General features: G+C 39.7%; 3 protein-coding genes, 3 long non-coding RNA genes and 1 pseudogene across 10 annotated transcripts; 5 read left to right on the top strand and 2 right to left on the bottom strand.

The window, feature by feature from the left end:
- Window positions 1-40,770: 40,770 nt before the first annotated feature.
- PIGK (phosphatidylinositol glycan anchor biosynthesis class K) lies at window positions 40,771-172,797 on the top strand. Its single transcript, XM_082686617.1, has 11 exons — window positions 40,771-40,919; window positions 44,189-44,242; window positions 48,667-48,758; window positions 86,259-86,394; window positions 87,991-88,102; window positions 90,952-91,048; window positions 93,414-93,531; window positions 94,372-94,482; window positions 98,949-99,121; window positions 125,805-125,889; window positions 172,452-172,797. The coding sequence occupies exons 1-11, from the start codon at window positions 40,827-40,829 to the stop codon at window positions 172,566-172,568; spliced, it is 1,188 nt and encodes a 395-aa protein (XP_082542743.1). The 5' UTR covers window positions 40,771-40,826; the 3' UTR covers window positions 172,569-172,797.
- LOC309842451 lies at window positions 101,283-112,138 on the top strand. Its single transcript, XR_014299653.1, has 2 exons — window positions 101,283-101,317; window positions 110,573-112,138. It is a non-coding gene; the product is annotated as an uncharacterized lncRNA (long non-coding RNA).
- Window positions 172,798-195,987: 23,190 nt separating the features above from the next.
- Window positions 195,988-365,324, bottom strand: ST6GALNAC5 (ST6 N-acetylgalactosaminide alpha-2,6-sialyltransferase 5). The gene is made up of 5 exons (XM_082686618.1): window positions 365,038-365,324; window positions 363,970-364,209; window positions 218,413-218,822; window positions 212,258-212,365; window positions 195,988-200,609 (listed from the first exon to the last, which is right to left on the bottom strand). The coding sequence occupies exons 1-5, from the start codon at window positions 365,050-365,052 to the stop codon at window positions 200,378-200,380; spliced, it is 1,005 nt and encodes a 334-aa protein (XP_082542744.1). The 5' UTR covers window positions 365,053-365,324; the 3' UTR covers window positions 195,988-200,377.
- On the top strand, window positions 253,581-263,618 carry LOC309842449. The gene is made up of 3 exons (XR_014299652.1): window positions 253,581-253,742; window positions 255,782-255,859; window positions 263,136-263,618. It is a non-coding gene; the product is annotated as an uncharacterized lncRNA (long non-coding RNA).
- Window positions 329,098-330,865, top strand: LOC309842446 (aspartate aminotransferase, cytoplasmic pseudogene; annotated as a pseudogene). Its single transcript has one exon. The product of its transcript is annotated as an aspartate aminotransferase, cytoplasmic pseudogene (transcript).
- Window positions 364,090-435,472, top strand: LOC309842448. Its single transcript, XR_014299651.1, has 3 exons — window positions 364,090-364,177; window positions 368,477-368,576; window positions 434,647-435,472. It is a non-coding gene; the product is annotated as an uncharacterized lncRNA (long non-coding RNA).
- A 132,200-nt stretch (window positions 435,473-567,672) lies between these two features.
- On the bottom strand, window positions 567,673-1,096,342 carry ST6GALNAC3 (ST6 N-acetylgalactosaminide alpha-2,6-sialyltransferase 3). 4 transcript variants are annotated; one of them, XM_082686593.1, is made up of 6 exons: window positions 1,096,163-1,096,342; window positions 927,073-927,114; window positions 867,741-867,935; window positions 763,834-764,243; window positions 572,217-572,324; window positions 567,673-571,164 (listed from the first exon to the last, which is right to left on the bottom strand). In XM_082686593.1, the coding sequence occupies exons 1-6, from the start codon at window positions 1,096,178-1,096,180 to the stop codon at window positions 570,978-570,980; spliced, it is 960 nt and encodes a 319-aa protein (XP_082542719.1). In that variant the 5' UTR covers window positions 1,096,181-1,096,342; the 3' UTR covers window positions 567,673-570,977. The 4 variants fall into 4 exon arrangements, with proteins under 4 accessions (XP_082542719.1, XP_082542720.1, XP_082542722.1 ...); XM_082686594.1 differs by lacking the exon at window positions 927,073-927,114; XM_082686596.1 differs by lacking the exons at window positions 927,073-927,114; window positions 1,096,163-1,096,342 and adding an exon at window positions 796,863-796,999 and having other exon boundaries at window positions 867,741-867,830.
- Window positions 1,096,343-1,153,433: the final 57,091 nt, after the last annotated feature.

Raw genomic sequence — 1,153,433 nt, 5'->3', positions numbered from 1 at the left:
TACTTTTGCACTCCACAAAAAGACACCAATGAGCTTGTTCTGTTTGCTTCATTATACTGTTTCTGTCTTGGTTGTTGCTAGAAACTTTCAAGCATCTCTATACATTAAATTTCAAAATCTTGATCACTTTCTCTGACTCTGTCAGCTGCACAGCAGACTGCATACCATAAATATTCCCTCTTTTTGTTTTCCTGAGACTGCCACAGTCTTACTTTCCAAGTCCTCTAGAATTTTTTTCTTTCTGTTAAAAGCAAATATTTTTGTGTGGAATATCGCTGCTGCATCTCTTCCACATTCGTTAGGATTTGACTTACTATTTGTTGTTGTTGTTATTGTTATTGTTGTTTATCTGATCTCTTTATTTAACCAGAATTCTGAATTTAATTTCTGTGGAAGGCTTATATTATTCAACTGACCCGTGGATAATGCATAGTCTGCTGATGGCCACTGTCCACTGCTATTGTTGAGGCATTTCTTCTTGACATAATTGAGCCATGAGATTGTCAGTGACTAGTGATATAATTATATAACTTTGTTTTATATTTCAGTTATATTTGCATCTAGCAGCTGAATCCTTACTTCCACCTCAGCCACATGGTATAGTTTCTAGCCTGGGTTCCCTCTCAAGACAGAAGGTAGATCTACTCGATGGGTACAACTAATGCCACTGACAGAAGTGTTTATCCTTCTTTAGTGGCACTTACCACTTTTTCACTAGTGGTTAGGAGAACAGATGCTGTGAGTAATTTGTTGAGTGGTTTATGTAAACTAAGTGCATTTTCTTTTTTATGGCCTCTGACTTCCCATGATTGAAAATTTAAACTTGAGGACAGGGAGAAGGAATCTCATCTTTCTCCCATGATACTTTCCTTGTTGGAAAAAGAAGAATTTAATCTGACAATTACATAACCTCTCTACTATTACAATAGTACATGGCAACATCAAGGGATCCTAAAGAGCCTGGGAAATCATTTCTACATGTGATTGTGAACCACATATGGAAAAGATTCTGCCAGTGTCTTCATTGAACTAGGCAGTCTACTGCCCTGAATTATTCTGGAACCAATAAGTTCATAGCTGACTTGTAGTCATTTCCTTTTGTGTGATTTGAACTGTGAGTCACTTGTTCCTCTGAAATTATGGACACACTGGTGTATTTTTAACATATGATGAGCCACTCATCTAGAATGAAACAGAACAAAAATGCAATATGCGATTGTCTGGAGAGTAATGGTGTGTAAATTCTTGAGTACAGATCTATGTCCTAGATCTTATAGGAGCTGATGAAGGGCTCAAGGGCTGAGGTTCTCAGCCCATCCTCCCCAGGGCTCCCTTCCCAATCCAAGAGAAGAAGAGACATGATTTCCTACAGTGAATCATTCTTTAGAGGCTCCCAAAGTCTTTGGTTTCTGTCTGCTTCTTTTCTGGATCTTGTTTTATTCATCTTTGTAGTTTCCAAATCAAGCATAGTAGAATCTGTACACTTATCTTTGAATCCATGCATCCATTCATTCCTTTACTTAGCAAATATTTGTCAAGTACTTATTATGTGCATTAGCCTATGCTAAGCATAGGAATGCAAGAGAATAAAGCAGACAGTTGCTTCCCGGAACTAGCTTAATTTAGTATGATGAGGGTGAGGGAAGTTAGGCTATACATGAAAAATTACACAGATAATTCCAACTTCAGTAATTTTAAGTGCTCTGAAGGATTAGCAAGCCCTGACCAAACTCTGCTAATGAGCTAGCAATATGACACTGGCCAAATTATTTAAAAACACACAAGGGGTGTTAGAGAGGAGAAGGGAGTTGGGGGAAATTGGAAGGGGAGGTGAACCATGAGAGACTATGGACTCTGAAAAACAATCTGAGGGGTTTGAAGTGGTGGGGGGTGGGTGGGAGGTTGGGGTACCAGGTGGAGGGTATTATAGAGGGCACGGATTACATGAAGCACTGGGTGTGGTGAAAAAATAATGAATACTGTTTTTCTGAAAATAAATAAATTAATTTAATTAAAAAAAAAAACCTCTCAGTTCCAGTTTTCTCATTTGTAAGAGATTCATATGAGTTAATGTCTAAAATCCCTTTTAGGCCTGAACTTTATGATTCTGTGCTTGCTTAATGAAGAAGAAATATATTATGTACAAAGAGCAGCTGATCAAAATTACCCATTATATAATAATAAATGATTATTGGGAGTTTGATAAGTGTTCAAATTCTCTATTACTATAACGGGAACCGTACCACACAGAGAGAACCAAAATGGGGATTCTGCTAAACACAACAACAACAACACACAAAACAAAACACGGATTTAGAATTAGAGTAAAATAAATGAAATGTCTTGAATCCTGAATATTTGGCATCATTTTGAATGAGTAACAAGGCGGTGTAGTCAGAACAGAAATCTTTTCTGGCTCCAGAAGATTATAAATAGTGCATGCGTTTACAAAAGAGATAACATATTTTTGAGAATTAAGTTACCCAGTTGTCTAATGCTGCGTTTAAAAAGGCCTGTTTCTTGGCAGGAGGCTTCTGGTTTGTTTTCCTGTGAAAGGGAAAAAGTTTACCAGTGAGACAGATAAGAGGAGATGGAACAGTCATCTCCTCCTCTCCCTGCAGAAGAAGGAAGGTAGGTGTTCAGTTTTTTCCTCAAAGCTGAGGGAAGGAAGCTCAAGGGAATCCCCCCTAAAGTTTGTGGCATAGCTAGTAGACAGACTGACATCTCAAAGTCTGGCAGTTGTCTGCTGACTCATGGCTTGCTGACCTGCCCTAGGACTGTTGAAAGAAGGAGAACAGGGGGAAGAGGTGGTGTAACTACAGTGAGCCAGGTGGCCTTGTAGCAGGAACTTTTCCTGTGAGTTCACTACTCCCAAGAGCTATAGCAGGCCCATGAGTAGGTGGCCTCACCTGTGCCACAGAGCATCTGTGGAGTGGGCAGAGCTAGTTGGGGACTGCCTCGGCAGCAGGCAGAGGGGCACACACCCAGAAGGGATGTGGCTTGATGCTAAATAGGAATCCTCCAGAGAACAAGGTGCCACCAGGGTCCTGGGGAGCTTTAGGGATCTGAGTCCTTCATCAGAGGGGTCTACTGGGTCCCCAGTCATTCCAGACTGAGACAATAGATTGGAAGTCAGATTAGTGGTGATAACCAAAGAAAGGGGACTACGACAACTCTGCCCCACCGAGGTGGAAGTCTTCCTGAAAGGAAGTAAGGGTTACATATGAGAAAAAGGAAAACAAGCCAGTAGATTTGGGTCATCAAAGAAGGACACATTTGTTTGTCATTTTCTTGCCTGAGATGAGGAGGCTTAGAGAGAAGGACTGACATCTGACCAAGCCAATAGGCTCCAGGTCATGAATTATACTGTTAACAGATCTCTAGCAGCTCAAAGTCAAGCAGCAGCTGAACATAGCTTATCAGCCAGGGACCAGAGGAAGCAGAGGACCTGGTAGTGAAGATTCCAACCCTTCTTTGGCTCCTCCCTACTGAGACCACACCTCTCCTCATCACAGGAAGACCATTTTAGGAGAGAAGCAGGGGAGGATTCTGAAATGCTATATATGTTCATCTGAGAGATGCCCTTGATTGGCTTAGTCAGTAGAACATGGGACTCTTGATCTCTGGGCTCTAAGTTCAAACCCCACATTCAGCATAGAGATTTCTTAAAAAATAAAAAACTTGAAGGAAAAAAAAAGATATGGAATACTTCCCGAATGGGTTTTTTGTTGTTGTTGTTTTAACTAATTTATTTATTTTTATTTCCTTTTCAGTGTTCTAGAATTCATTGTTTATGCACCACACCCAGTGCCCCATGCAGTACGTGTCCTCCTTAATACCCACCAGCAGGCTCACCCATCCCCCCTCAGTTTGTTTCTCAGAGTCCACAGTATCTCATGCTTCATCTCCCCCTCCAATTTCTCCCAATTCACTTTTCCTTTCCTTCTCCTAATGTCCTTCATGTTATTCCTTATGCTCCACAAATAAGCAGAACCATATGATACTTGACTCTCTCTGCTTGACTTATTTCACTCAGCATAATCTCTTCCAGTCCTTTCCATGTTGATACAAAATTGGGTATTCATCCTTTCTGATGGAGTTGTATACTCCATAGTATATATGGACCATATCTTTTTCATCCATTCATCCACTGAAGGGCATCTTGGTTCTTTCCACAGTTTGGCGACTGTGGCCATTGCTGCTAGGAACATTGGGGTATAGATGGCCCTTCTTTTCACTCCATCTGTATCTTTGGGGTAAATACCCAATAGTGTTATTGCAGGGTCATAGGGTAGCTCTATTTTTAATTTCTTAGGGAATCTCCACACTGTTTTCCAAAGTAGGTGCACCAACTTAAATTCCCACCAACAGTGTAAGAGTGTTCCTCTTTCTCCTCAGCCTCTCCAACACATATTGTTTACTGTCTTGTTAATTTTGGCCATTCTAATTAGTATAAGGTTGTATCTCAATGTGGTTTTGATTTGAATCTCTCTGACAGCTATTGATGATGAGCATTTTTTCATGTGTCTGATAGCCATTTGTATGTCTTCTTTAGAGAAGTGTCTGTTCATGTCTTCTGCCCATTTTTTGACACGATTATCTTTTTTGTGTGTGTTGAGTTTGAGGAGTTCTTTATAGATCTTGGATATCAGCCCTTTGTCGGTACTGTCCTTTGCAAATATCTTCTCCTATTCCGTGGGTTGCCTCTTTGTTCTGCTGACTGTTTCCTTTGCTGTACAGAAGCTTTTGATCTTGATGAAGTCCCAAAAGTTCATTTTTGCTTTTGTTTCCTTTGCCTTTGGAGACATATCTTGAAAGAGGTTGTTGTGGCTGATGTGAAAAAGGTTGCTGCCTATGTTCTCCTCTAGGATTCTGATGGATTCTTGCCTCATATTGAGGTCTTTTATCCATTTCCAGTTTATCTTTGTGTATGGTGTAAGAAAATGGCTGAGCTTCATTCTTCTACACATAGATGTTCAATTTTTCCAGCACTATTTATTGAATAATTTTTGACAAAGCAGGAAAAAATATACAGTGGAAAAAACACAGTCCCAAATGGGTTTTTAAAATGTTTGTGTGATACTAAGCTTTAAAATATGTTAGACTTTTATTCCTACTTACTGGTGGAGGAGGGGGCCAAGGGAAAACTAGAATAACTATAACAAAAATAAAGAATTCATACTCACTTTGTATACTTGACTTTCAAGTCTGGATTCCTGACCCTCCTATACACTATTATTGAGTTAAATATGTAATTGGATCACCAGAAGTCTAAAAAATTAGGTTCTCTTGTAAATGTATTGTAATGTAAATGTAATGTATTGTAGAAGTAATGTAATACAGAAAAACCCGCTATGACCAAACCTTTTTTTTAAAACCTATTTTGATATGAAAATAGAGCAGCTTCATTTCCCAGCTCTGCCATTTATTAGGTGTGTGGTCTTGGGCACATTGCTTAAGCTCCCTGCTTCAGTTTCTCCATCTTTACAAAGCATAAAATAATAACTATCTTGTTGAATTATTATAAGGTTTAGGAATAACACATGTAGAGTTCAAATACAGTCCTTGGCATAAAAGTGATGATAAACATTGAAGATTACCATTAGTATGATTACAGTATGTTAAGACCTTCTTATTATTTTTTTAGAACAGGGAAGTCAGAATCACTGGCCTTTGCTTAGTATTTACTGCAGATGAATAAAGCTTAGTAAATCTCTTAACCATAGCTAGTTCCTCAACTGCCTATTGCAGTCAGACTATGTTTACCAAAAACCACACTGGAAGTAAAAATCTATTTGTTGTTGACATTATTTTGTAGAGTCTTTTAAATTAAAATAAGCTTCCTTAATGAATCAGGAAAAAAATGAGACCAAAATGTGGAAAGTAGCTTTAGAAGTCAATGAAACCCTTTAGACTTGTTTGTTAGACAATGGAAATGGAGAGCTGAGACATTTTAATTTGGTCTTTAAAGGTAATCAAGTAGGTTGTTTTCGGCGCTGAGTTCTTCTTCTTCCAAACTGGTAGGAACCACTTTTGTCCTGAAACATCAAAAAATTATTTTAATTGCTTCTAAAGAGCTAAATAGTCTCCTGTCATGAAGGAAGGGGCATGGAGAAAAACTCTTTATGAGAATAATAATAGATAAGAAGAAAACAGCATGTTTTACTTGTTCTATAAATACTTGAATAGCAAAAGATACTGAGCTTTTCTGGCTGTGGTAGTGTTTTTCTTTTTTATCCATAATATTTCTGTATGCTGAAAAGATGTTTAATAATGTACATTGAAAACAAATCAGGAACAAAAACATCTCTCAAGCTTCCTAATTCAAAATGACACAAAGTGTAATAACATGACTGTAACTGTTGAGATGAAAACAGAAAAGAGGTAGTGCATCCAGATATTTTCATGATCTAGGTACCTTTCATCATTTCAGATGTTTTTGCTTTTTGCAGAATTCCTTCCTTCTTATCTTTGACTACTCATAATTGATTCATGATTTATTATATTTGAACTCTGCATGTGTTATTTCTAAGCCTTCTAATAATCCAATAACCACAATTTCAATATTGCTCCAGTGTTTCAGGTACCTGTGATTAAAATTCCCTTCTACTCCATTGTAACATGATGCAACTACAGCAGTTGTATTATTCCTGGATGGTCCAAGACACTTGCAAAGTCAAATATTCTGTATCATTAGTCCCTCACCCTCACTGATCTATGAGCACGAACTACCTTCTACCAGTGGGCTCTGTCTCACTTCATCTTGGGAAGAGGATTTTATGAACCCTTTAAAGTAGATTGAAAAACAATCAGATGGAGTCCAGAATTAGTTGTTGATTCATATCATCCACATATTAATCATATGGAGGTCTAATAGTAAAATTAGCCTGAGCTCAGAGGCGGCAGAACAACACATCCCAGTTTAACTCCTACTGCATTAATTACTCCTTTTTTGTCATTTCCATTGGTTCCTCTTTCTCTTTCTAACTCTTCATTGTACAGGGTACAATCCTCAGAGGACTGTAGAAAGAACTCAGCCCTGGAAAATTTTTCTCTCTATGGACCCCTTATAATCTCAACCAGTCTTGTGGTTTTACATGCCATCTGTAAGATTGGTCTTCCCAAATTGATATCCCCAGCCTAAATCTTTCCTCAAACTATAAAACCTTGTGAAATTGCCTATTTGATGGTTCCACTCTACACTCTAACTGGCATCTCAAATTTAATATTCTAAAACCAACTTTCTGGTCATCTCCACTCTGCCAGCCCTCTCAAAGTCTTCTCAACCTCAGTTAATGGCCATTTAATCCTTCCAGTTGCTCAGGCCAGAAACCTTGGGTCCTCCTTGACTCTTTTGTTCATCTCCCACATCCTGTTACTATAGTTTTACAACATATCCAGAACCCAACCACATCTCTCTACTTTCAGGACAACCACCCTGGTCCAAGAACATCATTTCTCACCTTCATTATTGCAGTAGGCTGCTGATGGTCTTCCTATTTCCATGCCATGGAGCCCACTTCTATTCTCAACACAGTAGCTAAAGTGATCCTGTTACAAACTAAATCCAGTCATGTCATTTTTTGTTCTAGTGGCTTCCCATCACACTCAGAAAAAAATCCCAAAATTTTATAGTGGCTACAACTGTTCTACTCAATCTGCCTTTACACACACACACACGCACAAACACACCACCTCCAACCCTTCCCTCTGACTTCATGATCTCCTCCTATATTAACCACCCCCGTCTACTTGTTCATTTTGCCTCCTTAAAATTCCCAGATCCTGCCACATGCATTCTTTTCTCAAGGGCTTTGATTTATGTTTCTTCTGATAGCTCTTCCTTCAAATATCCATCTGGATTGTTCCTTTATTTCCCTTATACTTTTGCTCCAGCATCCTAAACCTCTTCTTAGTCATGCCTTTCCTGACAGTCATTTTTTTTTTTTTAAATTATTCATTTGTCAGAGAGGGAGAGAGAGTGAGCACAAGCAGGGGGAGTAGCAGGCAGAGGGGGAAGCAGGCTCCCTACTGAGCAGAAAGCATGATGTGGAACTCCATCCTGGGACCCTGGGATCATGACCTGAGCGGAAGACAGATGCTTAACTGACTAAGCCACCCAGGCACCCCTCTCAAATAAGTAAATAAATCTTTGGGGGAAAACAAAGAAAGAGAAATTAAGAAAACAATCCCATTTACAGTAGCATCAAAAACAATAAAATACTTAATAATAAATTTAACCAAGGAGGTTAAAAACATACAAGTGGCCAACAGGTACATAAAAAGATGTTCAACATCACTCATCATCAAGGAAATCCAAATCAAAAGCACAATGAGATAGTACATCACACATGTCAGAACGGTTGTCATTACAAAGATAAGAGGTAACAAGTGTTGGCAAGCTTGTGGAGAATGCTTGTGCATTGTTTGTAGGAATGTAAATTGGTACCGTCGCTATGGAAAAAATTATGGAGGTTCCCCAAAATATTAAAAATAGAGCTACTAGATGATACAGAAATCTCCCTTCTGAGTATATATTGAAAGGAAATGAAATCAGGATCTTACAGAAATATCTGCATGTTCATTGTGGGATTACTCACAATATTCAACCTAAGTGTCCATCGACAGATGAATGGATAAAGCAAATATGTTGATTATTATTCAGCCATAAAACAAAGAAGGAAATCCTGCCACGTGTGACAACATGGATGAAGCTTAAGGGCATTATTATGCTAAGTGACGTAAGTCAGACAGAGAGAAGCAAATACCATACGATCTCACTTGCACATGGAATCTGAAAAAGCCAGATTGTGGAAACAGAGTAGATTGGTGGTTTCCAGGTGCTGGAAGACAAGATAAATGGGTAAAAGTGGTCAAAGTGTACAAACTTACAGTTCTAAGATGGGTAAGCTCTGGGATTTAATGTTCAGTCCAGTGACTAAATTAATAATAATACTGTGTTGTATATTTACAAGTTGCTTGAAAAGTTGCTAAGAGTAGATCTTAAATCTTCTTATCACACATATGAGAAGTAATACTGTAAGAGGATGGATGCACTAAAGCCTTATTGTGGTAATTACTTTCAAATACATGCATGTATCAAATCATCACAACCTACATGTTAAACACACATTGTATGTCAATTATACAATTACATCTCAATAAAGCTGAGTGAAAAAGTTAAAGCCTCAACTAAAACTGTTGACATTTTATTTCATTATAAACGGTTGAATTTTTTCTTAATATAGTAAACTCTAATTATTTTGACAGTAAAAAATGTTATCTGTTAATATCTTTGCATTTTGATTTAGAAATTTCCTTAGAATAGATTTTTTTTCTCTACATTTTGCTACCAACTCAGTATTTTTAGATATAGCTAATGATGACGTATTTTCTTTCATTTAGGTAATGTGTTTTTTTTCCTTAGCATTTTCAACATTAAAAAAGAAGTATTTGAGTCATTTAAATGATTAACCACATATGTTCTATTTATCCTTAAGATATTTTAAGTCATGGTAGGAAAAAGCTCAAGTATTTCTAACCTTGATATCCCATTTTATCACTGAATTCTCTTGCCCTTTCATCCTACCCTTGCCTTTCTGCTTTAACCCCCACCCCAACCCCACACTCAGCCTCCTAAAATTGGATTGTACTTTATGTCTTAAGATCACTTCCCAGTGATATTTCTTTCTGGGGGGAGTAGGAGCAGAGGGAGAGGGAGAGAAAGAATATTAAGCAGTCTTCCCATCCAGCGCCTGAGCCCAAAGTGGGTCTCCATCTCACAACCCTGAGATCACCACCTAAGCCAAAATCAGGACTGAATGCTTAACCGACTGAGCTACCCAGGTGCCCCTCCCCGTGGTATTTCTAAGTGGAAAAGCAGTCTATGTGCACACAGTTTTTCATTCCCCTCAGCTGCATGAGAATGGCCCTTATCACAGCTTCTTATCAAATGAGAAAAAGCACTCAAAGCTCTTCCTGGATTTATCACCTTGTGCAGGAAATCTCTTTGCCTGTTTCAGACCCAAGGCCTACTCCTTCATTCTTCTTAAGCACGTGTGTCTTTGGCACCTGACCAGTCCCACTACCGTGTCTGTCCCCTGTGGGAAAGAAAAGAAGTCCTTCTGTTATAGCACATGAGGGGTGCATGTAGGCCAATTGCCATGTGCTGGCTGTGGCCTTGGCGGACCCCTACTCACTTCAAGAGATAATCTTGCCTGTCTTTTCCCCATGCGAGTAAAGCATTCTATCCAGTGCTTGACTATGTTGTGTTTTCCTTGGTGACTCTGATAGCAAGATGCATTGGGCAGAAGTGTTTGGACTTCCACTCCTCGTGATAGGCAACGGATGCCCCTTGCTCGACACCAAATCTTTAGAAAAATTACTGCTTGTTTGTGTCCTTTATTTTGTTTTCATGGAAAGTATTGGTAAGCTTGAACTCTGTGTCCCAGGGCAGGAATCTGAGTGGAGACACAGGAAGGATATAGAGAGGGCCTGTACTCACATAAACCTTAAAATTGGGACATCAAGCCAAGTTTCCATAAATCCCCAAGGGAAAGAGAAAACCTCAAATGATATTGGGTTACAACAATCTTACTGTAATCTCAAAAGATCAGTGAGAATATCCACTTACGGAGGGACTGCTGTAATATCTTCATAGTATGAGAGCTAGTTTTTGAAATCCAAAAAACAGGGAACTATTTTCTCAGCCAGCAGTCCCCGTTCCTAGCAGACTGTAATTTGTATACACACTTCCCAAAACTAAAAATACCCCCTAAGCATAATATAAAGCAAAAAAAGGGGAAAGCAATTCATAACGAATACGTGGAATAGAAACTAGCTAGCCACAATTTTACTTTTGAAAACCTACAACGAATGAGGTAAAAGCCATCAATTCGTTTCTTTATTTTTAATTCACAGAAACATATTATAAATTTTTGCATGATGGGGCGCCTGGGTGACTCAGTGGGTTAAGCCGCTGCCTTCGGCTCGGGTCATGATCTCAGGGTCCTGGGATCGAGTCCTGCATCGGGCTCTCTGCTCAGCGGGGAGCCTGCTTCCTCCTCTCTCTCTCTCTGCCTGCCTCTCTGCCTACTTGTGATCTCTCTCTGTCGAATAAATAAATAAAATCTTTAAAAAAAAATTTTTTTTTTGCATGAGAAGAGGGAGCATAGCTTATTGGTTAAGAGTGTGGTTCTAGAGTCTGAATGCCAGGGTTTGAATTCTGATTCTGATTTTTCCAGCAAGTTACTTAAAGTCTTTGGCAGGTTACTCAAGTTCTCAGGGTCTTAATTTCCATGTATAAACAATAGGGATTGAATTAATACTGCCTTAAAGGGTTTTTGTTGGTATTCAATGAGTTAATACATGCAAAGCACTTGGATCAGGCTCAGTAAATGCCAGCCAGCATTATTATTAGGAAACGGCTTGAATGAGACTATTAGACATGCCAACACAGTAACAAAGTACACTTGTAGAATGTCTACAAAGATTTATACTGTTTTGTCCCTAATTAAGCTATTTTCAAAATATATAAAATAATGGACCCTTCTCCCCAAATTAAAGAGAGATTTGGTCAAGGGTTCTGGAAGGAGAAAGAGAAGAGCTCAGATAGCAAAGACATACAGTCCAGGAAGCAGACGTGACCACTAAGGCTGGTTAGGAGGGGCGATGTAGAGCTCATAAACTCATAGAGTCAATGATAAAATACCTCAAAAGGTGTAAAAATGAAAAGAAAATTCTGCTTTTCTGCCCTCTGGGCCAACATGTTATGCCATTGCCAAAGATTACTACTATTAATAGTGTCTTGTTTTTCCTTCCAGAAAGTATCCATAAATACCAAAGCATATATATTTTTATTTTATGTAAACAACATGAAGTTTCTGTCTCTTTGTTACTCTAGTGTGCAAGAACACCTGGATGGGATTCCAATGTGTTGGAGAGGAATTCATTCAGGATGGCTTGACTTAAAATACAGACTTCATGGGGTGGGAGGTTGGGGTACCAGGTGGTGGGTATTAGAGAGGGCACGGATTGCATGGAGCACTGGGTGTGGTGCAAAAATAATGAATACTGTTATGCTGAAAATAAATAAAAAATAAATTTAAAAAAAATACAGACTTTATGACAGGGATGAAAATCACTTTGGAGAGTCTTGGGGTCATTCTAAGAAGCCAAGAAGTATCCTCTAAAGCAACTGGCACTGAAGTCCAGGAAGCTTGTGTGCTACCAACTGGGAAAGAAGTGCCATATAGGTTAAAAATTCAAGGACAAAAACACCAAACTGGGGTTTCAGACATGGATCCCAAATGGAAATTCACAGAAGTAGGCACTCCAAATTGCAGGTGTTGATTTCTGAAGAAGCACTTTATCATGTGATAGTTTTCTGCCGTATCCTGTAGGATAAGTAGCAGTAGGGATTTGTTTATTTAATGTCAGTTAATACATTTCTCAAGCCACCTGGGCAGGTTTGCAAATTCTACATGGATCCTTTCCTCCCGCACATATGGTATTTTGTGGTATACACAACAAATACGAATGTGTACTCTGTCCCAGGCATCATATTAAGTGATAAGATTATCAAAATAACCAACACTTTGTCCTTGACTTCATAGAGTTCAAGTCAAATTAAGAAAAAAGTTTCCATCAGCGGTCTGCAGAGTATGTCAGGTATATTCCCCTTTGAGCCCAAAGCTCTTAACTTTGTAAGGAAGAGGGCATAGAGAGGGCATCTTTGGATACTATGGATATATTTTTATTTTTATTTTTTTATTTTTTTATTTTTTAAAGATTTTATTTATTTATTTGACAGACAGAGATCACAAGTAGGCAGAGAGGCAGGCAAAGAGAGAGAGGAGAAAGCACGCTCTCCAAGGAGTGGAGAGCCCGATGTGGGGCTCGATCCCAGGACCCTTGGATCATGACCCGAGCCGAAGGCAGAGGCTTTAACCCACTGAGCCACCCAGGCCCCCTATGGATATATTTTTAGAATAGATTTTTATTCATAAATATTCATTTATTCATTTCTGCAACAAATAATTACTTAGTACGAATATTTAGTTGATAGGCCCTAGTAGGTCATTGTAGGACTTTGGCTTTTACTCTGGTAAGAGATTAGAATTTTGTGAGCAGATGTGTGACATCATCTGACCTACTTGATAACAGTATGGATAATAGAGTCTGGGGAGCAAGGGCAGAGAAACTAGGCAGGAGGCTATTACACTAATCTAGAGAGAGGTGGTGATGGCTTGGATCAGGGTGATGATGGCTTGGATCAGGGAATTGATGGTACAAGGGATACACATCGTTTGTATTCAGGATATATTCTGAAGACTGTTTTGGTGATAGATTAGAGGTGGGGTTTGAGCATATTGTCGATGGAGAGTTGGATTTAACAGGGGTTAGGCTTCAGGCAGGCATATATGCTGTACACTGGAATATGATGATGTGAACCTGAACACAGGATAATTGATTGTAATGACTGAATATGGAAGTTAAGTAGGATAAAGGGGGTTGTGAGCACCTGAGATGAGGTGAAGGAAAGAGGATAGAATCAACAAATCGTTGGTTTTGATATGGTCAGAGATCTTTGGAGACAGGGTGTTAAGAGAGTGACCTAGAAATTAGGTGGATGTAGAATATTGGATGCTGGAAATGTCAATGAAGGAAGGATTACATTCTTGGTAATAATGAGAGCTAAGATATGGCCAAGGAATGAGTCACTGATGGATGTAAGGTGATGGGCAAGGAGGAGAGCAAGTGAAAGAATTTAGATGCCGGAATATTGGAAAGGTTATCTACCTGGATTTTGAAGTGCCTAAGTATTAAGACAGTAGTAGCATTGAAAAGAGTGACAGTAAGCCAGGAATTAGAATCTGGTGGATGACTGCAACACAAAGACGTATTGGGTGGTATGGTCAAGTGATACGAGATTCAAAGGCAGAGACTTTCAGGGAGGAGGAAAGAGACGATCTGGAGGGGAAGCATGGAGAACATCTATCGCATATCCCATTTTAGCTGCAGGCCCATTATTTCCAGGAGTATGGAAGAAAAACAGACAGCATATGAGAGGATCTCAGGAGAGAACCAGGTTTACAAGAACGTGAAGGAAATGTTGAGAGAAGTGATTGGGAAAATAAGAGAGTTTGCTGCTGATGATCTGTGAGTTCCAGCAGGCACAGGGCCCTCCTCCTTAGACCCTGAAAAAGCAGAGGCTGGGAGCATGCTGGTGTTGTTCCAGGAGCCCCTTCAGTGGGCATAAACTAGGCTTTGGCAGATCTTGAATTTGTATTAGCAGAATAGATAATATTGTGGATTTTTGAAGTAGAAATGCCTTTTGCCTTTTAGAATGAATACTCTGTATTCTACTCCCGGGAAGTCCTAGATGTTGAAGCGGTCCGCATACCCACTGCAGATTTTCTGTAATGGGCATCTGAAGGGATTCATCAGGTATAGAGAAGGGTCCCATTTGGATTGATTAGCCCCCTAGGACTAAGACTATTAAGCAATTATCAGGGAACAGAGATTTCCTGAACACCTCAGTAAGTGCCCTGTTTGATAAGGAAATTAACACTAAGGTAAAAAAGAGTTGAGGTTCCTGAATATTTTGTGGTGCAACACGGACAGATTTCAGCAATTCTGCTGGGTAAAAAGGGCAGAGCCAAAGACCCCATTCATTGCCTAGTCTTTGTATGCTAACCCCCTTGATTTCTGCAGTCTGGCTGGGGTGCTTGAGAATGACAAGACTGCATACCTCTTAAATTTATCAAATCCAATGATGCTTGAAACTAAAGCAACACAGTGTTCTTTTCTTTCTTTTCTTTTTTTTTAAAGATTTTATTTATTTATTTGACAGACAGAGATCACAAGTAGGCAGAGAGGCAGGCAGAGAGAGAGAGGAGGAAGCAGGCTCCCCACGGAGCAGAGAGCCCGATGTGGGGCTCGATCCCAGGACCCCAGGATCACGACCTGAGCTGAAGGCAGAGGCTTTAACCCACTGAGCCACCCAGGCGCCCCTGTTCTTTTCTTTTTAATGGAGTTAGATTTTCTTTATAAACCTTTTTTTTTTTTTTTTTTTGTACTGAAATAAATCATCACTACACTTCACTCACAATCCTTAGCTGGAATGAGGTAATGGATTTTTAAAAGCACTTTCTTCCCTGATACAAAATTTGGGGGTAAAAATTGATCTTTATTGTCCAAGTAATTTCAAAAGCATTTAATTGACTTGTTTCTGGAAGATTCTATTGCTTCATTCTTAGAATAGAAATTAAGTGGTATTTGACATACTTAAACCGCACAGGGTAGGTACATTTGGCATCATTTATAGCTGTCATTAGGAAAGCCATAATGAAAATTGAATGGATGTGTCACTTATATACAACAGAATAAAAAACTTTATTTTTTCTGATACCCATATTTCCTTATATAATTCTCATGGCACTATTACATTATTGCTTAGGTACAACTTTATTTTTAATTTTTAGCATTTTTGTAACCTTTTTGGTCTGTATCAAAAGTAGAATATTATATCTATTCAAGGAACAAAATAGTTGTTAGGACTGTATGTGCAGCAGGTGCAAATTTCAGAAACAAACTAATGTGTAAGAGATGACGACTCACTTTATTTTCCCATAACTAAATTTAATTTCCACTTCTAGCTCTTGATTCTATCTGATGGCAGAGAGCTTTCTCTCGTAATTTGAGGTTAACTCAGGCAAATCCAGTAATTTCTCAGTCATTTAGATTTTTAAAAATTTATTTATTTATTTATTTATTTATTTATTTGAGAGCCCGAGAGAGAGAGAGAGCAAACAAGTGAGATTGAGGGAAGGAGCAGAGGGAAAGGAACAAGAAGACCCCATGCTGAGCACTGAGCCTGACCGTGGGCTTGAGCTCACGGCCCTGAGATCATGACCTGAGCCAAAATCAAGAGCTGGATGCTTAACCGACTGAGTCACCCCGGCACTCCCATAGTTCAGTTTAGACCACTGTCCCTTCCATTTCCCGAGGATGGCATCTCATCTGAGCCTGGAGAGAGAGGAAGCAGGTGCTGGAAGGTCACATATGGTATTATGGCATTGAATAAGCAGATAATGCTGCTCTGGATTTCTGGAAGATAGCTGCTAATTGCTCCTGCTCACATTCACGAGGCCCACGTCTGGTTCCCTGTGTGCGCTGTCCACACTGATGTCTGCAGGTGGGATCTCTTTAAGGACTGAAAGACCCTTTGGGCCTCTCACTGTTTGCTTTGTATACTTTATACTCTGAAGCCAGGAAAAGTTTGGCCATTGCCCCTCACTTCTCCAGCACTGATGAATGACCCGGAGCTGTGACTGGGCTTTTCAGTGCCTCTGCCTTCACCCTGTTTCGGCCCAAGACACTTCTTTGGGATCCTTTGTGTTTCACTTCCAGAGCTTTGCTGTGAAGCAGACACAAGTCTCCTCTATGGAAACCCCTCAAACTTTACCTGGCCGGTCTGTTTCTGCCACCTTTCCCCAAGACCAGCTGCAAGAGGGGGCAGGAGAGAGACCTCTTGCAAGGACCCACCAGTCTCCTTTCACTCTTGAAACTCTTCTCCCCAGTGGACCATGGCAGCTGGTTACCTCAGTACCTGTGCTAGGACTTAAGGATTCCTTTGCCTCCCTTCTTCCAGCCATGAACATCCCCTTTGGATGACTCGGTTGCTCTTACTCTGTTTTGACTCTGTACTTTGGCTCTTACGATCGATCTTGCTTCCTAGGTGGGTGATTAGATTTGGGGTGTTCTAGCGGGCTCTGATTCTGAGTGTCTTTCAAGTACTTGTTCTTCAGTGTTTGGCGCCATCCCCACATGCTGTCTGCCTGATGAAGATGTCTGACAGATGCAGATGCTGTCAGACCGATGAGCCTTGTCCTCACCTGACCCCTTCCTAACTGGAACAGGGTTTCAAAATAACACACCTTGTTGCCCGCAGTCTATCAAACATCATCCTTAGATTAATGGTTGTCTTAGCCTGGCCCTTCCTTCCTTCCTTCCTTCCTTCCTTCCTAGTACTTAGAGGTTCTTATAACCTATAGGAAAAGACTCAAACACGCTGAACCTTGCATTTAAGCTCCTCTGTATTCGGTCCCAACCAACTTTCTAGCTTTCTTAATAATGACTACCATAGAAGAATCCTTAGTCAGCACCACAAAATCGGCCCAATTGTCATTTCTCCAACATTTTGCTTTTAGACATCTGCAATTTTGTTTCTCTTTTCGGATATCTCACGAGCATTCCCCCTCCATTCCACCTATATAAAACAGTCTTGTTTCCAATTTTAGCTTACATTCCTTCCCAAGTCTTTCCTACCAGCTTCCTGCATCTCTCCCAGTGGAAACAAAAACAGTAACAGAAACTGAAACAATGAATCATTAAAATCCTAAAAGCAGAAAGGTGAAATAGAAAGATATCCATAGATAACAACTGCTTGCAAGTAATTTCACCTGTTGTTGCAGCAATTGGATTAGCCAGGCCCTGGATGGGTTTCCGTGGAAAATGAGAGATGATTTTTCAATTGCTCTAGCAAAGATTATAATGACTTCTGAATCCCCAAATCTAGCCATTTCTCCCAGACCTCTTCCTTCTTGATGGTTATTGCATTGTTCTTCCCAATCTCCTACCCCGACCCTCATTTCCTCCCCATTGATCCTTCTTCTTCCTCACTGATTGCTCCTTTCAGGCTGGTTTTCCATCTTTCTATGCCTAAACCCTGATTTGAAGGTGCTCCCTGGGTGATAGCACTATTCATTTCAAGGACCAGCTTATGACTCGTACATAATGAAGTCTATCCTTGTCTCTTCTACTAGTAAGCACAGTTTAGATCTTTCTAGCTTGGCAGTTCTGTCAGTAATTCACTCTAAGTATCCTATGTTGAACTTACCCTTAGCCCCCAAAGCCCCGGGTTGACCCTCCTTTTGTATTTGCCATCTGTGATGGAAACAGCATCATCTTCTCAGTCACTCATTCTGAAAGAATCCTTAACATCCCTCTGCTCCTCTGCCATCAACACCAGTTCACTCCTTTCCTTGAAACCCTGTGGAGCATCTAATCCTTCTCTTATTACATCTCATTACCCTTGGCCAAATTTCACCGTGGCCTTAAAGGTCCTACATAAACTGGTCTCTCCCTAATTCCCAGCCTCATCTCGTGCCAATCTTCTCCTTTTGCCAAACTCTAATCACTTAGATTGTTTGCCTTGGCTGGCTTGGATTCTTCACATCTTCGTTTAAAGGCTATCTTCTTGGAGTCAAAATTGACCCGACTGAAGAAGCTTTCCTTCTATTTATTTTCTACTACCCGTTATTCTATTTCGTTCGTTCCTTGTTTTTACTATGAACCACATATTGTGTGCTCTTCCACTGGCAAAAGAGCCTCATGAGAACAGTGTGCCGTGTCTGTTTTTTTCACTATTGTAGCTGCAGGTGCGTCATGTGGTAGGAACTCCATCCGTCTTTATTAAATTAAAATTGGTCATCAAGCTCTGTTGATGCTACTTTCAAAATGCCTCTTGAATACAACTACCCTTCCCATTCTTACTGCTTTTTCTCTAGCTTGATTTTATTATTTGAAAAGCAGAGAAGGGTAGTGGTTAAAGATGCAGATTCAAGAGTAAGACTCTATGGGTTTGAGTCCTAGTCTCGACATTTAAGCAAATTATTGAACAATTATATACCTAAGTGTATACATCTGTATAATTAAGTTACTAATAGCATCTGCCTTATAAGACTGTTATAAGCATTAATACATATAAATAGGTTAGCAATTAGCATATGTGCATAATAAGCGTTATGTGTTAGTATTACTACTTTTCTCATAAACTGTTACTGTAGCCTCCTGTGTCTAGTATCTTTACTGCTGTCTTTCTAAAACATAAATTTGATCATATGATTTTGCTACTTGGAAAATTTTAATGGCTGTAAACTGATCACAGGATGAAGTTAGCACTCAGCACGGAGTGCAAGTTTCTTCACGATACAGCACCATTTCCCACCACTCAGAAACACACTCCTATGTTTCAGTTGCTTGGGCTACTCATCTTTCCTCAAAAGTTAAAACCATGCCTTTCTCTATTCTGCACCTTGGCTCATGTCCTTACTCAGCCTGGACTGCCCCTTGCCCCTTCCAGACAGCCCAATTCTTATCCTTCCTCCCATCTCTGAACACCCAGTTCTAATGCTGCCAGCTATAACCATAACCTTCTCTGGCTCTTCCTAATAATAATTGTAGCAATACCAGAAATGATGACAGCAGTCAAACTTGAATACCTACCAAATGCCAGACACAGTGCTAACCACTTCACATTTATTATCTCATTCAATTTGTTTTTTTTAATGACTCTAGAAGACAGGGCTAATATAGTCTCCATATACACATAGAAAAACTAGGGTTAACAAAGATAGCAGAATTAACAGTTTCTCTGTACTCCAGTGGGACTTTAAAGATTTTTATTTATTTATTTATATGAGAGAAAGAAAGAGCACAAGTTGGGGGAAGGAGAGGGATAAGTTGACTCCATGCCTAGTATGGGGCCCAATGCAGGGCCTGATCGCAGGATCCTGAGATCACAACCTGAGCTGACACCTTGAGTCAGACTCTCAACAGACTGAACTACCTGGGCGCCCCCAGTAGGACACGAGATACACCTCCATTATAGCTCCAGAATCCTGTCACACAATTATATATTCAAGTGGCTGCTCTCTGCCTCCTTTCCTGCAGAATGAGCCCCTTACAACTAAGAACTGTGTTATTCAACGTTTTATTCTCAGGGCTTACTCTTGTGCCTGGCCCATAGTAGTTAATCAGAAAGCACTTTCTTTCGGTAGAATTTTGTTCTTCACGAAGGTGTCTAAAAGCAGTTTTAGACAATTTTCTCTATTTCTAAGGTTTCCTTTGAATCCTTGGGTCTGACTTAAACTGATCTCATTTGCTTTTTCTGAGATAAATAATTATAAATCTTTTTAAAGAAGGGGTGGAGAAAAAAAGGGAGTGCCACATAGGGACATTAAAATTTGTTTTATTTATTTGAAAATCAACTTAGATTTCAAATGATAAAAAACTCTAACTATAAAAAGAAATAAATGTAAACAGAGCATTCATATTCATTTTGTGGTACTAGCACAAAGGAATAAAAATGACTTTTATTTTGATTAAATTTGTTTAGAGACCTCTTTACCTAATGATGCCCTTAAGAACTAAAGTAATTTTTGTCTTTAAAGAGTAGGATTTAACTATAGAAATTTACTGACATAATAACCCTACATATCTTTCACTAATGGTTCTCTCTTCAAAAACAATTTATGTCTTGTTTACAAGGAAGCTTCTGAAGTCACATATGAAAAGATGAGGATTTTTCATCAGAACTAACAGATAAAATTAGAAATGCTGTGAAAGATCTATTTACTTGAAAATTTTAGTTGTTTTTTTTTTTTTTTTCTCCAGAATATGCCACTAAGTAGAGAGAGATGTCTGGGCCCGTGGATTATAACTTAACTCTGTTTATTTTACTTTCCCCATGCATAGAAGCATTAGAAATACTTGTTTTAATTCTTCAAAGATTTTCTTGATGTTATGGAAAAAACAAGAGCACTGAAAATAAATGATCTTACTAATTAAGTGAAACTCAGGAAAGCACCAGAAGTTTGCAGTTACCAGCCAGACTACTGAAATAATTCTCCCCTGCCACTCCTCTACCCCCCCCACCAGTCCTGCAATTTGATTTTTTACTGGGGCTAACAGAGAAGAAACTTGAGAACTTGCTGGATCCCAGGAATAGGGCTGGCCATAGGGGAGCGGAAGAAGGACACGTTGATAACTAACATTAGCTGAGTACTCATTAGGTATCAGGTACTAAGCTTTACCATGTGCATATACGCAATATCTCATAAAGTAGGCATTATTATTACCTCCACTTTACAAATGAGATAACCAAAGCTTATAAGAATTATATAACTCATCCAAGGAGATACAGCTAGTGATGTCTAGCTGAGACCAAACCCCAAGCAGCTCCGACTACCATAATAGACTCAAGAGCCAAAAGGTAGGCTCTCGAGGTTCTATGTTCAGCGTTAGCCTCTGCATTTAATGCTGTTAGGTTCAATCTAAGAATTTCAACGAATAGAAAGTTGAGAAAGGCATTTCTAGGCAACACTGATCCCTGTTGGTCTTGGGGACCTTACAAGGGTTCCGTATGAAGTATGCTCCTTTCTTACACAATAAGCAAATGAAATGTATGGTTAGAAAGAGTAAGGTGTACATATAGAATCACATAATATTTTTATGACAACTGAAGAGGTCTTACTGCCAAAACCATTATAAAGATTCAGTCTTTATAATATTCTCAAAAATCCTTGGGGGAGGTAGTTCACAGCCTCCTTAAAAAACATTATAGTCAAGCTGGCTAATTGAACATAATAAGAAAGAAAACAGAAAAAGCATTATAGCCATGATTTTCTTTCTTATGTCTTATCTAAATCTATCAAATTGACATGTAAACCCTACTTTCTCTAAGTGTAAATGATGAACATTTTTTTCATCCACATACATTCAAGGAAACTATACAAAATGCTGATTATAACTCTGCAGGGCCATGAGAACACTTGGGCCAATTCAAGGTCATTACTGGGAAGAATTTTTAGGCTGGTGAAATATTGGATGGGTCTGAAAGAATTTATCCGTTGTTGATGAATCTGTCCAGTGTTCATATATTAAAGGTCTAGGTAATGATTTTGCATTTACAGATTACCTATGTTCCTTAACTTTTCTCATTCTCTCTTTGGCTGACTGCCCCATATAATTGCTCTCCTTATTTGTAAATAAAATCTATCATCTTGCTATTTGTTACCTGCTATGGTTAAAAATATTTGCTAGTAGTTAAAACAACACTTAACGAAAGAAAAGTGTATATCATACATAGAATAATTTTTTAAAAATAGCCACTCTTTTTCATGAATAATGAACTAAGTTTGCTTTCTTTGACATACCATGTCACTTTCTTCTAGATTAATTCACTGAATTTGGCTTTCACCACTTGTCTTTTCTCATTTTGTAACAATAATGTGGTCTGTGCTTTTTATTGATGTCTTCTACTTTTTAAAAATAGACTATAATTCAGAGCAAAATTGAGTGGGAAGTACAGAGTTCCCATATAGCCTCTGTCCCTCATCCCTTTGTGTACAGCCTTCCTCTCTACTGGCATTCCACACCACAGTGGTACATTTGTTACAATTGATGAACCTATATTAGCACAACCTTCTCACCCCAAGACCATAGTTTACATTAGGGGTTACTCTTGGTGTTGTGCAATGTACAGGTTTTGACATGTGTAATGATATGTAGCTACCACCAGAATCATATAGAATAGTTTTACTCTCCTAAAAATTCTGTGTTCTGTCCATTCATCCCTCTCTCTTCTTAATCCCTGGCAACTACTGATATTTTTATAGCCTCTGTAGTTCTTTTTCAGAATGTTTTATACTAGGAATCATATAGCGATTGTACATAGCCTTCTCAGATTGACTTTTTTTTTTCACTTAGTAATACATATGTAAGGTTCCTCTATGTCTTTTCACATTTTGACAGCTCATTTATTTTTAGCACTGAATAATAATTTTATTGTCTGGCATTTATCCATTCATCTACTGAAGGACATCTTAGTTGTTTCCAAGTTTTGGCAGTTATGAATAAAACTGCTATAAATGTTCATGTACATACTTTTGTGTGAATATAATCCCTTAATCCATTTGGTAAATAAAAGGAGATCAATTGTTATGTTGTATGGTAGGAGTGTATTTAATTTTGTAAGAAATTGACAAACTGTCTTCCAGTGTAACTGTAACATTTTGCATTCCCACCAGCAATGAATGAGAGTTCCTGTTGCTCCGCGTCCTTCTCAGCATTAGGTGTTGTCAGTTTTTGGATTTTGACCATCCTAATACACATGTAATGGTATCTCATGACTTTTTTTTTTAAGATTTTTTATTTATTTGGGAGAGAAAGAGAGCATGAGCAGGGGGAAGAGGGGCAAAAGGAAAGGGAGAAGCAGACTCCCTGCTGAGCAGGGACTGCTCCCCCATTGTGGGGCTTAATCCCAGGACCCCCGAGATCATGTTATGAGCCAAAGGCAGACACATAATCGAATGAGCCACTCAGGTGTCCCAGTATTCTTCATTATTTAAATGTCTTTGAAATCTTTTTTTTTTTAAAGCACACATTTTTAAAAATTTTATTTATTTATTTTTTATAAACATATAATATATTTATATCCCCAGGGGTACAGGTCTGTGAATCACCAGGTTTACACACTTCACAGCACTCACCAAAGCACATACCCTACCCAGTGTCCATACCCGCACCCCCCTTCTCCCAACCCCCTTTCCCCCAGCAACCCTCAGTTTGTTTTGTGAGATTAAGAGTCACTTATGGTTTGTCTCTCTCCCAATCCCATCTTGTTTCATTTATTCTTCTCCTACCCACTTAAGCCCCCATGTTGCATCACCACTTCCTCATATCAGGGAGATCATATGATAGCTGCCTTTCTCTGCTTGACTTATTTCGCTAAGCATGATACGCTCTAGTTCCATCCATGTTGTCGCAAATGGCAAGATTTCATTTCTTTTGATGGTTGCATAGTATTCCCTTGTGTATATATACCACATCTTCTTTATCCACTCATCTGTTGATGGACATATAGGTTCTTTCCATACTTTGGCTATTGTGGACATTGCTGCTATAAACATTCAGGTACACGTGCCCCTTTGGATCACTACGATTGTATCTTTAGGGTAAATACCCAGTAGTGAAATTGCTGGGTTATAGGGTAGTTCTATTTTCAACTTTTTGAGGAACCTCCATGCTGTTTTCCAGAGTGGTTGCACCAGCTTGCATTCCCACCAACAGTGTAGGAGGGTTCCCCTTTCTCCGCATCCTCGCCAGCATCTGTCATTTCCTGACTTGTTACTTTAAGCCATTCTGACTTGTTACTCACAGCCATTCTGTGAGGTGATATCTCATTGTGGTTTTGATTTGTATTTCCCTGATGCCGAGTGATGTGGAGCACATTTTCATGTGTCTGTTGGCCATCTGGATGTCTTCTTTGCAGAAATGTCTGTTCATGTCTTCTGCCCATTTCTCGATTGGATTATTTGTTCTTTGGGTGTTGAGCTTGCTAAGTTTTTTATAGATTTTGGACACTAGCCCTTTATCTGATGTTGATTGCAAATATCTTCTCCCATTCTGTCAGTTGTTTTTTGGTTTTGTTAACAGCTTCCTTTGCTGTGCAAAAGCTTTTCATCTTGATGAAATCCCAATAGTTCATTTTTGCCCTTGCTTCCCTTGCCTTTGGCAATGTTCCTTGGAAGATATTGCTGTGGCTGAGGTCGAAGAGGTTGCTGCCTGTGTTCTCCTCAAGGATTTTGATGGATTCTTTCTCACATTGAGGTCCTTCATCCATTTTGAGTCTATTTTTGTGTGTGGTGTAAGGAAGTGGTCCAATTTCATTTTTCTGCATGTGGCCGTCCAATTTTCCCAACACTATTTATTGAAGAGGCTGTCTTTTTTCCATTGGACATTCTTTCCTCCTTTGTCGAAGATTAGTTGACCATAGAGTTGAGGGTCTACTCTGGGCTATTCTGTTCCATTGATCTATGTGTCTGTTTTTGTGCCAGTACCATGCTGTCTTGATGATGACAGCTTTGTAATAGAGCTTGAGGTCTGGAATTGTGATGTCACCAACTTTGGCTTTCTTTTTCAATATTCCTTTGGCTATTCGAGGTCTTTTCTGGTTCCATATAAATTTTAGGATTATTTATTCCATTTCTTTGAAAAAAATGGGTGGGATTTTGATAGGGGTTGCATTAAATGTGTAGATTGCTTTAGATAGCATAGACATTTTCACAATATTTGTTTTTCCAATCCAGAAACATGGAACATTTTTCCATTTCTTTGTGTCTTCCTCAATTTTTTTCATGAGTACTTTATAGTATTCTGAGTATAGATTCTTAGCCTATTTGGTTAGGTTTATTCCTAGGTATCTTATAGTTTTGGGTGCAATTGTAAATGGGATTGACTCCTTAATTTCTTTTTCTTTTGTCTTGTTGTTGGTAAAGAGAAATGCAACTGATTTCTGTGCATTGATTTTATATCCTGACACTTTACTGAATTCCTGTACAAGTTCTAGCAGTTTTGGAGTGGAGTCTTTGGGTTTTTCACATATAGTATCATATCATCTGTGAAGAGTGATAGTGTGACTTCTTCTTTGCTGATTTGGATGCCTTTAATTTCTTTTTGCTGTCTGATTGCTGAGGCTAGGACTTCTAGTACTATGTTGAATAGCAGTGATGATAATGGACATCCCTGCCGTGTTCCTGACCTTAGCGGAAAAGCTTTCAGTTTTTCTCCATTGAGAATGATATTTGCGGTGGGTTTTTCATAGATGGCTTTGATGATATTGAGGTATGTGCCCTCTGTCCCTACACTTTGAAGAGTTTTGATCAGGAAGGGATGCTGTACTTTGTCAAATGCTTTTTCAGCCTCTATTGAGAGTATCATATGGTTCTTGTTCTTTCTTTTATTAATGTGTTGTATCGCATTGATTGATTTGTGGATGTTGAACCAACCTTGCAGCCCTGGAATAAATCCCACTTGGTCGTGGTGAATAATCCTTTTAATGTACTGTTGAATCCTATTGGCTAGTATTTTGGTGAGAATTTTTGCATCCGTGTTCAAAAGGATATTGGTCTGTAATTCTCTTTTTTGATGGGATCTTTGTCTGGTTTTGGGATCAAGGTGATGCTGGCCTCTTAAAATGTGTTTGGAAGTTTTCCTTCCATTTCTATTTTTTGGAACAGTTTTAGGAGAATAGGAATTAGTTCTTCTTTAAATGTTTGGTAGAATTCCCCTAGGAAGCCATCTGGCCCTGGGCTTTTGTTTGTTTGGAGGTTTTGATGACTGTTTCAATCTCCTTACTGTTATGGATCTGTTCAGGTTTTCTGTTTCTTCCTGGTTCAGTTGTCATAGTTTACATGTCTCTAGGAATGCATCCATTTCTTCCAGATTGTCAAATTTGTTGGCGTAGAGTTGCTCATAGTATGTTCTTATAATTGTTTGTATTTCTTTGGTGTTAGTTGTGATCTCTCCTCTTTCATTCATGATTTTATTTATTTGGGTCCTTTCTCTTTTCTGTTAGATAAGTCTGGCCAGGGGTTTATCAATCTTATTAATTCTTTCAAAGAACTAGCTCCTAGTTTCGTTGATTTGTTCTATTGATTTTTTGGTTTCTATTTCATTGATTTCTGCTCTGATCTTTATGATTTCTCTTCTCCTGCTGGGTTTAGGCTTTCTTTCTTGTTCTTTCTCCAGCTCCTTTGGTGTAAGGTTAGGTTGTGTATTTGAGACCTTTTTTGTTTCTTGAGAAAGGCTTGTACCACTATATATTTTCCTCTCAGGACTGCCTTTGCTGTGTCCCACAGATTTTGAACCATTGTGTTTTCATTATCATTTGCTTCCATGAATTTTGAAAATTCTTTTTTAATTTACTGGTTGACCCATTCATTCCTTAGAAGGATGATCTTTAGTGTCCATGTATTTGTGTTCTTTCCAAAGTTCCTCTTGTGATTGAGTTCTAGGTTCAGAGCATTGTGGTCTGAAAATATGCAGGGAATGATCCCAATCTTTTGATACCGGTTGAGACCTGATTTAGGACCCAGGATGTGATCTATTCTGGAGAATGTTCCATGTACATTAGAGAAGAATGTGTATCTTGTTGCTTTGGGATGAAATGTTCTGAATATATCTGTGATGTCCATCTGGTCCAGTGTGTCATTTAAGGCGTTTATTTCCTTGTTGATCTTTTGCTTGGATGATCTGTCCAGTTCAGTGAGGGGAGTGTTAAAATCCCCTACTATTATTGTATTGTATTGTATTGTATTGTATTGTATTGTATTGTATTGTCAATGTGTTTCTTTGATTTTGTTATTAATTGGTTTATATAATTGGCTGCTCCCACATTAGGGACATAGATATTTAAAATTGTTAGATCTTCTTGTTGGACAGACCCTTTGAGTATGATATAGTGTCCTTCCTCATCTCTTATTATAGTCTTTGGCTTAAAATCTAATTGATCTGATATAAGGATTGTCACCCCAGCTTTCTTTTGAGGTTCATTAGCATGGTAAATTGTTTTCCACCCCCTCACTTTAAATCTGGTGATGTATTCAGGTCTAAAATGTGTTTCTTGTAGGCAACATATTGATGGGTTTTGCTTTTTTATCCATTCGAATACCCCATGTCTTTTGATTGGGGCATTTAGCCCATTAACATTCAGGGTAACTATTAAGAGATATGAATTTAGTGCCATTGTATTGCCTGTAAGGTGAGTGTTCCTGTATATTGTCTCTGTTCCTTTCTGATCTACTACTTTTAGGCTCTCTCTTTGCTTAGAGGACCCCTTTCAATATTTCCTGTATAGACTGGTTTGGTGTTTGCAAATTCTTCCAGTTTTTGTTTGTCCTGGAAGCTTTTTATTTCTCCTTCTATTTTCAATGAAAGCCTAGCTGGATATAGTATTCTTGGCTGCATGTTTTTCTCGTTTAGTGCTCTGAATATATCGTGCCAGCTCTTTCTGGCCTGCCAGGTCTCTGTGGATAAGTCTTTTGCCAATCTAATATTTTTACCATTGTATGTTACAGACTTCTTTTCCCGGGCTGCTTTCAGGATTTTCTCTTTGTCACCAACACTTGTAAATTTTACTCTTAGGTGACAGGGTGTGGACCTATTCTTGTTGATTTTGAGGGGGTTCTTTGCCCCTCCTGGATTTTGATGCTTGTTCCCTTTGCTATATTAGGAAAATTCTCTCCAAGAATTCTCTTCAATACACCTTCTGCTCCCCTCTCTCTTTCTTCTTTTTCTGGAATCCTAATTATTCTAATGTTGTTTCATCATGTGGTGTCACTTATCTCTCGAATTCTCCCCTCATGGTCCAGTAGTTGTTTGATCCTCTTTTGCTCAGCTTCTTTATTCTCTGTCATTTGGTCTTCTATATCACTAATTCTTTCTTCTGCATCATTTATCCTAGCAGTAAGAGCCTCCATTTTTGATTGCACCTCATTAATTGCTTTTTTAATTTCAACTTGATTAGATTTTAGTTCTTTTATTTCTCCAGAAAGGGCTTTTATCTCTCCAGAGAGGGTTTCTCTAATGTCTTCCATGCCTTTTTCGAGCCTGGCTAGAACCTTGAGGATCATCATTCTGAACTCTAGATCTGACATAATACCAATGTCTGTACTGATTAGGTCCCTAGCCTTTGGTACTGCCTCTTGTTCTTTTTTTTGTGGTGAGTTTTCCACTTTGTCATTTTGTCTAGTTAAGAGTATATGAAGGAGCAAATAAAATACTAAAAGGGTGGCAAAGACTCCAGGAAAATGCGCTTTAACCAAATCAGAAGAGACCCCAAATCATGGAGGGGAGAACAGGGATAAAATAAGTTCAGAAAAGAGAAAAAAAAATTTTAAAAAGAAAACAAATAAAGAAAAAATATTAAAAAGAGAAAATATATATATATTAGATAAACTAGTTAAAAACCATTTAAAAAAGGGTAAAAGTTTAAAAAAATTAGCAGAAGAAAAAAAATAAAATAAAAAAAAATTAAATTAACCACAAGACTAAAGAATCATGGGGAGAAAGCCATGAGGTCCGTGCTTTGCTTTCTCCTCCTCTGGAATTCCGCTGCTCTCCTTGGTAGGTGAACTTGGTCTTGGCTGGATTTCTTGTTGATCTTCTGGGGGAGGGGCCTCTTGTAGTGATTCCCAAGTGTCTTTGTCCGAGGCGGAATTGCACCGCCTTTACCAGGGCCCGGCCGAAGTAATCCGCTTGGGTTTTCTTTCCAGAGATTTTGTTCCCTGAATAATTTCCGTAGAGTTCTGGAGGAAGGGAATGAAAATGGCGACCTCCCAATCTCTGGCCCGGAGGAGCCTAGAGATCGGGCCTCCCCTCCTCAGTACACCCTCAGAGAAAAGCGCCCAATCACTCCCGCCTCCCTGGCCTCTGGCCACTCTCCGAGCTCACCGAGCCTGCTGAAAGGGTCCATGGATAAAAGGACAAGACTGATACAAAGCAAAGGTCAAGCAAAGCTTTATTTCACGCCAAACATCGAGAATCAAGCTGACCGGCCAGGGCCGTCTCTTGGAAAGAGGCGACCACTCCCAGTCTCACAGACTAACTTTTATAGAATAAAGACCATGTGGTTGAGCCTGGCCAAACATAGGTGGCCAATTGAATTATAATTCACCCCATGATAGTCATTTAATTCAGCCTATGACCTTGGCTGGAATGGGCGCCTTTGTCTGGCATCTGATAGGCGGGGCTCACACTCCTTGGTGGGTAATATGTGCGCTTTCCCTTAATTGGATGTTTCCACCTGGCCTGGCTCATCCTTGGTGGGTAGGGAGGTAATATGTGTGCTTTTACTGATTGGACATTTCCACCTGGGCGGACACGTCCTTGTATGTGGGCTCGTTATCAGAGGCTGGTTAGTCATATTTCACCAGTTCTGTTTCTAAGAGCTTTTCTCTTGGGGGTAAGGGGCAGGTTCAAATTAAGTTTACTGCATAAACAACAAAGTGGCTCGCTCTGGCTAAGTAGGCCCTTACACCTGCGACAGGTTCAAGGTAACCCCGAGCTGAGAGCTCACTCCTCAGCTCTGTCTCTGTAACCGGCTTCCCTGTTCTAATACCTGTGAGTTCTGTGATACTCAGACAACCCTGATCCTTCTGTGACCCTGCCGGACCTGGGGCCACGCTAATACTGTGTGAGCTTCACCCTGGTTTAGCCTCTGGAGCAATGTCCCTCTGTGGAGCAGACTTTTATAAGTCCGATCTTGTGCTCCGTTGCTCCACCAGTTGCTGGGAGCCGGCCCCTCCCCCCACAGTCTATCTTTCGGTCGCTTTGGATTCACTTCTCCGCCGGTCCTACCTTTCCAGAAAGTGGTCGATTTTCTGTTTCTAGAATTGCTGTTCTTCTTCTCTTCGATCTCCCATTGGATGTGTAGGTGTTTGCAATGGTTTGATAAGCTATCTAGCTGATCTCCTGCTACCCGTGTGGTCTTAGCCTGCTACTTCTCTGCCATCTCGACTTCCAACCCTGTCTTTGAAATCTTATTTATTTATATATTTATTCAAAGTACATTTATTGAACACTTTTCAACATGTCCTAGGTCATGGGAATACATGATGAACGAAGCATGGTTTTTGGCCTCAGAGAGCACAGTTGGTCCACCATGAGAGACAATCTAGCAATTGCTACCACAGAGATACATGTAGGGTGTTAATGTAGCAAAAGATGTATTTATGAGTCTTCTGCAATATAGAGGGTCAAATAAATAACTACAACAAAAGCAATAGTAATATCTAAGATTTATTTATTAAGTTTTTACACTGTAGCCAAGAGTTGTATTTATGTTATCTTATTTATTTCTGAGAGAGAGCAAGCGTGAGTGAGAGCTCCTGAGCATGTGAGTGGGAGAGGGAGAAAGAGAATCCCAAGCTGCCTCCTGCTGAGCACAGAGCCCACAGCAGGGCTGGATCTCAGGACCCAGAGATCATGACCTGAGCCAAAATCAAGAGTCTGTTGCTCATCGACTGAGCCACCCGGGTGCCCCATATACATTATCATACTTAAAGTTCACAGTGACTCTGTGAAATATGTCTACTTTAATCTCATTAAATTAAGGCTTTCTGTTCAATGAAGGACAAATGGACAAAGTTGAACGACCAGTAATAGGTGGGGGAGAGCATATCTGAAATGTCTAAAACCAATGAAAGATTAAATACCTGTACTTTGTAAGGAGCTCCTGCAAACAAGTAAAAGGCAGAAAATCCACCTTTTAAGTGGGCAAAGAACATGAATAGGCAGTTTACAAAAGAGGAAATCCAAAAGGCTAATAAGTGTGTGAAGACATGCTCAAAAGTACTAGTACTCAGAGAAATGCATATTAAGAGTAGGCTATCACTTTCCCCCTCCAAAAATGGGAAATATAATAAAATGTGAGGGGTATAGGAATTCTCATGCACTACTGGTGGTATTTTAGATGGAACATCTGTTTTGGAGAGAAATCTGGCCCCACTTCAAATTCAATCTGCAGATACTTTGTTCAAGTGATTCTCCTTCTTCTTTGCCCACAGAATCTTAGCTCTTTCTTTGGAAGCAATGTTACCAGCCATTAGGAACAAGTAGTAGTTGATCTTTGCTAGTCTGTCTACCAATCCTGTATTTTTTTGTTGGGTCTGGAAAGGGGATGTGTCCACATCCTGGAAATATTTACTTAAGGGAAACCCTGCCAGGAAGCTACTAAGAATGCCTTCCTGATATACAAGGATATGCTATTTGGAGCTTCAGCAACCATCCTACGACTATAAGAAACAAATAAGAGTCCTGAAGACAGAGGATCAGGGGGACACTTGGTCTTTGAAGAAATCATTGAATTTGCAAACCAACCTTGAAACTATCTTTCAGTGGACTGTTTTTCTGGCCAGCTCATGAAGTATCTTTTTTGTTGCTTTTGAATAAAATTATCCTTACTGAAGCAATGCTCAAATATTCATTGAATGAATAAATGTTGATTGTGATAATCATCTGAAAACAAATTGTTCTTTGTTGGTCTTTATTTCTACCAAAAAAACCCACAAAAAACAAAAACAAAAAAACAAAACAAAACAAAACAAAAACAAACCAGTAAAGAAATAGAGGAAATAATGAATGCAGGTAGCATAACACTAAAAAATATTGGCTATGAAGATAACTACACTGGATCCTGTTTAAGACTGCCATAACAGATTACTACAAACTAGGTGGCTTAAAACAACAGAAATTGACTCTCACAGTCCTGGAAGTTGAAAATTTGAAATCAGTGTTGGCAGGGCTATGCTCTCCCTGAAGTCTCTTGGGATGAGTCTTTCCTTGCCTCTTCCAGCTTCTGGTAGCTCCTAGCAATCCTCGGTGTCATGAGGGTTTGTCGTTTCATTAATCCACCATCTTATGTGACTCTCTTCTCTGTGTGAGTCTCTGCCTCTTCTTGTAAGGATACAATTATTGGATTTTTTATACATTATGCATTATGATCAATCATTTTGATCCTTACCTTGATTACATCTGCAAAGACCCTCTTTCCAAATAAGGTCACATTCTGAGGTTCCAAGCATTCATCAATTTTGGGAGGACACTATTAAACCCACTATAGATCCTAGATGTTTTATTTATCTCATTGATAGCAGGAATATCTGAACTCTAAATCTTGAATTTATATAACATTTTCATGAATATCTTTATTTATAGTCTCTCTTGTTTGCATTTTAGCTGATATAAATCTGTTGCAAACATATAACTTCTCATTATGTCATCATTATAAGTCCATTCTACACTATGATATATTTTTTGTTGAAAATAGTTACCTTTATGCTGATTCTCGTTAAAGGACATTACCACTCAAAATGTTACAGACATCTCAGTGTACTGAGAAGCAAGCAAGCAAACAAATAAAAATGATCACTTAAATAAAGTTGACAGCACTTTACTTATTTAGAAATTATTGTGGTATGATATTTATTAATAGACTCTATTTTTCTTCATTTTGGTTTTTCTAGAGATGTTAATCCTTAACAACAAACATTATCACAGCACATTTATTATAGAGATGTATTCTCCCATCTCCCCTTCAAAGCTATCTCAAATTATAGTTTGGGAAATACTTATCTTGGAATTGTAACAGAAGATTCTAATTTTGAGAAATTTGAAATTCCAATTTTTAATATCAAGTTATTTCATTTATGAAATCCCTTTAAGAAAAATTCCTTTAGTGATATATTTTGTGTTGATTTCAAAATAACTTCTGTTCTTTGTTCCTTCACTTCTATTCCTTAATTTTGATCTGATAAAAATAGAACTTCAGCTAGCAAAGAAGCTGGGTCTTATTTCCCTCAAGGTCAATGTTAAGTGCATTTCATAAGCTCTCCTTGGTAGGTTGGCAACCAAAAGTAATAAATTTAACAGTTTCCTAATGTAAGCTTTAGACAAGGAGGCTATTTAATCATTGTTTTATTTTACTTTTTTGTCTAGTGGCTTTAATTTATTAACTTAAATATTTTATTTGACTGAAGTATTTGAGAGAGAGAGAGAAATGTCTGATCGTTAAACTAAATTTGGCTAAATCAATCAGTGAGCAGAGCATTTCCAGCACTGAGCAGCTGTTGTTACCAGATATAAAGAGAGGGAGATATGTTAGTTATTCCTTTAAAAACCACTAAAAGTATTCATTTTTTATGAAAATATAAGTGACATTTGCTCTTCATAGAAAATTAGAAAAGTGGCAAATTCCCATTTATCCTTGAGTTCTAAGCCGTAGTTCCTCAGGAAAGCATCCCTTGACCAGGTGAGGCTACCCTCCTGTGTGATGATGTCACCTGTACTTCTCCTTTGTTGAACTTACCACGATATAATTAATTAATGATTTGTGTAATTGTCTGTTTAATGTCTGCCTTCCCTGCTATGTTTAAGTTCTATGGGAGTGGAGATTGTGTGCATCTTATTCCCATCAGCGTCCTCAGTTCTTAGCATATTCCCCGGCACAGAGTAGATGCTCAATAAATAATCATTGAGTAAATGAACTGATAAATAGAAATAGAACATCCACAATCTCAATACCCAGGACTAGAAAATGATAACATTTTAGTAGGCTTCCATCTTATTTTTGTCTTTTTTTAGATGGTTAAGAAATTATTCCATATATAATTTTCTATTATATGAATATTCATAGAATATTATTTATTCTATTCTATTATATTATTCTATTATATGAATATTGTATGAATATTCCTAGAATATATATATAATTTTCTATTATATGAATATTCTATACATTCTTTTCACCTAATATTATCTTGTTTTTTAATTTTTTTTTTTAATTTGACAGATAGAGATCACAGGTAGACAGAGAGGCAGGCAGAGAAGGGGAAGCAGGCTCCCCGCTAAGCAGAAAGCCTGACGTGGGCCTCGATCGCAGGACCCTGAGATCACGACTTGAGCCGAAGGCAGAGCCTGAACCCACTGAGCCACCCAGGTGCCCCTCTAGTTTTTTTTAAATGTTTATTTTAAGATGCTGTATAAATCCGTGATATAACAGAGAAGTTCAACTAATACTGAAGAGTGGAAAGTAAAAGCCCTCCAAGACCCCAATCTTCTTTCTCAGATCTCCAGGGGATCACTAGTGTTGATAGCTTAAGTAACGGTCATAGTCCTCTTGCACCTGTAATGAATTACCACAAACTAAACAGCTTAAAAACAAACAAATTTACCATCTTTTAGTTATGGAAGTCAGAAGCCCAAAATGGGTTGGTAGAGCTGAGTTTCTTTTGGAGGTGTGGGGGAGCATTGATTTTCTTGCCTTTTCCAGCTCCTGGAAGCTACTCACATCCTTAGCTGGTGGCTCTTCATCACTCTGACCCAGCTTCCATCACCACATCTTTTTTTCCTTGACACTCTTGCCTGCCTCTTATAAGTACCCCTATGATTATATTGGGCCCACTCAGAAAATCAATATAATCTCCCTTACTAAAGAACTTAATCACATTTGCAAAGTCCCTTTTGTCCTGTTAGGTAATATATTCACAGGTTCTAAAGATTAAGATATAGACATCTTTGGGGAGTTATTATTCTGCCCTACCAAAGTACCTTTTTAGCAGTTTTCTGTAAATACACACCTTCCCTCCCTTCCACACCACTCCTATGTCTTCCTAAGAGAGGCCTTCCAGGATGTCCCACACTTTATTAAACAGGGCAGAGTTAAAATATTTATTAAATCTTCCTGGGACTTCAGAGATATTCACAAGATGCTTATTGAATAGAAGCGATATACAATATAACAAAAATCAATTGAACAAAAGCAATTGCACTTACAGGAAATTTTCAGCTCATGGAGAGTTGAACTCTCAATTAGCTTTGTACCAACCAAACCGGTGGCTTCTTGACTGACAAGAATTGAATACACTACTAATGTGTTCTCAAGTTCTACATCACTAAAGCATGCAACATGATTTTCTGACAAGGTCATTGTGGCATTTTAATGACATCACAAAATTTCCAAAAATGCAACTTTGAAGGGCAATTGCTCTACTCTTGTATTGAAGCAATGTTATTATGAGTTAGTTCTGTAGCTAATGAGAAGGTCATGAGATAGAAATTGATTACAGCAGGACAACAAGCTATTATTAAATGGCTCACTGGAAGGAGGGAGGAATAGTATTTGAAGCCAAACTGAAATGGAATTGAAGGTGGTCCAATATCAAAATTAGTACTAGGAAATGATACAAATACACTGGAAAGACAGACTTTTTCCTCTATTTTAGTTGATTTTTTCGTATTTGTATTTTATTAAATATCTCATTTCCTTTTTGAATTTTGTTTTGCCCAAAGAAACATTTTGACTGTTAGATATGAATGAAATGTTGTATACATCAGATCCTTGTGGTGCAAACAGTTTTGCCTGAGGCAATTAAACTATACATATTAAAAAACCACATCGCAAAATCCCTCTGCCCAGCCATGTTCTGATCCTGATTAAACATATCCTTTCCACCCGTTTCATTTTGTGACAACATTTATTTAGTAGCCACAAAAGTAATGATAATAAGTTTATGGAAGTTCATCTTTCAAATTGTTTTGGGTAAATATTTAAACCAGATCTGACTTGTCTAGGAATCCTAAACCTGGTTGACTTCCTGTGATCCTTATGTAAAAAAAAAGGGGTGGGGCATTATAAAACATTTGGTTGTAGAAGTTGGATATTGAAAAGTCATCCTTGAAATTGTCCTTTCTCCTGCTTTCCAAATATAATCCATCACCACTGTTCTGTTGGTTGTGATCTTAAAATTCTAATTGAATTTCCATCATGTCCATTTCCATCATTTCCACCCTTACCACACTGGTCCAAGCTACCATTCCCTGGACTAGAGCCATGGCCTCCCAAATGCTCTACCTGCAGCCATTCTCATTGAAACCAGCATGATTGTTGCCATTCTGAGGCTTTCCTTGACCTGATCCCCAAAGCTTTGAAGGGATGTGACACCTGCTTAGCAATGCAGTTTCATCTTGCAGCACTCTCTCTTTCATTCTTTGAACTACATGCATAAGGTCATTCAAAAACTTCCTCTAATAATCCAAGCTTCCTTCCTCCATAGGTTCTTTGTAAGAGCTGCTTCTTGTCTTGAATTCTCTTCATCTTTGCCTCATTAACTCATTAATTTCAGCTCAGTCCATTTCCTCAGGGAAGCCTATTCTGGTTTTTCTTACAGGACTGTGTTCCCTACTAGGAATTCTCTTGTTAAATTTTTACATTTGTTTAAGTGCTTATACTGTTAATATCTGTCTCCCTTATACTGTAAGTTCCAATGAAAGCAGCAAACTGCTCAGTTTTTGCTCTCTCTCCTATTATTGTCCGTGACTAGCACAGTGCCTGGTATGTAACTGGTGCTTAATAAATATTCACTCAGTGAATGGATAACACAATGGTGTTTTTGGTGCAGACAGGAGAAGAGAGAAAAAGTTGACACAGAAGAAGAAATGGTAGGGGCATATGCAATAAAAGAGCAAGAATAAACAGTGATCTAACACTAGAGTTGACAGAATTAATCTGAGTTATCACTTCATTGGAGAACAATAATAACAGCATGGATAGACTATGGTGAACTCCCTGTGAGGGTCATGCATAAAAACTTTTATTAGAGATGCCATGGATGTGTGTGATTTTGATCTGATAATCAAATGCTTGTTTTCTCTGTTAGTTAAGTCAATTATTCACTAAATGAGTAATTGAATTGACTACCAGTCTAAATGCAGACTCTGGTTAACAATTCTTTTTTTTTAATTGAGATATAATTGACATAACATTGTTATAGCTTTAGGTGTACAGTTTTTTCCTTGTGATGAAAACTTTTAAGATCTACTCTCTTAGCAACTTTCAAATACACTATACTACAGTACACTACAGTATTGTGTTTTTTTTTTAATACAATGCTGATTTTATTCCAGCTAAATAAAGCAATGCACAAGTCTCTTGGGCAGTAGGGTTGACTCAAGGGGAAAAAGCGAAGAAAGAAGGACTTTTCGTGTTTTCTTTAATTATCAGTCACTGTACATTGTTCTCTTCCACACTTCCTCGCAGAAAATGTGGACTAACAAATCCTTTGCAAAGAAACATAGGAAAGAGAAAAAGGGAAAATGGAATTCATCTAGCACAATGTTGAAGGTGGTTTCTCCAATTTCTCTTCTATAAACTACCCCATCAACACAGTCCACTCTGGATTATTTTAATATCATGACCATCTTCCCTGATTTTCATGCAGAGTACACTGGTTGGGATAAGCAGACATGTCCTTTCCACACCCAGCGCTCAAGTCTCTAGGACATCTGGTTATTTATACTGATCACAGTTTGATGTTCTGCATTTTGAAGGCTGGCCACACTCAAGAGTTCAGAGTCCAAAGAGACTGCCAAGTCCCTGTCTGGGAGCAACAGTGCCACATGCAGCACCAAGACTGCCATGCTCCCTCCATGGCTGGCCCTCAGGTTGTCAGGTCCCAAGTGGCTGTCTGCCCCAGGGCCAGTAGGACACACAGAGTGGTCCAAGGTCGGGCAAGTTACAGGTGGTGGTGGGATGGGGCTCCGAATTATTAACTAGAGTGAGCATGCTGAACATCGCATTCCCAGAATCTATTTATCTTATATAGTAAGTGGGAGTTAATACCTTCTGACTGCCTTTGTTCCTTTTGCCCACCCCTGCTCCCTGCCTCTGGCAACCCCCAATCTGTCTCTGTATTCATGGTTAACAATTTCTAACCAAATTTTAAATAATGCTATTTCACATGTTAACAGATAAAAAAAAATATTTCCCTTGTTGAGCGGTGCTTAAAACTGTTTCTGTGTCCCACATTTGGGTACAAAGTCTTGCCATACTTGAAAATCAGTGTTCAACCAAAAAACAAAGAGAAATAGAAATCTACTTCTTTAGGGACGCCTGGGTGGCTCAGTCGGTTAGGCGGCTGCCTTCTGCTTGGGTCATGATCCCGGGGTCCTCGGATCGAGTCCCTCATTGGGCCCCTTGTCCAGCAGGGAGCCTCTGCCTGCCACTCTGCCTGCTTGTGCTCTCTCTTTGACAAATAAATAAATAATTTTTTTTTTTAAAAAAAAGAAAGAAATCTACTTCTTTAACATGACAATTAGTACTTATTCTAATCCAAGAGCTAATGATAGATTGAATGGAAAAATGCTAAAACCATCCCTCTTAAAACAAAAATGAAACAAGAAAATCTTGCTATCAACATTATTAGTTAGTATTCAGCTGTAATATAAATTATGAAAAAGGAATACCAGAAATAATATTGGAAAGGAAGAGACAAAAAAGTAATTTGAGGATAACATTATTAAAAAACTAGAAAAGCCAAAAGAGCTTGTCAAATAAAAGTTTTAAGTAATTTTCATTATTAATATAATTAAATACTTCTTATTAAAATAATGAAAGTACTTAGAAAATATGATCTGCCTATCAGCAATAACTGAACAGCATACATAATATTATAGATATTACCTATTTATAGTTTTATATATGAAATAAAAAATATATATATATAATGAAAAAAATCTATTAAGAATTAGAACAAATGTTAATAATACAAAAAACCCTGACAAATGTTAGTGATGCTTAGGAAATAGCTTAATTTAGATATCTCTGGCTTAAAGTTCTACTAAGAAATTAAAAAAAGGAACCACAAATAAGTAAGAGAGTTCCATATTCCAGGATGAAGGACTAAATATGATAAAGAGGTCAGGCTTTTTCAAATTTATTAATAGATTCTGTATAATCCCATTAAAAATTCAAATAGTATTATTTTCTTATAACCTGGAAAAATTATTATAAAATTCATTTGGCAAATTACTGGGCAAAATCACAAAAATCAAAGAATTTTTGTGAAAAATTAAGTATACTAAAATGGTTAGCCCTAATGGCTAATTATTACATTAATGGCTAAATATTAAAACGTATTAAAAACAACAGTGACTAAATAACATGGTACCGGCCCCAAAATAGACATAAATTTTAACTGAAGAGAATAGAAAGTCCAGAAGTACTTTATTTCTGATGACTGTTTAGTAAGAGAATAATTATGAGTCAATGGATAAGGTAAGCATTATGTAGAAAATCCTGTTGGATAATGGAATACCAATTTTGATAAAAAAAGTTGTTTGTTACAGGAATGGCTCCCTAGAATCATGTTTCCATTTCTACACCCTTATTTTCTCTAGCTATGGACACACTACAGAGTTTTGGATGGTTCATTATGCAGCAATAGATAATTCACATAACATCTCATGGTATATACAGAAATATATTCTGTATAATTGAACAGTTAAATTTAAAATCAGAGAAAATAAGCCTTGATCTGAGACCTGCATGAACGTGTGACATTTCAGGTGTAAGACTCTCTGATGGTATGCTTCCTTGGCTTTATAACGGAAAACCTGAAATTTGACTACCTAACATTAAATACATCACAACATACAATAGTAAAAGAAACAAAATGGAAAGAGACACAAGAGACCAGGAAAAACAATAACATAAAAAAATGGCAAGTCTTAATGCCAACTCCTTCATAAAGGTATTCGAATTCATATGGATAACAAAGCTATGAGCAGAGTATTTACATTAAAGTACTTAAGATTATAAACACAAGGAAACACATCAGATCTTGAGAGCAGTCAAGGAACTAGAAGTATAACAACTTTGAGGTAGTATTTTGTAGCAAGGAATTTAGAGGGAAAAAAAAACAGTATAATTTGGTGTTAGATTGTATTTTTATGGCACGTGAGTGTATACTTTGGAAAGCAATATTATTGATAGGCACTAACATTTTTGTACATTTTGACCTAAGATTCCTGTTCTAAGAAGTTATATAAAGAATATAATTCAACAAATGTAAAAGGCCAAATGCACAAAGGTATGCTTTACAATATTATTTTTATGGTAAAACTTGGAAACTTTGTATTGTCCAGTGGAGGGGTAATTACTTTGAGGCAAAAATAAGGGGTGGAATTTGAAGTTACCATTCAAGCGAAGTAGCATGAACATGCTTTTGTCATGCTAGATAAAAATGATTCAAAATTGAATCATTTATAATGGAACAAATACACATGATCTTATCAAACCCTCAGACTCTCTTTGAAGTCCATTTTAGTTCCATAATTACAGAAGAAACAAAAATTTGAACAATTTCTCCATGTTCAAGCTTTTCATAATAGCCCGCAAGCCTGTTAATTGTAGCAACCACCCATTTTCCCATTTAATCCAATCAATCATCTTTTTGTGTCCAAAGGCTTGCACTTCCTACACCATCTCGCTTCACATACTCAAAGAATTGGCAGCGCTAGGCAGAATAGTAAATACCTTTTTTAAAGTTTACGGGATCACAGGTTTTTCTCCCTCACCTTTCAAACAACTTTTTAAACGTTGTATCTATTTTACAATACAAAAACTGGACATGCAGCTAAAGATAAAGGATGAAAGTCTTCCAACTGCCCTGCCCCGGCCACCGGGGGAAACTCAACTCTGTGCCAGGGCTGTTTACTAAAGGCTGCCGAAGGGCGGACCTCAAGGAGGTGGGGCTAGCGTCGCAAAAAAAAAAAAAAAAAAAAAAAGCCACGCAAAAAGCCGCCGTGCTGCTTTACGGCACTCGCTCCGCCCCCGCAGGTGCGGGAAGCCGAAGCCGGGAAACATGGTGGCCTCCTGCTTTCTCAGCAGGGGTTTGACAGCCCTGGCAGGGTTGCTGCTTTTCTCCTTCGGCAGCTTGGCCGCTAGTCAGATCGAGGTAGGAGTCAGGCCCTCCGAGCGACGGAGCCCTGGGAGGTCAGCTCTGTCGTGGCTCCGATTCCCAGCAGCGAAGGGGAGCATCAGCGTTCTTACTAAGGCCGACTGGGCTGTGTGTGGGAAGGGTGTCACCGGGAATGGGATAGGACACTGTCGACCTGTTTCGCCGTTTTAAAACGACGAATTTAAAGAATCAGATCTCAGGAGACGGGGGAGGATCTGATCCATTCCTCGAACGAGTGTGCAGCCCCCAGCAGTTGATACGTGAGCACGAAAGTGAAGCACCTACTTTTCTCCTGCTAAACTACACTGCTCCCCTTTGATAGGAGTCAGACCGGTACGGTGTTTCATTTTGGAGTCAAAAGACGTTCTGGCCTTGATAAAGCTTTTTTTACTCTATCCAGTACTCGGACAGTACGCGTTTCAGGCCTTCCTAACCTCTTGGCGAGGGGCCCGGGATGGTTAACCGACATTTGCAAATCGATGTCCGAAGTTTCATCTTCTGCCTAGCCCACCTCCTATAGGATTGATGCTAAGTCAGAAACCGGTTTGTTTTAATAAACTCTTTTTATCCCGTGTGTTGATCATCACTACTTTCTGTGTTCTGAGCTTTAAAAATTGCTTTCACCTTTCCAGTTCCACCGGCTTAATGTGGGCTTTGCTCATTTCTTACCTAGACTATTGCAAGAACTATCTTGTTTCCCCCAGGTTTCCAAAGTCCCTCACTTAAATGCTACATTAGTCTTCATAAAATGCAAACCCAGTCAGGTTATTCTTGATTTAATCCTTTCAGTGTTTTCCCATTGCACAGGGAGGAAAGTTTATTTAAACAACATAATCTGGTTTCTGCCCATTCTTTGATCTTCTTCTTGGAGTCTGTTCTTTCTACCACCTAAGTACCTTGAGTTTAGACCAATGAGTTCTGAACTTTTTGAATACATATCCTCCAGTTAGAAAAGATGGTGCATGCACCCTTTCGCTGTATCCATGAATTGCTGGTAATCTATATAGTCAATATTTATAAGGTATATTCTTATATAATACAAATATGAATAGACGTTCTGCTATTTTTCTCCTTTATTTTAGTGGATTATCTTGTATACCTCGTTTTTGATACCATTATTTTTTTGTAGTTACGTTGTTTCTGTGCTTTTTCACATTAACCATGATTTTTTTATACCTTTTATTTCTTATGTCTTCTTATTAAGATGTAATAAAAACATAACCTCTGTAGAGTCTTTCCTTATCCCTTGCTTTGCTTATACTCTTGTAATTTGTACACTTAGCCAGTGTAGCATTCATCTACTATAATCCGTATATGCTTTGTAGTATCTGTTATTCCTGCATCTTTCACTTAAGAGTCCAGTAGCTCCCTAACTGGTTGGCTTCAAGTCTTTTTTCTTTCCAGTCTATTTTCTAAGCTGCAGCCAGAGTAACTTTTAAAAATGCAAATCAGATCCTGTCACCCATAAACACCTTAATGTTTTCTTAAGGATAGCGAACAGAATATTCATTATGACCCATGAGTAAGGTCCTACTCTTCTCTTTCTTGGACTTTTAGTTGTGCTAATCGTTTAGTTTCTCAAAGCTCCTTTTTCCCTTAGGGAGGATGTTCCTTCTGTCTGGAATTATCTTCCCTCTTCTCTTCATCTTTTGAATACTAAGCAAAGGTCACTTCTCTAGGAAGACTTCACTGATGCCTTCCTTCTTCCCACAGCCAGAATCAGGTCAGGTCTATCTGGGAGTCTATTGTACTTTTTCATGATACTGTGTATCTTATCTCTATAGAATTTATAGTTTGCCCTCATCTGCTTAATGTGTGTCTATCAAGTTGGATAATATCCTCTTTGGAGGCAAGTACTATGACTATTTTTGCCCGTCATTGTATTCTCTTCACTCAGGACAATGGCTGGCACATGGCACCCAATGAATGTGATGAATGAATTAATGTTACATTGCAGTGTAACATGTTTGCATGCTTCTTTATTGAACTGTGGGGTTCTTCAGATAAAGCAGCATGATTTTTGTATCACTGTATGGTACATGTAACTGGCACATAATAGGTGCTCCATTCATTATATGTAGAATGAATAAGTAACTTTGCAGTGCCTGTATTGTCTAAATAAAAAACAAAAAAATAAAAAAATCACAGAAGAGTTTTGCCATAACAAATTTTTCATCGAAGTCTTAATGATGTAAAAATTTTCAGCTAGACAGGATACTTGATATTATTGGGTCAGATCTTACTTTCAAGTCTAAAGAGCTAAGTGACTTATCCCAGTCTCACAGCTATGTGTGGGTTAGGATTTGGGCTAAATCTTCAAATTTTTAAACTAATGCTTTATCCCCTATAGCATACTGTTTACTTTTGCATCTAGACAGCTGTTGAGAAAGGTTAAAAAATACATAGATATGTATATGAAGGAATTTTTTTGTTTTATTGTCCTTAAAATTTTCTTGCCAGCTGAAAATTAAAACACCTATCATTTGTTATGCAATTACTGTGTTCCAGTCACCTTTTGTACCTTCTGTGTATCAGGTAATATATTACTATTTTATAGATGGAGAAATGGAGGCATAGAGAACCTTTCCTAAGCTTTTACAGCTAGTATATAGTAGGGTCCAGATTTGAATCCAGCCAGTATGACTCCTCTCATAATTAATACTGTTTGGTAGCAGATCTGGGGTCACTAAGGTTTATATTCACTGTAATTTTAATGTATAATAAATATATTCATTAGGTGTTGATATTTTTGGATGTTACAATGGCAGATATGGTTCAGACTTTAACAGAGTAGGGAAATGGTACATGGAGGCATGGTAGAGAATGTGCTCAATCACATATATTGCTGTGTTCAATAAAGTTACTGGAAACATCCAGCACAGAGTAGGAAGTAGTGAATGAGACTTCAATAAGAAGGGTATTAATTGTTATGTGTAGAATCAGGGCATGAAAATAAGTCAGTCGTTCACAATTTGAAGACTGAATGGAAAACTAGAAGCATATGAGGAAGAGCTGGTTGTGTTTGAGATAAACTGTTTAAAAACAAGTAGCTCTCCTCCATGTCCCCCAACAAAATTAAAATTTGTCCTTTATAAGGACAAAATATGTCCTTTATAAGATCAAATACTAGAACCTTTATAAATTTGCATAATGATAACTTACTATCATTTTAACCAAAGACTCCATGAATCTTAACTGTTCTTTATTCAGTCTTTATTCTCAGAAATGTGGCTTTTCTAATGTTTTTGATATTATTTGACTTGTAGGATCAAGCAGAACAGTTCTTTAGAAGTGGCCATACAAACAACTGGGCTGTTTTGGTAAGTATGTTGTGTTGTTGTTGTTATTTTAAAGATTTTATTTATTTATTTGACAAAGAGAGAGACAGTGAGAAAGAGAGAGAGCACGTAAGCAGGGGGAGTGGCAGAGGGAGAAGCAGACTTCCTGCCAAGCAAGGAGCCTGAAGTGGGGCTTAATTCCAGGACCCTGGGATCATGATCTGAGTCGAAGGCAGAGGCTTAACAACTGAGCCACCCAGGTGCCGTAGTAAGTATGTTTGATAAGGTATATGTTGTTGTTTACATTAGTTATGTTTCTGAGAAATTCTGTGTTGTCAATCAAATTTTTTAAAATATTATTTTCTCCTATCTTATAAGAAATTCCTAAATTTGAATTGGCTACATTTTAAATTGACTGTATCAACTAATATTCTAGGGTTTCAGTGTATTGTCAAGTGGTGATATGTAAATAAATATAAGAATATATTAGGGATACTATTGTTAAAAGAAGCATCTTATAAAATGTACAATTATTTTAATGATGGAAATTAGTAATTATATTTCTTATCTATAATATTAGTTTGTAGATAAATCTCTATTTAGGCTATTAAAAAATTTTTTTTCTGCCCACAAAAATAAATGATCATCATAGAAAATCAAATTATATAGAAAAGTTTAGGAGGGGACAGATTAATTTTATATTAGATTACTCTCACCTCAGTTTAAAAGAAAAAGAAAATATCTTCAAGTCCCACACATGCCAGAATTAACGTTTCGATTCTTCTGGCCTTTGTCTTCATATACAAGCCTAAAGATAAATGATTTTATGTAATGAGGGTCATCTTATACCTGTTATTTTGCATCCTATAGCAGTATATCTTGGAGATCTTCCCCTGTCAATATGGAGATGCATAATCATTTCCAAAGTCTTTATTACCTTGTATTTTATGAATGTACTGTAATCTCTTGTTCATGGGCATTTAGATTTTAACCTTTTTGTTTTAAACAAGGCTATGTTGGACAGCCGTAAAAATACACCTTTGTGAACTTGATTGATTTAATCTTTAGGATAGATTCCTAAGCTATAAGGCTGGGAAGTTATGGAGCATAATTGCTTTCTAGAAATGCTATACCTCTTTTTTCTAATTGCAGAACAACTGTGTATTGTTAACCTTTGCCATTTCTTTTTTTTTTTTTAAAGATTTTATTTATTTATTTGACAGAGAGATCACAAGTAGGCAGAGAGGCAGGCAGAGAGAGAGAGAGAGGGGAGGAAGCAGGCTCCCTGCTGAGCAGAGAGCCTGATGCGGAACTCGATCCCAGGACCCTGAGATCATGACCTAAGCCGAAGGCAGCGGTTTAACCCACTGAGCCTGAGCTGCCCAGGTACCCCTGCCATTTCTTTTTAACTGCTGGGTAACAAATTAAATTTTGTTTTAATTTGAATTGTTTTGATTTTTAGTAAGGTTTGCTTATTGGCCAATTTTTTTCTTTTGCCTTTTTTTTTTCTTGGCATAAATTACCATCTTAATTTATCTGGATTTATAAATTTGTATTTTTAATTTCCTTACTAGAATACGCATCATCAGTTTGTTTTTCTCGCACTTGGAAAGTATTTGGATAATAGTTTCACTGCTGAGAATTTATTTAATGACATTCACATGATTAGAAGATATAATAAATTTGACTTCATGAAAAAATTGTAGAAAAAGGTTGACTGGAAGAAAGAATGAGGAAATGAGGCAGGAAAGGAAGCAAATTTTTGTGAAAAAGGAAGGTAGCTCATGGGTCATTTTGTTGTTCTTCCACAAAGAACACCTGTATGTTACCCTTCAAAAGAGATTTTATGAAGGAATCGAACAAAAGCAGCTCAAGATAAGGAGATAAGTTTTTGATGACCAGTTAAAAGAGAGGGACATTTAATCAGGAGACAGGCCATGATCCAGCAATTCTGGAGAATAACTTGCTCTTCAGAAACTAAGGGCTCTTCAATGACTAGTCTCTCTATGGGAATTCTTAAGAAAGGGAGTAAGTGCCCATGTTCAGACAACTAATTGCCAAAGGGCTTATCCTTTACAATAAGAGCCTTTTAGCTTACACTGCACACGCATGAAGCTTTCCTTGTTTGGGAAACCTCTAACTGAGCCCCTCTTCAGCCTCAGTAACTTGTGTCTCAGATGAGGAATGAAATGAGGATGAGAAAGAATTATTACTGAGCATTTCACAACAACTGCAGTTTTGTATTGTGTGCAATATTTTACATATTAACTCAGACTTCGTAAAGTGAGACTTTACGAAGTGAATTAAAGTGAATTGTGCTTTCTTAAATGGAAAATCTTGAAATTTGACCAGGGCCAAGTTGAAAGTACCAAACATGCATTTTTTTCAATGTTATGTAATTCAGATTTTAAAAATATATGTTTCTCTACCAGTTTGAATTACTTTGTCGTGACTAAATGATCAGAGGTAAATGGAATACCCCTTTGCCATTGTACTGTGACTGAGAAACTTTCGCCACCAGAGGGAGATAGAAGGAAAATTGGATTTCCTTTTAGTTTCAAGATCTGCTTTGAGTAAATCATTTTTGCTCCTGTTTAATAAAAAAAATTTATGATGATAACCCTTACTTATGGTTAAAAAAAAAGTACAGTGAGTAAGGTATGAACTGAAAAATCCTTGTACCCTTCTTTGATTCCCATTTTTATTCTCTATGATCACTTACTATTTTCTTGTGCATCCTTTCAGAAATTTCCAATGCATATAATTACATTTGTGTCTATCCCTCTCTCCTTTTAAAAAGACTAATGGACCATATCACAAGCTGTCTTACCACTGGCTTTTTTAAAAAATTTCATTTTGAGAATATGAATGATTTATATTAAGTTATTTCTTGGTCCCTACTCTTTTGCCACCTTCATTTCATGTTCAGTAAATTGCTGGTTAAAAGGCAGGCAGTTTTACTTGTGATCTCTGTCTGTCAAATGAATAAATAAAATCTTAAAAAAAAAAAAGGCAGGCAGTTTTCTTAGGTTTATGCTGAAATACTATAATAGCAAGAAAAGCCTTTTGGATGTGGTAGATTGCACTGAATATACTGGTTTTTGTTATGATTAATTCAGATAGAAATTAAACTGGTTCTACTCAAGTTATGGAATCTGTAGATTTCTAGCTTTTTGATTTCAATTTTTGCTAGTACAGGCAATGTTATAATGAAAATTCTTGATTACATATTTTTGTGTACTTATATAAGCTAAATCAAAAGATTATATACATTCAAACTTTAGAAGATTTATATTAGTTTACATTTCCAACAGCAGAATATGAGTTATTTATTTCCATACACAATTGTCAATACTATGAATTGTCATGGGCTTTTAAATATTCATCAATTCAATTTGTGTCTTTTAAATTATGATAAAACTTGACCATCTTTAATAGCTTATTGTCCATTTTGAATACCTTTATTATGAAATGGTTGGTTTCATCTTTTTCCCATTTTTGAAAATTGGGTGGTTCCTTTTTTTTTTAGTGAGTTACAATTATTTCAAGTTTTTTTTTTTTAATTTCATTTAGGACTTTGTGGTATTTTTGACACATGGAATTTTACACTTTAATGTAGTCAAAAATTATAGTCTTTTCCTTTTTGGATTCCAGGTTGAAAATTCATTTTAATAAAAAAAATCTTGTAGTTCCTTTCCATTTGCAGGGGCAGGAACATTTATGTGATTCTCAAAGCTGTCATTATACCCATGACCAGCAGAGGCATGTGGTAGGAGTCTGAGAGGGTGCTGGGGGGTTTAGGTATGCTTTTTGGAATGGATTTCCCATAGGGCTGATTTTTTGAGGCATAGCGTTAAGTTTGCCCAATACCTTTGGTATCATTTTTAGGAATCAGTTTGTTGTTGTTATTTTAAATGTAAAACTTTTTTGGATTGTTTCTAGTTTTCTATTTGGTTCAACAGCTTCTTTATAATATATTCTCTTATGTGCATGTAAAAATGCTTTGTATGTTAATCTATCTATCTAGCATTTTTTATAACTGGAATTAGGAAGCAGTCCAGAGTGAAAGGAATATTATATAACCCAATATCATTAATTTTCTATTCTATGAAGAGATTATGGGCATTGCCTTTGATTCTAAAGAATTTAATCTTTTAGACTTAGGAACATTATAGAATCACATAAATTGAGAGTAACTAAGTTGGTTCAGTATTTGATTAAATTCCCCAAAGATTTGGTTTCTCTTAAGCTGAATGGTCTTTTTATTTAATAGCAGTTATGAAAGACCTCTTTCTGGAGAGCTTGGTTTTATTGACAATTCTTTATATGTTTTCCTGTTTGTAAGCCTATATTATGATGTACTCTTTTTTTAAGGCATCTCTAAATCCTACTTCAAGAGAGATAATTCTATAACTTGGTGGCTTATTTTGATTCATAACAATAATGTATTTGTTTTAATACTTTAGGTATGTACATCCCGGTTCTGGTTTAATTATCGACATGTTGCAAATACTCTCTCTGTTTACAGAAGTGTCAAGAGGCTAGGTATTCCTGACAGGTAAGAATTCTTAATAATGCTTAACTCTGAGCTTCAGTGAAAATGAACATTAGACAATTGTTATTATTTTTGCATTTTCGTATTGCTTTGGAAGAGTTGAAGAAGCCTGATTTGAAGGGTTTTTTATTGTTGTTAACACATACCATCATGTATAAAGTAGCTGTTACTTAAGACCATGATGGCAAATTATATAAAATTATATAAAACAACAGTCAATACCTTATAAGGTAAAAAGATTTGATAAAGTATAATTGTTTAGTGTCATTTATTTAATTATTAAATGCGTTAGTCTGGGTTTTTAATTGTAGGCAATTTTGACTGATTCAAGTAGAAAAGTAATTTATTGAAAGCATATTGATTAGCTCTCCAAATTGCTGGGAAGGCTATATGTAGCCAGGAACATGTTAGACTAGGTAGCAAGAAAGACATCTGGAAATCATGGCATAAAATCACCCAGTGACAATAAAGCTGCCACATGTTGCTGGTTAGACTCTGCTATTGCATAGCTGCTACCATTATCTTGGGAAACTTAATGTTGCTGCTGCTGCCTGCCAAAATCCAGCCTTTGCTGGCCCAGGTTCTTACTGTCTCTAGCTCTTAATTTAGAGTCCTTGGTGGAAATGTCCTATTGGCAGAGCATAGATTAAAGTGCCTGTGTTCATGCTAAAAGGGTGACAGGAAGAATGACTATGGCATTTTTAGCTTCTATAAATGGGGGTGGTTTCTGCCTTCTATGAAGACTCGTAAAGTGGGATATTTCCTAATTACATGAGGGGGTTCAGATTCTAGGCAAAAAATCCCCACGCCTCCAGCCAGATACATGTTCTCCACATTTGGTTTGTCAGATATGATAGAGCTGTTTTTGCTACTACCAACATAGTTATAGAAGAAACTGCACTCAGTTCAATTATTTAGTTTTGATTTATTTAGTCCTGTGCTCCTCTCCTTCTTTGAGGCAGGGTGGAAAGAGCTTTGCAACCAGATCTGAGTTTGAAACCTGGGTTAGTGGTGATTTCATCATGCTAAGCCCGTTTCCTTGGCTGTTAGGTGGTCATAATAGTATCCTCGTTACAGGATTCAGATCCTTGCAATAGAAAGCAAGTAGAGATATGTGTAATGTGCTGCAGGAGCAGAAAGGAAGCAGTGAATGACGCAGAAAACAAAGATATATTACATTCTATGTAAATAGATCATTTTAGTCTGAGAAGCTGACAGGAACTCTAATTTAATTCCTGGATTTCATCTGGAAATTAAGGCAACTTGATAATATTACCATTTTTAAAAGTATATTAAATTAAGTCTGAGAAAGAATGGTTTGCTATATCAAGTTTACAGGTATTATTCTTGTAATTATCCAATTATTATAATTTATCATTTGGTTCTCCTCTAATAGGGCTATGTGGTTAGTCCTTTGGCTTTTAACTGCTGTTGCTTCTGTACCCTATGTGTTCCTCCAGGGACTTACTATGCATAGTTTGGCAATAGTTTTCACTTTAGTAAGTGAACCTTTCTTGGGTCTGTAGGTTATTATGATATGTTTAAATGGTCTAAGTAATATTTAAAGGAACTTTTAAAAAAATAGAATATAACCATAGAATGTATTTTTATATATTATAATTGGTAGGTTTGCCCCTAGGTTCTGAAGAATGTTCTTTAAAAATTTATTCCTGTTTCACATGATTGCCTGTCTACCTCTCTTTTATGATGTCTTTTTTGGGGAATGAATTGGAGATTTAAGCCTTCTGTTTTTTAATAAACAGAGATTAATATACAAGATTCAATTTGGCTTTTAGCCTGTTTATGGTGAATATTCCTTTTACTGGTGACTTGTTTTACTTTACTCCTTCCTGAAATTAAGTATGAAGCTATCTCTAACTAAATTCCTAGGAAGTAACAAATTATTATAAAATAAGAGTTTGGAAACTTCAAATCATTAAGAACAGCTTTTAGTTTTAAAGCCAGAATTTCAAAATACAGTTTGAATTTATGTTTATACATTATGGAACATTTTTAAGTTAAAAATATTATAACTTTTATTCATATTCTAGGTATGTGTGCTGAGAGAAATGATTATTACATTTAATAAAAATGATGAGTAGAGCTCTGTTTTGTTTTTATTTTTTAATTTGCTTGTTTTTCAAGGGAGCATTTTACCTTTGTCTTGAGATGCAAAGATTTGCATTTAATTTTCCCGTATACTTGATAAGAAATGAGTTCATGTCACAAATCATTTGTTGAAATACATGACACAAGTGATTGCCTTTTATTTTGGAAGTTCACATCAATTCCATAGTTCCTGTTTGAAATGTCACTACTCTTGTTCTGATTCCTCTCTGATTTTCTGTCTGTATTTCACACATTCTGACCATACTGAGCCATTCTTTGTGCCTGGAATGGTTGTCTGTATTTCTGGCTCACTTCTACCAAAACCTGGCTGTGATTCCAAATCTCTTGTGGTTAAAAATACAGATTTCTTGGCTCCACCTCTCATGATTTAATATTTAACTCTTAAGCAATGCCTAGACATTAGCTCTAGATGTGGTTCTGATGCACAATCAAGTTTAGGAAGCACAGCTTTAATTTATACCTGACCTTCCAAATTTACTTAATACTTCTTTAAAAACGCCCTTCCAGACCCCTTTCTTTGCTTCTGTGGTATCCTGCATATAACATGATTATATGAATTATTGTATGTCTCCCTCATTAGATTATAAACTCTTTGAAAGGAGTGGATCATATTTTATTTCATTTTGTACTTAGCATCTAGCACCTACACATAGTAGTTTCTTGGTAGGCATATAAATAAGTGACTTGGAAATACTTTGTCAGGTAGGCAAAGCAAACACAAGTTTGTTCTTTAAAAATAAAAACACTTGGGTTGCCTGGGTGGCTCAGTTTGTTAAGCATCTGCTTTCCACTGAGGTCATGGTCTCAGGGTTTGGGGATTGAGCCCCACATTGGCTCCCTGCTCAGTGGGGAGACTGTTTCTCCCTTTCCCTCTGCTTCTGTCCGTAGCTTGTACTTCTCTCTCAAATAAATAAATAAAATCTTTAAAAAATAATAAAAATAAAAACACTTCTCTTTCCTAAATTGTGTTAGTTTTTAGTAAATGTTCGTATGGTACAGAAGACTATTAATAAATAGTTTGTCAGGACTTTATAATAGTATTTGAAAATGTTGACTCGGGGAAGGGATTTTAGTGGTTATGGGGGAAAATAAAGAGACATATTATTATTGTTTTTATACCTAAGTTACATGGAGGACAGGTGTCTCATACTTTGCCCATGCTTTCTGTAACCTTACCCACCCTCAGGTACTTCTTAAAAATTTGCCTGATTTTAATTCTTTAAACATTTCACTTTTTCAGGAATTTTTCTGCCCTTAAATAATTGTTTTGAACTAAATCCCTGTTTTGCTATCTCCAATATGCTTAAGATGCTGAAGATGAGGGAAACAAAAGGCATTAAGCAGAGGTTAGGCCCCAAAATTGGTATGTGAAACAAAAATTGAGCCAAAATTATTATTATTATTATTTTTAAAGATTTTACTTATTTATTTGACACAGAGAGAGATTACAAATAGGCAGAGAGGCAGGCAGAGAGAGAGGGCACGAAGCAGGCTCCCTGCTGAGCAGAGAGCCAGACAAAGGGCTCAATCCCAGGACCCTGGGATTATGACCTGAGCCAAAGGCAGAGGCTTAAAAGCCCTCTGAGCCACCCAGGGGCCCTGAGCCAAAATCTTTCTTGAGAGTTTCTCAAATAGCACATAAAATATAATGTAGTATTGTTTTCCATTAAGCCTGACGTTTCCTTTAGTGCTAGAGCAGATTACTGTTTTCTTTTTCTTTGGTGGAGAGCTTGATGAAGTGGTTTGCTTGGGACTAGGGAATATGTTATGTGAAAGTACATCTCCTCCAGAGTAGAATTAGATGTTGATGCTGTAAGAGGCATACAGGGATTAGTACTGACTGAGAGGATATAGAATCATAGTTCCCACCTCATGTTTACTTTGGAGAATAAATGCATTGAATTTTGGGGTGGGTGAAATCGACCCCCTACTGAGTGCATTAAGATTAACTTTATGGAGTTAAATGTGTACATAATTTTTCTTAAAATATGATTTAGTTGTATTACAAGTTGGGTGGATGTGAGTTTTTGTTATGATCCTGTTTGATAAACTATTTCTATAGTTAAACCTAACAGCAGCGTTTCTGACTCTATTTTTCCTCCTTACTCTGTATTTTAATCATTATGTAAGATTAATATTCCTATTTTAAACCTTTTTCTTCATCTCCCCTTATTCATAAACTCTTAGTTTATGCAAATAAAGTTCAAGTCCTCTATGCTAGTATTCAGTCTGGTTCCAGATCTGACATTCTGATAATTTAATTTCAAGCCCTTTGCTCTAGCCACTTCCTTCTTGTAAGTTCCTCTTTTGGTCTCTGTCATTACCTTACACTGGTCATTCCACCTATAGTTCCTTTCTTCCTCCCTCTTTCTAGTTTTCCTATACCCAGATTTAATTTATACACTCCCTAGAGCTATCTTGGTCCTTCTTGCATAAATATTTTATTTATACTTTTGTCATGTGACTTTTATTGTATGTACTGATCTTATTTCTTTAATGCTTGTTCTCATACTATGTTTGTAATCCTCACAGTACTTTCTTTAGTATATTGTATAGAGTTGAATGAATGAATGAATTAATGAATAGTTTGCTGAAGACTACTAGCCAAGTAGAACCTGTTTGGTCTAGGCTAGAAAGGAAATATTTATAAATACTGTTTATTTATATTCCCTTTATTTATTTTTTTTTAAGTTGTTTTTTAAAGTAATCTCTATACCCAGCGTGAGGCTTGAGCTCACAACTCCAAGATCAAGGGTTGCACACTACTGACTGAGCTAGCCAGGTGCCCCTTTTATCTCCTTTAAATCTTATTTCTCAAACTTCATTGAGCTAAAAGTGCTCTGCAGTTAATTTTATAAACTATTCCCTAACTCATGCTTTAGGAATCCATTGGTGGGGTAATCTCACCAAGGAACTTTAAATTTATTAATTTCTATCAGATAATCTATAAAAGTCTTGCTTAAGATAAATAAATTTCAACTTTACTTATTCCCTACCTTTCCACTATTTAAGTTCCCTTGGGCTGGGCTTTTTTTGGGGGTCCCATGTCCCTTTTTACTTCTTTTTAAAATAATAAATATTAGAATTAAGAATGTAAATTCTTGTATCTGTAACCTAAGGAAAAAAAATCATGGATTGCCTCTTGTTGTTGTTGTTGTTGTTTTTAATTTTATTTATTTATTTGACAGACAGATCACAAGTAGGCAGAGATGCAGGCAGAGAGAAAGGAGGAAGCAGGCTCCCCACCGAGCAGAGAGCCCGATGCGGGATTCGATCCCAGGATCCTGGGATCATGACCCCAGCCGAAGGCAGAGGCTTTAACCCACTGAGCCACCCAGGTGCCCCTTGTTGTTGGTTTTAAAGTCCTGTTGGCAGTGTAACTTTTGACCATTGTTTTTTAAGCTGCCGTGGCTTAGATCTTGTACATCAGAGGGCATTTTCTAAAATGGAGCATTAATAAGATATTTCAGAGAATTTTTTTTACTCACTAAAATAATGTGGAGAAGGGGATGATTTTTATGGTTCTTTGAAAATAGTTGTGGTTTTCCCTCTAGTAAGGTCAGACAAAATGGGCTCCTATTTCTGGCTTCCTCCTTCACACTCCTTACAACACATTCATCATTCACAGTAATTCAGATACTATGCAGTGATTTTCTAATGGCTTATTTCATTACTCCTTGAGGCCTTTATGAGAGATTGTTTTTTGTATTACATTTTGAAAATAGTTACTCAGTAAAAAAAATTAGGAAAGGAAAAAACATTACAGGTAATTGCAAATAATAAAAATAGATAAATCACTTATAAAACATGTACAGGGTTAAAGCACAAAAGCAATAAAATTTATCTATAAAAATCAGTCAAAGGATTCACAAAATGAAAGGATGTAAAGTATGGGCTCATATATATAAAATGAGGGGAGAGGAAGTAAAAATTTAGTGCTTTTAGGATGGGTTCAAACTTAAGCAACTATCAACTTAATATAAACTACTATAGGCATAGGATGTTATTTAGAAACCTAATGGTGATCACAAATCAAGAACCTGTAATAGACATACAAAAAATAAAGAGAAAGAAATTCAAGAATATCACTAAAGAAAGCTATCAAACCATAGGGGAAGAGAAAAAGAGAAGAAAGGAACAGAGAAGAATTACCAAAACAACCATAAAACAAGGAACAAAATGCCAATAAGGATATACTTATCAACAATTATTTTTAATGTAAATGGGTTAAATGCTCCAATCAAAAGACATAGGGTGACTGGATAAAAAACAAGACCCATTTATGTACTGTCTACAGGTAACACACTTCAGACCTAAAGACAAATGCAGATTGAAAGTGATAGGATAGAGAAACATTTATCACGCAAATGGAAGTGAACAGAAAGCTGGGGTGGCCGTACTTTTATTGGACAAAATAGAGTATAAAACAAAGACTGTAACAAGAGACAAAGAAGGACACTACCTAATGAAAAGGGGAACAATTCCACAAGATACTACAGTTTTAAGTGTTTATGGACACAACATGGAGCACCAAAATACAGAAGGCGACTATTAACAGAGATAATGGAAGATATCGATAGTAGTCCAATAATAATAGGGGACCTTAACACCCTACTTACATCAGTGGATAGATCACCCAGATGGAAAATCAACAAGGCATCAGTGGCTTTGAGTGACAGATTGGACCACATGGATCTAACATACATTCAGGACATTTCATCCCTAAACATCAGAATACACATTTTTTTCACATGCATATGAAGCATTCTCCACAATACATCATATATTAGGGCACAATACAGTCTCAGCAAATTCAAAAAGATTGAAATCATATCATGCATCTTTTCCATCCACAGTGGTTTTATATTCTAGTTTTATAACCAGAAATGAATCACAAAAAGAAGACATGGATGGAGGCTAAATAACTTGCTACGCAACAAGGAATGGGCCAACCAAGAAATCAAAGATGAAATTAAAAAAATATGTGGAGACAAATGAAAATGAAAACACAATGGTTCAAAATCTTGAGGATGGTACACAAGCTATTCTAAGAGGGAAGTTAGCAGTAATATAGGTCTACATCAACAAACAAGAAAAATCTCAAACAACCTAACATTATAACTAAAGGACCTAGAAAAAGGAGAAACAAATCCCCAAACCAGTAGAAGGAAGAAAATAATAAAGATTAGAGCAGAACTAAATGATGGAGACTAAAAACAAAACAAAACAACAATAGAACAGAAATGAAACCAGGACCTTTTTTTTTTTTTTTTAAGATTTTATTAGGAGCTGGTTTTTGAAAAGTTCACAAAACTAATAAATATTTAGCCAGACTTATAAAAAAAGGATTGGGGGGTACTCATATAAAATCAGAAGTGAAGGAGGAAAAATAACCAGCATCACAGGGGTGCCTTGCTCTCTCTGTCATGTGACTCTTGATCTTAGGGTTATGAGTTCAAACCCCACACTGGGTGTGGAGAGTACTTATAAAAAAAAAAAATAATAATAAGAGGGAGGAGTCAAGATGGCGGAGAAGTAGCAGGCCGAGACTACTTCAGCTAGCCGGAGATCAGCTAGATAGCTTATCTAAAGATTGCAAACACCTGCAAATCCATCAGCATATCGAAGAGAAGAAGAACAGCAATTCTGGAAACAGAAAAACAACCACTTTCTGAAAGGTAGGACCGGAGGAGAAGTGAATCCAAAGCGAGGGGAAGATAGACCCTGGGGGGAGGGGCCGGCTCCCGGCAAGCGGCGGAGCAACCGCGCACAAAATCAGGACTTTTAAAAGTCTGTTCCGCTGAGGGACATCGCTCCAGAGGCTACCCGGGGCAAAGCCCACACGGGGTCAGCGTGGCCTCAGGTCCCGCAGGGTCACAGAAGGATCGGGGGTGTCTGAGTGTCGCAGAGCTTGCGGGTATTGGAATGGGAAAGCCGGCTACAGAGACAGAGCCGACAGTGAGCTCGCAGCTCGGGGTGACCTTGAACCGGTCGCAGGCTCGGTGAGCTCGGAGAGCGGCCGGAGGTGAGGCAGACGGGAGTAACTGGGCGCTGTTCTCTGAGGGCGCACTGAGGAGTGCGGCCCTGGGCTCTCGGCTCCTCCGGGCCGGAGACCAGGAGGCCGCCATTTGTGTTCTCGTCCTCCGGAACTCTACGGAAAGCGCTCAGGGAACAAAAGCTCCTGAAAGCAAACCCAAGCGGGTTACTCACCCCGGCCCCGGGTAAAAGCGGTGCAATTCCGCCTGGGGCAAAGACACTTGAGAATCACTACAACAGGCCCCTCCCCCAGAAGATCAACAAGAAATCCAGCCGAGACCAAGTTCACCAACCAAAGAGTGCGGTTTCAATACCAAGGAGAGCAGCAGAATTCTAGAGGAGGAGAAAGCAAAGCACGGAACTCATGGCTTTTTCCCTGTGATTTTTTTTAGTCTTGCGGTTAATTTAATTTAATTTTTTTCTTTTTTTCTTTTTTTTTTTTTTTGCCGTCGGGTAAAATTTTTTTTTTAACTGTTACCTTTTTCTTTTTTAACGATTTTTTACTAGTTTATCTAATACATATATTTTTTTTCTTTTTTATATTTTTCTTAGGTGTTTTCTTTTTTTAAAAAATTCTTTTTTTTTTTCTCTTTTTTCTTTTTTTTTTATTGTTTCCTTTTTGAACCACTTTTTATCCCCTTTCTCCCCCCTCACGATTTTGGATCTCTTCTAATTTGGTTAAAGCATATTTTCCTGGGGTTGTTGCCACCCTTTTAGTATTTTACTTGCCCCTTCATATACTCTTATCTGGACAAAATGACAAGACGGAAAAATTCAACACAAAAAAAAGAACAAGAGGCAGTACCGAAGGCTAGGGACCTAATCAATACAGACATTGGTAATATGTCAGACCTAGAGTTCAGAATGACAATTCTCAAGGTTCTAGCCGGGCTCGAAAAAGGCATGGAAGATATTAGAGAAACCCTCTCGAGAGATATAAAAGCCCTTTCTGGAGAAATAAAAGAACTAAAATCTAACCAAGGTGAAATCAAAAAAGCTATTAATGAGGTGCAATCAAAAATGGAGGCTCTCACTGCTAGGATAAATGAGGCAGAAGAAAGAATTAGTGATATAGAAGACCAAATGACAGAGAATAAAGAAGCTGAGCAAAAGAGGGACAAACAGCTACTGGACCACGAGGGGAGAATTCGAGAGATAAGTGACACCATAAGACGAAACAACATTAGAATAATTGGGATTCCAGAAGAAGAAGAAAGAGAGAGGGGAGCAGAAGGTATACTAGAGAGAATTATTGGGGAGAATTTCCCCAATATGGCAAAGGGAACGAGCATCAAAATTCAGGAGGTTCAGAGAACGCCCCTCAAAATCAATAAGAATAGGCCCACACCCCGTCACCTAATAGTAAAATTTACAAGTCTCAGTGACAAAGAGAAAATCCTGAAAGCAGCCCGGGAAAAGAAGTCTGTAACATACAATGGTAAAAATATTAGATTGGCAGCTGACTTATACACAGAGACCTGGCAGGCCAGAAAGAGCTGGCATGATATTTTCAGAGCACTAAATGAGAAAAACATGCAGCCCAGAATACTATATCCAGCTAGGCTATCATTGAAAATAGAAGGAGAGATTAAAAGCTTCCAGGACAAACAACAACTGAAAGAATTTGCAAACACCAAACCAGCTCTACAGGAAATCTTGAAAGGGGTCCTCTAAACAAAGAGAGATCCTACAAGTGGTAGATCAGAAAGGAACAGAGACCATATACAGTAACAGCCACCTTACAGGCAATACAATGGCCCTAAATTCATATCTCTCAATAGTTACCCTGAATGTGAATGGGCTAAATGCCCCTGTCAAAAGACACAGGGTATCAGAATGGATAAAAAAACAAAATCCATCTATATGTTGCCTCCAAGAAACACATTTTAAGCCCGAAGACACCTCCAGATTTAAAGTGAGGGGGTGGAAAAGAATTTACCATGCTAATGGACATCAGAAGAAAGCAGGAGTGGCAATCCTTATATCAGATCAATTAGATTTTAAGCCAAAAACTATAATAAGAGATGAGGAAGGACACTATATCATACTCAAAGGGTCTGTCCAACAAGAAGATCTAACAATTTTAAATATCTATGCCCCCAACGTGGGAGCAGCCAACTATATAAACCAATTAATAACAAAATCAAAGAAACACATCAACAATAATACAATAATAGTAGGGGACTTTAACACTCCCCTCACTGAAATGGACAGATCATCCAAGCAAAAGATCAGCAAGGAAATAAAGGCCTTAAACCACACACTGGACCAGATGGACATCACAGATATATTCAGAACATTTCATCCAAAGCAACAGAATACATATTCTTCTCTAGTGCACATGGAACATTCTCCAGAATAGATCACATCCTCGGTCCTAAATCAGGACTCAACCGGTATCAAAAGATTGGGATCATTCCCTGCATATTTTCAGACCACAATGCTCTAAAGCTAGAACTCAACCACAAAAGGAAGTTTGAAAAGAACCAAAATACATGGAGACTAAACAGCATCCTTCTAAAGAATGAATGGGTCAACCGGGAAATTAAAGAAGAATTGAAAAAAATCATGGAAACAAATGATAATGAAAATACAACGGTTCAAAATCTGTGGGACACAACAAAGGCAGTCCTGAGAGGAAAACATATAGCGGTACAAGCCTTTCTCAAGAAACAAGAAAGGTCTCAGGTACACAATCTAACCCTACACCTAAAGGAGCTGGAGAAAGAACAAGAAAGAAACCCTAAGCCTAGCAGGAGAAGAGAAATCATAAAGATCAGAGCAGAAATCAATGAAATAGAAACCAAAAAAACAATAGAACAAATCAACGAAAGTAGGAGCTGGTTCTTTGAAAGAATTAATAAAATTGATAAACCCTTGGCCCGACTTATCAAAAAGAAAAGAGAAAGGACCCAAATAAATAAAATCATGAATGAAAGAGGAGAGATCACAACTAACACCAAAGAAATACAAACAATTATCAGAACATACTATGAGCAACTCTACGGCAATAAATTTGACAATCTGGAAGAAATGGATGCATTCCTAGAAACATATAAACTACCACAACTGAACCAGGAAGAAATAGAAAGCCTGAACAGACCCATAACCAGTAAGGAGATTGAAACAGTCATTAAAAATCTCCAAACAAACAAAAGCCCAGGGCCAGACGGCTTCCCGGGGGAATTCTACCAAACATTTAAAGAAGAACTAATTCCTATTCTCCTGAAACTGTTCCAAAAAATAGAAATGGAAGGAAAACTTCCAAACTCATTTTATGAGGCCAGCATCACCTTGATCCCAAAACCAGGCAAGGATCCCACCAAAAAAGAGAGCTATAGACCGATATCCTTGATGAACACAGATGCGAAAATACTCAACAAAATACTAGCCAATAGGATTCAACAGTACATTAAAAAGATTATTCACCACGACCAAGTGGGATTTATTCCAGGGCTGCAAGGTTGGTTCAACATCCGCAAATCAGTCAATGTGATACAACACATCAATAAAAGTAAGAACAAGAACCATATGATACTCTCAATAGATGCTGAAAAAGCATTTGACAAAGTACAGCATCCCTTCCTGATCAAAACTCTTCAAAGTGTAGGGATAGAGGGCACATACCTCAATATCATCAAAGCCATCTATGAAAAACCCACCGCAAATATCATTCTCAATGGAGAAAAACTGAAAGCTTTTCCGCTAAGGTCAGGAACACGGCAGGGATGTCCATTATCACCACTGCTATTCAACATAGTACTAGAGGTCCTAGCCTCAGCAATCAGACAACAAAAGGAAATTAAAGGCATCCAAATCGGCAAAGAAGAAGTCAAATTGTCACTCTTCGCAGATGATATGATACTATATGTGGAAAACCCAAAAGACTCCACTCCAAAACTGCTAGAACTTATACAGGAATTCAGTAAAGTGTCAGGATATAAAATCAATGCACAGAAATCAGTTGCATTTCTCTACACCAACAGCAAGACAGAAGAAAGGGAAATTAAGGAGTCAATCCCATTTACAATTGCACCCAAAACCATAAGATACCTAGGAATAAACCTAACCAAAGAGACACAGAATCTACACGCAGAAAACTATAAAGTACTCATGAAAGAAATTGAGGAAGACACAAAGAAATGGAAAAATGTTCCATGCTCCTGGATTGGAAGAATAAATATTGTGAAAATGTCTATGTTACCTAAAGCAATCTACACATTTAATGCAATTCCTATCAAAGTACCATCCATCTTTTTTAAAGAAATGGAACAAATAATTCTAAAATTTATATGGAACCAGAAAAGACCTCGAATAGCTAAAGGGATATTGAAAAAGAAAGCCAACGTTGGTGGCATCACAATCCCGGACTTCAAGCTCTATTACAAAGCTGTCATCATCAAGACAACATGGTACTGGCACAAAAACAGACCCATAGATCAATGGAACAGAATAGAGAGCCCAGAAATAGACCCTCAACTCTATGGTCAACTAATCTTCGACAAAGCAGGAAAGAATGTCCAATGGAAAAAAGACAGCCTCTTCAATAAATGGTGCTGGGAAAATTGGACAGCCACATGCAGAAAAATGAAATTGGACCATTTCCTTACACCACACACGAAAATAGACTCAAAATGGATGAAGGACCTCAATGTGCGAAAGGAATCCATCAAAATCCTTGAGGAGAACACAGGCAGCAACCTCTTCGACCTCAGCCGCAGCAACATCTTCCTAGGAACAACGCAAAAGGCAAGGGAAGCAAGGGAAAAAATGAACTATTGGGATTTCATCAAGATCAAAAGCTTTTGCACAGCAAAGGAAACAGTTAACAAAATCAAAAGACAACTGACAGAATGGGAGAAGATATTTGCAAACGACATATGAGATAAAGGACTAGTGTCCAGAATCTATAAAGAACTTAGCAAACTCAACACCCAAAGAACAAATAATCCAATCAAGAAATGGGCAGAGGACATGAACAGACATTTCTGCAAAGAAGACATCCAGATGGCCAACAGACACATGAAAAAGTGCTCCATATCACTCGGCATCAGGGAAATACAAATCAAAACCACAATGAGATATCACCTCACACCAGTCAGAATGGCTAAAATCAACAAGTCAGGAAATGACAGATGCTGGCGAGGATGCGGAGAAAGGGGAACCCTCCTACACTGTTGGTGGGAATGCAAGCTGGTGCAACCTCTCTGGAAAACAGCATGGAGGTTCCTCAAAATGTTGAAAATAGAACTGCCCTATGACCCAGCAATTGCACTATTGGGTATTTACCCTAAAGATACAAACGTAGTGATCCAAAGGGGCACGTGTACTCGAATGTTTATAGCAGCAATGTCCACAATAGCCAAACTATGGAAAGAACCTAGATGTCCATCAACAGACGAATGGATCAAGAAGATGTGGTATATATACACAATGGAATACTATGCAGCCATCAAAAGAAATGAAATCTTGCCATTTGCGACAACATGGATGGAACTAGAGCGTATCATGCTTAGCGAAATAAGTCAAGCGGAGAAAGACAACTATCATATGATCTCCCTGATATGAGGAAGTGGTGATGCAACATGGGGGCTTAAGTGGGTACGAGAAGAATAAATGAAACAAGATGGGATTGGGAGGGAGACAAACCATAAGTGACTCTTAATCTCACAAAACAAACTGAGGGTTGCTGGGGGGAGGGGGTTTGGGAGAAGGGGGTGGTATTATGGACATTGGGGAGGGTATGTGTTTTGGTGAGTGCTGTGAAGTGTGTAAACCTGGTGATTCACAGACCTGTACCCCTGGGGATAAAAATATATGTTTATAAAAAATAAAAAATTATATTAAAAAAAAAATAAGAAACACCACCACAGAAATACAAAGGATTATAAGAGAATATTATGAAAAGTTATATGGCAACAAATTGGACAACCTAAAAGAAATGGATAAATTCCTAGATGTATGTATCTGCCAAAATTGAATCAGGAAGAAATAAAAATATTGAACAGACAGATTACAACCATGAAACAATAAAGCAGTGAAGTTAAATCAGTAATCAAAAAACTCCCAAGAAACAAAAGTCCAGGACCAGACAGCTGCACAGGTGAATTCTGCCAGACATTTAAAGAGGCACATGACTGGCTCAGTTGGAGTGTGCAACTCTTGATATTGGGGTTATGGGTTCAAGATCAAGTTGGGTGTAGATATTACTTAAAAATGAAGACTTTAGAAAAAATAAAGAGCTAATAAGTATTCTCCTCAAGTTTTTCCAAAAATTAGAAGGGAAAGGAAAGCTGCCAAATTCATTCTATGAGATCAACATTATCCCGATACCAAAACCAGTTAAAGATACTACAAAAAAAGAAAACCATAGGCAATATCTCTGATGAACATAGATGCAAAAATTCTCAACAAAATGTCAGCAAACTGAATTCGATAATTAAAAAGTCATTAACCATGATAACATTAAAAAGTCATTCACCATGATCAGGTAGGATTTATTCCAGGGATGCAAGGGTGGTTAAATATTCACAAATCAATCAACATGATACATCCTATTAACAGGAGAAAAGATAAAAACTATATAGTCATCTCAGTAGATGCAGAAAAGCATTTGACAAAGTACCACAGCCGTTTATGATAAAAACTGTCAACAAAGCATGTTTAGAGGGAACATACCTCAACATAATAAAGGCCATGTATGAAAAACCAATGTCTAACATCATACTCATTGATGAACAATCAAGCTTTTTCTCTAAGATCAGGAACAAGACAAATATGTCCACTTTTAGTACTTTTATTCAACCTAGAACTGGAAGGAAGACCTAGCGATAGCAATCAGATAAGAAAAAGAAGTCAACGGCATCCAGATTGGTAAGGAAGAAGTAAGCCTTTAACTATTTGCAGATGACATGATACTATACATACAAACCTGAAAGACTCCAACAAAAAACTGCTAACACTGGTAAATAAATTTAGTAAAATTGCAGGATACAAAATCAGTATACAGAAATTTTGCAGTTCTATATACTAATAATGAAGTAGTAGAATGAGAAATTAAGAAAACAATCCCATTTATGATTGCACCAGAAAGAATAAAATGCCTAGAAATAAGCAATCAAGGAAGTGGAAGAAAGACCTGTGCTCTGAAAACTATAAAATATTGATGAAAGAAATTGAAAGTGAGATACAAATAGATAGTTCATGCTCATAGATTGGGAGAACCAGTATTGATAAAATGTCCATACTACCTAAAGCAATCTGCAGATAATGCAGCCTCTATCAAAATGCTGTTGGTGCATTTTTCACAGAAATAAAAAAAATAATCCTAGCATTTAATATGGAACAATTGAAGATTCTGAATAGCCAAAGCAATATTGAAAAAGAACAAAACTGGAGGTGTCACAATTCCAGATTTTGAGATACACTGCAACGTTTTAGTAATGAAAACAGTATGGTACTGGCACAAAAATAGTCACATAGATCAGTGAAACAGCATTGGCAGCCCAGAACCAAACCCACAGTTATATGATCAATTAATCTGCGACAAAGGTGGCAAGAATATGCAATGGGAATAAGAGAATCTATTCAACAAATTGTATTGGGAAAACTGGACAGCTGCATGAAAAGGAATGAAATTGGACCACTTTCTTATGCCACACATAAAAATAAACTCAAAATGGTTTAGAGATCTAGGCCTGAAACCATAAAGTTCCTAGAAGAAAACATAGGCAGTAATCTCTTTGACATCAACCATAGGACATTTTTGTATTTATACTTCCTTTGGCAAGGAAAACAAAAGCAAAATTAAACTGTTGAGACTACACCAAAATAAAAAGTTTTTGCACAGTGAGGGAAGCCATCAACAAAACTACAAGGCAACCTACTGAATGGGAGAAGATATTTGCAAATGATAAGGGGTTAATATAAAAAATATATAAAGAACATACAACTCAACACATAAACACACAGAAATAATCCAATTTAAAAATGGGTGGAGGACATGAATGGACTTTTTTCCAAAGAAGACATATAGACAACCAACAGACACATGAAAAGAGGCTTGAATTCACTAATCATCAAGGAAATGCAAATCAAAACAGCAATGAGATCTCACTTCACAGTTGTAACAGTGGCTAAAATAAAAAAATGGGAAATAACAAGTGTGGGGAGGGACATGGAAAAAAGCTTCATGCACCCACTGGTGGGAATGCAACCTGGTGCAGCCACTAGGGAAGATGGTATGGAGGTTCCTTGAAAAACTAAAAACAGAACTACCATATTTACCCAAAGAAAGCGAAAACACTAATTTGAAAAGATATATGCACCTTTATTTACAATAGCTAACATATAGCAGCAGCCCATGTGTCTATCTATAGATGAATGGATAAAAAAATGGTAGATATATATAGGCAGTGGAATATTACTCAGCCATCAGAAAAGAATGAAATTTTGCTGTTTGCAAGAACATAGAAAGATCTTGAAGATATAATGTTAAGTGAAATGAGTCAGAGAAAGACAAATGCCATATGATTTCACTCATATGTGGAATTTAAGAAACAAATGAACAAATAAAAAAAGAGATAAAAACCCAGACTCTGGTTACCAGAGGGGAGGCAGGTGGGGGCAATGGGTAAAATAGGTGAAGGGTATTAAACAGCACACTTACTGTGATGAGCGCTAAGTAATGTATAGAATTGTTGAATCACTATATTGTGTAACTGAAACTAATCTAACACTGTATGTTAATTATACTTGAATAAAAAAGAAGAGACAAGAAATAGTTACTCAGAATGGTTAAATGACTTGCTTAAGGTCCACTAAAATTACCATTATGTATTAGAACCAGAATTTGAATTCAGATCTTTCAACTTTATGGCTGGAGCATTTCCATTATATCACAACTAACTCTTCCCTAAGAAACTGCAAAAAGAATATTTATGTAACATTTACAATTAGAGAATTCTTTTAATAATAACAATTTTATTCTTATTCCAGTCCTATAGAGATTGGTATTATTATGCACAGTGATCATTTAATACCTTATTAAATTAAAAGACCTATGTCTACATGTTGAATATAGTACTGAGGTGTTATAAAAGTTTTAATTTAATAAATATAAGGAATGCCTCTCCTATTTCCTCATTTACTCATTTTTTGCACAGTTTCTAGTTGTCTTAGTTTTTATTATGTGATGTGTCACGTACTTTGTGCTTCTGTACATCGTCGTGCTTTGTAGCTATAATTCATGCTTCTGTACTTCAACAGCTTTGTAGCTGTTTATTCCCTGTCTCTGGTCTCTTTTTCCCTCCAACTCATCCTACACACAGCTGTTAGAATTCTTTCTCAGACACTGCTTTCATGTTTTCACTCCCACGATCAAGAACCTGCAGTGACTCTCTGTTGCCTTTCTGAAAAATCCAAAATGTTCATCCAGCCTTTAGTCTTACTGCTTTGTTAATTCCAATTTACTATGTTCATTTGTAGATTCATTATGGCACCTACTACATAATATTTAGTCACTCTCATTTTTCTCTATATGTATTTACATATATATTTTTGAGCATTTATTACATTTAAAACACTTTAAATCCTCTGTGCTCTCCTTTCCTACCCGTATGTCTTTCTTTCCTTTGTGTTACTGTGTAGAACATCGTAGAGTACTCTGTACAGGGAGGTCACTGAGTGCTTAAAAAAAAAAAACATTGCAATTAATTTATACAATTTTATAAATAAGTATATGTTCAAAATTTTATTCTTACTATTTTTATCCTATGATTTTGTCTAATTTTTATGTACAAAAGGACTAGAACTATAGTAATTGTGCTTTGTAAATAATTTGCAGTATATTGTAGTTATTGTCAAGGTATAATACTAACTCATGACTTTGTTCTGCTTCTTGCCTCCTGTCACTTTCCAATGTTTTTTTCTTGTATACTCTGTAAAAATATAAATAATAGTGTTTGAATATAGGTACTTATGTATCCTTAACAATCTGTCATTTTATTCTTACCTTTGGCAGCTGATCTGTCTGCTACTCCACAGGATGTTTGGGTGAAGTGTATAATATCTTGAAGAGAGGAACATTTAGAATAGCTAAGTTGAGATGTGCTCTAGGGAGGAGAATAGTGACCAGGGTAAAAAACATTTAGGCCACTGGCATCGTGCTCTTATCTTTAAATAGTTATAAACCATTTGACAGACTAAGAAGACTGTGAAAGATTTTATGGAGCAAAGGGGTAATTTCTTTATTGATTTGTAGACATAGGAAGATTTTGGGATGTCAAAGAAGCAAGAGGTGCTTATTTATTTATTTATTTTTAAAGATTTTATTTATTTATTTGAGAGAGCGACAGTGAGAGAGCATGAGCAAGGAGATGGTCAGAGGGAGAAGCAGACTCCCCATGGAGCTGGGAGCCCGATGTGGGACTTGATCCCGGGACTCCCAGGATCATGACCTGAGCTGAAAGCAGTTGCTTAACCAGCTGAACCACCCAGGCGCCTGAGGTGCTTATTTCTTAATACCATAATGTTTTTATTACTGAAACTATCTTCTTATCTGGTAACTTGATTTCCTTGACTTTGTTATTTTTTAGAATCGTCTTGGCTATTTTGGGGTCTTGTTTCTTCCATATTAAGTTTAGAATCAGCTTGCCAAATTCTTAAAAAACTCTGTTGGGATTTTGATTTTCATTTCAGTAAATTTTAGATGAACTTAGAATAGGCTTCTTTATGGCATTAAATCTTTATTTATATATAAGGTTTATCTCCATGTAATTATGTGTTTAACAGCTTTCAACTAAGTTTTATCATTTTTAATTTTTCTCCATAAACATTTTTGGTAGAATTTTTAGTTGTCTTATTTTTTTGTTGTTGCTATTATAAATGTACTATTTTAAAAAGCACTTTTCTTCTGTTGCACATACAGTTGGCTTTTGTATATTGTTCTAGCAACCTGCTGAACTGTATTAATTTTAATAATTTAACTATAAATTCTTTTTTTCATAGCCATAAAATCTACAGTGGCAGTTTTCTTTCAAATCTTTTTAGCATAAATTTTTTAAAAAGATTATTTATTTATTTTAGAGAGAGAGAGGGAGTAGAGGAAGAGGGAGAAACAGACTCCTTGCTAAGCAGGCAGCCCCACGTGGGGCTCAATCCCAGGATCCTGGGATCATGACCTGAGCTGAAGGTAGCTGCTTAACCAACTGAGCCACCCAGGTGTCCCAGCCATAAACTTCTTTTAAATCTTCAAAATTGGGACGCCTGGGTGGCTCAGTTGGTTGGACGACTGCCTTCGGCTCAGGTCATGATCCCGAAGTCCCGGGATCGAGTCCCGCATCAGGCTCCCAGCTCCGTGGGAAGTCTGCTTTGCTCTCTGACCTTCTCCTAGCTCATGCTCTCTCTCACTGTTTCTCTCTCAAATAAATAAATAAAATCTTTAAAAAAAAAAATCTTCAAAATCTGGGGCACCTCAGTGGCTCAGTAGTTAAGTTCCTTCTTTCGGCTCAGGTCATGATCTCAGGGTCCTGGGATTGAGCCCCACATTGGCTTGATCCTGCTTAGTGGGAAGCCTGCTGCTCCCTCTCACACTCCTCCCGCTTGTGTTCCCTCTCTCACTGTGTGTCTCTCTGTCACATAAATAAATAAAATCTTTTAAAAAATAAACAAGTAAATAAATTTTCAAAAGCTTTCATATTTGAAAATTTGAGGATAAAAATTAGTTTAAAGACCTCAAAATTAGTAATCCAGAGAAACCTTTATTTTGTCCATGAAAAAAATGTGTTCCTGAGAGGTAATGTGATGTTTAAGGTTAACAACTATTTGGTGGCAGACGTAACACTAGAATTCTGGTTATAGTGATTATACTATACTATGTTGTCCAATTCATCATTATTAATAAGTAAAATATTAAAAAGGATAAGTGAAAGCAATTAATTAAAAATAAAGATAAATGTTGATATGCTTTATGAAGCTGATGTTTGCATGATAATATATTTAGTTTACTAATGTAAACAATAATCTAATAACCTTACCAAAATTATAATAGCTCATCTTCAGAGTTTTGTCTTGTAATAAGCTTTTTCTAGAGCTATTCATCTATTTCAATTTGAAGATAACTTAGAAAGTTATTTTTATTTTCACTTTGGTACCTCCAATAAAGTGAACCTATTGGTGTTGTACCTGGTATTTATATCAGAACATGCGATAACTTGATTTCCTGGGTATTTGTGATTACCTTGTTACATAGTCTTAGAGCACCTGGTGGCTCAGTTGGTTAAGTGTCTGGCTCTTAATTTTGGCTGGGGTCATGACCTCAGGGTCATGGGATCAAGCCCTAAATCAGGCTCCATGTTCAGCAGGGAGTCTGCTTGAGGTTGTTTTCCCATTCCTCTCTTTCCCTTTCTGTTCCTCTTCCTGCTCACGTGTTTTCTCGCTCTCACTCTCTTTCTCTAAAATTAATAAATAAACAAATTTTTTTTAAAAATAGTCTTATTGGATGTTTGTTTTATAGTCAGTTATGTCAGTTTAAATTCAGGTGCTTCCAAGGATCAAGTAAATGTAAGGAAATCATAATTTATGTGGGAGGCAATTAGCAGAGTATATGAGAGTACAGGCTGTTAGTAAAACACTCTTTGTAGATGATAGTAAATACAGAAGATCCCAAAGACTCCAACAAAACCCTGTTAGAGCTAATAAACAAATTCAGTAAAGATGCAGAATATAAAATCAGTGTACAAAAGTCTGTTGTTTTTGTATACTAATAGCAAACTATCAAAAGGGGAAATTAAGAAAATCCTGTTTACAGTTTTATCGAAAAATAATAAAGTACCTAGGAATTAATCAAGGAGGTAAAAGACCTGTACATTGAAAACTATAAGGCATTAATGAAAAAAATTGAGGAACACAAATAAATGGAAAGATATTCTGTGCTAATGGATTAGAAGAATTAATATTGTTAAAATGACCGTACTACCCAAAGCAATCTACAAATTCAGTGCAGTCTGTATCAAAATTCCAGTGGCATTTTTCACAGATGAAAAAGCAGTCCTAAAATTTGTATGGAACCCCAAAAGACTCCAAATAGACAAAGCAATTCTGAGAAAGAAAAAAACGGTTGAGTCATCACACATCCTGATTTCAAACTATAGTACAAAGCTATAATACTCAAAAACGCTATGGTATTGGCATGGGAATATATGCAGCCCAATGGAACAAAATTGAGAGCACTGGAATAAATCTGTACATATGTGGTCAGTTAATTTACAACAAAGAAGTGAAGAATATAAAATGGTGAAAGGAAGGTCTCTTCAATACGTGATGTTAGGGAAACTGCAACGTGCAAAAGAACAAAACCGGACCACAACTTACATTGTACACATCAACTCCAGATGGATTAAAAACTTGAAGGTAAGACCTGAAACCATAAAACATTGAGAAGAAAACGTTGGCAGTAAATTCTGACATCAGTCTTGGTGATGATTTTTTAAATTTGATAAGAGAAGCAGAAATCAATAAGTGGGATTATATCAAACTAAAAAGCTGTACATCAAAGGAAACCATCAACAAAATGAAAATGCAACCTACCAAATGGAAGAAAATATCTATGAATCACATATCTAATAAGGGGCTATATGTATAAATATATAAAGAACCTGTATAACTCAATAATAAAAAAAAGAAATAATTCCAGTAGAAAACGGTCAGAGGATCTGAATAGACATTTTCCAGAGAAGATATGCTGATGGCAAGTAAGTATATGAAAAGGTTCTTAATATTACTAGTCATCAGGGAAATGCAAATCAAAACTGTACTATCACCTCCCACCTATTAGAATGGCTATTACCAAAAAGATAAGAAATAACAAGTGTTGGTAAGGATATGGAAAAAGAACTCTCATGCACTGTTCGTAGGAATGTAAATTAGTACCTCCACTATGGAAAAAGATAAAGTTTCTCAGAAAGTTAAAAGTAGTACTAACATATGATCCAGCAATTACATTTCTGGGTATTTATCCAAAAGAAAGGAAAACACTAACTCAAAAAGATACCTGCACCTTTGTGTTCATTGTAGTTTTATTTACAGTAGCTGAGACATAGAAACAACCTAAGTGTCTATGGAAGAATGGATGGATAAAGAAGATGTGGTATGTATACACAATGGAGTATTATTTAGCTACAGAAGAAGGAAATTCTGCTATTTGTGACAACATAGATGGACCTCTGGAGGCATTACCCTAAATGACATAAATGAGAGGAAAACAAATACTGTATGATCTCACTTACATGTGGAATCTTAAAAAAATTGAGCTCATAGATACAAGGAACATATCAGTGGTTGCCAGAGGCAGGGGGTAGGAAGTGGGCAAAATGGGTAAAAGTGGTCAAAAGGTGCAATTTCCAGGGGCACCTGGTTAGCTTGTCAGTTAAGCCATCTGACTCTTGATCTCAGCTCAGGTCTTGATCTCAGAGTCATTCAGGCTCTGTATTGGGTTCCACGTTGAGCATGGAGCCTACTTTAAAAAAAAAGTATAAACCTACAGTTATAAAATTGGTAAGTACTGGAGATGTAATGTACAGCGTGGTGAGGTTAAAAAAAAAAAAAAAAGTACAAACTCTAGAGTCAGGCCAGACTACAAAGTCTGATCTAAGTTCAGAAGTAGGCAGGAATGATGACTTACATTGCTTTTGCTTCAGATAACTACCAGACCAACAAAGAAGCAATGCAAAGTATATGTGAGATAAGAATATGAGTAAGTGGCTACAGCTTTCCTCTACTTGTTTGTTACCATGGCGATCCTGAATTTGGTAGTTCGTGCAGCCTGCGAAGTGTGAGAAACCATCCAGGTCAGAGGAATCCAGAACCATCACCAGCGGAAGGGCCATCTTGTCTGTCATTCAGAAGTTCTGCCTACTATCCAGGCAATTTCTTGCTGTGCCTGAAATTTCTGTTTACATGTTTTATTTCCTACTGTATCATCAGGCCTTACGCAAACCTTGGAAGGGCCTGTAAAAGTCCCTGGTAGTTTGTTGATCGTGGACAAACTATTTAATCTCTCTCAACCTTAGTGCCCTTTTTTATGAGATGGAAGAAGAAGACCTATATGGGGTGAATTTTGGTGGTTCATCAGTTCAGCTGGGAGTAATTCCCAGCTCCCTTGCATCATTCCACAATTTCATGAATCAGCCTGTCATTTTTTTCTGATTATTGCATTGGCCTAGCATCAACTGACTTGGCATTAATTTAATGATCCTGAATACTAGTTTTACTGTGACAGTCTTCATTAACATAAGAAAGGTCATAAAAGGGTACAGGTTTGTAATTTGAGCCATTTTGAGTTACGAGTTGCCTATTCAAACCAGGCAGGTGTAATACGCTTCTTAGTAAGAAAAGGAGAAAGAAGCAGATGCGTGTAGAAGAGCTGAGTCACTTGAGTGGCAAAACACTGGGATCTATAACATTTCACAGGTTTTTATTATTGCAGTCTCAAACTATCTGGTCTCTGTAAGGCTTTATTCTTGAATTTTCATTGAATTATATGCCATGCTAATAATTCGTCTTCCTTCTTTGAACTAGTTTGAGTGATTCATTACAAATAAGAGAGCCTAACTAGAGTACATAATAGGGTGTGGATAAAGGGTTTATAACAAAGCCCTTTTCTAATATAAAAAAAAATTGACTTTTGTTCATTTTATAACTCTATTCTGTTGGATATAAAAAGGTAGGCAACATTGCTTTTGGTAAAATTGATTAGATAACTGTAAGTGGACTGGGATAAATCAGTCAATCAATGAATCAATCACAAGTACTTGAAAAGGCCATACCTTTGGGCTTTTCTGAGTGGGAGGAGTTTTCTAACTGGGTTTGTTCCTTGGAGGGACCCTGAAAAGTATGTCTATGGAGGTATTGCATAAGATGTTGACTCTAACTGGGTGTGAGGTTTCTAAGCCAAAGTGGATATTCTGCCCTCCCGTATAAGTCTCACTACCTCATCCTTGAGTTACTATCTGAGGCACCAAAAAGAATAGCTTGGGAGGATCACATACACATATACACTTGTGCCATGCTGTTAGCTACAGCCTCAGACTTGAAAGAGAAAGTCCTGGACAGTTACGTATATTGCCATAGATTGTCGTGGGGGTACTCTAATGGAAGAGGAATGTCTAGCAGTTTTAATATTTTGCTGCTGTCACAAATAGCCACAAATTTAATGGCTTAAAATAATGCACATTAGTTTTGGACATCAGAAGTCCAAAATGTGTCATCAGATCTGTGGTTCCTTCTTAAAGCTCTAGGGGAAAATTTGTTTCCTTATATTTTCCAGCTTCTAGAGGGTGCTTGTTTTCCTTGGCTCATGGCCCTGTTCTCCATTTTGAAAGCCATCAGCATAATATCTTTAATGATGGTTCTGTTGTCTGTTTCTGCTGTCACATTACCTTTGCTGACTCTGATTCTCTTGCCTCTCTCTTATAGGGACCCCAGTGATTACATGGGTTTACCCAGATACTTCAGGGTAACCTCCCCATCTCAAGATCCCTAACTTAATCACATCTGCAAAGTTGCTTTTATCTTTAAAGTTAATGTATTCACAGTTTCTGGGGATTAGGACATGGGTATCTTTTAGGGCCATCTTTTAAGTCTACCTGCTTTACTAGCAAATGTTTCCTGTTCTTTCTTCTTCTAACTGAATTTGATGCCAAGTGTGGTCATCTTGAATGTCCAATGGATCCTATCAAGAAGACAAGTGGTGTGATAGATAGGAGTGTTTGGAAAACTGGAAAAGTGAGGAATCATGAAACCCAAGAAGAGCTGGCCAAAAAAATAATGCCATGTAAGAGGTGCACTCAGTTCCTAATGAGTTAGATGAGTAGAATTAGGATTATAATAGTTTGAAGAGTTAATGGGAAGCAAGGAAGTAGGAAAAGTGACTGGAGGATGTTGACTTAGAATGAAGGAGAAAGGGAGCATAGACTGAGAGGTGTTTTAATGTATCTTTATTGACCCTTCCATTTATTTTATTTTTTTTTTAAAGATTTATTTATTTGACAGAGAGAAATCACAAGTAGACAGAGAGGCAGCCAGAGAGAGAGAGAGAGGGAAGCAAGCTCCCTGCTGAGCAGAGAGCCCGACGCGGGACCCGATCCCAGGACCCTGAGATCATGACCTGAGCCGAAGGCAGCGGCTTAATCCACTGAGCCACCCAGGCGCCCCAACCCTTCCATTTATTACACTGATGTTTTCTAAAGTAGATTGAAAAATTGGGGGGAACCAATAAAATGCCTGATGCATTTGAGGTTGTATGACTGAGGATGGGTACTAGGTTGGTCTGAGAAATAGGGAGGAAGGCAACTGGGAGGGTTGGGGTGGAATATGCACTAATTTAATCTACTTCTTTTCTCCTTCTTACCTTTTTCCCTTTTCCAACCCATAAATATATGTTGAGAGTTTGTGATGTTTAGAATACACCTGCTAGTTTGTATGATTTAAACTGAAGTGGGGATAGAGGAAGAGAAAAGTGTAGAAGAGTAAACTGTGGCCTCCAAGAAAAAACGTAAGTGTTTGGGTGGTAGCAATGGGAGTGACCACAAAATAAGTCATACTAAACTTGACATTTCACCATGGAAAGTGGTGGTAATAATAAGTATTTCTAAGAAAGTTCTGAGTATTCTAATGGAGAATTGATTAAAAAAAGTAATTCTCTGTCACGTTATATCTGACTCTTTCTGAAGTGTTAAAAAGGTAAGTGAAATTAACATTTGTGGACATAATTTGATTTCTTTGGAGAAAAGATATCTCATATATTTTTATATTAGTTTCTAAGGATTTGACCTGAGCATAAGCAGGAGGTTACTCATTTCAGTAAAAAGTATCCTGACATTAAATCCTTAACGCCCACCTGTTATCTTTCATTTAACATTATATCCATGCCCAAGGCTTCCAATCTTGAAATTCAGTTGTTATTTAGAAAGTAAAACCCTTATTAATCAGAACTTAATTTACCTAAAATGTCAGTTTTTTTCCTCTGTATTAGATGCAAAGGACAATCAAATAATACCTTAATAGGGATTTTGTTCTAACAAATATGTTTTAGGTTTTATCCTGGCGAAATAAAACCCAACTTAATTTCCTGCCTTTCATTGAATTCTGTTTATAATGTTACATTTGATAAAATAGATATTCAAATGTTAGCTTTTCTATACAAATAAGATTTTTGTTTAGTAGATTGTTCTTAGGAAAGTAGTTCAGATATTGTCTTTTTTTTTTTTTTTTTTTTTTTTTTGCATTTCACTATTTATTTAGATGTTTAGCTTCCACACTGGGTTTTTACAAGCTGGTGAACCCTGACAAACTATTTCTTTCATGGACCTGTAACTACACATTACAAGATAACATAAGTATATGGTTGAACTAACATCAATACACATCACTGTTTTATCAATTATATAAAAAATTATCAAGTATCTAAATACTGAGTTACACAGCTCAAAAGCATATAAAAATTAAATGCTCAATTCTACTAGCTGAAACCTACTTCTTTTTTTTGCAAGGGAGGTTAGGAAGAGAAGGAAAAAAGGCATACTTTAATAAAAATACAACTGGTAGGTGGCGCCTGGGTGGCTCAGTGGGTTAAGCCGCTGCCTTCGGCTCAGGTCATGATCTCAGAGTCCTGGGATCGAGCCCCGCATCGGGCTCTCTGCTCAGCAGGGAGCCTGCTTCCTCCTCTCTCTCTGCCTGCCTCTCTGCCTGCTTATGATCTCACTCTGTCAAATAAATAAATAAAATCTTTAAAAAAAAAAATACAACTGGTAAACAGTTTCAAATAGGTATAGAAAAATAATAAGAATTTTGTGATTAAGAATTATTATAGCTACAATAATAAATCATCTCTACCTTTAAAAAATGTTTACTAAATTAAAGAACATATTCTGCATAAGACAAAGATCGTATCATACTAGAAATATTGAATAACCTTCTCTTATTCCTTTTTTAGGTTTTCTCTGTTAAGTTGCACCCAAGAGTGCAACCATTAAATTAACTATAAGGCTTTTTTGCCTGGAGGCATTAAAGGTGTGCTTCTGTGTAATGCAGGTTTTTAAGATAGAGGTTTTCCATAATAGTACAAACAGTACATAGCAGTACAAAGTGAGATCTGTAAAAAGGCGTTAAATAATCACTGTACAACTTGCTAAAAAATCAGTGGTTATGTTAACCTGGATATATACTAGTATGAGTGTGAGCAATGTAAACATGAAGTGAGCAAACAAATAACTGTGTAGTCTTTGATTCCAGTGTTTGAAATGACTGAAGGAATGAACCATATAAGATCTAGCATGTTCCTAGTTTCTAGGTTTTGGTTCTATAGGATACTAAAAATACACAAGCGTTATTTATATTGAATATTTTGGTACCTGATCTGTCTATATGTCTTATGTATTGATAAGATTCTGGCGTGGGAATAGATTTAAAGACTTAAGACTCTGTACTGCATGATTTCAGGAAAGGTCGGCTGGTACAAATGTTAAGGAAATTTTAACTGCTGAACTGTTAAGTCTCCAGAAAGGTTGGCTGTAACCCAAACATAGAGGTTCTGTGCAGCATGTAACCTGATAAAACTGCTTTTTTCAGTATTCCTATAGAAGTTTCATTAGACTTATTCACCAAGCCAACTTCTTGGCTAATATGCACAGCAAATTGGGTTCCATCTGAAGTTCCACTTCCAAGACAGTAGCGTCAGGCACCCCAGTTTTATTGGCCATTGATGTCTCTGCAGCACAGACACATTCTATAGTGATACTTCTCTAAATACAAAAGTTGCTTGATGTTAAAGATCCATAGCTGCTTTTGTCTTATGATCTGTATGGGACCTTTATGTTTCATTCCTAAGCACATAAGCATTGGAGCTTTCCCATGGCCTGCAACCAGTGAATGAACAGCAGCACAACAACCAGGTTCTTATCAAAATTTGATTTTTGCAAGACTTATCCAGTTATCAGTAATCTGGTTAGATGGTGGTACAGCTTCATCAAAACTCAAGAACATGGATACCTTCCTTTTCCATAAGAGCAGTGTCATACATTGCTTTCTATACTCTTACTATAGTGGTAATGCCATACTTCTTATGTTTGGTTGGATTGTAGATAATAAGAAGTATATTGTATAGCTAGCCGCCATGGGAGTTGAACAGTTCATTTAAGTCATGTTCATTTAGTTTAAAATATTTGTTAGAGGGGCGCCTGGGTGGCTCAGTGGGTTAAGCCGCTGCCTTCATCTCGGGTCATGATCTCAGGGTCCTGGGATCGAGCCCCGCATCGGGCTCTCTGCTCAGCGGGGAGCCTGCTTCCTCCTCTCTCTCTGCCTGCCTCTGTGCCTACTTGTGATCTCTCTCTGTCAAATAAATAAAATCTTTAAAAAAAAATATTTGTTAGAGTTATGAACTAATTTTAAAAATTGCATATAGAAATTATATAAAGAAACTTGAAACCTCCACTTGAAATTCTCAGTGCTGTGAGTATAGTTGGAGTAATGGGAAATGAAATGAACCTCCTAACAAGAGGCAGGAAATCTTCAATCCACTAATATTGAACAATGGAAAGGAAGAACACTGAGGCTTACCCCATCTAGGTCAGAAGTGGAAAATGCTTTGCAGATTTCAATTCAACACTTCTGTGGTCAGGCTAACTGCTCTTCTGTGGCTTCTTAGAGTGCTAATGAATTTCTATAGTTCTCTTGCCCTCATAAAAGTCACACTGTGCTTGGCAGTAATTTTTTCTGTCCTTTGGAAACTTCATAAATGTGTGATGGTAGAAAAGAATATACTTACTCATTGAAGATTGTAGCTTAATCCTACAGTGGGTACCGAGGTGGCAGTGACACAGGTGGTAGTGGCTACTGCTACAGGACAGGGCGTCCGTGGTGGCCAGGTGCAGGGGAGGCTGTGCAAGTCTCCTTGGGGCACTGGGCTCGTACTGGGTTTTGAGAAAGAGTTGAAATTAGAACTTTCCAGTGCCCAGGCTTTTTAAATCATATTTATTGTAATTTTAAAAAGATTTGGGGGAGATTTTTCCCAGTTTTTAAAGGTGAAAACAGACTTAAAATCCATAGGTCTATAATTAAATAATTCATTTAAAATTTTAAAAATGTTTGTAATGAAGTTTGAACATAAGTTTCATAGAGCCATGGAAAATAGAAATACTAAGTTATGATTCTTATGAGGAAAAGTGATGTCCGTTTAATATTTGTTGATGTGAGTATAGAAATTACTATACTTATTGTTGTTGTTGCTTGACTTTGCTCATTACTTGGGAGTGGAGTAAAAGCCAGGGTATTCCATTGTGCCAAAGAATGCAGCAATAGATGGAAAGTGTATGGGCTTGGAAATAAAATCTCAACTCCTCTGCTTACCAGCCTTGTAACTTTGGGCAAGTGGTGTGACCTCAGTGAATTTCCTTATCTTTAGAATGAAGACAGTCATAATCTTCAGGATTGTTGTGATTTAGTGAGGATGAAGTATCTGATAGGACTGCGGCACAGTGCCTGTTACAGTCTACTTGTTTCCACCATCTTGTCCCTACCCCATTACCTATAGCATATTGTGACTACATTTTAAATACTAGTAATCATCACTTCTGTGTTAGAACTGGAAGAAATTTTAAAAGTTCCTTACTCAGAATTCTACCTTCCCCTTTTGTTTTTAATTTGCTTGTCTACTAAAAATCCGTGTTCAAATTTGTTTCTGGAAGTTCTACCATGCTGTTTGACATAGCTCTTCTGAATTTAAATCCGTTTTCTTTTTTACTCTCAAGAAATGAAGTACAGTGGTTCATTCTGTAATCTTAACCTTATTTCCATTTTTCCATAACTTATACTCTTATTTTTTGATAATTTTATTAAAATGTGAATATATTTGATAATTTGGATAAAATACTGTAGTAAGTGGTTGTACAATTTAATACGGAATCAAATTCATTTCAGTGAACATTATTGCTTTTAAGAAAACACATTGTTGAATTACATTCAATTGAGATTTATTATTATCTTTCAGTTAATTACTCTTTTTATATTTTTCTTCTTTAATTTTTGTCCAAGTTGATTCTTATGATGAAATCGAAAGGCAAGGTGGTAGCAAAATATTCTTCACTGGTGTTTGGTCTATCCTTTGGCAAACAGATTTTTTTAAAAAATGATAAAACTGATACCTCAGAAGCACAAGCTTCCAAATTCTCTCTCTCTCTTTTAAAAGATTTTATTTATTTATTTGAGAAAGAGAGAGAATGAAAGAGAGCAAGCATAAGAGGAGGAAGGTCAGAGGGAGAAGCAGACCCCCTGCTGAGCAGGGAGCCTGATGTGGGACTGATCCTAGGACTCCAGGATCATGACCTGAGCTGAAGGCAGTTGCTCAACCAGCTGAGCCACCCAGGCGCCCAGCCTCCAGCTTCTCTTGATGAAAAGAATATCTGACTCTTACTTAATGTCCAGAGAAAGTTAAGAGGACCTTTTGATTTTTTTTTTTTTTTTTTTTTTGTTATTTGAGAATGGAAGTATACCAGAGAAGACATATTGTGGGTATTTGCTAGTCAAAATATGCAATTCAGGTGTTGTGATCAGGTATTAGGAGAGTGCTTATAGCATTCTGAAAATTTTACATATAGACTGTTAAAATCTACTGGGGGTTAAGCAAGACTCCAAGGTACTTGATGTGAAGTGGTTGAATTGGGAGACATGATTATGGGAATCATGGGAGACATGATTATATCAGTGCAGATCATTACAGAAAAATAAGAAAAGTAAAATTTCTATTAGGCATGAGAATATGGGGGTGCCTGGGTGGCTCAGTGGGTTAAAGCCTCTGCCTTCGGCTCAGGTCATGATCTTATGGTCCTGAGATCGAGCCCCGCATTGGGTTTTCTGCTCAGTGGAGAGCCTGCTTTCTCCTCTCTCTCTCTCTGCCTGCCTCTCTCTGCCTACTTGTGATCTCTGTCTGTCAAATAAATAAATAAAATCTTTAAAAACAAAACAAAACATGAGAATATGTGAAAGACTGTACATATTGATTCCCATTATGATGGAGTATATGCAAAATATCAAGATTTTTAAAAATTTTATCCTATGTATTTTGACAAAAATACATTATGCTTGATCAGTGGCATTCATTAATGCAACATTCTTTATTTGACTATTGACTATTTCTTTTCTTTTTTTTTATTAAAGATTTTATTTATTTATTTGACAGAGAGAGATCAGAAGTAGGCAGACAGGCAGGCGGGGGAGGGGGGAAGCTCCCTACTGAGCAGAGAGCCCTCGATGGCAGGACCCTGAGATCATGACCTGAGCAGAAGGCAGAGGCTTAACTCACCGAGCCACCCAGGTGCCCTGGCTGTTGACCATTTCTGTGAGGCATCCATAATGGTTCAGAAGTACAGTAACTTATAATTTGGGTAATAAAATGTACAGATTTGAATTCCAAGCCTTGAGGCTGGTGTGCTTGAGTAAGTCAGTAAACTAGTTAGTGGGAAGTTGAGCAAGGGAAAATGGGAAAAGATGAAAAACAAAAACAAAAACAAAAACTTGCTATGGGAAAGGAGAAGGGTGTTGGTGAAGCATCTCTGCTGTTTGCCTCCTCCCCCATATAGGAAGAGTGGTTAAGATTGGGGAGTGTTTGGAAGCAGAGATGGAGCAGTGAAAGCTTAGATATAGGCTACAGATGTAGGTGCAGATGATTGAGAGTGACAATGTGAGGTTTAGTGGTAGAAAAGACCTGGTGAGGGAAGGGCCAGCAGCAGGATGTAATCCCATTGCCTTTTTGTAGAAAAGAGTCAGGGGCTTTTGGGAATTGATTGGAGACTGTAGAACATGAACCCCTGTACCTCTCCGAAGTTCTGTTCTCCAATTTTTGAATTCAAGTGGGTACTTAAAATTTCGAGTTATACTTTACTGTACTTAAAGGAGAAATTTTATGCTCTAATGCTATTCTTTAATTGAAAATTTGCTAAGGTCTCTAGATGGTTCCATTTAGAATTTCAAGGGCCTATTTTATATCAGTTATGTGCTATAAATATTGAACAGCAATAATGAGTTCATGCATTTACCTTAATCACCTGAGTTGATTAAATTATCAGTATAAAACAAAACACATGATTATATTCTTCCAAATCCTAGTTCAAGTAACTTAAGGTAATACAGGATTGTTTTTCTTTTTCTTTCTTTCTTTCTTTCTTTCTTTCTTTCTTTTTTTTTTTTTTTAAGATTTTATTTATTTATTTGACAGAGATCACAAGTAGGCACAGAGGCAGGCAGAGACAGGGGGGGGGGGGGAAGCAGGCTCCCCACCAAGCAGACAGCCTGATGCAGGGCTCGATCTCAAAACCCTGGGATAATGACCTGAACTGAAGGCAGAGGCTTTAACCCACTGAGCCACCCAGGCGCCCCAATACAGGATTGTTAAAAGCAAATAAATGATCATGTCAAACCAAGTGGGTTGGAATCCTAACTACTATTTACTAGCTTTGTGACCTGAGACATGTTACTTAACTTCTGTGTGCCTAAGTTTCATAACCTGTAAAATAGGGAAATAATAATACACATCTTGGAAATAATGTATGAGATAATTATACTAGCTAGATCTACCCTCATGTGACATGTCTGCTGCTGTTGATTTCCTGTCTCTGCAATGCAGTTTTTGAGCTTTATTTTTGAGTCTAGTAATGCCACTTGTTTGACATTTGGCAAATTGAAAGTAATTCAGAAAATCCTAATGGTCTAGAACCTGTGGCTAGCAGATTTGTTATGATTAGTTTCACAGCACATTGGTGATGAGGTTTATTAACTTGGATATTCCTCAAGACATGGAAGAAAAGGAGGAGAAAAGCCTAAAAGTAAATTATTCTGGCATCAAGCAAATGATTTTACAACAAAATTTGTTAAATTTGCTTGGTCCTATAGTCACTGCTTTGCTACAGAAGCAATAATCTACAGAGTATCTGAATAATTTATGTCAGGGGGTAGGGGGAAGCAGCACCTATGAGCAGAAACCCAAATATTTAAGAGACCATTAAAGATCCCTGTGATTCTCAGATCTCCTGCTGCCTTAATTTCAGCTACTATTCTACATTGGGATGTTGATATTACTGATGATAAAGCTGGTGATACTAGTTCTAGGAAATAAAGATGCTCTCAGGTTGAATTATCTGATTGGTAGCATGGCTATAGAATGGATAGCAGTTTTAAGTGAACATTTAAAAAACATTTTTACCAACGCAGTAATTTATTTAAATTTAATTCAGTGAAAAATTTTTATTAAGGTAATACCAGCCTATTAATAAATGAAGAGTTACACTTTTTGAAATGTCACGCTCTAATGGTGTAGGGAAGTGAAAGATTACTCATCTATTTAAAATGGGTTTTTTTTTAACCCATTGATTGCTGGTTCCTGATTGGGTCAAGGAAGAACTTTAGGGAGGTGAGTAAAAGAATGGCCTAGCAGCCTTGATGCAGGGTTTATCTGTTCCTTTAATGTTTGGCAAACATAATGGAATATATTTATTTTAGACCATTTCCCCCCCACATGTTTCTCAAATTGTACTTCATGCCTTCTTTTTTGAGATGGTTTAAAATTTCATTTTTATTTTAATTGTACTTAAAATCTATATAAGCACAGTAAGGATATTCTTGATCATGGTATTAAACCAGAAACCAAAGAGTAGTAAGGGAAGAGAATATACTTAATCTATAAGAGGAAAGAAGTTGGGCGCCTGGGTGGCTCAGAGGGTTAAGCCTCTGCCTTCAGCTCAGGTCATGATCCCAGGGTCCTGGGATCGAGTCCCGCATCGGGCTCTCTGCTCAGCAGCGAGCCTGCTTCCTCCTCTCTCTCTCTCTGCCTGCCTATCTGCCTGCTTGTGATCTCTGTCTGTCAAATAAATAAAATCTTTATAAAAAAAAAAAAAGAGGAAAGAAGTTATGCTTCACTAATACTCATTATGTATATTTAAAGTAGCAAATACATATCATACACAAATTAGTTGATATACATAGATGTCCTCATATTTTTTTAACTAATAGGAATGCCTGATTTAAAATATGTGGAGTGGGCCTGGGACGGTTAGTTGCTTAAGTGTCTGACTCTTGCATTTGGCTCAGGTCTGATTTCAAGGGCAGTGAGATCAAACCCGGCCTCCTTCCGCTCAGCACTGGGCAGGGCCTGTTTAAGATTTGACCTCTCCCTCTTCCCCTCCCCCGGCTTGTGCTTTCTCTCTAAAAAATAAAAATAAAATAAAATATGTGGAAACTCACATAAACAACTGACATATTGTTTGGATTCAAACCCAATTTGAACTTCATACAATTTCTGTGCTCACTTTTTCTTTTGGTTTTGTGTTGAGAGAAGGCCATATTGCCATATGCTTTGTCGTGTGATGTAGGTTTTGCAGGGCCTTGAATAGAGTGTGAGAGTTGAGTCACCACACATGGTAGTATAGGATTGCCAGACTGTAAGAATATCGTTTTTATGTCAATTGGATATATTTGAGGAATTTTGTGTTAATTTTACTAAGATACAAAGCAAGTTGCTGTCATTATTTATAGGAATGTAGTAGTATGTCTTCATGTAGATTTATTTTCTTTGGTTTTGATTCCAGCAGTGATTGATCTGATATCCACTCGGTAAAAACTTAAGTAACTGCTGGGATGCTAACTGGATATTCTAGTGAAAAGGACACTTTAAGGAGTCGACAAGTTAGATTTCATAATAACTGATGTTCAAAGAATGTTTACTGACAGAGTTTTAAATATAAGATCTGATCCCTGAAGTCAAGTAATATAATAGGAATTTCTGAATTGCATTTTATACAACATACTTTTGTGAACATTTTCTGTATTATCGAGTTATATTGTAGTGTAGATATCAAAATACAGAGGAAAAAATGAAGTGTAGTACCAGGCCTGATGTTATCTCTTTCTCCTGTTAAATACAGTAGTGGTCAGTTAGTTTTATCAAAATAATATCCTCCTTCAAATGGAGTTAATGTGTTTAGAGTATTATTAGTTTGGTAGTTTTGTTAAAATGTGATTTATAATTTTGTATTTATTTGTAGTTTTATAGGAACCATAAGCCTAAGGAGTTAACTTTCATTTATATATGTAAGTTTCATTATACAAATAATTTAACACCCGGACCAAGTGAGAATTTTTTTTTTCCCCTCCAGGAAAGAGTTCTGAACATTTCTTAAGTTTTAGAAACAGTGGATAAGAATATGTAGTTGGACTTCTAAACCTTTGAAATTGTTTTTTTCTAGTCCTGTTTTTCTAATCAATTATCCACAAATAAAATGATTTTTTAAAAATGTTATGTTAACTGAGGGTTATAATACTTATATGGAGGCTCAAAATTATCTGCAGGAAAGATGTTGATTGAATTTATGATTTTTTTGGATTGATTTATTTATTTTAGAAAGACAGAGAGAGAAAGCAGGGAGAGGAATGGGAGTGGAGGAAGAAAGAAAGAATCTTAGGCAGAATCCTCGCTGAGCATGAGCCAGGAAGGAGCCAGGATGATGTGGGACTTGATCCCACAACCCTGAGATCATCACCTGAGCTGAAATCCAAGAGTTGGATCCTTAACCGACTGAGCCACCCAGGCACCCCTGAATTTATAATTTTAAGCTGAAATTATGCTTCTTTATAACATTGACATTGTATGGATATTGAATGATCATTTAATTTCATAGATTAAAATTAACTTAAATAAATACCTTTATAATTGAGATTTAGAGATAGTTCAGTCTTATTTAATAGTGGCTTTTAACAAAAAAGGTGATTGGTAATAACTTAATGTAAGTTAGTCATCTTAAGTTATGAAAAAAGAGAAGATGTATTTTCCATTTTAAGAGGAGCAACTTTCACCATTCTGTGAGCATGAATCAGTAACAGCTGAAGATCTGATCTTTGAATGCGGCAGGGTTGGAACCCTCTCAAAATAGAAATCTAGCCAATTTTCAAGAAAAATCACAATGTTTCAGTTTTGAACTTTAATGTATTTGGAACATATGCAGCAGAACACTTTCTTCTTGCTATCTCCTGCCAAACTAATTATGTATACCACATTAATTTTTCCCTTATGTTTGGGAAGCTCAAGTATATATGGTAGAATTGCCTGATTCATGTTCACCATTTTTAATGGTAAGATCAAGATCAGAAGTATTTAAGATAAATTTTATAATTTTCTCTAAAAGAAAATATATGCAAAAATGAAAATGTTTCATTCACCCCCCTGATATTTATTGAATACTTACTATATGCCAGGCTCCTTTACTAAACCTGAGTGTAAGTGATACGGCAGTGAACAGAATAGAGAAAGACCCTGTCCTCAGAGAGCTTATATTCCAATAGGAGTGGTGGTGGGAGATGATGGGGATTTCAAATTCATAAAAGACCTGTAGAAGATAAAACATGTAATGAGAATGGAGTAGCTCAACTGAGATTGGAATGACAGGAAGATTTGGGAGAAGTCTAAATTTCTTTGGTGAGTAGCCCCTAAACTGGGAAAGGCTTAGAATATTCTGGGAACAGAAAGGCCAGTATGGAAGGAGCACGGTGAACATGGGTGGTAGGAGTTGTAGTTAGAGAGGTTAGACAGAAGCCACATTAACATTAAGTAAGCCTTTTAGACCATGAGAGGAGTTTCAGTTTTTGCCTAATTATAATGGGGAGTCTTTGGAGGATTTTAAGTGAGAAAGTTTAATGATGTGACTTATTTCAGAAAGATCACTCTGGTAGTTATAAGGAAAATGACCTGAGAGAGGGCAGGAGTGGAAGCAGGAAGCCAGGGAGGGAGATATTTCAGTATCTAGTCTCTTAGGGAGGTGGAGTGGAGAGAGTGAAGAGCAATTGGGCTGGGGGTGTGTTCCTGTAGCACCCCCTTTGCACTTGCATGTTTTCATACCTGGGATTCTGAAAGTTAATTTCTTTGGAATATCATAGGTTAATGTGGACTCTAAGTCTTAAGAGTGTCAAATACTACTAAAGTTAAAAAAAAAAATGGGGACGACAGTGTAACTCCTTCAGCTTCCCTTTGCTCTATGGCATAAAATACACTATGTTGGGAAGAAATTTAAGATAGTAACTTCAAGTTTTTTGGATAAATTTATGCCAGATTGCTCTAATTTCTTTGCTTTAAAGCTTATACTACATCAGAATATGAAAACAATTAAAAAGCTCTTTTAAAATATCTACTCAAAAATTATTTTATTTTTAATGAAAAAATATAATTGCCTCATGATTAATAAAATGTGTCTGCTTTTAACTTATTGGTTGAAATAGCATATTTACTGGAATTTTTTTTTCTAGTCACATTGTTCTGATGCTTGCAGACGATATGGCATGCAACCCTAGAAATCCCAAACCAGCTACAGTGTTTAGTCACAAGAATATGGAACTAAATGTGTATGGAGATGATGTGGAAGTGGATTATAGAAGTTATGAGGTAACATTGTTTGATTTAACAACATTTTTGAAATGTAGTTATCATTACTTTTAAACTCTAAAATAATGGTATAATATTTTCTTTAAACTTTGTGCATAATTGTCACTGAAGCCTTGATGTAATTCTGTCTCTGGAGTTCATATTAAGGAAACAATACAGGAGTAAAACGAACACAGTGTGAACATTTCATATATGTATCTGGGATAGGATAACTTTATCTTGGCTTTTATGTTAGAATATTTTAGTGAGGTTTCATAACTTTTTTTTTACAGTAAATACATTATCTTTCAGATTTGACCTAAAATTGCAAATTTTGTATATTTAGTATATATATTGAGGAAAAATTAAAACAACAAAAAGCTCACCCATATCTCCACTGCTTAGAGGTAATCACTTTTAATATGCTTCCAGTGTTTTTATGCATATGATTAAAAATTAAAGTATAAATTTGAAAAATGGCATTATATATTTTTCCTTTTGAAACTTTATTTTAAATTTAATAGATAGTGAAGATGTTTAAAATTTGAAATCTTCTTTGGTGAAGTCTTCCTCAATAATCTTTCGCCTTTTACCAAAAGTAAATGTTTTCTGTGTACCCAGACCTGTTTCGAAGCAATTTTAAAGTCATATCTATTGCCTCCCCCTGTAAGCATCTTGAGGACATGGCCTATATCTTATGTATCTTATGCCTACCAAGTACCTATTGCATTTGAAGGCACTCAGAAATGTTTGATCAGTAATTAAATGTGGATGAATGTTGGACTACTTGTTGATTTAGTCATCATAAAATATAAACCAAAAAGAAGTCCTATTAAAATACTTAGCATTTTGCTGTTTTCTGGGAAAAAATTAAACCAAGTATTAGGTACACATGCACAGAAACACATACAAATGCACATATTTATATACTCATGATCTAGGGAAAAGTTGAACAAGAAAGCTAGATAAATTTTCCGCTTTTTAAATTTAGATCTGCGTAATATAATTTTAAATATGATTTCAAAGAATCCAAAAGTTCAACAAATTCCAGGGTGGGAAATTTGGTTTAAAGTGTGATCAATCTTTTACATGTTGAAGATACCCTTAACAAAATTTAAGTAATAAAATACATTGAAAAATCAAAGATACACAATTTGGGGATTATTTGTGGAACTATCCTTATGGTTTTATTTTTATGATTTATTATAAGATAAATATATCTTTCAACTGCAATAGTTACAATATTGCTGAATTTATTTATGAGTTTCTTTATTTTGTATCTTCCCAAAGAATTACCTATGAAGACAATAATTTTTAAATTTTAGGCAATATTTTTGCTTGTTTGAAGTTTTAAATTTAATTAACTGATTTTTCCCAGGGTAGTTTTATTAGCAGTTATATTTAATGGAAGCAAGTTAACTTTGAGGCATATATTTAAATAAATATATTTTAATTTTATTTAATATATTTATTTAAATATATATTTAATATATTTAAATAAATATATTTCACTTAATGCTGAATAATATATAGAAAGAAGAAGGAACATTTTTGGGAAAAAAAATTATCATGTTTCCCCTGATTCTGTTTCATCCCAATTTCTTCTTTTTTTTCCAGGTAACTGTGGAGAATTTTTTACGGGTATTAACTGGCAGAATCCCGCCTAGTACTCCTCGGTCAAAACGTCTTCTTTCTGATGATAGGAGCAATATTCTTATTTATATGACAGGTAATTTGAGAATTTAGGTATTTAGAAATAGAATATGTATCCATCTTCATGGAAAGATATTTAAACACCTTAAATGAATTTTGGTTAAAATTGTTTTGTAGTTCTCTTTTCTCATATGACGGCTTGAAATAATTGGAGACAGCATAACATTTTATACTGTCCCTTGATGTATTCACTCTTTTTTTTTTTTTTTTACTATTACCCTGGTACAGCTTATCACCTTTTATTTCATAACTCTGCTATAGCCTTGTTGCCTTCAGTTTTGTTTCCTTTTAATCATCCTACTAAAGTAGTTAGTAAAAATTATAAATCTGTCCTTCCTCTGCATAAAGCTTTACAATGATTTCCTGTTGATGGAGTCTTAAATTTTAGTATGTATAAGGATTATTTGAATGCAGATACTCAGGTCTTTAAAATTCTGATTTAGGTTTGGTCCAGGGTGGGGCTTATAAAACTGCACTTTAAATATGTTCCCCACATATAAGCTGTTATGGTCTTTTGTCTATACTTTGAGGACTACTGGAGATAAAGTCTTAATAATATTAGTTATTTTTATTATTTATTTATTTTATAGATGTAATATATAATGTATAATAATATGTTATATTTAGTGATCTTATTTATTTCATTTTAGTTCCTGTACTTTCTTTCATTTTCTTCTAGGACTGTTTCTGTTCTCTACAAACATTTGCTTAAGCTATTGCCCTTGTTTATTGATGTCTTCTCAGTTCACTTTGCCTACCTGATTATTCCTTATCTTTTTAGTCTTAGCTCTGGAGTCACCTCCTTTGCTGATTTTCCTCTGCAAGTCTATGGTGACCTGTATCTCTAGTTGCCTGGGACAGTGATAGTTTACACCTATTATCCTAATGTAATAGTGCCTCCTTTTTCCTTCAGAAGTGTCTTGCTATATATATTATAATTGCCGAGAGACACTGCTTATCTCCCTGGTTGGTTTAGGCTCTCCTCTCACTCCCATGTTAATCTGTAGTTTCTATATGAGCATTTAGCTTACTACTTTCTTGTTTGGCTATTTATTGCCTTCTTTACATTTTGAACTCCCAAGATGTCATTGATAATGGGGTTTTCACCTTTTTATTTCCAGTGCTGTGTTTTATGATAGTATTCGGTAAGTATGAATGTTGACCAAACTGTATTTAAAAATGTTTTTGGAGGGCATTCCATTCAACTGATGATAAAACATTTGCAGAATGGTTTGTAGATGTCACACAGCAGGATGGTTACTGACTTCTACTTGGCGATTTACATTTCTTTGTCTATCGTGTTGCATTTACTTACAGCTTTTCAGATTCAATGAATTTATAAACTTTATAAATTAACTTAGCAGAGCTAAGTCAGGAAAATTTTCACTTTAGTTTATCTGACAGTTATAAGAAAATGCCAAGCTTTTGTGGCAAATATTATGAAGTACAGTCTTATAGTTTAGCTTTATCTGATGTACTAAACTAAACATACAATTTTTTTTTCTAAATCTAAGGATCTTCTTAGATAAGGATAAGTCCAAGTGTGTAAGAAACTCCAATAGTCAAAGACAGAATTTGATAAACTATGGCCCATGGAAGATTGTCTGTTTTAGAAATAAAGTTGTATTAGAACCAGCTGTATCCATTTGTTTTACATATTGTCTGTGGCTGTTTTTACACTACAGTGGCAAGATTCCAGTAGTTGCAACAGAGACCATGTGGCCCATAAGTCTAAAACATTTATTACCTGGCCCTTTACAGAAAATTTGCCAACCCATGTAAGAGAGTAGGAGGGCTGACAATTACAATAAGATGATAATGGCACTAGCCATTAATGAGGCTTACTGTACCTCAGGCAATCAATAAAAATCAATGTGTATATTACAGCAATCCAAAGACTTAGGTGCTGTTGTATATAGTTATGTGGGTTGTGCACTGCACCTAAGTGTTTGGCTAGGGGTTGAGTGGGAGCTGCAATCTAGTAGATGTTTGCATATAGTAAAATGTGTGCCCTGCCATAGAGTTGTTCTAATGGAAGGGAAGAAAGAAGTATCATATTTCCCCAAAGAGACATAACTACTAATCACTTTTGAGTTCACAGAACTGGATATATTCAGAGGGGCCACTGAAAAAGATTTTTCTACTTTGATGCCCTGTGGGAAGTACCTTTTTAAAAAATTCACACAAAGGAACTTTATATGCATGCTAATGACAGTGCTGATATATTTCTTATTTCACAGCTAGGGAAACTGAGGCATAGAAAGATGAAGTTACTTGCCTAAGTTAACACAGTCATTAAGTGACAAAGCTAGCATTTGAATCCAGACAGACTGGCTATATCCATGCTTTCTAAATGTCACAGTCTTCTGGTCAGCTCTCATGGGACAGTTGTTGATAGTAGTAAAAACTTTAATTTAAATGTGAGAACAACACTTCAGTAGTATAGCATTCCAAGTATACTCTGAATAATACTAGCATACTATTGGGACCAAGTTAGTATTTGCAACTCCTTTCTCACCAAAATGTTTGCCTGGTTTTGAGAAATTATTTATCTATAGAAACTCACTTCTGACATAATAATGGAGCCAGTGCAAAAATATAAATGTGCTTTTATAGAATGGAATGATAGAAGAATTTATGAAGGTATTATATCTGCTATTTTTTGCATAGTCAATCATTATTCTATTTTTAATTGGTTGTAATAGAAAATTATTTTTTGTTTTCATAGTACTTTTCATTTTAGAGTATAAAAATAACAAGTGATACTAAAATATTGCCATGAATGAAGTAAATGTTTATATCTGGATATATGTAGTTTGCATTTTAAAAATGCATATATTTGATCTTTTTAACTCTTCCTACAAGGACATGGTGGAAATGGTTTCTTGAAATTTCAAGATTCTGAAGAAATTACCAACATAGAACTTGCAGATGCTTTTGAGCAAATGTGGCAAAAAAGACGGTAATTAGCAAATGACTGCTTTTCTTCTTCTTCTTTTTTTTGTTTTTGAGATTTTATATATTTATTTGACAGAGAGAGAGAGAGAGACAGTGAGAAAGGGAATACAAGCAGAGGGAGTGGGAGAGAGAGACAGGCTTTTCCTGCTGATCAGGGAGCCTGATGTGGGGCTCGATCACAGAGCCCTGGGATCATGACCTGAGCCGAAGGCAGATGCTTAATGACTGAGCCACCCAGGTGCCCCATCAAATGACTACTTTTCGTAAGATAAATTAGTACCTGGTTTTTCCATGGTTAGTAGATTTGTAGATCCTATTTCATGAGATTTTAATTTAATTTAATGTAACTTCTTCTACTCTACTAGATCTATGTTTGTTATTTCTACTGAACTATTTTTAGAAGAAACCTCAGTGTTATTAAAGAGCATAAAAACAAATTAACCTCTTAAGACTATCTCCCTGTTATTTAGCAATGTTTTTGGAAGAAATTAGAGTACTACCCATCAAGTTTCCCTTTATGTAGGGGGATTGTGAACGTATATTTATTTTCCTGATTCAGCCTGTTACTTTTTGTACATTCTCTGACTCTCCACATGATAACAATACATTATTACTTCTTTGGAAAAAATGCTGAGATGATGATTAATATAATATTTATAGCCTAACTCACATTAAGGATGACATATTGTTAGTGATTCATGGTAAGCACCTCTCTAGTTGAAAGTTGTCCTATGAATGTAAGTGAATATAAAGCAGTGGAAATGCTTTTAACTTGGTTACCTTCAATATCCACTTACAGGTTACCTTCTAATACATGGTGCAGAAAGGAATATGATACATATTCTGCCTTTGCAGTGTTTAAAATCTAGTGGAAAAGAGAAATGTGTATACAACTTTGCTGCAATTAAATGTAAATATTGAATTATATGCATAAGCAGAATAAATAGAAATGTTGAAGGGAAGCTTTTGCTGGGTACTGGTTTTATCTTATTCATAGTTTACATTTACTGGATATATACGAGGTACTAGGCACTGTTTTCTATATGTTGTCTTATTTAATATCAATAACAACCCCATGAGGTAGATACTGCTATTATTCCTATTTTCACACATGAGTAAATTGAGACATAAATAGATTAACTTGCCAGATTTTGCACAATTAGTAAGTCCAGCACTAAGACTCATTCCTAAGTGCTCCAGTCATTTTACTGTACTGCCCCTCAAAACTGTAGATGTTTCTGACCCTCAGAGGCATCCACAGATTTTTTTTCTCAGAACAAATACATCATATGACTTCTTCCTTTTATCATCTGCTTAGATATTTTGGCGCCAGATCGCTCACTTTCTTTTCTAGGTGCAATGTTAGCTGTTTACCTAGATCAGGTGTCTGAGAGAAACCTTTGAGAAATGTATCTGCTCCCTACTTTCACCAGCTAGGCAACTCATTCTAAAATACATAGCTGATTATGTTATTTTCACTTGAAAAAACCCTGTTTGGCTTCCTCAGACTTAACAGGGATGAGATCCGTACTTCATATTAGGTAGTACCTAGATTGACCCTACCATACCTTTTTGAAACTAATTTCCTCCATTTCCCCAAATCTACTGAAAATTCTCATTATATAGTACTATTCCCCTTTTCTAAAACAATTACACTTTTTCAAATTTAGTTCCCTTAGTAGAACCTTATTCCTTTCTTGGAATGTGCTGTTCCTTTCTTTGTTAGTTAAAATAACTTACCCTTCATTGCCCAGGCCAGGCATCACCTTTTTCTGACCTGCCTTTCTTTACAGTCCCCCCTCTTCCTTTCTCAGTGCTGTTAGAGCACTTTGACTTTATTAGACTCTAAGCTCTGTGAGGACAAGGACTGCTGTATCCCCAGCTTAAGGGTTACATGCTATAGGCTCTAGTAACTATTTGTGATTCTTACCACATTCCATTTGGTTAATGTTTATGTGTCTCTTTTCCAGTTAGATTTTAAGCTTTTTGAGTATGGTGACTAAGTCCTGTATGTTTTTTCCTGAATCTGACTCATTTTCTAGGACAGCCTGGGTGCCAAATAAATTTTTCTTGTATTGAATATTCATTTGGATTCTGAGTCATGTGGCCAAGATAAGGGAAGGGGAAATAACTGGGGCAGCCACTATGTGGTACAACCTGTTGAGGTTGTTTCCTTGGACAAGATTTTAGCTTTAATATTTCTAATGTCAAATTTGTGTTGGAAATTCTGAAAACTTGCAAATTTTTAACTAATAAAATGACTAAGATATGACTTAAACATCTTATGTTATGCAAGTAATGTAAAAATATTAGTTAATGCTTGATTAACAGCATTATTCATGTTAAAGATAGTACCACTTTTCTTTCAGCTACAACGAGTTACTGTTTATTATTGATACTTGTCAAGGAGCATCCATGTATGAACGATTCTATTCTCCTAACATAATGGCTTTAGCTAGTAGCCAAGTGGGAGAAGATTCACTCTCGGTAGGTGCATATTTCCCATTTGTAAACTGCATTGTCTTTGGAATATGTAGCTATTTTGGAAATCACTTATGTGCTTTATGAATATATATATATATATATATATATATATACACATTATTCTTAGACATTTTAATACCTCAGAAGGAAATTTTGATTGCTTTTAAAACATTTTCTTATAATGATGTTGTTTGACATATACTTCTTTTTTTCTGCTTTGCTTTTAAAAGAATTATAAAATAATTATAAAAATGTATAATTTACTATAATATTGTGTTAGTTTCAGCTGTACAACATAATGATTCAATATTTGTATATATTGCAAAATAATCATATTAAGTCTAGTTAGCATTTATCATCAGAGCAAAAAAAAAAAGGCACCATACATAGTTAAAGAATTTTACTTTCTTGTGATGAGAACTTTTAAGGTGTACTTCCTTAGTAACTTTTAAATGTGCAGTACTGTATTATTAACTATAGCCACCATGCTATACATTATATCCCATGTCTTATTTATTTTATAACTGGAGTTTGTCCCTTTGGCTCCCTTCACCCATTTGGTCTACCCTCCGCCTCTCATCTTTGGCAACCACCGTTTGTTCTCTGTTATCTATAAGGTTGGTTTTTGTTCTTGTCATTGTTTTTAGATTACACATATAATGGAGATCATATGGTATTTGTCTTTCTCTGATGTATTTCATTTAGTATAATGACCTCAAGATCCATCCATGTTGCCACAATGGCAAGATTTCTTTCTTTCCTTTCTTTTCTTTCTCTTTTCTTTTCTTTTCTTTTCTTTCTGGCTGAATAATATGCCATTGTATATGCTTTGTTTTTTCATAGCATCAACCTGATCCTGCAATTGGAGTCCACCTTATGGATAGATACACATTTTATGTCTTGGAATTTTTGGAAGAAATTAATCCAGCTAGCCAAACGAATATGAATGACCTTGTAAGTATTTCCTTGATTTGATTAAAGCACATAGGTATGCTTAATTGATAAGTGAAGTCCTTTATTCCCTGTACTGTCAGGATCTTGTTTCTTACTTTGAACAGTAGCCTTTTAAACTGTTTTGAATCTCCCTCTATAGTATCTCTCTCTCTTTTTTACTGTAGGAGGCCTAAACTTTAGCCTGTTTAACTTGTTACTTTCATTCATTTGCTCATGCTCTTTTCTCTACCAGAAATGTACTTTTTTAGATTCATCCACTGAAATTCTACCTATACTTCTGGTGTCAAATCAGATCCTCCCTCCTCCAGGAATATTCCCATAGTTCTTCCCTGTTGGAATTTAAGTAAGATAAATAAGTTTTTCAGAGCTTTATTTCTCTTGTCTACCATTTATTGTAGTCTGCTTTTTTTGAACTTACTAAGAGTAATAGGGCATTCTTGGGAGAATTTTTTTTTGTCCATCCTTCAACTTCTTGTACAGTGTTTGTTTGTTTTTTTTAAAGATTTTATCTATTTACTTGAGAGAGTGAGCAAAAGAGAAAACACAAGCAAAGGGAAGGGCAGAGGCAGAGGGAGAAGTAAGCTCCCTGCAGAGCTGGGAGCCTGATTCTGGGCTTGATCCCAGATCCTGGGATCATGACCTGAGCTGAAGGAAGACGCTTTACTGACTAAGCCACCCAGGTGCCCTAGTACAGTGTTTTGATGTGGTTTCTTGAACTTTAGTTCAGTTTTTTTCCCCTGGCTTTTCTGTGCTTCTTGTATCCTTAAATAAATCTACTTTGAAGTTGCTATTGAAAGTAGACATAATAAAAAAAGCTTGAACTAGTGATTCTATATTGGATAATTACTGAGCATCTATGACTTACCCTGTTTCATTAATTTATACCCTGTTCTTTTATTCATAAACATTTTTTGAGTTTGGGCTAAGTGCCAGCCACTGGCTCTATCCTAGTGAAGGAGACAGGTACTGTCTCTGCCTTCATGGAGCTTCAGAATGAAAGGGAGTCTAAGTAGACTGGGCTTGGAACTCACATATCAACCAAGCAGCTTTGCATTGATCTCTTTTATCATATAGAAATGTTTTAGATAATTTTTTTAATTAAAGAAGTTCTGCAAAATTCTAAAAATCACTGTTATAAGCTGTTATATTTGATAACATAGGATTACTTGCTACATTTTGGAGATTATGTATTTGATGCCTGTTAAATCTTAATGTGAACTTGTTACAGTACTACTTTGTAAGAAAACTATAGTCACCTAAATTCTAGTTACTTTAGTTTTTAGATTTATTCCCATTTTTAATTATATATTGTACATTTTATTTAATACATGACATACTGTCTCAAAAGCTTACAATATATGCACCTCACACTTCAAATGTCTAATGGATTTTTTTAAAAAAATAACTTCTTTGAAATCATATAGGAAAGACTGAAGAAACTTATTTTTTTATGTGTTTATTTTATCCCACAATTGCTGTACAGTTTTAATAAACATTCCTCACTAATATCTTGTTCCCTACTTCTGTTTTTTTAATTGAATGATGGTTATTTTAATCTTGTTCAGTAAGAATGATCCACTACTTTGAAGTTAAATATTCTATTGATTCAATATATCTTAAGATGTTGTGGAATAATACCTATTCTGTTGGATTATGTGTGTATAGGGAATTTGTTGGATATCAGTGATATTCAGAGTACAATATTAGGAGCTTCGTGGGCAGCAACATTAGAAAAGGTGGTCCTTGCCCACTTAAAAATTTATCGTGTTATTGGTAACAGCTGAAAAGTACATTTATAGAGTATCACCTATTAAATGAAGTCTTTGGATCCTCCAGGTAATTTTATTTCTTTTGTGTAACTGTTGCTATGTACCTTTAAGATGCTTTTAGTATTGTACTGTAATTGTTTATATTTGTGACATTCCCTTGAGGCTTTGAGGTTCTTAAGTAAGCACATGGAACATTCTCCAGAATAGATCACATCCTCGGTCCTAAATCAGGACTCAACCAGTATCAAAAGATTGGGATCATTCCCTGCATATTTTCAGACCACAATGCTCTAAAGCTAGAACTCAACCACAAAAGGAAGTTTGAAAAGAACCCAAATACATGGAGACTAAACAGCATCCTTCTAAAGAATGAATGGGTCAACTGGGAAATTAAAGAAGAATTGAAAAAAATCATGGAAACAAATGATAATGAAAATACAACGATTCAAAATCTGTGGGACACAACAAAGGCAGTCCTGAGAGGAAAATATATAGTGGTACAAGCCTTTCTCAAGAAACAAGAAAGGTCTCAGGTACACAACCTAACCCTACACCTAAAGGAGCTGGAGAAAGAACAAGAAAGAAGTAAATGGACCATTGTCTATGCTTCTCACTACCTAAAGAATTGAATTATAGTACCTGGTATATTTATAGTTCTCAGTGAATATTTGTAATGAATGGAAGGACATGACAACCATGCACATTTGTATGGTTCCTTTAAATATAATGGGTTTGGTTTACAATTTTTCTTGAGAGAGGTAGATTTTTGGGTTTGAAAGAAGCAAAATATAGCATATTCTAGGAAAATGGAATACATGCAGAGGCATGGAAGTCGGAATCCTTGTCTTTAGTAGTAAGCATATAATCTGGCTAGAGTGAAGATTCTGTAAATAAAGGAGATTATTAGAAATTAATGTTGCTGAGGCTAAGGAAATCATATTGATAGGATAAAATATCTTGAAGGAAGAATAACTTCATAGAAAGTGGAAGTATACTCATTTTAGCAGCAGAGAAGATAATATTTTTTTATCTTATTCTCAAGCTCATTTGCCTATGCTTTTCCTATTGGTACTTAAGAAAGCCCACCAAGTTGCTGGCTCATACAGGAATGCCTTCAGTATACATAGGACTTCAATCTTTGTGTATTTTGTTTTATCTTTTACTATGTTTCTTCAGCCTTCAATCTGTATTGTCCTTCCTGTTTGGCATTTCCCTTTCTAAAGTAAGTTTGGCATTTTACTCTCTCCCCATCCTTTTTGCCTTCACTGCCTCTTTATATTCTGATCTCTTCTTTGTATTTCCTTTTATTGTTTTCCTAAATCAGGAAGGTATTGTGATATTAGGCCAGTGACTTAATCTTTTTGAGCTTTAGTTTTAAGTAGAGATAATAATCTTAATATACCTCACAGTTACTAGTAGTTTAAATCAGTGTATCTATAAATTGCTTCACACAGTACTTGGATCACTAGTTTCATAAATTCTAGCTGCTCTGCCCTTCCCCACCCATCTCCCATCATATTGGTAATTATCTGTATATATCACCTTGTCTCCATAGGTGGGCAAGTACTGTGGGCTGTAGGCCCTTACTGCAGTCTTGTCATGGTTTTCTTCGTATATTCTGTGCTTTTGCCAAACTAGGTTATTTGCTTTACACATCTGTGCAGCTGCTCCTTAAGAATGTTATTTTCCATCTGTAATCTCCCGTTTCCTTCAGAATGTAGCTTAAATCCCACTCTTTCTTTTTTCTTATCCTCAGACTATGAGAAGTTTATCCTTTCTTGAAGTAGGACCTGTTACCTTTTTCCCCCTACCTCTCTATGTTTATTCATCTCTGACTTGACTTAAGGCCTTGAAGATAGGACCATGTTCTGTCAACTTTTGTATCCTTTGTGGAAGTAACAGTATGAAATATACGTAGTAGATGTTTTATCTGCTTTGCTGAGTGAATGAGTACATGTTTATCCCTGGTAATTCACTGATGTGGAATATCGGGGATATGATTAACATAGACATTTTCATGAGACCTGTGTGAGATCTCTGTGAAGTTGTGGTTTTTCAGGCTATATTCTTTGAGGACTAGAGTGTCTGGAGGTGCTTTGGATTTATTTTCATTATGGCTAAACTAAGAAATTTGCCGCCCACTGAGATGAATGTAGATGCAGAAAAAAAGCAACTCTTTTCATAGTATTACATATAAATTCTTGGTAAATTTAAAAGTTCAAAATATATTTTGTAGCATATGATCCAAAAAAGTGCATGTTTTTTTCCCGTCCCTGGTCTGCTTCCCTTTTTGTCACCTGCTCTAATGTCTGTATAGCTTTCTTAGAATATCAAGTACTACTCTAGCAAAGAAACTTTAATCTTTAAAATCAGAAGCTTCTTTAGATTGGGAGAGCTTTAAAAGTACTCTATAGTCAGGGTGCCGGGGTGGGTTAGTCAGTTGAGCATCTGATCCTAGTTTTGGCTTAGGTCAGGATCTTGGGGTCATGGGATTGTGCACCATCTTGGGCTCCATGCTTGGCGGGGAGTCTGCTTAGGATTCTCTGCCTCTCCCTCTGCCCCTCACTCACTCTCTCTCTCTTATAGATAAATAAATCATTAAAAAAATACACTATAGTCTACTATACTGTGTTATTGAATTGATAAAAGTTGTATTTATATGTGTGTATTTATTATTGTTATATGTATGCTTTTCAGTTTCAGGTATGTCCTAGAAGTCTCTGTGTGTCTACCCCTGGACATCGCACTGACCTTTTTCAGAGGGATCCTAAAAATGTCCTGATAACTGATTTTTTTGGAAGTGTACGGAAAGTGGAAATTACAACAGAGACTATAAGTTTGCAACCAGATTTAGAAATCATGGAAAACAGGTATTTATCTTGAATTATTATTTTCTTAGAATGTTCTAGTCTCATGATTTATAAATTTTTATGTAACATGATGTTACATAATATTGAGATGAATGTTGGTGTTTCTTAATAAAACTACACATTTCTACCCAATCTTCATTTTATGTAGGCCCTACGCTTTTCAGGTTTATGGGCAAAAGCTATAAATATTAGGTGGAAGCTACGATCATGATTAGGATTATGTTGTAGTTCCAAAATACAATGTTCATAGTAGTGATTTGAGGCTTGCTCAAAAGGCCTAAAACTTCCTTGGTAACTGGCTGAGAGCCATACTTTTCATTAGTGGAGGTATGTATAATAGTTCAGAAGACCTTCGTGAAAGGGCAGATATGTGAATGTTTCAAACATTAGTACTCTAATGAGTATATATGCTTTGACCTATTGCAGTAAAATGGGTTACCTGAAGTGACATTGAATCAGGAAGTTGGCAGCTGGGCATCTAGAGTGTATTAAGGGCCCTAGGAATCCGGCAGATGTAAGACAGATAAACATAAAAAGGGAAGCAAGTGCCAAAAGTCATATTTCAAGTACATATTTCAGACTATAAAACAGTGCTTCCATGTTCAGAATTTCTGTGGGTTCCAGCAATCTGGTTACTTCTCTGACTGCCATATATTTTGGTTCCTACAATCTGGGTCGTTTATGAGCTTGGGTCAGTGGTATCTCTGGCTTTTCTCTAGTTTTATATTCTGTTAATCTGGAACAATTTATCTGGAGCTATTGTAAATTTGGAGTGACCCTCTCATCAATAGGTGCCACCGTTTCTGCTTTATTTGGGGGCTCTTGGTAATTCATTAGAGAAAGGATGGGAGGTATACGCCAGATACTCCTCTCTTGGGGAGTAGATGGTGTGAGTGTGCAGTGAGTGTGTGTGCATGCACACATGTGTAGATGTGTGTACAGATGTGTATGAGAGAGTGCAAAACCGGGAGAAAGGGAGATTGAGAAAAATTAATTGATTTGGGGTATGTGAATTTTGGAAATATGTGTAATATTTCATTTACATTTTTCTCCTGTAAACATTTTTAAAGGCAAAATACTTTGTTAGGGTTCAGTAGTGTGTCATTTTATAGTCTCTTTCTTGAAACAGATGTTGTGTTTTACTAGCATTAAACTGTGGTGTTATTTGTGATTATCTAATGCTATCTATTGGAAACTCATACTCCTATGAACTTTTCTGGACTGGTAACTGGCAATATAAATTACTCACAGTTTTGAAAATTTCAAAGACTTGTGTAATTGAGCTTATGAATGTTTTAGAGATAAAAAACTAGCACAAAATGCATCTTTTTTGAAGATTTAAAGTTGACGTTATTATTAATCATTCTATTCTGGATATTCAAAGCCTTGGACCTTTTCTTTTCCATTTCCTATCGATATTGGCTTCAGGATTTTTATTTTTATTTTTTTTTCTTTGGCTTCAGAATTTTTAAAAGACATTTTTAGAAGACATCAGATGACATTCTACAGCAGTATCAGTTTTTTTATTTTATTATATTTTATTTCTTAAGATTTTATTTATTTATTTGAGAGAGAGAGAAACAGAGCATGAACAGGAGGTAGGAGACAGAGGGAGAGGGAGAAGCAGACTCTCCACTGAGCTCGATCCCAGGACCCTGAGATCATGACCTGAGCTGAAGGCAGATGCTTAACCAACTGAGCCACCTAGGTGCCCTTATTTGTTATTTTAAATACTGAATTTCAGATTGCCCTTGTAAAATAGCTAAACCTAATTTAATATACTTAGCAACTAAAATTGAAATATGTCTTTTACCAATTTTATTTTGTAATTTTCCTTGAATTTAAGCCTATGAGATTGTAAGATACATCTTCTCTTAACCATATAAACATTGCATTAATTTACATTAAAAGGCTGGGACCATCTTTTTTTTTTTTTTTTTTAAGATTTTATTTATTTATTTGACAGAGAGAGATCACAAGCAGGCAGAGAGGTAGGCAGAGAGAGAGAGGAGGAAGCAGGCTCGCCGCTAAGCAGAGAGCCTGATGTGGGGCTTGATCCCAGGACCCTGGGATCATGACCTGAGCTGAAGGCAGAGGCTTTAATCCACTGAGCCACCTAGGTACCCCTGGGACCATCTTTATACTTCTTCTGACTTATTTTCTGTTCTCTCCTTTTAACACAATATTAAATATGCAGTAAGTATACATAAAAATGATTTCAGTGGAATCTGATGGGTTTCATTATATATCCTGGAAGAGTGGAATTTTGTCTCATAAATTATCTGCATGTATTAGTTCCAGAGCAGAAACTGTTGGTGCTGAAAATTATCTTAATTTATCTTTAATCGAGGAGAAAATTTTGAGCAACAGAGCCAGACACCAGGCACAGTTGAATTATAGCACCCTCTAGTGTTTATAAATAAATTTTATTTAGAATATTGTGTACAGATGGTTTCGTGATCCCTGGTATAAGTTATCCAGTTAATTTAAGAGAATTAAGTTTCCAGCATGATTCAGGAATTTTTAAGTGGATGCTATCAGTGTTGTATGTAGGTGGTATTTATATGCAAATAAAATGGCAATCAGATATTTGTTTAGAGAAAATTACATTCATGAGAGGCCAGATACCACAAAAATATTTTATTAAGAAAATTATGGGTTTGGGGTGCCTGGGTAGCTGAGTAGGTTAAGCCTCTGCCTTCGGCTCAGGTCATGATCTCAGGGTCTTGGGATCAAGTCCCACATTGGGTTCTCTGCTTAGCAGTGAGCCTGCTTCCCCCTCTCCCTGCCTGCCTCTCTGCCTGCTTCTCTGCCTGCTTGTGATCTCTCTTTCTGTCAAATAAAAAAAAAAAAAAATGAAAGAAAATTATGGGTTAGAATATATATGTATTTTTCAGACCTTAGGTTAAAAATGTCAATACAGTCACTATTACTAAAATTGGCAGTTATGCTTTTAAAAATACTACCATTTACATGTTAGGAAAACAATGGAGTTGGTTCATTCAGACTGTTCATATTTCATATTTTGCATACAAAAGTATACTAGACTAAACTCAGATATGATGGGGAACCTTACTTAGTACATAAAATTGACATTATAGTATGATATTGTTATGTGTCTTCTGAAACAGATATTGAGTAAGGTACAGTCATGAAGTTAATGACAACACTTTTTTGTTTCTGCAGGTGTCTTTGTAGTTGTGTGATTAATTTATTTGCAAGAACAGATGGCACAAAATAAGGATTGATTGCAGGAAGTTTCGCTTTTATAACTTGATTCTACAGTGCTTCATTTGAGTATACATATATTGGCTTTTAATAAATAGGTAGACAATAGCCTGTGCTCCTGAAGGAGTTGGGCTTCTTAGAATCTAGTGATATGTCCATATTAGCATCACTCAGATTACCAGATTTGTGCCCTTACTGTATGAAGGAAAGAGCCCCTAACTTGTGGATGTCAAAACACATTTTAGTGTTACAAAATGTAGAAATCTAAGTTTAGTAGGCATTGCCCAAGAAAAAAGGGAATCCAGGACAGTATTAACTTACCTACTCTGACTTTTGCTTTAGGCTCTAAATTTGGGCACTTGATTCTATTTATGAATTTTTTGTTGCTGTAATTTTACTGTTATACTAGAATTTCTTTCTCTTTTGAGGCAGTCTTTAGCAACCGAATTTTTTTGAGTCTAGCAGGAAATTTGAGACTGGACTTTTTTCCTACAGATTTCTTACAGACCTCCAACAGAGGGGTAGAGTATGGCCTCCTCAAGGTCAGTTTATGTTTTGAACACCAGAACAGGCCTCTTTCAAGGGCTTGTTAAACAAGTCCCTACCACAGGTAGATCAAAGATCAGACAGTTGCTGCCACAGTCATAATATTTTGAGCTCTTTCTATGTGCTTCATGCTTTATATGACACATTAGCTAGAACTGTTGAGTTGTAAATAATGGGATCTAGCCTGAGCTATGTTATTTCCTTAAGGATATTTGTTATACAGATAATTCTGTGTTTTATGGATCCCAGGGACTAACCCCAAGAAGGGCCTGGAAATAGGAACCAGATGTCAGTCAGAAGCAGAGGCAGCACTTTCTCCATCTCCCTGTTGTTTTAATCTTTTCTGCTGCTGCTGCTCTGGCCGTTTGTGGGGCAGAATGTGTACACATCACTGCTCTAGAGATTTATATCTCTTCTGTTGATGATAAAGCACAGATAGACAATGAACTTGCTCATTCCCAATCCCAGGCTTCCTGGAGTCATCATCATTAGCCAGCTTGGGTCAGGTATCCACTTTTGGTCCAGCTGGGCAGTAGTGGGGTTGTATGACACAAAATCAGGGCTTCTGGGGAACCGACCTTATGTGTATAAGTCCCCCAAAAGGGTCTTGAGAGCTAGGCAGATATCCTTTATATTAATCTCATTTTAATTCACATGATAACTTTATGAGGCAGATATAATTTCCTCATTTTTTAAATGAGTAAACTGTGGCTGAGGAAGGTTAGGAAACTTGCCTAAAGTCACCCATCTAATAAACGGTGAGGCCAAGATCTGTATCTAGGAATGCCTCATACTTCTAAGAACTACATATTCTTATTTTATTCTCTTATAATTTACCTTGAGCTACTTGACTTGCTTTCTTTTTAAAGCATATAAAATATAAATGATAGCTCAATGAATTTTCACAAAACTCTACTTTTCATGTAACCACCAGAAAAAGAAATAGAATAATGCTGGAAGCTCCCAAACCCCTGTGCCCTTCCCAATCTCTGTCCTCTCACTCCCTATCAAAGTTAAACACTCTCCGAACTTTTATGGAATTTACTTTCTTGCTTTTCATTTTATATCACTTAAGTGTGTATCCCTAAACCTTATGTTTTGATTCTTTTCCTAATACTGTGTTTCTGGAATTCATTTATATTGTGTGCAGTTGTAGTTTGTTCAACTGTTGAAAAAAAGTGTTTTGAATTTTTAAAAATTGAGGTATAATTTATTTACAGTAAAATCACCCTTTTTAGTATATAGTTCTGAGTTTTGGCAAATGTATACAGCTAGATAACCACCTTGCGCATCCATCACCACAAAAAATTTCCTTATGCCCCTTTCTGCCCTTACTCATATCCCTGGAAACCACTGATCTCTTCTCTATTCCCATGGTTTTACCTCTTCCAAACTGTCATATAGATGGAATCATATTCCGTACCCTTTTGAGTCTGGCTTCTTGTATTAGCATAATGGATTTCAGGTTCATCCCTGTTGTCACATGTATCCGTAGTTTGTGTTCCTCTTTATTGCTATATGCTCTTCAGCAATTAAGAGGAACACAGACTACAGATAGATGGGATTCAGGTTAGCCATTCACCAGTTGAAAGACGTTTGTTTTCGCCCACCAGTTTTTGGCAATTATAAATAAAGCCACTATAAACAATTACATACAAACATACGTTTTCATTTTACTTGAATGAAATACCCATCAGGAGGTTTGCTGGGTCATACAGTAGCACATGCTTAACTTTCTAAGAAACTTTCAAACTATTTTCCATTAGTCTCTGTACCATTTTGCATTCCCACAAATAATGTTCAACATTCTTAATTATACATGGTATTGTCTTTTTAATTTTAACTCTTCTAGTAGGTATGTAGAAATATCATTATGATTTTAATTTGCATGTCCCTAATGACTGAGGATGTTGAGCATCATTCCATGTGCTTATTAGTAATTCATTTTTTCACGAAGTGTCTGTTCAAGTCTGCTGAGTTTTGAAAAATTGGGTATTTGCTTTCTTCCTAATTATAAGATTTCTTTGCACATTTTGGATACAAGTTTTTTTGTCAGATACATGAATTGCAAATGTTTTTCTTAGACTTGGTCTTTCCTTTTCTATCCTTTATATCTTTTGAAGAACAAGAGATTTAATGTTGATGAAATTCATTTATCAATATTTTCTTTTATGCTTAACGTCCTTCATGCAAGGATTCTTAATCTAATTCAAGGTCACAAAGACTTTATTTTATTGTCTTCTAGAAGTTTTATAGTATTAGCTTTTATGTTTAGGCTATGCTTTACTTTTAAGTTTCGAGTGGAGTGTTAAACAGGAGTTGAGTTCATTTTTTCCATACATATATCCAGTTATTCCAGCACCATGTATTGAAAAGATTGAATTCCTTACTGGATTATAGTGGCATCTTTGAAAAAAGTCACCTAATCACCATATATGTGAGTCTATTTCTAGGCTCTATTCTGTTGTATTGAACTACATATCTTTACACTAAGTTTTGACATCAGTTTATATACACTATACAACCAGTTTTTCAAGGTTCTTTTGACTATTCTAGACCCTTTGTGTTTCCATGTAAATTTTAGAACCAGTTTGTCAGTTTCTTTTCTTATTTGTAAGGGAATGGGGGAAGGACAGAAGGAGAGGGAGAGAAAGAATCTTAAGCAGGCCTTGCCCAGAGCAGAGTCCAATGTAGGGCTCAATCTCAACCTGAGCCAAAGTCAAGAGTTGGCTTTTTAAAAAAATATTTTATTTATTTATTTGACAGAGAGAGAGAGAGACTGCAAGTAGGCAGAGACGCAGGCAAAGACGGGGAGGGGGTGGGTAGCAGGCTCCCTGCTGAGCAGAGAGACGGATGTGGGCCTCCATCCCAGAACCCTGAGATCATGATCTAAGCCGAAGACAGAGGCTTAACCCACTGAGCCACCCAGGCGCCCAAGAGTTGGATGTTTAACCCACTGAGCCACCCAGGTTTGTCAGTTTCTTAAAAAAAAAAAAAAAACCAAACTGCTAAGATTTTGTTTGGGATTGGATTGACACTACATTAATTTGATGAGTGTGGATACCTTAACAATATTGAATCCTCTGATCCCTAAACATACCTCTACATTTATTTAGAATTTCTATAGTTTCTGTCTGTATTATTTAATAGTTTCTGTGTAGATGTTTTCTACCCCTTTCATTAAATTTATTCCTAGCTGTCTTTGTTTCTGATGCTGTTTTAAGTGATATTTTAAAAATTTACTTTTCATTTGTTGCTTAACTACAGAAGGACAATTTTTATTTTTAAAAATTTATTTATTTATTTGTTTGTTTATTTATTTATTTTTGAGAGAGAGTGAAAACACGAGCAGGGAGAGGGGCAGAGGGAAAAGCAGATTCCCAGCTGAGTAGGGAGCCTGATGTGTGATCAATCTCAACCTGATCCAAAGGTAGACGCTTAACCAACTGGGCTACCCAGGCGCCCTAATTAAATTTTATATTGACTGTATTCTGGAATCTCATTGAATTTGGGTGTTGATCAAATCAAACCCAGTCATACTTACTTGGCAGGGGAAATACCATGATCACAAATCAAACCCAGTCGAAATTCTAGCAGGCTTTTTTGTAGAGATTGACAAAATGATTCCAAAATTTATATGGAAATATAAAGGACCTATTTTAGTATTTCTTATATTACATGAATTCTAGTCTCTATTATGTTTACTAGGAAATCAAATGAAAATTTAAATATACATATTTAGTAGAGTCATCTGTTTTGGAGCTGGGCAAAATAGACTGAAGAATGTGAAACTTTGTGATCAAACAATTCACTGAATATTGCTCATAGAAATTATAAGATGATTATGAAACCTTATGAACCATAGGTTTATCAAAATGGTTCAAGCAGACAAGATTTCTTTCCGCCATTCTGCATACCAGTATATTTTTTCAAAGTGATTAACTTAGTCATTAATATGATTCTATATTATCGTAAGCATCTTATTGGCCCATTTATTTTATGTTGTTATTTATAGTTGTTAGTCACTACAGTCATTCAGGAACTCATTAAACTAGAATTTCAGAGCATAAATTAGATGCGATTATTTGATTTATAAAGACAAAACTGATAATTTAATTATCCTTCTTGTCAGTTTGCATACATTAAAGTTTTTATTGTTATAATTTAATTTTATTTTTTTAAAAGATTTTATTTATTTACTTGACAGACAGAGATCACAAGTAGTCAGAGAAGCAGGCAGAGAGAGAGGGGGAAGCAGGCTCCCCGCTGAGCAGGGAGCCCAACATGGGGCTTGATCCCAGGACCCCGAGATCATAACCTGAGCCAAAGGCAGAGGCTTAACCCACTGAGCCACCCAGGTGCCCCATTGTTATAGTTTTAAATAATATGTTGATCATTCCATGGATAGTTTTTTTTAAGCAATTTATCTGACTACCAACAATTAAACAAAAACATCCATTGAGTTGGTTTATGACTTTTAAGAAACCGGTGTATAGGTATATAGCAGAATATAGTATTGTATCCCTTTGTGTAAATAAAACTTCTCTGAATAGTAATTAATAAATACTATGTTTCCTAGGGATACTAATTTCCAGCTAATGTTTATTAATGTTTAAAACTGATCAAAACAAAGTTAATTTTAATTTAAACACTAAACATATAGGACCTAAAAAAGGTAAATTGAAAAAATTTTTAAATGCTATAGTATCATTTATAAAATAGAACATTAGGGGCTCCTGGGTGGCTCAGTCAGTTAAGTGTCTGCCTTCGGCTCCAGACATGATCTCAGAGTCCTGGGATTGAGCCCCACAAAGGGCTCTGCTCAGTGGGGAGCCTGCTTCTTCCTATACTCGTGTTCTCTACTCATGCTGCTCTCTATTTCTCTCACTCTCAAATAGATAAATAAATAAATAATCTAAAAAATAAAAATGAGATAAGATAAAATAGAACATTAGAACTTAATTTGTCAGGCTGGCTAGGGAATAAGGTTATGAATTACTTTGGGAAAGTAGATTGTGGGATCTTAAAGGTTTAACTCTTTGATTCTATGTTCTGCGACTCTCTTGGTCTCCTTAAGAATTGTAATATTGTTGCTCTATTCCACTAAATTAAGCTTTAGAGTCTTAAATGAGTTAAATCAACTTAATGTCTGTTGTCTGAGTAGAGGATATTATAGCATAATAACCAAATTCCAGTCAATTCATTGGAATCAGTCAGCTCCTGAATTTAGAACATTTGTCCTGTTTGTACTGTGGACAGACCACATGAGTTCTTTGATTCTCAATTTCCTTATCTGTTAATGGGAATAATAATTCCACTTTATAAGGTTATTAAGAGAGTTAATTTTTATTTTTCTTGTAAAGTTCTTAGTTCTGTGCTCACATATAATAAAGTGAGAGAACATATCACAAATATTGATAAGAATTATTGCTAGAATTCTATTTTTAATGTATTTTTTACCATTTGCAAAAATTATCTATTCTACTTTTATTAATCTAGTACTAGAAAGTACTTATTTTATAACTGTGGGTTTCTTATTTGGAGTACTACGGAGAATTCGGAATTTGTTTTTTACCAGAAGATGGCAGTAGAATTACATGTCTGTACGTATAGAACAGTTTTATTTTTTTAATGCTGAAGATTGGGGTAGTTTTTAATCTTCAAATAAATTATGATATTGTTTCTTCATACCAGTGACAGGAGAAAAAGACTTGATATTGAATTTCAGGTTAAAAAAAGGATGATAAAAATTTTCTCTATATGTAAGTTGTCTTGGTTTAATAACATTGAATTTTTTAAAAATAGGTAAATAAAAGATCTTTTTGAATTGCTACTGTTCTGGCATATTTCTAGTATATGATTAAATACTTTATCAAGAAATTCTTTAAGGGGCACCTGGGTGGCTCAGTGGGTTAAAGACTCTGCCTTCAGCTCAGGTCATGATCCCAGGATCCTGGGATCGAGCCTACATTGGGCTCTCTGCTCAGCAGGGAGCCTGTTTCCTCCTCTCTCTGCCTGCTTGTGATCTCTGTCTGTCAAATAAATAAATAAAATCTTAAAAAAAAAAAAGAAAGAAAAGAAATTCTTTAAGAAATTGAGGGGTCATAAAAATCTTAAGATGTATTTGAAGATCAGTTATGATTAATTAGTAATAGAGATAGAGCAGTTTTCATTTATAATTGATCAATGGGTAAAACTGGATTCAATATTTTAAAAATTGTTTTATATATAACACTTTAGGGTTGTGGCTATTAGGTAAAAGCAAGAGGCAGAAGACATTTATATTAATAATATAAATCTGTGATCCCCGTTTCAGAAATTGCCATTTTTATTGAAATCATGGTATGCCTTGTTACCTGGTCTTCAAGTATTCTATAGGTGAAGTATTGCCAATTGTACCTTCTAATGCTAGAAGGAACCTTTAAAGCAAACTGATGTAGTAGAAAGTGTATGGAGGTGAATGGACTTGCATTCCAATTCTGGTTTAGTTCTCTGCTTTTGTCTTCAAGCACATTATTTAATCTCTCTGAAACTCAGGTATTTTATCTCTGAAAAGATGATCTACTCTGTCGCTCCAGAGTTTTTGTGAAAATTGGGGATAATGTGTATAAAAACGAGCATACTTTGTCAGTGCCTTTTTAAAGAGTATAGCATGTAAAAATCAGGGCAGCCATACTGATGTCTCTCTCCCAGTGCAGAAGGTAAAGCGGGATTGTTATCATCTTTATTTGTTGTACTATAGAGCACTGTTTGTGTGGCTTGGTTTGTATTTTTATCAGGCAGGCTACATATTGCTCATCGGCAGGAATTATTGTTAGCTTGGTCTTCCCATATTTGTGTAATTTTTTTTTAAAGATTTTATTTATTTATTTGACAGAGAGAGATTACAAGTAGGCAGAGAGGCAGGCAGAGAGCTGAGCAGAGAGCCCGATGCGGGACTCAATCCCAGGACCCTGAGATCATGACCCAAGCCGAAGGCAGCGGCTTAACCCACTGAGCCACCCAGGTGCCCCTGTGTAATTGGTTTTTAAAAAATATTCTATTTATTTATTTATTTATTTGACACAGAAAGACAGAGAGAGGGAGAGGGAGCACAAGCAGGGGGAGAGCCGGCAGAGGGAGAAGGAGAAGCAGGTTCCCCACTGAACAAAGGAGCCTGATGCGGGGTGGATCCTAGGACCTGGGATCATGACCCTAGTTAAAGGCAGACGCTTAACCGACTGAGCCACCCAGGCACACCTATAATTGATTAAAAAAAAAAAAAAAACTATTTCAGTACTTTATGCTTATTTCATTGTGTTTTTAATCTTAACAGTAATTATCTAGTAAATATTAGCTAATTGTTATAGCCTATCAGTCTTTTAGAACACTCATTCTGATTTGATAATGTTAGTGTTAAACTGTATAGATTTTACTCTGTGGGGAAAATGAATGTGGTAAGGAACCAGGGCTGTGAGTTCTTTGCCAGCAATATTCTTCATAACTGATAGCAATTTGGGGGCATGGCTATTAAATTTATTAGAATATTATTATTTTCTCAGGGGTAATTAATTGGTAATTAGAGATTTCATAATTATTTTTTAAAATAAAGCCAAAAATGTACCTAAATCATTTGTTTTTATTAAACTAATATAATAAATATTATTTAAAGTATATTTTTCTTTTTTCATTTTTTAGAAGGAGTGGATAGAGGGAAAGGGAAAGAGAGAATCTTAAGCAGGCTCCATGCCCAGTGTAGAGCCTGACATGGGACTCCAGCTCACAACTCTTGAGATCATGACCTGAGTGGACTCTTAACTGACTAAGCCATCCAGGTGCCCCTAAACTATCTGTGTGCGTGTTTATATATGTATGTATGCATTTTCTGTGTATTTAGTAGATAAATTCCTGTAAGGTAGCAGGTAATAAAAAATGCTGATTTCAAAATTAATTTCTCATAAAAATAAAAAATAGGAAATGGAAAACATTTGATTTTGTCTTGGTAGCATAAATAGTAATTAAATATTTATGTGAGAAAGGGAATGTATTATGTTTCTTCATGAAACAAACATTAATAATTTTCATTTGAGCTGCAGACAACATTAATCTATCTAACAGTGACCAGTTCTGTTATTTCTCCATTTTTGTTTGAGATTTCAGGTATATAAACTTCTTGTCATACTCAGTGATAGTCTGGACTTTGTTCTTTCTTTGTCTATGAAATTGTCACATATTATTCTGAAAGCACTTATGCCAGAGAAAGCACACATAATTGTTATAGAATTTTTTTCAGTGAGATTGATTAACCTCATTCTAACTTCGATATTAAGAGTCTCTTTGTTCTTCTTCTATTGGGATCAGCTTCTAATGTTAACTGATGTTTTCTAGTATGATTTCTCAAAAGTGAAAAACAAATGAAAATTAATGAAATAGAAGAGTTCAAAGGATATGATCTCAAAATATGTGAATTTGTCACCTGATCATGAGTGTGGATGCTGGCTGAGAATTACTTTTCTTCACACTGAGTAGTAGTGGACCTAGTTTAATGGGTATGAATAATAGTAAGAGATTCAGATACTTGGTAAGCAGTTTAAGCTGATTTGTATTAAAATTAGTATATCTAGTTTTTTCAAATGTTTATTCTTTTTTTTTTTTAAGATTTTATTTATTTATTTGACAGAGATCACAAGTAGTCAGCGAAGCAGGCAGAGAGAGGAGAAAGCAGTCTCCCTGCTGAGCAGAGAGCCCGATGCAGGGCTCGATTCCAGGACCCTGGGATCATGACCTGAGCGGAAGGCAGAGGCTTTAAGCCACTGAGCCACCCAGGCGCCTCTAAATGTTTATTCTTATACCAAATATATGAATATTAAGTGTGTGTATGTTGAGAGATGGGGTAAGAACATAGTATTTTACCTTTCTATTAGGTGACTTAAGGACTGCATGCTATAGGATAGTCTTTTGCACTTTTGCTATAAGGTACTAAGATAGGTACTAATGAGCTTTATGGTGAGACAATTATGAGTATTAGCACTCTGTGGCCTAGAAATACTCCTCAGTTTCTGTTGCTTCCAATACAAGGAGTTGTTGACTGTTTTAATTGCTTTGCATAAACATGATGAGGACATTTAAATTTGGTATCAAATAATTGGGAGAGCTCTAATTTATGCTTTAAAAAATTTTTCATAGAGATTTCTTTTTAGTATGCTAAAACACTGTAATATATCTTCTCAGTCATAGAAAATAATTAAAATATATCTTGTATGACTTCAGTGTTATGGGTAGTTTTTTTTTCTTTCTAACTTGTTGAAAATTAGGCATAATAAAACCTTGAATATCCAGAAATTAGGTAACTTCTAGTAATAAAGAGTACATGAAAGGTGCCAGAGTTGGCTTTGAATATGAGAAATCCCATTTTGCCTTAGATGTAAAAACACAACTTGACTTTAATGGCCTTTGGCATTCAGAGTTTGAAATTTCATCAGAAGGAAACATTTCTCAATAAAAGAATATCCTGTAATATTCAGAATTAGATACATTTCACTTTCCTCAGAATAAGAAATGAATATAAATGAGTTAGAAAGGTGGTTTGAAGTTAATAATAAAGAACAATCAATTGATTTCCGTTTCAGAATTGTTGCTGACTGCATTTTTCTGAAAAAACTGATGTTATAAAATACTGAGATGCTCAGTAAATTACAAAAAAAACCTACAAAACTACAAAAAACACACTTTTAAATACATAGGAAAGCTATAAGACTACAAAGAAAGTAGTTGCATGGAAACAACACAGTTTGTGTTGGAAGGCATTTCTGGCTTTTTCCAGATTGAGCTAGAACTGGTGGTATTTCCTTATTCAGTGGAGATGCTACACAGGTTCAGTTTTGTATATACTGTTTCTATGTAGTAGCAATTTTTGTTCCAAAAATGCAGCTTCCCTAGGAATTTGGCAACAAGCTCAGATTCTTTTCTCCCTTTTTTTCTAGGCCTACTTAGACTTACTATAAAAAGTATCAGTGAGTTGAATCCTTCTCCTAAAGCCAACCAGTGATGTGTCCAGGTACACCCTAATCCATGCATGCCTTTAAAGGAACCATGCTTTATCTTGCTGCAGGCCCTTTTATCTCTGAGACACAAAGTATATAAAAGCCCATTGCTGAATAGTGGCTCCCAGTAGGCAGCTCCACTTTCCTCAGTGATAGGAAAATCTGTTGAGGAGTATGTATAAGAAGCTAAAATCCAAGGGGTAAGTAAATGTGGAAGGTGAGGCTCCCCTAAATGATAATTCCTGATATTAGAAATCTAGAGTTTTGAATTAGAATGGCTTTCTGTGAGAGTAAGGACAAAAAGCAGTGGGTCTATTTGTGAGTAGTTAGGCTCAAGAAAATAACTCAGCTTAAAATTGATTTCCCAGCTAAACTATGGTTAAAGAATGAACAAAGAATAAGAACATTTTCAAACATATAGAAACTGAGAGTATTTTGAATCAATACACATAAACAATATCTAAAGCAGATGTGCTTCTTGAAGAAGGCCAAGGAGCTGGAGAAGTCAGAGTGGAAGGAAGAATGCTGAGCTTATTGATTAGTAAAAATGGTAGGAGATTTAACAAAAATTGAGTATGTTTTATCATTATGATGACAATAATGATGACAATTGGGTAAATAAGATAAATCAAAGCACTAATATATTTAACAATAATAATACGTAAGGAGAGGAGAAAGTGATGGGTTTTAAAGTATTCTGAGGTTTTTTTCAAGGGGGAGAAGAGTAGTAAGTTTTAATAGCTTTAGATAGTAAGGTAGGTATGCATTTTACTTTGAGAATGACCACTAAATTAATAGAAATAGAGGAAATAAGATAAGAGTACAGAAGAAGAAATGGAATTTAAAAAATCAATTAAGCTGCAAAGGAGTGGAAGGTGAAACAAGAGAAGACCAGAAAAATAGAAATTACAAAGTAAGAAAACAAATAATTACAGTTATGCTGCTTATAAGAATACATTTAAATAAATGAGTTTTAGTTAAAAACAGATCATAGTATTAGGATAAAAACAACTCTAACTACAGGCAGAAAATATAATGACATTAAATATCTGAAAATAAAAGAATTACTGGGCAACTGCTAACAAAAAAAACCTTACATTTATGTAAATATCAGAAAAATAGACTTAAGGAAAAGGCATTTGCAAGCATAAAGAGGGTAACTAATGGTTAAAAGTTTAACTCATTAGGGAGAACATATTAACTGCAATACCTAATAACAGAACTATAATATTTTTTAAATTTACATAAAGAATTTTATAAACTCACCATTGTAAAAGATTTTCAGTATCACATTATCAGAAACCTTTTTTCAGAAATTGATAAAAAACATTTCCCCAAATGTTTTTAAATTAGAATATGAACAACATGATTAATAAGCTTGATCTGGTAGATTCAACAGTTAGAGAGTAAACATTCTTCTCAAGCCCAAATGTAATATTTTAAAAAATTGACCCATGGGGGCGCCTGGGTGGTTCAGTTGTTAAGTGTCTGCCTTTGGCTCTGGTCTTAAACCCAGGTTTCTGGGATGGAGCCCCGCATTGGGCTCCCTGCTTTGTGGGAAGCCTGCTTCTCCCTCTTCCACTGCCCCCTGCGTGTGTTCCCTCTCTCACTGTGTCTCTTTGTCAAATAAATAAATAAAATCTTAAAAAAAAAAAAAAATTGACCCATAGTTGGTCAAACAAGCATTCTTAAAAACTATAAAGTGTTAGAATCTTATGAACTTTTTTTTTCTGATCACCACATCATTGTTACAATCAATAGCAAAAAAATGATTGTTTAAAATATATATCTGTGGAAGTTCTAAAACACATTTTGAGTAATTTTTAGAATAAATAAAATGTCAGTGGATATTTTAAAAACTCTTAGAAATGAGTAATAATGAAAATACTAAACATCAAAAGTAGTAGGATACAGTTTCTGATTCTGGATAGGATGAAGTAATTTGCAACAGCCTTATGTGATCCCACCAAGAACAACTAGAAAAGATAGACAAAATAACATTTTTAAAAGATTTTATTTATTAATTTGACAAAGAGAGCTAGTGAGAGAGGGAATACAAGCAGCGGAAGCAGGAGAAGGAGAAGCAGGCTTCCCGCCAAGCAGGGAGCCTGATGTGGGGCTTGATCCCAGGATGCATGTTAGGATCATACCTGAGCCAAAGGCAGATGCTTAACAACTGAGCCACCCAGGCGCCCCCCAAAATAACATTTTTAAAGACATCAGAGAAGTACAGAAGCAATGAGGACCAAGAAGCTAAAAATCCAGATTTGGGAAAACTTCTCAGAGGTGACCTCAAAATCTGTAGCTACTTTTAGAAGTTGGGTCATTGCTTGTAGACAGAGAAATCAGTGGAATTTTTGGTGATTGTGTGAGGCTAGAGTAACACAGTTGTCGTTCAAGCACAAAACCAGTTTCCCTTTTAAGATATTTGCCTCAGTCACATGACCAGTTTCCCTTTCAAAATATTTGCCAAATTCTGAAACTGAAGGAAAGCTGTTGCTCAGCAGGAAACCCCTGAAAACCAGGGCTGAATTTACTAGTCTTGTAATTCGGAGGAAATAAAGGTCTTCAGGGTGAGAATTCCCTAAGAACATACCAACTGAGGATTGCCAGTTATGGGGACGGTGCCTTTACACACAATTTGTAATTATTTTTCCTTTTGGGTATACTTACTGATTCTAGATGCAGCAAGAACAGAAATTGGCAAACTATAGCCCATTTGCCTTACCTGGCCTGCTGCCTATTTTTGTAAATAAAGTTTTATCAGAAAATAGCCATATTTGTTCCTTCATTCGTTTAGATATTGTCTATAGCTGCTTTCATGCTTTAAATGGCAAAGTTGGGTAGTTGTGACAGAGATTGTATGGCCCAAAAGCCTAAAATATTCTCTGGCCCTTTACAGGAAAAAGTTGTTCACCTCTGCACTGGAGAAATCTGGCTGGGTTTGGTCTCTGATAAGGGTCGCTAATGGGGACAGTGAACATTGTTGTACAACTTTCGGCAGTTTGGTGAGCCTAGTGTGCCTAATTCTGAAGCTACACAGGACAACAGGACAAAAATCTAAACCAGAAACCTTTGAAAAGCATAGTGGCATTTTCTGCAATCCATCTGTATTGAGGTGACAAAGACCTGCAGGCTTCAGTTTGAACATTGAAGGTCCTTATCATAAGAATGAGGGCAAATTAAAGGTAAATGAGTCTTACTAAAATTGTAAGGCAGTCGGAATTCAGTTCCGTCTCTCTGGTTGAATGGAAGTGATCAGACCCTCACTCTCTAGCTGCCTAGTAGAGGAAAGTGTGGATCTTTACAGATGGGAAATAGGATTGTCAATAGGTTTTTAATTTTTTATTTTTCAATATATAATTTCCTATGTACAATCAATGAGAAATTACTGGATACATACTAGACAGTATATTATAACCATTTACCAAGAGTAAAACAAAAATAAAACATGATAGAGAAGTGGACCAAGAAGTGATCCAGAACTTGGAGTTAGTAGATAAGAATCTTGTAAGTTCATATTAAATAAATCATGTTTTGTTCAAGAAAAAAGGGAAAAATTCTTGAAAACAGATGAAAAGTTAAGGAAATACCAGAGAATATGAATATATCTAAAACAATGCAGTGAATATTCTAGATGTGAAAAAGGTAGTATCTGAACTAAAGAATTCAGTGAATGGCTTAATGTCAAATTGGATGCATCAGAAAATAGGATTAGTGTGCCTGAAGACAATTCAACAGAAAATATCCAAACTGAAGCAGAGAAAGAAGTAAACAAAAAAGATAGTCAGAAGCAGTAGATTCATTATAATATATTATGTATAGTGTCTTACACTGGAGGACAGATTGAAAATAGAAAAGATTCAATAGTTAGAGATAATGAGCAAAACTAATGAAATACATCAAAACACATTCAGCTAATTCTGCTAACCCTAAGCTGGATGAACCACAACTTGGCACATCGTAGAATGCTGGAAAATCATAGAGAAAAATCTTTAAAGTCCACCAGAGAAGAAAAGACATGTTACCTTTGATACTGACATAAACAGTAGAAACCAAAGACAATAGAATAACATGTTTAAAGTGCTAAAAGGAAGAAAACTTCTAATCTATAATTCCATACACAGCAAAAATATCTTTCAAAAATGAAGGTGAAATAAGATGCTTTCAGACAGATAAAACAGGATTTGTTGCCAATGCACCTGAACTAAAATAAAAATAAATGGAGTTCTTCAGCCAGAAATGAAATGATTTTAAAGGGAAACACAGAAACTCAGTAAGGAGTGAAGAGAAATAGAATAGGTAAGTGTATCATTTATAATAATCACATATTGATGAGACAAAATAAAAAGATTTTGTTGAGTTAAAAAATATATGTAGAATTAAAATATATAACAATAATGCAAAACAGATAAGTGGAAGTGTAAAATACTATTCTTACTGGAGAAATGGTAAATGTAAACAGTTTGATTAGACTAACAAGTCAAAGTTAGGTGTTCTGATATACAAGGTAACTGCTAAAATGATAAATATATGTTTCATTACCACATTAAAAGAGGAAAAAAAGGACTAATAAGATATTTGGTTAATTCAAAAGAAGAAAGGAAGGAAAAGAACATCAAATAGATGGGAAATAGAAAATAGATAGTAGTTATAAATCCAGCTATATCAGTTAAGAAATTAAATATAATTAGACCAAATACCTCATTTGAAAGAATAGGTGGTCATACTAAATTAAAAACAAAACCCCCAAATGAGAAGTTTTCAATAGAAGGGCACAAAAGTCACTTGGAATGTGGCTAAAGTAATATTTAGAGGGGATTTAGGAAAAAGTCAGTAAAAGAAATGAGTTAACTCTTCAAGTAAAGAAACAAACTTACTCTTTTTTTCCACCCAATTGTAAAACATATATACCCTCTCCCAACAAACTGCCAGCAAACAGTAGGCTTAAATGGTTTTTCCTTCTGACATCTACCAAAGACACGTTGAGTTGACATTTATGAACAGAATAAAAAGAAAATCAAGCATGCTACCTCACTCATTCAGTGGAACTAGTTACTTTTAAAACCAAAACTAGATAAGAAGAGTATGAAAAAAGTATAGAGCCAGTCTCGCCTATGATCACAAATGTATAAATCTTTAATAAAATTTAATTCCAGTACATTTTAAATAAAAATACTTCCTGACCAAATAGAAGTTCTTAAAATTGCAGTGATGGTTTAGGCTTATCATTACACTAAATGATAATTATTTTGTAATTGTTTCAGTAGATACACAGAAAACATTGGACTGAAATTAATCAATCAATAATGATGAAAAGCAACATGGCTTAGAAATAAAAGGGAGCTGCCTTGACTTTATAACGGCCATGTATCTAAAGCCAACAACAAATATTATACTTAAGATTAATCTTTATTTATTTATTATTTTTAAAAAGATTTTATTTTATTTTGAGAGAGAGAGCGAGTGAGAGGGAGAAAGAGACTCCCTGCTGAGCAGGGAGCCTAACACGGTGCTCAGTCCCCGAACTCTGGAACCATGACCTGAGCAGAAGGCAAATGCTTAACCAGCTGAGCTACCTAGGTGGCCCAAGACTGAATCTTTAGAAGCATCTCCGTGCAATTCAGACAAGATAAGGATGCATGCTATAATTTCATCAATTCATCACTGTACAAGAAGTCCCAACTAATGCAAAGAAGACAAGGGGACAAGGGAAAAGTTAGGAGATACAAGTATCAGGAAGAGACAAAATTTCCCTGTTTTTTTTTAACAGAACATGTAATAGAAAATCTAAGAGAATCTACCATTTCATAATTATTAAACTTAGTAAGAGTAGAGAAATAGGAATAGGGAAAGATGTCATGGTACCCAAAGCATAGCAAATTTTAAAAGATTGATAAAGTCTATTATCATATTAATAGTATATGATATTAATATACTATTAATATATTAATAATTAATAGTGCATGTAATTAATAGTATATTATATTAATTAATATTAAGGTGATTAATAGTACATGATATTGATAATATAATATATGAATATCATATATATGATATTATCATATCATATATATTAGATAAAGTCTAATTATAAAATTAAAATATATACAGTAAAAGTAAACAAAGTTAAGAGGAAGTGAGTGAAATTATTTGCAACACGTATGTCAAAGAATTCTGTCCAAATTATATATATAAATCTGCACAATGATTTAAAAAAGAAAAAAGACAAGCCAATAGAAAAATGACCTAAAGAAATATATTTGGAAAACAGGAAAGATTTTTTTTTTCAGTGACCATTTAGATGTGTTTTTTAAAAATAAGTATAAATTAAAACAATGAGATACTGTTGTAGAAAATTCAGAGGTAATGATGGAGGGAAATGGAAATGTACACATTTCTGGGGCCAGCATAAATTGATCCAGTCCCTTTGGATAGCAATCTGGTTGTTTCTAGCAAAATTTAAAATGTGTGTAGTTATGACCTAGCAAATCCATCTTATAAATTATTACTCCAGAATAGGCACTGGCAAACTTTTCCTATAAAGGACCAGATACTAAATATCTTAACCTTTTTAGGTCATACAGTCTCAGTTGCAAATGCTCTGCTGTTATAGTGCAAAAGCAGTCACAGATAATATAGTAACAGATGAATGTCTGGTTCAAATAACTATAGATGCTAATGACCAAATTTTATATGTTTCATTTGTCCTGAAATAGTTTTCTTTTTTAATTTATTTTTCAACCATTAAAATATGTACAAACCGTTCTTAGGTTATAGCACATACAGAAACAGGTGACATCCCAAATTTGGCCCATGGACTGTAGTTTTCATGTGTTGTAGAACATCTCTTGCACATGTAGACAAAGCCTAGAAGGATGTTTATTGCAACATTATTTCTAATAATATATAATTGAAAGCAAATGTCCATTAATATTGGAATATCTAAGTAAAATGGAGCATTTTTATATTATGCCATATACCTATTAACAGGAAAAAACTAGGTTGATAATCACATTGATGTGCTTGGATTTCAAAAACAATATTAAATGAAAAAAGCAAGTGGCACAGTTTTACATAGAATATAATTTATTAATGAAACTGTAGATATTCTACATACTTTTCATGCATCACAGGTATTTATGCAATAGCAAAATAAAATGGCTAGAATAATACACATATAACTGCACTTATGTGTACCTAATGGAGTGCCTACTACAGGGTAAGTGCTCACTAATTTTGACAGGCTCCCTCTGACTACCTTCATGCTGCTATTTTATAATTATTTTTGACTCTACAAAGGTAATTGCTTATGTGTATACAAGTTAGCTGGTTTTGTGAACTTTTGGAAAGCCTGCCTACAGCTTCTACCAGACAAGAGATTACTCCTGAAGTCCCAAACTAGAGCTTGGTTTTCAGGGGTTTTGTTAAAACTGCTTGATGGAGTTGCTCAGGAAGATACTCTTTTTTAACTGGTGTGTGCATTTTTATACCATACTGCAAGCTGCAGTAAACTAAGATGCATTTCAACAGTTGGACCATAAGTTAAGGGAGCTTAGTTCTCTTGGGAGTTAACTCTCTGGTTTTTGTACCTCAAATTATGTATCCTTCCCCCGGCTCATCTTCTTCCTTGTGCTTCTTCAAAGTAAGTGATAGTCAAGGTTATGTTTTATTATCTTCTTACACAAGTTTTTAGTTTGATAATTATAAGATTGATGATGCTGCAAGTTTGGGAGGGGAATCTCATTTCAAGGAAGATGATACATTAGATTGTTATCTCATGGTATAACCAGTATTCACCAAAATAATCTTCAATGACTCTTGGGAACTTTCTGGAGTTGTAATAGCATTTTGTGTTTGTCTCTATTAACCAATACATTTGAGTTTCTTTTCTCACTTCTTTAAACTTTTAGGAATGTCGTAGGGCCAAGATTTGTCAAGTGTATTTGTACAACAATATATGTTGTCAATTGTATAAATGCTTGGGCATTTTTTAAAATACAGTTTTGGAGTGGAAATTTTTCCATCTTTTTTGGAAAAACAGAATTGTATTAAGAAATTGATTTTGTTTCTTTTATACTTCTAGTTTCAAGTAATGACTTCGAGTTATCATGTTTAAGAGACTACACAAACTTTGGCTAGCTTCCTGTTTTTGATACGTTTTGAGAATTTCTTCTTAGTGATTTTGAATTACTGTAGATGATGTGTCTTGAATTATTTATTAATCTCCTAAACTTTTAGTTTGTACTTGGCACAACACAGTGTCTCTGCTTTCTTCTTTTTTGTCGGGCGTATTTCCTATGTTTGAAAAGGTGCCTTGGTGTTCTGCTCACAATAAGCTTTGTTATGTTATATACAAATAATCTAATCTCAATAGAGCAATAAAGAATAAAAATCTTGCCTGTTTCTGAATCAAAGATGTATGGACACAGTAAGTAATTTTACAGTGTATTTCAGGAGTGCTTGGATAGCACAGAAAGATTTTTGAGGGCACAGTGACAGAATTAAAGAACACAAGAGATGAGGGGTTGTAAAGACCAACTTAACAGGTGTCAGAATTTTGCCAGGAGTATTTTATTTAGCTATGCAGAGAACTTGGATAATATTTGGTTTGAGATGGTAGCATCACTGTATTGGATCCAAAACCCTTTTATAGTATAAACAAATTCCACTTACTGTGGTTTTCTACAAAAACAGTTAAAAAAAAATAGTCAAGTAAAAAAGGAATGCACAGATTTTCCACATAGAAGTTATTTAGAAAGATCTTAGTTAAAGATCTTGGGAAAAGATAATAGAAAAATTACATCCTATTAGGAGGTACTCAAAATATTAAATAAAAGGAATTCTAGGATGGCTTTAAGAAAGAGAACCTTACCATATTGCAAGAGAAAAATTCCCAGTTTCCTTAGGATGGCAGCCATATATATATATATATATATATATATATATATATATATATATTAACATTTATAGTTTTCTCCTTTTCTGAATTACTGTAAGCATGAACTACTTGATCAGAGGCCTGGCCTCTGGATTTGGGAGATGGGGCTTAGAAAGTGTGGCTGACCTTAGGTGACAATTTGAGAAAAGCACTCATTCTGAGAGAATGGAAGATATCTTACAAGGGATGGGAATGGGGGTTCCTTTGGAGGCTTGGTGGTAAAAGAAAGAAAGAAAGAAAGAGCTGAAGAGAAGGGTCCAAAGGAAATAAGATCGTTTTTTTTAAAGATTTATGTATTTATTTATTTATTTGACAGACAGAGACCACAAGTAGGCAGAGAGGCAGGGGAGGGGAGTGGTGGGTAGGGGGGGAAGCAGGCTCCCTGCTGAGCAGAGAGCCGGATGCAGGGATGCAGGGCTCCATCCCAGAACCCTGGGATCATGACCTGAGCCAAAGGCAGAGGCTTAACCCACTGAGCCACGCAGGCATCCCGGAAATAAGATAAAGTTTTTTTTTTTTTTTTTTTAAGATTTTATTTATTTATTTGACAGAGAGAAATCACAAGTAGATGGAGAGGCAGACAGAGAGAGAGGGGGAAGCAGGCTCTCTGCTGAGCAGAGAGCCCGATGTGGGACTCGATCCCAGGACTCTGAGATCATGACCCGAGCCGAAGGCAGCAGCTCAATCCACTGAGCCACCCAGGCGCCCCAAGATAAAGTTTTTAAAAAGACAAATTATTCCCACCACCACAACCACCACAAAAAGTACCATTTTTAAAGTAATCTACACTTCACTGTAGCCACAGAGGAGGGTGCTCTTGAACTGAGAAACCTAATAAGCCACCTGATCTCTCTTCTTATCACAAGGTAACTTGCGATCGCTGATTCTGGAGAAAACCAATACAAATAATCTTCAACAGAAAAAGAAGCCAGGATCTGCACAAAATTGCTATAAGAAAACAAAATTTAAATAACACCTTCTAAACATACACACACATAAGCACACACACACACAGGGGGTTAAGGAGAGAGAGAGAGTATGACAGGAAAAATAAAAACAGAAAGGAAAAGCCATAAAGTGAGAAACCTGAAACACAACACTCAAACATGCATAACCTATATTAAACAAGCAATTGTATTATGAAAGGACACTATGAATTGGAGTTCCAAAACTCACAATTGAAATGGACAAACAACAGATGTATGAAACAGGAGCTGATTGAACTCTGGAAGGAAATCGACAGAAAAAGACAAAAATCATTTCAGAAATGAAAACTAAATTACAAGGTACCCAAGGGAAGATAGATATTACCAGAAGTTCAGTAAGAGACGTAAAGAAGAGAAATGAAAAAGAGTCAAGAAAATGAAACTGAAATAAGAGAGCTGAAAGGATCAAAGAGAGAATGATAGAGAAAATTCAATATATTTAGTTGAAGAACTGAAACTAGAAAAACAAATGGAAAATGAACAGACATAACATTTAAAATAATAAACTTTTCTGAAATAAAAGGGGATCTTCGTCTCCAGCTTGAAAAGGGTCCTGTGTGCCTGGGAGAATTGATCTAGAAGAACTGACTTAGCTATATCCTATGTCTGAGTATTAGAAGTTAAAAGGTTAAAAGGGCATGCAGGCCTCCAAGCCGAAACATGAAAATAAGTTTAAAATTTTAAATACATTAAAAATGAAAATAACTAAAATTGAAAGAAAATCAGCTTTGATACCACACTTCTAGCACATATAAAGTAAGAAAATGATAGGCATTTTTAAGAAATTCAAAATGAGAAATAATTGTAATTTATTATGAAAACACTACATAAGCAAAAAAACCCTAAGTCCATAGTGATAAGTGATACAAAGATTACTTGTGAATTATACTTAGAGTGGCTTTTTAAAAATGTCCTGTAGTTATTAAGAAAATTTTCAAACCTACCCTTGGTTGATGCTTGCTAATGTATTTAGATGTAACTGTCATGATATCTGCAACTTACTTTCATATGTTTCAGAAAACAAATAAAACAACAACAACAAAAAATATAACAGTGTGTCTGGAATTTTTCATACTAACCATTTGGCATTTTTAAAACGTCACTCAAGGGGCACCTTGGGTGTCTTAGTTAGGAATTATGCTCAGGTCTAGGGGCGCCTGGGTGGCTCAGTGGGTTAAGCCGCTGCGTTTGACTCAGGTCATGATCTCAGGGTCCTGGGATCGAGTCCTGCATCGAGTTCTCTGCTCAGCAGGGAGCCTGCTTCCTCCTCTCTCTGCCTGCCTCTCTGCCTACTTTGATCTCTGTCAAATAATAAATAAAACCTTAAAAAAAAAAAGGACAAAATTTTGCCGATGATTTAAGAGCTTAAAGAACCTCTTAACTAGGTAAAAGAAAGCAGAATGGTGGTTGCTAGAGGTAAAGGTGGGGAGAAGAGAGGGTTACTGTTTAAATGGTAGTTTCAGTATTAAAAGATGAAAAAAGCTCTGGAATAGACAGTGATGATCATTCATAATAATTACACTGGATATTAAAAATGGTTAAAATGGTAAATTTTATTTTACATATATGTTATGGGTTGAACTGTGTCCCCTCCACAAATCATATGTTGAGAGAGTACCTCAGAATATGAGTTAGAATAGGGTATGTAAAGAGGTAATTAAGGTTAAGTGAGGTCACTGGCGTAGGCCTTAATCCCATGTGATAATATCCTTATCCTCCCTGCTTGAGCAGAGAGCCCGATGTGGGGCTTGATCCCAGGACCCTGGGATCATGACCTGAGCTGAAGGCAGAGGCTTTAACCCACTGAGCCATCCAGGTGCCCCTGTCCTTGTTTATCTGCCTTTTTTCTGGAGAGTTTCCACATTTCTCATCAACCCATTCCTTAATTGCAGCCCTAGAGACTTAGGCCAGTCTTGTTTGGTTAGTTTTCAAGACAAATTAAGGCTTCTGTTTTTAAAATTTGACTTTTAAATCAATAAGTTCCTGTGTAATTTACAGAAAAAGATGGGTAAAAGAGGCTTAAATATGTTTAGGTGTATTGTTTTAAAATCTAATGGTTATTTCCTACTTCAAAAAATTTTAATAATTTTTAAAAAAACATTTTTTTCTAATTGTCTTCATTTGGGGAGATTTTATTCTTAGACTGTGTACTGTGTACACTTACTGTGTACTGTGTACTCTGTGTACTTACTGTGTACTGTATTTTCTGTATTATGTCATTGCTGCATCTCATTGTAAATGTAGATATTAAAGAAAATACTTTTCATATAACATCTCTCAGTTATTGTTGTCTTCATTTTCATATATTCATTTAGCAAACATTTATTGAGTATTATATAGTGAACATTGGTTATACAAGAAAGAATAAGACACGATTTCTATCTTCAGGGAGGTGAAAAATTTATCTAGACAGGTTTAAATCATGTTTGAAAGAGGAGTAAATAAAGAAGGAATTGGTGGTTGGTCCCAACAGGAAACGGAATGGGGAGCATCAGAGAGGCAAGGCGCTGCAAGGCCCACTGGCAGGCAGCCGGTGGTTGGATGTGGCTGAAGCAATAGACTGGTACATAGAGAAGGAGTTGCTAGAGATGGAGGTTGAACGTGGTTGGAGCCAGGTTTTGAAGACCTTTAAATACTGTATTAAAAAGTACAGCCTATAAACAGGGAATTCTTAAATATTTTAAGGCACAGATTAAAAGACAGGATCTGAGAATATTAGATGATATTAGCTAATCTTATTCCATAGTAATTAGAGGCATTCTGAATGTACTTAGAGATATGTCATGTAAAAATTATCAATAGGTGGTTTTTCATAGATTTTGATAAATACTGATTATTTCAGAAACATTAAATATAGAATTTTTAATAGTTTTCATATCGGTCATATTTAAATATTTGCCATATTTAAAAATACTATTTACCTGAGCCGCGTGTTTTTAAATTCTTTTTTTTTTTTTCAGATATGAGAAGGACTGGATGAATGAGGAACTAATGGAACCACTGAAATATGCTGAACAACTTCCTGTAGCTCAGATAATACACCAGGTTTGCTTCCCCCATTTTATTCTTTTGAAAGAAACAAGAGTTTTGATCTTTGAAAAGTAATTGCCTTTGTTAGGTTTTTCAAAATCAATATGGTATAGCTGAAAGGCATTCCAGGCCATCCATGCCTTTTTAGACTCCACCTATCACAGTTGGAAGTCTCAAAGCACAGTATTAAAAGGCTACTTGCTGTGCATCATGGAATTCTTACTTATATAAAACACAGGGTAAGATCAGAATTATTTTTGTTCATTACTTAACAACAAGACTTAATTTCAGAAAACTTTCATTTGAACCACTGTAGCACTTGTTAGTGACAAGGGAAAATAGCTGAAAAATTGTCATTTCTTGTAATTTTTTTGAGTAGCTAAAATAAGAAAACAATCTTTCCTTATTTCTTTCACCCTACCCCATTATCAACTCTTGTAAAGTGTAATTCTAAATGTCATGTGGGCAGGGTTTTTTTTTTTTTCATTTCCAGTTATAATGTCTCTATCATCCATTCTGCATAACTGTAATTTTAGAGAAGGCAATGTGGTAGATATTTAAACTAAGTCTAAACTAAGATTTTATATAAATTTTATATAAATAAATAAATAAATAAATAAATATATATATATATATATATATATATATATTCTGGCTCTGCCCTGGCCAGAATCTGAGAATTTAAATGCTCTATTGACAAGAGTCATGGCCTTCAGAACTGTCAGATTTTTCAGAATCTATAGATTATAGAAAATATTAAAAGCCCTTAAATATCAGAATATGTCAGAATTTTAGGTGATTGTTAATTATTATCATGACTCTTTCCAATGTCTTTGTCAACGAAAAAGATTTTGATTTAGCGGATTTGATTAGAAGAAGTTCTGGTTTGAGAAACAGGTTTTTACTTTAAAATGTTGGCTATGTAGATCTTTTCATTGACATTGAAATTTAATATTAAATTCTATGAGAAATAACAAAAAAAATATGACCAGAAATTTGCTGCTTTGGGAAGCCTATCTGTGTTTGATAATCAGGTCCAGTTTATATGTCAGGAATTCCCTAGTGTTGTCAGAGCTTAAATGACCTAACAGCCTGCAAATGTCACATTTAAAATTCTGTCTTCATGCCTGACTCTCAGCATAAATGAATTAAACAGCAGAGCAGGCAGCAAGTCAATATGTTCTTAACAGTAAGAGTGAGCAATGAAACAGTTTGTGGTTTGTTCGGAATAGGTAAATAGAATCTGTCCAGAGCAGTTCACCTGAAATAAAATCTGAAACAGGAAACAAGAATTAACCTTTAAGATGGTTGACCAGATGAAATGTCAGTCATATTTTTATAGCACGAATGAACCAGTAAACTATGCTTTATTTAACAGCTGCATTTCGCTATTATACACTGTGTGAATTCAAAGATGAAAATTTTTGACCCTGGTAAAAATTTATGTTATGATATTTTTGGCAATATAAGAAGCCATATTAACTTTAACAGTGAATTATAACATTATAATGAAAATTATATATTATGTGAAATTATAAAATTTCTATTTTTAAGAAATTTGCAGGATAAGGATTTATTTCCTTTTATTTTTATTGAATAAAATTAATTCTCTTTTCGAGGGGTAATCAGGAAAGGGAATTGTAAACCAGGCTCTTATTTATTCTTCTTGTTACTTCCTTTTCCTGACAGTACTACAATTTGGGGAATGTTATTATCATCTGTCCAAGTGGTCTCTAAGAAATATAGGAGTTACGTTGCTAGAAGTTCACTGTTTTTTTTTTTTTTAAGATTTATTTAATTTGTTTGACAGAGATCACAAGTAGGCAGAGAGGCAGGCAGAGAGAGAGAGGGAGGAAGCGGGCTTCCCGCTGAGTAGAGAGCCCGATGCGGGGCTCGATCCCAGGACCCTGAGATCATGACCTGAGCCGAAGGCAGAGGCTTAACCCACTGAGCCACCCAGGCGCCCCTAGAAGTTCACTTTTAAGTGAATCATTTGAAAGCAGTCTTTTCCTCTAAGAAAATAGTAGTACATGTGCTAATTAAGTTCAGCCAATCCCTCAAAAACTTTTTAATTTATACTATATCCAAATTATAGCATAATTGTCATATATATGTAATTTCTACTTGTTGCCGTTTCTATACTGTAAGTAACTATTTTTCTCTACTCTTGATTCATGCTGACTTTGGAGCATGTATCATTTCTATTTGAAATAACATTATTTATTCATATGTCTTTCATCTCTTGTTTGATTGTCTTTCTGGACATTCTTGATTTCTTGTTATTCCTTTCAGCATCTTACCTTGTGCCACATATGCATATACCTGAATGTATGGATATGTATTTTTAATGGTACACTGAGAGTCCGCAGCAACTCTTTTCCCTACTACACAGACATCAGAACCCAGACCCTCTCACTAGTAGCACAGTTGAGAAGCTGCAAGAGAAGAGAATCAGAGACTGTAACATGAGGAATAACTTGAGAAATGGAAGAGAGAAGAATAGGTCTCTAATTTCTTATATTTATTACTTAAATAGCATTTTACAGTCAGGAGCTAAGCAAGATTCTCATGTTGCCATTTTATACTATTTGCCAAGCTATTTGCCATTTTTAGGGGTCCTTGCAATACGGTTAGGTAACAGGAGAGACTTAAGTTATAAACAATAGAATTAATAAAAGAATCTGGTAAGATAGCTAGATATAAGATAAATAAAACTGAAAATTTCTCTGTATTTGCAGTAAGCACACAGATGGAAATGGGGAATTTTTTCTTTCACAACAATGACAAGAACTATGAAATACTTAGGAGTAAATTTAACAAGTAAACCATATGACTTATGTAATAAGAATTACAGAAACATACTGTGTCTCATAAATGGACATACTAAATACTTGATGGGCAGCAGGGACCTTAGTATCATAAAAGTATAATTTCTTCCAAATCAGCAATTCTAATTAGAGTAGAAGCAAAAAAATCTTGTTAATGGTAGGAAAAAATTGACCACGTAGTTCATATGGAAGAAGAAATATCCAGTAGTAGCTAAAAAGGGAGATGCACCTGCTTTACCATGCATCGGAACACAGCCACTAGAATTAGATACATATGAGCAAAGGAACAGACATATTTGTCTATTGGCACAAAGGAATGGACAAATGGATTAATGGAATATAATGGAAGATTGGATTTTAGATTTTATTTCTTATAATTCACAATAAGAAATACATTTTACATGCATTATGATCTTTGACCTATGTGTTTATATGTTTGTGTTAAAAAACAGAAATCAAGGGGTGCCTGGGTGGCTCAGTCAGTTGAGCATCCAACTACTGGTTTGGCTCAGATCATGATCTCAGGGTCAAGAGATCACCCCGTGTTGGGTTCTGTACTCTGCTTGGAATCTACTTGAAATTCTTTCCCTCACTCCCTCCCTAAGGCCGTCTCACCACATGTGAGAATAAGAAATAAATAAATAAATGAAATCTTAAAAAAAAAAGTTTCATGAAAGACTTACCCATGTCATATATGATATGTACTGTTTTTTTTCCTTTATTTTATATTTTTTTAAATGCCCAAATAAAGCCTACTGAATTGATTTTAAAAGCAACAAGTAGTACTGACTTAGGCTTGAAAAACATGAGAATAGAGAATCCAGAGAAAAAATTCATTATATTTGATCACTTAATATATGAATAAGGTGATATATCATTTCAGTAGAAAAATGGTTAAGTTTTTATTTCATTCTGTATAGGATACAGATTTTCCGTAAAGACTTAAAGTAAAATAAATAAAAATTTTTGAAGAAAATTTCAGTAGCTGCATTTATAATCTGGAAGTAAGATAGAACGTTTTAATAAACACAAAAACCCAGAAGATATGTTTACTTCCAAAAATTGGAATATTTTATACAAAAGATACCACAACATTAAAACACTAATGTTTAATTTAAATCAAGACAAAATATTTACGAAGAAGTTAATTAGTTAATTAGTTAATATCTAAAATATACACGACTCTTGGAAGTTTATAAGGAGCAAAAAAAGTAACTCAGAAAAAAAAAGACCAAAGAGATGAAAAGCAGCTAAAGAAAAACAAACCTAAATTACCAATGAATGAAAGAAAAGAGTCTCAAACTCAGTAAGGGAGTACACATTATAAGTAAGTGCACATTATAATGGTGAAACTATTTTATGCCCTTCAAACTGGCAAAAATTAAAATTACACTTTGGAAGACAGTTTGGCAGTTCCTTAAAGGGTTTAAACATAGAGTTACCATATGACCTACTGATTCCACCTAGGTTTATAAAAACACACATCCACTTAAGAACTTGTACATGAATGATCATAGCAACATTATTTATAATGGCCAATTATTGGAAACAACCCAAATGTTCAACTGATAAATGGATAAATAAAACACAGTGTACCCATACAGAGGAATATTATTTAATGATAAAAGGAAATGAAGTACTGATACGTGCTACAATGTGGATGAACCTTGAAAATGTGACGTAAATGAAGCCAGTCCCAGAACACCACATATTGTATGGTTCCATTTGTACAAAATATCAAGAATAGGCAAATCTATACAAAGAGAAAGTAGATTAGTGGTTGCCTTGCACTGGAAGAAGGTGGAGAAATGGAGATTGACTTCTGAAGGAGTATGGGGTTTCTTTTCATGAAGTTACAAAGTTGTACTAAACTTACTGGTGATCATTGCATAGCTCTGTGAATATACTAACACTATTAAATTGTACACTTTAAAAGGATGAATTTTATAATATCTGAATTATATCTCAAAGATATTTTAAAAATTAAAATCATCCATTTTTGGCAGAGATGCTAGGAAAAAGGTACATGTATGTCTTGTTGCTAGGTATCTGAATAATTTCTTCCTTTTTAGAAAGTCATCTTTAACATTGCTTCACATTTAATATATTCCATACACCCTTCAACCTAATGGTTTCACTCATGAGAATCTAACCTGTACTGCTAGTAGATGAATTAAAGTACAAATATACAAGAATCTCAGTACAGTAATATTTATAGCAGCCTTACTTGTGGCCACAGCATATTGGAAACAATGTGAATGTTCCTTAGCGTAGTTGATACAGTCGTATGGGATTTTTAGAAGTCACAATTTGGTAGAGCAAATACATATATTTTTATATTTTCTTATAAATGGGGATGACTTTCTTATCAACTAACCTTTTTCCTTTCTTTCCTCTTGACGAATGATAGAAAGTTTAATCTAGGCACTCAACACCCTTGATTTTCTCCCTCTTCCAATCCTTCCTGTGATGATGGAATCACAGTTTAGGTAATAAGGGGGTAGTTGATATGGCTCACAACACTGGGAGATTCAGAGTGTACCAACTGTTATATAATGTTGTTTAGGTTCGGTGTCAGTCTCTTCTGGAACTCACGGAGATGGCTGATGTGCACAGTACATCTGTTAATACTGAATATACTACCTCTGCGCATGGTTGCAGGGCTCTAGCAATGTTAGAGGACGAAATCAAGATTGACAAAGGCAAAGACCAGCTCCTTATTTGGTGTCATTCCTCCTCTGTCTTTTTTTTTTTTTTTTAAGATTTTATTTATTTATTTGACAGACAGAGATCACAAGTAGGCAGAGAGGCAGGCAGAGAGAAAGAGAGAGGAGGAAGCGGGCTCCCTGCTGAGCAGAGAGCCCGATGTGGGGCTCGATCCCAGGACCCTGAGATCATGAGATCATGACCTGAACCGAAGGCAGAGGCTTAATCCACTGAGCCACCCAGGTGCCCCCCTCCTCTGTCTTTTTTATCCTTCTTGCTGACTTTCTCACTTTTCTTTCTTGCCCCTTTCCCCCATATTTCTTTCTCTTTGAGTCCTGTAAGCTAAAGTTATATAAATTCTTCCCAAATGTTTGTGAATTTTTCTAGTATTTTCACTAGGAAGTACATTTAAATGCAGCGACTGACACATAGTAGACATTGGACAAGTATGGTAACTATTGATTGTTGAACTTTAGGATCTTTGACAAGCAAGAAGCTAAGAGAGTTAAGGGATCTCCAAAGGTCACTAAGAGCTTGTTGACAAACCTATTTATGATTTTCAGTTTCCTTTCATAGCCAACAATGGTAGTATTACTCAAGCATTTTTGAGTACATATGCAAATTGTAGGATTTGTTATATTAACAATTTAGGCAATCTAGTGCCCTATTATGAAATTTAAAAAGTACAAATCTTAGAAAAGTATACATTTCATTTACTGATACAAGGGACATTACTATATAGGAAATTACAGCTAATCATTTTAAGGATTTATGAAGTTTGTTAGGACTTAAAATACTATGAAGAAATAGAAAAACCATACAAAGAAAGTAGTTTGGCTAACCTTGCATGCTTCTATTGATAATTTCTCTTTAAAAAAGTGATTATTTGGGGAGCCTGGGTGGCTCAGTCGGTTAAGCATCTGTTTTTGGCTCAGGTCATGATCTCAGGGTCCTGGGACAGAGTCTTGAATTGGGCTGCCTGCTCCCTGTTTCTCCCTCTCCCCTTTCCTCTCTGCCCTGCTCAGTCTCTCTCTCTCTCTCTTTTTTACTCTGTTTTTCTCAGTCTCTTTCAAATAAATAAATAAAATCTTAAAAGAAATAAAGGTGATTATTTTTTCTCTTAATCTGCTTACTAGGAAAGCTGGTATGGAACTATGTTACTAAAACAAATACAGAAGGAAGTGGATTATTTTTCTATAGAAATGATTTTATATTTATATCACAGAATTTAATTTTAAAATTAAGCCACTTTAAACATGGCTTAAATTTAAGATTAAGGTTTGAAGTATGTGACTCTACTATGGTACTTTTATGGAAAGTTGGTATTTTTTCTTTGTAAAAAGAGTCGCATCCAGACATGTCAGAACATTTTCTTTTTTTTTTAAGATTTTATTTATTTATTTCACAGACAGAGATCACAAGTAGGCGGGGAGGGGGGGAGCAGGCTCCCCACTGAGCAGAGGGCCTGATGCGGGGCTCCATCCCAGGACCCTGAGATCATGACCCGAGCCAAAGGCAGATGCCTTAACCCACTGAGCCACCCAGGTGCCCCAGAACATTTTCTTTAAGAATTAAAAGTAGGTTCATTTCATATCACTTTAATTTGTAAACATAAGTTGATTAGCATCATGTGGAGTTTATTGAGTGATAAAATAATAACAAATAGAGTTTTAAAAAACAGACACAAATCTTTTTCATAGGAGAAATTTGTTTATAGTTAGGAATGTATATTAGAATAGTCTCAAATACAGATGTTACTTAAGCTTTCTTTGATGTGAAATTTTTTAGAAATGTACTGAAAAATGAAAAGGTCAGTAATGAATGAATATGTGTAGTTATAACACTTTTTAAAAAAGTCTCATCTAGTTAGGCATGTATTTTATTTTTTAAAGCTTTGTGTGAAGAGTCAATTTTAATTAGCCCTGGCAGATATTAAAATATCTAGGCCTGCAGGTGCCTGGGTGGCTCTGTTGGTTAAGCATCCGACTCTTGATTTCAGCTCAGGTCGTAAGCTCAGGGTCATGAGATCGAGCCCTGTGTTGTGCTCCATGCTGGGTCTGGAGCCTCTTGAGGTTCTCTCTTTCCCTCTGACCTGCCCCTTGCACTAAATGAATGAATGAATGAATGAATGAATGAATGAATGAATAAAATATCTAGGTCTGTGCTGTTTAGTTTTACAAAATGACACTAATACAAAAATGTAAGTAAGTCTTGTGTGCAGAATTCATAGATCATCTTTCTATCCTAGAAACCTCAGTATATGTGTGGATTATACAAATGATGAAAGTCATATCACAGATCAGTGGGAAATTAAAGAACTATGTAATAAATAATGCTAGGACAATTCATTAAGCATTTTGGGGGGAGGACTAGATTCTTTATAACACATGGAAAAAGTAAATTCTAATTGGATTATAGATCAATAAAAATGGAAAATATCAAATTCATGAGAAAGCATATTAGTAAATATTTGTAGATAAGGACTTTCTAGGCATGGAAAAACTATAAAGGAAAATTGACATATTTGAATTTCTAAACTGTAAAAATAATGTACATTAAAATGAAAAGGCAGATATCAAGGTGGAAAAATACTTTCCTCAGAATTAACATCTTTAAATATCACTTTTACAAAATGATAATGAAAAAAACCCAACACTCCAATAGGAAAGGAGCAAAGAACTTATACAGATATACCTCAGAATTTGAAATAAAAATGGCTAGTAAACTGATGAAAACATGTTAATATTCATTAATAATCTAAGAACTGTTCATTTCAGCCATAAGTACTATTTTAAAAAATCTCTTAGGTTAGCAAAGACGTGTATAGTAGTAATACTCAGTAATGACAAAGCAATCACACTACTGTAGAGGAGTGTACGTTGGCACAAATCAAGGACAACATAGTAATTTGTATGAACATTTGTAAATATGTTTATGAGCTATGTTTATATAACATGGCCAGCTGAATATAAATGTTTATTCTCCTTCCTGAAAAACTCTACTAAAGTGACAGTAAAAAAGTCATAAAAAATATATAAATTCCAAAAGACAAAGAAAATGTTAGAGGAGAGAAGAGCAGATAAGAGGCAGTAAAAATTGAAAGAAGAAATGTAGTTGAATAAATGATAACCAACTTAGCAGAGTGAAAACCTGAGCCCTAACTTCCATCATGGGGGAGAACTGTAAAAGCAAGGCAGTTTGTACTGTAGAACCCTGGAAAGGCACACACCAGATTGGGTGCAAAAAGGAACTCCCAATGACCTCTTCCTATTTAGTTCTCAGAACACTAACATCTAGGCTTATATGCTATCAGGTAGAAGGCTGGAGAATTCCTTCCTGAATATATTAGTCTAGTAGAAAAATAATTTACATTTTAACATTTGCAGGACCCCAGTTTAATACCCAAGTCGTCCCACTGCTTTATCTCACTGGTAGGCCCAGTGGTTGATAAGTGCTGCTAATGCAAGATTGATGTTTTATCTTTTCATTCTAACTTTGAATATACAACTAAGAATCAGCAGATTGTTGAAGAATGTCCTTACTTTGAAAGGCAAAGATCAAAATAAACAAATGGGACAGAAGAAGATTTAATAACACTATCACCACCTTAGAAGGAAATGAAAAGCTGTTTTAATTATGAAATAGGATGCTTACTCAGAAAATGAGGAAGAGCTCTTGGAAATTAAAACTCTGAGAGTAAAAATAATTTCACTAGAAAGTTTTGGGGGCAAAATTGAGGAAAACTCTCAAAAGGTAAGAAAAAGGCAAAAGGGAAATTGGAGAAAAAGTATAAGAAAATTGGAGGAATAGCTCTTGGTAGATAGTTCTATATGAGTCTCACATTTCTATACATCTTGTGAGCAGAGACACTGATAGGCTTTTGTTCCATATTCTCTTGTCAAAGGTGTTTGTATAGTGAACATACTTGGGAAAAGAGTTAGTGACTCTCTCAGGAGCAAAGGACAGATTTGTTTGCTCTGCAGTATGATAAAGATAGTATTTCCCTCTAGGGTAAAAATTGTACAGATTTGTTGCATCATCTTATAAAAAAGCTTAGGATTTTCTGATCTGGGGATTTCCTATTCTGTTACATAAATTTATTACTTGTACAGATAGCATCTGCCTAGGCCTGCCCCTGCATTGTCCCCACGGGACTTGGGAAGCAAAGAGAACTGGCACAAACATGAAGAAGCTCATGCTGCCTTGACTAATAAAGTCCCTTGTCTCTGACCCAGGAGTCTCATGTCTTCTGCCTGTATCCATAAAACATTCCAGGCTAACCTCTTACCCTAGAGTAGGGTAAAATTTCACACCTTTTACAGTTCGAGACAATAACTAGTGAAGTCCAACATCTGACTAATACAAGTACTAGAAAAAGGGGACAGAAAAAAATGGAGGGGAGGATCTATTTAAGAAATAATCAAGAAAACTGTTCCAGAACTCAGTGGCTTACTGAGTACTATGAAACAAATAGACCTCATACCAAGGAACATCATTTTGAAATTTTAAAACAATAAAAAGTAAGAAGGATACTCTGAAAACTTCCAGAAAGGGAGAGACAAAAGAAAAAAATGGCCACAATTTAAAAACAAAACAAAACAAGAATCAGTGTCACAACACTTAAAATGAGAAAGCAGTGGAATGATGTCTTCAAATAATGTGAGAAAATATTTTCAATTTAAGATTCTATTCATTGCTCAATTATACTTCACATATGGTATAGAAAGGTATTCAAAGTTGCTAAACAATTTTTTCCTCCTTTCTTAAGAAGTTACTGGGTGGTTTATTCAATGAACAAATAAACCAAAAGACCTGAAAACATAGATAAAAGACACAAGAGATTGATCCATCACCATGAGATGCCAGTGAGACTCCCAGATTGATGGTGAAGGAGGTTTCAGGTGACAGCCATATAGAATAGAAGCTGTATTCTTTAAATACAGACTATTCAATTATATGTCAGTAAAACTTTGGTGGAGGGTGGGAAGAGTATGAACTGGAGCAGGATCATGGACTTCTCCAAGATGATTGTTCCTGGGACCAGTGGAGTGATGACGTTATCTGATGTGTTTAACCACACTAAGAGAAGGTTTAGTAATATCTTAAGAGTAGATTTAGTAATAGCTACATAGAAAAGCCAACAAGGAGTTGAGGTAACTATTAATTTATGGGGAAAAAAGTTGTGTAAGAAAAGATGTAAAATCAGAGTGTATTTTGTGGCTCAACTCAAACAATAGTTATATGGTTACAATAATGAAACAATTGATTGTTTTACCAAAAATTTTAACATAAATAAATAGAGAAGATAGGGAAAGGAGAACTGGTTGGGGGAAGGAAGGAATAGGGAGCATGATCATGTCAAGGAACAAATTTATCATGCATCAGAAATCAGTAGATAGTGTCTTAAGATCACAAAATAAGTCAAATAATGGTATAAGCCTATAATCTAGAAATACTGAAGTTAAATACCAGAAGAAACAGATAACTGAGATGGTTAACTCAAGACAGGAGAATTGGAAATGAAGTAGTAATGGAACTATTATTTTTTGTTATGAAGTTCATGTTACTAGTTAGCTTCTAAAACAATGTTCAAGCAATACTTTACTAAATATAAAAATTTGCTTAAAATAAAAATTAATGAAAAATGATAAAGAAAAACCCTTTGTTGTTTCTTTGAAAAGATAAAATTGATAACACACTTAGCCAGTCTGAAAATAGAAAAAAACTACCAAAATCAAGAATTAAGAGGGAGCATCACTACAACCCTTTTAGAAACCAAAAGAATTTTAAGCAAATTTTATGAAGATCTATATCCCAACAAATTAGATGACTTAGGTAAAGTGGACAGATTCCTAGAAAAATACAAATATTAAAAGTGACTCAAAAATAAACAGAAAAGCTAAATAGACCTTTATCAAGTCAAGCAGTAAATTTGTAAATTAAAGTCTTAGCACAGAGAGAAGTCTAGACAGTGATGGCATAAGTGGTGAATTCTATCAAATATTTAAGTAAAAAATAATACACAATCTCAGGAAGTTGAGAAGGAGGGAATCCTTCCCAACTTATTTTATGAGGTCACAATACCATGATATTAAAGACATCAGAAGAGAAGAAAACCACAGATCAATATCCCTTATGAACACAGACACAAAAAGTATTAGCATAGGAACAAGAGACAACTTATATAAGATCACACAGCTAGTCTGTGGTAAAGCCAAGAGTTGAACATGGACATTCTAGCACCAGAGTTTGTATTCTTATACATTTGACTACATTATGCTATGAAAGCAATGAAGATATGCTGTGAATTCAGTAAATACTGACTGAATTTAAACTTCCAATAAGTCTGTTTTTGGTCCTGACGATTATTGTCCCCATTTGTGAAATTTATCTTACTATCTCAGCCTGTTTCTTTATTAGACAAGCATATTTAAACATTTTGATTAGAGACCTTTCATTAGATGCTTTCCTGGGATTTAAGATACGGGAGAAGTTCAATTCTGGGACTCAATAGCATGAAACAGTTTTATCTTCATTAATTCCAGACCCTCCACTAAGGCAAAAACTTCAACTTACTCAAATGTTATACATGATATAACAGAAATATTTGACTTAACAGAGATATTATCCACTTTCCTCCCCACCGTGTTCTTATCCATATTCCAAGCTTTCTCTGAATCCCCCTATTTCAATTATAAAGCTCCTTACAGTCCTTTAATATTTTTTAAGATTAGTGGATTACAAGATCTCTATTTTTTAATGCATCTCTGCACAGAGTAATGATGATGATGCATTTTAACCTTCCTGTTCTCTTTCATTCAGACAAGCTGCTCATAAAAATTACTGTAGAGCCCTGTATCCATTAAAGAGGTATGCTTACTAGAGAGAGGTACTGGAGAGTGGCCTGTCAGGCCCTATTTTAAAACCAGATTATCTTGCAAATTGTTTCATCTGTGCTTTCTTGATTCCTTTTTTTCTTTTTTTTTTAAAGATTTTATTTATTTATTTGACAGACAGAGATCACAAGTAGGCAGAGAGGCAGGCAGAGAGAGAAAGGAAGAAGCAGGCTCCCTGCCAAGCAGAGAGCCCTATGCGGGGCTTGATCCCAGAACCCTGAGATCATGGCCTGAGCCAAAGGAGAGGCTTTAACCCACTGAGCCACCCAGGTGCCCCTCTTGATTCCTTTTTAATCCTAGATAAGTTTTTTCCAGTATAACTAGTCTGTATAGTGCCCTGGTATATCCATTGTTTTTCTTTGGGGGTACTCTTGGTATCTGAGTGAACAATTCTTTCACAGTGCAGGACTCATCTGGGCATTACAGAGTATTTGGTATTCCTGGTGCCATTAGCACTTCTCAGTCAATTATGATACCAAACAATGCTCTCACCTTTTCTGAACTCCTTCCCTCCAGAAGGGTGAGACCTCAGCTTGAGGACCACTCCAGGTAATGATTTGCAATATATGTCCATAGATCATTTTATTTGTCTAATCCAGTCTCTTAATCTTATAGTTATGATATTTAAATATATGTATAATTAGAATCTCTGCTCACTTATCTAAATTCTGAGATGTTGTCTTAGACTCTGTAATTCTAACTACTATCACTATAAGAAATGGATTCAGATCATTTTTCTGTTCTGTCCTTGTTTATGATAACTCTTCATCTTGTTTTACTGTAGCTATTTCCTATTCCAGTAATACCTACCTCATTATAGCTAAACTTTACCAAAGGTTGACTGAAATGTCTATCAAGTAGAAAATCTGACACCTTCTTAGAAATGTGCCTACTGAATTATCGATACCTGGAAACTCATCAAAAGGTTGCTGAATCCATATCACTCTCCCTGCCTAGGGACTGACTAAGATTGCTTTCATAGAGCCTTCCCTAATGATTGCAAATTTAAAACGGAAGTCTAATGGAAAATAATATACTGTTCATTTATTTTCATTCAAATTATAAGGCAAGTAATAAAAATTAAACTACTTGAAGGTCATGTGCTGTTCTTTTAATATCAACTGGGATATGATTTTAAATTTATATAAATTAACCTTTGCTTTCATATTATAACTTATGAGAGTCACTTCCAAAATGTCACTTTTCAAGGGAGAAATGAAATGGTAAAGCTGTTTGAAAATAGTGATCAATATTTCAATACTGATAATTCATCAACTTTATATAAGTTTGAAAAATTTGGTTTGTCTATAAATTTGTCACCATAGTTTCTGATATATTAAATTTCTGTATTAGAAATGAAAAATGTGACAGGCGCCTGGTTGGCTCGGTTGGAGGAGCATACGACTCTTGATCTCAGGGTCATGAGTTCAAGCCCTACATTGGGCATAGTGATCACTTAAATTTATTTTTTATTTTTTATTTTTTTATTTTTTAAAAAAGATTTTATTTATTTATTTGACAGACAGATCACAAGTAGGCAGAGAGAGAGGAGGAAGCAGGCTCCCTGCTGAGCAGAGAGCCCGATGTGGGGCTCGATCCTAGGACACTAGGATCATGACCTGAGCTGAAGGCAGAGGCTTTAACCCACTGAGCCACCCAGGTGCCCTCTAATAAAAATTTTAAAGAAAAAGTCTTTCCTGCAACTTCCTGTTTTCACCTCACTGCTAGAAGATCTTGGGAGACAACTTGGATCTTGTCTTCCTTGGCCAGTTGCAGCACCGTTGTTAAGCAGGGCTTGGTCAGGCTGCTGGTTTAAAGGAAGGAGCCAAGCTCCCATTCTGATTTCCTCTCATTTAAAGTTAATGTTGGCCATAAGTCACGTCTGACTAGAGTCTTACTGAGGAGACTTATTTGGCCTTTATCTCTTTGTTTTCTGATTCCTTATAAAATGGAGATAAAAAGGCAAAGCGTAGCTTCAACCATTGGGAACTACAGAGTGCACTGGCTTGTCTCTAACACTCTGTTAGGTGCTATGAAAATATTCTCTTCTTACGAGTTACTCTCAGCAAAAAGGAAAATCAGGTTAATTATTAGAACAACACCTACTATATGTGTGTTCCTGTGTTTTCCAGGGAGAAAAACATTGACCAGGGGAGTCATCCTTTGTCCCTCCCTCCCACCATCTTTCTTGAAAAAGGATGTATGCTCATAAATTGCTGATGGGACTAAGTTAAAACAGTCTTTCTGAAAACTAGTTTGTTAGTGAGTGTGTATTTGTAAATAATAATTTTTATGATTTTATTCCAGAAGAAGGAATTAGATTAGGACAGGAAGATTTAAGTTTAAAACTGTTAACAGTTTGTTATAGCATTTCTTAGGAAACAGTGTAATGTAATAAAGTTAACTGGAACTGAATTCAAGTTTTATCATTTAATAACTGTCCCATCTTGAGCAAGTCTCTTTCTCAGTGTGTGTGAGCACATGGAAGTGGGGGAGAGCGGTAAGAGGATGGGGGAGAAGCTGAGCATGGAGCCTGACAAGGGGCTGGATCTCATGACTATGAGATCATGACCTGAGTTGAAATCAAGAGTCAGACACTTAAACAGCTGAGCCACCGAGATACCCCTTGGGCAAGTCTTTTAATCATTCTCTCTCTCGCTCTCTTTTTTCTTTTTTTTCATGCAGATAGTTTGTAAAAATTTTTTTATTAAATTTAAATTTTTTTTTAATAAACGTACAATGTATTTTTATCCCCAGGGGTACAGGTCTGTGAATCACCAGGTTTACACATTTCACAGCACTACACTCCCCAATGTCCATATCCCCACCACCCTCTCCCAACCCCCTACCCCCCAGCAACACTCAGTCCGTTTTTTGAGATTGGGTCTTTTATGGTTTGTCTCCCTCCCAATCCCATCTTCTTTCATTTTTTCTTTTCTAACCCCCCAAACCCCCCATGTTGCATCTCTACTTCCTCATATCAGGTAGATCATATGATGGTTGTCTTTCTCCGATTGACTTATTTCGCTAAGCATAATACCCTCTAGTTCCATCTCTGTCATCGCAAATGACAAGATTTCATTTCTTTTGATGACTGTATAGTATTCCATTGTATATATATACCACATCTTCTTTATCCATTCAGCTGTTGATGGACATCTAGATTCTTTCCATAGTTTGCCTATTGTGGACATTGCTGCTGTAAACATTCGGGTGCACGTGCCCCTTTGGAGCACCACGTTTGTATCTTTTTTTTTTTTTTTTAAAGATTTTATTTATTTATTTGACAGACAGAGATCATAAGTAGGCAGAGAGGCAGGCAGAGAGAGAGAGAGAGGGAAGCAGGCTTCCTGCGGACTTCCTGCGGAGCAGAGAGCCTGATGCGGGGCTCAGTCCCAGGATCCTGAGATCATGACCCGAGCCGAAGGCAGCAGCCCAAACCACTGAGCCACCCAGGCGCCCCACCACGTTTGTATCTTTAGGGTATATACCCAGTAGTACAATTTCTGGGTCATGGGATAGCTCTATTTTTAGTTTTATGAGGAACCTCCACACTGTTTTCCAGAGTGGTTGCACCAACTTGCATTCCCACCAAAAGTGTAGGAGGGTTCCCCTCTCTCAGCATCCTCACCAGCATCTGTCGTTTCTTGACTTGTTAATTTTAGCCATTCTGACTGGTGTGAGGTGGTATCTCATTGTGGTTTTGATTTGTATTTCCGTGATACTCAGTGATGTGGAGCATTTTTTCATGTGTCTGTTGGCCATCTGGATGTCTTCTTTGCAGAAATGTCTGTTCATGTCTTCTGCCCATTTCTTGATTGGATTATTTGTTCTTTGGGTGTTGAGTTTGCTAAGCTCTTTATAGATTTTTGATACTAGCCCTTTATCTGATATGTCATTTGAAATATTTTCTCCCATTCTATCAGTTGTCTTTTGGTTTTGTTACCTGTTTCCTTTGCTGTGCAAAAGCTTTTCATCTTGATGAAATCCCAATAGTTCATTTTCGCCCTTGCTTCCTTTGCCTTTCGTGATGGTCCTAGGAAGAAGTTGCTGCGGCTGAGGTCGAAGAGGTTGCTGCCTGTGTTCTCCTCAAGGATTTTGATGGATTCCTTTCTCACATTGAGGTCCTTCATCCATTTTGAGTCTATTTTCATGTGTGGTGTAAGGAAATGGTCCAATTTCATTTTTCTGCATGTGGCTGTCCATTTTTCCCAGCACCATTTGTTGAAGAGGCTGTCTTTTTTCCATTGAACATTCCTAACCGCTTTGTCCAAGATTAGTTGACCATAGAGTTGAGGGTCTATTTCTGGGCTCTCTATTCTGTTCCATTGATCTATGTGTCTGTTTTTGTGCCAGTACCATATTGTCTTGATGGTGACAGCTTTGTAATAGAGCTTGAAGTCTGAAATTGTGATGCCACCAACTTTGGCTTTCTTTTTCAATATTCCTTTGGCTATGTGAGGTCTTTTCTGATTCCATATAAATTTTAGGGTTATTTGTTCTATTTCTTTGAAAAAACTGGATGGGATTTTAATAGGGATTGCATTAAATGTGTAGATTGCTTTAGGTAGTATAGACATTTTCACAATATTTGTTCTTCCAATCCATAAGCATGGAACATTTTTCCATTTCTTTGTGTCTTCCTCAGTTTCTTTCATGAGTACTTTAGTTTTCTGAGTATAGATTCTTTGTCTCTTTGGTTAGGTTTATTCCTAGGTATCTTATGGCTTTGGGTGCAATTGTAAATGGGATTAACTCCTTAATTTCCCTTTCTTCTGTCTTGTTGTTAGTATAAAGAAATGCAACTGATTTCCGTGCATTGACTTTATATCCTGACACTTTACTGAATTCCTGTACAAGTTCTAGCAGTTTTGGAGTGGAGTCTTTTGGGTTTTCCACATATAGTATCATATAATCTGCAAAGAGTGATAGTTTGACTTCTTTGCCGATTTGGATGCCTTTAATTTCTTTTTGTTGTCTGATTGCCGAGGCTAGGACTTCTAGTACTATGTTGAATAGCAGTGGTGATGACGGACATCCCTGCCGTGTTCCTGACCTTAGCGGAAAAGCTTTCACCTTTTCTCCATTGAGAATGATATTTGAGGTGGGTTTTTCATAGATGGCTTGGATAATATTGAGATATGTGCCCTCTATCCGTACAGTTTGAAGAGTTTTAATCAGGAAGGGATCAAATGCCTTTTTGGCATCTATTGAGAATATCATATGGCTCTTGTTCTTTCTTTTATTAATGTATTGTATCACATTGATTGATTGGCGGATGTTGAACCAACCTTGCAATCCTGGAATAAATCCCACTTGGTCGTGGTGAATAATCCTTATAACGTACTATTGGATCCTATTGGCTAGTATTTTGGTGAGAATTTTTGCATCTGTGTTCATCAAGGATATTGGTCTGTAATTATCTTTTTTTATGGGATCCTTGTCTGGTTTTGGGATCAGGGTGATGCTAGCCTCATAAAATGAGTTTGGAAGTTTTCCTTCCATTTCTATTTTTTGGAACCATTTCAGGAGAATAGGAATTAGTTCTTCTTTAAATGTTTGGTAGAATTCCCCTGGGAAGCCATCTGGCCCAGGGCTTTTGTTTGTTTGGAGGTTTTTGATGACTGTTTCAATATCCTTACTGGTTATGGGTCTGTTCAGGTATTCTATTTCTTCCTGGTTCAGTTGTGGTAGTTTATATGTCTCTAGGAATACATTCATTTCTTCTAGATTGTCGAATTTGTTGACGTAGAGTTGCTAATAGTATGTTCTTATAATTGTTTGTATTTCTTTGGTGTTGGTTATGATCTCTCCTCTTTCATTCATGATTTTATTTATTTGGGTCCTTTCTCTTCTTTTCGATAAGTCTGGCCAGGGGTTTATCAATCTTATTAATTCTTTCAAAGAACCAGCTCCTAGTTTCATTGATTTGTTCTATTGGTTTTTTTTTTAGTTTCTATTTCATTGATTTCTGCTCTGACCTTTATGATTTCTCTTCTCCTGCTGTGTTTAGGCTTTCTTTGTTGTTCTTTCTCCAGCTCCTTTAGGTGTAGGCTTAGGTTGTGTACTTGAGACCTTTCTTGTTTCTTGAGAAAGGCTTGTACTGCTGTATATTTTCCTCTCAGGACTGCCTTTGTTGTGTCCCACAGATTTTGAACCATTGTGTTTTCATTATTATTTGTTTCCATGAATTTTTTTCAATTCTTCTTTAATTTCCTGGTTGACCCACTCATTTTTCAGAAGGATGCTGTTTAGTCTCCATGTATTTGGGTTCTTTCCCAATTTCCTCTTGTGATTGAGTTCTAGCTTCATAGCATTGTGGTCTGATAATATGCAGGGAATGATCCCAATCTTTTGATACTGGTTGAGACCTGATTTATGACCCAGGATGTGGTCTATTCTGGAGAATGTTCCATGTGGCACTAGAGAAGAATGTGTATTCTGTTATTTTGGGGTGGAATGTTCTGATTATATCTGTGATGTCCATTTGGTCCAGTGTGTCATTTAAGGCCTTTATTTCCTTGTTGATCTTTTGCATGGATGATCTGTCTATTTCAGTGAGGGGAGTGTTAAAGTCCCCTACTATTATTGGATTATTGTCAATGTGTTTCTTTGATTTTGTTATTAATTGGTTTATATAGTTGGCTGCTCCCACGTTGGGGGCATAGATATTTACAATTGTTAGATCTTCTTGTTGGACAGAGCCTTTGAGTATGATATAGTGTCCTTCCTCATCTCTTATTATAGTCTTTGGCTTAAAATCTAATTGATCTGATATAAGGATTGCCACCCCAGCTTTCTTTTGATGTCCATTAGCATGGTAAATTGTTTTCCAACCCCTCACTTTAAATCTGGAGGTGTCTTCGGGCTTAAAATGAGTTTCTTGTAGGCAACGTATAGATGGGTTTTGTTTTTTTATCCATTCTGATACCCTGTGTCTTTTGATTGGGGCATTTAGCCCATTAACATTCAGGGTAACTATTGAGAGATATGAATTTAGTGCCATTGTATTGCCTGTAAGGTGACTGTTACTCTATATTGTCTCTGTTCCTTTCTGATCTACTACTTTTAGGCTCTCTCTTTGCTTAGAAGACCCCTTTCAGTATTTCCTGTAGAGCTGGTTTGGTGTTTGCCAGTTCTTTCAGTTTTTGTTTGTCCTGGAAGCTTTTTATCTCTCCTTCTATGTTCAATGAAAGCCTAGCTGGGTATAGTATTCTTGGCTGCGCTCTCTCTCTTTTCTAAAGATTTTATTTATTTATTTATTTGACAGAGACATAGAGCCACAGAGCACAAGCAGGGAGAATGGCAGAGGGAGAGAGAAGCAGGCTTCCCACTGAGCAGGGAGCCCTATGTGGGATTTGATCTCAGGACCCTGGGATGATGGCCTGAGCCAGAGGCAGACGCTTAATCTACTGAGCCACCCGGGCACCCTCTTTTAATTGTTCATTTGCAGATCATCCTTTTAAAATATGATAATGAGGATGACAGTGAGAACTATAATGTCTTCACAATGTCTTGATGAGGACAAGACAGCAGACTGCTTCATTTGGATAAAATGCTGCTGAATATATCTGGTTAGGTCCCTGTCCAATTTTCCATAGCATGTGTTACAAATACTTGCTGTAGTCTGTATGCCTCGACTTCACTTTAATGCTCAGCTTATGAGTTAGTCTCCAAATTCTGAAGAACAATGAGGTCATTAGACAAAACACTGTCAGTATACCTTTCCTGTATCTTCAGACTCTCTTTAAGAGTCTTATCTTTTCTGTCCATCTCAAAGGAAGAAGTGTGTAAATTGTATCAGGAATACCTTGCATACATAATCAGGGACCTTGTTCCATCAGTTAATGCCTCTTCCTCTTGTCTTTACACTCTCACTGTTGACTTACCTGTCTTTAGTCTTTAAAACAGTCTTCTTCTGTTCTGCTTTCCATTAAGGCATGACTTTTTTCTCTTTTCTCTCTTGTTGATGTTTTAAAAATAATCTAGCTCTTTACAACAGAAAAACAATTGATCCAGTTAAAAGAATAAACAAAGGCCTTCAATAGGCATTCCTCCAAAGAAGATATACAGATGGCCAATATCCACATGAAAAGGTGCTCAACAATAATAATCAATGGGAAAATACAAGGCAGAACCACATTGAGATATCTCTTCATACCCACTAGGATGACTGTTATGAAGTAAAATAAAATAAATTACAGAAACTAATAAACATTGGTGAGAGGTGTGGAGAAATTGGAACGCTTGTGCACTGCTGGTGGAAAGGTAAAATGGTGCATCCACTGTGGAAAACAGTATCGTGGTTCCTCAAAAAATTTAAACAGAATTACCACATGAGCCAGCATTTCTATTTCTAAGTACGTAACCAAAAGAATTAAAAGCAGGAGGGGCGCCTGGGTGGCTCAGTGAGTTAAGCCTCTGCCTTTGGCCCAGGTCATGATTTCAGGGTTCTGGAATCAAGCCCTACATGGGGCTCTCTGCTCTGCAGGGAGCCTGCTTCTCCACCCTCCACCCCCGTCTGCCTCTCTGCCTACTTGTGATCTCCCTCTCTGTCAAATAAATATATAAAATTAAAAAGAAAAGAATTAAAAGCAGGAAATGAACAGATATTTGAATCCCAAGCATTATAGCAGCATTACTCATAATAGCCAAAATGTTGGAACCCCCCCTCTGAAAAACAGAGAAACAAAATGTGGTATATATATACACTGGAATACTATTTAACCTTAAAGAGGAAGTAAATTCTGACACATGCTTGAGCTTTGAACATGTTAATGCTAAGGAGAAAAAAACCAGACACAAAAGTAGAAATGTTGTATGATTCCATTTATGTGAAGTACCTAAAATAGTGAAATTCAGAAAAAGAAGATAGAATGCTAGTTGCTAGGAGCTGAGGGAGGAGGGATGGGAGTTACTGTTTAACTGGTAGAGAGTTTCAGTTTGAGAAGATGAAAAGTTCTGGAGATGGATGGTCGTGATGGTTGTACAACAGTGTGAATGCATTTACTGTCACTGAACTGTTCACCTAAAAATGGATAAATTGATAAATTTTATGTGTAGTTCACCACACACACAAAAATAGCTCTCTTCATTTCTTCATTCTTATTTCTTTTTCAGTTTACTTTATTCAGGCCTGTACTTCAACAGCTGCTCTGTAACTGTTCTTCCCCAAATTTACTACAATTCCTTAATTTCCACATCATCCTAATCTTTGACTTCTTTGTGTTATTTGCTTCTGTTAATTAATCTTTCTGAAATCTTTTCTCTTTCCTCTTGAACCCTTACTGTATATTGGTTTTCCTCCATGTCTGATCACATCCTTCAAAAATCTTGTGCGGATCTCTTCCTAGACCTATCTCTAGGATTCTATCCTTTTACTAATTCCTACTGGACATTTACTTCCTACTGTTTAATCTACCATAATGGTTTTCAAATATCATTTATATGCCAGTAATTCACCACACATCCTCACCTCCTTCTTGAGTTGCAGAACAATATTTTATTTTCTGTATTATAGCTCCACCTAGATATCGAAGACATTGTCTACCAGAATTCACCCCTTTCCTGAAGGGAGGATGTTTGGTATGTTTGGCATCTCAATGCCACTGTATTCTCAGTAATGTTGCTTTAGAATCTTGGGCTTTTTTTTTTTTTCCTCTGTCTCTCCTCCCCTCCCTCACTTTCTTCCTCCCTCCATCTTCTCTCTCCACTAATCTCTTCTCCCTCTCACAATATTCATATATATTGGTTTTTAACTCCTATTTAGTCTGTCCCTTAAATGTCTCTTAAATTCTTGTGCTTTTCATATTTGTTGTGCATCTGCAAGTAGGGGCAAAACACATTTTTTGATTAATCATAATTATCAGGAAGTAATTGGTAACCATTGAAAAAGTTATCACTTCCATTTTGTGCATGGATGAACTGAGGTACAGGATAGTTTAAGTAACTTGCCTAAGGTCTTCCATCTTGTGAGTGACAGAGCCAGAATTTGGATGTAGGTCTGTTTGACTTCAAATCCTTACTCTTAACTACTGTGCTGTAGTACTGCCTGTGAACATTGCGAAGTTCTTACAAAGGAACATTGTCCCAGGAAATGTGATGAATGAGGTGTCAACAGATGTAATGCATATTATGGTTCGTTGAAACCATATTTTGGAAGATGTAAATACCAACAGTTAGTTTTATATTCAGTACATGTATAGCCATTTTTTTTTTAGGAAAAAAATGGATATTAAAAAAAATGTTACCTACTTTACAGTTCTGTTCCTGATTTCCTTCTTCACCCTAGTTGTTCTTGGCTCGCTGATGAGGGCTTGAAACGAAATGTGTGTGAAAGGATGTAGCTACAAGAAGTGATAGGAGAAGGTGCTAACAGTAGCTTAATTTAAAATTTACCTATGGTTGACTTGCTTGAATTGAGAAAAGTCTTTCCTATGTAGCCACCTGATCTGAGGGTCCATGTTTAGTTCTGATAGACGAGCAACGTTAAGAGTTTGATAGCCTTCTGTGACCTGTCCTGATCATCTAACAACCATTTAAAACAGGATTTTAAAAAACATCTTTTTTAAAAAAATGATGAGGGACATTTGGAATATAATTCATTTACTGTTAGCCTGTACTAATACTTTATCTGTTCCCCACCACAGAGAGAGGCCTAACAGATAGTGGCTTGTCCAAAGGTGTAAGAAAGATGAGTGTCATAGGGCCTTGATGATTTCTAACTTTTATGACTGGACCTTGAGCACTTGAGAATTTTCTATACACAACTAAGATAAACAATCAGTGATTAAAAATAAATACACATTTATTTAATAAATTGAAGTAATTTAGAGTTTGTCACATTTAGAAAATAAATATCCTTAATGAAATTTAGGCATTTGACCCTTTGTATTACTTTAAATATTAAGAATTTGATAATAATTAACTTTACTCCCTTTGCAGTGCAGCTTCCTCATCTTAGTTACTAAGACAAAAAGCTTTCAGAAAGCATTTTGGTGTCTCTCCCTAGAAAATACAAAATTTTAATTCTTCTTTTAAAATATTTTGTATACATAGTGAAGACTTGTTTAAATATATGTTATAATGAATTTTCATTTTATTAGGATACTATGATATAATTGTAATGGTGGTTCTAAATTGAATTTTTGCCTTTTAAAATTCATTTTAATTTTGTAAATATGCCAAATAGAATATTTTCATTTTCTATATTCCATTATATCAAAATGTATCACATAGCTTCTGATGTCCTCTTAGATTTTTCTGACTATTTGTCTTAAGTTTTAAGTGTAATCCATAATTAGGGGCATTAAGTTTGCTTTGGTGGAGGATTGTTGGTGAATGAGTAAATGCTGACTTTATGGGGATTAAGGCAAAAAGTACTAGATGTGAGGAGATGTATCCTTTTCCAGCTTCAGGAAATAGAAAAGCAATGTGCTCCTTGGCTAGTTCCCTAGCTATGTATTTGTACCCAATTTTAAGAGAATCTGTGCAAGGGAGAAAAAATATAGAATGAGGAAAGTAGGACCAGATAACTCATGCCCTGTGCATCCTGTGCTTCTAAGAGGAAGGTTTTAAATTACAGTGTAATAAGGTAAGTTAACATTTTAATCTTTTAAAAAGTGAGGGAAATACATCATTGCTTGTATCAGTTGGCTGTCATTGTTATATGCCTATCACAATGAACTTGACAGCAGTTAAACCCAGGGATCCACAAAAAGCAGAAATATCATGGGATAAAAATAACATGGGATAAAATAACATGGGATAACATGGGATAAAAAACCCCAAAGAATCCCTTCCCATATAGATCCAGAAACTGGCTGTTTGGATAGACATGCTGAGATTCAGTACCCTTCAGCTTTATGCTACATACTTGGCAGTAGTTAGATACTGACTAGCAACGGATCAAAATAGTTTAAGTAGGAGTTATTTAATCTGTCATCCAAATTGACCTGAAATCACCTTAATGTGCTTCCCAATGGGAGTTTAGATTATTCACTTTAAAACTGGTATATGCATGTCAGAAATGTCATTTTTTATATTAAAGGAATCAATATCTTTAGTTACAAATTTTTAACATTCAGAATTAACCTTCATTTCGTTGTACCAACCAAGTTTAGTGGGTAATTAATGTAGTATATTTTAATCATAATTTCTGATAACTTTTAGATAAGCACAGATTTCTTTGAAAGATTTTTTTTACTTTGATCTGCATTCAGATATATTTATTATCAGTACCTGATCAAGGTATTTAACTGTCTGATTTTGCTTGTGTCTTCTTTTTTCACCAGTTCTATTTCCAAGGTTATTAATACTTTGTGAAAATAATATCCATGTTACCTAATTTTGATTGAGAGATTTTTAGTTTAAAATGTACCAGTAGACATCTTAATCTTGTGGAATATACATGTTTTCTTTTAGGTAGTGTTATTAATTTTATAACATTGCTAGAGATATGTAATAATTATAAATGAATATGTTAGGCACCAATTAAAACTTTTATTCTAGTAAATAACTGTTTACTATATCTAAAATTGTCAGTCTGTGATAAAGAAGATTTAACTGACATGTTAACAACTAATTTTTAAGAGTTTTCAGCCTCCTATTTTACTTGTTTACTTGGCACATCTCTGTTGGCTGTGTTTCTGCCAAAAATAAAATAAATTAGTAATTGTTAATAGACTATAAGCCTTAGCCTGCCGTTTTCAACTAGTATCGAAGTAGAAGAGGGCTGTGTGAGAGTTTTGTCATTGATTAAACCATATACAAGATCATTACTTGTATATGGTTTTCCACGGGCAAGATCATTACTAGTCTAGTATGGGAAAAACAATTTTAAGATTTGTTTTTGTTGTGCAAATATGTTAAACAATTTTATAATAACTACCATGACTAAAAGTGACTACTTTTGTTAAAAATACTTTCTCAAACTTTAGATAATTAAAAAAAATTTTTTTAAGATTTTATTTATTTATTTGAGAGAGAGAGAGGGAGCCAGAGTGAGAGAGCATGAGAGGGGAGAGAGAAGCAGACTCCCCATGGAGCTGGGAGCCCCGTGTGGGACTTGGTCCCAGGGCTCCGGGATCATGACCTGAGCTCAAGGCAACCACTTAACCAACTGAGCCACCCTAGATAATTTATTTTAAAAGAAATTTAGTTTATAATCTTTTTAGGACTAAGCAAATGATATTGCAGAAAAATTAACAAATTAATTTTTGTCTCTGAAGAATGACTTCACTTAAGCACAAAGAGGCTTCCTCATTTGTTCTTTAGACTATATATTTCAAAAGAGAAGTTGCCAATTTAACACTTAAAAGCATTTTGACGATTCTCTTGGGAGATTCACACTGAAGAAGTTATGAAAATTATGCCTAAAAACAAAGATTTGGATTTAATTTTTTCTTAAATAGTAAAGTCACAAAGTCCATTATAGTAATTTTTTTCTTAACCATTTACCCATTTAGAAATAGTTGTACAACTGAAGGCAAGCATTATTCATTATTGGTGTATTAATGGGATTTTTGTTATTGTATTTGGGGAGTTTTTGGTACAACAAAATATAATTAAATGTACTTTTTGGATTTTCAGATGAAGTAAGTCGTAATAATTAATCCCACTGATAATTTTCACATCAGAGAAAATTTTCCTAGTGGTTTGAAATCATAAAATAATGTAAGGATACTGATTTCCCACTGCTTTTGTAGAATCTAGACTTTTAAAATTCCATCCAATAGTTACATCTCATAGATGATAACCCTCCAAAAGATTATGCAGTAAAGGACAAAATCAGACAGCTCTAAATCACTATACAACTTTAGGGAAAGGAAATATTTCTTTTACTCTCAAGTTCTGTGGCTGGGCCTGAGAATTAAACAAAAATAAGACAGATAAACAGGAGAAAAACATACAGATTTTATTTAGTATTTTCATGTGCATGTGAGGTATTCATAAGGAAAAGGAATACCAAAGAAGCAGTGAGGACGTATATATTTTAATAAAGAAATAGTGCTTTTGTGGAGAAGGGATGAGACAGAGAAGCTTGGAATAGGGGCAGTACATTGTAGGAAAATGACTAGGAAATATCAGATGGAAACTGATGGAAGGTAAGGGCTATTTCAGTAGGCTAGTTTGTATAGATTGATTTTGGTGTTGACTGCCAGTACCAGTGATAAAATTGTTTTCTTCCTGGAACAGAGAAAGCACCTTTTCATGGGAAATTTTTTGATTGGCTTTTAGGTAGATCATTAGGAAGATCATGCATTGCTGTTTCCCAAGTGCTTTCAGTTAGAAATAATCAATATGCCAGGCTGATCTGGGGTGGTCTGTTCCGAACTCATTAATAGCCTTCCTCTAGCGCATGGGTTGGCCAACTGTAGCCCACAGATCAAATCTAGCCTGCCACCTGTTTTTGTAAATGAAGTTTTATTGGAACAAACCTAAATCCATTTTCATACTATTGTCTACAGCAGAGAGGGGGGCAGAGAGAAAGGAAGGGAAGCAGGCCCCTTACTGAGCAGAGAGCCTGATGTGGGACTCGATCCCAGGACCCTGAGATCATGACCTGAGCTGAAGGCAGCGGCTTAACCCACTGAGCCACCCAGGCGCCCCTTTGTGTGTGTGTGTGTGTGTGTGTTCATTCATTTATTCTACTAGAAATAATATGTACTATGGGGGAGAGCTGAGTACTTGGAACAGATTATATGGCTGGAAAAGCCTAAAATATTTATTATCTGGCCCTTTGCAGAGAAAGGAAGAGCCCTGCTCCAAAACCTTTTCTTCATCTCTAAAGCAGGGTAATAATACTATTTATCTTAAAGGCTATGCTTTTAAAATACTTAAAATAATGCATGGCATATGATAAACATTTAAAAAGTGTTAGGCTTTATTACCTGCAATTTCTACTTGATTCTCTTGGGTTCTTCCCTAGACATTCTAAAATATCCCTTTTGTTTTTCACTTTGACTGAAAATTCCCTTCATTCTAGACGGAAGCTCTCTTCCTTTCTATATGCATTAAGAATATGGAAATCTGTGTCCACTTTACAGAAATACATGTCTTTTTTACTCTCTTCCTTAAAACTAGATAAGATGGCAGTGTGTATCTTCCAGGGCACACACTGTCAAATTCATTGCCATAAAGTTATTTTTGTGTCATCTATCTTTTGAATGTCTGCATAATCTATAATCTTGTCCCCTCTTTGATTCTTCTCTTTTTTTCTTTTAGTTGGTTTTGCCAGAAGTTTTATCAATATTACTAACTTTCAAAGAAGCACTTTTTAGTATTGATGTTTTTCTGTATCTTTGTTTCACTTTTATTGAACTCCATTTTTTTTTTCTTTTTTCTGCTTACCATGGGTTTCATTTGCTCTTCTTTTTCTAGTTTCTTTGGGTAGAATCTTAGAGTACTGAGTGAAGAAATTTCTTTTTTTTTTTTAATACAAATATTTAAAGCTACACATATCTCTGTAAGCATACTTTATTTGCCTCCCACACATTTTGAAATGTATTTTCATTTTCATTCAGTCAAAATAATTTCTAATTTCCCTTGTGATTTATTTTTGGATTATGTAGAAATGTATTTAATTTCCAAGTATTTGGGGGGATTTTCCAAATATATCTTTTGTTAATGATTTCTAGTTTAATTCCACCATGTAGAATACTTTGTATGATTTTAGTCCTTTAAAGTTTATTGAGACTTCTGTTACAGATCCCAGTTTGGTCTGTAATGGAGAATGTTCTATGTGTACTTATAAAGACTTTGTATCCTACTATTATTGGGTGGAGTGAAATAATATCAACTCTATCAGATTTGTTGATAATATTCAAGTTTTCTATATATTTTTTTAAAGATTTTATTTATTTATTTGACAGAGAGAGAGACACAGTGAGAGAGGAAACAGAAGCAGGGTGAGTGGGAGAGGGAGAAGCAGGCCTCCTGCAAAGCAGGGAGCCCAATGTAGGGCTTGATCCCAGGATCCTGAGCCACCCAAGTACCCCAAGTTTTCTATATTCTTTCTGATTTTTTTAAACTTATTAGTTCTGGGACACCTGGGTGGCTCCAACTCTTGGTTTCAGCTCAGGTCATGATCTCAGAGCTGTGAGATGGAGCCTGGTTAGGAATCTCTGTCCCACTCCCTCTGCCAATGAGTCCCATCAATCAACAAATACTTGCTAATTCTGAGTGCGTGCTGAAATGTACAATTATAATTTTTGCCTTTTCTGTCAGTTTTTGCTTTATGTATTTGAAGTTCTGTTGAAGTATAAACAGATTTAGAATTCATGTGTCTTTTTGATTAATCTATTTATCAGTGTGAGGTCATTTTTAATCCCTATAATATCCCTTGTTCTAAATTCTACTCTGTTCTAATGTTAATATAGCCTGCCCAGCTTTCTTTTCCATGGTATGTCTTTTTTCATTTGTTTACTTTTAATCTATCTGTGTCTTAAATTTAAAGTAAGTTTCTTATAGACAGAATATCATTGAATTTTATATAATTAGTCAATCGGCAATATTTTCCTTTTAATTGGAGTATTAAGATCCTTCCACTTAATGTACTTATCAGTATTTAAATTGCATTTAACACTGGTTTGGTTTAAATCTGCCATATTGCTGTTTGTTTTCTATTTGCTCCATCTGTTTTTAGTTTCTTTTTCCTGCTCTTCCTGCCTTCTTTTGGATTGAGTATTTTGTATGACTCCATTTTATTTCTATTTTTGGTTTGTTAGTGAATCTACTTTGTTGCCAGTGTTGCTCTAGGATGTATAATATATACATCTTTATTACAGTTCCTTTAAATAATATTATACTATGTATGTATAATATAAGAACTTTATAATGGTATATTCTTAATCCCTCCCTCCTGTCCTTTGTGCTGCTGTTTTTGTATGTTTTGATTCTACATGTTACGATCCCTATACTACATTATTGTCATTATTGGTTTAGTCAATTACCTTCTAAAGAAACATGAAAAAGAGGAAAAATATTTTTATATTTATCTACCTCTTTACCACTTCTATCTCTCCTCATTCAGTTGTGTAAGATTGCATTTCTGATATAATTTTCCTTCTGCCTGAAGAACTTCTCTTAACATTCCTCCTAGTCTGAATCTATGATAGATATACCTTACAGAGTGTAGGTATTTGGTATATACTATCTTATAGTATAGGTCTGTTGAATTCTCAAAGCTTTCATTTTACTAAAAAATGCCTTATTTCACCTTCATCCTTGAAAGATTTTTTTTTCACTTGGTACATTTTCCCTAGAATTCTAGGTTAACAGATCTTTTCTTTTAGTGCTTTAAGTTGTCTTTCTACTATCTGGCCTCCTTCAATCATTCTTTGTTCCTTTGTACCTTTTTCTTAAAAGGCCAGGTGGTAGATACTTTAGGGTTGAAGGTTATCTGGCCTTTGTTGCAGCTACTCAACTTTGATGTACCATAAAGGAGCAGTAGAGGGGTGCCTGGGTGGCTCAGTCAGTTAAGAGGCTGCCTTCGGCTCAGGTCCTGGTCCTAGGGTCCTGGGATCGAGCCCTACATTGGGCTCCCTGCTCGGCAGGAAGCCTGCTTTTCCCTTTCCCACTCCCCCTGCTTGTGTTCCCTCTCTCACTGTGTCTTCTCTGTCAAATGAATAAATAAAAAATCTTAAAAAAAAAAAAAGCAGCAATAGATAATATGAAAAAGTGAATGAGTATGGTTGTAGTCTAGTAAAACTTTATCAAAATCACATGACTGGCACATGTGCTGTGGTTTGCTGAACCCTGCTGTCTAAGAACAAATCTCTTTTCATCTGATTGCTTTTAAGATGTTCTCTTTATCATTGTTTTTTTGGCATTTTGATTTTGATTATCCTTTTGCGTGGTCCATATCTGTTATGCCTGGTGTTGAGCTTTGTGGGTTTGGTGGTTTATAGTTTTTATGAAATTTGGAAACATTTCAGTCATATTTGTTTTAGATAGTTTTCTCCCTCCCCACTTGGGACTCCAGCTGCACAGATGTGATCTGGCTTGAGATGGTGCCACAGGCCACACTCTGTTTATTCTTTTTGCTGCTCTTTTTCTTTCTGTGCTTCATTATGAATAATTTTTGTTGTTCTTAATAGTTTCTTGCTAATTCTATAGTGTCTAATCTGTTAATTCCATTCAGTATATTTTTTCATTTTCTGTATCGTATTTTCAACTCTGGAAATCCTGTGTGGGCCTTATTGATGTATTCTCTTTCTCTCCTCACATGTTCATGGTTTTCTTTATATCCAGTTTATAATAGCTATCTGAAAAGAAAGCCCTGTCTACTAAATCCGTCGTTCTCAGGTATGAGTCTGTTTTAATTGAGAGATTTTTCTCCTGGCTCTGGGTCATATTTTTCTCCTTTCCATGAATTTTTGTTAATTGGATGCTAGATATTTTAAGTTTTGTTGTTGCTCTTGGATTTGGGATTTTTGTTCATTCATGTAGCAGTGTTAGATTTTGTTCTGGGATCAGTTTGATCCCTTTAAGAACTGCTTTTCAGTTGTTAGAGGCAGAACCAGAGCAGATCCTTCTCTGGAAGGTGGGATGGGGAGAGAGCCCCACTATTTCTGATTTATCCTGCCTTATTCTGCGTTAGACCCAATATGAGCTGTGACAGGTGCTCTGCATATTATGAATTTTAGGAGTGTTTGGCCTGTTGGTTTTGGTGTTTTGTGTTGTTTTCCTCTGTCAGCTTCTTTTTGTGCATGCAGAAATGAGCACTGTACAGAAGACTCCAGAAGACCCTTCACAAACCTCTGGAGCTCTGTCCTGCTCCCTCCTCTTCAGTAGTCTGCCCTGCAAATTCTAGCTGCTCAAACCTCCCTGTATGTCTCCTTAACTCAGCAAGACTGCCAGGTTTTGTTTGGGTCCCCCTCCTTGTGCTGAAGCTTGGGAGCTTTCGTCAGGCAATAGGCTTGGGCACTCAAAAGACTCGTTTTATTTGTTTCCATTCTACCAGGGGTCAGAAAACTACTGCAAATTGTCCAGTACCTGAAAACCATTGTTTCCTACCTTCTGTATTATTTTCTGTTTGTCCAGAATGGACTGGTAGTTCCTGAAGCATTAAACCTAACATCGGCAGAAGCAGAACTCTGATTACCTCTTCACAGACACAGATAAATAACTGTTGATAAATGTACTTTTATTATTTATTTGTGGGAACAGTGGGTTCTGTCTTAAGAACTAAGAACTAAGGGGTGCCTGGGTGGCTCAGTGGGTTAAAGAGTCTGCCTTTGGCTCAGGTCAGGATCCTAGGGTCGGGATCGAGCCCTACATCGGGCTCTCTGCTCAGCAGTGAGCCTGCTTCCCTTCCTCTCTCTCTGCCTGCCTCTCTGCCTGCTTGTGATCTCTGTCAAATAAATAAATAAAATCTTTAAAAAAACAAAACAAAAAGAACTAAGAACTAAAAAAACAGATTCATGTATTTCAAACTTCAAATTGTTTTCATACTTACTAAATAATGTTTTTAATTTCTCACTGGATACTTAAAATAGATTATATTGTTAATTGATTAATGCAATTCTTAATTTTTTCCTTAAGTCATAAAACCAAGAGTATAAACTAGCAAATTAGTACTTAATATTTGAATATTTGTATTTCTTATTTTCAGGAAGAAAATAATATGTAACTAAGACAAATTGGTTGCTCTATTTTATTTGAGGGCTATGAAACCTTGATAAGGTTCAGAAATGGATAAGGTATCACTAACAGATCACAGTGTGGTAGACTAACACCCATAAACTGACTGTTGTGTAAGATAGGACCCAATTACCATTGGTGTCTAGAGAAAAAGAAATTAATTCTTACTGGGGTATGAGAACAGGCTTCAGCTGGAGGTGAGATTTGAGCAGGGTTTTAGAGAATGAATAGATATGGAAGAATAGGAGCAATTAGAGTAGAATATTTCATTGTCTTCACTTATTTTTTTAAACATATAAAGTTAGTATCTTAATCAGTTATTCACCCAAGGAACAGTTGCCAGGACTAATGAATAGTTAGTTTCATTTTAAGTCTTCATTGTTAACTAGTTTTCTCTTGCTGTGTAACAAACAAACTTAGTGATTTAAGAGCATTAATAACAGTTCTTTGATTAAGGTGTCAACCAGGATAGCGTGTCATCTGAGGCTCAGGGTCCTCTTCCAAGTTTACTAGTTATTGGCAGAATTCAGTTTCCCCCGGTTGTAGGGCTGACTGAGGCCCTGGGCTCTAAGAGGCTGCTTGCTTTCCCTGCCTGTCCTTCATGCCACAACATGGCCGTTTGATTCTTCATGAGCAGCAGGAGAGCATCTCGGCAGTGTCTAATATATTGATCTCTTTGACTTCTGTCTCTGATATATAGACTCTTTTAAAGGGCTCACCTTGGGGCTCCTTGGTGGCTCAGTCATTAAATGTCTGCCTTCAGCTCAGGGCATGATCCCAGCGTCCTGGGACTGAGCCCCATATCGGGCTCCCTGCTCACTGGGGAGCCTGCTTCTCTCTCTCCAGCTCCCTCGTGGTTCTGTTTCCACTCTTGCTATCTCTCTCTGTCATAAAAAAATCAACTCTTTAAAAAAATAATAAAAAAAATAAAGGGCTCACCTTATTAGGTCAGTCCCTCCCCCCAGGATAATCTCGTTTTTTATTCACTGAATATCAACTGATTAGGGACCCTAATAATATCTTCAGAATCCCTTCATCTTTGATACATAATGTAACCTAATCATAGGAGAGATTAGCCCATCAAATTTACAAGTTCTCTCCACACTCAGGGGGAAGGGATTTACACAGGGAATGTACATCAGGGAGAGGGAATCTGGGGGCTGACTTAGAATTCTGCTGACCACAGTTTGATTTATACTATTAATATAATTTGAAAAGTACAAATTATATTTTATAAAGAAGATAAAGAGAGACTGGAAATACTAATAAACCACCACAGATCAAACCATTGAAAACAAACAGCTCTTTTCTAAAGTTATTAGAATTGTAGTTTCGGTATACTGTATTTTTTTCTTTAAAATGTAATTTTTTTAAAAGATTTTATTTGTTTATTTGACAGACAGAGATCACAAGTAGGCAGAGAGGCAGGCAGAGAGAGAGAGGGAAGCAGGCTCCCTACCCAGGAGAGAGCCCGATGCGGGGCTTGATCCTAGGACACTGGGATTATGACCTGAGCCAAAGGCAGAGGCTTTAGCTCACTGAACCACCCAGGCGCCCCTTTAAAATATAATTTAACTGAACTGATGTGATCATTATATTTTAAGAAAAGAATTTCATCAAAACTTTGGAAATTTTCTGTGTGCTTCCCAGTAAACACATATAATTTTGAAAATCTTCAGTTTCTTCTCTGTACATAACTTTAGTGCTTAGATCTCTGCTCTGTTAACTATTTTGCAGTTCTGTGGTAATGTTCTCCTAGCAACATGAAAGGGGAGGCTGAATATTGTGCACAATTGGCAATGCGGTGTTGCTTAGTTACCTATCTTTTTAATTTGAAATATTAGGCATTTCAATAATGGGTGGCCCTTAAGCTCTTAAGTGTTCGCTCACGACACATTGCAGTGTTTTATGTGTGCTTTTCACCTCTGTATTATAGCTGTTATTGTGAAAGGTTAAAAAAAATAGGACTGTATTTAATAGCAGTCCATAAAGTACTTTAACTACATAAAATCAGTCATTTTACGAGAAGTTCTAATATGGACACAAATGAAATTATAAGCTACATTTTAATATGAACTTACCTCAAATGCAGCTTTACTACCAAATGCAGTAATTATACCAATCTGTCATTTGATTGCAAGGAAAATCATTGTAGAGTGTCTAAAATATTACCTATAGTTGTTTTAAAAATAGCAATCTTGTTATACTCCAGGGGTATCATTAAATACATACTGAAAAATCACTTTATTATGTTGTCATGCTATTCATGTTACATTTTCTTAAAGTTAGGATATCAACTACTAAACAGTATTATTGCAGTGCATCTCCTAATTTGGAAAAGATGAGTTTATGAAGATTCTTCAAAGTGGATTCTTTCTTTCTTTCTTTCTTTTTTAAGATTTTATTTATTTATTTGATAGTGAGAGAGAGGGAGAGAGGGAGAGCGAGCACAAGCAAGGGGAATGGCAGGCGGGAGAGAGATAATCAGACTCCCTGCTGATCAGGGAAACCTGATGTGGGGCTCCAGCTTGATCCCAGGACCCTGAGATCATGACCTGAGTCAAAAGCAGATGCTTAACTGACTGAGCCACCCAGGCACACCTAAAGTGGATTCTTTCAAGAGAAGTTTTTCCTATATATTCCCTTCCCCCTGCACACACACAGAATTATTAAAGAAATACATATCCATTGTAGAAAATGTATTTCCAAATGTATATACAAGTTTAGAGAAGAGATTAAGACTACCTAATTCTGTTTCTTCCAGAGAAATATTATTAAGACCTTAATATATTCCTTTTCTTTGAATATTGTTATAGATCATATTTCATACATAATTTGAATCTTTTATTATTACAGCATAAGCATGTTTCTAAATCATTAAAATTGTTTGAGAACATTTTTGATTACTGTGTATGTAGGTGTACCATATTTCCTGTATTATTATTTATATGGATTGTTTTCTGTTTTTTATTATGTAAATAACACTGAGAAGAAAATCTGTGTAAAACCTTTATTAGCATTTTTTAATTTCTTAATATAGATCCTAGCTCAGAGTGTAACAGTTCCTCTGAATGGAAAGATACAAATATTTTAAAGACCTCTAAATCTGTTAATTATTTTTCTGAAAAGTTGACCATCCTCATTAACATTTACTAGTTTAATTTTTAAAAGATGAAGAAATAGTTAATATATTATTTTTTTAAATATTTTATTTATTTATTTGACAGAGAAAGATCACAAGTAGGCAGAGAGAGAGAGAGAGAGAGAGAGAGGGAAGCAGGCTTCCTGCCGAGCAGAGAGCCTGATGCGGGACTTGATCCCAGGACGCTGAGATCATGATCTGAGCCGAAGGCAGCAATTTAACCCACTGAGCCACCCAGACGCCAAATATATATATATATTTTTTAAAGATTATACTTATTTATTTGACAGACAAAGATCACAAGTGGGCAGAGAGGCAGGCAGAGAGAGAGAGAGAGATGGAAGCAGGCTCCCTGCTGAGCAGAGAGTCCGATGTGGGGCTTGATCCCAGGACCCTGAGATCATGACCTGAGCTGAAGGCAAAGGCTTTAACCCACCCAGGTGCCCCAATTTTTAATTTTTTATAATCAAGATGATTGAGTTTTTTCTATGCTAATTAGCCATTTGTAATTATTTTGTAAAAATTTTCATTTCCTTATTCCATTTATTAATAAATCTTTGTGTCTTACTGTTTTCAGGGAGATCTTCATGTACTAAACTTAACCCCTTTCTGTCATATTTTCCCATTTATTCACCTTTTGATTTGTACACTTTGCAAAATACAGAGCTTTCAGAAAAGTTCTTTTAAGAATCTCTTCACCTTTTCTTTTTGATTTTCCTTTATTGCTTTTAGATTTATAAATCCCTTTAGTGTGCAAATTCTCCTACATTTTATCTGTTTTTTGCTCCATTCACCTGTGGTGGGCACTGACTCAAGCTAGTAGAAGCTTCTTATCTCAAATCCCAACTCACAACTGGGCATTTACAGGATGAATCTTTCTAGCCCTTGATACTTGCTATGCCCAAAGAGCATCCATTCTTTAAACAGTGCTTCCCAGTTGGTACCGTCCTGGGGGCTCAGCAGCAAACTAACAGATGAAATCTCCACCATCATGGATCTTCCATCACCTTCCTTCTGCCTTTCAGCAGTGCCTAAAAGGCACTGCTCTGCTCTCCACCAACTGAAATATTGCACGTTTTTCAAGGGCCAGTTCTCCTAAGAAGTCCTTTCTGAGTCAGCTCGCAGGACCTTTGATTCATGTGTTCTGCTCCTCACAATGAGTTTCCATTGCCACTGCTCTCCACTGGTACTTTTTTAAAAAAGATTTTATTTATTTCTTTGTCAGAGAAAGAGAGAGAGAGAGAGAGAGAGCAAGCATGGGGAGTGGCAGGCAGAGGGAGAAGCAGGCTTCCCCCTGAGCAAAGAAGCCAGATACAGGACTTGATCCCAGGATTCTGGGCTCATGACCTGAGTCAAAGGCAGACACTTAATTGACTGAGCCACCCAGGTGCCTCTCTCCACTGGTTCTTTTAACATAGCTACCGTTAGGATGTGTCCCTAGGTACCACTTCACAAAGAAGATTTTTAAAAAAGATTCTACATCTAATATTTTTATATCTAATTCTAAACCATGTAAAGTGTGTTTTGTTTTATAATGTTGGGCTAGAAACAGGACTGTTTTTACCAAATGTCAATCCAGAGCACCAGTAAGAATATTTTCTTGCCCACTGATCTGTGATAGCTCTTTTATTGTGTACTAAATTCTTGGCTACTGGGATTGATTGCCTGCTTTCTATTCTGTTGCATTGATCTTTCTATTTTGCATGAGAACAAAATTATAGATTGGCTTTATCATATCTTTTTTTGTATTCAGGACTGTTTACTTGTTTTTTATAGGGTAATTTGGATTGTTTACCTTAAATCTCATGTTATGGCTATTTATGTTATTTTGTTTTTTATTACTGTTGTGAATGGAATTTTTTTTCTGTTCTGTTTTTTTACTCATTTTTGGTAACATATTGAAAGACTTTTTTATATTTACCTCAAATCTGAGCTCTTTATTGTTCATAATTATGGATTGATTTTGTGGAGTTTGTTGATATCTAATCATAATATTTGCAAATGAAAATTTACTTCTCCTTACTAGAAGTTATGTCTAGATTGGCTGGAAATTCCAGAGCAATATTAAGTAATAATGTTGACAGTGGATGTTCTTGTCACAGAAAAACTAAAATCATAGATAAGGAAAAACTGTGTTCAATTTTATATTTAACAAATTATAGTAAAAAATAAAGCATCTTTAATTATCTTAGATTAGATTAATTGCTTTGCAAATCTACCATGAGTGAGGTGCATCAAAATCCTGGGAGATCATCATTTCCCCAGCAGGGGGCAACAGCTGGGTAACACTAATTACTAACTAAAAAGGAAAGGAGCTAGACTTCTGGTCTAGATTGTGGGTGGGAGGAGGAAGGCTAGAGGAAGCTAGGTGAATTGATCTCTGGGTTCCCCTACTTCATTTCTTGGAGAGCAAGCGATTCCTGGCATGGTGCCAAGTAGAGTCTGTCTTTTTCCAGGCAGACTATAAGAGAGAGCTGGAAGAGCATCCATATAGCTCCTTTACTGGGGAAGTTGTGCAAAGAACATTCATGAACTGTACCTCTAGAAGACCAATAGCGGGTATTTTTCCAGGATGGCTTCATGAGAGTCTGGCTCTGGATAACTGTTCAGGTGTGACAGATGCTAGTTGAAGTCCTTTGTGAAAGTTAGATGAGTTAAGGGGGCAGGAATTCTTATTCTAGCAGGTCAGAGGAGGTTATTTTGTCAGACCTCCCTCACCTCAGCGAAGTTCATGGTGGACAAGAGGTTGATTAGTTGCCTTTAAGCTGTTCTTAATTATACCATTCCTGCAGAAATCTGAAGCCACATATATGTAGATGGGAACTTTATTTTCTTATGATAATAAAGGATCAGGGTGTTCCTTCTACATTAATTACATCAGTGGTTGTATTCCATAGCTTTTGATGCTTAATAAACCACTCTAGGAGCGTCTGGGTAGCTCAGTCAGTTAAGCGTCTGCCTGTGGCTCAGGTCATGATCTCAGGGTCCTGGGATGGAGCCCAACGTCAGGCTTCCTGATCAATGGAGAGCCTGCCTCTCTCTCTTCCTCTGCCCCTCCCACCATTTGTGCTCTCTCACTCTATCTCAAATAAATAAAATCTTAAAAAAAAAATCTAAAACATAGTGGCCTATAGTATCAACCATTTTCTGAGCTTTTAATTCTGCAGGTTGACAGGTTAGGCCAAGTTTAACGAAGTAGTTCTGTTCTTGGCTGAGTTCCCTTGTGAGTTTGTGGTCAGTCCTGGGTTGGTTAGCCGGTCTGCTTCTGGGAATTGGCTGGTTCTTTTACGGGGATCCTGAGTTCTTTTCTATATGATGTCTTTTTCTACAGAAGTCTTGCCTAGATATTTTTTCATCGTGGTAGCAGATTTCTGATAAAGCAGAAGCAAGCAAAGCCTTGGAATTAGGACACTTGCTTGTGTTGCATTTTGTCGACCAAAAAATGTCACAAGGCCAGCTGATTCAAGGAGCAAGGATATAAATTCCATTTCTTGGTGAGAGTTGCTATAATGGCACATATTGCAAAGGGCATGGATACAAGGGAAGTATGGAGAATTGGGCCATTTTTTGCCATCAATCTGCCACAATTAGGTGAATGAAGGACTCAAAGGATGTGCTTAGGACACTATTTTCCTTGTCAATGTGGATTTTAATTTTGCTCCCTTTTCATCTCAACCTGTTGCCCTTGTATCTTATATAATTTTTCTCTTTGTACCATTTTTTAAAAATTTTTAATTTCTTGGACATCTTTATTCAAGTCAAGCCAAGTAAAATTTTTCCAAAATTATCTTTTGGTTCTGTATTACATCTTATTCTGAGATATGTTCTCTGCATCTTCAGGATATTTCTTTCTCGTGTGTGGGAGTATTTTTACTCATAGACTTCTCTGTGTTTTTTCCTTTTTCTTAGAACGCTGTTGGTATGTGCCAACAGAGGGTGTGGATGCTTCTCCCTCTCTACTTCAGTTTGAATGCCTTCTCAGGCCTGCATCTGAAGAATAATCTGTTACACATTTCCTGTGATTGGCAGGCAGTCATCAAATGTAGTTTTGCTAAACTAAACCAGGATCCTCTGCTACCATGCTCCTTGTGCCTGGTTTGGGGGCACTTTAAGAAGATGAAGTGTATGGAAAAATCTGTTTCTTAACATGTGCTCCTAAAAGGATTTTTCCCGTATTTTCCCTTCTCTTCAGAGCTTCTCATGTGGATATTGAAACTTCTTAGACACAGTGAACCATTGTCCGTTGCCCTCTACCTTCTGACTCATTCTTTACTGGGAATTGTATTCAGAGGAATAAAGAGGTTTGCTGTTCGGATAGGAATGAGTTACACTACTCTGGCTGCCTCATAAAGCCACCCTTCTACTTTGTAAACACTATTTCTCTTGAACAGCAGGCAGAAAAAAGGAGAGAGCTAATGTCCCTCTCTCAGTTGACAGATTTACTGTGTTTCACAGAGCAAAGCAATCCTTTGCATTGTGTCCACTAATCAGGAAAACCAGGCCACTATTAATTTGTTTGTAGACCTGGTTTCTAGGACTTTGAGATAGTGAAATAATCTAAGGTTTCTCATCAGAGGTTAAATTCATTTTAGTTAGGATGTGCTCTTGTCTTTCTATGTCTTTATATGTATTTTCCGGAGAGGATGGGAAAGGCTGCACTGGAGGATTCTACTTAGATGCCATGTTAAGCTAAGAGTCCAAGTTGTATTTAATTAATAATTTGCCATTTTTTGTTAATCAAAAAATCTAATGACTACGTAATAAAAAAATAGCATCTGCAAATAGCCATTTTGAAAGCTGAAATTTGCTTCTGTTAGCCTGTACAGTGTTATACTGTAAATAGATATAAATTCCATTATAATTTTGGAGTGACCACATTTCATAGTTCTCCATTATTACATTCAAAGGTCTAGCACTTTGTTCTTCTCTCTGGTCCTCTCCTGGGCATCAGTGGTCAAAATATGGGACACATTTTGTTGAAGGACAAGGAGACAATGCCTCCAGAATTCTCTGAGCCAGTCTTTGGAATAATAGATCAAAATAGCTGCCAGGACTAGTCTTGGGAGAAATGATAGTGATTTCCAAAGAAGCTGTAGTCGCCTTCTTCCTGGCAAATGTTTCTGACTAAGTTTCAGATCTAATGGTACGACTGTGACCTCAGGGAATCCATCTCATTGGAAAGTAACCCGAGTTTCTACAGCTGCAGAATTAAGATTGCTATTAACTACATGATTATTATTTCAGTAATCTCTAATGAATCATAGAATTTCAGTGATGTTCACCTTTTTTTTTTTTTAAAGCATGGGTTAGTTTAAATACTATCTGAAAGTTACAGTATTTTTAAACTCAAAAGTTCATATTGCCTGAGCTGTTTTAGCACTGAAATTCATTAAATTGGTTTATGGAATAATTGATTGTATTATATATTATAGCCTATTCTTGTATAGGTAAGAGTTTAATGCCAGATTTTGATAATATTTAAATTTTTTAAGCATTAACCTGTGTGCGTGTGTGTTCTCAAATACCATCTAAATCAGAGATTCCTGGATATTGGGGAAAATGTGAATCTTGTTTCCCCCCCATTAGGTCAATACTTTTTTTTTTTTTTTTTTTCAGTGTATCAGAATTCATTGTTTATGCACCACACCCAGTGCTCCATTCAATATGTGCCCTCCATAATTCAATATGTGCCCTCCATAATACCCACCACCAGGCTCACCCAACTTCCACCCCCCGCCCCTTCAAAACCCTCAGATTTTTTTTCAGAGTCCATAGTCTGTCATGGTTCATCTCCTCCTCCAATTTCCCTCAACTCCCTTTTCCTCCGTGTTATTTCTTATGCTCCACAAATTAGTGAAACCATATGATAATTGACTTTCTCTGCTTGACTTATTTCATTCAGCATAATCTCTTCCAGTCCCGTCCATGTTGATACAAAAGTTGGGGATTCATCCTTTCTGATGGAGGCATAATACTCCATAGTGTATATGGACCACATCTTCCTTATCCATTCATCTGTTGAAGGCATCTTGGTTCTTTCCACAGTTTGGCAACTGTGGCCATTGCTGCCATGAACATTGGGGTACAGATGGCCCTTCTTTTCACTACATCTGTATCTTTGGTGTAAATACCCAGTAGTGCATTTGCAGGGTCACAGGGAAGCTCTATTTTTAATTTATTAAGGAATCTCCACACTGTTCTCCAAAGTGGCTGCACCAACTTGCATTCCCACCATCAGTGTAAGAGGGTTCCCTTTTCTCCATATCCTCTCCAACACATGTTGTTTCCTGTCTTGTTAATTTTGGCCATTCTAAGTGGTGTAAGGTGGTATCTCAATATGGTTTTGATTTGAATCTCCCTGATGGCTATTGATGATGAACATTTTTTCATGTGTCTGATAGCCATTTGTATGTCTTCATTGGAGAAGTGTCTGTTCATGTCTTCTGCCCATTTTTTGACATGATTATCTGTTTTGTGTGTGTTGAGTTTGAGTTCTTTATAGATCCTGGATATCAGCCTTTTGTCTGTACTGTCATTTGCAAATATCTTCTCCCATTCCGTGGGTTGCCTCTTTGTTTTTTTGACTGTTTCCTTTGCTATGCAGAAGCTTTTGATCTTGATGAAGTCCCAAAAATTCATTTTTGCTTTTGTTTCCTTTGCCTTTGGAGACATATCTTGAAAGAAGTTGCTGTGGCTGATATCAAAGAGGTTACTGCCTATGTTCTCCTCTATGATTTTGATGGATTCCTATTTCACGTTGAGGTCTTTTATCCATTTCAAGTTTATCTTTGTGTATGGTGTAAGAGAATGGTCGAGTTTCATTCTTCTGCATATAGCTGTCCAATTTTCCCAGCACCATTTATTGAAGAGACTGTCAAAGAAGACACAAAAAGATGGAAGACCATTCCATGCTCATGGATCGGAAGAATAAACATCGTTAAAATGTCTATACTACCTAGAGCAATCTATACTTTTAATGCCATTCTGATCAAAATTCCACCAGTACTTTTTTTTAAAGATTTTATTTATTTATTTATTTGACAGAGAGAGAGATCTAAATAGGCAGAGAGGCAGAGGGAGAGAGGGGGAAGCGGGCTCCCTGCTAAGCAGAGAGCCAGATGCAGGGCTCGATCTCAGGACCCTGAGATCATGACCTGAGCCGAAAGTAGAGGCTTAACCCACTGAGCCACCCAGGCACCCCTCCACCAGTATTTTTCAAAGAGCTGGAGCAAACGATCCTAAAATTTGTATGAAATCAGAAGAGACCCCCAATTGCTAAGGAAATGCTGAAAAATAAAAACAAAACTGGCGGCATCACGTTGCCTGATTTCAAGCTTTACTACAAAGCTGTGATCACCAAGACAGCATGGTACTGGCATAAAAACAAACACATAGGGATGCCTGGGTGGCTCAGTTGGTTAAGCGGCTACCTTCGGCTCAGGTCATGATCCCAGCATCCTGGGATCGAGTCCCACGTCGGGCTCCTTGCTCGGCAGGGAGCCTGCTTCTCCCTCTGCCTCTGCCTGCCATTCTGTCTGCCTGTGCTCGCTCGCTCTCCCTCTCTCTCTCTCTGATAAATAAATAAAATCTTTAAAAAAAAAAAAAAACAGACACATAGACCAGTGGAACAGAGTGGAGACCCAGACATGGACCCTCAACTCTATGGTCAAATAATATTCGACAAAGCAGGAAAAAATATATAGTAGGTCCATACTCGTAAACTGAATTTCCAGGGAACATCTTCAAACTTTTGTATAAAGATGTGCTTCCATTAATAACTAATAATGACAATCTTTTCCCCATTTATGGAAAAATAATTTTTGATTTAGCTTTTTCATCCCTTTGGCATTGGTTACAATTTGTCTGAATAACAGAAAATAAACATGACAAAAACCAGGCACAGTGGTAACTAATGTTTAGTTCACTCACTTGTTTTTCATTGTCACATGCTTGTGGTATCTACCTTCCCTATCTTTAATATAACTGAGCTTTATAGTAATCTAAATATTATAATCTGTATATTAATCTATAATCTTTATATTAATCTGTATTTTCTACTGGAATTAAATTAAGATTTTTCATAGTGTGTCACTAATCTTTTCCATCTGAAATGCCACTGGACTTACCATCTTGTAAGATACTAGAAGGAAAGAACCTCTGTCATCATCGTCATTTCACATGTGATCAGAGCCGTTTCAGAGTTTTGCATAGAAAGTAATATGAGGAAGAATTGCATTACGATATTTTTGGTGTTTGGGGAGTTTTCTGGAAGGAATGAGAATAGACAGACTTAGGGTGGCACATAACCACTGTAAACAATACTGTCAGTTGTATTTAAATTATGTGGTTGATTAAAAACTGCATTATGATATGGAAATAGGTGGATTTCTCTCCTATTAGTTTGACTAGTTAATTTTGAATTAAAATTTATACAAAAATCAGATTGTTGCAGATACTGCTCCTCATAATTAACAAACACAAAAGAAAGTTATCTAAAAAGTATTTTGAATTTCAAATCATCACTTTTCTAGGTAGGAACAGGTAGTTATAGACTACACTTTCAGAAAACACATCATTGATGTAATTGTGCATTCATTCATTCCCAGAAGGTCTGTGTTACTATGCCCATTTTATAGATTCGGAAATTAAGAGTGACGAAGTGGCCTGACAGGTAACATGGGCTTTGACTGTTAAAACTAACCTTTGAAACCAAAGCAGTTGATTCTAAATCCAATGCTCTTTGAACCACACCACACCGAACCCTTGTTTTTAAATTATTTATTTAATTGTTTAAATTATAAAAGTAATGTGTGCTTGAAACAAACAATTCCTATATGGATACATATGAGGCTTTTATTAATATTACAAATATGTATACATATTATACAAATATATATTTGTATTTTAGAACAGTGTGTCTAGCAGCAATATGATTGATACATGGAAAAGAGAAGGCATCTTGGAGGAAGAGAAGCTAGTTAGGACACTATTTCAGTGACCCTGACAAGAAATGATAAGAACTAGAACTAAGATAGTGGCAGTGGCAATAGAAAACTTAGAAAGGACAGACATGATAGTTAGAAAACCTGCAAGAATTGGGAACTCATGAAGTGGGAAGGTCTGAGAATTGGGGGAGCTAGGAATGATTTCCAGCTTTATCACTTTGGTAATATGCCACTGATATGGATGCAGTGATGGAAAACAGGAAAGATGTCTGTTAATTGTACATAAACCTAGGATTTTAGCATATAGTTCCATGTTAGTGATACAAATTTGGGAGTCATAAGCTTGCTGACAGAGGTCAAAACCAGGGTACAGTTGTCACCCAGGGAGATTATATAAAGGGAAAGAATAAATGGGCGAGGGCAGAGCTCTAGATACCCCTAGCATTTAAGGAGCAAAGAAGACTGAAAACAGATGGTTAGAGAAATAGAGGAAAAATCTGGAGAGAGTACCACTGAAGCCAAGAGAGGAGAATTTCAGAAGAGAAGGAAGAAGTTACAGAAAGATAACCTAATTGAAAACCAGGCATTTCCATAGATAACTTCTCCATTTATAAAATTAAAAGAAAAATAGTTTCATTGTATCAAATATTCCTTTGAATTCTTTTAGTGGGTTTTTAATGTTGTATACTTTAGACAACTATCAGCTATTTTAAAGTATAGATTATAAATAACTATAGAATGTGGCAGGATATTACTAGTATGGCCCTTACCAATGAATTCTGGCTGATTTGACTTGATTTGTTTTATATTTAAGCTTGCCTGCCTGCCTGCCTGCCTGCCTTCTTTCCTTCCCTCTCTTCCTTCCTTCCTTCCTTCCTGCCTGCCTGCCTTCTTTCCTCTTGTAATGTGATGAGTTTAGGATTGAATAAAGAATGTTAGGTTGGGAAACCAAACTGTAACGTGCAGGTGCCTCTAAGAGATTTATGAACCTTCCTTGGCTAGTTTACATGGTGACTAAAGAAAATTTTAGATTACAGTTTCTCTTCACTCAGCTCTACTCTAAAACATGATTCTAGGGACGCTTAGGTGGTGCAGTCAGTTAAGCAACCGACTCGGGTTCAGCTTGGGTCACGATCTCAGGTTGTGGGATCGAGCCTTTTCTTAAAGGGCTCCATGCTCAGCACCATGGAGTCTGCTTAGGTTTCTCTTTCTCCCTTTACCTCCCCCCACCAATATCACACACTCTCTCTCTCAAATAAATATATCTTTAAAAATATGTATGATTCTTGGGGGGTGCCTGGGTGGCTCAGTGGGTTAAAGCCTCTGCTTTCGTCTCAGGTCATGATCTCAGGGTCCTGAGATTGAGCCCCACATCTGGCTCTCTGCTCAGCAGGGAGCCTGCTTCCCCCCCTCTCCCTCTGCCTCTCTGCCTATTTACAATCTCTCTGTCAAATAAATAAATAAAATCTTAAAAAAAATGTATGATTCTCATAGCATAACTGTCCTTACAAGCTTGGCCAGTAGTTCAGGAAGTAAACCTCATAAAAAGATGATAGTTGCAGACCTCCCAATTTCAGGGACATAATGTAGCTGTTGCAGTGACAACTAAATGGAGAGGACTGGTCTGCCTTTCCTTGCTGGACAAAGAAGTACACAAGACACTTGGCTGGGTGTTGAGAGGTAGGAATAGACAAGGGAATATAAAATGGACTCAGCCAAACTTTTCCCCCTGGGATTTTGCAGGGAGATAACTGATAAACATAATTATATTACTAGATAAAAGAGTAGAAGGAGCTACACATTCAAAGAAAAGAATATATCAGGTGTGAAAACCTGAAGGAGTTGGCATTTCAGTTGGTGAGTTTCAGGTAGGCAGAGTGGAGAAGGAACATTGTGTCAAGGGCTTAACATGACCAAAGGTATGGGCCCCCAAACAAGTATTTGTTGAATAGCAGAACAAATGGAATTGGATAACATTTGTTTTTCCACTGACTTAATGAGTATAGTATATGTATGTCTCCTGTGTGCCAGGCACTGTGGCAGGTGGATGCTGGGAATACAAGCAAGAGGGCCCTCATAGAGCTACAGTCTAGTGGGAGAGACAGACAAAAACCAACAAACTAATGAGTATATAAATTCAAAGTGCAAAGGACTAGTAGGCTATGGAAGAGAGATGTTTGGCTGGGTAGTCAAGGAAGCCTCTTTGAAGAAACAAAATGGCATCTGAAACTGACCTTCATAAGAACCACGTTGAACTATTTACCCAGTTAGAAGCTTTTGTTGTTGTTGCTGTTCTAATACATTTAATTTGGTTAAATTACTCCCCCTTCAAACATAGGCTGTGAAATTTCTGTCTTCCATCAGTATTTGTTTGACCCAATATTGTTAAGTTCACCATGTCCTCTTTGTTTTGCAGAAACCAAAGCTGAAAGATTGGCATCCTCCTGGGGGTTTTATTCTGGGATTGTGGGCACTCATTATAATGGTTTTCTTCAAAACATATGGAATCAAGCATATGAAGTTCATTTTCTAGATGTGTGAAGAAGACGGCATAGAAGACTGCAACCTTGGATAAAATTTTACGTCATTATGCTTTTTAAAAAATACATTGTTCTTGTGTGAATTTGGCAAAAAGTATAGGGGAACTAAATTTGAATGAACTATTTTATAACTTAAAGAAAAACAACTGTTAATGCAGGTGCTTAGTAGCATTAATTGTACTTTTTTTTGTTGTGCATGTTATTAAAAAGATTGGACAAAGATCAGAGTATATTTAATGGCTGTTTTTGAAAATAAAAATTTTCCCTATCTTACCCCCTTTTCATTTGGAAAAGAAGAAAATGTAAAGACATTTAAATTCTCATTAGCAGAGGTAATTTCTGTCAGGATTTTTGTGTGTGTTCTCCTGGTCTCTTTTTTCTGTGTCATATTTCTTTCCTAAATAGCGATCGTATAGAATATTTCATTCTGTAATTTTACTTTTCATTTTACAATATGTTATCAACCCTTCCCCTCTCCTTGGACATTTTTCAGAACACATTGTGAATAGTTGCACAGGATACATTTTATGAATGTATAGTAAGTTATTTAACACTCTTCTATTATTGGAGCTACTTACCTCGTTCTCAGAATCTTCCTTTGGTTCATTCTTCAGTGTGTTAGTATTTTACTCTGAGCCACTCATAGAATTCTGCAGCTTTAATTATATGTAAATATTTTAAAAATGAGCTCCTTAACTGAAGTCTTCAGAACCTTATTTGCTGTCAGTTTTCTGGAAAATATTAGACCTTTGAGAATTTCATATTATTGACTACACAAGAGAAACATTTTTTTTAAAAGATTTTATTTATTTATTTGACAGAGAGAGATCACAAGTAGGCAGAGAGGCAGGCAGAGAGAGGGAAGCAGGCTCCCTGCTGAGCAGAGAGCCCGATGTGGGACTCAATCCCAGAACCCTGAGATCATGACCTGAGCCGAAGGCAGAGGCTTAACCCACTGAGCCACCCAGGTGCCCCCCATCATTTTTAATTTCTAAGCATTCTTTGATCCTCAAGAGTTGATTGCATCCTCTACAGTTTCCATATTGAAAGAGACACTGTTTCTTTTTGTTTAAGGAAAGCCCTGTTCACTGGCTGGGTCTATACTTTTCCTGAGATAATCTCATAGAGTGGATGACTGTCTGGGAAGTTCACATGTAGGGCCCTACCTTCATGTTTGATGCATCACTTAAGGCAGGAAAGACCTTTCTGCTCTCTGACATCACTTTTTTTTTTTAAGCCAATTAGCCATCTTCCTATCTTTCTCTCATCACTGGCAGTAGTGTTGCGATTGTGTTTCGCCATCAGCCCCAGATACTGGATTTTTAAAAATTTGTTTGTTTGTTTGTTTTTTGCATATAGAGTGAAAAAAAACCATGAAAGTTAAGTATTCATGTCCTACAAGATATCTTTTTGTATTTTTTTACCTTTTTATATTTTGTTTTTTCTAAGAATTTATGTGTTAATCTTTATTCATTACAAAGTTCTGATTTGTAATTATAGGTAACATTAAGAAGACAACTCTTCCTCCACAATAAAACCTCCTAAAATTAATATTCCATAGGATTTGTTTTCCTTTTAACACTTAAAATATTACCCTTTAATTACATGCAAAATGGTCATACTTTTCATAGGCAAAGAATTAACTATTAACTGTCAGGTTAGAACAAATGATATTAAGGCTTTTTGCCAGCTCTGAATCTTCATTTGAATTGATCTTTTTATTGGTGTCTAGATAAATTCAAATATTTTATCTGAATGAATGGAGAGGGATTCTTCTGTACAGAGGGAAAAACAAGCTTACTATTGACTAGCCAGATCATAGTAGCACTAAGAGACGGAAAAAGTTGACCATAGAACCCTGCAGACGCTTACACAAGGTCATGAACATTAGGGTGAGGCGGAGCTATTTAGCGTCAAAAGGAAATATGATTGATCTTGAGCTGAAGTAATTTAGTCTGAATATAATGAAACGTACCCTGATGGCAAGGAGAGGCAGTAGAAGGTGCCCTTCTTAGTTAAAACCAAACTGGGAAAAGTAATCCTGGATATAATATACAGGATTAATTTTGTCGAGGCAGAGTTTCAAAGGGCAGTTATTTCTCTTTCTGTTTCATTATTGAATTTTTAGAATACAGTTAAAGCAGAAAGCTTAAACAATGTTAAATGTTCAGCTCATAACCATAATCTTTTTACATAAAGTATACTCTGCTTTCAATAATAAGTAAATCCTCTGCATGTGGTAAGTGGGTAATATTGTAAGTGCAATTAAATAGTCCAGACTTTAAATTATACCATAAAAGCGCATCCTTAAATATATTCTGGAGTCACAAAATGCTGAACGATGGAAAGGGGTTTTCTTTTTGCTTTTTTCACGGTGTTGTGAGGATCAGATGAGATAATGTTATGACTAAACACTTCAGAAATTGTAAATATGTGGTGGTGCTGTTTTCCTTATTTTGGCTTAGGAAGATATCAACAGGGAAGTTTAATGATGCCGCTGTCCCTTGTTCTGCGGCACGCACATACCTGTGTAAGCTACTTAGCTTGCTGTTTGTTCTCTGGTGTTCTTTTTCTCCCCCCGCCATGGTGTCCTTCGGGGAGACAAGGAATATAGTTAAATGGGTCCTGGCAGACCTGGCCTGACCTTTTAGGGGAGGGACGGGATATAATGATGCCATTCGGCAAAGGCAGCCTGCGGGAGAAAAAAGAAACCAAACGATGTGGATTTTAAAATTATGAAAGGCATTCATTTGCAGTTTATGAAAGGGAAATGTAGTTTGGATGCAAAGCTGATTAAATTGGATCAAGAAAAATTGGAATTAAGTACATAAAATAATGCATGCATTTATGGTTTCAATTTTTATATATCCTCAGCTAGTTGAAAATGATGATTCCCACAACAAGCATAACTCAGCTTGTTTCTGCTTACTGAGTATTTTCTACTATGGTATATGTTGATAGCATTTCTTCCATTATGTATGTTGTATAGCAGAGTTACAGTTACTGTGGGAATCATAATTTGAAATTTTGACTCGCGTGTTTCTGGAATCTTTACAACAAATGTTGCATTAACATAGAACTTTTTCCATTGATTTTTACCAAAATTAAATCCATCTGTAGCAGTTTCCATTTTAACTTGTGAAAGAAATATTTTACAAACATACCACAAGGTATGGCTATAAAATAATGAGATCAGTATCCATTTTGGCTTATGAAATCAGCCTCATTACCTCATTGTGGCATCTTTTACCCGAGGGCATTTACCACAAATTTAGTTCTCCAGGATCGCTGTTCTCCCCATCTGCGCATGTCCTTGCTGTGTAAATATGAAAGTCTTTCCATTCATGGACAATACACTGTGGTAATACCCAGTCTTTTTTTGCTCAGTGCAAATATGTTTCTGTTTTGGGAAGGTGCTGTAAAATGTTTGGTTTCTTCTAACTGTGAAGACCCTTGAATATGGAATTGATGTAGTTGAAGTTGTGACCAAGACACCAGTTATTAAAAATTCACTTACTTCAAACAGAGCAAGGTCATAAAAAGGGGCTTACTGTTTGGGCTGCTTGCTGCCCCAGAGTCCTCAGAGGACTTCCACATTTGCCCGTGAAATACTCAGTCACAGGGTCTCCCGGGTGAGGCTCATGTGATGGGACTCATGTTCCTTATGATCTGACCTTTTCCTACTGTGGAAGTGCCAGCCGCTGACTGCACCAGAGCTTCAGCGACAGCTGTTAGGGCAAATGTGGAGCACTTTCCTAGGGGTCATTAAATCAGGTCATAAATGAAAAGCACCTCATAGAGTGCCTAACACAGGAAAATTTTACCCCTCTGTTCTTTGCTGGCCAGGACTCTCTACCTAGCCCTTGTTTTTAACCTCCACTCAGGCCCAGGGGTCACTCATTCTAAAGAACACTAGCCATGGTGCTCCCAGACTCCTATTCCCTTCTCTTCTCCGAGCCTCAGTGTTTCGTGTGTTTAACTCCCTCTGTGGTCTGTCCACTTTGTTAGAGATACATCTTTAACATGATTGAATGGACATGATTGAATGGACTTGAATGGACACCCTAGGACCCGGATGTCTGGATAGTAATCCAGTCCAAAGTTTCCTGATGTTCCTCCATCCCAGTGGTCACTGCCTTTCCAGGAGACCTCCTTCTCTACCTGCCTCCTCCACCCCATGTGAATTAGGAAATTTTAAGTTTCAAAAGATAGAAACCCAACAAGAACAAATCTACACAGAGAAGGGAATTTGATGGAAGGACCTTAGAATATCACATTGAGGGGGTCGGGCCTGGGCTTCAGCAGGGACTGGAATGGCACCTGATTTTACTCTCTGCATTTCTTCCTCCCTCCCAGAGACTGGCTTTCTCACATGGCTGGAAACACCAGAGCCTTATGTCCTGTGCTTCACCACAAGAGAGAGGAATATTACTCTCTTCCTTTATTTCTACTTAAAAGGCTTGTGGCAGAACAGACTAACCCTGCCGGCACCAAGGGTTCGCTTGGCCAGCTGGTCAGGGTCCTGGAAGCCCATCGGGACGTGTGGTGGCATACCCCCATCTGTTAGGGCCTCTCCCAGAGAAGGGAGAGCGCTCAGGAGCCGGGTGGCCACCCCTACCGCTGCTCCCGCTAGCGTGCTCTTCATGCGTGGTCCGTGGAGCTTGCTTGGAAATGCAGAACATCAGGCCCCACTGCAGACCCACTGAGCCAGAATCTGCATTTTAACAAGGTCCCCAAGGAGATTCTCATGCACATGGAAGGAGGAGAAGCACACTGATCGACTTGATCCTCCTAGACTAAACGACCCAACTTCATCCTGAAAGGAGACTATGAAAGATAGCAAATGCTTGTAAAACAAACAGCCACGGGAGCATATTTTATGGGTTGGCTTCTCAGCATTGTCACTGACTTTTAGTCGGACCTTTTAAGACAGCACCGCTCTCACTCTCTGCTTTTTTTCTTCTGAGCCTTTTCCAGAATGTTTAATGGTTGAACAGGCGTCTAATGAGCACTTACTGTATGTTGTTTATACAAAGTCTTTGACACTCCTCCCCTCAAGGAGTGGAGCCAAAATCCCCTCCCCTGAATATGAGCTGGCCTTACTGACTTAACTCTAATAAACAGAATGTGGCAGAACGATACCAAATGACTTAAAAAGCCAAATCATAAAAGGTGATCTAGCATCTGCCTGACTCCTTTTCCTCAGGGCTTTCACTGTTGGAACCCAGCCACCATCGCCTGCGGAAGCCCAGGCCACAAGGAGGGGCCCATGCATGTGTATTCGGCCAATAGCCCTGGTTGGGTCCCAGCTAGTGGCCAGCAGGAGGCTCTGGGGATACAGGGGACACAATCTGTAGAGGCTTCCTGACTGCAACCACTGGAGAGACTGACCCCAAGTGAGAACCACCTAGTGGATCACCAGAACTGTGAGATAATAATTTGGGGGAAAAAACCATTTTGTTCCACGTTTAGTATGGTTTATTGTACAGGGACTGTGGCTGAAACACTGTGTTAATGTGTTACCCACTCTGGCAGACACTTTGAGGGATGCAAAGAAACAGGGTTCTTTTTTTAAGAGTTACAAATTAATTCTTGAAAGACTCACATGAAGAGATGAAGTAACTACATAGCAGATGGCAAGTGCCCTTAAAGAGGTATAGAGTAGACATTTAAGAAAATCTTCCATTTGTAATTGATACATACATATGTTATGAATATTGTTTACTTCCAGGGGAAGGGGCAGAGAAGACTTCAAGATAGAAGTGAAATCTGACAAAGCAATTAGATTTCTCTGTTTCTTTCCCCCTCCGTTTCCCACTGCTGCTCTTCCAAAACTACAGATTTTCTTCAATCCTGTCCCCCTTCCTCAGACTTTCCGGTCACTGAAATATTTTGATTTGTACTCTGAAAAGGAAATTGAGGGAAGGTGACCAGCTTAAACTCCTTCTCTACTGCCTGCAAATGGACCTCTGCTTCCCCCCCCCCCACCCCATCCATCCTATTGCGCCCGCTCTTTGGGCTTGGAGACTGAGTCGCTGAGACGGAGTCTCCTGGGATAGTGCTTCACTAACAAACGCTCCTCTCCTTACCCTGCAGTCAGTCTTCCTTTGCATGCACGTGATTTACCTCATGTTTTATAAGATATTCAAGCTTTCTCATCTTAAAAACTCAAAATCCTATGTTTCCTTTTAAATGCAAATATAGAAATGCTATGGAATATAGAGTTCTTTTCTACTTCATCTCATAGCCTATTATTTTGAGTGAATGGGTGCCATTCACCGACTTGACTTCCCTGCCCTGCATTTGTTTGTGAACCTTTCCATGAACCTAGCTTCTGCCTCCACCACGGCCCTGAAACTCTTTTCTTTGCTGATATCAATGATCTCTCAATTTGCCAAGTCGGGTGGAATTTTTCTGCCTTTACCTTTCTTTTCTCTCCTTATTATATAACAGTTGTTGATTACTTCCACTTTTAAAAACATTTCCTCCTCTGCCTCCACGGTACTGCTCCTCCTGGTGCCCCCCTTGCCCCTGCCGAGTTTTCTTCACTCCGCCTCTCCTTTTCGGCCTTTGACATCCCACAGCAGCCTTTCTGCAGAGTTCTGCCCTCAGACTCTTCAAACTCAGCACTGTCCCTGCATACTTTCATTCCCATCTGTGGTTTCCGCTGTTACCTCCACGTCGCTTAGCAGCCAAATTTCTCCACCTTGGCATCTCCCTTGAGTTCTAGAAATGCCCTTTTGTACTGCAAATCCCCACAGGAATCTTAAATTCAGTAGAACCCAAACTGAGTTTATGATCTCTCATAATCACCTCACTACACGGCTCTTCTCCGTCTCTTTTTCTCAGTTTAGATTCGGAATCCTCTCGGAATAGGGGCAGGTTATAAGGATATCTGTGTCCCATGTAAGTGCTCACGAAAGCATGTACTGTGGTGGTGGCTCTTAGTAGTCAGGTAGGAAAAATGACATTTTCTGTGGATGTCAGTTAGCCTTTTATCCCAGTGCTTGCTCAGCAGGCCCATGATGGCTGGGGGTGGGGGTGGGGAGTGGTTATGGTGGCCAGGAGGGAGACTATGGGCTCAACTGAATTGTGTCTAGTTTACCAATAGCAGAGATGTACATTAAACCCAAACACTAATTGGTGCTTCCATTTCCCAGGTAACAGGTAATAGGTTGATCATACTGACCACCACAGAGTGGCAGAGATTCATCCACACTGAAACACACACACATATTGAGTATGGATTTGCATTCTCTGCTCTTAAAGCTTCTGCCAGCATCACCATCAATAGATTCACAGAGATCGTTATCTAGCATCATCGTATCATTCTGCACAGGTCTGGGTCTGAGCAAGGAACTCATTTCACAGCAAAGAAGTGCATCCGTGGACATACGACCACGGGATTACCTGAATTTACACGTAGCCCATAACCTGAGAGTGGCTGGTTTTGTCCCCACCCAGAGACAGCACTTCCAAAAGAAGGGGCTTCTGTTTGCCAGAATGCAGTACAGGCTTTGAATCAGAGACCACGACATGGCATTATTTCACCCGTGGCCAGAATACACAGCTCTGGGAACAAGGAGTGGAAAGGGGAGCCTCTCTTCTCACTCTTACACCTAATAATCCATGCACGGAATCTCTGCTTCCTGTCCTGCCAACTTTGAGCCTTGCTAGTATGGAGCTTTTATCCCTGAAGGGAAAAATGCTTTCACCCAGGGGACACCACCGTGGTTCCATTAATTTTGAAGAAAAGACTGCCACCGGGCCATTCCGGGCCCTGATATCACTGAACATGCCAAAAATAAAGGGTTTCTACACTGGCTGGAGTGATGGAGGCCAATTACTAAAGGGAAATGGAGTAGCTGTTACACATTGAGGACAAACGGATCTCTTTGGGGGTGCTCCTTACTAGTTCCATAACCAATAGCAGACATTAATGGAAAACTATGACAATCCTATGGAAAACTATGACAATCCAAAACTACGACCAACAACAACAAAAACAAGGCAGGAGGACTGAGGACTCAGGTGTCTGAATGAAGGTGTGGGCCCCTCCATCAGGTAAAGAACCGAATGATTCAGCTTCTGGCTGAGAACAAAGGAAATAAATAGGTAGAGGAACATAGGAAGCCATAGATAGCAGCAATAGTCCATAGCCAGCTACTGAAATAAATACCTAAATAAAATTTAGGTATTTTTATTTAGGTATTTATTTAGGTATATTTATTTAGGTAGGAAAATATTTAGTGGGACTGAAGGAATTTAGGGGGTAATTAATAAAGCCAGTAGTGCATACAGTACCATTTCTGGCTGTGCATCTCCTTATTTTGGTGAAAGGTGAGAATGTCTTCCCTTGGACAAGGAACAGCATCTTGTTAGATGGAAATATAGAGTTGCATCATTGTTGTACAGGTCTCAAGTGTGTGTTGAAAAGTGAATGCAGAAATTAAGTAGCCAAAGGGGTATACTGGTCTAATTATCAATTTGTTGTCTCTTAGCTCCAAATCCACTCATTATCACCGGTGATAATGTTGCTGAATAAAGCCTTAAGAATTTCTTTTGTAGGGATGCCTGGGTGGCTCAGTGGGTTAAAGCCTCTGCCTTCGGCTCAGGTCATGATCCCAGGGTCCTGGGATCGAGTCCTGCATTGGGCTCTCTGCTCAGCAGGGAACCTGCTTCCTCCTCTCTCTCTGCCTGCCTCTCTGCCTACTTGTGATCTCTGTCTGTCAAATAAATAAATACAAATCTTTAAAAAAAAAAAAAAAGAATTTCTTTTGTAGTTAACATGATGTTAGGCTTTGTCAATAGAGGGTGCTGGGGGAGTGCGGCAGGAAGAAGGAGCCTCTCCTCCCATTTCTGGTATGGTCCTTCCTTGTCCCCCTGCCCGGCGTGTCTCTGCACGAGTGTATGTACGCGTGTTTTCTGCGGCGCCTCCTGGCTGCCCCACAGAGCACCTTCCTGTGGGCAGCTTTCTAGCGAAGGGTTGCTGGCAAAGCACCCTGTCCTGAGTTCCCAAGTGGCTGAGCTACCCCGGGCAACTGGGCCCCAGCAGCCTTGCTGCAGAGTACACAGGTGGGAACCTTCCCCCAGGGCACATCTGTGGGCATCTCCGTCTCGGGGTGCTGCTGGCCGGGCTTCTCCTGGACAACTTGCCCCATACCTTTCAGGTGGCTGATTTTCAGGAGTTCTTGGGTGTGGCTTCTTCCAGAGGATAGCTTTGCCTAGCACTCCAGAGGGCAGCTTTCCAGCAAGTTCCACCGAGATGACCTCTCGGTGAACCTTTTTGTCGTCCAATGAGCCCCACTGCACCCTCTCCAACAATGTCAGGACCTCAGCCCCTGAGGGGTGGCTTCTTCCTTGGGTCCTCTATCTCAGTCGGAGGGATGGTGAGAAGGCTGCCGTCAGAGGGCTGCCTCTGATGCCTGCTGTTCTTCTATTTGTAGAGTTCTCTTTCTCTCTCAGTAGTCAAGTCCCCCTCCCTCTAATTCCTTGACCAAATTGCTATGGAATTTTTGTCTTCTCGTTGGACTTTGACTGACACACCTCCTCACAGGAACCTGATGGCATTAAATGGTGAAATTTCTTGACCACAGTCATTTAAATTGTTCAAATTATGCCTCTGGCTGGATTCAAGGGAAAGCCCTCTTCCCTCCCAGAGAGCTGGACAAAGGATTGGAGACCCCTCTTACCACCTCTGCCTAACTGGGAAGGCTTCCCTGGGAAACTTCCACGAAGGGTTAAGAGATGGAAGAAGTACTTCCTTCCAACACAGTCTGGCGGCTGGAGCCAGCCCAAGCGAGGCGCAGACTTATCATACGTGTGGAAACCATCCAATAAGGTCTCGTCGACTCTGTTTTAGGAACTCTGATTCTTTTGGCTCTAGGCAGCTTCTTGCTTTTTGTAATGAGTACATGGAAATGAAAAGATTCAGGCAACAAGATTTCTTGTAACCTTGCCATGAATGAAGATGGATCAAAGGGGAAAAAATATGTTAGAGGCACACTGGTGGAAGAAATATTCTCATTTGGTTAGTGAGGAAAGTGCTTACAGAGTAAGAAAGCTGAAGAGTGCAGTCGTTAAGAGCCCGAGTTTTGCACTTCTGTAGCTTGTCAGTCTGACAAATGCACATTATATAAGGAAAAGAATAATTAAAATTACAAATAAGAAAATACACTTATAAGCCAATAAAACTGAAGGTGGGAGAGAGAAATTGAGGCTGAAATAAGAGAAACTAAATAAAAACGAATAAAAACAATAAAACCAGAAGCTCAGTTACAAAGTATAACTGGGGGAAATGAGACAAAAGAATTAGAATTTTAGATGTTAGAATCAGAAGCTTAGAATTTGAAGGATGTGTTTCTGAATAAAACAGAAGTAGGAAGAGGAAACAAAAATATTTTAAAGTGGCAACAATGGAGGGGAAATTTAAATGGAATATAAAGAGTAAGCGAGGTAGCTGAAACTATTTTAAAGGAAGATAAAAATAAAACCAAAACTAGTCAAAGGAGTCTAACATTCTCTAAGTGCTAAACATTTAGAAAATGAAACAAACCAAAAATAAATATGGAAAACAAAGGATGAACAATTTAAAACGTGGGAAGAGTAACATTTAAAAAAAAAAAAAAAAGCAAATTGCCTGCTTTTTAAGAGACACCTGGCTTTTGTTACTTTTATTCTCCAGATACTTAAGCATCCTCTAGTTCTTTTAGATCGTCTCTGTAACTTTAATGCCCAAGGTCACGTGTTTTACAGAGTACACCCTTGGGGCTCCTTTAGAACGAAAGTCAAAGGTCACCGAAAGTTCAACATGTTCAGCCTCCTTCTCCAACAGCTCTTGGCTCCCATGTCTACATGGCTTTTTAACTCAGTACCTTGAAGGGTTGGGCATGGAAACAGGCAGGAAAGCTACCAGCACCATCGGGCCAGCCCTGTGGTCAGGCTCAGCTCTACAAGCAGGGCCATGCACGTGCCCTTCACTAACTGTCCAGCAGTCCTTCTCCAAATATACTGCCTGCCTACGCAACTCGCGGGGTGGAGATGATCATGAAGCCTCTTTGCTTCTCTTTTCCTTGTGGCTGCAGCTCAGACAATCATCTGGTTTCGTAATATTTCTGGTCTTAGGGAAAAAGCTGATCAGTGGTTTTCAAACATTTTGACTACCACCCACAATAAGAAAGTTCCTAGAGGAATTCCTAGAGGAATATCACTCTGCCTGTTTTAAGGACTTGTCAATGGGCTGTAAGTAATATGGAAATGTATTTTTTCTTTTGCCTTTTTTCCCATATCACTACATATATATCTACATATATCTATACAACTAAAAAAGAAGTTAGACAAAATAAGTACCTTCTCTAACATCCTCCACTCTGTTCTTTTCAATCCTTTTATATTCTATATTATAGAATTATCTCGGGTGGGAGCCAGATCAATGTTTTTCAAAATATTGGGCTTCCATCTGCAGTAAGAAATACATTTTACACTGTGACCTAATGTGTGTGTGTGTGTGTGTGTGTGTGTATCTACATAATTAGAAGTTTTACAGATGGTACAGACATTCTTCCTAAAATGGGCCTTTTAATTTTCTATCCTATTCTATTATAGTTTTATTGATGGCTTCCCAGTAATATCTAGCTATACTTGCCTCAGCAGACTTCCTACCAAGAAGACATAATGAAAGCCTGGAAAACTACAGCCAAGAATAATACCCAACAGGGTGGTGAATTATTACAAACATCTTTGTACTGAGAAGGCCCTTCACCACTCCCTGGAGCTGCTCTGTGTCCTTACCTTGTGTCCTTATTCCTCCACATTTGCTGAGTATGAACACCATCGATGTGAATGGCACGGCCTCTATCTCCAAGGCACTTATAGTAGGGAACCAGAACACTGGTGAAGAGAGTTCCGGGAGAGGTTCCAGAAGGTGTCACTGAATTGACAGTAATCGTTGGACACAATTTTTTGGAAAGTGACAGAAACCCCAACACAATTATGCTTAACATTCCATGTGTTTTTTCAAGTATTGATTTACCTCACTGAATGCCTGGGAGAGGTCTGTTTTCAGACTCAGCTCATTCCAGCACTAATGACATTCTAAGCTCCATCGGTCATAGCCGCTTCTCCAGGAATGGCTCCATTCACAAGGTGATTCCTCTTGTGGTAGCAAATACGACGTTAGCAGTCTCAAACCCTAAAGCACCATGAGCTGGGGGAAGAGTTTGTAACGCCACATAGGGCCATGTTCCCATCCATGAACCAATTATTGTGTCTAGAAGACCGGATATGCCAGTAAGTTTAAACCAATCAGGGCCTATCCCTGGAGCTTTACCTAGAGTTAATCCCTCATTAACTACATAGTGAAGAGTAGAGGAACTGATTTTCCAAAGAAAATATGGGGACCTATGGTCTGAAAGGTGGGAACATGGAAGCTGGGCTGTCAATGACAGTGTGCAGCCCAGGGTTGGGTTGTGTGGGGAAGGGTTGTCAGTAGAGGAGAATACAGGTGAGGGGGAGCACTCAAGGCACAGGAGCAGCCTGAGCAAACCTGGAGCCACCTGGAATTGCCTGGTGTAGTTGGACCTTCTGGACGTACGTGAAGGAGCCGGGACAGATGAGACCAAAGTTCATAAGGGAGGCAATGGGTTCTGAATCCAGGCTATGGCATGAAACGAAATTGAGCAGCTAGTCAGAATTCAGAGAAAGGTTCCAAGTGAAATTTGTACTTTATGAGACTCATTCTGCCTTGGGGAATGAAAATGAGTTGAAGAAAGGCAATCCTGGGAGGCCACGTTCGTCCAGGCAAGAGTTAGTTAATGGAACAGGGCAGCACTACCTGTGAGTGGGGAGGGAGGGCGCGAATTGATGCAAAGCTCTGTGCTCCTTTTCTCAGAACCCCGTGATATGATCTTTCAATTCGGTTGGCTCATGCAAAGGAGGGAGAGATCCTTTAATATTTAACTGACTTCAAACGAAGATCAAATAATTCCCGAAAGCTTTACTTTTCGAAAGGGAAGAAGCTACCTGTTGAGGGTGGGGGCGGGGAACTCATCATACAAGTCCATCCCATTCAAGAGTTAAATTACCTTGCAATAAATGAGATGGCATAAAGACATTTCTAAACTCACCAGACAGGACTCATCTCCTCCCTATCCCATACAGCCGTGGGTTCAACAGAGTTCCCACAGAGTCTTGTTATCAACATTCCATGTGTGCATTTTTATCCCCCACTAAATTATGAGGGGGAGGACAGAAACCTCTTCCTGTTGACTGAAACAATTATTCTTTTTCTCTCTCCCTCCCTTTCCCGAGCACCTCTACTTGGATCAAGGCATCACGACAGGTGCTGGAGACACAGAAGTGAATCCCAGCTGGACCTGAACTCAACCTCTTTGGTTTCAGGGTGGGTTCTAGTGTGGGAAGTGAGACATTTCATGAATACTGGGAGAGACATCTATCAGAATAGAATGGGAGGGTCAGCTCCACGTGGTGAGATCAGGAAATGCTTCATCAGAGGCAACCAGAGACGACTCAGAACATGAGACTTAAGGCTAGTGGCCCGAGAAGGTGGACAGGAGAAAGGAAGGGCATTGAGTGGGAAGCACTTTTCAGGAAGGCAGATTTTTGTTTTGTTTTGTTTAAGATTTTATTTATGTATTTGACAGAGAGAGAAAGAGAGAGAACATAAGCAAGGGGAGCCGCAGTCAGAGGAAGAGGGAGAAGCAGGCTCCCTGTCTAGCAGGGAGCCCGACACAGGCCTCAATCCCAGGACCCTGGGATCACGACCAGAGCCGAAGGCAGATGCCTAAGGGACTGAGCCATCCAGGCCCCCTGTGGTAGGCAGATGTTTAACATGTCTTTGACCTCACAGGTGTCTACAGATCTATGTAGCCATTTCTTTTAGGCACTTCTGGAGGACCCCTCCGCCCATGCTGGGACTGAGTCATCCTTTGCTCCAGCAAAGCAAAGTGTTGTGGTAAGAATTAAGTAAGAATATATGGAGGGCTCATATATTCTTACTTAATTCTTACCACAACACTGTGCAATGGTAACAATTGGAGGGACCCCAGTTTTACAGAAAATAGAGGTCTAGCAAAGTGGTTGAGAGGCACCCAGTTGGGAAAGGGGGGGGAGTCCAGGGTTCTGACACTGGCTGGCTTATAGGCCTTTGCTTTGCTGGAGCACACAGTGACCACCCTGAGTTCTGTGAGCAATGACGTCCCTTTGCATCTGAATCAGATTACACAAGGAGGGCTCACTTTTCTGCCCTCATTTCTTCATTTTATTTGCCAGAAACAGACCGACAGTTTTGATACCTGCTTAAAGAAGAAGCTCATTATAAGAGCACCTGGGTGGCTCAGTGGGTTAAGCTTCTGCCTTCGGCTCATGTCATGATCTCAGGGTCCTGGGATCAAGCCCCGCATCAGGCTCTCCACTCAGCAGGGAGCCTGCTTCCCTCTCACCCTCTGCCTACTTGTGATCTCGCTCTCTGTCAAACAGATAAAATCTTTAAAAATAAATAAATAAATAAAAATTAAAAAATTAAAAAAGAAGAAGCTCATTATAGACAGAATGAACAGCACACACACACACACACACACAGACATTCAGCAATAGTGATGGTTAATCTATGGAGAAAGACATCTGGTTTTAAGGATACAAGTTTATTATTACTAAAATAAGCCAAATGGGATTTTTTTTCTCTCACCATAAGAACCACCTACAATTAAATGGAGAACAAGGAATAATCTTTTAGGAATTGAAACACTGATACTTATTTTGATGTTTTTCTTTAAAAAATAATTCTTAGCAGAAGAAAAGTTTTTAGCATTCCTAGAAACCCATGAAACATTGCTTAATTCCTATAACTTCCATGCTTAACAAGGTTAGTGATACAAGGCTAACATCACCAAGTCCATGTCTTCATCTTGGAATTCAAGGTCGGCAACAATAATAAACCAAATGGACACTGAGGTAGCTATTTTAATGGCAGAAAAATACAGACTTTAGGGAAAAGGCTATGGTAGGGATAACACTGGGTAATAGCAAACAATAGCAAGTAATTTAACCAGGAAGATAAAATAATTACAAACTTGCCTGCATCTCACTATAGCTAACACAAAGTGTTTGTAGATTGCTGGAAGAAAACTCAATGTCATACTAAAGGGCTTCAAAACACTTCTCTATTATTATTTGAGCAGACTAAAATTAGTAGCAATAGAAAAAACTTGAGCAATCCAATTGCCAAGCTTGATTTAATGGACAAATATAGAAATCCCACCAAAATTTTAAAAATACACATTCTTCTCAAGTACTCAGGAAACACTTACACAATTTGGCAAATGTAGTATATAAAACAAATATCGACTCTTTCAAAGAATTAGCATAATGACCACATTCTCTAACTATAACAATTAAGTTAGATATCACCACACAAAAATTAGTAAGGCCTTCTGTATTTGGAACTTAAAAATTTTTTTTTAATTTTATTCATTTTAATTTACTTTACTATTTTATTTTGTTTTATTTTATTTTGCTTTGAAGGTGGAGATGCATCCACCTTAAACTTTTAAAAACTGAAGTACAATTGACATACGACATTGTATTAGTTTCAGGGGTACAACATTGTGATTCAGTAGTTATATACATTACAAAATGATCACCATAAGTCTAGTTACCATCTATCACCATACAAAAAAAAAAGTTTTTACAGTATTATTGACTATAGTCCCCATGTTGTATATCCCCAGGTCATAGGTGTAACTGGAAGATTGTATCTCTTACTCCCCTTCACCTATGTCATCCATCCCTCCGCATCTCTCCCCTCTGGCAACTATCAGTTTGTTCTCTGTGTCTGAGTCTCTGTTTTGCTTGTTCACTTGTTTAACTTTTTAGATTCCACATAGAAGTGACATCATATGGCATCTGTTATCTCTGACTTATTTCACTTATCATGATAACCTCTAGATCTATCTATGTTGTCACAAATGGCAAGATTTCATTCTTTTTATGGCTGAGTTATATTCCTTTGTAGATATATGCCACATCTTCTTTACCCAAGGATGCTAAACGTCTTTCCATATTTTGGCCTTTGTAAATAGTGCTGCAATGCATATGTATTTCTCAGTTCTTGTTTTTGTTTTCTTTGATAAATAGAGGTGGAATTGCTAGATCATATGATAGTTCTATTTTTAATTTTTAAAGGAATCTCCTTATTGTTTTCCATAAAGGCCACACCTATTTACATCCCCACCAACAGTGCATGGCGGTTCCCCTTTCCTCCACATCGTCATCAACACGTGTCATTTCTTGTCTTTTTAATAATGGCTATTCTGACAGGTATGAGGAGATATCTCATTGTGGTTTTGATTTGCATTTCCCTGATGATTAGTGTTGTTAAGCACCTTTTCTCATGTCTGTGGTCCATCTGTATGTCTTCTTTGGAAAATGTCTTCAGGTCTTCTGCCTGTTTTTTAATGATTGTATGTTCTTTTGGTGCTGAGTTGCGAGAGGTCTTTGTATATTTTGGTGTTGATCCCTTATTGGATAGATCATTTGCAAACACGTTCTCCCATTCAGTAAGTTCCCTTTCCATTTTATTTATGATTTCCTTTGCTCTGCAGAACTTTTTTCATTTGCTGTATTCCCATTTGTTTTTTCTTGCTTTTGTTGTTATCGCTGAAACCAGTGTGAAAGAGCTTACTGCCTATGTTTTCTTCAAGAAGTTTTATGGTTTTAGTTCTGATATTTAAGTCTTTAATCCATTTTAAGACTATTTTTTGTATAGAGTGTAAGAAAGTGATCCAGTTCACTCTTTTGCATGTAGTTGTCCTGTTTTAATAGCACCATTTATTAAGGGACTGTCTTTTTTCCATTGGATGTTCTTGTCACCTTTGTCATAGATTAATTTTATAAGTGTGGTTTCTTTCAGGCTCTATTCTGTTCTGTTGTTCTCTGTGTCTGTTTTTGTGCTGGGCCAACCTGTCTTGATTGCTATCGTTTTATAGTAGAGTTTGAAATCTGGGAATGTGATCCTTCCAGGCTTGTTCCTGTTTCTCAAGATTGCTTTGGCTAATCAGAGTCTCTTCTGGTTCCTTACAAGTTTTATGATTGTTTGTTCTAGTTCTGTGAAAAATGCCTTGGCGTTTGGTAGGGATTAAATTGAATACGTGGACTGCTTTGAGTAGTATGGACATTTTAACAATATTAAATCTTCTACTCCATAATCATGGTATGTCTTTCCATTTATTTCTGTTGTCTTTAACTCCTTTCATTAATGTTTTATAGTTTTCAGAGTACAGGTCTTTTACTTCCTTCGTTAAATTTATTCTAGGTACTTTATTCTTCCTGACACAATTGTAAATGGATTGTTTTCTCGATTTAAAAAATATGGATAAATGGGAAGAATGGATGGCTTTTTCTTATTTAACAGTACAATTTCTATTCTCAGTAAAAATAAATATAGAATAAATGATGAAAATAGAAAAAACCTCCAGTATTTGTCAAGTACCACAGTAACAACTATTGCAGCAGGAATCATCTATGGATACTAAAATTAGTGCCTGGTTGAGAAACAGGAAATTTACATATTTGAAAACATCTTCGTGCAAAATTCCTAATAATTATAAAGGGGGAAATAGTAGCTTTATAGTGAGGATATCACTTGCATGAGTGAGGGTTTTCCAGAGAAACAAAGCCAATAGGATACATCTATCTCTGTATTTCTGTATCTACCTATAGAGCGGTTAATTTTAAAGACTTGGCTCATGTGATTGTGGAGCCTAGCAAGTCTGAAATCTCGGGCAAGCTGGCAGGCTAGCAATTCAGACAGGAGTTGATGTTATAGCCCGGAATCAAATCTGCAGGACAGGTTAGCAATGGGAAACTCAGGCAAGGTTTCTACATTGCAGTCTTGGGGTGGGGGGTGGGGTGGGGAAATCTTGCTTCCTTTTTCAGGAAATGTCAGTTTTTGCTCTTAAGGCCTTCAAGTGATTGGATGAGTATCCCACACCCCCAGATTACCCCACTACAGAGGGTAATCTGCTTTACTCAAAGTCTGCTTTGATTGTTGGTGTTACCAAGTCTAAAATATTTTCCTCATAGAAATAGCTAAACTGGTACTTTTCCAAACAACTAGGCACCACAGCCTATCCACAATGACACATGAAATTAACCATGACACTACCTTAATATAATGATCAAATTTAGCATCACTGTTAATGAAATATATTGACATCCTGTACCTCCTGATACTATGCACTTAAAAAAATACATCACTTTAATGGTACTACATGGTCTTCATTAAACTTGACAATTGTTGAGTTCATTTAGCTCTAATGCTGAATATAAGATCGATATACAAAATCAATTGTATTTTTGTATATACTAACACAAACAGGTAGAAAATTAAATTAAAAAAAAAAAAAAAAACCACTTACAATAGCACCAAACCTATCAAACTCCCAGGAATAGATATAAGAAAAGATGTGGAAGATCTCTATATGGAAAACTTTGAATTGTATTCATGAATTTAAATACTTGATATTGTTAAAATGTCAGTTCTCCTCAAACTAATCCATAGAATCAATGCAATCACAATAGAAATCCTAGCAGGTTTTATTAAATATGGAAAGTGACACTCTGATTCTAAAATTCTATGTGCATATGGAAATACCAAATGCCAAAAATAAATAAAGCAATATTGAAGATGAATAAACTAGATACTTTCTACTTCTAGATGTTGGGATTTATGAAATTATAGTAATTAAGGTAATTTGGTAATGGTGCAAGAGATAAAAATGATATAGAATTCAAAGTTAAGAGACAATCCCACATACATACAGTAGCTTATTTATCGAGAAAAGGACACTTGAATTCAATGTAGAAAGGGTGGTATTTACAATAAATGATGCTGTATCACTAGATCCTCTTAAAGGAGGGGACAAACCTTGACCCCTACATCACAACATGTCCCAAAATTAATTTGGGATGGATCAAATACAAATACAAAAGGAAAAAAATATGAAGCTTTTCTTAGAAAAAAAGATAAGAGATGGCCACAGGCTAGGTAAGAATTCTTAATAGGACACAAATTATATACATGAAATCCAGATAAATTATAGTTAAAATTATTAAAATTAAGAACTTTCAGTCATTCAATATACCATTAAGACAGTGAAAAGACAAGCCATACACTGCAATATATATAACAAAGGAGTTAAAACTAGATTATATAAAGAATTCCTGTAAAGGGGCGCCTGGGTGGCTCAGTGGGTTAAAGCCTCTGCCTTTGGCTCAGGTCGTGATCCCAGGGTCCTGGGATCAAGCCCTGCATCAGGCTCTCTGCTCAGTGGGGAGCCTACGTCCCCCACCCCCCACCTGCTTCTCTGCCTGATTGTGATCTCTGTCTGTCAAATAAATAAAATAAAATCTTAAAAAAAACAACAAAAAAAGAAGTCCTGTAAAGAAGAAAAAGCATGACAACACAACTAAAAGGACGGTCCAAAGCTCAGACTAGGCAGGTCACAAAAGGGGATGTGTAAATAGTCAACAAGCATATGAAAAGAAGCTCAACTTCATCATCAGGGAAAGGCAAATCTAAAACCACGGTAATTTACCACTATATAGCCAGCAAAAGGGACACATTTATATTTATAAGGACTGCTAATACCAAGCATTGGTAAATGTGTGGAGTAAATGGGGCACTCAGTTACTGCTGATGGGAGTGTAAAATGATGCAATTAATTTGGAAAACTGGCAATATCTAGTAAGGCCTAGCACAGGTGTACCTTTGACTCAGCAATTCCACTCCTTGCTATATACCCAATCGAAACAAGCTCTCTGTCCATCAAAATGCATATACAAGAATGATCATGACAACTGTATTCATGGTAGCCCTAAACTGGAACCAACCCAAAGACCACCCATATTAAGTTGCCAATTCTGATGCACAATGATACTGTATAGTTATGAAAAAGAACCACTGCTATATACATCAACAAAGGTGAATCTTACAAACATAATTTTGACTAAAAGAAGCCAGACCAAAAAAGTACATAACAAATAATTCTATTTATATGGAATTTAAAAATAGGCAAAATAAAATCTACATTGGTGGAAGTAAGAAAGTGCTCACCCTTGACAGGGAGATTGACTGCAAGGGATTATGAATGAGCCTTCTGGGGTGCTGGAAATGCACTCTGTTGTCCTCCTAATAGTGTTGACATTGAAGTCCAGTTATATAAAACGCCATCAGTCTATATACATAAAGTCTGTGTACATTATTAGAAAAAAAACTTAACAAAAATTAGTCATTAAAAAAAAAAAAGAATCAGCAAGACATTCTTTAACATCCAATAAGGTGAGAGGAAAATTGCCCTAGAAGATACCCAAACTTATTATAAAGCTATAATAATTAAGACTGTGATATTAGTACAAAGATAGACAATTTGGTTAAAATGAAACAATATAGAGGACAGAAATAAATCCTCACAAACACGGAAATCTGATTGCTGATCACTGGAGAAGAATGAATCTCAGTAAATGGTGCTAAGACAGTTGGTTTTTATACAAAACAGACGTGCTTTCTACTTCACTTTATGCAAAAATATAAATCCTTTATGGCCACATGAGAGAAAAAAATTTGAAATTTTTAAAAGTAACATAATTTTTAAGAGTTACATAAGAGGAACAAGAGTAATTATTGATCAGGAGCGGTGGAAGATTTATTAAAGAGGGTATAAGAAGCTCTAATCATATAAGAAGCTAGAAAACATGACTACACTGAAATTAAAAGCTTCTGTTCATTGATATCACCATAGAGAAAAAAGAAAGACATGCCACAAATTGGAAGAAGATATTTGCAAACACAGACATTAATAAATACCATATAGAATATATTGAGAATTCCTTAAGAGAAAAAGGAAAAGTGAGCTAACCCAGCAGGAAAGTAGAAAAAAATGGATAGACATTTTACAGACAAGGTAATACTAACTGAAGAGAAAACACGCTAAACCTGATGAGAAGTTAGGGACACACAAGTCAAGATCGCAATGAGATACAATTCACATGTACCAGAAGGACAACATTTTATAGTCGGAAAATACCAAGTCAAGAGTTAGCAAAGATGTGGACAACTAGGAGTTGGAAAATTAGGAGTATAAAGCGGAGTATATACTAGTTGTGGAAAATTAGGAGTATAAAGTGTCCAGCCACTTTGGAAAACAACCTAGCAGTATCATGCACGGGGGTACAATTGTACTCTATAGTTTAGCAATTTTATCCCTAGGTATATTTCCAGCATAGAACTTCTTGCACACATGTACCAAAAGAATTTCCCAGGAATGGTCACAAAAACATTGTACATATTAGCAACCAACTAATAACCCTAATGTTCACTGAAAGAATGGATAAAAATAAGTTATGGTATAGTCACACACTGGCATTACACAATCATGAAAATAAACTAGAATTATATGCAGAGAAAATGGATACATGTTGGGAAGAAAAACCAATTTTTGGAAGACTTTACAATGTTGTAACTTTTATTTATTACTATGTAAAACTAAATAATATATTGCTTATTGATATATCTGCATGTAATAAAACTAATATTTAAAAAGTAAGAGAATGGTAAATTGAAAATCCAAGACAATAGAAGGAACACTCAGTGGGCTTCGCAGATAATGGTAATTTTCTTATGTTCACTTCATAATTTACATATTTGTTACTTATTTAATATGTATCAAATATTACGTACATTGTGAATATGATGTAATAGAGTATTTGAATATTCTAATAGAAATTACTACATATAAATTTCTGCCAGAAAGTACAATGGTGCCTGAAGGGGGAGACTCCAGCAACAGATCTGCTGGCTTCTAATCTAACTTTCCCACTGACTAGCTCCCTTACCTTGGGAAAATTACTCATGTGCCCTGTACCTCAGTTTTCACATCTGTAGAAGGGGAATGCTAAAATAACCCATTTATTAGGGTTATTGTGAGCATTAATTGCAGTTATACATGTAAACCTTTTAGAGGTTGCCTGGGACCTGGCAAGCCATGTGTCAACTCTCATCTTCATCACCCTGGGGGTCAGATGCACTTCTCTTGCTCTGTTTACTTTTCTGCACAACGGGATAATAAGATTATTGTGAAATAATTATAGAGAGCTCACAACATTGTGCAGACCACCCAGTAGATCTTTAGTGATAAAATATGATTTTAAAAATTTTAATTCACTCTCATGGAAAACAAAACCTACGTTTGGTTTTAAAATTAAAAGAAGCAGTCTCATGGTAAAGAGGTTAAGATGCTAACACTTGAAATGATTTATGTACATAGCTGGAAATGTGGTTTCTTTTAAGTGTAGTTAGATGTGGCATTTACCAGATTTCTCCCAACATCCCAGCTGGGATCCTATTTGAAATCTTACGATAAACTCTTTCCTAATATTTTATGAAATAACATTTTGTGATTACAATAAAAATGTTGAAAATGTGGGAAGATCTATAATCCTGTCCATTCAGAAGGAAGCATTCTCTCAGTTTCGTGTAGTGTCCTAGCCCTTTTTTTCATGCTTTTCAAAATGAAACTGAGATCCTACAAATGGGTATGTGGAAGAACAGGCACTGAAAGAAAAGGGTTCCAGAGTGCTCACACGTTCAAGAAGATAGTGATTATGGCTCCTTGTGGAGGCCCCCACCAGCCGTTGACTCACCTTTACTGACTTGATTCCATCTTGTCCTCTCTTGTAACCAGGAGGTAATTGGACACCAGATGTGGGCCAGGTGGGGACCCTAGATGGTGACTGGGAGGCTACACCTGAGGGCACCCTCTCCCAAGAGTTCTCCTTTCCCCTCATGTTCTGGTAGGGATAAAAGCACTGGGGATCTGCTTCATGGCAACAGAAGGGGGTGGATTTTTTTTGTTTGTTTCATTTTGATTTTAAGATAAATGTATACTTCATTGTTATAGACCCTCAGAAATCACCAGTTGGAATTTGCAGCAGATTTGGGAAGCTGTCAAGTTTAAGGCAGGCTAGAACTCATCTCATTTTAGCCTCCCTTTTGTAATTGAACCAGAGAAGTCAGAGCCGGGCCTGCTTCTACATATGTTATAGCATTTGTCAATATTAAATTTAATTTGTGCTAAGAGCAGCTTGCTAACAGCGAGAACACAAAGCTTGCCGAACTTCACTTTGTGTGTTCAGTACAGCCAACATTAACAAACCTAATGAATTCAGCTACATTATCCTATCCAAATCTAGGTCAGTTCTGTTGATTAAAAATGTTCTAGGTTTGAGGACTGACCCTGTAAAAACCCACTTAAAATTTAACTACTTCATCACCTGTTCTGTCTGCCGCACTTCTCAAATGGAAGACTATATACTGGTTACCAATCCAATGGGCCACCATTAAGAGGTCATCACCAACAACAGACATTTATTGAGCGCCTATTGTGTGCAAGGCACTGTACTAGGCATGGGGCTACAAAGACAAAGGAGAAACAGTCCCTGCTCTCCAAGAGCTTACAATCTGATTAGACTAATAGGACACACACATAAAGAGACAGGAACAATAATACAAGGTAGCATAGAATATTAGGGCACTGAGTAAAAACAAACAGGATCGCAGACTTTTTTTTGCTTTTCTATGGCGGCTCAATACCCTGAGTAGGTGGGGATGCGTGAGCTGGAGTAGAGGGCTTGCTCATATTCGTTTTCAAATCTATAGACACTCTCTCACCTCTCTCCACTCTGAAGCATCTTCTGGCATATGCTAGAACCTAGGCAGTGAATTCACATCCCCCGCCCAATGCCTTAGTATTCTAGTTTTCTCTGAGGTGGCCTTTCGATAGGGTGTCCCACTGTCCCAGTTTGCCCGGGGCTTGTCCTCTGGTTTAGCACTGAAGATCTGTCCTGAAGATCCTCCCCACCCCTGCCAGCCCGAAGGAAACCAAGATGATGCTTCTTAACGACCTAGTCCTGGAGCCGGATGTCTTCGTCCCACCTACTGTGCTCATTGCCTGGCAGGGCCCACCCCATGCCTGTTCCCCAGGTATGTCTCTCGTTGAACAACCTTAACAGCCTCCAAAGACTGCTGGTTGAAGAGCCCAGTGTAGACAGACGACAATCAGGAGAGAATGATGGCGGAAGGGTGGGACTGAGGTTCCAGAGAGAAGCAGGAAGGATGGAAGGAAGGATTGGCTCAGGGACGAAATATGCAGGAGTGTTACCCTCACCTTCTAACACTACAGAGAGAAGAGGAATCTCAGAGTAAGTCTGAACTAACAGTCTGAGTCATCACCCCAGTGGAAATCAGGGTGTATTTCTGAAATGCGGTCACCCCTGCATAAGGACAACTATTTGGGTGGGTATTAAACCGGTACAGATATGGTCACATAAGACTGCATGGATCCTGACAAAATTCTAGTTTGTTCCGTCCACTTTTACTTAACATTCATTTAGCCTCCCAATCAATAATTCTAACGTTTGAGGTGAATTTTTACTTCAAAATGAGATGATATCCTTCAATTTTAATGTGATTAAAATAGATCAGTAATGGAGAATACTTCAGGAGACAAAGGGAGTCTGTCCAGAGAGGTGTTGTTTGGCCTCTGAGGCACACACCAGCAATGGTGTCAGGATTCCGAGAGAACACCAGCGAATTTCTCTTTCAGGGACAGTATTTTGTGTTTTGCTTTCCTTTATTTTTTTTCAAGATGAGCTCTCGCTCTGAAATCTTAGGACCTTGGAAGTTCCTGAATCACTCTGGTTTTATGTCTAGCCCTTAGGAGCACATCCCAGGGTTAGTGAAGCACAGGGACTTAGTTACCAAACACCCATTAACCATAATGGAAATCACGCAGCAAAGTCCCCATGCAGCACACTGAATATTTACCTCCTAATGTTCTTTTAATGTACGCTTTCTTGGGTGAATATTTACTGTAGAATATTAAATGTAAGATTCCTCTTTTTATGGGCCATTTGAAGTGATTGATTTTGTTTGTGAATTCCTGTATCTTTGCCCATAATGGCTATCTATTGTAATGGCCTCTGCCAAATGTTCTTGCATTGAAATAACAGACGCCATGCATCGGCCAGCTGTGGCTTTGTATTACTGGGGTCTTAAAAGCGAGGAGGTAGCTGATGACACAGCTGGGAAAGAAGACAAAGGTGTATAACATAACGAGTAGGACTAAGGCTCCCAACACAATTGGATATTGAAATCACTGAGGTCTGTAAACATGGTTCTGTCATCATCTTTTATATCAGAGTTGATGTTTAGTGGTTTTGAATGGTGTTGAGACCGAGAGTCAGGAAATGATAGTGGCAAGATAAGAATTCAATTGCCCATAGCCAGCTCCGTCGGCACAATCTATCAGAATTCCAGGCATATTCTTGAAGTGTTATAATAAAAACCATTGCCCAAGTGATCAGTCTTACACCTATTTATACCATATTTGAAAAAATATGAATTCCCATACTGTTGTATCTTAGCTACATTTAGATGTAAGCTATTTCCCATTGAAGCCAGGGGTTTTCAGAATTTGGTTGCTTTACACTCTACTGATTATTTGGGAAGAAGGAAGAAGTTACAAAAAAGATGCAGTTATCATACGGTCCTAAAACAAAAACAAAAACAAACAAAAAAACAAACCAAATCCTGAAACCTAAACCTAAAGATAACCCAGGCATTTGAGATATTACAGATTAGGTAATACAGCTACATTTTTGCAGGTCCCAAGTATGCCTTTCCAAATTTCCATAAAAATAAAACTTGTTAAAGGAGCTATTTACATCTGAACAACATATTGTCTTCAAGTGATGGTAAAGGTGGCCTATAAATCCATCACATGAAATTCATACTCTTTTTCTTACGTTCACAAAGGGTCGTGTGTCCGGAGTGTGTCCGGAGTCCATGCCACAAAAGATATCTGGAATGATATTCTACAGTCTCTTTAAAAACTACAAGAAAGTCTGAAGAACACATATATGTTTCCATTGTACTGGCTTTTAGCAGCTCAAGCTACACCACAATAATCCCAACTTTGTTTTGTTTCTGTCCTATAAATATCTGGACTGTGTTTACACCTCAACCACAGAACCCCATATGATAAGTAGTACTAGTTAGTGCAAGGGAATGGAATCTTAGTACTAAGTAAGGAAAGCGAAAGGAAGTGGCAATGTGAAAAACCTTCTTTAGTCACAGGTCAGGTCAGGTTCTGTGAAACAATGTCGGTCTCCACACGTAATACTTGCTGGTGCCTTTGAATGTGGCATTGGAAAAGTGCATGCCTTCTAAGTCATGTGGAAAAAAAAAACCCACTGGTATATTTTTAAAAAGACTAATTTTGAGGAATATCACTTGCTTAAATGAAGGTCCTTCATACTAATCTCTTGGCTCTGGATAAAATAAGTCCTTCATACTCCTCCAGACCAGGGAATGGCTGTGACTATCATGTGAGACTTGCAGTGAGTGAATCTGAATAGTTCACAGGATAAATGAGTCGTCTGTTAGGGAAGCTCCTTGTCTTCTCTTCTCACAGACTCAGAGAAGGACTGTTCCTTGCTCCTATAGCCAGGGAACACCACAGAGGTTCTCTCTCTCTTAGTTTTTTGCCCTCCCTCTTTTTGGGGTTCAAGAAACACCAGAAAAGCATGGGGGTAGACTGTAGCCGATGGGGACCAGTGAGGAAGTTGTGTTTTTAACCACAGAGGGAGATAAATAGTAGGGGGAGAAAAGACCCCCAAAAGTCAGGCTTTTGCTACTGAAGAAACCCTATCAATCCAAGTGTAAGGTTCTCAAGTGGGTCAAGGAGAGGCTTACAGAATTTTAGATTTGGAAGGAAACTTACACTGTCATGTGGTACAGGGACATCATTCTCACACAAGGAAACTAGGGTTTATGCCAAGTAACCTACACCAACTATTACTAAAGACAACCATCTTTAAGTTTCTTTTGTTAGTATCTTTTTGTTGTAACAACACAGTTTTTGGTTTTCGGTTTTGTCATTTGGAACATTTCTTTACATTAGAAAATGTCATAGCTCTTCTTGAAGCCCAAGGGTTCAAAAAACGCCAACGTGACATTTCCAAGCCAAATCAATTGCTAACCATGAGTGTCGTGAACCCAGTCACTCACCGGCCCCATTCTAGGTGTCTTCCAACCATCATTCAGGGTTAAAGAGTTAAGAAGGATAAATTACCACATAATCATAATCTATAAAAATACTGGCCTAGAGTACACTAAAAAACTTTTAATAAATAAATATTGGGCATTTGCTTTATGAAAGTCAGTGGAGATGTGCTCTTCAGAAATCATGTCCACACTTTCAGATCGCTTTTTACAAATCACACATACAGAGCCCAACAGATGACACAGATTATAGATCAGGTTAGGATACAACTTAATAGAAAAAGGTCTTTCGATGTGGCATTTCTACAAAGGAACACAACTAACATCATTGAGTTGCTCGTGCTTCGGTTTTGAAGACGATACTTAAAGAGATCCAGAATGTTCTTTAGACCACGGCAGCATCACTGACTTGGGCATTTAGCTCCTCAAGTAATCCCTTTTGCAAGGGATGACGCTCATGTGGACATAGTAATTCTGGAATTTTCTCCTTACACACCAACCGCAGTGCTTGGCGGTCCTGCCTCCGAGCCATCTGCACGTGTTGGTCATGGAGGAGTTTCCTGCTCCCAATCCTGTCCCTCTCGTGTGTCTGCCGGCTCTGGAAGTTCAGCGCCCTGGCGTCTGATGCAGTAGGTACTTGAGGTTTTGGTCTGGCACCCTCACTGCTCAGAACACAGGTTTATTCTCCGGAGGCTTTAGAGCAAGTGATTCTGGTTTCCAGTCTGGCTGAAAAAAGTGAATGTTGAATGTCCGTGCCCAGTTCTTAAAGACGCGTTTCTCTGTGATGAAGCGGTGATGGCTGCCCTTCCGTCCTCGCTCGTGGGAGAGGTACATGGTGCATTCGTCAGGTCCAAATGGTTCATAATAGTGGTAAGGTACTGATGGGTGATTGGGATCCCTGTAGGAGGAAGATGAGATGACTGAGTAAAGGGGAAAAACCTCCGTGACTGAGGAAGCTGATGAGCACAACACCTATTTCCAAGTCAAGTCAGTTCCAACAGAGGGTTTTCCTGATGTGTACACAAGAAGCAAGTGGAAGGGTTTTGAGGTTGTGAAATAAATGTTTGAGCATCACTATCAAAGAGAGAGATTAAAAGTATACTATGGGACATGCGGGGCTTTGGGACGTAGAAAGCCCACGTTGCTAAGACCCCCACTGTAGTTCCTCCACTCTTGCCCTTGCAGTCAGTTCAGCATAAGCAGCTACAAAGATGTTTCCAAAACAAAAACACACCACATTTCCCACCCATCCCCCCGCTCCACCAAATCTGCCAGAAGCTTCTAATTATAATAAAAGCGTGGCTTACAGGGTGTTACATGAGGTGGTTCTCTCCAGAGCTTTCTTCTAACCCAGGCTTGCCAAACAGGCTCCAGCCATACTGGCCTTTCTGGTCATCAGCTCTGCCAAGCTTGACCTTCAGGCCTTGGCACGTGAAGACAGTTACCTGGTTGTAACACGTTTCTAACCAGTTCACTCCTTCTTACTGCTGGGTACTGACATCAACATGTCCTCTTCAGAGAGGATTTACCTCACACCTGTCCCTTTGCGTGCATGCTCTCTCTTTCTCAGGTTTATTTTTCTCACAGCATTAATCCCTCTCCAGAATTGCTGCTGTTTGCTTCTTTATAATCTGTTCATGAGGGCAGGCCTTTGTCTTGTTCTTAGTAGGTCCTCAATAAATACTTTTAAAATTTCTGCTGTTGACAGAAATTTATATGGTGTTGACAACTCAACAGCAAACCTCTAAAGACAATTTCTCCTCCAACATGGAAAGCTGATGATCCTAGTTTGATCCCACAGAACAAAGATAGTAAGCATGATGCCACCATTTTCTTCTTGTTCTAGGTAGACAATGGACCCAAATCCAGAGTATCTAAATCCAGAAATTCCAAATCCTTAAATCCTTACACTGTAGCTGGATAGCCCCAACATTTTTTTTCTGTTTCTATATCCATATTTCACCTCAAATGAGAAACCCTGGCTTGTTTCTTGAGGTTGGTGTGCAAAGGACTGACACGTTGAGGCAGTTGGGTGCCCTGTGTTACTAAAATATCTAACGCCCAAGAGCCCTGGTCTCACACTGGTTTCCATTCTAGTCCAATCCACACCACCTCTTCCATGTTGAAGTCTATGATGGAATTAGTCAAGGTACCCCAAGGTACCAGGAAGGCAAACCTTCCTGTCTTGAGCTACGCTCACCAACTGGTTCTGACGTAGAGCTTCAGTGCTTCTCTTAAAAGGCTCAGGCAAATCACCTTTCCGTGCCCGGTGCCCTGGGGCCCCCACTTGGTGCACTCGGGCTCTACTCTAAGTACAGTACCTTTGTTTCCCAGAGATGTTCATCTTGCTAGACACCTATTTGTTTTCTTCAGACGAGATCAATACACAAATAGCTCCTAGAGTAGCAACTTTACCGAGGTCAGGGATCGAAGTCTTTTATCAAGAGGGGTGTCAAGTTTGTGGCTCTGACAACAATAAACCTTTTGAGCTGCCTCTCCTCTGAGGTTAAAGTTCTTCCAGGAAGAGAGATTTATTTTTGTCATGCAGCATTTAAACATTCCTCCTCCTGGGTTGGATGGTATGCCAAATTAATACTTTGAATCTGCATCAGGCTTGTCTCAGAAGTATCTCTGTGTTCCACAGTGACACATCAGATCCAGCCCTGTCTAGCTAATACAGATTTCACGTCTTTACTTACTCCAGAAATTGGAATCCCCTTGAAGTTTTAACAAAGGATAATTTCCATACAGAAAATGCATTCTAGGAAGAATTCAAGCTGGAACTGAATACCATGGAGAAAAGAATAAACAAAAAAAGATAAAAATTTGTGAGACAAATGTCCCCAGATTCATATGGCACAATTTGGGGAACAGTGCCGAATTCACCGTGGCATGGTACACTGGGAGTTAAGCTTTTATTCCAATATAAATCAGGTTTTAAATCTGATTTATCTGCACTTTGAACATATTACTGGAATCAATCTGATTAAAGAAACAATTAAGCTTCTAAAAATACCATGAGATTGAGTTGGCACCTAGGAATACAGAGAAATTGGAAACCAGCTAACGGATGCTAGAAGATCAGTTTCCTTATTCAGGAAGACCATCTCTTGGAATGAAAATTTATTTGGCTCCCTATTGATCCCTTAAAGGGAGAATTGAATTTACACATTTAATTGTTATGATTTCCAAGGTGTCCAAATAAGTGGGATTGTTTCCACACTTTAAAATTCTGCCCAAATGGCCGAGGAGTGTTTTGTGGGCCTTGAGGGCAGAGCCGAAGAGCCTGTGGGAACAGCCCTCCCGCTGAAAAGCTGCCACCTGCTGTAATTCACCACTGCGTCCTTCCTAGAATAAGGTCCTCATTCCTTAGGTCTTTCCTCAAACCTGACTTTAAAGACTGAAGTAGCTTTTTCTCCTTCCTCCTGACCCAGCAGCAATATACATCAGCAGAATTTCCACATCAGGAGGCTACTGTTGTAAAGGAGAGTCTGGCACCCCAGTTCCTGTCTGGGGGGGCCAGGGAAAGCGGAGGGCATGGAGGTGTGAGGGCGGCGATCATCTCAGAGCCAGTTTCCCAAGGGGCCACAGCCTGTCATCAGCACTCTAAGGGTCACCTCGGGAATAAATCCTGCACAAACTGTGTGGCGGAGGGTTTTTGTTTCTTTAGGGAGGAAGCAGGGTGGGGCGAGGGGAGTCGTGAGAGAACGAACATTCAGTGCACACAGGGAGCTTTAAAGAAATACCACTGCCTGTGTCTCACCTCCACAGATTCGGGCTTAATTGATTTGGAGGGGGGTCCCAGGCACAGCTATTTTAAAAGTACGTGAAGTTCGAGTATCAGAATAAATAATGGTAGTACTGGATTATAAACCCCATAAAATGAAAGAAACACCCACGAGTCCATGATGATTTCAGTAAATAGCTGAATCTATAAATAAACAGGGAAGAAGAAACGGCATTTCCATATAGAAGAATTCCAATAAATCTAGAGAGAATGAGGGAATAGAGAAATCACCACTAAAACAGCCTTGCAGCTGTTGCAAGCAAGGTGCACCGATGAATGAAACATTAGAGGGGAAAAATGATGAAGAGAAATAGGTTATTTAGATGAAGTATCTCCCCCAAGATATTTATAATGACAAAGGGAAAAAATAATAACTTCGAGGTGAGTAAACCCAGCAAACACCACCTTAGCGAGGCAATTAAGGTTAACACTGCCACACTGAGACATCTGACATCACGTGTCTTTTGGCATGTGGGATGCTGGGAAGGGCTTCCTGCTCCTGTGGTACCCTCCCCAGGAATGCACAGCCTCAACCCAATCATAAGAAAACATCACGCGAATCCAAAGTGAGCGACCTCCTGTGACAATATCCAGATTTCTTCAATGTCGTGAAAAGAAGAGAGACTGAAGGATGGCCCCGGACAGGAGGAGACCGAGAGCCAAGATATGTAAATGCGAAGGGATCCTGGAGTTTAGGTCCTGGAGGAGATCAGAGACCTCAGCCGGAAAACTGGTGAAATCTGGGTAAAGTCTGTTGTTTAGGTAAGAGTTTCGCACTGGTGTTCATTTCTTGGTTTTGATCATTGGACTGTAATGATGCAAAATGTTAACATTAGGGGAAGGGGGGTGAAGGGTATACAGGAACTCTCTGTGCTACTTATGCAACTTTTGGTAAGTGCAAAACTTTGTTAATGTTGAAAAGCGCCTTATTTTTTTTTTAAAGATTTTATTTATTTATTTGACAGAGAGAGATCACAAGTAGGCAGAGAGGCAGGCAGAGAGAGAGAAGGAAGCAGGCTCCCCGCTGAGCAGAGAGCCCAATGCGGGACTCGATCCCAGGACCCTGAGATCATGACCTGAGCCAAAGGCAGTGGCTTAACCCACTGAGCCACCCAGGTGCCCCTGAAAAGCGCCTTATGAGAGTCTAAATACACAGCTAGGTTGAGGACGGCTGATTTAGTGAGGTTCTTCCTAAGCTATGGTGCTTCACTTCCGTGATCCCTTCCACGTCCCCATCAGGCAAGGGAGGGAGCCTAAGGTCAGTGTCATTGCTCCGTCTGAGGGCTGAGGAGCTGGCGGGCAGGAGGGGTCCAGGTCCTGGCTGTAAGCACACAGCCTCACTCATGGACCATCCTGGGTGCCGGACTTTAGTTACTTTTACAGCACCGAACAGAGCGCTGGGCATTTGACACGACTGAATCCTCCCAATGCCCCCATGCCAGAGGTACCGTTCTGACCCCTATTTTAGAGATGACAAAAAAGATGTCAGAGATGACAGAAAAACTGAAGAAGTTTCAGGGCTCAGATGTGGACCAAAGTGGAACTCCTAAGAGCGAGTTTCTGTATCTCGGAAAACCTGCTCTACCAGGTGGGGTTCTGTACCAATGGCCCCTGTTGGAACCTGGTTTGGAACAACTCTGTCCTCGCTGCGTTCTCCTGAGCACCTGCGGACAGAGGCGCCCCGGGCTTGGTGGACACTCTGCAGCTCGTCAGCGTGAGCAGCAGAGCCCTTGTGCTCCCTGAATGTCATCCTCGTGAATATTAATGGTGACGGGAGTCAGTCGCGTTCCATTTGTGAATCTCTGGCAGCTCAGCTGTACAACCGGCAGAAGCGTCCTGATGTCAACAAGCCTGCGAGAATCCTTCCAGTTCTAGGTGTGATCTGGGTTGACCCTGATCCGTTAGTTGGGGCTGAAGTATCTACAAGGCTACAGAGGTTCCAGGAAGGGAATGGTGGCTTTGCCTCTCTCTAGAGCTCTCAGACTCTCTAAACACCCTTCTGTGCGGGCATGGTACCCGGCATCCAGTAGGTAGTCAGGAAATGCTAGTAGAATAGAGCTGAATGGACAGCTGTCAAGTGTCTAGAGTGTTCTGAAATTAGCTTGAATTGCGGGCCACTAGGGATACTAGTAGCATCCCGAAGGAAATGCTCCTAGAGCAGGCCTTCCCACACATCTGCTTCAGCCCGGTGGGACCTGCTGAGTCCCCTTGACTCTTCTACAGCCTCTTACCGAAGGAAAATGTCTATACCCCTTGGAAGCCAGTGGACTAATTCTGGTGATTCTGGGGCAGACAGAGCAGCGAGAGCCTGCCGCTGTCCACCCTTTGTGGGGCAGAGAGCCGGAGTGAGTCATCCGGACTCCCACTCACCCTCCACAACTCCGGCACCTCTGGTGGTGTTACAACATCTCTTCATAGATCGATGGTACCCACAGGGAGGAAGGTGATGGAAATACCCCGGGGCTGCCAAGAGTGGGTCAAATCAGGGCAAAAACAGAAGAAGGAAATCATGGCAAAGAAAACTGTCTGGGAAAAAACACACCACTATATTTGAAGTCTACTTCATAAAATGTGAACCTCCTGGGTGCATTACCATTCCCTACCTGTCTCTGTAAGCATCTGATTCTACACCGTGGACTGTCGCCAACTAGAACTTTCCCTGTTACACCGGCAGCTTTATTAATGTTCGCTAGCTAATAATTCTAGTAGAATCAACTCTCTGATATTCATGATACCTTTGAGATGTCCTTCACATTATGGATGAGATATTAATTTAGTTCCATGACAGTGATCACTCTGAGTCATTACTCTGCTAATTAATACTCAAGAAACGACGGGTGACAGAGAGTTGTAAACTTGGTAATGTGTTAAGTATGACCAGAAATAAGATTATTAGGTAGAATTTAAACGCTTGGCCCATTATTATCGCAAATAATTTACAGTGGAAAATGAGATTAAAAATACTCACCGTAACTTAGTTTGGAAGGCAATGATAACAGATTTTTTTTCATTGCAATTTATAGACCATCTGGAGAGAATGGATTTGGCTTTCTATATGAGATGGCATGACTTAAGGGTCTACTGTCCACACAAAAATATATTTTGAGACTGTCTCTGGTGCAACGTGGCATTAATTTTCCCCAGCTTTCAGAATACCGATGAGCCTGGAGCCCAGGGCTAGGGGCAGGATGGAGACTAATTGCCTGACGGCTGAGCCCCTCTGTGAAGACCCAGCGCTCACTCCAGCTGAGAACGACGAAACAGGTGGCCGCCACTGATGTCCTAGGACCCTTCAGATTTGAATTGGTCATTTGCTAATTATATTTTTCATTCACTGGACACTTCTGGGCTTGGGATAACTATAGAATCAGTTTCTTACACACTGCCAAGGTAACGAAGGTTTTCTTTATTCACTGAGTCAATCAATACTGAGTACATACTATGTGCCAGACACAAAAACAAGTCCTGAAGACGCAAGTCTGGACAGAGCACTGACCCCTCCTCTTGACGAGACTATAGGCCAATAAAGGATCCCGACAAACTGGGGCAGTGGGGGGTGAGGGACGGGGGCGGGGTTGGCAGAGGGCCCAGTGGGGGCACAGGCAGGGTCTGACAGGAGTGAGGAAAGCTTGCAGGAGGAGGGCCTGCTGCATGTGAGACCGTGGAGGAAGGTCCTGGAGACCCTAGCTCTGTCACTTCCCTGCCCCATGACCCCGGATGGCTGTTTTAGGTCTTCAAGCTTGACATGTGAAATAATGAGAGTAATGTTTATCTCATGGCATTATCACAAGGCTTCCATGAAATGGCACATGTATTCATACTAAGCACAGGACCAGCGTGTGGTGTGTGCAGAAAAATAGCCGTTAATATTATTTTAAAGAACCAGCAGTGATCGGCCAGATGAAGAAGGGGCTGCAAATTCCAAGCTGAGGGCCAAAGGCCAGATGTCTGCAGGGGGAGCTCCTTTTTAAGGAGAAAGAAGTCTGTGTGGGAAGACGAGGGGAGACTAGAGCAGATGCAAAAGCCAGGTCCTGGAGGCTGTGTGCTAAGCAAGGGGGTGGGAATTCTGTTCTAAAAGCTTTGGGGAGGGCGCCTGGGTGGCTCGGTCCCATTAAGCATCTGTCATTGGCTCAGCTCATGATCCCAGGGTTGTGGGTTCAAGCCCTGCACTGGGCTCCCCGCTCAGCGGAGAGCCTGCTTCTCCCTCTGCCTGCTACTCTGCCTACCTATGTTCTGTATTTCTCTGGATAAAATCCTTAATAATCTTTAATAAAATAAAATAAAAGCTTTGGGGAACTACTGAGGGGTTGAACTGAGTCAGATGTAGTCTCTCCAGCAGCACAGTGGTGTCTGGAGAGGAAGGAGAGAGAGCAGACTTAGGGAGAGCAGTCAGGAGCTACCTCGGCACCAAGCGACAGAGGGAAGGTTACGGCCCCACAGACGACCTTCATTCTGTTAGATTTGGCCAGGTTTTGAGGAATGCGTCTGTCCATTTATAGATCCGCTGCTCCCATCTGTGGTTTTAAATATGAATGTGGGACTATGAGGAGTCCACGTGCTTAGTAGTTTAGGGGCTACGAGAAGCTTTCTTGCCAAAGAATGACTCCTGGAAGCAACTCAGGGCCTGTGGGTGGAGGGGTAGGAAGGCTAGAGCTCTGGGAGGGCTGGATGGAAACGGGGAGCTCTCGGCTTGCAGGGGCGAGCCCGTCCACCTTTATCCTGGGAACCGGTCCCTCAGGGATTGCTCAGCTCTTTGCTCCCCCGGGGAATAATTTAGTCCCCTACTCCCTCTCATCTTCTGTTCCCTCCCTCATGTCATGCATGTGGCGGCTGACGTTCCCTTTGGGTCACTGTCATCTTAGGCTGACAGAGATGACCACAGAAGTAGCCCAGTGTTCGATCTCTCTGTGCCTCTGCTTCCCCAGCAATAAGAAGGCAATGATTAGATTCTCCTGAAAGGCATGTGACCAGAGAGCAGCAGGACTGTAGCTCACACCGGAGGCTGTCAGAGTTCTTATTTGCCAGGCGACTCCTGTCAGAGAAGAGCCCGGATGTAACATAGAGAGAAGTGGATCTGCTCTTGGCGGAGGGGGGATGGGTGGGCCCAGTCTTCCTTCTCTCTTGCCCTGTTCCACCTAGTAGGGTCAGAGGAATACAAGGACCCCTCTGAGTCCGGCAGAAAGTCAGAGGCGGATGTTTGAGGAAAGCTGCGGGTCAGAGGCGACTCATAGGCAGACAGTGTGGATTTTCTCCCACAGGTGCCTCGTGAGCTTTCTGGCTCTTTTGACCGAATTGTGTCCAAGTGACCCCAAGGGGACTGAAGGCAGAGACTGTCTTATTCAACCCTAATTACGTCCTCAGTACCCAACATGAGTTGGTTGAGGGAATGAAGTCTCTGTGGTTAATTTAGCAAATAACTCCTTTTGAGGATACTAGCTGCGTCTTAAAGTCAGAAAAAGTTGCTTTACCACAAATCAGCAGTTGGCTTCCTTTCTGCTTGCTGAAGTCTGGCCCCCTATGCCTAACTCTCTAGTCTAGCGAGACACTGGGAAGCCACAGAATGGGCGAGTTCACTTGAGCCGCCCCATGTGATGGCCTGTGGGAGCTGGAGGCCACGTGCAGCCCAGTCCCCGTGGGGCAGAAAAGTGGCATACAAGAGGCCACACAGGTCCTTCCCTTTCTAGCAGCCAGGCTCTCCTCACCCCCTGGGCATCATTTGATACCGCTCGCTGGACATCTCCTTAAAATGTGGGAATGGGCACCCACACTTGCATATTAGAGCGTCCCTTCACCTGATACATTTGTGCATTTCTAATATACACCACGCTTAATATACACCAAGCCTTCCTCATCTAGTGTCTTATGAGATTATCATGGAAACCCTCACAGTAAGTACTGTTGTCGTCACCATCTTAGGGATACAGAAGCTAAGTCACTATACTACAGAGATAGTCCGTGAGACAGTGAGTATGTAACTGGCCCAAGATCACTAAGGTCAGTAAAGTCAAGTAACTTTCTCCAAGTCACATAGCTTCTGAGCAGCAGAAGTGGTTATTTTCTCTTCTTCTTTTGGAAAAAGTTCAGGGCCCTTGGAGAATTTGTGTTCTGGTGGGCTCAAACAGCCTGAGCTCTGCTATCTCCCAGAAACTTCCATACCATTCCTGGGTCCTGGTGAGAGCTTACCTCCTTAAGTCCTGGAGCCCAGGACACACGAACCCTGCTTGGCCCTTAGAGTTCTCAACTTCCTCCAAAATAAAAACAAAAGGGGGAACGGCTAGATGAGCAGCAGGACTGACTTCCAGTTGCTTTTTCATTCTCCAGTGATCGATACTGTCTGCGAGAGTCCTTTGACTCCAAGTGGCTGTGCTGTGTTCATTACGTCTTCGTGTGGATAAGGCTTACAGTGAGTTTCTAGAAGGCAACAGCTGTGTCCTAGTCTTTGAACCTGCCAAAGTTCTTAGTAACTTTTGGGGCAACTCTCAAGTACTTAGGAAAACATTAATAATTATTTTATATATCTTACAATATCTTATTAATGTATTAGTACTATTCCTAATACTAATCGTCTTTCCTGAGCACGAGCAGTGTGCAGGACACGGAGTCAGACATTCTACTACAATTCATGGTCTCATGCAATCCTCACCATGACCTGCTGGCTTTTTTGGCTGTTTTTTTATTACCATCCTGTACATGAGGGAAGCAAGACTCAGGGTCCCGGGGTTGCTAACTGGGTGGTTCAGCTAACCTGTCGCGGAGACAAAGGTTACAGGAAATTGGGAGGCAGCGTGTGCCGCTTCTGGTTCTTCCCTTCTCGGCCTCCCTGAGCGGGAATTACGACTGAACAGGGCGCTCCCTCCAGCCTCACCGTGTCTGCTGCCCGACACCTGGCATTCTTCTCCACTTGCTCTACCAGGACACAGAATACAGGGTCCTTCCAAAGAGCTCTTGGAGAAAGCGTGTTGTGAGAGCAACCGTCGAACCTTCAGGATGGGGGCTGGGGAAAAGAACGCCTGAGACGGTGACAGCATAAGGTGCACCAACAGTCTCTTGACGGCCTTCTTAGGGCCATCCTGAAAGCTGCTTCCCTTCTATGGACAGTCGTGATGAACTAACCCGGAGTAAGAGGAATGACAGGTTGACTTGCCTTTCATTTGTTTTCCATAATAAATGGAATATTTCCTTGAATACTAGAAGTCATTAACATTTCAATTTATTCATGCTTTTTCTCTCTGGCATCCTGAAGGCAATGTTACATAATTACACCTGCCATATAGCTATCAACTGTGACAGCCCTTTGTGTGTCCATAAGCACCTGCTCCCACTGCCTTTGTTAGCCTGTTGGCTTGAGGAGGCAGTTGGCTGGGTTTTTTATGTTTTTTTTTTTTTTTTTACACTATCCTACCTTCTTTCTGCATGTGGGTTGCTAACTAGGGAAGCAAGCCTCGTGAGTTAAGTGACGAGGGACTGGGTGGGGGGTCCAAGCTAACTCTTGCCATGTACGAGGTGCAGATCCAAGCACTTTACATCTACTAACTTATTTCATCCACTGACGACCTCATGGCTGAGTCTCCAGGATCACCAAGTCCACTTCTAACGAGGAGGAAGCCGAGCTCCTGAGAGACCGAACAACTAGCTCAAGGTCACACTCAGTTAGGAAGTGGCCTGGCAGAGCCGACTGGAGCTGACCCCACAGCCTTCCTCACCACATCACATCCCTCCTGGGGACCAGGGAGTCTAGGCAACTATCAAAGGCCTCTCCTGCCCAGCTTTCTCCTCTGTGCCCTGACTCTCTCAGACAAACTGGTACGGCCGCTGTGCCGGGTCTCTGGGTTAAAGAGAGTGGGAGAAAAGTGGCAAAGTGGCAAATGAGCATGATTAAGTCCTCTGTCCTTGCGTCCAACCTCCCAACTTCAGATTCCGTGTAAAAGGCCCGCGGCCTTCAAGAAGTCGTTAGGTTTCAAACACACGCAGGTATGAGCAGGCATATATTTTAATGAGCAAGTTCAAAATGCCCCCCACCCCGGGTTTTGCCATTTGAAGATCAGGATGGAGGCCATGAGCAGGTCATCAGGCACTCCCGAAAAGTAGGGCACTTTCTGAACGTACCGGCATCGCTACTCTCAATCACAGGTGGATTTTCAAACCAGTTTCCGCAAACCAGGCCCTGAGGTTTTCCCGGTGCGGCTGTGTGTGCACACCCGGTGTTGGCTGGGCCCGTATGGGGGGAGGGGTAGCAGGGGAGATGTGCGTCTGTTCCCTTTAAAGTGGCACATCAAAATCATTATGTCTGTGCTTTTGGCCTTACAAGTACAAACCAAGGCTACTGACGTGGGGAGGAAAAGAGGCCCAGAGCAATATTTTAATTTTAGCAAACAGGCCTTACCGTCAAAGAAATTGCCCTCTTTAATTCATTAAAAATTACTGCATTCCTTTCAAATGAGAATAAAACTAATATTCCTTAATGCTTGCTCATCATTAATATTATGCCAATTATTGCATTACTTGTGGTTGATAAATATTCAGAGGCTACAGGAGCCCACAAGACGGATTAGTTCTCCAGCAGTGCAAACAAAAACTTTCAATATTTTATATCACATAATTAAATGCTGTTTGTTGTTTCTAGAACCAGAACTTGGGACGTGTTAATTAATTGCTTCGAGAAGACAGTTAGACAGGTTTCATGGCTGATACTTGGAATCAGACCTTTGTAAGCCCTGCACGACCCTGCTGAAGAATCACACTTGCAGAATAAATCCTACCTGCAGAAGTCTGGGGGCACCATGCCGTACACATTGATCCTGTCACAGAGCTCCAACGCGATCGTCATCGTGAACCAGCCGGTGCTGAGCCAAGTGTTGGAGATCTTCCTGGAAGCAACAACAGAGAAGTCCACAAGCTGCTGAAGTCATCATTACAACCACGACCATCTTAAATCCTTTGGGGAGCAAGGCTGACTCTCTCTCTCTATTCAGTCAGTAAACAGCTGTAACTTTACCAGGTAGAAATCGCTCACCAATAGCATCGTATTCCACAGTAAGTGATAAATGACATCCATTTTCCGCCATGGTGGGTTATGACAGGAAAGGGTGCTCAAGCGACTTCTATATCATCAGAGATGATGAGAGTGTTTCAGGGTGTAAGTGTGTAGGACCACAACCCAAGCTCTTTAAGGTGACAGTCCCCACGTGTCAACTCTTTATTAACTAGAATACTTGACTAATTAGAAATATTCCTTGTTCCCCAAGCAGGCTGAATAATGAAGATGTATAAACACACAGATGTGACTATGTATTGACTGATATCTATTGATCGATCAAACAATCTTGGGGTAAAAGCTTGCCTTCAGTTAGACGAATTAACATTGACATCTTGATTGAATGTCTTTTCTTTTAGGAAGAGTGCATTCATTTGGGAAAGGGCTAATTACTAGAGAAAAAGGACCACAGGAATGCTTATGCTTAATTGAGCATTTGCTTTATTTTACCTCAGAACATCCAGAGCCCTCTAAAACTTTTTTTTTTTTTATTAGAAGACTGAATTGACAAAATTTAAGGAGTGAATGTGTGTGTTCCTAAATTCATTCATTTGCCCATTCAAACACCTGTGCTGAGCTCCAGCCATGTGCCACGCCTAAGGATAACTGTGGAGACGTAACATCAAGGTCTAATTTGACCCTCTGAGAATGACTCGGTCTACCATTGCTTTGCTGCTGTGGATATTAATTTCAATTCTTAGGGGGTTGCGGCTTTTGCTTTTTTTTCCCCGGTGCTTATGGTATGCCTCATTAGCCGGTTTCAAACACCTTATTCCCAAGGTCAGACTGTCTGACTTTGCCCGGCCATAGCACCATATGTGATGTGAATACCAGAGTTGCTGAAAAGCTTTTCTGTTTGCACAGTGTAGCACCCCTCTTTGAGAAGGAAGAAGACTTTTTGCGAATCATTTTGCATTATTTCCATTTCACATATGGGCCCCCCCAATCCCACAAAAAAACCATAAAAGCAAAGCAGCATAATAAGGAGTCTTTTATCTTGTCAAATACCTGACAGGAATGGGTGATGCAGTCATGACTGAGTTTGTGGTTTCCACTTTGTAGTTCTTAATCCCTTTACTCATTTTAGCTTTCCATAACATTGTCCCTTGACCCAGTACTAGCCCAGGGAGTACATTTTTTTTTTAATTTATTTTTTATTTTTGTAAAGATTTTATTTATTTATTTGACAGAGAGAGACAGAGAGGAAATACAAGCAGGGGAAGTGGGAGAAGGAGAAGCAGGCTTCCCGCTGAGCAGGGAGCTCGATGCGGGGCTCTATTCCAGGATCCTGGGATCATGACCTGAGCCAAAGGCAGACGCTTAATGACTGAGCCACCCATGTGCCCCAGGAAGTACATTTTCAAAGCTCCTAAGGAGGGGAACATCATGGGTTTGTACGTTGGCTGTTATACCACAGGCCAGCGGAATGACCTGAGGTGGGTTATTGCTCATCGTTCATGAGCCCGGACTGCCCATCTGTAACGCAGGCCTTGGCTTCCTGAGCTACTCCAGGGACTAAGTGAGAGAACACCATAAAAAGAGTCTAGTGTGTTGATACATCGAGACCCCTTCCTCCTCTCTTGGTGGCCAGATTGGAGCAAATGAAGCAAATAATTCAGCCATTACTTTCAGTGTGTGTGTTGTGTTTTTTTAGCATCCCTGAAGAAATTGCTATCCTTCCAACTCCACTGCTGGCTCTGGTGAGGGATCCACCATCAATCATCAGGGCAGTAAGGACGAAATTCTGGAGCCTCCAGCCTACAGAGCTATTAACGATCCTCTTCTTTCTCCCCAAGGCTGTATATTCATAAGAACTCTGGGACTTAGGGAACCTGGTGGCTCAGTCAGTTGACCATCTGACTCTTGATTTTAGCTCAAGGTTGTGATCTTAGGACCCTGAGATCGAGCCCTGCGACGGGCTCTGTGTTGGCTGTGAGACACTTGGAATTCTCTCTCTCTCCCTCTCCCTTCCCACTCCTCTCTCTTAAAAAACCAACCAACCAACCAACCACTATGGGACTGAAGGAGGTGAGGCAGAGCAGAGATAGCTGACTGAAGAAGGGAAAGGGGAAGGTCTCTTGCCTCAAGTTAGAATCTGTCTTCACCCGCCGGGCTGTGTGGTGCAACAGCCAAGTGTTCGAGACTCACACTGGGTCAGTGAATAACCGAGAAGCTGGGAGACCCATGAAGAGACTGTGTCCCTGTGCTTTCAGGGTTGTCGGCAGCGCCAAGAGGGTTCTCCCCGTGGCAGAAACTCCCCGTTCTCTTGGCTTTCTTTTGTGAGATATAGTAGAGGCTGTCAGGCACGGCCAGAAATACTAGAGGGTGTGGCTCTACAGAAAGAGGTTTCGTGGGTAGCAATGGGGGAGAATGCGTAGTGAAGGACAAAAGAAGCCCCCGTGAAGAGTTCTTTCAAGTGTCACTTAGAATTCCCCAGACCCCGGAAAGAGTAGCCTTCTGGGATCACGTGCTATCCAGCTGCAAGTGCCTTGTGCTGTCGTTCTGAAAAGATCTGAACTCTTTTTCCAGCAAAGGAATATCTACTGTTTTTACACTTAATCAGCTATAATGAAGGAATATGAAGAGCTGTCATGTGCTTATTAGGGAAAATGATCAGATATTCTTTTATATGATGAAGTAACACACGGAGCTGATAATTCTATAGTGCACACTAAATTACAATTAAAGGCCTTTCTGCTCCACCAGAATCTCATTTATAATCTCTATGGAAATATTCTTCCTGCAGTTATTTCATTTATGCTTCCTTTATCTAATTACTATAATATTGGTTCTGAATCATATTTTCCTAATACACCCTTATTCAATTAGAAAGTTATTTTCAAGTACAGTTACTTTCTAATATCCAAGAATACCACTTGGCCATCTCTGTCATTTGTCACACTTCTTAATTGCAGATTCTTCCTGGGCCATATTTCCCCCTCCACTTTTAAGTAGAGTGAAACTTCTCTACATCAAAATCTATTGAATTATTCTGTTCCCCCCCCCCCAAATAACAGCCTGAATGAATGTCCTGATCATGAGATGTACAAAATTAGACATTCCACATTTTGGGTACCTGTAATACATCTTCCTGTTTGGCTGGGTTTTAAGGAAAGCATACAGAGAAGAAATATTCTTGGACTCCCTGAATGTTTTGTGTTTTAATGTTCAGAAACACATTTGTTCTGAGGGGCTATTTCTACCTTGGTTCTCTTAGCTTGGAGTATCCACGTAAGGAATATGAGCATATGAGAATACTGAGTCAATACAATATTAGCCTCTTTAAGACAGGTTCCTAAAGGTAAGAGGCACAGAGATTCCAGAAGCGACAATGTCATTGGCACCCTACACATCCATAAGTGTGATTCTCCTGAAAAGGAACTGTATGAAACCTTGTAGATGGATGTCTGCACGTGAGAGGCCCAGTAGCCAGTACACAAAGACTTGGTTCCTTCTACCAGCTGGGTTCACCAGAGAGACCGACCCACAGAACAAAGTTTTCACTGGTCAGAATTTAATTAGCTTAATGAAAAAGATATGTCTCCATGTGAGTGTGTTTCCTGAAGATCTGAGTGACCAAAAGGTGAAGTGATTGGTCTCCAAGTTACCAACTTAAAATAATCCCTTAAGAAGATGCAGGGCAATGTGTAGTTACCTTAAATAGCTTAGACTGCAGCCACATTTCAGGAATTCTTAAATTAACAAAAACCATTAAACTACAAAGAGGGGAAGTGTTTTCTATTGAGGAGTGTTACTACTTACTTCGAATTTTCCAACCAGCAAAAATGAAACTGTAAATAACTCCTTTCATTCTTCTTCCCTTATAAAATGCTCTGCTAGTTAAATAACTCATTCATATGTGTGACAGTCCCTCTGATTTGTGGTTTTTGCAGGGCAGTAAAATTGGATTTCGTGATGACCAGGATCTCCTACGTGATCTGCTGGCTGGGCTAACCACAGAGGCCACTGGGCCTGTAGGGAAGGAGGCCACAGGGCCAGCAGCCAGCTCTCCCCTCTTTTGTCCGTCACATGCCATGCTTACCCTGGCCTGGATCTGCTCTTAAAAGGTCCCCAGGTTTCCAGAATTTAAAAAGAATGGTCCTCCACACAAAGAAGTTGGGGCAAAGCTTTGGTCTTTCTCTAAGACCCTGCTCTCTGATAGTAAGTTCCCCAACCTAGCCTAACCATGGATTTCATACTTTATGTTTTTCATTTTGTTTATCATGTCTTTTTAGTTTTAAGAAATCAACCCAGCAACAGTTTTTGTAAGGGAAGGAGGTAAATTATATCATTAAATATATATTAATTATAAAATTACATGTTTTAGAATTAAGGAAGCAAATTTAATCATCAGACCAGTCCTATGAGCCTAGTTGCTATGCCCTTTTCTCATCTGAGGTCACTGCAAGGTTAGATAACTTGTCCAGGGTCACGTAACTAGTGAAAGATAGAGTCAGAATTCCAGCCTCGAGCTGTGTATTTAGACAACACTGTGCCATGCCTTTTGATACCTAGCTGTCCTTTCTTTTTCACCTAGATTGGGCCAGCTGGTGGCCCTTCATCTTGGCCTCCTCAAGGGCCACCCCCCCCCACCCCCGCCAGTAGCCCTCAGGATTGGAGCCTTAGAGGACTTTTCTCCAACCCCTTGTGTGTTCTCTCACCTCTGAGCCCTGGACCCACAGGGAGGTTTCCCTCCCCTTCCCAGCTTCTTCTTTACCTGGATAAATACTTATTGGCCCAAGTCTCAGCTTAATTATATCTTTTGGAGAAAGCCTCTTCCTCATTCCCTCATCCCCTAGATCAGTGCTTTTCAAAATATTTTGACCTATAACAAGAAATAACATTTCACATCATGACTGAGCTTATACACATATGTGCGTGTGTATGGTTTCATTTCATTTTATTTTTAAAAATGTGTTAATTCAGGGACATCTGGCCAGCTAAGTTGGAAAACCATGTGATTTTTGATCTTGGGATTGTGTATTTGTGCCCCACACGGAATGCAGAGATGACTTAAATAAATAAAACTTTAAAAAAGTGAATAGGAGCACCTGGGTGGCTCAGTGGATTGAGAGGCTGACTCTTGGTTTCAGCTCAGGTCATGATCTCAGGGTCCTGGAATCCAGCCCCACATCCGGCTCTCTGCTAAGCAGGGAGCCTGCTTCCCCCTCCCTCTCTACCTACTTGTGATCTCCGTCTGTCAAATAAATAAATAAATAAAATATTTTTAAAAAATCGGGCACCTGGGTGGCTCAGTGGGTTAAGCCGCTGCCTTGGGCTCAGGTCATGATCTCAGAGTCCTGGGATAGAGCCCCGCATCGGGCTCTCTGCTCAGCAGGGAGCCTGCTTCCCTCTCTCTCTCTCTCTCTCTCTCTGCCTGCCTCTCTGTCTACTTGTGATCTCTCTCTGTCAAATAAATAAATAAAATCTTTAAAAAATATATTTTAAAAAATCGATGCACTGAATGCACCTTTGCTTCGAAAGACAAGAATAAACCCATACCCTCCCTGAGGTCGGTATTCTCACAAGTAAAAGGAAATGCAATAAAACTATTATCTTGCACTTACTACCTGGGTAAGGGAGCAACTGTGTAGCCTGCCCCTCCCAAATAAGGACTTGGCCTTGAATTACCCATGCAGAGTCTCAGTGCTTCGCTAACTTGGTCTTAATGAGTTCGGTTGGAGCAGCTGGGAGACCAGGGCCCCCTGGAGGCGAGCTCTACCAATAGCATGAGCAGCGGGCCCCCCACAAAAAGCCTCAGCCAAAGTTTTGCTTTGGGTGACTAGGCCAGCAGCGCGGCCAGGGGGCGACGCGTCCTCGCCCTCCCTACCCCGCGGCCCCGCCCCTCCCCGCCCCGCCCTGCCCCGCCCGGCCCTCTACCTGTCTTTGCCGGTCTCCCGCTTGAAGAGCTCGTCGAACTGCAGCATCTTGTGGCGCGTGATCATGAAGGCCTTCAGCCGCGGCAGCACCTGGCTCAGGAGCTGCAGGTTGTTGTAGACCTGGCCCTTGCCGTCCCTCCGCATGTAGCTGCTGGGGCCCCAGAAGATGAACACGGTGCCCTGGCTCACGTTGAGCAGGTCGTGGCGGTTGCGGAGGATCCTCTGGATGCTGGAATGCGCGATGACCCGCAGGCTGGTGCGGCTGCCCACGTCGCGCCCGTAGCCACGCGTCGGCGCGTCATTCATGCGGATGACACACTCCGTCTGGTCTATCTGGGGGCCTTGCCGGCTGCGCAGCAGGTGCCCCGAGCTGGTCACCAAGGCACAGTCCCCGCAGTGCATTTTCAGGGGCTAGAAGGCAGAGGGGGGAAGGACTCCATCAGCAGGCCACCCTCACTTGCATCAGCGGGTCATTTCGCTGCCGCTAAGGGCTGCCGGGTCCCCCTCTACCCCTCCCATGCCAGCCTCTATCCCTGCTGCTGAGGCCTCATCAGCCCTTCCTTTCGTTGTCTCCCAAAGCAGATGACAAGACCGCAAGAGGGCTTGCACTGACCTGTCAAACCCTGGACTCTGGGCTTTACTGATATTAAATAACCAAATCCCCATATCAACCCTGCAAGGTCGCTGTCACTGCCATTTTACAGAGGTGCGATGGAAAGAAATCCGCCCAAGGACGCATAACTAGCAAGCACTGAAGTCACGCCTTCAAACCCAGGTCTTCCTGAATCCAAAGTTACCCCCAAAATAAAGTAGAGACTACACTAGCATTTGCTCTGACATGAGCTTGGAAGTTCTTAAGTCACGTTATTGAAAGTTAAGTGCGTATCAATATTCTTGGCTGCTGTACAAATATGTTTATCCTGAATAAACATCGCCTAAGAATCACATGGCAGGGGGAGGGGGGAGCACATCCATGTGGTAATCCCTCAGATGCCATAATTTTGAAAGGACAACTAGGATAGTTTCTCTGTTTTAAAAGGACAGGGCGCAAGACTGAGTTGGTCCATCTTCAAAAATGTAAAAACAAAACAAAACAGAACAAAGCAAAAAAAAAAAAAAAAAATCCTCAGGCTCAGAGCACCGACCTCAGCCGGTGAACACGTGCCCTGTGGAAGCCCACCAGGGACAACTCCAATGACAAGGTTCATTTCAACACCTTGAACCAATGATTTGCTTTCTGAACGCCTACGTTCCCACACATTAAACATTCCCCTGTTCATGTTTAATGAGAAATATCTCTTAGTTGCTGTTTGCAGATAATGTAATTAGGGCCTGAGGCCAAGGCCAGCAAGTGCACAAGAAAATGACAATCAAGAATGGTCTGAAGGAGAGCTGCATTGTTACACGTGCCCCAGAGCCTCTGCCCTTCTTCCCTGTGAGCACTGAACAGGACACGTTGGCTCCCTGCCTGGTTTTGGGAAGTCGGATCCCGCTTAGTCCTTCTATTTAGCCTGGGAGTTTCCTGAGCCACAGCTCTGCCTTCAGAACCAGGCAAGGGCACCTGAGGACAGCCACCTTCCCACACTGCGTGGTCGCCAAGGGCACCAGCTCTGGGGGGTTATACGACCCGTCCAGCCTTGTCTCCATTACCTATTAACTGTGGGACCTTGGCAAGCCACTGACCTGTGAGAATCTTGGGTTTCTCATCTTCAAATGAGGATAACAAATGCTCCATTCTATCTTGGTTGGATGAAAATGCACACAGCATTAGACCAGGCCATTTGAAATTGCCAGTATTTGAAAAATAGCAGTTGCAGGGGGTGGGGGGGGGGTGAACCCAGTCCTTACATAGGAGCTGGCGCGGTGATCATTGGGTAATGAGACCGTTCTTGGGATTACCTGTCGGAGTGGAGTGATTGCAGACACTCACTAAGTCAGTGCTGATCACTTCGGGTTGATAATTGATGTAGAAGCTTATGAAGTGGAGATTCTACCGTTGCAAATTCTCATCATTCATTTGACACCCAATTACTCTCAGGTGACAAGCGCTATGATGGGCAGTGAGAATGCAAATGGAATGCAAAAACAGAAGCCCCTCGAAGTTTACACTTTAGTGAGGGACAGTGGGTCAGTCAGAACATGCAATAGAGTGTGAGAGGATGAGGTCTGTGCGAAAGTCTTAGTCAAGGGGGCTGTTTAAAGCACAGCAAGGCGGGGGTTGGAGGTGGGGCGGACAATGGAGAGAGACCACTTTTGCTAAAAGCAATGAGATGTCTCTATGGGTCAGACACTGTTCTGAGCTTTTTATGTAATTGCATCAATTCCTCAAATAATCCCATAAGAAGGGTATTATATTATCACCCCTATTTTACTAATGAGAATTTTAAGGGATAGGGAAAGTAAGGAGCTTGCTCAAGGCCATACAGTTAGGAAGTGGTAGAGCTGAGATTCAAACCCAGGAAAGCAGACTGCAGAGCCCATGGGATTAACCATCACAGCACCACGGTGCAGTAAAATAAATCGAACATGTGCCGTGAGATGTCTTCTTAAGTCGTTGCCTTCTTTCCTTCTTCTCTCAACCCCCAAAGCTCAGTGATGCTGTTTCTTAACCAGTAGTGTTATCTCTTTTAGGGCACGGGGCCGGCTGGATGCGGTAAAGTGACCAAGGTCTTGTATCCAATATGTCCAATCCTTGGAGCCCCGTTAACAGTAGACCCCATCCATCTAGAGCCTTAAGTGAAGGAGAGTAGAAGGTACTTAAGACCAAATCTTCCCGGGATGCCTGGGTGGCTCAGTCAGTGAAGCGTCTGCCTTCGGCTCAGGTCATGATCCCAGGGTCGGGCTCCCTGCTCCTTGAGGAGCCGCTTTTCCCTCTGTCTGCCCCTCCACTTGCCTGTGTGTGTGCACTCTCCTTCTCTCTGACAAATAAATAATATCTTAAAAAAAAAAAAAAAGATCTTTCTTTGAGGAATAGCTGCATTACAGATGTGTAGAAACTGGTCCCCATTCCTCTCCTCCTGGAACCCAGAGCCAGAAGCCCGTCTGAATCCCCTGAACGAACGGCTCGGGGTGAGGAGCAATTTCATGGGACAAAGGAAGGGGGAAATACTTAGTCTTCTTTTTTCTGATTTTGCCTGAACACTCCACACAGAAAAGATGAAGAGGGAAAGTCAAATGATCTGTTCAACCATGGAGTTCCTATCATGTCTCAGGCACTGAACTGGGTGATATAGATAAAAAAGATCCTGACCTTCCTCTCAGGAGGGCACCCAATCTAAGTGAGTGTGCCCCCCAGAGAAGCAATTACAGGACCGGGGAGTAAGTGCTAGAATCGATTAGGCACACGGGGCCATGAGACCAAAGGTGAGGGAACACTGGAGTTGGTCTGGAGGAGCTGGAGGGGTGGCGGACCAGGAAAGGACAGAGCAAAGGGAACCGACAGATGAGGAAACTTTGAAGAGGTGCTGGTCGATGGGGTCACAAGACATGAGAGGATAAGTGAAACCAGACTTGGCAAGTGTTCTCTGGATTTGGCGGTGCTGGCCACAAGACTCTCAGTTGAACCGAAGGGGCAGAGCCTGAGCCTGGTTGGCCGGGAGGGAAGTAGAGGTGGGAGCTTGGCGGTGAGGGCTGGTGGAGGGTCAATGGTGGAGCAAGAGGATCTGCAGGGCAGACTCAGGCACTCAGGGTGAACAACCCACCCAATTTGTTAGGGGTTGTTTGGGACATATTGGAAAGCCTGCATCCTAGGAAACCTCTACTCGTGGGGAAACCCACTAAAAAATGTCCTACAAGATTGACAGGGGTATCTGCAAATACCATGTTCCTCTGTGATGATTAGGGTCAGGAGACCCAGGTCTGAACTTTATGTCAGGTCCTTAGCGTTCTAACTTATAAAACAAAGAGGAGATCAACTAGATACTTGTGGCCGCATGACATTTATTCATTCATTCATTTAAAAGTCACTTACTGAGCACTCAGTACACCGGTGAGGTACCGTGTAACTTAATACATTTATTTAATAAGGTCACTTCGTAGGATTTCATTTCATTGGACCCTCAGGCCATTGGAACCTACTTTTTCTCATCAGACTCACCCTAAATTATCATCTTGAATTTTCTAGCATGACTGATAATTACAAGACATTGTGCTTATTTTTACTGGGGAAAACATTCTGAAGAGAAGTCTTTGCATCTCTCTCCCCCATAATTAATTATTCTGCTGTGATTCTCAGAGCACAGGCTGGTTGACAGGTGAACCCCGTGTCACCTATGGAAATTCCAGTGCCTTCTGTCTCCCGCCTCTGTGCATGTGAGGTGAGCAGAAGACCCTTCCAGGGAAGGCAAAGTTTCCTGAATGTGCCCTACTGATCCTCTGTGGTCACTGGCCACCACCCACATACGCTGGGTCCGCCCAGTCCAGAAATTCCTCCCTCATGATTCCTGCCCATCTGCCTGGGCTCCAAAGGATTGATTACCTCGGGCGACAACACCCACTCTTTGCCTTGTGCAGATACCAAACAATGAGCATAAGAGTGAAGTCTGAATTATGCCTTAAGTGTCTTCTGGTAAGTGGTGCCAATAAAATGACAATTGCGGTTCTAAACAGAATGTTACATTTCCCGCAGCTGAGAAGAGCGTGTACCAAAGGCTGAATCACTTCCAAAGGAGGAAATGAAGTCTGTTTTCTGCCTTTGGAAGGACAGATGATGTCTGGGGAGGCAGGATGACTAGAAATTATACAAATTCCATGACCCTGTTTCTCAGGATGCGTTATGGGTCCTCCGAGAGAGCCACGCTCCTCCACATCCCAGGATGATTATAATCCTTGGTGTCTTAATGATAAGGGTGGAGATACACATGCCTTGGTGAGTTAGGATTCCTGATGCCGTATTCACATGTTCCTCCGTTAAGCACTCAGATGCTGGGTTCATGAATCACCGAGCAGAGGACGGGAAAGTGAACTTGCAGTTCTGTTAGCACGTCTGGGATCTAAAGTTCCATGGAGAAGGCAGGAGTGCAGGCAGCTCCCGGGGAACTCACTGGCTAGCCGGGCCTCCTCTCTGACTTTTTCCTCATAGTGCTCAGTCCCTTGATTCTGGGACATTTTCCTTAAAGCCCCATTTAGTGAGGTATCCCATCCTTTGGTAAGACACAGAGACGCCAATATTAGATTACTCTAATATGTATCTAATATTGATCATCTCTCTTGCTTCCTGACCCCATAAGAGGCACTCAATTAACACTGAATAACAGATGGGTAGATTGGTAAACGAGTGAATGAGACCCAACGGCCTGCCTTGTCTGTTCTCTGAGAAAGCCACCCTCTTGAGACATAAAGAGAAGACACGATGTGGTGCCCTAACCAGGTGTTTGCCTAAAGACCCCAGCCCTGTGTGCTAGATGCCATGGGGAGAAGAAGGCGGGGCGTATAATGTGAAAGTTTGTCTGCAGAGAAGGCGGCTGTGGCCCTTTGCCTCAGGACAGCCTCCCCGTCCAGGGAGCCATAATGGCCAGAGCTGAGGGCACTGCTTGGAATTAATGGCTGGCTAGGAAAATGGCCCAGGACACGGTGAGGGCCATTAAGCCCAGCCAGTTATTAATCCCCAGTAAGAGCTTGATGCCAAGGTCATTAGAGCTGTTGTGAAGTAAAAAAATGCCCAGGAAAATCTACAATGCATGGAGGCCACTGGTGCTCAGAGTTGCAGCCTCGTCAGGCCCCCAATGTGTGCAGGAGAGGGGCCCGTGGGAGACGGGCAGCCTGGCTCTCTGGGGGAAGCGTGCACCGCGCGGACGGACACAAACACGGAGCTTACCATTTTATTTTTGCCCTCACTTTTGCTCTTGGCTAATATGTAAGCATTTGTCATCATCCCGGTACCTAGGGCAGTGTCTGCAACTTAGTAGGGGCCCAGGAAGGTTTTAGCGTGTTTTAGAAGGTGTGAGTGAGTCTCTCTCCTTCTACCTAGTCCCCCCTCCATCAGAGAACAGTGGGGCATGACAACTTGCATCACAACTTACTCCTTTGGGCTCAGGCGACAGGAGCAATCCTTGCTTGAGGAGGCACGCTCAGGGAATCAAGGTCTGATTTCTGTCACAGCCCAGAGAGCAGGAGCAGAAGGAATTCTCCCTGTGACCCAGCTGATGTCTCCTGAGCCTTTCTTAAGAGAATAGACCAGGCCAAGTCAAATTAAACTTGACACCTAAAACACTCAGTGATGTCCTTGCAAACATTTGCAGCATGGCAATCTCAGGCTTCACTTTTTAAAATTCTGATTTATTTGGCAGAGGGAAAGGTACCTCAGAGCATAATGTCCATTAGCTCAGTAATGAGACCAGTCTTGCTCTGGGAGCTGCTTGTTGGTCTGGAGCAAACATAAGATATATTAAATGGCTTCAGGTGTTTCAAGAATCTCTGCACTTTTCAATCTGATGTTTTCCTGTAATTACTGGGCTTTTATTAGCTGTCAATCTCGGTTCAGCCTGACACAGGTATAAGCCACTCTGATTATTTAATGTGATTCCCTAGAAAAATGTTACTCTTTCAAGCTGCTCTTCTCTCTCAGTGACAATCCCACCCACCAGCCTTCACTGCCAAGAAGTCCTCCTCTCCGCCCCCCAACCCATTTTCCATGATTTCATCTACGCTGCCTGAGGATGAGAGCTCCAAAGGCAGGGGGCAGTACTGAGCAGTGTGTAAATTAGGGTCTTTGGAGTCAGAGGCTTGAACTGGCTTCTTCCTCTCCTTAGGTGGATAATTTTGGGCAAGGTGACTTAGTTTTTCTGAGTCCCCTGGTTTTTTTTTTTTTTCATCTGTAATATGAATGTGGTAACGCCAATCTCAAAGGGAAGGTTTGCCATCTCAGTTAAAGGCATACCTTCTACCCAGTTTCTCAAGACAAAATTCAAAGCTCATTCTTGATACCTCTCTCTCTCCACCTGCTACAACTCTTCCAGCCTTATTGGATCTATCCCCGTCCACGTATCCTAAACCTATCCCTTCTCACCCAATAGCATCACTGGCAGAAATCTCATAGATTGTCTAGGCTGATAATTTTCAAGGTGTGGTTCCCAGACCCACCGTGACAACCAAGTTTAGGAATTTTCTAGAAATGCAAATTCTCAGACCCCATCCTAGACCTACAGACTCAGATGCTCTGAGGTGGAGCCCAGCCACCTGTGTTTTCACAAGTCCTCCAAGTGATTTCTGATGCATCCTCAAGGTGGAGAGCCCCTGGACCACTCTAGGATCCTCATTTTACAGAGGAAGGGGCCTAAAGTCAAGAGGTTCAATGATTTGCTCAAGGTCACACCCTACAAGAAGGACCGGGGATGAACCCCAGGTCTCCTCACTCCTACACATCTAAGAAAAGCCACCTATATCCATAGCCTGGTCAGAGTTGCTGGGGACACACTGAAAAAGAGTCCTGAGTTCTTGGTGCCCTGAAGCAGAAGTGGTTTTGTGGAGACAGATGAGAAAGGAGGATCATTCTTTAGCAGCACTGCCCACCTCTGCACCACCTACTGCCTGCCTGGAAGAAGCAACCAGGAAGAGCCACAGAGCCGGCGAGCCCCGCCTGATAGGGAGAAAGCATGCGCAAGGCTGGTGGCCGCTCTCGCCCTAGGAGGTGGGACATGGGGGTTCTCTCCAGCCAGCACAGCCCCCCAGAGGCGTGGCCAGACTCATACACCCGCTGTGGATTGAACTGTGTTCCTCCAACAGCCCCTCGCCACACACCCACAAAGTGACATTGAAGTCCCACCTGCGGACGTGATCTTACTTGGAAAAAGCATTTTTGCCTGCGTAATTAAGAAAGTAAGTCAAGGGGCGCCTGGGTGGCTCAGTGGGTTAAGCCGCTGCCTTCAGCTCAGGTCATGATCTCAGGGTCCTGGGATGGAGCCCCGCATCGGGCTCTCTGCTCAGCAGGGAGCCTGCTTCCCTCTCTCTGCCTGCCTCTCTGCCTACTTGTGATCTCTGTCTGTCAAATAAATAAAAATAAAATCTTTAAAAAAAAAAAAAAGAAAGAAAGAAAGTCAAGAGGAGGTTGCACTGGATTAGAACAGCCCTTGTGTACTTAGAAGAAGAGACTTAGAGCCACAATGACACCCAGGGAGAACACCCGTGAAGAAGGAGGCAGAGGTCGCAGCGAGGCATGGACTGGCCCCGGACGCTGAGGCAGCTGTAAGGTACAAGGTAGGATTCCTAGAGCTTTCGGGAAGAGCCCGGCTTGGCCAAAGCCTTGATCTCAGACTCCCAGCTGCCAGGACTGTGAGAGGATCAATTCCAGTTGTTCTAAGACAGCCAGGTTGTGGTAATTTGTTCTGGCAGCTCTGGAGACGAATACACGGCTCCCTACTCGGTCTTCACCCTCTGCCTCCCACCACCCCACGAGCACCCCCTGCTCCCCACTGGGTCTGGCAGCTTTCACCCTCACACTTCGTGCCCCACATGGCTGCAAGGCTGAGAATTTTAATGCAGTGCACTCCATCCCCCTGCCCTATCTGAAGAGTAAAATCCAAATTCTTTGCCTGGTCGGGGCCTTGTCCGTCCTGTGGCCCTGAACTCGATTCACTTGCCATTCTCAGCTCCAGGGACTGCTGCTCTCCTTTCTGTCTCGGGGAGAGACTGAGAGATCGGGTGCTCCCTCTCGGCCTCCGGTCTTCGTCTCCCCAGTTATTCACATGCCCCGATCCTTCCCGTCTCTCATGTCTCAGCTTGAAAGTCATCTCCTCCAGGAGGTCCTCCCTGACTGCCTTAATTGGACAGAGTCTCCCCCACTTATTATATAACAAGGATATTAACTGCTAATAACACAGACAAAACGTTCAGCTGATATGCCAGGCATGGTTCTCAACACAAGACGTTAATCTAACACCTGAGTTAATCCTGAAAACAGCCTTGACAGGCAAGTTCTACCACGGTTCTCGTTTTTACCAGGCGAGGAAGTTGAGCTGCAAGTTTATCACGGTCCTCTCATGCACGATCCTGTTGATTTCCTCTGACACCTACCACAGTCTCCAGTGATTTACATTTTTAATTGCCGCTACAGCAAGAGTGCCACGAGAACAGAGATCACGATGCACGTCTGGCACACAGCAGGTCCTCAATAGATTGTTCAAGAAATACTTGACTGCCTTACTTTCTCAGCAAGCAGCAGAGGATTTTTCTCTGTCCAAAAAAGGTGTGGATGAGTCGCCAGAGCCACAAGCCTGTTTCCAGAGCCTCTTTCTTCTCTGAAGTGCCAGCACGAGGGCTGAGGGTACAGGATGGCTCACCTCCCAGCCTTTCAAAGAGCCCCCTGGCTGGGATTCCCCTCAAAGGTCACTCCTACGCAATTCCTTCCTCTAGGAGCCAAGCAGGTCTAAGGGCCACCTGTGCTCATTAAAACAAACAAAAAGCTGCATTTTTATGAGGGTAAGGCGACATATAATACTGCCAGACAAACCAGATTCCATGAAACTGGCTTCTTTGGCCCCTGCTACATTTGAAAGGGCTTTCACGTAAACCCAGCATGGCCCAAATCTGATAACTGATAACAAAAGAATTAGGAGAATATAGGGGTTCCACATATAGCTGAATTGAGTGGAGGAGAAAAAAAGCTATGGTCTCAGTTGACCAGATGAGAAAACAATCTAATGGGACAGAACATTAAATCTGTAAATGAAGTAGAAAGAGTCAGACTTGGGTTCAAGTCCCAGTTAAGTCATTTATTGATAGGTACTTCCCTAGTCAGCCTCAATGTTCTCATCTGCAAAATGGCATGGCAAGCACTCAGGAAGGTGTAACTAATACGACTGTCATGGGTTAATTGTCACAGACTCAAAAAGGGCCCTCCTGAATAAGCTACTACCCGCCTCTCTTTCTATCCAGTCACTCCGGAACCTGTACACTCCACCTGCTATATCTGCTGAATCTGATCTTTTCTACCCACCTGCACCTTGCTTCCCCCTGCCCCCACCCCTGCATCAACTCACGTCTTCCCTGGATCACTGCCAGGCTTCCCACATACACTTCTACTGTCCACATATGTCCGGGAGGACTTTCTGAAAAGCATAGCTCATTAGGACCTGCTTGTGCTTAGTATCTCTACACCCTAAAATCCCTGAGGATCCTCCTGTTGCTTTGAGGACCAAGTCCTTCCAGTGGCTTATGAGACCCTCATATCACTTCCCCCCCAAGTCCTTCTGTATCCCCCACCCTCTCGTAGCTCCCCATACTCCACTTGCATTGACTTTGACTTTGTAGCTCCAAGTGGCACTATTCAAAGGTTTGCCTTGGGGCCTTTGCACATGCTTTCTCTGGAAGCCAAGCTGGCTCAATTATAAAGTGGAACATAATTTCTACCTCACAGGGGGATTCTGTGGCTTAACTGAAATAATCACAGCATTCAAAGGCTCCCTCCCCTGCCTCCTCTCTCCCAACTTTTGAAACTCCTTCATCATTCACTCAAAGCATCACACCCTCAGAGAACCTTCCCTAAACTCCACCCTGTTTCTCTTTTTCTAGTTCTCACCATGTCGGCAATCTTTGAGTCAGGGTCTCTCTTCCCTCACAGAATGGCAAGGTTCTTAGGAACTGGGTTCATGCCTCTGTGGGGTTTAGCTCACTGTAGCATCCCCGGGACCTAATATATAGTGGTTGCTTTCTAAGTATTTGCTGCACAAGGAGCTAAATTTAGTTCCTGCAGGTGAGGAGAACATTCTAGAACCACGGCCCTCCCCTAGGCTTTCTCTCTGGTTTTCCTTTCCGTTTGGTATGCCCAAGTGTGGATCAAGAGACAAATCATCCCAAATCGAATATTTAATTTGATGCAAATGCTTCATCTTCTCATAGAAGACTGAGTAGTACCAACTAAACTGATTACACTGTAACCTTACTTCTATCCACTTTATTATCTAAGCATAAGGGAGTTTTCAAAATAAGTCATTATTTGAGGCTTTGAACACTGACTACTGCCAAGTAGCAAATAACCAGATTGTGTCCGTGTTGACACGTTGGTTCTCGAGCTGATGGTTTGTTTATGGAACTGCCTACTTTAGGGGCTCTGAGAGTGGAAGGATCGTCATCAGCAGCCTGAACAACAGCTCAGCACCCCAGCTGGAAACACACGAGTAAACAAAATCATAATTTCTAACTTTGCCAAGCTCAGTAAACACCATCATGATGCGTTACTAGTAAGGCAGCCATTAGTTACATAAACACAGCACAAAGCTAAGAGGGTTATTGATGCTGGCACAGTATACTCGTTTGCTGACCACTGATGGACATTAGCTGGTGATGTACACACTAGGGAGCTACTTTGCCACCTGCTTTCATTTGCTGAACATCATGCATCCTCTGGGCCACAGAATTACTTAGTTTGTATTAGTGAAAGATCGCCTTTTCTTCTTTTCGCTCGCTCACTGTATAGTTATTCAGTACCTACTCCCTGTGTAATGGCAGCTTTTGGGCAGGCTGCCCGGGACACAACTGCCTTTGCTCCTCTGGCTATAGCTCGGTGCGCAGGGGCTATGAAGGCAGGAAAGCTGTTCCTGGCGAGAGAGACAAAGGCACACCCCTCCTCTAGCTTTGTCAAGAAACCGTGAGTGGGGGTGCCTGAGTGGCTCAGTGGGTTGAGCTTCTGCCTTCGGCTCGGGTCATGATCTCAGGGTCCTGGGATCGAGCCCTGCATGGGGCTCTCTGCTCAGCGGGGAGCCTGCTTCCCCCCCTCTCTCTCTGCCTGCCTCTCTGCCTACTTGTGATCGATCTCTCTCTGTCAAATAAATAAATAAATAAATAAATAAAAAAAAGAAACCGTGAGTGGATGAAGTCAGACAGCATTGATAGCTTAAGAGCGTTTCAATTCTTTTTTTTTGAGAGAGGTGCTTTTTTGGTAAAAACAAAGCAACATCAGACGGAACCAGGGAAGATATTTAGGCAGTCCTCTCCGTGTCTCCATGTATTATTATTAGATCCATATATATTAGATCTCTCTTTAGAGTACACTCCGGCATATCCGCAGATCTGTGACTCCCTGGGGACTCAGGATCCTGACTCATGGCTTCAGCCCTCTGCTCACTGGAGATATCCCTTCTGTTCCAGCTCTTCCTCATCAGGTCCCGGAAATGCCATAATAACAACAGTGATGGTCACCAATGGTTATGAAGCAACTTTTAATATTATTATTATTATTAATATTATATTAATCTCAGTTAATTCTAAAGCAAGGTATATATGACCACCTTGGTTTACATTTGAGGTAAGAGAGGTTCAAAGTTGAATTGCTCAAGGTCATAGTGTTTCTTTCTTTCTTTCTTTTAAAGATTTTAATTTTTTTTTTTTTTCTTGACAGAGAGATAGAGAGAGAGAGCAGGTAGGCAGAGCAGCAGGCAGAGGGAGAGGGAGAAGCAGGCTCTCCACTGAGCAGAGACCCCGATGTGGGGCTTGATCCCAGGACCCTGGGATCATGACCTGAGCCGAAGGCAGCCATTTAACCGACTGAGATACCCAGGTGCCCCAGGTAATAGTGCTTCTAAGGCACAGCCTGTATCTTGGGTCAATCTTAGTCCTAAGTGTGTAGGTGATCTGGCCACCATAACAGGCAAGAAAGAGTTGAGTGGAAGACTGGCAAAGAAAAGAAAACTGAAGAGTCTCAAGAGGAGGAAAAAGAAAATCTACAGAGGGGAGGAATTAGTAGATAACAAGAAAGGCAGGAGAATGTAGAAAGCACTGGAAAACCAACATTAGAGGTGCTGAGATGATACAGTGACTATAAAACTTCTTAGGGGGACAGAAAGACTAAAGAGAAAATTTAGTAGAACAGCCTAGAATTCTGGAGGCATTCAGTGCAGCAACAAATATTTCTAGCACTCAAAAGCCATCCGTACACAACACACTGCATTATAATAAGTGACATTCATAAAGGGGACCCTAAGTCATCAAGAAGAGCTTAAATTAAGTTAAGCTTTGTTCACTTATGTAAGAAAGTATAAAATCAATTTGGAACCTTCAAGAATAATTTAGACAAATATGATTTGGTGCTAAAAGGGACTATACTTATATTATTTTATTTTAAGTCTCATTTGTTCATAAGACTCATTCCTCAACCAGACTTCAAAATGAGGTGCTAGACTGTTCTGAAGTTATTGCTGGCGGGTAAATAAGCTTTTCTTTCTGCATTCACATGCGATAGACTTTCTGACACGAGTCATGTTTCCTTCTCCCGGGGCAGTCATAGATGGAAGCCTGCCCAGTCAGGGACCACATTCCTTGTCCCCATGCCTCTGGCGGTGGGGGGACATGCCTCCCAATGAAATCAGAGTGAAGGTCACTGGAGAACTTAAGAAGCAGGTGCCTTCCCCACTCTCTCTCTCTTCCCGATGTCTTGATATACACAGCACAGTGAACCTGGAAGTCCCTGGTCAAAGAGGGCAAAGCCAAAGAGTGAAAGGAGACCAAGTCTTTCAATCGCTGCTTAAATCAGAAATATCAGAAACTCCCACTTTCTTGACTATGTGAGCAAGAATAAAGAAAGCTATACATTTTATAAAGTAGGCAGGATAACTATAATTACTCTATCAGACAGCCAGGAAATTTTCTTTTCCTTCCCTTCCCTTCCCTTCCCTTCTCTCCTCTTCCTTCCTTCCTTCCTTCCTTCCTTCCTTCCTTCCTTCCTTCCTTCCTTCCTTCCTTCCTCTTCTTCCTTTGTTTTTTGTCTACTTATTTTACTAAGTGGCTAGAGCGCAGGAACCACAGTACAGCTCTGATCCTACCACTCCAGCTCAAAGATCTTCCACAACTCCCTATTACCTGTAGAGAGAAGTCTGCATTTCTCAGAGTGACCCTTCATATCTTATTTTTTTACTGACCCATTTGAAGAACTCCCCCAATCAGGACCATCACTCATTTATCCAAAAGTGTCATCTCCTTGTCTTTGCCCACAGAGTAGTGTCCTTTGGGAATGACTCCAGTCACTGAAAGTTAACTTACCACTCGTGGTCCCATGTCAAGGCCATTTGATTCACAAAGTGTCCTTCGTTCCAACTGCTTGAGTTCAAATCCCATCACTTACCAATTGCTGACTTTGGCAAATTTCTCAACTTCCTTGTACCTTAGTTTCCTCATCTATAGAATAATGGTACTGATAGAAACTACTGCAGAAGACTGTGAGGGCTTGGCGGGCTAGTCTGCTCAGGGTGCTTGGCTGCTCTTTGCCATCGATGCCATTGGTGACTGCAAATTACTTCCTCATCAGTCGTGACCAGTCAGTCATGTGTCGCCTTCTTGGGAGGCAGAGGAACTTTCCATTGTTGTGTCCCATACTGTCCTACAAAGTGGCTTAATTAAATATAGAAGATGCCTAATAAATGTTGGCTGAATGAATGGATATGTAAGTTTCTAAAGCGGCAAGCATTGGGTTTCATTTTTCCATTTACTCATGATTTGCTCAGAAGACTATGATGTTTTCCTCCAGCTTCAGTTCTACTCAGAGAATGGCAAGATCTTTTTTTTTTTTTTTTTTTAAACACAGATCTCCCTTGACTTAGGAAAGGGTAATATAATGATAAGCCCCCTGTAAGTTGAAAATACCACAAGCCAAAAATGCATTTAAAAAAAAAAATACATTTAATACACCTAACCTATCAAACACTGTAACTTGGTCTAACCTGCCTTAACCATGCTCAGAACATTTACATTAGCCTGCAGTTGGGCAAAATCATCTCATACCAGGCCTGTTTTATTATGAAATGTCGACTATCTCACCTTATTTATTGAATCCTGTGCTGACAGTGAAAAACAATGGTTGTCTAGGTATAGAATGGTTGTAAGTGTCTTCTTGCAATCATGGGGGGAGGCTGGGAGCTGCCACTTCCCAGCACCCCCAGAGAACATCGTAACACATATGGCCGGCCTCGAAAGATGATCAAAATTTGATGATTGAAGTAAGGTCTCTAATGAATGCATATTGCTCTCACACCACTATAAAGTCAAAAAATTGTTAGTTGAACCATTATAAGTTGGGGTACCATCTGTATCCTGAAGTTCTGAGAGGCTCTGATAATTTTTCTGACTTTCCATGAAATATTCTGACCCACCACCTGATCACGAGGACCTGTTTTACCAGGAAGCTTTGTCTTGGCTTTCAAGGCATGAGAAGGAGAGAGATGCTCTGGCCAGGCTGAGCAGAGACAGACATGTTCACCTTCTGTGCTTATTCCTGGATGTGTCAGAGGTGTCTGAGATGCCCAGGATTTGTCTTGAAAGGCCACAGAAGGGTTAAATGATTTGAGGCTGGAAGGATAAATATCGCTGGGAGCTGACAGCACAGGGGGCCAGAGCAGGGGTCGCTGAAGAAAGGCACTGGTAAATACAGCGCCAGACAGACCGTATTCCCCACTGCTCTGGCTCGGCTCATTTTCACTTGCACTCAGGGCTGATGGGATGTTTGCTTCAAAGATAAGACTCTGGAGGGAAGCCAGGACTATAAATCAGTCTCCAAACAAGGAGGAGAGGGTTCTTTAGAACAATATTGGTGTTTAAAAATATTAAAACAGTGAAACTCTCCCACTTAGTAAATGATATCTGGCATGAAATTAGTCCAATTCCTGATAGACTTTTCCCGCTGGATGGCACATAGGAGCTTCGCCCTCAAACCATCTACAGCTAAACTCTTCAATCTCCCCACACCTGCCACCTTTCCTGTCCTGTGATGAGGATCCCAGCCCTACCCCGCTGCCCAAACCCCAAGCCTGGGAGTCATACTAACCCTCTCTCTCTTTCTCCGCCTCGACCAATCATTACTCATTAAGTCTTATTATCCTTAGCCTCAAGTTCTCCTAACTCTGCCCCTTCTCTCCATTCCTAGTGGGAATGCCCCTGTTCAGCCCTCCACCATCTCTCACCTGAATTCCGACAATCTTATTATACCCAGCTTTATATGCCAAGGCCCCTTGCTAGCCCACAAACTCCTTGGGATGTTCTCTTACCCACAGAGCTTACTCCAGTATCCAACACACAGAAGATGCTCAATTAATGGTCACTCATTTCAAGCTTATGCTTCCAACCTTCGGAAGAGGCCAAGAGAAACTGAAGTAGACCTTCACTTCTGTCCCCAAGTGCAGGTCCTCTGAGAGCGGGTCAAAAGTGCCACACCCAAGTATAAAGGAACCTGAATACATTTCAATCCATCTTCAGTATAAAAGACAACACAAATTTTTGTTGTAAGTGATTGGAGGTCGAGGAATATATCTTTTGGGATTAGTTACAATATAGAACCATGAAAAGACCCTTAGCTGTTGTGCGGTAGGAGCTGGACCTTTCTCATTCTTCTCCATATCATGAACATTTTTTAGTTTCTGTTTTGGAATGGAGGTGAAGGGACTCTTGGCCAGCACCCCTCCTTCCTCTACCCCTTCCATCCCCTGGGGGAACATTGACATTGGAGCCAGCCGTTACCGGAACCACTGCCCTGCTGCCTGGGACCTCTGCCTGCCTTGCTCTCCATCAGTTTAGGGGAAGCCTGTGGGGCAAGAGCCAGACTCCAGCAGTATGTACTCCAGCAGTATGTTCTACAGCACAGCCTTGTACCAAACATATTACCATTCATTCATTCGTTCATTCAAAAAATGAAATACTATATATATATTTTATATATATATATATAATATATATATATTTTAATGTTAAAGGATTTTATTTATTAGAGGAAGAAAGAGCACAAGCAGGGGTTGGGGGGCAGAGGGAGATGCTAAGGATACAAGAGTGAGCTAACTAGACATGTCTCTGCCATCACGGCAGCTACCTACAAGCTGGGGAGGCAGACATCAAACTGATAAATAAGTCAAATAGGCCCAGGGCGGACACCTGCTGTGCTGTGCCCTTTCTGCTGACTTTGGAGAGCCCTGGAAAGTATGCCAAAGTTCCTTGGCACCTGGAACCAGGGCTGTATGTGTCCCACCCTGGAAAGCACTAATGTTAGCCCGCCCAAACCCTTCCAACGACACCTCTGCAAGCCAGTGCCAACACTGGAATTAGTCCCAGGTCCACGCAAAGGCATCCCGGCCAGGATGCATAGGTGTGCCTTTCAGAAAGCAGTTTTACATGCAATCTGCCATACTGTGCCCTCATCTGGAGACGGCGGGGTGGGTGAGAAGGAGGAGGAAATTAACATGAGAGGAGCTGATCCAAAGTGCTCCCCCAGGTCTGAGCATGAAAGTCCCCTCCGCTAGCTAAGAGGCCAGGAGCCTCTCCTTAATCACATTTCCCAGGGTGCTTTTTCCTTCGAAACTGGCAGCAAACAAGTCAAAGGTGGCATGACATTTACATGAAAGAAAGAGTCTCTCCAGGAGGTGAAGGAACTTGACCAAGGTCGCACAGTGAGTCAGTGTCAATGCAGGGAAGAGAAATCGCGTTTAAACCTCCAGCCCAGTTTCCTTTCCATTATGCAACGCCGTCTATTAAGAGAAAATCTTAGGGAATAATATTCTTTCCTGAAAATAGTTTGAGCAGGTGCCCGCCTCCCTCTGGAAATGAGCTCATGAAAGGAGACTGAGCCCGTCTACCTGTATTTACATGTTTACTATTTACCAGACGCTGAGGCCAGTAAGGCAGCCCGGGCTCTGTAGTCAGAGAGGAGACCCCTGCCTTGAGTCAGGAGACAGGCATGAGGGAGGGGCCGGTGATCTTACAAAGAGCACGGAGCTGGGAACTGGCTGACCTCTCTGTCTTCGGGCTTTTCCTATCGCTTACATTGCTTGCATCACGTCCTGCAACCATCCCCCCCTTCCGCACCCTAGCGCATAACCAGCACACTCAAGCCGTCTCCCTCCTGGCTACCCAAGGATGTCACTGTGGCTGCAGAAGGACCCCGTGTTCCAGATCTTCTTAACCACATCTAGTGGTTAGAATCCATCTAGTCCATGACCTGTTTTCCTCAAGACTGTTCCGTGCCCAGAGAAAGCTGATTCTCACAAAGTAAATTATGTCGGGAGTACAAAAGTTCAGTTGTAATCTCTTTCATTCCTTAAGGCAAAGGAGTGAGTGTGCTGGACAGTCAGGCATTTTAGCATCCTTGGAGTGAGATCTGTGTGTGGGGACAGGGGGGAGATTTCAGAATCTTTGGCGGGGCTTTTTCAGTAAATCCTCAGTGCCTATAATGTTTATGCCAAGGACAAACAGAATCCACGAGGAGCTGGGGGCCGGAGGAAGGATTCAGAAGTAGAAAGGGCAGAGGGGCCGGGGAGATGACCTGCCGGTACAGAGTTTTGGGGTCTCACATGTCAAAGGCTTTTCTGAAATCCCCAAAATCCGACTCCGCCACTGAGATTTTCTTGGCCTTCCAGAGGGACACACTCTTCCCATCCCACACTGGGGCACCTGTTATCTCACACCCTGAGGCCAGTCGAGGGCACGGGCTTCTCATCTAACCCGGGGAGGATGCTACATCCTGCCCTTCACCTTCCATGCATCCCACAGAGTTCCATACCAGAGGTGAGACTCTGACAGCTTGGGGGCATCAACATGCATGGGTTCATTCATTCACTAAACAAGTATTTCTTGAGCTCCAACCCTTGCACGTTAGAACCGTATCAGGCACCGTGAAGTCAATGGAAAGTGAAATAGCCATCGTTTCTGCCTTCATAAAACATATGGTTTAGCGGGGAAAACCGGGGTCAGATAATTGCACAAATACATAGTTATAACTGAAATAAATGCTATGAAAGAAAAGCACAGGCCGTTATGAGAATATCTTCTGGGGACACTAATCCAGGCTGGGCTTGGGGTGTCAGCATCGTGATGTGGTCCCCGCTTTCGGGAAGCTCCCAAGCTGCCAGGCCCACCAGAACCAAACAGTCCCTTCCTCTCTGCCTTGGGTTGGGCCGCAGCTGGATGCCTGGGTTCCCCTAGACCTGGAACCCCGGACGGCGACCCCTTTACACAAATGGGCTGTAGTTCGGTCAGCGTTAACACAGGACGCCTGCCTAGGGGACCCAGATGACTCCCATCTTTAAAAACCTTCCCACCTGCTTCACAGCTCACGCTTTTCTGGTTGTCTCTGCCATGTCTCAATTCAGCCATACCCCCCTTGCTCGGCCTCTTGCTTCTCTGCCTGTGCTGTGTGAACACGGCATAATAAAGCGCAGCGAGTACAGAAAGGTCACCAACCCTAAATTCTAACGTTGAAGGCTCCTGTCTCCTTCACTGCCATGAGTTCTGAGCCTGCCCCGGATTTCAGGTCCACTTTTGTGGAGCACCCCCCATCCCCAGCCGAGTGTCACCCCACAGTTCAGAACAGGCCCTGTGCTCCAATACTGAAAGCTGCTATGTCCGCAGGGGCCTCGGGTTACTTTTCTTTCTTTTTTTTTTTTTTTTTCGGGTTACTTTTCATGCATCTCCCCAGGAGCCTGTGCCGGGGGGCTTAAACAGCACGTGCCAGCGCCTAGGGCCGGCTTGATTCTAGGGGCTCTTGTTGAAGATTCTCTCCTGGATCCTCTGAGCCTCTTTCTCCACCAGGCCTGTCAACCTTGGCCTATAAAGATGAACAAACGCAGTTTCTAACAGCTCAAGCCTGCATCCCTGACATGGCCGGGTTCCCCTCCAAGTGCCTGAGAGATCTCAAGGCTGCCAAGAGCATTTGCTGTTTGCTCCAGCCAACCTTTGAAGACCCCTATCTCCCAGACGCTGTGGGAGGTGGGAGCCTAACCTCTTCCAGCGCCAGTTAACAAGTGAATTTCGCACGGACTAGTTCCCTCTTCTGATTTTTGCAGTTTTCTACTTCCCTGCTTATCCCGACCCCCACGCACAGCCATCCCGGAACCCTCAGGCTGCCTTTTACATGCCCAGTCATCTCTGTACGCATCGAAGCTGGGTTCCGCTCATGTGGGACACTTTCTCTGTTGTTTCCCTCTCCAGCTTCATCTTGGCACCCTGAAAGTAAGGATTGCCACAGCCTTAACTCGCGCTACATCAGGGAACTGGGCCGCTGTCACCTTGCATGGAGCTGTACCCACACGATGCAAGGCGCTCTTAGTTACTTACCCAGAAAAATGAGTTCCAGCTACACACAGGAGAAGCTCCCCCAGTACCCGTTGGCTGGGATTGCCGTAGTGAGATGCCACAGACTGGGGAACTGCCACAGCCGTAGTTCATGTCCTCACCATTTTGGAGACAGGAAGTCTAAGATAACGTGTCTGCAGGTTTGGTTTCTTCTGAGGCTTCTCACCTTTGCTTGCAGATGGCCTCCTTCTCACTGTGTCCTCACGTGGTTGTCTCTAGTTCCGTGTTGTCTGGGTCCTAATTTCCTCTTCTTCTAAGAACATAGGTCGGATTGATTTAGGGCCCACCCTGAAGACCTCATTCTAATATAATTACCTCTTTAAACGCCCTATCTCCAGATGGTCCTTTTGAGGTCCTGGGGGTAAAGACTTCAACATGCAGATTTGGGGTGAGTTAGCCCAGAACACTCAGTGTGCCCAGAAATATTGATTCAGAAAGAGTACAGATGTAGGAGGAAGAAAACCGGAAAGGCTGTGAGATACCTCTCTTCTAAACGGGGTAATCCATAGGACTGACATTACAGGATAGGAGGTAAAATCCAACTACTTGGAAGAACATTTTCGTATCTTTATTTTCTCCTTCTTTTTTAGATTTTTTTTTAAAGATTATTTATTTGAGAGAGGGATAGAGAGAGTTCATATGTGCACACGCATGTGTGCACACACACACACAATCACATGTGTGCGTGCGCTGGAGAGGGGAAGGGGCAGAGGGAGAGAGAATCTCAAGCAGACTCCCCACTGAGCAGGGAGCCCTGATGTGGGGCTCCATCCCAAGACCCTGAGATCATGACCTGAGCTGAAACTAACAGTTGGATGCTCAACTAACTGGGGCACCCAGGCACCCCCCGGAGTCTGACTCTTTAAGCTGCAACAGAAAACAAACCCAGTTTTCATCACGATTCCTTTTACTGGTCCCCAGTGTGAGCACACTGAAGTTAAAGAGACAGAAGCATCCTTCCTTGAGTTTCCTGTAAACTAATGAACAAATCATGCAGCCAGCGTGGGTTGCTCAAAAGCTCTGAGTCCCGAGGTAGCTCTATTTTCTGGATGTTGGCAGTCATTTGAAGAACATGAGGAATCTAATAGTGTTGCAAGTAAACACTGCCTTACACTGGCTTCCTTGGCCTGCACGCTTCAAGGGTACAAAGTCCACAGGGGAAGTCAACACTTTCTATAGAACACTTTCTCGGGTCTACAAGAATAAAGTTCTAGCTCAAGCCTGTGTCTGTGGGAGAGGGCCCCATGCTGTGTCTGTAAATCTCTCTTCCAGAGAGGTACAGTTACATTATATAGCAAAGCTTCTCTTCAGTGAGGTGTTTGCAACCACCCTAATTTTCTGTTTTTATGGAATTGATGGCAAGGGAAAGCTTTTATTAGAGTGATTAAAATACCACTCTCCTCGGAAGAACGCATGCTGGGTTTCTAGGAACTGGACATGTCCCAGATGGCACTAGATGTGCATCTGGTTGGCTAGAGAAAAAAATAAAATTTAAATAGGCAAAGAGGGGTGTAGCACTGGCTACTGACTGGCATGACCATGTCTGTGTAAGAAAGGCATTTCTGTTCTTATTAGGAGGTCTGATTACACAGTTCTCAAATTTCCCCTTAAGCCTCCTGAGACGAGTGTGAGGTGCAACCTTGTAAATTGTCAGCACATATAAAGCTAAGATTTAGAGAGTGGTTTCCACTGTGCATCCTATAAAATGTGTCCCAGGAGGAAGATTAGTATCAATCACAGGCTTATTGGAGACAGAGATGGGATCCAATGATAACCTGGCACTATCAAGTAGAGTAATGGTCTAAGAAGAAAAAGCAATCAGAGAGGAGAAAGGAATATCCCGAAAGAAAGACAGAAGGAGAAAATCAGGGGGCAATGTATCATATTGATGAACAGGGGCTGTTATCCAGGACAAAGGCTCATGTGAGCAATGCGGGTTCTCAGACAATGGATATCTCTGAAAGCTGAGCTTGGAGAGAGCAGGAGGAGATTTCCAGAGCACACCCAGCAGCCGGACTCTGGGCATGGTAGCACCGAAAGGGAATGAAGTCATTCCCACACGGGAGTCTTCCGCGTCCTACTTGAGAGTCATTGGCTTATTTCAGAGGCTTCTGAAAGGGCTCTTGGAAAACAGCAAAGCAGCATTCACCATATGCCCCGCCAATTGGGTTGCTGGATTCTGTGGACTTCTTTGAGCTGCTACTAGTCCAGACATGAGTGCATGAGTGGGGGATGGAGACAAGTATGACTACTTTTGAAAAGGGAGGCTGGTCTGACAACTTTAAAAAAAAAAGACCGATGGAAAGTTTTTCTTATCCTGGAATTTGCTGACACTCCTCTTATCAAGAGGCACAATCTAATTCTCTTTAATCAGCCCGAACTGTGGGCTGACCCGAGTGCCTCATCACTCGTGAATGGAATGCACTGGAAAGTGTCACTGTGGGACTCCGAAAGCTGGATTAGAAATGGTGATATGCCTTCGGCCTGGCTCTGTCTTGGGATGCTTAATGCTGGAACTCAAAAGCTCAGGCCACAGAAAAGGGCCATTTGCAGGTGCTCTGGCCAACAGCTCTATGTGAGGGCCCAGCCAACAGCTGGGATCCCAGCCCCAGCCTCTCTCTGACTGCAACCCTATGAGTCACGTAAGCGACCTTGGGGGAGACCAGCCTCGTTTGATCTAGTCAACCCTCAAGACTGAGAGATAATACTAATAAGTGATTCTTGGGGTTTTACACCAACTTTTGAGTAGGTTGTTATAGATACGTTTCCTCAGAGGCATGGCGTCAACAGCATTGCCTGCTGCCTCCCAAGCTAAAAGAGGAAGGAAGGGGGAAGAAGCTGCATATACAGGGGAACTGCCTCATGAGCGCCAGACCACAGCCTGGGCTCCCTCTCAGAACCACATTTGAGACACACTGTATCCATTCAACAGGAGGATCCCCTCTAAAGCACCCCTGTCAACTTCAAATAGCTCATGAGGAGAATCTGCTGTTGAAAGAGCATCTCAGATTTATAGTTCAGACTTCAAAGGCCGTTGCTCCATGTGATTAGTACAATTAAAGTTTTCCTCATCATCAAAATAATATGGATTCTTAGCTCCATTCTTTGCACTGTTTGGACTGTATCACGCAATCTAAGGGGTTTCCTTGTAGAATACAATCTGATTTTTTGCTTCAGTGTTGTGTTGGAAACACAGTCTGATGTCTGTGGTCTGAGACTTTTTCACTTTCAGGCCAGTTTAAAGTAAAAGACGGGAAAGGACACACAAGCCACTCCTACATTCCAGAACTGTTGGCAAAATATCAGTTTCTCCATGTGACAGACACGTATTTTTAATCACATCCCAGGACTGCAGGCACATCCAAGGTGGGTCTTTGTAGCAGAAGGAGCTAGCCTCCTACAGCACTGCAGTTGTGAAGGGGCAAGAACTTTCAGGAACCTCAGATGGTTGTAAACAAAGGATCCAGGCGTGCCTTCTCGAGCATGCAGATCTATTTACGAAGTCTGGCAGAAGTTGGAATTAACATGAAGTGGGAACATGTTCTCCGTTCTCTCCACCCCTTGGCTCTGAAGGTGCAGGCCCTCCGGGAGAACTCACAGGACTTTGTAAACCCACACTACAGTATGGTGAGTAAAGCATACGTGGTTGGGCCGTGCCTGAGACCCAAGGCACTTCTGCAGTGACAACAAAGCAGCTTGCCCCTACTGCTTGGAGGATGGCCTCTTTCTCCCTCCTCGAATTTTATCTAGAGAAGGGACAAGTTTTTCAATGTTCCACGCCACTGAGCCGTGGGGGACATTTAATACTTCTACCAGGAACAAATTGCCTTTGGGAAGATCTGGGCATATTCTCCTGTGGCCCAGTCTTCAAAGAGTGTGATTGCTTAACAATGGGACAGTGTGAGCAGAGAGAGCATTGTTTTCCTTTCCAGAAGCTCAAGGGAGTTTGTGAGGTTTCACTGCTTCCCCAGGCTTCAAGGAACCAAAAGTTCCAGTAGGCAGGGCGAAGGGGCTCTGTGGGGCCCCCTCAAGTTCTTTTCTAGCTCCTGGGGAAACGTCATGTTCATCTGTTCTGTTATTTCCATGCTTGTTTTCAATTTGATGCGATGGGTAAAGTTTGCAGCCTGTTCTGCCTGCTCAGTGAGAAAGAAGACAATAGAGCATAACCATGGACCAATCGCAAGAATCACTACCGTTTATGGAATGCTCACAAGTACCTGATGTGTCTTATCTAGCTCACTTGATCCTCAAAACGTGGGGCAGGTCCTTTAATTCTTCCTCATCACACATCGGAAAAGTGAGGCTTGAAAGGAATTAAATTACTTTCCCATAGCCGCTCAGCCAGAGGCAGAGGCTGGTCTGAGCCGAAGCCTGATTCCAGGAGCCCGAAAGCTGCAGCTCAGGACTTGGCCTCTCGGGCATGATTCAGGTCTGGGGCTTTGGAGGCGGAGTCCCTGCTGGACTGTTTCCTCCTCACCATGTTCTGCACAAATGATTTTTCCTCTCGAAGACGCCATTCCTCCATCTGTGGAGTGAGCACAGTAACAGTTCTCTAGAAACCTATCGCTTGGGTTCGTTGGGAGGAATACAAACGTTTGTAGCTGCTTCTGCGCCCTCCGTGTACTCAGCAGCCTGCAGACCATCACCGCTGGTAGGATTCTGAACCCTTAAGGGTCGTTAGGATTCTTCATCGGGGATAAGAAGTCTAATGATCATCTGTTAAATGACTAGACCTGGCAGGACAGAATAGATGAGATACTGAGGCAAGAGAATGAGAGTGGCTCATTCTGGAACTCTCCTTCTGCCCTTTGTGTTTCTTTCTTTCTTTTTTTTTTTTTTTTAATTTTTTATAAACATATATTTTTATCCCCAGGGGTACAGGTCTGTGAATCGCCAGGTTTACACACTTCACAGCACTCACCAAAGCACATACCCTCCCCAATGTCCATAATCCCACCCCCTTCTCCCAACCCCCCTCCCCCCAGCAACCCTCAGTTTGTTTTGTGGGATTAAGAGTCACTTATGGTTTGTCTCCCTCCCAATTCCATCTTGTTTCATTGATTCTTCTTCTACCCACTTAAGCCCCCATGTTGCATCACCACTTCCTCATATCAGGGAGATCATATGATAGTTGTCGCCCTTTGTGTTTCTAATATTCTCTGCAGCCCTGGTGTGACAGACTCTTCTTCTTCCAGCACTACATCACGGAAGAGAACACTACTTCAGAATGAAACCCAAACTGCCGAGGGCTGAACGGGGATCCTTGAAGAGGTGCCATACGGATTTCATTGGAAGGGGGTGGGGAGGTGGGTCACCAGGTTATGGTTAGAAGAGTGCTCAGGTACAAACCGAATCAAATCTTTGGCTTTACAGCTGAGGAAACTGAGGCAGGACCGACCACAGCCCTTGTCTGTGGACGCACTGAGACTCAGAAATTCTTGTTCCATACCCCGTGCTCTTTCGCTCTGCTTCTTTTCCACTCTACTTCTCTCGCCGTATTAGCTCCTCAATATAGCTCCCACATTTTGAACAAGCCTTGTTTTTAGTATTTAATACCAAATTCTTATCTCACATTTACCTCTTTTCATACTACTGAGATTTACAAACACTACGAAGTCCTGTGGAGGAACTTTCAGTAATAAGCAGTGAACGATCATTTTTCCTCCTCCTAGCTAAGGATACAAGACAAGGGTTGCAGCAATTCAATATCAGGAGCTTTCCAATTTAAAAATATAAAAGAAACACGCAAAACCCAGAATTTTAGCTTTCCTCGAAAATGTAGAACATCTGGGTCACCAGGTCCCTGTTCCCTTATAATCCCAGTCAAGGGGAGCGGAGTAGCAGCCCTGTGGTGTGGGGAGGGCATCCATCTGCCCTTGTGCCCTTGGCACTCGCAAGGCCAGTCTTGTATTTACAGCTCCTGCCTGGATCCTTGAGACGTCTCTATTTGTACCCCCTAAACCCATACGACTAGATAGCTACTAGCTCTCTTGGCCAGTCAAGAGAGAATAAGACTCTCTGTCACTTGATATCTTGTGGAAACATCCGCTGTTCTACTTCATTGACGTTGTGATGCTGAAGGAAATAGAAACTGACGTCATGTACGTGGAGAGCAGCCCTGGGCACGAGCGCCGCCCCGGGGACTGCTTGGGTGGGAGCGCAGAGGTCTCCGCTCCGCTTGCTTTTTGTCTGTTCCTGGGTACAGTCTGCAACACACAAGCTAGGACCAGGCCTGCGAGTTCCCTGGATGCTCTCTGAGACTCGTAGTCCATAATGTCCCATTCATGTCATTGCCAATTTTCCTTCTTTACAGTTGCTCACGAAAGTCAGAAATAAGAAGTCTTCATGATGACTCACATTATTTTTGAAACAATTCTGAGCTTATTACTTATATTCAATTAAAAACGGTGTGGTACATAAACAATGAATCTTGAAACACTGAAAAAAAAAAAAAAAGGAAACATGGAAGAAGTTGCTGGAACTCCCAATTTCAGTGCAATATTCCACCCCCCTTCTGTGCACGGAGGGCACTTCAAAGGCTTGGGAATGGCATTGTCTTCTCCAATATGAAACTATTTGAAAAAGAAAATAGTATAATGAAAAGAGGGTGCATCCCAGTGAGTTTGAGTGGAAAGGCTGACATACAAGGGAGCCAAAGGGAATGTTTAAGTAACACTGGAACGCAGATGGGACCAGAAGGCTGGCGGCAACCTCAGCCTCTGCCTCAACTAGGAGCAAGTGACCTTCAGAAAATCACTTAGCGTACAGAGCCTTTTTCCAGGGGGGTGGGGGATGTTTGAGTGAGGAGTTACCACTGTGTACTTTGAGACAGAGGCATTACCTATGCTGTAGCCATTCCAGAAATGCTTGGTGATGACTAAAAGTCAATCATCTTTCCTCCTGGAGAGGAGGAGGAGGACAAGGACTTGGCTAGGGTTGAGTCTGAACCCCTGCCTTCAGGGATGCTCAGAAGACTGGCTCTGTGGAAACAGCCAGTTACAAGCTTACAAGTTCCTCTGTGAATAGGATGGAATCCTCTCCAGGCCACCTTTTCCCTTTCCCAAACAGTTTTCTAAGTTCCAACCATCTGCCCATTAAGTTCTGTCTTGCCTCTGGAGCTTTGCAAATGCTGTGGCCTCTGAAGCTTTGCATATGCTGTTCCCTCTTTCTACAAAGTCCTTTCAGCTTGGTTCTTTGAAGCCTTACACCATTTCCTATCCTTGAGGCTTTACATAATTCCCTCAGAAGAAACTCTGTTAGACCACACCTAAGACAGAAATAAGCACCCTTCTGTCCTCCCCAAGCACCCACTCTTCAACCACTTCAGTAGGGTCCATTCTGCATCATTTTGATGCTTGCTGCCCTCTCTCTCCTTAGACTGTGAGCTCCTTGAGGTGGTACATGGTGAGCTCTCCACACGTATTTGCTGGGTGAACAAGAGAATTGTTCTTGTGCATAGATGTGTGAGAACATTAGTACATTGAAATCCACTGACTGAGAAACTATTATGTAGAGAAACGTATGTTACCCTAGAGACCTGGAGTCTAAACCCAGCTGTTATTAAGTAGCCACACATGAAGGAGGGTCGCTCAAGTTTCTAAACCTTAGTTTTCTAAGCCGTGAAATCAAGATTGAAAAACTCCACAATTTCCACTTCACAAATCATTGTGAGGAACATGTGATAATTTCTGCACATGGCCATGTTTCTCAGAAAATTCCATCCCGGTTGTTTTCTGGTGGCTGACACGCAGGTCCCAGAGGCCTTCTCCACCTGAGGATCCATCATTCCCCACAGCGCAAGGAAGGAGGTCGGCGGTTTGGGGGCAGTGGCAGGGGCACACGTGAATCTGAGTGTATGGCCCTGCTCTCTCCGTGGCCCAGCCAGTGGGTGTTTATCCAGCTGGGCCAGTGGCGACTTCTGGAAGCAGCCCATCACCTAAGTCAAGAGCACATCATATTTTTACAACATCTTCTGAGAGGACAGTGGCTAGAGTCACAGAATTCATTGCTTGGATCATTCCGAGCCTTTTAGGAGGGTGGTAGTCTGCCTGCTTATATCCTTTATTCCTAACTTTCGGGAAAGCTACACTAAATCTGCCACTGCCTCCTGCTAATTGCCTGTAAATCACCCAAGTGTGAAGTTCCACAGGCCTTTCCATACGCATAGCGTTGAAGGGTCCCACACAATCAGAGGCCCTGATGGGGAATCCTGTCATTCGGCCGATGGAACAGTAATAGATGTGGAAGTAAGTGATGCATAATGGATCATGGGATTTAAAATCCAGCCTCCACAGCCGAGCTGCCTGACAAGGTTAGCGGATTATATGGCACAGCCGCATCAATTATGAAATAGCAAACACTCTCCCCTCCCCATGCATCTCAGAAGGTGGGAACCATTCTATTCTGGGTCCTTCTGTAAGAGCAGAATACTTGCTTTTATTGATCAGCCTGGGGTCTAAGGAAATAGAAGGGATAGGGAAACACTTCGGTTCCAGGAATGACAGGCAATGATCCTTTACTTATGACTTTATCCACAATTTGGCTTGACAATTGATGGGAAATGAAGTGTGATCAATTTCAGCCGACTGTACATCGTTTCCCATTGACTGACCTGCCAAATCGTTGATTGAATAATTAGTTAAGGTTGGGGCTGAGCAGCCATGTTGCACAGCCCTCTCTAGGACAAGTCCTAATGGTGTCCCAGAAAGGCCAGCCTGCTGCCACAAGCTGGGACATTAATTGTTTATCCTTTCACTTAAGGTGGTGAGCCACCATGTCGATGTAAATAAATGTTAATAGCCCCTAAGGGATGAGTGGCAGCTGGGAAATGTGATGTAGCGTGAGGATTTTAGTGATGCTTCTCCTGGAGGAAGGAGATGCTTCCAAATGTAAATAGAACTCAGGGGAAGACAAGTCGTGACACCTCTCCGGTTAAAAGAGGAGGTTTCTCAGTGATAAGGCAAGCTGCTACAGCTTGACGAACAAGCTGCTGGTAAAGGCAGCAAATACCAGCCTTGTTCCCCCACCAAAAAAAATCCTAACCACCCAAAAGGCACTTTGCCTAGTAGTCACTGCTCGAGAAATATTAGCTTCTTTCCTCCTTGGCAATTCTAGTTTTGCAAAAGGTACTGAATGGTTTTTACCATCATCCACCTTCCAGGGGATATAACTATGAGATTACATACAGAATCACAGGAGCCTAAGAAACAGGGACTCTGACTTCGTGCTGACACACGGACCCAGGCTTTGGGGTATAGATCTAGGTCTGAGCACTCCATCAAAGAGTACGTAAGAGTCCTTCGGCAACCTGTTGGCTAGTTTTGGTTGTTCGTGAGGCACCTAAGGGATGTGGGGCTACCTTCACCTTATGTCCTGTTACACACTGCTCCCTTTGCCTGGGATACACTCCACATCAACCAGGACAACTGTCAATCTTTCATGACAATGAATGGTAATAGAAGGTCCCTTTAGGGGATTTTCTTGGACTTGACTGTCCCATCCCTAAGAGGTTTGAAGGGCCCTGGCCTCACTGATAACAGGCCAACTCTCCAGTATGTCTATGGAAACATCACATGAAACTGGTGCTGGTTTCCTGTTAGTGTCCACCGCTCCAACTGCGAGATTCTTGGGAAAGGGACCATTTTTTCTTCATTTTTATATCCTCCTCATTAGATCCCTTTATTAAAAACTCTTCCAATCAGGGCACTTGGGTGGCACAGTGGGTTAAGCCTCTGCCTTCGGCTCAGGTCATGATCTCAGGGTCCTGGAATCAAGTCCTGTAACAGGCTGTCTGCTCAGCAGGGAGCCTGCTTCTCTGCCCCCCGCCTGCCTCTCTGCCTACTTGTGATCTCTGTCAAATAAATAAATAAATAAAATTATTTGGAAAAAAAAACCCACACACACAAAAAACCTCTTCTAATCAACCCATGGTCTTCTGGAACCTGAGATGAAAGGCCCTAGGCTAGACTTATAAAAGCCCTTCCAATTGCTCACAGTGTCCATGGGCTTCCCAATGAAGAGAAGGTCCCAGCTGGCTGGAGAGCAAGAGCAGCTTCATACTGATGTTCCTTTCTCATTCTCAGAGCAGAGCTCATCTGGGTTTCCTGCGACTTCCACACCCATCGCAGTCAGGTTGCTGGGGTTCTGCAAAGTCCTTAGGCGTCAATCAACGAAGTATGCTCCTGGCCACAGATAGATGGTCTATGTGTATCTAAGGCCCAACAAACTACCAACCATCACTTCCACAGAGAAGGCCTTTCTCTCTCTTCTAGAGTCTTATACTTCTGCTGCCTAGGGATGATGCAGTTCTCTCCAAATTTCCAAAAGCTCTTGATCACTTTGATTAGCACAGTGTGGTTGTTAAAAGTTGTCAAATCACTAAGCTGCACATCCGCAAAGAATGTAATTGTTTGTCAACTCTACCAAAAAAACAAAAAGTCTCGGGCACCAGAATCACCAGGTCAGAGGTAAATCCCAGCCCACCACTTGCGAGCTATAAGATCTATGGCAAATACCTTAGCTTTTTTTGTGTCTCTTTTTTCCGATCTATAAAATAGTGATGGGGCACCTGGCTGGCTTAGTCGGTAGAACATGCATCTCTCACTCTCAAGGTTGTGAGTTCAAGACCCACATTTGGCCTAGAGCTTACTTTAAAAAAAAAAAAAAATTGAATCACATACTTTAATTGGGCCAACTGTGTGATATGTGAATTGTATCTCAATAAAGATGTTATTAAAGAAATAAAATGGTGATGATAATACCACCTCTTTCAAATAATAATTGTGAGAATTAATGGTGATAATGTATTTAAAACTCTTGGAACAATATCTTGTATATGATAAGCCGTCCTTATACATAGTTACTATGTCACCATTCCCACTATATTACAAAATGATAATACAGTATAGAGTAACTATACACAAAAGAATTATGTTGTATGGTATACTACATATGCACAATATAAAAGGTGAAAATACAAGACGCTTATATAGGAAATAAAAAGAAAACAGGTACAAGTCATCTGAGGTCCAACTATGTAAACTACACGTGGGAGGCTGCTCTCAGAAACAGTTATTCCCAAACCCGTTGGGCTTTAGAATCATTTGGGGTATCTGCTAAAAAACAAAAATACCTGGGCCGTATCCCCGGAGAATACTTCTCATGTTTTTTCTATCCCTCGACAGTGAAACTGTGTCCTGTGACTCCAGGGGCTGCCTCTACAATGATATTTGAGTGTCCCTAAGACTCCACTCCTGTTTGGATGTTTGGGCGACCTTGTACAGAAGAAAGAAACCAAGACACATAAAACAAAAATGTTTCTCCATCCCTTATTTCTGCTTGGGGAGTCAGTGGCTCCCACCAGAAAAGCTCTCATTGCTCTAAACGCTGCTGCCCCAGTGAGGGCTTCTCATAATGTCCCACGCCAGCCATGTCTCACCCTTAAAAGAAGGCTAGAGCTGGGGTGCCTGGCTGGCTCAGTCAGTGGAGCCTGTGACTGCTGATCTTGGGGTTGTGAGTTAGAGCCACATGGTGGGTGTAGAGGTTGCTCAAAAAAAAAAAAAAAAAAAAAAAAAATATATATATATATATATATATATATATATATATATATATCCAGAGCTTATTCCCAGCAAGGAGTCCCTTACCAGCCAGAAAGTGCTAGGGCGTTCTGTTCCCTGCTTCAAAGAGGCCAACAGCAGTTGCTTCAGAATTCAAGGAAAATGATCAAAGTTTCTTATCTGCACTGAACCATCAGGGGATGAAGAACTTTCTGCCTGTTGAGGGTCCTCAACAGCTGAACGACATGCAGATTTCTTGGGGCAACAGAGAGGCATCTCAACTTGCCCTTCAAACATTGTTTTTAGGAGAACTGGTGAACTAAATCAACTCGTCTCCAGGTGGTAGTTGCTTTCAGAAATAGTCTGAGAATTTCCATCTCCAAACTAATTAGAGTGTTCTCTTTGACAAATTTAAGGAGAAACGGGCCGGGCGTTTGATCCAGAATGCCCAGGTGTCCTGGAACCATGGTTCAGATGACTGACACGCATGGAGTCTCCTGGCTTCCTAGGGTGGAGACCATGGGCCCCACGATTTAAATGCAGCGACTCAGGCTGCAGGAGAGTGCTCCAGGGAATGAGGGAGATGTCACCTGGAGCAGAGCTGCCTAGATCCACTGGTTGGGAAGCATTAACCCCAGTGGTTTCAGCTGTATCTTGCATGATTATTGTTTACATCATAGATAAGCTTTCTAATCAATGAATAAATATCTATTGAGCACTGATTGTAGACCAAGCTCTATGCTTTTCCTTAGATAAAACAGATATAATGAAGCTCTGTGTCCATTGGACTGTCATTTCATGGATGGTCACTGGTAGAAATGCCCAAGGACTCTGCTTCAAGGACTCTCAGAGCAAACATTTTGAGCTGTCGATGTGGCTATTGCCACAGGCTGACAACCCCTTCAATTCAATTTTTTCTAGCTCGTCTAGAAATTAGAAGGAATAGCAAATGGGAAAGGATCGAGGTCATCCTATTAAAAAAAAAAAAAAGTGATTTTAGTACTTTCCATAAAAGAGGAAATTGGCAATTTGTCCTAACAAAATACTCTAAGACTAGTAAGAAACTTGAAGGCACCTCAATTTCCACAGTGATAGAATTATTATTTTCTCAGGGGGGAAAAAGATCACCTAGAACAAGGTAGGAGGTGAGACTAAAGTGAGGAGAGAAATATAGCCATAGAAGGAAATAAATCTAGGCAGTTTCCGTCACATGGGGGAGGCTGGGAAGATGGTATTTCTCCCAATGCATTACAGTTCATGTTGCTCACAGAACTCAGTCTAAAAATTGGTCTTTTACCCTCATTCATTTCCTCTCTGGATCCCTTTCCTACCCCTGACTTCTTTATTCCCCTGCTTTCTCCCCAGCACACACCCCCTGCAATCCCCACCCCAGCTACCCAGAGGTAGCATCTAACCGTGTCCCTGGTATCTCATATTTATGACAAAGTCACATTGTTCCAGAAAATACAGATTGCATTGTTCCTCTACCTATGATCCAAAATTATTTGTCCCTTCTCTTACTATAGAAAACTCCATTCCCATCCATCAAAGTCGACTCCCAACCAAACTCCCACTGGGTCCAGCTGCTACTTTCATCTTAGCCCAAAACGGAAAACACGAGATTGAATAAATTCACATTTTCATAGTGCGCTCTTCCAGAAAGTCTGTGGAAAACTACCCAGGAGATGTTTTGGGGGGTTTCCTCTAGCAACCCTAATATCATTCCAGGCAAGGTGCTAGCATTTGAAGTGCTGGTTGTTGCTGTTGAGAAAAGATTGATTTGGGATTGCTTCTATGGGGACTCCAAGCCACTGAAAAATTGCTCAAATAATGGGCAATAGCCCAAAAAAGAATCCCTGAGTGGCTACGAATAAACAGCAAGCTTCAGTTCCATAAAGATCTTTGTCTTCACTTGAAATGGTGCTAGGATGGTTCAAAGACCACCTCCCCTGGAGCTTAATTTCTGGCACCGACAGCCATGGCGGTCAAAGGCACTTTTTGTAGTGATGGAAGTATAGATCATAACAGCATTTATTAAGATAACGGCCTTTAGCTAGTATTCTTACCAAGTGCCTACTACATCTACTGTGCTGAGGCGTCCATATGCAATCTTAAACATTTCAAATTTCATGGGTTAGTTAGTATCATTATCCCATTTTATAGACAAACAAACTGAGTCTCAAAGACGTTAACTCTTTTGCCCAAGGTCGACTAATAACAGATACATCTGACTCTGAAGTGCATGCTTTGAACCCTTCCATAGGTAATCGTCTGCTTCCCTTCCTCTGTAATGTCTCAGTATACAGAAACATGAAGCTCGCTGCTACCCAGAGAAAGTTCTTGTGTATACCGTGAATTTTCTTTGGCAACATTACTTAGAACCGAGTGTCCCAGCACCTATGAACCACTGGCTGGACATTAAGCTGATATCACTTTAGTCTATAAAAATCAACCTTTCCAACAAACTAGTGCTACTCTGAAAATACTGAGATCCATTCTACTCCCACAGGACCAAACACACACAATAGTAAAAAAGAAAGAAGTTCCCAAAGAAAATGTCAATCCTAGACATCCATCACTATTCAGCTGTATATGACCCTCCGGTGCCCTTTGAACTGTGAAGATCAGGGGCTCTCCCTTGGGCAGCAAGGGGGCCAAAAGTTTTAGCCACAAAACCTTGCAGAAAATGTGAAAGAGGTGAGAGACAAATCCGTGTGTCTTTTATCAAGATTACAAGTTGGAAGTTCTTATGTCCTACAGAGCTTTACATCTGCTTCCTGGCATTCAAATATTTGGAACTATGAATCAACCAAATTATTTTCCTATATTCAAACATTCATGAAAGCACAAAGGGTGGACAATGGGAAATAAAGCATACTCCCCAGGTGTCCTCTTTTTCTTTTTCTCTCTCTTTTTTTTAAAACACCATCCTGGATATGTGTGGGAGATCCAAACACATTTACTCTCTCTCCTGAAACGTTCCACCTGCAGTAGAATGCAAATCCTGAGAGAACAGGAACCCGGACTATTTGCTGATGGCTGTGTCCCCAAGGCCTAGAAGAGTCCCAGACACAGGTAGATGCACAATAAATATGTATGTATTATTTTTTAATTAAACTCTGTCCTCAACGTGGGGCTCAAACTCCTGATCTGGAGAATAAGAGTCACATGCTCTGCTGACTGAGCCAGCCAGATGTCCCCACAATAGTGTTTATTAAATGAATGAATAAACACACACGGAGAGCACTTCAGAGCAGTTGGGACATGTAGTTCTGAGGCCTGCACGCAACGTCAGAGGCTATTATGTTCCACTCACTGCTCTAATGGCAAGAGGATGTTTTTGGATAACTCAGTGTTTGTCAGACTATTGAATCAAGCAAGTAAGTTGTGGTGGAATGTTAATAGTAATGGTCTCAGCTCTTTCTCTGCCTTGCCAGATCCATACGCTTTGGTAGTGTCCTCCATACTGCCTTTGGGTGTGGCTAGGTGAAGAGCTTTGGCCAGTGGGACAGGGAAAGTCATGCAAGAAAACACTTGAAAAGTGCTTGTGCATTGGAGCTGGGAACCTTGCCACCAAGTGAACAAGCCTGGACTCGTCTGCTGAGAGATCCTAGGCCCAGTCACCTCACTGCTCCCACCAAACAGCTGAGCAACCACTACAAGGCTAACCGGGACCAGGTGACACCCAGACGACCAGCCATATGACCATGAAAGCTTGAGCTAAACTGAGAGAGGTCAGGTAAGTCCTTCCCAGCTCAGAAGAACCACCCAGCTGAGTTGCGAGCTGAATGCATGAATATTATTTTAAGTTATGAATTTGGGGGGTGATTTGTTTTTCAGCAATATGTCACTGAAAAACTAAGTGTTTCCCAAATTACCGATCACAGGATCCCCCTGGAGTGTTGGTTAAAAACCGTACATTCCTGGGTGCCTGTGTGGCTCTGCTGGTTGGGTGACTGACTTCCTTTGACTCAGGTCATGATCCTGGAGTCCTGTGATTGAGTCCCGCATCAGACTCCCAGCTCCATGGGGAGTCTGCTTCTCCCTCTAACCTTCTTCCCTCTCATGCTCTCTCTCACTCAAATAAATAAAAATCTAAAAAACAAACAAATAAACAAGAAAATCTGTACATTCCTACATTGTGGTGGTTCCTCAAAAAAATTAAACATAGAACTAACATATAACCCAGCAATTCCATGGCCAGATATATACCAAAAGAACAGAAAGCAGAGACATGAACAGATATCTGTTGACCCATATTCCAATGTCAGTGGCATTATTCTTTTTTTAAAATTTAATTTTATTTTTTCAGTGTTCCAAGATTCACTGATTATGCACCACACCCAGTGCTCCATGCAATACGTGTCCTCCTTAATACCTACCAGCAGGCTCACCCAAAACCCCACCCTTCTCCCCTCCAAAACCCTCAGTTTTTTTCTCAGAGTCCAGTCTCTCATGGTTTGTCTCCCACTGCGATTTCCCCTTTCCCCCGATTCACTTCTCTTCTCCTTCACCCAATGTCCTCCACATTATTCCTCATGCTCCACAAATAAGCAAAACCATTTGATAACTGACTCTCTCTGCTTGACTTATTTCACTCAGCATAATCTCTTCCAGTCCCGTCCATGTTGATACAAAGTTTGGGTATTCATCCTTTCTGATGGAGGCATAATATCCCATTTTATATATGGATCACATCTTCTTTATCCATTCGTCCATTGAAGGGCATCTTGGTTCTTTCCACAGTTTGGCAACTATGGCCATTGGGCAGCATTATTCTTAATAGCCAAAAGGTGGAAACATCCAAACGTCTATTGATAGATGAACAGATAAGCAAAGTGATCTGTACATACAATGGATTATATTCAGAGGAAGGAAATTCTGTTGTGCTAAAACATGAATGAGCCTTGAGAACATGCTATGTGGAATAATCCAGATACAAAAGAACAAATACTGTATGATAATATGAATTCACTCATATTAGGTACCTGGGATAGTCAAATTCATAGAGATAGAAAGTAGGGTTGGGGAAAGGAGAAATGGGGAACTATGGTCTAATAGGTCCAGAGTTCCAATTTGGGATGATGATGGAGTTCTGGATAGGGATAGTAGTGTTGGTTGCACAACAATGTGAATGTACTTAATGCCACTGAATGCTACACTAAAAAATGGTTAAAATGGTAAATTTTATGTTACGTAAATCTTACCAAAATAAAGGGAGAAAAACCCTATGTATTCCTGAAGCCCACCTTGCACCTACCAGGCACCATATCCCTGGGGAAGGAATAATAGGTTTGTGCGAGATCACCCCATTTTCCAAATTGTTTTAGTGTGTAATTCAAAACAGCATACTCACACTAGATCAGAATTAAAATTTAAGTCTCTTCCTCTTTATGAACCAGGGCAATATCTGAAAAAAAGTCACAAAGCACTGGGTTTGTTTGAAGGATTAAGTTCAGTATCTAAATCCCCCATCATTACGGAAAAACACCAGATTTCAGATAAAACATACTACAAGGGAAATCTCTTCCAATTCTGGAGCCTAAGGCTGGCCAAGCTGCTTTCTTCCATTTGTTTAGGCATCAAGGGGAAATACCACATCAACTCCAAAAGGTAATTCTAACCTTTTTCTTTTCCTACAATATTGAAACAAAAATAAATTGACTCAGTCTGAAAAGAGCCAGCTGTGTGAGTTTACTTCCCTTCCATAGTCAGTAGATCTAAATAATAATGAAAAAATGTTGCATGGAAATGATTCTAAAATAATTTCCATTCCAGGTATGAACACAGCACTACTCTTTTAGAAGAGGCTGACTGTTATTTACGCAAGATAGAACTTTCGAATAGTATCCTCAGGTAGGTAATTCACAAGACAGAAACCGTTCCATATTCTGCAGTGTATAATTACAAAAGAGAGTTTCATCTTCAAACATTTCACACATATTAGTCACAGAACTTTTAATGCCTCTGGATTTTTGATGGATTACTCAATGATGGCTCAAAGTCTCTGGAGAATTTTTAAAACTCTAAACTTTAAAAATTTAAGTTCTCATCATGAGGGGAAAAAAAAAAAAAGCCCAGTAGGCAAGTGGTATCGGTATGTAAAGGAAGCTGGATTTTCTTTTCTTGTGAATAATGCCCTTCAGTCTGCTCAGCACAGGGTATAATTCATCTCCTTGCCCATAGTCCTTGCAGACCGTCATTGGATCGGAAATAAAAATACACTTTGTCCAATTACACCATGTAATTGTCCTCAACTTTTTTTCCCCCTTTAAAATGTCATTTAGAGAATGTCTCTATACTGGGTACAATCCAAAATTGTCCGTTTCAAATGTAACCTATATTACCGCTATCTGGTTTTATATCTTTTGTGCAAAATGAAAGAAAAGATTGAATCTTGACATGATATTCATTCTAGTATTCGGTGAGTGGTAATTTAGTTGCCTGGATCCTGTTTAAGAGGGATTAACTAACAAAAATCCTGACAAAGTTTCAATCCATACGGCAGGGGTTTCTATGACCTGGCACTGCTTGGCTGGGAACTTTGTACAGATTTTCAGGTTGAGGTGCCTGGGTGGCTCATGGGTTAAGCCTCTGCTTTCGGCAGAGGTCATGATCTCAGGGTCCTGGGATCAAGCCTCACATCGGGCTCTCTGCTCAGCAGGGAGCCTGCTTCCCCCCGACCCCACCTCTGCCTGCTTCTCTGCCTAATTGTGATCTCTCTCTCTGTCAAATAAATAAATAAAATCTCAAAAAAAAAAAAAATCTTCAGGTCATTTGGAGCCAAAGCTGGCCTCATCTGTTGCCACCATGGTCCATGCTTCTTACAAAACCACTCCCTCTAGACCTCTTGCAACTTTGACAAGTGCCTTCTGCCTCTGTACCATCGTTTTTAATCATCTCTCCCTGAGTATTCTTCTCCCCTATTTTGAAGCCAAGAATCACTGCCTCCAGAAACCATACACACTGTGTGCCCCTTCCATGGGAAAACAAATCCTTTATCCCTTAATTTCCCGAATTTCTATTCACTTACAGGGTTGTTTTTCTCTTTTTGTTTCAAAAAGTCATCTATTGTGAGACAAACAAGACAATGGGTTTATTTTGTAAATTGTAATTTGGTGGAACACCACCTGTCCCTGCGCTGCTTCACCCAGAACCCTCCCTCTGCGAGTGTGACAGCCAAGCAACCCTCTATCTTCTCCAGGGGCTCATGTGACATTCCTGAAACAGACCCTTCTGGGAACTCTTCTTGTTAGAATATAACACATCCTGGTACAAATCCTGGACGATTACTCTCCTAGACTCAGGTGCCATTGTCTTCCCCATCACCTCTGAGATCTCACCAGCTCGAATGTGGTAATACGATTTCCACCTCACACCTCTGCAGGTTCTTTTCTCACTTGGAATTCTAAGGAACGCTAACACTGGAGTAAGGTGGAAAGACAAAATGCACTGGCTGCCAATATTTTCCGACACAACTAACTCCCTGACGATCCCATCCTGGCTCTCATGGTACCTGCTGAAGAAGTTCCACAGTCATTTCATAAATGTAAGCCTTCTGGCCTCAGCTCTGCAAATAAGTACTACCATGAGGATGCCGAACATATGTGCAGAATGGTTAAAATCTTGTTTCAAACCCGAAGCCATAGTTGTTAATGCAAGCCACCAAATCTTGCTTTTCCTCCCATTTCACCTGCACATTATTGTATCTGTGGGCAGGGTAGGATTTCAACCACACAACGAAATTCAACAACGTAACTTGAAAATGTACATGTTCAAAAAACTAGGCTGGTGTGAGATGGTGAGTATTTTCGAGGGCAAGGACAATATCTCATTCACGGGTGCCACCTGAAACTTTGTGCACTCTAGGGTGGCCCGGCTCAGCCTTAGGAGAGGTTCAGAGCCTGGTTCTGCCATGAATCAGCTGGGCAACTTCGTGCAAACTGCTTAGCCTCACTGATTTCCAAATCTCGTCTGTAAATGCGGAAGGGGTAATCCTGCTTGTCATCTTGTAATAAGGACATGTTTGTGAAAGCTCTTTGGGAAGGATAAAAGTGCTTGCACCACTGCAGCATCATCAAGCCACATTTGCTAAGAGGAGAACTTTTAAAGACAGTGAAATCTACTGATCTCTCACTTGTATTTATCCATTCATTTAATATATGCATATTCTGCTCTTCCTGGGCTCTGGCCTAGTTGCTGAGATGAAACAAGGCATGGTCCCCTGCCTCATGGGACAAGCTCATAGATGATACAGAAATATGTTTAGTAAACACAAATATAAACGTCAAATAGTGGCATGCTCTGCATACAGGGCTTTACAAAAGAGAAGGGGAGAACAGAGGAGAAACCGTAACTTGAAAGGCACAGGTGCCTTGGCTGTTGATAAGAATGGAGCCCATGGGTGCCTGGGTGGCTCAGTGGGTTAAAGCCTCTGCCTTCGGCTCAGGTCATGATCTCAGGGTCTTGGGATCTCAGGGCCCCGTATCGGGCTCTCTGCTCAGCAGGGAGCCTGCTTCCCTCTCTCTCTCTCTGCCTGCCTCTCTGCCTATTTGTGATCTCTGTCAAATAAATAAATAAAATCTTGAAAAAAAAAAGAAAGAAAGAAAAAGAATGGAGCCCATGTAAGTGTGAGGTAGGTTCTATGAATCTGCTCTTTCCCTGTTCTGTCCCAGTTACCCTGCCTCTCAGTGCCATGTTGAAGGGGATTTAAAGATACAGAAGTTCATTAAGAGGCCCAAATGCAAGCTGACTAATCTGGTGATCAGTCAAAGAGGCACTGATCCGTACCAGTGGTGGGGGATTTACCAATTGGTGGGTTAATTCTGACCACAAGAGATTTTCTCCTTAAAGTTGAATTTAGAATCAATTTCCGTTTTGAGGTACACTAAAAGGTTTGGGGGCTGTGCTGGGATAGACAGGAAATGAATCTTCGTAGGCTTCTACTCTGGGCAAAAGCCCACAGTTCTACAGGGACCCAGCCCACCTTTCTAATAATCCTTTCTGGAGCTTGAGCCCAAAGTCTAGCAAAAAATGAAACAGGACTTTCCTGCCTTTGGCTGGTTATTGTCCCGTGTATGTTTTTCTCTTGACATTGTAAGACATGACTGGTATAGCCAGCCTGGGACAGCATGGGGACTCTTCCCAATTCTCTCCCATTGGTAGCCTATAAATAGCACCTCTGAGTCATTCCAGTTCCTCAAATTTCATGTACATATTACCAAAAATAGAGGTTCTAGGTGTGGGCTCATGGTTTTTAATATCTGTCATCTTCATTCTTTTTCTCTTTCATTGAAATGAAATTTAAGAAAAGGTGTACAGCTCATTTGACAGGAGGCCACAACACAAACAGCTCTGGGAAACTTTGGAAAATCTGTTCCCTACTGCGGGCCATGCCATTCTGAATTTAGTTGTGAAGGTTTTAGTTACAGAAAAATTTTCACCTTACTGAGTAAAACAAAGTCATTTTGTAAAGACAGCCAATGACCAAATTAATTCTTTTATGGAGCTGTCTGATTTGATTAAGTTGTTGTACCATATTTAAAACTCATTAACAGCAGCTATCAAGCTATTTTGTAAGTGATTTTTTTCTAATGTCTTCACGTTTACTGTCCCGGAAGCCTTTTGGTGTCAATCAAAGTAGATGACAATGCTAAATCACTAGCTTCATGACATAATTCAACAGTGGGTGAATTCAGCTGTCTCTATGAAATATGACCTTGCCAAGGTGGCTGATGTGCCTGTTGCCTTCTCTGATAAGAAAATATATTTATGAAAAATAAAAAAGAAAATATATTTATAACGACATTGTGGTTGCATGTGTATTTCAAGGTGTATGTTATTTTATGACACATTAAAACCCTTAAGGGTCACATTATGACCCTTAAAAGAAATTTCTTCCAATTAGATGAAAAGAGGAAATCTTTTAAAAAAGAAATTCTTTTACTCTTTCTCTTTTCAACCAAAGTTTCCTCAAATAGATGATATGTCAGGAAACTCTAGAGAAGAGAAATTCACAATTAAAAACAGAAGGAATATGGCTTTACTGAGAGAGTTTAATGAAAGAAAGAGGAGAGAGTTGGATAAATCTGCACAAAGGAGGTGAATAATGAGCATTTTCTAGAGCTAAAAGCTAAACATAATACAGTAGAGAATTAATCGCTCAGATACATGGCATAGAGCCTGGCAAAGTCAGGCTTGGCAAATTTCTCTAACCGTAACAATTTCCTTAAACATAAATCTCAGAGATTTGCCATTGTAGGCTAAGTCATTATTTCTAGTAATACAAGAAAAGTATAAACAGGAATTAAACTTCCATATGATCAAAGGATACTGTAACAATAGTCCATATTTCTCACAAAATTCATTAGAGAAAGCTTCAGTGAAACATAACATTGAGACATAAGAGATAGTATTAGGACTGCTCAATCAATTAGGTTAATAGAGTGTTCATTTATTTAATAAACTTTGATGGAGCTCTTGCTATCTTCCAAGTTTTGTTTTCAGGGGAGGAATGACAAAGAAAAACTACAATACAGTCCAGGCCTTTGATGCTCATAAAGTAGCTGAATAAACAGAAATTTAAAGATGTTATTTACTGTGAAGCTCAGAGATAGAGCGCCACAAAGTCACAGAGGTAGGAGTAAGCAATACCAGAGAGTTCTTGAAGGTGTCATGGTGGAGGTGATATTTGAGGCAATTCTTAAAGTAGGAGTTGGAACTCCTCGGGGAGAGAAAAATGTGCATGGGACCCAGAAAACATTTTAAGGAACTGTGAAAGGTTGAGGAGTCCAAGTTGTAAGGCAGTGGGTTGGGGAGAGAGATGAGGCTGGAAAGGTAAGTTGATTTCCATGCTAAGGACTTGGGTCTTTATTCTAGAGATAAGACGACGTGAACTAGAAGGTAGCTTACATGCCAGTGAGTAACCAAAGAGGACGTGCCTTGTCTATAAAGACCATGAATTCAAATGTAAGGTATGTTGTCAGGTGGGTGCGTGCACGCACACAGACTCACACACACAAAGGAACCATTTGTGTGCCCAGCAAACAAGGAAGAGATAGCTATTTATTTTATTATTTAAAAAGGAGGATAGTGGGACTAGAATTACATTTCAGGAAGGTAATTGGTTGCTGTGAAGAGAAAGTATTGGCAGGGGTACTACTGAGATGCAGGAAGAACATGGGAGGGCCTGTCAGTGAGCCAGGAGAAAGATGATGAGGCTCTGTGTCAGGATGGGAGCAGCAGGGACGGAAGTGGAGAGACTTATGACCACCCAGGTGTGGGGAATGGAGGAGAGGGTGTTGAGGACTAACTTTGGAATGTGCTTTTGGGAAACTGACTCCTACATAGGTTCTAGAAATTTCTGAGTTCTGCTTCATTCTAGCAAACACCAACGAAAAGTTTTGTAAATTTACCTATTTCCCTGCTACAAAAGAAATCCCTTCCATATATTTGTCTATTTTTGTGAGGAAACAAAAATTATGGCGACCACACCATGTTACTAAGTTTGAGAATGCAGACAGAAGCACGAGTGTGTGTTGAAGGAAGGCGTATTGGGAGGGCTCAAGATAATGAGTTAGGTTTTCAGTATATATATTAAAAATGTCTGTAAGGCATCCAAGTGAAACTGTCCCCTAGGTACCTAGATCTGTGGGCTTCAAGCTCCTGAGACAGCCGAGCTGGAGAACTAGTTTGGAGCCTCATTAGAGAAGATAAAGAAACTGACATCAAAGAACTGGAAAAGCCTGCCTAGGAGAAAGAGTAGACCCAGCAGATAAGTGGGCTGAGGTAGGAAATCGAGGGAGGGAAGAGGCAGACTGTTTATGGAGAATGCATAAGTGGTTGGAGGATTCAGGATAAAATGGTGATAAAAAGTTGATGATTTTCAGATAATGCTCAGTGGGCATGAGATTGAACATTTCTCTGCCTTAGCTTTTAAATCTAGAGATTTGTTCCTTTGCTCATAATTGCGTTGAACCCTAAAATTCATCTTTTAATTGACACCTGGCCTCAGACTTATATTTTCTTTAGAATAATCTTGTATTTGCTTTCTGCAAGTCAACAATCTTTGCAACATGTTGGCTACAGAATAAAGTCCATTTCAAATATTGTTTAATCATTTGGTGGATCTGTGGAGGACTGTTTGTCTTCTATCGGCCCCTCCAGACCCACCGTCCACTCTCCTCCCCTCTGCCGTGGGAGGCTGATCTTTATAGACGGATCGATGGGCTCTATTTGCCATCTGGCTTTAAATTGAGTTTGGCCAATGAGAGCAATGCAGGAGCTGGGAGAGTGAGAGGAGAGAGACTGGGATTCTTCCCCCCGCTTCCTTAAGTGGTCTGCCTCCCTCTACCAAAGACCACCGTTCCCTCGAGGAAGACCGCTCCAGATAATACCTTCTATGGTTCCCATAGCACTCCCACTCTTCAGGATACTGCACTATGCTTTGATGGCTTTCCCCAGACTCTAGTGGTCAGTTCACAGTCTGAGGGGGTTAAGTAATAATCCTTTCATTAAATCCTCAAACCTGAGTGGGCTCTCTGGTTCCTGCTGCTGGGAGAGATTGGTTCATAAACAATTTGTCGATTGTCAGTGACCCTTTCCTGGAGTAAATGGGGATCATGTGTGAGAAGGTTCGGTGGGAGAGGGTCAGGAAAGAATCTGGAAAGGCACAGGTTGCCTTCTTTTAGAGTCTGGCTGTCTGTATAGAGCCGGAAAGCCAGCCTCCTGGTTATTCCTCTGGGCACTTCTATGCAACCATTCTGAAAGAAGCAACAAGGACGGCAGAAGTCTGAATAGGTCCACATTTCACCCTGACAGATCTGATAGATTGGAGGATGAAACCTCAGGTGTCTGGGTGTTCAGGTAACTGTTGTTTGAGTTTATGCTCCACACCATCCATTCTGTGGTAGAGAAGTCTCATAAATCAGGTTGCCATACGATGAGCAATGGCTGCCGTTGCAAAGAAGATGTTCTAAAAGTATTTCTGGCTACTGCCCAAGAAACTCAGGTGGTAGGAGAAAGAATCTTCAAAAATATAAAAGAATATCTTTTGGGTGAAAGCTGGGGATGGAGTAGGAAGTCAGCATATACCCATGGCTGTGTCATGTCGCCTTATATCTTCTTTCTCCAGAAACCACCTCAAAACAAATGAAAAATGGAAAGGCAAGACAAAAACAGCATTTTGAATAAAACTTCAAGAGCGATTCAAATATTTTAAGTATTTTCTAAAGGAACGAGTCGTCTCACGAGGAAGTGGAGAGAGGCTGAAGAGAGATCTTAACATCTCAGTGGTTGGAGCCCAGGGTTGACAGATCTCAGGAAATGCTACAAAAAATTCACTTCTTGAAAGTGAGGGATGTACCTTAAGAGGCAGAAATTGGAACTTATTCTGGAGAAAGTGTGCGTGGAAACCAGAGATCACTTTCTACCCCCAAGAGAACCAAAGTGAGTTCAATGAAAAGGAGAAAGCAAGGCCAAATGAAGACTTGGATGGGTAAGGCACGCATTCGGAAGCCCTCTATCGTGGTAGAAGCCCTGGGAGGAGGAGAATCTTGACACTGTGGAGCTGTGCTAGAAAGGAATGCCAACCGGACTCAGGAAAACGCTTAATGAATGCCTGGTCTAGGAGAAGGAAAATCATTCAATGATGCATAAAATAAAAAAATAAAACAATAAGAAAATGATCACATCGTCTATATATAGGTAATGAAAGACAAAAGGCAAGGAGCAAAATCTTTGAAAGGCACAAAATCTTTTGCACTTCTTTTTGCAATTTATTTCCATAGCGCAGATGAAAATTGTGAACAATGTTTTGCCATGAATTCGGAGGGGAGAAACCCTCCAAAATAAAGGGGTCCCCTGGATGAAAGACGATAGGTAACAATGTAGAAATGGCCAAATTCAAGGACTATAGGGTGAGAGAACTGGAGAAAAAAAGGTATAGACGGACAGAATTTAGGAAAAGTGCGGAAGGGGAAAACAGAATTTTTTTAAAAGATTTTGTTTATTCATTTGACAGAGCGAGAAAGACAGAGAAAGAGGACAAGCAGGGGGAGCGGCAGAAGGAGAGTGAGAAGCGGACTCCCCACTGAGCAGGGAGCTCACCGCGGGACTCCACTCCAGGGCCCTGGAATCATGACCTCAGCCAAAGGCAGTCACTTTATGGACTGAGCCACCCAGGCACCCTGGGTAAAAACTAGAATTTAGGAAATGACAGCAAAAAAGAGCCAGAGAGTGAACAGATTCTATGGAAAACACAGTACATTCACAGAAAATAGAAAAGAGATACTTAATGCCATGAAATAGAAATAAAGAAAGACCCAGAATGATAGATGAGACAGAGCCCAGTAAAAAGGTTACCAGGCTTAGAAGATAAACAAATCTTTTGTGCACACAGGTGAAAAATCAAGCCAGTTTAATTAGGAGGGAAAAAACCTCAAGCTAGCTTCATGATTTTCTACAAGGCAGCCAAATACCAGATACAATACCTACAAAGAGTCTCAGAAAAGGAAGTTTGAGGGAAGTACTTTATCTACTTGCAAACTCTCCATTAAGTACAAAGGCTACACGCCATAATTTTAAGATGCAAAAACTGGAGAAATATTATTTTTCTGATTCCTTTTTGTGGAAGTGAATAAAGGAGAAAATTCAGTCAATCAAGAAGTTTGGGGAAGAGACTGGAGGAACCTGAATATACTTAGCAATATCACTAAAATTAGAAGAGATGTGGGTTAGAGTGGCTGATATAGTATTGTAGAATTAAAAGATTGGGAACGAATGAGGGAAAGCCATCAGGAGGAAGAATAAATGTGTTTGTTGTCTTGTGCAAGAACTGGATGTCAAAGGATTTCATTTAAAGTTGACAAATCAGGGGCACCTGGGTGGCTTAGGGGGTTAAGCCTCTGCCTTCGGCTCAAGTCATGATCTCAGGGTCCTGGGATTGAGCCCTGCGGCAGGTTCTCTGCTCAGCGGGGAGCCTCCATCCCCCTCTCTCTCTGCCTGCCTCTCTGCATGTTTGCGATCTCTCTCTCTGTCAGATAAATAAATAAAATCTTAAAAAAAAAAAAAAGTTGACAACTCAAAGGACACTTGGGTGGCTCAGTTGATTCAGCAATTGCCTTCAGTTCAGGTCATGATCCCAGGGTCCTGGGATTGAGGCCTATGTGGGACTCGCAGGGAGCCTGCTTCTCCAACTTCTTCTGTGCCCACTCCCCCACTCATGCTGTCTCAAATAAATAAATAAATACAATCTTTAAAAAAAAATAAAGTTGACAAACCAAGAAATAAAAACCTAAACATACTTGACTATATGAAGGCAAATACCAAGAAAAATAATATTGACTAAAATCAATTTTGTGGAGGAGAGATGAGGGGAAGAAGAGGAGGAAATGCTCTAAGTGTTTAACTCTTCACAGTTGTAAGAATAGACAATCACTAAACAGAAGACAAAGAGGAATTCATAATTAAAGATAACTGTCGAAAAACCATAAACTTTCCAAGAAGAGCACACCAAATAGCTTCAGCAGGTAAATAAAATTAAGAAAATTGATCAGAGAGTGAACATTTTAACTAATTAATTTTTAAAGTTTTATTTATTTAAGTAATCTCTACACTCAATGTGGGGCTAGAACTCATGACCCTGAGATCAAGAGTCACATACTCTTCTGACTGAGCCAGCCAGGTGCCCCTGTAAATACTTTAAAAAAATTAACAAGACTGCATTATATAAAATAAAGTGATAGAATTAATACAAAATATATCTAACTTTGGCAAAATTACCTGCTAAATGAAAATGGATTTCAGATGTGTGTGCAGCACACAAGACATACATTTAAAATTAAGTGATTCAGAAAAGTAAAAAAGAAAGAAAAAGAAAAAGAAAGAGACAGAAGTCGATCAGGCAAATCCAGACTAAAAGAAAGAAGCAGGAGTCATGATCTTAGCAGAGCTTAATAGCACAGAATGTTTAGCTCAACATTTATATAGCACTTACCATATGCTAGGTAATTTTTTTTTAAATTTTGTTTACTTATTTGAGAGAGAGAGAGAGGGAGAGAAAGAGAGAAGGAGACTCCCCGTTGAGTAGGAAGCTGGATGCTGGGCTTGATCCCAGGACCCTGAGATCATGACCTGAGCTGAAGGCAGAGCTTAGCGACTGAGCCACCCAGCGCCCCAATTGTTTAAAGTGTTGTGCATTTATTAACATATGCAATCCTCCCTCCAAAAGCAATGAGATAGTTACCATCGTTATGTCCATGTTGTAGATGAAGAAACTGGGGCACAAAGCTAGTAAGTATGAAAGTCAGAATTTAAACCTAAGCCAATCTAGGATTTGTGATCTCAGGGACAATATTTCCTGTTTATCCAGGCAAAGATGCATTAAATGAGAAAAAAGAATACTGAGGGATATGATCCATGGTGCGGAATATAAGTTACAAACTGCACAGGCACCAAAAAAGGAGATGGGCAGAGTAAAACCTAACAGGGATATTTACAAAGAGAAATGAGCAGAAAAACTGTAGGAGAGGGGAATTCAGTTTTTAAGCAGCTATATGGAGAGAGAATTGGCATAACATACTTTTCGCCCACTGAAAGTGTGCGACTCAATAGCTTTTAGTATATTGACAGGAGCTGTGCATCCATCACCACAATCAATTCTAAAACATTTTCATGACCCCACAATGCAGCTCTGCTCCCATTAGCTATTACCACAGAGATCTACATATAATTTTTTCTTTTAAAAAATATTTTTTTCAGTAAAAATTGGATGTATTTAAGGTATACAACATGATTTGATGCACATATACACAGCGAAATTATTATCATCAAGCTAATTAGCAAATCATTTCACATCGTTACCTTTTTATGTTTGATGAGAGCACCTTAAACCTTACTCTCTTCTCATGTTTTCAGTATTGAATATAGTATTATTAACTACAGTCGTAGGATTGCATATTAGATCTTTACACTCACTCATCCTCTGTAACTACAACTTTGTACACTTTGACTGACATGCTCCCATTTTCCCTACTCTCACACCCTTGGGAACCATAATTCTACTCTCTGCTTCTGTGGGTCTGATTTTTTTTTTTTTTTTTTTTGATTCTACATCTAAATGATACCATGCAGTATTTGTCTTGTGTTTGGTTTATTTCACTTAGCACAATATCCTCCAGGTTCACCAATGTCTTTGCAAATGACAACACTTCCTTCTTTTTTTTTTTTTAAGGCTAAGTAATATCTCATTGTATATCTTGAAAAAAAAAACAAAAGCAAAAGAAAACATTTCACTTCTGAATCATGATGCAAAAATTGTGAATAATTATTACCAAGTAATTTAAAAACCTTTTCATTTTGCAATATACACAAATGGAAAAGCTGCATTAAATATAAAGGCAAAGCTCCAGAAATTATTATAAAACACATGCCTAAGCAAATACTACCTAGATCAAGAAATCAAACACCTCCAGCTCCTTAGAAACCTCACTAGTAACTGTGCCCAATCACCTTTCTCATTTAAAGGTAACCGTGATCCTAATTTTAATGATAACTGTTTTCTTTATGTGTTTATCACCTATGTATGCATTCCTAAACACTGTAGTTTGGTTTTGCCCCATTTTGAACTTCATATATATAAAGTCACGCAGTATAAATTCTTTCATGACTGGCTTTTTTGAGGAGTGAAGAACTCAAAGTTGTGTTTGTGGGATTTGCTTCCCTTAGTGCAAATGTTTGTGATGTTTTGATTTCCATTAAATAGTTTGTGTATGAAGTACCCCAAATTGTCTATTATTCTGTTAATGAACTTGAAGATTATTTCCAGTTTTTGAATGTTATAAATAATGCTGCTCTAAATATTCTTGCCCTGAAGAACTGAAAATCATTATGACCATGTAGAATTTATCCCAGGAATGCAAAGATGGTTCAATATTGGCAACTATATAGATGTCATTATCATTTTAATGGGTCAAAAGGGAAAATAATATGAAAATCTCCAGATACAAAAATATTTGAAAGAGCCACATCCATTCTTGATAAACACTCAATAAAACAGTAATTAGTGGTTAGCTGCATTTAATAGGAGATAATGTAGTTTCCTCTGTCCCAAACCCAAACCCAAACCCAAACCCAAACCCAAAGCCGGTGTCATAACCTTTTTTTTTTTTTTTTTGAGAGCGAGAGCGAGAGTGAGAGAATCAGCGTGATAGAGGCAGTGGGAGAGGAAGAGAGAGAATATTAAGCAGGATCCATGCCCAAGGACATGTGGGGCTCGATCTGAGTACCCTGAGACATGACTTGAGCCAAAATCAGGAGTCAGGCACTTAACCAACTGAGCCACCAAGGTGCCCTATCAGTGTCATTCTTAATAAAGAAACAGTATTTTCATAGGTACAGGATACCAAGTATTAACATTAACATTTAATGATTTTCCAGATTTACAATCTCATAAAATTATCATGAGAAAAAAAATGAGAGGTATAAAAACTGGAAAGGAGAAGGAATGATAAGATTTTATATCTAAAAACCTATACTAGCAATAAAAAATGTAGTAATGTATCAGCTTATAAAACTAACACATAGATATCAATAGCTTTCATACAAAACTCCATTTACAACAGCAACAAAAATAGTAAAACACCTATGAATAAATTTACCAAGAAAACTTGCAGGCTTTTATTAAGGGGGAAAAAAACCTCTAAAGCAGGCATAAAGAATATAAAGGAACAAATGACAAGGCATACTACATGTTTTGATATAAAGATTCAAAATCATAAAGGTGTCAATCTTTGTTAACTAATAATTTTAATTCAAATCTAATAAAAACACCAACATTATTTTTTTCTATGACCAGATAAGTTGATTTTCAATCTTATAAACTAGAATTTTCAGGAAAACAAGGAAGGATAACTAGTTTTAGTAGAAATTTAAATATTCAGTAAGTCTTTAGTAATTAAAGCTATTGCACAAGAATAAATGAATAAATCCCATCAGCACATAACACAGTGGGGAAGATTACTGGACAATCTCACTTGTGACCATAGTTGTAAAAATTCTGAATAAAATAGCAAACTGAATCCAGCAGCGTGCACACACACACACACACACACACACACACATACACATCATGATCAGATGGGATTTAATTCAGAAATACAAAGTTGGTTTAATATTTTAAAAATTAATATAATTTATTTATTAACAGTATAAGAGAAAAATCATTGACATGATCACTTCAGTAGATCAACATTCATCCATGTCCCAAACATTTAGCAAATGAGATATAAGAGAACTTCCTTCATCTGATAGATGCTATCTACAAAACCAAAACAACTTTCAACAAATTTCATACCTCATATGAGGTAACCTTGCTAAGCTCTTTTTGAAAGGAAAAATGAGAATAGCTGTTATTTTAATTTTTTTAATAGCTGTTGCTATTTTAATTTGACATTGTACCAGAGGTTTTTCTTTTCTTTTCTTTTTTTTTAAAGTAGGCTCCACACCCGATGTGGTGCTTGAACTCACAACTCTGAGATCAAGAATTATGTGCTCTATAGACTGAGCGAGCCAGGTATCCCCACACTGTACCAGAGGTCTTAAACAGTGCAATAAAGAAAGAATAAGAAATAAAAGTGACTTGGAAGGAAATAAAATTGTCTTTGTTTATAGATCATTTGGTTGTTTACATAGCAAATCCAAAAGAATTCAGAGATGGATTATTAAATGAAATGAACAAACTCCAGCTACACACAACTGATTCTCAAAGATAGCAGTGAGTGAAAGCCACTCACTGGAATGGTGACTGTATTATTCCATTTATATGATGTTATATAATGTTCAAGAAACTGACACACCTGAATTATACGTGACATACATATAGATGACTAAATTATGAGTAAGATTAAGGAAGCAATTATTATAAAAGTCAGTAAACTCAGTAAAGTTACCCTTGAGGGGGAGCTTCTGTGTCTAATGGGGGGGGTGCAGTTAGCAGTATGACATAAGGTTCAGGAGCGGCCATTCAGACTTCTGGGTTTTATTCTAAGAGCAATCAACTCACTGAACAGTTTTGAGCTAGAAAATACCATTGCCCTCATATTTTTGAAGAGGACAACTCTGAACAATTGTGGGTTGTAGAAGGACAGAATTGGAAGCAGGGAAACCAGTTGCGGTGGGGTACTGTTGTAGCTCAGGTGAGTGATGTCAGTGGCTCTGATTAGGGGACTGTATTAGTCTTCTATTGCTGCTGAAACAAATTACCATAAACATAGAGGCTTAAACAACACATTTTATTATTTTACCTTCTGTATGGCAGAAGTTCAATGCAGGGTTCATGGGCTATCATCAAGTTGTGGGCAGGGCTGTATTCATGCCTGGATGCTCTAAAAAGAATCCATTCCTCATCCTTTCCAGCTTCTAGAGACTACATCCATTCTTTGGCTCCTGGCTTCCAACTTCCACTTTCAAAAACAGCTCTGTGGCGTCTCTCTTATCATTCTTTCATAGTCACATCTCCTTTTGACTCTGACTTCAGCTGGAAAAGGTTCTTCCCTTTTAAGAATTCATAGGATTAAGTTGGGTTCACCTGGACAATGCAGAATCATCTCCCATCTCAAGGTCCACAGCCTTGATCACATCTGCAATGACCCCTTTGGTAAGGTAAGGTAAAGAATTCTAAAGTAATACATTCACAGGTTCTGGGAAGTAGGATATTTATTAGGACCTATTAGGACATCTTTGTTTTACTGGAACATCATTGTGGGTTTTTATTCTGCCTATCACAGAAGTAGATGGAGGGAAATGGAGAGAAAAGGACATACTCAAAGTAATCATCTGCCTTTGAGAGGCAGTCTTGATGACTCTGGTAACCTCTACTTACCTACTGAACTAGACTCCCAACCTACTCTCTGTATGATGATGACTTAAATCAGGCCATTCTTTAATTAAGACACCCCACTCTTCAGTTAAGACTTGTCCTGAATTTGTTGCTTATTGCCACCTTGCTTAGTCCCACTCATCAGCTCTTCTCAAGGTCAGAGACATTTCAACCAACTAAAGTCTTTGGTTACACACAATTCCATGGAGTTTTTATAGGCAGAATTGTACCTGTTCTAATAGAAACGGTTGTAAATGCACAGCAATCCAATTGGCCAGAGCACTCACTGTGTGATCTTAGCCTATTATCAATTAAGCATTGGATGCTTACGTTAAATTTGATTTATTTTCTAGCTGGGAAGAAAATGTAGGGCTATTTGAGCCTTTAGCCACATAAAGAGTACAGTGGGCAATATCTCTCTCCTATCACAGTCCTATTGTTCCCTTAAAGCTATTTCCTTCAAACTCCTTGGTAAACATTAAGGAATCACAAATCTCTCTTCACTTTCAAATCAGTGGAATCCACTAATGAGTAGAAACAGTCATATTTCTGTTTCTTTTAGACTAAAAAAAAGAAGCTGATTAAAATGCAAGATGAATATATAGTATTTTGCTTTAAAAGATCAAATTAACACCATCTCTGTGTTATACTCTTTATTTTTTATACTTTCTTAAAATAAATATGTGTGTGTGTATGTGTGTGTGTGTGAGAGAGAGAGAGGAGAATTCTTTCACAGATACAAGAATGTTTTACCCTAGCTATCAATTTCAATACTCAACACTCTCCTATGCCTTTAGATTCTGTAGTTGTTATTGCTAATAAAAAAAATACTTCATAAATTTGCCTTGAATTTCCCAGACCTCTACTCTAGGATCTGCATTGCATAAATAGGTCTGTGTTAAAATGAAAGCAGGCAACATTACCACACACAGCAATTGAGCTTCGGATCTATAATTACATCTCCTTCAAGTCCTCTTGACTTTCCACTGGAAGTCTCCAAACTTTCTGTGAGCTGCTTGACATTTGATCTGGGATCACCGGGCTGCCCATCCTAAGCTCTTCTCTTCACTCTATCTTTAAACTCCTTCCAGCAGTGATGTGACTAGAAATGAACACTGTGCTTTCAGACACAACCAGTAAGTAGCTCTGAATTTTTTATCTTGTTTTCTTCAACCTTCTTCCTCAATTTTCTCTCTTAGTTCTTCCATCTGTCTCTCAGGCTACATGTGTTCAGCTGTTTCAGACTCTCAGAGAGAACCAAATAATGACTTTTAAACAAATCAGCCTACTCTCTATCTGATTAAATGGTTGTTCACTATTTGTTTCATTTTGTACAGTTAGTTGCTTTCCATGGATTAACTAATTCATGCATCCAACAAAAATTTTACCCAGCACTTTCTGAGGACCAAATTTTGTTCTAAACACAGAGAGTCAATGGTTGGCAAGAATAAACTCTGTTCCTATACTTGCTGAGCTTTTGGTCTGGTGAATGAGGAGAACATTGTTAGTGAAATGACCCTGCAAAAATCTAAAATTATAACTACAAGAAAGGCCTTGAAAGTAAAAATTACTATGGGAATGTATGATGGGACATTCATGGAAGACTTCTCTGAAGAAGTGATATTTGACATGGGATCTGAAAGATACACAAATATTACTAAGGGAAGAGATAGTATAGGTACCTTGAAGGTAGGAACAGCCAGAGAGTGGGAACAACGTATGCAAATACCCTCTGGTGGCAAGAGACCTGGAATGTTGGGGAAACTAAAATGAGGCCAGAAAGCAAGGACTTTAGGATGGCAGATGATGCTGGAGAAGTAGGCATGGGGCAGACAATGGAGGACTGTAAAGGCTCTAAGAATTTTTCTTATCCCCAAACAAGGAAAACTACTGAAGGGCTTTTCCAAGGGAGTGTGACATCATTCAATTTTAGTGTCCCCCTGTTTTTATTTATTTATATCCTAGGGACATGTGTGTGTTATAAATAACAACCATAAACAGGATAACTCACAGAACTTCAAAAAGGTCTAAAGACCTTTTGAATTTGCAATACAATGCAGATTTTTTAAATAAAAGATTTTATTTATTTTATTTGACAGAAAGAGAGATCACAAGTAGGCAGAGAGGCAGGCAGAGAGAGTGGCAGAAGCAAGCTCCCCACTGAGCAGAAAGCCCGATGTGGGGCTCGATCCCAGGACTCTGAGATCAGGACCTGAGCCGAAGGCAGAGTCTTAACCCACTGAGCCACCGAGGTGCCCCCAATGCAGATATTAAAAAATAAATAAATAAATAAATAAAAAATTTGGGGCGCCTGGATGGCTCAGTGGATTAAGCCGCTGCCTTTGGCTCGGGTCATGATCTCAGTGTCCTGGGATCAAGCCCCACATCAGGCTCTCTGCTCAGCGGGGAGCCTGCTTCCCCTTCTCTCTCTGCCTGACTCTCTGACTACTTCTGATTTCTCTCTCTCTGTCAAATAAATAAATAAAATCTTAAAAAAAAATTATTTATTTGAGAGAGAGAGTGAGCGAGCATGGGGGAAGAATAGAGGGAAAAAGGGAGAGAGCCCTCAAGCAGACTCCACGCTGAGCACGTAGCCTGATGCAGGGCTCAATTTCATGACCTTGAGAGCACGACCCAAGCTGAAACCTAGAGTCAGACACTTAAGTGACTGAGCCACCCAGGTGCCCCACAATGCAGATTCTTAATTGAATTCATGATCTTGTCCCTTCAAAAGGGCTTTCAGGCAATGCCCAGGCAGCTACTTGCATAATCGTTGTATGGACACAACATGAGATAGATACATGGCCATAAAAGGGGGACATGGATAACCTTGCTTTCTCACCACTCCTTGAGCAGATCTTACATAGCCTGTTGCAGAGTTGACCTCTATGAGGCTGCACAGCACCCAGGAGCTTCTATACTCATTTTGACTCAGGTGTCTTTATTTTCTTATCAGTCTCTAAAGGAAGATGAACTGCTTTTGATGGAATACCACTTAGGATCTCAAGGGAGATGCAGGTTTTCAAAGGTGTCAGACTAGTCCCTTAGCACCCACTTTGTGCAGGACAACTTCTGAGTGCCCTGGGAGAGAAGACAAGTGCAGTTGCTTTTGAAAAGATGGACCTGAATAGAGAATTTGGGACATAGAGAGGGACGAAGAATGTGACCATCCATAAAACTATTCTGAGAAGTTTGATGAGCAGCCAGCTCTGAAGAGCGGTTCGTCCTCCAAAACTTGGCAGGAACGAGAGCCTCGAGTCCCAAGAGGCTGGCACTTGACTTTTCTAAGAAACTGACAATCACGCCCCTGTCCACTTGGTGCTTCAAAAAGCATCACCCACATTTGGGCAGGGCCCTAGTTTACAAGTTGTATCTCTAAGCATCTTCCATTTCTAAGCAAATTAGGCTAAGTTTCCTTTTGTTCTACAGTGCCCATAGGCCAGGAGAGAAGCAAAGGCAAGGACTACTTCCAGAAGAGTTAAAGAGTCCAATGTAAAAAAGAGAAAAATATAGATATAATTATGCCATCATGACAGCTTTAAAAAAATACAAAGTAGACAACTGTATTTACATTAAAATACCAAGAAAATAAGAATAAATATATGCAGGCTTTAAATTCCTACATTAACTAACTATGGATTTCTCTACACATGCCCTCCAACACCTATAGAGATCAACCTATAACCCCTGTCTACAGCATCAGTAAGAGACAGAGAGTGTTACAAATCTCAGCTTACACAGAGATAGGGAAAGAAAAATCTGGAGTCTGCAGAGCCAATGTGGCAATGTTGTTGGAGCTGAGTCAGCTGGAGAATGCTTGGGACAGAGGAGAGACCACATAGAGCACAGATAAAATCCTTCCCGGTAAGAAAATGTCACGCTCTGAGAGGATAAACGCTGATAAAGGACTATAGCCTGCCAGAACAAGGCCCCACTACTGGGGACACAAAAGGAGAGCCTACCAGTGCACAAGACCAGAGGTGGCAGCCTTGGAAAGGCACCTTCTTGGGAGACGGGAGGTGTCCTTGCAGCCTAGGTGGTGGAGTCAAAGAAGAAAGTGTTTGAGATCCAAGGGTCCATCAGAAAAGAAGGCACCCCTCATTCCCCCAACCAAAGGTGCAATCTATTTTAAAATTTATTTATTTGGGGGGGGAGATATTATGTGCATGCATGCACAAGTGGGGAGAGGGGCAGATGGAAAGAGAGGGAGAGAATCTTAAGCAGACTTCCCGCTGAGTGTGGAATCCAACATGGGGCTTGATCTCACTACCCTGAGATCACGACCTAAACCAAAAACAAGAATTCGAAGCTTGCCTGACTAAACCACCCAGGGTCCCCAAGATCTGTTTTAAATAAAGTGCACTTAACTATATCAACAGAACCCAGCCCTCTTGAACTAAGAAACCAAGTGAGCCTCCCCCAAACCTTACCACTGTATATATAGAATCACCTTCTATTACTGGTCCAGGAAAATAGGAGACAATTGAAAATCAGAACAGCAGACAACATCCCCCTGTTACTCTTGGATCTTGGAAAATGAGAATCAAATCTTTCAGTGGGTGAAAATTCTTCCCTGCAAAACTACAAAGTAGCAGAAAACTGTAGCACAACCCTCAAACTGAATTAAATGTCTGTAAAATCGCACTTACATATATTTTTTAAACACCTCTAATCAACAGTCAGTTAAATGTCATACTCCTGATTTCATCCTGGTCATGATCTCAGGGTCGTTAGATTGAGCCCCAGGTTGGCTTCTGCACTGGGCATGGAGCCCGATTAGGATTCTCTCTCTCCCTCTTCCCCTCCCCACCTCTCTCTCTTTCTCTCTAAAACAAAAACAAAAACAAACCCAAAACAAAACAAAACCAAACCCCCACACCTATAATCAGAAATTCAAAACTTCATGGGTGTCTGGGTGGCTCAGTGGGTTAAGCCTCTGCCTTCGGCTCAGGTCATGATCTCAGGGTCCTGGGATTGAGTTGTGCATCAGGCTCTCTGCTCAGCAAGGAGACTGCTTCCCACCCCCTCCCCTGCCTTTCTCTCTGCCTACTTGTGATCTCTGTCAAATAAATAAATAAAACCTTAAAAAAAAAAGAAATTCAAATGTTCATAACAGAAATAGAAATATTCATTCATTCATTCATTCATTCATGAGAGTGAGAGTAGGGGTAGAGGGTTGGGGAGGGCCAGAGGGGAAGGGAGAGAGAGATGCTTAAGCAGCCTCCATGCCCAGTATGGAGCCTGATGTGGGGCTTGATCTCACGACCCTGAGTTCATGACCTGAGCTGAAATCAAGAGTCTGACACTTAACTGAGAGACCCAAGCACCCCAAATTTTCAAAGATAATATGAAACAAGAATTAAGTGAACAGGGAATCATCGAGAACCCCAATACAATGGAGAGAAGTGGCTCTCGGCACTTTAGTCAAGCAATTGTATTTAGCATCAGCAGTGATGGAGCAAATGGAGATTCCGAGCCTTCTGGGAGTGATACAATAGGGACATACAATGTTGCCTATGTAGTCTTCTTTCCAAAAATATTTAGCCTGAGCCTAATCATGAAGAAATAATCAGACAAATCTAGAATATAGGACATTTTCAAAGGTAACTAATTTGGACTTTTCAAAAATATTAGTGATAGAAAAAAAGGGGTGTGTTTTTTTCCTGTAGAAGGAGACTAAAGAGACATAATAAATAAATGCAATGTTGGGTCCTTTATTCAATCCAGATTTAGAAAAAAAAAAAAGACAGGGACGCCTGGGTGACTCAGTCAGTTAAGTGGCTGCCTTCGGCTCAGGTCATGATCCTAGGGTCCTGAGATACTGAATCCTGCATTGGGCTCTCTGCTCAGCAGGGAGCCTGCTTCTCCCCTGCCTGCTCTGCCTGCTGTTCCCCCTGCTTGTGCTCTCTCTCTATGTTAAATAAATAAATAAAATCTTAAAAAAAAAGACATTAGATACAAAGAATATTTTTGAAATAACAGGACATTTAAATATTGTCTGTATCTCAGACAAATTATGGTAGCAGATGTTGAATTTATTACGTTGTTCCTAACAATATTGTGATATACAGGACAATGTCTTTTTGTCTTCTCAGATACCAGCTGGCTGAAGTATTCAGGGGTGAAATGACCTGTCTAGTGCTAAGTTTCAAATGGACCAAAAAAATCTGTGTGTAGGGATGTAGGATGCACGCATGCATACATGGATAGAATTAAAGATAAATGCTTAAAAATGTTAATAATTAATGAATGTATATGTACTAGGTTAAATAGCTCTCCAAAATTCATGTCTATCCAGAAGCCAAGAGTGTGACCTTATTTGGAAATAGGGTCTTTGCAGGTATCATCAGCTAAATTAAAATGAAGCCATATTGGACTAAGATGGGCCCCTAATCCTATAAAACTGGTGTCCCTATCAAAAGGAGAAATTTGGATACAGACATGCATACAGGGCTGATACCATGTGGACCTTAAATCCAATATGATCGCTGACCTTGTAAGAGGAGGAGAAGGAGACACAGAGACACCCACAAGAAGAAGGCTGTGACAATGGAGACAGAGAGATACAAACCAAGGAATCCCAAGGACTCCAAACAATCACCAGAAGGTAGGAAGAGACAACAAAGAATCTTCCCTGGGGCCTTCAGAGGGAGCAGAGCTCCTCTGACCCCATGATTTCAGAGTCCTAGCCTCCAGTACTATGAAAGAATACATTTTTGTTGCATAAGTCATTCAACTTGTAGTAATTGTTATGGCAGTCCTGGGAAACTACATAGGTCAAGGTAAATGCGCAAATTGTTTAACGAGGGGCTCCTGGTTGGCTTACTGAGTAGAGTATGCAACTCTTAATCTTGGGGTAGTAAATTTGAGTCCCACATTAGGTGTAGAGATTAGTTAAAAAAAAAATCTTTAAAAAAATTGTTTAATGAAAATACTTACAGTTTTCCCACAAGTTTGAAATATTTCAAAATCTTAGGTTGGGAAAAAATAAAAACAAACTTTAAAAATTATATGCACAGAAAAAAAATCAAAGAAATAGCTATCTTCCTAAGAGTTATAAGGGGTTGCTGGCTCCCATGACCCCAGAAACCTTTCCCACCTCCATGTTAACAGGTGCAGGTAAGCACTGCTCCCCTCCCCAAACATATGCTAATTCTGCACTTGACTTTAATTGTTAGTTGGAATGGCCAGAGGTTCGGAACTGGGGAGGGAGTCAGGAGTTACATTCTACATGACGGAAGTGCACTTGGCCTTCAATAGAAATGAGTGAAAAGAAGGTTCAAAGAAGATAAAGATACAAAACAAAATCTCCATTCACAGGAGTGATAGACAGTATCACGTAACAGGGGAAAATATGAACAAAGTCAATAGTGGGCTTAGCTCGAGACAAAGAAACCAAGAAGGGAATGTGTTGGGGAGGAGGGAATAAGTCCGCTATCTATAATCCGAGAAAGTCAGTTAGCTCGTGGACTTGCAACTGGTCTTCTTGAGTCAGAATTTGGGTTATGCAACTGACTGCCTTTGCGTCTCTAGAAAAACGGGGGTTGTAGTAGATTTCTTACAGGGTTTTTGTAAGCAAGGAATCTGCAAAATGCTTCGACTCATTCCTGCGCCACGGCATTGCCCGTGTCTAAGTGGTACCTGTTTCCTGAATCAGGGCCCACATTAGGCACATTGCTTCCCCCATTAGTCTCAGGCTGTGGTAGACACTGTGGCAGTGACTTTGACAGAGTTCAACTCTGAAATTTTGGAATTATCATGGCCGGTATTTCAAGGTCTGGGGGAAGACTTCCCCTAACAGTAGAATCACTGATAATTTTTCTTTTGTCCTTTGTAGTTTTTGTTATTTTCCAAACTTTCTACATTAACGCTGGGCTAATTTGTCAATCAGAAAACATTAAAGAATGGAAACAAAAAATAACTATGTCCTTCTTAATTTTCCATCTTCCCACTGGAAAATGGAGGTAACAGACCTCATAGTAGAGTGGAAAGATGAATCCTTTTGTCCCAAAGGATAAGAGCACCAGCCAAGAAGCAGAAGCCCTCGGATGTCTCCACAGCCCCTACCCAGGCAGCTACTGAGGGGGCTGGCTGCTCAGGGAGACAGGGGAAGCTTTGTGGAAAACCAGGTAAACAAAAAAAACAGAAAAGACTCCAATTCTGATGAAAGCGCACAAATGCAAGCAGGAAAGCCGAAGCACGCCAACCAGTATGCATGTTTACTTACTGTGGATTTATGGACTTCATTACAAAAACCCATTGATTAGCAATAATGTATTTCTGAACAAAATCCAATGTGTGTAAGAGTTGAAAATAAATTTGGTAAACACTTCAGCAGTCATTTCTTTGTCCCAGGTTTCCAGATTCTAGCTCCTTAGTACTTTTTCATAATTTGGTCCATTTTTGAAAGGACACAGTGACTAGGGAGTATGCTAGAAAAATATTATTAAAAATATAAATACATGGGAGCGCCTGGGTGGCTCAGAGGCTAAAGCCTCTGCCTTCAGCTCGGGTCATGATCCCAGGGTCCTGGGTGGGATCGAGCTCCACATCGGGCTTTCTGCTCAGCAGGGAGCCTGCTTCCCCCTCTCTTTCAGCCTGCCTCTCTGCCCGCTTGTGATCTCTGTCAAATAAATAAATAAAATCTTAAAAAAAAAATAAGTATATATAGCATCGGACCTAATGACTACCATATTGACTGAATTTATCTGTGTCTTTAAGGTAAACGAATGAAACAAATCCTTTCTCTTAACACATAACACTGATTCTTAAAGTAGGAGCGAACCCTTTAAGAACCTCTAATTCAGCTTTATATGCAAAGTAAGCATTACAATACTCAGGAAAAAAGGACAGTTGTTAGGCCTTCAGATGAGGTCTCCAAAAGTCTGCTGTGCCACTCTGAAACTTACCCAAATCTATAACAAAAAAATAGCTAACACTTAGCTATTTCCTAGTTCCTTAGCTAGTTCCTGTTGCTGGAACTGTGTTGGGGTGTTTGTTGTTGTTGTTGATTGTTTGAATCACAGCACTTGCTTTTATTTATTTATTTATTTATTTATTTATTTATTTATTTTTCTTTAGGACACTTAATACAATTGTAATACCATTTTATTTACTAGTGTGGTCATTTTCCATTGTCCAACTTCCCATTGGACCGTAAGTTCTTTGAGGGCAAAAACCATAATGACTTTGCTCACTGCTATATCTTTAGTCCCTTCTACATAGCCTAGAGCTCATCAAGTATTCAATAAATTAACGAACGCAGTTTTTGATTCTTCTTTCTATTTTAACACTATGGGAGAATAAAGGTGAACAAGGTGTTTCCTCAAGGCTAGGAAATGTCAGAGCCAAGACTCAGACCCAGCTTTGTTTGACCACAGAAGCCACGATTGTCTTACCAAGTTTCCGGGCTATGAAATTAGTATGAAGGAAACCCATTAATTAAGCAATTTTAAATTAATAGTACGAATTACATTCAATTCCTGCTCCCTCTCCCCAAAGCTAATAAAGTGTGAGTTTCAAGCCTGAGTTTTAATTTTCTGCAAGATGGTACTAATGCCACCACTGGGCCTTGACACTTTTATAATGTCTTATGGTATATGTTGCAGTGTTTGCACATGCTCACCATCCCTAATCATCTCTATGACCGCATCTCACCCTCCTTCCCCAAATCAAAACCATGCACCACAATTTAAATCAATAGTGTGCTGAAGCCCGAACACATGGTCAAATTGTCAGGGAGTTTGTGAGCTGGATGTCAAATCACAGACATCATTACAAATAAACTTACAAGAGGATAAATTGTATGTAGAACAAAGGAAATTTCAATGGAGAAAGGATAATCTTTTAAGCAAATGCTGCTGGAACACTTGGGCACCCATGGGCAAAAAAAAGTAGAACCTTGACTTGCAGCCTCACACCATATAAAATTAATTCAAAATGGATCATGGATTTAAATATAAGATGTAAAGCTTTAAAACTTTTCTATGAGAACATAGGAGGAAATCTTCAGAATCTCAACCTATGTGAGTTCTCAGACACGATACTAAAGGCATGATCTATAAAAGAAAATATTGATAAACTGGGTTTCATCAAAATTTGATATTTTTGTGCTGTAAAAGAACCTTTTAAGAGAATGAAAAGACAAGTTACAGACTGGGAGGAAAAACTTGCAAACCATGTATCTGACAAAGTTCTTTTAGGTAGACCATGTATCATATAAGGGCTATTATGCCTCTCTTCCTTACTCTGCACTCAGTGATATCTCATTGGTAGCTGGAAACCAGCCATGTGGGAGGATTTATATCACAGAAATAAGCAAACATGACAAGTTGGAACTTGGTTTATTATACTGTTCATTGTTAAGAAAGTGATGGAGAAAATATTAATGTTATAGACTAAATTTTAAAAGTGTGCTTTGTCTGTAGCCATTATATCATGAATAGCATAAAAAATGAGTTGTCTTTTATCTGAAAACCAAGGTTTGAATCAGCCAAGAAGTCATATGTGCTACTGAGGAGTGAATAAAGTTCCAACATAGGTTTTTTTTGTTTTGTTTTGTTTTTATCTTACTCATTAAGTAACCAAAAATATCAACCCCATTCATGTTGGAAGCTACACTCATTCAACTAATTGCAAACTTATAGGTTGGCTACAGACACAAGTATTTGGTAAAAATCCATGGAAGTATACTGTGAAAACTGATTGGCCCTATAGAATTTACAGCAAAGAGTATTGTATATTTTATCCTTACTTGTAAGTTGTGCACTGTCTTTATATTAATAAAATTCATAATAAATTTAAGAATGTACAGATGCACACTTTTAAAAAAGAACTAGTGTATAAAGGTTTCCCAGCACAACACTGGTTTCATTCCAACCTTCTCTTTTTGTTCTTACTTCCATTGGGAGAAATCACTACTCCTCTTTAAAGTGGTGATATAGATTAATTGTGTTGCATTAGGCTTTTCTCTTTCGCAGATACTGTTTCTGGGAAGCTGATCTGACCTACTGTATGTTGATTTCTGCATCCAGAATCAATGACCTATTTCAATTGTAAATCCTGTGGATTCTACAGGAAAATGTTCTAGTTACATCCATGAAGAAATGCTCAGTGTGGGGTCAGTTCTACTTTGCTTTTAGTTTAGACACCAAGTTTACAAGTTTTCTAATGGTTTCCCCATTTCTTTTGGTAAAACAAAGTCAGAAAGCAAGATGTCTTTATAGCAAGTGGTTCATGAGATTAGTCTTTTTTTTTTTTTTTTTTTTTTAAGATTTACCAAAGGTTTTATACTCCCTGTCCCTTTGTTGTAGCTATGTACTGGCCACAGATCAGACTTTCCAACTGATTTGCCACTTGGGTCCTGGGGTAGCTAGATTTTTAGGTTCCATGCCTCTGTTTATTCTGGAAGGCTTTCCATCCAGTTCAGTTCCCAGGACCTACCCTTCTTTTGAGTTTCAGTTCAGCTACCTTCTGACCCTTACCTTTCTCCCTTAATCCATTCAATATGAAAAACAAAAATACATCCCTTTCTCTGCCTTCCCCTGGAATGTAGCCAGATCCTTCTTCTGACATGAGTTCTATTTCTCCTTTATGTTTCTGTTGCTGTTATAATGTCAGACGTTACTATTATTTCTTTGAAGGCAGATCTCCTTTCTAGTTTATTTCTAAATTCTACCACAATGATTAGTTTAATGCCTGTACATAGCAAGGACTTTTAAAAAAGTGGTTCAATGGAATGAGTGGCTATATGTCACCAAATGAATGAGTCAGTTCATCTCTCTAAGCCTTAGTTTTCTTACCTCTAAATTGGGAACAATAAAGGAATTATATCTTATGGAGTTCTTGTACAACACAGAGCTAGGTACATAAAATGACTAGCACAATGCCTGGTTAATGGTGGCTACTCAATTAATGTTGTGTGTGTGCGAGTGTGTATGTGTAGCACATATGATATGCATAAGGTATAAACATATCGTATCCATAATTACCATTATTGGCACTGTCACCATATTACTATTATTATTACTATATTACTATTATATATTACTATACATATTACTATTATTGGTACCACATTCAGGTTTCAGGGAGTGTGTCTATGAATTCTCTAGCACAGGACAGAATAAAAGCATGGGCCTCTGAGTCAGGAGTCTGAAGATACAAGCTTCGTGTCAGTTCTGTCCATTGCTCATCATCTTGAGCTAGTCAACTTCTCTTGGCTTCAGTTCTCTTGTCTGCAAGATGTGTGTAAATGTGGGGAGGAGGCTGAGCCTCTGAAACTCTGAGGTCTGAAACTTCCCAGTGCTATGTGGTAAGTCCCCTTAGGCTGATCTGTGCTCCCAGTGACAGGCAGCTCTCAGCCTTCGATAACTTTCTCTATAAACTCACGAACTCTCCCCCAGCCATGGGCCAAGTATCCTTCGGCAAGGCTGTCTTAGGGATGTATCAGTGGGTACAAAGAGACCCAGCCATTCCAGTTGCTGACTTTCCTGGCTGGAGGATTATTTATTTCCTTCTTCAGTCTGTGACCATAGTGAGTATCTGGAAGTTGTAAGAGAAAAAAGCCCAGTGCCCAAGAGTTTTAGAGGTGATGTGTCTAATGGTTTTTCTCTTGGCAAGTCACTGTGGAGTGGATTCCTTTTGAGGTGATGCGCCCAGTGACACTGCTCCAATCCATCCTCCCTGCAGACCCTGTGTGACACAGGGCTGCTGACCTCAATTACAGAAGAAGAAATGCAGAAGCCCACAATAGCAGGGTTTCACAGCTGGGAGAGCCCTGTAGTGTCCAAACATTCGATTTTACCACCAAGGTTGCAGTGCTAATTAGCGGAAGAGGTGGGTCTAGGCAGTGCACCTCCCCGAGTCTGGGCTTCCAGCTGCTGTCCCACTCCATGTCCACCCCCTGCAGGCCAGCATCATGAGCTCCACACAGGCACCAACAGGCAGTGTTCAGAACATGGTCCTTTGCCCTACCCCCAGTTACCAGATAAAGTCTGACAGACATTTGGGGAGAGCTGTAGTTTGCTTGGGGAAATCAAATCGTAATTCTTGACATCTATGAGAATAACAAATATTTTGTCTTTAATGTATGTGCCATCCCATCCTGGATATAATTATTTGGAATGGGTACCTCAGAAGGCCTTTTTATGGCTTAGCACAGACCCAGAAGCACACCTCGGGGCGTGGGTTACAAGAAACAGTGGTTACGGTTCCCACAGCGTATCTGTCCAGACTCGATGGCAGCTGCTAGACCATGAGCTCCTGGAGAGGAGCGCGGCCCCAGGAACAAGCTGGCGCAAGGCCTGGCACTTGGAAGACATTCAAAATGTTGGCGGGATGAGTCCAGAAAGTGTCACTCACGCTGAGGACCACAATGTCATTGAATATTCAGGAGAATATGAAATGGCTCAGGAGGAGCTACCCTTTAAGAAATGAAGATAAGGTTGATAACCGGTGGCTTCAGATTAAGGAAGCTTAAGGTTCTTGATGTGTTTTTGGAATAAGGAGATGAAACATGAACTTGATCATCCTCACTACGATGGGAGTAATTACACAGGAGGAGGGAAGTAGAGTAAGAAGTATATTCTTATTTATATTCTTGTTTATTTCAGTAGTGTAAGCATATATTCTCATTTCAGTAGCATTCTCTCTCTCCTTACTCTTTAAGAAATGATGTGCAGGACGACATGGAGTCAGGTCACCTAATTGAAATAGGGCGCCATTCTGGAATTTTATGCTCTTGGGCTTGGTCGAAAGGATAGTGCTCTCATTCAATCTCTCGTTCTTTCTCTCTCACTGGAAAGTTTTCTCTCTTTGGAGAGACATTAGTTCAGAGGAGAGAAAACAGGGAGCTGACTGTTTGACCTTCGGGGAGTTGGCAAGTGTCCTGTGGCGGAGACCCCAAGTCCCACGTTGTGTCTTCTTCCTGGCCCCACATGGCTCCACATCCCTTGCACTGGCTTGGGATAACGTGGCTGACTACGGTCAGCGAAATGTGGGAGGAAGTATCATGAGGCACTTCCAAACCTGGCCCTTACAAACACTTGGAGCAAACTATTAGCTCTCTCTTTCCTTGACACAGAGACCTTGGAGGTTATAAGATGGAGGAGGAACATCTCATTCATTTTGGACTTTGAGTGAGTGCAGATAAGCCCTTAGTGTGTTAAACAGTTTCCTCTTTAGGGTTTATTTGTTGCCAAAGCATAGCCTACCCTTTCCTGAATTTTCCTTGGATCTATCAAGCCCATCTCATCTGAAGATGAAAAAGGAGTCCAGAAAGTAGAGCCTCTAATGAATTAACAACTTTGCATTTGTTAATTCAGGAGAAAGAGCCTCTCCTGCCCCTTCACAGCATGAATGCATCAGTCCAGGAGAGAGGGATCTCAGCGGAATTGACACACATACCCCCAAATGTTCTCTTCTGCTTTAAATACTTTCCCCAAAGTCTTACTTTTCCCTAAATGTTCCTTTTTTCATTTTGATGTGTACTAGAAAAAGCTTTTGAGATAAAAGATAAAACTGTAAAGGTGGATTTAACTTTCAGTATTGTTTTTGAACAATAAACTTTCAATAGTTTTGTAACTTTTTAAATAAACTTGATCTAATTTAAACTTAAACAGTCCGTCACTTTAAAAAACATTACTTATTTAGTTTAAAGAACTATCCAAATGAATTTCTAGGCCCAAGATGGAGCTGTTTCTGCCAACTGGTGCCATGCCAGCAAACGGGAACCTTGATAGGTTTCCTGACCCTGTAGTTGCTGCAATGACCAAAAACATGGTATATCCAGTCAGCTAATCCCAATCACCAAGCTAACTCTGGGCACTTTGTTTATTTCCTTTTTCCCAATTGACTTCCATTTTTCTCTTCCTGTTCCATATTCTTTGCCCTCCAGAAACTTCCTTCCTTCCGCCCCATTTTGTAGTTCTCTGGACCCTTGAAAATGGACAGTGTTCACTTCCTGAAATTGTTAAATAATTTGCATCACTGAAGTTGTCTTCTTTAATCATTTTAACTGAATTTAATGTCCACTTATTTTCTGCTCTGTGGTAGAGAACAATTTTTAAAAAGCTACAAGACATAGATAGCTCTTAGGCCAGAATTATTTATATTATGATCAACCTAGATATTATAAAATATGCGTCCTAAACTTCGGTTAATATGTAATTTAAAAAAAAAAGAAAATTCATTAATTCTGAACCTGGTTGCATTTCTGTTCTCAAAGTTAAATTGTGGCTAATAAATAAATTCTTGTGCTGAATATGAATTGTAGCCCAGGCTGATTAGAATCATGGATGCCTGAGTAAATAAAAACTGTGTTTGAGTTTGGATAAGTGTTTTATAAACCTAGTATTTCACAAGAGGAAACTGACTCAGCTAATATTGCCACCCACTAAAATTGTATGATTCCTATGTACTTAAATTAATTTTGTCATCTGGTAGGATGCCAACCTATCCAATTGAAATAGATGCACCCATATGAACTAGAAGTTAAATTACACGCACAAAGAATGGATGTGTGCTTATCCTTAGGTACAGAGAATGCATCATTAAAATTAGATCCAAAAGCATAAATCCCAAATCATTAAAATTCCTAGGTGAAGTCACTTAAAGTGTTAAAAATAAACAACAGCAACTTTTTATCAGCTACCAACCATTCTGGCCTGCTCTTGCAAAAAAAGCTCATAAGGCAATTTGGGTTGGAGGCATTTTTCTCCTTTAACTCTTCCGAATTCAGCTTTGTATTAGCATGTTCAATAAAGCAAGTAACACTTCCACTTGATTGCTTGAAACCATTCTTGACCCTCATTTCATTCTAGTTGTAGGTAATTACTTGCTTCTAATGCAAAGTGCTAAAGACAGCCTTAAATTCTGTGGAGTTATTATGTAGATTGGGAATCATGCCTCCCCAATTCTGCTCTTAAAACAGCACCAGAACTCCAGTGTCTGCTTTGTCAACATCGGACGTCAACCTATTTTTCCGGACTGAAAAATTCTCACTTGAAATAAGACATGGGTCCTGGAAGGGCGAAAGCAATGGGTGAACTGCCTTGGGAGTGAGGTCAGCATTGAATAAATCAATAATGGTGGAGGGCTCTCAGGTACCCCAGGATAGGGAGTGGAGCTTTTACTCTTTTTTCATAGCTGGTGCCCTGATAACACACGCTTTTGTTCAGGCAATCTGAGCAGAAACTCTACAATTTAGCCACAGTCACTGGGTAATTTTGTTGTTTTTACCTGCGTCTAGATGGAAATGCTGAATATTAACTCATTTAAATTCAAATCAATCATTTCTCTGCACCAAGAACTCGTCTCTCGATTAATAGTATTTACGGTAAGATGGAGCACGGTTACTCTTAGCCTCATTCCTGGAATCGGTTAAAAAAAACAACATGACTAAAAGGCTATTTTTTTCTGTGAATACCTAAATGACTTCACAACCATCATTCCACGCAGAGGAAAAATTATTCTTCTAACACAGCGAGAGGGAGAGAGTGTAGGGCTTCTATTAGGACAAATGGAGGTCGGGAGGCAAAGTTCAGTTGTCAGGAAGGATGCCACAAGCCTGGGGAACTGGAGGGAAATTTCGTCATTAGTTCCTCCTAATCCACGGGGTTGATTGTTTTGCTCTCCCTCCTGCACAAGAAAGCAAAGCACAGGGTCATATGTGTTCCTGAAAAGAGTAAGTGGAGGATCTTCCAAAAAATTAAAAAGATGGCAAATATAATAATATGAGCTTAAATGTAAGGGATTGTGTATTAGCTAGTTTTTCATAGTGTAGAAAATTCAAGTCTCCAGCATGTAGGAAAAAAACCTCACACTTGGAAAATGGGGGACAGAGGGCCTGATTTATGACCTCGGTTCATCCCGGGAGGGCAGGCCCCAGGCTCATTTTCTGCTACATTTCTACTACTTTCCATTTTCTAAAATTACGCTTCTGGTCTAATCAAAACACTATTTTGACACAGCCTTTTTAATCTTCCTTTTTTTCTCCCACAAAATCACCTCAGGCATCACAAATCCATTTTATTAGAAACCATAATCTTATACTTAAAGAACAACTCAGCGTTAACCCTGAGCCCTCTGGACACCTTTTATCAGGTTTAGATGAGTCCTCGAATGTTTAGGATGCCAGATGAGGCATGAAACAGCAAGGAGGGTCTCCCAGCCCTCCACTAGGTCCTGTCCACCCTAGAGCCATTTCCCCAGACCCTCAGGCACGGCCCTGCACTTTCATGGAGCTGGGACAGTGTCCAGAGTCAGCCCTGATTTCCCGGGAAAGCCGCGCTGAGCTGGGCCCAAGCTGCCAAGCATCCCTCCAAAGCAGCAGCCACACCGCCCGTCTCGAGCTTCCGGGGCCCCTAACGTTTCAAACGATGGTCGCCTGTTCGCCTACGTTGCTTTTACTCAATTTGCTAAGCTTCACATGTAAGAGAAAGGCCAGTCTCTCCTCAAGTGAATTCTGAGCTGAAAAGCTAGAACCGCAGATCCAAAACAAATGCAGGGAAGGAAAACTGGTGGAGGGAATCCGAGAGCAGATTCTGCGTTAGAGCAATGTCATCGGGCTGGAGGTGATTAACGCCACCGCGTGTTAACCTCAAAGCCAGCCCTTAATGGGGGAGGCTGCTTTAGAGATAACGCACCAGCTTATTTTAACAAATGCGTCCTTTCGGAAAGGTTGTTCTTCAAACCGCAATTCACTCACTCATTCATTTACATATATATATATATATATTTTAAGTTTTTTTTTTTTTTTAAGATTTTATTTGTTTATTTGACAGAGAGAGACACAGAGAAAGGGGGAACATAAGCAGCTGGTCGGGGGCGGTCGGGTGGGGGAGAGAGAGAAGCAGGCTTCCTGTTGAGCAGGGAGCCAGATCCTAGGATCCTGGCATCCTGACCAGAGCCTGAGGCAGATACTTAAGGACTGAGCCACCCAGGCGCCCCACCAATGAATATTTATTGACTAGGGACTGCATGCCAGGCTCTGTGCCAGGCACCAGGGGTACCATGATGAGCAAACGGACAAAAATCCGTGCCTTCATGTGGCTTACGTTCTTGGGAGGTGGGCAGGGTGTGCAGAATAAATAATTAGGAAGATAAGAAAGGGAGACAGAGAGGGGGCAATTGAATTTTTCTTCCACTAGAGACCTCTTTCTATTTATCCCTCCTGAGCCTGTGATTACATGAGAAAATTCTCTACCAAACAAAACTCTCTTCCTCAAGCTGTGTCATAATGAATATTACATTTCTTAGCTCCAGATCATCTTGACCTATAAACTGTAGGCTGTGGAAGGGACACAATAGTCCTCTATTTTCTCTCTTTTAAAAAATGAAAGCAATTCCACAGGAATTTTTACCCATGTTCTAGACAGAACCAGGACACGTTTACCTCTGGATTTCTGGCACTGTACATCAGGGGAAGCACTTCTGTGTCCTACTGGGATGAAAACTATTGCCTCGGGCAGCCTTGGGGTAAGAGAAACAGCCCCCCACCCCACCTCCCCGGCTCACAGGCCTCCTCTCTTTTGATCTGTCTACACTTGGACCTTTGTGCTGCTCAGTCCATGACTGCTAAATAAATCACCTGCTGGGCCCCCACAACTCTCCCACACCCGCACCCTTGCTGTGCAAATCACACCTTACTTTTCTTAGAGTGCAGGAGCCTGGGATCGTGCCTTCCAAAGAAATCCCACACGATTTCGTATGTGTACTGACCAAATTTTGGTTCCTAACTTACCGTCACATTTTAGAATTAGATGCAGTATCTTGTAACAATAATGAATTAGAAGCATGATTTTTATACTGAGACTCTGGGGAGAAAAGATTCCATTTAAAGTCCCATGTTACTTGGGTTTCTGTGGATAGATGGACCGAGGGGACCTCCTCACACTGTCAGAGAGAGCTGAGGGGGCATGCGCTGCATCTGGAAATGCTTCCGGTCTGCACCCCCTCAGGTCAAAGGCAGTGCAGCAGACTCTCACCCTGCAGGGCCTGGAAGGGTGCTCTCACCCTGCAAAAGGGTGCGGGCAGACCGGGAACTCCCTCACATCAGTGAGAAAGGAGGCTTCAGTGCGTTGCCTTGCCCTTTCATTTTCAATCTCCCTCTTCTCTACGATTCTTTCTATATATGTCCCAGAGCAGATGGACCAGTATGTGTCGTCAAAGAACCAACATCAGCTACAGTCAGGTTCACAAGGCCTGGTGCCTGGGCCCTGTGACGGCAGCCGAGCCTAAGGCCTAGGACTGTGGGCTTGGAAGCCAGACTACAGAACCCCTTCTGTCACTTTGCAAATTGGGGAGTAATTTCACTTCTCTTTACCTCAGTTTCTCCATTTGGGAAATGGGAATAAGGGCACCTATCTTGGGTCTTTAGGAGGAACAAACGAGTTATTACTTCTAAATATGCTTAGACCAGCACAGGGCAGATCAGTGTTTCCATAAACCAACATGGTGGCTAGAGGGAAGGAAGGGGGAGAGGCTAATCGCGAGAAACAGGTGGAACAGACTAGTGAAGCTCTCCATAAGCGACGGTTCCCACTCTTAACATTGTTATCCCTTCAGGCCAAAAACAAGTGAGTTGTTCTTTATGGAACTTAGGATGGCTCACGTTAGCCTTTGAGAGGGGTAGCTCTTCAGGTTGTTGCGTACCAGTGACAAATCCAGCGCAAATCAGCTGTTTGTGGATTTTGAATCAGGTTCTTTCTTTGATGGGTTGGGGAGAAATTCTCTGGAGGCCTGTGCGGGTGGAAGGGGGTTGAGGAGGGGACGTTCCCAGAAGCTCTGCAGATGCCCTCATCAGTATCAGAACTCTCTTTCAGGAGTCCAGGTTGCTTTGACTCAGGCTGGGAGAGGGAAGTGTTCAAGAGAAAACCAGGGTGTCCGGGTGGCTCAGTCTGTTAAGTGGCCACCTTCAGCTCAGGTTGTGATCCTGGGCTCCCAGGATGGAGCCCCGAGTCGGGCTCCCTGTTCAGTGATGAGCCTGTTTCTCTCTTTCCCTCTGCCTGGCATTCTGCCCACTTGGGATTTCTCTCTCTGTCAGATAAATAAATAAAATCTTAAGGGGAAAAAAAAAAAAAGGGAAGTTAGATCCCCAAAGGATCTCAGATCGCACCAAGCCTGGTCCGTCATCATCCAGATGTGCTCCTGTGCCCAGAACTCCAGAAGGACAGCACCGGGCCTGTTCTCGGCTCCTGAGCACTCCATGCCCAGCACAGTGCCTGGCACACACAGATGTCTCCACAGGCCAAAGGAAGAAATGCGCAGATGTGTGCACATCAGTCATTTCTCCAGATGCCCTCAATCTGTGGTACTGGAAGTACTAACTGCTCCAATCATTTTGGAAAGTACTCTGTTGGGTGCGGCTAGACTGATTTATCTACCATAGATGAACTTAAACCAGTCGAGAGAGAACACTGGCCTGTCATGTGACAGATACATGACTAGAGTGAATGGTAACGGGAAAATGAATGCTAAGTGAAGTCAACAATAGAAAGTATTAAAATAAAAAATAAAAACAATTTAAGAAATACTGTTTGCTAACATGGTGGCCTCAGAGGTTCAAATCGTTATCATACAGGTGAGAAGAAAAGGTAAATTTTGGGCATCCCTTCACTGCATGCATATGGAGAGGGGAAGACTGGAAGCGTACGTGAGAAAATAAGCAATGAGCAGTCCTTTTGGAAGTCAAGCACGTGGTCAGAGGCTATGTGAACTGTTCTTCCAGAAGCTAAGGGCCAGGCCTCTCTTTACGTCCATCTTGCTCAGGCAGGCGGGGCCCCTTCTACCTCTCAGGCCAGCCCATCTCTTGCCCCACAGACTAGCATTCTCCAGAAGTGACTCTGAATCCCCTGCTCCAGCCAGCACCTCTCATTCAGGGAGCCCTGGACTTGTAGGTGGCAAATGCATTACTTTCCTGGGGCCGCTGTAATAAATCACTGCAAACTCAGTGGCTTACAATTTTTTCTCTCAGTTCTGGAGACCACAAGCCTGAAATCAAGTTGTCGGCAGGCCTGCACTTCCTCTAAAGACTCTGAGGGGCAGGTCAGGTCATGCCTTGCTTCTCGCAGCTTCGGGGGACTCTAGAATTCCTGGTGTGGGGGTGCATCACTCCAGTCCCTGCCTGTCTTCACGTGGCCTCCTCTTCTGTCTCTTAGAAGGACGCCTGGCATTGGATTTGGGACTCACCCACGTCACCCAGAATGATCTCATCTCAAGATTCTTAGTTACATCTACAAGGAGCCCTTTCCCAAATAAAAAGTCACATTGACAGGTTCCAGGGATCAGGAAGTGGACACATCTCTTTGGGAGCCACTGTTCGATTGGCTACAGGAAGTGAGGAGAGCAACCAGTTCTCAGTGTGTGGGGTTCAAGCAGAACTGGTACATCCCCTCACAGGAAAAGTCAATGGTGACAGAGCCTATTATGTGGCACTAATGTAAACTCCTCAGCGTGGGAAATTATGTGCTACAAAGATAAATCCAGGTCCATTTTAGAAGAAGCTACCTACTAACATGCCTGAGTGTTGCAAGTTCCGTATTAAATAGCCAAGCACACAGCGCTGGCTATTTAAGAAGGAACAAAGGTAGTATTGAAGAGGTCCATGTGATAACAAAATGTCTGACCCACAGAGTTGTCATTCCTGACATTTGGTCACCACAGCCACATCCTCCATATTTTGTGTCCAACAGCTATTTAACGGGAGTGGTGTTCAGTAAACCCAATGTTTATTTAATCCCCACAATTAAAATGCTAATTTTTGTGAAGCTCCAAACAGAAGTTCTCACTGATTCCATACAAGCACAACTAAGCCACAGCCATCCAGTGGGACCAGCGATGACGGTCAGTCTTAGAATTGCTGGGTTAGGCCTTTATTTTCGTTATGAACCCACACAGTTGGCAGACACGTGAGGACCCAGGAAAAGGCAAATCGCTGTTCTCCAGGCTTGTAACTAAGTTTGCTGTCCAAGGGCAAGGGGTTTGCCGTCTGCCCTGTGGGGTGTGTGTTCCTTATCTTCAACATTGGGTTGGAGATGAAGTGGTGAGAAGAGGCAGTGTGAGGTACTGCAGACCATTCCCAGCTGGGGCAAAAGAGCAGATTTTAGTTCCCAATTTACTACTCACCATGAGATTTGGGCAACTTATTTTACTTCTCCAGACCCCATGTTCCATCATCCCAAGGAAGTCAGACTCCATCATTCCTAAGGTCCTTTCCCTTTCATACATGCTAGGAATAGGTTTGCCATAAAGATGGAAACTAATGTGTGTATTCATGGGTTGGGGTGAGTTAACATTTATTAATTTTTGGATAATGTAGAAGAACCACACTTGTGCTCCAGTAAGTCAGTCTTATTTACTTATGAAGGCTTCAGGGCCCAATAATCATAGCAACACTAAGAACAACTAGCATTTACTGAGCATTTATTTCAGGCCAGGTATGTGGCTGACCCATTACCCAAACTCAGAAATCTGTCATCGCTTATATCTGGTCACTGTAACCACAGCCTCTGTATCTTGTCTCCAACTGCTACTTAAACTAGAACTGTGTCCAGGAATGATCATTTTAATTTAATACTCATAATTAAAATGCTAATTTTGTTAAATGCCTCAAATGCAAGTCTTTAGTGAAACTATACATACATAACTAAGCTACAACAACCCAGTGAAGCCAGCCTAGGTGTTGGTCTTAAGATGTCTAAGTTTCACATGCATTTGCATGTAAATAATTAAAGACTCATCACAGCCATACTATGAGGGAGATACTCTGATTATTCTCATCTTCCAGGTAGGATATTAAGTCCTGGAAAGGTTAATTAACTTATCCAAGGTCATTCAGCTAGTGGGTGGCAGTCATGACTCAAATCCTAGAGTCTTCGATTCACTATAAGTTCCATGAAGGTAGCCACCATATCTGTCTTATCTGCTTATCTCTCTGGTGCCTAGCACTGTGCCTGGCACAGAGCAGGTGATCAGTAAATACCTGTGGGATGAATGTTTAATTCATAAGCCTCTCTTATATTGTATATATCGCATAATCAACCCTCCCTCTGATCATGTAAGTGATAACAAGGGAGACCCCACTGGTGTGCCCATAAATAGATTAGCATCATTCCTTCTACCTTCAGTCCTGGAAAACCAATTGAAGCCAGGGCACATTTTGTCGACCTTCTGCACAAAGGATGGGGTTATGGGGGTATTTGTGTCAGGGATGCTAAGATGGATAAGGCTGTTTCCCTTGGCCTTTGTTCTGAAAATGACATTCCTACTGACAGCGGGTCCCGATTTCACCATGGAAAAAAGGCCTGGCCGATCAGTTCGTGTGATTGACCTCCTCTCGTGACAGCTATGATTCTCATTCATCACACCTCTACCTTTTGACCACAAATAAAGTTGTTTCGCTTTTCTATCACCAGAACTGGCTCCTTGTTATTGTGTTTCCAGCCCTAAGAGAAGAGAAATGAGAAGGGAGATGGCGTGAGTGTCCCCGTGGCACTGAACCTGCTAACATTAACACAGAGCAGGGCCATTCATCCCATTAGACTTGACAGAGTGTCCCTGAGACAGCACAGATCCCGCAGTGGAAGCCATAAGCGCCCGGAGTGCAGCCACCTCCAGAACACAGGGGTGCAAAGGAGGCCTCCTGGAAAGGTTTACTGCAAATTGAAAACATTCAGCTCTGCGGAATCCAAGAGGGTTGATTGTTTAGTAAATATTTCATCGAGAACATTAGCAGTGGAATTTGGATGCTTAAGTAAAGCAGATAATTAAATGCAAATATTTAAAAATTAATAATGTTTGAAATGTTAAGCATAATGAGATAGGCGATATTTCAGCAATTCAGGGGGTCCACTCCTCCTGAACACCTGCTAAGCACCTTCAGGGCTGTGTCACAGCGGACGTGGCCTGCGTCCAGTCTTCGTCGTTCCACTGTCAGCAGATGTCTTCTCTGCTAGACACCACCACGGCACAGGTTTCTTTACAAAGGAGCTACACAGAGCAGTTATGGGGAGGGGGGGTGATGCGGTGGGGCAGGGGGATCTGTAAATACGTTGCCAGAAATCATACATCTAGTCAGAAGGAGCTGGAAACGAAACCAAGACGAGTCCGGGCTTGTCTAGTGAACCACGTAAGGGAATGGAGGTCCGGAGAGTGGCTCCACTGAGTCTTGCTCTCCCTCTCTCATCTTCCTCCCCTGCATCTACTTCTCCTCAGCCTAAAAATGATAGGATCAAGCTTGAAATAAGACAACACGATGCCCCCAGCTTTGTTTCTCTTTTTGAACACTTAGCAATTCAGGGTCTTTTCTGGTTCCATACAAATTTTAGGACTGTTTATTCAAGGACTTCAAAGAATGCCGGTGGAATTTTGATCGGGATAGCGCTGAAAGTATAGATTGCTCTGGACAGTATAGACATTTTAACAATGTTTACTCTTCCGATCCATGAGTATGGAATGGTTTTCCAACTTTTTGTGTCTCTAATTTCTTTCATGAGTGTTCTGTAACAATTATCCTATGGTTTCACTTACTTGTGGAGCATAAGGAATAACATGGAGGACATTAGAAGAAGGAAAGGAAAAGTGAATTGGGGGGAATCCAAGGGTGAGGTGGAGATGAAGCATGAGAGACTGTGGACTCTGAGAAAGAAAGTGAGGGTTTTGTAAGGAAAGGGGCTGGGGGGTTGGGTAAGCCTGGTTGAGGGTATTAAGGAGGGCACGTATTGCATGGAGCACTGAGTGTGGTGCATAAACAATGAATCTTGGAACACTGAAAAAAATAAAATTAAATTAAGATGTTAAAAAAAAAAGGAAAAAAAAATGATATGACCAGAAGTTGCTATTCATACCAAGAGAATTCTCTCAACACGTCCTCCAGTAAACATAGTGCCCCTCTCTCGAGTTTCTTTCCTTATCAGACCTTTTGAGAGAGCAAGCACATTCCCTCCTCCCTCCCTCTCGGCAGCCCCCTTTCCCTGGTATTGCAGTCTGACTCTGCCCCCACCACACCACACAAACCCTGCTCTTATCAGTTACCAATGTTTTCTACTCTATACATTCAAGGATCTCTTAGGACCTCCTCACATTCTCTTACGTGACTACTTTTCTGAAATCCTCTTTTCCTCTGGTTTGAGATCTAACATTTTCTCCTGATGTTCCATTACCTCTTTCAGTTCCTGGCCTGCCCTTTAATGGGAGCTTTACCCTTAAGTTCTTTTTTTTCCTCCACAAATGGCCTGGAAATAAAAATAAAGCAGAAGGGTGCCTGAGTGGCTCAGTCCATTGAGCAGCCAACTCTTGACTTTGGCTTAGGTCATGATCTTAGGTCCTGGGATTGAGTGTAGGACTCCACATTCGGTGGAAAATCTGCTTGGGGATTGATTCTCTCTGCCTCTGCCCCTCCCCCAACTTATGCTCTCTTTCTCTCTCTCTCCTGTCTCTCTCAAAAGAATACATAAATCTTTTTAAAAATGCAGCAAAGACAAGGCAGGAAATATAAATGCATGAAATGGATGGGAAATGAAGGAGTACAAGGCAATAGGGAGTGGTGGAGCCTATGGCAAATGGATGTTGAATATCTTAGTCCTAAAGGCATTCAAATTGGAATACAGTCAGTTTTGATCTCTTCAGGGGCCCTACTGAGAGCAATCAATTATACACATAAATATTATTGGTCATATAAGGTCAGAGGGAAATGAAAGCCTACTTCTTTTATGTGCTCCTCTAGTAATGGGGGCTGACATCGATACCAGGCACCAGTTCACAGTGCTTTTATTTGGTTTTTCTCATCATCTTACCAATAACAGTAGCTAAGTACAATGTGCACTTACTAACTAAACACAGTCATTCCCTTTTCTTCCTTAAGTTTGCCTGTACTCTGTCTTAGAAATGCCTATTGGGTGTTTGCCTTAATTAGTGCATTTGCTCTTTCCTCTATAACTTTGAAGCCTCAACTCTTCCTTATACTATCTGGTATCAAACTATCAATCATTTCCATTTTAAAAAAATTATTGGTAATTTAACATGGTTTTAAACCATGAATGGAAAATGTTTGCACATCATATAGTAGGGGTTAATATCCAATATATAAGGAACTCATACAATCCAATAACAACAACAACAAAACCCCCAAACCATCCAATTAAAAAAATGAGCAGAGGAACTGAACAAACATTTTTCCAAAAAAGACATACAGGTGACCAACAGCTACATGAAAAGGTGCTCAACATCACTAATCATCAGGGAAATGCAAATCAAAACCACAAGATAGCACCCCACACCATCTGGAATGGCTTCCATCAAAAAAAGATAAGACGTAACAAGTGTTGGTGAAGATGTGGAGGAAAGGCTATCCTTTGTGTACTGTTGCTGAGAATGCAAACTGGAAATCAGTACAGAGATTTCCATAGTGCAGCCACTATGGAAATCAGTATAGAGATTCCTCAAAAAATTAAAAATAGAACTACCATATGACCCAGTAATCTTACTTCTGAGTCTATTGCCAAAAGAAATAAAAACAGGATATCAAAGAGTTATCTGTATTCCCACGTTCAATGTAGCATTATTCACAATAGCCAAGTTATTTAATTCAAGTGTTCATCAACAGATGAAAAAGAAGAAATTCTGCTATTTGTGACAATGGGGACTTCGAACTCATTATTAAGTGAAAGAAACCAGAGGAACATAAATATTGCATGGTATCACTAATATAGAGAGTCTTAAAAAAAAAAAAGAAGAAAAGAAACAGGTCAAAAAGTGGTTGCCCCAGAGTGGGGGAGGGTTGTGGAAGATAGGGAGAGGTTGATAAAAGAGTATCAACTTTCATCTGTAAGATCAGTAAGGTTTACAATAATGTAAAATATAGTGACTGACACTATATTTTAGTGTTAATAACACCCTATTATATAGTTAATAACACCCTATTATATATCTAAAATTTGCTAAGAGAGTAGAACTTAAATGTTCTCCCCCCCCCCACACACACACAACTGTAAATTTAACATGATTTTTAACTGTGCTGGTAATTTCTGAAATTATTGTTGTTTTTATTAATGTTCTGGTTATAAGCTTCTGGGTTGTGAGTTCTCTGTCTTATCATTATTTCCCCCATAAGTCCCATTATTTTTTTAGTGTTTGATTTATAAAACTTTGGTTTTTCAGAAAAGCTTGCATTTTCAAACATCAAAAACAACAACCAAAAAGAAATGACAAGCAAAAACCAAAAACCACCTTCAAGGCCAGCTTAAGACCTCTGCTGTGATCTCATCGTTCATTTTGGCTTTGATTAACCCCTCCTATGGAGACTTATATTCTCCAGCCCAGACCATTCTCTGAAGAAGCAGGGATATTCAATTATCTGCCAAAAATCTCAACATGGCCTCTCCAATGAATGTACCCAAAATAAGCCTTTTATTTTATAGCTCTCTTTTCTATCTTACCAACATGCCCCCCCATCCCCCCAACCCCGCCACAGGCTCTGCTTTCCTCTTCCTGTCCTAATTTGGATTGTGACCTCTGGGTCCATTTTGAGTCTTTATTCTCTCTCACTTTCTATCTCCAGTGGGTAGCAAAGTCCTATTGATTCTCACTCTGAAATAGCTTTACATCCGACTGTTCTGTATCTAATTCTGCTGTCACTCCCTCTTTGAGGACCTCATCTTTTGCCTGAAGGAATCCACCAATGTTGAATTGTTTCTCTGACTCCATCCCTTCTTTGCACACTGACATTTCAGACAAATGGAGGGATAGACAGTAAGGGGAACTGATGAGAGACGAAATAGGCTGTTAATTTTCCATTCTGGTCAGAATCAGCCTTAGCTCTTCATGGGCCTTACTTGAAGGAAATGAGTTATATGGATAAGTGTTACAGTTCAGGTAAATCAGAGAAGAAAAAAAAAATCCGATGATCCTGAGAACCATTTAAATTTGTTCCATCTGTTGGTTGTCAACAAGGGATGAGACTGATTTTCTGAGTAACTGGCACTGAGAAGGTGGTTGAGAGGTATTTGTTGAATGAAGGTTGGAACACTGGTTGGGGTCTTACGAATCTGAGAATTGTCTTCCCTTTTCTCCCATGCCACTCAGATATTGCATTCTTTAAATCCTTCCATCAATAAAGAGAAAGGAGAAGCTAGTTGATTTTCAGTCAGAGGATGCATATTTTCCTTCCTGGAAGAATACACATTGGATTGAGTTTGGGGGATTTCCTTTTTCTTGGGGATACCAGGGAACTGATGGTGGCATATGGGAATGACCTTGTAAACAAGGGGACACTTTTCTCTCTAGTCTTGTGTCTTCTACTCAGACCTCTGCTTCTAATCAAAGAAAACTCTCTGAATGTGTTCAAGTGTTAGTTCATCATGCTTAATAAAAAGTTCAAAATCACTTATTTTTTTTATTATACTCTTCTACTTCTCTGATTTCTAAATCTCCATTTAAAATGGAGGATTTAGGGCGCCTGGGTGGCTCAGTGGGTTAAGCCGCTGCTTTCGGCTCAGGTCATGATCTCAGAGTCCTGGGATCGAGTCCCGCATCGGGCTCTCTGCTCAGCAGAGAGCCTGCTTCCCTCTCTCTCTCTCTGCCTGCCTCTCCATCTACTTGTGATTTCTCTCTGTCAAATAAATAAATAAAATCTTTAAAAAAAAAAAAAAAAAAAAAAAAAAATAAAATGGAGGATTTAAATTAAATTTAAATCCTCCATATTAAATCTGCATTTAAAATGGTTATCTAGAATCCCTTTCTCTATTTCAAATTCACTTATTTGCTAACTTCTAATCAGCTGACTGGTTATGAATTAGTTACTCAAATAGCATGTAAGGTTCTTCATAATAGGACCCTGCCTACGTGTCCCTTTTCAGACTTCAATTCACTTGTGTAAGACTGGCTATAGCCTGCTTTGCCCTATGCTGCTTTCTGAAAGTACTCAATTTATGCTTTTTTACTACTTTGGCTTAGTTTTTTTTTTTTTCTGCAATCTAGAATGTCTTCACCTTTGACTTCTCCCATTATCCTTCTTAGCCCAGATTTATTATTTCCTCTTTCACGAAGACCTTTCTGATCTCCTTTACTTTCTTTCCCCTCCTTCCTTTTACAACTGGATAAGAGGCTTTTTTCTTCAAAATCCTAAATTATATAGGAAGTCAAACAATAATTATATCAATAATGTATACCACATGGAGCTTCCAATACCTCATTTATTCTATCATGTTAGGCCATACTTCTTTATTATTTTATCTGTGCTAATTTCTTGATACTAACCATGTCTTAATTCTGCATCTAAGAGGACAACCAAATGGCATCTTTAATTCTCGGACATGGTTCCCTGTCTCCCTTGCCAGTTCCTCTATTACAGAACCATTATATTGGATCTTTCCAGTTTCATCCGGAATTCTTCTGGTTTCATGTGTTTCTTATGTTGTCTATTTCCATGGCTTTTAACAGTATTTTCTTGCTTAACAACTTCCAAATGTGCATCTTCATTTTATATTTTTCATTTGGATTTCGAATCCATACAGCTAAGAGCCAACTCAGATATCTAAGACTCAACATGTACAATTGAATTCTTGAGCTTCCCTATACCTAGAAAGGAGGAGAAGAAAAAAGAGGAAAATACCCTCTATTAAAAGGGGGGAGACTTTTCCAATGGTCCTAGAATCAGACATTCCTAAAAGGACCTTGGAATCATCTAGTTCATGTCCCCATTTACAGGTGAAAACTTTCATTTTCTCATACAAAATCCAATGTTTTTTTCATCTACATAACCAAATAATCTCTGCTATGGGCCTGAGAAAAATCTTTAGTTTCTATAATTGATTATCAGGAGTGTAAAAATTAATACAATTTTAAAAGCTAAGTGATTATAAAACTGAAAATAAACCTCCCAGCTTTACAAATACTTTGTTTATTTACAAATACTATGTAATTACCATATAATAATGGCCTCTAAATTAAGGTTTAACCTCACAAAGGGAATTAATTCATAGAAAAGTTTCCTTCCTCTCAAATTCCAATAATACTTGCACAAAACATCTAAATGAAATTTGTCAGTGAACTTTTCTCCAAGGGGAAAGGCTCATTTACAAGATGAAAAATGCCATTATTTTTGGTGTATATCTTTTCCTTACTATGTTTTAAGGTATGAACAACCAAATAAACTGCAAGTTCTGTTCTTTAAGAAAAGATCCGTTGCTTCAAATAAAACACAATAAATCAGACATTTGCTTTAAAGAGCTGTGTACCAACAAAATAAACTGATAGATGGGGACACTATAGTACATATGACAAAGACATAATATCTTAATTCTATAATGAGCTTCAAATGTAAAAATACCAGAACCCCAGGAAAAGTAGTCAAAGAAGTTATTTTAAAAAAAGTAATACAATGAGCAAATAAATATGTAAAAATTTTTCAACCCAACTAAAGGTGGGTTGCCTCTTATTTTTCTTTTGAAAAATTAAGAATTTTTATCTCCACAGAGGATTATCTTTCTATTACACTAGAGAAAAGTTCTGTGTGCTTGGCTGGAAAGTCAGACAGGAGGAAACAATACCTTCTTCTTTCTGAAATCATGCCCCATAGGGTTAATGAGGTTAAGACTAGCAGAAAATTTAAAACTTGTTTTTCAGAGAACAGTTTCTCCTTAATCACTTATCCCTTCTTTTCAGATTCCACTAACAAACGCACTAGCTGTTTCTGCAAAAACCTAGACTCAGGGTCAACGGATAGGGTTCCAGCCTATGAACAAGCAAGGCCCTGCATTCCTTAGCCTGAATGGTCTTAGACCACAGAATAACCCTAGACTACCTATTGGCCAAGCAAGAACTAGTCAGCCTAACCCAGTTTAAACCAGCTTGAGCAGATGCCTGGGTGGTTCAGTTCTTTCCAGCGTCTGCCTCCGGATGGGGTCATGATCAGGGTTCTGGGATCGAGTCCCAAGGGCTGAGCTCCCTGCTCCATGGGGAGCCTGCTTCTCCCTCTGCTTCTGCTCCTCCCTTGCTTGTGCTCTTTTGCTCTTTGTCAAATAACTATGAATAAAATCTTAAGAAACAAAAACCCAAAAAAACAGCTTGAGCTTGGCCACCAAGTCAATGTCTATGCAGATGAGCCAAAAAATGTTCAACAGTTACCTCTGCCTCATTATAATGTTAAAGTCTCCATCATAGGAAGAGCACAAGCTTCATTAACATAACATACCAAGCCTGTATAGGCACAACTGCACGCCCGCCTTTACCTGTGTTAACAAAGCTCCCCCTTCTAAACATTCTTCCTAAACCCCAAATAAAAAGAACTTGCTCACCCTACTCAGGAAGTCACGGCTTTGGAAATTACTCCCCATGATCCCCTTATTTGCTGCAAGTAAAGATTACTTTGTGCCAGAAGTCACCTAGCGTAATCTCTAATGGTAACCCACCAAGGGGAGGAGTCCCACTGGCCCCATTAAGTTCCCTGTACCAACAAATGACCACTCAGAGTCTCAACCATGTCCGGGGAGAAATTGGTACAGACCTTCAATGAGTTAACTTCAATTATACCTTAGATGTTCTACAGGCTCTAACACAGAATCTATACCTAGTAAGTATAAGCTCATGAGAGTAGAACTTAATTTTGTTCACAGCTATATTCCTAGGATCTAGAAAGCTCATGAGAGTAGTACTTAATTTTGTTCAGGGCTATCTTCCTAGGGTCTGAACTTTTCAGGTACTTAATAATAATAATAATTCTTAAATTAAATTGCATCAAAATGATTTGAATTCCACCTCATTATAGGTCTTTTATACAAATCCCTAATGTTTTGCTATAAAATACTAGGGCCAAAGGTCTTTGGTTTTGTGCTAACTTTACAATTCAATTTTTTTGACATCTGGACTATTTCCCCTTTTCCAAAAAAAAAAGATTAACTAAGGAATTTCAATCATAATAACCAACTAACAGAACACCAATTTTATTCCCAAATTATTACCATTACTTCTAGTTACTTAGCACTTCACAACATAATTAACTTACTAACCTACACCTTTATATATACATGTACTTATTCAATTCAACACAAGTATATAATGCTGCACTCACTGAATATATTGCCACTAGTAATGATTTATGCCTAAATAATACTTCTGAATAGAGCTCACTGTTTTATGGGTCTTTGGTGGGATTTTTAAGAAACAAATTCTGCCCAAGAGAGGATGTTAAAAAAAGAAAAACCCATAATCTGATTTCCCCCCGATCCAGTCATTGTATTAGTTTCCTTTTATTAAAATAAACAATAAATTCACTTTGATATACTGTTATTTGTTATTTATTTCCCACATCTTTCCAAAAAAAAGGATTTAGAGTAGTCCATTTTAACATGCTGTTAGTGTCTTCGATATTTGGCTCCCTGGAAGCAGTTATAAAATTGAATATATACAGCTTCCTCAGCATAAAATCCTATACAACCAATTTTTCCTATGACCGATAAATAAAACATTTATTATATATGTACATACTTATTATACTTAAGTAATTTCTATTAAATCAGCAATTAAGCAAAGTAAAATCTGACTTACGAATCAATAGCAGCAAGAAATAATTTGTGAATACTGTATACAGCCTTAAAAATACTAAGTACAGATTCATGAAACGATTGATTAGCTCAAAATTTCCAAATTTTGACTGAAGACTCCACGGAGGCTTTCTAAAGGGGGCTGTCTTTCTTGCTTTCTTTCTTTTCTTTTTTTGCTGCCATCATTGCTTCAGAAGAACTGACTAGCAAAAGCTTCCCTTTTAGCCTGTTAATAACTACCAAAATATTCACAGTATTCCCTGGGCTTTCTCCACTTCTCACATCGTCAGGTTTTAGCATGCAGGCCTTATTCTCAACCCAATTACCTGGATATGAAGCAGGAACTTCGCAGCTGTCACAAAACACCTATACCATTTTAGAAAAGCATTGCTATCAATAACCAAAAACGGGGATTTTATCGCAGACAATATGTGAAATTGCACCTCACTGACAAAACCATTGCAGAACCCGGGTGATAATATTATTATAGTAATTACCATATGTCTTACATCAAATGCAACTCCAGTTTTATTATCATTCGGGTTTTCTAGAAGGAGATAGGAGGGAGCTGTCATAGTTAGACAGATAGTTTGTCCTCTATTCAACTGCCAGCTCTCCTCTGAAACATAGGGTTTCTATTCTGCTAAAGGAAATACAATTATAACTCCATTTGCATGGAGAACAAGAGAAGCCCTGGGTTAATTACAGGTAAGGTTCTATTTACATTCCCTGGGGCTAGCCACAGCCAGATTCCATTTCTCAGGTGGAAAAAAAGCTGCCCGGAGTTTGAGCTAAATCCACATTTTTTATTCGACTCTTGCAGTTCTGTGTGGCCGAAGGGAGCCTGTCAGTCAAAGATCTTTCGAACGTAACCTCAGAAACCTCCATTTTCCAGAGTCTGAATGTAGTTAAAGTAAGTTCAGAACCCAAAGCCTAAACAAAAGGAAAGAAAGATAGAGGTCTGAGGCCATCCATGTGAAGATCAGGGACAGAGAAGGAGGCTAATGTGTATCATTAGCATTATTGTAATTAACTGTTTAAAAATGTAAGACAAAGGAGTATTAACAGGTGAGAGCCTCAAAACCAATATACCGACAGGACCATTTATTTACAAAAGACTGCATACCTAAAAAATAATTTTTCTCATCTGTAAGTAAGGCTTTTCTGGTTTTCAGGGATTTTTTTTTTTTTTTAATTTGGCTGAAGAAAGGATGGGCAGCTGATGTCAGAAATGGGTCTCTGGGTTCCTTTCTCCTGATTTAGATTAAGCTTTCCAAAAATATATATACGGCAGGTCTTATGCCACTTCCATTCTTGGCAAGGTAGTTGCAGACTGTTTAGCTGTCTGGTTACAATCTGATAATCTTCTAAACTCTGCACATTTTAGATGTCTAAAGCCAGCCTCTTCCCAGTCATTATCATACCTATAATACATAACAGATACCACATCTCTGTTATTTTGCTCATACTCACCACTTACCACTATCTGCTAGATCTTTTTTAAACGTATTTGTTGAATTGTTTATTTTCAGCTTCACTCTCCCTCTTCTCCCCCATCACATGCACATAAGAACGCTAGCTTCCTGAAAGCATGGGTCCTTCTTTGGAGCCTAGAACAGCTCCAGACCCATAGTAGTACGTACTCATTTGTTAAATGAAAGGATAAAGTGCAACAATATTTTCAGATGATCTGAATGTTCACTCTGGCAGTAGCTCCTGCCAGAGCTCCATTCGTAGGTGATATAGATACAGAGGATGCTTTCTTTATAGACCATTTCTCCAGGAGGAAAAATGTAGGGTTCCATTTAAGAAATGAAATGGAAAACAATTCCAGCTTTATGGTGTTAGATTCTTCTGAAGAAAACACAAGTTACCCCAGAAGAGTTTTCACATGTGCATGCACTGTTTCCAGAAGAACCAGCCAGAGAGAAAAATGAAGGGTGATTCTTGTTTTGTTTTTTTTTTTTTTTAATATTTTATTTATTTATTTCACAGAAATCACAAGTAGGCAGAGAGGCAGGCAGAGAGAGAGGAGGAAGCAGGCTCCCTGCAGAGCAGAGATCCAGATGTGGGGCTCGATCCCAGGACCCTGGGATCATGACCTGAGCTTAAGGCAGAGTCTTTTACCCACTGAGCCACCCAGGTGCACATGAAGGATGATTTTGACCTCATTCCATTCAAAAAAGATGAAGAGGTGGGGACTGAAAATAGTGTCAACAGGAAAAAGAGTAAGTATCACCCCTTCTAGTTAAGAAGGTGTGCATGTCACCCACTGTAAGGACTATGTCCTACAAATAGAATTCCTTACTTTCAATCTGAAGACCTACATTTTTTTTGTTATGCTAAATTAAAAACAGATCAAAACAGAAGCCTCATTTGTCAGTCACGAGGTGGGAGAATAGTTCATAGGAGTGCAAGAGGGATGGCCTTGGTAACAGCCTGGGAAGCTGGGCTATGAGCTGCAAGCTGGGCTAGGATTTACTACCCAAGTTCAGGTTTCTCCTGTTAATGGACAAACCAAAATCCACTCACCTTCAACTCCAAGGGAGATTTCATAGCGGGACAGATTTTGGTTTTGGTAAGTCTTAATGCCTCTTAGAAACTCTACTCAGCAAGACTCTCATTTGTGCCTAATGAGCTTCCCTTATAATTCCCATCAGTGGTTGTATCCATTTAGTCCCTACTCAGCCCTGCCCCACTTCCTCAAGGCAAGTGAAAAAACAAAAGTCCTAAAAATTGACTAATTACTCACGGGCACACCTATGAGTGTATTTACTTCCACATGGAGGAGCACTTCTTTCCTCCTAATCTGAAAAGAGTTGTTCTCCCCCCATCTGAGGCTGATTCTTCATGCTGTCCTTACCACCAATTACCTCTCACCAAACCCTGGACCTCACCTGTACAGTAACCCCCTTCCTTTTCCACACTGACAACCTCTCTTCTAGTAACTCCTCACAGCAACAAACATGAAAGCCTCTTCTGTCTTAAGAAAACTCTTTCTTTGATTGAACGTTTCCTCTTTAGCTATGACCTAAATAAATATTTACCTCCACTTCCCATTCCTAAGCTATTTAGTGACTCATTGAAATCCAACTTCCATCCCATCTTACTAAAATCAAGTCGCTTCCTAATTTCTAAATCCAATTAATTCAGGTTTCCTTTTCCTTTTTTTTTTTTTTTTTTGGTACTCTTTTTACCTTGAAACTCTTGGCATCCCTGACATCACTCTCTCTTAAATCTCTTTTTACCTTCCTGACTTGGTTCCCCTTTTGCCAATTCTTCTGTATGGCCCTTAAATGTTGTTTCTCTCCTGAGCCTTGTCCATAGTCTTAACTTCTATAGATGATCAAGTGACTTAATCCATTTTAATAGTTCTTATTACCATCTGGAAGATGCTAGTGATTTGAAAGAAATATCTGGTCCACAGGCACCTGGGTGGCTCAGTTGGTTAAGTGTCTGCCTTGCTCTCAGTTCATGATCCCAGGGTCCTGGGATGGGCCCCTCAACGGGCTCTGTGCTCAGCGGGGAGTCGGCTTCTCCCCCAACTCTGCCCCCCCACCCCACTCTTGCTCTCTCCCTTTCTTTCTCTCTCTCAAAATAAATAAATAAAATATAAAAATAAATAAAAATAAAAACCAAAAAACCTATCTGGTCCATATCTCCCTTTGGAGCTCTAGACATATGTGTCTGATATTTTCTGAATCATGTCAAACCAAATTATGGGAAACTGAATTATCATTTATCAACCAAAAGTCTACTACATGTAAACCTTAAAATGCTATAAAATATTATAAATATAACTGACTTATTATTAAATACACACCTAAATCCCTCAGCCAGGCTTGAGAAGATGGCAGTCTACTGAATCCAAGAAAAGGAATAAAGAATTTCAGTAATTTCAGTGCACATGTCTTTACTTAAAATGTGCTTAATGGTTACAATTTGGATAAGTCAAAGTACCAGTGTGTTAGCTAACTATTGCTGAATAACAATATTACTACAAATTAGCAGATTAACATAAAACATATTTCTTGCCCAGTTTTCAGGGGTCAGGAGTCTGGGCATGACTTTGCGGGATCCTCTGCTTAGGGTCACAAGGCTGCAGTCAAGGTGTTGGCAGGGATCGTGGTTTCTTTCGAGGCTTGAGTGGGAGGGAATGCAGTTTTAAATTCAATCTGGCTGTTGGCAGAATTTAGTTCTTTGTAGTTTCTCGATAGTTGTTAGCAGAAGCTGCTCTCAGCTTCTAGAAGCTTTCAGCGGTTTCTTTCTATGTGGAATCCCTCAGCAGGAACACTTACTTCCTCAAAGCCATCAAGGGAAAGAGAAACTTCAGGAAGATGGGAGACACTATCTTATGTCATGTTATCACACACATAAAATCGTAAACATCCCATCACTTTCGCCTTGTTACCCTGGTTAGAAACAAGTCACAGGCAAGAAACATGTGGGCTGCTCTAGAATCCAGGCAGATTCTCTGCTACAACCCATATATATTTTTTCCTCTATACACAGGTGTCATAAATACCTTGATTTTTGACTGACTTCCCAGTGTCTCCTCTGCAGTTAGTTAACAAGCACAGAGATTAAAGAGTGACTGCCAACAATGCTCTTTAGCGGGTCTGATTGGCAAAGAATCTACTCTCTAACTTAGAAGCTTGAATTTTCATACTTTAGACTTCTTTCTAAGAACCCACACAAAGTAAAAAGGGCCTGCAATTATGTGAAAAGAAAAATCTTGTAGATTTGCCATTCACTTAGGCATCTCTTTCCCAAATAGCTTGCTGGAGAGAAAAGTAATTAATTCCTTTTGAATTTTACTCATTTCCCTCCATCTGTTCCGGGCAAAGAGGAGGGTGGGAAGAAGGGAATTGAGTTAATAAACTATCAAAATGTTCCCCAGGTCAGTCTACAATCACGCTCCTGCCCTAGAAAATAATGGGGTTATTTACAGCACTGCTATTTATTTTATTTATTTTTATTTAAATTTTGTTAGTTGACATACCGTGCAATTATGACTTTAGGAGTAGAATTCAGGGATTCACCACCTATATAGAACACCCAGTGCTCATCACAAGTGCCCTCTTTTTTTTTTTTTTAAAGATTTTATTTATTTATTTGACAGAGATCACAAGTAGGCAGAGAGGCAGGCAGAGAGAGAGAGAGGAGGAAGCAGGCTCCTGCTGAGCAGACAGCCCGATGCGGGACTCGATCCCAGGACCCCGAGATCATGACCTGAGCCGAAGGCAGCGGCTTAACCCACTGAGCCACCCAGGCGCCCACAAGTGCCCTCTTAATACCCAACACCCATCTAGCCCATCCCCCACCAATTTCTCCTTCAGCAACCATCAGTTTGTTCTCCATCTCTAAGAGTTTTTTTTTTTTTTTTAATTTGACAGAGATCACAAGTAGGCAGAGAGGCAGGCAGAGAGAGAGAGGGGGAAGCAGGCTCCCTGCTGAGCAGAGAGCCCAATGCACGGCTCCATCCCAGGACCCTGGGACCATGACCTGAGCCGAAAGAAGAGGCTTAACCCACTGAGCCACGCAGGCGCCCCAATCGTCTTTTTTATGACTTGTTTCCTTCTCTTCTTTTTTTTTCTTTCCCCCTTCCCTTAAGTTCATCTGTCTTCTGTATTAAATTTCACACATAAGTGCGATCATATAGTATTTGTCTTTCTCTGACTAACTTACTTCACTTAGCATAAGACACTCTAACTCCTCCACACTGTTGCAAATGACAAGAGTTCATTCTTTTTGATGGCCGAGTAATATTCCATCATGTATATATAAAACATTTTCTTTATCTATTCATCAGTCGATGGACATTCGGGGTTCTCTCCATAGTTTGGCTATTGTTGATAATGCTGCTATAAACATTGGAGTGCATGTACCCCTTTGAACCTGTATTTTTGGATACTTTTTGTAAATAACTAGTAGTGCAACCGTTGGATTGTAGAATAGCTCTATTTTTAACTTTTTTTGAGGGCCTTCATACTGTTCTCCAGAGTGGCTGCACCAATTCGCATTCCCACCAACAGTGCAAGAGGGTTCCCTTTTTTCTGCGTCCTCATCGGCAACTGTTGTTTCTTGTACAACACTGCTATTTAAAAACATTACCCCTTTGATAGTTCTACTCACTGGGGTAGACGTGGTAGTGACCAGTAGATTTGTTTACTTACTTAACAAATACATAAAGAGTGTACATTACATGCCAGATACTGTCTATATGCATCTATTCTCATAGCAACGGCATGAGTTAGGTAGTACTGATATCTCGATTTTACAAGATGATAAGACAAAAGAATTAAAGACAGATTTGGTAAGTTGCCAATGGCCACAAAGCCAGTAGGGGAACATGGTCCAGATCGACAGTGGAGCATTCTCCAACCCATGCTGTAAGACTCTCCACTCACAATATTCGATAGCAATATAATCCAAGTCAGAGATACAAACGGCATCAGTAAATTTAAATTGCCTAGTAGTCACATACATTTTTAAAAAATGAGGTGAAATTAATTTTAATAACATTTTATTACCCCAAAATATAAAAAAATTATTTCAACACATAATCAATATGAAATTATTAATGAGATATTTTGCATTCCTTTTTCTGTACCCCATTGTCAAAATCTGGCATGTATTTTATAGTTTTTGTCCCTCTGAATTCACACTAGCACACTGCATGAGCTCACAGCCACATGTGGCAAGCGGCCACTCTAGTGGACTACACAGCCCTTTGTGTTTCTCGGCTATTCTGAGCTGCCAGTAGCAAAGTCCCAGACACAGTTTTTAATTTACTTTTTTAATATGAGGGGATGCTTGATTTGTTTATCCAAGCTGAAATTGAAAAACACATGAATTGGACAAAAAAGACAATTGAGTTATTTCAATAGATTTTTAACTCCTTGAAGGCAGGTTTTTTCCCTCTCATTTTCACCACTGTGGTCTCTGAGCCAAGAACAAGCACTCAGGATTAAACAAGCACTCAGCAAATATTTCGAAAGGAAGAAAGGAAGGCTTGAAGGAAGCCAGACTCTTTCATCATCAGTTGCATGTGTTACTCATTCAATACGTTAGGGTGGCAAGATTGGGTTCACTCAGTTGGATTCACCCAGTTATCACCCTGTGCGAGAGCGCACAGTAGGCACCAAGCCCTGAGGATATACGGAAGACAAGCCTGAATTCTGCCCTTAAGACACACACATAGAGGCGGGTACTTTAAAAATGTAGTGTGGGTATGGACAAGAACAGCACCTGAAGGCTTGGGAGTGATTAACTGGCCCTGGACAGGGGTTGGGGGAGGGAGCAGGGATGGCAAAAGGCCATATCCTGAAGAACAAAGATGACAAATACTGAGGCTAGGCAAGAGTAGAGCTGCACATTTCCGAAATAAGGCACCTTTTCACTTACATCTATCCAGTTATGCACCTGACCCTTACTAGCTGGGGTAGACTCACCCAACTGATTTCGGTGAATGCCACAGAAACTACAAGCAAAACCCATTGTGGAAAACAACTCTAAAACCTAGGTATGGCAACGGAACCAATGTGCTGCATTTATTGCTATGAAATCGGGGAAAATGCCTCTAAGGAATTACAGTATATTAAGGACTTGATGGGACACAGTTGATATGGCACAAACGATCACAAGCATTTCCTTTTATTAAAAGTCACACTTCGGAAGCATAATTTTGGTGCCGCACACAATAATGAATATGGCTATAGTACATCACATCATGTTAAAAAACCAATGAAGGATGGAAATACAAGTACAATATTCAAAACATGTCCGATTAAGATAAAGTGTCGACCTTTATGTTCTATTCTCTGGTCTTGGTGTAGAGGAGAGAGAGACAGAAACAACAGAGTTGGTAGTAAAATGTGAGGCTATATTTCTCTCTGGTTGGTACTAGAAGTCCGACATTATAAACTGCTGAATAACAGCAAAGTAATACAAGGTCTGTGTGGGGGCTCCCTCCCAACTGTCTGTTCCCAGATTGTCTCCATCACCATTCGTTTTCCTCCAATAAATCACATGTTGAAAAGATCACCACTTTCTACTTTGAACCCCAAATTAGGCCCTACAACATATGGTTAATCTTCTGGAAAGCAGCATTAATATTGGCGTACACAATTATACCAGAATCAGAAATAAATGACTTTAACAGATTTGCGAACAACCTTTATGGATAAACTCATCAATCAAATTTAAATGCTTGAATGATGCAATAATGCCACTTATTAGACAAACTTAAAGAGATTGGATACATTTGATTGTTACCAGGGGTAACAAAATATGATAGAGATCACAAGAGGACTCCTCAGCTAAGGAACAGAAGAACTTACATTGCATTAAAACAAATGGGACAAATGCAAAAGAAAAAAAAATCTCCAAGGTTTGTTTGAAACCATAAATTACTAAAACACACACATTTAGTGTATTATTGTCCTGATTATTTATTCATCTTCCTCCAGGGCTATTTTTTCTTTTTTTCTTAAAGATTTATTTATTTATTTGAGAGAGAGAGAGAGAGAGAGAGTCAGAGAGAGTGTGTGTGTGTGTGTGTCTGTGTGAGACAGAAAGAGAGAGAGAGAGAGAGAGAGAGAGAGAGAGAATGCACACAGGCACACAGGTGGAAGAGCAAAGGGAGAGAATCTTGAAGCAGACTTCCTGCTGTGCGTGGAGTTCCACATGGGCTTGATCTCAGGACCCATGAGATCATGACCTCAGCTGAAACCAAGAGTCAGATGCTTAGCCTATAGAGCCATCCAGGCACTGCAGGGCTATTTTTTCTTAATATGCATCCCATCATTTTTTTTTTTTAAAGATTTTACAATTGTGCCTTTGTTAAGTCTTTGCCCCTTTATCAAGGGTGATAAAAAAAGATTCTCCCATCATTTTGAATCTCTCCTGTTACTAAAATTTTGAAGAGACCAGCTACTTTAGTTTTTCTGTCTGCTTATCACCTCGCTATCCTCTAATCCAGCATTGTTTATGATGGTAAGAAACATAAAATATCAATATAACCAGGAGTAGGGAAAAAAATCACTAGGAAACTACATTACAGTAAGATTAAAGAATGGTGCATTCCTAAAACACATTTTATATAATCATTAAAATATTTTACTTGAAATTTTTAATGAGGGAAAGTAAAAACAATACAATGTTAAAAAGGTAAAAGCTGGATGTAAAATTATGTATTAGGTGTCATGTAAAGGTATTAAAGTTCATACATAGTTTAAAAACATCCCAAACAAGTCAAAAGACAAATGACAAATTTGGAAAATATTTGCAATACATGATAGACATGAAGTATGTATTTATAAGATAAGATGAAAGATTTATCTTTCGAAAGCAATTTCAGACATAACAAAAAATCCCAATTTGGAAATAGCAGGATAAAATGGCACATAAATCTGTGAAAAGCTGTTTGCACCATTCATAAAAAAGCTACTAGTACAAATGATCTATAATTTCTACCTAATGAGTGGGGTAAATATTTCATTTTTTCCCTAGAAAGTTGGGAAAATATTAGTAATACTGATAAGGGTATGAGGAATCCACCTTTCTTACTCCTTACTAGTGAAAGCATAAGTGCTTAGTCTTCTTCTTCTTTTTTTTTCCAGCAGTCTTGAAATAGACATAAAAATTCACCCAGTAATTCCTCTTCTAGAAATTTTTCTAGAGCTATTAGGTATAAGATACATGCACAAAGAGCTTCAGTGAAGCATTATTTCAGAGAACAGAAAGCTAGAAGCAACTTTCCTTCTCATAAATAAGGGACGGGTTGCACAATTTCTAAAACATCCATCCATCCACTTAAAAGAATAATCTGCATCCATTAAATTGATTTTAAAAAATATTTCCTGATATAGAAAGATCTCTCAAAAGTTCAATTGAATAAAAATTCCAGACGCAGGGTACAACAGAGAGAATGACCCTTATAAAAATTACAGTCATAATTATGTGTAGGTGTGAATAGAGAGATGGCTGGGTGATGGATTTGGATTTGTTTTCTCTATGCTTGCATCTTCTAAATCAGCATGCTGTTTTAATTTTAGAAAAATATTTATTTGCCATGATTATCACTTAATAGCAAAATCATGCAACTTGTTTCTCTTTTAGCACTTTTGTTATTTTGTTTTTTACTATTACTTTGCTTTAGTTCTGTAACAAGAAAAAAAAATAAAATAATAAGAAAGAAAATAAAAAAGAAAAGTCATGGAATTGCTGGTGCTCATTACCTCGATCCTACCAAAAAGATCTATTTGCTCAGTTTTCCCACCAACGTGGCAGGGGCATGGGAGGTGCGGAGGTAACTGTTCCTTTCACAGTCAGGTGTCAGTAGTCAGGGAGACATGAAAGCCACCCATGTGTTTAAAGTCCTGGTTTTAGTGTTGCTGGATTAAAATGTGTCAGTCCAGGTCCCAACCATCTCTTCCAGACAGTTCTGCCACGAGTTATCTCTTAAAATCCAATCTCTTTAAAGTTGACAAAAGCAAAACAAGCTCAGTTGTTGAAATGGCGATCTGTATCTTCCACAGGTTTATGGTGTGGAAGAAAGGTTTATATCCATTTTCTTGGGAAAAAAAAATAACAATCTAGGTTTTTACTTATAGATTTGTTTTCAGAACACATAAGTAATGATGGAATGTAACACGCAGGACACACAGAACTCACTACCGCTTTTCTTCTCTAGGTTAGGTGGACTCCCAGTGATGATGGGGCTTACAGCTCCTGAATGCATTTTCGTGAAAGACTGCCATTTGAAATTTTAAAGCAAAGGACAGACTGTTCTTATTCTGAATTAATTTGAGTACAGTATTGACTGAAGGCAGAAAAATGGACTCTGCTGTGGTCTGTTCACCCCGTGATCTTCTAGTATAAGTTACTCTGATGGCAAAGATAAATAAGTCCTTGGCTTCGAATTGGCAAATTCAAATAGATTGCTGGAAACTTTAAGGAAATGAGGCCAGCTATAATTATTCTTTTTAGTTTAAAAAACAAAGAAACAAACAAAAAATCTAATTATTGCTCATGGGTCCGTACTGGTCAGGAATGTTTAGACACAAAAGGTTACATATTTCATAACCTTTAGGGTCTCTTGGAACCTCTTAATACTATTAGTTGAACTTGTCCTTGATCTGAAACCCTGGATTTTTAAGCTAATATGACTGCTGGTGTTCCAGTCCAGGGGTAGGGGTGGAGAGGGACTTTAGTATGTATGTGACAGCATATGAGTTTCTCACTAAAGAAACAGGTTTAAACTAGTTTTTCAGCAAAGATGACACTGCGGATAAAAGGGGACATGTTAAAATTCTCGTTATCAACATTTTAGGGAAAGGACAGTGTATTAAATATTTTGGTATCCAGCATAAAGTCCAATAAACTGGTAGAAATAAAGTTTGATTTTAGTTTTATGTGTGGATTCATCCAACTGCTCAACAAATATTTGTGTCCCTCCATAAAAGTAACTGTTTGGAATATTAAGATGTAGGAGATGGAACTGCCATCAAGAAATGTGATTTGAATGAACCTTCCTAAATAGAAACATTGTCTCTAGATACTGAGGTAGTGGAGCACCTCTTCAATGTCTGCATTTCATTCCTCACAGCTGGAATTGGAGATGGAATGCAAAAGCAATGCCCCTGAGCAGACTCTCCTTTGTGGGCTTTGAAGATAGAAATAGTATTTCTTTTATCTGGAAAAAAAAAAAAAAAGCCTTTAATTCAACTCACCCACACTGCAACCCGGCAGACAGACCCCTGGGTGGCTCAGTCGGTTAAATGCCGGCCTTTGGTTCGGGTCATGATCCCAGGGTTCCTGGGATTGAACTCTGCATCTGGCTCCCTGCTCAGTGGGGAGTCTGCTTCTCCTTCTGCTTTCTCTCTCTCTCTCATTTGCTCTTTCTCAAATAAATAAATAAAATCTTAAAAAACAAAAAACAAAAAACAGCAGGAATCTGTCTTTCTCACTCTTTGGCATCACCGAAGTGCTGATTTTCCCCCTACCTGGCTCTCATGCTCAATTTAGTATCATCATGCTGTGTTTATTTGACCATGTTTTCACCAGGATGTCATCTGGTACATTTTCAAAAGCCCAGGAGTACAGTATGCAGTACCTTTTCATTGGAATGGAACGTGAATATGTGAAGTGTTGAGCTGATGCATTATAGTTTCTGCGAATATCTGTATGGTGTTTACTAACTGGGATCTGGGCTGGTCATAGATTGGGATCACATTTTTCTAAGTACACTTCATTACGTCAATTTTTCTGTGGTAAATCTATGAAATCTAACCTCAGCAGGGCTCATGATGGAACTGGATGATCCCATTATTGGCAAACAAATATCTTTTATATCCAAATTGACCATCCTTCCCTCCTCCCCCAACTTCCTGGAATCTGTTCTCAAACTTGGTAGTTTTATTTTTTATTTATTTTTTAAAAAGATTTTATTTATTTGACAGAGAAGTCACAAGTAGGAAGAGAGGCAGGCAGAGAGGGGGAAGCAGACTCCCTGCTGAGCAGAGAGCCCAATGTGGGGCTCGATCCTAGGACCCTGAGATCATGACCTGAGCCGAAGGCAGAGGCTTAACCCACTGAGCTACCCAGATGCCCCTAACTTGGTAGTTTTAAAAGTAGTATATAAATGATACTAACCTTTGAAGATTGACTTTTTTTTTTCCCACTAAGCATAATTCTCTATAGATATATGCAAGTTGTATCAACAATTTGTTTCCTTTATTGCTCCATATAATTTCATGACATGGGTGTACCACAGTTTAACATTTTGCTCATTGAAGGACACCTGGTTTGTTTCCAATACTTGGCTATTATGAAGAAAGCTGCTATGAACATTTCTGTACAGGTGTTTTGTGTGAACCTAAGTTTTCATTTCTCTAAGAAAAACTACCAAGAGCGTTACCGATGGAATCACCAGTTTTATGGGCAAATGCTATGGCAAATGAGCAAAATGGCTCTATCTTTTTATACTCCTACCAGCAATGTGTGAGTGATTGCTCCTCTGCATCCTGAACAGCATTTGGTTCTGTCACTAATTTTTATCAAGCCATTCTGGTAGGTGTGCAGTGATACCCCATTGTGGTTTTAATTTGCATTTACTTAATGACTGATAATGTTGAACATATTTTCATGTGCTTATTTGCCATATGCATGTCTTCTTTAGTGAAATGTCTGTTCGTATCTTTCCCATTTCCTAAGTGGATAGTTCTTTTTTTCTTCAGTCCTGAGTTTTGAGAGTTCTTTGCATAGTCAATATAATGATCCTTTGTTGGAAACATGGTTTGCAAATATTTTCTACCAAATTGTATCTTATTTTTCCTTTCTCTCAAATGGGGTCTTTGCTGTGGAAAACTTTTAAATTTTGATGAAATGTAATTTATCAATTTTTCCTTTTATGGATTATGCTTTCACTGTCAAGTCTAAGAACTCTGCCCAGTCCCAGATCCTGAAGATTTCCTCCTAATGTCTTTTCTAGAATTTTTTATTTTTTACATTTTTCCTTAAAGTCTACAATGCATTTTGGGTTATTGATTTATAAGGTGTGGAGTTAAGTCAAAGTTCCCTTCTTTTGCCTAGGAATGTCCTATTTCTCTAGCATGATTTGTTCAAAATGCTATCCTCCCTCCATTAAATAGCTTTCATACCTTTGCAGAACATCGGTTAGGCATATTTGTGTCAGTCTATTTCTGGGGTCTCTACTCTATTCTGATGAAATATGTGCCTATTCCCCCAGAAATACCACACTATTTTGATTACTGTAACTATCTAGTTAGTGACAATATCAGGTAGAGTGATAACTATCATTTCAGCTATTCTAGGGCCTGTGCCTTTTCATACAAATTTTAGAATAAGCTCATCTATGGTTACAGAAAAACCTTGCTTGGATTTTGAAACGAATTGCATTAACCTATTGATCAGTTTGGGGAAAACTCACATCTTTACTATGTTAAGTCTTCCAATCCATAAACACAGTATGTCTCTCCATTTATTTAGGTCTTTTTAAAATTTCTTTTGTCAATAGTTTGTGGTTTTTGGTATACAGGTTCTGTACACGTTTTTGTTAAGTCAATATTAAGTATTTCACTTATTTTGGATTGTCTGTAAATGGCTTTGGGTTTTTAATTTTTAGTTCCATGTGTTCATTGTGAATATAGAGAAATGCAACTGATTTGTGCATATAGATCTTTTTATCCTGTGATGATATTGCAATCACTTACTGGTTCTAGGATTTTTTTTTTTTTTTGATAGATTCTTTGAAATTTCCTCTGCGGATTATCCTGTCATTTGCAGAAAAATAGTTTTTAAACTGTTTTTTTCTTCCCTTTCAATACATATGCTTTTAAAATTTCTTTTTCTTTCCTTGCTTCAGAGGATGCAACTTCCAGAACTATGGTTAAGAAGAGTGGTGACAAATATACTTTTCTTATTTCCCATCTTAGAGGGAAAGCATTCAGTTTTTCACTGTTATATAAGATACTAGCTGTTGTTTTTTTGTAGATATTCTTTATCAACTTGAGTAAGTTCCTCTGCATTCTTAGTTTTGCTGAGAATTTTGATTGTGAATGGGTATAAGGTTTTGTCAAATGGTTTTCTGTGTCAACTGATATGATCGTATGTTTTTCTCCTTTAGCCTACTGATAAGGCAGATTATATTGATTGCTTTTTAAATGGTGAATTAGTTTTACACATCCTGGTTTCCTTTTCTGATACTTTTAAATGACAAATTCAATTTCATTAATGGTTACGGACTATTCAAGTTGAGGCTTGGTAGTTTGTGGTTTTCAAAGGATTGCTGCATTTCTTCTAGGCTGTCAAATTTATAAGTGCAAAATTGCTCATGGTATTCCACTGTGATCATTTTAACAAATGCAGAATTTGTGATATCTCTGCTTTATCCTGGTATTGATGATTTGCGTCTTCTTTCTTTGTACTTTAGTCAGTCTTGCTAGAGGTTTATCAATTTTATTGACTTTTTTTTTCTGAAGAACTAGCTTTTTGTTTTACCGATTTTCCCTTTTTACAATTTCCTCTTCTTTTTTATACTGAAAATCAGCAAGACAGGAAAAGAAGAGCTCTTTTACTCTCTCATTTTCTTTCAGGTTCTTCTTATCTTCCTCTATCTGTTCTTCATTCTTTTTGTGTCCAAGAAAAAAAATCCTTCTTCCAATTTTCAAAAGCTAAGCCATTTATCATAAATTTTGTTTCAGTTTCCTTCTCTGTGGTCATGCCAAATTTGGTAACTTTGCTTCTTTATAGTCCAGCTTCTTCTTGCCCATAAGTCTGTTCCTACCACCATTTCATCCTAAATAAAGTCCCTCAAGCATAACTGACACTAAACTATTGCTTCCCTTCATCATCAAACTTCTTAAGTCTGTAGTTACATCCATTGCCACTAGCACTTCATATTCTATTCATTCTGGCTGTCCCCTATTCTTGACTTTACCCTAATCATGTCTTTTTTAATTTCTGATTCTGCTTGGTGGCTCCTACTTTTCCTGACACTAACCTCTCGATAAATGATGGTTTCCCCTGCTCTGCCTAATTCTGACCCTCTATTCCCTTCTCTGTCTTCTGTCTTCTTGTGACCTCTGCCTACTATCTGTTACCTATGTGACTATGGGTTTTGGTGTCAATCTACTATTTGTGTTTCTGTATTCAAACTCTTCAAGAGAGTATCTGACTAGTTGCCCAGTCACTCTCTAGTACAAACTGCTGGATTGGTCACCTTCATTTTGTAAGATTAGCCCATAGTTGACTTCGGGCTGCCCCTGTTCTCTGATCCAACTAGCTGTGGCTAGCTCAGCAGGGTAGAGTGTGTATGAAGCATGGCTATTATGCATAAAAAGCTTTCCAGAGGTGGTTGGGAGCAGGATCTCTGAAGCATTCAGAATAAACTACGTTTTAACATTCCAGATTATGTATACTTATGGTGCTATTTTTTTAGGTTTTGGCCATTTTTAGTAAAGGAGATCAGTAGACTATTCAATGACAGACATTATATCCAAACTGGCAGGTTTTAAAAAAATAGACCTAAATATCAATATTTTAGTTTAAATTTCTTTATAGTTTCTATGGCACATGATTTTGAAATTCATCAATGATCAGTCATATGTCTCTTTCCCTTTCAGATGTGTAAAAATAAAGGAATCCTCATTAAAAATGGAGTTGGAACACCCTGAAGGGAGAGCTCTCAGACCCCAATGCTAAGACCTCAAACAGTAGGAAGTTTACTTTACATACTACAGCAGGAGTAAGGAAGAATCTCTCCTTGCCCAGCAACAGCTCTGCCCATGAGAAACTGCCACACTCAGCCAATGAGAAACCATCACCAACCAGAACTCTTTAAAACAGTCCCTCCCAATTTCTTTCTTCCTCCGTTAAAGCAAGACTCTCTCCTCTGTTCTCTGGACTTGGATATGGTTTGCCATGCTTTGATTGCCCCAAATTCTATTTCTCTATTCTTGAATAAACTCATTTTTTTTTTTTTTTGTAAAATAGTTGGTGTTTTTGTTTTTAAGGTCAACAGATGTTAAAAAAAATGAGATTAACTCACGAAAAGTCACTGAATTTACAATAGCTTAGATTTTTAAATTTCCAAGTTTTGTTATTTCTTTGTAGAAGGTAAGATTTAAAAATTCACCACTACTTCAAAAGACCGTAATATATAGAGAGCTGACCAGAGAAGCTATTCTAAGATAGTTGACTTTTCTTTCCCGGACATGACATGTATATACTTTCCTTTCTCTCCTTTTTTTTTTCTAATTTACATGTGAAATATAGTCATCACCAGAAAAATGAATACAGCATGTCAAAACAAGGTGAGGACATTATTTCTCACCACTTATTTTTCCACAAATATTTCCATCTTCAAGCTTTAGCACAGCTTTCCACCTTATTTAACGCCATATTTACAGCGTTTTCTCTGATTTTTATTAGCAGTCTTTGGTGAAACTGGTTACAGCAATTTTCTATTATATCTTACACACTGCTAAAAAATTCATTCTTTAGTACTACAGTTCTCATTCTCACTCAAGCTTCAACTCCCTGATTACAAAGTTATTTTAGGGTAAAGATATTCTGAATTTGCCAAGATCATAATGAAAAAAGGTCAGAAGTTTATTTTATTTTATTATTTTTTTTAAAGAACTCTTGACTTCATCTCTGGGAATTCAGCTTAGGTTCAACCTACATTTACTCAGCACTTACAGTGTTAGACACCGGGGATGTTAAAATGAGTTAATACAAGTTCTAAAATCAAAGACCTTATAGCCTAGCAGAGGTGACAGTTGGATATAAGGTTCATTTACACCCAGTGCGACCATGGGTAAATTTCCTGTGGATAACAGAAGAAAGGCACCTTGTCTTTTTGAGAGAGAGCAAGGGTGTTAGAAAAAACTTTTCAGCCAAGAAGATGGCTGAACCATGCCTTACAAAATGAATAGAAACCCCTTGAGGGAAAAAGGCAAGGGATTTGTGAGGTGTGGAAGCAATGCAGGAGTGGGAATTGTATGACAAAATGGTGCATTTGAAAAACTAAAAGCTGATTAGTGCCCCAGAATAACATGGCTACCTGGAGTAGAGGAACTGAGAGGCAAGCATGGCAGATGGGATAGGTTGTCCAAGCTGTGCTTAGCAATTTTCACTCAATCCTCAGGGTGCCAAGGAAGCTCAGAAGCCATTTAAGCTGGGAGTGTTGGGGTCACATTTGTTCTTTAGAAAGATCTCTCAGTTGCAAAGATGCATTTAAAGGGGTAAAATCAGAGGCAAGCAAACCAGTTCAGAAAGTTCTGTACTTGTGATTAAAGAGAAAGATAATGAAGGTCTGAGAACTAAGACATTAGTAAAAGAAGCGGAGAGGTGCTTCCCTGAGGAAGTAAAAAAATAGCATTTTAATGCTATTTTTAGGATCTTAAGTGATACTCTAATAAACCCAACCTATAAATATAAGAAATATGGAGAAGAAAATAAGAAGTGGGCAGAATGGAATCCATATGATCCTTCAGTTATGAGGGAGGCCACTTTACATCAGTAAAACTCATTTTAAATCTCTGCGTGTGTATAATGTGTGTACATAATAGATAACAGTCCACTTAATAGCCATCTGTACTGCTGTCCAGCTAAAGAGACTGTTCATTGTGGTCTAAAGTACCAAAATCTCACAAATGCTCAAGCAGCGAGAACGACAGGAGTGTCCAGTGCTCAGCATGGGAACTCATTCTTCTGGCTTTCCAATACCGATGTGATGGTGAAAGTGACCCCCACATTTAGAAACGTTTTATTGAGTTCTCTTCTTTTCCTCATTTTTCAAACTGTGTTGGAAGTCAGAGAACAAGTTTCAGCACGTGATCAACTTGCCGTTGGGTGTCTTTTAGGAAAAAGACAATTTCTTGATTTCTTTAAAAATAATAACTTTTAGTACGTTACTTAAATAATAAATCACTTACTAAAAATAAGAAAGGAAAAGTTTAAATTATAACTGCATTAAGCAAGCGCAACAGGAGTGTGTTTGTGTGTGTGTGTGTGTGTGTGTGTGTAGGTTGACAGTTAACTTTTTCCAAATAATTTAATCACACTGTATATATTTGTTAGTGATCCTAGCTCAAAAATAGATCAGGAATAAATACAGGACATTTTGACTGTGCTATCTATATTTGGTCCAATTTTTCCTAGCTTGCTTTTTAGCAATGTTCAGTCAGTTTTTGTCCATCACAAATTTTACTGTTTTTTAAATTAATTTATTTATTTTCAGCATAACAGTATTCATTATTTTTTCACCACACCCAGTGCTCCATGCAATCGTGCCCTCTATAATACCCACCACCTGGTACCCCAACCTCCCACCCCCCTGCGACTTAAAACCCCTCTGATTGTTTACTCTGTTTTTTTAAATTCTTTGACTTTATTTTGTGTTGGCTATTTATGCCAGTACTTTCATTATAAACTGAAGGGAAAAATTCCTCTTTGCCTTTGTATATAAGCAAAGAGAAACAGTAAAGCAGACACATAAGCTCTTGGCTTCAGGCAGAGTCAAATAATGAAGTCAAAATTTCCTTTTCTAAATCAAAACTTGTATAGTTGAATAAGGGAGGGCTCAGATCCTTGTCCAACTGACTTTCCACTCACCCTGAAGGAATTCCTAGGGAGATTCCACAATTAATCTAGGAGGATTTAATTGTGATGAAGTGTATCTGAGACTCTACTCAGGATTTGTATATTTTTTCAGTTTGTTCATGATATATTTAATTATATATTTATTATATATATTTATATATAATTTATGTATTATATATAATAAATATATAGTAATTATATATTTATATATTAGTATATATTTATTATATATTATATGTTTACCAACATACTTTGTTAATTCCTATACTAAAATTTTAGTAGCATCTAACACTACAAAGATAATTTATAGGGAAACCATGATAACATTTTCATTTAACAATACATAAGGAAAAACTCGTTTGGATCATAAAGCTGCAGCCAAAATAACATTAAGATACATACTAATTACAAGAACAATACCTCAAAAGAAAGAAAAAGTCTCAAATTTTGCATTGACAAACATAATCCTATTTTTTACAAAGCCAATGACACACCAGCTACATTTTAACTAGTTAAAAGAGAAATACAGAAAAGTTTATTCAAGCTTTGTGGTTTCTCCTTACTGATCACTGAAGATTGCTTCAAAATCCCATCCTGTAATAACTTCATTTACTTTCCAGTGGATACCTAAATCTTGATGTTTAAAGAAGCTTTACTTTTCCCCTGAAAAAGAAAACTTAGACCGAGTTCACAAGAGGAAGACAAAATTTCTGGATCATGAAGTTTCTACTAGTTTCAAACTCTAAGATCAATGTATGATATCTGAGTAGGGTACAAAGAGGTATTTTGTTTTGTTTTGTTTTGTTTTGTTTTGTTTTTTCCCTTCTGAAAGGAACTAAAGTGAAAACAAAAAGATTCTTAGGATGCTGAACAAGGGATGGGTTGCTAACGATTGTGCAAAGGAACTGTGTGAGGTGGCTGAGTCACTTCTTTCCTTGACATGTCATGTTTCCCAGCCTCCCACCTGCAACTTCTGTTTCAGAAACATTTCTGCAGAGCACAAGTATTGGAAATTTTGTTTTCAAATCCAAAATTTGGATTATTTTCTTGGTTCAAAGGCAAAAGATAGCTTTCCTTCTAAAAACTATGAATGCAGTCATTCCACAGGAGATAAATTCTCCATGAATGTTTCAGAGATTTTTTTTTTTTTTTTAATGCTGGTAACTAGAGCAATCTTGTCTTTTAGTAGAAAGCACTTTTTCTCTTCACCTTCCAAATTCTCAAAAACACAAATGATCATTATTACCACCAAGGTATTTTTATGAACATGTTAATATCCTAACAAAGATCCATACTAGTTGCAAGCCTTCCTTGATTGAGCCTATGTGCTTCCAGCATCTTCTAAAATCAAGTGTGGTTCTTTAATTAAAGATGAATGTAACTCAGTAGATGCTCTCTTTATGCAAAGGGAATCCTAGAGCTAATGGGGTTAGCTTTATTAAAGCCTGGTTTTAATCATCTAGTGTTCCAGTGGGTGCTGAATTAGAATTAGGCTATATATATATTTTTTTTTTGGCCTTGACTACTTTCTAAATGTGCTTATTTACCTAATGCATAATCAGAAGAACAAATTTTATGGTCACAGAGATTCTGAAAGGCATATATATCACTACCTGTATCTTTATGTCAACATAAATTTTACAGAATAACCTTTTTTATTTTTATAGATAGAGATGTCAATATTGATAATAAACATCCAGTTCAAGGAATAAATATGTCTTCAAGCTTGCATTGATAACAATCTATAAGAAAGTTGTCTTTAGAAGCATATGATCCTCAGTGTTTTTGTGCTTTATTTATTTATTTATTTATTTGCCAGAGGGAGAGAGAGACACACACACAGAGGGAACACAAGTGGGAGACGGAGAAGCAGGCTTCCCACAGAGCAGGGATCCCAATGTGGGGCTTGATCCCAGGACCCTGCAATCATGACCTCAGCTGAAGGCAGATGCTTAATGACTGAGCCACCCCGCACCCCAGTGTTTTGTGTTTTAAAGTTAATACTGAAACTTTCTTTAAAGTGTTTCACCAGCGATCAAACTGATTATTTAAAACCAAGATGTCCAAATTTCTTAGCGGTCAATACAGGTAAAAGCCAAACCTCTGATCCACATCTAAATAAAAATGTTTGGTTAACTTCTTTGGACAATCAATTCAGACAACTAAAATGCTCTCTCCTGAAATTACTATATTTACTTATTTCCCCCCCCCCCAAAGATTAAAAAAATTATACATCTTTTACCACTGCAATTGTGACATCGCATATCACCACCCACATGCTCTAATTCCATGATTGCATGTATTTACACAAATTATATAATAAGATGCAATTACAATAATTACAGAGGAATAGGCAACAATTGAAAAAAATTACAAATTCCCACTAAATAACACTAACATGATATGAAAATCATCAGACAAACCAATACAAGGAAAGAAACAGTTTTAAGATGAATAAAATAATATAGGGCCCAAAATCCAGCAAACACCTCAGTCTGAACAAACGGAAACATGTTATGCTGGGAAATTTGAAGCTTTTGGTTTAAAAGCCAAGCTCTTTTTCCTTTAATTTTGCTTCCCAGTCCTATAATGTGAATGTTTACCATCTTGACTTTCCTAAACACATGATGACTAGAGGACCTTTTTTTCTTGGTGATTTCTTGTCATTTCAAAGAAAAGATGAAGAATCATTTCTGAAACAATAAAACATGAACACACTACAGACAACTCTGTGGAATTTAGGTAGGAAAAAGCAAGTCCTGCTATGATTTTCTTGTCCTTTTCTCTATAAGCCATCTCCAAGTGTGCATCTCATTTTCAAGGAATTTATGGTCTGAGAATATTGTTTGTCCAGTTTCATTCTCCTTTTTGAAAAGAATATTCCTAAGACAAATAAGGCAACTGATACATTTGAACGCTCTACAAATTGTCTTATAGTGCATTTTATTTGCCTCCCAACATCTCCTTTTGTTTTCTATTTCAGACAAACATCCTTAATATAAAAATTGGGAAGTTTGCCTCTTTTGTTTCTCTTGCAAAGATTTTAGTATATCTGAGACCATGTCTTGCCAGCCTATGACAAAGAAAAATCCATATTCTAACATACCAGAATTCTCTACAAAGGAGCTTATTCATAATTTCCTTATGTTCCAGACACTCATACTATATTTTATGTAATATTTCCAAATATCCCCACAAGATGATCTTTTCTATGAGTCAAATCCTCATTTTACAGATGAACAAACTGAGGCATTGAGAGCCTAAGTATGGAGATAGGTGTCAGAGATAGAAAATAGTACAGCCAAGACTTGAATTCTGGGCTTATCTTCAGCATTTTTATAAACACTTGCTGACTGCTGACATTGCACCAGGTATGAGGCTGTGAGGGTACAAAGATGAATACGACATGGTCACTGCCCTTGAGGCCCTTAATGTCTTGCAGGTTACACAGACACAAACATGAGCAATTTCAATATACAATGGAAAGTGCAGACAGATTGGCCTGGAGAGTTTTTACTATGAAACACGTTTCTTAAGGCAGTATTAGATGCCTCTTGTATTTTACTGTCTAGCAGCAATGGCTTTAATAAACATGGAAGTACAATTTAAAGTAAGGATACATCAGATTCTTTAAGAAATGAAACAAATATATAATTTCAGAAAACAAAACTTCCATGTCTGAGAACATCAGAGACTTACATAAATTGTAAATGCACTGAATCACTGATTAAGTGATGAGTGGAGTGATATCTTCATTCTTTCATTAAGAAATGATCATTAAGGGCTTACTCTGGGCCAGATACTGCAACAGGCCTTGAGGATGCAAGGAAGAGCCAGGCAAGAACCCCCACCCGTTGTAGAACATACAGATACTCAAAGCAACCTGACAAAGTGTGTCAGGTGCCACATGAAGGGAAGGGGGAGGGCAAGTGGAAGTAAATAGGAAAAGCTCTAACCCAGATGTTCCAGAGGCAATGAAGTCTAAACTAAGATTACAGAGTAGCCAAGCAAAGAGGAGGGGTAAGATCCCAGTGGTCTGGGGGCAATCTGGTCTACTAGTGTAAAAGCCTTCAGAAGAAAGAGAGCATGGCAAAAAGGCAATCTGAGAGAAAATTATCTGCTTAGAGCCATGGTAGGAAGGGAAAATAATGAGAATAGGTAGTATCATCGGAAAGAAAATTTACTGCATTAAAATCAGATTTTAGGCTAATGGTGCATATGGGAAATGAACCCTTTCATAGACTCGGCAGGTGGTCTCACATGCTGGAAATATTTTGTGTTATCCTCATAAGAATATAATGCACTAAATTAATGTTTTTAGTGTTAACAAGATATGTGAAAATAATTATAAAATAGGAGGGAGATCGGGACCATTTTAGGATTAAAACTAAGGGGAACTAAGGATATCCACTTAGCTGCAATCCACTAAGTGAAGCCGAGCCAAAGGCTAAGTTCAAATATCTATTCTGTTTGTCCCAATTATGAGATCTCTCTTCCCATGCTGAATAAGAGGCAAAACCTCATGTAAATGAAGCACATAGTAACCACGAATAGGGTAATGTCGGGTAGATCCACGGGGGGCGTCGGAAGACTTTGTGTTCAGGACAAAGTGAGAGATCGTGTGAGGAAGCACTTAGGTGGTACATGGAAGAGGCCACCCAGAGTCTGGCGATATAAGAAACTGTGTAGATGGACTTTCTTTCACCAGTGTCGTAGCAGCTAGTGAAAACCAACTAAATGTCTTGTTACCGTCATCCCACGGAAAGGACCCTTGTCTTAAACTAGGCAATTTTGTGGGTTGGTTTGGGCCTTAGCAAATCTGATAGACAGCTGCCTCAATTGTTATTTCTTTAGCTGCCACCAAAGATAGCTGGGCATCTTCAGAGACAATAGGAACAGGGGGCATCACAGAGACTAAAGTAGTAAGATCATGAGTAATAAGATCATCACTGAATCCAAGCCAGAAACCCAGCAACTAGACACGAGAGTTGAGTTTTAGAAAGATGCTTCTGGTGGTAACAAATTGAAGAGGGCAAAGGAATGGATGGCTATAGGAAGGCTAGTTAGGAAAATGTCAAAGGGGTCAATGGAGGAATGATGGTGGCCTCCTCCAAACAGGTAAGTGTTGGAGATGCACGAAGTGGGTGGCTTCAGGAGGTACATGGGAGGGAACTGGCTGGAAGGTCCCACTAGCATGGTAGATGGCAGAATCCAAGTATGATACCTAGACATAGGATTTTGTAAACTGGTTTAGCAACGGTTAATAAAAAGTAAAAATAGTAAAGGGCCAATTTTGGGGGGCAGGAGAAGACCGAGATGATGAGATCTATTTTGAACATGTTGAATTAGGGTACCTGTGGGACATTCAAGGGGATGTGCCGAGTAAAGTAGTTGGATATGCAGACCTGCCACTTAGGAGAGAGAGCTGGGGTGAAGACACAGGTGTTTTGCATTAGTTATGCACATTTCTAAGCAAAGGGAGGCAAGTTCAAGTTCCAAACAGACACACCTTACTACTTAAGAGCACTTTCTGTTTATACTCCATCTTATCAATCAGAACTGTCTTCATTAAATTCTTGTCATGCCTGTACTCAACAGTCAAAAAATTATGGGAGAAATACTACATTTAATGATAGTATTCCTCTAAAATTCAACACTTTAAGTGGCATTAATTCTCCCTTCCCATCTTGTAAAGACTTTAAAGAATAATTATCTGATGAGGAAGTTCAAAAGTTCAGATATTATTTTAACTGCTTTTCTCCATTTAAATTCTTCCTTCACCTTTTGCAACTGTCATGAACAACGCTGCACTTTATTTCCTTCATGGAGGAAATGATTCCTGAGAAGTGCTGCCAACAAAAACCAGTGTGAGAAACCTTAATGAGAGTGGCTTTATTCTAGCTCTCGGAAAGCCCACTTTGGTGGGGGTGCATGTGTGTGTGTGTGTGTGTCACTTTTCTTGTCATATTCTCTGTCTCAAAAGGGCTTTTAACTTAGCTATATCATTGTGCCATAGAAAGGAATTTTGGCAGGCCATTTTTTTTTTCACATTGGAAAAAAAATGTGAAAATTGGATTTTTTTTGTTGCTAGATAGTTTAAATATCATTTGCTGCTGTTCAGTTAAGAAAAAGAGAAAGAAAGGACTCATTGTGGCTTTTCCTCCCACAAAGTGATGAATACATTTAAGACCAGAGCATTCTGCTTCCTTTCAAGCAGTTAAGTCATGCTAATTTTCTGTATGCTTATGAAAATGGTAGTTCTGCCACACTAGAGAAGGTACCTTTCTCAATCAACACCAGCTAAAACTCACTGGGCTCTAAGGAAGGATTGCAGCAAATGAAAGAGATGAATGTATCACTCACTCTCACCCAAGCTCCCTGATATGTCACACTAACTGAAACGTGCCCTAGCACATTTATTGGAAAGATTTTTCTTAATAATCCATACACGAACTTCAATCTGCAAAAGACCAATTTAGGAAAGTTAGGTTCTATTCAATGAAAATAACATTTCAATATAGAACAGTAGTTTTGGGGCTAGGTGAAGGTGAGAGTCTCCTCCAGTCGCCGTGTCTAGACCAGACCCAGTGGCTCCAGACGCAGGGTGAAAGCTCTCGCCTGTCTCAAGCTCTCCTGCCATGGCGCCTCCGTCTGTGTTCGCCGAGGTTCCGCAGGCCCAGCCGGTCCTGGTCTTTAAGCTCACTGCTGACTTCTGGGAGGATCCGGACCCCCGAAAGGTCAACCTGGGAGTGGGAGCTTATCGCACAGATGACTGCCAGCCCTGGGTTTTGCCAGTCGTGAGGAAGGTGGAGCAGAAGCTCACTAATGACAGCAGTCTGAACCATGAGTACCTGCCTATCCTCAGCCTCAGTGAGTTCCAGACCTGTGCTTCCCGCCTGGCCCTCGGGGATAACAGCCCAGCTATCCAGGAGAAGCGGGTTGGAGGTGTGCAGTCTCTAGGGGGGACAGGGGCACTCCGAATTGGAGCCAAGTTCTTAGCCCGATGGTACAATGGAACCAACAACAAGGATACACCTGTCTATGTGTCCTCACCAACCTGGGAGAATCATAATGGTGTGTTTTCTGCTGCTGGATATAAAGACATTCAGTCCTATCACTATTGGGATGCAGCGAAGAGAGGACTTGATCTCCAAGGTTTCCTGAATGATCTGGAGAGTGCCCCCGAGTTCTCCATCTTTGTCCTCCATGCCTGTGCTCACAACCCAACTGGGACTGACCCAACTCCGGAGCAGCAGATCGCGCCCGTCATGATACGCCGGTTTCTTTTCCCCTTCTTTGATTCAGCCTATCAGGGCTTTGCATCTGGAGACCTAGAGAAAGATGCCTGGGCCATTCGCTATTTCGTGTCTGAAGGATTTGAGCTCTTCTGCGCTCAGTCCTTCTCCAAGAACTCCGGGCTCTACAATGAGTGAGTGGGCAATCTGACCGTGGTTGCAAAAGATCCTAATAGCATCCTGTGGGTCCTTTCCCAGATAGAGAAGATTGTGAGAATTACTTGGTCCAACCCTCCTGCTCAGGGCGCACAGATTGTGGCCTGTACCCTCTCTAATCCTGAGCTCTTTAAGGAATGGACAGGTAATGTGAAGACAATGGCTGACCGGATTCTGACCATGAGATCTGAACTCAGGGCACGCTTAGAAGCCCTCAAGACGCCTGGAACCTGGAACCACATCACTGAACAAATTGGAATGTTCAGCTTCACTGGCTTGAACCCCAAGCAGGTTGAATATCTGGTCAACGAAAAGCACATCTACCTGCTGCCAAGTGGTCGGATCAACATGTGTGGCTTAACCACGAAAAATCTAGATTATGTGGCTACCTCCATCCATGAGGCGGTCACCAAAATCCACTGAAGAAGCAGCACCCGAACCAGCACCACCAAAGCTGCCCTCTGTCCCGTGTGTTCCCTGCCTGCGCCAGCCTTGCTCTGTGTGTTGTGGATAAGACACTCCGGAGGACTGGAACTGGCTCTGGTGAGGTGGCCTCTGGTTAAGGCGGCCCCGCACAGGGCAACATCCCTTGTCAAGGAACGGGGGCCTGGGATCAGAGCCTCTTAGGAGGCCAGAGTAAATCAGGTTTTTATTTAAGAAGAATAAAAAGGTACTTTGATCATGAGAGGTAGTTATCTTGCTCCCTCACTAGAAGCCAGAATGTTACCTCTGTCGCTCCTGTGCTCTGTGTATTGCTTGACTCTGCACAAAATCCTGCCCCAAAGATCAAGTTGTCTGAAGAGCCAACTGTGATTGTGAGTGTTGGCTGTGTCATTAAAACTTGTCATCTCCAAAAAAAAAAAAAAAAGTAGTAGTTTTGTATTTATAACCAGAAAAATTATTTTTATTCATTATCAAAGCACAGAATTTTTAGTTTTTCACTGAACACAAAGTGAGATCCCCTCCCCAATTCACAGTTTGAAGAACCATGACCCGACAGTTACTAATTACATTTCTTATTGAAAGATTGAGCATGATTCCTGATTTGGACATAATTACACTGTGGCGAAATATACTGTCCTCTACTCCATGTGCCCTCCCATCTACATCTCCTATCTCCATTGAACTCTAGTTGGGATGGGAGGATGTCTGAGCAGCCTTCCCAATGTGGCAGAATGGCCATTACCACCGTTAACCTGACATTTAGGAGAACGGCTGGACAGTTTGGTTCCAAGATAATAAAAATGAAATGGATAAGATGGAAAGGGTCTGTTTTTTTGCATGCTCAGGAAATGCCCCATAACTCTGATTCCTGTAAGTGATATCCCTCCACTGCATCCTTGGGCAAATTCTCTACCTCTGCATGAGAGAGAAACGTGATTTACAGCTTAACTCTACAGAAAATAAACAAAGCTTTTCAAAGTTTTTTTTTTTCCCCCACTTTTAGCAAAGTATAACTTGCATAAAGAAAGATGCATAAAGAAAGATATTATGGCTCAATGAATTTTCACAAAGTAAACATACCCATGTCAACAGCCCCCGGCCAAGAAACGGAACATAGTCAGCACCTCAACAGCCCTTCTTCCTCTGCTTTCATTCACAGCTCCCACCAAGACAAACACTAATCTGTCTTCTCACAACATGGATCAACTGAGTCTATTTTTGAACTTTATTTAAAGAGATCATATAGTTTATATCTTTGTGATTGATTCTTTTCCTTCACCATTAAGTTTGTGAGATTCAACAACATTTTGTGCTGTTGTAGTTGGTTCATTCTTGCCGCCCTATGGCATTCCAGTTTGAATATACCACAATTTATCTGTTCAGTTAAAGATGGATATTTGGGGCTATTATAACTAGTTTTGCTAGAACATTCTTGTACATGTGTTTTAATGAATGCATTGATGCCTGTCACATGACTCAACAACTGTAAATTTAAATCCCCTCCCTTTGCTTCTCCCACTGAGTCTAATATAGTCCTCCTTTCCCAGTCCTGAAAAGACCAAATTTCGTTAGGACCTCAAGGACATGCATGGTAGACTTTTGCTCTTTTTACCATCTGGCATTTTTTACCCTTGTTCTGGGAAAAGTACGACTCATGTATTCAGATGGAACTTCTCCCCCAAAACAGGCAAAGAGCGTGTGGCCTGGCTCTAAGCCAATAGAGAGTCACATTCCTGTTTTATTTTTATAACACCTTTTTGGAGATAACATTCATATATTTAATTCGTATACCATACAATTCACTGGTCTAAAGTGCACATTCAGTGTACTTTTCAGAGATATGCAAAACCATCACCACAGTCAATTTTAAAACATATTTATCACTTCAGAAAGAGTACCCTTTAGCTGGCACTCTCCCATCTACCTCCCTCTTAATCCCCAAACCTAAGATCTCACGAATCTACTCAGTTTCTATGGATTTTTCTATTCTGGACACTTCATAGAAGTGGAATTCTAGAATATGTGGTCCCTGGTGAGTGGCTTCTTTATCTTAACATAATGGTTTCATGGTTTCACAGTTCAGCCATATTGAGGCAGGAATCAGTACTTCATTCTTTTTATAGGTGAATAATATTCACTTGTATGAATATGCCACATGTTGTTTATCCATTCATCAGCTGATTGACATTTTGATTGTTTCCATCTTTTTGGCTGTTATGAATAATACTGCCATAGACATTTGTGCACAAGTGTTTTGGTAGCTAGACATTATCATTTATATTGGTAAATACCTTAGAGTGGAACCGTGGGACATATGGCAACTCTGTATGTAACTATTTGAGGAACTGCCAATTTTTCAAAATGGTAGCACTCTTTTACATTCCAACCAGCAGTGTGTGAGGGTTCTACTTTCTTTATATTCTTGCCAACACTTATTTTCTGTCTTTTAGAATATAGGTATCCCAGTGGGTGTAAAATGCTCTCTCATTGTGGTTTTGACTTACATTTTGCTGATGACTAATGAGGTTGGGATCTTTTCATGTGTTTGTTGTTCATTTGTATATCCTCTTTGGAGACATGTATCATTTCCCTATTTTTAATTGGAATATTTTTCCATTTTATTGAGATATAAGTGTTCTTTACATATTTTGGATAGAAGTCTTATCAGAAATATGAGTTGCAAATATCTCCTCCTATTTCATGGGATGTTGTTTTACTTTCTTGACAGTGTTCTTAGAAGCATACAAAATTTTAACTTCAATGAAGAACAACTTATTTTTTTCTTTTGTTGCTTGTACTTTTGTTGTCATGCCTAAAAATTCATTGTCAAATCCAAGGTCATGCAGATTACTGTTTTCTTCTAAGAGTTTCATAGACTTACATTTACAGGCATTTTACATTTAGGTCTTTGATCCATTTTGAGTTAATTTTCTTATGTGGTGTGAGGTTAGTGTACAATTTCATTCCTTTAACATGTAAATATCCATCCAGTCATCCCAACATTTTTTGTTGAAAAGAGTATTCTTTTTCCATTGAATGGTGTTGACATCCTTGTTAAAACCAGTTGGCCATTGACATATGGATTTAATTTTGTACTGCCAATTACATTTCACTAATACATAGGTATTAGTAACTCACTGTCTTGATTATTCTTACTTTATGGTAAGTTTTAAAATAGAAAAATTTTAGAACGTTAAAGCCTCTAACTTTTTCTTTTTTTTCAAAATTGTTTTTGGCTTTCTGGTTCCCTTGCAATTACATGAATTTTAGAATCATTGTGTCAGTTTGTGTGGAGACACCACTGGGATTCCAATAGGTACTGAGTTGAATTGGAAGACTAATTTGGAGAGTACGGTCATCTTAACAATATAAAGTGTTTTGATCCATAAACATGTTTTCCACTTATTTAGGTCTTCTTTAACTTCCTTCAAAAATGTTTTATCATTCTCAGAATATAAGTTTTGCATTTTTTAAAGATTTTATTTATTTATTTGACAGAGATCACAAGTAGGCAGAGAGGCAGGGAGAGAGGGAGGAGGAAGCAGGCTCCCTGCTGAGAAGAGAGCCTGATGTGGGGCTTGATCCTAGGACCCTGGGATCATGACCTGAGCCGAAGGCAGAGGCGCCCTCAGCCACCCAGGTGCCCCAAGTTTTGCATTTCCTTTGTTAAACTTATTCCTAAGTATTGTCTACAGATTATATTTATTTACTCATTTAGAGAGAGAATGTGAGTGGGGATACAGTGGAGGGAGAGGAAGAGAGAGAGAATATCAAGCAGATTCCTTGCTGAGTACAGCGTGGGACACAGGGCTCACTCTCACAACCTGGAGATCATGACCTGAGCCAATGTCAAGAATCAGACGCTCAACACACTGAGTTGCCCAGGCTCCCCTATTCCTAAGCATTTTTTAATGCTATTATAAATGGAACTGTTTCCTTCATTTCTTTTTTATATTGTTCATTGCCAAGTATAAAGAAATAGAATTGATTTTGTATATTGATCTTGTATCTTGCAACCTTGCTGAACTCATTTATTAGTTCTAACAGTTTTTAGTGTATTCCCTAGGATTTTCTTTACATTACAGATCATGAGTCCCTAAAAAGAAAGAAAGAAAGAAAGAAAGAAAGAAAGAAAGAAAGAAAGAAAGAAAGGCAATCACAATCACAATAAAGAGGGAACCAGTTAATTTCAGTGTATCATCTTCTAACAATTTTTTGGAGATGAGAGAATAACACCCTCTGACCCTGAGAGAAAATCTATAAAGGAATTAAAAGGAGAAGTGATGTATTACCCTGTTTTCTCAATTTACTGTAAAATAGGACTGGGGGGAAAATCAAGCGTAACCTCCTGCAATTAGAAATAGATTACTCTATTTTAAATGGCCACCTAATAAACACATTGAAGAGAAATTAAAAATTAACTATATAATAAGGTAAGAAAGCGAAATTCAAATTAATAAAGACACTGAGGAAAAAAGAAAAAATAGTAAGATTTTATTTGCTGCACCAGGCAAAAGGTCAGGAAAACGTTATCCAGTTCAGTAAACCAATGCAGTGGAGTTTCTCGCCAAGCAGCAAATCCATAGCCAGAACAAAACATTTCTCATTCAGTAGATCTTATATTCCCAAAGTACCCTGTTCTCTTGTTACTCGTTATTTCTCATCAGTTTCTGAATGTACCAAAATTTATCCTCATGTTTCCTAGATACAGTGTTTGATGACTGGTAATAAAAGCGCTAAAATGATACTACAGTAGACTAGGAGAATATATATCACCACAGGCTGGCCTGAGTTTTTCCACATAAAAACCTAGGTTTTAACCATACTCACAGTGGCGAATACTGCCCGACTGGATAGAGGTAAACCCAACCCTGGGCTGAGGCCATCTCAGCGCTGCTGGCTCACAGCAGGTGCTGCGAAAGGACATGGGTATGCCTTAGCAGCCAGAACAACCAGGCTCCTTTCAACCCTAAGTGCAACCCAAACAATGGCCAGTATGACCTTTTTCAGTCTACCAAAAGGACTTTAAGGACTAAGGAAGTAAAATATAGCAAATGAATACACAATTCTTTGTGTCCTTGAAATACTGCTTTTGATAGATATGCATAAAAATACCAAATATTTATTTCCTCAGAAGAAAATGTTGGAATTCATGAACCACAAGCACTTATTGCAACTATTCCAATTCCTCAACCTCCATGTTCTAAAGCAAAACATCTTCTCACTCAAGGCTACGGAGGAATCTCAGAAAATACTTACTTGAAAACCACACTGACATCTAATGAAGCTAATAATGCGCTGACTGTAAACATCATCATATTCTTCCCTAAAACACTGATGTTCTGGACCAATATTAATCCGTAAATCTGTTCACAATTCATTATCTGAATTAATTATATATTCTGATAATTCTCAACAAGCCAGTATTATTAAGCTACAGAAGATATTGACAACAGATGTGTCTATATGTGATTTTTTTAAATCATGGAGGAAATAAGAATCATGTTTAAGAAAAATTATTCCTATTTTTAAGGCATAAAAATGAAATATTTGAAATGATTACTTTTATCAATTTGCTCAGCTTGGAAACTAAGCTGACCATTTTCTTACTTCCATTTTGTTTGACAGCATGATCAGCTGCTTTGATCAGGTAAAAATACAAATATTTCGCTCCACCTTCTAGTAGATTTGATAAACATTTTCTTTTGCAAAAGTATGCTTTAATTCTGGGCTAATATGAAACATTTCTTCAAGTATGGACTATTTCTACTATATTATAATCTATATAACCTTTAATAATTGAAGTTAGAAATATACTAATTGTGAGGGAAACCCTAAGATATAATCATGTAACTTCACATCTCAAATTTCAATACTTACCCCCATCCCAACCCACAGTTATTACACATCTACTACTTACTAGCTTCATAACATTTTATCATTCATTTATTTTTAACTTTTTTGGATGATTGAAGTTTTTTTTTACATTGAGATAAATTGGATATAGTATATATGTAATAATTTATATAATTGATATATAATTGAGACCTATAATTGATATATAATACTGTGTAATTTTAAGGTATACCATCTGTTGATTTGATATACCTCCTTGATTTGATATATATCCTGCAATTATATATATATAATACACTGCATATATAATAATATATAATACAGCACATATAAATCCTGCTAATATAATATAATATATACCACTATTATAGTATAATACTATGCAATATATACAAATATATATATTTAACACCTCCATGTCACATAGTTATCATTTCTTTTTTGTAGTGAGAACATTTTATATCTACTCTCTTAGCAACTTTGAAGTATATAATATAACATTGTTGACTATAATCCAAGTTTTGTGCACTAGATCATCAGAATCTATTCTCTTCTAACTGTAAGTTCATACCCTTTGATCAACTTCTCCCCAATTTCTTCACCCCACCCCAAGCCCCTGATAACCACAATTCTACTCTGTTTCTAAAAGTTTGGCTTTTTTAAGATTCTTTATCTAAGTGCTATCATACAGAACTTTCTCTGCTTGCCTTGTCTCACTTAGCATAATACCCTCAAGGTCCATCCATATTGTCACAAATGACAGGATTTCCATCTCTCTCATGACTGAGATTCCATTTTTGTGTGTATGTTGTATACACACACCACACACACATATACACAGCACATCTTCTTCATCCGTTCATCCATTGACAGATACTTAAATTGTTTCCATATCTTGGTTATTCATATCTTAAATAATGCTGCAATGAATATGGAAACAAATATTTTTTTATATCCTGTTGTTTTTTCCTTTGTATATAGGGATTTATATATCCATATATAAATGGGATTACTGGATCATATGGTAATTCCATTTTTTAAAAAGATTTTACTTATTTGACACAGAGACAGAGTGCACATAAACAAGAGGAGCAGCAGGGAGAGGGAGAGCTAGAAGCAGGTTCCTCACTGAGCAAGGAGCCCAATGCAGGGCTCCATCCCAGGACTCTGCGATCATGACCTGAACTGAAGGCATATTCTTAACCAACTAAATCATTCAGGTGCCCCTACTTTTTCTATTTTAGAACAGCGCTCAAGTGTTCCTTTTCCTCCAAATCCCTACCAACACTTGTTATTCCTTCTTTTGATAACAGCCATTATAACAAATGTCAGGTAATATCTCATTGTGGTTTTGATTAGAATTTCCCTGATGATTAGTGATGTTGAGCATCTTCTCATGTGCCTGTTGGCCATTTGGATGTCTTCTTTGGAAAAATGTCTATGCAGTTTTTTTAATTGGACTGCTTTTTTTTTTTTTTTGTTACTGAGTTATATATATATTTTAGATAGTAATCCCTTATCAGATACATGGTTTGAAAATATTTTCTCCCATTCTGCAGGTTGCCTTTACATTTTGTTGACTGTTTCTCTTGCAGTGCAGAAGCTTTTAGTGTGATAAAGTCCCACTTGATTTTTGCTTTTGTTGTGTTGTGTGTGCTTCAAGAACTTGTTGTCAAGATGAATGTCAATAAGCTTTTTCTCTATGTTTTCTTTGGAGACTTATGGTATTGTTGAAGTCTTTAATCCATTCTGAGTTATTTCTTTCTGAGTGGTGTAAGATAGAGGTCCAATTTCATTTTTCTGCATGTTGTTATGCAGTTTCCCAAACACCATGTATTGAAGGTGTTGTCCTTTCCCCACTGGATATTCCGGGTACTCTTGTCAAATATTAGCTGACTGTACATGTATGGGGGGGCTATTTCTGGGCTCTCTATTCTGTTCTGTTGGTCTCTGTGTCTCTTTTTACGCCAGTACCATACCATTTTGATTACTAGAGCTTTGTAGTATAGTTTGAAATCAGGAAGTGTGATGTCTCCGGTTTTCTTCTTTCTCAGGATTGTTTTGGCTATTCAGACTCATTTGTAGTTCCAAATTTAGGATTGTTTTTTTCTATTTCTGTGAAAAATGCATTGGAATTTTGATAGGGACTGTACTGAATCTCTAGATGGCTCTGGGTAGTGTGGACATCTTGGACACTATTAATTCTGACCTATGAATGCAGAATATGTTTCTATTTATTTATGTTTTCTTCAATTTCTTTCATCAAAGTCTTGTTAGTTTTCACTGTATGGATCTTTCACTTCCTCAGTTAAATTTATTACTGCCTATTTTATTGTTAATACTGTTGTGAACGGGATTGTTTTGTTTCTTTTTCAGATGTTTTGTTATTAGTGTGTAGAAACAACTGATTTCTGTTTTCTGTATGTTGATTTTATATCACACAACTTTACTTAATTTATAGGTAAGTTCTAACATTTTAAAGAGTGCATTAACTGTGGAGACATCACCACCTTCACTCATGAAGTGGCAATACTGACAGATTCAGTAAGATTCCACAGTAAGATTCCCTTACTGTGGAAGGTAAGAGGTTTTTTTTTTTTTTCATCTTAAGTGTGGCCTCAATCACCAAGTGACAAGTCACAATGGAGTTCCTATAAAGTCCACAGGGAAGACTACTGAACACAGTGGGAGACAAAGTTTCCCTGCTTAAATTTCTCCCTCGCCTCTTGTGTGCTCCAAACATCTTTGTCACATGGTATCATTAACTACAGCTGGTTAATTTTTGTCATGACTCTCAACATAAAACTCCTTAGCATCCCAAATACTGCTGCCACAGGGGCACTGGCCAGGCAGGGGGTATACTCTGTGCCCTGGAATGGGCTGTTCAGCTTGACAGAAGGTCAGTTACCACGAGACCTCATCCATGTAGCTCCAAAGTAGATTCAAAGCAAACTTTTAAAAGTTTCATGATGATTCAGTTTGTTTCGGCTTCCAGGAAGGTCATGCGGGAAACTTTGGGGACTTCACAGATTTTAGAAAGCCAAAAGGTACAACAAAATTACAGTTTCTGATACAAATGCTTTCCATGATAGCATTGTCTTGAACCTCTTTCAAAGGTAAAGAAAAATTTAAAAGCCTCCCACCCATGACTGATTTGAAAATGTTTACATTTGTATGCCATGACCACATTTCAGGGTTAAAGAAAATCTGAATATAACTAGCATCTTCCATGTTAATGGCTAACATTTCCTGAGTGCTTTTTATGTTCCAGGTATTGTATTAAAGGAGTAACATTGATTATCTTATTAAATCCTTCCAATAACCCATGAGGTAAATACTGTTACTCCTTACACATTCTGGAGGTAATTGAGCCTCAAAAATAATTGATTACTCCAAATCACAACTAATGAACGGCAGATCTAGGACTGAAATCTGTTCTCTGTCTCCAAAGATGGTACCCTTAAGCATTATGCTATAATTTTCCTTTTCTGCCTTCTTTAACTCACCTCTTCTCTCCTTTTACCACTTTGCCACAGTGTGTCATCACGTGATTCCATCTTTCTCTGGTATGAGGGATGGAATCCAAGTTTGTCCATCCATCTGTCTCTCTGTCCATTCCTTCCTCTTTTCCTTCTTTCCTTCTTCATCAACCAACTTCTACTAAACACTCTTTGCCAAGCTATTCTCTGAGAGCTACGTCTTCAAAGCTCAGGCAATTCTTAAGGGCAGGACCTACTTTTTTTTTTTTTTGCATTGTGCTATTCCTTCTGCTTGCCAAGGCTACGGATATAAATTAAGCAGGGACTACATGAACGATATTTAGAACAAATCCCACTGTCTAGGAACCTCATGTACTTGGGGCTGCAACAATGAATCTGGATGCCCTAGCAAATGATAACTGCTGCTGAGAGTAAAAAAGTTATGGTGGACGACAGACACATGTTGATTCATTTTCAGGAAAGTCTATTTAACAACTAGAGACACCCATTACTTCATTGAATATTTGATCTTCCTCCCTATCTGCACAACTTAAAATGAGAGGTGCCAAAATTTAAATTAGAGGTTTAATTATGTGTGTTGGGGTTATCATGTGCACTTCATGCTGATCCATTTGTTTGTTGCTTTAAGGACTCCAGGTATGGGAAAGCAGACTTTTTTCTTTGCTCATAACTTTCCTCTGTATCAGCTACAAATGACCCTTCTACTTTAAAAAATATGCAATTGTGTGATTTTGCTTACGGGTATTCTGTCCTCCCACCTGAGACATTGATTGTTTTATTAAAGAATGAGATTAATTTGGATGGAATATTTAATACACATTCAGATGCTTCTAGAATTGAAGGGAAAATCTGAGACACTGCTTTGGCTCTATTCATAAAGATTTGTAACAGAAACCGCATTTGTCTTCACTGTTTAAAAGTGATGGTGACTCCCTTCCAGGGTAAATGGAAAATCACTGTGAGTAAAGAAAACCAAAGTCCTAAACGTAACTCTCTCTATTTAAGATCTACCTTATGGTTTTGCTGCATAATGCAAAATGCAATCTTTTGAAACAACAGCAACAAACAAAAAAGCCCTAAATAACAACAGTAGCAATAAATGAGACAAGGTCTTTTTCTCCATCCTAGTCCATAGTAACACTCTCATGGGAGTATTTTCATTTGAGATTGTCATGTACAAGTTGTGAAATCAAGCTTCCTGCAAGCGTGAGCTTTGAGAGACCCGAGAAATTTTACAACCTTTTAACTACTTACTCAACAGTGTACAAAGCAGAACTATTCTTGGTCCATATAAACCAAATAAACTCTCGGTTGCACAGGCATTTTGACAGGACTTTTGGAAATAACAGACCATGAGTCTTTTCTCTGACCATTGATAATCACTGTCCATGTCAGTCTTAAGCATGTAGGAGCTAGGGACAATATACCTACAATTATTGATGCAACAGAGTTGAGAGTCCACAAATAAACTCTTATATTTGTGTTCAAATTATGTTTGACAAAGGTGTAAAGGCAATTGGATGGAAGAAAGAAGAATCTTTTCAAAATGATGCTGAGATAACTGGATAATATCCAAGAGATAATTAATTTGGACCCCTATGTCACGTCATATACACAACTAATTCAAACTGAATCATAAACATAAATATAAGAGCTAACACTATAAAGCTCTTAGAAGAAAACAGAGGAGCAAATCTTTAAGATCTTGGATTAGGTTACGGTTTTTTAAATATGGCACCAAAAGTACACATGGTAAGAGAAAAAAAGAGATAAACATGTCATTAAAATTACAAACTATGTTTCATTAGGTTGATGTAAACAAAAACCACAATGAGACAAGGAGACAATACTTCCCACCCGCTAGCGTAAAATGAAAAAAAAAAATGACAAACATTGGCAAGGATGTGAACACATTTAAACCCTCCTATGTTTTGGACACACTTGAACCCTCATATGTTGCTGGTTGAGATTGTAAAGCTATGCAGCCTCTTTGGGAAACAGTCTGGCAGTTCCTCAAAAGGTAAACCCTGGATTATCATATGATCTAGCAATTCTCCTTCTTGGGAATATTCCCAGGGAAAAAATGCAAGCATGTGTTCACACAAAATCTGTACTTGAATATTCATTATTAGTTATTTTTAATGGCCAAAAAGTGGGAAAACCCAATGTCAAACTGATGAATGGGTAAATAAAATGTGGTATGGCCCCATAAGGGAATATTAGTCAACAATAAAGTAGGAAGAAGTTCTAATACATGAATGAAGTTTTAACAACTGTGTGTTAAGTGAAAGAAGCCAGTCACAAAGGACCAAATATTGAATGATTTAATTTATATGAAATGTCCAGAATAGGTAATCGTAGAGATAAGGTTTAGATTGGTGGTTGCCCTGGGATTAGAGGCAGAGAATGAGGAGTGATTGCTAATGAGCATGGAGTTTCTTTTAGGAGTGATGAAATATTCTAAAACTAGATTGCGGTAAAGACTGCACAGTCCCAATAGGCTAACAACCATTGAACTATGTACTTTAACAGGGTGAATTATATATGAATAAAACTGTTACTAAAAATCTAATCAGATCAAAAAATATTTATTGAGCATTTGCTTAAGTGCCTGCTTTTAAAAAATATATCAGGAGCTCCAAGTTAGAGTTCTAAGTGTACCTAGTTGAGAGTCCAGAAGATAAAATTTTGTCACACAAGAATTTTTTGACAGCCAGCCAAACTGAAAAGTATTTAAGAATGTCAGCTAGGCAAGAAACCAGAAATTTCATCTACCAATCTATTCTACTGAAAAAGTGACTTAAATGTATTTTCCATCCAAATGAGACAAAGAAAAATTAACACAATGATTTGTTTGGGGCAAAAATGACAGGAAGGTCTTTTCTTATCTGATTTAAATGCAAAGTTAGAAATCCTATCATGGATTATATTTTCTTGTGGGTGTTTTGGTTTGGGGGTAAGATTGGCCTTAACGTTCTTCAGTTGTTCCATTTAAGATTTTCACTCCACTCAAAGAACTAGATCCTATTTTTTCTTTAAACTCTAGGCTGTAGATGAAATATCTTGTTTTTTTTTTTTTTTAATTTTTTTATTTTTTATAAACATATATTTTTATCCCCAGGGGTACAGGTCTGTGAATCACCAGGTTTACACACTTCACAGCACTCACCAAATCACATACCCTCCCCAATGTCCATAATCCCACCCCCTTCTCCCAAACCCCCTCCCCCCACCAACCCTCAGTTTGTTTTGTGAGATTAAGAGTCACTTATGGTTTGTCTCCCTCCCAATCCCATCTTGTTTCATTTATTCTTCTTCTACCCACTTAAGCCTCCATGTTGCATCACCACTTCCTCATATCAGGGAGATCATATAGTTGTCTTTCTCTGCTTGACTTATTTCACTAAGCATGATACGCTCTAGTTCCATCCATGTTGTTGCAAATGGCAAGATTTCATTTCTTTTGATGGCTGCATAGTATTCCATTGTGTATATATACCACATCTTCTTGATCCATTCATCTGTTGATGGACATCTAGGTTCTTTCCATAGTTTGGCTATTGTGGACATTGCTGCTATAAACATTCGGGTGCATGTGCCCCTTTGGATCACTACATTTGTATCTTTAGGGTAAATACCCAATAGTGCAATTGTGTTTGATGATCGTTGATACTGTTCTGTTCCAACACTTCCTAAAAATGGCTATTAAAAAAAAAAATAAGGTGCCTGAATAGCTCAGCCGTTTAAACTTCTGCCTATCACTCGGGTCATGATCTCAGGGTCCTGGGATCCAGCCCTACATCAGGCTCTTTGCTTAGCAGGGTGTCTACTTCTTCCTCCGCTCCCTGCCCCACCGCCACCGCTTGCACCCTCGCTCTCTCAAATAAAATCTTTAAAAAATTTTTTGGTTGAGACATGCTGCTAAAATAATTACTGAACAAAATATTTTTGCCTTCCACAAATAGAAGTCTGCATAGTGGAGAGTTTAATTGTTTAAAATATATATGGTGAAATATTATATTTTTAAAACTTAGATTGGATGGCATGAGAATTTAGATTTTGCTATAGAAAGACTTGATATTATTTGCTGCCAATCTTTTTATATAATCCTCCACTCTTCCATTTGTTAGTATCTTTTAACTATGTTTAAATTGATACATACAATATAATTTTATCTATGTAAAAATAAGGTACATAGAAAATAGCCTGTAAGAAAGGATATAAAATTTTTTTTAATGATTTTTTCCTACTTTTTTTTTTTAAGATTTTATTTATTTATTTGACAGACAGAGATCACAAGTAGTCAGAGAGGCAGGCAGAGAGAGAGGGAAGCAGGCTCCCTGCTGAGCAGAGAGCCTGATGCGGGGCTCCATCCCAGGATCCTGGGATCATGACCCTAGCCGAAGGCAGAGGCTTTAACCCACTGAGCCACCCAGGCGCCCCTAAAAATTTTTTTTTAAAGATAACGGCCAAACTGTTTGAGAACAAGGAAATGAGAAACTTTTTTAAAAAAATATTTTTATCTTTTTATTTGAGAAAGAGAGAAAGCACAAGGTGGGGAGGGGCAGAGAGAGAGAGAGGAATAGATTCCCTGGTGTGCAAGAACATGCATGTCGGTCTTACCTGAAAATCTGTGATGCAGTTGCAGTAGATGAGCAGTTATGACAAATTTATAAGACCATGGCAAGAAGAATCTGAATGTTTTCTTATACGCTTTTATTTATTTATTTAGTATTTTATTTATTTATTTGACAGAGAGAGAGAGAGAGAGAGAGTGAGTGCACAAGCAAGGGGAGCAGCAGTCAAAAGGAGAGGCAGAGAGAGTGCTGACCAGGGATCCTGATGAGGGGGTTCTATCCCAGGACCCTGGCATCATGACCTGAGCCAAAGACAGATGCTTAATTGACTGAGCCACCTAGGTATCCCAAGAATATCAAAATTTTTACAATGGTAATATTGTCTCTAGTTTACAAAATTTCTGGAAATTTTAATTTTATTCTTCTGATTTTCCCTATTTCTAAATTAACCCTAACAATTTTCTATCAGTTAAAGAACAATATTTTTATACTTGCCACTGATACAAGTACTCAGATGAAATTCCTTGAAAAGTTGAATAAAACAATTTAAAATCTTTTTTATTTAGTGAAGTGATAATAAAGTAAGGGAAATACACAGAGGTTGAAAATGAAGTCAGAATACAAATCTAGCATGTTGAGTAGGCACTGAAGACAGCTGCTGCTCCAAGGATAACTGCTGATCCTTTCACCTAGAGCCCTGAATTTCAACAGCCCTGTAGAGGAACAGGAGGCACAGCCCTGAGCCTGAAAAATAAAAGGAGATCCTGGAAGGCCAACATAGCTCAAGGAAAGAGTGAACTTGAAAAGAAAAATCTTGTAGTACAGGGGAGGCACTTGTTTATTCTATCCTTGGCCCTGGGTGAAGGTGGTAAAAAAATCTTCCTCAACTATTCATAAAAATCATGTAAATTTGTAGTTTATAGTCACTCTATCAACATGTATGCAGAAGGTCAGGCTTATTTTAAAGTGGTAGCTCTTAGTTGGTAGGGCCCCTAGGAGTTTGGCAGAAGCAAATGCAAGCTTTCTTTAGAGGAACACATTTCCAACATAAGTCACTAAGGATTTCTGCACAGTCCAGATGAACATAGAGTCATGATAAACATATGTACCCACACAAACACAAACAAACAAACAAAATCAATCAATAAAGTTCTTTGAATAAAATCAGAACAAAAATTCCTTAGACACCTAATGATTTAAGATATTGGAGTTATCAGATACAGAAGATGAATGTAACAAAGAATACGCTATGAAAAAAGACAAGGATGATGTGGGGGGAAAATATAAAAATGACTTGGAAAAAAATTCTTGGTGGATGCATTAAATAACAGATTAGACATAGAAGAATACAGAATTAACAAAATGAAAGATCAGAAGAAATTATCCAGAATGCACTACAGTGAGACAAGTAAATAACATATAATGAAGAGACAGAATAAAGAGGAGACAATGTATTTAAAGAAATAATGGTCTAGATTGCCTAAAATGCAATGACAATTAGCCTGATGACAAAGAGCTCAATATCAACTCTGAGAGGGAAAGAAACCACAGAAATTAGGTCTTCAAAATATTGCAAGCAAAAATAATTGATGATCTAGAATTACATTCTCTTTCAAGAACATGGACAAAATAAAGATATGTTTAGATTAACTAAAACTGTATTTACTACCAGCAGATCTTCATCAGTCAAACTTCTAAAAAAATTATTGCAAAAAGGATAATGGAAATCTAAGTTGCAAGAAGAAATGATGCAAAGAAATCTGTAATATGCAGGTAAATCTGTATAAACATTGACTAAAACAAAAACAATAGTAATGCTGGGGTGGGTGCCTGGGTGGCTCAGTCATTTGAGCATCCAGATTGTGATCTCAGGGACATGAGATCAAGCCCCGGGTTAGGTTCTGTGCTCAGTGCAGACTCTGCTTTACTCTCTACCTGCCCCTCCTGTTTGTGCTCTCTCTCTCAAATAAATGAATAAATCTTGAAAAACAATAATAATGTTAATATCCAATTTGTTAGACTTTAAAAAGAGAACTAAACTACTTTAATAAAATGGTAGTGAGATTAGTGTTCAGGTTAACCAAGGTTCAAATATTCTAAGGTCTTAGAATTGTCTGAAAAGAGGATAAAGATATTAATTAAGACTTTGGTAAGTGCATGTTAAAATTTCAAGAATGACATTAAGAAAATAAATATCAAGAATATAACTTCCAAATGAGTACAGGCTAAAAAATGGAATAAGGAAATAAGGTGGGGACAGGGACAATCCCCCTTCTTACCCCTCAACTCCACCAATGCAGAGGAAGGGGGAAAAAAAAGAGGGAAAATAAAGCATAGAAAAATAGACAAATACAAAGCCAATGCTTAAGGTTAAAATATATATATATGTATATATATACATATATATATATAATAGCAAAAATCACAGTAAATGTAAATGAACTAAACTTAACTCTTAAAAGACAGTGATTCTAAATTTAGGTTAAAAAATAAATTCCAGCTATATGCTATTCATATAGGACATACATAGTATTATTCTTAATATCTGTTGAATGTGGCCCCTGAAGTGGGCCCTGTGCTTTAGAGTTTTGCTACTCAAAATGTGGTTCCTGGAACAACAGTAGCAGCATCACAGGGTGACTGTTAGAAATGCAGGTTCTCAGCTCCCAAGTCAGACCTAAAGATTCAGAATCTGGATTTTAATAAGACCCTCAGCTGATTCCTATGCACATTAATGTTTGAGATGCACTGCTAAAAGGACACAGCATATCACAAACAATGAACAAATTATATTAAAGCCTATTTGGGCACCTCTTTCATTCTGTCGTAGCATTATCCAGAGTCATAAGTATCCAGTCTGTACTTAATACCATTCAGGTCCCAGAAAAAATGCCTCACCACATTTCTTACCCTGTCTTTGAAACAAAAGGCCACTATTTTCAAATGCCATTTGTGGGCTGTACTACTGCTAAAATGGAACTTGTCACTGCTTCAGCTTGTATGTGGGGGAAGGAGAGTAAAATAAAAATTTGAGATTCTGATAAAATAGAACATATGAACAGAAACTTCGTGGGGAGGGGAGAAACTGAAAAATAGAAAATCTTCGAGAAGATAGTCTGCTACATTTTTTAAAAATTGGAGATAATGTGAGTGAGTAGAATTCTACTGAACATTACCCACATAAAATTCTGAAACATGATATTATGCACATTTTATCTAATGAAGATTTAATTTTGATCAAACAATAACATGACCAAGAGAATGGTTCTGATCAAATCCATAACTCCAACAGGTCAAATAAACCTTTCAACTTGAAAATCTTTCCTAAATGAAGACATAATTACAATGAAAGCAATTAGGGTGTCTGTGGATCTCCATTTGCACTCTTGTCCCAGGCTCTGAAAATATTGTGGGCAGGTAATAATATACAAAAAATGTAAGAATACAGAGACAATGAAAATTTTAGAATGGGAAAAGATATGATGAAAGGCAAATGCTAGCTAAAATAAATCATAATGGCTATTTTAATATCAGCAAATGGAAACAAAACAGACAAAAAAATCACATGCACTTAAAAAAAAAACACATAGCAGGCTCAAATTTAGGTTTAAAGAAAATGAAGAATGCAATGCAAAAAACTGGCAGACGTAAACCAAAATTATATCATTACACAAAGTGTTAGGAAGATGGAAACATTTCCACTTTCCTTCTATTTTTCAAAATGTTTACATTTTACATAAAGAAATATGATCGGGGCACCTGGGTGGCTCAGTGGGTTAGGCCGCTGCCTTCGGCTCAGGTCATGATCTCGGGGTCCTGGGATCGAGTCCCGCATCGGGCTCTCTGCTCGGCAGGGAGCCTGCTTCCTCCTCTCTATCTCTGCCTGCCTCTCTGCCTACTTCTGATCTCTCTCTGTCAAATAAATAAATAAAATCTTTAAAAAAAAAGAAAGAAATATGATCAATGCAATTAATGTATTTTCCTATTTTTATTTATCTGTTTATTTGTTTATATAGGGGTGGCAATAGCTAGAAGTAAAGTGGTCTGCACAAGCATGCAGTGATGGGAATTGGAGACTCAGGTATTTCCACAGGGATGTAAAAAGAAAAAAAAAACAGGGGAGTACTTCAAAAAATGAATGAGAATGCTAATGTTCATTGCAGCTTATTCCCAATGGCCAATAGATGAAAATAATCCAAGTGTCCATTGAAAGATAAATGGATAAACATATTGTGCTATATCCATTCAACAGAATATTATTCAACCATAAGAAGGAACAAAGTTCTTTTTTTTGTTGTTTCAAGTTTTTTTTCAAGTTCTAGTTAGTTAACATACAGTGTAATATTGGTTTCAAGAGCAGAATTTAGTGATTCATCACTTACATAAAACACCCAGTGCTCATCACAAGTGCCCCTCTTAATATCTATCACCTATTTAACCCATCCCGTCATGTCCCTTCGCTCCAGCAAACTGAGGGCTGCTAATAGTCTGTTATGATTTGTCTTGTGTGTGTGTGTGTGTGTGTGTTTTAAAGATTTATTTATTTATTTGAGAGAGAGAGAATACAGCAGAGGGAGAAGCAGGCTCCTTGCTGAGCAGGAAGCCTGATGTGGGACTCAATCCCAGGACCCCAGGATCATGACCTGAACCAAAAGTAGACACCTAACCGACAGAGCCACCCAGGTGTCCCTCCCTCTGTTGTTTTTTTTTTTTTCTTCCTTCCCCTAAATTCATCTGTTTTGTTTCTTAAATTCTACATATGAATGAAATCATATGGTATTTGTCTTTCTCTGACTTGTTTCACTTAACTAGAATACACTCTAGCTCCAGCCACACAATTGCAAATGGCAAGATTTCGTTCTTTTTATCGTTGAGTAATATTCCATGTGTGGGTACACACACACACACACACACACACACACACACACACACACACATTTTCTTTATCCATTCCTCAGTTGATGGACATTTGGGTTCTTTCCATAATTTAGCTATTTTTTTAAAGATTTTTATTTTTGAGTAATCTCTACACCCAACGTGGGCTTCGAAGGTATAATCCCTAGATAAGTATTACATGCTCTCAACTGAACCAGCCAGGCCTCCCTATAATTTGGCTATTGCTAATAATGCTGCTGTAAACATTGACATGCATGTGCTCCCTTTGAATCAGTATTTTTGTATCCTTTGGATAAATACCTGAATGCAATTGCTAGCTTGTCAGCTTGTTCTATTTTTAACTTTTTGAGGAACTGCAATAGGGCTGTCCCAGTTTGCATGCCCACCAACAGTGTAAGAGGGTTTCCCTTTCTCTGCATCCTCACCAACATGTGTTGTTTTCTGCGTTGTTTATTTTAGCTATTCTGACAGGTGTGAGGTGGTATCTCATTGTCGTTTTGATTCCTATTAAAAGGAACAAAGTTCTGATGCATTCAATGATTTGGGTGAACTTTGAAACATTATTCTAAATGAAATGAAATAACAAATAAAATAAAATGACAAATACTGAATTACTCCACTTCCATGAATTATCTAGAATTTGCCTAAATTCTTAAAGACAGAAACTAGAATAGATATTACCAGGGTCTGGAGGGAGGGAAAATGGGAAGTTATTGCTTAATAGTTACTGAATCTGTTTGGAGTGAGGAAGAATTTTGGGAAATAGGTAGTGTTGCCGGGAATGTAGTTAATGCCACTGAATCATACACTTATAAATGGTTAAAATGTTAAATTTTATGTTATATATATGTCACCACAATAAAAAATATTTTTTAAAATGGATGGGAAGGATTCAGTGGTGCCTCAATCAAGAGGATAAAAGAGACAATTTGGGCAAAAAAACAAGCACTGGTTTGATAAAGAGCTTGCTGGCAAAGACCTCATGTTTTCAGACTTGAGAAGCTACCAACCAAGATATAGGAAATATATCTCCTGCCAGTTAGCCGTCAGAGTAGAGGCAGGTCCTGACGTCTCTAATGACAGAATTATTCTACTCGTGGACTAGAAGAGTAACAGGAGACCTGAGATTATGCCTAAATGAAGAAATAACAGCTAGCACATATTTGAAAAATGTAAGAAATTAAGAGTAGCTCAAAGACATCTTTGAGTACAAAACAAACAAACAAACAAACAAAGACCAGTCAGGAAGAACAGGCATAGAATTTAGTAAGTTGGTTAAAATAAGATAAGGGAATTAAACGATGTTTAATAAAATGAAGATGAAAAGTACAGGAAAACTTGCTAATTAAGAAGGTGATAATTACAATAATTTGTGCTATAAAATTTTTTAAGAGAGATAGTTATGTCCAAGTAAACCTGTACTGTATATGGACAAGGATTAGATTTGTACTAGACCTGGACAAAGAACCAAACCACAGAGTGAAGCCCAGGAAATAAAGGCAAACTTGAGATACATATCTGGACAGGAACCACCCAGTGACCATGAAGACAACCATCATCTCTAACCCTGTCCTGGAAGCCTAAAGGAGTTTGCCACAGGCTATTCCCCTGAAATAACAATTGATAGGTTGGAAGGAACTTACAGAAAAGTGACGAGAAGGATTAAGGGGCTACTGGGAATGATTCCTAGACCTTAAAAAATTCTGGAACACATTCGTAGCTGAGCAAAGAGGCAGGAGATCAAAGCTAGGGAAGGAGGCATAGCCACAATTTAAAAGTACTTTAGGGCTATAAACAACAGGGAAAGAATGGGGATGTCAGGCTAGTAGAGGGATGATGTACACACCTTTAAGATTAATAAGTGCTGAATTTAGCACAATTATCAAGACATATTTCCTGAATATTCCAATTATAATTGGAATATGCTTTGGTTTTAAGCTATCAAACAAGGTAAGGATCTAACAGACAGTTCATGCCCTCCTTTATACCACTGATGACATCATATTGACAAAACAATACACAGACCCCACATAACCTACATAAAGGAATAAAAAAAATGGGAAGGAATTACATTAAAACATCACATCTACACACATCTGATGTGTATGAAAAATTCTGAAAGGAAATACAAAAAATTACTAACAATAGTTGTGTCTTGGTGGTAGGTTTATAAGTAATTGCTGTTTTCTTTTTACTTCTTGCCATTTTGAGAAGAAAATTAATACACATGCATTTACAACCGGGCAGGGGGTTAAGTTTGCTTTTCAGAAGACGACCCTGGCTCTCTTCTTCCTTATTTCTTTTTCAACATGCTATAGTGAGGATGAAGCAGAGAAAGGTTTTCCCAGATCGAAGGCTTCCCATGTACTCAAATATAGTCCATGGGCACAATTTGCATGAAATGCTACTGAGTTTTGGTGTTCATAGATTGGCAGGATACCCTGAAAGATACATAAATTAAGATCTGGTCCCTTTCCATCCTTCACATCTTCTAGTAAGTGAGACACTTTCAGGATGCTCTGTGGGTCCAGTAAGAACTCTTCACTTGGCAGAAGAGTCAGTATTGAGATTCATAACTCCCTCGAGGACATGAGCTTACTCATCTTAGAGGGATCCTATGGTGGTTAGTTCAGAAAAAATCCTGGTTGTTAATCTCCCCAACTCTTGTCCATCCTGGTTACATGAACTTATTTCGACAAAGTGATTCCTTTGTCCTCTGATGTTCTGTTCTGTTACCAAACAGCACATCAAACCACATTCAAATATAATAACCTCAAGTTAACTGTGACCTCATCGTAGATACTACAGAGCCCATGACAAGCCTCTGTTACTAGAACCCAGTCAGCATTTTGTGTCTGTATGGGCAGAAAGAGGGCCCTCTGCTAACAGTGAAGAAACAACTAGTGTTATTTCTTGCTCTGGTCCTTACTCTTGGTCCTGGATCCTGTTATTTTATCTTTATACTTCACTACTGTAGCCCATTCAGTCAGGATACCATGTTCTCTAGGACAGCTCTCTCTTAACTTTAAATTTCTGAAATTGTGGGTTTTTTTTTTTAAAGATTTTTATTTATTTGTCAGGGAGAGACAGAGAGAGCACAAGAAGGGGAGAGGCAGACAGAGGAAGAAGTAGCCTCCCCGCTGAGCAAGGAGTCCGATGTGGGACTCATCCCAGGACCCTGGGATCATGACCTGAGCCGCAGGGAACCACTTAAACAACTGAGCCACCCAGATGTCCTGAAAATCCTGAACTTTTGAGATAAGACTCATCATATTTCAAACTGAGCCCAAACCACACAGAATCATCAATAAAAATAATAAGCTTCTATATGGCAAAACTAAGAGGCAACCCACGGAATGGGAGAAGATATTCACAAACGACACTACAAAGGGCTGATATCTATATCTATAAAGATCTATATAGCTATCTATATAGATCTTAGAACTCCTCAAACAACACACACAAAATAGATGATTACATCAAAAAATGGTCAGAAGACATGAACAGACACTTCTCCAAAGAAGACATACACATGGCCAACAGATACATGAAAAAATGTTCATCATCACTAGCCATCAGGGAAATTCAAATAGAAACCACACTAAGATACCACTTTACACAAGTTAGGATGACTAAAATCAACAGGACAGGAAACAACATGCATTGGAGAGGATGTGGAGAAAGGGGAACCCTCTTACACGGTTGGTGGGAATGCAAGTTGGTACAGCCACTTTGGAAAGCAATGTGACGATTCCTTAAGAAATTAAAAATAGAGCTAATCTATGACCCTGCAGTTGCACTACTGGGTATTTACCCCAAAGAGAGAGATGTAGTGAAAAGAAAGGTCACCGGTACCCCAATGTTTATAGCAGCAATGTCCACAATTGCCAAACTGTGGAAAGAGCCAAGATGCCTTTCAACAAACAAATGGATAAAGAAGATATGGTCCATATATACAACAGAGTATTATGCCTCCATCAGAAAGGATGAATACCCAGCTTTTGTATCAACATGGACAGGACTGGAGGAGATTATGCTGAGTGAAATAAGTCAAGCAGAGAAAGTCAATTATCCTACAGTTTCACTTACTTATGGAACATAAGGAATAACATGGAGGACATTAGGAAAAGGAAAGGAAAAGTGAATTGGAGGAAATCAGAGGGGGAGATGAAGCATGAAAGGTATGGACTCTGAGAAACAAACTGAGGGGTTTGGAGGGGAGGGGGATGAGGGGTTATGTGAGCCTGTTGGTGGGTATTAAGGAGGGCACATATTGCATGGAGCACTGAGTGTGGTGCATAAACAATGAATCTTGGAACACTGAAAAAAACCCCAAAATTAAGATGTTAAATTAATAAATTAATTAACTAATTAAAAATCAAAATAATGGGCATATTTCTTCAAGAGATTTGTGATGGCTCGAGCATCGGAGTAAAGCTTTGCTCATCAGTCTGGCTGGGGCATTGGAAGTGAACACATACAAATTCCTACAATCCTCTTTCCCTTTTCCATGTTCTGGCTGAATGTCCTCACTTCCTGCACTTTGTTCACAACTTGAAACAAGGGAAGTAAAAATGAAATGAACCAGCTTTATAATTTGCAGTATAGAGTGGAAACACTATGGGTAATGGGTAATGAGAGACAACTGGAAATCCCGGACAGCAGCCTGGCAGGTGTGACATGGCCAAGTCACCCCATATGGGCCCCATAAAAATAGAGTTTGTTCCAGTATCTACTTTTTTTTTTAACTCCCAATCAATTTTTTTTTTAATGAATTAGGACTCAGACTCCCTCTTGACGAATTTTCCATTAATTTATGGCCCATTTCCTTCTGATGCAAGTGAAACAGAAACTTGCTGTTTCCTAGAAGTTGTTAACAACGAAGTGATTTAGAAGAAAGACAATTGTTCTCTCTGTGGGAAAGGAAGGAGGAAATCACTCTCTACCCCATACTTCCAACAGATCTATACCCAGTAAGATCTATCGTGCAACAACTTGACAAGGTTATTCTAGAAGCAAGTCTCTCCAGAGTAGAACTGTTATATAAGAGTCTCTGGCAGTACACTCATCCCACACCCCACTGGCTGTGCTGCAGATGGAAACTTTAATTCCTGGGAGGCCAGTATGCATTATAGAATCTCCAGAAATGGCTCGCTTTGGCCTCAACCATTAACACCATTGTTTTGCTCCAATGTGTGGTATTAAGATACACAGTGAGGTTCAAAATTAGACAACGTTGGAGTGCCATCTGGGATCACTCTCCAACTCTCTTTGCTAACTCCTTAGAGGCAGTCTTGAACCACTAAGCTGCTGATTGAGAGCCGCATCCAGACAGTCTACACTGATGTGGTGGGGTGGGCAACCACACAAACATAAGGTGGGCAGAAACTTAGGGTCTTTTCCTCCTCTGGCTACCAGCATTATTCACTGAGATCACAGCAACGGTCTGCTAACTGGCCCTCTTCTACTCAACCAGAACTGTTCTGACCTGTGCCACACAGAAGCCATGTTAATCCATTCGAAGATACATTTGATTGGAGTCACTCCTACAATTTGACCCTTAAAGACTTCCTCAAAATTTTTAGGATAAAATCTAACCTCCGTAGCATGGAAATATTGATACCCAAATCTGCACTGTAATTTCATGTCTGTTTATCTGCCTCTCAATAGACATAAGTTTCGTGGAGTCAGGGAATCACACCTTTTCAGTGTTGCCTCCTGGGTCTTGAACACAATGTCAGGTATATGGGTACACAATATTACTTGGTAAAAAAAGTAATTAATGAATTTAACTCTTCTCCTCCACAGACTAGCTCAGGCCTAGACATCATGTGACTTGCCAAAGAGCTCACAATAAGTAAAAAGCTTGGATATGTCCCCTGCCTCCAGTGATACCATACTGTCCTCTGGGCATTTCCACATCTCAGCACCTGGTCTACCACTCTGAAGGGTCAGCAGATGCTGCTCTGTATTTAAAGGGGAACTAAAAATTAAAGATATGAATATCACATATGTGAAGTCCTTCTGCCCCTACTTATCACTTCTGTCCATTCCTATGGTTAGTAAGTCTATTAGCCACACTTGTTCAAATCTCTTCCTATTATATACTGTTTCAACAGGACACTTCTCATCTGACAGTCAACAAAAATTTATTGAGTTTTGATATATATGAGATACAGTTTTAGGTTCTGGAGATACCAGGATGGATTCAGTTATATTCTTTGGCTTAAAAAAGGTACAGTCTAGGGCATCTGGGTGGCTCAGTGGGTTAAAGCCTTTGCCTTCGGCTCAGGTCATGATCTCAAAGTCCTGGGATCGAGCCCCACGTTGGGCTCTCTGCTGGGCAGGGAGCCTGCTTCCACCTCTCTCTCTGCCTACTTGTGATCTCTGTCTGTCAAATAAATAAAATCTTTAAAAAACAAAAATGTACATTCTAGTCAGGGAGACAAGCATGTGGACAAATAACCACAATATTATTGTGTGATAAGAAGCAGATACAAGATACAGAGAATATTTTAACACTTACTAACAAATAGCAATTACAGTATTTCCTCCACTGTGACTTTCCTGTGGTCAGGGGTATGTCCTTCCTCTCATTTCCTCCCCTGTGTATAACACATCGGAGATACTCAGTCAATATGGGATTGACTGACCAACGCAAGGCTGGCATAAAGAATGTGGGATCTAGGGGTACCTGGATGGCTCAGTGGGTTAAAGCCTCTACCTTCGGCTCAGGTCATGATCCCAGAGTCCTCGGATCAAGGTCTGCATCGGGCTCTATCTCAGCAGGGAACCTGCTTCCTCCCCTCTCTCTGCCTGCCTCTCCACCTACTTAAGATCTGTGTCTGTCAAATAAATAAATAAAATCATTAAAAAAAAAAAAAAGAAAGTGGGATCTACTCTGCAAAGAGGTTATATGTGGGAGGACTCTGGAAAGGAGATGCTTGAGCTGGATCTTAATGAATGATTAGTTCTCTATCTGGCAGATAAAAAGAGAAAGGGCATTCCATGATGGAGGAAAAGCAGAGGGAAGTATGAGACAGCAAGATGTATTCCCTGGGTGTGTGGAGCTTGGGGAGAAGGGAAGTGAGGTTGGAGAACTAGGCCAGACAGACCCCTATCGGGCTTTGTGAGCCTGCCTGTGAAGTCTGAACTTGAACCTCTAGGCAATGGGAAGCCATTGGAGGCAAGCAAGAAACATGAGCAGATCTGTAAATTAGAAATGCAATAATGCAGTTCAGTCAGTGAAGAGGCCCCATATGTGCAATTAATTTCCGGAATATGCTTTCTTATTAAAAAAATGGTTTAACTCTGCATTTCAGTCTGCCTGAGTGTTCTCGGACTCTGTGAGCTTCCCAGAAACACTATGGACACCTTCTTGGCCATTAAGAGAGAATATAATAAAAAGTTCTATTTTCATACTGAGCTTCAACAACTATAAAGGTTAATTTTCCCTACTATGGGTAAAATGGTTTCTTATCTGCCTAAAGTAATTCTACCTCAGAGTAGGTATTACATCTCAGAACTTAGGAGGAATCAATGGTTACTGGCAGAATGGCAGTGTTTCAAACACTTGCTTAACCTGATGATGTTTTCATGTGGAGAAGGTAATTCAGCTAAATGAGTGATCTGTTCATGACATTTTTCCACAAATAACATGGCAGTCCTTGTGGCTTGGTTTACTTTTTAAAGGCAAAATCCACTCTTATTTGCAAATTGTTCTAATACACGGGTACCATGCATTTTGTGAGAACTTTCAAGTGCCCACTTGCTAAGCCAGTGGTTGGTGGAAGCTCTTTTGAATACCCAGAGGCATATTCTCATATTCATTTCAGAATAGTAAGATATTTAAATATTTATTTCTTTCCAATATCTGGGTAGGCCTAGGCTCTTCGTTTTAATAAATTCTGTTCAAATAATATTGAGTCACTGCTTAGAATATATTGGCACTGAAACTTCCCTATGGTAATGACATTCATGTCAGAGACCCACACTGTAGCCCCAGCTCTGCCGCTCACTGGAGACTCTGAGCAAATCACACAAGCACTTGTGAACCCCTTTTGGGAATGTTCAAGTTTTTCTTCCAGCTCAAAACTCTGAGTATGTTTTAAGAGATCAGATTAGGACAAGTACATAGAAATGCAATAGTTACAGAACTACAATTGGTGGCAGGGGAAATGGTATGTGTGTCATAGTGCCAAACAGAAATTTTTCAGGTGGAATTAGTTTAGAAGAAATTAAAATTTCTCATTTATACTCATTTATTCAACAAATACTTACTGAAGACCCATTCTATATCAGACATTATATTAAAGGTTGAGAATACAATGACATGAATGAGGGGGAAAAAAAAAATCCCGGCCTCCAAGAGCTGACTGTAGAGCAGGGAAGACAGGCAAGTTGAGATAAGAAACAACAATAAGCTGGAATAAGTATTACCATGGGATCCTGGCTATGAACACAAAACATATAGCTTAGATCTAACCCAGGCTATAAGTCAGGGAGGGCTTCCCTGCGGTTATGTTGTCTAAACTGAAAGAATATGCATGCCTGTGACTTTTATTTGGGAAACCATACTGAATAGGGCACACAATAAACATGTTTATTTGTCCCAGGCCTAGACTAAGAGGTTAGGACTAAAGAGCTCATGAAGAAGAATCAGAGTGCCTCTCATAAATAACCCCACCTTCAAGTTTTTATCAGTCACTCGATCCTAAACTCACTCCTAATGGAATTCTTCTCTTGAATCAGGTTCATAGGGTATAGATAATAATACCATTATTTAAGAACTAATAATTCTTGGTCTTTCTATACTTAAGATTCTTCACAGCTACTCAAGGAGTATATAGTAGATGTACAGCAGGTTTCAATGATTTGTTGTTTAGTGATGGGTTTTAATTTTCAGTAGTTTCTCATCTCCAATCTTGCATTCATAGGATGGGAATTAGAGTTAGTTGCTACTTGACCCTACAGGCTATGGAAAGTCTCCTCCTTAACAGTTGTCATGTTTCTATGACAGATATGATGGTAAATGTTTTGTCTTGTGGCCAACACAAATTTCTCAAGCCATGAGTTATGAGATTTGGTTTGGAAGACATGATCACCATGTGACAGAAAGAGTTGAACAGGGCAATAGGGTTAGCTCCCTTCAAGATTCCAGAAGACCCTATGCTACCCTTAAGGAAAATCATAAAGAGATTGAATATTTTTAATTTAACCCAACTATCCTCTTTGAAGTTGCTTTGACATCCAAGTTTTTATTAAGTATTCATTTCATGTCATACATACACACACACACACACACACGCGCACGCAATAAAAAAGGGTTAAAAAGTGCAATTTTAGTTTGAAAGTTTTATAACTTCTCAATTAATAATAGTATTTAACTTATTTTATAGATGAGAAAGATCACAGAAATTGGCTCCTTTTTAATGTCAATGCCTTGATTGTTTCCTGGTTTCATATTATTATTCAGCACTTGCTTTATTACTTAACCTTTCTTTCTTGCTTCTTTGTCTTCTGTCTCCAATTAGATCAAAGATACTTTGATGGAAGACACTCTGTTCTTCCTCCAGAATACCCAATTTTGCAACTATTAGGCCTTCAGTGAATATTTACTTTGGGCTATGAGTAGTTCAAAAACCCAGAAACAAATTAACTATGGAACTGCACATTATGATGATTAAAAACATTTCAAATGATGATTCTCAAACTTTAATGTGCATAAAAGTTGTAAGGGAAGCCTGCTAAAATGTAAACTCCTAAATCTCATTCTCAAAGAGTCTTGTTTTAAATCATTTCTTCATCTTCCTTCCATTATTATTACTAGTAGTATAGTAGTAGAAAACCAAATTAGGAAAGATGAGACATACCAGGGCCTTGGGACTGCACTGATGCTTCTTATAACGAAGGGAGTTTACATAGGGTGAGGTAGCTTTATCTTTCTCCTCTCCCCATACACTCTGCTTTCTTCTTTCCTTCAATAAATACCTGCTGTGTGATCATTAAGTGTCAAGTATTATTCTAGAGCCTGGAGTGAAACTGGTCAACAAGATGTATAAATACTTTGCTATCATTGCTCTTAGATTCTACCTGGGGTGGGGGGAGGTGGTGGAGAAACAATACCAAAGACAACTTTTGAGATTCGCTCAGATATTGTTAAACTAGTATTAGGAAAATAAAACAGGCTGATAGAGTATGACTGTTAAGGAGAGAGCTATTTAAAGAGTATGATCTAGAAAATGACATGTGATCTGAGGACTGAATGACCAGAAGGAAGCAATCATGTACAAAATCTTGGGCAAGAGCTTTCCAGAGAGAGGGGACAGAAGTGCCAAGGTCCTGAGGCACAATGAGTTTTCAAGGCCCAGCAAGGAGGTCAGAATGCCCAGAAATGGAGAGGGAGCCAGCTCAGACCTATTTACCAAGTGTGGTCTGGACTTTGGCATAGGGGTATCTTGGCATTATTCCTTGGGAACCTGAAGAAACACTCCTGGCTCTTAGAATTAAGGAAGATTATATATTATAACAAATATTACATGAACCCTTCTCCTGTTAAAAGCAATCACATTATCACAACTCCCCCATGAAAAATCATTCATTTTATCATTCTTTTTGGTTGCCGATTTGTGTTAACAGGGCTTCATCATCTGCAATTGGCAGATTACATTTTAGTAATTACTACATTTTAGTACTTGAGCTCACTTTGATTTTGAGATCCAAATTATCAATCGTTGATTGGATGCCTCAAATATTATAAAACAGGGTCTAATAAATGGTACAAACTTATATTTGAGCATTTATATACTTTTTAAAAGGAAGAATAATTCTAAAGTAAGTTATACGTCATGTGCCTTTTTTCTGGTTTTGAACTATTTTTCAACTCTTACATTGACTTGTCCTATCACTCCAGCTGGACATCTGTGAATTAATAGCAAACATACTGTTACCTCCCAGCAGTTCCGTTTTGTCTGAATAACTGAGTGCTTAAGGAAAGAAAGAACCAAGGACAAGCATGTTATTAGTATGTGTAAAATCCGTTCCTGGGAGCTACTACTGAAGCAAGGAGATAGCAGCTCAGCTTCAGACCCCATTGATCACTGCTCCTTCATAAACCATCTTAGAAAAGGGCAGCCCAGGTGACAAGTGGGCCTCCTGTGATAAGGGCTCCTGTCCACTGGAAATGGGAATCCGCTCATAGTTTCATTTCACAGGGTCCACCAGACAGCAAATGACTTTATCTATCCAGACCAGATCCAGGCTGGAAACAGAATACACTCCATGTTCCCTTCCACTCTGCTGGGAGAGTTGAAGCTTTTCTCTGAAGGTTGCTTGATTTAGTGTGTGTGTGTCTGTCTATATACGTTTGTGTGCGCACACGCACCCCCGCATGCTTTAGTTTGGTTATACATTATGCTATAGTTCTAAATACAGAAGGTTTCTAAAGGCATGAAAATTGACTTTGCTTGTTGTCTGGCTGATCTGCTTAGAAATCAGTGGCTCCAAAACTGGGGACCAGAACACTAATAGCAGATACAGATACAGTACCGGCAGTGACAGATGCGAACAAGATTGAAACGAGTTGGTGAAACGTTGGTGGGAAGAGGTCTGGGGAAAAGGGTTTGGAAATGAAGAGAAAGAATCTCTCTAACAGAAAATGAAATGTCTTCATTATCACAAGAAACTCCAAGTAGCCTTCACTTAGTCACACTGGAATTACAATTTCAGCTCACATCGTTTGTGAACGAGGAAGGAGAGAATATGACCATGGAAAGTGATATTTTAAGCTTCAACACACATTGCTCATCACCGGCTTGACTTGCAGCATGTCTTTCAACAAAAGCATACAGTGATTTAATCTCAACAGTAATTTAGTCTGCAGCCGTATGAGACAAGACTATCATTGCAGACAGGCTGTAATTTGAGAAATTCAGGTGTTGGGGATTAGGACCACCTGTTGAATTTAATCTTAGAGCTATAATGTTAATACCACCATGTAACTGAACATAAACACTATGTATTTATCAGACTTCTGGACCACCAGCCATGGAGATGTGAATATTTTCCTCAATGGTATCTGTTACTCTCTTCAGATTCTGTAAATCAATGGCAAATAAAGTCTGTTGGAATTCTGATTCAGTATGCAGCAGCATATGGCTTGGTGGTCATCACATTCAGCACATGCTATAATTTTTCTAAGGCCTGATATGAGAGTGAAAAAAAAAAAGCAATCAGGGCATCATCTGGCAACATAATGAGAATAGAAAATCCTGATTTCTTAACCTCTCCTGTGTTAATCTGGAAAAAAAAAAAATCCTAGCAATATTCTAACAAATTTCTACCTCTGCTTAAGCAGAGATAGAAGATCTTAAAGCAGAAGATCTTAAATAAACCGAAGTAAATAACAACTTAACACTACATGAACCTTCCTATAACCCTCAAAAATAAAACTTCATCCAATTTCCAGCCAGCAGTCAAGTGACGACATTTTGAGAAGTTTTCATGTGGTTCAGTGGGACAACTGGAATAATGCCTAGAGAGAAGGCATAGATTTTAAGATTTGTATTTGTTTAAAAAAAAAAAAAAAGATTTGCATTTGTTCTTTTCCTTAGGGTGGGGTAAAATCTTGAATCCTTGGAGCATGGAATTTGAAGACCCTATTGGTTTTCTATGGAAGAATTCCACTGGTATTCATTGGATGCAAAGACCTTCCTGGTCACGTTTATAATTCTCTTTTAAGAATTTTTAAGAACTTTCGCACATTTATCATCCATATAACACATCACAGTTTATAAAACCCTTTACTATAGATTAGCCCAATTTCTCATAAAGAGTTTCAACATTCCTTTCAAAAAAGGGCTATTTTTCATTTTAATGAATAATATTCCAATCCACTGAAAATGGAATCCAATATATTTACATGAATAAACACCATTTTTGAAAACAAACATGAGGGTATCATATTTTGCCGTATGCTATCAATATTCTTAGCTGTTGTCCATCCAGCAGAACACAGGAAGAAAAGTATTAGGAATACCATCCCAAAGGCAGATCAAAGCTTTCAGCAAATTTACCTTTTGACACCCCATTAATCAAAGCTTCACAAGTGCTATACAGCCATTTCCACTAAACAACACCATGAAAATCCACCAAGTTCAATATATTCATCCTATACCAGTTACACATAAACATCACATCCATCCAGTCAGAAGCCAATGTCTAAAGTTTTCTAGAACTCCAGCCCTTATAGGTTGCTTAGACATACAAAGAGTGTAATCAATCAACATCTTAAAGAGAAAAGTGAAGCTGTTATTGAAAAACTGAAGACCCTCTCTACTTTTGATTTCGAGATTTTATTACTAGCCCTCTCCCCAGTCCCCAAATCACCTCCTAAAGAAATCCCTTCCTCTTTTCTGCTTCCCCAAATTCTCCCCAGGGCAAAGTCTACCTTTTCAGAGAGAATGTCCTTAAACCTTCCTGGACAGTAATGGTTCTCATTTCTGTACCCCAACAGTACTGTTTTATACCTAGCATTTCTTATACATTATACCTATTGGTCTATCTATCTATCCATCCACATTTCATGATATGTTGGTTTTTTTCCCACAAGCATTCAAAGATCCCTAGCAGCTGCATAGAATGTTTACCCCCCAAAATCCTCTTTGCAATATGCATTGCACAAATGAGTGGAAATATTTTGACTGCCACTTAAAAAAAGTTTGACTTTTTCATAACGGTTAAGACCAATCTTTTCACGGAAAAGGACCACCTGTTAAATAATACTTTAGTTCACAAATATAAAATCGAGTAATATAAAAAGCGGAATAGCTGGGTGGTTTCAAGAAATCCTCCAGCCTTTTTAGAGCAGATACAGAGTGGAATTGTGTTTTAATAAAAACATATTAGCAGCTTCAAATAATGGGGAATATATATTTAAACTATATTAAAATATCTATTCAGAATCAGGGAACTTGATTAGAATTCTCCCAGAGGCTTCGCGCACTAAAACCAGAGATTTATCACTTGGGGGGGGAAGGAGGCTCAATTAAAAAAAAAAAAAATTCATCTTATTAATTATTAGCCGAGCCATGCTGTGGCTTCCCGGAAGGCAGAGAAAAACAGGTCCTCAATGATGAGTTTTCAAGCCAATGGAAGCTGAGTTTGCGCCTCCAGCCTTCCGCGCCTGCCTGGGACCGCTCCCCAAGGCGGTGGTAATTCTGCCCAGAGCAAGCCAGAGCGCCAAGATCAGAGAGGAATCTCGGAGCAGCCGCCGCGGACTGGCTGCCACTCACCCTCCAGTTCCCCGCGGGCCACGCTCCGGCGTTACGCGCGCGATCCCCGCTCTCCTCCCACCCCCGCGCGACTGGGCGGCCAAACCCGACGCTTCAGGCACCCGGCACCCACCCGCGGTTGCAGTTCTGGGGACCAGAAGGTTCTACTTCCAGGCCAGTTCCTGTAAGGAAATTGGGCTTTGGGTCCACTCGTCTCACCCCTCTTCCCGGAAAAACTTTACCTCCGACTCCAAACAGGAATTCACACCGAGAAGGAACTATCCCTCCCCACCCCAGCGGGTCCGCTCCCCCTTGCATCCTCCGAATGGCACCTACTCACGGCGCCTCCCAGCCCCGGGAAAGGGGGCAGGCTCAGGTGTGCGGGATCCCCAGGCTGGGTGGCGTGCGCGCCGGCGAGCGAGCTGTCACCTTGTGGTCCCTCACGCCGAGGTATCCGTCCAGCGGCTGCGGTCCCGCGGGGGCCCGGGGCCTCGAGGGGGGGCTGCTCTCCGCCGACGGCTGCGCGCTGCCGGTCGCCGCCGCCTGCTGCGGCTGCTGCTGCTGCTGCTGCTGCGGGGGCCGCTCCTTCTGGCCGCCGAGGCTGCTGTACACGAGCAACAAGCTGGTGCACATGGTGGTGAGCGCTAAACACACAGCCAGACCATGGCGCTGCGGGCGGGCGGGCGGGAGAGAGCAGAGGAGAGCCGCTGAGAGCCAGCCCCGGAGGAGCGCGCCGGCGGGGACACGCGCGAGACGGTCAGACGCGCGGGGGTGGTCCGAGGCTGGAGGGAGGTGGCCCGGATCCCAGTCCCCCGCGCGCGGCCGGGGCAGGGGAGGCACCGTCCCCGCGCGTACGGCAGGGGATGCTCCCGAGCGTTGCTGCTCTCGGCCGACGCCACCTCGCAGATCTCTCGGCAGAGGGCAGGTGGTGCGCGGCGCCCGGCTAGGGGAGGGAAAGCGCGCCGGCTGCCGGGGCAGAGGTGGGCTCGGACTTCTCGGAGGGACCTCCCTCCCCCAGCTCGGCGGCTGGAACCCTCTAGCCCTCGCACCCGGTCCTTTCTGGACCCGCGCGGCTCTACCTCCGCGATTCTTGCAAGTTTGAAATCCGACAAGAAAACCAACAAAGTCTGCAAAGGTTCCCCCCCCCTTCCCCGCCCCTCTTAGTTTTTGCCAGGCTGTTGCTTTTGGGCATCCCCCTGCTCCCCGAGCCACGCGCCCACCTCTCCACCGCTTCTCCAGTTCTCCGTGGGTCCCCAGACCTCTCGCCTGAGATCCAGAAGCCGAGGCAAGCCGAGTTCCCACCTCGGCTCTGGGATTCCGAGCCAGGCAGAACCGGAGAACCGGAAGGGGACACGGAGCCGGTGGAAAGTTGTCCTTTTGTAACTAGCGACCTGGCGGCGCAGGGTTAGGCGCCCCTGGAGCTCTCCCGTGCGCCCTGAGGACGCCGCGTCCGGGGGTCCCCGCCTCTGCTCAGAGGAGTTGCCACAAATGACTCACCATCAGGGTCTTCATTTTGGGCACCTCTTTTGTGAGGAATCCTCAGGCACACGCGTCCGGAGCCACTTTTATTTGGAGGGTTTCCATGGTGGGTGATGAGGGGGCGGGCGGCTCTGATTTTCGCCGGCCGGCGGCGGCGCCTGAGTGGGTAGGAGAGCCGCGGGACCCAGGAAGCGCGGCTGTTGCAGAGATTAGAGACAGAATTAAAACTGAACCGGACCCTCGTAGTCTCTCAGTGATCTACACAACTGCCGCCTGCCGCCGCCTGCTGGGTCCTAAAGACCTCTGCATCGCCCCTTCCCGCCCCCAAGTAATAATCTTTTCAGCCTAGTGGAATTTCTGGGGCGAGAGAGTTAACCGTGCTAGGGTACCCACCTATTGGTCCGAGGGCTTATTTATCTTTTATGAAGTCATCAAGTAAAAAGGAAGGAGAACCCACTTGGATTCAGAACATGATAGCTATTTGAAAATTTTCAAACTAAATTCTTTTTGTAATTTTGATAAAAACAAGTCAACTGTCCAAATGTCACTTGCTCTATTTATAGTTTTTGCATTTATGCTCCTAGCATGGGGAAATCTGACAGGAAATAATTTTTCCAAAAAATTATTTATTATTTCGGCTGTCCGATTGTAGGCTTTCTAACATCCCCCTGTATTTTACTTTTTAAAGCCGGCTACTGTCATGCAACCTTTATATCTAAATTTTCATCTAAATTATTTAATTCATTTCCTTATTTTAAATATTACAGTTTATATTTCTCACAGAACTTTGAGGTTTCTAGCCGTCATTTAAATGATTTTAAGTGTTAGAAACATTCAGCACATCATAGCCACATTGATTAACTGGACCTGTAGATTCTTCCTAATTGTAAGGAAAGATTTCTGGCTGCTGGAGATAAAACTGCTTACTGTTTATTTTTTAAGACTCCTAAGGACTTTGGTGTTCTCCTTGTATTGGTCTACTGCACTGACAGTACATAATTTCACACTTAGAATATAGATTAAAATTTTTAAAAATTATTGTCTTATGTTGGGAAGTTCACATCAATAGCTTGTTTTAAGGACATTCTCCCTCCTCCTCCCCGGGCTGAATTACAAATGGCATTTGTTAAATGTCTAATTTAGTCAAAAAAACATATTTTTTGTGAAATTGCTCAGCGAGAATAGTTGTCTTACTGTTTTACTTAACACCTCACCTGTAGCAGTGTAATGTTAAAGATTACATTAAGATGGAAATGATCAGCAAGCCAACTGAACCATAGGCACAATAAGAGCTTTCTCAAGGCCAAAAAAGGCATTACAATCATTTTTTAATCTTCAGTAATCCATTGCTCCACTGATGATACAACAGGAACTATTTTTAACTTATGAGGCATCCTTCCATACTTAGTATTAAGAAAGTTAAAATTATTGGTACCACAGTGACTATCCATGCAATGTGTTTGGGGGAAGGCAAGACACACATAGGATTTTGCCTTTTAAGGGAAAACAAAAAATTCAAAACACGATCCAATATTGCCAGCCTTGAAGCTATTTATTCAACTTGTGCTCTAGGCATGAATAGTACCAGTTGTTAGGGCAGGAAAAGCAGCAGCCAGAAGAGAATCTTATCGGGTCTTGGCAATTCTTTATTGTATGGTTGCACTTGACACTCAAATTAGGGAAACAAAGAACCAACTTGATGAATCATTGCAAACAGATTATCTGTGTTTCTCCAGGGCTCCTTGTGAGATGCTCCTAGTAAGAGCTCCTACATTTTTCAGGATCGTTCCCCTCCCATCTACCAAGTTGCCCAGTGACCGATGAAACACTTCTAATATATTTTGCTATGTCAAACAGAGCCATCATATTTATGATTTAAGCTCATGGCAGTACGTTGGACATCTGTTACATGGTATGTCTGACCACATTCATTAGGCTTATGCTATTGGGTTTTTTTTTTTCTTCCTCTTGGGATAGCAGTTAGCTAGTTGCTAAATCTACTTATGAGATGGCTGGAGTAAATTTAAAAATGTAATTCTGAACTTGATTTAAATAATTTCAAGGTCTCTGGCTTTCAAATACGTGATTAGATTGATGTGATGTGATGGTTTTAGGCAGTCTGATCTCAGAGCCAAATGGACAAGGTGGGGTGGGCGAAGGGCATATGAATCAAGTAAGAGAAGTTAAAATCCTTGTGCTGTTCAATTTAGTGATTATTTAATTATCACCTGCTATCTGGTGGTTCTTTAGGGAATGCAGAGATGAACAAGACACAAATCCTCTCCTCTGGGAGCTCACAACCTAGTGTGCACGTGTGTGTGCACACACACACTTGTGCATGGAAAGTATGTGACACAAGTCTGCAAGTAGGCAATAAAAGACGGTACTAGAGCTACAACATATATTTATCAAGTGCCTACCATGTTGATCACCTACTCTTGTGATCACCTACTATGTGCCAGATGTTGGGATACCTGGGTGAACAGACCTACCTGTGCCAGATGGTGGGGATACCTGGATGAACAGATTCTGTGCTGCCCCGAAGGAACCCAGTCTATTCCCAGATAAATGCTAAGAACCTTTATGTTATAAAGAACTAAGAAACAATTAAAATACTTGATTTGCTTTTCAACATCTGAGTGCTTACTTATTTAAGATCCAAGGGGTTTGATATTTTAAAGTTACCCAGCTGTGTTTGTGTAACTTCATGCATACTTTTCAAGTTAATAATTTGAATATCCAAAAAGAGAAGAAAATAGGCAGCCCGGGCAGACACTTGCTTGACCTGGAGACAAGAAGACAAGCCAATAAAGCTATTTTAATTCATCTAACTTGTCTAGTTCAATACAAAGTGAGTTAGGGAATCACAATTTGCTTCTCAAAATCCAGGTAGCTGAGAGAGATTTCTCACCACTTAAAATTTTGCCACAAATCTGCCTCCGGTGCCATCACATTCAATCAAATAGATTCCTCCTTTCTGAAAAAAGAAAAGAAAGGAAAGGAATAGAAATGGAATGTTCCACAATGTAGGTTATGTAATACACTGAAGGCGAGAATTTATGAAACAAGACATGTCATGGGGTGAGGAGGAGGAGTAGAATCTGAAGCTCAGAGGGAACGGCAGCCTGTGCACTTGGCCACGAAAGCACCACGAAGCTACCGGAGGAGGCAGAAGGACAAACTACCAGAAGCGCCACAAGCCTTGCCCGTGAATCCTAAGTGACCTCTCAGTTCAGAAACAACTATTTCAAACATTTCAAAGATGGATGAATAGCAGAAAGCAAAATAATGTAAATTGAATTTGAGATACAACTCTCCACTTCATCATCTTAGAGAGAGAAACGTTCTGCTAAATTCTGCAAAAGCAAAGAGCTTAAGGATGGCAGAAAGTTCTAGAACAAATTTGGTATTTGTCCATTTGAGTTCCACAGTTTACTTAGTTCTGTTCACTTCACAGGCTATGCCTAGTGGGCTAGTTGATTGGAGAACAAGTCCTCAGAGTCAAGTACCCAGGACCCAGATTCTGACTGTGCCATTTAGCAGCTCTGTGACCTTGGGTAAGTTACTTAATTTCTTCCTCTGTAAAATGGCAGTCAGAAGAGTACCTACCTCAAAGCATTGTTAAATGAAATACTACAAACATCAAGAGGAGTACTCATAGACTGTTAAATATTGTTAATAATACTTTATGATTATGATTATTAAGCTGGGTTTGAAGGCAAAAGACCAGGGTTTGACCTATGTAACCAAGAGCTGCATGACCTTGAACAAGGGACTTCAAAAAGAGTAAGCAGACTTAGAACTTATCTGCAAAATGGAGATAACAGAGCCTATCCCACAAACTGTTAGAAGGCTTGTTAAGACACTGTATATGTAGCTACTTTGTAAACTGGGAAACTCTACATCAATTAAGATAATAGTTATTCATTCATCTATCATTAATCAATTGAGAATCTACTGTGTGTCAGGTACCATTCTAGTCCCTGGGGTTGTGACCAAAAGATACAAGGACTGTCTCTGCCCCATCAGGCTTATATTCAAGCTAGGGCAATAAACCAATAAAATAATATGTCAGGCACTAGGGGGGAAAATCAGAGAAAAGCAGTTAGAGACTGGGGTGGGAGTGTATGTGCTGTTTTAGTTAGGATGCTCATATTTGAGCAGAGATTTGAGTAAAGTCAGGGAAGGACCCATGAGACTATCTGGAGGAAGAATAGGCCAGGCAGCGGGAACAGCACGTACAAAGGCCATGAGGTAGGAGTTTGACTGGTATATTGAAGAGACAGCAAGGAGGTTGGGGTGGCTGGAGAAGGGAGCAAGAGAGAGAGAGAGAGTAGTAGGAGAGGACAGAGAGGTAGTCCAGGGCAGATTGTCTTGGGCTTCATAGGCTGTGAAAAGGACAGGGTGAAGGAAACCTGCTGAAGGGTTTAAAGCAGAGGAAGGCCGTGGATCCTTAATGTTTTGGAAAGGTCACCTGGCTGGTGTGCCGAGACTAGTTCTGGGGGAGCAAGACTGGACGCCCTATGATCCCTTAGGAAGCTCTTGTATTCTAGATGGAAAGGCATCATCGTGCTCTTAGGAATGACTGATTTTAGGATTTGCCGACTAGTGGGTATGAAATATGAGAAAAGGAAAGGAAGCAGGCCAGGACAAGGCAGCGGGAGAATGGAGCTGCTCTTTCCAAGATAGGAAGCACTGAGGAAAGGGCAGTTTGGGGTGGCTGAGGATGGAGAATTTGGATTTAGATGTCCTTATATGAATGGGAGTTCAGCCATGATGCTGGGTTCAGAGGCATGAACTCAGCATCACAGCTCATGAAAGAGTGAGGTCACCTAGGACTAAGCTAGGACACAGAAGAATAAAGGTCAGAGGCCTGAGCCCTGGGAGCTCCAAATTTCAGACGCCAGGAATAGAGGCATCATTACAGTAATAATACTGAAGAACAATAAATGACTATCTGAACTTGATTTGATTTAGGTGGCTGATTATTTTCAGTTTGAATGGATATTCCATTCCAAGACAGTCATCTATATACTCAGAGCAGTTTTCAAATTTTGTGATCATATCAAGCATATTCATTTACATGTTTATTGTTTCTCCTTTCTTTGACATCATAAATTTTATAGAACTGGAACTAGGTCCTATTACTGTGTATATACTATGAGCCTGGCACATAACTGAGGGTAATAATATGAAACACTAGCATTTATTTAACCTTTACCATGTGCAAGTACTAAGTCTAAGAATTTTGCATATATGCACGCCTTCAGTCCCCACAACAACCCCACGAGGTAGGTACTATTACCATCCCCATTTCACAGATGAGTGAACCGAACACTGAGAGTCGTTTGTGCCAAATCACCCAGATCCTGAGTGGTAGCATTGTGCTAAACAAACATTTGTTAAAACAAATATTTGTTAAAGAATGAAGGAAGAGAAGCTTTGTAAGACTTCCATAACCAAGTTCCTCTACTGAACCCTAAATTTGTATGATTTGTAAGAATAGAGTTTACACCCAATCTGTAGGTAACTTAAACAAAGGCAGTTCTTTGTTTTGTGATCTATTTTTTGGGTACTTTTATTTTTCCCAAGATCCCTTTTACATACATTATAATACACTAAATCTGAGTGTACAGTTTGATGAGTTTTGACAGAGTTTTGCACCTGTTAACCACCATCACCATTAGATATAGATCATTTCCATCATTTCAGAGAATACCCTTGTGCCTCCTTTCAGTTATACTAACCCCACCCCATTAGCAAACGGGCAAGCCTTGTTCTGATTTTTATCACTATGGATGAACTTCGCCTATTCTAAAACTTAATATAAAGGAAAACAAACCGCATATACCTTTTATTTATTTATTTATTTATTTAATTTTTTAAAGATTTTATTTATTTACTTGACAGAGATCACAAGTAGGCAGAGAGAGAGAGGAGGAAGCAGGATCCCTGCTGAGCAGAGAGCCGGATGTGGGGCTCGATCCCAGGACCCTGGGATCATGACCTGAGCCGAAGGCAGAGGCTTTAACCCAATGAGCCACCCAGGAACCCCCAGCATATGCCTTTTAGTGTGACCTCTGGCACTTAGCATAATATTTTTAGGGTTATCCATGTTGTTGAGTGCCTTCTTAGTCCAACCCGTCTTATTACTGATAACGATCTTACGGTGTGAAAACAGCACAGTTGTTTTTATCTATTCTTCTATAAATGAACATTTGGTTTGTTTCCAATTTGGGGCTATTAGGAAAGAATATACTAAGAACGTTCTTGTCTTGTCTTGTTTCATTTTTCTTGTGTGAATACCTGGGTACATGACGGTTGGGTCATGTGATAGGAGAATGATTAACATGAGGAGAAATTGTCGAACTGTTTCCACAGTGGTTGTACCACTTTGTATTCTCACCAGCAGTGAATGAGAGCTCTGTTTGTTCGACATCAACATCCATTTGTCAGCACCTGGTGTGATCTGTCCCTTTGCTTTCGGAGAGTTTTGGAGATAAAGAAATCCTTGCGTAGCACCCAGGATCCTTCCTTACTCTGTGTCCACTATTCCCTTTTAATCTCATCTCCCAACTTTCTACACAAGAACACTTCAAACTAACCCAAAAAACCTGTTCCTTGAATTTACAATATTTATGGTCAGTGAGCTGAGCCTTTGAACAAGCTGCTCTATATTGGGTTTCCTTTTCACATCTCTGCCTGTGCCTGTCCGCCAACATCCCCCACTATCTGAGCCTGCCGTGGGACTGTGAGGCTCCACCTTTAGCTCAGTTAAAAGCACAAGCTTGGAACCACACAGGCCAGATTTGGTTCAGCCTCTGACTCTTAACTTACCTGTGACCAAAAGCAAGCCATAGTCATTCTTCTCAGTCTCATCATTTGTAGTAGGCCAAAAGTAGAACCTTTCTAGCGCAGAGAGTGGTTGTGTAGACAAAAATATACTAACATACATAGTGTTCATCACCTTTCTGATTATATAGTTGGATGAAGCAAAAAATATGTTTTTCATAGAGGACTGCCTGTTTGGTATAAACAGAGGGACCTCCATTCTTGAATGTTTATTGACATTATAATAAAAATAATAATTAAGATGTATTGTGTACCTGCCATCAAGCATTATTAATTATAGGCATTGGCTTATCTAATCTGTAATGATGTCATCTCCTTTTTACCAGCAAAGAAACTGAGATATAGAGATGTGAGATCACTTGCCCAAGGTCACATGGCCAGAAAATAATGGGTCATCTGCAAACTGTTGCAAACTGGGGATGCTGTATACTAGGAACCCACAAGGTGTTTATGGAAGCAGGGAGCTTTCAGAACCACGGTGGTTCTGTACAGTTGTAGAGGTTATGCAGTGCAAAAGGATGCACATTTCAGTGGGCATCACACATTGTGGACACTGCAGATTTGTGTATTATTTTGTCAATTTCCTTGAAAATGACCATCAAGCATCTTGCTCTACAGACACCGGAGTATTACAACAGTTTTCCATTAGATAGAACAAGAGTGTGGTCAGTAACAGAAGCCTTTTAAAATTTACCCAGTAGTGCTATTTGGGCTGAGAGGGGTCTGGTCAGAATTACTTTCCAGTGCCTGTCTCTGCCGATGGTGAGAAGGGTGGATTTGTTGGGGAGAAAGACTAGAGCCAGAGAGGGCAGCCAGGATAATGTGGAAATCCGGGTGAGAGATAAAAAGCTTCAGCCAGAGCAGGGTGGGTCAGATGGATTCAAGAAATTCTTAGGCAGGTATTATGTTATAATGGCTAAAGTGGATCAAATCCTAACTATGCAGAAGAGGATTTATAAATACAAAGCCGTGCTTTTTCCATGCAAAATAATGTGTAGGATTCTGGCCACATTTCAAAATGTACTAGTATAATAATACAAGATGGCTTACATCTTGTCTTAGTTTGGGTTCTCTCAGAAGCGGACCCAGGGATCAGGACCCATGTGTAAGTGTTTCTTTGGCAGGTGAAGAAAACCCCATGAGGTGGGGAGGGGAGGGGGAAGTAGGGAAGTGGCACAGGAAGGGAAGGCAGCCAATACATGGCCCATCATCAAACAAGTCAATACTGTAGACCACTGGGGCTCAGGCCTGCTGGGGAAATTCTGGCAGTTAATAAAGAACTCGGGCCTTGGTTTTTCCACCTAAAGGCCAAGGCAGTGGTGCTGTTCGTTTGGTTAAGGGCCTCACTGGTCACAGAGTGGGATGTATGGATGCGTTGGTCCAGGCTGCCTTCCGCACAGGTGGCAAGGGATGCAGGCTCTGGAGGTAGGTAGCACCCCTCAGGCAGAGATGTGCAGGTGCTGGAGCTTTAAGTCCCCAGTTTGCACCTAAGGGGCAAAGGCAGGGGATATAGGCAAGCCAGCCACAAGCATCTGCCTCACACAGAAATTGCTCTTCAGAGTTTTCAAAGGAATAAAATTCCTTATACCATTTGAACCTCCCAATAACCTTGTGAGATAGACAAATGCGCGGTTTTCCAGCTAAGGCTGGGAAACTCTTATTCATGGTCAATTCCTCCTGCCTCCCCAGAGGCGATTTCACATAGAAACATCTCTTTTCAGGGTCCCTCCTTTTCTCTTTACTTCTGATCTGTTTAGATGTCTGTCTCCTGATGGAGATGGTGAGCAGTTGAATTAAGAAATTTTGGGGGCACCTGGGTGGCTCAGTGGGTTAAGCCGCTGCCTTCGGCTCAGGTCATGATCTCAGAGTCCTGGGATTGAGTCCCGCATCGGGCTCTCTGCTCAGCAGGGAGCCTGCTTCCTTCTCTCTCTCTCTCTCTGCCTGCCTCTCAGTGTACTTGTAATTTCTCTCTGTCAAATAAATAAATAAAATCTTTAAAAAAAAAAAAAAGAAATTTTGTACGGTTCACCTTCCTTTTTCCCAGATACTGAGGAACAGTATCTAAGCTTATGCTTGGTAAAAGTGATTGGGTAGATGGATGAATGATTATTCTCATCACCGTTTGAATTCTGTTAAATTGGGACAGAGAGAGCCAAGGCAACTTACCCAAAGTCACTCAGCCACTTGGTAGAACTCAGCTCTTCCACTCGGCTCTGGAAGAATCTTACTGCCACCCCACGGCTCAGTGAGGGTGGACATGGTGAAACTTTGTTGGGGATTCATAAACCCCGCTGACCCATGAAGTTTGGAGTATTCAGTTTAGGCCAATAATCATGAAGAAAGACCGAAAACTTCAGTAAGAGGGAGCTTTTCATGTGAGGAGGTGATTTTTGTTTTATTATTTATAATATCTCAAAGTAAAATGGGGAAAGATAAATAGAGGCTAATACTGTGACCCCATAAAAGGAAATTCATCTTTTTCTCCACATATAAAGGATAAAGGGCTATCTGCAGGTCCTGAGGTTACAATCCAAGAGTCCAGGGGGGATGTGTGCTGCAAAGTTCCCCATGCTCCCGGCTAATCAGGGAAGTCAAGGGTGACACTGGGCCTACTTGGAAGGCAGGATTTTTTATTCTTTTAATGCAGCACACAACCTAAAGGGTAGCAGCTGCAAGAGGGGAAACCAGTTAAGAAGTTTTCAAAATGAATTTATAAGTGCGTTCTTGAGGGTCCTTGCAATATTTCTGCTAATGCAAAAGGCATGATTGATCTAGATGCATCTTTCTGCTTCTCTTCCCATGCTAATTTATATCGTTCTGTGTCTTCTCCCCTTTGTTTGGAAACGATGCATATGCCATTTAAAATAGCTGATTTTATGTAAGCAGCTTTGGAATGTTAAACTTTTAAAAAGTCAATATCATAAAAAAAAAAGTCAACTTGAATCTCCTTATCTTTGCTGAAAGCTAAATTTGTGATTTTCAGATTATCTGGGGACTTCACCTACACTTCACCCTGTGTAAAATTAAGGGTAGTGGCTCTGCTATCACCTAGATTCATGTTTGAATCACAGCTCTGCCCTTTATGGACTAGGGCTTTGAGCAAGACACAGAATCTCTGTAAGCCCCATTTGTCTCATCCACACAAGGGGACAGTAATACTGCCTTACTCAGAGGGGCCATTTCAAGGATTTATTATTATTTTTTTAAGATTTTATTTATTTATTTGTCAGAGAAAGAGAGAGACAGAGGGAGAGTGAGCACAGCAGGGGGAGCAGTAGGCAGAGGGAGAGGGAGAAACAGACTCCCCGCTGAGCAGGGAACCTGATGTGGGGCTCCATCCCAGGACGGCGGGATCATGACCTGAGCTGAAGGCCGATGCTTAACCAACTGAGCCACCCAGGCGTGCCAATTTTGAGGATTTAAATGAGACAATGATAACAGAACCTAACACCCAGCATCTTCTGTCTACTTAATCCCCCTAACGACCTTCAGTTACATACTCTTGTTATGTCCTTTTACTGAGACATGGAATACACACAACATCTTGCCTACGATCCAGTTCCCCAGGGGCAGTGTCAGTATTTGGACCCTCACGTACAATGAAATTTTTAAAAACCCAGAGCTCTGTTGTTCATCATTGTTGTTAAAATAATCTCATACCTGGAGGCTCACTGTATGAATTAAAACCGGAGCTGTCCCGGATGACATGAAGGTGGGGAACCCAGATCTCTCCCTCCCTGAGGCAGCCATGGAGGCACCTCCTCAGAAAACAAGCCTAACTAGGAAGACACTGGCTTTCCTAACGCTGGTAGAGAAAAACAAACATGAATAAAAAATGAAGACAAGCTGACGGATACCTACACATGTTCTGTTAGTCTTGCCTTATATGGCCCCATTGGATACTTCAGAAGTAACTACCACTCCTGTTGTTTCTCAAATAATAAACCGCCGCTCGTCCTACGGTGACAGACGAGAGCTGGGACAAAAGGTCTTTTGGCCTGCTTTTATGAAATCCTAACGAGGGTATGTCAGTGGCACAATCAGATAATTTTGCATTGAAATTTGCGCTTAAATGACGACCTAAATGTTTAAAAAGATTTTATTTACTTTTTTATTTGACAGAGAGAGCGAGAGAGAGAAAATGAGCGAGTGCACAAGCAGAGGGAGCCGCAGGCAGAGGGAGAGGAAGAAGCAGGCTCCCTGCTGAGTAGAGAACCTGATGCGAGGCTCAATCCCAGGACCCTGGGTCGGTGATCTGAGGTGAAGGCAGATGCTTAACAGACTGAGTTACCCAGGGGCCCCAACAACCTTGCTTGTTGGGCTGAAGGTTCTGAAGTAGAAAGCCAGTTATCCATGATTCTTCCTCCTCTTCTTTCTTCTCAGTCATTTCACTTGGCTCCTGCAGGAGCCCCCTGTCCGTCCATTCCCTGTGTACAGGCATGACCATTTCTTTGCTGCTCCATATCAATCCAGACACTGGTGTCTGTTCCCACATTCCCACGTATGTTCTGGAATGTTTCTATCCTGTTTGTCTGTAGAGACCGGTGTTGTTTGAGTCTCTATTTTCAGAACCTCCCTTCCATCCCCTATCAACGAGGGCTAATTCTTCATGTGAATTTATTTCCCTTTTCAAGTCTGATAGAAGGCTGAGATTTCCTTCCCACACAATGTCTCCAAAGGGACTGGGCTACGACAGGGCCTAACTTGCAAGATCATTACCATGCTTAACCTTCGTAACGTATTTGACAACTGGCACAGGCCCCGGCACACAGGAGGCATCGGGGACATGTGATTTCTCTTCCTCTTTTAAAAACACGGTAGCTGGAATTATATACCGTGAGATCATTTACAATTTATGCATTGTTATACATCAGTGCTTAAATATATGGAGATCACTTCTTTCTGTTGTAAGTTATCATCAAATAGAATTTATGAACCCTCAGATTCATGGGGTTGGGACAAATGGTATAAAATTGAGGCAATAAAGCTCCATTCTGCACTTTTGCTCAGAACTACTTTCACACACATTTTTGTACCTAATAATAATATTTCATAGTTGTAAAACTTTTTTTTTTCCAACTTGGACATTTGCTACTGTGGTTGGCATTGTTTCATGCTTGCATTAACTGGTCATATGTACCAGTGAGCGGAGTCTTAATATTCCATATATAAAATTTGGTGCCTGGATTTATATATGCCATAAGTGGAGAAAGGCTAATTGAAAAGTGGTAAGATTGGAATCTAAGTGACTAGATATGCAGCGGCTTCTAGGACTAATTAATTAATTAACTGCTTCACTTATCAAGCATTTATTGAGAACCTACACTGTGACCGCAGCATGCTAGATACTGATAATATGGAGATGGAAATTTTTCAGGAAGCTTGTAGGCTGCCAGTAGAAACACCTAAATAAAGGACTGCAGTGTGGTGGATGGAAAGCACCGTAATAGCAGCATGTCTGTGAAATTGCAGTAGCAAAGGAGGAAGAACAACCAACTGACCAAGTTTTAAAATGTGGGTTTTAATATTTAGGTATAATGAGGTCAACCAATCAGGAAATGATGGCCATTGCAAGATACTTTGTTATACTCTGAGATCCCAAAGAAGAGGGTATGCCATATCGCAGAAGGCCTCAAGGAAAGAACTAGAGTTGTTCAGAAGGTGGGGAGAAGTAAGGATGGGGGTGATAGCCCTCTTTGGCAAGGGTTGAGCAAGGCAGGGCACACAAGTTTAGGATTGTCTAGTTGAGCAAATTCAATGGACTCTGGGGCAGAAAGGCTCTCCCTTGTTATCTGGTCCCTGATGCTGGGGTGATTGAGGCAGATAGATGGTTGCTAATAAAGAAGGCCATGGGGGTATGGACTCTGAATTGCCTTTTACTTGCAAAAGGCATGTTCCCAGGCTAGTTGTTCGCTCTCTAGGAATTAGCTAATCCTTATAGGGGAAGTCTTCCAGGGTAAGCAAGTCCTCAGATGTGAAAGCATCAGAAGATAAAGAAAAAACTTGGATGATGCAACTATGTGGGGCCGGGGCAGCTAGGAAAACAAGCCTAAACCTAGAGGAAAGAACTTTCTGGGCAGAAGGTTCCGCTTATGCAAATTCCCAGGGACATGGTTAGGATGTTTTTTAGTTCAGAATGTTTGGAGTCTGAGTGAGGACGCAGGATGAGCAATGGGGTTGAGGGGATGATGTAGGCGGGAGCCAGTTCGTGAAGTCGGCCTGGCTATTGAATTTGGACTTTCTTTTTTCAAAGTAGTGAGGAATAACGGGCATGTTTTATGTAGGAAGGGGGCAGTAATTTCAGTTTACTTTTGTTTGGTAAAAAATCTATGCTACTAAATTTCTGCTACTTAAAAATTAATGAGATTTCACATCTCATCTTTGTAAGATAAACAGCGTGGTATGTTTAGTACTTTCAGTGGTGACGTAAAGAATGTTTACTCTTTCTTTCCTATGGATTCTAACTCCTTGGTCTTCTCTTTCCAGCACCTTCCAAGCAGGCAGGTAGTACAGCAGAGAGTGTAATTGAGGGACCAGTGTCTTGGTTAGTTTGTTGGTTGACTCACCTTACTTCTCCAAAGAGAGGCCTAGTGGTTAAGATCAACCAGACAGTGGATGTAAGGGCGCCTGGGTGGCTCAGTTGGTTAAGCAACTGCCTTTGGCTCAGGTCATGATCCTGGGGTCCCAGGATCAAGTCCCACATCAGGCTCCCTATTCAGTGGAAACTCTGCTTCTCCCTCTGAACATACCCCTCTCATGCTGTCTTCTCTCTCTCTCATTCTCTCTCTCTCCCAAGTAAATAAATAAAATCTTAAAAAAGAAAAAAAAAAAAAAAAGATCATCCAGACAGTGGGGGGATGTGAATCCTATCTCTCTATTATGCGACTTTGAGCAAATTAACTTATGCATTGGTTTTCTTATATGTAAAATGGGAAAAAATAAAAATAGTTATATCATAGGATTGAAAAGCTTTGGTTTCCTTGGCCATCATGACTCTGCCAGCAAACCAGTGTCTTATGTAGGGTTATGATGGTCCATGCAACATTGAGTGAATGGGTGCACACCACAACAGAATAAACGGCAATGGGATGACACTTGTGGAGATTACTGGTACTGTCATATTCCTCAATCCTCAGAAGCAGCAACTCCCGTATGGTGAAGGAGTGGAATATTGAAGACTACTGTTCTTAGTTGAAGCCAAATCCCAAAAATTTAGTGTGCTATCCTATAGGTTGCATTAAGTCAGAGATCAATATATCGGCTGTTTTCCTCCTACTGCTTACAGTGACCAAGATACAGACATTTCACAACCATCAGCTAGTGTGGAGTCAGGCCTTGTATGGTTACATCTTGTGCCTCCTAGCCACATTTATGCTTCCTGCCCTTATGATTCTGGGTTCTATTTCTAACCAAAAGATACAATTGTTCCCATGAAATGGAAACTGCCAATACTGCCTTGCCTTTTCAGGTTTTTCATGCCTTGAGGCAACTACCCCAAATGGTATTGTATTTTAGTTGGGCTGGTTGACCCAGGATAGCCAGGCAAAGCGGGGGTTCCTACATAGAGTAGGGAGGAATAGGGACAGAAACAATAGATGCCCCATGGAATCTTTTTTTTTTTTTTTATGAGTTTATTTATTTGAGAGAGAAAGAGATAGCAAAAGAGAGAGAGAGCATGAGTGGAGAGAGCGAGAGAAATGGGCCCGCCACCAAGCAGAGAGCCTGGTCAGGGCTTGATCCCAGGGCCCTGGGATCATGACCTAAGCTGACGGCAGATGCTTAACCAACTGAACCATCCATGCACCCTTGCCCCATGGAATCTTAATGGAAGACTGTCACAATCCCATATAAGCAGGTCTGCTAAGGGCTCAAATCTCTCAAGAAGAAAGTCTGTGTCAATGAACTTGGAAAAGAACTCCAATATACAAGTTGGTGGTTCAAGGAAAAGGAAGGCAGAATATGTACCTTTGAGATGTATTTCCTTCCTTGCTACTCTATAGAGATAACAGATAGATGTATGAATGTATGTATGTATGCATGGATACATAGATAGATAAATGAATACATGCATACATATATACAAACATATATGTGTATATGCACACATATATACATATATATGTATGTGTGTACATAGTAAAATCTCACTTTTACTTAAAAGTTGGAGCCTAAAGCTTATAAAAAATGTTTATTTGAGGTTGGTGAAAAGCAGTATCTAGAGTTGGTCTTTCAGTCACCAGGTAAAAGGAAAGGAAAATGCTCAGTTATTTGTTGTGCAGGAAATAGTGCAACTATGACAAAGAGAATATGTCCTATACATCAAGATAAGAAAGTCCCAAATGATTATAAGGCAGTTACTCTCTAACCTAAACTTTTTACTAGCCCCTCTCAAGAAGACAAGAATTTTAGCTCAGCCCAAGTTTGGAATAAGAGCTGAGTGGAGGACAGGAGTCAATACAATCATATTACGTTGCATTGTCTTTTTTGCAGGGGGGAAGGTATGAATATATTTTTGGTTTGATATAGTTTCATTAGTTGACCTGATAAATGTATTGCTTGAATTAAGTCTTCAAGATTATAGAGGTAAGTTCTGTTAGTTTTGTTGCTGCTCAGAATCCATTTTCCTCAGGGTTTTTTGTTTGTTTTGTTTTGTTTTTATGGGGAAATTACCTCTCTTTCATTCATGTCATTAAATCGCACTCCTAGTCAAAGGGCCCTACCCTTCTTTGCCAGTAACTGAGTTCATGACCAGGTACACAAGTCCTTAGTGAATAGGAGTTTCCCTCCCAGGACATGAGAGCTTGAGTAGAGTGATGCAAAGAGGGAAACAAAATTTGATTGAAACAGACTCATCCTCATGGTAGGAGCATTATATGGTTCCTTCCCCCAGAATCTCTGGAGCCGTCTTGGTTCTTGCCCCTTCTATATCTGATTCTTTTAACATTCCTCCCATCTTGTGCACCATCCTTAATTCTTCCAACAAATTCATTTTGTCTTATGTTAGTTAGACACTTGGAATCTAATAACCCTAAGCCATAATGGGAAACCTTTTAAAGAAGTAGGAAGGGGAAAGACATAAAGAAGACATAAGGAAGATGTGAGCAAATTAATGGTCTCCAATAGCATGATGAGTCTGGATAACCTCAAGTAGCTCAGAACAGTTAGTACAAAATTAATCCTAAAGGGGCTTTTATCTTTACCTGGTGATTCCCAATATGTGGGCCATAGATCTCCAGGGTATGTGTAATCTAAAACCCAGGCAGTAAGAATTCATATGTAACCAAACCTCAACTGTAGATTAAATGAATATTGATGGAATTACTCTTATGATACTCTGTGAAAAATTTTAAAATACGAGAGGTCTTCACATTGATGTGGTGGGGAATAACTGGTCTTCAACCAATAGTTCTCACCTGTAGAGTGGTTAACATACTGACCTATCATGTGCAATTTGATACTGATATCAGTTAAAATGTCAAGATTTATAAGTACATTGCTTCTTTTATAAGTTAGAGTAGATTTAAGGCTGTACTTTCTGTAAATCCATCTTGTCTACCTGTATTCTCATTTGTTTTCTTGAGTGGGAGAGAACATAGTGGAATTTTCACTGCTGCTCAAGAGTTGTATACAAATCATCGTGGATTGTCTCAGTCACAGAGAATCATGAGCCACGGTCCTGATGTGACATTGATGACTATAGATGTGATGCATTGCTGTGGTGTTGGGGACTTGTAGTTCTATCATTTCTTCTTCATTTTACCCATTAGCATATTTATTATTTATTTCTAAAAAATTCAAAGTTAACACAAAAGTTAATAGAAAAGAACAAAAAAATTCCTGTGTTTTCTCCCCTTAGACTTCCCAAATGTTAATATTTTACCACATTTACTCTATCTCCATATATATATATATATATATATATATTTTTTTTTTTTTTTTTCCTGTGGTATTCTTGCAAAGAATGCATGCTTGGGTCTGGTCTTAAGGAAACTGGATAGATCCAGACTATGTACTTATTTGTCCTGTCTCTTTAGTCTCCTTCAATTTGGAATAGTTCTTTATCCATGGTAATTTTAAATAGTTCGGGCCTATCATGCTATAGGACAGCGTTGCTCAATACATGAACCATATATATATATATATATATGTGTGTGTGTGTGTGTGTGTGTGTGTGTGTGTGTATACATAGTGTATATATATGTATATACGTATCTATCTGTATATATTTTTAAGTAAACTCTGTGCCCAATGTGGGGCAAAACTCACAATCCCGATATCAAGAGATGCATGCTCAGGCCACCTGGGTGGCTCAGTCAATTAAGTGTCTGACTCTTGGTTTCAGCTGCAGTCATGATCTCAGGGTCATGGGTTTGAGACCCGTATTGGGCTCCTCACTCAGCATAGAGTTCCCTTGATATCCTCTCTCCCCACTCCCTCTCCTTCTCCCCCTGCTTGCTCATGCTCTCTCTAGAGAAAGAAAGAAAGAAAGAAAGAAAGAAAGAAAGAAAGAAAGAAAGAAAGAAAGAAAGAAAGAAAGAAAATCTTGGGGATGGGTGAAGAAGAGGCACATGCTCTACAAACTGAGCCAGCCAGGTGTCCCTGAACCATGCCTATATTTTATACTTTCCTAGTAGCCACATAAGAAAAAGTGAAAATAATCAGGTGAAATTAATAGTAAAATATACTTATTTAATCCATTGTATTCAAAATGTTATCATTTAAAAATGTAATCAGTATAAAAATTAAATATTTACATTCTTTTTTCATACAAAAATTTTGCAATCCAGTGTATGTACAACATACCTCAATTAGAACCAGTCACATTCTGAGGGCTCAGTAGCCACATATGACCAAGTGGCTATCATACTGGACAGTGCAGTGTTAACATGCCCCATTCTGGGTCCATTTAGTGTTTCCTCATGGCCAGGCTCCAACATGCACTCTTTGCAGGAATAAAGCTGTGCTCTTGGTAGCTTATCACATCAGAATCACACATTGTTGAACTGGCTCATTACTGTTGATGTCAACCTTAGCCATTTTGTCATGATCGTGGCTTCTAGGTTTCTCTACTACAAAGTTATTCTTTTTCCTTTGGCAATTGGTAGGCATTTATCTTGTTCCTCATCAAACCATCATCCACTGGCCCTACTTTCAAGACAACTCTGCCCAAGTCAATTGCCAATATATTGATTGCCAGCAGGTGTTTTCTATTTCCATCATTCTTTATTAGTTGGATTTCTATTATAAAAGAGGGCTTGTTGGAGTGCCTGGGTGGCTCAGTGGGTTGGGGCCTCTGCCTTCGGCTCAGGTCATGATCCCAGGGTCCTGGGATCGAGCCCCACATCGGGCTCTTTGCTCAGCAGGAGGCCTGCTTTCTCCTCTCTCTCTCTCTGCCTACTTGTGATCTCTCTCTGTCAAATAAATAAAATCTTTAAAAAAAATAAGAAAGCTTATTTTTCTTCTCCATTGGTTTGTTGGAGGCCGTGGTACAGTTGGAGTTGAGGATCAAACCAGGCCCTGACTTGTGTCTCCTTTAAAGTCCAGACACCTTGATAAGGGGTTAAGGGCAGAAAAGTTGAGTAACACTGAGAAAGGGTCTGTGCTCTGTGTCGTGTGCTCGCCTACGTGACTTCCCACACGCTCTCCCTACAGAAGGGAACAATGTGGTCAGGGTCATGAATTCTTAGTTGGTCCTTGTTGTTCCTATACCTCCCATAACCCACTCCCTGGTTGATTGTCTTGCATCAATAGTAGCTAATGGCATTAGCCGAGACTACGTGGCATCATGAAGTTTGCTTGTAGTTAATGTAAACTTGTTATAGATACTTGCGGTCATATGACTAGATACTGATGTATTACTCCTCCTATTGTGGTCTGCCTTATAAATGATTATAAGATGTGGAATAAAATCGGCACTGTTGGACATCCTCCTCAGTGCTCCTCCTGCTCCCATATCTTTGTCTCTTAATTTCTTTTCACCATCCTCTTACCCTCACATTCCTGGTCGGTTTGTCACGCTGGCCACAACATTGGTTCATATATATTGGTGCGGACTCAGGGATTTTTATTTTATCCAATAACAGATTTTCATGAGTATTTATTTTGATGCTTATAATGTCTGAGATTTAACCAGTAGATGTCTCTTCTAGTTGGCATCTCTGTTGCCTTGACATATCTTTGTCATTTTTTTGAGCATTCCTTAAATTTTAGCCAAATAAGGTATTCCAGGTTTGGCTCATATTTTCCCTGATTCACCCTTGGAATTAGTTACTTTGTCAAGGAGACTTGGTTCCTTCTAATGTAGAATGGTATTTAGAGACCAAGATTCTTGTATGTGTTGTGCTTATTTATACTGGGTCAGTGCACAGAACTAAGATATAAACAGCTCTCTTATAAATTATATATGTATATCTACATGTACATGATATTTATACACCTGTTAAAAAAGCACGAGTTCACACTGATACCTCCAATTCCAATCCAGCATCATAGAGATCTTTCTACTCTTTCCCTCTTCTATATATTTTTTTCCTCTTCTATGTTTTTAATCCTTTTTCTGACATTGAGGAATGTGGTTTCCATTATTTTGAATGTATGGGTTTATTCAGTCCTGCTGCAGGTTACCATTATTTAGATCATGCTGTCTCTTTGGTCCTGACCCTCACTGTTACCTCCTTGTCCTTGTTTCTGCCTTCTTGGTTCCACGGTCACCTCTTCCGTACCACTGCCTCCTCAGTTCCCCAACCTGCAGTCACCTCCTTGACCCTGCCTTTGTAACCTGCTTCATGCTGCTTCTCCGAGGGAAAGGGAAAGAAGGAAAGGAGAGGGAATATGAAGAAGAAATGCTTCTTAAGTTAAGTTAAGAAATCAAGCATAGACTTAGGCTTTTGTGATAATGGCAGATTACATGTTTTGAAAAACTCTCCCACTGATAAACACCTAGGTGGTTGATAAATTAAAATCAAACAACAAAGAAGAGCTTTAAATACATTACTGAATATGCAAGAAAGTAAGAGAAATTTTCAAAAGCCAGTAACTCCCCAAAACATAATAAATAAAATGAAAGTAAAAATCACAGTCATGTGGAACTGAAACCAGAGGGATAAGCGGACACAGGAAGCTGGGCTGGCCTGGGCTCTGGAAGGGAGAGAAATGCAGTTCCCAGGAAAACAGAGCTTTAAAGATTCGTGTCACAGAGATGAGGAATAGTAGGCCTCCTGGCCTGTGCAGTGTGGGCAGAGAACAGGTCAATCCCATGCATCTGGGACACTGTAAAGAACCACACCCTCACTGAAAAATGGGGCTAAAAATTGACAGCGAAACCGGCCTATCTCTGCCAAGCAGTAAACAAAAGTATCTCCTGAGAATTTGCTACCATAGATCTACTCCTGTGTAGAGTCTAGGGTTTAAATTTATACTACCTCTGTGGCCAGGCAAATATCAAGCCAAGACATTAAATTAAACTGGTTCTGGCATCTGAAGCTTTTGCAAATTTGAAGACAAAGAAAGCCATTCTAAACTTAGGCTCCTTAAATTCCCCAAGATTAAGTTCAAGCAAATATAAGTTCACAATAAAAGAAAAAAAAAAAAAAGTAACACTTACCAAAGATATGAGAAAATGAGCCACATGTTTAAAAATCAGCAGAAACAACCAATCAGAGATTTGGGCTCAGGAAGCTACAGAGATTTGGATTATCTGATATAGAACATACCTATGTGTGAAGAATCAAAGAAATGAAAGGGGGAAAAAAAAAAGCAAAACCAACCGAAAATATTTAGGAAATATTTAAGAAAAAATATAAATCGATGAAATTACAAATAGCTCAACAGAATCCAGAACTCTCCTCCACCACTGGTGAGAGTGTGGATTGGTACAAATACTTGGGAAAACAGGTTGTGTCTATTAAGCACCAATGTCTAGCCAACGCTTTGACCTGGCACTCAAAGTACAAACTCAGTGCAAGTGTGGGTTCACATGCACCACAGACATGTCCTGGAATGTCCATAGCCCTTATCTGGAAACTGCTCACACGGCTGTCAACAGTACACTAGGATGGTAAAGAGTTTATGGCATATTAATACCATAGAAAACCATCGGGCAGTGAGAGTGAACGGGCTACAGCCAACTCAACAATACGTGTGAATCTCACAAAGATCACCCTATATAAAAGAAGTCAGATGAAAGAGAACACTTAAGATTCCATTTAAATAATGTTCAAAAACAGACAAAACTAAGTTATGTGTCGAAGCCAAGATAATAATGACTCTGGGAAGGCGTTAGTGATTGGAAGGAAGCATGATTTGGCTTTGAAGGCGTTGGTTAATGGTTTTGGATCTAGGTGCTAGTTACACAAACGTGTTCTGTTTATGAAACTTTATGTGTTGTATATTTAGGATATGTAACTGTACTCTCATGAATGAACGTATGTTGTACTTTAAAGATTTATTTATTTATTTTAGAGGGAGAGACAGCGAGAGAGAGCGAGAGAGAGAACAGGGAGGGGCAGAGGGAGAGGGAGAAAGAGTTTTAAGCAGACTCCATGCTGAGCTCAGAGCACTCAGATGCAGGTCTCACTCTCACGGTGCCTTGTATGTTGTTCTTTAACACAAAAAGTGGAGTATAGAAGTAATTCTACCTTGGGGCTCCTGGGTGGCTCAGTTGGTTAAACATCCTACTCTTTGTTTCAGGTCAGGTCATGATCTCACAGTCTTGAGATCAAGTCCCACTTTGGGTTCCACAGTGGGTATAGTACCTGCTTAAGATTTTCTCTCCCTCTCCTCCTCCCCTACCACTCTCACTCTCTCTCAAAAAAAAAAAAAATTGAAATACATTTATTTTAAAAAATAATTCCTCCTTAAGAGGTAATGAGTAAGGCACTGATGTTCATTCATTCAATGGGTATGTAAATCATTCTTTTAGTTACTGGGAAATTAGCAGTAAACAAGAAAGATCTTGCCCTCAGAAACCTTGTATTCCCTAGTGAAGAGAGAAGAATAAAGGAAGGGAGAAAAATAAAGAAACAAACAAATACATTATAAAGTCATAGGAAGTGATAAGTGCATTGAAGAAGAAATTAAGAAAATGCAGTGAAGAGTGGGAAAGGATAGATAGCACTGACTGGGGGTCATCAGATTTCTCCATGAGGGGAGGCAACAGAGCAGAAGCTGGAAGAAGTGAGAGCAAACCATGGGAATATCTGGGATGATCCAAAGACCCTCGAGTACGAAGAACTTGGGGTTTTGCTGGAAGAATTAAAAACTCTCCTTAAAGATTGGTAACAACAGAAAGAAAGAAAGAAAGAAAGAAAGAAAGAAAGAAAGAAAGAAAGAAAGAAAGAAAGAAAGAAAGAAAGAGAGAGAAAGAAAAAGAGTGTTGGAGGCTACCGCATGGTTGGAGTCGTGGATCAAACCAGACCCTGACTTGTGTCTCCTTCAAAGTCTGGACATCTTGATAAGGAGTCAAGGACAGGAAAGTTGAGTAACACTGAGAAAGGGTCTGTGCTATGTGCCATGCGCTCGCCTGCCTGACTTCCCACACACTCTCCCTACAGGAGGGAACAATGCGGTCAGGGTCATGAATTCTTAGTTGGTCCTTGTGTTCCTGTACCTCCCATAACCCACTCCCTGGTTGGTGTACGTGTAGTTAATGTAAACTTGTTATAGAAACTTGCGGTCATCTAACTAGGTACGATGTATTACTCCTCCTATTGTGATCTGCCTTATAAATGATTGTAAGATGTGGAATAAAATCAGCACTGTTGGACATCCTCCTCAGTGTTCCTCCTGCCCCCATCTCTTTGTCTCTTAATTTCTTTTCACCATCCTCTTACCCTCATGTTTCCTGGTCGATTTGTTGCTCTGGCCGCGACAAAAGAGAAAGGAAGGAAGGAAGGAAGGAAGGAAGGAAGGAAGGAAGGAAGGAAGGAAGGAAGGAAGGAAGGAAGAAAGGAGGAAAGAAAGGAGGAAAGAAAGAAAGAAAGGCAATCTTGAGCTATTTTTTTTTCTAATGAAATGAGATATCTAGCTAATATCCCAAGGTCTCCTTCACAAATATTTGTGATGGTATTTGCTTTGCTTCTCTACAAAATGTGGGGAGGAGAGTTGGTCAGTAGTGGGTGGGTTCTTGCCTCTGAATGACGTTAGTCCTGTGTTTTGCAGTGGAATGCCACCAAAAGCCACTGCCGCAGGCTATGAGAAGATACTGAAGGGAGCTAAGGAGAGGAGTGACATGATGAGATTTGTGTTTTGGAGGGATTATTCTGGCCACAGTGTGGAGGATCCAGAGGAAAGAGAAACATATAGCCAAGGGGTGTGTGGGATACAGAGGGTGCAGGGAGTAGGGCCTTTGTAGACTTTAGGGCACAGAGGGAAAACAGGTGAGTAAAATGACCCTGCCAGTGTAGCTTATTGTAGATTCTAGGGGCCCATGTGATGCCTATGGAAGGGTTAAGCTGTTACAGACATCTTTTCCTTGGGATCTGAGCTGTTAAGGTGGGGTGCTGATGAACTAAGTTCCCAACTTAGTGAGGAAATACTGATGAAAGGCTTGTGGGTTGTGGGTTGTTTTTTGTAAAGCTTTTATTTGAATCTCTCTTGAGATCCAAACCAATTTAGTAATTCATTTCCAAATTCTTAAGATTTATTTATTTATTTGACAGAGAGAGAGAGAGATCACAAGTAGGCAGAGAGGCAGGCAGAGAGAGAGGGGAGAAGCAGGCTCCCTGCTGAGCAGAGAGTCCCATTCAGGGATCAATCCCAGGACCCTGTGACCATGACCTGAGCTGAAAGTGGAGGCTTAACCCTCTGAGTCACCCAGGTGCCCCTCATTTTCAAATTCTTACAAATATTGCATAAAATGCTGGTTGGCACCTTTTTAAAAACTGAATCCCCTGCATCAAGCAAGCAACGATGTTGCTGAATTATTTAGATAACCCTCTAAGTAAACAGACCAGTCTTCACTGGACATTGCTTCTCTTATTTTTCTGAAAACAACCTGCATCTAGAAGAAACATGGCCCTCCCCTTTTCCTGTTCTCATAGTGTTCCACCACCCCCACCCTTCCCCCAGTAGGTTCATGTGGAGCCAAAGAGAGGATAAACCCCACCTTCGCCATCATCTCCACCATGACTGGCCTTTAATCTGTACTAATGTGGTGGGAAAGGAATGTCCGCTACTCTTCAGTGTGAGTGATTTTGACTTCCCTGTGCGGAGTGATTTTGACTTCTCTCTGCTGTCCACCTGGGACATAAGAAATTTTCATTTTTATGTGGACACCAGCCCTAGACCTCCCCACACATCCCCCATGGACCCTCATAGGTGCTCTGTAGTCACTGCATGGGTGCAGAGGAAGCACTTCTTTGGCCCACCAGTTTAATTAAGAAGACTTGCTAAGTGCCTACACATGTATTTATTGGGCTTTTAAAGAAACTGACTCATCCAGATTACCTTGGATAACTGGATTTTTGAAAAAGTTTAATTCATTTCTTTTTTATTTTTTATTATTATTTATTTATTTGACAAAAAGAGAGAGATAGAGATCACAAGTAGGCAGAGAGGCAGACAGAGAGAGGGGGGAAGCAGGCTCCCCACTGAGCAGAGAGTCCCAGGACCCTGAGATCATGACCTGAGCTGAAGGTGGAGGCTTAATCCACTGAGCCACCCAGGTGCCCCAATAACTGGATTTTTTGCAAGGATGCGCAGAACAATGTATTATTGAATTTTCAGTCTGTGAAAGAGATGACTACCTACCTTCTGGTGTTTTTTCCTCTCTTTGCTGTGGTTATAGAGCACCCCCTCAACTCAACCCCACCAACTTTAGCAAGCACATAGCTGTGGGCAACCTAAGCTTTCTCTGGTTGGAGCACTATTTCCTGCCCCTGTGAAGGATAATTCCTTCACTTGAACACTCTGCTAAGGCATCTCCTCTTCTGCAAAACTTTTCCTGAGCCCTTGTGTCTAGCCAAGCCAGGTATCTCACATCTGTGCTCCCACAGCACCCTGCTTACTTTCTGTCTGCAATACGATTTATTGCACTATTTCCCAACATTGTGCACATTGACACATTTCTCTTAATCAATTGTAACTTTCTTGAGGGCGAAAATTGGGCATCTCTTAATCTCTCTGGTTTGCAGTAAATGTTTAAAGGACTGAACTAAATTGGGAAGAATGTGGTACCTAAATTTGACACTGCATTTTCATTTGTCTTTAAATTCAGCATAAATTCTACACCAGATAATTGCCTGAAGCCCTTTGAATTCTTTCATATTTTCCCAACAGTAACACTTCACAATAGTAGGAAAACAAGTTAGGTTGGATCCAGTCTTTCGGTAATTATAAGGACTAAGTGAACAAGAAGTCACTCAAGGTTTAGGTTAGAAGTTATGCAATTGTCAAACAAGTCTGGACAATTGTTCTGGTCTCCTGGGCATTAGCTCTACAGCTCGGACTTGGAGCTGTACTTGGAGTGGTACTCAGTGACTTTACGTTTGTGTGTTAGGGTAGAAGCTGAGCTGTGAGAGCAGAGAGATCCCAAAACATATGAGCACAAATGAGGTAGAAGTTTATCTTTCATCTAACAGGCCAGAGTTGGATGAATAGATGGGCCAGAGTGAGTAGGCACTTCTGCTCCAAAGACCCACATTCCTGTTCAGCTCATTTGTCTCTTGAGTTTGTTTTTTCCATCTCATCTTTCACCATGTGGGGTCTGGAAGCAGTCAGTTTTTTCAGTCTTGCAAGATCCCATAATTTCAGGACTCTCTACTTTTCTTTCTGCTTGAAATTGCCCATTTCCCCCCCGAAATACTGTTTTAACAGTATTGCCAAACACAGCCAATAATAACAAACATAGAATTATATTGCAATTTTCCTACCCCTCCTTCTAAAGATGCCTGCTCAGTAGACACATTATCTGCGCCCCCCCCCCCGCCATGTTACCTCAGAAGATGGTTTTCCCAAATACATGACATAGATCTCCATCTCCTTGACTTCAGATAGCACTTTTCTCAACACCTCAGTGCCATATGTTTTTTGGTTTGTTTTTACTTTATTTGGTGACAGTTCATTAGTTTTGTTCCCAATCTGTATATTAGTCAGGGTATGGTAACAGATTGTATTTTTGCCCCCAATTATTTGTGAGCCCTCCCTGTGAAGGGATTATAGTTCTCTGCTTCACTATAGTAAGTCTTAGCCATGTGACTTGCTGTGAGCAAAGAAATGGGGACAGAAATGCTGTGTGCTGCTTCTGAGCACGAAGTGTAAAAGCCATCATGTGGTTCCACCAACTTTCTTGCTCTGCCGTGAGAACAACAGCACTCTAGATAGGAGCTGCTACTTCACCCTGAGTAAAGAAGACTCACAAATCAGAGACACAGCCCTTCTACAACCACATCTAATGTCAGAACACGATTAGGTAGTGTTCTAAGCTGTTGATATTTTGAGGTTGTTTGTTTTCACAGCATAACTTAGTGAAAGCTAACTGTTTATAGCTAGGCTATAATGCAGTAATAAATAAATCCCCAAATCTTAGTGACTTACCATAAAAGAGTTTAATGCTCTCATTTTGGGTGGGGTGGGGTAACTTCATTTTCTTTAGGATGCAGCCTCTACTCAGGCATCACTTGGCAAATTGTCATGGGCAACCATGGCTTTGAACTTATCTGACCAATTTCTCTTTGTACCATCATAACCAAATCCACTGGGATGGAGCCTCATGCTGGTCTGAATTTTTATTTTTATTTTCTTGTACTTCAAATCCTCTTAGCTTGTTTATATCATTTGACTCTTGCCATTTTGAGATTTGTTTTTATCTTGCAAGTACGATGTTTTTATTCATTAAAGAAGGATTAATTTGGTTGCTCCAAAATGAATTCCATTCTATTTTCCAAATTCAATATTCTTTTGAATTTATTCCAGAAACTGCAAAAGGTTGCTGGCGTCACAATGTAGAGAGCTATTTGGGCCTCTACAATCTTGGCGGGAGGGGGAAAGGTTTAGACTCAGTAGTCTACCTCTGACCCTCAGTCTCAAACCTCACGTAGAATTTCTAAATGCACCAAAGTGACCTGCTTCTTTCTCTTTTATCTAAAGATGGTGATTAAAATTACTCAGTGCTGAAGCTCTAAAAGCCTTTGAACAGATTTTAGCTGCTCAGTCTAACTTTGATTAGGATATGTTCATTTAGGTGTTCCCACTCTTTTAAAAACTCTTCAGTAAATTTCCCAGCCTCTTGTCTAATACAACTGACCGATTGCCTTTCCAACTCCCAGCCCTAAAGGAGTCTAAAATCATTCTCTGACATTCTCATTGACTAATTGGACTTTGATTGGTGTCAGCTTCTGCCAGCTGTGATAAAACTGTTTTCGGTAGGCCTTGACATTCTAGAGGTGACATTAGGTCACTTCCTCACACTTATAAACAGCAAAGTTTTAGAACTAAGAGGAGAGTTGATGCCTCGGATAGCTTTTTATTCAACAAACCTAAATTAAGAACTGACTCTGTGCCAGGTGCTTTTGAATTGGGGTAAAAACTTACTCTTGCTTCCAAATTCCCACTGAAAAGAGCAAATTAACATAATTGGAAAAGATGGTAAGTCCAGACTAAGGGAAAGGCTGTCCAGCTTTGAAATGGCTGGGTGGGGAGGAAGATCCCACATGTGGATAGAGAGGAGGAGATGAAGTAGAAGTCTACAGCAATCCCTGACTTCCCTAGCAAGGGTAGGTGACAGGACAGGTGAATGAGTATGTGTGTGTGTGTGTGTGTGTGTGTGTGTGTGTGTGTGCAAGAGACAGAGAGAGAAAGAGAGAGACAGAGAGACAAAGGGACAGAGAAAGAGAGAGATCTACATCAAACCCTTACAACACGGCCAGGAGGTGAGTATCAGCCTCTCTGTCTAGAGATGAGGAAACCAGTGCCCTCACAGTACTCACTCAGTTTGTAATTGGATCAGATGATACATCATGCAGGCTCTAATAAAGGTCATTGTGCCAATTCGAGACAGGGGGGCCAGAGCCCCAGCTGACTTCCTGGCTGCCGTGAAACACATGGAAGAGAACCACTAGCACAGGGCTGAGGCTCCCAGACGTGCCAAACCTGGGGCTTCCGCTTCCTCCCGTTCCCCCGGGGGCCAGCCAGATTCCTCATCTCAACAAGGAGAACTGCAGTAAATCTAAATGCTCTCCTTTTCTATTTGAGCCTGAAATAGTTGACGAGGGGCCATATTCTCTGTGGCAGAATCTGCCCCACCTCTCAAGGCTGGACAGAGAAAACTTGCTGGGTGTGTGAGAAGAAGGAACACCAGCTCGGAGACAGTGGGCGTGCTAATGAACCAGGGCAAATGCTGCCCTTTGTCTTACAGGAGGAAGAATCCTTCAGGATGAAAAAGCAGGCAGTCCTGAAAAGGGAAGAGTCTGAAAGTAAAAAAACTATTTCTTGGAGGTGAAAAATATCAACTCTGAATTCACGCGGTGGAGGAAACAGTGAATTGACCACAGGAGAGAACGGAATTAATGAATGAGCAGTAAACTTAATAAATTGGCCCAAGACACTAACAGAAAGGGATAAAGGAATAAAAACGGTGAGAGAAGAGACACACGTCATGATCTAGGCGAGCTGGTGTCGTATAATTAAAATACTTTTAGGAGAGGATACAATCAGTGGAGGGAAGTAACAATCAAAGAAATAGTCAAAGTAAAAGATTTTAAGTGGCGAAAAAACCCTGAATCTCAGAGTTGAAATAACTAAAATGACTGGATATAACAGGGCAAAGTTTTTTTAGTGGAATGATTTCTCAATGCAATGAAACACTCATTATAAAGGAAAGTAATTCGACACCAGAATTCTCTTAAAATGGACGCTGGCAGAAAACAAAGGACAATGGACATTGCCCACATAATTTCGAGGGGCAAAATATTGTGTTTCCAGAATTCTAGCCACAGCCCCATTTGTCTTCATATGGGAAGATAGAGGAAAACAATCTCCAAGTGCAAGACTTCAGAAAGCATATTCTAACTGTACATTTCCTGGAAAAAAATATCGAATAAGTGCTCCAGTGAACCAAGAAATTAATCACAATAAAACATTTAGAAATCAGAAAGATTTATAAAAGAAAATGTAGTGGAAGATGGAACCAATGAAATAGCATTAAATTTAGATTACTGTTGCTAATATAGTTAGGAAACTTACCGCAAATGTCAAAAATAAAGGGAAAGAGAAGAACTGTAATGTCAAAGTGTATTAAGAAGATTGAGATCTAAAGCCCCGGATTATTTTAACAAAGTCCAATGGTGAAGAGCAGGGCAGAATTGCACATTTTACAAGAAATTTCATTTTATACTGTTACCTGTGTGATGTTGATAGAAATAATCTTCATATATGTTTTTCAACCTTTTAAAGATGGACACCGAAATAGTAGGTAAAATTCTCTTTGTTTTTAGCAGTTGAAGTCCTCCCATCTCCCACACCCCTACCCATGCACCTGCATATGACAGAGGTGAACACTACCACGGTGGAGGCAGAGCCAGAACCCCAGAGCTCTAAGACTAGGGCTGCACTTCCACTCACAGGAGGGCCTGAGGCCATGCTCACAGAACAGGCCTGGAAAACCACAGCAGTAGCAGAATAAGGTGAATAACACATCACAGCTTTCGCCAAGGTGCTCGGGATGGGATGGGTTACGGGCGAGCCACAAGAGAATGATCTCTGACTATGCGTGGCTGGGTGGGCCTGGGGCTAAGGTTGGACTTGCAGCTGCCTCATCTTGGGCTCCTTGAAGGGTGGCATGGTCAGATGGTGAGCTCCGGAGCCCCCACAGGCTGGCAGGGTGTCGTCTGTCTTTGCATTCTACTTACTACACCAGGTAGAGCAAGGGCAAGGAGGTTCTTGTCATACCTGGATATCCCTAGGGTTAACCAGATAATGTTGGGGGGTTACTGTGGTAACTCCAGGATCCCTGGATGCCTGTTTTCGCACATATCTGAAGCTTCTGTCCATTTGTGGCAGAGTGCTTTTCTAGTGGCAATTTTAGCGGCCTTCAGGATTGCCTCTCCAAGAATATACGCTCGTCCTGAAAGTTAGAGCATTGTCATATATACATCCATCATATATATATACTATTTTGAAATACTTATTATGAAAAAAATTCAGTGGATTCAAAAATCCATTCATATCATCACAATATATTTGAATATTACATCAGCACATAAAAGAAAAAAGGAAGAGCTGTTAGCTTCTTTAAACATAATTTAAACATTTTTGTAGAATTGTAAATATGCCTAAATTTTTTTTTTTTTAATCATCAGCTTGTGCAAAGAAAGTTTCTCATTGATTTGGGCCTATAAAGAACTTGAAAATATCACGACAGATTCTTTATCAGGAATTTTGTGTAGTTATTTCAAGCATGAAATCTGATCTAAATGAAAGAGTGGATGCACGTTCAGGTTTTTGTTAAACACCTTGAGAGTATTTTATTTGGAGGCTTTACATATACCTAATATTCATTGTGTTCCTCGGTTTTACTTTTTTACTTTTTAATCGTAATTTCATAATATAAAGAAAATATATTTTGCACCAAGTCTTATAGATGCCCTTATATTTCCCCCAGTTTACTGACTGAAGCACAGGCATTATTTTCCGTGTGTGTATGCCATTATGTGAGAGGATGGGCAGCACGGTATTCAGAAAATAAACATGCAGAGAAAGTTTAATTTATAACCAAAACAAAGAGGGAATAAAGGAAACCCATTTGAACATTAACCAACAGGTATCAAATGAGGAGGAGGAGTTATAAGAAGATATGTATGGTTTATTTGCACTTTTGCAAAATAAAAATATTAAAACTCCTCTTAGCGGAAATCTGTGGCTGTCTTGCCAGCTTATTGTGATTCTTCTTCTGGTTACCGCCCCTCTTCATCATCCTGATAGGATGAAGGCAGCCATGTTTATGGAATGCAAGCATGTCCCATCTATGACTGATTGGATCAGAGTCAGCTCTTTTATTTATTTATTTATTTATTTATTTGACAGAGAGAGAGAGAGAGATCACAAATAGAGAGAGAGAGGAAGAAGCAGGCTCCCCAGTGAAGAGAAAGCCCGATGAGGGACTCGATCGCAGGACTATGGGGTCATGACCTGAGCTGAAGGCAGAGGCTTAACCCACTGAGCCACCCAGGCACCCCAGAGTGGGTTCTTTGAAGAATCCTTATTCCCTTCCCTGGGGAGATTTGGGATTATAATCTAGAATGTCCAGTCTCAGTCTGGCTGCTCATGTGAATAGAGAAGATGTAAATATCACAGGACGTTGGTCCTTGCCATTTTCTGCCATAGCATGAGGAAACAGGGATGAAAGATGGAGAGAACAGATTTTCTTAATTCCCTGCAGTTTTAGTCTGTTTCTAAGACCTTCTTGTGAATTCGGGGAGACATCCTACTCTCTTTATTGTAAATCTTCCCCTTTTGCATTAATTTCTTTAATTAGATTTCTTTTGCCCACTGAATATATTATATTTTAATTCAAATGAAAAGATGAAAGACAGGAACATCTACATTAAAATATTAGCATAGCTTAACTCTGGATGGTAGACTATGGGTGAATTTTATTTTTTACTTTGTTTTTAGCAAAACTTTTCCAAAAAGCTTGTATTATTCCTTGTGACAAGAAAAAAATTAACTAATGTATTTATTTAGGGGATAAGAAGCTGGGTAATTATGTTTGAGTCTAGTTTTTATATTTAAGCTCCTAATTTTAAGCCTTATTATACATGGCATAAAATGGAAGGCTTGACAAATAATTCTGAAAAGACTGGTCTTTATTATTTTAACTATAAAACCAAAATTAAAATCCAGCAATATAGTCTTTAAATAATATAAAATTAATTATATTTTTCATTTGCTTACTAAGGGAGTAATATACAAACATTTTCTTGGAGTGTAAGTTGTACTCCATTTAGAGAAATATTTTATGAAGAGAAAGATATCTGTCCTCAGTTTCCTTTAGGTAAAGTGAGCCATCAGAAAATGAACAGATTCTCAATCTTGACCCTCCCTTGCAATGTCTGTAAACATTGAGATTTCAATGATGTTTAGCCAGTGTTACTATCCTAGGGGGATGGGGAAGATAAGAAAGCCTAGTTGATTTGGGGAGCTGCCTAGTGATTGGCGGATTAATAGGCGAGTGTGTTTTCAATGAAGCACACGAAGCAAAAAGGGTACAATCTCTAACCTCAGACCGTTTTCAAAATGCCGGGAAAATCTGAGCCATTGAGAAACCCTAGATTTAAATGTTAGACTCTAAGGAGGCAAGAGTGAGAACTTCCTTCTCAAATTGTCTCTTTCTAAAAGAAAATAAAAATACCCAACACATTAATAATTTGGCAAAGCTGGCCGTCTGACTCGAAAAGCTTAAATGCTGACATAATTCAGCCTGAAGACTGTGTACTTTTGTGCTCAGCACAGACGGGTTTACCTGCATGAATTTCGGTTCTTATTTAAAGTCGTCGTCTTCAAGATGAGAAATGGAAAGGTGACATTTCTTGCTGCATTTTCCCTTGGCAAGTCTTGAGCAGAATAATCCCTAGTGTGATTTGCTGGGTGACAATACAATGCAGTAAATGGCACCTGTACTTTGGGTGAAAAAGGAAAAGACTTTGCCCTACTAGAGAGAAGACATGTTTGCTTAAAATAAAAAGCTATTGGATAAGACAGTGTTCAATGTGTGGATAACTCTGTCTTCTTCCTCAATACTTAACTCCAAACATTGCTTATATCAGGTTGTTGAGTCTGTCATAGACTTTGGCCAGTTCTAAATGTGGACTTTGGATTCAGGCAACCTGGTTTGTTTTGAATCCCTAGTGGTGAGACTTTTGAAAGGTAACTTAATTTCGTTGATTATTAATTTTCTTCTTTGTAGAAGGGGCTAATAATACTCACCTCCCAGTGGTGGCAATTAAGTCTGATGAAAGTATCTGTCCTGTTCTCTGACATAATCCACACTCCTGCAGAATATTTGTTCTTTGTCTATAATATATCTAGAAGCTTAATTTCAGCTCTAACCTTGTCTGTCTTGAAAAACTTCCACTACGCAGCCTTCTTATCCTTTATGAGTATATTTTGTTCATTGCACATGCATTCACGTTTCTTCTAGATCACTTATATATTTGCTATTGGAAAATTTTCTAGAATATTCTTCTAGGGACTGAGATTCCATTAGCTGTTGGGATCTGGGCACTATCAAGTCAGTATCTTATAATTATGATTCACTTCTGAGACTTGAAACTATCACAAAGTAGGGATTAGTTGTCTTTGCCTCTTTTGGTTATTGTGAGAACTAAAGGAGACAACGTCTCAAGACTTAACATGATGCCTAAACATAGCTATGTGAGTGAAGATGTCGATTGTTCTGGAAGTCCTAAATGTGCCTGCCAAAAACAATAACTTCGATGAGTAATTATGTTGCAGATTTTTTTTTTCCAATCAAAGATTAAAGGATAGCTCTAGACTGCAAATAGGATTTGATTCCTTTGCCCACATGCTTTCTGGAATACCAGGATAAGAAGGATTCTGAAGCTGCATCTTAGTTCAGTGGGAAAGAATGCTGTAAATGAGTAGAGATTTCAACTCTGAGAGAAGGGGCAAATTGTGGATGATATTTGCTCGTATTTCTTCTTTTAGGTCAGTTTTTTTGTTTTTTGTTTTTCAATAGCTGCTTGAAGCTATCGAAGCAAAGTGGAGCAAAAGATTCCTTGATTCATTTATCTTACCCAGTCCCACCTTCTAGTGTAAAAAAAGACTCTATGGTTAAAAAAAAAAATTGGAGAAGAACAGAATGATAAACACTAAACTCAAACTCTTCCACGACAAAATTATATGCCCCTCAAAAACTCATTACTAAGTTTAAAATTATTAACTCACAAAAATGAAGTAAAAATAATAAAGCTAATAAAGTAATTGTAATTCAAAAGCATAGCATTTGATGAAAACCCTGATAATTCTAGACAACGCTAATGGTGTTCTCTTTGTTTCCCTAAAGAGTGCAGATGTTAACCACGTGTATGCCCATGCAATAGGTCTCCAATGTTGCCAAGCCTCGAAGACTGGTCAGACTTAGAGAAACCTAAATTAGAAGCTTCTATAATTTCTGGTTACACACTAATTTTAGTTTAATGTGACAGCGATTACTAATGGCCCCTAATGTCCCAAAAGGACACTGAATATATTAGTTGTATATATTCATAAGGCTTGTGGATGTTGAATGAAATGCTAAATGTAACAATGAGCACACTGGCTGGCACATAGCATAAGCACAAAAAAATGTTAGTTATTATTAGTTCATGCAATTTTAGGAATTCTGGCGAGATGCTGCTATCTCCCTAAATTCTTTTCTATCTTCTTTGTGAGCCTCACTACACCACTTGAATGCACTTTCTTTCATTTAAGGTTTTGATCTATGTTTTTTAAAAAGGCATATTGCTTTGGGAAATCTGACATTTCAGTCCTTTATAGGTTTAGCATATTTATAAGTGTCTATAATGAATTACACACCATGCAATGCCCTGTATGGGAGAGGGGAGTCACTAAGATGAATGTCATGGCTCCTAACTTCATGGAACTATCACTCTTTTTTTTTTTAAGATTTTATTTATTTATTTGACAGAGATCACAAGTAGGCAGAGAGGCAGGCAGAGAGAAAGAGGAGGGAAGCAGGCTCTCTGATGAGCAGAGAGCCCGATGTGGGGCTTGATCCCAGGACCCTGAGACCGTGATCTGACCCGAAGGCAGAGGCTTTAACCCACTGAGCCACCCAGGAGCCCCTGGAACTCTTTCTGGGATGTGTGTGGCTGCCTGGATTACTCTAATAACTTTGATGAACTGGCCCAGCCCACCTTTCCAAATGAATTTCCTATCATAATGTGTTTTGCTGTGTCGACATTGAACCACCATATTTCCTAAGCAATCCTTATGCTTTCCAAACCTTGCCTCTTGTCACATTCTATCTCTTCTAACTTGGAAAGATTACTGTTCTCACTTTTAGAAGAAATAGGTCAACTGTAGCCTCACCTGTGAAATCTCCTTTATTATCACAGTCTGAAAGTGAGAATCCCTTCTTTAAATAGCTGTAGCGGCATATATTTTTGGTGGATGAATCGATGTGTGGATGAGTAAATAAGTTTGTATGTTACTATAGTCCTGGCGCATGGGTAAAATCATGTCTTAGGCATGCCGAGGAAGTCTGCAGGGAAAGGTGGCAAGAGATTCTGAAGGCCAGCTTTGGAAGTCTGGCACTTAACACATACATACAGCAAGACATACTATATACTGGTATATAAGGACACTGCTCTGGAATCAAATCCCAGCTTGGGGGCACCTGGGTGCCTCAGTCGTTAAGCATCTGCCTTCAGCTCAGGTCATGATTCCAGGGTCCTGGGATGGAGCCCCGTCTCGAGCCCGGCAGGAAGCCTGCTTTTCCCTCTCCCACTCTCCCTCCTCATGTTCCCTCTCTCGCTGTGTCTCTGTCAAATAAATAAATAAAATCTTTAAAATCTTTTTTTTTTTTAAAACAGTTCTGTCACTGTATGTATGACCTTAAGCAAGTTCCTCATCTGTAAAATGGAGATGACAATTATACCTTCATCACAGAGGCACGAAAATTAAATGAGATAGTGACTGTTTAGCTCTTGAGAGGATAAGAACTTGGCATATAGTAGGAATTCAATAAATGTTCATCATTCTTATTATTTGCTATTTGATGAGTTTCTCCTCCTCCATGTACCTGCAAGGCTAGACTTGATGGTCTTGAATCCAGATGTTTAGATCCATCTTTCTTAATAGATACATTTTTAAATTGCTTATGCAAATATAAGACTGGAGATCATGAGGAGACTATTAGAATTATCAGGAAATGTAGTTTGTGGAGCTTATATTATGTTTCAGATGAGGTAGTTCTTCAACTGGAGTAGTTCCTGCTCCATTCTCTTTCAAGTTCATACCTACTGCACTTGATGGTCGTCTCTTTCTGTTAGCCGGTAATAGCTGAAACCAATTAAAATGCAATTAATAAGTGATAACTCTGGTGTAGAATGATGTTGGCTTGTGGCAGAGGTGGTTCAGAGACAGCTGCCCAGCAGTCCTGTCAGGCTGGCAGAATAAGCTGGAAGCCCATTTAAATGCTCTTTGAAAAATAACTGAAATACTTTGCTGAGTGTCACCAACAAAGCACCACACATCCCCGAGAGCAACCTGATGTGATGCTGTTTACATCACATTTCCCCAATGAAGGACAAATGCATCATTTATGTGATATGCGTGTGTGTATGTGTTAAGTAATATATGCCACCCACTGGAACAGGATATTTGGGTCATGTAATTTGGAAAGAGAAGTAAGGATGAGAAGATTAGAGCCTTATCTGCAACACTACAAAGGATTGGAGCACAGCATTCGGGGTCAGTTGGAGTTTCTTTCAAATCACTTTCATGAGCTGCTTAAGCCTGCTGTAGCCTGGCAGGTTGGAAGGTGGCTGGGTAGATCCCTCACCAGGTAGACTCCAGAGACGTGTGAGTGAAGGACAAGACCTGGCAGGAGGACCCGTCCATGGGAGAGGACCTGGGGAAAGGAATGGCGTGTATGAAAGGAGGAGAGCCGTGGCGGGAGTCTAGTCTGGGCTTTTCAGGAGAGCGTGGTTTATAACCTATATTCAGGCATCTTCTCTACTTAGAACCCACTTCACTCTCAGCGTCCCCGTTTATGCAATAAATTATATACCGACTGGAGTTTAAACTGCAATGCTCAATTTCACTCTAATAAGCCAGGAAAAAGTAGCGTGGACCCAAATCTGTCCCTGGCTGCTGAAATTCCAATTTGTCTAATAGGGATTTAGAAGGAAAGGCAAGAGGCTGCATGCTGAAAGTCCCAAGCGCATTCACTTGGTTACTTAGGTAATAAAGGTGACACATCTGGGGCTAGCAAGATAATCAAATGTATTAGTACCTAATGCAAATTTGGTCCTCTGGAGGCTCGACGGGCTGTTCGCCTGGGATCTCCTACTGCTCACCTTGTGGCAGAAATGATGCCTCCCTTCTCAACATAGTTGAAGTGAGAAAACACAGGCAAATGGCATGGATGCTTATAAGATGAAGGTTCTATTCAAGGAGGGGGCCTAGAGGGAGATATGGTTCAAGAGCTCATTCTAGTCCAGAGACTGGAACTCCTTGCCTTGGAAACAGTGCCTCCTCGGAAAGCAGAGCCGACCCTAGCTATCATCTTCTGGGGTCCCTGCATGTCCATGCAGGAGAGGCCAGCCGCCTCTCCTGCGTGGAGCAGAGCTTAGCTGTGTCACACTGTGGCAGCTCAGACACTAACGATGGAGTGAGTCCAAGAAGGTGAGCATGGCTCCTGTGCAAGAAGGTGATTGATGCATCCCATTTTTTTGAAGCCCAGTGTTATAACATTTATTCAACATTGTAATGGAGGCTCTAGCCATTGAAGTAAGGTCAGAAAAAGAAATAAAAGTTGCCACGATTAGAAAGAAATAAGCAAAACTAATTATTCAGAGATGACATGGAAATTGTCCAAGTAGAGTACGCATGTGCACACATACACACACATCATGAGAGTTTAACAAGATTATTATATATAAGATCAACTGTATAACCACGTGGTAGCAACCAATAGTTATAAAGTGTTGTTTAATTTCTATAAAATACATCTAAAATATGATATCAAGGAAGAAATGTAGCAAAAGACATCAACCTTTTATGTGGAAAAACACACGGTTACTGAAAGACATTAAAGAAGACCTAAATAAATGGAGACATGACATGTTTCTAGATAAGTTGATCAAGTTTTCCATAACTGATCTATTAAAATAGCAATTGAGTTCTTGATGAAACTTGATAGATAGCAGCTAAGTGTATATGAAAGAGGAAAGGGCAAACGAACAGCCAAGAACAGCTTGAAGGTAGAAAGATGTAGGGGAACTTGACCTACCAGCTATAAGGATTTGTTACCAAGATTTCTGTTAGTTTGGTGGATGGCTACACAAAGATCACCTAAACAGAATGAAGAGCCTGGAACAGAGCCTTCCCATGTAGAACCCTGACTTCACAGAGCTCACATCGCAGACCCAGTGGGGAAGACGGGAGTGTGCAGATGAACAGTGTTGGGACAATTCCTTATCCCTATGGAAACGAGTCCAATTGGGTCTCTGCTGCATATTCCAAACAAATCTAGTTCAGGTGAGTTAAAAGTTTAAAAGTGAAAAAAGCTTAAAGCTTCTAAAAGAGAATATAGGATAAAATCTTTACCCCAGGGAAGTATGTTTAAACAGTCCACACAAGATAGAAGCTATAAAGGAAAGGAAATAAATTTGGTTATATTAACACAACATTTTATGTATATCAGTAGACAGACAGATAAAAAGAAAACCTAAAAGAAAATGGGCAAAAGACATAAAAATGACATTCTACAGGAACAAGTACGCTTGATGCTAGTAAATATATGAAAATATTTCACCTGATTAGTAACCAGAGAAACCCCAATTAAAACTACACCAAATTTGTATCTTATGCCCATTAGACTGACAAAGTTAGACTGTATTAGACCTGATGAGAATGTGAGAGTGTAATCCGTACAACCACTTTGGAATATTATTTGACATTCTTTTTAAAACTTGAACAAAATATATCTCATTAACTAGCAGTTTTATTCTTAGGGGTATACATATGTAGAGAAAGGCTTGCTCATGTGCATAAGGTATAAAAATATTTGTACTGTGTTTACACAAATGTCTGTTCAAATGTCCACGGACAGGAGAAAGCATCAATAATTTGTACACCATGTAGAAGTGCAGATGATTGAATGCAGCTTTATGCTTCAACATGATGAGAACCGAAATCATTGCATGGAGTTAAGAAAGTAAATCACAAAAGGACACACAGAGTGGGGTTCTACTTAGTAAATTTCAGACATACAAAAGTGAGTAGCATATACTTGTGGGTTACCTGCATACAGAATAAAACTATTTTAAAAAGCTGTAATTGTTGGTGGGGAGGGAGGAAATAAGAAAAACTAATGGGGAAAGATATCAGGGGCTTTGCCAGAATTAGTAATTTGCTATTTCTTAGGCTGGCTTGGGTATATTGATACTCACTTAATCATTCTTTATACCTTAGCTATTCACTAGACATACTTTTAGAATGTATGAAATATTTCATGAAAAATAAATTTTTAAAAAGCTTCCAGCTGGCCACAGACTCCCATCAACTGATGCAGGCAGTCCAATTATTTCCTTATTTACAGCTGGATTTTATACTTTTAACTTTGGCTCATCCCTGAACAAATTTACTGAACACGGTCTAGTGATCAGATTAGCAGCCTTCTATAATGTTTTAGCTAATCCCAACCTCAGCATATGCATAATACAATTTTAATGACCCAGAACAACATATTTAGTCATCTAGTAGAGGCAGTTTCCCCATTAGCAATTGCATCCGAAATCCCCCAGTATGTAATTTCTATTAGTGACTTTATTATGAAGTTCCATTGCTGCCTGCTGGGGGCTATACCAGGAACCAGATTTGATGATCCCAACAAATGTTACTTCCTCCGCGAAGCCTTTCTCAGTTCCTGAAGGCAGAGTTTGTTGTTCTGCTCATCTCAATAGCATTTCCTTGTTTGCAAAATGGAGAGTCCTGACTCGCACCTTATAGGTTGCCATGAGGAATAAACGAGAAAATGCATTTAGAGCTCACAGTAAGCACTCGGCAAATATTAGCCATTCTTGTGTTTATGTTTGTATTTGTATTTGTATTTGTATTTGTATTCTCGTCCTCATTATTGTTCTTATGCCTTTATTAGAACGTGTGGCACAGGATGGACATGCATTAATGCTAATTATGGGTAGCTGCCTCTCCCTCTGTAGTCTGTAAACCCACTGAGGGTGTGAAGTCTGTCTTCTCACCTATGTATCTCTAGTACCTAGTATTGTTTTGAGTGTGTAGTAGGCACTCGATATCTACTTCTTGAATTCAGGTAAAATGGAATTGTTTTTATGGTTTCAAATTTTTCTTTTAAAATTTAGTATTTCCAGACCTATTCCAGATTCCAGGTCCTTGAAAGGTCCCGAGATTTGTTTCTCAACTCCATGCCCAGGGAACTGCCAGTAGTATTTGGATTTGTCCCTTGCTGACTTTAATCAAAGTTTCAGTGAGAAGATGGCAGGGCTTTCATGAACACAACCTGAGGAAAATGAGAATTGTCCAACCTTGGGTGGGCAGTTCACTATTCTGGTAAGAAAAATGTTCTTCAACTGTCATTTATTACTACTGGCTTGGTCGGAAAATGTAGGACCCACACATGAACTAAACCTTCTTTTCCTAAGTCAACTTGTTTTTCAGAAGGAAAAGCACTTTGCATTATTGACCATAACACTATAGTATTATTTATATTTATAATATTGGAATTTACTGCTGAATGTCATCCAGTGAACATTCGGAGCTGGGGCCCGATTCACTGAAGCTAGACTGCTATTCCACATGGATCTCAGGCATGAGCAATAGCTGATAGGGTGCATGGCAAGGAGAGGGCGAGAGGATACAGACATTGAAGACATTCAGTGAGTCCATTCCTCCAAAGATCTTGCATCCTAATCTTGATCTGTGACGAATTCTAGTTGTATGCTAAATATATCCAAGAATTTCTCCGTTCGAAAGGCAAAAAAAAAATGATGTGATATGTAATATAGATTAGTATGAAATTTTATTGGGAATTTTATTAGTTTAATTAATAAGCATATAAAATGTATTTGGTTGGAGGGTTTATAAAGATAGAATTTTGTGGTTACATATACTTGGAGATAATTTGTGTTATAGTATTAGAAGTAGAATATACTAAATCAGTGGATTTGAAGGAATAGATTTTTAGATAGTGAGCTATTTTAAAGCACTATCAGGATGGAGAGAGTAGGAGGCTGGAAGGATCTATGTTTTGTGACCATAGCAATGTTGAGAAACAGGGACAGCGATCAGAGTCTCTCTAAGTGGGGCAGAAATCGTGGCTAAGAAAGGACAGTAAGCATCAGTCTTGGTGGTCCAGGTTCCAAGTGCCTCCTCATCTCAAGATACCAGGATGAGCAAAACTCCATGCAAAGGAAGTAAGCAGGCATCAAGGCAGGGCAGAACTTGGTCTCAGAAGCAGGACCTGGGCATAGGACTTGGTGTGAAGGAATGACTGAACTACTGGTAACATGCAGGATCAAACGGGGAGGGGTTTTCATGGTGCATAAAAGAGATGCATCACTCCGCCTCCCCCGAGCCCAGGATGTTTTGCTCTTCCAGTCATTTTACCCATTGGAGTGGCTCTGATATAGGTGACTAAACTGAGGTTTAGAAACTTGTGTTGCCTCTCTGAAACTTCCACATTAGTGATGGGGGCAGAGGGAATCCTAGAAGCAGCAGATAGGGGAGCCCACATATTAGCAAGTGTGCAACTTTGGAGTCAGGCAATGAATTAAGTCCAACCTCTGCCACTCACAGGATCTGAGTTCTTGTGTAAGTTACTTAATATTTCTGAATCTATTTCTTATTTTTTTATAAAATGCAATGGAAACAGGTTCTTCTTAAGCATACGTTTATTGGGTTTTGCTTTGTATTTTAATTAAGAACTAGAGACTACGTCTATCAAATACCTGGTACATTGCAGGTCCTTTGAATTCTCCTTTACTAATAAACATTTATTGAGTGTAACTCTGGTCAGACCCTAGGCAAGAATGTGGGAAAGAAAGATGAATGAACGGTATTTTATTTATTTATTTATTTTCTTTAAGGAACTCGCTATCTGCTTGAGAAGACAGGTGAACCAGTGTGGTAACTGTTTCACAAGAAGGAGTGGAAGAAACTGCTAGATGCCTTCTAATATATAGCTGTTCCTCCTTCTTACAAAAAAAAAAAAAAAAGAAAGAAAAGAAAAAAAAAGAACCTCAAGTCTTTGATGGGGACATTGCCCTTCAACTAAAATACTCTTTCACAAACTCCATTTATTGGTCAGTGTGCTCTTGCAATTAAGTTACAGCCGATGGGAGATAATAAGTTCTGTGTGTGATGTCTGGAAAGTTTCCTGGAGGTAGAGGGACATTTATTTATTGCCTCCTTTTCTTTTTCTGCTATCTGGAATGTGGGAGCTGGAGCTGGAATGACCAACTTGGACCTGAAGTGGATGGAAGTCAAGTAAGGACAGGACAGTGTGCCAGCAAAACACCGGCACACCTTGGTAATAGTGAGGCCAGCTTCCAACTTTCGGTATCTTGCCTTCTAATTTCATTTACATGAGAGAAGAGTTGAATATATCTTTTGTTTAAAAGCCTCTCTTCTTTTGAGTTTGCAGTAACTTGCAGCCTCACTGAATTGACTTAATGTGGTAGGATACAATGAGGGACACTAAGAAGGGACTGGAGACATTTTTTCCTGTGTGTTGTGGGGAGAACCAGGAAAGGTTTCTTAGAGGCGGTGATGGTTAGCAGGTTGGGGAGGATGAGCAGGGGGCCTGCCATTTGATATGGTGCCTAGACATTAAAAGTTTGGTTCTTTGTCTATTTATATATATTGTTGGCATAACCTAGACTAGTTTATTTTAAAAAGTGTTTGAGAGTTCTTATGTAAACTGATCTACCATTTCTAAATAGAAGTGTGGAAATTTTCATTGAGAGGCTGAAACAACTGAACTGTTATTTTTTTTTTATTTATTCTATGTGTGTGTGCGTGTGTGCGTGCGTGTGTGTGAGCATATTATGATGGTTTGGAAATGCTAATAATTGCTTCCTCCTCCTGTTTCCTCTTATTCCATGACCTTTCTCCCATGTTTTGACCAACTAAATTGGTTTGTGTTCACTGCCTCAGAAGAAGAAAGTAGCTATACAGAGCAAAGAAAAGGGACTTGCTTTGCTGACTTTTGAACTTCAAAAATACAGGCTCTGAGAGGACTCTCAGACTGTCCAATGAAGACAAAAATTTTGTTCATGGAGATAGGAGATAGACAAGAAACACAAGTAAATCCCTAGGAGGTTCTGTATGCTCTGCTGTCTGAGCCCAGCCTCAGATCAGCAGAGTGGGGCCACTGGAAAATGCTTGCTTTGTGGGATTTGAAAACAGAGGGTCTGTTAGACCTTGGGTAGGGTCCTGGGTATTTAACAAGGCTCCAGAAGAGAAGTGACTGTGTTATGTCTAGGCAGAATGGACCTTAGATACTCAGCATTTTCCTAAATTTTAATATGGCATGGGAGCTGCAAAATGATTCCTATGTATCCAGGAGTGGCCAGAACTAGCAGAGAGAGCATCTCTAGATCCATAGGTGTCTGGGGGAATAGGAGGAATAACTCAGAGGCAACCAGAGGGCATATTTCTCTGGGTCTTACCATGGAAAGATGGCTGTGAGAATGTGGCATCCACCCTCCAACACCTTGATACTATGTAAGGTCCAATACCATAAGGGTGAGGATGACCCCATCTTCGAAAATTGGAGCTGAGGGGTGCCTGGGTAGCTCAGTTGGTTAAGCATCCAACTTTCGATTTCAGCTCAGGTCATGATCTCGGGTCGTGAGACCAAGCCCTGCATCAGGCTCCATGATGAGTGTGGAATCTGCTTAAGATTCTTACTCTCCCTCTCCCTCTGCTCCTTCCCACTGGCTTGTACTCTTTCAAAGTAAAAAGGAAAGAAAGAATGAAAGAACAAAAGAAAGAAAGAAAAGGAAAAAGAAAAAAGAAAAATGGAGCTGAGTCCCACATGGCTAATCTGGTGAAGAGCAGCTCAGTTCAGTTATAGAAAAACAAAGAAAGTGATTGTTCTTGCAGACTTGAGTATAAGGATAGAGATTAGAACCTGCTGCATATTCATTTGGTCAACAATAATTTACTGCCTACCAATGAAGGGATTGGCACTATACTTGGCATTTGGGACACTGCAGTGAACAAAACAAATGAAATTTCTGCCCTGGTATAGCTTATTTATGGTTAGGGAAATGGACAATTTATAAAAGACAAATAAATGTTTTTATATTATTCAGACAGGTAGTCATAAGGACTAGGTAGAAAAATAAAGCAGAGTCAGGAATAATTTACCTATACTAGAAGGTTCATATTCATACATTAATGATGAGTCTGAATAGAACTTCTTCCTCTTATTACCAGTCTCGTTGTGTGTCATATTGATCTTGTGTAACTGATGAGAACACACCATCATTGATCACTCTTGAGGTGGGGACGCCAGAAATGATGATGAAGCAGGTAAATTGTCTATGATACCTTCTAAAGATCAAGGCCGATGTTGAACGAGAGTGCTAGATATTGGCTAAACCCGAGGCTAAAACTGAACTCAGTGCAAGCCTGGTGCATTAACCCTTCATTCACCCCGTAGGGTAAATAGCTGTTATTCCATTTCCCCCATGAAAGCGCTGACTTTCAGAAAGGTTAGTCAGTTGGCTAAGGTTATGTCAGGAGGCAGACCCAGGACTATAAATTCATGGCCTTCACTCTACGCTAAACTAGGGAAAACACTCCACCAGGATCCATGCGCTGCACTCCTGGACTCTCTTTAGCTTTGCAGGCAGTTTTGAGGGTTTCAAACGGAAAGAGGAATTTGGAGGGTTTCAGATAGGCCTGAGAAATCCTCTGCCATCCCCTGCCAACCTTCCCTTGGCTAGAGAAGTCTCAGAAAGTCCGAGCACTGCCATTCAGGATGGAGGGTAGAATGAGGTAGGAAGGGCAGGAGTGTTTTGCAGAGAGACTCAGAAGCGTAGATTATTCTGCAGCAAACCTCTGTGGATTACATTCAGCTGTCATCAATCTGCAGACCATGGCAGAGACATATGTCGTGGTACTAAGCCAGAAGATTAGAAGGTTTGAAGGGACCTTGGGGATCATCCAGTCCAATCACCGCCCTAATCTGTGAATTTCCTCAGTAGGGTCTCTGATTTAGAGACACCTCATCTTTCGTTCTCCTCCCATCTCTTGTTTTATTTATTTATTTATTTTTTTTTTAAAGAAAAGTCTGTGTTCAAAGAGGTCTTTCTATTGTACAGGTGAATAAAGGGTAATGACCAGCTACAAGGGATGAGTAGCCTGGGGTTGTTTGAAAGGGACATCTAAGGACAAAACTCAAGGGTCTCTGTCCAAATTCCAGTGTACCCACTGATAATGGCAGAAGAAGAAAATTGGAGCTGATTTTATCATAGTGGGGGCCATGGACCTCAATTTCATGGCCTTCCTCAATATAGATATCAATAATTTGGCAAAGTTATTGGCCAGTTGATTCACAGAAGAAGTATTAATAAAAGAATTCAACCCGAACAATGTGCTATTTTATGGCTAGTACATGTAGGCTCACCTGTATGAATTTACTGTGCTTATTTAATATCCTCTTTAAGATGAAAAACGATGCCAGTTCAGTGTTAATAGCATCTTTTGACACTGAGAAAGTATTCCCCGTGGATTGAATGGCAGTCGCTTCTTCCTTGGACCGAGATTGAAAACTTTATCTTGAATGTCTTGCATGGGGGAATGACATCCTGTGTAAACAAATGTTTGCCTGAGGGCGCATGCTGGTGGAACAGTCCATTGCTGCTGGAACCTTGAGTTTGCAGGCTCACTGGTCAAGGATGTCCTCCTTCAGAGAGCCTCTGTCAGTGGCCATTAAACCAGTGTAAAAGAAGCTGCTAACTAACTCATATTTCAATTTTTAGGTTAGCTCTTGAGATTATTCTCTATCAGATGGCACATTTTGCTTTTTCGTTTTTCTGTATCTTACTACCTCTTTGAGTCTTAAAATCCTATCATCATGAATAATAATGGATTTGTAGAGATACTCTGGCTATGAAATTATTCAGAGTTTCCTTTGAGATCCTGAGAGCGGTGGGGGAAATACTTGAGAGAACATGGGGAGCACAAGATACTGATCTTTCCTGGGGCTTTGATTCTCTGCCTCTCAACTCAGAGAGAGTCTGAAGGTATCTTCTAGCTCTAATATCTCAAAAGTCTATAATTTCTTTCCTGCCTTTAGGAACAAATTCTTAGAAAAGTCTTCCTATTCAGGCACATGACATTTTATTTCTCATTATTTTCTGTATAAGATAGTGTAAGCTGGGTAAGGTGTTTGGCAGAAAAATAACATTGGATTAGGACTCCAGAAGCAGATTGTAGCTTTGGCCAATGAAAGTCGTATGTCCTGGAATAAATCACTTAAGTTCTCTAAATTTTGGTTCATTCATCTATAAAATGAGAGCACTGGGTCTGACTCTATGTTTTGCTTTGTTTTGTTTTTCAGTCCTAAGAACTTAAGCCTTGTAGACCATTTTTGTAATACATAACAAATTACAAAAACAAAAGATAACATATAATTGTCATTTTAACTTCTTTCTAAGGAGATCACATTCCTTTAAATGAAGAAAGGGTTAATGCATTGGGTTTTTATTTGGGGGCCTGGGGGTAGAATACTGACTAAACCAGTGCTTTTCACACTGGTATCCAGGAACTCTTGAGAAGTTATACATGTATTTTAAGAGGTCTGTAAGTTCCTATGTCACTGGTATAGAGACCCCAAACCAAGTACTATTTGGAATTGGGAATGGGCAGGTGGAAAGTGGACGTGGATGGGAGGTTGGGGGGTAGGAGGGTGTTTGGGTCAGGGTTTTGGCAGTGAACAGAAAGGCATTTAAATTGAGTAATTTGAGGAGAGTCTACTGAAAAGAGTATTTCCAACAGAGCTTAGGAGCCTGGAAATGCATAAAATGAAAAACAGTGTCCAGATACTGTTAACACTCTTGGGTCAGCAAGGGTGGAGATATGAGTAATTCCCAGAACAGAAACAGAGAAGAAGCTGTGACCTTCAGCTGAGGTACAGGGCCAACCCACAGGTGGGGGCTGCGAAAATATCTCAGCTTCCCCCTCCCTTCCACCTTCGTTTGCTTGCAAGGCTCTGCTACCCTGCATTCGACCAGGGCAAAGGAGCCCACTGGTTGTAGCCAGATAGGTCTGTCTCCAGGATGACCAGGCAGGGTGATAGACCTATAGAAGCAACACCCATGGACAGAGAAAAAGAACCTTCAGATCGTTTAAATGAATGGCCCAAATGTTCAGTACCTTCAGTCCGTGCTGAAGGCAGGTTTTTCTTAACATGATTCTATTTCATAAAGTTCTGCAAAGTAACATGGCTATGCATTTCTTCTCTCCTTCCAACACTTGATGCAACACAAGGCACACACGAGAGCCTCAGTGAAGACGTGTTGATTTGATTAGATGGATGCTGATACCCTACATTTGCAGGTAACATCTAGAGGAATTTGATCTAGAGGAGTTTCTCAAAACTCATCCTTACCCCTACAAATTAAGAAAAAGAAGAAAAATTAAAATATTCTAGATTTGGGGTTCCTGAGGAAATGAAGTAAAAACAAGGAGGGATGCCAAGATTTTATTAACCATTATTAATGATGCCATTTTGTTTTGCAATGTCATTTCATGGTTGCTCTCTTATTCTGGTCTTTAAAACAACCTTTGAGTTTCTTTTGGTTTGGGGGTCTTGGTGGGGGGGAACTTTCTTGGTTTTGGTTTTTTTTTTTTTTTTTTTAACCCCCAATTTCTAGATGAGGAAAATGAAGCTCAAGGAGTCTGATCAATTTCCCCCAGGTTACCTCCCAGCGTTGATGCCTCTGTTGATTCCACCACACTGCTCATTATTTTAAAAAGACGTAATGCAAGATCCCCTGAGGGGAGATGTTAGCCTACTAATTTATTCTTCTCCTACCTTTTCTTTTTGTAAGTGGAAAATATGACAATTTTATTTGCAACCTAATGGACTATTTTTTGTGGGGGGGAATTGAATTTAAATGATATCATCAATCACCTAGCCAGATGATGTATGGCTTCAGGAAACAAAATTAAAAGAGTTAAAGCAGTTAAGCATATATTTTGTTTCTGTTTTGCATTTTTAACGGAACCAGCATACAGTATATTCACCAACGCCTGTTTGTTATTTGCAAAATACTATATTTAACTCGTTCTTTAATTGAACAGGATTTCACATCAGATTCAGATTCTGCAGATGGATTGTTTAGAAAGAAAATGTCACATTTCTTGTTCACACATCTAATTTCTTTTTGACCTCAGAGAATTCCTCAAATCTAATGAAACTGCCAGGTAGAGGAGCAAGCAGAATCCGGCTGCTATCAGGCAGTTTTCTTTCTCTTTATGTATTTTTATGATATCTGTTTTGCAATTACCAAATGGTGGTCTCAGGGATATCCATCTGTCATGCCTAATTAGGGACTATTAGGGATGATTTTATGATCTCATTTATATAAGAATCAATGCATATAAAAATATTTATACACCTCCACCCCCCCACTTGCCTATTCAAAATGATGACATATGAATTGAAACCGAGAAGGAAGGAGAACTATAACTTTCTACCTTAAGCATTTTTTTCCGTATATATTTGTTTTATAACCTAGTAAATGTGATCAAATACTTTAACAATTACACAGGCAAATAAAAGATGAACCAACAATAGAGATTACCTTAAAATTTAGCATTGATTCAGACCACAAATACTGGAATATATTAATTACAATACACCATCTATAGTGGACTATTAAAATGCTGTCACCTCAGTGTCCCAGATGACTAGGTTGTACATGAGAATACCAAGTCAGGCTGCTGCTGCTGCCACCACAGGTTTTGGGGACTTTGGAAGACACTTGTACTTTCCTGAACCCAGATAGGGTTAACATAGTTCTATCAAGTTGTTTTCTTCAATCCAGTTGCTTTGGCCCATCTTCATAGGAAATTATTTTGATAAAAATTAGAATTTACAATATTCTACAAATGGTGCAGGCAGAACTTTCAGTTCTTTCTCTTTTCAGGCAAATGGAACACAAGAGCAAGTTAGGAAGAGAATTGGACAAAAAGCAAGTAGTTAATTCCTCACATTTAGGAAGGATGTTGTTATGCATGACATCTAATTTCGCCAAGAGCATTATTCAAGCTCCCTTCTGGTTTTCTCTTTGGTGTATGACTTTGTAAGCAACACTACTTATATTTTAACAATATTTATACTTCTATTTTTTGATGTATGAAAAAAATTGTTTTTACAATACGAACTACATTTCTAACTTAACTGATGTGTTATGTTTGAGCATCTATGAAAATTTTAAGCCAGGAGTACTGAATGACAACACGTAACTTATATTTTGTGTGTGTGAAAAAATCTAATTCTCTAAGAAATGCTGTTTTTTGGGTGTCTTGATGGCTCAGTGGTCTAAGCCTCAGCCTTCGGCTTGGGTCATGATCTCAGGGTCCTGGGATTGAGGCCCGCATTGGGCTCTCTGCTCAGCGGGGAGCCTGCTTCCTCCCCACCACCCTCGCCTGCCTCTCTGCCTACTTGAGATCTCTGTCCAATAAATAAATAAAATCTTTTAAAAAAATGTTATTTTTTTCTAAGATGATGTACTGAGAATGTAAGTCCAGTAACTTCTATTTAGTAATGATAGTTTTGTGTTACTGATGATTTTAAAAATTATTAATATGTAGTCTAGCTGTTCAAAATGCAGACAAAAATGTGTGTGTGTGTTTTGGTAGGTCTATTTGAGTTAGGGTGTGTGTGAGTGTGTGTGTGTGTGTGTGTGCATGTTTGCAGTCATAAAAATTGGGACTGACAAAGCATAGCAAAAGTGATCCTCTTACCTTCACCATTTGGGTGTTTCTCAGGCAACTGAGACCAGCATTAACAGCCAAGAAGGCAAGAATTTACATGAGGGTACAGAACTCAGGATTAGTTCTGTCATGGCCCTTGTCAAATTAGTCCCTTGGGGTTCCATCATTTATTTAACAAGTATTTATTTAGAACCTAATATGTGTCAGCAGAAGCAGGCACTGGGGATACAGCTGAGAACAAAGTTAGGACTTCAGTGTTTTAGGTAATGTTTTCTCCCCCAAGGAGCTGACTGTGAGCTGGAGATTTATTAAGTTGTGTTCTTGGCTTCAACATGTGGGGGAGGGAGGGCAGGAAGAAGGATTGGACAGGCAGAGAATGAGCTATACTATAATCTCAGTAGATTATAATCATGTTGTGCTCTTTAGAGAAGAAGTAATCCTTCTTTTCTGGAACTCTGTGATCCTGAGTTTCCTGTCCTTCTTTTTTCAGGCCCTGGGCTAATCAGCCACGTTCTTATCACTGCCCATAAGTCCATGATATTATTACCTTGGGTCACTTTTCTTTTGACCTAAACTTGGTGGCCCTGTAAACTCTGGGGATGGCCCTCTCAAAGCTCTGCCCATTGGGAGGCTTTCCAGTCATCATTGTCTATCAAGGACACCTCTGAACAAAGTGGTATTGTTGCCACCATTCTTTTTCGCCTTTCAGTCCCATATCAAACTGAGTGAACCAAGCTTTGGGGTCTTCTCATCCGTTAATGGGTCATGAGGAATCTCCCAGACGGCCCTACCTATTGCAGTGCAGGTGAGGGAGAAGTGCTGATGCAGAAACAGTGGTGGAGGACATGGGTCCTCCCTCCTCTTGCAGCTTGTTTATGCACTCCACAATTATTTGTGCTCAATCCTGGCTGCACCACTTCTGATTTAAAATGAGCTTCTGCTGGGCCCTTTCAGTGTTATGACTTCTTCAGTCTCCCAGAGCTCAGGTCATGGTGGACAGTTATAGCAGCATGGTCATTTGATGCCCCATAGTCTATCTTTTCCCCAAAGCTCTTGGGAAAGACAACAAATAGGTATTGTTGTCTGTTCAAGTCAGTGCAACTATTTCTGATCCTCTTTTCTGATAGGGATGGAAAAGAATTCATTTGCCAGATCAGTATCTGCCTGGCATGTTCTGCTTTAGCATAGATGACACATCTAACATAGCATCTGCCATTGGGACTTCTACTTTTTGAGTTTGCAGGAGCATACTGTCATCCTCCAGTATCCATCTGTTTCTTTATAGGGGCCAGACTTAAGAATCAAATGCTATTCTGATGAGAGTCACCAAACCCTTCATCCTTTAGGTGTAAGAGTGGCACTGATTTCTGCCCTCCACTCTAAAGGTAACATTATTTTTCATTTCTTTTCTTAGCTCGGAGTGTGGAGCAGTTTCATGACCTGGACTTCCCCACTGTGATCCCTCTTGCCCCACAGGCCAAGCACTCTCTGTGTCAGTCATGCTAACTACTAGGTGTAGTCAGACTGTTAGTCCAGGGCTACATTTTTTACCTGGGCCTTCCATATCCTCATACTGATGGTGGACCATGATGCCAACTTCAGGTGTCAATGTCAATTCATACTCTGTGTCTGAGAGTCCTGTCACTGTTTGGGTAATCTCCTTTCTTCAGTGTACAGCTACTCAAGGAAATGGCAATAGGTCACTTTGGGAGAATGGTGATTAATATGTCAGTATTTACTGGGAAGTGTTTTTAACTACAGAAGGATGCCCAGTGGGGCAGAGAAAGTGGTTGACCTGGGGATACAGTCTCAGTGGAGGCTGAGCTGATCCTAAGGGGAGTTCCAAAGCTGGGATAAGCCTTCAAGTTGTCGTGGCTTGGGGTGAGTGAGATGGGGCTTTGTCTCCCACGTGGGTCACTCATTGGATGCTTGATGCCTCAAGAAATGTCTGTGATTTAGGACAAGGTGGATCTCTGCAATCAAGGCTATTCCTGTTGAAGTCGACCTTTAAGAGATTTCTGTTGCAAGCACTCTCTGCTCTATTCTTCCTGAAGAGGAATGTGGATGGTGGCATTTCAACATCAAACTACAGTCATCATAAATGACAGGCAGTCTACCTTAGGGCTTGGTATGTCCAAGTACAGTACTGTATGCGTTATGGACATTATTTCATCTAATTTTCTCAACAATCTTGTGGAATAAGTACCATTAGTTCCCCCATTTTAAAAGTGAGAAAATGGGTGCCTGGGTGGCTCAGTGGGTTAAAGCCTCTGCCTTCGGCTCAAGTCATGATCCCAGGGTCCTGGGATTGAACCCTGCATCAGGTTCTCTGCTCAGCAGGGAGCACCCCCCCCCCCCGCCTACTTGTGATCTCCGTCTGTCAAATGAATAAATAAAATCTTTAAAAAATAAAAATGAAAATGAGAAAACTGAGACCTGTAGAGGTTAAGGGACTTTTCTGAGGTGACAGCTAGTAAGCAAAGGAACAAGAATTTGAACTTAATCAGTCACACCAAGGGACCCACACATTCTGAGCTAAAGACATCCACACATCAAAAATGTAGCCCAGCCATAAGCCATTCTTCATAGCCAGAATGAAGATGGTGGTAGATCCTTTGTTGCCTTCCGCCCTCTTTTCTGGGTGTTCTTTGTTCATATTCAGGAATGCTGATTGTCTCTACCATGCATTTGTGCAAATTAGAAAAAGTAACTCCATGTAACTTTGGTGGGTGTCACTGTTCCTTGGACACACGGGTTGCCCAGCAAAGAGCACCTTTTGGTGAAGAATCATGCCTCCTCTTCTCTAGGCACCTCAGATCTGCTCCAGGATGCAAAGCTTGTCAAGCCAAACTCAGGCTGGACTTCAGCCCCCCACTTTCCCCCCCTGGATCAGCACCAGTGTGCACAGCACTTAGTCATATAAATGGCTTCAAGTGCCGCTGTCAAATACAGGTGGCTCTTAAATCTCGATCTCCAGCTCATAGCCACGGCTTGAGTTTATATGTGTTTAATCAGTAGGTCACTATATATATCCCTGTTGGCAATTTCTCCAAAAACTTAAAACTGACACATTTAAAACTTAAAATTTTTCAAGGCAGAATTCCTCATCTTCCTCCTCCATCTCCACAAAAGTCTGTTATTCCTTCTGTATTTTCTAACTCTGCCACAGGCACTGCACCTTCTCAGTTGCCCAGGTTAGAGACAGGAACTCAGTGTTCATTATGCACCTTGTATGTGCCTGACCCAGTGCTAATGAATAAGGCAAATAACCTCTTTGAGTTTACAACCTAGTGAGAGAGACAGACACAAGCTGGTAAACAGGTAAAATAATTCCCCATTGAGGCTGGTATTATGAAAAACAGTAGGGTGATGTGACAGAAAGTGAGGAACGGCTTTATTTTTAATAAAGTGGTTGGAATGACTTCTTTGAAGAAATGACATTTTAACTGAAACATCAAGAGAAAGAAAAGAAGCAAGGGCAGATGTTTCAAGTTTGATGAGTCACATGTAACGCTTTACTCTGCTGCATCCCACACAAGCCAGGTCTGTGGCTTTTATTTCCTAAAGAGTTCATAAACTAACCTCCTTCTTTCCAGTTTCCCTGAATGCTCTTGCATTTGGGACATCATGTTTTTTCCCCCTAATTACTTCACATGCATTCTAGCCACTGCATGCCATTGTTGCGGTCTCTCCAGTCCAGCCTCCATAAAAAGGCACAAATTTGATCATATCATTGCCTTCCTTAATATCTGACTGGGATTCCTCTTCTTCAGAAGAAAACTTGTTTCCTGGCATGGAATACTAGATATTCCTACCTTAGCTCTTGCCAGGTCTCTGGGCTTCCTCCCATAATTCTCTGTGTACATTCCTCCTTTCAGCCATATTGAATTGCTTGCAGCTCCTTTACTGAACCATGTACTCACCTGCCTCTATTTGACGTAGAGTTGTTTTCCTGGAATACCCCACCACCTCCCCTGAAGCAGATCAACACACCTGGCGCTGTGCAGATTGTGATCGATTCACTTCCTCACAGCCTTTCCTTGAGAATTGTCAGCTGGATCCTCATGATGGCATCTTCCTTTATCACGCGTACTATCTTCTGTAAAATGTGGGTTGGTGGTTTCATCTATTTACTTCTCTCTTGCCCACATCTCAGTTTATTTATTTTTATTTAAAGAATTTTTTAAAAGACTTTATTTGAGAAAGGGGGAGCATGAGCAGGGGGAGGGTCAGCAGGAGAGGGAGCAGCAGATTCTCCTCGCTGAGCTCAGAGCCCTAAGTCAGCCTGACCTGAGTGGAAGTCAGCTGTTCAACTGCCTGAGCCAGGAGCCACCAGCCCCCCTCCCACTAACTCCCCACCACATCTCAGTTTAAAATGCTCTTGTTCAGGTTACTGAGTCTTCTTCCAAACATATTCTTTCCAGTTTTTGTGGTATATATTTCATCTCTTGCCAGAAATTGTATCCAACAGCTAAATCTTGTTCATCTAACACCCTATGTGGAACTAGGTGACTTGATGTGATCCTCTCAGTCAGAATATTTTTTTTTTTAACCAGGAAAAAGGATTTAAAATGCCATGTAAACCCCCCCCCCCAAGTTCTATTTCCTAGAACTTTAAACTCTCCAGGGATAAACTCCAAGTTTCTTTTGATTGCATCATTGGCTTTCAGTATCTCTTCATTTAGTCAAATATCATATACTGAACATCTTAGTGGTTCTGAGCATAGCTATGAATTCAAACATATATTGATCTAATTCCACTCCACCACTTACCAACTCTTGGGCAAGTTACTTAATCTCTGAGCACCAGTGTCTTTATCTCAAGAGTGGAAATAAAAAGTCATTTTTGTGTTACAATGATAATAATAAAATTAAAGTTTATCCACTTACTAAGTACCTACTTTGTGCCAACCTATACTAAATGTGTGATATATCTTGTCACTAATTGTTGGTTATCCTGCAAATGGGTATTATTATCCCCTGTTTTATAGATGAGGAGGCTGAAGCTCAAAGATTAAGAGACTTTTCTAAGATCGCTCAGCTAAAAAGTGGTGGCTGCCTAGGTCTGTGTTACTCCAAATCATGAACTCTTTGCTGGCCCTTCAGCAACTGTAAGAGAATTTATCTCATCATTTAATACATGCCTACCTTATTTGACCTTAATAGGGATGCTGCTTCCAAATTTTCACTCCATAAACAGTCTTATATACTTATTACATTTCTAGTGGTATTATTTTCCTTTTACTTTAATTTTGTTAGATTTGTTGAATTTGACAATAGCCCAGGTCATTTTTTGGAAAGCTTTATTATTTTATCTGGCCACAGTAGTACCTAGTTATTGAAAAATTTTTTTTTCATAAAGCTAGGGATAAAAATGAAGAACACTTCAATTCCTACCTTCTAGGTTATTATTAAGGTGGGATTTTTATTTCTTTCTCTACACTTGTAATACTTTTAAAATATTAAAATATTGTTTAAGAGTAATATTTTTTTGATTACTCAACTCCTGGATTATTTATCTTGCCCAGGATCACATCTTTCCTACAACACACAGCAACATAGATGGCATTCTGGAAGTCTTTTCATCATTTTTTTAGTCTTTTCATTTTAATTTAAATATCCGCTTAATTTGATTTGATTGCATTTTCAAAATTGATAATTGGTCACCACCTAAAGAGACATTCAAGTAGAATTCTTACCTGGAAGGCAAATACTGTCATTTCCTTGAAACCGTTGGAGCTTTTGGAGTTATTCTCTCCTCCTAAAAATGCCTGCTTTATATAACCATGGTTATATAAAGATTGGTGGTTATAGATAAAAAATATAAGCTTGCTTTTTAGTCTTCTCAATCTTCATGATCTCTTCGACCATCTTCTAAAATATTAGTACTAACTTAAATGAATTGGCACCAACTGAATTGCCAAACTATTGATTTTGGAAAAAACTGCTACACATAGACCTGAGTTGCATACATCCTTAATATGTAAGGGACCCACATAAATCTTTAAGAAAGAGCACTACCTAATAGAAAAATGGGTATATAAACATATTTTATCAAAGAAGAGATATACACGACAAATATAATATTTTAATTGACTTCCATTAGTATCAAATAAATATAGATTGAAATTACATAATTACTTTTTAGATTATGAAAGATTTTAAAATTTGCTAATACTTAAAGCTGATGACTATGATGAGATGAACTCGGGCTGGCAATGGAAAGCATTTGGAAATACATAACCTTACTCTTCATATACTTTAATGCAAAAATCCATCCCCTAGAATCTCATTTAAGAAAATAATGGCATATACAGACAAAAATTTAGCAGCAAAATTTTATTATAGTGTTGTATAATAAAAGGAAAATAGCTTCAATTAGAACTAGTGTTAAGGAAAATACGTATGTTTTTATAATGAAATACTATATTAATATAAAATACTGAAAGTAAATGTCTGATCAAAAATAAAAAGAGGTCAACACCCAAAGAACAAATAATCCAATCAAGAAATGGGCAGAGGACATGAACAGACATTTCTGCAAAGAAGACATCCAGATGGCCAACAGACACATGAAAAAGTGCTCCACATCACTCGGCATCAGGGAAATACAAATCAAAACCACAATGAGATACCACCTCACACCAGTCAGAATGGCTAAAATTCACAAGTCAGGAAATGACAAATGCTGGCAAAGATGCAGAGAAAGGGGAACCCTCCTACACTGTTGGTGGGAAGGCAAGCTCATGCACCCACTCTGGAAGACAGTATGGAGTTTCCTCAAAAGTTGAAAATAGAGCTACCCTACGACCCAGCAATCACACTACTGGGTATTTACCCTAAAGATACAAACATATCTTTACTGAAGGGACAGGTGCACTCGAATGTTTATAGCAGCAATGTCCACAATAGCCAAATTATGGAAAGAACCTAGTTGTCCATCAATAGATGAATGGATAAAGAAGATGTGGTATGGAATGGAATGGAATGGAATACTATGGAATACTATGAGGCCATCAAAAGAAATGAAATCTTGCCATTTGCGATGATGTGGAAGGAACTAGAGGATATTATACTTAGCGAAATAAGTCAACTGGAGAAAGACAACTATCATATGATCTCCCTGATATGAGGAAGTGGAGACGCAGGGGGGCGGTTCTTGGGGGGTAGGAAAAAAATACATGAAACAAGATGGGATCAGGAGGGAGACAAACCATAAGAGACCTTAATCTCACAAAACTGAGGGTTGCCGGGGGGCGGGGGGTATGGAGAGGGTGGTTGGGTTATGGACATTGGGGAGGGTATGTGCTATGGTGAGTGCTGTGAAGAGTGTAAATCTAGCGATTCACAGACCGGTACCCCTGGGGCTAATAATGCATGTTTATTAAAAAATAAAAAAATTATAAAAAAATAAAAATAAATCAAAAGAGGTTATTTCTGAGTGGCATGATTATTTGCTGATTTTGATTATTGTCTTTCTACTTCTTACATTAGCTTTCTTTCAAATCCTCAACAGCAAAACAATAAATGTTTTTTATAAAGCAATACACCAGAGCCTTGTCCATACTCTTTATAACCTCTTATAAGTTATTTTGGTCATGTTGAATATCTTGGAAAAACTGTCTTAATTTTGTTTCCTTTCCGTCCTTATTTGAGATGAGGAACTGGAGTAACTGGTCATCAACAAGCTATGACATTTATAGTCCTCCGTCTGCTCTTGAAATAGTCCCCAAATCCCAGTCTGCCTTTGTTATCGCCCTCAGGACTGGGGTCCTCTTGAGACCCTAAGGAAGTAGGCACCCCCACCCCTCTGTGAGGTAGGAGGGATAGACCATGTTTTTACGTAGAGGCTACCAACTCCCAGCTACAAATCAAAGTAATTGGCTGGAGTTGGTCAGAAATAGTGGAGGGCACATTTCTCAGAGATAAGAAAATGATGAGTTGGTTCTGTCCACACTCATCTTCCTACGCTTTCATTCTTTGTCTCTAACATTGCGCCCTTGATGACTTATGGGTTTCTGAGATGGAAAGAGTTGAAGAAAGGCTTTATTTTATCTGGTTCAGATCCGAACACTGTATTTATTATAGAAATATTTAAGAGACATTAATAATCAAGATGAATTGTGTTTTTGAGCGGTTGTTCTCACAAGACACCTAACAAAACACTGAATTCCCAAGACTGCCAACCCAAAACCAAACCAAAATGCAGGCATGCTGACAGTGTGGTGTTGTGCAAACTGAGTGTGTAAATATTTCCCTTTATCATTTCATATTTTATATCGATGGTGGGCAGCAAACTGCCCTTTGTGCATTCTTCCAACCTAGATGATAACGATTTTTAAAAAACCTCCAACACCCAGTAATATTTTTTACAAAATGCTCTCCCATACACTGTCTCATTTAAGAGAGGAAATCAGTATGGTGTAGTGGGAAGAATTCAGCTTTGTATTCAGACTGCCCTGGATTTCAGTCCCTCCTCTGCCACTTCCTGCTCATGAAATTTGGAAATACTACCTACTTTGCAGTTTTGATATGAACATTATCAATCACATATGTGACTACCTGGTTTGTTCATTGTTTTATTTACTACTCAGAGGGCACGATGCATGTTCAATTTCAGTGATTGAAGAAGTATAAACAATATGCAGTATATAGGGAATCAGGTCAGGCATTGTTCCTCTTTACATAAAACTTATAGTCTAGTGAGTTTAGACACATGTTAATCAAATGAGAACAAATAGATTAATAGTTGTCCCTGTGACAAACACTAGACAGGATAGTTTCATGATCCTGGTCAAGTAGAAAGTTGTGCTTAGGTTGAGATGTGAAGAATGTGGAAGAGTTCCCTAGGGAAAGAGGGGAGAGACAAGCATTCTAGAAGAGAAGTTGGCATGGGCAGTGACTGGGGATTATGGCAAGTGAGCAGGACAGAGAACAAAGGACAGGATGACAGGTATGCCTAGAAAGATGGGCAAGCACCAGGCTGTGCAGGAACTTTTGGATGAGTTCATGAGTTTATCTTAATCCACAATATTTCATGTTGAAAACTGACAAAATCATAAAAACCAGACTAGAAAGGACCCAGAGAACATGCAGTTATATTAGTCAAAAGACTAAATTAGTAGCTTAGAAGAGAGATCATAGTAGCTTCAACTAGAATGGCAATGGTGGAAAAAGAAAAAATGTGGATGAAATCCAGAGACATTTAAGAGGCAGAATAGAACTTGGTTATGGAGTGAGTATGTGCATTGAGAGGAATATCTACAAAGCTTATTAAATCTCCAGGAGCTCCGGGTGGCTCAGTCAGTTGGACAGCTGATTCTTGATTTTGGCTGGGGTCATGGGATTGAGCCCTATGCCAAGCTTCATGCTCGGCATAGAGTCTGCTTATCCCTCTCCATTACCCTGTTTGCGCTCTCTCTCTCTCTATCTCTCTAAAATGAACAAATAGATAAAATCTACAAAAAAGCCACACTAAGCCTACTAAATTTCTGGATTGCATAACCCAAATCCATAAAAGCAAGGATGAATGGCTAATATTGGGAGTTTTCTATTTGGACATGTTGCATCTGGGGTACCTTTTGGTATTCTAAAGGAGAGTTAAGTAGGATGTTGGACATAGTCAACTTTTGAAAATGGCATGTATTATTAATCATGTTCTATAAACATGTTACAATCACAATAATACAAGAACTCTCTATACCCTGTCCCATAGGTCACTATTTCCTACACTGGACAGGGTCCTTAGTTGTGGACAACTGAATGCACTCTAGCTGCTTGTAGCTGAACAGTATTTATTAAAGAAGCCTGCTAACTAAGAAAAAAATCTCTAAGACATCCAGAGGATTAGCCTTGGATACTACATAGTGATGAACAACAAAGCCCGCGGGTGACACATTCAGGACAAATTCCCCAAAACACTTCTGGACTGTTGAGTATATATTAAGCTTAGGAATGGGACCCTAGAACCCAGGGAGCACAAGGAGAATAGAAATTTTGTCAACTGCTTGTCAGAAAAACTGAAATCCCAATGAGTGTCGGTAGGCTACTGCCCATTGCTCACTTCTGCATCTGAAACGTGGGAGACTTTGTATGATGGGTGTAAATGAGATCATCTGCCAGCATCGTCACCGCAAAGGAATCTGATTGGACTCTGGTTCAGGAAAGCAAGTTACAAGAAGGCTGGATGGGTTTTGAGTGAGCCAACCTACACTATGTTTCAGACCACCTTTTGGACCCTTTTCCATTCAAACACATTTCTCTTCCCAGCATTAAACTTACAAACAACAAGTTTCTGCCTAACATAGCATAGCCATCCCTCACATAAGCAAACCATGTTCACTCTCCCTTCAAGAAATGGAAAGGGGTGATAGGGCAGAGGCAGTTTTTTGCCTGTGAAATATCCATTGTTTACTTGTTCTTTTCTAGGCCTGATTTTGTCTGGGCTGGTAATAGACTTGGCTAAAAAACAAACAAACGAACAAACACCAAAATACATTTCTCATGCTCTCTTGCACAGAGGACTGGCCATGTGACATAGTTCTGAGTAGTGAAATGTAGGTAGGGAAGTTGCTGTGTAGAATTCTGGGAAGGTTTTTTTTCTTTTTTTTTTTTAAGGGGTGGGGACAGATGATGACATGTTCCATTTTTGCCTTAGTGCTTCCTTTTCTTTCCTACCTGAAGTGTGGTATGTGCTGATAGATGCTTTAGTGGCCATCTTGTGACCACCCCCATAAGAGAGAAGCCCAGATAAACACAGAAGCTTCAGCCCTGGTACACAAAATGCCTTTGCCCCCCGCTCTGGGTTGCCCTTCCAGGCTTACTGTCACACGAGAGGAGAGTCAGTTTCCAGCTTTTTATAAGCCATTGTCTCTGGGGGGATTCTAATATAATTCAAGCAACTAATATACTTATTAGATCATAGCTTTAAATATCTCTTCAACATATAGGTCTATTCTGACCCCATAATTTAAAATAAGCCTCCCCTGTTCATCTCTCTTGCTGTGCCATGTTATTTTCCTTCCATGGCTTTTATCTCTGATTCTATCTACATGCAAGCTTATTTCTTTACTATATGTTGTTCTTTTGATCTTGACTCCATGAGGGCAAGGCCTTTATCTACATGGTTGGTACTTACTACTGAGTACAGATCCTTATACACAGTAAATGTTTAATAAATATTGGTTGAATGCTAAATGAATTAATCTATCAGACTCTGTCAACAGCAGACATGTTTGAGCAGTTCAATCTTGTGCATGTTCCTTACCACTGAGAGTCAAATAAAGTTAATGAGATTTTATTGTGATAGAGGACCTTAGTTATCAATAGCCAAATACAAAGCTGGAAATGATCAGAGAGATTAAATGAGTTTTTCAAAGGTCATAGCACCCCCTTCCTCAAATTCTAAAAAATTCTAGGATTAGATAACTAACTTGTCAAGCAACTTTTATTCATGTAGTCATTTTAACAAACATTTATTAAGCGTTTGCTATGTGCCAGGCACTTTGCTAGAAAGAGGTATTAGAGATAAAAGACATACCTTGCCCCAGAAGAGTACATACACAGATGTGGAGAAAGTGTTTTCTGCAGAAGTAGGTGTAGAATCCTCTGGAACCACAAAACTGGGGCACCTAACCCAGCCAAGGAGTATAAGAGAAGACTTCAAGGAAAAGATGTCTTGTGTGTGATGTCTTGAAATATTTATAAATAAGCATTCTACAGGCTGATGGGCATTTTGGCCAGAAGAACAGTATATACAAAGACATGGCAATTGAAACATTAAAATCAGAGCAAAATGGAACACTTAGGGAAGACACCATCAACTCCCAACTTTCCCCTGGGACTCAGCTCAGCCATCGCTAGAGAACCGCACTAGAGAACCCCCTTGACTTGGTTTGTCAGGTCTTTCCCCGTGGTAGAATGTACCACACTGAATTATGATCACTCATTTGCTTCTCTGTTTCCCACACAAGACTGCACAAAGAAATCTGTACTGATTATGTGCTAAATGGATATTTGAGTTTGGGCAAGGACCAGATTGTGAAAAGCATGAGCAGGTGAGTTATATGGCTGGAATTTTGTTTTTGATAGATTACCATGGTCTGAGGAATTGCGGACAGGTCTGTTTCAGAGGGGCTGAAAATGAAGGCAGGGTGACTGACAGAAGGATATTGAGATGAGAAACCATTTTTCATATCCACTTTATGCTTAAGGTAAAATCTCTTCTGGTAACTATGTTAAAAATAATTTTCATTAAAAAAAACTGAGGTGGGCATGACCCAGCTTGTGTCATACATCTTATAGAATGTCAACATGAGTCCTCACAAGTTGTTCCTTATTGAGATTTTTTATAAGAAAACTGCACTGTCCTGTCGTTCCCTTCTGATGCCCAGTCTAACCCCCCACTTTTTTCCTCTTTATCAGCAAACTTCTCGAAAAAAACTCATCTGCTTTTTAAAGTCAACTGCTTCTCAAAAATGGCAAACTGTGCTTTCACTAGTTGCCTAAAAATTCTCACATTGTCTGAGTTGTTCATTCTGTTGATAGCTTTTGGGCTTCTAAAATATGTTTTTTCTCTTCCTGCCCCAGCCTTGTCCCCACTCATTAAATGATGTACTGCACTGCTGAACTGCTCTTTAAACGTTAAAATTCCATTCTCTTCTCTTCTCGGTCTACACAGAACATTGTCATTGTCATTCACCTCCCAATCTTCTAGTATTACCAGTACATCTAACTTTTACATCAATATTCCCTAGTCTCTGCTTCTTTCAAATGAATGTTTCATAGATACCTCAAACCCAGTATATCCTGATGTGAATGCCTCATCTCCCTCATCCCCATAAAGCCTTCTCTTCTGTATCCTTTATCTCAGATAATGAAACCATTGTATACTCAATCAGCCAAGGCGTAAACCTCAGAATCATTCTCTGCTCCTCTTTTGCTATTTCATACACGCCCCCAAATCCAGTTAATCACCAAATCTGATTAATTTTGTCCGTAGAATAACTTTCATCTTGTGGTTGTAATGATCAGAATTGTCCAAAAATGACACTGAAAGCTCATTGTTTGGGCAAGGAGCTAGCTGGAACTAGAGGTTCTTCTTTCAGAAAGAGGAGCTACACCCGAGACCCACTCGCCATGAATCAAAAGGTTTTCTCCTTCTAGCAAGACCAACTGCATGATCTCATGGGCCTGAGCTCTCTAGGTTTTGAAGAGCTAGCCTTTCTGGTCAGTTCCCAACTGTGGGCACCTCAGATTTGGTCTCATACTGGGCAGCCTGCAAAAGGAAGTCTATTTTCTCAAGCTTGTTCTAGAAAGACAGAGACCCATGGCTGAGTAGGGGGCATCTTTCCACTGGAACATAGATCCAAAATGTATGTCCAGCTGAGCATAAACCCCAGCGTGCCCTTCTGTGGAATCATGTTAAGATCTGGAGAACTTCATCCTTTCTTGCCTTCTTGATCTAGCTTGTAAGCTCTTCCTCAGTGAAGTCTGTTGCTAAACCCTTGCCATATACCTTTATAAAATATATCCCAAACAATTGTAAAGAACAGGAAAGAAGCCACAAGGGACCCAGGTGGCCTGTCACAGTGCCTCTCCATCCTAAAGCAGTATCTTTTGTTAAATCCTCATTACCTCTCCACTGGAATACTGCCTGCTCACTGAACTCCTGCCTCAGGTCTTGCTCCTTTCCATTCTAACCTTCACCTCAGGTCTCAGGGTAAATTTAAAATGAAAATCGGATCACCTACTCCCCCTTTTAAATCTTTCAGTAGCAACATAGGGCCTATAATAGTGTTTTTCTTTCAAAGGAAAAAAATGCTTTCAGACTCCCAGTGTTGACTTAAATTATTTATTATAATATTAACAGAACCTATAGATAAATAGGCCTAGTATAGTATAACACTTTCTTTTTCTAATACAAAATATGCAATTTGAAATCCAAAAATAAATATAAAATTGAATTTAATAAAACTATACAGCCAATACAATTCTAATTAATAGCATTAATTTAATGTGAAAGATTAATATTAAAAATGTAAAACTATATATTTCTACATTTCTGTGTTCTTTCTTTAATCTGTTTCTTTATCTTAAATTTATACATACTAAGGAGGACAGCTTTGTTTATTCAAGGATGCTGTCAATAATGGTATTAAGTAACATCACAGTATTGCTTACTATTTTAGGATATTCAGACAACCTATCTATTCTAATTCTGTCCTGTGAAATAATCATCAAATGCCAACTTTAATGAATGGTCCCTTGATCCTCTGAGGCTAAATTAGTAACTTAAAAGTAAGGTGATCATTATGCCATATCTAAATCTGTTCTAAATGATTACTTAATCCAATTATTATTGGACTTGTGGATGGGAAAATAATGTTTGAGGTTATTTTTTATTTCTTATAGTTGTTGAGAAATATTCATGGCCAAGCACAGAACCAGTGGAAAGATGTGGGAAATGACTCATTCAAACCATTCTGAAATGACTTGACCATAAATCAAAGTTTCTATCATTGTTTCCATGTTTTCTTAAATTTAGAAGTCTATTCAATCTAAACAAAAGCACCTTTGTACAGTGCCCCCATGATGTTGTATGGTCTTTATTTGGTATAAATAAAACATTTTATTTAATCAGTCTCTCTCAGATCACTTGTTATAAACCAGAAACACCCAAAGGCACATCATTCCCCCCATGCAATGTTGTTTTTATGATCTCACATTAAAGCCTACTTACTGTTTAACTCAAATAAAAGTCATATTCTAGGGTGTGTTTTATTTCAATTATCAATGAGAGAGAAACATTTTTTCATAATAAGTAATAAAAATAATTCAACAGAAACACAGTGAAGTGTTTTGTTTGGCCTGCACAGAATTATTTTTTACAATCAGACTTAAGTACTTTTTAAAATGAGGCAAGTGATCGGGACCTCTGGGCTGGTGGACACGTAGAGGTGCTGGGAGAGCGGCACCCTAGTGGGCACGGAAGCTGTGTGTCCTTTCCAAACCTCACCCTGTGTGTGGCTTCTATCTGGCTCATCCTGTGCTATGCCATTTTATAGTCAACCGGTGATCTCGGCCCAGCAGAATGGTGGCAGAAGAAGGAGGGCTGTTCTGCCATCAACAAGGTAGTGATCAGAGAATACACCATCAACATTCACAAGTGCATCCATGGAGTGGGTTTCAAGAAGTGTGCCCCTTAGGCACTCTTGGAGATCCAGAAATCTGTCATGGAGTGAGATGGGAACTCCAGATGGACACACCAACACCAGGCTCAACAAAGCTGTCTGGACGAGAAGAAAAAGGAGTGTTCCATACCATATAGGTGTGCTGTTGCTCAGAACATGTAAGGAGGATGAAGATTTACCAAACGAACTCTGTATATTGGTTGGTTATGTGGGTAACTGTCACCACTGTCAGAAATCTACAGACAGTTAATATGGATAAGAACTAACCACTTATTGTCAAATAAAGGCATAAAACTGCAAAAGACAAGAACAAAACAAAATACAAGTTTTTGAAAAGACTGCGACTTGTACTGATATGTTCAATTGCATTAAGTAAAAGTAAAAAAATAAACGGGGCATGTGAGCTAATATATCACAGGCTCTACCACTCTTGAGTGTTTTGTAGCCACTGTGATCCTTTATCTGCAAAATGGACTCTACTGAGTATTCAACTCCCACAGTGGATGTAAGGTGACAGTGTAACCATGGGCAACAACTATGGTGGTCATCAAGATGACCCAGAATATATCTGTATTCATATTAGAGCTTTTGTGTGTTTTTTCTTTTGCTTTGCTTTGTTTGGATTCTCATCCAAATGGAAAAGAAAAAGCTTTTCTGGGAGAAAGTTTGCATCTGAAGAGTGTGCCCTCATTTCTTCCACCTTAAGCCTATAGACTCCTCTGAGAAAAATTGGCCTAGAGAATAAAATCAAATTTCTTAATTGAGTGTTTATTCCATTTTAGTGCCATCTTAGGTGTTCAACAGTCCTTCCCTCCTCTCTTATCATACACTCTATATTCCTGCCACATCAGTTTCTTGGTTTGTTTGCATTTCTGTTCTTGACATTGTATTTTCAAAAACTGGAGGCATAGAGTAATACTTTTCTTCAAAGAGGATTTTTATTGGCCTTTACTAGGGACTTGAGGCAATACTAATCTTGGAAAACATTCATCAGAATTTTAGCTTTGAGGTTCCCTAGACCTAGTAGCCATAAACCTAGGCTGCAAGTCCAGCAAGGTTGGCTTATTTTTGGATCACTCTTGAGACAAACCCTTTAGGGTCCCACCTTAATGCAGAAATATTGTTTCACTCCCCAGATGGGGCAGGTCGAAGGTTTTATTTTTTCACTCTCTCCCTTCAAGGCTCCCAGAACCACAACTAGGTTCTGCAGCTGTTTATTCCAAATAGGCAAGTGTGCTTGGGTCAACAGCAATTTTGGATGCTGGGCTTCCTTTTTTGGATCCTGAGCGACTCCCATGGTCTTGTTAGCTCTTAAGTGCTTTTAAGAAGTTGCTTTTATATTTCCTCCTTTCTTTTTGTTATCTGCAGCAAGAAGGTTAATTAAAATCACTTAGATTGTTATCATTAGAAGAAATCTCACCACCAAACCTCCCTGAGGCAATGACAGATGCTGGCGAGGATGCGGAGAAAGGGGAACCCTCCTACACTGTTGGTGGGAATGCAAGCTGGTGCAGCCACTCTGGAAAACAGCATGGAGGTTCCTCAAAATGTTAAAAATAGAACTGCCCTATGACCTAGCAATTGCACTATTGGGTATTTACCCTAAAGATACAAACGTAGTGATCCAAAGGGGCACGTGTACCCGAATGTTTATAGCAGCAATGTCCACAATAGCCAAACTATGGAAAGAACCTAGATGTCCATCAACAGATGAATGGATCAAGATGATGTGGTATATATACACAATGGAATACTATGCAGCCATCAAAAGAAATGAGATCTTGCCATTTGCGACAACATGGATGGAACTAGAGCATATCATGCTTAGCGAAATAAGTCAAGCAGAGAAAGACAACTATCATATGATCTCCCTGGTATGAGGAAGTGGTGATGCAACATGGGGGCTTAAGTGGGTAGGAGAAGAATCAATGAAACAAGATGGGATTAAGAGGGAGACAAACCATAAGTGACTCTTAATCTCACAAAACAAACTGAGGGTTGCCGGGGGGACGGGGTTGGGAGAAGGGGGTGGGATTATGGACATTGGGGAGGGTATGTGCTTTGGTGAGTGCTGTGAAGTGTGTAAACCTGGTGATTCACAGACCTGTACCCCTGGGGATAAAAATATATGTTTATAAAAAATAAAAAATTAAAAAAAAAAAAAGAATCTGTAGCAACACCCAACCTAAAGAAAGGTATTAAGGGAAAAATGAAACAACCCACATAAAAACACAAATTCAAGGTACTATTGGACGGCTCTAGCTTGAGAGATGTCATGGCCTGTCCAAGGTCCTAAAGCCAAGCGTGGGAAGAATCAGAATTCCATTTTCCCACTCCAGGGTTCTAGGAGAAATGATGTTCCAGTGAATAACTGCCTTGTGGTATTAGAAAGGCAAATCTTCCTGGGAGCGATGGAGCTCATTGGTAATGGCCTCCTGTCAGGACAAAACTGTTTCAGTGCCACATGACTGCTTCCCAGAATCTCTCTGGGTGCACATACACTGACTGTCACATCTCAGCCTGGAGATACCGCATGGCACGCACCATCCACTGGAACAACACACCAAATAAGTGGAATGTGTGCAGCACTGTTTCAAAGAACAAAAAGGACAAAAGGCTGGGAGAGAGGCAATCTTTCGCTGGCCACTGTCTCTGCCTTTCAGTGGAGCCTGGATCTGCGTTGGGTCTGACTGGGGCTCCATCGTGGAATATGATAACAGGTTTGTTGTTGTAGCTTGACACTTTCATCTGTTAATCTTGTGCTTTACTCATGAAGCGTGGCTTAGCTCAGATCCACTCAGTTCCACTTGCCTCAAAACAGTCTTTCCCGAGGGCATGCCATGTGCTCTGTGCTGGGGGTTCAGGGGTCAGGAGTATGGGCAAGACACACACAAACTTTTTTCTAAGAGACTGCAGCAGGTGTAGACAGACACAGGAACATAATGATTACATCCCAAAGCACTTCACTATTGGTGTCCCCAAAGAATTACTTCTTTGGGGTCAGAGTGTGGGGCTATTTCTACAGATGGTTTTCTTCAACAGTTTAGGTCACAGCTTACATGTTAGATCTTCAGTCCACTTAAATTCAGCACCAGAGCAAACACTGATTTCTGTATTAGGCTTCAATTGAACTCAAACAACGCTGACTACAGACTCAATATTTCTAAGAGCACATGTGTGCCCTTTAGCTGTGAGTCCGTTCTATTTCTCTGGACCTGATTTCTCCAACTGCCGGAAGGAAAGAGTGTTCTTAGTTGAAAATTCAGCCCTAAAGAGAAGCTGGAGACTATGCAAATCTTTTGAGAAATCTGTTTCTCACCAAATTATTCGTTCACTTTTACAAATTCAAAAGCTGGGATAAGTTTCAGGGAAGGGAAAAAAAAAAAGGAAGAAATCTGATCAGATAAGCTTCCATGCTTTCTAGCTTTTGGGCACTAATTCACTCTGAACTGTGATCCAGCTTTCACCATCTAATATTTCCACCCATCTCTAAAGGGTATAAAGAGTAGACAGTTTCTTGATTTACTGGTCAGGAAATAATGGGGAAGTGTGTGTGCGTGTGTGTGTGTGTGTGTGTGTGCCCATGTTGTGAGGGTTATGGGAAAGACAGTGGGAGTAAAACCTACCTTGAACAAAAATAATGTATATCCAAAGTGAATCTGGCATTTGACACTGAGCAGGATGAATTTTCTGCACAGTGTTTGATATACATGGGAAAATGGAGGAAGGGGAATGGTGCTGTGTCAGCATATGGATTGCAAATGCAATAAAAATGGTATCTGAAACTAAGGAGGGGAAATGGGAAACAGTTTAAAACACTCTGAGTGGAAAAAGGGAAAGCAGAGGTAGTTGTCTACGTGGAGAAAAATAAAGGTGAGTCAGAAAAGGAAGCAAGAGAGGAAGAAACAGAGGAAGGGGAACGGGGGGTGGGCAGAGAGAGAGAGAGATAGAGACTGAGAGACAGAGACAGAGACAGAGGGGGGATAGAAAGAGAAGGACAGACAGAGAGAAACAAAGAAAAAGACTTGCTTTGCCCTGTTTAGTACTTACCCAGTCTTAACAACAACTCTGCAAATTCGATGTTATCCCTATTCTCCAGATGAGGACACTGAGGCTTTGGGGGTATGGCTAACTTGCCCAAGGTCACACAGCTAGATTGATGGAGTTGGAATTTAAAATTAAATCCACCTAACTCTGAGGCCTGTGTCCTTCCACTTCCCGGTAGGGGCCCTTTTACGTGTTCTGGGGAGTAATCCTGTGCTCACAGTGGGGCAGGGGATTAGAATTCTGAACAAAGTGCTTTCTAATCATTTTACTGTCAGAGGGCCTCCACTTTACTTAGTACCAAACTCCAATTTTTCCAGTGTGAAAGGAGGCCTTTGCAAAGTAGAAAAAGTGCTTTCATTCCAGAGAGAACCCTAGGAATAAGAAAAAAGGAATCCTTAAAGAAAAGCAGTGGGGGAGATAGCTAATACCACTAGTTTCATTCTCATAAGAGAAAAAAGAGACATTTTAGAAAAGATCTATTGTGTGAACTTGAAAACAAGAAGTAAGGTCAGAAGTGCTATGGTGGCAGGTCCGTGGAGGAAGTAGCCACTAGAATAATAGCCTTGATTGCAAGCCAGTGTTAATTAGGCTTGTGGGCTCTAAATGAGCAAAGAAGATTGAGCTCTAACCATCAGTTCCCACATGGATTTTTTTTTTTTTTGGTAGCACAAAAAATTATTTAATTTTCCTTTCACACTGTCCTTTTGAATCCTTGCATTAATAAAATCACTTTGTGGAAATATCAGCAGCAAGAAATATAAAATACTAACACCAAGCATTTTTAAAATGCCCACAAGAAGCAGCTAGGAAATTGACACCCGATTGCCAGACATGTTTACAGCTTTGCTCTTTACCACAGATCCGAGATGATTTTTCTTATGGAGAATTTTCAAGTTTCCAGATGCATCAGGCTGAAGAGAGCAAGATCTAGTGCGAGGCAAGTGCCTGCTCCATTCCTGCTTGAATCAATGAGAAGAAGCATGGAAGCAAGGGGTCTTGTACCAGAGAGGAGAAAGCGTGCATCATTCAGGGAGAGAGAGTAAGAAAGGACTGCTTACCCTTGGTTTACTCCCTCTGTAGTCTGTGATTCCAGTTCCTGATACTCATTAACATTTTTTTGCTTAATGTCTGTCTTCCTAAATAAACAGAGAAGCTCCATGAGGCTGGGGCTCTATCCGTTAAACCTCGTGGAAGACGCAGTAGTAGGGGTTAAAAATCTGGCTCTGGCACTAGGATTACTGTTGTTCCCACCCCAGCCCCACTACCTGTTAGCTTTGTAGCCTTGGGAATGTTCCGTTTTCTCAGCCACATTACAGGAGTGATTGTGCAGAAAAACAACATGATTTAATATTTGTTATAATAGTGGCTGGTACCTATATAAACCAGATAACACTTTTGCTGCTATAATTATTCTTTATAACTGTATACCCAGTGCCTAGCTAGTATGGTGTTGTTCCTGCAAAATAGTGGGTTTTGGGTTTGTCTTTTTTTTTTTTAATGAATGGGTAAGTAAGTGAAACAAAAATTTTATTTCTTTTTCCTCTTGGAAGGAAATCGTTTTCTTCTTAAGTGATTAGAAAACCCAAATTTGCCAGACTTCTTTAATTTTGTTCCACATGCTGATAGAAAGTCAAAATCAAAACAAATGCCTGGGGCATCTGGATGGCTCAGTGGGTTAAGCCTTTGCCTTTGGCTCAGGTCATGATCTCAGGGTCCTGGGATCAAGCCCCACATCAGGCTCTCTGCTCGACCCCCGCCTCTTTCTCTCTGCCTGCCTCTCTGCCTACTTGTGAGCTCTCTCTGTGTCAAATAAATAAGTGAAAAAAAAAAAAAAAGACAAATGCCCAACGTGGTACACTGATACATTTTGTTTAGGTACCCATACTCCTAATGATTCTAATAATACATGTAACTTCTGTTTCATAATTATTTACAGGGCAATTATGTCTGTGAAAAGGCAATTGACAGCCAACCCTTGAATATATTCTAGCTCTTAGTGAACATGCTTTACCTTAACTTCCAAATGGGATCAACGTTTTCCCACTGGTAATTCTGTAGAATAAAGAGCTCCCCTGTTTAGAGCTACCTTTGAAGCCAATTCATTATTCTTTCTGTGAATTTTAATGTCCTTATCTTTTTTTCTCTCTCCCTCTTTCCTTAAAGTTATATTCTAAAACATCTGTTGTGGAGGTTATAGCCAATCAAGGAATGAATAATTTCTCTCTGATGGCAGTGCAAGCTGATGGAGACCACTGTTTGCTCATGGATGTGACACCACATTTAACGAATCCTATAATATGAGAAGAGGCTAATGAATGTGAAACATTCTAGTATTTCAGGCTGGGCTCTTATAGCCCCAGAGAGCCTGAGTAATTGTTGTTGGGTGCTTTTGTATTCGATGGCCATTCTTTTAAGAGCGTCTCTTTTCCTGCACTGAGACATCTAGAAGAGATGGGACGAGGTTGTTTAGGGTGCTGCCTGGTGTTCATAATCTCTCTGAGCTCCAAACAACGTAAACCTTCTTAGTGACCAGTGGCACCAGTATCACCTCCGTGGCATTTATTTTGGGACCATGACTTCTTGCTTTTTTGAAAGAGTGTAGTCTAATAGCCTAGGACAGGAATCACTCTGAAGAGTAAGGCCTAAGAATGATGAAAAATCAGGACTAGCCTGCAGTGTGGGGGCCCAGGCACAACCTCCCATTGCTCAGGGAAGACAGCAAGGTTCATTTCAATATCAATTATTTTCAGTTTCGTATTTGGCTTCCTTTTTTATTTGTCTTACATGACTGAAGTTAAGCTTTGAGTGTGTCTTTTATTGATTTTTATGAGTTAAATTTTTTATTTTGAAATAATTGTAGACTCACATGCAGTGGTAAAAAAAATAATGCAGAGGCATCCCATGCTGTGTCCTCTACCCAGTTTTTCCTAGGGAGCGTCTTTGAAAACTGTAGCATGCTCTCATAAGCAGGATGTTGCTATCGATACAGTCAAGACCCAGGTCCATGGCAAGGGTCCCACACACCCGCTTCCTCCACCCTCCTTTATCCTTAACCCCTGACAATCACTAATGCATTTTTCATTTCCATAATTTTGCAACTTCAGGAACATTGCATAACTAGATTCATACAGGATATCCATTATTTTAATCTTTAGGAGAAAGAAAGCTGTAGCCAGGGATGGGCTAGAAGTTAAAAATCAAGGCGCTTGCCTGGTACCACTACTAAGTAGCGCTGTGATTTCAGCAAAGTCATCTAATGGCATCTTAAAAGGAGTTAGATCTGATGATCTCCTAGGTTCCTTGCAATTCAAAATTGTTCTGATTCCATGACCAATATGCTATCACAGAAAAACTGAAACAACAGGAGGGCAGGACTGAAGCTTCAGGAATGAAGGAGGGTCACTGTCCAGGTATCTGAGGATATTTCAAACAATGTTCTCATCCTCTCTACTAGAGGGTCACTTTTGGATACTCCCTGCCGTGTGAAATCCCTCTCCATCTTCAGTTATAGGAGACAGTAGAATATTCAGGAATTTCTCTCCCTGCCCTTTCATTAAGTGGGGTTATAAGGGCCTCTCTGAAATGCACCAACAGAGGAAAAGCATCCTACCTATATTCAAAACTTCAACTTCTCTCACTCTCCATGAATGCTAAGAAAAGACACTTGGGTGGTCTGCATCCAGGGACACTTCCGGTCATAAGGAGTCCCTGCGGACTGCAGGGTGCAGCAGGTGGGTGGGCAGGCTGTTAGGAGCCAGTAGCTCCACTGGCAAAGCAAGGTGGTTCAGGGCAAGTGTCACGTGTCTGACACACACACTCGCACAAGGACCTAGGTGTAGAAGTGGTGTGTGCACCGTCACTACCCCGAAAGTCTTCATAATTTTATCTTCCACTTATATTTGATAAGTAGAGTTTCATGGATAATGCCATAGGTGTGTGTGTTCACGGCTGTGGCTTGCCACCCCACTGGCACAGAGTCTTTACATGTCCTGCCAGCCCAGAATTCTGGGGGATACACGATGTGTGGGTGTCAGGGAGACCCAAAGCCAGTACCAGGTAACTAGGGTACATCTACGACTGAGTAAATGGGCAGCTGAGCCCCAAGAGACCATGCATTCTATTCAAGTCAGAACCTGCTTTGAGTGCTACAAGAAGGCAATACTTTCTAAAACATATGAATGGCCAAGGAACCTTCTCAAGTCTTTTCTCACTTGTGTTACTTCTCTAAACTTAAGCTGAAAATGATGACATAAAGAGAGGGTTCTCGTGATTCCCACTCCCGTTCAGTCCTTCCTTACTCCTCACCAAGTCAAAGGTGAAATGTGCATGTACTAAGGAGTGAAGTAAAAATAGTTGTGTTGAGGCGCCTGGGTGGCTCAGTAGGTTAAGCCTCTGCCTTCAGTTTAGGTCATGATCCCAGGGTCCTGGGATCGAGCCCTACATCGGGCTCTCTGCTCAGCAGGGGGCCTGCTTCCCGCCCCCTCCCCCACCGCCTGCCTCTCTGCCTACTTGTGATCTGTCAAATAAATAAATAAAATCTTTTTTTAAAAAAAACAGTTGTTTTAGTTTTACGCACTGTTCTCACAGCTCTGGGAAGAACAAAATACATATATGGATACACCATGAAATATGAATGGTGTAACTTTGGTGATTCTGTGTATCAGTTAAATGCTCTGATACTTGCATTTAAAACAGGCATTGCCCAATATCACTATAAATAGTAAAATTCATCATCATAATGTCAAATTTTAATTTTTTTTTACTTGAAGCCACATTCAATAAAAAAGAAACTCCATGATGAACCAAGAGACAGATCACTGAAGAAAGAAGAAATAGTTTATACTAGTATCTTCAGTGACACTCTTCCCTGTTCTGTATAAGAGGTCCCACGTTTTCATCTTGCACTGGGCTCCCAAGTGATACAGCAGCCTCGGGTGGTCTGACGGTCGGGGGATGCCAAGCACACACAAATAGGGAGAAGCTTCCTTAGATGCATTCATTGATTTTTTTTTTTTTCAGTTTAAAGAAAAAAAAAGCCAACTTAGCTAACTCTATCAAAATATTTTTATTTTGTCTGGGAAGGACACAAAGTACTCGACAGAACTGAAGGAACACCTGAGACAACAGGCTCAGAAAAAGCAGAAATCAGGAAAGTTCAGAGATGCAGCTGTGGGAAGCAGAGGTCAGTCCTGTGGGTATTGTGGTTAAAGTGAATCTCTTCCAGCTGGCTGTCTCTGCCTGTGCAGGTCCACTCAGCAGCCTCAGTCTAGAGGGGTATTTCAATTCATCCACCATGGCTTGCCATGTGGTTAGAAGAGGGCAGATCTCCTTGACTGACAGTACCCCAAGACTGCACACAGGAGGAAAGTCACTCCCCAGATAGAAATTGGGGTGCTGATCAGCAGTAAGGGAAAATGCCAGCTGAGTTGCAAATTCAACAAATCTTTATTGCACAAAAGAGATCTTCTGAAAATGTAATATCTATACCATCAAAGTATTTGTGCACATCAAAATCCTGATTTTAATAATCGGGTTGATTCCATCAGTCCACATATCTATGGACGACAAAACTTGGAGAGATTACTTTCATTTATTCTTTCATGATTCACACAGGAACTCATATTGAGAGCCCACTACAAGCTGCACTATGTCAAATACTATTGGTCAATATCAGTGATGCAGCCGTGGGAATGATAGACATGATCCCTACCTTCAGGGAGTTTGTAACTTAGAAAGACTAGGATGACAGCTACAAGATTGTCAGAGATTATGAGATCCTAATGAATACATGTTTTATCACACACCAACACCTGCAAGTGTACACACAAAGGACGTGCCGTTGGATTGTGATGTTGATGTCCAAGTCCTGCTGTCTGAATAGATAAAAAAAACTGTAGTGATGCTTACAAAAGCATGGTCTTTTTCATTTTTCAAATATCACTGGCTTAGGCTACACCTGTCTGGTATGGCTAAATCTTTTGAAGGTTCTGTGGATCCTTTTCCATAGTGTGCATGGTGGTTGAGAGAATGGGCTCTTGACACCCAGCTGTCTGTATACAAACCTGATACCACCATTCATAGCTGTGTAAGCCTGAGAACGTTCCATAACCTTCATTCCTTTCTGTAAAATGAAGATAATCCCCTACTACCCAGGCTGGTACTTAATCAGTGCTGGTCTATTACTACTACTACCACTATTGAGTTGATGTCATCATTTCACCTTTATTGGCCACATTCACTAAATGCTAAGGAGCTCTCATCCCTTCCCCTTTCTCTCCATTGTCTAGTGTTTGTTCTTAGAATTTTCTGCAACGATGGAAATGTTCTGTATCTGCATTGTCCAAAGAGTAACCATTAGTCACACATGGCTCTTGATCCCCCTAAATGTGGTTAGTGTGACTGAGGAATCGAATTTTTCATTTTATATCCTCTTTATTAGTTGAAATTTAAATTTCAATTGCCACCTGTGGCTAATAACTAACATATTGGACTGTGCATGTCTAGAAAAAGGAGCTTTGATTGAATAAGGACAACAAAGAATCTTTGATTCACAGGCAAGGGGATCTCTCTGATAGGAACATAGCCCAGTTAGAGGAGAAAAGACAGTTTAAAGGTTATCTTCTCCCCCTCTTCATCTTGCTTCTCTTCTCTCTTTTGCTCTTTTCCCTTCCATCTCATATAGCAATGACTTGAGGGGATCCCTCGTTTATCAACTTTTTTATCTTTCGAGGAGTCAAAGGTGGGCCCCAAAGTGAAGGTGATAGGAGGCCAGCCCCTACACTTGACCTTAGCCTGAAAGGATAAATGATTCTTGCTGGTCTCACACATACCAGCTCAGTTCACTGGTATAAAAGACCGGAAAAAAAATTGGAGCAAAAGCCTAGCTGGTGACAAGGATTTTGCATTTTTCTAAGCTCTTTGTTGGACCTCTCTATTCATTAGAAACTTAGTTGGGGGCCAGGATCCAGGGACTTCAGTTCTTTGCTATGAAAGTTTAGAAAGGGCTATCAGACTTTAAAAGTCCCTAGTTATAGCCACGTTCTTAATTCCCTTTAGGTGTAATCTTTAGAAATAATATTACCAAGTCTTCTTCTTGCAGAAGACTTTGCAAAACACTGGCCACCTGATTCTTATTAAGATGGTACATGAAGATGCTTGGCGTGAAATAAAGCTTTGCTTGACTTTCAAAAAAAAAAGATGGTACATGAAAATAATGCTGAGAAATGTGCCCTTTTGTCCTCAGCATTTCCTTGAAGGTGACTGACATATTCCTTAGACTCTTGGAGGCATCCACAGTCTTGAAAAGAATGAGAATTATTGCAGCAGAAATGCAAAGAGGAAAAAGAGCCAGGTGAAAGGGTTTTGACTTCTGTTATAGACTATTGGAGCCCACAGCAGAAAGAAGTTTTGAAAGGCAAAACTTTTGAGTTAGAGAAGATTCATCAAGAGAAGGTAGTTTCTGAAAAATCATGAGGACAGCCCTCAAGCATACAGGACATAAAGATTCTGCCAGAATATCATACTGGGAAGGGAAACAAAAAGATTCAAATGATCTTGCCTCCAGTGACTTGAAATGATCATTGAGACCTGGAGGGAGTAAAAAGTGGGATGGGGCATGGGCTCAGAGAAGGAGCTGAGAAAGGAGCCCCATATAAGGGAACCACAGGGAAGGGAAAGGAAGCAGCAACAAAAGATCACTCTCCCCCAGTACAGTGGGGCCCTATGGAAACTAGACCAACCCCGCAGACCATATCTCAACATTCCAGGAGGTACTGACCAACATCTAGCCAGGAATCCACATTGACTCTTCATGTTGTCCCTGGTGGGACCCTTTTAGTAGTGCGTCTTCTAGAGCACTCTTTATTGGGTTGTTCACCAGAAGAAGTGAGGCTTTGCTGAGCCCCACCACCCAGCTGAACCATCCCAACTAGACATGACTCCATTTTTTAACTCCTCTGGAACCCTCATAACCCCCTTAACTAGGTGATGAAAATGTCTGATGTTGACAGGCATGTGGGTAGTGTGTAGGGAAACATGGATGGATTTCACGGTAGAGAAACCCACTCCAGTGATACAGAGAATAATTCACAGTCTTACTTTTCTTAGAGCCAAAGGTCTGTATTTTTATAATATGGATGCTTTAGGCCCTCCCATCTATGTTTTGTCTTCCCAGTTTTGCTAAAATGTAGGAAATACTGTATTGATTTTTTTTTTTCTTTCTAAGGAAAGGTAACTTTCTGATTTTTTTTTTTTCCTTTTGGGCAGAAATATGGCCCCATGTATTAGCCATTCATCTCTGGTTGAGAGCACATTCAATTCAATTCAATCAGTTTCACCAAGAATGTATTGAGTGCCAATTCTAAATCAGGCACCATGCTACTTCCTGGTGATACAAAATTGAATGAGACATGATTACTTGCATTCATGGTCTGGAGAGAGCTTAGTTCTGTGTAACCTTAAAGATCATGTTGTTCATTAATACATTCTTGTTGTCACTGTGGGGCAATTGGTAGACATGAAAACATTTCAGTAAATGAGTCTGGCTTTTTTTTTCCTTGGCTGCAAAGTACTACTTGACCTATTCAAAAGTGACTAATGTGGCCCTTTAAAAGAGGTTGAAGAAGGTCTTTGGTGGTTCCGCCTATTCCGGCTTCTCTTTTTGCCAGTTCTTACCTTCATCACTCAAACTTCTCGGCTGTGAAACCCTTTCCCACTCCCATGACTACCTCATGTCCCACCTGCCTGGCACTGGGTCAGACTCCTGTGTGTTTCCAAAGCCGAATTCCTATTGTTTTGGTTGTTCCCATTTAGCTCTTGGAGACAGCTGCTTGAGGGTGGTTGAGTGGGTAGCTGGAGGCTGTCCAGCTCCATTTGGCTTGTGCTAATAATTTAGAAGGTTTTGTTTTATTTGTTTCCCATTCTGGATTTTTTAAATGGAAATTTGCTGAGTGGGGTGGAAAGGTAGCAGGTGGGTGAGGCTGGAAGAATGGGGCTGGGTGCATCATTCCTGCCACCTGTTAGGCTGAGAAATTCATTCCTTTATCTTTTGTGCTTTGTCTCCACCATCTGCCAACCTATGTGAGTCAGGTCTCTTTGGTTACAAATAAGTTACAAAAACTAACTTGACCTCATTTAAGTGAAATGGATGTTTATTTTGAAGACATAGGGATCTTTCACAGGACCCAAGAACAGGTGGACCTCGGGAGGGATTTGTTGTTGTTGTTGTTGTTTAAATTAAATGTATTTATTTTCAGAATAACAGTATTCATTATTTTTTTCACCACACCCAGTGCTCCATGCAATTCGTGCCCTCTATAATACCCACCACCTGGTACCCCAACCTCCCACCCGCCACTTCAAACCCCTCAGATTGTTTTTCAGAGTCCATAGTCTCTCATGATTCACCTCCCTATGAATCTCATGATTCACAATGATTTTCCCCAATTCCCTTCTCCTCTCTAACTCCCCATGTCCTCCATGCTATTTGTTATGCTCCACAAATAAGTGAAACCATATGATAATTGACTCTCTCTACTTGACTTATTTCACTCAGCGTAATCTCTTCCAGTCCCGTCCATGTTGACAAAAGTTGGGTATTCATCCTTTCTGATGGAGGCATCATACTCCATAGTGTATATGGGCCACATTTTCCTTATCCATTCGTTTGGAAGGGATTGTGAATGAGCACCTGGAAAGTCTGGATCTCTCCCTTTTTTATCCCTTATCTTTATTTCTCATGATTCACTGGCTTTCCCTCTCTTTTTCTCTTTTTCTATCCATGTTTCTGTCTTTGTCTATAGACTCTCTTTCTAGGTTTCTTGTCTAACATGTGGAATATGGCCACCTGAGAGCATCCAAATTCAGATGTTATGTTTCCATTCAGATGCAAAGACTGACCAATACTTCTCAGTCTCAGTTCCACATCCACATCCAATTAGTAATGTTGGTCTGGTGCTTATCCCAGGTTAAATTAAGCAGGAGGAGAGGTGTGGGGACACATAGTATGAACTTGCTGGAAAGACGAATTTCTGTGGACCAAGAGACAATCCCTAAATAAGGGAAGATAATTGAGAATAATAGAAGATTTACTAGATAAAATTATCCCTAGAGATGTGCTATAGCATATGCCTTTCCCCCTTCTAGATCCCTCTAGTTCATTGTTTATATACCTTTGCCACAGGAAAATATAATCATTGTTATTTTTCAGGGCTACCCACCTGTATTCAACCAGATTCATACGGTGGCAGGTAATAAAACTGCAGTGGTTGTGGATCTCCACATATTAACACCTTGGTATCTAAGTTCTCAAGTAGTTGGTTTGTCATTCAAGAGGATGTGAGTGTCTTTGCTCAATTAACTATTGAATATCCAGTGATAACAATAAAGGAGCAATAGCTCCTTGGATTTCTGGGTCCTCATTTCTCCTCCTACTCATCAAGAAAGGGAAATAGTGATATTTGGAAAGTAAAGGCACTTGAGTTCGAGCCCTGACTCTGCTGATAATCTGTACACTAATGTGATCATAACATCCTTTTCCTCATCTCCATGTAGTACAATGATGTCTGCTTCATAAATTAATTCAGGGACTTGTTAGATACCTATTACAAGCCAGGCATTGTGCTGGGTTGGTGATACAAAGGCTCTGCTCTCACAGATTTTACAATATAATTTGAAGACCTACATTAAGAAGAAAAAATATTTTAATTATCATAAAATACATATCTTATAATTATTACAAAGTATTTTAGACATTAAGGGAACTATAAAGAATAATAAAGTGAATATTTGTATATACATGATCTACTTGAGACATAAAATATTCTCATGGCTGCTGAAGTTCATAAACACATGTCCCTCCTTTTCCTTTGAAGAAACCTCTTCACTTAATTCAACATTTATCATTACCATGCATTTCTTTACACATTTATGTTATAGATTGAATTGTATCCACCCAATATGTTTAAGTCCTAACCCCTAGTACATGTGCATGTGACTCCATTTGGAAATAAGGCATTTATAAATCGTCAGGTTAAAGAAAGATTATTAGAGGGGTGCCTGCGTGGCTCAGTTGGGTGAGTGGTTGACTCTTGATTTCAGCTCAAGTCATGATCTCAAGATCCATGCTCAGTGTGAAGTCTCCTTAAGATTCTATCCCTCTCCCTTTGCCCCTGCCTCCTCTCTTTCAGAAAGAAAAAGAAAGAAAAGAAAAGATTATTAGGGTAGGTCCTAATCTACTATCACTGTGTCCTTATAAAAAGGGGAAATTAGGATACAGAGATATACACACACTGGGAGAAGCCATGGGCAGGACACAGAGATAGACACATACATGGGGAGAAGCCATGGGCAGATGCAGGCAGAGATCAGGATGACGCATCTATGAGTCAAGAAACGCTACAGGTTACCAGCAAACTGCCAGAAGCTAGTCTATATGGATGGCACAGATTCTCTTACACCCCTCAGATGCTAACCCTGATGATCCCTTGATCTCAGATTGAGATCTCCAGAACCATAAGACACTGATAGCCTCCCAAACCCTAAGACACATTTCTATTGTTTCAGCCATCCAGGTTGCGGTACTGTTACTGTATTATTACATATTGTATGTAAAGTGTGTAACAATGTATTGTTACAGCATGGTATTGTTACAGCAGCCCCAGCAAACTAATACAACTTACTCCATCTATGTGTTCCTCAAACAAGTTATAACTGTGTGGAGGTATTTTTAAACTTAACATAAACTACACCATGCTGCAGGTAGTCTTGTATAACTCAAATTTTTATCTTAGAATTATGCTTATGACATTCATCCGCTGGTATGTAGAGCTTTAATATCTTTATTTTTATTGTTGCATAGTGATCCATTTTATAAATACACTTTAGTTGAGACAGTTTAATTATCCATTTTCCTGATGATGTACATGACAGACAATACTGCTTTGTACATTCTCATCAATATGTCCCTGAATGCATTGAAATAGTTTCTCTGTGGTTTATACTTAGGAGTTGAATTTCTATGCTGTTATGTATTGTGCAAATTTTCACTCCAACCAGTGGTATTAAGTTTATGTTGTTCCTGTTGATACACAACCTCACTAACATACAACGTCATCTGACTTACAAATTGTTTCCAATTAGTCAATATGTGTAGAGCAGATATTTAAAACTATGGAGGGTATGAGCAGGTCAATACAGGGTCCTATGGGGATGCACGACGGGTTGAAATTAACTAGTGGTGTGGTAGAGAAGTTCCCTTGAGGGGGTACCACACCAGCTGAGACTTGAGGTGGAATGGGTATCAGTCAGTTGGTGGGAGTGGGGGTAAAGACAGCAGCTGTATCAAGAGTGTAAAAGTGAACGTAATTACAGCTTTGTTGAGCAGGAGGACAGAGAGCACAGCCACTAATGTTAATATAGACCTTAGATGGTGATTAAGGTAAGTCCTCTTCCTGGAGGGGAAGCAGTGGTCAAAACATCTTCTTCTTTTTTTTTTAACAGACTCTTTTTTAATAGCCTTTTTCTTTTAAATTTCTTCTCAGTGTTCCAGAAGTCATTGTTTATGCACCACACCCAGTGCTCCATGTAATACATGCCCTCCTTAATACCCACCACCAGGCTCACCCAACCTCCCACAGCCTCCCCTCCAAAACCTTCACATTGTTTCTCAGAGTCCACAGTCTCTCATAGTTCATCTCCCCCTCCAATTTCTCCCAATTCCCTTCTCCTCTCCAGCTCCCCATGTCCTCTATGTTATTCCTTATGCTCCACAAATAAGTGAAACCATATGATAATTGACTCTCTCTGCTTGACTTATTTCACTCATTATAATCTCTACCAGTCCCATCCATGTTATACAAAAGTTGGGTATTCATTCTTTCTGATGGAGGCATAATACTCCATAGTATATATGAACCACATCTTCCTTATCCATTTGTCCATTGAAGGGCATGTTGGTTCTTTCCAATTTGGCAACTGTGGCCATTGCTGCTATGAACAATGGGGTACAGATGGCCCTTTTTTTTTTTTAATTTTTTATTTGTTATAAACATATATTTTTATCCCCAGGGGTACAGGTCTGTGAATCACCAGGTTTACACACTTCACAGCACTCACCAACGCACATACCCTCCCCAATGTCTATAACCCCACCCCCCTTCTCCCAACCCCCCACCCCCCAGCTGCCCTCAGTTTGTTTTGTGAGATTAAGAGTCACTTATGGTTTGTCTCCCTCCCAATCCCATCTTGTTTCATTGATTCTTCTCTTACCCACTTAAGCCCCCATGTTGCATCACCACTTCCTCATATCAGGGAGATCATATGATAGTTGTCTTTCTCTGCTTGACTTATTTCGCTAAGCATGATATGCTCTAGTTCCATCCATGCTGTCGCAAATGGCAAGATTTCATTTCTTTTGATGGCTGCATAGTATTCCATTGTGTATATATACCACATCTTCTTGATCCATTCATCTGTTGATGGACATCTAGGTTCTTTCCATAGTTTGACTATTGTGGACATTGCTGCTATAAACATTCGGGTGCACGTGCCCCTTTGGATCACTATGTTTGTATCTTTAGGGTAAATACCCAGTAGTGCAATTGCTGGGTCAAGATGGCGGAAAAGTAGCAGGCTGAGACTACTTCAGCTAGCAGGATATCAGCTAGACAGCTTATCTAAGGATTGCAAACACCTGCAAATCCATCAGCAGATCGAAGAGAAGAAGAACAGCAATTCTGGAAACAGAAAAACAACCACTTTCTGAAAGGTAGGACTGGCAGAGAAGTGAATCCAAAGCGACGGGAAGATAGACCCCAGGGGGAGGGGCCGGCTCCCAGCAAGCAGCGGAGCAATGGAGCACAAAATCAGGACTTTTAAAAGTCAGTTCCGCTGAGGGACATGGCTCCAGAGGCTAAACTGGGGTGAAGCCCACACGGGGTCAGCGTGGTCTCAGGTCCCACAGGGTCACAGAAGGATCGGGGGTGTCTGAGTGTCACAGAGCTTGCAGGTATTGGAACGGGAAATCCAGATGGCCCTTCTTTTCACTACATCTGTATCGTTGTGGTAAATGCCCAGTAGTGCAATTGCAGGGTCATAGGCTAGCTCTATTTTTTTTTTTTAATGCTTTAACTTGATTCTTTTATTTATTTTATTTTACAAGTACTTTACATTTTATTTTATTTTATTTTTTAATTTCTTTTCAGTGTAACAGTATTCATTGTTTTTGCACCACACCCAGTGCTCCATGCAATATGTGCCCTCCTCAACCCACCACCTGGCTCCTCCAACCTCCCACCTCCCACCCCTTCAAAAACCTCAGGTTGTTTTTCAGAGTCCATAGTCTTTCATGGTTCACCTCCCCCTCCAATTTCCCCCAATTCCCTTCTCCTCTCCAGCTCCCCATGTCTTCTGTGTTATTCCTTATGCTCCACAAATAAGTGAAACCATATTATAATTGACTCTCTCTGCTTGACTTATTCACTCAGCATAATCTCTACCTGTCCCATCCATGTTGCTACAAAAGTTGGGTATTCATCCTTTTTGATGGAGGCATAATACTCCATAGTATATTTGGACCACATCCTCCTTATCCATTCGTCCATTGAAGGACATCTTGGATTTTTCCACAGTTTGGCGACTGTGGCCATTGCTGCTATAAACGTTGGGGTACAGATCACCCTTCTTTTCACTACATCTGTATCTTTGAGGTAAATACCCAGTTGTGCAATTGCAGGGTCATAGGGAAGCTCTATTTTTAATTTCTTGAGGAGTCTCCACACTGTTCTCCAAAGTGGCTGCACCAACTTGCATTCCTACCAACAGTGTAAGAGGGTTCCCCTTTCTCAAACATCTTTTTGACCTCAATAGTGACACCTGTTGAGTGCCAAGGCTGGGACATATGCCTTGAAGGCTGGAAGAAGAGGTATTCTTTTCTCAATATAGATTTAGATCAGAGTTCAAAAGCTGGAAGCAGTAGGCTGACTTAGATTCTCAAATGTATTTTGTTTGTATGTCACAATAATTTTTTATAATTTTTTCATAATTTTTACACTTAATGCCTCTAGTGTTTGGGACACCTAATTTTATATGTCAGCTTGACTGGCCGTGGTGTGTACAGAGTAAACATTATTTCTGAGTGTGTCTGTAAGGGTGCTTCTGGATGAGATTAGCATTTGAATCAGACTAAATAAAGTAGATTGCCTTCCTCCTTGTGAGTGGGCATCATCTAGTCTGTTGAGGATCTGAAGAGAATAAAAGGAGAAGGAAGGGAGAACTGTCCTTGCTTTGCTTCCTGCCTCCCTGTGTGAGTTGAGCCATCTCATCTCATCCCCTTCAGCTTTTGTACTGGGATTTAAACCATTGGCAGCCCCCATGCTCAGGTCTTTGGACTTGGACTAAATTTATACCACCAACTCTCCTGGGCTTCCGGCTTGCAGAAGACAGATTGCGGAACTTCTCAGCCTCCAAAAATGCGTGAGCCAATTCCTCATAATAAATTTACATTCTGTATATACACAAACTTTCATATGGATATATATATATATATCTCCATATCTTATTGGTTCTGTTTCTCTAACTAACTAATTCAGGGTCCTATGGAGACCCTAATACACTAATACAGTGTCGAATAGCATTAAATGAATTAAGTTACCAACATTCCTTACTGTCTTATACCCCCTCATCTCCCTGGTCTCTGAGGTTAAAGTTAAGTTTGAGACCCCAAACTAAGACTCTAGTGATATGTGTAGGGAGTGGGAAGGGACAAATTGCACACTCTGGACATAGGCTACCTAATTGTAGATGCTCTAGTTGAAGTCTACAACTCTGGTGGTAAGCTACCACCAAGAAACCTTAACCGGAGGATCTAGGACCACTTTGGCCCTTGGGACTGGACTCCATTACTCCTCTGGCAAGTTGAGGAGCTTGGAAGGCTGACAGTAACACAGCCCACCTGTTTTTCACAGATGGCCACTTCTCAAGACTGCAGAAATCTGTGGAATATGGTGTATGGGGGGCTGGTCTGGGAGTGGGGAGGGTTGTGTTTTCCCTGAGAAGAGAGAGATTTCTACTGAGAGACTTTAGAAAGGGTTTTTGGTAGCTGAACCAGTTACCATGCTGGCAGGGAGCCCTGGTAAATAGTGGGGGAACTACCCATGAGGGATACCCTACCTTTCCGGCTCAGGAAAGTCCAATTCAGTAGAACCTCCTGTACATTTCTAGGCTTATAGCTCCTTCCCAAAATTGCCCCCGTCCTTCCTTGAAATTTCCTTTCTGTTTGAGGTGCATCTGGTGTATTGGTTGTGGGGAGACTGAGAGGTCAGATAGCAGGGAGAAGGGAGCCTACTTTGTTTATTAGGCTCTTGCAGAAAAGGATATCAGGCCCATTCACTGGGATGCACCTCAGACTTAAATTATCATTGATGATTCAGGAGAGATGTCCGTGGGGAATCCTGGAAGGTCAAGAAACCAACAGGATTTTAGAGAAATAAGTCTGAAAGGACAATAAGCCCCCATGCTATAGGTTGGTCTCACATTGATTCTCAACAATGGCTACAAATTAGAATCATCTGAGAAATTTAAAAAGTCATAATGCCATGCTGCAACACAGACCAATTATAAATTAGCATCTCTGGGGAGGGAAGATCTAGGCATCAGCATTAAAAAACAATGACAACAACAACAACAACAACAAAACTTCACAGATGATACCCAGGTTCAGCCAGGATAGAGAACATTGTGTTAGAGGATACAGCCTTCTGGAAGGCTTTGGAGGGCCACGGCATACCTGTCTTACAGTTCATCTCAATTATAAAATAGAGCATATTTGAGTAGACATTCATCTCAGGACTTCCACATGGCTGTTAAGATGATTTATTAGTGGAAACAAAACAAAAATGGGTGGCATTGGAGTGGGAAAGAGAGATGAACTATTAGAAATGAAATGCTTTTATTTTTTTTTCTTCGCTTGTGAAAACTTGGCAAAATATTATGAACTTTGCCAAAAGAGGTTAGATTCCCGTCATATTTTATCTCTTGTGGCAATTGTAATTCCTAGCACCAGAATGCCCTCCTGCACCACCTTCTGGTTCGTAGATCCCAAAGAGGTTGGGTATTCCCTCTCAGAAATTCATTCTTCCTTGAACTTACAACATGTTCCCATCTGAGGGCATTTAGAAGGAATTGCTTAGAAAAAGCCCTGCAGGGAGCCCATCATAATGATGCAGTTTTAAAGAACACCCCAGACCACTGGTGGGGAATCACTAACCACCCTCCTGTGTTTCGTTTTCCTTCCCGATCTCCAAGCTTTTTGCAATCCTTTGGTTTGGTTTCCAAGGCAGAATTTACAATATGTTGCTGACTGAAGAACAACTGCATTTTATCCAACAGTCTTGTTGGGTTTCAATTTCTCACCAGGAGAACCAAGTACTATTTTCCCATGGTCTCCCCCAATGGGTTCATCTTTATTTTGTTTCATGGCCTCCCTTAAAATTGAATGGAGAGGGGAGTGCAGGAAGCATGTGTGCCCTTGGCAAGCGGACTGCAGGGCAGATGTTTTTCTTCCTTTTTTCTAAATGGGGAAGCAGAAAATTTCATGTTTGTGTGCATGTGTGTGTGTGTGTGTGTACTGAGTCCTCTGCAGTGTAACAATAGGAAAGAAAATGGATCTTCTATGGCTTCAAATAAAAGCCAAATGGGAGTCTGGGCTTATCATTCAGACGGTGTCTGCTTGGGTTTCATGACCCTAACATTGCGCCAGCATCTCCATTTCTGATCTGTTCAGCCAATCATTTCACCTGGCAAGTGGTTGTTTCATGTGGATAAGGGCCTCCGTGTGGAATTTAGAGGCTATAATTGAAAGCCCTGGAAATTTGCTTTCAAAGCCTCGTTTTTAACCAGAGGATGCCAATTGCCTTTTACGACTCGATCGCACTGCCTTTATGTGAATCCAGTTGAGTGGGTTTTCTTTAAAAAGCAGACATAGTGTTCTTCCCCCATCTGTTTGCAAATGTTTTATTCAATATTTGTTTCTCATCAAAATTCGGGTATCACTTTCCACATCTTCACATACCTGAGGCGAGCTTGCCTTCCAATTCAGTGCTCCTGATTGGCTGTCCCTCTCCTCTTGCACTACCATTGTTCATTTCTTCTTTTCCATATCAGGCCTGAAAAAGACTCCACAGGTGTTATCATATTTAGCATATTTTTTTTCTTGCAGCTCAGAATGAAGATAGTGGTTCTGCAGGGTCTGATAGGAGTCTATGGGCTAAATCGATAATGAGCCTGTCGAGACCCATAGGCCCGCGATTGTTCTAGCCAGGCCAAAGGAGGGGAGCAAAGTGCTGTCTGCAGCCCCAGCAGTGAGCCAGATGCAGAGAGCAGAGGCAGTCCTGGATTAACGAAATCGCACCGACTCGGCTTGCACCCAGAGCTAAAGCAGCTTTGGGAAAGGCATATGGCAAAAAATAAGCCAAAGTTAATCGCAAAGTCAGGCGTCCAATAAAGCAGCATCTGCTTGAGAAGAAAAGCACATCAGCCCCCGCACAGTGACTTCTCTCTTGCTCCTGTCAAGCAGGGGGACGTGCAGAGTGGGATTATCAGGGCAACGAACCACAGTTCCGCGGCTCCCAGGGTGGCAGCCGAGCTCAGGCCCACGAGCACCTGGGGCTCAGAGAGCCACTGAGCACCTGCCCAAGACAGCCAGCTGTGGCTCAGATGATCAGAGGCGGAGGTTAGGACAGCTCTGGGGCTCACCCCCCTCCTTTTCCTTCCCACTCACAAAACAGCCACCACCATGTCTGTTGTTTCCCACCAATTCTGCCTGCCTTGCTGGTTATCAGCAATCGTCTGTGCACTCGAGTGCATGACCTCATTTAAAGAGCTTTGGCAGAATGTCAGCATCGTGTTTTTCCCTCCGCCTTTAATGATGGCGTCCCTTTTGGCCACTTGATTCTGAGTCTGTCATAATTGTCACAAAGAGCTTCTGTGTCCGGGATTTGTAACCCTCCCCCTCGTCTCCCAAAGAGACAAGAAGAGGCCAGAGGGTTGCAGACCATCATAGGCTTGCTGCCATGCCTAGAATTTGTTTTCTCAGTTATTATAGAAAATGGCCATGGTTTCAGCTCTGGGCTGCTCTCCTGCTTGAAATTCGATTACATTTTCTGAGGGGTACTCTATGGGTTATGGGGGTGGGATGTAAATAAGTGTCATTTAAGAAAATAGCTTTCCCAGTCACCTAATTTTGAGAAAACTGGGTTTTACAAAGTCTTGTTGTACAAAGTTTCTTTATTTTAGGGAGCCTTGATATTTTTAAGATGTGATGTGCTTTATGAATGTGGATAGTGTGGAGTCAGCAAAATTTCCCAATATCTTTGGTATTAGAACTCTCTTTGGAAGAGTATTTGTTATGGGTTGAATTGTGTCATTTCCCTTCCCCCACAAATTCCCATATTGGAATCTTGTCTTGTCAGTGTCAGCTGCTATACCAAAAAAGCTATAGAGTGGGTGGCTTAAACAAAATTTATTTCTTACAGTTCCAGAGGTTGGAAATCCATTGGCCGATTCAATGTCAGTGTGAGCCCCTTCCTGGTGTATATATGGCCATCTTCTCGCTGTGTCCTCACATGGTAGAAGGGGCAAGAGAGCCCCCTGGGGTTTCTTCTATAAGGGCACTAATTTCATTCATGAAGATTCTGACCTCCTGACCTAATCACCTCTCAAAACCCTCACCTCCAGATACCATCACCTTGGAGATAGGTTTTCAACCTTTGAAGCTGGGAGAGTAGAAGCATTCAGTCTCTAGCAAGCCCCGATTCTCAGTAGCTCAGAATGTGACCTTATTTGCAACTAAGGTCATTACAGATGTTTAAAATGAGGACATAATGGAATAGTCTGGGCTCCTAATCCAATGTGACTACCGTCCTTATAAAAGGGGCAGATTTGAACATGAAGACTGACACACACCCAGGCAGAACTCCACTGGTCAAGGAACCACCAGAATCTAGGACTGGGGTCTGTGACGCAGCCTAGCATAGTGCCTTCAGAGGGAAGGTGGCTCTGAGGACAACTTGATCGCAGACTTCTAGCCTCCAGAATAAATATCTGTTGCTTAAGCCACTCGGTTTGTGGTACAGTGTTTCAACAGCCCCAGAAAACTAACATAGTATTCAGGGGAATACTGTTTTGAATCACTTACTTTGAGAACTGCTGCTTAACAGACTTCTCAGAATAGTAATTATAGCCATCTATGAACATATTTGCAGAAGTTTAAGATTTTAAGAAGAGTAAGTCTCAATCTAAGACTTTCTGTATATTTGTGGGTCGAGTTAATTCTGATTAAATTGATGTTATTTCACATTTAAAAGAAAAATCTTGGCTCAACCACATGAGATATTTTTGTAAAGCAAATGGACATGCTGCCCTCTTAGAGCCTCAAATTCTCAAATTATAAAACTAGTTTCATTACTTCAGCCGATGGTAATCTTTCTGCTTTGCCCAAATAACTGCTGCAGTCTTTAATTAGATGGGTTGGCAAAAGTGTCCCAGGAGTTACACTAGCTGTCTTAATTGTATTCCTTTATCCCACTGACTTGAATGAAAATGGGATGCGCTACAATCCGGGGCAGCACGGGGCTGGGTGGAGTTAAGAGAGATTTCCTAAGATTGACTAGGGGGGCCCAAGTTGGGGGGTTTTATGGATGGGAAAAAATTAGAATTAATTTGGAGACTGACCTCGGTTTGTCAACTTTTTCTTTTGGCCACCAAGGACATTAAGACAACACCAAAGGACGAAATGAACAAGAACCAACAAACACCATGTGCCAATGACATCATTTACATGTTTTATTTTGTCAAGCAAGAATATTAAAATAAGAACCAATTAAATATATCCAAAAAACCACCCCAAATCAACCTCTGCAACAACCATGTACTCGTGACCCTGCTTATAAAAGTGAAGACTATTTCTTAAATTAAGAAGGTCGAAAGAGTAAGATACCATGATGATGCCAGTGAGTTATGTGTTTTGAGTGTTATGTGCTGGGCACATTCTTAAATGTTTTATATGCATGAACTCAATCCTCACCAAAAACCTGGAACGCCTTTCACTTAAAAGAGGGAAAACTGAGGTACCAGGGTAGGTAGTGAGGCTGTGAGTTGAAGTCACAGATCTGACTCTGGAGTGTGCGATGTTATGATCTTGAACATCCTGTGATTCTGAATCTCTGACAAGATGGCCCTTTCCAAAAGAGAAACCTCAGCCCACTGAGCATGTGTGGATGTTTTTATTTTAAATTTCTCCATGTTGCTGCAGACCTGTGACAACATCGTCACAGAGCAGCCTGGACCAGCATTTGAGAAGCCGGGCTGCAGCTGAAGGCTTGGTGCCAGCAAGGGACAAGAATAGAAATGGCTGGTGCTGTTTGTGGAGGGAATTCCAAAGGTAGACAGTGGAAATGGCTCATTTCATTTTCATCAGTCATCTACGTAGCGTGGGAGGGCTTGAGCAGCTATATAAAAGTGACTACAAATCAATCCTTTCTGTTGACATTTTGAAAAGACTTCAGGGTGGCGGAAAGTCAATGTATCAAATGTTATTAAAGGTTTCAAATGACCAAGCCAAAACTAACATTCTTTAAATTTAACCTCAAAATCTGGGCTTTGATTCAGTCCTAGGTTTGGTGTAGGGGTGTGTGTGTGTGTGTGTGTATGTTTGTGTGTGAGTGTGTGATACGATTTGGATTCCATAGCTGAGAAGCATGTGGAAACAGACCACATAAGCCACTCAAAAGGGAACAGCATCAAGTACATCCCTGATCTTCTGTACTTGGAGATTACACACAGATGTAGCCTTTGCAAGCAAAAACCTTCCTGGTATATAGTGATTTAGTGAAAAGAACACTGCTTTGGGAACAGATATACAGGGGTTCAAATCCTGACACTTCTTCTACCTTGCTGAATGGCCTTGGAAAACGAGTCTATTTCATTTGTGAAATGGGAACAATCAAACCTTATCTTACAGGTTTCAAATGAGGATTAGGCTAATTTGTGTCCAATGCTTTGCATTATTACTGACCGAAAGAGAATTCTAATTGTCGAACAGGTATATATACAGTGTTCATATTACCAGATCCTGTTCTAAGTAACTTCCATTTGTAATAATGACGAGGGTAGATATTATCATTCTTTTCATTTTACAGTTAAGAAAAGTGAGATATAGAGAATAACTTGCCAAGCCAAGGTCACAGAGGTGATAAGGGTCAAAGGAGAGATCCAAACCCAGGCATCCTTGCACCAGAGACCATCACTGCTCTGAATCACTGTTCTGTAATGTCCTGATAACGAAAGTTGAAATACTTCCAGTCTTAAGGATTTATCAGGTCACCATAATTGAAAGATTTGCTTTACCAGAACTTTAGAAACAAAGGAAATAGTTGGATCTGGACAGATTGTATATGGATTTAATTAGCTGTGCATATGCATTGCTAAATTCATAGAAATTTTACAGGGTGGATTTTCTTGTTAACCACCACTTTTTTCACACTAGCGGTTGGCACTAGTGTGTACGCATCAGCTTCCCAGATGGCTCCTATTCCTCTCCTGTCTCTTCCCATTTACCCGCCAGGGTCCCTTCTGGCCTGACTCCCTCCCCACCCCTCAAGGTTCTGTCCTGGCTGTCACTAGATGCAGGAGTTCTCAAACGCTCTCCTGGGCTCCCTGCCTTTGTTAATGTTTTCAGTGTGGGCTGCCACTCTCCCAACATCTTCCCTGACTCCTGGCCACTTCCTCTCCAGATAGCCTTTCCTGCCCTTGCCAGGCTCACTCCTAACCAGTCCCCTCCCTGTCAACAGGACTTTGCCTCTTTGTTCTCAGAAAGGACAGAGGCCAGTGCACATGAACTCCCAAGCCTGCCTCCCTGCCACCATTTCTGCATGTGCACAGCTCGATGCAAATAGAGATTCTCCCTCCTCTCTGGAGCTTTGTTGCCCTTGTGCTTCTGGTCTTATTGTTTTGTTCATGGGGTCTTGCTTTGTCCATGGTTCTCCCTCTTTCTCTCCTCCATCTTCGTTTTTGTCACGTTTTCCCCATCTTAAAACAAATCCTGTCTCAGCCCTACAATGCCGTCAGGCTCCTGCCCTTTCTCTTTTCCTTCGTTCACACACATCTTGAAAGAGAGTTGTGCTTGCTTTCTCTCCTTTCTCTTGTGCAATCCAATTCTCAACTCCTGCAGTCTCTTTGGCTTCTTTCCACAACACTTGACTGAATTGCTCTCACGATGGTCATCAATGGTCTGTTAATTGTTGAATCTAATAGCATCTTCTCAGTCATCACACTTGACCTCTCAGCCAGACCCTGCATGGTCTGGCCCAGGGCCAATTCTCTTGCCTCATTTTTCTATTACATCCCCCTTACTTACCAGACCACAGCTACACAGGCCTACCCACTGTTCTACAAACAAGCCAACAGTGCTGTTTCATGGCCTTTGTATGTGCTGGTGCCTTTGCCTCTAGAACATTATTCTCCCAGAAATCTCCATGGCTCTCTGTCTCTTCATCTGGGTCTCTGTGTAAATGTCACTTTTTAAAGAAGGACTCCGTGACCCAGTTATCTAAAATGGCACCCATCAGAAAGGATGAATACCTACCATTTGCATCGACATGAGTGGAACTGGAAGGGATTATGCTAAGTGAAGTAAGTCAAGCAGAGAAAGACAATGATCATATGCTTTCGCTCCCAGGTAGAACATAAGGAATAGCACAGAAGAGCACAGGGGAAGGAGGGAAAACTGAATGGGAAGAAGTCGGAGAGGGAGACAAACCATGAGAGACTCCGGGTGCAGGGAAACAAACGAAGGGTTGCAGAAGGGAGGCGGTGGGGGAGTGGGGTAGCCGGTGACAGGTATTAAGGGAGGCACATGTGGTGATGAGCACTGGGTGTTACGTGCAACCAATGAATTGTTGAACACTACATTGGCTGGCTAACTGAATATAATGATAAAATAAATAAATAAAATGGCACCCATCTCTTCTCCCATTACTCTCAATCCCCTTGCCTGTTTTAGATTTTTTTTTTGTAACATCGTATTACCGCCTACCTGTTCCTTCTCTGTGTCCCTCAGAAGATAATTTTGGGAGGCCAGAGACAATTCTTTTTTCTTTTTCTTTTTGCAGATGTAGTTGCAGCACCTGTTGTAGGGCCTGACACATAGATGTTCTATCAATGTTGAGACAGACAAACAAAACTTGAATGTTGTTCACCTCTTAGCTTCCGTGACACTGCACTTTCTGGTTCTCCCGTTGCCTCCTGACTGTGCCCTCTCTCACTTACACTTGACAGTCTTCATCCACCTTGGATGTTAGGGTTTTGTTCTTGATCCTTTCCCCCCCGATCTGTGTCTTGCTCTTGGGTGATCTTATTAGCTTTGATGACTTGGTCTTCATTTATGTGGTGATGTCTCCTAGGTCTTTTGTCTTGGACATTTCTACTCAGAGGCAGATCCATATTTCCAACAGCCTACTATATGCCTCTACTCAGAAATACTCAAACTTACTATGCTCAAAGGAAGGGCTCATTATTCTCCCTTCAGGTTTCCTCCATATTTCTAATTCTCTGTCTCAACCAATGGCCACCTAGCCAGTTGCCCAAGCTAAAAACTTTCTGTCTTCCCCTTTCATGTCCAAGTCCTTGTGAGTCTACTTCCAAAGATGTTCATTTCTATTTCTTCTGCCATGCTTAAGTCCAGGTCCCCATCATTTCTTGCCTGGACTATTCCATTAGTGCATTATATGGTTTCCCTGCCTCCAGCCATTTCTACCTCCAAACCAGTATATCTACATAAATTATTACCAGAATTCTCCTTCTAAAATGAACATTTGGGGATGCTTAGATGGTTGAGTCAGCTAAGTGCCTGCCTTCAGCTCAGGTCATGATCCCAAGGTCCTGGGATCAAGTCCCATGTCAGACTCCCTGCTTTCTCCTCTGTCTGCTCCTCCCCCTGCTTGTGCTCACTTTATCTCTTTCCAACAAACAAATAAATAAAATACTTTTAAAAAAATACAATGAAAATCTAATCATCATTTCCTCCTGTGGGACTTTTAGTGGATATCTATTGCTTCAGAATTGAAACTCACACTCCCTTGTGTGACTCTCAGACCCTCATGTTTGGGCCTAAGATACTTTGAATCAGTTCTGAGATCAAGAACTCAGACTCAGACTCACCATGTAGTTGGTGAGCTACGCTAAGGTAAGAAGACCAAGGACTTCTCACTGTGGGATGGGGAGAGGGTGGAATAGCTAACCCAGGAAGTGTATTTACGCAATGCCAACTGGCTAAATGTCCTTTCCTTCAAAGATGTGGAACTTTTCCTGAGTAAGATCAATGAATGTCTTTGTGAAGTGTGCTTTCTTCATAGATAACAGTGGCAATATTTACTATTTATTACATACTAGCATTATTCTAACTATGTATTTTAAATAATTTTATCGTAAAATATTAGGTAGATACTAGAATTCTCCCCTGTTTTACAAATGAAGAAACTGAGATACAGAGAGAACTCCAACGTTCTTATAGATAAAGGTGGAACAGGGATTCAAATTTAGGTAACATGACTTTAATATTAGTGAAGAGGTCAGGAGGGAACTATAGAGCTTATTGAGAAGGAGTTGAAATTGGATTTGGGGGAGCCATGGTCCCTCTTTCCTTCTCTAGGACTCTCAGTGACTGGCCTGAGGAGAATGCCATGAGTAATGAAGGCAGGAAAGAACAGGAATAAATTTTATGGGGAAGAGTTTAGTTTTTTTGAACAATAGTTTGGATGGCTGAACAGAGATATGAAGGGGTAGTAGAGACATTAAAGGGTGGGAGGAGGCAGGAGGCAGGAAGAAAGGAGAGAGACTGAGCCAGAGATAGAGACAGATGATTGAGAGTGCTTTGTGGACTCCCTCCCTGTGGGCACCCAAAGCCTGAAAAATCCTTGTTTGGCATTAAGATATGATTCAGTTAACAAAAACATGGCCTTACATTTCTCCAGTCCTGGCTTCTGCTACCCCTGCAATGAGCCAGAGGCCACTGCATCTTTCAGAGTGTTTGGTCAGGTGGAAGTGGGTGGATAGAGTATAGAAGAAGGGCAGATTTTATCCCCCTGGTGCATTTTGAAAGAGAAGGGACTGAGAAGAATTAAGGTTTTGTTTTTTTTTTTTAAAGATTTAATTCATATATTTGACAGAGAATGAGATCACAAGTAGGCAGAGAGGCAGGCAGAGAGAGAGGGGGAAGCAGGCTCCCCGCTGAGCAGGGAGCCCGATGCGGGGCTTGATTCCAGGACCCTGAGATCATGACCTGAGCCTAAGGCAGAGGCGTAACCCACTGAACCACCCAGGCACCCTGAGAATTGATTTTTTGAATCAATTAAACTTGGATACTAGAGAGAGGCAGTGATCAATCAAGGGGACATCTTGGATGTTCCCAGATTCTAGAGTCAACAGTACCATACTAATTGTTGTCTCAGGTTGCTGTTCAAGAGCCTGCCATAAGAAGATGCACAAGCTTCAAACACATTAAAAGGCTCACTGCTGACCCAACAATCAGGATATCTGGGAGAAGCATCTGTCCATGTGCTACTCTTCCTCTCTGGAATGACCTTCATTCCCCCCCACCCTTGTCCTGCTCTTATCACTTCCTTTGGTTCCTTCCCCTCTTGATGGAGATCTTGAAGGTATCAAAGGATGGGAGGTATATTCTGTGACCATATAAAACATATTCAAGTATGGTTTTCTCACTGAACTGTGAGCTTCTTTAAAAGCATGCTTTGAATTTTATTCTTGATATTCCCAACAAGAAGCACAGAGCACATGGTAGGTGCTTAATAAATGTTTGATGAATACATAAATGAATGAATACCTGTAAAACATTTAATGGTGCCGCAGCTGTTGCTGTTGTCACTCCTCATGCATCTTGGTGGATTTTTCTTTTTTCTTTTTTTTTTTGCACACTGCTCCCACTAAGAAGTAAACAATCCCCTGTCCCCTTGGGGGATTCCAAGAGTGTCATTTGTTACATGCATTCCTTATGGCATGCAAATAATCCTTTATCCAGTGTCCTTTCTGTTTCTTTATTCAAAAAAATGAACTAGCTTTGCATTAGAATTCTCTAATTGCACATCCACACCAAAAAGACTTTACTTCTTGATAACGATGTTGGAAAATTCCACCGAGGGATTTACTTTATGCTGGCTACTATGCTGCACACTTTTAACACATGTTCTCACTTAACCCTGAGAGGAATCTCCATGCAAAAAAGCATTATTTTTCCATTTAAAAGCGGAGATACTGAGGCTAGGAGAGGCTGAGTGACTTGCCCAAGACCGTTTTACTACTTTTTTTTTTTTAAGATTTTATTTATTTATTTGACAGACAGAGATCACAAGTAGACAGAAAGGCGGACAGAGAGAGAGGAGGAAGCAGGCTCCCCGCTGAGCAGAGAGCCCGATGCGGGGCTCGATCCCAGGACCCTGGGATCATGACCTGAGCCAAAGGCAGAGGCTTTAACCCACTGAGCCACCCAGGGGGGCCCCTCATCTTACTACTTAATGGAGAAGTTAAAATTCTAAACCAGATTCATCTGAATCCCAAAATCCATGTATGGAGGAGCCATGATGAGATTCCTGCTCAGCAGGCCTTTCTGACTGCTTCATGGTGGGTGGCTCTGGGCAACAGGGTCAGCTGTAGAGGCAAGCGTGAGCACACAACTGTGATTCCTGGGACTGGGGCCGAGGACTTGAGCAAGGATGACTGTGACAATTGTGATAGATTAGATGTAGGAGGTTAGGAGCAGGAAGACTTGCTGGTGACATTCAAGGTCTTGGTTGGTTTCCTGGGCATCATTCACGGAGGGGGGCATGTTAGGTGGAAAACCTGAACTGGTGAGAAGAGAGTAAATTCAACTGGGAGTGTTGAGTATTACGTACTTGGGAGTATTTAAGTGCAGCTTCTGGTAGACATTTATGGATATGAGTCTGAAATTCAGAGAGAATAACCTGAATCTTTTGTATCATTTGTGCTGGTTGATCATTCCATTGCAAGTTCTTCTCAGTTACAGAAAGTTTTTCCCTTACTGATCAGAGGAAATCAAGGGAGCATCTGTTAGTGACTCAGAACCTCTTAGGGAAACCTTTTCCATATTATTCTGTTAAATGCTTGGGTGAGATTTTTCCCTTTTTCACATTTTCCCATGGTCTAACATCCTTCTGCATTCTTAAATTTATGGTATCGAATATTGCTCATTGTCAGGACACAAGCAGCTGATTGTGTCACCCTCTATGTCTGCGGTTTGAAACTTATCTTGGTTGTCAGATGAACCATCCACCTCTCTGAGTTATCACCACTGTCTTTTTGGAAATACATGTTATAGTGACATCTATTTTTCTTCGAACCATCATCTAATTTGAACAAATTACTATTTTTCCCTTGGACTAGGCATTTGGCCCTTCAGTATAGCCTTGTTTATAATGCTGGGCACAAATGAAAATACCATGATTAAATAAATCCTAGGAGTCCCAGTGCAGACTATCTCACCAAGGAGACTGCAAAATGCTCTAAGATAAAAGGGAATACAGGATGGTCTCAAGTGATAAAAAGCATTATCTTATTGGACAAAAGAAAGAGGATACATAAGCCAAAATGGGATCTCCTATTCTTAAAATGGGTGCCCAATATAGCTTGCTTGATGTAGTAGATGCTACAGTGAGTTTTGTGTTTGTGGATGTCACCCCCCCCCCCCGCAACCCATCAAATTATAAAGAGCTAATTCCTACTAGAGAAAGTAAAAATTTCATGACTCTTCTTTTAGACCCTTGAGTTTTCCGTGTGGGCCCATGCCCCAGATACTGGCAATGAGTGATAACCACTTGAGGCTTGCAGCTGGATGCTGAAGGGACTTCACGGACTCCACTCTGAGGAGAAGGGTAGCAGCAACATCCAGGTTTCAGAGACTGCAAAGTGTCATTCTGGGGTCAGAAGACTGTACCCGCTGTCTATGGGTTAGTAGTACATGTTGTGGCATCTGTCTCTGGCTCCTGTGGCAGTGGTGCCTTCATCAGTGAGCTCTGTGGTATGTGATTTTGGACATTGCTTTTATCTGCAAAGCTTCCATGACTGGCTCTCCTAGAGATTTCATCAGCTATCTAATATACCTTCATTAAATCTACTTTTTGCTCACATTAGCCAGGGCTGTTGTCTGTTGCTTGCAACTGATTGATGCCTCCCCATTCCATATGATATACTAAATTTTAAGAATTCCCAACACTTGTCCTTCTACAGCTTCTCCCATGGAATGTCTTGAAAATGAATTTCACTTTGCCTTGCATTATAATTACTTGGGTTATTTTTTTTTCTTTTAAGAAATCAGATTTTTGAGAGTAGATATTGTGTCTTATCACCTGTGCATCCCAAATGCCTTTGCTCATAGTGAAGATTGTTTATAAAATTGACTAAAGTAGCTGTAAATAAACCAGACCTTTTTGGCTGCAAGGAGATAACATGAGCTCAGCCCACATGTAAGAATGGATTGTGGAACACTGAAAAATAGTGGTGAGAATGGTTCAAGGGTGGCCTCTCATAGTCAGGATTTAGGTGGTAAGAGGCCCCCTCTGAAGCTTTGACTGTTAATAGGCTCAGGCCACTGGTTGGTAATAGCCAGAATAATGGCAGTAATCCCTTCTCTAAGTATTTCCATCAGAGCCCACTCACTGAGCAGTAATAGTCTGCATCTCAAAGCCTACTGGGTCTTCTGGTGAGTTATTGCAGTGGACCTAATGCTATTCTTCTTTTCAACAGAGTGGATAGAAGCTCCTATCCCTGTTAGAGGAAAAAAAAAAAAAAAAAGTCTGTACTGTCAGCAGCATGCGCTCTAGATTGTTGTCTTTATTTCTCAGGAACTCACTTTTGTTCTATGGATGGAAAAGAAAATACTATATGAAGTTTGCATTTATTTCTCATACATACACAGCTACCAGCCCAATATTTTCATAAGGTTCATTGGACACATGCATAATATGGAACTTGAAGTCACATTTTGCTACTATTTGGAATGAGTCTAGTATACGAAATTCCCACCTGAAATTGATCATAGATCTAGCTCATCTGAGGGTGGACACGAGTTGAACTCCTTTCCCTTTTACCCCACTTTTTTAAAGCTCATTATTGCTGCTATTACGTATTTGTTTGTAATTTCAGTTTGGTATTGATTCCTTCCTTATGGAATGGACTTACAGAGGCATGAGAATTCCTTTCCTCCCCTCCTCTTACCTGTACTGTATAGTGTGACTTACCAAGACTATCATACAACATACTTGTCCTTTAAACAAACGAAAATAAGTAAATAACCTTTTCTGTTTTGTTCCTAAGGCAGCAAAATCACTTAATACACGTTTTTAAAGCTTTCTGATTGTTTTTATTGAAGTATAGTTGACACACAATGTTACATTAGTTTGGGGTGTACAACAAAGTGGTTCCACAAGTCTATACATTGTGCTCTGCTCACCACAAGTGTGGCTGCCTTCCATCACCATACTGTGCTATTACAGAACCATTGACTATACTCTGTGCTGTGTCTTTCACCCCTGTGACATAGTAATTCCATAACTGGAAACCTGTACCTCCCACTCTTCTTCACCATTCTGTCCACCCCCCCCCCACATTTACCCTCCAGCAACCATCAGTTTGTTCTTCGTATTTATGAATCCATTTCTGCTTTTTAATTGTTTGTTGGTTTGTTTTGGATTCTGCATACAGGTGAAATCCTGTAATATTTGTGCTTTTCAGACTCATTTCACTTAGCATAATACCCTCTAGGTCCATCCGTGTTGTCACAAATGGCAAGAACTCATTCTTTCCATGGCTCCGTAGTAGTCTACTGTGTATGTACCTGTGTGCATGATCACATCTTCTTTATCATTCACCTACTGATAAACACTTGGAAATATCATTTCTTTTGATAGAGAGAAGTCTTTCAAAGGATTCTAAGAATAGAATAACTTCTAAGCCCCACATTCACATTTATGTAAAAAAATAAAAACTGTAAAAACTATTCTAGGGGTGCCTGGGTGGCTCAGTCGGTTAAGCATCTGCCTTCTGCTCAGGTCACAATTCCAGGGTCCTGGGACCGAGCCTGTATTGGTCTCTCTGCTGATGGGCAGCCTGCTTCTCCCTCTCCACTGCTTGTCCTCTCTCACGTGCTCTCTCTCTCTCTCTAATAAATAAATAAAATCTTAAAAAACAAAACTCCAAAAAACTATTCTAGTTCCTCTCTCTCATAGCCCAATTGTTAAGTGTGAACTTGCCATTTTCCAGCCAGGGTCTTCAGTACAGGGCTTAAGAATATAGTATAGTGCAGTAATTAAAAGTATAGCCTCTGATATCAGACTGCTGGGGACCAAATCCCAGCTCTTCCACTTACTGGCTTGGCACTACTAAGACAATGACAACTTGATTCCTCATTTGTAAAAGAATCTAGTAACCTATTTCAGTGTTGTTGTGAGAGCTAATTTTAATATGTAGAGACTTAGAGCATGGTTCCTAATAACACCTCCTTAAATGTGTGCTACCGTTATTTCATTCTCCTTTTATTTATATCATTTAAAATTTCAAAGAGGGGCACTCAGTCCTCTGGCTGAGTGGCTCAGTCAGTTAAGTGTCTGCTTTCAGCTCAGGTCATGATCTCAGGCTCCTGGGATCAAGCCCCGTGTAGGGTTCCCTGCTCAGAGGGGAGCTTGCTTCTCCCTATCCCTCTGACTCTTCCTCTGTTCACACTCTCTCCCTCCCTCTTGCTCTCTCTCTCAATAAATAAATAAAATCTTTTTAAAAAACTACAAAGATAAGGCTATTCTTTAGGTCTTCTAAAAATATATCTATTGGAATTTAAAAGAAACCAAAACACTAACATTGAACCATTAAGCATCTGAGCATATAACAGATCCAGGAAAAGTTAAGTATACATTACTTTTAAAATGCATAAATTCATCAATTATTTTCATCACCTCCCATGCCATTAAAACATTAGCTCATAAACTAATATGTTTTGTCAACTTAGGTGTTCGTTTTCTGTAGGTCATAAACCTATGACTCAAAATGGACTCGTGACATTTTAGATTTGGGAGAGGTCTTTGATGTGCAACATTCTCATTTTCTACCTAAGAAGGAAACACCATTGTACAAGGTCTCACAATACTTGAAGCTTTCAAGCCCAAGATGGCAAGTATTTTAAGTAGCAGGAGGACTAACTGGAAAAGAGTTTGCTCTTCTCTGATTGTAAGATTCTATTAATATAGAGGACATACCCAAGGACAAAAACCTAGTCTGCAAGGAAACAGTATGTAGAAACAGACAATATTAGACTGTTGTTCAAAATAATTCTTATAAAATTCATATATATGAGAATAAATGAGCATACAAAACTGAATTTCATGGGGAACAAGTGCTTTGAGTTAAGAGTTTATAATGATATATGATTATTATAAACCTCAAAGTGTTTGTTCCCTATGAAATTCAGTTAATAATATATAATTATTATAAGTACTTGGGTGTTGATTAATCTTGTCATTCAGGTCTCAGGTCAAGTGTCAACTCAATAGAGAAGTCTTCCCTAATCATTCTAGCTAAAGAACCCCTCCCCCAACTACTCTCTCCTTTATCCTTCTTTATTTTCTTCATAGTTTATATCAGAAATAATATGACTCACATTTTTTTTTAAGTCTGCTCCATGTCCAGCATGGAGCCCAGTGTGGGACTTGAACTCACATCCCTGAGAATAAGACCTGAGTTGAAATCAAGAGCTGGATGCTTAACCCATTGAGCTGCGAGGTGCCCTGACTTCCTTATTTTTTATTGTCTTGGTCTCTCACACTAGAATGTAAATTCCACAAGGGTATATGATATTCTCTTTAATATTATATTTCTGTGTACTAGAACTGTGTGGGACATATAAGTCCCTCCATAAAAACACATTTGTTTGATTGAATGATAAAATCAAGTCCCTGATGAAGAAATTTAGTTTTATTCTGAGTGCATAATAAGGGCAGTCAAAGAATTTTGCAGCAGAGTAAGATGCTCAGATTTACATGTTAGAGAAATACTCTGGCAGTATTGTGTGCTTACCATTAGCAACCAGGAAATTAAGTTTACTTTTGGACTTAAATTGAGAATACTAGCAAATGTCATTTGAGGCAAAGAAAGCCATGAGACTTGAAGAAATTAGAGATCAGAAGAAGAATAAAAAGAAAGAGAGAGAGAGAGAGAGAGAGAGAGATTGAGAGAGAAACATCACAGGAGAAGATTTGTGAAAACAAATGCCTGGGAAAATGAATTCCAGACAACCAAACAGGTACATCTCAATGAGAGGCAGTGAAGCTTACATAGATTAAAAGAATTCCCCAGCAGGAGCTTGGGGTTATGAAATGTTCTACCTCTAGAGATTAATTTCAGCCCCTGCAATTTTATTTTCAGAGCTGCTTTACTGTCTTTTCCCTCCTAAAGTTTTTTTGCAATTTTGTGCTGATACATGGACTCAATGGTCCAGGAAGTTGCCTGTATCTTGGGGCTCTCATTAGCCTCATAGGTCACATGTAAGCACAAGCAGCTGCTGGTAAGATTGGGGGTGGGTGTGGGGAGTGACGCCTATGATCTGAGCTGACTTCTGTGTATTTCAATACAGCCGTGGTGGCGGTCGACCACAGCAAAGAGAAACAAGGCCTCTTAGAATGCTGGATTCAATTTGAGAATTGCAGGTGGGGAAAAGAAGAGGTCACATAATTAACTCTGAGCTAATAGAAAGAGAACAGTGTCATGAATCATGCCAAACAGTAGATCATTTTAAAATTGCATATAAAACTGGCTTTGGAATGCACTGTCTGACTTTTGGCAAAGGATTTACATCTTATTTGCTTTGCTTAAGCTAATAGTTAAATTAGTTTGTCTTCTGTCTGTATGGAAAGTTGTTGGGCAGCAAGCGAATCGGATGGAAGGAGAGTAGAAGAAAAGGAAGGTGTAGGAGGAGAGAGGCAGTCTGGAAGCAGGCTGGCTAGCTGAGAAGATCAGGCTGGTGCAGAGATTTGCCATGTGAACCTACATGGCACAAAACCCGTAGGGGCACAGTGAGGCACGAACCACGTAATCAACTCATACAATCCAAAGCGCCAAGCCAGCTAAAATCAGCCTTGTTTTTAAAAATGTGTTGAATAAATGAAAATAATTTTTCTCTGATTTTGAAGCAATGATTCCTTAGTTCATTGGAAATCTTCAAATGGCTTATTTGGTGCTGTTTACTTTTTATTGGGCGCTGTCTTGGTACAAAGGCACAGAGAAACTCTTCCTTCTTTTTTCATAGACCAACCCCTGGAAGAGTAGAAAGAAAATTTAGGTCATAAACCCAGCTGCTGCAACCAGAGCTTAATAATACATCCATTTGAACTCAGGTGCCAATGCTATTTTTGAAAAGCAATATGTGATTGGCTTTTAGGTATGTTTTTAAGAGACTGGAGAATTAGTTGCATTCGTCTGGGGTTTCCAGCTCTTGAATGTCTGGCTGCTTTTACCATGTGTCCGTAAAACATGCACGCCCCTGCTGATCACTGATGGAGCTGGAAGCCCAATCTTGGTATGCTCTGCTAATTCTTAGGGTCAGGGTTACTCTGACCTGGCCCAACCGCAGGAGGGTATGAAGCCCAACTCTCGGGACAGCCTGGGGCAGCAGGGCACTCAACCAGCCTAGACTGCTGCTCTCCTACCAGTTAGGACCCACTCGAGGATGTGATCCAGATCTCAGAGGCTCTGTGGCCATCAGAACGACACCCATCGACAGGTCACTGCACACCCTGCCTGGAGCGGCAAGACATTTGAAGCCTTAATTTCTTCACTGGCAGGGATTCTGCATTCTCTTTTCCACTGGATCTCAGCAGGACCAAGACATTAAAGCTTGCTCGAGTTTGTCTCCAGATGGTGTGAATCTGTAACTCCATGTAAATAGACTAATCTGGAAAAGAATCTGTTTTGCATCCCCATCATCAGACTACATAGGCATCTGTTCTGAGATTCTCTGTTTCTACTATCTCACATACACCTACAGATAAGTATACAAACTCTCTGTGTCATGGCTGTCGAGCACGATACAAATAGGGCAAAGGCACACAAGGAGCAGTTCTGACCAGACACCACCCTAGGGATCTCTATGCTATTCCTGAAACTGTGACCTAGCTCCCATAGCAATAGAAATTCTAAGGAAGTCAGTTAAAAACACTTACTGTCATCAATTATTCTCGTTTGTTGCTTTCCAACCACTAACACAGTACAGAAAGAAAACCAAAGCCCAGGCTGCTCTGTGACATTTGCTAATGTACTCTTATGGCAAAGGAAAGTGGTGGTGTCCCCCATTGTTAATAAAACCTGGGCTGTGTATATATTGGTAATTGTATCTGCCTGCATGTAATAGAAATTTGACCTCAGTGGTTTAGTAGAATATGTTTTAATTTCCGTAAAGTACTGAAGTTTAGAGGTAGATACCCAAGTGTTTTTGGGTAACTGATGATGTCATCAAGGACCCAAGTCTCACCTACTTTGCGGCTCTGACATTCTATTGTTGGCTTTTACTCTTTCGCCCACGAGATAGCCTTTTCTCCTCTGGACATCACATCCCGTTCCAGGAAAGAACCGGGGGTAGGGTTGGATAAAGGAGGGCAGGTAAAGGGCGAAATAGATATGTCAGATGATTCTGCCCCTTTTCATCAGGAAAATAATAATTTTCCTCAAATCTTAACTGAGTAGATTTCTACGTCCACGTTTTTGGTCAGAACAGGACCAAACAGCCACCTTAGCAGCAAGGGGAATGGGAAAACTTGTATTTTTTTCTGTTCTAAACAAATTCAGAGTCCTATTGGTAAGAAATACAGGGAAGAATTAATTGGTAAGGATATTGGATGGACAACTTGTGTTTGCCTCAAACTATAGCATGTGGAATACAGTTGTTTGTTTGTTTGTTTGTTTTTTTAAGATTATGTATGTGTTTATTTATTTGACAGAGATTGAGAGAGAGAGAAAGCGAGAGCACAAGCCCGGAGGAGCAGCAGGCAGAGGGCAAGGGAGAAGCAGGTTCCCTGCTGAGCAGAGAGCCCGATGGGGGGCTCAATCCCAGGACACTGGGATCATGACCTGAGCTGAAGGCAGATGCTTAGCTGACTGAGCTACCTAGGTGCCTCTGGAATACAGTTTTTTTTCCAAATTTGTTAGAATTTGTTGATACTTGAAATGATTCATGAGAGGTTGCTCCGAGCTTCTAATATATGAAGCATATAGATGACCAGATTCCAACAAACTTTTGTTGGGGCAGCGATGGTGTGGCAATTAGACCTAGATCTCAAGGACCTTACTCATTTTTCTTCCTTATTAGGCTGCCAGCTCTGGTGAGTGGGGGAACAGATTGCAGGAGCTCAGAGTGTATGCTTTTCTTCTTCACTATTCCCACCCCCCAAGCATCTAGTGCATCATATATATTAAATGCTTAGAAATGCAAGTTTAATGATGAATGAATGCATGAAGCAGAGTCAGTAGATCCAGAATCTGGCACCATCACCATTGGGCTATCAGCTCTTGAGCACGTCACTTGACCTATCCATGTCTGCTTTCCCCCATCTCTGATAGGAGATGTCACATGTGCAAATGTGCCTCATGGGGCTGGGGAGAAGATCAAATAAGATAACACATGACAAATATTGCTTAAGCAACGTAGGTATCCAGAATCTGCAAGGTGCTTTCAGTTCTAATGTCTCTCTGTCCTACTTTTCTTCATTGCCCAGACCCATCCCGGGCCTGTGGTAGAGTGACAGCAGGCACCACTCATCCACTTTTAATAGATTAAGAAACTAAAGCTAGGATGGCTTGTAATTTGTCTACGCCTAAATAAATTAGAAGGGGTAAAGCTTGATGTTTGGGGTTTTGAAAAAAAAACAAAAACAAAAACAAAAACAAAACAGTGTTCAATAGCCTTCCTTATTTACAACCTGGTTTTTTCCAAAAAGGATTTAATTTGGTTACTCTGAGAAACATATACATTCAGTAGTTTACAGATAGCTCAGTACATAAGGTATCAGTTAGCCTACTGAGGAAAAGACTGAGAGCCCTCACAAAGAGTTTCAAGAATGTAAGGGACCTAAGGATATAGAACAAAAGGAGTTGAACGAAGCTCAGTAAAATTAGGCTAAGTATTGTTAAATATCAAGGAGTTTAAAGCTCTAAAATGGGTTAATAAAGTTATTTCTCTAAGGGTTTTTAAAAATAAGATAGATTCTTAGCTGTGGGAGGTAGTTTAAGTGCAAAACACTCAGAACAGACCATGTGGTCTGCCTTCTTAAGTGTGCCTTTGAGCCTTCTAATCTCTAAACTCTTAGAATTCATTATCACTTCTGCTTATTTACTTCAAAATAACAACTGACACTTTGCAATTTACAAAATGCTTTCACACATAGCCTCTCATTTAATTCTCACAACAACCTTCTAATATATTATGCACGTTTTCCAGAAGGAAGTAACAAAACTGAAATTTGAACCAATTTCTTCTTGCTCTATCTGTGATGCTCTTTTGTGAACGTCTCATCTACCTCTCCTCTCCATGCGGTAGTAGTGTGGCTGGAGAATGATGAATTCGCTGACTTCTGCTTCAATCCTGGCTTCTCTTACAGTCCTCATCTTGGTCGATGGAACCAGTTGCCTGGGTCAGAGACTCAAGACTGGAAATAGACTATCTACTTTCTTTCTCTACCACTTCTGTTCAATCAAGTCCTGTCGATTTTAGCTCCTAAACATATCTCAAAACTGACCTTTTCCCCACCCCACCCAGTGCCTTTTTAGTTCTAACTCTTCACCACCATTTATCTGAATCATGAAAACATTTTTCTTCTTAGATTTTTCTCCTTTCAAGCATTGCTTCCTTAACTCCAACCTGGGCCAGAGTGGAGAGCCTTATATAGGAGAGTAAGGTGGGGAGATTCCCATGGAAATCCCTGGCCGAGAGCCCTTCAAAAGCCTCCCATTTCCTACTGCAGTGCTTCCTGGATTTTACCATTTTCATAGCCCTTCATACTGTTGCTGTAGTCTTAACCACTGAAACTGATATTCAACGAACTGTTGAAAAGAATACATTGCTACCCATAATATTCAATAAAGCAGTGGCCATATGACTAACCCACATTGTGTGCTCTTTCCAACCTTCCATAGAGTTATGAGGGAAATTTTGGTTGGTCAAGCTCTTCAACATTCCTGCTAGAACACTGGGCCTGAATTCACTGGGTCTAGGTAGGTTGGCTCACCAGAACAATAACTATATCAGTACATCCAAGGCAATATTATCCATAAAATCATGAGTTTGATATGCCAGCTATGCTTTCTCCCAACATACATTAAAATGCAGATAGAACCAGTAAAATAAAATTTTAAAAGTTTGTGTATTACCTAAAAGCATCTCATAATACCAGTGGTAAACTTAATCTATTTTTGGAAGCTTCTGGATATGAAATAAATGACTTTTTATGATTTAGCCTCTATTTCACTTTGTAGCCTTATTGTAAGGTTATTGTAAGGTGGCCATATAATTTATCACCCAAACCAGGATGCTTTTGAGTGTGAAGTGATACTCACACTTAACTTAGTTGGAACTCCAGGTATAAAATTATACCATCTCTCAAGAAAATCTGGGCCTGCGGCCACTCTATTCATTTGCTCATTCCCTAATTTCCACTTCATACTTTGAGTGATACTCAAGTATTTTCAGGGTTTTATACTCACAATATGATTTCAATCCTCAGGTTTTCGTGCTTTAGCCTGGAAAAGCTTTCTTACATTTCTTCTGATGCCTAAGTTCTAGGCATTGGCTTCTCTCGGGAATCTTTCTAGCTCCAGATTGGACCAAATGACTGTTGCCTGTATTTCCTAAAAATTCGAAACATATCTTTATCTCACTTGCACATTGAGGAGCTGTCCAGAGCAGGTCCCAAGTCTTACTGATTTTGTTCCCTGCAGCACATACACACAGGGTCGAGGCCTACATAGGTGACACATTTGACTCCCTGTTCACCAACCCATTGTAGAGATCTGTGCTGTTCTCTGTAGGTAACACCAAAGTTAACTCTAGCCCTTCTGATGATGCTGGCACAGCCGGAAGTACCGCTCTGGAGACAACTGCTTGTTCCCCCTCTCTTTTCAGTCCTTACCTGGGCTTAGGTACAGAACAAGAGTGTCTCCGTGCTTAAGACGTGGCTTAGGACTTAGGCAGAACTGGTTTCGCACTCCTGCTCTGCACTTACTACCTTTGTGACCTTAGGCAAATTCCTCAACCTTCCCAGACCTCAGTTTCCTTGTCTGTAAAATCTGAATGGTAACAAAACCCTCTTCACAGGAATGTTATGATGATACAGAGCCAGGATGCATCTACAGGGAGGACTATGGTGTCTGGGCATGTGGCGTATAGTACGTGCTCAATAAAAGTTTCAGAAAAGAGCTGTGGGTGGATGTGGTGAGATTATAAAGAAAGTATTATCTTTCTTCTGCTGGTTCATTAGGGAAGATTGGATTTTCAAGGTCACTTGCTTTTAATGAAAATCTAGGCATAAAGTAAAATTCAAAGCTCTGAAGAAGCATAGAATGAGTGAGCACTGAGAATGAAGCTTTTACTTTAGGTGGCATATATTTCCTGATGTATAAAAATGAAGGCTTTGAAAACATTAATGTTCTTCTCCCACAATATAGCACTGAGATTATCAGCTGCCACAGTTCTATTTGGAACTTTTGATGCCACATCTTCTGTGTACTAGAAAAAGGAGATTTTAAGTCCCTAACACCATCTTCTCCAGCCCCATGAACAACCTGGCTAATTAATCAATCACACAATAATTATTAATTGGTTAACCAGACTTATTGTATACCCATTACACGACATGTGCTTGTCTGTGTTCCCACTGGGTGTTAGACATTGCAACATGTCCCGAGGGTAAAATGATGATAAAGTAAGGATCTGACCCTGGCGGGTAAGTGAGTCAAAGTTCCATCAATGAAGCAGGTGAGTCCTGATGGAGCTGTGCCCAGGTACTAAGGGAGCGTGGAGGGGTGGTACCTAATGTTCCCTAACAGTGGGAATGGCCAGTCAGTTAAAGCTTCTTTTCTGTTTCTTGAAGTTTTTCTTCAGTGGGGATAACTTGACATGCATGACCGAATTATGCAATGATGAGTAAGAGATTTCTTCACCGGGTCCTTTAACCTCACGTTTTAAAGAGGCTGGGTAATTCCCCTGTGTGCCTTTGGGGATTTAGGCCAGTCTCAGCGCAACACACTACCTTCCACTCCTCAATCCTCAGTGCTGGGAACAGAGATAATTGGGTACAGCAGGCAGGGGGGTAATTTAATTAGGTGATTTCTGCAACGCTAGGGATAAAACACAGGTAGGAACCAATGGAGTAGAAGAAATCTGAGCTTAAGGGGCAACAAGAGAGAGAAAGATAAGTTCTGATCAAGATTTTAGCCTCGCTGACCTGATGATGGTGAATAGTATTAAGAATTAGGGAACCACAGAGGAAGAGGAGAAAGCTACCATGGGAGCCTTAACCTATTTTGTTATGACAAGATTTTTAATAAGGACTAATCTTTCTGTCTGCAAAGGGCAATTGCCATCCTGCCCAATGTTTTCACATTTTTTTTAGGTTCCAAACAAAATGAGGACTGTCACACATGTCCTAGTACTACCCCAACCCACTTGGTACAGAGAAAATTTAAACAGTGATTAGGAAGTTAGTACAATTCCAGTCAGTGTGTGGCTTCGGTCGAGCTCTGTCAGTTGTTAGCTAGTGATTCCTAACAATTAATCAGTCATTTTTTAATGTCTCTATAGACACATGTTTGATAAATGACAGAGATTAAAACTGTGGTGGCTGCTAACTAATGTTTGGCATGCTCTCCTTGACCAGCTTGGTGAGATGTGCATCCCTGAAATGTTCTTTGAACAATCCCAGTGTTGGTGACTTAAAATAAACCTTGTCACACTGGCATTCAGTGCAAAGATCATGTCTAATAAAATGGTTCCAGTTTGGAATAATTAGTAAAAATGTCTGAACTGTGGGCTCCTTTAAAACAACTACAGACATCACTCTGTGGTGTCAGAATTATTTCAGCTAACGTGTTGCTGGACAGCTGTCCTGCCCTAACACAGAGATAAAATTTTACTTATAACTATTAAATCTAAGTATCTGAATAAGCATTTAGGTGATCACAACATTTGTGTGAAAGTAGGTGCTTCCAAAGTGTGTTTAAAAGCTCTATCCTAGGACATAGCCAAAATCCTCTTCAAAATCTTGTTTTTATACAAAATCTTGTTTTTAATCCATTGTCCTGGAAGTATACCACTTTCATCTCTATTAGTGAAAAATTAAATTGCAGCCCATTTTCCATTTAATTTTGTTGACTTCATTTTTAACAAATACTAATTGAGAATCTGCTTTACCTTCAACACTTTCCTAGGTCTGAAGAGATACAGCATGAACTGTATGACCCAAGTCCCTGATCTCATGGAGCTTTCATTCATTCTGGTGTGTGCAGATGGTGAGACAGAGAATTTATTGTTACAGCACATTTTTATATCAGTAGCTCTTACAGACACACCAAGTAGGGAGTTGCAATAGAGAGTACCTAGGGGAGTAGGAGCTACTTTTGATAGAGTATTGGGGAACATAGCTCTGAGTTTGTTTTTGATCTAAGATCTCATGATGACAGGAAGACAGTCAAGCTAATATGTGGGAGGAAGAGGACTCCAGGCAGAGGGGAGAGCATGTGCAAAGACCTTGAGACATGATTGAGAATGATGTGTTCAAGGAATAGAAAGAAAGTCTGTGTGGCTAGAATATATTAAATGAGAGAGGGAGGAGGAGATGAGGTCAGCAGGAGATAAAGCCTTCCCTAATGCTTTACCATGGAAAGGCAGAAGCGGGTGATGTGATTTACTGTAAGTGTTGAGATCACCATGGCTGCAATGTGGAGCATGCGATCTGGGGGAACAAAAGGGAAGGAGAGAAACAAGTAGGAGGTGATGCATTAGACTAATGGAAGCTTTTGACTTTGGAAATGGTGATGAGTGGCTGGGTTGGGATTTACATTGACAGTCAGGTCTGCAGTACTTGCCGACCAGCTGAATGAAGGATATGTTGGAAAGAGAATAATCAGAGATGGCAATTTTGGAGTTTTAGTTTGAAAAACTCCCTGGATGGTGGTGCCATTTACTGAGTTGGGAAACACTGGGAGAAGTGCGGGAGATAAAAATCAAGAGATTAAAGACACATTAAGTTTAGAGGTAGTTTTTTTGGACATCTAAATAGAGACGTCCCATAGGTAATCGTAAATGTATGTCTGTAGCTCATAGAAGCGTCAGGACTGGAGATGCAGATTGAGAAATAATGGGAGAGTGAAGATGGGGGACTAGTAGACTCATCCTTCCTGTAAGGTCAGAGGAGAGTTAGACTGGAAAGTCCTGAATAAGAGAGCTGGAAAGGTAGAAGTATACAGAAGGTAGGATAAATTGAGAGGTTGTGTTAATTATGGGTAAAAATGATGCCTAAGTTAAGACCATGGGAGGGAGATGTTCAGGTAGAGGGTAGAGGATAATGTCAGGGAGTAGTGGTTGGTCCTCCCTGGGGATGTCAAAATCACTTAGAATGACTACAAGAATAGAGGTGGAGATAAAATCAGAGGCTCAGATTCTATAGCTGCCGTAATTGAGAAGCAGCGACCTTGATGTTGACAGATGGCAGTAACCAAGAAGGATGGTGGGCACCAAATTTTGATGACTCACATGCTGAAAAGTCTGGCAGAAGGGAATTTAATGGGTTTGGGAGCAATAGGGTGGAGCAAGCAGGACACACCCCACCCATACACCTGATATCTAGGTCACGGGGAGATTGGCAGGGTTGGAAAATCAACTTGGGGAGTGTTGATAGGAAAGCAGTATCTTCAAGGGAAATCCTATTTTGAGTCACAGCATCAGAATCCTCTGGGGGAACTTTTTAAAACATAGACTTCTGGGTGCCATCCCCAGAGTTCGTGTTTCTGTCGTTCTGAGCCATGGCCCGAGAGTCTACATTTGTAACAAGTTCCCAGGTGAGGCTGATGCTGCTGGTCCACAGACCACACCGTGAGCACCACTGAGTTAGAGGCAGAGAGCAAAGCGCAGTTTCAGAGAAAAGGTTGAGGCTATGGCGAGATCACCGATAACAGACGGAAGCCCAGAAGATGACATGGAAGCTTTGGGAGAAGCGACAGGATATGATGATAAGTTAAAATGATCAGCTTTGCTCTCTGGTGGTGCCTGAAGAAACCAGAGACATGTGCTCTTTTGGATTAGTCCTTGCTGTCCATGGGAGGGCAGTGATCAGTGAAAGCTTCTTGGTTGGGGTCACCAGGCAGCTCCATACTTGTATCACTTAGGATGGTGTGTAGATCCAGACGATCTCCATCTCCATCTCTTAGTCTCTCTAAGTCTACAGGTATATTGGTTTCATTTCTAGAAGGGCTCTCTCTTTATGCCTGTGCATTGGCAGTCAGCAGCCCCAAGCTTACATCTAACCACTCAGAAAACCCAGTGAAAAGAAATCTTCTCTTTCCCAATAGTTCCTCATAAACTGGGGCAGCGTACCAATCCAGGTACTGATCCTGGTGGCCGGTGGGACAGATGCTCTGATTTGACCTCATATCATGTACTCCCTTTTGGAAAAGGAGGGAGTGCATGGAGTTCTCCACCAGCTCCATCTGACCCACATACACCAAAAGTGGAGGAAACTGGTTTCCCAAAATAAAGTGAAGATATGTGGTTATGATTTTAAAAGATAGCAAGAAGTGTTTTTTGAATGTGTACTCTTCATAAGTCATAGTGCTGAGTTGTACATGCTTCATCTCATTTAATTGTCACGAAGCTTGGTGAGAACAATACTACTATGATTTCCATATTACTGAAGTGCTGAGAGGTTAAGTCAGGCCTTGGGTTCACATGGCTGGTGAGGAGCAGGGCAGAACCTGGAGTGAATGCTGGCAAGGCGCAAGGACAAAGAGCAGTGTGAGGACAACGGTGTCGGAGAGAAGGACTGACTGAACAGCCCTCGGAGAGCCTCCTAGAGGTGCATGGAAGCAGTGGGGACCACAGGCGGCAGGTAAATGTGAGTGGGGCTCATTCCCAGGGTTGGGGGTACAGCATCGACAATGACAGGTAGTGCTAGAGAGCAAGGTAGGCCGAGATGGGAAGAGAATGTCAAAACAAAGTGCCACCAGACTCGAAAAGCCAAGTAAGTGACGATGGACTTAATGAGGCCTCACAGCACTAAGCTGTTGCTGTCACGATCACTTACTCCCTCCGCAAACAAGTGAAAGCTGACGTAGCACAAATGTCGAAGGAAAGAGAATCCGAGTCACGTGGCTTACTGGTACCTCATTGACATGTTTGTACGGAGAACCATACATTTCCCATCTGGTTTTCAATTTACTTCATGAATCTGGATCTTTTGTTTACAAATCCCGCCCCCTTCCCCCCGAAGGCAGCGTTGTGCGTGATTATACTGAACTTGAGTCGAAAACATGATTATGATTCCAACTTCAGCCGTAAGAATATTCGTTTTGTTATCACACACAACACTTTTAAGTAACATTATGGGAACGAGAAACTACAGGGAAATTTCAGCAATCGTGAAGCTCACAAAACACGCACTGTTTTCTTTGCCGGTGTCCAGATGGAAACACTTTTGGGGAAGAATGAACGGGATCACAGTGCGTTGGGTGCGATTAGGCGGACATGGAGAACTTCCAGCTTCCCTTGGGAGGAGCCCCTTCTCACCTCTGTGCAGATTTCTTTCTCCTTTTTTGCCCCTAATTGATCATAACAGCTGCAATAAAACCCCCTTCACCTAAAAACAAAAAAAAACCCACCACTTCACCTTAATAAAAACAAATTAGAGAGACTCCTGCTATATATTCCAACCTTACTTGCACAAATGCTGATTATTGATCTGAAAACATGCTAAGCCTTAGCCTGGTAATGTTTAGCTTCATTTTCCCACTTCAGGCTTCACCTCACCTCCAGTGGAATTGCCCGAGCAGAACGATATGATAGCAGAGAGGTCAGAAAATCTATCTTGGGTCAACAATTTGTCATAATGAAAATTGCAGAGGCCCAAATGTGTTCACTGAACAGTTAGCTAACTTATGCTTTTCTCCCCGATCTGTCACATGCTTCTGGTTTGCGGACGCCCATCGATAAATCCAATTTCTTCAGAAGAGCTGATAATTAAGGTACTGAACGATTGATTTGGCATCACCACATAACCAGAGCTGATTGGACTGTCCCTGCTGCAAAAGGGAAAGTGAGAGTAGTTGCCGCCAAATACCATGTAGTCCTCAAGAACCATTTAGGAAGGCAAAAACTCAAAAGCCTCTAATGCTTCTTTCCAGATGAGCTGTTTTGCCAGCACCTCATGGTGACGTGAGAAGAGGCTATCTTAAAAGTGATCGTAGGGCCGCAGCTAGCTTTCCTTTCGTTGCCTGACTTCCATCCTCTTCAAACCACAAAGTCTACAGGTTGATGAGGTCATCTTGCCAAGGGCCAGAATCTCAGAGCTGTTTCGATGGGATCATCAAGCTGTGTGTTCTGCTTTTTATTTTCTTGCGAACAATACACACTGTAATCTTCCATTCTGTTCGATAGCAGCTCATGGAGTAGCCACACGTCCCAAGCTCTCGGCTGGGGTCTACAGGTGTGTGTGATTTGTATGCACCTTGTTTCTGTTTGTGTTTGAAAGTGCCACAGGGTTGTTTCCTGGGGTAAGCATTTCTCTGTCAGCTCGATTTCTGCTCAGTTCCGTGGCTGTCGTGGTGTGTTATTGTGTCTTCCACGCTCTTGAACAAACCACAGACCGAGGGGTGGGACTTCCCAGCTGAGATTCCAGGTGCCATGACCCCGAAGCGGGGAGGTGTCACTGGGCTCAGTGGAGCCGGGCTCTCCCCACTTTACACAGCTTGGCAGACTCAGTGACAGTACCAGGAGGTAAGAGCTTGCCTGGTCCTCCTATGCAAACACACAGTAGTTGAAAAACACTTAGAAATTATTACTAAAAGAAAAAAAAAAGGATTAAAAACTGTTGATAATCACCTAGAGATGATCACTCTTGTTATTTTTGCTACTTTAATATTTACTTTGTACACACACATAGACACATACACATACACTCACTCTTATGGAAAATGGAGCTGTGCTATCATGGAGACGATTTTTTCCCCCCATTAAGAAAATACTGTGAATGTGGATTCTTTTCTTCCCCATTTTTAAAAATAAAGTGCCTATTATGTGCAGGCACTGTTCTGGGCATGGAGGTTTGTGAACAAAAGAAGCAGATTCTAGATTTCATGGAAGACTCTTTAGTGGGAGTGGCAAGAGAATGAAAAATAAAGAAACAAACAAGAAAATTTGATGAAAACATTAACAGGAGTTTGAGGGATGCTTTTGTTTGGATGGGCAGAGGAGGCTTCCTTCAGAAAATAACGTTAAACAGTCACTCCCACGACAAAAGGAACTGGCCATGGGATTTCAGGAAGGGCATAGAAAGACCAGCTAGTGCAAAGGCACAAGGACAGACCCGGCTGGGCAGATTGTAGGAAGGAAGAGAAGGTCCTTGTGGCTGAAGTAGGGGAGGGAGGGAAGACCAGTATGAGATGAGTGGGTAGAGGGAGGCAGGGACCAGCTCCTCTCTGCACAGTTTTCTTCTGTGTGTGATCAAAATCACTGAAGGGTTGTAAACGGGGCAATGGATTTGTATTTAAAAAACAAACAAACAAACAAAACAAAACTCTAGCTTCTGTGTGGGAATGGATTGCAGGGGGAAAAGTGTACCTAGGGATGTCACTAAAGAGGTCCTTAAAGTAGTCCTGGAGAAAGATGACAGCGGCTGACCCAGGGAGTTCAAGCCATTACCCTAGAAGGTTTATGTATACCATCTAGGGGGTATTAACTTATTCTAAAGGTTACTCAGGTATGGGCAGAATCTAGTAGTATGTTCTTGGGAAGAAGAAAACCCATGAGAATCTTTGGATATTTTAATCTGAGACAAGAGAACTCTTGAGCATTGAGAACCACTGATAGGGTTGACATTGGAAAGGGAAGAGAGATGAAAAAGACAATGTCAGCAGAAAGCAAGGAAGAGAAAGAAAGGAGCATGCCAAGAGGAGAAATTATAAAAACAGATGGTCACGAGTGGTAATGCTATTAAAAATTTCTACTCATTGGCACCTTTGTACCAAATCACTTACCTCCTCCAGCATTGAGTCATTGGTAAAATTAGCTAATTGTTAGGAATTTGCAAAGAAGGGTGGAATCCAGTGGGTTGATCACAACTTTAAGTATTCTATTGTCTGAACTGTGGTGGAAACGTATTAAAATCTGAAAATAAGCAGCACAGGATCTCAGACAGGAATAGATATGCAGAGCAACATGATGTCATCTCAAAATCACTTCCTTGATAATTAAACATAAAGGGCTTGGTCTGTGTTCTCTTTTATGTACTTAATTCCCAATCGAAGCCAATTATAAGTTGAGGACCTGACTTCCCTGGTTTTCAGTAGTGGATTTTCACACCCTGTCTTCTAATGACTCCCTTTATTTGTTCTCGTGTTGGCTAGTAACCCTCTCCACAGTGTATGACAGGGAGAGAGAGATGAAGAGAAGGAGAGAGAGAGAGAGGAGAATGACATATTTAGAATCTAAGTGACTGCCTCTTCACACAGACAAATGTCTTCTAAGTGGGAACTGTGTGGAAATCTTATTTTGCCTAAAATATCTGGGCAGTAATTGGAGAAGTCCTATATCCTAGAATGATTATTGTTTCATGTAAGGAAGAGCAGAAGTTGCAGAAAAAGCAGGCACTTTGGTGCCAGGGGCATACTGATTTGAATCCTGGTTCTGACATTTTTCTGTGACTTTGTCGATGCAGGTGAGCTCTCTGGTGGCCTTGGTTTTGTCATCTGCATAATGGAGGCCAAATCACCTCTCCCGCAGAGCCGTGGGGAAGAATAGCTATGATCGATGTGAAAAATGCTTTACACCCAGCGTCATTTTCTTCTCTTCATTGCTTTCTTTCCGTTGGGCCATTTATGCAGTCCAGTACTCCCTCCCCGGAGCCTATTTCTACCTATGCTTAGACCAAAGCACTTCACTGGCTCTCCGTCGGTTGTCACCTGACTTCCTGTCCACTAAATCCTGCTGCCACTTTCAGTGGATGAAGCTTTGCTATTTCAAGCTGTCAGCTCATTGGGCCATAGTCTGGATCTGTCAGCTTGGTTATAGGCCATGTAGTATGTAAATAATGACTCCTCTTCAAATATTTTTAATCCTTCATCTTGATGGATGCTTTTGTGTCCCCTGTTTGTCCTTTAAGGAAGAAGGAAAGTAATAGCTCCTGTAGGTGACAGGGTAATTACACACCAAGAGCTGCATTAGCACCAAGAACTGTGCCGAGGTGTCTTGGTAAAGGACAGACTTGTTCAAAATCCCACCCCTCTTCCTGATGGTTCGAAGAGAAGGTGGGTGCACTTTTAATTATGCTTAAACACTGGATCATCAGGGATGTGAAAAGCTATTACTGACTCACTCAGGTTCAGAATTGCCTAACAGTGGAGTCAGGAGAACATGGCTTGGCTTCAGCACTAGATTGACAAAAGCCAGTTTGATTGGCATTTGGAGCTGAATTCATGCACTGTGTGCCCAGAAAATCACACAACCAAAGAAGATTGGACTCGTGGTCTTGGTTCTGCGTGCGTCCTTGTTTCTTCTTGGCATAACCTGACTTCAGTGAAATGATTCTTAGCCTTAGTTGCAAGAAGCAGGTTGTCTGTAAAACACCCCACAGAAGGGATCGTGCAGGTTAATTGGACGAAGCAGTGTAACGTAATAGCTAACATTTCCTGAGCACTTACCATGTGACGAGCATTTTACACGCATCAATCCTCCCAGCAACTGTGACGTAGGCAGTCTTGGTTTCCCCATCTTACAGACAAGCGAATCAGTGAGCGAATGATTAAATAGCTTCTCCAAGGTTACATGGAACTGGAATCTAGGCAGCCCATGGCTAAAATCTGTGCCACTAGCCACAACGCTGTGTCACCTGGTGTAGACTTAGGGTTGAAGCCCAATAGCTTCAGATTCAGGAGATCTGGGCTAGAGTGTCATCATGCTTGCTGTGTGCCCACAGGAAAACCCCTTACACTCTCTGGTGTTTCGTTAAAAGGGTGATAGTACTGCCTTCCTAACCTCAGAGGACAAATAACCCTAGACTTCATTAAGAATATATTATGTTTCAGGTGTCTTATATGCATTCTGCCTATTTCTTTAATGAACCCAAAAGGTACAAACAATTATCTCCAGTTTCTGACTGACATTTTTGTTTTTTTTAAGATTTTATTTATTTATTTGACAGAGAGAAATCACAAGTAGTCGGAGAGGCAGGCAGAGAGAGAGAGAGAGGGAAGCAGGCTCCCTGCTGAGCAGAGAGCCCGATGCGGGACTCGATCCCAGGACCCTGAGATCATGACTTAAGCCGAAGACAGCGGCTTAACCCACTGAGCCACCCAGGTGCCCCTTCTGACTGACATTTTTAAGTAGTTGCCCAAGACCTGTTGGATCCAAATCTGTCAGGACTCAATGTTTAAACTCTTTCTAAGGTGTGTGCATGTAAAGTATGAACCCTAATCCAAGACCTTGCTTCAGATGTCTTGCTTGGCCATCCCACAGCCGTACTCTGTCTCCCTGACCCATGACTGATTGATGGTTGTTCATCTCACCTCCTCTTTTGTACCATTTCTCAATTACTTACCACGTGTTAGGAATTGTACAATGTGCTTACCCAAATTTCAATTATCCAAATATGTCTATAAAGTAGGAGCGCACTTTTCTTGGTTGTTCTCTTATGAATATAGAAAGGAATAAAGGAAGGAACAATGAGAACAGGAAACAACATTTTATTGAACATGTATTATGTGCCAGGCTGTGTCCTTAGAAAGTCATGCAGGTACTACTATTCTTCCCTTTTTAACAGATGAGAAAACTAAGGTATAGGGAGATTATACCAAGCCTGTCTGGCATTCTGACTCCAGATCCAGTAGTCTCAGATCCTTCTCCCAGGACCTGTCCAGGTAGATAATTTAATGCTCTTCCCCGATAAGCAAATGGACACTGAGAACAGTGAACTTAGGACACACACCTGTTATGTGTCAGAGCTGTGACTCAAACTGAGTCTCCCTGACTTGTAAAGGTCATTATTGTTGTCCCACATTGCTTCACTTGTCTCTCAGTCACTGAGGTCTGCATCATTTCCAGAACTTTAGTTTGAAAGGCGCTCTGTGAGCCTTGAAACCACATTTATTTATTTTTTTAATTAATTAATTAATTAATTTTTTGAGAAAAACAGTATTCATTATTTTTTCACCACACCCAGTGCTCCATGCAATCTGTGCCCTCTATAATACCCACCACCTGGTACCCCAACCTCCCACCCCCCCGCCACTTCAAACCCCTCAGATTGTTTTTCAGAGTCCATAGTCTCTCATGATTCACCTCCCCTTCCAATTTACCCCAACTCCCTTCTCCTCTCTAACACCCCTTGTCCTCATGATATTTGTTGAAACCACATTTAAATAAAACCTCTGAAGGAGCCTCTAAGAGCCAGATGACTTTCCTTTGCCTTTGGTACCCCCACCAGCTCAGTAATTTAGGAGGTGAACACAGCTGTGGGATAGAGTAGGCTGGTGAGCATCAGACTGAGACTAAGCGGTATGACGCAGGACCCCTATCCGACTGGTATAAATGGTCCCCTAGACCTGCGCTTATGCCTTAAAGGAGGCATGGTCCCCAGTGCATGTGTGAGACATATTTAATACATCCCCAACTCCAGAGCTTTTCCCGTGGCTTAGGGAGTCACCTCATCTTACGGTGTCTCGAACAAAATACCTTCCTAAATTGGTCATCCACCCCCAAAACATAGGGATATAGATGATCTTCTTTAGCTCACAGTGCTGTTGCTGATTTGGGCAGGGCTCAGCTGGGTGGTCTGCTGGGCTGAGTAACACTTGCTTATTTCTTGTTGGCTGCTTCAAATATCTGGGGTCTCAGCTGGGAGGTCTGGAAGCCCCGGGGCCCATTCTCCAAAATGTTGCCTCTTGTCGTCCAAATGCCCAGCTCAAGATAATTGTGTACAGGGAGATGAAAAGGTTCCTTGCACGAGAGTGTAGCCAGCAGGGCCCCAGGAGGCCGAAGCTGAAAACTTGCACAATGTCATTTCTGATACATTCCATTCATGCAAACAAGCCTTAAAGTCAACTACAAGCAGTGTTCACAGGGCAAGGAAGAGAGTCTACTTCTTGGTAGAAAGAGCTTCAGAATTGTGCAACCATATTTGCAGTCCATCACATTTTCCTTATTTGGTTCCTTCCTCAGAAATTTCCAAATTCTTTTCTGTCCATCAGTCACCCCATAGCTGATCTATTTCAAGGACTCAGGCTTCGATGAACTGCTCTCAGTTATATATCGACCATTTCTGTTTTCTTCTGGCTAGCGTCAATCTTTTAAATCATAATTCCGCATTATCTTTTCTAGTTCTTTAAAGGGAATTGTTTTGGTGGACGTGGATAGTGCTACTCCTGCTTTCTTCTTGCTGGCATTTGCCTGACAGAATTTTGCCCTCTTTGTTTTCAGTATTCTATGTTATTTTATTCGCAATATCTCTTATAAACAGCACATTCCAGTAGTTTCAATATCTTTTTTTAGGAAAATATGATGCATTTGGATTTATGATAAGTCTTTTACCTTTACCTACATTGCTTTTCTTTGTTCCATTTGCTTGGTTGCTCAGGAGTTTTGAATCATGCTTCTTAAGTCTTTCCTTCTAGGCTCTCCTTCCTCTCTATGGCTTTGTTATATTTTTTCAATGTATTTAATCTCTTTATACCTGCCTACTCTAACCAAGACATGGGGCATGCTTTCATAATGCCTTTATCTTCTCCTGTGTTTTATTGAAATAACTTGAGATTTTGGTTCTAGACAGTTATTTGTCCCGGCAAGCCCGTATTCTTCTTAGAAACTGAGTCTTCCAATTTATCTGAATTTTCACCACACATTCATATGCAATATTAAGGAAAAATTGATAAATGTAGATCAAAAAATGTTGTAGAGATAGGTACACTGCTCAAAGTTCAAATGCATATGATTGGGAAATTTGCTATTTTGATGTAATTTTTCTTTTTGTATCTTTAATTGATTTTATCGAGGTATAGTTCACAAATAAAATTCACCAATGTAGTACAATTCAATGTTTTGACAAATGTAATTGTTTAACCACAACCAAAATCAAGACATAGAACATTTCCATCACATCTGAAATTTTCCTAGAAATGTCTTACGGTCAGTTCTCCCCACTGAACCTCCATCTCCCTGTGGTAACCTTATCAGAAACCAAATGATTATCTATGCATGCATCTAATTCTGTACTTTTATTCTGTTCCACTGACCAGTTTATCTGGTTTCCCTCTGATACTACACCGTCTTGTTTACTATAGTTTCATACTAAGTCTTAGAGTCAAGTAATATTAATGTTCTCACTTTGTGCTTGCCCCCTGAATTCACTGTTTCATTAGCTTAGTAGTCAATAATGACTGGATAGAGATTTAATGAAACGCTTGGAACCGAAAATATTCCAGTCTTTGCTGAAGTATATTCTGGCAGAAGGAATTCTTGGGTATGCCTTCTTGTGTGTCTAAAACTATATTTCTTTATATGTTGGCTAGGCAAACAAACCCATGTTCAAAATAGATAGAACTTAAAGACTTTGCTTTATTGTTTTCCAGAATCTACAGTTTCGTATAAGATTTCTAATATCAAGTCATTGATAGTTCGTTTTCATCTCTTGAGGAGAACTTAGGATCTTCTGTGTTCTTTGGAACTCAGATATGCTCCAAAACTCAGTTGCTTTGGTGGGAGGAAGATATAGGAAGCTATTTTAAAAATCTAGACTTCTGGGAAAAAGAACTGTGAAAAATGGGTTTCCCCCCACAGAGCTTTATGAGCTCCTACTCACATGTAGGAGTGATGCCTGTCTGATGCCTCGGGCCTGCCTTTGTCCCCAGTATTCCTGTCTGTGTCCTCCTTCTTACTTTGAAATCCTCATCCCATCTGTCAATGGGTCTTGCCTTTTATAGGCTATTTTGAGTCCTGAGGACCAGGCTTGGGCTACTTGTTCAGCTGACAGTCATTTTTGCTTTACATAGAAACACGTCTGAAAGTTTTATTCCCCTTATAAAAAAAAATCAAAGCTCAGAGAATTATCTGCTTTACCTTATAGATTTTTATTTCCGTTCAGTATTCAAATGTTTGGAAATTAAGTATAACAACTTTGCAGCCAGATCTAAAAGAAAAATGCTTCAGCTTGAACCCCACGTTGTGATCTGAGGATCACATATACTTATTAGTAAATGGTATTGCCTGTGAAAATTAACTTGAGGTTTCAATAGGCAAAAAAATGATATTAGAGGTGATAACGTATTAAAGGGAGCATCGCATGCCCATTTTCATTTCATGAATCTTTCTTAAATTATGTAATGCCATCAAAATTGAAGCCAGCCTATGGAAGACCACAGCTATGGATTAAAAGTGATTGAAACAGCTATGCCTTTGTGTGTGTGTGTTTAACCTAGAATGTTTGCTATCAAACAGCATAAGAAAGGGCTATTTCCTTCCCAAACATTTAGCAGAAAAGGGTGGGGGGAAGAAGATATAGGGGTGCCTGGGTGGCACAGTCCGTTAAGTGCCTGACTCTTGGTTTCGGCTCAGGTCATGATCTTAGGGTCATGACATCAAGCCCCATGTCCGGCTCTGAGCTCAAGCAGGGAGTCTGCTTATGAGTCTCCCTCTCTCTCTCTCCCTCCGCCCCTCTCCCGCCCACGCATGTGCATGCACCTTCTCTCTCCCTCCCTCAAATAAATTAATTAAAAAAAAAAAAGAAAAGCTATAAACTAGGATAGATGCTTTGTGTAAAAATGCTGTTTCTGAATGCAAGTTTAAATACCCTTCTGCTATATAGCATATTCTGACTGAAGTTTGATGGATACATGGAAAGTAAGAAGAAGGTACCTCCTCTTGGCATTTTAACACGTGTACAAGGAAGCATTCCTTTAAATACTTCAGTCAACAGTATTTGTTGGTGTTCTCTATGGTTGCAGTGCAAACTATTCTCAGTGCCAACTATGTGTCTTCATGGCCGAAATTAGTTTACTAGGGGTTCTGTTTCTTTGGGGTTTCTGTTTCCTGGCCCTGGACAAGTTGCAGGTTCAATTGCATGCTCTTGAAGAGGAGAAAATACAAAAGGAGTTTAAAGGTGTCAAATAAAAGAAGAAAGGGTGAGAGAATATACATTTAAGAGTTAACTTCAGAAAACAGGATAAAATCACCTCCAAATTTCTGATGTTAATTTTGGTGTTTTCTCTACATCTCCCTAGAGGTATGCAGATTCCCCAATGGGCTGTTGGGGTGGGCCTAAGAATAGCTGGGCATGTCACCAGGTCATGTCCCCCAGGATATTGTAATGGGGCTCCAGTGCTCTAGGCTTTAATATTTCTGTGCTTCCAAATGCAGACAGCAGAAAGTGACAATGGTTGGATGTTCATTTCAAACAGCCCTTCCCCGCATTGAAAGACTGGCAGAAAAAGAGCTCTTTTCTGAAAAGAAATGCTTTAAAAAGTAAAAGATAAAACAGAAACATGACATGCAGAAGGTAGTATAGGGAGAAGGTTAAGGTCTAAGATTTAGACAGAAAAACAAGCATGTTATTCAATATAGAAAGTCTGCTTGGGAATAAAGATCTTAAAAATACTGAGATACACTTGGGCAGGGCAAGAATCCTGTGCAACATGGACTCCTTATAACAAATACCCTGGTATAGCCATTATAAGCTCCTGTCACAAAAGAAACAGCAGGGGGTGGAGAAGGAGAGGCTGCAAGGCCGTGGCTGTATCAAATCCAAATTGTGGCAATCCAGTCTAGTCCGCGAAGAAACTTCGGATAAGCAAAAATCAGGGATGTTTTAATTTTTCAAAAAGGGAGAAAAGCAAAGAGTCAAGAATTTCTATCTTGGGAGAAAGAATTTAGAATAGCAGAAATGATTAATCCCACAAATGCCAGATAGTTACATTCAAATTGGCATTTTGGTACATTGCCGGTGACAACTGCAAACGAGTGTGATTCTCTTGAAAGCAATATGGCCAGACGAAGCAAGAGCTGTAGAGATAGTCATAGCCCTTAACCCAGGAATCTGACCCGGGGGAATGTGTCCTCAGGCAATAATTCCACAGAAGCAAAACATCTACATGCAAGGAAATATTCATTGTAGCAGCTTTATAATAACAGCTGCAAAAATGTCTCTGAGAAACAATATATGTATAGAACAGTTGTGAAATTGTTTAGTAAATTATGGAACATTAAGCTTATGGAATATTACTCAGCCATTAAAATTGTAATTATGAAGACCATGAGTAACCAGAAGTTGTTAATATGATGTTAAGAGGAAAAAGTGAAATTATAACACTATTTATATCACTATTGCATCTGTTTAAAAATATGTAGGTGAGTGGAAAGAAAGTGCGCAAAACAATAAGGTTATGTTGTTTTGGTGGAATTATGATTTATTTTCTGTTTCAAAAGCCTGTTTAATAAAGGATAAATGTATTTTAATAAAATGTGGTGGGGAAAGAACTGGTCAAGGAGGATAAAAATATTAAGTAATGGAATGCTGGCAAAGAAGATATAGAAAGCAATGCTGTCTGATGCTTGTGGAAATCTTGTTGCTCCAATGGCGCTGTTCTAAGCCTTGGCGTTGAGTGTATAGTTTTCTTTCCATGATTGTCAGTGACAGACATGGAGTGTAAGCAGAAATGACCAAAGCACTGACTTATTGGAAACAGATTTGCTGACTCTGTATTCTGCATCCCCGATAACTACTGCCTTGTCCACTTCCGCCACAGCTTAGCCCCATGCGTTTAGTAGATACAGGTGAATGTGCAATGTATACATCTTTGAATCTGTATGTGGTTATTTATTTGCTTTCCCTTTTAAAAGTTATGGATGGCTTTAAACATACAGAAAAATGTATGAAACCCATTAAGTGCGGCTTACTAGATAATTACAAAGAGAACCCTTCTACAACAACCATCCAGAATGGGGACTACAGTGTCACCACTACCTTAGAAGCTCCCAGTCATGGCTTCTTCTCTCATCCACCAGAGGAAGTCACAGTCAGGAAGCATAACCCTGATTTGGGGGGAGGGGGGGTAATCATCCCTTGGTTTTGCTTGCTTTTTCTATGGGTCTCAGGTGCACAGATTATAATAGTCCTAATTCTTGGTTCATGGCACACTGTTATAACTGGCCTATGCATAGACTGCTATTTTCATTCTCCTTCATAATGACATGATGGAGCATATGAATTCATCACCTAATTCAAGAACTAGGACATTATCACTAACTCACAGCTTCCTAAGTGCTCTTCAACTATCCCATTCCACTGCCGCCTCCTCAGAGGTATCCAGGATCCTGAATTTTGTGTTATTCTTCCCTTGCTCTTTTTAGAAATAGTTTTAACACCTGCAGATGTGTCTTCAGACAATCTGTGTTTAATTTTATCTGGCTCTGAATTTACATGAATGGAATTCTACCACAGTCATCTTCAGTGACTTGATTCTTTCACTACAATGATGTTTCTAAGATTCATCTCTGTTGATGTGTCTACCTCAAGTTTGTTTTTCTCACCTTTAAGTAGCATTTGATTGTATGTATATATCACAATTTACGTTTCAATTTAAGGTTGATGGGCATTTGTGCTTCCGGTGCTTAAAATTATAAACAGTGCTGCTGTGAACAATTTTGAACACAACTCTCGAAGCACACATAGAAGACTTTCTCTAGGTTATATTCCAGAGGTTCATCCAAGGTACATTTCAGTAGGGTATTGAAATCAATAGTCCACCAAAACTGAAGCCAAGCATAAATGCCATCCTAATATAATAAATTCTATTCTCTAAGCATAAAATTTGAAATTTTGTACCAAATTGTAATTATCATAATTTAAATATTAAAATTTTTAGTGACTGAGGTTTTTTTTAATTAAAGATTTTATTTATTTATTTGACAAAGATCACAAGTAGGCAGAGAGACAGGCAGAGGGAGAGGAGGAAGCAGGTTCCCTGCTGAGCAGAGAGTCTGATGCGGGGCTCAATCCCAGGACCCTGGGATCATGACCTGAGCCAAAGGCAGAGGCTTTAAACCCACTGAGCCACCCAGGCACCCCTAGTGACTGAGTTTTAAACCTTTAGAGTGGCACATGGGTTTCCTCAGTACCGTTGACCACTATCAGTTCTGTTGGTGACACTGTGACCACCGTATTGCATTTTTATAGCAGACACTTTGAATTAGGGTCAGGTGAGAAACAGGTATCATTTCTCCCACTCAGCTTAGTATAGAGCTTTTTGATGGAAGTGCTGGCACCAGTCATTACGCATTCCTTCTTTGTAATGGTAATGGACTATCAAAATCATAACTTCGCTTCAACTCAAGAACCTGAGAATTTGGTCTATGCTGATGACGCAATTTTACTGAAGAAAACTGAGGGTTTGGCTATTGTTTAAAGAAGGCCACATCTGACTATTTTCTGAAATAAACTTAAGGTTGATGCCCACACATAGGTTTTTAATTTTGGATAGTTTTGCTTTTAATATTTCCTACAACCATCAAATTGAGAAAAAAATTTAAGTATTGGATTTAGAAATGGGACAGTACAACAATATGGTAAACTTTCAAGTTAAAAAAAGAGTCATATAAAAATCTCCATCTACATCTCAGCTTTCACTGAATGCACAATAATTTTAGATTGTTCTTTTGAGTAGAATGATGGCAGAATTTTTTCAGCAGGTATTAGGTGTACTTGAATTTTCAAGGCAAATGAGTTTGATTGCTTCTTCAACAGCTTACTGCAAATGAATCATTTCATTGTGTGCTAACAGACCCTACTTTATTGATATTGTTCACTGCAATATACGGTACTAAAATTTTTGTTGTTTCTTTTATTAACACATAGTAGTTGTTTTTCTAGTTGGTTTTTTTTTTTTAACATTTTGTGTAAGTATAATACAAAGATGTTCCAAAATCTCTTGTATGTAATTACGTTGGCTTTCGTGGGAAAAGAATAGTGAAAGTGGCCCAACATCAATCTATCTGTGATCATTAATTCTGTAACGTTATGTTGAAAATTGAATACATCACTGGAGGGTATGAACAAAATGTCATAGGTATATGATTTCTGAACATATCTTGCCATATGGTTTCATCATTAGTGACAATTGCACCACGCTTATGTTCATTGATTTTTCTTGGAGCTCAGCCATATGAGTAGCAAAATTCATGCAGTGGACATATACAGAACATTGCATCCAACAACTGTCAGGAATACATTCTGTTTATTTTTTAAAAAATTTTTTAAAGATTTTATTTATTATTTATTTGACAGACAGAGATCACAAGTAGGCAGAGAGGCAGGCAGAGAGAGAGGAAGGGAAGCAGGCTCACTGTCGAGCAAAGATTCCAATGCAGGGCTTGATCCCAGGACCCTGAGATCATGACCTGAGCCAAAAGCAGAGGCTTTAACCCACTGAGCTACCCAGGCGCCCCAGGATTATATTCTGTTTACAACATATGCAAAATCTGAACGTTATCTGAGTCATAAAACAGATCTCAGCAAGTATTCAAGAACTGGAGTCATACAGACACATCCTCTGATCACAATGCATTTAACCTAGTAATCAATCAATAATTTTAAAATTATATATTTGGAAATTCTAAAAAATACATTTTTTTGAAAGATTTTATTTATTTATTTGACAGATAAAGATCACAAGTAGGCAGAAAGGGAGGCAGAGAGAGAGAGGAGGAAACAGGCTTCCCACTGAGCTGAGCAGAGAGCCGGATGCGGGGCTCGATTCCAGAACTCTGAGATCATGACCTGAGCCGAAGGCAGAGGCTTAAGCCACTGAGCCACCCAGGCACCCCATACATTTTTTAATTTTAGGAAACCAGTGGATCAAAAAATAAATCACATGGGAAATTGGAAAACATTTGAACTGACAAAAATGATAATGGCACTTATCAAATATGGTGGGATTCAACAAAACCTAGAGGGAAAATTGTAGCCTATAGTATAAAAATGCTGATATTTAAAAAGAAAGAAAACTAAAAAAAAAAATCAATAAAGTAATTATCCAAATTCGATTTAGAAAACAACAGGGAAAAAGTAAATGTAAGAGTAGTAATTAATGAATGTAATTAAAACTTTAAATATGAAGAACTAAAAAGACAAATTGTTTTTTAAAGAGACTAATCAGGGCACCCAGCTGGCTCAGTCAGAAGAGCATGTGACTCTTGATTTTGGGGTTGTAAGTTCAAGCCACATGGTGAGTATAGAGATCACTTAAAAAATAAAATCTTAAAAACAAAATGGACTAATTTAATTAAGAAACCTGTGCACGAGAGTGAAGAAGCAAAAAAGAAATAGCACAAACTATACAAAGAAGTGTAGTGTAGAAGTGTAGAAGCTACAGACATTAAAATATAATTTTAACTTATAGACAGTTTCATGGAAATTAAAAAATATAGATTAAGTAGGTTATCTTTTGTTAAAATACAAAGTACAGTATAAAAAATAAATAGACTGTGTTCTGTAACAGGCTATATTCACCACTGCAACTCAAAAAGAAATAGGAAATCTTATCGAGCAATAAACATTAAAGAAATTGTATTAGGGACGCCTGGGTGGCTCAGTTGGTTAAGCAGCTGCCTTCGGCTCAGGTCATGATCCCAGCGTCCTGGGATCGAGTCCCACATCGGGCTCCTTGCTCCGCAGGGAGCCTGCTCCTCCCTCTAACTCTGCCTTCCACTCTGTCTGCCTGTGCTCGATCTCGCTCGCTTTCTCTCTGACAAATAAATAAATAAAATCTTTAAAAAAAAATAAAATAAAATAAAGAAATTGTATTGGTAGTCAAAATTCTTCCTGCATTGCAACTCAAGGACCAGATGGCCTCACTGGCAAATTTTAAGAATTTAAGACAAAAGTGACTTCTAATCTTCAACAAATGATTCAAGAGGTGTGAGAAGGAAGGAATGTTCCCAAACTGACCTTACGAGAATAACTTAATCTTGATACTAAGAGTTAGACAAGATTATTCGAGAAAGGAAAAAGGTTGTGTATAAACATAGAAGTAATAACTCTAAACAAAATACTAGGTTGAATCCCCGAGTAATATATAGAGCATCATAATACATTATGGCCATTTTGGGTTTAGTCTAAGAATTAAAGATTGGTTAAATATTAGAAAAGTTAATGAATGTAATTTATCACATCAAACAGATGAAAAGGAAAAAATCTCCATAGATTCAGAAAAATTCTTTGACAAAACAACATCTATTTATAACTAAAACTCTAGGCAAACTAGAAAAGTTTCTTAACCCATAAAGGTATTTACAACAGTTTTTATTAAACCTCATGTTCAAAGTGAAATATTGAAGTCTTTACCTTTGAAATCAGTGAAAGAAAACAGGTTCTCATCGTTCCTTCTTTTAGTATTTGTTGGCGATCCCAACCAACACAATAAGGCAAGAAAAAGAAATAAAAAGATTATAAAGAATCGGTTACCATTTTTCAACTAGGGTGATGAGCATTATTAGAATTCATATTATTTTACATTGAGTCTGTAATTTTTACCAGTTGTTAAAACTTCTCATTTTTACTAAGAAAGAAAAAGAAGTGATGCCAAATAAAATCTGACACTATCTTCACAATAGCCCTGCATACTGCATGAATTAATCTGTATTTATACTGAGGGTTTGGTCACTTTCTCCAGTCTTTCCAGGATTTAAGGGAGATCTTCCCTCAGTTTTGCTTGATTGATGTATGGTAGATAATTATTTTGTTTTTGCTTGATGTATGGCAGATACATACTGCTTGATGTATGGTAGATAATTATTTTGTACTTGTCGTGGTAACAACCTGTCACATACCTTTATCTACTTACGGGAATTTTACTTGCTTTTCTTTCTGAATAGCTCTCAGTTATTGTTTTGTAAGTAAATATATTTTGATTATTCCTCCCGTAATGAATATTTACTACATTATTATCTAGTTTATGCTCTGTTGCTCTATTTCTGTGCCTTTTGTGCATTCAGTAACTTTTCTTTCCAAAACTTAATAATAGTGTAATTGTTTTAAAGGTGTTTTAACTGACAGTTACATTCAACACATGTATTTCTAATTACATGCACAATTCAATTGAAGTAATAGCATCAGCTATGACCAAGTTCACTCATGCACAGGTAATGGTGACTACTGCCTAAAAAACAGTGATTATAAATTAGATTATAAGATTCCTTTCAATTTCAGAGGTGTTAAAATGTATAAAAAGATGTACTTTGGAGTTGCTTAAATATAAGACAGTTTAGCAGGTTTTCAGGATACAAGTTCAGTACAGAAGATTGCATTTCTTTACCAACAATAGACAGAACACCTAATTAGTTGGGTTGGAGCTGCTGAGCTGTTGCCATACTTAAGGTAATATAAGATGGAAGAAAAAGCACTATGGGAAAACTTCTCCCCACCTTCCTGCTCCTCTTCTACCCTAGGTTCCTCCCTGCCTCTTTCCCACCCAGCATTCATACTGGGAGCCAACTACCTTCCATTTCTCCAGAGGTTTCCTACATTGCGTTTGTAACATTCTGGCATTGTGAATCTTTTGGGTTCTGGACTGCTACAGGATTGGACTTGGATAACGGAATCACATCTGGGTAAGATTTCCATCTAACATTCAGTTTATACTTTTCTAAACCTTTTTGAACCTCTCATATTTAATGTGTGTATTTTTATTTCTTTTAAGAAACAAGGGTATGAGAGGGGTTTAAGTCATTCAATGTTTCTACAGAGCAGGGAAAAACTCACCATATGATCCCTTTCTCTGTTTTGCCATTTGAATCTTCATATGTATATATCAAAATAAGCACTTTTAGTCAAACCCATTCATATAAAATAGTTAACTTGAATAAATGAGCACAGACTTTGTTATTGGAACTCTCAAAGTTCTGATAAAAGGTTTTGAATGTACTCAGTAGTTAGAGTGATGGATCTTGTAGGTATTTTCTTTGGTCGTATAAATTCTTCCTGACATTTCAAATCTAAAGAGAATTTGAGCAGAAAAGACACCCATATCTTTAACTACTTTATACTCAATCTTTTCAGCAAACTTTCAAGAGTTGATCAGCCAGTTTCATCATGCACTAAGTAGATAATTTTATCTTGCACTGCATAGGTAACCACTTTATGGTTGGCAAATCTTTTACTACTTCTATTTTTGGTAGTTGACTATTTTCTAAACTGCGGCACCACCAAAAGATCACCTGCTTAATGAGACAGGCAAGGAAGCTATTTGCAGACATGTGGATGCTTATTTTTTCACTCTCTTTCCAATTATTTCTGCAGCCATTGTAGTCATTCTCCCTGGGTGACACCTTTGACTTCATCAGGTAATGTGCTTCTTCTTGTTAATCACACCATATGGCTTTCTTATCGACCCTACCTATGCTATGCTCTTTCTTTTACCATCTTGACCATTGTGTTGTGAGTCAACGAGCAAAATAAGATACACTTACTGTATTGCTTTGGAAGAAAGCGATTGTCAAAATAATACCATCCTACTCCATATATCTCTTCCCCAAGTGACACAGCTGACTGCTTTATTGACAACAACAAATGTTCACTTTTGGGAATGTTGCAAAGCCAATATAACCAGGGAGAAGAAAAAGAAATGTCATTCGGTTTTCGTTGTCAGCAATCAAATTATATCTAAAGTCTTACTGCAAAATTTATATTACTGATATGTGAAAGACACCTGAACACTTTGATAGAGTTTTTGGGATGGAAACAACCACGTTAAATATATTAAGTCTACTTTTGTCTTTATAGGAAAGTTACTGGGATTAATAAACTATAAACCACTCTCAAGTCAATTTTACAGTTATTTCCTTTGGTCTATTTTGTGAGCTGGCTTATTGTGGAGGAGAACTGACAGTGGAATAATTCTGTCCTGGGTATCTATTTTGCCCTGTAACCCTTAGCAAGTTGTTTCCTAGAACTGTCTGCCTAGGAAAGTGGCAGAATTCTCAAGTTATTTAACATTGGCTGCTTCATAAAGATATCCAAGTTCTTCTCACTATTTATAGCAGGACTACCTCTACTATAATGTCAAGTAGGTATTAAGAATGTGAGCTCTGGGGGCACCTGGGTGGCTCAGTGGGTTAAAGCCTCTGCCTTCAGCTCAGGTCACGGTCTCAGGGTCCTGGGATAGAACCCCACATTGGGCTCTCTGCTCTGCAGGGAGCCTGCTTCCTCCTCTCTCTCTCTCTGCCTGCCTCTCTGCCTATTTGTGATCTCTGTCTGTCAAATAAATAAATAAAATCTTTAAGAAAAAATATATCCAAGTTCTTCTCACTATTTATAGCAGGACTCCCTTTACTATAATGTCAAGTAAATATTAAGAATGTGAGCTCTGAGCTCAGTTCTTGGTTATTAACTTTGTGCAATTTCTTACCTCTCTTGAGTCTCAGTTTCCTTATCTGTAAAGTGGGAATAGTATGTGTATTTACCTCCTAAGGATTAAATGAGAAAATGTATGTAACCACGTAGTACAGAGACAGAATGAGAGAAGACATTCAACAAATGCTAGCTTACTATTGTTACTAACAGCAGGGCAAATGAGCAGAGGAAGTGGTTGTGTGTGTCATAGTGGTTAGGATATAAGGGATATAACTTGATCAATACCACACTTGGTACCATGAACCATGTTACTAAAAAGGCTTCTATAGTTCTTATCAAAAAAATAAAAGTTACTCTAAATCATAGAAGATTCCCAAGAGAACATAGAGCTGGTATGACTTGGACAAAATTACAATGCTAACCCATTGACTGTAAAAATCATTTTCAGCTTCAGAAGGAAATAAAAGTTAATGCAATGAATGGAAATGAAATAAAATAACCTTGAAAGTGATGATGATTAACTGATGAATAGACGATTAGAAAACTCTTTAAAAATAAAACGTGACCTAGATCAAAGCTTTGGGCTAATATTTGAGTACTTAAGTAATACTAGATGTCTTACAAAAGAAATTTCAATCTAACACTGGAACCCCAAAGCAAGCAAAGAAACAAAGAAACAAAGCCAAACAAATTAGGAGATACTCAACTACAAAGCAGCAAGTTAAAATCTCTTATCATTTCCCTGACCATCTTCATCCAATATAACTTCCCAAAGTAACACAGTTCACTGCATCAGACAGAATAGGTAGGCTCAGACCCAAGGATGTGACAAATCCAGAAATGTCAAGCAATAAAGGGAAGGCATTTGCTTTATTACCACGAGCGTTGCAGACGGGGGTTAACAGTCCCATCACCTCTGATCAAGGTATCTTTCATTTGATGAAAAAGCCCTACAAATTTAACATGATAAAAGAGAAATCAGAGCTTTTGAAAAAACCATTAAGTCTTAAGTGTTAATTTCCTTAGTGAAATCTTCACTCTTGATCACCTTGTTATATATGAATCATGGCATTAAAGTGTGAAAGCACTGCTCACAGACATTGAGGGCTCAGCTTTATGTCTCCCAGCCCAGGTCAGGTCCTCAAACTTCTAGTAAAATCTACCAATTTGCCAGAGCCTATTTAGGAGATCTAAAAAAGGGAAAGGAAGGTTGGGGAGGGGGATATCTGAACAAATAAAAAAATGAAGACCTATTTCACAGAGATCTCATTGACTTTTAGAAATACTTTGAACAACAGCCATGGCCACTGGGGTGCTGTAATGACATGCCCCATTATAAAATGTAACACTAAGTAAACGTAGGAGTGGAAATTTAACAATTGAACATTTAATGGCTGCAATTATGGCAAAAGAATAATGAACCTATTAGACAGGAGAACTGGCAATTACTCTACAGCTTATTGGAATACAGCTGTGAAAAAGTAATACAGCAGCATACTTAAGAATGGTTATTAAAAGAGGATAATGCATTCTGTTTACACTGACAGAAGCAATTTTTCTTTTGAAATGAAATGGGGCTTTTTGGCGATCAGACATATGAACTCAGATATGATGAATCCTACTATTTAAAGGTAATGCATTTTCAGATATGCCTTTCTGGCTATAAATGATGCCTCTACTAAGATCATAAGGGTGAGAGTTTTTTGGTAGAAGAAATGGAAGAAGATGTCAAAATGGACTTATAAACACTAAATAAATCACCTGGAGAAAAGTGGGCTAAATTTTAAATGATCCAAATAGCCGCAATAAATGAAACAAGTACAAGTTCAAAGATGAGGGTTGTCAAGAGAAGGTGTTTGGAACAATTACATGATCTATGAAATCATCATTTTGGTCTCCAGGAGTGATGGATGGGTCCCATTAAATTTTCAAATGTATACACTTCTAAGTACAATTTATATGGCTCTCTCCATTTTCAGATAGACCTTTCCAAACGTCGTTATCAGAGCCATGGGGCTCAGCCAAACAGCAGGCTAGCTGAAAACAGTAATCTAGACAAAGGGTCAGGCTCTGAAGTGCAGTTGAAGTGTAGGAAAAAACGTCCTACCTAAGTGCATTTGACAGAACTGAGAGAGGGCTCGGTGCCTTCAAGATCTAGACACCTGCCGTAGACGGTTTTGAAGAAGATACATTCTTGTAACAAGGTGTCATTTATGGCCATTTTCAAGGTATATTGGAGGAATACAAGACAGAAGTCTCAACTTTACAAAATGCTGGATATTCAGAGATCTTCGGAGGAAGTCCTCTGATCTATCCGTCAATTAGATGGCAGGGCCATATTTAAGCCATCTAACACAGACAGAGAAGCTTCCATTTTGTCTTTCACTGAGGAAGACTAATAATGTTTATGATAAACATAATAATGTTTATGATAATGAGAACGATTGCCTACTTTCCTCTCTGTGGGGAAAGTCTGCTTGAAATTCAAGCTAGATCACTTTTCTTATTACTCTCCATAATTGTATAGGACAGGATTAAAGCAAGGTGACCAGGTCTTGAACCTCAGCATCCCTGGCAAACTGTGGTGCACAGATGTCCCACCCACTTCAGTCTGCACTTTGCAACAATCTGGTCACACCCGTGGAGCGTCAAGTCAGTTGTGCTCAGTATGCCTTACATAACACGCTAATGTTTCTAATGGTGTATTGTGTCTTCTCTAGGGCCATTTTGATGTCCGACACATGTAAAAAGAACAAAGTAAATTATCTTTTGACCCGGAAGGAAGTTGCTTAGGTCAGGGAATGAATGTGAAAGCTAAAGAACAAGATTTTTTTTTTTTTTTACAGTTCCAGGGTCACTAACCTGTTTTTAGGATCTAATGGAATCTGTAGACAATCACTCCAGAAAAATCAATATGCATACTAGTTTTGCACAGAATTTCAAGGCTAAAAACCTAGTGGGAAGTTTACAGCATTAAAGAAAAAAAAAAGTGGCCATAGTCAACCTCCTTAGATAAAGCTTTATGCAACTGCCAGCACTCAAACGTTTGATTTAACAAGGCCAGTGACAGTGGTGAAATTAAATACATGTAATTTTATTATTTTTTAATTTTTAAAAAAATATTTATTTATTTATCTGACAGATCACAAGTAAGCAGAGAGGCAGGAAGAGAAAGAGAAGGAAGCAGGTCCCCACCAAGCCCTTTGCGGGGCTCTATCCCAGGACCCTGGGATCATGACCAGAGCCGAAGGCAGAGGTTTTAACCCACCGAGCCACCCAGGCACCCCAAGTCCATGTAATTTTTAAAAATGGTTGTAGCTAAGTGGTTTTCTCAGCCGTCTTACCAAGTCAGATTCTAACTGGTTTGGATTTCACCTTCCTTACCTTCCCATGTTCACTCTGGTAGAGGAGCGATAGATAACAGACATCTAGGATATGGACGAGAGGATTTTAGATGGCCAGTTCCTGAGTAATGAACATTAACTGTCAGCTTTGAGAGAAGAAAGAGATGGAAGATTAGAAGATGGTTTTGTTCCTATCTTCCCACTAACTCTGTCCTCACCTCTGAACCAAACTTCTCCCTATCCAAGTTCAAGATGATGGAAAGAATAAGACCCCCTTTCTTCATAGGGGCCAATAAAAATGGGCTAAAAAGGTCCAGCCCTTTGTAGAGTTTCTGTAATGCCTTTCAGTCCTCACCTGCTCTGCTCAGTTCAGTAGCTGCCCTCATCTGTGTGTGTCCCTTGGCTCTTCATTCTGGTTTCTCCTTGGACTTTGCGTCTGGTCTCAAAATCAAAATCACTCTTACCCTGTTTACTTTCTTACTTGGTTTACTTGGATTTTTGTTCCCTTGAGACAGTTGTTAGTGTTTCCTTGAGTGAGCTCCCTTTTTGGATAAGCAGCTGCCCAACTAATCTTGACCTCCCAGACTCTGAACCCCAGAGAGAGGGTTGGAGAATGGTCTGGATCTTGCACTTCTTGAAACCGCTCTGCTATCCCTGAATACACACTAGGGAAGAAAAGGAAAGGCTGATTATTAAGGTGGGGTGTGAGGTAGAAGGGAAAGAGTGGGTACTTGGTTGGCATCTGTGCCCAAAAGGTCCTCAACTTGAAAATCCTGGCTTCTCTACTCCAATCCCACAGATAGATTAGAGAGAGGGCACCTTTAAAAAAAACAAAAAACAAAAAACAAAAACTTGTTTATTTATTTGAGAGGGGGAGGGATGCAGGGCAAGGGATGGGGGAAAGGAAGAGACTCTCAAGAAGACTGTACGCTGAGCGTGGAGCCCGAGGCCAGCTGGAGCCCAGGACCCTGGGATCCTGACCTGAGCTGAAATCACAAGTTGGACATTTAACTGACTGAGCCACCCAGGCACCCCAAGAGGGCATCCTTTTTACAATTTTAGGCTTGGGCACCATTTCAGATCACAGGGTATATTTTGCAATGAAATAATTCTTTAAAAATATTTTTAGTATGAATTATGCAATTATATCTCTTCATGTGTATTAAAATTGTCAATTTATTAAATGAAAACATTTAATCTGTAATCCTGATTTGTTATTCTTTTATTTTTATATAGTCGGAGTCTCAAAATAAAATAAAATAATAAAATAAAAAACAGACTAAATATCCCAGACCCCTATCTATTTCTGAAATATCCCACTCTTCTAATTCTGATAGCCCTGGGGAAAGGAAAGAGAATAAAAGGAGAGGGAAAGAAAAATGGGAAAAAAGAGAAAGTACAGGGCTTTAGTCCGTACAGAGATTTAGTCTGCCTTTTCTCATAATCCCTTTGTCATCCTTTATCTCTCCCCATGAAAATGGAAATGTTCCCGTCCCTGGTGCTCTCTGTTGCCTGATTGTGTACTGATGAACCTATGCAAATTAAAATGTGCAGAGGGAGAGGTGTGGCTTCCTAGAGAATATCCTAGAGGGTTTATTAGATGTTAAAATACGAAGTGCCAAAATTCCCCAATTCTGTGATCTCACATGGTAGTGTCACCATAAACGTTAGTTATAATAAATTCAAAGTGAGTGAGTTTTGGTGCATTTTCAAGTTCCTCTCCAAATATCCACAGGTAATCAATTAATAGCTCTATTTACTGATATTCTCATGGATCATTTGGGTACTGAATAAGTCACTCATGACTTACCTAGTCAACCGTGTACACTGTATACACAAGAGAAATGTTTGACTATTTCAAAGACCCGAACTTGACTATTTCAAAGACCCGGTTCCACCTTCAACTAGCTGTGATCTTCAGCTAGCCACTGGAGTCTTCTGAGCCCCGTTTCCTTCTCTGAAAATAAAGGCATTGACCTATGACAGCATGCGAGATGTTTTCCAGACCTGAATGCTTGTGGTTCTGTGATTTTTATTGTGCACTATGATGCTGTTTATGCACTAGGGCACAAAAACTCAATCCTAGGTATTTTGTTGTCTGCGTACACTAGATCAGTATTTCTAAAGCAAATTAATATTTCTATCCATGCATACAACCGGAGCCCTTGTTTTTTTGAATACACCAACAGCTTATTTTCACTTGGCATGTCAATGCAGAGGTAATAGGAACTTGGTCTGAGGGACAATTGAAGAAGTAAGGCTTGTGATTACTTGGGAACTTATGCAAATTTCTCAACGGAACACAGTCCCTTTGTAGATTGCCATGATGGGATTTTTAAAAAGTCTGACGCCAGTCCTAGCCTACCTCTGGAGATTATGATTACATGTTTAGACACATTTTATCATATCTCAGTGGGAGCTGGTTGAACGCACCAACCAACTGTGCTTCCTTGCGCTAGAATTTTTGGTCACGCCGTGCTGACACAACCTGTTTGCTTTAGGATGCGCATTTAGCTGATTAGAAAATACAGAAATAAAGCTGGAGTCTGGCAAACAAGGAGCTCAGAAAGGTGATTAATAAGAAAGAGGAAATTATGCGGCAGCAACATATCTTTATGAATGTGTACTCCCCGTAGCTAATATCTGAGGCAAATATTTTGAATTTTGAATTGGCTCGTAAATGCAGCTATCAACAGAGCAAGAGTAGCATAATTCTTAAAGAATGCATATATTGCTTAAAGAATAAACAGCTCTTTCTCACAGAGTAGGGAAGCTTGGTTGATTATTGACAGAAAAACTAAACAACAACAACAAAAACAGTAAGGGGAAATATTCAGAAGAAACCATTCCAACCCATGCCAATCTAGGTAAATTGCATTTTACAGAAAAGAGTAGCACGGTAACCTGCTTTGAGGGCATGCAACATCATCTTTTCAATATTTTCTTTGCTGGTATTAATGTTCATTGTGAAGACAGTAGCTGTTTACATCCAAAGTACCCTTTCTTGGCTGTCTTCATCTTCAGCAGACTTTGAGAAAAGATCCGATTGCTTTTACAAATACCATACAAAAATTCCTGCTCTAGGAAGAGCTCTTCCCTCTCAAATCTAACAAATTGATGCAAGGCCTTTATTTTTTTCTCATTTACTCTCCCTATAGCATATCACTGCATATATCACTGCTGGTGTATTAATAATATTTAATGATAATTATGTTAGCAACATTAATAAAGCACTTTAATTCTCTTTCCCAATTAAATCAATTCCCTTGAGTGAAAAAGAAATCATCAGTAATTCCACATTGACTCACAAAATTTTCCAATTATTTTAATGTTGAATTTTCAGACTTCCACAGAGATGTGGTAAATAAACAAGGCCTTTGCATGTGATAATTCAAACCCTTTCATTTCAGCTTCTACATGTGACATTGGAAGAGCAAGCTGGTGAGGTGTCTGAAAGGGGTGGGGATTTGCACCTTCATTTGCCAATTTCAACAAGAAGCCGCTTCAGTAATATGCCAGGGGGGCTGGGATTGTATCTTTTCCCTTGCTCTTCTCTAACATTTAATGAATCATGTTTCTCTTTTACTGTTTTCCTTTGTTTTAATATGTAACACAGGCTTTGGTGTTTATAAGGAGACAGTTCATTGAATAAAGACTTAAATCTAGTTGGATTAATGCAGTCAATGTAGCAATCCTATATGGCTCTTAGCCAAGCTATGTCTTGGGGACCCTAATATTTCCAACTTGCAAGTCAGGGATCCCAGAATCCCTTGCTTTTAGCCTACTGGGTGGAATAGAGTGTGTGTGTGTGTGTGTGTGTGTGTGTGTGTGTGTGTGTGTGTGTGTAGAAGACCTAACCTCTTATCTGCCTCAGATTAGAAAGCACGCAGATTTCTGTTAATTTTATGCCAGCAAGAATTGGTCATATGGCCCCACCTAGTTATATGAGGGCAGAGAAAAGCAGTGAATCACAATGATATTTTGGGAGTACCAGCAGTCTCAGTTATATCTTTAAAAAATATATGATTATTTCTATTGGGAAGGGGGGAAAGCAAAATTCAAGGTGTAGCTAAACAAAACAAAGAAATTGTCCTTTCTGCCAAGAGCATACAGGGCTTTTTGGATAAATAAAATCTAGACACTCAATATCATCAATAATTCTGGCATTAATAATTCTGGTATTTCCACTTTGGAAAATACTTTTACAATACTATACTCAGAAACATTGACAGTTTCTTTTTTTCTTTTTTTTTATTTAATTTTATTTTATTTGTGTGTGTGTGTGTGTGTGTTCCAAAATTCATTATTTGTGCTGACAGTTTCTGACGTATAACAGTTGCTCAATAAATATTTTTTGGATCCATGAATGCCTATGAATTCCACTCAAGCTTTTAATGGCCTTGCGTCCCATCACTGGCTAGCTAATGAGGCCACTGGTAAATATAACTCTGGCTACAAACTCCTTAGCCACAGTTTACAAAGACCATCGGGCAGCAAATGAAAAGAGTCGCCCTCTTTCTTCTTGGGCTCTGCCCAGCCAGCTGGTGAACGTGGTCTGGACATCTGGACGTTTTCTCTAGGGAGACTTGTTGGCCTGCTCTGTATGTCTTCTCTAGGGAGAAGAAAAAGACATACAGTTGTAGCCTTCCTTTTCCTTTTTCTTTCCCCCTTAGCTATTAGGTTTTCTGATCTAGTGTACAGTAAATTCTAATGGCTGTTATAGATAAACCCCGCTGAAATTTATTCCTTACTCAGTGCGGGTCCTCCCAGTCAGGAAGACTGTCTTGCAAGTTGTGTTCTGATGACTAAGGCTCCTTCCATCTTGAGGATCCACCGCTCACCGCTTCCGTCTCTCAGGTTTTGCTGGAGGGTCTCCTCCGTTCAAATTAGCTGCAAGGAGAATGCACCGCAGATCGTACCTTGTAGGTTTTTATGGCAGGTTTAGTTTGTTGTTGTTTTTGGTGTTGTTGACTGGACATGTAAGTCTTGCTCATGACTGGCACCTGTATCCCACAGACTGAAACTCAGCCCTATGACCTATGATGAAAGGGGCCTGGGAAATGTCTCTAAGTTATCATTCTGAGGGAGAAAAACGGGCAGTCTCTGTCACAATAGTCAGCACAGATTAAACAGACACAGTGTTCACAAGTTAGATATGAATTCCCAGGAAACATGAGATACTTATGTTAACAGGACTTACAAATTTGACTCCGACGACACACAGATACATATTTTATCTATTAGCTAGTCACTCTTTTTCACAAACTGCCATCCACAGGGTAATGGAAAAAGAAAAAAGACTAGATTTTAGCTTAATCCCATGCTACACTACCACCGAAGGCTCCTTATCTCATGTTCTTATTATCAGTATTCGTTTGGTTACTTGAGAAAGCTTAGTAAGGGAGCAAATCATAAAAAGAAATTCATAAACACACTAAGGATGTTTGCTTAAAACATATGCATGCACATTGTCTAGCCTAGGTCATAATATAAATGCAGACTTTCATTTGTGTCGGGATGTATTAGGTAAAGCACACCTTAACTTCCTTACGTAAACTACCACTGCTATGTGTTTTCTGTAATTCTCAGTTTCAATTTTCTTAAAAAGGAGCACATCTCCAACTCCTCCTTTTCACTTGTCTCTCCCATAACTAATTTGATCACTGTTTTTTAAAATGACCAAGACGTACCAAGATTTTCTGAGACATTCATATTTATTTCTCTTTCTTACAGTGAAACACATCAAACCAATCAAAATGTGTATCTATAGTTTAAAAATAGACCTACTACTCAGCTTTAGAAATAGAACATTATTGTGCACTTGGTGAAGCCCTACTGTGTTCCCGTCCCTGACACACTACTCACTCTTCCTTTCCTTCTGAGGCAAACACTATCTTGAATTTTAACCGTTTCCTTTGTTTCTCACATAGTTTTGCTAGATGTGTGTATACTCTTGGAAATACATGTTGTTTGACTTTGCCATTTTTTGTACTTTAGATGCATGTAGCATGTAATAATACAGAATACCAATAACATTTCTTTTTCAATCAAAGTTAATTCTTTTGAAAACCATCCATGTTAATGTATATTTCCATAGTTCACTCATTCTTTAAATTGAGGTAACAGTCGACATATAACATTGTGTATGGTTAAGGTATTCAACATACTGATTTCACACATTTACACTGCAGTGTGATCGCCATGGTAGTGCTAGCTGTCACCTCTATTGTGTCACCTAGTTATCATTCCTTTACTGTTGGAAACAGTCAAGATCGAGTCTATTAGTAGATTTCATGCTTATAATACAGTTGTGTTGTCTACAATCACTATACTGCGTGTTAGGTCTCCAGGACTCACTTATCCACTTGTTGCAAACACACATCCTTAAACCACATCGCTCCCATTTCCCCTCCCTCCAGCCCCTGGTAACAACCATTTTGCTCTGCTTTTATGAGTTTGGCGTTTTTGTTTGTTTGTTTGTTTGTTTGTTTTTTAGATTCTACCTATAAGAGAACTCCTACAGTATTTGTCTTTCTGTGTCTGACTTATCTCACTTAACACACCCACGCACTCAGCGGCTGTATATGGTACCATAGTTTGGTTATGTCAGTTTACCCATTCTGGTGTTGTTAGAGAGCGGTTGTTTCTAGGTTTTGCCACTGTGAAAATTCTTGTACATATCTCCACATACACATTTACAAATTTTCCTTGGCTCTATCTAGGCGTGGAGATGCTAGTATAGGTAATGGACATGTTTCAAAATCATTATAAAATGCCAACCAGTTTTCCAAAGAGGCTGTGGCAATGTGTAGTCCTACGAGCCATATACAGGAGTTCTCTTGTTCCATATGAAAATCAATGCCCAACGCTTGATATTTTCCTGCTGTTTCTTTGGACACTAATCAATGGTGGGATAAATGTAGTAAACATCTTTTGTCAGCTTTTGGATTCTTATGCCTCTCTTTATTGTGTCTTTTAATGAACAGGAGGTTTATTTGGTTTTTGTTTGTTTTTAAGATTTATTTACTTATTTGAGAGAGAGAGAGAGCAAGCGCGTGAACATGAGCACGAGTGGGGGAAGGGGCAGAGGGAGAGGGGGAGAAGCAGACTCCCCTGAACGCAGAGGTCGATGCGGGGCTCAGTCTCACAACCCTGAGATCATGACCTGAGCCGAAATCAAGAGTCTGTTGCTTAACAGACTGAGCCACCCAGGTGCCCCGTAGTGAACAGAAGTTTTAAAAATTCCACATAATTAAATGTATTGTGTTTTATAAGTGGATGTCTTTTGTCTTATTTAAGAAATGTTAAATTATCCATAGGTCATAAAGGAATTCTTCTATTTTCTGTTTTAAAAGTTTTATAATTTTTCTTTCACAGGTAAATATTTAAACTCTATGGAATTGATTTTTTTTTATGTGTGTAAGGGTCCAATTTCATTTTTTGTTCAGTGATGAATCAATTGTTCTAATGCCTTTTATTAAACAATCTGTCATTGCCCCTGCCCTAAACTAATCTGCAATGCCAATTTTCTCATATATCATGTTTCTGCATTAAATAGATTTATTTCTAGACTCTTGCTGTTCTCTTGGGCTATTTATCCCTAAGACAATACAAAACTGATAATTGCTATAGCTTTAGAGTTTTTTTTTTTACTACCTTGTAGGGAAACATTTCCTAATTTCCCTTGTGGAAAACAGGCAACTTTATGATATTGATTTCTTTCATCCATGATCATGGTACGGTTTTCATTTATTTACATATTTTAATACCTTTCAATAAGAGTTTGTAATTTTATCCTCAAAAGTCTTTTGTATCTTTATTACTGAATATATATTTTTTGATATTATGAAAGTACATTTCATGTTATATTTCTAGTTATATTTTGCTGCTATGTAGAAATGGTAAACACAGTAACTCAGTAGGACTTTTTAAACATCTATATACATTGTAAAATATATTTGTCAAATAATGACAATTTTGTCTCCTACTTTGTTGAACTTCATCAAATGCTTTTACTATAGTATTGAGATGATCATATAATGTTTTCTCTTATCTGTTAATGTAATGAATTACATTTATTGGCTTTCCAATTTTAAGTCAATCTTGAATTTCTGGGATAAATACAATTTGGTCATGAAAATGTTCTCTAACTACATCTACATTTGGCTGGCTAAATAGCACTTCTTCCTTAATGTTCATAAGAGACACTGAGCTGTAACTTTTCCCTTCTCTGTGATCACTGACAGATCTCATATCCACATTGTGTCAGCCTCAACAAATACAAAAGGGAATGTCTTTCCTTCTCTACTCTGAGAATAGTTTGTGTAAGATTAGAATAATTTATCTCCTGAATATTTGATAGAATGTCAGTAAAACCAACAAAAATAAATAAATTCTGGTTTGGTTTCTCGGGTTTTGTGACTCTTTAGTTTTCTTCCTTATTTGTGAATCAACTTTGAGAAGTTAGAGTTGTTTAGGCATTTGCCTATCTCATCTCAGTCTCCAAGTTTTTTCTGGTATGAAGTTGATCTTAATACAGACTTTTTATTTCTTCATTTCCACTCAATGTGTAGTAACTGCCACCCTGTTTCCTTCTTAGAATCATTCATTTGTTATCTTTGTTCTCTGATTATTCTTTCCATTGTTTTGCCTGTTTTGAAGTAACTTATCTTTCTTAAAGAACTGACATTTGATTTGCTCTCCTCTTTATAGTAGCCTTTTCCTCCTCCACATCATTGATTTCTACTTTTATCACTGTTGTTTCTCTCTGTCCAATATTTTAAGGTTTTCTTGTATTCTGTGTCTAACTAAATATGTTGAATACTTAATTCACTAGTTTTCAGTTTTCTTACCTTTTTTTAAAGACTTGTTTATTATTTTAGAGAGGGGGAGGCGAAGAGGGAAAGAGAGGGAGAATCCTTTATTTTTTAAATTATTTTTATTATGTTATGTTAGTCACCATACAATAATGTCATTAGTTTTTCATGTAGTGTTCCATGATTCATTGTTTATGTTTAACACCAAGTGCACCAAGGAGGGCAGTCTTTGCCCTCCTTAATACCCATCACTGGGCAGACCCATCCTCCTACCCCCTGCCCTCTAAAACCCTCAGTGTGTTTATCAGAGTCCACAGTCTCTCATGGTTCGTCTCCCCCTCTGATTCCCACCCCCTTCATTTTCCCCTTCCTTCTCCTAATGCCCTCCATGCTATTTCTTATGTTCCACAAGTAAGGGAAACCATATGGTAATTGACTTTGAGAGAGGAAGAACCTAAAGCAGGCTTCATGATCAGTGCAGAGCCTGATGCAGGGCTCAGTCTCACCACCCCGAGATCATGACCTGACCTGAAATCAAGAGTTGGCTGCTTAACCAACTGAGCCACCCAGGTGTCCCATCAGCTGTTCTTACTAATGGAAGCATTTCAGGCTATAAATTCTCCTCTAAGTAACACATTAGCTGCATACCACAAGTTTTGATAAATACTCTTTCAACTACTGTTCTGTTACAAATATTTCTTAATATCCATTGTTTCTTTTTCCAAAAGAAACCAGGAGTTTCTTACTGATTTTAAATTTCCAAACACTTAGCGTTTTTAAGTTCTTCTGTTATTAGTCTCTAACTATATGCACTGTGATCAGAAAATAAGCTCTGCTTGACACTAATCCTTTGAAATGTATTGAGGTTCTCTTTATGGCCTTGCACATCATTAATTTTTATGAATATGCCACATGTACTGGAGAAGAATGTGTGTTCTGGAGTTTTGGGATATAATGTTCCTACTAGTCCTAAATAATTCATTGTGCCGTTTAAATTTCATCTATCCTTACTCAATTTTGGCTGCTTATTCTATCAATTATTGAGTACCTATATTAAATACCCCCATTTTTATAGTGGATTGCTAATATCCAGTTTTAGGATAATGATAGATTTTCAAATAAACCCTTGAGTAAGCAAATGCATACATGAGTCTGGAGTTCAGAGAAGTCCAAGGTAGAAATGCAAATCTAGGTATTTTGCATGGAGGTAATCTTTCTGGGAAGACTAGATGAAATCACACAAAGAATGGAAATGAGAAGGAAGATTAGAAATCTGAGGTTTGGGCCCTGGGGCACTCTAGTGTTTACAGGCTGTAGAGATTTGGGGGGGGGGGGTGAATAGACAGAGTGACTGAAAAAAAAGGGTATTCTCTATAGTGACAGAGAAACATATGGTGAACTAGGAGATGAAGATGTTTGCAAAGTGTTTAATGTTTGATAATTAATAATCCATCATGTTTGGCCTGTAAGAAAGTTGAATTTCCTATCTCACTCTTCCCTCCTATACACACACACACACACACACACACGCACACAGGCTGTTTCTGTTCTGGAGGAAGATGGCTGCCGTAGATAGTCCTTCATGGGGAGATTAAAATTAATAGTTAAATGAAGGAGTCATCCTGTTGGAAGCTTTGGGAATATCATCATAACAAGCCCTCATTTCTAACCATCAGGACTGTCCCTAGAAGAGTAAAGGACTTTAGTTAACTAAATCAGAACAAGAGGGATAAGGGAAATACTGTTCTGAGACCTGGGTCAGAGAGGCCCCTTGCCTGTATCCTGCACTTTGACAGACACTTAACTCTGGCCCTTCTCGGTCCATGCTCCCTGACTGGGGTAGAGTGCCAGGGGCAAAGTAACAAACCCGCTAGGAACCTGTGCCTTTCCCCATTCCAACTTCAAGGCCACATCCTTGGTACCAATGATCATGGCTCAAGTCCATCACTAAGGCATATGGAGAATTATTCCTGGAATCTGTCCTCCTAGGAGTGGACCACACCTCAGATGACATCCTTCTAGGCCCTGGGTGAGCTAATGTGTGATTGTGGGGGGCCGGGGGCTGTAACGTAGCTAAGCAAGTGGACGGACGTTTCTAGATAGATTTGAACATCCTACAGTGTGGGATGTAATCAGGTGTGGGAAGAGTGGCAGTGGATTTCCTCAAACCACCAGATTTCAGCCTGAAACTTGGAAGATTCCAGGAAATCTTAAATTCAAAACTTATCTTCCAGCTTGTTATGAAGACATATTTGTCAGGATAGAAATGTAGAACAGTCTTCATTTAATATTTGATTAGATAGTTTTATAAATTACAAATATTTAAACATACTGTATATCTTGCTGTGGGCACTATGCATGCTAAGGAGAGAGTGTAGGAAGTAGAACCTATTAAGGTTGGTGTCGGTAAAAAGTTATGGCATAAAATAACACATGTACTGTAAAATAAAAGTCATGAAAAATGCTCTCAGTGTGCCTTTTAGTATGACAAGGCACCTTTCTGCAGCCCTTCCCAACACAACCTCCAAGCAACACCCTAACTGCCAAATCCCAATCACACTAGGCTCCCCATCTCTCTACAATTCTCCTCCCAATTAAAATCTCTTCCCTTGAAAGGCTGTGCGCCTTTCCACCCTCCTGTATTTCTCTTGTCCTTTTCCTGAGCTGAGCTGTGCCGTCTTACCAGCTCCCTTTGCTCTGCATATAGTAAAACTCTACTTGTCTTTCCAGTCCTCGCACAAAGCCCAACTACGGTGATTTCTAATCATCCATTTACGCTTCTGTGGCTCCCAGTAGCATTTGAGCCCCTAAGGTCAGGAAGAATATCTGATTCATCCTTGTTTCTCTAGGCCTCCGTCAGAATCCTACACATGCAAGGCATTCACTGAGTGTCTTTGGGATAAATGAATAAATTCCCCGAGCCTTATAGCATACATATCTAGCATGACGGGTTTAGTCCTGGATGATATACTGAATATATCAGCAGGAGGGCTGTTTCCCCTCTGTACAGTTTTTCTTACCAACTGATTTAAAATTCTAAAAAGGATACAGTAGTTATCTTTCTATGAATCTTTTGGAGTAACTAGCATAGTTGGGAGATCGCAGTTGGTTCCTGGTAATACCTTGTTAAGTTCATTAGACAGAAAAAGATGTGAAGAAAATGATTTAGGATAAAAGCGGAGATAGGTACTTCTAAAATGATAGTAAAGAATGCCTCATGTCCACACATGTGTTTTGGTAAGGGGGAGAGGGAAGGAGAGAAAAAATTGGAGAAGATTAGAAATTATCCCCAGATCCTACAGTGAGAATTTCAATTCTATTTTTTCCTTCCCTATCACTGTCCTTATTTTTAGGATTCACAGTGATTTTTAAAAAAATCTTATTTACTTATTTATTTTTTAAGATTTTATTTTTTTATTTGACAGGCAGAGATCACAAGTAGGCAGAGAGAGGAAGGGAAGCAGGCTCCCTGCTGAGCAGAGAGACCAATGCGACATGGGGCTCAATCCCAGGACTCCTGGGATCATGACCTGAGAGGAAGGCAGAAGCTTTAACCCACTGAGCCACCCAGATGCCCCTAGGATTCACCGTGATTTTTGAGGAGATTCCCTACTGTCACTACACCCTTTCCTTATAGTACAGGCTCTCATATTGCTTGATATATTGCATATTTCTATCTAGTAGATACAACTTGCAAACACCTTCCGAAGCATATTCCAAATCTTGAAAAAAATAATACTAGCAGTTTTGACTTTTTATCATCCTCTAGACCAATAACGGAGCTTTCAAACCCCTTCTATTAATTCACATCGGTCTCTGGAATACTTTTTTTCTGAAATTAGCACAGCAGTGAATTAATTCCATCACGACTTTAATTAAGATTTTTTAAAAAAACCATAATCACAGATAACGCAGTTAAGATGGCTAAAAAGAGTCAGTATCAAGCCAAAAGCTACACTATGATTAGGCAATATATCAGGACAACACCTTTTCTCACAATTCAAGTCAAATAAAAATGAGGAATAGAGAGAGTGAGGTGGCTGCCCAGACTGGAAATCTATAGTCATGCCCCAATTTGCATGGGGGAGGGGAGGGCGGGGCGGAGCAGGAGGCAAGCCAGAAACAGAGGGAGTAAAAAGTAGATCTGGTAGCGAGAGCAAGCAATTGGACTTGCATGCATTTTTTTTTGTTTTTAACGGTTTACTTTTGGTGGTTCAAAAAATAGTCCAAAATCATCTTTATATACATTCCTCTTATTCTTCTTCTGTTGTCTAGTGAACTAAATACACACACACGCATACGCTACAATTATGATATACCAAACTTTTCATTTGCTTCCTATTCTTTCGTTTTGTTTTGTTTTTGCTTTTTAAACTTTCATTTTAATTCTAGTTAGTTCACACTCAGTGTAATATTAGTTTCAGGTGTACAATATAGTGGTTCAACACTTCCATATACCACGTGGTGTTCACCTTGACAAGGGCACTCAAAAATATGGAATGCTTCATGAGTTCCAATGTCATCCTGGCGCTGGGGGCGGGGCGGGGTGGGGGGTGGGGGTATGCTTATCGTCTCTGTATTATTCCAATTTTAGTATATGTGCCGCTAAAGTGAGCACTTGGATATGTTTTCTAAGAGAGAACGGGGGGCAAATTCCACTTACTAAAACCTTGGGCAACTCAAGTTCTCTGAGTCTTCATTTCTTCATGTTTTATTAAATTATCCCACGAAACTAGGACTAATGAGCAATATTTAGTATAGCAGTAGATTTTATTAGGTTGCAGCAAACAGGTTCAATCTTGAAAGAAATTAAATATGGAAACAGAAAATTCTACTCCTATGACTTAAAAAAATGACGCTATCACCAAACTCACAAACGCAGTAATAATTATGCACACACACATAACCAGAGTGGGACCAACAGGACCTGTAAAAGAAAAAAAAAACACATCAGTTTTCAATTATCACACACACAAACTTTACACAGAAATGACATATGAGTTAAGTCTTGGAGGACAAATTTAAATTCCCAGGAAGAAGACTTTTGGCAACTGACAGATTAAGCGTTCTTATTACTCCAGAAGGCTATGTAGGTAGAACTATTAGAGAAGAAGACTTTAGGTCACTGGCAGGCATGTCTAACCAGCAGAACAGACAAGAATGAAATAAGCCTTTTCTGAGGCTAGTGAACTCCTCATGCTGTATTCAAGCGAAAACTCAACGGAAGGTTGGATAATGTAATGGGTAATCACACATCCTGGAGACAGATTGCCTGGGTTGAAATCCCAGGTCCGCCTCTTTTATAAGCTGTGTTTTTTTGTGCCTCAGTGTAAAACGAATAAAAAAGCAATGCCTGCCCCATATGGGTGTTATGCAGATCAAATAATTAACATATGTAAAACACATTAGTGCCATGTAAGCTTTAGACATCATTAATGATAGTATTTCTTGAAGGGATTATTGTAGAGGAACTCATGCCCTGGTTGGATTGGGTGAGGTAATCAAAGAGGGATCTGCCTCTTCTGAGATTCTATCATCCTGTGTTTCTATATTCCCCGATGTCCAGGGATTGAAATTGCTGATCAACTGAGCACGAGCTGAAGCATCTTTGAAAAAGAAAACAAAACTATAACAATAAAAACCCATGTTTCTCTTAAAAAGATCTTCATCATCCTTTTTAAGATAACAAATAATAGCCTGTGTGAACAACTATTCATATAATTATTTCATAACTCCCAAAAGAAAATAGCTCCCCTCATACCAGACCTTGAGCACCTAGGAGCAGCACGGATAGGCAGAAAGGAGTGGGGGATGGGAATCAAAATTAAATTCCTTTCAGAAGAAACCAGTCTATAAATGATTTTAGAGTGTGATGTAGACAAAATGAAAGACGGTTGTTCGGGGCCATGAAGAATACGTTCCCTTGGGCTCCTAGGTGGCTCAGTGGGTTAAGCCGCTGCCTTCGGCTCAGGTCATGATCTCAGGGTCCTGGGATCGAGTCCCGCATCGGGCTCTCTGTTCAGCAGGGGCCTGCTTCCTTCCCTTCCCCTCTCTCTGCCTGCCTCTCTGCCTGCTGTGATCTCTCTCTCTGTCAAATAAATAAATAACAAATCTTAAAAAAAAAAAAAAAAAAGAATACGTTCCCTTGCTGTGAAGGGTAAGCTTCAGTGGGGGTCAGGGGGCAGTGCTACGGGGGTCCACACCTTGAGGGAATGCACCGATTCCCTATTGCAAACAGCCTCTTCACTGTTCTCCCCTACCTCAGTCTCCCTGCCCCCCATCCAACGTATGCTCCTGTCTCAGTGTTCCTTCTAAAACGCTAATTGACCCCTGCCTCACACCTTACAGGGGCTTTCCATCCAGCCACAGGATGACGTGCGAATTCCTGGTCTCATGACTCATCATCAACCATAGCAAAGTTCCAGCTGTTTCCCACGCATGAGGTTTGTTTACATGCAGTTTCCTGAGCTCCCCCCCCAGAGGTATCAAAATCAGAGTCTCCACAGCTGGACCCCGAAGTGAAGCAACTCAACCTAACTCTCTATCCCCATTCGGACTGGCTGCCATGACAAAAGTGTCTTTTTTTCATTGCATTTTAAGTGGAATAATGTTCGGCAGCCCTCACATCTACCTTCCCTCTCAATGGCAGCAGCAGCAGCGGCAGCAGCAGCAAGCACTTAACAGAGCTCTGATTGAGGCAAATAGCCAAAGACAGCTTAGCCCTTTTCTCTGGCACTGTGTCTTCCAGCTGAACCGGAGATATAACTCACGGTAGCAAACCTGAAACTGCTACTCTTGACAGATTAATTCCATAACAAAAATCAATCATGGCACTTGTTGCCGGCATACATAATATTTTGAGTTTCCTGTCAAGCACCACTGAGAAGCAGACCTCCTTGACCTTGACTACATTAAACGAATGCACCGATACAGTAATGTAATCAGCTGATCACCGCATGCACCATCATCCCAGGTCTGCATAACAGTGATCAGCATTGAGCTCTTGTTTCCTGTGGCGCCTCCTAACCCAACCAAATTGCCATCCTTACTAGCAGAATGTCTCTTCTAGACAAAAATAGTAGTTGCAGCAACTCCCAGAAGTCTTCTTTTTCGACTGGTCACCTCAGGCGATATGTCAGCTGATTTGCCTGCTAGCTTTTCCCTGAGCAAATATCAGCCAGCCAAACCAGGGATGGGGGGCGGGGAATGTGGAGGAGCACACACAATAAATCCCACTCTGGCCACAGATAGAATACCCTCCTGTTCAGAAAAACCCTTGTTCACTCCTCAGGCCAAAGAGGCAACAGGAAAGGAAGGAAAGGAAGCAAGAACAGGTGGCTGGGTGAGTTCATCACCTACATAATGAGCAAATTGAAAGTGTTGGAGCCATGGGCATGCAAGGTGGATGGAATGGAGAGAAGAAAAGGAACTTCTTCTTTTTAACATTAGAGGGACTAGGTTACACCTGACAATGTGCATTGCATTTGGGGCAGAACCATCTGGAAAAGGGCGATTGACAATCCCGCTGGGTTGCTCAGCATGGCATGGATCAGGATGGGGGAAGATCGTCACAGCTGATGTCACCCGACAGGCAGAGCTTCTGAGTAGCCTAGGGTGAGTTTCCCAGAAACCAGGACCGCTCTTGCTAGAAACCAGTATTTTCCCAGAAACCAGGACCACTGTTGCTGATTTGCCCCAGTTGGTTACTTACAGCTAAGACAAGTGATACTTGGGCTCCTGGGGAAGTGGGGATGATGTGGCCACCATCCCCAGCATCCGATGCCTATAGAGAAGTCTTGTGCATCATGTCTAACCAAAAGCATGCTTGCATGAGTATTTCACTCATTCAAAGATGCTTTAGATACCTTTGAATATAAATGGAGATATTTCATCCTCAAAGCTCTCAATTTACCTTTTTTAATAAAATGATCCTGTGGCAAAAGGGAAGAGCTAATTAAGCATTTCATTATCTGACTGGTATAATGAACCACAAAGTGGCAGTGAAAAAAAATCAGCATTGGGAAACATCTGTCCCACTCTAATGCTGAGAATGTCACAGCCTAGGACAGCATCTGCAGATGGAGGTGTTTAAAAATTGAAATAGAAGAATCTTCAAATAGCATGTTATAGAAATACCTCCAGGGAATAAACTCCAGGTAAAGTTTGCTCTTCAAACCTGCACATAGAATTTACTGTTCTTAGAAATGATAGTGTATCTGTACAAAGGAAATCATGCTCAAGTTGGCAGTGATTTAATGAATACAAGGAAATTATACTAGAATTTACTGTGTATTGTCTCTTTCATGCTCAAGGCTTTCCAAAGTGTCTTACTAACAAGCAATTAAAATGCCGAAAGTCCAGGGATGGTGGGCAATGGTAAAATGTCTACTCTTATCCTGGTAGCTTACAAATTGCCTAGAATAGCTCCTTGGTTGCTGAGAAATGTTGATTGTGGATGTCACAGCTGTCCTTGCAATTGTTTAAATAGGCGATGAGATCTGGGGTTCTCCTAGGTAGTGGAATTTAAGGGAGAACTCCATTTGTAGCCTCTTCTATTAATACTGTAGTAAATCAGTATGCACACAGGGCTAGGCATTTATCCTGAAAATGTGCTGCCCAAAATCACATCACTCAAAAGTATCTAAGCAAATAAAAGCACTTGGCTTAATAATTTCCAATGTAAAATTAATAGATCACTAGTGTTGAAATTTAGAAAATATACAGATAAGCAAAAAGAAGAAATAAGAACGATTTATAATCTCACCCCAGGGAGAGTTAATCGGCACAATGCCTGGTACATAGTAAGTGCTTCAGAAATACTTCTTAAATAAATATTCCCTTCTAGTCCTTTAAGATGCAAGCGTATATACTGTTTAAATTAAAGTTGGATCATATCGTATTTACTTTTCTGAAATCTAATTGTAAAAATTTTAGCATTAGATCATATATAGTTTTCCAAGTCATTTTATATTCTAACAGTTTAAACGACTGGTTAGTATTACATTTGGGGAAAGATTTGGGGTAAAAATTAGGCAACATTTAATAACATATTCTCATTCTTTCATCCATTCAATAAATAATTTTTTGAGCACCTACTATGTAGTGCCTCTGGTCTAGACGTATGAATACAACAGGGAACAGATAAAATTCTTGCCTTCAAGGAACTTAAACTGTAGTTGAGGAAGACAGGCCACCAAATTGAGAATAATAACTAAATGTTTGAAGATGGTAAGAGCCATGGAAGAGAATAAAGCTGGATAAATTGGATAGAGAATATCTGGAAAGTAGTGGAAAAGTAGTAATTTTTTTTTAAGAGTAGTAATTTTAAAAGATGAAATTTAAATAAAGCCTTAAAGAAGGAAAAGGATTTGGTCACAGAAATATCTTAAGGAAAGTGCTTCTGGCAGAGGAAACATCCAATGCACAGGCCGTACAGTTGGAATGTGATTGACATGCTCAAGGATCAGCAAGGTGGTTAGAGCAGGAACAGTAGAAAGAGTAGAGGACATGGTTGGAGAAGCACAGAGGAAAGAACAGGAGTTTTGGCTTCTTCTCTAAGGGAAACTGGGAGCCCCTGCAGTGTTTTGAGCAGAGAAATGACACAATGTGCCTTCTATTTTTATAGGATCTGCCTGAATGCTGTGTCAAGAATAGAATGTACGGGAAAATGTGTGAGAGGCTACTGCAGTGAAGCAAGCAACAGTGGTGATGGCTCAAACCAGAATAGGACTGTGAAGGTGGTAAGAAGTTTACTTCTAGATGGATTTTGTAGGTAGTGCCAATAGTATATATTGATGGTGGGATGTTGTGTGCAAGAGAAAGAGAAGCATGGAAAGTAAGTCAAGGCATCTGGCTCAGCAGCTGGAAAGGGTAGAGTTGCTTTGTATGAAGATGGGAAGACTATAGGCAGAGCAGGTTTTAGGAGGCAGAGATCAGGATTCAGTTGGGGGCATGTTAAATTTGAGATGTTTATTAAACACCCAAGTTGGGATGTTGAGGACATAGTTGGATTTAAGAGCCCAGAATTCCGGGGGAGTCCAAGAAACAAGAGTCTGGCTAGATAAATTCGGGGGGTCATGGACATAAAATTAGCTTTGAAGTCAAGGAACTGGTAAGATCACGTATGTGTAAGTGTGGGACAAAAGGGAATCCAAAGTGCCAAGGAATTCCAACATTGCCATGTCCACCATGGGAAGATGAAGACCTAATGAAAAAGACTTAATGGGAGCCCCCAGTGAGTGGGGAGGAAAATCCAGTGTGTGAGTCCTGGAAGCCATAAAGAAGGTGCATGAAGGAGAAAGGTATGATGATGTCAACTGCTGCTAATGGGATCACTGGTTGTGTGAGATAGGAAATGGCACCCTCTACATGGAGAAGTGCTCGTACAGAGCCGCAGTTCAGCAAGTACAAGGTGGACTAAACTCACATCCACCCGTCCCCTTTTTCAGGAGCCTTGTGCAGGCACAAGTTGCATAACTGTCATAGTAACCCTCACTGCTGATGGGAAAGATAAGGACCAAAGAATTAATCACTGAATTTAGCAACATGGATGCCACAAATGTCCTTGGCGGGAGGAATTTTGGAGGAGTGGTGGTCACAAAAACATCAATGTTAAGAGTTTAAGAGAGAATGAGAACAGAGGCATTGGGGACAGTGAATACAGATAGCTCTACACGGGGGAGATTTGCTACAAAGAGAAGGCAAGCAGTGGCTGGTGAGGGATATTGGGTAGAGTACTGGAAGAAACAGCTACTGGGAGTAAGGCACAGCATCGTTCTCCTGCCTTGACCACTGTGGTGGTCTTCTCACTGTTTGCTTACATACACTCTTGCATCCTACAGTCTTCTCTCCAAATATCCCTAGCGTGACCCTCTTAAATTATCAATTAAATAATGTCATAATCCCTTCCCATCACACTTCAAATGAAATCCCGTCTAGACCATGACCTGTAAGATCTTGCCTGCCTAACTCTGCCCCCTCATGTCTTACCCCTTGTCCCCTCAAATACTCAGGTCCAGCCCTGCTGGCCTGTTTCTCCCTCCAACATGCAGAGCATTCTCCCAGCTCAGGCTCTGCACTTGCTGTTCCTTCTACCTGAAACTCTCGGCCCCATATTTTCAGAGGCCTCACTTCCACATCTCACTCAGGTCTCCACCCAAACACTGCTTCGCCCTGACACAAACGGTCTCCCTATCACAAGCTGTGACAGTGCTGTTGGATTTTTCATAGTGCTAATCACTACCTGACTTCGTGTAATTCCTTATTACTCTTTGTCTTCCCTCAAACACGCAAGTTCCATGTAGACAGAGATGTTGTCTCATTTTAATTCCTATCTTTACCCCCAGCCAGTACAATGACGTCTGGCACATAGCAGATGCTTAATCAGTATATGTTATGTACATGAGTAATTGAAAAAAACACTACTATTGACACTACGAACGCTTTAATGATTTTTAACATACTGACATTAAAGGTCATGGGTTGGAGTTCTGTTGGCCTTGACAGATGAGCAGCGAGGAGTTCCAGGGGATACCCTTCCTTCCAGCACACATGGGCATGTGCCTTGAAGATAGGCAAAGAACTTGGTTCAACCTAATTGTACTGTTCAGGATTTTAATGTAATGGGAAAGTTTGGTAGAAAATAAAGTCAGAGGTGTCCTCTGTTGCAGTGGAGAGGACACCGGATATGCATCACAAGGGCTGGATTTAAGTCTGCACTCTATGTGCCTGTGCTGTGTGCTTTCTGCAAGTCACTGTATCTCTCTGTGCCTTTGATCCCTACATTAAAATTTGTGAGAAATAATACCTCCTGCACTTCCCTCACCTCCTTGCTTGAGGGCCAAATGAGATATTTGGGATAGTGCTAAACAAATGCGCATAAATATTTTCTCTGGATGAAAAGAAAGTGTTTGAAGTGAATCTAGGCAGGGTGGCGGGGAGAAGGCAGAGTTCTGCTGCGGCATATGCACCATCTGGTACTTTAAAATGTGTCCCTCAGGAAGAAAAATGAGACTGTTGTTGAGACTGCAGTCAAGAATCATTCCAAAAGTGATATTTTCCAACTCTAATAAGTCTGTGATCAAACAATCAGTTTCTGGGGTAAAGGCCACTCCTTTCCACCAACTGACCTGGAAGCATGTACCGTGTATTTAATGTCAGGAGTGTGCCAGCATAAGCAGTTTCTGCTGCTAAAGAATGGAAAATAAAATCTTGTGGCATGAGAGACTAGACACCCGCATCTAGCTGGAAACTGGAAGAGAAGCATGCCTCCACAGACCTCTGGATGTGCTGCCTGGCAAATGCCAGCCTGTCCCTGGAGTGACCAGAGGTGATATTTGAAATGCAGCATCTGTGTACAGCATAGTTGCAAAGAAAGAGGAGCTGCCTGAAGGGATGTGAAAGCCAGGACTGGCGGGGGAGTCGGCATAGCTCAGGGGTCTCGCGGCTGTTCCCTCTGCCTTCCCACAGCAGCATTTTCTTCCTACTCTTCTTCTTTTTTTTTTTTTTTTTAAAGATTTTATTTATTTATTTGACAGAGAGAGATCACAAGCAGGCAGAGAGGCAGGCAGAGAGAGAGGAGGAAGCAGGCTCCCTGCTGAGCAGAAAGCCCGATGTGGGACTCGATCCCAGGACCCCGAGATCATGACCTGAGCCGAAGGCAGCGGCTTAACCCACTGAGCCACCCAGGCGCCCCTCTTCCTACTCTTCTTACCTGCTCCTGTTCCCACTTCACCATCACCTTCTGCCACTTACTCATGGTCTGTGCCTGACCCACTGGGGTCACCCTGAACCTGGATCATTCCATGTGCCGTGGCCCAGAAAACTAAAACAGCCTCTTAGTTTCCCAGGTCCAGATATTTCTAGAGAACTCCTTTTGGTCCAGCTCACCTAAACACTTTGAGTCTGCCACATAAATCTTGAGTCCCTGCTCTCTTTATTTTGGACTGCCCTTGAGAAGGGTGCTCGTCCCGGACTAGAGCTGTGTCAGGCGGGGTAGAACGTGGCTCTGCTCATTGGCAGAGACTGCGGGCTTGGACGGATGCCCTGAGAAATGATTAGGTGGCCCAGACATTTTAAGTGATACCTTGTTTAGGCGAGGGCCTATGTGTGTGGGTTGCCCCCACAGTCTCTTCTAGAACCTATGTTTATTCAAAGAGCAGAAAGCTGTTAACTCAAAGAGACAGGTTCAATAGGTTACCAAATCTACTTGAAATCTTTCTTCTTGTCTATCAATCTAAAATATTTTATGTCAGGCTTATTAATTTTCAAGGATAACAAACTGGTTTCTAATGTGCCAGAAAAGGGCCTGGACATTAAGTCCCATTAATTTAAGAACAGTTTGACTACACACACTTTTCTAATAAGAGTTTAGAACTCAGCATACAGTTAAATAACCTATCCAAGGATATTATCCTAATCAAGTAGCATAAAAGAGCTTCTCCCTTAGTAAGGCATACCCAGAGTATGGGTAGAGACAGTGCTCAATGAGCATTCCACTTAGTATTTAACAGGTGAGAAAAGGCTTAATAAGGTGTCTCTTAGATTTTAAAACCTGAGAAATTTTCTCTCTCTCTCTTCCTCTCTCCTCTACCCCTTCATCTTCTTCCCCCTCTTCTTTTCTTTCTTAAACTCCCAGGATCAGTGAAATTTGTAAACTCCACCGAATTTCTTACCTACTATAACTGTGTTAGTAAAGCACTCTGTAATGTAGTTCTTGGTGCAAGAAATGGAGCCATTTAGCCCAGTTTAAACCCTATAAAATAACTGCCCACCACCACTAATTTGCTCTACCAGTGATCTCTCTTCTCATCAGTTGGTCTCACGCAACAAGAGGGTAAGTTTTAATTACTTTTTTCATGAGTACAAGCAAATGTTTTGCTGCCTACTTGTCTCCTGGCCTGTCTGTGAATGTTGGGAACAGAGGTGGGGAAAATTGGCAGAAGGAATATGGCAGAGCCAGGGCGGAGGGTGCCCAAAACATGGCTGGAACCTATGTTTCTGTATCCCTGGCCAGAACGGATTTATTAAACCATGTAGGTAAGCAAAAGGCTATTGCACCTCCAAGGGGACCTGTTTATCCTTGAGGGTGAGGGAAAGACTCACTCATGTTCCACTTTTGTATTATTGCATCTTCCTTTTGGTATGGAATCACATAATCAACAGTAGGCAGCACGGCAGGGGGTGGGGGGGGCAGAAGCAAGCAATGTACCCCATCCAGAGCATGCTCGTGTCAACGAAAGGACTCCTCACAGAGACCCAGTGGTCTGGCCTGGACTAGAGTGAGGAGAATTTCAACTTCTTGGCTGCCACCATCTCTCTTCTTCAAAGTGGAGAAATTGGTCACTGAAAATGTGAACTGATCTTCAAAGTCTTTCTAGCTCTGCATAAACTTACTGATGCTCAAGTATGATTTCAATTCTGTTCACCTAGTCCCCTTCACCAGCACATAACCTCTGATTTTTCCCTTGGTATATATTTATTGCCTTAAGTGTTTCCTTACCTGCCCCCCAAGTTGAAGCAATTTAAAATGGAATAGAATTCAACACATATCACATTTGAGTGGTGTCTCTGTCATACAGAAATACTCTGTTCCCTGAGAGGAACAGAATGCAAAATAATTCCTCAATTAGTTTAGGAGTTGTGAACAGGATGAAGAAAGATAAAGGATCAGAAGTGTTGTGAAAACTTATTTTAGTTTAAGCAGAAAAGAATTTTTTCTCAGGAAGGACTTTTTTCATAAGATTATCACTTAACAGCTTAGTAAGTTATAAAATGTAGACTCCAAAATGATGATTCTATAATAGCCACCTTTAGCCTTTGTAAGTGAACTTGGCTAGGTGAAAACTAGACTTCCCGTGGAAACAAACACAAGTAGCCCCAGTAATCCCGCAGCTTGTGGATGATGTGTTTCCAACCATGTCCCACATTGGTTAAGGCCAACTGAGCAGCTCAAACAACAAATTCTGTAGCCCAGAGATCATATGTACAGCTTTAAGTTCAGTGACTAGAACACTGATCTAGCAAATCTTATACATCTGGAGAAAATTACCTGCAGTTGCATGAAAAGCATGATGAATTTCAAGAAGTACTCTTTGTTTTAGAATTTGATGACTAACCCTGTATTTAACCTTGAGATACTGATATTGTAGGAGACTTGGTGTGGTCCAGCATTGGCATATATAATTATAAAGCTGCTTTGTCAGAGAGAGATTTATGTGCAGGCTATTATGTTATTATTACTATTATTATTACCATCATTATCGTTATTATTATTTTAAAGGTATTTCTTTTTTAAGATTTTATTTATTTATTTGAGAGAGAAGGAGAGTACAAGTGGAGGGTGGGGGAGGGAGAAAGAGACTCCCTCCTGAGCAGGGAGCCAGACTCAGGACTCAATTCCAAGACCCCAGGATCATGAGCTGAGCTGAAGACAGATGTTTAACTGACTGAGCCCCCCAGCCGCCCCTATATTATGATGATAATGATGATGATGTTATTCTGATATTAAGATTGAAAGAAAATATGTAGGTGCGTAAGCAAATCAGGTTTTGTGTTTTGATTGGAAAAGATTGAAAGACATTTTCTAAGGCAAAGTATTTTTTGAAGTCCCTTTTGTTTGAATGAATTGTCTTCCTACACTTTCAAATCTATTCTGGAGTGCAGATTATAAGTTTAGGAAAACTTTTCAGTGGCGTGATTTCTACTTGATAAGACTGACTTATGCAATCATCTTCTTTTTCCCTTTGCATTTTGCTTGTGAGACACACGTGTAACCTTTCAGCTTAGGTTTTACAAACTTTGAAAATAAAGCCTTGTCTTGGAAACACAGGAAAGCGGGCCCCCTGCAGCTTGGAGCCAGTGGTTCTCTGGCCTTGCTCAGCATGGCAGGTCCAGTTTAAACTCACATTTGAAGCCAATGTCGGGAGAGCTCTTGCATAGTATGGAGACTATCAAATAAGGTATTAAAGCTGGAAATGACTTCGTTGAAGCTGCAGGTGGAGCTCGCAATGACAGCTTGGAGTTTTAGGCTGTTAATATCTCTAGATGCTTATTTCTCCTCATCTTCTCCCTCCTGTAAATGAACAACGTAAAAACAGGCAAAGCATCTCCTACCCACATGAAATTCCCCTTTCAATTTCCCCAGGTCCTTTGAAGATACCTTTTCTCTCTCATGCTAGCTCTTCTCAGGTCCTCAATATCAGACTAAGGAAATCAAAAAGAAGATTTGAGGTGTTCAGGGTCATTTCCAAGGAGAAATGTGAATGCTCGGCAGGGTAAAGGAGACCAGAAGAGAAAGTGTAGACCCAAGGAGACAACGGAAAACAAAATTAAGCAGAGACTGGCTTGAGGATCAAGGAAGTGGAGCATTAGTCATGAAAATGAGAGAAAAGAACAAAATTCTTCTATTAGAGATGGTCTCCAGATGTTTAGGCCATGTGCTTGGAGAAGAATGCATTACATCATCATTACTCCCCAGAACTGTTAGCAGAAACCTTTAGGGAATTAAACATTGCTTTTACATAATTGTCATTTACTTAATCTTTTGTGGTTTCGGTGGTGGTAAAATATATCTAATATAAAATTTGACATTTTAATCATTCTTAAGGTATAATTCAATTCAATGGCATTAATTATGTTAAGAATATCTTATAACCAACACCACTATTTCCAAAACATTGTATTATCCTAAACAGAATCTCTGTAACCATTAAGTGATAAATCACCATCCTCCTTTCTGGCCCAGTAATTCCCTGGTAATCTTTAATCTATTTCTGGTCTGCATGAATTTGTCTATCTAAATATTTCACATAAGTGAGATTATACAATATCTGTTTATGGGACTTTTGAAATGAGTTCTTTAAGGGCAAGAACTACTTCTGCTTTCCCAGCACCAGCATGATGTCTCGACACACAACGCAATGAATATATGTTGAGTTCATTAGGTAACTCAACTGCAATTGAGTCTGGCTTATTTCATGTGCCATAATGTTTTCAAGGTCACCTATATGATAACATGTATCAGAACCTCATTCTTTTTTATAGTTGAATAATATTCCATTGAATGTGTATACCACATTTTGAATATCCATTCATCTGTAATGAACACTTGGGTTGTTTCTACCCCTTGGCTCTTGTGAATAACACTGCATTTAACTAGTCTTTTAAAATTTACAATAGTCATTTGTTGAATAATAGTCCTTCCCTGCAAGGTTACTTCTTTAAGGAACAGTTTTAAAATATCTTTATTTGGGAAAGGAATTTCCAGTTCCATCCTAGCTGCTTAGTCTGGTGGGCACAACATTCTTACTTTGAGTACTGAATCAGCAGAATCACTTCTGAACTTGTTCTGGTTCCACTGAGGGTTATTGGAGTAACATTATTGCCTCAGGACCCTGAATGAACCTGGATGATAAACAGTGCTCAGCATCAAGTCCAAAAATAGAAGAGAAGTGAGATCCAAGAGAAGAACGAGTGGCTGAATCAGCCACCTAGAGACTTAACAACTATGTGGTCTTCAAGCTTAGGCTAATGAGACAGGGGACAAGAGACAGACCCACTCTAAGTACTTAAAGCAAAAAAGGATTTAAGACGGGGAGTTGGTTGCTTCTATTCTTAGAAGGACTGGTGGAGTGGGAATGAAGACGGCATGAGAAGCCTCTCAATGACTTCACTGAACCCTAAGAGAGTTACCATTTGAAACCATCACTGGAGCTAAGAATTCAAGAACACACCTTTGCGTGTCCAGTGGTCCAGGGTTCTGGAACCGTAAATCACTACAGTTGGTGCTGCTTCTGCCCCAGCCACATCCACAACAATTGCCTTGCAGTCCCTATAAAGTTGGAAAATGGACTCTGGATAATACCTATAGAATTACCTCACATTGTACAGCCTTGCTTAACAACAGAAGCGAAAAGGCGATCTGTCTCACTATCACCTACGCTCAATTTGCTCTTATCTTGGGAGCCTTTGCTTTCCAACTTGGTGGAATAAACTCGGATAACATGGCCCTTCGCCCCACAAATTAGTCTCATGGGGGAAAAAGGTAATTTAGGCTGAATCAAAGGTCTTGCATTCCCTGATGCCATTTTCTTTCTTTTTTTGGGTAGGATCAAAATAGAGATAGATTGTCTAGGGCTATTCACCGAACCCTGAAGTTTGTGAAGAATGGAAATGGAAAATTAAAAAGAGATCTCATCACTTCATAAATATTTTTTTAATTACAAACTTACAGATGGTGATGAAAAATAACATTTCCATAGTAATGAATTAAGACGAGGACCCAGGTCTGTGCAAACAGAGAAGAACTCGTGACTTCAGAGAGAAGTTTCTTCTGGGGTCAAGTGTGGAGACTAGGGCACTCTAGTCAGAGCTCAGCAAACTCTGGTATAAGCCTTGCTGTTTCCGAGGAAGAGGTTCTACGTTGGAGGCTCGGAACACGCTGTGCCACTTTCTAACAGGGTGAAAATGGCCACGTTTTCTTCAAGTGTCAGATGGGCTTGAAAGTACCCATTCTCCTTAATTTTCTTAAAGGACATTGAAAAGACCGGATGAAGTAAGAGCTCTGAGAGTGTTTTGCAAGAACAATTGAGACCTATCCATATGGAAGATCTTGTTATGATTGTTTTTATCATTCTTTCGAGATACATAAAGTGCCTTATACCGCAGAATACTCTATGAAGGAAGATTTTCAAAAAATTGCAGTTGAGTTAGCTAATGAACTCAACATATATTCATTGTGTTGTGTGTCGAGACACCATGCTGGTGCTGGGAAAGCAGAGGTAGTTCTTGCCTTTAAAGAACTCCTCGTTCCAAAAGTCCCATAAACAGTATGCCCGCTAGATACATAAACATCATGTCAAGGCCAAGTGCTAAGAGCAGTAATTGAGGAGTACACTGGGTACTGTGGGAGCACAGCAACAGGCATCTCATTTGGCCGAGGGGAGCCAAGAAAGGCTTGCTAGAGGAGGTGAGACAGAGAGAGCGAGGGACAGCACCAGCAGGAAGGTGCCCTTTGGCACTGGGAAAAAAAAAAAACTCTTTTGTTTATTTTTTTCTTTCAGAAAGGAGGGAAGTTCAGAGAGAAAAAAAATAATCTTTAAAGATTTTATTTATTTATTTGAGAAAAAGAGTGAGAGCGAGAGAGCAGAAGCAGTGGGAGCGGCAGAGGAAGGAGAGGGAGAAGCAGGGAGAGCCCGATGCGGGGCTCCATCCCAGCACCCTGGAATCATGATCCGAGCTCAAGGCAGACGCCCAACCAACTAAAGTCCTCAGGTGCCCCATCGAAATATCTGTAGAGCACATTAGAAATGATTTTAAAGTAGAAAGTGTAGTAAGGTTGAGCCTTGAACAACACAAGTTTGAACTGCAGGGGTCTATTTATACGCAGATTTTTAAAAATAAATATAGTACTGGGACGCCTGGGTGGCTCAGTTGGTTAAGCAGCTGCCTTCGGCTCAGGTCATGATCCCAGTGTCCTGGGATCGAGTCCCACATCGGGCTCCTTGCTCCGCAGGGAGCCTGCTTCTCCCTCTGACTCTGCCTGCCTCTCTGCCTGTGCTCGCTCTTGCTCGCTGTCTCTCTGACAAATAAATAAATAAAATCTTTAAAAATAAATAAATAAATAAATATAGTACTATAAATGTATTTTCTCCTCCTTATCATTTCTTAGTAACAAATTCTTTTCTCTAGCTTACTTATATGAATACAGTATATAATACTTATAACATGCAAAATATGTGTTAATTGACAGTTTATGCTCTCAGGAAGGCTTCCAGTCAACAGTAAGTATTAGGAGTTAAGTTTTGGGGGAGTCAAATAGTATACACAGATTTTCGGCTGCACAGAGGGTCCGTACCCCTGACCCCCACATTGTTCAAGGGTTGATTGTACTTTGTGTCAAAGCAGATTTTGGCGTTTCTTCCCATCACTGAAAGATTTGGGGGTTTGGATAAAATGTTAGGAACTACATTTAGCGTGCTTCCCAGTATCTGGTTGTAAGAGCATCTTTGTAGACATTTTATAGAAGTTGAGATCTGGTAGTGAAGTGTTGAGACCGAGCAATTAGGAAAGGCTGATGAATAGGTAGGTATCCAGATGCTGTCCGAAAACAAGGATGCAGAGATAGCCCCAGTGGAGAACTCCTGGGTACAAGGAAATCAGGAGAGGGGAGCTGACCTTGGCTAGAGTGACTCTAAGTGGGTGACTCTAAGTGGGCTTGAAGTTTCAGAATCCCAGCAAGAAGTGGAAGGGGGATACATGCAAAATACCCTGTGGCTCATGAACTTGTCTTCTCTCTTGTCTATTTGCAAAATAACAGTCTTGCTGCAACACTGCTGGGAAGTGTGTATGTGGGCAGGGGTTGGGGGAAAATTTCCTGAGCTGCCTTCCTTGGGGTCGTCCACTATCCACTAGAGTATCACTGGTTGGTGAGCTGGGGAGAGGGAACAAGACAGGTACGATTCAGTGCTTCCCCCCCACCCTCTCTGTGGGAGCTGGCAGCCCTCAGTACATGATCTGCTCTGTGTCTGAGTGTTCATTGTTTTCAGGGGCCTGGTGGAGAGGCATCTTTAGTGTTCAGCAAGGCCCACAATATTTGGACTTTGATCTTTGAGCTCCAATTTCTTCTTGGGAAATTTCATAAGGGAAGATGAACTCAAGTTCAAACATGTTGCAGTCTTTTTGTTACTGGAGAGTCTTCAGGTTATCATGCAATCTCATTGCAGAACCACTAATGGACAAATCAGACACTGTGAATGGACATGGTTTAGGTGAGGGAACCGAGTGGCAGAGTGAATTTTCAGCCTTGAGTCTAGAATGACCTTGTATAGTATTGTCCTGTAATGTTCTGACTGACTTCAGAGCCTTCTGGGGGCAAGATCTTAACTGTCCGCCAGTGCTGAGTAAAGGGTGGTTTCTTCCTTCAAGAAACTAATCAAGCCCCTGATCAAACCTTTAGGTTAGGGAATATCTGGAGAGAAGTTCAGTTTTCTAGCTACATGCTTCCATATGAAAAACCTCAATTAATTGATGCTTTTGGGGACATTGAGTTCACAAAGTTCAGTTTCTTCCTCTCCCTGGGGTCTTTGGAGAGAGCAGTCGACAGAAGTATAAATTGTGTTCTGCTTTGCTCTTTGCCTCCAGGGCAAGCTTGTGGTTTTTCCACACATCCACTGAGAGTGGCTGGGCAAGTCTGTTGCATCAGAGCAAAGTACTACCAGGCCTGCTCTCAGCAGATCTCGATCACCAGTCTCCAATATCGGCTCTTATCAATAATCCTTCTGACTTTTGGACCTCTCTCTTAATTGATTCTAAACTTGGTCTCTTTTTTGGTTCTGAAATTAGGAGAGAAAGGGAGAGGAATGTTAAGGAATAACCCTCTCGAACCCTTACAGATGCATGTTAAGAGGATTTTCCCCACTCCTTGAGCCCAGTCTGATTCACAGGGTGCACCAGTGACGGTGCAAATGCTACACCCCACAAGGCTGATTCTGCGAGGAATGTAGGCCTCCAGTGGTAGGCATCTCCCTAGCTGAGGCTGTGATGTCATAAACTTGGGAGGGGAGTGTAATGCACTTGCCTATTTTTTTTAAGAGTTATTTATTTATTGGTCAGAGTTATTTATTTATTGGTCAGAGAGAGAGAGCACAAACAGGGGGAGCATCAGAAGGGAGGAGAGGGAGAAGCAGGAGCTGATCAAGGAGCCTGATATGGGACTCGATCTCAGGACTTTGGGATCCTGGCCCAAACCTGCGACTGAGACACCCAGGTGTCTCTATAGTGAAATGGATTATTAGTGAAACTTAATTTTTAAGTGATACCCAGAGAAATTTCCAGGGTTTCACATGACTCAGTTTCATCCTAGTGTCTCATGTAAAGAAACATAATCCAGCAGCCAAAAAAATAAATAAATAAATCTATTTTTCAAGCTCCATAATAGTCACTTTATTATCTATTTATTTATTTATTTTTTATTTTCAGCATAACAGTATTCATTATTTTTACACCACACCCAGTGCTCCATGCAATCCATGCCCTCTATAATACCCACCACCTGGTACCCCAACCTCCCACCCCCTGCCCCTTCAAAACCCTCAGATTGTTTTTCAGAGTCCATAGTCTCTCATGGTTCACCTCCCCTTCCAATTTCCTCCAACTCCCTTCTCCTCTCTATCTCCCCATGTCCTCCATGCTATTTGTTATGCTCCACAAATAAGTGAAACCATATGATAATTGACTCTCTCTGCCTGACTTATTTCACTCAGCATAATCTCTTCCAATCCCATCCATGTTGCTACAAAAGTTGGGTATTCGTCCTTTCTGATGGAGGCATAATACTCCATAGTGTATACGGACCACATCTTCCTTATCCATTCTTCCGTTGAAGGGCATCTTGGTTCTTTCCACAGTTTGGCGACCGTGGCCATTGCTACTATAAACATTGGGGTACAGATGGCCCTTCTTTTCACTACATCTGTATCTTTGGGGTAAATACCCAGTAGTGCAATGGCAGGGTCATAGGGAAGCTCTATTTTTAATTTCTTGAGGAATCTCCACACTGTTCTCCAAAGAGGCTACACCAACTTGCATTCCCACCAACAGTGGAAGAGGGTTCCCCTTTCTCCACATCCCCTCCAACACATGTTGTTTCCTGTCTTGCTAATTTTGGCCATTCTAACTGGTGTTAGGTGATACCTCAACGTGGTTTTAATTTGAATCTCCCTGAGGGCTAGTGATGATGAACATTTTTTCATGTGTCTGATAGCCATTTGTATGTCTTCATTGGAGAAGTGTCTGTCCATATCTTCTGCCCCATTTTTTGATATGATTGTCTGTTTTGTGTGTGTTGAGTTTGAGGAGTTCATTACAAATCCTGGATATCAACCTTTTGTCTGTACTGTCATTTGCAAATATCTTCTCCCATTCCGTGGGTTGCCTCTTTGTTTTCTTGACTGTTTCCTTTGCTGTGCAAAAGATTTGATTTTGATGAAGTCCCAAAAGATCATCTTCGCTTTTGTTTCACTTGCCTTTGGAGACGTATCTTGAAAGAAGTTGCTGTGGCTGATATCAAAGAGATTACTGCCTATGTTCTCCTCTAGGATTCTGATGGATTCCTGTCTCACGTTGAGGTCTTTTTTTTTTTTTTAATGATTTTATTTATTTATTTGACAGGCAGAGATCACAAGTAGGTAGAGAGGCAGGCAGAGAGAGAGGTGGAAGCAGGCTCCCTGCTGAGCAGAGAGCCTGATGCGGGACTTGATCCCAGGACCTGGGATCATGACCTGAGCCGAAGACAGAGGCTTAATCCACTGAGCCACCCAGGCGCCCCTGTAATAGTCACTTTATATAAATTATCTCATTTATTTCTCATCACATTTTTGTAGGTGAGAAAACACACATGCACAAGAGCACACATACAGACACACACACACACACACACACAACACACACAAATGGAGAATGGCTACCTTGTGCTGGGTACTGTGTGCCTTCTTGAAGTTACGGTCAGGTGCGTGGAGACAAGGGAAGGAGTATAAATACCATATATATATAACCACATATATAATATAATTCCATATTTATATATCATACATATATAACCATACACTGTAGCTAATAGAGAACCCAACAAGGCCTGGAGAGCAAGGAAGGTTTCCTTGAGGAAACCATATTTCAACTTAACCCTGAATTTGATTTGTTTGATAGCAAAGCCTTTTAAAACCCTAATTAGTTGAGAACTGTTAAAGTCATGAATTTAAGTTCCAGAAGACCTGGATTCAAATCCTAGGGGGTTTTGTTGTTGTTGTTTTTTGGTTTTCTTTTTTTCTTTCTTACCTTTTCTTTTTTTTTTTTTTAAACTATCTGTGTTAAACCAACTAATTTTCAGTTTCACTTTCTTAGAGTGGCGAAGATGATGATGATGGTGGTGGTGGTGGTGTGACGATGACAGCGATCTCATAAGGTAAGGACGAAAAGTGATTAGGTACGTAAGCATTTAGCTCAGTGTCTGGCATCTGGGTTTTCTTTTCTGCTCCTCTTGCTCTTGTCCACTTTCTCCTTCATCGTAGTTGGACAGTCTTTATTCTGGTTCCCAAGAGCCTGACTGTTGACCTTAAAGTCCCCTTCCTTTTGGAATGTCCCTGTGGCATGGGACATTTGTGCAGATGGGATTGCTAGAGGTACGTTCTCATGCCCAAACCCCCTCAAGTGGATATGTAGATTAGGTGACCACCTTGCAAACAGAAGATCCATTTCTTATGAGATAAAGCCCCTCACCATGAGCCAAAGATTAAAAACCAGCAAACAAATAGGATTGCTTATCTCTGACAGCATCCTCTCCAGCTGGCCAGTTTTTCTCAGCCCTGATTTCTTGGGGTTTTACTTTCCCTGGGTAAGTTGCAGACTTCTGCTCATTGCCACAGGTGATGCAGCTCCCTCTGCTTGCTGTGCAGGTTGTGGCAACCTCACGGAGCCTCCCCACCCAGGACACAATTACTGTCAATTGCACTGGGATATTCTGTGGGAGAGAATACCCTGTTACAAAACACACAGAGGGAAGCAAAACACTGATTATTTAATTTGCATTGTTTTTCCATGAATCTAAAGAAACTCCCTTCTGCAAGAAGCATGGACGCAAAATGATTAAGACAGAACAACCAGAATAGAATAAAATAAACCTATTTGCTTGAAAGAAAAGGGTTGGGGGGGGGGACTCCTGGAAACAGAAGCAGTCATAAAAAACAATGTTATTTAAATAATACTATATCTCTCCTGCCTTATCATTCTGATTACATTCAACTAATCTACAAAATTGAAAGGTAATGAGCAGTATTTCCTTAAAGCACATTAAATAATAGTGTCAAAATGCAAATTTATTCATTAAGTATAGATGAGTGTGTTAAATATTCATGAGTTGTTGCTCACAGTATATAATTAATCCCATGGTCTTTGTGTCCAAAGCATTGAGAGGATAAAGTGTTGCACCACCACTGTTATAAAATTATATCACTCCCCAAAATACCCCTCGAGGTAAAGGTTAGGCATGTGGCATATCCCAATATGTAACTTCATTTTATCAGTACAGTATATTGTATTTTAATAGGGACATGGTCATCTGATGACACAGATTTATTTTTCCAACTCCTGCTGTCTGATAATCTAAGTGGAAAATAAATATTTCAGGCCTGAAGAAGATCTTGCTTGGTTTGAATATACTAGATCTTAGATTCTCTTTGTTTCTGACCTTGGGCAAGTGGAAGCATTTTATAAAAGTCCCCTTATTAAACAGAAAATGTCATGTTTCTACCTCCTTTCCTACTCTTCCTTCTTCTCTTTCTTTCTTCTTCCTTTCTTTCAGATTAGTCCTTTAATTTTGGATGGAGCACTGTAGTTTTACAATCTTTTGAAAATATGGCCCATTTTCTCTATATGGCCCATCTCATCTAGGGCCATATGAAGTTTAAAAATCATTTCTCTCCCCAAATGGCTAATGTATCTTTCTGAGTTCTGGAAAGTTAAAAACCACCCACTCATAGTGTTTCTTACTTACTTTCTAAGTTACTTGTATTACTGTTTATTTTGATTCATGAGTAATGTTGGTCTCTGAGGAACTCATACGTACAAAATAACAAATGAAAAAAAAAATCAGATTTTTACCAAAAGTCAAAAAAGCTGTAAGTTTTATTCCTCCTTTTATATCTAAGTTCATTAATAAACTTTATAGTGTTTGGAAATTTTAAAGTTAGAAAGCAGGTTTTTCCAATTCTGTGACTTATCAGTAATGAACTAGTTGTGCATAATGTCTTTTATGTAAAACTCTATAAATATATTTTTATGTCTGTTTATGGATTGAATTCTTGTTCTCAATTCCTTACCCTCCCTATATTATACTTTTACAACTCTACCCGTTGGCATCTGATTTTTGCAGTATATTCTCCAAGAGTAGCCAAAGCAGATTTTTCTGCTCCATTGATGTGGGACTTAGTCATATAACTTGTTTTATCCAATGAAATGTTGGCAGAAGTGAAAGTGGGCCAGCTTAAAGCCAAGGCTTTAAGAGGCATCATGTACTTGTACTCTCAGTCCCTTATGCTTTTGTCATTCACCACAAGGAAAACATGTCCCAAGGAGCTGCTAGTCTAAAAAGTATGAAAGGAAAAATAGATCTCTCTTAGGCTGGCCAAGACCAGTCGAATTCCATACAAACCTTAGCATACCTGCAGATCGGTGAAGGTGAACACAAATGTTATAATAGGCTACTAGGTTTTGGAATATGTATGTGTTAGTAAGAATACACAACATAAAATTCACCATTATAACCATTTTTATTATTTATTTATAAAGATTTTATTTATTTATTTATTTGGTGTAGAGAGAGACAGCGAGAGACGGAACACAAGTAAGGGGAGTGGGAGAGGGAGAAGCAAGCTTCCCACTGAGCAGGGAACCCGATGTAGGGCTTGATCTCAGTACCCTGGGATCATGACCTGAGCTGAAGACAGATGTTTAATGACTGAGCCACTCAGGTGCCCCCATTGTAACCATTTTTAAATGTACAGTACTGTATCATTAAGTACATTCACAGTGCTGGTCAACCATCCCCACCACCCATCTCCAGGACTTTTTCATGTTCCCCATCTGCAGCTCTTGATCAAACACGTGTTCCCTTTTCTTCCTTCCACCAGCCCCTAGCAACTACCATTTTACTACTTCTTTCTATGAATTTGATTATTCTAAGAATCTCATATAAGAGGAATCATATAATTTTTGTTCTTTTGTGACTGGCTGATTTCATTTAGCATGTCTTCAGAGTTTATCCATGTTGTAGTTTGTTTTCAAATTCCAATCCTTTTTAAGGCTGAATAATATTCCACTGCACGTGTATACCACATTTTGTTTACCCATTCATCAATGGACACTTGGGTTGCTTTTACCTTTTGGTTATTGTGGCTAAAGTTGTTACGAACATAGCTGTACCAATGGTACTCCAATGGGACTCCAAATAGAGTCCAAAGGGACTCTATTTGAGTCCCTTTCTCTTCTTTTGAGTATATACCCAGAGGCAGAATTGCTGGATCATACCATAATCCAATGATCAATTTTTTTGAGGAGTTTCATACTGTTACTGCTGTTTTTCACAGGTTCCGGATCATTTTATTTTCCCACCATTTCCCACATCACTTATCATGGCAGCTTCATTTGAATTTGTGACTCCTGGGAAAGCAGAGATGTGTGGGAGCTTGGGACATTTAACTTTCCCAAGTCTCCACATGCCATGTGTGGCAGTGGGCAATGCAAAGTAGTGGAAAGTATCTAAGATTAAAAGTCCAAGGATTCTGAGGTCAAATCGTATTTCTGTCTTGGTATCTTGGTGACCTTGCAAAAACATCTCAACTCTTCAAAGGCTCTGCTTTGTTATTTATAAAATGGAATTACCCATATTACAGGGTTTTTGTGAAGATCATATATATATATATATATATATATATATATATATTTACTATATATATGAAAATGCCTAAAGGAGCACATGGCAAAAGGAAGCCCTTATATAGAGAGATCCCTTCTCCTTCTGCTCCCCCAGACTGTCAATGTTTAACAAGGACAACAGCAGCAGCAGCAGCAATGATAATTTTCATCTTTTGAGTGTTTATTGAATGCTAAATACTGTGTTAACTATTTTACAGTCACTCTCAAGACCCATGATTTCCAGTAATCCCTGGGTAGTCTTCCTATAGATATTCATGTGGCAGTGTCCTTCTTCAAATTTTTGCTTAAAAGTCATCTTCCCTGTGAGACCTATTTTGACCATCCTTTTACTTGGGTTTTCTCTCTGTCATTCACTTTGGATAGATTGTATTGCTTCAGAATCTATTTGTATAGATTCTATGTCTCCAAGTTTACTAGTTTTTTTCTTTCTCAATTATCTGCTGTTAATTTCATCTAGTATCTTTTTAATCTCATATATTATAATTTTAATGCCTAGAAATTTAATGAGCCTTTTACATATATTCTATGCTTTACTTGACTTTTTTTGAACATATTCAGTTATAAGAATTGTTTCAATATCCTTGCCAGCTAATTTCAATACTTGTGTCAATTCTATATTGATTTTATTTTATTGATTTTTCTTCATATTTTCCTGCTTCTTTGCATTCCTAGTCATTTTTTTTATAGAATGCCTGATGTTGTAAATTTTACTTTGTTGGGTACTGGATATCTTTGTATATTTATAAATAGTCTTTACTTTTCTTCTGGAACACAGTTACTTAGAAGCAGTTTAATCCTTTCAACTTGTTCTTAAAACTTGTTAGGTGGGACCAAAGCAATATCAAGGGTAGGACTAATTATTCTTCAATCAGGAACTTTCTGAAAACTGTACTCAGCACTCCATAGATGATGAGATTTTCCAGTCTTGCTGATAAAAATGGCCACTATTCTTGTCCCTGTGTGAACCCTGGCAATTGTTCCCTCTAAATCGTTTAGGTAGTGAGCTCCTTTGTCTCAAAAGTTAGTGCTCACTGGAGGCTCTAGGGAGACCTTCTGCAAATCAACAAAATTCTCCATCTGTGTACTTTTCTCCTGTCTGGGACTCTGTCTTGCCAACTCTTACCACCTTGGTCTCTCTAGAATCCCACCTTCTTCTTCTTTACTCTGGGTAACCACCAGAATTTGTTTGGGTTCCCCCTTCCTGAGAAATAGACTGGAAACTCTTTCAAGTAGTAAGCTGGGACAATAATAAAGACTACCTCATTTGTTTCCCATTTCTCAGAAATTACTGTCCTTTGTTCCCTGGTGTTCAGTATCTTGAAAACCCATATTTTATTTCCTTGGTAGTTTCAGGCCGAAAGGTGAATCCAGCCTTTCCTTGTCCTGGTCAGAAGAAGTCTTTAATTATTTTTAAATTTTATTTAAAATTTTATATGTATATGTATATCTCTCTCTATATATACGTATAGATATATATATATATATCCATATACATATATATATATCTATACGTATATATAGAGAGAGATATACATATATATATCACAAAAAAGGTCAGAGGACTTTATTTTTGTCATTTATAGGTGGGGAAAGCCATTTTTGGCATGTGTATTGGTCAATACTATTCAGTTTCTTTATGATAAATTTGGGAATTTGGAACCAGACACCACAAGAAAATCTGGAACTAATCATCTTTTCTGTAAATAGCACACCATCAACAGCAAAAAATAAAATAAAGAATGCTTTGGTTTTCCCTTATGAGTGTTTGGAGGTGGAAAGGGCAGAAAAACATCTGGGTATAATTGGAGTTACCAGAATGCAGGACCGCAGACATGCAAGCTAAATTTCAGGACATCTTTTATCATCATCAGTTTCAAATTATTAATAAGACAAAAGAATACACTGTGTAAAGCATTAGAATAGGATGGTGTCATTGTGAAGGACATCTCTTTGAGGTATCATGATCGATGGAAATGAACAGTAACTACAGTCATTCTTCACTCTGGAGTTGTGAGATCATAGATGCCCAGACTGATCAACAAAAAGCATCACTAAGCAAGGCTACATTTGCATGGTCTTCAGTAGGTAAGCTGAGCATGATTTGCTTGGTATAACATGATAAGGCTATAAAGTAAGATGAGGGTACGGCACCTAGAATTTCCTCACATAGCTGGTTGTGGAGGTAAGGGTGGGGAAACATGTGGGAAGGCACTTCTGTCTGCCTAAGTATCACTGGTAATCCAGGGACATTTCTGGTATTTGAGAAGTGATCCTAGGTTTTTTGCTTATCTTTAACCATGCGCCTCATCCCATATGTTTATATATTCAATTCTGCTTTCATAACACAAATTGTAAAGTCTCACCAAGATGAATACTTGACTGTGAAAAATTCAATTTGGTTCTATCTCTTGGATATAATTGACCAGGTAATTTTTTGGTTTCTTCATACCATATATAAATGATTCACATATGGCTGTGTGGAGGGTAATAATGATAGTATTAGCAGGATACGTACGGGATTCACTATAGGCCAAGTTCTTTATATGTATCAATTCATTTAATCATGACAATAGCTACAGAAATTAGATATTTTGGCTTTGTATGTGAGGCTTGAATAGATTAAGTAACTTGCTCAAAGTCATATACTTTATGTGTAGTGAAATCTGTAAAGCTTCAGATACCTCATCTAACAGTGTGCGTGCTTATTGGATTCCCCTGAGTTGTTGTCAGTGTTAAGCAAGATATGGTGTGAAGAGTTCTTAGCTACAATGCCTGACACAAAGTAAGCACCCAGTACATGATAGATAAGTACCACCTTCATTATCTTTAGTGTTTTGTTCAACATCACACACTTAGTAAGTTAGAGCCAGGATTTAGAAACCTCTTCTTCTGGTTCCAGAGCCTAAGCTTTCTAACTGCTCTTCTGACTGTTTTTAATCTATTTCCCACAGGCTTTGGTGTAATTAGAGGCATAACTTCAATTACTGGTAGGTAGATCTGACAAACAGGAAAGTTGAAAAGAAAAAAGGAAGATAGAATCATAAAAGAGAAGATCCACGGTTTCCAGAGGAGCTAGCTTCTTCATGAAAAGTTCTCTGGAAGTTCTTCCTGCTTACTCAAAACTTGAGATAAGATAGAGTTCTAAAAGCAGACCAGTAGATGACTTAGCAACCAAAGAGGAATTCATAGGATGCCATCAGAAATTCTTGTGGTTATCAGTCAAATTGGAAACATGGACTAGCCAGATGCAACAGTAGTCTACCATGACTACCAACTGGTCAGCTCAATGAATAGCTAGTATGATTAGGAAGACCAAGAAGAGATGTGACAGTAAGGTCATTGCCTTGTGACCATGCAAGGGTGGGGTTCCCCAAAGCTTCCTGGTGGGTTCAAGGAGCATAAAGGAAATATAATCCTTAAAAAAAAAAAAAACCAAAGCATTAAACCAAGAGATCAGTAGTGGTGGTGGTGGGTGAGGTGGGGCAGGGGGAATACAGAGGTAGTAACGAGAACACTAGTGGGTTGTGCTCCGCCTCTGGTCTTTTATAAGAACCAGTTCATCCAAGTGCACACAAAAGCTGATAATGGATGATGGTTGCTACTTGAGGAATTATGTGAGGGTTTCTTTCCATGTACCTGATTGACCTACTAATCCCTGTATTTTTTCCCATATATTTTATAGTTTTTCTTGGCTTCCCAATATCTCCCCCACGTCCCTTTCACTTTGCTTACCTGTTGAGCATTTTTCTCAGCTGACTGAAGTTCCTATCCCCTTTGAAGCTTTACCTATCTCTTACCTATTGCAATGTCCTTGTGGTCACATGATGGTAAGAGTTCCTAGATTCTGACAAGGCTGAGCCTTTGAAGCAGAAGTACCACCACTTGAAGTGATCAGAAGCCCTAGGGATGCCCTGGAGTCTGAACTTTGGGGCATTGGGCTCTTAAAACAACTTTGCACTAAAGTTCTAGTTTGATTCTTCTCTGCCTCTTCAGGTGCTTCCTCACCTCTCCCTCTAGATCTTATGCTCCCTGGAAGAAACTGAAAAGAGTTCAGCCTTCATGAACAGTCAGGCATGGAATAAAATTCTGCTCAGTTGCTGATTAGCAGTCTGATCTTGAGCCATTTACTTGACTTCTACGAACCTTACTTTCCTCATCTGTAAAGGGGGAAATGATAGCACTTACCTCACAGAGCTGAGTGAAGATGAAAGGAGAGAACTCCTTAATTTTTATGCTTGAAATAACAGCTTTCATTTCTTACCCTTTTTAATATTACTTATTAATTGTCCCTTTCTTCTTCCAGCCCCATCACTTAGTTCTGTTATCTTCTTCCTCTAAATCTTCCTTTTTAACACTTTGAGATTATTATTCAACAAAACCCTCCTCTACACTCTTTTTAAAATGTGCATTTTATTGTCAAATATGATAGACATACAAAAAAGTCCAGGAACTCTAAGGGTATATTTAATAAATTAAACAGTGGGTAACAGTATAGCTCTTTCCAGGTCAAAAAACTCGGACCTCATGCTTCAGAATCCCCTATATTCATCACCCTTTCTCAGAGAGCCTCCATCACTCCCTTGCCCTAACTGAAGAATCACTTCCTCCTCTCCATACTGGTTTTCTGAAGGGAAGTCATGGCACTTGTTGTCTGCCAGGAACTCCCATAGGAAAGAGTGGGGAGAAGGAACTGAGGGAGAAACGCAGAAAGGATGAGAAAAACTGAGCAAATAGAAAGCCTCTTCTAGGGAAAGTCAGCATTCCAAATCACCTGTGCCCAAGCTAACTCTGCTCTGATCTTGGGGCCTTGTCCCTTCCTAAGGAGTTGCATCAGGAGAACTCAGGACCTGGTGATGGAGCTTTCTGGCAGCACCAGCTCTCTGTGCCTGGTGGATTTCTGAGTTGTACCACAGGTGAATTTGTCCAAAGAATGTGAAGTTTGCTGAAAGCAGCTCCAGGGAACTTCCCTGGGAGGAGTTTATAACTAGGTTGCATTTCAGAATAGTGCTGTAATCCCAGAATGCATAATTAATTTAAGGGTGGACTTTTACTATTTCCTGGACACAAGGTAAGGTATTTAGAAAGCATTAACTTCATTCTTCCTGTGTTTATTAGTAATTATGTCATATACTTCTATTTTAAAATGTTTCTAACTCCACAAACTGATTATTATTATTACTTTATGGCGTCAATATTCATTACTTACGTATTTATGCCCTCTATTGCTTTTTTTTAAAAAGATTTTATTTCTAAGAAATCTCTACACACAACACGGGGCTTGAAATCGCAACCCGAGATCAAGAGTTGCATGCTCTACCAACTGAGCCAGTCAGGCCCCTCTCCGTTGTTTCCATTTCTGATAGATTGCTATTTTCCACCTTAAAAAATACTTTCTTATTTATTTCAGCCCAGATACACTGGTGACAAATTCATTTATGTGAAAATGTCTGTTTTTGTTCCATTGTTATAGGGTATTACCCCTGATTATAAAATTTAAGGTTGGCAGTTTTGCAGATGACATTGAATTATTCTCTGGTGTCATTATTTCTATCGAGAAGCCACCTGTCAGTATTATTTTTGCTCTTTTGAAATTAATATGTTCTTTTTCCCTTTGGCTGCTTTTAAGAACCCTCCCCCCCACACACACACACTTATTTTCAGTTATATTATGGAATGTTCATGTGTTGCTCTCTTTGTATTGGTCTTCTTTGGAGTTTAAAGTACTTTTTGAATCTGTGGCTTGATGTCTTTTTTGCTTAGAAAATTTCTTGGTCATATGTTTTCAAATTTCTAACCCTCTCTTTCTTAGACTTCAGTTACATGTGTATTACTCTTTTTCCTGTGCTTCAGCCTGGATATTTACTACTGACCTATCTTCCAGTTTAGTCCTCTTTTTGGCTATTATCTAGTCTAAATTTGAACCCATCTCTTGAGTTCTTGTTTTGTTTTTTGTTTTAGAAGTTTACTGTGGTAGAAATTTTTTTTTAAGATTTTATTTATTTATTTGACAGATAGAAATCACAAGTAGGCTGAGAGCCAGGCAGTGAGAGAGAGAAGGAAGCAGGCTCCCTGCTGAGCAGACAGCCCGATGTGGGGCTCGATCCCAGGACCCTGGGATCATGACCGGAGCCGAAGGCAGCGGCTTTAACCCATTGAGCCACCCCGGTGACCCTACTGTGGTAGAAATTTTATTTGATATTTTGGTTGTCTGTTGAATTATTCATCTTGCCATATATTTTAAAAAACAGATTAGACACAGTTATTTTTACTTCGTGTATGATAACTCTAATATTTTATTTCCCAAAAGTTCATTTCCATTGTCTGTTATTTTCCTTGTTGATCCCTTCCACTAATTTTTAAAAAATATTTTTATTTTTTTAATATTTATATTTTTCATATGAGAAATTATGAAATAATTTTATTCTGGGTCCTACTGGTTTCCTTAAAAGAGGGGTTTTTGTTTGGTTGGTTGGTTTGGTTTGTTTTATTTGTTTTCTTGGCAGGCAGGCTGGGGGTAAATCATTTTAATTCAATTTGAGATTAAGATGGTTAGACTCCAGTTTCATGTGGACTGGTCTGTTTCTTGTTAACCTTTTTTCTAGTGAGAAGTCCTTTAAGGGTCTCAACTGAAAGTCTTAGGTGTTTGTCATAGCTCCTTCTCTTTGATAGGACTTGAATCTTTTACTCCCAAGCTCCACAGACTGTTGAAAACTTTGCTTAGTTTCTTAGTGTCTCAGAGGCTGCCTACAAATTAGCAGGTACTTGGAAGGGAACAGTAGAGACAAATATCTGGCATATCTTTTTATTTCTCTTCTCCAAGGATCTTGGTTTCTTGCACTCTTGACAGATCCCCAGGGTTTTCCAACAGATTTTTTTGAGGGGGTTCATATTTTATCCAGCCTTCCGGATTCTTGGCAGTGAATATTGGTCTTATACGAGTTAATATGCCATCACTGGAATCAGAACATTTTATCATGCTTTTGAAGGTGTAATATTTGATGTAAATATTTTATCTTTATTAGTAGGTGGTAAATTCTTAGATGAAAGCCCCATTTTTTATTTGTAGCACCTTACCCTATATATAGTATGTGTTCATATTTTCTGACTAATTGAATTAACACATTTTTATTGGGAATCTCCCAATTTAAAAAATAATATTAAATTCCTTTTCTTCAGGAGTTGAAATTTTCCATAAAGATGCCATTGAGGAGTCATTGTGATAAATGAATACAGACTCAGAAAAGTGAGCCAGATAAAGTACATCAAAGTTTCAAAATAATGTCAGAAAAGTCAGACACAGAAATTCTGAAAACTTTTAACTCTCCAGGATTTATTCATTTTACACGAAATAAGTGTTTCGCTGGTGACACTTTGATCTGACATCCTCATGTTGTCAGAGTTCAGAAGCCTTAAGGCTTCAAAGTACTCCTCTGATTTTGATCCAAAACCATAATCAGGTTTGATCCATTGCAGACAAGAGATTTAATCTCTAGAGTCCAGTGGCAGGCAGCTATGGCACAGAGGAACCATAAATGCATAGACCAAAGGCCCAGCAAGGAGCAAACAACTGATAAATGTGTTGCTAAAACTGTTTGTCCACTTCCTTCTTCCCTTTCTTTGATTACTTGCCATAACCATATTTATTTCTTTTTTTGTAGCTTTTTGAATTATAGGGTTTTTTTTTTTTTAAGATTTTATTTACTTATTTGACAGAGATCACAAATAGGCAAAGAGGCAGGCAGAGAGAAGGGGAAGCAGGCTCCCTGCCGAGCAGAGAGCCTGATGCAGGGCTTGATCTCGATCTCAGGACCCTGAGATCATGACCTGAGCCAAAGGCAGAAGCTTTAACTCACTGAGCCACCTAGGCACCCCTGAATTATAGTTTTTATTATTGTTGTTTATTTAAGAAATATATTTAGTGTGTACCATGAGAAACACCATGTAGATACTAAGGCTAGGTAGAGTCTGACAGATGAATAAAAGTATCAAGTAGAATACTTGACCTCCAAATGGGGAAAAAAGGGGTGTGTGTGTGTGTGTGTGTGTGCGTGTGTTGATATATATGATGAAGAGAGGAGATAGCCTAGACAGAATGAAACTAGAGCTAGTTTTCAAATTCCAGATTGAAGCCTTACAGTGGAAAAGATGTTTACTGAATGAACAAATGGATTTCAAGGAAATTTTTGAAAGGTATGTTCTGATTGCAAAAGAACTTGTTTAGATCTGAGGTGTTTATAACTTTAGTCACAGGAAGATGGTAACTTAGGTTCACAGGATTGGTTATTTCAAAATAAAAGCGTCTCTGAATTTTTGCCTAGTTTTGTAAGTGTAAAAAGGAATTCTAAGATTCCAACAAATAGCAGTCTTTGGGATCTCTCAGATTCGTAAAACTGGAGTTTTCATTTAAGTCATACCATCCAGGAAGATTTGGGCAGGGGAAGTCTCTATGGGGATGTGAGACTAGGATCAGGTTCACAAGGGAGTTCGCTCTGCATGTCAACTCACAGCTGACCAGTCAGGGTCCTGGAACGTCCACCAGGAGAGAGTCAGGCTGCTTTAAATTGAATGGTCTTAAAACAGTCGAGTGGATTATTTGGTGTAGTGGATCCATAGATACAATGACTGGTTTATCCAAGATGGGCTCAACCAACTTCTTCCTTTACCAAAGAAGAATGATCATGATAAACACTTCTCTTTCAACTCCTTAATGAAATGATTCTAACAATTTTATAACTGGCCAAACTGAGGAATACAATATTTTGATTATTAAGAGGTAACAGTTTGTTAATCTCTCTTTGTCTAGAAGTTATTTATTGAATATGTACATGTTACTAGGCTCTTGGGGAATCATAAATAAATGATACTGATTATTATTCAGAACAGTTTGCTACTAATAGAAAACCTTCCAATAATAGCCCTAACAGGACTGGGCTAGAATGTTGCTGATTTCCAGGTAATTTTCAAACACAGATTTATTTATTTATTTATTTTTAAAAAGATTTTATTTATTTATTTGACAGAGAGAGATTACAAGTAGGCAGAGAGGCAGGCAGAGAGAGGGGAAGGGAAGCAGGCCCCCTGCTGAGCAAAGAGCCAGATGTGGGACTCGATCCCAGGACCCTGAGATCATGACCTGAGCCGAAGGCAGTGGCTTAACCCACTGAGCCACCCAGGCGCCCTCAAACACAGATTTAAAGGAATTGTTTATCTACTTCCTCTATGTGATTTCCCCCATAACTCTGGTTCTCAGAAGCACTCTTTTCTCTAATGCTTTGTCCATAACTCCATTCCTTTAGCCTCCCTGTTTGCCCAGCACTTCCCTGTGTTGGGTCTGCCTTGGAGTGGAGAATTCAGAGAAAAGAGACATAAATGCCACTCCTGTTCTTACCACCACAGCTGGAGGGATGTCGCTTCATTACTGAGGCTCCATCCTGTAGGAGCTTCTTTCTGGCCCTCTTGTTGGAGAGACAGATAATGGGGGGTGGGGCCTTTCTTTCCTTCCTTCCTTCCTTCCTTCCTTCCTTCCTTCCTTCCTCTCTTTCTCTCTCTCTCTCTCTCTTTCTTTCTTTATTGAAATCTTTCTCTCTTCTTTTCTTTCAAGGGAATGTGTGTGCAAGTTGGGAGTTGGGGGAAAGGCAAAAAGAGAGGGAGAGAGAGAGAGAGTATCTTAAGTAAGTTCCATGCCCATTGTGAATCTTGATCTTAGGACCCTGAGATCATGACCTGAGCTAAAATCAAGAGTTGGACACTTAACAAACTCAATCACCCAGGAGACCCTGGGGGATTTTTCTGTTCATGCATAACTGCACTGTTCTAGGATTTGGGATACCTAAAATGTAATCCAGGAAATATGAGAGGAAAAACAAGCAAAGAAGGAATTTACTGCCATATGGGATATTCTTTACATTTTTGTTTCTATTTCTAGTCTGACTGCTATTATTTAGTGTTCAGAGTTCTCAGAGAGTTCCTTTAATTTTTTGAGTAGGGATTTTAGCTCTAAACAGTGGGAGATAGGGTGCTCACTCCTTAAATGGAATTAGAAAGCTATCAGCCATTTTGTAAGAACTTTGCAGCCTCAAGCTTACACACCATGCAGGCATACATCTCATTGACCAGAACTTAATAATATGAACATACTCACCTGCAAAGTTGCATGACCAAATTCCCAGACAAAAGCTAGAGGCTTTGCCACCAAAAGGAATGGAAAAATAGACTTTAGGGAACGTCTAATAGTTTCTACACCACTATTCTTACCTTCAAAAATCTCAGTGTCTAATAGGGGAGAAAGGCATGCAAGCCATGAGTTGCATTATTATGTTGTAGGTGTTTTAAGAGACATTTGTCCTCAAGAGCATAGTTTCCACACTGAAGTCTTTGGAATCTAGGGCAGTCTGGTGATAGTCACATAGGTCCCAAGATTTTGTCATCTTTTGCAAAATTTTATGAAAGTTTTACGTTTACCTTTGATTAGTTTCCAAAAGTTAACAAAGCCTTACATTTATTTTCCTTTGGTTCTGTCAACTCAATTAGTAATTCTAGTTTTCTTATCCTGATTAGAAATTTAGAAAATTTCTTAGTTATTAAAAATATAAAACAAAGTACTTTTTACTTAATAAGTGCAATATAGTAGACAAGATCTTTTAAAACATGTTGGTACATTTTGTTTAGTCTAGATTCTTTTGACAACAAATAGTAAAAATCCATTTCAGTTCCTAGATAGTTTTTATGAAACAAAAAAGAAAAGGGGCATTTATTGGTTCATATAATTGAGAATAACATACAAAGTAGCATTATTCACTATTTTTTTGAAGGTTCAAAGTATTGCTGGCTAGCGTTTTTGTCTCTTCACTTCTGTGCAGCATGGGCATTTTTCCAATTGAAGGAAAGATCGCTATTGGCCCAATAGGTTACTAGTATATCTTTATAGCAATGTCACTGGGAAGAGTCCATTCCTTTCTTCTAGAATCTGTACTTCAGTCACAGGAATGAGATCTGATTGACTTTGGTGGGATAGATACCCATTTCAAACCAATCACCATGGGCAAGATAATAAGGTCCAAAATTTGGCCCATCATGGATTATAGACTCACCATGAAGATCATGGTTTGTTACTAGATGACTAGATGAAGAAAGAGGAAAAAGAAAACAATCTGTGTTGGGAAGAGAAAAATAACAGCTACCAAGCATTAATATAGAGTACAATAAGACAACCAAATAGGACACCTAAGATTATTTGTTTGTCTTTCATTGGGTCTCGTTTTTTTTTTTTTTTCCTCAACTGCAGAGTTATATCATCCACTAAGTTTTTCCATTGAGAAAGATCACAATCAAAAAAGTCTCTGAAATTATTACTTAATGACTGTGCCACCCAAGTGCCCCTGAAATTATTACTTAGAATATATTCTAGGGGCGCCTGTGTGGCTCAGTTGTGAAGCCTGTGCCTTTAGTTCAGGTCATGATCCCAGGGTCCTGGGATGGAGCCCCATGTTGGGCTCCCTGCTCAGTGGCAAAACCTGCTTCTCCTTCTCCCAATTCCCTTGCTTATGTTCCCTCTCTCACTCTCTCTTTCTGCCAAATAAATAAATAAAAATTTTTTAAAAAGAATGTATTCTACATTTAATTTTCTTTTTCTGTCAAGAATTCTGAATTGTCACTTTGTGTCCCCTAGTCAGGAATATATTCTGTCATTAGAGCCAGAGAGGAAATATCAACTTCATTTTAGCCATAGGTGGTATAGATCTGAAAACTCTTTATTTTTCTCCAGTCCTTTGCCACATTCCAGCTGTGATACAGATAACTTAGCACCAGGACTGAGTGTTAATATGAAATATTATGAAATATTACAGTTTTCTACTTAAAGAAAAGTTCCAAACTTTCAATGATCACTTAGTAAATATTAATTAAATGAATTAATTACAAAAGAATAATCTGATAAATATTGCTCACTGAGATTATCTTTTTGGGGGGGATCTTGCAATTTCCCCTGTGTACACTTAACATTTATGATGCATGGTTTATCCTAATTAAAAATGTGATTTTAGCTCTTTTTTCTTTCTTCTAGCCTATGGCTCATGTATTTCTGGAAACAGTATTCCTACCATCACGTCAGTTCTAAAACCTTGACTGAATTTCTCACTGTTCCTGTCCTCTTTCCATCATCTCAGAGCCTATCTGGTGCCAATATGTCTGGGATTCTCAATCCCCGATGTGTTTGTTCTTGTTTGGCAAGCCAAATAACATACAAAGCATATTTAGAAACAGATTTTACTCTCTTGATTTTTGATAATAACTGAATTCATACTCCTTCACTTATACCTATGCATCCCGCTATGCTTATTTTTACTCGCAGAACTCCACTCTGAATATGTCTCTATTCATTTGTACATTTGTAAACATGATAACTTATTAAAATCTTCCCCCTTTTTTTCTTGACTTTTTTTTTGTTGTTGTAAAAGCAACTCCATAAGACTATTTTTAGTTGTATCCATTCTTTCAAGTTATACACTAGATTTACGACAACTTCGTGTATGTTGGTCGATTTGATCCACGGTCAATACTGACATAGAAAAGTATGGAAATTTTACCAATCAATATCAAGACGAGAAACTGAGACATCACCAATCTGCCCTTTCCTTTTTACTATTTAGAATTCGCACATTTTTCCCTCATATTCAAGTGTCACTTTCATGTGGAAGCTTTCATACGCCTACTAGGTAGAGATAGAGAGATAGATAGCTTGTAGGTACTCTGTAATGATCCTGACTATTGGTATTCATGACTTTATGTAATCCCCTCTTCTATAAGAACTTGCTTTTATCCAATACAATACCTCAACACTGAGATTATGTTATGCCCACAATTAAATTACAGGAGCTTGTAACTTTTATTTTGCTAACAGGCTGTTTCTTTGGTGACTTTGATAAAGCAAACTGCCATGTTGATGAGCTGCCCTATGGAGAGGCCTACATGGCAAGGTATTAAGAATAGCCTTCAGCTTATAGCCATCAGGGAACTGAATCAACCCAACAACCACATGAACTTGGAAGTGGATTCTTCCCCAGCTGAACTTTGATGGGGTATCAGTCCTGGTCAACACGTTGATTGCAACTTTGTGAAAAACTCTACATTGGGGAGGGTATGTGCTTTGGTGAGTGCTGTGAAGTGTGTAAACCTGGTGATTCACAGACCTGTACCCCTGGGGATAAAAATATATGTTTATTAAAAAAAAAAATTAAAAAATTAAAAAAAAAAAACAAACTCTACAGAAGAGGTCCCAGAGAAGTCATGCCTGCACTCCTGACCCACAGAAATTGTGATAAAACAAATGTGTTTTGTTTGAAGTGACTAAGTTTGTGGTATTTTGTTACACAGAAATAGATAATTAATATAGATGTTCTTTTTTTATGCCAATTAGATTTATTTATTTATATTAACATATAATGTATTATTTGCCCCACGGGTACAGGTCTATGAATCATCAGGCTTACACATTTCACAGCACTCAAAATAGCACATACCCTCCCCAATGTCCATAACCCAGCCACCCTATCCTTACCCACTCTCCCCCCAGCAACCCTCAGATTGTTTTGTGAGATTAAGAGTCTCTTATAGTTTGTCTCCTTCCCGATCCCATCTTGTTTCATTTTTTCCTTCCCTAGCCCCCACAACCCTCCACCCTGCCTCTGAAATTTCTCATATCAGAGAGATCATATGATAATTGTCTTTCTCTGATTGACTTATTTTGCTTGGCATAATACCCTCTAGTTCCATCCACATTGTTGCAAATGGCAAGTTTTTGGGGTTTTGATGCCTGCATAGTATTCCATTATATATATACCACATCTTCTTTATTCATTCATCTGTTGATGGGCATCTATGTTCTTTTCATAGTTTGGCTATTTGGACATTGCTGCTATAAAGATTCGGGTGCACACACCCCTTCAGATCACTACATTTTAATTTTTTTTTATTTTTTATTTTTTATAAACATATAATATATTTTTATCCCCCGGGTGCAGGTATGTGAATTGCCAGGTTTACACACTTCACAGCACTCACCATAGCACATACCCTCCCCAGTGTCCATAACCCCACCCCCCTTCTCCCAAACCCCCTCCCCCCAGCAACCCTCAGTTTGTTTTGTGAGATTAAGAGTTACTTATGGTTTGTCTCCCTCCCAATTCCATCTTGTTTCATTTATTCTTCTCCTACCCCCTTAACCCCCATGTTGCATCTCCACTTCCTCATATCAGAGAGATCATATGATAGTTGTCTTTCTCCGCTTGACTTATTTCGCTAAGCATGATACCCTCTACTTCCATCCACGTCATTGCAAATGCAAGATTTCATTTCTTTTGATGGCTGCATAGTATTCCATTGTGTATATATACCACATCTTCTTTATCCATTCATCTGTTGATGGACATCTAGGTTCTTTCCATAGTTTGGCTATTGTGGACATTGCTGCTATAAACATTCAGATGCACGTGCCCCTTCGGATCACTACATTTGTATCTTTAGGTAAATACCCAGTAGTGCTATTGCTGGGACATAGGGTAGTTCTATTTTCAACATTTTGAGGAACCTCCAAGTTGTTTTCCAGAGTGGTTGCACCAGCTTGCATTCCCACCAACAGTGTAGGAGGGATCCCCATTCTCCGCACCCTTGCCAGCATCTGTCATTTCCTGACTTGTTAATTTTAGCCATTCTGACTGGTGTGAGGTGATATCTCATTGTGGCTTTGATTTGTATTTCCCTGATGCCGAGTGATATGGAGCACTTTCTCACGTGTCTGTTGGCCATTTGGATGTCTTCTTTGCAGAAATGTCTGTTCATGTATTCTGCCCATTTCTTGATTGGATTATTTGTTCTTTGGGTGCTGGGTTTGGTAAGTTCTTTATAGATTTTGGACACTAGCCCTTTATCTGATATGTCGTTTGCAAATATCTTCTCCCATTCTGTCAGTTGTCTTTTGGTTTTGTTAACTGTTTCTTTTGCTGTGCAAAAGCTTTTGATCTTGATGAAATCCCAATAGTTCATTTTTGCCCTTGCTTCCCTTGCCTTTGGCGATGTTCCTAGGAAGATGTTGCTGCGGCTGAGGTCAAAGAGTTTGCTGCCTGTGTTCTCCTCAAGGATTTTGATGGATTTCTTTTGCACATTGAGGTCCTTCATCCATTTTGAGTCTATTTTCATGTGTGGTGTAAGGAAATGGTCCAATTTCATTTTTCTGCATGTGGCTGTCCAATTTTCCCAACACCATTTATTGAAGAGGCTGTCTTTTTTCCATTGGACATTCTTTCCTGCTTTGTCGAAGATTAGTTGACCATAGAGTTGAGGGTCTATTTCTGGGCTCTCTATTCTGTTCCATTGATCTATGTGTCTGTTTTTGTGCCAGTACCATGCTGTCTTGATGATGACAGCTTTGTAATAGAGCTTGAAGTCCGGAATTGTGATGCCACCAACTTTGACTTTCTTTTTCAATATTCCATTGGCTATTCGAGGTCTTTTCTGGTTCCATATAAATTTCAGGATTATTTGTTCCATTTCTTTGAAAAAAATGGATGGTACTTTGATAGGAATTGCATTAAATGTGTAAATTGCTTTAGGTAGCATAGACATTTTCACAATATTTATTTTTCCAATCCATGAGCATGGAACATTTTTCCATTTCTTTGTGTCTTCCTCAATTTTTTTTTTTAAAGATTTTATTTATTTATTTGACAGGCAGAGATCACAAGTAGGCAGGCAGAGAGAGAGGAGGAAGCAGGCTCCCCACTGAGCAGAGAGCCCGATGCGGGGCTTGATCCCAGGACCCTGAGATCATGACCTGAGCCAAAGGCAGAGGCTTTAACCCACTGAGCCACCCAGGCGCCCCTTCCTCAATTTCTTTCATGAGTACTTTATAGTTTTCTGAGTATAGGTTCTTTGCCTCTTTGGTTAGGTTTATTCCTAGGTATCTTATGGTTTTGGGTGCAGTTGTAAATGGGATTTATTCCTTAATTTCTCTTTCTTCTGTCTTGTTGTTGGTGTAGAAAAATGCAACTGATTTCTGTGAATTGATTTTATATCCTGACACTTTACTGAATTCCTGTACAAGTTCTAGCAGTTTTGGAGTGGAGTTTTTTGGGTTTTCCACATACAGTATCATATCATCTGCGAAGAGTGATAGTTTGACTTCTTCTTTGTTGATTCAGATGCATTTTATTTCTTTTTGTTGTATGATTGCTGAGGCTAGGACTTCTAGTACTATGTGGAATAGCAGTTGTGATAGTGGATAGTCCTGCCATGTTCCTGATCTTAAGGGAAAAGCCCTCAGTTTTTCCCATTGAGGATGATATTCACTGTGGGTTTTTAATAAGTGGATTTGATTATATTAAGTTGTGTACCCTCTATCCCTACACTTTGTAGAGTTTTGATCAAGAAAGGATGCTGTACTTTGTCAAATAGTTTTAACACATCTTAGAGAGTATCATATGGTTCTTGTTCTTTGTTTATTAATATATTGCATACATTGATTGATTTGCAGATTGTGAATCAACCTTGCAGCCCAGGAATAAATTCCACTTGGTTTTGATAAATAACAATGTACTGTTGGATCCTATTGGCTAGTATTTTGGTGAAAATTTTTGCATCTGTGTTCATCAAGGATATTGGTCTATAATTCTCCTTTTTTGATGGGTTCTTTGTCTGGTTTTGTGATCAATGTAAAAATGAGTTTGGAAGTTTTCCTTCCATTTCTATTTTTTGAAACAGTTTCAGGAGAATAGTTATTAATTCTTTTTTAAATGTCTGGTAGAATTCCCCTGGGAAGCCAACTGGCCCTGAGCTCTTGTTTGTTGGGAGATTTTTGAGGACTACTTCAATCCCATTACTGTTTTTGGGTCTGTTCAGATTTTCTATTTCTTCCTGGTTCAGTTTTGGTAGTTTTTATGTCTCTAGGAACCCATCCATTTTTTCCAGATTGTCAAATTTGCTGGTGTATAGTTGCTCATAATATGTCTTTATAATTGTTTTATTTCTTTGGTGTTGGTGTGATCTCTTCTCTTTCATTCATGATATTATTAATTTGGATCTTTTATCTTTTCTTTTTGATAAGTCTGGCTTGGGATTTATCCATCTTAATAATTTTTTCAAAGAACCATCTCCTAGTTTCATTGATTTTTCTACTATTCTTTTGATTTCTATTTCATTGGTTTCAGCTCTGACCTTTATTATTTCTCTTCTCCTGCTGGGTTCAGGCTTTCTTTGCTGTTCTTTCTCCAGCTCCTTTAGGTGTAGGGTTAGGTTGTGTACTTGAGAACTTTCTTGTTTCTTGAGAAAGTCTTGTATTGCTATATATTTTCCTCTCAGGACAGCCTTTGGTGTGTCCCGAACATTTTGAACAGTTGTGTTTCCATTTTCATTTGTTTCCATGATTTTTTTCAATTCTTCTTTAATTTCCTGGTTGACCCATTCATTCTTTAATAGGATGCTCTTTAGCGTCCGTATATTTGGGTTCTTTCCAACTTTTCTCTTGTGATTGAGTTCTAGCCTCAGAGAATTGTGCCTGAAAATATTCAGGGAATGATCCCAATCATTTGATACTTGTTAGAGACCTGATTTGTGACCCAGGATGTGATCTATTCTAGATATGTTCCATGTGCACTAGAGAAGAATGTGTATTCTTTTGTTTGGGGGTGAAATGTTCTAAATATATCTGTGATGTTTATCTGGTCCAGTGTGTCATGTAAAGCCTTTATTTCTTTGTTGATCTTTTGCTTAGATGATCTGTCCATTTCAGTGAGAGGGGTGTTAAAGTCCCCTACTATTATTTATTATTGTTGATATGTTTCTTTGATTTTTTTTATTAACCAGTTTAGATAATTGGCTGCTCCCAAGCTAGGGGCATAGATATTTAAAATTGTTAGAAATTCTTTAAAAAATTGTTAGAAGTTCTTGTTGGACAGACCCTTTAAGTATGATATAGTGTCCTTCCTCAACTCTTATTATGGTCTTCAGCTTAAAATTTAATTTATCTGATATAAGGATCGCCACCCAGCTTCCTTTTGATGTCCATTAGCATGGTCAATTGTTTTCCACTCCCTCACTTTAAATCTGGAGGTGTCTTGGGGTCTAACATGAGTTTCTTATAGATAGCATATCAATGGGTCTTGCTTTTTATCCATTCTGATACCCTGTGTTTTTTGATTGGGGCATTTATCCCATTTACATTCAGGGTAACTCTTGAAAGATATGAATTTAGTGCCATTGTATTGCCTGTAAGGTGACTGTTACTGTATATTGTCTCTGTTCCTTTCTCGTCTACTACTTTTAGGCTCTCTCTTTGGTTAGAGGACCTCTTTCAATATTTCCTGTAGGGCTGGCTTGCAAATTCTTTTAGTTTTTATTTTTCCTGGAAGCTTCTTATCTCTCCTTCTATTTTCAATGACAACTTAGCTGGATATAGTATTCTTGGCTGCATATTTTTCTCGTTTAGTGCTCTGAATATATCATGCCAGTTCTTTCTGGCCTGCTAGGTCTCTATGGATAGGTCTGATGCCCATCTAATATTTGTACTGTTGTAGGTTATAGACCTCTTGTTCCAAGCTGCTCTCAGGATTTTCTCTTTGTCACTGAGACTTGTAAGTTCTACCATTAGATGACGGGGTGTGGACCTATTTTTATTGATTTAGAGGGAGTTTCTCTGTGCCTCCTGGATTTGATGCTTGTTCCCTTTGCCAAATTAGGGAATTCTCTGCTATAGTTTGCTCCAATGTACCTTCTGCCCCCCTCTCTTTCTTCTTCTTCTGGGATTCCAATTATTCTAATATTGTTTCATCTTATGGTATCACTTATCTCTCAAATTCTTCCCTCATGGGCCAGTAATTATGTGTCTCTCTTTGGCTCAGCTTCCTTATTCTTCATCATTTGGTCTTCTGTATTACTAATTCTCTCTTCTGCCTCATTTGTTCTAGCAGTAAGAGCCTCCATTTTTTATTGCACCTCATTAATCGTTTTTTTAAATTTTAACTTGGCTAGATTTTAGTTCTTTCCTTTCTCCAGAAAAAGATTTTATTTCTCCAGAAAGGGATACTTTAGTATCTTCCATGCTTTCTTCAAGCCCAGCCAGCACCTTGATAATCATCATTCTGAACTCTAGTTCTGACATTCCTAATGTGCATATTCATTAGGTGCCTAGCCGTCAGTACTGCCTCTTGTTTTTTACTTATTTATTTTTTGTGGTGAGTTTTTCTGTTTCGACATTTTATTCAGATAAGAATAGATGAATGAGAGAACAAAGTACTAAAAGGGTAGCAATGACCCCAGAAAAATTTACACCACCCAAATCAGAAGAGACCCAAAACCAGGGGGAGAAGAAAGGGGAAAAAAGGAAAGAAAAGAAAAAGAAAAGAAAACAAACAAACAAAATATATATGTATATACATACATATATGTGTATATATATGTGTATATATGTATGTGTGTGTGTGTATGCATACACACTCCTCACACCCCTCAGTGCTTCCTCAGAAAAGCAGTCAATCCCTCCCATCTCCCTGGTGTCTGGCTGTACTTCGTGCTCATCTGGCTTGTGACTGAGCATTTGTATTGCTGGCACATGCCTTGTTTGGAGTCTCCAAACCCAGCCAATTCTTGCCACATGTTCCCATGCCACTCCTCCTGGAGGAGGGAGGTGAGTTTCCCCGTATCTGCTGCTTGTTGGGTCCCTGCCTAAAAAGCAGTGGTTCAACTACGCTTCGGATCACGGTTTAGGGTAACCCCGAGCTGAGAGTGCACTCCTTGGCTCCCGTCTCTGTAGCTAGCTTCCCTGCTCCAATACCTGGGAGCTCTGCCACTCGCAGATACCCCTGGTCTTTCTGTGATCCCATGGGTTCTGAGACCACACTGTCCCCACAAGGGCTTTGCCCACCGGTTAGCGTCTGGAGCAACGTCCCCCAGTGGAGTAGACTTCTAAAAGTTCCAATTTTGTGTCCCACTGCTCTCTCACTTTCTGGGAGCTGGCACCTCCCCCCACAGTCTATCGTCCCAAATGTTGCCTCAGATTCACTGCTCTGCTCGTCCTACCTTCTGGAAAGTGGTCAATTTTCTGTTCATAGTATTGCTGCTCTTTTTCTCTTCTTCTATCCTGTTGAGTTTGTAGCTGTTCAGAATGGCATGGTTACTATCTAGCTGAATTCCTGGGGCTTGATAATATTTAGGTCTCCTACTCCTCTACCATCTTGCTCTTAAGAAATATAGGTGTTCTTTATCTTTTATGATAATCTGTATATATTTTTACCATAGCACTTATTCTCTATTACATTTATAACTCCAAATTTGTATCTCTAGACTAGACCTTTCTCTTGAACCTCGTATGTAAAACTTCATTTCAGTGTCCTATATATACCTCAAACTGACCATGTCTAGAACTCAATTAATCTTTAATTGCTTGTTCTATTACATTTCCTTTTATAAACAGTAATATCAATATATGCTCAATTGTTCTAGCTAAAAACTTGATCTCTCTTTTCTCTGTGATCCTTTTAAAAAGCTAGTCAGATATACGTCTTTGTTTAAAACATTTTTATGCTTTCCATGCAGTGCTCTTATAGTAAAGCTAAAATCCCTACTGACAGCCTATAAGACTTATTAAATTACTTATTTATCTCTAACTACCTCTTTCCACTTCTAACTGCTATGATCTTCCTCAAGACAGCCATAGTATGTAAACCTAGATTTTTGAACTTTTCATGCTTTCTCTTTTCATCTTTTTTCTGTATTATACTGTTCCTTATCCATGATTATCTTCTTCATATCTCCTTTGCTCAATTTGCTTCCACTCATTTTTCTGACCTCAGCTTAAATTCTTTTTCACCAGGAAGTCTACCTTGGTAAACCCCTTTCTACCTTTTGTCTGTGTTAGGATTTCCTCTGTCATCACCTCCAAAGCACCTATGTGTTTCCTTTCCTAGCACTATGACATTGTTTGTGAATGCCTATTCATTTCTCTGTGTTTCTCATTACACCATACATTTTCATAAAGTCAGGAGCTGTGTTGAGATTTTTCACCCAATAAGTCCCTTATGCCTAGTAGAGTGTTCCATTTTAATTTGTATTTCCTGTTCATTGTGGTGTTCAGCATCTTTCCATGTGCTTATTGTCCATTTGTATATCTTCCCTTGTGAAGCATATGTCCAAATTGGTTGCCCATTTTAAATTGGGGTGTTTATCTTTTTATTGTTGAGTTGTAAAAGTTCTTTTTAAAAATTAATTAATTTTTATTATGTTATGTTACTCACCATAGAGTACATCATTTGTTTTTGATGTATTGTTCCAAGATTCATTGTTTGCTTATAACACCCAGTGTTCCTTGCAATCTGTGCCCTCCTTAATACCCATCACGTGGCTAACCCATCTCCCCCATCCCCCTGCCCTCTAAAACTCTCAATGTGTTTATTCAGGGTACAAATTCTTTGTCAGCTTGTAAATATGTTCTCTTGTCTGTGACTTATATTTTCACATTCTTAACAGTGTCTTTCAGAACATTTTTAATTTGGTTAAATCTCCATTGTTAAATTTTTCTTTTATGATTTTTGTTTTTTGTATCTCAGGAAATTTTTGTCTAATCCAAAGTCAGGAAGATTTTATACTTTGTTTCCTTCTAGAATTTTTATTGTTCTTTTATGCTTAGATCAATCATACATCTCAGGTTAATTTTTCTTTTTTTTTTAAATTTTTTATTTTTTATAAACATATATTTTTATCCCCAGGGGTACAGGTCTGTGAATCACCAGGTTTACACACTTCACAGCACTCACCAAAGCACATACCCTCCCCAATATCCATAATCCCACCCCCTTCTCCCAACCCCCCTCCCCCCTCTCGTTAATTTTTCTATGTGGTGTGAGGTAAGAGTTGAGAATCTTTTTTTTTTTTTTTTTAATAGATATCTGGTTGTTTCAGCACCATATGCTGAAAACACTTTTCTTTTTCCATTGAATAACTTCAGCATTTTTGTAAAAATCAACTGATCAAATATATGTGGATCTCTTTCTTGACTCAGTAACACAGCTCATGAGATCACCTGGGTAGCCCTTCCAGCTGAGCAGATAATGAAGAAGAGCCTTTTGGAAAGAGCACAAGATTTTAGCATTGCTTGAGAAGAAACATGGAAGTTATTAATCTTACAGCTAGCTATCTCCTCTCCCTTTTCTCATTTTCCACCTAGAATAACTCACTTACCACACAGGACAGTACTTTTTCCTGGACTAGGTCACTTCCACAAAGACAGAAGTAAGTTATTCAGGTCATGAAAGCCATTTAATCACAGAAGTGTGACTCCTCTATTAGATTTTCTTTGGAAGTTGTAGACAACAAATGAAAGGCAGAAGAGGTACATATAGCAATTTTTACTTTCCCAGTCTGTTTCTTAGCCCTGCTTAAGTCTCCAGTTAGATGCGTATAACTAACATTACATTAGAAAAGTTTCATTTAAGCTCAGTAGATAAGTATAGATGATACTATCATAAGAAAGAGCATAATTAGGGTAATTCACATTCAAGGTAACTCCTAAAGCTGAGAGGGAATGCATATCAAGAATAATAATACAAGACTAATTGATCTATGTGGATAAAAGGGATAAAACGAATCCATATTTACACCTACATTGGTTCCACATCTTATGCTATTTGAATTCACAGCTTACTTTGAAATGTCTTTGAAAGGTACTGTTTGTTCAATGAATACATTTAAAAATAGTACCAGAGACTTGACTGAACCCTGAGGTCCCCTAGCAGATTTCAGAGCAGACAGGAGAAGAGTTTTGAGCATTTTATTTTACCATAGACATTTTCATTTCACTTTTCAAAAATAACTCCTACATTTTCAAACAAACATTGCTCTTCTTCTACAAGATACTGTTGTCAGAAAGCCTCATCTTGTGTTAGATGAAAGTGTCTTTATGTCTTCGTGGCTGTCTCCTGTATTAATAATTTCTATAAGGCATTGTTAATAGAAATTCAAGATGTACTTCCTGAGGTCCACCATGTGCTGTGTCATCCTGAGAGTTTAAATCCCGCTATAAGTATATTAGAACACTACTTGCACATAAAATATAATGACAATTTTTATATTTAAATCATTTCCTTAGAATTTTTTTACTTCTGTATCATAAGCAACATTTTCGTTTGCATCATTTTTGTGGCCATTAATTTGTTTTGGGTTATCTTGTGGCTATTTGGAAGGTGGAATTAGTTTTCTAATTTTTTTTTTTTTTGTAAATGCCTTAAAGAGAAGTACCATAGCCTAGTCATCTCCGTATTCTTCAAAGCACAAATGAAGTACTGTGAATTGGTTATATTCCATGTGTATTTGTTAAAATAATATTTTTGTATAGATATTAATAAATACCAGGACTAATTCTACAGTTATATACTAATCATATTAACAAGCTTCCAGTCTACTTACATTGCCAGCAACACAATTAAGCTCATGGCCTATCCAATTCTCAATAATGAGAAGACAGGTTTGACAGTGTGGGATGATTAAAATGCTTAATGTTCAATTAGTCTTCTTGGATTAAGTCTAGTAAAGGAAAAGACAGGTAATTTAAAGTTGTATTATAGAGAATATTATTTTACAAAAACCTTAAGAGGGCAATTTGAAAAGGGCATTGATTGCGCAAAACATAAAATATACAAGGCACCATTTTTGAAACTACAAAGACCAGATAAAAGGATTATAAATATACTGAAAGTGAGTGATACAGACTAGAAACCTGAAAAATGCAGCAAAACTCGGTATGAAGAATTTATTTAATCTTGCAGAAATAGGAAAAGGTGGACAATATAAATGACTCTTAAATCTACAGTGACATCTATTATCATAAATTACCAACATGAGGAATGCTATGATATCAAAAGTAATTTTCTTGAGTCATTACATTTCAAAGACATAGCACAATAGCAAGTCTATAAAAATATGAATGTGTGAAATGTGAACAAATTTCCCCCACTGGGAAGCGAAAGAAGTCACAGCTCCTTGAGTAGCATTTCAAGGATGAAGTCAGTGATCAGCAGTAGTAGTTGGGGTTGGTGGTTGTGGCGTGTATATGTGTGCACTGACCAGCTATGGAATGTACTCCCAGCATTTGGGAACCAACTCTGAACATGAATTTGGTGGAATTTGCTCTCATTAGAAATAACTTGTTTTAAGAGATGGTATCTGAATATGTTGCTGCTAAGGCAAGGAGCACCCAAACTCAACATTTTTAGGCTAATTTTGTCAGAGTTTCTGTGTCAAATCTTGCTTTCCCAGAGGGAGTTGCATCCCATTTCACAGAACATGCACTTTGGACGGGACCTTGGCAATGAAGGTATCCAACTTTCTATTTAGTCATGTAAAATGCTACAAACAAGTAGGTAGTCTGATCTGTCTGTGAATACTTCCCACAAATCTTCTCATTCTAAAAACCTACATTCTAATTTTGGATTTTTTCCTCAATGTCCTGAGATAAAATCTGAAATTTCACCCATTGGCTGTAGTTCTGTCCAATGGAACCACAGAATTTGAAACTCATTTTGTACCTGCATTAATGCCTTTCAAATGTTTGAATTTAGTTCTTCCTAACACCTTCTATCAAACTAGCTAAATGTTTCTAATCTCTGGTGCAACAGGACTTCCGGTTCTCTCAGGATCTTGATTGCCCTTTACTTGTTCCCTTTCTTTTGAATGAATTCTCATTTGTCTGTATCATTAAGGTATTGTGACTTCCACAGCAATAAAAAATGGGCAAAATACTGGAAGAACTAATGCAGGAGAGAAGAAATATAAATTTCTAAAAAATAGGCAAAAGTGTTTAATTTCCATAGTAATCGGCTAGATGCTAATGAAAGCAAGATAACATTTTTAGCATATGTAGGATTGGCAAAGATGGAAAAAATAACACCAATTTTTGGCAAGGGTGCCAGGAAGCAGGAATCTCTGCACGTTGGTACAATAAAAGAGAAAAAATACAGAGAAGTGTTCAAAGACTCACCAACAAGCCCATTCCTCTTATAGTGAAAAATGATGGAGGAATTGTTAAATACATTATGGTACAACCAACCTATTAAAAATGTTTTTATGACAACTTAATGGCATTGAGGAAATGTTTGCATTTTCTTAATAAGGAGAGAAAACAAGTTTTAAAAATAGTTCCAGAAGTGGTCTAATCCATTCTGAACCTTACTATCTTGCCTTAGACTCTTCTCTGCATCTTAGGTCACAGCAACCTTTGAAATTGTTATGTATCGCAGTAGAGTGTTCTAAAACCTCCAAATATTTTTCAAGAGTACTGCTGTTAAGTCATGCTCTTGCCTTTTTCAAACCTAAGTGCCCTGTGCTTTACATTTGTTCCTGTCAAATTTCATTTGGTTTTATTGAACCCATATGTTTGTGTTGTTGAATGCTTTTTCCCCTTTTTATATTGTTCCATATTGAACAGCACTCACAGCTCTGCACGATCCACAGATGCATTTGCATGACATTAATGTCCTCATTCAACATTAATGTTCTTTTATCTACCAAAGATTATAGAGTATAACCCTTTTTTGGGTGGGAATGAAACCCATTATAATCAGCTTCCCCCAAAGCTGTGTTGGACAAACCATTTTAAGTTGAGGTTAAACTGCCACTAAAGATGGAAAACCATTCTAAGTGAATTGTGTTTTATCTGTTACACTTCTGCAGAAATTTGGCCATGTGGAGGAAAATTCTTCCGGAAGATTACATAGACTTTTAAGTGACTTCCTAAGCATAAAAAATAGTATATTTGCAAAATGTTACCCATAATAGATGCAGGAATTCTCAACAATGCACGGTGTCAGGTGCTGCCGGTGTGTGTAGACGCTGTGTATTTGTGTTACTCAGCTGCTTTAGCCATGGGCTAGTGAGAACCTTCATTTAATCCTCTAAAGCACCTTCAGATATCATCACCTGTTACAAGTCTTACACAGAAATTCAAACCGATGTGATTTACCAAATAGGTACTGTAGTATCTTGTCCTTAAAAGGAATTCCACATTGATTTGGAAGAAAGTAAACACTGGCAGCTTTTCTTCTCTAATTATTTTGTTCTTAGAGTCTCAACTAATCTCTCCCAATGGACAAACCAAGAAAATTTATATGCTAACATACAAAGCATTTTTCCCAAGGCAGCAAATAGTTTCCTATTAGGTGAGAAAGAACTTTAGGATGTGGAATTCTGTTAGCATTAAGGGAAAAGGATTTCTAGATAGCTTAAAGAGAATAATGTGCAAAAATAGAAAGTACTGAGAAAGGAAGAAAAATGTTGGGAGCAGAAGAGAAAAATTCTGAAGGGCTTCTTTCCATGGGAACACACTGTGTGCTGGACGGGGAAATATGGACATTTTAGGACACTTTTCTGAACCTCATATGCCAGTGTGCATAGAGAAACAGACGGGTGTACATGAGAGATATTTGTTATTTTCAGATATGAGAACCATCAGTTTCATTTTTTACTAAAAAAAAAAAAATGATCACAGCATTGCATAGACCTGAAGACCAAAGGGAAGTTGAAAAGGGAAGTTGATCTTTGTGACATTTTACAAAGAGGCACCGCACAAAACTGGTTGATCAGAGGCAAGGATGGATCTGTCTTATGTTAACCAAAGACCATTAAGACATTAAAAGACACGTTATTTCTACTGTTGGTAGAATTAACTCACTTGAAAGGGTTGCTAGCTTACCAATTTCTGTCTTTATTTCTTTGGGTAAGGGAAATAATTTCCTATCTTTTTGGCATTATAGGACCTAGAACAATATTTTGTTCCCCAGCTTATATTGTTTGGGTGTGGGTACTGACATCCATGTGAAGAGACGTTTTTCTTAAGTATTCTTAAGAAGGATTATTGGGACGCCTGGATGGTTCAGTGGGTTCAGCCTCTGCCTTCGGCTCATGATCTCAGGGTCCTGGGATGGAGCCTTGCATCAGGCTCTCTGCTCAGCAGGGAGCCTGCTTCCCCGCATCTCTCTCCCTGCCTCTGCCTACTTGTCATCCGTCTCTCTGTGTCAAATAAATAAATAAAATCTTAAAAAAAAAAAAAAGGATTATCAACATACTTCATACAGTTGCACAAAACTAAATAATTTTTTAAAATTACATGTTACCATGGCTAAGAATATTCTGACAGAGATTGCTACATGTTTATCAAACCCTGGTCCTTTTCCTCCTGGGCACACCGAAAAATACTGCCCACCTCTACCAGGCCACGTGACCGAGCTTGGATAAAATCTGGAAGGGGTGCTGCACACAGCTTCTAGACTTACACATAAAACCCTCCAATGCAGAATCCTCCATTCTCTTTCCCCATTAGCAGGCCAAATAGAGAGGCTCCCAAGAATACAGAGGCGGGCAAAGCCACATGATGGGAGGAACCTGTGTCTTTGAGTCATCCTTGGAGAGAAGCTGGTTGGAGAGGAGCATCTAAAAAAAAACCTTATTCTGTTAAATCACTGAAATGTTGGGATCATTGATTATACCTATAGCCTGCTCCAACTTGGTATGGACTCTAGGTCAAACCGCGTGGGTTCAAAAACCTCATTTCATCACTAGCTGTGCCTCCTTGGTCAAGCAACTTAACCTCTCTGTGTTTCTGTTTCTTTATATGTGACACGGTGCTAGTAACACACCTCACAGAGTGCTTAAGGGGATTGAATGAGGTATACAGCCCTATGATAAACATGGCATGCAAGTTATTATCAGTTTATTCCCCAAGAAGACTCTCCTTTTAAGATTTTATCCAAATAAGGGTCGCCTACAGAGTTTGGTAGAGTACTAGGAGTTGATTTATAAATGAGAAACTGCCCACATATAAGGTTTAACTTCAAGAGTGCCGAGTTTTCTAGAAAGAACATTTGGGAGCAAAAGAGGAGTGGAGGGGGAGAAAAGGAGGGAGGAAAGAATGAAGACTTCTGTATTTTAGCAACGTATGTACTGACCCAACCTGCTCTTGGGTCTGATCAGCAAGAAAGCAAATATACCCCAGCATCAGATAGTTAATGTGGCCCAAGCATGGTGTGGAGGCTGACTGACATTTTCTCTCGTCATTCTCTGCAGTAGTGCGCTGGACGCCTTTCTGCCCTGGGTACTGGGTATCCTGAATATCTCCCCCTGCCTCGCGCCCGATCTCCTACCTTCCTTTTTTTCTCTCAATGAAAAATGCTCTCTGGTTTTGTTCACAACTCCTCACTTATCTTGTAAAAGCTAACCAAACTGAAATATACCAGTAGCCCTTTGCCATTTAGTAAGCTTTATTTATAGGCACCATGTCTTAGAATAAATAGATGAAGATTACAGGTTTTTAAAGTGAATGAGAGATTACAGCCAAAACTGTGTGAACTCAGACAAAGGGAAGCATAAAATATACTGTATGTAATAGAAATGGGTATTTACTCAGTAGCAATGACAACAAAGTTAAACCCAAGAAAATTAGTACTTTGAAGATTTGGTAACAAGGAACCATAAAATGCCCTGGTTTGTGTCCCTTTGGAGTTTCTCAGGAGACACTGCTCACTATATAGGCAAAAATATGAATATATGAAGTTGTCTATTTATTCATCAAGATGTTCTTCACTTTTATGAAAGTGAGCTTCTATTTTTCTGAAGTCTCCAAGGCATGAACAAAGGGAAATATATCTGTGGAGAAAGAAGAGCTTTTCTACTCCATAAACAAATTGTGACTATTCTGAAAAGGGGGAAAAAAGTAGAGGACTTAAAAAAAAACTAAATGAGGTCTTCTGCAAAGTTACAATGCCCAAGGACAGTTCTGATTTGATGCTTTAGCAATTTACATGGAATTTTACTCTAGTGGCTTCTCTAAGGTTCTGCAAAAACAAGCAACAAAACAAGATGCTCTCTCTGAGTCAAAGGAACCATTTTCAGAGCCTAGTGAATATAGCTTCAGAATTCTCCTCTTCCAACAGTATCGTATGAGTGGACTGTGAAGAAAAAACTCTCTCAATCTCAAGTGATGATTAAGTCCTGCGGGGGTGTGACTTATTTTCCAGAAGGGTATCTGCCCTCAAAGATTGTGTGTGGTACCGAGACGGTGTAGAAACAAAAGGTAGAATTTCACCAGCCAGTGCAGGTAGGTTATTTCCCTAACAGGCAGTCGAATTGATCTGAGAATTAGGACACTTGGTTTCTGGAGCTAATTGGACAACAGGACATGCCAGTTACACCGAGCTCCCTCTATACTCAGTGGTTCTTAGAGTATCAGTGGCTTGATCATCCTCAACAACAAGGAAGTAAGATACTCACTTTTACATTCCTTAAATTAGTCCTTCAATTTCATGATAACAGCATGTGGTGCAGTCTTAGCAATAAACATAGATAACAGAAAATACGGACAATTACAGGGATGTGTTCCTTCAGTTATCTGACTGTTTCTGCAATTCAGTGTGGTTTCTCTGATCATGAGTAGAATCAACACTACTAATTGAAAGCCCTTGGATTCCAGGTTAGCTTATTTATGCATTTTTTTCAGCTACCATTCTGTGCTTAAAAAAAAAAAAAAAAAAAAAAAGTCATGGAATTGGTACTAGAGAAGGAGACATGAGATAAGAATTTGAGGCTCAGAACTGCCCTTAGTCTGTGTTATAGCCATGGGCACTTCTCTAGGTCTGTTTCTTCAACTCCGATATGGAGGGGTTGGATTGGCTGGTTTCTAAAACCCTTGCAGCTCTAAAAGTCTAGAATACTTACGAAGCTAGCACTGGGTCTACGAATACATATTAGAATGATGAGTTCTTGCTTTTTTTACAATGCAGTGGAGGGAAAAGCATTTTTCCCCTTATGGCTCTGGGACTGTAAATCATTCATTGTGCTAAGATTTGCCATGGCCTGATGTGGGGCAATAGAGTTTTGTTCCATGCATTCGACATGCCACATTAAACGCTAGATGGGTATGCTGTTAAAAAAAAAAAGTAAACCTTCTGATTATGTTATCTTGCTTATTAAAATGAAAACTGAGCTTACAATTAGCATCCAATTAACATAACCAGGTGAAGAATTCAATGTTGCCTTTTTTCTAAGGAAGTAACAAGAGATTTTCTTCTGATGACTTTATACCTCTGGAAAGGTCAGCAAAGTCCCCATCTCAGAATCTTGCTCCCTCAATGGCTGATTCGTTTCAAATCCTCAAAGAGTAATCTCCTTATATACTTTTCTTTTTCCACAATGGTCACAGTTCTCTAACCATATAATAAAAATCATGCAAATTTTGCTTGAGTTTTGCTTATGCCAAAGACAGGCTTATTTGAATAAGGGGACCACGTTCATTCACTTCAGTGTGAATGCAGCTTGATGGAGTGTTTTTCAATGTGACTTGAGCTGAACTGAGATCGTCAGAGCCTACAATACAGACTGCTATCCTTTTAGGTCTGACCTGTGACAACTGTGGCATCTGTGTTCTTAGTTCTAGATATAGCGGCTTCTCCAGATTTATTCTATGGGCCAGCCATTAAGTATTATCTTACGTACGCTTTACAATAAATATGTTTAATTTGGATTTTTGCTTTATTTTTTCATCAGGATTCAAAAATGTAAACCAATAAATTTCACAGAAGTCTAAAATAGGTTTTCTGTGATTCATACACATCACTGAAAAATATAGGATTACAGGTATGCTTTTAGACACACACACACACTCCCACACTGACTCTATGTGCATATATACAAACATCTTTCCAAATTGGTTTTTCTTTGATAGGTTTCATAGCAAGGTAAGATATAGTCTAGAAGTTTTCTAATTCACATTGCTATCATAACAATATAAATCATTACTATTTAATCACTAGGCTACTTTAGAAAGGACTCAAAACATTCATTTTAAAACTCTTTTTAAATTTCCTTGCTTATTTCTAGAGTTCGGCAGAATTAGAAATAATATTTACTTTATTATTTCTAGCTTGCGTGTTTTTAACGCTAATTTCAGCACATTGTGGACATTTTCAGTAGTCCATTTGCCTAGACCCTTGGATGGAATTGAAATGCCTTTGTTTTTTACAGATATTAATTGATTTCTGGAATACATATACATCAGTGATAAGTGAATTCAGTCGAATTCTTCAATGTTTAGCTGCTGGATGTAAACTTTCAGTTGGCTAGAACCAGTGAAATTGGCCAGAAATTTGTGTGACAAGTTTGAATTTCTCCTTCGTCATTCTCTTCTGTATCCAATAATCTTAGATGACAAATTTCTTAATATGGGAAAAATTACACTTTGTATTTCCACTAGATTTATGAAGCTGAGGGTAGAGAAGAACAGGAAATGGAAGCAGAGAACATTAAGACTGCAGAGAAAAGTAAGTTATGTGATTCTACCAAGATGCTGATTACACTGGAAATCATCCAATTAGGTTTCCAAATTGAGAATACAGTTTTTTGTTTCCCACTTTTAGAAAAAGGAGGCGAGAGACAACAGTAATAGAAAGTGGGGTTGGGGCTCAGTTAAGGAAAAAAGGGGGAAGAGAAAGCAAGGAAGGTGGGGGGAGTGTCCCCTCATCCCTGCGGAGGAAACACTGACTTTTCTACACACCTCCTGCCTCGGTGCAACTGTGGTGTGGCAAAGTCTCCTTCCTGTGGAGAGGCAGGGGAGCTGGGAAGGGGGCAAAGTTTCTTATTAGTAAGGACTAAAACGAATCGATTTAACCCTCTGTTTACCAGAATACTAAATAAATTATGTCATTCCCTGAAGTATTCTGATATTCAAGTGTTCCTTTTTATTTAAAAGAGGAACTTCAGTATCACAACAGGGGGGAAACCATTTGTATGACAATTTTAACATTTGCATCTGTTTATTTTTCTTGAGTGGGCATTTCTATCAGGCATTCACTCAACAAAACCTGACATACATACAACTGAAAAGCACACAAGGAAACATCAGAAGTATTGATGGAAATGGCCTTTGGCCATTTTCTTGGCTCTGGTATTGGTGTTATCCAAATGGGGGCAGAGAGCAGCAAAGAGACTTTTGCCCAGGATGGCCCCATTTGAGAACTTATCATGGGACCCAGCACTGGTAAGGACCTGTAGAGAGCTGCCCACATGCGTCATCACTTTCATTCTCCAGATCATTCTGTCAGTTAAGCTAGGCTGTGTCTTTTGAATCATTTGCAAGGATATTTTTGGTCTCTCGGTTTCTGTCAGCAAATCAACCCTCTCGTATCTAATGAGCAATGAGTGTATGGAGAACAATGTCATCTCAAGATGGGGACAGGAAACTGTATTTCTCTGCGTTAATTTCCTCCTGTTGCCCCTGCTTCATTAGTTTTTCTCTACCTAAAAAGAGTCATTCTAAGAGAAAAAAAAAAATCTAAAGTAGTTATGCTCACAGGAGTCCTAGTCTATGGCCAGGACCATCCTTGTGATATTTTCTGCATAATCCTCATATAATATATTGTATTTGGCACTGGAATCAATTGGTTACTAGTCTACATAAATGCTATTCTATACAAATATTAGCAGAGGCAAAGATCTGGAATATCTCAAAGCAATGAACAAATTACAGATCATCTGCTAAGGAGATGTCAGAATGTGCAGGGAACAGCCCAGGGGGGTGGCATCACATAGGACAGCATACGAATAAGGACTTTAAATTACAAAGCACTTTGGACATTAAGGTCATTATTAGTGTTGTTATTATGGTATAACAACTGATAACACTGTGGGGATAATAAACCCCAAGAAGGCAAAAGCTCTGGTCAGATTTAATACCAGGAACCATTTCCTCTCCATGCCTAACAGTTGGCACTTGGCAACGATAATGTAATGGATGGAGAGATGCATCTGAGCCTATAAAGTAGAAATTTGAATATACAAATATATATTATGAAGTATGGTAGGATACAAATTGATGTAAAAATATGCTTTGCTTTCCTTGTTTCATGATTTTAAAAAGTATATATTTTTGTGTTGTTGGATGTTGAAGCAGAGAACCAAACCCTTTTGGTTATGTTTTAAGAATGCTTTCACAGTATATGTTATTACAGTGTTGGTATCTTATATGTTAAATAGCTTTCTGAAATATTTAGGACTCAACCAAAAATAACTAAGCAATAATAGAGATCACTCTAGTGACATGTTTAGTTATATTGTTTGGGGTAGTGAGAATGGAGTGGTGAGATTGAAAATTCATCAAGATTTGCTAGTTGGACCATTTTGAATTAAGTGTTTGAACTCTTGAAGGATCCTGATGGGTAGGGTGTCCATGGCATCTTCTTTGTTCCTTAGGAAATGGCCTGAGGCTTTAGCTGAGGGAGGAACTCTAGGACCATGTTCTGTCAGGAAGAGATTCCTTCCCTGCCTCTGGGCTAACAAGTAACTGTGGTACAGTACTTGTGCCCAGATAGCATTTCTTGGATCAGTGTTTGACAATCAACAAGATGGTAGAGCTGCTCAAGTTCAAGAGACTGGAGAGTCAACCTTGCCTCACCAGGCCAAATCCCATGGCTTTTGAAAGGTAGTCACTGTTGAAGAATTCTGAGCAGCTATCCTGAAGGATAATCTTCCCATTTCTTAGGTCACTGCTGTCTTGTTACTGGCCTTCATTTCAATTCCAGTTAAATTATAAAGTGCAGTATGTAATGTTGAACCTTCAGAAAGAATGTGAAGAGCACATCCACCCTCCATGAAATCCCAAGTTCAAATTACTGGCAGAGTCACCATCCGTTTCGGAGAATGTACAGAAACTTGATCATCACCGTTGTCTTTCCCATCACCATCATCAGCATCGTCAGCATCACAGTTGTGGTATTATGATCACGTCAAGTGTTGTGGCAAGATCAGAAAGAACTAACATCAAGACACTGTCCAGTTTGGGTGTGTGAATATTATCCTGTGATTCTTGGCCCATTTAGCAAACACTTTCTTTTCAGTGATAAACCTATGCCCCCCATATGGAGCATGTTCATGAAGAAAATATTCATCACACTCATCTCTTCCTTGTTCATAGTAATGATAAGGGACTTTTCTATATCCTTCTGTCCTAAAAAAAGAAAAAAAGAAAAGGAGAGAAGAATTGAGATGAAGAATGAAGCATTCACTTGCAAGAATCCATTATGTGCCCAGTAAATGCATTTACTTGCAAACCATGCATGATTCTGGTCCATGAACTCAGTTAAAAGCTATTATGTATAAAAGCTTTTAGGAAGATGTACCAGATCCTTAGTGCCTTAATAAATCATGTAAAATGTATATATCACACCAATTGCATTCAAACATATACCTATCTTGGAAGGAGGAAATGGTGTATAATGGAGGCAAACTTCAGATAGTCTGATGCCCTTGCAGAGCTTGAAGAAGCCTTGTGATTTTTTAGGGTAAGATACTTCGTACATCTGTGCTCCATTATACTTACAGTTAGGGTAGAAATATTTCATGATGAAGACTGTGGCTTAGTTACCATTTTGACACTATGATTAAAAGGCTGAGTTATATGGTATCATTTGTAGTGGGGAAATAAATTTCAACACCTGGATGAAACAAGGAGGGTTCATTTTATTAAATAATTAGAAATGATCCCTCTCTATCAGGATATACTGTGGATGAACACATGTATTTTAAATCTGGATCTGGCAGATTACTTATTAGTAAACTATAATTTCCAGGAATTTTTGTTAAACTGTTAGCTTCTATAAGCTTCAGGACATTTTGTCCCTCAAGATCAAATATAACCATTGAGTAGCTAGCTATCCATCAAGCCATTAGAGCAGCAGAAATGACAAACTTACTTTGCAAATTAAATAACCACTAAACTTGTTCTGTATTTCCAAGCCACAGATCCCTGCTATGCCACTGATTAAGGGGAAACTGTTCCTTCTGACATTTGACATTAGGTGGTGGAAAATATCTTTCTTTTTATCACCCCTAAAAGTCACAACTTGATGCACTGACAATAAAATGTCATGTCAGCAAAGAGCACCGGGAAATAATTGTTGCTTTATCTGTTTCTCCGATTTATGGTATTGAAATGAATTGTGATATTTTGACAAGATATCAGAATTGGAGATGCATAAAAATAATTTCCTGTGATCTTACTTGCAGTAGGTGTCATTTATCATCCCGTAGACGTGAATGCCATAACAGGCATCCATGGCCAGAATGAAGGTAAACCATCCCGTGCTGAGATAAGAGCCAGACTGGACTCTGTGGGAGGAACAAGGACAAACAGCAACAAGAAACAAAACAAAACAAACAAAAAACACATACAGAACAACAATAAAGTGTGGTGAGAAACGAGCAACCTTCTATCAAACACATAGCACTTGTTATCAGGAAAAAGCATTAAGAAATTTGACAATCTGTCAAAGATACACACTTATTTTGAATTATCTCTGAATAATTTATAGGCATGCTCTCACTCTTACTACCTTAAGCCTAGAAGCAATGCTGTATGGAAGAGAAGCCATATGGCAAATATCTGAAGTCAAATAATCCTGCTCCCTTCGGGTAAAAAAATAATTCATTTGATTTTCCGTAAGACACAAATTAGTGCTGTATATCAGAGGACAGATTTTCTAAAGTTGCTTGGAGCCCTGATGGGAACTGAATGATAATGGTGTTATCTTGCTTACCTGGACATATCACTTTCTTTAAGACTCGTAGGATTTCCGAGGGTAAATTGCATACAGTGTAGGCGAATGGCTTGCTCTATGAAAGCATCTGAAAAGTTTTCCTTCACTGATTTCTAGGCATCATGAAACAAAACTTTTCCTTTGTATGACCTATGCTACCAACACATTTTTACTGAACACCTACTATGTGCAATCACTGTTGTAGATGTTGATACTGCAATTATCAAAGCAATCGAAGATTTTCTCTTCATAGATTTGGAGGTGGCTGTGCTCAAAAAGCCTCTTTGAAAATGGAAATAAAGATCTGGTTTGGGGTGGGGAGAAGAAGGTTGTTATTGGTAGTGGGGTGTGAACCGGAAGAAGCCATGTGGAGCACACTGGAAAAGAAGGTCTTATGTGTGCAGTCTTTTGACTCTCATCTCGGCTGTATTAAGAAGGGGCTTTGAGAGGTTATGATTCCAGGGTCTTGGGATCAAGTCCATGTTGGGCTCTCTGCTTAGCGAAAGTCAACTTCTCGCTCTCCCTGCTGCTCCCCCTGCTCACACTCTCTGTCAAACAAATAAATAAAATCTTAAAAAAAGAAAATGGGCTTCAAGCCGGACCACTTCCTTTATAAGAGGTAAGGAGCTCTCACATTCTGTGCCTGGCTATTGTCTTGTGTGGGTATACCATTCCCTGTTTCAGACTCAATGTGTACTCCTTTGTTCTGCTTATGTGTGCTACATGACCTCTGGCCAACCACATACTCTGTCTGTCCCCTGCCAAGAGCAGACAGGGTCCTTTGGTTGCCTGTAGGAGGACCCAAAGGCCATATGGACCAAGGCTCACTTTTAGAGCTGATCTTGTTCTCTTTTCTATGTGAGTAAAGCACTGCTCCATCCAGTGTTTGACTGTGTTGTGTTTTTCTTGGCAATTCAAATAAGACACAGTGGGAAGAGGTGCTTGGACTTCTACCTCTGGTAATAGCAGACAGATGTCACTTGCTCAGCAGACCATATGAGAGAAAAGTGTTCCAGGAAGAGGAAAGGTAAAGGGTAAAATCACAAAGATGGAAGTGTGCTTGGTACGTTTATGGAAAAATGGGAATCATAGTAACCAAAGGAAGAGAGTGGCTGATGTAGTTAGGTGTCCTGCTGATGGGAAGGGTCTGCCGAATTTCAATGGCTCAAGGGAATACTGAATGAAAAGCTGGATCTCCATACCTGGCTTTAGCCAAGGGGACCCAATCCATCCAAAATGGGTAACTGTCTATCTCCTTAATCTCTTCCCATAGGAGCATTTGGGTCTCACCAGGCTATCTGGCAACTGTGCAGCACCACTTCTAAAAAGACTACATTTCATACCTTCCACCTAGACTTCCTGGCATACTGGAGCATAGCCAGCTCTTCTAGAAATGGACACTTAGCCCTGATAACCACTCTGTGGGTACCCCTCCAGCCAGTAATCGCTTTCCACTGATGTCCTATATCGATGTAGTTCTCCAGTACCAAGCCGTCAATGTGCTATAATTAGAACCCTGTATCCTTTGATTCTTTTTTTTTTTTTTTCCCCAAAACAGGCATTGTTTAATATCAATTGACTGGCAACATGTAAGTATTTCAGGAGAAACACTAACTCACAGAGGGGTATGATAACTGGGTTTTCTCACTTCTATTTTAATTGACTTAAGGAGAGACAAAGCCAGTCCATATACATCCATCTGCTCTGCTCACTTGCCACTGAGTCTGAAATGCCTCCTTGTAAGTCATTTTCCTTTGTATTTCCTGGTGTGTCTTCTAAATGGAAAATATTCCAGAAACAGGATCATATAGAGTTATATGCACTTTCCTCCAGGATAAGAATAGTAGCAGCAGCATGGGTTAGGAATGAGTGCCAAGTGGGTGGGAAGATGTACCAGAGGAGGTAGAACACACTCAAGAACAACTCTGCTTATTATACAATTTAACTCGCTGTCCATCCTGTCTTCTGGAGTCTGGGGGAGGGGCAGCAACGATGACATCTGCTTAACGCACCATCTGCTTAAAAGTCCTTATTTGAAAATTGGGAGAGATCAGAAGAGGCAAGAGTCTTGATTAAAAGCTCCCACACTGAGTCTAGAAATTTTGTCTGCGTACTGATTTTTTTTCCAGTTATATTTCTCCTTGAACTGTATCTCCTTTTTACCTCTTTTTGCCTTCTCATTCTACTTTTTAAATTTTTTCTAACCTTTCTATCCTTTTTCATTACTAGGCTGGCCACACACTAGCAGAGATCACTAAAAATTACAGCATTTATTTGTACATGATAAGAAAAACAGATCTCATTTATTTGTTTTTTTTTTTAACAGAAATTTATTGTAATCCTATGCCAGAAGTTAGTGATGAAATAATTTATATATATTTTAAATGCACATGGAACCCAGTGCAGGGTTTGAACTCACCACCTTGAGGTCAAGACCTGAGCTGAGAGCTCTAGAGTCAGAGGCCGAACCCACTAAGCCACCCAGGTGCCCTGTGATGAATATTCTCTTGAAGAACACATGGTCTAGTGGCGGTAGCACACCCATCAAGACAATCACCATACATGTAACAAAGCACAAGCCCAGGTGTGTTTCAGAGGCAGTACAGAGTGCAGTATGGAATTGAGAGTGTGGATACCTAGTTTCATATTCCAGCTTTGCTGCTACCAAGCCTTGGACAAGGTATTTAACCTCTGTGGGTCATCTTAGTTTCCTTGTCTCCAAAGTGAGATAGTTGAACTAAGTCATATCTAAAGTTTGTTCCAATTTTAAAACCAAATGCTTCTGTGATCATCACCCTCAACTGTCCATCTGTTTTAAGCTTTACCCATTCTACAGTCATATGCTCCACACATGCTGAATGTGAAACTAACAAATGAGTTAATCAGTCAGATAACATTTAATGCCCACTTGTGTGGTAGGCATGCCACTAAATGTCTGAGGCATATATAAAGAGGGTGTAAAAAGTTTTACCTCATAATGGTGATGGCTATAGTCACTAAACTTTTCCCTCTTTCACATTACTGCTCATGGAACATGCTGGAATGGCTGTCCAAGACCAAGGACACAATGAGATCACAGTATTGAGAGTAAAGCTTAATTTGAGTGAGAGAAAAAGGAAACCGAAATTAGGGCAAATTTTCTTCTTTTTATGTGGTTTTCTAGAAGTCAGTTTGTCCATAGAGAGGCTGTCAAGGACAAAGATAACATTATAGTTCCAGCCTAAAGTGTGGTGGGGGGAGGGGAGGTCATTTGTGTGACCTGTGGATCTCTACTCTGCAAAACAAGTTCTCCTGGCTCATTCTGGTCCAATCCAGATAGTCACTCTGAGTGGTCAACAGCAAACTTTCAGGACAGAAGCAAAGGATAAATAGGGCACAGTCATCAAAGTGGTTCCTCTTCCTATCTGTCTTCTCTTCACCCCAGGAAAAGAAGGTCATGGATTTCAAAATTCGGCATCTGGTCAACTTATCATCTTATCAAACGATAAGGAAATTTTACCATGTCTCTGATACTTGATGACTTTTAAACCTAACCTATTACTTTTAAGCAAAACCTTATTTTGTTTCTGGATAGACAGATCATAATAGTTAGGCTGAAAATCTTCATGTAAGCTGTGTTGCATTCGGTTCTGACTGCGGGGACTCATACTTCTTAAGTGCCCCGTCCTAAAAACAGCACTTTAATGAGACAGTTGCATTTTCTCTCTCTGGTGCCTCTGATAAATTTGGGTTGTGAAATCATGTGAGGTTTCTTACCCATAGTACATGCTGGGGATAGCAAAGTGGTTTCTCCTCAGAATACTTGGAGCTAATGTCATCTACAGAATACTTACAGTGGCATAATGGCAACTGCTAGATTAATCCAGAAACTCTTCTGAAGAATTGCTCGGGTGATCCGAGTCCCTAACGGAATTCACTGGCCTGGATGGCACTGGCTCTGGAAATACTTGTAGCTACATCACTCCAAACTCCTGCTGGGTGGGTGTGCTAGAGATGAGGATGTATAAATTACACCCAAGTAGACCTCTGGAGGCTCAATGAAAGTAACAAAAAGACTGGAGCCGTCCTATGTGAAATTGTTTACGCTTTTCAGCTAGAAGGGATCTAGGGATAACTATCAGATGCTTTTAAAAATTCTTCAAGGGTCTCCTCTGGGGCCAAATATTGTCTTGTAATTTGTCAGTCATGCACGCGGCGCTAACTATGTACCAGCTGGCCATCAGCCATAGCACTTTTTATACCTTCTACATTTGGAGATCGATAAAAACAATTATTGTCATCTACAAATAAACAATCAAGATTCCCATAGGGATGATAAGAGAATTTAAAGCCCTAATTCAATACAATAAGAAAGCTTAAATTAACGTGGCAGAATAATGAGCCGTGCAGAGGAAAATAAAGGCAGGAGTGTTAAGAGGAAGCGATCAATCATTTGTTTCCACTGGCCAAGCTTTGCATCCCACTGCTCCTTGGTAATCAAGGTACTTACTACTTGGAAACTACTTAAATTTACTCGCTCATCTCTTGGAAAAATGATGCTGTCAACACCTTGATATAGCACATGCTTGAAGGCATATCATTTAAAATATGATCTTTCATCTAGTTTATTACCAATAAAATATAAGCTACCTTGCCCCTTGATGTTTACTTACTGTTGCTTGATGTCTAAAGGTCATCACATGCCCACAGGGATTCGTTGTCTGTCAAGCTCTCCTTATTTTTACCAGTCCCAATCTTTTAGGCTGTCAGCATGCTTCATTCACCTGTACTTTTGCTTCTGAGCATGCTCTCTCATCTTCTCATTTCTGGAAACATACTGTGAAGCACTTTCTTCCTATTGCCTGGCAAGCTCGAACTTTCTAATGAGCGAGATTTCCCTTCTGGGGAATTTCAGGGGAGGAACTGAAGAAACTAAAATGGATACTCTTCAGAAGAAAATGGGATTACACTGAATCTACTATTTATTCACAGGATGCTCTGCTAATTATTGAACACCATTATCTCAGTGGCTTGGGTTCTGAACTCAAAAAACTGGCCTTTGATGGATGAAATAATAGCACTTTCTCTATATCAGGGTTTCTCAATCTCGGCACTATTGATATTTTAGATGAGACAATTTTTGGTTGGGGGAGGGTGTTGCTCTGAGCAGTAAGTTCTTTTTCGTAGCTCACCAGATTCCTCTCTGTTCCCAGATCACCTGTGCCCTAAAAGGGCAATAGATCTCTTGACTCCCAAGTGCCTACTCTTGATTTGGGTGGCTTGCCTTGAAGATGTCCCTGATGCTAAAAATCCAGGTTCTCCTTATCTACAGTTCCTATTCTGCCCACTCTACTCACTGTCCCACTAGTTTTCTTCAACCAGCCAAATACCTTACTTCTTTCTCTTTCTTTACAAACCTATCCGAAGCCATTCAGGTTTGCTGAATACTAAATCATTATTATCTTACCTTTTAATACAACCCTAGGAATCAGCACATTCACTTGGTCTAGACCCAAAGGGCAAGTCCTGACTTGCACTGGGGAGTGTGCAATGGGAAAAGGAAAAAGGATGAGGAGTCCAGTTGCTTCAGTCTCTGGCTGCTTCCTCTTCACGGAATGGCTCCTTGGGGGGCCTTTGGCTCAAACTCTGCAGCCTAAATTTTACTGTTTCTTACTCATTTCTTCAATGAACTGATGAAAACAAGGCCTGGAGCACTCCAAGCTAACATTTTAAAGGCATAATTATCATTTATCAAAGCCCAAAGGGGATCAAGACCCTCCCAATAATGGAGGTTTGTTGGAGAGCACAATATTGGCAGCAGCGTCTGAAATCTGCTACACTCAGGAGTAAAAAGGGAATTTAAGAAAAGAATTAATCAATATTTCATGTCTTGTTTTAACACTATTGGATCTCATCAATATACTACACTGGCAGGATAAATAAAAATAGCAAAGTAAGTTTCCATATACCTTCCTAGGGAGAAGGAATGCCTGACAGAATACAGATTATTCAATTAAAAACATTCTTTCCCCCATTTTTTTTCAAAAGCCTGTGGATAATGAAAGGATACATTCAAACAAAAAGACTGGGCAAGAAAAACAGCTGATGATTATCAGTAGCACCTTGGGATTCAATCTAATATTGTGAACCAGTCTAATGGAAGCAGAGCTCAAAGTGTGGAAACAATTTCAGCTGTCCCCAAGTCATATATTTTTGTATATTATTCGATAGTCAGGGGCTATGGAAATACTCTGGAGTTTTCCCATTATATTAACACTGTATATTTGTACTATCTATCAATGGGACATGCCCAGCAAATCTTTAGGCAGCGACAACTTTCTGCAAATCAGGCAGCAGAATTCTCGATCTTGGATTGAATCATTTGCAAATGGACGTAAACTTCTCAAATGAATAAAAATATCATACCGTGAATGGTGATTCTTAAGAGAATGCACCAAATGAAAGGAATCTAGACCTGAAATACAATGAAAAATGGACTGTGAGTAAACGGAGAAAGCAGTAAATCTTAGAGGAAGACTGCCTTACCCTCCCAATCAGCTTATGTGAAATGCCCATGCTAATCAGTAGGCACTTGGACTGTGACTGTAACAAATAGTTTTCCTGCTATAGAATCAACAGGACTCCCTGACTCGTGATGAATGCAACGAAATTGTACAAAAGGAGCATAATAAGAAACGACTGTGTTCTTTTCAAAATGTACATTTAAAAGTAAAATGGTACAGCTCCCAAAGGTATGATTTATGGCTGCTGTAGAAATAGAAGATACCACTCACAAAAATTACTTTGTTCATTCATCTCAGAAATTAAAAGGTTATTTTGCTTTTGCCCTTTGGCTTTAAAGCCCCTTCAGTTGGAAATCTTGATTTCTGGGATTTTGTTCACTTTCTTAGATGAACAGTGGAACCTCAGGAATGGCAGGGAGGCATGGTGGAGAGCTCATGGGCCCACTTCATTAAGGCAGGTCTGGTTCCTTAACCATTCGGTATTGACTGAAAGGTATTCCCTCCAAATTCTTACATTGAAACGCTAATGCCCAAATTCTTACATTGGAGATGTTGCTTTAGAGAGGTAATTAGCTTTGTATGAGGTCATGAGGATGGAGCCCTTGTGATGGCATTTGTGACCTTCCAAGAAGAAGAGACACCGGAGCTCTCTTTTTTCCCACCATGTGAGAACACAGTGAGAAATCTGCGAGCCAGAAAGAGAGTTCTCACCAGAAACTGTCCATGCTAGCACTCTGAAGACTTCCAGCCTCCAGAACTGTGAGAAAAATCAATTTCTATTGTGTTCAGTCTAGGGTATTTTGTTATGCCAGCCCAAGCAGGCTAAGACAATGGGCATCTCTGCCACAAACCTAAACTCCTCACTCTCTTTTCCAGGACTTCTCGTGAACTCTCTCTTCTAGTAATGTGTGTCCATTTTTTGCTCCTTAAACACATCTTGTATATGTCCGTTTCTGTCTTTTCTCACTTTGCTAACGTAAACCTTCTTTCTTCCTGAAATGCTCTCCCCCACATCCTCTTCAGTTTCTAATCTCATTAAGTTTATTCAGCTTCGTCTCATCCATTCACACTGTGGGACTGTGTCCGGGAAATACCAGGGACAAGTTGGGGAGACAGACTTGATGACCATGTTTAGAAATAGGGCTATCAAGGAAGTAATTCCCTGCAAGTGGTGAAGGGGATTCCTTTCCCAGTTGGGAGCAAGAGCTGATCTGTGGATTAAAGCTAAATAACACCAGGCAGAAAAAGGGGAAGGAAGAGAGCCTTTCAAACAGAGGGAATGGCCTTTGCAGTTGCACTGAGGCATGAGAATAAAGGGAATACTGAATAGTTCTCCGCTGTCCTCTTATCTGGACTGGACCTCAAAACAGCATCAGTGTTTATTTTCATAATAGATTATTGGTTAGAGACAGGATGCGTACATAACACTGATTTATTTTTCTTCCTTACATTACACTTTGAAATATTAGAGATATCTTGATGTTCTATATAGCTAGTCTTTTCAGATGATGGAAATTTATGGATCTGGGGAAAAGTATCTAGGGAAAAATTGGCAGAATTATGTTTTTTTCTTCCTCATTAAATTCCTCATTAATTCAGAACTGTGAACAAATGTAAACAATATACGACTAAGAATAAAAACAATTAAAATATGTGTGATGACAACGGATGTACCCAGTAGTGTTCGTCTGTGTTATAAACCAAGTTACAAGTCATGAGCAAACTTCTCTGATCTTCACTTACCACCAAGCAGCCTTCCTCAATACACACCTAGAGGCTCTTGACCTCTGTTTAAAGGGGAAACAGTTTTTACATAAGCATCACATTTACTGATTTTTTTTTTTTTTTGACAAATGGAAATGAAAACAAATACCATTAAACCTGCTTTAAGGATGTGAATCCTTTAAAATACCTTTTGGCTCTAGAAATGCTGACTTAACTCTAAAGCAACCTCTTCTATAGGAAGAGATGCTACAGTTGCTACAGTGTCCTTTTATACCTAATCTCTATTTCCAAACTCTCTTTGCCCTGGACCTCTGGTTTACCTAAATGGCCCATAATTCCGATGACATGAGAAATTAGGGACAGCCTGTGTAGGTTCTGGTCTCAGACTATTCAGGCTACTCCAGAGGCCCTTGTCTCAATGATCTTAGACCTTCTTTCAACCTTCCAGTGCTAGATTGTACTGTTCATTCCCTCCCCAAACATGGCTTGCTTATGAGTGCAGTAACTTCCCTGCCTCCTTGACTTTGGGCTTGGTCAATGACTTGCTTTGACCAATGGAACAGAATTAGTGATAGTTCTCAGAAGAGAATTTAAAAAGTATCACATGGTTCCAATTTTTTACACATCTCCCCTCCATCATGAGAAGAATGACACCCAGTAAGGGGTGCTTCTTTAGCCTGGTTCCTGGGATGAGGACACCCATGCCCCAGACATGAACTCAAAACTGGAGCCAAGTTCAGCTAAGCTTAGCGGACTTATAGCTGATAGCAAACCTGTGAGCAGGAAATAAATGTTCTTTAAGCTATTGAGTTTCAGGGTTATTTGTTACTTAGAAAAGAGCTGACTAAATTTTTTTTATTAGTAATAATAATTGCTATCATTTATGGGGCATTTATGTGTAGTAGACATTGTTCCAAGAGCTGTGCATGGGTCATGTCATTTAATCCTCACAACAACTCTGACCTGTAGGGAGTATTAATGCCCCCATTAATAAGGTGGGCCGCCTGGGTGGCTCATTGTGTTAAGCCCATTTCTCACTAAAGCCTCCCCATTATACAAATGAAGGTTTGGGAAGATATAAATTACTTGCCCAAAGGCAGCTAACACCAGAAAACTCAGGTTCTTAACTAAGTTCTTTCTCAGTCATTGGTCTCAGAATCGTCCAAGACACCACATGTCTGACAGGGCAGTCATCAAAGAGCTTCAAGTCTTCAGATTCTATCCATAGCCCTCTAGGAAATCTTGAACCTGCCACTTCTTCTTGGTCCATGTTTTTTTGTTTGTTTTTGGTGGCAGAATAAGGAGACTGGCATAGGTTAGGGTTAGGGTCTTTGGTCACTAAGGGTTCAGAATTGCAGTTACAGTAACAGAGCCCATGCTGGTGGGTACAGCTGTATATTTTAGTACAGAGATACTATCACTTTATAGATTTGTACTTATGACTTCAGGATTGAAAACGGCTTTTAGAATTTCAACCATGGTCATGTCCAAACAATAGCTTCATGCCACGTATGTGGAGATGTGAGTCAACTTAAAAAAAAAAAAAATGAAGGGACAAGTCGTGACCTAATGATCAAGTTCCTAGATCCACTTCTTTCCCCAGACATGGCTTCCTTCCAGCCCTTAGGTTCTGTAACCTTTCAATAAATTCTCTTTAGCTTGTGTCTGCTGGAGGAGGTGTCTGTTTTTTGCAACCAGAGATATGAAGTTGGGTTGATCAACCTCTAGGACCTTTTTCAAGAAAATGAGTCTATTAAAAGCTCCAGGTATAATTAGGGACTTCACTTCTAACTAATCTTTAACTCTTATTAACAATCACTATTTGATTTGATCCTGGTTTTATACTTAGGCTTTAAAAATTGCTTCTTTCTAACTTACCCTTCAACTTATCTTGAAATCATGCCCTTCCTAAATTGATGTGGGCTTCGGTATTCTGAATGCTAATCACCTTTCTCTACCTAAGGCATAGGTACCTATTCCACTGCTAACCTGATAAAGGTAATTAATGGAAGGTTTTGGCTTTCTCTTCTAGCTCTCTTATCATCCATTCTTTCTGCATATACTTTCCTTAAGACTGAAGGAAAAGAAAAGGAAAGATTATAATCAGGTAGGAGTATATCTAAGTAGATAAAAGCCCTTTCCCTGCCATTTTTCCTTTTTTAGCAAAGAAATGAAATGACTCACTTTCCCTTAGCTTTCTGACTTAACTGGAACTTGAGTTAAACCAAGATTTTCCTTTAGGAATAATCCTAACACAGAATCAGACTCAAACTTGCTTCTGACACAAATGCTTTCCAAGCCCTTGTTTTTCTCTCAAAATGAAAATTTATGTTTAAAGAGAACTTTTAAACAACCAAAAGTTTTAACAAGGATTGAAGACAGAGATTTGAGGTCTTTTCACCCCATTGAAGTAGATCAAGGATCCAAGCTTCTCACTAAAGCCTCCAGTACCACCGGGATCATTACTAAACCAGCCTCAGCCCGAGCCCGAGCAATTGGGGCTACACATAACTGCAACTGGAAAAACCTGAAGTAGCTCTCACATTCTTCTGGTTAAGACAGACTAGTTTTGCTGCCTAGTTGAAGCTATTATCGCTTTTTTTTTTTTAAAAAGATTTTATTTATTTATTTGACAGACAGAGATCACAAGTAGATAGGCAGCCAGAGACAGAAAGGAGGAAGCAGGATCCCCACTCGATCCCAGGACCCTTAGATCATGACCTGAGCCGAAGGCAGTCATGACCTGAGCCGAAGGCAGAGGCTTTAACCCACTAAGTCACCCAGGTGCCCTTATTACCGCTTTTTTGACCGAGGTACATGGCTCAAAAAGTCCTGAAGTAAATTATTTTGGGGGGTAAATTTATTTTTAATAGGAAAAACTAAGCAGTTCCCTCATTTCCCCCATCTATTAAAATTGTTTTTATCTGGTTCACTAAAGAAGGATAATTCAATTAGAAAAGGTCAGAAGCAACAACTGACATGACTCTTCAGGCACTGAGAAGTCGTCTCCGTAAGAGGAGGCTTCCTTTGTCAGTTTTCCAGTAGGCTGACATTCACTGACTACCTTACACACTATGCCTTTGCAAACGATAGGCCATCATCAGTGTACCAAAGCAGGATCTTGTACTTCTAGTCCACCTCTAGCAAATTCCTTCAAAGGGAGTCTGTCTGCTCTAGCAGAACACCTGAAGTCAAGTGATGTGGTGAGGGAATCTTCCTTGAAACAGTCAGAGCTAATGGAGTCTCACCTGCTAAACTAGCCCTTTGCCCACTAAGGTTGAAAGTTATCCCCATTTAATTTCGTCCAGAAGTTTCATTCCAAAAAAAAAAAAAAAAAATCAATTTTTCTCTCTATTCTTGAGATGGGATCTGTTTGAGAGGAGAACAGTCTTCCTTTGAAATCTAATCCATATTTTCCAACTGAGCTACACTTCCTGCCTAGTGAAGTGAAGAATTTCTTCCAAGGCGGTGGTGTTTTCCCCACAGTGTTGCTACACAGCTTGGCCAGCAACCTATAGGGAAGGGACCCATGTGTTTGTTGCTTACAGTAAATTCACACGTGGAAAGAAGCCTTTCTGTGTGTCCTCTCTCCATACCATGCTAGTACCTCCTGAAACTTGTAGAAAAAGGACATCCCCACCTCTTTTCACAATATTATCCTACCCATATCAGGAAAAAAAATCAGGAATATCCAAAAATGTAAAGAAGGGGGAAGATAATGATAATTCCTTTCCTCCATTCAGAAGAGAAAACTTTCATGGGTCTCCAGAATTCTTCTAGCCCAGTATTTTCTTTGATCCCATTACTTTCTTTCTTTAGGGCAGACAAAATGCCCTAAAGAGAGAACTAGAACACAGAGCAGAAGCAATATATTATAGAAAATGCCAGAAAGAAATATAGAGTACAACTTAGAACTTGAGAGTGTCGACTGAAATGTGAGAATGTTACCTCAACAGACTTCCCTGCACTGCAACAGTCACAGAATGTCGGAAAAAGAAATCTCAGCACCCAAACTATAAAAAATGAGAAGGACGCAGGAAGACAGTTGAGATCCTTCACCTGGCATATTTGTTTCCACCAGCTGTTGATAAAACTTTATGCCCATGTTTCTGACCCCTGACATTCTGACTCATTTGCAAGGGAGTGACTGGAAATAAGAGCTCCAGAATTCTGGAAGCTGTTGGGTAGTGACAGCAGATGGACAGAATCACCAGCCTACTTTTATTATCAGGGCCTGTTTATTGGATTTCATCCATTCCTCTTCTACTCCCCTTACCTCTGCTTAGTCTTGAGAGTTCATAATGATGCCAAAAGGATGAAAAGATCTAAACATTTGCCTTTTGTAGAAAGGAAATATGAGGCATGAAATTCTGTGAAAGCCTTATCCCAAAATAAGAAAGTGGTTTAAAGATAGAGCTGTCTTCCTCCCTCATGAACTGGACAAGGAGAACTGGTGAGTGATGCTGACCAAGTTGCCCACTCCCTCTGCGTCATTGCCACACCAGTCCTGTGCTCCTGAAACGGAAGTTTCCAGACCCTTTTACCACGTCCTCATTCCTGAAAAACCCTTTACTGTCACCAGAGACCATAGTCTCCCCAAGGCTGTGAGTCTACAGTCTATTCCTTCTCCCAGGGGCATCCTTCCTTCTTATTTTATCCATCCATGCATTACACCTGGGCTCCACCATCTACCCCCTGGAGCCCCTACCTCCAATTTCTAGTGACAGGCCTGATGCCACTCTCCCTAGAGGCCTTGTTTCCAGTGCTTTCCACCCTTTCCCAGGCCCCATTTCCCACCACTGCTCTCATAATGGCTTCTGATTTCATTGTTCTTGGGGTAAGGTCTGAGTCTTTGTACTTATTTTTAAAAATAAATACCAAAAAAGCCTTCCTAGGTGATTATAGTGTGATGTGTGCAGCCAGGGTTGAAAATCACTGCTATAAATGGTAGTTAGGTTTGAGGATTCTATTAGAAGTTGAGTTCCACTTTATTATAAATTAAATTAGCTTTTGAAGATTGGCTTGAGAATCTAACCACTATTTTTAAATTTGTTTCTTTAGCAAAATGTGTCCCAATTTATAAACAGCTGACTTGCAAACTGACTGGAAACTTGCCAGTGAAGGGATGCTGGTCAGCAAAAATGTCCCATCTTAGATAACTATGTCTGGCACACAGTAGGCGCCCAATATGTCCATCTTAATCGAATTGTTTTTGGAATGTAGATTGAGCCTAAGTAGGAAACTGACAACATTTTTTCCCCCAAGGAAGTTTAAACAGTTTGCCAATGTATTCTCATTGAGGATGTAAAAGAAAGGTTTACTAATATGTTGAAGGATATACACATGTCAGACATGGGGCCTAAATCACCACTTAAAATTAGGTTAAGCCTCACACGCACACACCCCTTGTAGCCATTTACCTCCAGAATCAGGTCCCCCACTCCCCAGCTTTACTGAGATGTTAATGACATATAACATATACAAGATTAAGGTGTGCATCATGATGATTAGATACATGTATATATTGTAAGAAGTGATTCCCACAATAATGTCAGTTAACACCCCCATGCCTCATATTATTACATGTGCGTGTGTGTGCGCGTGTGTGCGCACGTGCATGTGGTGACATTTAAGATCTACTCTATTAAAAGTTTTTAAGTATAAAATAAAATCTTTTTTAAGAATGTTTTTTAAGTATAGGGCTCCTGGGTGGCTCAGTAGGTTAAGCCTCTACCTTCAGCTCAGATAATGCGATTGAGGCCCACGACGGACTCTGTGCTCAGTAGGGAATCTGCTTCTCCCTCTCCCTCTCAAATAAATAAATCTTTAAAAAAAGAAAAAAGTTTTCAAGTATAATACAGTATTGTTAATTGTACTCCCCATGCTGTGCATTAGATCCCTAGAGCTGACAAAGAATCAGTTTTTAAATTCCCTTTTCTAGTCAGTTGACCTACAGCTCAGCCAGAATTCTGATTTCATCTATCAGGACTGAACTACGCTCTGTACATTTTATAAATCACAAATCATAGCAAAGGGCCAGCTACGTGCCGTGTGCCAAAGAAAAGAGAATAAATGAATCCACAGTAGATACATCAAGATCAAGAGTCATATACACTATTAAATCCCTGAAATCACGAGGTAAAATATCAATTTAACTAAATTAATTTCAGTCTCTTGAATTTTCACTGCAAAACAAACTCTGAAAATTGAGAGTGTCATTTATACCTTCCTGATTTGGTAAAGCACATACTTAATGGAATCCCGTGGCAGTTAATGTCTTAGGTCATCACACAGACACAGGCAAGACTCTTGCCTCCCTGCTTTTGCCTGTCACCAGGCACCCCTCCTACCGTTGCTGTCTCCAGTTTCACAGTCAACAAAACCCAGAAAGTGACATTTGCATACCAGCCTCCCATAGGAAAGAAAGCTTCCTTAGTCTTCTGTCAGCACAAAGCTCTTCCAATTATGTTCAGCCCCAGAAGTGCCATTTTATTTATCAGAAGGCCATTTTCCAGTTTTTAAATGGCTTCGGACCTGCCACTTCTCTGAGTAACCCTGACGAAAAGAGCACTTGCCATTCACCTTGGATTGGGCTTGTAGCGGATCCCCTATGACCAGCATGCAGTTAATACGACTAATGTATTCAGGATGGTGCCCTGACTGACTGAGGCGGCTTTCTAAAACCCAGGCTTGCGACTGCTGATTTGCACATTGTAAGAGAAGAAAAACTAAGTGCTCACGACTGTGGTGCTGTGAATACTGTTTCCTTCCACGCACTCATGGGTCAGGAATCATGATTGTATTAATGCAGCCAAGGGCTTATGTCAGATAGTAGATGGCTCCAGCTCCGGAATTATTTAATTTAATTTTCTTTGTGTGAGGGGGGGATGGCAGCACCATCGTGCTCCAGGCTACCTGCGTCACCCTTGACTTCGCCTACTTCCGCACCCTCCGTGCCCCATTAGTTACTGAGTCATGTCAGTCCTTCCTTCATGCTGTCTCTCACATCCGTTTCCTACTTCACATCACATTGCTCCTCTAAGACCCTGAGTAACAAAGCGGCTTAGAGGTGAACCTCGGATGAGTACGTCCACCCACTGCGGTATATCTATGAAATCTTCGTGCACTCCAGTAGCAGGAAGCCACCATCAACACACAAGGTGTCCCTTCCCAACCATGGCGTTTTCTTTAAAATCACAAAAATTGGAACCAGTAAAGGGGGATAAGAAAAAAAAAAAAGAAAAAAGAAAAAAAATACATATTATGACAACACTCAAACAGTGCCATGGAGAAAGATATGTTTTTCTATCTCCCCGCTCAATAATTTTCTCTAGTCATAGGGGACTTTATTGTGGAAACAGTCTCTATGTATTTCCTGGTAAGGTGCTGGAACTGAGAAAGCCAGGTTAGACACAAAATCAATATTTTTTGATTCAGTCTCTGCTCTTCACTGTGGCACTTTCCCCCATCATCTCTTTCCAGAAGGCAATGCAACAGGAAAATCAGATTTTCCTCTAATCAGGGGTAAGGAGTGATTTTTAGCTTTGTGACTGATCATCAAGGAGCTTCAAAGAACTCAGTGTTGGTTAGCCATTCAAATATTGAGTTCATATGGCTATATACTACCAAAATCATTTGATTCTTTTCCCTTTGTGCCCCACTACATAAGCAGTAGCATTTAATAAGCATGTTAAACAATGGCCTAGCTTCCACCGATGGCTATTGAGTGGAAGGATCTTTGACCAGATGAACGGGATGAATTAGTTTTTCCCAACAACTCACCTTTGCATAATGCGCTTCTTTGAAGAGAAGCGTGGTATGTGGAGCAGAGGGAAGCACTTTTCTATAGATAGCTATTATTTTCCTCTAACATACGTGTTTCCTTTTTCGGCACTCATCACATTTCAGAGAATAACTCAGAGACATGTAATCTTAGCAGTTTCTTTTTGTCTTGAAAGAAATACAAGCTGCATGTGGTTAAAGAATTATATCTTCTGTGATTTGTGTTTTAGACAAAGGTATGTTATTTTTATGTTTATTCTACTCAGCATGTCAAAAGACAAACAGAAATAACTGGCAACTTCTTAGCTTATTTAGAAAAAAATCATTTTGAGTATTAAGTTTCCTCAAGTATATTGAAATATTTGAGTCCATTATTGCACCTTGAAAGTACTGAAATTAAATGTTCCAGGGCAAGGAAATGCACCAACTAATGAAGGATAAAAACAAAAAATAAAAACAAAAACAAAAACAAAAAACCCACATATATTTAGCACCTAAGGAGTTGTTCTATATAAACCTGGAAAAAAGGATTCATTTAATTTATGAATTAAACATTTTAGGGGCACGTCAGTTGTATTAAACCAGGGGAAGTCAACACATGGGCAATTATTTAACAAACAATACACAGTTATTCAACAAACACTAAACACATTAAGTGGCCTGCTATGAGTCCGGCGGGCCCTGCACAGATAAGAAATTTTGCCTTTTAGTGTTGAGTAATCCTTGTATTAGAAAGGAAAACATGTAAACATTTTTGTGTGCTTTTATGCCCAAGCCCGTAGAAGATCCGTGAAGTATTGTCTGTAAAAATATGGCATCTTTCCGAAGAAAGCGCTCTGTGCCTGGGGGAGGAATTTGTCTCAAAAGTGGCCTTAACACCCCATTTCTCCCCTTACAGACTATAAAATGTTCAACATCATCCCAACACTGCTTCAAAGCGTTTTAAAAACCCAACTGATACTCTTCAACCCTCTTCTTGGGATTCTAGACCAGCAATTCACCCAGCTCTGTTTCTTCCGTCAGACCTTCGCTCTGTTGACCTGACTTTTGCCTGGCATCAGAGACAACATGCTCATGGAGAAGTGTGATCCTCCTGTCTGGGCTTCTGTCATCTTCTTCCCAGACCTGACTCTGATGCCCCCCGTTCTGTGGCGCACTAGAGTGACAAGAGCAAGGAGTTACTGCTTCCAAGCAGAGTAGGCTGTCTGAACCGTTCACCCCCTAGAGCAAAGAGCAATCATGTTTAGTCGAAGTGAAGAAAAATGGAGACACTTTCTCAGTAAAGAAAATTGAGCTAACAGGGGGATTCAATCATAAGCTCAATGACAACCAGTTAGCACTATGTTTGGATTCATCTCTCTTTGGGCTATTTTATAGAAAATATTTCAAATTAAGAAAATAAAATCCTATGATAATTCCCATGCGGCATAAATTGTTCCAGAGCCCAGAAAAATATGGAGCATGTCCCAATTCATATTACCAATCCAGCATCAGAGTGATACTGAAACCTGGAAGGAGCCAAGAGGGGGTAGGGATGAAAAATGACAGTACAATTACTCTTAGAATTACAGACTCAAAAATCCTCAATTAAAACCCAACCAACTGATCTTAGCACCAAATTAAACAGTCATACCCCTATGGCCAAGCGGGTTCTATTCCAAGAGTGCAAGGATAATTGAATATAGGGAAAGCTAGCAATATGGCACTCCTCAAGTGTGTTATACTGAACCCTAAGTCCATGGGATACTATAAAGGAAGTGGGACAGGTAATGTTTAGAAATGGTGGTTTTAACAAAGTTAACTGGACTATTTTCATTGTATTGAGATATAATTGATATACAGCACTATATAAGTTTAAGGTGTAGAGCATTAATGACTTGACAAGCTATATCATGAAGTGATTATCACAGTAAGTTTAGTTAACATTCTTCATATCATATAGATACACACATATCATATAGATACACATGAAGTTAACATTCTTCATATCATATATATACACACAAAAACACAAAATGTTTCTTTTTCTCTTGATGGGAACTTTGAGGATCAATCCTCTTAGCAGCTTGTAAATATACCATACAGCAGTACAGGTTGTGTGTGTGTGTGTGTATAATTTTTTAACAGAATTTCTTGACTGCCAAATTCAGACTTGTCAGCATCTTTCACATGATAATGAGCTAATGAATCTCTAAGAAAAGCATGTGCGATGCAACATTTCCCCAAGTTATTTGACCAGATGACAATTTCCTCCCCACTCAGTTTTTTTCATGGACTAGCTTGTGGAAAAAGTATTCTCTGGGAGAATGTTTTTGGTGGATCCTGTATTAATTTAATTCATTGCATCAGTCCCTCAGGGAAACACTATACCATTTCTTCAACAGATGCCAGGAAGATAGATAAAATTCAATATTCAATCCAAATAAAATTATTTTAATCTATGACCAATGGGGTATCTCCTTGACATAATAAAGAACACCTCTTAAACTAAAGGTGAGCATCATAAGTAATGCTGAAATGCTAGAGAATATGTGTCATTAAAATCAAGAACAAAAAACAAGTGGATGCTGTTATCTTTTTTTTTTTTTAACATTGTCCTGAAAATTTTAGTGAATGGAATAAAATATGAAATGTTAATGATGAAAAGACACAGAGATCTTATACCTTATACATGAAAGACTGTTTAAAAACTGTAGAAAGCAGGGATACCTGGGTGGCTCAGTTGGTTGAGTGTCTGGTTCTGCTAAGGTCATGATCTCAGGGTCCTGGGATCAAGCCCCGTGTTCCATTCTCTGCTCAGTGAAGAGTCTGTTTGAGATTCTCTCTCTGCCTCTCCCTCTGCCCCTTGCCCTGCTCACATGTGTGCACTTGATCTCTCTTTCAATAAATAAAATATTTTAAAAAATTATAGAAGGAAGCTAAAAGCAATTAGGATAAGAGAATTTGATAAAATGGTCAAGTACAAAATACATATATTTAAAAATGAAGAGTTTTCTTTAATAACCAGAACCAATGGGTACAAAATACGAAATGCTGAAATAATCCTAAAATTCATAAGAGCAAAAATATTTTTTAAAATACTAAAGAATAAGGTGCCTGGGTGGCTCAGTGGGTTAAGCCTCTGCCTTCAGCTCAGGTCATGATCTCCGTCTGGGTCCTGGGATCGAGTCCCGCATCAGGCTCTATGTTAAGCAGGGAGTCTGCTTCCCCCCCACCCCGCCTGCCTCTCTGCCTACTGGTGATCTCACGCACTCTCTCTGTCAAATAAATAAATAAAATCTTTAAAATAAAATAAAATACTAAAGAATAATCTTAATAAAAATCTGTGGGACTTTCAGGACTAGGACTACCAATTTCATTGACTGGAAAATATATCCATTCTCCCTAAATTAATAAGTCTGGATCCAATTCTGATAAAAATTCCAGTGGTGCAAAAATAGTCACAAAGGTAAACCATATTGACAAAGTAGGGGAAGAAACATTGGTAACACATATAGAATGCAAAGAGTTGATGTTTTATTTATTTAATAATTTTTATTTATTTATTTTAAAAATTTTATTTATTTATTCAACAGAGAGAGAGAGAGAGCACAAGCCGAGGAGAGGCACAGGAAGAGGGAGAAGCAGGCTCTCTGCTCAGCGGAAAGCCTGCTTCTCCCTCTCCCTCTGCCTGCTGCTCTGCCTGCTTGTGTTCTCTCTCTGTCAAATAAATGAATAAATAAATTAATAAATAAATAAAAACACAGGAGAAAATAGGCACAGGTGCATATGCTCACACAGGTTCAGCTTCGTGACTGCAGTCTCCTTTCTGACAAACACTTGTCCTTGGTGAGCTCTCTTCTGCCCACCCTGTGTCAGCGTCAGATGCCCCCACCCTCATCCCCGACCCTCTCACCCAGCTTCATTCTGCTCTACTTAATACCACCTGACAGAGTAGAGATGTGTTTATTTACTGTCCTTCTCCTCCCACTCCATTATAAATTCCACGAGTGTCATTTATTTGGTTAATCTCTGTTTTCCCAGGATTTAGATATTTGTCATATAGTAGGGGCTCAATAAATATTTGTTGATTAAAGGACCAAATATCATTTAGTCTCCTCTATTTATTTGAGTATTTCCTAAATTCGTTGGACACTGGACTCACTTATTCCACGTGTGCCTGACTTTTTAATTCACATCAGCATGTCCCTGACTTCGGTTCATGTACTTAGGGCTACCTCATTGGCTTAGGATGGACTTGCTATTTTGTCATGACATTGTACTTCATATGAAGTACGGCACTAAAACTTTGAGTAAAAATCACATTTTAATCGGAATCTGTCATCGGCCCATGAAAATTCCCATTTGTGTTGACTTATTGGCTCATTTCAATGTATCAGAAGATTTCTTATAAAGGAAGTAGTTTAAAAGGAATTGTCACCTCACAGCAGGCTGGCTGCCAAGGATAATTAGGCAAGTGGTATGCTTGGCTGGGGCCATCATGGGACCATATAAGGTACAGGGCTGCTGAGTCAGAATCAGAGAGGTAGGTCATAGCTGTAGAGCTTGTGCAGGGTGCAAGGGCACACCGGGGGCCTGAAACCAGTCCTTATTCTGTTTGCCATGGTTCTGGCTGCATCAGCCCAGAGAAAGGAATGCCTTTCGGTAACCCCTCACCTGGTAGGGGCATCTTTTTCTATTAGAACAAAGGTTAAAAATATGGTAGCATTGGGTCTGATCATAATGGAAACTTTCCTTATTAATTGAACCATGAGTTCTGAAGGCAGAGAAAAATGGAAATGATCTATAGATTCTATAGCTAGAACATTTGCTGTCAATGAAGGGAAATAGAAAGCTCCTGGGAAGAGCCACTGGTAAGTAGCAGTAAGGGGAGCAAAATGCTTTATTTTAATAAATTTCAATAAGCTTAATAAAAAAAAATTTTTGAAATAAAAATACTAAAGTGAGAATAATCCTGGAAACATGACCTTAAAAAAGACTGAATAAGTTTACACCAAAAATTAAGTTCAGGAGGACTGATAACAAGAAGAGTTTAAGGATATAAGTACTATCTGGCTTTTTATTCATTAGTCCATATATTTAGTTAGATTCTTCCAAGTGCCCATAGGTTATGGAAAATGCAAGGAGGACAAAGTTTAGGTGAAGAGACAGTACAATGTGTCAGGAGCTCCAGTGAAAGTCCAAACAGATTCTTGGTAGTATAGAAAATAAAGTGACTGGCTTTTATTGTAGATGTCGGAGAAGGTCTTTATAGGAGGGCTATTTCTGTGTATTAAGGTATGAATAGGAATTTGCTTATTAGATGAAGAAAGAGCATTCTGGGCAGAAGTATCAGCATATAATGAAAGTCAGAGAAATTAAACTACGGCACATTCAAGGGATGATGAGTTTAATGTCACCACACCATAGAGTGTCTGTGATGGAATGGCAGGTAATAAGGCTAAAGAGGTAGATTTTGTAATGTTGGACTGTGAAAGGGCCTTCTCTGCTACATGTGTGTATTTGGATTGTACCTTTTACGATATAGAGGGCTGGCAGATGTTTATTAGGAAACAATATGGTTAGATTTTATGATAATAAGCCTATGTAGGTTATGAGGTGCATTTGGGAAATACTGGTGATAGAATGACAAAATAGGAGACCCAATTAAGCCATAATGGAGTTAGAGACTACAATGTCACAAAAGATTAGAGAGAAAAGAGAACAGAGCTAAGGAACATTCTTCTAGAGAATAGCAAGATGGATGCAAGCAGATGCAGCAAAGAATCAAATTAAAGTTATTTCTAATTTGAAAACTAGCTGGGATGATGACACCATAATGGAAATGGAGAATCCAGAGGTCATGTTATTTCAGGGTGTAAGATAACAGAGTCTAGTTGGTATGTGCTAAATTTGAGATGCTGTGAAATTTCAGTTTGTGGAGTTCCAAGATAAATGTAGAATATGAGTTTTGGTAAAGAGACATCTTGAAATAATAAGATTATTAGTTTTAGGGGAGGAACAGGGATCATGGAGAGAAGAGGAACAAGAATGAGTGTTGAAGGAACTCCAACAATTGATGTGTCAACAGAGGGCAAAGGGTCAAAGCAGGAGATGGAGATGACACTGTTAAAGATGTAATTTGGTGCAGGTTCTCTTCGACATTGCTAGAAATTACATTTATATTCTCTTTTCATCTCTCACAGAGAATATTTAAATTATGCATACTGCTCTTTTCATTAATTTTTTTAATAAAAAACTATTATAGCAGGCAGATTAGGTGCTTCTTATGAATTCCTAAGAGTGGGTGTAGTATCCAGCATTTCCTGAACACATCTGATTACAGAACCCTTAACAGCTGATGTTTTGTAGAACATATTCTGGAAAATATTACACTACATACTTTTAATCTTGTGTTATGTACAGAAGCTAAATTGACAGATTCATTATAATAAAGTACTTCTTACCTATTAAAAATGAAACACTGAATTCATCTGTTCTCATAATTCAAATATTCAGCCATTCTTTTAAAAAACTGTGGCTTTGCAAGGCCCAGCCAATTTTTTTATGTAGTGCAGAATGAGAGTTACAAAGATTTATGCATTTGAACCAAACATGTATGTTTATAGACTAACACCAAGTTTTCTTCTATATGCTTGACTTTTTATTTCTCATTTAACTTTTGCCCAGATTTACCTACATTATTAGTATGAAATATTTCATACATATGAAGGACTAGAGGTAATATATGCATCATCCATGGAATAATAAACTACCAAGCTTAAGAAATAGAGTATTATCAATTCAGATCCTTGAATTCCAATACCATCTCCCTAGCAGGAGTGATTGTTATTTTAGTTTTTGGATTTATCACTCCATTTTTTTTTTTCAGTATAGTTTTACTACACATGTATGTATCCATGAACAAGATGTTATTTGGTTTTGTGGGTTTTTTGGTTTTATGTAAACGGTATTATTTTGTATGCTGTATATTTGTTCCTCTGTGACTTTTCTTTTTCACACTCAATATTTTGTGAGATTCATCTCTGTTAATGCTTGTGGCTGCAGTTCATTCATTTCTTTTTTTTTTACTACCATAGTAAAATACATTTATGGGTACATAACAATTTACCTATCCATTCTTTTGTCAATGGATGTTTGAAATATCTCCAGTTTTCTTTTTCCTCTTGCAAATGTTACCAATATGAATATTCACACACCTGCACTAGTGTTTCACTGGGGAAATATCTATGAGTAAAATTGCTAGGTAGAAAGAGAAGCAAATGTTCAACTACAAGATAATTTTCCAAATTTTCCAAAGGGCTGGGACCAATTTATACACCTATCAATAGCATAGACACGTTCTAGCTATTCTTTATCCTCAGTAATACTACATATTTTCAGACCTTAAAATTTTGCCAATGGTATATAATTAATTTGATGTAAATTTGTATTGCCCTGATTACTAATGAGGTTGAGAATATTTTCACATGTTTATCAGCTATTCACATTTCTTTTTTAGCGAAATGCTTGTTGAGGTTATTACTTAGTTTTGTTTTTTTTTTCCCCCAATGAATTATTTTTCTTTTTCTTAAGGATTTTTTAGGAATCCTTGATGCTACTCCCATATGTATGTGTTATAAGTATCTTCTCTCACTGTGGTATATCTTTTTACTTTTTTCCTTAAAATTTTTTAACTTAAAATTAATCCATTAGTTAAACTGATGAAATTTTTAAAAATAAAGATCACTACACCAATTTATTAATTAGTAAAGTTAATAAGTAAACAAATGTATCAACCTTTTTCTTTACAGTTTGTGTTTTGGGGCTGATTTTAAGAAATTTATCCCCAAGTGGATATCAAATTAAAGGTTCTTTAAAATTTTCTTTGTCTTACAAACTTAAAAATTACAAATCTATCACTATATTAAGAACTTAAAAAATGATTTAGGAGGTCTAAAGTGTAATTTCATGTCTTTCCTCCTGTTATTGGCTTTCCTGGACTCTACATTCACTCATAATCTCCTCCTTGAGGATGCACGCTTGTGCGCGCGCGCACACACACACACACACACACACACAGATGCATGCACCTGCCCATCCTTCCTTTTCTCTCGCCATGCTCATCTCCAGCTCTGCCTCCCCACAAAAGCAGTCCCTAGTAAGAACTTGGGTGAACTGACAGCATCAGATTTTCACACTGAAGCTTGTTCCCATGTGCTTGCTTCACACATCTTTAACCAAGCTGTCTGTAGTTAGGGCTGTCTTTAATTTTCTCCAATTCTTTTTCCTCTTTCTTTCTTCTAAAAATACAATAGCACTGACTTTTATTCATTCATGTCAAGGTCCTTGAAATTATATCTGCAGCATTTAAATACTCGTTAATGTAAATGCTGAACAAATCCATTCCAGTGCATACTCAATATCCCATAGAGTTAAGTCACTTCGACAAAGCCTCATGACAACTCCCAAGGCAAAACATTATTTTTAAAAAGTTTGACCCACTATTATTCCCATGTTGTGTGGTTGTTGTTTTTGTTTGTTTGTTTGTTTGTTTTTGTTGTTGTTTTGTTTTGTTTTTTTAGCAGTCAAGTGAATATAAGACAGCTTTTTTCTCCTTCTAGAGCCCTAGTAACATCCTTCGTTTCTCACAGGATGACCTCATCTCTTACTTGGCAAAGAAATTAGAAACTATTTAAGTCTCTGGAGGTGCCTGGGTGGCTCAGTCAATTTAGCATCTGACTTCAGTTCAGGTCATGATCCTGGAGTCCTAGAATTGAGCCCCCTAGGGCTCCCTGCTCAGCAGGGAGTCTGCTTGTGACTTGCCCCTCCCCCCTGCTTGTGATCTTCTGCGCTCTCTCTAATGAATAAATTAAAAACTTAAAAAAAAATTAAGTCTCGGACTTCTCCCTCCCTGTCTTCCCTGTTCAGTTCCTTAAACTCCTCTGCATTTATTATGTGTTCTCATTCATTTGAATTGAAGAAGGATATCTCCCTCTCCACCTAGAACCCTATTTGGATCATGGCCACGCCAATTGCTAGTTAGACTTCTTACTGCTCTACCTTTCTCTTTTTCCTTCTTTGTGAGTGATACTATTCTCATCTCTCCCTCAACTGGTCCCTTTCAGCACTGCCTGTGCTTATCTCCGTATTCCCACTGCATTACTTCCTCATGCCAGGGTAGATTGGCTTTGTCCACTCAGTCTACAGGTGATGGACGCCAAGTGGTTTTCTTAAGGGATCTAGGTTTGAATTCTGACTTGGCCACTGACTGGTTGTTCCAAGGTTTGGAAGAAACACGTGGAATTTCAGGCACAGTGCCCTTGTAAATGGGAATAATTTTCCCTACCTCATGAGGTTGTTGTGAGGATTAAGTAAAACATAGTGTTTGAAACCGAGCTTCATGCCAGCCATGACAGGGAGTTCTCTATGTGTAAATTATCTTTAACTTTTAATTTCATTGCCTCTTTTTTAATCTCTTTTTTCAACTTTGGAAAAATAAATTCCTATAGCTTCTTGAGCTAATGGTTGAAATGTTTTACGCTATAATTATCTCTTTTAACCAAGACCCAACGTCCTAATTCTGTTATTTATTTAAAATAACTATACATTTCCCTCAAATTACTTTACTCATTTCATTTTATTCTTACTATTTATCCAGTTACATTTCAGTGAACACTAGAAAATAAAAAGCAAAGAGGACTAAAATTAGTGAACTTTAATATGCTGTTTTCCTGAAAGAGAAGACTTTTTAGGTGGCATCTTGACCTCAGTACATCTTGCCCATTTTGAAGATGACCATTTCCTGGAAACTTTTCAGTGAAATAAGATTTGGAAAAATAGATTAGATAAATGGTTTCTGAAGTAGTGTTCTGATCTAATTATTAAAGCCAATCCATATTCATAAGTTGGAAGCTGGCAAAAAAATTTCTTTGATGCATCTATTTTATAATAACCTTGACGTTTTAAAATGTATCAGACGTCCATCTATCAGAGATAGCTCAGTGCACTTTCAGCACAAGTGAGATGGCCACAGAGGAGGAACTGATTTATATACAGGATGATGTAGTGACTGGTATACACTCAGACCCAGGACTTTTTGGAGGGGAAAGGGGCACAGGAAAAATGAGCAGGGGTCATGTCTTATAAGTCCTTACATGCCTGCCTCCAGCAGAATGTATGTACTCAAAGTGGGTACTCACAGAAGGTTGGGCTGAATAATGAGAGTAGGGTTGAAATATGATTCTTCATTTGAGAGAGGTGACAGCGATCCCATTTCCAGATTTGTGTACTTAAAAATAATCTTAATAGATCACATCCTCAGTCCTAAATCAGGACTCAACCGGTATCAAAAGATTGGGATCATTCCCTGCATATTTTCAGACCACAATGCTCTAAAGCTAGAACTCAACCACAAAAGGAAGTTTGGAAAGAACCCAAATACATGGAGACTAAACAGTATCCTTCTAAAGAATGAATGGGTCAACCGGGAAATTATAGAAGAATTGAAAAAAATCATGGAAACAAATGATAATGAAAATACAACGGTTCAAAATCTGTGGGACACAACAAAGGCAGTCCTGAGAGGAAAATATATAGCAGTACAAGCCTTTCTCAAGAAACAAGAAAGGTCTCAAGTACACAACCTAACCCTACACCTAAAGGAGCTGGAGAAAGAACAAGAAAGAAACCCTAAGCCCAGCAGGAGAAGAGAAATCATAAAGATCAGAGCAGAAATCAATGAAATAGAAACCAAAAAAACAATAGAACAAATCAACGAAACTAGAAGCCGGTTCTTTGAAAGAATTAATAAAATTGATAAACCCCTGGCCCGACTTATCAAAAAGAAAAGAGAAAGGACCCAAATAAATAAAATCATGAATGAAAGAAGAGAGATCACAACTAACAACAAAGAAATACAAACTATTATAAGAACATACTATGAGCAACTCTACGACAATAAATTTGACAATCTGGAAGAAATGGATGCATTCCTAGAAACATATAAACTACCACAACTGAACCAGGAAGAAATAGCAAGCCTGAACAGACCCATAACCAGTAAGGAGATTGAAACAGTCATTAAAAATCTCCAAACAAACAAAAGCCCAGGGCCAGATGGCTTCCCGGGGGAATTCTACTAAACATTTAAAGAAGAACTAATTCCTATTCTCCTGAAACTGTTCCAAAAAATAGAAATGGAAGGAAAACTTCCAAACTCATTTTATGAGGCCAGCATCACCTTGATCCCAAAACCAGACAAGGATCCCACCAAAAAAGAGAGCTATAGACCGATATCCTTGATGAACACAGATGCGAAAATACTCAACAAAATACTAGCCAATAGGATTCAACAGTACATTAAAAAGATTATTCACCACGACCAAGTGGGATTTATTCCAGGGCTGCAAGGTTGGTTCAACATCTGCAAATCAGTCAATGTGATACAACACATCAATAAAAGAAAGAACAAGAACCATATGATACTCTCAATAGATGCTGAAAAAGCATTTGACAAAGTACAGCATCCCTTCCTGATCAAAACTCTTCAAAGTGTAGGGATAGAGGGCACATACCTCAATATCATCAAAGCCATCTATGAAAAACCCACCGCAAATATCATTCTCAAGGGAGAAAAACTGAAAGCTTTTCCGCTAAGGTCAGGAACACGGCAGGGATGTCCATTATCACCACTGCTATTCAACATAGTACTAGAGGTCCTAGCCTCAGCAATCAGACAACAAAAGGAAATTAAAGGCATCCAAATCGGCAAAGAAGAAGTCAAATTATCACTCTTCGCAGATGATATGATACTATATGTGGAAAACCCAAAAGACTCCACTCCAAAACTGCTAGAACTTATACAGGAATTCAGTAAAGTGTCAGGATATAAAATCAATGCACAGAAATCAGTTGCACTTCTCTACACAAACAGCAAGACAGAAGAAAGAGATATTAAGGAGTCAATCCCATTTACAATTGCATCCAAAACCATAAGATACCTAGGAATAAACCTAACCAAAGAGACACAGAATCTATACTCAGAAAACTATAAAGTACTCATGAAAGAAATTGAGGAAGACACAAAGAAATGGAAAAATGTTCCATGCTCCTGGATTGGAAGAATAAATATTGTGAAAATGTCTATGCTACCTAAAGCAATCTACACATTTAATGCAATTCCTATCAAAGAACCATCCATCTTTTTCAAAGAAATGGAACAAATAATGCTAAAATTTATATGGAACCAGAAAAGACCTCGAATAGCCAAAGGGATATTGAAAAAGAAAGCCAACGTTGGTGGCATCACAATTCCGGACTTCAAGCTCTATTACAAAGCTGTCATCATCAAGACAGCATGGTACTGGCACAAAAACAGACACATAGATCAATGGAACAGAATAGAGAGCCCAGAAATAGACCCTCAAATCTATGGTCAACTAATCTTCGACAAAGCAGGAAAGAATGTCCAATGGAAAAAAGACAGCCTCTTCAATAAATGGTGCTGGGAAAATTGGACAGCCACATGCAGAAAAATGAAATTGGACCATTTCCTTACACCACACACAAAAATAAACTCAAAATGGATGAAGGACCTCAATGTGCGAAAGGAATCCATCAAAATCCTTGAGGAGAACACGGGCAGCAACCTCTTCGACCTCTGCCGCAGCAACATCTTCCTAGGAACAACGCAAAAGGCAAGGGAAGCAAGGGAAAAAATGAACTATTGGGATTTCATCAAGATCAAAAGCTTTTGCACAGCAAAGGAAACAGTTAACAAAATCAAAAGACAACTGACAGAATGGGAGAAGATATTTGCAAACGACATATCAGATAAAGGACTAGTGTCCAAAATCTATAAAGAACTTAGCAAACTCAACACCCAAAGAACACATAATCCAATCCAGAAATGGGCAGAGGACATGAACAGACATTTCTGCAAAGAAGACATCCAGATGGCCAAAGACACATGAAAAAGTGCTCCATATCACTCGGCATCAGGGAAATACAAATCAAAACCACAATGAGATATCACCTCACACCAGTCAGAATGGCTAAAATCAACAAGTCAGGAAATGACAGATGCTGGCGAGGATGTGGAGAAAGGGGAACCCTCCTACACTGTTGGTGGGAATGCAAGCTGGTGCAGCCACTCTGGAAAACAGCATGGAGGTTCCTCAAAATGTTGAAAATAGAACTGCCCTATGACCCAGCAATTGCACTATTGGGTATTTACCCTAAAGATACAAACATAGTGATCCAAAGGGGCACGTGCACCCGAATGTTTATAGCAGCAATGTCCACAATAGTCAAACTATGGAAAGAACCTAGATGTCCATCAACAGATGAATGGATCAAGAAGATGTGGTATATATACACAATGGAATACTATGCGGCCATCAAAAGAAATGAAATCTTGCCATTTGCGACAGCATGGATGGAACTAGAGCGTATCATGCTTAGCGAAATAAGTCAAGCAGAGAAAGGCAACTATCATATGATCTCCCTGATATGAGGAAGTGGTGATGCAACATGGAGGCTTAAGTGGGTAGGAGAAGAATCAATGAAACAAGATGGGATTGGGAGGGAGACAAACCATAAGTGACTCTTAATCTCACAAAACAAACTGAGGGTTGGTGGGGGGAGGAGGCTTGGGAGAAGGGGGTGGGATTATGGACATTGGGGAGGGTATGTGCTTTGATGAGTGCTGTGAAGTGTGTAAACCTGGTGATTCACAGACCTGTACCCCTGGGGATAAAAATATATGTTTATAAAAAAATAAAAAATTAAAAAAAATAATCTTTGCTCTAAAAACGGTTTTTAATTCTTACCTGTTTTTCTCTTCCACCTAGATTAGTTTTCTAGCTACAGAGAATAAACACAACACAGAGGATATCAAATTGTGTGTTCTGAAAATTGAGTATTAATGATCATAATCTCATTGATGTGCATCACTCCAAATAATAAAATATGATAGAAAATAAAGTACTTTCCTATGTTTCCTAAGCAATACTTTTGTCATCACGTGTGTGCACGTGCACGCGCGCATGCACACACACACACACAGGGCTAAATAATAAGGAGAGTGATAATATAAGCAAACAACCCATTTTATCATAATTTCTTGGATATTCCAGGTAATCCATGCTTCTGAATTGAATTAGACTAGATTTTTCATATGTGGACACAGCATTCAGTTCCTTTTCACCATAAAATGTTGATTCTACTATAGTTCCTTTTTATTTATTTTTTATTTTTTATAAACATATAATATATTTTTATCCCCCTGGGTAAAGGTCTGTGAATCACCAGGTTTACACACTTCACAGCACTCACCATAACACATACCCTCCCCAATGTTCATAACCCCACCCCCCTTCTCCCAACCGCCCTCCCCCCAGCAACCCTCAGTTTGTTTTGTGAGATTGAGAGTCACTTATGGTTTGTCTACCTCCCAATTCCATCTTGTTTCATTTATTCTTCTTCTACCCCCTTAACCCTCCATATTGCATCTCCACTTCCTCATATCAGGGAGATCATATGATAGTTGTCTTTCTCTGATTGACTTATTTCACTAAACATGATACCCTCACATCCCAACCATGTTGTCACAAATGGCAAGATTTCATTTCTTTTGATGGATGCATAGAATTCCATTGTGTTTATATACCACATCTTCTTGATCCATTCATCTGTTGATGGACATCTAGGTTCTTTCCATAGTTTGGCTATTGTAGACATTGCTGCTATAAACATTCAGATGCACGTGCCCCTTCAGATCACTACGTTTGTGTCTTTAGGGTAAATACCCAATAGTGCAATTGCTGAGTCATAGGGTAGTTCCATTTTCAACATTTTGAGGAACCTCCATGCTGCTTTCCAGAGTGGCTGCACCAGCTTGCATTCCCACCAACAGTGTAGGAGGGTTCCCCTTTCTCCACATCCTCGCCAGCATCTGTCATTTCCTGACTTGTTAATTTTAGCCATTCTGACTGGTGTGAGGTGATACCTCATTGTGGTTCTGATCTGTATTTCCCTGATGCCGAGTGATATGGAGCACTTTTTCATGTGTCTGTTGGCCATCTGTATGTCTTCTTTGCAGAAATGTCTGTTCATGTCCTCTGGCCATTTCTTGATTGGATTATGTGTTCTTTGGGTGTTGAGTTTGCTAAGTTCTTTATAGATTTTGGACACTAGCCCTTTATCTGATATGTCATTTGCAAATATCTTCTCCCATTCCGTCAGTTGTCTTTTGATTTTGTTCACTGTTTCCTTTGCTGTGCAAAAGCTTTTGATCTTGATAAAATCCCAATAGTTATAGTTCCTTTTTAATAAGTTCCTACTCTAAAGCTACAAACACCCCCCACAAAACTTACATAAACATTTCAATTATTTTGTGCATAACAGAATGATAAAGGACAACTTATTTTAATGTGAACAGCTAATGAAAAATAAATGAGAAGCATTAATGGTATTTTTCTACAAAATTTATGGAAATCACAATCCTAAAAATATCTTAATAAAAAAAAAAGCAATGCAAGAAACCTACAGTCTTGTAAAAAAGAATAGTACTAAAAAAGTAGCTTACTCTTCAAAAATAAAATTCAGTATTCCCAAGTTTCACCCACTGTTTTTACTTTCCATTAAAAGCACAGAAATGCAGTGAGAATTAGGTACACTTAGATTTCACATATTTTTGTCAGAAATTTATTTTTTGCATAGGTATAGGAAGGAGTATGTGGTAGGCGTTAGTATTACTGAAGAAATATCCTAGTCAGTTCTCACTTAGGCACTTAGTAAAAAGAATCCTTTCCTTTTGGTTTAACAGAGGCTTCCATTTATTTTTTATTTTGTGAAGTATTTATGGTAGGAATTCACAGGGAGGCTCCATGCTTGTCTATAAAGCACATATGAGGCATAAGTATAGACAAGATCAGTAGAAGGATAAGTGGAGGTGTAAAAAAGTATTTTACTTTTTCCCATCATTGAATACAATGGAGTCGGCACACAAATATTTTTGAGGGGGTGCCTAGGTGGCTCAGTCAGTTAAGTGCCTGCCTTAGGTCATGATCCCAGAGTCTGGGATCAAGTCCCATGTCAGACTCCTTGCTCAGTGCAGGGCCTACTTCTCCCTCCCACTCTCTCTGCTCATGCTCTCTCTCTCACTCTTTCTCTCAAATAAATAAATAAAATCTTAAAGAACAATTTTTTTTGATCTAAGAAAGATCAAAATAGGATTAGAATTCGTATTTCTATCCCAAGGCCTCACCATCAGTTTAAATTCTGAATCTGTAAGCAACATTTTATAAAACATTTCTACTTGTCAGCTTGACTCTAGTCATTCCTTTGGTGCCCTGGGGCAGCTTCTCCTCCTGAAAGCCTGGATGCTATGGAGTGGGCAGAAGCACAGGAGTGCATGGGATCCCTGAGCTCCCGGAGTCTGACTGACACCCTGCTCGTGGAGTATCTGCCATCTTGGCTGACAGCGTGCACTTAAATTGAGTCTGGATGACAAAAATCAGGGCCTGGTGGAGAGGAAGCATGCCACACAGAGCAGAGAGCATAAGCAAATGCATTCTTTTAGGAAGGGCTCAGCAGAAAGAGCACAGGCCCTTGGGGCTTCAGTCCCAGCTGTGATACCTACTAGCAGTGTGAATTTGGGTCCATTACTCAAATCTCTTTAAGTCTCTGTTTCTTCTTTATAAAACAACAATAAGGGGTCCTCTGTTTACTGATAATTTTTTCAGAAGCTGTTCAGAGGTCCATTTGCTTAAGTCCAAAGGATCCACTTTTTAAATTTCTTTCAAAATAGTAGTCTAAGTTGATCCTTCAAAATTTAAAGCCAAGAAATATTCTCTCCTTCTAGAGGGTATACATTATCATGGGAATACCTTTTCTCAAAATAGAATCCTTTTGCTCAGTGAAAATCTGAAGAGGAAGGTAATCAACCTCCCCCATGCCTTGCCAACACCAAGGATGCCCACAATGGTCAGAGCGAGCACTGCCGATTCCAGCATCTGCACGCCCGACTCCAGGATCTGCGCTCAATGCCTCAATGCACTCAATGCCACTTCCTCATGTGGTGCAGAGTTGAACAGTTTTCAAACTTACAGACCATCCACAGCACACAGAAGAATAATTTTACTAGTAGCTGTTTTCCCATGCTTCTCAAACCATGCCTGGCCACTCCTGAGTTAACAGTCTGAATCTCAGGACACAAAATCAGATATATAAAGACATAAATTTCTTAAACTCTATTTTCAGCTTCTATTCAGTTTTGTATGGCCTAAGTCGTGTGTGTGTGTGTGCGTGCACGTGTGCACATGAAAACCTGTGTTTGACCTGGGTGTGGCTCTAGCTTTCCACTAGAGAGGGAAGGAAACTCACAGCTGCTCTCACCCGGACTCAGCACATGGTAAGCAAACAACTTATATTTATTGAGTAAATGAATGTAAGATGACCTGAAGTGAATGGGAATACCTAGATTCTCTGCTTCTTCATTAGAGCTGCTTCTTATCCCCCAAATACTCTAGGGAGGAGTGTCTTTGGCAGGCCTCCTACACTGATCAAATGAGAAAATGAATCAATAGAAAACTGCCCAGTATCTCTTCGCTTTATACTTTCAGACTCAAACGGAACTGTGGATTTTCTTTGCTTTTATTAATGTTTTCTTTGCTTTTATTAGAATCTTTTAGGCCAGTGAGTTTCTCTGGAAACACAGCAGTAAGGAAAAAAAAAAAAAAAAAAAAAAAGAAAGAAAGCTTTTAAGCCATCTCTTAAATTTAAGAATAATTATAAGCTCACAAATATAAACATGTTCAATCAAAATTGAATTCAGGTCTAAAGAGACTGGCAGCATCCCACACATCTCTGTGTGTGGAGCCCCAGATTGTGGCTGGCCAAGTGTACCATCCATTGATAGCAACAGTCATCACAAATATTCTGACATGTGAAATACAGGGGGAAAGTCCTGGACTGATGTTATTTCAATTTTATTGTGGCTCAATGGAACTAGTCATTCACTTGTTAACAATCCCTATATTTCACTATAGATTGCTTCATTTTCTTAAAATGAGATACTAAGCTAAATTTTTTATAGCATTTTTAATTTTTATTACCATATAATGTATCATTTGCCCCAAGGGTACAGGTCTGTGAATCATCAGGCTTACACAGTTCACAGCACTCACCATAGCACAAACCCTCCCCAACGTTCATAACCCAAACACCTTCTCCATACCCTCCTTCTTCCCAGCAACCCTCAGTTTGTTTCCTGAGATTAAGTCTCTTATGGTTTGTCTCCCTCCTGATCCCATCATATTTCATTCTCTCCTTCCCTACCCCCAAGTCCCCTACCCTACCTCTCAAAGGAGGCAAGAATATACAAGAGGAAATAGATAGTCTTCAACAAGTGATGTTGGGAATAGTGGACAGCTAAATGTCAGAGAATGAAACTGAATCACTTTCTTAAGCCATAAACAAAAATAAACTCAGAATGGATCAAAGACCTAAATATGAAACCTGAAACCATAAAATCCCTAGAGGAAAACTTAGGCAATTTTTCTTTGACACTGGCTGTAGAAACATTTTTCTAGATAGGTCTCCTGAGGCAAGGGAAACAAAAGCAAAATTAAACTATTGGGACTACACCAAAATGAAACGTTTTTGCACAGTGAAGGAAACCATCAACACAAAAAAGATGATCTACTGAATGGAAACAGATTTTGCAATATCTGATAAGGAGTTAATATCCAAAATATATAAAGAACTTATATAACTCAACACATGAAAAACAAGTAATCCAATAAAAAATGGGCAAAAGACATGAACATGAACAGATGTTTCTCCAAAAAAGATATACAGATGGCCAAGAGAGACATGAAAAGCATCACTCATCCTCAAGGAAATGCAAATCAAAAGGACAATGAGATAACACCTCACACCTGTCAGAATGGCTAAAATTAACAAGTGTTGGCACAGGGATGTGGAAAAACAGTGACCCTTGTGCACTGTTGGTGGGAATGCAAACTGTGGGGCAGCCACTGTGGGAAACAGTATGGAGATTCCTCAAAAAAATTAAAAATAGAATTACCATGTGATCCAGTAATTCCACTACTGGGTATTTACCAAAAGAAAACAAAAACACTAATTCAAAAAGATATGTGTACCCCTATGTTTATGGCAGAATTATATAAGGTAGACAAGATATAAAAGCAATAAAAACATCGATCAAAAGATGGATAAAGAAGATGTGGTATATGCATACAATGGAATATTACTCAGCCATAAAAAAGAATGAAATCTTGCCATTGGTAACAACATGGATGAATCTAGAAGGTATAATGCTAACTGAAATAAGTCAATTAGAGAAAGACAAATACTAGTTGACTTTACTCTATATGGGATTTAAGAAATAAAACAAATGAACACAGAAAAAAAGACAAACAAAAAAACCCAGACTCATATATAGAGAACAGACTGGTAGTTGCCATAGGAGAGCTGGATGGGGGGATGGGTGAAATATGGGAATGAAATGGCGTAAAGAGGATTAAGAGTCCCTTATCATGATGAGCACTTATCATGATGAGTAATATATAGAATTGCTGAATCATTACATTGTATACCTGAAACTAATACCCCCCCAAAAAAGAGAAACACAAAGGTTTAAAATCTGTAGCTCACTTTTGTAAGACTAACTGTAATCAATGTGAAAATCAAGTCCAGAGTAGCCTACTACATATAAATGATGTTTATTGATAGTTACTGGCTCTTGGGAATTACAAATCAGTATGTGGATCTAAAGACTTTTACATACTCGACACTCTGGGGTTATAAGTACTGTACTTGAAATGATTCCTGTCTTGGTCAAATAATCCCGAGTGGTTTCTGAACATTTTAAATATGCAATGGATTAAGTATAGACTATATCACCAATGAAAACTTGTCCCCCACTTTTTAAAATTAGGTAATCTGAATAACATATGTATCTTACTTAATAATTTGATATATAGATCTTGGTTCATCATTCATGATAAATGAAAAATACTAATGTGAGATGCTAATGATAAGGGAAATTCCATGTAGGGTATATGGAAGCTCTCTCTGTACTACATTCTTGACAATATAGATTGTAAATCTAAAACTGCAAAATTTTAAATGTTTCTTTTTTAAAAGTATCTCCTTTTTGTTTTTAAAGCTAATATACATTAGATGCTATCTTTCTCCTTCCGCATGAGAATCTGACCTTCAGTTAACTTTCTAGCTCTCTTCCTCTGTAACCTAATAAGACAGAATATTCAACTATGTTACTAGGCCAAATTGCTTATGATAAAAATGACACCTGGTTGATAAATTGCATCTGATCTGGGAGAACTATAAACATCAGATAGGAAGCCACAGCATTAAGATTACTTGAGTGTGGGGACTCCTTCTAATTGATATGATTCTTGTGGGGGTCTTGGAAACTATGCCAATGGTATTGTTGCTGGTTGCTGTCAGGATGAGGCTTTTTTTTTTCTTTCTTTCTTTCTTTTTTTTTTTTAAATTTTATTTATTTGACAGAGATAGAGAGATCAGAAGTAGGCAGAGAGAGGCGGGGAAGCAGGCTCCCTGCCGAGCAGAGAGCCCGATGCGATGCGATGCGGGGCTCAATCCCAGGACGCTGAGATCATGACCTGAGTCAAAGGCAGAGGCTTAACCCCCTGAGCCACCCAGGCGCCCCAGGATTAGGCTTTTAAACCATGGTACTTCTCACATTTCCCTGGCATGAGGCTATTTTTTTTATACTTCTGCTGTCAACCTGGATGCCAAGAGAATAGCTTCAGGACAGTATGGATTTTGCAAGGTGTCCCCAGAGAGGACAATCTGATACTGCCTCACTGGTAGGGTGTATTTGTTGTCCTAGAGTTAGTTCTGAGTCTCCATATTGCCAAGTGTGGACTATAAAGAGACCTCTGAGTCTGTTAGAGGAGCGCTGTCTGATGAATACTGATGACTCATACCATTATGTCCTTGGAGAAACTGTAGACAGATGAATAATAGTATATATATATTTTTCATATATCCAGACAAACGTACATGCATCTATTGAATAGTCACACAGATCAATTCAAGGAATAGTACTAGTATGCATGCTTATTTATGCTAATTCCATGGAATCATAGTTAAAGATGATCAAAGAAGAGAGGTAAATAGCCCAAAGGAGCACCCATATCTATCTATTATCTATCTATCTATCTATCATCTATCTATCGTTTATCTTTTATCTATCATTGATCTGCTTACCTTTCTATTTATACATCTATTATAACTGAGTATTTCCTTTATGAGAGGACAATATCAGCATAGAGTTAAGAATAATTTATTATAAAGTGATAACAGATTTTCAGAAAAGCTGGAAGTAGTGAGAGTATTAGAAATGTCTGATAATTTTGAAGGTCTTAAAAGTCAAGAAAGATATTGAGGGATAGTATGTTTCTTTCTAAGAGGAAAGAGAAAACCCTTCAAAGAGTTGGGTAGATGTGGTGTGTTCTTTTTGGTTTATCCATGAATAGTATTGCAAATGGAAATTGTGGGATATCATATTTGTAATACTGACTGATGAAGACTGCTAGCTCTCTAATTAAAAACAAAATTAGTTCTGGATGTGTAGAAATAGCTTCATTTTTTTTTAATAGCTTCATTTTTATGTTAGTATTTTTCCATCCTGAACATTTGTCAGAAAAATATATATTTATTTGCAGGAGCCACAATTAAAGTCATGTGGCCAAGTAACTGGATTTCAGTAGCTACCAAAAGTTATCCCCGAACCCATGTTCAGAACCGTGTCCAAAGCCAATCCCGGAGCTCCTTGTGGAAATGTGGGAGGAGGCAGCAGGAGAGTTTCTTCCACCCCAGGTTCTTTGTTGTGCTAATTGTGATGGACTGTGTGTGAATCTGGGTAACTTTTTAGAGATTTCCACAGGTGAGAGGGTGTCTTATTCCATGTGAGTAAGTGGTCTCCTGTGTCATCACTGTGATGTACAACCTACTACATTAGCATGCTTATTATGTTGTAATAAAACCATCTGTCTACAGGCCTGAGCTTCCCACTAGACTCTAGTATGAATACCTTGAGAGCAGAGACTGGGTCCCATTTATCTTTGATTCCCCAAAAAGTATCAAAACTAGTAGGCATTCAATGATTAATTATTGGAATGAAGACAAACTTGGGGCAAAGAGTCTCAACAAAGAGTCTGAGCCATGATTCTAGAACTCTGGACAGAGTGTGGAACATTCTTTACCCAAAAAAGAAAATATAAATGTAGTTTAGAAAGATGGTTGATAAAGTATTTTTTTATTCTGCCACATTCAGTTTCTTAAAATTGTGCCCTATTCGGGGTGCTTGGGTGGCTCAGTTGGTTAAGCATCTGACTCTTGATTTTGGCTCAGGTCATAATCTCAGAGTTCTAAGATCAAGCCTTGTGTTGGGCTTCTAGCTCAGCACGGAGTCTGCCTGAGATTCTCTCCTTCTCTCTCTCTGTCCTCCCCCCTCCTCCACTGCTCTCTCTCTCAAATTAGGAAACAAACAAATAAATAAAAGCTTTTAAAAAAATGTGCCCTGTATAAATCTACCAGAGCCTTCTGGATCTCTTTTCTAACTTGATGGATGTTTATTTCCAATATTCACCATACCAAGATTTTGTTATCTAATATGGACACTAAGAACTCGATGTAGGTGCTAATAACCTTGTTGCTACTAAGGATACCAAATTAAAAATTAACAATGCAATCACATAAAATTCCAGTGATAGCATCGCAATTAGGAAAACACAATTCTTTACAGAATTTTCCTTTGCTTCTATACTGCATTTTGTCTGATAAGCACTTGCCAACAAAGACATCATACTAATTACAATTTGTTATACAAAGGGCAGGAAAACTGATAAATGATTCATTGATTATTTTCTTTCAGAAATAATTCTTCCATTCTTGTCCTTAAGTTACATTTGGATAATAAATGGAGGCTTTAAGTGCTTTCCCAAGGAGTTATTTAGAAGAAATCATGTTGACAGTTTTAAATCGTAGTAGCTGAGCAAATGTGAGTGGATACCCATTTAAAAAAAAGAGAGAGGAAGACAAAATACACACAAAAATATTTTCTATTCTTTGTGTGCAGAAATAAATGGTTCTTTTAAAAGTAGATTTGTTCTATAAAATGTTTTTTTCTTCTCTGTAAGATTTTTCAATCCCCAACATTCCGTGTAAGGTAGGGTGTGACTTTCTTTCTTCTGTATCTCTAGACAGGTGTCCAGCAGGACAAGATGTCACTTAGCATTCATCCCAGTTTTCTTGTCCTGAGAAGGTCAGCACAAGACAGCTATCACGTGCAAGGACAATAACTGAGCAATAGCAGGAACTGGGGAAGAGATGGGATGTGTGCTATTTCACACAGTCTTCAGTGACTAGGAAAGAGTGCCCAGAAGGTCTGAGATGAAGATGGGTGGAGGGTGAACAGTGTAAGAGTCAGGCAACCCCAATGTTCTCTTTGACACCTTCTTCCCTAAGTGAGTGAATTTTTTTATTTGTTTGCTTTTGTTTTTTTAAATAAGCTCTACACCCGATGTGGGACTTGAACTCAATACCTTGAGATCAAGAGTGGCATGCTCTACCAACTGAGCCAGCCAAGTGTTCCCCTAAGTGAGTGTAGGAATGAGTGAATAAATAAGTTCATGATATCCAAAGCTATCCAGGAGGCCCACGGCTCTTTATATCTGGACATTTCCCCTGAGTGCGTATGAGGCTCTTCTTCCACAACATGCCCCAAACCAACCTTTGTATGTTTTCTCACCCCATTTCCCATTCTCTATCCCCACCTCAATTAATGGTGTCAGCAACCATGTAGACCAGAACCACTTCCTGTCATCCCTGTCACTTTGTTCTCCCTTAAGTCCACATGCGATTACCAGATATTTACTTCATACTATCTCAGATTCTCTACCCACTTCATCTTCATTTGCTTGGGACCTCATCGTCTCTGTCCTAGGTCTCTCAGCCTTCAGTCTTTTCTGCCACTCACCCATCTCCTAAACTGCTGCCACAGTGAGTTTCCTATAATGCAAAGATGTTTATGTCATTCTCCTGGCTAAAAATACTTCAGTTGCTTCCCACCATCTAGACCAGTGAAAGAAATCTAGGATTCTTCATCTCACCTTAAAAAGTCTTCACTATTTTACCTCTGTTTACATTTTTGGCCGTGTATCTGAAGTTGGCTCTCTACTTGCCTGGTATATTTGAACCATTCAGAATAACTCGTAGAACTCCTTATTGTGCCATTTGTAAACTAAACTGATTGATTGTTTAGATACTAGATTCCGAGTGCTTTTCTAGGTCTTGGGGATGTAGATGTGGTATCTACACATGCTCTTCTGGAACGCCCGTCCTGGGTTTCCTTGAAAATTCTGCTCATGCGTCACCCCCTCTGTGGAGATGTCACTGACTCATCCAGGCCGAGGCAGCCAGGCCAGTTGCTTGCCATCAGAATTTATTGACCAAACACACACAACTCTGATATGGCATATTATAAATATGTGCTTTGTTATCTCTTTCCCTTACTGAACTCTGGGATTGAAGTCTTTGAAGTCAGAGGCTGTGCCTCATTCATCTCTGTATCCTTGGCCTTTAGGGTAGGACTGGCACGGAACAGACAGCTGGTAAATGTTTTTTTGAATGAATGACCACTTGTGGCCATCATATGTGTTCAGGAGCAATGTACTTCATGCACACCAGCTCTATAGCCTGCAAAATATATGCACGTCACAAAAGGACCCACATACATACCTACTGTCAAAGGAATTCCCCAAATTTCTGCATCGAAATGAAGCTTGTTTGGTTGAAAAATAACATAAACATAACCAAAGGAAGGTTGACAATAGTTGTCTCAGTGCGATGGGCTTCTGGAGAGAACCTAAGCACATGTTCTCGCTGTCTGAAATGTCTACCTCCACTCCCACCCCTTCTCCCCATCTGTTGCCTAGTTCACTTGTAAGAATCCTACCTACCTCAAACTCATTGGCTTTCCTTCAGAAAACCTTCCTTGATTCTCCCCTCTCCCCAGATTAAGAGAAGTCCTCCTGTCATATATTCTCATAGCATCAAATATCTTCTCTTTGTAGCTCTCATCTACATGTAATTATATTTATTTGTGTAATTATTTGATTAATTTCTGTTTCCCCATCCAAATCATAAATTCAACAAGGACAGGCTCCATGTCTGTTACATAGGAGATGCTCAAGACATATTTATTGAATAATGAACAAACAATTGATCTAGTTTAATCCCTATAATAATTATCCAAGGTAAACACCATTATCGTCTGCCTTTTCCAGAGAAAACAGTGCATGGAGTGCAATTAAAGAATCTACCCAAGGTCACACAGTCAGGGCTGAAATCCTGGGGCAGTGACTGGATTTCTGCATACTGGCTTCCTGTATCACAGAGAACTAATCTGGAGCTATTTTAAAACTTTAAATAAGTGAGCCCAGCTTTATTATTCACTGTTGAATGACTAAGAAAATTATTAATTTTAAACATGAGTTTAAAAAAATGTGAGGGGATCCACAGAGGGTTTGTCTTTTTTGATCTCTCAGCTCTGACTGAAAATAAGTCAGTATTAACAGGGCTGCTGAAATCTGCACCGTGAAGATCCGTGTGGATGCCTGGAGTCTGACAATAGGAAAGGTAAGCCTATTTTCTCCTCTAATGTATGGTTCTTGAATAATTCCCTGTGCGGGTCTGAAATAATTAAAAAAGTAATCTGATATTTGCAATTTAGTGAAACATATCTGACAACTGGGTATTGAAGAATTTATTGTTGCATTATTTTATAGCCTTTCTAAAATCCTAATCCTATTTCCTTGACAGAAGGGATATATTCTTTCCCATTAAAAGACCCCGAAAGTAATGGCAGATGAAACGTGGCCACATTAAGCAGTCGCTCAGGCCCTCAGGAAAGTATGGGTCTTGATTACAGAATCCTACAAACCCTAGGAAACGGGGAGGAGAAAGAAGTACATCTTGAGCACAGATGTACCACGTGGATACAACTTAGCCGCCCTGAACACATTTTCCAAGGCCACTTGCTGATCCTGCTCTTAGCTGCCGTTGGACTCAGCTGGAGATGACTTAAATACATTCCCAGTTTGCAGAGTGCTGCATCCAGGGAGAGGGCAGGCGGCAAGGAATACACAATGGATTGTAAGAACAGACCTGGAACCCACCTTCTACCCCTCAGAGAGAAAATAGGGACTGTGGTTGTCCTCTCCTTCCCAAACTTGGTGTGGACAAAAAGCTCTATGCATGAAGATGGGCTGGTCATCGAGGAAGAATTGGTTTCTGACTCATTAAGTATCTAAATCCCCAGTGTATCTGTCTCTTTAGTGGGATCTTGCTGTTTTCAAAGCTAATTGCAGCCATCCTTAAAAGCAAGCCAGTTTTTCTCTTTCCCTTCTTTTAGATGGGTTCTCAGTGTTACTCAACAGCCGGGTCGTTGGGACTAGAGCTCTGAAGGGTCAGCTCCCCACCTGGCATGTTGCGTCGCAGTAATGCTAGGTTTCAGGCATGAATTATTTTCATGGCCCATTTTACAAACTGCGGTCTGAATTCTTACAGAAAATTAGCAAATTTTATTCTCTAACCACTTAATAAAATTTCTTTCTAGGGTTCTTATTCAGGAGATAGGGAAAAGCAGGTCAGGGAGCGTTTGTCCTATGGACCATGCAAATTCCTTCATATCAGGGCCCTGGGCAGGCCTTCTGGTGAGTAGGAATGGACTACAAGTTAGAAAGCACAGGGCAAGGGGAAAATTTAGTTCAGAGCTATTTTTCTCACCTGGAAAAGTGCAGAATTCTTGCACACTATTGTAGAAGTATTCGACTGTCATGTGAAGTAGTTTAGCTCTAATGAAAAAATCCCAAGAATAACAAACAGGGAGATATTTGCAAATGGCATGAAATATTAGAGACCAACACAGTGCTTTGCTGTGATGGAATGTCTTGGTGCATTATTCATGCATTTTTGTTTTTATTCAGATCTGTGTAGACATATATCTGCTTAAATACATTAACTTTCTTATTCTAACTGAGTCATTGGTAGAAGTAGGTTCGTATCACCATGTGTAGCGTTATCAATCAGAGTCTAGACAAGAAACAGAAACCACTCTACGTTCTTCTCATAGAGGAAAATTAATACTGGAATGGTGACCTGGATGATGGAAGAGCTAAAAGGCCAGTCAGGGGAAGATGAGGCATATCAAAGACAGGCAGCAGCAAGAAGCAATCATCCCCCGGGCGGCGGTATTTCCAGAAACCGGCACTATCAGTCTGGAACAAGTACTACTGTGCTGCTGCAGAAACATGGGCCATTGAGGGAAGAGGTGTCCACTGGGAATGGAGCCAATAGAGACACACTTTATGCTTGGAGATGCCCGCCTCCCCGCCCCCCAAAGGCAGAGGGAGAAATACCTTGATTTGATAAGAAATACTTGGTTTCTTCTTCCTCCTATCCTCCAGTCTTCTCCCAGCACCCTGGCTGGCCAGAGCTAGCCAGAAGCTGATTTTAAGAGAGTCTGGAAAATGGGTGTTTCCTGTGGTAGACAGTAGAGCAGGAAAGGCGAACATGGTCTGAAGGACAAACAGGCAAATGGCCCCTCAGCATTCCATCCATGGCAGATACCAAGTACAGTCCTTTTGTGTTAAAAGTTTGCAATTCAGTTAACTTTTTTTTTTCTTTTCCTTACATGTCTTAGTGACTTTTATTGACTTCTCCTTTGTGTCCTCTGTAACACTGAGATGAAGGAGTTTGCTGTGGTCGATAAGCAGAGATCAGGACAGGGTGTGCCAAGGGTGGAGAGAGGTAGGCAAGGCATTGCATACTTTATTTGGATATGGCTTCACTAAAAAATATCTTAGTGGAATTTTTTAAAAGTATATTTCTTTTGGTCAATGCTATATTTTAAAAAAAAGTATTCAGGACCACTGAGCCTTTACTAGGTCCATCATTCATTTTTAGGAGGGTTCAGGGGCACACAGTACAAAGAGAAATGGGCTCTCAGCTGAGATCTGTACTATTAAAGAGCAGAGTGGTTCTGGGTAAAAAAGGGAAAAGGAGCAATGTGTAATTCTATGCACCCACCATCCCTGCTTCCTCTCTCTGTCCCCTCTTGGCATACCCTAGGCTTATGGGAGCACAGTGCCCCCGATACCCTCCTCATGTTCCTGGGGGCACAGGTGGGGCCTCACCAGCAGAAACCAGTGTTTTATGCTGCTACAATCAGCAGTGGGATTTTATCTGCACCTCTTGCCAATCCCAGACTCCGGGCTTTGCTGCCCACATGCCACTTCTCTTGTCCCGCTAGAACTCATTAGACCTGCATCTCACTGCCCGAGGGCCACTCTGTCTTCATAACTTCCATTTAGCAGGAGACCATTATGTGTCTGGAATTGGACTTGACACTTTGCCCGGATCATTTCATTTAATCCTCATGGCATCTCCCAGTTTATAGATAAAAACACAAATTTACAGATTAATTTTCCTAGTGTCACCCAACCAGTAAGTCATAGAAGTGGGATTTGAACCAGCTTCTGCGCTCGAGCATATACTTTATTTACTGCCTCAGACAGCCCAGGGCCAGAGAGGGCAGCCGTGCTACAGGCCACTCCTCGTTTATACCAGACTATCAGCATCTAGAGAAATGTACTCCCTTAAAAAAAAGATTTTATTTATTTATTAGAGAGAGAGAGAGAAAGAGAAAGCAGGATCAGGGGAGGAGCAGAGAAGGAGAGAGAAGGAAAAGTAGACTCCCATGCTGAGCATCGAACCCAACAGGGGGCTTGATCTCATGACCTGGAGATCCTGACCTGAGCTGTAATCATCAGTCAGATGCTGACGCTCAACTCGCTGAGCCGCCCAGGCACCCCTCGGAAACATTGTCCTTTAAACGGTATCTTAAAGCCACAGCTACAGTTCTGCACACACACAGGAGCTGAGGGGCACCCTGGATAGACAGTCATGCTTCCCATACCCTCACTGGCCAGTGACAGTGTAAACGCACAGAGTGCTGACCAAGGCAACATGCTCGCTCTCCCAACCCCTGGACCTCTACTGAGCTTTCCCTCTCACAGACTGAGCTGGTGTCAGGTAATCAAACACATTTATTTCCTTGTCCATTCTCATTTAGGGGGCTGTATCTACTTCCTATTACTTATTTTGTACCACTTATCAAGACTAATATAAAATCATTTTAGTAATAACCCACCCAAACTGGCTTTCAAATCTGGTGCCTACTGGAGTATAACAGAAATCTTTTCATTTCAGTTTTAAAGCATTGCTTCATCCAACCAACTGATGGACATTCTAACCTAAGGTTATGGATCAGCAGCTAAATGCAGAAATTCTATTAGTTTTCAGACCTGAGGTTTATGCCATTCATTAAAAGAAAAAAAAAATCAAAATCCCATACAGGAATAGGAAAAGTACCATGGATAGATTCATTTTTAAAAACATCCGCTTACCTATTACACAAGGGCCAAGAAGGCAGTAGTTTCTGTATTACCAAGTAGATACTGTTTATTCCTGTTCATTGACTTTGACAACGACAGTAAATAACACACAGAGAATAGGGACATTTTGAAGAAATATTAAAACACTGATTAATGTAACATTAAGAAAGGTAAAGTCCCTTGCATAAAGAGAGAGAAAAATTAAAACGTCTTTGGTTTTTAATGAAACTGCATCGGGCTTATATAAATCTAAATTCCTTACCTTAACCTGAGCTTAAAATAATGGGCTAACCTGACAGAGCTTTACAAATCCTAGCAATGAACATTATCATTTATTACTGGAATGAGTAATAATAGGAGGAGCAGGGAGATATCGCATATTGGGAAGTGTCCAAAGAGTTTAGCAAGACAATACTTCTTTTTCACAATACAAAGATAAAACAGTCATAAAATTGAGAGTGCATTTCATTCGCTTGGAAGAGAAAGGCAGGTGGGCGCTCTCGCTAAACAGATTGCAACCCTCTGCTATAGGAGTGTGAAGGAGAATGAGCAAACATGAGAGGTAATATTCACTCCACAGTGCAAGAAGGTACGTGGATTTAAAGTCCATCACAGTAATTAAATTTCAGTGTTGACACAGTACATCTCAACATCCAGAGTTCTAAATATAGTTTATACAGTGCCTGTGAGCAAAATGCAACGCACATGAATATTTAGCTCGGTAGTGCTGGTTCTTCTGCCACATGCCCAGAAAAGAAGGGTTGAGATTAGGACAGACCAGAACAGAGTCCACAGAATTTGATGATAATCATTTCAAATAGTTGAAATGATCTTGGGGCCTTATCTGAGGCAGTGGTTTTCTAAACATATTTGGCTGTACAAATGAAATCTAATTAGAAGACAAATATTTGAAATAGATTGGAGTAGGTCAGTTGATTTATGGGGGTGGGGTGGGATGGGGGAGGCTGTTCCAGACCCCTGACTGCTCAGTGTCATAGCAGACTCTGAGACGTGCCACCTAAAACCATTATTTAGCCCATAAATAAGTAAAATAAAAATCCACTTGGGGTCTGATTGATTTTAAGGTATGGCAGTGATTTTAAGGTATGGAAAGATGGGGTGCCTGGGTGGCTCAGTGGGTTAAAGCCTCTGCCTTTGGCTGAGGTTGTGATCTCAGGGTCCTGGAACTGAGCCCCACATCGGGTTCTCTGCTCAGTGGGGAGCCTGCTTCCCCACCTCTCTCTACCTGCCTCTCTGCCTACTTATGATCCCTGTCTCTCAAATAAATAAATAAAATCTTAAAAAAAAAAAAAAAAGGTACTGAACAATGGTGGAAGGCTATGTATTTCAAAGGTAGGGCTTATGGAAGTGATTGGTTATGATAGGGAAGAAGCAATAAGATTAGGAAAAGGCATGTTATTTTCTATCTGCCATTCTCCAGGAAGATACCACCTTCTTTCATATTATTCCCAAGCCCTGACCATGGCCCTGGTCCTGACATGGGTCTGTACCCATTCTGTGTAAAATGTCCATCCCCAGTTTGTCCAGTTCTGGCCTCAGACATGGCGTCTGTGTTTGGGCTTGTCCTTTGCTGAAAGTGGATGGGACTGCAAGGCGCTGCTCTTCCTTTTATGCCTAACATGCTTTCCTACCACTAACTCACACTCCCTCAAGTATACTCACTAGTTAATCAGGAAACTTAAGTTTAGTATGCTGAGGTAACAAATAGACCCAAGTCCTCAGTGACTTATAAGGACTTTTTTCTTGCTGGTATTATATTATCATAATGGGTTGGCTAGATGTCTTCTTTACTCTGGGACGTAGGCTAATGGAACTCTCATATTTAGAAAATGGCTGGCCTTGTGACAGAAAAAAGGCCACATGGTAGTATACTTCACAAGGGTTCTGAAAACCTTCTGCTGGAAGTGACACACATCACTGCTGCTCACAAGCCACTGGCCCAAGTATGTAACTGTCCAAGTTTCATATCAAAGAAGGGAGGGATGTATCATCTTTCCATAGGGATGTATCCCATAAGAAGAGGTCCATTAAGGGAGTGGCAATATTTTTGATAACCTACAACTAGTTAATTGTTAAGGCTGACCACCTATCCCTACATTCACTCCCCAGCCATTGAAAAACCTCAATGATCTTGCTTTATTTTATTTTTTTTTTGTCAAATAATTTCAATGGTGGATATCATATTTTTCTGGAGTTGCTATGACCCATGGCAATTTCCACTAAAAGATAGAAGGAGAATTTCTTGTATGTTCCTCTTTTAGAGCTTGTTCTTCCTATTAGGATTGCCCGTGAAATAATTTCATGCCTGAGGCTGCTGCTAGCTTTTAAGATATTTGGAAAGCAGAGATACCTAACATGTCCTGAACAAAAGGATTGCTCTGCCTCAGTGCTGCTGACTCTCGCAGGAGGATGTTTTTATAGGATCCCATAATTATAAAATTATAGCTTTAAAAATATTTTTAGTACACATTAAGAGTGACAGACCTGACTTGCACCAAGAGGAATTGGACTTTGGATCACAGATGCTTAGTAGTGGATTCACAGATTGACTGATTCCCAATGTATTCATTCATTCACTTGCTCAGCATCTACTGTGAACCAAGCCATATCAAGTCCTGTTCTTGCGTAGTTTACAAACACAGCCCAACATGGGAGGGATACCTGACATCAAAAATGGCATAGTCACCATCTCTGATACAATCCCAACTGCGACACTGATCCCAGCTCTATCATTTACTGAATATAAGGCCCACCTTGGACAGTTACTTACTTGGGCCATATATATAAGAGATTCTATAATCTCTCTATACTAAGATCGGGAGAACATAAGTAACTACCTCATAGATTTGTTACGAAGATTTCCCGAGACAGTGAAAAGCACTTAATTGTTCCTGGAGCATAGCAAGTGCCCAGTAAAAGTTAGTCATATACCTCATCATGACTATGACCAGACTGAATGCTAGGAGGGGGATGAGGAAGAGAATCTGGCTTTCTAGAATTTCATCTGAAGAAGAACTGGAGGTCTTCACTGAAGAAGCTTATTGTGGGCCAACCCTGTAATGTAGCTGTTAAAATCTAAATTCAACTTGAGTAATAGATGAAAAATGTTGTATTGTAGCAAAATTAATTCTATTTCAGTATCCCCTAATCAAAATTCACCTAAAATACAGAAATACTGTATTTGGTTTGGGGCATACATTTTCAAAAATGGAATACGAGTTCTTTTTGCATCACACAGGGTCCTAAGAACACAGTCCCTATAAAGATGAGTTCTTGGCATTCTATGCTGGCAAGCACTTTCATTTTTGTTAAATCACTAGAAGTCATGACATGCTCTAGTTTTAGTTTCTTCTAGGAATTTTTCAGACAACTGTTGGTCAATCCCACAGAGATGCTTTATAATGCCCTTCAGAATGTCAGAAGGACTTACACCAATCCCTAATTTCCTGCTGATCTTTACCATCTGTTACCTTGACCTTTTCATCAAAGGCTCCTTAAGCTGCTGGAAGCCCTGCATGTTAACACCCGGTATGATACTCTTCCTGTGTTTCTTTGTCTCAATCTCAGCACTACCCCTTGCATACATTTTGTCTGCCATTATGGTTTGAAGCAGTTCACCAGAACACAGAAATAAATGCCAAAAACAGAGGCTCCTGAGCGGTGTGTAACACACATTGCTGAACACTTTCCACTCAGTGTGGTGCAGCGGACTGTTCACTGGCTGAGAATATTTGCCATATGGGGCCCAAATGTCTGCTGCCTGAAAGTATATAGAACAGTCTACCGCACCAGCTCTTACTGGCTCAGAGTATGCCATCACTTCAAGGACCTGTGCTCTAATGGCTTGTTCTATAAATGCATATATTTTGCCTTTGGGAAACTATTTCATAGGCAAATAGTACTGTAATGACCCAGCCAGCAAAGGACAGTATTAAGTGGAACATGTATTCAAATTTAGCGACACCATAGAGGGATAGGGATAAACTTTGCTTAGAAGATAATCAGGTAATGAGGGATATAGAACACTTCGTTCCTAGAACAACTAGGAATGTGAGCATCCAACAGAAAATATGGTTTACTTGAAAGCTACTTTAAAGCAAAAAAGGGAAGCTGACTTGCCCTGTTTGGTTTCCAGGGACAGAAGGACTAAAGCCTAGAAATGATAAGAAAGTGTATATTTGTCCAGCTCGAGAAATGATTTTCTAATATTTAATACTGTTCAAAAAGGGAACAGTTTGTGTTCTGTGATAATGAGGTCCTCATGACTAGAGGCGATAAACTTGGATGACCATTTGTTAGGGCACTTTGTGGGATTCATGCTTGGGGTAGTATGGTGGTTTTTAAATACTGTCCACAAATTGAAGTTTGACAAATGGACATTTCTTCCACAGAGAGGGAGGGTCTTTGTCCCCTCTCCTTGAATCTGGGTAGGCTCATAATTGCTTTAATTAGTTAAAGATGGTAGAAGTAACACTATATGACTTCCAAATCTGGGTCATAAAAATCTAGACAATGTCTGCCTTGTGTTCTTTGAATGCTCACTTTTGAGATGCCCCCATTCCTGAAGAATCCAAGCCATGTAGAAAGACACATGTGGGAAGAGAAATTCCAATTAAAGTTAAGCTTTCATTTCTATTATATCGTATGAAAAATTAGAAATAAATTAAGTTCAATTAAATTATAATATTCTATTTGACAATGGCACCATCACTCAACCACATGCCAGATAGTCAACATATTAAATATTCTCTTTAGCATCTTGTGACATATTCTGATTTAGGGAGCCTAGTCAAATTGGTTAATATATGTATTATATTATTTAGTTTTGACTTATTAATTAGCCCTCTTAGAAAGGACAAGAAGCTTAAAGAGATTCCTGCAAAGAAACCACAGACTGACAAAAAATACAATGCAAACAGATGCACATAAGAAATGGGCAGTTGATAACTTCCTTGCTGCCAGGTCAAGTTTCTAGCCAGCCACAGTGCCAAAATGCAAACTGTGACAGTCTGATGAGAATTAACTAAACAATTTAGAAATTATTCAGGAGACTATGAAATAGATTCACATCCACTATGTTGTTGACTCTCACCTTAAGAGTTGTGCCTCATATGCATATTTGTAAACAGTACATACAAATCCATGGTTGAAAATAGGAAATTACAAATGTTCAAGTATTTTTGACCCACAAAATGTCAATTTCATGTGATTCAATCTAATTTATTGAGGTCAAATGCTCAAAAATGACTTATCTATGAGTGAACGTAATAGAAAACTATTTGTAAAATAAATAAAATCTTAAAAAAAAAACTATTTGTAGACTCCTGATTTAAAGGATAAGACATGAGGCAAGCATGGGCTTGATAAGTGCACAGGAAACTGTTTCCTATTGCTCTCCAACTGTATTTATCTCTTGTGCATGTGAGCATTGACATGTGACATGTTACAAAGTTATTGCTTTCTTTGTCTGGGGGATAAATAATTTTATTATAACACATGGACTCTTTCCAATTAGAGTGGCTCTTAGCACCCGGATATATTGTGAAGCACTGACTTGAATGACAATGATTATTCTTTGCCTGACTCCATTCAGCAATGATCTATCTAGAAAATCAACATTCCTTAGGAAGAAACAAGGCTTTAAAAAGAATGATCTTTATGGGAGCTGGTGGTTATAGAGAATTTTAGTGCCAATAAAAAGAAGATGAGGATTACTTGTTCCTTTGAGGCCATGATGTAATTAAAAAACAATATTTAGTGGCTTTTAGAACACCTATTTCCATGAAATCTCAGCACTAAACAATTCAGGGAAATCAGAATAGATAAATCACCTAAAAAGATCAGAAGAAATGGCTAAAGCAACCATAATTCTATGCTACCTCCACCCCCTTCAGATTCTCTAAATTATTTCAATCTTTTGGCACAAAATCCCATAACATGCCAAAGCATGTGTCTTGCTTTGGTGCTTGTCAAAATTAGTGTCTGAAAGACTGCACAGGGAATGTTTTTTTCACACAGGGGACAGCTTCCTGTTGAAGCCCTCCCCTCCAATGGCTCAGGAAACCCACTGTCATCCTGTTCATGCAGGATCAACTCTCTCTTATCAGCTATATTGTGCTGTTTCACATCACAATATCAAAACTGGACTTATGTTGAAAGTAAAAGGATAAAGTAAATTTTTCTTTTTTCATTTGCTCATTCATTCACCGATTCATTCAACAAATATTCCAGTGGCTACTACATGCCAGGCAGTGATGGAGAAGAGGCAGAAGAACACAGCAATTTGCAGTCCGGGGCTGAGAGACCACCCAAAAATTGGAATTCCAAATACCAGGGGAGTTTGGTTCCCTAAGATAACATAAAGATGTGAGAAGAAGGAGACATGATGTTGAAAACTAATGTGTTCTGGCACTTTTGTGTATCTCAGTGATTATCATTTAAAGACCAGCTCCTTGAGAAGCTATTCCAGTTAAAACCCTGTGACAGACCACTTGGAATATGCAAGAGACAGAAAGGTTAGCTCTAAGTAAAAGGGAGCAGTCCATTTCCAAAGTCTCAGAAAAACAATATTGCAAACGGAGTTAAGAGTAGACACAAACTATCAAAAGAACTTACTGGAGTGCCTGGGTGGCTTAGTCAGTTGAGTGTCTCACCCGACTTTGGCTCCGGTCATGATCACAGGGTTGTGAGATGGAACCCTGCATCGGGCTCCATGCTCAGCGAGGAGTCTGCTTGAGTTTCTCTTTGTCCCTTCCCCTGCTCCTGCTCTCTCTCTCTCAAACTCTAAAATCAATCAATCAATCAATCTTTAAAAGAAAAATTATCCAGCTTTAAGAGGCTCCTACTAGCCAAAGATGAGATGATTTTTGAGTGTCCATAAAGATAATTAAAATAACGGATTGAAATACTTCAATATATTTTTAATTCCTGGGTTCTTCATGATATTAAAAAATTACTGAGTACTTATGAAGAACGCCAGGGAACTAACTTGTTATTTTGCAAACTAGAAACAAAAGAACAAAGAATTTACCCTTCCTTTTCTACATGAAAGGAACCATTATTAGAGAGTAAATGATACAAAAGTTTAAAGCACGGAAATATTACATTTAATAAATGTAGAATGTGTGAGAACATAAAAATATTAGTTTTATAATCTCTAATGAATTAGTGGAACTAAGAATTGAACACCAACATCTCTTTAAAACAGAAACCAGATATTATGTTCTATCTACTAAGTAGATGATATCAGATATGCAGTCGTCTTATCAAAAAAAAAATGAATGTGATCAAATCTGTAGATCCAACTAGTAATTAGTGGAAATAAGAAGGCCGAAGAACACATTAAACTATACTATGAGAATGTAATCAGCGAAAGGTAGACAGGAAGAAGCTATGCGACAAACAGCCAAGAATCTTCAACAAGTGACCTGCAAGGAAAAGGAGAGGAAGCGAGTACCTACATATATATTTTTTTAAAGATTTATTTATTTATTTTAGTGGGGGAGGGGTAGAAAGAGATGAAGAGAGAGAATCCTCAAGCAGGTTCCCCACTGGGCACAGAACCTGACAAAGGACCCCAGGACCCTGAGGTTCGTGACCTGAGCTAAAATCAAGAGTCTGCCACCCAGCAAACTGAGCCACCTGGGTGCCCCTGAGTACCTACATAGTTTTTAAAGCATTATAGACATATCTATCAATTGCAATATATGGACTTCATTTAAATCTCTCTCTTTTTTTTTTTTGGTTTTGTTTTTGTTTTTTTTTAAATGGAAGCATTAATGACACATGAGACAAATGGAGATATAAACACTATCTAGATATTTGATGATACAAGGAAGTATGGTTAACTTTTAAATGTGATATTGGCATTCTGGCCATATTTAAAAACTGACATTAAAAATTTTTTTTAGATGTATTGAAGTATTTAGAAAAGGAAATAATAGAAGTAAAATGATTTTGGATTGGCCTCAAAATAATACAGAGGATGGGGTGGGGAGATGTGTCTAATAGTGGAGAAGGGTCAGGGTAGACCAATGAGTTGATGTTTGTTGGGACTGGTGATAGGTAAGCGTGGAGGTTCATTATACTATCTTGTTTGTATTTCTGTATTTTTAAATTATCCATAATAAAAACCAAGAAAAAAAATTACTAGATAAATAAACTTGTATCCCAAGAGCCCAACAAGACTATTTTAAGCTGTTTCAGATTTTCCAGTCAAGTTACTATACATCAAATGGTTTGGTTTTCGCAGGTCCAAAGCTATCTCCACATGGACGGATGTGAATACATGTAAATATGATAGAAAAAAATAGAAACTCTCTCAGTCCACTTGAATAGAATATATGTATGTCTACATCCACACAAATATGTGCGTGACTCAATGAGGCTCCTTAGAGGCATCTTTTTTGATATTCTGCTTGACACTGCTTATAGCCTTGTCGGAGAAGGTTAAGATCCGACTGAAAACAAATACACCAGTATTTCAATTAGTACAAAAACACGTTTAAGATTATGTACCAGAAAAATGACCTTGGTTGCATGGTCGCAGGGTCAAGTGTGTCCATATGAATTGAGTACATAGATGTGCCTTGAAGAGGAAGAGAATCCTACGCCACCAAATGTCTGTGTCCACCTCGATTTTAGCCTGGAGAAAATGCACTAGACCTAGGAATTCACACTTCAGAGGGGCTCCAAGTTTCCCAAGGCTAATCTTAAGAACTCAATCCATATAGAATCTTCTCCATTCCAACAAATCAGGCGATAAAAAGATGCTTCACCTACTTTTCATATCAAAGGTCAAAGCATCCATCTTAATACCACACTGTCAAATGCTAGCACAAGGAAATGAAAACAAAATAACCCAAGCAAACAAAAACCTCCAAAGCTCCTGAAAAGTACTAGAGTTTAGATTATTATATAATGGCCTCTTGTGTCTGATTGCTTACCACAACTAGTTGTTTACACAACACAGAAACCCTTAAGGGCCCCTGCATTATTAGAACAAATTAGCATGTTTCAAGAAAGTAGTGGATTATAGCAGATGAAAGCATTTTACCAACAGGGGTTTTATGGTTGGCAAATGTGATTATATATCCATTAGCATCTGCAAACCAAACAAACATGTGCCACGTACCTCCCAGAAACACCTCGATGTGGAGATTCTGATTTCCAACACTTCGAAAGAACAAAAGGATTTTTATCCAGGCGTAGCCCAAGATGATTTTAAAAGACAAAGTAGTAAACTAGGGCAAATTATTTCTGTAACTTAAACAATTATCATCTTCCCATCTGCTTTCTAAGGATAAATGGCAGAAGGAAGGGCCTGTCATTTTTTGAAACATGGCAAATGTTGACCATCTACTTAATTAGTCTACTGTGCTCGCTCACCGAACATATTGAAATTTTATGAAGAGAAACTTGGGGAAAGTGGTAAATAGTCTCTCTCCATCTGAACAGACTAAGGTCAGCAGAGATGCCTTCCCAGAACTACCTGCTGGATACAATTCTGTGGAGCTTTATCATTGCACTGAGGTATGCTTGAGGTTGTCATTCCTACTAACGGCAGCAATGTGTGCATAGGGATGAGAGGATGGCATCTTGAGGCTTTGAGGGTGTTGGCACTAAATATTCCCCACTTTACCTCAGCTTTATTTTTGACAGACACGGCTGTGCTTGTAATGAACTTTAAACAACAGCTGGAGGAAGACATGCTCAGTGTTCAAGGTCTATGGGAAATGAATGTTTTTATGACATGATTTATACATGATATTATATCTGTGAAATTTTAATGCTTTAATTTTGGCCCACATGGCATGAATTAGTGAGCCAAGATACTATCAGGCCCTATGTTCACAAGAGAAATTTCCACTCAATGATTAAGAGGCCATAGCTCTTACTAAAGGTTACCTTCCCAGCAGAAGGACACAGTGGACACATGGAGCCTAGCATGGCCTTTTCAACAAACCAGTTCCTTCGGAGGAACCACAAAGCACTCCATTCCACAACCTTATAAGCAAAATCAGAGTAATAGGAAGATGAACAAGTTTGGCTTGAATAAGATTCCAGGAGGATAAATTAAGTAAAACAAAACAGATCAGAAGAGAGAAAACTTTTAAAAATATTTACATAGCAAAATTTCCCCTCCTTTTTGGGGGGGGGTGCCACTGTTATCCCATCTGAATAATTATGCATCAAGTGAACAAAGGAAAAGAACTTTGCACAAAACCGCAATTTTAATCTTTGAACCACAGAAGTAGAAATCTGTTTTGTCTTGCTTTCTTTTTTCCTTTGTTCCTTTCTTGGAACACCCCCACCCCCAGCAGTGGCTGAAGGGCACTTCTGGAGCAGACCCTGTGGCAGCGGGAAAGAGCAGGAAGAGCGGGGAAGAGCAGGGATGGCTGAGCTGGCTTTGGTCTCAGAGGCCAGGTAGGGAGGGGAAAGGAACCATCGTAGAACAGTCTGTCAAAGTGGATGATTGTGTGATATATGTCACAGACTCTAAATAGTTCAGGGAGAAGGGAAGCTAAGGACAGCTATAGTGATGAGGAAAAAGCTCCATGAAGAACAGATGGAGAGTTGCAGTTTGAATGGGATGGGAAAAGGCCAGAATTTGGATACCTATGGGGAGAGGGGACACTCCTCCCAGGCAAGAGATCCTACTGGATCAGTATTGGAGTTTCTAGCCTCTAGATAATGAGTGTGTATGACTGTTTCAGAAGAATATATATTGCATATATAAAGATATTATATATATATATATATATATATATATATATATATATATATATGCTATTTTATACATATACAGAAAGAGAGAGAGAGAAATTGAAGGGAATTTCGTTACACATGCAAATGTACTCCTTCCGCTATGGGAACGTTCTTGTTCCTTGAGATGACTGTGGAAATGGTTCATCACGGTTCTTCAAGCTCATCCCTCTGGCATTTCTTCTAACATGTCATCTGTATATTCCAGAGTTATTACACAACTTTTATGAAGCTAAGTCTACAAGGCAGGCTCTAAGGTGTGACGGATGCCTCTTTTGTAAGCCACAGAAATTTGCACGGCCTGTGTCTCAGGAGACTAATATTTCAGCCCTTCGTGGGGTGTTATTACCTGTTTGGGTCCGGCTTCCACAGCACCAGGCTGCCAACATTCCTGGTCTAACTGCAGCAAGGGAAAAGCTATCATCATTATGGATTGGGAGCAAACAATTAACTTCGCAGGAAGCAATTCAAATGAGAGCCAAATTTCTTTTTGGACATTCTATGATATCCAAACTTTGGTTTATTAGGAGATACAAAAACACTTCATTTTCCATAATGTCTATGGGTTGCATTACGTTTTATCCCTTGGCCTTTCCCTGTGTTGCTTTAAGAACAAATGCACCATCATGAAGAGCAACATTCATTGCCAAATACCTAAAAATCCTGTTCTCCATTGCATCTGACAGTCTCTAGGGAGACATTCTTATAGCAGAGTTGCCTAAGGTTTCCCTAGCTGGCCCTGACTACACTGGCCACCTGTTCCCTGTTTAGAGAAACCATCCTCCCCCACCCCAACCTTCTGTTCCCTGTCTCAGACTAATGATGATATATGGGGTGCTGTGTTCCTCCTAATTATGAAAATTGCTTTCCATTGGTTCCAAGATTTTTATTTGGTATCTTCTCAGAATCTTGGCTAGCCTCTGTGCCTTGGAGTCCTTAAATAAAATTAGATCTTGGAGCCCCCACCACCCCACCCCATATGGGGACTGACATACAGCTTTTAACCAGGAGCTCTTATTTTAAAAAGAAAAGCTAACACTCCAAAGAAAAGATGCATTGGTCCATACCACCAAGGCTGGGCCTACATGCCTGAAGAAAAGTCCCCAGGCCTTGGTGCCATCACCAGTGAACATACCATTGCTCATGTCCTCTTTCTGGTAGATTTTCATCAGTGTGCCGTTCTTTCATGATTCTTTACCTGTGTTTGTGGGGGCACCACCATCCCCTAATTCCCCAAATCAGAACCCGAGAGTTACTCTGGATGCCTTATGCACTCCCATATTAAGTTGCCATCAAACCTCCCTCCTCAGTGTCTTCTAAGCCAGTCCACTCCAACCCATCCAACACTCTACTACTTCATTTTAGGGTCTTGTGATTCCTTACTGGAATTATATAGCAACAGGCAGCAATCCATTCTTCATCCCATTTGTCCTCCTTGTTACTTCTATTTCATTGTTTCTACACACTGAAGTCTGGAAGATTGCTCTGAAGCACAAATCTGCTACTATTATCCCCTTCCTTCAAACCCTTCAGTGGCTCTCCACCAGTGTCAGGTGAGGTACAAAACTTTTGTCAGTGATGCCTGGGATGTCCTACCCCTTCTTCTTTTAAGTAACTGCCATTTGTCCTTGGGAACTCATCTCTGAAACAACCTGTTGACTTGTATGTCTCCAAGGGCTTCTTTGGGGGACGGGAGGATGCTCTGTCTGACTGGTCTCTGAATCCTCAGCACAGTGAGAGTGTCTGACATGGCCTAGGTTCTCAATATATGTTTAGTGAATGAATCAATGATGAAGTTAATGAATAGTCTGTTCTCCTCTTGACTGGCCACAAAGGGCATTAGAGGATATGAGTAGATTTCAGGTGCTACTGGAAATCAGAAGATGGAGAGAAAACTCAATTGTTTCATTTTTACAACAAGACTGTTAGTATTTTTGCAATGTTTTGGAAGAGAACTTAGGAATGATTATCATTCCTCTGGTGACAGTGAATTTCCATTTCCTCTGCATATAAAGAGAAACTTTTGTTATGGCTTACACTGAGGAGGCATTTCGTCACTGGCTTCTCCATGACAGCTTAGTCTGCATGTCAGAATCTCATTTCAGTTACAAAAATAGGTATTTGGGCTGCTTGAAGCTGCCATTCCAAGTGCAGAGTTTCCATTAATATGTCTCAACTCCTCAGATCCTCTTGACCAAAGAAGAGCCCAGATAGAGTTCACAAGACCAAATTCTTTGGCTTAGCTTGAGGCAGGCCACACAAGGATCAGGGAGGGAGGAAGGGATCACCCTTCCAACTAGCTAAGTCAGAAGAAATCAACCCTGCTGACAAAGGAGTGATAGATGTCAAAGCCAGATCACCTCACCCCTAGTCCTTCCATATACCACTGGAGTTTCCTTATCCATTCTATTATCTTCTTCACTGGTTTAATGAAAGAGCGTTTAGTACCTTAGACAGTTTCAGGGTCTCTCTGGCTGGTTGACCTTGGAGGCTTGGGAAAGAAATATGCTCATGCCTCAATTCCTTTACCTGAGACACTTTCTGGGACTTGCACATTATTTTCAACAGGAGAAACTGCAGGTTGTAAGGAAGAACATTTTAAAAACTGGAACTACCACCTGGTAGAATGGACTGCCTCAATAAGAATAGAGATTTCTGTGCCTGGAGGTTTTAAAAAGAGGCGGATAATTAATGATTCATATGCTGGGGAGAGGATTCAGCCATGGGGAACAGGAGTACAGAGTAGGTAGAACAGAGAGGGCAGACCATGTAATATTCAATCTCTTCTATCTCTGAGAGTCTATGAGCTTAATAGATTTGACTCAACTGATGATAAATTCTATCCATGTGCAGACTTAAGTAATTGTCAAAAGACTGTAAAATATCATCTAGAAATAAGACTAATAAGACTTTCTCATTTTTGTGTAATTCACTATTTTAGACACACAGATTAGATAAAATTTCTGATCATGAATTTAACACATCATCACTCAAAACTGTACCAGATACCAAGTCCTATAAATGCTTATTTAGAACAGTTCGGCTACAAATTATTTACTGGATTTTAAAGTTTTACACTGGGTATTTCTACCCTTTCCTTTCCCATTTCCATTATTATGACCCTTACAAAGACATTGTTGGATTATTAGTTACAGTATTTTTAGTACCTAAAACAGTAATTGGTACATAGTTGGTGTTCAAGTAATACTTTTTGAATGGTGAATATTTTCTTACCCACAAGATTCGACAAAAAAGATAAAGGTATTTTTCTAGCATGAATATTTTCCTTGGATACTTTTCTACTGCCCCTGCCACCACCCACTCCTACCCAGAATAGCTTTAAGTACTCAAAGAACATGATGAGACTACCCATTACTTCCTAGAACTGTAAGACCAGATGATAAACACAAAATGTTAACAGTAATTATATCTCAATAGATAAATTATTAAATGTGCTTATTTTTTCTTTATGCTTTTCATTTCTCATGATTTTTCTAAAATGAACTTTTATTATTTTTGTATGATACAAAAATAAAAGGAGAAAGAAAAGGAATACGATGTCACCTTGGCCATGAGAGTTGGCCAAATGACTTCTCAGGTTTGCTCAGCATTGCCTTGAGTGCGAGGTACAGCTAAAACAATGAAGCCTATTTTCCCACAACTCCTCGAGCAACACATTGCTAATCGAGCTGCATTGATCACTGAGCAAAGATTAGCCATTTCTACAAAACTTAGTTAACTTTCTGGGCTATGGTCTGAGTTCAGCAAAGCTTCCCTTAACTGATAAGACAAGCAATTTCATTTTCTTCTCTAGTGAATTTAAGGTACTAAGTCACTACCTAGAAGTGTTCGAAATTGTATCTTCTTGTCTCTTTGCCAAGCCGTAAGACTAACAATACTTTTGACAAGCTGAAAAATTCTTTAGCTGCCTGCTGTTTCTGCAACAAATTTCCTTCATCAACTAATTCACTAATTTGGGCCTTCTTGAGGACTCAGCTAATTTGTAAGAACAGGTGGCTCATCCCATAAGTGTTCAATAAAGATTCACACATGATTACACATACAGCATTGCCTTAAAAACAAATGAAATGTGTGTATTTATGGAGAAGCTAAAGAGACAGACAAGAGATTCTTCAGTAGCTAATGGTGTGCATCTGGTGATCTGGTAAAATAATTTGAAAAACTGATGGGGGAAAGGAATGGAGGCCAGTGACATAAGGATATAAAGTCCTTGTCACATAGACAATTAACTATTCTTGGGAAACCACCAAGAGATAATGCATAGGAGAACAAACAAACAAAAACACTACTAATTATAGCCTCACTTTAATTTTTTTCTTTATTCTTATGTTTGCCTAAATTTGTGTTTATTCACTCATACATAACACATTTTTTGAGTACTTAATAGCACTTTCTGTGTGTCAGGCATTGTTTCAGTCAATCAAAGTCACCTAATCTCTTTTGTTATAAAAAGAGGAAAAGGTATGTTATATGATTAGGAAAATATCATAACCTTGTTTAAAAAGTAAATGAAATGCTGGGATATTACTGGAATAGTAAAGAAAAATAATTCATATAAAAAGTTGTAAAGTCAACCAACCAACAAGAAGAAAAAGAAAAGAACTACAGCAACAATTCTGGCTAATGTTTTTGTTGACTAAAGGGTGATTTTCCCATGTGAAAGATAACTTATTTAACAAAAGGCCTAACATATGAGAAAAACAGAGGATACCAAGAGATGTTATTCTGTATTTTGATTTTGACTTAAAGACAATAATTTCTACTAAAAGAGTTACTACAAGAGACTATAGAAACTTTCCCCTTTTCTCTTTGTAAGAGAGTAAGAAAACCCATGTGGATGTTGCATAAATCATTCCCTTACAAAGCATCAGAACCAAATAGTACAAGGTACAGTGAGTGCCACAATGGTTTTGAATTAACACTTACATAACAGGGTGACAATGAATTCAGTCACTCTTTACATGTGGTAAATAAAGAGAATCAAGTCACTCAGGCAAAACAGACCTTTCTTTCTTATTTATAATTCTAGCTATCCTTTTCTATTTATCTAGGAAAAAGGAATGTTTGCATTTATAAGATAGTAAATACTCTAGTCCTCTGAAGGTTTAAAATACAAGTTAATGGAGGTGAGGAATTCAACACAGTTCCATACAAAAAAACATGATTTTCTAAAAGAAAGAGGACCCGGTACATTACAACCTCTAGTACTGAATATTGAATATTTATACTGAACATATTATATTCAATAAAAAGAATACATTTTGAATATTCTTTGAATAATTCTTCAACTTTGAATATTCTTCAACTGGAACAAGGATGATTGGCCTTAATAAGTGTGGAAGTTACCTCTTTTAAAAATAGAGGGATACAGGGACAGCACACATTTTTTTTGATTCAAGGAAACCAAGAGGGGCTCAGTCATTCATTTGCTTTTATTAATTTGTTCATTTAGTCCATAAACATTTACTGAACATCTAATAGAAACTACATATCTTGATAAGCTCAAAGCAAATGAAGACAAATAGAACATTATCATTAACACAGTAAAGTTAGTAAATGCTAAGAGAAGGGCATGTAAACATGAGAGGGGGGTATACACCAAATTTCCCAGTAGAGATGATGATGGATCTAAGGTTTAAAGACAAAGTAGAGGATTGCTACAAGAAGGGGGTTGGGATATAGAAAGTTATCAGAGGGCGAAGTGGAGACAAAAAGTTGTAAAAACAAACAACAACAAACATAAAACAAAATAATCCATAATGTACTATGAAAATAAAAGTAGTTTGGTCTAGCTGTAGAGATGGGAAGAAGACAAGGAGGTAGGAGATAAGTTCAGGATGAGTTCAAAAAAATCTCATCTTCTAAACTAGGGTCTAGAAACCGTGGGTGTACAACAAGAAAAAAGGGTGAGAAAGAGTGAAGATAGCTTAAGGGCTTATGTGGCACCATATGTAAACCCAAAGACATATTATGAGACCATATTGTATATATTATGTAGGAGAAGAGAGAGAGAAAGGGGCAAAAAGATTATTCAAAGAAATAATGGTTGAAAACTCCCCAAATCTGGGCAAGTAAGCAGACACCCAGATTCAGAAATCTCAAAGGATCCCAAAAAGATGAACCCAAAGAAATCCATATCAAGACACATTGTAATCAAATTGTCAACAGTCAAAGACAAAGAAATACTTTTGAAAACAGGAAGAGAAAAGCAACTTCTCTCAAGGGAACCCCCATGAGATTATCAGCAGACTTTTCAGTGAAGCCTTGCATGCTAGAAGGTTCAGAATAATATAGTCAAAGTGCTGAAATTAGTCTTCTGACCAAGAATAGTCTTCCTGGCAAAACTGTCCTTCAAGGGCACCTGGGTGGCTCAGTGGGTTAAGCCGCTGCCTTCGGCTCAGGTCATGATCTCAGGGTCCTGGGATCGAGTCCCGCATGGGGCTCTCTGTTCAGCAGGGAGCCTGCTTCTTCCTCTCTCTCTCTCTGCCTGCCTCTCCAACTACTTGTGATTTCTCTCTGTCAAATAAATAAATAAAATCTTTAAAAAAAAAACAAACTGTCCTTCAAAAAGAAAGGAAAGGTAAAGACTTTCTTAGACAAAAGGCTGAGGGAGTTCATCACTTACTAGACCTGCCTCACAAGAAATGGGGGAGTTCTTCAAGTTGAAACAAAAGGAGGTTAGACAGCAATATGATAGAATAAGAAAATATGAAACTCATTGGTAAAGGTATGTATATAAATAAATAAATACAAAATACCATATTACTATATTACTATAGGTGGATAAATCACTTTCCTTTCTGGTTTGTATTTAACTCAACATTTTTAATCTAGTGTCTAGTCATACATCTAATTTTTCATTTCCCAAATTTTTTTAAAAAGTTTAATTCCATTAGAGTTAGCATGCAGTGTTATATTAGTTTCGGTTGTGTAATACAGTAATTCCACAATCCTCTATGACTCAGTGTTCACAGTACTTCATCCCCTTCACCTATTTTACCCACCCACTCCACTTGTCTCCCCTCTGGTGACCATCAGTTTGTTCACTATAGTGAAAGGAAATCACTTTTAATTCTACTATAAAAGATAAAAGACAAAAGTATTAAAAATAACTAAATAACATTATATTTATGGATACATAATATAAACAGATGTCAAATGCGTTATCAGTAATGTATAATGTGTACAGGTAAAGGTGTAGGGTTTTTGGATACAAGTGAAGTTATTATCAACTTAAAATAGATTGTTATAACCGTAAATATTTTATGTAAGCCCCATGCTAAACATAAAGAAAATACTCTAGAAGGGACACAATATAAATAGTGGGTATAATGATTAATTTTATGTGTTAACTTGAATGGGCTAAGGAATGTCTACTTAGCTGGTTAAATACTATTTTGGGGTGTGTCTCTGAGAGTGTTTCTGGAAGGGTTAGCATTTCAGTGGGTGGACTGAGTAGGCTAGATGACCCTGCTCAGTGTGGGAGGGCACTATCCAATCCACTGAGAGCTTGAGTAGAACAAAAAGCAGACGAAGTTTGAATTCCCTCTCTGCCTATTTGAGCTGGGACATCAATCTCCTTTCTTCAGAGCTCCTGGTTCTTAGGACTTTGAACTGTCCCACAGCTGTCCTTCAGCTTCCAGATGGATTTTCAGTCTCCATAATTGTGGGGTCCAGTATCTTATAACCTATCAGGTTTATTTCTCTACAGAAACCTAACTAATACAGTAGGAAACCATAGAGAGATTTTAATCAGGGGTGTGATATGATTGGATTTGTTTTTTGGAGGAGGTCATACCAGAAGTACAGATAGTATTTCAAAAGAAATTTTAATAATTCAGTGGAAAGATTCCAATTAAAATGCAGCAGGTGATAACTGGACTTACTGTGGGGATCGCTTTGTAATGTATAAAAATATTGAATCATTATGATATGCACCTGACAATAACAGGATATTGTATGTCAATTAACTTCAGCAATAATACTTAAAAAGGAAAAAAAAAAAACCAACACAGTGGAAATGGGAGAAGTACAGATATGACATAGGACAGATAAAATTTGATGCAAAGTTGAATGTGGAAGGTGAGAAGCCTTGCCCATCACTAAGCATGTTGTCATTCCACCCATCGTAGGGAAAATAAGCCAAGGAGAAGTTTTTTTTTGTTTTTTGTTTTTTTTTAAAGATTTTATTTATTTGTCAGAGAGAGAGAGGGAGAGTGAGCGAGCACAGGCAGACAGAATGGCAGGCAGAGGCAGAGGGAGAAGCAGGCTCCCCACCGAGGAAGGAGCCCAATGTGGGACTCGATCCCAGGACGCTGGGATCATGACCTGAGCCAAAGGCAGCTGCTTAACCAACTGAGCCACCCAGGCATCCCAACCAAGGAGAAGTTTTGGGAGAAAAGAAAATGTGCTCAGTTTTAGGCAGTTTGAATTTCAGTTGCCTACAAAGGTACTGAAGTAAAGACATCTTATGGATAACTGATTCTTGATTCTGGATCTCATAGGCTGAGAATATAAACATGGAAGTGCTAAGTCCATAGACATGGATGAGGTCACCTAAAGAATTCTATATAGAACAAAAGGGAAAGAACCAAGAAAAAGATCCTGGAAAGAACGATATTTCTGGATTAAGAAAAAGAAAATACAAAGAAAGAGATGAAAGAGGAACATACAGAGTGAGGGCCGCCAAGGGAATAGAAGAGAGAATTTTGTTAAAGGGAAATGGATCAGATGTCCCAGAAAGAGATATAAAAACAAAGAAAATGTCCATGCAGTTTCGCAACATTGTACACGACTGGCAAGTTTATTGCTATGGTAGTGTGAAAACTCAGCTGCATGAGTTAGAGAAGACGATGAAAATTTAGGGAGAAAGACGTACACACCACTTTGAAGCACTTAAATAAAGGATAGAAGAGTTTATCATATTAAAGACAGGAGAGGGGCGCCTGGGTGGCTCAGTGGGTTAAGCCGCTGCCTTCGGCTCAGGTCATGATCTCGGGGTCTTGGGATCGAGTCCCGCATCGGGCTCTCTGCTCAGTGGGGAGCCTATTTCCTTCTCTCTCTCTCTCTGCCTGCCTCTCTGTCTACTTGTGATCTCTCTCTGTCAAATAAATAAATAAAATCCTAAAAAAAAAAAGACAGGAGAGTATGGGATTGAAAAAATAAAGAGTAAGAAAAATAGAATTAAGCATTTTCATAGGTTGCATGGAGAAAAATCAACAGTACAGAGAACTCATTGAATGTATGGAAGGAAAGAAGCAAAACAGCAAGGAAGGAAGGAAGGGAAGGCGGATGGAAGGAAGGAAAGAAAGAATGGAGGGGGTAAGGAGGGAAGGGGGTAGGGAGGCTGGGGGGAGAGCAGAACAAGGGCCCTTGGACTGAGGGCAGATGATCCAAAGCATAGGTAAAGAATTGCTCATTACTATACATATATATTTTTAATTTATTTATGTGACAGAGAGAGAGAGAGTGAGAGTGCATAAGCAGGGGGAGGGGCAGAGGGAGAAATAGGCACCTGGGATCACGACCGGAGCCAAAGTCAGACCTTAACCGACTGAGCAGCCCAGGTGTCCCTATGCGTATATTTTAATGATATTTCATAAAGGTTTTATATCTTATAAAGATATTTTATTAACACGTTCCATAAAGTTGGAATAAATTTATTAAGATATTTCATAAAATGCATGTTGATTTCAGATGGATATTATTAGCTCAACTAACGTGAGTGTACACTACTGAGAAATGGCTGAATTAACTCGCTACATTAAATCCAGCACTCGCACAGTTTAGAGCACGGCCCAGCCCTTTAAGTTTGCCGTTCAGTTACGGAAAACGGATGGCGTTCACATCTAGCATCAGACGGAAAGTGACTGGTGATTCAAGCCACCTAAACCTAGATGAGACACTAAGTCACTTGATTCTTGAAAAGAAAAGTAGATGGAAAAACTGATTTCCTCAATTTTATGAACATCAAATGCAAGAACACAGAAGTTCCATGGCTTAAAAAAAAATCTGATGCTCAGAGTGATAAAATATGGGTCTAATCAAAATGACTCAGTACTGAAGAGTAAGCCCTGGAGCACCCAATTACTTAGTGCTGTTTCTGGTGAGAAATATGATATTTGGGGCTATCGCCTAACCTGCAGCCATAAATAATACACAGGGTGAGAAGTGGGAGGAGGCTCTCCACATGCTATCCTGTGTGATTTTAATTGTGGTCCTATTAAGAGAGTAATTATTTGGGAGTGATTTTTCAAGCAATCAGATTTTCACATCCAGACTGCACTTCTCCTAAAGTTGACTTGCTAATAAAGTTGCATTTGCAACCCATATTAACATGATTTTATTTTGAACATGTCATTTTGATTTGCCTGGGAGTCTTGTTTTGATTTGCCTGGCTAATTTTGCAGCAGAATAAACACAGACTTTTCTTTAGTTGTCTTAGCTCACGCAAGGTTAATCTGGCAGGCCTTGTACTGGGTGAAATAAGTGACTTACCATGTTCCTGCTAATTCATTTTTGCCGAGCTGAAATCCATTTTCAGTCTGGAATACTTCTTCCTTCTTGCCTGTACTGAACTTGTTTTGTATCAATAAGACAAAATATGTCTTGGAAGGAAAACATAATATTTTTTAAACTATTATTTTTTTTATATTGTTTTGGTTGCTTTCACTTCAAACAAGTGTACATTTGAGCAGCAGAGACAGTAGTATATGGCTCTTCATTCATTTCCCTAGAGAATGGCTTATCAGCAGCTGAAGAAGGGGTTATTTTATTCTGCAAAATGCATAGCAGAGCCTTTGACAAGCAGTACTCACCAAGGTCCGCTCAGAATGCCTGGGTGCTTCCACAGACAAGCCATCCCCTGGAGTACTTTCACCCATTTATTCTTCTCAATTTCCCTCTAGGTTTCTAGCTACCAGATGAGCAAAATAAATTAAATTAACAAAATCCATTTGGAAAAATGCATCTTTTGTGATGGGTTCCAGAAAATGCTTAGCACAGGCATGAACACTGCTTGCATTTCCCCTCACACCCGAGCTGGCTTCACTGTAATACATAAGCGCAGACACTCCTGGCAAACCTGGGATTTGAGGCGAGGGTTCATTAATGCACCTGCACGCTAAGTAATGTACGGTGTGTCAGTATTTCTACTATGCCTTTCCATCGCCTCCTCTCCATAGTGTAGGAGCTCAGTCTGCTATTGTTTGGTTGGGTAAAAACTGCTGGAGTGGGTGGGGAATGGTTGTGTGTATTGAAGTAGGTGTTAATCCATGCACTGTTTCAATGCAGTCAGCTCCTGTAGAGATCCCAAATTACAAAGCTACTGCACAGGGTTTATGGACAACTCTCATGCTGGGTTAGAGATGGTCTGCAAAGAGAGTGTCAGGAAGAAAGTACACACAAGATACAGAAGCGGGCTTGGGCACAAACCTTCCATACGTTTCTGTAGATAGGCTTTGGTACGGTAAAACAACGGGAAATGGTTTGCATAAATCAGTTCAATTACTGGAGGAAATGCACAGGAGTCCTGGAATGATGACCAGACTACGGTTAGAAGGGCAAGGCTCGAAGCATGCCTCTCCTGTGTACCTGTCATCTGATCTCAGGCAAGCTGCTGAACCTCTCTGAGCTTTACAGGCAAGGTGTGATAACACCTGCTTCACAGGGTGGCTTACAGGATGGAATGACATAATAGATAAGCAACCTCCCAAGGCCCACAGTAAGTGAGTTGGGCATTCTGCCATGCCCTGGGGATATAGAATAGTAAGTCTTGAGTTTAAAGTGTTTTCTTTGTTGCCTTGATTTCTGAAGCCTCTTCTCTCATTGCCGCAAGACCACAAGGCAGCAATAACCTTATTTCAATCAAACAGATACAACCACCTAGGTATGTAATTATTTGCTTATTAGACCAAATGAAACAGATACTCAACAGAGAGTCTGGTCCTGATACACAACTGACAATTGCAAGCTTAGGAAGGCAGATCTTCCTTTTTTACATTCCACGACTGGTTACAAATGGACACGTCCAGCCCAGACAGACTGAAGTATCCAGGTAAATAACTGAAATGCACCTGGAAGAGAACAGTGGTCCTTGGGACTATGACGTAAGGATCCACAAGAGATAGCACCAGTTGGATTTGATCTGGGTGATTCAAAGGATATCTTTGAAATATCAAAGAAATTAAAAATTAAAACTGCAATATTATTAAGTACCTTCACATTTGGATATTATTGCATCTGGTGGAGAGACTGACCAGTGGTGCAGCTTTACAATGTTTTATTGTGTAAAGGGAAAGGGAAAAAATGACATTTTGTAACACTGTTTTGTTGGTTTTAGTACATCACTGGAAAGTCTTTCATTTTGCTTCAGTTTTTCTAGTAAAATGTTGGAAGTAAATAACAATCGGTACTCCCCCTGTTTCTTTGATTATTGTTCTCTTGTTAGTACCTTACTTTGCCAGTCATCTCAAAAGTAAGGGCATGATTGCTCCCATGAATATGCATAATTATAGAGCCTACACCAGCTTGCATAGTATATTAAACCTGAAATTGAAATTCCAATCAGATGTGTTATGGTACTGTGAAACATCAAAACCAAGAATAAGAGGGTCTCACTGCTTTAAAAAACATATTTAATTTGATCCAGGCATCCCCTGAAAACAGTACAAAAATATCTCTTCTGCTTTCCACATATATAATAGGGAAATCTTCAGATCCTTTCTCTCTCTCTCCCTTTCTCCCTCTCCCTCCCTAGCCCCTCCCACCCACCTTCCCTGTCTTTATTCTTTTTTTCCCTTTCTTTCACCACCAGCTATTTATTGAGAGTGGGGTCGCCAACAGTCAGGTTTCCTGGGGCAGAGTGGATTCCAAGGATGTAAAAATTTCTGCTAAAACGGAGAAGATCTTAAGTGACCTGGGATAAGTGGGTCACTGTAACTGAGAAGCTACTTTGTGCCTGGGACTCCTCTCGGTGCTAAGATTTCAGCAAGAAATAAAGCTGATCCCATCTCATGTAGTATACTTTCCAGTGGAGAGATGAAAAATGAATTCTGACAACCAGAGTAGGTGCTAGGAAGCAGAATCAAACAGGGGCAGAGGCAGGTAGGGGTGTGTAAGGCAGGGAGAGGACTTCATTCAGCAGGGTCCAACAGAACTTTTGGGATGGGGTGACATTTCAGCAGGGTGTGAAGGAAATGAGGGGACGAGCCACAGGGTATCCCAGGTAAGAATGCTCCAGTACTTGGAAAGGTCCTGCAGCGGGAGTGTGCCCAAGGGTTGGAGGCACAGCAGGGAGGCCAGGGTGGGTGGAATGGGACGAGAGGAGGCTGGAGGTAGGACATGGAGGACCTGCTGTGACATTGCGAAGAACATGAACTTTTACTCTGAGTAATGAGAAACCACTGGAGGGTGATTTAGGTTTATAAGAAACATTCTGGGTTTTGTGTAGAAAAGAAGATAGAGGGAGAGAGGGTAGATGTAGGAAGACTCGTTTGGGAGTTCTTGCCACAGTCCTTCTATTGTTGGGATGTCTTAAGTATGAATTGCTCTTTACCTTCTAGTTGTTACTCAAGTCGCGTCTGAGGTACATATAGATGGACAGCCACGTGTATATAGTAGGTCACTACTTGGGAGTGGAATCTGGGAAACCCTTGCTGGTTGGAATTTGACCGCCAAGGTTCCAGATGGCACCTGCCATTCACTATTACCTAACATCTACTACTCAAAGAATTTGAGTAGTGGTATTTGTTAACCAAATTTAGATATGCACTTACCTGACTAGTTTCTAAGTATATCAGAGTAGCAAACTGTCACTTAGACCAGTAACTGAAATAAAACAAAAATACAGCACTCCTCAAAATAGAAATACTTACAAAGAAAATCTGAAAAAAGACCTCTTAATAGTCTTGTGGTCGAAGTAATAATTTTGAATTATGTTAACATGCTTTTTCTTTCTGAAGCCTTTCATGCACATCCCCATAGTGTTCCAGAGGCATCCATTTGCCCCAGGGAGGATTAGGATTATTAGGCTAGGATTGCAAAGGTAAAGGGAGAGTTGATACATGGCTTTGGATATCCAGATCTTTGGCACAGGCAGCAAGACAATCGTTTTGAACAACTGGATCAGTTGAAAATGAAAAGGATTTTCTAAAATCTGTTAGCCTCAATTAACACATCAAGAACCCGGCCTGAAGCACAAATCAGGCATAGTTGTGCTTTTTCTATAACATAGAGAGGACATTTTTCCATTACTGTAGATGAGCTGTGAGGTTTATTGTTCCAGGAGGAAGGAGATGACTTAGAAGCAGCCCATTCGAGAAAGGAAGAGAAAAATGGGACATGGGGGTGGAGGAGTTTCCTCTTTCTCTGAGAACTTCCTTTGTGGGAATAAACAGGGAGAGAGGGAGGGGAAGCCAATGGGAAGATATGTCCTGATGTCTCTTGATACAGAGGAGATAGTGTGTTTGTGCTCTGGGAGGAGACTTCAGGGGTGGCCCCACAGAGAGAAATGGCCTGTGTTTAGCTATACAGAATCTTACTCAACTCAAGCTTCCTCCTGCACTCTGGAAGAGAGCGAGAGGAGGATGGCATGTGTGTTAAGGGGGCATGCCCCCAGCTGAAGTCATTTTGTTCCAAGCATGGCAAATCCCTATAAAGTTTACCTAGTGAGAGCCAGAAAAAAAAAAAAACCCACAGTCATCATGAATGAGATCAGAGGGGCCCTCTGCACTTAGATACCAACATCAAGGGACACCTGCCACCCCTACTCCCTATACCCAGACACCATTTGGGGGAACAGAATGGGGAGGTAGAAAATTCTAAAAAGTTCAAGCTTTTACCCGGAAATGAGTATTTTGAGGGGGGCGGGGAACAAGAGAGAGAAAAAAAAAAAAAAAACTACCAAATTGAATTTTCCCTACTCCCAGGTGGAAGATGAGGAGCCTGAAGAGTAGATCAGTTTCAGAAAAATAAAGATGCAGGATTAAAAAAAAAAAAAAGATTCACCATTTACATTGCATATTTGAATTTGGTGTGTTATTGTTTGATCTCACCACTTTTGTATCACTAGTGGATCTATCAATAGTTTGGTATTTAATCCAAATCTGGCCTTGCCATGATGGCTGAAGCCATTTGCTATGGTATTATTATTATTATTAGTAGTAGTAGTAGTAGTAGTAGTAATTTTAAAGATTCTATTTTTAAGTAATCTCTACACCAACATGGGGCTCGAACTTGTAATCCTGAGATCAGGAGCTGTATGCTCTACTGAATGAGTCTGACAGGCGCCCCTGCTGTGGTATTATTTTGAATCAAGTCCTTTCAAGGGTAGATCCAAGTGACATGAGACCTAAAACCTACATGATTGGGAGGAGTGAGGGCCTTGAAGAAAAAATAAAATTACAAATACAAATTAGGTAAGACAATAAATTTTTAGAAGGAAAAGGTAAATCACAAGTTACTGGAGACCTGAAGATTTAGTTCCTCCTCCTGTGATCTCTTTACCTCCAAAAGGGGCCCATGCAAGTCAAGGGCCCTGGTGCTCAAGCTTCATTAGCTTCGTGTTAAATCTCTGGCTCATCCTGGTAGATTGTCCTGTTTTCTGCAAAAACCTACACTGCAAGATTAAGTCTATGGTCTGGTGAGAGGCAAACCAGCAGACGAGAAGTGGATAACATACTTCTTTGCTATGACTCTCTTTATCAGAGAAATATGGTCAAGTTCATCATATGCTCTTGTCTACTCCTCTGTGGACTTGGGATGCTCAATGGATCCTCCTTGACAAAATGGGAGAAATTGTTGCTACTCTCTGCTCCTGGTGAAGGTATTAGAAACATTTACTATTAGTCAAAATATCTTTGGAGGAGCAGGAGGGAGAAAGAACACTGCTGAGCATTCCCATGGAAGCTGGGCTAAGAACTCTTCTATGGCCTTTATTTTCCTATGGAGAAAAACTTCTTGCTTCCTATTTTTTCATAATACAATCAAATTAAACATATATTGAACAGTTAAATAGTACAGTTTTCTCCACTGGGTAAATTAGATAAGATAATATATGTGAAGTGCTTTGTAACTGTATCATGCTAAATAAATGCAAAATGTTTTTATTATTGTTATTATTGCTATTACTTCTACCGCTTGGGCGTATGAAAGTTAAATTGGTTACTAAATATGCCTGACTTTGTCATCAGGTTGTTGTCGAGACTCCGAAACCCCAAGCACTATCTTCCTTTGGGGAATACTGGAGAAAACTATGTATGGGTGAAAAGGGCAACATTTTAAAGAAGGTGCTGGAAACAATCAGCATGACTTCTCAGATATCTCTGATTCTCCAGACAAAAACGGTGCCAGGCTTCTGCCTCTCCAAGTGTGTCCCTTTGCCAGCATACAGAAAGGGCTGCAGGTTTTAAAGTAGATGGACCAACAAAGATTTAATTTCATCTCTGGCTGAAGGCCTGATATCCCTTCCTCCCTTTCCATGGGATTCCTGCCCGCCTGGTTTAGTGAAGGGGGTTGCCAAACAAGATTGAAAACTGATTGATTTCCCATCCTGATACAGCCATGTGGCTGGTTGTATTTTTCTTTAGTGGTGCTAAATATTTAATGGAATCTTAAGAGAAAAATTCTGTCTGTGTAATGTAAACACATTGTCAGGTGGCCAAGAAGAGTGCGATCTTGATTAAGCTGAATGTCAGGAGTATCGATAGGACCTTCTCAGTATTCCAAAGAGATGCCCTCAGGAAGTCTCCACGTCGCGCTGGTGCTGCTGTGCCTTTTCTGCACAGCCCAGATGGACTCCTGGTGTGAGAGCTGGTCCAATGCCACATGGGGGTTTGATCCCTTCCTCTGCACATCTGCTTAACAGCTTAGTCTTTCGACTATAGATTTCTAATTTGAGAATTAGCCTCTCTGACCTTTCTTGTACAGACATTTATATATTCTAGAATCCACAACAGATCCTAATCATTTACTAAACAAACAAAATTTTCAAGAGTTAAGGCAACATGCCAATTTTTACAAGGCAGACCTCAAACAAAGGGCAAATGCTACAGACAAGCACATTTTGCCACTAGACAATAAAATTAATTAAAATTACTTTCCACGATGCGAGGGCGCCTGGGTGGCTTAGTGGGTTAAAATTATTTTCCAGCTATGCCAGTTGGAGGAGAGGAACTGCTGGACAGAGGCCTCAGTTCTGGGTGCCTTTATTTTTTTATTTATATTTTATTTTTATTTATTTTTCTAGAGGGAATGAGGACGGGAGAGAGAGAATCTTTTTTATTTTTTTTAATTTTTAAAATAATTTAAAAAAATTTTTTTATAAGCATATAATGTATTATTAGCCCCAGGGGTACAGGTCTGTGAATCGCCAGGCTTACACACTTCACAGCACTCACCATAGCATATACCCTCCCCAATGTCCATAACCCCACCCCCCTCTCCCTACCCTCCTACCCCTGGCCCCCCCTCAGTTTGTTTTGTGAGATTAAGAGTCTCTTATGATTTGGAGAGACAGAGAATCTTAAGCAGGCTCCACACCCAGCATGGAGCCTGACCCAGGGCTTGATCTCACAACCCTGAGACGTGAGCCACAATCAAGGATCAGATGCTTAACCAGCTAAGCCACCCAGGCATCCCTGGGTGTTTTTAAATAAACTGGTGGTTACCACCCATCAAGGATGATGTTGAGGTGGTTTGCCTAGGTACCTTCTGATCTAACACCTGCCGCTGCAGTGCTATCCCCATTTCCTCTATGTTAATTCAAACCCAGCTTATCCCTTCCTTGGATTATATCAACACTATCTTGGTTTACTTCTTATCTACGGTGTCAGTCTAACATCCCGTCTTCCACATTGACACTTAATCATCTTTTGTTCCTTTTTAATCGTTTTGTAGGAACTCACATACCATATTATTCATTCCTTTAAAGTACGGAGTTCAGTGTTTTTTAGTATATCCACTGAGCTGTGTGTATCATTACCATAATCTACTTTTCTAGACTGTTTTTGTCAGCCCCAAAGAAACTGCACACATCAGTTTCTCCATCTTTGTCAATACTCATTATTGTCTATCTTTTAGATAACAGCCATCCTAGTACTCATCAAGTGGACGCTCACTGTGGTTTTGATTTCTCTGATACCTAATGATGCTGAACGTCTTTTCATGTGCTCCGTGGCTAGTTGCACATTTTTGGAGAAATATCTATTCAAGTTCTTTGTCTATTAAAATCATTTTTAATTGGGATTTTGTCTTCTTGTTGTTGAGTTGTAATAATAATTCTTTATATGTTCTAGATACAAATCTCTTATCAGGTATATGACTTGCAAATATTTTCTCCTATTTTCTGTGGATTATCTTTTTTCACTTTCTTGATAGTTTCCTTTCAACTGCAAAAGGTTTTAATTTTAGTGCAGTCCAGTTTCTCTATTTTGTTGTTGCTTATGCTTATAGTGTTGAATGTAAGAAACCATTGTCTAATCCAAGATCATGAAAATTCACTCCTGTGTTTTCTTTCAGGGGTTTTAACGTTTTATTTCCTACCTTTAAGTCTGTGACCCATTTTGTTAATTTTTGTATATTATGTGAGGTAGGAGTCTAACATTATTCTGTACGTGGATATGCAGCTGCCCTAACACCATTTGTTGATAGGGTGCTCTCATGTTCGTCTAAGGGTTTCATTTCACTTCACTCAAAATTCCTCAGTAGCTCACTACTGCATATGAGTGGTGGTTTCCAGACTTGGGCTTCCTCAACCAGCAAAATAAAATAAACAACTTTGGGAAACTTATGTAGGGTTTCAAACTTTCTATTATCATTCAGGAGAGCAAAAGGTAAAACAAATAATTTTTATACTATCTACATAATTTAACAAGAATATGTTTTACATAGATGCACATGTCAGTAAAGAAAATAATCTCAGAAGTCAAGTATTTTAAGTAAATTTAACTTTACTAAAAACTAGGCAGATTGCCCCTCTTTTAAATGCCGTTGTGGAACATGAAATATTTGTCACTGTCTGCCATCTGGCAAACACCATGTATGGCTCCTCCTACCTAAGAAGCTTCATCTTTTTTCATGTTCTTCCTGTATACCTTCATGATTCAGGTACATCAAATAAACTTGATTTACTGTGTTTCTAATACGAATGTTATGAGAGTGATACAAATGCTATAGTGTTTAAGAATTAGAATAATTAATGCAAAAACAAAGTTAAATCTCAACATCACTACCAACTATCTATGGACAAGATTTTACCTTTCTTAGGGGCACATGGGTGGCTCAGTTAGTCAAGCATCTACCTTCGGCTCAGGTCATGGTCCTGGGATCAAGCCCTGTGTCAGGCTCCCTGCTCAGTGGGGAACCTGCTTCTCCTTTTCCCTCTCTTCCTGCCTCCCACCACTCATGTTCTCTCTCTCTCTTGTTCTCACTCTATCTTAAATAAATAAATTTTTTAAAATCTCAAAAAAAAAAAGATTTTATCTTTCTTAGGCTCCAATTTATTACCGGTAAATAGAGATAATAGTGTCTGTCCCATAAGGTTAATGCGGGGATCAAATGATGCAAGAAAAAAATGTAAGTCACCCAGTGGAGAGCTAGATGCATAGTAGTAGATCAGTAAGTATTATTTGTGGTTCTCAGACATATATCAGTGGTTTGCAACCCTGACTATACATTAGAATCACCTGGGTAGTTTGGAAAAGGTTACGTCCCATTTACAAGATAATCACAAAATTTATATAGCAATTCAAGGGATCCAAAGTAGACCAAACAGTTCTAAAAAGGAGGAAAAGAATTGGAGGGCTCACACTTTTTGATTTCAAAATTTACTTCATGCATCTATGATCAATTGATTTTTGACAATAGGGCCAAGACAATTTGTAGAGGGGAGAAATAGTTTTTTTCCAAAAACAGTGCTGGACCATGGTATATCCATGTGAAAAATAATTGAATTTTACCCTCTCTTCACACCACACACAGATATTAGCTAAAATGGATTATAGGTCAAAGAACAAGAGTTAAAACTATAAAACTCTTAAAAGAAAATAAAGGAGTAAATATTCTTGCCTTTGGCTTCGGCAAATTCTTCTTAGCTATGACATCAAAATCTCAAATGACAAAAGAAATAATGTGTAAATTGGACTTCATCAAAATTAAAACCTTTGGTGCTTCAAAGAAAACTGTCAAGAAAGTGAAAAGGGAACCCTTAGAAAAATGAGAGAAAATATTTGCAAATTATATATCTAACAAGGGACTTGTTTCTAGAATGTATAAAGAATTATCAAACCCAATAACAAAAAGACAACCAATTAAAAAATGGCAAAAGATTTGAATAGAGTTTTTCCCAAGAAGACTGACAACTGGAAAATAAGCACATGAAAAGATGTTCAACATCATTAAGTATCAGAGGACTGCAAATCAAACCCAAATGAGATTCCACTTCATATCCACTAGGATGACAAATACCAAAAAGATAATAAGACAATAACAAGTCTTGACAAAAACGGAGAAACTGAGACTCTCATACATCACTGCTAGTGATAGAAAATGGCATAGCTGCTCTGAAAGACAATCTGGTCTTTCCTCAACATGTTAAACATAGAGTTAGCATGTGACCCACCAATTCCACTTCTAGGTATACAACCAAGAGAAATGAGATGAACAGTCACCCAAAATTTGTACATGAGTGTTCACAGCACAATTATTCATAACAATATAAATGTTCATTAATTGGTAAATGAATAAATAAATTGTATAGGTATATATTCATATAATGGAGTATTTTTCCATTATAAAAAATAATGAAGTGCTGATACATTCTAGATCACTGATGAACCCCCAAAACACTCTGCTAGCTGAAATAAGCCAGTCAAAAAGGTCACCCATTATATGATTCCATTTATATGAAATATTCAGAATAGGCAAATCTATTTTGTGGATTAGTGGATGCCTAGAGCTGGGAGGTAGATTATGGATATTGGGATGTCACTATTAGTGGGTAAATTTGGGTGGGGGTGATAAAAATTGTTTGAAAATTGATTGTGTTGATGACTGTACAACTCTACTAAAAAGCACTGAGCTGTAAACTTTAAATGAGTGAAATATGTGGTATGTGAATTATATATCTCAATAAAACTATTTATAAAAACAGTGTCCTACTTCCAGAGTTTCAGATTTAGTTGCTCTGGCACACAGGGCCTTAAGAAAAAGTGATCGCTGGTCATCCTAATGTGCGTTATCAAACTTTTCCTTTAATTTTCCTGATCTACTTTAGAAAAATTTATTCAATTTGTCACTCCTGCGCCCTTTTTTACACTTGCTATTTTCTCACTCTCCAGCTGATCAATATCCTCACTCTACCTTTATCCCCAAATCTGAATATCCCCCAGCCCCTCTGACTAATCAATCTCTCACCCTCTTTGGATCTGGTTCAAATCTTATTGCCAGAAGACCTCAAATGACTGGCTCCCACTTTGCTTTGGTAGTTGCTACTTGCTGTGTGCTCCAAACTGATTGGTTCATATGTACTCATTTGGCTCTCCAACCTTTGTCTGGGAGCAGGAAGAAACCTTGAAGGGAAGCAGTTGCCACCCCACCCCCATCTTTTTACCACTGATACAAATGAAGTCCAGAGGAAGTAGAACTCAATTCTAAGTACCTGCCTACCTTGCATTTGTTGACATTTTGTTTTTTAATTATTTCAAGTAATTCCTAATGCATTTGTTTTATCTGCCTGATTAGATTACTATCTTCTTTAAAAAAAATTAAAAAAAAAAAGATTACTATCTTTTGAAGATACATAGTAACTTCATCCCACATGAATTTCCCGAGTCTGTTAACAATAAAATATATGTTCACCCTAATGAGCCGATATTTCTGGTGTTTTCTTGAAATCTCTTCTTTTATGATTCAAGGAAGTTTTATTTTTTAGGGTATTAAGGCTATTTTATAAAAGGCAACAATCAAGTAGTCTGTTTTCATTTCACAGAAGAGAGAATTTAACCTGTCAAGGGAGACACTTACATAACCTTGGGCAAATCACTCAACTTTTCTGAACCTCCCTTTCTAACTATAAAATAAGAGAATACCTATTCTGTATAGTTTTCATGAGTACAAATAAGTTAATGCTTTATGTCTAGGAAGTGCTTACATATGTATCTGCTCAAGAAATACTACTTTTATAACTGTAGTCCTTATGATTATCACAAGTATTTCTAGCCTAGAATTAGTCCTTAGCAGCCCACTCTTACATAGTTGAAATATATTTTTGCTTCAAGCATTGAAGTACCTCTTCATCAGCCTGTTTGAGTTAATACGGTTTCTCAGCTTTCATCCAATGAGTGCAAATGCTCAGAAAACTATATGCAACAAATTGTTCAAAACACTAATTTCCATCCATCTATCTATCAAATATATGTTTAAAGGAACTCACTTTATTAACCAAGTAAACTTCCTGCCTCTAGCCTTCAGAAAAAGAAAAGCCTGTGTCCCAGAACACACCATCTCCATTAAACAGTAACAGGTCTCATGGGGAGTGTTCTGACTAGTGGAGTTCTCCCATCCATTTTCAAGTTGAAGTTTTGTTTTAAAGCTGAGTAAACCTCGCTTAATTAGCTTTTCCCCCCTGTAGCACAAGTTTTGGGTAAGATGTATATCTTGAAATCTAATTACATATCTTAACTGTAACCTGAGAAGCTTAAAATTCACAGATGTACTTTATCTGTCAAAAATGGAGACAGTTGCCAAATGCAGGCCATAAAGGTGGAGATTTAGTACCTAACAGCATGAATTGTTGCTGCTTTCCTATGTTTATTACTTCACAGTTAATCAAGGAGATAACTCCCAGGGGTTCGGTATCGTTCTTCCTATGTTCTATAGAATGAAAAGGGAAGGAGAAAAGAATATTCCCTTTGTAACACATTTCCAGCTGGAATAAGGTATTTGCTTCACAAGTCCTTGAGGTAGAAGCCAACATTAAATGTTTTAATCAATTTCTGAAATCATTTTTAAAGCCAACAGACTGGGACATCACATTATCGTTACTATTTGTACATACTTCTTTTGGTAAGACAGTAATTGTATGAATATGTGCATGTAATTAGGACAGATATTCTGAAAGAGGACTGCTCAACAACCATCAAAACCGTATTTATACAGTGACCTGGCATTTCACCACCAAGAGCAATTACACTGAAATAATTTTTTAGTGTGAAAGCTCTAATTATTGAGTAGAACATGGTTTCTTTGCTGAGTATTAGAACTGCAAAAGGTTTTACATGTATATAAGACTCAAAAACAACACAATTACCAAAGATGTATAAAAACAGGGAAAAAACAAAGGTGGTTCTAAGAGAATGAGAACAGATTCTTCCTCCATCACCAGTTGTCTTCAGTCATCAGTCACCAGGATAGCCTTTCGGAAGCCTTTAGGGAGACAAGCCTTCCTACTTCACAAACAGTACCCAGCTACCTGGAGCATTTAAGGATTTGTTTCCTGAAAGACTAGATACGGGTGTCACCAGATTTCTAGACAAATGGCCAGCATGATTCACCTACTAAGTAAATAAGTAATTATGGCACTGGACCAAATTACCCAAGAAATTCTGCTGACAGGAAGTTCTTCTATCCCTTCATTTCATGGTCCAGAATAACCAGAGCTAACACTTCCACCCTCCTCTCTCACTGTGCATTTATTTTGCTACTATTATACAACTTTTTCATGTCTCATTTTTAAAAATGTAGAAATTCCAAAAAAATTCAAAGAAATTATGAGCCAAACATTAAAAAGCTAACAAAAAAACTGGTGTGAAGTCAAAATGAAATAGTAATTGCTCAAAAACCTTTAAGGTCTCTTGTCCTTTAGCAAAAGACCCAGGTACTTCCTTAGAACACTCCAGAAACCAATGCATATTATCTTAGGAACGAAAGATGTTTCAGTATTAGAAAATCTATGAATGCATTATACAATATTAATAATTAACAAATTAAAGAACAAACAATCCTTGATAAGCTCGAAAGATGCAAAAAAAAAAAAAACCAGTGAAATTTAACATTTACTTAAGTTTAAACTCTTAGGAAATTAGAAGAAAGTGGGAACTTTCTAACACTTGATAATTATTATTTATCAAAAATCTACAGCAGGGATCAAACTTAACAATGAAATTTAACAATGTCACCATCACAGTGAGAATTAGACAAGGAAGCCTGCTGTCACTACTCTTCTTTAATGCTGTTAGAAGTTCTCAGTCAACTCAATAAAAGAAGAAAAATTAAATGAGGTACATATTGGAAAGATAAATGTATAAATGTATAAATGTATAAATGTATAAATGGTCAGCTGGTTTGCATAATAATCCACGAGAATGTATAGACCATTAGAATTAGTAATTGTTCAGCAAGGTGGCTAAATACAGTATCACTACAACAATGAGAAGATTTCTATGCAGCAGTAATAAGCCATTCAAGAATAATAATATAGGGTGCCTGGGTGGCTCAGTGGGTTAAGCCGCTGCCTTCGGCTCAGGTCATGATCTCGGGGTCCTGGGATCGAGTCCCATGTCGGGCTCTCTGCTCAGCAGGGAGCCTGCTTCTCTCTCTCTCTGCCTGCCTCTCTGTCTATTTGTGATCTCTCTGTCAAATAAATAAATAAATAAATCTTAAAAAAAAAAAAAAGAATAATAATATAAAAAAGTACTTCATTCAAAATAATACCGAACTAAAATACCACTAAGAATAAATCTAACACATATATGTTGATCTCTATGAAATAAATCACAAAATTACTTTCTGATTGACACAAAAAGACTGAACAGACAAATAGGTATACCAGGTTTATGGATAAGAAGATTCAAATTAATCCATGTAGCAATGCAATGTCATTTGCCTTTTCAACAGGCTTTTTTATGAAACATTATAAACCAATCTTGAAATTCCTTTAAAAGAGTGAAATGTCAACAATAACTAAGAACATTTTGAGGAAGAAGAAAAAGGGAGAGGTGGCTGCTCTATCAAATATCCCAATTAGTAGTAATAATAGTGATACTACAAATAAAAACAATAGCTGCTTTTATTGAGCATTGAAATGCCAGGGGAAAGCATTTCACCTATTCGGTTTAATAAGATTATTGCTACCATTTTACAAATAAAAAGGAAACTGGAGTACAAAGAGACTAAGAATCTCTTTCAAGGTACCATGATGGCTACGCAGTAGCAGAGTTAGGATTCAAACCCAAGCAGTACGGCTTCCATACTGACACAGGAATAGAAAAATAGACTACTGAAACATACTACAGAACTCAGAAAGTGACCATTCTGATACGGAAACTCAGTAAGTGACCCAAAAAATTTAACACGCAATATGTTGCTGAGATTACTAGTTATTCATGTGGAAAAAATAAAATGAAGCTAGATCCTTTTATATTATATGAAAATAATTCCAGCTGGACTAATCATGGAAAGTAAAAGCCTAAGGGTTTTTATAAGAAAATGTGAAAGGATATCTTTAAAATTTTGGAGGAAGCAAAAGTTCCTTATATAAGACATAAAAAGCCCAAACAACCCAATAATAGGCTGATAAATTTTACTCTATTAAAATTTAACTCTCCTATTCACAAAGCAATATTACAAGCAATATAAGTAGTCAAACAACAGTCTGGGCATAGACATTTTCAAAGTGTGTTAACAAGGAAAGATTTCTTTTTTCTTTTTTTCTTTTTAAGATTTTATTTATTTATTTCAGATAGATATGAGAGTGAGCATGAGTGGGAGCAAGGGCAGAAGGAGAGGGAGAAGCAGGCTCCCCGCTGAGCAGGGATCCCTATATGGGGCTCTATCCCAGGATCCTGGGATCATGACCTGAGCTGAAGGCAGAGGGTTAACCAACTGAGCTACCCAGATGCCCCAACAAGGAGGGATTTCTATCTATAATATGTAAAGAATTTTGCAAATCAATAAGAAAAAAACCCCCACAATTCCCATACTTCTAAAAAGGGCTATGGATACAATTAGGCAATTTTAATAAAAGGAAACCTGATTGTCCAACACACATATTGAAAGACCCTCAAACTTCTTCATTGTCAGGGAAATACAAATTAAAACAATGTTGATATCATTTTGTATCAATAGACTGACAAAAATCAGAATCTGATACCAAGTGTTAAGTACAGAAACAATTTCTCTCATCTACTGCTTGTGAGAATATCAACTGGTACAACATTTTGTAGTACACTTCAGCAAAATCAAGGAAAATTGAAGAAATATACCTCTTTAACCCTGTAATTTCACTTCTAGGTATGTACCTTACACTAAGAAACCCTCATATGCTGACAAGGACTTATGTTGAAGAATATTACTTGTAAGTATCATTATTTGTAAGAGGAAAACACTGTAAGTGATAAATCCAAATGTCTATCAAGAGAAAAATGGATAACTGAATTATGGTGTATTCACACAATGAAACTGCATAGCTACATGCAAAAATATGGCTAAGTTAGTTAACTAAATTAATGCTAATAATAAGACAGATCAAAAAGACTGGAAAATAACACTTTAGGATTTATAGAATGTGTATAGTGTTCATACAAAATACAGTATTTATATGCAGCTTGAAAACATGCAACACAATATCCTATTGTTTTGTATTGCTTAAGGATGTGTATAGACAGTCATAGTATAACAACACATACTAGACTCATAAACCCAAACTCAGGGCAATGGTTGCTTCCAGGTAGAGAGAGGCAGGGGCAGGAACCTGGAAACAGGGAAAGGGACACAGGGATTCAATATTTGAGATGTTTTGTTTTGAAATTCAACAATGGTATTTATAGACTTCAAAGGCCTCTGGCAAAATCTGTGAATTTGTATAGTGCTGGGTGGTAGGTATTGGAATGTTCATTATTTTATTTCACATATTGCATGAATATATCATATACATATATATACCTCCTTACATTTGAAATATTTTTAATAAATAATAAAAAAAGGAACTATATGTAAATCAGATGTCCATAACCAGAAGCCTATTCTCCTGGGAGGTTGTGATTTTATGATGATTTCAGAGGTAGCTTCTCTTCTCTTCTAGCAGCCAACTAGCCCGTGAATTAAGCGATATTTATTAAGTTCCTTTGTCAGGCACAAAGCTAGGTTCTAGTGATATAGTGGTAAAAGAGCCAGACATGGAATGAATATATATCACACTCCTGTGGGATTACAAATGTACTTCTACAAACCATGATAAATGCCATGAAGAGAAGTAGGGAAGTATGGCATGGAATAACTGGGCAGGGCAAGGGGCAGATACTGTGACACTCACTGAGATCTGACTACCTGAAAGTTACCCACACCACCCTACCCCCTTGCTGCCTTCTGCTATAGAGGCTGGGAAGCTAATCTTCATTTTCCAGATTCCCTTGCATGTGGCACAGTCCTAACCCATCAGACATAGTTAGGAGTCTCTGGGGAGAGTGGCCCTTTCTGAATAAAAAGGCAAAGCCTCACTAGAAAAAAACCTCCCCACCCCTCACCCCCACTTAACTCTCTCCACGCTATTCTGTCTGTAGCAGGATGTGATCCTGGAGGTGGAACAGACATCGTGAGATGATGAAGATGGAGGCCATATGCTGTGGGGGTAGAGCACAGGGATGGGCTCCCGGGTCCCTGACAACACGGCTGAACCATGGTTGGGTTGGACTGTTCACACTGAACTTCTGGTTATTAAGGAGATTTCCTCTTATTTGGAGGCAAAATCATTCTGAACAGAGAGCTTCTAGAAGAGGCAACATTTAAATAGAGAGGAGAGGAAGGAGAGGGAGCCAACCCTGCAGAGAGCAAGAATGGAGCACGGAAGTGGGCGGGTAGACGAGCCCCACAGAGACGGAAACAGCATGTTTCAGAGGGCTGGCTTGCTTGAGGAGCCCACGGAGCCCTCTGAGGCTAGAGCTTAATAATGGGTGTGGGACTGCTTTGCAACTGGCTGGGAATCTGGTATCTGACTATCTCAGGTTAAGAACGGTGGAGTTAATGATCTGAAAACAATAGACTCCGTAGCACCGGTTAGTTGTTGTTTTCAGGGACTTTTTATAACACAAAGAATTAACCCCTAACCCATCTACTTGGATTTTTGTGTGTTTGGTCCTTCAGAAGTGAAGTCCACCAAGTCTGCCTGTAGTCCAGAGGTACAGCTCTCCCCACCTACCTCCTCTATCAGCTGAAAGGAAAAAAAAATTAGCATCTCTCTAGTCCCCTTGACATAAAGGAAACTGCAGTGATAGGATTTAACCAAAGGCTAGCCAACCGTGTCTTGGGCATTCCCTGTGCTACAGAGGTTTCTATTTTGTTCTGTATTTATCTGAATGAGAAGAGGCAATGTCATTGTTGAAAAAAGAGTCTGACCTGAATAACACAACAGAAATCTAGTTCCTTTAATCCTGTCCTCACTGGGCACTAAGGCAAGGAAGGGTTGGCTGACTTTCTAATGTGCTTCCTATTGGTCTATTTCCTGGATCCTACACTCTTGGCAAATGAAGGTTATTTTACAAGACAGTATTTACTGAGCACCTGGGTAGGCAGAGTGCCAGTTGAGGCAAGAAGCCCATGGCTTGGAAGAAAATGTCCATTTTCCTCTGAAAAGTCTCAATTTGATGGGTATTCTGCACGTTTCCACTTGGTTATTTTAGAGTAGACTTGGTTATTTATTATTCATTTTCCGCCCTCTCCCTCCTCTTCCCTTTAGCTTTCTGTAACTAAACTGTAGCCCATCTAATTCTTTTAATCTTTCACCCACGTCCTTCCCTGAATTCATTCATTCTTGTTGCTATTCTCTGCACTTCTTCCAAACTGCCTGAGCTGTCCCAGTAATGAGGTGGTGGGGACAGAGCACGTGGTGCCAGGTGCTGCTCGGCTCGAAGTGTCCACAGAGGAACTGTTCTTCCGTGCCCTTCTGCACAGGCAGCCTCTACCTGGCCTTCCCTTTCATCCTGCCAGACTACCTGGCTGGCCTGAATTTAATTTGCAGACCACTATGCCCCCTGGGCCTACTTTGGCATCACTGCGCTGTGGCGTCTGCTTCCCAGAGATCAGCTCTGTGTTTGGACTCTCTTCCCCCAGGTGTATGCACTGCCTTGCCTTTTTCAAATGCTCACAAAGTTATTATTCCCAGCCTACATACCTCAAGTCTCAAAGGTCGTTTGCATTTTATTTCTGTTGCCTGAGCTGCTCACGATACTTTCTAAATTGGAATTATTAGTGAATTTCAAAAACGCGCAGCTTCTTCCTTTTCTCCACCCAGGTCATGAATAAGAATGCTTAAATAAGAATCAGACCCCCGGTTGCAGCAACAGCTCATTAGGCGGCACATCTTCTTAATCCTCCCTCCGTGGTCATCCCCCCTCCAGCAGCTCCCTCCGAACGTTCTTCATTTCCAGTTTTTCGGCCAACTTAAAACCCACATATTCAACCTTCCAGATATTTATGGAGAATTGTGCTAGAGCCTGTGAGAGACTCTAAATCATGAAAGACACAATCACCGCCCTTTGAAAGGCTTCTGTCACTAAGGAGTATATACGATCTTCAATATTTAAACAGCCCCTTAAATGTGCCAAGCACCATTAGGTGCTAGGTTTCAAACAGGAGAAGTATAGAGTCCCAGCGAGTTTCCACCATAGTGGATAATGGCACAGCATATGATTACAATGCAGTATAAAAACAATAATGACATGGACACCTGGGAAGTCAATGTTCCAGTCTTAGTATCTTGATCTGTAAAATGGAGCCAACCTTCTAAACTGTAGTTAGGGCTTACATAGGATGAGGTATGGGCATGACAGGGTGCATGACACAAAGGGTTAACAATGTTATTCTCAATAACCGTTGCGAGTATGAAGATATAATGGTTATTATTGTTAGTAGTAGTATCACAGTAACTTCCACATTCAATCTGATTGACCACGGCTGTCTGGAACATTGTGATCAGATCATTCAGAAACGTTTACTAGGTCCACTAGCAAAAAAAACGGTGATGGAGGCCAATGCTCTGATGGACAGGAGCAGGAGATATCTTTCTGACGGACCCTGAGCCTCCTATAACCCCACTCCAATTGCCAATGCAGTCCTCTGACTTAGGAATGTCACCGAGTGTGTAGGAGGTAATGAACTGCATTTCAGGAGAAGAGGGAACTGATGTTCTACTACAGGATCTTATTCACTCTTTGTGCTACGTTAATTTAGAAACCCCAGATGGGTACTTAAGTGTGAAGAGTCCAAGAGGTCAATGAAGCTGCGATGGATAAGAACTCCTGCTACAGATGTTGTGAAAAGAAGGGCCATCTGTATCCCAATGTTTATAGTAGCAATGGCCACAGTCGCCAAACTATGGAAAGAACCAAGATGCCCTTCAACGGACGAATGGATAAGGAAGATGTGGTCCATATACACTATGGAGTATTATGCCTCCATCAGAAAGGACGAATACCCAACTTTTGTAGCAACATGGACGGGACTGGAAGAAATTATGCTGAGTGAAATAAGTCAAGCAGAGAGAGTCAATTATCATATGGTCTCACTTATTTGTGGAGCATAACAAATAGCATGGAGGACAGGGGGTGTTAGAAAGGAGAATGGAGTTGGAAGAAATTGGAAGGGGAGGTGAACCATGAGAGACTATGGACTCCGAAAAACAATCTGAGGGGTTTGAAGTGGCGGGGGGGTGGGAGGTTGGGGTACCGGGTGGTGGGTATTATGGAGGGCACGGATCGCATGGAGAACTGGGTGTGGTGCAAAAATAATGAATACTGTTTTTCTGAAAATAAATAAATTAATTTATAAAAAATAAAATAAAATAAAGAAAAAAAGAAGAAATAAAAATTTTGTTCTCAGTTAAAAAAAAAAAAAAAAAGAACTCCTGCTACCAAAAGGAGGTCCTTCCTGCCCAAAGCTCTGACACAGACTCCAGGGTAGTGGTTTGCAACCGGTGCTCCTTGACAAAGTTCTCAATATTCTGCAGCAAAATATGAATGGTAAGGCCAATGGAGAGAGGAGTTCATGTGATGAAATGTCTTTAATTTAAAGAACGGATATTATGTTCTTCCTATTTTGGGTCTCAAAATGTCATCACTTTCATAGAAAAATGCTCCAAAGATTTCCCCTTCTGTATCAAGCCTCAAAAATGTTCTAAGTTCCAGAATGCTTATTTCTGTGAAATCTTATTTACCCCATGACATAACATCATCAATATGCTGATAACTTCTAAATGTGTATCTAGTAGCAAAATACTCCTCTAAACTTCTGATTCATGTATTTGCCTGCACTGGATGTCTCACAGGCACCTTAAATTTAAGAAACCCCCAAAGGATTGTCCCTTCCTGCTTCAGCCTGACCTTTTCTTGGTCCTTTATCTTGGTAAATGGTATATGAAATGGCAAGTTGATCAAGGCAGGAATATGAAGTCATCCTTAATACCTCTCTCTTCCTTCCCTCATCCCCTCATTTATCAATGAGCCTCAGCAATTCTAGCTCCAAAATATTTTTCAAATCCAACTACTCACCGTCACATGGCCGTCACACTAATCATATTGACAGCACTGACATTCTGTTCCATGTGATCTCACTCTTGCCACTCCTCCTTCTCTCTTGTCCAGTGACATCCAGGTAACTCTTAGCATAAAGTTAAAAATTCTTACCATGGGCTGAATCCAAGCACAATTTTATTTTATTTCATTTTTTTTTTTTTACTATTACAAAAATTTATTTAACAAAAGAAGTTCAATGTGAAAATGCACATGGCCCAAATTTTATATTGTAGTAAAGCAGATGCTATAGAGGGAGGATATTCAGAAGCAGTTGATTTCTTCCAGTGAACACACTCATAATTTATTCTCATACCAAGGCTTCTAATATGATGACACCATTTCCTCATATTATCACCATCCCACAGAGTTCTGGTTCCCATAGTTGCCATCTCCACACATTCCTCTATCACAAGACTCATAGGGGGATGAAACCCCGGCAATATTCCTTGGACATATCCGCCACCATTTAATTTCAGTGATAATTCCTTGTCAATAAATATTTTCAACTCAGGAGGGTAAGCTTTGCTCATGGTGTCTACTCGGTGAGCTCAAAGATGTCTCCAAAACCCCAAGCACAATTTTAAAGAAGAGTTCCCTGCCCTTCTCTGTCCATATAAAATTAATGTGTTATGTGCTCTCACAAAACCTTCATAGTCCTTATCTCAATGTGAATTTTATAACTATTAGTATAATTGATTAATAACTCTCTCCCCCACCACAATGATAAGGCACGAGGGCATGGATTCTATCTAGCTTTGTTTCTCATTGCATTCCCAGGGCATACTTTAGTAGATGCAGACAGTATATACTTAATATTCACAAATTAACAAACGAGTAAAGGAAAAAAAAAATTTGCACATCATTACTTGGCAAAATAAAAAAGGTGACTATCCTTAGTAGAACTCCAAGTAAGAATTATTTTTCCTGGTCTCCGAAATCCAAAGTCTTAGAATTACTGCTCCATGGCCTCATCTGAGACCTCCAGATATTATAATGGCCTGTGCAAATGGCCTCTGAAAGCCTGTGGGAGGTGCTGGTAGGGACCAGCTAATTGTTGGACTGGTTCTCCGCTCTTTGGGATGCAGCAGTTTCTTTGGTCTAATTGCACTTCTGGAGCTCTGTGACTCTGAGCATGGGCTCTTACAACTCTTAAGTAAAAGCCAAAGGAGAAAAAGAATAAAAGAATCATGGTACCCATCTCAAGTTAAAGCTCTGCATTTTGGAAGAATTTATTTGTATATTTTATCTGTTGTGTTGATAATCTAAAAAAAATTATTTATGGTAAAACCTGCCCATATACCCATTGGCTATACAGTATCCCAATTCATAATATGTGGATTATAAATTAGAAAAGTGAGATTCTAAGCCAGCCAATCAGATATACATTCCCAGTGGCAGCTTGTGTTATAGCACTTGTTCTGTCAAATAATTTATTGAGATCCAGATGCTCTAGTTCCCGATCTTCCCTGAGTAAGTGGTTGTCAGGTATTCCTGTCCAAAAACAAGGCAGCTGGTATTTAACTATAGGCTCCCACACTTGTCAAATGATCTCCAAAGAATATGAAATTGCTTGTCATCTTTGTCAAAATTACATATGAATGGGATATTTGCTGTGTTGTAATTAAAAACTCAATTAAAAGAAATTCTGAAATCATTATCAACTTTTCAGGCATGGGTTGTTCCACCCAAAAGCAAGCTGTTTATAGCTTAGGCTTTTACCAGGATTCAGAAGGTGGATGAATTCCAAAAGAGGCCCAAGGATAGGATGAGATCTGGACCAAGATGGAAGCATCCAAAAAGGGGACAACAGCAAGCTGTAGACAATGACATTACCTGTTAGGTGGCAAATGCTCTAATTCTAGCACTTGTACGTGCAACTGGAATTCTATAATTAGACAGTATCATTTCCTTAATACTGAGGACCACTGTCCCTAATGAGTCTCTTCAAAATGAACAAATAGGACATAGCTTATCATTATGGCTCTCACTTATACAGGGCCTATCTACGAGATGCGTATTATTGGACCAAATTAAGTGCACTACAGTGGGTGCCACCGAATGTAAGCACATTTGATTCTGAGGGAAACGATTATCTTAAGTGGCCAATCATTAACTGATGACAGACAGTAGGCATCAGTGGTGAGAGAGAGGCAAGGATGTGCATGTATCTGAAACTCATCATTTCATAGCCATCTAGCTGAAGCTGGATGAGAAAGCAATCCCAGCCTCTGCCCGAGGCCAGTTAAGCAGTTTCTTAAATCAGGGCATGAATTATTAACAGTAATAATTCAATAGAAGCCTCCATTTATTGAGAACTTACTATGTACTAACAAGAAAGCTAAGCCCTTTAAATTCATGATCACACTTAATCCTCACGACAACCCTGAGATATGTCTCATGATTTGTAAGTGGTAAACAGGAAGCAAATCAGTTTGACTCTAAAACCAGAATGCCCTAATCATGAAGTTGTCCATTCTAGATCCAGACTCAGCAGAGACCAGAGACTCTGGGGTATTTTACTACTTGCCTGGGCAGACCTAGTACCTGGGCAGAGCCAGGCATCTAGGTATGATGCTGAACCCAAGAAACTCCTATAGGTATTTTTTCCCCTTTTATTCATTTGAAGATTGTTTGGACATAATGAAAATTACTATTTATATTTTTATTTTTTAAGAGGAAAGAGCTTTGTCTTTGCTTCTGTGACCTAAACAGTGAATAGTAACTAGTAACTAGTAACACTAACCAGTGAATAGCATTAAAGCTTCATTTTAAAAAAGCAATGTTGATTTAAATTTTCCTAAGCCTCTATTAGTACAGAAGGAGTAAATAGTATTCCTAATCTGTAGCTTCAATCTTCTACTGGGCAGAAGCTATATATATATTGGAATATGCTGTGTCAGAAACCAAAGCACCCTTTTGTACAGAGCTGCCTCTGGAGTTCCTCTGTCAGGCGTGACAATGGGGATGACTCAGAAAATCTTCCCTGTTTAAATGTTATTCCAATTCTAATTTCCAGAGCAGGGGCTTCACTTTTTGAAACAGTGAAGACTAGAGTGTGACTAGAGCAGAGTGTGCATTGGATGCAGTGTGGGAGGAAAGGTTGAACAGAGGGGTGAGGATTAAGAAGGTAAGGCCCCTGAGAACCAGATATCCATCTAAAGGGCAAGTGCTCCTGGAACAGTGGGCCTTCTAGCTGGATATCAGTTATTTATATCTTGGAATGCAGTCTTTTATAATTTACTTGAATGAGGACAATGAGTGGATATTCTCAGGGAATATCCCAAGTGTTGGGGAATCCAGCACTGCTGGAGAAAAAGCCCACATGCATGGAGGTAAGAAAGGAGCAGCATGAGAACCGAGGGTAGAGAGGGAATATTTTAATGGCTGGTGGAGAGTAACCCTGAAAAGGATAATGAGGGACTTTTGAAGATTTCATCTGCTACGTCATTGTATGTGGTCCTTAGGAAAATAAGTAAATACTTTGACATTTGTCCTAAAGCCATGAAACATGACCTACCTCTCCTTCTCCCCCCAGTCGCCCTCTCTCTTCCTCCCAGCTGTCCTACTGGTCTCAGAGGCTTAAGAGTTTATGTCAACCTTTCCTAGGGATCTTCCCCTCGGCTTCTGCCACCTCTCCCACTTCCTTCGGGAATGTACTACATGAATTTTTGTGTGTTTGTTTTATTAGAGTCCTACCTTTTCCCACTATTGGTTCATTCTCTTCAGCCTCTAACCTTACTTCAACTACTCTACTCTTAAAATAACCCACTCCTGATAATACATTTCCTCTAGCTGCCATCTTATCCCTCTATTTCCTCCCATCCAAAGTTCTCTGCAAAGACTGCTCTGAAAAAGTCCCCCAAAGTCACGGCTTTCTAAATTTATAGGATATAAGTCCTTATACTGGATTTCATTGCTTTGGTTTCACTTGGGATGTTAGCACTTTCCTGAACCTCTACTCTTCTGATCTCTGCGACATGACACACTACTGGGTTCCTTCATACCCCATTTCACTGTCCCCTCCTAGTTGTCTTTCTTGGCTTTCTCATTGGCCCAACTTCTGAAATTTGGCATTCTTAGGCATCTGCCCTCGCCTCTTTCCTCTGAGAGTTTTAACTACTACTTTTATGCTGCTGACTTACAAATCTGAATTTCCCACCCAGATACATTTTTCACAATTCAGGGTTATATATCCAATTGCCTCCAGAACACCTTCAATCGAATGTCTTATAGAAATCTTGAGATAAACATGGCCTAAAAATGAACATCTATATCATCCCCTCTTCCTGTTTCTCCTTCAGTATTTTGGATATAAACTGTATTACAAATCACCTAATCAGTCAAACTATAAGCTTGAGGGTCATCCTCATCAATGCTCACAAAATTTATCACCATACATTGTTATTCTTTTCTCTTTTTCAGATTTGCCCTCTCTGTTCTATCCTGTTCTCCCTGCTTAAGTTTCTGCTCTCACCGTCTGTCACCTGGACTACAGCAATATCGTCCTCAGGCGCTCGAATGCACCTCCCGTATTCTCCAAGTGCCTATGTTATGCCTTGGCCTCACTGGGTTTCTATCACCAACAGGATAAAACCTGAACTTTTCACAAAATATACAGGCCTTCCATAATCTGCTCTCTTGAGACTCATCTTTTGCTATTCTCTGCTCGGTATTTTAAGCTCTAGTCATACTGATCCTTTTACTAACTCAGAATACACTGTGCTATTTTTCACCTCAAGGCTACACTCACGCCATCTCCTCTTCCTGGGACTCCCTTCTTCTCCTCTTCCTAACTTTCTGTGACATCCCTGACTCTAAAAACTTAGGGATCCCATTCTATTCTCCTAAGCACCTTACATATCTCTATCACTGCACTTACCACTGCATTTACCATGACGTTCTCTGTTTGCCTATATAATGATAAATCCTTGAAAGTAAAGATGAGTATAATTATTTCTCTGACTCCTCAGTGCCCGAAGCAGGTCCTGAAACATGGTAGACACTGCTCTGATTTTTACTAAGTACAATAACAACAGAAACAAATATGTGTCTAGGACTTCAGATTTTTTAGATTGTCTTTCCCATACAGCTCATTTAATTTTCATGCCAATCCTCCCTGGCTATTAAAAATGTGTATTTTATTTCAGTTTATACCATATGGAAATAATTGGCAGCTTTAGCTGAGACTACCAGAGAAACACAACACAGAAAGAAAACAGCTCATCTTTATTTTAATATAAATCTATAGTACTCTCCTGAATTAAGTTAATGAGTCCAAAAATACCCCAAACCACCACCACCACCACCAAAACCCAGAAACGAAAGCAAAAACACAAGATATGTTTTAAAATTCCCCATTCAACATGTAAGTCGTAGTTTACTCCTGTTTCTGAGCTCTAAAACCAATGATACATAGTTATTTTCCTGTTCTGTTGTTGTTAATGGAACATTTTACATATCTATTTCTCCAACTTTTTGAGTAGAATTTTTAATCTTTCCTTGGTCCAGAAATTGCCAGTTCATCTGGAGTTCCCAGTTCCCATTTTGTATTTTTACCTGATTTTTTTCTTAACTTTTAGATAACAGACTAATTCACAAATTGGATTTTTTTAATGTAAAAGTATTAAAGTGAAATGGTTTGATTAAGACTTCTATTGCCCAGTTGAATAGAATAAAATAGTTATTAAATGCTATTTTTGTTCATGAAGCAAATACAGTTGTTATAAAACCTGTAACCCATCACCAATGCACTTAATGTTTTTTCTTTTAGACACATAGCTTTACCTCTTGACCTAGAGAAAAAGGAACCTTATGGCAAAAAACAAGCTCATGCATTAAATGCTGTTAGAATTTTAATAATGGTTTGTCCAATATTTGAATTCACTTCCCTAAAGATAAGAAAAAGCAAATTAGATTATTTAGTTACTTCTTCCCTGCTAAAGGGAAAAAATATCATTAGCAAAGATATTAACACATTCCTGTTCTGTTTTCATTTCTAAGTCAAACTATAGACTGTACAGATTGCTTTACAGAAAAACAGTTGTTTTTTTTTTTTTTTTGATAGATAGTTAACACAAATTCAGGATTCTTGTTCTAGCATCTTTATTGGCTGCTACACGATCTTGAAAGATATTATTCCTTTGCTTCATCTTACAAAAGCTATAAAAATTAGAACTTGCCCATTACCAAAAAGACAACAGTTTGGGCCTAAAAGAAATCAGGGTGCTGTCTGGTGATTATTGTTCTATAAAATAGAACTATTAATTTCAGCAAGGACACTAGAATTTCTTGGCTTTGTCTGCACAAACATGAAGACCAGACTTCCAAATGTGATACAAGAGACTGTTGTCCAGGCTAGTAGATTTTTATAAATTTATAAAAATAATAGTAAAGATTTACATAGCATTGATTTTATGTCAGACACTCTTCTAAGCATGTTACAGGTGGCAAGATTTTTGTCCTCCTAATCATTCTGGGAGCCTAAGATCAGAACCCATAGGATATGCTCTCATCTCTTCCCCTCCCCCATGCTCTAGTGCCTTGAGTATGACTGTTTTGTATTCATTCCATGCAGGTGATTTCATATTGAAGACTCTCTTGCTTCATGGTGAAAAATTGTTAGGGAAGTCACAGAAGCCTAGCAAGTTAGAGTGAACAAGGATCTGTGAAATCATTCAGTTTAACCAGGACCTACAGAAGCTCTCTGACATGCCAGGTGCTGCATACCTATTCAGCGGCTGATTAGAAACTAGAATGTAGTATCCTGACCTCTGTATATCCTACTATTCCAAATTCCTTTTCTCATGCGAACGATAAGCTACCCATTTGCTTCAAACAAATCCCCTGATCATCTGCAACCAGCCAGGCACCATTTTAGATACTGGGGGTATAAATAGGAAGAAAAAACACCCTCATGGAGTCATGCTATTGAATTCTCTGAATAAACAAGGATTTACTGAGTGCCAATTATGCACCAAGCTCCAAACAAGGTCTGCAGAGATGGGGATGGGTAGAGTAGGGGAGAGAAGAGTACAAGACATGGTCTCTGATCTCCAAGGAGTTACACAAAAGACAAAGAGAAAACAAAAAACTCACAGGAAAATTAAAACAACAAACATTAGCATATAATTAAGCTATAGGGCAAATGAATACCAAAGGATTTCAGAGAAGGGAAGATCCAGAGGGTGGGAGGAACCTGTGCCATGTACATCTTGGAGAAAGTGGAGAGGTAAAGGTGATGGTTGCCTACCATGGGGTACGCAGTAGCCAGACTGAAAGACATGCACAGACTCTAAAAGACAGTGAGTAAAGGAAGGAACAGATGAGATGTAATATACATCATCTGTGTAAATCCAAGTACAAGCACACATAACAATGGTAATTATTTGCCAAGGATGTATGCCATCAAAAAATGTACATAAAACATAATAGAATGCCTGCCTAGACAGAGGGGGAAGGGCAGAGGAATAAATATAATATATTAATTAATTGGTTGATTTAAAAATAAGATCAGGGCCCTCATAGACCCACAATAAAAATGTGTCATGACCTGTTTATGTCAACTCTTTTTTGTCATGTCCAAGGAGAAAACTCGCCATGGCCTGCGGTAAGCACTGTGGACCAATGCAGGACCTATTGACAATCTTCATGCTGAGAGAAGAATGGAAAGGCGATTTGGGCAAAGGGACAGTATGAGAGGGGAGAGACCATTATGCCGGGAGAGGAAGGTGCATGTGGAGAAACCAGAGGAACTATGGGTGATTATATATGGCTTGGGTGTCTTATAGGAGCCCTCTAAAGTCAGGCAGATTAGATTGTTGGTGCTCCAGTGGGAAATCACTTGAGTCTAGGAGCTGATGTGGCAGGACCATGCCCTGACAGCGTTGGCAGAGCAGGTGAGTGATACAGAGAGAGAAGAGACAGAGGAAGGAGAGCCCGGCAGCGTCTAACATCCGTCCTTGGGATGGAGGACACAGGTCGTCCACCTAGGAATTCAAACTATGTAGGGATGAGGGACTGAGGGAGTGGTGTTTGTGGTAAAGGAAGGGTCATGAAGAAGTGACGGCCACACTATGAGGAGATCACGAAATGTCACAGGGATGTATTTGTTTGGTTCTTTGGGTAGGACTTTATTGAAAGTTCGCTTCAGCGTGGCTGTGGTTCCTGGAAACAGTTAAGTGGGTCACTTGCTGAGCTTTCCTTAGTGGTAGACGAATTAGCCAGCTGTAACTCCCGGATCTCTATTTTTAAATAACAACTTGCATAAATCTCCAAAGACAAGAACTCGCCACTAGTATACAGCACATTCCGGCAGCTGCAAGTTATTATGCCCAGTGGAAATTAAATATCTTTTAGGGAAATCATGCAAGATCTCGTGACAAATATGAAATTAACCCCTGCCACCTCCCGGCCCAACTCATTTCTTCGCTCGCCTGCCATCCTAATAAGGAGAGTCCCGGGGGGTCCTGAAATGACAGTAGAGTTGGCAGTATTTTAAAAAGGCATTATTCATCTATGAGTATTAGTGAAACATAAAGCCTTTGTCCCTGATTGAGCTAGAAGCTCTGGAAATCAAATGTCAATAAACACACACGACAGGCCCTTCCTAAAAAAACTGTTAACCCATGGTCAGGCCAAGATGCTTAGAACTCCAGGGATGTAAACAAACAAACAAGCCACTTTATTCATCATTTTAGGTATTCTGTTTCTTTTGCTTAACATCCTCAAATCTCCACTTCTCTTTCTGTCTGACCGAATACATTCTCATTCTGGTTTTTTTTTTTTGCTTCTTTCTTTAGTTACAAGCTCCAGATTTCAGATAATGTGTGACTTTTTACTTTCCGTGTTCATTGCCTATTTTTTACGTTAGGTTTGGGTTCCTGTAGTTTGTAGGAGATACGAGACACCGTGTCCTCAGAGCAAAACCAGAAAAACGAGCAAGAATAACAAGAGCTGGTTACGAGTGACTCCCAAGTACGCTGCCGCACCATTAGAAAGGGTCCTGAGGTCTGGCATGGCTTCAGGTATTCAAATGCCATCTGTAAATGGGTGTTTAATAAAAGGCCAGTCAACGCACTGGCCATAATTGTGTTTTAAGAGAAGGACATGATTTGTTTGGCCGTTTTTACTAAAGGACAGAAGCCACACACGGCTTTGCCAGGAAACCTATTCCCTGGGTGGGTGAAAATGGAATCCTCAATTTTCCCAGGTCATTGTAAAGACACCACAACCAATCTCTGATTTCCCACGTGAGCACCAACAATCTAAGATCTAGGAGAGAAAAAGAAGGAATGCCTCTGGAAAGACAGTATAATTTTGGGTCTGATGCAAAGCAGAGGAAATCAGTAAGGACCTGAAAAGAGAAAGGGAGGCAATGGTTAGGATGGCAGTCCTACGTGGAGAAGCCCAGCACTCAGGCCCATCTCCTTGCAGACCTGCTGCAACTCCTTCACTTCCCATCTGGATCCCCAGGCCTTCCCTTAACTTTCCACAGGCGCCAGGACCTCTCCCAGCTCTCACAGGAAATCTGCAAGTGCTCAGGCTGCCAGGCAGCACTGTTTCCCTCTTTCTTCTAAGCCCAGAAATGGCTGCAGCCTGGGCCTTGACCTTGACCCTGTGACCTCCTATGTCAAGAAGTTAACACGGTTTCTGCCTCCAGCTAATGGTTTCCAACATCACAAAATGGGAGTCTATCTTATCAATTACATGAACTTCAGTCTTTCGCATAAAGGTCATTATTGTGTTATGCACCTGGAATCACACTGTAATGAGGCACATCACATTCTCTTACAGTCAATGAGGGGGAAAAGAAGCACACAAAATGGAAATTACTCCTACAATGACCTTGCTGGGTTTCTACATCTGGCTAGCAGAGCCTGTTGCTATACATCAGGAAACTGATATGGCAGCTTTGTCATACTATCGGGCAGCCCAGTCCCATGTCAGCAAACATGCTATTATGGAACATATGGCGGAAGCCTATGAGGCGTGTGCACAGTTGATGAATTCCCAGCGTCGTGTACCCATGATGTTTACTGATTCACTGCCACCCTGCCCAGGGCTGCTTCCAAACATGTCAGAAAAATAAAATGGCATCCATATTTGCATTCAGAAGTTATTCCATATTTACACATGCTAATAAAAACAAAAGCTTGCTTCTAAAGGAAGGGGCAAGATCGGTAATTGATTTTCTGAGAGGCCCAAGTGTTTGACACGTACGGCATGACTTGTGTTTCACCGGAGGAGCAACGTGGAAAACACAGGGAGACTGGCTCGGCGATTTCTCACCCCTTGCTGGGCCAGCAGTAGCTGAGAGTGGACAGGAGCACCGAAGAGAGCCAGGGGTACCTGCAGATCACTCGCTTCCTCTCCCTAAACAGCTTGCCTTAGACTGTTGTTCCATGACTGAACAAATATTTGATGAACCAGTGAATGAATTAGCTCTGTGGAGAGCCACGACCTGATGATGCCCTGAAACTTGAAGTTCTGGCTCTGAAAAACACTAGTATTGTGGTTTTCATGAGCAGATCACTTATCCTCTCTGAGCCTCGATTCCCTTATCCATAAAATGGGTGCATTATCCTGCTTGTTATGTAAGGATTCTTTAAGTTACAAAAGACAAACCAATTCAAACTGTTTTAAAAGAACACAAAGAATAAGTTCATTAGCTCTTATGGCCAGGAGGGATATTAGGCTCTCTGACCAAATCAAAGGATTGGGACCTGGGCTTTGAGTGCTACAATCAAGACTCAGAACTCCCTCCTCCTCCATCTCACAGCTCAGCCCTGTTCTGTTCTGGCTTCATTCTCTCCTACTGCAGCCATCTCTTCTTCACTTGAATGAACCCAGCCACTCTTAACTCTAATTTTACATTCTTCTACAATCACAGACCCAGAGGCAAAGCTGTTTTTTCTTCCAAGTTCAAATCAAATCCTTCTTTAGTAAGCCAGGAGAAGTCTCCGATGGGCTGTGCTGGCTCACATGCTTACCACAGGACGAGAAGTCTGTGACTGACCAGGCATGGGGCTGTGTCCATTTTGTACCTAGGGTAAAAGGTAGTGGCTGGAGGGAATTACCAGGAGGGGGCTCCACCCCTGCTGAGCAAATGAGACAAAAATAAAAGCTACCACTCTGCTAAGCTAACTCACCAAGTTGTGGGGTATCTAGGCAAACAGCTACTGCTACAAAAACACAGGTTAATATCGTAAGTCAATGGCTCTGTAAACTGCCAAATGTCACAGGAGTGCTAGCAAAATCACCACCATCTCTATTTCTCTATTTATTATTTCTCTATCCACGGGCACAACATGCTTTGGTTACTGTTAATGACAAGTTATAATTAATGACAAGCAATTGCCACATGTTTGGAACTGCTTTTCTGAGCATCCTATCTGTATGAAGGATAAAACTGGACTTATTATCATTCCCAGTTTTTACATCAACAAACTAATGCAAAGGGAGGTAACACAACTTCCTCAAGTCACTTAGCTAGCTGTAGAGTGAGGGCTTGGACTGGTAATAGAGTCTGGGCCAAAGTTCACATTCCCAACCATCAGGCATCAACAGTTCCTGTGCTAGAAGGATGAGGTGAAGGCTGAAAGGCAACTAATATTTTGTATTATGCTGTGTGTTCTTCCCCCACTGCACTGCAAATGCCGCAAGATTGGTGATTGGATCTGTCTTACTCACAGTTGCATAAGTACGCCACTCTTAAGGTCTACATGACTGGTATGAGCAAAGTAGAGATAATTAGAACTGGGCTAGACTTTCTTTGAGTGCCTGAATATCATTTAAATAATAGTGCTTTTTGAAAATGAATATGCACATCCATTTTCCTAAAATTCAGAAAAGATGCATAATATTCAGGTGCCTAATAACTTGGCTGCTAGTTAATCATGCTTGACACTTATATAGCACTTCACCTTTTAAAATCACTTTAGAATATGTTAGTTCATTAATCCCTACAAGATCCATGTGAGACAGGGAAGGTGTCTGCACCTGCCCCTGATCCCCCTTCCTTCCCGTATGTAAGTACTTGGTGGACCAGGGAAGGAAGAACAGAATTGGATAAACCAAGCAAGGAAACACATGCAGCCAAGAATGAAGGAAACTAGTAGGCAGTGAATGTGAAAGGAATATCCTCTGACTCTGGAGAGGTTTGCCCTTGACACAAACTAAAAACACACAAAAATCCATATAATAATAATTACTCAATTCCAACTGGTTAACATGTAAGAAAATAGCAATCAACCTGCCATCTTCAACTTCAAACGCTTATACACCAATCACTTGACCTCATCTGTGGTCATTTCCTCTGATTAAGACATGCTTCTAACTGTACATTTTCATGATCTTTTTGTACTTACATTCCAAGTTCTGTTGCCCATTCTAATTTCTGCTTTTCTCAAAAACGATCTGCCTAAAGTTAACATCCAGTGTGACTTGGGCCACATTCAGCCTAGATTCCTTCATGTTCTCTTGTCATTCGGCTAACAGTTGGCTCTAGGTTTGGATGTGATGCTGAGCTAATTCCACCAATCGTCTGAACATTTCACTCATACCCTGGGACTGCATCTGCTTCTCCTCAGGCTTGGATGCTGATCAGCGCTGCCATTTCATAATAGCAGAGAGAGAAGGGTACATGAACAAGGTAATAGGGCTAAAAACACCAAAAAACATTTCCAAAATTAGTGACATGTCATCACAATTAATACAATGGCATAAAGATCAGACCCACCCAATCCAGGTTCCCATATAGAATATACTTCTAGTTAGTAGAGAATCATATTATTTCTGGCATTAGCTCATCCTCCTTCCTCAAGGTACCAAGGATTAAAGGGAAGGGAGTAGAGGATTATAATTTGAGTTTACATTCTAGGATCAGGAATACCTGGGTTCAAATTGATTGAACAAATTCCTAACCGTGTGAGCTCAGCTCTCTATCAGCTTCCACAGGATAATACCACAACCTACTTTATAGACTTGTTATAGGATTAAGTACAATAATCACTCACAGACTCAGCATAGTCTTAGGGATATAGTGAATACTCAGAAATAAATATTAACTGTCTCCAGGTTTCTTTGATACTCTCATACTCAATTTTGAGGTATGATACTAAGGCTTCCTTATAATGGTATATCCAAGAATCCTAGGTGTTTATTGAGAACGGGGAATATGGTGTAGTCTGTGTTAAAAAATAATGATCTTTATCCACCCCCTTGAAACAGGAACATTCTGAATCACCCAAAAGGTCAGATGTTTCCAACAGTTAGCAGACTAATATGCAATGTTGACCCTGGGCAAAGTCAGGGAATAGAGAGGTGAACTGTCTGTCATGATCCTATGTTTTTTATGCGTGTACCCTCTTCCTTCTTCTTGAGATACTACCCTCACTTAATTTTACTTTGGGGCAACTGAGGCCCTCGCGCATGCTTTGGAAGTCCCAACAAACAAAGACCACTTTATCTACTCATGGGGCTCCTCTGGCAGCTGAAGACTCCCAAGGTTACTGATAGTAGCTTTTGTCCATTTCTTATAACCACATCATTAACCTGGAAGATTTTTCAGCTCCTTTCCCTGCCTTCAAACAGCTACAAAGATAATCCATGATAAAGGGACTTGGCAGTGTCTCTGATTACCCATTAGCATGGGACATAGCAAGGATGTGGGGGGGGTTGTGAGGTGTGTTATCAAGTTCATGGGTTAATTTGCACTGGTACGGGGAAATCGGAGCAGACCTTTTTAGAATCAATCCACTGGGGGAAAATATAGAAGGAAGCATTCAAACCACGGTGCTCAAGCAGAATGAACACTTATTTCACAGACACAATTACAACTGCCAGGGGAGAAAATTTTTCCAAAACTATTTAATCTCCGAAATGGGCAATAAGCTTGTCAGCCTCTTGGGCATTTCAACCTTGGTGCAATGGTTCATAGCAAATCTTTCCATGACCAAACCCCATCAGATTCATCAAGTGTCTCCATTTTCTCACAATAAAAGTCATTTAGGGCTCCGACGATGAGGCAAGCTTTGTGTGCGCAATATACGCTCTCTCTGTTACCAGTGCAAAACCTGGGGATGTGCTGGAGAAAGGAGCCTTGAAAAATGAGGATATTCATCTTGCAAGTGTTTGAGATGCTATTTCTAAGCTAATCTCCCCTACAAATCAACGAGTCCAATTCAATTCAAGTCCAATTCAAGCTTGTCTTCCAGAATGTCTAGTAAATCCTCAAAAACATGAACTATGTACTTGCTTTGTGTCTCACTTTCTACCCATCTTTCTCTCAGCCCCATGAGTTCATTATAGCTATGGAAGGTATTAAGATTCAGACTAGAATTAGCAGCCAGAGAATTTACTAGAACCAGCCAATCCCCCCCCCATCATGTCTATTAATGACTGCAACATCATAAACAATAAAGTTTAATTAGGAACTAAAGTGTCTATAGCAATTAAATATGAAGGAAGTATTCAAAAACACAGCAGGAAGGATCATATTTTTAAAGTATTTAAATTGCAAATGATGTTATTGACAGAACTTTTAAAAGAAACTTTGCATTTGGGGGAAAAATGTCTAAAGTGCAGTGTTGACTCCATGACATTTACAGACAAATAAATATTTAGGATGGATCAATTTGTAACTATGAGCAGATGCTTCAGGAAATACAGAGAGCTAATGGGAGCTGTCCTTAATTTCTACCTCACTAAGACAATGAAAGAAAACCCGACAACTTAAAGGATTTCAGAGTAATGACATGACTCATTAGTGTTAAGGCCACTTCAAATTAAAAGACTTATCTTCAGCTACTGAGAGAAGGAATTGTTAATGAGCTTCATGCATGAATATCTGGAAAGGGCTCCTGCTTGCTCTTTAGGCATGAAACTACCTGAAGTTGTATCCACAGGTATTTAGGTTCCTAAGACCAGATTCTAAGTAATTTTGCCTCACTGCTTGATAAACAGTGTTGGTAATGGAAGCTGTGTGCCCACGATCCACAGAGAAAAGTGGGGAATGTTGTGCACCACAGGAGATGCTGGAGAAATGCTGGAGAAAAAGGGAAGCCCTACCATTAGGGAAAGACATGCAAAGGAAGGGCTAAGATGAGCCTTCACTGCTCTAAGTTTATGCTCTTCCAAATACAGTGGGGACAACTTGAGAACACAATGTAAAGGTGAAGCAAGGTTAGGCCTGTCTTTCTGAATACTCTAACACACTGCATAGCTACTGAATCTGTCACTGTTTTTGGCATTTACTCTTGAACTGGGAACTTGACCATCTTCTTCCCTATTGAACTCCACACGGATGAGGCCCATTCCAGAGAGGTGTCCATTTGAAGCCTCTGGTAATAAAAGTTTGGTGTTTGAAGGAACTACGCTGAATAAGTTGGTTTGTTTCTTGCAAACAAGTTACATAAATGGTAGTCTCATGGAAAAGGAAATACTCAGGTGCAAAATCAAATGAGAGGTGCAGAATATAAAGACTAAACGGGACTGGACCTCTGTAGATCGTGGCATCGTCTCCTATACCAGTTACGAAAAAGACATTAGATTAAGGGTCTCTTGACAGAGTTGGGAAACTGCCACAATAACTGGGCATTTGTTCATTGACTCCTGGGATGATCTATACCTGTAATTCATTTCTAAGTCTGGGAAGAAAGCAGAGGCTGATATTTTTGAAATGCCTTTCTAATGGCCAGGAATCATGGCAATTTTATTTTCTAGTATAATTATGTATTTTCCTACTCTGTGTTTCAACTGCAAAGGAACAGAAACATGGGATTCCCAGTTGAAGCTTTTAAGTTGACAGTCTGATAGCCTGATCTATTTTTATTTACTTTTAAATTTAAATTCAAAGCCAGTGTTCATAGGTACCTTTACAACAAGCTGCAGGCCTATGGGAAATACTCCCTGGCTCCTTGTTTATCTAAAGTTTGGCCCTTCATTATGATCAATTAATATTTCAGAAGGTTCATTTTTTTTTTCTGAGATTGGAATAGATGTCACTTTCCAGAAAGCCACTTTCATTGCTATTCATTTTCTTTTCAGTGTCTTGTTTATGACTCAAAAACACACAGATGATTTCATAATGAGAGCATATTATGTAGAAATGGAAATATAATCTTTGAAAAGTGTGACTTTTTATGTGTTAGGTAACATTTCTCTTCAATTTTCCTTCTCATGTGATTTTTTTTTCTTCTTTCCTAAAGGGAAATAAGTGTTAGGAGAGAACTGACATATATATCAGGAATTTAAAATTATATTTCTTAAACTACTATAAAATCTAAAGGGAGCAGGTGATTAAAGTCCTTCATTTTTAAAGAATTCTCTTTGAGAAATCCCAGAAGCTGGAGAAAAATTGTTTTTATTATCGCTTAAGTTTCATTTAAGGGCATAGAATATACCAGGTTCTATAAAGAAACAAAATATTTGCCTCTAATATTATATACAATTGTTTTTGTTTTTAAAAGCACTACAGTTTATAATGTAAAAGATGCCAAGATGCCAATAAAGCCAATGACCATGAACATCATGTAGTCATTTATTCATTTATTTTCTAACTTATTTAAGAAGTTAAATGAGGAGTACCTACTATATGTGGTTACACAGGCTATTATGGCAAGCATGAACATGAATAACGTATGTCTTTACCTTTAAGAAATTTATAATATATTAATAGAGAAAGACATAATCAGAGAGCTATAATATAGGTCAGAAGGATTCATTAGTTGCATATAAAATCTAATTTGTCTGATATGAGAATTGCTACCCCAGCTTTCTTTGGAGGACCGTTGGCATGATAAATGGTTCTCCATCCCCTCACTTTCAATCTGGAGGTGTCTTTAGGTTCAAAGAGAGTCTCTGTAGACAGTATATGCATGGATCCTGTTTTGTTTTTGTTTTTAAATCCAATCTGAAACCCTGTACCTTTTCATGGGAGCATTCAGCCCATTCACATTGAGGGTAACTATTGGCAGATATGAATTTAGTGCCATCATATTCCCTCTATAGAATGTGCCTGTTAATTTCTGGTCTATATCAAAAAGTAATCAAGTATTATATGTTGGCTAATTGAACATAAAAAAATATAGGTCAGAAGGTTCAAAATATTATGGGATTTCTAGCTCAAGATGGCTTACTGACGGTATACGTAAACTTGTCTTCCCTCTCAAATTACTACTGATATAACCTTATAAACAAACCATTATAAAAGCCATGAGACAGGAAAATCAGACATCCCAACAGCAGAGCAGTATACTGATAGGAATTTGAGAAGACCTAAATAAGATAAGAATAGATTGATAGGCATTTCTGTTCCATGTAGCTTAAAGTAGTTTTTGGTAGACTAAGTCATCTGCTGAGAAGAACAATTTTCCAAAAGCAAAATAAACATAAAAATCCTGTTTAAAGATAATACACAGCTGCAGAAATAATGAAATCTGGAGAAGTGAAAAGCATGGAAAGGGGAGACTCTTAGAAAGGTACAATAATGGTCATCAGCCGTACCTCCCCTGGAAGCTTGTGCTGATTCTTGCATGGGTAGACTGGAGAAGTGGGTTTTGACTAGGCAGAGGGCCACTTTTGAGGTCAGAGAAACCAATAGATACTTTGGAGGTTAGGTGAGATGGAGTTAAGAAATTGGATACTTGAGGAGCTTCAAGAGAGAACTGATCCTCTCTCCCTTAATATGTGCCAAATTCTGAAGATGTACAAAATAGGAGGCTTAAGAACTAAGCTACAAACTCTGAGAAGTAAAGTGAAAAATTCTGCATCTCCTGGAGCTAAGATGACAAAACCTTCTAGTGTAAATGGACTTAGTGAATACAACAATCTCTTAATTGGAAGTGACAAAAACCTTTGGACTAGAGACAGGGAAAATGAGATATAGACTGAGTTTTAGTTTAATTTAATAAAAACTTTAATCCAGCCTAAACCTGGCCCGTTCCTAAATGATTTAAGATAGCCCCTCACTCAATCTACCTAGCAGAGGAAAAGATAATCCTCTTCTGGTGCATGATCACAATATCTGGGTTTTCATCCATATTTATATATATTCAGTGTTTTTCACTTATTAAAAACATTCTAGGCATGGTAAGGGAAGGGCCAAGTGTCAGAAAACCAAGAGGAAAAAAATAGGCAACATAAACAGATATATATGTGATACAGACATTAGTTTTGTAAGATAAAAACTATAAAAAACTGATTAATATGAACAAGGAAAGAAAAATGAAAGAGGAAATGGGAGTTTTTATCAGGTAATTAGAATCTGAGTCAGTAATGTTTACATTTTATACACATATGAACATTGATATATATATGTGTATGTATGTATATGTGTGTGTGTGTATATACATATATATATGTATATATATATGAATGATTCATTATAGGGATTTGTCCTTACACAACTGTGACAGCTGGTTAAATTTCACTGTATGGTGGATGTCTTGGTATTTTGTACTGGAGCTTCATGTTTAAAATGTTAAGCATTTGGGGGGAAAAGATAGATATATATAAAGTTGAGGACAGTGAAAACAAACTAGAATCCAAAAGATTGAGTGGAACACATGAAGTGACTAAAACCCACACCAGTCACCAGTCTTTCACTGCCTTTAATTTTTATGGCAATTTTCATGCTCAAGAAGATCTTACCCTCATCACACAGCTGACTGAGGATTCAGAGAAGCTGAACTAGGAAGACACTGAAGACCTAGCCACTGCCCGACACCAACGAGATGAGCCAACAGATCAGTGAAAACGTGTGTGAGAAGCAATGGCATCTGCTTTTACTTTATGACCTTCTAGGTATGAATCAATATGACTACTGCTTTAATTCTTCCTTCTGAAACTCATATATAATGTCTTTTGTAGGTCATTTGAACTAAAAACATGTAAGGAAAAGCACTCTTGAAATGTAGCTTAGCCTAGCATAATTGACATAATACAAGGCCACCAAAAAAATCTATACAAAGAATTAGATGGGGTTCCATCTTCTATCTTAAAGTGAAATTAATGCATAGAACACAACACTGGACAGAGTTGTGTACAAAATTAGTAAACCTGAAGACAACTGAAAAGATCCAAATGGAAGCACAGAGTGATTAAAAAAAATGGGTAGGGGGCAAGAATAGAGCAAAAGAGAAACAGTATAACATATATGCAATGGGTACATCAGAAAGAGAGGAAAGAGCTGGAAAGAAACAATATTTGAAGAGACAGTGACAAAATAAAACCCCTCCAATGGAAGAAAAACAGTAATTCACAAGTTCAAAATACTCAGCAAACTACAAGCAGAATAAATATTTTAAAAAATCATTAAGGTACATCATAGACACATGAACTTTAAAAAAGACAAATAAAATACATGTTAAAAGCAACCATAGGAGAAAAAGACACAATCTTCAAAGGAACACCAATTAGAAAATTGGTGACTTCTCAAGAGAAATGATGTAAACCAGAAGACAATAAAATAATACCTTAAAAGTGCTAAAAATCACTGTCAATTTAGCACTCTACAGTGAATACAGTGTAAATGTATAGTGAAAATACATCTCAATAATGTATCTCAAAAATAAAGAGGAAATAAAAATATTTCTAAAAAAACAAAAATTGAGACAATTCATTGACAGCAGGATTGTACTCAAGGGAATATTAAAGAAAGCTCTTTAAGCAAAAGGAGTATGATCATAGAAGAAGATATTGAAATGAAGAAAGAAAAATTAGTAGCAATACAAAAATAAATATGTGGGCAAATATAACTGAATTTAGGTGGTATGAAAGTTCTATCATTGTTATGGAAAAGGTAAAAATCATCATTTGTATTAGGCTGTAATAAATCATGGAAGACTATTTTGATCTCTTAATCATTAAACATTTGTTTAAAAATGTAAAACTGATAAGATAATAGAAAAAAATGAAAGGCAAAAATCCAAAAGAAGGCAAAAAAACCCACAAATGGAGTAAAAAAAAAAAAAAAAGCAAATGGGCCAAATAGTAAACATATAATAAAACGATGGATATAAACCCAAATATACAAGTACATTAACTATAAAATGGAAAAAATAGTCCAAGTAAAAGATTAATATTTTCAGACTAGGTTTTAAAAAGTTTTATATGCTTACAACAATGAGGTGCCATTTAACCATTAATCAAAGAAAACTGGTATATCTATACTGATACCAGCCAAAGTAACCTTAAGGAGAAAGGATTACTAGAGATGAACAAGTTCATATCATAAATTAGTCCACAATGAAGACATAAATCTGAAAGCACCTAATACAAAAAAATTAAGCAGGTTTCTGCTATAAGTCATACACATAAAAAGTCTCAAAAATCAGTGATTTTTTCCAAAAGAAACCCAACTAACCACAAATGAGAAGTAGTAATGAAGGCTAGAAGAAGTAGACTATGGTTAATTGGTCACGAAATTTTTATCATTGTGTGTGTGTATGTGTGTGTGTGTCTTTTATGCCAATCTTCTCTTGGAGCAGCCAATTTCAATGTGTGCTTCAGGATTAAGCTTTATGTATAGCTTTATAAAGTGGGAATTTCAGAAGTACCTGGGTAACTTATGGTCTTCTGTGCCAAGACAAGAGTCTATGCACTATCTTTAATGAGAAGCCCATCTAGTTATAGGTTTCTCTTTTCTTGTCCAGTTCCTTCTATTATTAGAGCTTGTATCTGCTGCTAGGTCAACAGGAATTCTCATTTAGGCTAAGTAAATAAGATGTCACTATCAATATTTTTCAGTCAAGATCCTCAGATACAAATATGAGCAAACATGTATGGAACACTCACCATTTGAGGGAAACTGCAGCATGAAAAAAGAGTCACTGACTCAACAAACAAAAGTAATCACTAAGGAAGCAAGTTAACAGAAGAAACAGGAAGAAAAAGTATATATATATGTAGATATATGTATATATGTGTATATATATATACACATTTTTAAAAATCTCATAAATATTTTAAAAATATATTATCTAGGGGCGCCTGGGTGGCTCAGCGGGTTAAGCCGCTGCCTTCGGCTCAGGTCATGATCTCAGGGTCCTGGGATCGAGTCCCACATCGGGCTCTCTGCTCGGCGGGGAGCCTGCTTCCTCCTCTCTCTCTGCCTGCCTCTCTGCCTACTTGTGATCTCTCTCTGTCAAATAAATAAATAAATCTTAAAAAAATATATATTATCTATGATAAAAGCAACTGGCTTCTATGAAAAATAAATGAGCAGAATTCTTGGAAATTAAAAAGAGAATTACCATAAACTTAATAAATTAGAATGGTTGAAAACTGAATAATGAACTCAAAGATCAAAATAAGGGATTCTCCTACAAAACAGCACAAATGACAAAAGATTGGAGGGTAAAGAAAAAGCGATGACTTGTTAGTTTATACGGAACAATAAAATGTTCAAGAATCTCAAAGAAATTTTTGAAATCAAGCCATAATTAATTGGGATCTGTCTCAGCAGATATCAAATAAAAAAAGATAAAAGGACTTAGAAAAAACAAGGAAAAAGACTAATTTTATTAATAAACATTTTAAGCTTCTGTACTAAAAAGGCTATGAGGAGCAAAATTAAAAGATAACTAAGAGGAGATACCTATAACAATTGTTTACTATTCATTTTACACAGATTTCTTTAAAAAAAAAAATAATGACGAGTAAGCCAATAGAAGTTTGAACAAAGGACCATTTACAAGAAAAGAGATACATGTGGCTAAGAAACTTATGCACAATTCACCAGTCTCACTAGTATGAGAATAAAAATTAAAATAAGAAGACGGTATATTTTGCCCATTCGATTACAAATGTGAAAAACATTACTAATATTTTTGAAAATGTGGTGAAAAGAGCAACCTCAGATACTATGCAGTATAAGCCCTTTTGGAAGCAATCTCTCCATGTGTAGCTATCAAAATATAAAATGCACATACTCCCTGACCTAGCAACCTCATTTCTAGGAATCTCTCCTAACAGAAATCTTGCATTTATTTACACAAAAGTCACACATATTCAGTGATAGAAAAAAAAAGAGACTTCTGAAAACTGCCAGTTATTGAAACCCAACTTTGATAGTTTAAGCGACAAACAAAATCAAAAAGTAAAAACCATAAATCCATTAAAACAAACAATAAGAGAAAGAGGAGAGTGCATATATGTGTGTACATGTATATACATATTTATAGGTGTATGTATATATGTGTATCTATATACAGATTATTTCCAAAACATATTGTTAGATACTATTTAAAAAATAACTCAAGTGACAGAATAATGCTTACAGAATAATTCCATCTAAGAAGCAGCGGCAGAAAGAACAAACACTAGGAAAGCAGGGTACGTGCCTGTGTATATATGTGTATAGGTAAGGGGCTAGACTCTTACTAGAGGTTACCTATGGGAAGTGGTGTGGGTTTGAAGGAGAAATGGAGGCAATCCTTCACATTTTAAAATTCTGTTTTCCATATTATTCAACTCTTCCCCTTCAAAAGTCATAATATTCAATTGTGATGTTTCCATGTAAAAACAATCATTTAAAGAAAAAGAAATGATGTTATGTTAGCACAGAGGAAAGAAGAGACTAACACCAGGAAATCATTCCAAATTTGGAACCTGAGGCATGGTCTCTGCCCTTTAGGAGGCTAAGGGAGATAAACAGTACTCAGGCTGCCATGACACATAGCATATAGGTCTGTAGGAGAAGTAAAAACAAATTGTAGGAGAAGTCAGAAGAGAGCTATTACTTCGAATATGTTATCTAATAATTCATTTTGTTCCACCACTTAATGTAGAGAGGAAAATTCAATTCAATTGAAATCATTTATTCATATCCCTAAACTGAACGGCATATTGATTTTGATATTCATTTTCACTACATTCAAGAGGCCTTCGATGTGGAGCCCTTTCCATTTTTAAGTGTCCTTGAATCACCCACAATTGTAGTGCCACTCTCTGAATGTCAAAAAGGCAGAGCCACATGAAGGGGAGAGATGGCTTCTGCTCAGTTTAGTGGAATTTAACAAACATTGGCCAAATGGCATTTATATGCCAAGTATTGGCCAAGGGCTGAAGAAGCGAAGATGAAAATTCTATGTCCTTGCTCTAAAGAGCCTTCAAATCTCCTGGCAAGATCAGAGGCATGACCACTGGAGGCACAGGGCACTAGAGGTTCAGGGCACACAGGAGACAAGAGCAGGGGAGCTGCACACAGGTGGGGATGGCGGGGTCTGGCAAAGAAGTCCTGAGGAGCAGGCCTTTACGGTGAGACTTGAACAACAGCAGGGTTTACGTGGTGGGGAGGAGGAATGGAGATAGGTCCATGACATGTAACAGCACAACTGCCTGCCTTGGCTAGAATCCACTCTTTCTGCATTGTCGACGATAAGAGGGAATAGGGAAAGAGAGAACAGAGGAGAGGTTGAAGAGGTCAGACTCCACAGGGCTTTGAAATGGAGAGTTAAGGAACGTATTTTATTCCAGACAGGATTTGAAAGGCTTTAAGTTGCTGGGTTAGATTTATTTTGTAAATGGATCACTCTGTGTAGGATAAGAGAAGAGGGCAAAGACACCAGTTCGGAGAAAGGCTCTATGTCCTGAACTAGAGTGGTAGCAATAGGTAGGGGAAGTGGAGAGTTGTTTGAGAAACTCCGTCTGGAAAGTCTACTTACCAGACTTGAGTTATGAGGATTAAACAAGTTCATATAAACAAAGGTTTTAGCCCAGCGAATGACATATAGTCAACACCACACAAACTATTTGGTATTATTATTGCCGGATCCCCCCAGGTTCTCAGTACCCCTTCACACTTTCTGCTCCCACTTCTTGGATCATCCTTTCTTCAGTGCCCATCTCTCGAGTCCCATGGCTTTTTACTATTCTGATCATGACATATTCTGAGATTATATGTGCTCTCCCTGGCAACCAGATTGTAAGATCTGGGTCTCATTTGTGTTAATGTCCCTAGCACTCAGCATACTACCTTGCATATAGTCCTCAAGGTATTCTTGGTGAAGGGTAGGAACCAAAACCCACAATACCTTACACAGACTATTTTTAGCTCAAGATCATACCTCCAAATGTAAATAAATTAAACTTAGTGTGAACACCCATCCCAAAGTTTCTGTCCAGAGCTTCTGGCATGCTGTGAGTTAAATCATGTCCTACATATTTATGCTGTGATTCTTACTCTGATATGGGAAAATCAGTGCTATCAGGCCTATGATTCCATTGGCTGCAGATGACATATCAGGACCGTCCACCATATATATATATATATATTTTTTTTTTTAATTTGCCAGAGAGAAAGAGCAAGCGAGTACACACAAGCAGGCAGAGAGGCAGGCAGAGGCAGCGAGAGAAGCAGGTTCCCTGCCAAGCAAGGAGCCCGATGTGGGACTCGATCCCATGACCCCAGGATCATGACCTGAGCCGAAGGCAGAGGCTTAACCCACTGAGCCACCCAGACATCCCTGTCCACCATATTTTTAACTGTGCTCTGGAGAGTCAAGCTTCTCTCTTGCAAGAGAAATACACTCTCTACCACTTTCAGGCTGATATTCAAAAGGCTGAGAAAATACTTTCTTCATTGTAATAGGTAGAAAAATGGCCTTAAAGATGTCTACAACCTAAGCTCCAAAACCTGTGAATATGTTACCTTACATGGCAAAAGGGATTTTGCAATTGTAATTAAATTAAGGATCTTGAGATGGGGAGATTATCCTGGATTATTCAGTCCCAGTGCAATTACGAGGATCTTTATAAAAGAAAAAAAGGGAGACAAGAGAGTTAGGAATTGACTTGTAACTCCAAAACTGCAAGAAAATAAATTAGTGTTGTTTTAAGCCACTAAGTCTGTGGTAATTTCTTACATCAGCAATGGGAAACTAATACATGCCCTTTACTCAAATCTCATTGGTACAAACAGTTTCCAGCGTATTTGTTCCCTTTGATGTAGCTCCAGTACCTCAAGGACTGCCCTTACATTTTAAAATGTCAGAGTAAGGATGGATCCTCATTTTTTAAAATGATTCTAACCAAAATATTACTGTAGTGCCATCCCCAACAATCCCAATATTATAAATTCCCGTCTATTCTTAATATAAAGGTCAATTTCACCCAAGCCAGTTCTCTGGATTCCTGCAATATTTTTGGAACTATTCATGGAGTGTGTACTGGATAGCAACGGTTCTCATCGCTCCCCACCTCTTTTCTTCGTCTTCTCTTTTGTGTTTACTCTTTTGTTCGCCTGTTTTTTTTTTCCCCCCGCCTTAGGCTGCACTCAGTGATGAAAGACAGTTTCTTAGGCCACCAGCATTCAAATAATTTCATGCTATATGAACGACTGAAGAATAACTCTGTTGGTCTTTCCAGAATAAATAATGACATTCCCATTTCTTAATGAGCTTAAAAATGACAAGCTGTTCAAATCTTAGACTCTTACATTAGCAGGACCTCAGACCTTGAAAATTCTGTCCTACTTGGTAAAGTATTTATTCTTAATGCACATTGTCCTTAATAAGCAGATGCTCCATGCTTACCATCTGGCTTATCCTGCCAATTCAGTACATTTTTATACGACCAAAACACTTTTTTTTCCTTTTTTTTGTTAATATTTTTTAAAATTTTTTAAATTTTTAATTTTTAAAAATTTCTTTTCAGTGTAACAGTATTCATTGTTTTTGCACCACACCCAGTGCTCCATGCAATCCGTGCCCCTCCCTAATACCCACCACCTGGTTCCCCCAAGCTCCCATCCCCCGCACCTTCAAAACCCTCAGATTGTTTTTCAGAGTCCATAGTCTCTCATGGTTCACCTCCCCTTCCAATTTCCCTCAACTCCCTTCTCCTCTCCATCTCCCCATGTCCTCCAAGCTATGTTCCACAAATAAGTGAACCAAAACACTTTCTAACTGGTTCTTAAATGAGATGTCTCAGACATCATCTGAAGATTTTCAACTTTTCATTAATGTAAAGATGATACTGTACCCCAAAATCTATTTTAGAGCATAAAATAGGGAGAATGAAAGGACACCAGGGGATATTGTTACCTGATACTGTCCTAGAAATCTGGGGTCCAGCTCAGCCCCTGGCTGGTCCCTGCTGTGGAATCCTTCTCCCTCCCTTGTTCTCCTTTCTAGGGACTCTTCTGGATGGCTTTCTCAGCAGCACCAGCTCTGGTGGGAGACTTCTGGATGTCACATTTCAGCAATACTAGGGCCCAAGTGACAAACTTCAAACATGATGCAGCCTTCTTAGGTCTTTCTGCAGAGAGTCTAGGGGCTCTTCTATTCACAGACTTTAGTGTTGAAACCATTCTGCCATCACATCTCCATTGCCCTGGGCCAAATCTCCTTAAGGCAAGTTTGCTAGTCAAGATAAAGAAGTGAAAGGATGCAACATGGGGGCTTAAGTGGGTACGAGAAGAATAAATGAACGAAGATGGGATTGGGAGGGAGACAAACCATAAGTGACTCTTAATCTCACAAAACAAACTGAGGGTTGCTGGGGGGAGGGGGTTTGGGAGAAGGGGGTGGGATTATGGACATTGGGGAGGGTATGTGTTTTGGTGAGTGCTGTGAAGTGTGTAAACCTGGTGATTCACAGACCTGTACCCCTGGGGATAAAAATATATGTTTGTAAAAAATAAAAAATTATAAAAAAAAAAAAAAAGAAGTGAAAGGAGTTAATAAACACATGAGAAGATGCTCGACATCATTAGCCATGAGGAAGATCCAAATCAAAACCACAGTGAGATACTACTCCAAATCCATGGGGATGGCTACACTAAAAATGACAGATAATAGCAAGTATTGGTAAGGATGAGGAGAAATTGGAAAGTTGGCTGCAAAGTAAAATTGATATAGCTGCTTTAATAAATGGTCCTAAGGCTTCCTCAAAAGTTTATACATAGAGTTCATATATGACCCAACAATTCCACTCTTAAGCAAGTACCCAGGAGAAATGAAAACTCACGTTGACACAAAAATTTGTATACGGATGTTCACAACAGCGTTATTCACAACAACCAAAAGTAGAGATGCCCCAAATGTTTACTGAGCAATGAATGCATGAAATAAAATGTGATACATGCACACACCCAGCCACAAAGAGGAATGATACTTGCTGTAACATGGATGAACGCTGAAAATATTATGTTAAGTAAAAGAAGCCAGTCATAAAGAACCTCAAATTGTATGATTCCATGTATATGGAATACCCAAAGTAAGTAAATCCATAGAGGCAAAAGGTGCATTAATGGTTTCCTAGGACTAGTGGGGGCTAGGGGACTGAAGGGTGGCAGCTAAGGCGTGTGGGGCTTCATTTGGAGATGATTAAAATATGCTAAAATTGATTACGGTGATGATTGTACAACTCCAAATACGCTAAAGCCACTGACCTGTATGCTGTAAGTGAGCAAATGACCTAGCATGTGATTTGTATCTTAATGAAGCCGTTTAATAAACAGAAAGAACTGGAATGAATGAGTGTTTCCCACCAAGGTATTTCCTGAGCTGTGTCACAGGTTGGGGAACCCACATACCCTCTCTACCAGCCACCTTTCTCTCCCTCTGGCCCCACCTCCTCTTTACTTGGAATTGACAGGATCCACACCAGCAGCTGCCCCTGAGGGACACAGCCCTGGACTGCCTGGAATTTAAGGTTTTGTTTTGTTTGTCAAATAATGAATCACAAAGGCAATTTGCTTACTACTGACTGCGTCTTCCTAAAACATACTGCTAGGGCACAACAGCATGTCATTTTTCAGTATTTCCAAAAGAACGTTCACCTTAAATCTTTGTTTCTGTTCTTGTCCATGCATGCTGCAAGGCTCCACTCTTCTGTATCAGCATTCGTATATACCTACTTCTCCTGACTTGTTTGTCCAGGATCTGCCTTCAGCAGCCAACTGCCTTTATGACACAATCCGACTGCTGTCCTGTAATCCAAATCTCTTTAGCCAAATTGTCTGCAGCCTCCTCTTTTTCACCAGCTAAGCCACCTGCCTTGAACCTAAAATCCCGATGATTAGTTTCTCTTTTAGAATAGGACACTGCAGTACTCCTTGAATTATAAATGATCCTTGGAAAGAAAAATGTTTTAGAATAATCCCACATATATCCTCAATGTCATCAGACACAATAGTTGCTCAATAATGTTCTTAAAGAATGAGCTGGGAAGGTCTATGGGACTGACACAATCAGGGAGGGTTTTGCTATACTGGTAACCTCAGCGCTGGGCAATGAACCTCTGTTTACATGTGTCACTGAAAGAAAGAAAGGGACCATTCAAGGAAAGATGAGGATTTAGTGTAAGGAATCTTTCACTTCATTTACAATTTTCCCGGGATGGACCCAGATTCCTTTTCACTGTGACAAGCGTCTCCATTCTTCACTCCCTCTTAATGTGATGTTAATTCACTACTGTTGAACTTCTGTCATATTTCAGCGGTAGAAGTTGCTGTTTACATCAGCTAATAAAGATCTGCAAGGGCCCCGAGACTCAGCCGGGTGCAGGGTACTACCTAACATAAGCAGAAGACCACCCAGCTCTCGCGGCTCCGTTTCCAAGGACTCCGCAACACTCTGGAGTTTATTAGCATATGATGTGTCAAATAAAACCCATGTTTCATACACAGCGCATTATTAAATAATGATTATGTCTCAAGGTAGGAGCCGAACATATTTCATTTTTCCCTCTGCTGTTAAATAAGGAGGTCGCCCTCAGCAGCAACTGACAAGTACAAACAGTCAAATCAACACTGTGCCTGGCACTGAAATTAAGTGGTGCGGATTCTTCCCCTGCACATGCAGTGCCCCGTGTCCATCTTAAAATTATTTCTGATGGTTAAGATTAGCAAAGGTGCAAGATTCATGACAGCGAAGCCTTGGGCCCTCCATCCTGAGCTCTCCTTTCAGTGCTTCCAAGCAATGCCCAGCCAGGGGGATTAGCCCGGCTTCTCCAGGGACATGCAGGTCCCGAGTCCTTGCGTCTTTGGAAATACGATTCTCAGATTAGACTAGCTGAGTCTCACTGATTTGGGGCCCAGTTTAGCTGTCAGAGTTGGGATCTAGTAATAAAGTAAAGAACAACCACTGCCCGTGGTGTCAACAGTTGATGAGGAAGGGACAGCGCTAGTTTGATTACATGTCCAAATGTTGTCTGACCTAGTACCCTCAGTTTTTCAATGAAGTTTCAGCTGCCCATTTCTTGACTCATTAGCACAACACTACTGAAAAATAATGCTTCTACTAGGTACCAGGAAATACTCGGCCGCATTTTGGGATAGAGAATTCTTTTCTGTTTCGTACAACTGTGCTTGACACACACTTCCTCACTGGCTGTGTTGAGTTTCCTATGCAGGTTACAGGATGGGAGGGAAGGATGAGAGGCTTCTAAGCCCTCTGCTCTTGAAAAAGGGCCACTATAAAGTAAGCTAGAGAAGAACAGCAGCGGGTGTGATCCTACTAAAAATGCTTCCCACATCAGAACATCTCTCTCTATAGTCAAAGTCTTTTTAAAATCACTGAATACTTGTATCAATACTAATAGGTAGTATGACTTAATACCTTAGAGAAGTTCAAAGAGCAAATAATATAACTCTAGGAATCGTAAAATCTCAGAGTAACATAATCGGCTATGCCAATGAAACACAAATTATGTTAGGTTCTTTCTAATGTAAGACTCCAGACAGTGAAAGGGCAAAATACCCTCTATCATATGCATCTAAATGTTCTTCCAGCATCTATTATTGTGTTTTCTATGCTCTGCGAATGTTTCATCTGCATTTACATTTCTTTCTTTTTTCTTGATAAGATCAGAATCTTTATTTTATGACCTATTGCATTTACATTTCAGTATGCTTTTAAATATAGCTTACTTTCATGTTGTTATGAATGCATAACTATTCATACTAAATATGGTGAAGTCACATTGAATATTCATTCATTACTCGAGATATTTATTCAATACTGTAGCGGGTTGAATTGTGGCCCCCTAAAAAATGCTCACCTGGAACCTCAGAATGGGACCTTATGAAATAAGGGTCTTTGCAGATGTAATTAAAGCACCCTGGATGGCTTTACCCTTGAAAAATTCTGCTTTGTGATACTGTTTTGGTGGGCCTCTGATTCTTTCTGCCCCCCTTCCTTGAATTCTTTCACTGGCTTTATTTATTTTAGTGCATAGGGCTTAAAGCATACTTAGCTTTTACGTTCTGTTACGCATTATTGGATCTACAATTATAATTTAAACTGTATCTACACTGAGACACTATTTCAAATGTTTTAGTTGCACGTGTATTTTTCACATATCCCTATATATTCAGTCATACATATTAAGAGTATTATGATATTGTTTACTCACCCTATTTTTCATATATTAACTTTTGTCTTCTTGTGTTATGGTGGGAAGAACATAAGTTTGTCATAAAACAAACAAGATCTTGTGGTCTTAGGCAAGTTTTCTAATCACCCCTCTCCTCAGTTTCTTCTGTCCAATGATGTTATGGGCTAAACTGTGCCCTCCTAAATTTCATATGGTGAAGGGATGCCTGGGTGACTCAGTCGGTTATGTGTCTGTCTTCGGCTTAGGTCATAATCCCTGGGTCAGGCTCTGCATAGCAGTGAGTCTGCTTTTTCCTCCCCCCTGCCCCTTCCTCTGCTCTTCTCTCTTACTCTCTCTCTCTCAAATAAAGAAAATCTTTAAAAAATAATACTTAACCTCAATCAGTATTTTGAGAGGATTAAAGAATGTGCAGACATTGTTGGTCATTTCCCTGAAGACCATGGTTATTCTCCTAGCTGCTAATAGAGCTCTGATTTTTCCTTAGGTGTCAGGGAGAGATCCCTTGCTCTCAAATATGTAGATGCAGTCCTTGGGGTAGGGTGAACCTGTGACACAACTATGGCCAAGATATCTTTCCCTAAAAAAAAAGAGCCACAGGTGGAGAAACATTGTACCATGTCCCCCTTTGGCTCAAGATCTGGAAGTGTGTTGTGGGACGATGTGATGCTTGACCCTGCCACAGCTGGCTCAGACTGCGGGAACCTTAAGGAAGCAAAAGCATCATGGAGATGCTGAACAGATCAGAAGCTCTGATTTCACTGATTGGCTCAATCAATTCCAGTGACTGCCAATATCTAGACTGCTTGTTATATGAGAAAAAGAAATTTGTACTGTTTAGGCACTCCTAGCCAGGAATTCTCATATAGAACAAAACCAATAAGGCTCCCATCACCTAGCATGCACTCATTAAACACTGATGCCCTTTTCTTTTCACTCTCATGTCGAAGCTTCTATAGCTTTGTTCCTGTCTTCCTGTTGAAGCTTACTTGTTTAGGCTGTCTTGATATCCCGTTTCTCTATCCTTGGTGCCATTAATTTGAAAAAAAAAACTGCATTTAGCTTGTTCATCAAGCGTGTTTTGTTCTTTTCATTTCCTCTACTCATCTCATAAAATTTGCTTCCTCCAGTCAATTTTCCCCAAACTGACCTCCTTTCCTGCTGTTTCAGCACCCGAAAAAACTCAGAATGGTTTTTGTGTGACTTGGAGTCTAATCTCCTGGGATAAGGACCATGCCTTTTGAATGAATCATTTGCCTTGCAGAGCATCACGCATGTGTTTGGGGATTTACAAGTTACATATAGATGTAACTTGTAACTTGGCAAGTGCCTATGGTGGAGGATGGATGGGAAACAGGCTAGAGTCATTGAACAGATTCTGGCCTTTTCCACCAGGAGGTCAATGATTAAATCTGGCTCAAGGTAATAGCAAGCAAAACTCCAAATAAGAAACAGCTTGAAGGAGGAGGCAGAAGGGAAAGAGGAAAAGGAAAGGAACACATTTTAAATTAATTTTCACTTAACATGTTACTGCCAACACAGGAACAACAGTAAAAGAGGAAAATATATGTCTTCTTCCTCCTCTTGGGGACTTCTCGCAACACCCTAGGAGTAATCACTATGTATTACTACAGAAAACGTGTACAAATATGTGGTCACATACGATTACATATATATGTTTACTGGTGTCACCTTTTCCTTTTGTGCACTTGGGTTCACTGTAAATATGATTCTACAACCATTCTTTTACTTCTTTTACTACAACCATACTTTTACTTGGATATTTTCTCATATCTTTATATATATATATATATATATATATATATATATATATATATTCCATAAATGATTGAGTAAAAGCTACAGCTATTGTCCCCAAATTATCCTTCAGGGAAAAAAAAAAGGACAATTATCTGTGGGTTCTTGCAAATTCTCTCAAATGGTGAGAGGTTTTCCTTAGTGCTTAACTTGAACAGAAGACTGTTGTTTGGAAAGATGCATTAGCCTGAAAGAAACAGTCAACCAGCACTTCCAGATGCTTACTGACGTTATCTATCGGGATCCATTTAAAGAGGGCAAAGAAATTTATCACAGATTAGTCTTCATTACTGGGGGTAAGAACTCAAAATTTCAAGCTTGAGATTCTAAGTGGGCCGTTCAGAGATGATCATTTAATAAGCAACAGAATAAGCAACTGTTTTGTGAAAACCTACATATATCCCTTACAGGATGAGTGATACAAAACAATTCTCCTCACGTTCTATGACTGGGACTTGTGGTTTAGGATAAGATTAATACTGGAACATCATCTATGGGCCAACAAATGCTGCTTCTCAAGTAACAGATGGAAATAAGTCAAATGTACACTGAAAAAATATGTGTTAGAGGACTCAGAAAAGAGCTCCCATTTGTTAAAGATGCATGTGAAACATTTGAATAATACTGATTCTAGAAATGCAGAAAGTAGCAATATTTCCAAAGTAATATGTTATATGATATATGATCTTCAATGTGAATGTGCAGCTAGATTAATAAATATAAGTAGACACTTAATAATTTCATTTATAATTCTACAAACATGTACGTTTAAGTTGGCCAGTGTTTAAAAACTAAAATCTTCACACTGGGGAATACAGAATGCCTTGTAGTCTAGAAGACTTCTTGAAAGTGTGATGGAAGACCTAATGTTAAGGGCTGCCTAGTACTCCATAACAGAGAGGCACTATGGTTTACTCTGCTACTGCTGACAGCCATTTCTACTTTATGTTCTGCAATTACAAACAATATTGCCTCAGATTAATTATTTCTTCAGACATATCTTCATGCACTCTTGCAAGTATGTCTACGGAATAAATTCCGCCAAGTGTAATTTCTGGGTGAATTTATATTCTAGCTCAATAGAATTTGCTATTCCTTCTTTATTTTCTCCCTTGTTTGCTAAGAGGAAGTTTCTATTGAGTTGAACTATAAGTGATGGTCAAAATAAGCAAGGGGGATGTTACATTGTCTTATATATTTTCACTCTGCAGTCCATAAGGCCCCTTGCCTCTGCTGATGCCCAGGACACAAGAGGACTAACCCAGGACCAAAAGAAGACTAATAGACTAGAGAATCTGGAGGCTGCAAATGTGGGGGGAAACTAAAAAGATAAAAACGACCATCTGGGAAGGAAAAGAACCATGAGAAAAGGAGGTGAGAGAGGTCATAGCAAAGGAGCTCAGAGAAAAGGTTTCCTTTTTTCTAAGCTGGACACTATAGTCTAATAAGTGACCCAATGGGTAGATCAAACACATCTTCTGGGCTCTCCGTATACTTTATTTCTGGTAATGGGATTCTATTTTCACACCCTACCAGATATTATGAGCATTACTAAGAGGTTAAATAAACATTGTCAAATTGCCCTTCAGAAAAGCTGTTTCAAATTATACTCCCACCAAGGGTTTTCCCCCATATCCTATAACAATGTTTCATGTCATCAAACTTTTAAATTGTCAGTCAAAAATGATCTCAGTGGTATTTCTCTAATTACATATAAATTAAAACATCTTTTTGCAGTCAGTGACCAATTGTTTATCTTCCCTGCCTTTTTTTTGTTGTTGTTGTTTATAGTTTTCTTATTGATATGTAAGGATTTACTGTTTATTAAAGAAAATAACCTTTGTCAAGCAGGGCAAATTACTCCTCCACTTATTATTTATCTTCTTGTGTTGTTTGATTAATTAATTAATATTGCTATATGGAAGATTTATATTTTTATGTAATCAAATTTATCACTTGCTTTTCTCATGTCTTCTGTTGTGCAGTGTTGTTATTTTTTTTTTTTTTTAGATTTTATTTATTTATTTGAGAGAGAGACAGTGAGAGAGAACATGAGCGAGGAGAAGGTCAGAGGGAGAAGCAGACTCCCCATGGAGCTGGGAGCCCGATGTGGGACTCGATCCCGGGACTCCAGGATCATGACCTGAGCCGAAGGCAGTCGTCCAACCAACTGAGCCACCCAGGCGCCCCTAGTGTTGTTATTTTTAAGGCCAGTTGAGTAACGTGTCTAAACACAGAAAAGCAGTCAGAGTCTCAATCTAGCCACTTACCAGCCAAGTGACCTTGACAAGTCACTTCAGTAAGTTTTCTCCTCTACAGAGAGTAGACTGTATCTTCTGCCTTCCTCAGTTTTTCTCTGCTGTCTTGATAATTGAATGAAGCTATGCTTATCAAAGGCCCTTGACCCTACCCAGTCTACACAAATGGTACAGTAGTTTATATCTGCAAATGTGGGATAAAATGTGAAGTATGTTTAGAAGTTGGATTTCTCAAAAATAAAACCTTGATTTAGTAAAAAGTAATTTTTTACTTTAGTAAAAATTTTAGTAAAATTTTTTTACTAAATTTTTACTAAAATATTTACTAAAATTTTTTTTTACTAAATTTACTTTAGTAAAAAGTAATTTAGTAAAAAGCAAATTTGTCAGACCAACTTTAAACTTTAAGCAAGGCTAAGAAAGAGCTTCACCTCTTTCTTCTGTTGGTCAAGATTCCTCCTAAACATCCCCAGACACTGTAAACTATCATGTCATCTTAATGACCTAACATTCAGAAAGTTCTTCCATGTCAGTAATAGAGACTAGTGCGGGAAAAACAAAACAAAAATGAAACCCTAATTACTCATCCTCTCTAGGGGTTCTAGACAATTGAGGACAGAAAGAACCAGCCAACATAATAGAGCATCAGCTTTGCTGATGGAAAGAAATCAATGGCTAATGTGGAAGGAACTTCTACTATCTTGTTGGGATCACACGCTTCTGATTGGCACCAGGTGCAAATTGAAATGCGGAGATGAAGAGTCACAGGGCCAAGGCCCGCAGAGCAGGACAGACTGGGGTACCGGTAACAAGAGACAAAGAGCTTAGCCATAGGATGGCCTGAGTGGGTTTGTGCTGTGGTCCTGCCCTTGACCAACATGGTCAAAGATGCTCAGGCTCTCTATATTCTCCTCTTTTAGATGAGGCCATCCCTTGGGAAGAGTGAGGGTATTGAGACAGAGCAAGGAAGTACCATTCTCTTCAATACTGCAAATGCGAGGGTGCTGAATGGAACTCCCCTGTTCTCTCCTGGAAGTGTATAATGGAGAGAAATAGGTGTGTATTTGTCTTCTAATTTATAGCTTTGATGCAGACTCCCTTGGCTTTGAATCTACCAATGCTAACTGCGCATCCTTAGTCAAGTTACATAAACTATCTGAGCCCTAGTTGTTCTCTGTCTAAAATGGGACATGAATACCTACCTGTAAGGGTATGCGAGAGAATTAAAGAGACAGTATATGTAAGACAATTAGTAGAGTAATTGGAGCAGGATGTGAACTCAAGGGATGTTGGTTTTCTTTCCATGTCCTCCTAAACCTTTCTAAAGGACCACTCTTATTTTTGCTCTTTCACCTCAGTGAAAGCGAACAGTTCTGTCAGCCTTCCATTGACACACAGTTAGGCTTCATGCTTTTGAAACTAAACGATACCATGTTTTTGATCTTCTTCCACATGTGTCCAGTTTCCAGCCCAGGACTGTACCTTCCATCTCTTCAGAAACCCTCCTTGAGTCCTCTTCCAACAGGCAAAGATACAATGGACTCTCTTCACCTGGCTCCCAGCTGCTCACAGTTACACCATTCTCCTGGCCAGGAACTCATGTGGTGTCAGTGACTCCTCAGTTCCTGCCATTTCAGACCCTGGACCTCCCCCTTCCTCAGAGGATCCTGAATTAAGGTTATTAATACTCATGACTAGGTCTCTTGAAGGAAACAGACCAGCTGGCACATTGGCAAAGTTCCAAATTATAATCATTAAAAATGAATCCCCCTAAATAAAATTAAAAGAATGAATCCCAGACTTTTCAGTTTCTTCACAGCAAACAGCAGAATGGCTTCAGCACTGGACAAAGCTCCCATCCGCAGCCCCAGAGCAGTCAGCCTTAGAGGGCAGTGACTTCGGGATGCAGACATATGGAGAGGTCATTTGTTTCTCATTTACCCAACAGATAAGAATATGGAAATAGTCTCAGTCCATTTGTTTGATGGGCCTCCTAAGCCAGTAATAAACAAATCAATACAATTAGTTTTGGCTCATCATCATTAAGGAACCTTCACTGCTGGGACACAATTTAATTATACCTCTTGCTCCACAGGAAAGGAAACCTGTCAAGATGGGTGGCTTCTCTTGGGGTTGTAGCAAAATGGCGATAGGAAGGGAGGCTCAGAGGTAGCGTCTGCATGACTCCCTGAGAACACTGTGCATGTGTATGGCATAGCATGGTCTCTCCAGGATGGTTCTAAGTGCTCCTGCTGCAAGTTCTAGGAATTCATTCGAGCCAATCAGCATTCCATGTGGAGTTCAGATATATAACAACGCTAACACACTGAAACAACGAGTAAAGTTTAAAATGCCAATGTCTAATCCAGAACTGAAACCAAACCAGGAGCCAAAATGCCTGGTCTAGCTCCTCTCTGCCCCTCTGTGATAGTGACAAAGGTCCAGAACCACCACCTGCCTCTGCTTTGCCAGTGAAGTCTCTGGCACACTATGACAAACAAGCAGCTCTAACATTCTGTAAATGAGACCTGGGAACTTCACATGGTGCACAGTGAGCTCTCTTTGGGCTGTGGTCAGTGTCCAGTGGACCCACAGTTTTGAAGAGCGCCTGCCTACGGTTCAGGTGGGTTGTTTTACAAGATCACAGAGGAATCCCTTCACATGGCTTCACTTTCTTCCCTCACCTCCAAGCAGATCTTCTCTGTAAACCAAATCTAAAGAGATGATTATCCAGTTGGAGTTACTGCAGTAAATTTGGTTTGGAAGCAATCTCAATCAATGATGTGGCCAACACCCCAAGTTTTAAATTAGGTAAACAAAGGCCCAGAGCAGTTAACTGGTTTTCTGAGGTTACCCAGCTTGATGAGGACAACTGGTGCTTGAATTTAAAACTAGTCGGAAGTTTCCCTCTGCTATATTGGCCTAACAAGCCCACATTTTCAAAGCTCTCTGGTAAGAAAGACTCCCTCATAACAAAACATTTGAAAATTTAATTTGCTGTTTCCACTTGTGTTTTCCCCCTGGGCTCCACAGAACATCATCAATGAAGAAAAATGATTTTTCTGAGGTTATGCAGTTTCTAATTTATAGGAGCCAGTAATCAATTAAATATTTATTTTGGAGTCGATTTTGTATCTCTTTCATTTTCAAAGTAAAGTGACATACATATTGATTTTAGGATCTATATTTAAACATATGGAAGTGTTCTATAAGTGGATATTATAACTTGGAAGAGATACCTAGGAGAGCCTCCTGACCTTTCTCAGACTGTGAGGTAAATGGGAAATAACTTTTTTTTAATTAAGCCATTAAAATTTAGGGACTGATTATTATAGTATTTAGCAATACTTTCTCTGACTAACACAAGAACCTTGTCACGCCAGTGTCTAGGATTACAAAGGTAGACAATGCTGACCTTCCAACCATAACAAGAAAAGTTTCCCTTTAAGCATCTGACTACCCAAATGCAACAATATTATGACAAGTATACTGTTATGTTCAGTAATCTTCTCTAATAATAGTAAACTAACTCTTCATTATTTTATTATTTAATAATAGTAAAAAGTTCCATTAAATAAGTACCATATATGTACTCTGGATGGTTAATTTTATGGGTCAACCTGAGTAGGACACAAGGTGCCTAGATATTTGGTCAAACATTATTCTGCATCTGTGAGGGTTTCTAGAAGAGATTAACATCTGGATCAACAGACTGAGTAAAGCAGATTACCCTCCTTAATTTGAGTGGGCCGCATGCAGTCAGCTGAAGGTTTGAATAGGAAAAAGAAGAAAAAAAGAGTCATCTCTCCATGAGGGCACCCTTCCTGCCAGGTCGCTTTAAAGCTGGGACTTTTTTTCCCCACTACTGGATTCAATATTTTGTGTCTGAAGTCTACAAGCCTTTGGTTTGGACAGAAACTAGACCATCAGCTCTTGGGTCTCCAGTTGGACACCTACAGGTCTTGGGACTTATTAATTTCCATAATCACATGAGCCAATTCCTATATATATAAATAAACACACGCACCTCCTATTCTTTCTGTTTCTCTGGAGAACTCTAATATACACTTGCATTCTATACAAGTATATAACTTGCATATCTGTAACTTAACAAATGGACCAGAAAACAACTTAGGAGGCATAAGTGACTTATAAGAACCAAGGTTTTCTAAGAAATAAAAGCAATTTGACCTAAAACAGGATTCTCTCAGTAGAATGTCAGAAATGAGAATGCTAGATATTTAAGATGGTATGGATTCCAGAAAGCATAGGATGTGGTCAAGATATCATTTAGCCCTCAAAATGGATGTAAAATGTATTAGGAAAATAGCATCAGAGATGTGTTCAGAAATCCTGTTGCCAAGAATGAGTCAAGGTTTTGCTAAAACACCAAGATATCCTGAAAGATATTCTACTATTTGAACAACTTCAAAGAGTTTCAGAGATTTAGAGCTATGGAAACAGCAGAACTCTACTTCGGGTCTGAGCAAAGATAACAAAGGAACTCTGATGTGAACAGGGGACAGTCCTGCAGTTTTGGAACACCCACATGAACCTGCTCATACCCTTAAGGAAATGGCCCTATACACATACAACACTTTTAGATTGTGGAGATTCCTCCCAATACGTTTCTTGATATCAATTTGAAAAAGTTCTGAACCACTTAATTCAACACCTCCTCTCTTTAATATATATGCTGAAATGATAAAGTGGGCCAAATAAATAAATACATGTAAACATGTTTTGAAATAAGACTAAGCTGTACAATAGAGACATGGAAATCATACCCAGTGTGTGCACTTTTATTCTGAGTTGCTGAAAACATACCTATAGCTATTATCTCATTTAAAGCAGAGAGATAGGCATTCCTTTAGGACAGTAAAGGAAAGCTCACATTTTAGAAAATCAGAAATTCCAAAATAATGGCACAATTAAGAAATGTGAATCAAAACCAGGAATCAGTTCTTTGAGATCAGAGTGCAACATCAGGCACAGAGGATAGGTTTGAGCAGTGAGACCAAAAGCAAAGTTTGTAGTTTGGCACCGTTCTTTCACACTAAGATCACACTTCTGCTTCAGGTATTCCCTGAAGTTCCTTGCCTTACAAAACCCATACCACAGGTTATTCTGCAGTGATGGCCCCTTGTCTGTTCCCCTTGACTTGGTGTGCCTCTCCAGGCCATGTCTTTTTGACTTTGCCACCCCATACGGTAGCATCTACCTCTCCAGCCCCTTGAAAAACCTCCGGCATGAGCAGTTTTATACCACATTCTTTACTTCCAAAGACAGCATTCAATTTTCAAAGCTGATGAATGATACAAACAATTGAAAAAAAATGAGCTTGATAGGAAGTAATTGATACATAAAAATAGGTCTAATGGTACTTTAAATGATAAGTCAACAAAAGTAAGATGTTAACTCTCTGTTCTATATACCTTTCACCTGCTCCCAGGGTGAAATAAATGTATGGAGCTCAAAACAACTTAGACTGCCCCAATCCCAGGGCACTAGAAGATGAACCTTCCTTTCAGGAAAATCAGCTAGTTGGTAGAAGAGGCGATAAAACACATCTTATAAATGACTTACTGACGGTACCCTACAAGAGATCTGTACTAGTCCAAAATTTCTCAAACCTCTGTGCTTATTAGTCTTAACAGATTTATTTAATACTCACCCTGCTAATTGCTTTATACTGTACAGTGGGTAGTCCTATAGCAAGGCTAATTCCATGCCTAAGTTAGGTTTGCATATTACAACATGGAGGGTAGCTCAGTTTTCCAAGACACGTCCTATGGCACAGGTGGGGTTCATTGTTGGTGATAAGCTAGTGCCAATCAGTTTCCTTTCAAGTGTGGCCAAACCGCATTTAACTTTTATTACCATATAATCAGATATTTAGTTTTTGGTAATGAGGATATTTTTTCTTTTTAATTTTTACTGTGTTCATATTGTTAGGTCTGTATTTTTGTTTCTTTATGACGTAAGCCTATTTTTCTCAATTAAGCCTACTTATTCTAAAGCATCATTAATCCTACCATTTTATTTTGTTTTACTTCCCATGAATTATGTGTTTTCTTTATTCAGCGTAAGTGTCTCTTGGGAATTCTGTAGGCTCATAGAATAGAACACCAGTAAGATTGTTCTTGTTCATTAACTCACTGGGCCTCCAGTCCATTGTTAGAAGTACAATAAGTTAACTCGCCGGCAAGAAATGAGCAAAGACCATGGAGTGAGAAAACCTAACAAGTCATAGTGCAGGTTAGCTTGTCTGAACCTTAGTTTACTTACATGGCAAATAGGAATAATAATATATGCTGCACACACCATGGGACAGTTGTGCACATCAAACTGTATGTTTAAAAGAGGATGCTAAATTGGAAGTTTTGACTGAATACTCAGCTCTCACAGATATCAGATACCAATGTGATTTATGATACAGACCAGCCTGCAGGAATTGCAATGGAGACAATTAAAACCCAAAGCAAGTCAACCGCACAGAATATAAGAGGTCTGAGAGAGGAAAGAACTTCGGATGGAATTTCTTTAGCAAGAGCTAAGTTGTAAAGTCCCTCCCCCAAAGGGATGCTTGTCCCTTCAAATACAATCAAGAAAAAGACTGACTTGTCACTTGGAAATTTGGTATCTGTTCCCTATAGCCAGGGAGATGTAATAAACTGACATACAAGTTCCAGCAGCAACAATGGCCCAAGAAGTGTCTCCTTGAGTTTCTTGGTACAAAAGTTGAATGAGCATGTGCCTTACATTAAACACAGGTCATGCAAACAAAGGAACCAGATGCAGGTTCTTTTAGATCCCTTCTGTTTAATAGCACCTTTGAAATGGGAAAAGTCCTAAAATAGAAGCTGGGGTGGGCTCCCCACCCATTCTTCAGGATTTTGGAAGGAATAAGAAACCAAGCAGAGCAAAATGCTTCATCACCATATCAAGACAACTGTGCAGTTGGGAGGTTTCTGGTACTGAGGATGGCAGGGGGAGTCCAAAGAACCCAGGAAAGTGTTCCATGAGAGAAAAGGTTTTAATATAGGCCAGGACCAGTGGTCATGAGGTCACCTTACAAAGAACTGGCCATATAAGAGCTTGCCTCCCCCCGTTACCTCTTGCTCCACCTCTACATGATCTATAAATAGCAGCTAGCTAGTTGCAGAGAGGAATAAGAAAAGAAAATAAATCAAGTGCATCACATTTCTAGGTTGTGGGCCTACTGTGAGGAGAAAGAGTCACCATAATTTTGGATGAAGTTGGAAGGTTTGACCATTACATGGGACCAAACATTTAAAGTACCAAACTGACAGTGTTTTGTTACTTAAAGTGACCAGAGTATTTTTATTACTTAAGAAGTATCAGAAAAACCATGGAAATGTCTAAAGTTGAGTTTTCATCTAGGGGCAGAGGAAAAATATATTTTAGAGAGAGGTGAAAAATGTAATTTTATTATTACATCAGGCACACGCGTGCGCGCGCACACACACACACACACACACATACACACAACAAATACGCAGGTTATATAATGTTACGTGAAGACCTTAAGTGCCTGCAGACACTACAATATAAAATAGGTGGGAATTTCCAAGGTGAACACATCATGTGCAGATTAAAAAAAAAAGTTCTTGTATCTTATCATTTAATTCCCACTCTGAGAATCCAAGGAGGTCTAGAGTTGGTGCAGGGAGAGCTGAGTGAAGGAATTCCATCAGCAAGTTCTTGCTTTGCTGAAACTCCACATTACCATCTCTACTGCAAAGTGTGCTGAGGGTATCTTCACAAAGATCTTTGTGAAACCTGTGAGCTGTGTCTCTTGGTCAAGAGGCAGAAAACTTGTGCCTAACCCCTGAGGAACCGTCATATCATCCCAGAGTCAGGCAGGGTAGGGATGTGAATGCTTCCCACAGAGCAGATGTGAGTCATAGGACAAGTGTGGGATTTTCTTACATCACCCATAAGGCTCAGAAGGCTCCCAACGAGGATATATGCTCTCCAGGTCCTAAAGGCTGCGAGAAGGACCACAAGAGACCATACAGATTGGAAAAGAAACACATGCTTAGTATAAGAGCCAAGTGGGAACCTCTGAAGGGCCCATGAAAGCTGTCTCATCCAGGTGGATCAGCTGGGACCACTTATCAGGCCTGAAGAACCAAGAGTCAAGTAAGAATTACTGAGGCTAAGGTATTATTCCCTCAACTTTCCTCCCATCTCATGCTCAACCCTGAGTTGAAGGGCTCTGAAACAGCAGCTGTAAGGTGAGGAAAGAGGTGAGAAAGCCCAGACCCATGATGCCCTCTCTGACCACTCTACTGGGGGAGGGGAGAAGGCTTAATGTTAACTCAAGTTCAGAGGTTTAATTATTCCATGGAACTGGACATTAAAATTACTGAGTTGGGACTGCATTTGTGACTTCAAGGCATTTTAGGACTGTTTTACCCATGAGTGAGTTGAGAAATTATACAGCCTACTAGAATTTTCATCCAGGAGCAGAAAAAGAGAATCTCCCCCCCCCCACCCCCCAAAAAGTAAAGTGATGATAAAAGACAGAATTGTATTTTGATTGCACAATGGTCAGCAATTTTATATCTTAATACCTAGAACACCACAGTAATAAGTACATAGTAAATGTTTATTGAATAAATTAATAACATGCTGGTTTCACACACACGTGCAACTCTGGAAAATCTTCCTATAGTAATACTTTTAAATAAGTATATTACTACAAAAATTATTAGTGGTAGCAGTATCCAATTACCTTCAAATCTTGATCAGTAAGGTTTACAGCGGAAAACCTTCATCCATTCCTTCAGTAATTTAGGTAACAATTGTTGACTAAACGACTACTTTGTTCCAGGGACCATGACTGGGCAACTGGAGGTACAAGGTGGATACATCTTCACAGATTTTACCATTAAAAGGAGAAGACGGATAAGCAAACAAACAAGTGCTTGCAGAGAGCCTGAAATGTTGACAGCGGGGGAGGAGGAAGTAGAAGTAAGTAGATCACAAAAATTCACCTGGGGGTTTTACCTTGGGATTGTTGAGTTTTGGGCAGCCGGCAGCCGGCGTCAAGGACAGCATGGTCTTCGGAAGCAGCAGTACCAGCAAGGAAGGAGAAAGGGCAGAGGCTGCCAAAGAGGCATTTTGTTCCTTTCACAAATATGCTCAGCACTGGTTCTGGAATGGGAAGCCAGGGTTTGGATTGCAGAATCACAGACAAGTGACAGATGCAAGAATGGGCTAGAATGTGCATTTAGTAGGGTAGGGGAGGAGGGGGTTACAGGGCCAGAATGCCTTGTAAGTTGTCTTCCATTGCCTTGCATTCATTCATACAGTCATTCGTTCAACAAACATTTATGAACGCTGGCTCTGAGCCAGCCCGTATAAGCCAAGGGGACGAAAAGCACCGTCCATTGGAAGCCCAGCCTGCTCTTCCTTTTCCTTAGTTACCTCTTCTTGTCAGGGCCTTTCCTTCTTCTCCTCTGGAAGAGAAGGCAGGAGTGCAGTTGAGCAGCTAAGAGCAGAGGCTTGAAATTGAAGTGTACCCTGCCTGGATTTTGTCCAGGTGATTCCAATGGAGTTATTTCACTTCTCTGAACCTCGGGTTCCTCATGGGTAAAAAATGTTATAGTTTTACTATAGTTTTTACTCCTTGGGAAGTGGTTGGGTAGATTAAATGAAACAATGCCTGTGCAGGAACTCACACAGTTCTTGCATGTAGGAAGCCCTGCAGAAAGGTTAGTTATTTATCATTCTCTTCTTTTCTTTTCTGCTTGCTCCTGGGAAATTGAGCACTTTCTTCTACTGACCACAGATGCTGTGGTATTTAAAATATTCCTACTCCGTGAAGCCATTTAATATTGGTATGGGGAATGTCTCTTCCTTTTCTCTCTTCTTAATCAGTGTTATTGTTAACAACTCAGAAGCAACACAGTGATTATGACTACGAAAGAAGGGAAATCTCAGGGGCTCCTAACCTTTCAGAAAATGAAGGACCTCTTGGGCTGAAATTCTGAAAGCTGGCTCTTACTGCAAAGGTGAGTTTTGTGTGGGTGTGTGAAGGAAATTTGATAAAATTCTCTTTGACAAATTTCTGAGTCACTGGAGCATGTAAAAAGGTATTTCTCAAGCCCTTGAAAGAAATTCTGGGTGCCTTTTTCAGTGCATGAATATCTCAATAAGCAGCTTGATTTTCAAATGTCAAACTTGCCACAGAACTTGGTTCTTGGGTAGGACAAATGCCTTTGATTTGTTTGAAGAAATTTGATTTGGAAATAGCCAAGTGATTAGTTGTCGAGACTAAAGCTTTGAAGTCACAGAGTATGGATTTCTATTATAGGCCCTTGCAGAGTCCCAGACATTTGCATGTAAAATATTTCTAGAACTTTTGCATATGCTTAGATATTAAAATAAGCACGCTTAATGCATTTATAAGATCCCATCTGTCACATACATAATACACTTTAAAATGCTACCCAATAGGAAATACGGTCCTGTTGTTTAACCTTAATCAAATAGGAGAACAAACACACAGTAATAATGAACTATGATTCTGAAGTCCTAAATGCACGGTTGTATTTAATTGTGCACATCGTGCATTTGGGATACTGTTAAATAACAACTCTTAAGAGATCTCCATTTGAAAGGGACTCAAGAATGTGAAGCTGAACCAAAGAGAGTCAAGAATCATTCAAACATAAAAATAGAAGCCGAAAAAGACCTTGAAAGGTTGGAACATCCAATCTCTACCAAAAGTTACAGACTTGTGGGATGTGAGGGCTGGGGCAGGCCCAAGGGAGATCACCTACTCTAAACCATTCATTTTATAAAATCAGGAAATGGGTGTTCAAATTAGAGTTTGTTCAAACCTTTTTTGTGTTTTTCTTTCAGATTTTCAGAACAGAAAATTCTACAACTTCCTCTAGCAACATATTTTTGTGCTTAATCATCAGGAAATTGCAACCACCTTAATTTCCTCCAATTAGGTCTATTTTCTTGATGCATGTGGATTTAAAATAACAGTCTGCCATGCACCTCTGTTAGTGACTAATGTTAGAATATGACACTGGAGCAAAATGTTAGAAATTGGAAATAAATCCAGAGATAAGAAAACTCACAGGGGACCTAACGAGATTTTTTTTTTTAATAGATTTATAGCACAGGAATAGATTCACAGTAGTTCATTGTATGATGATGCAGAATTAGGGAGGGTACAAGTGAAGTTTTGGAATAAATGGTCTGAATTCTCATTCTCTCCCTTACAAATTGTGAAACTGGGCAAACTACTTATCTTCTCTAAGTCTGTATTTACTTTTGGATAATAACAACAGGTACCAAAAGAATAATACTTTTTTTTTTTTTTTAAATGTCTAGAAGAATGTCTAGCCTATTGAAACATTCAATATATGGGGCACTCTTGATTTGAACTGAGATAGCAGTCTTGGTGTCCTGGAATGAGCCCAGTTTGGAACTGCATACTTAGTGGGGAGTCTGCTTAAGGATTTCTCCCCCAACTTGCTTGGCCCCTCCCCTCTGTTCGCCTGTGCATGCAACTGTCTCTCTTTCTCTCTCAAATAAGTAAGTAAATAAATAAATAGATAAATCTATCTTTAAAAAAAAAACCCCATTCAGTGTATGGTGTTTTGATTATGGTTGATATAATTGTTCATACCATATTTGCAGGGTAATAATAAAAAGGGATACTGGGGTGCCTGGGAAGCTCAGTGAATTAAGCCTCTGCCTTTGGCTCAGATCATGATCTCAGGGTCCTGGGATCTGGGATCCACATCCGGCTTTCAGCTCAGTGGGGAGCCTGCTTCTCCATCTCTCTCTGCCTGCCTCTCTGCCTACTTGTGATCTCTTTGTCAAGTAAATAAATAAAATCTTTTTTAAAAAAGGAGATAGTCATTACCTGTTTTCCTCACCTCTATCCTCTCTAACAAATTATCTTATTTTAAACTATATACATAGACAAGAATTGAGTGCTATAAAGAGAGTTTGAGGGGCTAGTATTTGGGAAAGGGTAAAGATATTCCTAAAGCTGATTACTGAAGGATCTTTTTTCTTTCTCAGAGATCATTAAGTATGACAGCAGCTAGAGGTACTATGTATCTTCTGCAGAGGAACGGACTGGGTGACATTTTGGTGCCTTTCAAATCTGGGATTTCCTGGTTTTAGCCTAGCCATCATCCTTATTACGCTTCATCTTATTTTCTTAGTTTCATGTAGCATTAATTCATGCTTATACTTAAAACTTAAGAGCAGATATAAAAAGCCACATATATAAGGTGTGTCCAGTCCAAGATCTGGTTATATTACACAGCTATTATTTTAATCTTTATTATTTAATATTTTAATCTTTATTAGTTTAATCTTTAATCTTATTAAATTATTTTAATATTATTTTAATTTTTCTTCAGGAATGAAGAAGATAAGTCCTGTTTGTTATCCCCGGAGACTCCAATTTATCTGAGTAAAATGAATTCTAAATGATTACTGATAGTGGTAACTCTTATGCAAATCTATTGCAGATCAGTAATTTAAAGTTAATTTTTCCCACAATGAAAAGCAAATCCTCTAAGTTCTCACTCTCATTATTTAATACAAACTGGTGTCACAACTGGTATCAGTAAAGAAACTCTTTCATAATATATCCATTTGTTAGTTTCACAAATTTAATTACAGACATGGAAACTGTCAATTTTGTTGTTTTTATTAACCAGGAACTACAGACAACTTTACTACTTTTAGGTCAGTATGTTATATTTTAAAAATGTGAATTTTAAAAAGTAGGTTGACCAGTAAAGTGATAAATTTGACACAAAGATACCTAGGGGATTCTTTACAGGCCAAGAGGAAACCAATGATGAGTAGTCAGACTCTTGTTGGACTATATGAAGCTATGTGAGGTATGGGGAAAAGGAAGAATGTTGGTTTTGTTTGTCTGCTGCATTTCAGTGACCCTCCTGCCCCCCAAACTTACTTCCTAGAGTAATCTCTTCTAGGAATGTAGAGATATACATGGAGTGGATAGTCTTTCAGTTTTTCTCTATGTCTCCAGAAAACCATCTTGAGCCTGTTGATACTGTGCTGAGGGGTATTTGGCAGGAAGGGCTGGAGCCCAAGTTTGACCATGGGAAGAGGAAGATCGGCCAGAGAAAACAATCTGGAGGCACAGGACTGGAAAAGATAAGGGGTACTGGTAGTATATTGATTTTAGAACAGGAGTAACATGTCATTTTTGTCTTATGGGTAAAAATAAAAAGCCCATTCTCTGTCTGAATGGGAGTTAAAGGTAGTGGGCTTGACTATACAACAAGGAAACTGACTTCAATGAGGAATGAAATCTCCTTAAAAACTACCTACAGTAGATCATTCAGAAAGGAAAAACCTGGATACATCAAACATAGGACAAGCATTGCTTCAGCCTGGGAGTCAAAAGAGCTTCCTCAGAAAATAAACCAGAAGGGACTACAGAAAACAGAAAAGAATATGTTTGCAAGAATTTAGGACAGGTGGTCTACATCTGCAAAGGAACTTCCCTGCCCCACACAGGAGACTCTTTGACTGCATAACATAAAGATGGTGCCTGCAATGTGCATGTAACAGGCCTGGGGCTAAGTAAGCTGAGACTTAAAGATCCTCATGTAGGCTGCAGGGAAGTGAGACCAAGACCAGGCAAACAGAACAGAATGAGATGAGGTTAGGAGATGAAACAGGATTACACATCTTTTTGATACCAGGAAGGAGGTAGGAAGGAGAGACCATTATCCCTATGAAGACATAGGGCCTGTAGGCAGTATTGTAGTTCAACACTCCTCCCTCCTTATCCTTCCAGAAAGGCCCACACTAGGGATTAGACTGGTTCAAAGACATTTTCTTTGGTCACAGGCCAGTTCTCTCTCTACCAAACTCAAGTGATCAAGGAAAGAGCCCATGAAAAGAAGGTATCTTCCAAACAAGGTACGGAGTAAAATGATCAGAGACTTTGTCCCTCACACTCACGGCTTTGTCTCTGGTAGTTAGAAGAGCATCTGGCACATGATAGTACTCAGTACATCTGTGTTGGATGGATGAATGATTGAATAATCCCTGTGAATGGAGACTGAAGGGTGCTTTCTCTCTTGGTGAAGCTCTTGTCCTGAGAGCACCTGGAGCATAGGGCCCCAAGAAGGCTGGGAGAGGTACCAGGCAAGCTCGGACCTAGGAACAGGAACAAATGTGCTCAGGCCTTCTTGGTCTTGAGCGGCTTCTCTTCCCTGACGAATGTGTTCTTCTCGAGCTAGCCTTCTTTCCCTGCCTGGATGGGTGAGGTGACAAAGGCCAGACTCCAATGTAGGCTTAGGATGAAAGGTACGAAGGAAGTTGGTTGCTTTCATTTGATCTGGAGTCTGTGTTAGATACTAAGATCGACCCTCCCAAAAGGAATTCGCCTGGTCTAGCCCAGCTCACAGATGATCACAGTAAGGCTTGAGGCCAGAACCTCAGCCAGAGTGTCCCTATGCCTGAGCTCATGTTCTCAGGGAGGCAGGGAAATGGCTGAGGGCAGGATTGGAAGACTCAGCTCTTGGGTCATGATTCCATCTGCCTCTTTAAACATAAAATATGGAATTCAACAAAAAACATGCCAGACTACATGAAAAGAATGTAGTTTGCTCTAAGCACGTGCAGGGATAAATATTTGGGGAACCTGTATGTTTTAAAATTATTTATCCATTTTCTTTATGTCTGTAGTCACGCAAAAATAAAGGGAAAGTCAGGAAAATGGAGGAGAAAAGAAAAAAGACACTCTACAGAGATCTCCAAGGAAGCTTTTTGAGACCCAGGCCAGAATAGAAAAGATCAAGATAATCCTAGATCATGTCGTCCAGGAGAATATTTCTCTCCCAAGTCCACAGAAAGACAAAAGCCAAGGCAGCGCTGGCCTTGGAAGAGATTGCTATCTGCTGGCAAGGATTTCCCTCCCGATGAATGATTGACAAAGGCCTTAAAAACCTTTATCGTGAAAGGATACTATAGCAACTGATACACAACACAAATAGATCTGAGGTGGCCAGTGGTCTGGGGCTGACCAGCTGTTCATTTTCATAAAAGGCAACACAATTTTCAGTTTAGGGTGTTAATGACAGTTTGCATCTAATGCTATAAAGCCTGTATCCAAACTGCTCCTCTGAGAAAGAGAAAGAAAAACACAGGGATGTTGATCAAAACTAATGTGCTGAATGGTCCCCAGTCCTCAAAATCATACTAACCACTTAATATCTTAGTGAAAATGGTCCTATGCCATAAAGGGAAGCTATCAGTGGTCTTACTTGAACCCAGCATATGTCCAAATCAGAATCAGAATCACTTATATGTTATTGACTTAACGTATTTTCTCATTCTCTTTATTCCAATACTTATTGGCAGAAGTACCCTAGTAATAAAAAATACAAATTTAAACTAGAGGAAAGGTCTGCTGAACACAGCCTGTCAGTCACATTCAAGCAATGGCCTATTTTCATATGAGCTAAGAATGGTTTGAACATTTTAAAAAGTATTTTATTTATTTGTCAGAGAGAAAGAGAGAGAGAGAGAGAGAGGCAGACAGAGGAAGAAGCGGGATCCCTGCAGAGCAAGGAGACTGATGTGGGACTTGATCCCAGGACTCTGGGATCCGACCGGAGCCAAAGGCAGACACTTAACTGACTCAGCCATCCAGACATCCCTGACTTGAACATTTTTAAAGGGTTATAAAAAGTCAACAAAGAAGAATATGTGACATATCATTGTGACCGGCAAGGCCAAAATATTTACTCTCTAGTCCTTTGTAGAAAAAGCTTGCTAAAATCCTGCATTTGAACATTGTTTATTTTCTTATACTTACAATTATGAATAATGAAATAAGAAGGAACCAGCATGTTAGTTTTGGTTTGCCTGAAGATTTACAAAGATTCTGTGAAACAACCAAATTTATCCCCAGGAAGGAAATCTTCATGTCACTTATAAAACGACCTGCTGTGATAGAATATTAAGTTAAACATTTGTTACATTTAAAGCACTGACTAAAATGCAGTCAGACCCATTTTCTTATATTGTAAATATTCTTGAGAAGTTGTCTCAATGACTGACCCGATGTAGGAAAGCCGAATTACCATAAGTTCAGGTGACTACAGCCACCACTTATTGTGCCTTTCCTAGATCGAGTGCTTTGTGTACAGTATCTCATTCAAAGACACTTGAGAATTATGCCATGAGGGAGAAAGTGTTCTTCCCATTCTAGAGTTGAAGCGACTGAGGCTCGGGGCTAACAGCATGTCTGAGGCCCCCAGGATAATCAGTGATGAGACAAGGACTTGAACTCAATTCTGGCCAACTGCACAGCATGAGCATGTTATCTTGACAAGATCCTCGAAGGTCACTCCCCAATCCTGTCCCCCTTAGAAGAGCGAACTTGTCAGTTGTAGTCTTTACTTTTTAAAGAAAATCAATACTGCCCAACATGGCGAGTGAGAAGTCACAGTACCACAAGCTGAAGGAAAAGTACACACCTCAGAGTTCTGGGCTGACCGCCTCTGAACACAGACACCGGCATGCTGCTCAGGACGCCAAAGGACCCTTTCAAAAGGTTTATGAACTCATAAAAGGAAAGCATCTCTTGTCCCTTCATTGTGATTTAAAAAGCCGAGGTTAGGGTTTTGCATTTTCATTTGCGGCTGTTTAAAGGAAGAACCTTTGAACGGTGGAAATGTTAATTGAGTGTGTACGTTGCATTCCTTATTTTTACTGAAGTAATGCAGCCTTTCAAGAAACATAACTAAAACAAGGTGTAACCCCATAGGAAGGCATGGGGCCTTTTCCTCTCACGTGAGTCCCCTCTCCCTCTCCTTTTCCTTCTGCCCTCCACCTTTGCTTGATGTCTCTGGCCTTTAAGGGAGAAAGGAGTTGAGAGTAGCCTTTCGGCTGGATCAAAAGGGTAGGAGAGCTGGTTGCATCTTTTTTTTGAAACCTCTAGCAGCTCCAGCTTGAAGCAGCCCTCAGGTTCGGGCCCGTGTCCTGAGCTGCTAAGGGAGCATTTTTACACGGAGTTGTGCTGTCACATCAAAAAATAACAACTGTAAACTGGACTTTTCTTCCGCAAGACTCCAGCTCTTTATCTAGACATACTGCTGTCCGTACAACATTATATCCCAGAAGGAGCTTCATAAAATCTTTTCTTTCCCATTCTCCTTTGCCCTCCATCCAATCACTGGGTCACACAGAACCCTGCCACCCACTCTTCTCCCGAGCCTTACCCTGTCTCTCTTTCTGTGCTTGTCAGCTCATCACCTGACACCTGGATTCGGTTCAAGGTCTTCCCATTTGTCTCCCTGCCTAGAGACTCTTCCTCTTCACATCCTACTGCAGCACAATAAAGCTCGCAAAACTCAGAGGCTTAAAGCAACAGCCACTATTTATCAGCTCATAATTCTGCCATGTGGGAGGGTTTGGCGGCAATGGCTTGTCTCTGCTTCGTGTGTAATGGCGGGAGCAACTTGACCAGGGGCTGCAGGCATCAAGCTGGTGCTACTGATGTGTCCGGTGATTCTGCTTGGTTGCTGAAATCAGCCTCTTTCTCTTGAGCTCTTGCAAACCTCTGGGGGCCTCTGTCCACCTGGCCTCTCTCTGCTTCCGTCAGGGAAGTTGGGCTTTTGTACTTGGTAGCTTAGGATTCCAAAAAAGCAAATACAGAAACTGCAGTGTCTCTTTAAGGCACAGGTATGAAAGTCATGACGTGTCCCTTTTGCCTCATCCTGGACTAAGAGATTCACAGGTCAAGCTCAGCTCAAGGGAAAGGGATTCACTCCACCTGTTGATGGGAAAAGTCACAAAATAACATTGTGGTTGGGCATGTAGGATGGGAGAGATTTTTGTGTGACCATCAAAAGGTAAATCTATATGCTAGCACTTCAGTTTCAGTATTAGTGGATATTCAGTCTACCCAAAAATAGAATGGTCAGCTCTATTAAAAGTAAGTTTCCCATTTACAAGTATGTTCAAGGACAGATTTGGTGGTATAGAGACAGGATCTAATCCAACCCTAAGAGTCTACCTTGCCAGCAACATTGCATACTTATAAACCAGAAAAGAAAGGTGATTGAAAAAATCAAGTTGAGTATGAATAAAATCAATCATTGATTTGTGGTGAAGAATCTTTTTTTTTTTTTTGAATAAAGATTCATTTTAAATTCTAACTTTACACTGTAGACCAAAACAATTTTCAAATGGCTCACCTTGGACTTGTCATCACTTAGAAATGTTCCATCTATGGAAGTGAACACCAATCTTTTCTTTTATGAGCCCTATTTCTTATCAGACCAGAATTCTCACTTGTCAGACTCTACATTCTGGCCAGTGTCATATTGTCTCCAGGAGATGCTGCTACGTAACTCCTTCATTTATTAGTCTTTTGCCATTCCTCACTTCTGCCACCTCTTTTCTCCTACCAGATGAGTTTGTTCCTATTTCACAAAGACAACTGGCTTCATCTGTCTCAAACACCTTCAACTTTCTGCTTCTCACCCACAAAGATATGCATCTCTAGCTTTGCCCCTTCTTATTACCCCTCCCCCAACCACTTAGAAAACAGGAAGTCCCTCCTCTCCAAGTTTCATCCATCCATCTACCTCTTCTCTGAGTTCCAACCTCCCTCATCTTCTCAGTAATACTATTCCATCAATTAATCCCTCTCTTTCCTCTATCTTCAACCTGTCACACCCGGAGAACCATTTTCCCTCCAGCATAGAAAATATCCATCTTTTCACCTATCTGGGATAAACTTCCTAATCTCTGCCCAAGATCTCACTATGAATCTCAATTGCTTTCCAGTATTCATAGCCAAGCCTTGAAAGTAGTCACAACTTGCCTTTACATACTCATCAAAAACCACAGCTAGTATTGACAAGAACTTGTAGGGAAATCAGCACTGTTCTAAGCGTTTTACCCACTTGAACTCATTTACTCCTCATAACAACATGGAGAAATTCTATTTTCATTTCTATTTTGTAAATGAGGGGGTTGAAAGAGAGAGAGAGAGATTTAGTGAACTGCTCACAGTCAACAGCTAATGAATGGCAGAGTCTGGGTTTGAAGTTGGGTGTTCCAGATCCAGAGCCCATGAACTCACTCCCCAGAAGCTACTGACTCAACCATTCACACTATTCAGTTCGCTGCATTGTGGCTTCTGCCTTCACCATGTCGTGAAACTGCTTCCACACAGGTCACCAAGGCCAAGCTAGTTGCTAATTTCAGTTGACACCTGGTGGCACTCATCTAAGATCGCTGCCAAATTATTCACGAAGAGGAAGGAAGAGGGAAACTGACAAAAAAAGACAGAGCAGAGAATTCCCATCTGTTGTTTAGGTGAGAAGGCATGGCATGGGAAAATCTGCCTTTGTCCAGCTGAAACCAAGAAAAGGAATCATGCCTCCCACCCACCTATGCCTTATGAATTTTAGACCAAATTTCTACATGGAAATATCTGCAGTGTTAGTTCAAATCACAAACTCATTAACTATAGGTGAGGGTTTAGTTATACCTGTAAGTAACCCCACAAATCCAGTGTTTACCTTGCTAAACACCAATTTTGCCAGGACCCCTGAACACTCTCACTAACACCTGCACAGAACATGGGCCTGCAAAGCCCTTTGCTGTTAGAAGCGTTTTATAAGGCTCAGTCTTTCCACAGTGGGTCAATAGCATTGGCACATGCAGTTATTGAGAAAAGTCCCCATTGCTTTAAAAAATGACCTTAATCCTACTCGAGTTAGAAAACCAAAACAGAAAATTGTTTGGAAAAATACGGTAACAACAAAAAGTCTCAAAAATGATGCCAAAAGACTAAAGAATGTAAAATAAAGGGGAAATAGTTCATTCTTAGATATTTGAATATTTTTCATTTCTATCTCATTTAGGTGGTCAACAATGTTTATTGAATGCCAAGCACAGGCATGTTGCTGTATTATGTAGAGAGAGTGACCTGAGAGAAACCAGGACCCTACTCTCTTTGGCTTTAAATGTTAGTGTCCAATAAATGTACAAAATGGATGAACATTCATTCATTCATGAGGCACATGTCAATTGCCCGTGATGGGTAGGTAAATCACTGCCCTTTAAGGATCCCACTGTCAAGGATCTTACAGATTATTAGGGAAGAACACCATGCAAAATAATACAAATTGGAAAAAAATTTTTTTACACATTTAGAACAGCCATAAAAAAATAGTAAGATTCTATAACATTTGTTAAATAATAGTAAGTGCTATAACATAGGTTCACTTGAAGTGTTGCAAACATTAGAAAAATAAAATCAGTGTGTATTTCATGAGGATAGTATCTGAACTGAACCTGGAAAAGACACACTAGTATTGATAGAAATGGAGAAAAGCATTTCAGGGCAAAGCCATGGAGGTGGGAACATCTAGAAGATATGTGACCAGTCGTTTTGCCACGACTGGGAGGTGAGCAAGAAGTAAGTTTAACCAAGGAGTTAGTGTTTTCATCAACAGGTAAGAAGGAACCAGCAACAATACTGGGGAAGAGTAGGACAGTATTAGAATGCTGACTACAGGAGGTGCACTGATGAGGAGGTGCACCTAGCAGTGAAACCCTGAAACATGAGATTCAGGGAGGGATAGAGGTTAAGTCATGTTTGTCTTTGTATCAACAACTTACACAAGGTCTGGCCATCAGTAAACAGAAGAGACATCTGTCCTCTGCTTTCAGCATCCGATCCATGAGCAAAATCATCCCTGCTCCATGCTTGGCCCAGTTTCTGTGGAGCTGAACTTAAGCTCCAGAAGAGAACAGGCACCCCAGGCACTATCTTGGCCTCAGTGATGGAAATGTGACCCACTTGGGACTAAAGAGATCAGGCCCAGAATTTTTGTCTAAGCTCTTAGGGAAGAAAAGCCCTTGATCTTTTATTTTTCTTTAAAATTTTTTTTTAATTTTTATTAACATATAATATATTATTAGCCCCAGGGGTACAGGTCTGTGAATCTTCAGGTTTGCACACTTCACAGCACTCACCATAGTACATACCCTCCCCAATGCCCATAACCCAACCGCCCTCCCCCTAACCCCCTACCCCCAGATCTTTTATTTTTCTATTGGATTTCGGAAACATGAGGGAAAAGTCTGTTTGAAAATACAGACAACACAGGAGAACATGTATTTCATATTTCATAATAACATCCTTAGTTGCTTAAAACATTTCCAGTTGGAAGTTTCTCCTGACTTGCAAAAGGGAAGAATCCTGAGTGATACAGTAAGAGCTTTATTTAATGAATCAAAATAAGAATGAGTGATTTTTTAAATATGAAGAAACAGATCTAGTGGGAGAGGACACCAGTCTCTGTTTAACCAATCTACCGTATCATTTCCCGTCCCTAGATGCCAGCAATTAGTTTCACTTGGAATCCCTTTCACCCATGAGCTCTGATTTTTTTTCTACCCAACAATCTCATGATCTATGTTTCTCCTGAGTCAGTTACAGAGAATCACACTACTAGGCACATGGTACCAACTCAATAAATCCAAAGGAATCTAGGCCTCAGAGAGAAAACGAATCATGAAAGACTCTGTTCCCCGCCAAAAAGTATAGTTTCACTTCAAGTCAAAAGGGATTCCTTCTTGAAATACCATTCAACTGGACCAAATAACCTCCTCTGGGCAAATGCTAGAGAAGCAAGAGGGTCATTTCCATATGTGGTCACCTAAAGCAATGGCTCCATTAATTAAAAAAAAAAAAAATCCAATATCGGTCAGAACATTTCAAACTTTTCCCATTCTAGCTTCCTCCCAACAAGTCACAGCCATTCAATATTCCCACAGTGGCATTACACTGCCAAGACTTTGACTGTTCTGAAATAAAATAACTGCTCTCCTCTGCCTTACCTATTGTTAAATTGGTGGGCTTTATACATCATTCATAAGCCTCCTGGTGTTATTTATTGTGAATCTCTCTTGCTCAAGTCACATTTGATCAGCATACTGAGAAACAAGTGTTCCAGCCACTAAACAAAACTTTTCTAAGAAGAGAAATGATTTGAAACATGTTCTGGATTCAGCTTACCTTAATACAGTTAACTGGATTAGCTGCCAGGGATATGTCTCTTCGTGAATTATTTGATAAATTTGTGACTCTCTTCCCCAGGGTTCTAAATTGAATTCATTCAATATTTACAGAATGCCTACACCATGTAAGATACCGTGTGAGGACCTGGGGCAATCTGATGTTTTATACTCTAAGATATCATTCCTTGAATCCATAAGAAAGCAACAAAAATGTAAATGATGAGGACATGAAAAAGGAAATAGGAGGGGGTGTGTTGTGTTAGGGTAGAAATAAATAGGGAAAAAGAAGTCTTTCAACAATAGTCTTTTTTTATTAGGGGAAAAAACACTTTTGGTTAAGCCCCAGGCAAAATCATTGCAAAAACAACCAGAGGAATTTAAAAGAAACAGACGCAATAATTATCTCCTGCATAAATAACGTGCTTTTACAACCTAGCTAATATGATTGTAATAATGAATAGGTTACCCTTTTGTGAGGCTTTCTCATTTACACCACTAAGGTAGAAAAACCAAGTCATGCTCCAGCAGTAGAAACGGTGGTCAAGGAAAGACTATAATATTTTCATGTGTGATGCCACAGCATTTTCCTTCCTTCTTTCCTTCCTTTCTCCACTTTATAAATATTTACCCAAAACCAATAAAAAGCTCAGGAGAAATTTCCATAGTTTTTGCAATTACCAAATTACATCGATTAGAAATCCCTTCTGATGCTTAATTACACTGAATCATCACAGTCTGGACCTAAAATCCCACAGTCCCTTGACCTCAGTGAAAGGAGTCTAGATCCTCAAGTATTATAAGCAAAGATAAATTTTTTAGTGAAAATAGGAGTAAAGAATGGGAACAAAACTATAAGGAAACTCCCCATTTACCAGTACTTTTACAGGGGTAGGTGAAGGGAGTAGCCTTGAGAATTTACATCACTTCATTAACTGCAGGGCTGGTCTGTTCAGTGATGAGAAAGCGGGCAGATTCAGGGGCAAATCTCCTTCAATCTCTCTCTCACACACAAATACAATACTGTCCTTTTGCAGGGTGTTCTATTTAGGATGATTCCGAGCTTAAGGAATTTTTGTTTCTTAGTGTATGAATTCAGAAGGCTAATGTCAGGATCCTCATTGTGCCCCCCAAGTAGCTATTTAAATCATAGGCATTAAAGCATTTGGGGATAAAAGCTTTAGCTAGTTGATAACTAGTACTTAAGTAAGGGTCTCAAGAACTGTTACTTTCATATTTGCAAGACTGTATAAATCAAGGAATTTTGACAAATGGGCAAACTGAGCTAAACCCATCCTTACTCTCTCTGCCTACTGCTGTAGAACTGAATGGAGCCAGGGAGGGAGGGAGGGAGGAAGAAAGAATTGACTGATTCTCATGAGAATTTCTTTTTAGAAATGTAGAAAAAAAATTTTTTTTCAGAAAGAAAATAGAAAATATGAGAGTGTCAGCAAGATCTTGCATATACATAAATACCAATATTTGGCATTTCAGTGGAAGCACTCACTGGTGGATTTACACAAAAAGCAAATGACCTTACCTGGACACCACTATAGACTTTCAGCCAATTGCTGCAATCAAAATGCATTTTATTTGATTTTATCTTAATTCATATGTTACCTCTCTCTAAAATTATTCAGGCATCCGTTCAATCACTACATAATAAATTCAACTTGAAAAACAACTTTACAAATGACTTTTTCCTAAATTAGGGAGAGAAAAAACATTAAAGATTCTGGACATGAATGAAGAATTAATTGCCCGCTATCCTACTGTCCAGATGACAACTACTGACAAGTTTACATCTTTTAAATTTCTTTTTTCTTATGAGTAAGAGTGTACAAGTTGGAGTAATGCTCTATGCATAATTTTATATCTCACTTTTTCTCATATACCTTTAATACATATACTCAGATTAATATGTATTCTTCTACTTTACTTTCAATGCCCGTTCAATAGTCCATCTTATGACTCCAGCATGCTTTATTTAACTAGTTCTCTATTGCTGGGTATTTCGTTTTGTTTTTCTTTAAGATTTATTTGTTTATTTATTTATTTATTTGACTTATATAAAAATAAATTTTATTTATTTTTTACTTATTTATTTGACAGACAGAATTCACAAGTAGGCAAAGAGGCAAGCAGAGGGGTGAGGGGAAGCAGGCTCCCCACTGAGCAGAGAGCACCAAGCAGGGCTTGATCCCAGAACCCTGAGCTGAAGGCAGGGGCTTTAACCCACTGAGCCACCCAGGTTCCCCTATTCCGGTTACTTCTAACAAGCCTCTTGCTATGTATGTTCAGGTCTCATTCAAGCCTGGCAGGGATGTTTTTACACTTCCTTTTTGTCCTGTGGTTCTTCGGGATAGTCTCTCCCACAAAACCTATTTACCCTACTCATCTAAAGATTTCTCTGTTCATGGCCACAAGCTACACTGTTGCAACATTTAAAGGAAATGACTTCTGTCTAAATGATCTGATGAGATTTTCTTACTCCAGGCACTGATATTAAAAAAAATTCAAAAAAAAAAAGTAAGGATAGGAGGTGGTATTATTATGGAAAGATGTCTGTTTTGTTTACCTGTTTGGTTTCTCTTTTGTTCAAATTTGATTATTTAAGTGCCAGTCTTCCGACTCCTTGACACTTTGAGTCCTCAAAGGTTAACATTGACAACTATAATATTCTTAGCAAAGTTCTAATTTAAAACAAAAAAGCAAACAAAACTTTCCATTGATATTAATCATCCTACTCAAGTAATTTTCAGATTCTGATTACTGTTACAGGCAAAACAACATTGCAACACTAAAACAAAATTTAAAAATCTAAATCTGGATGGATTTTACCAAATTCCTTTCCTTCATAGGCATGTAATAATTTTATATTCTCATAATCAGATTTTTTTCTGAGCCTTCTATCATAACATTTTACATGTTACCAACTAGACTTCATGTATATCACCCTGACAGATTAAAAAAAACAAAAAACAAAAAACAAAAACTGACCAGAATATTCTCAACTGTTGAGTACCTGGGTTATTTCTAATTGTTCACTAATGTAAAAAGTTCTGCAAGGAACATCCTAGCTTGTTTGTCTTCTTCTACATGATTTCCTTAGGCTAAATTTCCAGAAGTGAAATACAGTATCAAAGGATATGGACACTTTTCTGAGTGCTAAAATGCTTTCCAAAGCATTTGCATTGCTGCCAACAGGAGATCAGTTCAGCAGCTTCACCAATATCTTACCAGAAGTGACTGCTACACTTGAAAAAATGATTTCTGATTTGACAGATGTAAAATGGTAACTGCTTATGGTTTTTAATCTATGTATTTCCATGGGTAGCTTTCTCAAGAACCCCTCGGGAGCTATGTGTAGGATGGCCCTTGGTACTGTGTGTGAAGTAGTAGTCAGAATAAACAGGAACATAAATAAAATGGGTCACTCCAGAGCAATTTCAGCTCATTGAGACATCTCTTCTAAATAAAAGATGATCTAGGGAGTTGATATCAGTTTGTATCTCCTCTCTAAGGCCATATCATCACTGCAGTGATTTAACCCAACTATCTGAAACTGAAGGTCGGTTTTTCAGGAGACTAACAATATTCAACCTAGATTTATTTAATATTAGGGCTATTATAAACCATGACAGGAAGAAATGTTTGTTACGACACAATTTATTTTTATATGAGCATCCTTTATACCAAGAGTCATAAAGCATTTTACAGTGATGCATAAGCTAATGGTCCTTGTAGAATGCTGATTTTTCAATGTTTATTTAACTTGTGATGAAAAATTGGTTGTTTTATTTTCTGGCAGGTAACAGCCGACTTTCCAACAACTGTGTTAAAGAAAATAATCCCAGAGGTTAGCAAAGACCATAGACCCAGATCATCACCATTTACCCTTTCTCGGGGCCTCACTCAGAACTGAGGAAGTACAATGTGGTGAAAACAGGAAAAGGAAAAAAAATTAGGAAGGAACAACAGCAATCCTCACCAACAGAGAAAATCTGTCAACCAAGTAATATTTTTTCCTAAAAGAAGTGAAAAACACTGTGCTGTCTTTCCCTAGGAAGTGCACAGCTCCTCAGCTGCTTTCAGTGTAGGGCTGATATGACATTTAAATGATAAAGTAAGACAATTTGAAGTTCACCATATCAAACAGAGAAAGGGCTCCCCAAGGAACAAGAAAGAAGAATCAATGGCTGTACTGTTGGATGCTTTAGGCCTGTGGTATTATTTTCATAAATTAAATTTATAACTGGCTGGCTTGCTTTCTTTTGCCTTTTTATTGAAGTCAAAACATCATAACTCCCCATCGAGATGATACTGACAGTTTTCGGATAGACTTGTTGGCTTTCTCTTTTCTTTTAGTCCCAGTCCCTCATCCTAATGCAGAAAATCTGGGAAATGCTTGCTTCCAAGGGAATAAAGTATAGGGTAGGACTCTTTTAAAACCACAAAGCGACTCAGCCAGTCAATGGTAAAGCCTTTATTCTCCAAGGATACAAGTTCAAAATCTGAAATCAGGAGAAAGTCTCATCGGGTCATAGGGCAAGTAACTCAACATCTAAAATGCAGAAAAGTCAATGTTTGATTGTTATTCACTTGAGGGTTCTCCAGGCCCTTTGTCAATATATAGTTCATTTATTCTTTCTCCTTCTCCATCAAATTTCATGCTCTCTACTCTTGTACCACTGGAAGGGAAGGCGATGAATCCCAGCCAGCCTTTTTTTTTTCTTTTTTTTACAATTTATAGAATGCCTGATTAAAAAAAAATATTTAAAGCTTTGAAATGATCAAACATGATGGCAAATGGAAAACGTGACTTTCGGCAAAGTTAATGGCACAAACAAAGAGGCTATTGAGAGATGAAATGGTGGAAAGAACACTTCTGCGTCACATGGGACTGAGTTCAAATCTTTGTTCCAAACCTAGCTGTGCAACCCTGGACAAGTCATTTTCCCTTTTTAACTCTTAGCTTCTCCATCTACAAAATGGAATTAAGAGCTACCTCACAGAGTAACTGCAATGATTAAATAAGATGATATTGAAAGATTCTAGTATGATGCTGTACAGTACAATGCCTGGCAGACAGCAGGCAATGAATAAATGGCCACTGATTCTGCTATTGCTGTTGCCAGGGGCTTATATAATTATCTCATCCTTTTCCTGTCTTCCCTGAGAGTAGATAACAACATTCAACTAGGACTCACATAGTGGGGACTACGGCAAATTTGTTAGCAAGATGGTGAGTTCTCTTACTTTCTTGCAGGACTCTTCTTCCCAGGAAACATACCACAAAGCCTAGTGAACAAGGTAATTAACAATGAAGGCCATGATTGCTCCATGGGTCATGATCAGTGTCACCCACAATGACAAATATTTATTGAGTTTTTCAAAGGTATCAATTGGATAGAGATAAAATATATTTGTAGGAACCAGAGAGTGTGGTTTTTAAATACCTTTCCATATTGATTAATAAGATGACTTCCTGGCAATATATAGAAAAATAAATCTCTTGAAATTGTTTCAGCTACATATGTCACAAAATTAGCAAGCCATTAAGTCAGAAAAACTAAAAGACCTTAAAGAAGATGTTTAGAATTAAAGTAGTGTTCAGTCAAGGTACACAGTGCTGAAAAGATAATTTAGGAAGTGTGGGTGTAGTGAAACCATGATGGATAGTGCTGTTACCCCCAGCTGGAGGGAGCTGGAAGAGGGGCTCATTGGAACACAGACAGAAACAGCTGTATGGAGAGGGCATCTGAAAGGAGGTACAATTTTGGCTAGAGCAATAAATGCAGCCTGGAGTGAACTAGCAAGGAGGATGCTTGGAGAAAAAATACTCCAACCTCACTCTGTTTCTTCCTGCTGGTCTTCTGCTAGTACTTCCAATGGTTAAACCCAACCAAAATCCAGAGAACAAGAGACCTTATAGGTCAACCTCCAGGACAGAGAGCAAGGTAAAGGGTATAGAGTGGCTTTGGGAGGGCAAATGGAGGATCTTTAGCCTACCCATAGACCTAGGTGACATGAAACCAAGTCCTAAAGTAGAAAGACACCTAGACCAGACAGTCCTTTAGAACAGGGATTGTGTCTTGCTCACTTTTGTAACCCTACTGTCTGATAATTGCCTAGCTCAGAATAAGCACTCCACAAATATTTGTTTTAGGAAGAGCAGTATTGCTTGGGTATTTGCTTCAATATTAGATTTTTTAAGAAGAACATTTTCAATTTGCTACTAAAATGATCAAAAGCTTGTCTCTGCAGAGTCGTAGAGAAATGTGAAAATAGACGAAGTGACAAAAGTTTGGCATGTGAAGTCAAAACTGTCTTATCTCCAATGAGCTGTGCAAGGCAGCTCTGCACATGAATGCATTCCACGGCAAAGTTTGGCTCCTTCACAGCAAGTTCAAGTTTAAATCCTATATTAATACTCTTGACTGATATAAATGGAGCCCCCACAATTTACCTAAAGCAGCAGAGCTTTCAGGTAAACATTTGGAGGAGCAAACTTAAAGAAGAGTACAAAATGGAATAAGTCTGCAAATTTAAAGGTAAGCTTCCACTATAAAAAAATTTTAAAACCTTCTATGCATTTTCCTATTAAAATTATCTGTAGTATTTTTACTTTTGATCAGATGATGTTAAAATAGTTGTATTGCGATTAAACTTCCTAAACCTTGGCCATGTTGGTTATTTTTTAAAGTTTTTTAAGTATTTTTTTAAGATTTTATTTAAATTCTAGCTAATTAACATTTCAGGTGTACAATATAGTGATTCAAGGCTTCCATACAACACACAGTGCTCATCACAAGTGCCCTCTTTAATCCCCATTCCCTATTTAGCCCATCTCCCCCATCTACATCACTTCTGGTAACCACCAGTTTGATCTCTATAGCTAGGAGTCTGTTTCTTGGTTTGCCTCTCTATCTCTTTTCTCTCCCTTTGCTCATTTTGTTTATTAAATACCACATATGAGTGAAATTGGATGGTATTTGTCTTTCTATGACTGACTTATTTGCTTAGCATAATACTCCCTAAAACTATCTACTTCATTGCAATTGGCAAGATTTAATTCTTTTTGATGGCTGAGTGATATTCCTTTATCTATATCTACCATACCTTCTTTACCCATTAATCAATTTACAGACACTTAGGAGGTTGCCATAATTGGCCTATTGTAGATAATGCTGCTATAAACACAGGGGTGCATCCATCCTCTGAATCAGCAGTTTTTTCTTCTTTAGGTAAATACTTAGTAGTGCGATTGCTGGATCATAGGGTAGTTCTATTTTTAACTTTTGAGGAACCTCCATATTGTCTTCCAGAAGTAGCTGAACCAGTTTGTATTCCCATCAATAATGCAAGAGGGTTCCCCTTTCTCTGCACCCTCACCAACATCTGTTGTTTCTTGTGTTTTTTATTTTAGTCATTCTGACAGGCTGTGAGGTGATATCTCATTGTAGTTTTGATTTGCATTTCCCTGACGATGAGTGATACTGAGCATCTTTTCATGTGTCTGTTGGCCATCTATATGTCTTCTTTGGAAATATGTCTGTTCATATCTTCTGCCTATTTTTAATTGGAATATTTGTTTATTGGGCGTGTTGAGTTTTATAAGTTCCTTAGGTATATTGGACACTAACCGTTTATCAGATATGTCTTTTGGAAATATCTTCTCCCATTCTATAGGTTTCCTTTCAGTTTTGTTGATTGTTTCCTTTTGCTGTGCAGAAGCTTTTTATTTTGATGTAGTCCCAATAGTTTATTTTTTGATTTTGCTTCCCTTGCCTCAGGACAAAGATCCAGAAAGAAGTTGCTTTAGCCTATGTCAAAGAAGTTACAGCCTGTGTTCTCTTCTAGGATTTTTGTGATCTCAGGTCTCACATTTGGGTCTTTAATCCATTTTGAATTTATTTTTTGTGTATGGTGTAAGAAGTAGTCCAGTTTTATTCCTTTAAGTGTTGCTGTCCAGTTTTCCCAACACCATTTGTTAAAAAGACATCCATTTTTCCATTTCATATTCTTTCTTGCTTTGTTGAAGATTAGCTGACCATGTCGTTGTGGGCCCATTTCTGAGTTTTCTGTTCTGTTCTATTGATCTATATTAATATTAAACTCCCTAAACCTTGGCCATGTTGGTTATTTTTTTAAGTTTTTAAAGTATTTCTTAAAGTTTTTATTCAAATTCTAGCTAATTAACACTTAGGTATACAATATAATGATTCAAGGCTTCCATGACACATTAATTAATTAATATTAAGAATGTTAATTAATTGAACACATTAATATATATACATATATATGTATCTATTTTTGTGTTTTTGTTGTAACACTGGCCATATTTTTTCAAAAACAGACTAAAGAGAAAATTTCAGAAACTCTTTTTTTTAAGATTTCATTTTTAAATAATGTCTGCACCCAACGTGGGGCTCAGACTTATAACCCTGAGATGAGGCATCACATGCTCTACCAATTGAGCCAGCCAAGCGCCCCTTCAGGAACTGTTTAAGTAAGACAAGTTATGTTTGACCACAAGTCAAACATTGGGATATATTTCACATAGTACTCTTGTACACATTCAGATATAACCTGGGTCACAATGTAAAATATTTTTCTTAGTGTAGAGAATAGGAAAACATTTTGTAATGCACCATCTTAAATATGGCATTTGCCCTGCTTAAAGCATGCCTTAATACATGATAGTTAATCAGTAGTTTGATATATATGTATTCTCTATTTACCCATCCATCTAGAACAAATACTGTGTCTACGTGTCATGCATACTGATAAGTTGTATTTTTTTGCAGTCTGATTTTTGCTTTTTTAAAAAAGTGCTGACTGCCACCTAGTAAATTAATTTCAAGACCCACTAATGGGTAGAGGCCTACAGTTTTAAAAGGCCTGATTTGGTTTAGCTCATACGTAAGTGCCGTGGAAAATAAGAAAACACAAGCCTGCCTTATTAGGAAATGATGGGGACTGAAAAACTAAGAGAAAAACAAGCAGTAATTCATTCACAGCCTATGGAGATGGTTGAGCTCATTTTATATTAACAGTTGTGAGAGAGAGCAGTAAACAATCTATAATTTAGTTACATACATTAATTTTTTCTCCATTAATTCAATCATTCATTCCATAAACTTTGAGTTCCTGCTCTATGTTGTATAGTGATAAAAGACACAAGTGCCTATACTTTTCAGGAGTTCACGATGTGGGAAGATGGAGACATGTATGGAGATAATTACTCTACAGTTGACAATAGTTGCTCTAGACATACAGGGTGCCCAGGAAACAGGAGGTCATAGGATCAGCACAACCAGGAAAGTCAGGGGTACACTGCCCAGAGGAGGCCATGCTGAAGACATGTTAGGTACCTTCAAGAATCTGCCCAGCTTGCATTTTCAGGGCTGCTGAGAGGGTAACCCAGCTCTGAGTCTTTATTCTGCCTTTTATTATCTTGGTGACTTTGAACAACCTTCTGAGCTCCAGTCTTTCCACCTGCAAAATGAAAAGGTACTAACACACACCTAGGAGGGTTATAGTAAGGATTAAACAGGATAATGTCCGATAAGGTGCCTAGCACAGCACCAAGAGTCCAACACACACTTATGGCTATTATCAGTATCATTGTCAACATCAAGATCATCATTTTTTCTTCTTCTCAAAAGTGGTAGTAAGAACTTCCTTGCAAAATGGTATCTTGAATAACTAGACTTTGAGGCTGAGTCCCCTGAACCTCTAACAAGCATGGCAGAAGCTCACGCCGGGATGGCGACCATAGCCTGAAGTCCTTAGAGAAGAAGGAAGTGGAATAAAGGTCTCAGTATGGTGCACTTTTGCTCTGGAGTTCTTTTTCTGAGTTTTAGTACTGTTGTCTGAAGTGTTTAATTGTGTAATTTAAAATATTTTGATGTTTTGATGCTTAAGGGCACAAGATATAATTACTTAGAGGTGAAAGAGAAAATACAGAGTACAGAGCTATCAAACTCCAAAGTCTGTCATGGGCAACCACCAGGGGAGAAACTACTTAAATATAAAACATAGCTTATTAAAGTTGTACTAAAATTCAAATGATAACTGATCACTCATCACTAGGTGTTTTGCATAGTTAGAAAAGTCTACAATGGGTATGAACTACCAGCAGATACAGAGCCCCATAAAGAACAGTTTTATAGGTGAGAAGAAAAAAGCGGAACCAGATTAAATAAGACAATGACCCATCTTGACTGTCAAGATTCAATTTCCCCTTCCAGTTTTCCAAAGTTAGATCTTTTTGTGCTATGATCTTACTTCAACAGATAAGACATTCAGATAAAATGATCACAAATATTACTTCTACTCATCCTCCTCAAAGCCCACAGAAGCCTAACCCAGCCACTGTAAAATCTGCTACCATTCCTTCTCCTAACCATTGACCCAGGGGAGCTTAAACAAAATCAGAAACCCTGAGTCTCCCACTGACTGACTGGATCTTAAAAAAAAAAAAAAAAATTCATCCACATTATCAGGCTGTTTCCATCGAGAATAATTTCATTTTCAGTGAAAGAAAGAAGAAGTAAATGATCTTTAAAAGACTCCATTTCTATATTAAATCAAATAAATAAAAGATAACAGGATGTTGGTTAGGGTTATAATCTTGTTAGTGCTTAGAGCAATTGCTAATGCAAATGAAAAATAATGAAGTCAAGCCCATTTAGCAATTGTCTTTGACAGCAATGCCGACTCCCAGAAACCCTCAGTGATCAAACTTCAGATGCAATAGTGAGACTTGGTTCTGCAGTGTCTCATTTATTCGTTGAAATCAAAGACTGGCTTTTTCTTGACAGATGGAGCCAGAGGACCAATGATCAAAGGGAAATTAATGAGAAAGGGACTTCTTAGTGAATTGTGGACAAAAAACGTAGCAAAATGTTTCATTGAGAATTTTTCAAGTAAAATGACCGATCAGCAGCTTCCATTTATCTCGAGTTTTATGCTTAGAACATCATGGCACGAAGACAAACAACCCAATTAAAAAATGGGCAAAAGACGTGACATGTCTCCAAAGAAGATACACAAATGGCCAATGAGCACATGAAAAGATGTTCAATCTCATTAGTCATTATGGACATGCAGACCCAAACTATGGGGCAATGCCACCTCACATAGATTAGGATGGCTATTCAAAAAACAAAAACAAAGAAAAGAAAATAACAAGTGTTGGCAAGCATATAGAGAAGTTGGAACCCTCATATGTTGCTAGTAGGAATGGAGAATACTGCAGTCACTGTAGAAAACAATCTGGCAGTTCTTCAGTAAGTTAACATAGAATCATTGTATGACCTAGCAATTCTACTTCTAGGTATATACTCCAAAGGATTGAAACCTGGTGTTCAAGTAAAGAAATCTTAAAAAAAAAAAAAAAAAAAAAAAAAAAAAAAAAAAAGTGTTCATAGAAGCACTATTCATCGTAGCCAAAAGCTGAAAACAATTCAAATGTCCATCAACTGATGAAGGGGTGCACAAAATACGGTATATTCTTCAGCCATAAAAAGGAATAAAGCATGGACACATGCTAAAACATGGATGAACCTTGAACACAGCATGCTAAATGAAAAAAAAAAAAAACAGATACAAAACGCCACACATCACATGATTCTATTTATGTTAAATATTCAGAATAAGCAAATTTACAAAGATAGAAAACACAGAGTAAGTGATTGCTAGGGGCTGAGGGAGGGAGAATAGGGAGTAACCATTAATGGGAATGGCTTTTCCTTGGGGGTAATGCAATGGTCTCAAACTAGAGAGTAGTGATGGTTGCACAACATTGTAAATATACTCAGTAGCAGGGGATTGTACACTTTAAAATGACTACATTGGTAAATTTTATGCAACGTGTATTTTACCACACAAATGTGTGTATGCACGTGCACACAAACACACACACACACCTCCTGGCAATTCCAGAAGTTTTATATAGAATTGAGGGAAGTGCTTAGGGACAGCAACATGTTTGAAAGGGCTCTAGGAGCTTTGCATCAAAACTGTGTTTGCTAAGCATGAATATGGATTTCCTTTACATTGGGTATTTACTTAGGATGGCTAAGAGTGAGAGGTTGATCGAGATCAAGAAAGGGGGAAAACTTATGGGAATCACCCCATACCAGAACGCATTTTAAAAATCTTACAGAAGTACCCAGTTTTTCCATTTTAAAGTAATCAGTACGTGATACTATTCTTCGTAGTGCACACACAAAAAAGAACTTAGCAAAGTTCACATTTTGTTATCTATATTTATTTAAATGAACACAGTATATCATTTTTGCTCCCCGTGTCACCACTCTTCTCTCCTGCAATACAGAAACACTGCTAATTTTCTTCTCCAATCCCCTGGTATTTTTTATTGTTTTGAGTAGCAACAGGGAGCAAGCATGTTTACATAAATGTAATAAGCTACTCCCCTCAGAAGCCCACAATCAATTCCATTCTATCCCCATATTTCTCTATTAGACAGTGATGCCTTATTGTCTAAGGACATATTTTAATTTGTGAGCCCATCTTGAATTAAAGTTTCAAAACTAGCGAATGGAAGGAACCAAATTCCTCAGAGCTGATGGCTTACAGGTTGTTTCTGCATAACTTAAGCCTTGGTATGTGCACTCCCAGGGATATTTACCAACATGTTTGGAGGTATATAAATCCCAGAAATAATACAGTACATCTTCCTGGATTGTCAGTTTCACTCCATGATAAGGGATCTAAGAACATTACTTTTATATTAAAACAGATATATTATGGAGCAAGATGCAAGATCCATATGTATTTTTTAAGATTATACAAGACTTAAAAGAAATTGTTCACTAACTTCCAGCCTCTAAAGGGGCAAGTTCATTCCCCTGCCTCCCCTTTAGGAATATGTAAAAGCACTTTGTTAACTGTGGCAGACCACACCAATTGGCAACAATGGAGCACTGGGCATGCCAGAGGAAAAGTAGGAGGCTTCCCCCTAAAACCACACTGAGGAGTCACAATCCTGTTGCAGAATTGTGTTGTACTTTATAGTGAGTTCACCCAATGCTTTTACATATATAACCGATCAGTCCTTTTGGTGACCCTGTGAGGTTATATTTTCTAGAGAAAGGTAAGGTGGCTCTGAAAACTTAAGCAATTTATAGTATTAGTCACAGTCAGACCAAGAATCCAAGATACTCTAAAAGGCAAAGGAAAATGCCAAGCTAAGAGAGAGATGCAGTGCTGAGAGATTTGATATCGATTCCAAGTCTGTATTCAGAGAACCCTCATGCAACTGTGCTCCTCCCCCAGAGAGGAGGCAAAGAGTTCTCTAGTGTAATTGAAATAAAGAGAACAGCGGCCACAGTGCAAAATGGGGATGAAACCTTGCGGCTGAAAACCCTGAATCTTCCCTGAGTGGGGACGTCAGTATCATGGAAACTGCATTATATCCCCAGGAGATTGGGGTGTTTCCTGGAGACATTAAGTATCTCCCTAAAGTAAAACATGCATATACAAAATTAGGAGTCTTCCCAAAAACCTGGCTCAGCAAGACCAAGCTACAGTGAACACAAAACCCTCTATGTAGCATACAATTTTCAATTAGCCTTATTCTTTGCACTATTCTTAAATCTAAATCAGGAGCAGAGGTTGCCATAAATTAAGGAAAGCTTATAAAATAAAATCCAAAAATAAAAATGAAAAGAAAAAAGGAAATAATAAAAAATAATATGCACACATATGTGTGCAGAAACAGAAAAAAATGTAATGACACAATGTAAATTAAAAAAAATTGCATCCATTAAATAAGAACAGGTTGTTATGAAACAGAAACAATTGAGAATGCAAAAGAACTGATGAAAATGAAAACTTTAGTAGCTGAATATTTAAAACTTAATTCAAATGTACATTTAAGTAAATTTTCCAGAAAACAGAATAAAAGAACGGAGATGAAAACTAAAAGAAATCTAGAGAACAAATCCATATCTAGTACAAGCTTAATAGAAGTTCCAGAAAGAGAACTTTTTAAAAAAATGGTTAGTATGAAATGATAAAAAAAAAAAAAATAATTCAAGAAAATTTCCCAGAGCAGAACAACAAACTGGAGTCTCCATGTTCAAACTGCTTGAAGTCTAGTACAATTTACTTAAAAAGACCCAAATGTAAGCATATCACATTAACATGTCATAACTCTAGAGATGAATACAAATTTTAACAGTTTCTAATGAGGGGGAAAAAAAATAAGTCAGGCACAAAGAAGTAAAAAATCAAAATAGTATCATATCTCCCAACTAGAAAATGATGGAACAATTTCTTCAAAATTCTTTTTTTTTTAAGATTTTATTTATTAATTTGACAGAGAGAGATCACAAGTGGGCAAAGAGGCAGGTAGAGAGAGAGGGGGTTAGCAGGTTCCCCATTGAGCAGAGAGCCTGATGCGGGCTTCGAACCCAGGACCCTGAGATCATGACCTGAGCCGAAGGCAGAAGCCTTAACCCACTGAGCCACCCAGGCGCCCCAGTTTCTTTAAAATTCTTAAGGAAAGGACTTCCCATCTAAATTCTATATGTGATTAAACTACCAATCCAATGTAAGGGTAGAATGAGGACTGTTCCAGACAAAAATGCAAAATAAACTTATCCTTTTAATCCACACTTTCTTAGGAAGTTTCTGGAAGATGTAATCTAACAAAATGAGGGCATTAACCAAGAAAGGAAGAAAGGGATCCAGGAATCAGAAGTCCAGCAACAAATGTAATGTGGGGACAACTGCAAAGCCTGGACAGATGTGGTACTAGGCTTGAAGGAGGGGGGAACTCACGTGCATGTGGAAATGTTGACAGATTATTTAGAAAACTGTGTAAGTAAAAATGCTGGGGAACAAAAGTCATTAAAAAAATCGTTTTTCAAGAAAAGAAATATAACCATGGCCTATTTCTTGACTTTGCAATGAATAACAGTCATACAGTTTTAAATATCGAATTTTTATATTAACTAAAAATTAAGATAAAGCTGTTTTGGAAGAATGGGTAAAGAACATATTCAGCGACATGAGGGAAATAAATTCTCAACTATTAGCCCAGGAATTTCATAGCAAATATCTAAACTTGAGACATCAGAGAAGTTTATGTATGTAATTTAGAAATATGGATATAAAGAGCACTATCTAAAGGAATATGAAGAGTTTGCTTCTACAGGTAAGAATGAGGAGTGGGGAAGGGTAGATGGGCTGCTATATTTTTTTTAGCAGATTTTAAAGTATATTCATGGATGATTTTCATAAAAATTAATTTAAAAAAGAACTCCATTCTGTCCAATATTAGAGAATTAAAGAAATTTTGATATAATCAAATGTTACACAGTCATCAAATACCATATCACAAAATATCTGTACCCAAAAGAAAGAATGTTCATGCTATATTGTTGGAGGGTAGGGTGGATAAGAGCAGGTCACAGCAGTATTTAGTGTATGATCCTATTTTTATAACACACACACACGATACAAAATAAATGGTCTTTACCTGCAAACAACTTCAGATCCAGTATAGAGGCACACATATAAGCTAATCATTTTATATGATGTGTCTCTCAGTAAGAGACAGGGGTCCTCAAACTTGAGCATGCATCAGAATCGCATGGAGAGATAGCCTGTTTCAACAAATGTTGCAGGGCCAATGCCAGACCTGATTAGCAGGTCTGGAGGGGAGGCAAGAATTTATATTTCTAACATATTCCTGGGACATGTTGATGCTGCGTGTCTGAGACTACACTGGAGATTGTTTTAAGATTGTTGTAAGCAGAGTTCTCTGACACACTTGGCTCAGCACGGGCATCGGGAGAAGCCATTCTGCAGGAGACTTCCCCGTTACATCCTAAATGGTTCTCAGTAGTCTCTGAAGTTCTGACGAAGGTGGAAAGCCATTTTCAAATGCTAATAAGAGCTTAATGGAAATTCTGGATTTACCAATGATAAGATTATATACACTAAGTAGAAACAACACATTTCCTTGCTTTGATTTAGAATTCTCTAGTCAGTATTTGTGATTTCAGATAACTCAGCATCTCTGCTTGGAATTTTCATATGCCTTTGATTGACAGCATGAAGAAATGAAAAAAATGACTGCTTAAGAATAGTAGTTTGGTGACCAAGATTTTCTGAGCTAGGTATGACTGGGAGAGGCTGACATAAGTTTGGGGTCCTTGATAATGAAAGGAAGGGGTTCTGATTTAGTCTAATAAGTAGAGGACATAAGGCTTGCCTTGGCTGGTTCAGTCAGAGACAATTACTTCCTGCTGGGATTCTGCCCACTATTGATGCTATTTCTCTGTTCGTTTCTCCAGAGAAGAGGGAACAGTGGAAAATGGAGGAGGACTAGCATTAGTGACTCCCTACCAGAGCCCAGGCACTATCCCATGCCCTTGATAAGGCCCTGCAAAGGATGGTAAGGACTCATCAGAAAAACTAACCTGCTTTCACGTTGGTCAGCTAGTTTTTCCTCATTGATTTTTTTTCACATTTGTTCCCCTTCCCACCCAAGGGACAAAAATAAAGGAGACTTGCAATGTAAAATCCAAACAGTATAAGAACATCATATAGAAAGTCATCTACTGAGCACTACTCAATTGAAGGCATTGTGTGGAGCACTACCTAGGACAGACAGACGAGCCTGTCATCTTTCAGAGTGTAAGCACTTGCCCATGAGCAAGTAGGTGATTAGTGGGAATATCACCACCTGCACTCAAAGTGTATAAGCAGAAGCTGAAAGATGACATGTTTTTGACTTGCGAATCCTTAGCCTGGCTTCTCATGGCTGTTCTGTCACTCAATAGCTGGGTGGACCTGACCACGCCTTTTATCTATCCATCATCAACAGACAGAAAAGCTGTCTCTCTTTACATCACAGGGTGGACGTAGAAATCCAATGACATCAAAACAAAACAAAAAATACTTTGGAAAATACAGGGTCTGTACAAATGTATGGTAACATTATTGCCACTGTTATCTGCCAGGGATTTTAAAGATTAGAATGGCATCAAAGGCTGTTCATGAAAGCTTCTCCAGTTCCATTTCGATGTTTCATGAACCTGCCTGTCTCTAACTGGACAGTCTCTAACTGTCTCTTAACACAGTAAGTGTCCCAGAATTGGCACTGAACAGAAATTGTTAAATAAAGGGTAAACAAATGTTGTATAAGCTGTCTGGGAGAATTGGGGAACAAGCTTCAAGCATGCAGGAGGTTTTCCTTCCTCAACCCCAGAAAAATAGAGAAATAATCTAAATACCCCTTTATCTAACTCCAACACTCTATAACGGATCTGTTTTTATGGAGACGAATACCAAAGATGGTTGCCATGCTACTAGCTGTCAGTTGACTTACTGGTAGAGGAAAACTCTTAAGTGTGGATACAATGAAGTCTGTATTTGGCCAAGCCTATCATAAATTAAAAGCTAACCTTCCCCCTCTAGTAGGGTGCCAACTTCTTTGCTTCAGATTCTGTAAAAAAAAAAAAAAAAAAAAAAGTCAATTCCATTTACCGGAAGCACTGGGCTCAAGTACTCTAAAAAAACTACTTTAATAAAAATTTTGCTTAGAGATAATTGGAAACACTATTTTCTATACTTGCATAATTTTTAATATGCCAAATTATACCTATTATGGAGTTTCCTAGAGAGGGAGAGTAAACAGCATTTATGTGAAATATGTTCTCTTGCCATCTCTCTGGGGTGGAAGCCTGACCTCTTCGTAATGCATAAGGCAAGATCAGAAGGCTATTTTCTATCAGATTATCTTCATTTTCAAATCATTTTATTTTAAAATTCATAGAGCAATTTTTATAGAGCATCAGACTGTGCTTTAAAAACTTGGCAAGGCCCAAAAAAGTTAAACCACAATCTCCCTCACACTTTGGCCAAAAATACTCAAAATAGAAAAAGAAGATTCTTTTTGGTATAGGAATTCTTGGCGGGTGTGGGGCGGGATAGGAGAAAGGTGTTTAGGAACTACAAAGGGCCAAGAGTTAGTTCTCTGGCCTGGTTAGCAAGGCTAAGAAGTCCTGCCTTGTACTCTGCAACAGAATCTCGCAGACTGGAGGCAGAGCCCTTCCAATTCAAGGCTGAATGAACAGACAGAGTCATCACTCTTCAAGACCAAGTTGAAGCACAATACCTTAACATGTCCACGGAAGTGTTTGAATTAACAGTGACAGGTCTGCCTTTGGCTTTGGTTTGGCCAAGACTCTTGGATCTTATAATTAAAAGGTATATACCAGTAAATGTGTTGGAATAAAACCAAAGTGGTGCTCTTAAGACTTCAGAAATGGAGACTTTAAGGAGGAGAGATCGTGACTAATTGTGATACTAGAGATGTTAGAGATCACAGAAGGAAGTTAAGGAGGAAAAAGAAAAGAGCTTAAACACAGCAGGAGCCCATTCTGTTCTTCCTTATCAGTCCTATGTGGGGAAAAAATGAGGGCTGAATTTCCCGAGGAGTCTGAAGAAAGATGAATTGCCCAGTTGTTTCCACTCAAATTCTTGAGTCTTACTTTCATTAAAGAAATACATTTTTGCATTGGCAGTCACATTCTGTTGGTGGAAGTCAAAAGAGGGGTCCTAAAAGAAGCAGTAGATCAAGATGTCCATTGAGTCAGGATCCCTGCTGGGTGGCATGAGAATGCCAAGCAGGGCACAAGTCCGGCATTCTCATCAGATAACAGATCTGTTGTGAGAACAGGTGGAAAAATAAGAAGTGTGTTCTTGGTTGATTGGGCAAAAAGCAGATATCTTTTCCCCCACTCCACACTATGGCTCACTAAAGCCTGAAATGAATTAATTCTATCACAACACATGTAGACTCCTTCTGAGTAGTGTATGGAGTAAAACCAATCTAGTCAACTCTGAACCATGCATGCTAATGAAAACAATCAGTGATGCAGATATTCCAAAACAAAGCAAAATCACCAAATCACTTATTTTTGGTTATAGAATATACCATACTATTTGTGAAGTATCAGGTTTACCTGTGTATTTGTGTTTTGCTTATGAAGCTGAGAAAAATAGTATGGTGTCTCTAGTACACACATCTGGTAGAGGAGACAAGTGGGGTAGGAGAAATAAATCAGCTTGGAATGCAGAATTTTTGCAGGCAGATTTCAGGTGGCAAATTTAGAGCTAATTAGTCATTAGATCATAAAGGACAGGGGACATCAATTCATTTTCTGGAAGGGAAAACTACAATTGATATTACTTCACCTAACCCAGGACACAGAGGTAGAGGCCCCAGTCCCTTGGCTCTGACTCAAACGTTCCTCCCGCTTGGTCACACTATTTGTTCTACCTACCCAGATATTAGTACTTATCTTGAGTGGACTGGAAGGACACAAACGGGGTGACAAAAGATGCTAACAAATTGGTGAGAGAACATCAAAGGGTTATTTAGAGAAATTATGCTTTGATTATGATTGACATCAAGAGAAGCCTACTTTTCTAAGGTATGTCCTTGGCTAGAGAAAGAACCATACTTGAAGAAGAACAATGTCTCAATATGAATATTTTTAGTTTTCCTTTTCTTTTTTTTTTAAGATTATTTATGGGGCACCTGTGTGGCTCAGTGGGTTAAGCCTCTACCTTCGGCTCAGGGTCCTGGGATTGAGCCCCGTATCGAGCTCTCTGCTCAATGGGGAGCGGGCTTCCCCCACTCTGCTTGCCTCTCTGCCTACTTGTGATCTCTCTCTCTGTCAAATAAATAAAGAAAAAAATATATACTTTTTTAAAGATTATTTATTTATTTATTTGACAGAGAGAGAGAGAAAGAGAGGGAACACAATCAGGGGGAGTGGGAGAAGCAGAAGGAGGTCTCTGAGTGGGAGCCTGGGATCCTGACCTAAGCCAAAGGGAGACGCTTAATGACTAAGCTGCCCAGGCGCCCCATTTTTTAGCTTTCTACACAGTGTTCCCTGCCAATATCTTTTGGATGCTCTCAGTATAGAACAGCCAAGTATATGGGCTCTAGAATAAATTCTGGGTTTGGATTATGCTTTGAGCCCTTCTCCCCCCACATTGCTTATAGCTGCTTGCTCTCTAGCTTAGGCTAAAATTAACATAATCTTTACGAGGTTCACTTTTCTTATGTGTAAGACAAAGATAATAATTGTAACTGCCTCATAGGGTTACTGAGAAAATCGCATGAGAAAATACAGATAATACATGGGCCAGGGATGGCATAAAATAAAGGTTTAAGAAATGATATTTATTAGTATTAAAATAATAATTATAGGGACATATACATTTGTTCAATCTTTTAAGTTGAACAAATCCACATTCTCTCATATTTCCTTAGGGTTTGGTATCCATGTTATTTTTTCTTTCTTTTTCTACTCAATGGCTCCTGAAAAAAAAAGTACATCTTTTATCTTATTTTTTCTGCCTAGTTACTGCCAGACAGACATTCTCATGATAAAAAACAAGTTTAAAATTTCCATTTACTTTAAATAGTGAGTCATAAAATTAATTAATTATACTATATGAGGCTATCATGTTCCTAGGTGAAGGTAAAAATCTCAAACAGAATTTGATGAAGAACAGTAAGATTTTATCAAGTACAATTCTATTTTCTAGAGAAGAGAAAGGATATACCTGTAGTGGGTATTCTGCCCTTGGTTGGGTCTCTGCTTTCAAATTCTGATTCTCACAGCCTTCCGAAGGATGGCATGTCCCCAGCCCAGCCCTCTAACTTGGTCTGTAGCAATAACCAGTTAATAACTCTTAACTGGGCTCTTTGGCTACACCTTTTTTAGAAGACATCATTTTTTGGTCACAAAGCTCACTTTTTGAAAATATAAACATCAAGGTCCAAATTTCTTGATACTTGATACTATGCTATCTCTAATCTGGTGCCTAGCCACATTTCCAGGACTTCCCAACATTTTCCATTAAAAGAAAGTTCTACCAACACTGAATTCCTTTAGCACACCTTTTACTTTCAATGCCTTTGTGTTTTTTATTCAGGCTGTGACCTCTGCCAGGGAAATCTTTTCATCTTTGTTCCTAAAAATCCAGAATATCCTGTGTAAAACAAATCTTATGTAGATTCTACTGAGTACACACATGGTGCCAAGGATAGTTGTAAGTAATTACAAGCACTACAGACTAGTTCAGCATCCACTAAGTCCTATGAGGGGGTATTATTATCATCACTACAGAAGAGAAAAGTGAGGCACACAGAGGTTAAGTATTGTTCCCAGAGCATATAGCTGGTAAGCAGATCCTACTTCTGATCAATCAGAATTAATTCTGTCCCCTTTTCTATTGCAGGATTTTGTTTATATGACCACTTCGGTGCTTGCTGGAGTTTGGTGTGTTATAAGCTCCTTTTCTTATTTACCTTTGAATACTCAGTCACTATACTTTACATTTAATTAGCACTTAACAGAAGGTTACTAACTGCATGAATCCTGAGAAGGAAAATACAGCTACATTCTGTATAGATTTTCCTAACATCATGTATGCTACCGTGTCTTTATTTGGTTGCAAAAACAGGTTTAGTGTCAACTGAATAGAAAATAAAAGTGGGCAGATAAGAGAACATAAAGAGTTGCAGAGATGGTATACTTTTTGTAAAAGTACATGCTTCAACCTACAGCAATAACCAAATACCTTACACACTCCTAAATTCTGAAGAGTTACTGAAGCATAGAAGGAGAAATTGAAAACATAAAGCATAGCTTTTCAAAGCCCCAAACCTTTTTAAACAAACTTCCTTTTTTCATTTCTAAACATTAGGTTTTATTTTCAGCTATACATATTAGGGAGAGTTAAGAGTCTCTTGAAACAGCATAGTTTGGTTCTGACAGTAACTCTTCTGCAAGGACTTTTTATTAGACCATTTCTCCAGGACTCACTTTTCCCCTTAGCTGTTACAGGAAAACCAATGATAGATGACATCTCATGCTCTTCCTTGGACATCACTTACTTGGACTAATAGTTTAGGTGAAGAGTTACCAGGGGAGGATTCCTACAGCAGAGTTACTACGTCACTACGCAAAAACTTCAGATGTTTCCAAAGCCAAGATCTTGGTATCCACTTCAGCCTTCAAGAAAGGTATGTAACAAGGAACAGCAGGGTCCTTATTTCAAAGAAGAAAAAGTGAACTGTGGATATTCAGCTCCTTATACCACTACTTTTCTGATTTCCAAGTTAAAAAAAGTCATTGAGCATGGTATTACAGACAAAAAGATAATAAAATTGCCCATTGCTCTCAAGAAAGCTCACATTCTAGGTGGTCAGGAAGACATTTACTGAAATAACTACTCCATTCTATAATCTGGCCATAAGTTTGAGAGCCCAGAGGAAAGAAGGAACCACCCTGTTTAGACATGGGCATAGCAGGGAGGATTGGTGGAGGAGGTCCCAATTTTGTGCCTCAAGGAAGCACCAGATTTAGCCTGGTAGACAGGTATGGAGGAGGTAAGGTGGAAACTGAAATTATAGATAGAATAAAATGCAATAATAAGCATAAAGGCAACAAGAGAAGCTTAAAATATTGTATTGATAGAGCATGGGGTGTTTAATGAAATAAAAAGAGGAAAGAAAGAGGAAGTGAGAATAAAAAGATTCTGTCCTACTGCATGGAGGGAAGGCAGAATGAATCCCATGCAAAAAAAAAAAAAAAAAAAAAAAAAAAGAGAGAAAATCAGAAATCTATAGGAATTAAATGCAAGTAAATGACTTATTAGGAAGTTAGAATATGTTGTTTTGAAAGCACTGCATTTAATGAAGTCTGGACTACTTAAGGAAAATCATATGGTCTTCCTAGCTAGACCACAAGTCATCAGTATTTGAAAAATTAAGATCAAGGTTTGGTTCAGAAATTTAGAAGATAAGATACTTTGGTTAAAATAAGTTTAGATTAGGCCTTTGTCACACCTCAAATATTCAGGTTCATTTTATTTTAACACTAGGTTTTGTTGTTGTTGTTTTCAAAATAAATGTTTATTGAGAACCTATTATTTATTAGATAAATTCTTAGAACTGATTTTAAGAGATTAAGAAAACACAAAAATGAAAAAAATTTCCAAATGAAACTAAATAATCAATCTTATTATTCCTGTGAAATTTTATGTATTTTTCTGAAATAAGTAATTGAGTTTAAAAAGAAGCTTAATTGGACACTAAGAATAAACCAAGGAAATATTGACTAGAGAACAAATTCACCTTAGAAAGCAGAAAAGCACATCTGATTGTGAGAACAATCAGACAAAAGAAAATATTACTGAAATGGGTTGTTGGAAGGCAATGATGTCAAACCTAACAGAGCTACTCAAAGGGGAGTCCTGTACTTCAGAGAAAGGGTTATGAGCAAGGAAGCTGGACCCACCCCCCCAAAAAAAGAAAAAAAAATCAACCTCCAAGGGCAGGTTTTCTCTCCCCGTAGGTGGGGCTTTTGCTTTCTAATTCACACTGATTTTATAAAATGTGTTTCCTTTGAGGATGTGAAGACTTAAGAAAAAAAGGGGATCAAGAAAAAGCTTCTGCTCATTTTGTGGTATTGCACCTTCTATTGGTATGAGTGCATGAAGTCACAGGGGATTATGGGTAAAAAGGAGCTGTAAGAATCCTGTGTGACAAGAGTAAGGCTAGGTCGACCAGATGCACAGCAACTTTTCTGGTCAGAATGAAGATCACTTCCCTCAAGCCATCTGGATTGAGGATTGGAGATAAAAATCTCTAGAATATGTAATGGTTCAGTTCCTAAAAATGATGATACCATAATCAATAGTTGTTTCCATTTTTAAAATGGGGACAGTTTTTAAAATTAAAAAAGAAATCCTCCATATGTTATATATCATCTTAGACAGAAATAAATTTTGACTGCATGTAACATCTCTGTCTCAATCCCCTTCTCTCTGTGTATGTACATGTGTGTGTGTGTGTGTGTGTGTGTGTGTGTGTAGGGGGAGTAATATTTTTCTTCATGAAATTATTGCAAGGATTAAATGAAATCATGTAAGGAAAATAATCGCTACTACTGATGTACTATATGTTGGCTAATTGAATTTAAATTAAAAAGAAAGAAGAAAAGAATTGGCATGGGGTGAGGTAAAAACCAAGGATTTGTTAAATTATTTTTTTTAAAAAGAAGAAAAAGAAGTCCTCACATTTATATACCCACTATATTTTTGGTTAAGAGTTTATTTCCAATATTTAATGTATTAAATAATGGCTGATATACTACAATCGGGTCAAAGAAATGTTGACCCTGATTTCTTAGGAGTTACACAGTCATCAGTAAATGAAAACACTGTAGCAGGATACTTCAATACTAAGACTGGCTAATTCGTTCTAAAACAAAACAACATCCCTCTAGACTTAAATTCAAAACCCATAGCCTTAATGACCAACCATTTCCCAAATGTGATATTCTGATGGACTTCCCGATCCTTCAGGAATTACTGCCTTACTCAATCAGTTATCCTTTAATCTAGCCTAGAAATCAGTCTCATTTGATTATTAGTAGTCGGAGCTTAAGTGAGTTTAGAAAATTGCATATTGACACAGAAGATGCATGCATTGTGCAGCCGAACACTCTAATGCAAAGCACTGGCTTATACATTCCATTCAAAGGGGTTTTTAAAATGAACATAGTGGTTTTGGTTTTCACTCCACGTGGGGAGCTTTAGAAGAGGATGAGCAGAAGGCAATAGGTCTATTTTCTATTGATTTTCTCTATGATTTGTAGATATTTCATCATCAGCCAAAAATAATTTACCAATACAAACCATGAATCCATCAAAATTAATATAATCTTGAAATTACACTGGAATACTGACCTGAATCCTATGGAAACTACTTTTGCAGGAAGGAAAAAAGAACATTAATTTTAGGAGAATTATAGTTGTCTTTTTAGATTCGACCAGACAATAGACTCCAAGGAGAGTATCATACAGCGTAATGCAGTTCACATTTCTAGATTTATTAAATTATTTACCCAGCATTGAGGACAATCCTATCTATGATCTATCATTCAAACATCGAATGTCAAATCTCTAACTTTCTTTAACCTTTGCTCTAGCAACTGAATAATAATGTTCCTTATTTCTGAAAGAGGAGATACTAGATTTTTCTCTCCATTTGCTATATGCATATATTTTAAAATTTTGTCCTCTATAATATGTATATATTTAATCACTTGTTTTCCCCACATATAAGCTAATAAAGATAACATTTATAATATCTTTAATTTTAGATATATTCTCAAATTGCCTTTAGATTCGTCTTCTTGATATTTTCAATCAACTTTTTGGCACTTTTTTAAAAAAAGATTTTATTTATTCATTTGACAGAGAGAGATCACAAGTAGGCAGAGAAGCAGGCAGAGTAAGTGGGGGAAAGCAGGCTCACCACTGAGCAGAGAGCCCAATGTGGGGCTCGATCCCAGGACCCTGAGATCATGACCTGAGCTGAAGGCAGAGATTTAACCCACTGAGCCACCCAGGCACCCCGGCACCTATTTTTAATATCCTTAACCTATATACATTTTGAATATTGAATACATGAATTATTAACTCAACTTTAGGGATAAGGAGAATGAGATATTGAAAAACTAAGTGGCTAAGAGTACTGAATATGAATTACTGAAATATAAAATAGCAATGAAAAGTTATCTTCCAGTGACAGCTCATAATATGCAACTATACCCATATATCAGTTCTTTGTAGTCAATTCAATACAAAGACAATTCTGTTCATTTGACAATAAAAAATGGTTTAATAGAACTTTAATGTCTCTTTGTACTGTATCCTGTCAATAGCTACCTCATCTAAGATTCTTTTTTATAATCTTGCTTTGCACTTATTTGTGAACATGGCCACTTCTCTCAACAGAAGAAGTACTTTCAGAGAATTTCTGTTGCTCATTGTTGCAGAACTTTTAGTACACAGTGGGTATAGTAGATGTTCAATAAACACTTGGTGCAAAAATAAATGAAATGCTGATTTGTCATACTATGTGAGTTGATTCCTTAGGAGAGAGCTCTGCATTTGGTGGACAGCCAAATAGAGCAAAGTATTTAGAATAGGACACTTCATAGTCCTGGAATCCCATGCCTACGTTCACATGTATACAATGAGTGACAACAGTTTTACTGGCATGTATGAAGGGCTCTGCTCTCTGGCCAAAGTTCATGACCTCCATCTCAGACTCCTACCACCTTGTCTGGGTGACCTGCCATGGTTTGCTCTTTGAGATCGTTATCTCTGAGGAGTGAGCAAATAGCAACTCTTGTCATCAACTTAAATGAGCATCCAGTCATCAATAAGAGCAGTCAAAAAGAATGTTAAACTAAGTAGGTGAATGAATAGATATAAAAAATTTTTTAAAACTTCTGAATCACTGCATGACATTGTTGAATGAACAAGACTCATCACATCTCACTGTTATCAGATATCATCAGTAGCTTTTAAAAAATAATTGCCATATTGGACAAAGGTTCCTGGATTTCATAAGGCAGTCAGTGCTATTTCCCTGCATTTCTTACACTTAGGAACAACTGGCAGCAAGAGCCTGGCCTTGGGGATTCAATAGAAGTGACCCATGACTTACAGTTTTAGAGGCGGCTGCTAACCATCGGCTCCTTTCTACAATCCCCATGGACTACTGTCCATCTCCAGCTCAGCCAGCCATTTTGTCACGCTTGGTGGTGAAGACAGACAAGGAAAAGGAGGTTTGATGGAGAGCTAGAAGCAAGACCCGAAGCCGAGCACTCATTAAGATATTTTTCTTTGCCAAATGGAAATGGTTTTATTGCTTTTTCTTTCTTACTATAAATATTTGCACATATGTGCCATGAAACAATTTCAGAAAATATAGAATGCTATAATGAAGAAAACAGAAATCACACGCAACCCCACCACCCACTCTGCTCTCTATCCTTTTGGTCTTTAAAACACATTTCACATCCACATTATAAAACATGACAGAAAAGAGTGAGGATAAAATCTCTCTCTCCTACAGTGAAAGAAAAAAGAATTTCAGGAAAAATCAAATCAAAACAAGAACAAAACCTAACAAGCGTTAGCAGCCATCCAGAAGATATGCAGGACAGAGAAAGCTTTCAAAAGGAAGAAGAAAAGATAGTGATCAAACCAGCCTGTCTCAAAAAACCATGGCACTGAAAAGCATCAGTGGCAGAAGCAAGAGCTCTCTGGCAGAACAAAGAGGTGCAGAGAGAACAGAGTGAGCAGGTACAAGGAGGAGAGAGAAAAGAACGAGCAAGAGGGAGAAGGCAGCAGGAATGGCCACAGGAGGAAAAGCAACCTAAGAACGAAGATGCCCCCTACCCCTTACTTTACCCTGGAAGACCACCTCTGTAAATCTGTGGACTGCTCTATTTCTTCGTTTTATTTTTGTTAAGCAATCAAAATAGTTTAAGGTGGTACAGATGAAAGGAAAGACTCCTAGTTATAGTTAAATCCCTAACAAAAAGGGGGGGGGGAATCACTCAGCATTATAAAAGATTTAAAAAAATTTAATGAAGGTAACGTAGCTACGTATTTCAGCCTGAATTTTTTCAGCTTATAAAATGAGCCACTCTAAAAGGAAGTCAGCTTCTTATCCTAGTCCCATGTCTTGTTTTATTGGCGGCTCTTTCTGTGGAGAGGAGAGCCCAACATGCAAGAGCTTTCTGGGAAAACACTGTTCTGATAGAGAAGGGTGTGGGTCTGTGTGTGTGTGTCTGCGTGTGTGTGTGTGTGTGTGTGTGTGTGTGTGTGTGAGAGAGAGAGAGAGAGAGAGAGAGAGAAGGAGAGAGACACAGAGGGACAGAGAGACAGAGAATCACAGACACAGACATGGAAATGGACACGGACAGAGGAAAAAGGGAGAATCTGTGATGTATTGGCCACTCTTGAGTTGGAGAGTGACAAAGAGATCAGGTAGATTTGTCTTGAATTTTGTTTTTTCACCAAAATAATAATGTTCATTTTCTTTGGATCGATCGAGTTGATTAAAACTACAAAAATCATATAATCTTCATGTTCATCCATTTTAGGGTGCGGCAAACAAAGCCTGGAGATTGTAAAAGTGACCTGACCAAGGTTACCTAGTTTGCCAGTAACAAAGTTGAGGCCAGCATACTCCTTGTTCACTGCTTTTACATCTGGGGTTTGCTAAGTGTCATTTGCTACAGAGGATCTGGCACAAGGTAAGTTAGGGACTCTTCTAATAAAATGGGAGATTGAGAGAGCTGTCAGGGCTAGGATGCTAATCCCTGCCCGTCTGTCTTCTCTCGTAAACTCTCAGCTGGAAGGATACTTCTCCAAGGAGAAGGCCTTTGAATTCAGGGCAGAGGGGATTGTGCTTAATTCTACCAAGAGATCTGACAAGACTCCTATAAGAAGGAGGCTCAGAAAACATTAGTTCTAAGTATGAAGTTAGCTCCAGGCTGATTCCCGTACCTGCAAGAATGCTTTTGAGTATCATCTCCATGTGCTTACAAAATTGACATTCTCATTAACAAATATTTGTTGAGGACCTTATATACACCTAGTACTCTGCACAGAGAAATGTAAGATAGCCTTGAGAGGCTTCCAAACTTGCCGATCCCATCGGGCAGCCAGAACCATACATAAACCAAAGCAGCCTGTCCAGAGTGCATGATCCAGGAATGGCAAAATAAATGCCTGAGGAATTCATAGGAAAGAGAGACAACTAGGGCTGTTAGAGACAGGTACACGAAAGAGCTGACTCTTGAGCTATGCCTAAACAGATGTATATGACAAGAATACAAAAGCAAGGACATATCAGCTGGGGAGAGAGGGCCAGCAAAGATGCGAAGATCAGAGTGTACTGCGGGATAATGGCGATCATTTGGTTGAGCTAGGAAGTATCTATAAAAACAAGCTGGTGACAAAGTTGGAGAGAGAGTACGACAAAGTCCTCAGGACAAACATGCCAGATGAAAGACGCTATAGGCAATGAGGAGCCATCAGAGATTCGTGGGTAGCGAAGGAAATACCAACATGATTCAGTATAATTACTCTGCTGGAAGTACAATATGTAGATTAAAAGGCAAAAGATGGGAAATAGAATAGATGGAGAAAATTTTAATAGTCTAGACAGGAGATGATGAGAGTCTTAAAATAAAAATAAAGCATACAATCATATAATCAATACTTATGCAAGAAGCCAAGGATTTATTATCACAATCGGAATTTGGTTTGGAAAAATGAGCCAAGTTTTAAGACCTGGACTATGTTTCAAGAAGAAAATACCTAATAGCTAATGTAGCTTGATAGAACAATGGTTAGAAGTGATATCAGAGATTGAGATAACATGTAACAACGATGGTTGACACTAGGCAACTGAATGAGTCCTCTGGAATGAACACTTACTCAGTGCTTAACATACAAAGGGAACAGAGAAAGAAAAAAGAAAGACCAGCTTTGTAGCTTCTTGGGACTACCATAGCAACAGACTGGTCTGCCAACTTCTACCTGAACTTCCTTCCATTGTCTAGGCCTCCTAATGATCCAAGACTGATGACAGTGGCCAAGGGTCTGGAAGGAACCCACAGCCCAGCATTCTGAAAGTAAAATTGGAACAGTGGGAAGCTCTGGGGACTCAGCCAATGCCTCCTATCACAAAAATCCATTCAGGAGAACATACTGATCACTTACTCGGGGTCCCATGCTGCTTTCAATATGACATGTATAAGAACTTTTTTTTTAAAAGGGGAAAAATAAAAGTCTCAATGATTATCCAAATACATAATAAAATGTCAGTGAAGGAAAATTAATATTGAGCTTGGAATTGTTCTCTTGATATTGTACTATGGCTGTAAAATAAAGCATAATCACTGTTATTTACTAATGCTTACCATGTGCCAGGCCCTGGCTAAATGTTAAATGTTATAAATTAAATGTGTAAATAAATGTTAATTCCGACAAAAGTGCAGAAGGCAGATATTATTACTTTCACCTTTTTTTTTTTTTTAAGGTTTTATTTATTTGAGAGAGCGATAGCAAGCACGGGCAGTGGGGGCTGGGAGCAGAGGCAGAGGGAGAAGGAGACTCCCCACTGAGCAAGGAATCCAATGCGGGGCTCGAACCCAGGACCCCAGGATCACGACCTTAGCTGAAGGCAGATGCTTAACTGAATGAGTCACCCAGGCACCTTAAGTCACCAGTCACCTTAACTTTACACACAAGAAAGTGAAGTACATAGAGTTGCCGTGGAACACACAAACAGAACACAGGATAATCCACAGCAAGGCATTGACACATCAGAGCCCATCCAGCATTTTCACCCCAATATGAGTGAATGTCCTCTGACTTGAAATTTTAGTATAACTCATTTGTTATAGACAAAACATAAATTAATCAAGCACAGACACACACAAATTTGTGGGAGGAGAAAGGCTCATGGGTATTTTAACCACATGAATGACACAACCCAAGAAACCTTTTTATAAAGTTACCCTTGGTAAGAACTCCCATGTCCAGTTGATTTAACTAAAGGGCACCAAGCTCTGGCTTCTAGTAGGACTGATGGTTACATTTCAAAACTCACGATAGTGATGGACCTCGGCTTCACTAATGTCTCCACATACACTGTTTCAAGCAAAATATAGTCCATTTACAAGAAGTGCAGAAATGTTGTTAAACTTAATTAGATGTAATTGTCACACTTTCATTAGCTATTAACATTATGTAAAGATAAACTAATGCATAATGAGTTCTTTCATTGTCACATAATTATAATTTTAATGATTACATTATGACCATTATAATACAGCACATATTTTCAATTTTCCCATTAGTGGGCAATTATTTATAAGGTTTTCTATTACAATCTGTCCATAGAGACTCAGTTATTAATGCCTTCATTTTCCTAGAATGATGACCACAGTGTTCAAATCAATATGATGGCCACAGGGAGAACTGCAAAGCAACATGGAAAGAACAACAAAACTACAACCATGAAGTCAGCTCATTCAACACATGCCTGAGGATATTTCGAGATGAAGAAAAATAATATATTAATATTCTTATGAGAAGCTCTAGTTTATAAGGTTTTCTCAAGTCTATTTCCCCTTCATTTTTTGTGGCCTTAAGTATCTGATCTTTCTTAAGTCGGTTTCCAGGGTATGAAATATTCAATAGCCTAACCTTTGAAAAATGTCTTATGCAGTTTTCACCATTCAGAGAATTAAATTAACAGCCCACAAAGCCATTTCTGGGAAATTTTTTGAATTGCTCAGTCTCAAGGTTGTGTGTCAAGAAGTAAAATGCTGATGAACTGTATGATTCATCCTCAAAGATGATGAAGAGTGGAGATATTTCTTAGAACAAAGGGTGATGCAAATGGGCAATGGTTATGACAACAGTGATTATGAGTCCTGCAAACTAAAAACAGCAGCAACAATGATAGTAACATCTAACAAAGTTTTCATTTTTAACCACTAATTGCAGAGAGATCGCAGAGCCCCTTGATACTCTTTTCGTGATGTCTGACATTATTTGGTGGACATGGAAAGGTGTCCAGGAGTATGAAAAGAGATTTACAAATGTAGCATAGAAAACACCTGGCCTTAGCTGTATGTGATCGTTGGTCTTGAGGCCTCACCACAAGCCCCTCAGGGCTTCCCTGTAGCTCTCTGTGTCTCCCCCTCACTGCTTTAGGGTCGCCCCCTTATGACTGAATCCTGGGCACCTTGCAGTCTACAGGGTTCATGGAAGAAATTAATGAACTAGTTAGACTGAAACCCAAAACTTCGGAGCAGTTCACAGCTTATTATATAACATGATGGTAAAACACAACAGATTTGAACATGGCCCAGTATACCTCCCTGAGAAAAACTGTTGGTCAAAGTGTTCAACAAATATGTATTCAGATCGTTCAGTGATAAGATCTGAATATTTTGTCTTCCCATTCAATGGAGGAGACTCAACAATCCTGGCACATGATAAGTGACTTATCCTCAAACATTGATAATATGTAAGACACACCCGAGGAACCGACTAAAAGGCAGAACCCAGAGATTATTAAGCTATAGGGCTGAGGAGCTGTTTTTATCAAGACATCCCAGAAGATTCTAAAACAGGTGGTCCATGGAATACAATCAAGAAACACTGCTGTAGCTGGTGCTCAATGCAATGGTGGGGAAGACACATGGATTAGTAAACATGTCAGTAGTATAGGATTCAGAAGACCCTTCTGGTTGCAGCTCCACTACAACAACAGGAGTGACCTGGAGAAACTCCTTAGATCTAGGCGGTCTTATGTTTCCCACCCATGAGATTCATGTTGGGCTCGTTGTGGAATTTTCTTACTGTGATCTCTGTACAAGGGGACTGTGAAGTTGGCAACAGAGATTTTTGGGCCATGTATAAAAATTCTGAAATGTCAAACAGGAATCATTTAGATACCCAATTCAAAGTCTTTTTGACACATCCACTTTTCTGGTTTCTGGCTGGAACTCTATTACCTCTGGTTACCAGAATTCCTGATGGCAGTTACATGTATTTCAGATTTACGTAGATGGAAAAAATGTATTTCTTTGGTGGATCCCATTTTTCAAAGCATAAAGCCTGCAGCGGTAAAACTGCACAAAGGAGTATTGGTATGAAAATGTTGGGACCGAGCAGGATAGAGATTTCTAAGTCCCAGTCCAACCCTAAAAGTTCTTGACCAATGTCGCTTCTTAAATTAAGAAACTAACAATTCCAAACAGACTCATGCCATCCATCCAGCAACTGGGGGAGTGAGCGCCACCTATGGGCCAAGTGCTACATGACAGGGCAGAGATAGCACTGGGTCATATGCCATCCTGCTCTCCCCCGGCCTACAGTCAGATGGCAGGGGGGAAAATGGACAACAACAAACCCATTATGTGTCAGGACATAAGTGACAGAAAGGACAATAAAGTTAGGCAAGCAGGTTGTGGGGAGGGGGGCACACTGAAGGTGCTGTCAAAGAAGGGCTCTCTGATAAGGCAACATTTGAAACAAGACCTAAAGACAATGAGGGATAAAAATCGCAGAGGTCTCTGGGAGGACTCCCAGATGTACTGAGTTACTGAATACATGCTTTTCAAAAGAGGAAGATGATTCATCTTCTATATTATCATAAGCCTTGCTTTAGCTCACATATTTATGAGCTCATGTTCTGGGCAGACTCCAGGCTTGTAGAAAGCACATGGTCATTATTTCTTCTTACCAGCGCTTGGGGAGGGCACAGGTGAAATCTCTAGCCCACTGATGATCTGACAATGAGGTAAAGCTTGGACTTTGGCACCACCGTGATTTTTGCCGCTTCAAGAGCACATCTTGGTTTGCCGCACATCCTTGTGGTCAACGTATTTTTAGTTCACTCTGGGATTTTTTCTGTCTTGGCAGGGTTTCTTGGCGACTTTCATTTCCTACCTACTGACAGTCTGATGAGCATGATTTATAAATATTAAAAATAAGGAGGTGAGACCGGATGCAAAGAACCTGCCAACACATGCCAGAACCTCTGATGAGTTCCCAATAAAACTAGAGAATATGTTTCAAATATCAGTGTACTCCTCATGTCTAGGGCAACGTCTGACACTTAGTTAGCACCCAGGGAATATGTGCTCAAAGAATGAATGAAATGTTTGTAAAAGACTTGAGCATGTCTGGGCTGCCTATCTCAAACCAAAATAAAAGCTCTGCCTGGATAGAATAGCTTGGTGTGAGCATAGTGGGTGAGGGTGTGTGGGTGTATGTTAGTAAACAGGATGTTTTCAATCCTGTATGAGAAAGCATGGCAGCTGCTCCCTAAGCTCCTAGTAGAGGAAGCTGCCAGTTTTACATCCTTGAAAGCCCCTATTTGCATAGACCCTTTATAGAAGGCAGACGTTAGAAATGGAAATAGTATATGATCACCAAATCTCACTTGAGCTAGAAAGTTCTGCCCGTGGTTTGTGATTTTTGGAGATGTGTGTGTGCTGACAACAAAATTAACTTCTCCAAAGAACTGAGAATTGCCTGCTCTCATCATCCCTCTCACTGTAATTTACATGACTTGACGAAATTAGACTGTTATTTCCACCGGGGTGATCTGCAAAATCATAAAATGATGTGTATTTTGGGAATGCCTAATTAACTCTCCTTAGTTCCACTGAGGTTTCAGCTACTAATATAAGCACACTGCAGATACCATGGAGGTGTTCACATCTAGTTTTAGAAACCATAAAGAGATATTCAAAGGACTTGAAAGAAAAATTTCTTTAGAAATCAGGCAGTACCAAGGATTCAAGTCAAATGGTGAGCCTATGGGAGAAAATAAGATATCCACTGATTTGCCAAAACATGCCTTACAGCAAATAGCAAGAAATACTCTTATAGTTGAAGTCGATATTCATAATCAAAACAGCAGAATTATACACATATTCACACAAAGTCCACCCCTATTCACAGTTTTTTTCACAAACATTAACTAATATTGATCAAGCTGTTTGTCACAAAAGTTTGCTTTAACATATAATCAGCATCTGATGCGAGAGCCATGCTTCCTAGACAATTGCCAGCACCTTGTGTCATACTTGTAAATAATGGGCTACTCCTATTGAGCACCATCTGCTTAATATAGAAAAATGTTCTTCTTAATTAGGAAATTCTTCTTATTATTTAATATTTACTGAGAACCCTCAATGTGCTTGGCAGCAAGAACACCAGAAACACATTCTCTGCCCACCAAGAATCCACCTGCTAAGGAAAATATGATGAACCAGTTACGCAGTCATTTCTGGTTTTAACATATTTTATGTAATTTTTTTCCAGGTGACAAAGTTGCCAATGGATCAGTCTTTGGAAACCTCTTCTCTTCTGATCAAAGTGGGGGATGGTAAACTATCAGATGAGTTATGAATGAAGTCAAGGTAAAAGAGGAGAGAAAGGGCCAATTAATTATAACTGTATAAAAACATAAATGAAATTTGCTCCATTGTTGGGAAAAAATATAACGCATTCCTAAGTAAACACGATGGTATTTGTTGAGGACTGCATAACACATTAAAAATACAGAATAGGTCGTGAACAAGTCACCTTGAAGCAGCAACCCTTTTCTGTTTTGCATTTACATTCAGAGCTCTTGCCCCTCCACAATGATACACATAGGCTGTGGATGTTCATTTCATCACAAGGATATTACCATCTTAGTTAAAAAAGACATAAAAGCCAAATATCTACAGTCAACTGGAAGAATGAAGACAGATTGGCAACCCCTCCCAAATATCTTTGACTATATCTTCTTCTCTTTTTCCCACTCTCCACTCAACAGTTCAGGAAAATTTGACATGTTCAGTATTACCATGGTAGAGGGAAGCATTCTTGGGGATAGTAAACTGTTCATATCAGGAGATTGTTACTTATATGCCTGTCACAGTGTCTTCACAAGAATTCTCTAATAATAATTTTAATTATCCTTTTAGTGAAAATTATAAATATTTTCTCCTCTAATAATTTAATGTCTCAGGTATATTATTATTATTTTTTTAGACCTTGAATTCTAACTAGTTCTCCACCTCCCAGGGTAAGAGGGTCCCTGTTTACCTTGCCAGTATCTCACCAAGTATCTGAAGTTTTGTTTTGTTTTTTAGTGTTTTTCTTTAAATCATATGCCTTCCTCACTCTGATAAGAAAAACATACAATGAATGAAAAGAATGCAACGATTTGGGTCATGTTACCTATTTTTCCCCTCAATTTTTATTGTTTTTCACAAATTAGCAATAGCAATTGCTCCCCTTACCTACTTGGAACACAGTTAAGTCATAGAATGGAATATTATCCAGCATCTTAATTTTATGGCTATACTTCCTAGATAACCACCTTACCCAGATAATCTAGGCACAAGAGAAATGACATATTAGTGGAGGTAAAGCCGTGATAATGGCAGTTGTCAAATAGTGCCGATATGAACTTTAATATAATTTGAAAGAAATCCTTGACAGAGGGATAATGACTAGCTCATATATTGTCAGGGTAATAAATACCTAATGAGCAAAATTGTAAAGCAAATAGTAGGCCGAGCATACACTCAAATGTTGATTCTTGACTCTAAGTCAAAGAACAGAATGATTTGTCTCTCTGTCTAGAATGATAAAGCATCCCTTCCTCATAAGCTAATGAGCAGCACCATCTGGCATGATTACAGACGAGCAAGATCTTAAGAAAGTGAAAAATACAACGACAGAGCTGTAGTTGGATTTTTGCAGGAGGTTAAAAAATTTTCACCGTTAAAAATATCATAATAAAAATAACTTTAGGTGTTCGCATAACACTACACCAACAGTATAAAGATTAGAGGACTAAATGTTTTCCAAATAACTGAATATAATTCCTGGTATCTTAGAATCTTTCTCTACCATAGTAGTTCTCAAAGGGTAGTTCTAGGAGAACAGCAACAGCATGACCTGGGAATTTGTTAGAAACACACACTCTACGGCCTTGCCCCCGATCCAACAACACAGAAACTCTCAGGATGGGACTGGCAATCTGTTTTAACCAGCCCTCCTGGTGACTGGGATGGCAGCCTACGTTTAGGACCCATCTTTCTATCAAACCAAGTAAGAGTCAAGATTGTTGCTCTTTCTGCTATGTAGTAAGAAACTAGCTAATTTGGTCAATTCAGTTTAAACAACCAGTCCATAAGCTGAAAAATAAAAAAATCAGACCATTCTTATGACATGATGATCTCCTAAAATAGAGTCATCATCCTACTAACCTTTTGCAGGATTGCAAACTGCCTTACTTCTACCTTCATTGCATAGTTTTTAAACATATGTATTTTCCTTTTTTTTTTTTTAAGCTACTTTGGTTGACCCCCTGAAACAAGTTTTCCAGGTTTGCCTCAATCCTTTATTTATTTAACTGTTTTTCCATTCTCTTGGTCATTCATTCAGCAAATATTCAATGTATATTCTAAGCCACACACAATTCTAGGTGGTTGGGATTTATGAGTGACAGAAACAGATCATGATCTCTGGCTTAAGAAACTTTTATCCTAGTGGGGGAGTCAGACAAACCATAAACAATTAAAAAAAAACCATATTATATAGAACGTTAGAGGTAAAATACTGCTACGGGGGAAAAAAGAAAGGCAGAATAAGGTAAGGATAAGTGAGAATGCTGTTTATGGGAAGTGGGATTTCAATCCTAAGTGACATTATGTTAGACTTACTGAGTAGGTGACAAGTGAGCCAAGGCTTGAAGGAGATGATGAAGTGAATCATGCAGTAAGTGGGGAGAAAGGGCGGTCCAGCAGAAGTAGAGGCTGAAGGAGGGAGGATGCCTACGATGTCTGAGGTGCAGCTAGGAAGTCTGCGGGACCAGAGAGGTGAGCATGAAGGAAGTTTAATCAATGAAGGTCAGTGAGGCAACAAGGGGCCAGACCATCCTGAAAGTAATTGTAAATCACTGTAAAAACTTGTGTAAAAGCAGGAGGCTACACCGGGTTTTGAGTGGGACAGTGACAAGCTCTGAATTATGTCAAAACACTTTCACTAATTCTCCTCTAAATCCACGTACAAATTCACTAACCATTTATGCAGTGGGTTGGAAGATACTGCTACATCTTTTCTTTTCTTTTATGTTCATCATGAAATTTTTAGAAAGAATTTTCACTAAGACAATTCACTTTCTTTGTTATCAAAGAAGAAAACGTTCTGTGGGAGATTATTGGAAGATAAAATTGGGTACCGATCAGTTCTCCTTTACTTGGGTCTTTTGTTCTCTGCTTTCTGGGATGGTTGTTGTATTTGCTTCCAAGAGCCTGAGAGTATAACCTGGGGTTTGGGTGCTAGCAACTGTTTTTTCACTAGGCAACTGACAGCTAACAGAATTGAGAGTGAAGTTTCAGAACCTGCTTTGCTGTGGACGTGAAACTAAAATGGAAACCTGTATTTGAGGAATGGCTCTGTCAGTGACTTATTAAAAACCCAGCGCCCAGTCACAAGGTCCCTAGAGAAGGTAATAGATTTGCCAACCTCTGGGTAAAGTAGAGCAAGGGGTGGTCTGTCTGAATAGAACTGTGGAAACTTTTCTATCAAAACACAATCTCAGAACTTGCCTTGTTGGTATCACAGTGACCTCTATATAATGAAGAAAAGTGTTTGGAAATTCACAAGTATTTCAACAAGTGGCAAAGGGACTTGTAAACTTATAATAAAAAACTATCATGTACTACTTTTTTTGCTCATTTGCTCTTCTCTTTATTTATTCATCCATCAAATGTCTACTAGGGAAACAAATACATAAGAACTGACATTCCTTCAAAGAGTTTATGGATTACCTGAAGAGATCAGACATCAATGGCAAAAATTCATGGTAGAGAGTGAGGATTTCCATTTAAAAAAAAAGTCCAAATGCCACCGATTCTCAGAGGAGGAAATAGGAGTTCTAATAAGAGATATTATAAAAGGCTTCATGGAAGAGGTGACATCTGATTTGCTCATAAAGGATGTACTTGTGTGCATGGTGATGGGGAGAAAGTACGATTTAGGCAGAGGAACAGTCTCTGCAAAGCCAGAGAGTCAAGGCTGTGTTAGTAGTCACCATGTGAGAGGCCTAACCTGGACCAGGGGTAGTGGTGATGACAAAAGAAAATGACTTATTGCTGAGGTCATTTCAAGGAAACCTGAAATATCCGTGGGCCATTTAGCTGAAAGAAGTGGAGTGAAAACAACACATTTGGTATTCTGGTGGCAAACCACCACTATGGTAAGTTGGAAAATAAAATGGAGATGGGCATCATCCCTGTCCTTAAGAAGTGCGTTGTCAATGAGAGAAGGACAAATAAACACAGGGAGGTCAGATAAATAATTCTTGGGACTATAATTCCTGGGACTGTACCCCAGGATCCTGGGATCATGACCTGAGCTGAAGGCAAACACTCTACCAATTCAGTCACCCAAGCATCCCAAATCTTATTGAATTCTTAAGATTTAAGATGCAACTGAAGATGGGCCCCATGCTTAATCGGTCAGAAACAAAGCAGTCACAAAACTGGGATTCAAGCACAAGCAGATAACCAAGCTATTTGGAAAACAGCTATTCTTCACTTATGCATTCCTCTGGCTCAAGGAAAAATGAGATGTTGTCTTGTCCCTTCAATCAAAGCCATCTAAAATAGCACAATTCGCAGTATCATTTGCAGATTAAAAGCACTGATGTGGCCTGGAACCTTGTTCAAAATGAAAATTCTCAGGCTCCACTCTAAATCACCTGCATCAGCAGGTGACTATATGCACATGAAAGTTCAAAAAGTACTGTGTTAAAAAGAGAAAAGTATTGTATTGATCTAGAGAACCCATTCTTTAGTGAGAAAAGGAGCCAAGGAGGGAAGCCCATTTAGAAGGTCAATAATACCACACCTGATAAGAACTCTCGTATTTTTGTTTTTAGAGAGGAGCAAAAAACTCAATTCAGCAGACACTTGTAAAGCCCCTACAATATCTCAGACAGGATTTTTACTTTGAAATTACTGTTTAAGCAATTAAAAATCTAGTAATCCAGATGGATACCATATAGTATGAAAAGTCTCAAAACAACCAACTTTGTCTTAAGAGTCAAGGCAGGTAAAAATTGAAAAAAAAGGAAGGAGACTCTTGTGGTTCATAAGTTTTTTATGGACGAGTGTAAAACCATTCATAATTTTCTTGATTTTACCCTCAGCTTGAAGAGAGACAGAGATGGTTGAGATTAAAAATCAAAGGAGAGCAGAAATCCAAACTATAGGAGGAAGTAAACCAGTTTAAGAGACACATCCCTGACTTTAAATAAACACACAAACCAACAAGGGAAGAAGTTAAAAAATCTTTAAAGCCTTTATAAAGTTTAGAAGTGTAGATATATTCTAAGAGGCTTCTCATTTCAGGCCTATTTGTCTTTGAGTTTCACACCCTTTATAGTGTTCGAAAGCCTTCATATTGAGGGAATGTTCAGCGTTAAGTGTCTGTCGTGACTTTCTTTCTCTACTATATAATCTGGCGATACTGTTCTGTCAAGTCATATCCTAAGGCCCAGAAGAACTTATTTCCCCAAATAGATTGGTTGCAAGTCTTGATTTCTACAACTACCAATAGTCAGTACAGCCTTCCTTTGAAAAATATGGTCACTGAATCTTAGCTGCTTCTCATCTATTAATCCTCAACCAAGCTGTCTTGTCAAGTACATCACAGTTTTCACTCAATGTGTGTACGGGTACCCAGTGTATGCGTTTTAAAGCACAAGGCAGGTTGGTACTGATAGCTTGATAAATCACAAACCTCTCTTCCCTTTTCCCATTATTAAAAGAGATTCTTCCCTCTTTTTTATTGCATTTTTAATTTCCAGCCCATGCATACTATAGAGAAGCCCTGATGTAGGTCATTGGATGCCACCATGAATAATGGGAAAAATGAAGTCCCTTGTTTCCCAATGCTTGTTAGCATGAAAACAGAGCCCTCCGCCTTATACTTTTTGACTCAGGAGCCCTATGGGTCTGCCCATGACTGCTATGTGAACTTATTGTTCCTGCCAAATATATCAGCTGGGATGGGAACATTAATTCATTTTCACAGAGGTGTGTCAACATTGCTCTTGAAAAAATGCTGAGAAGCCGTATTTGCAAAGACCACCTTCAAAAAGAAAAAAAAAAAAAAGAAGAAGAAGAAGAAGAAAAATACCGTTTTTAATAATGTGTCCTGCCTTTCCATCCAAGAATTTTTCCACTTTGCCTATTTCCTGTTGGTCTAGGATTTCCTGGAGTTACACCTATTTATTCTGAGTTCTAAATAACTAGTGTTTGTTTTCAGAGTCCAGGTAAAATAATAGTGCTAATTTAGGTGAATTAGGCACATTTCAGTGCCTTGTGGCTGACTCTCAGGCTCGTGCAGTGTTTTGTTCTATTTTGGTTTTGTTTTCACCCTTGCCCCTTGCTGCCCTCCTTTGGTTGAGGCAGCTTACCTGCCTTGTAACCCAACCCAGGGCACTCTCAGAGAGTCTCCAAATTCTCAGGGCGAGGAGGCTTGAAAGTTCTTCCCACTCTAGAAACCATGAAGGGTTTGCAGACCGAAGGGATATGAGTCAACTTAATCCTTAAAGTCGATCACATGGCAGCATAAGAAACTTTGAAAATGGCCAAGCTGAAATAGCAAAACCCAGGCTGTACTTTTTAAACATGCCAGATGACAAACCTGTCTCCAACAGAAGGCAGTGAGAAATGACGCCTCACTGATTTCTTTTTCTCTCCTTAAGATGGAGGAGGAATGGATAGAGCGTGCTGGCAAATATTAAACAGCCATCTTGATATTTATGAATCAGTCTGCCATGTTGACAGTGTTTTCCAAAAGTGACTTTTGTGCACCCTATTTCCTAAATGATCCTTAAAAGAAACTCCCTCCCTTCTCGTCCTCTGCACCTGAGGCAGTAACATCTTGAAACATTGATCTATTTGCTGCTAACTTTCATTAATTTCACCCATCCCTGAAGGCGGAGTCACATTGGTGCCAGCTAATTAAGACCTATTTAGGGCAGCTCAGGGCCCTTTATCAGCCCTAAATTAGCTTTGCGTTTTTAATGGGGACTGTAGCTTTCTCAATTATTACTTAATTAAATAATGTGCTTGCATTCACCAGTGTATTTCTAAAGTGGGAGGCAAGCTGCCACTGCCCACCTGCCTACAGGTGAGAAGAATGTCTCACGCTGGGTCCCCGTTGTTTCTCTAGGAGCACTGTTCACATTCCTTTTGCGTTGGTACATGGCCAGGCACCTAATCACATTTCTCAGATGTTGAGTGTGGCGCCACGTGCCACTGTCAGCCCTCCATCACCTCTAGGGTATGTCAGTCTTAAGATGTATTAATGTAAATGTGTAAATGTCAGCAGGCTCATATTATTTATGCATACCAATCATTCAAAGGGGGGAAAAAAAGATCTATTTTGGTCCAGATTCTTTGGAGTTTAATTCCAAAGGTTTCTGGTTTGTTGGAGGTTGTTTTCCAGAAAAAATATTTGGTTAAGTGAAACTATAAAGGTGACTGCCGCCCCAACAACCTAGAATTCTGGAGAAAACTAGGCCCCAGAGGATGAAGAGAGAAAGGACAAGATGCCTTCTCTTTCTGTTCTCTCAGCCTTTCCCACAAGGTCACTATTTCTAACTGACAAGCCAAATAATTTTAGTTGGTAGCTGATAAGAAAGCCAATTAAATTTCATTTAGTTTGAAAAAGCATTCCAATATGTTTATGAATTGATCTAAACTCATTCTAGGAAATTTAACACTACATATATTTCTTCTACTACTTTGTGTTTCCTCAGTGAAGAATATCTTAAGACAAAAATAAAAGGCACTGGAAACAACGAAAATGTGCACACCTTAAATGGGGAAAGGATTTATACTTCTTAAAAGGATTTTAACAGTTTGAAGAACAAGCTGAGAGCCAATTTTTTCTTTGAGAAACTCCATGTAGTCATTTTCCTATCATGATTCATTTTAACTACTAGGGACATAATTTTTTTAATTCTATAAATTATACATCATAATGGTGACATAACCTCTCTATTAAAAACCCAATGATGAAAATGAACACTTGCTAAAAATTTCCAGTAAGTTCAGGAAAATCAAAGTAGCTTCACAACAAAAGTCAAGTTAAATGGACATCCATTTTTCCTTACTCCCTCATGTCAATGGTATATACATTACACATATTCTTATTTAGGAGAAAAAAAAAGTGTGTATGTGTGTGTGTGTGTGTGTGTGTGTGTGTATGTATATATTTACTTTAAGATATATTTATTATTTGAAAGAGACCACATGTGCAGGGGGAGAGGCAAAGAGAATCAGGAGAAGGAGAGAGAGAATCCAAACCAGAGTCCTCACTGAGCACAGAGCCCCACTTGGAGATCTCATGACCCCGAGATCACGACCTGAGCTGAAATGAAGAGTCAGTCGTTTAACAAACTGAGCCACCCAGGTGCCCCTGGAGAAAAATATTTAAAACTTTTATTATGATAAATCCAATACACACTTTGAGAGCATGGACCCATACAAATGCTTGCCATTAATACATCTTCTTTGGCATAAAACAGTCTTAAAATGCTGACAGTATAATGTGGTGCATTCTAAGATTGTTGTGTGTAGGCTTTGGGATAAAATAGATGAGGAATTACTTTGGTGTCTCTAGGACCTGTGATTTCCAATATGGCAAAAGGAGAAACACACATAAGATACATGAGGTCAAATCAAAATGCTCCCAGTAGCCCTGAATCTGAATTGGGAATTTCAGTTTGAAGGCATAATGATTTTATCTTTAAACAATACATACAGCATATACTGTTTCTATGTTAGTTATGTCCAATGAAAATACCAAGAAACAAAGACAAGCTTCGTAGCAATGAGCCCAAGATTATGCTCTCTTATATACTAAAAGGACCAAAATTCTTTGGAGAAATGTCTGGATCCAGGTTTGCATCACAGTACATACAAGAAGAGCCTGAATCATCCTATAATACCAGGAATCAAAAGGGCTATCCAAAATTACTAGAGGCTTAGAGGAGGACTCCAAAACCAATTTGAAGAGAGTCCAATAGCACAAAATAGGACACTTTGAGCATAGAGACATAAGTCTCACGGACTAAATATGTTAATATGTAAATATTAATAATAATAAACTTACTGGTCACTTTTGGAGGATGCTATGGGGCTGATGCCTTAGAACCGGTAAAGAAAAAGGACTGGTACTATCTTCTATCTCTGTTTAAAAAAATGGCTAATGAGGACAAGTTTCTCTTTATAAAGCTTCAACTAATATAAGTGAAAAAAAATGATGAAATATCACCATTTTGCAACATCTAATGAATTATTGGATTTAGACAATGATCATTAATGACTGCCAACATAAAAAGAGAAAACTAGACAGTATTTCTGCTGATAGAAGTACCACCTATTCATCTCGGTAAGAAGCAGTATGACCTGAATCCAATAAAGAAAGGCTCAATATAGAAATACCAATGAACAACAACAAAAAAAAATCATGGGGGGACAAGTAGCAAAAATCAGATTGTAGAATACTCGAGTGGACAAATGACTGTTTGTTTGTTTGTTTGTTTGTTTCAATAATAGACAGCAGGGGAATGACATAGGTTCAGAGAAATACAGAAGACATGTCAATTAATTTTAATGTACAGACCTTAGGCTAATCCTGACTTGAGCAATGTATGTATCTTAATGCTAATCCTAATTCAAGTTAAATTTTAAAAATATTAATAAGATTACTGGAGAAATTTGAAAAACTATGTAATGTTATTAAAGAAATATTGCTGGTCTTTATGTAGGACAATGACATCGTATTTCTTTATCTTCTACAGATACATGCTGAAATGTTAATGAATGAAATAATATGATGTCTGGCACTTGCTTCAAAATAATTCTTGGGGAGAAAGAAAGTGTAGGGATATAGATGAAACAATATTGGCCGTGAGTTAATAATTATACAACTTGAGCAGTGAATATACAGAGGTTTATTACACCATTAGTCTCTCTAGTTTATAATTTTGACATTTTCCTTCATAAGAAGTTAAGAAACATTCTTAAATAAAGTTTGGCCAAGAACAACAGATCACTATGGGAAGTCCTTAAACAATAAAATTCATATTGCTAAAGTTAGGATACAGATTTAAATCACAGAGCTGATAACAGGTCATTAGGCCATCTGGTCAACCTTTTGTCATCCAACTAGATTTCACCAACACCACCCATTCTGTTCATTTCTAAAACACTAGCACATTTGTCTTTTTCAATTTGGTTGCAATACTCCATGTTGCAACCAGACATGAATAGACACAGTGAGGAAAACAGAAGGAAGCATTAAAAAATCAATTTGCCTACCCCCCTTTTTATTTTGGTAACCTTACCAATTGAATGTATCTGCAAATTAATTTTATCAAGCAAGATTTTTCCCATTATACAAACAGCTTTCCTCATCACAACCAGTAGGAAAATTGAGTCTTCCAAAGCTATTCTCTCCCAATTCTTGCTATACAATCCACACATCTGTGACACTGTACTGTCTCCTGAAAGCTCACAGCAAAAGCCAACATGATATAAATACATAGAACCATACAACACGCTGAGCTCTTCTCTGATGCCTCAAATGATTCTAGGGCATATAGTTATGACTGGGGGATACCCTGAAGGCTGACTATGACTAATGAAATACCAAATATATCTAATTAATTGCATTGCTTTGGGCTAATGAGAGACCAGAAATTTTCAAACCCCTTGAGATGGTCAAAACCTTTATATAGAATTGTGCTACATACCCACTCCTTTATCTCTCGTGCCTATCTCTTTGGACAGCTTCTGCTACACCGATTCAAATCTAATCACTGGGATTCTTCTTGTGAACTCTTAACAGTGGAAAAGACCAGCATTACAGCAATTCCTGTCTTGCATTATATTAGAAGCTGTGCATCTTGGGTGCTCAGAAGTAGAAAATGCTATGTTCAGCCTACTTTATCAATAGGAGAATCACGACAGATAAGATTTTAAAATAATTAACAGCATACAAATTATACCCAGAGATATCAGAAACTTCCCCCCACAAGCACATACCCTAACGTAGTTAAAATTCAGATTCAATAATATAGAAGAGTGAAAGACATACATCTTATAGAAATCAGATTGTTAATATTGGAATTATAGCCACTGCTCAATTTATCCATGGTATGACATGAATAAGTACAATTCACACATAACTTAAAACTTTTGCAATTAGCTTCAATATTTTCCTTCAACAATTATTTATTAGAACTAGAAATATGAACTAATAATTCTACTTCTCTTCCATATACTGGTTATCTTTCTAAAACGAAAGAAAAAATGGTAGCCAGTGGAGTCAGATGGGAGAATGGGGGGGGGGTGGTTAGAGGGAGCAGAGAAAGAAAGCAGGAGATGTAAGGAGTAGGAGAAAAATAAGAAATAAGGTGAGCAGGCCTCAAGAAAAGGAAATGGGAAGGTGGTTTACAGAAGACTACAGGAAAAAAAAAACAAAACAGATGTAATGAAAAATGCAAACTGGTTTGTGGGATAATTGAGTGAATGGAATTTATACCTCATTTCTCTTCAAGAAACCACTGTTAATGACTTCCAGTAATGCCTCATTTCAATATGGTATTCTGCTGAACGTACCAACATATCTGCTAGATATCAGGTATGGAGCTCACGATCATACGGTCTATTTGCATGCAAGAAGCGACGCAACCTTATTAGAGAATAAATAGCCTGCTGTGTTTTGTTGTCTCAGGTAAATTTTTATCACAACTTCCAAAGGAGTTTAGGTCCTAAAGTTCCTTAACATTACTGTTTTGAAACAGAAATGTGTATACTTCCTTTCGGCTAACATCCAATTTAACCGATAGCAAATTGAGCTAAATAAGAACAAATCTAAAGATATCTTGGGGAAGCATCCAGTATTTTTTGGATCCTCCAGCCAATCAAAATGGAGAGAACAGAAGGTAGTGTAGGTGGAATAAACGCGGCCTAGTTGCTGGCTCATCAAGTAATCGTAATAGTCAAAAAACATATAACAATCGATTTGAAAAATAACTCTGTTCATTTGATAGCTGGCAAAAGAACCCCGCAAGGGGCTAGCATAAAAGACAATGAGGCTACCTCTCAGAGGACTCACCGGTCTTTCCCAGTCTCCTTCTTAAAAATGCCATCGCAGTAACTCATGCGCTTCTCAGTGGTCACGTAAATTTGGGCATTCGGGTAGACGTCAACAGTCTTTTTCAGCATGTTGTAAACGATGCCATTGCCGTCTTTCCTCATATTGCGGAAAGGGCCCCAAATAACATAAATAGTAGCATTTGCTTCCTTGAAAAAATAATCAGGGTTTTTTAGCAAAAGAGGAACGCTGGTATGGGACACAACCCGAATCATTGTCATGCGGCCCACATCTTCTTCATAGCCCTTGGTGGGGGCGTTGTTCATTCTCCAAATGCAGGATGACTGATCTATCTCGTTCCCCACCTTCTGGCCAACCATCTGACCTGAGTTTGACACTATGGCGCAAAGGTCACAGTCCAGTTGCAAAGGCTGAAAAACAGAGAAATGAGACAGGGGAGAGACATGTAAATTAGTAAGTTCCAGCCATCCAAATAAGTTCCTCTTATTACATAGTCCCCGAGTGTGGGATTTTCTGAAATATTCGGACCAATCCTATAGCAGCTACCACAGGTTATCAAGGTAGGGACATGCTTCCATTTAAAAAGTGAATACAGACATCTAAGAAATAATTTTAATTTCTATCCCCTTGTGTCTGTTTAAAATTAAATAGAAAAATAGTCATTTGTTTTCCATGCTAAATAATGACTTTTCATTTCAAAACCATAATTTCAAATGAAATAAGGCAATAGGAGAAGATTTAATCTCTTTAATAAAGACAGAGGCTAAAAAAAAAAAAAGAAATGCAAAGGAAATATATCTAGGACTCAATTCTGTATTTTACTTGTATGTATGAAGAGTTACGTAGCAGTTGATAAAAACATGAAAAATTCAGCAAATGACGAGGTTCTGAAAAAGATGTTCAGAACCAACAACTATTGAAGACAAGTCTCAGGTGGGCAAACATTTTATTAAAAACCCTTAAAAATTTCCCTGTATCACCATGTTAACTGGCCTTTGTGTTCTTATTTATTTTAGATGCATAATGAAAGGCTTCTTTTAAAAACTTGGGGAAGGGTTGTACAGAGATAATAATCTCTATTGCTGGTCTAAGCACCACCCTCCTTGTTTTAAACCAATGAGGTTAACAGAGACTCATAGAGGGTAAAGCACCAGCTTCCAGAACTTGCAGATGATAGATTCAAGTTGTAGTGGCAGATTCAAATCTAGATCATCTAGCTCTAAACCCATTGCTCTTTCCATCATTCCCTAATTCCTTCCTCCCAGGCAAACCAAATAAATTCCTTTTGCCACTTTCCTCCTACGTGAGGAAAAGTCAGTCTATCTTTTAAAACAGTGTTAAAGGAGCAATGCACTCTGTTGATATACGTCTTTCTCATCTTCCTATTATGAGATTCCACATTTTGTATCTAACATTTGATTCTGTGTTTTTATTGTGCCTATTGGTCCAGTTCTTCTCACACTGAATAGTGCCCTTATTTTATTAGTTACGTTGTATTTTATTGTTTAATTATGTCTGTGCACTGTACAGTAAACTCTGTTAGGGTCTGTCTTTTTCATTTTAATCCACTCCCGAGAAGTCCTGAGATGACTATAGGACCCAGTATAGTGGTTAAATTAGGCAGTGAGAACAACTGAATCAGACTAATTTATTAGGAGGCTGAACACTGAACTCAGTATTAGGGAAGAAAGGGACTTTTCCAAATTCATTGAGAATTGTTGATTTAGATGAAAGAGAAACACAATCCAGAAGAAACCTATCAACACACAAACAGGTTCAGTCTAGGTAGGTAAATTGAGAGAGCAAGCACCTCAGAAAAGTCATCAGTAAATTACCACACAACTGTCAGAAGATGTCTTTCCTATCAATGGGAGGAATCCAAAGTAGTTATTGAGCAACTATGATATGCCATGTTCTAGAGGTTGGGGATGATTCAGCTGTGAAAATTTTAACCAAACCCCCTGACCTCAGAGAGCTTACATACAACTTCTCCTCCACTGGGAGGAGAGAGGCAATTAATAAATCCGGATAGTATATGTTAGGTGAAGACAGGTGCTAAATAGAGGAAATTAAAGTAAAGAAGGGGGTTAGGATGCATGTGTGTGTGTTAGTGGAATGGTCAGAAAACGTCTGCTGGGGTTGGGTAGCCAATGGTATTTGAGGAAAAATGAAGAAAATAAGAGGGCTGGCTATGGGGATTTGTGTGTGTGTGTGCATGCGAGGGTAAGAGTGGGGAGCATTCCTGCAAAGTGAAACCAAAGCCACCACAAACACCCCATGGCAGGAGAGGAACACAAGGAGAGCAATGTGGCCTGGCAGGGCATTCAGGAGGGTCAGAGGGTACTGGGATCAGAGAGATGACCAGGGAGACACCACGTAGGCACTTTTACTCAGGAGCCTTTGGAAGGCTCTGAATAGGGGAGGGGCTGATCTGCATTATATTTTAAAAGCACTAGCTGCAGTGTTAAAAACGACAAAGAGGAAAAGGGTAGAAACTCGGAGAATAGACTACTGTCACAATCATGGCAAGAGATGATAGTGCCCTGGACTAGGTAGGGTAGCAGAAGAAGTAGCAAGATGCTGGCCACACGCTGAACATATTCTGAAGATAAAGCCTATTGGGTTGACCAGTAAGAGGAAATGTGGAATCTGAGAGACAGGGAAGAATCAAGGATAACTTCAGTTTTTAGCCTAAACAACTAGAAGACTAGACTTGGCTTTAAATGAGCAGGCAAAGGCTTTAGGAGGAGCAGGATCAGCTGAGGAGAATGAGCTCATTTCTAGACCTGTGAGATTAGAGATGCTTTGAACACAGACTCCCTGCAGCTAATGTTATAATAGAACTACTCAAACTCCTTTAAAACATGTTTCCCCCTGATTATTGAAGTAATATGGGCTCACTGTAGAAACTTGGAGAAAAAAAAAAAAGAATAAAAACTCTCCATATTTCCACCACTTGACAACTGCTACAATCTTTCATGTTACTTTCCTCCTCTTAGATATATTAGGTTGAAAAATAGTATTTATAAAATTTGGCAACCATGGTTTTTCCACTAATATCCCATCATTAAACTCTCCCATGCCAGTAAATAGTCACTAGAGATGTATTTTTTTAAAGGTTTATTTGTTTTGGGGGCTAGGGACAGAGGGAGAAAATCTTCAAGAAAACTCCCACTGAGAGCGGAGCACCAAGGCGAGGCTCAATCTTAGGACCCATGAGATCATGACCCAAGCTAAAACCAAGAATGGGAGGCTTAACCAACTGAGACACCCAGGCATCCCTCCTTAGAGATATTTTTAATGCTGATACAATATTCTCTTATGTGGACATACCATAATGTACCTATTGCCTACTGTTGGACATTTGGGTATTATCTGTTTTTTTTCCTTTGTATAATTGCTTTGATGAACATCCTTGTGTTTCCCACTGTATTTTGGATGCTAGCAGTTATTCAGTTAATTTAACTTTACTTCTTTTAGTTTTTATTGTTCACCTGTGAAATACACTAGATGGACAAATGTATCTATTTGTTTCATGTCAAAATGAAGGATTTTGAAAAAACTTGACTGGTTACATCCACAAAGCTCTGCTTAATGAAATTTCTTTTTTCCTGTATAAATAGATTCACTGAACTGTTAGAATCATGTAGGATTTGAACAGGGCTGGACATGAAACAGCATAGGCTCAGGCATGGACTGGACATGCCGCTGGAGTCTCGCCATTTATGAAGTGTCTTAAAACTTGGCTATCAACGGGACTGTCCATCACCCCTGCTACAATAAGATTTCTAAACAGCAGGTTAGAATAGTTCTGCTCGAAGTGGGTGAGTATATTAGGGAATTGGAAATGAGGTTCTGTGGGTGGTACCATAGTGAAGACCTCACTGATGGTCAGATGGGGGCATAAGAGAATGCCTCTTGGGATGGGACTGTTATCTAAGACCTGCATGCATCTAGGAGTCACAGTTTTTCAGGGCAATGAGGAAGAACACAATATTCTTCCTGCCAAACGATTTGCAGCAGGGCCTAACATACATTACACTTAGCTGAGTCCTCCAAACCCACTTACAGTCATGCAAATCAATGCCTGATTTAAACTGTGCATGTCATATGGCACACTCCAACTTATCACCGAGATGCATATGGCGCAGGGAGGTTACATTCCATTTTCTGTTCCAAGAAGTTGCTTGACTGCATAATAAAAGCATTTTTGGGTATGGCCTCCACAAATTAAAAAAAAAAAAAAATCAGAAAAAGAAAAGATAGAAAGAGCCTCAGATGTGTTCTAATCTACAGATTCACATCAGATTTCCTAGTCGTTGAGTGAATTAGCTAGTCGGCTGTAACAAGCCTTAATTTAGCTAATAAGAATCAGCATCCTGGTTTCACTTGACAATTGTAACCTCTGAAAGTGATCAATTAAGACATCACAATCTGTTTCATGACAACATATCGGGAGGCTGCAGCTGTGCAGATTATGAGGTCAGCAGCTGACTAACAACTTGAGGGCAAACATTGGCAACCACTGCCTCTTGTTTATGTAACAAATATGGAATTGGGCAGAGAGCTGGGAATGTAATGGGTTGGAGGATAGGTGGTGATCCTGAAATCGTCCCTTTCCTTTATATAGTATGACCATAGCCAGAGTTGTAAGAGCCTTCCACGTACCTAGCCTGCTTGACTACAAGCCTGCCCATCTGCCTGGCCTCCTAAATGAGGTACCAGGAGACATGGCTGCATATGGTGACACTCTATTTGCCACTTGGTGGCAGGGACCATTTTGCAGTACGTTGGAGAGCCAGGCTAGATGAATGCAACAGTCCTAATCATAATCAGAAGCTTCAGGTAACACCAAGAGCTTGCTAAGGCCCAAGGGACTCATTTATACATCTGAAGACACTTCAAACTATGGTAAGCCATGATAAAAAAGAAATACCTAGGCACGAATAGACGGTTTTTGACCCAAGAGTTGCTCTTATCTGGTTATCTCAGTTCCTTTTATTAGTTTTATTCCTGCATCTTGTGATCTCAGCTTTCTTTGTTAAAACGTACTGCTGTTTCTTGAACTCTTTTATATTATTTGACTTGGGGCCCTTGCTCAAAAAATGTATTCCATATGTCTCCACTCGCTCAGTTCTGCCTCAGTAAGCAGTTTCTTTCCAGATTGAGGCCCTGGATTTTCTGAGACCTTTGGAAAGATTTAGCCAGCTCACTGTATCAAGTCCTATCTTAATTTTGAATTCTCCTTTTTAGTTGACTTGTCCTTATTTTTTTGCTTCTTTTCATTAAAAGCAAACTTGACCTCTTCATCTTCTTCTCTTGTCCACTCATAGCATCATCAAGGCAAATGCTTTAGTTGGGCTTGTGGCTGTATCTAAAAACTGAGATTGCCACAAATATTCAGCCAACCGTGTCTGGGCAACTGTGTCCCTGCTAAAGGAAAGCCCACAAACATCAAGTTGGGGGCAGAGGGAAAAGGAGAAGCAGGCTCTCCATTGAGCAGAGAGCCTGACTTGGGGTTCAATCCCAAGACCCTGGGATCGTCACATCACTGAGACAAAGGCAGAAGCTTAAATGAGCCTCCCAGGTGCCTCCAAACAGCCATTTACTTGAAGTCTAAAATGATGAAAAAAAATTGTTTTAATGGTAAGATCACTGTATTTGATTTGGGTATTTCTCCCTTGCAAAAGGATACAAACTCTATACCTGCAAATCTGGTTATGAATGCTTGGCTTGAGGAAAGTTAAGAATTTGGCAAAATCTATTAAACAACCAAATAATTTTTACTTAGTACTTATTCTGTGAAAGGCACCATGAAGGATAAAATAATTTTAGAAATCTAATCAGTGTGAGCTTTTAATCTCAGTACACAGCTCTGAGGCATAGCAGAGTTCCATGATTAACTAGGGTCAATTCATTCACTATTTTAAAGGCCTTAGGGATTGCCTTGAAAAACAAGTCCTTTCTCTGCTAAAATGAATCATGACATTCGCTTCCTTATAAGAAAAAAGGACTTGATTCCCATCTCAGGCACAGGGAAAGGATGAGAGAGGGAGAAAGGGAAGAAACAGAATGAGAAAGATATCTAAGCACAGTGTATTAAACTTATTGATAGAAACAGGATTAAACATCTATCATGGACCATTCATCCTGCCCGGCACTTTATTACATTATGCCATTCATTCTCATAATAAATTCTTCATAAGTTGGATTGTTTTAATTTCCCATTATAGAGTTGAGGAAATTGAGATGAACATGATATCCAGTGGGTACTAGACATCTTTCAGGTTAAAAAGAGGAGCATATGTTATCTCTCACAAAAGGCACTCTTAGCACTAAGGGAAAGATATCAAAGAAATATTTATGATTAATTTGCATTATTTCTAATATACATTTAGGCAAATATCTCAAATCTCACCCACCTATTGTACTCAAATTATTGATATTAAATTATAAATTAATGACTTTAAACATCTTGGTGGCCAACAATTTTGCCAAATGAGGACAATGTTTTTCAATTGATGAGAGGCTCCTCAGGGATATTAAGGTTTGCATATAAGCAGAATTAACCTCTCCTCTCTGGTAATGGTATTAGCATGGCATAAGAAATTATGTAGAAAATTTTTTCTTAATTTTTATTTGAAATCTGGCTGAAACTTCAAAGATAAACTAATCATGATCAACTCTATTAGCCTCAAATGGTTCTCCACATCTTTACTTAGTTTTTTAAAACTTTTTCATAACAGCAGTGAGTTGTATTTCTTTCTCAAGCATTAAGTGATTACGATCCATGTCTGAGGGAAAAAAGGACATGGTGATGATGTTTTCAGAAGCTGCTCTCCGTGGCTAAAGGGAATATCTCCCTATGCATGAAAACTTCCTTGGGGTAAATTCAGTTTAGAAGCCCACTTGGCTGCTTTCAACTATTTGGGAATCAAAGTTAGCTCAAGACTGCCAAGCCTTTCTCTACCTCAAGAGTCATTCTTCCCTCTGGACTTATGCAGATTCCAGAATACTAGCTGATTGGGAGATTAGGTCCTTTCGATAGGTCCTTTTACAGCCACGCCAAATTTTATTTTTGTTTTATTAGGAGCATGAGTATTTGGCACAAAAAATGAACTTTGTTTGTAAAAATGCTGAAGAATGAAGCACAGGGAAATCAAGAAGCTCCTATATTCTTTGATCCTACGGGGGAGGGTGGGAAGAAGTTTCACTCTTCTTTACCTCTTTTTAAGAATCTGTGACATTTTAATAATAAGGTTTATTTTCCTGTGTTTTAATAGAATTTATGTGGACCCTAGAAACCAGCTTAGCATGACATGCCCAACTGATCCTTTCCCGGTTTAAAAAAAAATTTAAAAAAGGAAAAATTAACAAAACACGTCACCCACCCTGATTGGCAAGTTTATCCTTTTGTTACTTTGCAGTCACCTTTCTCTTCAGATTAGTACACATCTAGTTAAAGAACTCTTCTGTTTCTCTGCTCCAAGTTTACACACACACACCCCACACAGACACGAACACATACATTTGTGCGCACACGTGGGTGCAGTTATCCTCATCCAGCTAATGAGACGGCTCGCTCTCACAGCCACTTTTTTCATCCCGCTCCTTACCAACCACTCTGGAAAACTCTCCTTTTCTCTTCTTTGGGTAAGAACCTGACAAATTGCCCTGTCTTTTTTGAATGATATATTGGGACAACTGCCAAGCACTTTGCATTTTAATCAGCAAGAAGAATGAAATATTTAACCTTTCCTTTTTTTCTCTGTGAATAAGCTTATAGACAAGATAATTAGAGCTTATAGAATAGATAATTAAAATCTGAGAATTAAAACTTGCAAAACAGTGTGGTTTCCCCAGCAAAGAGAAATGGCCACATACGAAAGGTCACCTGTCAACCAGTTCTAGTTATTAAATCTCTGCATTTATCACTAAGGTGGCTCTATGGAAAACGAAGGTCAAGACATTAAATTATGAAACAGTCAGGATTAGAAAAGGTCACCAAAAACTCAAGTAAAATTTAACCAAACCTGCTACTTCTGCACCCAGAAGCAAACAGACACAGCCAGGGATGAAACACTACACTGAAGAGGGCTAATCTCTCTCCCCACACTAGCCCCATACTGAACATGGATTTCTGTTTGACGCCTTGAAGTCTAAAATGAAACTTGCTCATCTCAAATAAAAATAGGAGCTTCGATAAATATTTCAGAATGAAAATCATGTTTGAATCGAACTAGCTTAAATTATTAAAAACATTGTTTTACACTCCTCTAATGGTTGCTTTCATTTCAATCATAAGAATGCAATTTAAAATATTGGCCATGGGGCACTCCTGGCACCCTAAATGCTTTACAGGACAATTAGCAACCCACCACTCACTAATTTACTACTTTAATATTGAAACAAATGAGATCTTCACTTTTCATCATCCAATTTGAGTGAGTTTGAACAGAGCAAGTTGAACGAAGCTCCAGAGATGCACTCTTCAGTTTGCTGTCATTTATTCCTCTACTCTTCATGAATGTCTTTAGAGTTTTAGTTTTTAGAGGCTTCAACATGTATAATGATGCCATTGGGGAATAGATTTTGCCTTTATTCTCCTTGATGTTCTTTTGAGGTCTTTCAAGTGAAAGGTACAAAAGAGGCATTAACAATCTGGCATTGTTTTTATTGCTTGACAAAGAAAAAAATGTATTTTAATTTTTCCCGTGTTTCAGGAATGATTAAGCAAGCTGTTTTCATCTACACCGAGTCACTTTCAGCAGACCTCTAACTGTGAGCAAAGAATTGTAAAGACTTTCTAGAGAGAAAGCAGCACAGTTCAACCAAGCCAGCCTATAAATGTACTACCTTGCCCCTTTACAAACCAGCATCTTTCAGTTAATGCAGCTTTCAAAAGGAGTGTATATAAATCACACACTACGAGTAACAGCACATAAAAAGACAGATTTGATAACCCATGGTTTGGCTCTGATTCTCTGTGGATTTGGGATATGGCATTTACCTTGATTTCTACCTGTGGCATTACATCTAAGCATAAAACTTAATATGGGGGTACATAAAAATGTTAATGTCAAGAAATAATTCTAAAACAGGTAACATAAAGCTATGTTTCTCAGTTGCCATAGATGATGTGCTCTTTTTATTTGGAAGATCCTTGAGGGAAATGAATCTGTATAATCACGTAAGTATGCCAAAGGAAAACAGCTTGCATTCTCTGGAGTAGAAGGCAAAAAAACGAGTTTTCTCAAGCTAAGAGTTTTCTCCTACGGGCTGGAATCATGGAAGGAAATCATATTTCACTATCATTGGAAGGTCACAAAATTAGACTAATTTTGTAGCCAACTTACCTCTGGATTATTTTCCTCTCAGGATGATGCACTCAGGGACATAGTGTTAATATTCTACCCCCTATGTCATATCGGAAAGTAAGAAAGAACACTGATTCATGCTTTAATATTGGTATCTTAAAACATCACTCAATTAGGGACATGGTTCTCAACTTAATTCAACAATGACCAGAAAAGCTTTAAAAAATGTATAATGGCAATACTCTACCCCCAACCACTCTTGACGACGGCACCCACATATAAGCTGTTCTTTTTTTTCAAGTTCTGCAGATGATTCCAATAGATATCTAGGTTTGAGAAATGTTGTCCTAGAGGAATTAGCAATGATAAATAAGGAGACCATAATGACTGATTACAGAGATGAAAAACAAAATGATAAAGGTCAATGCCTGGGGTACTATGTGGAGAAGATCCTAGGGTAGTAAATCTTGCCAATTAGAACCTTGAATACTATTAAATTGGTGAGCAGCACTTACAACTGAAATTAACCCAAGTCAGAGGCTATGAAGAGCAAATGAAGAAGATATTGGAAGTATGCATGTAGTACCAAGCATGAGAGCTTTTATTTCCCACAAAGTTATGTAAATTACATAACATTAGAGGTCCTCTGTATGTTCTGGTTAACATTTGCTTTGGAAGTAAGGAAGAAAATCATGTTACCTTATGAAGTTTCTTAATTGTCACGTGGAATTTCTGCCAGCATTGAAGTCTAGTTATAAACTGAACGTTTGTTCAATATAATTTTTTTCCCACCTTGTTTCATTTTCTAGGCTAAAGGATACTTTGAGAGGAAGGAGCTGGTGAAGATGGAGTGATTGCAAATGAAAGAGAAGGACCAATGAATGGAATAAGAATCCCGGGAAGACAGGAGTCAATAATCTCAGAGTATAGTTGAATGGTTATCCTTTGAAAAGAGAGAGACACTTCTTCCTCTGAGATAGGAAAAAAGAATTAAGAATGAGAGGAGAAACCTTACAAGAGAGGACTGCAATTAGAGTTCGCTCAGGATTCTCTTGCATTTCTAAAAAGCAAGTAAGGGTTAATTATTGAGTGATGGGATACTTAGAAGTAAGGTTAACCAACTTCAGAAGAGGGATGGAATTCTGAGAAAGAGAATATTTTGAGCAAGAATCAAAAGGATTGCCAGTAGTGCCACAGCCAGAATTTAGAAATTACAGATTTTTGATGAGTGTGCTGCATGATTATACATTCTTTCTAGTACTATTCAGAAGCACAGAGGCAGGAATGAAGAAGCTAACCAGCTTGATTCAGGGCTGGATATTGAGGCAAGTGATCTACTGAAAGTTCATAGCTGAGAAATAATTGTGAGCACTAGTAACATGGATTCCCAGCAGAAAGTGGGAGGAAATGGTGGCAAAATGAGCAAATGGAGGAGATAAGGAAATTGAATGTCTCAGTGGGGTTAGGTTCATTCACTGGAGACAGAGAGAGAGATGTGTGTGCTGTAAATCCTAAGACTATGCTTATTTTAGGAATAAGGAGAAAAATGTGGTTTCTGTAGGCTTTCAACTGGCTCAGGCTTCAGGAAATAAACTCTAGTTTGGAAATGTAAAACCAAAGGACAAAGGACATTCAAATTCATTATTTTTAAAAAGTACCAGCATGAGAAGATCTGATTTCACAAATTAACTTACAAAGTTCAGACAAGCCTTCCATGGCAGATAACTAGAAGAGCTGGAAAAAAATATAGAAACAATCTATTTGAGATCATCCAAGACTTAATAGGACAGTGAGGAATTGCCAGCCTGGAGAAATCTGGAACTTGGGGAGGTAGACCAACACTAAATGCTGCTTTGTTCTCAAGGCATTTGTGGCTCTGAAATAAATAACTGACTTCTGCTTCTGCAGAAATCAGAATCCAAAGCCCAAAAAGGATAAATCAACATCTACTCTGGACTGGGACTCCTAAGATGTATGGTAACAGTAAGTTTGAAATAAACTGGTCTACCAAAATCTCTTTCATCTTCTTTCATGCTGATTGGCTAGCTCTGAAAACTTCAACTTCAGAAACTGCATTATATAGTCCTACACTTCTAATAACCATAGACTTCTGGAAAAAGCAAACAACACAAAACAAAACAAAACACCCTCCAAAATAAAACAACAATAAAAATCTTTTCTGGAGGAAGGTTAATAGCATACTAGGCCTCAAATTATTGTTACAAATAAAATTTCAAACACGATGCCCAACGCACAATCTTAAAACCGAGACATATTAAAAGACAAAGCATCCATAGAGAAAACCAAAAGAAAGAATCCCGGATTGCCTGGGTGGCTCAGTTGGTTCAGCATCTGCCTCCGGCTCAGGTCATGATCCCAGGATCCTGGGATCAAGCCTCACATTAGGCTCTCTACTCAGTTGGTAGCCTGCTTCTCCTTCTCCCTCTGCTGCTCCCCTTGCTTATATTCTCTCTCTCCCTCTTCCTCTCTCTCTCTGTCAAATAAACAAATAAAATCTTTTTTTTTTTTTTTTTTAAAGAAAGAAAAAAGAAAGAGCTCCATAGGAGCTCCACATATGGAATTACAGGGTATAGACTGAAATAATCTATGTTCACTACATTCAAGGAGATAAAAGCCAAGTGAAATGTTGACAGGAAAATGAAAACTATAAAAAGTGATGGAGTGTATGTACAAAAGAACCACTTAGAAGTTCCAGAACTGTAGTGCCTGGGTGACTCAGTTGGTTAAGCATAGGCCTTCAGCTCAGGTCATGATCCCAGGACCCTGGGACTGAGCCCCATGTGAGGCTCCCTGCTCAGTGGGGAGTCTGCTTCTCCCTCTGGCCCTCACCCCCACTCCTACTCTCTCTGTCTGAAATAAATAAATAAAACCCTTTAAAAAAAATCTACAACTGATATATAATACATGAAAGAAGAACTCAATGAATTTTTTTTAATAACAAATTAGACAAAGCTTAAAGAGAATTAGTGAATTAGAAGATAAAAGCAAGAACAGCTGGGTGGCTCAGTTGGTTAAGAGTCTGCCTTGGTCTCAGGTCATGATATCAGGGTCCTGGGATTAAGCCCTGAGTCTGGGCTCCCTGCTCAGTGGGGAGTCTTCTTTTCCCTTTCTCCTTCTCCCTGATCATGTTCCCTCTCTCTCTCTCTCTCTCTCTCAAATAAGTAAATAAAATCTTTTTAAATTTTTTTAAAAAAGAAGATAAAAGCAAATATTCAGAATAAAACACAAGATTTTAAAAAATGGATAAGAGACACAAAGAATACACTTAAAAAGACCTAACATATATTTCTTTGAAATACCAGAGGATAGGAGAGATAGAACAGAGGATAATAGCTGAGAATATTACACAATTTATTAGAATCCACACATTCGAAAGGTTAAGCTAATGACTCATAGGGAAAATAAATAAAAATCTACATCTAAACATAGCACAGTGAAACTTCATAAACACAAAAGCAAAGAGGAAATTCTAGAATTAAAATTACCATAAAAGAGCATAAAGTTTGGGAGGGGATAAATGGACTTAAAATATTTTGAGGTTCTTCCACTGTCATGGTAAATGTGCCAAATAAAATTATACTTTCATAAGCTTAGGATGTCTGGTGCTATTTCTAGGGCAGTACTCAAACATTTTGGTCTCAGGTGTGATTTATACTCTTAAAATTATTGAGGATTCCAAAGATAGTTTGTTTACATGAGTTGAACATATATCTGTATTTACCCATATTCAAAATTGAAAATGAGAAATTTTAAAAATATCAATTCATTAAAAAAATATATATACACCCAGTCATGTTAACATGTATTTTCTGAAAAGTACTCTATTTTTCACAGAAATAGTGAAAAGAGTAGCATTGTTTATATTAAACTTTTGCAAATTTCTTTAGTGTCTAGCTTAATTGAAAATAGCTGGATTCGCGTATCTGTTTCAGCATTCAATACACTGCAATGTATGTTTTTGGTTGAAGCAGAAGAAAAAACATCCAGCTTCACAAAGATATGTAGTAGGGAAAGGGAGGTAATTGTAGATATTTTTCTTTGAATATATAACAAAATTTGACAAATGGTGATATCTTAAATTTTATTTGCAATATGGAACCTGAAGCCATATCAATAAAATTTTCTACTATTGCATTAGAATCCATTGGTCTATCTTATACTTTTCATTGATCTTTAATACTGTGATATATGATTTTATAACATCACACACTGGTCTTTGAAAAATATTAGTGTAATGAGTTATGCTGATGTTTAATGTGTTGAAATTTTCAAATGTATATTTTAAACACATTCATTGATATTATCACTGGCCTCATCAGAAAAGCCTTTAGGTTCTGAAAAACCAGAAAGCTGATGGTGACAAATATAAGTTTTCCAAAATGCTAATTTTGACTTGAAAGCTCAATTCTTGTCATTAGTAAAATATGCTGTCTGTTATTTTCTGGAAGTGACAGGTTCACTTCACTCATTTTTAAGATGATGTCTGCCAGATACCTAAATCTCAATATTCATAATGTGTCTGTGGGCTGTTATTTCAAGTAAAAAATGGTATTCAATGAAACTTGCAACTCATACAAAATTTTCAGAATAAAAAGGTTGGGGAGAAAGATATATCGATGTAATTTACAACATTAACAACATTCACAAATAAAAACAAAATAAAACTTCTACAGTCAACATTGTACTGCACATTTAATCATAAAATGTTGGAAACTGGGAATAAAACAATGATTTCTACTACCACCATTGTTTTGCAATATTATACTGAGGTCCTAACCAGTGCATCAAGGCAGAAAAAAAAAAAAATGAAAGTGTAAGAAATGGAAAAGAAGAAACAAGAATTACTCACAGATGATATGACACTATAAAAGAATGCACATATAATTTGTTATCATTTTTATTAGACTTAGTAGGATTGCTAGATACAAATCAATTGTATTTCAAGCAAATCAGCAACAGTGAAAGTAGAGGAAAGTATATCATTTATAACTGTATCACAATAAAGAACACCTAGGAATAAATCTAGTAAAAGATGTGCAAGACCTCTGTGGAGAAAATAACAGATCTTAAATGATAAACACTTTTAAGAATAACTCTATACAAATGAAGAGATATAATATATACATAGAATAGAAACCTTAATGATGTAAAGATGTAACCTGTCCTGAGATTGAGCTACAGATTCAAAGTTATCTCAGTCAAAATTCTAAATACCGCAGGATTTCTTTTGTCAAATTTTATAAGCTCACTCTAACATGCATATGAAATGAAAAGGGCCATAAAAGCTAGGATACCCTTGAATAAAGAACAGGATGTTAACAGGCATAAAGATGGACAAACAGACCAATGGAACACACACCCAAATAAAACCCAAATAATATGGGATCAAAGCACCAAGAAGAGCAATGGAGAAAAAAAAATCAGGCTTTGAAGAAAGGGGAGTTGGAAGAATTGAATCTTTTAAAAAGTAAGTCTAGACCCTTATTTATATGGAGGAGAATTAGAAAATTTTATCTGAAATATAGTACAACTCTATTAGAAAAAAAATGTAGGAGAAAAGTTTTATAACATCATAGCAGGACAACTTTTTCTTAAACAAGATACAAAAGCACTAACAATAAAGGAAAAGGTTGACAAAATCAACTACATTAAATTTAAAAATGTCTGTCTTTCACCAAAAGACAATATTAAGAGAGCAAACATGCAGGCTACAGGTGTGTGTGTGTGTGTGTCTACTCTCTCTCTCTGCCACTCTGTGATGTGTATGTGTATACGTATATGTGCATATATATACATATGCATATCCTAAGAAGAGTCAATATATAGATATATAACAAATCCTTACAAATCAATAATTAATGATAGCATAGCAGACAGTCAAAGCAACAGAAAGATGGGCAAAAGATTCAGTCATTATATAAAAGAGGAAATTCAAATAGTAAATAAGCATCAGAAAAGGTGCTTGTCATTAGTAATCAGAAAAATGCAGATTAAAACAATGAGATGTTATTGCACCTCTACCAGGTTGCCTGGAAATTAAAATGTCTGCCAATATCAAATGCTAAAAAGAATGTATAAGAACTGGAAGTCTCAAACAATAACTGGGCGAGAGTGAGCTTTTCATAAACACTTTGGAAAATGAAAGCATTCTCCTGTATACTTGAAAAAAAATATATATATATATAATATATACCCTAAGACCCAAGAATTCTACTCCCTGCTATATAGCTTATACAAATACATTTCTTTATATACCAGGATTCATGTACAAGAGTATTCAAAGCTGCATTGGTTTTAACACCTTCAAATTGCAAATAACACAAACATTCATCAACACTCTTGTGCAAAAGAATACCATCCAGCATTGAAAAAAAATGAACATGTATGAATCTTAAAACATTATGTCAAGCAAAAACCAGACACAAAGGGACATATAGTAGAAGATCCTACTTATATGTCCCTCTTAGTAAGCTATGAGTAGGATATTTTCTTAACATGATAAGGAATATCATTCTGAAATCATAACCAACATCACAGGGAACAATGCCCTGCTAGAGGCTGGGGCACCTGGCTGGCTCATGCAACTCTTGATCTCAGGGTCATGAGTTCAAGCCCCACACTGGGTGTAGAGATTACTTAAATAAATAAAACTTAAAAAAAAAAATAAAACAACAACAACAACAACAAAAAAAAAACCCACCATACCTGGGATACCTGGGACACCTGGGACACCTGGTTGGCTCAGTCAGTGAAATGTCTGCTCAGCAAGCCGTTTGGCCCAGGTCATGATCTCAGGGTCCTGACATGGAGCCTCACATCCCGCTCCTTGCTGAGCAGGGAGCCTGCATCTCCCTCTCCCTCTGTCTTTTGCTTCCCCTGCTTGTGCTCTTTCTGCCTGTCTGTCTCTCTGTCAAATAAATAAATAAAATCTTTAAAAACAAACAAACAAACAAAAAACACCTAAAAGCCATAAGATTAAAAAAATACACTAAGGCTATGAAAAGTCATTCGCTAAAGAAATCTGTCTCATTTTGTTTAATTTGGAGTCCCAGAAAATTATATGGAAACCTTACCCACCCTTCCTTTCTTTCTTTCTTCCTTCCTTTCTTTCTTTCTTTTTGTTGTTGCTATTATTGTTGTTAGGAGACTGATTAACATCCTATGCAGTAATGGTCTGGAAGATAGTTTGGAAAGTCTATACTAGATATGGTCTTTTCAGGGCTGGAAACAAGATGTGAATGCTCAGTGATTCCATAATTATTTTACATTGTTCTGGAAGTTCTACTCAATATAATAACTGAAGAGGCAGGGTTGGAGGAAGTATTCATACTGGAACAGAGGAAGAAAATCAGCATTATTTGCAGATGATATGCTAGTGTTCCTTGCAAACACAACAAACCAGAGAAAAGTGTTAGAACAGGAAAAATTTAAAGTGGTAGCCAGTTACAACATGGATATACAAAATTACCATTCATAGTACATCAGTGAAAAACAGAACTACAATAGAAAAATATTTAATGTATAGTATCACCAAAATGCAAAATACCCAGGGGTAAAAACTGATTAAGAAATTTGTGAATGCTCTAAGAAAAATGAACATGTAGGCCTCCAGTCCAGATATGGAATTATAAGTGTTTTTTTAAGGGGGAAATAAAATACTTGAGTGTCTACATCGAGACTAGATGCTTGCTAAAGTTTATTTCAGTTCTGAAATCTGGTGATCCACTATCAAACAAGCTAAATAAACCCTTTGAGTTATAGGAATCCGATATTAGAATTTAAATGTTTATTCTTGCTTTGGAGTCTCTTTTTCCTTTATTACTATAGTAGTTCTAGCTTAAAATTCCTTTCTTGTTTGAATAATTATTTTTAAACTATTTTAAATCTTCTTCTAGATATCATGGGTTATTGACCCAGTAAATGAAATTACTGAGCCTACAGTATTTTAATGCTTTAATGAAGTGTCTTTCTAAAATGCTCACTCCCCGTGACCATGTAAAGCCTAGCAATTAGCTAAAACTGAAAATTACCACCCTTCTAGTACCCAAGATTGTGGAAACCAGACAAACTAGAGACCTTACTTAGGCTTCAGAAGATCAAGAGACAACAATAAATAATTATCCACAGGATGAACAAACCAACGTGCTTTATCGAAAATGACAGTGCCTTGTGGCTAGTTTTAAGAGCAGATTTCAGACTTTCTTAGTTTCTTCTCCAAAACCTATGTAACTGAATTTTAGAACTTTCCATGGGATCATTTTGATAAAGGGCAATTTGAACATCTCAAGCACTGAATATTGTAACAATATTTACATATTTTGAAGCTGAAAAGAAATAAGGCCCCGGAGTTAAACAGATCAACTGCCATAAAATGAGAAGGCATAGGCAATCCAAAATGTAAACAAATTTTTATTTTTGTTTCATTTACAGAATAGGCTTACTGAAAGGCTATGAAAAGAATGGGTATCCTTTTCTTTCCTTTCAAGAAGGAAATCTAATTGCTAAAAGTTGTGGCCGTGTGCTGCAGTCATGACATGTGTGTGCCCTTCTCATGGTTCCCCTGCCTCGCGCCTGGGCTCCTGTCTGTCATTCCATACTGAAACATGGGGTCTAATTAATAAGTTAGTGAATTATGTATGAATATATTATTGAACACACAGGCCTGCCCATAAAAATAAATAAATAACCCTGCTCTATAGAATTCCATTTGCAAAGTGGAGAAGTAAAAAGCCAAATACTTTTTCTAGTTCTGATTTTTATGAAAATGGTCTGCCTCTGTGTGTGGGTGTGTATGTGCGCATGCATGTGTGTGTGTGTGTCTAACTGCTATAAACAAGAAGTATTAATTTTTTGCAAAGAATAGGAAATGCTTCCAATAAAACTGGGACTTGCTGGGGTGTCTGGGTGGCTCAGCTGGTCAAACGTGCACCTTTGGCTCAGGTTATAATCTCGGGGTCTTGGGACCAAGCCCTATGCTTCTTCCTCTCCTTCTGCCACTCCCCCTACTTGTGTTCCCTCTCTCTCTCAACCAGCTTCAAGCAGGATAATAGAACACAGATATGCACTGACTCTGTCATCATACCTGTGTTCAAATCCGTCTCTGTCAATTTCTAGCTGGGCACTTTCTCGTCCATCTTTCAACTTTGTGACTCTGTTTTATAACTTTTCCAATTCATTGATTAGTCATCCATGAGCAACCACTGTATTACCCGCATGGCAACCTTGAATAAAATCCAACACTACCGTTCATCCCCCCACCAAGTCATTCATGGGCAAGATAAATCTAGCTGAAGATACCCAGGAGGTACAAAAGAGGGCTCTTCCCTCTGGGATCTTCATTTCTTCCTATTGACTCTATTTCTCTGCATTTCTTCACAAAGCAGTATATTTCTCCTGGTTCTTCCAAGCTCATATCCACACGACTATCACTCACTCAGCCCCCTAAAGACTCTCTAGTTACCAGGATTGACCCTGCTCTCAGGGGTTATAGAGATGTATCAATAACGGATCATGTGGTTGATAAAGTCATGCATACACACATTTTACAAGAGGAAATGAGGCCTTGTTATTTCCTGCATTATAACATGTGAGGAGGATCCCCTTTAGGACTAGTAAAATCTTTCTGATTTGACTTAGCTCTTTGTTGTTTTGCTTAGAAGATGTTAGCAATAAAGTTAAGTATGTTTCAGAAGCCTCAGACAATTGCTTCTTTCATTTTGTTCCCCCCACAAGTCTGCTCGGTACATAGGTACTACTAAGAAAACATCAGAATGAAGGCTTCCATGTGGGCTGGTTGTGAACGGAGAGCCTGCACTGTGAAGAAAATCATTCCTCTATCTCATGATGAGAAAAATTCCTCAGATCGAAGTTCTCCCTCTGCCCCATGGAGGAAACGTAAGTAACAATCGTGATCCTTTCTTAAGACTGCATTGCAAGCTTCAAAAGACAACCAAGGCCAGGAAAATTCCTCTAATGGTGATCTGTCTCCTCCGAGTGACAGTGAGAGGCCGTTCCAAATCAAACACGGCATTGGGCTTGGGCTTTGTCTCTTAGAAACAAAAGGATAGATTAAGCTAAAAATTTTAGAAAGAAAATTAATTTCAAAATAGATTTCCTGGCTGGGGGTTAGGGAGACTGTTCTCAAAAAATAAGGGGTTATTTGTAGTCCTTTTTGGAAAACTAGTAAGGCTTTATGCAGAGTTTGGATCCCCACAGATGGCAGTGAAGCATATAATGTATGCACAGGGGAACAGTTCCAAGCTGATATTTTTTCCCCTGGAAAACTTTCTAATACTTCCCCATTAATAATGGGCCATTATCTTGAATTGAAGCTGGTAAGTCTAAACTCCATAGGACTGGTAGTTATGCTTTGAATGTGTTCTTGCAGTTCTCCAGCCGCCAAGTTAAATGCAGGGTAGCCTATGGCTTCCCAAGTTGAGTTTTGATCATTTCTAACCAATTGACCTGTGCTCTGGTTTTTGACTGCAACAGTAAGTCGGTCAACAAAAATATCCTGGATGAATGAGCTGACATGACCACCAAACCCTGAGTTCCAACTCTCAAGCTGGAAGTCAAACCCCTAATTTACTCTAGTCCCAGGCTGATTAGACCCATTATTTAATGAAGTCTCTCTTGGCTGTCTGTCTATCAAATTATTTGTATTCATGGAGAGAAAGTGATAAGCCAAAATGCTAATTATCCATTTTTCTAAAATAAAAGGTCCATGCTAAGAATAACAATGAGTTATTAAAATAGCACTTTTCATCTGACATAATACATCTTAACAAGCTCTTTAAATCCAGGGATTTTCATTGCTGGACATCTTATCTAATAAAAAAGAAGATGTTTACTTTCTATCTATTCAGACTTTGGTAGCACTGGGCAACAGCTTCTGAATTTGAATGTTATTGAAAATAATGAGATAAGATGGGGAAATCCAGTCTTAAAAAAAAAAAAAAAAGCAGCCTACACTTAATGCACTTAATGTACTGATTTATATGATCATTTTCCCAAGTACCTGAGTCTAAAATAGTGGTTCTCAGCTAGGATGAATTTTGTCCCCTAGGGGATATTTGACAATGTCTGGAGACATATTTGGTTATTATAATTGGGGGTTCTGGGGTGGTACTGCTGGCATGTGATGGGTAGAAGCCAAGAATGCTGCTAAACATCCTACAATGAACAGCAAAGCCACACTCTCCCCAAAGAATTCATCAGCCTAAACTGTCCATGGTGCTGAGGTTGTGAAACTCAGATCTAAAAGAAATGAAAGAATTCTAATAAACAATCAGGCAATGGCTCTAATGAAATTTGGCTACATTAGTGCTATGAAATATATATATGCTCCTAATAGCTTTGCAACTTGTTTCTGAAGAATATGCAATCCTGCAAAAAGTTCTGTTAGGGAGTAAACTCCTCTTCTCCCGATCTCATCAGCACTACCTGCCCACAAAACTTGAGTTCGTTTGTATACAATCAACAAGCTGGTATAAGTTCCATCCCATGTCCCACACTCACAACACACATTCACATCTGAGGCCTGTCACACACAGCGGCTGCCTTAGCTCACAACCACCACCATCACCACTGCAACAATTACACTGATCACTTAAAAAAAAATTAGACAGGGGTGCCTAAATGGCTCCGATGGTTGAGCATCTGCCTTTGGCTCAGATCATGGTCTTCATTCAGGTCCTGGGATTGAGCCCCGAGTCTGGCTCCCTGCTGAACAGGGATCCTCCTTCTTCCTCTCTCCCTCTGCCTCTCCCCCTGCTTGTACTCTCTGTGTGTGTCTCTCTCTCAAATGAATAAATTAAAAAACAAAAACAAAAACAAAAAAACATAAAAACTAAACTAAACTAAAAAAAAAAATTAGACATTTTGATAACTGGGAGCAAAGTGATTCAAGGAGCGTAATTCATGCATCGATTTGTTTTCTTTGTAAGATTGTAGCATTAAACTTCCCACATAATGTCCTAAATCATTTTTAACCACAAAACAACTTACAGGTTAACTTCCAGTCTTCCTAGAGGAAAAGTCAAGAGAAAACAGTTTATTTTCTAGACAGGTTTCTGTTTCCTTGGCACACCAACTTTTGGCACTGGAGAGCTGTGAGAAACACAGTGGTTTGGGGTTGGCAAGCTCTGAGCAGTTCAGTTCCCAGCAGCCAGGCTCCTCTGAGGCCTGCCAAATCCACAAAGCAACACTGAGTCTTTGGAGCCAAAAGCCCTTGGGAGGGAAACATCCTCTGTGCAAAAAAATCAATATATGCTCCATTAGCTAAAAGGTTGATTATCAGTAGCAGTATCCTTAATAAATCTTAGCAAAGTTTTAGAATTGGAAGGCTACTAGTGTTCTCGAAGTTTGGTAGTGAATAGAGAGTATCAATAATGTAGATACCAGAGAGAGCCAACCATCTCTAAAGCCATCTCTTTAGTTAACACCAAAGTCCCTCTCACTGGCTCAAACTTATTTAATTCAGAAGTTCTTTTCAAAAGTAAAGCAAACAAACCAAACCAAAAAACCTTGGAGATTAAAGAAAATAATAGAGGCAGATAGCGGGCAGAAAGAATCATGAACATTTGTTTATCTGCAACAAACTTACCTAAAGTTCACGTATACCCCATGATGAAATATTTTCTGGAATACAAGGTGCTCCACCAAAACACACCAAAACACAGAAGTAAAAGCACCATGAAACCAACATAAATAATAAATCATTCTATAAATAAATGAGCGGAGAAATCTATCAAAATCCATTAAAACAAGAATCATACATAAAACTGAGTTTGGGTATAGGGGTTGAATGAAAGGTCAGTATGATACAATGATAGGAAGTGGTAGCAGATCATACAAAGGGGAGGAAACAAATATCCAGCTGCTTTAAATTGTTGGTTATTATAAAAAATTAATTACATACATTCTTTTTTTAAAAATTTTTATTTATTTCGCAGAGAGAGAGAGAGAGAACAAGTAAGGGGAGCAAGAGAGAGAGAAGCAGCCTCCCTGCTGAGCAGGGAGCCCAATGCAGGGCTCGATTCCAGAACTCCAGGACCATGACCTGAGCTGAAGGCAGACGCTTAACTGACTGAGCCACCCAAGTGCCCCAAACTACAGCCATTCTTCATAAATGCTATGAAAAAGCTAGGCTGAGGGTACAAATAGTATCCTGTAAAAGCAGAATACTAAATCATCTAGAAAACAAACACACTGGGATGTTTGGCACTTGATCTTATTTTGCATTATTTTCTCAAAGTATGATCATTTTTTCATTTCCCCCTTGACAGACAAATTCTGTCTAATACAAAAAGCTTCTAGAAGAAAGTAATTAAAATGTTGATGTGTGCCATACTGTCTTAATAGAAAACTTTTTTTAAGAGGGTGAATTAAAACTGATCTGAAAGGTTAAATGTAATGAAGTGTGTCTAAGATACACAGTTACCAATTAAAAACATATTTGGGATAATTAGCATTCAAAATAAACACGGAGACTGTAAACTCTGGAATTCACATCTCATACTCTCACAAAGCTGTGGGTCCATAAAAGTAACTGAATCAAAACACTAACTACACAAAATAAGATGCTGCCCTCTGGCACTCCTTGCTAGAAGAACCCTTAGGGAGACTGCTTTGTTACTTCTGTTAACCCCAAACCCACAAGGTTCTCACTGTATGCAGAATAAATTCCAAACCCTTCATGTGGCTTTAGGCGCCCTGGACTCGGGCCCTCTTAATCTCAGCCAGCCAGCAAACTTCATTTCTTCTTGACCATGTCATGCTCTTGCCACAGCCTCAGGACTTGGAACACTGTCTTGTTTTTCCTGGAACACTTAACCCTCCACTCTGCCTGCCATTTTCACAAGTTCCTTCTCATCATGTAGGATCTAGCTGAAATGTCAGCTTCTCAAAGAAGTCTCTTTCTGACTTCTTTGTTCAAGCTCAAAGTAAATCCTTGGGCCCTTAAATTGCACACAGTGGTGTACCTTCAGAGACCCTAATCATCATTATAATTGTGTACTTCTAAACCCATTCTAAACCCATTCACTCATTTACTGTCAGTCTTCTCCATAACTCCCGACGTTTCTTAGAGAAAGAGGACATTCTGTTTGCCACTGTATCAACAACACTAACAAGTTGCCTGGCCCAAAGCAGATGTTAATCAATATTTTAAAAACATAAAAGTAATTTTAGATGCACTGTAAATACCACACAGGTTAAAAGACTTAGCTGTGTTGTTTACTGATAGAGTGGTTTCAGCACCATTACCCAACATCAGTGTTAAGTAGGATACTACTTTATTCACAAAGCATCTCATATTTTCAGTGCATAAATTTTAAATTTTGTTACATGCAATGAACTTGGAGGAATCTCCAAGAATAGAGAGACCTCTGGTACCATTGAGACATATGGTTTATCCATCTCCTATTGAACAAAGAAACTGTAAAGTACACTCAGTATAGTCACTGTCTAAGCCATATAAATGTGTGCATGTGTCCAAACTCACCTATAAGCAGATTCCTAGTCAGGGACCCTGCCAGACAGACTGTCCTAAAATAGACATGTCAGGGTTTAGTCCCTGATTCTTTTCCTCTCCTGAACTTTTTCAAAAGACTGCTTTCTTCACCCACATTTTACTTTAATATCCATGAGGTCCAGATAAATTATCACACTGAGTTAGAGGGACAGAATCTGAAAGAGACTTAAATTTGTAATGAAAACGTTATGATTGCTGGAGAAGCCAGGATCATAGGACGTTTCTTGTTTAAGCAGGCCTGTCCAAAAAATGGGCACAACATGAAAATGGAGAGATGTTAGAAAACAAGGGAAGGATAAAATTACAGTAGGATATTCATCTATGAACAAGAGTATTATACTCTTAAGTTTAATTGAGAAAAGAAAAAGGCAGATTAAGGGTCATTGGAAAAGGGTCCAAAGCATAACATTCAACTGCAATTTTAATGCTTAATTAATAATCAGATGTAAGTTTTATAAAAGCAAGGAATTTGTTTGGTTCCTAGTATAATGCCAGCATCCATAATTGGTCTGACATCTAGCAGGCCATCCCCAAGTATTTGTCAAATGAATAATAACCATAACGGCAACTTCTATTAATGCTGTGTCAAATACTGTCCAAAACAATTCACAGATAAACACCAATAACCATCACAACAGTCTTAGGAGGAAGGCTTATCATTACCATTTTATCAATGAGTTAACAAAGTCCTAATAACTTCTCCAGGATCAGAGGGAAAAGCCAGCATCTGCAATCAGGACAAGCTGGCTGCAGAGCCTGCTCTCCTAGCCACCGTACTAAACAGGCTTCTTGGACATGCAGAATGGTATGGAGGACAAATGTAGGCACATTTAAAAGGGAGTGCAGGGGAAAAAAAATCAGAATGTAAGGTAAACTATAGGGCTGAAGAACAGGGCCTGTTTCTGTATATCAGCTCGCTAGAAGCTGCAAGTGCAACGCCATAAGATATTATGGAGGAGGCTAAAGGCACGATGGGGGGTGGGAAAGGGAGTCCAGAAAAGACAGATAACAAATAAATAAAGAGCTTATTTTGTTCCACAGTAACAACTATACCACTAGCTGCAACCACTAGTGCTGCCAGAAGAACCCTACAGAAATGAGGCAGACCCTGTTTTTCAAAAGAGTAATAATGAAAAAATAAAGTCCTGTGGTGCTTTTCCTCTATTGGCCCTGCTTATAAATTCATAGCACAGCATGGAGGTTATTAAAATCCCATATGTGAGAACCACACACAGCACAAAGAGATATGAATTGGTGTTCCATGGAGATAATGCTATCTAATGGGCAAAACAAGTAGTAGGGTTTCATTTTTATTCTGAGTACATGTGAAAAGGGCTCAGCATCACACCACCATGCATGGATAGCTGACCGTCCAAAGACTGTTTCTACCCCTGTTTCTCATGGATTAATAGGTGGGATATAAAGAGTAGGGCTGTTATCTGTCCAAGTCTGGATATTCCATGATATTTTTTCTTTTCTTGCAACCATCTGAAATAGAGTAGATGAAAAGCTTTTCCAGCTGTCTGGCACAGAAGGGAAATAAAAGAAAACCTTCCCCTGCTCCCCACATAGCATCCTGGAAGCCCAGGGGTCTGAAGGAGCTCACTATTTCCACTCAAGGGTCTCCCAGAGACTCACCTCTATGCCCATTGCAGGCTGGCTTACACTTTGTTGTTGCTGACTTGGTCTATTCATGGTTTTTGGTTGGTTGGTTGGTTGGTTGGTTGGCTGGCTGGATTTCTTCGGGGGTCAGAAGAGGCTGCTGAATGTCCTATTACAGAAGATCAAATCTGACTAATCAGAGTAAATGCTGTATGATCTGGCATTGAGTGTGTGCAGCCACACTTAAGATCAAAAAGCTAGTTTTACAAGTCAGGAAATGACAGATGCTGGCAAGGATGCAGAGAAAGGAGAACCCCTCCTACACTGTTGGTGGGAATGCAAGCTGGTGCAACCACTCTGGAAAACAGCATGGAGGTTCCTCAAAAAGTTGAAAATAGAGCTACCCTAGGACCCAGCAATTGCACTACTGGGTATTTACCCTAAAGATACAAACGGAGTCTTCCGAAGGGGCACGTGCACCCAAATGTTTATAGCAGCAATGTCCACAATAGCCAAACTATGGAAAGAACCTAGATGTCCATCAACAGATGAATGAATAAAGATGACATGGTATATATACACAATGGCATACTATGCAGCCATCAAAAGAAATGAAATTTGCCATTTGCAACGACGTGGATGGAACTAGAGGGTATCATGCTTAGTGAAATTAAGTCAATCGGAGAAAGACAACTATCATATGATCTCCATGATAAGAGGAAGTGGAGAAGCAACATGGGGGGTTTGGGGGGTAGGAAAAGAATAAATGAAACAAGAAGGGATCAGGAGGGTGACAAACCATAAGTGACTCTTAATCTCACAAAACAAACAGGGTTGCTGGGGGGAGAGGGGTCGGGAGAGGGTGGTGGGGTTATGGACATTGGGGAGGGTATGTGCTATGGTGAGTGCTGTGAAGTGTGTAAACCTGGTGATTCACAGACCTGTACCCCTCGGGATAAAAATACATTATATGTTTATAAAAAAATAAATTAAAAAAAATTTAAAAACTTAAAAAAAAGCTGGTTGTATGAATATCCTATGACCTTAATCAGCAGAAAACCTTACATCTAAAATTTCCTAAGTAACTCAGTGCTGAAATTTAATGAAGACAAAATAGAAGCTATTTTTAATTGACTTACTCTAAAATCAACCTTCAAAAGCAGGTAAATCTGTGGTCATAAACACCTGGACAAGGGTATGGGCAGAAGACACTACTCTAAGGAGCCAAGAAGTTTAAAATCCAGCTAGTAGGGGCACCTGGGTGGCTCAGTGGGTTAAGCCTCTGCTTTCAGCTCAGGTCATGATCTCAGGGTCCTGGGATCGAGCCCCGCATCAGGTTCTCTGCTGGACAGAGAGCCTGCTTCCCTCTCTCTCTGCCTGCCTCTCTGCCTACTTGTGATCTCTGTCAAATAAATAATAAAAAATAAAAAAAAAAAATCCAGCTAGTAGCACAAAGTAATTCTCTGGCCTTCTTGGTAACCAAAACCCCCAAAATTTAAACCGAATCTAATATAACTTAATGTAAGCCAAGAAATGTATCATGTTTATGTAGGTCATTAATTAAAATGAGTGGTTTCTGAGTTACCACATCATTCTTTCACTCAGCAAATGTGTAATGAGTATCTGCCCTGTTCTATGACCCCAGGCCCTCATGAAACTCACTGTAGTGCTGAGAGGGCAAGTAGATCACCTCCTCCAGTCCTAGAGTCACCCTTGAAGAAAATTAAATGGCATGGCTGTTGATCTATTGGTTCCTCAAGGAAACTTATTATTTCTGGTGTAAATACATTATCAAGTCTCTGTTGGTGGCTTGAAACGAGGAGCAACAAATTCAGGAGCCATGGGTAAGATAACCATGTCCAGGCTGGTAGGCAGAAAAAAGCCACCTCATAGCAAGGAGAATGTAGCAAGATGAAAGGCTATGTTGCAGAGAGGTTAAACTGATCTCTAGGATAGGAAATTAAAATACTGGGTTCAGAAAGAGGGAGCGTCCTTATATGAACTTCAACATCAAACCTCTTAGACCTTTTAGAAACCTCTACTGACCAGTGTCAACCATCTTACTACCACATCTGAAAAGATGAGTGTTACACTAGTAATTTAGGATAACAACTCTCTTTTAAGAATCCTCTGCTGGGGGTGGGGGGTGGGCACGGTGATGAATACTCTCACTGGTTATCAGAGGTAAGAATGCAGACAGAGCAAGAAGGAATAAAAACCTCAAGGCTAGCATTGAGGAGGCCTGGGTTCTAGGTTCTTCTCTAACTTCAATAGTCATGAGATTGTTAGACCAACAACTCTATCTTTTTATGCTATTCTCTCATAGGCCAGTTGTAGATAATAGCGTCTACACTGTCCAAACTCTCAGGGTCGCCAGGAGAATAAAAACAAAATGGATTTTAAAAAGTAAGGACAGGATACATTTGAAGGTTATGCCTAGTTTTCACAATTCCATTCTACCAGGTTGAGCCTCTTGGCTGAGAAAAATTTTTAAATATAAATACCATCTATAAGAACAGTAACTGCTATTATTTATTGAGGGCTTAACATATGTATCAGACACATATACCTCATTTACTCTTTGTATCAATCCTATCAAATTCTTATAATTATTGACCACATATTACAAAGAAACTGAGACCCCGAGAAGTTAAATGTCTTGTGAAAAGACACACATCTGACAAATGGAACTCAAACCCATCTGACCCCAAAGCCTATGAGTTAAGCAACTGAGCTATTCTGGTTCTTAGTCATCTCTCAAAGGTCATTTCATTTTGAATCAGTAGAATCTGATTCGATTCAACCCACAAACATTATTGGTAGTAGAAGGACTTAACATATAGGATTTCAGAGTTCAGGTCATTTACACATTTGCCAAAAATGGACACACACGTAGCACTGCTAGCAGTTCGCAGCCTACTGAGCCATGAACAAAGACTGCAGTAGAAGCAAGGTGATTGTGCAGGGAAGCGACTGAGTTCACATGTCTTGGCACTTATCACTTGGTTCCCTAGCAGAGGACTAAGCTGCTCTTGACACCAGGGTGGTAGGGTGCTGCCAGTGTTGAGGAAACAATTTTGTTCCCATCTTATTCCTAACATACTAATTTATGCAGCTCTATTTAAGCTTCTGGGTTGGGAGCCAAAATTGTCATCAGTGTAAGCTCATCCTCATCCATGGAGAGAAAACAGAGTCAGTTCTCAAAATATCTTTGCCTCCAGCTTTCCAGAAATCCCATCTTCTTGATTGCTCAGTATAGTTCCAGGTATTAGACAAAATTAAAACAAATAGAAGGAGTGGCCCAACCCCTCAAGGCAGTTAAAGTCATAATCACAAACATTTATGGAGTGCTCACTTTTGTACCAGACACTGTTTTAGATAATTATAACTTAATGAATTCTCAAAACAACACGATGACCTAGGTATTGCCATTGCCTCTCATTACAGTGACAAAACCAAGGCACAGAGAGTTTAAATAACTTGTCCAAACACTAGACTAGGATTTAAATCTAGTAATCTGTCTCCAGGGCTGTTTTACATAGCACTGCCTTACATGCCCCTTATGATGGGGGAGAAAACAGATCTGAGAATTAAATATACAATTAGTTGGCATCTTTATTTACATAATAAATAATCGATGAGAATGCTAACAGAGTTTTAAAGTAACTTTACTGGTGAAAGAAAGTTCATGGAGATTATAAAACTTGAAACCAAGAAATTCCCTGTTTGTAATGTTTGTCCACCTTTCTTAACCCAAAAAGCGCTTCTACATTTCATCTTGAGGTTTTTTTTGGTTTTTCTATTTTTTAAAAAAAAGTATTTTTAATGAGGTATAATATGTATTATAGTAAGAAAACAAAACACTTTTCTGACCTGTATCATTACAGCTTAATATTACCTGTTTTGAAATTTACAAAGGGAATTATATAATATGTATACATTCTTTGTATCTGTCTTTGTTTGCCCACATTATCCTGCAAGATCCACTCATGTTATTGTATGTAGCAGTAGTTCATTATTTCATTATGAATATATAACTTAAGTTTTCTAGTCTATTATAGATGAACAAATGTTATATTTTCAATTTTATGATCATTATTGTATATTTCCTTTCCTGTCAAATGTACCCACTAGTGTTAGATTTCCAAGAACAGAATTACTGGGTCATAGCACAAGTGTATGGTCTAATTATCTTTTTGTTATTGGTATGTAGCCTAATTCCATTGTGATCAGAGAAAATACTACATGTGATTTTAATCCACTTGAATTTTTTAAAGGCTTACTTTAGTGACTAGTATGCAATCAATTTTGTTAAATGTTTCATGTTTATTTGAAAAGAATGTGTATTCTGCAGCTTTTGGATGCAGAGCTGTATATATATAAGTCACTTAAGTCCAGTTTTTTAACTATGATGTTTAAATCTACCCTATCCTTACTCATATTTTGGTCTGCTAATGCTAACAATTAAAGAGACAGACAGCTATTAGGATCTCCAACTATGATTGTCGGATTGTCCATTGTTCTTCTCAGTTTTGCCAATTTTTGCTTTAACTGTTTTAAGTGTATACCTTTTTTTAGGTATACACTTATTGGGTATCACGGGGCACCTGTGTGGCTCAGTCGGTTACACATCTGCCTTCAGCTCTGGTCGTAATTCTAGGGTCCTGGGATGGAGTCTCATGTTGGGCTACCTGCTCAGCAAGGAGACTGCTTTTCCCTCTCCTTCTGCCTGCCACTCCACCTACTTGTACTCTCTCACTGTCTCTCTGTCAAATAAATAAAATCTTACCAAAAAAATTATTGGATATTAGTGTCAAATTGTCCATTTAGTTACTATTGACCTAACTTTTTCATTTTTAGCATGACTTCTTTCCTTAATATCTAAAATGTCTAATACCAGTATAACTATATCAGTTTCCTTTTGATTAGTGTCTGCAAGGTATATCTTTTTTCCATTCTTTTCTTTTTCAACTTTTTGGTTCTGTTATTTATGAGTGTGTATATTCATGTAGCATAATAGTATTTTTTAAATTAATAGATAATGTATTATTAGCACCAGGGATACAGGACTTTGAAATAGTACTTTTTATATAATATGTCTTTTAATGGGGATATTTAGACCCTTTATATCTAATATAATTATGGATATATCTGGATTTAAATCTACCACATTCTTATTCATTTCTCATTTCCATTTGTTCTTTGTTCTTATACATTTGTTTTTAAAAATTAATCAAGAATTTTTTTATTTTTCCATTTTTTCTGTAGTAGTCTGTTACTTCTACATTCTTGCATTATTCTTCTTTAGTTGTTATCCTATAAATTACATTATTTGCTCCTTGACTTTTTTTTTTTTTTTTTTTTTTTATCTGACAGAGATCACAAGTAGGCAGAGAGGCAGGCAGAGAGAGAGGAGGAAGCAGGCTACCTGCAGAGCAGAAAGCCCGATGTGGGGCTCGATCCCAGGACCCTGGGATCATGACCTGAGCCGAAGGCAGAGGCTTAACCCACTGAGCCACCCAGGTGCCCCTGCTCCTTGACTTCTTAAAGTACAATATAATTTAATATTTTCACCAGTTCCCAGACATTGCAAGGCTCTTACAACACTTTTTAATACTTTACCCTGCTTCTGCATTTTGACTATTATTGCCATGTATTTTAATTTCCCTAGACATTATTTTTATTTTGCTCAGGGTTCACCTATATTTACCTTCACTTTAAACTTTTTTCTTGCTCTTCATTCCTTCTTTCAGTTCTATACTTCCGTATAAGATCATTTCCTTTTACCTAAACAGTTCCCTCTAATATTTAGTGTGAGTTGGCAATCACCAAATTCTCAGTTCTTTTTTGTCCACAAATATCTACTTATCTAAACTTTGGAGAAATTAAGTTTTCAGCCTGATTATTATTTGTTTTATAACATCTTGAAGATACCATTCCACTGACTTCTGAATCCACCAATTCTGTTGAAAAGGCATTTTCAGTCTTACTATTGCTCCTTTGAAGGTTTTCTTTCCTGATAGACTTCGAGATTTTTTATTTTATCTTAGGCTCAGTAGCTTCATTCTGATGTCCTTAGGTATGGTTTTATTTGTATTTACAATGCTTAGGGTTCATGGAGCTTCATGAAGTTGTTCCTTGAGGTCTTCATCAGTTTTTTAAAATCCTCAGTCAATACAGTTTCAAATGTTACTTCTGTCACATTCTTTCTCTCCCTGACTTCTGGAACTCCAAGTGTATATATGTCATACCAGTATTTCTTCAACTATTTATGATGAATATGTTCTCCTTTTATTTATAATTCCTTGCAGACCAATTCTGTCATAAAATACATTAAAGATTTTGTGGCTAAATCCATTGCTATAAATATTTGTAAATACTCTTTCTTTCTTTATCTTATCAGGGACCAGTATGAGAAGCAGTCTCAGAATCATACTTTGAGAAGCACCATGTTAGATTTTTTTCACTGGTCTCATATATTTGTTATGAGTTTTTTTTGGGGGGGGGGTCTTTCCTTTTATTCTCTATGCTTCAATCTCTTAAGTTTTACCAACATTCTCAGGTTTACTAATCTTCTCTTCTACTAAGTGTAATAAGTAGAAAGGAAGAGAGAGAGAACTAGTGGGGTGGGGGGGGGGGCAGAGGGAGAAGCAGATTCCCTGCGGAGCAGGGAGCCTGACCTAGGACTCAGTCCCAGGACCCTGGGGTCATGACCTGAGCTGAAGGCAGACACTTCACTGACTGAGCCTCCCGGGTGCCCCATCTCTTGCGTTCTTAATTTGTTTTTCAGTTCTAGAATTTCTATTTGGTCCTTATTTATAGATTCCTGTGCGAAAATAATAAATTTGTAATCTATTTTCTTAAACATATTAATTATAGTTATTTAAAATTCTGCCTGATGATCTCAGTATATCAATTAGCTATCATCTATTTATATTTTCTCTTGAAATTCAGATATTTGGTCTTATTTCTTAACATGCCTGGTAACTTATTATTATTTCTACATTTTAGGTGAAATAATTATTTAAGTTCTTCCTACATGGAGGATATTGTTTTCTTCTGAAAGATAGAGCACAGACTCATCATCTTGATCCAGTAGGGAATGGTCTATCTCCAGTTTGCCCTTACTGTTACAGTCTAGCTCTTCTGAGTCTCAGTTGAGTGTTTGTCATTTTTATCAAGACTCTTCTTCCTCAGGAGCCTCTGAACCACAGTTTCTGTTTCTTCAGTTATATGGAATTGCTTAAATCCCTGCTTAGACTTTTGGCCTTTTAACTCTGGATTCTTCTTGGCTTCTCTTGTGCACAGTGTAAACTCCCCAGATTCCTCAGGAACTGTTGCATGCAGAATGCTGGCTCAGATATCTCTGGATCTTTTTTTTCTGGGATCTTGGTCCTTCATATCATGGCTCTCTTAGTATTGGAAGAATTTTTGTCTTCTAATTCCACAGAAATTCCTGTAAGATCTAGGCCACTACTGTCTGTTTGGCCTCTATGCTCCTTTTTTGTATTGCAAATGTATCAAAGAGAAAAGGCCAGGGAGAGGGTCATGCTCACCTCAAAGCATTTCCTTTTCTCAGCAGTCTTAATTCTTCACATTCTAGTCTCTTTAGGTGCTTTCTGATGCCTTCAAGCAGTAATTTATCCAGCTTCTTAGTGGGACAGTTAGTCTGATAGCAGCCACTCCATTATGTCTGTAAGCAATGTGCTCTTGTGAGGATTAAATAATGTATAAAAATTGCTAGCATTACTAAATAATAATAAATATCCAACAAATATTTACTAACATTATTATTCCTACATCTCAGCTAACTTTTAGTTCAGGGGCATCTTTTAGTGTAATGTTCCTGGGAGTCTTACTCCAAACTCCCAATTCCAATTGCTTTTTATTCTCATATTTGCCCCTGGCATTATAAGTACACAGATATTGCCTTTAGGTTACATGGTCTTATGCACCAGACATTTCTCTTTGTCTGGTAAACTTTTATCACCATATTAACAGTTCTCTAAAGAAGTGATTGTCTTTTTAACAACCCAAACTATTTTCAAACCAAATCTTATGTAGATCCCAAATAAATGTATTCAAAGCTACCTATTTTACCCACTATTATATCAACCCTCCAGGTAGATAGATGGATAGATAGATAGATAGATAGATATTCCTGAGCAATATGTTTTAGAGTCCAAAAGCTCTGAGGAATCCAACTTAAAAACTATTACCATAGGGATAATTTCTGGACACTGCATCTCTTAGAACAAAAGAATACTTAAACATTAATACCATAATATGGAAAAAATTGTCCAGTATTTTACCTCCTTTAGGTTCCACTAGAGAAAAGTTTGGCATGGCTCAACCCTAATTTCTAGTGATGTTTACACATCACTTCACACTTTTGTGCTCACCAGAATTCAAATTAGCATTATATTCCCTCCATAACAACAAATATACATCAGAGCTGACATACCAGGCCTGTTTATCATCCAAAATAAACAAGCGTCTGATGAAGCAGGAGACAATCAAAGAAATGTCTAACTTAAGATAGCCTAAATGTCAATCTTCGATTATTTGTTACTAGAAGAGAACTACACAGGACTAGGAAGGAAGAAGGAAAGAGAAAAGACAAACAACTAAACACTGTATAGAAAGGTAAACCTCCTGGGTCCGATGTGCTATCATTTATTTAGGCACAATGTCACATTAGAAGGAATTAAGTTGAACAAATACAATTGGGAGATGGAGAGGAGAAGTGAGTTGGGGGCAATTGGAAGGGGAGACGAACCATGAGAGACTGTGGACTCTGAGAAACAAACTGAGGGTTTTGGAGAGGAGGGATGGGGAGTTGGGTGAGCCTGGTGGTGGGGTATTATGGAAGGTACATATCGCATAGAGCACTGGGTGTGGTGCATATACAATGAATTTTGGAACATTGAAAAAAAAATCCAATCTTACTTTGGTTTATCAAAAATAGATGAGAGATAGATGGATAGATATCTAATTCATAATCCAATTCTCCCTTCTTTTTAATAAACTTTTAAATTGAAGTATACAATTTAAAAATGTAGAAATAATAAATTTACAACTTAATGGGTTATTTCAAGTTGATCATGAGTGTGTAACCACCACCCAAAGTCATGAAATAGAATGTTACAGAGACTTCAGAAACCCCTCATGCCCTCTCCTAATACTACTCTCTCTGTGCCCAAAAGGTAAATACTACCCAAATATAGACTAACCGGTTCTGTTTCTGAATTTCATAAAATGAAATCCCATAATATGTAGCTTTTAATATCTGTTATCTCTTTTGTTATTATTTTGTGAGATTTGCCCACACCTCATTCTTCTTCAGTGCTATATAGTGCTCCATGATATAAATAATTTGTTTATCCATTCCATATTGATGGACATTTTTATTATTTCCACATAGAGCTATTATGAATAAAGCTGTTAAAAACCTGTAAGTGCATGAAGTTCAGTGATCACATATACTCACTTATTATTTTCACATAGGGCTATTATGAATAAAGCTGTTAAAAACATATATGTGCATGAAGTTCAGTGATCACATATACTCATTTTATTTATATACTCACATATACACAAGTTCAGTGATCACATATACCTAGAAGTAGAATAACCAGGTTACAGGATATGCATATGTTCAGTTTTAATAGAGACTAATAGTTTATCATAGAGGTTGTAGTTAGTAAATTGTGCTCATATCAGCAGCATAAAGAGGTCCACTCCCTGCCTATCCTTGCCAACACTTGGTTTTGTTGTCATTTTTGGGTTAGCCATTCTGGTAATATTTTTATCTCACTGCAGTTTTAATTTGCGTTACCCTGATTAGTAAGGGGGTTAAGCATTCTTTCACACATTTATTGCCATTTCACGACCCTTTTTTGTGAAGTGCTTGTTCAAGTTTCCTGCCCATTTAAGAACACTTCTTGAAAGTCTCCTCCTTCCCTTCTCCTCTTCTCTCAGGAGCCTCTCCTTCATCCCAGCCCATGTGGCTAATTTGGCATACTCCTTGCCCCTCACCTACTCTCATCCATTTTTCTTAACCCAGATGGATGTGGCCTAGCTGTCATAATTTTTTTTCTTATCTCTTTGCTTCTTCTAATTCTCAGATTCTCCCTAACCAAGGAGAATCTGGGACTCAGCCAGCAGGAATCCTCCCTCTTCCTCCCCTGCTGCTAGTCTCTATCATCTTCCTGTTTCTGCATCACCAAAATCCTGTGAAACATCTCTTTCACATAGAAGTCTTTTGTAAGTTTTGTGAGTTTTTCTAGTTCCCTCTCATGACTCTATTACTCCCTTATGCCATGTTGGCCACGTGGCATAGAATGAATTCTGAAAATGAGCTAGAAAAGAAAGGACCCACCCAGGAGGTCACTCTAAGGCCTTGGATGTCAAATTTGACCCTTTCCTGGAAGCCTGTTTCTCTGGGAGATTCGCCACATATTACAGAGAGTACAAGCTGCCTACCAGCTCTCCTAATCTTCCTCTAGGGCAGACTCATGTCTCAGTAACCTCAAACCAAAGCCATTATCAGATTCTCTGTCCTTCCCCACTATGGAAGACTACTTGGCCACAGTTTGACAGGCACAGATAGCTGCAAGGATCTTGAGCTCTTGTTGACTCTAAACTGCCCTGAGTCTTAATCTCTTTGCAGGTTGCTCAACAGAATGGGAAATGGGGTCAAACTTCTAATCTGGGAACAAAATTTATGGAGGGAGATTTAGCAGGGTCTGCTGAAGGGTGAGATGAGGATATGGATATTGGCAAGATGCATGGGGAAAAAGCCCTGAAAGGAAATGTATGGACAGTCAAGTGAATTTGGAACTGTTTAAACAAAGGATCAGGGATGAGGGACAAGGAGAGGAAAATATTCTTAGGTCTGATGATAATCTATCTGCTGGTCTGAAAATAGAGCCAGGTCTTTGCATTGTGAAAGTTATGTATGAAGTGAAGAACAAAAGAAATAAAATGAAAGACCATTCCAAGAAAATGTTCTCTGTGTGCTTAGAATAACCTAAATGACCATTCTGATTGTATGAAGTGCCATTCAACAGACCTGGATGATTTCTTGTATTACAAAAAGCACTGAAAAAGCAACTATAAGAGCCATATACATATATTCTGGGTCCTATATAAAGTAAGTAAACATCAAGCAGGGTATGCATTTCTATCCCAAGATCTGTCAACAAGGACGCATGAAAGCTAGAAAAGACTGATCATGTATCTTTCTGCTAGGAACAATGCTAACAGTTCTAACATCTTTCTCTCTTCCTCCAAGGGTAAGAACATCTGAATCTATATCCAATTTTTTTTTTTAACAGAAATTTGGAGGAAGCAGGCAGAGAGAGAGGAAAGGAAGCAGGCTTCCTGCCAAGCAGAGAGCCCGATGCGGGGCTCGATCCCAGGATCCTGGGATCATGACCTGAGCTGAAGGCAGAGGCTTTAACCCACTGAGCCACCCAGGTGTCCCTCTATATCCAAATTTTATTTTTTACTCTTTGTTTTTCATATCCAACTACTATCAAGTACTAAGACCATCAGCCTAAGTAAGGGTAGAGAAATGAACCAAAAGGCCCAGAATAAGCTCTTTTTACCCCCAAACATTGTTATATGCAAAATCTGGCCTTCATGAAAAAGAAGTGGAAAGATGGTGCCATCCATGCAGTCAAAGGAGTGAGCAGTGCCAGCAAATGGGCATGGTTAGAGACACTATCTTCTCCTCCTGAGGAATGGCACCATGACATTGTACATCTGCAATTCCTGGACCCAGGCAGGCACTCAGGAGAAAGTTCAGTTATATAATAGCTAGTATTTGTTTGAGTTTTTTGCCATGTGCCAGACACAGCACTAGGAAATTTATATATACTCTCTCAGCAAATTCTCACAACAATTCTAGGAAGCTAGTTCCATTATTGACTTCCTCTATAGTTGGGACTTAGAGAGTTTAAGCAATGGAATGAGTTCCCCCAGGTGGTACAGGTGAGTGGCAGGTTTATAAAAAACCCATGGCCTGGATACTCAACAATGTGGCTTTCTCTACTCTACACTTTAGAGTTCCTGGACAGGCTCCCAATTTTCAATTTCTGAAGCATGCCCTGGAAACATATGATTTAGCACTTTTTCTCTCTTCAAGATTTCTTTGGGCTATTTCTTCTGAAGTACTCTGGTCTTCATTTTTCCCATCTATAGTCTGACTACACACAGCTGAGTTTTTGTTTCATTTATTTTGCGTGTGATTAGGGGAGGACATTTTGGTTTGCTAGTTTAATTTATTTTTTTAAATGAATTTACAGGTAATAAAAAGTAAGCCAAAAGGTGAAAAAAGAATAGAATGCTAGTCAATTTGGCCAATTTATATATGTATATTGTAATACCCAGAGCAACCACTAAAAATACAATACAAAGTGAAATGCTCACAAACACTGTAAATAAATAAATATAAAATCCTCAAAAATATTCAAGTAACTCTCAGGAAGATAAGAAAAGAGAAACATAGGAATGGAAAGTGGAAGAAACGAACAGAAAACCAGTAATAATATGGCAGACTTAAGCTCTAACATAGCAATAATTTCATTGCATGTAAATGGTCTAAAAACACCAACAAAAGTCAAAGATTCCTCCAGAGTGGATTGAAAACAACAATCCATCAATATGCTGTCTATAAAAAGAGATACATGCAACAATTTAGATGAATCTCAAAAAAATTGTGCTGAGTTTAAAAAGCCGGTATCACAAGGTTACTTGATTCCATTTATACAACATTCTTGAAATGACAAGATGATAGATGCGGAGATAGATTAGTGGTTGCCAAGGGTAAAAAGGGGAGAAAGGGAGAGAGGTGGATATGGTCATAAAACAGTAGTATAAGATCCTTATGGTGAAACTGCTCTATATCATGACGGTGATATTCGTCACGCAAACTTATACATATGATAAAATTTGCATAGAACTGAACACACACACACACACACACACACACACACACACATACACACACAAAATTGCATGTAAGCCTGAGTGAGCCTGATGGATAATTTCGATGTCAACTTTCTAGTTGTGCTGTTAATCTATATTTCTGCAAGGTGTGTAACACTGAAGGTATACAAGGCCTATCTGTATTATTTCTTACAAGTGAGGTGAATCTATAATTATCTCAAAATAAAAAATTTTTTAAATTAAGAAGGAAATATACACTAAGAAGGAAGTATCATCAACTTCTGCCTCTGTATCCCTCCATTCTGTTTTCCAGGAATAACTACTGTGGCTCTTTTCTTGCACATTCTTTCAGAGATTATCTATAGTCTCTCCACATATAATTAGAGTGAATGCATACACACATATAGATTTATAGTTTTTACATGAGTTTTGGCAGCACTTTCCCCAAATATTGCTTTGTTAATTTATCTTTTTTTAAAGTTCTTATTTAAATTCCACTTAGTTAACAGACTATTATCAGTTTCAGGTGCCTAATATAGTGATGCAACACTTCCATGCAACACCCAGTGCTCATCACAAGTGCCATCCTTAATCCCCATCACGCATCTAGCCCATTACCCACCAACCTCTTTTCTGATGCCCATCAGTTGTTCTCTATAAGTAAGAGTCTGTTTATCAATTTATCTTGAGTTTGCAGCAGAGATAGAACTCCTTGTTCTAATAGCTCCACAGTATTCCAACTCATGAATGCATCCTGGTTTACTTAATCTTTTCTTCACAGAAAAACATAATCCAACAAAAAACACACATGTAGTTTATTTCCAAATAGTGCCTATAATAGACAATGCTCCAGAGTGGGTCACTGATCACTGACTTGGGTTTTTTTCTAACCATATCTAACCAGATACCATACATATACCCTAAAAAAAAAACACCCTTGGTCCTGGGCTTCTGGGAATCAGGCCTAGACCCTCCAGTCACATCATAGTGTGCTGGGCTCTGAACTCAGGAGATGCTGACCAAAGGCTTATCTATCTCCGTGCCCCTGTCCCTGGCTTTGCATCACTCAGCTTCTCATTGTTAGTTTACTCTATTTTTAAGCTAATAACTTTTCTTTAGCAAAAGTGTACCTGTTCATAGTTTTCTGAAGATATTTTCCTCCACTTAATGAAGATGTTCCCTCCCAGTTCTCTCCCAATTACCTAGAACACCCTCTTTTCTTATTTACTCCTCTACCATCTTTGCCATGACTTGTCTTCCTTTAATAAATGAAATAATTTTTCTTGCCACCCCGTTTTGACAAACAGCTCAAAGCTACAAATTACCCTTTTACCTTGGGTACAATGGAAGTAAGGTGTTCTAATATGCCTTGCAGGTGTATAAATAATGCCTAGCATGTATAAATAATGTGGTGTTTACAAATAACGGGGGACAGGCATCCATATCTGAACATTGTATGCTCCCTCCCCCTTTTTTCTTCATGGAGCACCTCCCCTCATCTCTGTGTAATTTGCCAACTCCCAAAGAGGCACTTTAGACAGAATGGCAGGTATAAATTAAAGAATTTTGCTATTAAAAAAATAAAGAGAAAAAGAAAAGCTGGCCACTTCCCAATGCCTAGCACAGAAAGCCACAACAAAAGAGTGTTTTTGGTTACTTTGTTTCCATAACCAGTCACAACTCAGCTCATACACTGGTATGTTAGCTCATTTCTGCCAGTGAGTCAACAACAACAGTAAAAATATGCTGCGTGAACTGAATGTGTGTGTGTGTGTGTCAGGAGTAGTGTAAAATTAAGGTATTATACATAAATTAAGGTATTATACATAAATGACATACCATATGTAATCATTTTTAAGTTATTCCATGTAATTTTAAAACGTAAGCCCCTAACATTTAGTAAGTGTTCTCTATATATCCGTTGAGTAAACGTGGATGAAGCACTGAGAATGCCTGCTCTCGTCAATGGTTTTTCTTAGATCATCTGTGTCTACATGTCAGATGTCTGTTTTATGAGTGTTGCATTGCCTGTGATTATGGAAGTTTAAAACAAGTTAGGTGATGAAGCTTTTCTTTGGCTTTCCCTCTTTAGACAAATATTCTGTAGCCCTTGCAGTATTCCACCATGTGCAAGCTCTGCCATCTCCCTAACCATTATTACTCTGCGCAGCCGGACTGTTTTAACGTCTGATCTATTCCACCAGGTGAAGCAAACAATTTAGACAGAGCACCACAGCTGCTTGATATAGGATGTCCTCATGTTTTTGCTCCCTTTTTTAATACACCCAAGCATCACATTTATTTTTTCAACAGCTGCTGCACATTGCACAGATTTCTTAATTAGCTAATGTTTGGAAAGCCCTTTGAAGATAAAAAGCCCTATATAAGTGCTAAGTGTTATTATTACCTTGACAAAAGAGTTCTCTTTTACCTTGGCTCACTGCAAAATGTGTGAGTTTTCCTTCTCTCTAACTAGCGCTAGTCAAACCACAGGCTGCATGAATCACAGGAGAAAGAACTCAGAAATTCAGCTGTGGCCCCTGAATGCAGGCGCTTGGGCACCCTGGAGTGGTTCCTTCATATCTTAATGTAATCTTTGCCAGGCACCAGGAGAAAAGAATGCCGGGCAAGGAAACACATTTTTGGGCTCTAGAATGCTTTGGGGGGAATGGAAAATAGGAAGCTCTTTCTTGTAAGAGCTCTTCGCACATCAAACTTACATTTGTTTCTCTTGGCTTGATTTTGGAAAACAAAGCAAATGTTGAGCTATCACAGATTGCATCCTTGCAAATAGATACCCGTGCCCTAGAGATGAGAAAAGATTTTCGTGAAACATAAATGTACAAGCTGCCTTCACCCCTTCCTCATTACCAGAGGATACTAAAGAAAATCTACTAAAATGATGGGAGAAGGCAAAGAAGGCCTCCGCAGCTCAATGTGCACACCTTACCCCCACCCCACACACATCGTTGCTTATCTAAAACACTACCCTTAAAGGATGTAGAAGATGCAGCTTCTGTCTTGGAGAATTTTCCATTTTACTATTAATAAAACAACAACAGCAATGTCTGAGTGGCTCAGTCAGTTAAGCGTCCGACTCTTGATTTCCAGTCAGGTCATGATCTCAGGGTTGTGAGATCAAGCCCTGCACTGGGTTCCAGGCTTAGTGGAGAGTCTGCTTGGAGGTTCTCTCCTCTAATTCTCCCTCCGTGTCTCTACCTGTTTGCTCTCTGTCTGTCTTTCTCTCCGCCCCCCCACCTTCCAAATAAACAAATAAGTAAATCTTCAAAAATATTTAAAAAAAAATAAACTTCCATTAGGACCTATTTCTAGGTCTCATGCTTTGTGCCCTACAGTTATTATTTACTTCCCACACATTTGTTATTATTATCTCCATCTTACAAGGGAGCAAGCAGGCCAGGCAGTTCAAATGACATGCCCCAGGCTATCAAGTAGGCATTGGAGTCATAATTTGAACCTAGGATTTCCTGGCCACAAAACTGAGCTCCTTCAACAAACAATAACACTTCAGTGTCATCGTCATTAGAGTCGCAAGTGTAGTAAAAAATAAGTATGGTGTCACTCCTGCTACAATTTTGAATTATTTTAGAAAGGTGGCAGAGGCAAGGAGCATTCTGGCTGCTATGATCAGGGAAGTCTTCGGGAAAATGCCTTTGATCACTTTGTGAGGAGACAGCTTGCTACATTCGGCACAGTGTGAGGACTGGCACACTCAGATCACCAACTCGTGGATTCACATTTGCTACCACTCCCATTTCAGAATTCATTCAAGAGAGAGAAGATAAAAATAATGGAAGTGAATGGAAAGAACAAATACCCGTGTTGTGGAAGTGAGCTCAGTACTTTGTTGTTAATTTAAATAAATAATTTATTTATTTTTTAAAAAGATTTTATTCATTTGACAGGGAGAGTGATCACAAGTAGGCAGAGAGGCAGGCAAAGAAGGAAAGGGGGAAGCAGACTCCCTGCTGAGCAGAGAGCCCGGGGCTCGATCCCAGGATCCTGGAATCGTGACCTGAGCCAAAGGCAGAAGCTTTAACCCACTGAGCCACTCAGGTGCCCCTTTTTCTTTAATTTTTAAAGATAAATAAGTTGCCTAAACTTACTTAAAAAAAAAATAAATTGTGCTATTCCCAGTTTTTCCCAAGGGCACTGAAATACAAGGGCATCTGAGTACCTGGGAAGATACAACAGTGGTGACATTAACTGAGAGAGAAAGGACTTAGAGGAAAAGGAATTGGGGACGGGGGAAATAACAGAATCTTCCAAAAGATCCAAAACTGGAAAATTTTCCATTAAAACCCCCAACTGTTAGGCAAGGACTATGCAAGCAGCTTTGTACCGTCTGCCCATGCAGAGCTCTTAATCAGCCTGCTTCTCCTATCACTTGAAAGCTGCTGTCTCTGCTTCCTGGTGCCAAAGCACTCTTATGGAACAAGGACACACTCGGCAGTCTCCCATGCCAAGACAAAAACACTTCTTGGTGTCCTCCCTAAATGATAGTAGGAGTAGAAAATACTATCTGTTATTACACCGCTCTAGGGCTGAAACACTTGTGAAGGTGGAAATCCATACTCCAGATCAGTTTCGTAGAAATCTCTTGGAGCTGGGGACAATTCTTGGCTCCCTGCTGAAAAGCAGGAACAGGAACAGAGGTGCTCAGTGGTGAAAGCTTGTCTGTAGCTAATCTATTAAATAAGTTTTTCAAGAACAGCATCCCATGAGCCCTGTGATTCCCGTCAAGTCACTGAGCTTGTTGACCTACAAAATGTAGATCAAAGACCAAATCTGCATTTCACACAAGATTCCTTCCAGGCTCTAGAAATGAAGTTGGCCAAGTTGCTGATTTGAAACCCAAAACATAAAGCACAACATGTTGTCTCTCAGAAGTTATAATGTAGGGAAGATGGAAGGGTTCAGGTATCAGAGAAAGAATTGTTTTGAACTTTCACCGCCAGCACGCGTCATCAAAATTCTCTGTAATTTGGTCCAATCTTTCTTCCCAGATAGATGCTCCAGTACTCTCCCCTTTTGGTCTCCAAGTTTCCTCTAACCTGAACCACTTGCCTTTCTGTCTTCCATAGATCTTGTATTTCCCACCTTCACTCCTGAATTACAAGTATCACTCTTTTTTTCTGGAACATCTTCCACTCCAATGCCCCATTTCCAAATCCTTTCCCTTGTTCAATTTCTATTTCATATATCACTTCCTCAGGGAAGCCTTTCTCTCAGGGAGAAGTATAAATAGCACCTCTGACTCATTTCTCATATGGAAACAAGTAATTTTCCCTGTATAATGATGCTGTTTAAAGGACATATTTTGGTAATGACTTTATTAGCTGGAAACTCCTTGAGAGTCAGATCCACATCTGCTTCATCTTAGATCCTTTTGGCTCTCAGTCCAGTACTTTGGAGAGCAGTAGATGCTAAACAAAGATTTGTCTAATAAAAATTCACTCAACAGTCCTCATATTAATTATCACTTCTTGCCAGGTACTATTCTAAGAGCTGGGGATATGCTATGAACAACGTTGACTAGCCTTTCTGACCAAATAGAATTTACATTCTAAAGTAATAAACAAATTAAGTAAGCTATATAGAACAGCAAAGATTACAAGTTTGACGAGGCAAAATAGTGCAGAGAAGGAAAATAATGTAGGTCAGGATAGTTGAAATTTTCGATTGCCTGGTTGGATGGTTGGATTGGATGGATGGGATGGATGCCTAAGTGAATGGGGTCATTATACATTTTAAAAACTGACTTTACCTGTAGGGGGCAAATTTTGCCCCAAACTTTGTCTATCTCTATATAAATCAGCTTCTAGAGCCAAAAAAGTAATGCTCATTTCATCCACAATAATTTTACAAAAATAGAGGACAGAGAATTGATTTCTCAATTTATTGCTATATTGACTTCAGGTGCCCCTGAACAAGTCCCTTTTGGTAACCTTGTTAAAAAAAAATAATAATAATAATGCCTATGACTTTCTGAAGAAACAGTTTCTTTGGGTCTGAAAAAAAGCACGTTTTTATCTGGCAATGCTCCCATAAAAAGAATTTTTTTTTAAAGATTTTATTTATTTATTTGATAAACAGAGATCACAGGTAGGCAGAGAGGCAGGCAGAGAGAGAGAGGAGGAAGCAGGTTCCCTGCCTAGCACAGAGCCTGATGCGGGGCTCGATCCCAGGACCCTGGGATCATGACCTGAGCCAAAGGCAGAGGATTTAACCCACTGAGCCACCCAGGTGCCCCTAAAAAGAAGGATCTTTTCAAATAAGAATTAACCATTGAAGATGGAAATATGAGAAGAAAGGTTTTCTACACTAAAACATGGATGTGTTATCTGTTTATGCTAATTTAATCAAATCTTTATTCTAGGCTTAGTTTTCACAAAGCATTTGGGATTTCTTATCTTCAGACCCACAGTGGCCAGTTCCTATATCACAAAGGAGTTCATTAGTTTTATTATTAATAATTTACTAATTTTTATTTGCAACATGGAATATGAGAATCATTTCATGTGTCACCATTCTAGAGACAAATGAGTATCTAGTCCAAAAGGATGACCACATTTCTCATTGGTCTCTGTTGCACGGTCACTGGAAAAATAGCAACAGGCATTACATTCTCTACATTATTTCACAAATTGATTTCAATCTTACGGAAAATATGTCTTTATGGTTGAAAGTTTACTTCAGACTCAGTGTAAAACCACTCAGTGAGTAAGAACATCTTTTCAGTGTTCCAAGCTAGCTCTTTGAAAAGAGAAAGCACCACAGCCGTTCAAGGGCATTTTCATTTCCATCATGATTTTCAAGGCTCCCGATATTCAGGGTTGGGAATTTTCTGCCTTTTGTAGATAGTGTTGCTTACTATCTAATGTGGCCTCTGAACATTTCACTGCAGTTTCTGTCTCCACAGTTAGCCATGCACTCTTACTTGTTTCCTTTCCAAACTCTTCATTCCTATTTTCTGTGATCTTAAGAGAGAAGTGGATAGAGTGTTACAGAACAGGGAGGGGGAGGTCAGCGATCACAGTATCAGTGAAATGGTTTAATGGAAACAACTCAGAATCAGATTCTGTCCAAGTTCCTCTCCTAGCTCCACAATTGCTATCTGTGTGACTTTGGGCAAGGTAGCTCAGTTCCTCTGTGCTACTGTTTTTTCTTTGGTAAAATAAAGATACTGCAATAAAGTTGCCATGAAGGTTCAGTAAGTTACTATCTATAAATAGCTTACAGAGAGTAAATGCCTGGTGCATGGTGAGCTCCATGTATTTGTTATTAGTCATTCTTCCTACAAGTAGAAGAGGTAAAAAAGAGGTTCTTCTGTGGCCACGGTCCCAGCTTTCCCTGGCTAGGATTCAAAGAAATGTCTAGGCACGTTGACAGATTGGGAGGCAGGCCTCTCAAACTGTGTGCCTGTAAGGGATAGAGGGGCTTCCTGGGAAATAATTCTTCCCAAATGCTGAGCCCCATAATTTGGACCCAGCAACAAAGCCTTGGTCTTAGTGAAGGAAAGAGTTATTCTGATTACATCTGATCTGACTCTAGACTAGTCTCATAAGTCAAATAAACCTATTTGGTTCTAGGGAGATAATGAGGTATATTAAAAGGGAAAGAGACAATTACTAAAAATTCTGTAAAACACTGGAGGACAGACAACATGGTTCTGCAACTGTCTCTGAAAATAAAAAAAAGTGTAAGACACTGATAGGAACAGAGAGGCACTAACCTCCACTTCAGCAGAAAAGTAGCGGGGGAGAGGGAGCAGGGCCAGAGGGAGGAGGGGCAGGCACCAACCTCTTAGAGGTCAAAGACAGCCCAAATGGCATTTTGCTAACAAATGGCTAAAACTACGGATTAGCATAGCCTTCTGAATGCTGTTGGAACCAAGATAATAGTGAAACTTCTGCTTTGTTACAATATGGGGATGGCAACGTGACTCATAAACTACAAAGCCCTAAATAAATTTCCCCCGCTAAGCTTACAATCCTAAAAAGTCAGGGAAAGGATAAATAAGTTCATTCATGAAGCATTAAGCAAATATTTCCCAAGTCTCTCCTATGTCCCAGGCACTGTGTGTTAGGTGCGAGAGACCCAAGGGAGAGAAAAAGCAAGCAGGTTTCCGCCCTGGCAGAGCTGACCATCTGGAGGGGTGAGAGACTAAGTCCCCAGGCTACTGGAAAGCAGTCCCTGCTCTGGAGGGGAAGGTACACTGTACCCGTGGGAGTACCGTGAGAGACATATTGCCTGAATTTGGGGTACCAAGAGGGCTTCTTCCCTGACAAGTGACCTCTACACCGAGAGCTGAAGAAGAACTAAAACCTAGCCAGGCAGAGAGAGGGAGGAGGAACATTCCAAGCTATGGCAACTGTATATGCAAGGGTCTAGGTGCTCGATTTAAAGAACTTCTGTCAGCAGGGGTCAGCAAATGGTGGCCTTGGGCCACTGCCTGCTTTTGCAAATCCATTTTTGTTGGACCACCACCATGACCATGTTTGCATACTGTCTTTGTCTGGTCTCATGCTGCAATGCACTACTTACTTCTACTTGGCAAAGCTTATAATAGCTACTCTCTGGACCTTTACACAAAAAAAATTTGCTGAGCCATGGACTAGATCAGAGAGGGCAAGTGGCAAAAGTGGGCAGCATTCTTCTGGGAAACTTCCTCCAGTACAATCCTGTTTTGGGACAGGACAGTGGTATAAGCGGATGGAATGAGAGGACAGCTATACTCTTCTGCATGATTTACAAGTCAAATTCACAGCAACAGCCCCCGTGGCACCATGAAATGTGCCTTTGTGGCATGATTTTCCATTTCTCCTTCCTGGAACCTTTTTTTTAAAAAAAATATTTTATTTACTAATGTGTGTGTGTGAGAGAGAGCGTGCAAACAGGGGGGCGGCAGGCAGAGGAAGAAGCAGACTCCCCTCTGAGCAGGGAGCCCAACAAAGGGGCTCCAATCCCAGGACCCTGGGATGATCATAACACCAGCAAAAGACAGATGATGCTTAATCTGAACCACCGAGGAGGCTCTCATGAAACCTTTTTAATAAGAGATTTTTATCCAAGTATCTGGAAGGCTCACTGCGTACGGCTGAGACCAAAAAACCTTCCAGATGACGGCCTCAAGCTTGCAGCAACATGAAGAATAAACACAGCCTGTCAAGTCCCATGGCAAACCCTCTTGAGACGACATGCTGAAGGTGGATGGCGCACCCAGCATGGCCACACTGTCAGTTCTTGGCATCCAGTTTGGAGAAGCTTTGCTGCCTATATAAGCAAAGAGCTTTTACTTTGGGGTTTTATAATAACAAAGCTTCACTGAACTTTTGAACTATTCAAAATTTAGTATCTGCTTCTTTTGGACGCCTCTCCCCTCCCCTTTCTCATCCAACTCTCCTTTGTTCTTTGTTAAATTTATTTCCTTTGCCCACAAGGATTCAGATAAATATCCCCACGTCCTGTTCCCATAATACACTGTGCATACCAGTGTTTCTTGCCTGCCATCTGCCCCATTCCTTTCAGATCCTTGAAGGCAAAGCTGTGTCCTTTTTACCATTTTAGGCCAGTGCCTGAAATACTTGTGGGTTCTCAGTATATAGTTACTTAAGAGATAAATGAAAAGGAAAAACTAAAAATGATGAAATTAATACTATGGGATGAACATTTTACATATGGTTTACTCTTCAGTTCACAAGCATAATTACATGATTAATGAGCCCTATGTTTCTGTTTTCACCCCCCATTTTCTTCACACTAAAGAATTAGCCATGGGTCACTCAGAGAACTTTCTCTTTTTTGGTGAAGTTTATGTCTTATTCTGGTTCCTGGGTCCAGGTTATGCAAGCCCCCTGATTCTCTGCCTCAGAGACCCACCCTGTCATTTTCGAATACTGACCTGTTAGAAAGGTCTTCCTTACATCAGAATTGTTAATACTTACTGTAAATACTTCTCAATCTCTCTTCTTCTATAAAAAGAGATGTAACTAGCTGTATTTCTGTGGAGTTTTGTTTATTCTAATTTTCCCTGCAAAGTGCTGGCTTCCAAATCTTATGCATAGCCATGGTCCTATTTATCTGCAATAGTTTTCTGTTTTCAGCACTTGCATTTTTTTCCAGACCAGAGAGAAGGGAGGGAGATTTTATCCAGAAAAAAATGGTGATTTCTTTTTTTCTTTTTTTTTTTTTTTAAGATTTTTATATTTTTATTCATGAGAGACAGAAAGAAAGAAGCATAGGAAGAAGCAGGCTCCCCACGGAGCAGGGAGCCCAAAGCTGGACTTGATCCCAGGAAGCTGGGATCATGACCTGAGCCAAAGGCAGACACTTAGCTGACTGAGTCAGCCAGGCACCAGAAATGGAGATTTCCTGATTGATTTCAAATGATGACACCAGGGGCACCTTGACACTTGTTTGATGGGAACTTTCCATTTAATTGTTTTATACTCACAACTATGTAGAAGAAATCAAACTAAACAGGGAAAGACCTAAACCTTCTCAACAGTTAGGTGTCCAAAATGGGAGAGAGATCATGGTACATGGCATTCATGTCACAACCTTGTATCTTTGGATTTATTCTTATTCTTATCCCTTAATTATTTTGGTAAGTAGATAATCCATGGGGAAAAAACCTCATAGGTGATATTTCAACAAATCCATCAATCAACTAGAATTGACCACGCACATTTTTTTGCACTTAGGATCTATTGTTTAATGTCTAAAAATATAATTAGCAGGCACTCCATTTTAGAAGCTAAATTAAAAATCAAAGGAAAGGAATTTTGGAGGGGTCAATCAGATTGGGTTTTTAAAAGATCAGGGACTTGAATTCACACATTTTTGGTCTGCTTTGAAAGCCAAAAAAGGGGCACTGGACACAATCAAGCTGGGTTAAAAACTAATTTCATGCACAGATTGACTTAAAGGGAAAACGTGGCATAGGGGAAAGGAATTCTGAAACGGATTATGAATCAGCTTAGAGAAAACGAATTCGAGAATTTAATTCCAAAAATAAGGAAAGCTTCCAATGTGAAAAGGGAGGGACTCAGTCTGAGGTAGTAAGGCAATGGCTTTTTCTGACGTTGGCAGTTCTCTAATTTCACACCTACCACATATGTTTTGTCAGGGATTGTGGGTAAGATAAGGACTTCAGGGAGAGAGTAAAGAAGAGAGGGAAAGTGAGGAAAAGTAAAAGATTATATTTAAACATATATGTATCTGTATATATATATATACACATATCCATCTATGCCATTGACACAAGAATGATAACCATGAGTTAGACTAATGGATTTGATCTTTGTTAAAAAGAGTGAAAATGGCTCTGTTAGTTTATCAATTTTCAGAATGTGGACAAATGCAAAGACTATGCTTGTCATTATTTTAAAAGAATTCTAGGACCTATTTTTACATACATACTACTCAAAGCTCTTGTGAATTCTTTTAAAAGATCTTAATAATATGGATGACACATTGAGTTTTCACTGGCACAGACCTCTGAGGCTCCTAGGTCCTGGAATTATTTAAGATGTCACCAAAAAAGTCGACTCACTCTAGTGTTAAAGCAAAAATAATAGCTTCAACTTTAGGAAGTATGGAAAGGAATCTAATTTTTAAAGAGTTTTGTAAAAAGATGGATTTGTCTTAGTAATTCTGTCCAAAGTATCCTTGATCCTTCAGGTCAAAAGTTACTCATTTCCATAGTCTATCCACCAGACTGCCCAAACATCCAATACTCATTTTTCGAGTTTTAAATGTTCCTTGTGCTGAGTTTCAACATACCACTCTGCCTAAAGAAGTATTTGGTACAATTATTGTCAGAGAATAACAAACTAGAATAAGGCTTAAGTGACAAAGAGTTTTTGGGAATCTTTAAGCATATTAAAATATCCTTCCTTCACTTTATAGGAGGAAATTAAAGACCGATCTAATCTAAGAACTCTGTATTTCCAAATACATTTAATTTAAAAAAAAACACACACAAAAATAAAAATATATAAAAATAAAAATAAAATCACAAGCACCAAGAAGTGGAAGCAACCTAAGTATCTACTGACAGATGAAAGGATAAACAAACTGCTGTATATACATACACTGGGATATTATTCAACCTTAAAAAGGAAGTACATCCTGTCACATGCTACAATGTGGATGAATGTTAACACTACGTTAAGTCAAATAAGTCAGTTACAAAAGCACATTCTCTAGGATTCCACCTATATGAAGTATCCAAGTAGTATCTAAAAGTAGTCAAATTCATAGAGACAGAAAGTTAGAATGGTGGCCACCAGGGGAAGGGGAGAATGGGGAGTTGTTTAATAGGTAGAGAGTTTCAGTTTTGCAAGATGTAAAAGTTCTGCAGATTTGTTGCCCAGTAACATGAATGTGCTTAATAATACCGAACTGTACACTCAAAAATGGTTAAAACAGTAAATGTTATGTTATACATTTTTTACCATAATTTAAAAAGTAAGTTATGTTTCTGACTCATTTACATTTAATCCATTGCTCATTTGCAGAGAAATCAGAGGGCCATGAAACCCTTGCCATGAGTCCTTTAATTAGCCTCCAGCTCTTTTTCTTAGACACAAAATCTCCTATTTTGACAGGATTAAATGAACAGGAGTACATGAAAGGAAAGGTTTAAATTTTCCTTGAAATTGAGATGCTGACTCCCAGAAGGCCAATGAGGTTCTAAACTTGAAATGTACACTTGACAATCACTATTAATAACTAAGATATACCATCAGACCAATTCCCCAACCTACTTATTATGTATGAACACAAGCAATTATGCCTTTGCACAAGCCACATACCATATACCACGGAGCATGCAATGAAATTAATGCATAATATACTCTGGCATGGATAATTGATAACAGGAGCATTGATTAGTCACTAGAAATATTTTACCCCAACATTTTGTATTTTCATTATTAAGCAAGGAAATAGGTTTATTTATTACTAAACTATTGAAAGAAATAGCTGGAGTAGAGAATATTTGAAATCAGGGCCCAAAGCTATTCATTCTCAACAGAGCACTAGTTATTAAGTTATATAGCTTAGTGTTAGGCTCCAGGTACTGGGAGAATGAAGAAAGCATAGTGTTTGCTCTAGAGATCTTACCACAAAATGAGGAAGATAGGTAGACCTTTATAAAATTAGAATGGAAAGAGAATTTAAGAGCTATAAAAGGGGGGGCTGGTGGTGCTGTAGGAATACAAAAGAGAGGAAAAATTAGACTAAAGCTGCAGTCTTAGGGTCATTTAGACTCTGCTTAATGACATGAGAAAAAAATCTACCTCCCATGTACATTCCATTTTGGGGATTTCTGGTTGACTAAAACTTCTTTCTTCAGTGAAATGAAAGCCTGTCTCTTTCAGCATACACTTATCTGGAAGACTAACACATTCTCTCCTCTTGCATCTACATGGCAACCCTTATTAATTATTAGTAATCAATCAATTAATTAATTAATTAAAACATTCATCAAATGGGTGTGGAAAATCCTAGAGGAGCTGACTTGGCACTTGGCTAGGAGACTCTGGAAGGTTGGAGAGAAATTCCAGCAAAAGATGTATATCAGGGACTCACCAGGCAATGAATGGGGCTTGAAACCCTTCATCATTTCTCAGGCCCCTCTTCTTTCTTCCCACAATTCTAGGTCTAACCATCCACCCATCCTTGTTGATTCTACTGTCAGTTTAGCTCTCTCCTCTTTCCCACAATCACTATCCTGTCTTATTTTAAAAGCCCCAAATTGTCTTTCTCTACCCAGTTCTGTGCATTTCCAAACCATTCTCCATGCCGCAGCCAGACTTGACCTTACTACGTGAATTTGCATGGTCTGCTAGAACAAAGCACCACATACTGAGTAACTTAAACGACAGAAATGTACTGTCTTACAGTTCTGGAGCCTAGAAGTGTGAGATCAAGATGTTGATCTCAAGGTGGTATCAAGCCTCACTCCCTCTGCCGTTACCTCTGCTCCAGGAACTCTCTCCTAACTTTGGACAGTTCCTTGGTTTCTGACAACATAACTCCATCCTCACATGACATTCTCTCTGTGAGCACGTTCATCTCCTTACATGACATTTTTTTAGAATAAAGACACTAGTCATATTGAAGTAGGGGCCCTTCCTACTCCAATATGACTTCATCATAATTAATTACAATGACTCCATATCCAAATAAGGTGTCATTCTAAAGTACTGGGATTAGGATTTCCATGTGTGAATGTGGGGACGTAATTCAACCCATAATGCTTATAAAATGCAAATATGATCCTGCTATTTCCTTTTCAAATTATCTAATGGCTCTGTACTACCCCCAGAACAAAGGCTAAAATGTCTTAACATGGTTTACTAAACTTTTTATAATCTGTCCCCTAGTTTCTCTTACGTTTTATTACTTGGAACTGTCCTCTTCCCCAGAAGCTTATTCTCAAAGAGCTTTAACTGGAACAGAAGTGTGGAGGTACACTCAAAAATACAATGCAAATTGCCAAAAGGAGTTTATTATTAACATTCAGAGGTCAACATTTCCATTAAGTTTTTCTAGAAAAGGAAACATTTGAGTTGAGTCCAGTAGAGTAGACAGGATTTAGGAGTCAAAGAGATGACAGAGAAAAGCCTTCCAACTAGAAATTAAAATAAAATAAAAAAAATAAAGGCAGCAAGGAAAGAAATTAGAAGATTGGTACTGGGGAGTGTGAAGGAAAGATTTAGAAAACTAGATGGTGGAGGGCCATGAATATTACACTGAAGATTTTAGACTTTTTTCCTATTGGCAGTATGAACTTGCTAAATATTTCTATTTCCTACTTATGTCTCACTCTGGCTCCTGGAAGTCCTATCTTATGTACCTTGACCAAAGAGCATGCCTCTTTGGATTGACCTTAGCCTTTTCTCTAAGCACAATTCCTTCTTTCCTTCTTTCCTCCTGTCCTTTCCTCCCCACTTCCTTCCATACTGCCCGCCTGCCTGCCTTCCTACCTTCAGTACAATTATATTTAGATCTCCATAAGATTTCACTGAAAGTATTGACCTAGGAAAGGGATAGCTCAGAGAGAGGGAGAATAGCTTAATAGCTATTATGATAGTTCTCATTGCATTAGGCTTTAGCATAGATGATCACTATGATTTGGCATCAGTATCAGGAGATTCAAATTAACAGTTTAGAAAATTAGGATGCCTTTTGCTGCATTCCTGCTTAGGTTTTAATTAACTTTCATTTAATTAACTTTCTATACCTTCCCTGTCCACCTCAGCTCTCCCTATGTCCCTTCATTGCTTTACTTTGCTTCATACCACTTAACAACAGACAACACGCTTATGTTATTTTACTTACGTTATTACTTACTTATTTACTTATTTATTGGTGACTTTTTCCCATTTCACCACTAGAATGTAAGCTCCATGAGGCCAAAAAGCCTTACTTGCTCTTTTATTTACTGCTGTATCTCTAGAGCTATAAACAGGGTTTGGCACATGGCAGGCAGGCAGTGTTACTGAACAAATTACTTTCTATCCAAAAGATTTATTTATATCTTTATATCTGGATCCTATCAAAAGCATTCTAAACAAATTGTCTTGCTTCTTAGAAGACAAAAGACAGCATCAAGAGTCCAGTAAACAAAAGTGATAAAGAGTAGACTCAAGAAAAATCAGGGAGGTAGAATCTAAAGAATTTGACAATTCTGTAAATGCTTGGAAAAGAGGAGAGAAAGAAATCAAAGACAATTCATATTTTCAGGCTGAGTAAGTAGGAAAAGTAGGAGTCACTGGCAAGGACAGAACCAAGAATACGAGTGAGGGAAAAGGTTTGGACATTAATGTTCAAAAAACTGATTAACAGTGTAATTATAATTCCCTATAAAACATCACTTTGCACTGTAATATATTATTTTGTAATATATTATTTTGAAAAAGCAGAGAAATGTGATAAACCCTTGCATTCAAATAACATTCTCTAAGCCAACGGTATATACATACAAGATAATACCATATGGGAAGGCGAGACAGAGAGAAGCAGAACAAAGGAATTCTGACTTTGATAGATTAAACCCTTGACTTGATAAATGGTTCATGCAGATCAGTAATGGGAAGTCTTACGTGCCAACACAAAGAGCCAAAAATAATCTTGTAGTTTTAAAGAGTGAATGAATGATATGGCACTCTGAGCTTGGAAAAGCCTCAGCTGTGATCATAAAATATGTATCAAAAGCATTGGCTCTCTGAGTGATACGTAAAGTTCCTGTCTGGCCGTGCTGGAAGTTATTTTTTCTGATAGAGAGTAGGCCAAATTCAGATTACAGATTATACATTTTATAATTCTTCTAGCATAAATTGCTGCAAACCACGCGAAATCCAGGATACGTTTTTTCTTGGTTTGTGGAGAAGGTGGCAGTCTATAAAGGGAAATGAGCCAGCAGATTTATCCTCTTTATCACAAAGGAAGATCACAACGCATATCTCAAAGTAGAAAAGAAAAAGATTATATATCAGAAAAAGGACAGAAAGGAAATATACTAAAATGGAAATTTTCTTTGGAATATATTTAATTTCTATTTTATTTCTTTGCCATGTATATTATTCTCCAACTAGAGAAAATAAATAAAAGGTTTCTTTAAAAAAAATTATCACTGTTTCAAGCTGCTTGGCAATAAGCTCATCGGTCATTTTTTAAAAGAAATTCTGGCAATATGGCATCTCTACTGAGAGAATAAATTAACAGAGGGAGATTTTATATCAATCCAAATCATTTTGCATTTAAGGAAAAAAAAAGAAACAACAAAAGCATGGGTAATTCTAATCACTTTGATGAGATGCTAAGTATACTAAATTAAATTGAATTCATAGATACTTAAATTCTGTTTTAGTCAATAAAGTCAACCCTGGTACCCAAAAATTATTTCCAAAAAATCAGTAATTTCTACCTCTTAAAATTTCCCTTCCTATCTCAGTAAGAGCCTACCAAAACAATTCTGTTTCATTTTTCTTTGCTTTGTTTTTAAAGGACCATAATAGAAAAGAAAAATAGAAGAATGCAAGGGGCAAAATAACCAATTTGATAGCCAAATACAGATAAATGTAAAATTCTCAATACTGGTTACATTCCCCAAACCAATATTCACAGACTTTCCGGAGCAATAGTGGCAAAGCATAACTAGTCATTTGAAAGGAAATAAAATAGAAACCTCTTCCCTATATACTCATTTGCACAGGCACATACCTTATCATACTCCATAATCTTTTCTTTTTTTTTTTTAATTTTTAGAAGATTTTATTTATTACTTATCTGAGAGAAAGAGCGTGTACATGCAAATACGCACATGCGTATTTGAAGAACCCTCCATCCAGGCTCGATCCAGAGATCATGACTGAGCTGAAACCAGGAGTTGGATGCTTAACCAACTGAGCCACCCAGGTGCCCCTCATAACATTTTCAAAACATAAAGCCTGATTTGATTTTAAAACCAACCAACCAATCAATCAACAAAAACTTCTGAATACAGTATATCCTCTGCATTCAAGCATTTAAGAGTCATCATTTGGAGCTATGAAAATTCAGCCAAAAGTCCATTATGTAAGATACACACTCAGATACCTATTGTAGGACAGCTTATGGTTCCAGCTATTGAGGATGCATTATAAATAGAGCAACAAGATCCCTTCTTTCCTGGAGCTGACCAGACAGCAGTGGAGGGCCAACAAGAAAAAGCAAGCCATACCCCAAATTAAGATTAACTCTAGGACTCCTGTGTAGGGCAGGTGATGGCCCAGAGGGAAGGTGGGTCAGTTAAAGCCTCAGGGCCAGGCAATGGAGGCCCAGGGGGTGACAAAACTGAGCAGCCTAGGATGGGATGGTAGTCACTGGGGCAGCTACTGCAGGTCTGTGGTGGTAGCAGCAGTGGAATCAGAGTGGCTACTGTAAGAAAGAGAAGGGTAGAGCAGTTTCAGCAGTGCCTTTGCAGTCATCACCCCTATCAGGATGGCAGGATGGGAGATGCCATTTGGTGTGGATGCTATGTAAGGAAAGATGAACCTGGAAGAGCTGTGCAAGGGCAAGAAGGGGGCCTCAACCTTGGGCTGTCCCAAGACCCAACTGCTAGGGTTTGTGCAGTAGGTTAGGGCTGTGATGTCCAAAGGGGTCCCAGCCATTGAGCATCAATGTCATTGTGGCTGGTGGGTGGGTATGAGCCCTCAGTATGGAAGGCAAAGTTCAGCTCCTCCCTGACCCTTGTGGGGCCTTTGGGGAGGGGACAAATTTATTACCAAATTTATTACTAGTTAAATCTCTAAAATTATGGTGAAGTCTAAATCTCTAAAATTATGTGGTGAAGTCCCTGAATGCAGAGCTTTAAGAGACAGGCTTCACCTTCAACACTGGCCTCCCACATCATCGCACAGCTCTGAAGCCTACACTCAGAAGCCCTCCTTTGACCCTTCACGGCCTCACCTGCGCAGCCTGGGCAGGAAACCCCAACTCAAGATCAGACGGGGCCATCCCGCTGCAACCATGACCAAATTTCTGCAATACTCAGTCTGGTTCAAAACAAAAACAAAAGCAAAACAAAAAAAAACTGGACACAATAACTTCATAGGCACTGGAGAGGGGCCAGCGTGAATTACAGTGCCAGAAGGGAAGGCCTCTCTGAAAAAGTGGTAAGTAAGCGGAAACTTTTCAGTAAACAATGACCAGCTCATGAAGACCAGAGACTAAAGAGCAGCCAGGACGAGGAAACAACCAGCAATTCCATGGCTGAAACCTGTGAGGTGATTTCTGGGATCAAAGTAGGCCAGTGTGGCTAGGGGGTATACATGGGCAAGGTTCCTTACTGGCCAGGAAAAGGAGTTTGGCATTTATTCTGACTGCAATGAAAGGCCAATAGCGATTTTAAGGAGAAGAGCCAACCAGTCTGGCTTATATTTTTAAAAGGTCCCTTTGGCAGTTCTGGAGAATGGGTGGGTGGTGGAGGCCAGAAGAGGAGAGTGGAAGCAGGAGACCAGTCTAGGGGACAGTCAGTAGTGTCTTGGTGTAACAGGGGAATTTAAGTAGACAGGTTTGGAGATACAACTACTGATCAATGGGATGTGGAGGAAGGCAGGCAGTTAAATCTCTAGGAAGCCTCTCAGGCTTTTGGCTTGAGAAACTGAGTGGATGTCGTTGTCACTTACTGAGATGAGGAGGAATAAAGCATAAGTGTGAAGAGAAGACTCTATTTTGATCACGTATGCAACTGGAATAACTCTTACACAACCACACAGAAGCGTCAAGCAGGCAACGGGTTATTTAAGTTAGAAACTCATGGGAGTTGTCCAGGCTGGAGATATAAATTTATAGAAGAGGATTTAAAGCAATGGGGTTGCATAAGAGGACCCAGGCTCAAGGTCTTTCCACTCCAGCAATTAGAAGTCAGCCAGAGGTGATAAAACAAACAAGTCTGAAAATGGCCAGGGAGGTAGAGGGGAAACCAAGAGACACACTCATTCTGAGCAAGTCACTGTCAGTTCAGTGACTCCTCTGCAGCTGGTAACATTCACTTTGTAAGAAGAAAGTTGTCAACAGGGTCAGAGGTGATTGAGAGGGGGAGTCAGCCAAGGACATGAAAGAGACAACTATATTAACAACAAATGTCAATAATGGCATTTCTGTGTGGAAACATTAACCTACCATTTAACAAAACTACAGTTATTTTCAAATTATAAAACACCTGAATAACTATTAAGCAAAAAAAAAAAAAAAAAAAAAAAAAGTAACAAAATAATGAATGGCAGCATTCAAATAGCATTACAACAGTGTTTCTCCACCTTTATTTCATTATTGCCCCTTCAAGGAGCCTTGTTTCCTAATTGCACTGCCACACCTATGAAATTTTAACACCCCATATAAGTAGACTGTATACCTACTTACATAGTGTAACCCTTTAAATGGCCACAAACCATTAAAATATCAAAGAATGGGGCACCCAGGTGGCTCATTCATTAAGGTCTGCTTACTGCTTAGGTCAGGATCCAGCCCACATTGGGCTCTCTGGTCAGCAGGAAGCCTGCTTCTCCCTCTCCCACTCCCTCTGCTTGTGTTCCCTCTCTTACTGTGTCTTTCTCTGTCAAATAAATAAATGAAATCTTAAAAAAAAAAAAAATCAAAGAACTTTTGTCCCACTCTTGAATCAACTATGATTATAGCCTATAGTTAAAGTTGCATTTAGGGGAAATTGTATAATTCATTCATGGTGATTTATCATTATAATTTATTATCCAACTGATATATTTTTGAGAGGAAAGAGGGAGCTATTGCTAATTATATTGGGACAGTTGGCATACACCAAAATATCCTAGACAAACTACAATGTATGACCCTCCTACTCATTATAAAACTATGAAAAACATTATAAAGATAAACTTGGCAACAAATTAAATCTAAAATGGGCAAATAAATAAACCTAAGAGCTAGTTTGTCAGAAAAATGATGGAAAAGGTCAAACATAGAAAATCTAGGAAAATGAGAAAACACAAAGCAAATCATAAGTTATAAAACATAATTGTGTAAAATGCATCACAGAACACTGTATATATTTTACACTAAAAATTTTTTAAATCTAGGTAAAAATAATTTTCTGGGAAAGTATAAATTTTTTAAATGGATTGAGGATTTAAAAACAGTTATATTTCTGCTTTTGTTTCCCTTGCCTCAAGAGGCATATCTAGAAAAAAGTTGCTCCAGCCAATGTCAAAGAGGTTAGTTGTCTGTGCTCTCTTCTAGGGTTTTTATAGTTTCAGGCCTCATATTTAGGTCTTCAATCCATTTTGAATTTATTTTTGTGTATATTATAAGAAAGTGGTCCAGTTTCTTTCTTTCATTTGTAGCTATCCAGTTTTCCCAACACCCTTTGTTGAAAAGACTGTCCTTTTCCCATTGGATATTCTTTCCTGCTTTGTCAAAGATTAATTGACAATATAGTTGTTGGTTTATTTCTGGGTTTTCTATTAGGACTACCTCAAAATAAAAAGCTTCTTCACAGCAAAGGAAATAATCAACAAAAAAAGGGCAACCTATGGAATGGGGAAGATATTTGCAAATGATAAAACCAGTGAAGGGCTAGTATCCAAAATATATAAAGAACTTACAACCCTAACACCACAAAAAAAAAAAAAAAAGGGGGGGGGCAGAAAACATAAACAGATATTTTTCCAAAGAGGGCATCTAGATGGCCAACAGACCCATGAAAATTGTCTTGTCATCACTTACCATCAGAGAAATGCAAATCAAAATTACAATGAAATATCACCTCCCACCTGTCAGAATGGCTAAACAGGTATTGGCAAGGATGTGGAGAAAAAGGAACATTCGTGCACTGTTGGTTGGTAAGAATCCAAACTGGTGCAGCCACTGTGGAAAAGGGTAGGGAGTTTTCTCAAAAAGTTAAAAAAAGAACTATCCTCTGATCCAATAATCACACGGTTGGGTATTTACCCCAAGAATTCAAAAACACTAATCCAAAGGGATACATGCACGCTGATGTTTATAGCAGCATTATCTACAATAGCCAAATTATAGAAACAGATCAAGTGTCCATCAATTGATAAATGGATAGAGAAGATGTGATATATGTCCACATACAATGGAATATCACTCAGCCTTCAAAAAGAATGAAATCTTGCCATTTGCAATGACATGGATGGAGTCAGAGAGTATTATGCTAAGCAAAATAAGTTACACAGAGAAAGACAAATACCATGTGATTTCCCCCATACATGGAATTTAAGAAAACAAATGAGAAAAGGGAAAAAACAAGAGAGAGACAAATCAAGAAAGAGACACTTAACTATAGCAAACAACGTGATGGTTATCAGTGGGGAGGTCCATGGCGGGGGGAGGGTTGGGTGAAATAGGTGATGAGAGTTATGGAGGGCACTTGTGATAAGCACTTGGTGTTATCTAAATAACACTGAGTTAATATAACTGAGTGTTATACTAAATGACTATATTGTACACAAAACTAATATTATACTGTGTGTTAACTAACTGGAATTAAAATAAAAACTTTAAAACAACAGTTATAGATAATCAAGAAAGAAACTGAAAATACTAACAATGAAATATGTCTAGAAAGAAACTTAGGATATACATTTCTTTAGGAAGCAATTATTTGAAGTCTTCAGAAAACACATAAGAATATGCTACATAATCTGTTCTCAAGCAGAACAAAAAGAAAGTTATCCAATTCATTTTATAAAGTTACCATAAACCTAATGACAAAAACTTGACAAAATTAATGCACAAAAAAGAAAACTATAGCCTAATCTCATATGAATAAGGGCATGCAGATGCAAAAGAAATTATAGCAAGTGAATCTATTATCACAAGCTGATTAGTATGCATGATTCAGGAAAAAACTGACCTTACTTCTCAACACTACATTATACTCTGAACTTTCATACTTAATTTAACACTTTTCTTACACGAATAAGGAGTTAGAGAAGAATGGGATGCTACAAATCCTTAGAACTATAAAAGTGAAAAATTTGTCAGAAAATTGAGATGTGGTGTTTAAAATAGTGTGATCATATATCAGAATAATAATGCCTTGGAAAGCCCTAGTAGCTTAGGGTTTGCCTCACAACTGCCAACCCTGTATTAGTACAAGCACTAAAAGACTTCATGACATTAATATTTTGTGTTTTAGAGGAGATAAAACAATACTTTTAATCCATTATTATAATTTTAATCCATGTCACAGAGTTGGTATAATAGAAAGCTTATCTAAGAAGCTGGAAAATGTGTTTATTTTCAACCTGTCTTAGTTTAAAAATCTAAGACATGATTCATATGGTTACCATCTACTGATTATTCTTTATCTAGACTATTAATTGCACAGGAGCTGAAGAAATCTGACTCAAATCAATGCTTCTAAAATGCACCACTCAATGGACATTTCTATTTTTTTCTTAAAATTAATAACTCTAGGTAGTTATACCTTATATTAACTAAAGTTTAAATAGTCCTGTTTGAATTCAGTCCTTGGTAATTCTTGTGAGGGAGATAGAAGCATGATTATATTCATCTACTTTAAACTTGTTGAAAATTCTGGACTTTGAAATGGACTTTTGAAAACATTTAAACCAACAGAAAAGTTACATGACTAACGGGCTAAAACGTGGGAGGTGGAGCAAGATGGCAGAGGAGTAGGAGACCTAAATTTTATCAGGTCCCAGGAATTCAGCTAGATAGTTATCAATCCATTCTGAACACCTACAAAATCCACAGTAGACTGAAGAAAAGAATAGCAACAGTTCTATGAAAAGAAATCTGGCCACTTTCTGGAAGTTAGGACATGTGGAATAGTGAATCTGAGGTGATAGAGGAAGACAGACTAGGGTGGGGAGAGAGCCTCCTTCAGCCAGCGACCAGCAAGTGATACAGCAGCAGAGCACAAAATGAGAACTTTCAGAAGTCTGCTCCAGTGAGGGACATCGCTCTGGAGGCTAAGCGGGGGAGCAGAATCCTCACTAGGACAGTGCAGTTGCAGGACACTCAGGTCACAGAAAGACTGGGGGTACCTGAGTGTGGCAGAGCTCCCAAGTATCAGTGCAGGGAAGCCAGCTGCAGAGGTAGAGCTAAGGAGGGGGCTCTCAGCTCGGGTTGCCATAAACCGTAATCTGAGGTACAGTCAAGCCACTGCTCGTCAAGCAGGGACCCCTCAAGTAGCAGACACAGGGAGGCCTGGGGACTCCCCCCAATTCCTCCATGGGTATAGTGGCATAGGACTACACTGCAGGAATCTACTGGGTTTGGAGATTCCAAACAGGGCCGTGCAGCAAAGACAAAAATGCTCAGCCACAGGCCTGGTGAGCACGGAGTGTGTCCGGAGACTAGGGAGACAGGAGTGATTGACCACTTTTTCTCTGAGGGCTCATTGAAGAGGGGGGCCTTGAGCTCTCGGCTCTTCTAGAGCCAGAGATTGGGAAGCCGCCATTTTCATTCTTGTCCTCCAGAACCATACAGAAAGCTTTCTGGGAACAAAAGCTACTGAGAGCAAATCTGACCAGAACACTTAGCCTGGCCCCTGGCAAGGGTGGAGCAATTCTGCCTTTGGCAAAGATATTTAAGAATCACTGCAATGGGCAGAAGATCAGCAAGAACACCCAGGAAGGACCAAGATTACCAATCAATGAGAACTGCAAAACTATAGCTCTAGGGGAATACAGCACATAGAATTCGTGGCTTTTCACCCATGATTCTTTAGTCTTTCAATTTTAATTTTCTTAATTTTATTTTTTTAATATTTTCTATTTTTAAAAAAATTTTCTTCTTTCCTTTTTCAACCAACATCTTACCAATTCCTTTTTCAAAGTTTTTAATTTTCATTTTTACACTCATATTCTATCCCTTCACTATAGTTAACCTTCTTTTATATATATGTATATATAAGTTTTTCTTTCTTTAAAATTTTGGGATACAGTTTCTTCTAACAGACCAAAATATACCCCAAATCTAGTGTATGGTTTTTTGTTCTAGTCTCCCCCTGATCGTGTGCTCTCCCTTTTTCTTTTTTTTTAATTTATTTTATTTTTTCAACCTTATCAATTCCTTTTTTAAACTCTCTTAATGTTAGGGGTGCCTGGGTGGCTCAGTTGGCTAAACCTTCTGCCTTCAGCTCAGATCCTGGGTCCTGGGATTGAGCCCCGCTTTGAGCTCTCTGCTCAGCAGGGAGCCTGCTTCCCCCTTCTCTGCATGCCTCTCTGCCCATTTGTGATCTCTGTCTATCAAATAAATAAATAAAATCTAAAATCTCTTAATATTCATCTTTACACTCATATTCTATCCCTTCATTGGGTTTATCCTTATTTTTGTATGTACATGCTTTTGTTTCTTTAAAATTTTGGGAGGCAGTTTCCTCTAACACACCAAAATACAGCTAGACTCCAGTGTCTGGCTCTGTTCTATTTAACAGTCTAATCATATTCTTTTTACCCAGTTTTGGGGCTACCCTAATTTGTTTAGTGTATATTTTTTTCTGGGGTCATTGTTACCCTTTTAGCATTTTGCTCTCTCATTCATCTATTCTTCTCTGGACAAAATGACAAAACAGGAAAAGTCACCTCAAAAAAAAAAAAAAAAGAAATTAAGAAAGAATGAACAAGAGGCGGTACCAAATGCCAGGGACCTAATCAATATAGACATTAATAAGATGTCAGAACTAGAGTTTAGAATAAAAATTATAAAGATACTAGCTAGGCTTGCAAAAAGCATAGAAGATACTAGAGAATCCTTTTGTAGACCAATAAAATAACTATACTCTAACCAAGTCAAAATAAAAAAGGCTATTAATGCAGTAAAATAAAAATGGAGGCTCTAGGGGCGCCTGGGTGGCTCAGTGGGTTAAAGCCTCTGCCTTCAGCTCGGGTCATGATCCCAGGGTCCTGGAATCAAGCCCCACATCGGGCTCTCTGCTCAGCAGGGAGCCTGCTTTCTCCTCTCTCTGACTGCCTCTCTGCCTACTTGTAATCTCTGTCTGTCAAATAAATAAATAAAATCTTAAAAAAAAAAAATGGAGGCTCTAATGGATAGGATAAATGGGAAGAGAGAATTAGTGATATAGAAGAGCAAATGATGAAGAATAAGGAAGCTGAGAAAAAGAGATATAAACAACTACTGGATCATGACGGGAGAATTCGAGACATAAGTGATACCATAAGACGAAACAATGTTAGAAGATGAAACAATATTAGAATAATGGGAAACCAGAAGGAGAAGAGAGAGGTGCAGAAGGTATATTGGAGCAAATTATAGTGGAGAACTTCCCCAATTTGGGGAAGGAAACAGTCATCAAAATCCAAGAAGCACAGAGAATTCTCAAAACAAATAAAAATGGACCACACCCCATCATCTAATAGTAAAACTTACAAGTCTCAGAGACAAAGGGAAAATCCTGAAAGCAGCTCAGGACAAGAGGCCTGTAACCTACAATAATAGAAACATTAGATTCGCAGCAGACCTAGCCACAAACACTTGGCAGGACAGAAAGGTCTGGCATGATATATTCAGATCATTAAATGAGAAAAACATGCAGCCAAGAATACTATATCCAGCTAGGCTGCAATTGAAAATAGGAGAGATTCAAAAGCTTCCAGGACAAACAAAAACTTAAAGAACTTGCAAATACCAAACCAGCTCTACAGGAAATATTGAAAGGGGTCCTCTAAGCAGAGAGAGAGAGTCTAAAAGTAACATAGACCAGAAAGGAACAGAGATAATATACAGTAACAGTCACCTGTTACTGTACAATACAGCAGCAATAAAAGGCAATACAACAGCACTAAATTCATATCTTTTAATAGTTACCCTGAATATAAATGGCCTAAATGCCCCAACCAAAAGACACAGGGTATGAGATTGGATTAAAAAAAAAAAAAAAGACCTGGGCTCCTGGGTGGCTCAGGGAGTTAAGTGTCTGCCTTCAGATCAGGTCATGATCCCAGAGTCCTGGGATCAAGTTCTGCATTGGGCTCCCTGCTCAGTCAGGTGTCTACTTCTCTGCCCCTCCCCTGACGCATGCACTTTCTATCTCTAAGTAAATAAATCACTCTCTCTCTAAGTAAATAAATAAAGTCTTTAAAAACAAACAAACAAATAAGCACCATCCACATACTATCTGCAAGAGACTTCTTTTAGGCCCAAAGACATCTCCAGATTTAAAGTGAGGGGGTGGAAAACATTTACCATGCTAATGGACATCAAAAGAAAGCTGGGGTAGCAATCCTTATACCAGGCAAATTAGAATTTAAGCCAAAGACGATAATAAGAAATGAGGATGGACACTATTATACTTAAGAAGATCCAACAGTTTTAAATATCTATGCCCCTTACACAGGAGCAGCCAATTATCTAAACCAATTAATAACAAAATCACAGAAACACATCAACAATAATACAATAATAGTAAGGGGTTTTAACCACAACCCCCCCCCCCACTGAAATGGACAGATCATCTAAGCAAAAGATAAAAAAGAAAATAAGGGCTTTAAATGACAGTCTCGATCTGACAGACTTCACAGATATATTCAGAACATTCTATCCAAATGCAACAGAATACACATTCTTCTCTAATGCACATGGAACATTCTCCAGAATAGATCACATCCTAGGTCAAAAATCAGGTCTCAACCAGTACTAAAAGACTGGGATCACTCCCTGCATATTTTTGGACCACAATGCTTTGAAACTAGAACTCAATGACAAGGGGAAAGTTGGAAAGAACTCAAATATGTGGAGACCAAAGAGCATCATACTAAAGAATGAATTGGTCAACCAGGAAGTTAAAGAACAATTTAAAAAATTCAGGAAAACGAATGAAAATGAAAACACAACAGTCCAAAATCTGAGATGCAGCAAAGGCAGTCCTCAGAGGAAAGTATATAGCAATAAAAAGTCTTTCTCAGGAAACAAGAAAGGTCTCAAATACACAACCTAACCTTACACCTAAAGAAGCTGGAGAAAGAACAGCAAAGAAACCCTGAACCCAGCAGGAGAAGAGCAGAGCAGAAATCAATGAAATAGAAACCAAAAGAATACCAGGGCAGATCAACAAAACTAGGAGCTGGTTCTCTGAAAGAATTAATAAGATGGATAAACCCCTAGCCAGACTTGTCAAAAAGAAAAGAGAAAGGACCCAGATTAACAAAATCATGAATTAAAAAAAAAAAATCATGAATTAAACAGAGATCACAACCAACACCAAAGAAATACAAACAATTTTAAGAACATATTATGAGGAACTATATGCCACCAAATTAGACAATCTGGAAGAAATGGATGCAACCTTAGAGACATATATATTACCAAAACTGAATGAGGAAGGAATAGAAAAACTGAATGGACCCATGATCAGTAAGAACATTGAAGCAGTCATCAAAAATCTCCCAACAAACAAGACCCCAGGGCCAGATGGCTTCCCAGGGGAATTCTACCAAGCATTTATAGAAGAATTAATTCCTATTCTCCTGAAACTGTTCCAAAAAATAGAAATGGAAGGAAAACTTCCAAACTCATTTTATGAGGCCAGTTACCTTGATCCCAAAACCAAAGAGCCCATCAAAAAGGAGAATTACAGACCAATACCCCTGATGAACATGGATGGAAAAATTCTCATCAAAATACTAGCCAATAGGATCCAACAGTACATTAAAATGATTATTCACCATGGCCAAGTGGGATTTATTCCTGGGCTGCAAGGTTGGTGTAACATCCACAAATCAGTCAATGTTATATAAAACATTAATAAAAGAAAGAACAAGAACCATATGATATTCTCAGTAGATGCAGAAAAAGCTCTTGACAAAGTACAGCAACCTTTTTTGATCAAAACTCTTCAAAGTGAAGAGATAGAGGGTACATACCACAATATCATCAAAGCCACCTATTAAAAACCCACAGCGAATATCCTCCTCAATAGGGAAAAACTGAGAGCTCTTTCCCTAAGGTCAGGAACTTGGCAGGGATGTCCACTATCACAATTCCTATTCAACATAGTACTAGAAGTCCTAGCCTCAGCAATCGGACAACAACAGGAAATAAAAGGCATCAGAATCAGCAAAGAAGTCAAACTCTTGCTCTTTGTAGATGATATGATACGTTTTTGTGGAAAACCCAAGACTCCACTCCAAGACTGCTAGAACTCATACAGGAATTGAATAAAGTGTCAGGACATAAAACCAATGCACAGAAATCAATTGCATATCTATACACCAACAATGAGACAGAAGAAAGAGAAACTAGGGAGTCAATCCTGTTTACAGTCACACCCCAAAGCATAAGATACCTAGGGATAAATCTAACCAAAGAGGCAAAGAATCTGTTCTCAGAAAACTATAGAATACTCATGAAGGAAGTTGAAAAAGACATAAAGAAATGGAAAAACGTGACATGCTCATGGATTAGAAAAACAAATATTGTAAAACTGTCTATGCTACCTAGAGTAACCTATACATTTAATGCAACCCCTATCAAAATACCACCAACTTTTTTCACAGATCCGGAACAAAATATCCTAAACTTTGTATGGAGCCAGAAAAGACACCGAATAGCCAGAGGAATGTTGAAAAAGAAAACCAAAGCTGATAGCATCACAATCCAGACTTGAATCTCTACTACAAAGCAATCATCAAGACAGTATTGTACTGGCACAAAAACAGGCACACAGATTAATGGAACAGAATAAAGAGCCCAGAAATGGACCCTCAACTCCATGGTCAAATAATCTTTAGCAAAGCAGGAAAGAATTTCCAGTGGAAAAAAGACAGTTTCTGTAAAAAATGGTATTGGGAAAATTGGACAGCCATATGCAGAAGAATGAAACTGGACCATTTCCTTACACCACACACAGAAATAGACTCAAAATGGGTGAAAGACTTCAATGGGAGACAGGAATCCATCAAAATCCTTGAGGAGAACACAGGCAGTAACATCTTCGACCTTAGCTGCAACAGCTTCCTTCTATACACATCACCAAAAACAAGGAAAACAAGGGCAAAAATGAGCTACTGAGACTTCATCAAGATCAAATGCTTTTGCATAGCAAAATGACATAGAAGATAATGGGGAAGTATCTAAAATTTATAAAGAATTTATCAAACTCACACCCAAAGAATAAATAATCCAATCAAGAAATGAGCAAAAGGCATGAACAGACATTTTTGCAAAGAAGACAACCAAATGGCCAACAGATAAATGAAAAAGCATCAGGGAAATACAAATCAAAACCACAAAGAGATACCACCTTATACCAATCAGACTGGCTAAAATAAACAAGTGAGGAAACAACAGATGTTGGTGAGAATGCAGAAAAAGGGGAACCCTCCTATAGTGTTCATGAGGATGCGAGCTGGTACAGCCACTCTGGAGAACAGTATGGAGGTTCCTCAAAAATTTGAAAATAGAGCTACGCTATGACCCAGCAATCATACTATTGGGTATTACAAACCAGATAATACAAAGGTATCTGAACAGGCACCTGCAAAGATAGAAATGTATCTGAAGGGGCACCTGCACCCCAATGTTTATAGAAGCAATGTCCACAATAGCTATACTATGTAAAGAGCTTAGATGTCCATCAACAGATGAATGGATAAAGAAGATGTGAGATGTATGTGTGTGTGTGTGTGTGTGTGTGTGTGTGTGTGTAAAATGGAATATTATGCAGCCATCAAAAATTGAAATCTTGCCATTTGGAAAGGTGTGGATGGAACTAGAGGGTATTATGCTAAGTGAAATAAGTGAATCAGAGAAAGACAATTATCATATGATCTCATTAATATGAGGAGTTTGAGAAAGAAGACAGAAGATCATAGGGGAAGGGAGGGATAAATGAAACAAGATGAAACCAGAGAGGGAGACAAACCATAAGAGACTCTTAATCTCAGAAAACAAACTGAGGGTTCTGGAGGTAGTAAGGATAAGGTGGCTGGGTTATGGAGACTGGGAAGGGTATGTGCTATGGTGAGTGCTGTGAATTGTGTAAGACTGATGAATCACAGACCTATACGCCTGAAACAAATAATACATTATAGGTTATGATAAAAGAGTGGGGCTGAAACATGAATATCCCCTGCATTTAGAACCGGTTGTTAACATCCTGCCACATTTACCTTCTTTCTCTCTCCATCCATTTCTCTATATACCTAGTTTTTGTTAAATTATTTGCAAATACATTGCAGACCTCGGGGTCTTCCAAACCCCCTGGGCTGCTTTGCAGACCTCAATGGAAGCATGCTGTTGTCCCTCAGCATGTATATTATAAGTATAATGATAGTCTATGTAAGCAAAATAGAATTACCAAATTGAGGAAATTTCTTAGGGAAGCAATATTTTCCAATATACAGTCCATTTACAAATTATGCTAATCAACACTAGAATATAAATCTTGTTTATTGGTTTTCAACTTTTATAATCAAACTATAAAACTTGGAAACTTTAAATGTGGTTCTAGAACAGAACATGAATGGCCTTGACAGTGTAAGATGAGGGAAGAATAGCGCACGCATGCTTATCTTGGTGACTAGACAAGAGAGCTTGTCTGAAGATGATGTGATAAAAATCATGTAGTATTTAAAATAAAAAAGAAAACAGAAGAAGCAAAATCTAACATAACCCTCAGACTTTGGGAGGGGAAAGAGGGAAAAAAAAAAAGGGAAAACAGATTAAATTCTCCCTCTTCACAGATCAGAAAAATAAATCATGTCTCAAGTTGATAAATCAAGATACAGTAAAATAACAGAATAAGGCAGTTTGGTTATATCTCCAAATGTTAATCTAGTCATTCTCGGTGCATTCCTCCAATTAGTTGCCTTCTTCCAACCCCGAAGAGCTACTTCCTCCTTCCATACTTACCCCTAGGCTATACCACAGGGGAAAACAGAGATTCAAAGAGCCAGACTAAGAGGTCAGCAGAGTTTTTCCTCTTGCAGAGACTGAATGAGATTGGATTTGGAGAAAGTGTGAGAGAAAGAAAGGGCCAACCCAGTGAAAGGGCAAGGAATGCATCATGGTGGAACAGAACGAGAAGCCACTCCCGTCAAGTTCTGGACAGCAGCGCACAAGGGATTCTGAAGATAAACTCCCCAACCGTGGACTCCCCCACTCCAATTCATCCCCCTCGATGACAGGTCTGGTATCCAACAACTGGGGACACTGGTAAGACCTCCACCTGAAACAGGGTAAGAGAGAAATATGCCCTGATGTAGGCAAATTTAGACTGACCCCGCAGGGGCTGTCCCTGTGAGAGTACATGGAGGATGCATCACCCTGGGCACCTGGATTATTTAATGCTCTACAGGCAACTATAGGAAAAAAATTGTTTTAAAAATCAAGGCTCCGGAGACTATGACTGGAAAAGAACAGAAGCAGTGTGAGGAATTGCTGCTTTTTATACCAGCAGTTTTGCTCTATTAGATTTTTTACCATGTACATTACTTTTGCAAAATATTTAAAGAGAAGATTAAAACTAGTGGTTTTCATTACTAAAGACCTACTATGAGGCAGGCACCGTGTTGGGTACTTTAAATACCTTCTTTTATTTATTTATTTTTTAATTTATTTAGTCTTTATATACTTATTCTTATTTATTTATTCTTTTATTCATTCATTTATTTATTTACTTATTTATAAAAAATTAAGTATTGTATATGTAAAGTTAGGGACTCATTATGGATTTAATGAATGAATTACTAAATGAATGCACAGTACATGTCTATCATGGTGCTTGCACACACAAACAATTACTGCATGAAAAGCTTCAAACAATTTCAGAACTCCAGTCTTGTCCACCAACCACGTCATCACACATAGGATCACTTCTGCCTGGGTTGCATAAAATTGGCATCCACTTTTTCGAAGTTCTTTTGTTTTTGGGAAAGGAAAAAATGGGAAAAATCTATCTTAAATTGATAATTTCAATTTCCGTAGCCTCATTCTGCCTTGGAAGTTCTCAGTCTCCAGTGGTTTGGAAGAGAGGCGCTTCTTCCTGGCATGGAAACCCTGAAGTTGGAGTGAATAAATGGACACTTGGCGTAACACTTCTGAAAGGTTGCCAACCTCTGCTCAGCTGCCTTTTCCACATCAACCCTCATGTGCAAAGGAAATCAGAATGTACAGGTTGCTGGGAAAGATACTTCCACATTCTGAATTGCCCAAAAATCACAAGTGGTCTCTCAGACTAAATTAGACTTTCAGGGTAAATCAATAGGGTCAGAAAGTGCACAAGACAATAAAACTACAGACTGGACAGTGCTAAATAGTAAGTTATCTCTGTAACACAGTGTAGGAAGTTAGAAAGTACAAACCCATCCAGAATGGGCTATTTTAATTTTTGTACAGCTCTCTAAGAATACAATATCCTTCATGGTAAACTCTTGTTTTCGGAGCTTCTAGTTAGTAAATTTCTAGGAAGAACAGGAAAGAAGTTGTCTTATTATACAAATACTGCTGTAGTTTGCAGAGAGAGTATTACAATTAAAATCTGTCAATAGATTTGTAAAGTTTCATTTTCTTTATATAAGTTCCTAAGATGAAACACAAACAGAAGTCATAGTAACTAATATTTGTTAAACACCAAGTACCAGACACCAAGCTAAGCACTATGACATTTACTTCTAAAAGTACCTTCTGAGATAAGATCCACTCATATGGCTCCATTTTGTTGATATGGCTAAGCAACTTGTCCAAGATCATTGTATTAATCTGGGTTTTCTAGAGAATCAGAAGATGGATGGATGGATGGATGGATGGACGGATGGAGAGATAACAGTTTCAGATGGGCTGTATATACAGATATGTAGGGAGACATAGATTTTTTTTTTATAAGGGAATTGGTTCACATGATTACAAAGATTGAGAAGTCCAAAATCTACATTTAATAATTGGAGACCCCGAAGAGCTGGTGGTAAAAATTCCAGTCCAAGACCAAGTCCAAAGGCAGGAGAAGACCAGTGTTCTAACTTGAAGACAGTCAGACAGAGAGAAGAAAAATTCTTCCTTACTCAAGCTTTTATTCTATTCAGGCCTTCAACAGATTGGATAAAGCCCACTCACACTAGGGAGGGCAATTTGCTTTACTCAGTATATTGATTCAATGTTAATCTCATCCAGAAACATCCTACAGACCCATAAGAAATAGTATTTAACCAAACATCTGTACATCCCATGGTCCAATCAAGCTGACATAAAATTAACCATAAAAATCACAGAGCTAGTAAGTGGCAGAGCAAGAACTTGAACCCAGGTAGTCTGACTTCAGAGTTCTGGTTCCTAACCACTATGATATATCCTTCTCACATCCAGTAAGTCAAAGAGGTAAACTCTATGGTAGGTAGTCAATTCCATCAGGGGTAGGAACAGTATAGGATCAGTATAGGAACTAGATAGTTATGAGGGTACATCAGGATTTCAATATCTTAGGTATACCAGTTCCTTACTAGGAGATCATATCATATCCTATCATATCATATCATCACTCTATTCTATTCTAGCTATTTTACTGTAATACATATGACAAAATTAAAAGCATGTGTAAAACATATATTAAAATCATTAATGAAGGAAGCAGCAAGACAACAAAGCTGATTTGAAAGAGAATACAAGAAACTGAGAGGTAAGTAAATAGGTAGACAGGTAGGTAGGTAGACAGGCAGGCAGAAAGACAGATGGAGGGATTGGTGGGGGAAAAGATTGCTGGAATAACATTTCTAAGATCTATAACCAAAACTGTCTAATGGTTTAGAAAGCAGTAAGACCTGAACATTTGGAGTTATCATCTCTACTGTGTAGAAGTCATTTGTTTCTCTACTGGACAGTAATGATTTGTATCGTAGTAGTTTTATATACATTAACATAAACTTTATATAGAGTCTGGACTGTAATCAATGATAAATAATAAGACAAAATGATATGGTACAATGAAGTCAGACAACCTATAGGAAAACATGTTAGATAATGCTCTGGTATGAGAGTGCAAAGATAGGCAGTCATCTTTTTGCCTCATTTCCAAATTTTAGATGCTCTTTCTTAAAAAATACTAATGTATGAATAGATAATATTTCAACCAAAGCTTTCTCTGCATATATACAGTAAGTTAACTCCATGATGATTATGCTAATATCCTGAATGCTTACTGAACTCTTACCATGAGCCAGGTAGTATGCTAACCTACCCTCTGAGAGAGGAGTCCTTACAGTGTGGGAAGACCCTGGAGAACCAGCTAACATAGCCATTAAGAGTACTGGCCCTACACCCTGGCAGATAGCTATTGGAAGCCTGGCTTTACTACCTTCAATCTATGATGCTGGAAAACTTACTTACTTTATGTAAGCTTAATTCTTTTATTTTGCACTATGAAGAATAAAAACCACTTTCTAAGGTTACTGTGAGAACATAGTAATCATGAATCTACTATGAGTCAAGAAGAAGGTTGACATACTTCCTGTACTCATAGTCTAGAGTCAAAAGATAAACAATTAACATAAAATACTATCATATGCCAGGTGATGAAAAGTAGCATAGAGAAAAAGCAAGATGAGGAGTATGGGGAGCAGAAGAAAGTTATGCCAATAGAGCTGTCAGGGGAAAATCTGCTTAGCAAGTAAAGGAAGAAGAGCTCCAAAGGACGCAAGGGATAAAGTCATATGATTATCTGGGAGAAGACTGCTCTTGGCAAAGTAAGAACCAGTGCAAAGACCCTGAGGCAGGATAATTAGTTTGAGGGAGAATAGCAAGGAGGCCAATGTGGATGGAATGCAGAGAGCAAGAGAGAGAGTGAGAGGAAATATTTTCAGAGATGGATATGGGAAGTGGATCCTACAAAGAGGTCGTCTTGAGGAGTGGTCCTATAAGATATTGGTTGTACTGTGGGTAAGATGGGACATGACTGAAGAATTCTGAACAAAGGAATGGCAGGATCTGCCTTCAGTTGAAAGGACCATGCAGAGGAGATAATGTATGCAAACTCTTAGCATTGTGTTTAATAAATGTTATTGTGTTATTACTTTTATCATTATCAATCATATTCCAAGGTAGAGATACTACTAGGATTTTCACAGACTTTGCTGTTAACATCTTTTCTGTGGATGTGAGATATGGCAGCATCTAACAGGCTTGGTTACCTGCCTCTTTTCTTCTTTGCTCTTTCATTCATTCTCTTATCCCCTTTCTTCTCCCTTGCCCCTGTTGTCTTTACACTCTGTCCTCTTTCTATGCCTCTGCTCTCCTGCCTTGCTTTCTCCCTTCTTCAGTACTATTTCATCCTCCGGCTTTTCCTGAGGAAAACGGATTCAAGAAGACTTTCCTCAAGGCTGGTCAGTGAGCATGGAAATGGGATAGGCAGAGGCCAACAGTGTCAGCGTCTATTCCTCAATGCCCAGAAGAGAAGGCTGAGCCCACATGCAGAGCGATGGTGTCTGCTGGTGTCGCCTGCTCTGACCCATCCATGGGAAGGAAGGCTGGTCTGCTCCTGGCACAGTGGCAGTCACTACTAGGGGTTCAACATTCACTGGCTGTGAGTAATCATCTGTTCCTTGTACACCAAAACCAAGGATTCTGAGGACCTAGCACGACAGACAGGTTGGACAGGATAGGACATGATGGAAGGCTAGAGCTGGGAGCAATGTGTGAGAGAGGGAGGCTGGAGGAAGGCCGGAAGAATCTAGGAGGACCCCAGCTAGGGAGTGGAAAAACACTAAGTATCATCTTCTCCTACTTTATCAGGTTGGTAGCTCTTGCCCTCTGAATATGCTGAAAGAAAGAGAGATGGGGAACCAGGAGAGAACAGCATTTGTTCAGCCCTTCCACACCAGCATGGCACTCATTCTTTGTGTACATTCTCTCATGCAAATGTCCTAACAACGCTGTGAAATACAGCGTATTACTCCAGATCTGGCAGTTTTCAAAATTGTTGATCTTTCTTCTATGCCCTACTCCTCTCTAGGGGCAAAAAGAAATAGCTCAGTGTAGTGGAAATGGTATTCTTTGAACATTTAGTTATTCTTCTAGGCACTGGAGACACAGTCATCATGAATAAAACAGACAAAACGCGGGTCCTTATAGAGCTCACATTCTAGTGGGGGAGACAATAAACCAGGTAAGTAAATTAGAAAGTATGTTAGATATTAGTGATAGCTAGGGAGAAAAAATAATGCTGGGAAAGAAAGTAGGAAGGGAAAAGAGAGCAAGGTTAGGGTGGTTTACAGCCAGCAACCTCTTTGACCTCAGACACAGCAACTACATCCTAGAAACATCACCAAAGGCAAGAGAAGCAAGGGCAAAAATGAACTATTAGGATTTCATCAATATCAAACGCTTTTGTGCAGCAAAGGAAATAGTCAACAAAACCAAGAGGCAACTGACAGAATGGGAGAAGATACTTGCAAATGACATATCAGATAAAGGGCTAGTATCCAAAATCTATAAAAAACTTATCAAACTCAACATCCAAAGAACAAATGAGCAGAGGACATGAACAGACATTTCTGCAAAGAAGACATCCAGATGGCCAACAGACACATGAAAAAGTGCTCCACATCACTCGGCATCAGGGAAATACAAATCAAAACCACAATGAGATACCACCTCACACCAGTCAGAATGGCTCAAATTAACAAGTCAGGAAATGACCGATATTGTTGAGGATGCAAAGAAAGGGGAACCCTCCTACACTGTTGGTGGGAATGCAGGCTGGTGCAGCCACTCTGGAAAACAGCATGGAGGCGCCCTCAAAAAGTTGAAAATAGAACTGCCATATGACCCAGCAATCGCACTACTGGGTATTTACTCTAAAGATACAAATGTAATTATCCAAAGGGGCACGTACCCCTTCAGATCACTATATTTGTATTTTTAGAGTAATGTTTGTTTATAGCAGCAATGTCCACAATAGCCAAACTATGGAAAGAACCTAGATGTCCATCAACAGATGAATGGATAAAGAAGATGTGATATACACACACATACATAAATACACACACACACACACACACACACACACACACAGAGGAATATTATGCAGCCATCAAAAAATGACATCTTGCCATTTGCAAAGGTGTGGATGGAACTAGAGGATATTATGCTAAGTGAAATAAGTCAATCAGAGAAAGTCAATTATCATGTCATCTCTCTAATATGAGGAATTTGAGAGACAGGGCGGGGGAGGGGTTATGGGCAGTAGGGAGGGAAAAAATGAAACAAGATGGGATTGGGTGGGAGACAAACCATAAGAGACTCTTAATCTCATGAAACAAACTGAGGGTTTCTGGGGGTTGGGGGGTAGGGATAGAGTGGCTAGGTTATGGACCTTGGGAGGGTATGTGCTATGGCGAGTGCTGTGAAATGTGTAAGCCTGATGATTCACAGACCTGTACCCTTGGGGCAAATAATATATTATATGTTAATTATTAAAAAAAAAGTTAGCGTGGTTTGGAAGGAGGGATCCAGTAGTCTCCTTAGAAGCATATGGTGAAAGACCCCTTTTAGACCATGTGACTATAAATCAAAGTCCTCTTTAAAAAAATAAAAAGAATCTATTTTTAATTCAAGTGTGATTAACATATGTTGTTATATTAGTTTCCAGAGTACCATTAGTAATGCAGCCATTCTATACATGACTCAGTGCCCATCATGGTAAGTGTATTCTTACTCCCCATCACCTATTTCACCCATGCCCACCCCATCTCCCCTCTAGCAATCAGCAGTTTGTTCTTTGTAGTTAAATCTGTTTTTTTGTTGTCTCTTTTATTGTTGTTCATTTGTTTTTGTCTCTTTAATTGTGCACCTAAAATCATATGGTATGAAAAGCCCTTTTTGTAAACACAGGCTTTGCCGTCTTCCCAGAGTAGCCAAAGTGAACACTTTCCATTCCTGGTCTCTAACAGTGTACTTGGCTTCTTCTCAGATTCCATGTCAAGAAGGCCATCCCTGGCTGCTGGAAGTTGCTTTCCTCATCCTATACCTGCAGTTCCTCCCTTCTAGCATAATATCATGTCTGTCCTTTCACACCACTTCAACAAACTAGAACTCAGTTGCCTATTTGTTCATTGCATATTGTCTCCACAGCCATTTAAATTCTGAGTTTCAGGAGCCCCGGGATAAGGTCTTGCCCCACACCCATCCCATGACCAGTGCTTAGCTCAGTGCCTATCATCTAGAAGGTACCATGGCCCTATGACACGTAAATAAATGAATACGCTACTTGAGGCAATGCTCAGACTGTCTTAATTTGTCTGTAAAAATTTGCTTTGCAATTACTTTCCACTAGCACACTTATCCTGGAATGCAAGGGAATCGTGCTATTTCATGGCATTAACACGCTATTGAGGTTTTAAGAAAATAAAAGCCAAAGAATATCAAAGCACTTCAAAGCGAAAGGGACGTGTTTGGTCCTCACTTCTCTGTAGTCCACAGGGTTTTGCTTCAGATGTTGAAGAGAAGAAAGGGGAAGGAAGAGAGGTATTTGTTCTGACCTTGAGGACAGGGGAAGCTGCCTACATGCCAGCAGTAGACAGGCTCCGGTTCCTCAGAGCTGCTCTTGCTCTTGATCCTGGCTGCATGCCTGCTTTCTGTCTGGTTTGGACTATCTTCCCAGGCATTCTAGGATCCGGATTCAGCTCCCACAGAATCCGGAGCACACATAGATCTCCCCCTCTTTTAATTTTTGTTTCTCCTGATTTGAACTTGCTCATCTTTTTTTTTTTTGAAATAAGATTATTTATTTATTTATTTGACAGACAGAGATCACCATTAGGCAGAGAAGCAGGCAGAGAGAGAGGAAGGGAAGCAGGCTCCCTGCTGAGCAGAGTCCAACATAATGCTCGATCCCTGGACCCTGGGACCATGACCCAAGCCGAAGGCAGAGGCTTTAACCCATTGAGCCACCCAGGCGCCCCATGGACTTGCTCATCTTGCTTAGCCTTCCTTTACCCTTCCTCTTACAATTCCTCCAGACTGCAGAGCAAACTGTATCAAAGCCCAAGTTTTATAGTGAGGCTCTTTCACAGGAAGAGTGGTAAGGCTGAAGATGTCCATTTTACTTTTGTTACTATGTGTCTCAAAAAAGAAAGCTTCCCTACTCGGATGATAAAGCACTCACATTAATCTTTCAATCCTGAAGATATTCCATTTATCTATCAAAAAGTAGGGAAAGACAGCTTAGAGAAACTCATTTAGGGAAAGAAAAAAATCTAACAGGATATTCAAATGATGACTGAAATGCCTTTCAGCTACAAGTGGATTATTCAGCATAAAGAAGGATGAAATACACACACATCGTCTATGACCTTGCCATGGTCATTATGAGATTAGAGACACAAAATGGACTGAAAAAGTCCCTTAAACCTAGGATGTTAATGGGTAGGCAGACAGGTCAGCTCTAGACTCTGTGACCCTTCTGGGTGCTTCACGCCCTTAGACTCCTCCAAACCCCCATAGTTGTGGAGGAAAATCTTACTTCCAAACACAAAGCCTTGCACAGCATGTCAGTATTTTAATGTTCTCAGGCTTTTATAAAAACTAGCCCATTTCACCACCTGCCTTAGAAAAAGAAGTGTGTGGATTATATTTCAAATATTTCAATTTCATCCTTTGGCAGAGCTTAACTCCTCCTGGGGGATTAGTTGCCAGCAAGGCTGGGCTGTCAGAAGCTACCCTAAGTGCTTCTCACTGGTCCCTAGCCAGGTAGGGTTCAAGGTCCCTAAATTCCTCAGCGATTTCTTTCCCAGAGTGGCCGTGAGCCTTCATGAGGGACAAATACACTTCTAAGCCCCAGCTGGCTTCTGGGGAGCACCCTCCTGACTGAGAGGTGTAACAGCGGAGACTGGCCACGGTGGCCATGATCTCCCATCCATCCTACCCTGTCCTCACCAACCCCCAAAGTTTCACCAATCTAAATGGCACACATTCACTCACCAGCATTTCCGTGCTAGGAAACTACTTCTCTTTCTGGACCTCTGTGCACAATTCCCAGAGCCTGGGGCCGTCAGCTGTTTCCTCCTCACTCTTGTTCAGAGAGAAAATGAAGGTCACCCTCTGGGTCACCTGGCAGCCCCACGAATCCATTCTGAGGGGCCGTAGCAATGATAACTAATATTTGCCAAGTGCTTTGAAGTTCACCAAGGGGTTTCATATATTTTGCCAGGAATTCTCACAATAGCCCTGTGAGGCAATTATTATCATTATCCACACTGGTTCCTTCCCTGTCCTTTGAATCCCTGAAGCAAGCTAGGAGCATGTGTTCAGGGCACGTGTTCTTGCCTTTCTCCCTGCTGAGAACAGTTTTCCTCCAGATACCTGCATGGCTTTCTCCCTGCACTTCCTTAAGGTTTCTGCTGAATGTCATCTTACCACAGAATGTCATCTTTCCTGGTAGATGACTCCAGCCATCTAAGAACAGCCATGGACTCCAGCTTCCTTATCTGCTTCAACTTTCCTTCATAGCACTTATCATTCATGTAACCTTACACATCCACACATTTCTTATTGTTTACTAGTCTCCTGTCACTAGGCTGGAGCAGCGGTTGGTCCGTGTTGTTCACTGCTCTACCCCAAGTGTTTAGAATTGTGCCTGACACATAACACATAATTAGTAAGTAACCGCTGAAGAATGAGGCCCACTTTACAGTGGAGCAAGCCCCATCTTACAGCAGGATAGGAAGAGGAAAATATCTGACTCAACATACTAGTATGTTAATGCCGCTATAACAGATTACCACAAATTTAGTGGCTTAAAAAAACACAAATTCATTATCTCTCAGCCATGGAAATCAGAAATCCAAATCTGAGCCTTCCTGAACTAAAACTAAAGTAACCACTGAATACTAGTATCCTAGAGCCTTCTGGAGGCTCTAGGAGAGAATCCCTTTCCTTGCTTTTCCAGCTTCTGTGGGTGATCTGCCTTCCTCGCCTCATGCCCTTTCTTTGAATTTCACTTCATTCACTTCATCTTCAAAACAGCAGCACAAAACCTTTCATCACTGACTGACTCTCTTGTCTCCGTCTTTCAGCTGTAAGGACCCTGGTGACCACACTTGGCCCACTCAGGTCATCCAGGATAATCTCCTCATCTCAAGATCCTTAACTTCATGATATCTGCAAGTCCTCTTTGCCAGAAGCTAACATAGCTACAGGAATTAGTATGGGGCCATCCTTGGGGGCCATGACTCTGCCTACCACACTCAAGGTCACTCAATAGTAAATATCAATGCTGAGACTATAGAGTAGGTTAACTTTCGGAAACCAGTAGCTGACTCATCAAAAAGAAGGAAAAGGAACCCTGAGAAAGTCCCCGATAATAGCATCACTACCAATGACAGACAGCTGGGAACCATTCCAGCCTCTCTCACTTGATGCTCCTCCTGATTCCACCCCAGGTGGATACCCTGGCAGATAATCCTAGATGACTGTGATGCCCGTAGACTTAATTTCTTCATCTGTTGACAAACAGGATATGGAGTTGCTCCCAATTCTTTGAGTCACGATCAGAGACAGGGGTGCTCTGGAGCAGAGTTTCTCAACCTCAGCACTACTGATAGTTCAGGTCAGATCATTCTTTGTTGGGGATGAGAGTGACCAATGGCCTATACACAGTGGGACATTCTTCATAGGTATCATCCTGGCCTCTCCTCGTATCACCTCTCTCCCAGTTATGACAACCAAAATGTCTCCAGAGATTTATAAATGTCCCATGGGTGAGGGAGGGAGAAAAAAAAAAAAAATCACCTCACTTCAGAACCACTTCCCTAGAGGAAACAGACCGAAATGCCACAGTGTGAGGGGAGAGGGATACATCACATACCCAGGAGTCTGGAATTAGAGATGTCTTTGTCTTCATCCACACTTAGGCCCATCACTTATAATGCAGGATTCTGGCTGAAATACATTTGGCTGCACCGAGTATAAAGTGCTTCCCCATACTGCTGGCAAAACATAATTAACCAAATGACAATGGCTTTCACATACACATTGATTCCTGTAATTTCAAGTCTCCATTACTAGATAAATCAACGGCAGAATTATATTTATCAGCAAAAGCCTCCTCTCCTGGCAGACTTTTTGTTAAATATATTAATCCTAAAAGAATAATACTTTCCCTCAGCTTTGCAAAGCAGTCCACCCATAAAAATGTTAATAGCCACAACATCATTTTCAGTAAGCTGCTCCTCCATTAGCTCTGTGGCTCCCCCACACAGCACAGCTGGGGTTTTTCTGAAGATAAGGTGCGCGACAGAAAGAGGCTGGTCTGTGGGGGCCACGCAGCTCAAGGACTTCTGGGGGAAAGTTCATGCAACCAATAAGTCCTTGTCTGGGCATGTACCACTTCACACAGCCCTCCGGAAATGTCACTATGGCCCAGAGCAAGGTTAATATCCCTGCACTCTCAGTACTGCAGGGAAGACCCCATTTGGTGTGACCAAGGCATGCTACAGAACCACAGAGGAAGGGGCACAGCCCCCACGGGTCTCACAAGCCCCTTAGGTTTTCATAAAGGTCAGAGCTTCTCGAACATGCAAGTAAATGCTCTGGAGATCTTCGTAAAATTCATATTTTGATTCCATAGGTCTGGGACGGGCCCTGATTCCACATTTCTTTCTTCTTTCTTTGGAAGATGTATTTATTTCTTTTTTTTTTCTTTTTTTTTCTTTTTTTAAAAGATTTTATTTATTTATTTGACAGAGAGAGATTACAAGTAGGCAGAGAGGCAGGCAGAGAGAGAGAGAGGAGAAAGCAGGCTCCCTGCCGAGCAGAGAGCCCGATGCGGGACTCGATCCCAGGACCCTGAGATCATGACCTGAGCCGAAGGCAGCGGCTTAACCCACTGAGCCACCCAGGCGCCCTGTATTTATTTCTTTTAGAGAGAGAGAGCAAGTGGGAGCGGTGGGGAGAGGCAGAGGGAAAGGGACAGAATTTCCAGCAACCTCCTGACTAAGCATGGAACCCCACAAGGAGCTCGATCCCACGGCTGTGAAATTTTTTATGACCTGAGCTGAAATCAAGAGTCAGACACAACAGACTAAGCTCCCCCAGGCGCCCCTGATTTCACGTTTCTAACCCGCACCCAAGTGATAGTGGTCTGCAGGCCACACGTTCGGTATCAAATGCTAGACCACCTGCTCTTAAGCCCCTCACCCGTTAGACTGCTGAGAAAGGCTTCATTCCAAAAGAAGCACACCCCTGAATGGAAGCCACTGGTAACTAGTCCTACTTCACACACAAAGAGAAGTTTGTGGCCTCGGTTACTCTGGATTCCAAACCCAGTGGGAGAGATAATTTCACGACTTATTTCTGTACCACGATAATTGCACAGTAGCTCTTGCCATTTATTAGCACGCACATCTGGCAGCTCTCTTGCCTGCAGGCCGGCAGGCTCCAGACTCCAGAGTCCTGCAGAGCCCGGGCGAGCATCCAGTTGCTGACACAGCAGCCAGAGGGTGCGTGGGGACTGCAGAATGACTGTGCACGGTGTCCAAGGGGGCCCAGCCTGGCCTCCCCTTAAGCAACAGGAGGGGACCAATCTGGGTGAAAGCAGAGGGTGGAGATCAGAGGCTGGCCTCTGCCCAGGACGTCACTTCTCCAGCTGCGGGCAGATTTGAATAATTGGGGCTGTGAGGCAAATGCAGATGCCTTCTTTGGCCTGTGAAGTGAGCCCTGCAAGTTCCCACTCAGGCAGCGCATTAGCTCATCTGGAGGAAGCTCTGGCTACTTGATAATGCAGCTGCCGTGCACAAACACTGCGCAGACCAGACCAAACACGGACAGGAGGGGGAATAACTAAGGAATCCTTTTGGTAGGGCTGGGAGGGGGGAGGGAGAAGTGGTGCATCTCTGTTTAAATTCAGGACATGAGATTCCCGCTACTCTCACCCTTGCCTGCGCCACTGAATCAGCCTTGACCTTTGACCTGGACGAAGTCACCAACCTTTCTCTTGCCTCATATTTTCTCTCATCAGACAAATGAGAATAAAAAGAACTCTTCACAGAGGTGCTGGGCAGTCCAGTGTCCCACATCAGGCACTGAGCGGAGTGGGGGGAGGGTGGGAAAACCTGAGATGTCCTCATGGACTTCACCACTCACAGCTGTTTCATTTGGAACAAATCAGTTAAACCTGGAGTGACTTAGTTTCCTCACCTGTATAATGAGGTTAAGATCCCAATGATTATCTCACCAATTTCTAATGGAGATCAAATAAAAACATGACTGTTGTAAACCGCCCAACGTGCAGAGATTACATCATTGATGGCAAATGGGATACAAGGGCCTTGTTTATACCACAAAGACACATTACTGTTTAGAATCAGAGCTTTCTACACTACTGTCTTGGGATTCACTTATGTAGCAAATTTAAGGGCACTCCACGACCATCATTATGGAAAACAGTAAACAGTCTGTGCCTTGCCATGCTAAGAAATATGATACTAAGTAACATGTTTTAGATCAAAGTTCCATTATTCCAACAAATAATTGAAACGATGCCAAAAAAATTTAAGATAACTGAGCTCAGCCTCGCCTCCCTCATGAAAATGCAATCTACCCTGTGTTCTTCCCAGTAAGCTAATGGCACTCCAAGGAAATCCACAGTGAGGAAGTGCATCTTCCCTCCAGCCTGCTCAGCCTGCTCTAGCATTTTCATCCTTGCCTCGTGTCAGGCAAACTTGGGGAGTATGACCCTGCCCTCCAGACCTGTTTATTATTCTTCACCGAAATAGGACTCCTTATTAAAATCAATGTAGCCCGTCCAGCCATGGCACTGCTGGCTGAGCCCAAGTCGGGAAAACTGAAAATAGCAAGCACAAAGAGGAAAACAATTTTGCATGGCTCTTTTGGATTAATAAAATCAGTAATTTTATCAGAAGTAGGTTATCATTCTAGCATGCTAGAGATATATGGTCAGTCAACCTAGCCTGGTGGAATAAGGGTGTTATTGTAAGAGACAGTCATTCATCCCACACATTCCTTGAGTACCTACCACGTGCTGTGCCATGTGTGGTAACTGGAAAACATTACTGGGAAAAGGAGGTATATTAAATCTACAATTAATTACTTGTTTGGTCTTTACTGAGATAGACATCAGCCTGAGTTTTGCTCCCAAATGATCTTTTGAAGCAAGTAGGTGTGGGCATGTTACCAAGGAGTGACAAATGTAGAGAGTACTCAGAGCAAACTAACAAAGTCAGTAGAGGATTGAATGGCACTGACTCAAGCTTTTTGACAAGCTAGAGTAATATGTGAATATTACTCTAGCTTGAATATGTGTAACTCCTGGGTGTGCATTAGCATCACCTGTGAAGCTTTCTAAACACACCTCTGCTATCTGTGACCCGGTCTAACCTCTAGAAAGCCCAGCCTCTCAAAGCATGGTCCCAGTACCAGAAACATCAGCACTACCTGAGAACACATTCCAAATTTAAACTCTTGAAACTGATCTCAGATCAAATGAATCTGAGACCCTGGGCCTGGGGCCCAGCAACTGGTGTTTTGCCTAATCTCAGGTGAATGTTAATATTTGAAAATGGCTTCTCTAAATTATACTTTACAAGGTCTAAGGTGTGCTCATAGAAGAAATCAGTCTGTTGGTAGATCACTGCACCCTACTTTTTTGTGGTTCCCACAAAAGCAAAATATAAAGGGAGACATTCAGGGGAGGATAATTAAAGTAATCATGGAGACAGAATCCCATTCCTTTGAGTTCAGACTCAGTTCAAACTTGCTATAGTTAGACAGCAAGTTTAGAAAATCATAAATGCTGTAGATCAAAGGAGCATGGATGCCATTGCCAGAATGCTAGGAAGCAATAACAGCAAAGAGAAGCACGAAGGCAGAAATCTTCAGAATAAGTAAAAGCAAGCACCGCCTTGTCCGGTGTATAATAAACACATGTAGTTCTACCAGGTGAAATCATCTTTGAAGGTAAGAGATAGTATCTTATTAAATTTATTCATCAAAAGTCAGTAATGCTTAAAGTTACAGGTTCAGATTCCTGGGTTTCTACCTAGTACCTCTATGATATTGGGCAAATCACTTAACTTTCCCAAGTCCCAGGATTCTAATGTATAAAAATAGGAAACTACTTACCTGCCACATAGCATTGTTGTAAATAACAAATGTGTTGATATATGTAAAATGTCAGGAAGCACTTGATAAATGTTAGCTACCATAATCATTTTAATATCTTCACTATGTCCTATTGCACCTGGCCCATTATTCAAGTATTGATTGACTTAAATTGATAGGTCTTTTAAAAGTCTTGGGAATTTTACCATGTATTTATAAACAAGGAGGAAAACAAAACATGGATAAACAAGGACAGCTAGATTCTTTGGGGAGTGAGGCAGAAGATAATTGTTTCATTGAGTTGGATTAATAAAAAATTTTTAATGAAGGTTGAGATAAATTGATGGATATCAACTCCATAATTGGAAATTATGAGAACTTAATAATATTTGAACTGAATTACAGAGATAAAAATAGACTCTTAAGATTAGAAAGGATCTTTGGCAAGCACTTATTTCCAAAACAATGTAAGACTATATATTTGACAGCATCCCTGTGAGTCTTGGTATGAACATTTCCAGTCATGAGACCCCATTATTTGACAAGATAGCACATTCCAACTTTGAACAGTTTGGATGCCCAGAAAGTTATTACTTATATTGAACTCAACTCTGCCTTCATATTTTCTGATCGCTTATCCTCCTTCCTGTGATTTTAAAATACAAATCTTGCTGAGCATTTCTACCCATTGAATATACTATGTGTGAGGAGAAGCACATCTCTGGATAAAATCAATCTGTTTTTCTGTTAGGGCTGAAATAAACACCACACTGAAATTCACACATTATAAAATATTTTTGGATGTGCTTCTCTCTGAGTGGAGGCACTAATCTTGGCAGAAAGAAAATGAAAGGGGCTTGGGATATAAAGAGGATCTTACCTGTAAGTGCCACATGGTTATGGAGCAGAAGTCAGCTCTGCACACAAGTACTGGCAATATACAGTTAAAGAGGCTCTGATAGATACATGTTGAGGCCACGCACAAAACAAGCCCACCAAGAAAGAGGAGGTTATCAGAAAAGGCCTGGAAGCTGAGTAGCTCACCAGGTAAATGAGGGGAGGGGCAAGCATTTGAAAATTCAGAAAGGTGTAAAGTATACTGTGCATTCTGGAACTCAAAGTGATTCAGCACAGCCAAAGCACCAAGCTCTGTGAGGAGGGGTGCAGTGAGAGACAGGCACATGTCAGAGTCAGAGTCTGTAGACCAAACAGTCATAAGGACTCTACATGGATTCACAACACAAGCTCTAACCTTGTAACCACCTTCTCCACTCCCTCAAGGAATGCCATTAGCCCTAAACCTCTAGCAGAGCCTACACATGGTGGAAACCTGACTCATCACGGCCTTATTTCTTTCCAAGAATTGGTGTCTACTCTGTTCTATAGAAGGCAACTTAGAGCCCAGTGAAGTTAAGTATCTTATCTCTATCTGACTACTATGGGGACCAACAAAGGAAAATCAATCTTAAAATTTGCCAAGTCCCAACTTTTCCAAACGTTCCTATGACTCTTTCATGCATTAAAAGCAAGAAAAAAGAAACGACTAGATAAAGAAAGTGCACCTCACTTCACAGCTTCCGTGAAAAGGAATTGATGGGACCCAGAAACCAGTGTTGGCAGGTTAGTGATGAGTCCCCCAGCAGAACATTCTGGTGGGTTCAGCTCCCACAAGACATCTGAACCAAATACCTTGTTTTCCCTTTGGGGATCTCCGTTGTCATTAAACCAAGTAAGCTCCATTAAAAACACTGAGTTGGTGCAAGGTACTCTGCCCACAGTAATGCACTGACACAGAATTAACTCCAGGTAAGGAAAACTGTGAGCACAAGGAAATTTATAACACTAATGACTTTAACAAATCTGAGCTGATTAACAGGACGCCATGAACTGAAATCCTTGTGTTCCGATCAATCTTCCAGGAAACTTCCCAAAAGCACACTTGTGGGAGAAAAATCCATGAGATATTCTAGACAGGTTTCTTCATAAAAAGAGAGGACTAATTGGAAAAGACACAGTACACTGACGAGTGGGGTGATTATTAGCTAGTAATTCTTCAGTTACCACTCTTTTTGGTAAACAAATGTCTACATTTACATTTACACTCATTCCCCCATAAACAGAGTCTCTGACACTTTTTCAAACAAAGGCCCCCCGGAGACATATACTCATCAGCTCAAAGCCCGCCCTAATCAGTCGGAGGTAGTGGGGAATTTCGGTGACGGGACACTTTCGTGCTAAGACTGTTACTGGAGAAGGAACCTACAAGCAACTGGGTTAGATGAAGAATTGAGAGCAATCTATCCAGCAATTAGAGGGGTAAGTTGCAGAACACTTAGGAGAGGATGGCTCCGAACAAGAATGTTAATGAAGCAGCATTTGAGCAGGAAAGGGGGAACAAAGGTTCTCCTCAATCATTACTTAGCTCAAAGATTAAAGAAGCCTTTGGATTGTGGCATATCCACTGAGTGACTGCATTAGGAACACATCTGGATATAGTCCTTGGGCATTTGTTTGCCTGATTAATTTTCCGTTAAAGATGGAATGGGCACCTGCTCATAAGCCGTAGAAAACATCCACTCCTTCCTCAGTCCTGTACTCCACTACATCAAACTATACGGTTGTTCATCTCCCCTGCATTGGTCAGGTGAAACCACTACAGATCTGAGTGACAATATCCGACAACCATCTTAACAGGGTCTTATTCAGAAGGAATGGCCAAGAGCCTCACATCAGCATCACAGCTATGCTAGGTATCATCTGTTAGCGCACACTATCTATTTTTACCTTCTTCTGCTCTTCCCCTATCTTGCAGAGCAAAGGCTGAAAACCGAACTGACTTCCTGATCACTATGGTCCTTGATGGCATTTATATTCTGTCTATGGAATGCATTACTGAAAGATCTGAAATGCAGAGGAGATGGATAATCTTTCTTTGGTGGCTGAAGTGTGGCATCTGATAATTCTGAGTTTCCACAGCATTTTCATGGACTAGACACCATATTCGTGATGTGGAAAGACTATGATGCTCCCAGTAACTTCCTGCAGCTATCTGCTCTTGAGTAAATTACTTCAGCTCTCCGTCTCTTAGAGTCATCACCAGCAAACAGTGGGATGATAATGATATCTACTGCATAGGGTTGCTTTGAAGACTAAGTATCTGGCAAGAAGCTTAGGTATTATTTCTGCAATTTGGTGTTAGGTATTATTTCTGCTGCATATAACCACCTAGAAGGATGTCTGGCAAAAAAGAGGTGCTCCATAAGGGTTAGCTAAGATGAGGAAAATAGTTTAAGACTGAAAGGATATAGCTGGTAAAGGAAGAGACTGAATGTCAGAAGACAGCGGACAGTGTGCAGCATTTCAACAAATTAGTCTCTCTGTGCTTCATTTATTTAATGTGTCTAATTCAAAGGAGACAATATCAGGTTCACAAGATCATTTATTACATGGGATAATATGTTTATAACCTTTGTAAGGCAAGAAGAATTATGCAAGTGTTTATCAATAGTAGTGACAATAGAAAGTGCTGAGGGGTTCACAGGAAGGAATCCTGACTTCTATGGAGAATCAGGCAAACCAACAAGGAGGAAATAGCGTTTGGACAGGGCGTTGAGGGGTGGGTAGATTTTCTACACAAAGCGATGACAGGTAGGAGCCGTCCAGTCTGAGCTAAGGCATGAAGGTGAGAACTCACAAGACCAATAGAGAACATGTTATTCTTCTTCTAACATCTTCTTCGAGCAGTTATGCCACATAAGCTCTGAGAAACAGTTAAGCAAAAGAATCCTAAGTGAAACATCCTAATTGGCTTTCTGCATATTTAGCATCGCTTACAGAAAAAAACCAGTTATGGGGGCAGGCTGCACTGAAAAGAGAAAGCTCATGGGCATGATTAGGTAGCCTACAGAATTTAGGATGCATTCTTCTGAGTTTAAAGCAAAAGAGAAAAAAGAAAGCTTCCTACTAGCAGGAAAATGTCAAGGTGGCTCAGGTGGTGAATATGATTCTGTTGCCATGCTTCCCCTGTTTTTGTCAGCATAAGAATTTGCAATACAGGCACAGCACTCGCTGAAGAGATGAATGACCTCATGTTAGGTGACTCCATTCCCAATCTCTAAGTGGAGGATAACAACAACGGGCTGAGAGTGAGTTATTTAATGAAAAGGAGAATTATAATGATCGTGCTGGTTTCAAGAAACAAAGAAGCAAATTGGCCACAGACCCGTGCACAAAACAAATAAATAAATAAATAAATAGGCAAACAAACAAATAAATAATTCTGGAGATGATGTGGGGACTGGAATCAGTTCATATGCATGCTCCCATGGCTATCAAAAGCAAATTTGCCTCTTTGAAGTAGATGTTCAAGAAAGAAGCACAAGGGCTATTTGGCTTATAGCTGAGCACCCAAAACTGTGCCTCATTTTCATCCTCTGTGGATTTCTGACAAGCTATACCAATTTCCACCTAATTTTAAATCAAGAAAATATATTACCATAGACCATGAGCTCTTTAATTTGGGAATATCAACATTTTTGCCCTGAAAGGCTGTCCTGAACATATCCTGCCAGAAAGCTCATATTATTGCAAGGATACAGGGTTAAAAGGCTCAGTGCAGCCAGGGATGAAACACTGTCATCAACCATTCTGCTTTTGAAACAGGGCTTAAATCACTTGCAAAACAGCCTATGTCTTTTGAAAAATATAAGGAGAGAAGTATGAGGTCAACTCATCAGCAAGACAGCAAGAATGGTGGTGCTATGGTTGTTATGCCTACCAGTACAATAGAGTAAAAAGTCAGGAAGAGAGCTTCAGTTTTGTACTCAGCCCAGATGCAGACTGCGGCAAAGTGATCAACTTACATCAGCTCACAGCAGTAAGTATAATCTCACCTCTTATTACTCATCATCCAACCCACAAAAGCAGAAAAGACCAAGTGACATATGAAAGACACAGGCAACTGAACCCTGACCAAAGGAAATAGGGGGCCAGTATGGAGAATAACATGTTAACACACTGGATGCTCTCGATCATATGACTAACCCTAGAGTTCTGGAGTCCAGGGTTGAAGACTCAGCCCTGCCACCAGGAGCAAGTGTGACTTGGAACAAGTTGTATAACCTTATTAGTCTCGACATCCTTATCCACAATATGGGAGAATAATGTTACATAACTCATACTGTGAGATATTTTTAAATTCATTGATTCATTAAAAGCCTTATATACTGTTATACTTAATTTTACATGTTAACTTACTGAGCCATGATGGATAGATATTTGGTGAAATGTTATTCTGGATGTGTCTGTGAAATTGTTTTTTGGGTGAGATTAACACCTATTTTTTAAATTTTTAAAAATATTTTATTTATTTATTTGAAAGAGAGAGACAGCAAGAGACAGAACACAAGCAGGGAGTGTGGGGGAGGGAGAAGTAGACTCCTCACTGAGCAGGGAACCCGAGACGGTGCTCAATCCCAGGATCCTGGGATCATGACCTGCACCAAAGGCAGACATTTAACAACTGAGCCACCCAGGCACCCCAAGAGATTAACACTTAAATTGTACTTTGAGTATAGCCAAGTACCCTTCATAATGTGGGTGGGCCTTATCCAATCAGTTGAAAGCCTACTAGAACAAAGGCTGACCTCACCCAGAGAAAAGGAATTCTTTAAGAACAGATTGTCTTTGGACTCAAACTGCAACTCAAGAATGCTAGACTACCCCATCATATTTTGGACTCACCAAGCCTCTATAATCACATGAGTGGATTCCTTAAAACAAATCTCTATATATACACACCTTCTGTTGGTTGGGTTTCTCTGAAGAATTCTGACTAATGCTTACACTAAGAAAAAAAAGGAAATCAGTTGGTAAAGGTGATTCAAAACAAGAAAATACAATCTTGATAAGTTTCAAGAGAAAAATCAAATAGTCATTTCAATAGATGCCCAAAAAGTCACCTGACAAAATTTAACACATATAAATATGATTTTAGAAAAATGATTTTAAAAGCAATTGGATTCTTCCCTAATATGGTAAAGAAATTCAAGTCAGGTCAATTTTATACCGAGTGATCAAACATTAGAAGCACTCTTTTTTAAAATCTCTTTAGAAGCTATTGTTTACAATTGTATGATAAGTTCTAGTTAATGCCATAAAATTTTGAAAAGGGAGAAAAAGATCATTTAAAAACACTGAGACTGCACACAGAAACAATCTAAAGGAAACTTCTAAAACTTAACTGGACCTCACAAACAAACTGGACCTGCAAAAGAGTGCAGTATAACAAACAAATGCAAGACAACCATATAATGGGCTTCCTGAAACAAAGGGAAAAGGGATTATAGAATAATGAATGTAGTGATAAATGGTTAGTGATGTAAAAAATATACACAACCTTCTATATATACCACAATTATAACTTCATAACCCTGTCTGCATATAGAGAAAGACTAAATAGAAAACTAACGCAATAGGATATTTAAATGAAACTACTTCTGTCTCAAGAGTTTTGGGAGAAAACAACAAAGACCAGAAAAAATATAACCTAGGTGCACAGTGCTTCCACATACTAAACCCAGGGGGACATTACCTATACAGGACATTTGAAGTTGCCACAATGCTTCGGTGGCATTTACCTCATTTCTGGCATATATAAGAAACGTGAAAGAGGCATTTTTGAGGAAGAAAGTAGTCCCTCGGCTCATCCTCAAGTTCTCCATCTTTCAGGGAGCAGAGATGTCCTTGCTCTATATACATGTGAGCTCTTATTTTAAGAGGCAGTACATGTGGTGGTGAAGAGCAGAGGCTCTGGAGTCAGGGTACCAATTTCAGTAACTCCACTCAAAGGCCATGCAACCTTCGACAAGGTATCTTTTCTGAACTTTTGTTTCCTCATTTGCAAAATGGGACGATAATAATATCTAATTATTAGAATTACGAGATTTAAATAGATAAGAATATGTAAAGTATTTAGAATAGTGTCTGGAACATAGCAAGCACTGTATGTGTTGGCTTATTATTATCATTGTTATAATTACTCCTGTTATGTAATTGTTGACACCTTCTGGGGACATGCTTTGGAAAACCTCATCTTGTGAGCTCTGGGAAAGATAACTGAAAGATATGTAAGTAAGTGTCCTCCATCCAATAAACATTATTGGGCCTTATTAGAAAGTTATTGGCAAGGCGTGCCTGGGCAACTCAGTTAGTTAAGCCTCTGACTCTTGGTTTCAGCTCAGGTCATGATCTCCGGGTTGTGACACTGAGACCCGAATGGGACTCCGTGCTCAGTGGGGAGTCTGCTTGAGATTCCTTCTCCCTCCCTCTTCCTCTTCCTCCCAGGTTGCACACACTCTCTCTAAAATCAATAATAAATAAATAAAATCTTTTAAAAAGAAGGAAAAAAAGTTAGTTATTGGCAAAATATAATACCATACAGAATCAAGAAGTTATTTACTTGAATCTTTCCTTCTAGGAATTCTACAAATCATTTGCATTGCCAAAAAGTGGGCTGCATTAACAATAGAGGAAACTGATTAAGGGCTTGGGGATAACTAACAGGAATTTAAAAGCTCAGATTGGTTTCCAATGTGTTTTTGCAGGAATCTTTGAAAAATTTGATTTTTTTAGTTTTTTTGAGGACTACGGGAATTATTTCTAGGATACTCACTTTTTCCCAAAACGATCTATTGTATTCAGTATAGAAAATTAAGACAATGGTGTATTCACAATGCACTTGTCTAATACATCCCTTGCTGTGGAGCTGGACTATTACAAATTTCAAATTATTTTGAACCACCTCTTTTTGTGGTCTTCCTCATCTCAGTTAATAGCAAGTCCAACCTTCCAGATACAAAGATCAAAAATCTACTGCCATTTTTAAAAATTAACTTCTTATTTTAGGACAGTTTTAGATTCACATAAAAATTGAGAAGACAATACAGAGGGTTCCCAAATACTCCACCTCCAGTTTCCCTTATTATCAAAATCTTGTATTGGTATGATACATTTGCTATAATTAATGAACCAATATTGGTAAATTATTAGTAGGTCCATACTTTATGGAGATTTTCTTAGTTTTGACCTAATACCCTTATTCTGTTCCAAGAACTCATCCAGGATACCACATTACAGGTAGCAGTCATGTCTCCTTAGGATCCTCTTGGCTTTGGCAGTTTCTCAAATTTCCCTTGTTTTTATGACCCTGGCAGTTTTGAGTAGTACTGGTCAGAATGGTCCTCAATTTATATTTGTCTAGGGTTCTTCTCATGATTACACAGGAGTTATGGGTTTGAGAGAAGAAGAGTGTAGAGGCAAAGTGTCATTTCATGGCATCACATCAAGGGTATATACTACCCACATGATTTATCACTATTGATGTTGACCTTGTTCACCTGGCCGAGGTAGTATTTGTCAGGTTTCTCACTATAAAATTACTATTTTTTTCCCCTTTCCATATTGTACTCTTCAGAAGGAAATCACTATAAGCCCACACTTAAGGAATGGGAGAGTACTCACTTTTAAAATACTCCAATACATTTATCTAGATATCTTAAATTCAATTTTTTTCAAAGATGAAAACAGCTCTAAAATATTTCACAGATAGATATTGCTTTAAAAATAAAGGGCTTAATTCTACTAATTTTTTCTAATAACAAATACAATACCTGCTCATCACAGAAAAAATGGAAAACATGATTAAGCGAAAGGTCACCTAGAGTTACAATCCTGACAGAGACCATTATACTGAATATTTGGAGCTACTGTCTCCAAACTATCTTTCTAGGCCTACACTTCAAGAGCTAAAATAATCCTCCACATACACTACTCTACCTCACTTATCACCATTTGACATTATGAAAGTGTTTTATCTTTACAATTCCAGAACCTACCATGGGGCTCAGATTGTAGTGCATTCAGCAATTATGAGCCAGTGACCTTTCTGACTTGATGAACTGACCAACCCCCGTTAAACCATTGAATAAAATTTGCTGACCAATGTAATCTCGGGCTCTGCCTTTGCCCTCACAGGACGACTAAAGTCACTGGCACAGAATCACCAATTTGGGGCCTTGCAAAATAAATTAAATCAGTAAAATAGTGTGTAGTCTGTAAGGACGAAAAGAAATGATGGCGTGTGAAATGCTTAAGTACACGGGTCCATGATTCCTTGTCCCAGCCAAATGCCTGGAACCAGGTACATTTGGGAACTGAGAATTCTCCTACTGAGGAGGATGAGAGAGCAAATGCACAGCATATTATGGAAGACCACAACTAAGGACAGGGGAACACACTGTAATCAACAGAGATATCTTCCATAGCAAAGCGTGCAAATCCTCACAGTAAACACAGTTTCCTTCTGTCTTATCATTTTTAATGGTGCACTTGTGTCTGAGTTGTGGGAACACCTTCCCCAGGAGTTCTAGTCACTTTAACCCCAGTTTATCACTAGCTAGAGACCAAATATGGAGTTGATTTCTCATCTTGCTGGTTGCCTAGAAATTTAAGTAGTAAAATTCAAACTGAAAGACCACCAGGATAGAGGTCTAGCATTTTGAATTTCCAGGGATGATTTTTTGTTATCCAGAAACCAAAGATATAAATAAGCCTCCTTACTGGTGCTCTGTTCCAGGTTTCAGGTTTCTTCCCCAGCCTCCCCTATCACTGGGGCAGAGCTGTTAAGGGCCCAGCTTTAGGGCTGTGTGTGGACAGGGAGTGGGGTGGAGACAGTTCTCACTCTTCTGTGTTCGTTAGTGGACCGAGGCCCTGCCTTCTGTTCCTGGGGGGGTCAATATTATGTATCTCCTCAATTATTGATATTAATAAAACTCCAGGAAACCACAACATCCAAGTTCATGCTTACATCTATTCCCATTCCTTTGGAGTTCCTGGTGCCTAAAGACTTAATTTTTTTCTGGCAGTGTCAGCTGGGCATTAAATAAGGCAACCTATTTATCCAGCATGACAGCAAGAGTGCTGTCATGTTCTCGTAGACCACCATATTGCCAGACCAGAACTCTTCATTTCCTTTTCCTTTTAAATCAATCATCTATTTATTAACTACTTAAAATTTTTCCATTAGCCAGATTGCTCAATGAACCAGATATACCATTTCCTAAGTCTTGCAGGATACTACTTGATATAGGAGATGTAGAGTTACTTTTGAAATGAAAATTCTTTAATAAATATTTTTCTTTTGTACGTAAGCCTTTGTAAGCCTACTCTGGAAAATCACTAGGCTGGAGAAATCACAGCTCAATGCCATCTACTTAGTGACAAATTATCCTCCAGACATTGAGTACAATTGTTTAATGAAAATTACTTTTTTCTCTATCCTTAACAGCAGTGGAATAAATCTGTTGTGATGAAATGTCAAAGCCCTTTAGATGGTATTGTTCTAGGACACTTGTAACTGGGTCTTTCTCATTCTCTTCCTTGGTGAACCCCAATTTTGGTTTTTTTGGAAAGCGGGGTTTCTTGCTGATCCTTAGCACAGCTAAAATCTAGAACTGAGCAAGCACTTATTAAATATTTGGGATTGACTATTATTCATGGTTAATACTAACTGCCCCATGATGAATGGTTTTTGTGCTAGTCATTCTGTCAGGCTGGAACTTGAGAAAAGCTGAAGCAAAACTCTTACCATTGGGGCCCTAATTCTATCATCTTTTTCAACTCTCAAATCAGGATGCTTTTTTGTGGGTGCTCTGTTTTGTCTTTCTTTGCTTGTCACAAATGAATTTCAATTTTTCATAGGCCCCTTTCAAGTGTGTTAACATGGCAGTTGGGAAACGGGTATTTATCTACTTAAGATTCTGTAATGAAATAAAATTCCCCGTATCTTCCTGGGGAACAAATTACTACGTTGAAAACTATGATAATAATGGATCTTTCATCAATAACAAATGTGATTTGTAAAGTGAAAATCAATCTATTTTGACTGATGATGCCTCATAGCAATAGGGAAGATTTCATCTGAATAATTATAATAAAACTATATGATTTATCAGTTGAGTAAGACTAGAAAGTCAGTAAGTAATCAGTCTTGTCTGGCCCTTTTCTGGTTTAATGACCTTGGGAAATCATGACCTTTACTTCCCTCTCAAAAGAACAAGCTAGTTTCCTAAACATATGTCCCTGATGAGGAAGACAGCACACGTCTCTGTGGATACCTGAGCTGACTGGTGGAGTGACAGACGTGTCTCCTTGCACAAAGCCTTCCAGCGGTTATGAAGTATGGGTTTGGAAAGGTAGCTCCTGGCATCCTGTAGGCAGCACCTTGTTTAAAAATGAGTTTCAGAATGTTTGGTTACTGTTCTTATAAAATACATTTAACATATAATGTATGTATCAGCTAGGACTCTGGTTGCAAGTGACCAAAACATAGTTCAAGGCAGCACACATAGAAAGGAGGGATTTATTAGGTTATATGCCCAAACCACAGAGGAGGGTAGACTGACTGGTCTCAGCACCAGAGCATTTGTTCAGGTCCTCGCTTTAGCTCTGCAACTGATTTTTGCTTCTCTTGCTGTCTTGGTCTTGCCCCCTCCAGGGAACACAGCCACTGCCACCCAGAGAATCCCATCTCAAGAGCTCTACAACTAAAGAAAAGAGCACAGCATTACCCAGGAAAATAATAAAGTCTGGGACCAGTTCAAAATGGCTTATCTTGAGCCATGTGTCCATCTCGTGGCCAATCACTTGATTGGTCCATTACTAGCCTGAATTTTCTGTTCACCTCTGTCATCAGAAGGGAGGGATTATTTCTATAATAAAGAGGCAGTGAAGAGGAGATAAGCATAAGAGATACCACATATACCTAACTGACTAATCCTGTATTTTAACCATTTAATTATGTAATATAGTATATATTCATACAGTCTGTGTGTATTTAAGAAAGTATAAGTTGTTCTGTAAGCATGTGTGTATGTATAGATCACATGCATATAGGGGTGTGTGTGTGTGTGTGTGTGTATATGTCTTTTCCGTATTATTTGTTTATATTGGTTCATGAATGTGTGTGTATGTATGTATGTATATATTACTGTTTTGCCAGGTATGCACATAGTTTTTCCCTTTTCAGGGATCCCATTCCCAACCTACATTATCATTCCCCAATGAATGCATTGTTTATCTTCTATTCCCTAGAGTAAGTTGCATTCCAGGCAGATGGGCCTACTTATTGACCGCTCATGTGTCTGATTTCCTTCTCTGGAAAGTCAGAGGATCATGCAGGCCTCTGGCATTCCTCAGGGGTTCCTTGGGCAAGGGATGCCTTGTCTATGTTGGGGGTACAGAGAGGGAAGCATTATTAGAAGTGACCCCATATGTAGTTTTCGGTACAGCAGGACCAAAGTATGAGTGCTCCAAGACTTGATGTCACTAGCCAACAAGGCTAATCTCTTGCCAGAACCAGAAAGAGGTAAGAAATGGAACACCCACAGTAGGCATTCACTGTAACTTTTGGTTTAGTGTACTTGGCCTACTAGGAGTGGTAGGAGCTGAAGGAAAATGGACAGGGTCTAATCAGAACTTTGGCTCTTGCTCTTTTCCCTAGCTCAACTTTCTCTCTTCTCTCCATGCCATCCAAATCCTTCTCCTATGCACAAGTCTCACTTCTCCCATGAAAGCTTCATGGGGCTTTTCCAGCCCATAATTACGTCTGTCCCTCCCATGAGGCTCTGGAGCAGAGACTGCCTTGACATGCAGCCACTGTTGGAGAGTTTATACCTCATGACCACACTGAGAAACATCATCTCTTCTCCACTCAATAAATATATGCCTTTACACTTAGGAAAAAAATACATTATCTTAAAAATGATGAATTTAATATGCACATGCCAAATAAGTAATCTTTATGGTATGTTAATTTAGTTGTTTCCTTTTCTATAACAATTTAATAGTTGAAATTTCTCTTACTTTACGATTACACAAATGTGAATATTCAGAATTTAATTAACAATTAAATCGATCAGATTTAAACTTTTGGAACATTCATTTGCATATAATTGCTCTCACTATACTTATGAAAAACCCAAAGCCTATATTCCCAAATATAGAAAACCTATTCATGTCAGCTTTAGTTACATGTGTACATTTATTTGAATTTGTGGAGTGTGTGCGTTTATTGCCAAGAAAGTCAGTTCTATTCCTTAATTGTTGCTATAACCACAATTCAGGAAATTCTATTGCAACATCAATATGTTATGCACATCTTTAATTAGGCTAGTATGGCCTGTCTGTCACAGCAACTGATCCTAAGTATTCTTATTTAGTCTACTTGAGGCTTTAAAATGGTCTCATTTTTAAAAGAGGCATATTTCGGCCTCATTAAATTGTTACGCAAATCAATATGCAGCCCTACAACTTGATTGCTATGTTCCAGAAATCCTGTGTTTCTTCCCTTAGCTCATCTTTAGGTACCAGCAGAAAGGGCACTCTTCCAGGAATACCAGAAATCCTCTGCAGCTCCAGCATGTTACACTCTCTTATCAGATGTGAGGGAGACATCTGTCACCCTCACTGATCACCAGGAAGATCTGGCCGGGCATCCTATTGATCGCCAGAGCTTGAATCTCTTATCTAATAGTTAATGCAAATAAGTTGCTGGTTCCTTGCTCTCAGCAATGTCTTCACACCAGGTCACCCAACAAAAAAGACAACACAATGACTGATTCCATGGTCTAGAAACCAAACAGAATCTAGCCTGAAGTTCATTTCCTTCTCTTTACTCAAAATCTGCCCTGATTTCAAACAGGGAGAAACAATGGCTACCTGAACCAAGCCCTACAGTATCTTAGCCTTTTATACGCCTTCTCTACCTGCCACAGTAACTACTTTAAAACAAATCATTAACACCTGCATCAAGGAGAAAGCAGAGTGCATAGATTACTGCTAAGCACTGATACAGATTTTTTGGAAACACACTCACTGTCATATGCTTTTTACCATGTCCAAGGTCAAATGACAATAGAGTAACTCTGCCATAACACTATATAGATGGGGTCCCCCACACGCAGTCCTATTAAAACGCAGAGTTGCATTAACACAGTAGTGACATTGGACATCTGAGCAGCTAGTGGGTCAGAAATTAAAGGTGGGGGTGGAGCACAGAGGGAGCACAGGGCCTACTGCAAAACCTAAATCTCCCTGAGTCCCAGCTTCAGTTCTGTAGTACATCATGGCTGATGACAAATCAAACACAAGTAGTGGCCGGGTATTCTGGGTTCTGTGGCCTGAGAGACTTACAGCATTTCAGCTCCCACCTCCCCTATAGGAAGGGGTTTTACTTCCCTGCCTCTCAAGACTGCTCCTCCCCCAAAGATAAGAACTTTAGCCCTTATTGGTTAAGAAAGAGAAGGGCCAAAGGGCAAAGAATGGGAGCCAATCACCAACTGCATTGTATTTAAATTGTCACTGTTTTGGTGGGATGGGTATTTTAATCATTTCAATTAAACTCCTCTAGAATAGTATTCATAGTTTTCAAAACATATTCCTTTTCATAGGCCTGAACCAGGAAATATCCTCCAACAATTTAAAATAAAAGCAAGGCCACTTGTTTGTCTTTCTCATATTCCTTATACTTTTTTACTTCTTGCACTTCACTTGAAAATAGGTCTCTCAGGAACTAGGTGATTTATAAAATTAACCCAAGCTTGAACAGAGTATAATTTACTATCCATGAGGCCTTCAGGACAGACTGTCACAGATTCATAAGATTGCCTATACTTCCACCTGTGCCAAGCCCAGGGGACCAGAGCTCATATTTTTAAAGATTACCAGAGCTAAGCGTCTGCCTTCAGCTCAGGTCATGATCGCGGTGTCCTAAGATCGAGTCCCGCATCCGGCGCCTTGATCAGCAGGGAACCTGCTTCTCCCCTGCCTGCTGCTCTCTCTGCTTGTGCTCTTTATCTCTCTCTCTTTCAAATAAATAAATAAAATCTTCTTAAAAAAAAAAATAAATAAAGATAACTGGAGAATCCGTTTTTTGTTTCCAAGAAATCCAGTTCTCCCAACATCCACTCATCTTTGACCTAATTCTGCCACCCCCACTCCCACTTTGTTTTAGACAACGGTGGAGAGATACTCTTTCTTGTAAACACTTTTGGTCATAAAAAACTTGTTTAGCATCTTGTCCAGCTACAGCATCAGGCAATAAAGCCATCATCAGCAATGATCGTGTTTGTAGATGTTCTAGGTCTAGAAATCATTGCTGGCATGTTTACATGCTCAAAAAATTCTGGGAAGTCTCTTGGTTTCTAAAAAGCTGTGCTTTCTTCTGAGAAACTTCTGAGAAAGCCTCAAGGACCAAGATATTAAAAGAAACACATCAGCTTGGTGACCACTTGACTGAGCTAAGCTCTACCTATTGCCCCATCTCCAGGTTAAAATAGAGTGAATAGGGACATAGAAGTGGGTGGCTACCTTTGAGGTAAGGTTTGAGGGTCACTACAGAAGCTGTGTACCTCATGAGATCAAGTCTACCACCTATCATTTAAGCTATATGACTTTGGTTCTTGAAGACGTTTTCTTCCTTTATTTAATGCAAGCTATATTGAAATGCAACCATCTCTGGGGACGTTTACATCTGAAGCCATTATCTGGCGAAGACTGGCACACAAAGCATTTGGGAGGAAGAGTGAAGCGTGGACACAGGGGTGGGGTGGAACTGTGAGAAGGGAAGAGGAAATCAGTGAAAAAGGAGGTAGAGAGCCACCGAATTTAGCTTTCCTCCCAATTTAGGCAAAAACCGTTGGCCTAAAATTGTCTGAGGAAAATCTCTCCTTCCTTTTGGATGCTATTTTATTGTTTTTCAACTTCCATGCAAAAATTTCTGCTCATCACCTATACTCATATTACAGCATGGACCTCTCCTGCTGACACGCATGGACAGAGGAATAAGTTACCTGTTAGTCTCTGCATAAGATGAAGTTGCCTATTGCAAATATTATCAGTTTGTTTTAGAAAGCTTAATGCCCCATTGCTTCCTACTGTTAACTTAGTTTTTTAGTTACTTCCTGCTGTTAACTTAGGTGAAATGCTTTCTGTGATTCTTGGTCAGTAAATACCCTCCTTGGGCTCAGAATATATTTTTAATTTTTTATTATGAAACAGACAAGTACAAAAATGAAGCATCGTTAATGTGTACTTAACAAATAGGATATGAACATCCCGTAACTTCCAACTGGATCAAAAGATAGGATACTGCAAATATCCCAGAGACCCACTCTGATCACAAACAGCACACTTCGCTCTTCCCATTTCTGTGACGATGATTTTCTTCCTCTTTTTGTTCTTTGTAGTTTTACCTCCTATGTCTCTAAGCAACATCGTTTAGTTTTGTCTTTTCCTATGATCTGTAAACAGAATCACACTCTGTATTTTATTAGTCTTTCATCTTTGGCTCAAAATCATTCACCCACAGTGTCACAGAGAGCACACTCTAGACGTGTGTTTAAGCTAACACACGTAGCTTCTTCATGTTCATGGCTGTAGCATATTCTGGTGTATGGAGAACTATTTGAATCCATTCTCCTTCTGGCAGTCAGTTGGGTTGCTGCCAGGTTCTAGCTGTTGTGAATAATGCTGCTCCTGCTGCGTGTGCTCCTGAGTGCCTCTAGTACATGGATGACTGGACATGCTGGGGCATGGTATATGCAGATCTTCAACTTCACTCGGCAACAGGAAGCTGCTTTTTCCAAAAGTCTTGTTCCAATTTATACTGCCCGTCCTAGTGTCTAAGAACTCCTGTTGTTCTAGGGGTGCTGGGTGGCTCGGCTGAGGGTCAGACACTTGATCTCAGCTCAGGTCATGATCTCGGGGTCATGTGATCGAGCCCCAAGTCGGTTGGACTCTGAGCTGAATATAAAGCCTGTCTCTCCCCCTCTGCCTCCAGCGCCCTGCTATTTTAATAACAATGGTGTTGTCTTTACAGAACTGACATGTAAACCTTGCCTGTGTCCCTCAAAACTTAAAAACTCTTTCCAGGAATCATGCTTCCTCCCAAGATGGACCCTCCGTGGGAGCAAAATAATGATCAATATCATCTGGTAAAGCTATTGCATTAAAAATTATACCAAGGTTCAGGGCGCCTGGGTGGCTCAGTGGGTTAAGCCTCTGCCTTCGGCTCAGGTCATGATCTCAGGGCCCTGGATCAAGCCCAGCATCGGGCTCTCTGCTCAACAGGGAGCCTGCTTCCTCCTTTCTCTCCACCTGCCTCTCTGCCTGCTTGTGATCTCTCTCTGTCAAATAAATAAATAAAATCTTAAAAAAAAAAAAAACAACTATACCAAGGTTCAAAAAAAATAAAAAAGAAAAATATAAATAGAAACCATACCAACAGAATTTTAAAGGTAGCTCGTTGATGTAACTAATTAAATAAGTGCATTTCAGGTCAGTTATCTGGTACTGCTCCAAGATCCAATCCATTAATATTTAGATAAATGAAAGGGTCTTTAACATTTGCTGGGATTTCCCTCAAGAGATTAGTTCACGAGATACTTTAGTCACGTGTTTGATTTTCTACCTGTGACAGGCACTTGTGAGATGATCAACACAATCCAGCCATTACAGGATATTCAGTGACAACCAAAAATGAAAGAAACAGAAGATGAGAGTGATACAACCTATTCTCTAAGAGATACATTTTTATATAGGCTATCAATTTACTAGGACACTCAACAAATGCAAGAAATGGACAATTTCTAAAAAAGGAATTTAAAACCAATGAAAAGATAAACATCAAGCAAGACTCCTACGAATTTATGTTATTAATGGCGTTTTGTCTTTTTCTATAAATGTCTAAGAAAAAGCCTGTAAATCCTGCAGCTACAGAAACAATTCTCAAAGAATCGAATTAACCAGAAGTAGTGACTCAAGTATGATAGTGCCTACAAAAGGGGATGGACCAATATAGCTTTCAGTATCCCTCCCTGGATGCTAAGAATAGCTCTCGGGACAGGAGCAGCTAGCTTTCTGCATGTTAAGTCTCCTCTCTAGTATCTCTGGGCAAGGACCTGTCAATGGGATCTGAGCCAAACTCTGCCCAATGATGTAGACACTCTGGTGACTTGTACCCTTCTTGCCAACGGCTTCAAACAGGCTTGGACTTCGCATCTGCAAATATTAACCTCACATATATCCTACTTTATAGAAACAAATAGTGAAAACAATTGTATTAATCATTTCTATATACTTCACACATTTTGGAAGGCTCATTATTCTTTACCTCCCTCCAAGATATAAATTCTTGCTTATAAAAGTGCTGCTAGCACAGTGTAGCATACTTTCTAGTTGTCCATGTACCTCCATTCTCTCCTGTATGACCAAATGGCTACAAAGATTTAGAGGTTCAGTGATTATACGACTTAAATGCTTTTAACCCCTTTAAATTTGGAAACTCTTTAAATCCCATTATCTCTGCAGCCATGGAGAATTTTTAAATCAGCTTGGCCTTTCTAGCTCCAGGTCTAAGGATTACAGAGTTTTAAAGAATATAAATGCTTCTCTGCAGTTCTACAAAGAGCTGTCCCCCAACTAGTTGACCTCCAGAAAATAAAGCCAGCCTATTCTCCAGCTGGTAACTGCTGATCAGAGTTTTGAAATAGAAAGATATGTAAGTTATGCCACAAAACACCAGGAAAACAAGTAATTGCCTCCTCTGCTCCACATGAAGCTAGTGAATCCAAAGATTCGATGTAGAGGGGGCCAGCAGACTTCACACATGTGTCAGTAAATGTTTGAGAATGAGAAATCAGAAAATGCCAGGGACCCAAAGAAGCTTGTAGGGGCAGAGAGAGTAAGTTCAGTGATTAGGAGCCTGTTACCTTGGATACCCATGAATCCTAGGAAACCCTCTGAGGTCTTACCTCTTGTGTCCTCACATTAATGTATCCATAGTGAGTTCGAAGGGGCCGCATATATGTGTAGGAGAATGGGATCCATTTTGTGCCAGGCTGTCTGAAGCAGTTTAGCAGCAGTGGGAAATTCACTTCATTTACCAGGCGCACAACCAGCAGGAAGAGGAACGCTGCTATGAAGCTCACTGCGATCACAGACTTTCTCTACAAAATATTTAAAAAAAAAAAAAAAAAAAAGAGTGAATGAATGAACGAATGACTTTCAACCAAAAGTAGTCACAGAAGGAGGTTCCTTTGTTTCTCTCACTTTTTCTTTCAGAGGGATCAAAGGATGATTTCATTTAGGATATTTCACTTGCAGACAGAACATAATCATTTGGTGGCCAGGTTGCTTTCATAAGCCTCTGAGAGCAAGCAGAGCAACTTTCTTAGATTATCTTTCCCTCCATTCCTACTCTTCCTTACTTCCCTATATCCCTCAACAACTTCTATTCCATTTTCAAAACACAAATCAGACATTCTCAACTACAGGAAGCCCTTCCTAACTGCTCAGGTCCCCTCCCAGCATGATCCCTTCACCCCAACCTATCTACCCTAATAGAAACAAGCAGTCCTGCCACTCCCATACCTTGAAGGTAACTTCTACTGTTGCATGTGATCCTTTGTATAATTATTTAAATGACTTTTCCTCCATCTAACTGTGATATCCAGAGAACAAGAATGTACTGTCGTAGTGACTTCTGTATCCCAGGTCCTTGACACATACCTTACATACTGGAGGCCTCCAGGAAACATTTAAGTGAATGAATGAATGAATGAATGAATGGATTTTTCACATCCCTGTAGACACTTTATTAACAATGACTCTGTTTCGCTATCTAGCACCCACAACAGCAGGAAACTTTGCACAAAATAAGACTCAAAAAGCTAAGAATACGAGTAGGACAAAATCCATGCCCAGCAGCATAAGAACATCTGTGTAAATGTGTTGCTATGGAGCAAGAGAAGCAGAAAGGGCACCTGACTAGGGTGGGAGAGAGCAGAACTGTGGCTGAGACTGCGCAAGATAAAACACATGAATTTTGTTCAGTAGAGATGTGTGAGTGAAACTTTCCAGGTAGAGGGCAAGGAGGCAAGAAAACATGGGGTTATTCATAGCTACATAGCATACTGTCTTCCCGGAGCACAGAGGAAGAGAAAAAGCTGGAAAAACAAATGGTAACTTGACGGACTGCCTGAAAACCCAAGCTAAGAAGTCCACTGAGTTTGTTAGGGGAAAGAAGACCAAAGGAGGTTTTGTTTGTTTGCTTGCTTGATTTTTTAGAAGTGACTGTTATAAGATATAATCAAACATAAGTGCTTAAGATGTTTTAGAGCAGGGAGACACGAAAGCTAGGCAGCAACTTGTTAGGAGGCTGTTCCAACTGGTTCAGATGAGGGATGGGAACCAGAGCAGTGGCAAGGGGAATACAAGGGTGGAAAAAGATATGAGAAACTCAATGTACGTGATACGCAGAAACCGTGACTCCTGATTGGACAGAGATGCAGATGGAAAATTCAGAGATGCCTTAGAGTTCAAATCTAGGTAACTACAAGAATCCTGGCCATATCAAGAGACACCAGAGTGGTAAGAGCAAGAACTGATTTAAATGAGTAATAGGATGAAGCCCTGGGCTTTCAAAGGCCTGGTTTTCTCCAGATGGCAGGTCGTCTGAATGGAAGGTCAAGTCTAGAGCAAGGAGAGCAGAGCGGAAGGCAGATGTCAGGAGTAACTCTGCCTTGAAGTCCATGCTGAAGTCACAAGCAGATATTCACCCCCCTTGAAGCTGGGCTCAGCCCTTGATTCTTCTTCAAACTTAAAGAAAGCCAAATAACTCTCAGGAATGACTAGATACGTGTTGTTGTGTTTCCAGCTTAAGTTTCTTTTTGCTGTTCACAGAACACCCCAAGAAGAAAAGAAACCCAAAGCCAGCGCTTGTTCCTCCCTGGGCCATTGTCACAGTCTCTGCAAGGACAGTGGAATAAGTCCCCAGAAGCCAGAGACCCCAAAGGAAGTCTTTGCTCTTGCTCAGCTCCCATAATTAATAAAAGCCCCATCCCTCTGTCTAGCCAGCCTAATTTCCCAATCACCTGAAAGTCCCTTGAGTTCTGCCTCCTCAAAACCCCTTATCTCACCACTAACTACCACTGCCTTACCTCATTTAACCTTCTAATCATGAAAAACTGTTTTAATTTGCTCCTCTGTGGAATCATTATGTCCACAACATTGCAATGTGTCAAGGTAACAGCTTAAATGAGGTGATGGATCTTACAAGTTTAAAGGGACACAGACCAGAACAGATGGCTAAATAAAAGCAAAGAGACCAGTCACCCATTAAGTAAACAGGTAAGAACCTTTTTTATCACCATCAGGTAGCTTGTTGCAAAACAGCAGTTCTCTTTGAAGGAGACCCAGATGGGATTTGTGCCTTTGTCTATTCCAGGCTCACTGAGGCTCTCTGGTTCTCCTGCTTGCTGCACTGCATTGCATGGCTGGGGGTTTGGAAACAAAGGCTCAGAGGGCCTTTCTGAATTCACTGATCTCGCATAGTCACACATACATAATGCGTACACGAGAGGAAAATAAGTCAACCTTTTGGAGAGAAACTTCAAAATGGAATGAAATCACAGTTGTAAAAGTCTGCTCCCTGGTAATCCATGTCTGCCTCCCATGTTTTATTAAAGGGAACCAAGTAACGAGCACAGAAAGGATGAGGGAAGCAAATGGAGAGTAGATGCCAGACAGACTCATCTGTGCTTGACCTGGAATCCTATTCTACAGTGGGCAGAGTGTTCTTTTATAGCGTGGGCTTTGCCTGGACCAGATTCTTTGTCTTTCTTTACCCTGCAATATTCTTCTTTAACACGAAAGCATTCTCAGAGTGCTGATATAAAAGCAGCCTGAAATTCCACTAGCAGAGGTATAATTTCAAGCACATTCTGTACTTCAGACAGCAAGGACAACAGGACGGCACACTGACGCACATCCTTCTAGCAGGCATTCCTGGCAAATCATGACCTTGAGCTTTAGCAATGACAATAAAGCCTGTGGATGAGGCTTTTGGAAGTCTACCACCCCAGAATGCAGTGAGAATGTGTATGTGTGCTTGTGGGAGAGATGTGGGAGTTGGGGAAGTAACAAAATACTAACATGTGTGATATATATGAATGCATTTACTCCTCCAAGTCACAGTCACTCACTGAGCCTGTGCTCTGTACAGACTGGGTGAGGGGCTAAAAAGCAGAAATAAATCCCTAAAAGTCATAAAACAATGCCTCCAGAGTCACACCTTAGTGCCCCTGGCAAGTAAACAGAAGGGTAGCACGTCACATATCAAATGAGGTAATGGAGGTTACGCACAGGGCGCTGTGCCAGTCCAGAGGGAGTGGGAAGGGTTGTGCGTGGGACAGGGAATGCTTATTTGGGGAGGCAGCATTCAAAAGGGGTCCTGAAGAATGAGGTGGAGTTAGACAAGTGAAGATTGGAAGGGCATTCCAGGTAGAGGGAACAAACATAGACCAAGGCCTTAAATTGGTCAGCAACCTGCAAATGACTCGGTATAAAGAGTACATAGACTGTATGTGGTGGGAGATGATGGTAGGGAAGTAGACAGGGTCCAAATCCAAACACAAAAAACAGTAAGCCACATACATTCGGTCAGATGCAATTATCTGTCCCATCCATCTTACATTAGGATAATGAAAGGATAAATGCATAAAAGTGTTATGCTTTATAGTCCGAAAACTTGGTGCGCTTTCCAATCAAGTGAAAATGTATCAATCATGTCATCATATTTGATATTGCCATCTAACACACCACAATGCCTTGTTTCTAGTTACTTAAGTTTATCCCATCAGTGACTTGTTCAAGCAATTGTTTTGAGTCCAGCAACACTCAGCAAATTTGAAGACTCTACTTATTTTTCTGCTCTGTGTCTAACAATCCGCTTATGGAAGCGATCACTGCTGCCTTTAATGAAGTAATCAGGGCATCTCCTAGATCCAACAACCAGCAACTAGGTAAGAAAAAGCAACAATTAAATACTCATCAAATTTATAATGGAGAAGATTCAGTCTGACAAACTTTTCATACTGCAAAAATAGGAAATACATTTAATAGGTCTTTCCTCTAAGATTAGAAGTATGCACTTTCGGGGCATCTGGCTGGCTCAGTCCGTAGAGCTTGTGACTCTCAATCTCAGAGTCATGAGTTTGGCATGAAGCCTACTTAAAAAAAAAAAAAAAAAAAAAAAAAAAAGTAAGTACAAACTTAAAACAATACAACAGGTGGAAAATGCACCCTTCTGGCACACAGTGAGTGCTCAAAAATGGGAGATATTATCATTACAACTACTAATTGTCAGAGCCTTGTTGGCCATTAGCCAGTTGGTAAGAATTGGCCAGCCCATGTAATTCATGATAAAAACTTGGAGATATCTTTTCTCAATATTCCAGGCAGCTGCACACCCTTGAACTATTCAGTGAAACTTATCCACACAAGCTCTGAGAGAATGTCACTGTGCCCAAATAGATCTGATGAATTGCTTTAGGGAACGCTTTCTCCTTCTTTGTTCCTCATTTTGGGCAAGTCTGAAGGGGCCTTTAACAGCTGAGACATTTAGAATTTAATCCCCTCTGTGCTGCAAAAATATGCATCAAAAATGTGGCATTCCAGTTGCTTGCTCTTTAGAGTTGGAATATCATTTATCAGACTTATAGCAGAAATACCTATCTCAAAATAAAATCCACACAGAATTTAGGATTTAGGGAGAAAACAATCGCAAATATTTGTACCTAGCAAATTTGCAAGCTGTATTAATGTTTGTATGTTTTTATTCTTTCTACCACAGAATTAGTGTTTAACCTCAGGATAAAGTCTTTACCTTTTAATTTAGTCAGTTGCTAGATTTTTTGTTTCTTTTTCATAAATGATTAACAATAGTCTAAAGCTGTATTTTTTCCATTTAAGCAGCATTATTTAATTACCAAAGTAAGTTGTTTTCCAGGGTAAAACTATATATATTTTTGTCCATATGCTGTCATCTATCCAATAATAAATATTTGTCCTGATTGTTTATTTATATCAGTGCTCAAACACTTCACACATTGACAAGTCTACCCGTTACATATTTGTGACCTTATTAAATACAAATTCTTCTTCCATATAGAAAATTGTGTCATCAATTTAATTCTACCTTGTGTCATTGGCCAAGCTCCAAGTGTGGTTCTCCAAAAATACAATAAAGCTTCTTCTCATTTGTATAAGGATAAATTAGCAAAGCTCAGAGTATACAGATAAAATCTTCATTTGTTTTATTTATCTATTGAATCAACAAACTGGATCCTGCTTATTAAACTATAGTGAACTCTGGGGAAAACATCATCCATTTGTTGGGAGGGGGGTGAGAAAAGGGAGGTAATAAGAGGGGGCCAGACCTAAATCAGTAGAGTTCATACTTAGGCAGCATAACTGGTGATAGAATCATTGAGGTCATCAAGAAGAGAGTAGTGAATGTCAAACAAGGTCAACATAAAAGAATAAGCAGCATTTCAGAAGCCACAAAGCTCCTGAAGAAAATGTGATGACCTAAAAGAAATACATTTCAGGAGTAGGCTTTGAGGAGGGCAGAAGGAGTGGAACTAGAGAGACAGAAAGGGATCTGACTATGGAAGGAAGGTCTTGTACATCACACCGAGGAGTCTGGACTTACACCGTAGAATCCAAAGAAGAGGTCTCAGTGTGAGAGTGACAGGATCAGATTTGATTTTGGGGGGACTCATCTGGACATGGTGTGGCCCATGGATGAAGAGGTGGGAAAAACAATGACTAGAGCAAATGCACCACTTCATCAGTGATCCATTATCACTAATTGACATATAATTCTCAATATGAAAACTGCAACTGTTACTTTTAGTGGCTGGCTTTTCTTCTCCTAGTGGGGGCACTAGGATTAGAGTCCAGATAGAGTGTACATGGATGAACAATCATCATGGTCTTAATAGAAGGTAATATTTAGTCAGTGTTATTAGTTGGAGAAATGCTTCTGTAATCCTCATTTTCCAGACAAAGAAATAGAGATGTAGAGAGGTTGAGTGACTTACCCAAGGTTACAGAGCAAGAAAATAATAAACACAGGTATTTAATTCAGATATTCTGACTCCAAAGCCCTTGATCTAGTGTATGAATTAACTAAGTTGTTAATTTTTACCCATACCAGAGGGAACACTTTAAGAGGACTGGTCCAGAAATTTTGGTGCCCTAAGTAGATTTTGTAACACATTTTGTCAATAAAATAATTCTTTGGAAAATTAAGTGGCTGATCTGAAGCAGGATAATTATATTTACCTCAAAATCAGTACTTTCTGGGCAAATTTAATCCTGGCTTTATTTCCAGTACTAAAAAGACAGCTTCAGGATACCATTGGTTAGCACTCAGGGAAAATAAAGCAATTATTCTTTCACTTCTGCTAGAGAATATTCGGTGCCATTTGTCAATCAATAGTATGGAGTCCTATTACCAGCAGTTTGCAGGAACCAACATGATCAAATGGACATATCTTCCTTTCTTAGCTCCACAATTCTACAGTCGTTCTATTTAATGAAGATGCAGCTAAACAACATAATGCTGATGGTTTCATTTAAAAAATTAAATTAAATTAATTAAATTAAATTTAAAAAATTAAGTAGCAACCTTCAATATGGTAACCTACTTTAAGAATTTGGAATCCATGTCAACATGTCACCATCAGACATAGGAACAGTCTAGTAAGAATTACAGATCCAACAAACAAAAACCAAGGCAACTGAGTTTTCAGGAGCACCACAGTATACCTTATCCTGGGCAAAGTCCCAGGTAGAAATTATAGGTGGCCAAAATTTCTTCAGGGATTTTTTTTGCCCAAAGGAGACTCCATATAGTTATAAACACTACAGAGAAGTTCAAGTTCACATGAACACTATGAGTCTGTAGATGACACGATAAAAGGTCACACCTAACTTTCTAACACATATATTAAAACCATAATGAAAACTGTCAATGGATATTTTGTATGCTTACACATCTTTCTTATTTTACTTGAGGAGGGGAGTTAGGTTTTCCTATCCTGATTTGATTTTCAGACTGCTACAATATCAAATGAAAACAATCATGGCTATATTGACTGAGTTTGTTTCATTTTGAAAAATTATATAAAACCAGTTTATCTCATTTTGCCTTTCATTTTTATCATACTGCTTCAGCATAAGTCCTTTCACATGACAGAAAGGAATCAAAATTCTTCAGAAACACAAGATAAAGCTGAAGATTGGTACTGAGTATGTAGAATGAAGGGGTCCAGAAAGCAAAGTCTCTCACAGTATAGCTGTGCAGTTAGACACAGAGAAATTTATTTAAAAGGGCCAGTTCTGGGACGCCTGGGTGGCTCAGTTGGTTAAGCCACTGCCTTCAGCTCAGGTCATGATCCCAGGATCCTGGGATCGAGTCCCATGTGGCGTTCCTTGCTCAACAGGGAGCCTGCTTCTCTCTGTGCCTCTGCCTGCTTGTGCTTTCTCTCTCTCTGACAAATAAATAAATATATAAAATCTTTAAAAATAAATAAGTAAAATAATTAAAAGGGCCAGTCCTCATGATAAGTACATTAGACATCGGGACAGATAGCCCTGAAGTTACCTCTTTTTTTTTTTTCTCATTAAGTTCTTAAACTTAGGGGAACAAACATCTTTCAGTCTGCCTATTGTTGTCTCCCTCTACCCCTGGCATTCTGTAGAGGGAAGACAGGTACTAACTAACCAAAGACGATGAAGATTCTTAGGTAACCAAACTGGGTGATTTTGTTTTATTCTCCACCACCTTAGAAAACACTAGCCCCCTTTTTTTTTGGTTCCTTCAGACATCTGTTTGGCATCTTTCACTCTTACAGAGATTAATTTGTCTCTTAGAATCCAATTCTTACTTTCAAAGTGTTCAGGACACAGAATTGAAACATAAGAATAAATTCTGGTGACCTGGTGTCATTGGGGAGGGAGTCATCCCCAGAGGCATCATGCTAATGACGAGAATGAGAACCATGAAGATGACGATGGGACCCTCTATTCTTCTGTGAATCCACCTGACATTGATATTGTACAGCATCTATCTTTAAAAACACCTTCAGACCTGTCAGCCTACCTGATTCTTCCTATAACCAGTGAAGTAGGAAGGGAAGTGTGAATGCTTGGAGGTTCCATGTCCCATCTGTTGTTTCATCCCTCCCTGTATCAGGACAGCATCTCAACATTCTCCAAAGCCCCTTTGCTACCTAGTTTCTGTGGCTTTGCCCCGAATGCTCCTCATTGGTACCCTGCTATTTTCTACCAGCCTCATCTCTACAAGGGCAAATACAGTTCAACTCAAATAGTGTTTCTTCCTTAAAACCTGTATCCCTTCCTGGCTTTCAGGTGGTGAATGAGAGTGAGATGAGATGAAGTGGATGGAGAAGAAAGACAAAAGAAAGAGCAAAGGAGGAGGAGGAGGGAGAAGAGGGTCAGGGAGGGAAAGGTTCCCTATAATTTTGATTGTAATAATTCCTTGAGGGGTACCTGGTTGGCTGAGTCACTTAGGTGTCTGACTCTTGATTTTGGCTCAGGCCATGATCTCAGAGTTATGAGATCAAGTCCCATGCTGGGCTCCACGCTCTGCATGGAACCTGCTTAAGATTCTCTCTCTCTCTTCCTCTGTCCCTCCATACCCCGCTAGCTCTCATTCTCCCTCTCTCTCAAAAAAGAAAGAAAGAAAGAAAGAAAGAAAGAAAGAAAGAAAGAAAGAAAGAAAGAAAGAAAGAACTCTTTGAGAACATGAACAAAGTCTGAGAAACAGCTTGGGCAACATTAAGCACAGCGTCTTGAATTTGGAAGATATTCAGCAAATATGTGTGGAAGAAATTAAAAAATGAAGGAGATAAGAAGAGAGGATCAAAAATTATTCTCTTCTAAATTCAAATGGTAAATTATCTGAAAAGTTTTAGATTGGATCATTAGGGGAAATACATTTTCTACACATTAAATCATTCTTTTCTTTTTTCCTCCTAATTCACCTCACCTGGACATTTCTGTGTAGATTTGATGTGGGTATGCTGAGGAGGTGGGGGGGAAAGGGTTAGGATAGGGGACCTAATGTGAAGGAAGAAGAATGTGCGTATTCTGAGCTACAACTTGCAGATCTGAATGGTAGTAAATCTGCTTAGAACAACATCTTTTCCATGGTACCTAATGAGAATATTTAATGAATTCACGTTTTTTAGAAAACCAACTCTTGTCTGAGAATAACACTTAAAACATGAATCCCCCATCTGGAATGAGAAATGGATAACAAAAGGACACCCTGTCCTAGTACTAAGGACAATGACACATTTTCTGAGGGGAGGGACTTGCAAGTTAGTTGTGTTCAGCAAGAACTTTACTGGAATGAAATAGATTCTCATGAGCAACCTATCCACCGACTAAGGGTGGTCAATTAACACTAAATAAGTCAACGTATGTAACATTGAGCATGTTGTTCATAATTTTTGTGCTTCTGTTTTCTTACCTGAAATTGGAGAAGCAATAGTACCCGCCTTCTATGATTGCTAACAGTTTAAATGACTTACTACAGAAGAAGAAGAACCCTAAAAGCACTACCAGGCAAAGGCAAAGCGCACAGCAAATGTTAGCTCTTATTGTTAACAGTATTTCATCAACTCTGAGATACCATCTATTGTTATTGTTAGATACACGGTTACTCTAAATATGGTAAGAAAGAAAAGCAAGATGGGGAGTCTAATAATAGACCTCTGCAAAGAGCTAAGACACAAAAATGCTATTTCCTTAAAGTTAGAATATCCCAGAAATAAAGCTGCCATTCAGAAAGGCACAGCAAGAGAAGAGAAAGGAAAAAATAATCTCCCCTGAGAATTCGAACCACAAGCAGGTACTCATGCAGGTTTTTGATACAAGTTCACACTACCGGTGTGATTCAAGAAAAATCTCAGTAAATAATTCAATTTAAAGTGGTCTCAGGTTGGCAGCATCCCCAGGTGACCATTTGAAACAACACAAATCCCATCTGGGGGAATTTAACTTCATTGCAGGCTGGTAGTGGCTGTAAGGTAGTACTGGGAATACAATGCACCCCACTCCCCGATGTGTGGGAAAAAATATTTTTAAAATCAATGCGGTATGGTAGTATCAAAGTCATTGTCATCGCTATGATCAACACTGTCCTCATCCTAGAGAACAAAGAGAATCAGGAATGGGACCTGGATTATTCTAAACACTTATCCCCTTACCCTGTACTCCAAAGGAGCTGTAATCACAAGTCCCCAAAGAGAATAACAAAGAGCGCTGAGTTGCCCAGGACATTGGAATTCACCAACATAAAAGCTTTTTTGGGTTTTTTTCTTGTTTTTGAAATTGCACAAGTTAAAAAATATTTTTTTTTAAAGCCTTCTTTTTTGGAACATGGTTTGATGACCCTGGGCAAGTACGCAAGTCACGCCCCATCTCCATGCCCTGTTAACTATGGCACCTCCTAGTATCTCTCTAAGGACTAGACATTGTCCTCTTGTAGGTCAAAGTTGAATGCTGGCAAAGTAACACACATATTCAAAAGTCTTTTCTGAACACAAGCAGAGTTTTGCCAGAGCACAGGTCTCATGGTGATAATAAATTGTACTGTGTCAAGAACACTTGAATTTCTAAGTAAGACAGTTTTCCTATCAATTCTGGGTTTAATATTGCATTGGCAGTAATTTGAATCGCTCATGCAACATAAAGCATATTCGTTTATTACTTATAGTCTCCTGTGCTAGGATAGCAAAGGCAGAAAGATCTCCACTGTTAAGGAGAAGCCTGGAAATATAAGCACAAAGTCTGTTATCAGTGAGTCTTTGATCCATTATTTTTATCACAAACAGATCAGTCAATGCCATATTTCCAACAGCATACAAGCCTTCTCTATTTAGATGTCCCAGAGGCAACTCAAATTTAATAGTCCAAATCCAAACTGATGATATCCTCCCTCCCCAATCCACTCTTCCTCATCTACCCTGTTCCTTTAAAAAGCTACCACTTAAGTTCCTTTGGAGCCCCAGTAACTAAAGTCTCACCCTATATGGCTATATGACTTTGAGCATCTTACATCTTAATTTTCTTTGTCCATGTTCCTAATCTGTAACATCTTCGAGTCATTATGAAAATTAAATAATGAGATAATACATAAAGGACCTAGCTTAGTGCCCAGCATAAAGCAAACAATCAATAAGCATTAATTTCCTTTGTTTTATCACATATTAGGTCCCCACCCAAGCTATTCTGCCTTTATGGAATGTCTTCTTCTTTCCTTTCTCTGTGAGGAAAACTGCTAATTATTCTTCAAGACCAAATCAAACGTCATCTCCTACGAAATGGTCCTGACCCTCCAGGAAGACTTTAGAGCACTTTGTTCTTTAGCACACTTCAGATCATATGGTAATTATCTGATTACCCATCCTCCTCCATCACTCAATGGAATTCAGAAAAACACATGGCCCCCACATTCTCTGCAGACAGACACTGCTAATCAACCCCAGCACCATTTCCCCAGAGTCAGGATGCAACTTCCAAATCCCATCAGCACAATGCTTCAGACAGTAATGGTGTTCATCAATTCAACCTGGTGTATTTATCTCTGTAGCACAAGGCAAGTAGCAGCTTGAGGCCAGAGCTGTTTTGATAAGTCCACGACCACAGGTAAGGGTGTTACCCTCTCATGGCTTTGATTTCTCATCTGTACGAAGGAATGTCCTCAGGATCCTAGCTGGTTCTCATGTCTAATGACACTGTAATGATGACCCAGGGACCCTGACTGGCCAGAGCTGGTGTCACACGTTAGGCTTGCAGCCTGGCTGTGTACATGACCCCATGCTTCGTCAAGGCCCATTTCTTATCACAGAGTCAGGCATGCCTTCAGAGACGCAAATAGAACCCAGTGTCTATGTAATTGAAATAGGAATAGGGTGAGAACCTGTGATCTTTCAACTTGGTAGATAGCAGCTGCCACTTACCAAAGCCTACCTGATTGCAGCTATTTTGTACCTGCTGAGAAAAAGTTTGCAGCAAAAGAGATTATTTCCTTCTTAACCCTTATCTGAAAAAAAGCTTCCATATTTCTGCACCCAGTTGTGTGGTACAGAATCGGGTTCAGTCTCTCATGCATATACAGACAGATGGGTTAACACACCTGGTCACACCACCCCCACTAAGTCCCGGCACTCCCAATAGGAGTTTTAAAACTGAGAGTTCAGTTTGTTGAAAATCTGAAATCAAAGCAAGGAGAGTATGAAAATGTTCATTTCTGTGCATATTTCTTAAAATAAGAAAACACCTGTTTTTGTATCTTATACGTGGCTGCATAAAGATGAAGATTTCTCTGGAGATTATTTGTTGGTTCTACAAGGCAAACGTTCAGATTTGCTCAGTAAACATTATCATAAAAAATATTCACAAAGCTCGTCCCGGGGGAGACTTACCAGTAAATAGATGTAAAGAAACAAAGGCCATTTCTGAAAATTCAGAAACATTTAGTTGACAGGAGTGAATTTGTGCTAGATCTTAATATTTTAACTAAAAATCTCAGCTCCGGTGCCCAAGACCCAGCCCAGGTGGGTATTCTTTCGCCAGAATTGGGTCCCAAAGACTGAGCTTTGACAACCACTAATGGGCTTGGCCCACGGTCGACTGAACCTCCCTTGCATATCTTGGGGCACTGTTGCAATCAATGGCTGGCTTAATATCTCTTTCCCTCCTAGACCATGAGCTCTTGAAAAGTAGCAGCTCTATCTGTCTTGTCTCCCAGTGCTTCCCCATTGGCAAAGGCAGCCAAGCCCCACGTCTTGTGGACGCAGACCTCAAAAATGCACGAGTAATTTGTGAGCAGTCCTGAAAGGCAGAGTGAGGGCAGCATGGTTCACCACCTTCAACCACGTGTCTATCCGCCTGCCCAGTCACAAGGGCAAGGCCACCCCCCGAGTTTAGCTTATTCTGGAGCTCCTAACCACCATTTGTAAGGCGATGCTTAGGAAATATACACTGCCCGTTCACATAAAAATAGTATTTGCCAAATTTGGTAATTTCCAAAGCACAAGGTTGGCCCATAATCTTAGCACATTTTGATATCTCCTTGCATTTTGTTATTTTTAGGCAATATTTTGAAAATCAGGTTTTGCTTCTGATTTTAACAAAGGCTTTTCTTTCTGAGCAAAACAGATGAGCAGTTCAGCAAGATAGGGCAGCTTTTATCTGCAAAAAAATCTGCCTTTCAGCAGAGCAGACAATATGAGCAAAACGGAGGCAAACACATTAAATATTTCCTATATGTGAATTGTGATTCTCTTCTCCCGTGGGATGTGCAAGTGGCAAGACAGTTTATTCCCGTGTGGCACTGATAGCAGGTCCTGAATACTTCTGAATATATCACTTTTATTGCCTTTTATATTGAATTACTGTGAAAGAAAAAATACTTTTGTGAGAATTCAAAATCAAAATACTTTAGGAGCTTTTAGAATCCACCTCCAGGACATAAAGAAAAGCTTAAGAAAACAAATAATTCTGTTCTGCTAAGGGATACTAGATACCACTCCCACTGAGCGAGGGCCCCTTCACAGAAAGGGAGACATTATCAAATATTTATGTTGACTTTCAGAGAAAATGGTAAGTGTTCTATTTGGGGTTCAGGTACTCTCAGTCCTGTCCCTGCTGCATTAGAACTTGCCACGTAATGTACAAAATTTGCCCCAGGGAGCTCTGACCTATAACATTTGGGCACGTTCCTTCTGGAACTTGCCTTAAGATGCCTCCTAATGGTATTTTTCACTAGAAATCTCAACTCTCCATGATCCATTCATCATAAAGATTCTTGTTCAAGGGCGCCTGGGTGGCTCAGTGGGTTAAGCTGCTGCCTTCGGCTCAGGTCATGATCTCAGGCTCCTGGGATCGAGTCCCGCATCGGGCTCTCTGCTCGGCAGGGAGCCTGCTTCCCTCTCTCTCTCTCTCTGCCTGCCTCTCCATCTACTTGTGATTTCTCTCTGTCAAATAAATAAATAAAATCTTTAAAAAAAAAAAAGATTCTTGTTCAAGATATACCATTTCTTATTTTTGCAGATACATTTTTGGTAGATTCCTCTATTTTCCACGCAATCAAGAGCTGCTCCAAAAAACAAAACAAGTTGTTTCCATCACTAATGTTCCAAGCTTGTCATTTTCTATTTAGGTGAGAGAAAGTTGTATGTAGGTAAAATAAAGTCCAAGTGGCTCAGCATGAGATAAAAGCACCTTTATGATCTGACCTCTGACTATTGGTCCAGCTGAGCCCTCAGCCTCCCCAAGTTCGTACTTCATACTTCAGCTATAGTGAGCATCTCATGGTTCCTGGAAGGTTCCGTCACTTTTGATGGCTTCATACCTGGTACAATTCCTTCTACCTAAAATTTCACTTCACTGAGGTGCCTGGGTGGCTTAGTCAGTTAAACATCTGCCTTCAGCTCAAGTCATCATCTCAGAGTCCTGGAACCCAGTCCCGCGTCAAGCTCCCTGCTCAGTGGGGAGCCTGCTTCTCCCTCACACTCTCCCTCAAGCTCTCTCTCTCTCTCTTAAATAAATAACATCTTAAAAAAATAAAATTTCAGTTCAGAAAAATAAAAAAACAAAACCAAAAGATCTGTCTTCAGACACCAAAAAACCTCACCTCCTCTCAGATATTTCCCCTAGCCTTTCTATTATCTTATCAGGAAATTAGTCTCTAGATTCTTGGGGAGCCCACAGTCAGAGAGTAGGTGGATGGATGGATACATAGAAGGATGGATAGATAGAAAAGAGATAAATACAAAACAATTTTATATACGCAGAATTTGTAATGACTCAGTCATGTTATAACTGTAGTACAAGTAATTCAGCACCACTAGCCCATGGAATTATACACTTTCTCTAATATTTACAACTGCAATGTACGTTAATACTTTTATCCCCTGTTTCATAGATGAGGAAACTTTGGCCAAAGAGGATAAATGATGTGACCAGGATAATAGCTAATAAATAGTAATTAATGTCAAGACACAAACCAGACTGTCCAAAAAGCTACTGATCTTTGCATTATGCCTCAAGAATATCTTATCTCATAGTCCTATATTTATTTACTTATATGCCTGTCTACTCCAATAAATCATAATGCCTTGGACGAAAGAACTACATCTTGGACCCCTTGTCCTGGAAACTCATTGTTTGGCACATATTAGGTGCTAGGAAATGTTGGTGAATCAATAAATTAAGTGGATATAATAATTTGTGCTTTTCAGGTGAAAAATATTTATCATAAGTGGAAAGCAAGATGCTTATGTATCTCTTGATGTTTTGTTTTAATCATTTTCAGGAGGCAATGGTAGTCAAAGGAAAAGATGATTTGGAGATAGAGAGACTAAGGTCTAATCTCAGCTCCAAAATGAACAGATTAGTGCCTATCTACAGATTTCTAAACTGTGAAACAGAAATTATAAGAGCCCCTTTTCCACCAATTTATAGGGTGATAAAGCTTATAAAAAGCCCTACTTTCATAAACACCAAAGTTCTACACAAATGATGACTGATAATGATTATCAACTATAAAGGATGATTTTCTTAAAGAATATTTGTTTTAAAACATTATTTGTGTAACAAGAAAAATGAGGGCTAAAGAGATTTAATATTCTCTACAAATCAGTACATACTTCCTGAGTGTCAACACCATTCTTGTATGGGGCCTAAGTTCAGTCTGTTCTAAAATAAGAAACTTGATTGTGGCAGAAAACATGAAGGAGAAAACTAGTATGTATTCATTACAAAATAACTCGATGTCTTTCTTATTAAGGTTAAAATTGTACAAGGGTAAGAACTGTGTCTGTTTTTGTTACCAATACATCATCCTTGTATAATATTTGGTATACAGGTGGTGATCAATGAACATTTGTTGCATATACACTCAGGGTTCACTGTTTAGCAAAATACCATCATGGACAAAGGTTTGTAAGATAAGGCATGGTCTAGAAATGGGAGGGTAAAAGTACAGAGAGAAATGAATTCTCTATATAAAATGCAACAGAGGGGCACCTGGGTGGCTCAGTGGGTTAAGCCTCTGCCTTCAGCTCAGGTCATGATCCCAGGGTCCTGGGATTGAGCCCTGCATCAGGCTCTCTGCTCAGAGAGCAGAGAAAATCTTTAAAAAATAATAAAAAAAATAAAAAGCAACAGGAATTTTTTTTTTTTTTAAGATTTATTTATTTGTCTGAGAGAGAGTGTGGGGGCGGGGAAGGGGACAGAGAGAATGAGAATCTTCCAGCAGACTCCATGCTGAGCATAGAGCAGGAACTTGGAACCTGATCCCATGACACTGAGACTATGACCTGAGCTGAAATCAAGAGTCAGATGCTTAACCAACTGAGCCAGCCAGGTGCCCCAAGCAACAGGAATTTCCAGATGGAAAATTCGGAAATTTTCTAGCAGGAGAGGAAGAAAATTATAACAAATGAAAAGTAGCCCAGGAAAGGAGGAGAAAGCCAGGGGCTATGTGAGGTAATCAAAAAACATTTCTTCGGAAAGAAAAGATAACCACTGAACTTCAACCATCTAGTAATATTACAATTTTCAAAGCATTTTGTTGCATGAATTTTTATTTTCTCCCTCCCGCCTAACACACATTTCCCTCAAGAAATTAGCTCTGGTGGTGGGACGCCTGGGTAGCTCAGTTGGTTAAGAAATTAGCTCTGGTGCCCAGGTTTTGTTCTCTGTCCTCTAATTCCACCTCTCTGGAGACTACCCTAGTGAGCTAACTGCAAACATTAAGGAAACCTGGGTTGGCCCCTCGACAAGTAAACTTTACCTCCCTGACCCTCCAACCTGGAAAATAGTAACCTAGTGTGCTTCGCATTCTAACAGTGAGCTCCGAAAAAAGAAATAATACATTGTGTATATAACACATAGTGAGTGCTCCTAAATGTCCATTCCACTTCTACTCACTATCCTCTGTCTATTCATCCTACCTCATGAAAGCCATACTTGTAAGCCCTGCAATTCAGTGTAGCAGAGGCAAGAACACACATAGGCACACACTCACACACTCAAAACACCTTATCTTTTACCAAATGCAATAGTACCTTAGTCCAACATCTCCAAAGAATAATACACTTGGTAGAACATTCTAACTACAAAGGCCCATTCTGGTAGCACCCTGAAATACCACCTTTAGGTCTCTTTAGTTTGAAAATCTACAAGAAGCTCCAAAAGCTTTTTGATATCAAAGAACATACTTATTTTCAATAGCTTTAAACTATCATTGCTACAGCTTTCTGCTTGGGGGTGGGGAGGAGTCCTCATAAAGAAAAAGAAAACATCTCAATAAAAGCTTCAAGGAAAAATCTCGCACTGGTTTGCAAAAATTTTTTTTTTTAAAGATTTTATTTATTTATTTGAGAGAGAGACAGTGAGAGAGAGCATGAGCGAGGAGAGGGTCAGAGGGAGAAGCAGACTCCCAATGGAGCTGAGAGCCCGATGTGGGACTCGATCCCGGGACTCCGGGATCATGACCTGAGCCGAAGGCAGTCGTCCAACCAACTGAGCCACCCAGGCGTCCCTGCAAAATTCTTAATAGAGTTCTTCCTCCTCATAGTATGGAGTGGGGAGGCTGCCAGGTAGAACAGATTTATAATAGGAGGAGCAAGGAAAGAATCACAGTGCTTCATAACCTGATCAGGTTTTGACAAGTTGAACATCTTCCCTTCCTCATCACAAATTACGAAAATTTGACTTATCTTACCTTCTAACAGGTGAACAAAATCCATAAAATAAATAGAATCTTCCCGGGGTATTTCACTCACTTCGAGTAATAGTCAAATGCATTAAGTTCCGATAAATTATATGTCTAAATACACCAAATAACAACACACTACCACAAACCCAGCACTTTGCTTCCCCTAAGTGGGCTGAACTTGACCTTCAAAGCCCTTGAAATGTAAAAAAAACTTACTTTTTTCTGACATTTATGAGTGTCTTTTCTGCTTGACTGCCTTTTACCGCCTGGAAATAATGGTGAAAGCATTGTAGAAGAACCCAGCTATAAACACTGACAAATAACAGGAAACGCAGACAGTTTTATTCCAGGCAGGTTAGAGCTAATCTAATCAAATCTAATTCCCTCTCTTTCTGTAAGCCTACCACTATGTTCAATTTATTTTTTGATTAGAAGTGCAATATGATAGTCCTCTGTTGGGCCGGAGTTAGACAATACTGAGGTTTACACAAACAATTCTGATGAAACAACAGATTTTAAAGATGGTTTTTTAGAACACAGTCTCCTATGAAGGTAAATTCTAAGGAGATTTTAAGGAAAACTTTTACTCAGTGTTTTTTGACTCTAAAAATTTATGGATTGGTTTTCTTCTAACCAATAATAAAGTACACCTAAGAGGAAAGTGATCTTTGGTTCTGGGTTTCAGAGATTTATGAAAAAAAGCTCTTTGAAAATACTAACAGTAGTAAAGACATTACATTACATTATGTATATTTAAATACTGAATAATGGGAACAGTGAGACTTGTGGTTGAAGAACAGTTAGCAATTTGGCCAGCAAGGTACAAAGAGCTATTTTCTTTCAATTGAACAAAGGTATAATCCTTCATCAAAAATAGAGCTCCCGGGACGCCTGGGTGGCTCATTCGGCTGGGCGGCTGCCTTCGGCTCAGGTCATGATCCCAGCCTCCTGGGATCGAGTCCCGCATCAGGCTCCTTGCTCGGCGGGGAGCCTGCTTCTCCCTCTGCCTCTGCCTGTCACTCTGTCTGCCTGTGCTCGCTCTCTCTGTCAAATAAATAAATAAAATCTTAAAAAAAAAAAAAAATAGAGCTCCCTTAGGGAACACAAAGCAAGGCTCCACGGCCCCCCACTGGATGTGCATAAATGACCAGTCTGCCTTCATGTGAAAAGTTTTCACTGACCAGGAAATCATTCTATTTCTCCGACTCCTTAATTATGGTAAAAACCCTGTTATGGAACACCCAAATACCTATACACACACACTTCCTTCTCTCTGAGGTGAACCAGTTCTTAGCAAATGCCACTGTCACATGTTTTAGAGTTTTACAATTAGAAATAAGAAGAATTTTACTGATGGTCTCAGAAGAAGAAAGAGGAGAGACCATCACTTTGCTTTATCTTCAAATTAACATCAGTATGTGATCTGACCTTTTTATAAAGACTAGGAAAACTGATCAGTATGTTCATTTTACACCTGAAACTAATGTACCATCATATGTCAACTCTACTTAAATAAAAAAGTTGATTTAAAAAAAACTCGGAAACCTTCCAGAACATGTTGGGATTTCAAGAAGACGTGTAATGTTTCTGTACTAAACTTGAGAATGAGATGAAGAGTGGCAGCTGTGGAAGACAGCTTAGAGGTTTCTTACAAAATGAAACATATCCTTACCACATGATGTAGCAGTCACACTCCTTGGTGTTTACGCTAAGGATCTGAGAACTAATGTCTGCTCGAAACCTGCACAGAGATATTTACAGCAGCTTTATTCAGAATTGCCCAAACTTGTAAGCAACCATGATGCCCTTCACTAGGTGAACAGATAAAAGAACTGTGGTCCACCCAGAGAATGGAATATTCAGCACTGAAAGGAAATGAGCCATCGAGCCTTAAGAAGACACGGAGGAAACTTAAATACTTATTACTAAGTGAAAGAAGCTAGTCTGCAAAGGCTACTTACTATATGATTCCAACTGTATGACATTCTGAAAGAGGAAAAACTATGAAGACAGTAAAAAATTCAGCAGTTGCCAGGAGCTAAGGGAAGAAGGAGATGAACAGGTGAAGAACAGAGGGTTTTCAGAGCAGGGAAATTACTCCATATGTTACTGTAATGGTGGATACGTGTCATTATAAACGTCCAAACCCATAGAATGTACAACGCTGAGTGAAGCCTAATGTAAACCTTGGACTCGCCGTGATAATGATGTGTCAATGTAGGTTCATCCTTTGTAACAAATGTACCATTTGGGTGAAAGATGTCTTTAGTGGAGGAGGTTATGCACGTGTGAGGCCAGAATGTACGGAACATCTCTGTACCTTCAGCTCAATTTTGCTATGAGCTTCAAAGTGCTATTAAAAAAATTGTCTGTTTAAAAAAAAAAGTTGTCATAAAGGAAAAAGACAACTCCCTTCAGTATCATTTGGCCTTAATTCTAGTCTGGGTGTTTCTACTAACCAGCTGTGTAGCTCTAGGCTCTTTTGGATTGATTTGGTTTCCTTATATGTGAAATTGGTGGAGAGCATGAATAGATTTAACATTTTCTAAAGTCACTTTCAGCACCATGTGGAAATTTGTGTAGGCCTAATGATCACACAAGAGGGCTAAATGATAGCCCAATGTCACCCCAGGAGTAAAAGAGGACCCCAGTGGTAATTACCAAAGCATCCACGGTTTTCTGTTACCAAGTTTGGTGATCAACATTGCAAAGATATAACATTGTGGCAACAACACTACTGAAAAAAACCCAGCAATGAAAAACTCTCAGGAAGGTAGAAAAATGGGTAAAATCAGTATGATTAAATTTTACAATGATAAATGATACAGGTTATAAATTCAGTTAGGGAAAAAAAGCCTCTGCTCCAATAAAAGATGGGTAGGAACATTTCCTTGACATTACTTAAAAGGCAAAAGGATCTAAGGTTTTTGATGACCAGGAAGTTCAAAATGATGGGCAGAGCTACTAAAGAAAATAATTGAGGAAACTTGGGATTAATTGGAGCAGAGAAAACTGACGGAGTGATTGAGAATCAAAATACATGGGAGAGGGCGCCTGGGTGGCTCAGGTGGTTGGACGACTGCCTTCGGCTCAGGTCATGGTCCTGGAGTCCCGGGATCGAGTCCCACATCAGGCTCCCAGCTCCATGGGGAGTCTGCTTCTCCCTCTGACCTTCTCCTCACTCATGTTCTCTCTCACTGTCTCTCTCTCAAATAAATAAATAAAATCTTTAAAAAAAAAAAAATACATGGGAGAAAAAGTCGGTATCTTGTTTTCTGAGCAAAAGACAGAACTAAGTCTGCCAAGTAGAAGCTTAGAAAGGTATATTTTGATTTCATATAAATAAGAATAACTTTTATTTCATTTATGAAAAAGTTTTGCAGGGGCATTTAATATGTCACAGGCATATTCAAGATGCGGAGCTCAGAAAAAGGCACAGCTTCATGCTCAAGGGGCTCATAGTCCAGTAACAGGTGGGCTTTGAGAGAAAGTGAACATTCCATAGGAAGAAGGCATGCGAGAGCTTATTGATGATTTTTAAAGGGGCACCTTGTCCTGGGTGATTTATCAAGTTAAACCTCTTTTTCTTAAGTGTCCATCAATGGATAAATGGATAAAAGTGATCGAATATGTATGCATGTGCATATGTGCACGCACACGCGTGCACGCACACACACGCACGCGCACACACACACACACACACTGGAATATTATTCAGCCACGAGAAAGACGGAAATCCTGCCATTTGCAACAACACAGATGAATCTAAATTATTTTGCTAAATAATTATGCTAGATAAAATATGCTAAATTAAATTATGCTAAATAAAATAAGCCATACAGAGAAAGACAAATACTGTATGATTTCATTTTTATGTGGAACCTAAAAAAGAAGAATGAAGTCAAACTCACAAACAGGGAGTAGAATGGTGGTCACCAGGGGCTACAAGTGGGTGAAATGGGGAGATGCTGGTCAAAGGGTACAAGCCATCAGTTACAGGATGAGTAAGTTCTGGGGACCTAACACACAGCATAGGGACTATTTAATAATACTGTATTTTATTTTATTATTATTTTTTTAAGTGACAGCCAGGATGCAACCTGTCTCCATCTATCTTTATGATTTTATTTATTTATTTGACAAACAGAGATCACAAGTAGGCAGGGAGAGAGAGAGAGGAGGAAGCAGGTTCCCCAGGGAGTAGAGAGCCCGATGTGGGACTCGATCCCAGGACTCTGGGATCACGACCTGAGCCATAGGCAGAGGCTTTAACCCACTGAACCATCCAGGCTAAGAGAATAGATCTTAAACATTCTCTATACACACACACACACACACACACACACACACTCACACGCACGGTAGTAACCATGTAAGGTGATTGATGTGTTAATGAACCTGACTGTGGTAATCATCTTACAATGTTTATATGTATTAAATCATCACACTGTGCAGTTTAAGTGAATACACTTTAACTTGTCAGTTTCTCAATAAAGCCATGTGGAGAACAATAACACTTTTTTCCAACTTGAATTCTGAGCTACTGGTCCAAGGGGTAGCAGGACATCTCCTTTAAAAATTGCCTTATATGAGCTCATCTTAATTGTACTCATCCACCATGTGTCAGAACTCCAGTCATAGGGAGTATTTAAATGAAAAGAGAAGGATTCATGGTTATCAGTTCATCCATTCTTTCAACAAATACTTCATAAAGGTCGCTTCAGACCTGCCTTTGTAATGTCCAAAAGCTCACTAATTTTTCGTGAGCCTTCCTCAGGACCCAGGTCTCTCAGTACATAATCTCCTACTACACTGAAGTCAACCTTTCTAACAAAATAATTTTAAATTGGGATCAAGAATGCTTTAACTTCCCATGAGATGAGGCACCAACAACTGCCCATTTTCAATGTTGCTGTCAGAATATTAAGTTCCCGAGAAGGTTCACTACTCATTACCGGTTCTGGCAATGTTTTATGACAGGCTACAATGAATACAAATCCCAAGAATTATCTCGGGGGCTTCTCAAAATAGTACTGTAAGATTTCCTCAGTGAGGCTTCTACGTCTTATGGCTATAAATCTCTCCCAATAACACTGCTTATTCAATTTAAGGCTGCAAGCCTAGAGAGATTAATGAGATAAGTTGTCCACTAGTCAAGGGAAGAACACAAGATCTATCCTATCTTATTTCATCTTCTGGTTTAATCATTATAAGTGTTATATAATGTGACATTCACACATTATTGAAGACGTTCAGGGGACAAATTGCATATCACTAATCAGCGGATCATTTTTCATTTTCATTTCTTGCAGACTCTAAAATTAATGATATCCTCCCTTTTCTATTAAATCTTCCTTTTTAAGTTATATTAAATAAGAAATTGAACATGGGAACAATAAGCATTTCTTTTCTCTCTGTTTTGTTGTTGTCGTTGTTGTTGTTTAGCAATTTCGGTGCTTTTCCCCAAGCTAATGATCCCCAGCAGGGTTAGAAAAAGGCTTAAGAGCAGCAACTTATTTTGTTTCGGTTTGTTACATTTCTGACAAGCAACCTGCTCCTTCAGGATCCAAAATGCTCTTTTCCCACTTGATTCTTTGATGTGTGTTATTCTTCTCTAACTTAGTGGTTGCAACACACTTGGATGCTATTTCCAATCTGCTAATTGGGTCCAGGGGAGTGTCTGGATGGATTGGGGCAGCAAGGCCATGACGAACTTGCTGGGCTCCCTGCTCTCTGACAGGATGTCCTCTGGCTGGAATCCCAACCCGCACGGCTGCCGGAGCGCCCCCTGGTCTGGGGCAGCTGATGGATGTGGGCAGTTTGGCCCCCGGCATCACAGTCTTGATTAGCTGGGGAAGAAAGGGCTGCTGCAACCACGCTGATGTACAGCCCCAACAACGTACTGGGGGATTTTAATTAAAAAATCCTTTCAATATGCTGTTGTGAAATACCAAAGAAACCTCACCAGAAAGACACTCAGGGTTCTCTGAAATTTAAGCTTTTCATAGGCCCCAGGAACCCTTTTTATTTTAGGGTATGATGGCCAATTAGAACATCCATGTCTTCTTCTCCTGCTCAAAACAAGCCAGGCTCCATAGGTTATTATTCCCTGCCCTCTTTAGTGCCTTCTTTCTTGGTAATTTAAGTGTTACTTCACCCTGACATTTCTCAGAGCTTTCAAATTTCAGTCACGGTTGGAGAAAGCTGGGCCTGTTTTGGCAGAGTGACTTGGTAAACAGATCGGGCTGGCCATTCTATGCAATCTCCTCCACTCCCATTTTAATCCCACATAGCCGTCCACCTGGAGAAAGTGCCTTTCCTTCCTGCAGGAAACACGAGGTAGTTGATCTATCAGCGCAAGTGAGTAAAGCAGCAGCAATGTTTGGGGCAGCCCCTCCAATGCTTCCATAAGCAAACACATGCTCCAGTCCAGGCAATGGGGAGGTCGCTGCAGGATGAGAGGGGAAGAAAACTCATCACACTTGAATTTGGAACAAAAAGTCCTAGGAACTCCTGGGTGGCTCAGTCAGTTAAGCATCTGCCTTCTGCTCAGATCAAGTCCTCCATCCGGCTCCTCGCTCAGTGGAGAACCTGCTTTTCCCTTTTCCTCTGCTGCTCCCCCTGTTTGTGTGCTCTCTCTGACAAATAAATAAATAAAATCTTACAGGGGGAAAAAAAAAAAGAGACCTGAGTTCTGATCTAGACCTGCTATTTACTGACTGTGTTACCTCTCTGGGCCTGTTTCCTCTGCTGTAAGACAGTATCTACTCCAAACAGCAGCTGTAGAAATACCCACAAATATCTACCAGAAGGAGAAATGGGTGAGTAAGTAATGGTAATATTTCTCCCATGGGCATGCAGCAGTTTAACAGAATGAGATCAGCATGTTTTATTAGAGAATGATCTCCAAGACATGTCTCAAGTAAAAAAAAAAAAAAAAAAAAAAAAAAAAGCTGGTAGTAGAAATTACATATAGTATATTATCATTAATGTAAAAAATACAAAATATTATGTACTTCTAAAAATAGGTTTATCTGTGTGTAAGTGAAGAGGGGAAAAATTGTTGCATAAAAATACACAGTTAATAGTGGTTAACCCTGTGGAGGGGAGCAGGGAATGAGACCCAAAGGGAATTTTTATACTTAACTATAATGTGTCCATTTTCTTCAAAAGAATATATTTCTTTCTTAAATGTGTAATTTAAAGTTATTTTTAAAGGAAAACAGTGCTTGTGCGATAATGTTTGTGAGACTACTTTGAAAAAACAAAATCTGACAGATGTGAGCTCTTACTGTTCACTCTGTCCAGACCACACACACCCAGACCATTGGCCCCTCGGCCAAAGTGGGCAAAGCAGCTCATTTCCTCCTCAGCCCTGTGCTCCTACCACCACAAGCTTCAAGAAAAGACCCAGCTAGGAAGACAGCTTTCTTCCTTTGGCTACCTCACTCTGCATATGACCAAAAAGTGACCTAAGACTGGGCCTCCAGTGGGGCTTGGTAAATACCTGCTCCTTAAATGTTCTGTTGATTATTATGCATCAAAGTTCTTCTAACCCTCCTTTTGGATTCTTTCTATGGGGGCTTCATTAGGTCTGATTTAGTAGAGTTGATTTAAGTTAGTGTTTCCTGAATAACTTCTTTGGTGCACACACATGCTCCCAAAAGGACAATATTTTTCCTAATCATGCCATTCATTGAATTTTCACCCTCTTCATGGTGACTGAAGCTAACAATTCGTTATTGTGTCCCAGGTACTAAAAGAGTATCATCCCTGAAATGGATGAAAAATTTGAGGCACAGAGAGGTTAAGCATGTCTCAGGTTCCACAGCAGTAAGCATCAGAGCTGGGATCTTAACCCAGACAGTCAGATCCATCTGCCTCTTCAAGAAAGTGTGCCCCAAAAAGCTCAAGAAAAATATTTTGCCTCACAGAGTTCAGTGGAGTTTATCCTGAATGAAACTGTCACCTTTCCCTATATTTGTAGCAAAGAGAGGCTGAGATTAAAAGTAACACCCAGAGTGTATATAACATAAGGTCCTGTAAACATAGGTTTCAAGAACACAAGTGGGAGAAAAAAATAAACATGTTTTTATCAGAGTTCATGGCATTTAAAAACACAGCTTCTCGGACAAGATGAGAACATATAACAGCACAAGACGTAACTATGGAGGGTGAAGGCTGATTCCATAGGCCGCATACAAAAATCAGATTTTTGAGCTCCATATCTTCATACACCAATGAGCAATGTACAACATGTTCGTTTTCCTGCTCCCTGTAGGGAAGCCAGATCAGTTGGTATCATTCTAACCTCATCACCCAGAACTCCAAAAGCAGTGCTCTTCTCCATGGCTCTGGCCATTGCCAGAGGCTCCCTTACACACCTCTGCACATGGAATGTCTTTCTCTCTGGTCATGCAAGTCCAACCTATTTTTGAGGGTTTACCTCAAATCCAATCCCTGCCCCCATCCTCAGACAAGCCCACCCTCTGCCGCAACCCTGGAGACCCCACCCACCCAGCCAGATAGGATTTCTCCTTCACACGAGCATCCTAGGATTCAGTGAGCGCACCACTCAGCTGAGGCTCTTGGTGGAAAGGGTGAACTTGAAATTTCAGTGTGCCACTCTCTCTGAAAGACCTCGATTCCTTGCTAAAAAGGAATGGCTAGGAATTACACTTCTAGGTGCATTCTCCAGGGCCCAGCAAATAGTGGGTTGCTGGTGGGTTAGCATGTTTGGGCGACTGGTGTCTGATGTGGTTTGCTGGTTAGAACGTGCCTATTCAAACATCTGTATAAAGGCCTGGGGCAGGGTGGCATTGTTTTGGTCACTCTGAAAGCAAAAGTTGGACCACTGGACTTTAAAAAATATTATTATTGGATACAAAGTTGACGAAAATAAAATAATCCACATTTCAGCTCTGAGCTTCCACAATAATTTTATACCATCCTTTCCCCCTGGAGCTTTTAAGTAATAGTCATAGCTTAGGCCCCCAGGCTAAAAAAACACAGCAGCTAAAAATTCTGGTGAACAGAAGAACTTGCCCCATCGGTGGAATAATGGATCAATATTCTCCCAACAGAGAGCTGGAGATGTCATTTCCTGTGTGACTTCTGAGGAAGGCAGTGGAGGTAGCCAATAAGAGAGCAGCTCCCAAGGCAGGCTGGCGGCTAATCTGAGCTCTGCTGCTCACAAGCTGTGTGGCTTCGGGTAAATTACTCAATAACTCTGTGCTTTTGGTTTCTTCATGTATAAAGTGGGGTTAAAGAATAACAGCATTCCTACTAAAAGGTTGTGGTAACAATTAAATGTGGCCCACTAAGAAGAGGGTTGTGAGCTATGCTACTGTTTGCAAAAGAGCAATCACTTTTTTATTACATTATAAAAGGTGCATATAATCAGGGAAGAAGAAACTAGCAGAGGCTGTTTATAACTGTATAATGTGGAAGAAGAACAAACTCACTCAATGGATAACTTTTAATAATGCTTCAACTCTCTGGGCATCATTGTGTACATTTCTCACACGACAATCATAAAGCAGGCTTGCTTTTATAATGCCTGTGATTTTGACTAGAGATGATGGAGTTACTCTTTAATTAACCTGCTGCTACCAGATGATCCTAAATAAACTATTCATCTTTTAAACATATGAGCTTCTCACACCTCCTAAAGTGAATCCAAAGTAATTGCAGCTAGCTTGGGGGAAGGGGGGAGAGGCTTCAGCTTAATGTGACCACAAAACTCCATTTTGGATGGGATTTATGCACCATCCCACACCCTGATACTGTCAACAAATGGCAGAAAAATAACCCACAACTGACAAAAAACAAACTTATAAATAACTTCAACTGACCTTATTCTCTGAACTGAGAAAAGAATCTCTATAATGATGTTGGACGGAGGCTATGACTGAACTTACAAACAGACACATGCTGGAATCCTTTGAGCAAAATAAGAAATTACTTCACCTAAAAACAGTTTCCATAACCAAGGACATGTAAGCATTTTCCCCTCAAGGCTGGCACTGTCTTAAGAAGTACCTCCTGTCTACTGCCCCTTTCTGGCCCTGAAATGTGGGAAAGGCTGAGCTCCTTTATGGTTTAATAATTTCTCTCCCCCTCCCCTTTTTTTCTTATTGATTTCTTCCTACAACCATCTCTAGCAAGATTAGAAAACCAGAATTCAGAACAGATTGAAGTATATACACTTTTTACTGTAAATTATTTGATTTCACTGGGCTTTCCTTCTGGTAAGGCATTTTAAATGGTATTTTTCTTACTGGGTCTCTTACAAGGGATCTCTAATCCTATTTCCCAGAGACAATACAACTGAAAAGGAACTGTGTGACTTTTAATTAGGTGGCAAAGTCTTCATGTTCCAATTGTTCCAGCTTGTCCAATTTCTGCTTTCAGAGTGACCAAAATAATGCCAACCTGCCCCAATCTCTTTGCCGGTTCCTAACCAAGACCTAAAGCTCAGGATGGAACACTTCTTGCCCCAACCCCAATCCTGATTTTGCAATTCCCACCTGCTATGGGTGAAGCATGGCCATGAGGTCTGTGGCTTTGTAATGTGGACCTAGGCACTTTCTGAGGGGAGAGAAAGACCACTGTATTTCAATTCACCTGCAAAGAGGAATGTGGGCCCAGGGTCAAGACCAGGGATGGACACATACTTCCTTTCCAAGACTCTCATGTACCTACGATGGGATAGAAAGGAAGCAGGCAGGCCTTCTCCTCTCTCTCCCTTGATTCTCCGTGCCTAGGTCAAAGTGGTTGAGAGGCCTGTAGCTCTCCAGACACATTTACTCCTGGGTGGCTAAAAAAAAAATCAGACTAAGGTGCTGACTGCCCCCTTCTAGCAGTGTTCCCTGTGACATCTTTGTCTGTGTCTGTCTGGTCTGTGTCTAGTCTGTCTTTGGCTCTCCATCAATCGCATTCTCCTTGCCTCTTCGTATCTATTGGTGTGTGTGTGTGTGTGTGTGTGTGTGTGTGTGTCTGTCTGTCTGTCTGTCTGCCTCCCTGCCTGCCTCTCTCTCCCTCTGGGTAGGTATCCTTCTTCATCCTCCTCTCTGTCTTTCTGCTTCACTCTGCATGTGTCTTCCTTTCTTTCTCTCTCTGTTCCAACTCTGTCTACCTTGGTGAGTCTCTGCTAGCCTGTCTGCCTCTCTCACAGCTGCTCAGCCAGGACTGCATTATAACTTTCATGATGCCTCCACACTTCAGCTTCATGGGCTCCTCCCTTCATTTTATATATTTATACAAAAACATATTTTACGGCTGCATTAGTAAAGAGGCAAATATAATCTAGGATGGACCCACTATTGTATATTAATTATTATTATATTCAGTTTTTCTCCTGATTCAAAAAAATAACTTAAGACACTTTTGAGGGCCCCTACAATGATTGTGGGCCTCGGGCACTCTGCCCTGCAGTCAGTGTCTCTCTGTCCCTACACGCGTACACACACACACTCTTCCAGCTAGGGGACTGGCCTTGCCTTCCCAACCTAGAAAAGTATAAGCTAGATCATATAGTGTCCTTCTGCTCTAAGCTTTGCAGCTATCTTGTCCCTGTACAATCCTTTACTTCTCATAGGTTAGGGTAATAGCACTGGTCATGTCCTTGCACCGGAAGATTAAGACCAAAAGAAAGATAGAAATAAACCAGGTGTGTGCTCCTGCCCACCCTAACTCCAGGTGAGGCTCCAGGTCTGGTCCTCTAGACACCGGCCTTGGGGATGCCCCTGAAGCCTTGGGCAGGACTAAGATGCTCCTTTCTTTGCCTTGTTTCCTGCCTCTCTTAGCAGGAGAGCGGGCTGGGTGGAGGTAGCAGGATGTGCAGCCAGCAGCTCCCTTGTCGTGACACGACTCACACCCACCATCATATCCCTGCATGCCTTGGCATCTCATGCCACAATTACCTGCTTGGAGGACTAACAAAACAATGACACATGGTAAGGGTCAGGAGCAACTAGATTTGATCATCTTGACCTGTGAAGACTGAGAAACCTTATCTGAGAAACTTTAATTGTCATTTGCCTCCAAACCTAACCATCATTCACACTCTATCCCCAAGACATAGTTTACAGGTTTGATATTTGGTTCTTCAACTTGTTTCTATAATAGTCCTAATTAAAAAGTCCCCCACAAAATCCCTAAGCTTTTTGCTATCTCCCTGGGAAATAGAATAAAATGAAATTGATTTTCTTCTTTATCAGCAAAGCTTATAAATTGAAGGCACAAATCCCAGGAAGCCAACACATTAAATTTATCTTAATGCTACTAATTGGACAAAAAAAAAAGGCCTTTTTTGCTTATTAAAGTTTTAAAAAACAACTAAATCCCACCTGTTTGAAACATACTTTTCTGTTTCTTTTGGCTCCAGTATAATATAAAGTGGCCCAATGTGTTTTTAAAAAGATTTCTCCCTTTTGGAAGAATTATTTGACCATTTCTGGCCCCAAACCTTTCCTTTTGTCAAGTTTTTGTTTACAATGATGCCCTCTTCCTTGTTGCTTTTTTATTTGCTAAAAGATTTCACTATCTGATCCTTTGTGTTACCTACACACATTTATCTTCTAGTTTCCTTCTGGTCTCAGAAACCTGTCAACAATTCACCTTATCTAAGACTAGAGGAAAAAATTAAAATTATAAATCTAATAATGGTAATACTTGAAAGCATAAATTTCTGTCCTTTCAATATCCTCTGCATATCTACCTCAGTTCTCTGGCATTTCCACTGGTTTAAACCAATCACAAAATTCTTGTCTTCCAACAAGCAAGGGCACAGAAAGGATGAATGACAAAGGGATCAAGTTCCTAATAACATATTCATGAAGGTTCCCTTTTGCATGGTCACATGGAGTCTATCTCTAGGTTAGGTCCAACATGTGAAATTTCCAGACAATTTGAATGCCAGTATCAGAAGGAAAAATGCCACCGATTTCTTTGTTAGCAGCTAGGGGCACATTCAGAGAGGTTCACCTTGGAGGGCACAAACAAAAGAATGGCAGTTAAAACACAAAGGTGGATGCCTGCATTTCTATTTCCTGACTCCTCCCCACCTCAGCACCCTGAAAGAAACTCAGAAATCATAGGAAAACCAGAGCTTCATTGCACAGGAAAAAAGAATCTGACTGTTGAAAGTGATGGCAAGATATGCCAGGTTAACCCCAGCTTCCAGTAGAACTTCAGAAGGGGCAAGACAGGGAGAAGCACAGTAGTACTGACCAGGCCAGATTTTCTCTTTCTGTTTTATTTGAGGAGATATGGTAGGTCCCAATCCCTTGTGCCTTCCCCTACGTTAATGGGACAATGGACACGGAATGGACTTCATGTCACTACACAGGCCTACGTATGTAACATTTCACTGAGTCTACACCAGACTGCCTGACTGTGTTTAAGTATAAAGGCTCTATTATAACATACATAAATATATTTTAAAAATTAAAATAAAAGTATTATTAATTAGGCTGGCAAGGTAGCACATCAAAATTCAAAGAAAGAAAGAGAAAATGTTGTCTCTTCTTTTAAAGGAGAAAACAGATTTTCAGTACTATGTGATATCAGCAAATAATTATATCATAGAAAAAAAAAAAAAAAAACCAGGGAGGGGCACCTGGATGGCACAGTCAGTTAAGTGTGGACTTTTGGTTTTGGCTCAGGTCTGATATCAGGGTCATGAGATCCAGCCCTACCTAGGGTTCTGTGCTCAACTTGCCTTTCTCTCTCCCTCTCACTCTCTGCCCCTCCCCCATTCTCATGCATGTTTATAAAAACTCTCTCTCTCAAATCAACAAATGAATCTTAAAAACAAACAAACACACACAAAATAAAGCTAGTACCTAGCTGGCATGTCCTGGGTTCTCTAGCGTACTGTGGAAGCTCAAGGGTCACCGTGGGCGCAAGGGGCAAATTCATAGAAGGAATAGCCACTTCTGTGAGTTTCACACAGTGTGTCCTCCATAAGCTACTGTTGCAAGAATAATTCCAGTGCTTTAAAAAAATTAGTTTGGGGGCACCTGGGTGGCTCAGTGGGTTAAAGCCTCTGCCTTCAGCTCAGGTCATGATCCCAGGGTCTTGGGATCGAGCCCCTCATTGGGCCCTCTGCTCGGCGGGGAGCCTGCTTCTTCTTCTCTCTCTGTTTGCTTCTCTGCCTACTTGTGATCTCTGCCTGTCAAATAAATAAATAAAATCTTTTTAAAAATAAATAAATAAATAAAATTAAAAAATAATTTTAATTATTTTGAGGGGTGCGTGGCTGGCTCAGTGGGTTAAAGCCTCTGCCTTCAGCTCAGGTCATGATCCCAGGATCTCAGATCAAGCCCTGCATCGGGCTCTCTGCTCCGCAGCGAGCCTGCTTCCTCCTCTCTCTCTGCCTGCCTCTCTGTTTACTTGTGATCTCTGTCAAATAAATGAATAAAATATTTTTTTAAAAATGAGTTTGAAAACACAGAGAATTCCTCTGACTTAAGAAAAATCACAACAAAACTTTTCCCTGAGAAAAAGAAATTTGTGCCATTTAAAAATATTTTTTTCCAGGTGTCCTTGCAGCATAATGCTAAAAACTGGAAATGAGCTAAATATCTAAAAATCAACCACTGGCATATACTTTATAGAGTTTTAGGCAATATTAAAAATGATATTGCAGTTTTAAACCTTTTGACAAGGAAAAAGACTCATGATAAACTTAAAGGGTTTAAAACAGATAACAGAAGCTTAAGTATGGTAAAACCTCATTTTACAATGTTCATGTATTTATCACCTACAAAGTTCCACTTACACATAGGAATATATTTATGTGTCCATAAGCTTCTTGACCCCTCTCCCCCTCCCTCCTTCTTAAAATCCGTCACAAAAACTTATATAACCGGTCTCTCGGGGCAGGACAAAAGAAGGAAAGGAACTGAATAAATGAAGAAGCCAAGACTCTTTCAGCAGAAGGAGAGAAAATATGAGAAACATCATATAACATCATTTTTGTCTCCCCACACAAGGTGATTATATATTGTCGCTAATCACTTCCGGTAACTTGAGGGCATGGATTCTGGAATCAAAAAGACTTAAGAGATGTCCTCCCTTTCCCATTTCCAGTCTCCATGCAACCTACCTTCTCCATTAACCTTTTCCTACCTTTGCCGATACTGTCTGAAGGCATTTCTGCCTCCCTGTCGTTATTAGCAGAGCTAATCCAGGTAGAAGCACCCAGCACAGCTCCCGGCACCTGGTATGTCCTCAGTCTCTGGTCCCTTCTTCCCTTCCCTGTCAGTTGTGCCTAAACATGTGTGAGTCATCTTCACTAATAAGAAATCTAGGCCACGTGAATGAATACTTTCCTGAAAACTCCTAAATAGGCCATACCACTAGGTAGCAAAGTGAGGTCTGGGGTCTTCCCCAGGACCAAACATTTGAAAATGAGAACAAGATGCTGAGTCAACGCAAACCACAGCCAGTCTGTAGTCATTACTCTCTGGCCCCGACTCCAGAGATGCGGCTAAACAGAAGGGCGCTGTCTGTTGGCCAGGTTTCCCTTTCCAACACTTTTCCCAGTGGTCTTGGCCCCACTTCAATTCCCATCTGTGCGCCTCTGAACACTGAGCGCGCTCTGTGCCGAGGACGCGCAGGCTCCGTGCTGAAGCAGCTGGCGCGCGCTCTCCAGGGGCTCTGTCGGCCGGCCTCGGGGCTGCGGAGGCAGCCGGCGCCGCAAACGGACACTTTTGCAGACTGGACCTGAATGAGGACATGCTTTGCAAAATCCACTCACCACTTTACTACATTAACACAGAAAATAAACTCAGAATTAAGTGTGCTCTTCGTTCATGTTGTTGCTTTGTTTTGTTTTGTTTTTTTCTAAGGTCTCTAAGAAAATTTGCAGACTCAAGAGAAAAATCTATGCTGACTTCCAGGCAACATCTCAGGGTAATGATATGTTCAATTAAAAGAATAAAAAACTTGCACTCAGGCGTCTTCTCACAAATATCAATTAGTGGCTTTGGGCAAGTTATTAAACCTCTCTGTGCTTTAGCTTCCTTATCTGTAAAGTCTGTAATAATGGTAAGTACTTCAAGGACTATTATGATATTAAAGAGTCAAGTTTATAATACCCTTAGAACAGCGCCTGGCATGAAGTAAACATTAGATAAGTATTTGATTCATTGATACACACATACATTACACATACAACATATGTAGGTACTACTGGGCCGAAGGAGTAGACATGGGTGGGGAGAGGAAGACAATAATCAGGAGCATCTACTCTTTGTTAGGTAATTTCATCTCTATGACCAAAGGGGTATCACTGATCCCACTGTAAAGAAAAGAAAACAGAGATTCAAATAGAATAAAGAGACTTAGCCAAATCTGCAAGGTACTGAGCTGGGATTTGAACAAAGGTAAATCTGAATCCAGATTTTTGTACCACAGCATGTGCATAATATTAACAATGATGCTAACAGCTAGCAGTTATTTCCTTTTTAATTCCATGCCTAGTATTTCACTTAATTCTTACAAGAATGCTTGGTACAGTACACAGAACCAGCCCTGACATGCCCATAGTGCACCCAACTCAATCTTCTGTCTCTGGTGGCAGCAGCAAGGGAAAGGCCAACACAAGATCATAGTTCTTGCCCTGACTCAAACTGTTACAGAATTAGCCCCCCAAATAGCACACTAGGTATTCATTCATCAAAAACAGTAAATGCTGAAAAGACCATAGAAGAAACATAATCCATGCACTCCAACTAGAAAGGGTGCACTTAGTTTGTAGATGAAAGCAGTAGCTTCTAGTTTTTCCTTACTCTGTTAGCAACATACACAAAAGGTAGAGCTTTACAAGGGTTGAAATACATATAAATAGGAGTTCTGACATTTTTTCCAACTTTCTGCTTTGGCATCACTGTCTCAAATGGCAGCATGGTGAAAGAAAGACAGTCAAAAGGGAGAAATGGGCGGAGCAGGAGACAGAGGCAAGAGAAAGAAAGAGGAAGAGAAGAGGAGGTGGCTGGTGAGTAGAGGAACAGCAGAGAGAATGGCAGATGAAAGGAGAAGAGATGGGGCAAGGGTGAGGCAAAAAAAGAGGAGGGGAGACAGAAAAAGTGTTTATTGAGCACCCACTTTCTCAAAAAGCTGTCATGCTGGAAAGTATTTAGAGCTCCTCTGGTTGAAAAAACCCTTATCTCCACCCTGTTTCTGAAACGGCATCTGTGAAGAGGATCTCTACTGAGACCTCATCTGTGGATTCTGGAGAGACCAGGTGAGGCTCCCAAGGTCAGCATGCCTCGGGAGTGACAGTGAGGCTCAGGCTTGAACAAGGGGGACCGAGCACAGGGAGCAGAGGGGGACAGGGATGCTCCTGAGGCCATGGGTGCGGAGGACTCTGTTTCTGCGCATTGGACAGCAGCTGGCAGGCACTACTCTGGCACCCTCGAGTGCTGTACTCACTCGATTACCGCCACTCCCTGCCTCTGACAAGCCATCAACACTAATCATCTCTTCCCCACAAAAGAGTCCTCCTTCCCATTTCTTCTGGAACAACATCCCCCGAAGCTCTGGAGGCCTATTGGATAGTGCAGGTTGATTGATAACAACTGTGTCTTCCAACAGAAGATTCCACCCATGAGGATCCCAGATGGCGAGATGACTTGCGGTAATTTTCTCACTGAAGAACACTGGGCTCAGGCATCCAGGCCGTATTCAGCAGAGAATCCTTTCCAGCCGAATCCACAGAGGAGACTTTTTACAGCCATAAGCCTTTACTCGAGTTGTTATCGGAGTTTTCCATCACTGGCTGTTTAAGAAAATATTAAGAAGCTCCACACAGACTTCTGCTTTACAATTTCAGTTGCCCAGCCTGGCTACGTGTACTGGCACGCAGTCCAGGGGAAGAATGCTGGTAATGCCTGCTATCTGCTTCCTCGTGTGTGCAAAAATTCTTCCCAGGGGCCAGTTGGCCTCCTCAGTGAGCATCAGGGACAAGGAGTAGGATAAAGTGCTATCCAACCTCTGCTGACTTGGAGGGGGTCGTAATGAGTCCACGTGGGCAGGGTCACATAACTGGGCAACAGAACGGATTATCCATTCTGGTCATTCTACTCAATGCTTAGAAAACTCTAAACATCCTTTTTGCCTGAGGGAATGATGAATAAAACAGTATAATGAATAAAACCATTTTGGAGTGAAACTCTCCTCATTTTAAATCCTGGCTTTGCCAAAAACACTTTAATGGACTTTGAGCCCTAAACCTTGGTTTCCTTGTCACTGAAACAGGAGAGCCAACACCTCCCTTGAAAGGTGGGGTTTAGTAAGATCATGTAGATGTGGCAGGGAAATTTACTAAAATTACTGTTCAATGGTATTGTTCTTTCTTTAGTTCTTTGTTCCTTCTCCTTTCAAGCAACTAAGCAAACTCTCATCCCTTGCCTCAGGACTTGAGCTAATCAAAAAGTAGCAGGTGAACAGGTATCAAAAGCCCTTCTTATATAAACACTAAAGGCCACTGGGGGGAAGAAAAAGCCCAGCAATATTTTGAACATGTGATGTTGAAAAATGCCATTTATAATAGCAACTAAAGACAGAAAGACTTAAATTAGTAAAGATATGAATAGATAAAGCTATAGAAAAATTCAATGTTCTATCATGAAAATATCAACTCTCTCCCAAATCTATAATTATAATCTATAATCTCAATAACAATATTGGAAATTTTCAAGCCCATTATAAAGTTTATGCAAAAGAACAAAGGGCCAAGAATGGCCAAGACACTATGGCAGAACAAGGTGCAGGGTTCGGGAGGTGGGAAGAGACCTGCCTGATTAGATTTAAAGCTAGTAACAGTGTGCTGTTGCCACAAAGACAGACAAACACATAATGAAGAGCCCAGAAAGGGGTCCACACATATATGGAAACTTGACAGGTAGCAGAGATGCCCTTGCAGATCACTGGGAAAAGATAAATGGTGCTAAGACAATAAATAGCCATATTCAAAAAATACATGGAATAGGATCTCTCATTCATGCCAGGTCAATTAAAGATGTGTGTGTGTGTGTGTGTGTGTAAAATGCAGTTGGCATATGCAACAATTTTTATAAGGCATCAAACTATAAACCAGATGGAATAGTTTGATGGATTTAATCATCTAAAACTTTTTTAACTAATTAAAAGACATTTTTTTTTAAGTGAAAATATAAATCGCCAACTGGAAGATACTGTAACATAAATAACCAACACTGGATTAGTAAACACAATATATAAGAATTTCTGTAAGTCAACTTAGAGAAGAAAAACAACCCAAAAGCAAAATGGGTAAAAGACATGAACGGATAGTTCATAGAAGAGGAAATAAATAAATAATAATATATAAATAATATATAAATATATATATTATATATAAATATATATAAATAAATAATTAATAAAAATCTTTGTGACCTAATTAATGTGTCAAGAAAGTAAACTGAATCACAGTTTACAATCTGGCAATTATTTAAACTCCTGACAAAATCAAATATTGGGAAAGAGGTGGAACAACAATATATCTTATACTCTGCTTGTATTGAAAAGAATTTCATCCTATTCTGGAAAATAACTTTGCATTATCTAGTAATATTAAAAACTATGCATGATCAGGGCACCTGGGTGGTTCAGTAAGTTAAGCATCCAACGCTTGATTTTGGTTCAGGGTATGATCTCAGTGTTGTGAGATTGAGCCCCATGTCCAGGCTCAGCACTGGGCATAGAGCCTGCTTAAGACTCTTTCTCCCTCTCTCTCTGCCCCTACCCACCCTCCATGCTCTATTTCTCTGTTTTTTTAAAAAAAAAAAGAAGGGGCACCTGGGTGGCTCAGTGGGTTAAAGCCTCTGCCTTCGGCTCAGGTCATGATCCCAGGGTCCTGGGATTGAGCCCCGCATCGGGCTCTCTGCTCCGCAGGGAGCCTGCTTCCTCCTCTCTCTGCCTGCCTCTCTGCCTACTTGTGATCTTTGTCTGTAGAATAAATAAATAAAATCTTTAAAAAAAAGAAAAGAAAAAAAAAAGAAAAGAAAAGTGCATGATTTTGGTTAGCAATGTCATTCTCAAATATATATGTACTTGTGGGAACTCCTTCCATGTAGGCACCAGGATGCCCAAGAGATGTCTGGCAGCATTACTCATGTAAGTCTCAGACTGGAACCAACTAAAGGTCCAACAAGAGTAGACAGATGAACAAATTGTGGTTTAATGACACAATGAAATGCTATAACACAATGAAAACATCTATCAACATAGATGAATCCCATAAACGATGTGGAATGAAAAAAAGGTGTAGAAGGATATGCATAGATGTTATCTTTTCTATAAAATTCAAAATCATATAATGCTAATATATTGTTTGGGATTGTATAGAAAAAGAAGATATTAATAAGCACAAAGAAACCTTATCTCAGGCAGTGAATGTGGGAGGTACCACAAGTGAAGACTAGAAGTGGCCTTCAATGGAACTGGTAGTATTTGAGCTCTTACGCTGGATGGTAGCTCTATGGGTTTGTATTACATATATTATTCCTCAAATATCTTACATGTTACATACAGTTTTACATGTATAGAATATTTCAAAATAATTTTAATGAACTTGTGAGATCCAAGGAAGGCCAATAACAAGTTAATAGGAATTTGATAGGAGAGGAATTCTTTAAATTCTGAGAAGGTACCCCAAGCCAAATGGTTGTCTCTCCTTCTGGAAGATGTGGTATGCAAATAAAACACCTGGAATCGCTTTAGCTAAAACCCCCCCACCCTCCAAAAAGGAATAGCTCTTAGGATCAACCTCATTAGTCAATACAACACAGAGGAATTAAACCAGTACCACAGGGACACTGGTAAACTACTGAATCAAACCAATCCGAAAGCTTGCACTAACAGTGAATAAGCTAGATATAGAAGTCAGTAAATCCCCTTGTTGTCTAAAAAAACATAAAAACTAGGGGCACCTTGGTGGCTCAATTGGTTAAGTGTCTGACTCTTGGTTTTGACTCAGGTCATGATATCGGGACCATGAGATCAAGCCCCTAGTTGAGCTCCACGTTCAGCAGAGAGTCTGTTGAGATTCTCTCTCTCCGTCCCTCTCCCTGCCACTCTTCCCCTCCCCCTGCTCATGCACTCTCTTGCTTGCTCGCTCTCTCTCTCAAATAAATAAATATCTTTAAAAGAAAAAAGTACTGGAGGAGGTAATTTTCTCAAACACTAAGAAAACCATCAAGCAAAAAGAAAATATCTATACCCACATCTCCAGCAGTAGAGACTCCAGTATTATCCAGGAAAGACCCAAGGATGGTTCCTAGGTACCGTCTGGGACCAGAAACAACTGGCCAAGTGTAGGCAAATGAGCAATGATCAGAACTTTGGCATAGCACTAACTTTGGCACAGCACCAACAAAGGTCAATGTTAGACCTCCCACCACCCAAGAGGGACAAGGCTTTAAAATCAGAATTTAACATTTTGAAAAATAAAATGTTCTTCCATATTTGAGTTTGTAGTTGAAAAATGAAATGTATTTCTTGCACATTTGAGTTTGTAGACCAAGATTCAAATCAGCTACATTGGCAAAGCTCCAACACAGAATTTCTCAAAGTAAGCTTTAGAAAGCCTACTCTCTCATGAAGAAAGGTTTCATGGTTATGCAGGTTTAGGAAATGTATGCTACAACCTGTTCCTATTGATTCATAATGCACCTTAGAATATTAAAGCCCTGCAATGAATCTTTCCCTAAATGCATTTAAGCGATGAACTTTTCTAAAGGAACATCTATCACAAGCTGAGAAACTGTAATTGCTAAACACATTTTAGATAACACCGTCTCCATAGAGCATAGGCAGCTGGCCTCTCTGTCTACAGGGACGCCATATTGTCATCCTTTCACTCCCGTGTACAAAGCAGAACTCTAGGCTCCATTTATTGCCCCCTCCGAGAGTGACAATGTTCCATTTCCTAGTGAAGCAATGGCCTTCGGCCAGGTTTGCATTCACCACAAGATGAAGTTTGACATACCCCAATTTTGAATGCTTCTGCTGTCATAGTAACAAACTGTTGGTGAAAGTCTCCACCAGGAACCATTAAATCATATGAATTTGTCAAGAAAACAGTAAGAGAGCCCTCTGGAAAAGCATCCCCTTTCGACCCCCAGACCCTTAAAACGCCTATGTTTGCATTTACTCTTTCCTTCAGAGATTAGAAATCAGACAGAGAGGACTGGGGCTAGCATCTTAAAAATAATATCAGAATAATATTAGAATTTAATAGGTTCTGACTATAGAACTGCTGACATTCTTTTATTGATTGAATAAGTTTGGGCCACAGAAATAGCTTTAACTCATGTTCTACTCAAGGTTTTTGAACTGCTTACTAGTGGATTCCTGATGTGGAATGATGAGTAATGGGAGAGGAGGCTGATCGGAGATAAGGTTGAACAAAGTGAAATGCCCAAATTCCTGGAGGCTGGGAGAGGCTGGGGGCAAACTTGTGAAGACTGCTCATGTGTGCTCCAGCACACTGAGTTGTTAAAAGAGTTACAGACAGATTTCACAGCTGGATCCTCCAACCTCACTTTGCATTGCAGGTGTGTTTTTAGAAGGCTCTCGGTAAATTAAAATTTTTATAAAAACTTTAAAAATTGAATATGAGTTGGAATAGGTTCAGAGCCTAGTACTGAGTTGGAGAATTAGGATAAAACTTGCTTAAAGAATACATAATATATATGTACCCACAACTGCACCACATACATAATCGAAGCAGAGTTTTCCTGAGACGACAACTAAGTAAAATTCTCTCCATCAACATCTTTTACAAAGATTAAAAAGGAAAAATACTACAATATTAACTATGTCTGGCTTAGATGTTGTAATTATGGCTAGTCTTTTTCTCACTTTTAGTTTTATGTATGCTCCAAAGTTTCTGTGATAAATGGGACTCTCACTTCTGAGCCATAAAATGTGTTCCCACTGAACAAAGCAGTGAGGTGCCACTGGCTTTGGAAATAGCCGAAGAGATTTTATTTTTACAATAGACCTCCACAGTATATAAAGCACAAGAGTGATTATTAACAAAATTTATTTACACATCTTGAATGGATACTTTAATAGTTTCCAATTGTTCCTTATTTGTAAATCAGGCTGATGTAAATCTTGGCTCAAATTTTAGCTTTTTCTTTTTTGAATAAAGTCTCAAAATTAAGATTAATGGATGATTATTAATATCCTAAAAATCTCAATCCATATTGTATATTGCTTTTCAGATTAATATATCAGGAAATGTTTCTACCAAGAATGTACAAGTGGGTCTGTCTTGTTAGCTTTAAGTATTAAAGATTTTATTTAACCTTTGTCAATTTGACAAATAGAAAATGGTGTCTCAGTCTAGTTTAGTTCTTTTTCTTTGATTACTAGAAGGTTATACCTTTTCCTGTAAGTTTATTTGCCATTTCTGTTTCCTCTTTTATGAATTGTGACTGCTTCCTCTCAACTTCATTATCCATTAATGTTTGGGTTTTGGGTTTTTTCCCCTCAAGATGTATATAAGCTTTTTTACATTAGGGTTATTCACCTTTTGTCAAATATGTGTTTTTCTGGTTGTGTTTTAATTTTTTTTGTGATAAATATTATGGTTTTTTCCCCTATTTTTTCTTTGCTTTTATTTATTTTTTTTTAAGATTTTATTTGTTTATTTGACAGAGAGAGATCACAAGCAGGCAGAGAGAAAGAGAGAGGAAGAAGCAGGCTCCCCGCTGAGCAGAGAGCCCGATGCGGGGCTCGATCCCAGGACCCCGAGATATGACCCAAGCCGAAGGCAGAGGCTCAACCCACTAAGCCACCCAGGTGCCCCTTTTCTTTGCTTTTAAACCCTTAAAGTCCTTCTCTATTCAGTGATCAAATAAATATTCACTAAATTTCCTCAGAGTTTTTTACGATTTTTTTTCATTTAAATTCTAATCCATTGAGATTTTTATTTCTGTCTATGATATGAGATGAAAATAGAACTTGATGTTTCCCCAGATATCTAATTTTCTCAACATTCTTTTCCCGGCAATACTCTCTTTATCAAATATATTAAATTATTCCATATACCAAGATGTATTTCTCTTATAATAGAAAAAAGTTATAATTTTTTTTAGGTTTATAAATGTAATGAACATCTTGTCACTGAAAGGACCGTAACTGAACCCTCTGAACACTTTTTCAAATGAGTCTCTTCTCCCCACGCCTTCCTCTTTTATCTGTTATGTAAACATTGATCCATCCATCAAGTAGCCCAAAGCAAAGTATAGACTCCTGTTCCCATTTTATGTGGGCTATCTGTTACCCATCACTTCACTGCAGTATCCACCAAGCTAGTGAGGGCAATGTGCTACTCCTTATCCTCTTGACATTTGCAATTCCTATGGCACACACACTGACTGGGTCAATCGGTCCCAAGGGTGTTCTGTGGGGTGGCTGCGGCAGGAAAGACTTGAAGTTTAAGAAGTGAACACTTGATTAAAGAGATGACAGAAATAGTACAATGAATACCTCAAGTTGCCTCCTTGGAACGAAATTAAAAAGAGCATTCTAACTCTGCTGGTGCTCACTCACAGTGACATTAAATGGAAAAGTGATTCATGGTTGAAGTACAAATGTAATGAAAGAACACTGGACTACAAACAGGGAAACGTGAGGCTCTGATCCTGATTTTGCCTCTAAGGACCTTGGACAAGTCAATGAACTTCCCATGACCTTGAATCTCTCATCCATAAAATGAAGGGCTTGACTATTAGAGGATGCAGTTTGGAAGTTCACAGGCCAATTGTGCAAATGTATTTAGTTTGGCTCACATAATGTTTTAATTTCTTTTAACGCAACGGAGCATAACATTCTGTTCCTAAAAGCCCCTATCGTCTTGCAGCTGGTTTCACTTACTTATTTCCATATCTGGCCTTGGAAGGGAGTTAAATAATCCCTAAAGTCCCTTCCTATGTTATAAGTTTATAAATCTATCAGAAACCCATGTTAACTGTGCCTGCAAAACACCCTGGAATTTGACCACTTCTTACCACCTGCACAGCTTCCACCTTGCTCCAAGCCACCTGCTTCTCATCGGGATTATTGTCATGGCTTCCTAATGGGTCCCCAGGCGTTCAGCCCAGCCCCTCCATGGTCATTTCCCCATAGAAACAGCCAGACTCATCTTTTTAAAATATAAATAAAGTCATCACTCAAATGTCACCTAATCAATCAGGGATACCTACTCTGACTACTCTGTTTGAAACAGCAATCCCTTTCCCCATGCTCCTGATCACCCTTCATTTTCCACACAGAAGCATCCCCTTCTCACATACTATGTAATATACTTCTATACTGTGGGTTTGGCTTGTCCAACTAGAGTGTAATAGCACAGAAGACAGGCATTTGTATCTGCTTTGTTTAGTGGTTGTTATAGCCCCAGGCCTGAAATAGAGGAAAGCACACAGGGGGTACGCGGTAAATAATTGTGAATAATTAGGACGCCAAGAAAAATTTCTCTATTTCCTAGATTTAAGTTCTTCTGATTGCAAGAAGTAACGTCAGTTAAGTGTCATTTCAAAATGGAGCTCCTTTTCTGTCTTCTAAACTTTACTGTTACAGCAAAGCACTTTACACCTACTCGGCAACCCCAACCCGGAAAATTCTCGGCAAGCAAGTCACTAGCCAAATCAATGAGGGTTAGGGAGGCTTTCATGTGATAAGCAGGCTGGTCCTTTATTAGCAGTAGCCTACAAAGGCAGGAGTTCAAACAGGAGGGAGACTTCTTTTCCACAGCCATCAAGGAAGGAATCGATAGGAGGATTAATTTATAAAACAAACAAGGCAGCCGGTTCCAAAAAGCAGGCTCCGCAATGCTCATATGAAATAGGTCAAAGTTCCATGATATCATCCATGTTCTTTGAGCCCATCATCCCTCGGGGCCATCTCCAGGTCTGTTTGCTAAATTCCAGGCATGCTGACAGTAAGATCTTTTGTTTCTCAAGAGTAATACATCCTCTTTCAAAGACTAGAAAAGGTCAAATCCACTTCTCAAACTACCCCTGCTCCCCCACCCCCCAAAAAAAACCCCAAACCCTGAGCTGCTTGCAACAGCTTTTGGATAAATCTCTTTCAAGTATGGGCTGAATGAGGACATGAGCCTCTTGCAAAGGTGACCAATATCCCTCCTCCTCCTCCAGCCCCTGGGGATCTCTGTCATTCCCATCCTGCACCTTTCATCAACCGAGGGTGTGGCTCAAGTCTCCTCACAGACTTGGGACTTGGCAGACCAGCCTGATAAAATCTAGAAATAAAGATGGGAGGAACCATTATAAGGCTGCCTACTTTTTATTTCATCAAGCAAATGGACTCTTTCTAAAAAGACCTCTTCTGCTGAATATTCTGACAAACGCCCAGGAAACACTAGGTACATCATTACAAAATAAGTTTAATAATTTCAACTTGATGAAATACTTGTTTTTCTCTCACAGCATGAGATGTAGGTCAGAGAAATTTTTCTCAGGAACCAGCATTTGGGGAGCACCAATGTAAATGTTCCTGAATCCCTCATCTGGAGATAAAACCTCAGAGTCAGTCTGACATTGGGAGCAGGGCTCTGACTTTCGACTTGATGCCTTTATAAGGACAAAAGAAAAGAACTGGGCCTTCCTGGGTTTCAGGCACACATACATTTAGATTCCCCACTAAATCACAAGGCTCTGAAGCAATTAATCTGGGAGAGAAGACAGAGCTCATTAGTAAGGTCCTGGATTTTGAACAGTGTATTCATAGTGGATATGACACCACCCAGATCTATACAGAACTAAGCAACTAGTTTTTCGGCTTCCTGTTCCTTTCCGAATCCCTCAACCACTTTTGCTGATCAGCAAACAGCACTTGGCAAGTGACCAAATATGCATAGCCTTATACTAAGAGAGCCACGGTAGGATAGTCAATCCCATTATAACTGGGCAGCTACCAAATAAAACTTTAAAGCAGACAGTGCAAACCAGTGGTGCACAGGCTGTGTATGGCAACCAAATATTTGGGGGTGAGGGTGGGGATGAGGAGGTATGAGGGAATATACATACGTGTGTACACACACACACACACACACACACTTGCTGACTATGTTTAAAAATTATGGGATTTACTTAAGACCAGATTTGACTTGTCTTAAAAAAAAAAAAAAAAATCTAAAAATTTGGCAACCACAGGCTCTCATTCTAGTGTGGCCACCAGTGCCTGGAGGTGTGCAAAGACAGGTCATGCCCTCTTCCCTGGGCTGAGTCATTTCATTACCTGACTGGAGGCTAGAAGCTTCTGTGTTGATGACCCTTGGCTTCACATATAGAAGGTTATTTATACTGCCTAATCCCTACAAGGATTGAAAGAGGCTTAGAAGAGACAGGCAACAGGAAGAAAGCGGAGGGAGGAAAAGCAACAAGGCAATAAAGCCAGGAATGGGGTCATGACCCACAGTGTCCACCACAGAGGCCTATCCTTAGTGGGAAATGGGCTGAGAATTTCATTCCCAACTTCTCCACAGCTGACCACAGCTTACAGCCTGAGACCCAAACAAAGTCAAATTTCCCCCTTTTAGGGAAATACACTCTTTCTTTAACGATACCAGTAAATCCCATGAAGCAATTAAACACGAGACAGCACTACACAGCACCATCAAGTGCCCAAATATGTGTGGTTTTGGTGACAGAGTAACCTGGGTGGCCCCTTGAGGCACAAGGGTATGAAAAAGGAGCCCTCAGTTGGGCCTGGAAAGATGGGCACACCACCTTGAGCTGAATAAAGAAAAACAATAGCCATCAAGACAAGAGGAGAGAAGGTTGGATTCATTTGAATGTTAGACACTGTCCTTAATTTCCAACAGCTCTACTTTTCTTCCTGAAGTGTTTTCTTGATTTGGGTTGTTGTCAAACTACGGGAAACGCAAAGGTAGTTAAAAATGAAATGCCTCTTAGAGTTTAGTGCATAAGTACCTCAGCTTGGAGACTGGGGACCCAATTTCTTTTTCTCTTCAAATCACGATTACTTGCGTATAACTTGACTTGTTGGGTGTGGAGCTGCAGGGAAGGGCTGGCTGCCTTGGGCCCCACTCAGAGCAACAGTCACTGTCCTTCTTGGCCCTGGACCCCCAGTGCTGTGTATGCCTTTTGCTTTCTCTCTCTCTTAAATCTGCAGTAAGCACCATCAAGACAAATACTGGCCACTCCTTGAAAATCCCACCTCCATTTCTGTGTGTCACTGACGTAGAGCTTTCTGTGGCCTGAGTGAAATGAGCAACAAATCCATCTGGCAAAGCAAAACAAATTTTGAATTAACAAACAGCACCACTACCACTTCTCGGTTTATTAGTGGACAAAGATATATTTTGTGCATTTTCTTCAGTTCAATATCTTATCTGTATCAAAATGAGGAACAAAGGGCTTATCACATCAATAATGGAATTTCAAACCATTGTGGGGACAGGACTATACAGTTTTCTTCCCTACAGAAATGAAGATCTGTGAGCTCTCCAGGGAATGGACCCTCCAGACAAATCAATTAAAAAATTATAAAGCATTCTGGTGGCTGAGTCAGATGGACACAAGAACACTGTATACTTCTTCCTCTCCTCTCTCTACTGCAGAAGGTAGAAAGTTGAAATCTTTTTTCATGAGATATCGACTACATCCTCATATCAAAGCAGTCAGCGTCATTACAGAGACTGCCAGTATTTCTGTAAGAAACTCTATCTAGGGAGGATTTACAGAATATTGGCTGCTTTCGATTCACAAAGAGTTGATTTTAAAGCCAGGGTCTCCCATCCAAGTACTAACCAGTGGTCTCCGTTGCCATGAATTCATTTCATTTGCATATCACACATAGTCAGAACAAAGCCATTTCTTGGGGCTCTGACCATAGCAGTTTTACAGGGGTGACAATTAAGGTAACAGTCTACTTCAGAAAATATGTGTGGTTTTTTTAATCTGAGAATCATGCAGATCAGATTCATACTCAGCCTTGGTACAGACATATTTTCCTTTCAGAAACTTGATCTTATTTTCAGTTGAGCCCTGAAGGAAAGTGGTAAAAGTACAGTAAGAGGAATGTAGCTGCTCTTCTCTGGTAGAGAAGGAAAGAGGGCAGAGAGAGGAAGATATGGTGAGGAATGCAGTTCTGCCTCTTCCGACATTGAACAGCAGCAGGACAGAGCTCCGACAGGGTGAGAAGGCAGGGAACAGAGCAGGTGACTTAGCAAGATCCTAACTGAAGACGAGGGACCAAGTCCAGAGAGGTCACTATGACCTGGAAAGAGAAGATGGATAGTTCCACAGGTCCATCAAGCAAGGTGCATGACTAAGTGTCAGGCCTTGAGGATCCATAATCTGAAGAAGGTAACTGGGGATAAAGGGGGCAGGGACCTAAGTCAAAGAGGTCAGGATACAGGAAAGAGATCTTAACACAGATGCTTTTCTGCTGCTGCCCCCATCTGGTATGCACGGGATAGCTAGTTTGTGCAGCATACCCTGAATGCCCCTGTTAGTTACTATCATGAGAATGTATAGGTACTGTCCTCCCTCCATACTCTCATCAAATAGATCATGTAGAAGAATGTGCGGTTCAGTGTTCAAGGTCAGGGGCTCCAGGAATGGCCAATACAGAACATGTCCTTTGAAGAATGCCAGGATGACATGTCTTGGTCTCCTTGGAACTGGGCCGTGTAAGGAGGGGAGAGGCTACAGACCATTGTTAGGCTAAATTGCCACACGTAAAAGCTTGCTGCACATAGATCCCAGTAGCAGATGTTTTGTCCACTCAGCTGCTCCTAGATTCCCTGTATGTAAGTTCCCCCAATAAACCTCTTTCGGTTGCTGTCTCTGGTCTTTTCTTTGGACTCACCAGACCATCATCCACCCTTGACTTAGAGACTGCTGGGGTGCAGCTGCGTAGCCCCACAGGCATTCTGGGCTGGAAGGAGATCTGGAATTCTCTAGAAAGATGTGGTCCTTGGCCAAGGTTGGGGAGCTGGCTGGTACAGAAGGGCTTTGGCTTCCATTGCTGGCTGTCAGCCCAGTTCTCTCACCATTCACCATGTTGCCCTTCATAGAGACTTGAGCATGGCTCTCCATGGAATATAACCCAAAGACATTGCTTCCCTGGGCCATTTGTGACTGATCTTACAGAGCAGCTGAGCCTAAGATAATAAATGGCCACAGAATCTAACACATGGCTGGAGAGGTCAGATTTTCTCAACATTCCAGATTGTTTCTGCCCACAGTGGGACGGAAGGGAACAGAGGTAGTGGCTGGAATGCTCACAGGGAGAATGGCAGCAGGAAGTTCAGATGGGTGACTAATATCTAGACAGAGCAGGGAAATGAGAATTGGATATGAAAACCTCGACTAGCTAGTGGTTAGACAAGGCCCTACGAGCAATCAACTCTCCTCCTCTAGGCATCAGAGTGCCTTGTCTTTATAGGTGGGAGGCCACCTCTGTGATCCAGGAGACTGTGCTCCACATCTGATAACAGTAAATTTGATCTTAGCCAGGAATTTAGGGTCTGGTCCCAACAAAGCAGAAACTTCAGGCTCTACTTCCTCTGAGACAACTTCCTCCAAGACCCAACATCTTTTCTGGAGCAAAGGCAAGAATCCTGGCAGCGGGGACCTGGAAGGATCTATAGACCTACGTGATAGAGTCATCTTGATACTGAGGAAGAAATGTCCTGGGAAATAGAGCTCCAGGCTCTTCGGAGAGAGAAGTGGTGACCTAGTGCTCTGCCTCCATGCCTACTTTGTCTGCCATTGTAGTCCCTGCAGCAAGGAGAGGTTCTTGCTGTATTGAAGGTGCCTGATAACACATGGTGAATGAATAAATGAATTCTACTTCATCCAATTTTCCATTACTCGCTATTTGCAGGTGGTGACGTGACCCCTGAAAGTCATAATTTCTTTTTCTGAAAAATTGAGGGAAGTTGACCATAGCCCAGAAAAGTTGGAAGAACTCATTATATAGGCCATTTGCCTAGAACCTCAAGCGTGATTTTTCTAAATATGATCCTCAGACCATCTACCTGTGAAACTCCAGATTCCTGGTCCCTAATCAAGTCCACTGCATCAAAATCCTTGGCAGGGGAAGGGAGAAAACACAAGAATCAAGCTTTCATAAGCACTGCTAGTTATAATTTTATATATAATAATTTGAGAAACACTAAGATTTATATTTATTAAAAAACACTCTATAGTAGGCCCAAGTTTGAGATTTAATACATACTTTATTTAGTCCTTGTAATTATTTTATGAGGCAAGTATTATCCTCCTTATTTTATAGAAAAGAAAACTGAGTTGAACAAGTCATGCAACCAGTAAGTAGCTGAGCCAGGACCCGCCCCAGGTTTGCCTAAATCCAAAACTCCAACCCTACACGCTAAAATTATTTCAAATTTCAATGAATGCCAGTCACAGAACCAATGATAAATAGAATGCTCTGGATGTTATTTTCAGTCTTATTTTCCTTTAATTTTGATAAAAATATATGCCTTGTAATATAGAACGGAGAGAAATACAGTTCCATTTGTGGGTATTTACATTTTCACAGCCTTTCACTGTGAAGAGCAGTAGGGGCAGAAAGAACATAGGGAGGATGGAAAATAGCAACGTGGATGGACAATAAAATGTTTGGGCACTAAAATGAAATGTTACAACTGAATTTAATAGTCTTGATGTAAAATGATTAGCAATGCTGGCTTATTATGTTATAACATGCTCAGAGCATGACATTGTATCAATATCACAACCCAGCATAACCACCATGACTTGCCCACTGATAACCCTGGAAGGCCCATGTAGTCACAAGTGGTCTCAAAATCTTGAACTGTGCAAAAAACCCCACGATTCACTGAAAGCTGCCATATCAAATTTTAATTGTTTACCCTAGCTAAAATGATTTTTTTTCTTCAAAGCTGTTGTCAAAGTCAAATATCACTTGTATAATTATTCCTGGAGCAAAATGGCACCGAGTTTTAGATTTTGGATGCTGTAAATGCTTTCTTGATGTTCCTGAAAGAGCTACCAGGCTTCATATAAGGCATAGATAGGAACAGATAATTTATCTTTTGTAATCCAGGATAAAGGTCACTCCTTAAAAGTATCACTATGTTATCAAGGAAAACACATCTCTAGGTAATACAATATAGTAGGAAAAGCACTGAAGTTATAGCCAATAGTCACGAGGTATAGTTTCATCAATAATCAGTTTGGTGTTTTTAAAGCTGAAAAAGACATCTCCATCTTGTTTTAATGTCACAATATCTCCCATTATTATTTCAGAAGAGTTTAATGAAGATCTATTAATTCAATAACTATGAAATAGCTTTGAACACGTAAGTTGATGTTCTAATTGCATGAATAGGATCATATCTGAACAAGACCAGCTTTAGATTTGGCTTCTCAGAACTCCTGGCGCCTCTCCTCACCTCCTACTGAGCCACTCCATTCTAAGCTATTCCATATACCATCGTGAAGGATGGATTTAAGTAAGTGATTCCTGCAAAGTACTTTGAGCAACTCACAGAAAGAGATATTTGAAGCACAAATTATTATTTTTATAGAAGATATTACAAGAGTAGGGCAGCAGTTACTACAATTACCATTCAGCGAAGAATGTCCTTAAGTGCATATGGCACACGTGCTTGGTGATCCAAAGTATTTTCATGGATCTTAAAGGTTTAAACTAATAACACCTACCTAGTTACTGAAGATAATTTGATGACTATAATATATAGAGATAGATAGGTTCATTGTAACAAATGAATTCAGCACAGTATGAAGAAAAATTGAAGTTACTACTATTATGCTGTTACAGCTGCCTAGAGCAAGCTCAGCTCCCTCCTGACACATCCTTTGCTTGTCGTATTAGAATTCAGACTATTACTTAAGTAAGTTTCCTCATCTGTAAAATGAGGGACAGAGGAAATCTTTCTGGCTCCTTCCAGGTCCAAGGTTTTTGTATGCTGTACAAAGTAACAATTGTATTGCAATGGTATACCACTTGGGAACAAAAGATAAAGATAGAAAAAGAGCACTTCCCAGGCCACGGGAAAGGCAATGCTAACTTTGGCTTAATGAGTGATTCTAATACATTAAGAGAAAGAATATGTCAACTGCCAGAGATGAGCATTAGAGAAACATGGTGTTCAGAGGGGCAAAATGTGTGACTTTGGCTTATGCAGGTGGGTGAGAGGAGACCCAGCAGTCTCTAAGGGAATGAGATGCTGGAGCTGAGGGACTAAATGGTTTCTGTTACCAGAAAGGTAACTACCATTGTGAGGCATGGCTATTTTGTCACTTTCCTAGAGCTTCAGGATTAGGTGTCTAAATAACCTCCTATGATTATTGATTCCATGCTCACTAAGCTACCTTTGATGAACAGTTCAGTTTCCCAGTAACTTCATTAAGAGAATGGGGGTGGGAGGGAGAGGGAAGAGGGGACAAGGGGAGCACAGAGAGCCCTTGATATAGGGACTTGAGATTTGACATCCCTACAAAAAGGATACAGAGAAGTTAATTCTGATCTATAGATCAATCATGATAATATCAGCTTATAATATTTATTGATTACTTGCTATGGTCCCAGCACCTACTCAAGTGCTTTACACACATTTAATCAGCATTGTATCTTACAAGGAAAATCCCATGCTAATCTGGGGAAACTGAAGCTGAGGTAGATGAAATAGGTTACCCAAGGCAAAGAGTTAGAACCATAACCTCTATATTGTTCTTCTGGTTTAGTTTTCCTGAGGCAGAGGCTGAACTGGATCACCTGAAAATACTCACAGAACTAAAGATCAGAACTGAAATATGATGACTCAGCTAAGATACTGTTCCTGAGAATCCCTGTCTGAGGTACTCTCCGGCCATCTCCTCATAGATATGGTCTTTGGATCACCACATAACCATGGACCCAGTTAAGACTCAAATAAGAAAGAGCTTCCCCAGCTAGGACAACATAAATGGGAGATATCACTCCCAGAGGTTGGGAACTACCACCTGTGAATGTTCCCTAAAGCTTTGGAAAGGGAACTGGGGAATGTTTGAGGTTATCTTTTCAATCTCCAGGGAAAGATGACATTCTGAATGATGATGGGCCATGTTCCCTACTCTCCACAATCTACTCCTGGAGAAAGGTCTAACTACTACCCATTCTATGTTCTGCCACACTGGTTATCACATTTGCTGATTTGTCTCTATTACCATGGCCACCCCTCCCATCCCAGATTTCCTGACCTCATGCCTAAAGACTACAACAGCTGTTTTCCTTGATTCTAGCCTTTACCACCTCAACTTTGGTCTAAACAAAGTAGCCAGAGCCAAATCTTAAATATTCTTTTTCATCATATACTGAATTAAATTATCCAAATATCAACATAAAGAAGAAGGATTAAAACTAAAGTAGTTTTTTTTTTTAAAGATTTTTATTTATTTATTTGAGAGAGACAGTGAGAGAGAGCATGAGAGGGGAGAAGGTCAGAGGGAGAAGCAGACTCCCCATGGAGCGGGGAGTCTGATGCAGGACTCGATCCCAGTACTCCAGGACCATGACCTGAGCCAAAGGCAGTTGCTTAACCAACTGAGCCACCCAGGCGCACCAAAACTAATGAGTAGTTTTGAGCTATACTCTCTTCTTTTTGCCTTCTGTGTATGCCTCCTTAACTCTTATAAGTCATTTTTTTAAAGATTTTATTTATTTATTTGACAGAGATCACAACTAGACAGAGAGGCAGGCAGACAGAGAGAGAGAGAGAGAGGAGGAAGCAGGCTCCCTGCTGGGCAGAGAGCCCGATATGGGGTTCCATCCCAGGACTCCTGGGATCATGACCTGAGCTGAAGGCAGAGGCTTTAACCCACTAAGCTACCCAGGCCCCCCACTCTTATAAGTCTTATAGTAAAGGTCCCCATATCTTTATAATTATAAATTTCCATAAAAATTGCGCCCAATAATACATAATTATAACACCATGGCATGAAATTAGCATGGGCAGAGCTGGATTAGAGTCCTGGTCCCAGCAACACAAATAAATTTGGTATATCAAAGAGTCCCAGTTTCCCCAAATATAAGAGAGGGATAATGAGGGTATGTTCCTCATGGGATTGCTATGATGATTAGGGGATAGTTGGTACAGCATGCTGGGCACATTTTTCTGGCATATAAATAAGTACTCAGTAAATGTTCTCTATCATCATCTCATCATTATAACAGCAATATGGCTTCATGCTTGTGAGCCCAGACACTGAAGTCATAAACACATGGTTTGGGCAAATGAAAATTATGAGGCAAGATCTCTATAAATTTCACCCAATCTTCTTTCCATGTGAAAAACATCTCTTTGGCAAAATTATTTAAGCCCCTAGAGTTTCTCCATCCCAGACACTCTTGAATATCATCCAGAAATTTGTTAGAATAAAGATATAGGAAAGAACAGGCAAATATTGCCCAGAACAGTAGTACATTTTCAAACCTCTTTGATCGACAAATATTTATTGAGTTTCTATTACAAACCAGCCCCAAAGATAAATGACACGGTCCTGGCCTCAGAGAGACTCATGTCCTAGTTCTAATCAGAGGATGTTTTTGCTGGGTCCCGCCAATAGGGTTGCTGATGTTGTAGAGCCTCTGTTCCATGCCCAGCTCTGTGCTAAGCCCACTGCACACAGTTATTCTGTTAGTTCTCTGGGTTATTCCTTGAAAGCAACTCTATTTTTTCCATTTTTCACAGGAAGCAATTGAGATAGAAAGGTTGGATGGCTTATGCCAGGTCACACAGCAGGTGGGTGGTAAGGTCAAGACTTGGACCAATGTCTGACCGACTCTACCACTTACGGGCTCATCACTGAGCCGTCTCTTGACTGTCCAAACATCACCACTACCCAATTGTTATCACAGAGCATTTTGCAATGCAGAGAACAGCAAATTTCAAATGAAAAATGTACCTAACTGAGGGGGGGGAGGAAGCCCACAACCACGGAAAACATGAATGACGATCAATAAAAAAAAAAAACCAACTTAATAAGCTACAGTGTATCCAATCCAACAAAAGAATGATAGAATAAATCATGATGTATCCAAACCATGTTATGCAACCATTAAAAGACAAACACAAATGTATTGGTCGTGTCAGGTGTCCCTGGTATATTGTTAAGTTTCAAAAAAAAGAAGAGTCTCTCCCCCTGCCAAAAAAAGTAAGATTGTTAAGTGAAAAAATGAGGGAATAAGGGACACTGATGCATTGAATCTGAATTTAATCTGAGTCTATATCTAATTTTCTCTAGGCTATGTCTGATTTAACAGCAAGGTAAACTATCTTTTCAGTATAAACTTTACTCCATGAAACATACATGAAAAAGCATAGAAAAGTGGCTAAGAGCACAAGGTTTGCAGTCAGACAGATCCAGGATCATATCCTATTCTCTGCAACTTACTACATGTGACCTTGGACAAGTTACTTATCTCTAAACCCCAGTTGCCTCAATTACAAAAGGATGGTAAGATCCTACCTCAGGGAGATGTCCTGACTAAATGACTGCATGCAAAGAAAGTGTTGAGCACAGTATCTGGCACATAGCAAGTGTTCACTAAGTAATTATTATTACTTTAACTATTTTCTAATTGCCTTAGAGATCAGCCTTTGCTAAAAACAGAAATCCTGCAGATTGATATTTAAAAGGCCACCACCACAAAGAATGTGCTTAGGCTTCCAGGAAGGTACTTGTGAAAGCGTAGGCCTATGAATAAATGACATTTGATTTTCTATTCCAACATCTTTCCATTTCAACATTTTCTGATTAGGCAGCCACATGGTACTCTCTAGTTGCTGGGCTTTCCTCCCACATTTTCAAACCGGGACTATTTCAGATGTGAGCTATGGTCCCCAAAGCTTCCTACTTGCCATGATCACAGATCACCCACAGGTCTTTGGGTTCAAAGGCCCTGAAGCAGGTGAGATAATTAGCTCAATGAACACAGCCCAGTTATTCTGTGTTTCAGCCGGAGAAAGGAAGAGAAAAGCAAAATGAGAGCAAGAGTGAAAAAGGAGGACAGGTGGATCAGGCTCTGTTCATTCTCAGGAAGGTCACTGCAAGTTCCAAAGCAACCATATACGAATAAAGGAGAATACTTTTAATTTGGGAGATTCCTATATTTTTGGACAACCCTAGCTGCTTTGTTATCCAGAGCAAATAAATACAAGCTTCTCAACAATGAAAATGCTACTGCCCAAACTGAATGAAATTCAGCTGCGGAATGTGTGTCCTCAGCACCAATATGTAGATACTAACAGAGATACAGTCAAAACCATACAGGTCACCGCACCCATACCTGCAATCTCCTCCATGCAACTGATGGGAGCACAGGTCTCCTTTAAACTGTTTAAAGGGGCCTTTGGTATTCTAGTATGGGCTTATCCAAGACAGTTAGGCTTAAGTTTTACTAGAGAAGGGTGCCAGTGGTGGTGAAAATAGCTAGCACTGATTGACCACTGACCAGCTGAGGAGCACCATGCCGAGCACTTTGCCCAACAATGCCTGTGATAGGTACTATATGAAGCAGGAAGAGGTGAAGTCCCCATTCCCGGGTAGCAGTGAGCGAGGATTTAGACCCATGCGGTCTCTCTTCGGAGCCCACGCTCTTGCCACAAAGAGCTCTTCACCACTTTCCTCTTACAACCCCAGGAAGTCCTCCGTCCCCTGCTGTATGGAGCATTCAATTTCATCTACCATTAGAAGTGTCGACTGCTGCGGCGGCTTCTGGTTTTTTTGTAAGCAAATGGTAACCTAGAGCATTTCACTCTAATGCTTCCCACCTACATATTTAATTTTTCCATCTCCTAAAAGAAATCACGGCCATTTCAGCTGAGCATCATAATTCTATACTCTTTCAGAACATGCAATCCGTCTTTTACGTTCCTGAATGAGGCTTTGCTTATAGCATCTAAGATACGAAAACAGGATTGAAAAGGCAGGGAGAATATAAAATCTTCTCATAGAAACAAGATACTCCTCTCACATTTGATTGAGTTTAGAGTTCTCTGATGTTCCTCCATTCACTAGAAAATTTTGGAGGGAGTAAATTTCGAGGGTCTGCAAATATGTCCAAAACAACCTTGCTGGTTTTTTTAGGTCTGCTAGGTAACCTGGTGATTTCTACTTCTTCAATCGTATTATACATACTGTAGTAGGTAGGCTCTGACCCTTTTGTTTGAGCTCATTGTGATTTCCATTGATTTCCAACTAGACTACAAGTTCCTTTCGGGCTGAAGCCACAATGCCACGCACACCCAGCCCTCCCACAATACCTTACATTGAGCAGGTGCTCAAAAGAAATTGCATTAATCAGAGATAATTTATTTTTTAAGCAAACTGCAACCTGCTGAAGAGTCCACACTCTAGACTGTATTACTTCCACCACTATTGCTCCCTCCCAGGGGAGCCTTCAATTGACAATAAAATTGACTTCCTTCCCCAGCAATGAAACCCTGATGGCTCTGAAATTATCATCTGAATATTAAACCCATCCATGTTAAAGGTACCCAGTTCTTAAAAAAGCTAAGGAAGTTCTGAAGAAGCAATATTTGATGAGACTATCTGGCATTCTAATTCACAGATGATGCGATTTTATAAGGGGGCACACTCTACTTTTAAAACTGAATCATATCATATCTAGAAAGTGCTTAATAAATATCGAATGAATATCTTCTTCTCCCCAAAAATGAAACTTAACACCTCATCTTACTTTACAATTGAATTTCACTATAAAAACTGGTGATAGGTTTATGATGAAAAACACTTTAGATGACACGTGAATCATTTTAATTAAAGACCAATTCTGCTTTGAGAACATATCAGTTACATGAGACAATTTAAACATGAAAAAGCCACCACAATGTGCATATTGCTTATAGATGGGACACTTAAGATTAAAGGTCACAGCAGTTTTCAGGTTCATGAGAGGGGCCTACGCACAGTGTCTGAGTCAGAGGTAGGCCAAATGGGCAGGGCTGCCAGCCAGAGCCGCTCCACATCCATCTGCTTTATGGGGTGTGATTCTGCATAAGATTCAATTGAATGGCAGGAAAAGCACTCAGAAGTGCAAAGATACTGGACGGAGAATAAAATAATATCATCTGGCTTCTATCACACCCTTTCTTCCCAATATCATTCAGCAGAATAGCCTGTCATTTTTTCTCAGTTTATATCAACTGACAATCTCAGTCCATTTTAGAAGCTCCCAGCTTCTGTTGGTAAACAGTGCATCTAGGCCAAAAAGACAGGGACAGAACAGAAGCAGAGACTCAAGAGGGGCAAGGACAGAGCAAATAAAGGAGACATTTCCTGGAGTGTGCGTGGCGGTACAAGGACCTACTAGTGGTGAAGAGCACAACTAAAGAAAGGGCACTAGAAAATTCTTTGAGCTAAATCAGGGGCTACCCAAACCAATGCTTTCCAGACCTGACTTTGGCTCAGAATGGCCCTTGTTGAAAATACAGAGGCCTGAACTCCACCCCAGACTTCCTAAATCAGAATCTCTAGAAGTGGGGAGGGACCCAAGCAACTATGTATTTAACAAGTTTCTCCAAATTATTCTGATGCACACAGACTTCAGAACCGCTATTACAAGCCATATCACTGTCATTCTTGGCAATGTCATTCTTGGCAATGTAAATTCTTGACAATGTAATTCTCATAAAATCAATTTTTTTAAATTAAGAAATATCAAGACATTTTGATGGGTGATAATAAAACCATATACGTGTAATAGAGGTATTAAAACACCTTCCAACATCCAGGAAAATTAACTGTCACTTTTAAAAATTGGGGGCTTCACCATATGCTCTGAAACCTTCTTTATAAACATGACATCACGATGCAATGCTTCCCTGTAACAGTTCTATACTTGCAACAGTGAAAAAAATTCCGTCTCCCTCATAATAACTAGCTGCTTTTGACAACTGTCAGATTTTTCTCATTGCTTAACATTTGGAGATTCGTCAGAATGAATTGCCAACCAGACATCTGGTTTTGTAAGTTTCTTTAGAAATATAATCACTAGCCCTGAATACGGACAGGATATTCAAAGTATTGTGAATGCCTCAGATTACTCTGATTCTAACTTTTTGTGACTGGGGTTTTTTTTCCCCCACTCCTGTGAAATCACTGTTCAGTGTGTCCTGTTTATATCTTACACACTGCTTGTTTCCTCAAGTCTCCTACAGATTAAAAAAAAAAATCCCAAGTAATTTTATGTTTTCAGAACTTCACGAGGTACTCCCAATTACTTACTCCCACTGGGGATATCTGCAGCCATCCTGTGAACCCATAAGAAATACCAGAAGAGGAGATACATTTAAATTTTATTAAGACAAAACAAAACAAAAACAAAAACGCTAATGTACCCACATGGATCCTCCAAATTAATTTTTTATTGACTTACTTTTGGGGGGGCATCAACACAATTTAAACTCATGGAAGCACTGGGATGCCACTGATGCTACTACCACTTTAACTTACACCTATCCTGTTGTGAAGCAACCTGCTCGGGAATGTTCCCTTCTTCCCATTGCTATTCTTTGCACTTATAATGAGGGTCTCTTGCTGCCTGAGTTTTAGTGTTCTTTTGTTATGATTAAAGAATATTACAAATAGTTGGACTGTTCCTACATGAAGATTACCCTCAAAAATTACTACAATTTTAAAAAGTGAATGGATTTGCAATCAGTTCACAATGGCTATTCCAAAGAAATAGAATCAGAAAGAGGGAGGGAAGACCATTACCTTTTTTTCTGCTTTTTTAAATTACAAAGGTAATTTAATTCTTGTTAGAACAAGTCAAATGTACACAAAGTAGAAGTACAGTTTTAAACTATTTTAAAGTACCTTAATTTTTACCTTTAAAACACTGGATTCAATTTTGCCAAGTTTGATATTACAAGTACCTATATTTTTTCCTGACTTAGTTAAATATGTTAGACTTGGGAACCCTTTATAGCATATCCTAATTGTACTGTGTGTGTGTGTGTGTGTGTGTTTTACAATTAAGAGTTTTTCTTTAATTCATTAATTCTCTTTGCCCTGTATCATTATACTTTATTTTTCCTTTTCCTTTATAGAAATTCTCATAGAAGTAAATGTATTTGATTTCTATTGTATTTCCTTATATCATTATTTTCCTGACTTTTATATGTTATCTTTTGCTTTTTTAAAATATTTTAGTAAGATCACTTAACATGAGATCTAGCCTCTCAACAATGTGTCAGGCGTACAATATGCTATTGTTAACTACAGGCACAACGTTGTGCAGCAGAACTTAATCATGAATTTAATCATCTTGCCTAACTGAAACATCACACCCATTGAACAGCACTGCCCCATTTTCCCTCTCCCTACTATTACCATTTGTCTTTGTCCTTCTTCCCTCTCTACCTTTTCGGTTTTCAACTGTTGTTCTGGTGTAGCTCTCCTTTCCTGGGATATAAGAGAAAAAGATCAAGTCCTTAGCATAAAAACGCACAGCTTCTTAGTAGGAACAAGTCTTTCAACCAGAGGTTGAAAATTCATGTTCATTCAGGGAGCAGGAGGCAATAAAGCGGTGAAACAGGCAGGGAGCAATGGGGACTGTAGCAAACCACACTGGAAAGCCATTTAAATACGGTTGAATTTAAATTTGCAACAACCAAATCGAATATATACAAGGGCCGAACTCAGCCTTCCAGGGCCAGTTTGCAACCTCTGCAAGATTTCATTCCCAATCTCGGTTTATCTCTCCAGACAGGAAGTTCAATTGACTCTTTCTTATTTGCACCAATGGAAAAGTGCTATAGAATAGATAAAACAAAAGAGCAGATAATTCAAAATCTGCATACAGATGGCCTCAGTGTGTGCACTGCTTTTCCTACAAAATTTATCACTTAGCAGTAATTTAGTTCAAGCTAACCCTGCATTAAAAATAGTTTGTATTCCTCCCAAGCCAAATAACCCAGGGGGGTACAAGGGAGGAGAAGGGTGATAAAACGACACAGGGATGTCGTCAACACACAGGGCCAAAGAGCTTAATGTAAAACCCAGGATGGGTTTAAGACTAGAAATACCCAGGCAGATTGTGACAATAACTAGATTCCCAATGTCTATGTAACACTGAATTTAGTCACTGAGTTTAGCCTTTGCAGATGGTTGAACCTGGTAAAATAAAAGCCAACTACAATCCCCCACCTTACCGTGTTGCCATTGTCAGGAGGGTATGATTTGTCACAAAAACAAGCCTTTGAAATTGTATCCTGTGTAAACTCTGCTCACTGTTTACCAAAAATGGAAACCAACACAAGAGGAGGATAATTGTCATTTTCTCCTATCACAAAAAAGACTTCCAACACACCGAACAGGGGAGAAGAATCAAAAACTCGGCATAAGACAGCTCTGCCATCCTGATACAGGGGTATCAGTCACGAATTCTGCAGCAGCTTCCTTAATTGCAGCTAAGCACACCAATATCCAGCTTAACACTCGTTTTCTTCTAAGAGCATTAGACTACTATTCTCCTCTGATCCACTTACAGCCAGAAATAGTAACTGTCCTGAGAACAGAGGAAAATCACATCCTAGACATATATATTTAGAACTCTACAGCGTTTCATGGTTTCAAGGTTTCGTATGACCATCTGCATGATTCCTTCCATCTGCAAAAGCACAGAAATAAAGTCATTTGCCAAGGTCACAGAGAAAATGAACGGAATGAGAATCCAACCTTCGCCCCTTCCAGACCATTACTTCATTCACAGAAGTCTTCTACCTCATTTACCACCTTTTCCCTTTAAATGCTGATTGGCCACTGAGAAAACTTTCAAGGATCCCAAGGTATGTGCGGCACATGCCATCCTTCCACAGAATTCCCCGGGGAAGATGCATCAGTGTATGGGGAACAGATTGTACCCCAACAGCCCATGCCGTCTGCTAACATACTGGCAACTAAGAAAGTCAGAATGCTCTGCAAAGAGAGGGGCCTCCTGTGCTAAAAGAGTAAATGACGCCTGGTCTGCTTGCCTTTCCGTGTTTTCAGCCAAGCCCAGAGTTGCATGTCACCATGGTGATCCGGTTCATGTAATTGCATCAGTAATTTTCCGTGGGAGGCTATGCTCCAATTAAGCCCATCTTAAATAAGAAATAGTAAAAGAATTCTTTAATTTGACCAAATCTGAGATGCAGCCCAGCCGTGTCATGCAATATACTAAGTCAGACGCTTCACAACCTTTTCAGGACCTGATGTGTTGACTTAATCAATCTCTTTCTGTCATGGTCTCAAAAAAGCTTTGATTCTGTGTCTGTTCAGGTTCACATGAAGCTTTAATAGTGAAAGGCCTCACATCTTAAATGAGCTCCTCCGTCTTCGTGTAAAACAAGAGACATCAATGACAGTATTTTTGCCCAGAACTTTAAGGAACTCAGCAAATACTCCTTTATACTTCCTTCTTCAGAAAGAGAATAGGGCATGTTGTTTGTTACCAATTTACCGATGGACAACAATGCAGAAGAAAGTTTAAGGTGGAAATAATCCTAACCGTAGAACCCAAGGCTCCTGGGACTTTTTTTAAGACATTAATTATACTTTTCTCTGTATTACATTTCCTCAGATTTCCAGTCTTGGAGTGAGTCTACGTGCATGTGTTTCATATGAAAATACTGACTGGGAATATTCCAGTACTGGGAGCCAGAGCACTCCTGATACCGGAAAGAGGCTGCACAGGGCAGGAGTGGTAAAATTCTATTTTATATCCTCATTTTCTCCACCTCCTCCCACTGGTATACTACCATCAAAAAGAGAAGCTGATCGATCAGTTCATGACAGTAGACAGTGATTTAATTTCTGACACATGGCAATAAGGGAGACTTCATCAGCAATCTTTGATCCATGGAAGATTGCCTTATGATCCTCCCCTCTACAAACCTCATTTAAATTGAATGCTATCACAGAGCAGCTTACCAATTAAATCACAATGTCTTAATATTACAGAAAAGAGATTCTTAAATGCAATAACAGCATTTCTCAGCTGTGTTTACAGCCTTGGACATTGCTATTTAAATATCCCCAAGGATATAAATTTTAGGAATAATTTCGCTTCACACAATTTCAGTTCACTGACTTGAACTGCACATCTCTCTGAGCATCAGTAGCATTCAGGAATAAGGATCTGGTCCCCAGTCCAAGACATTAAGAAAAGGGACCATACTCAAGGGAGCTGGGTCAGAGTGTTAGAAATATCACCTCTATTTGTTTCCAGATTAGACCGTGCATACATATCCCTTTAAACATGCACATGAAATAGCTCCCATGTGACAGCCATGTGGAAGGATTTGGCTTCCAGCACACACACACTATCCTCATCATTCCTACAGAACCCTTGAGGGGAATGTTTGTTTCCTACCTCAGTGGTAGCTACTGAGGTTTAGAGAAGTTAGGGAGATGACCTCCAATGAGACTGACAAGCTTGAATCCAAATCCCTTCTGCCTCTAAAGCCAGTGTCCATGTAACTAAACTCAGTGCTGTCACCCATCCCATGAGCCATCTCCACGGGCCTATGTGCAGTAACTACAGAAGCAACTGTTCCCTGTATAGAACCAGATGAGCCACTCCAGGCTTGGCTCCTGGCCCTCCATGGCCAATTTAGCATCATTAAGTTCCACCCCCCATTTGGTTTTTCTGGGTTTTGTTGCCCTGGTGTAACTCTCCCCACCATCCAATCAAACAATTAGCACATGAAAAGCATTTAAACCACACTATGGACTAATTGAAATTTGGACAGGTTTGCCTGTAGTTTTTTAATCAAATCTGGGGCAGCAAATTCATTCATTTTATCTAACATCTTTTCTGAGTGAGGCACTTTGCTGGGTTCTGAGGTAAGGCAGTCGCTGCTTATCTAGCACTTGACAGGTGTGTACGTGTCGTTTGTGCACAGAGAGAGACTGAAAGAGGGAGAAAGGGATTGGAGGATGCACTGGAGGGACAAAGAGTGAGAGACTGGCAGGAGAGAAACTTATGAACAATCACAGAAGTATGATAAGAACCATATCAAAGGCCTATGCAAAGTCCTGTGGGTCTCAGGGGTGATTTTGTAGAATTCAATGTGGGTCTGCAAACTTAAAGAGTGAGTAAGAGTTCACCAAGCAGAGAAGAAAGAGACACTCTAGGCAGAGGAAAGAAGGTGGCCAATGGTGTGGATGTGCAGAAGACCATGATGTGATCAGAGAACAGAGAGGAATCTAGAGCTGTGAGAGGAAAGGCTAGAAAGGGAAGCAGAGGTAATATGAACAGGTCTACATAGGCTTATAGAGGGTTTAGACTATTCTCCAGGAAGTGGGGAGTCACTGCAGGTGTCTCAACAAAGCACTGGCCAGATGAAGTAACAGGTTTTGAAAAATAATTTGGGCAGAAATGTAGACCAAGGATTAGAGGAGAAATGGTTGTAGGTAGCGTAGCTTTAAACAGTGATACTCAGGAAAGACACAGTCAAAATCAGAACGAAAGCAGTGGGCAGGAAAGGAAGGAACATAATGGACTAGAACTGGTGATGTGGGGGTGAAAAGAGGTGACTTTGGTAACTGGAAGGTGGCTGTGCTATGGCCAAATGAGTAGCACAGATCGGTGAGATTGGAAGAGGTGAGAAAGAAGGAAGGAAGAAGTTCCGTTTGCAATCTGTGGACTTGCACTGCCAAGACGAAGCTCTATGGAAGGCAGGTGGGAAGTCAGGGCGGAGCCCAGGAGAAAGGTCAAGGCTGTAAACACAGATTTGGAAGTCCATTGTATTTGGCAATTAGTTGGTTACTGGTGACATTCATCCTTCTCTGAGCAAATAATGTATGTAGAGCAGTCACCTGAAGCCAGAATATATGAAGCAGAAGAATGGATGGAAAGTATCTGACAGTATCAGTGAACGATTTCTAAAAATTTCATTTGTGTATTTTCTATTCCTTCCAATGAGAAGAAGCTCCTCAGGGAGGTACCATAACAGACCTCCCTTGTGGGTCTCATAGCCATGTTGCTGGCACTAACAAACATTTGCGGAGTTGAAGAAGTGTGGTTGAGAGAGAGCGGTTAGATATGACAGCCCTTGGAAGTGTACTTGGAAGCTCCTGAGATGGCAGACAACAGCTCTTTCTCTTTCACCTCTGCAAATGAGATTCAGGTTTCTTCCTGGCTGATGGCCTCTGCTTATTTTCCATGGATTAACGCTTCCGAGTGAGCTGGGATTGACTTGCCAAGTAGTCTAATTCACTTGGCTGGTGTGTCTCACTTAAAAAGCCATTAACAAGTCAGATCAGAGAGGTGAGGAATGTCCAATTAAAGCAATTGCCGCAGTGTCCAAATGCCTAGCAGCTGTGCCCTCCTCACACCAACAGCCTGCTAGGAAAATAAGATTCAAACAATTCTTTGATGGCGTGGCCAAAACTTTGCCTGGAAGCCACTGAGGCCTGACAAAGGCAGGCTAGAAATCATAAAGCACCCTCTTGTACATATCTCTGTTTGCAAAGGCCTGAAAAAAACGTCTGTGGATTAGGCCATTCTTTCTCAGATGTGACACTCAAAGCACAAGTGACAAAAGGAATGACAGATAAAGTAGGCTTCAACAGAATTAAAAATTGGGGGCTTCAAAAGATTCCATCTAAAAGGAGAAAAAGCAACCCACAGATAAAGAAAATGTGTGCAAACCATATATGAATAAGAGACCTGATACAGAATATATAAAGCACTATAACACACTCTTACAACTCAACAGTAGAAAGACAAACAATTCAATTTAAAAAAATATGTGGATAGGCAAAAAATTTGGATAGGACTTTCTCAGTAGAGGATGTACAAATGGTTCATACACATGTGAAAAAGTGCTCAACATTATTAATCACCAAAGAAATGCAAAACAAACCCATGAGATAGTACTTCAAACTCACTAAGATAGCTAAAATAAAAAAGATGGGCAATAACAAGTGTTGGCAAGGATGGGTAGGATTACAGAATGATGCAGTTACTTGGGAAAACAGTTTGGTGATAAAATATAACAGTTAACATTTGATCATCACTTCCACTCTAGGTATGTACTCACAAGAATTGAAAACCTCCACGCAAAAAAATCTGTATACAAATATTCAGAGCAACACTGTTCAAAAGAGCCAAAAGTTGAATACAACAGATGGATGGATGGATAAACAAAAGATGGCAAACTCCTGGGATGAAATATCTCCAGCAAGAAAAAGAATGAAACATTGACACAAGCTACAATATGGACAAAACTCAAAAACGTGATGCTAAGTGAAAGCCAGTGACAAAAGGCCAGATACTGCATGATTTCATTTATAGAAAAGGTCCAGCATAGGCAAATCAGTAGAGACAAAAAGTAGATGGACGTTACCAGGGGCTGGGAGAAGAGGGCACAAGAACCAAGTGCGAATGTATACTTGTTCGGAGGGGTGGAAGAAATGAAGAAATCTGGTAGTGCAGTTGGTGGTACAACTCTTTGACTACACTAGAAACTACTGAATTGTATATGTTAAAAGAGTGAAGTTTATGGCAAGTGAATTATATCTCGATAAAGTCATTTAGAAAAAAGACACCTAACACTTCTCTCAGGGTTACCCCCTCAACTGAGAACATAAACAGCTTCCATCCAGGAAGTAAGAGGGAATACACTGGCCCCAAGAGGGTCTAGAGAGCCATGTTAATACAAAATACATATGTGCCTGGGGAAGAAATGTATTAGTGCCTGATCTTAGTGACTTCTGGTTTGCAGGTGGCCACAAATGGGACAGTTTCTCAGTCTTCCTGGGTCCTCCTCTTTCCATCTTTGTTTTTATGAACCAAGGAGGAAGAGGGAAGAGAAAACAGGAAAGGAAGGGATGGGGGAGAGGAAGAGAGAAGGGAAGGAAGGAAAGAAGAAAAAGGTAAATAGTGGGGAGGAAGAGAGGAGATGGGAAGAGAAGACAAGAGAAGTAAGGAAACAGGAATTTGCTTCTAAGAGAGCAGTTCTGGAAATAACATGCTTCATGTAGACAATTCAAATTATGGATCTTCAACCAAAAACAAAGAAAAAACATTTCTGGGCTTAGGCTAATAGCCATTTAGTTCCACCCCCTCTTTCTTTAAAATTAAGGGGCAGTGATTTGATTAAAGAAAAGCATTAAGTAAGCAAAGGGCTTTAAAAATAGGGATTACTAGACTTGAAACCTATTCCCCTAATTCCAATGAAGCTAATTGCTCTCAGTTTCCTTAGAATAGATTCAGAGAGGTTAGCTGTTATAACTACACACTTAGGGAGATGGTGACATTAAAAAGGCTGTAAAGGAGAACAAAAACAGCCTCAGCTTTGATATTGCAAATACATTTTAGAAGGGTTTTTAAAATAGGAAACAAAAGAATGTTTTCCTTAATGAGAAAAGTCAAAGCCAGTAGCCACTGACTGTGGAAGCTGTTCTTGCATAAAAATAAAAGATAGGAGAATAACAATATCTACCCCTGCTGAACTTCTATAAACCACAGATCATACATATAAATTTCTTTTAAGATTTATTTATTTTAGAGAGAGAGAGTATAAGTGGGAGGGGCAGAGGAAGAGGGAGAGAGAAACTTAAGCCAACTCCACAGGGAGCACGGAGCCCAACAGGGGGCTCCATCTAACGACCCCTAGATCAGGGCCTGAGCTGAAACCCAGAGTCTAACGCTCAACGGACTATGCCACCTATGCGCTCTATACATAAAGAAATTTTAATCCCAATAACAGTCCTGAATAAACCATCATCTCCATCTAAAAATAACCTTGCTTCCCAATTCCCAATACCCATGTCCCACATCTATAGGTATTAGAGGATGCCCGCTGATATTAAATAATAATACTTTAACATCCAGAGCAGCAGGTTCCAACAGAAATGTAGTATGACCCATGTATATGACCCTAAACTTTCAGGCAGCCACATTAAAAAATAAAAAAAGGAATTCATTTCAATAATATATTTAAACTAATATATCCAAAATATGATCATATCAACATGTAATCAACACTAAAATTCTTGAGTAATTTGATACTCTTTCTTTAAATTTTTGTACAAAGCCTATGGAATCCGGTGTGTATTTTAGACTATAGAATATCTCAGTTCGATTCAAGTAATCAATAGTAACATACGGCTAGGGGCTACCATTTCAGACAGTAAAGTTCCATAGGACTGTACAGATTAAAGATTATGACATGCATTATACTAATTAATCTTTATAATAATTCTGCGATAAAATATGCAGGTAAATAACCTGAAACCCAAGAAGTTAAATGATCCAACAAGGTCACATAGGTAATCACCATTTTTTTTTTTTAATAAGAAGGAAAAGGGTTGAATAAGTAAATAAAACATTCACATAGCTGTTGGGTACAAAGCCAAGTCTCAAACCCAGTTCTGCTCATCGCTTCAGTGCTCTTTGTACAGTTGGCATCTCCCAGCAATCTCAGTCACACTCAGAGACAGAGGAGGAAAACAATGAGTATTCAGGTAGACTAACTAGCCAGAACCAAAAGACACAGAATTAAATGGTTCAAGGGGCGCCTGGGTGGCTCAGTGGGTTAAGCCTCTGCCTTCGGCTCAGGTCATGATCTCAGGGTCCTGGGATCGAGTCCCGCATCGGGCTCTCTGCTCAGCAGGGGCCTGCTTCCTTCCCTTCCCCTCTCTCTGCCTGCCTCTCTACCTACTGTGATCTCTCTCTGTCAAATAAATAAATAAAATCTTTAAAAAAAAAAAAAAGAATTAAATGGTTCAAACACAATAGTTTATTTCCAGATGTTCCAGTTCAGTGTGTGTGTGTGTGTGTGTGTGTGTGAGAGAGAGAGAGAGAGAGAGAGAGAGAGAGAGACAGTTGTGGTAAATGCTGACGACTTACTCTGCTCAACAGTTCAGGGACTCAGGCTGATGGCAGCTCAGCTGAATGGCTTCCAAGGTCACTCCGGGCAGCCCCATCCCAGTCATTTGGAAGGGGGAGAAGCACGCAGAGGGGGGCTTACAGGAAATTAATGGCCAAGCCTGGAAGTGACACACATCATTTCCCTTCACATTCTGCTACGAAACACTTAGTCAAGTTGTTACACTTCATGATAAAGAAGGCTGGAAATGGAGAGAAAATGGCCAAAGGAAAGAAAACTAGGAGAATGGATTTGGGTGGACAGCCACCAGTTAACAGGGCTAACTTGACAGAACGCTAGCCAGAAAAGGAGACAGAATGCCAACAAAGAGTGAAACAAGTTAGAAACTCTGGATGAGCCTGCAGAAGGGGCTGGCATTTTTAAGCACCTTTTATGTAAAACACCATACTAAGTATTTTATGTAGGCTCCCCCAATTAAGCCACACAAAAATCCAAGGAGGTAGGTATAGTGTTTTTCAATTTTCTAAAGAAAAAAAAACTAAGCCTCATCAAAGTGAAGTAAGTTGCCCAAGGACAAAAAGTTAGTAACTATTGGAGAATGCTGTCAGCACCTAAAGCTCGTTCTGGTAGAGCATACTACTAATAAAGAACCATTAGTGAAAGATGAAGAACACCATTTATGGACTCTCTGGTGTGACAAGGGACTACATGATGCATCACACGTTATCTTATTTCATCCTCCCAGCAAATCTAAAGACGCAAATTTATTTCCTGTTTACATTTAAGGAAACTAAGACCTGGAGAGGTTAAGTAATTTTCCCAATGTCACGTAACTGAGCTAGTAATAGTTCTAGATTTGAACCCACCTCTGACTTCTAAGTATATAGACTCTTTCCCCAGAATTAATTTATCAATGGCCACCTTCATAGGGAAAGGCAAAAATGAGGCAAAGGATGAAACTTTGTACCTGGGAGGTAAAAAGAAAGAGTGGGTAAATAAATAAATGAGAAAAGTCCATTTATTTGGAAAAACATTGAGGAGCTGACAGAGGACATTTCTTTAGCACAGGGCCTTCTTTGCCTCTTACCTCAGCCCTGCATCAGATTTTGTAACAAAGCTGTGGTTGGAAGTTGAAGTTTCCCTCTAGGAGAATTCAGGCTCCTGTCTCCATATCCTCCCACTCTTCCCCCGAGAAGAAGAGTATTGTTATTGCCAAGTCAAGTTCAGGGATGCTGATTTGGGCCACATATTTGGAAACTGGGAAGTTAGAAGGAAAAGCATTACGAGGTAAAATGTCCCTTCTTCTGTGTGTTCTCTCCATGTGACCAGGGAGATACGAAGCCTGGACCACTCCCCTCAGATTCTTCCTCCTACAGGGCCAACCTGAGATCCCCAGGAATCCGCTCTGCCAGGACTCTTGGGCCCAAGTCTCCTTGACCTTGTGCTCACTGCTTGCTTACTGGGCCTAATACTTTCTTAAACAGAAAGAATCCAAAATATGGGAGCAGGCTGAGTGGGAAGATAAGACTGGTTATCTAGACTGCTCCAGATTTTAGAAGACCTTAAATGCTTTGATGAAAAGTATGGACTAAAAATCCCCAGTCATGTCAGTACATGTATAATCAGGCACTTCTGTACTTGCTCTTTACTGCCCTTGGAAAACATTCTGTCTCACAGTTCTTTCAATTCTTCCACCCAAAAAGATCCTATCCATACTTTGTAGTTGGGAAGTCCAGGGTCATCGCTTTAATGGACGCCTCTCCCCACTCCTCTCCGCAGCTGGCTCCTTCCCCTCTGAGCTCTCAGAGATCTTTGTGTATTGTCTACAGAGGCACTAACATTGTGTTACTATTAGCTATGGCTGCTTCATCCATTTCCCTGGCTAAACTGTCGAGCTCCAGAATGCAGAAGGTCTCTCTGCATGCCTGGTGTCCAGCACGGGGCACAGCAGGGGACCGACCTTCAACAAATGTCTATGGATGAACTAAGAAATGAAGACTTCAAAATCCCCTGAGATGGTCTTCTTGGTGTTTGGTGTTTCAGGAGGCTCGTTTCTCCTGGCTGAAGGTTGATGCATGCTGGGGGCATCCTCTTGTGCTTTTTTTCATTCACCATAATGGCCTCTTCTTACCATGCATTTTATTGATCTGTCTGAGCACTGAAATTTATTATTTATTAGATTTCTGTAATAGCTTTGCTCCAAAGAGCACAGTGTGGTATGTAGAGAACTCCAGGGCAACAGCAAAAAAGACCAGAACAGAAGCACAGTGTAGAAAATGGAGGGGAAGGGCTGAAGCCACACACTAGGAAGGAATGACCAGAGATGGTCACTGCTCTCAGAAAACCGGCAGCCAGACCAGGCTCCAGAAAAGTCTTATGCTACTCTGGGCACAGCCCAGCCCTCATCTATACCCATGCTTGTTTGATAGGCTGGCAGAAGAAAATCATATGGGAAAGCACTTTGGAAAGTTAAAAGCATCCTATAAAGGCCAAGTAATATTATTCCATTATCATTAATCAACATCAGCATAATGCATTTGAGAGCAGGAAGTGTTTCATATTCAGGCAAGTGAGGAGAAAAGTTTGGAGGATCTGTCTTCCCTTAAGACTACATGCTCTTCTAAAGCAAGAACCCTACTATATTCACTTTTGCACATGGCACCAAGCCCAGCATTTCCATCTCCAGAAAATATTCATTTTGTCAGGAGTCCCAGTGGATGACTAGCTGTTAAATGACTCTTAAGCAAATACCTTCCATCATATACTGAGTTCTGAGAGAAGATGGCCTTACGAGAAAACAACTGGATTTCATTCTTCGTTTGGCAGTGACTACCCAATAAATTCTAAGCCTATGGTACCCATTCAACTTCCACCACATTTCTGAAAAATCAGGCATGGATTGATACAGATAAGTGTATCTTGACCCTTTCAACTTTGTTGACTGACCCAAAAGCACATCTAAAGTGGGTCCCCACCTCCCTGCACTTGCAATGAAGAGAAGATTCTCTTCAGAGTTAAGAATGCCTGAAATGATGAAATGACTCATTGACTCCAGGTAGGTCTCTCTGCACCTGCCCCACTATCCATCAATCTGACCTCTTCCTCACTGGGCTCCAGGCCCGCTGCACTCATCCAGCGGATTCCAAGTCTGGCCAGCGGCCGAGCCTTCAGCACACTCCTGAATCCAACCATGAGCTCTCAGAAGGCAGGAACCCCATTTTATTGGTCTAGAGATTCCTTACACTATATCAGGGACTGTCCACTGAATGTTTACTAAATCAGAAACCCACCACTATTTTAAAGACATTATTAAAAAGATCAAAATGACTATTTTTATATCTGTTTAGTTAACAGATCCTTGATTACACAAAGTTCATACACTACATGGAAAATTGCATTTACATACAAAAGTAAGAAAGGAGTTATACATTTTTGAAATCTCCCATGACTCAAAGTGTTTCACGTCAAGTTGAGCTTATAGTCTTCTTTACAATCATAAACAACTTGCGAAGTTTCAACCACAAGAAAAGATATCACCTCTCTAGACTCAGTTTACCCAACTGTGAACTGGGGATACTAGATATAAAGAACCTACTGTGAAAGTTTCTATGAGAATTACTAAGAAATATTATAATATAGTCCTGACACATAGTAGGTCCTCAAATAGTAATTATAATTATGTACGTTTTTACTCTTTAGGATGTCTGCTTACCAGTAATAATTAGAGCAAATGTTCAAATAGCACTGTATATGCTCATTTAATCCACACAATCCTCTATGAGGTGTTATGGGTTGAATTGTGCCCCTCCCCAAATTCACATTTTGAAATTTTAAACCCCAGGATCTAAAAATATTGGAAACAGGGTCATTACAGATATATTAGCTATATTAAGATGATTTCATATTGGAATAGAATGGGTTCCTAATCCACTATGATTGGTGTATGTTATTAATAAAAAAGAGGGGGATATTCAGATACAGACACACACACCAGGATAATACCATGTGAAGATGAAGACAAAGATCAAGAAGACCAAAGACTGTCAGCAAGCGACCAAAAGCCCTAGGAAGGAACCAGCTTTGCTGACACCTTGATCTACAACTTCTAGTCTCCAGAGCATACAGCCTCCAGAACTGTGACACAATAAATTTCTGTTGCTGAAGCCACCTCATTTGTGGTATTTTGTGACAGCAGCCCCACCAAACTAGTACAGGTGAATATTCTTCCTGATCCCATTTTAAGGACAGAGAAACTGAGGCATAGGGATTTATCATTCCTATCAAGTAAGAGGTACCTATTTACTTCTTGTTCTAAGAAAATAACCCTGGCTTTCACAAGCATCCAGAACAGGTCTAAGTTTTAGCATTTGACCTTCAAATGGGTGAGTCTGGGCACTGAAAATGTGGGCAGTTTTTTTCTCTTTTGAGAAGTAGCTCCAAATAGTTCTCACTTTTCTCTTGAAAGCTGGAGACCATCAGCTGAGTGGTTTACTTTGGTGCCCTCTGCAGACAGTGTCCAAGTGTCAGGCCCCTGCACTCTGGGGTGTAACTACCAGGGTCTCTGTAAGAAGATAAAGCCCACTCTTCTTGGTTGGGGCGTTAAGTAGGGCCCTCCAGAGTGCTCTTGTGAAGGAAGCGTTTAAATGTAAATTTGACTGATTGGCTATTACTGCTTGTATTCCTCATCTTCCATGGGCCCTTTGGGAAGAAGAGAAAGGGATCCACTCATTCCTGATAAATTGATCCTAGATACCCTAGTTAAAAAGCTAAGACAGTCTATTCAATTCTTACAAAGCAACACCTTTCAAAGCAACAACAAAGTGTTTGTCCTGATTGCCACTGTGTACTATAAACTGTGCTTTAAGATTGAATGTTCTTGGAGTTGCTACACAGAGCCCAGTTTACAGTGTAACAGCCAGAGAGTCGATTCAAGAGGGTCAAATGGAGATGCAGAGCATGAAGGGCTTCGGTTAGAGCTAGACATCATCCTTCCTGCTACGATTTGCTGTGTGGTTCCACAAAGCACAGGGTTCAGAGTTGCTTCCCATTCCCTAGCCAGGAAGAGACCCTGTCCCCCAACTGGGAAATAGCCAGTCCTCTGGGCAATTCCTGGGCACATGCATCGAAATGCAAATACCCACTCCTCCAACCCAGGAACCTAAATTTCCCCTGAAGCATTCCTCAGCTAAAGATTAAACCCCAGAGATGGGCAGGGGTGGGGAAGGGAGAAGGGGGCTCTTGGGCTCAGAACCCAGGGGAGGAAAGAGAATCCAGGCCACCACCACAAGGAGAGAATACAGAAGAATTGGGGAGGAAAGGAAGCAAGAAGCACTCAGAGGGGATAGAAGGTTAGAGAGTTGTTTCCCCACCCAGAGAACATGCTGCCAGGAGGCAGGGCACTGTAGTGAGGAAATAAGGCATGGTTTTGCATCACAGAGAGTATGAGTCAGGGCCTTCCCCCTACTCATTTCATGTTCTTAGGCAAATTATTTAACCTCTCAACCGACACTTAAACATTGATTTAATAAAAATAACACCAGATGGCAGTACTTAGGCTTTTTAAAAAATTATTGCCACCCCCAAGAAGCCTTTTAGATATCTTTTCTTATTGCCTCCTGTTGAACATAATACCACAGATATACTGCATATCTGTTTATAGATTGTTATGTACGTCTGTGCTTTACACATAAACGAAGTAAGATTATTTGTTCCTTTTTGCCCTTGGTGGAGATACTTCCCTGCTTAGAATAAATGTATCCCCCCCAAAATTCTGATGTCGAAACCCTATATGATGGTATTTGGAGATGGGGCCTAGTGGGAGATAATCAGGGTGTGAGGGTGGATCCCTAATGATGGGATTAGTGTTCTTACAACAAGAGGAAGGGAGGAGCTCTTAACCCTCAGGGATATCTCAACCAGGTTGAGGAAAAGGGTTTCACCAGGCACCAGATCCGAGACTTGGACTCGAAGATCCCTACCATGACATTGGACTTCTCGGGCTCCAAAACGGTGAGAAATAAATGTTTGTCATATAACCTAATCAGTCTGTGGTAATTTGTTCTAATAGCCATAACTAAATCACCCCCCATTGATAAATGCATGCCATATAGGGACCTTGTTGAAGAATAAATTATATACTGAAGATGAAGCCCTTACCACAATGCTTGGCAGCAAGGAGAGATACTCAAAATCTTTAATAATTGGCTCCACACTGGCACTAACACATCCAGTATGGCCACTGCCCATTTAGAACAGATAAATGTCCCAAACCACTATTCCTCCATACCAGCTCATGCGACTTGTGGTAGATTAAATCAGAGGTCACAATTCTTTACTCTCTTACAAAGACATACACATCCAGGCCTTATCTTGGCTTACATTTGTCGGATGCCCTTCATCAGTCCTCACTTTGGGGCTGACCTGTGTGCTTCCTTTGGCAAATGGAAGTTAGATTATTCTCAACTAAAATGTTTAAATCTTTTTTTATAATGTTGTTGCTAATCCATGTCTCATGCATCCTATACCTATGCAGGTAAATTTTTGGAATCAAAAGTCAGTCTTTATTCATAACTCTCTTAATTTTAATCCTATTACCACCAAATCTAAGTAAACTGGACTCTGCCAATGCCAACATCCTATGAATTATTGGTACTAGTAGTGGTTTTAGTTCTAATAGTTCTAATATCGGTATTATTATTAGAAAGGGATTTTGGAGGAAGTCAAGGAAGGAACAAATAAGGAAGGATGGGTATAGTGTTGCAGCAGTAAACATGAACTGAGTATCTATTACAAAGTTGGCACTATCCCGGTCCATTTAGAGACTCTGTTCTGATCATCCAACAGTCCTATGAGATAGGCACCTTTTCATGTGCCTATGTCTCAGAGTCTTGGCAAGGCTAAGGGCACTGCCCAAAATCACATGGTTCCTAAGTGGTAAAACCAGAAATTGCTCTGGTTCCAAAGCCTAAGGCTTTAAGTTCCAAAGTAGAGATATCCTTCTAGATTTCATACTGACAAAACGTTCACCTAGGTCTATCCCTACTTGGCTAGTTCCTGTAAACCACAAAGGCCCTGCAAAAATACTCAAGACAAGAGTTCATCATTACTCAACCATAGCCTTATCTGGCTGCTCCTAAGACACAGATTACCCCAGTGGAAGAGATACAATAGTCATCCTATACCGGGAGACAGGAACTTGATATTCGAGAGAGAGGGAACTGGAAGCAAGTTATTCATATTTCAGCTACAGCCCTACTATCCTAGGTAAGAGGGATTTGAAGCAGGACAGAGGATCTTAGAAAAAGAAGTCCTCTGGTCAGATGAACTGTTCCAAGTATCCCCCTCTGGGAGAGCCAACTGTATAAAGGGCCCTTCTTCCTTTGGCCAAGATGGCCAAGGCACAGGTTTCATTCTACCTGAGTGGAATGTGGCCTGGAATTCAGAGCAAATTCATGCCCCTCTCAGGCAAGTCCCTTGGTTCTGGCCCAACTTGCTCGGCTGCACCCAAGAGCCACCAAATAGTATGAATGGTCTCTGTTGGTCCCAGTACTATTCCCACCCCCACTAGGTTAAGCCCTGCTGACAACACAGAAACGAGCCCAGAGGCCATGTGCTATTTGATCAATGTTTGTGTCCCCCTCAAAATTCATGGGTTGAAATCCTAGTGTCCGACATGATGATATTAGAAGGTGGAGCCTTTGGGAAGTAATTAGGTCCTAAGAGCAAAGCCCTCCTGAATGGGATGATTGCCCTTAGAAAAGAGATTTCAGAGAAATTCCTCACCCCCTCCCACCATGCGAAGACATAGTAAGAAAGCATCTGCTGTGAACCAGGAAGGCTTCACCCGAACACCATGCTAGCACTTTGATACTGGACTTCTCAGTCCCCAGAATTGTAAGAAATAAATTGTTATTTATAAGCCACCCCAGCTGTCATATTTTGTTATAGCAGCCCTAACAAACTAAGATCCTACCATATGATGGATAAATACTGTCACCTTTAGGAAAGCACACTTCCTTGAACTACATTAGTCATAGATAGTCATTTTTTCACTGTTGCTGGTTACTAATGCTTCTCTGTGTCCAGTGTAGATCACTATAAATAAAACAATTCTGAACATACTTTTTTGTAAAGCACTATATTGTGCTAAAAAGCTGGATTCTGATGCCAGACCTCCAGAGATCAAAGCCTGGTCCTGTCCTGTACAAACCATATAACCCTTGGATAAGCTAGTTTCTCTCTTACGAAATGAGAATGATGATAGTACCTACCTTTACGTGTTTGCCAAAATTCTATTAGTTGTTTCTGCTGTCATTACATAACAACCTATCTAATCATTAATGACTTAAAACAACAACCACTTTAAAAATAGAATTACGGTATAATTCAGCAATATCACTTTTGGGTATATACCTAAAAGAACTGAAAGCAGGGTCTTGAAAGGATATTTGCACATTCACACTCATTGCAGCATTATTCACAATAGCCAAAAGCTGAAAGCTACCCAAACACTTGACAGATAAATAGACAAATAAAAAATAGCATATACATACAATGGAATATTATTCAGCGCTAAACAGGAAGGAAATCATGACACATGCTATAACACAGAAAAAGGCAAACCAAAATTAAAATATATTTAATAATGCTCATCTCACTTTTTTTAACAAACTGATATAATTCATTAGGTTTACCTAATCATAATTGCATAAAATTGAGTTATTTTGAAAAATGCTCAGACTCCAGTATATTGCCATAAGTTCCTACTAAAAGCTCAACTAATAAAAATAAGATAATTTTTAAATAATGTAGATCTTTCACCATGAACAATGCTTAAATATTTTTGCATCTTTCTTTTGCTTCACCTTATGAAAGCTTCATAACTGCAATTTTTAAATACAGTAATAACAGAGTGAACACTGATAATGAACTCAATGCAGAAGAAACCAAATGTCATCATAAAAGAAGGTGTGATATGATTTCAAACCATTCTTAGGCAATTTTCCAGCTTCTCATCTTAGTAATCACATGAGCTATTTAAGATTTGAGGGGAGGTCACTGCTGAAATGTCATTGAATTTTCATTAGAAAAAAAAAAACTTGCTTTTGTTTCTTAGTCTTGTTATATTGGGTCCTACTATCAGTACAAACAAGAGGATGAGGAAGTTGAAGCTTCTAAGCCAACTCATCTATAAGCAACTATTAGCCCTTTGGTGACCTGCAAAGGTCAGATCTCCTACTTCCAAGTCTTTTGAGGATAATATTTGAAAATGCTTTCCTTTATATTCTAAGATTAAAAAAAAAAAAAAGCCATTGGCCATTGATCTCTGTGACAAAGAAGCCCTCTGCTCCTCCCTACTTGGTGCCATGAGACTGGGGTGCACCATCATAAGGTAATGCATGCGTTGACATTTAGTAATGTGCTTTACTACTCTGCCCTTTCCACACATGGAATGGCAACTGGGGGCCATGACACATCTCTCTCAGGCCAGCCCCAGCCCCCTCAGAGCTAGGAAATTCTAATGCACCAAAGGAGCAACAGTCACATGGAATCACCCATTTGCAAAGATTAAAAAATGCTCCTGGATAATATCATCCCTTGCCCAACAAGACCCAGGGGAAATAAGCAAAAACCAACCAAATGAGAATAAGCCTAGGCTAGTTATTCAGAGCTTACTACAGCAAGGGAGTCAGACACTGTTGCTTATATTTTGGTAGAGAATCAAAGGCAAGCAGAGGAGTGGAAAAACTTCTTAGGGGAAAAAGGGCAAGGCTTTGGGAAAAACTGGAGGTAGATGAACTAGAGAAGAGATGAGGTATCCTATGCAACTGTCTACGAGAACATATTTGGCTTCCTCTTCTTGGTCCTAAGTTGGAAACAGAAACAAGAATTAGGGAAACTGTCAATCATTAATCAATCCCTGGCTGTTTGAGGCCGATTATTACAGAAGTTGTGGTTTAGCATCTTAGATTGTTATTAGAGATAGCAGTCTGACTTCCAAAAGTCTAAATTACAGCAGGTGGTTGGTTACCTGGGCTATTTATTATAGATGGGGTTAATTTCCTAGGCAGACGTCTACGGGTCATTGGTCAGAGTTCCACTTTTATATATGGTCTGGCACATTGTCTGTTTGTATATTCAGTCTCTTGGTCCTAAATGAAACCAGAGCAAGCACATTAGACATTATCCTGGTGAGTCTAATTTAAATCTGATAAAGCCTATTTGAAGGCAGCTCCCTTCCACAGGCTGCCTTATTAACTGTTCAGATGTCTATTCAACATTTATCATCTCAGAATGATCATCAGCATACAGAGCTCTCTCTCTCTGACCGGTGTGAGCTTCTCCAGGCAGATCCCCTTCATTTCAAACTTACAAATGAATATACAGCAAACAATTTGAATCTAAATGTATTCCCGGAGAAAACAAAAGGAGTTACACATTTTATATTTTCTTACAATAGAAGGCACATCTCATTTACAGAGATAACATTTTTCCTGGAAGTAAACCAAGTGGGATGTCTGAGGAATGGATAATTAAAAAATAATTTGCAAGACTGACATAATTGTTCCTCTAGAGTTCTGAGACCTGCTTCCTGCAGAGTTTTAAAAGGCTGCCACAATCTGACCCAGAGCAGAAAAGAGAAAAGGAAATGGGGTGGATTTATTTGAACGTGAAGTAGAGCAGAAATGAATCAGAAAGGAGGCTTCATTTGCATTCGCTCAAAACTGACCTTTCCTTCCGGGGTCACCTATGAACTCACATGGTTAATACAAATGTTTAAGGAAAACAATCGGATTTGGGCTGTAAACATCCCCAGTTAATGCAAGACTGAGAAGAATGAGAACTGAGAATAAGTGTCTGAGAGGAAGATCTACTTTAATTGGAGAGCCTTTTCCTGCAGCAGTCAAAATTTGATTCATAGGATTACTGAAACCACAAGATTTTGCTTAAAATTTGGTATTCCTGAACTCTAATGTTCTTAAAAATTCTTAAGTGGTAGGCAAACTATGCCTATGGTCCCTGTGCCATGTTCTATTTCCAACGTTTCAACAGGGGGGGAAGAAATCTATCCTCATTTAGAGCAAATGCATTTTGCTACAATAGGCATCTTTTTGCCTTGACATCCTAACCTCAATTCTCTTGGGCCTGAAGCATAATTGTAGCTGATTGGTGTTTACCTCCAGATATACACTTTGTTAACGAAGTAATGAAATTAAATGTCCCACAAATGAGTACTTGCAGGTTTTAGATATTTTCCCCCTGAACACAGGTTCTAGAAACCATAGCCCTTACAAAGGAGTTCAGCAAAAGATTTTCCAAGGTTTCCATAGAGTCATGGCGGCAGATCTGTCACCACACTTTGGATATACACTATCTGGTCACACGAGAGCAAATAACAACTACAGAGAGCCTAGTTATTCGGGTATTTACCCTACCCTTTGTAGATGATGATTACTACTGTAATTAAACTTTGGAAAAGAGTAACAGGGAAGTTTTGAAATGTTCTTCCCTAGAGATTTTAAAAATATCAGCAGAAACTCACCCAGTCAATATGAGGCTAACACACTAAACTGATGCTAAACTACTTTCCAGTGAATGTGATTTAAATACTGGTATCTTCATGACACAGTGACACATTTGCATTTATTTAGAACAAAAAATACAAATATCCTTTACAATTTTAAATCATTTGGCAAATATTTACTATCTCTGTGCTAGATACCAAGTTGGTGATAAAGATATAAAGATGAGTAGGGGCCCCTAGGTGGCTCAGTCGCTTGGGTGTTCACCTTGGCTCAAATCATGATCCCAGGGTCCTGAGATGGAGCCCAGAGTTGGGCTCCCTGCTCTGCCTCTCCCTCTGCGCTCCCCCTGCTTGTGTTCTCTCTCTTCTGCTTGCTCTCTCTCTGTCTCAAAAAAATAAATAAAATCTTAAAAAAAAAAAATACAAAGATGGGTAAATACAGACCTTGCCCTCAAGGACTTCACTGTCTGGTAAGAAATTAAGCTGGACAAACAAACAGACTAACAGTTTTAATACTATGTGATAAATGCCAGAGGAGAGATTGATCTTGAAGTTCTTAGGCATCCCAATTGAGAAGGCAATTACTTCTTCCAGGAAGGACCTGGGAAGGCTGACAGTCAGCCTGGGCACCAGAACCATACTGGAAGTTTACAACCAGCATCCGTTTTTGATTGATTGTTGAGGAAGGAGGCAAAGTAATGAAGGGCATTCCAGGGTGTAGACCTAAAAGAAAACAGGGATACACTTCCTGAATATACCTGTCATTTCCAGTTTCCAACTGATATTTCCAGTTGCACTGGGTTTTGAATTCACTGTAAACTCAAATCACTTTTGGAAAAAGAAATACAAACACCTATATTTCTACATGAAGAAGAAATAGTTCTCTTTTTTAATCACAAAAGTCAGTTAAGCCCAATCCTGGAACTGGAATTGTTCTCTGGTATTTCCAATTATTGGGATTCCAGTAAAATTCCATTTGTTGATGCTAATGAGATGCTTCATAACCATATTTGTAATTACTTCTAATTGAAGGCAACCCTCTAGAAGAAAAAAGAAGTCACTCCAACTAGACCAAGAAAAACCACCTAGGTTCCCTTGAAAGTAAATTGGCCCTGGGTTACCCCTAAGAGCCAGGCCAAACATTGATCAAAGATATACTTTAGCAAACAAAACAAAGTGAATTCTCTTTTTCAGAAGAAACACAGAGTATTAAGTCAAATTTCAATATTCCTCACCCTCCACTATCTGCCAGACAAAAAGAAAACCCAGAGCGCTGTGTTTTATACCCACAGTCTGGGTGCAATTGATTTACTTTCATTGGAATCATTCATCTATCAGGGCTGAAAACATAAATGTCAAAGCAGCCATAATATATTTGCACCAATATAGTCATTGGTTATGCTTTCACACCACATACAGAGAGAAGACTTTATTAACCTTCATGAGGATTAAATACAAAAATAATGTTCAAGGAAAACACTCGTGAGTATTTTGGGTGACTGGTGTGTGGGTGGGCGGAGCAGAATTGGATGAGGCAAGCGAGTAAGATGCACAGGGGAAGAGAAAGTGCCTCTTAACACCGAACAGCTCCTTTTAAATCTTAAATCTTTGGTTCCCATACAATACTCATTCCCCCTCTCAACCCAGTCCGTCATCAATTTCTTTCCTTTGTACAATTCATGGATACATGAAACTTATTAGCAAACTATCTACCCCACTTTTCCACAAGCTATTATCTAAGGAATATTCTATCCTCACCAAATGATGTACGTTAACTAAGTTCTCTAAATCTAGTGAAGCAGCATATCATGGATTAGAAACTGTCCTCAGAATAGTGACACAGGCAGGGCACCTGGGTGGCTCAGTCAGTTGAGTGTCTACCTTCAGCTCAGATAGTGATCATAGGGTCCTGGGATCAAATCCCATATCAGGCTCCCTGCTAAACTAGAAGTCTGCTTCTTTCTCTCCCTTTTACCCTCTCCCTGTGCCCTCCCTCCAACTTACGCTTTCTCTTTTTCTTTCTCTCTCAGATAAATAAATAAAATCCTTACTTTAAAAAAAAGAAGAAGAAGAATGACCTAGGCAGTACTATCTTTGGTAGCCTTAAATGCTATTGGTGTGTGTGTGTGAGAGAGAGAGAGAGAGAGAGAGAGAGATTGAGAGAGCGAGCAGGTATTCTTTTCCTTCTTTAATGGGCCTGTTTTTCCCCTGATGTCTGTACCAGCTCTCTTGCCTCCATCAGTGGTTCATCTCAGGAAAGGAACCTCTGATAGATTCATTCAGACTCAACACAGATCACTTAAAAACATAATGCTTTCTTCTCAAGGGACCAAGCCTTAAGTTAAAGCAGTGAGTTTCTAATCAGGAAATTTCTGGCATCTGTGTACAGGCACGGGGACTGGGGTGGTAAGGGGTGGGACTGTTGTTTGGAATGAAGGGATACGATTCAAATATCAGATTAAATCCCATTTCAGCAAACTTAGAAGTCCTTTAAATTCTTTAGGCAGAGTAGACTTGCATTGCATTAAATACATTGTGAAATAAGAAAGTCTTTGCCTCATGGGTTAGCAAGTCAGCGCTCTGTTTCTCAGCAGATGCAAAATAAAAGAAGGCTTCTGAAGAGCATCACAAGAATCCTTCTAGTAGATGCTGCTCTGTCCAAGTTCCTCATGTACAAAACAGGAGGCCACCCTCTGTCAAGGTAGCTCCTATAACTATAATGCCAGGTAGACATCTATGCAGTCTGAAGAGAAGCATGCTGAGAAGGAAAACTTCCAGACTATTTCTATGAAGCCAGCATTACCCTGATCCCCAAACCAGGCAAAGACCCTACCAAAAAGGAGAATTTCAGACCAATATCACTGATGAATATGGATGCTAAGATTCTCAACAAGATCCTAGCAAACAGGATCCAACAGCACATTAAAGAGATTATCCACCATGACCAGGTGGAATTCATCCCTGGACTACAAGGATGGTTCAACATTCGCAAATCAATCAATTTGATAGAACAAATTAATATGAGAAGAGAGAAGAACCACATGGTCATCTCAATGGATGCAGAAAAAGTATTTGACAAAATCCAGCATCCGTTCCTGATTAAAACGCTTCAAAGTATAGGGATAGAGGGAACATTCCTGAACTTCATAAAAACCTATCTATGAAAGACCCACAGCAAATATCATCCTCAATGGGAAAAAGCTTGCAGCCTTCCTGTTGAGATCAGGAACACGACAAGGATGCCCACTCTCACCACTCTTGTTCAACATAGTATTAGAAGTCCTAGCAACAGCAATCAGACAGCAAAGAGAAATAAAAGCTATCCAAATTGGCAATGAAGAAGTCAAACTCTCTCTCTTTGCAGATGACATGATTCTTTATATGGAAAACACAACAAAAGACTCCACCCCAAAACTACTAGAACTCATACAGCAATTCAGCAACATGGCAGGATATTAAGTCAATGTACAGAAATCAGTGACTTTCTTATACACTAACAATAAAAATACAGAAAGGGAAATTAGAGAATCAATTCCATTTACTATAGCACCAAGAACCATAAGATACCTGGGAATAAACCTAACCAAAGAGGTAAAGGATCTGTACTTGAGGAACTACAGAACACTCATGAAAGAAATTGAAGAAGACATAAAAAGGTGGAAGACCATTCCATGCTCTTGGATCAGAAGAATAAATATTGTTAAAATGTCTATACTGCCTAGAGCAATCTATACTTTTAATGTCATTCTGATAAAAATTCCACCAGTATTCTTCAAAGAACTGGAGCAAATAATCCAAAAAATTTTATGGAATCAGAAGAGATCCCAAATCGCTAAGGAAATGTTGAAAAACAAAAATAAAACTGGGGGCATCACGTTACCTGATTTCAAGCTTTATTACAAAGCTGTGGTCACCAAGACAGCATGGTACTGGCATAAAAACAGACACATAGACCAGTGGAACAGAGTAGAGAGCCCAGATATGGACCCTCAACTCTATGGGCAAATAATCTTCGACAAAACAGGAAAAAATATACAGTGGAAAAAAGACAGTCTCTTCAATAAATCGTGCTGGGAAAACTGGGCAGCTATATGTAGAAGAATGAAACTCGACCATTCTCTTACACCGTACACAAAGATAAACTCAAAATGGATAAAAGACCTCAACGTGAGACAGGAATCCATCAGAATCCTAGAGGAGAACATAGGCAGTAACCTCTTCGATATCAGCCACAGCAACTTCTTTCAAGATATGTCTCCAAAGGCAAAGGAAATAAAAGCAAAAATAAACTTTTGGGACTTCATCAAAATCAAAAGCTTCTGCACAGCAAAGGAAACAGTCAAAAAAACAAAGAGGCAACCCACGGAATGGGAGAAGATATTTGCAAATGACAGTACAGACAAAAGGTTGATATCCAGGATCTATAATGAATTCCTCAAAACAGACAATCATATCAAAAAATGGGCAGAAGATATGGACAGACACTTCTCCAATGAAGACATACAAATGGCTATCAGACACATGAAAAAATGTTCATAATCACTAGCTCTCAGGGAGATTCAAATTAAAACCACATTGAGATATCACCTTACACCAGTTAGAATGGCCAAAATTAACAAGACAGGAAACAAAATGTGTTGGAGGGGATGTGGAGAAAGGGGAACCCTCTTCCACTGTGGGTGGGAATGCAAGTTGGTGTAGCCTCTTTGGAGAACAGTGTGGAGATTCCTCAAGAAATTAAAAATAGAGCTTCCCTATGACCCTGCAATTGCACTCCTGGGTATTTACCCCAAAGATACAGATGTAGTGAAAAGAAGGGCCATCTGTACCCCAATGTTTATAGCAGCAATGGCCACGGTCGCCAAACTGTGGAAAGAACCAAGATGCCCTTCAACGGATGAATGGATAAGGAAGATGTGGTCCATATACACTGTGGAGTATTATGCCTCCATCAGAAAGGACGAATACCCAACTTTTGTAGCAACATGGACGGGACTGTAAGAGATTATGCTGAGTGAAATCAGTCAAGCAGAGAGAGTCAATTATCATATGGTTTCATTTATTTGTGGAGCATAACAAATAGCATGGAAGATATGGAGAGTTAGAGAGGAGAAGGGAGTTGGGGGAAATTGGAAGGGGAGGTGAACCATGAGAGATGATGGACTCTAAAAAACAGTCTGAGGGGTTTGAAGTGGCAGGCGGGGTGGGAGGTTGGGGTACCAGGTGGTGGGTATTATAGAGGGCATAGATTGCATGGAGCACTGGGTGTGGTGAAAAAATAATGAATATTGTTATGCTGAAAATAAATAAAAAATAAATTAAAAAAAAATGAAGAGAAGCATGCTGACCTCCTTTATTCTCTGCTGTTGTCAGATGCCCAGAGTATGAATGAAATCTCCAGGGGACTGTAGCACCAGACCAGATCTCTCTTTTTACATAAGGGATTCGCATACACACCATCCAAAGTCACTGCGTGACCAACAGTGCACTTTAAGATGAGATAAAGGCAATCACATCATGTAGAACTTTTTAGCAGGCTGATTTAGAAGAAATCTTTCCACCCACCTAGGCCCCTTTGTTCCCCTTAGAGATTGAGTGAGAAGCTTGTAAGTATCAAAATCAATCTCTTCCACCAGAAATCTTTTGTTTCATAAAACATAAAAGAATCCATTATAACCTGTTTGTGATGAACAGAGAATCAGTATATTGTTATTAATATAGGAGACCAAGATTACACATCCAGGGGACAGGAAACTTGATGTTCCGATTACATAAGCCATCACCTACCTGCAGGAAGGCAAAGCTGATCCCAGGACTGAGGCTTTGTCAGTCTGTCTTAATTCCACCCAAAGACAAACTATGACTTCCTATTTGTTCAACAAATATTCAATGAGAATTTACCTCAGGCCACCACTGTCTGCTGACAATATATGGATGAAAAGAACACATTTCTTGTCCTCAAATTTAGAGTGTTAAGAAGGAGGCAAAAAGATGTTCCTTTGTTCCTGGCAAAGGAAATACGATCTCTCCAGAGCAGGTGGCCCTGGAGTAAAATCTTGAGGGTAAAAGAGAAGTTCGTCAGGCAAAGCCAACGATGAGGAAAGCAACCTCACAAGCAGAACGACTATCAGAATCAAAAGAAGGGAGGTATGGGGAAAAATAGTAGTCAGAAAATGTTGACTAGTTCAATGCAAGGAAGCGTCATATGGCTGGAGGCTGCACGTAAAGTGGGACAGGTGCACTCCTCATTAAAGAGTTAAGACATTCTAGATGTCTAGATGTGATTCTAGATCAAAGATATCTTGGACTCCATCCAAAACTCTGGATTTTCTACACATAAAATCTTGCATACAGATTCAGAATTCATCAGTTTCCTGACTGCAATTTGTGGACCCAGTTTTAAGAATTCTGAAAGCTAGAGAGATAGGAGGGAGAAAGTTTACATAACCAAATTGTTTTGAAGAAACAAAAGCATCCTGGTGTCAATGATCAGGACAGACTGGAAATGTGAATTAGTAGTGTCAGGACAACAGAGGCTGCTACAATGTTCCACATTACACCAGGGCATAGGTTCCTAACTGTATTGATCAACTGCAAGATAGTAACACGGGTTTATATAAGTTCTGTGCTAGCCTGGATACTTCCAAAAGGACATTCCAAATATCTAATTTCTAACACTTAGAGAAAGGGCTTTCACTGAGGCCAGAAATGAGGGAGAAAAAATAAATTAAAAAAAAAAACAAAACAAAACAAAAAACGTTCAGAACCCTCCTCTTCAAGAGGGTGGCCACCCAGCAACAGTGCACTCATTCCTTTCTCCATCACCCACATCAAAGAGCCAAAAACACAAGTTCATTCTTTCAACACAAAGTTTACACAAAGAGCTGAATAATAAAATTTGCAGGGAGTGTGAAATAGCCGTGATATTTCTTGAGCTGGAAGATTTTTATATTAATAACTTATACAAATAATTTCTAACCCTAAGTTAAATTAAGTGGAAAAAAAAATTCTACCATTCATTATAGGGAACAAACAAAAACAAAGCCCTTCTCTCCAAAGTTTGCATTTAAGTCTGACTAGAAATGCATATGACACTTTCTTCCTCTTCTGTTTGGAATTGCTGAGCACATGAAATGAAACAAAAGAGGGGGGGCAAGCAAAAACAGGGTCCCAGATCCTTGTTGCTGAATCACTTAGGCAAGAAACTATGACTCGGAATGATGGATGGAAGGCAATCTCAATGACTTTTGACAAAACACATTCCTAGGGAGCCCTGGAAGGGGGAAGCTGTGAAGCCCAGCGAGAAGCTGAAGATGGGTGAGAGCCAGAGTTGCTTCTATTGTATTGGAAGGTACCCAGGAGTCAATGGCTGCCCTTGCTGCAGCCAAATCCATGTCAGGGTGGTAACACGTGACAATAACAGCTTCACTGCAGGTTAGTAAAATCATTGATCCTATGATACGTGGTTGGAAGTAGAACCCACCCCTCTGAGTTGTCCTGAGTCTGGGGCTCTTTGCACCATGGATCACAATTTTATGATATAATATGACTTTGTACTTTGAAGGTTTCTTGGGAAATGAATCAAAATATGCCCACGACTATGATCCATGTGCCTCTAATAGTTCTTTTCACTGAGGGTTCCAGAACTCAAGAGATTCTTGACACTTATTCCTGCATCTTAAAATTACTTCTTTCTTCCCCACAGAAGCAGTCCTGGCAACTTTGATTTACAAAGGCTTCCCACCTCATCTCCAGGAGCATCCCCATCCCAGGCTGCACCAACCTATACCCATCACTCCAACGCCAACCTGGCTTGGGTGGGAAGCAACTGCTCAACATGTCTGGGCCTCAACTAAGGGCAGAGGACTGCCTATGTGACAAGTGCTACCTTTGGACCTATCAGAGAATACACCTATCAAGACTGGGACGGTGTTTGCCAGGCAGCTTTTGCAAGATTTTTCAAACCACAAATGTCACAGTCAAGAACAATCTGAATTTCTTGCTCTTGCAAATATGTCTGAGAAGAAGAAGATCCCAACAACACTATGGCTTATTCTCAGGTCCTGGCACCTGACGAGCTAGTTCCTTGGTTCGAGCCCCCTACTCCACCCCACCCCAACAGCTTTGCCAGGTTAACACTCACTGCTCCCCCAGGATCTGGGTTACATCCTACTTCATCCAGGAGGCAGTCCTTCCCAACCCCCTCACCAAGTCATTTAGGTGACTGCCTTGTGTGCTCCCACAGTGCTTGGCCCTATATTATAATGATCTGATTACTTGTTTATATTATGCCAAAAGATCATAAGATCTATAAAGGCCTCAGTAGCCCTAGCATATAATAAGATGCAAATATTAACTAAATGGAATGAATGACTCAATTAAGTCATGAGATACCTTACACATGAACCAAACTCCTAAAATACTTCTATTCTGGGTAAAATGCATGGATTTAAAGAACAGATATAAATAATGAAAATTTACTTATGTCATGTGTATAACCTCAACACTCATTCTTTTCTGTCTCTAACATCTCCCCAAAAATACCAAGTTAGGATAGATCTTCAAGAAATTATCTATAGGGACACCTGGGTGGCCCATTCATTAAGTGTCTGCCTTCTGCTTAGGTCATGATACCAGGGTCTTGGGATCAAGCCTTGCATGGGGCTCCCTGCTCAATGGGGAGCCTGCTTTCCCGTCTCCCACTCCCCCTGTCTGTATTCCTTCTCTCGCTATCTCTTTGTCAAATAAATAAATAAAAATCTTTTAAGAAAGAAAGAAAGAAAGAAAGAAATTATCTATAATCATGCCACTGAGTTTCACGGCAAAAATTTGAAAAGTCTTACCCTGTCCTTAAATTTCTGACAACATCTACCAGATTAAGCAAGTTTTTATGAAGTGTAAACCAATGAACACTCAAAAATGAAGAGAAAACTGTAGTAAAAAGAATTAATTGGGCAAATAAAAGTTTCTACTCTTGCAGAGTTTGCCATTATAGAATTTCAAGGGAAAATGGTGTTTGCTAATAACAGTAATAAGCTTCCTCTTCATTCACTAATAGATGCTTTCTCTATATCAGCCTTTATGACTCAGAGGAATGGTTCAGGGCTGGGACATACACCCACTCAGGATTCCAGAGCAAGATCCAGAATCATTCTCCAGGTCTCTAGAAATCCAAACTTCCAACCCCAACATTCTTAAAATGACAATTCTACCTGGTTTACAGGAGGCAAAGTCTATGTGTCAAATGGGTCATTTATTATCACAGAGTTGTATTCAGTTACAGAAAAAAAAAAAAACTGAAAATTAACAAATAATGCCAAGTCCTATGACACAGTCTCCAGATCCAATCCTGCAGCTGCCTTGGGCCACTTACGAGACACACTTAGCAACATGTGCTCAAAGCCCAACCTCCCTGTCACTGTTCAGAGCCCCTCATCACCAGGAAAATCCCCAGGTGGTGCTTTTAGAGAGTGTATTCCTGTGCATGGGGGGATACTGCCCTATAAGACCCACTTGGCCCCTAGCACCTGCTCAGCTACAAAGAGAGCTTAGGAAAAAGCATCAGGCAGAGGTCTCACATCTACAAACCCAGAGATCTGCAGCCGTGCCCATGCTGCATCTACCCCAGGATCACTCAGAAACATTTCCTGAGTTCTCCATCCTTCAGGCTCCACTGGGTTTTCTAGGATGAGGAAAAGAACAAAGTCCCAAACTTGAGGGGGTTAGGAAATAGCTAAGAAGAGAGGAGAAAGGAAGCAGATTATTCAGTCTTAAAAACTGAATAGCTAAAAACAGATAGCTAGGGGCCACTGGGTGGCTCAGTAGGTTAAGCGTCTGCTTTCAGCTCAGGTCATGATCTCAGGGTCCTGAGATGGAGCCCCATGTTGGGCTCTCTGCTTCTCCTCACTCTGCCTGCCACTCTCTCTGCCTGTGCACACTCTCACTCTCTCTTTCTCTCTCTCTCTGTCAAATAGATAAATAAAAATCTTAAAAAAAAAAAAAAAAAAAAGGACGTCAGATAGCTACCAGGGGCGGGGAGGGGGCAGAATCAGCCAGACAGAGAGTGGGCACTTATCATGTTCCCATGTGCCAAGGACCCAGCTGCAAAAGTCAAGCAGTTCACCTCACTAAATCATCCCAAGCAGCTTCCTCAGCAGGAATTAGTACATCCTTTTACAAAGATGAAACCAAGTCTCAGAAAGTTTGAATCAAAGCTTGCCCCAGTTCCTCTACTTACCATGTGACCTTGGGCAACATATTATATAAAATCTCAAGGCACACTTCCACAGCCATAAGAAGGAGACAATAATATTATCTACATCATAGGATGGTTATAAGGATTCAATGCAAAATGCATGCAGATCCCTCAGTGCCTGATATGGTAAATGACTAATAAATATAAGCAGTAGAAGTAACTGCTACCTATGGCGAAAACAAGAACAGCAGTAATGATGGTAGTGGCTATAACCAGTATTACTGGGAAATGGCGCTTAGGATTCAAATACAGATTCTTTTGATTCTAAAGACTTTGCTCCTAATTCTTACACCTGCAATACGGCACTTAGCTAATAAGAATCAAGATGCGCGAATGAATGGATGAAGGGGAGGGAGGAAGAGGAGGAGAGAGGAGGAAGGAGGTGGGCAAGAAAAAGTAAACATTTGATAAACATGGATATATATATTCATATACATGAATATGAAGTTTTTCTGTAGGAGTTGATGATCAGCTTTTCTTCATTTCAAAGAGGTGACAGGCACATGTTGCATTAGTTCTTTAAGTCAGGTATTTTCTAGAACAAACAATTTCCCTCACCACCATACCTCCAGCCCTAAGCACAGAATCTGAGATGCAGAAGGTACTCAATAAATATCTGTTGACAGTTTCCTCTCAAAGAAGATTCAATGAGAACAGACGTCCAGCTGTTCAATCCTCCAAGGTCTGTGAACTGGACAGAAGGCTGCAAAGGATTCCCTCCTGGGAAGGGTACAGTGCTGGTCTGCTTACAGAAGACCAGCTGGGCTAGGTCCCCGGGCTAGGTGGGCCATGAAAACCACAGCCAGCCCCAACCTTAGGTCCCTTCGAATTCACAGTTGCAAAGTGAGGTCTTCAAGTCACAAGGGAGTTGAGAAGCGATCACCCTGGATGGCAGTGAGGAGGCACCATTTATATAAGGAACAAAAAATTCAGTTGTTCTACTGAATGTAGGAAGTAGGAATAAAGATTTTGTTGGATATAGGACAATAATTTAGACTATCTCACCATGATAGAGATAAAATATTTGATTCACAAAGCTTTCTCAACCTCCTTCTGGACTAAAGACTAAAGGAAAAAAATCCACTTCTAAAAATGAAAGGAATTCAGGATCACAATTTAATTTCTTCTTCTCCTTGAGAAAAACACACAAGAACACAAAACAAAGTAACGGGGGATTTCTTAAAATTTTCTGTCAATAAAGGGAAGTTATTAAAGAAGGAGAAAGAGGTTTAAGTCTTTCCACAGGGAGTTAAAGGGTACTATTATGATTTCAAAACTTATATGTTAAAAGACCTTTGAATTGATAGATTTAATCATGTATGAAATTAAAATGAGGTGTTATCTTAAAAGGCTGAATTTATTGTTGTACAATTCAAGCACTTTAATATATGCCCAAGGCTGACTGTTTATCAGAGTTGGCATTTTTAAAATAACAAGGGATGATGCTAATACTTTTTTTGTAACAAGATTTGTAATTTATGTAGCAGGAACAACTTAATGTCCCAGTGATTTGTCCTCCTGCATCTGTAATTGATGACAAAGCACTAATTTTTATATATCAAAGAAATTAAACCTAACTTTCCTGTGCATTAGTGACCTTTACTATATCTACAGTGGTTCAGAAGAAACAAATTATACTGAAGTAAAGTTTTGTTATTTCCTTTCCACATTGGATTTCATTCAATGGTTGCCCATAAACTGTTTTGTCTTCAGAAGATGCTATTCCCATTTGAGGCAGGGGGAGAAAAGAAAGGGAAAAAAAAAAAAAAAACAGCTTGAAAGTGGTCATTCTATCCATATGTTATTAAATTTATCCTTCAAAGATGCCAGTTAGGTGGCTTCCTTCAGAAGACGTTTATTTAGGCCAGAACAGAAAATTCAAGATACAATCGGTGAGATCCTACAGAAGTAGATGATCCTGAAGATTTATTTAACAAGTATTTCTTGAGCACCTCTGAAAGCCCAGCACAATTCTGGTACTGGGGATATGTCAGTGCACACTTCAGACAGCAGTCCTAGACTCTGTGAGGCTCATGGTCTATTAGAGAAAAGCATACAAATATATACATGGACACGTGCATGTGTGTGTGTGTGTGTGTGAGAGAGAGAGAGAGAATATGTGTGCTCAGACAGTGAGAGAGAAAAACAAAAAAGAAAGGGGATAAAAAGTCAAGGTAGGGATTGTGATTTGAACAAAAACCTGAGTGAGAGTACATTGTACTGACATGTGGAGAACAGGTGTTTCAGGAAGAAGGAAGGGCATCTCCATCCTGAGATGGAGAACACTTTGAGGAAGGAGTGGGGAGACATCTACGAATTGTGATGAGAACAGCATGACTGAGGCAGAGGATGGAAGAGAGAGAAAAGGAGATGAGGTAAAGGGTGAAAGAAAATGTGCTGGTAGTTGAACTAACCAATCAGCCTTTAAATCCACAATAAAATCTATGAGGTCTCTGCCAATCTCCATGATCTGGCAATCCTGCCATCTCTAGAAAGCACCACTGTCAGCAAGCACTAATCTATATCTATCTCCGAAAGCTTCTACTCATTGGGTCCCTGTCTACCCTCTGGAATGCCAGGGAGAGGAACTGAATCCAGCTTCCTAAAGACAGACCAAGCTAGCAATGTCCAAGACTGTTACCTCTTCCCATTGTTCTCTAAGAAAACAACCCTCCCCCGTAAATGATACAATTGCCAGTGTGCTCACTGTCCCAGCATGATTCCCTGAATATACTCCAGACATATGTGGGGCATTCACAAGTTCATGCAGCACGCATTTTCCCCTTGCCAGTTAAACTATGCAAATCTGGAGTGAACAGAAGTAACGAGGACCTCCCTCAACCTAGACCAGGAGTTCCCAAACCTGGCCGCACATCAGGACCACTGGGGGTGGGGTGGGAGAAGTTAAAAATCCCAATGCCAAAGCTGTATCCCACACCAATTAAATCTGAATCTCTGGCTAATGCCTCCATCATTAGCACTTTGAACTTCTCAGGAGCACCCTTGTGCAATGCTGGCTGCCTTATTCCTACTGCTCAAATGAACTCTGGCAGTCACATCACATGGTACGTGACACTAACCATTTCTGAAGTCCCCAAGTTTGCAAACATTGGTTAAGCCGCATGTCCTCCGTCTGCCACCATCGCAGTTTGTCTTTAAATTAATCAATACAAATCATCATATCTCTCCTTACTAAATCTTAAAGGATTAGATTTAGACTATCTTTTGAGTCTACTAAGGTCCCTCTGAATCTGATTCTTACACCAGATTATGACATCCACAAATTAAAGCATATATTCTTGTTGTTGAAGAAGAGAGAAATATTGGCTAGGTCAGAATGGAGACTCAGTGAGAACATCTTCCTAGGTACCTCCTTCAAGACTATTTTTATGCCAGCCTTTTATGTTGCCATATTTGATACTCAGGACAACCCTACAATATAGGTATTATGAAGATGAGGGAATGGTGATTCAAAAAAGTGAGAGGACTGCCTGGGATCACACAGGTTGAATGAATGAACCTAGAATTGAAAGCGGGTCTATATTTGATTCCAAGTCTTTGTTCTCTTCATTAGCTGCTTATCATGGTTATTTAACTACTTTGAAAGTCACCCAACTGTCTTATTACCCAGCAACCACTGCTTCAAAGATAGCATAGGGGACTCAGTCTGTTAAGTGTCTGCTCAGCAGGGAGTCTGCTTCCCCCTCTCCCTTCACCCCCTCCCCTGCTCATGCTTTCTATTTCATTCTCTCTCTCTCTCAAATAAATAAACCTTAAAAAAATAAAGAAAAGATAGCATGAGAACCTTCCTCTTTTAATAAAATTGAAATGAACTGCATCAACTTTATTTTTCTGAACACCTTCTATGCTGCAAGCATATTGAAAATATTGAGAACTCAGCAATGAAAAGGAAAGATCAAAAATTCTTCCCTTCATGAAGTTTAGATTGTTATGCCAGTCATAGCAGAAAATGAAATGAATCTGTCATAACCTAACTTAGTGAATCCTTGATAGTGCCTAACTATCATAATTTCCCTTTACATGTACTCAGAAATTGTCCTTTTATTATTTGCTGCAAAACCTTTCCTAGAATTTAAATTACAACAATCTTAAGAATGCCTCATGCGCTTTAAAAAAATAAAAATAAAAAATAAAACACAAACAACACAACAACAACCACAAAACAGCACAGTGTTGGTAAACAAAAAAAGAAAGAAAGAAAGAAAAGAAAGAAATCAACTAAGTAAACTTTAAGATCTTACTGGCTTTATTAAGCAATTTTTTAATTGGGTAACATCCAATCTAACAGACAGAAAGGAACTCTGAAGACCTATACAAGGCAAGAGATTTTATAAGTAGAGGGGAGCAGACACAGAAACAGGGGAGTTGTACTAGGCAAAAAAAGGCAATTAGTTATCACAAAGTTCCTTTCCTTTAGGGAATGGTGGATGTTTATCAGGCAGATTATTTAACTAAGGCTGATAAGATGATTTCTGATTGACTGGTTTAAGGTTCCATTTCTGAGAGAACTGAAACTGTAATTAAGTTTTGGTTTGAAGATGTGAGTTTAGCATAAGTGACTCCATTTGGGCCTATTGTCAGGTTTTCCAACAGTGCTTTTAAATATATGAGTAGTGAGAAAATCTAAAAATTTGGATGCATCATGAAAAGATGAAAATATCAAAGCCAGCTCTCTGTACCACTGCTATTTAATAGAACTTTCAGCAATGACAAAAATGTTCTTTGTCTCTGCTGTCCAGCATGGTGGCCACTACGCTCACGTGCCCATTGCATGCATGAAATGTAGCTAATGTAACTAAGGAAATAAATTCTTCATTTTACTTAATTGTAAGTAATTTTAGTGGTCACATATATTTTGAAAGAGAGAGAGCATGCCGGGAGAGGGATAGAGGAGAAGAGAAAGGGAGAGAGAACCTGAAGCAGACTGCACACTGAGCACGGAGCTCAACCCAGGGCTCAATCACCACCGGGGGATCACAACCTGAGATGAAATCAGGAGTCAGACGCTTAACTGACTGAGCCACCCAAAAAAATTATAAACTCACTCTTTATGCCCTTTGGTAATTGCTTTTTCTTGGGTTTCTTTTAAAACAATCCCGAGAAACAAGCAGTTCATTAATACATTCCTAAGAAGTAAGCATTCACTTAAGACCTAAAACAAATTACATAATGGCCATATGTGGAACTCAGGAGCTTTGACTCTGCAAACACATCTCCATGGGATTTTTCACAGTTAAGAGCATGCGTCCAAATTGGTACCTGTCTTCCCTTAATCAGAGGGCACTGGCCACCAGAGGTAGATGCTCTCACCTACTTGGCTGTGATCAGAGAACATCAGACTCCTAAAGATTTCAGAGGCAGAATAAACACCTGACACTATTCACCTCTCTAAAACATTGTGCATGTATTTGTCGCTTTAATGTGCACGTGACTTTAACAAGGTCTCTGACAAATGCTCAGCTGGCCTTTAAGTTAGCACATCTCTGCGACTCCACTAGCCACAGGCAGAGCAAAAGGAAGATATTCTTAAAGGGGCAGAAATCAGCATAGATGAGCACTGGTGAGCATTCACGTGTTTTTGGGTCAAATATTTTCAGCATAATAACACTGGGAAACAAAACCAAGCTGAAATTTTATTGGTAATTAATACAGGGTAATATAACAATCTCTAAATCAAATTTGGGTGGCTTAAAACATAATATAGATTTATTTCTTGACCAAATCACATTACACTCCCATGTGAGTTGATGAAGGGCTCTGTTCCACACAGTGTTTCCAAGACCCAGCACCCTTCCATCTATGTCTCCACCATCCCCTAGCTTTCCCATGTATTTTTTGCAACCAGTCATTGAATAAGTTAAGAGGAAAAATGTGAAGGGGCATGCAGGAGGACTTCTAGGAGCCAGGATTTAAAGTGCCGTATGTCAGGATGCCTGGGGTGCTCTGTTGGTTCAGCTTTGGATCAGGTCATGATCCCAGGGTTCTGGGGTCAAGTCCCGCATCAATCTCCCTGCTCAGTGGGGAGTCTGCTTCTCCCTCTGCCTGCTGCTCCCCGTTTATGCTTCCTCTCACTCTCTCTGACAAGTAAATAATATCTTTTTAAAAATAAGGTGCCGTATATTATTCCTACCAAACCCCAATGATCAGAATTCAATCTTGTGGCTCTAACCAACATCAAAGAATATAATACCCAATTCCAGCTATGTGCCCAGGAGAAAAAAGAACAGGAGTTTAGTGAACACATAGCACTGTCTTTGCCATTAGCACTAATTTGGATTATTGGGAAGCAATCCAGCCTGAATTAATGAAGTCATTCATTTACTCATTCAGTTATTCATTTTGAGCATAAGCAGTAGATTTTAGCTATTTGCCAAATGTTTCCAGCCCAGAACGGGTCAGACTTTGGGAAATAAGCCTCCTCCCATCCTGTGTCTTAGACGCACCACCGACACCCACTGATACTATCTATCTAGCCCAGCAAGCAACTGATCAAATAGTGCAAATAAAAAATTTATGACCAAGAAAACGGCCCTTATTTCATTATACTGATAAGCTTCCTTATAACAACCCTGAAACATTTCATGATTAATCCCCACAGAATTTGCATTTTTTTTTATCATGCACCTGCATTTCAAGATAGTCTGGAAAAAATACTCTCTTCTCATGGAAATCATTTTTACTGCCCCCACCACCCCAAAATCTAAGTGTTGAATTTGTTCATTATCAGATGGTAGATGTGAAAATAAGTCTTGACGATCCCTAAATACTGGGAGATTCAAGGTGGGTTATCAAATCCTCCTCTTCATGATCATCATTACGAGAACTGCTCATTAATGTTATACACAGGTGGGTGCTTTTTTTCCACAGGTAACTCAGGCCTCTAACTCCTCTTCATGATCCAGATCTCAGGAATCTGAACTCCAGAACATCCAGAAGTATTTTTCAGATGATCAAAAAAGAGAAGCTGCCAAAATAAGGCTCTTGATTAAAAATCATATGATTACTGCAAGCACAGGCTGGGGGCCAAGCCTGCCAAGCCCTTCGAGAATGCTACTTATGGGACAAATACGGTCCAGAAAACACCAATTTAATTTTGACAAAATGAGATTGCCTGGAAGCATTTCACTATATTTAACATAGGGGAGCAGTTTCCGAAGATGAGGCTTAGATTTTGGGATATAACAATTAGGACGCCATCTAAGGGGCAGGATCCAAAGTGTAATTACTGCTAAATGGAGTGTTTCTCTGAGGGTAGAAATGAAGTCTTTAACATGACTGCATCAGCCCAAATGAACGGGAAAGATATCACTAAAATGTTGTTGCTTTATTATCCACTGGATTTGTTCAGAAAGTCTAGTAAGTGTGGGTTACTATGGAGTGAATTGTGTCTTCCCAAAATTCACAGGTTGAAGTCCTAACCCCGAAGGTGACTGTATTTGGAGATGGAGCCTCTAAGTAAAGTTAAATGAGGTCAGAAAGATGAGGCCCTAATCCAGCTGGTGTCCTTGCAAGAAAAGGAAGAGATTCCAGGGACGCACACACAGAGAAAAAGCCAGGTGAAGATGCAGAGAGAAGACAGCCATCTCTAGGCAAAGGAGAGAGGCCTCACCAGAAACCAATCTTGTGATCTGAGACGTCCAGTCTCCAGAATTGTGAGAAATAAGCCTCTGTTGTTTAAGCCCATACAGTCTGTGGTATTTTATTATGGCATCCCTGGGGTACTAATACAAAAATGAGTACAGAAAGCTTTAGGCCACATTAGTACAGGTGCCCAAGAGAACAGATAAATTCAGTTCAATGTAGATAAGGTCCAAGTCATAGATCTCTGAACCAAGGGCAACATCAAGAAATGTTTGCTAAATGGAATTGTACTAGCCCTTCAGCATACTAGACAGAGGACGGGTATTTATGGTTCACATGAGGAAAACAATAAAAAACCTAAGGTACCTGCAGCTCTCAGATACAACAACAGTGTGGCAAAGAAGGCTGCCAAGTCATCAAACTGTTGACTTCCAGAAAATGCAGTCCCGACTCCCAAGTGGGGCTGCCCAGGGCACTGACCGAACTGGGTAGAAAATGGAGGCTGACTTGTCAGAGCCCCTGGGGACAAGGTTATCTTAATAGAGCTAGGCTGCTTGACTATAACTTGGGGGCAACAATTGTCTAGAGAGAGTGGAACTCGACAGGCAAGGGTACTTCCGGAGCTCCACAGGCTCAAATCAGATCGGTAGCTCTGACTGCAAGTCCCCTACTCAGTAAAGAATAACTGAGGGAACATAATAAATCATTCTGGGCATGTAAAATGCTAGCAAGTGCCAAGTGATTCTTTAACAACTTTTAAACAATTTCTTTTGGCCTCTAATCCTTCATCTTGGAGAACTGCAAGATTCCAGGTGGGTGAGCATATCTTAGTCCCCCGCAAAAAATATCACCCCTCTTTTTCCACCTTCTCCTCTCAAGATACCTAGCCAAATTAAAGCAGCCCAGCTGCTGGCCCATATGACACCTTTGTGCATATCAGGATAAAGCCCCTCCCCTGGGGATGCAGCCTTGTTACCAGGTGCAAGACTTGGCTAGGGAAGCCCAGGTTGGCAGTCAGCCCCCAATTGGCCCCCTGGCCCAGCATGCTTGAGCAGGATGCGATCCGCACAACCTTGTGAGTTGCTCTAATGTAAAGGAGTTTGTGAAGCCTCATGAGCCACTGTGCTCCCGACAGTAAAAAGTCCATGCTTTTATTCACAGCACAGGCTCAGTGGCCGCGAGAAACATTCCAGCACAATGGATAGGGGGTAGAAGCCACCATTAGAATGGGCCAAACATCAAAAACCTACTCTCAAGACAATGCAACTTAGCAATGTGCCATGTGAACATTAAACTATCAGCTTAGCAGATTCTAAGAAATCTTTGAAACTAGAAGAATTAAATAATAAAATGCCTAAGAAAGCTCTCGCACGTAAACAAGTGAGCCACTAAACACTAAAGCTTTGAGAAGTACAAAAGATAAATTCATCTCTAAACATGAAGCACCAGAGGTTTCTGAGACCAAAGAAACTCAAAACTGGGCCAAGAAGAATTAGAAAAACACTAGAGAGAGAGAGACAGAGACAGAGAATGCATAGGTGAGAAAGACAAACTCCATAAAATCCTTGTCAGCACTAATTGTCCCCAGAGAAGTAGATGATGTCTATACAATACAGTTAATCCACTTGAAGAACACATTTAATGTGAAAAACATTTATGATGTATATTACTCCAAGTATAATGTCACTGGAAAATGGTGGAAGCAGATGTTTAAAAAAAAAGGAAGTAAACCAACAATGCCTTTAAATCCCCCATCATCCTAACAGAAAAAGAATCCTGCTACATACAACACAGGCACTGATCCCAGTTGAGAACGAGAATCAGAAACAGGTACAATGATCTCTCTCAACCCAAGATGATAGGATCTTCTACTTGGACCCACTCTCAGTCTTTTGAGGTTGGATTCAATTACTTGACATAAAAAGTCACCTGCATTTCTCCCTCAGAAAGTTAGACTGAAAGTCCTTGGATTTCATCCAGGACAGCAGAGTCAGACCCTGGAAGGCAGAGGTGTATGGCTTGAGTCTCTGTTCTGCTTCCTGCAGATTCTGACCTACTAGACCCTCATCCTTTATAGACTGATTCTCCAACTAAATGTCTTGTTTGGAACATTTGTTGCTCAAGCAAGCATGATTTAACAAAGGCTAAAATTCTGTGATACCTGCTACAGTCTGCATGTTTGTGTCCCTACCAAAATTCATATGTCGAAATCCTAACCCTCAAAGATCATGACATTAGGAGGTGGGGCTTTTGGGAGGGGCTGAAGTCCTGAGTATGGAACCCTCATGAATGAGATTAGTGACTTTTAAAAGAAGCTCCAAAGAGAGTCCTTCCCCTTCTGCCATGTGAGGGTATGGTGTGAAGTCTGCAACCCAGAAGAGGGCCCTCATCCAACCATACTGGCACCCTGATCTTAGACATCAGCTTCCGGAACTGTGAGAAATACGGTTCTGCTGTTTACAAGCTACCCAGTCTGTGGGATTTTGTTATAGCAGCTCAATGGGATTAAAACAACATGCTATCATTTGCAAAGCATTCTGATATAAAAATTGTTATCTTTACAGTCATCAGTACCACCTGCCAATAGCTGCCCACATCCCTCAGGCCTAGAGGTGCTCCCTCCAGGAAGCCAATTCAGCCCTCAGGAAGACAAACCTGGAGAAAAGTTCTCAGCAGACCCTGAGATGAGGAAAGTGCTACCTGGGTGAAGAATTCCAGGGTCCTGGGTCCCTGTGGTGTAGAGGGGATGGCATGGTTTCCAGGAGAGCCATCGCCAGGCCCTAGGGACTTCTCACTCATGGTGGGGAGGAGATGGGACCAAACACTGAAGCGAGTCCCTCTGCAGCACAGGGGCAGCCTGGGGGCCTGGTTCTCCGTGCCCACGTCTAAGGACCGTACAGCTTCTTTATGAAGCAAGTCCCAAGGTCATTTTATATGTTAGGCTCATTGGAGCATTTAAGGTGAAAATTTAATGGTCAGTAAAGAATATGGGCTATGGGGAATCAACACCAGAGAGAAGATAAATTTAACATCCATTTTTTAGCATGAGTCAGAACGGGGGGCAGGTAAGCACCCTGTAGAGTCTCCCAAATGCTGCTAAAACTCCATGCACAGGAGCAGAGGGATCGTTAAGTGAGGTGATGCAGCCCAGGTGAGCTGGGTGGGAGAGCAGGTGAGCTGGGCACCATGGGGAGAGGCTCAGAATCGACCGCCAGCCTGCCACCCTATTGCTCACTGGCCAGCTACACCATTTGGGTTCCTAATTTATAAAATGAGGTTAACATCTACCTTACAGAACTGGAGAATTAAATGAGATTAATTGTGTCAAATGCTCTGAATAGTGACTCAATAAATATAAGCTGTTATTGCTAGTTACCAGAATGACAGAAAGAGGAAACAGAAGCCGAAAATAATGGATTGACAACACCCTCCTAATATGCGGCAGAAGCCACCTGAGGCTTCCTTCTTTGGGAATTCTTGAGAAATGTCAACGGGATGAAAAATAAAACAACATATTGCTTCCTCAAGGGGAACAAGCACTGCTCCATGATACATTGTGTAATGCTGCTAATTTAGGGGAATGAAAAGTATTAAATCTGTCATATAAAGAAAGACAGGTTAACCTGAGCAAGGTGAATGGAGTCATTTTGCTGGAAGTAACCATTTAAGTATGAGTTTAGTGGCCCAATAGAAATACCTTTACTGTTACGATTGTTGTTAATAACCATCAGCACCCATCGAGTGCTTTCTAAATGCCAACACTTTGCTAACTGTGAGCATTAGCACTATGCCTTACACATCTCTGGAAGGTATGGATATGCTTAGGTTTGCTCAGAAATATTAAGTCCTCTGCCTAAAGCTATGCAACTGTAAAGTGGCAAGGGTGGGATTCAAATCCAGAAATAAATCCAATGGCCATACTCCTGCTTCCACCCCCATTCCAAAGTCTACAGGAGAATTAAAAGCCACCAGCCCTTAGCTGGCTCAGGCTGACAACAGACAAGGCATGCTTATACTCATCCTGAAAGGTGTTATTATTTTCTGTGCTGCTCCCTTCCTCACCGTGGCCTCATGGAACTGCATCATATAAGACCTCATAGGATTGTTTTATGGTCTCATTTTTCTGTTTCTTGATATATAAGCTTCTAGAGTCCAAAGACCATGTCTCACACTTTGTTATACCCTTCTCAGGAGCTAGCACCAAGCCATAACATGAAAGGAGCTCAAGAAATGCCATATGAATAAATGAATGATGCCCTGGGAGAGAAGTAATGTAAAACAAAATTGGGAGAATGTAATGATGACGGCTAGGGTGAGAAACATAAAGGCAACTTCATTCGATTCCAAGATGGAAAATAATCCTGACATTCACTGTTTGGGGATCCATGGTCTAATCTCCTTTAACGTCCCCAGTGCTTAATCTGTCAGTCACCACACACAGATTTAGTACTTACTGCCAGGTATTCATTCTCAATTCTTTGAAGCATAAAATCGGCAGCATCAGATAATATAGCTGTGGAAATGCTTTTGGTTTCTTTGGGAGAAAAAAATATATGCACTTTCATTATTTCTCACTCCCATTGTAGATTTCCCTCCTCTCTGACAACATGAAAGTAGCAGCAAGGGTCCCATTCATAAATGCACACTAACTTTCCCCCAGAGGATGCCAGGTAGGGAGAACAGGATGCTCCCTGGAAAGGGGGCTCAGGTGTCTGGTGGGCACATCACCAGGCTCTTATCTCCTCCTCGTCCCTGCTCTCATACCCACTATCCTTTGGGCCCTGAGATTAGTCTTCTGTAGAACAGGATTCAGGAACTAACCTGCACTTTGAGGAATACTGAGCAGGAAGGGAGGTAGATGGGGAGTGGGGTGTGGCCCACCCACCATTAGGAAGGCAAAAGAGAAGACCACAGATCACCAAGTACACATTGGGCCCTTTCTTCTAAAGCAGTCATTCTCTGCAATGTTGACATGGCAGACCATCTGGAAGACATGGAGCTCTCTGCTCATGTAGCAGACCACTGAAATACTAATATAAGATACTTTTAAAAATTACATAAGGGCTATGGGCCCAAATCAGATTTAAACCGGCCACACCTTTACTCAGCACACATTTAGCGAGCGCTGATTCCATGCCAAGCATTGTACTAAGGTATCCGGAATATAAAAATAAGAACGAAAACTTGCCTGCCCTAAAGGGCCTCACCATCCAGGAAACAAAAGTTGGGAATAACACCAGTAGTGGAGAAGTTCTGGAACTGCTAAAATTTACTGAATTCCCACTCTGTGCCCAGTATAGTCCTAAGTGCATTTACATATGCCACTTCATCCAAGTGGGCAGAAGAACCCTATGAGTTAAGATACTATTATTATGTAAGATTCCAAGGTTATTGGTACTCTGACAGAGTACTATGGAAGCCAAAGAACTCTCTCATGCCATCTCTCATCTCTCAGTTTCCTTAAAAATTCTATCAAGTGAATATCCCTACACCCCATACAAATAGACTGCTACTGCTTGATTTCAGCATTAAGACACACGCCCTGTAATATGGAGCTTTCTTTCTCTTTTCTTTTCTTTTTTTCTTTTCCTTTTTCTTTAGGGAGAGAAAGGGAGAGTGAGCATGAGCAAGGAGGGGAGGGGCAGAGGGCAAGGGAGAGAGAATCCCAAGCAGGCTCCATGCCTAGGGTGGAGCCCAGCGTGGGGCTTGATCTCACAATCCTGAGATCATCACCTGAGCCAAAATCAAGAGTCGGATGCTTAACTGACTGAGCCACCCAGGCTTCCCACAATAGAAAATTTTCTGAGTAGTGCATATTTGGGATACATGATCCTGGATATCCGGGCCAATGACCCTTCCCACACACACCCTTGATCCCACCTCCAAGGTATGATAAAAAGGACTGCCTTTTATCATACAAGCATATCATCATCATCATAGTATCATCATCACGGCTCTGCCAGCCCACCCAGCTCTACCCTACTGCCTCTACTAACAGAAAAACTAAGCATGCTTAGAGACCAGATTAATGGAGCAGTTCTCAATGCCATTTCTTCCTCTCAAGAATGTAAGGTAAGGGGCCCCGGGGTGGCTCAGTGGGTTAAGGCTGTGCCTTCAGCTTGGGTCATGAACTCAGGGTCCTGGGATCGAGCCCCTCATTGGGCTCTCTGCTTGGCAGGGAGACTGCTTCCCCCCGCCTCCTGCCCCATCTGCTGCTCTGTGTACTTGTGATTTCTCTCTATCTGTGTCAAACAAATAAAAGCTTTTTTAAAAAAAGAATGTAAGGTAATTCTGGCAGGTAAGAGGATCAAATTTTAATCTATAAGGTAGACTAAGTTGTGAAAACATATGCTAGAAAAAAGAATTTCTAAGATTTCCTACACTTGCAGACACCTCCATCTGAATCAGCATGTTAAATACAAATCATTTTTATTTATTCATTAAATATTTCCTACTTATATTTTATCACGACTTGCCCTTATTCATTTTTTGGCATTCAAACATAGACTTTCTCATACTTTTCCTCAACAGTTTCACACATTGAATCACCTTTCACCCTTATTTAACTGTAATCCTCAGGAGGACAATGACTCTACTAAACCCTCCATACACATCAGAATCACTTACGGAGGCTATAAAACTTACCAACCCCAGCCCGATCTGCAGAGGTGTTAGTTCTTTCCTACGGGGTCATCCCTGGAGCTCTCCAGAGCTTTGATCTAGTTCTCAGAACTGGAATCATCTGGGGAGACTTATACACCAGTGATGCATAGGACCCTCTCCAGAGACCATGATTTAATTGATCTGAGTGTGTCCTTCATTGATCTGAATGTGTCCTTCATTGGTCTAGGTGCCCCACTCATTGACTTGAGTGCCGCCTTCATTGATCTAAGTGTGTCCTTCATCGATCTGAGTGGATCATTCATTTATCCGAGTGCTGCCTCCATTGATCTGAGTGAAGCTTTCATTGATCTGAGTTGTAGCTTGGGTCTCAAGATTTTTCTAACGTGCTTCAGGTAGCTCTTGGAAGCCAAAGCTGAGATCGACCTTATTATGTCTTTGGCATATACCCTAAGACCTAGTCCAGCGCTTGCATATGGCTGACAGTCATTAAGGTGGTTTTTTTTTTTTTCAATATATAATAATAGTTTCCTTTAAAATATTCTAAACTCTGATTCTACAACTTCCCACAAATTAATCAGGACCCATAAAGTTTAATTACATGTTAAAAGTTACTGTACTTGGATCCCTATAAAACAGCAACCTTATTATCTCAGGAAGTATTTCCTTCCTTAACAGGCAATTTCTTCACAATTAAGATGAACTAAAGAGTATTCCGATCTCCATATTTAACACCAGTGGCCCAAAGGTCACATCAATATACACCTAATAAATCAGGACTTTTAAAAATGCAATGCACTAAGGCCTACATTTTTTAAAACTTTGGGCTGATTTTTCACTGAAAACATTGATCTCAACATCCAAGGCTGACTGGTTTCATCAGCATAAAAGAGGCAGTCTCTGATTGCAGACACTGCACACTTCCCTCCTCTCATCTGATGCTGTGCAATATCACCTCTACTTCTCTTTCCAACAACTTACCATACACATTCCTCAGTTCTGCCTACAGAGTTTCATGAAAGCCATGACTAGGGGAGGTTAGGGAGAAGGACTTAGAAGATAGGAGGGGGTGCTCTTCCCTCTCATTTGATGCTCAGATTTCTAAAAGCAAGGCCTAGGGCTCTGCCCATATATACATGCAAACGCACAAACAATATACACATAATACATCCACACCACCTTAAAGGACTCTCTTAGAAACACCAATGGTTTTCCCCTGCTCTCTAGGTAAAGAACATTGCCTTTGAGTTAAATTCAAAGTCAACAGTATATGCATGGCTTTGTCTCTCTGTGTGTCTTCCTTCTATTGTAGCCAGCAAATTCCTGATTTGCCTCTGTGTCCTTCGCTGTTATCTCTGACATCGAGTCACTTTACCCAGAAGGAGTGCTGAGTCAGTTAATTACCTTTGCTTTAATGGGGATTCTGTTATTTTACCAAGTCAATGCTCCCAGAGCTTTGGGATAGTTAAATTTACTAATGCATTTGCCAATATATTTTGCACATGCTGAATGCTATGTACATGGAGGTTATTAGTAATTATAAACTGGAAATTGCCACTCTGCATTCAAGGACAAATTCTTGCCATTTTGCATGTCTTCCTGTTAGAATCCCAAACTATACTACTCAAAGGCACTCTACTATCTTTTTTCTGAAGCCTCTGATTTCCTCCTCTTTTTATCTTTCTTTTCCCTCTTACTCTTTTAATTCAGTAGCTCCACTGAAATACAGTTTATTCTCTCTGGCCCTCCTTTTTTGAACAGCTATTTTCTCCCTACAATGTACGTCCTAGATTCCAGAACAGAGAAACCACTATTTTTTTCTATACACAAGAGAACTACAAATAATTGTCATCAGTGCCAACTAGCCATACAACTCCCTATAAATTCGGTTTCCATCTCAATGATGAATTCTCTTTTGCTTTCAGGCTCTCTGTCTCAACACACGGATTTAGTAATCTGGGTTTGTTTTTTCTTTTTTTTTTATATACTGCTGCATTTTCAAAGGCTACTCTAGCTGGGGTAGAGTAGGAGAAGCCTAAAAATTCAGGTACAGATGATATTTTCATGGCACTTCCCATGGCCCTGATAACTTCTGGGTCTCAAAAATATTTGTTTTTATTAATTATAATAATAGCTACCATTGTCTGAGCCCTTACTATGTACCAGCATGGACTATTTCACATGTTTTATTTCTCTATCCCAACAAACTTGTGTATAATTAACCCCATTTTAAAAGGTGCTGCCAATTTTCACCTGGATTACCGGCATCATCTCCTTCCTTGTCTCCTCACATTCATGTTCTCAACACAGCAGCCAAATCATAAAGTGATTTGTCTAAAACACTAAATAGATCATATCACTGCTTTCCGGTCCACTCTCCTTCCTTCTCTCTGTCTCTCTCTTTGGAAACATTAATGCTTTCCAACTGCCCTTTGAGAAAAAGACAAAATCCTTAATAGGACTCTGCACTGGCCCCTACCTAGCCTCCAGCTCCACCTCGTAACTTCCCCCCATCTCTCTAGCTGTCAGTACCATAGCCAGCCTATTCTCAGCATGCTCCATGCTCCCGCCTCAAAGCCTCTGTCTGAAAAGCCACCGCTTCCCAGTCCCATTCCTCCTTTACCCACTTATTCCCAACAATTCCTTCAGTTCAAACGTCACTTATTCAGGGAGTCCCTGCCTGACCTCTCCACATTCATACGCTCTTTTGTAGCACCAAGACCCCCTCCTCTTCCGCACTTAACATGATTGGAATCTGACAACTTTGATTCGTGCCTGCAAGCTCTGGGAAGGTGGCCCTCAAAGCGCTGTTCTGGGATCAGCAATAGCAACTTCATCCAGGAACTTGCTAGAATCACAAATTCTGGGCCCCCATCCCAGAGCTCCTAAATCAGAAATTGGAGGTGGAGTGCAGAATCTGTGTTAACAAGCTCTGCAGTTGCTGATGATGAAACAATGGAGACCGTAAGCGCCAAGAGGGATTTTTTGGATCATCACGGTATTCCACACTATTTGATGAATGAATGAATAATGAAAAACCTAAGACTCTGAAAGGTTAAATGACTTGTCCAAAATCAAAGATCCAGCAAGTAACAAAATCAAGAAGTATGCCTTTTTATCACCAATTTTGCAACCATTTTCTTTTCCAAGAAAAAAATTAAGAAATACTGCTCATTTCCACTGAATAATACCTGAACTAGCTCCTTGGATTTCCCTTCTCCTGATCTTTTTTTCCATATACCCTCATTTATGTAGATACATACAGGATGTTAATTATGAGAACACAGTAAGGGCACTAAAAGTTTCTAAGAACCCTTCCTTGGGATGTTAAAGGCCATAACCAGAATGATATGAATTGAGATTGCAAAAGTCACTTACAAGATTTTATCTTTTTTTAAATAAGATTTTAATTAAATGAACATAACTGACATTTAGAAAATAACAAGATGCATAAAGATGAATATGATGTCAATAAATAATTGGAAAGACATGATAACAAAAGTAGATAATCCAAATTTTCACTTAACTAAACCATTTATATGTGACACATATAAAGTTCCCCAGTTCATTATAGTTAGACATCAATTATCAATTTTCTTTATACCTTTTCATTCACACGTGTGCGTGTACTAGTCTAACAACCATTTGGTAGGTAATCATACTTAGGTAAGCACTTATTTTTTGGTTAAGTGCAAGTATTGATCATTCGTCTCTCATTATAATTTCAAGCCACAAAAGAGTAACTTTGCATTTCTATTTTTACAGTAGTAAAAAATTCATATAAATGTAATTCTAATGTCACTTATTTAAAAATTTTTAAGGTAAGAATTGAAAATTTCCTCCCTTGCTCTATCAATTCCATTTTCTCAGAAGAAACACTTCTAACATTTGGGGCTATCTATCACAATATCTTTCTAAACATATAGACACATCTCCATTTCCACATACGAATACATGTGTCTACATACAAATATGTATTAATATTCAGACATAAAGTCACAGTTTCTTTTTTTTTTTTTTTACAGTTTCTGAATAATAAAAAAGGAACACTAGATACATTGGGATACATTTCAGCTTTGCATTGCTATCCTATGGACACAGGAACTTTGTGAGGATATTTATTATTAATAATCTTCAAATGTCAAAGATGCAAGGGCAGTCTTCTTCCCAATGGTTAAAAACAGTAAGTAATCAGAGGACCCTGTTTAGGTTGGGATCTCAAAGCACTTATTTCAAGGAAAAAAGAGGAATAGGAGCAGAAAATAAGAAACAAAGTCTCTTGGGAGAAGGGTGGGAAGAGACATTTCCTCCCAAAGGCACTTATAGTTATCAAATCCTACTGCCTCCTAACTACCACTGAGAGATTGTAATCTCTTCTCCCTGTCTGCACATCAAACTTTAAAAGGCTTAGATTACTAGACCTGGAGCCAATCGTTGCTTACACACACACACACACACACACCCCTCTTCCTTTGTTTTAAGAATCTCGTGTACATTATTACATTTCTCATCCTTATTGTCATAGGTTTTCAGAAAAATAACAGTAACATTTAAACCAAAGACTAGTTCAACCTAAAGCCATAGACTAATAGTCAACCTATAAAAGAGCTGGTGTTATGCATATAAACAGAATATGAATACCACCATCCAATCAAGAAGTAAAACTCTAGGCAACGTAGCTGATTTCACTGCTACCATGAGCAAAACCATCAGAGCTAGTTCAAGCACAGGGTGATTTATTAGACAGAAACAGGAGTCTTACAAACCCCTTTATTAGAAGGATATAGGACTCTTTGTCTACAGGAAATCCTAAAAGCATGGATGAGTTGGATCTTGGAAACTCACTGGAACTGTGGACTGAGACGCTCCAGGGAAGCCTGGGAGTCCCTTCTCTCTGTTACTAGTCTCTGTTTCTTCCCCCTTATTCTTCTATTTCTATAATCCTGCTTTCTCATTTTCCCCATTGATACAGCAGAAAATGGCCACATCCAAAACATACTGGCAATGTGGTAGAACCAATTACAAAGCTCCAGATGCAGGGGGTGACTAGCAAAGCTTAGTACAGAGGTCTAATCCTGGTTCAGTCAGTCACTGCTGAAAAGTTCTATTACATAAAAATGGCTTCTCCCATAGTCACCATGTGGACAGTTGAACAGGAAGAACTACCAGGAAAAAGGATGTGGTACTAAATTTGGGAGATAATCCACTACAAATTTAATACAAATTTTATTTTGCTCAGCTATAGTTTTCTATTTGAATACACAAATAAGCTCTCATTTAATCAAGAGTCTTAAGTTTTCTAGTTGGGATGGCTGTAAATCTCAACTTCCCAACTCCTTCAGGACAAATGGAACACATAAATTAGAAAAAATGAAGATTGCCAGACCAGAAAATTTAAGGCATCTAAGGGTTTTAATTCAAATATGAGCTACTGAGCGCATTCCATATTATGTAGGAAAAGTTATGAAGCACCTTACTTTAATTAATAGAGCATTGAAACTATTGCTGAAACTTTAAAGCATGAAATCCAAAATACACGGCACACAATTTCCTTGGAGTCAAATTAGCATATGGCCACAGGACCCAATTCTGAAATAGTCATGATAAATCACAACCACTTAGCAGGCACTGGATCTTAGTTTCATGTAAATAATACATTACTGCTTTCAAAGGTTAGGTATCTGGAGCACACACCGCTCAGGAGAAAAAGAAAATCATACAATATTGTACAAAGCTGATCTCAGAGACTTGGTTATATGACATCATAACCCTTTGGTGATAGCTGCATGATCTCTAAATTAAAGTTATTACTTTTTCATCAAAAGTGGCTTTTATAAAACAGAAACATACTTCTACTACTCATCAACTCCAAAGGAAATTTTTTTAAGGAAGTAGCAAGTGATCTCTGGCTGAAGAAATCTGTCTCTATTACAAAGCCTACTATATAATTCAGCATCCTGGGCCATATCAATCCTTCAGAAGCATAGCATCTGTCTTCCACTCTGGATGTTATGACTCAAGAGCTTCTACTTGGATGATATGAGTGGAATGTGGTGATCTCCATAAGTAATCATACTCTTCTGTTTCATGGAGGCTCCAGTAACTGCAAAATGACCCTAATGAATACGTAGGAGCACATGAAACTTAAATCCACCAAAGGAAAGAAAGGACTCTGAGCCATGGCCACAAAGTTTGCTCCTCTTCATGGAGCTGGGCTCTTCTAAACTTCCCTGGCACTGACACGTCCTGGTTTTCTTCCTCCACATCCCCCCCCCCCCGCCCCTTTCTCAGCCCCTCCTCCTCTTGCTGGGACCTGAACTTAGCTCTCTGCTCTTCAAATTCAATGCATTCTGGCTCAGCCTCACCCAGACTTTCAACTTCCATCTAGTTACTGATTGGCTTGATATATCACCTAAGTTCCAGAACCAAAACTGCACTTACAGATGAAAATCTCCAGTTAGCTCTCACAAGGAACTTCAAATCCGACATACCTAAAATCTAAGATATTCTCTCCTGATCCTCCCAAATAAATCTGTTCCTTCTCCTGTGCTCCTTCATCCATGAACAGCACCACCATCTTCTTCAAGGTCCAAGAAAGAAACTTTGAGTCAGCTGTGATTCCTCTCTTTTCCTCACTATTCGCATATAATTAGTCACCAACATTTGTCAATTCTATCACCTAAATAGAACTCAAGTCTAGATATTTCTCTCCATCCCTACAGCCACTCCCTGAGATCAGATGGCTGGTATTTTCCACCTGCTGCAAAAGCACTCTAACACATTTCATGCCTCCAGTCTTGCCAACCCCCAGTCATTCTCCAAACTGCTACCATAGTGGTTGTCCAAAGATATAAATCTGTTCATGTCACTCACCTCACTAAAGCATTACAACTTCCCTCCACTGCTCTTAATATAAGGGAAAACTTGGTAACAGTGGTTCAGAACAAGAGCAATTTTACCCCCCACTCACGAGGAACATTTGGCAATGCCTAGAGACATTTTTGGTATCTAGGACAGAGAACAGGAATGCTGCTAAACATCTTATAATGCTTAGGACAGCCCCCACTCCCACCCCAACAAAGAATTCTCTGGCCTCAAGTGTCAATAGAGCCAAAACTGGAAACCCAAAAGACATGGGGACATTGCCTAACCTTTCTATCTTCTTGTGATTTCCCACCTCTTACAATGCCCCTTTTGACCCAACCTTAAGGAGCCAGCCAAATTAAACTTCTGCTCAATAACAGAATTAAGGGGCGCCTGGGTGGCTCAGTGGGTTAAGCCGCTGCCTTCGGCTCAAGTCATGATCTCAGAGTCCTGGGATCGAGTCCCACATCAGGCTCTCTGCTCAGCAGGGAGCCTGCTTCCTCCTCTCTGCCTGCCTCTCTGCCTGCTTGTGATCTCTGTCTGTCAAATAAATAAATAAAATCTTAAAAAAAAAAAAACAGAATTAAACTTCTTCTCAAAAACAGTGCTTTCATTCTCTTCCAGGTCTCTCTACAAACTGTGTTTAGGCTGGAAATTGTTCCCACAGTGTCCATGTTTTCTCCACCTGAGTAATTCAAAGTCACCCTAAGTCTTCAGCTCTAATAGCACTTACCCTGGAGCCCTAGGAAAACACCCTTGCCCCTCATGAATTAGGTGTCCCCCCAGCCTCAGCCCAACCAGCTTCCTGTCCTTCCCTATTTTATAACTGCCTATTGACTGACCAGTGACCCAGACTGTTTGATGCCCATCTTAGCTTTTGTTTGGTTCTCAGCATCTAGCACAAAGTCTCGCACTCACATATTCATTAAACGAATGTACAATTTAATATCAACATCAGTGGTAATCATCAAACTGCCAATACTCTTCAACAACTTTATCTATATTTCTGCATCCTGGAAGAAAGTAAGCTATGGCAGTTTCAGAAAATTGCAAAGATGCCCTGTGACATTAGTCAGGGTGTATAGAGCTATTGAAAATTATGCTGGTGATAAAAATATATGTTTATAAAAAATAAAAAATTAAGATTCAAAAAAAAAAAAGAAAAGAAAATTATGCTGGTGAATAAAACCACAGTCAGGTGAATTTTTGGAACCCAGTCACTGGCTTTCAATAGCAATTAAGTGCAGCAAAACAGAGCATGTTTTCAAAGGTAATTACTGCTTCAGGTTATTGGTCAGAGAAAAAAAACACAAACGTGCAGGGAAAAAAATGCAGGAAAATTTCAATTCTTAGGAAAAATTAAATGAAACAAATCAAACTAAATGGGAAAAATAGGTTGACATCATTTTCTATCTAAGTCTATCAAATAACAGGAATGGGCTTGCTGGTTAACTGGGAATGAAAAGGACACAGAGTGAATCCTTCTGATTCAAAGTTTCAAGAAATGTGCTACCTAGAATAACAGCATCACTATCTCCCAGGAACTTGACAGAAATACAAATTCATGTGCCCATCTCAGACCTTCTTAACCAGAAACTCCAGGGGTCAGGCCTAGCAACCTTTGTTTAACAAACCCTCCAGGGCATTCTGCCAACTGCTGAAGTTTATGAACAGTCCCCTAATTCATCCTATAACTACAGCAAAATTCCATCTTTACAATAGCAACATTTAGACAGGTCGTACTCTGTACTAGGCTCTGTTCTAAGCTGTTTAGACATTAATTCAAAAAATAATAATAGTATTATATTCCCATTCTACAGATAAGGAAAAGACATGGACAGAATCATTCTGTCCCAACAAATTTTGGAACATCCTGATTTTCCTTGAGGACAAATTACCCCAGAATCTGTGCTTCTGAGCTTTAGGACTCTTTGCTAAACCTTTCTCTTACCAATCTCATCCAAGGGTTGTCCATCCCCACCCCACACTCATTTCAGAGTTGCTAATCCATGAACTTTATACTCAAACCAAATGCAGACCTGTTCCTGGCTTCTTTCATGGAACACATCCCATGACATAATTCCTCTAGCCCAAGAGTTCTTGAGGTGCAGTCCACAGATCTTGGGGCAGAGGAAGGAGGAGTCCATGAGACCTCCATTAGGGGGCTACAGGGCCAAACCTTTTTTTTTTTTTTTTGGTTAAATAATACAAAGGTGTATTTGCCTTTTTCACTCTGTTGACACTAGTACCAAAGACACAAAAGCAACAGTAGGTAAAAGTGCTAGTGCACTAGCATGAATTAAGGCACTGGCACCAAACCACTTGTAATCACTATGTTCCCCGAAGCCTGCCACTTGCAGTAAAATAAACAGCAGTTCCAATTAAGAGTGTTCTTGGGGTGCCTGGGTGACTCAGTTCATGAACTCAGCAGGAAGTTTGCCTCTCCCTCTCCCTCTGCTCCTCCTTCAACTCATGCACATGTGCTGGCTCGCACATGCTCTCTCTCTCTCGCAAATAAATAAAATCTTTAAAAAAAAATTGTTCTTAATGGAGCGGTAAGAATTATTAATTTTATGAAACCCTGAATACACATCCTTTTCATATTCTATGAAAAGGGAAAATGCAAAAGCCCCTCCACATGTGAACACAATGGCGGTCATAAAGGAAAAGCACCTGTGCAACTGAGTTATGAGTTCAACTCCAGTAAGACAAGTCTTACTTGAATGAAAAACAAGGTATGATTATTTAGATGCCAGCATTTGCTTGAAAAGGAATGAAGTAATCCCACCACTTCAAGAAAAACAACTAACATTACTTGATACCAGTGATAAAAATCTAGTTTTAAATGAAAATTGGGATTTTATAAGACCTGTGTCTGCCACCATGAGCTTGACAGCTTCCTAGTACTTAAAGACCTTTCTGATGAGATATTTGAGTAGTGATATTAAGGAATGCAATTTTGGACTATTGTGTAATGAAATGTGTCAACATTTGAAAGATCTGCATTAACTCAGTGAACCGATATTCTCAAATGACCAATGCAAGATGTTACAAAATCATACATGGGTAAAAAATCCATTCCAAGTGCAAGCTACACCAGTGGATTTTAACATAACAGAATATGAAAAGTTCATTGATTCAGTTTCAGATTTCATATTGCAACTAACCTTTACAAAACTACCACTTGAAGTTCTGCTGTAATAACAAAGCAGAATGTCCACAATTATCTGAAAAGGCTATTTCAAGGCGCCTCCCTTTCCAACTACAAACCTGCATTAAGTCCGAATTTTCTACATCTACTTCAACCAGCACAACGCAATAGATTGAATGGAGAAGCAGATATGAAAATCCAGCTGTCTTCTATTAAGGCAGACAGCAGAGAGATTTCAAAAAGAAAAAAAAAATTCTGTTAATAGTCTCACTGATTTTTTTTTTATTTTGGAAAATATTATTACTTCTCTTAAATATATATTATTTGTGTTCCCATGTAATAAGTTTATTATTACTTTTAAATGGATTAGTAAATATTTTTAAATCTTCCAAGTTTTAATTTCTAATACTATGAATATCAATAGATATAAATCACATAAACAAAAGCTTTTTAAGATTCCCAATATTTCTCAAGAGTATAATGGGGTTCTAAGACACTGGTTTAAGCAGTATTTTCTAGTCTCTGAAACTCTCTTCCTTTTGTATAGTTCCATGAGATCCTACTCAGTATCTCAGAGTACTTCTCTTCCAGAAGTCTCCCCTGGTTTATACCCAACCAACTCTAATCACTTCTTTAGTCTGTAGTCCCTCATTGTACATACCTTTATACCTCCAAGCCCAGTTTGAGTACACAAGCAATAAGCAGTATCTCCCACTGGTTAACTAAGTGCAGTTCTGGGCAGGCACTAACTCTAAGCCTCAGTTTCCTCATCTGTAAGACAGAGATAAGCACGTGCCTACCTTCATTAGGGTTGTTGGGAGGCATATGTGTCCCCCTAAAATACAGATACTGAAGACTTAAACCTCCATGAGGATATATTTGGAGTCAGAAAGTAATTAAAGTGAAGGGAGATCATGAAGGTAGGGCCCTGGTCTGCTGGGATCAGACTCCTTACAAGAAGTAGGAGTCTGTTGTCTCTCTTTTTGCCATGCGAGGATGCCTGAGAAAGTGGTTGTCTATAAGCCAGGAAAAGAACCCTAACTAGAAACCAAGTCAGCCAGGCCTTATCATGAACTTCTAACCTCAGAATGGTGAGAAAATAAATTTCTCTTGTTTAAGCCACCCAATCTATGGCACATTATTAGAGCAGCCCGAGCAGACTAGGACAAAGGACTGGTAAGATACGTAAAGCATTTAGCACAGCTCCTGGTATACAGTAAGCACAATAAGTATTCTATTATTATCATTATTTATTCAACAAATATTAATTTCATAGCTACTAGAGTTACACCAAGGCTTCGGCTGCCATGGAGCTTATAGTCTAGGGAGGAGAGGTTAATTTTAAACAAATAATTATTCAAAAAAATACATAACTATAGTTGTGTTAAATGTTGTGGAGGAAGACAAGAATGCTAAGAGAAGGGGTGCCTGGGTGGCTCAGTTGGTTAAGTGTCCGCTTTCAGCTCAGGTCATGATCCTGGGGTCCTGGGATCAAGCCCTGCATCAGGCTCCCTGCTCAGCTGGGAGGCTACTTCTCCCTCTCTCTCTGCTTGTTGTTCCCCCTGCTTGTACTCTCTCCCTCTGTCAAATAAATAAATAAAATCTAAAAAAAAAAAAAAAAAAAAAAGGAACACCAAGAGAAAATAAAAAGGGACACATAATGTGGACAGAAAGGGAAGCAGACATTAAAGAATGCATCTTTGAGAAAGTGGCATTGATGCTTTCACCAAAGGATGAAGAAAAGTCTTCCAAGTCTGGATTCCGAAAGAGAAGGGGCCACATCTTTCTTTTGTGGACCTTGCACACGGTGGAAGAATCTGCTACTTTCACTATTGGCTATTTTTTTTTCCCCATCTGATTTAAGCAACATTCAGAAGCATAAAGGTTTCTAGTTTTTATATGACACTCCTAAACTTAATGTTTATTCTGGCTTTTATATGGACGTCTTAAGCTTAGTGTTTATTGAGAATTACTAAAAGAAGTAGAATTATCTTCTGGGGAAATTGAAAAATGACCTTTACAGGCAAAAAAGCAGACGATAAAAGGATCAATAAACAAAAGTCCCCAGTTTCCAAATTCAACTGACTAATGTTACAATCAAAAAGAATTTAATTCATAAGGTCAGACTCTTCAGAGAAGGAAAGACCAGGAGGTGAGAACAAGGACACATGGGAGTCTATGAAAGTGGATTCCAGTCTCACTGTTAAGTGATTTTTCCTGATCAAAGAGCAAAGCACTGAAAAGCTTTGAAAAATGATACAGCGCTGAGAAGTAAATTTCCGTGAATATTCCAGTTAAGGCAGAATATTTTAACCACCTGGCCTCGAAACAAAACATCCTCTTACCAAAACAAAGGCCCCCGCAACAAGAAGCCACCAGAAGGATGAAAAGCAGCTATGACTTCCTGTTGGCAGGGACAGTTGGAAGGGGCTCTGAGGCTGTGTGTCAAGATACTAAAATATTAAAGTGTCTCTCTCTTTAACTTGTCCTTCGGCTTTCCCACAGATGTTCTGTGAGAGCAAGACTCCTCAAAAATTCTTTTCCCAAGTCAAGTAGAGTGCAGGCAGGCTCTTGACAAATCATGAAATGTAAATCGTCTAGTGGAAGGGACTTCCCGCAGGAAGTTAGCAGAGCCTGGTACCTAACCTCGGTTCACAACTATGGGTAACATTTATCACATATCTGGGCCCATCTCTCACACTCCGATGACAGATTTTGAAGAAATGTTGTTCATGTACGAAGATGCTCTGACTTTTTAGAAATAAGAAAGTATTAAGTCAATGCAAGATGCTCAACATTACTCACAGAAAGATGCTCAACATCATTCATCATCAGGGAAATGCAAATCAAAACTACAATGAGAGGGGTCCATGGCTGGCTCATTTTATAAGAGCATGCAACTCTTGATCTCAGGGTTGTGAGTTTGATCCCCATGTTAGGTACAGAAATTACAAAAGTAAAATCTTAAAAAAAGACACACACACACACACACACACACACACACAATGAGATATCACCTCGCAACTGTCAGAATGGCTAAAATCAAAATCAGAAGAAAAAAGTGATGGCCAGAATGTAGAGAAAAAGGAACCCTTGTGCCCTGTTGTTGGGAATGCAAACTGGTACAGTCACTGACGAAAACAGTATGGAAGTTCCTCAAATAAATTAAAAATAGAATTACCACATGATCCAGTAATTCCACTACTGGGTATTTACCCAAAGAATGTGAAAATACTAATTCAAAAAGATACATGCTTTCCTATGTTTATTATAGATTTGTAACAGCGAAATTATGGAAGTGGCCCAAGTGTCTGTCAATACATGAATGGATAAAGAAGTAGGGGGCATCTGGGTGGCTCAGTCATTAAGTATCTGCTTTCAGCTCAGGTCATGATTCCAGAGTCCTGGGATCGAGCCCTGCATCAGGCTCCCTGCTCGGTGGGAAGCCTCTTTTTTCCTCTCCACTCCCCCTGCTTATGCTCCCTCTTTCTCGCTGGGTCTCTGTCAAATAAGTAAATAAAATCTTAAAAAAAAAAAAAAAGAATGAAAGAAAGATATGGCACACACACATACACACACACACACACACACAGGAATAATTACTCAGCCATTAAAAAAAAAATGAAATCTGGCCATTTGAAACAACATGGATGGAACTAGAGAGTATTACGCTAAGTGAAATAAGTCAGTCAGAGAAAGATAGATAATACATGATTTCACTCACATGTGGAATTTAAAAAACAGAACAAAACAAAACCAAAGAAAAAAAAGAGACAAACCAAACACAGAGTCTTCACTATAGAGAACACACGAGTGGTTAGCAGTTTGGGTGGAGGACGGGTGAGAGGTAAAGGGGATTAGGAGCACACGTACCGTGATGAGCACGGAGAGTCATGTACAGAATTGTTGAATCACTACGTTGTACATCTGAAACTAATGTAACACTGTATGGTAACCAGACCAGAATTAAAATTTTTAAAAAATTAGTCAATGCAGTCCCACATTTTAGGCCACCATTAGTTTCTTTAACTATACAATGCTTAGCACTGAAATTCAGTATACATAGATCTAGAGTAACTCTTCCATTATAGAGCTATAGAAAGTATTTTGAATTGACTGAGAGAGTGGCCAAAACAAGCTATCACTCAGGTCTCCTTATTCTCAAACTACTGTTTCTCCCCACCGCACCCCCCAGAGTATTTCCCTGCACTTTCCTTAATCCTATGACCAACACTTACCTTTACTCTCACCTCCACTGTCAGTGAGAACAAGCCATCATATACTCAACTTTCCCACTTCACTACTTCCCCACTTCCCAACATTCAGGTGAATTTATGTCGCTTCCATTCTTTCCTCCCTCCCACCTCAGAAGAACAAGGGTCACTCACCCAGTATCTGCACCTTAGTCCCTCCTCCTCCCCAGGAACCTTGGTCACTTCTCTTCTTTCTCTTTAATCTCTTATTCCCAAATGTCTCCTTCTCTAAAATACATATATGTTCAAGACATGTCCAAGTTTTAAAAAAAATAACAAGAACAACAACAAAAACACAAGGGCACCTGGCTGTCTCAGTCAGTGGAGCATGGGACTCCTGATCTTAATGTTGCAAGTTTGAGCCTCGCAAAGAGATTACTTTAAAAAAACAAAAACTTAAAAAAAAAAAAAAAGTGTCATGAACCCATGCTCCGTCTCTGGCAAGGACTTTCTCCATATCCATTCCATGTTGCATCTGGTCAAGCTTTGAAAGGGCAGTCCACACCAGTTGATCTCAAACTTTAACACGCAAACAGATCAAATGATGAGCCCAGGAAAAGGCAGATTCTAATTTACTAAGACTGGCGGAGGGCCAGAGACTCTGAATTTCTAACAATTCCTAGGTGATGGTGATGGTGCTGGTCTGTAGACCAAACCTTAAGAAAGAAGTTTCTATACTCTAATTTCACTTCTATTTTTGCTACTAGAATCAACATCCTTTTTTTTTTATTTTTTATAAATGTATAATGTATTTTTATCCCCAGGGGTACAGGTCTGTGAATCGCCAGGTTTACACACTTCACAGCACTCACCATAGCACATACTCTCTCCAATATCCATAACCCCACCCCCCTCTCCCAAGCCCCCTCCCCCCAGTAACCCTTAGTTTATTTTGTGAGATTAAGAATCACTTACGGTTTGTCTCTCTCCCAATCCCATCTTGTTTAATTTATTCTTCTCCTACCCCTTAACCCCCCCATGTTGCGTCTCCACTTCTTCTTATCAGGGAGATCATATGATAGTTGTCTTTCTCCGATTGACTTATTGCGCTAAGCATGATACCCTCTAGTTCCATCCACGTCGTCGCAAATGGCAAGATTTCATTTCTTTCAACATCCATTTTTTAATGAGCTGCCAAGGATGGGAAACTGCCTGATTCCATTTATATATGTCCTTTGAGTCAGAGCACCTGTCTCCTCGGGGTCTCAAGTAAATATAGCACACCCTTATTTATTCTTTTTATATAAGAACAATGGCAAATAGCGTATCGGTCCCATGGTTTGTACTGGATAAGTAATCAGCTTTATCTAAAGAAAAGAGACCTCTCTATTTAAAAAAAAAAAAAATGCTGAATAGCAAATTAAGTTTTTCAACAAATGATGAAAACATTATTTTATACTCTGATCAGTAAGGATTCCTGAAGAAATTCCTGAAGCCCTTGTGAACCACAGACAAGAATCTTTTCTTCACATTCTAGCTGAAATTTGTAAGAAATTGCCTCACTAAATAATTTCATTTGTGTTTGTTTGTGTGGGTTTTTCATGTTGTTTTGTCTGCTTTGTATGCCTTGTTTTATTTTTCAATATGATGTAAGCTAAATCCTTCCAACTGCTGGGCATATGTCTCAAAGCTTGCCAAGAAGGAACTAACAACCATTTCAAAACAGCAAGAAGTCACAGGGCTGAAAGCTTGGTGTCCTGTGTACTTTTCTAACAATTTTGCGTTGTTCTGTGAAATCTTTCTTTCCCATCTCTGAGCCTGACCCTCATCCTACTCTACCCTCCAATCTATTCAAAAAGATGGCAGATAATACTGTCTTTGAGTCCTACCACTATCACAGAACACTCCTGAACAAATTACCATCAATTACTAGAATGGTGAAATGTCGTGTCATGTACTACATTAATTTTGCTGTATTAATTAACAACTAGACACAATAAGTCATCTTCTAATGAGGATTGTTAAGACTCTACCCCAATAGTCAGAAGGTTCTTATAAGGAAAAGAGCATCCATCAATCAGATGGACTTTCCTTCGTCAGCCACAACAAAGCTCTCAGAATTCACATTATACTGTGATTCAATGACTAGAAATTCATGCCTCCAGCCATACTCAGGGTCAGGTTCTCACCATGTCAGTCTCCACATGATAGCCTTCAAGGGTCCCTTCAAGCCTCCAAGATGATGCTGAAACTCCTTAATGTGGACCACAAGGCCCTTCATGGTTGGCAGCTGGGGCCAGCCCCCACGGGTCTCTGCAGTGCAGTCCTCTACTTGCCATGAGCTGTGCCTCTCCCGAGGGCCCTTCCCTTGCCCACCTGAATGTGGGCCAGTGGGACAAATCTAACTGCAAATTAAACTAGCATTCCCAGTCAAGACGAAGGAATGTCAAACTTCAGACTATCTGTAGCTGTTCGATTTACTCTTTGCAGGCTTCCAGTCTCTGATGCACCATTCTACTCACTATTCATCATTAGGTCCTTATTCTCAGATTTAAAAATTCCAGATTCATTAATCACAATGACCAAAGTGAACCTAAGTCCATTCATATTTCACTCCACTGTCTACTGGCCTGCTGGCTTCAGCCCAGATCAAAGAGGGGACTCAAGAAGCCCAGGGTAACTGCAAACAGAAATGGATACAAAGGAGACAGGCCCTGTGTGCAGATGGCTCATCTCTGGGTCCTGGAAGCTCGGTGGACTTATTACAGGGATGGTGGTGCTAGAGGTAAAAGATACAAATTCACTTTACTGTAGGAAAATAACTGAAGTGCTTACCCTCATGAAGGTGGACACACAAAACATATTCTCCCAGTGTAGGAACAAATTTCCCTATAGAAAGAAGCATACAGCTTGGCAGGGCCAGAAAGGGTTGGGATTATACTCTCCTGTGTCCATCCAACTCTTCTGGAAAGACTGGATCTGGACCTGATGACTACCAAGGAGCTTGCACCTGGTTAGACCCCAGGCAGTCTGAGAGCTTAAAAGACTAAGTAAATGGCAGATCAATTTCTCTCATACAACAATCCCTTAGTGGGCTTCACAATCCTATTTCTACATAAGTGAATTCCTTTCTACTCCCAAACACACCATAATAATCACTTTTGCCTTTACCTACAAATACATATAGATTATTTCCGATCAAATGGTATCTAGTCCTAAGTTGACTCATTTCTGAGCACAAATCAGATCCCAAGTTCCACAGGCTCCAAGAGCTCAGTCTCACAGTGTTTTCAAGGGAAAAACAAAACAAAACAAAACAAAAGCCCTAAGGCATAGATAGGCTTCTCTGTCAAAAGGTCAGAGAATACAGGGAGACACAGAGGCTTGAGGCAATGCCTGGGATAGGGATAGACCCAGTGATGGAAACTGAGCTGCTCTAAACCTGTAGGCACCGCCAGAAGCGTGTCTCCGTAAACATAGCATTGCTTGCCACTCTCTCCTTAGGGGAGCAGAGAGAGAGAGAGAGAGAGAGAGAGTGTGTGTGTAGGTGGGGACAGAGATCTGAAGAATCTGGAGAGACGATCTTCAATCAATACCTCGAATGCCTCAACAGCATGTCTGCATAGGACATCCTGTAACACTGTGCAGCTACCACCCCCCCCACACCTTCCCACAGGATAACAAGGACTCCAGGACATTTTGGAGGAAATACACACTCACTGCCTTTCGTGGAAAACATGGCTACCTGAATTCAGTGGTTTATACAATGTCCAAGGATGTTTTCAGTCACCAGTATCACAATCTATAGAACAGTAATGCTTAAATCCAATAATTTTTCTCGAGACTGCAAATTTTTTGAATCTAGCCAATCAGTTAACTGGAATGCACACCCATACTGAGCATGAGATACACCCATGTATCTTCGCCTAACTTTTACTTTACTCCCAGACCTCACAATGGAGTATCAAGTAAGCAATTACACAACCACAAGATGTAAAACAAGCAGCATATTTTGGCTCAAGAAGCTATGACTCTGAAGTGTGATATACTCATCTGTTTCGTGTTAAAACGAAGGCACTGATTTGTTTCAGAATGCACAGCTATTCTGAAAAAAAAAAATCCTAAAGATAAGAACATCAGAAGGAAATAATTTCTTAGGAATTGGTGCTGGAGCTAAAAATTTAACAATAGCAAGAGGTTTAAATGGCACATTTTGAGTTAAAACACAAACAAACTTGGGCTTGAGGAAATGGGAGGAACAGAGGGAATGAATGGATAAGCAGTTTCCGTGGAAACTAAATGTAATATTATTGCAGCAATAAGCCTCAGGAATCATTGTTTAGAGGGCACAAATACGGCTCATCTGCTTAAAACTGGACAAGGGTAATTTAGAACCTAAATAATTGTGATCTCTGCGAGCATCCTTGGGGAACTCTAAAGACTGCCAGAGTGGAGGTGCTACGTATAAGCTCATAAATCTACAGAGGAACACGAGGAAGCCCCTGCCACGAGGTGACAGAGAGCAGACGACCACACTAATGACATCCACGTACAATTTCCAGGGCACCGATATAAATAGGCGCCACCGGGCTAGTCACTCTCCAGCTCTCTGTGACCCTTATTCATGTTCTTGCGAATACACCCCAATCCCAAACAAGCAGGTTCACAGGGAGACCGAGCCTCTTTTCCAGCTCTACTGCTCCCTTGTTCCCTGAGCTTGAACACCCCACTAACCTCAGTGGGTGTTCTCTGCAAAAGAGAGAAAATACCACTTTCTTCTCAGGGTTACTAAGCAAACTAAATGAAGGAAGAAACCACACACACACACACACACCCCAAATATATTGCCTGGCACATAGTGGCGGTAGCATACGTGTGAGAGACCTTTCTCTTCCCAATGGCCAATGGGTTTACTTTGAGATGTGTCTGCTTCTCTCTACCACAGACAATCTCAGAGGAACAAAGTAGATTTTGGATGAGAATATATAGCAGGCGGTCTTTACAGAGAAACTCATAGGGGTGGCATCTGGTTATGTCATAGTTGGGGTATGCAGGCCTTCTCTATCATTCAGATACTTAAAGAACCAAACCTGCCAAGGACATAAGGATGGCATATGGCTACAGATCGTGTGTGGATGAGGAGCTGAACTGACTCCAGACTGTCTGAGTAGAAGAGTATCCCTCCATGAGGACAGGGACGATGCCTGGTCTGTCCGCCTTTATGTCCCTAATGTTAATGCAATACCTGGAACATAGTATATATCCCAGAAAACATTTGGGGAATGAGTACAAATGGCAGCAAGGCGTTCCAGAAGCTTGTGGGCAAAGCCGCCTAGGGATCAGGAGCCAGGAGTAGAATCTGAATTGAAAGTACAAATGAAAACCATGGACAAGACAAAAAATGCTTCCTTCCATGACATGTTCATACACACATTTAACAAATACTTATTGAGTCCTTACCATGGTTGCATCACTTGTTTTACATGCTTCAGAACAAAAATGACAAAAGCCCTCCTCTCCTGGAGCTTACATTCCAGAGACCCTTAACTGTGTTGTAGTATAGCCACCCCCCTTACCCACAGGGAGTCCATTCCAAGACACCCACTAGATGCCTGAAACTGCAGATTATAGCAAAAACTAAATATATATGTTTTTCCTGTATGTACACACCTATGATAAAGCTGAAACTATAAATTAGGCACAATAAGAGATTAACAACAATAACAGAAAAATTATGACAAGATACTGTAATAGAAGTTATGTGAATGTGGTTTTTCTCTCTCAATATATTTTACTGTACTGTACTCACCCTTCCTGAGACCGCGATGAGATGAAGTGAGGTAAATGAGGAGGCGCTGTGACATAGCTTTAGGCTACTTTTGACCTTCTGAGGCTATGTCAGAAGGAGGACCAGTTGCTTGGTTGACGGCAGGTCACTGAACCATGGAAAACAAAAACCATGGCTTGGGGAGGTGGGGAGGCGGGCAGCTACTGTAAAATGGCTTATGTGTCTGTCTCCTTCACTTCGGTGTGAGTTTCTCTCATGGAAGGCCCATGTCCTAGTCATCTCTGACTCCTTAATGCCAGCCACAGTGCCTGTGAGTTCACAGGAAGAAGGTAGTTTTGAACTGCACTCAAAGTCAGGCATCAAGAGAAGCAGAAGCACAGAATACTGGTTTGACTTAGGAAGCAATGCAGTCCTAGATTTGAGTGCCAGCTCTAACACTAACTAGTCTGTAACCAGTTACTTTACCTCTCTGATCCTGTAAAGTGCAAATATTGATAGTATGCAGCTCAAGGGGCTATGGTGAGGGCCAGAAGACGAGCTGCCTTCATAGTACAGAGGAGGCCACTCGATGGTCAGGAAATGGAACCCGCTGCTCTCAGATTATGATCATGATCACTGTTACTCCTCCTCAGGGACAGGAGGTGGGCCATGATCAGCTGGAGAACATGAACAGAACAATGGAGCAAATCAACATCTGCGAAACTTTTCATGACGATCAGACAGTTTGGTACTTAAGAACCCTCCCCCACTGATAACCTTGTCTAAAGGAGACTCCTACCCAGGCCAACACAATTTGTTTTGTGTGACAAAGCACTCCCTAATCAACCACACAGTTCTCCCTCTAATGAGCCCTGGTTTCCAGGCAAGTTCCAAACAGTCCCAGCTCCCACGGATGGCCGTCATGAGTTGCTTTGTTCCTAGTGACCATTCTCAAGGGGTCACCACTCAACTTCACACTGTAGTCCTGGGCCAACTTGGAAGAACTAGGAGCCTCTGGGCTGGCCATATATTTCCTATCTCAGTTTTGGTAACTTGGATAAGCTAACTTATCTATCATGAAGCAGAGACAATTCTATCAGAGAAAAACTCCTGGAGAGATACTTTTAGCTTATATGAGAGATGATCACATAACACAGTTAATAACTGAAAATGAGCTGAAGTAAATATACATATATATATGTATTTATATATGCATACACACATATATATAGAAATGGAGATGGATAAAATAAAAATATAAAATATATACATAAAAATGTATGTAAATAAAAATATATAAACATATAAAAATATATATATACAGAAATGAGTGGAGAGGGGGAGGAAAACTGGCTAGGAAAAAGAGGAGACATACACACCTGTATGTGTAACTTTATATGAATGCATACATATGACCATACGTTGATGTATATGTATGTATTTTACAATGAACTGAGGTTTTAATAACATGCATATGTACATATAGTCATTACTTATCTCCACCCACCCAAAACATACATAGAACACATTTATACAATTACATATATGTACACAAATAGTTTTTTTCTACCTACTCCCCAAAAAACCATTTCTGAAATTTAGTATTAGAAATCAACAACAACAGAAAAGACATTAAAGCCAGGAAGCCTTATGATGCTGACCATCTTTAAAGTAAATAATAATGTAATAATATACCATGGAACAAACTGGAAAAATAAATTTAAAATAAATTATACAAAATGTTCCCCAGACAAGTCTAAAATAGTAGTGCTAAACCAGTGTACAGAAAAGTCCCCTAAATTCTCATTATATTACCACAAGATTGACAGTAACTACTACTTCATTGTCATTCCTTTCTATTCTTCTCCATAATCATATATTGAACAGAGCCCCAGATAGATGGCAGGAGAGCTACATCACACATGGCAGCATCTGCAAACTCTGTAATAGTCCGCACGTCGAGCCTTAGACACCAATCCCATAAATACAGACTCCATTTCTCAAACGACAATTTTGCTCATAGGAAAATAAGTGGCAAGTCAAAATTCAAATGACTGAAGTTGTTTTAGGTAATTCATAGGTTGTAAAAACTAATGAGAAGTTAAAAAAAAATTACGAGGGTATTACAACTCTCCCATTAAAATGAAAATCTATGTTATAACTTTATGCTCTTCAAATGCCATCCCAGACTGACACATCAAGCAATATATCAAGTATTCTGTTCCTAAAAAATGACTTTGTTTATGTGGAGTGATAACCTTATTTATTAATTTTCAGAAATACTTGTCTAGTTATCCTTTTAAATCAGAATCATCTCCCATTCTACATAACCAGGAAAGGTTATGTTTAACCAGCAATTCATTTGAGTAACTAAAATGAAAATAATTGCCAAAAAGGCCAGAGGGCATTATATATATAGGTACAGATACACGCATGCACGCGTGCCCACACACACACACAGTCCAAGTGCAACAGGGTAAAACTAAAAGCAGATAGATAATCATATCCCTAGAGAGGAAAGAAACCCCTATGAAGTCATCATTATGAACAGTTTTATGAATAGCACTAAAAGCATTAGCACATGTATGAGAAATGATCCTGCAACAGGATTCAATCAGCCAGATCCCAGTTTCATGCTGCAAGAAAAGATTATGTCTAGACTTGTTCTTGAAAATGGCAGTGGTTACTCTTTTATTCTCTCTTAAAAGTGGCTGCTCAGTGTGTATTTGGGTGTTGATTGGACAAATGATTGCCAATAATCAGATGGCATGATTTATCACTGGAAAACCGTGGAGCAATTCTAAGGAACACCAATAATTTGAGTGCTAAGCATTGCTCACCATAGTGAAAATGCTTATTCCATTTCAATCTTCAAACCCAGTATTCAGAGAAAACAAATACAGTGAGTTTGATACTGGACTCTGAAATTTGTATCAGTAGGATTTGCAGATAATGCAGGATGATACTTTACCACATCGTAAGAGAGATTCAGCAACTCTTGCAGGTATGAGAAACAAGCTGATTCGAATTTCTAAGTGTTCGTGTCCTGTCATAGCATTAAAATAATCATGCAAATCTGCCTCCAGCTGGTCTCTGATTTGCATTCATTTTTTTTCTGTTTGAAATGATTTATACATACTTGTACTAAAATCTAAATTCTAATCTTAACATTCAGTCTTGGAAGAACAGACATTTATAATATTTGAACTAAATTTACAATATTAATAGCTAGCAATTATTAACACTATAACTATGTGGATGACACCAAACCTGGTTAACACGCAAACTATCCACATAAGTGTTCTTCACAGAATTGAGCACTAACCACATTCTTTTTTGGTTAATGTTTAAAAAAATTTGTTAACGCTGTCTCCCATGGATATTACCTGCTTAACACGTGGATGATAAAGTCACATAAAATATTGCATGTTGATTAAGTATAAGAAGACAAGGAATGAATCTTCACAAACCCTATGTAATTGAAAAAATAGAACACTCTCCCTTCTGTAGTTGATTTCATGTGGGTAAATTGACACTGTGGAAGTCCTTACTTATGCAAAGGTCATTCAAGCAAAAATCGAGGAGCCATCAGCAGGTAGCCCATACTCTTTGAGGAGAAGAGAAACCACCAAAACTTCCTTTCTAGAAAAGTCATACAGGATCAGAGCCATCCTGTCTCTCATCCTGGGTATCTCCTGACATGGATTCTCCTGCCACTGAAATCCAACCCATACCTGAATAAATTATCTTAAATCAAAGCTCAATCAATACTAACAACAGGAGCACCTGCGTGGCTCAGTAAGTTAACCCTCTGCCTTCAGCTCAGGGCATGATGTCAGAGTCCTGGGATGAGCCCCCCATCAGGTTTTCTGGTCTGCTTCTCCTTCTCCCTCTTCCTCCCCGCCCTTGCTTATGCTCTGTCTCTGTCTCTCTCTCAAATACTGAAACAGAATCTTGAAAAAACATTAACAATAGTAATAACACCTATTATATTTTTAGTGCTAATTGGATCTAACACTTTCCTTGAGAAACAAGCATTCACTCTGTTCGGCAAAAGAATCCAATGAAATAGGATGCAATTAAAAGTTGCATTTTTTTAAATGACAAAACTAGACCCCGAGAAGTAACAAGCTGAATGTCACCAACAAATAACCGACAAAGCTAAGCTGAAAATCCTGGCCTACGAATAATACATGAGTACCACCAATACATTCATCCAATAAATCCTTTGCGAATACCTACTACGTGCTGGACACTGTTGTCGCTACCAAGGATCTCAGTGGACATCACATGGGTCCTGCCCTCACAGAGCCTGCATCAGGGTATATATTACCGCTTGAAAAACAATAAACGAGGTAAACAGAATGCCAGGTGATAAAACGTGCTAGGACGAAAAATAAAGCTGGAATAAGAGTAAAACACTCTAAAATGAATGGAGGGGCTCCGTTTTTATACACATGGGTCCTGAATAGACTCTCTAATAAGAAAGTTATTTATTTATTTATTTTTAAAGATTTTATTTATTTATTTGACAGACAGAGATCACAAGTAGGCAGAGGCAGGCAGAGAGAGAGAGAGGAGGAAGCAGGCTCCCTGCTGAGCAGAGAGCCTGATGTGGGACTCGATCCCGGGACCCTGAGATCATGACCTGAGCCGAAGGCAGCGGCTCAACCCACTGAGCCACCCAGGCGCCCTAAGAAAGTAATTTAAAATATAAGGTTCTCTCAAAAACTGGTCAGACTTGAAGAAAAGTGAGGGAACCATACACATACCTCATAAAAAATACGCTTGGCGGGGCTGGTGGCCCTGGGGGGAGGGGGCGGTGGTCTCAGCGGGTTGAGCGATGGGTTCTTGATGTTGGCTCCCTTCGCGGTCTCAGGGTAGCGCGAGGAATCTTCCCTTCCCGACTGCCCCGCCCCACCCCTGGGCACACGCATGCGCGCACGCAAACCCGCGCAAACCCGCGCAAACCCACGCAAACCCGCGCAAACCCGTCCACGCACTCGGGAGCTCTCTAAAATAAAGAAATAACATTTCTTTAAAAAAATGCTTCCGGGGACGCCTGGGTGGCTCAGTGGGTTAAGCAGCTGCCTTCGGCTCAGGTCATGATCCCAGCGTCCTGGGATCGAGTCCCACATCGGGCTCCTTGCTCCGCAGGGAGCCTGCTTCTCCCTCTGACTCTGCCTGTCACTCTGCCTGCCTGTTCTCACTCTTGCTCTCTCTCTCTGACAAATAAATAAATAAAATATTTAAATAAAAAAAAAATGCTTCCGGCGGGGGAAACAAGGGCAGTTGCCCAGGGGCAGGAGTGTGTTTGACCAAATGAGAGGCAGCAAGGAGGAAATTATGGCCAGAGGAAAAGTAATCAGGGGGCCCATCAGTCTGAGAGGAGGTGAGGTCAGAGAGATGAAAGGGGGAATACACATCTTGGAGGGCTTAGCAGTGCTTGGCTTTGACTCCGAAAGAAAAATCTGAGCAAAGAAGGAAGGGACTTGAGTTCTATTTTTGTGTTAGAAGACTCAAGGAACAAGGGAAAAAGCTAGGAAACCAGGGAGGAGATTGTAGCAATAATCCAGGCAACAGGTGATGGTGGCTCAGACCAGATGTGAACCATAGGGATGGTGAGAAGAGACGGCTTCTGAGTACATTTGAAAAGTTTCACTATTTAAATGGGGAATGCGAAAGATAGAAAGGAGTTAAGAATGACTCCAAGAATTTTGAGCCTAGCAAATGGAAGGACAAGGGGATATTCACTGAGAAGAAGCCTCTAGAAAAGCTATCAGATGTTAAAGCCCATGGTCTCTTGAAATTGCCACTAACCAAGTGAGTTTGGAATTCCATTCAGACTCACCCTGAGTGTCCAGTCCTGTCCAGCAGGCATGGAAAGTGGAGGTTCTAATATCATGGGGAAGCAGACAGGTGTCATGCTGAAGGCAAACCTGTGAAGCCACTGAGCCAAGGCAGAAAGGGGACAGCAGAACCAGAAGAGATAGCTGAAGGGGCCAAATCAGAGCTGGAAAAGATGGCGCACAGGCCTGAAACAGCCCAGAGAAGCTGAAGGTGGCAATGGCCGACAGGGAAGAGGGCTATGACATCCGCACAAAACCAGTGAGTGGAGGTTTGCAGTGCTTAGTCTGGTCTTCCTTGGTATGGCCCCAGGAACCTAAAACCAGGCTGCCTCCAACTCAGCCATGGCAGTTCTGCTTTGAATGAATTTGCATACTCCTCTCCCTTAGAGGCTTGAACAAAGGATTCCAAAACATCTTCCCTTTTTCTTGTCAATTTCCCTCTATCCCACCCTGTCTCTCATCTTAATTAAAACTATTGACCTTGACCATCATTTTCAAACCAAGCTGTCCACCAGGAAATCTTTTAGAAATACAGCTTCTGAGGCCCACATCAGATATGCTGAATTGGAATCTACAACAAAGAGAGGCATACAGTGAGCTTTGGAACCAGCCCTGCCCTCAGTGACCCACAGTTTCTCAATAAACATCAAAGACAGTTACAACTTCTAACTTGATCACAGTCTTGTGTACTTTCTCTCCATACTATTGGGACCCCTGAGTTTGCCCCACATTCGGTGAGTCTTTCTAATTTCTTTTCAAGGAATCAAAGCCAGAATACTTGCCCAAGAAATTATTCATGCTCTTGGGTCTAGTGAAGCCTTATTACATCCATCTCCAAAGTCCAATACGAGACCTTTCTTTCCAAAATGACTTTCCCTAGTGAGAGGGCCAGATATTTTTCTGCTTCTTTACACGCTGTATTCTCCTGTGTGGTTGCTCCGGATACTTTAATTACTGTTTAATCTTCCTGCATTTGTGCCCTGAGGCAGAGCCTAGGAAGGGCACAGAGTTCAAAATCATGGCCTCATGACATGCCACAGGTTTAACGTTCAATAATCATGACAATTCAAACAAAGACCAAAATCCCACTCCAACTGCCAGGAGTCCAGGGTCAGCGTGTGCAAGCCTTGTCTGCTGAATCTGTCATTTTCACTTTATTCTCCTACTGTTACACAGGTAGATGACTCTTCCTGTTTCCTCCTTCCCAGGGAGGGGCCCTATTCTGTGAGCACACTGCTCCATCACTCAAGAGTGATGAAATCGGTGGAGCAACTCTGGGACAGAAATGATTACTGAAGGCCTGTTAGGAGACGCCAACAGAGACTCTATATTAACATCATTCCCTCTGCACGCAGCGATCTGAAAGAAAAAGGAAAGAAGACTTTCAGCTGCTACGGTATCTTAGGGAATCATCTGACAGCTTATTTATTAAATGCATTTCAATATTAATTCTCCTCTGCACCATAGCTGACCTTCAAAAAAATTTACAGAGTCTCAAGAACACAAAGCTGGATGGTCGAGGAGAGGCTGTAATGGGAAAAAAGATGCCATATTCTCGTTTCTTCCTGCACATTTACAGACAAAAATCGGTTACCATTAAACACAACCTCAGGTAGCTGATCTTTTAATATAGAACCTAAGACACAGATAAATTAGAACCCAATTAATTGGGATCCCAATTATTTTTCTCCCTGCACATTTAGGGGCAGAATGCAAATCACAGGAAGGCACAGCCATATAAAGAAATCAGCTCCTTCTCAAACATGTCCTGAGTCCAAAACACATTCTGCCTTCTCTCGTTCTGTAAATGAGAACTGCATGCAGAATAATGACTCTTAAACAGTCACGATACACACAATTATATTTAATCTCCTATATTTATGAAGTAAAAATGTGGATCAAGAGCTCTCTAAAAGAGAATCCCATTTAATTCTGATTTTCATTGTGATAATATACACCTAACATAAAATTTACAATCTTATTTTTAAGTGTACAGTTCAGTGTTAAATACATTCACATTATGCAAACATCACCACCACCCACCTCCAGAATTCTTTTCATCTTGCATACCTGATAATCTGTACCCATTAAACAACTCCCATTCCCCCTGTATTCACCTCTTAATCAGAAAATTGTAAATGGAATTTTCTAAACAGAACTTCCCATTCTTTAAACATCATCTGAGGTTTCATTCTAACATAGGGTAAAACTAGAGCTCTCTTTCTTCATGATTTAAATCACACTTAAGTCCCGTTTCTACATTATGCGCAGGAAAGAGCTGCCATTTTGTTCCAGAAAGTCATGTTTAGTCATCGAGTATCCGTAGGCCAGTGCTGATGGGTGTCATGGACTAAATGTTTGTGTCCTCCAAAAATTCATGTGTGGAAATCTCTTCTAATCCCTAGTGTGATGGTAGAGCCCTTGGATTGGATTAATGGCCTTCTAAGAAGTGGTCAAAGAGATAACTCACCTTCATTCTAGCTGGTGAGGAGAAAACATGAAATCAGCAAGCTGTAGATTGGAAGAGGATTCTCACCAGAACCTGAGCACACCCGTGCTCTGACCTCGAACATCCCACCTCCAGAATTGAGAAATAAATTCCAGTTGTCTATAAGCCATCCCATCCCTGGTACATTGTTCTAGCAGTCCAGACAGTCTAGGACTCAATGCTATTAGCCTAACCTGAGCTAACTCAAAAGTCGCAGACCTCTTCCTTTACCCTCTCTGAATCTATTTACATCATTAGGATCAGAGCTCCTTTCACAAGAATCTGGGAAATGACTACCCATAAAACCACACCCTAATTTCTTTAAAGCACTAGGAAAAATGACTACCTAGGACCTCGTTGAAAAAAAAACACACCAAAACAGTGCTTGGAAATGAGCATCTGGGAAGTCCAAGCAAAAGCCTTTCCAGTGCTTACATGGAGCAGGTACAATACAGAGACCGGCTGGGTGGTGGGCATTTGTCACCATTCAGCACACCCAAGAGGGCATGGACACTGTGTGGAGCCCTGCAGCCCCAGCATAAGGAAAGCTCTGTGTCAGTCCTTCTTGTTTCTGAGTCATTAGTTCCAGGGTGGGAAGACATTAGAGAAGCTTTCAAGCCACAAACCACATATCTTAGGGAGATGGCTAATTAGAATTCACCCTAAACTGTGACAGAATTAACAGACATTAAATAATCATTATTTATAATTGGGGAATCAAGCTACCCAAGAGAGAAAAGGCAAAGCTCAGACTGCCTTGGTTAATGTTTAAATTGGAAAACTAAAAGGATAAGTAGTTCTTCAAATGACCAGTAACTTATGTTCCCATAGTTAGTAACCTAGAAAATATTTTTTTTCTGGAGAAGAGATATTAGAATCGTGACTGGGGTCTTTGTTCTTAAAAAGAGCACCCAAAAATGATTGCATCCACCCGTAGCCAAAGTATAGGACAGTCTGCCCTGAGTTCTGGAAAAGTGGCCAAGTGGTAATACAGCACTGCAGGGGAAAAAGAAATTTTCTTCCTTCACCTCATAGCAAAGTATAGACCTGGAGGAATATTTTAAAAGATTGATTTATTTACTTGAGAGAGAGAGAGGGAAACCGCAGGAGGAAGGGTCAGTGGGAGAAGGGAGAGAACAGACTCCTCGCTAAGCACAGAGCCCGACGTGACACTGTCTCACAATCCTGAGATCACAATTTGAGCCAAAATCAAGAGTCAGTGGCTTAACTGACTGTGCCACCCGGGTGCCTCCCCTGGAGGACTATTTTTAAAGGAAAAAAACAGTCCTTAATATCTTTGTTTCTTTTCTTCTGTACCTCCTTCCCATCTTCTGGCACTTCTCTTACAAGAACCATGATATTCTCAAGCTACCTTAATTTCACTTGTCTCCCAACTGGGTCCCCATCTTGGCCAGGGCAACCCTAATGTCCTATCTCTCAGGGCAGCTGACCCAAGGGATTCGAAGCCAATGTATCACACTAGTATACGAATGAAATAAACCTTCCTATTTTCCATTTTACTCTAAAACAACAGCTTTGCACTATGTGCCTCAAAAAAAGTCAAAGAAACTCCATAGAAAACATATCCTCATCTGATGAGCTAAAAATGTTTTTTTTTTAAAATGAAGTTATCCAGGGGCGCCTGGGTGGCTCAGTGGGTTAAGCCGCTGCCTTCGGCTCAGGTCATGATCTCAGGGTCCTGGGATAGAGTCCCGCATCGGGCTCTCTGCTCAGCAGGGAGCCTGCTTCCCTCTCTCTCTCTCTGCCTGCCTCTCCATCTACTTGTGATTTCTCTCTGTCAAATAAATAAATAAAAATCTTTAAAAAAAAAAAAATGAAGTTATCCAGTATGAAAAGGTAGGAGAGAATAATAACTCTCCCCAAGTTTCAAGGCAGTGTAAACTGAGTCCAGCCTCTCCGGAGGGCACTTTGCCTACACATATACAAGGTCTTAAAAAAAAGTATAACACTGACCCAATGAAAACACTGCTGAGAACTGTATAAAAGAAGTAATCAAAGATGTGCAAGAAGATGAATGTATACAAAGATGTTAAAGATGTCACTTTTTAAAATAGCGAAAAATCCGTAATTTACTGATTAATGTGAATGTCTGACCAGAGCAGATTGCTATGTAAACAATGGGACTCCCATACTCTGTAATACATGGATACCATCAAGTAGCTCATCATAGAAACATATTTATTGCTATGCGGAAAAAATCCTCATGCTAAGTGAAAGGAAGGGATAGACTAGAAAACACACACATTTATTATACTACTATTTTATAATTTATATTTCCATTTAGATAATTTATATATAATTTTATTATAGATGTATACATATACAAAATAAGTAAAATATTAGAAAGACATTCACTAAAATGCAAACAGTGGTAACTTTTCCTTTGTGTTTGTCTACAATTTTTAGGATTTCTTTTTTTTTTTTTAAGATTTTATTTATTTATTTGACAGAGAGAAATACAGTGAGAGAGGGTACAGAAGCAGGGGGAGTGGAAGAGGGAGAAGCAGGCTTCCTGCTGATGAGGGGAGCCTGATATAAGGCTCAATCCCAGGACCCTGGGACCGTGACCCAAACCAAAGGCAGACGCTTAACAACTGAGCCACCCAGGCACTCCTACAATTTTTAGGATTTCTGTATTAATCATAAAATTAAGTAGAACCTTCTATAATTACTTAGGAAAGGTTGTTTATTCTATTTCATTTTATTTTAATTTATTTATTTAATTAAGAAAGAGAGAGCAAGGTGAGTTGGGGAAGTAGCAGAAGGAGAGAATCTCAAGCAGATTCCCTGCTGAGCACAGGGCTCAGTCCCAGGACCCTGAGCTCATGAGCTGAGTCAAAACAAACAATCAGATGCTTAACCCACTGAGCCACCCAGGTGTCCTGAGGAAAGGTTATTTTTTCAATTTAATGCAGAATACTGAAAGCAACAACATCAATAGCTCCAGTAGAAAAATGGCAAGAGGGGGTGGGAGAAAGAAGTTGCTAGTTTTAAGTATGGAGAGTCTGTAAGTGGGAGATTATAGACTGTCTCTACGTGATATTAATATTTGGGATAACACTCTTCCCAAAATGCACACATACACTAACCTCAGTGAACACCTGTTGGGTGAAGAACAAATAAAATAAATATTTAATCCTTAAAAAAAAATCCTACCAATAAGCAATCCTACCTTTATACTTTTCCCAAAATATTTTTTCCCTCTACTGTAAGAAATACTGTATATCCTTATGCTTTAGAACACTTGAAATCATGTAAATTATTCCTGAGGAATGTTTAAAAATTCATATTATTTACTCCTGAGAGACCATGATAACATCTTTCCAGATTGCGCCAGCCTATTCTGTGAATCTAGCATTTTAATTTCTAAGATGTAACAGCAATGCTTTGTGCTGGGATCAATAAAAGGAAATGAACTACTGTGGTTTGTCTGCCTTTTACCAGACCACCCCCCAACAGTTATTCGCAGTCCTGAGTGTATCGAAGCTCCATTTGTAAACTAAACTAGCTTGTGTGATACACAAACAAAGCTAAACCCTGTAACAGGGCAAACCACACTCGTGGCTTTTTCTCAGCACCACGGATGGATCTCTCTTCCCAAGCCAGATCCCTAACCAGTGAGATAAACAGGCCAGCAATGAACCAGGCTCTGCAGAATCCTGGGTTTATGCAGACCTTGGAAATAATGTCTTCATAAACATTTTTGTCTCCTCTCTCAAGCAGCACAGTTTATTAGTACTATCTGCATTTAAAAAAAAAAAAAAGAAAGGCTTGGAGATAGATGCCCACATTTTTCAATCACCCATATTCCTCTCATTATGATTCAGCCTCAGCATTAATTAAGAGCATCCTTTCTCCTTCCTTCTTTGTTTATCTATCCCTATTCTTGAAGATTATGACAGCAATTCCTAAATTTGCCATACTTTTATTATGGACTTGAGGTAACTATACAATTTGAATATGGTATGTAAAAATTGCTGACATATTAATTCTTTTAAATTCATCCAATTTCTGAACTGCATAACCGGCCAAGTTAAGTGATGGCTGAACTAAGAAAATCTAACTGGAACCAATGCTTAGACATCCCAGATAAACATAAAAATGCTTTCAACTGTCTACTTAAGGGTTGTGTATAACAAATAATGGAATATTTTCAAACTTTGGGATCATGCCAATGTCTGTTAAGCTGTCGTGCTTTTCTTTAACAGTTACCATATTTTAAAAACCTACTCTATGCAGGGATGCCTGGGTGGTTCAGTCATTTAAGTGGCTGCCGTTGGCTCAGGTCATGATCCCAGGGTCTTGGGATCGAGTTCCGCATCGGGCTCCCTGCTGAGCAGGGAGTCTCCTTCTCCCTATACCTCTTCCTCTCCCCCTACTTGTGCTCGCTCTCTCTCTCCATCAAATAAATAAATAAAATCTTAAAAACAAATAAAAATAAAGACCTACTCTATGCAACGTGTTGCCCTACTCTGAAACTTTCCTTTGGTTCAGTGGGGCATTGCTGGAGTTCCTCTCCTGGTGTAGATGACCTCTGATCGGTGAGCCTCCTATGTGCTCCCGCTCCTTCCTCCTCCCCTCTTTCCGTGGCATGAACTGCCCCCAGAGCACCAGGCCTCTGATGCTCCTCCACACCTTCCCCTACAGGTGCACGTGGGACTGCCGTAGTTAATTCCGGGCATTAAATCAGGGAGCCTGTTCATGCATATATATAAGTCCCATACTCCAACCTAGAGCTAGTGAAATTTTGGTTCTCCCTCTACTGGTTCTTTCATCTAATTTTTGTTCAGAACCTGGGTAGGAGAGTAAGTTTGGCTATGTGGAGAGGGAGGAGGGTTTCCTCAAAGTCCTCATCATCTTGAGTGTTCTGCCATGAAACTTAACAATGTCAAAATGGGCAAAATACTTTTGGAGGAATTAAGGTTAAAGGTGCATGGCTTTGAACTTCACTGTGCTTTATTAAACATGGGCCGTAACCGTTTTTAACTGTGGCAGCCTGCAAAGCTGGTCCTGGGTCACGGGACTAGAATTATAGTGTGCAGCTACCTTTTAGCTGTTATGGCAACATTGGGTAAATACCAGATGAATTGCGTACATTATCTCGAATTTTCACAACAATCCTAAAAAGCAAAAGCTACTGTATTTCAGCAAATCTTAAAATGCTACTGAACGTAAGACACACCACTATTTTATGTAATCAAAAAAAAACAAAGGAAAAAAAAACACTGCCAACTTAACAGTCACATGTTCATTGTAAGAACATCCAAGTTTTGGAAATGTTAAAATGTGAAGAAAAATCAAGGAATTTTACGGTCAATCAACTACAGCAGTAACTTCAGTAACTTCATTTTTTATTCAAGGAAACTGAGGCTGGAAAAGAGTGCATTGTCTTTGTATGATCACACACATTGGAAATGGCAAAGTCAGGATTCAACCCCCATTTGGATCCATAATGCACATTCTCCCAACTCTCACACATGGCCTGGGGTACATGATAATTTTTAGCTAGATGATTTATTTCCAACATTCAGCATTACATATTTGTTGATTACTACAGACTCGGCATTTTGCTTAGCCCTCAGGAGACCCAAATAATGTGAAATCAGGGCTCTTTCCTCTTGGAATTTTCAATTACCTCTTTTGATGATTCAAGAAAGATACATTAACTTTAGGAGTGGTTTCTTTTCTTTTCTTTTTTTAATTTTATTTATTTATTTATTTGACAACCAGAGATCACAAGGAGGCAGAGAGGCGGGCAGAGAGAGGGGAAGGGAAGCAGGCTCCCTGCTGAGCAGAGAGCCCAATGCAGGGCTCGATCTCAGGACCCTGAGATCATGACCTGAGCTGAAAGCAGAGGCTTAACCCACTGAGCCACCCAGGTGCTCCAGGAGTGGTTTCTTAAAAGCATATCTTAAAATGTCAAAATATTGCAGCACCAACTAAAATGCTGTATGTCTTCAGCATGGAAACAGTTCAGAGCTGGTGAAAGAAACCAAGAAGGAGGGAGGGAAATGAGACCCCAATTTTGAGTTTGGATTCCATCACCTGAGAGGGAGGGAATCTAGAATAACAACTTCCATGCAGCACTTCTCTCAGCTCTTCCAAACATGCCACCTGCTCTCCTGCCTCTGAGGTTAAACACACGCTATTCCACCTGCCTGGACCCACCTTTCCCTGCTCTGGACCTGGTTACCTTGTCTTTGTCCGTCACACTGACCTTGGGTACTGCATCCTCTGAGAAGTATTAAGGGATCCTTAGACCCCGCTGGGTTCCCTGGCTGAGTGTTCCTACTGCAATCCCTCCCTTAAATGCTTTGCATCCCTGTAATTATTTGCTTCAAAGCAAAAACTTGTGGGGCACCTAGGTGCCTCAGTTCTTAAGCATCTGCCTTCAGCTCAGGTGGGTTTGAGCCCCGCATCTGGTTCCCTGCTCAGCAGGAAGACTGCTTCTCCCTCTCCCACTCTCTCTGCTTCTAATCCCTCTCTTGCTGTCTCTCTCTGTCAAATAAATAAATAAATAAATAAATAAAATTTTAAAAAAGTTTGTTTTAAGTGTTACAATTAAACATCCATTAGACCTGATCATTCTGTGGCAGCAGGAACTTGGAGGGCGCTTACTGCTCTGCCTCCGGGACTAACACGGAATAGGAGCTCCATACCCTGACTCATCATTATTTTGATGGAGCACTCACCAGCATTACCTCATGTAAGCCCCACTGCTACACTGTAAGGTAGGGACTGTAATTTCTCCCATGTTACCAGAAGGAGACAGTGAAGCTTGCAGAGATCGATTAACTTAACCTATGTCTCACAACAGAGAAGTCACACTCCAGCCAGATGTGCCCGACCCCAAAGGCATGTTGTTAACCATTAGGCTATACCCTCCGCCTGCTCAAAAGCAAAGGCATGGACGCAGGAACACAATGGCATTACATGGGACAGAGAGGATTATTTGCTACAATGCACGATGCATACAGAATAGATTGAAACTCTAAGGACCTATTTAGCCAGAGCGACTCCATCTTGGGTAAATAGCCATTTTGTTGTTTGTGCAGTAAACTTAAATTGACTCCTCCTCCCCAGAAAAACTTACTTAGAAACAAGTTCGGGAAACCAGTAAAATGTAGTCAGCCAGTTCCTGATAATAGAGCCCAGAATACAAGGACGAGTCAGGCCAGGTGGAAACATCCAATCAGTAAAAGTACACATACTGCCTCCCTAACCACCAAAGAATGTAAACTTCACCTTTTGGGCACCAAACTTGAGCGCCAATTCTGACCAGAATAATAGGTTAGTTCAAACAGCTACTATAGGGTAAATTGTAATTCAATTGGCCACCTGCGTGTGACCTAACACGACTATGCGACTTTCTCTGTGTGTTACGATCTCATTGGCCACCTATGTGTGGCCAAGCTTTTGCTCTATAAAAGGTAGTCTGTAAGATGGGGAGGGGTCGCTCTCTTCAGAGACGGCCCTGGACAGTCAGTCTGACTTCTAATGCTTGGCATAAAATAAAGCTTTAAATAACTTTCACTTTGTCTCAGTCCCGTTTCGTTTAATAACAGACCTAACAAAACTAAACGTGCATTGAGGACCTCCACATGCCAAGCTGGGCACCTCGGACAGGGGTTATCTTATTTAGTCTCACAATGACCCGATAGGTTTGGATTTATTATTTTTACAATGGAAAAACAGACTCAGACAGGTTAAGTAATGTGCCCACCCACACAGCTGGCAAGCAGAAAAGCCAACATTGTGAGCTGGAAGTTTAGACAACAATGGACCCCACAAAGGTAAATTTAGAGGATTTGGGAGCATTTTGGGGGGTAAAATTTTCCTGACCCTGTTCTTTGAGCTCAGTGCCAACTGTTTTTGGCTGACTGACATTGATAAATGTCAATTTCCAATAACTTCTTCTGACCAACTCTGATCTTTATTTAGGGGGTTTTGACAAAAGGCTGAAAATGTAATCGAAACACTAATGGACACTGTCATAATGAAACAGCACTTAGCAAAGGCAAACCAACAGAAATTCACAGACTCAGCATTAGGCACCATGTTAAATCGGCATCTGTACAGACAGTGTCCAAATCAAAGGGTGGCCCTTCAAGGCAAATTATGTGGCTCATTGCTAGGGCAAGCCAAAGCTGGAAGAGCCAAATTACGGATCAGCTCCTCAGTAAAATTGAATTTGACACCTCTTTCCTCAGGAGACTAGGAATTATCTTCCCCAACATGCACTTTAGAACATCAATGTCAGCCCATCTGCTATATAAATTTAGATCTCAATACACTATGTAAAGCCTTTTTCTGCTGTGGTCATTAGCAGAGAGAAAAACCTCCAAAGGTCCCACCATTAAATGAAGACCCAGAGCATCTGTTTGAGCCCCTGGGGAGCCTGTCATTCGTACAACAGCTCTTAGGGAAGGATGGGGGGGGGGCGGGTATGGAAAGCTAGTAGGACAACAGTGTGCTAGAGGGTCAGGAGACCTAGATGCTGGCCACACTCTGCTGCTCTAGCTGTATGACTGTGGTCAAATAAAATGAAAAAAAAAAAAAAAATTCAGGGTTGCAAAGAATATTAAAGGTCTGTTAGCTCAGATGTGTTCCCAGTATTTGAATGCCTTTCATGACATCACCGCTAAGTTTTGATTCAGTTTATGCTGTACACTGAAGAATAACTTGAAGCCAGGGGATCTACTTCCATCACCTCTCTAGAGCTCTATAACTTCTGAGAACCTTGGAGAAGACACTGTGACCTGAGCATTGGAGGTTGAAGACAGCCTGAAGTCTGAAAAACAACTAAGTCTTAACAATACTGGAGAATAGGAAGAGGTCACTAGTTCATGCTTATGGAAAGTGATCAATTAATTGGTCAAGGTGAAGTAGTCATGTGACGTTCCAAAATACAAAGGAAAAGAGGAGTCCTGGATACTGGTGGCTTGCCACTTAAAATGCTGAAGACACGTTGTCTGCGTACAAGGTCTGGCCATAGAGAAAAAAGATACGGAAAGTGTAGAGCCTACCTATAACAAAGAAAATCGATCATAGAGCAATGCTGCTCCAACTGTGGTTGTGAACTGGTGAAGGTCCACACATTGTTACGAGGCTGCAAGGAGTTGGGAGCTCACACTAGACATGCACAGCACGTTGCTTGCTCCGGTTGACCTCAGGTGTGCTTCTGTGTCCACCGAGACTTTCTCAGTGAAGGAAGCAGCCTATCGGTTCACACTGCGATGCAAGCCCCTCATCTTGGCCCAAAGGTTAATAAACAGCTCACAGACTGGCTGCGTTGCGGAGCAGTGTTAAAGAGCAAAAGGGTGGGCGTTTCCCCATGGGACTCGAATGAACCTCTAATGGCAGCTCTTTCTTCATTCCGCAAGGCACAACCTCCCGAAACTGCCAAGAGCGGGCACATCCATTGTATCATTCAGAGGCTGACGCAGCGTCTCACGCAGACCACTGGAGAGCCTTCACGGATCCCCTGGCTTCAAGTTATTCTGACACACACCCAAACAGCCTCACGCGGCTACCAGAGGAATCTTTTCGAGACATAGCTAAACTGCCACTCCTCAGCTCAGAATCTCTGCGAGGTCTCCATTGCCAACTGGAATAGGATTAACCTTTGAGTTTAATCACCAGCCATTCTTTGACACCCCTAATCCCTGGGATTATTCGTCATTCCCAAAACACATTACATACCCTCGTCCATCTGTGCTTTACACTCATGTTGTTTCCTTTACTCAGAATACTCTTTCCCTTCTATCCACCTATAAATTCCTATTCATCCTTTAACAGCTGGTTCGGAGAACACCTGCTCTAGAAGTCTCATCAACTATCCCAGAAGGAACTCCATACTCAGACCTTCTTGAGAAGCTGATTAGTGCCATGATTAACGGGACAGGTTCTGGAACCTGACTCCTCCCGTCTGTAGAACCTCAGGCAAGTGACTTCACATCGTTGTGCCTCAGTTTCCCTGTCTGTGCTTTCTCTGACGTATTATAAGCTCTGAGGATATAGACACTTCACGGGTTTCATGTATCCCTTCATCTCTGCCCGTAGCACGATGTCTGGCACACTGAAGGCACTAATCAAAATGGAGTGTTCAATACATGTGAAATGCTATAGATAGGGGAAGCCAGAAACTGCCAGAAACAGTGCCTGACTCCAGGTACCGCTCATGCCTCAGAAGGCAGTTCAGAAAAGAACGCCAGGCCTAAATCCCCCAATCTAACTCACCCTAACTACAGAAAGAGACACCACTTTCAACTTGGACTATTCTGCTCTCCGGCCTCTGGAAAGTGTCTGTACTTTCCTATCGCCACACTCGTTCCCTAAAAACTGGAAAAAAAAACTGTCTCCCCTCTCTGTCATCACTCAACTCTGCTCAGACCGGGCAGGAGCCTGAAACAGGGGTGGCCCTCTGCACTTGCCAGCAAAGGGCCTCACCAGGGTTCCCGACTCAGCCACTCAACAGCTGCATGATCTTGGGCAAAGTCATTAACATTGCCCAATTTCCTCATCCCAAAAGTGCGGACACAGTTTCCAACCAGTCGTTAAGGAGAATAAGCAGGTAACAGAAGAGTGTATAGTTTATAGTAGGAAGCACTAGGTAAATATGAAGAGCTCTTACTAGATAATAGTAAAAGCTACTAATTACCAGGTACTTACTTACTGACAGGCACTGTGCTAAGTGCTTTGTTCGTTATCTTATTTAATCCTTACAAACAATGCCATAGCTACTATTATTCCAACAGTAATTAAGGTAAGCAAGAAGGACTGGTTCTGCCTGGCTTAAGTGTTGTTTTGTTTTGTTTTGTTTTAATAAGGAGAAGACAGAGAAGAAGTGGGGAATGGGTTGTTTTGTTTTTGTTTTTGTTTTTTTAAGATACTGGAGTCCTTCAAAGGATCCCTAAGCATCCAGGCCAGGCTGGGTGGGGACCAGGGGCAACCCCAGAAACCGCAGCAGCCACTGCTGATGTACCTGCTCTCCAGACTGTAGGCACAATGGTGCCTCAACACCGAGGGCCCCTCCCTCTGCATTTCAAATTTCTAGCCTAGAGAAGCTAACTGGCCTGACTCAACCAGTCATCATGGCCGGGGAGCGAACCACACTGCACAGATAGCACACCATTAGTGAAGGAGCCAGTTATTGAGTCAGCCACCAAGACATTCCTACAGGAATCTACTGTGTTCCGATGTCTTAAGTGAAGACTCTGGTTTTAGAACTCAGGTTTGCCCAAGATCCTGTGGCTTGTAACTGATGGAGCCAGGTGTCCAACCAAGTCTCTGATATTAAAGCAAGAACTCTGAGACTCCCCATGGCCTATTTTCCAACAAAATGGATCCAGGAAATGGCTTCATGAATATTTTCACGAAGTTGTCAAAAATAAATAAGGATTCCTTCTGCATTACCTTCAGTGACCATCTGCTGGGTGGAGCCACCCCACCAAGCCTTCAATCCTGCCTCCTCCATGTATTAGCTGTGTGACTCTGAACAGGTTGCTCAACTTCTTTGGGCCTCTTTGTGGGCCACAATGAGGATTAAGTGAAGTAATATATGTAAGGCCTTTAAAACCATGGGTAAGCAAAAGATCTAGAAGAGGGGCACCTGGGTGGCTCAGTGGGTTAAAGCCTCTGCCTTCGGCTCAGGTCATGATCCCAGGGTCCTGGGATCGAGCCCTGAATAGGGCTCTCTGCTCTGCGGGGAGCCTACTTCCTCCTCTCTCTCTGCCTGCCTCTCTGCCTACTTGTGATCTGTCAAATAAATAAAATCTTTAAAAAAAACATCTAGAAGAGAAGACACAGTCCTGAAAAACCAGGAATCCTACTAATTGCGGAATCCTACTAACTGATTTCAAAACATACATTAAACTACAGTAACTAAAACAGCACAATATTGATGAAAGAACAGACTTTAGATCAATGGAACAGAATAGAGAGTCCAGAAACAGAGCCACACAGATTGACTCAAGTGATCTTTGACAAAGGAACATAGAGTTCAATGGGGAAAGGACAGTCTTTTCAACAAATGGTGCTTGAATAATTGTATCTCCAAATGCAAAAAAGAAGAAGAAGAAGAAGAAGCTAAACACAGACCTTACCTTGCTCACAAAAATTAACTCAGAATGAATCATAGACCTAAATGTAAAATGCAAAATGATAAAACTTTTAGGAAAGAACAAAGGAGGACATCCAGGTTACCCTGGGTTTAGAAATGAGTGTTTAAAGACAACTCCAGGGGCACCTGGGTGGCTCAGTGGGTTAAGCCTCTGCCTTCGGCTCAGGTCATGATCCCAGGGTCCTGGGATCAAGCCCCACATCGGGCTTTCTGCTCTGCAGGGAGCCTGCTTCCTCCTCTCCCTCTGCCTGCCTCTCTGCCTGCTTGTGATCTCTGTCAGATAAATAAAGAAAAAATCTTTAAAGACAACTGCAAAAGCGCAACCTAAGTTAGACTTTATTAAGATTGAAAACATTTGCTTTTGCAAAAGATAACTGTTAAAAGAACGAAAAGATAAGCCACAGAAGGTTGTAGATATTTGTAAACAGGTATCTGACAAAGGGCTTGTATTCACAGAATTCATAAAACTTGACAAGAAAGCCCAGTTAAAAATGGATTTGGGGAGTAGGAGCTGGGTGGCTCAGTGGGTTAAAGCCTCTGCCTTAGGCTCAGGTCATGATCTCAGGGTCCTGGATCAAGCCCTGCATCAGGCTCCCCTCCCCCCTGCTTGTGCAATCTTTCTCTCTCTCTCTCCAAAAATAAATAAGGTCTTTTTTTTTTTTTAAGATTTTTTTATTTATTTGACAGACAGAGAACACAAGTAGGCAGAGAGGCAGGCAGAGACAGAGGAGGAAGCAGGCTCTCTGCTGAACAGAAAACCCCATGCGCAGCTGGATCCCAGGACCCGGAGACCATGACCTGAGCCAAAGGCAGAGGCTTAATCCACTGAGCTGCCCAGGCACCCCTAAATAAGGTCTTTTAAAAAATGGGTGGGTAATACTGGGTGGCTCAGTCAGTTGAATATCCAACTCTTGATTTCAGGGCAGGTCCTGATCTCAAGGCCCTGAGATCAAGCCCCACCTCAGCGGGAGTCTGCTTGAGATTCTCTCCTTCTCCCTCCCCCTCTGCTTTTTCCCTGGTTCATGCAAACGCTCTCTTTTGCTCTCACTCTCTCTCTAAAATAAAGAAATAAATCTTAAAAACAAACAAAAAAACAAACAAACAATAAGAATGGATGAAGTATCCAAAAAAAGATATATTGATAGGAAATAAGAATATGAAAATATGTAACATCATTTGTTATTAGGGAATTACAAAATAAAACAAGAATGAGATACCACTGCATATACGTTAGAATGGCTAAAATAAGAAAACAATTTGACAACGCCAGCTGCTGGAGAGGAGATGGAGCAATAAGAACTCTCATTCTTTACTGGTAGGAATGCAAATGCAACAGCCAATTTGGAAGACAGACTGACAATTTCTTAAATATAGTCTTAGCATACAATCCAGCAATCTCACTTCAAAGGTATTTACCTACCTGATTTCAGAACTATGTCCACAGCAAAACCTGCATGCAAATGTTGTAACCATTTTATTCATAATTGCTAAAAAATTGGAAGCAACCAAGATGTCCTTAAATGGGTGAATGAATAAACAAACTGGAATAAATTCACATATTGGAATATTATTCAGTAATAAATGAAAATGGACTATCATGCCATGGAAGGATACCAGTAAGTCTTAAATGTATATTGCTAAGTAAAAGAAGTCAATCTGAAAAGGCTGCATACTGCATTATTACAATTACATGACATTCTTGAAAAGGCGAAACTATAGAGACAGTTAAAAAGTCAATGGTTTGGGGGCCCCTGGGTGGCTCAGTCAGTCAAGCAACTGACTCTTGATCTCAGGGTCATTGAGTTCAAATCTGCATTGGTCTTCATCCTGGGCATGGAAACTACTTTGAAAAAACAAATAGTTTCTAAGAATTGGAGGAGGGTCAAATAGATGAGCAGGTGAAACAACAAATTTTTAGCATAATGTTTAATACATGTAAACTTAAAATAATCATTTAGAAGCTCAGGGGACTCTTAGGATGAAATACAGAATGTGACAGAATAATCTACCTGTATTAAAAATGTATGAAACAACCTTAATAAATAGTGAAGAAAAATGGTGCGACCTAAGTGACTTTGGAAGTGAAGAGACTGTACATAAGTGCTCTACTCTAATTGATAAAACTATTTCCATAGGGACATGGGTTAACACCTCGGATAGTATACATGTGTAGTGGACTGAACAATTAAGTAAATGCTGGCAGATGGAGTAAAGTTCATCAGTGTTGGAGCAGGAGAGTATAGATAAGCCAGGGGAGGAGACTGGAAAGATCCATGCGGCAACTGATCAGAGTTGGAGATACTAGTATGAACCCTTAGCTTAATACAGATACAGATGGCTACATGTAAATACAGTTATAGCTTAGGGTACACACATATATTTCCCTCCTCTGACAGCTGGGAGAACCCATAGACAATAGTACCCTTGTAGCAACAAACATACCTAGAGCCCAGATCTTAGTCTCTTATACTATCCTCCAATAAAAGAAACCAGGGATCCTTGGAGAAGTGACTGATTCTAGGAATGGTTCAGGAGATGTACCAGATGAACCTAGAATATCTTGTAGTGCTAGAAAATAAGTAAGTGCTCAAAGACAACAGCAACAAGAATGAAACTCACAGTGATGGAGGTAGGTCAAAGGGACCCAAGAGCCAAATGAATGAGGTCCCAGTGAACAAATCTGGAAAAATTGGAGCAAACAAAATTAAACAGTATTTTATTATAACCCAGAGTGTAAAATAAATCTCCATGAATCCATACTGATAAAAATAATTGAATAAATAAATACATGGGCAAGAAGAGACAAATTTCCTGTACATAACTGAAAAAAAGAAAAAAAAGTATGTGTAGCTACTCTGCCATCAAGTAGGTGAAGCATATCTCCCCACTGTTTAGGTGTGGGAGACACATAATGACTTTATTCCAATGGCACATTATGGATGGGGGGGGGGCAGATAGTAACTTCACAGGGAGGAAACCTGCAAAGACTACTTCAGCTAGGTGGTAAAGATCAGTAACAACCATGATAACTCAGTATATGCCCTTGATATGATGTGATGAGAACTACACTTTATTTCTGCGGTCTTCCTCTCAAAATTCCATAGCCCCATTCTAATCATGAGAAAGCCCCAGACAAATTCCAATGCAGTGACATTCTGCAAAAATACCTGACCAGGGCTCCTCAAAATTGCCAAGGTCATCAAAAACAAGGGAAGTCTGAGAGACAGGCTGAAAGTCTGAGAAACAGAGGACCTTAAGGAGACTTGACAACTAATGTAGTGTGTGTGGTTCTTTGGATGGATGCTGGAACAGAAAAAGGACATTAGGTCAAAACTAAAAAAAAAAAAAAAAAAAAAAAAATCTGTATAAAGCCTAGACTTGAGTTAATAACAGTGTATCCCTATCGGTTCAGTAATTGCAACAAACGTGCCATTCCAGTGTAAGATGCTAATAATAGAGGAAACCGGATGTGTGGTATATAGGAACTCTCCGTACTGTCTTCACAGTTTTTCTGTAAATCTAAAACTGTGCTAAAATATAAAGTTCATGAAAACAAACAATTAGAAATAAGCCATACCTGGAACATGGTAATGCTATATAATTATTAGCTATAATGATGGTGGGACTCCATAGATCTGGGGTAGAGCCCAAGGGGGAAGATTTCCTAAGTGAGTCCTTTATGTTCTTCCTGTACAAATTCAGGTTCACAGGCCCAGAAAATAAGCTGCCATTGTACTAGTTCCCAAGCAACTACCACTCCCAAATCGTGTACAGCAAACCAGGAATAGCACTGCCCATAGCTCTCTGGATTAACACTGGTGACCTTCTAGGGAGAAGCTCCTCCAATCCCACAATTAAAAAACAGGTCACCTCATACATTCTCCAAGGCTGACAAGAAAATAAATAGATAAAAAGATTGGTGGAAACGTAAATATTTCAATAAAGAGATGCCTCGTAAAAGGAAGGCAGTTCTGACCAAAGGCCAAGGAACTGACCCCGCACAGCAGCTGCCAGATGACCTAAAAGCCCCAGAAGTCAGAACAGTGGTTTTGTTAAATGGTAGAACTCCCTGATGTATTAAGAGTGAAATACGGCTTGTATTTCTCTTGCTTGAAGTCTTAAATCCTCTCTAAATGGAAAATCTTCCGTCAGGTTGATCCTTACCAACCATGGGCACTCTTCAGCTCTTCCCCAAATAAACAGGATGGACAGAGAGAGTTGAGTCCTCCTCTCCTAACCGCAACACAACCGTGCTGCAGCCACATTTGAACCAAGTACCTGGGCAAGGGACAAGAGCAGGCTGGATGTACAGCACTTGCCCTGGGAAGTGTAAAAAAACCCCAAGGTTACAATCACATTTCATTAATGAAACACAAATAAGCAGGGACTGGCTTCATTTACAACAGGAGTTTCCAGACAGTAATCTTCCCCCTGCCTGGCTGGGGGGATTCCTAACACACCTTGAGAGTGGAGGCTGGGACACCAAGTAGCACCTTAACGCAATCCGCTTCTGGGGACTCCAACTAAGAAAACCACCAGTGTTTCCCGTGTACTATTGCTTTAAGAGTGGCGACAGTGCCCTCTAGTGGGGGAGAAAGGACCCTGCATGCAGGGTAGAAACCCGCGCCCATCGCCCCAGGTACTGCTCAGGTGTAGTGTACTTGGTTCCTGCTTCCTGTTTTCTCCTTTTCGTAATCCTAGTGGTGTTCCAAGAGAATCATCCACCCACCAAGCACAAGAAAATTCCTAGGGGAAATGAACAGATTCATTTTCAGAGGGACTGGACCGGGTTCAGCTTTACCTCTCTTTCAACTCGTGACTGCCTGGATTTGTAGCTCGTTCTCCACCCTGAAAATGCAGCTCTGACTGCAGATCCCAGAACCGGCATCTCCTCCCTACTAACAAAGATCAAGCCAACTCACTAAGCCAGTAGTAAAAGTAGTAAAGAACACATGTGACTGGGGGGGGGGAAGGCCCATTTCCAAGGGGCCCACCTTTGGATAAACACCAGAAAGGGGAAGATTCCCTGATTTCAACAGACCTTTCTCTCAGACGTAAGAAAATAAGAAGCAAAGGGGCTCGGAGTCAATGGCCGGATACAAAATATGACTTTTCCCAACCGGGTCACCTCATTAGAAGGCAAAATAAAGTCACTCAAAGAAAACTGTGTTTATTGTTTCAAACAAAATACAGTTTTGCTTTTTGTTTTTTATTTAAAATTAGCAACACAGAACAAGCTATACCAACAATAAAACACAAAAGAGTCTGACTTGAAAAAGTAGGAATGGACCACCTTCCCGGGACTCATTCTGTGCTTTATTGAAAAGAATGAGGAATACGCCTGATTGGAATCCCTCCCACAAAGAGTTGGCCAGAGACAGGCCAGAGACCCACCTCACAGGCAGGTGAGGCCCTGAGTGGGAAGCAATCCTAGGGGCTGATCTGTCTCCCAGAGGCTCACAAGCGCTCTCTAACCAGCCTGCATGTACTTGGAGCCCTGGGGAAGCAGGAATGGGCCTGGTGTAGGTGAAGTCATTCTGGCAGCAAGAAGGGAAGGACAGGAGGAGAGCATTATCAGTGTCCTTCAAGTACAGGCAAACACATGGCATGCAAATGGGCAATACCCACAAGAAAAAATATCCACAGCTGTATTCAAAGAGATGCAAATTAAAGGGGAGATGCTGCATCATCTTCAGCCTATCGGATTGGCCAAGTGGAAAAGAATGACACATCCCTTACTGAAGAAGACCCAAGGAAAGAAACGCCAGGAACCACGACAATGGAGAGTGTAAAAATGTTTTCCCCATTTCTGGAAACCAGAAGCATCCCCTTAAAAAAACGTGCACTCCTTAACACCCAGCAATTCCCTTCTGGGAATTCTAAAGAAAGACTTGGGCAAGCTTTTCCAACATGAAGCTCTTTCTCTCAAAAGTTTATGAACGATCGCATAATAGGACTTAAACTTTGTGCTTCTGGGAAATAAGCAAACGAAAGGACAGAAATCAATGCCAAAATGCATCCAAGAATTAGGGAACATGATGATGAAAGTTCTGGATCTTTTTCTCACTTGTCCAGTGGACATGATCTTTGGCTAATCCATGATTGGAAGCCTCTGCAGAGCAGAGCTCAGAATAATTTGTCATGTTTCTAGCTAGTTTCAGGAGTTGGATTCCCACACAAGCATTTTGTTTCCAATGTAAATGTTTCTGGTCTGCTGGGGCCTTTTGTTTCTGCAGGAGACCACAGTCAACACCCTCAGGGGATGTGTCCCCCTGGGCACAGGCTGGTTGAAGCCTCAGGCTCAGCCTGGAGAATCCCACAGTTGCTTCACTCTTGGCATTCTCAAAGGCTTGGGAGGCATTTCAGAATCTGAGAGCCCATTCTCGCCTAGTGCAGTGCTTTATAAACAAGCCTGACCCTTCCATCCGGAGGAGCTCCCCAAACGTGTGATATGCAAAAGTCACACGCCTCATCACACCTGGTGAGGCATGCTTAGAAGCTGCTTTTCTGTGATAAATATTTGCACCACGTCTTCAATAACCTGGACAGTAATGAGCCATTGTTAAGGCGATGGCTGTCGGGCTCTTCTAGGATGGATCAGCCGTGCCCTTGGAAAAGCAAAAACCTAGAAGACCAAGTAAACACTAAAGACATGACAATGACAAGAAAACATGAATAATAAATGCCTTCAAAAATATGATCTTCCTGGGAGACTTTATTTACACACTCAGCCATTTTTCGCTCTTTCTCTGGCTCTCGAAGGGGATTTAATCCCTTTGACAATTTTTCACTCAGAAAAAGACTAACAAACCCACGTTGGTGAGGGAGATATTGTTCCATTAATCAGGCGCAGGAAGCCTCATAAATCATGACAAATCTAAATTTCTGCCTTGAGTAACCAAGTGGGAAGGAGCACTGAAGTGGGAGTCAGGAAACCTGGATCCTTGTGACCTTGTATCTCAAAAACTGGCTCTGTGACCTTGGGGCTCAGTTGCCTTTCTGAGTTTTGAATTCATACTCTGTTTAAAAAAAAAAAAAAAAAGTCTGGGACCTTTTAGAAGGGATGTGGGATAATAGATGGACTAGAGCCGGCACTCCTTCACATGCCCTCAGCCTTTACTATTTCCGAGCACATGGACCTGACCTCGCACAGCCAGCCCCTCATCTCCTTGCCAGAAGACACTTCACCTCTCAGGGTAACTTGGAGGGGCTTGTGCTCCAGGGCATCCCAGACTCTCCCCCTGGGATTGAGGTCCAGTTGCAACAAGGATCGCTAGCTTGAAAACAGCCTTCCTCCCCCATCTCATTCCCCCCCACTCCCCTGCCGGTGTGTCCTGGGATCAGCTCTCATATAAATTATGTGCTCTGGAATCCTTCTCTCAGCTTCCGCTTCTGTGGGAACTCAAACTAGGACAGGGAGTTATACGCCTTCCTATCGGGGGCTTAGGCTTTTTAAACAGCCTGTCTTTATGTGGTTAATCCTTCCTTGTGATGTAGGAAATAGGCAATTTTCTCCAGTAGGCTGACTGGAGTGTAAACTTTTGAAAGTAACACAGCTTGGTGTCCTTATCTCCCTGCTAGTATCTCAAGGCAGTTCCTGCAGGCTCCTCCTTAGTCTAGAATCTCCGGCGAAGGCAGAGGCAGCGATCTAAGCGCATCTCCCCTCTCTGTGGCAGAATGGAGGGCCGCGATCCCACATCCCCTAGGGTAGGGTTTACCAGTGTGTTACTGCTGGCTCAGAAAGGGGCTCGAAGGCCAGCGACGTCAGGTTGAGAAGCAGGCTGAGTGGGAGTTGTGCCTGAAGCTTCAAGGCCCAGCCCCTCCCTTTCAGAGTCCAGAGTGGTTGAAATACTAAGGCCCAGCCAGGCCCAAAACAGAGGTGTAGAAAGGCCTAGCTCTTCAGAGAACCATCCCATCTGTAGCTTGGCAGAGACAAGCCAAGACCTATGGAGGGAGCCACCTCTGGGTCCTCGCCCGCTGCACATCTGAGCTACCCTGAGAGCATCTCTGGAGGGATCTTTGTGCCCAGTCTGAGGGGCTGTAGTTGTCACCGTCCAGCTAGAACAGAGGTGGGAAGCAAGGAGTGAGACATCAACTTAAAAGAATGGTGCCCTTCGCACCAAAGCACTCCGTGTCAAAGCCAGCCCATTGGCGTGGTGACTGGCGAAGATGTCCCTACAGGCAACATAAAGCGGCCCTTAAATGGGGATGGAGAATGTGACCTTCAGTCCTAGATGTTCTTAGAGGTCGTCAAGCCCAGTCTCTTCAATTCGCAGAGGAGGAAGGACCATCCAGACACACGTAGGCTTTACTTGCGTCACACGGAAGCTCCGATTCTCAACAGAGCTCTTTCCAACACCGCGGCTGGAGTGAACAACTTCACAGCATCTTCATGCTCTAGGGAGGGCCCCTGTATTTAAGAATGTCTCCATATTCCGGGGCTCGTGGGTGACTCTGTCGGCTAAGCATCTGCCTTCAGCTCAGATCCTGATCCCAGGGTCCTAGGATCGAACCCCAGGTCAGGTTCCCTCCTTCTCTCTCTGGCTGCCACTACTCCCACCCCTCCCTGCACTCTTCCAAATAAATAAATAAAACATTAAAAAAAAAAAAGAATGTCACCATATCATCTAGGAAATGTCGCCCAGCATACCAAGCACCTCCTAAAAGTTCTCCTTTGCCTCCAGATCTGCTTATAAACTCATAGGGAATGCCAGACTCCCAGGGAATATACCGCTTTCTACTGCAGCATGGAGTCACCTTCCCGTATGAGCCTTTTCTTTTACATGTCTGGTCACGGAAGGCAGAGACCAGCAATGTTGTGCTCCTCACTTTACTTAGCTGAATGGCGTGTGAAGGCAAAATACTGCATGTTTGTCTTCGAAACCAAAATGATTATTACGGGTCAGGCACACATAGAATGAAAGATTCAGGCCCTAGGACCTCACATCCTGGAAAACCAGAGAGTATAACCTGCTTTATCTTGGCCATTTAATGAGTGATAACCAAACGCCCACACTGTGCTTCAAATTTCACATGAATTATCTGATCGGATTCTTGCCACGACACTACAAAGCAGGCACTGCTGTCTCCATTTCACAGATGAAGAAACTGAGGCTTAGAAAAGACCATCCGTCATGGTGACACAACTAGCCAATGGGAGAATCTGGGGATAAAAGTCTGCCTGGTTTCAAGCCTTTGCTATCCTACCTCCCAAATAAATACATATTTTTATTCATTTAGGTAATCCCCACCTTGGAGCAGTGGTGATATGAGGAAAAATAGAAAAGCTGTATGAGAAAGGGCTTGGGAGATTAGGGAGGGTTTATGAGAGAGAGGACAAGTTATGACTTGGCTGCCACTGAGCCCCCTGGGGACAGGAGACATGCTGTGGAAGAGAAAGAATGACATACTTCCCTGCGGCTCGGTGGAAAGCCAGCGTCAGCAGCCTTAAAACACACATGGGGCCTAGTGTCGCCCACGAAAACGTACTCTGTGAAAAAGAGCACTGCCATTTCCCAGCATCTGTTTATACATTGTGGGAGTGTCTGGATTCTTTCTGAGGGAAGGTGGGGGAGGGGGGAGGGCGGGGAGCCAGTTACAAAGAGAAAGCAATTTTAAAAAATATATGGGGGGGGGGGGAAATTAAGCATACTTGCCTAAAAGTTGAAACCTATTTGCCCAAATGGGCGGGGGGGGGGGATGAAATGCAAAAAAGAAACCCAGAAAGAAAAAGTCCTCAAGCCCCTCACAACCCTCCCACCTGAATTCTTAGACCATTCTCTCCTCCCAGGATGAGCAGTTGACATTTCCGCAACCCAAGCTTTGTTACGTCCGGAAGAAATGCCTTTCAGGAGAAAAGAAATGTTGAGGAAACATTCCCATTCACAGTCTCTCGAGGACACCAAGCGTTCTCCTCAAGGGCTCGATGAGGACACAGGTGTACAGAGCACAACGCCACAGCCCACTCGGCAGCCGGAGACACACATGCGGCTTGCTGTACCAGAAACCCCAATGTTGGATTTGCTCTAGTCATTTATACATTTACTGAGCATAGTCCGCCGTAAAGAAAGAGGCAAACACGCTCCTTGTTCAGCTTACAAGGAACTGGATTACCAGGCAGAATGTACTTACCGATAAGACAGGTACAAACAGCAACGTTCCAAATGCGGGAACATTCCGATGGGGAAAGAGCTCCGAGACTTTTTGGGAGACACGGGACTTAGGACGTTAGACTCCGAAGGGTACAGAGAAGTAATGACGGATCAAGACAAGGGGCTCCGAGAGAGTGGATGCACACCAAGAAAGAGCAGAGAGTCAACGCGGAGCCCAGGCAGGAGGTGGAACTAAAAATTCTCAGTCATTCATTCAAGTAGATTTGAAACTTGAACCCAGTACCTCCTAGGGGCTAGACACTGCCGCACATGCTTGGGATACAGCACCATGGACAAAACAAAGATCCCGGTCCCATGGAGCTTACATTCTAGCCGAGGGAAGATGGACAAGGGACAGGAGAAATAAGTAAACTAAGATGTGTAAGGACTACAAAGAAAAACCAAGCACGGGGGAGGACATTGGGTGCTCAGGAAGGCTGAAGGGTGGTTGGTACTGGTTGGTCTAAGAACACAGACAGTCTTGAGGAAGAGGTGAGGTGTCTGAACTTGATTTGCCATGCACTGAAGCAGCGAGGGAGATTTCTGAGAAAATGCTTGTAAAAGGCTGGGGTTAAAAGTCAGTGGTGGGTGGAAGTTGGCTACTGGTGGTAGCAGTTAATCCGGGGTGAAGTTGAGGATACAGAATTTGCAGCAGCACATGGGGTCATCGGACACAACATGGGAAGCAGAGAAGCACACAGCAGAGGTACCAAGGAAGAGACTGGAAGGTGCATTTCACTGCACGCTGATCTTGCTAGATCCTTCCCAAGAGGGTCCTACCGGGAAAGAAATTAGGGAATGAGGCATGCAACAGCCCAATCCCACCTGGCAGTGTATTAAATGTTCTGGGCTGTCCTGTGGTTACACCAACAAAGAGAACCATATTTAAGTCTGTCTAAATCAGCATATTGCATTGTTTTCCTGGCCAATTCACTTTTTAGGGGCCGAGGGGAGGCAGAATACCTAGGAAAACCTGGCAGGATAAGCTTTGTGAAATGTTGATCAAGAAGGAAAGTAATAAAACCCTATACCTTGGAAGCAGAGAATAGATTTCCAAAAGAGATGGACAGGCCAGGGCGACCACTTGACTGGGAATGGAGGGGTGTGTGGGGAGGGGACAGGGGAGGAGCTGTGAGAGTCAGAGAGGACAGGACGCCAAGAATGCCACTATTGGAATCCTCAAGAACATCTCCATCAAGAGGCAAGCCACCTTCTGGGAAGGTACAATGAATGCTAAGTCACTTCTCGGAAAGCCTCCCATCTGACAGCAATAAAAACAAGGAATTAAGAAAGGGCCAATCTTCCGTTTATAAAAAGAGAGAGAAGTTAGGGCTGTAGACAGGCAGCACGTGGGGTCAGCTGCACGCTCCATCCAGAGAGGACGGGAACGGACGGCAAATGTTGAAGCAGCAAGAAAAGGAGAAAGTGTGGTTCTGAGTTAAGCCTCATTTAATCCGGCCAGGAATGGAAAGAACATCTTATATCATTAATCTTGAAAGCCCACCTTGTCCACTCCCGCAGGCGTGTATGACTCAAGCATCTCTTTCCTCCGGCGGTTGGGCAGTTTGTCTGTGTTTACTAAACTGCCTTCCAGCCCTTAGACGGCCATAAGTTCTTCACAAACAAAGACCTAGGATGCTCTTTACGTTTATTGCCCAAGTTGGCTTAGAGCGCCGACCTGCGTGGGCCCGGCCAACAACGTCACCTCCTCACTCAGAGAGCTCATTTGTAAATCAATCACTCGTAAGTCTACAGTGGGAAAACACACACACAAAAACTTAGACCCAACATAAACTTCTTTTCTGATTCCACTACTCGGGAAAGTGCACTGAGAAAGCAGATGACTTAACGCATGTTAGAATTTCAAATCCCCTATTAAACCGTCCTTTGAAATTTATCTCATTGTTTGACATACGTACCATTTACTTGCTGGCTCATTAATGGCATCAATTCGGTGCGCCGGGGCAGATGTATCTGTTTAAACAGCCTTGTGGTCCTGAATCGAAGTGAGTTTCAAGTCACTAATAATTATCATTATTTTAAAAGAACAACATGCCTGACTAGTATTTTGATGCAGAGGCACTCAGGAGACGGATGCTGTTGAAGATGGACAAGGGACAGGAGACATAAGTAAACTAAGAGGTGTAAGGACTACGAAGAAAAACCAAGCACGGGGGAGGACCCAACCTGCGGGACGTGCGGGACGACCCAACCTGCAGATTCTGATTCGGGAGGTCTGAGGGGAGACCTGGGATCCCACATTTCTAACCTGCTCCCTGGCCATGTCCATGCTGCTGGTATAGACGACACTCTGCCCCTATTTCTTAGTGAGGTATCAAATAAAGTGGCAAAGACACAGGGTAACAGATGAAGTGGTTCATTTACTGAGCACATCCGTGTGACGGACACTGCTGTGGGACATTATCGGCATCCATCACTTGGTCCTCACAGCAACTGTGTGAGATGGCGGGACACAGTTCTGCAGATGAAGGGGCTGAGGCCTGAAAGGCTCCTCCTGACTTGCCCAAGGTCAGCCAGTGAGGAAGTGGCCACGCAACTTAAAACCTGGGCAGTCTGCGTCTAGAGCCCACTCCTCCAGCCATCGCTCTGACTGCCTCTCCGGGTGACAACCTCAAGGACCCCACAGTCCTCAGGATGCACCAGTCACAGACTTTGTCTCAGGCACGTGTCTGGCACCTCAGACTGTATAGGAATAATCCCACCTGCTTCCATAGGGAAGACAGCCTCTATTTCTTTTCAAACAAAAGCTGGATACTGATATTAGATAACTGTCCTCCCAAGTTCCTACCTCAACCTGAGAATGCCACAGTGTAATTTACTGAATGGAGAGAAAAGTGATTATGGATCCTCCAACATACAAAGGCAAGGAAAAAAAAAACAAAACCCCACAATGTCCTATATTATGTTTCAGTGGAACGGCTCAATTTATTTGTTTTTTATATGTTTTAAGTCCTCTTCTTGGATATAGCATTTTATCAGAGGAAAAATGGGGGCTGTGAGTCTCTCTTTTATACTGACATGTCTGAATACTGATTTCAAATACACACAGAGATACACACACATAGAGGGCTTGGTGAGAAGTCCAGACTGGGTCCTGGGCAAGGACCTCTGTGATCACCTAACAAGGCTTTGACAAATGAGCTTGCTAATGGGACCATCCAACAACTGGAGAAGAATTGCTTATTCTTTCTACAAGCACTGTAAAAATTCTCTTTTTAAGGACAGAAGATAAGTCAGTGGTACAGACATTACTTTTTAAATAAATCTAAAGTTAGTTTTACACCCTTTCCTGCCAAGATCCATTTCATTAAGTGCAAAAATAGGTTCCTTCTCATGGCCCAGAAAGCCTACCATAAGGGTAAACAGGATAAGCTGAATTTCCCTAAAAATTTGTTTTAAAAAATATCACGACACTCTAGCTTAGACATCTCATTCCCTCGTGATAAGAAAGTAATCCCTTCTTCTCCCTTTCCCTGCTTTGGTTGCCAGCCAACATTTCAAACAGAATCAAACCAAGGAACCGAAAGACACAGCGCACCCAGGTCTAATCCTCCCATGAACTGACCCGACATAGCTCACAGCGATGTGATCCTGAAGCAGATGCACAATTTCGAAGAAGTGTCAGGTGTGTCAGACAGTCAAGTGTGACCTCTCCCAGTTGGTTCTGCCCACTGCACCCCTCACTGGCTGAAGAGGTCCAAAACAGGCTTCTCCCTGTTTTTAGAAAGACTATGAGTTCTCTGATTAACGGTATTTAAGGTCCTTCATGGTTTTTATTCCCATTCTCCTTATCTCCTGATGGCAGAGATGACTGACCGGCCCCCCTTTGTTCCCTCAGCAGCAGGTCCCGCACGCCACCCAGTCAGAAGCTACGTCATCGCCCCTCCTTGCAGCTGAGGGTGGCCGTACATCCGAACTCGGGGGGAGGGCCACAGGCAACCACACCTCACGAAAAGGAGACTGCCTTCCTTCCTCTTGCCCCTGGCCAGTGGCAGTAGTGGCACGCCAACTGTGACCACCCCAGGAGATGATGGAGCCCCAGGACAAAAGAGATGGATGTCCCAGGAAGGCATCTTGAAGCAGAGCCAACTTCCCTTTCTAAATACCCAGCTACATCTGGACTGGCAGGTGAAAGAGAAACACGGTGTAACTGCTACTGTTTGTTTGCCTTTTTTTTTTTTTTTTAATCTCTTTGTTATAATAGCTTAGCTTCTTACATAACAAATTCACTCTCCCGGATTCCCACCCCAACAAAGATGGAATCTGCCAACGCTTCTCCACATGCCCTCCCATCTGCATGTCTGAGCCTTTTGGGGTGCCTGTCCATTATGGGGTGTCCTCTTCCAGACTAAATGTGTTCACTCTCTAAGGTCCAAGCGTTAATATGATCCCCGTTCCTCAGAAATTCTGTTGCCCAGATGTGGATGGAACTAGAGGGTATTATGCTGAGCAAAATAAGTCAATCAGAGAAAGACAATTATCATATGATCTCTCTGATAGGAGGAATTTGAGAGGCAGGGCGGGGGGGTCGTGGGGGGCAGGGAGGGGAAAAATGAAACAAGATGACATCGGGAGGGAGACAAACCATAAGAGACTCTTAATCTCAGGAAACAAACTGAGGGTTTCTGGGGGGTGCAGGAGAGGGACAAGGTTGCTGGGTGATGGACATTAGGGAGGGTATGTGCTATGGTGAGTGCTGTGAATTGTGAAAGACTGGTGGTTCACAGACATGTACCTCTGAGGCAAATAATACATTACATGTTAATTAAAAAAAAAAAAACAAAAAGAAAGAAAGAAATTCTGTTGCCCTTTTAATCTGAAACTTCGGCTCACTGGAAAGAACTCTGTCTCGTGAGTATATTCCTTCATGTCTTTAAGGGAGGGCAAAGCAGCATACCAAGAAAGTCTAAGATGCTGCATTGCTTCTCTCATGAAGACTTGAAGGAATATATCCTTAAACCGTAGTTGTTATGAAGAGACAAAGCACAGGCTCAAATACCTAGCACAATGAAGACACTCAAACAATTTTGCTCGTTCCTTTCATTTCCGGACAGGAGGAGCTATCCATGTTCTTTATTTCCCCCCAAAACTTTGTTATAGAACAGGACATATACCATATACTCTAATTACAAAAATACCCAAGTTTTTTTTTTTTAAAGGCTTTTTTTGATACAAGCAAATACAATGCTGACCATATGCATAGAAGGCAAGCTTCTGTCCTTCACACTTAAAAAAAAAAAAAAAATGCTGGGACACCTGGGTTGTTCAGTGGGTTAAACCTCTGCCTTTAGCTCAGGTTATAATCTCAGGATCCTGGGATCAAGCCCCTCATCGGGCTCTCTGCTCAGCGGGGAGCCCGCTCCCCCCTCCCACCCCCACCTGCCTTTCTGCCTACTTGTGATCTCTCTCTCTGTCAAATAAATAAATCTTAAAAAAAAAAAAAAAAAACCACCATGCTTTTGGGCCCCTGGGTGGCTCAGTCAGTTAAGCGTCCTACTCTCAGTAGGGTATCAGATCGTGATATCAGGGTCATGAGATGGGAGCCCTGGGTCGGGCTCTGAACTCTGCGTGGATTTGGCTTGAGATTCTCTCTCTCCCTCTGCCCGTCCTGCTCATGTCCTCTGTCTCACTCAAATAAATAAATAAATCTTTAAGGGAAAAAAATGCTATCTTTTGTTAGATCTTGACTCTCCTCCTCGGACCTGGATTCTCTAGGAGTTCAAGTGACTTGAACACAAGCCCTCCAGGAGCCATGGCGGTACCTAGGAGCTGTGGTTTGCTTCAGGGATTGGCTATAAGGAATATGAGACTCTCCCAGTATGGTATGCCAATGGTTGGACCACCTCTCAACTCATTCCCAGACAGACAAGGTAGATGGATACCAAGCTCACTTTCCCCAGGTCACAGGCAAGAGTAACTCTCTTCAATCTGGGAATGGCCCAGCTCTTAGAACATGCCTTGACACACTGCAGAAATCCCGGCTGAGGTGTCTCAATTTAGGGTTACAAAATAGCCAGTAAACTGGCCAGTAAACACTTGCTTTCGGCCGGCCACAAAGGAGACTGGCAGGTCCTCAGTGCCACTTCAGTAGACAGAGCTGCCAGGGACGTCACAGCATGCAGAAAGGTTACAAAAAGTGTCCTCTCTCCATCCCTGCTTGCATCCGGATCAACTCAAGGCAGTAATGATTTCAAGAAATATTTATTGAATACCTACTACAGGCAAACTGCAGAGGATATGATAAGAAATAAGACAAAGATGAGGTTTTTAAATTCTATGAAAGGCAGAAGTAAACAGGTCGTTTCAATACAATCTCAGAAACATTAGGTTAAAGAAGTGTAAGAATTTGGGGAGTAGGGGCTCAGTGGGTTAAAGCCTCTGACTTTGGCTCAGGTCATGATCCCAGGGTCCTGGGATCGAGCCCCACGTTGGGCTCTCTGCTCCGCAGGGAGCCTGCTTCCTCCCCTGTCTCTGTCTGCCTGTCTCTCTGCCTACTTGTGATTTCTCTCTCTCTGTAAAAAGAAAAAAAAAAAAAAAAGAATTTGGGGAGTACCTGAGACGAGCACAGAATGGTCAGCAGGGGAACACCGGTTTCCCAGGGGCAGCAGGGATGAACGGAATGCCCATGGGACTCCAGGGAGGTGTTAAGCCACCGCTTTTTCGGCCCCTTACCTAGCAAAAGAAAGGCTTTCCTTTTTCAGGAGCACTGCCAGGGCAGCCAAAAGTACAAGGGGCACGAATCGCCCGTGGTGTTAATGAAATACCCTGTAAATGCCAAATGGGCAGAATGCGAAACTTCTCTCTGCTCAAGAGATCTTGATGTCTGCTTCCACAGCGCATCAGATTAATCCCTTTCACCATCAAAATCAATAAGAGCTGAGACAAGAGACACGCGGGGGAAGCATCCGTTTCTGCAGTCAGGAAACCAAAATTAGACCAATTATATTGTTCAAGAGCCTAGATTTCATGGTGAGAGGCACCATATGAATAAACCAATGATTGATAGATACATCTAACACAAGCACTGAGCAAAGCGGTGAGGAGGTAAAGAGGTTCTCTTGTTCAGGAATAGCTTTTGCTTTTATTCCAGGTGGGGACTCAGATCTTATTCACAGGCTACTCCCATTCTATTCTGCTTTGAACTTCCTCTGTCACTGGGAAAAAGACATGCATGGAATTTCAGAGCTAAAATCTTAGAGATCATCTAGCTAGTTGCTCATTTTATGCCTTGCCCTGCTGGTTAGTGAAATCAGAATCAGAACTCAAGTCCTGAACTCAGCTGAGGGCTTGCTCCACTCCTCCCTGGTGAGCCTAGAACCTGTGCTAGACAAGTGCTTATTTGGGGAAGATTATGATTTTTTTAGAGACCTTTTTCCTTCAATATTCCTCTCTTTCTGAGAATCTATGTCAGCAAACATAGCTATCGGGGCAAAAGCTGTAGCTGTTTAAAGTTTTCAGCCTGGCTTGCTACAGGGATGACAGCCAAGGCACAAATGTGCAAAGAGAAAAAGAAGTCACTGTCATCAGAAGAGGGTTTTGCCCAAATACACAGTATATGTGCATGTGAGGGCATGTGCTTACATGTGTCTCTGCATGTTTTGACATGTATGTATGTGTGTGTGTGAGTATGAGTGGTGCATACATACATATGTGTGTCTGAGAGTTTTGAATGTGTGTACATGTTTGTAAAGGTCCTGCTTGTGGATTTGCGTACATATCTTTGTCCATTATGGCTGCTATAACAGAATACCACAGACTGGGTAGCTTATAAACAACAGAAATTTATATTTCACCATTCTGGAGGCTGGGAAGTCCAAGATCAAGTTTGCCAGCAGATTCCATGTCTGGTGAGAACTGGTTTGTAGGCAGTTGGCCTGTTGCTGTGCCCCACATGGTGGGTGAGGCTAGAGAGCTCTTCTGTAAGAACATATCACCATTCATGAGGGCTCCATGCTCGTGATCTAACCAACTTCCAGAGTTACCCCTCCCACCTTCCCTCACACTGGGTGTTGGGATTTAACATGGATTTGGGGAGGGGCACAAACATCCAGTCTCTAGTAGTATCACATACATGTGTACATGTTTTTGTGGCTGTGATTATGTGTATACGTGGGTACATATTTACCCACGTATACACATAATTCTACCTTGTATTTATGGGGTGTGGGGAAAGGAAGAGAATAGCAGAATCTCTAAAAAGGGCTTTTAACTGCCTTTACAAAACTATGCATGTGCTCCCTAGAGAGTTACTGGGGGTTCCCTGGCAGCCCTTTTTAGTGTTTGGTGGACAGAAAAAGTCACTGTACTACAGTTCTAAAGAGTAAACAGAAGCCTAAAAAACACATATAAGAAGCTATAGCACAAGTCAAAAAATGCTCAGGAGATTTCCCTTCTCTCCATATCAGACAGAAATCACGCAAATACTTGGTGAGGTGAGCACCGAAATTCTATTTGGAAGGCTGTTTGTATCTGCGTATAATGACCGGCTGGGAAGGTGTTTAGAAGAGCATTAGAATAACAAGAATCCAGTCATCAACTCTGGCCCTGGCTAAGGCTGCCTCCTTTAAATACTGGCCTAGAACCACGCATTGGGAAGAACCTTGCAGGACACATCATTGGGGTCCCACCCCGCTAATGCACTAACGGATTCAATGTGCATGTCTTCCTAAGGGCCAGACACCTCCCCCTTACAATCCCTCCTGAAAATGATGTTACCTTTTCTTACATTTAAAAAAAAGGGTAGCATTTTTTCAGTTAGCTTTTTTTGACATTCTGAGAGTGTGACCTTCTTCATTAGACTGTAAGATTTTTGAGAACAAGGACCATGCTTTTTTTTTTTTTCCCCTCCATATTCCCAAGACCTGACATGGTGCATGGCACACATTTAAGTGAATGGGGATACTGCCTAACATATGTCTAAGGAGCATAGGGACCGAAGTTTGACCACAGAAGAATGAAGATTTTTTTCTTAAAATGATGCAACGGCATGCAGCTCTCCTAAGTCACTTAGCTATAGGCCAATACACTGAGTTCCATGCCAATAACTTCACAAGGAGGGTCTGGGAAGACTTCCTCGGGACACCAGTGAATTCAGAGTCACAAGCAGCTGAAAGCCAGAAGAGTATATTTAAACAGACATTTCCTGCTGAACCAGACAAGCATTTGGCTTTGGTTATAGGACTAAATCGCTTAGAAGGATCTCTAGCCTAGAGAATCACCACCTTGAAACCCGCAGCAACCCACATTTTCTCTTTGCCCAGCCATGGCCTCCACTTAATGAGAGAGGGAGCCCGTAATGCCTTTGGCTCAAATACTGACGAAGGATTTAATAAAGGATTATTAAATCAAAATCTTCTGAGCTCATAGAAGTGCGGGTGTGGAAGGGATTCTCCTTTACTGGAAGTTTCTACTTGAAACAAAATGTCCTGAACTTTCACTGCAGTTGTTTGGATTCTACCTGAATCCATTTCGTACTTTTTGACCATCAATACGTGAATCACCTGCCTCCTGGAAATGTGTTTCTGCCAACACACGTCAGCTGGGGAGCATGTTTAGTCAGAGCAAGTTAAAGAAAGTCTTCTCATGCACATGCAACTGGCCACTGGACCCCGAGAACTCTCCCAGACCTCTGGTCTGTAAAGCAGCCAACAACCGCTAAACGACCCTAAAAAGGGGATAGGAATCTCTGCAAACACTCCAGCTTCCCAGACAGACATCACCTGATAGAAAGGACCTACTCTGCAATTTTCCGCCAGGTAGTCAGGTGGCCTGGCAGTGGTCTCCCCTCTACAGGAACAGACAGGCCAGCAGCACAGAAGGCAGAGGGGACAGGCTCCCTGGCAGGCAAACCTCACAGGCAGCCCTTCCTCTATCTTCTCAGTTGTACCATCTCGACCAAGGTACCAGACCAGTCTGAGTTTTGGTTTGCTCATTAAAAAAAAGTGGGGCGCCTGGGTGGCTCAGTGGGTTAAGCCTCTGCCTTCGGCTTAGGTCATGATCTCCGGGTCGTGGGATCGAGCCCCACATTGGGCTCTCTGCTTAGCGGGGAGCCTGCTTCCTCCTCTCTCTGCCTGCCTCTCTGCCTACTTGTGATCTCTCTCTCTGTCAAATAAATAAAATCTTTTTAAAAAAAAAAAGTAAGCTAAAAATATCAACCTCATGAACTATTGTAAAGATTAGGGGAGATGCTGTTGTCAAGCCCCCAGAGCTGACTCTGACACTGGATGAAGGAAGGCTAGGATGACTACGAGCATGTGGGTGAGAACTGCCATTTCTCAGGCCCTGAAGAGTCAGCACAGTTGGGGGGGGGGGAATCTCACCAAAGAGTTCGTGACAGAGTCTGCAATTCCAAACCAAGGGAGTGAAAAGACATAACCTCCCAAATATTTCAAACCTTTTCTAAACACCAATAAAAAAGTTCCCAGAATTGGTAGGCCCAAAAGAGGTCACAGGATTTTGGAGTCAAATGCCTTCCCAGCTCTGATACTTAACCAACTGTGAAAGCTATTCATTACCCCCCATCTTCTGGGTCCTCTTCATCTAAAAGACATACTTCATGCACGCGCGCACACGCACACACACACACACACACACACACACTGCTGACTAGCCCCCTGGAAGATTTTTTTCCCCTGTAAAAACCAAGTAGGATAAAAGTAGCTTAGGAATCTCTACACATAATCACAGAAGATACTGCTTAATAAGATTAAAATTGAGTTTGTCAAAGATGACTAGATAATATACTATAGGCTGCAAATTTAGCACTAATTTCAAAGCCCTCACACATTAGCAAGTCCTATAAATTCATTTATTTGTAAACTGTACATCAAGGAACAAAGAGTCTATTGACAGCAAAGCTATTTTGGAGAAAGTTTGCCTCCCAACAGAAATAAATGCATTTAAAACGGCTATTGACCAGGCTCCCGGCATTTAGTAAACCTTCTGAATTTGGATTCAAGAACTGCATTTATAAATGGCCTGTAGCTGTCTCTTTTTATTAGCTATTTACAATGAAGGATATAAACTTCTAAAATAGAACACCTGGGTTAAAAATTCTACCATGAGCCTGGTAGGGGCAGGCTGGGCTGCTTCTCAGTTCTGTGCAGTGGATTCCAGAAGATTGCACATGAGCAAGCACAAAGGCGTGACCTCAAAAGGGCCCCCATCCTGAGCCAAAGTCTTCAACAGAGCCAGGGCAGAAAAGCCTGGAGTGTGCAATCAAATCACAGAGTCAGGGGTACAATTTGGACAGAGCCAAGCCATTCAAGAGCACTGCTGTGGGGCCCCTCTGCCACAACCCAGCTTGGGACATATGTGACACCTGGAATCAATCATGTGTGCCCAATATTACAGCAGAGCCCCCACGCATAAGAAGCTACACAGGGAAGACAAGCAGAATGTTTCACCTCATGGCTGTATGCCACGTCAGGTCTGGGAGGCAGAAACCCCTGAAAAGGCGGAGTTCTGCCTCAGTTGGCAGATGTCCCTACCCAGGATGTTCTCACCTGATAGTGCGCTCACATCACGCTATAATGAGAAGGGATATTAGATGGCCAGTAAAATGCAAAGTCAAAGAACATAGGTTTTTGAAGTCAGCCCCACGCTGGATGAATTTTGACTCTGGCTCTTCTATGATCCGGGCAAGTGACTAAAAACTTTCAGAGCTTTCATTCCCCCAACTGCAGAAAAAGGGAGAGTACTGTCCACCTCACCACAGTGCTATAGGAAAGGAGCTAACTGATGTAGAAACACCCAGTTCATTTCTGTCGTATCGGTAGATACTCGCTATTTCATTCACTCTTAAAACAAGCTGTGGGACGACATGCAAAACCCATGGCTTTGTGTGACTGAACAAACACACAAAACAGAATAAAAGGAAACATATTAGAATCTTCGCAAACCGACTTTTCTGTGGAGGGTTTTTTTTCTGCTTTTCCAAATTGTTTTAGGAAGAAAATATTGCTTTTCTAATAGCAACATTTTACAGTCTTTGTAAAAGGTTTAAAACTGTTTTGGGGAAAAAAACCAAAAAACCGTTTTGGAAAGACACAGTTTGTCTGAAGATGGGTGGTTTCTACGACACGGCAACAAACTAGCACTTTCTCTGAGCAGCCGGGGAGCATCGGGCCCACAGCAAGCGTCCAGTCGCCACGCCTCCTAGGGGACACAAACAGGAGTCAAGGGATACTCTGGGGAGGCTGAACATGGCTCAGGGTCCCTGGGTGCAAGCACTAATCGGAAGCACCGCAGCTAGTGGGCCTCCCGGGATACGAACAGTCCGTAGCCTCTGCGCAGGCTTCTGGAGCCACCTTAGAACAGGGCTCTTCTCAACACAAGTACTGGAAGCCATTCAACAAACTGCAGCCCAGGCACTGGCCTTGGGACCTCTGGAGCTTCTTAGGTGTGTGGAACTGCTGGTGGCCACAACACGCACATGTGCTGAGTGAGGCTGTGGCTGCAGGGGACCACACCCGGGGGCTGGTCCCTCAGATTCTGGACACAGGAGCTGCCTGGAGCTGCTGCCTGATATGCACCGTTGGTTCTCCCTCCTGTTGGGCTCTGGTAAAGACTGAATGTCTCACCATCAAAGCACCTTATGGGACCTGGAGGCCTCAGGGGACCATCCTTACCTGGGTTCTCACAAATGCCACTCATAAAACCGGACAAGCGCAGCAGAGTTCCATCATTATGTGGAAATGGTACACACAAGACTGAGCCCAGCCAGGACCCCAGGGGAGCAGTGGACTCCGTGAGCAAGTGGTAAACCTGCCAGAGGGAGCAGAGCATCCTGTAGAGGTCTCCCAGCCACCGGGGGACCGCTGCTTGAAGAGGTTCTGATCGAAAGCCTTTACCAATGGTTCCGCAAAACTAAAAGCTGGAGTAGTCCACTGGGCTGCCATGGTGTCCACACATGGACGGCCCCTGTGTTTTGGAAACCTGAAGAGGATGCTTTATCCAATGGACTGCGGGCAGTGGTGATGGCTGTACAAACAGCCCTGACCCGACACACCTCACTAAATCTTCCCTGATGCCTGGGCTATGACAACTGGTCTAGCCATTTGGGTAGGAGACTGGCAACTAAAGATTATTAAGGGTATCCTCTGTCTGGGGACAAGACAACAGCAAAAGCCTGCCACATGGAATGACTAAATCTTTGTCACTCATGTGCATGCCCATAGCAAAGGACCTTTCAAACAAGAACACGACTGGAACTCCTGAGCCAATAAGCTACAATGGTAGCCTGCTGGGTGCATAAGCAAACCAGTCATGGCAGCCCACCTGAAATGCAGAAATGAGCCAGATCCAGGAGAGTAATCCTCAAAGTTGCAAAAGTCAAGATGCAGTGCAATCTTGTGATTCCTGCCAAGCAGTACCACGAAGAGAATCAGCACATGTATGCAGGGCCTCCTGTAGGCAAGGGTTTGGCAGGTTAATCACACTGGGCCTCTAATACCCAGCTGTGGATTCCTCTGGTGACTCACAGGCATTGACATCTATTCTGGATACGGAACTGCTATCCTCATACGGCACCCACATGTCACCACCACCCTAGTCACACCGGAGAAAAATCAATGCCACATGCTCAGACGCCATACTGGCCTTCCATCAGGTAAGGAGGTCCCAGAAAGGCACGATACCAGATCTCCCCTGGTAGTGTCAGAAACTTCCAAGTTCCCTGCACTGGTGGGTGATGTTATAGGACATGCAAAGTTTGTACAGGATATAACCTCTTTGTCTGGATTGAATGATGGGGCTGAAAGCCTTGGGTCAGACAGCTAGAACAATGGTTTCCTGAGGAGGCGCACTGGCCCCAGTGTTAGGACAGAGGGACTAGATGGCCATCCTTGGATACACATCACCTCTAGTGACACAGGAATATCTCCTGCCTCAGGATGTAAGGGGCTAAGTGAGGAGAGGGGACACTGATCTCTATCTCCCCTCCCTAGACCCATAGTGATGTCTGGACTGATAACACCCTCACCAAAATCAGCACTGCTGTAGCAAAGGGAAACGCCCAGAAACAAAACTGGATCTGGCACCCAAAGCTGAGATCCCCTTTACCTCAGACTCCCATTTTGGTGGCCCAGTTAATCCATAAGACACAGGATTTCCTCAGGCCATCAAGGGACCCACCCATCGAGTGACCCCACTGATACAAGTTAAGGTGCAAGATCATTCCAATGTCCTCTGCTTTAATGTCACGTATTTTCTCTTTAAGCCACAAGAAGACAACAACCGGCAGAGACAAGCGTTAACTGGGTTAGTCAATGACACAACCAGAACACCCTGATGGGAGGTCAGTTATTCTCCTCTAGAATACATTTCCCTGTGGACCTTAATAGGTGAGGGAACGCCTTTCCCCTAGAGAAGAGCCTTGCTGCCTCAGGGTCCGAGGACCCACTGTCCCCACGGATAACTGCATGGAGGGTTGAAATGTCGCCACCTTACTGGCTCGTCACAGGGCAGCGGGTGACACCCTTCCGAAGGGAGAGGCCAACAACTGGTTCCATGTGACTGTCTAAGTTCGACTACCAGAATAGCTACGGGCTGCAGAAAAGATGACACACAAGCTACACCAGCTGGTGATGGGTAACAGGATCCTCCTTCGTGACCTTCCTGCAATCAGGATAGAGCCTGTCATAGCCGAGAACTCTGGCTGTGTGGGCATCCACAATTTGGGGACGGTCAAGACAGAACGGAGAAAATCCACACACTATAATCAGTAAACTCACAGTTCCCATTAACACTCATTCTTTGACCTTTTCAGCTGGCTACACCCTGATACCTGGGGCTCCTGGCTGACAGGCATAGCCCAGAGAGGTCTGAGGTCTGGTCCTCCTCCTTAGAAGGGGCTGTGAGTGGCCGTGACCACATGCTGTCTCAGCTGGCTGGGGAGGCTTGGATCACACCCAGACCACACAGGATAGCCCTCCATCTCCGTATTCAGGGTAGCCACCGGTCCTATCCAGTGTAACATGCTTTGCTTGTTTGTTCATTTCTCTTGGCATCAGTGAGAGTGGAGGGTGGATGACTAAGGAAGCATCCCAGGACAACCCGTGGGTGCTCTGAGCCTAGACCATCCCCTTAGATGAAGGCCAGGTGCTTAGCTGTCACTTGGCTCCAGATTCTTCTTCCTTATTAGGAGGATTTGTTCCCTCTTCTGGATAGGCAGCAAATGTCCTTGTATTGCATTAAATGTGTGCTTTATGGCACCTGGCCAGATCCACTAGTATATCTGGCCCCCCAACATCCCTGCCTTCTCCTCAGAGAGCAAATGGGATCTTTGCCAACAGAACAGCATGTGCAGTCCAGGCCCCCAGTGCCGGCCATCAGGAGGGAAACTGGCCATGGGAGACCAGCCCACACCACAGACTCTGATCTTGCTGCTCACTTCTTTCTATGTAAAGAGCTCCTCCGATGAGCACTGTGTGTTGACTTGGAGCCCACAAGTTGGCGCTGTTATACTCTTGACCATCCTGGCCAGGGACTGTTAACCAGATCTTCCTGCTGTACACATAACATCATGTCAGGTAGCCATAATTGCTTCATAGACACAGAAAGCAGGGTACGAAAAAGAGAGACATGGGCAGAATAACAGAAGAGGAAGCTGAGTCATGTAGAGCCTTTAAGATGACGTCAAATCGTTAAATGTGCTCCAATGTGATGAGTACAGTCGGGGGTGGGGGGGTGTGTGCGCACGGTCACCTACCTTGCATGGACAGTCTCCAGGCACACCCTCCAGGGTTCCTAGCACCCTTGGGAGGCTGCCTCCCTAATGAGTAGTCAGCTAGTCCATCATCAGACAACAGACACCACTGACCAATGTTATCAGGTGCCTTTGCAGAATCTTTACTCTAACCTTTTGTGCTACTGGAAATAGAAATTCGTTCCTCAACATCAAGGTGAGGAATAAATGAGAAAATCCATGTAAAATGTTTAAAAGAGTGCATGTCATAATCATGTAATAAATGTTTATTATTTCACCGCACAATAAAATATAAGAATAGAAAAGCCCACTTAACACACAAAGTTTATTGTAGTAAATAAAGACAGAGCCTTGACTTTATTTCCATTTCAGATTGGCGATAAAGTCTACACTCTGAGTAACACAGTTCTTGCCATAATCCTTTAGTTACTGTCTTAGCTTAGGCTGCTGTAACAAAAATACTGTAGACCGGGTGATTTAAACAAGCATTTATTTCTCACATTTCTGGAGGTTGGGAAGTCCATGATCAAGGCGCTTGCAGATCCGTTGTCTGACTTGGAGAGAGCCACCTTCAGGATGTAACCTCCCATGGTCAAGACCGAGAGATGAGACAAAGAGAGAGAGAAAGAAAGACAAAGAAAAAAAAAGGAAGATAGGAAGAGAGAGAAAGAGAGACAGAAGGAAAGCAAGCTCTTGCCTGTCTCTTGTGATAAGGATACTAATGCCAGCATAAGGTCTCTACCCTTGTGATCTAATTCCCCCCAGGCCCCATCTCCAAAAACCATCACGGGGATTAGGGTCAATATACGAATTTGTGGGGGCAGGGACACAAACTTGCAGTCTGCAAGTTGCCCCTTGACTGTCCTCTGTTAACAAGAGTCTAGGAAGTTCATAGTTTTCTGCCAAAGCAGATACAGTATCACTCTGCTGCCCATAAAAATATTACTAATGCCCTGGAGCCCTCATGATGGCTTTCAACATTGATTAAAAGCCGGGGCCCCTGGGTGGCTCAGTGGGTTAAGCCTCTGCCTTCAGCTCGGGTCGTGATCCCAGGGTCCTGGGATTGAGCCCCTCATCGGGTTGTCTGCTCAGCAGGAAGCCTGCCTCCCCCTCCCTCTCTGCCTGCCTCTCTACCTACTTGTGATCTCTGTCTGTCAAATTAAAAAAAAAAAAAAAAAAAAAAAAAAAAGCCCAGGCCCCAGGGACAGTCACTTCTTCCCTGAAGAAGCTCTTTGGGCCTCTCCAGCATTCCTGGGCTCCTGAAACAGCAGATCCTCATTTATACACCAGCCCACGTTTTTGAGGCCATGCATTTCACATAGCCCACCAAAAGAAGAATACAAAAGTCTTCAAGAGGATTCCAGAAACCTATTTCGTACCTCAAAACTTCCCTTTTAAAAGCATCAGTGAAGAACGGAGAAACTCTGAATTTTGTTGTAATCAGTCTCTTATATGCCTCATGAGGTTTTGAGAGAAGACAATCTAGTTTAAAGAAGGCATGAAGATGACATCTTTGCTGGATTCAAGAAGGCCAAGATAAAGTGTTTATCAAAGATCCTGGTGGGAGTCGTTTCGAATTCCCATTCCAATGTCCACTAGGTGCTAAGCACATATTCATTCTTTTTTAATTCTTAACACAGCGTAGCAAAGTACATATTATTCACTCCATGTAACAGACAAGTTAATGGAAATACAGAGTAGTGACATCATTTGCTCAGAATAACAGCCAAGCTGGGTCTCAAACCCTTGGCTCTGATTCCAAGGCCCACGCTCTTTCTTCTGTCAGATGCTGCTTCCCAGAGCAACAGTCGTCAGGGAACCATATCCTTTATGGGAGCAAGGAGATGCTCACTTGATTTAGGAAAAAATATAAGTGTTTTTCATCATGAAATGTATTCATTTATGTCTATAAGAGACCTTCATTCTTCACCAAAGCGGGGGGGAAATGAAAGACTTTTCCCTAAGTTTCATGGTTAGTAATTAATGCCATTTGAAGCAGGGGCCTAAGGTTAAGGAGTGAGTGAAAGAGGAGAAGAAATGTAGGGGAGAGGCATGAAGAAGGCACTGCAGAGATGGAAGGGCATGGATAGAAAAAGTGTTAAGAAAATTAAAGTGTTTTGTGTTCTGTTTCCCTTGAAATATTAGAAGTAACTTCCTTATCAGCAAGACTTTTGAGACGGACCTCTGAAAATGTCTTTCAAGGCAAAGACATGAGGCCCTACACTACCCTACACTATTGGGGGGGTTTCTATATTAACTTACGCCTTGCAAATCCAATAAGATTTCCAGATGGAATCCCAGGAGACCTTGCTGTCTCCAACACCAGCAGGAAGACTTACACTAACCGAATATGGCTTTTCAGCAGGACCTGCTCAGTTGGCTCCGTCTGTCTAAACAGGGTTCTATCCCAGAAACTAGGACTAAAAGTAGGAGACTGGTCTGGTGGATGTCAGTGGACACTTCCGCATGGACACAAGTTGCATATCCTGATTGGTATTTATTTTTATTTATTTTTTTAAGATTTTATTTATTTGACAGATGACAAGTAGGCAGAGGCAGGCAGAGAGAGGGCGGGGGAGCAGGCTCCCTGCTGAGCAGAGAGCCCAACGTGGGGCTCGATCCCAGGACCCCGAGATCATGACTGGAGCCAAAGGCAGAGGCTCGACCTACTGAACCACCCAGGCACTCTTCCCAGTTGGTATTTAAAAATATATCGGGAAGAAGCAGATCTTGGTGTTAAAGAAAAAGCAGACAAACCCAAAGGTATCATCCCGCAGATCCAACAAAGGGGAAAAGATGCCAGGAGTCCACAACAAAGATTTTGAACCCAGCTACAAAAGAGATTGCTGTTTGTTGATGGGAAACACATGCCTCGTTGTACAGAGAAACCCGCTTCTGATCTTCTGAGTGTATTCCAGGTACTAACAGAAGATGACAAAGACGCTTTATGGCTCTTTCCAGATGGACCACGAATCTTACAGCGGGAGCTGGAAGACGTTAATGTGAATCTGAGACCCAAGCAACCATTCATATTCTAACCACAAGCTGTCAGCGTTTCATCATCCCATTGTATGTATACCTAAATGGTTTCAGATCCTCAGACCCTACCAAAGTCATGACCAAGTGGGTGGGACGCAGTGCAAACTCAGTACAAAAACAGCTCAGAAGGACAGTGAGATGCTACCCATGTCCTCCAGCAGAGGGGGAGGCTCCGGGGCAAGGAAGTAGGACAGGACCTGACACCAGGGGGCTATGTAACTGTTACATCACACTCCTAAGTCATGTCTCTAAGGAGACATGAAATACACTGTCCAGCAAGAAACAAAGCCCATTTTCCACATTTTATGTCGTCAGTGTAACTATCTCAGTCTTGCACTTGGTGGTCATTGCTTGCAAGTGTCTAGAGGTTAAACACATCCTTCTGAGGGTTCCAGGTACGTGCTGCACACAGCCAGAAAGGCATAGGCTCTCACAGAGATCTTGTCTCATGCACATCTCAGTTATCAAGTGTTCCAAAGTCGATGCTGGGTCTTCAGGAGTGCAGGGACAAGCAGGTCAATAAACGAAAACCCTAGTCACACGCAAACACAAAACAATTATTTTGAGGCCTTAATTGTGACCTTTCGCTCGTCAGATCTTTCACCAGTATGTGCCAATCAGACCAACCCAGATGGGTGGTCAATGGTCACTAGGACCCTGGGGCTCCCCAGGACCCAGTGGAGAGCTTGCTGAGGGAGCAGAACCCAGTCTGAGGTGGGGGGGAGGGATGGCCAGTCAGCACTTCTCTGAGTGGCTGTGCTCTTACCACACCCACAGGCAAGGAGCCAAGGGTTGAGAGTCCCGCTCCCACTTCCCATCTACTGTTATAACTACCTCTAATAGCCGAAATCATTATTCATTGACTCCACAAAGACTGACTGAGGTCACTGCGCAGGTTGGACAGGGCACAGGATCCCCGAGATACAGATGGACAAGCACAGGCTCCCCAGTGTCCTGGATTCACAGAAGGAAGGGCAGGGAGAACCAACTAAATCGACAACCACAGCCCAGCAGCCCTTTTCAGAACAGGAGCAGACAGGAAGCCTGGGGCACAAGAGGAGCCCCTAACCTAAACTGAGAAAACTGGCCAAGACAAAGCAAGGGCAGGTGGACTTGTGAGGCATAAAGAAGGTGCAGTTTGGTTGGTGTGCAAGGAGCTGGGCCGAGGCGGGGGCAGAGGAGGCTGAAAGCAAGCCAGAAAGTACCGGTCCTTGGAGGCCACATAAAGGAATAGGACATGATCCTAAGAGTGAAACTCTTTGTGTTCGAGAACAATCACAGCTGCTGAAGAGAATGGCCAGGAGCAGTGGAAAACTAGAGGCAAGGAGGAAGGGCTCAGGGCAGCTGAGGCAGACATAGAGGGAGCAATGGGGTCCTGAGCTTCTTCACACAGCAGAGAGTGTGGAGAAGAGGGTATATTTCAAAGGATTTAGACATCGAACTGACAGAGCCAGCACGTTGACCAGATGTAGGGAACGAAGAGCATCAAGGATATTATTGTCCGAGTGCCTGACTTGGAAAAGTTGGTGGATCTGAGCACCATTCCCTAAGATGTGAAGATGACATAGGCCGAAACAAACATGGGAGGAGGAAGAGTCCGGGTCCCACTGGGAACATACTGAGCTCTGAGGTACCTACACACTGGATGACCCAGTGGGGTCATCCAGGCAGGGGCTGAGCTAATGACGTCAGGAGAGCGGTGGGGGCAGAAGACACAAATTTGAGCGTCACCTGTCTAAAGAGGACACATGAAGCCCATAGGCATGGATGGGGTCACCTGAGGGCAATGGGAACTGAGAAGAGGAGGGGAGGCACGTGGCGGGAAGGGCAGGAAGAGGCTGAAGTCAGAACGGTGAGGTCACTCACATTTAGGGCTGGCCGGCTGGGGACACCGGAGGAGGAGTCCTAGAGAGAGACTAGCAGATGAGGCCAAGCGCCAACCAGGAGCCTCTCGGTGATCAGCAGTCTCAATGCCTAAAACCTGAAGAGACTCTGATTCGTGGGTCCAGGATCACGGACAAAAGCAAGGGGTGAGGAAGGGGGAGGAAATCCTGGGGAAAAAAATTAAACTCCCTTGATGTTCAGCTCTAAGAATGGATTACAGCAGACAGAAACCTTGCTGGCTGCTTCCTGGTCAAACAGGTTGAGGGACCATCCCAGAGAAATACAAGGTAAGCCACAAACATAAGCCATATTTGTCATTTTAAACCACAAGCAGTTACATTAAAAAAGTAAAAATAGGAGAGAAATTATTCTAACCTAATATATCCAAAATATTATCATTCACTAAGTAATCAATATTAACAAATGATGAATGAGACATTTTACTTTTTTTTTTCTGGTATGAAGTCTCTGAAATCTGGTAGGTACCTTGGGTCTCACAGCGTATCTCTTTCAGACTGACCACCTTCCAAGGGCTCAGGAGCCACATGGACCTGGTGGCTATCATATTGGATGATGCAGGTTTATGGTTTGTATACAAACAACTTACTTTTCTTCAAATCTTATGTAAACAAGTAAAAAGCTCTGAGAAAGTATAGGACACCAGGAGCTCTCTGAAATTATCTAGGAAGCAAGCAGAATATCAAATGCACATGAGGAAGAATTGAGAAAATCAGGAAACCTTTTCTTTAACAGTATCACAAAAGGAAAAGACGCTGGGGACAGACAGACCTCATGCTCATTGCTGAAGAGAGCAGCAGGCAGCGTCTGCTGTGAAAAGGAGATCAGAGCTGGTTCCCCGTGAAGAGTAAGCCAACACACAGGAGGTGAAGGGCTGTCTGTCCCCATCTAGTGACACAGTGGAGAGAGGTCCCTCCCTGCCCCGGCCTGTCAAGATTTCTATCTGGAACTTCTCGAAGTCTTTTAGTCATGTTTTCACATCACCTTGCAAGGTAATGTATGTGATTTTCTCATCATGGGGGCACTAACAGGACTTGGTTTTCCTGCTCTCTCTCTCTCCGCCTCATCAGCAGCAAGGTGGGGTCCCCAGCGAGGAAGGACAGACAGAGGAGTCTCAAATCACCCAGCTCAGATCACCTGCACACCAGTAATCACAGCCAGAAGCCCAGCTCAATTCTACTGCCTTCAACTCTTCCAGCTTTTGGACCTCACCACTGTACCTAAAACCAAGAACATTCTTTCTCTCTTTGAGTAACCCCAAATGTTGTTAATTAGAAATTTTACTGTACCACTCCTGGGGTATAATGAAAAATGGTAATCACATATATACTAGTTAGTGTGTTCCAGGCCCCGTTCTACTCATCTGAATGTCTAAAAAGCTTAGTTTAATGCAAGAACTTGGTTTAATCCTCACAAGTCTCTGTGAGGTTGGCATGGTTCTTCTTTCCATTTTTCAGATAAGAGAATTCTTACAGAGGTCAAGTCATCTGCTCAAGGTCACACAGCTAGCAAATGTCAGCAGTGGGATTTGGATTTGTCTCCAAAGCCTGGTGCATTAACTGAATAACCACAGTTATGGTTAATAGTGCTTCCATTCCCTAGGTTAGGTGTCAACATTTCACCCTGTTTCCTCTCTTAGGGGTGAGAGTTTCTAACTAACAACTAAACTCCCACGGTGAGGAAGCACAGGGTACGGGAGAACATACCCCATCCAGAACCAGAAGACCTGCAGTTAAAGCCCAGCTTTTGGGGCACCTGGGTGGCTCAGTCGGTTAAGCAGCCGGCTCTTGATTTCAGCTCAGGTCATAATTTCAGGGTCCTGGGATGGAGGCTCATGTTGCATCAGGCTCTGTGCTCAGTGCTTCAAGGATTTTCTCTTTCCCTCTGCCCCATCCTCTGTGAGCACTCTCTCTCTCTCTCTCTAAAATATGTAAATAAATCTTTTCTTTAAAAAAAAGCCCACCTTTCGTTTATGTATTTATTAAATTTTTACTACATGCAAGGCACCATACCAGGTTCTGATAAAATGCAAAATTCTTTGCCCTCATGAACGTTTCTCTCATAGAGAAAGATAGATAGCACACACACACACACACACACACACACACTACGGTCAGGAATGCTAAGTGTTCAGATGGGAAAATAAAGCAGGACAAAAGAACAGTGTGGGGTGGACAGGCTGCCACTGGAAAGCAGCAGATAAAATCTCAGGAGAGACATGAAAGACAGGAGGGAGTAAACCACGCAGAGTTCTGAGAGAAGAATGTTCCAGGCATGTTTCAGCAACAGCAAGATACGGTGTGGCTGGAGCTCGATGACTGAGGCAGAGAGAGGACCGGTGAGACGTGCAAAGCCAAGAGGGCCAGACGGTAGGGCCTGTAACCAACAGAAAGAGATTTAGCTATCTTTTTCTGAGTAAGATATAAACGTCCTGGATGGCTCACAGGAAGAAGAGTGGTGTGAACTAACCCAGAATTTAAAGTCACTCCTGGGGGATGCCTGAGTAGCTCAGGCGGTTAAGCGTCTGCCTTCGGCTCAGGTCATGATACTGGTGTCCTGGGATCGAGTTCCACATCCAGCTCCCTTCCAGTGGAGAGTCTGCTTCTCCCTCTGCCTGCTATTCCCCCTGCTTGCACACACTCAAATTTATCTCAAATAAATATTAAAAATCTTAAAAAAACAAAAAACAAATAGTCACTCCAGCTGCTATGCAGAGAAGAGAGAGTGGGGAGGCAAGGAGGGTGCAGGGTGAATGGTTGGGCAGCATTGGCATCAATGGTCCAGGTGAGACAGGGTGTGGGCAAGGGGCGAGGACAGAGATCCCAACAGGACTTGCTGATGAAATGGAGGGAAGAAGAGAGGCAAGACCTTGGTTTGAGCCCTAGAACTTGGTGTGGTATGCAGAATGATAGCCCCAAAGATAATCCATATTATCTCCAAACTGGTGAGTATGTTATCTTCCATGGCAAAAGGGACTTGCAAGTACAATTAAAAGCATAGAGCTGTCGATGGAGAGATTATCCTGGATTATCTGGGTGGAGCCAATATACTTACAAGGGTCATTATAAGAGAAAAATGGAGGCAGGAGGGTCAAGTCAGGGAAGGAGACGTGATAATCAAAACAGAAGTTGGAGTGATGCAGGGCAAGAGTCCGTGGAATCTGAGCGTCCTCTGAAAGCTGGAAAAGGCAAGGGAGAACGGATTTCTCCCCTAGAGCCTCCAGAAGGAACGCAGCCCTACCAATCCATTTTAGACTTCTGACCTACAGAACTGTGAAGTAATAAAACTGATGTTGCTCTAAGTTGGTGGTAATTTGTTACAGCAGCAAGAGGAAACTATTACATCTGAGTTCACTGTGATGCCTTTTATTGAGACAGAGAGCCCTGGAGAAGCGGCAGGAATCGGGGGCTCTGTTAGGACATGCGGGAGTTGAGATGCCCATTACCTATCCGGGTGGAGACACCAAGGAGGTAGATGATCCTGCAGCTGTGTACCTCTGCAGCTGCGAGGGAGCTTGGAACTGCATGTGACCTTGAGTGAGTCCCTTAATTTCTCTCAGTTTCAGTGTCTTCAGTAAAAGAGGAATTACATCTTCTTTATCTCTAGGATCAAAGGAGACATTTTATCCAAGTGCTCCAAGTATGCCACGAACATAAAGCATTTACTATTCCTAGAAAGTAGCCTCTAATCCAAAGGCAATGGGAGTCATTTTTCAGAGACTTTCTGAAGTCTTCTGTCTCCTCAAAGCTCACCATATCCCATCAAGCCCCACAGGAAGCCGTGAGAAGTACTCGGGGCAAAAAATGACCACAATTCTCAAGAAAACATCAGATTGCCCGGGGCATTCCCAGTTCATAGAGCCATAAGGACGCCCCAGCCTTCCCACCCTCGCCGCCTGGTACTCTCTCCCCAAATCCAGCCTTGCCAGCCTGAACGTAACTAGCTCATGTCCAATGGCCAAGTGATGAGATATTGGATCCCCTTTCCTGCTAATGTATTAGTGAGCTTGAAAGAGTCTTAGAACCCAGAGAAATCCAAGACCCCACCCAATGCAAGATCCACTGATTCATTTCACTGCACGATGGTTTGCTGAGCACGGGCAGAACCAGGTCCCGTCCTGGGTGGACTGGAAAAAGGGAAGGCAGTACTCCCAGAACCCATTCCTCCTACAACCTCTCATCCACCCCGGGACGGAGGGAAGCATATGCTCTTCAGGAGACTCTGGAGACCTACTGATCCACCGCTCAGGGTGCCCGCGGGCCAATTCCCAAACCTGTCTGCACCTCAGTTTCATCATCTATAAAATAAGGATCGTGATCTCTGGAAAGTACTTAGCACAGGACTTGATACTCACTAAGGACCCACTAACTGGCCACCTTCGTTGTTCCAGTTATTATTGTTCAAATATCACCTCATTTTTTACATAAACAGCCTAAAATATGTCTCCCTGAAATATCCAGTCTGACAGACTAACTAAAATCCCTCCTTCCCAAGACAGCCCTAAAATATCAGAAGGCGGATTTTATCACTCCTCTTCATCTTTCTTCTAGGGCAAATGTACCAGATTCCTTCACCATCCCTCACAGAACCCAGCTCCCTGAACTCCTTCCCAACCTCCCTGCCTGTTCTTACGTATATTATGTTTGGCTACAGCCCTCTTAAAATACGGTCCTCAGTGGAACACAGTGGTCTGGCCAATGTCAAATATAATGGAAGTGTTACAGAGAAATATTTACCATTAAAGCACTTAATTACCAGTGCCTCAATCCCTCAAGAGCAGCAATTCTAAAGGTCTATGACATGTTCGAGTGGGGAATTTCACTGAAATACAAATCTGGAATATTCCAGAGGAGGCACCTAGTGTTCAGAAGAGTTACCGAGGTTCCAAGGGCCCAGCATCTTTCTGCAAATAAGGCTTGGAGTTTCGCTCCTTGTCCTGAGGTACAACCATGCCCATGACATCACTAGAAACGCAGGTGCTTGTGAAAGCCTGACAACCAGCAAGAGAAGATGCTTTAGAAGAAATGTATTCACATAAAAGGCTCTGCACAGAAAACATGATCCTGATAGAAATATGATTTGGGATAAACAAGGATCCAGAGAAACATTTCCATGTTCACAAGTCTGGTGGTTTGTGGTGGCCTCTAATGTATCTTTTCTAAATGTCACGTAACCTCTGGATACATATCCGTGTAGCTGAGGAAAGCTCTAGGTCTTCAGCACATGGAACAGCACAGCGGGTACAGAACTGATATAAGGGACAGGCCCCTGAGACTCAGCTCTGCGAGGCACTGCCTGACATTGAGGAGCTACCCCTCTTCTGGGTCTCAGTCTCCCTGCCTATGAAATGAGAGGTTGGATGAAGTCAGGGATTCTTAACCTACTCCCCAAGGACAGATAGATGAGGGGAGAGGTTTACCCACTGAAGTCTTAAGGATATGAATCTATACATTTTCAGGGTGAGAGAGCCATAGCATTTATCAAACTCCAGGCATTGTGGTAACTGCTTTATATAATAATACCTATAATTGCTAATACCTAAAAAGTTACTGTGTGCTTTGGGGCACCTGGGCGGCTCAGTCAGTTAAGCCTCTGCCTTCAGCTCAGGTCCTGAACTCAGGGTCCTGGGATCCAGCCCTGCATCAGGCTCCCTGCTCAGCGGGGAGCCTCCTTCTCCTTCTCCCTCTGGCCTCCCCCATCCCAACTCGTGCTCACTCTCTCTCTCAAATAAATAAATAAAATCTTTTTTTTAAAAAGTTGCTATATGCTTTATAAATATTATTTTACTGAGTCATAATATTCCTAGGCAGAAGGTCCTATTATTACCCCCACTTTATTGATAAGAAAGTTGAGATTTAGAAAGATCGGATACCTTTCTCGGAGTCATCCAGCAAACGGCAGAAAGAGGATTTCCACACAGGTCTGAATCCATAGGTCCTGTTCTTACCTACGCACCACACTGCCTCCCAACCAGCTCAGTAACTAGGTAACAAGACTAAGTGGATATCACACCCCAGCGCAGAACGGTCTCTAATGTGCCCACTCCTCAGACTAGCACTTTCTCCAATCTCACCACTGTTTGGCGGAGACTGTTCATTCAAATTAGCAGGCCCAGAGGCCAGACCTGCATGAGTGACCCTGCCATTAGCAAACCTGCTCTCTCCAAGAGCTGATGATACAGCAAAGACAGAACTGAGAAAATGCAGCTGATCACACATATAAATAAAGCACATTTTTAAATGTATGCTAATACTACTGCTGTTTGCATCACCTTCAAAAAGAAATAAGACCTGAGTGGGCTGTAAAGACTCAGATGAGAAAGAACGCTACAGGTAAAATTTCATTTCTTATTAAGGTTTTACAATCAAACCCATAAATTATGTGTTAACTTGCTAAAGTATTTCTGCTTATGCAGCAGAGTTTCCTTGGGTCACATTTCCATTCTTGAGAAATGTTAGATGAACTTAACTTCCCCTGTTCCTTTATATCTTAAACAAAACTGGAGGATAATTGACTTTCCATGAATTAACAAGCTTTGAGGCTCATTTACAATCAGAAAAAGGACCTAAAGCAGAATTATAATATATGTCTATAACTATCCACACACAGTAATAGAAACTAACTCTGGCTAGTTTAAACAAAATGCAGGAGATGTCTTTAGAGGAGGACTACTACTGTACTGTGGAATCCTAGGCTATGATAGAGGCTGGAAAGATCAAGAACCAAGGGTTGGAGCAGGTGGAGAACTAAAAGGTCGGTCGTCCTTCGCTGATTTCACCCAAAATTTAAATTCTCTCCACAGATTTGCTTCATTCCTCCCTCTCTCTGCCTCAGGCCCGATGACAGGACAGCCAGATGGCCCTTCAGTTTGCAGGTTCTCCGCTGCAGCCCCCCAGGAGAAAAACTAACTTCACTTTCTCAGCTGCTGTTCTAATACCCCAAGGAATCAAGCAAGAAAAACCTCCGGGGGACCCCTGGGGAGTGCAGTGGTGGTTTCAGCTAGGGTCTTGATCTCACTGTCAGGGGACTGAGGTCCCCCTCCCCTGTCCACCAGCCCCTCCACCCACCTACCCTGCACTGGCATTTGTCTCTCCCTCTCCCTCTGCCCCTTCCCACACTCTGTCTCTCTCTCAAATAAATAAATAAATAGAAAGGAAGAAAAAAGAAAAGAACAGAAAAGGAAAGGAAAGGAAAGGAAGAAAAAGAAAGGAGAAAAACCCCTGGGTCAGTCAGCTGTAGTGGGGTTGATGAGGGAGCAGGAGGCTGGCTGAGGACAGAGCAAGCGCTGGTGCCTTGCACCCCCTCTCCACCTGCTCCCCTCCATATGTGTAGCATTCCTCAGGCACCCCTGACTGCCATAAAACGATAGATTAACTTGCAGGGATCACAATCTTGCAGAACAGGAATCTCCCTTGCTCTACAGATGTCCTAGAGACCTAAACAGGGAGGTTACCTTATCAATAGCACAAATTTCCAGAGGCCAATAACTCTCGGTTCCTGAAGCCCTAATGTCTCCCTCCCACCATAAACTGGAGGAGACTGAGGTAGAAGGGAATGTAAATGATAGCAGGATCATAACACCCCACCAAGAATCTCCCAACTATCTTGATGTTAATGCCTGACCTAAAGACAACATTGATCAAGCCATAAGGGCAAGGCCTCCCCTCCCCCCCCCCCCCCGCACCTTGTAGGCCCTCCTTAACATGTGAAAACTCTATTGAAACCTCCCATGCCTTCTCCTCACCTTCCCCCAACCGCAAGGTATATAAGCTGCCATCCCTCTCAACCTGGGGCAGCAGCTCTTCCTGCCCACGGGTCCTGTCCCCGTGCTGTAATAAACCACCATTTTGCACCAAAAATGTCTCAAGAATTCTTTCTTGGTCATCGGCTCCGGACCTCAGCCCACCGAACCTCACCTAGGTTCTAGAACTTCATCAGGGTCACAGCATAGCCTAATACAACCAAGTTGCTTCCATGATAACCACAGAGTAATGAAGAAGCAACTTCCAGAACTGGGAGGGGATAAAGGAGGGGTGGTCAAGCTAGAGGTAAATAAAATGATACGTGTCACCTAAACATACTTCCTAGGACAGACAACTTTCTTAGGTGGGTAGAGAGCTCCTAGCCTATAAAGAGTCCAGAGTCTTCAATGTGGCCCGGGAGCCCTCAGAATCTAGACCCTGACCTTTATTCAGTCCTCCCCCGGTGCGCACACCTTCGCACAGGAGTTCTGGTCCTGCCTTTTCTCATCATCTCTACGACAGCTGCTGCTGCTCCTTTCCAGGTCTTCCTGTGAGGTCACCTGCACTCCCTCCCACCCAGCCACCTCCCCGGAGCCTATCTTCTCCTTAGACTTCCCTGTCCCCAGCCTAGAGCACTGCTCAAACCCACAAAAGAAAGGCCCTACAGCTTTTGGGTTGACTTCTTTTTTCTTTCCTCTCATACTACAAACCTAATAAAGGCAGACCTTTCTCTCCTGCTTGATTCTAATTCTATAGTGCCTAGTACAATGCCCTATGATAGTAAACACTCAAAAAAATATATCCAATGCATACGTTTGAGTGAAAAAAAAAAATGAGCAAGCAAACCAGGCCAAATCCTAAACTTTCAAATTTAATGAAATCCAAAAGGTAGGAGTGGCCTAGAATCAAATAAAGTATTTCTCACACCTCATTTTCCGACTCAGAACACTTACATAGACAGGCACCAATTGGCAGGTGATGGCTGGCAAGGGCAAGCCCAGAGGCATAAAAGACACTCTGTTACACCAAGGCAACCCTGAAAACAAAGTCAAACTGTGGTCCACTGAGAAGCAGAAGTCCTGCACTCCAGGAAGCCAAGTACTTGTTCTGTCCCCAAGGCCTTTCTCTAAACAGGCTAATAGCCACTCATCTGAAAACCAGAAACCTCAACATCAAGGTTCTTTTCAACCTAAAATCAAAAGATGCATTGCCAAAAGATCATTGCTTAAGACTCACAGTCCCTGTCAAATGTAAATGACTCCTTCTGTGGTTTTAATACTAAGTGTGGCTTTGGAATACAATTGGCCTGTCATAAATTTAAATTCTTTCCCTTCTCACTGACATTAAAAAGAAAAGCTCAGCTACCCCAAATCTGTCACAAATCATGGAGGATGGGGGAGATGTAGCTATCCAGTTTTATACAGAGACACAGAAAATATATGAAAATCAGGACACCTGAGTGGTTCAGTTGGTTGGGCATCTGCCTTTGGCTTGGGTCCTGATCTCAGGGTCCTGGGATCAAGCCCCACATTGGGCTCCCTGCTCAGCGGGGAGTCTGCTTCTCCTCTCCTTCCGCCTGCTGCTCCCCAGCTGAGCTCTCTTTCTGAAATTAATATGTAAAAATCCTCAAAGGAAGGGAGGGAAGGAGGGACAGAGGGAGGAGGAAAGGAAGGGAGAAAGCAAGAAAATGAAAACCAAGCCTAAGCCCCAAAAGCTAACTTTCCACCAGGAAGTGCCTGAAAATACATCCTGAAACATAACACATCAAAAGCGTGATCCTCATTAATTAGTAAAGCTATAGTAGCAGCCTCATTAATTTTTTTTTCCTTGACAAAGTAAAATGCAATTCTAAAGGGTGGAGAAGAAAACACGTATTGTGATTATTTTAAATGAGGATGGAGCTGTCATGCCCATGATCCGCTACCATGAGGATGGACTCTCCTCGCCCTCAGCACACTTTGGACTCTTTTTAGGATTCTTCTCCTCTACTAATCAAGTTCTTAGGTCTAGGGAAGGAAACCTACCACTTACCTACACTTCCCAACCTGTCTTTGTAGGTCTCTACTTCAGTGGCACGAATTCGTTTCTTTTTTTTCTTTTCTTTTTTTTTTTTTTTTAAGATTTTATTTATTTATTTGTCAGAGAGAGAGAGAAAGCACAAGCAGGCAGAGTGGGAGGCAGGCTCCCCACTGAGCAAGGAGCCCCGATGCAGGACCCGATCCCAGGACCCTGGGATCATGACCCGAGCCAAAGGCAGAAGCTTAACTGACTGAGCCACCCAGGCGTCCCACGAATTCATTTCTTAATAATATAGAGTACATGACTATGTTTGCTCCATTTTGGTAAGGCTTATATTTTATAATTGGAGGGGGGGAATAAGCTCTTGTAGAAGCTACAATAATAGAGAAAATCAGAAAAAGGATAACAAGCAGTGCTCATTTCAACGCTCAGAGGGTTAGTTTATAGGACTCTGGGCCTGACACAGGACAGAAAGTTTCCTGTCCTAGAAAAGGAACTGATAACAAAGCACAGAGGTAATGAATTTTAATTCTGATAAATGTCACAAAGAAAAAGTATAAAGTTAGATACAATGAAAGCCATGATGGGACCCCTTAATATTTTGAGACCCATGCTTCCCACATTGTTCAGAGCACTTGTTAAATATGCATACATTTTATGCACCTGGGATTGGATAGTGCACACGGTTTGAGGATAGATACTCCATTTGCCATTTCCAAAGCAATTTCCACAGCGAAAGTAGTTGTTTGTCTCGGAATTTCCTTCAGAAACCCTAGGAGACAACAATGGACAAGACAGCCATCATGGGTTACAAATGGCCACAGATGAGACCAGGGAATGATGTTTTCTAGACCTCTCTGAAGCAGTCACCCTCTAGTCAACAGGGGACCCTAGCTGAGAGTTAGATGAGATTCATCACCTCATCTCAAAGGTACAGCTGAAAGCATATAAGAGGAGCGCCTGGGTGGCTCAGTCAGGTAAGCATCTGCCTTCGGCTCAGGTCATGACCTCGGTCTTAGGTTAGAGTCCCACATCAGGCTCCCCACTTAGTGGGGAGCCTGCTTCTCCCTCTGCCTGTCACTCACCTTGCTTGTGCTCTCTCTCTCTCTCTCTCTCTGTCAAATAATAAATAAATAAAATAACAAATAAATAAATAAACACGTACAAGAACTACATTCAGATTCTTCTTCTTCCTGCCAGGTCTTAGAAAGTTGTCCTAACTGCTCATCTACCATTACCGCATCACAGATTTTTCAGATACGACCCCATAATAATGGTAATTCCTTCACCTGAAATGCCCTTTAAGATTTGGCTAGATCTTAAAAATTGACTAGGGACCCCCCCTCAACTCCATGCCCAGTGGAAATATAAATATCTTACTAAGATTTCTGCAAATTTCTAGATGAGGCTGTGTTCTCATTGTCAAACTCTGCTTATAAGATTTCATTTCCATACCTACTAGCTCCATGTCAATTCCCCAAAATCTAGACACAGAAATCTCAATGCTTTCCTCAATGTCTACAAAGTAATCCACATAAAAACCATTTGAGAGTAAAATTAGAGTTGCAAAAGATTAGTAGGTTATAGAAATTAGATAGATAGCACACTGAAAAGCAAATTACAGTCTCACATTAGACATACGGTTCCTAACTTGTCTAGGGTTTACTTTTTGACCTTGCAGAATATACAGCACCCTGTCTTCTGCCATCTCTCCAAGTTTTCCAAATTTGGTCTCTGCTCCTCTATTTTCTTCTCCCCTTCTGCCCAGGGCAGAACAAAACATAAGTCCCTTTCACTTTCTCATATTCTTTTTTTTTTTTTTTTTTTCAAGATTTATTTATTTGAGAGAGAGGTTGCTCTCTCTTGGAGGAGGGGCTGAGTGAGACAGAGAGAGAATCTCCAGCAGACTCCCCACTGAGCATCAAGCCCAAGGCATGGCTTGATCCTATGACCTGAGATCATGACCTGAGCTGAAATCAACAGCTGGACGCTCAACCCATTGAGCCACCTGGGCACTCCAACTTTCTCATATTCAAAAGATGAGCCATCTTTCTGCGGCTTTCTGCGGCTCCCGCACCTTAATGTTTTCACTAGATACTCATGTTTTCAATGTTTCACCATCTACTCCAAATGACTGATCATGGTATTTCCCCCCAAACAAAGACAGTCCCCTGTCCTTATTTCCCCCCAAACAAAGACTTTTCCCAAGAAAATTCTGGTACCAGCTCTAAAGATTATAACATTTTCTCCATTTTACATTGGTCTTGTAGGAACCAAAGATCACGATGAAGCTGACTTTTTATTCTAAGATGCCCTGACTTTTTATTCTAAGATGATCTGTGGTGTGTCTACACAGATTGTTTCTTCAAGACTCTTCAAGTCTCTTCAAGACTCAGCTTCGGGGCGCCTGAGAGGCTCAGTTGGTTAAGCAGCTGCCTTCGGCTCAGGTCATGATCCCAGCATCCTAGGATCAAGTCCCACATCGGGCTCCTTGCTCGGCAGGGAGCCTGCTTCTCCTTCTGCCTCTGCCTGCCATTCTGTCTGCCTGTGCTCGCTCTCTCTCCCTCTCTCTCTCTGATGAATAAATAAAATCTTAAAAAAAAAAAAAAGACTCAGCTTCAACTCCAAGGACTCTCGGGTCCCAAAGGACCCTTGGAGATCATCTAACACAACCATTTCTTTGTACAAGGGTGGGGCGAGCTCACTTTCCCAAATCCACAGTGCGAACTAGCGGCAAGACTAAATTCTGCCAGGTCTCCATCTCTCCTGGACAGTACTGTTTAAAAGGCTTACTCACACCCACTTCTGTGTTCCAGTCCTAGTGTTAATCCAGGCAATTTTCAAAAACAGGGCAAAACATGAAAGTTTCAAGTTTGTTTTTCAAATGTACTTAGGTATTAGTTGCTACTACCTCTTTTATAAAGGAGGCAAAGTCTCCTAATTCGAAATAAATAACAGCATTCTGAGTCCCCTGGGAGGATCAATATCCAGGTTTGCACTCACATTAAGGTGTATGGGGGGTGGGTAACCAAGATCAGATTCTTTTCTGAGTACGATTGCGGGGAGGAGGGGATGTGGGAAATATGAGGGCACTAAAAGAATCATAATAATTATAAGAAATTATATAATGAGGCCCTTTGGGTCGAAGGTGGAGAAAGGAAGGGAGCATAGCCAGCCCTGTTAGTTTCCATCCAGATATCTACAGGCAAGCAAACAAATTAAATTTCAATGCTAATTCTCAGCTCACTGCCTGATCTTCTCTTAGTCTGTCTTATAATTTTTTAAGTGACTCTGTAATTCAGTACATTTTCAAACGCTTTCAAGCGCCTATTTTTTTCTCCTAGTGGAAACTGACCTTAATAATTTGTTAGTGGAGGAAACAATAGAAGTAATAGCAACGTGATCCACTTTTCAGACTTACGCTTGCAAGAACACACTCCCAGCTTGTTTCTCAGCTAGGCTTTGCTTAACCTCCTTAGTCAGTTCCTACATGTCAGGAGGCATTTCCCATCTCAGTTTTCAGGGAAGAATGACTTCATCCAAAGTGTGTCTGTAAGCCCAGGCTCCACAGGGTGCCCTGGCAGGCAGGCTACACCGGGGACCAGGCAATGCAAATGCAGCTTCAGCCTCTAGCCATGCAGCCTGAGAAGGGATCGACCAGGATCCAGACAGGCCAAAGAGAAACGTGGGTCCTCCGAAATGCTACAGCAAGACAGCCAGGCCCCAAGCAGGACATACTACCGAACAGACAGGAGTCACCAAAGACATCAGGATGGAGAAGACAGAGCTTGGCTTCTTTCCCTTTGGGCAAAACATTCCAGAATGAATGGGTCTATACAAAGCTCAGGATGATGAGCCCCTCTGTCCAATTATGTCACAGCTCTTAATAACAAATGACAAATGCCCAACCCTGGGACTCGATGCCCTTCCCACCTCAGCTCAGTTAACAGGAGAATTTGGTTTTCTGCAACACAGTGCCATTCTAGCTTAAGAATTCTCCAGTTACTCTTCATGGGGCAGGAGGCAGTGAGTACAACCAGAAGGAAAGTCAGCACAAAATTGGGTTCACTCCTTTGTGACTGACCAACTTCTGTTTATGTTAATAGAAGTCAGACATAGCTAAGTTACCAACATAAACCATTACAGCAAATGAGGCCTGGGGACTCTTGTTCTCTTCCTGTATTCTAGTGGGCTCCAAGTTATAGATGATTCCTTCCAGGAATGCAAAGGCTGCACCAGATCTGTCAGAGAAACTATAGATCATCTAATTAAATAATATGAAAACCGAGTCAATGAAACCCCTCAGAGTGTGGCAGCTTTCTGATTAGCTGTCACAGTGCCGCGGAGTGGAAAAACCCCAAAGGAAAGTGCTCATTTCTTTAGATGTGAAAATTTTCACTTTCTTCAGGCATTATACATACATACGTGTTTACAGACTTAAGAATTCAATGTACTGGTATTTCCTTTCTCAAAGTAACCAAGCCTTTTGCAAACACCTAACCCTCTAGACCTAACCATTACTGAGATCTTCTTTTTCATCCCTCCTCAGATCTTTATTTCAATCAATGGATTTAAATTCTTCACAAACTAATTTAGTGACCCTAGGTCACCTGGACAAAGATGGCACCTTTGTGAAGGACACCTTTTTGATCATGAGTAATTCTGCACAACTACTTTCTTTCTATTTTTAGTCTTGCAATGCTTCAGTGATGAGCCAACAGAACTTGGCTGAACACAGTTCATCCAAGAATCAGGTTGAATACCTCCCTCTATTCATAATGGAAAAGGCCTTGATTTAGAGATTAGAATATGGTTAAGCAAGACAGGTGGGGCATCCCAAAGTTGGGTTCCTAGTCAGGACTCCTCAGATGGATTTTAAAGGGTCCATGTACTCCCTCAAATTGAATGCAAATCTATTTTCTGTGTATTTCATGTAAAAAGAGTCCATAGCTTTTAGTAGAAGGGTTGGTTGATTCAATGAAATTTAGGAACCTTGAGGAACATGGACAGTAATTGTTGAATAAATGAATAAACGAACTCAGGGAGAACAGCTCCAAACCCCCCATGATCTGACCTACCATGATCAAATTTTTCTTTATTAACACCTTAAATAATGTTGGAAAGGAAACTAGGAGATACCGAACCGATATCACAGAGCCTAAGAGTCAGGCTAAGACCAAGTTGTTATCCTGTCCCCCAACTCTTTTACAAATATTCCTCTACTCTTCATAATTCTCAACGCAGCCCAAATCAACTGAAATCATAGCTCTTTTTTCACATTTTTGAAAATCACTTCAAGTATTAGGGATCTGTAGCCAAGACACCAGTAGTTGTAAAGGTCTCCAGACCAAATGCCAGAATGTGAGCTCCAAGGACGATGGAAAGGCAGACGGGAGCAAATGGACAAAGACAGTATGCTGGAGTACAGAAGGAAAGAGGAGGTGGACCAAAAAACTGAGAAGCTTCCTTTCTTCTCCACATTGCATCTTCCATGAGCCTCTGCATATGGACCACCTCCTTGGGTCCACCTGCAGGACTCGATATAAAAATGAGGTGAGCTAGGAAGTGGGCCAGGAGGAAAGAGTCTCAAAAAGGTGCACAGTGATTAATGCAGAAGGAACTAGGAGCAAAAACAAGAGAAAAGAAACCTGTGCGTAACAAGAACTTAAAACAAAACAAAAAAACAAGGACAGCATCACATACAAGAACACTTACAAGGCAAGGAAATAATCATGGCATTGGAGAATACAGTAGGGGTAAAGAACATACTCTCCAGTATCAAACCAATCTGGGATCGAGAGCTGGCTGTCCCTCCAGAAGCTGTGACCTGGGCAAGTTCCTGAACCTTCAGACACTTTATTTCCTCTGCAGTGAAACGAATATAAAAATAGGACAGACAACACTGGACCGTTGATTATTGTGAGAGAGAATTAGACTGCATTTTAAGAATAATGTATTTGATTACCAGCAATAGCCACTTTTCTTCTCATGAGCCAGTGTATTCATGGGGTGAGTCAGGGAAGAAGTTAGTCAGGATGGAGGAACCAAGTGCACGAGGCCCAGAGGCAGCCCGGGCATGACAGCTGCTCATAGGCCGTAGAAATCCCTTCCATGACCAAGGGAACCCCACGTGGCTGGTGCGGACCCTGAATGAAGACTGTGTTTCTTTCCCCAAACTTCTAACTAGGGAGCATGTGATGATTCCTCTTTTTGTTCACAGGAAGGGAAAAACAGAAGTTAACTTCTCAGGAAGATACCAAGAAATTGTCCTTAGGCCATTAAAATGTTCAAAGAGAGTGGGCACAGGCACAGACGTGTATGTCGTGTTCCCGCTTCCCAGAGTGAGTACCATGATTTTATTTATCTGTATATTTCAGCACACTGATTTCAGCCATTACTCTCCGTCCCGGCCTTTTGTTGTTGTTGCTAATAAGTCCACTGTCTCCCATCTGAAAATCAACATTCCTCATATTGGAATTATGGATTTTTCCATATGCTTAATTTAAAAAGAAAAAAACAATAGTATTTCATAGCTATTTCATTTCACGGCCTCACCCCACCTGATGACATGACTTTCCCCAGCACGAACTGATTCCTACAGAGCCCTGCAGGACTTCAACAGAGTTACATGGGGGGCACGGTCATCCCAAGCACAAGGAACACCACTGTGGTCAAAAGTGCAGACCAAGACTCGCTCGGAGAGCTCCACTTCCGAGAAGCTTAGAGTACAAAGGAAATGGCAGGGTTCCCAGGGTCATTAGCAAAACTTACACTGTCTGGCCCTCTTGCTCTAATCATCACTGTTCAGGCCATTTATTTAGGGATAAGGGCTAGAGAGGAAATAGACATTTGTTCTAGAAGAGAATGACCTGTTAGTAACATCAACAATAATAATCCCAACAAGAGTAATAATTCACACTCATTCACATTCACTCTATGAGGGACCCTGCACTAAACATTGCACATAAATCAGCTCAGGTAGCCCTAATAGCCCCAAATCAAATAGGCGTGATTATTAACCAGAATTTACAGATGAGGAAAGTGCAAGTTAGATATATCAAGTAACTGGGTGAACCAGAAAGTGACCAGTTGGGGGACAAGCTTACAAACCAAGCCTGAAATCCTAAAACCCTGCCATAGCAACACAAGAGGCTAGAGGGTCATCAAGGACATGGACAAATTGCCTTTTTTCGCCAGGTACTTTGGTCTTAATAGTTAAACTTTACTTACTGCAATTAATGATGGGAAGGTTCTAGCTCTATTACTAAAAACCCCAAACTACAGAAAATGTATACAATGCAATTATATAGACCAGGATAAGTTCAAGTGCATGAGACAGAAAACCCAACTTAAACTGGTTCAGACAATAAAAGAAATTTATTAGTTCATGTAATAAAAAAGTCCTGCAGTGAGACAGACTTTAGAGATGGGTTGATCAGGGCTCCAGCTCAGGCTCTTTGTGAATCCTTCACCTCTGCCCTCTCCCTTGTGTCTGCTTAATTCCCTAGTTGGCTTCCCTCATGGGAGCAAAATAGCTGCAGCAGCTCCAGGACTCACGTGGGCAGCCCAGACCATTTTGAGTAAGAACGAGTTTCTCTTTCTCCAGCCATCAAACAAAAGTCATGGACTTCACACTGATTTGACCAACTTAGGTCAAATGCACATCACTGAACTCCTCAATGCAGACAGGGAAAAATGCTATGAACTCACTGGATAATGCCTGAGTGAGGTCTGCCCACCTTTCCTCGAGAAGCATGGTATTGGGAAAATGGTTCCATACCAATCAGGGTCCATCCCTCCCAAACTCAGCGGCTGCTCTCAAATGAGCTATAAGATGGCACCCAAAAGGATTTTCTAGGTTCTGTTAGGAAAAGAGGAGGTAGATGCCAAGGAAGTAACAAACAATTGTCTAGCAATAGGTCTTATATTACTTTGCTAACCAAAAATGTACCAGCAGAGAACATTTGAAATAATCTGCAATCACAAACACATTAGAACCATTCGCATTTAATTCTATGTGTAGAGAGGTGGTGAGATGCTTGGGAAAAATTTACTTCCTTAAATATGTTCATACTCCCTTTGTTGGAAATATGATTCATTTTCTTAAATAAGGCCACCTTAAAGAGTAGCAGTAGTGTAGACTTTCAGCCAAGCCCTCCATCAGCCTGGTCACAAATTCCAAAATTAGCAAGAACCATCTGCATTAGCAACATTTTTCTGATTGAATTCTCCCCATTCAATTTTAATTTTCATCAGATATGTTTCTATTCCAATGAACTCGTTGGCATCACTGTGACCTCTAAATGTCCTGGAGGGAAACAATGTAGCAGAATAGTTAAGACCACAAGCAAAGGGAAGATTGAGCTTAGTAGTAGCTATTTCTTATCTGCCAGAAATTCCTGACAAATTACTTGACTTCTAAATTTCCTCAACTATAAGTAAGGATAATAACATCTATCTCATATGGGTGCCTGGGTGGCTCAGTGGGTTAAAGCCGTTGCCTTCTGCTCAGGTCATGATCCCAGAGTCCTGGGATCGAGCCCCGTATCGGGCTCTCTGCTTAGTGGGGAGCCTGCTTCCCTTTCTCTCTCTCTGACTACTTGTGATTTCTGTCAAATAAATAAAATCTTTAAAAAAAAAATAACGTCGATCTCATAAAGTCAGATTAAATGAAAGAGTATATACACAAAGCCCTTAGGAACACAGACTAGAACACAACTAATATTCTACCCAAGCTCTTTTATTAATAAGAATTTATTTGTTTATTTATTTATTTATTATTTGTTTATTTATTTATTAAAATATTGTTTATTTATTTAGCAGAGAGAGAGAGATCACAAGCAGGCAGAGAGGCAGGCAGAGAGAAGAGAGAGAAGCAGGCTCCCTGCTGAGCAGAGAGCCTGATGTGGGGCTCGATCCCAGGACCCTGAGATCATGACCTGAGCCAAAGGCAAAGGCTTAACCCACTGAGCCACCCAGGCGCCCCTATTAATGAGAATTTAAATTAAAGTTCATGTTAGTGCTCGCTTTTAGTCTCATAAATAAACCAACAAATTAGAAGAAAAATATCTCCGTTTGCATTTATCACCATTAGAACAACAACACTCTATGATTTATTGACTGCTTACTATGTACAAGGCACTATGCTAGTTTTATAGGTATAAATTCTAAAAGACAAGCATTTTGTTATGTGACAGAAGAGAAAACTAATTCTCAGAGAGGTTAAAAAACTAGCCTCGTGCCAAAGAGCTAGTAAGTAGCAGAGCAAATATGTGCACACACAACGGTCTGTCTCCTGAGCTCATCCGTGCTCCAAGCTACCTGACAATTCCATTTTCTCTAGCCAGTAAAGAATTGTCTCCATAAAAGAAAGCTAATCTTCCCAGCTGAGAGAAAGAAAGAAACACAAGGAAAGAAAGAAAATTGTTTAAAGTGGTATATGTACAATAATTTTAGGAAATGTAAAAGCCAGATGATAATAGCACTAGCAATCCTGGATAAATTTTATGGGGCTATTAATATAGGCCTCGAGTGGTCAAAGGCTTTGCTGCTCACTTGAGGCAAGTAGTAATGGCTGATAAAACTTGTCTTGTCATGTCTTAATGTTACATTATATCATCACACTTGTAATGAAAGGCTCCCAAACTTCCATGTTACCAGAAGAACAGAAAAAGTGGGGGCTAAGCAAACTAGCAAAGTGAGAAGGAAGTGTAGTCGAGTGGAAAGAGCCCTCGGCCAGGACGCTGGCCTAACTCTGCTGGCCACCTGTGTGACCATCAGTACCTCTCTGTGTATCTCAGGATTCTGGCATCTCCATCTGTAAACTGAGGTTCATTACCACAGGCAGAGAACTCTTCCAGCTTCTCCAGCCCCACCAGTCTCTTGTTCTACAGAGAACTTCATTCATTCAACAACAGCTCACAGAGAGCCAACTGTGCACCAGGTACACCCTGCCTCGGGGGCTGGAGATGTGGCAGTCACTAAGCCACAAGTTCTCTGTCTAACAGTGGACTTCAGAGGTGAATGGATGGCTGCAGGTCGGAACACTGCCCTGCTTTACAATATTCTCTTCTGATAGGTCACAGAGGTGTCCAAGCAAATGTAACCAAACCTTGATAATGACTGAATGGAGGTAATGGTGTGGTTCTTTACACTATTCTTCCGCTTCACAGGGATGTTTGAGATTTTTGTTTATCATAAAAATTTAAGAGAGACGGTGGGGTGCCTCGGTGGCTCATTTGGGTAAACAACTGCCTTGGGCTCAGGTCATGATCCCAGGGTGCTGGGATCGAGCCCCGCGTCGGGATCCCTGCTCAGCAGGAAGCCTGCTTCTCCCTCTCTCATTCCTGGGGTTTGTGTTCCCTCTCTTGCTGTGTCTCTCTCAGTCAAATAAATAAATATCATCTTTTAAAAAAATTTAAGAGAGATCAGACAAAGTTCAGGGAGACCTCTGTATCTAATAATAACCCACACGTGCCAGATAAAGTTTTTCATCAAGGATAAATAGGAACAATAAGAAAAATACTTATTAAATGCTTAAAACCATTCAAAAACCAGCAAGATTGTGTGGGGGGAGGGGTAGTGGTGGAGGGAGAAATCAAGTGAAGATGAAAGGAAGAAGTCCAGAAGGCATTTTGGACCTGCTCTTCCTCTATAAATGTTTTAAGAAATTAGACGAACAGAGATCTGTGTTCACAGTCTGCTGAGAATGGCAGGAATAGACTTGAGCATAACATTTGTTTTGGGTTAGGATCTCTGAAGAGCTGCACCTTAGCAGGAAGGGAGAACAGAAAGCTAATAGGCCCTTACAGAGGACCCATGGCTTATCTTCAAACCATCACAATCTCTGAAACTAAAATAAGGTGTTTCTAGACTGCTAATGCCCCAAGTATCTGTAGAAGCAAACGTGAATCCCTTGTAGAGTTGAAATAACGTTGACTTCAAATTATATCTGTAAACAACTCAGCAAAAATAATGACTCACACACAATTAAAAAAAAAATAAACACATGAAAAGATGAGATATAACTAAAAACCAGCAGAAACAACAGAAATAGAAATGAACCCACAGGGTTCCTGTTTGGAATTATGTGAAATAGACGTTTAGTTAAAAGTTTTACTATGTGTGAGAAGATAAAGTTAGAAAGTTGAGAATTTCAGCATAGAATGGTGCTAAAGAGTAGTCACCAAAAAGATATGTCCGTGTCCTTATACTTGCGACCCATGAGTGTTTCTTTATGTGGCAGCGGAATGAATATTCCTTTACAGTAAAAGACCTAACTTATGGGTGTTAAAAGGAGAAGCTCATCCTGGGAGTTTCAAGGCAGAGGCACAGAGGAGAGGGCAATGTGAACACAGAGCAGAGAGGGATGTGGCCCCAAGGTAAGGAAAGTTGACAGCCACCAGCAGGAAGAGACAAGAAACAGAATCTTCTCTAGAGCCTCCAGAGGGGGTGGACCTGCCAACACCTCAATTCCAGGCTTACAGACTCCAAAACTGTGACAGAATCAACTTCTGTCGTTTTAGGCCATCTAGTTTTTAGTATTAGGAAATTACTATAAAAGTCCTAGGAAATTAAGGTAAATGGGAAACTCAAAAAAGAGAGACTCAAATAGAAAATTGGGCCATAAAAGTATACTAACCAAAATTAATAACATAATGAATGAATTTAGCTCTAGAAGAATAGATACAGCTGAAGCATAGATTAGAGTAAAACAAGAATGAAACACAGAAAGACCAAAGAATAGAAAATACAGGAAAAGAGACATTATGGAATATAGTGAGAAGGTAATTAAGCCCACATAGTTAATAAAGTAAATAGAAATAGGGGCTCCTGGGTGGCTCAGTGGGTTAAAGCCTCTGCCTTTGGCTCAGTTCAAGATCCCAGGGTCCTGGAATCGAGCCCCACAGCAGGCTCTCTGCTCTGCAGGGAGCCTGCTTCCTCCTCTCTCTCTGCCTGCCTCTCTGCCTACTTGCGATCTCTGTCAAATAAATAAATAAAATCTTAAAAAAAAAAGAAAGTAAATAGAAGTAATTATAGCCCAAGGAAGAGAGAAGAATGAGTGATGCAAAGCAATATTTGACAAGCATACAGCAGCAAACTTTCCAGAACTGTAGAATAATGTCTGGCCTTAGAAGTTAAGACAAGGAGCCCTAGAAACCTCAAGAAGGATTAATAACAAGAAAACTTCATCTGGGCACACTATTAAAAAACTGCTAAAAACCACCAAAAGAAAAATGTAAAATCAGCCAAAGGGGGACAAAAAAGGAACAAAAACTAGACTTTCATCTAACTTACTAATAGAAACAAGAGAAGCCAGAAGTAAGTAAACATCTTTAAAATGTTGAAAGAACACAAGTGACAGCCTAGAATTCTATGCTCAGAGAAAATACCCTTAAGAATGATAGTGAAATGAATACATTTCAGACAGACAAAAATTGAAAGAATTTGTCACCAGCAGACCTACAATAAAGGAACTACTAAAGGGTATTTGTTCTTCAGGCAGAAAAGAAAGTGATCCTATGTGGAAAACCATGATACAAAAATAAATGAGGAGCCAAAGAAAAGGATAAATATATGAGTAAATCAAAATAAATAATGATCATATAAAACAATAATATTATCTTGGGCATCTGAAATGTACTGAAGCAAAATACGCAACAACAGTGACAGACAAGTCAAGAGAGATATCAATGGCATTAAAGTGTTTTAAGGCCTAGGGGACGCCAGGGTGGCTCAGTTGGTTAAGCAGCTGCCTTCGGCTCAGGTCATGATCCCAGCGTCCTGGGATCAAGTCCCACATCGGGCTCCTTGCTCAGCAGGGAGCCTGCTTCTCCCTCTGCCTCTGCCTGCCATTCTGTCTGCCTGTGCTCACTCTCTCCCCTTCTCTCTCTCTGATAAATAAATAAAATCTTTAAAAAAAAAAAAAAGTGTTTTAAGGCCTAAATCAGGACAGATATTAAAATCTCTAATGTGGGGCGCCTGGGTGGCTCAGTGGATTAAAGCCTCTGCCTTCGGCTAGGGTCATGATCCCAGAGTCCTGGGATCAGGGCCCGCTTCGGGCTCTTAGCAGGGAGCCTGCTTCCCCCCTCTCTGCTTGCCTCTCTGCCTACTTATGATCTCTCTCTGTCAAATAAATAAATAAATAAAAATCTTTAAAAAAAAAAAAAGAAATAAAAAATAAAAAAATAAAATCTCTAATGCAATCTCAAAATAATAATAAAAGAATGTCAAACTTCCAACTTAACAGAAAAAGTGGAAGGATAAGTAAACTCAATTCAAAAAAAGAAAAAAATAGGAACATGGAACATTCAGGTCTAAAAGGAAGCATATAATATGATAGTAAACTTCAACCCAGCTATGTGTATAATTACATTAAAAGTGATTGAACAAGGGGCGCCTGGGTGGCTCAGTGGGTGAAAGCCTCTGCTTTCGGCTCGGGTCATGATCCCAGGGTTCTGGGATCGAGTCCCACATCGGGCTCTCTGCTCAGCAGATAAAAGCCAGTATCCATTTTGATTAAAAACTTCTAGCAAAATAGGAAGAAAATTTCTTAAAAATATATCTTAAAAAAAAAGATTAATGCAAACCTAACACATATTGAAACGTTGAAAGTTTTCTTTCTGAAATCAGTATCTTTTTAAAGGCTGTAGCCAGTATAATCAGGTAAGAAAAAAACATAAATAAAATAAAAATATATAAATTAAAAAATATAAAAAGATAAAATAATTAGAATGGATGAAATAAAAGGGTTTTGGGGGGGCACCTGCATGGCTCAGTGGATTAAAGTCTCTGCCTTCAGCTCAGGTCATGATCCCAGGGTTCTGGGACCAAGCCCCTCATCGGGCTCTCCGCTCAACAGGGAGCCTGCTTCTCTTCCTCTTTCTCTGCCTGCCTCTCTGCCTACTTGTGATTTCTGTCTGTCAAATAAATCAATAAAATATTTTAAAAAATAAAAAATAAAGGAGTTTTTTTTAGCAGATGATATGATGGTGGATATAGAAATCCAAAGAAAAATCTAGATAAATGACAATAAGTAAGCTGAACAAGACTGCAGGATAAAAACCGATAAATAAACATAAACTGCCTGGTTATAAACCAGGTATAAACAAAATGAAATTTTAAAAAGTAAATTCCAGGGGCACCTGGGTGGCTCAGTGGGTTAAGCCTCTGCTTTCAGCTCAGGTCATAATCTCAGGGTCCTGTGATCAGGCCCCGCATCAGGCTCTCTGCTTCTCGGGGAGCCTACTTCCCCCCCTCTCTTTGCCTGCCTCTCTGCCTACTTATGATCTCTGTCTGTCAAATGAATTAATAAAATCTTAAAGAAAAATTAAAAAAAGAAAGTAAATTCCAAAAAAGCATAAAAAATACTCAAGAATATCTAAAAATAAGTACCATGGATTAATTCTTAAATGGATATGAAAAATCTCTATGTAGAAAACAACAGAATACTATTCAGATCTTTTTTTTTTTTTAAGATTATTTATTTATTTATTTATTTGACAGAGAGAGAGAGATCACAAGTAGGCAGAGGCAGGCAGAGAGAAAAGGAGAAGCAGGCTCCCCACTGAGCACAGAGCCCAATATGGGGTTCGATCCCAGGACCCTGGGACCATGACCTGAGCAGAAGGCAGAGGCTTAACCCTCTGAGCCACCCAGGCGCCCCCTATTCAGAGAATTTAAAGGCAGCACTCTTTGAAGCTATATGCCATGTTCATAGATTGAAAGATTCAATTTATAAAAAATATCAGATTTTCCCAAATAGACCTATAAAGTTAATGGAGTCTTAAAAACAAACCTTACCAAACTCTAAGTTATAGAGAATAACCCACATTTTTTAGTATAACTTTAGACAAATACCTACTTTAAAAAAAAAAAAAAAAGATTTATTTATTTATTTATTTGACAGAGAGAGATCACAAGTAGACAGAGAGGCAGGCAGAGAGAGAGAGAGAGGGAAGCAGGCTCCCTGCTGAGCAGAGAGCCCGATGTGGGACTCAATCCCAGGACCCCGAGATCATTACCTGAGCCGAAGGCAGCGGCCTAACCCACTGAGCCACCCAAGCGTCCCCCCACATTTTTAATATATGGTTTGATGAACTCTGTAATCACCACCCCAATCAGCCCCCAAATGCCCCTGTGCAGTTCACCGCCCCCCCCCAACTCCTCCACTGCCTACCCCATTCAACCACTGCTTGGATATTTACCACTATAGAGTAGCGGGGAGTATTATAAAACCTGTTATAAATGGAGTCCCACAGTACATATTCTTTGTGCCTGGGTTCTTTTGCTCAACATAATGTTTTTGACATTCAATCATGTTATTGGATATATCAGTAGTTCATTCCATTTCATTGCCTAGTAGTTTACATTGTATGAACAAACATATTGGTTCTTTCTAGTTTGGAGCAATTATGAATAAAGTGCTATAAACATTCATATACAAGTCTTCTTGTGAACATATGCTTTCATTTCTCTTGGATAAATACCTAGGAGTGAAATTTCTGGGGATTCAATGCAGTTTTTAAAAACCACAAATAAAATTCCACAGTTTTTGTGGAATTTGATACACTAATTTTAAAATTCAAAAGGAAATATAAAGGATTCAAATTCAAAAGGAAATATAAAATAGCCTTCAAGGGGGCACCTGGGTGGCTCAGTGGGTTAAGCCTCTGCCTTCGGCTCAGGTCATGATCCCAGGGTCCTGGGATCGAGCCCCACATCGGGCTCTCTGCTCAACAGGGAGCCTGCTTCCTCCTCTCTCTCAAAAAATAGCCTTCAAGAAGAACAAGAAGGTGGAAGGGCTGGCTCTACCAGAAATAAAAACTCATGATAAAATACATTACAAAAACACTACACTGTGATGTTGGTGTTTGGGGGTCTAGGTGACTCTGTCTGTTAAGCAGCCAACTCTTGGTTTCAGCTCAGGTCATCAGATCCAGCCCCTCTCACCCCCCACCCTTACCCCAGGCATCGAGTTCAGGGCAGAGTCTGCTTTAAGATTCTCTCCCTCTGCCCTGCCCCCCATGCATGCACTCCCTCTCTCTTTCTCAAATAAATAAAAAAAATCTTTACAAAAAAACAGTCAAACAGATCAATGGAATATAACAAGAAGCCCAGAGACAGACCCAAACACGTATGAACACTTGATGTGACCAAGGTGTCCCTGCCAAGCAGGAATAGAGGACAGTTTTTTTTATGAATGGTGCTGGGTAAACTGCATTCTATAATAGGGCAGGGGAAGGGGCACTGATAGTTGATTTCACATTCTACAGAAAAATAAATCCTACATGGTTTTTATATTTAGATTTGAAAGGCCAAATAATATCGTTTCTAGGAGTTAGTATTATATACTTAAAGATTTCAAGAAGTCTGGGTAATGAAAGCCTTTTAAGGAGAGATTTTAAAAATCATCAACTATAGAATAAAAGAATAATAAAATGGGCTGTATTAAAATTGTTTTGTTTATCAAAGACACCAGTAAAAAAAAAAAATGAAAAGACAACCAGGCAAAATGTGGGAGATGATATCTACAACAGATACAGGAAAATGTATAATATATTATTATATAGAACACTTATAAAAAACCCCTACCAAAAAATGGGGGGGGGGGAGTAACCCATTTTTTTAAATGGGAAGAAAAACTAGAACAAGCAGTTTACACAAGCAGGTACTCAAACAACCAATAAGATCTGAAAAGCAGTTCAACCTCATTCTTACCGGGGAGATGCAAAACCACAAAGAGATACCACTGATAACCTACCTGAATGGTAGCCGTTAATCCTGACAACAACAACTGTTAAGGATGTGGAGCAAGAAGAACTCTAGTACCTTTCTGGTGGGACAGTAATTTGAAATAATCACTTTGGAAAACAGTTTGGTATCATAGACTGCCAGGAAAAATTGTGCAAGACTTTGGATATGGAAGGAAATAAGAGTATAGAGTGTCCAGTCCAATGTACCTTTCTGCGTTATTCTGCTTTTTGCTGCTTTGCACTATTTCTCCAAATGTAGAAACTGATAAAAATACAAATGCTTCTTAACTACACAGATATTAATGAATTGTCTGATAGAATGCAATGGATTATTGCCTTACGGATAGACTCATTTTGCATTTACTTATAAATTCATTTCGGTATTCCCATTGCCTAGTTATGTGGGGTTCTTACAATTCTCCTTTCAACCTGTTACAATAACTTAGCGATCCCCTCATTAATGAGTTAAATGAAATCTTTGCACATGTTCATTCTATATTTGTATGAGAGTAATGATTTTATTTAAAAAAATGCTTTAATATCACAAAGGTTGAAGATACATATATCTTATGCTCCAGCAATTCCACTTCTAGGTACATGACGAACAGAAATGCATGCATCTATATTCCAAGGGACATGTGCAAGAATGTTTATAACATCAGGGTACCTGGGTGGCTCAGTCAATTAGACATCTGATTCTTGATCTCAGCTCAGGTCTCGATCTCAGGGTTGTGAGTTCAAGCCCTGCGCTGTGCTCCACACTAGGCATGGAGCCTACATTAAAAAGGGGGAAAAAAAATGTGTATAATATCATTATTTGTAATAGCTAAAAACTAGAAACATCCCCAAATACCCATCACTAGTCAAGTAGATAAACTGTGATATATTCAGATAATGAAGTACAGCCCGTAAAATGAATGAAAGACAGTTACACACCCCAACAGGAAAGAACCTCAGAAAAAGAAAATGCTGGAAAAAACTAAGCCAAACATAAAATAATACCGTACGATTCCATCTATATGAAATTCAAAAGAGGTACAAAGCTAAACCCCAGTGTTCAGAAATACATGTTTTAGTAACAAAACTTCTAGTACCAACTTCTTCACTATTCATTAAGTCAAGACAGTGGTCTCCTTGGGGGAAGTGAGAGCACATAAGCATAGGGAAGGAGGAGGAGGAACATTTCTGGGACACCTGCAATGTTCTATCTTCACCCCAGTAGAGGTAACAGTTTTAAACATATTCACCTATGACAAATCATTGGACTATTTAATTGTTCTGTGTATTTTCTTAATATACATTAGCTTTCACATCAAAGAAATTTAAAAAAAAAACAAAACAAAACTTCAGAGTGAAGGATCCAATAGCTAATTAGAGACAAAAGCTACAGCAATCACTGTAGTGTCCAACAAGCAAGTTTTCCACATAAATATTCTAAGTCATTAAAGAAATGTCCTTCAGAGACTATTTTCTAATCCCCCAAAGCACTAAAATAAATGCAATAAGCTTCCGAAAAGACAGGAAGCCTAACAGTCCAGCCCCAGGACGTTTCTTTCTTAAGAGGCTTGCCAGGATCACAAACTGAGTATTTTCAGCCACAAGTGAAAGTTTAAGCTTGTCCTGCTCTTTGAAAATGGGAAATTAGCTGCCATTCAGAAGAAATTAACACCTGCATCTATCTCATTTCAAGAGAAAATTGTGTCTTTCCATCTTCCCCATAACTTGATACACTTGTGCATGCATTAGGCAGTGGTGATAGCTCCTTTGTCGTCAGCGTCCGTAAATGTTGCCTAGGTAACCAAGCCCTCCACCAGCCAGCCGGCTCCTCCAATCTCCGCCTGGGCTGACTAAGCCAGGCAGAGCTGGCACCATCCCTGCACGTGAGGGGATGAAAAGTCAGCAAATTCAACCAACAACCCTCGCCTGTTGTTTTGATTCATTGGTCAGAGTGTCCCATGCGCATGTCTGAGGGTGCTATGGCAAAGAGGGCACCACATTTACAAAATATCCAATCTCATTCAGCCTGGAGGGGAGAAAAAGACAGGAGATGGGAGAAAGCATAAAAACACTTCTCGGGCTCTTCACCCCACTCCTCAACCGCCGCAGTGTTATTTCTCTTCAGGAATAAATATTCACTGAACACTTGCTATGTGCCAACACTTTCCATCAAATAGCTCATTAAATCTTCTTCACAATAGTCCCTACATGTTGGCAGCTTTGTCAGCTTTGTCTTCATTTTCCAGGACAAAACAGTGGCTCAGACAGGTTAAGTGATGTGTCCAAGATCACAGCTCCTTGAGAAGTCTGACCCACATCCTGAAGAAAACTGATGGCAATGACTCACCCAGTCTTCCTAAAAGGCCACTAATTAACCAGGGTCCAAGAAGAATTCCCCCAGTTTTGAAATGATGTATAAAGTTACCACAAATGGTACAAAAAAGAGAGAGAGAGAGAGACAAAGAGAGTAAGTAGTAGATAAAATTCCTTACACTAAAGACAATTTAAACAAATATCATTTCTACAGAGTACATAGTCTTTCTTCATATTGTTCCTGACAACAAAGAGTGGAACAGATATGATTATTATGCAGTTTAGAAACAGGGAACAAAGGTTCAAAATGCTTCACGGCTTGTTCCCAGATCCTGAAATGGCAGTGTGAGGACCCCAGGCGACCTAAAGTCCGTGGTCATCTCAGACACCAACAATGACGACTGAGTGTGCACATCTTGTCACTCTAACAGGTTTACGTGTGGCCAGGGACCACGTGGATGTTCACAACTTACGGAGAAGTCCTCATTAATGTCTGCTATCAGCATCATCGTCACCCCTAATACCTTGGGTTATACATCTACACTCCCTAGGTTAGCACATGAGTTCAGCAGTACATGGTCCCCACCCACCTCTCCAGATTCATGTCCAAGACTTTGGCCAGGACCATGTGCTTGCAGTTCACCTTGACCACAACCTTCCTGGCCGCCTCGCTTTTGTTCTCACTGTTCCCTCCATCGTGGACACTCTTTCTCACCTCTCTTATTAGAGAATTCCCCCAAACTTCCTGGACTCCTCTTAATGTCATCAGATGCTTTTGCGGGGCTCCTGTGGCAAATGGGTGCCTCGGTCAAGGCCCTGGGCGCCCTGTGTCCTTACTCCTTCCACCTCTGAGCTCTGGCGTCTTGCTGGCCTCTGCCTCTCCACAGAAAGTTCTCAGGAAACGCTGAGAGATGAATCCTGGGATGTCTCCGGTTGCAACCGTCGACCATGGAGGGACGATTTTTGCCAACATGATGTAAATCCTCTCCTGTCTTTCTATATTTCCCTTTATAGCAATCCATGCAAGGCTAAAAAGCAGCTTCTCATAAAACAGTCCATAAAACTGTATGTGGTAATTAAGTGCTGCCGATCCACAGAGCTCCGCATGCAGGCAGGCCGTGCTGAGGGACTGCCTCCCTTCCACAGGCACCGGAGCTGTTTTTTTCTATTTTTTCTAGTAAAGTTGTGTAAAGCAAGTACGTTACAGTATTTCCACTTTATTCTTGTTTACTTTTAGGCTACGGTTCTCTCGTTATGGCAAAGGTACGCAGTTCTTGCCACATCTTCAAATCTTCCTTACTGCTCTCCTACAGACCAAACTGGAAATTGTATGGATCAGATAGAGGGCCCAACGAACAAAACTCAGATCCAAAGAATTCCACAGAGATGAATTGAGCCACCTATCTCAAAAGATAGGTGCAAAGGATAAGAAGGTGGAGGGAGCTTGCTTTAAGAATATGGGATATGAAGGGGCGCCTGGGTGGCTCAGTGGGTTAAAGCCTCTGCCTTTGGTTCGGGTCATGATCCCAGGGTCCTGGGATCGAGCCCCATGTCGGGCTCTCTGCTCAGTGGGGAGCCTGCTTCCCTTCCTCTCTCTGTCTGCCTCTCTGTCTACTTGTGATCTCTGTCTGTCAAATAAATAAATAAAATCTTTAAAAAAAAAAAAAGAATATGGGATATGAAAAAAAAATCAAAATCAAAATATCTATACCTAAAACAAATAAACAAACAAAAAAGATACTAGACTTCTCTCTAAAGAAAAAAAAAATATGGGATATGGGGGGCGCCTGGGTAGCTCAGTGGGTTAAGCCTCTGCCTTCGGCTCGGGTCATGATCCCAGAATCCTGGGATGGAGAGTCGCGTCGGGCTCTCTGCTCAGCAGGGAGCCTCCTTCCCCTCCCCCGTCTGTCTCTCTACCTACTTGTGATCGCTCTCTCTGTCAAATAAATAAGTTTTTTAAAAAAACAATACGGGATATGGGGAGCTGGAGAACATAAATGAAAGAGTGTAAGCTTAGGTCAGGCAGTCTGGATTTGAATCCCGACTTTGCCGCTCACCGCTAAGTAAAGTTAGGCAACTCACCAAGGCAGGACCAGCTACATAATTTGGAGAACCCTGGGCCAATAAAAATGCAGGGCCCCTTATTCAAAATTATGAAGAACTTTTCAACAGCAAGTGCAGAACATTAAATCAAGCATGAGATCCTTGAAGCATGCAGTCAGTTCTGCCATCACACGTCACCTACCATGAAGCCGCTACCCCTTCATCTAGCCTCTCTGCATCTCTGTTTCCTTCTCTGTAAAATGGATACCATAATAGCACCCATATCACAGCACTGTTGTGAGGCTTAGATTTGAACCTCTCATTATAAAACGCTTATAAGAGGGGTGCCTGGGCACCTGGGTGGCTCAGTGGGTTAAGCCTCTGCCTTCGGCTCAGGTCACAATCCCAGGGTCCTGGGATGGAGTCCCGCATCGGACTCTCTGCTCAGCAGGGAGCCTGCTTCCCTCTCTCTCTGCCTGCCTCTCTGCCTACTTGTGATCTCTGACTGTCAAATAAATAAATAAATAAATAAATCTTAAAAAAAAAAAAAAACGCTTATAAGAGCACTTGGAACCATTATTATTTTAGAAATTCTCCTTACTTAATCCTGATTGAGTTTACAAAAGACTGATGCCTATACTACTTATTATTTTTTTTAAAATCTGTTAGAGAGGTACCTGCGTCATTCGGTTAAGTGTCTGCTTTAGGCTCAGGTCAGGATCTCAGGGTCCTGGAATCAAGTCCTGTGGCCAGCTCCCTGCTCAGCAGAGGGGTCTCCTTCTCCTTCTCCCTCGGCCATTTCACAACCCCGCTCCGTGCTCCCTCCTGCACTTGCATGGGTGTGCGTACTCTCTCTCTCTTCTCAAATAAATAAAATCTTTTTTAAAAAAATCTATCAGGCAGGGGCGCCTGGGTGGCTCAGTGGGTTAAGCCGCTGCCTTCGGCTCAGGTCATGATCTCAGGGTCCTGGGATCGAGTCCCACATCGGGCTCTCTGCTCAGCAGGGAGCCTGCTTCCCTTCCTCTCTCTCTGCCTGCCTCTCCAACTACTTGTGATTTCTCTCTGTCAAATAAATAAATAAAATCTAAAAAAAAAAAATCTATCAGGCAAAACAAAGTATATTTCTAATTAGAGAACCAAACCCAAGACAAAGATGGGCTTCAGACAAAATGACCACAAAATGAGTTTTTTATTTAAGGTCTACAGGGAAGAAGATCTCTTTCTCCATTCCCACCTACTATTCTGTCTTATGTATAGGGCAGTCTTGTGTCTAGACAGGGCCGGGGTTAAGAGCATGGATTTTGGGAGTCAGTGAGAACACAGTTGGACTCTCTGGCCCTAGGTCCACTAGCTCTTTCAATTAACTTCTCTACCCCTTAACTTCTAAGGATTTACTAAACCTACATTTCCTCATTAATAATGCAGACTCACAGGGGGTTTACAAAACAGTCACAGGCTGATAGAAAATGTAGTCGCCGTATATATGTGGTGCTTAACTTGAGGTCTGGAGCCTAGTCTTGTTCATGAAACAGGAGCCCCAGGACTGTAGTATGGAGCCGCACCGCACCTCCAGGATGGGAAACAGCAGGTGCTTAATAGGCAGTGGGCCAGAAGTATCTCACACGCCCAAAATTACAGTTTCAGATTACAAACATGAACTGTGTATCCATGTCAGAAGGAACCTGAACTGTCCCATTAGTAACCTACGGGCTCAAAAGACTGCTCCTAAAGTTAGGATTGCCCTGATTAAACGAAATTCAACCACCTATATTATTAGCTTTATTTGCCAAGAATATTTTACTTTTATTAGCACTTTCAAATGGATTGATGCATTTGCTCACCCAAATGTTAGGTATTTTATTTATTTTTTTAAAAGAGTTATTTATTTATTTATTTATTTGACAGAGGGAGATCACAAGTAGACAGAGAGGCAGGCAGAGAAAGAAAGAGAGAGAGAGAGAGGGAAGTAGGCTCCCCGCTGAGCAGAGAGCCCAATGTGGAACTTGATCCCAGGACCCTGAGAGCATGACCAGAGCCGAAGGCAGCCGCTTAACCCACTGAGCCACCCAGGCGCCCTAAATGTTAGGTATTTTAGAAATAACGACCTCACTAAAGCAGCCACATAGACTGTGGTCTGGGACCAGTACAGGACTTCAGCCCAGCTCTTCGACTTCAAGGAACACGCTCCTTAACTGTGACTGAATGTACCACACACAGGGACAGAAAAGGCACTGCCATGTTTTAACTTACAGCTTTCTGATAAAAATTCTGCCTGTGTCATCATTAAGGCTACCATAATTGGAACAAGTAATTTCTAAATATAAAGAACGAAAACCAGACCCAATCCAAGTACTCCGGACACTCTAAAAAGTCATTAAGACAATAGGATAGTCTATCTCCTGATCAATGCCTCCAGCACATTTAGTCTTCTGCATAAAACGTCTCAAAGCCCTCATCAACCAAAATGTCCGTAAGGTGCTCTTTGGACAAGGTCAAGTCCAAACTGCTTAAGCTACCTAATCTCCCACCAGTTCCCTCAGTCCAGCCTAAGCTTGAGCCACACAGTGCTGCTCACCAATCACCACAAATGTTCTGTTTCAGGTTCAGGACCTGAAAAAATCTCAGAGTAGCCAAGACAGAGATAGAAAGTATAAGTGCCTTGAAGGCTGGAGAGGAAGGCAGGAACAGGTCATGCAGGCCTGTGGAATCATGACAAAAATCCTGAAATTTCTTGCAAATGAAAGGGAAACCACCAGTTAGGCCAGTTAGAACAAGATCATCTCATATGCATTTTTATTGAAATATAATAAATATATAACATTATACTAGGTTCAGGTATACAACATAATGATTTGCTATTTGCATATAATGCAAAAACGATCACAATTAATGGATATTAATTAAAGTCCGTCACCAAATATAATTACAAGTTTTCTTCTTGTGATGAGAACTTTTAAGACCTACTCTCTTGGCAACTTTCAAACACGCAATCCAGCATTAATAGTTATAGTCACCATGCTGCCCATTACATCCCCAGGACTCATTCATTTTATAACTGGATGTTTATACCTTTTGATTTTTTTTGCCTATCTTACCCCTCCAACCCTCCGCCTCAGGCCATCTGTTCTCTTTTTATCTATGAGTTCTTTTTTTGTCTTGTGTTGTTTTGTTTTAGATTCCACATAGTATGTGTTTTTCTCTCTCTGACTTATTTCACTTAGCATAATGCCTTCAAGTGCAAACGGCAGGGTTTCCATTTTTATGGTTGAGTAATATTCCTCCGTGTTTGTGTGTGCATGCATGTGCGTGTGCACACATACACAAACACATACATATCTCTAAGTATATACACATATTTCCTTGATCCGTTCCTCTATCGATGGACACTTAGGTTATTTCCATGTCTTGGCTTGGACATTATTATTATAAGTAATGCTGCAGTGAAATGAGAGTGCAGACTTCTTTTCTAGTTAGTGCTTTTATTTTCTTTGGATAAATACCCAGAAGTGGAATTATTTGTTTATTCAGTAGTTCTATTTTCAATTTTTTGAGGAACCTCCATACTGTTTTCTGCAGTGGTTACACTAATTTACATTCTCGCCAACAGTTCACATGGGTTCCCTCTTCTCCACATTCTTGCCAACACTTGTTTTTTCTTATCTTCTTGATAATAGCCATTCTAACAGGTCTGAGGTGATACCTCCCTGTGCTTTTGACTTACATTTCTCTGATGATTAGTGATGTTGAGTATCTTTTTAGGTACCTACTGGCCATGTGTATGTCTTCTTTGGGAAAATGTCTACTCAGAGCCTTTGCCCATTTTTTCTTTCTTTCTTTTTTTTTAAGATTTTGTTTTTATTTGACAGAGCGAGACACAGCAAGAGAGGGAATACAAGCAGGAGCAGTGGGAAAGGGAGAAGCAAGCTCCCGGTTGAACAGGGAACCCAATGTGGGGCTCAATCCCAAAGTCCTGGGATCATGACCTGAACTGAAGGCAGATGGTTAACGACTAAACCACCCAGGTACCCCCTTTGCCCATTTCCTAATTTGATTGTTTTTCTTTGCTAGTAAATTGTGGGAGTTCTTCACATTTGGATATTAACCCCTTATTATTTGCAAATTATTTGCATTTTGTGTGTGGGGGGGGGGTGCCCAGAATATGACCAGTTAGGCAAGGGAAAGCGATCAACTTATATTTTTAAAAGTTCCTTCTGGCTACTGTGATTCCAGAATGGCAAATGAAGAGAAGGCTGTGGTGAGGAGACCAGTAGGTGAAGGCAGCACAGCTGTCCCAATGTTCACGCCTCTCCATCAAGATTCTGTTCAGGGACCTGCTCTCATCAGTGAAACTAATCTTACTAGGGCTGAATCAAAATGAACAGGTTGAATAAAACGGCTGCCTAAGTGTAAATTAGTTTAAAAGTTCTTCAAATTAAAGAAATGTTCTTAGGGTCACCTGGGTGGCTCAGTTGGTTAAACATCAGACTCTTAATATCAGCTCAGGTCATGATCTCAGGATTGTGAGATCGAGACCCTCCTCACTTCCCCCCTCTCCCCTTTAGGATCATGCACTGGGCATGGAGACTGCTTCAGATTCTCTTTCTCCCTCTCTCCCTTCCCCCCTAAAAAAAATTCTTAAAATTCTTTAATTTTTTTAATATTCAGTTTAAGTCGGATTTCAATTATTTCTATGAGCCTTTCCAAGTACAGGTATGTTTAATTCATCTCAATAGTCCTATATGATTCTCTCCTCTACAGAGGTAGGCCCAGCAGAGGGTTAAAATAAAAGCAGGGCATTTTGAGTCAGATCTGAATTTAATCCCCTGGCTCTCACTTGGGAGAATTATACTAGCCCCCCCTTATCTACAGGGGATACATTCCAAGACGCTCAGTGGATGTCTGAAACCATGGATGGTATTGAACCATACTATTTTTTCTCCCTACACATACATATGATAAAGTTTAATTCATAAATTAGACTCAGTAAGAGATCATCAATAGTAGCTAATAACATAGACTAATTATAACAGTATACTGTAATAAAAGTCATGTGCATGTAGTCTCTTTCTCTAAAGATCTTTGTACATGTCGTACTCACCCTTCTTGTGATATGAGAGGTTAAAATGCCTCTGTGGTGAGCTGAAGAGAAATGAACGATGTAGGCATGGTGAAGCAGCATCAGGCTCTATAACTGAAACTATGCAAAGCAACACCGTGGGTAAGGGGAGACCATTTTACCAAGTTTTCCAGAACCTGTTTCTCCATCTGTACGGTGGGAATGCATCTACCACAAACAGATGCGATAAAGTTTTGTCCACATGTAATGTAAGATGACTAGCGCCTGCCACGTAGTAGATGCTCAATAAATAGGAGCTGTGCAAAGACGATAGTATTGTCCTTTCAGGGCAGGGTCCCAAGACAGTCACTATATAATTGATCCACAGGGCGGAACCATATAGCACCCTCCTTCAAAGCAACACTCTCAAGTGAATGTAAAAGTCGGCTCTACCAAACAGAGCCTAAAGCCAGCCACATACCACCTAAAAGACTCAAGAGATAATGTCCAAATTCAAGATTCTTTTCATTATATGGAAAGCTGAATCACCTGAACAGCTAATAACTTACTTGTCTAAAATGTTTGGTTTTATTTTATCATTGACTCATCCACATTTGAGAGATAAAACACCAAGCTATGCCATAAACAAGCACACTTACATCTTTGGTATATTTTAATTTCCAGAATTCTGTTTGACATTCTGCCTGTGCAATCCTTGTAGCAAAATCATAACTGGAACATGTAATTTCCAAATACAAAGGGCAATAATGAGAGTCACTCTAAGGACTCTTGAGTACTCTAAAAGACAGTGAGACAATAGAATGTTCTCTCTGACTCACTACCTCAACTGCATTTAATAATCTGTTTAAAACCCATCAGTGTTTCCTCATTTCCAGAGGATAAAGCTCCTACTCCTTGGCAAGACCCACATAATCCTTCATGATCTAACCCCATATAGATATATATATATATATATCGTATATATATACGATATATATATATATATATATCATCTCTTCTAGCTACCAAAACCAGTCCAGTGACAACCATCTCCACAGCTTTTTAAAAAGATTTATTTATTTATCTGAGAAAGATGGGGGGGGGGGTAGTAGGAGAGGGAGAGAGAAAATTCCTAAAAGACCCCCTGCTGAGCACAGACTCTGACACAGCACTCTATCCCATGCCCCGGAAACTGTGACCTGAGTCAGACACTCAACCAACTGAGCCACCCAGGCACCCCCACAACTTTGACTACTCCCCAAAATGACCTGTCGCTTCACGCCTCATGCCACCGTATCTTTGCACGTCTTTTCTTTTTTTTTTTTTTTTTTTTGCCTGAAATTTAATTCATTCAACCATCCATTCATTAGTTTGCTGAATGTACTGTGCTGGATGCTAGATACACAGTGATGAATAAAATAACTATGATCCCTTTCCTTTCAGTCTTTTGACTTACAAGGAAAACAAATACACATAAATTCATGTATTAAAAAGTGCTGTGCATACAATTAACAGGAGAGCATAATAGGAAATATCAGAAAGAATTTTATATGTATATAGATTTTTTTTAAAGACCTTATTTATATATTTGAGAGAGCATGCTCATGCACGAGAGAGAGAAAGAGGGCGTGCACATGCACAAACACAAGCAAAGGTTAGGGACACAGGGAGAGGGAGAAGCAGGCTTCCCCCTGAGCAGGGATTCCGACTCAGATTCCATCCCAGGACCCTGGGATCATGACTCGAGCCGAAGGCAGACACTTAACTGACTAAGCCATCCATGTGCCCTGGATGAATTATATTTTATTGTCATAATCAGCAAAAGGCCTGCTTGAGGCAATGCATTTAATAATTTGGGACATAGAAGAGGGGAAAAGATAACATCAAAAAGAACCTGGAGGCAAAGATGGAAGGCAGAGGAACAGCAGCCCAGAAGCTCTGAAGCAGAAGGGGAGCTTGACATGGTCCAAGAACTGGATGGAATGAAAATGATCAGGGAACTAAGGTATAGGAGATGATTTCTCAAATAAGCAAGAGAAAGATCGTGAGCATAGTGAGCCGTGGGAAGAAATTTAGATTTTGTTTCAAGTGGAATGGAAAGCCACCAAAAGATTTAGACAGGCAATTACCATAATCTGATTTACTTTCTAAAGGATCGCTCTAGCTGCCCAGTGGAGTTATCCAGGGGGACAGCGATGAAGGGGAGAACAGGGAGAGAAGTCAAGAGGGAAAACTACCTGGCATTCTCCACCCAGTCAGAATGATGGCCTCAGGATCAAATAGAAATCCCATCTTCACAAAGAAATTAATTCCACATCTAAAGACCTAAATGGGTCTTTCCTAAGTGTGAGCTGATTCAAAATTCTTCAAAGGGAAAACAAACAAACACTCACAAATTTTTTTAAATTTTGTTTCTCTCAAGGTAAAAATCAAGAAATCTTTTTTATTTACATAACCTCCTTCCATGTGGGTTGATTTCGTACTGGAATGGATTTCAATAGTCCTAAGTGATGCTTTGCACTAAGAGGTAAACCATAAAAGTGGCAAAAAACAAACAAAAAACCCAAAACAAACAAACATAAACAACAACATTTAAAAACAGGGTGTGTGGCCATGTGCGTGTTTCTAACACACACAGATCACAGCCAAGGGGCCTGCGTTTCATCATAGCCAGAAACAGTCTAGTGACTTTAACCACTCTGTGTCTTGATCTCCTTACTTGGAAAATAGAGATTAAATGAGTTAATAAGTGTGAAGTGCTAAAAATAAGGGCCAGGCCTTAGAGCACAATAAATGTTAGCTAGTAACAATATTTTTTAGAAAAATGGGTCATTACTTTCAATGTCATGTTTTTGTTTATTCTGGTCTCTATTTTATTCATTTCTGATTTTTGTTTGTTCTTTCCTGCCTCTACTAAAAAATTTCAACTAAGTTTCTTCTTTTTATAGTTCCTTATAGCATAATGCTAAGTTGTTTATGTGAAACTTTTTTCTCTTAATAGAAGCATTTATAGCATAAATTTCACTCTCATATCTGCTTTTGCTGCATCCCATAGATTTTACAATATTGGCTTTCTTTTTCTTTTGTTTTGAGACATATTTTGATTTGCTGTTTCTTATTTAGCCCATTGTGCAGTAGTATGTTGTTTAATATTTATGTATTAAATATTTAATATTTACATTGTAGAATTTCCAACTTGGTTTTATTGTTGATCTTTAGTTTTGTACTACTGTACTTTAAAAAATATATTTGGTATGATTTTTGTCTTCTTAAATTCGTAATATTTGTTATGTCTCCTTTTAGGTGATTTAACCAGTGAATTCTTCTGTGTACTTGAAGAAAACATGTATTCTAATTTTCTTGGATGGAATGTTTTATATATATCTTTAAGAACCGTGTATCTGAAGTATGCTTCAGGTAAAAAAAAAATTCCATGTTGGAAAAAAAAAAACTTTAAATGAGGGTCCTCATTTAAAATAGAACATATCAGGGGTGCCTGGGTGGCTCAGTCAGTTAAGCATCCAACTCTTGATCTCAGGTCTTAATCTCAAGATCATGAGTTCAAGCCCTGCATAAAATAAAATGAAATAAAATAAAGCATATGGGGGGGTGAGTGGAGGATGGGTGAAACAGATGATGTGAATTAGAGTACACTTATCATGATGAGCACTGAGTCATGATGTTTAGAACTGTTGAATCACTCTATTGTACACCCCAAACTAATATAACACTGTTAACTATACTAGAACTAAAATAAAAACTCAATTTGAAAAAATTTTTTAAATAATAGTAAAACAGTTAATAAAAAACAATATGGTCACACAAATTGTCTTCTCACTAGCCACAGGGTTGGGCAAAGCAGAAGAGTTTTTCTAAGCCTCAGGGTTCCTCGAAGGTAAAACAGATTTGATAATAATAGTATTTTTCTGGGGCACCTGGGTGGCTCAGTGGGTTAAGCCACTGAGGCTTAGGCTCAGGTCATGATCTCAGGGTCCTGGGATCGAGTCTCGCGTTGGGCTCTCTGCTCAGCGGGGAGCCTGCTTCCCTCTCTCTCTCTCTCTGCCTGCCTCTCTGTCTACTGTGATCTCTCTCTGTCAAATAAATAAATAAAATCTTTTAAAAAAATAGTATTTTTCTAATGGGATTATTGCATAATAAATGAAATCACATGTATGCCTCACAGTACCTACCACAAAGTTAGCACCCAGTAAATGTTCGTTAATTATTATTATTATTGAGCAAAAGTTATAAATAGGTTTTGTCCATGTATGACTACAGGAAAAGATTCTATTACGTATATTCTACTGCAGCCAGACTTCGGGATTCAAATCCTGCCCACCCATACCCTGACCCCTGACCCAGCTTTGTACAATCTTGGGAAGGTTATTTAACCTCTCTAAGCCTCAATGTCTTCATCTAAATGGGAATTTATAACTCTTTATATCTACCCTATCAGCTTGATCAAAGGAAATAATACAAAAATATACAGCCCTCAATAAAAAGAGCAAGCACTGGGTAAATGCAAGCTGTTGTCACAAATAGTATTATCACCCATGCAGACTCAATTTCCCTTAGAAAGGAATTAAATCCTCAGCTGGCTCAGTGAGTAGAACATGCAATTCCCCATCTCCGGGTCATGAGTTCAAGCCTCATGCTTGCTGTGGAGTTTCTTAACAAAAAAAATGTAAAAGTAAATAAAGTAAAATTGTTTCAGACAAAAGCAAAAAAAAAAAAAAAAAAACAAAAAAAAAACACCTCAGCTTCTCTTTCATCTCCATGCCTCCTACCCCTCCTCCCACCCACTGTACTTATAAACACCCTCTTCACAAGTCTCTGTTTGCTAAAGGGAAAAGGGAAACACAGGTCAGATACAGACCCCTTTCACCTACACAAATCTAGAACATACAGCGAACTTCAATTTTTCTAATATAGAAATCTAGGGTGGTAGATGGTTCAGATGTCATTTCTTTAAACAAGGTTTTAATACCAAGGGTCAAACATGGAGGATAGGAAAACAAACCTTACTCTACCAACAAGTTAAAAGTCACGAGCAGAAATCTTGACTCAGCTTAAGCCATCAACCAGGCTTCTGGGGTTAAACAGCATGGTAGAATTAAATAAACATTAAGCCAGTTAAGGAACAAATCATTAAGTGGCACAAACCAGGGTCGGAGAGAGAGATTCTCTTACTCCCAACTGAAAGAATGAGAGAAGAATAAATAAGGCAGCAGGAGAAAGGTGGCAGGTAATTGCTGCTCCTGGGGAATGAATTTTCTCCTGGACATAGGGAGAAAGAAAGGGCCACAAGGTTGAGAAGGTCAGCAATAAAAGAGCAAACACCAGCAGCTGTAAAGTCAGCCTCCAGCCGTGGCAAAGGTACGGAGGATGACATCCCGGAGCTGTCATGAACACCAGCTGATGGTTTGATACGAGGCAGAGAAATGAGTCACATTTCCCACAGAATTCCTAATGGAATGCCTTATAACCTGGGACCCTGTGAGAGGGTTTCACCTACTTGGTAGTAGAGTTCTATAAGGCTTCCCTTCTACAGAGCTGAGATTATGGTTCTTTACACACACTAACGAATCATCCCTGTAACAGGGGTACTAAGGAGGGGCTCAGAGGCCAGAGGGAAAAGGGGTGAGGAGAGACGAGAAAAATGAGCTGCACAAAGAATGGAGGCGTGGAAATAGAGAGCCAGGAAAAGTAAAAAGGTACACCTTACGAGATTTATTTTCTTTATGTCAATATGAGCCTATAAGAAGAGATTAAATCAGTGGTTTCCAATGCTTTCTGTTACTTATTAAAATCCCAAACAAGGCTGTGAATCATCAACATTTAAAAAAAAAAAAAAAAAAAGCTATCATCTTTCGCCAGTGTTCATTCTCCCCATTCCTAATCCTTAAGTAACGACTTTTTAAACACGAGACCGAGTAGAACCAATAATTAAGATGGTGAACTCTAGCACTAATGCATTACCTTTCATGACCAAAGCCAGGACAATGAGACTACAGAAGCTGTTTCCTGCACCCAGGGCTAAGAGAAACGGACCTGGGGAGAGAGGGGCGGTTCATGGGCGGAAACAGAGCCCAGAAAGGGTTTGATATACAATCACGGCAGAAGCCAAAGTCCTGGTTTATAAATCAACATTAACTGATTTTGAAACTGTTTTGAAAGAAACTCAAGTTTCCAGAAACAGAGGAGGAGTGCCACCAGCAAGGGGTTCATTTCACCCTCCAGCTCCTCGTTGTTGGAAGCAGAGCACATGCGTTTCAATACTCATGATGGCCTGAGCCCTATGGTATCAGAAAGCTTGGGGTTTAATGAGAATAATTACAATGTCGAAAAAGCTTATTAGAATGGACTTGACTTAAATTTCTAAACTGCCTTAAATTCTTGTCAGTTTCTATGGGGCATGAAGCCTTTCACAACTCAACAACTATTTGTTGTTGTTCTTTTTAAAAGATTTTATCTATTTATTTGTCAGAGAGAGAGAGAGAGAGAACACGGGTGCACATGCGCACACACATGGAGAGGAGGGTCAGTCTCCCCGCTGAGCAGGGAGCCCCAATGCCAGGCTCAATCCAAGGACCCTGGGATCGTGACCTGAGCGGAAGGGAGACGCTTAACTGACAGCCACTCAACCTGGGGGCTTGTCAGAGCCACAGCTTCTTGAGCCCCAACCCAGATATAGAGTCATAAACCCTGGAGTTTAGCAACCTCTGGTCAAACAGGCCATTCAGGTTTCCTGGTTCAATTCCAGCTGATTAACACTTGCGGTCAATGCATCTGTCAGAAGCCACAGACTTGGGGGGGCTCTGGAGTCTGAATTCCAGCCCCAGTCACCATGTGACTTTGGGGAGTTACATCTCCTCCCTAAGCTTTCCTTTCCTCTTCCACTCTGAGCACTTGGCTCCACGCTCAGTAAATCTCTCTGCCGTCCCCAGTGTGGGGCCCCAGGCGAGAGCTGAAGATCCCTGGGACACCCTGCGCCCGCCCGACCCCAGCTCTCAGTCTGCAGAAGGGATTTGACAGCCTAGCACAGAGGGTGGCACAATTTATCTGCAAAGGGACATCAAATTTTTAAGGCTTTGCTGTCCAAATGTCAGCTTCTCAACTTTGCTACTGTAACAGGAAAGCAGACATAGACACTATGTAACAAATAAACAGGGCTGTGTTCCGGGAAAACTATTTATGGGCACTGATATTTGACTCTCATACATTTTCACACATCCTGAGATCTTATTTTGCTTTTGATTTTTTTTCAACTACTCAACAATGCAAAACCCATCCTTAACCGTGGGCCCTACCGTGCTCAATAGACAAAGGCCACAGGGGATTTGGCCCAAAGGTTATAGCTGGAGGCTCCTGGCCTAGCACTCTTGTGTGAGCAAAACCATGCAGCTCCACAAACCAGAGTTCCTGGTCAGTCCAACTAAAGTAATAACGCCCGTCCTGAAATCTTGTGGGATAATAAATAGCTGTAACAGATATCTGGGAGGCTGTCTGGCCAAGAGAAGGCACGCGGCCGGTGGCAGCTACTGCCATTAGTGTAACGAAGTGTTCACCTCGTGATCCAAGATGAGGTGGAGCAGGGCAGGTACACAACCCATGAGTGTAGACGAAACAGAGCTGTGGGTTTGCAAACCGATTTGTGCTAAGCACCCCTGGACACACAGCTATTCACGTACTGCTGAATTTATATACACACCAGCAAGCAGTGAAAAATAAACACGCTGTACAAAGGAACACCAATCACCTACTCTCTTGACTTAAAAGAAGACACGGAGGTTATTCCGGATGTCCAAATTGCTGCCATGTGTGGACTGCCCTGCTGGAGCAAAGCAATGGCTCAGATAAAAGTGTATACACTCTGTCTCTGACCTCAAAGCCTACAGGAGTTCACACCACCAGACTGAGCCCAAAACCGCATGCCCCTGGGAGAATTCACAGCTGTTCAACATCTAGGGGGCCAATCGGGCTCAGGATGTGGAAAAACCTAGGACTCCATTTTAGGTGAAATTCCAAGGAGTCAAGAAAGGCTTCAGTGTGTCCATGGGTCCAGCATTCATGACTCACTCATCATTTGCCTCCCCTTCGGCTGCAAGGGTCTGACCCACAGGAGTGCCTTCCCTTCTGCTCCCCCCCACCGCCGCCGGCAAGCACTCCTTCCCCTCATCTTCTTCCACTGCTCTCACTGCCTCCGTCCCTGGTTGGTGGTCCCTTCTGATGGTGAGGAGGAAGACCTGGATAAACACGCCGTCCAGGACAGTAACCACTACCCACAATCGCCCACAGAGATTTTGAAATACGGCTGATGTGACTGAGGAACCACATTTTTAACCACACTTTTAATTTCATTTTATTTTATTTACATTTAAAAACTAACACTCGATTCAACTCTTGGGAAACTTTTGAGCACCTCTGAAGCAACTTCAACACAGGAACCTACTTTTTTATCTGTACACTTTATAAAATCTAAATTTCTGATGAAAATTCAGCATCCGAATTGAGATATGCAGTAATGGCAAAACGTACGCTGAATTTTGAACACTTGACAAAAGATGTATAGATGTCTTGCTAATTTTTATATTGATTACATGTTGAAATCTTTGAGATATACTGGGTTAAATGAAATACGTTATTCACGTAAATTCCGCCTGTTTCTTTTTGTTTCTATGTTTTAACGTGGCTCTTAGAAAATGTAAAATTGTGTCAGTAAGCTGCATGAGATTTCTATGGGACAACATTGCAGTAAATAGACATATTACTTTCATAACTCATATTCATCACAAAGCTGGAATGTGACTTCGCACTGGTTCAGCTCTGACCTCTGCACCCCAAATCCTCTTACCCCCCCCTCACCCTAGAGAACAGCCCTTCTTTCCCGGTTACCATTTTTCCTGCTTGATAAGGCAAGACCTTCACAGAGAGACTTTCACCCCTCTTTAGAGTCAGTCTACTGGCGTGGCGGGGAACAGCAAACAACAGTGCCAGGAACGGCAGCCTCTGCTCTCTGCAAGGGTGTATCCCACTTGTCCCAAGGAGGGAGATCATCCCAGAGCACTTCCTTGCTCATTTTAGTCCTTGAAACGTAAGATGAGCTCCAGGTGCACATTCTAAACCCATATCATGACTCATTTTCAATGCAGGACATACGCATCTTACTTCCCACTCCCTCGCCATCAGGATCTGCTCAGGGCAAGATGCAAATACAGTTTTCGTAACCAACCAAATAAGTTTTTATTTTTGTGTCCGATAAAGGCACAGCTAATAAATACACTAAAACAAACAAACAAAATAGCCTCTGAAATTAGAGAGAAGTGCCTTCCAAGAAGGATTTTTTGTGTAAGAATTTTCAAATCTGAATTAATAGGAAGGTACAACTGATTGAATGAATGTGGGTATGTGTTTTTATTTATATATTTACACTGACTATGTCTATGCAAAGACATGTGTTTCTTTTTTACACAAACACTAGAATGACTCAAGTACGAGGACCCCTGTTTCCTGGCCCCCAAGCCATCTCCTCGGGAGTCACTTCCCCCAAGCACCAGATGTTGTGAGCCCCCTCCCTCCACATCACACGGGTAATGAGAGGAGGCCCGGAGATGATGGGGTCTGGGGCACAAGGCCTCTCTGAGAACGTTACTTACCCCGAGGCTCCTGTTTATTGAATCTCTGGATACCCTGGGCCAAGGTCTCTGATGAGGCAAATTTAAATCAGTTTAAAAACAGAACCAGAGCCAGGACTCTCAGTCCTTGAGCTGAGGTGGGGAAAGAAAACAATAGCGAAAGCACAGATAATCCCTTCACCTCACTTGGGCCATCTCCTATGACCACCTTCCTGGCAACCATCCTTGACACACCTGTTAACAAGGAGAGGAATTAAACAATTTGGGGTTTCACTCCTCTCCCTTTCCTGACTCTGGTGGAGGTGCTAATTGGCAGTAAAATGCATAAAAGGTGTACATCAGAACGGCCAGGGACGGACAGGATCTGGGTAATCCATAAACTGAATAATGAGTGTTTTAATAACCAGGAGCTAACTGCAGCTTTCTGTAATGGGATCCTGGTAGCACTTGTAAATCTACTCTCTCCAATTAGAAAAATGCCTTCCTCCACTTTTCCCAGAAGCCAGGAAACAGAAAAGAACTCCTCCAACTCCCAGCCCTCAGGCACAAGTGTGTGTTAAATTTTCACAAACAGATAGAAATTTTCCTCCTGGGGAGGAGATTTCATAATTTTCCCCAGTCATCTACTGGAAAGCTTAATAGGCTCCCTCTGCTTTCCTCAAATCTAAACCCTTCTTTAAAGCCCACCAGTTCCCAAGACAGCTCTCCTCGACTCAAGCTGTTATCTAACTATTAATAATACTAATAATGGTTTTGCCATATGTGTACGGCACATTCTGCTTTGAAGAGTGACTTTGCAAGCATTAACTCTTTTGGACTCCGATGCTGCTCCAGAGGGGATCCAGGTTGGGGAGCCTGAAGTTTATACGATTTGTGGGTCTCTTTAGGAAAATGAATAGAAAATTATAAATACAAAAATCCAGGACCTTCTTGCTATACGTTAGAGTGAAAAAAATCCATTCTATATCCATGAAAACTTCAGCTGTTTACAAAAAAGAGGACAGGTTAGACCCATGTCTTTTGTATTTTTATAAATACAAAAATCCAGAGCTTTGGAGGGGCCCTGAATCTTAGCCCAAAGGGAAATCTACCTCTGTACGACACCCCCTCCTTCACTCCCACCCCCAAAGGGACGTGTGGGCTTCTCAGGCTAAGGGGAGGGGTCACGTGACTTGCGCAGGATCAAAGGGCTATTCAGTGTTGGAGGCAGAACCAGAACTTTCTTACGTCCCCAGTCTCGGTGGCCCCTCTATTTCCCCTAGTTCCTCGGTCACAAAGGAAACTCTGAAGAAGGAACAGATAAAAACAACACAGCTAAAAGTGATCCCAACCAGGCTGGTGTTAGGAAGCTGTCTAGACGGCGTATTGCCTGGGTAGTCGATGGTGAAATAAACACAGAGTCCCCACAAACATTCACTTAAATTGGCACAAGACACACCACATAACCATACAGAGCCAGGTGAATTCCACCTTCACCACTGACTAACCACAGGACCTGGGACAAGCTACTTAGCTTCTTTGAACTTCAGTGTCTTCGTTATAATCCCAGTTCGCATGCGATGATGTCTTTAAAGCATTCAGCACAGGACCGAGCCTGACCACGCTAGGTGTTCAATAAACAGCAGCTAATATTGTTGCCGTTGTTCTCAATTCATCCAAAGAGCGCTGCTTCTTCACAAGACACCCGTTCCCCACAGTGCGCAACTGGAAGTTGCAAAAGCATTCTGTTCAGTCACCTTAAGACTGAAAATGAGCCAGGACCGCTGCCCAGACTTCAGCATCCCAGAAACATCGTAGCAGATTTATTAGTCCAAGGGCTTCGTCTGTTCCACTTGCTGGGGTGATCTTAGAGTTTCAAATTTACAATCTGTGTATCTATGAAGTCTCTGTGGCTTTCCAGGCTCAGCGAAGCCAGACTGTTTTCAAACACTTCGAGACCTCAGTATGAGAACCACAAATTGGGATTGTGGGTGTTGGGGGTTTTTTGTTTTGTTTTGTTTTTATTTTTACTTTTTTGTTTGTTTCTGTTAACCTGAAGAACCAAAATGATCCTAACAAAAGATAAGCTATTCCTGCTGTCTCTTCCTTTCAGTCCAGGCCTCCTTTCCCCTTCCCTCCAGATTTCAAATTGGCTCCAGATTTTATAGGAGACACGGTAACAGATGTACGAGAAGCAAACAGAGAAGGAATTTTAAGGAGAAAAATAACTGATAAGCTCTAACCTACTTGCTATACGTTAGAGTGAAAAAATCCATTCTACATCCATGAAAACTTCAGCTGTTTACAAAAGAGGACAGGTTAGGCCCACGTCTAGAAATTTCATCTCAAAAAAACAAAAAACGAATACATTAATGCATTGATGCATTCAACAAACATTTAGGTAACATGTTAGTGAGAGGCAGGCTGGTTCTTAGGGATACCAAGTTGCATTAAGACAAGGCTTTTGCTGTCCCCAAGACTCATTTGGGCAGCCACCCATACCTCCATCCATATATTCCGGCACCAATAGCACTATTCCCTCATCGTGCTTAGCAAACGCTAGCTGATTGACTTACTGAAGGCCCCCACCCTTGATGAGTTCCCAAACAGAGGAGTCAGGAAGGCAAACAGTGAACTGACGGGACAGGGTAATCGCCGCTGCTACAGAGATGAGCACGGAGACCACGGGAGCCGGGGAAAGCCTGCCGAAGCACAGGAAGGCTTCCCCGCAGATGGGACCCTGACCTAGGAGCTGAGAGATGAGCAGGACTTCTGTCGCTGGAGGAAAAGTGATAGCGGAGGGAATTTCCTGCAGAGAAAACAGCACGCCGGCAGCGACGGATTGCTAATGATTACCCAGGACTTACGATATGTCGGGTTCTGTTCTACAGAATCAGCTCATTTATTCCTCCTAACTCTAAGAAGTCAGCACTACTTCTGTTCCAATTCCACAGCTGAGGAACCTGCTGAAGGGGGTCGCTCTGACCTCAGAGCCAAGGCTGTTAACCCCGATGCTGGCCCACAGTGACCCAGAGCCAGGAGGAAGTGCCCCATCTACAGACCTGGGATGAGCGTAGGTAAGTGTCTGGGTGAGGCAGCAGCAGGTGGTGAGGTCAGGTGTAGGGGCAAGATGGTGAAGGAACGTGAGTGAATGCGGAGCTAGAGGTAAATAGTTAGGTTCGTCCCCCAGGGACTGGGGGGCCAAAACAAGCTTTCAGGCCCGTCAGTGGCTTGATCAGCACTGTACTTGAGCACAATACCATGACAGTGATGGGGAAGATGGGCCAGATTTGGGGGATGATGAAGAAAGGGAGCCTACTTCAAAAGATAGAGCAGGGAGGCCTGGGTGGTTCAGTGGGTTAAGCCTCTGCCTTCGGCTCAGGTCATGATCTCAGGGTCCTGAGCCCGTGTCGGGCTCTCTGCTCTGCGGGGAGCCTGCTTCCCCCTCTCTATCCCTCTCTCTGCCTGCCTCTCTGCCTACTTGTGGTCCCTGTCTGTCAAATAAATAAATAAAATCTTTAAAAAAATAAAACAAAACAAAACAAAAGACAGAGCAAACACTAGACCCTGACCGAGGCAGAGAGTAAGAATGGGGAGTAACAGGTAGGTCTGAGAGATTCTTCTAGATATAACTGATGCAAGATGGTGAAGAATGAGGTATGGGGCAGGGGGAAGAAAAGGAAATGAGAAGACACCAAGTTCATAACTTGGTATCACCAGTTGCCGAATTTCTCATCCATCTGAGTAAATGTTACATGGGGATGGGTGACTGGGAGGGAAGAAAGCGGTGGCTTAGTCATGCACCTGTCGTGTTATTGTCTAACTGCTTCATGATCATAGGTCTGGCAAAACCGTGATCTTCGCTAAGGCAGAAATGACTCATAAGTATCCTGTGTCTACACATCCACTCAGTGACCCTTTTAGCGCCAGATACAAAGGCAACTGAATACAATTCAGCAAATACTGGTAAATACTAAAATGCACCAGATACTGTGCCCAAGTCAGACCTGCCGACTAAAGGTATCAATCCTAAAAGAAACCAGAAACAAGTTTTATTACATGAAAAATTTTAAGACTCTCTAATGTACAGAAGAAGAAAAACAAATGACTAACATGAATGTAAAATTTTGCTTCACTAGTAATCAAATAAATACAAATGAGATACCTTTCTTGTCTATCAAAATCTCTGAGACCTTTAAAAACACTCTTTGGAAAAAGACTAGTCCTTCCCTTAATTGTTCACAACAGCACAGCTCCCCAGGAGGGCTGCCTGACCGGGGGCATGGCAAGAAAGGAACCTAAGACTTGGACTTGTGTTTAGCCTATGCTTTCTAACGTGCAGTTATTCTCACTTAACCCCTAGAATAACCCGCTGAGGAATGCATGATTATCCCCATTTCAGAAACCAGAGCAGTGAAATCAAGAAACTTGCTTGTGGTTACACAATTAGTAAGTGGTGTAGCCATAATTAAAACCCACATAGTTCTAGCTTCAAAGCCCAGGCGACGTGGAGTGAATAGGTATTTCACAATTTAATGATTATTGAGGTACTAATCATTGTTCTGTTAGGAGAGCCAGCTCTGCGCAGGGGCAGAATGGGCCTTCCCCATACACAGTACCTTGAGGGAACCGTTCTATGTGCCACATAGGACCATTCCCGGCAGCCACGGCATGGGCTTCTCCTCTTAGCTACTCAGAGATCCCCATTTTTAGGGTCACTATGTAGTCCATAAAGATATTTTAATCAAACTCTATCTCAGTTTTCTCATATATAAAAATGGATAATAAAATCGACCTCAAAAATCTGTCAAGAAATTAGTTTTCACCCACAGAGTAAAGTTAACATTGCCTCAAAGGTTATCTTTCAAAAAAAAAAAAAAAAAGCTCCATGATAGTACATTTGAGGCAGTGTTCAAAACCTAGCTCCAATGCAGGATGTGGAAAGCCTGTCTTGAGGAGTCAGTAGGAGGGTTCATCGCTCTACCCCTCTGCATAGTATGCCTTCCACAGATCTATGTTACTCTTCACGTTGTAACATAAATGTTCACTTACTTTTCCATCCTCTTTCCAACACCGTAAACAACTTGAGAACCAAGTCAATGGCTCATATACCCCGTGATGCCAACACCAAGCCATGGGATGGCATGTGGCAGAAAATGTTTAGTTGAAAAAAAAAGAAAAAAAGAAGTCAATCATTTCACCTTCATAAAACCCTATCAGATAATTATCATAAACATCTGCATTCTAAAATGAGCAAGATGTAGTGACTGCCTAACATCATGTACAGGAGGTCAGTCTTGCACTGGATCCGGGTCTCAGGACTCTCCACTCCACCATGGATGGACTTCCAACAACCAGAAGGGGAAAAGGCCTACCATAGGCCATTAAGACCAACAATGCACAAAGGTACATTGTTTCTCAAATGTGGTAAGGATTCTGAATGGTATCGGGATATCTTAGAAATTGGTCACCTGAGAAAGTGCAGAGAACAGCATGAAAGTATAAGAAAGTTTGGCAAATCTGGGTCTAAACCCAAGCTCACTTCGAACTTCACCCTGTTGTCTTGGGCAAATCTCTTAAACTGAGGAGCCTTGGTTTCCTCGTCTATCAACTGGGATTTTTTTTTTTTTTTTTAAGATTTTATTCATTTACTTGACAGAGAGAGAGAGATCACAAGTAAGCAGAGAGGCAGGCAGAGAGAGAGGAGGAAGCAGGCTCCCTGCTGAGCAGAGAGCCCAATGCAGGGCTCGATCCCAGGACCCTGGGACCATGAGCTGAGCCGAAGGCAGAGATTTAACCCACTGAGCCAACCAGGCTCCCCTAAAATGCGGTTTTATGCAATGTTACTCACCCTGTAGCATTCGATGTAAGAATGAGAGTTACAGTATATGAAAGAAGCAGAAGACATATTACAGATTCATTAATCTGTAGTTATCACTACATGTCAGAAAAAAGTGGCGCGTACCAATGCCTACGCCACAGCGTAGTCTTCCTCCCCTATCTTACTTTGTTCCCACAACAACCCTGGGGAGTAGGTGCTATTACTTTGATCTTACATTGAGGAAACTCTGACTCAGAGACATATAAGTAACTTGTCCAAGGCCACACAGGTGGCAACAGGCAGAACCTGCAAACAGACCAAGGTCTTTCTGAATCCAAACCTCTTTGAAGTTTATCTGTCTGCATCCCAGATGGGTTTCAGTGGAGGAAAGATAAGGAGGACTCAGATGTGCCCCCAAATGTATGAGGTCAATGTGAGGCGCTTGAAAAGTAAGCCTGGATCAGATTCATGTGTAGCTTGGGGTATTAGTTTAAAATGTTTGGAACATGTGCAAGATAAGGCAGGGAGAAGCCAAAAGAAGAAGATGTCCAATGATAAACGCCATGCTCCTCAATTTCCCTTTCAGCTAATAATATAATAAATAGTAAAGAATGACTCATACTCTTATTTCAGTCCTTGTGCTGAGTCTCCAAGTTAAAAATCCCATATTGTAATACCAATGTATTACGTATTTCCTCTTGATCTTGCTACCATTTGTTATGTCCCAGAAAATGTTCCAAAACCAAAGAGAGGAAGTTCAGAAAAGTCACAGGAAATATCTGACCTCCTTTACTCTAAGGGAAAAAAAAAAAAAAAAGAACAAGAAAACCTTTCCTAGGTTAGTCTCTTATTTGTATCATTAACACCAAGGCATGTTATAAGATGACAAGATGACACAGGAAGTAACTAGTTTAACAGTAGATGGCTTCAAATATCTTACAGAGAAACAAATAGTATTTCACAATAAACAACAACAAAACTCTTTTTGTGGTGTTTTCCTCTATCACACACAGCTCCCCCAACCTTGGAACAAACAGGCCTTTACATTCTCCAGTCAAGGCCCAGGAAACCTTCAGGCTGTGAATGTTTAAGATTCAGGCAGTCAGGAGTCAGGTTAGGCAGGAGGAGAGATAGGCATGAGGAGAGACAGGCGTGAGAAAAATGAAAACAAAAAACAAGTAAAACGCCTCTCCCTGTGGAATGTAAAGTTATCAAGTGAGGCACGGAACCCACAAACCCACAGCCTCCCACCTGACACCACAGAGCTATAAACCCAAAACGACACTTGGTCTGGGCTCAGAACCCAGACTTGGGGAAAGAAAACTCAACAAAGAAGGGGTGGTTCAGCGGGTTCTGCTATGTAGTGAAATCATTGGGTCTGTTCAAATTTATGAGCTTAAGGAAGGGTCAGAAATTCTCTACTAATAAAAACATCTTTCAGTGAACTTTCCCGAAGTAAAGTTAATGGCACATAAAGCCAGCAGTTCACACAGAAAACTCATTCCTAAGGGACTACCTGTAAACTCTGAAGTTTGTCTTCGCGAGATCAAATGTTCAACAGAACGCCCCTCTGCTCACTCTCACCCCCATTCAAAGTGCTATATCCTTGACCACCAGTCACCCATGCCCAGACTCTTCTCCATTCCCCTTGGCCCCTGCGAGGCCTCAGGCAACAGAGCCTCGGGACCCGCGGGAGCACCCCTCCCCTCCCTGCCATCCCCATTATTCGGCACAGAGCCCTGCTCTCCCCTGGAGCCAACAGTCTGCAGCTCCTTCAATGCAGGCGCGAGCAGGCAGGAATGGTGGGAAGAGAAGCCGTGCCAGCTGCATGTTTCAGAAGCTCCCTCCATATGCATTTGCCAAAGGAACAAAAAGAAAATCAATGCCAGGAAAAGACAACTGAGATGAGGATGCAGTGGGACGGCGGCTGACTCCTTGCCTCTGAGCAGCAAGGGACCGGCCATCCACGCGTCCGAGCCACAGACCCTAGTCGTTACCTTCAGGATGCAGGCCATGGCGCTCCGCCGGCCCTTCTGCCACCGAGCAGCGGGCGCGCCTGGGTCAGGGGCAGTCCGGGCGACAGGCTGGAGGCTGGTACCGCGGCAGGACCGCTCCAGCCCACATTCCCGCAGATCCAAATAAGGGGACCGCGGTGCGAGCTGCGCGGGCACAGGCCCCGCCCCCCGCGCCTCGGCCCCGCCCCCGGGCCCGTCCACTGGCTGGCGGCCCCCGAGACCCCGCCCACGGATTACGTGCCGTCCCGGTCTCCCGCGGCAGCCCCTCGATGCTTGCTACTTTTTCTTTTTTCTTTCTCCCTCTTTTTCTCCCCCACCCCCCACAGTAAACGTTCTGTGGTTCAACGTATGCAAAGCCGGCTCAGCAGCAGGCAGGGATCTGGGTCCTGCTGGGGAGAGAAAGCGCCCTTTTCTTCTCCTCGATTCGGTCTCCTCCAGCAGATCAGAGAACCCCTTGCAGACATTTCACAGTTTTTAAAAAGTTAAGTGGGTTTGGAATCACCCTGCTACAGGCTTTGGGCGCATCAAAGGATTCTTCAAAAGTAGCAGATGAAATTCTCCCCGGGCTGTTTAACCATAGAGCCTTCCCTCTGCTTAAAAATGCTGTGATGGGCTCATTAGATGAATAATTTGCCACTAATAAGGGAGCACAAATGCCTATCAACAAAAGACGCCAGAAAACTTAGGCTGTATGTTTTGTGTGAATGTGCACGTACACAGACATATATTAATTGCTTTTTTGATTTGGGCTTGTGCGTTTATTTTAAAAAAAAGTGTATTTACATAAATATACAGTAAATAGAATGTATATATTTATATGCAAATTAAATGTATTCTCATATATATACATTGATTATATACGTATATAAATTGGGTTTGTGCCCACAAGCACAGGACTTTGTTCTCCCAGCCTCCAAGTTTAGAATTTGAATGAACTTTGTTGCAACTTAAGTAACAAGGTTAATTCTAAAGTCTCCTATAAGGCAAGTCTCTGATGATAAAACAAAAGGTGATAGAGCAGCTTTAAAAGGCAGACAGCCTGGAAGGAGATATGTTTTGGGTCTCCTTAGCAGTCCTTTTGGAGTGAAAATCAACAAGGAAAGCCCAATTCCCAAGCAAGGAACTGGCTAAGAGAAACAGTTATTTCTCTGAAGAAAGTGACATCACACACATAGCAGAAGAAGGGAGAGAGAGCATTCTGTATATATACACAGATTTCCACCACTTGGTCTGTCAGAGAAATCTTAAAACCAGGCCCAAAATATTTACCCAAAAGAGCTTTCACTTGCTAGAAGCCCTGTCTGGTCTGCCTACATAGAGTCAGGAAAAGCACTGTGGGCTGCTGGTGGCTGTGACGTCATGAGATTGGCTCACAAACCACAAGGCAGAAACCAGACTTTCAAGGGATTTGGTGTTTTCTTGGTGAGAACATTCAGAATTTTGAGCGAGCAGGAGGCACCACGGTAAAAGTGTTGCAAACACTGAGAGTGGACAGACTACCTGCTCCCAGGGAAAGTCCCTCTTTTCAGTCTTCCTAAGAGACACTCCCTGCTCTCCTACTCCTTCCTCCAGACCCTCCGTGTGGTTCAGAGATCTGCTCTATTTTCAGTAAAAACTTTTTGATCAGTAAGTTCAGTAAGAGCTTCCTCTATTTGGTTGATCAGGAAAGTATATTTTTTTTAGAACTGTATTTTTTAAAACACTGCTTTAGCTCATGATCTTTAGTAAGCCAGGAAAACTCAGTATTTTATTCATTTAAGAATTCGACAAACCTTTACTGAGCTGTTACTAGAAGATAAATCTTTTTGAGCTACCACTAACTGGAGGGGAGTTAATAACAAAAACAAAAACAAAACTTAGTAAGGCAGTACAGGACCCATCAGGAATGAATGATTTTCAGGGTCTCTAACATCATCTCAGATTCAGTCAAGTGGGAAAGATAAGAGATACATGATATAACATGGTAAGGTCTTTAACCAAAGTAGAAGCAAAGCTCTATGGAAAGAGAGACAGAACCTGGCAGGTTGGCAGGTAAGAGAGGCAAGGGTGGGCAGGGCCCGTCATTCTGTCTCCAGGGAGTCTGCAGGTCTGAGCAACAACCCAGCTGATTCTAGTAAGCAAAATTGCTGAGCATTTCCTTACTGGGTGACCTTGTTCACATTTCTTAACCTCTCTTTAACCTTTAATTTACATAGTAGTATTTATCCTTGTGATAATTAAATGAGATGATGCTTGTAAGTCCACTCACTTCAATTCCTGGCACTATGAACACTCTCAAAATGGTAGCTCTTTATCGGAGGGTGGGGGGTTGGGAGGGGGGTGGTTAACTACAGATAGCTTATAGGAAAGGATGAATAAGATGATTGCCGTTCACCTTGAATGTCTCAGAAAGATAAACATTGATGAGGCAAAAACTTAGCATCTTGTGACTTGGGTATAGCCAACTGAGGGTATAATGAGGGCTTTGCCAGTTCCAACAATCTGGGTATGGCTCTCTCAATTAAACTCTCCACTCATCCATACCCACACTCCCCCAAATGTTATTTTTTATTAGCATCCACAGTTATGCCTAAGTACAGACAGGAGTAAAAGCATGTTTATAACAATCGAAAAACAAACTCAGTAGATTCTACAATAAATGTGCCCTGAAGTTTTATAAATCTGGGCAGAAGTTTTACAAAACAGCAATGGTCACTGCCTCAGATGGACAGCAACTGGATGGGAAAAAGTAGTTGGATGGAAATGAAAACAGATTCTAAACCTACTAGGAAATGAAGGTACAGCCAGATTTGTGGGAAAATGGGGGTAATGTATGGCCAGGATCTTTTTTTATTTTATAACTTGCCAGACTATAAGAATAGCTTAGTCTATCCCATGGATATAGCCCAATTTTCTAGGTCCCTAGTTATATGACTTAAACCAAAAACCTACTTCCAAAGATAACAATTTGGGTGCATCTTGCAATTATGTGATCCTTATAACATCGATACGGATGTTGTCATCCCCAGCTGGTCAGTGGGAGAACAGGGATTTGAGCTCAGGTAATTTGACATCCGGGTCTGCCATCTTAACTGCTGCACTCAGTTGCCCAGTATGTCAGGAGCCAATCTTTGGTCACCATTCGGATTTAGTCTCTTGCCTTAAGTTTAGTACTCAGAAAACCTAGGGTAGGTATATATTTCCCTATGATACACACTAGTATATAAAACCTAGGGCAATTATGTAAATAAGTAGAAGATAGATACTCTCTATCTTCTAGATAGATACTCTCTATCCAGGATAGGTACACTCACCTTGTATCTATCCTCCCTCAGCACCTGGGGCCTTTAACAAAGACACTGTCGATCCCATCCAGAGCTCCCATACAACCAAGCTGTTACCACCTTCTGCCCATGAGAGCTACCTCCCACCAAAGACTCTCACTACCGTATCTTACCTACAAAATGGAACCTGCATGTAGCAACCTGACTGCCCTTGCTTCCCTTCCTGGAAAGATCCTTGGGGGCTGGTCCTACTGCTACCTGGGTCTCCCTAGGGCCCTTCTTGGCTCCAATTGGTCCATCTTCCCTCTCCTCACAGGCCTTTCACCAATAAGATCTCAATATGCCTTAAGGCCAAGAACTCATGAATTATGACCGGTCATGAGCTAAAATGTCCTATTTAAATTCAGTTTTGCTTCATTGTAAACAGCCCCATTACCAAGTAATTCTCAGAGTTACACAGTTTCCTGATAGAAATAGAATTAAAATAAAGAATCCTATAACTTTTCCAATTTCATCTTGCACACATATTAATTTAATATATTTATATTCAATACAGAGTCATTTATTAAGACTTTAATTGGATCTCAATTTTTCCCATCTAAAGATTTTAAATGAATTCCAGATATCATAAAACTCTTCTTGTCATCCACTACATAAATTATGCTTCCATAGGAGACTGTGACTGGAAGATCCATTATACAATGTTATGGGAAAGTCATTTTTTTTTTAACATTCTGAGCCAGAATAGGAAATGATTTTTTTTTTCTTCTAGAAACCATTGCACTGTTACAGGGCAATGACCTAGGAAATTTTTCATACCCTAAAACACATGCTTATCCTGTCAGTGTCCTTGTGCATGTCTATATGGATGTCTGTGTCCAAGTATGTCTATAAATGTGCCCTTTTAGATATACATGAGAATATATTGACATGTGGGTTAAGCTTTATTTCCCTCCATTTTGGATAGCAGATCATTCTAAAGTGTCATCCGTTTTGCATTCCCAGGACTTGGGCTTACTGCTTTTTCAAAACTTCACACAGTTCTAATACAGAATTCATCATTATCCCTGACTATACTCATACTCATCTGGGATGAACTCCAAAATAAGTTATGCATGCTTTAGAATTACATTTTTCAAACACTATATATTTTCTCCTTCTCCCTTAATGTTCTCTCTCAACTTCCTCTCAGCTCTACTCTTCTTATTGGAAGTTCTCATCTTTTCTCAATTTTTTTTTTCAAATGAACCAAAAAGGGAAAAAAAATCTGTTTTTAATTAAGAGAAAAATCTGAAATTAATGTTTTTTAATGTTCTAGGTTTTAACCAGATTTGTTTTTCTTAAACAATTGTCCCCTAAGATCTTTTAAAAATATAATCAATTGAAAGTAAATATGGCTGGAAGCACTGGCAGGTAGTTGGAATTTGGTTTGTATTGGATTTCTCTAAGGCCATTGACGGCTCCATTATTAATTGAGTCTGATAAATCTCAACCACGTTTCTTAGAGTTTGTTTTCCTTTTATTGTGAGGCTCTTCTCATGTGTGTTTCTGTACACTCTTCTTAGATTTCATCACTTAGTGAGGTTTGATGACATCCTGTCTTAACATATTAGAGTGGAAATCTAGTATTTGAAATGTATCCATGGTGCATCTGATGGGAAGACCCACAGGACGGGGTCTCACAGTTGGCCTCCTTCTGCAGTTTGTTTTGCCTGAGCCAATTTTTCTCTAATGGTTTGGCTCTCACAAGCCCTCTGGAAAGAGCTAGGTTTGGGTTTTTTTTTTCTAATTCCTTATGTTAATACAAATACTCACTTTTTCTGTGGCTATGTCTGGCTATGGTAGGAAAAAGAAGAGCAAAGTCATGCAATCCGAAGAAGAATGGTGCAAGGAGAAGTCGTCTAAATATGCTCTTAGAGAAACCCCCCAACACAAGGTATTCTTTTGGGTCCAACAGTGTAAAAATCTGTGACAGGTGCTCACAGTACACCACTGGGAAGTTAGGATGGACAATCCAAGAGAGTCAAGGGCCACATCCCATATGGGAAAGCCATTCTTTCTTTTCAAGGGCAACGAATAGAGGGCACCTGGGTCGCTCAGTCATTTGTGTACCTGCCTTGGGCTCAGCTCGGGTCATGAACCTAGGAGACCTGGGATCCAGCCTGCATCAGGATCCCTGCTCGGTGGGGAGTCTACCGCACCCTTCTTATGCTCTCTGTCTCTTCTCTTTCTTTCCCTCTCTCAAATGGATAAATAAAATCTTAAAAAAAAAAAAAGAAAGAAAAAGAAAAAAGCAAGAAGTAGAAAGCAACAGAGCACTTAGGAATCTGAAAAATTTTGTTCCTTTGTTGATTTAACAAACATTTGCAAGCTCAGGTGATGTGTTTAGGAAACAGCGTAGCTTCCTCCTACATGCAAAACCTCCAGTGGTTCCTCTTTATCTCCACAGTTCGGTCTATTATAGGCCAGCCAACATCTCTTTCCATCATTACTGCCCAGTGGTCTCTGACCCCAGGATTCAGCAAACTTTGTCAGTAAAGATCCAGATAGTAAAAGTTTCAGACTGCATGGGCCATTAGGTGTCTGTGTTAACTCCTCGACTCTGTCATCCTAGCACAAAAGCAGCCAAACATATCAACAAATAGAGAGCGGTTCTGTGCCAATAACATTTATTTATGGATGCTGATGTTTAAGTTTAATATAATTTTCAGTGTTATGAAATATCATTCTTTGTTTTTCTCAACATCTAAAAATGCACAATCTATTCTTGGTTCTGAAGGTGTACAAAAACTGTCTAGAGGTCAGATTTAACCCAACCGTAATTTGCCAATAAGACTTCATCTTTGCCCTCTTCATTGAGCTGGATTTCATCCTTCAGGCCCAGGTCAAATCCCATGTGGTCCTCGATGTCTTTTCGGACCACCCTAGGCTAGTGCCGTTTCCCCTACTTGAATTCCAACAATGACCATTTGCAAAATTCTTCGGCAATTCATCACATCCTATCTGCTGGTATTTCTTCTAGCATCAACTTGTCCTATTACCTAAATCTTTATTTTGCCTTTTATTTTTGGCCTTGCTCCTCAAATAGATCACAGGCTTTCTGGCTTTTTTTTCCCCTTCTTTGCATCCGGCACCACTCTGTGCCCCAAGCCAAGAAATACAGCAACTCCAAAGAGATAACGAAGAACACCAGGTGAGAAGCAACCACAAATTTATAAAATTGAAAATCAGATTGTTCTACCATTTTGGATACCACTCAAAGATTTTGAGAAGAGAAATTTGGATGTATTATTAATTCCCCCACCACATATGATATTCCCAGATCATTTCACATTTCCTCTATAAGGAATGTATCAGATTATTTTAGCAGTTGGCTTTTTTGTTTTTTAATCAACAGGGTGATTACTTGATTTAGATGGATTTTGCAGACCATGTTTAATGACAAGAGTGGCCTGTAATTACCCCTGTGGGTGTTCTCAGTTGATTAGGAAATCAGTGATGCTTTTCTTTTAAGTGGAAGCTGCCTTATTTCCTTCATGATTCTTAAAGATCACTCTATATGGTATTTCTTAATCACTCACGTTGCACTATGTTTATTCAATATTTATTCTCTTTAAACATGACTCGCTGACTTATGTTGTGATTTTTTTCAGTCCATTCCACTTTATTTTATCTTTATTTTCATTTAATGAAATGAATAGAATCTTGTAAATAAATCCATTTTGTCTAATAGATGAAGAGATAGGGGTTTTCAAAGTAATCAAATATTTAAATAACTGAGTTTGTAGTATTTACTGACACCTCTGTAATTAAGAAATTGTACGACGTGGGGCTCCTGGGTGGCTCAGTGGGTTAAAGCCTCTGCCTTCATCTGAGGTCTGGTCCCAGGGTCCTGGGATGGAGCCCTGCATCAGGCTCTCTGCTCAGCAGGGAGCCTGCTTCCCCCCAGCAACCCCCTTTCTTTGCCTGCCTCTCTGCCTGCTTGTGATCTCTGTCAAATAAATAAATAAATAACCTTTCAAAAAAAGAAAGAAAGAAAGAAAGAAAGAAAGAAAGAAAGAAAGAAAGAAAGAAAGAAAGAAAGAAATCGTACGATGTTACACATTACATAATGGCATATTCCAAATAGGATTAGTCTTCTCTTCAAAGTGGCGAGTGCAGCAGTATTTAGGACAAGCATCACGTGATTTGGACACCAGAAAAATATTACTTCCTTCATCTTTCAACAGCTTACATTTTAAATGAGTTGCTCTCCACTTTCTCCTTTTTTGAATTGCAATAAAAATTTGCCATTTAAAAAGAGGTGAAAAATGGTAAACCACCTCTCTCTTGATAAACTAGCTTCTCTAAATTTTCTTTTTAAAAAGATTTTATTTACTTATTTGAGAGAGAGCTCACACATGCCCTTATTTGCACAGCAAGTGGGGGTGGGGACAGAGAGAGGGACAAGCAGACTTCCCACTAAGTGCAGAGCCCAAGGGTTGACCCAGGACCCCAAGATCACAACAGGAGTCAAAATCAGGTGGGCCCTCAACCGACTGAGCCACCTAAGTGTCCCATAGCTCCTCTGTATTTCCAACAAAAGTATGTCTAGCAGCACAGACATTGGATGAACCCCAGACTTATTTATTTTTAAATATTTTATTTATTTATTTGACAGAGAGAGAGACACAACGAGAGAGAGAACACACACAGGGGGAGCCGGAGAGGGAGATGCAGGCTTCCCACTGAGCAGGGAGCCTGATACAGGGCTTGATCCCAAGACCCTGGGATCATAACCAGAGCCAAAGGCAGACGCTTAACGACTGAACCACCTAGGCACTCCGGATGAACCCCAGGTTTAAAAATTGTCTAAACATACACAAATGTCTAATATCTATGTCCTCCTGCTCTTTTCTTTGACTTGTTTTTCTTTTTTTCACTACTTTGGGTATTTCCATCACCTCATTTTACCTCTTCCTTCTTTTACAATTTCCTTTACTCCTTTTCCCCAGGCAAGTTTTTCAGCTTAAATTCAACAGAAAATTAAAGACCAGGGGAGATCTTTTACCTTGAGAAAGTACTAGTTTGTCTCAAGTATTTGTTTGAATAAAATGTAAATACTCAGAGCCACTGACCAGATTTGTGAAGAGCCTGAAATTTTATCCTACATGCAAACTAAGAAGTTATGGGCACATTTTATGGCTGTTAGCCAAAGCCCAAGACTCCAGGGCCAGAGATAGAGGACTATTTATGACCACTGGTCATAAGGCTCTTCATTACTCACAACAATCACTGACAGGCAGAGTATCAGCATTTGCACCCAATTCCTCAAGCCCCAATTCCCACAACAAAACTGGAAGAAAACCACACATTTGCATTTGCAGCCAGTTGTGTTTCAGAGAAGAACCTTGAGCCTAGAGAACTCAAATTTTTTACACTGGACAATAAGCATACCAGCCTGTTGCTCCTGAAGGAAATAATATTTTTCTCTTCCAAGACTGTGAGTTATATAAACATCCTTGAGGAGATAATCCAGAGCAAAGGCATTCTGTACCTCCATTTGCAAGATAACAGGGAAACTTAAGAGACCAAGTGAGAATTGTCCCCTACTAGTAATCATAGTCATCGTACATGTCATTATGAATTATTTTTTTAAGATTTTATTTACTTATTTGTCAGAGAGAGAGGGCACAAGCAGGCAGAGTGCCAGGCAGAGGCAGAGAGAAAAGCAGGCACCCCCGTCGAGCAAGGAGCCAGATGTGGGACTCAATCCCAGGACCCTAAGATAATGAACTGAGCCGAAGGCAGAGGCCTAACCAACTGAGCCACCCCGGCATCCTGTTATTATGAATTTTAACCTGGTACTCTGTACCTATTTTCAACACATTTAGGCAACCAGAAGAGTATACAAGGCATTTACTGAATGAATGTGAGCGGCTTCAATTTTTTAGTAAGTGGAATTCATATAAATAATAATGATGATAAGTAATTCTAAAGCAGACACAGGTTCAAAATATTTTTTATTGTCCTCCAGCCCCTGATATCATATTCCACTAAGACTTTATGCTTAACATGAAATATTTACCCATTGACTTAAAAAAAAACCTTTTATTTTCTTTTTTTTTTTCAGGTACACACATACACACACACACACACACACACACACTTCCTATCTTTCTCACGGCCAGAGATTATACACAATATTGCTAAAGTTTAAGTTATGTAGAGAACGGTGCTCTCGAATTACTGGTAAGTAATTGATACTTAGTTAAATATTTTAAAGTACTCATATCACCAACTAGCTGTTCTTTTAAATTATACTTTTTTTCCTTCTTATTTCAGCAAACCCAAATATTCACTCTCAAGCCCAGGAAAGAATTAGAGACAAGAGGTCTGGCAGAGCCCTCGATTTGCAGAACTGTTGTATCTGTTTTTGAATGCAATGAAACGGTCACACTGACCTGGCCACCGTGCAAATGTCTTCAGTGGGCATTTGAATTATTTCTGTTTCCAGGCAAGACAGTACTAACTTAGCCCAGCTCAGAAAGGAGAGAACCCATCATATTTGAGAAGGAAATTTTACAACGTTCTTCAGGAACCCTCAGGCCTGATATTTCTAATCTTTGCAAAATCCTCCTTGATGTGAAGATCTGCATTTGCCTCGCAACAAATTAAAGCTCTTTCATGACACAGAACTCTTACCTGCCAGTCTCTTTACGGTCCCACATTCCCCTTGGATTCTCCACACCCACCCCAGTGGCCATGTGCGTGTACATGTTCAGTGCACAGAGCCCTGAAATATGTGTCTGGCGTTGAGCTTCCGATGAGAGACAGAAAATAAACTTTCCATTTCCCTTCAGTGGTAAACTTCCTCCTCTTCTCAGGCGTCTGTTGTCTGCAGCTGAGGAACGGGAGGGACATCACTAAATGTGTAATGTGTGGTGTGCCATGAGGTCAGCTGAAGGGTAATTTCTAGGAAGCATGCCTATTCAGAAGTCAAAGCAGTGTTGGCACTGAGCAGGGACACTCAGCAAAATGATGCATTTGGGTCAGCATCCCCACAGGGGACCTACACCAGTGACCTCATGCACTAACCCAGCCGTCCTAACACTCTGCACACGAGTGTTCTTCAGGGACACCTCAAGTAGCTTCTTTATGGATTTGAAGTAGGAAATGATGAGATTTAGCCAAGGTTTCATCTTGAATCGAAGTGAAGACATGCTGTCAAATGAAATACTTCTGGAATCCTGCAAAGCTTTCTTTTTAGCTCTGCACCCTCGAGTGGATGTACCCAGTTACCAGCTTTGTTCTGAATGCTCGAAGGCTCAAACCCACGCCAATACTTACCCATAAACAGTGCTCTTTCTCCGAATCCACAGTGTGTGTGTTGGGAGCGGGGAGTGAGAACAGTATGTGGAAGAATAAAAAAGCACAAACATAGAATGTCTTTCTCTCAACCATCACCAAGTCTAAGCATGAGATAAGATATAAGGATCATCTATAAAATAACTTCATCCAACTCCGTGCTGTATTTTATCCTGCCCTTCACCCATGACTTTTCTTTCCACCTCAGCATTTTTTCCCATGCTTTGGATTCTCTGGATGGTCTTCAGCGGTCAAAATTCAACTCATCTGTAAATGTCTAATTCAAAAGCTGCAATCTATATGAAGATCCTTATAGTAGGAAATATTTGACAAAGTCATCCAAGTGCCTACTGTATGCAAGGGGTTAAACATGTAGCCTTGAACAAGGCAAACACAGTTCCTGGCCTTATGATACTACACTTGGTCTTAGCCAAAAGGCCAAGAAGCGATGGCCTTATAATACTTGTAGCATTCAATTCCCCTTCCAAACTCCTGCAGTCTTTACTATAACTCTGATGAATTTTGTGGTGAAGGTATTTTTTGAATTGAGGTTTTTGTTTTTCCTTCCTGAAGATTTATTTACTTGTTTGAGAGGGGAGAGAAAGAGCAGGGGGAACGGCAGAGGGCAAGAAGCAGACTCCCAGCTGAGCACTGAGCCCACTGTGGAGCTCCCCATGGGGCTCCACATGGGGATGGATCTTATGACCCTGAGATCAAAAACCCAAGATCATAACAATCCAAAGTCAAGAGTCTGACGCATAACAGACTGAGCCACCCAGACATCCCTTCTTTATATTGAGCTTTCTTGATGGATCTCTTTGATAGGCCTGTTGAGAGATTTTGCCATTCTTAGAGACCCTGAGAAGAAGGCCACAGAGCACATCTCTACACTTAATTATGTCTCAAAACTTAATTACCTCAACAATGGTAAGTAAAACTGTGGTTTCAGTAAAATCAACCAAGTTATATAGAAAACTCTTTTGCCTCGATTCTTACAATTAAAAGATGTTTCTGAGTGTGCTTATCCACTTTATAAGAGTAATACCAGGGACGCCTGGGTGGCTTAGTTGGTTAAGCAGCTGCCTTCGGCTCAGGTCATGATCCCAGCGTCCTGGGATCGAGTCCCACATCGGGCTCCTTGCTCGGCAGGGAGCCTGCTTCTCCCTCTGCCTCTGTCTGCCTTTCTGTCTGCCTGTGCTCGCTCTCTCTCCCTCTCTCTCTCTGATAAATAAATAAAATCTTTAAAAAAAAAAAAGAGTAATACCAAAAACAGAATTGATATTTATCTAAAGGCTGATATTTTCCAGTGTCATTCCTAGCAATAATAGTTTCCATTAAGCAGAACTATAGATGGAGGTGAGTAGGAAACTGGACTTAATATATACTGATCCAAAATCATGCTCAAGAACTCAAAAAAAAAAAAAAAACCTTCTTATGTTTCTTTTTCTTCTTTTATTTATTTCATAGAGAGAGAACAAGCAGAGGGTTGTGGGGGGAGCTAGCAGGAGAGGGAGAGAGAGAATCCCCAAAGACTACTTGCTGAGCATGGAGCCTGACTCAGGACTTGGTCCCACGACCTTGAAATCATGATCTGAGCCAAGATCAAACGTCGGATGTTTAAACAACTTAGCCACTCAGGTACCCCAGCATTGTTTCTTCTTCATGAAACAAAAGCTCAAGGGGAAAAATCCAATCATTTGAAGGTCCCAGTTAGTTGGGTCTCCATGTGGCTTATTCCCATAGTCATAAGCCTATTGGGTGATAGCTGGGCAAACATCAGTTATGGAGAGTTGCTCTCTGATCATCTGTGTGAGGTGTGGTGAATTATCTCCTGTAGCATTTAATCAGTAACTGCAAATTACCTATATTTCCAACATATGGGTATTTAACAATATAATAAAGAACTGTCAGTATGAGAGTTAACAATGAATCAAACCAAATAAAACATCAAACACGCACAATTTATAACTGCTAGTTATAATATACTGGTTAAGTCTCTATTTCCTGAGTGTATGCCTCATGCTTGTGTAAGTCACAGACTTCGTGTAGCAAGGGACTGTGTCTTTCCTTTCATTGATTTCCTCTGAAAGACCTAGTATGATGTAAGACAAAATCAAGTCCTGATTGGAAATATCAAGTACTATCCTCCCTCAATATATAATTCTGCTGAGAAATCTACCAAAATACAAATTAGCCATAAGGAGGTCCAAAGAAGTTCTTGTGTTTCCAATGGAAATTAGCTTGATCCTTAACAACAACAACAACAACAACAAATATATATGAAATATTTATAAAGAAATAAAAATGTAACAATATATTTTTATTCTTTTTAATTCTTTATACTCTATTTCTTATTCTTTATATGTATAAAGAAATAAAAATATAAGAATATATTTATATATAAGAAATCAAAATATGTACTATATACATGAAGAAACATATATAGATATACATATAAACATATATACACATACGCACATACACGCATGCTTACTATCAAAATCTTGCCCACCTCGAATTGTTTTTTTTTTTGATACCTCTGTTTTGTTGATGCTTTTAGAATGCATATAGTTTGCCTACTAGGTAATCCACATTGCATATAATAAATCCACACTGGAAAAAAAATGCAACAGAATGCATTTTATTTTTTGTCATTGTTCTTGTTTTTTATGTAAGCTTTACATCCAATATGGGGCTTAAACTCATAAACCTGAGATCAAGAGTCACATGTTCTACCAACTGCGCCAGGCAGGCGCCTGAGCGAAAGACATTTTATTTTATTTTTTATTTTTTTCAAAAGACCTTTTATATGTATAGAGACCCAGGCAGAATTTCAACAACTGGTCCTGACCTGTAGGCAACTTATCTTAAAGAAGAGGCTTCATTAAAGTATTATTATATTGGTCATATCAGACCATTTACCCTAGAAAATAAAATCTCTCAGATGATGTTGTTTTCATCATTAACATACTTGGAAACAACAAGCCCTCTTAATATCCTTGCCTAAGTCAATGAAATTCCTAGAAGTTGAAAAGTTTTCACAGTCTATATCATTTTACTGTTTCATGAGTGTACTTAGAATGGAAGATGCCCAAGAAAGGAAAAAAAGGCAACTAAAAATCCATTGTCATAAAATTTACCTCTATTGTCAGAATAGTTCTGATTCCATTTTCATATCCAAAGTATCCATGTGTGTTATAGCTCCCCTCAAGCTGATAGAACTCATTTATCAGCACATTTCAAAGTTAGAGTAAACTTTTTACAACACTCCCGTTGCAACTCCTGAGCTGTAAAGCCTGTCTTACTATTTGTTATAACTTTTAAAGCAAATATCTCCTGTTCAAATTCTTATGCATCATCTAAACTATGTTTCTCATCATGGTGGTGAGCAAATACACCCAGTTTAAAAACAAATATGATTTTGAAAGACACTGTGTTGTTCTAACAAAGGGAACATTGTTCATCTTCCCTGACAGCCTCTCTCTAATTAAAGAGGCCCTGACGCTCTGCAGAATGCCAGGCTCCTTAAACAGCCCCCTCCGACCCACTGTTTTCACTGCACAAACAGTGGAGAAAACAATTTGCAGCCTACTGGGGGCTCCTTCCTAGAAAAAAATTTAATAATGTCCACAAAGGGATAAGGAAACAAAATTTCCTGATGGGACATACATTTCTTCTTCCCAAAATGCCCCTGGCTGGGAGAATTGGTTAGAAAGGGGGCTCCTTTTACCTCCGTCTCTCAGCTGTCTGTGTGTTATCAAGCCTTGGTTTTTGTCATTGTTGTGTGTGTTTCTTAACAGTGGCCTTTCACTCCTTTTATCCATACTGATAAACCATCTTTGGCATTCTATTTTCCCAAATCTGGCTCTGCAAAAACACAAAAGCTGAGAGATCATTTCATGATGAGAAATGGCAGCATCAACTTCTTCACTTTCAAAAATCATCTGAAGAGAGGCATTTTTCAAGAACAAGTGAGGATGTGCTGGAACACACTGGCCTGTGTCTATGTTGTAGTCACGATGTTCCACATGAGAGCTTACAAAGGGAAAGCTTTCTCTATTTTTCTAAGCTTACTCTAGGTATTTGCTTAGTGAAGTTCATTTCTAGAACTTCTAGAATTGAAGTTCAATTCTAGAAATTGAACTTGTACACATATCTCTACACCTTTATAAAAAGAATGCAATAACATCTACGTAACTCCATACCATTTCTAATTCCTATTTGTTTGGTTATGAGAAACATTTATTCAGTTAGAGGCAAATCACAACATATTCTAAGTTAGGGCAAAAGTAACAGCAATAAAAATACTTCCATATTCATGCCTTAAAGGTTTCAAAAATAGTTCATTCCTAGTCTATCATTTGACCTTCACAGCAAGTCTGTGGATCAAATAGCTGGTAAATGTTAAGGGTTGTGATACAAAGTCCAATTCTCATGTTGTAAACCAGAGATCAGCCACATTTTTCTGTAAAGGGCCAGAGAGTAAATATTTTAGGCTAATATTTTAGGGCCATATGGTCTCTGTCACAACTAATCAACTGTTATTGTAGTACAAAAGCAATGACAGAGAATATATTAATGAATGAGTGTGTCTGTGTTCCAATAAAACTTTATTTGCAGAAATGGGCAGTGGGCTGGTTGTCTAGAGGGTTGTAATTTGCTAGCTTCAGCTCTAAAGCACTATGCTATAAAATCCTGAGAAACTAGAAGTCACAAGACAGCTTTGAGTTAAAATTATTATTGGCCTTCAAGGGAGGAAGAGATTACATCTTGAGTTTTCAAAAAAGACTTTATGGAAGAGGAAGCACTTCAACAGGACCCAAAAGATTGGTTTTAGGGCACCAGAGGGTTTAGGTTACATTTGGGGCACCAGGAGGTTGGGTATGTCACACAAAGAGGACAACGTACATATGTAAAATTCTACAGAAAGGATGTAGAGTGGGGTATGTAGAGAAAAGAAGTAATTCAGTTTGACCGAGGCACAGATAGGTGAAGAGAATCAATGAGATAGAAATGGTACAATTTTCGGGGCGCCTGGGTGGCTCAGTGGGTTGGGGCCTCTGCTTTAGGGTCTTGGGATCCAGCCCTGCGTCGGGCTCTCTGCTCAGCGGGGAGCGTGCTTCCCCCCGACACCCCGCCTCTGCCTGCCTCTGCCTACTTGTGATCTCTGTCTGTCAAATAAAAAAATAAAATATTAAAAAAAAAAAAAGGAAAAAGAAAAGGTACAATTTTCATTAGATACAATTATCTTGAAAGCCCATTCCATTAAAAAACTGGAAACTGTTATTTGTCATGCAGAGGGTCTGAGAACTGAACTGAGTCCTAATGAGTGAGGATACATTTCCAGTCATTGCAGTGAAATGGTCAGACATGGAAGGACCCAGTGAAAGATGAACTTGAAAGGTTGTACCCATCAGACTAAGGCAGTGATGAGACAGTTGCCATCTAGCTACCCTCCATGAGCAGAGAAGGGTCAATTATGAGAATCAGAATCCCAAGGCTGTATGGTGGGTTCAAATTATTTGCTTGAGATCTGTTGGTCAGGGATTCAGGTTGAGCTTCTGCTCCACTTAAGGCTGAGGCCCTTTGCTGCCCTGGTGGTTCAATTCAGGTGGAGATTCAACTGGGCTGAGTGAGGTTTAAGATCCAAAAAATCTTCACTCACATGTTTGTTCTGGTGCTCCCCAACCCAGCCTTCCCTTCTCTACAGAGATAGCATGGCCCTCTTCATGGCATGGCGGTCTCCAGGTGGTCAGGATTCCAACATGATGACGGGCCTCGAAGAGAGAGCATTCCAAGTGGTCAAGGTAAAAGTTGGAAATCTTTTTTTTTTTTTTAAGATTTTATATATATATATTTTTAATTTTTTATTTTTTATAAACATATATTTTTATCCCCAGGGGTACAGGTCTGTGAATTACCAGGTTTACACACTTCACAGCACTCACCAAAGCACATATCCTCCCCAATGTCCATAATCCCACCCCCTTCTCCCAAACCCCCTCCCCCCAGCAACCCTCAGTTTGTTTTGTGAGATTAAGAGTCACTTATGGTTTGTATCCCTCCCAATCCCATCTTGTTTCATTGATTCTTCTCCTACCCACTTAAGCCCCCATGTTGCATCACCACTTCCTCATATCAGGGAGATCATATGATAGTTGTCTTTCTCTGCTTGACTTATTTCGCTAAGCATGATACGCTCTAGTTCCATCCATGTTGTCGCAAATGGCAAGATTTCATTTCTTTTGATGGCTGCATAGTATTCCATTGTGTATATATACCACATCTTCTTGATCCATTCATCTGTTGATGGACATCTAGGTTCTTTCCATAGTTTGGCTATTGTGGACATTGCTGCTATAAACATTCGGGTGCATGTGCCCCTCTGGATCACTACGTTTGTATCTTTAGGGTAAATACCCAATAGTGCAATTGCTGGGTCATAGGGCAGTTCTATTTTCAACCTCCATGCTGTTTTCCAGAGTGGCTGCACCAGCTTGCATTCCCACCAACAGTGTAGGAGGGTTCCCCTTTCTCTGCATCCTCGCCAGCATCTGTCATTTCCTGACTTGTTGATTTTAGCCATTCTGACTGGTGTGAGGTGATATCTCATTGTGGTTTTGGTTTGTATTTCCCTGATGCCGAGTGATATGGAGCACTTTTTCATGTGTCTGTTGGCCATCTGGATGTCTTCTTTGCAGAAATGTCTGTTCATGTCCTCTGCCCATTTCTTGATTGGATTATGTGTTCTTTGGGTGTTGAGTTTGCTAAGTTCTTTATAGATTCTGGACACTAGTCCTTTATCTGATATGTCGTTTGCAAATATCTTCTCCCATTCTGTCAGTTGTCTTTTGATTTTGTTAACTGTTTCCTTTTGAAGCAGACTCCCCGCTGAACACAGAACCTGAGGCAGGGCTCGATCCCAGGACCCTGGAATCATGACCTGAGCTGAAGGCAAATGCTTAACTGACCGAGCCACCCAGGTGCCCCCAAGTTCGGAATCTCTTAAGACCCGGTCTTGGAAGTTAGACAGTATCTCTTCTACCCCATTCTATGAGCCAAAGCCAGTCACAGGGCAGCTCACACTCAGGAGAAGGGGAAATAAACTCCACCTCTTGAGGAGAGATGTCAAGACCACATTGGAAAAGAGCTTGTGGGTGAGGAGATATTGTGGCCTTCTCTGGAAATACTATTTACCATAGAAGTTTAATATAAAAATTAGTCCAAGGCCAATGAAAGCCCTAGGGACCTCACACAGGCAAACTCAAAACCACCCCCATAACCCACGCCTCCTGGACTTACACAGAAAACAAACTGAGAAGAAACTTGTGATCAAAAATGACAAACCACAACAAACAAACAAAAATTATAAATCACAGGAAGCAGAATATAGACACAGCAAAGAGAGGAATTAGCACACTGTGACCTGGAATAGTGGAAGAAATGAAGCAACTTAGAAATAAACACCTTTAAAATGTGCAAAGAACTACAGGTAGAAATAGAAGACATTAGGCTAATATAAGAAAAAAAAGGGCATGTTTGAAAAATATTAAGTTGAAATTTTAGCCCTGAGAAATACCTACATTGAGATAAGAAACCTTAACAGGTGAAAAGAGAATTAATGAATTGGAAGTCGTCCTAAAGAAATTATTCTAGCACAAGGGTAGCACAGAGATGTAGGTATAGAAAATATGAAAAATGAAAGAGACATTAAGAAACTAGAAAATGAACTTCAAAAAGTCTAATATATATGCAGTAGAAATTTCCAGAGGAAAGAATGGAGAGGATGAAGAAGAACAAATATTAAAAGTGATAATGGCTAAGAACTTTCCAGGAATGAATAAACAAATAAGTCATTAGGTTTATGGATCAACCAAATCTCAACAAGACGAATAAAAAACAAATCTGCAACTAGACACTCTTAAGTGAAAATGTACAATATCCAAAACAAAAAGTAAAGCTTTCTTCAAAACCACTGGAGCAGGAAAACAGGTCAGATTAGCAATTTGGACTGACTGAGTTCAGGTAGATAATAGAATAATATATTTAAAGTGTGAAGAAATATAACCATCAACCTAGAAATCTGTTCAGTATTAAACTATCATTCTTAATGAGGGGGAGAAAAACTCATGTTAGAAAGAAATCATCAGATCAAGGGGTTTTTTTGTTACTCAACTTTAATTGAAACATACTTTATGTCCAAAAAAATACATCTATCTTAAGAGTATAGTTTGATGAGTTTTGACTATTACCATAATCAAGGTACAGAACGTTTCCATCTCTATGAAAGGTTTCCTTATGCCCCTTCCCTATCAATTCCTCTACCCAACCTTTGTCTCCTAGCAACAAGAGATCTGTCTTCTGTCACTGTAAATTAGATTTATTTTTTCTAGAATTTTTATTTTTTTTTAAAGATTTTATTTATTTATTTGACAGAGAGGTCACAAGTAGGCAGAAAGGCAGGCAGAGACAGAGAGGGGAAGCAGGCTTCCTGCTGAGCAGAGAGCCTGATGCGGGCCTGGATCCCAAGACCCTGAGATCATGACCCGAGCCGAAGGCAGAGGCCTAACCCAGTGAGCCACCCAGGTGCCCTTTTTCTAGAATTTTTAAAATGTAATCATACTGTATGCAATCTTTCTGTCTGGCTACTTTTACTCAGCTTAATGCTTTTCAGATTCATGCATGTCATGTGTATCTCTAATTCATTTCTTTTCACTGCTGAGTAATATTCCATTCTACAGAAAAGAAGACTGAAGTTTCAAATTAATTTCAGGGGGAAAAAAAAACACCACTTAAGTCAGAAAGCATTATTAGGGTTAAAGTGGAACTGTGCATAATGTTAAGAAGCAAATTATATACGAAGGGAGTGAAGTATGAATTTCCACATCTTTGACAATATAACCACAAGGCACTTAAAGTAAAAACTGACAAAATTACAGAGTTACAAATTTACCATTGCACTACAATTTTTACCAGACATGTATCTCAGAAATGGATAGACCAAGCAGTGGGGTTTACACTACTAACTATTTTGTAAGACACTGGAGACCCTGCGTCTGGGAAAGATTTAAAAGCTGAAGTAGAGGGACACATGGGTGGCTCAGTTGGTTAAGTGCCTTTGGCTCAGGTCACAATCCCAGGGTCCTGGGATTGAACCTGCATCAGGCTCCCTGCTCAGCGGGGAACCTGCTTCTCCCTCTGCCCACTGCTCCCTCTGCTTGTGCTCTCTTTCTCTCTCTGACAAATAAATAAGACCTTTAAGAAAAAATATTAGGGTTGTGAGCTCAAGTTCCACGTTGGGCTCCTCTTTGGGTGTGGAGCTTGCTTAAACAAACAAACAAACAAACAAACAAAAAACAGAAATAGGATGATTTTTCCTTCTCCATGAAATAAAGACCAAAATAATAACAGCAACAAATTAGATTAACGGAGCACTCAGTGTGTATCAGGCAACGTTCTAAACACTGGGTGTGCACTCACTATCCCTTTCATCCCTCACACCAACTTTTGACTTCAGGGGAGGGGAAACTGAGACTGCAAAAGGTTACTGGTGAGTAGCAACATCGGAACTTGAACTTGGGTCCGACTCTACTGTCACCCCTTAACACTACCAGACCATAGTGTGTCAACCGGAAAACAGAGCGTTCGCAAACTCCCACCATTAACTACCTCGCCAGAAAGCAGCGCATTCCGACCTGAATCCCTCCTAAACCAAAAGCCAGTTCATTCTTATTCAAACTGTGGAGCGAACTCAGCTGGATTATTTCTCATGTAAAGCATTCCATCTGCAGAGAAGCAAGACAGGCCTATTTTATTTTAACAGTCCGCCTGGGGCTGGCCTTGGGATCGAAGTGAGAGTCAGTGGGGTGCCAAGGCCCTGGCTGAAAATGAGGCTGGAGATCAGAGCTGGAAAATGACATGCAGACAGAGCACATCAAAGCGGTGAGGAGACTCCCGAAAACAGGCAGCTGGGGTACAGCCCGCCGTCCCTGCTCCCTGCTGCCTGAGGCCGGTCTGGGCCTCTGCAGTGGTCCTTAGTTAACCACTGACTGATTGCCCGTAACCAAAGAGCGGATGCTTTGCTCTGCATTTGCATGCGTCTTTGCTTCCTATGACCTCGATTCTTACCTTGCCCCTAGATCCTCTTACAAGAAAAAAAAATTTTTTTTAATGCAAGACATACTTGAGTTCTCATGAATTTTGGAAAGATGTAAAAATCAGAACCTGAACGAATCCCACATGTTTGAGTTACCTCACCTAAACTTAGGTTTTTGAAACTGGCCCTTTCCATATCTGAATTATGTCTTACACAAAAGAATAGAAAGGAATACCTCATTGGTATTCTGCAGAGAGCTTGTTATTTTGTGCAGAAAGATTGTGAGGAGATACATGGAGAAGACCCAAATAACAAACCTTGGAAGATAAACATTACTTTAGCTTTCGCCAAACGCCGTGTATATGAGCCACCTCGTACGAGGTCTGGCGTGTGATTGGTGCTAAATAAATGCTTGGTGACAGCAGTGAAGGATTAGAGGCCTTGGTGAAACGCTATCTGTGGAATTAAGCCAAATAAGTGCTTTGTACTTATTTGTCCACGAACAAAATAAAGGAGCAGATCAGCAACTGTTCAGTGAATTTACTCAACGGGGATCATCACAGCCTAGGTTCAGAAGTCCATTCTTCTGCATGACTTTGAGCATACTTGATTTCCCTGTTCCTCCGTCTCTTCTTCCGTGAAATGAGGATGTAAGGTGACTCCTAGAGTTGTTGTGAGGATTGTGTGTGCAAGCATGGGGTACGGTGCTGAGCGTCTGGTGAGCTCCCAACAAATGTGGGCTGTTGTCTTTTTATGATTTCCTTAGGTCTCTTCCTCTAGAGTTTCACTTTTGTGAATAAAATGTAACTGTAGAACTTCAAAGAGCTTTTTAAACTAGAGGGTTCCAAACACTTTAAACCCCAAACTCCACACCAAAGCAGACTTTCTTCCCATGGTTAATGTGACGAGAAGTGTGACCCAGTGCTATATAAAATACTGAACTTTGATTTTCTTCTCTTCACAGAAGACACTTAATAAAAACAGAAAGCTGATCTCCTAATTAACATATGTGCCCCTACTATGCACCATGTTTAGTCAAAACAGATAAGTATAAAAGAAATGCTCTCACGGGCGTTGAGCGAAAGACCGCTTTAGCTTCGTATTAAAAGCACTAGAGAGTAGGTATTTATGAGGGAGGCATTTTTCTGTCTGTTCACGGTCACAGCTGCTCAGGTGCTTGGCACGGAGCCTGGCACATGCAGGGTCCCTCAGTAAGAAAACACGCATGGCAGTGCCTGACGGCTGCTTCTCTGATGCCAAGCTGCTTTCTCCAACTTCATCCTCCAAAGATCAGGTGGTACAGTGGAGAATCCAAATCAGACAGACCTGGATTCAAATCTCTAATCTCTTACTAGAGGGTGGCCTTCAGCCCTGTAACCTTTCTGCACGAAGCCTCAGTTTTCCATCTGTAAATGGGCCAGCAGGACTGCTCTGAGAATTGAAGACAGCAACATGGACATTTCATAGACCTAACAGCAACTTCACTATAGTCGATACTGATTCTGGCTGGAGATTTCCCTAAGTTTTTATCCTCCACAGATTCACCTACACTTTAATTGACTCCAATTAGATCAGCTAGTGCTTCCTCTTCCTCTTCCTCACATTTTTCTATCTCAGTGTGTGAATGGAGAACAGGGCAACATAGTACGCTCACATTCTGGAAACCCACAGGTCTGGGTTCAGAGCCAGCTCTGACACACACGAAGAGGGTTTGCTCCAAGGGAGGCAAAGATAGAAAAAGATTCTGACCTATCATTTACCACCTCAGAGACCTAGGTGAGCAAGGACCTACTGTCCCCAAGCCTCAGTTTCTTAACTGGAAATGAAGGTAATAACCCTCACCTCTAGAGTGGTCAGGAAGATGGAATAAGGGATCAGTTTGGGCTTCATCTTCCTCGATCACCTCCCACTGAGAACCAAGTGCAGCAAGTATAAGAAGGTGATCAATAAAGGGGGGTGTGAATAAAAGTTTGAATGGATAAATAAAGGAGAAGAAAGAAGAACAGGCAAGAGAAGGGAAAACAGAGCGGGTAAAAAGAAAATGAAAAAGAAAAGAAAAGAAAAAAGGCAGGCAGGCAGGAAGGGAGGTGGAAGGAAGGAAGAAGAGAGAAAAGAAAAAGGAAAAGAGGAAGGCAGGCAGAAGCAGGCAGGAGAGAGAGTAAGGGATGGAGGGAAAAAATGTACCCCAAGAGGCACCTGGGTGGCTCAGTGGGTTAAAGTCTCTGCCTTCAGCTGAGGTCATGAACCCAGGGTCCTGGGATGGAGCCCTGAGCCTCACATGGCATTGGGCTCTCTGCTCAGCAGGGAGCCTGCTTCCCCCTCCCTCTCTGCCTACTTGTAATCTCTATCAAATAAATAAATAAAATCTTTAGAAAAAAAGAAATGTACCCCGAGATAGTTGAGGACACAAGTACCTTACACTGAGCATTTGCTTTTAAATCACAGGGTACTGAAATCTTGAGGGCAAATCCTGAAGGAAGCATTTGTAAAAATTAGCACTTCCTATAAGCCTGTCATCTCATCCTTCCCAGACCTCATTAAGCATCCAGAATACCTTGGAAAAACACCAAAGACCAAATCATGAAAAATGGGAGAAAAAATTCCCAAGGCAAAAGGATCATTTAATATCTTCCCAAGCATCTGTTCTTTCACACTGAAATATTTCATGCAAAACATATTTCATGTAATTTAAATAATTAACTGAAACAAATATTAAACAAGTAACAGAGAGTAGCAAATAACAAATCTCTTCTGATTTCACTGTCATTGTTCTAAGCCTTCAATAAGATATAAACATTATTGTACTCAAATTGCCAGCAAAATTATGAATGCATTACCAGTTTTATTAGAAAAAAATTATTTGGGAGGAAATACTACTTGAGGTTTTTTAATTATGAGAGTGCAAAGCATGCAGTGAGTATTGTTTGTTCTTTGATGAAAAGAGTAAAAAAAAAAGCTATGAAATCAATTAAACCTTTTTTTTAATGAAAGGATACATCCAAAATGCATTGACAATAGTCTACTTTGGGCAGTCATAGTTTTCATTTCTTTCTTAAATGTATCAGACATAGATTTCACAGCTCGTAATTAATTCCCAGTGCCCACGTCACCATTAATTTTTAATCAAAGTGGAGCTGCTGCGGGTGCTATCTGCTCTCTCACCAAGGTTAGTAGAGGCTCAGAAACCTTATTTGTTTCCAGGCTCAGAACCTTATTTGTTGTGCATAACAGAGAATGATTTCCAAAAGGCTGGCCAGATGCACCCTATAATCCTAGCTAATTATAGTCAGGTGATGGGGACCAAACTTCGTGCTTTGACTCAAAAAAAAAAAAAAAAAAAGAAAGAAAGAAAAGAAAAATCTAGTTTCACAGATAATTACACATTTGCACAGTCTAGGGATTTGGAGTTTTATATTCTTGGCGGTGTTAGACTGAGGAGGTATATACTATTGAAAGCATTTCCTCTATATGTATAAAGGGAATACTCCACAATCAAGTTACCATCCTCATGCTCATATACATATGTTTACAGGAGCTCCCCAGAGAGCACGGTAACATTGCACCGTGGAGCCAATGTGATACAAGTCCACAGGACTTTTATGGCATAAAGTCACCAGACAAGGAAATGATTTCGGTGTAGGTTTAGGAAGGCCCCAGGCCAGCTTTACTCCAAGTCAACATCAAACAATACAGGCAAAACCAGAGGACTGATACTCAATTTTAGCTGGTAAGTATTCTAAGGAAAAACAAGTTCTATCAACTTAATAGAAACCCCACAGGAAGGAAATTCATTTTCCTTAGGTTTAATACTTTTGCATAAAAGATACAACTTGGTCATTTAGATTTAAACTATGGAATATAATACATACATATATCAAATTAATTTCTTTTTGGAAAACAATATATTTATAAAACCTAATAAACTGTCTAATAAGAAAAGATTAAGGCTGGCTAACCCAACCAAATATAAATAAAAGTCAAATGGTTTTAACATATTTTATGAGACTTATACACATATGCATACAGATACATCTTAAAGATACATATATATCTACTTTAAAATATTTATGAGACATAGATATATATATGTACTTCATTTCTTAACATATATATCTTATATAATTTATAAACATTTAAGAAATAATTTATAACATAAACATTTTAGACAGCTTAAAATATTTTTAAGCAGCTTAGTGTTTATATACACACACAAAGATTTTTTTAAGAGCAAGTATTAGGGGTATTAGTGGTCAATTCAATTTTTATTTATTATTCTCTGTATTTTTCAAATTCTTATATTCTATATCTATATTCTTATATTCTATACCTATATTTTCCAAAATCTTAAGATGAATATGTGTTTTTTTCCATTTCTTAATTTAAGTTCAATTAAATGATGTATAATGTATTATTGTTTTCAGAGGTAGAGGTCCATGATTCATCAGTCTTTTATAACACCCAGTGCTAATTACATCATGTGCCCTCCTTAATGTCCATCACCCAGCTACCCCATCCCCCCACCTCCCTCCCCTCCAGCAACCCTCAGTCTGTTTCCTATGATTAAGAGTCTCATGGTTTGTCTCCTTAACATGTATTGTTTTTACAAGAAAAAAAAATTAAATATTTTCAACCTTAAAACTTCAAAACTTACTAATTCTCTTATATGTCAAATTTGAGATATGCCATAAGATGAAGAAAACTGGCTCCCAAGAATATACCTAACTAAAATTAGTTTCCTCACTTAACCACACCTCCCACTATCAAACCCTCCATAATGTAGCTGTAAATATTCAATAAATGACTTATAAGTGCTTATATAATGATACACCTTTCCAAGGACTCCAGGGGCAGATCTAGCTGAGCAACTATAATCCTATAAAAACAGCATGGATGAGATTTAATGGGTACCACTCCATGCAATTGTGTGGTTCTAAATTAAGTTTAGAATTCAATGCAACTTCCAATAACTTTAATGTGAAGACAGAGTTCATTAAACGAAATGCCCAATTCTATCCCATCATTCCCAACCCTCCCTCCAACACAGTTAGCAACCCACCATTTCAGATAATTGGGTCACTCTATGTGTGGATGTGTAAGCCATTAGATACGAGAGGCTCTGAAATATTTCCCAGTTTAAGATATCTCCACTGCCTTCTCAGAATACTTAACTTTCCTATTTGAAACTCTTAGCCCAGAAATGAACATCAGAAAGCAAAACGCCAGGATTTTTTAACAGTTGGGAATAAAAGCAGATGAATCACTTGGATGAGGGAACAAAGTTAATAGATGCAGAGAAGTGGAAGAGGAGGGCATACATATGTCCAGGTGGATGGAGTATTATTTACATGTAGGGAAAGTCAGGCCCATCTGGGAAAAGAGTTTAGGAACCTGTTGGGGAAGACTCTGAGTGGGTCTCAGAGGACAGATTTTATTGTTCGAAGAAAGTAATCCACTGAAAACTTCTGACCAGAATATAACATATTCAAGTGGCAATCTAAGCAGAGGATGGATTCGAAGAGGGAAGGCTATGGGTGAGAAGGCCCAGAGGTGCCTGTCAGTGGTTCAGGCAAGGTGAGTTGAGGCCATGAACCAAGGAGGAAGTGGAGGGAATGGAGAGAAGGGGAGCTGGTAGGCATAGATCAAGGGTGAAGAAGGTTTCGAGAGGACTTCGGAAAGCAAGGAGGTCACGGGGAAGTTTTCAAAGAACACCTGACTGTGTTTTAAGCTATGAAGAAGGAGCTAGTGGAAAGGAAGAGATTGAACCAAAGTATGGGACAAGAAAGGGATCAGGGCAAAAAAAAAAAAAAAAAAAAAAAAAATTGCATTTTCTGAACACTTACTGTATGTCAGAGCAAGGCTAGATGTTGTAAATAAATATCAACTCTCAAAAAGCAAAATGTGTGTCGTTTTCATCTTGATGGCTACATTACTTCACACTTAGTAGACACTTAGTAATTGTTTGTTGAATGAAGGGTGGAGAGGAAGGAAGAAGGCTTATTAATGGTGAGATAAAAGGAGATAAAAGTTTCTCAAAGGCAGGGGTGAATCAAAGGGGTGCCTAAGGAAGGGAAGTGGGGGTACAAACCCTGATGTTTCACAAAAGTGAGAGTCAAGTTCATTTATTTATTTATTTATTTATTAAAGATTTTATTTATTTATTTGACAGACAGAAAAATCACAAGTAGGCAGAGAGGCAGGCAGAGAGAGAGGAGGAAACAGGCTTCCCCCTGAGCAGAGAACCTGATGTGGGGCTTGATCCCAGGACCCTGGGATCATTACATGAGCCAAATGCAGAGGCTTTAACCCACTGAGCCACCCACGTGCCCCAGGTTCATTTGTTTAGATGAAGGACACTAATGTGAGTTGTGAGAGTAATGTGATTCAGGCTCAAAAATGGAAAAGGGTTTCAACAGCTCTTGTAAATGGCGAAACGAAGATTCTTCTAGACATGAATACAAATGACCAAATAGTAGTATGGTATGAGCTGATGTTAGCATTTGCTGTAGGTCATTTGCTGACTTCCACTCCCTAAACAAGGATTAGAAGTAGAGAAAGCCAGATAAAGATTGTTTGCATCTTCTGACCATATAATTCCTGGTGTGTAACTTTATCATGCATTTGTCACATTATCTGAGTTATTTGCTTAGATGAATCTCTCGCAAAACACAGATATCTTCTCAAAGATAGGACCTATGTCTTCTCCATCTCTGGTCCTTAATCTGGTGTCCAGAACATCATCAGTGTTCAGGTAGTATTGGTGGACTGTGACTCAAGGGCTGTGCACCAGCCAGTGGGAACTGTGGAAGTTCAATGCCAAGCCCCTGACTCTGGGGTTGTAGACAGTACATCAACCTGAAGCACACACCAGATCATGCATAAAAAGGAGACAGAATGAGGTGAGCAGATTGTAAGAACACGAAATGGAGCTGACTAAAAGAAACATAATGGCAGACTCTAAGTGTCTAAAAAAAATAAGAACACTTCACTAATCACCTAACAAGAAACCCAGAGGCAAGGCAGTTCCAGAGTTGGTGGCTCAATAGAGTCTAGGACTCTCAGTATTTTCCATATTTTTTGCTCAGATTTCAGCACATCATCAGCATTCACTCTTTGTTTGCAAACTACCAGTTGTAGACATAATATTCAGATATAACAAGTTCTGGCCAGAGGGAGAGAGAGAGGGGCATTTCTTTTTTGTATTGGGAAGGAAAGCCTATTCTAGATGTTGGAGGCAGAGCCCAAGTGCCATTGGTCACATTAATGTCATATGTCCCTGCCTCAGCTGCACCATGGGCTGGGAAAGTTAGGCATTTCTAGTGTATATATTGTGGAAGATACGTTCTTTCAAGAAGGAAGAAGCAGTGGTGGTGTGGGTGGTTGAAAATGGCTGGAGGGTATCGCCAAGGAGGGCTGAAGCAATAGTGATCCCAATGAGAAATTTTGGGCCTGGAAAAGCCTCAGCATTACCGTGTTGCCTATTGTCCCACCCACAATCCCACAGAACACAGCAGGTATATGGACTGTGGGATTTAATCTTTAGCTGACTGGACCGGGGTGGACACCTAACTAAGGGAAGTCAGTAACATATAACATAGCTTCAAACCTTAACCAAAGTAAATAGATTCTTCTTTAGCTATTTATATTAAGGACATTTGTAGCAAGGACATTATATTCCCAGATATATCGATGTACTTTACCTCGCCGTACTCTCTCGTTTGTGTCCTTCCCTTTATTCAATAAGAGGCATTTGCAGTGCCTCAAGGAGAATTAGTATTGTTAAAGCAGAAATGCAGCTGGAAAGAGGCATCCCTTTTCAATTTGTCTATGTCCTTTACTTAAATCCTTTTTTTCTTAAGAAATGCCAAATGAGTGACTCTCTGTGTTTTGCTATTAAAATTGCTGAACTGTAACATGGGATAAAAACAGGACTTATTTGAATACTAGCTGTATACCAAAGAACTAGGCAAGGGGTTAAGATTTCTAAATATCATCAAAAACAATGATAATAACCATTTGTTCAATACTTTTCTAAGTGTAAGGCAGAGTGTTAATCCATTTGAGGCACACAACAGTCCTGTGAAGATGACACAATTACGATCCCCATTTTATAGATGCACTCTAGAAATAGTCTGGGGAGAAGACCTTCTTGGCTTACTCAGTATTCATCCTCACTGTCCTCTTTCTACCACTGCTCCATTGTATTCCAGCCTGCACTTTTGGAAAAGCTCCTGAAGCATCTAAAGATAATCCCAGCACCACTACCTCCCCCCCGACTGCACCCACCCACACACGCACCCAGTAATTGGTTCCAGGCCTATGATAATTAGCACATGACATTTTCTTGAAGACAAGAATTGCTTCAAGAATAAGAAGATGATCCCATCTGGGCCAGCGAGGCACAAAGGGAGGTTGACTTGGGGTTCCCGCACAATAGCCTCCTCACTTGTAAGAGACAGCCTTGTAAGAAAAGCCTGCTCTTTGTCTGATCATGGTGATGTGCAGAGACAAAGCTTGGAACTATAAGAGGTTTTTTGCCATGGCATCACTTAGGATGCTTCTTGGCAGCACATAACTTGTCCAATTAAAATTGACTCCCAGATTAGGAAAATGTGTTGTTTCACAAACACAAGGTCTAAAGGTAGATAGGGAGATTTAAGTTAATTCCATGGCCAAGCAACATCCTTAACAAAACCCAGGTGTTTTCCACCTTTCTTCTCCATGCTTAACATGTTACTCGATTGTTGTGCTTGTCTCCTCGGGAGGGCTACCACAGTTCTGGGTTTCATAACGAGGTTCCTTATTTATCACTGGCCATGGTAACATCCCCTGCCTGTAACTAAACCAAAGTTTGGCAAGAAGAATAGAATTACCATGTTTGGCTTGAATAATTAATATTTCCCTTTAGGCTATAGAGAGTCAAACTTCCAAATATATTGAAAGATGAATGCTTGACAAAATCTGAGCTTTCCCAGCAAAGAAAAAAGGCCAGTATCAGGAAGGCCATATGCATGCACAGTCACCAAAGATGGAGGAAATGTGGTGACAAGGAATAAGACTGGAAAGCACATGGTCTTCTTGAATGAGCAAAATATAAAGAAAAACGAGCAGAGCCACTGATTAGACTGTAAAGGTCATTCTTCCTTCCTTAGATCTCCACTTATGCCAATACTTTTTTTTTTTTTTTTTTAAGTTGTTTGACTCGTTAGAGTCAGGTTTTCCATTATTTGCAGCCCAAAATGTCCCAACTGGGGCAGTAGAAGTGGCAGGATTCAAACCTAAATCTTTCTGACGAGATCGGGCGCATTCAGGGTGGTATGGCCGTAGACAAACCTAAATCTTTCTGAACCATGTCTGGCTACTGGCTCCATAGTTCCTATCTCAACTATGTTCCCAGAACCTAGAGGAGCAATGAGGCAGTGGCCAGCTGACGACCTACTTAATTTCCAGTAGCCACCCAATTCTTGACATCAGGTTCTAGCAGGACAGTGGGGGTGGGGGACTTGTGGGGTGGAGAATGAACTCCCTGGCCCTGTTCTCTCGGGGCTGGGCCTGCCACAGTCTCCTTCATGAGCAGGTCCTCTTTGCTGGCTCACCCTTTCCATTTTCTTCCTCATGTTTCCTGATATCATCATTCTTTGCATCCAAGTCAAGCTTTAATTTGGGAAAAACCAAAATAAAATAGTCAAATAAAGATAAGAATAAAAATAAATAAAGTAGAGGGATTTAGTAGAAAGACAGCTATTTCCTCGTGTCACTGGAGAAGATTTGAGGAGGTCTTGCTGTCGGTGGGCTCTGGTGAGCAAAAGAAAAGAGTGATGGGCTTGTATTTTATTCAAACCATTCAGCCAATATATATTGAACACTTATTCTGTGCCAGAAACTTTATTAAGATCTGGGAATACAAGAGAATGAAACTTACAGTCTCTGCTATTTTGGAGTCTGCAATCCTGTCTGGAAGACAGACATTGGTGAAAGAATCACACAAATAAATATAAAGAGAACTGCCCTGAAGAAGAGTATGTGGTGTGCAGTTTGAAAGAGAAGCCACTGTAAGATACAGTGGACCACAAACCAAACATAATGGGCGATATAGATGATTTTCATTTCTCTGCAAGGGGAAGAGGAACCAAATAGTATAAACTGCCTGCTAGAGTGCTGTGTGATGTGGGAAACAAAGGCAGAAGGAAACATAGATACAATTAAATGTCCTTATAACCTGCAGCCCATTGACAGATACTGAGGCAGGCAGAGTTGCTCTTCCTGGAAGCTCCTCATGTCTTCATGCTAATGTCTTGCTAGACGGAAAAGCAACCTTAGTTTGACAGCAGCAAGGCCTTCAGTATTCTGTGAGTCTTCTTTAGCACCTGAAAATCCTTTTGGAACTTCCCTTATCTTTACTTCTCCCAACCCCAAGGTATATAATCACTTGCTCCTCATAAGCCTGGGACAGCAGGAGGCAGCAGCAGGCACAGCTCCTTCTGCCCACAGGTCCTGTCCCCTCAAGCTTTAATAAAATGACCATTTTGCACCAAAAATGTCTCAAGGATTCTTTCTTGGCCATGGGCTCCGGACCCCACCAACTTCACTTACATTAAAAAATTACATCACTGTCTAGTACATCAGACTCATAGATGTCTAGTACCTTAGACCTGTATTAAAAGAAAAATAATAAATTATAATAAACCAGTCCCATAATCTGATTAGACTCATGTGTTTGTCTAGCTCTCTTATATAAATATTAAAGAGCTTCTAACCCTATAGTTAGAAAACATGACAATGAATGTACCCATTCTAGAATCTTTTAGACTGAAAGTGGGATTCTAGTCCTCACATGGCTGGGAAAATTGTCAGAACTGCTATTGGGAAGAAAACTGAGATTTTTCTTTTGTTTCATTTTTAATGTATTATAAAATTTCAGAAAAAAAGCTACAAAAATAATAGAGTGAAGACTCAGGTCATTATTCAACTTAAGAAATAAAATATTTCCAATAAAACTTAAAATTTATTTTTTTAAAAGATTTCATTTATTTATTTGAGAGAGAGGCAGTGAGAGAGAGCATGAGCGAGGAGAAGGTCAGAGGGAGAAGCAGACTTCCCGTGGAGCTGGGAGCCCGATGTGGGACTCGATCCCAGGACTCCGGGATCATGACCTGAGCCGAAGGCAGTCGTCCAACCAACTGAGCCACCCAGGCATCCCTAAAATTTGAAATTTAAACTACGATATGCTTCTCTCTCTAATCACATTTCCTTTCCTGGTACACAGAGGTAACAATTATCCTAAATGTAATGATTATCATCAACATAAGTTTTTTTTATACTTCCTACATAAATATACACATCCCTAAAAAATAGTCTTAGTTGGTATGGTTCTGATGTAGTTTTGAAGTGTTAGTAAGGCTGGTGGGGTCAGGAGCCAATCCCAAGAAAGAATTTTTTTTTTTTTTTTTATGATCTTATTTATTTGACAGAGAGAGAGATCACAATTAGGCAGAGAGGGGATGGGGAAGCAGGCTCCCTGCTGAGCAGAGACCCTGATGTAGGGCTCCATCCCAGGACCTTGAGATTGTGACCTGAGCCGAAGACAGAGGCTTAACCCACCGAGCCACCCAGGTGACCCCAAGAAAGAATTCCTGAGACATTTTTGGTGCAAAATGATAGTTTTTTTTAAAAAACACTAGGAGACAGGACCTGTGGGCAGAAGGAGCTGTGCCTGCTGCTGCCTCCTGCTGCCCCAGGCTTATGAGGAGCAAGTGATTATGTACCTTGGGGTTGGGAGAAGTAAAGATAAGGGAAGTTCCAAAAGGAGTTTCATATGTTAAAGAAGACTCAAGATTCTGGAGGAATGTTATAATCGCCTATCTTGAGTATTCATTAATGGGCTACATGAGATTTAATTTTACCTATATTTCCTTCTGCCTTTGTTACCCACATCAATTCCCTACTTTATATTAATACAATTACATTGCATATATTCTTCTGAACCTTCTTTTTCTGTTCATTTATATATATATATATATGTATATATATATATATATATATATATATATATATGCTCCATCTATGTAAATGTATGTATTTTTCAAAGCTTTTTAACATTCCAATATATCATTCGTTCTCTTACTGATGAAAATTCAGCATATTCCCATTTGAATCCTTGTATCCACAAGCATGATATGTTTCTCCTCTTAAAATATCTGAATTTTACTTTCCTTCTTCAAATCTACTTCAAAAACATCCTATGGATTTTTGCACGATGTCACAGAGTAAATACTCAGCAAGTGCATCGGAAATCTGGTGAAATTCTATATGCTTAATGTGTTACCTATGTGTGGGTATTTGGTCCCACAGTACAAGGGGAATGGGTCTGGGGAGTACATCTTTAAAGTTTTCTCTATAATATCCTTAAATTTTTTTTTCTTTTCTACAAAGGAAATTACAATAGCATGCAAGCATGATTACCCCATAGACTCAGAAGAGGAAATGTTAGAAGTCTTTTTCCTATGTAGATATAAAGACATGTCAGAAAAGGCTATAATTATTTGAATTCATGACCTATCATTCTTCTAAAAGTCCTTTAAAACCATATAAATGAATTTATCCTGAAAGGACTCCTGAGAAAAAGAGGTGCTTTTAGCCCAATTTAGTAAGTGCCACTAAAGTTTGTTGGATCACCCTAGATCACACAGACTAGCTTTGATTCTTGCTCAAAATGGCATAACTCAACTAAACTGTCTCATACAGTTTCATCTTTGATAAAATAGTTAAAACATGCATTATTTTAAGTTCTGGCACAAGAAAAGCTATTTCAGCAGTGGAATGGAGTAATGCTCCAAATCCACTTGGACAATTTTATCAGTTATGGTCCATTTGCCTGGTGGTAAAAGGAACCCAATGGTGTAACAATAGGAAAATTTATTATGTCACAAAAGAAGTCTAGAGGTAGTTGATTGACTCAGTGGCTTCCCATTGTCATCAAAGACCCAGGTTCTTTCCAGCTCTGCCGCTCCTTTCTCAATATCAGCATTACCCCTCAGGCTGATAGCAAAATGGCTGCAGCTGTTCCAGGCACCACATCCAGACCTAATAACATTTGTTCCAGGCACCACATCCAAACCTAATAACTTTCAGAGGAATACGGAAATGTATCTTCTTATAACTCTCTCTCAAGAATGTTCCTCAGGGGGCACCTGGTTGGCTCAGTTGGTTGAGCGACTGCCTTCAGCTCAGGTCATGATCCTGGAGTTTAGGGATCGAGCCCCACATTGGGCTCCCTGCTCGGCAGGGGGTCTTTCTCCCTCTGCCCTTCCCCCTCTCATGCTTACCCTCTCTCTTTCTCTCTCTCTCATTCTCTCTCCCAAATAAATAAATAAAATGCTAAAAAAAAAAAAAACACCTTAAAAAAAGAAAAAGAATGTTCCTCAGAACCCCTCTCCCTCCTTCATCCACCAGACTACGCCTCTAGCTTTGTTGGCTGGGTCTGAGTTGCATGTCCATCACTGAACCAAATACTGCCAAAGAAAATGATTGATATTTGAGCAAACGAATCTCATCTCTAGAGCTGGGTTGGTGGTCAACTTCTTCTGAAACACATGACTGCATGGAGGACAAAGATATACCTAAACGATCCTGATGGAAAGGATTCAGCGTGGGCAACCAAAGTGTCTTTTACCTCTTCAAAGCCCCATCCATACACCAAGGATAGATTTCAAACACCAAGGAAGTGAATTTTTGCTCTGTTTTAGTCCCAGGAAGTACTTATACAAACTCCAGATCCAAACTGCAAAAAACTACTCTACCTCAACCCCCTAAATCCTGTTGACATATGATCCAGAGCTGCTATGGTCTAAATGTTCATGTCCCCCCAAAATCCATACATAATTCATACATTAATTCATACATTAAGATCCTAATGATCAAAATGATGATTGTAGAAGGTGGGGTCTTTGGGAAGCAATTAGTGCCCTTACAGAAAAGATCCAAGGGAACTTAGCCCCTTCCAACAGTGAGGACACAGTGAGAAGGTACGATTTATAAACCAGAAAGCAGACCTTCACCAGACACTAACTCTGCAGGCACCTTGATCTTGGATTCCCCAACCTCCAGAACTTTGAGAAGTAAACTTCTACTGTTTACAAGCCACTCCGTTTCTGTAACTTTGTAATAGCAGCCCAAAAGGATTAAGAAAACAGCTTTAATCAGCAAAGGTGATCATCAGTATTTGGTTATTCATGGTCCAAAATAGAGATAAATCTGGGCTGGGTATTAGAGTTAATTAAAACAAGAACAACTGTTTAATGTCCAGTGCAGCTGCAGTCTTATTTGGGAACTTACACACATTAAATCTAAAGTTAAATTGTAGACTCACATTCAACATTGGCTTGGGGAGCTCTCTAACGTTCAATGTAAAATTTAAAGTATACGGAATTAAATTAGTAGGAACACTTCCCTTCATTCCCCTCCCTTCTAGCCCCTAAGTATAAACTGCTGAGTTTCCAGACCAACTTGGAAAAAATAAATCAGACTTCGAGGAGGTATTTCAGATCAACTTGAGCATTAGCCATCTTTTTTGAGTGACAGCTATGTATTTGCCAAATGCTATAGTTAGAACACATCCAGACACTCTGTAGGGAACTTTCCTAATCCAACACTTTGCATATATGCTCTTTTTCAAATTCACATGTTCTTAAAAATAAGTGGATTTTAAAATGCTGCCAATATACTCAAAGATGCCAGTCTAATTTAGACAGAGACTTAACAGACTACCTCAATTTGAATGAGGCAACTGTCAAAAAATAAGAAGGCCTTCAGAAAATCTATTGATGAGGTTCTGGACAAGTCCAGTATAAAATCTCAGCTGCTTCTAGCACCAGGTTTAGAGGTCTGTGAACTACATTACAGCTCGGTCTTTAAATTAAAAGAGACCTCAACAACTGCAAAAGTCTTCCAATAAAAGGAAACTCCTGATGCTCATTGTGAGTTGTACATCGATTTCTTCAACTCTGAGCTAAGCTTCTGTGAGTTTCAGCTACAGGCAAGGCAGTGAGCTACGACACCGTTCCCCAGCTTACGTGAATTCTCTGACGTTTATTTGCAAACATACATGGTCTCCTCACTTTGCTTTCGCACCAGCTCACAAGGATTTCTCTTTCCACTCATAAACCATGTAAGCATATATTTCAGATAAAAGTTTATTCAAGAATTCAAAAGTATTTTTGATATATATAGGAGGAAGTATCTTTGGACTTCAAAAAACAAAGCCTGTAGTGGCACCTGGTTGGCTCAGTGGGTTGGTTGTCCAACACTCGATTTTGGCTCAGGTCAAGCTCTCAGGGTTGTCAGATTGAGCTCTGTGTGTGGCTGGACATGGAATTTTTTTTTTTTTTAAGATTTCATATATTTATTTGACACAAAGAGAGTGAGGGAGAGAGAGAGACAGAGAGCAAGCACAAGCAGGGGGAATGGCAGGCAGTGGAGAAGAAGGTCCCCGCTGAGCAAGGAGCCTGATGTGGGGCTCAATTCTAGGACCCTGAGATCATGACCTCAGCTGAAGGCAGATGCTTAAATGACTGAGCCACCCAGGCACTCCTGGGCATGGAATCTGTTTGAGATTCTCTCTCTCCATCTCCCTCTGCCCCTCCCCACCACATGAACACGCTCTCTTTCTCTCATACATACATACATACATAATTTCAAAAAATAAAGCCTGTAGATTTCATCAACATACACGCATGAACACTAGCTATTTGAAAGCTGCCAGTCATCTTTCTTCAGGAATATTTGGTGAAGTGATGCTTGGTTGGAGAATGGCCAAATGAAGTTACTAGATTAGGCTCTGATAGATTAAAGGAGAATGTCCATGATTCCAAAGCCTAGAATATGATTTTAAGCCATCTTATGGGTTAATTCTTATGATTCTTTTTGCATTCAAGCATTTCTCTGCATTTTTTTCTCCCACTACACACATTTCCCAAATTAAATCCTCTGCTTTCATAGCAGACAGTGGTAAGAGAAAAATACAACATGGAGGTTTCATGGCCTATGGGAGAGGATGGTTGGCATATGATGCACTTACAGAGATGAGAGAGAAGTCACTGGGCAGAGAGGTTGCCTAGAATCAGAAATCTCTTTCCCTCCCATTCCTCAGCTGCTATTCATTCTTTTATCTATTATCTTTTCCACTCCTTTTTTCTCTTCTTCTTCCCCCTTCTTCAGTCTCTGAAACAGAAAAAACACTTAAAAATGCCATGCAGTTAGGGCGCCTGGGTGGCTCAGTGGGTTAAAGCCTCTGCTTTCGGCATGTCTGCCACATAGGAGCCATTTAATAAATAATATTAAATTGATTAAGAACAAGAGAAATGCAGACAATAATTTTTAAAGTATAGAGTTAAATTAGACCACCTTGTATATCTTTTCTTTTTTAATTTAAATTTTTATCTGAATTCAATTTAGTGAACATATAGTGCATTATTAGATTCGGGGGTAGAATTTAGGGATTCATCACTTGCATGTAACACCCACCGCTCATTACATTAAGTGCCCGTCTCAGGGTCCTGGGATCGAGCCCCGCATCGGGCTTTCTGCTCAGCAGGGAGCCTGCTTCCTCCTCTCTCTCTCTCTGCCTGCCTCTCTGCCTACTTGTGATCTGTCAAATAAATAAAATCTTTTTAAAAAAAAAAAAAATAAATAAATAAATAAAAAATAAAAATGCCATGCAGTTAAAAGAAAAGATACTAAAATGCATCTATTACTGTTTGCAGTCTACTCCACCCCCCTACCAGCTACAGCCCCCATGCAACACCCCCATGTACTAAAGAAAATCCTTTCTTTGCAGGGAGCTCTAAGAGTTGCCTAGGGGTCACTAGATTTTGCATATAAAGATATATGTAATTGCCTTGGCAACTGTTTTTAGAAAGAAGGGGGGAAACGTGTAGTATTCAAGGAGATAAAGAAGACCTTGAAATGGAATGAGAGGCCAAGGAAGTCAAGAGCCCCATCTGCCCAAGTCAATATGAGGTTGAGTGCAAGAGGTGTGGTGGGGATTTAGGGTTATGAGAAATGTATGAGCTCTATGGGCCCTGGCACATTGTCCACTTTAAAGCATGTCTGCCACATAGGAGCCATTTAATAAATAATATTAAATTGATTAAGAACAAGAGAAATGCAGACAATAATTTTTAAAGTATAGAGTTAAATTAGACCACCTTGTATATCTTTTCTTTTTTAATTTAAATTTTTATCTGAATTCAATTTAGTGAACATATAGTGCATTATTAGATTCGGGGGTAGAATTTAGGGATTCATCACTTGCATGTAACACCCACCGCTCATTACATTAAGTGCCCGCCTTAATGCCCACCCACTTACCCCATCCTCTCAGCTACTTTCCCTCCAGCAGCCCTTAGTCTGTTCCGGTTTGTTAGGAGTCTCTTATGGTTTGCCTCTCTCTCTGTTTTTACCTTATTTCATTTTTCCTTCCTTTCTCCTATGTTCATCTGTTTTATTTCTTAAATTCCACATATGTGTGAAATCATATGGTATTTGTCTTTCTCTGACTTATTTTACTTAATACAATACCCTCTATTCTATCCATGTCATTACAAATGGCAAGATTTCATCCTTCTTGATGGGTGAGTAACATTCCACTGTACTTATATATATCACATCTTCTTTATCCATTCATCAGTCAATGGACACCTGGTCTCTTTCCATAGTTTGGCTATTGTGGACATTGCTGCTATAAACATTAGGGTGCATGTGCCCCTTTGAATCACCATTTTTTTATCCTCTGCCTAAATACCTAGTAATGGAATTGCTGGATCATAGGGTAGTTCTATTTTTAACTTTTTTTTTTAAGACTTTATTTATTTATTTGACAGAGATCACAAGTAGGCAGAGAGGCAGGCAGAGAGAGAGGAGGAAGCAGGCCCCCTGCTGAGCAGAGAGTCCAATGTGGGCCTCCATCCCAGGACCCTGGGATCATGACCTGAGCCAAAGGCAGAGGCTTTAACCCACTGAGCCACCCAGGCGCCCCTATTTTTAACTTTTTGAAGGACCTCTGTACTGTTTTCCAGAGTGGCTGCACCAGCTTGCATTCCCACCAACGGTGTAGGAGGGTAGCCCTTTTTCTACATCCTTCCCAACATCTGTCGTTTCTTGACTTGTTAATTTCAGCCCTTCTGACCGGTGTGAAGTAGCATCTCATTGTGCTTTTGATTTGTATTTCCCTGATGCCAAGTGATGTTGAGCAATTTTTCATGTGTGTGTTGGCCATTTCTATGTCTTCTTTGGAGAAATGTCTCTTCATTTTATATTTTCTAAGCATCTCCAATAAAGATTTGAATTGCTGTTGCTTACTTTTGTTTGATGGATTAGAGTTCTATCTGTGAGACTTCCTGCCCGGGCTTTTGTTCCAGTTACACACACACCTTGTCATTTGCAGTGTGGAGAGGTTGATGTCATTTAGCAAACTGCGGAGCCGGAGTTAGAACTAGGTTTGGCTGTTGTGGATGAGCATTTCAGTGACAAGATAAATTTGCTTTTTACATGTAAGGATGTCTCCACAAGAAAACCACAGAATTTTCACCATTTTAACATATTGTTTCAGAGGGGAAATAGTGACAAATGTTTTATTCTTCCAAGTGAAGCAGTAGGAGGAAGGTAAATGGATGAGACGTTTTTATACTTTCAAGAGTGGCTGAACATCTGCTGGGTGTCAGGCTTCATGCAAGGTGCTGTGTAGAATAAGGAAATGTGGTTGGGGCCCAAGAAAATAAAAAATTCTGATTCAAATAGTTGTATGATAAATGCACTCCTCACATTATGAAAATGGAAGTCAGAAATCACATAGGAGTCCTCATATAAAATTAGGCTGGAGGGGCACCTGGGTGGCTCAGTTGGTTGAGTGGCTGCCTTCGGCTTAGGTCATAATCCCGGAGTATCAGGGATTATCCCACTTCGGGCTCCCAGCTCCACGGGGAGTCTGCTTCTCTATCATGCTCTCTTTCACTGTCTCTCTCTCAAGTAAATAAATAAAATCTTGAAAAAAATAAACAAATAAAATGAAAAGCACTTATTGAAAATACAAAGGCAAGTTATGCACATGCAAATGGGAATTATTAAAGAAAAAAAAAATTAGGCTGGAGCCTTTTATTTAGTAATCTCACCAGGATCTCACAGTGTGGGGACCAGGAGACATTCCTTCTGAGAATGCTAACTTTCTTCTTTTTTGGAAACTTCTCTCTCCCTAACTCCACACATGTGGAAGTTCTAATGAGGTCTGCACGGTATAGAACCCCCCCCCCCTTTTTTTTTGATACGCCTTCTAAGTCCGAAGATCAGCATATGACCCAATCCAGGCAGGGCTGCTACTGGAGGCTTTGTTTCCTACAAGTAGAGGAAGTTTGTCTGAAAGAAAATCTTTTTTGCTACTGGAGGCTTTGTTTCCTACAAGTAGAGGAAGTTTGTCTGAAAGAAAATCTTTTTTGCAGTTTTTTTTAACACAACCTATACCTTACAATGTAGTCTTTTATTATTATTTCTTGATGAGAATATTTAAGTTCTACTCTCTTAGCAAATTTCAGTTATACATCTAGTATTGTCAAGAAGAGTCACCATGTTTTACATTATATCCTCAGAGCCTACTGATCTTATAACAGAAAGTTTGTACCCTTTTGCTAGCTTTTCTATTTTCCCCTCTCCCCAGTCCTTGGTAATCACTTTCTTTCTCTTCTGTTTCTAGGAGTTTGACATTTTTTTAGGTTCCACATATAAATGATACCATACACTATCTGTATTTCTCTGTTTGGTTATTTCACTTAGGATAAGGCCCTCCTGGAGGGCATTTTATCTGTGTTGTTGCAAAGGCAGAATATCCTTTTTTTTTTTAGTTGAACAATATTCAATTGCACACATATACCACATTTTCCTGAGCCATTCAACCATTCACAGACACTTGGGTTGTTTCCATACCTTGGTTATGGTGAATAATGCTGCAATGAAAACTTGAGTCCAGATATCTCTTTAAGACAATGGTTTTGTTTCATTTGGATATATATTCAGAAATGGGATTGCTGGATCATACGGTAGGTCTACTTTTATTTTTTAATTGACATATAAGTTATTATCGGTATCAGAGGTACATATCTATGATTTATCAGTCTTCTAGAACACCCAGTGCTCATTACATCACATGCCCTCCTTAATGCCCATCACCCAGTTACCCCATTCCTCCACCCCTCTCCCTTCTAGCAATCCTCAGTTTATCTTCTATGATTAAGAGTCTCTTACAGTTTGTCTCCCTCTCTGGTTTCATCTTGTTTTATTTTTCCCTCTCTTTCCCTATGATCCTCTCTTTTGTTTCTTAAATCCCACATATCAGTGAGATCATATGATAATTGTCCTTCTCTGATTGACTAATTTTGCTCACCATAATACCTTCCAGTTCTATCCACATCATTGCAAATGGCAAGATTTCATTCTTCTTGATGGTTGAATAATATTCCAATTTGTGTGTGTGTGTTTGTGTGTGTGTGTGTGTGTGTGTGTGTGTACCACATCTTCTTTTCCCATTAATCTGTTGATGGACATCTGGGATCTTCCATAGTTTTGCTATTGTGGACACTGCTGCTATAAATATTAGAGTGCAGGTGACCCTTTGGATCACTACATTTGTATCTTTGGAGTAAATACCCAGGAGTGAAATTGCTGGGTCGTAGGGTAGCTCTGTTTCAAATCTTTTGAGAAACTTCCATATTATTTTCCTGAGTGGCTGCACCAGGTTGCATTCTGACCAACAGTGTAAGAGAGTTCTCTTTTCTCCACATCCACCCCAACACTTGTTGTTTCTTGTGTTGTTAATTTTCCTCTTGTGATTGAGTACAAGCTTCAAAGCATCATGGTCTGAAAATATGCAGGGAATAATCCCAATCTTTTGGTACCGGTTGAGACCTGATTTGTATGTGATTCATATGTGATATATTCTTGAGAATCTATCCTGGAGAATGTTCCATGTGCCCTTGAGAAGAATGTATTTCTGTTGCTTTAGGATGGAATGTTCTAAATATACCTATGAAGTACATCAAGTACATCTGGTCCAGTGTGTCATTCAAAGCCCTTATTTCCTTGTCGATCTTCTGCTTAGATGATCTGTCCCTTGCAGTGAGAAGGTGTTAAAGACCTCTACTATTACTGTAATATTATTGATGTGTTTCTTTGATTTTGTTATTAATTGGCTTATATAATTGGCTGCTCCCCTGTTAGTGGCATAAATATTTACAGTTGTTAGATCTTCTTGCTGGATGGACACTTTAATTATGATATAGTGTCCTTCCTTATCTCTTATTACTGTCTTTGGCTTAAAATATAATTCGTCAGGGTGCCTAGGTGGCTCAGTGGGTTAAGCCTCTGCCTTTGGCTCAGGTCACAATCTCAGGGTCCTGGAATCAAACCCCACATCAGGCTCTCTGCTCAGCAGGGAGCCTGCTTACCCCCCTCTCTCTGCCTGCCTATCTGCCTAGGTGTGATCTCTCTCTCTCTCTGTCAAATAAATAAATAAAATCTTAAAAAATAAAAAATAAAATAAAATCTAATTTGTCTGACATAAGGATTGCCACACCAGCATTCTTTTGATGTCCATTAGAATAGTAAATGGTTTTCCACCCCTCAATTTAAATCTGGGAGTGACTTTGGGTTTAAAATGAGTCCCTTGCAGACAGCATATAAATGGGTCTGGCTTTTTTATCCAATCTGATATCCTGTGTCTTTTGATTGGGACATTTACATTCATTTACAATTCAGAGTAATTACTGAAATTCACGAATTTAGTGCCATTGTATTACCTGTAAAGTGGCTGTTTCTGTATACTGTTCTGTTCCTTTCTTTTGTCTTACTTTTGGGATCTCTCTTTGCTTGAAGGATCCCCTTTAATATTTCTTGTAGGGCTGGTTTGGTGATCACAAATTCTTTTAGTTTCTGTTTCTACTGAAAGCTTTTTATCACTCCTTCCATTTTGAATGACATCCTAGCTGGATATAGTATTCTTGTCTGCATATTTTTCTCATTTAGTATCTGAATATATCATGCCAGTCCTTTCTGGCCTGCCTGGTCTCTGTGGATAGGGCTGCTGCCAATCTAATGTTTCTACCCTTATAGGTTAGAGATCTCTTGTCCCAAACTGCTTTCAGGATTTTCTCTTTCTCTGAAATTTATAAGTTTCACTATTATATATCAGGATGTTGACCTGTTTTTATTTATTTTGAGGAGGGTTCTCTGTTCCTCCTGGTTTTTGATACCTGTTTCCTTCCCCAGATTAGGGAAGTTCTCTGCTATAATTTGCTCCAATATACTTTCTGCCCTCTTCTCTCTTTCCTCTTCTTCTGGCATCCAAATTAGTCTTATATTGTTTCTCTCTATGGTATCACTTATCTCTTGAATTCTCCCCTCATGACCCAGTAGCTGTTTATCTCTCTTTCTCTCAGCTGCTTTATTCTCCATCTCTTGGTCTTCTATATCACTAATTCTCTTTTATCTTCATTTATTATGGCAGTTAGAGTCTCCACTTTTTATTGCACCCCATTAATAGACTTTTTGATTTTGAATAGGTTAGATTTTAGTTCTTTCATTTCTCCAGATAGGGATTCTCTAGGGTATTTTATGTTTTGTTTTGTTTTTTTTTTCCAAGCCCAGCTAGTATCTTTATAATGATTATTCTGAAGTCTAGTTCAGACATCTTACTTATGTCCATACTGATTAAGTCTCTGGCAGTCAGTACTGCCTTTTGTTCTCTTTTTTGAGGTGAGTTTTTCTGTGTTGTCATTCTTGCAGAAAGTGTTGCTTTTCTATTTGTAGAGTTACAGCTATTCTTTTCTTAGATCTGCAGTTTGAGCTCATAGGTGTTCAGATTGATTTGATAGCTATCTAGCTGAATAACTGGGACCAGTTGAAATTAAGGGCTCCTACTCCTTCTCCACCATCTGGGACTCCTCCTTCTCTAGTTTTATTTCCTGAGGAATTTCCACACTGTTTCTCAGAGTGGCTGTGCCAATTTACATCCCATCAGCAATGTACAAGTGTTCCCTTTTCTCCATATTTCCAAGAGCATTTGTTATCTTGCGTGTGAAGAGAAAAGGTAAGAGATGGGCAGAGAGAGACCTGGCAGAGCAAGAGTCCTTGGCTCCAGTGTGTCTGAGCTCAGGGGCACTGCTGTTCTCTCCTGCAGACAGTGGAACCAAAAGAGTCCCGTTTTCGACTAGACTAGCTTGAATTCAGTTTTTCCCTAGCAATCAAAATACTTCTAACTAATGTACTTAATAAATTTAAAGTAGTTTCTATCACTAAACAAAGTTCTTAGCTAAACCAAATAATTATTTTATGAGTCTTATTAAAATGGGCTTTGAAAAGCAAAGACACTGGTTGAAATTTCAAGTTTTCCCATGGCATGGGTGGTTCAGTGATAGAATTCTCACCTGCCAAGTTTTCCCATGCACTAGTTTAGTAACATTTGCTTACTGTCCTCACACTGTGGTTTTCAACAGGTCCCTTCTAAAAAGCAATAATGATATATACATCACAATGGTGTCCTAAGGATCTTATCAATTGTGTGCAATAAACACTGTGAGTGTGGGTCACTCCGTGAGAGGTGGTCATTGTTATATACCCACTGTGACAAAGCAGAATCATTAAAGGAAGCAACAGTTACAGATACATTGGTGCTACACTGGATGAATGTGGCCTGAAGTAATTAAAGGAGTTTAAAGGTATTCCTCAGTCAGATCAGGAAAGAAGTATGTCTGTGTTAAGTGAACCCACAGAAATTATTCAAAACAAAGTCAGAAGAATTATTTTGTCACAAGATGGTCCAGATAAATGACCCAACAGAGCACATAGATGAATTCTTTATAGAGTTTATGAGTAATTATTCAGTAAAATTATTTGGAGAAAGAAAATGCAAGAAATAACACTTCTAGAAATAATCAACCCTTCTCTGAAAATTCCGATTTTTTGTTTTGTTTTGTTTTGCTTTATAATGGTCTAAGCATATTAACTGGACACCTTGATGAGACTCTGTATAGATTAGGGATGCCTATGCATAGTCAATAACTAGAGAAGTTGCACCATTAGATCACTGGGAACTTTAAAACTAATCTAAACTATTGATTTATGCAAAGGGTTCTAGCAAATTGTCTTAGATGAAGAATCTGGAACTGAAATAGCTTTTGTAATTATCAGCTGTGTGTGCATTCAGTGTCACACTCTTTGGATTGATGACCTACTTTTCAAAATTTAGCAAGTTGTTCAGCCATTTGCAGTAGCTAAGAGGCATCATCCCAATGTGTAACTGAAGTGTAAAAAGTCATCTGGGACAACTCAGATTATTGCCAATTGAAAACCATAGGACTGATTTTAAATGAAACTTTAAAGTATCAACTTTTAACTACCAGAAATGAAATACTCCACAGACCGTGGAAATCTACAAGTAAACCTTTTACCCCACTACTCACAGTGTTTATTGCACACTATTGATAAGATCCTCACCCCTTCCATGTGAAACAAAAGACTCCTTCAATCGTCAGAGAGTATCTGTAACCAAAAGGCAGCTGTCACTTTCTGTATGATGTTTTCCCTGAGCTTCCACTATGGCTCTCACCTCTCAGGCAGAGTAAGTAATTTCCTGTCTGGGCTCTTACAGCACATTGTTCAACACCTACTAGTATGGCCCTTATCATGTTATATCACAGTCACTAAAATAGATGTTCATTTCCTACTCATGACTTCAATGAAGTCCTAAGCTTTATTTGTCCTTCCTCCTTGAGACCTAACACTTGGATTCAATAAGCTTTCACTTAATATTATATTTCCTTCTTACAGGAAGGACACTTATCCCTGCTGAGAAGTTAAATATTGAGACCTGAGTAATTTTACAAGAGTTCCACCTTCACAATGACCTTCAGAGAAGTATAGTTTGTCCTCACATATGTGACTATTGAAGATATTTAATAAGAAACCAATGAAATTTTGTGCCCTTTTGGCTACATAGAAACCAAATTATTTAACTTAAAGACTAGGTGTGTCAGTTGAGGTGATAGCCATGGAAAATGGCCTACCCTGGGGAAAAGACAGTTTTACTGAGGCAAGGTGAAATCTGCTTCTTCGAAGTTGTTGGTCACAGAGGTGAAGCAGGGCTGAAGACTATTTCATATCTGGATTATTGCAGTAGGACAGTTATCTGATTTAACTAAGCATAAGGAATGGGATCTGTTTATCCAGATCCTAGGGTGTTAAGAAATTTTTGAAAAATTAAAATTTCTAGATTGGTCTTGAAGGCTCCTTATGTTTCATTATCCTTCAGAATGTCACATACTCGATCAGATAAAAGTTTTAGATCAGGTATTCCTTTAAGATTATGCTAGGATTGGGGCACCTGGTTGGCTCAGTGGATTAAGCCTCTGCATTTGGCCCAGGTCATGATCTCAGGGTCCCGGGATCAAGCCCCACATCAGGCTCTCTGCTCAGCAGGGACCCTGCTTCCTCCTCTATCTCTACCTGCCTCTCTGCCTACTTGTGGTCTCTGTCAGATAAATAAATTTTTGAAAATCTTAAAAAAAATAAGATTATGCTAGGATAATCTACTTTTGAAGAAAAGAATTAACAAAGAAAAAAAGAAAGATATTTTTCTTCTATTCAGAAAGACTATTTAGCAATCACAAAAGCTCTGATGAAATCAGGATTTCCAGAACAGTGATTCCTGAAGAAAGTCCAGACGATCTGAGCCTCACTCCATATATTTGGAATCAATCCCAAAGTGAGACTCTGAAGCAGGGGGCACCTGGGGTTTTGAAATTGCTGTTCTAGGTTAACATTATACTGCTTTCCACAACAGCTTGAGAAAGAAGTTTGAAAGCCAATTTCTATATATTTTAAGACAACATTCTCTAACTGGCATCATTTGGAGCCTAATAATGCATATCCTCAGGACCAGCCCTGTCTCAAAAATCTGCATTAGAGGGGCGCCTGGGTGGCTCAGTTGTAAAGCATCTATCTGCTTTCAGCTCTTGTCAGGTTCCCCCGGGAGTCCCACCTGCTGAGCAGGGAGCTTGCTTCTCCCCCTCTCTCACTCAGCCACTCCCCTGTGCACTCTCTCTCTCAAATAACTAAAATCTTAAAAAAAAAAAAAAAGTCTGCATTAGATCACCATTTACAAACATTTCTTATAGACTCACTTTCAAAAATAGGATGTGGGTCTTGTTAAGTGAAAGATTTTATGTCTTGAGAAGAGAATGAGAGTTGAAGCAATGATCTTGAATGTATGGAATATGGTTTCATGTTCTACCTGTTGATTTATTGATGATGACAAGATATGGGTTGATCTGGTCAGTCAAATTATCTGTCAGCCTACTAGCTGTGTTTCCAAGTTGAACGATCCATGTTCTAAGAGCCCCTCTTGGCCCATGAACTAATTTCAGGATGAAAGATTAAAAAGTTGTATCATGATAGCAAAATTTTTTGTGGGTAATAAGCAGTGCTGTTTTCTCATACTTATGTATTAAATAAAGTAGGCAATTTAATTTTTATGGGTATACATTCTCTCCAAGAGACCTAAATGCATTTAAAATTTTCAATTTCAATTCATAAATATTGAATATATCCTAAATTGGTCTTTAGGCCAAAAAGTTGCTCACCTCTGGTGACTCTGCGCTAGACACTGGACATCAAGGGGTTCATGAAGCAGAAGCTACTGAGTGCTTACTACACTCAAGGCACAATAAGAAGTTCTGTACATACACCATCTCATTTAAACCTCATACGAACCCCATGTGGTAGGTACTAGTAGTATTCCTATTTACATATAACGAAAATGAGACTTGGAGACATTAAGAAACTTGAATTCTGTCATTTCGCCAGTAAGTGCTAGAATTCAGATTTGAATTCAGGCCTGTCAGACTCTGGACTTATCTCCAGAACTAAGGGTACATGCAGGCCTGGCTGGTACTCCTAATTGGACTAAGAATGAGGAAACAGTCATATTTTGTTGCATGGTTAAGTTTAAACTAAGGAGCAGGAAAGTTGCTGTTCCCTTTCTAGACTAGGAGGGAGAATTAAGAAACAGTTTTCTGTTTTCTGCTGTGATCTATAAAAGTGATAAGACTTGCCAGGCAGCGGGTGGGGGACTTTCAAAGTCTAGCCTTCAGCCCAAGAGCTGCTCATCATGAAACTTTCTTTTTTTTTTTTTTTTTTAAAGATTTTATTTATTTATTTGACAGAGAGAGATCACAAGCAGGCAGAGAGGCAGGCAGAGAGAGAGGAGGAAGCAGGCTCCCTGCTGAGCAGAGAGCCCGATGCGGGGCTCGATCCCAGAACCCTGGGATCATGACCCGAGCTGAAGGCAGCGGCTTAACCCACTGAGCCACCCAAGCGCCCCATCATCATGAAACTTTCAAGAGACCATCACATGCATGTCTAATAATGAAAGGCTCAAAACTAAATAAAGAAGCCCTTTGATTAACTGTTAATATATTGCTCCAACTAGCTTTCTGTAATAACCATCAGGAAAAGACACCAAAGCACATGGGCTTCATGCAAAATTACAGGTCAAAAAGTGGACATTTGTGGAACTCTCAAAGTCAACCAACATGAGGCCATTAACTCTAAGCTCTTGAGCCAACCAATGCCATTTTCTGGCAAGGTTAGTAAATTTGAAACCATGAAATCATAGAGGACTGGTCAGTTACAAATACAAAGTGTTAACTAGAAATTACTCGTCCGAGAACCCCAAGTCCCAAAATAAAGCTAGAAACTGGAAAACAAAGATGAAAGACTTCTGAAAATACAAATGAAGGATCAAAGCCTGTGTGCCTTCCTCATATAAAAAAGAGGGAATTTTAAAAAATCTATTTCTTAAAAACACACACACACACACACACACAAAATACAAAACTGAAAGTTATCTCAAGGTAAGAGGAAAAGAGGGTAAGGGTTCAAAGCCCTGTATGCTTGCAGTCATAAGAACAACACTGTGCTACAGCCCATTAGTTTTCATTGCATTGTTAATAGACATATTAGTATGAGTCTACAAGAATATTGTGCATCAGCACTCTGCCTACTGATTTACAGGCAGGGAAGGGTACATTATTTGAGAAAGAGGAATGGGTAATAGAGAGACCTTTCATTTTATTTTTTTAAATGTGTCTTTTTTTTTTTTTTTTAAATAATTTCTACAACCAACGTGGGACTCAAACTCTCAATCCCAAGCTCAAGAGCCCCATACTCTAATGACTAAGTCAGCCAGGTGCCCTTAATCTGTCACTCTTAAACATAAAATAGCCAGTTATTTTACTAGCAAAATGGGTTTACTCAAGAACAGCAGAAGAATTGCAATTCAGGACATGCAAAGTATGGTGAACCATGGGCAGTCTGAGAAGATAAAGGGAAGGTCAGCTTTTATTAGGTTTGAGAAGGAAACTGGAGAGGAGTGTTTTAAATAAACGTTCAGAGGGGAGTAACAGGAGTCCCAGGTTGTGGTGGTTTCCCATCGACTGCAAGCGGTGATTAGCGCATTCCTGGGGGGCGGGAGGGATCATCTTTTTATTAAGAGTAAGAGATGAAACTCCTATGTGAAAAATGTCCTCCCTTGTTAGGTTCCGTCTTTTCTTGCCAAGGCAGGCCGCGACGAGTAGCTCGTGTGTGAGAGCTCCCCCTTCAGGATCTCCTGACTCCCTTTTAAATGAGGTTTACTTATTTTCACAAATCTTAGAACAGTGTCGTATTTGTCTTTTGGGGGCTGCCATACAGAAAACTACAGCCTGGGTGGCTTAAATGACAAAATCCGTTTTCTCACAGTTCTGGAAACTAGAAGACCAATATCAAGGTGCCAACAGGATTGGTTTCTGGTGAGACCTCTTTTCCTGGCTTGCAGATAACTGTCTTCCAGCTGTGTCCTCACATAACCTTTTCTCTGTGTGCATGCACTCTTGGTATCTCTTCCTCTTCTTATGGGGACATGGGTCATATTGGATGGGGGTCCTGCCCTCATGACCTCAATTTACCTTAATTATCTCCTTAGAGGCCTTGTCTCTAGTACCTTCACACTGGGGCGAGGGCTTCAAGATATGGATTTTAGGTAGATACAATTCAGTCCAAATTTCAAAAATCTCATCTTACCCTGCCACCTCCCCCTCTTCCCAATGAACTGAGCAGCTGCTATGTGCTAGGTATGTGGTAATACTCTGGAAGAAGATAAATCATAAGAAAAGGAACTCACAATAGAGTAGAAAAAGAACTAGCAAATGTAATTTATTTAATTTCCTGGAAAAAGAATTGTCATTTTTTAATGATGTTCCTAAGATGCTGCTGTACCCAACGTACCACAGAAACTCTCCTCTCTTCCCATCCTTATTCTCTTTTTTCTTCCCCATTTATTCACCCTCAATTCTTCTGCTCCTCGTATTTCTTGCTCATATTTCTCAGTGATTTTCTGTGATACCATTCATTTGATTTTTCCTGATTAGAGTCTCTCATTCAAGAAGTAGCCTAGAGACTTCTGAAAGTTTTAATTCAGTCTTGTTCACTTAAGAGAATTTGGGGTTTGATAAAAATTCTGTATTTACTTCACTCTGTTGAGGTGTGGAGGGCAGCAGGGATTCTGGTTTCCACTAGGGACTGGCTTTCATTCCCTTTCCTTCCCCCACATCATTATTATTATTATTTTGAATTATCTAGATAAGTTTTCAGCTCTTAGGGCACCTGGTTGGCTCAGTGGGTTAAGCCTCTGCCTTCAGCTCAGGTCATGATCTCAGGGTCCTGGGATCGAGCCTCAAGTCGGGGTCTCTGCTTAGCAGGGAACCTGCTTCCCCCTCTCTCTCTGCCTGCCTCTCTGCCTACTTGTGATAGCTCTCTGTCAAATAAATAAACTAAATTAAAAAAAAAAAGTTTTCAGCTCTCTGTCTTACCTACACAAATGCATCCCAGAAAACATGATTTTTTTTTAAAAAAGATTTTATTTAATTGACAGAGAGAGAGAGAGCACAAACTGGCGAAGCAGCAGGCAGAGGGAGAGGGAGGGAACAATAAGAAGTTCAATAAGAAGCAGGCTCCTAGCTGAGCACGGAGCCCAGTGCTGGGCTGGATCCCAGCACCCCGGGATGCTGAACTGAACTGAAGGCAGACATCCAACCGAATGAGTCACCCAGGCGCCCCCAGAAAGTATGACTTTTTATTTATTTATTTATTTATTTATTTTAAAGATTTTATTTATTTATCAGAGAGAGAGAGAGAGAGGGAGAGAGAGCGAGCACAGGCAGACAGAATGGCAGACAGAGGCAGAGGGAGAAGCAGGCTCCCTGCCGAGCAAGGAGCCTGATGTGGGACTCGATCCCAGGACGCTGGGATCATGACCTGAGCCAAAGGCAGCTGCTTAACCAACTGAGCCACCCAGGCACCCCGAAAGTATGACTTTTTACACACAAAAGTATTTCCTTTGTCCAGAAAAGGACTAGAAAAACACAATCCTGGTTTGTCTCTGTGGTAAAGACCACAAGGCCGAGAAATCAAAGTAAATGGTGACAACTCTGAAGCCAGTAGCCAGAAAGTGCAGTGTTCTCGGCTACAAAAGGTATCACTTGCTGTTTTTTTTTTTTTTAAAGATTTTATTTATTTATTTGACAGACAGAGATCACAAGTAGGCAGAGAGGTAGGCAGAGAGGTAGGCGGGGAAGCAGGCTCCCCGCTGAGCAGAGAGCCCGATGTGGGGCTTGATTCCAGGACCCTGAGATCATGACCTGAGCCAAAGGCAGAGGCTTAACCCACTGAGCCACCCAAGCACCCCTCCACTTGCTGTTTTAATGAGATTCTAATTCAATGGCAGTTGAGGGCAGCTGTTGAATAGCCCTAGCCATTTCGAGGAAATGTTTAAAAAGAATATTTTTTCACTTTTGATTTGTGAGTTAAGGTTCCTGTTTTAAATTTGTTTTGCCAGACATCTAAAGTGCGCAGGGGAGGGTGTACTCTGTTCAGCAGCAATAAGCCTGCCTGCGCACGAGACAACCCAGGACGTGTTATATATATCCCATAATTTGCTGGGAGTCCTGAAGCACAGCTTTACCAGGTTTTTCTTATTCTTCTTCTTCAAACCTCCTGGCATTTCTCTTATCAAGATTCGACAGCAGTAGGCCTGTAGCTCAGCTGCCTATTTATGCTTTAGTACAAGACTGAGAAAACATTTCACTGCTATAGATAACTTTCTAGAAAGTTAGATCCCTGTTTAGTGGGGAGAGTTCAAGGTTTGCCTGCGTGAAATTGTCTGTCCAGCCGTCACCACGGGCTTTACATTGACTGAAGGGGGAAGACAAGATTGCAATGGCCTTTGAACTAAAAATTTAAACAGGACATTGAAATTAATGGCCATAAAACTGACTTGTGCAAGTCCCAGGCCAATGACCAGCTGCGGAGTTAACATACCTCCCTGCTGACTGGCTCCTCCCTTCCTATCATCATAGCAGCTCAGAAGTTACAGCTTTTCGATAACGTCAAAATGTCCTGTGCCAGTGGGCAGTTCCCTGGGATGAAAACAGTAACAAGTTGACACCCTAGGCCCAATTTGCATTCTGGGCTCATAGTATTCCTAATCTGTTCAAACTTCTGTCTGGCTGAAAGATAAGCTCACTTTTTAAAATGGCCCAATAAACACAAGGTTCTTGACCCCTTAACCTCGGTGGTATGAAAAATTTTGTGATTTGAAGCAGAAATGCTTATCTTATAACATTCCCAGGGTTCTAGCATACACACTGTGCTGGATACCTGAAGTCCACGGCGGTAGGGGCAGCTGCCTATGGCAATACTAAAATACGTATTTTACTGCTTCACTAGTCCAAGGATTGCATGTGCTTCCTCCTAACACATGGCAGGGAGAGCAGCGGCATCCTAGGATTGCAGAGGTAAGAGGGCATCTGTCCAGTGATTTCAAATCAGAGCTCCTCGAGAGGGTTCCTAGCTAGCTTCAAAGAACTTGCTAAAAACACATGGCTATTTTAGAGACCGTGAGGTGGGTCATAGGAATTTAAAGTTTATATGGCTCGCTAAGTGATTAGGATGTGCAGTCAGGATGGAAACCTTTGCTATAAATCCAATCCCTCATCTAATAGAGACAATTCTGTTCTCTCACAATTTATTCTCCCAAATTACGGCCTAAAAATTCTCAAGGTCATGGGTACAACAGACATAGGGCCAGACCATTGAAAACACACGGAACTTGATACCTGGGGTGTTAACAAAAAGAGTAACAATACGATAACACTAACATAGTTTTAAAAACGTTAAATCCTCAAAACAGAGGTGTAGTAAATACAAGATCTAACATTTAAAAAAGGAAGGTAGATTTTGGTTTAATGGGGGGAAAAAATCACAGAGATTGGGAAGAACTACCCAACAAGCAATTCTAAGTTGGCATACGTGGTCGAACTGAACCAAGAAGGAGCTGGAGCGTGTTCACCTTGGACCCCGCACTTCCCCCGTCTGGGTCTTGCGGTGCTCAGCATCCGAGGGCAGGTGTGAAGGTACTTTGCCACCTTGCTTGACAGTGCAAAATGGCAAGGGGCTGAGGAGAACCATCAACAGTCCAACACAATGTCCATGTCATACTGATAGCGTTCTGCTAGTAGCCAACTGAATGCGAGCTAAGTCACATTTAGAAACACGTGTCCTGGCAGAGCAGACTTCATCTTCTAGACGACACTTCTCCCCAGTATTTTTGATGCTTGTACTTGAGTGCTTCTGCCTGAGGTCACTTACTCCATTTTTGGAGAGTTCTAATAATTCAAAGCTCTTCTGTATGTTAAGTTGAAATTCATCTTTCTGTAGTGCCCCCCCCACCAAGTCTAATTGTGCTTGCAAATGACAAGAGAGCCTTTAGGGTATTTGGAAATGGTCATCTTAATTCCCCTACATCTTCTCTTCACCAGGCATCTAGTTTTCCATATGCGCCTCACTGGGTATGGCTTGAAATTCTCTGACCACTCAGGCTTACCTTCCTTTAAAATGCCCGGGGTGGGAGGCACCTGTGTGGCTCAGTGAGTTAAGGCCTGCATCGGGCTCTCTACTTGGCAAGGAGTCTGCTTCCTCCTCTCTCTCTGCCTACTTGTGATCTCTGTTTGTCAAATAAATAAATAAAATCTTAAAAAAGATTTTTAAAAAAATGCCCAGGGTTTCTATACCCAGAATTGACCATAATACTCCATATTTAGCTGCTCCGTGTAGACAGGAGTGAGACTATTAGCTTATTTGAGATGGATCCTGTATTTCTATAGATACAGAGCAAGACGAATAGGCTTTTGGCAGTCAAATCACACCACTGACTCAGATTGTACATACAGTCACCTATGCCCTGAGTACATTTCCACCCTCAGGGCACACCTCTGCCCTTGGAAAGGAACAGGAGCCTTACACAAGGCCTCTGTCATTACCTGATTGTGGACTGGGAGTTCTGCCTGGTCTCATCTTTCCACATCTCAAGGCAGCACTATTTGTGATTCTAGATTCTCCCTTGAAAATTCTACTACTTTAAAAAAAAAGATTTTATTTATTTATTGGAGAGAGAGAGGGAGAGAGAGAGAAAGAGAGAGAGATCATGAGCAGGGGCAGGGCATAGAGAGAGAAGCAGACTCTCCACTAAGCAGGGAGCCTGATGCAGGGTTCAATGCCAGGACCCTGGGATCATGACTTGAGCTGAAGGCAGTTGCTTAAACAAGTGAGTCACCAAAGTGTCCGAAAATTATATCACCTTCATTATGTCCCATTTTTCTTTTAATTTTTAAAATTTTTTATTTATTTATTTAACAGAGAGCACAAGCACGGGAGTGGCATACAGAGGGAGAAGCAGGCTCCCTGCTCAGCAGAGAGCTCAATGTGTGACTCATCCCAGGACCCTGGGATCATGACCCAAGCTGAAGGCAGATGCTTAACTGATTGAGCCACTCAGGTATCCCTACACAATGGAATATTATGCAGTTATCAAAAATATGAAATCTTGCCATTTGCAACGATGTGGATAGAACTAGAGGGTATTATGTTAAGCAAAATAAGGCGATCAGAGAAAGACAATTATCATATGATCTCACTTTTATGTGGAATTTGAGAAATAAGGTAGAGGATCATAGGGGAAGAGAGGAAAAAATGAAACAAGATGAAACCAGAGAAGGAAACAAACCATAAACAAACCATACTCCTAATTTCAAGAAACAAACTGAGGGTTGCTGGAGTAGAGGGGAGTGGGAGGGATGGGGTAGCTGGGTGAGGGACACTGGAAAGGGCATGTGCTATGGCAAGTGCTGTGAATTGTGTAAGACTGATGAATCACAGACCTGTCTGAAACAAATAATACATTATATATTAATTTAAAAATTTTTTAAATTAATTAATTAACTAATAAAACCCAATGATAAATCCCTTTGGGAATGTCTCTTTGGGTATTGTGCTTTAATAAGTTGTGAACCTACAGCTGACTCAAAAATAAACTTACAATTAAATAACTAATAATTAAATAACTTACAATTAAATAAGTTATATTAAAAACAAAGATCATGGGAGGGAAAAGAAAGCAAAGAAACAAGGAAAGCCTGAGAAATTGTCACAGATCAGAGGAGACTACGGAAACATGACAACTAAACACAACGCGGTATCTTGTGGGATCCTGGACAGAAAAAGGACATCAGTAAAAAACTGGTAAAATCCAGATCAAATCTGTGTATTTCCACCAATGTTCACCTCTTAGTTTTGATTAATGGGCCATGGTTCTATAATGTGCTTATATTAGAGGAAGCTGGGTGAAAAGCACAGGGGAATTTCCTATATCACCTTGCTCCTCTTCTGTAAATCCAAAATTATGTCAAAATTACAGTTTGGGAATTTTTAAATAGTTTTTTAAAGGCAGTAAAGACTCAAAACTTGTCACTTCCTCTTCTTAGTACATTTTACTATTATCTATGCCCTAGAGGCTATTTAATTCTATGGTATCTATTTACCAGCACACCACTCTTGGAGATCTTCCTTACTAATTAGAAAAATGGTACTAGTCTGCTCATGTCCTTGACCATGGCAACCATTTCTTATCAGTTGCTAGCGATGGAAGAATCTAATCTTCTGCTTTACTTTGTAAACAAAATGCGTGCATGATGATGCAGCTTTGGATCTCTTTTCTTTTTTTAAGATTTATTTCTTTATTTGAAAGAGAGAACACACACAGTGGGGGTGGGGAGAGTGGAAAGGGAGAGAATCCCAAGCAGATTCTCCGCCTGGGGAGCTGGCCACAGGGCTCCACGTAGGGCTCGATCTCATGACTCTGAGATCATGACCTGAACCAAAATAAGAGTCGGGCACTCACCCAAATGAGCCACCCAGGCACCCCGGATCTCTTTTTGTCTGCATTGTCTATGTCTGCTTTCTTTCTGAAGCAATCAGTGTTTACTGAAACCTGTAGTAATTTGAGGAGCATTTAATATACTAAAATCAGAAGAATCACTTTTCTCTGCTAGTTCAAGCTAAAAATAAATTCTCATCTTGTTAAAAAATGTTACACTGTTAGCCATCTCCCTGGAATCACCCAGGCACTACTACCTAATCACTTCCTGACCTGTATACATTGGGTTACCATCCTACCAACCTGACCACATTTCCCAGTTTGACTGCAGAGTTGCCCTAATATACCCTGCAAATGATTTTTTGAAATCAGGTACGTTATGTCCATAGTGTTCTCTTGACTAACCGGCCTATTTACCCCTTTAAAAGAATTGGGCTGAGCTGATACATTTTTTTCCCTTGGTAAAATCCAAACGTATGTACCACCTTCTTCTAAAAAGTATGTGAGGTGACTCCCCTGGTTAATAGTTTGATTGCAAACTATCTAAGACTCAGACAAATGTAAGAGAAGTGCAGGAAATTGCTTCCTAATTGTCAGTCTCCCACACTATGTTCAGGAAAATACAATCACAAGGCTTGCTTCAGAATTGCTTCTATTTACCTTCATTTTAATCGAAAGCAAGTAATTAAGAAATTTTCTCTCCGGAAGACTTCCAATAAGCAAATTTCCATTATCCTTAACCACATAGTGTGAGCTGACTTTTCTTTTTTTAATGAATCCTGTAATGTGAACATGGACATGCATTAATCCAGCCATGGCTGAGTAGAGCCGAGCCCATGAAGACAAGAATCAAGGGCCCTCCTCCCTCAGTACACAGATTAATAAGAGCAGGATATAGACTTTATGGTCCAACAGTCGAAAAGGACAAGAAAACCCGTCTCTCTCCAGCCCAAGGGACTAGACACTATTTATGTTTTTAATGTATCCATGTTCTATTGACACAGCTAAAAATGTGACAAATTGGATGACAACTTGTTTAATGGATTTTACAATTAATAATAGTAGATACTATATCATGCCAAACACTCTAGTATGTACTTTAAATAAATTTAAACTAATGGGGATAATTATCCCTTTTTCACAAGTGAGGAAACTGATATTCAGAGATATAAATGTGCCCTAGGTGACCAGAGTGATAAATGGTCA

Source organism: Mustela nivalis, assembly GCF_964662115.1.
Source record: "Mustela nivalis genome assembly, chromosome: 10".
NCBI classification, from domain to species: domain Eukaryota; kingdom Metazoa; phylum Chordata; class Mammalia; order Carnivora; family Mustelidae; genus Mustela; species Mustela nivalis.
Note: the sequence above shows the minus strand (reverse complement) of the source record. Positions and strands in the feature narration are given on the sequence as shown.

Bases quoted from the DNA above. Each gene is read 5' to 3' on its own strand.
- ST6GALNAC5 (XM_082686618.1), bottom strand. The intron at 218,823-363,969 runs GTGACAGCTCGC...TCTGCCTTCTAG, and splicing joins TCGGCGTGAGGGACCACAAG to CCCCTGAAAATGCACTGCGG. The intron at 200,610-212,257 runs GTAGGATTTATT...TTCCTCCTACAG, and splicing joins GTGCCCCCAGACTTCTGCAG to GGATCCCAATCACCCATCAG.
- PIGK (XM_082686617.1), top strand. From the start codon at position 40,827: ATGGTGGCCTCCTGCTTTCTCAGCAGGGGTTTGACAGCCCTGGCAGGG. The intron at 93,532-94,371 runs GTAGGTGCATAT...GTTTTTTCATAG, and splicing joins TGGGAGAAGATTCACTCTCG to CATCAACCTGATCCTGCAAT. The intron at 99,122-125,804 runs GTATTTATCTTG...TTTTTTTTTCAG, and splicing joins TTAGAAATCATGGAAAACAG to ATATGAGAAGGACTGGATGA.
- ST6GALNAC3 (XM_082686593.1), bottom strand. The intron at 764,244-867,740 runs GTAAGACCTCAG...TCTGTTTTTCAG, and splicing joins TTAATGTGAGGACACAAGAG to CCTTTGCAACTGGACTGTGA. The intron at 571,165-572,216 runs GTAAGATCACAG...TTCTTTTTTTAG, and splicing joins ATAAATGACACCTACTGCAA to GACAGAAGGATATAGAAAAG.